The sequence below is a fragment of the Meriones unguiculatus genome, chromosome X (assembly GCF_030254825.1).
Source record: "Meriones unguiculatus strain TT.TT164.6M chromosome X, Bangor_MerUng_6.1, whole genome shotgun sequence".
Classification (NCBI taxonomy): Eukaryota; Metazoa; Chordata; class Mammalia; order Rodentia; family Muridae; genus Meriones; species Meriones unguiculatus.
The window spans coordinates 6,660,811-7,793,647 of record NC_083369.1 but is presented as its reverse complement, the minus strand read 5'-3'; the positions used below and the strand labels follow the sequence as shown (position 1 = coordinate 7,793,647).

General features: G+C 37.4%; 2 protein-coding genes, 1 non-coding gene and 2 pseudogenes across 4 annotated transcripts; 3 read left to right on the top strand and 2 right to left on the bottom strand.

Annotated features, from left to right (window-relative positions):
- Positions 1–68,369: 68,369 nt before the first annotated feature.
- Chm (CHM Rab escort protein) lies at positions 68,370–223,351 on the bottom strand. Of its 2 annotated transcripts, XM_060375685.1 has the most exons (15): positions 223,268–223,351; positions 206,696–206,762; positions 182,817–182,889; positions 181,437–181,561; positions 171,383–171,752; positions 164,308–164,424; positions 163,060–163,180; positions 160,182–160,407; positions 119,807–119,884; positions 108,571–108,675; positions 108,113–108,176; positions 104,422–104,518; positions 86,659–86,754; positions 79,750–79,910; positions 68,370–72,197 (listed from the first exon to the last, which is right to left on the bottom strand). In XM_060375685.1, exons 1-15 carry the CDS (start codon positions 223,314–223,316, stop codon positions 72,030–72,032), a joined length of 1,917 nt encoding a protein of 638 aa, XP_060231668.1. In that variant the 5' UTR covers positions 223,317–223,351; the 3' UTR covers positions 68,370–72,029. The 2 variants fall into 2 exon arrangements, with proteins under 2 accessions (XP_060231668.1, XP_060231669.1); XM_060375686.1 differs by lacking the exon at positions 119,807–119,884.
- LOC110543067 (ras-related protein Rab-25-like) lies at positions 164,778–165,403 on the top strand (annotated as a pseudogene).
- A 90,244-nt stretch (positions 223,352–313,595) lies between the features above and the next one.
- Dach2 (dachshund family transcription factor 2) lies at positions 313,596–1,004,994 on the top strand. The gene is made up of 13 exons (XM_060375452.1): positions 313,596–314,213; positions 490,577–490,615; positions 613,528–613,640; positions 726,185–726,316; positions 799,228–799,386; positions 833,595–833,767; positions 868,392–868,527; positions 871,772–871,855; positions 878,142–878,144; positions 993,273–993,418; positions 993,542–993,689; positions 1,001,816–1,001,962; positions 1,004,891–1,004,994. Exons 1-13 carry the CDS (start codon positions 313,717–313,719, stop codon positions 1,004,992–1,004,994), a joined length of 1,881 nt encoding a protein of 626 aa, XP_060231435.1. The 5' UTR covers positions 313,596–313,716.
- On the top strand, positions 506,920–507,023 carry LOC132650314 (U6 spliceosomal RNA). Its single transcript, XR_009588681.1, has one exon. It is a non-coding gene; the product is annotated as a U6 spliceosomal RNA (small nuclear RNA).
- Positions 691,485–693,383, bottom strand: LOC132649871 (ubiquitin-ribosomal protein eS31 fusion protein-like; annotated as a pseudogene).
- Positions 1,004,995–1,132,837: the final 127,843 nt, after the last annotated feature.

Here is a 1,132,837-nt window from a genome sequence, read left to right as displayed (position 1 = left end):
TCTTTACCAATTATGTGGATAGTTCAAACCGGGCCAAATCAAGATTTGGAGCAATTTATTTCCAATACCCTCTCCTTTTTACTTCATAATCCCCAGTCCTTTCACACTATTGAAGTTCTTAGGTAAAAGACAAGGATAAGTGGCACAAGAATAGTTGCAGCAGTCAAGGTCAGAGCAATGTTCTAAACACTTAAGCATGTAATTGCTGAGTCACACAGTTTCTTCAGATGGTTCTTATTGCTGTAATATTGCAGTTCAGGACTTAGGTTTCAGCAGTTTACAAAGGATTAGAGGTTAGGAGATGGGTGGATGCATATGATCAGTGCACAATGTATGCATGTATGGAAATCTCTCACTGTATTCAGCAATGTGTGAATTAATATGTGTTAGTATTTTTTTAAAGACAAAGAAAAAGGGAAAAACATATCCATGGCACTACACAGATTTTAAGTAGAAGAGATATGATTAAAATTGATTTTAAGAAAGAAAATTCATAAAATACATTATCTGTATTGTCCTAATTTGATAAGCACAGTCTAATAAAAGCAGATACTCCAAGAACTTTCAGTGCTTCCTCCAGAAAACCATCCCTCCCCAGTTCACTTAAGCACTTGGGGTTGCCTGCATCTTCCTATATGTCACTAAGGAATCAGGCAATCTAGATCTATACATGCCAACTTTTAGCCACTTATCTTATATCTATATCTTCCTAATCTCATATATCTAGCAACTTATCATCTATAATCATTCTATACTTTAAGATTAAAATTAAATTTTGCCTTTAAAATCATGTGGCAAAATAGACATAATGCAAAATTTACCTTTCAACCATTTATATTTTGGTGGTATTAAGTATGTTCACAGTGCTATGTAAGCATTACTACTACTCATTTGACAATGTTTTTTTTCCTTGACATCATGAAAGTAAGGATTGGTTTGCTTATTTTTATTTTTAAATTAATATACAGATAGCAGATATCATTGTGGTATTTTTTGAGCAAAATTTGTTTAAGTAGATTCCTTTTGCCCTTCTCATTTCCCTCACATCTCTTTTTCTGTCATCACTCTTGTAACCTCTCCTAAGTCTCTTCTCCTCTATCATGTGACATGAGTCACTTAATTTTCCATCTGCCATTTCTTAGTACCTATTTCTACGTTCACCTAGTTTCCTTTAGCTTTAATCACATCTATACCCACTCATACACACACACACACACACACACACACACACACACACACACACACGCACGGCTAATATCCACATATGAATAAAAAAATGTGTTTTTGCCTTTCTATATTTGAGTCATATTGATTAATATATATTTTCCTTTTCCATCCATTTTCTTGAAATTTTTATTTTATTTATAAGATGAAAATCATTCTGAATAAAATTTCATTCTGTGAATTACTGCATTTTTAAAAGTCATTTTTAAAAGTTAGACATTTGGGTTGATTTTATTTTCTACTAACTAGAATGACAATCATGACTATTCAAATATCTCTGTGGTAGGATATGGAGTACTGAGGTTATATGCCAAAGAAAATAAATGCCGGCTGTATCTCTGACAGATAGTAATATCCAAAATTTATTAAGAAATGAAAAAAGTTAATCATCAATAAAAGCTCTACCAATCACCAAGTGGGGGTAGTGAATGAACAGACATCTTTCAAAAGAAGAAATATAAGTGGATAGTATTTTTAAAATGCTCAGCATCCTTTGCCATCAGTGAAATGCAAATTCAATATAATTTTAGATACCATGTCACCCTTGTTAGAATGGCTATCATCAATAAAATCTGACAATAAATGTTAGAGGGAATGTTGAGGGATCCTTATCCACTGCTGGTGGGAGTGAAAAATATAACTACTAAAGAAATTTGGAATGTTTTCCTTGGCAGCTAAAGCTTTATACCAGTGCACTTGCCTCTCACTCAATAGCAGGGAATTCACTCCTGGTACCATAAACCACCCACAGCTGAATATGCCACAGAGCCTGGAGCACAATCTACCAATACAATTTCCCTAATATTATGTCTAACTTTACTCTAAATACTTAGCCTTAGCCCCACAAGGTTGGCTAGATTTGTGGTACCAGGCATGAATTTCCACCTAATGAGTGAGATGAAATTAGATATCTTTTGGTTATCTTCAAGATAAAAGTGGATTGTACTATTGAGTGTATCTTTAGAATGATTAGTCTTATCCATTGGCAGGTAGTACAGCACCTTCTTACATTATAAGATCTGTCCTCAGCGAAGGAACTTCCAAGTTAATTTCACCTGGATTACTCCAAGTCCTGGAGCTAAAGCATGTGTTTTCTCCAGCAACAGTGTCTTATGGGTCCCTTAAACATTTCTTCCTTTCTTCTACCTTCTCTGTTCACACTCCTGGCTATATTCTATAAAGCAACTTTCACTAAATTACCTCCCAGATCTTGATTTCAATCATGTTACTTTAACTTATAATTCCTTTTTTTTTTCCACTTGAATGATTTAAATGCCATATTATTAATTATTCAAACCACTTCTGGCTGCTAGTCAGTTTGTAGGTGTCATGAAAGGTCAAGATCAATTCTACTGAATTGCATAATAAAATTAATCAGTCACATATTCACTTTCTATCATTCACCTTGTGTATTCCCTCAATTTAGATCCGTTGACATCTCTATAGTTTTTCTCTGTTAAATATTCCTAAACTTCATGTAGCTCTGTGAAAAAAATAGGAAAAGTCTTATTCAGACTACCAATAAACTATGTAACTCATTTGGCCATACTGTCAGTATCAAAATACTTCTCTTATTGCCTTGAGGCTTGATTCATAAAGATCATACATGATCTTATCTAAGATAAAGATACAGGGTAGGCAGGAATAACTGAAGAAAGCAAATCACTCATCAATTATATTGGGGGAGAGGGGTAAAAATCAATACAATCTAGGAAATTATTTCTAAAATTTGTTTCAAAACAATATCAGCTGACATGAGAGTAGGGAAAGTTTTTTTTTTTTTTTTTTCTTTTCCCTGGTCAGTATTGTTGATACATTTCTGTAATCTGCAAACTCTGGAGGAATTTTGGCCTCTGTTTCCTTTCCCTTGATTCTTCTGATTATTATTGTCTCATTATACAGTCATTTGTACAATGTTTTGGCAGACATTTGCTGTTGCATAAATTAAAGTCATGGAATCTCGTTTGCCTACAGTTCTTTATGAAAATACCAGCAAAATTTTTATTGGAATGTCAAAGTTTGTTAACCATTAAACTGATTGATTTTTCATTATACAATTCAATAGAAGAGGCAATCTTCACTTTGTATGCAACATTACTCTGAGAAAAAAGACTCACCGTTGAAAAATCCTTCCTGCTTATACTTTAAAAATGATATTTCTTTCACAAGAAAGCTTCATGTTTTAAAGGTATCTTTACACATGAATTGCTCCATTCATATTACTATTGCAGGTATAGCATGGTAATTCACTTCACTGCAGTAAAAGAGCTTGTCTATTTTGTGTTAGCAACACAAGCCTATTTTATATTACACTATATTCTATTAATCATCTTATTATTTTATTCTCCTAAAAGCAGCTGTTTTTCATTCAATGTAAATTCTGACTCTTAAAAATAACCAAGTTGACTGGAATAGAGAAGAGCCTTCCCTCAGGACTAACAAGTCTCAGCAGCTGTGTTGTGTTTCCTATACAAATCCTCTCAAATAATCCTGAACTTCTTTTGTAGGCACACCTGTCATGAAAATAGTCTATGCTAAACTGTAGGTTCATTTACCCTTTGGCTATGTCTCTAAAAAAATGTCAGCAAGGATACCAATTCGTGCCAACTACTGCTGGAACAGCTGTTGGTTGGTTAGGAACAAGAAAGCAAGCTTTATATTGGCTTGTTTATTTGGAGCAAAGAAAGAAAGATGTAAATTTCCACAGTCACATCTAGATTCATTAAGGCAGATGTGTTTCTGTTGTCTGTATGTCATATAATCCCACAGCAGTACTAGGAAGAAGACTGGACTTTGTTTTAAAACCACATTACAAATGCTGAAAAGAAATGAGAATTGTCTAATGGTAGCAAACCTCACAGGGTGGGAAAATTTTTCCTGAATATTCAAGATATATGATGTCTAAAGAAATAAAGCATGGTTGATGAAAAACACACAGTGCGTTGGAAGATGGTGGCACTGACCACACATGGTACCTGAACAGAAGCTCAGCAGTGAGAGCAGGGTGAGCAGGATGACCACACAGGGTATCTGAACAGAAGCTCAGCAGTGAGAGCAGGGTTTTGTACTGTGGACCCCAAAACCCTGACATCTGTGTTTCTCAAGTGAGAGGAGAATGCACAGGGATACTCGAAGGTCCATCTTCAGGCCTCCTGGCTAATTCCTGGAAAAGTTCCCGGGGCTCTTGCCCAGCACTGCCTCAGCCCTAGGCCACAAGCCCAAACCCACCATCTGTGGATACCTTACTAGGACCATCAGTGGTAGTACAAGTGCGGCTCCTACCCTGCAGCCTTCGGACACCCACACAAACCCACCATCTGTGAATACCTTCCTGGGACCAACAGTGGTGGCACACTTGCAGCTCTGACCCACAGCTTTAGGCCACCTGCTGTCCAAACCTACTTTCTGTGGAAACCTTCCTGGGACTGCATTGAAGGTGAGGCTACAAACCTGGGCGCCCATTCTCACAGTCCTGTGCACACCCCAGAAAGTACCAGTGGCTCCTGGTTCCAAACTCAGAAAATCACACTGAACATCCTATAGCCACCTCCCTGGTTGAAGCTGTAATGGCACTCACTATCACTGCCCAGTGGAGGGGATACATTCTTGTGCTGTGGGGAAGGCATGGCTACAATCTGACTGCTCCCACCAGCCTGGATCACCCAGGTCAGAATCACCCAGCACAGCACGGAGAGTGAACACAGTTGAGCTGAGCTAGAGTTGGGACCCAGGTTCCATTCCTTATCATCTAAAGGAAGTCTGTGGGGCACTGGCGCAGCTCTGGGCAAAGAGATCAATCAACCAGCATCCCAGCATCCTGGCTCACATAAGCCAGAAAGAACGAGTCCAGCACAGACAGATAACCCAGTGGAGTTAAGCTAGGCACCCAGCCCAAGTTCCATTGTCCTCCTCCACAAGGAGGCCTGTGAGGCACTGAAGTAGTTCTAGGCTCATAGAGCTTTCTGCATGCTCCACAGCAGCCTAGCCTTCCTGGGTCTAAAATAAAGTGGTCAGCACAGCCAGTGAACCCAACAGAGCTAAGCCAGGCATGGGACCCAAATCCTATTCTCCACCATCTTAAGAAAGTCTGTGGAACACTGCAGCAGCTCTAGACTCAGAGATCTTTCTGCCTGTGCCCCAGCTACCTGACATACCTGGGTCACAAACAGTGAGCCAGCAGAGACAGTGAATCCAGGGGAGACCACTCGAGAATCCAGACACAGGTGGATCCATTCTGCAGTACAGGCTCCAGGAATAATCAGCCAAGTCCACAGACAACCAGATGGATAGAGGCCAGTGTAAGAATACAGGCAACAAAACCCAGGACTTCATGGCTTCACCAGAATCTCCAATAATTCAACTGCAGCTGAAACACAGGAAAATGATCTTTTTAATACATACATACACATATAATATGTATATTATATATTATTATTCCAGTTTATTCACTTCGTATCTGAGCTGTAGGCTCCTCCCCAGCTCCCTCCCAATACCGCCCTCCCACCTCTCCTCCCATGGCCCTCCCCCAATCCACTGATAAGGAAGGTCCTCCTCTCCTTCCTTTCTGACCCTTGCCTATCAGGGCTCATCAAGACTGGCTGCATTGTCTTCCTTTGTGGCCTGGTAAGGCTCCTCACACACCCCTCCTCAGGGGGAGGTGATCAAAGAGCCAGCCATTGAGTTTGTATCAGAGACAGCCCCATGTTTCCCTTACTAGGGATAACCACTTGGAGACATTTGTTCAGGGGTTGTAGGTTATCTCCATGCATGGTCCTTGGTTAGAGTACCAGTCTCAGAAGGGTTTTAAATCTATAATTATGCAGTTATTAGAGGGATATAAAGAGGAAATAAACAAAAAAAATAAAAGCTATCATGGAAAGACAGGAATTCAATCAAATGAAAGAAACTGTGAAAGACATAAAAACAGAATTAAAATCAATAAAGAAAACACAAAAAAAGAAAACCCTGGATTGGAGAACTTAGAGAAGAGATCAGGAACCACATAGGTAAGCATCACCAACAGAATACAAGAGACGGAAGAGAGAATCTCAGGCACTAAAAATATAATTGCAGAAATTGATATCTCACTCAATGAAAAAATAAAGTTGGAAAAGTTAAAAACACAAAACTGCCAAGAAATCAAAGACACCATGAAAAGATGAAATCTAAGAATAACAGGAATAGACAAAAAAGAAGATTCTTGAGTCCAAGGCTCAGAAAATACGCTTGAAAAAAATCAGGGAAGAAAATTTCCCCAATCTTAAGAAAGAGATGCCCTTAAACAAACAAGACTGGACCAGAAGAGAAACTCCTCCTGCCACATAATAATCAAACCACTAAATCTACAGAACAAAGAAAAAATATTAACAGTACCAAGGGAAAAAGGCCAAGTAACATATAAGGATAGATGTACCAGAATCACACCAGACTTCTCAATAGAGACAATAAAATACAGAAAGATCTGGGTGGATATCATGCAGACACTAAGAGTTCACAGATGCCAATCGACACTACTATATCCAGCAAAACTTTCTATTAACATAGATGGAGAAAACAGAATACCCCATGACATAACTAAATATAAACAATATATATGCAGCAATCCATTTCTACAGAAGATCAGTACACCCAAGAAAATGCAGAATAAAAAAAAAAAAAACACATCACATCAAAAAAGCAAAAGAAAACAAGCACACAAGCATACAGTTGCTACTAACTCCAAAATAAAAGGAACTAGCAATCATTGGTCACTAACTTCTATTAACATCAATGGTCTCAACTCTCAAATAAAGAGACCACGGACTAACAGACTGCTTCCAGAAACAGGATGCAACATTCTGCTGCATTGAAGAAATACACCTCTGCAACAAAGATAGACACTACCACAGAATAGTAAAAAAAAAAAAAAAAAAAAAAACTTTTCCAAGCAAATAGACCCAAGAAGCAAGCTGTAGTAGCTATCCTACTATCTAATAAAATAGACTTTCAACCAAAATTAGGCAAAAGAGATGAAGAGGGCCCCTCCATGCTCATCAAAGGAAAAATCCTACAGGAGGACTTCACAACCCTGAACATCTATGCACCAAAAAAACAAGGACCCCTGCATTTGTCAAAGAAACATTAGTAAAGCTTAAATGGCACAATAATCCCAACACCTTAATTATGGGAGACTTCAGAACTCCACTCTTGCCAAGGCACAGATCATTGAGAAAGAGCTAAACAGAGAAATAATGACACTTACTGAGGTCTTAAATAAAATGGATCTAAAAGATTTCTATAGAACCTTTTACCCAAAACACAAAAGAGCATACCTTCTTCTAAGCACCTCATGGATCCTTCTCCAAAATTGACCATGTGCTTGGGCACAAACAAGCCTCAACAGATACAAGAAGATTGAAATAATCCCTGTATCATATCAGACGACCATAGCCTAAAACGTGACCTCCACAACAACAGAAATTACAAGAAGCCTACACACACATGGAAACTGAACAATGCTCTACTCAGTGACAATGGGGTAAGGGAGGAAATAAAGAAAGAAATTAACGACTTCCTAGAATTCAATGAAAATAAAGGTCAACTTACCCTAACTTATGGAACTCAATGAAATCAGTGCTAATAGGAAAGTTCATAGCACTAAGTGACATCCTTCATAAAGAAATTCGAGGCAGCAACTTAACAGCATACCTGAAAGCACTGGAAAAAAAAAAGAAGACACACCCAAGAGGAATAGATGGCTGGAAATAATAAAACTCAGGGCTGAAATCAATAAACTAGAAACAAAGAGAACAATTCAAAGAATCAATGAGACCAAGAGCTGGTTCTTTGAGAAAATCAACAAGATAGACAAACTAAACAAAAGGCAGAGGGACTCTGTCCAAATCAACAAAATCAGAAATGAAAAGAGGGGCATAACAAAAGACTCTGAAAAATCCAAAGAATCATTACACCCTACTTCAAAAGCCTATATGCAACAAAATTAGAAAATGTAAATTAAATGGATAGATTTCTTGATAGATTCCATTTACTAAAGCTGACTCAAGATCAGGTAAATAAATTAAATAGTCCCATATCCTGTAAGAAAATAGAAGCTTTCATCAAAAGTCTCCCATCCAAAAAAAAAAAAGAGAACTATACAGTTTCAGCCCATAATTATACTAGAGCTAATATCAAAGTTTTCAAACTATTCCACAAAACAGAACCAGAAGGAACTTTACGAACCTCATTCTACAAGGCCAGTCACCTTGTTGCACAAAGACCTAACAATGAAATGAATTTCAGACCAATCTCTCTTATGAACATTGATGCAAAAATAGTTAATAAAATACTAGCAAGATGAATCCAAGAACACATTAAAGGTATCATCCACCATGACCATGTAGGCTTCATCCTAGGCATGCAGGGGTGCTTCAACATGCAAAAATTCATCAATGTAAACCATTAAACCTAGGGCATATGCCCAAAAGATGCCCCACCATTCAATAAGGACATTTGTTCTACTATGTGCATAGCAGTTTTATGAGTAATAGTCAGAACCTGGAAACAACCTAGATGTCCCTCAGGGAAAGAATAGATAGAGAAATTGTGATACATTTACTCAGCTATTAAAAACAAGCAAATTGTTCACCCAAGATGGAAGCGATAAGCTTGTACCATATTGGAGTGGCACGGGATCTGAAACTCTGAAACTGGTGAGCAGAGAGGCAGCTGAAGCCAGAACGTGGATATTGAGGCTTCCTAGGTGAGAGGGGACATCCCCTGAGCTGAGAGATTTTAGATCCAGGTCACTCACAGATGTCTCCGGGGACTGAGAGTGGCAAATATTCAACCCCCCTGCACTCCCCTTCACCAGCCTCCCTCCTCCCTCCTTGTTAAAGGCAGCCCACAGTGCCAGCTGCTCAAAGCCAGGCTCAGTAACTGAGACAGCAGAGGTAGATAGCAGCAGTCGATTGTATGGGCCTCCCAGATATATGGGCAGCTGTATAGGCTTCCCACAACCTCCTAGCAAGCGACTGTTCCAACCTCCCATGTCTGTAGTGGTGGCAGCTAGCCCTAACAGGAGCCTCCACAATCCTTGACTGAGACAACCCAAGTGGCCACGCTAAGTAAGGGGTCTCCCTGGCCAGAAGACAATCAGTGGACACTACTAAGCTGTTGGATCTCTTACACTCTCATTTGGCCCTGAATGCCCAAATCTGAGAATAGAGAACAAGGGGAACCCCTGTGCTTTCTGATTAGGCCTGCTAGCTAGTGAGTGTTCCTTCAAGTGAATGCATGCAGAGCCCCAGATCCAGGGTCCCTCTGTGCAAGCAGCCAGACATAAGATCCCTCCCACCCACATACCCAAAGTAAGCAACATAGGGATTCTTGGGATAGCATTCTTAACATTCAAGCCCCTGTTCTGTGGGTCTACCAGTGGAATCCAGGTAAACAATTCCTGGAGCTTAGACAGATCTGAATAACAGACGTGTAGGCCACTGTGGAATTCAGGAAACCTGGGCATGCACATTGTGCCCATGAATGATGCAAGCACCTACACTTCCTTCTGCAGTTTAACCCCACATTACAGGCATCTACATGCTCTAGCACCCTGTCCTTCAGGGCACACTTCTATGTACAAACCGATCCTTGCTTGCCCACACTTGTGCACCTGCGAATGCGATCTTCCTCACATAGCTACAGCTGAAACACCAAGATACACTCTCAAACCGGTGGACCTCTCTCATCTTCCTGAAGAATACTCCAGACACCAGAGAAAGATGGACCCAGTCTGAAATACAGACTCGAGGAACAAATAGTGAAGGTAAGCAGATGGCTTCCAGAGTAAGAACACTTCCAACAAAAATCAGGACATCATGGCTTTACCAGCAACCCCCAAAATCAATGGATATTTTAACTCACCAGAAACACAGGAAAATGATTTTAAAGATGTGCTTATCCAGTTATTAGGGGTTAAAAGACCTCAACATAAAACAAGACACACTAAGTCTGTTAGAAGAAAAAGCAAGGAAGAGCCTAGAACTCAGTAACACACGAGACAACATTCTGAACAGAACACCAACAACACAGGCTCTAAGAGCAACAATCTATAAGTGGGACCACATGAAACTGAAAAACTTCTTTACAGAAGTTTCTTTACAGCAAAGGACACTGTCATCAGAACAATACGATAGCCTACAGACTGGGAAAGGATCTTCACCAACCTTATATCTGACAGAAGGCAAATATCCAGAATATATAAAGAACTGAAGAAGTTAAGAAGCAACAAATCAAGTAACCCATTTAAAAAATGGGGTAAAGAGCTAAACAGAGAATTCTCTGTAGAAGAATATAGAATGGCAGAATGGCAGAGAAACACTTAAAGAAATGCTCATCCTCATTAGCCATCAGGGAAATGAAAATCAAAATGACCCTGAGATTTTACTTTACACCCATCAGAATGGCTAAGATAAAAAACTCAAGTGACAATACATCCTACCCATTGTAGGTGCGAATGTAAACTGGACAACCACTTTGGATATCAATCTGGAGCTTTCTCAGACAATTAGGAATAGGACTTCCTCAAGATCCAGGTATACCACTGCTAGGCATATATCCAAAAGATGCTCAAGTACACAAGGACATTTGCTCAACCATGTTTGTAACAACTTTATTCATAATCGCTAGAATATGGAAACAGCCCAGTTGTTCCTCAATGGAGGAATAGTTACAGAAATTGTAGTACATTTACACAATGGAATATTACTCAGCACAGGGAGAACAACAGAATAAAAAAATCTGGGCACAAGGCTTTTTTGTGAGACTGATACTCCAAACAAGGACCATTCATGGAAATAACCTAGAACTACTAAACATATGAAGCCCATGGCAGCTCAATGCCCTAAAGGGTTCCCCAGTAATAGGAACAGGAACTGTCTCTGACATCAACTTAATGGCTGGCTCTTTGATAACCTCCACCTGAGGGGGAGCAGCCTTGTCCATCCACAAAGGAAGACAATGAAGCCAGTCCTGATGAGACCTGATAGACTAGGGTCAGATGGAAGAGGAGGAGGACTTCTGCTATCATTGGACTCAGGGAAGGGTATTGGAAAAGAAGTGGGAGGGAGGGTGGGATTGGGAACTGATGGGGAACGGGGCTACAGCTGGAAAACAAAGGAAATAAACTGTTATTAATAAAAATAAAAAAGCTAAAAAGAAATAAAAAAAATAAAATCATCCTTAGTGAGGTATCCCAGAAGTAGAAACACACACACAGTATATACTTACTTATGGGTGGATATTCGACATATAATATAGGCTAAGCATATTAAAATCTGTATACCTAATAAGCTAAGCAAGAGGGAGGACCCTGGGTAAAAAGATAAATCATCACTCAGAAAGGTAAACAGGATGGATATTGGAAGAAGGAGAAAACAGGGAACAGGACAGGAGCCTACAACAGAGGGTCTCTGAAAAACTACGCAGCAGTGCATCAAAGCAGATGCTGAGGCCCATAACCAAACTTTGGGCAGAGTGCAAGGAAGCTTATGAAAGAAGGGGGGATAGTAAGACCTAGAGGGGACAGGAGCTCCACAAGGAGAGCAACAGAACCAAATTATCTGGGCTCAGGGTTTTTTTCTGAGATTGATACTCTAAGCAAGGACCATTCATGGAGATAACCTAGAACCCCTGCTCAGATGTAGCTCATGGTAGCTCAGTATCCAAGTGGGTTCCCTGGTAAGAGGAATAGGGACTGTCTCTGATAAGAACTCAGTGGCTGGCTCTTTGATCACCTCCCCATCAGAAACACAGGAAAATGATTTTAAAGATGTGCTTATCCAGAGGGAAGAACAATCTTGTCAGGCCACAGAGGAAGACAATGCAGCAGCCAGTTCTGATGAGGCCTGATAGGATAGTGTCAGATGGAAGGGAAAGAGGACCTCCCCTATCAGTGGACTTGGAGAAGGGCATGGGAGGAGATGAGGGAAGGAGGGTGTGATTGGGAGGGAATGATGTAGTGGCCTACAGCTGGGATACAAAGTGAATAAACTGTAACTAATATAAAAAAATTAAAATTAAAAAATACTGAAATCCTGAAATTTGCAGGCTAATGTTGGGAACTAGAAAAGATCATCTTAAGTGAGGTAACCCAGAAAGAGAAAGACATACATGGTATATACTCACTCATTAGTAGTTATTAGACATACCAACACAATTTTTTATAGATCTTGAAAGAACAATTCTTAATTTCATATGAAAAAAAAACAGTATAGCTAAAATAATACTACAAAATAAAAGATCTTTTGGTGGTATCTCCATCTCTGATCTCAAGCTATCTACTATAGAGCAACAGTAATAAAAATGGCATGGTACTGGCATAGAAACAGACTAGTGGGTGAATATAATTGAATCAAAGACCCAAAAATAAACTCACACACCTATAGAAACTTAACTTTTGAGAAGGAAGCCTAAACCATACAATGGAAAAAGAGATAGCATCTTCAATAAATGGTGCTGGTCTAATTGAATGTTTACATGCAGAAGAAATTCACATAGATCCATATTTATCACCATGCACAAAACAAAATCAAGTCCAAATGGATCAAAGACATCAACATAAAACCAGGCATATTAAATTTGTTAGGAGAAAAATTGGGGAAGAGCGTTGCCCTAAGTGGAATAGAAGACAACTTCCTGAACAGAACACCAACAGCACAAGCTCTAAGATCAACAATTAATAAATGGAACCTCATGAAACTGAAAAGCCTCTGTAATGCAAATGCAAAGGACACTGTCATCAGAACAAAGATAGCCTACTAGACTTGGAAAAATTCTTCACCAACCCTACATTTGACAGAGAGCCAATATCTAGATTATATAAAGAACTCAAGAAGTTGAAGCCCAGCAAATCAAGTAATGCGGTTATAGAATGGGGTACAGAGCTAAACAGAGAATTCTCAACAGAGGAATATCTAATAGCAGAGAAACTCTTAACAAAATGCTCAATGTCCTTATTCATCTGAGAAATACAAATCAAAACGACACTGAAATTCCACCTCACATACACCAGAATAGCTAAGGTCAAAAACTCAAGGAATGACACATGTTGGAGAGGATGTGGAGAAAGGGGAACCCTCCTTCATTGCTGGTGTGAATGTAACCTTGTACAACCACTTTGGAAATCATTCTGTCATTTTCTCAGAAAATTAGGAATAGTGCTTCCTTAAGATCCATCTTTTGGGCGTATACCCAAAAGATGCCCCACCATTCAGTAAGGACATTTGCTGATTTATGTTCATAGAAGCTTTATTTGTAATAGTCAGAGACTGCAAACAACCTAAATATCCTTTAAGGAGGGAATATATACAGAAAGTGTAGTACATTTACACAATGGAATACTACTCAGCAACTAAAAACAAGGAAATCATGAAATTTGCCATCATATCATGGGAACTAGAAAAGATCATTGTGAGTGACGTAGCCCAGATGCAGAAAGACACATATGGCATATGCTCACTTATAAGTGGATATTAGCCATGTAATATAGGGTAAGCATACTAAAATCTATAGTCCTAAAAAAGGTAAACATCGAGGACCCTAGGGAAGAGCTTTAATCCTTGTTTAGAAGGGAAAACAGGATAGTCACTGGATGTAGAAGATAAAGAAGAGGGCAGGAGCCTTCCAGAGGGAAGGTCTGAAAGACTCTGTCCCCTAGGGTATTGAAGAAAATACTGAGACTCACAGCCAAACTGTGGGCTGAGTGCAGGAAACTTCATAGAAAGAGGGAAATAGATGACTCTCCCTTGTGGAGGGTACAGGTGCTCCACAATGAGACCAATAGAACCAAAAATCCTGGGCCAGGGTACTCTGCAGAGACTGATAATGCAACCAAGGACCATGCATGGAGAGGACATAGAACCTCTCCTCAGAGCAATCCCATAGGTTGCTCAGTTTCCAAGCGGGTTCACTACTATGGGGGGCAAGGGGTGTCTATGACATGAATTTAGTTGCTGATTCTTTGATCACTTTCCCCTTTAGGGGGTGCAGCCTTGCCAAGCCACAGAGGAAGATGTTGCAGCCAGCCCTGATGAGATCAGAGAGGAGAGGAGGACCTCCCCTAACAGGGGATTGAGGTAAGGGCATATGGGGAGAAGAGGGATTGTGAGTGGGACTGGGAGTAGAAGAGGGAGGGAGCTGCAATAGGGATACAAAATGAATAAATAGAAATAAATAAATAAATAGATAAATAAATAAATAAAATTAAACATTTCAGAAAAGAAAAAAAGAAAAACACACAGTGCCTGTATCAAAACAAAAACCCTAAAAGAAAAGTTAAATCAGTTCAGTTTGTAGAATCAATATTATTAGGTGAGAAATCATAGAAGAAAGTCAGAAATTGATGCAGATCCTTAGCAAGGTATGTAGTCTTGACTTCTAAAAGTGGTGGTGAAAAGAGTGCAAAGAAAAATTTAATTACTTATAAATCCTAAAAAATACTATAAACATCTTTCTCAGGGTCTTCCTTGTTGTTTAGCTTCTTTAGGAGTATAGATTTTATTATGTTTATCATATATTACATGGGTAATATCCACATATGAATGATTATATACCATGTGTATTTTTCTGCTTCTGGGTTACCTCACTCAAGATGATCTTTTCTAGTTCCCACCATTTGCCTGCAAATTTCCTGATTTCCTTGTTTTTAATAGCTGAGTAGTATTCCATTGTGTAAATGTACCACAATTTCTGTTTCCATTCCTCCATTGAGGGACATCTAGTAAAAATAATTGGAGGGGATAGGAGCTCCAAAAAGAGACCAACAGAGCCAACAAAACAAAACTGAGCCTTGAAGGCCCTGTAGAGGATGACACCCCAACTAAGGATGATGCATGGAGAGGACCTAAAACCGCTGCTCAGATGTAGCCCATAGACTCTGTCTCCAAGTGAGGTCCCTAGTAAGGAAAGCAGGGGATTTTTCTGGCATGTACTCAGTGTCAGGCTCTCTGATCACCTCTCCTGGGGGAGGGGGTGCAGATTTACCAAGCCACAGAAGAAGACAATGGAACCAGTCTTGATGAGACCTGACAGGGTAGGGTCAGACAGAAGGGGAGGAGGACCTCCCATATCAGTGGACTTAGGGAGGGGCACAGGAGGAGAAGAGGGAGGGTGGGTGGGATTGGGAGGAGATGAGGGAGGAGGCCACAGCCAGGATACAAACTGAATAAATTTTAATAAAGGATAATAATAAAAATCATAAAAACTATGCATCTAATAGACATGGAGCACTTTCAGATATTGCAGGTTGAAGTTCAATGACAAACACATGCACTGAGATGACTTCAGAAATGGCTGTCCTAAAATGTGGAGTTTATGTTAAAGATGCCCTTGCATGTTGCATAAAGGACCACACTTGCTTGCAATGAACAAAGACCCAAAGCCTGTCTCATAAAATAGAATCAACAATCATATAATTAAGACCATGTAAAGATGAATCATTATAAATATTATCAACATTTCAATGATCTTTTTATGCAGCATAAGCCTTATGCTAAGTCATAAAATTCTTGGCAGTATTTGAGTTATGAACACCTCCCAGTTTCCCTGATAAAAGGAATCACACAATTGGTGATTGGATGCTAATACACATTATCACTTGCAAAGAAGAAAATATTAATTTTAAATTTATTTCAAAAATATAAAAGTGTATATCTTTATAATATAGTACCTTTTGTTCAATAAAATGGATGTCAGATTTCTTTGAAGAAATAGTGAAACAAAGTATTCAGTATCCTGTTAAGAAAACTCACATGGAGACAAGATAGTAATTTATACAAAGGAGGTACGGCATCCATATAATAGTGTATAGAACATAAATAAATTAGTAAAACATATCTATTGAATTTTCATATCCTTGGCTTTGATAATATTCTGACATGGCATTCTGAGACATTTTGTAGGAAAAAATGAAGAAATTTCTTTTATTCAGTGAACTTAAATTAAATATGTATCTAAACAATATCAAACACTTTCAAATCAGTGTTTCTAATTATATGAAAATGCATAATGGGAGCTTTTAAGAATAGCAGGTACTTTTTCAGAGGACTTCAGTTTGATTTTCAGAACTCACATGGCAGCTCACAACTGTCTAAAATTCAGTTCCAGGGGATTTAGTATCCTCCTCTGGTATATATGGGCTCCAGGCACACAAATGGTACTCAAAGATACATATAGAGAAAAGAACCATTGGCATAACCATATCCACGGGAAATGGCCAAAGTCCTGGAGCCAGAAAAGCAGTTTGACACAGTTCTAGCAAAGTTGAGCTGAACACTGCAATCACTGTCATTCTATCTTTCACTTTTAGGGTTTAGTCTCTGCTTGTTGCCCACTTGGGGATTTTCTGCATTATGATTTATTTTATGTCTTTTTCTGAGAAAATTATGTCTGAGTCTTTATAGGAAAATCCTGAAACTAACTTTATCTGCCCATATTTGGAAGTCTTCCTTATGCACTGGAGATCATTAAGTACAGATAGGCATATAGCTACTCTGCCCATAGGCACATTCAAACAGTGTAATTGGTGCAGGGTAAATAGAGACAGTTGAACAAACTGACTATTCAGGAAAATTGGTCAAAGATTTAAGTCCTCCCTTTACAATACACTCAGAGCTCTCTGAAAATGTAGCTCTCTGAAAATATTTGAAGATAGGGGGTCATACAGGGTACAGCCATGGAGGAATAGATCTCAGTAAATGATATAATTTGACTAAAAGAAATTTTTCCTACTTTATAGCATAGATATGAATCAATATAATAAAAGAAATTACATATTAGTATTTGCTATTAATAAATAGACTGATTCAGATATTTTCTGTTTGTCTGGAGTGCTTTAAAGCTGCAAACACTACCAGCCTAAAAGCAGGATGTCATATAATAAATGTGTTTGCTTTGAAAGATACATTCTTTAGATTCTCTAAATTGGAGTTATGGGGCTGATAATAAACATAAAATGTTTTATTCATACTTTCTAATTGTGACTGACCTTGCAACCCTGGACATGTAATGAAAAATCAAACATATAATTTGTATTTCTTGGATAATCATTAGTCTGTCTTTGTTCTGTGAAACCTGTATAAATAAAGCATCTGGTTACTAGTGAGTCAGAGTTGCCTGACCTCCAAGCCTGTGGACAAACAGCATAGGCAGGTCTCTGGCAACCCATACAAGTAAAAGTATGTTTTAAATCTATACTAAAACTATTATACTTCACATATGCTAAACTAAAATTTGAAAAATTGACAGAAAGTAGATATTCCACAGTTTTAGTAAAAAAGCTGTTTAAGAAAAAAATGTGATTCATAAAGTTCTGCAACCATACATCTGCGACTAAAAAAAAAATAGCTACGTTGGGACTTCCAATAATTTAGGACTGAGTATTACTGTATTATAAAATCATCACTACAATTGACAAAACATGATAAACAACAGGAGTGATATAAAATTTATTCTTTGAAATATAGCTGACAAAATCCAACCAAGATGGTTTGAAAAATCAAGCTAGGTAGAAACTCAGATAATAAACAAGTCCCACGCAAGGTGGAAAATAAAATGTGTTATACATTTTAGCTGAAATATGAAACTCATTTCTTCTATTATAATCAATTGGTTGAATATTGATGTTCCCAGAAAGTTTATGAAACTGGATTTCATTTCATTCTGAATATTTACAGACTTGTTCTTTTCTATATGTGGCAAAATGGAGTCTCATAATTTGCCTGCATACCACAGTGTTTTGTTTTGAATTTTAACATATTGAATTAGATAGCAATTGTTTAAACAGAGGAGATTATATAATAAAATTTGGATAGTTATCAACTCTTGCAAAGATAGAGGTCCTACCAATTACAGATCTTTATTCCTATATTGGGAAAAACACAAAACGATAGCCCTCATCACCAGAAGAGTTCACTGGTCCCATAGGCCACACAGGTGGGAACTCTACATACAAGCTTCTGCCTGCACTGCTTGGCAAACACAGTAGTGGTGAGCAATGCCCTCCTCAAACTCTGTTTACTCTGTCTCCCAGATCACAGCCATACCAGCATTTCCAGAGGCTTGGGGCAATAAAGGACCACCAGGTAAGACTCTCCCCACCCACTATATTCTGATAGCAGATCTGCTAAAAAACTTCCAACAGAGGTAAACTGTAATTTCTCCCAAACAAACCAGTGATTTTCTGACCTACAACTGGCCCTGCAGTCTTAGAGGCATGACAACAGTAGAGACAATCAGATGGTTAAAGGCCAGCACAAGAACACCAATACAAGAGCCTGGGCAATATGGCTACACCAGAACACAGCTATCACACTACAACAAGCCCAGGATATCTTAACGCAGTGAGAAACAAGAAAAGTACCTTAATTCCATACTCATAAAGATGATAGAGGTCTTTAAAGAAGAAATTAAGAAATCCCTGAAGGAAACACTGGAAAACACAATGAAACAGGTGACGAAAATGAGTAAAACTGTTCAAGACCTGAAAATGGAAGTAGATAAAGAAAGTGCAATCTGAAGGAAACCTGGAAATGAAAAACCAAGGTAAGAGAACAGAAACAACAGATGCAATAATCACCAACAAAATCCAAAATCCTCCCTCTAATCCCTTCTAGCGCCCTTCCAACTCCTTGTCAAACAAATGCTCTAATGCTCTCCTTTACATATATAATTATATATGTAATATATTTCAATACAGATATATATATATGTATATATCAGCATAATCTGTTGAATCTTTTTGATGTTATATGTGTATTTTTACAGCTGACCATTTGGCATTCATAGTCAATTGTGGGCCTCATCCAGAGGAATGCTAATTCTTCCTCTCTCAGCAGTCATTGCCTATAGCTACTCACCTACAGGTGGACCCCAAGAGCTTTCTTGGCATGTAAACTGGGGTTGTCATTGTTGGATCTTTTTTAGGCAGCTCTGTTGTTGAGATTTCCTGGGTACAACTTCTTCGTCATATATAGAAAACACAATCTTGTAATAGACTTCATAATCCTATGGGCATTACACTCTTTCTACCCCATCTTATGCACATATGCTCCTTGAGGTTGTCTTCTAGATTCATCATTTCAAGCTGGGCAAACTCTAGTCAGTCCTCTGCATTTTAACTATTTGTAGATTTCTATAATGGTCTATATCTGCTGCAAAATGCTTTCTCGGTAAGGCGTTAGAGCGACATATATCTGTGGGTATAAGACTAAGTATTTAGAATACAGTTATGATTTAGGCTGGGTTAGTAAAACGGTGGTAGTATTTTTTTTTCCTCTAAGATCCATGCGCTCATTAGAGCTAGGTCATTGATTAGATTTCAAGTACCAGGCAAGATTTCCCTCTTGTTGAGTAGGCTCTAAGTCCAAATAGCTATGGGTTACTGTCAAGAAATAACTGCCACTGGTGCTTCTTTAGGGATATCTTTGTATGCTAGCCATTGTGGTGCATAGGTCCAGAAAGATATTCACAATGGTGAAGTAGTGATACTATTACATTTGGGGTAACAAACAGCTATTATTTGTACTTAACTTTCCCATCTATCAATAGCCAATGAGTTCATGGGTCTTAGGGTTCCTAAGCCAGTATATTTTCTTTCAATTTCTTATGGGAATTGTGCTTAATACTTAGGTAAATGTCTTTACAATATTGAGAAGTCTAAGTCATGAACATGGGTTATCTAGTTATTTAAAACTTTAGTTTCTCTCCATGTATATCTCTCCTGTCAGCAAGATGTGTTGTAATAAATGTGGCTAAGAAATTGTGGGAGTGGTCAACCAATGTTTGGTTTAAGTTGAGGCCATGAGAAAAATCCCATGCCCTATACTGCTTTGATGCCCAGTAATCAGAGGCGGAACATCTCAGAGACCTAGGGTATCAAACTGGCAAAATAATTAATGATATTCTGATACACTCATAGATTGGAGAGGCTTTCTCTGGTAGTAGATGAGAACAGATGCAGAGACCCACAGCCTGACATTATGGGGGGGGGGAATCTAATTAGGAGTCTCCCATCTGTTCCCTCTTCAACGAGATTAGAGAATCTCATGAAAAAGAGGGAGGAACGATTGTAGGAGTCAGAGTGGATGAAGGGATACCAAGAGAATGGCCAACTGAATAAAGTAAGCAGGGTTCATATGGGCTTAGAGAGTTTGAAGCAGCAAGCATGGGACCTGCATGGGTCTGCACTAGGTGCTTTGCATATATGCTATGACTATTTGGTGTTTTTTTTTTTTTTTGTAGGACTCTAAACAATGGGGCAAGTACATCTCTTACTCTTTTGCCTGATTTTGGGACTTATTCCTCCTACTAGGTTGCCTTGCTCAGCCTCAATATGAGGACGTTTGTTTTGTCTTATTGAATCTTCTTTTGTCCTGTTTGGTTGTCATCCTTGGAGGACTCTTAAGAGGAATGGATCTGGCAGACAGAGAAGTTACAGGGAGACTTGGGAAGAGTTGAGGGAGGAGAAACTGTGGTTGGGATGTATTATATGAGAGAAGAAGCTATTTTAAATAAAAAATTAAAAATCTTAAGTTTTCTTGGTAGTGTGTTTTAATTATCCATGGATAAATTACATACCTTACATGATAATCCTAAGTACTTCTTTCTTTTTTGGATGCTAAAATGAATCAGGTAATATTCTTAATTTCATTTTTAGATGATGATGATTTAGTCATATATGAAAATATAATGGCATTTTAGTCTTGTATTTCAAGACTTTTCTCTATTTGCTTGAGTTTATTAAGCTTTTTCTTGTAGACTGCTTCAAGAACATCTCATCTACAAAGTTAGATTAACGTCATCCCAAATTTTGGTGTCTTTTGCTTCCTTTGCTATCCTAATTACATGAAATAGAATTTCCAGGAAATATTAAGTAGAAGTGGATATAACTTATATTACTGTGTTTTGTCCTGCTATTGAAGAGAAAAGAGACAGTAGTTCACAAGTAAATTTATCAGCAATAAGAAAATCATATGAGAGTTCCACTATACTTAGAGAATATTTTTTTTCTTGTTAGTTTCAATAATTTCTGTTTTTCCTTTCTAAAGTTCGAGTGTGATGGGGATAAATGTGAATCTCCTTGTGTTTATTGATCAATAGAATAATATTTTTCTTCAAATTAGAAATGTTTTAGCCATCACTTCATGAACTATCTGTTCAGTCCTCTTTCTTCTGTTTCTTGAGTATTTGTTATAGAAATGTTGGTATGTTGATTATATGATTCCAAACCACTTGTCTTTAAGTTTACTGGCTGTCAATCTTTTTCAAATATGATGCTGGTTAAATAACAGGAAGACTTCATTTTAGTTATCATATCTCAAATGTAAAGTATCTATTAAAGTACACTTGATATTTATTTTTTTGAGAAATTTATACATGCATAAAATGTATTTTGATAATATTTACTCCCTATCTCTGTCAGTCAACTCTTCCTAGATCACTGTCATGTCCACTATTGAACTTCATGACCACTTAAAAAAACTAACACATTACTAAGTTCGAGTGCTGCCCAAATATACAAGGGTGTTGAAACATCTACTGTATCATGATCAATTTTTATTCTTCATTAAAATTCAATACTTACAGGTCATTGTATTCATCTTTTTCCTTAATGTCTTTTTTCAATATTTCATTTTATTTGTTTACAATTTATTCATTATATATCCCAATTGAAGCCCCCTCCCTCATCTCCTCCCAGTTCCCCACCCCCGTATCCTTCCTCTAGTTCACTGAAAGGGGGAGTTCTCTTACTATGCCATCTGCCTACAGCTTATCAAGTCTCATCTGGACTGCCTAGGTCCTCTTCCTCTGTGGCCTTCAAGGCCTCATCGCCAAGGGCAAGTGATCAAAGAGCAGACAATACAGTTCATTACAGAGGCAGCCCCTGCTGTGCTTACTAGGGGAGACTGAGCTGCCAATCAGCTACATCTGAGCAGGGGTTATAGGTCCTCTACATGCATGGTCCTTCGTTGGTGCATCAGCCTCTGGAGGACCCCCTGGGCTCATAATTTTTTAGCTTTGTTTGTTTCCTTGTGAGGTTCCTGTCCCCTCTTTCCTTCTATCCACCTTTTTTCCATAAGACTCCCTGCACTCTGCCAAAAGTTTGGCGTTGAGTCTCATCATCTGCTTTGAACCACTGGTGGGTGTAGCCTTTCGTAAAACTTTCTATAGTAGGCTCCCATCCTGTTCTTTCTCTTCCACCACTTCTGGTATCTATCCTGTTTGCCATTATAAATGAAATTTAAGCATCCTCCCTAAAGTCCTCCTTGTTGTTTAGCTTCTTTAGGTCTGTAGATTTTAGATTGGCTATCTTATAGTATATGGCTAATACCTGCTTATAAGTGAGGGTATAGCATGCCTGTCTTTCTGTTTCTGAGTCACTTCACTCAGGATGATCTTTTGTACTTCCATCCTTTTGCATGCAAATTTCAGGATTTCCTTGTTTTTAATAGCTGAGTAGTATTCAATTGTGTAAATGTGCCACAATTTCCATATCCATTCCTCCACTGAGGGATATCTCGGTCCAGAGTCTGGTTATTACAAATAAAGCTGCTATGGACATAATTGAGCAAATGTCTTTGTTGGATGGTGGGTCAACTTTTGAGTACATGGCCAGGGGTGGTATAGCTGGATCTTGACGTAGTACTATTCATAATTTTCTGAGAAAGCACCATATTGATTTCCAAAATGGTTGTACAAGTTTGCACTCCCACTGGCAATGGAGGAGGGTTTCCCTTTCTCCATATCCTCTCCAGCATGTGTTGTCACTTGAGTTTTTTATCTTAGTCATTCTGGTTGGTGTAAGATGTAATCTCAGATTTTGATTTGCATTTCCTTGATGATTAAGGATGTTGAGCATTTCTTTAAGTGTTTCTCTGCCATTTGATATTCTACTGTTGAGAATTCTCTGTTTAGCTCTGTCTCCCATTTTTTAAATTGGATTACTTGGTTTGTTAGTGTCAAATTTCGTGAGTTCTTTATATATTCTGGATATTAGCCCTCTTTTGGATATAGGGTTGGTGAACATCCTTTCACAGTTTTGTTCTCATGACAGTGTCCTTTGCTTTATAGAAGCTTTTCAGTTTCATGAAGTCGCATTTATTAACTGTTGATTTTAGAGCCTGTGCTGTTGGGTGTTCTGTTCAAGAAGTTGTCTCCTGTGCCAATGATTTTGAGGCTCTTCCCCACTTTTTATTCTAATAGATTTAGTGTGTCTGGTTTTATGTTGAGATATTTGATCCACTTGGATTTTTATTTTGGGCAGGGTGATAGATATGGGTCTATTTGCATTTTGTACATGTGGACATCCAGTTACACCAGCACCATTTGTTGAAGATGCTATCTTTTTTGTTGTATGGTTTTGGAATCTTTATTAAAAATCAGGTGTCCTAGGTGTGTGAGTTTACTTCTGGGTCTTTATTTCGATTCCATTGATCCACCAGTCTGTTTCTCTGTCAGTACCATGCTGTTTTTATTACTGTTGTTCTATAGTACAGCTTGAGATCAGCGATGGAGATAACTCCAGATGATCTTATAGTATAGTGGATTGTTTTCATTATTCTGGGTATTTTGTTTTTTAATATGAAATTAAGAATTATACTTTCAATGTCTGTGACTGACTGTGTTGGTATTTTGATGGGAATTGCATTTAATCAGTAGATTGATTTTGGTAAGATGGAAATTTTTTTATATGTTCATCCTACTGAGCCATGAGCATGGGACATCTTTCCATTTTCTGATATCTTCAATTGCTTTCTTCAGAAACTTGAATTCTTCATACAGGTCTTTCACTTGCTTGGTTAGAGTCACACCAAGATACTTTTTTTTGTGGTTATTGTAAAGGTTATAGTTTTTCTAATTTCTTTCTCAGTCCATTTGTCTTTTGTATACAAGAAGGCTATTTTGAGTTAACTTTGTATCCAGCCACTTTGCTGAATGTGTTTATCAGCTGTAGGAGTTCCCTGGTAGAATTTCTGGGGTCACACATGTATACTATCATTTCCTCTGTGATCCATTGTCTTTTTCTTTTTTGATTTGAATCCCCTTGATCTCCTGTCATTGTCTTGTTGAGCTAACAAGGACTTCAAGTACTATGTTGAAGAGATGTGGAGACAGTTTGCACCCTTGTCTTGTTCCTGATTTCAGTGAAATTGATTTAAGGTTATCTCTGTTTAGTTTGATGTTGCTATAAGCTGACTATATATTGCCTTTACTCTGTTTAGGTAAGTGCCTTGTATCCCTGATCTCTCCAAGACATTAAACATGAAAGGTGTTGGATTTTATCAATGCATTTTCAGCATCTAAGGAGATGAAAATGTTTTTCTTTCGGTTTCTTTATATGGTGGATTACATTGATGGATTTTTATATAATTGAAATACCCCTGCATACCTGGGATGAAGCCTACTTGGTTGTGGTGGATGATAGTCTTTTTTTTTTTCTTTTAATGGTTTGAGATTATTATACTAAACTTTGTTTTTCATATTCAAGCCCAATCCCAGACACTACATACATTCTTCTCCATATATAACTTTCACCTCATCCATCTACCCATCTAAGTATGAGTTACCTTTTCTTTTCCTTAAACAAGTGCACTTTATTTTTTTTTAATTTTATTTTTCCTATCAGTTACATTTTATAAACTCTGTGTCCCAGCTGTATCCCATTCCCTCATACACTCCCAATTCCACCCTCCCTCCCTCATCTCCACCCTGCCCTTTTCCAAGTCCACTGATGGAGGGGGACCTCCTCCCCATTCATCTGATCCTGTTTTATCAGGTATCTTCAGGACTGGCTGCAAAGTCCTCCTCTGTGGCCTAACAGGACTGCTCCTCCCTTGGGGGGTGGGGAGGTCAAAGAGCCAGCCATTGCGTTCCTGTTAGAAATAGTCCTTGTTCCCCTTACAATGGGAAACCAATTGGTTACTGAGCTACCACGGGCTACATCCAAGCAGAGGTTCTAGGTTATATCCATACATGGTCCTTGGTTTGCCATGGACCGGCACAGTCGGGCTCCGGTGTCCGTGGGAGAACAAGGCTTTGGACAGGAAGACACAGTTTCGGTGAAGAATTGACAGACAGAGACACCTTGATGGTTTTGACTCTGCTGCAACTTTACTGAAATCAAGCTAGTATTTTTATAATGATTTCACAAAAGGCACCTTAAAATTGGCATACTTCCCAGAACATTCAGACTTTTACCAAGAATACAAAGTTTACATTTTAACTCAAAATGCAGTCAAACATAAAGCAGTGCCCACAAGAAATCTTGGCCTAAAAACTTTTTGATCAGAGCAAACAAAGAAAAAGAAACCTCAAATGTAGTTTCATTATTGCTAACCAGTGAAGAGGAGCTAAGTCAGATGCCTGCCAAAGTCTTTCTCTGTATCAAAATCTAACTACACCTTTGTTAACAATCCTCCCATATGTCCTGCTAAAGATTTATAATCTTCCTTAGAAACAAGGCACTGAAGGGAGGGAAAACTCCAGCCAGCTGCACCTCTCATGCTATTTTTTCTTAAGAAGGAGCTTATTAATTTTTTTACTATTCTTAATGCCTATTAATACTAAATATAATTCATTACTTTTCTTAAACTTATCTCTTTTACATTTTATTTTTATTAAAGCCTTTAACAATCTATTAATAATAAATTTCTTTATAAAATTAGTTGTGCTGTTTCAGGAGTCACAGAGAAAGATCAAAGAACTCATTAATCCATCCCCAGAGCCACAACTGAAAAACCGTAGAAATCTCAAAATACGTCTCTTTTCCAAGTGGGATGAGTCTGCCAGGGACCTTCCAAAGAAAGCGTGTCTCCCGCCCTGTAGCACATGCTACTATGGCGACACTGGCGTGGGTGTTGGCATTGGTTGAATGTCAGTCTCAGAAAAGACCCCTGTGCCCAGATATATTTGGTCCTTGTGGAGCTCCTATCCTTTCCCCATCGTACTATCTCCCCTTCTTTCTTATGATTCCCTGTACTCTACTGAAGGTTTGGTCTTGAGTCTTTGTATCTACTTTGAAAACACTGCTAGTTAGAGTCTTTCAGATGCCTTCAGTAGACTCCTGTCATACGTTCAATGCACATCCCTTCTGTCTTTCTAAACGAGGATTGATCATCTTACCCCATGTCTGCTCTCTTGATTATCTTTTTTAGGTGTATAGATTTCATTATGTTTATCATATCTTATAGGTCTATATAAGTGAGTATATACCGTGTTTGTCTTTTTCCTTCTGGGATATTTCACTCAGAATGATCTTTTCTAGATCCCATCATTTGCCTGCAAATTTCACGATTTCCTCCTTTTTGATTGCTGAGTAGTATTCCATTGTATAAAAATACCACAATTTCTGTATCCATTCCTCTGTTGATGGACATCTGGGTTGTTTCCAGGTTCAGGCTATTACAAATAAAGCTGCTATAAACATGGTTGAGCAAGTATCTCTTTTGTGTACTTGAGCAAAGTTTGGGTATATACCTAGCAGTGGTATAGCTGGGTTTTGAGGAATCACTATTCCTAATTGTCTGAGAAAGCGCCAGATAGATTTCTAAAGTGGTTGTACCAGTTTACATTCCCACCAGCAGTGGAGGAGCTTCCCCTTTCTCCACAACCTCTCCAGCATGTGTTGTCACTTGAGTTTTTCATCTTGTTCATTCTGATGGGTGTGAGGTGAAATCTCAGGGTCGTTTTGATTTGCATTTCCCTGATGGTTAATAAGGTTGAGCATTTCTTTAAGTGCTTCTCTGCCATTCGATATTCCTCTGTCAAGAATTCTCTGTTTAGTTCTGTTCCCCATTTTTTAATTGGATTACTTGGTTTGCTGCTTTTCAGCTTCTTTAGTTCTTTGTATATACTGGATATTAGTCCTCTGTCAGATAAAGGGTTAGTGAAGATTCTTTCCCAATCTGTAGGCAGTCGTTTTGTTTTGATGACGGTGTCCTTTGCTTTACAGATCCTTTTCAGTTTCATGAGGTCCCATTTATTGATTGTTGCTCTTACAGCCTGTGCTGTTGGTGTTCTGTTCAGGAAGTTGTCTCCTGTGCCAATGAGTTCTAGGCTGTTCCCCACTTTTCCTTCTAACAGATTTAGAGTAACTGGTTTTATGTTGAGGTCTTTGATCCACTTGGACTTTAGTTTTGTGCAGGGTGATAAATGTGGATCTATTTTCATTTTTCTGCATGTAGACATCCAGTTGGACCAGCACCATTTGTTGAAGATGCTGTCTTTTTTTCCATTGAATGGTTCTGGCTTCTTTGTCAAAAATTGAGTATTCATAGGTGTGTATGATGCCCACACTAGGGGTGTGAGTGGCAGGGATCTCCTCTGGTTGATTCTGTGGAGAGGCCCTGGGTCTGGGGCAAACTCACCCTAGAAGGCTCACTCACTCTATTGCAGGACCAGTTGGAATGCATAGGGGTTCCCCTTACTCTCTCTTCTCTGATTTGGTCTTGCTGCGGGAAATGCGCGGGTAGGCTAACAGTCAGCTCTGTGGCACTGTGGCTGCAGGACTCCGTGTCCACCTTTCCTGTGTGCTGCTTCTCTGCCCTTTCCCTCTGTCAGGAGGGGTTATGTTGACTGGTCCTGGGGTAGCACGGGAAAGAGTTAGGTTTAGTGTTCTCAATCCCAGACCCCAGGCCTAGATCTCTCTGCCAGAAGCAGCAAACATATGTTTGCTGATCCCGAGAGAGTACCAGGTAGGGTTGAGTGTCTTCAGATCCAGAGCTTGGGTTTCTCTGCCAGGGGCCGCTGGGTGAGCTGGAGACAGTGTTCTGTGAGTCCTGTGGCAGGCTGCCTCTCTGTCCTTCCCCTCTGACCTTCTCCTCTGCTAGGGCAAGCTTATGGCAGCACTCTCAGGGGGGTGCCAGAAGGGGTTGGGACTTCTCAGTCTGATCCTGAGCCGGGGTTTCTCTGCCAGGGACTGGGGGGTCGCCGGTGCTAGGACTTGGTGCTAGTCCTTATTGCGCTGCACCTGGGAGAGTCTCAGGACATGTTGAATGACCACAGTCCCAGATCCCGAGCTGAAGTTTGTTTGCTAGGAGCAGCCGGCAGCACTGGGGTCTGGGCACTGTGAAGCCGCGGTGCACCTCTCTATCCCTCAGCTCTGCAGGATTATGGCGGCGTCCTAGTTCTAGGGGGAGTGCCTGAAACCCGAAAGGATTGGGTTTTCTCAGTCCCGATCTCGTTTTTTTTTTTTTTTTTTTTTTTTTTTTTGGTGGGAGCTGCAGCTCTCTCTGGGGCTGGGGTACTGACAGTGTGGTTTGTGGCAGATTCTGCTGGACACCTCCTGCCTCCTCCGAAGAGGGAGTAGGGTTTTGGGTGCTGGGAAGTGCCTGGAGATCACCTCTCAGGGTGTCTCCTCCTGGAGGAGTCTGCCTTGACCTGATTCTAGATGAACTCAGATCATAGTTTTTCTCTTTCTTCTTGGAAGTCTAGATAACTCTGTTCTGGGTTGATCAGCCCCTTCACTCACCAATTTCCGCGTTGCGGGTCCTCTCCCCTTCAGCTAAGCTGCACACTAGCTGCTGCCATCTTTGATGATAATCTTTGAGGTGTTCTTAGATTCAATTTGTATTTTATTGAGTATTTCTGCATCATTGTCCACAAGGAAAATTGGTCTGAAATTCTCTTTCTTTGTTGGGTCTTTGTGAGGTTTCGGTATCATGGTGACTGCAGCTTCATAGAATGAATTTAGTAAAGTTCCTTCTGTTTGTATTTTGCGGAATAGTTTGAAGAGCATTGTTGTTAGCTGCTTCTTTGAAGTTCTGGTAGAAGTCTGCACTGAAATTATTTGGCCCTGGTTCTTTTTTTTCATTTTTAATTTTTATTCTTTTCATTGAAAGAATTTTGATGAGTGCTTCTATTTCCTTAGGGGATATAGAACTGTTAAATTTATTTACCTGAACCTGATTCAGCTTCGGAAAGTAGAATCGATCAAGAAAGTTGTCCATTTCATTTAGATTTTCAAATTTTTTGGCCTATAGGCTTTTGAAGTAGGACTTAATGATTGTTTAGATTTCCTCAGTGTCTGTTTTTAAGTTCCCCTTTTCATTTCTGATTTTGTTGATTTGGATAGTGTCTCTCTGCTTTTTAGTGAGACTAAGTATTTTTCAATCTTGTTGATTTTCTCAATGAACCAGGTCTTGGTTTCATCGATTCTTTGAGTTGTTCTCTTTATTTCTAGTTTATTGATTTCAGCCCAGAGTTTGATTATTTTCATCCGTCTACTCCTCTTTGGGTGTGTTTGTGTGTTGGCTACTTTTAGTTTTGCTGTAGTGTGGTTATTTATTTCCTGTGTTTTCTTGGATTTTTTCTTCTAATATCTTCTGTAAGGCTGGATTTGTGGGTAGGTACTGTCTAAATTTGTTTTTGTCCTTGAATATCTTGTTTCGCCATCTGTGATGATGGAGAGTTTTGCTGGGTGTAGTAGCCTGGGCTGACATCTGTGTTCTTTTAGGTTCTACATGATATCCGTTCAGGTCCTTTTGGTGTTCATAGTCTCTGTTAAGAAGTCAGGTGGGATTCTGATGGTTTGCCAGTATATGTTATTTGTTATTTGGCTGTTTTCCTTGCAGATCTTTATTATTTTTTCTTTGTTCGGTATATTTAGTGTTTTGATAATTATGTAGCAGGAAGATTTTCTTTTCCGGTTTGATCTATTAGGTGTTCTGTTGGCTTCTTGTATGCTTGTAGGACTCTCCTTCAAATTGGGGAAATTTTCATCTATGATTTTGTTGAAAACATTTTCTAGGCCTTAGAGATGGAATCTTCTTTTTCCTGTATTTCTATTGTTCTTATATTTCATCTTTTCATGTTGTCCTTGATATCTTGGATGTTTTGTGTCAGGAATATTTTTAGATTTAACATTTTCTTTGACAGATGCATCAATTTCTTCCATTGTATCTTTAATACCTGAATTCTTTCTGCCATGTCTTGTAGTCTGTAGGATATGCTTACCTCTGTAGTTTTCTTCCCTAAGTTCTCCCTTTCCATGATTTCCTCTGTTTGTGTTTTCTTTGTTTCCATTTCTGTCTTCAGATCTTGAACCTTTTTGTCAATTTCCTTCACCTGTTTGTTTACATTTTCCTGCTTTTGCTTCAATTCCTTCCCATTTGTTTGAAGTTTCCTCTATTTCTTTTATTTCTTTCAGTGATTCAATTATCTCCTCTCTAAAAGCTACAAACTGTTTCACTATATCTTCTGTATTTCTTTATGGATGGACATAATCTGTTAATTTTATCTTCCTCTATTTCTTCAAAGATTTTATTCGTTTTCCCCCTTGTCATCTTCTTAAGCATAGATTTAAGGTCATTTTCTTGAATTTTAATTATGTTATGATATCTAGGGCTGCTTGCCCTTACATAACTGGGTTTCTGGAGATGCCATATTGCTTTGGCTTTTATGGATTGTGCTTTTCTCTCTGGCTGCCTCACGTGTTGGCTGTTAGTTTCTGGTACCTGCTGGAGTCCTGGGTGGGAATAGAATGTTAGGGGTAATCTCCTTGGTAGAAAGATGATCATTCCTGAAGAAGCCCTCTTTAGCTTTGTGGGTATGGTCACTGAATTGCTGGTGTGGGAATTGCCAAAGCTCTCCTCAGGTTTATGGTCCTGTGGGCTAACTGGGCTCCTTGGGAACAAAGGGGCTCTCGTCTCACCAGAAGTCCTGGAGACAGCTGCCTTGCCAATGGCTTTCTTGCTCTGAATTTAATGAGTTGCTGCTGCTCATACACTGTATTTTCTGTATGAAGCCCTCTTGAAGAACCAAGGAGCCCAGAGGTTTGGCCAGTATCACTAGGGAAACAGGTTGAGCTTTAGAACAAGATGTGGTGTTGGTCCTGTGGGTTCCAGGTGTTCGTAGGTCTGAGGATGGAGCTCTGTGCCCTAGTACCCAAGAAGTAATCAGTAGCTGGTGAGCACAGCACACAGGCTTGTTACAGGAGTGGGTAGAACACACAGGTGTGTGGTTCCGTGCTGGCTATTGAGCATGTGTAGGAACCCGGGAACATTTCTGGGTTGGGGTTTGGGGGTGGCTGGGTGACCTGAGATTGGACCAGATTGTTTCCTTCACCATGGGATTTCCTCTTGAATGGGAAACCCAGTCTCTGGTTTTGTAGGGTGCACAGTTCTGTCTGAGACTGTGATCAGCGCATGCATGCATGTGGCTCTGGGCTAGTGACTGAGGGCCTGCCAGAACCCGGGAACTCTTCTGGAGTTTAGCTGGGTGACCTGAGATACAACCAGATTGCTTCCCACAGTGTGAGGTTTCCTCTCACCAGGATAATACAATCGCTGGTGTTTTGGAGCCCTTAGTTGTTTCTGTTGGTGGCTGTGCAGTCACTGCTGCCCTGTTGATCAGACACAGTGCATTCTCTGTGCGGCCATCTTGGATCTTCCTCTTTTAATGTCTTAAATAATGCTATCATCTCCTTTAATATCTATGTTAATGTTCTTAGTTTGTTAAATTCAATAGCTAGGATCACTCAGAGGCAGTTTATATTTTGTTTTGGTTTTTGTTTTTCATTTTTGTTAACAGAGGTATTATCACTCTATTTATATCTACAATTTTTTAAACTGCATATTTTATATAACATGTTGTTGGTTTTTGAAGTTTTTCCCCTAAAGGTGGTAGGTGGTGGCATTTTTGTTTGTTTAATTTTTTTTAGTGACTTTTTCTGGAGTTAATCTGTAGATTGTGTTCCCCATACTGGATGTCCTGTGTTGGTTTTGCACATTTTTTAGGTTGTTAGTTTTGTGTTCTAGCCTGGCTTCTAAGGGGTCACTTTGTGTTTAATGGTCAGTGAATGTTCAAAAGTTGTGCTCATACTACTTTAGTCTGTAGGGGATTTCTGCAGGATTTTGTGTATTTACACAAATTTAGTCTATTCTTTAACTTCCTGACACTGGGTCCTTCAAGGTATCTAATTGCACTTACATAGTGGTTTTTCTGGTAAGCCAAAAATATTTTGTTATGGTTCTCTGGTATGCAGAGTATTCATGTGAAAATTCAACTGCTTTGCTGCATTGCTGTTGACTGCTCATATCCTACCATATTTTCTACTTTCACTAATAGTGCTACTGGGCATAGTTCTTCTGTCTCCTACATCATAGCAAGTTAACTTTCTCTGCCTGGTGGTGTGATTTTACTGCCTGTTCCATGACTAGCTCAACTATTATATCATAGTGTTAACACTGGAGAAGATAAAACATTATGGACATTTTATTTTTGTTGTTGTTTTCCAGACAAGCTTTCTCTGTGTAGCCTTAGCTATCCTAGACTCACTTTATAGACCAGGCTGGCCTCGAACTCAGAGAGATTTACCTGCCTCTGCTTTCCTGAGTGCTGGGACTACAGGTGTGCACCACCATGCCAGGGTAAACATTATGAATTTTATTGCTTTTTCCTGAGAATCAACCTTTCATGAGCAAACTCTTTTCTATTTTTGGCTTAGCTTTACTTATTGTCAGATCTTTGAAATGACTGCTGAGCTTATGAAAAACAATATTATAGCTAGTGGTGGCTATGGCAGTACATACTTAATCTTAGCCATTAGGAGGCTGGGGGAGGTGGATATCTGAGTTTGAGGACAACCTTGTTTTGGGGTTGATCTTGAGTTACTATGTATTTAAATGTTAATTGCTTGCTCCCCAAGATCCTTACTGTTCTACGAGAAAATTCTCATATCCAAAATGATGTTGTGTAAACTTTGCCTCACAATTTATGGCTGGCTGATTGACTAAATAAAGTGGCCTAAGGCCTGGACTTGGCAGAAGAGAGATAGGCAGAGCCAAGGTTGAGTCAGAGAGACCACAAGGAGGAGAAAGGAAGGTGGAAGAAAGGACAGCAGATCACTATAGGCTAACATGGACTAGAAGTACCTGGTGGAGAGCAGCTTCCTCAGAGGATTAGCATGATAGGAGAGAAGCATCCCAAATGGAAAACATGCACAAGTATTTATGATGGTTTTGTCTTGGAAGCTGACAAGACAGCTTAGAGGGTTGTTATCTGCCTAGCCCCAGTTGATTAAGGCTTAATAAAAATATAACAGGTTTCTGTGTCTTTTTCCTGCTACTTTAGCAGGTTAAGGAATAACTGCTGCCTTAATAATTATATGAATCAACATCAAATATTAATAATCATTCAATGATCTGTTTACACATAGCAAGTTTCATGACAGCCAGTTTTACATAGTAAGACCTTGTCTCAAAAAACAAAAACAATAGAATCCTCCCCAAGTCCACAATATTGTTCCACTTTATAGTTGTGAAGAGTAAGGCAGAGAATATTTTATATCTTCATGATTACAGTATTAACAGAAGTTATTGCATTTAAAAAAACAAAACAACTTGAAGTTTGGGATTTTCCATTTTTCTTGGAGTTTATACTTGCCTATTCTGAACTAACAGATCATGGTTAATCAACAGCACATATTATTTGAGTACCTACAGTGGATTTGACTGGATGTAAATGCCTAATTACACTCTCCCAGCATTATTGGTCAGAGTGTCTAAATAACAAATGGCAAGGGATCAGTTATATTAATATATCAAGAAATCACTCTGAGTCCTTAATAGAATGCAGAGTCCTGGCCTGCATCTCAGATTCTGATTCAATACGTTTGGAGTCCAGGAAAATATATTTTAAACAAATATCATCAAATAATTCTGATGAAAGTAATCCAAGAGAGAACTAGAGAAACCTTTTTTAAAATTATTTTATTTTATTTTTAATTACACATTATTTACTTTGTATCCCCACTCTAGTTCCCTCCCACCTCCTCTTCCAATCTCTCCCTTCCTCCCCTTTCTCCACACATGTTCCTCCCCATGTCCACTGGTAGGGGAGTTTCTTTTTCTTCCTTCTGATCCTAGTCTGTTAGATCTCATCAGGGGTGGCTGCACTGTCTTCCTCTGTGTCCTGGTAAGGTTGTTCCCCCCTCATGGGGAGGTGATCAAAGAGCAGGCCAATCAGTTCATGTCAGAAGTAGTCTCTGTTCCCATTACTATGGAACCCACTTGGACACTGAAATACCATGGGCTACATATGTGCAGGGATTGTAAGTTATCTCCATGCATGGTACTTTGTTGGAGTATGAGTCTCAGGAAAGACCCCTGTGTTCAAATTTTTTGGTTCTGTTGCTCTCCTTGTGGACCTCCTGTCCTCTCCAGATCTTACTATTTCCCACTTTTTTCATAAGATTCCCTGCATTCTTCCCAAAGTTTGGCCATCAGTCTCAACATCTACTTTGATAGTCTGCAGGGCAGAGCCTTCTAGAGGCCCTCTGTGGGAGGCTCCTAACTTGTTTCCTGTTTTCTTCTTCTGATGTCCATCCTCTTTGCCTTTCGGGATGGGAATTTCAAGCTGTACTATATAGCAACAGTAATAAAAACTGAATGGTACTGGTATAGAAACAGAATGGTGGATCAATGGAACTGAATAGAAGATCCAGAAATAAACCCACATACTTATGGACACCTGATCTTTGACAAAGATGCCAAAACCATACAATGGAAAAAAAGATAGCATCTTCAATAAATGGTGCTGGGCTAACTGGATGTCTACATGTAGACAAATGCAAATAGATCCATACTAAATCACCATGCACAAAACTAAAGTCCATTGTATAGATGTACCACAATTTCTGTATCCATTCTTCAGCTGAGGGGCATCTGGGTTGTTTCCAGCTTCTGGCTATTACAAATAAAGCTGCTATGAACATGGTTGAGCAAATGTCCTTTTTGTGTACTTGAGCCTCCTTTGGATATATGCCTAGGAGTGGTATGGCTGGATCATGGGGAAGCACTATTCCTAATTGTCTGAGAAAGCGCCAGATTGACTTCCAAAGTGGTTGTACCAGTTTACATTCTTACTAGTAATGGAGGAGGGTTTCCCTTTCTCCACAACCTCTCCAGCATGTGTTGTCACTTGAGTTATTCATCTTAGCCATTCTGATGGGTGTAAGGTGAAATCTAAGGGTCCTTTTGATTTGCATCTCCCTGATGGGTAAGGCTGTTCAGCATCTCTTTAAGTGTTTCTCTGCCATTCTGTATTTCTCTACAGAGAATTCTCTGTTTAGCTCAGTACCTCATTTTTTTAATTGGATTACTTGACTTATTGTTTTTTAACTCCTTTAGTTCTTTATATATGCTAGATATCAGCCCTCTGTCAGATATAGTGTTTGTGAAGATCCTTTCCCAGTCTGTAAGCTGTCGTTTTGTTCTTTTGCTTTACGAGGAAATCATGAAATTTGCAGGCAAATGGTGGGATCTAGAAAAGATCATTCTGAGTGAGGTATCCCAGAAGGAGAAAGACACACATGGTACATACTCACTCATATAATCCTATAAGATAGGATAAACATAATGAAATCTATACACCTAAAGAAAATAAACAAGAAAGAGGACCCGGGGTTAGATGATCAATCCTCACTTAGAAAAACAAATGGGAGGCATGGGAGGTGCATTGGTCATAGGAGAAAACAAGTAACAGGACAGGAGCCTACCACAGAGGGCCCCTGAAAGACACTACCTAGCAGTGTGTCAAAGCAGATACTAAAACTCATAACCAAACCTTCAGCAGAGTGCAGGGAATCATATGAAAGAAGGGGGAGTTTGTATGATGTGGAAAGGATAGGAGCTCCACAAGGACCAAATATATCTGGGCACAGGGGTATTTTCTGAGACTGACACTCCACCAAGGACCATGTATGGATATAACCTAGAACCTCTGATTATATGAAGCCCATGGTAGCTCAGTAACCAATTAGTTTTCCATAGTAAGGGGGGATAGTAAGGGACTATTTCTGACAGGAACTCAATGGCAGGCTCTTTGACCTCCCCACCCCCCCAAGGGAGGAGCAGTCCTGCTAGGCCACAGAGGAGGATTTTGCAGCCAGTCCTGAAGATACCTGATAAAACAGGGTCAGATGAAAGGGGAGGAGGTCCTCCCCAATCAGTGGACTTGGAAAGGGGCAGGGAGGAGATGAGTGTGGAAGGGAATGAGGGAATGAGGGAGCAAGATACAGCTGGGATACAGAGTTAATAAAATGTAACTAATAATAAAAAAATAAATAAAAAGAAAAAAAGAAATTTCTAAGAATCTTACTGGAACATGAGAAATAAATTCTTCTCCTAAGAGTATAAATGTAATATAAGCTTAGATAAGCTACTACTACAGGAAAATTTTTGAGAAGCCAAGAAACACACAGAGGAAATTAGAGACAACAAAAGAAAAAAAATCATTTGAAAGCACTCTGGAATTTCTTAAACACACACACACACACACACACACACACACACACACCACACACAGTATATTTCTCTAATTCTGTCTTGTTTTCTTTTTGAACAGGGTATACCTGTGAAACATATTACCCTCATGAGTCAGCCTTCTCAGTTCTAGAATTAGAGGCATAAACTACCACACTCAGTTTTATTTCTGTCATTTCACAAAGTTCAAGATGTGTTATTCTTGACATAAAACTGAAATAATAATAACATACTGTGTGAGTACCCTCTCCTGTACTCACAAAACTCAGTGCCTTGCTCCTGGAGCTACATGCGCATATATGCAGTGTGTTCTTTTTGCACTTCTCAGAATAATAGCTTCCATAATATAAAGCCATACTAAATATCATTTTCTTAGATCTTAACACAAATATGAAGACTATAATTTAACAAAACATAAACTACAACAAGTAATGTTTATAAATGATGACATATCAAAATTAAAATTTTCCATTTTAATCAAAATGCTGCTCTGGGTTTGTAATGTTCTTTAAGGAACACGCTTGTTTTAGGTTCCCCATCATCTTATACAACTGTTAGAGCTCCCATTCACGCATGTTTCTTAAAGCTTCATTGGTTTTCTCTCCCCTACCCATTGCAGAGCTTCATGACATCTTTCTGTCCTCTGCTACTTCTTCATCTATTTTCATAGTTCCTTAGATTATTTCAGAATACTCTGATCAAAAATTCCCAACCCTAGAAGAGAATGAACCAGAAACTGTACATTTTCCTCCCTGTATTGCTTCCTTTTCTAAAAGGCGAGACTTTCCTACTTCCATTAACTTGGAAAGGCGTTCCTAAAGCTGATCCACTTGTTTGGTGGTAAGTAGGTGGTTATACCAGTGTACTTATTTCTCTGCAGTTACTCGTTCACATGTTTGAATGCTTTTCTTCAGTTTCCTTCATTTCCCACCTAATAGACACAAACATCTAGAAAGACACTTATTTATGTTTGAGATAAAATCCTGTTTGCATGTTTCCATTAATAGAAAAATGTAAGATTAACTAGCATTCATTGTCATAAACATTTCTGTTTAACCCAGAAGTGCACAAAATAACTTTTGATAAAGTTAATACCTGAATTTCATAGAATAATTTTATCATTAAAACAAAATGATCTTTTTCATCACCTATTAATAAAGGAGAAACTTTACAGTGCCAAGTAAAAATACAATAACATTATCATTTGGACCTAATTAAACAAGGAAGCAGTTTTCATTCTGCTGCAAATTTTACACAGAAGTAGAACATATTTCAATAAAATGTCGTTTTCTGTTATACTTTAATTACCTTTGTTTTTATTAAAACCTAAACAAAGCAGTGTTTTGCGAGTCAATGAAAGTGGCACTTTAAAATGAGAAAAACAGTGATGGAAGTGGTACTTGGCCTGGAAAACATCTGTTGTTCCATCACATATCATTACAGCTATATTTGATTTTCCTACAGAAAATTGTTTGCATCTGTCCTCAGCATATTTTCTACAAATATATACAGCATATCACTATACTAACACTCACTGTTTTCCTATGCTACATAACATTTCACGCTGTTGAATTGGTGCTGTTATATATGACAGAACAAAGTGAACATTTATCACTGTTCTGGCAGTATTTAAGTACCCAATCTCAGATATTCTCCTCAGAAGAAGCTGTCTGCACTGAGTGTTGTCAACCAGCATTGTATAATTAAATCAAGAAGGATAAATAATTTGGATTGCATACAGAGCTCATATACTTTCATGGATATTGTGGTGCCATTGATTTTTCCTATGGTCACACTGTATAGGATTACAGTTTTTTGTTTTTTTCAAAATTATTTTATTTTTTATATTAATTAGTTTATTTACTTTGTATCCCAACTGTAACCCCCTCCTCCATTCCCTCCCAATCCTAGCATCTCCTTCGTCTCTTCCCTGCCCATCTCTAAGTCCACTGATAGGGGAGGTCCTCCTCCCCTTCCAACTGACCCTAGTTTATCAGGTCTCACCAGGACTGGCTGCAAGGTCTGCCTCTGTGGCCTACCTAGATGGTTCCTCACACGGGGGTGGAGAGGTCAAAGAGCCATCCACTGATTTCATGTCAGGGACATTCCCTGCTCCTCTTACTAGGAAACTCACTTAGATACTGAGCTGCCATGGGCTATGACCAAGCAGGGGTTCTAGGTTATATCCGTGCATGGTCCTTGGTTGGAGAATCAGTCTCAGACAAGACCCCTGTGCCCAGATATATTTGGTCCAACTGTAGCTCCTATCTTCTCCAGATCTCACTAACTCCCCTTTCTTTTGTATGATTCCCTGCACTCTGCCCAAAGTTTGGTTATGAGTCTCAGCATCTGCTTTGATATACTGCTGGGTAGAGCCTTTCAGAGGCCCTCTGTGGTAGGCTCCTGTCCTGTTTCTTGTTTTCTCCTATTTCCAATGTCCATCCCATTTGTCTTTCTGAGTAAGAATTTATCATCTTACCCTGGGCCCTCCTTCTTGTTTAGCTTCCTTAGGTATACAGATTTTAATATGTTTATCCTATCTTATAGGTATATTATCCACTTATAAGTAAGTATATGCCATTTGTGACTTTCTGCTTCTGGGATATCTCACTCAGGAAGATCTTTTCTAGGTCCCACCATTTGCCTGCAAATTTCATTATTTCCTTGTTTTTAATTGCTGAGTAGTATTCCACTGTGTAAATGTATCACAATTTCTGTATCCATTCCTCTGTTGAGAGACATCTGGGTTGTTTCCAGGTTCTGGCTATTACGAATAAAGCTGCTACGAACATGGTTGAACAAATGTCTTTGTCGTGTACTTGAGCATTTTGGACATATGCCTAGGAGTGGTATAGCTGGATCTTGAGGAAGCACTATTCCTAATTGTCTGAGAAAGTGCCAGATTGATTTCCAAAGTGGTTGTACAAGTTTACAATCCCACCAGCAATGGAGGAGGGTTCCCCTTTCTCCACAACCTCTCCAGCATGTGTTGTCACTTGACTTTTTGATCTTAGGCCATTCTGACGGGTGTAAGGTGATATCTCAGGAATGTTTTGATTTGCATCTCCCTGATGGCTAAGGACTTAAAGCATTTCTTTAAATGTTTCCCTGACATTCAATATTCCTCTACAGAGAATCTCTGTTTAGCTCTGTACCCCATTTCTTAATTGGATTACTTGATTTGTTGCTTTTTAACTACTTTAGTTCTTTATATATTCTGGATCTTAGCCCTCTGTCAGATATAGGGTTTGTGAAGATCCTTTCCCAGTCTATAGGCTGTTGTTTTGTTCTGAGGACAGTGTCTTTTGCTTTACAGAAGTTTTCATTTTCATGAGGTCCCATTTCTTGATTGTTGCTCTTAGAGCCTCTGTTGTTGGTTTTCTGATCAGGAATTAGTCTTCTGTGCCAATTAGTTCTAGGCTCTTCCCTAATTTTCTTCTAACCAATTTAGTGTGTCTGGTTTTATGTTGAGGTCCTTGATCCACTTGGACTTTAATTTTGTACAGGGAGATAAATATGGACGTATTTTCATTTTTCTGCATGTAGACATCCAGTTGTACCAGCACCATTTGTTGAAGATGCTGTCATTTTTCATTGAATGGTGTTGACTTCTTTGTCAAAATCAATGGGCCATAGGTCTGTGGATTTATTTTAGGGTCGTCTATTCCATTGATCCACCAGTCGGTTTCTATGCCAGTACCATGTGGTTTTTATTACTATTGCTCTGTAGTACAGCTTGAGATGAGGGATGGAGAGACCTCCAGAAGATATTTTATTGTAGAGGATTGTTTTAGCAATTTTGGGTTTCTTGTTATTCTATATGGAGTTGATAATTTTTCTTTCAAGGTCTGTAAGAATTGTGTTGGTATTTTGATGGGAATTGCATTGAATCTGTAGATTGCTTTGGCAGAATGGCCATTTCCACTATGTTAATCCTACCAATCTATGAGTATGGGAGATCTTTCCATCTTCTGATATCTTCTTCAATTTCTTTCTTCAGACACTTGAAGTTTTTTTTCAAACACGTCTTTCACTTGCTTGGTTAGAGTCACACCAAGGCACTTTATGTTATTAGTGGCTATTGTGAAGGGTGTTGCCTCTCTAATTCCTTTCTCGGTCATTTTGTCTTTGGTATACAGGAGGGCTTCTGATTTTTTTTTTTTTTTGAGTTGATTTTGTATCCAGCTACTTTACTGAAGGTGTTTATCAGCTGAAGAAGTTCTATGGTTGAATTTTTGGGGTTGCTAATGTATGCTATTATACCATCTGCAAATAGTGATACTTTGACTCCTTCCTTTCCGATTTGTATCTCTGTGATCTCCTTTAGTTGTCTTATTGCTCTAGTTAGGACTGCAAGTACTATGTTGAAGAGATATGGGGACAATGGACAGCCTCGTCTTGTCCCTGATTTCAGTGGGATTGATTTAAGTTTCTCTCCATTGAGTTTGATGTTAGCTATAGGCTTTCTGTATATTGCCTTTACTATCTTTAGGTATGTGCCTTGTATCCCTGATCTCTCCAAGACTTTAAACATGAATGGATGTTGAATTTTGTCAAATGCTTTTTAGGCATCTAAGGAGATAATCATGTGTTTTTTTTTCTCCTTTAGTTTGTTTATATGGTGGATTCACATTGATGGATTTCCGTATATTGAACCACACTTGCAGGCCTGGGATGAAGCCTACTGGGTCATGGTGAATGATATCTTTTATGTGTTCTTGTATTCGGTTTGTAAGTATTTTATTGAGTATTTTTTCATCAATATTCATAAGAGAGATAGGTCTGAATTTCTCTTTTTTGGTTGTGTCTTTCTGTGGCTTCATAGAATGAGTTTGGTAATGCTCCTGTTTCTATTTTGTGGAATAGTTTGAAGAGAATTGGAGTTACCACTTTTTTGAAGTTCTGAAAGAATTCTGCGCTGAAAACATCTGACCCTGGTTTTTTGTTTGTTTGTTTGTTTGTTTGTTTTTGTTTTTGGAAGGGAGATTTTTGATGACTGCTTCAATTTTCTTGGGGGATATAGTACTATTAAGTCTTTCAACTTATATTCATTTATTTTGGTAAGTGCAGTCTATCAAGAAAATTGTCCATTTAATTTAGATTTTCAAATTTGTGACATATAGGCTTTTGTAGTAAGACCTAATGATTGTTTGGATTTCCTCAGTGTCTGTTGTCATGTCCCCCTTCTAATTTCTGATTTTGCTGATTTGGACAGTTTCTCTCTGTCTTTTATTTAGTTTGGCTAAGGGCTTGTCTATCGTGCTGATTTTCTCAAAGAGCCAACTCTTGGTTTCTTTGATTCTTTTAATTGTTTTATTTGTTTCTAATTTATTAATTTTTGCCCTGATGTTGAATATTTCTAGCTGTGTACTCCTCTTCGTTGTGTCTGCTTCTTCTTCTTTTTTTTTTCTAGGTCTTTCAGGTGAGCTATTAAGTTGCTTGTATGCGATGTTTCAAATTTCTTCTTGAAGGCAATTAGTGCTATGAATTTTCCTCTTAGCACTGCTTTCATTGTGTCCCATAAGTTTTTGTATGTTGTGCTTTCATTTTCATTGAATTCTAGGAAGTCTTTAATTTCTTTCTTTATTTCTTCCTTAACCCAGCTGTCATTGATTAGCGAGTTGTTCAGTTTCCAGTATATGTAGGTGTTTGCTATTTCCGTTGTTGTTGAGGTCTAGCTTTAGACCATGGTGGTCAGATAGGATACAAGGCACTATTTCAATCTTCTTGTATCTTCTGAGGCTTGTTTTGTGAACAACCATATGGTCTATTTTGGAGAAGTTTCCTTGAGGTGCTGAAAAGAAGGTATACTCTTATGAATTTGGGTGAAAAGTTCTGTAGACATCTATTAGGTCCATTTGATTTAGGGCCTCTGTAAGTTCCCTTATTTCCCTGTTTTGCTTCTGTCTGGATGATCTGTACCTTGGTGAGAGTGGAGTGTTGAAGTCTCCCTCTATTAAGGTGTTGGGATTCATTTGTGATTTCAGCCCTAAAAAATGTTTAATTTACAAATGTAGGTGGTCTTTTATTTGAGGCATAGATGTTCAAAATTATAACATCCTCCTAGTGGAATTTTCTTTTGATGAGAGTGAAGTGCCCCTCCTCATGTTTTTTGATTAATTTTGGTTGAAAGTCTATTTTATTAGATGTTAGGATAACTACCCCAGCTTGTTTTCTGATTACATTTGCTTGAAAAACATTTTTCCAGCCCTTTACTCTGAGGTAGTGTTTATGTTTGTTGCAGTGGTGTGTTTCTTGGATGCAGCAGAATGTTGGATCCTGTTTCTGCAACCATTCTGGTAGTCTGTGACTTTTTTTTTTTTTTTTGGAGAGTTGAGTCCATTCATGTTGATAGATAATACTGACCATTGAATATTAGTTCCTTTTATTGTGGAGTTCATGCTGTTACTGTTTTTCATTGCTTCTTTTAATTTTTGTTGGGATATTATCTGTATCCTATGTTTTCTTGGGTGTAGTTGTTTTCAATGGATTGGAGTTTTCCTTCTAGTGTCATCTGTAGGGCTGGTTTGCTGTGTAGATATTACTTAAATTTAGTTTTGTCAATGAATATTTTATTTTCTCCATCCATGTTGATTGAAAGCTTTGCTGGGTAGGGTAGTCTGGTTTGGCATCTGTGGTCCCTTAAAGTCTGCATGACATCTGCCCAGGCCCTTCTGGCTTTCATATTTCTTGATGAGAAGTCCTGTGTAATTCTGATATGTCTACCTTCATATGTTACTTGGACCTTTTCCCTTGCTTCCTTAATAATTTTTCTCTGTGCTGTATGTTTATTGTTTTGACTATGATGTGACTTGAAGAGTTTCTTTTCTGGTCTAGTCTATTTGGTGTTCTGTACGTTTCTTGTATGTTTATGGGCCTCTCTTTAAGTTCAGAAAATTTTCTTCTATGATTTTCTTAAAAACATTTTCTGGGCCTTGGAGCATGGTATCTTTTTTTGTTTTCATCTATTCTTATTATTCTTAGTTTTTGTCTTTTCATGGTGTCCTTGATTTCTTGGATGTTTTGTGTTTGGAACATTTCTGATTTTACTTTTTCTTTGAGAGAGGTATCAATTTCAGCAAGTGTATCTTCAGCACCTGAGATTCTCTCTTCCATCTCTTGTAATCTATTGGTGAAGCTTACTTTTGTTGTTTCTGATGATTTCTCTAAGTTCTCCAGCTCCAGGGTTTTCTGTGTTTGTTTTGTTTACTGATTCTAATTCTGATTTCATGCCTTGCACCATTTCCTTCATCTGTTTGAATGTGGAGTCTTGTCTTTTTATAATGTCTCCTTTTCTGTTGTTGTTGTTCATTTTTCTCTCTATATGCCACTAATTGTGCCTCTACTTGTGGGGCTATAAATGTCTGTATTTATTTGAGAGCTTTGTTCATTTCCTCTCTATTAGCCTCCACTTGTTGGGAATTTCCCTGAGATTTTTGTTTGTTTTCTCTTGATTTGCCTCCATTTGTGAGACTATTTCTCTGAGAGATTTGTTCATTTCTTCTTGTTCATCTAATAACTGCATAAGCATAGCTTTAAAGTAATTTTCCTGTGTTTCCACTGAATTAAAATATCCATTAATTTTGGGGGTTGCTGGTGGAGCCATAATGTCCTGATTTTTGTTGGGTGTGTTCTTAAACTGACCTCTGGCCATTTCCTTGTCTGTAACCTTAACTGTTTTTTCCTGGAGTCTGTTCTTCACACTGGAACCAACTTTTTCTGGTGTATGGAGAATTCTTCAGGGAAGATCAGAGAGGTCCACTGGTTTGAGAGTGTGAGTTGGTGTTTCAGCTGTACATGAGGGAGGAAAAGTGGCTGGCACAGAATCGCTATTTTGGGGGAGCAAGAGCGTGCTAGAGAGTGTAGATGTTTGGGATATGGGGGATGGGAGCAAGTGTAGGAGGGGGTGTGGATGCTATCGTTGTTTGCAATTGCAGATTGAGGGTGCAATGCACCTGCGCAGATATCCTAAATACCTCCTTGGTATTTAGGTACAGTCTGTGGCGGTCCCTGTGGGCTGGTATCTGAGCTCTGTGAATGATGCTGCCAGCCGGACCTGTACACTGTTGTGGGTATTGTGGGCCTGGCACTTTTCTCTGTGCTAGAAGCTGTGGGCACAGCTCTCTGCTGTGGGCTTCCTCTGCCACCTCAGCCTCAGCCAAGGAGGGAGAATGGAGGCCTGTCTTGGGGAAATGTCTGGGTTTGAGCGTTCTCTGTCTCCAATCTCAAGCAGGGAGATCCGTGCTTGGAGCAGCCAGCGCTGTGCTCTTTGCAAGGAGCTGCATGCACTACAGGCCGCCATTGCTGCCTCCGCTGCTGATTGTGGTTGCCCCACTGGTGTCTCTGCCCATTACCGGGTAGTTCCTGGGAATTGAGTCCCCAGGAGGAGTTCACGGAGATGTCCACGGTTGACCTGTATCTTATTGGTCTCAGTTCAGAGTTTGTCCCCTTTCTCCCCAAAGCCTCAGTGTTGTTGTTTTGGGTTCCTCTGCCACTCCACCCACCAATTTCGGAGTTTCAGATCCTCTGCCCCTCAGATAGGGTTTGCGCTGGTCACCACCATCTTGGATCTGCCCAATATTACAGTTTATAGAGCAATTTGGAAAATGTGATCTTCATTTGATTGTTTTGATATCACCAAATACAGTGGAGTAAAGCCACTTGGCTCAGAATTCATTATTTTTCTTAGTTTCTTATATCTTTCAAGAAGTGAACAGGGTCACAACTCTTGTATTATGTGAAGAGGAATGGGAATCCTCTCACTTCCTGAATATAATGTAGTCTCCTTAGTAAAAAAAAAAAAAAAAAACTTGGGCCTGATAGATCCAGTTTTCCTGTTATGGTTCAGTTTTTATGGGCAAGACTGCCTGTTTAGGATGGGACTCATTTGATTTTGTTGAAATATCAGACAAGGCTTTCATTTATCTGATGGTGTCACCTACTAACTTCTCTGTGCTAAGTGAAAACTTCCACCTATAAACTGCTCTCTCAGAAGCCTACATTATTATACTTGGAAGGTGCTAAATTTAAAATATGTTACTTTAGCTTAATGGAAGTCAAATAACAAACCTCTGCCATGGAGAAATTACAGATGGTTTATCAGGCATGACTACTCTAAAGCTGTTGAGCAAAATATTCTATAGAAATTGAGTTAATAATATACCTTTTATACTTCTGTTACCACAATAAAGTCTCATCTTTCAAAAACCAAAGAAACAAAAAGTGTTCAATATGTTGTGCTTTAAAGAGGTGACACAGGATTGAGGGGAAAGATGGCGGCGTCGGGAGGACTCTCATTCTGAGCAGCAGCAGCAGGATCAGCACAGTGACCAGCAATCAGAACTCTCGGCCATAAAACACAGTCATTGTGTTTCCCAGGTGAGAGGATACCCCACGGTGGGGGATTCAATCAGCTTTTAACTCACCCAGCTAAACCGCGGAAGAGATCCTGGTTCCGCCAGACGCTTGGCTGCCGGCCGCCAGCCCCAGCCCCAGCCCAGAGCCACAAGCCAGTGTCTCTGGTCACGGTCCCGGACTGAACCGTGAGCACCACACTATCAGAGACTAGAATTTTCAGTCGAGAGATAACCCCAGGGTACAGGAAACGACTGGGACCGGCCTTAGGTCACCCAGACATCCCCTGGAAAAGACTCGGGGTCCATGGGCACCCCAGGAGCCAGCCCGGAGCCAGAGCTGGGGACCCAGGTTCCGGCACTGAGCCCTGCCTGCCTGTGTGCCTGACTTGCTGCCTGAGATAGAACTGTGGGCACCAGGGCACCAGCGAATGAGTTTCACTGTCCAGTGCAAACACACAGGGAGGGAAACAGCTGGTCTGATCTCAGAGCACTCAGCCGACACCCCCAGCCTGAAAAGGTCCCCGGAAAATTACCCAGCTTAGGGAGGCACCCAGGTTCCCAAAGGCCGCACAAAGGCAGACACAGGCAGTTTCTGCGCACCAGACGGCTGGCAGAGACTGAGCCGCCATCACACAGCTGTGCTCCAGGCACAGGCAGTTTCTGCGGCCAACCAGCTGGCGGACACTGAGCAGTGTGCACCAGGGCAAAAGAAGACACTGGGAGTCCATGTCTCCAGAGAATCCACAGGGAAGGAAGGAAACTGTACTGACTTAAATCACCCAATCCTTCCCTAGAAAAAGTCTAGCAGACCAGTGGGGCCAAGACGCCATCACTCAGCTGTGCTCCAGACACAGGCACAAACAGTTGATGCGCGCCTGATGTCCAACTGGGTCACAGCAGCTGATCATTAAATTTACAACAAGAAACCCAGAAACAGGGCAGCTGCCCTCAGGACTTCCCTGGGTGAGAGGAGAACCCTCTCGACTAACAAAGACCACAGTTACCACTCAGGTCTATATCCCTGAGGTGAGCAACTCCTGAAAAAACACCAGCCATCCAGGGACTATACCCAAAAAGCTGAGAAGACATCCTTCAGGAAAAACCAGCTTTCTGCAAAGGGGATTCTCTCCATCACAGGATCCCCAGGAACCACCAGAAAATAACCCCAAACACCTAAGATAGCACAATGGGTAGAGGCCAGCATAAAAGCTCAAGCAACAAAAGACAGAGCAATATGGCATCTCCAGAACCCAGTTACCCAGGGGCAAGTAGCCCTGGACACCCCAGCATAACTGAAATCCAAGAAGATGACCTAACAAGTATGCTCATGAAGATGATAACAGAGGAAACAAATAAGATTCGTAAAGACATAGAGGAAGATAAACTCAAACAGAATATTGCCATCCGTAAAGAAATAGAGGAAGCTGCAACCAAACAGTTTATGGCCTTTAAAAAGGAAATGCTTAAAACACTGAATGAAATGAAAGAAACAGAGTTGAAGGAACTAAAAGAAAAACAGGAAAGTACAATCAGACAGGTGAAGGAAGTAAACAAAACAACTCAAGACCTGAAGATAGAATTGGAAAAATTAAAGAAAACACAAATGGAAGAAATAATGGAAAGGAAGAATCTAGGGAAGAAAACAGGAACTACAGAGGTAAGCATAACCAACAGACTAAAAGAGATGGAAGAAAGAATCTCAGGTGTAGAAGATACAATGGAAGAAATCGATGTATCTGTCGAAGAAAATGCTAAATCCAAAAAATTCCTGAAACAGACCGTCCAAGAAATGCAAGACAATATGAAAAGACAAAACCTAAGAATAATAGGTATAGAGGAAAAAGAAGACTCCCTTCTCCAAGGCCTAGAAAATATTTTCAACAAAATCATTGAAGAAAATTTCCCCAAGCTAAAGGAGAGGCCAATTAGAATACATGAGGCCTACAGAACACCCAACAAATTTGACCAGAAAAGAAAATCCTCCCGCCACATAATAATCAAAACAGTAAGTATACAGAACAAAGAAAAAATACTAAAAGCTGCAAGAGAAAAAGGCCAAGTAACATATAATGGCAAACCCATTAGAATCACACCTGACTTTTCAACAGAGACTATGAAAGCCAGAAGGGCCTGGACGGATATCATGCAGACCCTAAGAGAACACAGATATCAGCCCAGGCTACTATACCCCGCAAAACTCTCAGTCCTCATAGATGGAGAAAACAAGATATTCAATGACAAAAACAAATTTCAACAATACCTACAAACAAATCCAGCATTACTAAAGACACTGGAAGGGAAAATACAACCCAAGAAAGCTAGCTACATTCAAGAAAACACAGGAAATAAATAACCTCACTTCAGTAAAACAAAAAGCAACCAAGCACACAACCTGATGACCACAGCCAACATCAAAATCAAGAGATCTAACAGCCACTGGTCATTAATCTCTCTCAACATCAATGGACTCAACTCTCCAATAAAAAGACACAGATTAACAGAATGGATACGTAAACAAAACCCAGCAATCTGTTGCATACAAGAAACACACCTAAGACACAAGGATAGACATTACCTGAGGGTAAAGGGTTGGAAGACGACTTTCCAAGCAAACGGACCCAAGAAGCAAGCAGGAGTAGCCATTCTAATATCTGATAAAATAGACTTTCAACCAAAATTAATAAAAAGAGATGGGGAAGGATACTTCATACTCATCAAGGGAAAATTCCACCAGGAAGACATCACAATCCTGAACATCTATGCCCCAAATACAAGGGCACCCACATTTGTGAAAGAAACATTGATAAAATTTAAAGCACATATAGATCCCCACACATTAATAGTGGGAGACTTCAACACCCCACTCTCAACAAAGGACAGGTCAACAAAACAGAAATTAAACAAAGAAACATTGTCTCTGACAGAGGTCATGAATCAAATGGACCTAACAGACATTTACAGAACTTTACACCCAAACACAAAAGAATTTACCTTCTTCTCAGCACCTCATGGAACCTTCTCCAAAATAGACCATATAGTGGGTCACAAAGCAAACCTCAACAGATACAAGAAGATTGAAATAATCCCATGTATCTTGTCTGATCACCATGGAATAAAGCTGTGCCACTACCACGCCAGTGTCGCCATAGTAGCATAAGCTACAGGGCGGGGGATATGATTTCCCCGGAAATAATGCCCCCTGGAAGGTCCCTGGCAAACTCATCCCACTTGGAAAAGAGACGTGTTCTGAGATTTCTACGCTTCTTCAGTTGTGGCTCTGGGGATGGAATAATGAATTCTTTGATCTTTCTCTGTGACACCTGAAACAAAACAACTAACTTTATAAAGAAATTTATTATTAGTAGATTGTTAAAGGCTTTAATAAAAATAAGTTTAAGGAAAGTAATGAATTAGATTTAGTATTAATAGGCATTAGGAATATTAAAATAATAATAGGCTTCTTCTTAAGAAATAATAGCATGATAGGTGCAGCTGGCGGGAGTTTCCCCCTCCCTTCAGTGCCTTGTTTCTAGAGAAGATCATAAATCTTGGGCAGGACATATGGGAGGAGGGTTAACAAAGGTGTAGTTAGATTTTGATATAGAGAAGGACTTTGGCAGGCATCTGACTTAGCTCCTGACTTTCCTCTTCATTGGTTAGCAATAATGAAACTATATTTGAGGTTTCTTTTCCTTTGTTTGCTCTGATCAAAAAGTTTTTAGGCCAAGATTATTCGTGGGTACTGCTTTATGTTTGACTGCATTTTAAGTTAAAATGTAAACTTTGTATTCTTGGTAAAAGTCTGAATGTTCTGGGAAGTATGCCAATTTTAAGGTGCCTTTTGTGAAATCATTATAAAAATACTAGCTTGATTTCAGTAAAGTTGCAGCAGAGTCAAAACCATCAAGGTGTCTCTGTCTGTCAATTCTTCGCCGAAACCGTGTCTTCCTGTCTAAAGCCTTGTTCTCCCGCGGACTACGGGAGCCCGACTGGGCCGGTCCGTGGCAAGCTGGACCTCAACAATAACAGAAATAACAAAAAGCCTACACACACATGGAAACTGAACAACTTGTTACTAAATGACAACTGGGTCAGGGAAGAAATAAAGAAAGAAATTAAAGTCTTTCTAGAAATCAATGAAAATGAAGACACAACATACCCGAACTTGTGGGACACAATGAAAGCAGTGCTAAGAGGAAAGTTCATAGCACTAAGTGCCTTCAAGAAGAAATTCGAGACAGCTCATTCAAACACCCTAATGGCTGACTTAAAAACCCTAGAAAAAGAAGAAGCAGACACACCAAGAAGGAGTAGACGGCTGGAAATAATCAAACTCAGGGCTGAAATCAATCAATTGGAAACAAATAAAACAATTCAAAGAATCAATGAAACCAAGAGCTGGTTCTTTGAGAAAATCAACAAGATCGACAAACCCTTAGCCAGGCTAACTAAAAGGCAGAGAGACACCACCCAAATCAACAAAATCAGAAATGAAAAGGGGGATATAACTACAGACACTGAGGAAATCCAAAGAATCATTAGGACTTACTTCAAAAGTCTATATGCCACAAAATTTGAAAATCTAAATGAAATGGACAATTTTCTTGATTGATTTGACTTACCAAAGCGGAATATGGACCAGGTAAATCAACTAAGTAGTCCTATATCCCCCAAAGAAATAGAAGCGGTCATCAAAAGTCTCCCATCCAAAAACAGCCCAGGACCAGATGGCTTCAGCGCAGAATTCTACCAGACCTTCAAAGAAGAGCTAACACCAATTCTCTTCAAACTATTCTACAAAATAGAAACAGAAGGAATATTACCAAATTCATTCTATGAAGCCAAAGTCACCTTGGTACCTAAACCTCACAAAGACTCAACAAAGAAAGAGAATTTCCGGCCAATCTCCCTTATGAACATTGATGCAAAAATACTTAATAAAATACTTGCAAACCGAATCCAAGAACACATCAAAGATATTATCCACTATGACCAAGTAGGCTTCATCCCAGGTATGCAGGGGTGGTTCAATATACGGAAATCCATCAATGTGATCCACCATATTAACAAACTGAAAGAAAAAAACCACATGATAATCTCCCTAGATGCTGAAAAAACCTTTGACAAAATCCAACATCCATTCATGTTCAAAGTATTGGAGAGATCAGGGATACAAGGCACATATCTAAACATAGTAAAGGCTATATACAGCAAACCTATAGCCAACATCAAACTGAACGGAGAGAAACTTAAAGCAATCCCACTGAAATCAGGGACAAGACAAGGCTGCCCACTCTCTCCATATCTCTTCAACATAGTGCTGGAAGTCCTTGCTAGAGCAATAAGACAGTTGAAGGAGATCAAGGGGATACAAATTGGAAAGGAAGAAGTCAAATTATCACTATTTGCAGGTGATATGATAGTATACGTGAGTGACCCCAAAAACTCTACCAGGGAACTCCTACAGCTGATAAACACCTTCAGCAAAGTGGCAGGATACAAAATTAACTCAAAAAAATCAGTAGCCCTCCTGTATACAAAAGAGAAAAGGGCTGAGAAAGAAATTAGGGAAACAACACCCTTCACAATAGCCACAAATGACATAAAGTACCTCAGAGTAACCCTAACCAAGGAAGTCAAAGACTTGTGTGAAAAAAATTTCAAATCTCTGAAGAAAAAATTAGAAGAAGATATGAGAAGATGGAAAGATCGCCCATGCTCATGGCTTGGCAAGATTAACATAGTAAAAATGGCCATCTTACCAAAAGCAATCTACAGATTCAATGCAATGCCCATCAAATTACCAACACAATTCTTTACAGACCTGGAAAGAAAAATTCTCAACTTCATATGGAATAACAAGAAACCCAGAATTGCTAAAACAATCCTCTACAATAAAAGATCTTCTGGGGGTATCTCCATCCCTGATCTTAAGTTGTACTATAGAGCAACAGTTTTAAAAACTGCATGGTACTGGCATAGAAACAGAATGGTGGATCAATGGAACCGAAGAGAGGACCCAGAAATAAACCCACACACTTATGGACACTTATCTTCGACAAAGACGCCAAAACCATACAATGGAAAAAAGATAGCATCTTCAACAAATGGATGTCTACATGTAGAAAAATGAAAATAGATCCATACTTATCACCCTGCACAAAACTGAAGTCCAAGTGGATCAAAGACCTCAACATAAAACCAGACACATTAAATCGGCTTGAAAAAAAAGTGGGAAATACCCTAGAACTCATTGGTACAGTGGAAAACTTCCTGAACAGAACACCAACAGCACAGGCTCTAAGAGCAACAATCAATAAATGGGACCTCTTGAAACTGAAAAGCTTCTGTAAAGCAAAGGACACCGTCATCAAAACAAAGCAACCGCCTACAGATTGGGAAAGAATCTTCACCAACCCTTTATCTGACAGAGGACTCACATCCAGTATATATAAAGAACTAAAGAACCTGAAAGGCAGCAAACCAAGTAATCCACTTAAAAAATGGGGAACAGAGCTAAACAGAGAATTCTCTGTAGAGGAATACCGAATGGCAGAGAAGCACTTAAAGAAATGCTCAACCTCACTAGCCATTAGGGAAATGCAAATCAAAACAACCCTGAGATTTTACCTTACACCCATGAGAATGGCTTAAATCAAAAACTCAAGTGACAACACATGCTGGAGAGGTTGTGGAGAAAGGGGAACCCTTCTGCACTGCTGGTGGGAATGTAAACTTGTACAACCACTCTGGAAATCAATCTGGCGCTTTCTCAGACAACTAGGAATAGTGTTTCCTCAAGATCCAGCCATACCACTACTGGGCATATATCCAAAAGAGGCTCAAGTACACAAAAAGGACATTTGCTCAACCATGTTTGTAGCAGCTTTATTTGTAATAGCCAGAAGCTGGAAACAACCCAGATGCCCCTCAACTGAAGAATGGATGCAGAAATTGTGGTACATCTACACTATGGAATATTACTCAGCAATGAAAAATAAGGAAATCATGAAATTTGCAGGTAAATGGTGGGATCTGGAAAGGATCATCCTGAGTGAGTTGTCTCAGAAGCAAAAAGATATGGTATATACTCACTCATATAGACATACAACATAGGACAAACCCACTAAAACCTGTGCATCTAAAGAAACTAAGCAAGAGAGAGGATCCTAACAAAAATGTCCAATCCCCATCCGGAAAGGCAAAGAGGATGGACATCAGAAGAAGAAGAAAACAGGAAACAGCCTAGGAACCTACCACAGAGGGCCTCTGAAAGCCTCTGCCATTCAGACTATCAAAGCAGATGCTAAGCCTGATGGGCAACTGTTGGGCAGAGTGAATGGAATTTTAGGTAAGAACTGGGGAATAGTAAGAGCTGGAGAGGACAGGGTCTCCACAAGGAGAGCAACAGAACAAGAAAATTCGAACACAGGGAACTTCCCAGAGACTCATACTCCAACCAAGGACTATTCATAGAGATAACCCAGAACCCCTGCACAGATGTAGCCCAGGGCAGTTCAGAGTCCAATTGGGTTAAATAGTAATGTGAAGAGGGACTGCCTCTGACATAATCTGATTGGCCTACTCTTTGATCACCTCCCCCTGGGGGGGAGCAGCCTTACCAGGCCATAGTAGAGGACAATGCAACCACTTTTGATGTGAACTGATGGACTAAGATCAGAAAGGAGAGGAGAAACTCCCCTATCAGTGGACTTGAGGAGTGGCATGCATGCAGAGGGAGGAGGGAGGGTGGGATTTGGAGGGGAGGAGGAAGGGGCTTATGGTGGGATGCAGAATGAATAAAGTGTAATTGATGAAAAATAAAAAAGGGGGGGAAAATAATTTAAGAACCTTAAATGACTTTCAAAAGTGGAGGAAAACATGGAGTTAGTCAATTGGCATGGAGCACGTCTCGCCCCTGGGGGCAATGGTCTCCTGAACCTACTCAGACCTCGGACACCACCACTGCTAGTTCTAGAACTGATGCAGGATGTTCCAACGAGGGGGTTAAGGCTTCTCATAATATTTCCTATAAGCCCACACCTGTTTGTTTATATCCCCCATTTTTTATTCATTATTAGCCAGATAGAGCCAAGTAATTGTGGTAATGATACTTGCTTTTTTGCCCAATGCTGCAATGCTAGTAAATTTAGGTATGCCCTGGTTACTCGCATGCCTCGCTGGGTGCCTGTGCCCATTGATGCCCCTCACGCTATGACTCTCTTCAGACAGAAAAGGGATCTTGGAACTACAGCCACCATTGTTACTGCCATCTCATTGGCGGCTGTTGGAGCTACCACCGCGGCATTAGCCATGAGTCATACTGGGCAGACTGCTCAGACCCTGAATAATCATTTAGCCAATGTAGCTCATGCCTTAGTTGTACAAAAAGGAATTAATGCTCAACTAAAAGGAAGCTTGATGGTGTTCAATCAGAGGATTGACCTCGTGCAGGAGCAAATTGATACCCTATGGCAAATCGCTCAACTTGGCTGTCAATGAAAATATGCTGGACTTTGAGTCACTAGCATATAACATGAGAACTTTTCCTGTGCTGCAAATCTGTCTAAACAATTGTCGAGCTATATTTTAGGTAATTGGACTGGAGAATTCGATACTACGATGGAGCAGCTGAGAGTCGCCATTGTCACAGTAAATTCTACCAGAGTGGACGCAGGACTAGCCACAGGATTATCACCATGGATTGCTGCAGCCATGAATCATCTGAAGGAATGGGCGGGCATGGGAGCATTAGCAGGACTTCTGGTGTTGGTCTCCTTGGTTTGCTTGTGGTATATATGCAAGATTAGAGTCTCACAACAGCGTAATGAAGCCATGACCATTCAGGCCTTTACAGCCATTGAAGCAGGACAGTCTCCCCAAGCATGGTTGGCTACCACAAAAAGCTAAAATGTTACGCTCAGGATGCGAGGCTAAGCACTGCACTCAGGGTCAGCCGCTTTCGACCCAGAGAAGAGCATGTCTGATTGCATGCGGGTTGATGCCCCAGGTCCTGCCTCTGAGAAAAAGGTATCGGACGGGTCTGATGCTCTTTGGGTGGATGACACCTAAATGAACATCAGTACAAAGTCCCAATTTATTTCTAATATCAGAGATCAGACTTCTACTCTTGCCTGATGCGTCTAAAACAAAAAGGGGGAACTGTAGAGAGCTGCGGAATGCTATGCTTTAAAGATGGAGCTGGTTTCCGCCTTCCACCTTCCCGATGGTGAGTGTTCTCTGTCACGAACAATTCCACATTTGGCTAAGGCTGAGGATCTGGCTTGCTTCCATGTATGTGGACCTATCTGCATTGCCCACGTGGCACGCTGGGGTTGGCTACCCAGAGGCTATTTAAGCTGTGGGCTGGCTTTCCCCAGCGTCAGATGATTGTTCATGGTTCCTGAATAAACTGCATTGAAAAAAAAAAAAAAAGAGGTGACACAGATTTACACTACAGCCAAACATTTCTATTCTGCTCTCCCTTTTAGTTTAAGTCTGTGAATGCTGAGAAATGAATGAAGACAGCACAAGAGAGACAGGAGAAAAGATGCAAAAATTGTCACCAGTATGTCCTTACATTTTTAAAAAAATTGCTTTTAACTACCCTGTATTCAAAACCACATTACCTCAGTTTATACTTTGTTTTAATTATACTTTGTTTTAACCCTGTAAAACAAAGTAAAACAATGTAGGAAACTGTTCCTAAGTTGTTTTTTTTTTTTTTTTTATATATCTCTGGAAATAAGAACTGTAAATAGTAACTGCATCCCTGACTATATTACAAAGCTCCGAAAACAGTGCTTATAGCATGTGCTCAGTGTGTTAGATATTAGTCAACTTAATAAGTCATAAAATTTACTTTAAAAAACTTAAGCCCAGTTCCTTAAAAATAATATACAGGCATTCTACTCTAAAGACATTGTTTTGCTTGATGAACATTTTTTACTGGCCTCATTTATTTTTGTTAGCTATTTCCTATGACCTGTCTTCCCTCTTCTCAAACTGCAAATGACCAGAATTCAAACTCTCATTTCAGCAGGCTTACCTTATCTACCTCTCAGCATGTTAAAGCAGAACAAGTCACATTTGTAATGCACTGCCCTTGACCTCTTTACCCAATTTAAATAGGTACATGCTGAAAACTTCTGTCAGAATTTGGAAGCACTTTTGGCAGAAATCAATTTTAAAATGCTTTCACCTGCTAAAAGCTGACCAGTCTAAACTGCATGAAAGGTACTCAAAAGAGAACAAGCTCATTTTCCTAGCTTGGAAAATGTATAGTATCCTGGATTTATTCTTCACAAGTTATAATTATACATAGCAATTGCAACTGTTCTAATGCTGCCTTCATTCCTTATCTGAAAGATCTTTTTGTTAGCCATCTGTTTATGTAACAAAATTGATATGCTAGAACATACTTTAATTAAAATGTATCTAGTCTAAATAGTTTATTTCTACCATCATTTCATTTAACAAAACATTCTTTTCTATAATTACTTAATAATTAAGCTGTCTTTAGAGTGCAGAATTTATTGAAATCACTACTAAATGTGTCTTATAATTGAGAGTAAACAAGTTTTTCCCTACTTCAGAAAGAAAAGAAAGAGTATTGAAAATATGACAGAATTAAAGGTCCTTTCAGTAATAGTTTATTTTCCTCACGGAGCATCCTGTTTCATTATTGAAATTTACTGACATGTTAATTTGGGCTTGATCTCACAGCTTGTACATTATTTTTAAATTTTCTCATTCCAAGAAGAAAGTATACAAGTTTTATAATCATTTTTTATTTAAATATTTATTTTTTATATTAATTAGTTCATTCACTTTGTGTCCCAGCTGTAGCCCTCTCTTCTCTCATTCCCTCCCAATCCCACTCTTCCTCCCTCATCTTCTCCTATGCCCCTCTCCAAGTCCATGGATAGGGGAGGTCCTTTTCCCCTTCCATCTGACCATAGCTTATCAGAACTCATCAGAACTGGCTGCATTGTCCTCTTCTGTGGCCTGGCAAGGCTGCTCCCCCATCAGGGGCAGGTGATCAAAGAGCTAGCTACTTATTTCATGTTAGAGACAGTCCCTGATCCCCTTACTAGGATACCCACTTGGATACTGAGCTGCCATGGGCTACATCTGATCAGTTCTTCTAGGTTATATCCATGAATGGTCCCTGGTTGGAGTACCAGTCTCAGAAAAGACCTCTGTGCCCAGATATTTTGGTTCTGTTGCTCTCCTTGTGGAGCTCCTGTCTTCTCCAGGTCTTACTATCTCCCTCTTCTTTCCTAAGATTCCCTGTACTCTGCCCAGCATTTGTTTATGAGTCTCTGTATCTGCTTTGATGCATTGCTGGGTAGAGTTTTTGTAGAGGCCCTCTGTGGTAGGCTCCTGTCCTGTTTCCTGTTTTCTCCTTCTTCCAATGCCCATATTGTTTGCCTTTCTGACTGAGGATTGATCATCTTACCCAGCTCACCTTCTTTAAGTGCACAGATTTTTGTAGGTATAGTCTATATCATGTGTCTAGTATCCACTTATAAGTGAGACTACACCGTGTGTGTCTTTCTGTTTCAGGGATACCTCACTCAGGAAGATCTTTTTTAGGTCCCACCGTTTGCCTGCAAATTTCATGATTTCCTTGTTTTTAATTGCTGAGTAGTATTCCATTGTGTAAATGTACCACAATTTCTATATTCATTCCTCCGTTGAGGGACATCTGGGTTATTTTCAGGCTATTAGGACTGAAGCTGCTAGAAACATGGTTGAGCAAATGTCCTTATTGTGTTCTTGAGCATATTTTGTATATATGCCTAGCTGGATGTTGAGGAAGCACTATTCCTAATTGTCTGAGAAAGCACTAGATTGATTTCCAAAGTGGTTGTACAAGTTTACATTCCCACCAACAATGGAGGACGTTTCCCCTTTCTCCATAACCTCTTCAGTATGTGTTCTCACTTGAGTTTCTGATCTTAGCCATTCTGATGGGTATAAGGTGAAATTTCAGGTTGGTTTGTTGTTGTTGTTCTTTTGATTTGCAGCTCCCTGTTGGCTAAGTACGTTGAACATTTCTTTGTTTCTCTGCCATTCTATATTCCTCTAGAGAGAATTCTCTGTTTAGCTTTGTACACCATTTTTTAACTGGATTACTTAATTTGTTGTTTTTTAACTTCTTTAGTTCTTTATATATTCTGGATATCAGGCCTCTGTCAGATATAGGGATGGTAAAGATTCTTTCCCAGTCTGTAGGCTGTTGTTTTGTTCTGACAACAGTGTCCTTTGCTTTACAGAAGCTTTTCAGTTTCATGAGGTCCCATTTACTGATTGTTGCTCTTAGAGCCTGTGCTGTTGGCATTCTGTTCAGGAAGTTGTCTCCTGTGCCAATGAGTTCTAGGTTCTTCCCCACTTTTTCTTCTAACCGATTTAGCTTGTCTGGTTTTATGTTGAGGTCTTTGATCCACTTGGACTTTAGTGTTGTGCACGGTGGTAAATATGGATCTATTTGCATTCTTCTGCATGTAGACATCCAGTTAGACCAGCCCCATTTGTTGAAGATGCTGTCTTTTTTCCAATAGAAGCAGTCATCAAAAGTCTCCCTTCCAAAAAAGCCCAGGGCCATATGGTTTCAGAACAGAATTCTACCAGAGCTTCAAAGAAGTGGTAACTCCAATTCTCCTCAAACTATTCCACAAATAGAAACAGAAGAAGCATTACCAAACTCATTCTATGAAGTCACAGTCACATTGATACCTAAACTACACAAAGACCCAACCAAAAAAGAGAACTTCAGACCTATCTCTCTTATGAATATCGATGTAAAAATACTCAATAAAATACTTGCAAACCAAATACAAGAACATATAAAATATATCATCCACCATGACCCAGCAGGCTTCATCCCAGGCATGTAGGGGTGGTTCAATATATGGAAATCCATCAATATAATCCACCATATAAACAAACTAAAGGAGAAAAACCACATGATCATCTCCTTAGATGCCTAAAAAGCATTTGACAAAATCCAACATCCATTCATGTTTAAAGTCTTGGAGAGATCAGGGATACAAGGCACATACCTAAAGATAGTAAAGGCAATATAGATCAAGCCTATATCCAACATCAAACTAAACAGAGAGAGACTTAAATCAATCCTCCTGAAATCAAGGACAAGCCAAGGTTGCCCACTGTCTCCATATCTCTTCAACATAGTACTTGCAGTCCTAACTAGAGCAATAAGACAACTAAAGGAGATCACAGAGATACAAATCGGAAAGGAAGGAGTCAAAGTATCACTATTTGCAAATGGTATAATAGCATACATTAGCAACCCCAAAAATTCAACCATAGAACTTCTTCAGCTGATAAACACCTTCAGTAAAGTAGCTGGATACAAAATCAACTCAAAAAAAAAAAAAAATCAGAAGCCCTCCTGTATACCAAAGACAAAATGACCGAGAAAGGAATTAGGGAGGCAACACCCTTCACAATAGCCACTAATAACATAAAGTACCTTGGTGTGACTCTAACCAAGCAAGTGAAAGATGTGTTTGAAAAAAACTTCAAGTGTCTGAAGAAAGAAATTGAAGAAGATATCAGAAGATGGAAAGATCTCCCATACTCATAGATTGGTAGGATTAACATAGTGGAAATGGCCATTCTGCCAAAGAAATCTACAGATTCAATGCAATTCCCATCAGAATACCAACACAATTCTTTACAGACCTTGAAAGAAAAAATATCAACTCCATATGGAATAACAAGAAACCTAAAATTGCTAAAACAATCCTCTACAATAAAAGATCTTCTGGATGTCTCTCCATCCCTGATCTCAAGCTGTAGTATAGAGCAACAATACTAAAAACTGCATTGTACTGGCATAGAAACAGAATGGTGGTTCAATGGAATCGAATTGAAGACTCAGAAATAAACTCACACACCCATGGATACTTGATTTTTTAGAAAGAAGTTTTATATTCTTATTTCAGAGTAATGCTATTTTTCTCCCCAGAGGATAGAAGCTAACTAGTTTTATATAGAGGAGAACACACTACAATGCAATATATAGCGTAAATCTGGAATTGAAACTAGGCTGACAAGAATAGATATTTTATTCTAAAACACATCCAATTTCAAGGCTTAAGGAAACACATGCCAGAAACCACGATGTAACTAAGATATATTTTCTGCATAGTCCCAGGTCATAGGATTATTGTCTTCATCTATAGACCACAAAGCCAGTGGTAACATTGCTAGCTTTTATAAGTCTCTGTCTTTGAAGTTGGAAATTGCTTATTATCTATATCACTATTTCTATTTTTTAAAACATGTTTGGTGTTGTCATTTGGGAACATTTTCAATTAAATCTTCTGTTATCTTTAGTAACAACCTAATTTCAATGATTTTAGATTCGTGCTTTACTTTGAAAATTATTTGGGGAGACAGAATGGCATCCAATTTCCCAATTGTGTGTATGCTATGTGGAATTTAAAAGTTTAATAAGTCTATCTTAGTCAATTAAAATCAACACATACTGTATATCACTACCAACTGACAATGTGTTTATACTTTTGGTTTAGTTATTTTTCATTTGCTGTGAAGAGACACCATGACCAAGGTGAATTATAGAAGAAAAAGTTTATTGGGCTTACTGTTTTAGAGGGAGACTTCATGACCATGCAGTGCCAAAGATGTACCTCAGACCTCCATCCTGATCCATAAGCACAATGCAAAGAGAGTACTAACTAGGAATGATATGGGCTTTTGAAACCTCAAAGCTCAAAACTACTGACACATTTTCTTCAATTAAGCCACACCTCAGAATCCTTCCCAAACAATTACACCTACTGGGGACTAAGTATTCAAGAATGGCTATGAGGCCATTCTCATTCAAACTGCAGTATACTCTACAGGGCTGTAGCCATCTCACAATGCAAAATGTATTCAGACCAGCTTCAAAAATTCCCACAGTGTTTCACAGTCTCAAGACTACTTCAAAGTCTAAAGTCACTTCTGAGACTCAATACAATCTCTGAAGAGTCCCAACTCTCTGAAAAATCAAAGAGCAAATTACTCAATTCCAACATACAATGGAACAGAAAATACATTACCATTCTAAAAGAGAAGAATGGGGGCATACTAGGAAAGTATTGAAACAAATCAAGATGGAAATCCAAAGAGGCACCTCCAAATTATGTAGCTTTGTGCACAATATCAAAGGGTTTAGGTGACTCCATCCTTCCAGCTTTGCTGACTATAACACACTTCTCTATCTTGGGTTCAGTCCACTCCATTTTTGAAGCTCTCCACTGGGAGATACCTCATAGTTCTGCAATGTACACCTTCTTTGAGTCTCAAGTCTTTAATTCCACAGTTTCACATAATGGCCTCTCTGGGCCTCTACGTAGGGATTTCCCTGTCACAGGCTTGGTATTACAAGATTTTCTTAACCTCAGAGAAAGATTCCAAAAGCCCTTTACTCTTGCATTCTTCATGGTGCCAGGACCACCACGTGGCTGAAGCTCCCAAGTTCTGCTGTCTGTATATGATGAAGGCTGCCCTCTCCTTGAATAACATTTGCGTAAGTCTTGTTTTGTTGTGGATTTTATGAACAGATAACTCCTTAGGTCTTTTTTGTTTTTAACAAGTTGGAAGCTTGGCTGGTGGGGTACTGCCCTGAGACTACCATTCACTTTGTTTCATTTCCACGTTTTTTTTTCTTTTGTTAATTAATTCAGTTTACATCTCTGTCATAGGTAGGCCCATCTCTTTTCTCCTCCCTGTACCACCCTTCCTCCCACATCCCCTATTCTGAGGAATAGAAGAGGCCCCCTACACAGACATCCCACCTTATCTATTCACATGAGGACTGAGTTCGTCTTTCTCCCCTGTGGTCTGGTAGAGAATTCCCATTTGTGGGAACTGATCAAAAAGCAGGCAACATAGTTCATGTCAGAGATATATCCCACTTCTCTAACTAGTAGGCCACACATGAAGACTGAGATGGCCATAGGACTTAGTTTCTTGGGGTCTGTGCATTTTAGTATGTCTATCCTGTACTATATAACTAAAATCCACTTATAAGTGGGTATATTTCATGTGTGTCTTTCTGGGTCTATGTTACCTCACTCAGGATGATCTTTTCTATTTCCATGCATTTGCCTGAAATTTTCATGATTTCCTTGTTTTTAATGGCTGAGTAGAATTTCATTGTGTAAATGTACAATAATTTCTTTATCTAGTCCTCGGTTGAAAAAAACCTAGGTTGTTTATAATTCCTGGCTATTACAAATAAAGCTGCTATGAACATGGTCGAGGAAATGTCCTTGTTGCATAGTGAAGCATCTTTCAGGTATATGCTAAGCAGTGGTATAGCTGGGTCTTGAGGTAGGGCTTTTCTGAAAAAGTGTCAGACTGATTTCCAAAATGGTTGTACAAGTTTACATTCCCACCAGCAATGGAGGAGGGTTCCCCTTTCTCCACATCCTCACCAGCATGTGTTGTCACTTGAGTTTTTGATCTTAGCCATTCTGACAGGTGTAAGATAGAATCGCAGAGTCTTTCTGATTTTCATTTTCCTGATGACTAAGGATGTTGACCATTTATTTAAAGGCTTCTCGACCATTCAAGATTCCTCTGTTTAGCTCTGTATTCCATTTTTAATTGGATTATTTGGTTTGTTGGTAAACTATTGCTATTTGCAGATTATATGACAGCAGGCCTAAGCAACCCCAAAAATTCTACCAGAGAACGCCTCAGCTGATGAACTTCTTCAGCAAGGTGGCTGGATACAAGAATAATTAAAAAAAAAAAAAATCAGTAGCCCTTCTGTGTACAAAAGACAAATGGGCTAAGAAATAATTCAGGGAATAGAGATAAAAAATCTGGGCACAGTGATCTTTTCTGAGACTGATACTCCAACCAAGGACCAACCATTCATGAAGATAACTTAGAACCCCTGCACAGATGTAGCCCAGGGCAGCTCAGTGTCTAAGTGGGTTCCCTAGTAATTGGAACAGGGACTGTCTCTGACATGAACTCAGTGGCCTCCTCTTTGATCACCTAACCCTGAGGGGAGGAGAGCTGCAGCCTTACCAGGCCACAGAAGAAGACCTGCTTGGATACTATTTTTAAGCTGTAAGTACCAATTGCCACAGATACTTACGGTACTTTCATGCATTTTAACCTGAATTGCATCAGTTACTGTTAGCTTGAGGGGGAATATCTGTAAATATACATAGTGGTGGAATTCCTAACAAATACTTTTTCATAAAGAAAGCTTGAATTTCACATATCTGATATTCTTGTCTCATGACAAATTTTGTCTTTTTATACTTTGTACTTCATAAAATATAACATGGAATGTACAATACTACTCATTTCAAAGGAGTACCTGAAGATTTATAATTATTGCGTCTTTTGATGGCATCCTATAGTTAACACTTTTCACCTAGCAAGTTAAAATAAACCACTAAAATCAGGTAACTAGAAGGACTGCTGTGTATGTGTTCAAACAAGAAAATGTAAGTTTGGTTGACTAAAAATTCTCTAGCACACCTGCTGTGTCAGTCTTTTTAGAGATAATAGTGAATTGGTAAATAGTAAAACTGAGTAACATGTTGGCTTTGTCTTATTCACGGGACACTAATGCCACCTTTCACCAAAGTGTCTTTTTATATACCAGGAACTTTACCCCAGGGAGTTTTATCAGATCCAAACACACAAAAATCATCTGCAGTGAGTAATACCACAATCCTTATGTAATATACAAGGACATTGAAAGCTAGAGACTGAAAGGGCTTGTTAAGAGTTATAGCACACAAGCAGAAGCATCAGGATTCAGATTCAGATTTGACTCCAAAGTCTTAATTATCACCTCCCAACATCATTTTATGATTAAGGTTTCTTTTGCGCTCAGTTACTTTAAATACAAAAGCAGGATATTTTTGTCTGTTAAGATTTCCTCCAGTCTTTCATTTTCAACATTTTTAGTCATTTAAAAATACTCTTAATTCCTTAGGAAATTCATACAATGTGTTTTGATCACATCCACCTGACACTCCTTCAACTACTCCAAGATCCACCCATACCTCTTCAGTCTTTCCTAAGCTCATATCCTTTTTTTTTCCATTAATAATCTATCAGTTGCCATTTGTATTGTCTATATGTTCATGTGAGTGGAGCCATCCACGTGAGTGTGGCTGACCTACCAAGAGCCATACCCTTAGAAATCTGTCTTTCCCTTGAAGCTATCAACTTTCAACAGCTCCTCAGTTAGGCTTCCTAGGCCTCCTAATAAGCACATTCCTTGTCCATAGAAGACTGGCTAGATCCTGTGTAGACACCTACAGCTACTAGAATTAATGAGTGCAATTCTTTAAAATAGTAATTTACACTTCATTTTCTTTGGTCTTCTATTACAAATGATTTGAGATACAGTTTTGAACAAATGTTTTGCCATTATTTTTTCTTTCAGTATGTTCTTTCAACATTTCACCTTTCTGTGTATGTGTGTCTTTTTGCTCTTGTTACTACAGCTTAATACAATAATTGACTACCAAGAAAGGAAAGGCATCAAGATGGCTGTGCCCAGCAAACACAGTTTCTGATCACAGTGTCTAGGTAGCTGAAGCTCATTAACTTCAGAACAAGAAAGCCTGTGGAGGGACAGCTGTCTCCGGAATTTCCCTAGGCTCCTGGGGAGTCTAGTTAGTCCACATGATCAAATATCTAAGGAGAGCCACTGCAATTCCATGGAACCAGCCGCCAGTCAGACCATAACCAACACTCTGAAGAGAGTTCACGTGGTAACATCCAGTTTCCTGCCCAGGATTTTCCCTGAACTGCATCCCACCCACCACCATGACTACAGCAGGCACCAGAAACTACCAGCTAACGCCATAGACAACCAGATGGTAAAGGCCAGCATAAAAACAAAGTCAACGAAAGCCAAAGGATTATGGCATCTCAAGAACCCACTTATCCAAAGGCAAGCAGCCTTGGATACCCTAACACAACTGAAACTCAAGAAGATGACTTACGAGTATGGTAATGGAGGAAATTAATGAAATCTGTAAAGATCTACAGGAAGATACAGTCAAACAGGGAGGAAGTCAATCACTGAAAGAAACAGAAGAACATTTCAATCCGGACATTGCATCGTATGTTTATTCTATGCACGACCTGTTTCAAGTTTGTGTAAACATGCCATTTGTTCTCTGTATGATAAACAAAACAACCAGCCAATGCTGAGCAATGGTTTTTTAATTGGATTATTTGGTTTGTTGGTAAAACAATTATGGGAATTGGAAGTACTAGATAACAGGCTATCTGTACTTAATGTCTTGGTAGGTAATGGCAATCTATCCCTCCTATAAAAAGGTATTACCAAGTTAGATACAGATGTGTGACTAGTTTTCCTCTTCATACTCACCATACTTATTACTATTATCTTAATAAACTCTGCAAAGTCTAGCCCCAGGCTGGTATACTGGTAGAGTTCAACTACTGAGAGGGAGTATTATTATTGTTATTATTGGCTTAAATGGTTAAATTTCCAAAACACGTTTTATTCCTTGAAAATCTCATAGATTTAAACAATGCATTTTATTCATCTACCAGTACAGCCCAACTGGAACATGGTCCAGGAATGATATCGTGTGAGGAAAATTCTGAGTGCTTATGAGAAGAAAAATAAACAGTTTTGAGAGCTCAGTTTCTTCAAATCATGGAATTGTTCCTAGACTGGTCTCATATCTTCCCTGGTGTATCAGACAGTAGTTAGTTTCAGATTACTTCTTATTTCTCCTTGCTGTTAATCAATTTAATGTTTAAACCATCCTTTATACGCCTTTATGGAAAAACATGTTTTAGCCACATGTGGCTTTTCCTTGTGATTTTATACAACTTAAGCTCATGAGAACTTTACTCGTGATTTCTCTTAACCCTCAAGAGTTTAAATTGTCTGATATTCTGAATACAGTTGGTACATGAGGCTTTAGTCTACTTTATTTATCAACTCCATTCTTACAGTTTCCACCACCTCTAGAGTGGTGACACTTCTCTCCAGCTCCTCACTAGTTTCCAATCAATCTTGTGCCCATCTTTCTGTCGTATCCTCTTCTTAAATTCAACTACCCTGTGTTCAATTAGTGCTGCCCCTCCAGTCATGCATGTGAGTCAAAACTTTGAAAGCGTTACTGGCACATCAATAACAATGTCAAAGTAGTTGACTTATCTTTATTCCTACTATGAGGCAGACTATCATGGGATGTCAAGTGCCAAATGATACATCTAAAACACAACTCCTATACATAAGGCACAGAGAAACTCATAGAAGAGGTGGACCAGAACAGTTGCTGTTAGACAGTGTTTCCTTGATATGATAGGAATGCTGCACTGATGAAATCTCAACTATATAGTTGCTAAACAAGATCTACATAATGACACCATCAGCTGACATGCCAGTATCTACTGGGTAAATTCCACAAGGTCCCACTCCTACATGAAGTACTAAAGGCAATCAATGACGGATGAGAAGGGAGAATAGGTATTCTCCAGGGATGAGCTTCCTGATAGGTTTTCCCAACACAAGTGGTCCAAGGTAGCACATATAAGCAACACTAAATGGCCTCAGGAGGTTGGGTTGTGTGTGTAACAATAATAATTAATGATGTTACAAATATGAGAATAGATAGGGACACAGGTGAAGGAAAAAAAAGTGATGTAAATATAAAGTTTATGTATGAACTCAAAAAATAAGATTTAATTTAAAAAGTTTACTTTTGCTAGGTGTGGTCATGCATGCCTTTAGTCCTAGCACTGAGGAGGCAGAGGCAGATGATCTCTGAGCTAAAGGGCAGTCTTGTGTCAATAGGGATTTCCAGGCCATCTAAGGATACACAGTGAGATCCTGCCTAAAACCAACCAACCAACCTACCAACCAATCAACCAACAAACCAACCAACCAAAACTTTCCTCTTATATAAGAGAAATTTATATTGGTAGTACTTTAAAAAGTAAGTTTTTAATATATATTAAAATAGGAATAGAAAACCAAGAGCTGGTATTTCATTTTAAGCTCTATCAATAGTCTTCTGCTGACCTGATGATGTACTTTTCCACCACACATGAAAATCCTCAGTAGTCAACAGTGCTATTTCTCCATCAACAACAATGTACATTAGTAGTTAATTTTCCTTTGAGGTTCAACTGTCCACTGTAGAAAGAGGATTTATATAAGCAACTAACAGGAGTTACCAGAATAAATCTTATAGTGATAGGCAAAAAGAGTCTATAGTCTATCTACTAGAATTTAAGTACTAATGACTGCCACTGAAAGGGTCCTAAGAGTCATCATCACCAAAGAGCAGACACAGTAACTTTTAGGGCAAGGACTTCTCAATGATGTCTACAGCAAAATAGCACTAATGACAAGAACATAACCTTCAAAATGTGACTTGGGATGCCAAGTGTTAAACTGCATGGTGTTTTACACAGCTATCATTAAACACAATTCAAGCACCTTTTTAAAGACTAGGAATACTCGAGGAGCTCCAAGGTGCTTGAAGGATAATACAGCTAATTGCTTAAAAATTAAATTAACCTTAGCATTTGGAAACCTGATTTATTAATAATCTCACAGATAAATTGCCCGTTTTTCAGGAGTTCCGGTTAGCTTTTGAGTATGTTCTATTTGAGGAACTTCATGAACTACTTGGAGTTGACAAAAATATCACTATTCTCTGATTATTTCATTCAAGAAAAAACAGTTTAATGAGTTATTTCTGCATAAAAAGAATAGAAGCAATCATTTTTCCTACTGCAAATAAGTGGTTAAGAGACTGAAACACCTAAGAGAAACACATTTCCCGTGCTTATCACCAAACAGAAAAAATCATTTTGGTTTCTCTTCCTGCAAAAGTTGAAAGCAGGTTGTAGGTGATCAATGAATGTATCATAAAGTCACAGATTATGTTTTACAGCCTTCATACTACTAATCTCAGGATAAACTACCATCTGCATTTACTTGATAATGACATTAATGTTGGCATCTAGAACATTTTGCTGAATAAATCAAAGCCATGCAAAATTTGATAGCTTCTCATAAAAAATTTACCACAGTAGGTAGGTAACACACAGCTGACAACTATTTAAATAACAGTAGAAGAGCAGAAAACTAAGTTAGATCCAAGACAATCTTTCTGTTCTTGGCATTTATATATTTTAAAGTGGTGTTTGGGATTAGAATTTTATACTACTCAATACACAGTAATTTAAGTCAGTCTTCTATTAAAGAATACTTATTAAGTGACAATCAGTACATATAGATATACAGAACTGCCTATAAGTTAAGAAAACCTTCTATGACGAGTGGAAGTACTAGATGGTAGGCTAGCTACAACTTAACGTTCCAGAAGGTACACTGTAAGCAAAGTCTCTACCATTGAGCTACATTTCTAGCCCTACACAAAAAATCCAAATATGTAAAAATAGGCCACTACAGTGGAAAGGCATTGAAAAGTCTTTATTTCCTCTGAAAATTCCCCATTACAGTGTGCAAATTATTATATATTCATGCTTTTAAAAATACATATAAGAAATTTTACTGAGCAAAAGACAAATTATTCAATACCAGTAGCAGTAAATAAGTAATTTGCAAGAAAACAGTTTTAATTCCTTAAATGATTGATATTATTTAGGAACTAGGTAACAATATTTAAAGCAGACAAATCTAAAAACATTCTTGCCAGAAATTAATAACGACATTATAATTGTGGATATTATTTTAGAAACTTCCACTATACTAGAAGTTACCTATGATAATAGCAATTTTACTAAAGAAAAGTAAATAGAAATTGACATCTATTACATATGTTTTCTTGGGCAAGCATACCAAGTGGAAAAAATATACAAAAGCAATACAGAGTTATTGGATCTTATCACTTAAATTAATGATACAATGTTTTGGTTACTAAGATACAGCCATGCATATTTAAGTACTTTGAACAAACAAGTAAAAATTTTGATAACAGCAACATCAAAATTTGAAATTACTGAAATATTAGAATTATATAAAACATCAATTTTATTCATACAACTTTAGACTAACATTTCTACAACATTACCTGAAGGTTTGTTGTTGGTGTTGTTTTGAACTTAAAATAGTAAAAACAAGTATTAAGCAGTAATTAAGAAAATAAAAGAAAATCGTCTTTTTAATGTTCAGTATTATACTCTGAGGCAACAAGAAATAGGTAGAATTGTCTATAATTTTTAAAGACAGATTTGTGGCATTAAAGGCATATGAATCATAGTCAGGAACTTTAAGCATTTCAACAATATGTTTAGTTAATGACCTAGAGAAAGATTTTTCTGATTGCATCAAGCGGATGAAAGAAGATACAAAATGAGGTGGGCCATTAAACCAAAAATCTTTCTGTATTACTCTACAATTTACACAGTTGCAGTTTTCAAAGTTCTCTAGTTATTAGAAGCCTATCTAGCCTAATTTTCTCCTTAGATAAATATGCATGCTGCATTTAGATGGCCTTAACTCTAAGATTATTAACAAAGTATAACTTCTTTATTGGTGCAACATAACTGATTGTATTCCACCTTAACATTCTCATCTGAGAGAAATGTTCATATTGCTGGTATGGAGAGGCAGGACCAATTCCTGGTACATTACAGTTGCATACTTGGCATTTAGTGCATGCCCTAATTGGGCTTCAGTAAACAACAGCTCACTTAAGAACTGAAGCTTTGTGGCAAAGTAGGTTATTATGTGATTCTGTCCCTGATATGTGTGGCATTATAAAAGGGAAAGGGTACTACAGAGAAGGAAAGGGCTGTACAATGGGAGGTGGAAGCAGCCTGAGAGGAACAGCTGGCAACTCTGAGAAGTTTTTTTCTTTTTTCTCAATTCAACTCAATCTGGAGGGGTCAGCATTTCTCAAGAATATGTGCTGGGAGCTTCCTTTAAGATCCTTTCTGACACCAGGAAGACATATATGGTATACTCTCACTTAAAGGCAGATATTAGCCCTGCTAAAATCTACAGACCTAAAAATGCTAAACAACAAGGAGGACCCTAGTGAGAATGTTTTTAAATCTCATTCAGAATGGCAAACAGGACAGACAGAAGTGGTGGAAGAAAGGTAACAGGATGGGAGCCTACTATAGAGGGTCCAAAGGCTCCACCCAACAGGAGATCAAAGCAGATGCTGAGATTCACAGCCAAACTTTGGACAGAGCACACTCTTATGGAAGAAGGGGAGGACAAATGGACACAGAAGGGTCAGGAGCCTTACAAGGAGACCAAAAAAACTCAAAAATCTGAACTCAGGGGGTCTTGCAGAGGCTGATGCAACAACAAAGGACCATGCACGAGAGGATCTAAACCCCTTGCTTAGAGGTAGCCTGCAGGCAGCTCAGTCTCCAAGTGGGTTCCCTAGCAAGGAGAGCAGGGGATGCCTCTGTTATGCCTGCTCTTTGATCACTTGTCCCTTGCGATGTGGCCTTGCCAGTCCACAGAGATAGGGGATCTAGGCAGTACTGATGAGACTTAATAAGCTATGGGCAGATGGCAGAGAAGAACTCCCCTTCCTGTGGAACTATGGGAAAGGGATGGGGGGCCGAGTATGGGAGGATGGGACTGGGAGGAATTGAGGGAGGGGGCTTCAATCAGGATATATAATGAATAAATTGTAATATATATATAATTTTAAAAAAGGAAAAAAGAAAAGATCCTCTCTGAACCCTAGCCAGGTCAGTTCTCTAGGTGCACATGGGGAACTCTGTGAATTTCACTAGATCCTTGGCTCCCTGACAGGAAGCACTGGGTTGATTTATTATTTATTTACAGGCAGTTCTAGGTCTAAACTATTGCTCAAAGAAAGTAGACTACTAGAGTCTGTAGATATTTACATGCAGGCCTTGCAAATAGGTTTGCTGCCAATGTAGAGCCCTCATCTTTCCATGTAAAGTGTGTGTTGCAATTTATTAATTGTCAAACTTTGTTCAGTTCTTGATGGTTTCAGAGTTAGTTGCTAGAAGAATATGAATTTATATAGTATTCCTAAAACTTCAAAACCTACCATTCCACCAATTATTAATGAGTTTAGGAAACAGACTTACATTAAACATTGACGGCAATAAATATGACACTGCGATTATAAGGCTTGTTTGATATTTATTCACAGATCAATCAGAAAGTTCCTAAACAGTATTTTTCCAGAAGAACCATTCTAAAGAAGGAACTGAATTTGTCTTTATAACGACTCTGATATAGCAGGCATAGTATTCTATGTTGTATCTGGAGAAACTGAAGATAAGAAGTTAAGCAATGCCTAGGATTTTGAGTAGAATAGATATGATCAAATTTATTCTGTGGACAAAGAGTTAGTGCTTCAGTTACTTGACTTAATAGAATGATGAAGGACCACTGTTCTTATCCAAATGTTTGCTTCTATTCTTCCATTTCTTCATCTTTGAACTTTAGCCAGTGTGTATATGATTTCTATCCAAATCACTAATTACTAAGAAATTGTGACTAGCAAAATATCTAAACACCTTAGTATTAACATTTTTCAGTTAACACAGAAAATAAAACCAACTTTTACTCCAAATATAGGCCCCTGGACAGATCATGGCAGTTTACCTTTACTCCACTGTATTTACATGTACTTTTATCTGTAATATCATACCCAGAATGAAAATATAATTCAAATAACCAAAATAAGGATATGGGCTGACCCTCCAGATGTGGCTTTCAACCAAAACGATCCCAAGTGTCAAATAAATGTATATGAACACCACATAATTATTAACAATGCATAGGATCTCTTTCAGATCAAAACTACATTTCTGGAAATCAGTCCATTAATATTTTTCACCTGCTAATCTCACAGGTTTGGTATCTTAAACAAGCTAGTCAATGTGCTTTATAAGTGTTTTATGTTCCTAGAAATGCCTTCTTTGAAGAAAATTTTCTTTTTGGATTTCTAGCACTTGTTTCTTCCTGTAATTTTACCTTATCAATTGGTTGTTGCTTTTTAAAAGATTTCAAATATTTCATCTATCAAGAAGACTTTGAAGCCATGAGGAATTTCCAAAGTAGGATATTAATTCTGACGCATACCCACTATTCAGAGGGCTCCTCTGGGTTTCACAGGTCTATAGCTTCCTTGGGAGTCTCTGAGTTGGCTTCTGGTATGGCACTGCATTCTGAAGCTTCTTGCTGTGAGCTATCTCCGTCAAGGACAATATCTTCAGGATTAGGTGGGGCAGGACAGAAGTCTTCATTTGGGCAGATTTGCTGGAAAACTGTTTCAGCCTAGCCAAAGATGAAAGGATAAATTAACTTTGGCCATCAGCTTGAATGTATATGCATTTGTGGTACTACATAAAAAATAGTATCCTTAAATTCATGTAATAAGGTTTCAACCATTACATGTTGCTGAGTTTAGCAGCACAAGGTAAGAGAATAAAAAAAAAAAGCGAACATGATGTTAATAATAAACAAATACTCAGTAAATATCCCAAGTGGAAATAATCCACTATATGAGAGAATCCATTATAATCTACTGCAAGGTGTTAAAGAACATAATCGTTTCCTATTTTGCTTCTACTTTTGTCATAACGCACATAACAAGGTCATCTATTTTGCTTTTGTAAATAAAGGTTTATTGAAACACAGTTCACATTAGCTTATCTACTATCGATAGCTGCCTTTTCTCTTTAATGGCAGAGCTGAGGAGCTGCAATAACAAGTAAACAGGCTGTTCAAGCTAAAATATTCACCATCTGGACATCTTCATCAGTTGAGTAAAGATAATATTCCTTAGAGTTTGGCAGAAGTGTAGTAAGAGGAAATTTGAAACTTTAAAGTTGCTTTGAATTTTTATTGTGTCTGTATGGTGTGTGTGTACAAGTGCCACAACACAAATGTAGAGGTCAGAAGAAAACTTTCAGGAGTTGGTTCTTTCCTCCTAACATGGTTTGAACTCAGGTAATCGGGCTTTCATGTAAGTAATTTTACTCACAGAACCATTTCTTTGCATTTACTACTGATTTGAAAGCAGTTTGTTTTTTAGGTATGCTTTAAGCATATATATTATATATACATATATATCTCAACAAAACATTCACTGTGTATATATACTTGTAAGGAAATCATGAAATTTTCAGGCAAATGGTGGGAACTAGAAAAGATCATCCTGAGTGAGGTAACCCAGAAGCAGAAAGACATATATGATATATACTCACTTAAAAGTGGATATTAGCCACATGATATAGGATAAACATACTAAAATCTATAGTCCTAAAGAAGCTAAACAAAAAGGAGCAACCTAGGGAAGATGATTAATCCTCATTCAAAGGGGCAAGCAGGATAGACATCAGAAGTAGGAAAAGACAAGAACAGGACACGGACCTTCCACATAAGACTTCTGAAAGATTCTACCCACGCTGAGACTCATAGCCAAACTTTGGGAAGAGTGCTGGAATCTTCATGGAAGAAGAGGGAGACAGAAAGACCTGGAGGGGAGAGGAACTCCACAAGGAGAACAACAGAGCCAAAATACTTGGGCTCAGGGGGTCTGCAGAGACCGATACTCCAATAAAAGACCATGCATGGAGAAGACCTAGACCCACTGTTGAAAGGAAGCCAAATGGCTACTCAGGTTCCAAGTGGGTTCCCTAGTAAGGGTACAGGGACTGTCTCTGACATGAACTTAGTGGCTGGCTCTTTGATCACCTCCCCCTGGGGGGATACAGCCTTGCCAGGCCACAGAGGAATATAATGCAGCCAGTCCTGATGAGACCTGATAGACTAGGATCAGATAGAAGGGGAGGAGGACCTCCCGTATCAGGGTACTAGGGAAAGGGCATAGTGGGAGAAAAGGGACGGTGGGTGGGACTGGGAGGAGATGAGGAAAGGGACTGCAGCAGGGATACAAAGTGAATAAATTGTAATAAATAAATATATAAATAAAATAAAATTTAAAAATTAAAACAATTTAGTTGAACATATATGTATATGCGTACAGTAGCATCCTGACATCATAGTACAATGATTTCCAAAATCAAATGAATTAAAAAATTCTTTCATTTGGACTTGGAAAGTACATTAAACAAGTAGACTCAAACTCAGAGTGACAAAAATCAAAATTTCTTTTGAAAATGCCAAAATGTCACCACATACTTTTTATGCTACTTAAAAAGAAAAGCCTTCACAGCTACCAGTTTGGATATTTGTCGTGAGGACACTTAACATCTAGTTTCTTATAAAATCTCAACAAACAAGAAACCAATCCTCTTATCTATGATAACATTACCTAAAGGACACTAAATGATAAATGAAACATGCTAGGCAAAAGAAGATTAATATTGCATGATTTTACACATATGGGTAGTATATGTAAATCATAGAAACAATGTAAATAAGTATAAAATGAAGACAATAACAAAATAACTATCAGATGATATAAACTTTTACTGACAATATGACTAACAACTGTGAATCAAATGTGCAGCCGACTATGAATATCTGTAATTAAATACCAGTGATGCTTGTTTTGCTCTTCACCTTAGGAATTCACCACAGGTCTCTGATAGAGATAGCTGGCTCCTATGGCGGAGGCCCAAAGGCCTACATCAAGGTCTCTACTACTGCATATTTCAGTTGTCTCTGATGGCCTTTTTGTCCTGTATTTCTATTCTTTCTACTTTGCTCTATATAAATAGATACCAAATCATGGCCATGTCCCTTTCTGCTTCTTAATCTCTATTAATTTTCCCACTGACAAAGTTCAAGCATGTACCCCCTGTCAAAGAGACTACTGCAACATTTTCTAAACTGAAGTATTCTTTTTGCCTTAAGGACCTTGCCTTAATCCATCTCTAAGCTACTCTCAATGGGGCTTATGGAAAACAAAACTCACTTTATGCTACTTCCTAGCTTAAAAACACCCCATTACTGACAAGAGAAAATCTACAGTCCTAACTAGTATATTATAAAATCCTTCAGGCTTAACTTTTTTGGTCTTACCTAGCATGATTTCTTTTAACCTCAAGTTCTCCTATGTTTTGCTTCACTAAGGATTGGTTATTTGGACCTCCTTAAATGAAAAGTTTATATCCCGTGTAGGTAAAAATATTATGCTCTCTCCAAGTACTCTTTGTCTTTGAATTGAATCTGGCATTCTCCTCATCTATCACATGCCACCATATAAGCCGTTCTTTACCATCATATATACTTGAACTTATAGCTTCTAAAGACCAGAACAGGCAGTGTTACCAGTATGTACATCACCTGTGCATCGTAAAATCATAAGCTGTCACATATTCAGAAAAAATTCAAATCTACATATCCAACCTCTATGCACTAACAAGGAAAACTGAAAAATCTCCAAGTGTTAAAATGTAGACTTACTTGAAAAAGAAAAATATTACGACTCTAAGGGGGCTATGTTTTCTTTTCTTTTTTTTTTTTCAATGCAGTTTATTCAGGAACCTTGAACAATCATCTGACCCTGGGGAAAGCCAGCCCACAGCTTAAATAGCCTCTGGGTAGCCAACCCAGGCGTGCCACGTGGGCAATGCAGATAGGTCCACATACATGGAAGCAAGCCAGATCCTCGGCCTTAGCCAAATGTGGAGTTGTTCGTGACAGAGAGCACTCACCATCGGGAAGGTGGAAGGCTGAAACCAGCTCCATCTTTAAGGCATAGCATTCCGCAGCTCTCTACAGTTCCCCCTTTTTGTTTTAGACGCATCAGGCAAGAGTAGAGGTCTGATCTCTGATATTAGAAATAAATTGGGACTTTGTACTGATATTCATTTAGGTGTCATCCACCCAAAGAGCATCAGACCCGTCCCATACCTTTTTCTCAGAGGCGGGACCTGGGGCATCAACCCGCATGCAATCAGACATGCTCTTCTCTGGGTCGAAAGCGGCTGACCCTGAGTGCAGTGCTTAGCCTCGCATCCTGAGCGTATCATTTTAGCTTCCTACAGCTGATAAACACCTTCAGCAAAGTGGCAGGATACAAAATTAACTCAAAGAAATCAGTAGCCCTCCTGTATACAAAAGACAAAAGGGCTGAGAAAGAAATTAAGGAAACAACTCCCTTCACAATAGCCACAAATGACATAAGGTACCTCGGAGTAACCCTAACCAAGGAAGTCAAAGATTTGTATGAAAAAAATTTCAAATCTCTGAAGAAAGAATTAGAAGAAGATATGAGAAGATGGAAAGATCTCCCATGCTCATGGCTTGGTAGGATTAACATAGTAAAAATGGCCATCTTACCAAAAGCAATCTACAGATTCAATGCAATGCCCATCAAATTACCAACACAATTCTTTACAGACCTGGAAAGGAAAATTCTCAACTTCATATGGAATAACAAGAAACCCAGAATTGCTAAAACAATCCTCTACAATAAAAGATCTTCTGGAGGTATCTCCATCCCTGATCTTAAGTTGTACTATAGAGCAACAGTTTTAAAAACTGCATGGTACTGGCATAGAAACAGAATGGTGGATCAATGGAACCGAACAGAGGACCCAGAAATAAACCCACACACTTATGGACACCTGATCTTTGACAAAGACGCCAAAACCATACAATGGAAAAAAGATAGCATCTTCAACAAATGGTGTTGGTCTAACTGGATGTCTACATGTAGAAAAATGAAAATAGATCCATACTTGTCACCCTGCACAAAACTGAAGTCCAAGTGGATCAAAGACCTCAACATAAAACCAGACACATTAAATCGGCTTGAAAAAAAAGTGGGAAATACCCTAGAACTCATTGGTAGAGGGGAAAACTTCCTGAACAGAACACCAACAGCACAGGCTCTAAGAGCAACAACCAATAAATGGGACCTCATGAAACTGAAAAGCTTCTGTAAAGCAAAGGACACCGTCATCAAAACAAAGCGACCACCTACAGATTGGGGGCTATGTTTTCTATACAAACAAAACCATAATATTCTGAGAGCTTTCAAGAATAAAATCCTTATTTAGAAAGCAAAAGTTATCAACAAATGATTGAAATAACCACATGACGATGATATACTGGAATTAGCTCAATTTATCTGAAAAAATTGGGAACTTATAATTATTGCAGATGATCATTTGAGATGGCATTATTTTTCCTCAAGTGGATATATGATGTAACATGCCAATGAGCACACTAATGAACATTAATGTTATTTTTGTCATTATATTTTATGTAACTTATGAAAGTTATTCTTTTCTGTGAAACCAACATCAAACTAACCAGGGCAAAACTGAAAACAATCACAATGAAATTAGGGACAAGGGACATTCTCTCCACATCTCTTCAACATAGTACATGAAGTCCTAGCAGGAGCAATAAGACAACTAAAGGAGATCAAAGGAATACAAATCGAAGATGATATGATAATATACATGAGTGGCCCCAAAATTTCTATCAGAGAATGCATGCAGCTGATAAAAAAAAAAAAAAACACAAACAAAAACAAAAAAACTTCAGCAAAGTGGGTGGACACAAAATTAACTGAAAAAAAATCAGAACACCCCTATAGACAAAAGACGAATGAGCTGAGAAAGAAATTAGGGAAACAACATGCTTCACAACAGTTACAAATAATACAAAGCATCTTGGTGTGACTCTAACCAAGCAAGTTGAAAGACCTGTATAAAAACAAACAAACAAGCAAACAAACAAACAAAAAAACACTTCAAGTCTATGAAGAAAGAAATTGAAGAAGAATCAGAAAATGAAAAAAGATCTTCCTTTCATGCTCATGAATCAGAAGGATTAGCATAGTGATAATAGCCATCCAATCAAAAGCAATATACTGATTCAATGCAGTTCCCATCAAAATACCAGCACAATTCTTTACAGAACTTGAAAGAACAATTCTCCATTTCATACGGAAAAACAAAAAAAAAAACCCAGAATTGCTTAAACAATACTGTACAATAAAAGATATTCTGGAGGTCTCATGCAGAGCTAAACAGGGAATTCTCAATAGAGGAACATGGAATGACAGAGAAACACTTAAAGAAATGCTCAAGGTCCTTCGTCATCAGAGAAATTCAAATCAAAATGACCCTGAGATTTCACCTTATACTCATCAGAACAGCTATGATCAAAAACTGAAGTGAGAACATATGCTGGAGAGGATGTGGAGAAAGGGGAACACTCTTGCATTGGGCATATACCCGAAAAATACCTGGGCATATACCCGAAAAATACCTGAAAAATGCTCAACCATACAACAAGGACACTTGCCCAACTATGTTCCTAGCAGGTTTATTCATAAGAGCCAGAATCTGGAAACAACTGAGGAATGGATACAGAAATTGTGGTACACTTAAATAATGGAATACTACTCAGCTATTAAATACAAGGAAATCTTGAAATTTTCAGATAAATACAGATGGAACCAGAAAAGATCATCTTGAATCCAGAAGCAGAAAGACACACATGGTTTGTACTTACTAATACGTGGACGTTGGACATATAATATAGGATAAATATACTAAAATCTATACTCCTAAAGACTCTAAACAAGAAGGAAGACCCTAAGGAAGATGCTGAATACTCATTCAGAAGGGCAAAGGCAATAGAAATCGGAAGCTGGAGAAGTCAAGGAGCAGAATAGGAGCCTAGCACAGATAGTCTCTGAAATACTCTGCTGATCGGGGTATTGAAGCAGAGGCTGAGATTCTTGGCTAAATTCTGGGCAGACTGCAGGGAATCTTATGAAAAAAAGGGGCAGATAGAAGACCTGGAAGGGACAAGAGCTACACAAGGATACCAACAGGGTCAAAAATTCTGGGCTCAGTGTACCCTGCAGAGACAGATACCCCAACCATTCATGGAGAGGACCTAAAATCCTTACTCAGATGTAGCCCATAGACTCAGTCTCCAAGTGGGTTCCCTAGTAATAGGAACAGTAACTGTCTCTGTCATAAACTCAGTGGCCTGCTCTTTGATCACCTCCCCTGAGGGTGAGGTGCAGCCTTGCCAGGAAGACAATGCAGCCAGTCCTGATGAGACCTGATAGGCTAGGGTCAGATATAAGGGGAGGAGGACCTCATCTATCAGTGGACTAGAGTAGAGGCATAAGGGGGGAAGAGTGAGTGAGTGAGTGTGGGACTGGGAGGAGACAAGGGAGGGGGCTATATTAGGATATAAAATGAATAAATTCTAATAATAAATAAATAAATAAATAATGAAAAAAGAGATAATATGTATATAAAAAGAATCTTCTGCTTAATGGATTCATAATGTACTTTGGGGCCCTAGAATAAGTGTGTACTTCTTCACAGCTCTACCTAGGACTAGCCTACTTGGATTTAACATTCTTCTTGGAAACTATAATAGCAGCTTTGGGGGCACTGGCTTGAGTCAAAGCATGGATAGAATTAGGTTACTTATGTAAAATGAAATTATCCATTTCCAAGATTAGAAATGCATCGGACCACTGTACAACTGTATCTTACCTACTTTTCTAGTTATTCCCGTTAGAAATGGCTCAGGTTGTTGGAGGGTAACATCTATATTTGCAGAATATGCACCAATAATCTGTTTATATTAGACGCAAAATGGGAGAATACTGACATTTAAAATTTTAAGAATGTTTATTTCTAATTTCATTCTTTATTCGCACAGTACTACTCATAAACAAGTCTATACAATTCCTTATATAATTCAAGGAGGTAAAGTATCTGATAAAGTATATTTAAGGTAGCACTGTAGAAAATGTGTTTTGGAACCAATTGGTATTAAAGAGAAAGGAAGATGCTTTAAAGGCAAAATCCTCTCACTTATCCCACTACATCAGGTTTTAATACAAAACTGAAGAATACCAATGGCTTACCTGTTTGACTGCATTATCATTTCCTAGACCACAGTCTGGGCCAGAGAACACATAGACATTGGATGGTAAATCATTGTAACAATCTCTGCTGATATCTGAAGAATCTCTCATATTGAAGTAGAGTGCCCATAGAATTCTTGGCTTTTCAACCTGTTCATTATCTAATAGTAGAAATAAATTTTATCACACTGAAAAACATAATTTACTATATTAGGTGACCAAATACTAGAAATGCCATGAGACATTATAGTAAACAAGACATTTATATATACATAATTAGTGAATGTGAAAACTACAAACTCTAAGGTAAGTACATGGTATTTCAAACACTGAAGACTTTTCAATCCAGGACAAGTTAGATTTAAAAAATTATTTTAAAAAACTGGCAAGGTGGCTCTGCAGGTTAAGATATTGGTTACAATGGTTACCATGCTACTTCTGGGACTCACATGATGGAAGGAGAGAAACAACTCAATTTGTCCTCTGACCAAATTTGCAGTGTTTCATGCACATACAAATAAATAATTAAATGAATGAACACAGCAAGATAGTTAAGTTCTTACAATCATACCCACCCTTAAATTATCTCTCCAAAGTTAAAAGATATCATAAATCATGTTTCACATAGAAAAACAACTTAATAAGTTAGTAACTTAATAGTACATACATTTAAGATGCTAATTATATTAAAATGACATTATTCAAAATAATCAAAAGCATAGTGAATACAGATAGAAATTGTGGTTACTTAGAGGTCAGGGAGAGGGATTAGGGACAGAGGTCAGGTGGCTCTTTATGGATATGGAGTTTCTGTGGCAGAGGTCAGAAACAGAAAGGTTTTACAGCGTTTCTAGCATGTTTAGGCAATTCTTTGTTTTAAAACGTAGTTTTTTTTACCTGAAATGTGAAAATTTTATGGTATATGAATGATACTTCTAAAATATTACTTAAAATATATAGAGAATTTAAAATGATATGATCTAATTCTTACTCTTATACTTTATGCTACATTAATGGGAACCAAGAAACAAACAAACAACAACAACAACAACAAAACTGCCATAAAATGAGGATAGTAGGTTGAATGTCATTTTGAGTACAAGTTCTCCCATTTAACAGCAGGCATTCATTATGCATGTTAGGCAATGTACGTACATACATGGAGTAGCTTTAGTTTTGATTCCCATTTTTAATTTTTTCCTCTAATACAGGGTCCAGCGCACATTCACTAAATAATTTATGAATTGATTTTAACATATTGTCAATAATCAAAATTAGAAAGTGTTTATAGAAAGGCGCAATCTTATTAACTTCAATTCCTACAGCCTATTTCTTATGATAGTGATGATCACCCTTTGCCTCACTTTTTTAAAATGTTATACTTTCAATTTTCTTTGATTGAAGACAGAAATATTGCTGTTAATATACGCATTGATTATAATTTCCTCTAGCCCAACTCTGCCCAAAATTGAAATTCAGCATAATAATAAAAATGTTTATGACAGACAGTAGTCCAGTTCTGTGGGATACAGTGTGAATCATAAAGAAAATGCTAAAAGTCTAATTATACAATTACTATTCTTACTGAATTAGTAAACAATATAGAGCAACTTTTATCTAAATATGTCATTCAATTAATAAGGGGGCCTTAATCCCCAAGATAAATACATTTTATTTAATTTCAAATATTTCCACTGTAGGAAGAGCAAATATGTTATTTTTTTAGTTTGTAGTAAACAATTCATAATTATTAGTGGAAAGGGACAATTGAGTGAAAGAAGTGATGTTATAATGAGCTTTTATTTAACATTTTTTTATAATTATTTATTTTATGGGGGTAGGTGTTGTGCCTGTATATGTGTCTATGCAGGAAGTGCATGCATGGTGCCTGCAGACGCTAGAAGAGGGCATACAGTCTTCCAGGATCTGGAGTTACAGACGGTTGTGAGCTCTCATGTGGGTACTGGCAATTGAAGCCAAGTTTTTGGGAAGAGCTGACACTCTTAATTTCGGAGCCCTCTCTCCAGCTACAAGGGTCTCTTTCTGATGCTAGGATTTGAGTCTGAGGTACCATTAATTCATCCAGGGGGACACAGTAAATGGCAAAAACTACTAAGCAACAAAACAATGCAAGAAACTGATGTTTTGCAGCAATAATCATGTGTCTTTTATTAAATTGACTAGTGAGTTTAACTCCACTAAACTGTGACAATTTAATTGAAAACACCAACTAGGAGTCATGCATCAAATATTGCAAGGAAATGCCACCTACATGCTATGGCATAAAACAGTACAGCAGGGAAGTAAGCTAAAGTGTGGAAGGTCTTCAATGGGGCTAAGGTCCTATCTAGGTATGTATTAGATAAGCCTAAATGCTCTATCTCAGAGGACAGGTCTTATCACATAAAAGATGGAGGAAATGAAAAGTCCAACAGATTTTAGGAAAGAGATTTCACAAAGGTTAAGTCTTTGACAAGAAACCATGTAGAGAGTGAAAATTGATATGGTCTGAAGATTAATGGTATGGATACAAGGAAGCCATTAAACTTTGACTTAGAACTTTCCAAGAGACATGTAATTGCTTCATTTCTCTTGGAGGTCAACAGCAGAGAGATAAAAGAGAGATATGAGAGAAAGACAGAAAGAGAGACACATAGAGAGACAGAGAGACAGAGAACTCAAAAAATAATATGAACTCTGAAACAAATAATTGTCAAAATGATTAGAGTTGCTGAGCTCATTTCAGTTAGATGATATGACATAGTAAGGAAGCAATAGGTGACACAAAGTAAGATTTTGTGTTAATTAAACATGAGTATGTATCGAATAAAGCACGTAAAATAGAAGGCAAACCAAATAAAAAGAAGAAATGTCTATAAGCACATCCCACATGTAGGCAGCAAAAAAGCTAACATAGTTAAGCTGCTTCAAGTCCCTGAACAAATGAAAGTAAAAAAAGAAAACAAACAAAAAACAAAACAAAACTGAAAGAGAAAAAAAAAAAAAACCCACCATGAACTCACAGCCAAACTTTAGGCAAAGTGCAGGGAATCTTTTTTTTTTAATTTATTTTATTTTATTATTATTATTTTTTTATCAGTTACATTTTATTAACTCTGTATCCCACCCGTGTCCCGATCTCTCATTCCCTCCCAGTCCCTCCCTCCCTCCCTCATCTCCACCATGGCCCTTTCCAAGTCCACTGATAGGGGGGACCTCCTCCCCATTCATCTGATCCTGTTTTATCAGGTTTCTTCAGGACTGGCTGAAAAGCCCTCCTCTGTGGCCTAACAGGACTGCTCCTCCCTTCGGGGGTGGGGAGACCAAAGAGCCAGTCATTGAGTTCCTGTTAGAAATAGTCCTTGTTCCCCTCACTTTGGGAAACCAATTGGTTACTGAGCTACCACAGGCTACATCTGAGTGGAGGTTCTAGGTTATATCCATACATGGTCCTTGGACTACTCATGGAGATGGCCTAGAACCCCTACATCTGTGCAGGGGTTCTAGGCCATCTCCATGAGTAGTCCTTGGTTGGAGGATCAGTTTCAGAAAAGACTCCTGTGCCCAGATATATTTGGTCCTTGTGGAGCTCCTATCCTTTCCACGTCATACAAACTCCCCCTTCTTTCATATGATTCCCTGCATTCTGCCGAAGGTTTGGTTATGAGTCTTAGTATGTCAGAGCTGACAAAAACTGCTTGAAATTCCAAATAAAATATATTTAATATTCCCAACTCTGCAGGTATTGCTTTTAGCCTGAATTGCTCCGTGAAAGGATAGCGGGTAGCACTTAGCTTATAAAAGAAGTGAGTACGACCTGGAGAGGACATGTGCTCCACAAGGAGAATAACAAAACCCAAAAGTCTGGGCACAGGAGTCTTTTCTGAAACTGATACTTCAACCAAGGACCTCTCATGGAGATGGCCTAGAACCCCTGCACAGATGTAGCCCATGGCAGTTCAGTGTCCAAGTGGGTTTCATAGTAATAGGAACAGGGACTGCCTCTGACATAATCTGATTGGCCTGCTCTTTGATCACCTCCCCCTGAGTGGGGGGATCAGCCTTATCAGGACATAGAAGAAGACAATACAGCTACTCCTGATGAGACCTGATAGACTAGGATCAGAAGGAAGGGGAGGAGGACCTCTCTTTCCAGTGGACTGGGGGAGGGGCATAGGTGGGAAAAAGGGAAGGAGGGGAGGATAGGGAGGAGAGGAGGGAGGGAGGTACAGGGGGGATACAAACTGTAATTACTAAAAATAAAAATAATTTAAAAAGATAGGACATTTGATTTCCTGATACAACAAATATTTACTACTCTTACCAGCCACCAAATGCACACTTTATCTACGAAGGAAATTTGTTTTAAGGAAAGCACTGCCCTTAGAGAGAGAAATGACTACAACAAAATGAGGCAACTCCATCTACCAGGCAGAAAGGAGGGGGAAAAAAGATGATATTGTGATATTACATTTCAGACATTTTAAAATACTGTACTAAAATATAGTTTTACTCTGTATTGAAAAATCTTCTATTTCTGAATAAAATAAGAAATCAGAAAAGCTCTGCAAGTAAGACACACATACTGTTCACTTTATCACCTCTCAGTGTTTACAAGGATATTTTAGACTCTAAACAAGAAAATGAAGTGTAAGCAATCACCTCATTTTTCATTCTACAGAATGAGGCTCATTAAGCATAAAACATTTGATATTTCTTTAGGCTAAAAATAGAGAAGGATTTAGAGATATTTGATGTGCTTAAAAGAGCCTGATGGGTGGTTAGGAGGACAAGTATTTCTTTCCAGAGGGCAGTTCTGAAAATCTCTGCCTGATACCCATGAACTGGAAAGGTAAGAAAGACAGGCACTGTCTTTCGAAGCTTACTACAGTTCCCTATATAGACTGCCAATCAGTCGTACAGTGGTAAATAGAATATCATCCTTTTCATAAAATCAACTTCCTTGTTAGGTGATTACGCTGATTTTTATAAAGGCTTATGACACATAATACCACGTGGAACTCAAAACTCAGCTGGGACAAAACAAGGCCATACAACATTATTCTGTTGCTACATGTTTCAGCAAAAATATTTATAATAATTTAAATCACAAAGTTTCAGGTGATTGTCAAATAATCAAAATATACTAAGAGCCTGTAAAAATACAAGCTTTTGTTAGAGAAGGTCGTGCTTTATTGTAGAAAGGTTCATGTTTCTTATAAAGTTCCTTCTTCTTCATTGAGGCAGGAAAATGAATTGAGTCCCTTCTGCAGGTGACTTTGCCTCTTTGACCTGCCATGGCCCAGTGCTCACTTTATCAGGTGATTCATTTTCAATAACTCCAACAGTATTCGTTCTGACATTTTAATTAAAATATGACCACCACCTCATCCTGATGATAAAAAGGCCTATGTGTCAGTGAAAACTAGCTTGGAAGTGCCTCGGTGCACCCGAAGACCACTCCAGCATACTTCTTACTAAAGAATTTCACTCAGGTTCCAAACAATACATCATTTCAAACTGGGATCACTTTAACCATTAAGATTAATCATAAAAATCTAAAATGGCTAGTGGATGCTAGGTAGGAACAAGTAATTTCTGCCAACTTGAATCTGTAAACCAGAAAATTAAAAGCATTTAAAAAGTGAAGAATAATGGAATGTTTATTGTATTGTTTGGGATAGTAACAAACTAAAATTATAACAGAGATACTATGAAAATTTTCAGAAATGAGAAAAATATTCATGCTTCTTTTGAGAAAACTACAGATACAATTAAAATCTAAAGATAAAACTATGAGTCTATATGAGTTTGAAGAAAGTGATTACTATTTATTATAACTTTGCAGTCAAATTTTTAATAGTAACTCAAACATTTATATGATACTTTCAAATAAAAATGTAAATAAACAAACTAAATCTAAACCAAAGTGAAGTTTTTTAGATTGAAAGAATTAATTCACCTAGGATTTAAAAAAAGAAATTATATTTACATTAGCAGCTAAAAATGGAAAACTTTGTCTTATATAAAAATGTTTATGTCCTACTCTGTATCATCTCTGCATTAAGAAAGTAAACAACACACAAAAGATTAAAATAAACAGAACATTCAGGAGTAAAAACAAATACCTGGCCATCTAAATAAATGCATCATTTAAAGAAAATGACAATGGAAGAATGGATGAAAGTGAAGGGATTTAAATGAACATGAAAATTCTTTAATAAAAATTACTTTCACTTCAAATACACAAAGAATACCTGTCAACTATATTTTTGATCTCTCACATACTATATGAGGTATTTGTTTCATTCAGAGCTATTACTTAGTTGTACCTTCGTAAGGCAGAGGGGGATGATTTTTAAAAATTGAAAGTGGGAAAGTATTCTTTATAACTATGAGTAAGAAACATAATTTGTAGAGCTAAGTATTTGGCATTTAAAGATAATTATTTAATAGTAAGGACTTATATATTTGCCAATTAATATTGGCAATACCAATTATCTTGTGAAAGTTGAATAAACATTTTATTTTAAAAGTATATTTTGGCACAGGAAAGCACGCCTTTTCATAAAAATTCTGTAAAACAAACATTGTTATAAAAAGTGTCTTTAATCTTACAAAAATCAACTGAGAAATTTCACAACAGTCTTTTTTTTTTTCAGCCCTGGACATGCAAGAATATATGCATATATTGACAGTGATGTTTTTTCTATATATGTGATTATTTTCCTTTAAAATTAAAGAATGAATATTTCTCTTCTTATTTATGTTCAGACCCCTTAGTAAATAACTATGTGAGAGTTATTGCTGAGTACTGAACTTTTGTTCACATTTAGTTTAGTTCATGACATAGCTAAGAGGAATATCATGTTACATCAACTTTTTATCACAAATAATACATTTTCTTACCTGCTATTTCTGTATATGGAGTAAACAATTTCTGTACTACTCCTTCTAAATCTTCTCTTGCTGTTTTAGAAGACATGCAAGTCAAATGCACCAAATCTGGAATACAAAACAAAACATCCTAACTTCCTGCTCATCGTAACTGTTTTGGTCATATTCAAAGCACTAAGCTAGTATCATGGGTAGTAGTGACTAGGCAAATCATGGTTTCTCTGTTCAACAAATTTATATGTCATAAAAATTAAATGTGTACAAATGATAGTGAAAAGAAAAATCACACTTGCCCAATGGTAAGTAGCAGATGAAGTTAAAATTTCAAAACAAAGTAGTTAAGCTTAAAAAATATTTGTACATTCATGGACATGTACACTTGCACACATGTACACACACACATACGAAGGTCGGGCAGCAAGCACCATAGAGCATTTGTTAGCCTGAAGAAGAATCCATTATACACACTTGTTTGCTAAGTTAGCAACAGATCATCTAATCATTGCAGAGATTTCATAAAACCTTTTTGGAGAACATAGCTGGCTTAGTTTGAATCATAAAATAGTCCAAAGTCCATAAAATGGGAATCAAAAGAATCTACATAATATCTCCAGGAATTCTAAATTACTTATCTTTGCATGTACAAATTCACATTGCCTAGACATGGATAATGTTCAGGTTAGAGAATATAATATCATGTACAAAAAGACCCATCTAAAAGTGGAATAGTGTAGTCTGATAGAACTTCTGAAGGTATATGCACAAGGAGAAAGAATTATGTAATGGAAAATAGACTGTGTTTAATGGGATAAAATAATGTCAAAAAGCAATCTAACAGAGAAGAGCAAGCACCAAGATGCTCTTCTCCTAATACCACCACTAAAATGTATATACATTTCTTCTCTAAGAATATTTCAGAAGAATAGAATTTTTAAAAACTCTGGAAAGATATTTCATATTTCATAATGAAAACCCAAATCAAAATAATGTTTATATTAAAGTTCATTCCATAGACACAGAAAACATAGCATATATGCAAACTAGTATTTTAACCAACCACAAAGAACCAATCATGTTATCTACAGAAAAATGGATGAAATTATGTTCTGCCAAACAAAATAAGTGACACCTAAAATACAAGCATCAGTTTTTTTGTAAGTGGAATTTTGGGGGAAAGGACATGAAATCAAAAGTGGCAGTACTTAGGATATAAAAAGGAAAGGAGAGAGGAACAGTAAAAAGAGTGCATGCATGTGTGTGTGTTTATGTGTAAATACAATCAGAACATATTACATGAATGCATGAAAATTTTGAAATATGTTTCTTTGTATAATTGATACAATAAAAATCCATTTCACATGTAAATTATGTAAAATATCTATGAGTAAAATGAGGAACTTGTGTGTATGTGCACATGAGAGAATGTGTGATGTATATTTTTGCATGGGGAGGTGAGCTCCCCTGTGAGGATGTGTTGAGGCCAGAAGTTGACATTGCAGAGACAGGGCCTTTCACTGAAGTAGTGGGCTCTAGGTTTTAGCTAAAATGGTTGCCAGTGAGCCCTCTGCATCCATCTGTCTCTAGCTCTTGGCATTGGAGTGTAGGGCCATGCTCAGCCTTTCACATACATGTTGGGGACGCAAATTCAAGCTCTCATGTTTACATAAACACTTTACCCACATAATCTTCTCGCGAGCCTCTGGAAACCTTTAAACATGAGCAGAAAACACATTTTGTAGCCCTTCTGGTCTATCAAAGAAAGCCATATTACATGATAGCTTATGAATTACAAGTTTCTCTGAGTCCACTTTTTTTGTATTAGAGACTCTTTTTTTCATTTTTATATATTTATTATGTAAACACTGTTCTGCCTTCATGTCAGAAGAGGGCACAAAATCTCATTATAGATGGTTGTGAGTCACCATGTGATTGCTGGGAATTGAACTCAAGACCTCTGGAAGAGCAACCACTGCTTTTAACCCCCGAGCCATCTCTCCACCCCATATTAGAGACTTTTGACAGTTATTTTAACTTAGGATTATTTCTGAAATTGAACTATCAATTTTCATACCTCATCAGTCAATTGCAGGGCCAAGCTTTAGTTTTAGAACCCATTTTTCTTTATTTTCAAACAAAACTTCTACTTAGTGTTTCATAAATATTTGCTGCTACTGAAATTTCCTTGTCAGGAGCAAACTTTAATTATTGCTATTGTTGAAGAGACACATGTCTTTTCAATGTATGATATGAGAAAATTGATCTATCAGGACAGAAGCAAAGAAAGTACCAAGAGATCTCACCCTCTTCAAATCAAATCTACCCAATAAATGCTTACAATATATTTATAAAATTTAAAAAGAAAAAACATCCTAGAATTGTCTATACATGCATGTATTATTATTCTACCATTACTGTATGCACACTATAAATATTATTTTATTTCACTTATACAAGAACATTATCATTTTCTAAATGAGAAATTATATGGATGGTGAAGAAGCAGAGTTCCCAAATTAGTAAAAGAAAAAACTGGCATTCTCTGCTTGATAGGTAACAGGTTATGTGTCTGTTGATCATCTGCCTTTTCTACTCTCCTGAGAAAATAAAGCGTGATCAAGGTAAGTAGCGCATAACACAAAAACAGTTTTCATAAGGTATGGTAAGTAACTACATGTAAGTCGTTACACAGACGTCCAATCCTTCCTTCTTGTACAACACCAAGTGATATATCTCAATCAATTTTACTGTTCTGATTAGCTTTCAATATCATCACATATCAATGGCATTAGGGCTAATTTTATATAAAAATTATATTAACTATTCAATCCAAAAGAACGTCTAATAGTTTAATATTTAAAAGTTTACAGTCCTGTGAAATTTTCAAAAATTCTGTTACATATATTTTTTATTATAATATATGTCTACTAATTAGATTCCAATGAATTTACAGGTTTGCTACTATGAATAAATACCTATAATGCTAGAAATGATAGTATTTGAAATGATTTGAACCTTTTTATAAAAAACTGTGTTTGTCGACATAGCTGTGTTCAAAGGATACATGATCAAAAATATGTATCCACCTTAAGAGTAGTTAAATTTAAAGCATAACCTGTAAAGCATATTGCCTTATTTCTCCTATTCTGTACAAAAAAAAAAAAAACTTATTTATATTCCACAAGTTTAATTTTTCTTCATGGAATTATCTCACTTGATAGATGTGAACAAGTCCTACAAATTAAATTAGGCAGGGTAAATATTTTCCTAAAAGCATTATATTTAATTAACACCTATTAAAAACTGTTACTAACATTATGTAATATGCAACATTCCCCATAGGCACTATGTAAAATTACTACTTACTAAAAAAATGCAAATTCTAATTATAAAATTTACATACCACATTTCTTTTACTTTATTCAGTAACTTCTTGAAGGCTTACTGGACTAAAAAGATAACTCAATGTTTTCTTAACTATCATTCTTGTGATAGCAATAAATATAGACTTTTACTGATATTAAGAAATCTTATTTCAAAATAATTCTCAGAATGTAATAACTCTTGCAAAACATGTCTCTAATCACAACCAGTATCATTGAAAAATGAAAACAAAACAAAAACCTAACATCTATAAGTCAAAACTTTTCCAACACAAAACCAGAAGCAATGGAAAACTTGTTTAGAATACTGCTATCTCTCACACGATATTGTTTAGGAACATATGGGATTTCTACTTAGAAATACACAGAGTACCTACAGAAGTGATAATTCAAATATAAGATAGCTGTTATAAGATATTTGATCCTATTGTAAACCTAGAGATTGTGAACCTTAAAAACCTATTTATTGTTTGCTGTGGCTCAGCCCTAAGATACATCTTTAAACTAAGAACTTTCTGTTTATTGTAAACCAGTAATTATCGTGTGGTTAACTAAGCCCTAGCACACAGTTTTAATCAAAAAGCTTTCTATACACTGGATTTAATAAAGTTAACCCTAGGTCAAAAGGCAGAGCAAGTAAACAAATGACAGCAAGGTGGGACTCTTTTTTTTTTTTTCAATGCAGTTTATTCAGGAACCTTGAACAATCATCTGACCCTGGGGAAAGCCAGCCCACAGCTTAAATAGTCTCTGGGTGCCACGTGAGCAATGCAGATAGGTCCACATACATGGAAGCAAGCCAGATCCTCAGCCTTAGCCAAATGTGGAATTGTTCGTGACAGAGAGCACTCACCATCGGGAAGGTGGAAGGCAGACACCAGCTCCATTTTTGAGGCACAGCATTCTGCAGCTCTCTACAGTTTCCCCTTTTTGTTTTAGATGCATCAGGCAAGAGTAGAGGTCTGATATCTGATATTAGAAATAAATTGGGACTTTGTACTGATGTTCATTTAGGTGTCATCCACCCAAAGAGCATCAGACCCGTCCCATACCTTTTTCTCAGAGGCGGGACCTGGGGCATCAACCCACATGCAATCAGACATGCTCTTCTCTGGGTCCAAAGCGGCTGACCCTGCAGTGTGGAGAAGAAAGAGCTTTCTCCTCCTGGACTGTCTGGTAAGCTAGCAGGCCTTTTTCTCCTGGGAAATCAGCTGACCTAGAAAGCTTTTGGCCTTGGGCTTTTGACTCTTTGGCTTCTTCTTTCTGGGACTTGAGCTGAGTAGGAAGGTCAGCTGGGTGCTTTGTCTGCCTCTCAGAGCTTCCAAGTTTTTATCCTAACATCTGGTTTCTGAGTCTTTCTTGGTAGGAATCAAACTTGGGATTTTCTTTTCTTTTCTTTTCTTTCTTTCTTTCTTTTTTTTAATAACAAGCAACTAGATTAGATAGTGTCATGATTATGTGGTCCTGTTTTTTTTCTGCTTTCTATATCTGAAATGCAATGACAGTTTTTCTCCCAGGCCTCATTGTCCTCATATAAAGCAGGAGTGGTATTAGGTCATCTGAATGGCCATTGATAAAGTATTATGAAACCAACTCCCTACATAAACCATACTTTTAAAAATAAAAATAGAACTTTTTAAATTATTTTTTTTATTTTCTTATATTAGTTACAGTTTATTAACTGTATCCCAGCTGTAGTCCCCTCCCTCATTCCCTCCCAAACCCACCCTCCATGCCTCATCTCCTCTCTGCCCCTCTCTAAGTCCACTGATAGGGGAGATGATCCTTCCTTTCCATCTGACCCTAGCTTATCAGGTCTCTTCAGGACTGGCTGCAGTGTCCTCCTCTGTGGCTTAGCAATGCTGTTCGTCCCTCGGGGGGGGGGAGGAGGGGTGTAAAAAAGACAGCCATTGAGTTCATGTCAGAAACAGTCCCTGCTCTACTTACTAGGGCACCCACTTAGATACTGAGCTGCCATGGGCTACATCTGAGCAGGGGTTCTAGGTTATCTCCATGCATGGTCCTTGGTTGGAGAAACAGTCTCACAAAAGATCCCTGTGCCTGGATATATTTGGTCCTTATGGAGCTCCTGTCCTCTCCAGGTCCTACTAACTCCCCCTTCTTTCATATGATTCCCTGCAGTCTGCCGAAGGTTTGGTTATGAGTCTCAGTATCTGCTTTGATACAACTGCTAAGTAGGGTCTTTCAGAAGCTTTCTGTGGTAGGCTCCTGTCCTGTTACTTGTTTTCTCCTACTTCCAACGTCCATCCCATTTGTCTTTCTAAGTGAGGACTGATCATCTGACCCTGGGTCCTCTTTCTTGTTTTATCTTCTTTAGGTGTACAGATTTTAGTATGTTTATCCTATCTTATAGGTTTAGTACCCACTTATAAGTGAGTATATATCGCAACCCTATATCTGACAGAGGGGTGATATCCAGAATATATAAAGAACTGAAGAAGTTATAAAGCTACAAAACAAGCAATACAATTAAAAAAAAGGGGGGGGGGGTATGGAGCTAAACAGAGAACTCTCTGTAGAGGAATATTTAATGGCAGAGAAACACTTAAAGAAATGTTCACCACCATTAGTCATTAGGAAAATGCAAATCAAAATGACCCTGAGATTTCACCTTATTCCCATCAGAATGGTTAAGATCAAAAACTCAAGCCGGAGAGGTTGTGGAGAAAGGGGAACCCTCTTCCATTGCTGGTGGGAATGTAAACTTGTACAACCACTTTGGAGATATATCTGGTACTTTCTCAGACAAACAGGAACAGTACTTCCTCAAGATCCAGCTATACCACTCCTAGGCATATATCCAAAAGATGCTCAAGTACACAACAAAGACATTTGCTCAACCATGTTTGTAGCAGCTTTATTTGTAATAGCCAGAACCTGGAAACAACCCATCAAAGGAGGAATGGATATAGAAATTGTGGTACTTTTACACAATTGAATACTACTCAGCAATTAAAAACAAGGAAAACATGAAATTTTCAGGCAAATGGTGGGATCTAGAAAAGATCATCCTGAGTGAGGTATCCCAGAAGCAGAAAATAGAATTTTAAAGCAAAAATAGCATTAAAAACTGGATATGAAATGAGTAAGCAAATGGCTGTTGAAAAAAAATACCAGTTCTGACGTCAGAATACAGTGAAGTCTTTCACTACCTACAGGCCCACAAATCTGTTTCAATGGATTTTAGGGATTTTGCAATGCAGACTAGTCAACAAAGTGTGTTTTGTTGCATAACCAAAGAAAATCACAACTAATATGTAAAGGGATTGATGGGGCTCATACCTTATCTTTCACATACAGTCACAAAAGCCAACAGTAATTTATGTAATATGGTACCAAGAAGATTACATGGCTGTGTCCATAAAGAAAATGTCAGAAAAAAATATTTTCTTTACAGTGCCAAATGGAGAACTGAGTTTGACATACATTTAGTTTCAAAATGCAACCTTGAAAAACTTGACTTAGCTTATACTTTCACAGCAAAATTTAAGGTTAAAAAAATGTTAACCTAAGATCAAAAGGAAAAAAGTTCAGCTTACTTGTAAAATAAAATCTGTGCTTAGTAACAATAGTAATAAAAATAATTTGAAATATCTCACTTTCAAGCAGCAATTCAAAAGAGATACTAGAAACTTATAAATTATCTAATCTCACTTTATAAAATGTATGTAACATTTTCTTAGTAGGGTTGTAAAAGCAGAAAGGAGGGTAAAAACAATCTTATATAAAACTTTAGACTATTCATTATTATACTGTATTAACAAATCTATAATCACATTGCAGATAAATAACTTTCTATAACATAAAAATCTCAGAATAAAGCAGCTGTTACTTCCTAATTAGTAAGAATGGAAAAAGATTTTAAACTGCATAGCACATGAATAACAACTATTAAAAAATGAACTTGAATGTCAAATGGAAATGTTTCTTCATTCATATGCAATTTAAAAATATTCATTTAGTATATAATATGACTTGTTTAGCTTGACAGAACACAATGTCAAATTCTTAACAATCCCAGCACTAAAAAAAATCAATGAAACCAAATTAGGGAAGGGAACATAAATTTGAGTTGATGTGAAGGTTTTTAAAACTGTAGTATTACTCCTTTACAAATGATATGTTAACTCACTTAGTCCAAGGCTGTTGAAAAAAGGACTGCATTACAAGATGGAATCAACAGCTTAGCAAACACTTGTCTCTGTTTTCATTGCAAGTGTAGTGATATCTCACTTATCCAAAGGGATTTTGTTTGCATTTTTTTTTTTTTTTTTTGCACATAGTAAAAAAACCGATGTGTAACTTTTCTTCTCTTATTTTTTTTAAAGCACCCAAGACGTTACTATCCAATCCTATACTAAGGACTTATTTATGCTAATAATACAGTTATTATAGGCAAGCATACTTCTCTTGCCTTTCTTACTGCTAAATAAGCTCACCCTTTCTGGCTCTCTCTGAAATCTGGCTGACTGGTTCAATTCAGCTGTTCTGGCTCAAAACTCCTCTTCAAGCTAACTGATTCAAACTGGATTTTCTCTGCTTCTCAGTGAATTCTTGTGCTTGGGGAAGCTGCTTCTAAAACTGCACTAACCGAACTGAATGGCACTGAACTGGGGTGTAGTGACTGTAGGAACTGAACTTCCTCCACTCTACTGTCTGTCCCATTCTCTCTCTGCACTCCTCTTACGTAGCTGCCCTCCTTTCCTTCACCCATCCCTCACCCTCTCATTGGGAATATCCTATTTCTGACTCACTCTGTCAAATCTTTCTCCCATTTGTCTCTTTGTCCCATAATTAGATGTCACTTGTTGGGATTAAAGGTGTGCACTAAATGTGTGACTGTATTCCAGCCAGAGGGATTAAAGGCGTAGATTAACACGTCTATATTCCAGTAAGATCACACAGACCTAGGTCTTTGGATGTGACCACCTTGTCAGAGCAGCCATGTTGCTGGATTAAAATTCCTCTAAAAAGGGAAAAAGACACAATGATCAAAGTATGAAATGATTTGGTTGGACAAGTTTAGTGATCAGTCTCTATTAGGCTGAGCAGAATTAACTGCTTGAACAACAGATTTTTCAGTGTTCTCATCACAAGATACATATACACATATATATGTATGTATGTATATATATATCTATATGTATAGTGATAGATGTTATTCATTTCAGTTATACTTTTGATAATATATATAGATCACAACATCATATTTGTTATAACAAATGTAATTATTATAAAAAAAATTTAAAAAGTAAAGACTACTATGAAAGTATAAAAATTTATCTTTAGTAAAGAGTTCTTACCTTCTTTCTAAAAGCAGTAAGCTTGTATCAAGAAGATGTTAAAAGAACAAGCTAACTTGAATAATTTTTAATATCTCTGAATCTTTCAATCCTTAAGTATTTGCCCACCTTGATCATAAAAGTCACAATTCTGTATTAAGTGCATCTTATAAATGAGTTAATATGATTTTGGGTAATCTCTGAAAAATTTAAGATGCATTTCTTTAACAACCATACCTTAAATAACCAAAGTTCACATTTTTTATGTTCTATAAATTTTATTTTGTTTCCTCTGAGGAACTGATACAGTCGGTCTCACTAGAATATATTTGGATTACATATAATTTACTCCGGTATAACTGCATTAGTTATAATGCTTGCCAACACTTGTCAAGTGATTCTTCAGACAAAAGAACTATGATTTTAACTCAGGATTCCATCATTAATAGCCTGATTTTAGAGCAAGTTCAGGTGCTTGGTTCCACTTACTGGCAATATTGATCAAATTATATGACATACATAATGTCATCAGCTAGAAATGTGTTTTTCTATTAATTTTAAGTAATTGTGCACAGTGGAAATAGTTTCTTCAAAATCCATTTATAGTTAAATACTTGAAACCATACAAAATTCATACAACATTTAAGAATTATTCTTCAATGTTATTTTACTTGTTTTTTTTTTACAGTTTAATAGATTATTATTCCAAATTCAAAGGATAAATGGAAATGAACTTGTTGCCACACTCAGAATTAGCACAATCCTGAAGGCAAGAACATAAGGGAGGATAAAAAGAGATCTATACTTCCTCAGTGATGAGAGGCTGGAGATGCCACCCCATTCCTTTTCTCCCTTTGGTTTGCAGGAACTTCGAGCCTGGAGCTTCTCTACAACCTTGCACCCACTGCTGAAGTGTAGGAAGCCAATGTGAAAAAGTCAGTGGAAGGAAATCGCATTAATCAAGATAGGCAAGCCTTTAATGCCTGCACAGTGGAAGGAGGCAGAGGCTTGGGAATCTTTGTGGGTTTGAGGACAACCAAATATTAAAAAAAAAAGAAAGAAAAGGAAGACCGTCCTTCCCTACGTGCCCCACAGGAACGTTATTTTACATTTAGATATCTATACATCACAAGCAACCTGAATTATCATTCACAGTTTAACATAATTAGCATAAATATGAAAAATCCAGAAGACAGAATCTAAAATGTGGGCTCTTAAAATATCACATAGTTCTATTTAGCATTTTCCAGGCTGCTTGATAAGAGAAAGGCTTGAATTATGTTTTTGAATTAGTCTGAGAAGATAATTATGCAAACTTTAGGAACACGCTCTATTGTGTCCACAATGTGATTTATTCAAGGTTTCAGAAGAAAAGAGAAAACCCTCAAAAGAGATTGAGCAGTAGTAGTTAGTGTAACAGTCTGAGTTAAGTAATACATTCATCATCAGGGAACTTCAAAGGAGAAAAATAAATAAGGTAGGAGTAGGTTTGTAGGTTTAGACACACAAAATAAAAATATGGTATATTTGCCTGTTTTTTTTTCTTCTAACTTGAAATACAAGAAAGAAGGGAAGTAAGGAAAGAAGAAAGGATGGATGGATGGAAGGAAATAAAGACAACAGGAAGCCTTTTTTGATATTTTCAGACTAATACTATTTTAGAAGACTGATAAAGAAGGAAACAATTTGAAACTATCTGCGACAACACTGACTCTTAAGTAAGGGAGCAATAAGAAAATATGCCATTAAAGATCTTTTAATGTCTGAGTTACAAATTGCTCCTGAATATTTGTGAATAAGCTCAAAGCATAAAGGAAATAAAAGACAGAAGTTAAATATTAATTAAGCAATAGTAAGTAAATCATAAATGTGTCAGTTTCTATCTCGGTACTGTTTTTAATTTTGCTACATATTTATCAAACATTAACTATTAATTTATAACACATACTGCATAATGAATGAAGAAAACTATTTAAAATGATCAAGAACTTCTCTTTTTCTGTGACAAGGCAAAGTATAAGCAATGAATTTATCTCTTTTATGCTAGAAACAAGAGAAAAACAGCCAGTGCATTTGTCTACATTCCTGGTATTGTATTGATAAAAAGTGATTAAGTAAAAATCAAAGATATAATTTTATCAAGGCAGAAACGAGTGAGAAAAGCAAGGGCTTCAGAAGCCAAAAGATATTTGACAGTGTGATTAAAATACTGTCATACATTACAGGGGAAAAAAATGCCTACATGACTAGTGGTTTCTTTCCTACATGCAAATTCTGGAGGGGTGTACAGCTTGATTTCTTTAAAAATCATTTAGTCTAGTTTCTAATGAGACTTAGAAATCTGCAGGGTAGAATATGTGGCTGGGAGGTAGATCAGTTGTTTAGCATATGGATTTCTAGCAATACATACACACAGCCACAAATTAAACTCTTTAAAATAAAACGTTAACAGAAACGTATAGTGAAGAAGCAAGACACAATAAATGAAGAAATTGAACCACCCCTCTCTTCCTCCATAAAACTCCCTGTGCTCTGCCCAAAGTTTGACCCTGAGTCTCAGCACCTGCTTTGATCCCCTGTTGGGTGAATCTTTCGGAGGACCCTCTAGAGTAGGCTCCCATCCGGTTGGAAGAAGAGAAGGGTGGGAACAGAGTAACATGGTGGGAACAGAAGCTCCACAATGAGACCAACAAAACTAAAAGACCTGAGCCCAGGGGGTCCTGCAGAGACTGATGCACCAACAGATGACCATATGTAGAGAAGACCAAGATCACTTATTCAGATGTGGCCAATTGGCAGCTCAGTCTCCATGTGGATCTCTGAGTGATGGGATCAGGGGCTGCCTCTATCATCAACTCGGTTGACTGCTCTTTGATCACCTGTCCCTAGTATGTGGCCTTCCCAGGCCACAGAGGAAGAGGATCCAGGCAGTCCTGATGAGACTTAACAAGCTATGCGCTGATAGCAATAGTGGAGAACTCCCCCTTTCAGTGGACTAGGAGAATGGATTAGGGGATGAGGGAGGGAGGGTGCAACTGGGGGGACATGAGGGAGAGGGCTTCAATTGGGATATATAATGAATAAATTGTGAACAAAAAATTAAACATTAAAAAAGAAATGGAACCAAAGCAAAATAACCAATGTTTTTTTATTCTATAATACTAGTGTTCTCATTACATTTCCTATGCAATTAATACCTTATAGAAAAGGGAGAATAAGTTTTCTCCAATGGAGTGTCACTGGGCTTTCCAACCATACTAAAAGGCAGGCACCATACCCAGGAGTAGGTGCCAAACCTAAAGTAAACTTTTTCTTCCTTTTTGTTCTGTTTGGGATGTTTTTTTCTTAATGTTCATTTATTTATATTGTTCTGATTTACATTTCTTAAGAGCAGAGAAAAAAATGGATGGGTAGGAAGGTGGAAAGACATGGAAGAGGGAAAATACATGATTTTTTAAAAATTAAAAAAGCAAATTAAATATATATATATATAGTATTTTGCTAAATGTGGAATCCATAGCTCAGTGTATTTATAATATATTAATACCAGCTGCCATTTACTATATGCTTTGTTGTTCAGAGGATTTATATTAAATGCTTTAAAAACATTCAGAAGCCCACAAAATGGGAGAGAATGTCTGCCAACTCCATGTCTGACAGAAGATTACTATCCAGAATATAAAGAACTCAAAAATCAGAGTTAAATAAAGACAGAGAAATATCTCAAAAAATGTTCACTGCATTTATGGAATTTAGCAAATTGGAATATCGAAGACACGGAACAAGAAATAACAAATGATGAAGGGGATGCAGGAAAAATGAACTCTTACTGACTGTTGGTGGGATTGCAAAGTGGTCCAGCCACTGTGGAAATCAGTGTGAAGAACCCCACACTAGTTATAAGTCAATCTACCACATGATCTACCTATATCACTTCTTTACACATACCCAAAGGACACAACATCCTACTCCAGATATACTTGCTTAACCAACATCACTACTGTTCTATTCACAACATCTAGGAAATGGAAAGATCTTAAATGTCCTTCAGCTGACAATAAAAATGATGTACATATACACTATCAAATACTATTCATCTGCAAAGAAAAATGAAATCATGAACTTTGCAGGTAAATGGATGGAACTAGAAAAGATCATAATGAGTGAAGTAAGTAAGACCCAGAAAGACAGATATCACAACTCTTTCTAATCTTAGTTCTTGAAAAGTAACAAAGAACAAATTGGACAAATGTCATAATCATGTCAAACATTTATACATTACAGTGATATAAAAATAAATATCCCATTTTCTAAATTCAGTCATGTATTGTTATAACTTGGACATGGAGTGTTTGTCAAAGTTCTGTGCATTGAACACTGGCTTCCCAGATGGTGGCGCTATTTTCCTATGTCCTGGAAACTTGAACTCATGTACCTAGAGGAAGTGAGACACAGAAGGGAAACCCATTTCTCTCTAGGGTACTGGACAAATGTTAAGAACTGTAAAAACTCTACCAGGGAACTCCTACAGCTGATAAACACCTTCAGCAAAGTGGCAGGATACAAAATTAACTCAAAAAAATCAGTAGCCCTCCTGTATACAAAAGACAAAAGGGCTGAGAAAGAAATTAAGGAAACAACACCCTTCACAATAGCCACAAATGACATAAGGTACCTCGGAGTAACCCTAACCAAGGAAGTCAAAGACTTGTATGAAAAAAATTTCAAATCTCTGAAGAAAGAATTAGAAGAAGATATGAGAAGATGAAAAGATCTCCCATGCTCATGGCTTGGTAGGATTAACATAGTAAAAATGGCCATCTTACCAAAAGCAATCTACAGATTCAATGCAATGCCCATCAAATTACCAACACAATTCTTTACAGACCTGGAAAGGAAAATTCTCTACTTCATATGGAATAACAAGAAACCCAGAATTGCTAAAACAATCCTCTACAATAAAAGATCTTCTGGAGGTATCTCCATCCCTGATCTTAAGTTATACTATAGAGCAACAGTTTTAAAAACTGCATGGTACTGGCATAAAAACAGAATGGTGGATCAATGGAACCGAACAGAGGACCCAGAAATAAACCCACACACTTATGGACACCTGATCTTTGACAAAGACGCCAAAACCATACAATGGAAAAAAGATAGCATCTTCAACAAATGGTGCTGGTCTAACTGGATGTCTACATGTAGAAAAATGAAAATAGATCCATACTTGTCACCCTGCACAAAACTGAAGTCCAAGTGGATCAAAGACCTCAACATAAAACCAGACACATTAAATCGGCTTGAAAAAAAAGTGGGAAATACCCTAGAACTCATTGGTACAGTGGAAAACTTCCTGAACAGAACACCAACAGCACAGGCTCTAAGAGCAACAACCAATAAATGGGACCTCATGAAACTGAAAAGCTTCTGTAAAGCAAAGGACACCGTCATCAAAACAAAGCGACTGCCTACAGATTGGGAAAGAATCTTCACCAACCCTTTATCTGACAGAGGACTCATATCCAGTATATATAAAGAACTAAAGAAGCTGAAAAGCAGCAAACCAAGTAATCCACTTAAAAAATGGGGAACAGAGCTAAACAGAGAATTCTCTGTAGAGGAATACCGAATGGCAGAGAAGCACTTAAAGAAATGCTCAACCTCATTAGCCATTAGGGAAATGCAAATCAAAACAACCCTGAGATTTCACCTTACACCCATGAGAATGGCCAAGATCAAAAACTCAAGTGACAACACATGCTGGAGAGGTTGTAGAGAAAGGGGAACCCTTCTGCACTGCTGGTGGGAATGTAAACTTGTACAACCACTCTGGAAATCAATCTGGCGCTTTCTCAGACAACTAGGAATAGCGCTTCCTCAAGATCCAGCCATACCACTACTGGGCATATATCCAAAAGAGGCTCAAGTACACAAAAAGGACATTTGCTCAACCATGTTTGTAGCAGCTTTATTTGTAATAGCCAGAAGCTGGAAACAACCCAGATGCCCCTCAACTGAAGAATGGATGCAGAAATTGTGGTACATCTACACAATGGAATATTACTCAGCAATGAAAAATAAGGAAATCATGAAATTTGCAGGTAAATGGTGGGATCTGGAAAGGATCATCCTGAGTGAGTTGTCTCAGAAGCAAAAAGACACACATGGTATATACTCACTCATATAGACATACAACATAGGACAAACCCACTAAAACCTGTGCATCTAAAGAAACTAAGCAAGAGAGAGGACCCTAACTAAAACGTCCAAACCCCATCCAGAAAGGCAAAGAGGATGGACATCAGAAGAAGAAGAAAACAGGAAACAACCTAGGAACCTACCACAGAGGGCCTCTGAAAGCCTCTGCCCTTCAGACTATCAAAGCAGATGCTGAGCCTGATGGGCAACTGTTGGGCAGAGTGAACGGAATTTTAGGTAAGAACTGGGAAATAGTAAGAGCTGGAGAGGACAGGGTCTCCACAAGGAGAGCAACAGAACAAGAAAATTTGAACATAGGGAACTTCCCAGAGACTCATACTCCAACCAAGGACTATTCATGGAGATAACCTAGAACCCCTGCACAGATGTAGCCCAGGGCAGTTCAGAGTCCAATTGGGTTACATAGTAATGTGAAGAGGGACTGCCTCTGACATAATCTGATTGGCCTGCTCTTTGATCACCTCCCTCTGGGGGGGGGGGGGGGGAGCAGCCTTACCAGGCCACAGTAGAGGACAATACAGCCACTTTTGATGTGAACTGACAGACTAAGATCAGAAAGGAGAGGAGAACCTCCCCTATTAGTGGACTTGGGGAGTGGCATGCAAGCAGAGGGAGGAGGGAGGGTGGGATTGGGATGGGAGGAGGGAGGGGCTTATGGGGGGATGCAGAATGAATAAAGTGTAATTGATGAAAAATTTAAGAAAAAAGGGAAAAAAGTAATTTAAGAACCTTAAATGACTTTCAAAATTGGAGGAAAACATGGAGTTAGTCAATTGGCATGGAGCACATCTCACCCCTGGGGGCAATGGTCTCCTGAACCTACTCAGACCTCGGACACCACCACTGCTAGTTCTAGAACTGACGCAGGATGTTCCAACGAGGGGTTAAGGCTTCTCATAATATTTCCTATAAGCCCACACCTGTTTGTCTATATCCCCCATTTTTATTCATTATTAGCCAGATAGAGCCAAGTAATTGTGGTAATGATACTTGCTTTTTTGCCCAATGCTGGAATGCTAGTAAAGTTAGGTATGCCCTGGTTACTCGCATGCCTCACTGGGTGCCTATGCCCATTGATGCCCCTCACGCTATGACTCTCTTCAGACAGAAAAGGGATCTTGGAACTACAGCCACCATTGTTACTACCATCTCATTGACGGCTGTTGGAGCTACCACCAGGGCATTAGCCATGAGTCATACTGGGCAGACTGCTCAGACCCTGAATAATCATTTAGCCAATGTAGCTCATGCCTTAGTTGTACATAAAGGAATTAATGCTCAACTAAAAGGAAGCTTGATGGTGTTCAATCAGAGGATTGACCTCTTGCAGGAGCAAATTGATACCCTATGGCAAATTGCTCAACCTGGCTGTCAATGAAAGTATGCTGGACTTTGTGTCACTAGCATACAACATGAGAATTTTTCCTGCGCTGCAAATCTGTCTAAACAATTGTCGAGCTATATTTTAGGTAATTGGACTGGAGAATTCGATACTACGATGGAGCAGCTGAGAGTGGCCATTGTCACAGTAAATTCTACCGGAGTGGACGCAGGACTAGCCACAGGATTATCAACATGGATTGCTGCAGCCATGAATCATCTGAAGGAATGGGCGGGCATGGGAGTGTTAGCAGGCCTTCTGGTGTTGGTCTCCTTGGTTTGCCTGTGGTATATATGCAAGATTAGAGTCTCACAACAGTGTGATGCAGCCATGATCATTCAGGCCTTTACAGCCATTGAAGCAGGACATTCTCCCCAAGCATGGTTGGATACCATAAAAAGCTAAAATGATACGCTCAGGATGCGAGGCTAAGCACTGCACTCAGGGTCAGCCGCTTTGGACCCAGAGAAGAGCATGTCTGATTGCATGCGGGTTGATGCCCCAGGTCCCACCTCTGAGAAAAAGGTATCGGATGGGTCTGATGCTCTTTGGGTGGATGACACCTAAATGAACATCAGTACAAAGTCCCAATTTATTTCTAATATCAGAGATCAGACCTCTACTCTTGCCTGATGCGTCTAAAACAAAAAGGGGGAACTGTAGAGAGCTGCGGAATGCTATGCCTTAAAGATGGAGCTGGTTTCCGCCTTCCACCTTCCCGATGGTGAGTGCTTTCTGTCACGAACAACTCCACATTTGGCTAAGGCCGAGGATCTGGCTTGCTTCCATGTATGTGGACCTATCTGCATTGCCCCCGTGGCACGCCTGGGTTGGCTACCCAGAGGCTATTTAAGCTGTGGGCTGGCTTTCCCCGGGGTCCGAGGATTGTTCAATGTTCCTGAATAAACTGCATTGAAAAAAAAAAAAAAAAAGAAACTGTAAAAAATAAATTAAAAAAAAGAACTGTAAAAAAAATTATTATGATTAATGTCAAGTTAATTCCGTATGTTTATCACTCTTGAGGTTCATTTTTTGTACATGAGCAAAGAAACTGTTTTAGAGTCAACGACGAACAGCTAAGGCTTAAGTAGTAGCTTAGTTCTAGATCACCTAGCATACATGAAGCTGCATGTTCAAAACTCAGTATGATAAAAAGGCGGGAGAAGTATATTTTTAAAAACGTACACATCCACATTCATTGCTTCTATTTATTACATTGTTAAATGCTCTAGCTAGAATCATCAGTCAAGATGCACTAATAAAAGGTATGCACATTGTAAAATGCCACTGCTTAAAGATGAAAAAAATTCTATATAGAATCCTCCCAACATTAAATAATACACTATACATATATATATGTATCAAGACAGTCTATTATCTAATATGTATTTTTGCATTATATATCAGTAAAATTGTAATAACAAATCAAATCAAAAGTCTGGAAATCAGTATTGAGAGAGAGATTGAGAGAGAAAGAGATTACTCTGCTTACATGTGCCTTTCATGCAAGTCATTGTTGAAGAGCATAACTCAATGACTCGAACAGCAAAACTTCCTGATTCTTCTGCTGGCACTGTTAAAATGGAGACCTAAAAACCAGGAACAAGTAGCAGAAATAACTGTTAGGTCTCTTTCATTTTTTATCTTTACAGAGCTGACTTCCAATTTCATAAATATCCTTTGATACTTGAAAGCATTTGGCTTATAATGATTTCATTTGGAAGTAAAATATAAAATTTGCAACACACATCTCAATATCCAATTTCTTCATTCTTCATTATGTTTATATGACTATCACCAACCATGAGTAATTAAAATTTTTAGCACTGATTCCATTCATAACATATCACATACTATTCACAAAGGAATGCAATTATAATATTACTATTCAAATATAAGCAATCTGCTCCTTGAAATCATATTATATAAATAAGTGGTCTTATCTACTATTGGTATGTTATATGGCTAAGATTTTAAAGGCTTTACATGATCATCTGACCAATGTTTCTATAGAGCTAAGGTTTCAGTGTTATTCTACAATCAAAACTTTGAAGATATTATATCCATTTAACCAAAATGCTAGTTGAAAAGAAAGCCCCCTTTTCACTTTTCCCTACATGTGCTGTGTTTATATTTTGACTAGGAAGGCCATATTCACAACCCAAATAGGAAGCAATTATACCACATTTTTAAAGTAGAAATTGTTTTGATAGCAATGACTGTCCTATTTGCCATCTATTATTTGTCATATGATACCGCAAAAACAAGTCTCTATGTTCCTCTTAATTTTCAACCCTCTGCTGCTTTTAAGGATAAAAAATGCATTTTAGCATAGAAGATACAGAAACCATCAAGACTTTGAACACTATGAAATAATGAAATGAATAGGACTAAAATATGGCCATAATTGAAAACTTCCCTTTAATTACTCTAAAAACATAGAAGAATTTCTTTTGGTTCCTGCAATTATCATGATTCATTACTATGATACAATCAGTATTGTTCTACTGGAGCACCTCCCTCACCTGAACATTGAGAAGTTGACTGTCTCAAGTGTCACAGAAATGTTAAGTGAGAATCTCCTCCACTCTAATCACCATGAAGTGTGCCTGCACTGTCTACCTCTTTTTTCCCTGTTCTCGAAGCTTCTTACTTCTCCCTGAAATTCAAAATGAAGATATAAAGAGCAATGGGAAGAGAGACAGGAAAAGAGAAGAAGGGAGGTAGGGCCTGGAGGAAATAAAAGACTGTAACTGTGCAGAGTATGTATGTGAAGAAGGAAGACAAGTTAGAAGGTAGAGATAGTATACATGGAAGCAGCAAATTAACCATGAGAAAATAAAGAACTGAGATAAATTTTATGAAGTAAATGAATAAGACTCAAAGGTTGAGGGGATGTCAATGAGAAGGGAGTTTGTTCGGCTAGAAAAATATCAACCTTGTTCTCAAGGCCAGTGAGTACTAGATAACAAGCAGTGGGAAAACACGAGATGGTGGCTTAAGCTTTAAGAGACTATCTCTTCACAGATATCCAAAAGAACTTTGGCATATGGTCCTGGTACCCCTGCGCTTCCAGGAGGTAGTCCAGCATTTAGGTGAAGTTGAGACTAAGTGAATACATGTTATGTGTGCAGGGAGAAGGAAATGAAGTTGGATGAAGAGATAATTTTGGTAATAAAGGATAGGACAAAAGAAAGAGAGCTTCAGAGAGAGAAGGAACAGTCAGTGTTATGAGGAAGGAGAGCACAGGGCATGGAAGCCAATAGAGTTTAAGACAAAGAGCAAAAAATATTGTCCAAACCATCAGGAAAATACTAGCTGAAAACAATAAAAAAATGTCTCTTGACCCTGAATATCATGGTTTTTAATGTATTCAGTATGATAAATTATGATAGAAAGGTACAGGCAGAAGTCAGATAGTGGTTTAGAAATGACTGGAAATTCAGGAGCTGGAGGCACCCTCAGTTTAATAGAAAGTGCTATTAAAAAGAAGGGAGAGGCTGAGTCCTCAGTAGAGATGAAGACAAAGTCAAGAAATCTCATTGTTTTGTTTGTTTTTAATTTTAAAATTCAGTGAATGTGTTTGTATTTGTGCATGCAAGAGTGATTTTTATGTATGTGGTATGCTCATATAAGTGTTTATGCATATATAAAAGGCATCTGTGAAGGAGGTTAACTATGGACAAAGGAAAAGACAAACTACTCAATCACCCTTGGGATGGTATACATATATTGTGAGTGGTGGGTAGAAATTCAAGTATCTTTGTGCACTTTACCAGAGAAAGAAGAGGATTAACATTGCAGGTTAGAAAGTAAAGACTGGTACTAGCTATTGAGGTGAACAGGCAGGTGGTCAAAAGAGAGTACAAGAATATGTAATGTGAACAAGATTCAGCTAAATAAAGCTGATACTGCAACTTTGTGGAAGGGCCAATCTGTTTGGTTATGTAGTTTTCTCACGTGGCCCTCAGTGATACAGATAAAATTAATAACAAAACATGGGAAAGAGATTTACCTCTGTGGTTGCAGTGGAGGGTCCTGGCAACATGGGAATTGAGGATGTTAGAAGCACCCAGTGTTGTATATATGGCAAAGGAAAGGAACAGAGTAGAAGAGATGATGAGAATCAGAATATGTAAAAAGCCCATCTATGAACAGACAGATGGGAATAAAAGATTAAAAGAGATGGGAGGAGTGGGATAGATTCATGATGTTGTAAATCTATAATCATCAGCCTTGACTGGACCATTGCGACTGCTCAACAAAATGTACTTAGAGCAAGCCTCTCCATGATATGTCTTCCTTTGAGGCTTGAGTTGCTTGTAAGCCCCATACGCAGGAGAGGATTTCATTTGTAACTTAAACAATGGAATCCTCCAACTTACAAACTTACAAACAGTTCCATTTTCACCCTCTTATTTCAACATACATCACTTTTCTATGGCCAGTGCTTTGTCTGGCTCCTCTCTCACTTTTGATTGTACTTCAACAACTCGTCAATAACTTTCTTTTTTGTATCTCAACTCCTTGGCTGACTCCATTCAAACAGCTAAAATACATGGCAAGATCTTAAAAGATAGCTGTATTCACTAACACATACCTCTTAGGGACCAGTTCCTATCTCATACTTCACAGCTCAGCTTCTTCAAAGAATTGTCTCTGCTTGCTCTCTTTACAGTCCTGTCTCCCTGTTACCCTTGGGTATATTCACAAAGCCTATGTTTCAATGGGTGATCCAGACATAGCAACCAACAATGGCAGACCAATGTGATGCCATTAATCCTTAACTATACACCTTGTAACACCCAACTGTACTTTTTATTTGTCTGTATCTGTGCCTCCAAGGTATTTGAAAGCAGCCATGCTATCATAGTTACCAGGTTCTCTAAGGAAGACAGCACTCTGGCTTCTGAGTGAAAGGCACTTGCTTGGCAAGTAATTATATGAAAGTTTAGTTTTAGAGATTTAATATACAGCATAGGAGCTATAGCTACTAATACCATGTTATAAAAATACTATATTATAAACTTAAAATGATAAAAGTGGATTTTCACTGTTCTTGCAAAAAAAGTTATGTAAAGATAGACATGTTAATTAGTTTGGCTGCATTAATAAATTCATCATGTGCATATATTTCTTAAAACACAGCTTTTATTCTAAAGAAAATGAGAGGACTAAATCACCTGTTGATCGGAATCGGCTTTTAGTACAGATCCATCTGTAATCAGGACTGCCCTGGATATCTGCCTGTAATGCACAAAAGAGAAAAGCAGTGGTTCAGATTCCACAGCTAAGTTTCATTTACTGTTCTATGTAACCAGCAGAAGGAAGGTTTCAAAAATGTAAGGATAAAAGTGTCAAAACCCAGTCAAGTTCTACTTTAATCTTTTCTTGGCTCAAGAAAGAAGGATGCATGACCTATAGAAAAACTCCAGCTGACCCAGAGAAGAAGAAATTATGCTAGGCTCCCCCTCAAAATAGAACCAAGTAGGGAAGAACGGTAAGAAATAGAGTATGTATACCTTTGGATTGGTTTACCTCTACACGCTACTTGAAAAACAGAATCATGAGAACCGTCAGTATACTCATACAAAGGAAGAGGTTTTCCCTTCCTTTTCATAATGAGTGGAAGGCACCTTACCTGTATTGTACACGGGAACACGTTTTCTCAGAAAGGTAACTGTCTTCGATAATGAAATGTTTAGAGACTATTCTTTGACCAAACTGATCTATCATTGCTTTACATCTACAAAGAAGATAAGCATAGAAGAAAAGATCATATTAATGATGAAGGAATTGAGAAAATAAAATAATGAACTGCTGATTTTGAATTTGAAACCTTGTGAAGCTGACAAAGAAATGGCAACTACTCTACATTTTCTGACACTGGATTACTGATAAGTTCTGGTTGTCATTCTGATATCTTTTAAACTGTAAATGAATGTAAACTGTTACATAAATATTTATTTTTATTGTTATTAGTCCATAAGTCTAAGGCCAGCAGAACATCATTGCATAATTCCAAGCTTTCCTCACATTTAGAAACACAGAAGCTCTTCCTTTGTTTAGAAAAATCAGCTTTCTTTTTTTCTACCCTTAACAGTTCTAAGAGGAAAAGTAAAGCTGATTAAATATCATGTTGCACCATTCACAGCTTTTTATTTTTCTGTTAAGTGTTGCTTTTTCTTTTGTTTAAGAATAGCTATCTGGCCACACATTTGATAATGTTTTAAATAGGAAAAAAAGGGATAGAAAGTCTTTGAATATCTGATTCCACTTTACTTCAAAGGACGATCATGGAAAAAAATTTCTTTCAAGTGCTGTTTCCAATATAAGGAAAACACTTACGCATGGACATTATCAGGTCTCTGTCATCTGATATGTGTTGGGACAATGAATCATATAGAACCCTCCATTGACCTTCTTTCAATGTGTCTAGATAAAAGGATGAAAATTAGAATCCATCTCCTTGCAATGCCACAAGTTATAAATGTACTTTATAGGGCTCATTATCCAAACTAATGGACTAAGGGCGACATCCTTGAAACAGAGTTACCAACACTAGAAAAGCCTCTATGTAATATTTCAGGAACTATATGCAAATGGCTATATGTTTGCTATATCTTTTTATTATGGAAATATAAATTGCTTTTGTCACAGGTTCTTTTGGTGCAAGGATTATTTTTTGCTGGTCCTCACAAAAATGCAGGCAAATTATCTTCACACTCATATCATATTTAAAATATTCTGGTACAAAATAAAGTATCCTCGATTATTCTAAATAAACCAAATAGGGATTTATAACAGGCAAAAGTAAAAATAAAATGACCACCACCAAGACCAATGAAAAAGGAACTGAATTTGGATTTTGCTGATATTACTGAATACATGGTATATCACTGAATAAATGGCAAGTTAGACTATTATGTTTAGTAATGTTATGTATATATTTCTAAACAATTAAGAGTATTTTAATATAAATCTGTTGGTATTAATATTTAAATAATTTCCCCATCTTGCCTGTACTTCAAATATCCTGAATTTTTTATACTGGAGCTCATCTTAGCTATAAAATACTTTATTAAATTAGCTCAAAGGACTTATACCAAATACTAGCTAAGATAACTTTTTCCCTTTATTATTATTATTATCATTTATTACAATTTATTCAATTTGTATCATGGCTATGGGCCCTTCCCTCACCTCCTCCCAATCCCACTCTCCCTAAAAGTTGAAGAATAAGTTTGTTTCTTAATGTCCTGTTTTGAAGCACTCACAAACATTTACAAAACCTAACTACTTAGAAAAATGGAGAAGAGACGTTTGATGAATTATCATGACATACTCATTATATTTGTCCTGTAAACTCTAGGAAGAATTCCTTACTTTTAACTAAGAAGTTACAGAAATTGAAGAGGGAATAATGAAGGTGGGCAAATAAAAAGGAGTATAAAGACCTATGTATGTTGATACGACTTGGGGTATACACATTTGTCTTTTGTTCAAACTTAACTAATGGGTACTTAAAGATGGAACATGACTATAATTATATATAAACTGATAATGGAAAACACTACTGTATATCATGATATTCATATCAAAATGTTTAGGGTGAATTTTACTGGTATCTGCAATTCCCTACGGATTGCATAAAAGATTTAATCAATAGCTAGCTCACTGGTGAATATCTCTAAAGATGTGTGAATAAGCAGGTATTCTGTAATGTCCATTGTAGAAACTGAACAGAAGATATAACAGGTATTAACTTTAAACTCAAATTTGGCAAAGGTTTGAAACTTTTCATCATAAAAGGTTGGACTAAAACTTGAGAAAAAGGGTTTTCATATAAATCTTCAACCTCAGTGCCTTCTCAAAGGGTTCCCATTATTGAACAAACTAACAACCAACACAGAAATAAACCTAGTCCTCAAGTGAATTTTATGAAGTCTTTCCTGTTTTGCTGGCTTCCAAAGACTAACCTTGGTGACTGCAGACATTGGTTTCAAGTGTTCCGGTATTAGAAAGACTAATGCAGATAATGCAGAGAGCAAATAATGTGATATAGATACACAAAAGCTCAACTATGCAGGAATAAGATGCTAATAAATGCGTTTGTTTATGCAGAAGCTTCAGATGAAACTGAGTTCCAAGGGAAGAGGAGGAGCAGGAGAAGGAAACAAATCAGAACCACACCTGGGGGACTTTTCAAATACTAAGTACCCCTGGAGATTCTGATAAGCTTCCGAGTCCCAAGAAAGGATCATAACAGGGCCTTTGGTACTGCATCTTTATGTTGTGCTAAAGTGAGAAAAGTAAAGAAGGTGTGCGATAGAGAGAAAAGAGAGAGAGAGAATGAGAGATGAGAATCAGAGAGAGAAAGAAAGAACTCACCCACATCTCTACAGAGTGAGGCGACAGTTTAGTATGCCTAGTCTCAGTTAGTCCGGTAGACAGTAACAACTTGACTAACCTGTTAGTCTCTGTCTTACTCTGAAGCACTGAGGCAGTAGGCCTTAGCAAAGCTCTGCAAGCCAAGGCAAGTGTTAAGATTTGTTTTCCCTCAGGTACTTGACTTATTGCCATATATTCAGCCTAATGGGGAGAACAATGAAGAAAAGGATATTGATTTGGGACCTACTCTTAATATGTATTATAAAGATTAATACAAAAATTAGATGACACTCACTTAATGGAAAACAACAAAATGAAACAGTGCTGCCAGACACATTAAACTACCATCCTGTCTACTCCTCCCACACAAAGCGGAGGAAGCCATTAAAGATTTACAGCATTTCAGACTTAGCAGAAGGCCTTTCTGAGCCTCATAAATAGCAAATTGAGAGGGAACATGATAGGAGTTCCTAGTTACAGGGACACAATGACCAAGCTGATCATAAGAGTCACTGAAGCTAGACAGAACATTTCTTGCACAAGGTTTTCTAAATTAACAAACCACAGCACTTACTCAGCTCTTGGTTCACTGATACGAGAACATACATAAAGTGACAATAAGGGAGGGGAAAAAAACTCAGGAAGTTTAAAACGAAACATCTGGAACTGAGTCAAGAAGAGAAATAAATATTAACAGGTATGCAATCCGTTTGATCTTCAGAACTAAAACCCAGTTAATTACATAGTGTGGATATTTGAGATGAAATAATAAAAAGAAAAATATTAATTAAGAAAATGATAAGATAGCCAATCACTGAAGGAAACAAAGCAGGCTTTCCTATTGGACACAGCTTGTGAGTTTTCTTAGAGGCATTATTTTCCAATTTTCCATACTTCAGAAAACTATTTCAAAATGTTCACAAAAATATTTCTGGGGTGAACATCTGCTGACAAATTTTTTTTCCGCCCATTAATAGGATTGAGTGTTTAGTTTTTGCTCTGAACTTTTCACAAGATAAATATTTATCTTTTTTTTTCTTTTTTTTTTTCTTTTTTTTTTATCAGTTACATTTTATTAACTCTGTATCCCAGCCGTGTCCCGATCCCTCATTTCCTCCCAGTCCCTCCCTCCCTCCCTCCCTCATCTCCACCGTGCCCCTTTCCAAGTCCACTGATGGGGGGGGGACCTCCTCCCCATTCATCTGATCCTGTTTTATCAGGTATCTTCAGGACTGGCTGCAAAGCCCTCCTCTGTGGCCTAACAGGACTGCTCCTCCCTTCGGGGGTGGGGAGACCAAAGAGCCAGTCATCGAGTTCCTGTTAGAAATAGTCCCTGTTCCCCTCACTTTGGGAAACCAATTGGTTACTGAGATTTGTTCTTTCTTGAGAGTCTGCTTAATCTCTTAAGAATATCTAACTGGCAAGTAAAAAATTATATATACTCAAGGAATATAATGTGATAATTTGACTATGTATACACTGTGTAATAAATAACAGAATATAATTAACATATCCAAATCACCACTCATAGTTACCACTGTGGAGCAAAGATGCTTAAAATCTGCTTTTCAAATTTCAAGCACTCAATGAAGTTATCATTATCTTTTTTATATCTAGCATGGTATACTCCAACCTGACTTTACGACAGCTCCACATCTACTCCCCCCCTCATAATTTCCCAATCACATAAGGCTATAACCAGCAGTTAAAACTTTCCCACCCAAATCCCTCTTTATACCTAATCTGATACTATTCTAGATTCCACCTTAAAATATTTCTTGTAGTTAGCTTCTTCTCTCCCACACCACTGACAATGCCTTAGACTCTGGTTGCATTTAATAAAGCATTGGACTGCTAAAAAAATGATGCTTCAGTTGATCAACATAAAAAAATGGCAAGTACCTATGCCAAGCACTGTTCCCACAGGTAATAATAAAGATACAGATACAGGTGATTTTAAAATAATAGTATACCTCATCAATAAAAGGTGAGGAAAGGCTATTGCAGAGTCATAAGGGAAGTATCTAACTCAGATTTGAATGAGCTGGCAGATTATCAGGGAATGTTGTTTGGTGGAAGGGATACATTCACAATGTTTATACAGGATCAAACAGGCAAATAATAAGTATGAGAATGTGTCAGGTACAGAAACTCACAATCAGTTCAGTGTTATCTGTCAAGAAGGTGGAAAACAGAAAGGAAATAAAAAAGAGTGTCAGGTAGTGGCCAGGTGTCTCCTATAAGGCTTCCGAGTTTATTCCGAGACGATAAAAAGCCATGAAGGCTCTTTACTTTCCTCTTCATAGAGCAGAGCCAGATCTGTGAACCAAATGATTCTCAATATACATTTAACTATAATATATAAAATTAAATTATACAAATACATCTTATATATATTTTATAATATATAAAATTAAATTATACAATTTAACTGTTTTATAATGTCTTCCAGCACAAAAACAAAAATCCTGATAGCTGTATTCCCAGTAACTAGTACATAGAGAACAGTTAACACTTGCATGAATGGGAAATGGATGATTGAAGTATTCTGTCAAAATGAAACAATATAAAGACAGGAAAAGTACACAATTGAGATTCTGGAGGTAAAGAGTCTTTTTTTCATTCCAAATCACTGCTGAAATTACCCAACACTGTTCAAAAATACAGTTAACTAGAAGTCACACCTCTTGGCAAAGGTAGGCTCCCTCCTTTGTGGCACACCAAGGTTTCCAAGTACATATACTACTAACATGTACTAAACTACGTGTAAGTGTAATCAATGGCTTTATGATATTTATCTCCTCTGGTAATATTACAAGAATCCTACACGGTATGGTTTGTCAGCCACTCCACTTTTTATAATGGCACTGAGTGGTTAAAACTTCTTGGTTAATTTCACACAGACAGGAAATGGCAATGTCAGAATTCAAGTGCAGTCTGTGACATTAAAGGCTGCACTGTTACTTTTAATCACAATACAGACAGGGAGTCTATATTTTATTTACTTTTTTTATCATATATCACAAGATAGCAACTAGCATGAGAGTTGGTAACAAGAAAGCATCTAGAATATAACTGTTACCATTTTACAAAAGATTTCAATCAGAACTTCCATAATGGCACAAGTAATGGAATCTTACATTCAGCCTAACAAACTATTATTAGTATCCAAATGTCCAGCAGAGTTATAGTTTCCTGACAACAGAAAAAATAGTATTTCTAAAAAATCCTAACAAGAAATACTATAATTTAAAATGCTGAAGTAAACATGCAGGATGAACTGAAGTAATACACGAGGACTATGTTTTACAGACCACACTAATCAAAAGGCAGAACTGCTTAAAATTTAAGCTGTGGGCTGGCTTTCCCCAGGGTCCGAGGATTGTTCAAGGTTCCTGAATAAACTGCATTGAAAAAAAAAAAATCCCAGATATCCTGGGGAAAAAAAAAAAAAAAAAAAAAAGGCAGAACTGCCATACCTCCTTGTTAAATACTGTATTGTTAAACAGTCAAGTTGAATTCTTCTAAATTTTACCGAGTCGGCAAAACTATATAGGAAAAGAAATCTGAGGTCTCAGTGTTTACAAAAACAACAATCAGAAGGCAGAGTATTAGAACTGGGGGAGGGGATGAATGATTAGCAAGTATCTTAAAAACAGCATGGAAAGTCTACATAATACACATCACAGGCAAAGCAAATTACACAAAAAGAAAAAAACATCAACCTCTAGGCAAAACAGAGATGCAGTTGGTCATATATTCCATGTACTTTATCATGGCCCTCCTTTCTCAAAGCTTATTTCACACTTTAATGTTTAAAGAGGACATCAACCTCAACACTATAGTCATTTATGTTTCTGTCAACTTTATTAAATAGACAATAAAATCAAAGCACACAGAAAAAAAGCTAAAATCACTCTAAGCTTCATTCATTAATTTAATTAGAGGGTTACTGCAGATAAAGAGTGATAGAGACATGCCTTCACTCTGAAGATATTATAGTGAGATCTTGCACTTCCAACAGAGAATTTATCAGATAACTGTACAAGGGGACCTGACACAGATGTCTAATCCAGTGTCTGAGATTAAAGACTCTGACCTGAAGCATGGACAAATTGTAATTACACTATATGGGAGGAGAAATGTCAAATATTCCACCTACTAAAAAAGGCAAGGTAAAAGAATACAAATGCAAATATTTGTAGGTTGCTTGCTTAAGATTACAATTACAATAAACAATTTTCTATGTCATCTTAGAGTCCTTAAAGAGAAACAAACATTGGATACACTCAACTATAAGATCAGGATTTTTAACAAAATGATTTTGTACTTTTAGGTATTCACAATATATCTCCTATTACTGGCATTTCTCTGAAATAGATCTTATGTGAGAGCAGTATTTGGGAAAGACCCATTAGTATGAAACCAACTTGAATTAAAATTACCTTTTGATATTTACATAAACATGGCAATTGTTATTAGAGGTATATATTTTCAATTTTACTACATGCTTTTTTATTTTTTTGTGTGTTTCTTAATAAAGAACTTTAAGGATCACTTAAGCAACTCAAAAAGTGAGGTGACAATAAATAACAGGAATTATATCACTCCAAGTAAAGCTTGAAAACTGTACTATTATTATGGGATAAATTGTTAAATCTTGGAATCAATGTTTCAGTAGAATAATCAATGCATTATCATATCCAAAGAGGTTGCTGTGATCATATAAATAAAATGCCACACACAACAGATATGGAATTTAATGTGCAGGGATGGGGAGCAAGTAGAGAGAAAGAGACAAAGAAATAAAGACAGAGATAGACAGTGAGAGAGCATAGGAGATGAGAAAGAGGAGCATGGTAGTATCCTGTCTACCCTCTTGCTCCCCCACTCTCCCTTTTGAGAGAGTCAGAGAAGAGGGAAGGTGAGATAAACTAAAGTACAGAGAGTGCAAGAGAGACTAGGTGGCAGGTTGGTCTTTTTATATTTGGCATGAAACTGAAAAGTGCCTCTGCCACACACCTCGCACCTGGCTGTAGCACAGAATAATATCATAGATTGCTAGGCAACCAAGAAGCAGGATGCCTATACACTAACAGTTGTAACACACACATACACACACACAAACACACACACACACACACACACACACACACACATGGTAAGTGCCTTGTATGCCTTGTATCTGTGATCTCTTTGAGGCTTTAAACACATACCTAAACACCATAAAGGTGATATACAGCAACTCAATAGCCAACATCAAGTTAAATGGAGAGAAACATAAAGCGTTCTTGCTAATATCAGAAACAAGACAAGGATGCCCACTATCACCACGATCTCTTCAATATAGAAGTTGAAGTTCTAGCTAGAGCAATAAGACAAGTAAAGGAGATCAAGGGGATACAAATTGGCAGGTGACAGGATAGTATACATATGTGACCCCCACAATTCTACCAGAGAACTGGGTGACAAGCGCCTTCAGCAAAGTGGATACAAAATTAATTCAGAAGTCAGTAGCTCTCCTTTATACAAGCAACAAAAGGGCTGAAATAGAAACAGGGAAACAACACCCTTTACAATAGCAACAAATAATATAAAATATCTTGGTGTAGCTCTAACCAAGCATGTGAAAGACCTGTATGACAAGAACTTCAAGTCTTTGAAGAAAGAAATTGAAGAAGATTTTAGAAGATGGAAAGAACTCCCATGTTCATGGATCGGTAAGATTAACACAGTAAAAATGGCCATCCTGCCAAAAGCCATCTACAGATTCAATGCAATTCCCATCAAAATACCAACTCAATTCTTTACAGACCTGGAAAGAGCAACCATTAACTTAATGTGAAAAAAATAAAATAAAACAAAACAACCCAGGATAGCCAAAAAAAATTCTGTACAGTAAAATAACTTCTGTTGGTATCAACATCCATGATTTCAAGCTATACTACAGAGCAATTGTAAAAACTGCATGGTATTAGCATACAAAACAGACAGGTTGATCAATGAAACTGAACTTAAGACACAGAAATAAAACCACACTCCTACAGGTACTTTGAATTTTGACAAGATAAATAAGAAAATGATTTTCATTGGAAAACAATGTAGCATAGCAAAAAATAGGTGCTGTGCTATTTGCTTATAAAAATAGACACAAATAAATGGCTCAATTTGTTCTTAATCACTCATTACTCAATCATGTGACAATTGGCCCACCCACAGTTAGGAATACAGAATATTTTAAGATCATTTATTTCTACATGCTAAGGAAGAGCCAGATAAGTACTTTCCAATACCATTTACAATAATCTAAGAATCAGGTCAAATCTAAAAGAAGATTCTAATTATTGCTAAGTTCTTTTAAACTATCTTACAAATAGAGGAAGTGTTCAAAAGAGGACTTGTTTTCATTCACAGCACTAACATTGTTCAAAAGCCCTTCACACTTCAGGATTATCAGACCTTTACACACATCTTGGGTACTGTTAATAAATATGGTGCTTCAGGAATTTGTGAATACTTTTTCAAAAGATTTTAAGTTGCCTACTACCTAAAATTCATACTGCTAGTATATCTGGAAAGTTCATCTACAAGAAGCATTAAAATAAATTGAGGTCTAGAATTCCCAAGCTCACACAGAACACAGTACTCTTGCCTAATTAAAATCACCTTACAAAGATCACTATTTCTCAGTGTCATGGAAGCTTGATCTATATTAGATTCCTCTGGGGTATTGCTTTTAACTGTTGTTTTCCATCCAACACGTCCATCATCCTGGGTTACACAGTGATAACCTATCTCAAAATGCCAAACAAACCAATCCAACAAAAAACTTAACTCTTGGCAGTATCTAAAAGAGTATTTACTCAATTCCTCCATCGCTTTGAAAATTGCTAGTCTGGAGGTTTTTAGGGTTTGTAAGACTTTTATTATTCACCTCTCTGTTACAACTAGAATCTGTAAAGAACATAAAAGTAGAATCTTTGTTCAGACTATTTCACAAAAATATGTCAAATGTAAAGTAAATATAGCCTTTATTTCAACAAATGCTATTATAGTACTAGCATACCTATTTTAAGAAAGAAAGAATGAATGAATGAAAGCACCAAAAGAAATATTAGCCATGCAAATTCTTCATGTCACTGTGACCAACATTTGGTACTTAAATGGTGTCCAAAGAGGATAAAAATGACCCAAGCAAATAAACACCAAATAAGGATTTCATTATAGGACTTTCTGTCAAAGGAAAACAGTCTTCTTTCAAAATCACTATATAAGGAAAAACAAGCTGAAAGGCATAAAAAGATAACCACTACTTCATAGAGTTCTTCATGCCCAAAACCTGAATATCCCGAGCATTAAAGGATAGTCTTTCACCCATGTCTTGTATATAAATATAGAAAAGCATTTATTTGAATAGTATGATTATGTTCTATTCAACTGTTAGATACTTTGTAAGAATCTTAACTCACATGTCAATGTTTACATCACAGAGCTTCAAATTTACTCTGTATTACTTATTTATAGCACCAAATCTTAACTAAATTAACTACTTCTAATACTGTCACCTATGAGAAATTAATGGCCAATTTATTCCATTTAGACTATGTAAATTTACTATACAAAGAAACAAGCCATTTACGATATTATGGCATTTTATAATTTCAACATTATTTTTAATATAGTCATAAAATAGTCATCTATGAAATATAGGCCAAAAGATACTTGAGAACATCTAAGAAAGAAAAGAAACAACAGTTTTAAGAGCTACTAAAACTTTATCCACTTGAGCTATTTCTTTTTCAAGGTAAGACTTAGAAATTATACAATGTCAATTTATCCAAATTAATTCAGATAAAAGTATATATTAGTAAATAAAAATAAATCTTAGAAAAATAATTAAAATACAAAATAGACAGTGCTTAGTTAATGTTATAAAGCAAGTAGATTCATACTTTAATCCTCAACCAGCTTGTAGCCTGATTCTGCTGTAAAAGAATTTATCCTGAGATAACAGGACAGCATAGTTTATGACAACAATCTACCTAAAAACTCATTAAAGTCTTTTCTCTTGAAGTGACATGCATTATCAGCAGAGATTAATGATGAGTTTTTAGGTGAGCTCCATTTTTTAAAATGCAATAACAGAGGGCTTTGTTGTCATCTGATGAAAATCAATTAGAGGAGGTAAGGCCACAAGGAAAACTAACATCACTCATCACCTACCCCCGGCAGCTGAAATGATCTGTCTTCTAAGCTTGAATGATCAGGAGCTACAGTCATACTGTAGGAAAGTTAATTTAGTTTCTACATTCTGAACTCACTTTCCTTGTTCTGGAAGACCTAAACACAAATTACATTTAATCATAGTTGATATGTTATTAATACCAAGGAGGATCTTTCAAAAATCACTTTTTAAAAAGCCAATTCTGTATTTTTCACCCGTGTCTTGTGTATAAATATAGAAAGGTTACTTATAGCATCCTTACTTTCTGGATTCTTTGTCTACTACAAGGCACTGTACAGAATGACGAAGACAATAGATTCCACCAAACACAGCACACATTCTGGAAAGAGAATAGAAAATTGAGAATTAAAATAATTGGAACAATATTTATTTATTTTACACATTATAATTGGTATCATAAAAAGAAATTTGATAATAATATATAATTTCATTATATATATTAAAACTTCTCAGATGTAATATTAGTAATTTCTTTATAAAACAAAGGAATCACAATTAATATTCAATATTGGTATCTAAAATTGTGAACAAGTCAAAAGTGTCCCTAAGCAGGAGTTAAATGTCTCCCTAAAATCAGCTCTTGTATTTCTTTTTGGTCTTTTTGTTATTTTGTCTTTTTTTTTCCCCAGAGCTGAGGACTAAACACAGGGCCTTGAGCTTGTTAGGCAAGTGCTCTACCACTAAGCTAAATCCTCAACTCCAGCTCTTGTATTTCTAAAGTTCATAAGTCACAAATATCCTCCAGAGATGTTGCTTAAGACACACTCAGCAAAATAAGAGCAGAGAAAGATGAAGAAGGATGGAACAAGTAAGACTTCAGGAGACTTTTAAAGATGTCAGTTACCACAGAGGTAAGCAAAAGCTCTAGGACCCAAGAATAACTGGAAATGAAAACTTGGACCATGGCATAAGCTAATAAAGCAGAAGCCATAAAGAGTTCACTTATGTCAGTCTGCTAAGTACTAGCGATGTAACACCCATTTACGGAGAACAAGACTTAAGATCTGAATAGGACAGAAAGCAGAAAAGGAAATCACCTTTTATGACACCTGATTATTTAAGGAACTACCCTCAGTGAAATGATCTAGGATAAAAGGAACTCATTACTGGGGGCAGGGGGATAAACAGAATGCTGTTTTGTCTAAAGCTTGGGGTAGACAAAGCTTATACCTCTGTACTCAGAATCACGGTTCCACCCTCATAAACATCAAAAATTTGAAATTATACCACTAAATGATCTAAAACACCCATTACCAAGGAAATATCAAGAAAAGTGGTTCTAGGTAAATGATAATCCTGGACTTCAACTACTTTCACAATTTGAAGTCCCACAATGATGATTTTGAAACCTAAAATTACACAGTACAAAAAGGAACATACCAAGTCTTAAGTGAGAATTAGTAGACACAATTTATCAGCATGGCTCAACATGTAAAACTTTATTCAGATAGAATTATTAGATAGATGCTATAGGCCTGCCTAATATGGTTTAATCAAAAATACGAAAAAAAAAACCCAATAGATTATCAGAAAGACGACTGTGGTGGACTTAATATTCACATCAGCAGATATCTATACCCTAATCACAGAGATATAGACATTTACAATACATGTCATGAAGGATTTTACAAATACAGTGAGTTAAGGTTCCTACAATCAGCTAATCACAGTGAGCACAACACAATTCCAAGGGTCTTCAAAAGAAGAAATAGGAAGGTTAGAGTCAGATAGAAAGATGTGCAGATGAGCTCAGAGGTCAGAGCGATGCCGTTTGTATAAGGTGGACACACGCCAAAGAACGCAGGTGGCCTTTTAGATTAGAACGGAAAGGAGCAGAGCCTCCCTCCCTGCCCTAAGAGGGAATGCAGTCCTGCTGGTCTCGTTCAGACTGCTGACCTCTAGCAATATACGATGAGAAATTTCTTTTCTTTCGTCCTACTGAGTTCCTCAGAGCAGAAATAAGGAATTAGCAAAAGATTAACAAAAGATTTGGGGAACAACAGCCTATATATATAAAAAAAAAATCATCTGCTTCACACTGAGTTCAAAATCAGTTCTAGGATGAGCACAGGCATAAGTATGAAAAGCAAAACTAGAAATGAATATAGGAAGATATAAAGTCAGGAAAGTGATTCTTCAGAAAACATAACACTTATAAAATTGAAAAAGCATAATTTTAAACATTTCAACATGTAGACAATAAAGTCTTTTTTTTAAAAAAAAAGGTAACAATATGAAAATATATACATATCCATGAGCACTTATCAAATCTTTCAGTTTGGATAATGATTTATTTCACAAAAGCCCAATATGCATAACTTTTCAGAGCACCAAATCCTATTGTTACTTAGATATTTTAGGCAATTCTACCTACATGTATGGAAAAAGAAGATGTATGCAACTTTTTCTTCCTTCTTGCACCTATTTTAGTCGTAGTATTTAAAGAACACTTTTTACTGTCTGGGTTCATGTGTCAACTATGTTACATAATAGTTGTGTGATCACAGAAACAGCATAATCAGCCCCACTGTATCTAATTTTTCACACCAGCCCTCTAATTTCACCTATTCAAATATGCTTCTTTTGAGAAATAAACAAAAAAAATGCTTGCAAAGAAGTTATAAAGTATATGATATGTAGAATTATATACATTTTTATTTTAAAATATTGTTCTTAATGTATCAACATAAAACCAAAATATCTAGAGAAGAATTCACAAACAAATGGACATTTATATGAACAATAAAAATTTTTAGTTTAACCAAAGAAGATCTATGATCTAGCCATTGTAAGCAGCTTCTGGGAGGTGATCTCTGTGCCCTCTAAATTTCATGCCTGAAAGGAGTGTTTTTGTTTGTGTAGAGACACTAGTTTAACAGACAGCCTTACAAAATCGATTTAGGGTCAGGATAGGATGGATCAGATCGCCTTAGGAAAGGGGCAGCCAGATCAACAGTTTGATTTGAGAGCTTTGGGTCACTTAAGAGCTTTGGGTCATTTAATAAATATCAACTGAACTCCAAAGGGGTGGGCACTGACATCTTCTCCAAAAGAAGTTATGCCTTGAAGCATCAAAAAAAAAAAAAAAAAAAAAAAAAAAAAAAAAAAAAACAGTTGAATACTGATGCTCAAGTGAGTATTCTTGGTTAACCTTATACGCTGGACATATACCTGCATTTAGAGAGGCATATTATTCTGATTTTTCAGGGAACACACTAGAAATTATAATTTGGAATCTCCTAGTGCTCTGCTCTATAAACTGTCAATAGTTTAGTTCTATATCCACTCGCTCTAGTGAACAAAACTATTATACATTGCTTTTAATGAGTTCTTGAAGCTATCTACTATACTTGAGGTCAAGTTTGCAAAACTAACAACTATGCATTTTGTGTTAGAAGTATGACTATGCCGTATAAATACACATATAGCTGTCCAAATTGTCATATAATACAAGAGAGCATCATAAATAATATGAATGCATAAAACTTAATCTCATTTATTAATCAGTTGTATTTTTAAAATGTAAAATCTGATTGAAAATAGGAAAGAATACTTCCTGAGTGGCATCATTTATTAAAAAAATCATGACTTCATAAAAAAAATCTCACTATACATCAAAAAGATACACACACATGCAACACACAAAACTTTAAGGAAAGTAGAAATAATACATTGGAATAGCAATTCCTCTGAAGAGGTTCAGTTGCTTAATTTCTTTACTGTTCCTCAGAGGTTTGGTTGTTGGCACCTACATCAGGAGGCTCACAACCATTTATAACTCCAACATCAGGAGATCTGACACCTTCTTTTGGCCTCCCCCAGAATCTACATGCACATGCTGCACATAAACTCATGCAGGCACACACATGTACAACATAAAGAAAAATGAGTAAACCTTTGAAAAGTAATTAAAGTAAATGTGGCCAAATTTCGAGATTTGGCAAATCTGAGGATACTGATGCAATCTTCACTGTCTATTTCCTGCTGAAAATTAAAGAATTCACAAGAAACAGCATTGGTCTCCTTTCCTGGCACTTAGTATGCAGCTGGAAGAGGGAAGGGCAGTAGGTGTCAAAAGAAAATGCTACAGTTTTGGTTGTAGTGCGTCTACCTTTTAGGAAGGTAAAAATGGGTAAGACAAGAGTCACAGCATCATTTCTCTCAAAAATTCCATCTAACATTCAAGCTACTTTCAACCCAACCCAGGTTTGGACTTCCCATTGCCCCAGAAATAAATGTATCCCCCCAAAAAAGAATGTCTATAACAATCCTAAGCTAGAACCCATATTTTATTGTCCATTATTGACTTTATTCAGTAGGATCAAAAGTAAATAATGATGTAACCAACTACAATACTCAAATATGTGTTGAATTCACATGGATCTACTATAGCAAAAATGACAAGCCACTTATAATATTAATCACAGTGACAGAACATAAAGGCAGCTGGTGTAGCAAACAATAGTCATTGACATCAAAAATTTCAGTTCACTAAAAATCAAGTATCCAATTGTAGTCACAATATGCAAATTGAACAGAGATCAGCTTTTGGAGATGGGCATGAAATCAATACAGACATCAGCCACAGAGTTGCAGTACATGTCTCCTTTTGTTTATCTCATTTACAAGTTCTGTGACTATGTTTCAGTTCTTTTTTTTTTTTGAGAAAGTTATGTGACTCTTTAATTTTTTAATTTCTTTTTAAAAATTATTTATTTTTAAATTAATTACAGTTTTTCCCCCTTTGTATTCCAGCTGTAGGCCACTTCCTCATCTTCTCCTAATGTCAACCACCCTCCCTCTTCTCATCCCATGCCCCTCCCCAAGTCCACTGATAGGGGACAACCTCCTCCCCTTCCCTCTGACCCTAGTCAATCAGGTCTCATCAGGACTGGCTGCATTGTCTTCAACTATGGCCTGTTAAGGCTGCTCACCCCTCAGGAGAAGGTGATCAAAGAGCCAGTAATTGAATTTATGTCAGAAATCTGACAGAAGGCTAATATTCAGAATATAGAAAGAACTTAAGAAGTTAAAAAGCAACAAATCAAGTAATATAATTAGAAAATGGGGTACAGAGCTAAACAGAGAATTCTCAACAGAAGAATATCGAATGGCAGAGAAACCCTTAAAGAAATGCTCAGTGTCCTTAGTCATCATGGAAACGAAAATCAAAACGACCCTGATATTTCAACCATCAGAATGGCTAAGATCAAAAACTCAAGTGACAACACATGCTGGACAGGATGTGGAGAAAGGGGAACACTCCTCTATTGCTGCTGGAAATGTAAACTTGTACAACCACCGTGGAAATCAATCTGGTGCTTTCTCTGAAAGTCGGGAATAGTGCTACCTCAAGATACAGCTATACCACTCCTAGGCATATATCCAAAATATGTTCAAGTATAGAACAAGGACATTTGCACAACCATGTTCATAGCAGCTTTATTCATAATAGACAGAATTTGGAAACAACACAAATGTCCCTCAACTGAAGAATGGACACAGAAACATTTCAGTTCTTGAGATGATAAAACAGGGATCATATTTATCACATAGACTTGTTTCCTATGTTCAAATGAGTTAAAGCATGTGAGGTACCTTAAACAGTGTAAGTGGTCACTATGCTACAAATTGTTAGACAACACTTCCTGAAGTAAAGAGACAAGGTTATTTGATTTCATTACCTACAAGGAACTGTTGACCTAGACTGATCAAAGCCTGTGTTGTTTATGGTCTGTATTTTCTTCTACTAAAGTTTAAACAACATAGGGACCTGGTCAATGCAACCATCTTCCACAAAGAGATATATAACAGGGCTATATGAACTCTTTGTTTTGATCACAACACATATTGACATTTGTTCCTTCACTCCCAAATATTTATGGAATTAGGCCTACTGTCCAGTATATATAGTCCAAGTCATTTAGGATATACAAAAATGAAGACAAAGGCTGTCCTTGATGGTATATATATATAACCTTTCAAGTGTAAAAACAGACAATTATATAAGATAATTACAGATTGCAATTTTCCTGAAAAGTATAAAAGAGTATAATATTAATATTATTTGAGAACCAAGGTGTAAGACAAAGAACTGCTATTTGAGAAAAGAATCAATTAAACAGAAGAATGTGACCATGTGAATATGTGGAGGAAAAAAATTTCAAGTAGAACAAATAGCCTTGAACTGTAACTTAGTTTAAACTATAACATAGCTGAGTATATTTGAGAGAAAGAAGAATGATTAATAGGGCTACAATACACAAGATGGATATATGAAGTGATATCACAAAGAAAGTAGTAGACCTGATAATACAAGGCCAGAGTTGGGGGAATTTGTTTTCTTCCTTGGTGTAGCCAACTCAAAGTTGCCCATATTTCTACAGATTAACCCATCATTCATGTTCTTAAAGGTAAACCCAATTAAATCTACAGATTTCATTATCTTAACCTTGGGAGGGATTCATATTTTGGTCTAATACTATTATCCTTCCTAGGGTAGAATAGGCAGTTGTTCAATTCTTCCAAGGGGAAAAAATACAGAATTAGATTTCTAGTTTGTATGTTTGTTTTTTTAAAGATAGTCCTTGATAATCAATGGAAAATTATCAAAAGAATGATAGAATGGGGAAAGGTTAGTACTGTTGGCCATTGATGAAGGGATTGATAATGGTGAAGCACAGCAGTGACAATGTAGACGAAGACAGAGTGGGGCCAGATTAATTACAGAACTGCCAAAGAACTGGAAATGGAATGTAGATTCCCCAAGAACAATTCAGAGAAATTGGTAATGTTCTAAGTATAGTGTATCCCTTGAAACATGTAACAATTAAATGTACTTTCTCAAACCCAATTGCCCTCTTGCACAGGCACTGCTTTGAAAGAGCATCCCAGGACACTTAATTTAACCTTCTCCCCAAAGGTGAGTGATTACTAGAGAAAGTTATTTGCTACCATCACCAACAAGCACTTTCTCTAGCACTTTTGTCAACATCACTCCTTAACACTGTATAGACTCATTTCCAGATGGAGAAGCCACAAATTAGTTTCTGTTCCTTGAAGGAGTTACCACAGATTAAGAAGGACACAGCACTCTTTATAACTTAATAAATTATCAGGTACATGTATCTTAATCCAGTGGGGCATCTCATGCAGATGTCAGCCCTAAAGAAATCAGGCTCTGTGCAAACAGCCTGCCCTTTAGGCACTGCTCTTACTCTTAGAAGGCATAATCATCATGCTCAATGTAGAAAAAGCTGTCAAAAAAGAAAGGTACCTGGGTAGCTTGAGATCAGTTTAGTAAGTGAAATTAGTCAGGTGCAAAAAGATAAAGCTAACATTTTTTTTAAAATAGGGAATATAAATATAATATTGTACAAAAATGCAAATGTATGCATGCGTAGGATGTAAAAGTAAGGAGGGGGCTACGAGAGCAGAGGACGAGCTAATAAAGGTAGAAGGGAAAGGATAGGGTAAGGGAGTCTATATAACATATAAGAGGGACTATGGGGTACAAGTTCTTGTCAGAGACAGTCCCTGTTCCAATTACTAGGAAACCGACTTGGAGACTAAGTTACCATAGGCTACATCTGTGCAGGGGTTCAAGGTTATGGTCTTTGGTTGGGGTATCACCCAGAATCCAGAAACAACCCAGATGTCCCTCAACTGAGGAATGGATACAGAAATTGTAGTACATTTACACAATGGAATACTACTCAACAATTAAAAACAAGGACATCATGAAATTTGTAGGCAAGTGATGGGATCTAGAAAAGATCATCCTGAGTGAGTTATCCCAGAAGCAGAAAGAACCACATGGTATATACTCACTTATAAGTGGATATAAGACAAATAATATAGAATAAACATACCCTAAAGAAGCTAAGATGGAGGACTCTGGTAAGATGATCAATCCTAATACAGAAAGGCAAATGGGAAAGACATCAGAAGAGGGAGAAAACAGGCAGGACAGGAGCCTACCACAGAGTGCCTTTGAAAGACTACTGATTGAGATATCAAAACAGAAGCTGAGACTCATAGCCAAACATTAGGCTGAATGCATGAAATTTTATGAAAGAAAGGGGGAATAGAAAGACCTGGAAGGGACAGGAGCTCCAAAAGGAGACCAACAGAGCCCAAAAACCTGGATCCTGGGGGCCCTGCAAAGACTGATACCCCAACCAAGGATCATGTATAGGACATAAAACCCCTTCTCATATGCAGCCCATAGACTCAGTCTTCAAGGGGGTTCCCTAATAAGGGGAGCAGGGGCTGTCTCTGGAATGAACTCAGTGTCAGACTCTCTGATCACCTCCCCCTGGGAGGGTACAGCCTTGCCAGGCCACAGAGGAAGGCGATGCAGCCAGTCCTGATGAGACGTGATAGGCTAGGGTCAAACAGAAGGGGAGGAGGACCTCCCCTATCAGTGGACTAGGGAGGAGAAGAGGGAGGGCCCATAGTGAGGATACAAAAATTAATAAAATATAATAATAATAATAATAACAATAATAATAATAATAAAAGACTTGAGATAAGAGGCTAGCTTGTTTGAGCACAAATGACAGATTTTAAAAAGCAAGAAAAGGCCAGGCATGTTGTATGGCTTTAAACTCAGCACTTGGGATGTTGAGGTTGCAGGATCTCTGTGAGTTGGAAGCCAGCCTGGTCTACAAATAATAATAATATAAAGGCTTCGCCTCAAAACCACAAAATAAAGAAACAAATAACATAAAATAATAAAATAAAAAGCAGAAAAACATAGGAAAGGACAAAAGTTATTTAGACAAATGGACTTGTATGAACTGAGAAAATGAAGGAGTTGAAGAAAAAGTAATTACAGAATGGATACAAAGGTCCCGGCAACACTGTGTTGGCTTCGTCAGGGAGGCTCAGAAGGCAAATACTGGAGGGATGGCAGCTAGACACTAAGGAAGGGATCCCTGGGTTAGCAGAGACCGAGGGACATCTTACTTCAAGAGGTTAACAAGCAGCAACTCAGTGATCAGAAGACACTCAAAGCTTAACTGAAGACATTCCAGGCTTTCAACACGTGGCAAGAAAAAACAACAACAACAACAAAAAACACTGGACTGCTCATAGCTTCCTTCAAGGAGTCGCCACTTTATGTACTAACTCAGAACCAATGTCTAGTGTAGAATTCTGAGGATTAGTGTATAATCATATGACGTAAATTTAATAGTTCTAACACAGCTGTGAAATAGGGGTTCAATGATACAAAAAAATAAAATTCAGAACAGCCATGATAATGTTCTTTTTACAAATCATTTTAGAGGCTTGAGCAATGGCTCAGTGAGTAAGAGCATTTGCTGATCTCACAGAAGATCCTGGTTTCATTCCAAGTATGAACACAGTGCCTCACCTACACAGGTTGGTATTAGGCACACATATGGAGCACAAATACACATGCAGGCATCCGTGTGTGTGTATTTAAAATTTACTTTATTGAAAGATACCATCCTCCTAAATACACAGGTAAATACCCTTGTTTGCCTAGAATGAGAAGTTGCCAAATGGCAGACCAGAAGATAAATCCTGCCTGTAGTTCTTAATGACTTAATCTCAGAGTAAAAACAAAACAAAAGCAAAACAAAAGCTCTTCAGCTCAACCAAGCTAGATCTATGCTCCTTTAAATAAGAACATGAAGCCGATCTGCGATTCCTGAGCCTGTAATCAAGATCTGTCAATGGTCACATGGCAGCTGGTGAGTTAGGAGCAGTTCAGCATGGTCTCTTCCACTTGCTGTTGTATTCCTCCAGCCTATTTCAATTTCTTCCTATAATCTACAAATTTCAACAGCTATGTTTCTGTTCTCTACTAAGATTTTCTATTTGAATACTCCATTCATGAAATCATGGATGTTCCATACTGATGATATTCAGGAGGATGTGCATTAAAATCTGAAAGAAGGCTTTAGCTAAAGACAGAAACGTACACACACATGAACAGAATTGGTAAGATTTTGAGTGTGTATTCACTTAACTAGATTTAGAAGACTTAAAAAGGGGTTTGGGAAGATGGTCCAGCAGGTAATATATTTTCTACATAAGCATAAGGACCTCACTTTAGATTTCCAGCAATCACATAACCTCTGGGTATAGTGACATGCATCTACAATTTCAGAGCTGGTGGGGGTAAGGGAGCATTCAGGGAGGTCTCAATATCTTCTGGCTAGGGAATCTACAAATTCCAGGTTTAGTATGAGACTTGTTTCAAAACTGAGATAAAGAGGGCCTCGGAAGACACCAGATGTGGACCTCTGTCCCCAAGCTACCCCCAACACACATGATAAACATAAAAAAATATGGAAAGAGAAAAATGTATTTTCTGCTCTGAAATAGCCACTTTTTAAAATGAAAAATCCATTGGGTTTTTGCATCTCCATTCAATTCTATCAATGAAGGATGTTTAAGAAAGTCTGTGCTTTTAGACTTATATCACTTTTTCTTTACAGTAAAAGAAAAATCTCTTAAGATGAAGGTGGTTAAGGTTTAAACTTCTTTATGAATCCATCCTACTTAGAATGCTCACTTTAAAGCGGCTTTTCAAGTTATTTGACAGTACCAAAATAATCTTCAAACTTTACGAACGTTTTGTACTTCTCACATTAGCATAAAGAAATTGAAACACTGAAAGCAAAGTAATGACCATTTCGCTGACACTAATATACAATTCTGACTAATAAATTAGAGGACAGAAAAGTTTCTTCACTTGTGGGCATGACATTCTTTTATAAAATTTGCATTTAAAAAACAATGCTATTTTCAAGCATATACAACAATCATATCACACATTGACTCAAAAATGGTAATTTATTTTTCAGTTTCACAAGCTTTGAACTTTTTTTCAAAACCAAAGTCACTTAGTTTGAATAGATTCTGGCAGGATGTAATGCTTGACTGCACAAGTATCACTAGGGTTAATTTTTCAGTGTAATTAACTAGATGACAAGGGTGGTCAGCACTTATTGTTACCATATCTAAAACATGCACAGCTCAGCTCTAAACATTTCTCATTTCTCCCATTTAAATGGAAGTTAAGAACACAGAAATTATTTCTGAAAAATATGAAAACCCAATATTAAAGAGAATGTTTGTTTCAGTTATTAAAATGCCTCTACAATTATGACCTGAAAGAAAATTCACAAAGCACCATAATATTCATGGAATATATTATTTGGATAATTTTGTATATTTGGAGTATTACTGAACTCTTTGATGCTACTAACCTCAAAGAACAGACAGTTAAGGCAATATAATTCTAATTAGTAGAGTGTCATTCTCATAATGATTAAGATTTACTGAAATTGCATACCAACACTGAACTGAATTTCAACTTTGCCCTGGTGACATCAAATAGTATTGTAGATCAAGGAAAAATCATGAAAAATTTTGGCTGATCGCACTCAGCATATACGGCCTTTTAAAAAGCAATCAATTTCAGTTCCTATCAAGGTAGGAATCAACAGTTGTAATGTTTTAATACAGCTGCAAAACAACAGGACCCGTTAATAGCTGAACTTTTGACAGCATTATTTAAGATGATTTATGAATTTGTATATAATTTGATTATTCTATTAATTCTGCTGATTACTGCTTCAGCTAATAAAGTAAAGGTCACCTCCAAAATAAATCTTCATTACATTTCACAGAAAGTAACCGCCTCCATCTAGTTGTTTTCTTTAATTAAAAACTAATGTAACAAGAAAGAAGATAGGCTTCAGGGTCTGTCATCTGTTGTACTGTGCAGATATAGCACACACAAGACAAATCCAGTGCAATAAAAATTTCATCTAATACCTTACTTTCAAAAAAAGAAGAATTATATTTGTTTATACAAACACTAAAGTTATAAAACCTAAATGAAGAAATGTTTTAAAAATCAAAGAACTGCAAAATAATATTTGAAAATAGTCCCTAAACATGTACTATAAAACGTAAAGCAATGCTTTCACTTCTAAAATTATGTATGTGGGTGTTTTGCACATTGAAAATGAACAGTGGGTCACTGCCTTAACCAGATCTCTCCTAGAGGTAGAAAGAGACTATCTATACTCCATAAGATAAATAATGGGCACAGGGCCCTGAGAAGTTAGAGGGAAATCAGAAGAAAAATGTCTAGTGCTCATATTATTTTTTTTGTCTAATTTATCTATTTTTATAAATTTAATTCTTTGTTTTATTATTTCTTAACTTACCCTAGTCCCTCAGCTTGCGGTACTATCATGAAAGCTGATGAATCATACAAGTGCATCAAACCAATAAAGCATATTAAATTATGCATATTTTCCAACAGAAGTTAAAAGCAATTCTCCAACTCAGGAAACAATGTTAAAAGACTGAAAGTTTGAATATAATAAATTATAGAGGTGCAATGATACCACAAAGAAGTAGGTAGCAACAATTCTCATGTATCGTCAATTGAGCTTTTACCACATACTCCACTTGTGTTTAACTGTTGTGTTCTGCTCTGTTCACCTCCATTTTTGAATACAGAAAAATATTCTACATACCAGCTCTGTACCTCATGTTCTTGACATTTAGCAAGCTCTTTCTATAACCAAAAAAACTCATTTTTGTTCCATCATACTCTGGCACTACACTCAAGTGAAACTTTCCAGAATAGACTTGCATACCCACTATCCTTATCATGTAACATGACTTCCCAACAATCATCACAAGAGAAAAGCATTTTTCCTCATAGCACATTCACTCCAATTATTTCACATCTCTCAACATTCTCTAAAATTAAAAAAGAGTCTGTTTTCAACAGTTTGTCTTGAACATTTCTGAAAACACTGTATTTAGTAAATTAAAATTTTTGGTCTAAACTTGTATATGACAAAGCAAGAAGTCAGAATCTATAGTCAGCTGTCACCTAACTGATTTGGGTCAGGGATGATTCATAAGTCACAAAACAAAACAAAAAATGCAAAAAAAAAATAACAAACAAACAAAACTAAGGGTATTACAAATGTATTGGTGGTAGCAAACAAGGAGCTAACCACACTCTTATATTACTAGGTCCATCTCATGACCAAAAGTACATTATTTTCAAGACAGATTTAGTAATTCAGTATGTGGTCAGGGAAGAGCCAGGAAGAGAGAGATTGTGGGAAACAGAGAGGGAGGGATTACCATTGTCCTTTCTTCTAAGTTAATTTCTGTACTAATTAGGTATCTTTCAACTTGATGCAAGCTAAAGTAACCTAGTAAGAGGTGCAGTCTCACCTGAGAAAACACTGAATGCATGCTGTGGGGAATTATTTTGGTTAATGAGTGTTATGAGAAGGTCTGTCCTAAAGTGGAGGACGCCACTCCTAAGCAAGTGTCCTGGGTTGTATTACAAAGCAGGCTCAGGTAAGTATTATTTCGTTGTGTAAATGTACTACAATGACTGTATCCATTCTTTGACTGAGGAACACCAAGGCTATTTCCAGATTCTGGGTATTATGAATAAAGCTGCTATGAAAATTATTGAGCAAATGTTTTTGTTGGACGGTTGAGGATCTTTCAGATAAAATGCCCAGGAGTGATATAGCTGGGTCTTGAGGTAGTATTATTCCCAATTTTCTGAGAAAGCACCATGTTGATTCCCAAAGTGGTTGTACAAGTTTGTACTCCTACCAGCAATGGAAGAGGGTTCCCCTTTCTCCACATCCTCTCCAGCATCTGCTGTCACTTGAGTCTTTGAGCTTAGCCATTCTGATGTTTGAAAGGTGAAATCTCAGGGTCGATTTGATTTGCATTTCCCTGGTGACTAAGGATGTTAAGCATTTCTTTAAGTGTTTCTCCGCCAGCCAGTATTCTTCTGTTGAGAATTCTCTGTTTAGCTCTGTGTCCTATTTTTAATAGGATTATTTGGTTTGTTGGTGTTTAATTTCTTGAGTTATTTATAATCATTAAATCTGAAGGCAAATGAACGGAACTAGAAAAGATCATTCTCAATGAGGTAACCCAGAACCATAAAGACACTCATGGTATATACTTACGTATAAGCAGACAATAGCCATATAATATAGGATAAACATACTAAAATCTATGGATCTAAAGAAGCTAAACAACAAGGTTTGTGAGTATTTTATTGAGGAGGACCCTAGAGAGGATGCTTAATTCTCATTCAAAAGGCAAACAGGATAGATTGAAAGCTGGGGAAAAGAGAAGGAACTGGAGAGTAGCCTACCACAGCTGTTCCCTGAAAGACTCCACCTAGCAGGGGATCAAAGCAGATGCAGAGACTCACAGACAAACTTTAGGCAGAACTCAGAAAGTCTTATGCAAGATGGGGATAGTAGGACTTGGAAGGAACAGAAGCTCCACAAGGAGACAAACAGAGCCAAAAAAATCTGGGCCCAGGGGGGTCCTGCAGGGACTGATGCATCAACCAAGGACCATGCACAAAGAGGATCTAGATACTCTGCTCAGATTCAGGCATCTCAGAGTCCATACAGGTCCCCTACTAAGGAGATCAAGGGCTGCCTCCAACATGAATTCGGTTGCCTGCACTTTGATCACTTCCCCCTGCATGGCGACCTTGCCAACCCACAGAGAAAGAGGATGCAGGCAGTTCTGATGAGACTTGATAGGCTAGGGTCAGACAGGAGTGAAGAAGGACTCCCCCTTTCACTGGACCTGGAGATAGGGGTAGTGGGGATGAGGAGGAAGAAGGAGGGAGGGTGGGACTGGGAGGAGATGAAGGAGGGGGTTACAATCTGGATATAAACTGAATACTTTGTAAAAAAAAAAAAACAAAATTAAATAAAAGTTAAAACAAACAAACAAAAACAAAGCAGGCTCAGTAAGCCATGAAAAGCAAGCACCAGTAAGAAGAGTTCCTCCATGGTTTGTTTCAATTCCTGACTCTGGATTACTGTCTTGAATTCCTGCCTTGAATTCTTTTAATGATGGACTGTGACATAGGGATGTAAGTCAAATAAAGCCCTTCATGCCCCACTTACTGTTAGTCAAATGTTTTATTGTAGTGGCATGAGAAAGCAACTGAGAATAATTTCTGAGCTATACGGAAGGATACAAATTAATTTCCCTAAAGGGAAGAGATTCAAATTTTTATAGAGTTATTTGAAAGCCTGTTTAGACATTCTAGGAAGGAAATGTACTACACCCTTAAGTGAAGACCAGTCTTCCTCCATAACTGGAAGAAAGTGGTCTTACACTGAATGTGCAGCTTGGGGAATGATGAGGATGGAGTCTAAAGGCAAAAAGTGAGCCCACCCAATCAGCCTACCAGATCAGCAGAATCAACCCTGGTGATCAGATATGAAGCTAGATTGCCCTCATATTCATTTTATCAAGGTATTTCTAGAACTATCAATTTCTTCCTTTGTTTTGATTTGTAACAGAACACTAATATTTTGTTGTTTTTTTTTTTCATTGAAATTTAAGAAAACAAGTATCAGCTATTAACAAGATCTTTTTTTTATCTAACAAGGTCAATGATAACTTATCACCTCTATCTGACTTTAAAAACTTAGTGCTTAAGTTAAAAATACCTTGGTGCTCTAAGAAGCAGTGAACCTCAGGTTTACTGAAGGAAAAAACAAAGTGGTATAACAGTGGTACCTATGCAGAGCTTCCAGCTTCTCTTATCTGTGTTAAAACTACTAAAACATCTGGTTATGTGCCTAGGAAAGAATGAATCAGAAATGTGTGTTGATATAGAGAGGGACTGAAAGCTACTCATTATTTAACCCCATCAACTCTCAGTAAAATAAGAAGAAATTGTTCCAGAAAGATAACTCACCTTTCATTGAGCTTTTATTCTTGGCTATCTTTTGTCAGCCTGATTTCTAATAGATAAATAAGTTGCCTTTATATGTACCAAAATGACAATATATAATTAAATTTATGTGTAATCAAACTTAGGTTCATATCAATGTATTATAGTTCTCTGGTAAGTTTCAAAGTGGGTATTTCTTAGAAGCTCAAATATAAACTGTTGACACTGGTAGATTACTATTTTTTAATCTTGACATCAAAGGGAACTTTGAAATCTTTTCAAATACAATGGCAAAAAATGATTTTTCTTAGCACTTGTTTTGTGAATAAGAACACTGACATGAGGGAGGTACAACTGAAAGGCATTAACACTGGTTTTACTTCTATGGCACCTAAATATCACCAGGTTTCAGGCAATTTATTTATCCCGAATAGAAAAATATAGCTCAAAATTTACATGCCCAAGGAAAATTACTCTCTAGTAACTATTTTAGAAATAAAAGAAGATTTCTGTGTAAGCTGTGGTGTTATTAGACCTCTACTATAAAATGAAAACTGTATCAGAAATAGGTAATTCATTATCACTTAAAGTAAAATATAAAAATAGAAGATTAAGAGCATCTGGTCATACTTAACTGATCTGTATTCTATAGGCTTTGAATGGTTTCAAGCACCATCACAATTATGTAAAAAAAAAAATACAGTAAATAGTACTTTACTTCTGATTTTGGCATGTATTGAAAACTATATTACTTTCACCTATATTTACTAGCAAAAGAAGTACACTATGATACATACACTAATGCAGGAAAGAGTAAAGTCCAACTTCACAAATGGTGATAAGCAGAGTTCATTCCAGTAATAGGAAGTAGTATAAGGAGAAATGAAACAGCACCAGCTCTGAGATACGTGTTGCGTGTGTGTGTATGTGCGCGTGTGTCTTAAGGCTACTTCAGTATGACTGTTAAATATTTATTTTGAAATATCATGAAGGACAGAAAGACTGTAGGCAGAATGTTGGCCCTCAAAACATTAGGCATCTCAGGCCTTTCTATTTACAACTAAAAAGTAAAAAAATAAAATAAAATAAAATTTCACAATTACCACAAAAAACATAAGTTGGAGATCGTTTGTTTAAACAGTAGCTAGATGTTGATTTATAGGTCATGTATTATTCTAAAAGCTTAGAAAATATCTTTCTTAATCTTTTTTAAAACCCCATGTAGTACATGTAGCTTAAAATTTAAAGTTAGAATCAAAGTTAATCATTCACTGAATAAACAATGTTACTTTAGACATTTTTTTTCTAAATGTGCCTTAAGCATATGAATATATGCATATGAGACCAAGATTATTGTAGGTTAAAAATAGTATTTTAAAATTCTGTAATTTATTTAAAATAGTCACACTCTTGTTTAAAACAACATCCAGCTACTGTTAATACAAATAAAGGACCTTTAAAATGGCAATGAAATAGGTAAGGAGGTGGGGTTATTTACTGATATAAGTGCATAGGTAAACTTAATTTCTATGAAATCACTGAAGACCAGTTATGTGCACATTATAAAATCCTTGTTAACAACTTTATGTGTTTTATGTTACCACACAGAATATAACTCATGATGACAGGAATCATTTAGAAGTAGTTCAAAGTAGTCTGATTTCTTAATAGGTAAAATATTAGGTTACATGGTTTCCTACTCATGTTATTTATTAGATTTTACATACAGAGTACAAAGCAACTATTTAAACTGTTATGAATGAACAATAAAGTTTTTGAAATAAACGTATTTGGGTATTTTATGTATGTGCAGGACCATTTACACTGGCATATCTGTGGCCAGAGGTCAATCTTGGGTGTCATTCTCTGATCAACGGGGGCCTGGATCTCTGCTGGGGTCCTAGAGCTCACCTTCCAGATGAAACAAGGTTATATTTCTCTATGGAGAACAAGGTTATGTTTCTCTCAAGAGCAGCTACAGCATTTTAGTGTGTGGCCCGAATGTGCTGCCCTGGGATGTAGAAAGGTTTTCCATAGAGTATTACAGTTTAGCTTTCATGAGATCTCAGGTGGAAGTGGAAGCTGGGGTGTTCCAAAGCTTGTGGTGATACCAAAGAATTACAACCCTTGGTTGAACTGTTGTGCTGAGCTCAGCAGAGATGGCCAAAGCACATGCCTCATTGGTTTGCAGCCAAGACACATGCCTGATGAGACCTAGGCCTACGAGTTGGAAGACAGGCCTGGCGAAGTGAGGCCTGGCAGGAGATAAATGATGCATCTTAGACTGACATGGTAGAAGGCTGGTAGTATCACACAACTCACAACCCCATCATGTGAGAGACCAAAGAATTAAAAAAATTAAAAACTAGGTTTTGGGGGTACTGAGCTAAAAAGTTTAAAACTTGTCAGGCCAGTTGACCTTGTCGCTTGTAGACAGATCTGGCCAACTGCAGCGAAGAGTTGATCTTGCTGATCATTAGAGATTCTGTTGCCAGGAAACCAACCTGGATGGCCTTGCTCTTGGAAATAGCACAGACTAAGCTATCTCCCCTAGCAGCAGTCTATCAGTCCAGGACAGGACTGAAACCCAAGGCCAGCACAGGACATGACTGAAGCTGAAGGACGCCCATTTTCCTTCAACCCCCAGTAAAAGAGAACAAAGAAAGCCAGAACAGTTAATGGTACTGCCACTTTCCCATGGCAAACAGTTTTGAAATATAGCATACCCCTTTTCTTTATTAGTCAATAGAAGCTTACCAGACTAGAATTCCCTGCTTTGAGCATGCTGGGAGGGACTGGGATTTATAAATCACCCAAAATCCCCAGCTTGGGGCTCTCTGCTAGATACCAATACCTTGTTGTCTGTGAGAGTTCAGATTGAGCTGCAAATAAAGATCCTCATGTGTTTTGCAACAGATTTGACACCCTGATGGTCTTTTGGGGGGTCTCACAAATTGGGTGTAACACATGTTTATTTTACATGAGGGATTTATTTATTTATTTATCTATTTATTTATTTATTTATGTGGGATTTTGAGGCTGAATGTGTTCAATTTGCTGGGGTCAAGGGATCAAGGATACTTGATTTACATGTAGTGGTACAGTGCCTCATTTTCCATGCAGAAGAATGGTCCTATCACAAGGAGAACATAGTACCTATTTATCCTAGGGGTTAGGAGAAAATCTTCACGTAAAATAGTCACTGCTGAAGACTAAGACCTTCAGCATGGTAGGGCATTTCTAGGAATTCCTAGATGCTTGCAAAAGCGGTTTCCTTACCAGAAAAGTGTCTGGCTTCTAATCTGCCCTGAGGGCTATGTGATGCTCCTAACAAGACTTGGGGTCACCCTGATCAGGGGTGACTAAAAACCCTGCTGAAAAAAGGAAGTCTATCATCATAGATCAGCCACAAATAAATGGCTATGGAGAGATGTCACACTTCAACCTAATCCAGCAGAGCCCTACACTTGGGTGGTGTTCCTCATTTCTTGAGGTAAAGTCTTCCACTGAGACTTGCTGGCTGGACTAACCTGCCAATGAACTCTGGAGATCTGCATATTATCTACCCCTCCCCACTACCATTACAGGTACATGGGACTATGTCCATATTTTTACAGTGGTACTGGGGATCTGAACTTGGGTCTTCATGCTTGCTGGACAGGCAGTTTCACTAATAAACAATCTCTCCAACCTTACACAGTTTTTTTTGTTTGTTTGTTTGTTTGTTTTTTGTTTTCATTTAGGTTCTGGGAATAAAACTCAGAGCCTAATATTTTCCTAGAAACCACTCTAGTGACTGGTATTTCCCAGTCCAGAACAAGATTTTATTCTATTTCACCATTATCAGATAAAGGTGAGGTTTCTACCTAATTTTCAGGAAGGGAGATGAGCTAAAAGCTACATTAATTATCTCAGTCTCAAACCAGGTGTCTTTTATTTATCTAGTGTATAAAAGGAAAATAGTTTCTATACTGCAGTTTTGTTTCTATAATTTCTAAATCAATTAAAATTTTAATTTATTAAGCCCAAACTATGTATCCATTGTACAACAGTTTCCTTGGAGATCAAAACATTCCACCCTAAGGGAAGTTACTAAATAGATGAAAAATTCCATTGTACAACAGTTTCCTCGGAGATCAAAACATTCCATCCTAAGGGAAGTTACTAAATAGATGAAAAATTCAAAATAGCTTCAGGAAGTTGCTGAAACTGACCAGGTTCTCCAGGCCCTTTCCTACCATAGTAAACAATAAAGGCTGATGGTCTCTCTGAAAGAAGACAAGCTACAAAGAAGACTCTGAGACCAGAACAGCTGCCTGAAAGAAGTTTAGGCAAGGGTAACAGTCTGCTGAGGTGACTGCAGGCTGTGCAGTGTGTTCCAGGTTCCCAGCTTTTATGAGCTGTCACTCATGTTGTGAGCCGGGAGGGATGGTGGTGGTGGTGGTAGTGGTAGTGTCTTCGCTTCTTTGAGTCACTTCAGCTTCTATAAATAATCCCTCAACCATACTCCTGTAGCCCCAACAAAAGTCATTGGTCCACCAAGTTGGACTTTGATGCTATCTGTGCATTGGTATGTAGTAGGATCCCTCTCTGGGTGAGTAGACATGTGTATTCTGTCTCCAAGGGAGAAGTTTTGACTCACAACAGTATCAACCAGAGTTCTAACTACATGACATATAAGAAAAATATAAAAATTCAGTAACAATAAAAACTTACAAGACACCATTTTGTAATAGGAACTACTGAGAGACAGATGACAGAGTTTGCATAGCAAGCATAGCTACCAAAAGAAACAAATTATTGGTATATTATCTTATTGAATTTTAATGCCAGATACAGTTCATACAAACGAAAAAAGTCTACAATATCTAAATTCATTGCACAGTAGTCACCTAAACATTAAGTACCAGAACTGTAAAGTCATACAACTTTGACATAATAATATATATTCATCTTAAATACTAGAGAATATACGTTTTCTCATTTCATTAGATTTGAGTCTTAATGTATCCCAGGGTGGGAGCTGGAGAGATGATTCATCCATTAAGAACACTAGGTACCCTTCAAAAGGACCAGGGTTCGATTCACAGCACCCACATGGCAGTTCACAACTGTCTCTAACTCCAGTTCCAGTACACCAATTGCTCTCTCTATGTACTCCATGGCACCAAGTAAACACATAGTACAGATATACATGCAGGCAAAACAACCATATAAATAATTGTTTTTATTTGATTCTAATTTTAAAAGAAACTAAAAGTTGAATAGATTTTCACCTTTTTCATAATGTAAGCAAAATCAATTAAATATTGAGAATTTAAAAGAATGTTCAGCAATAACCAATTGCAAATAACATGAAAGACAGACAACTAAATTTGGAAACTGTCTTTGTATTGAATTTTTGTTTCACTTGTATTTTGCATTCCGCCTATAGCCCCCTCCTTCATTCCCTCCCAATCCTACCCTCCCTCGCTTATCTCCTCCCTGGCCCTCTCCAAGTCCACTTATAGGGGAGATCCTCCTCCTCTTCCATCTGACTCTAGCTTATCACGTCTCATCAGGACTGGCTGAAATTTCCTCCTCTGTGGCCTAGCAAGGATGCTCCTCCTTTGGTGGTAGGGGTGCAGGAGATGTCAAAGAACCAGCCAGTGAGTTCATGTCAGAGACAACCACTGTTCCCCTTACTAGGGCCCCACTTGGATACTGAGCTGCCATGGGCTACATCTGTGCAGGGGTTCTAGGTTATATCCTTGTATGGTCCTTGGTTGGAGAATCAGTTTCACAAAAGACCCCTGTGCCCAAATATATTTGGTCCTTGTGGAGCTCCTGTCCTCTCCAGGTCTTACTAACTCCCCCTTCTTTTTCATATGATTCCCTGTACTCTTCCCAAGGTTTGGTTATGAGTCTCAGCATCTGATTTGATACACTGATAAACAGGTCTATCAGAGGCCTTCTATGGCTTTCTTTAAAATACAATACTTACCCAGTAAGGAACCAGTTATATTTCATCCTAAAACAAATTACTGGAAGTATTTTAAAATATGGAATACTATACCTATGTAACATGAGAAGAAAATTAGCATGGACAAGTTTTCATACCTACATATCCACTACCTGAATCAGAACTGGAGTGGGGTTATTTCTAAAAACAGAAGCTACAACTGTATTGCTTAGTCAATAATGTTCTAATAAACTCTTAAGAGTTACAATGGAATCCCCCACACCATATACTTATATATTAGGAACAGATTATTCATATTAATTGCTTCCTTGCTAAATCCTGAGGAGTAATGTAGGCAAGAATACAAAGCATTCCATTGCTTTATTAATGACAGTGCTCACTGATCTGTGAATAACCTGAAAAAGAATGAAGATTAAGTTACTTTATCAATCTATCCATCCATCATCAGAGAATAAGTTTCAAATTGATGGATTATCTCATCAGCCTGATGTTTATCCAAACAACGTTGTCTCAAGGGAGAAAAACACAAACAATCATCATACAAGCTAAAGGGGCTTACCTTACATCACTCCAATGTCTATACAAACTAGTAACTAGGAAGAAAACTGACCACAAAATAATATACACCTGATTCAGAAAGTTACGTATATTATTTACTAAATCTTCCAGAATTCTAAAGTTCATACTAATTCTTAAAATACAGCTCTTTAACTTTACAGACAACCTTTGAAATAATCTATTTCATGTTGCTCTTGTATTTAATGTGACTAATTCCTAAATGAGTGCATCTTAGTAGTCTTTATCATTTGCATAAGGTGGAGGTTGGCAATCATACAGACTTTCAAGGTACTCAAAGATTTTGCTAACTTCTTTTGTGAACAAATGTAGCTACACATATTATTCAGACAAAAGTAGGCATGTATTTTCAAAATGTCCCGAAATTTGGGAAATCTAAGTGAATAATGAAAGACTGGATTTGAAGCTACAGATCAGGAATTTAGCAAGTTCTTCTCTTCTACCCAGGCTTTCACTAATTTTTATTTTAAAATGAGATCTGCTTTTTAAATAATGGCTTTAAGTTTGTGGTATAACAAAGAGTCAAATACAAAAGTTTAACAGAATTATAATCATGCATATTCTTTTCAATTTATAGACTGAACAGATAAAAGAGAAAATATAGCAAACTTTTCAATGTGATATTGAAAATAGGTTACAAAAGACAGGATTAGTAGTACATGATTACAATCCTTGGACTTGAGAGACTCTGGAAGAAGGATAACTGAGAGTTTGTGGTCAACTTTAACTACATACTGAGTTTAAGAGAAGTCTGGGCTACACAGCAAAACCCATGTCATAAAAACCAAGAAAAGTATTGACTTTTGATTCTTTCCTTTCTTATTTATTTATTGTTTTTTTTTTTTTTTTGTGGTGTTGGGAATGGAAGCCAAAATCAAATATAAGAGTTACTACATAGTTACAACCACAGTTTTCTAATTCTTTTAACAATAAATAATTGCTTAGCTCTTATTCTTGAGAATTTTTGTTCACAAAATTGTGTTTCTTACATAGTAAAGACACATGCTCAGAACCCTATGTTGGTACCAACATAGGGTAATGATTAAAATAAGTTGTGTACATCCACATACTATGTTATTTCCCCATTCAAAAATTTAAAGCATAAGCAGATATGCATCCATTTACACATGGGTGTCCACATAGGAAAAGACTACATGGGAAAATATGCAATCAACTTAGTATTCTTTAACAGAAACAGAATTCAAGGATGGAAAATCAGACTCTCTTTTTTTAATAAAATGAAAGGTTTATTTTCTTTTTGCACCACCAGGATTTTTCCTTTACCCTGAAATATGAAGATCTTGTATTGCCCAATAATTCACCTTTTAACTGGTATTTTTAATCTCCTACATGTACACAAAGAACTTTGCTACATGTCCTACTTAAACTGTTCTACAGATTTAAGTGTTGAGGTATATTAGAATATTCTATTCCTTAAAGAAGCTTTATATTGTTCCAGATTACAAAATCAAAGCAGTACAACAATACAAAATGATTTTTAGAACGGATAGAAACTTTTACTCTTACTATTTCAACACTTAAATAATATAGTATAGCAGTCAGAGTGATCACTTTCTTGTATTATTATACTACTCACAAAATTTAATACACCCTAAAGTGAATGAATTTGCCCAAATGGGGCGATCAAAAATATGTCTCAGGGCTTTTTTTTTTTCCATGTCTGCCCAATACACTAAATCTGTTGAAGAAAAAGTGGGGAAGACCCTAGAACTCATTGGCCCGGGAGACAACTACCTTAACACAACACCAACAGCACAGGCTCTAAGATCAATAAGAAATAAATGGGATCTCATGAAACTGAATATCATCTATAAAGCAAAGGACACTGTCATCAGAAAAAAACAACAGCCTACAAGCTGGGAAAGGATCTTAAACAACCCTCTACCTCACACAGAGCTACTATCCAGAATTTATGAAGAAAAAAAGAACTTAAAAAGCAAAAAAAAAAAACAAGAAATCCGATTAAAAAATGGGGTACAGAGCTAAACAGAATTCTTTTTTAATTATTTTTTTATTTTTTAGTATTAGTTACGGTTTATTAACTTTGTATCCCAATTGTATCCTGCTCCCTCATTCCCTCCCAATCTCACCCTCCCTCCCTCATCTTTTCCCTACCCCTTTCCAAGTTCACTGATAGGGGAGGACCTTCTCTCTTTTCATCTGACCCTGGTTTATCAGGTATCTTCAGGACTGGCTGCAAAGTCCTCCTCTGTGGCCCAGTAGGGCTGCTCCTGCCTCTGGTGGGGGGGGGGGGGTGGAGGTCAAAGAGCCAGCCATTTAGCTTATGTCAGAAATATTCCCTGTTCCCCTTACTAGGGTACCCACTTGGGTACTGAGCTACTGTGGGCTACATCTGAGTGGAGGTTCTAGGTTATATCCATACGTGGTTTTACTTGGAGATACAGTCTCATAAAAGGCCCCTGTGCTTAGATATATTTGGTCCTTTGTGGAGCTCCTGTCCTCTCCAGGTCATACTAACTCCTCCTTCTTTCATGATTCCCTGTACTCTGCCCAAGGTTTGGTTATGAGGTTCAGTATCTGCTTTGATACACTGCTAGGTAGAGACTTTCAGAGGCCCTCTGCGGTAGGCTCCTGTACTGTTACTTGTTTTCTCCTATATCCAATGTCCATCCCATTTGTCTTTCTAAGTGAAGACTGACTGATCATCTTACCCCGGGTCCTCTTTGTTTATATTCTTTAGGTGTACAGATTTTAGTAGGTTTATCCTATCTTATAGGTCTATTACCTACTTATAAGTGAGTATATGCCATGTATATCTTCCTCCTTCTGGGATACCTCACTCAGAATGATCTTTTCTAGATCCTACCATTTGCCTGCAAATTTCATAATTTCCTTATTTTTAATTGCTGAGTAGTATTCCATTCTGTAAAAAAAAAAAAAATACCACAATTTCTGTATCCATTCCTCCGTTGATGGACATCTGGATTGTTTCCAGGTTCTGGCTTTTACAAATAAAGCTGCTACGAACATGGTTGAGGAAATGTCCTTGTTGTGTACTTAAGCATCTTTTGGATATATGCTTAGGAGTGGTATAACTGGATCTTGAGGAAACACTATTCCTAATTGTCTGAGGAAGCATCAGACTGATTTCCAAAGTGATTGTACAAGTTTACATTCCTACCAGCAGTGGAGAAAGGTTCCCCTTTCTCCACAACCTCAATGGCAGAAAAAACACTTAAAAAAATGCTCAACGTCCTTAGTCATCAGGGAAATGAAAATCAAAACAACCTTGAGATTTCACCTTACACCCATCAGAACGGCAAAGACCAAAAAGTCAAGCAACAATACATGCTGGAAAGGATATGAAGAAAGGGGAACCCTCCTCCATTGCTGGTGAGAATGTAAACTTGTATAATCACTTTGGCAATCAATCTGGTGCTTTCTCACACAATTAGGAATAGTGCTTCCTGAATATCCAGCTATAACACTCCTAGGCATATATCCACAATATGCTCAAGTATACAACAAGGACATTTTTCAAGCATGTTTGTAGCAGCTTTATTCATAAGCCAGAATGTGGACACACCCAGATGGCCCTCAACAAAGGAATGGATACAGAAATTGTGGTACATTTACACAATGGAATAGTATTCAGCAATTAAAAACAAGGAGATTGTGAAATCTGTAAGCAAATGGTAGGAACTAGAAAAGGTCATTCTGAGTGAGGTATCCCAGAAGCAGAAAGACACATGGTTCATACTCACTTATAAATGGATATTAGACATATAATATAGGATAAACATACTAAAGTCTATGTACCTAATGAAGCTAAGCAAGAAGGAGGACCCTCAGTAAGATGTTCAATCCTCACTCAGAAAGGCAAACAGGATGGACATCAGAAGAGGGAGAAAACAGGGAACAGGACAGGACAGGAACTTACAACAGAGGGGCTCTGAAAGACTCTACCCAGCAGGGTATCAAAGCAGATGCTGAGACTCATAGTCAAACTTTGGGCAGGGTCCAGGGACTCTTATGAAAGAAAGGGAGTTAGTAAGACCTGGAGAGGACCAGGATGTCCACAAGGTCCAAATATATCTGGGCACAGGGGTCTTTTGTGAAACTGATTCTCCAACCAAGGATCATGCATAAATATAACCTAGAACCCCTGTTCAGATGTAGCCCATGGCAGCTCAGTATCCAAGTGGGTATCCTAGTAAGGGGAACAGGGACTGTCTTTGACATGAAGACATGTCAGTGGCTCTTTGACACCCCCACCCCCGAGGGAGGAGTAGCCTTCCTAGGCTACAGAGGAGAACATTTCAGCCAGTCCTGATGAGACCTGATAAACTGGGATCAGATGGAAGGGGAGGAGGATCTCCCCTATCAGTGGACTTGGAGAGGGCCAGGGAGGAGATAAACGAGGGAGGGTGGGATTGGGAGGGAATGAAGGAGGGGGCTATAGCTGGGATACAAAGTAAATGAACTTTAACTAATTTAAAAAAATAAAAATTTAATTTAAAAAGAAGAATTGGGAGATAGAAAGACCTGGAGGAGACAGGAGCTTCACAAGGAGAGTGACAGAACAAGAAATCTGGGCACAGGGGTCTTTTCTGAAGCTGATACTCCAACCTAGGACCACATATGAAGAAAAGCTAGAACCCTTGTACAGATATAGCCCATGACAGCTCAGTCTCCAAGTGGGTTCCATTATAAAGAGAACAGGAACTGTCTCTGACATGAATTCAGTGGCCTGCTCTTTGATCACCTTCCCCTGATGAGGGAACAGACTGACCAGGCCACAGAGAAAGACAATGCAACCAGTCCTGATGAAACCTGATAGTCTAGAGTCAGAGGGAAGGGGAGGAGCTCCTCCCTTATCAGTGGACTTTGAGAGGGGCATGGACGGGGAGGGATGGTAAGATTGGGAGAGGGAGGGAGGGGGCTACAGGTGGGATGAATAAGGTATAATTAATAAAAATTAAATAAACTATAATTAATAAAAATAATAAATATTGCTAGAAATTAGTGGAGAAAGATGTGATGTTTAATGGGTAGATGCTAAGGATACTGTTATCTTCCTCAATAGATAGGACAGCCATTCTCCAAAGAAAAAAGAATCACACTGACATCAATGTCTATAACTGTGAAGCCGAAAAACTGTCTTATAGGAGACTTTATAACTATGTATCTTACATTTCTACACCACAGTAAATTGCAAGCAGGTTCAGACAAGTGATGAATCTTATCTCAGAGCAGTCTAATAGTTTGGTTTCTTTTCTTAAAATGGACAACTGGCAACAGTATGAATACCTATAAGTTCACCAGGATGTAAGCATCTTACATTAAATGCATGTCAGATTTTAAGTTTGTAGAAATCAGTTCTGAGTACCAATGACTTTCATATTTTAGTACCTGGGTAAGTGTATTTAATCTCAAATTGGTTAATGGGTATACTTTCTTTTTTTATTGTTTATTATTATTAGTTACATTTTATTAACTCTGTATCCCAGGTGTATACATTCCCTTATTCCCTCCCAATCCTTCCCTCAGCTTTTCCCTGCCTCCCTGCTCCTTTCCAAATCCATGGATTGGGGAGGACCTCCTCCCCTTTCCTATGGCCTTGTTTTATCAGGTATCCTCAGGTCTGGCTGCAAAGTCCTCCTCTGTGGCCTAGCAGAACTGCTCCTCCCTTGGGGGGTAGGGAATCAAGAGCCTGTCATTGCGTTCAACTAAAATATATACTTCTTGTATTGATATCAAGACCTATGCTATATGATTTTTTTTACTATATACAGAATGCTCTAAAAATCAATTATTAAATTAAATGTACAGTTAAGAAGTCAAATCTACAGCAAATGTTTATATTCACATTTTGGTTCATTTTGTTTGCTTATTGATACAGGATTTCTTTGTGTAGCCCTAGCTGTCCTAGAACTCACTCTGTAAACCAGGCTAGCCTTGAACTCAGAGATCTGCCTGGCCCTACATCCCGAGTGCTGGAATTAAGAGTGCTAGGACTGAAGGTGTGCCGCACTACTGCTGACATTTTGTGTTCATTTTAATTTACTTTAATATTTTTTCTTCTTAATCAAAGTGAAAATTAGCCAGCAATTCCACTGATGGGTTCTCCTACAAATGTGTTACCAGTAACAACAGCAACACCTGGCAACTAGACAGAAATGCAAAATACCATGACCTACAATTTTAAAATTCTGTGTTAATATGTGAATGCTTAAGGGACACTACTGTAATATTTCACTAACACAGCTGCCATATTTTTATATAACATTGGCCTTGCTTTCACTTATTTTTATTTAGTGAATGGCTGATATACAGCAGACATAATCCAGATTCAGGTATACTTATAGTACCATTTTCTAGTAAAGTTTTTGAAAGGAGACCATATAGCCTAAAAAACTCAAACTACTTACTATTTAACCTTTTGTGCAAGAAGTCTTTACTGTTTATCTATATATTAAACCTGACTTTCCAACTCTGCCTCACATTCACTCTGGTGTCATTCTATAAAAGCAGGAGCAGAGATCATTAATAATCATAGTAAAACAGCAGCTAATATTTGCATAATACATGGTAAACATATTATAAGAACCTTCTAGATATTAACCATTGTAATGCTTGCAATTCACGAGATAGACACTATTATTATCCTCATAAAGACGAGAAACAGCAAGATATTAGATACTTGCTCTAATGTGTGTAACAAGTAAATAGCAGGACAATCTTTTGATCTCATGAGTCTCTGTCACTATAATTAGTTCTGGTCCATGTGACCAGTGCATATCTATTGATTTGTATCCAACTGGAAAATGTACATACAAATTAATGTTCCAATATCAACAAATTCCATGTTTTCTTTGTCCTGACCACCTCATATATAAAAATAAATTCCTGAAGCACTCTTATAATTCACTCCTTGGGACCTCTTGCTTTCATGATCTCTCAACAAATATTAAATAATGAAAATTCATAGCAATGAGTCAATTCTTTTTATTCATAGCTTCTGGCAAAAATTTAACAAAACTATGGGCTCCTTTTATAACAAAACATATGTATAATATTTCATATATACAATTCCAAGGATTAATATACTATTGATAAAGAAGCTCTAGCTCTATCCTTTTTCAGAAAAAGTATTTTAACTATTGTATACTGAATGAGCCACAAAGGATACATATAAGAAAATATGTAATCTAGCCTTAGTATCCAGAACCTAGTTCTCATTTGCAAAATCAGAAACCAGTCAAAAACAATTTATATGACCATTCACCCATGTCTATTTTTCCAGGACTATAGTTTGATTATTTTGTATGGAAAGAGATTAAGGGGATTTCTCCTAAAGGGGAAAAAGTCTAAAGCATTTTTGGAATTGGAAATAACAATGAGACAGACATCAAAAGCCCTCATTTCCTTCTTTCTTTTTTTTTTCAAGCTTTCATTTTTTTTTCATCAATTACACTTTATTCATTCTGCATCCCCCCATAAGCCCCTCCCTCCTCCCCTCCCAATCCCACCCTCCCTCCTCCCTCTGCTTGCATGCCACTCCCCAAGTCCACTAGTAGGGGAGGTTCTCCTCTCCTTTCTGATCTTAGTCTGTCAGTTCACATCAAAAGTGGCTGCATTGTCCTCTACTATGGCCTGGTAAGGCTGCTCCCCCCCAGAGGGAGGTGATCAAAGAGCAGGCCAATCAGATTATGTCAGAGGCGTAGCCCAGGGCAGTTCAGAGTCCAATTGGGTTACATAGTAATGTGAAGAGGGACTGCCTCTGACATTTCATTCTTTCTAACTTTTTATGCAATTGAGATTGTATGTATGTACATACAGTTTCTCAAAAATTTAATCTCTGGTCATTTAAGGCTTCCCCAATTTTCAGATCAATTCATACAAATTAACAAATGTCTCTTACAATTCTTAGTCCCTAGAGGGGAAAAATGTCCTGATTATTAGAGAATGAAATAAGTAGAGTACTTTGGCCCCCAAAAAAATGTTTGCTACTATGATTTGTCCAAAAGGAACCACAAAACATTAAACAAAAGGCATTTATCTACTGATCTTCTAATCTGAAACTCCTGACTGAGGAAGATTTTAAAAGACAGAGAAGATACAGCAACACCAAATGTCTTAGTCTATATTAAAACTCCACGCTGATGATTACTATCAAATCAATCAGCATCTGTGTCACCCGTTCGGGGTTGAGTTCTAAAATCACTAATTGAATGCATTCAATAGAAGATACCCTTGCTTTTCTATTCTTGTTGCTCCAATAATCTTGAGTAAGGTTGTTAAAGATGCACACATCCATTGACATCTTTTGTACATTTGGGTCTTGCTCATGCTCTGTTTTAAAAATCATTAATTCAGAGATCAGCTTCAGGTCTACAATTTTTCTGCAATAAAAGGTGTAGGCATAAGGTAATTGTGTAATTAAAATGCTGATTTCTGTATCCCTCATATCTGGTTGTAAGCCTTATTCTGAGAGTCTTCTGACATAAACTCTGCTCCCCAATGGTTCCCTGATATGCCAGTAAAGCAGCTTACAGCCAATCACTGAACAGGAGAGAAAATAGGGCTGGACATCCTGCCAACTAGGGGAGGAGGATTTCCAATGGGCTGCCATTTTGTAATTCTTCAAGCCTTAGTAGACTTTCCTCATCTGGAACTACCTCTTCTATTTATTTATTATTATTTTTTATTACTTATTTTAAGTTTCAAATTGGATTTATCTGAAGGCTCTCTATTTTGTTTCAATGATACCTCCAACTTCTGCTCTATAGCCTTTAATTTCACATCTAGTTTCTCAGTCTCTTCTTTCTCCAAGTCAGTTTTATCCTGATCTTTCCGAAAGAGGATTTACAAAACTGAAATTATCACTTAAAAAAAAATTATTTCTATGCTAAGAGAAGCAGAATCAAATGGAATCTAGAAAAGCACTATGTCACTGTCTTTATTAACATAAAAATAATACTCTTTTATTTTGTTTTTTAAATATTAGTTACAGTTTATTAACTTTGTATCCCCGTTGTAGCCCACTCCCTCATTCCCTCCTAGTCCCACCCTCAGTCCCTCATCACTTCCCTGCCCCTTAATCATCTTCTTTAACATTAAAACCTTTCCTTAAGGACTTTACTTTCTTCTGCTCAGCTTCTAGTCCTTAACAGTTCAGAGACTTGATGCTTCTTAGTCTGTCTCTGGCTCCTGCTTCCAAGTAGATGCTTTTCTTTTCTACCTCCCTCAAGAGTTCCTGACTCTGCCCCAACTCTGGATTGAGTCCACAAGTCTTAGCTCCTCTGTCCTGCAAGAGTTAGATCATCAAGATCCCCTTCTCAAAGGGATTTAGCTTCCTCTCTTGGCTAGGAAAGTCTGGCTTTGAAAAGCTTAGTTACGTTAAAAAATCACTTTTTTTTTCTCTTTCTTAGCAAAGGCTAAAAGAACTACCTCTGTAGGGTTCTATGTATCAGTTTTTGTTTTTCTACAGCCAGGTAGAGGTCTTGCTGCTTTGCAGAGGTGGGGACAGGTGGGAGTTGGGGGTGGGTCTGTCTAATCAGGAAGCTGTGAGCTCCTGCCTTAGAAACAGAACTAAGAAAATACTCTGTAATTTCATTTTCTACATACGTTCTTGCTAAATTACTGTAAACTCTGCCCCACGATGGTACGACATTTGATGTTACTTTTACATAACTGTGTTTATTTCTCTTAATTTCACTGTTAACCCTGCTATTATATAAATAACTGAGACTCTTTTATATTTGTTTAAACATCACAGCACAAGAACTGAGTTAGTACTGTTATCTTAACCATCTAAACAGATCTGGTTTCCTCCCAGCCTACATACCAGCAATATCTTCATTTTGTAGCTTTCCTTGGTAAGCTCACTCTCCTCATGTTTCTTCGACATCTGCCCATGACTCAGTCCCCTGGCTGATTCCTCTACTTCTTCTAACTCCTCCTCCCCTGGCTGGCAGGATGTCCACCCGTATTTTCTCCTCTGCCAAGCAACTGGTTGTAAGTTCCATTACTGACATGTCAAGGGACCACTCAGGAGCAAAGATTTTACAATATTAAGACAGGCGAATCTCAGAACAAGGCTCGTAAGAAGATACGGGGGATACCGAAATCAGCATTTAAACTACACAATAACCTTATGCCGACACACAGGGTTCTTTTCTTATACATTACGTTGCAATTATTTGATTCTTCACACATAACATGCAGGGTCTGAACACTCAGGAAAAATGTTTGCTGGTTATTGACTGTGTGGCCATAAACACAGATAGAGATGTATATGTTTACACACATATGCTAAAACTGAACCATCCCCAATAATTATCTTTAGTTTTTCACATTGGAAGGACAAAACGAGAACAAATATACGTCACTAAATCACAAAATACTAAATTCTTGTGTAAACTAACAGTTAAATACCATCTTCTTATTTCCATTTTCCCCTTACACAAAATTATCTGCACATTCCCAGTCTGCTTATTAAAAAATGGGAAATGTTTGCTCATGCTGGTAAATCACATGGTACCAAGCATGATACACATAATTTTATTGGATTTTTATTTTTTATATTAATTACAGTTAATTCACTTTGTATCCCAGCTAAAGCCCCCTCCTTCATTCCCTCCCAATCCCATCTTCCCTCTCTCATGTCCTCCCATGCACCTCCCCAAGTCCACTGATAGGGGAGGTCCTCCTCCCCTTCCATCTAGCTTATGGGGTCTCATCAGAAGTGGCTGTATTGTCTTCCTCTGTGGCCTGGCAAGGCTGCTCCCCCCTCAGGCAGAGGTGATCAAAGAGCCAGCCCCTGAATTCAAATCAGAGACAGTCCCTGTTCCTCTTACTAGAGAACCCACTTGGATACTGAGATATACATAAATTTGATCCCTAAAACCACATAGTGGGAGAAAAGAACTGATCCCTGCAAATTGTTCTTTGCTGTGTACCTGCATTCTGAGGGACTTGTGCATATACATACAATGAATAAATGAATGAAAAAATAAGATATTTAAAAATTAAAATTCGATTGTTTCAAATACGTTGCTCCATTTCTAAGATTATTAAAAAAAAAAAACATGATACAATATATAAAATCCTTTCTGAACTAGGAAGTAGTTCTAAAATGTATTATGTCACCAACTACACAGATGAGAGTAGTAATAAATTCCCGAGGGTAGGGGCAGAAAAAGAAGGTCTGTTTAGAAAATAATCTGTGCTTACAAATCTATGTCCTGCACACACATTCTAGCCAACATGGCAGAGAACAAACAAACACACACACCAACACATAGTAAAGAAAAGAAAATTGTAAGGCTTGAAAGACTAGAAAAAAAGATAGGTTCCAGTGACGTTCCTTCCAATATTGTCCCAATTATATGCTCTGATATATTAATGTCTACTAGGTAGCACTATAAATAAGCTTCATTTTCATTGTGAAAAAAATCTACCAATTTAAAATGATAAAAGCCTCAAACATCATTTATTCACGGAAGTTATCTCTAGTAGTTAAACTTATACTTCTTACACAGAATTCACTTAGGAAGCACGGATATAACTTATAAATGTCTTTGAATCCTTCACATAAATATGCATGCACACCATTTATAACAGTGGCCTTGATGAGAACATGCTGGAACTGGCTGTGAGAAATGCTTAAGAGGCTTACATTGACACAGAATACAGAATGATGGCCAGAAATCACAGAACAGGTGACACCTTATTCTGATAACCTGGTGATAAAATGTGCAGGCTACGAAGTATAGACAGTGGCATTGTTAGTAGTTTAGGATATAAACAGATCAATGTATATATGAAATTGTAGTACACTATGCAGTAAATCCATTAAAAACTTAGAAAATACTATCCATAAGAGAAGTAAATGCAATTTTACTGTAAACAGTCTCATTATATAAAATACACCAAGAACTCGGCGTTGTATTAATTTCCAAAGGACTAGTTAAAAGTTTAATATAATATTTCAAGCATTACAAGGAAAAGTGTTTGTTGTTTCTAGTATAAAGACATTGCCTTGTACCATTCATTAAAAGAATACTTCAAGTATAATTTGGAGAAAACCAAGTATAATTTATATAACAAATACCGAAGTTGAACTACAAACACAATACTGACACCAGCTCAGTAACAAGAATAAAATAAATAAGTTCTGGTGACAGCCTTAAAAAGATTAGTAACCAACTTAGGGGAAGGTGATCTTGTTTGTCTATGATATAATACATAAATTTCTCATTCTGAAGTATGTTTCTATTTTGGAAGATTTGTACAATACAAAAGGTGACAAGGTATCTTAATGATGAGATCCAAATTCAAACATTAAATTAATTTGTGTTCAACATATGACTAAGAAACAAAACATCCAGAAGGTAACTTTATTCATTGATTTCAGCTGTGAGTTTGGTTATTTCCAATTGTTTACTTCTCTTGGGTGTGTCTACTTCTAGTGATTTTGTGTGTCATTAAGTTGCTTGTATGAGATGTCTGAAACTTCTTTCTGGAAGCACTTAGAGCTATGAACTTTCCTCTTAGCACTGCTTTGATAGTGTGCCATAAGTTTGGGTAAGTTGAGCTTTCATTTTCATTGAATTTTAGGACATCTCTAAGTTCTTTTTCTATGTTTCCCTTGACCAAGCTGTCACTGAGTAGAGAATTGTTTAGTTGCCATGTGTATGTTGGCTTTTTTATTTTGTTTTTGAGGTCTAGTTTTAGGCCATGGTACTCTGAAAGGATAAAGAGATTATTTGGATCTTTTTATATTTGTTGAGGATCGCTTTGTGCCTGAATATAGGGTCTATTTTTGAGAAGATTCCATGAGGTGCTGAAAAGAAGGCATACTCTTTTGAGTTTGGGTGAAAAGTTCTGTAGACATCTATTGGGTCCATTTGATTTAGGGCCTCTATAAGTGCCTTTATTTTCCTATTTAGCTTATGACTAGATGAGCTGTCCCATGATAAAAGTGGAGTATTGAAGTCACCCACTATTAAGGTACTGGGATCGATGTGTGATTTAAGCTTTAATAATGTTTTATTTAAAAACTTAATCTGCAATAAGTCTCAGAGGCTGAAAACACTCTAGGTCTAGATTGTATGGAGAGTAGAAGCTTCCAGTACTAGGTCTAGGTTTGCAGACAGAGGCAGTAAGTCTCTAAGACAACAAGAGCATGGTGGGACAGGCCTATATAATCTGACTACTTCAGAGGCTGATGTAGGGAAATGTACAGTTTGACGCCAGCCCAAGCTACATCATGAGATATTTTTAACACAACAAATTAATACAGTTAACTTTTCAATACATAAAACATATATGAATACTGTATTTTGTCATTTTCTATGATAAAATAGTCAGAAATAAACATTATGTACTTTAAAAACTACAGTATTGTGAAGTTAATATTAATCAAAAATTTATACACTCAGACATAGAAACTATACATGGTACCATTCAGCGTGGAGAGAAATGTAAGCAATACAAAAATAATAAATGTGGTCCATACTATGTTGTTCAATAATTTCATAATCATCTCATGTTATATTTAACAAACTCAAGTGTTATGCATGCCCATTTAAAATTCTAGTGGTATCAAGTATCAAAAGGGTAGTCTCTCAGAGAAATTCTGAGCTGCATTGAAAAGTGATCTCTTCTTACATAATTTTCCATTACAATCTATACTTACAAAATCAGTGGTAATCAACAATGTTATAGGTACAGTTTCAAGTCAAACACAGGCTACCAGTACTTAAACTTTGGGGATTGGTGGATCTGATTTCAAAGACAGGTCAGTACCACTAATTATTCTAAGTTTCAGCTTAATAACTATGAAAGGCAAGGAAGAACAAAAAAGAGCTAAACTGTCTCTGAAAAGAAAAATCACAAAGACAGTAAAGAACAGAAATTAATACTCAGGAAACAAAGCTTAAATAGAGACAACTCAAACACCAAACTTAATTTTTAGAAAGCTAATTTAGCTATAAAACTTATCCAAGGTTACAATAGTAGCAAACAAAGAAAACTTGACTTAAACAGAAGCAGTCTATCTCCAAAGTTTATAATAACTACTAGTTATACTACCTATTAAAAAGCTAAGCAGAAATGAAAGCTTCCTGACTCCAACTATATTCATCTTAGCGATCTCATAGAACAAAATCACAAACAAAACCTTTTAACTATGATCAATGATCAGACTACACTTTTAAAATCCTATAAATTAATAAGAAAAGGGCAACAAGCCAGGTGTAGTGGTGCATGCCTTTAATCCCAGCACTTGAGAAGCAAAAGTAGGCAGGTCTCATGAGTTTGAGGCCAGACAGGCCTGTTTTATGGGCCCTTTTCCTTTTTCTTTTTTGTCCTAGTCTACAAAGTGAGTTCCAGGACAGCCAGAGCTGTTAAACAGAGAAACCCTGTCTTGAAAAAAACAAACAAGCAAATGAGAGACAGAGAGAGACAAAGAAAAAAGAAGAAGAAGAAGAAGAAGAAGAAGAAGAAGAAGAAGAAGAAGAAGAAGAAGAAGAAGGAAAAAGAAAGAAAGAAGGAAAGAAAGAAAGAAAGAAAGAAAGAAAGAAAGAAAGAAAGAAAGAAAGAAAGAGATGAAAAAGTATTCTTCAGACAAAAGGATATCTAGATTGTTTCCAGATTCTGGCTATTAACGAATATAGCTGCAATACACATAGTTGAGCAAGTGTCCTTGTTGTATGGTGGAACATCTTTTGGGTATATGCCCAGCATTGCTATAACTGGGTCTTGAGGTAGATCTATTACCAATTTTCTGATAAATTTGGTTGATTTCCAAAGTGGTTGTTCAAATTTGTACTCCCACAAGCAATGGAGGAGTGTTCCCCTTGCTCCACATCCTCACCAGCATATGCTGTAACTTGAGTTTTTGATCTTAGCCATTCTGACAGATGTAAGATAGAAGAATCTCATAGTCATTTTGGTTTACATTTCCCTAATCAGCAAGGACAATGAACATTGCTATAAGGGCTTCTCTGCCATTCCATATTCCTTTGTTGAGAATTCTGTTTAGCTGTGTACCACATTTTTAATTGAATGATTTTGGTTGCTGGTGTTCAATTTCTTGAGTTCTTTGTATATTTTGGATGTTAGTCCTTTTCTAGATTAAGAATTGATGAAGATATACATTTAAACAATAGAATACTACTCAGCTATTAAAAGCAAAGAAATCATGAAATTTGCAGGCAAATGGATGGAATTAGAAAAGATCATCTGAGTGAGGTAACCCAGACCCAGGAAGACACACATGGAATGTACTCACTTACAAGCAGATTTTAGCAGTATAAAAGAGGATAGACATATTATAGCTCACAGACCCAAAGAAGGTAAGTAACAAGGAGGACTGAAGAGAGGTTGCTTAAATCTCATTCAAGTGACGAAATAGAAAAGACAGTGGTAGTGGCTGAAGAGAGGCAACAAGACAAAAGCCTAGCTTAGCTGTTCTCTGAAAGGCTCCACCCAACAATGGATGGAAACACATGCTGAGACTCACAGGCAAACATCTGTGAAGCATAGGGACTCTTGTGTAAAAGGGGGAGAAAGAAAAAGAAGGATTGGAGGTGCCAGGAGCTCCACAAGAAGAGCAACAAAACCAACTAACCAGGGCCCTGGGGAGCCTATGGAAACTGTAGCATCAACCAAGGACCATGCATGGACTGCGCCTCGGTCCCCTATACAGATGTAGCTGAAGGGCTGCTCAGGCTTCAATAGGATCCATAGTAAGGGAGTCAGAGCTGTCTCTGACATGGAGTTTGTTGCCTGCTCTTTGATTACTCCCCACTAACAGGTCTTCCTTGCCAGACCCCAAAGGAAGAGGATGTGCTCAGTCCTGATGTGATTAAATAAGCTTGGGAGTGTGTGTGTGTGTGTGTGTGTGTGTGTGTGTGTGTTTCCCCTTATCTGAGGAACAGGAGAGAGGGAAGGGGGAAATGGGAAAGAGAGTGAGACTGGGAGAAACAGAGGGAGGGGCTACAATTGGGATGTAAAGTGAGTAAATACGTAAATTAACTTAAAAATGTAACAGAAAAAAAAGCATTCCTCAGAATAGAAATCACGAATAGCCAGCAAACATATGAGAGGCTCAATGACACACGAAAACAGGTCAATTCAAAATTAAGATACAGTGCAATGAAATTTTTGTGGTTAAGGACTAACGAAATTATTTAAATGTTGGTAAATATATAAAGCTAAGAGATTTTTCTATATACTGTTCCTAGGGTGTAACTAATATAATTAACAAAAGGAATAACATTTTGATTGTAAAATGTAAGACACATACTGTATGGTTAAAAAATAATAATTCATTCTTAGCTGCAAAGATAGTAGCACTATTGCTGAGGACCCATGTTTGATTCTCAGCTACCACATGGCAGTACCCAATCATCTGTAACTATAGTTCCAGTGCATCCTGCACTGTCTTCTGGTCTCCATGGATACCAGGTACACATGTGATACACATATATACATTCAGGCAAAACACTCATACATATCGAATTATATAAAAAAAAATTATTCTTGGAAATGCATCCTAAACAAAGTCCTTGTATGTGTTTCTCGGAGTGTATGTGTGTGTGCCTGTGCCTGCTTTATCACATGTCACCTCATTCCCATGCAGTGGTTCAAACAAGAATATTCCTCATAAACTCAATAGATGTTGGAGTTGTTTGGGGAGGTTTAGCAGGTGTGGCCTTAATGGAGAAGTATACTACAAGGGGGCTTTGAGTGTTTAAGTCTCAACACACATCAAAAACTCTGCTTCCTGCTTGTATATGATTATGTGAAATGAGACACCTGCTCCTGCCACCATAATTACCACTTGCTGCTATGGTTCCCTGCCATGAGGAGGCTCCTATCTCTCTGGAAATGGAAGCCCAAATGGAAGCCCTTCTTCCAAAAGTTTCCATAGCCATGCTGTTTTATCATTGCAATAGGAAAAAAAAAATGAAGACAGGTTTTTTTCACTAAACCTGGAGCTAAGTTTGCAGCAGCAAGCTAGTTCCTCTAGCCTCAGATATTTTCCTCAAAAGAAGAACGTGGTTCACAGGCCATAAATGTGGCTATGTCTGGCTTTTTATGTGGGTTCTGAGGATATGAATGTAGATCTTCTCTACTGATTCATCTCTCTGGCGCCTAAAGAAAGTCTTGAACACATATAAGAAACCCTGTGCTGGCTAGTCTTATGTCAAATTGACCTAGAAGCTAGAGTTATCTGAAAAGTAGGACTGTCAAATGAAAAAAAAAAAATGCCCCTTATAAGAAGTAGCAGTAAGACATTTTCTTAATTAGTGATGGAAGGGGGAGGGTCCAGCCCATTGTGGGTTTGTTATCCCTGGGGTACTGTTCTTGTGTTCTACTAAGACATAGAGAGCAAGCCAGTACACAGCACTCCTCCATTGCCTTTGCATCAGCTCCTGTCTCCAGGTTCCTGCCATGTTTGAACTCCTGTCCTGACTCCCTTTGGTGATGATGAACAATGTGGAAGTGTAAAATGAATAAACTCTTTCCTCCCCCAAGTTGCTTGGGTCACAGTGTTTCTTCATAGCAGTAGAAACCTTAACTAAGAAACATACAAAAAAGATGTTAATAGAAAACATGAACAGGTGCTGGAGAGAAAGCTCAGGGGTTAAGCGCATTGGCTGCTTTTCCAGAGGACCAGGTTCAATTCCCAGCACCCTCATGCCAGCTCACAACTGTCTGTAACTCCAGTTCCAGTGGATCCGACTACCTCACACAGACATACAAATAGGCCAAACAGCAAATGTACATGAAAAGAAATCATTAAAAAATAAAAGATGAACATAAAAATGAAAAAAGTAACTTATGATACATTCTCAATAAATTACCTAACAATAAAAAACTTGTGTATGTGTATGTGTATCACATATATTATACATCATGTATATATATATATATATGATAGTATATACATGATATCACACACACACACATATATAAGATTGAAGGAACCATGTTGGATGACAAACATAATTTATGAAATTTTATCATGTTCAAAAACACGCCAAACTGAATATGCCACTAAGATGAAAAAAATAAACATTAAATCACCTATAAAAATAGAATGAACTATGTTTGCATGTGCTAACTTTTCACTGAATTTATTTTAAAATAGGAGCATCAATAACTCAGCCTGCCCAACATGCTTTGAAGCCAATAATGGCTTTAAACTCCTAATCCTCCTGCCTTCATGTCCCACAGGTTAGGAATACAGGGATGTACCACCCAGCTTTAGTCTAATTTTTATGTTATCCATACAACTTTTAGAAGATATAAATCATAACTTACCTGCAAAAACACTGTGGGAGTTCTCCTTGGCCATATAAAGGAAACAGAAATGGAGTGTTGCCATACCGCCCAAGACACTGAAGAAAGTTTTTGGTAGCTTTGAGACCATCTATAGTACAGCTTGTTGTCTCTGATGTCATTGCAATTGAATGTAGGACAAAGTATTGTAGGTTGGGGGTTAATTTTTGAGTTTTTAAATATTCAGAAAATATAGTTTCCTCATAGCCTATGAAAAGAAAGATGAAAATTTATCAATTTAAATCAATTTTAATATCTATTTAAAACCACCCTGTGGGCATTTCTGGCAAGGGAACATTGGGGCTTATGACCTGGGGTGACTTCCGCTGACAAAACTGAGGAGGTAGTTCGGCAGAGGATGCATGGCCTGAGTTAGGGAAGCCTGCCTAGAGACCAACAACCAATGGCAGGCTCAGAGATGGCAAGGAAGAACCTGATTGGTCATCCAACAATCTACACAGTGGTCTCTCTTCTGCGAATAAACCAGTGTATATCAACTCGCCTTCAGATTGCTTTCACCCAACTCCCAGCATCTGTATAACGACTCCAGCACCTCTCATGGCCTCAGCCTGGACCCCCTATCCTTACCCACAGGCTGGACCCTTGGGAGGAGGACCAACACCACCCTACATTAATATAGCTAGGCCCATTAAAGAGTTCAACCAGGATACAAGTGGTCCTTAATACTACAGTTTGAACATGTACTATGTATTAGTCTTAAGAATGAAATATGGAAACAACCTCACTATCCTAAATGAATACATGGCATTTTTTAAGGCTTTAAATTTTAATGTTGAAGAATGCTAGTTTCAGGCAGCAGTATTATATTTGAATGATGAATATTTATTTAGTATATCCAGGAATATATTAAACAACTCAATGGATTAGTGTGGATGGCAATAACCTCAATTCACTAGCATTTAATAGCATTTAATATCTAAAAATATTAAACAAGATAAATTGGAATGAACTGATAAAATACATTAATAAAAATGTTACTTTTGTTACATATTACATCATATATTTGTTTACTATATACTTCTTATTCAAACCTAGAATTAAAAAAAATGTTTTACTAAAAAATAATGAAACCATTTTTTTTTGTGGCTGCTGGGATCCAATATACTGAAAACCACACATCAAATAATAAGGAATAGCTACAAAATTAATACTCTCAGTCAGTAAGGGAAAACAAACAAATATACAACTACTATGAGGAACCAATCATGAGATGAAAGACAGGATTTCATGGAAATAATCTAAGTGAATAAAAATTATAGAAATTAACTGACTGAGAGGCTCTAAGTTTAAGCACTGGAAAGAAAACCCTGGTATTTATTACTTTAAAGCATTAATAGAGAGAATTAAGCAAGATAGGATAAACACACTAAAATCTGTACACTTAAAGAAGCTAAACAAGAAGGAGGACCCAAGGTAAGAGGATTAATCCTCACTCAGAACAACAAATCAGAAAGACATTGGAACAAGAAGAAAACAAGAAACAGGACAGGAGCCTACCACTGAGGGCCTCTGAAAGACTCTACCTAGCAGTGTATCAAAGCAGATGTTGAGAATCGTAACCAAACTTTCGACAGAGTGCAGGGAATCATATGAAAGAAGGGGGAGTTAGTATGACCTGGAGAGGACAAGAGCTCCACAAGGGGAGCAACAGAACGAAAATATCTGGGCTCACGGGTAGTTTCTGAGACTGATACTCGAACCAAGGTACATTCATCAATATAACCTAGAACCCCTGCTCAGATGTAGCCCATGGCAGCTCAGTCTCTAAGTGGATGCCATAGTAAGGGGAAGAGGGACTGTCTCTGACATGAACTCAATGGCTGGCTCTTTGACCAGCTCCCCCACGCCCGGCTGAGGAAGGAGCAGGCTTGCCAGGAGAAAGAGGAGGAAACTGCAGCCAGTCCTGATGAGACCTGATAAGCTAGGGTCAGATGGAAGGGAAGGTGGACCTCCCCTATTGGTGGACTTGGAGAGGGGCATGGGAGATGAGGGACGAAGGGTGGGATTGGGAGAGAATGAGGGAAGGGGCTACAGCTGGGATGCAAAGGGAATAAAATGTAATTAACGTAAAAATAAAAATTTAACTAAAAATAAATAAATTATTATGCAATTCTCAATGTAACTTTATAATTCAATTATCAACAAAATATCTTAGTTTTATACAATATTTCCATCCCAATGTACCTGAAAAATAGCTGACGTTAAAGTAGTGAAGTAAGTTTTTTATAAGCTAAAGTAAGATTACAGTAAAAGGGTTAAAGCTAAGACAGGGAGCCAAAAGATCTCTAAATCTGGGGGTTCCCCTATATGTGACACAGCATTTATGTTAATCAAAAGGAAAAGCTCGATATTCTAAGTAAAAGCAGTATTAAATAGACAGCTACACAAATTATTATTATTGACAAAATAAAGATGAAATAATAAAAAAGGCATGTCATACTTCAAGAATAAATTAATAATACTATATCTCATGAGCCAGGTCTTACCAGTCCCTAGTGCCATAAACAGAATAATTAAATAATCAGTTAACAACAGTATCTAATTAAAACATTATAAAAGGGACCCTGGCATGACATTCTTGTTGAAAATATTTCCTTTTTTGGCAATAACTGCATATGGGTACTATGTACTTTAATTATGGCTAAACTGACTGAGGGAACAAACTTTTCAGTATTTAATTTGAATGAATTTAAATAGTACCATGTTGCTAGGGCTAACTTAATACATGTATCAGAATTAGAATGCATTTTAGAATAATCAGTTGTTTACCAATCTGAGGATGCATATTAAAATTAAAATCTCAAGTAATTAGAAAACACAAGTTAATGAAAAGCAATACCTTTGTATTCATTGGGATGCTCTTCATACTCCATACAAAATGTAAGAAATTTCATAAGCAATCGCTTTTCTACCATAGTAAGTTGTTTGCTATTGAAGACATCCGCTCTGGAACATGGAACCTGAAAAATATTTGAAAGTGAAGCTTTTACATCCACTCCAGGTTAGGAGAAAGGAAGCCATGTGTTTGAACTGTGGGAGTAGGTGAGATAAAGACCTGTTGAATCAAATACCTGTAGCCTATTTTAAGCCATCTAGTGAAGAACCAGCCTGCCTCCATCTTAGGCTTAAAAGCCATCTCATAGTAAAGACAAACTAGGTTCATTCCTGCTTGTGATTAAATCTCTGTTTCTCAAGGATAGGGCTGTGCCCCACCTGTAGCCTTAACTACAAATGGTTCTGTACTGCCTGTTCCAGAAATGGCAATCAGGTCTTTGTTTCAGAAAGTTATTTATAGCATCTTACAAGCCTATCTTTGTTTCATAAGGTTATGTGACCACCTTATGACTGCCTTGTTAGACACCTCATGACCATGTCTTTGTTTCAGGAGGTTGTTATGACTAACTTGTTATGCTTCTGTTCTGTGCCTGTACCCCACCTATTTTGCCCTCCAAATCCTCTATCTGGAAGCCCCCTACCCCTGAGCTATAAATGCCTTGTCTTCCTCACAGCCAATGGTGAGCTCTCAAACCCTGCCTTAGGATGAGGCAGCCGGTGTTCATGAATAAAAAATGTTTGCTTTAAAAAAAAAAAAAAAGAAAGTGAAGCTTTTAAAGTACACCCTAATGACACAAAAGTATAATCCAGATTATACTTTTTATTCCTTTTCTCATTTCAAGGTTATCAATTCCATTCCATTTTCACTGCTTCAAGTCAACTTTTATCAGTTCTAATAGCATCCCTGTTAACTACAAAGCTAATTAACTCAAGAGCACGGTTACCTAATTCTGCCAAGTTATTCTTCATGCCATGAAAAGGCCAATGGCATGTCAACCCTAATAGGGAACAAATGACAATTCAAATATAATACTGCTGCCTTGAAACTAGCATTTCTTCAACATTAAAATTAACCTGGGGAATAAGTGCTCAGAATTATAACAGAAATTTTAATGGAGCTAATTTTATATTGGCATTTATAAACCACCATGCAAAATTGGAACTTAAGGCCTTATTAACAAAATAAGAAGTGTTGTTTATCCTTCCAAATGAGGAATAGTAATTTGGTTCACATAGTTGAGTTTCACAGTACCTGTTCCACAATTCCTTCTCGAAAGGCGAGAATCCTTGTAATGTTTTTGAACTCTGCATATCGACTAACATTTGATTTGATTAGCAGGTCAATTAGTAATCCCCGAGAATAGAGAAGCTGTAGACAGAAAAAGTTTTAGAGGATATGATCAATAGCAAAATCATGGAAAATGGTAACTACTACTCACACATATGGACAAATACATTGGAATTTAAGTTATGCCCAGTTGAGCTAGCTAGCTCTTCCTGCTCTCCTCTTCCCTCTTCTCAGCTTCCATAGAGAAGCCTAACTTGCCAGAGCTGAGTCTGCGGGGTTCTTCCTGGCCTCAACATAACCCTCCAACCCTTACCACAGTGATAGAAGAGCTAGGAGCAGGTTTCTTCAGAGCTGAGAGTTGAGGCCATTTAATCAATGAACAGACTTATGACCTCTGCACCTGCAGACACTTTCACTCTCCATGCCAAAGGAAGATGGGGAATCAAACAGATGAAGATAATAATTTTGTCTTCAAGGTAGTACTCATCAGCGAGTCAGGCGTAGTCATCTGTTGTGTTGGTTCACCCACAATGAGTTCAGCCATGACACCCGAACCACCATCAGCCTTGAGAACTCCACCCGCACTGTAATGCTAGGCACCACTGCTATCAAGGCACAGACCTGGGACACTGCTGACCGGGCACTATACAAAGCCATCACCTATGTATGCTACCGTAGAGCAGTAGGGGCACTCCTGGTATTCAACCTAACCAAGCACCACACCTATGCTGTCATGGAGAGCTGGTTAAAGTAGCCTTATGACAATACATAAGCCACTATTGTTATCATGCTTGTGGGGAAAAAAAGTGACCTCAGCCAGGCACAGGAGGGGCCCATCGAGGAAGCCTGGATGTTTGCTGAAAACAATGGTCTTCTCTTTCTGGAACAAAGAGCCCTGGACTCCAGTGTTGAGCTAGCCTTAGAGACTCTACTCAAAGAAATTTTCGAAAAGGTGTCCAAGAAGACGCAGAACACCCGGACCAATGCCATTAACCTGGGCAATGCACAAGCAGAATAGCAGTCTGGTGCTGAGGAGAAGAGGGCTTGCATCACCCTCTGAATTCAGGCATGGTCAGACTTGAGATCCTCCCTTCAGCCTTTGGGTACCCGTACCACAACTTACAGCAGGAATTCTCCCTACTCTTGAGTCCATCGTCAAAACCACCCATGGTTGTAATGCCATTCCACATGTCTGCATCATCTGTCCACACCCTCCAAAGGCCAGGGCCCCAAAATACAGGTGTTTTGTATCATGCATGGCAAAAACCCTTAGCCAAACTAAAAGGCAGAAAGAAACTATCTAAATCAGCAAAATTAGAACCAAAAAGAGGGACATAACAACAGACATGGAGGAAATCCAAACAATCATTAGGTCTTACTACAAAAGCCTATATGCCATAAAATTTCAAAATCTAAATGAAATGGACAATGTTCTTGATAGATTCCATCTACCAAAATTAATTCAAGATCAGGTAAATAGATTGAATAGTCCTATATCCCCAAAGGAAATAGAAGCAGTCATCAAGACTTCCTTCCAAAAAAAGAGCCCAGGAGCAGAGGGTTTCAGAGCATAATTCTACCAGACTTCCAAAGAAGTGCTAACTCAAATTCTATTCAAACTATTTCACAAAATAGAAACAGAAGGAACATTACCAAACACATTCTATGAAGCCACAGTCACCCTGATACCTAAACCACACAAAGACCCAAACAAAAAATGAGAACTTCAGACCTATCACTCTTATGAACTTTGATGCAAAAATACTCAATAAAATAATTGCAAACCAAATCCAAGAACACACTATAGATATCATCCTTCACGACCAAGTAGGCTTCATCCCAGGCATGCAAGGGTGGTTCAACATATGGAAATCCATCAATGTAATCCACCACATAAACAAACTGAAGGAGAAAAACCACATGATCATCTCCTTAGATGCCAAAAAGTATTTGACAAAGTCTAACACTCATTCATGTTTAAAGTCTTGGAGAGATCAGGGATACAAGCACATACCTAAACCTAGTAAAGAAAATATACAGCAAGCCTATAGCCAACATCAAACTAAACAGAGATAGACTTAAATCAGTCCCACTAAAATCAAGGAAAAGGCAAGGCTGTCAACTCTCTCCATATGTCTTCAACATAGTACTTGAAGTCCTACCTACAGCAATATGACAACTAGAGGAGATCAAGGGGATACAAATCAGAAAGGAAGAAGTCAAATTATCACTATTTGCAGATAATAAGATAGTATACATGAGTACATCGATGGCCCCAAATATTCAAATAGATAACACCTTGAGCTGATAAAAACCTTCAGCAAAGTAGATGGATACAAAATCAACTCAAAGAAATCAGAAGCCCTCCTGTAAACGAAGAGCAAAAGGGCTGAGAAAGAAATTAGGAAAACTACACCATTCACAATATCCACTATAACATAAAGTACCTTAGTGTGACTCTAACCAAGCAAGTGAAAGATGTATTTGACAAAACCTTTAAATGTCTGAAGAAAGAAATTGAAGAAGATATCAGAAGATGGAAAGATCTCCCATGCTCTTGGATCAGTAGGAATATAGTGAAAATGGCCATCCTGCCAAAAGCAATCTACAGACTCAATGCAATTCCCATCAAAATACCAACACAATTCTTTACAGACCTTGAAAGAACAATTCTCCACTTCATATGGAATAACAAAAAACTCAGAATGGCCAAAACGATCCTGCACAACAATATATCATCTGGAGGTATCTCCATCCCTGATATCAAGCTGTACTATAATAATAGTAATAAAAACTACATGGTACTGGCATAGAAACAGAGTGGTGGTTGATGGAATCGAACAAAAGACCCAGAAATAAACCTACATATCTACGGATACTTGATTTTTGACAAAGAAGCCAACACAACACAATGGAAAAAAGACAACATCTTCAACAAATGGTACTGGTCTAACTGGATGTCTACAAGTAGAAAAATGCAAATAGATCTGTATTTATCACCAGGCACAAAACTAAAGTCCAAGTAGATCAAAGGCCTCAACATAAAACCAGACACATTAAACCTCTTAGATAAAAAAAGTAGGTCAGAGCCTTGATCTCATTGGCACAGAAGACATCTTCCTGAACAGAACACCAACAGCACAGGCTGTAAGATCAACAATCAAAAAATGGGACCTCATGAAACTAAAAAGCTTCTGTAAAGCAAAGGACACTGTCATTGGAACAAAATCACAGCCTACAGACTGGGAAAGGGTCTTTACCAACGCTGTATCTGAAAGAGGGATAATATCCAGAAAATATAAAGAACTTAAGAAATTAAAAAGCAACAACCAAGTAATCCAATTAAAAATGGGTTAGAGACCCAAACAGAGAATTCTCGATAGAGGAATATAGAATGGCAGAGAAAATCTTAAAGAAATGTTCAATGTCTCAGTCATCAGGGAAATGCAAATCAAAATGACACTGAGATTTCACCTTACACCATCAGAATGGGTAAGAATAGAAATTCAAGTGACAATACCTGCTGGAAAGATTTCCTCCACTGCTGCTGGAAATGTAAACTTGTACAACCACTCTGGAAATCAATCTGGCACTTTCTCAGACAATTAGGAATAGTGCTTCCTCAAGATCCAGCTATACCACTCCTGGGCATACATCCAAAAGATGCTCAAGTACATATCAAGGACATTTGATCAACCATGCTTTATTCATAATAGCCAGAATCAGGAAACAACCCAGATGCCCCTCAACTGAGGAATGGATATAGAAATTGTTGTACATTTACACAATGCAATACTAGTCAGCAATTAAAAACAAGGAAATCATGAAATTTGCAGGCAAATGGTGGGATCTAGAAAAGATCATTTTGAGTGAGGTATCCCAGAATGAGGAAAACACATATGGTATATACTCACTTATAAGTGGATATTAGACATATAATGTTGGATAAGCATACTAAAATCTGTATACCTAATGAACCTAAGCAAGAACGAAGACCTGGGTATGATGATTAATCTTCATGCAGAAAGGCAAATGGGACAAACATTGGAAGAGGGAGAAAACAGGACAGGATAGAAGCCTACCACAGAGTGCCTCTGAAAGACTCTATCCAGCAGTGTATCAAAGCAAATGCTGAGAATCATAGCCAAACTTAAGGCAGAATGCAGTGAATCGTATAAAAGAAGGGAGAGATAGAAAGACCTGCACTGGACAGCAGCTCCACAAGTGGAGCAACAAAACTGAGAAATCTGGGCCCAGGAATCTTTTCTGAGACTGATACTCCAACCAAGGACCATGCAGGAGATAACTTAGAACCCCTGCACAGACATAGCCCATGGCAGCTCACTATCCAAGTGATTTCCTAGTAAGGGGAAACAGAGAATGTCTCTGACACGAACTCAGTGGCTGGCTCTTTGATCACCTCCCTCAGAGAGGGGAGCAGCTTTACCAGGCCATAGAAGAAGAAAATGAGGCCAGTCATAATGAGACCTGATAGGCTAGCATATGGATGGGGAGGAGGACCTTCCCTATCAGTAGACTTAGAGAGGGGTATGGGAAGACATGAGGGAGGGAGGGTGAGATTGGGAGGGAATGAGAGAGGGGGCTACAGTTGGGATACATAGTGTATAATTATAATTAATGTTAAAAATAACATTAAAATTAAATTTAAAAAGAAAAATAAAACATAATATTAAAAAAGAATTTAAGTTATATATGTATTATTAAAACCTACAAATATTATAAGTCAATGAATATCCACAATTTATTATTGTCATTTAAACCAAAAAGCTAAATAATCTAGATGATTTCTATATAACTTGGTTGACAGGCTTTTCTCCTATTGTCTAGCTATATGAACATTATAAATATTACTAAAGAAATGTTCATGCATTTAGTTATAATGTCTCTTCTCAGCTCTGATAGGAGTGATACACAGCACATGATACATCAACATTTCTACTGTATTTCCTTCAGAAATGTCCTTGTTATCTGAAAGATATGATTCCATAGGATCTAAATGTCTAAGGATCATACAAGATTTTGAACTGGAAATACAGACAGTTGGCTTGTTACCATGGACCACCCCATGCTGCCAATACAGATAAATAACCCAAAAGCAAGACAAAATCAAACAAAATAACTATGATTTTGTGATACATTGCCATAATAGAGTCAAACTCTAAGCCTGTCATTAAGTTTATATGATATATGACCTTTTCAAGAAGTGAACAATTGTATTACTGATATGTATATGAAGGACTGATTTAATCTTTCAGTGTATCTTATAATTAATACCAGGGAGAAAAACAATAAAAATTTAAGCAATATTATCTAGCATGTTTGAAATTTAACCATATCAATCAATATTATATTTTTGGCTGTTTCCTATGATTAATAATTTATATCTCAGTATATTAAAAATATAAAAGCTATAACTGTAATGGTTACAGAAAAGTAAATAAAATGTTTGACTATACAAACATTATGGCATCTCAAAATTTGAGGTCAGTATTAGTTTCAGCACCCAAGATGACCTGTAAATCAATATAAATTATGGGCCATTTTATAAACCATCTCATAAGCTTAGCATTGTTCCAGCCAAAGTTAACATGATGGTTTTAGAAATTAGTCAAAGTATTCTGAATAAAGAATAGTATGTTATCTGACTGCCTCATTCCTAATACACCACACAACTGATACACCCTACTTTTTTATATTTACAAATCTTAACTCTATAAAATTCAGTGCTATTTCATTTGCTTAAATATAATTATATATTAATTTAATGCTCCAACAGGTAAAATATAATAAGTATTCATGTACATCCTAAATTCTACCTTAAATCATAAAACAAGTGAATTTTAGTTATCACTGAAAGGAAAAACAAATCTCAATTAAAATTATTTTTGAGTTATGTTTCAGAAGTTTGAAAATCATACATGTACCATGTTTTTTTCAATGCTATCTAAATGATCCACCGTAGCAATTTCACATGAAATAAAGCTGTAATTATATTAAAATAATAAGCAATTTTAAACATTTTTTGTATATTTGGCATAGTTGAGCTATATAAGCTTACTTAGAATAGGCTTAAATTAGAACAAAAACATCATGTTGATTTTTCTCTACTATTCTGAACAGTGCAATATTTTGCATAAGAAAATATTCCTATTTCTACATAATAAGTTCAAAGAAAATGGGGGATCACACATACCGGATTTCATCAGCAAAATATAAGGCATGTGAATTGTTCCCTTCCTTTATCTTACCACACCTTTAAGGCAATGTCTGATTGGATATTTTATTACTATTTTGAACAAAAACAAAATCTGTTTCTTATGAATCCACGCAATACTGAAGCCTCCCATGATCCAGCAACCTCATCAGAAATTACATTGATTAGGATCAGAAGGAAAGAAAAGAAGATCTCCCCTATCAGTGGACTTGGGGAGGGGCATGCATGCAGAAGGTGGAGGAAGGGGGGGATTGGGACGGTAGGAGAGAGGGAACCACAGGGGGGATACAAAGTGAATAAAGTGTAATTAATAAAGAATTTTTAAAAAAGACATTACAGTGATCTAACATTATAGTCATTTTTATTTACGAAAATAGCAGCAAAGACAAAAAGATTTTTAAAAATGCATTGGTTTATTTGGAATACTTATATAAAGAGCTAAAATTTTATAAGGGCTAAGGTATGTTTATATAATATTACAAAAACATTAAATTTGAACAGAAGTTCGATAGAATTCTTCTTCTGATGGAATTCATGGTGTCCAGGAATATATTTGGATGAACTACCTGCCCTAACACAATAGCATTCTTCATATACAAAATTATTTAGTATTGTTTAAAAGCACATTAAGTATATCAATATGAATATCTTAATGTATTTTAACCTATACTTAAAATTATTTGTTTGCTATATTTATATAAAGAAAATACTTTACAATTCAGAAACTAAAATGAAGAAAAGTACACTTCACGGTCCAGATGCTTACCCTGGTTTTATGTTAAGATGCATAAAATTGGTACTTACCTTTGATACTAAATCAATGTTAAATCTTCTGCCTTCTTTAATAATCTGTGAGTAAGTAATTTTATTTCTCTTCGGTGTCTCTGTGTTGTCTTGTACTTTATGCACATTTTCACTTGTTTCTTCTGCTGGAGATTTAGCATCACTATTTTCTTTCACTCTTGCTTCTTCAGCACCATTTACTTCTAATGAACTCAATGGACCACTGCTCTGACTTTGTTCTGCAGGTTTATCACAGTTGCAAGTGCTTAATGACTCATCTGCAGTAGGTAGACAAGTAGCCTCTGTAGCCTCTGTGGAGTTTGAGGGTGTCACAGAAGTGTGATTTTTCTGCAGTGCACCAGCTTCTTCGACATCGTTGTGCAAATCTTGGCTAATAAAAAAAAATAAGATATCATGCTTCTAATATTTCTTCTTTTAATATCACGCTTCTAATATTTCTACCTTGCTATAATATATTATAATATAAACTTTTCATGGCAAGTTTTCCTCTACACTTTTTGTCTTGAATTCAGTGTACATACTGTCTCATACAACACATACTCTAAACCACCATCTATTAAAGTTTCAATACAATATAAAAAATAAGATATAAAATCAATATTAATTTTAATATTAAGGAGACCATGAACATTCTGATAATTTAAGACAGAGGAATCTTATTTTAAAAACAAATCAACACAATATAATATTCAAAATTAAGAGGTAGAGCTATAAGCCCCCCCACCAGTCATGACTAACTCTCTCAATATATTCTCTAGTCCTATGCTATCCAAGGAAAATAGGACCTACCATCAAGTTTGGTCTAAAACTAAACTGACACTTCACGTTCAAAGAACCTTGCACTGTTGCTGGGGCAGAATAAACTGGCTGCATTGTCCTCCTCTGTGGCCTGGTAAGGCTGCTCCCCCCTTTGGGGGGTGTGATCAATGAGCCAGCACTTTCAACAAAAGTTCCATGCCTAAAAATTTAACTAAAAAGTGACATGATAGGGACCCCACTTGGATACTGAGTTTTTGGGCTACATCTGAGTCAGAGAGGAGAGGCTTTCTCTGGCATGAACTCAGTGATAGGTTCTCTGATCACCTCTCCCCCTGGGGGGTGCAGCCTTGCCAAGCCACGGAGGAAGACAATGGAACCAGTCTTGAAGATTCCTGATAGGCTAGGTTCAAATAGAAGAGGACATTGACCTCCCCTATCAGTGAACTAGGGGAGGGGCAGAGAGGGAGAAGAGGGAGGCGGGTGAGATTGGGAGGAGATGCGGGAGGGGGCACGACCGGAGTACAAATTGAATAAATTGTAATAAATGATAATAATTAAAAAAGGAAAAAAGAAGTGACAGGATAATTAATTACACTGCACAGATAAGATGGAATCTGGAAACTACTTTTATTACAGCCTTGATGAGAACTGCATGAAAATTGAGCATAGGAACTGATTTACACAGTAGCTATCTCGTATATTAAGTAAAAAGGGATTTTATGAAATAAATGAAATCCATTATACAGTATGGACAATCTGAAAAGCTGAAAGTCAAAATATTTCACTAAAGGTACAATCAAAGGTTAAGTAAATCTAATACTGTGGGGAATGTGTAAGGAAAGAATTACTCTTTTGGAATTTATCCTGCCTTGACAAACCATGTTTGTCAAATGTTCTCAACATCACACCTTAGCACTACACAGTTCTAGCATAGTTGGCAAAAATCTTAGTTCAACAGAAGCATAAAAACATAATACTATACCCAATCGTCACCTAAAGCCAAAGTACTTTTGGAGTCCTACCAAGTTGAAGAATGATATCTAACAAAGCGATGAAGACACTAAAAATTCCTAAATCGGCACATAATTATTTAGCAAATTCTTTTATTCAAAAGGACAATATCCCTATGAATTTAAAACCTTATATATTGCTTCATATATACACAGCATTTTCTAAAAAGATATTCCACTCCGAAAAGAAACTTCAGAACAGTTCAATTTTAGTAACTCAAATGTATTTGAAAACCATAAAAACATATCTCCCAGATGTATGGCATTATTGGACTGTAAGTTTTCAAAATAAACTTTTAATTATAAAATACTAAAATGATTTTAATATATGAAGGAAAAAATCAGTATCATTAAATTTTGTAAAAATATTGATTATGAAAATAGATTTCACAAACTAAACCCAGTATCATTTATGATGCTAATTTGAATCTCAAAGGCCATTATGGGTGAAGCATATATTTTTGAAAATTATTATTCACGATTTATTCATTTTGTATCCCGACTGTAGCCCATCCTTCATCTACTCGCAGTCCTACACTCCCTTACTCTTCCCCATTATGCCCCTCCCCTAGTCCACTGACAGGGGAGGATCTCCTCCCTTGCCATCTATCAAGAAAGAAAATTGTTCATTTCAATTAGATTTTCAATTTTTGTGGCACATAGGCTTTTGAAGGAAGACCTACTGATTCTTTGGATTTTCACAGTGTCTGTCATTATGTCCTCTTTTCCTTTCTTGGATTTTGTTGATTTGGAAAGTGTCTCTCTGCCTTTTAGTTAGTTTGGCTAACAGTTTGTCTATCTTGTTGATTTCTCAAAAAAAACAGCTCTTGGTTTCCTTGACTCTTTGAACTGTTCCCTGTTTCTACTTTATTAATTTCAGCCCTGATTATGATTATTTCCAGCCACCTCCTCCTCTTGGGTGTGTCTGCTTCTTTTTTTATTTTTTTCTCTAGGGATTTCAGGTGTGCAGTTAAGTTGTTTGTATGAGATGTCTCAAACTTCTCTCTAAGGACACTTAGTACCTAAAGCGTTGACCATAAATTTGAGAAATATACGCCTTCATTTTCATTGAATTCAGGAAGTCTTTAATTTCATTTATTTCTTCTCTGACTCAGCTATTGTTGAATAGAGAGTTGTTTAGTTTCCATGCATGTGAGGCTTTTTGTTGTTTCTCATATTGTTGAGGTCTAGTTTTAGACCTTGATAGTCTGATATGATACAAGAGATTATTTCTATCTTCTTGTATCTGTTGGGGCTTTCTTTGTGTCTGACTATATGGTAAAATTTGGAGAAGGTTCCATGAGGTGCTGACAAGAAGGTAAATTCTTTTCTGTTTGGTGAAAAGCTCTATAGAAAAGCTCTATAGATATCTATTAGGTCCATTTTATTTAAGACCCCTGTAAGTGTTATTTCTCCATTTAGTATCTGTCAGGGTGACAGTGGAGTGAGAGTGGGGTGCTGAAGGCTCCCACTATTAAGGTGTTGGGATCAATGTGTTTTAAGCATTAATAATGTTTCTTTTACAAATGCAGGAGCCCTTCTGTTTGGTGCATAGATGTTCAGGTTTGTGATGTCCTCCTGGTGGATTTTTTCATTTGATGAGAATGAAGTGTCCCTCCCCAACTCTTTTGATTAATTTTGGCTGAAAGTTTATTTTATTAGCTATTAGAATGGCTACTCTACCTTGCTTCTTGGATCTGTTTGCTTGGAAAACCTTTTTCTAGCCCTTATTCTGAAGTAGCATCTATCTTTATTGCAGAGGTGTATTTCTTAAAATTTCTTAGAATGCTAGATCCGTTTCTGCAACCATTCTATTAGTCTGTGTCTTTTTATTAGAGTTGAGTCCATAGATGTTAACAGACATTAGTGACCAATGATTTTTAGTTCCTTTTATTGTGGAGCTGGTGGTGATTATGTGTTTGTGCGCCTGTTTTCTTGTGCTTTTTTGTTGTTATGGTGTCTTTATCTTTTGTTTTCTTGCATGTAGTTGATCTTATTGGGTTGGAGTTTTCTTTCTAGTATTTTCTGTAGAGCTGGGGTGCTGCAAATGTACTGTTTAAATTTAGTTAAATTACATAATATTTTGTTTTCTCCATCTATGTTGATTGAAAGTTTTGCTGTATATAGTAGTCTGGGTTGGCATATGTAGTCTCTTAGTGTATGCACTGTTGGTATAATGTTCTTTTAAAATGTATTCACCTTATCCTTGTTAATTCAAATGCTGATTTCCCCACCCCCACTCTCTGGTTTTAATCCAGATATTGCATTATGCTACTCACTATAAGCATCCTGTCTCACCTCTTGTGTAAACAGGACAAAATAAAGCAACTAGCTACAATGTTGTGCAATGGGAGGAGCCAGAGGACAGGAAACAGGGTTGAAGCTAGGGAGCAGGAAGGAGTGAGAGGAGGAGGAGCAAGAGGAGAGAGAAGAGCAGAGCTGGAGGAGAGATCTTGGAGGACATGGAGCATGAACCAGACCTAAGATTTCACAAAAAGCAAGTATAATGTGGGAAATGTAAATGTTAGGAAATTGAGGGCTTGGAGGTTTAGGAGGCAGTAAATATTGCCCAGCATTGTGTTCTAGGTTAACTAAAAACCCAGTCTCTGTGTGGTGATTTGGTTATACAGCTGTTTAAGATTAGCAGTAAGCTTTACAAGAAGATAAAACCAATAGTAAATATTAATTGTTGACTACAACAAATGGTGCCCAACTAATCTAAGAATCCACACCCTTTAAATCATACTTAAACATAATTTGGAGGGGGAATAAGCTCCCAGTGATAAAACCCAAACTTAAAACCTAAAAACTCTCAGGTCAATTACTGTTTCTTGAAGAGAGTCTTAAACCGGCCCAGGAGCAAAAGATAGCCTCCTGTGGGCAGACCTGAGACTTCCATAACAAAACTGGCTGCTGCTGCAGTTTAACTAAGGGGTAAACAAGCCTGGCTCTTTTATACTGTGGCTGGCTCAACTGGCTGAGGTCCAACAGCCATGACAGGAAAGAAAGGAACTGGAGGCAGACAAACCTCTAGACAGAGTTTGGCCTAAACTGCATGTAAAATAAAAAATTGCCATGACAGAGGGTGTTTTAATGTCTTTCGGCTTCATTTCGGCTGTCATATTCATGGATCTGATTGCAATATGTTTAATGGTGTTGGTTCTTCTCCATGCCTTCTCCAAGAAAGTTCAAAGAGAAAATGGAGAAAAAGTCAAGGATTGGGGTACTAAGTTACAGACAATAGTACTCATCCAAATAATTAGGTTTAGGTTAATAATGGCTAAAATTCAAAGCCATTCAAAGCCACATGCCTTTCTTCCCAACACAAAGTAAAAAGAAACAGGCAGATCTCTGAGTTCTGGATCAAGCTTATTTACATAATAAAAGCCAGGATGGCAACTCTGGCTGTTTAGCCACTTACAGAGATAGTCTAAGATTCAAAATGACAAAATTTTCCTTAAGGTTACCATGTAAATTCTTTTTTTCTTAAGAATAGATGTTATATCCTTACTGATCTAAAGGTGGGATTGACATCATTTTTAGGTTTATGTAAAGAGAGATAATGTCACACTGCTCTGAAAACTGCCTTATCCTTTTAAACGTGCAACATTTTCACGGGGGGAAAATGTTGGTCATGCTTAATGTAAAAAAGACACAAGAGGCTTAAAGATGGCAAAGTATATGCCAACCTAGTGTAGTCTTAAAAACTCAAAAATTATATTCATATGTTTAAAAAACAAAACTGTCCATCTCATATTAAAAAGAGGGCAAGCCAAAGAATAGCCACTATCATTGTAAAGTCCAGGTACAAGATGCCTAGGATATACTTAACACTAAGGGTAAGAGAGTTTATATGCTAATGCTAAGAGAGTTTATATAAAGTTCGGCTATAAAGGCATAACTGTCCAGTCTGTATAAATAAGGGGAAAGCCAAAAAAATAGCCACTATCAATGTAAAGCCCAGGTACAAGATGCCTAGGGTATGCTTAATCAATGTAAAGCCCAGGTACAAGATGCTTAGGGTATGCTTAAATGCTAAACATAAGAGGGAGTTTAAATAAAGTTTGACTATAAAGGCATAACTGCCCATTCTATATAAACAAGGGGATAGGACAAATAGCTACAACATACATAAAAATATAGGGCTAAACCTCAAAACAGGTACAAGATACCTACGGTATGCTTATATTCTAATTTAAAAAGGAGTTTATGTAAAGTTTACTTAAAACATGCATTTTCTATTGCTCAAGGCAACCAGCTTGTCTCTCTAATGGGAGGCTTCTCTAAGGAAATAGGTAGCAACTTGGCCTAATACAACAGGCACACAAGAGCCCATAAAGATATTTTAATCTATCCAACCGTGTTTTGATTTCAACATGATAATGATTATATGTTCAATAAAAATGGTAACTTATATTGCTAATCCCTTTACATGGGAACAACTCTAAAACTGACTGAGACATAAAAAAATGTGTCTCCAGCCAAAAACTTCAATAATACTTGGCCAATAAATCCTTGGCTATAATATCTTCAAAATGCATTATGCTAAACTTTTAATTGACATAGATTAAATTGGCTTACAGTTTAGTTTCATCCTGCACATCTCATACATTTATAATTTTAGAACTCTATAATGCTTGTGAGAAATTTTATGTTTGCAGAACAAAAGAACTAGATGACAGAGATGCTGGATCAAACCTAACAGAATCATTCCTCAGCATGCTGAGATGTTGACACATCTGTTCCAGCATCTTGCATGTTCCAGCATTCTGCTTGTTCCTGCCTCAACTGCTTCAATTGCTATTTTCTCATCAAAGCCTGCTCCCAAAGCACTTTGAAGAAAGATACTAATTTTAACTGGTCCAGCATTTTATTTTAGACTGTTCCATAAAGGACTTTTATTAAGCCTGAAATTTCTCAACATTCAAATGTTATTGGACCACAAATGTTATTGCTTGATTAATTAACCATTTTTATTTGGGCCCCCTACAGGATTTCTACATGTCCACAATGTCAGCTAGAAGAAACTCATGAGAACGGTGACCAATTTCCTTTAAAGGGGGTTGGGTATGTTTTTGGTTGTTTGCTATAGCTACGAAATTTTTTTGTCATTGGGAGATGTTTATTATTAACGGTCTTATTCAAAGTAAAACAAGGAATGTACAGGGATATTTTATAAAAATAGAAAAAAGGGTAGATTATTGAATCTACTCAACTTAAGGTTTTATTTGTTATTACCAAGTAAGGTTAATTTTAACTCTGGTATAGGATTTTGCATATTAATGCAAAAATAAGTATTTTTAATACATTAGTATAAGCTTTACTATATTGATAGAAAGTCAAGGTTACTTCTAATACTTTTAAACTATTATTAAAAGGTGGTTAGGATATTAGGTATTCAAGTTAATTATTAGTTATTCAACTCATAGTCATTTCAGACACTAGTCTAATTTATCACAGAAGTATATCTCATAGGTTTGACAGATAGATATGATTTTGTATACAAAGTGATTACATAAAGATAGGTAGTCTTCAAAAACTTCAGAGACCTACAGAATATGGCATTTAAAATGTTCTTATTATTTTAAAGATTCTTTGACAATGAGACAAGTCATTTCCTGGCAGCACCCCGCCTACCTGAAAGAAGATAATGAACATCGAAGAACCTCCATATGGAGATGGCTTCAAATGCGGCAATCAAGCCACTCGGGTAAAGAAAATACCCTCGCTTCACAACAGACAAATTCTGCCTAAAATGGGGGCAAGCTTAAATGGAGGACAAGTCGACTGCCAAACTCTGCCAAGACAGGGTAAGAAAGTCCTAAATAGTTCCTGCTTCACATATATGTCTGTCAAAATATTCTGAGCCAGGAAGCTGAAGATGATGCTCCAACATTATAGAGAGTTATGGGTGACTGCTCAGCAGCAAACTGTCTCTGTCAATTTTTATTTTTTGGAAGCTGCTAACATGCACTTCCTATTTACTCTCATAACTAATTTTATTCCTTCTCAAGTCTCTGATGGGGTTGAAGACCAAATAGTTACAGTACCACATTTAAGCTTAAGTTGTTTAGAAGTTAAGAAATCTTTTCATATAGGTAATACCAATAAGGATAAAAGTTAATTTAGAGATAGAACTTTAAACTTGTCAAGATAGATAGGATAATCAGACACTTTCTCCTAAGATACCCTCCCCATGTGCTAAATACACATGGAATAGACATTGCACATGTAGATTTTATTTAACAGTTTTTATAATTTCATAATTATTATTGTATTGAAATAAAAGGAGCCTTTTATTGGACTTAAAGGGGGAAATGTTGGTATAATGTTCTTTTAAAATGTATTCGCCTTACCCTTGTTAATTCAAATGCTGATTTCCCCACCCCCACTCTCTGGTTTCAATCCAGATATTGCATTGTGATACTCACTATAAGCATCCTGTCTCAACTCTTGTGTAAACAGGACAAAATAAAGCAACTAGCTACAATGTTGTGCAATGGGAGGAGCCAGAGGACAGGAAACAGGGTTGAAGCTAGAGAGCAGGAAGGAGTGGGAGGAGGAGGAGCGAGAGGAGAGAGAGGAGAGCAGAGCTGGAGGAGAGATCTTAGAGGACATGGAGCATGAACCAGACCTAAGATTTCACAAAAAGCAAGTATAATGTGGGAAATGTAAATATTAGGAAATTGAGGGCTTGGAGGTTTAGGAGGCAGTAAATATTGCCCAGCATTGTGTTCTAGGTTAACTAAAAACCCAGTCTCTATGTGGTGATTTGGTTATACAGCTGTTTAAGACTAGCAGCAAGCTTTACAAGAAGATAAACCAATAGTAAATATTAATAACCGCCTACAACAATGCACAATATCTGCTCAGGCCCTTCTGGCTTTCTTAGTCTCTGTTGAGAACTGGTATGATTCTGATAGGTCTGCATTTATATGTTACTTGGCCTTTTTCCCTTGCACCTTTTAATATTTTTTCCTTTGTTCTGTAGATTTATTGTTTTAATTATTACGTGACAGAGGAATTTCTTTTCTGGTCTAGTCTATTTGGTGTTCTTTAGCCCTCTTGTATGTATATGGGCAGCTCTCACTTATGGTTGGGGAATTTTTCTATGATTTTCTCAAACATGTTTTCTGGGCCTTGGAGACTGAAATCATCTTTTTCATCTATTCCTATTATTCTTAGGTTTGATCTTTTCATTGTGTTCTTGATTTCTTGGATGTTTTGTGTTTGTAACTTTTCCAATTTTATTTTTTCTTTGAGAGATATATCAATTTCTGCCACGGATTCTTCAGTGCTTGAGATTCTGTCTTCCATATCTTGTATTCTGTTGGTGATGCTTACCTTTGTGGTTCCTGATCTCTTAAGTTCTCCAACTCCAGGGTTTTCTCTGCTTGTGTTTTCTTTACTGATTCTAATTCTGTTTTCATGTCCTATACCATTTCCTTCATTTGTTTGAATGTGGATTCCTCTCTTTTCATGACGCCCTCTATTTTCTTGTTCATTTTCTCTTTATATGCCTCTAATAACTGCATAATTATAGATTTAAGATTATTTTCCTGTGTTTCAGCTGCATTAGAATATCCATTAATTTTTAGAGATCCTGGTGAAGCAATGATGTCCCTATTTTTGTTGCTTGTATTCTTATGCTGGTCTCTAGCTATCTAGTTGCCTGTAGCCTCGACTGTTTGTTCCAGAATCCACCTGTCTCTAAAATCTGTAGTAGTCACTTCTGGATTCACTGTCTCTGCTGTTTGTGACCCAGGTACACAAGGCAGATGAGGAGCAAGCCCAGCTCTCTGAGCCTAGAGCTGTTCCAGTGCCCCATAGGCTCCTTGGGGGGGAGGACAATGGAACTTGGGTGCTGCGACTAACTCTGCTCCACTATGTTCACTTTCTATGCGGCACTCACTGTTTATCACACAGGTGAGACAGGCAGCTGGGGAGCAGGCGGAATGGAGCTGTGTTCCCCCTACAGTACCAGAAAGTATTCCCTCAACGCAAGACTACCTGCCCCAGGGTGGCACTGACCCAGTGAGCTGGTCCTTCCTGTATGAATCATTAATTTGCCCCTCCACAACGACCTAGCTTGTGTGAAGCTGATAAAATCATCCACATAGCCCTACTGTAACACAGGATTGTTACAATGAGAAAATGAATTGCATGGCATTAATGTTATGTTATCTTTACTCCAAAAATAGAAAGCACTGAAAGTTACTTTTGAAGAAGTGTGAAATGGGGAAGAGTTGCTGTCTTAGTTAATTCTATGTAAATAATTTTCATACCTGGCATAACAAAATACTTCTACATGTTGAATTGTTTTGTCCTTGCTACGAAGAAGAATAACTTCCTCGTTTTCAAGTATCTTTTCTTGCCACATTGAATTTTCAGTCACAATATCACTGTTTTCCTGAGCAAAACACACAAAAAAAGGAGTTTTAACAAAATAGAAATAAATGAACTAAAATTTCTCAAGAATAACTGTATCTTGTTTCAATTCATGTTTTTATTTTTATCACATCAAAATTCAATGACTTCAGAGTAAGTGAATTGACTCCAACAGTGTGCCTATTTCAAAGGAGGCAGAGGAAAATAATGCATAAAATCTATCAAAAGCTAGTTTTGGTATATAGCTATCTATGTGCCCCTGCTGTGTCTAGAAAATGGCATTTCCTTGAAGTTATCCACTGCCTCTAGCTCTTACAATCTTTCTGTTCCCTCTTCTGCATGGATCTCTGAGCTTTTATGGCAACGGTGTGATATGACAAAGACATCCCCTTTAAGGTTAAGCATTTCAAAGTCTCTCACTCTCTGAATGTTGTCCAATATAACACACACATTTTATGCAAAGGTATTTAAACTCTCATATCACTGCAGCTTTATCACCCATGCTTTTGTCTTCAGGAGAATAACTGCTGATACACTCCATTAAATCAATGAAAGCAAGCATCACGCTTAGTTGAGTAACTGAATGCTGTTAATGTCTTAGCTAACCGGATATTATCATTTTTCCCAACAATTTCAGCTAATCTGAGAGATAGCAGGTTCTAAGTGCATGTAAGATAGCCTCAGCAAAAGTTTTATTTCAACCCACATACACTAATTTATGTTAAATGTGTCTTATACAAAATGTTAAGCTACACAGAATGACTAAATCTCCACATCATACTGCCAGTTATCTCGAAAAACACTTCTTTACACTCAATAGCAATAGGAATAAGAAGCTACTTCAGAAAAAACAATTTCTGAACTTCAACTTTTTTCTTTTAAGTGCTTCTCCCACGTGACAGAAATAAACATACAAGCCAGAGAATAGTGATAGTTATTACTTTTGTTAAAAATAGAAAACAAGACAGTACAGCATATTTTCTACACTAAGAATAAATGAAATACAGACATCAAAATATTGTAATACAAATCACAACTCATTAAGTAGAATTTTACAATGTCTGGTGAAATATCTGAATGACTGAGAAAATCTTTCATTATATAACATTAACTAAAAATATAATTATGTGCATTCTTAAAAAAATACGTGCATTTTTTCAAATGTATGAAAATAAGCTATCTCACATGACAGAAAAATAAAATAATTCTTAAATGAATGGACATTATCGGACACAAGATACAACATAGTGACTTGCAATATCAGATAAGCACTTTACCTGGTATTCCTTCAGCCAGGACAAAAGTCCCGAAAAGCTGAAACTGGCCCAGTTTCCTCCATAGTAGCTTCGTCTGTAACAATGAAAATGAAAGAATATAAAAATTAAGTCACTGATCTCCATAAACTAAATCATCACTGAACTATAAACTCATATTATATAATCATATTGATGTCCCAAGTATTCCAAAGCACAATATTTCTGTTGTTGAAATAAAAGGAAACAGCAAATGAAAGTAAATGGTTATTCTCAGATCTCAAAGGCAACATTTCCTGATGTAACAGCTTAAACATTCGTTGCCTTCTAGAGTCATCTTCAGTGCTCATACAGAAATTCAGTTCCAAATCACCAGTATAATAAGCTCCAATATTGATCAATCAGAATATTTAAGAGTCACAAAATTGGCCACTAATTAGATGCTGTGACTAACTTGAATAAACTTCCAAAAATATGTGTCAGTTTCTTTAAAAATGATACAGTTAACCTATAGTGTAGCAATTGCATTCCAAATCAATTAAACAAGAGAAAACATATTTCATTAAGGTATTTTTATCACATTAATAGACAAAAATGATATCATCAAAAGGAATATAAACAGGTTATGATATAACCACACAGTACATATATTTTCTCAATATGAAACGATAAAATTCAGACACAAACAATAACATAGGTCAACTCAAAATTTTTATTCTGAATAAAAGCCTAAGCCACAATGAGGATATTCTGTGTTAATTCCATTATTGTGACATTTAAGAACAAACCACATTAATCTATGATTAAAAAAAAAAACAAAACAAAACATAAGAGTGGGATTTTGGGCCTTAAACTCATTGGCACAGGAGACAACTTCCTGAACAGAACACCAACAGCATGGCTCTAAGATCAACAATCAATAAATAGGACCTCATGAAACTGAAAAGCTTCTGTAAAGCAAAGGACAGAGAGTTGGGAAAGGATCTTCACCAACCTTATATCTGACAGGTGGCTAATATCTAGAGTACATAAATAATTCAAGAAGTCAAACTGCAACAAATCAAGTAATCTAATTAAAAAACGGGGTAAAGAGCTAAACAGACAATTCTGAATAGAGGATTATCCAATGGCAGAGAAACACTTAAAGAAATGCTCAACATCCTTAGTCATCAGGAAAATGCAAATCAAAACGACCGTGAGATTTTACCTTACATCCATCAGAATTGCAAAGATCAAAAACTCAAATGACAACATATGCTGGAGAGGCTGGAGAGAAAGGGGAACTATCCTCCATTGCTGGTGGGAATGTAACTTGTACAACCACCTTGGAAATCATTTTGGCACATTCTCAGACAATTAGGAATTGTGTTACCTCAAGACCCAGCTACACCACTACTAAGAATATATCCAAAATATGCTCAAGTATACAAGGACATTTGTTCAAACATGTACATAGCAGCTATATTTGTAAAAGCCAGAATCTAGGAACAACCCAGATATCGCTCAACTGAGGAATGGATACAGAAATTGTGGTACATTTACACAGTGGAATACTACTCAGCAATTAAAAGGAACTCATGAAATTTGAAGGCAAATGGTAGGAGCTAGAAAAGATCATCCTGACTGAGGTATCCCAGAAGCAGAAAGACAAACATGGTATACTCACTTATAAGTGGATATTAGACATATAACATAGGATAATCATACTAAAATCTATACATCTAAAGAAGCTAAGAAAGAAGGACACTGGGTAAGACAATCCTTATTCAGAAAGGCAAATGGGACAAACATCGGAAGAAGACGAAAACAAGGAACAAGAGAGGAGCCTAACACAGACTCTGAAAGACCCTACCTAGAAGAGTATTAAAGCAGATACTGAGACTCATAGCCAACTTTGGGTAGAGAGCAGGGAATCTTATGAAAGAAGGTGGAGATAGAAAGTCCAGGAGGGGACAAGAGCTCCAACAAGGAGAGTAACAGAACCAAAATAGCTGGGTACAAGGGTCTTTCTTGAGACTGATACTCCAACCAAGGACCATGCAAGGAGATAACGTAGAACCCCTGCACAGATGTAGCCCATAGCAGCTCCAAATGGGATCTCTAATAGGGAAAAAAGGGGCTGTCTTTGACATGAACTCATGTGCTGGCTCTTTGATCACTTCTCTGGAGGGAGAGCAGCCCTACCAGGCTAGAGAGGAAGACAATGCAGCCAGTAAATTGAGTTTTTGAACACTGACCACAATGTGTTAATTTCCAACGTATTTTCACATAATTGTGAAAAGATTAAGAGAACACATTCTAGTGTTTCCACTCTTAAGTGGTTTGAGGTCAGTTCCTGGTCAAACCCTATTTTTCTCCTTTGGTCACATGGCTTTTGAGAGAGCTAAATGATCCTAGTAATTTAACATGCAGCTCCCATTTTCAGCTTTTCCTGATGATTTGTTCCTAACATTAGCATTTGTTAATTTCATCCAATTATGTATGAAAAAGGTGAAACATGGTTTTCTTTACTATGGTCTTTCAGACAAAACATGGCAAGACGACAATTAGTAAACTCAATAAAAAAAAGAATATTCCGACAAAACTCATTTTGATAAATCTATGGGTTTAAATATAGTTTATAAATCTCTTAAAGACATTAGATATCAATATAAGAGGACGAAAAGAAATAGAAAAAATCAATATGACATTCCAATATGATCTCTGGAACAAATTACAATAGATACGATAGAAATTAAAGCAACAGAATATTTCATTTTATCTTTAAATATATGACTTATTCCTTTCCGATTTATATCCCCTTGATCTCCTTTAGTTGTTTTATTGATGTAGCTTAGGACTTCAAGCACTATACTGAAGAGATATGGAGAGAGTGGGCAGCCTTACCTTGTCCTTGATTTCAGAGAACTGATATAAGTTTCTCACCATTTAGTTTGATATTGGCTATAGGCTTGCTGTATATAGTCTTTACTAGGTTTAGGTATGTGCCTTGTATCCCTGATCTCTACAAGACTTTAAAGATCAATGGGTACTGGATTTTTACAAATGCTTTTTTGGCATCTAATGAGATCTTCATGTGGTTTTTCTCCTTCAGTTTGTTTATATGGTGGATTACATTGATGGATTTCCATATATTGAACCACCCCTGCATGCCTGGGATGAAGCCTATTTTGTCATTGTATATTGTACTTTTTATGTATTTTCAGGCCAATCTCCCTTATGAACATTGATGCAAAAATGCTCAAGAAAATACTTGCAAACTGAATACAAGAACACATCAAAGATATCATCCACTATGATCAAGTAGGATTCATCCCAGTTATGCAGGGGTGGTTTAATATACATAAATCCATCAATGTGATCCACCATATTAACAAACTGAAAGAAAAATAAAAACATAATAATCTGCTTAGATGCTGAAAAGCATTTGACAAAATCCAACCTCCATTCATGTTCAAATTATTGGAGAGATCAGGGATACAAGGCACACACCTAAACATAGTAAAGGTAATATAAAGCAAGCCTATACCCATCATCAAACTCAATGGAAAGAAACTTAAAGTAATCCCACTGAAATCAGGGACAAGGCAAGGCTGCCCACTCTCTTCATATCTCTTCAACATATTTTCTGAAGTCCTTCCTAGAGCAATAAGACAACTGAAGGACATCAAGGGGATACAAATCGGAAAGGAAAAAGTCAAAGTATCACTGTTTGCAGATGATATGATAGTATACATGAATGACCCCAAAACTTCTACCAGGGAACTCCTACAGTTGATAAACACCTTCAGCAAAGTGGCTGGATACAAAATTAACTCAAAAAATCAGTAACCCTCCTGTATAGTAAAGAAAAAAGGGCTGAGAAAGAAATTAGGGAAACAACACCCTTCACAATAGCCACAAAAGACATAAAGTACCTTGGTGTGACCCTAATCAAGCAAGTCAAAGACTTGTATGGAAAAAAAAATTCAAGTCTATGAAGAAAGAATTAGAAGAAGATATCAGATGGAAAGATCTTCCATGCTCATGGCTTGGCAGGATTAACTTAGTAAAAATGGCCATCTTACCAAAAGCAATCTAGAGATTCAACACATTTCCCATTAAATTACCAACACAATCCTTTGCAGAACTTCAAAGAAAAAATCTCAACTTCATATGTAATAAAAAGAAACACAGAAATCCTAAAACAATCCTCTACAATTAAATATCTTCTGGAGGCATCTCCATCCCTTATCTCAAGCTGTACTATAGAGCAACAGTAATAAAAACTGCATGGTACTATCATAGAAACCAACTGGTGGATCAATGGAACCAAATAGAAGACCCAGAAATAAACCCACACATTTATGGACACCTGATTTTTGACAAAGATGCCAAAACCATACAATAGAAAAAAGACAGCATCTTCAACAAATGGTGCTGGTCTAACTGGATGTCTACATGTAGAAAAATGCAAATAGATCCGTACTTATCACCCTGCACAAAACTAAAGTCCAAGTGGATCAAAGACCTCAATATAAAACCAGACACACTAAACCTGTTAGAAGAAAAAGTGGGGAAGAGTCTGGAACTCATTGGCACAGGAGACAACTTCCTGAACCGAAAACCAACATCACAGGCTCTAAGAGCAACAATCAATAAATGGGACCTCATGAAACTGAAAAGCTCCTGTAAAGCAAAGGACACTGTCATCAAAACAAAACTATCTTCTCCAACCCTGTATCTGACAGAGGGCTAATATTCAGTATATAAAAAGAACTCAAGAAGTTAAAAAATAACAAATTAAATAATTCAATTGAAAAATGGGAAACAGAACTAAACAGAGAATTCTCAATAGAGGAATATCGAACGGCAGAGAAACACTTAAATGTACAAAGTCATTAGCCATCAGGGAAATGCAAACCCAGACGATCCTGATATTTCACCTTACACCCATCAGGATGGTTAAGATAAAAAAACTCAGTGACAGCACATGCTGGAGAGGCTATGGAGAAAGGGGAACCCTCCTCCACTGCTGGTGGGAATGTAAACTTATTTACACTCTGGAAATCAATCTGGCACTTTCTCAGACACTTAGGACTAGCGCTTCCTCAAGATCCAGCCATACCACTCCTAGGCATATACCCAAAAGAGGCTCAAGTACACAATAAGAATATTTGCTCAACCATGTTTGTAGCAGCTTTATTTGTAATAGCCAGAAGATGGAAACCACCAAGATGCCCCTCAACTGAGGAATGGATACAGAAAAGATGGTACATCTATACAATGGAATACTACTCAGCAATTAAAAACAAAGAAATCATGAAATTTGCAGGTAAATGGGAACTGGAAAAGATTATCCTGAGTGAGTATTCCAGAAGCAGAAAGACACACAAGGCATATACTGACTCATATAGACATATCATATAGGATAAACCTACTAAAATCTGTACACCTAAAGAAACTAATCAAGAGGGAGGACTCTGGCTAAAATGCTCAATCCCCATCCAGAAAGGCAAAGAGGATGGACATCAGAAGAAGAAGAAAAGAGGGAGCAAGTCAGGAGCCTGACACAGATGGCCTCTGAAAGGCTCTGCCCTGCAGACTATCAAAGCAGATGCTGAGACTTATGGCCAACCTTTGGGCAGAAAGCAGGGAATCTTATGAAAGAAGTGGGAAATATTAAGATCTGGAGAGGACAGAAGTTCCACAAGGAGAGCAACAGAACCAAAAAATCTGATTACAGGGTTCTTCCCTGAGACTGATACTCCAACCAAGGACCATGCATGGAGATAATCCAGAACCCCTGCTCAAATGTAGCCCATGGCAGTTCAGTCTCCTAGTGGGTTCCATAGTAAGGGGAATAGGGACTGTCTATGACATGAACTGATTGGCCTGCTCTTTGATCACCTCACCCTGAGGGGGGAGCAGCCTTACCAGTACACAGAGGAAGACAATGCAGCCACTCCTGATAAGACCTAACAGATTAGGATCAGAAGGGAGGAAAGAAGACCTCCCCTATGAGTGGACTTGGTGAGGGGCATGCGTGGAGAAGGAGGAGGAAGAGAGGGATTGAAAGGGGAGGAGGTAGGGAACTACAGGGGGGATGCAAAGTAAATAAAGTGTAATTAATAAAAACAAAATAAAAAAATAAGAGTCTCGGAAAAATCAGAAAATTAATATTCATGATATTTTAATAGGAAACATAAAACTAGACTCTAAAGCCTCCTAATGTCCCAAAATAATTAAGTGTCCTAAAATTTTGGCAATAATAAATAGACAAAAACGTATACTGCACAATCCCCTATAGTACCATGTAATGTGAAATGTTTATCTTAAAACTATACAAAACATAGTTTTCATTTTTCTATATTTTCATACCATCTATTCCAATTACCACCTAAGTTTTTTCTAGATAAAATAATCCTCAACAAATGTATCAATTACTACCAATCACTAAATAAGTTCTGCTGTCACAGTAATTCTAGATATTTCTTAGACTATCCATAAAGTTTATATCATTTTGCTTAATTTTATCCACCAGCAAATATATAACAAGTAGAAGGAATGAACATTAAGCACAGTATTTAGAGCCTATAAATTAAGTCCCACCCCACCACCCCCCCGTTTCTACTTGGGATAATTACAATTCTTTACTGACTATTCAGCAGCAGGGACAGCTACGAGATGCTATATTACATACTGTTCTGTGAAATAGCTTCTATAAGCAAGGTGCAAAACACTGACAAAAGACTGAGTTACTGACATTCAAGCACATTCATCTGGAAATCATTTTACTTAAGAAATTCATGGTTGAAAATATATTGAGACAGGTAGGCAATAGGTTTTAAGATTGTTCAGTGAGAAAGGGAACCAGCCTGGTTCAACTCCAATAACATTCTCCTATATCCCAATTTCTTATATTTTTCTCTTCCTAGGTCAAGACTAACAGCATCTTCCTTTGACAGAATTTATCTTTCCAAGTTTGTTTTCAGAAGTATTTTCTTTCGAATCTCCAGCACTTTTGTGAGAAAGAGACAAAATGTTTTATAGGTGAGCCCAAGGAGGCTTGCTACAAGTCAAGGAGGCTTGCTACAAGTCAAGGCAGCACAACTTCAAATGACATAAATAATATTCAAACTCAGTTCTCCCCAATACTAATCTTGTCCATTACAACACAAAAACATGCAACTTTTAAATTAGAAAATGTTAGTCTTCAAAATAACTGTGGCTATTGTTCAATAAAGAATAACACATTCTTGCATAGTAAAATGCAGCTTGGCCCTAGGCCTAAATTCTCCTCCAAAATGACTAACTGCTAATAGTTGTCCCAATGGGGAAAAGCCTAATGACAAAATAAAAAATGGAAAACACTAGATTTCAAAAAGTCAACAAGAAATGGTTTTCTAGTGCCATGGCTTCTCAGCACCATTAACTACTACAATGTCTGCTGTAGCTTTCAAATACAACACTATATAATATTCCAAAACTTCAAATGACCAATGAGTATATTTTGGAGAGAGGATTTTGAAGGAAGGGGGTTTAACAATGTATTTTGAGAAATATTAGCTGAATTCATATTAAGAGAAAGGTGAACCTACATGTACCAAGCTTGGGATTTTATATTCACTCTTTCATTTATGCTTCATTTAAGTACCTTGTCTGATTCGTTCAGGTAAGAAATAGAAAATTTGGAATTTTGAGTTCAGGGCATATCAAACCCAAAGCATATGCCTACCTCCTAAATCCTGTAAACTACAGATGTCACATCTTTAAAATAACAAGCATAATTAAACCCTAGATTGAATTATTATAAGTAAAAGCAATGGTATCTGTTTACAAACACGAGATGGTATAAAATCTAGTTTTGTTTTGTTCTGCATCATAAAAACAGTATAATAACTTCAACACTGTCTATTTCTAATATCAGAGCTAGGGGAACTGCTCATTTCTAGGACCTAGATTGTGATTGGATTTCTCTAATTCAGAATGCCATGTCTACTGGTATGAGTTTGCCAGCTATTAATGCATTCATGTGCCATGTAAATTAAACAATGAATCAAACCTGCCTCCTTCACACAGTAGGCAGTGTCAATTTCATCAAAGAGAGTCGGTTCCATTAAAATTTGCTGCAGTCCTACAAAGTATGACATGCCATTATCATCCCGTTAACAATGTGCATTAATTCTAGGACACGGGATATATTGGACTTAATTCGTACACAAAGTTTCCTTAAGCAAAAGATCAATACAGATGCCATATAAGAAAGTTGTACTCTTTCCACTGTCCCCTAGAATTTTAGACAATTAGCTTGGACTTCGATGGTGGAACTGTAGATTAATTCTAATATTAAAGATAAGAAAGGCCTTTCTTCATTGTTGGTATTTTAGGTTACAAAAATTGTATGCATTTATCATATCATTATCATTCCTCTACTGATGACTCATAAATTGTTATTCCAGTCTGGACCTCTCTGGTGATCTCCAAACTCAGATCTGAAAATGCAGACTATGAATCATCAGCTTATTGGACATCTCCCTTTATTAAACAGCCAATGTGCACTTCAATTCTATATGCTCAAAGAGCAAAAGCAATTATTTGTCACTTAACTCCAACCAAGTCTTCTTTCCTCATTTCAATACACAAACTAAGAAACAACAAAAAAACAAACAACAAAACAATCGCACTATTACATTTATTATCTATGATTTAAAAATTCTTGAACTTCCGAAATATTTCTTCAAGTATCAGTGTTTCTCAAAACTCTCTGTCCTTTCAACCCTGCCTTGTAGTGTCTTGCTCTAGGTATTCCTAGCTGTCTTGTTGTATTAGTCTCACTAAAGGTTTTTCTACCTCCAGCTTCTTGCCATTTCAATCCACACTCAAAACTAAGACTACTGTGATCTGGTCTTAACAGACCATATTATGCTCTTCTCAGGCTTAAAGATGTCTGATGGCTCATTAAATGCTTATGTAACCAAGAACAACAATATCATTATAATCACAAAATGGTTCACAAGTTTATAGCAACTTAACTCTATAATCTTATTCCCACCATCACTTATCCATATGCATCAGCCACAAGCTCATATTCAACATTGGCTGACTGAGCCAAGTGCCTCCGTGTCTATTTTATCTGTGACATTGATTTTCTATACCATATCAAAATTCTATTTGACCACAAAAGTAATAATGGTACTGGCCAAACAATTCAGGATTCTCAAATCAATCATCATATATTCTGTGCAGCCACTAGCTCCAAAATAAATTATCAAAAGAACCGTGTGCTTCCATAACTTTGCACTTCCTTTTAAAGAGTTCTGTCACAATGTCCTATAATTCTATTGCATGAATTACTCTACTAAAGCTAGGAGCAAGCCCATATACTCTGAATATCTTGCTGAGACCAGATCTTGGCAACTCAGACCTTGGGCACTCACTCTCACAACCTGTGGAGCAAATATCTTCCTGTACTGAGAGTGAGGCTTTAAACACCGGTGTTCACTCTCAAAGTCCTGTGGACACCTCCTGGGTACTAGTGGATCCTGGTTCCAAACCCGGAAGACAACACTCAACATCGTGTGGACACATTCCTGTTCTCAGCAGCTAGTGGCACTCATTCCCACTGGCCTATAGAGGGGATATATTCTGGTATATTGGGGTAGGAGCTGCTCCATTCTGCAAATAGACCCAAGAAGCAAAATTAATCATAAGAGATGGGGAAGGACACTTCATTCTCTCAAACAAAAAAATCTACCAGGAGGACATCACAATCCTGAACATTTACGCATCAAACACAAGGGCCCCTGCATTTGTAAAAGAAAATTATTAAAGCTTAAATCACACATTGATCCCAACACTTTAATAGTGGAAGACTTAAAAACTCCACTATCACCAAGGGTCATTGAGACAGAAGCTAAACAGAAAAATACTGAGGCTTACAGAAGTCTTAAATCAAATGGACCTAATAGATGTCTACAAAACCTTTTACCCAAATAAAAAAGAGTATACCTTCTTCTCAGCACCTCATGAAACCTTCTCCAAACCTGGCCATATAGTCAGGCACAAAGCACACTTTAAGAGACACAAAAAGATTTTTTTAATATTTTTTATTTTAATTTTTATTAATTACATTTCATTCACTTTGTATCCCCCCGGAGCTCCCACCCTCCTCCCTCCCAACCCCACCTTCCCTCCCTATTCTCCATGCATGCCCCTCCCTAAGTCCACTGGTAGGGGAGGTCTTCCTCTCTTTCCTTTGGATCCTAGTCTATCAGGTCTCTTCAGGAGTGGCTGCATTGTCTTCCTCTGTGTCCTGGTAATGCTGCTCCCACCTTAGGGGGAGGTGATCAAAGAGCAAGCCAATCAGTTCCTGTCAAAGACAGTCCCTGTCCTCATTACTTTGGAACCCACTTAAGACACTGAACTGCCATGGGCTACATCTGTGCAGGAGTGGCAGGCCATCTCCACAAGTGGTCCTTGGTTGGGGTATCAGTCTCAGAAAAGACCCCTGTGCCCAGATTTTTTGGTTCTGATGCTCTCCTGGTGGAGTTCCTGTCCTCTCCAGGTCTTACTATTTCCCACTTCTTTCATAAGATTCCCTGCGCTGTGCCCAACTGTTGGCCATAATCCCTTGTATCATATTCAACCACCATAGTCTAAAACTTCACCTGAACAATAATGGAAAGCCTACACACACATGGAAAATGAACAACTCTCTAGTCAATGACAACTGGATCAGGGAAGAAACAAAGAAAGAAATAAAAAACTTGCTAGAATTCAATGAAAATGAAGGCATAACATACCCAAACTTATGAAACACAATGAAAGCAGTGCTAAGAGGAAAGTTCATAGCACTAAGTGCCTTTATAAAGAAACTGGAGGCATCTCATACAAGGAACTTAACAGGACATCTAAAAGCACTAGAACAAAAAAAGAAGCAGACATACCCAAGAGGAGTAGATGGCTGGAAGTAATCAAACTCAGGGCTGAAATCAATAAACTAGAAACAAAGAGAATAATTAAAAGAATCAACAAAACCAAGAGGACAGACAAACCCTTGGCCAAACTAACTAACACAGAGAGGGATAGTTTCCAAATCAACAAAATCAGAAATGAAAAGGAGGACATTGTGAGGAGTTGTTGGTCTGCCAGGCTGCTTTGTTATTTTGATCTAAGGAGAAAAACATGTTTTCACCCTGGCCTTCACTGGAGTCAATGATAAACTGCTGAGTCTATCTCCTTTTGTTTGAGACAGCAGGAGGGATGACTTGTCAAGTTTATACATTTTGTTTGTGTGAGGATCACACACACAGGTGGTCAAGGTAAAGAAGTTTTGACTTCCGTATGAATTCATACATTGTACTGAGGGGGCTTTTGCTGTGACTGAAAAAGGGATTAACTGGAATAAGCCAGGCAACTAGTTTCTACTAGAGCCCTTTTGGAAAGATCCGCTATGTCCTTTAATTTTCTTTCAATCCTCACTCCTGACTCAGAAACTGTTCAACTCTGCCTGCGGGCTCCAGCAAGACATAACAAGAGACACTGAGGAAATCAATTCATTAGGTCCTACTTCAAAAGCCAAATTTGAAAACATAAATGAAATGAACAATTTTCTTGATAGATTCCATTGAAAGATGAATCAAGATCAGTTAAATAAATTAAATACTCCTATATCCCCTAAGGAAATAGAAGCAGTCATCAAAAGTGTCCCATCCAAAAAAAGCACAAGGTCAAAAGGTTTCAACACATAATTCTATCAGAACTTCAAAGAAAAGCTAACTCATATACTCTTCAGGCTATTTTACAAAATAGAAACAGAGGAACATTACCAACCTCATTCTAAGACGGCACATTCACCTCGATACCTAAACCTAACAAAGATGCAACAAGGAAAAAGAACTTGAGATCAATCTTGTTTATGAACATTGACGTGAAAATATTCAATAAAATACTCGCAAAACGAATCGAGGAACACATTAAAGATATCATCCACCAGCCCCAAGTAGGCTTTATCCTAGGCATGCAGGGGTGGTTCAATCTGCTGAAATCCATCAATGTAATCCACCATATAAACAAACTGAAAGAAAAAGAAAGGAAGGGAGGGAGGGAGAGGGAGAGGAAGGGAGGGAAGGAGAGAGAGGGAGAGAGAGAGAGAGAGAGAGAGAGAGAGAGAGAGAGAGAAAGAAAGAAAGAAAACACATGATCATTGTTGGGATCAGCAAGCAGGCACTTCCACGGGCAGCTCCTGGGGCCTGACAGACCGATATCAGGCATTTGAAAAGACACCCAGACCACCTGCTGACCACCTGAAACCACCTGCGCATGCTCTGGATCACCCTATAAAGAGAACAGGAGCCCCCCCCTCTTCTCTGCCTCGTCTCCCTGTGACCCCTTACCCCCCTTTCCTAATAAACCTCCCACGTAAAACGATCTCGTGGTGTGATCTGTGAACCCGGTGTAACCTCTACAGGCACCTAATTCCTAACACTGGTGCATTAGGCCGGATTAGGTAACCCCCATTAGTTTTACCGAGCGCGCCGGAACTTCTGGGGACCTATTCCAGATCTACCCGAGATCCCCACTTTCCTGCCTGCAGTTCGCTGCAAAGTCGCCCATCACCGGCTACATTGGTGAGTTTCCCCTTGGGTCAACATATCCCCACTAGGGTCTCAGTTCCCCTTGGGAGCCTTCTCCACACACTTCTTCTCTCTACGTGCTCCCGCACTCAGTCCTAGCTAGGCGAATAAAGAAGCGTGTTCTCTCGGCCGTGCCACGGGGCACCAAGCCTGTAATCCCTGGTCAAAACTCTGACGAGAGATTGGCCAGATCGGATTATCCTCCTCGGAGACTTGCCTTATTCTGGGACGCCTTTATAAGACTCCGTCTCCTCTCAATGGGTAACACCCATGCGCCGCCTATTCCCCCGAGTTCTCCGCTGGGATGTCTTCTACATAATTTTAAAACTTTGGGTCTACATCCTCAGTTAAAGACTTCCAAACTCATACACCTCTGTAATAAAACTTGGCCTACATACTCGTTAGGTAAGGGTTCAAATTGGCCGATTAACGGCACGTTAAACCCCGGTATTTTACGGGACCTTCTTTTTTTTTTTTTTTTTTTTTTTATCAGTTACATTTTATTAACTCTGTATCCCAGCCGTGTCCCGATCCCTCATTCCCTCCCAGTCCCTCCCTCCCTCCCTCCCTCATCTCCACCGTGCCCCTTTCCAAGTCCACTGATGGGGGGGACCTCCTCCCCATTCATCTGATCCTGTTTTATCAGGTATCTTCAGGACTGGCTGCAAAGCCCTCCTCTGTGCCCTAACAGGACTGCTCCTCCCTTCGGGGGTGGGGAGACCAAAGAGCCAGTCATCGAGTTCCTGTTAGAAATAGTCCCTGTTCCCCTCACTTTGGGAAACCAATTGGTTACTGAGCTACTACAGGCTACATGAGTCTACTGAGCGCATCTGAAAGACTCTAACTAGCAGTGTTTTCAAAGCAAAGACTCATGACCAAACCTTTGGCAGAGTACAGGGAATCATAAGAAAGAAGGGGAGTTAGTCTGATGGGGAAAGGATAGGAGCTCCACAAGGACCAAATATATCTGGGCACAGGGTCTTTTCTGAGACTGACATTCAACCAAGGACCATGTATGGATTTACGGGACCTTCTTAAACACTGTCAGCAAACTGCAAAATGGACGGAGTTGCCCTATATTCAAGCTTTCCTGTTCCTTCGTTCTAAATCTCACCTCTGCTCCTCCTGTTCTCCTACTCAACTCCTCCTAACAACAAAGCCTCAATCTGAGGAGCTCTCTACTTTTGACCCAGCGGATGAAGCTCCACCGCTCCGCCCTCAACCTCCAGCCTTTACAAAATCTTCACAACCTCCAGAGTCTGTCCCAGTCTCTCCCTGTCCTGCTTTTCTAAAATCGTCACAACCTTCAGGCCCTTCCCCCTCCCCTCCTACCCCCCTCCTTCGGTCTCTCCAAAATCCTCGCTCCTTCCATCATCAACAGACCATCCCACTCGTCTCACATTGGCACCTACTTTCACCCCACCCACAACCCGTTCCCGCTCTTCAATAAAATCTGTTATCTCCGCTCATCCTAAGCCGGCCTCCATCCTTCCCTTAAGAGAAGTAGCAGGTATAGACAGCTTAATTAGGGTACATGTTCCCTTCTCATTAACTGAACTTTCTCAAGTAGAAAAGAGATTAGGATCCTACACCTCTAAACCTTCTACCTTTATTAAAGAATTTCAATATCTCACTCAATCTTATAATCTCACCTTCCACGATATTTATATGATCCTTGCCAATAACCTATTACCAGAAGAGCGCAGGCGAGTTTGGTAACAGGCCAGAGGATATGCAGATGAGGTTCACCAGACAAACGCTTCACACCCCGTGGGGGCTGGGGCGGTACCAGACCAGGACCCAAATTGGAATTATAATACCCCAGAGGGCATTCTAGCTAGGGACCAATTTACAACTTGCCTCCTGGCTGGTCTCCGCAAGGCTGCTCTTAAGCCAGTTAATTATCAAAAGCTTCAGGAGGTCATTCAGGACAAGAATGAAAATCCGTCTCAGTTCCTAGAGCGCCTTACACAGGCCCTCTTACAACATACCAATCTAGACCCCAAAAGTATAGAGGGCAGACAACTCCTAATGACCTACTTTTTCTCCCAAAGTTACCCCAACATCAGGGCAAAACTTAAATCCTTGGAAAGGGGACCTCTGACTCCACAGGCAGAAGTCTTAGTGCTAGCCTTTAAGGTATTCCATGGGAGAGATGAAAAAGCCCACAAACAAAAATACCAAATGTTGGCCCAGGCTATCCGACCGGTCTCGGGCTCTACCTGGACTCCCTTTCGCTCTAAGGGACGAATACCACCGGGTCCCTGTTTCAAATGTGGTCAAAAAGGTCACTGGGCCAAGGCTTGCCCTAACCCCCGAAAGCCACCGGGCCCATGTCCGAAATGCCACCAAGAGGGACATTGGAGTGCTGACTGCCACCGTTTCTCCCGTGATACGGGGGCATCACCCCCAGATAGCCCTCCGGCCGATATCCTAGGCCTGGCTACGGATGATTGAAGGTGCCCAGGTTCCCTTGACCCGACCACTGCCATCACGAACAGGGAGCCTCGGGTAATTATTACGGTATCAGGGCGAGCCATCTACTTCCTTGTGGACACCAGAGCCACTTACTCAGTCCTAATGGAGTATTGGGGTCCCACTTTTCCTTGTAGTTCCTCTATTGTCGGGGTAGGGGGACAGCCTTGCCAGCCCTGCCGGACTCCACCACTTAATTGTATTTTTAGGGGAGTCCCCTTGTCTCATTCCTTCTTAGTAATGCCAGCCTGTCCAGTTTCCCTAATGGGAAGGGACTTTTTAGTCAAAATAGGGGCCTCTATTTCCTTCACTCCGCCCATCCGCCTGACCCCAAGCTCGCCAGCGTCCTCTCTCCTCCTCCTCCTAGCCACCCTACCTACCAGCTCTGACACGTCGCTTCCCTTACCAGCCTCTCAAGTGGACCCCCAAGTCTGGGATGTCCAAAACCCCTCTGTGGCTAGCCACCATGCCCCCGTAACCATTCGGCTACGAGACCCCACCCAATATATTGTTCAGGCTCAATACCCTCTTCCTCTTAAGAGCCTTAGGGGACTTAAGCCTATTATCTCTGACCTTCTAAGAAAAAAACTCCTCTGCCCTACCTCTTCCCCTTTTAATACCCCCATCCTGGCAGTTAAAAAGCCCAATGGAACCTTTCGCCTAGTTCAGGATCACCGCCTACTAAACTCTGTGGTCGTTCCCCTCCACCCTGTGGTAGCTAACCCATATACCCTGCTTTCCACCATCCCCTCAGGCACTTCCCATTTCTCAGTCCTAGATCTCAAGGATGCATTTTTCTCTATTCCCTTAGATGCCCAATCACAAAATATCTTTGCCTTTACCTGGACTGACCCTGACACCCTGGTTTCTACTCAGCTTACCTGGACTGTTTTACCCCAGGGGTTCCGGGACAGTCCACACCTTTTTGGCCAGGCCCTAGCCTCTGACCTACTCTCCTTATCTCTCCCTAAGTCTAAACTTATACAATATGTAGATGACCTTCTTTGTAGCCCCTCCCTAAAAGTTAGCCAAAGTAACACTTCTGCTCTTCTAAATTTCCTATCCAGCAAGGGCTATCGGGTCTCACCTTCCAAGGTCCAGCTATCCACTTCTGAGGTCACCTATCTGGGACTAACAATAAATCCAACTCACAAGGGTATTACCCTAGACAGAAAAAAACTAATACGGTCGCTGGCAGTTCCCTCTAATAAAGAAGAAATCTTATCGTTTCTGGGAATGGCCGGTTTCTTATGGTCCTGGGTCCCCTCCTTTTCCCTTCTTGCTCGCCCCTTATATGAGGCAGCCTTAGGCCCCTTACAGGAACCCCTTCTAAAATCTGTTACTAAGCCCTTCCGGAGGCTCCAACGGGCTCTTCTTGAGGCCCCGGCCTTACATCTTCCAGACCTAACCCGTCCCTTCTCCCTTTATGTAACAGAAAAAGAGGGATATGCCCTTGGGGCTTTGGGCCACCAATTGGGACCTTCCTTTGCACCTGTAGCCTATTTATCAAAAAAATTAGACCTAACAATCCAGGGATGGGCACCTTGTATTCATGCCCTGGCGGCTGCAGAGCTCCTTATTAGAGAGTCAAAAAAACTAACTTTTGGGTCACCTATTACTGTCTTCTCTTCTCACAATCTGTCTCACCTTTTAACATACAAAGGCTTACAAACCTTACCTCCTTCCAGGGTCCTTTTCCTCCAGGTGGCGCTAATAGAGGACTCTACCCTACCCTCACTTTCCAACCGTGCCCACTCCTTAATATTTCAAACCTCCTTCCCCTACCTAACTCTGACTGTTCCCCATCTCACTCTTGCACTGAAACTTTAGAAGAACTATTGCCCCACCCCTCACATATACAGGACGGCACATTGCCTCAGGCTACCTATACCTGGTATACAGATGGCAGCTCCTTTGTACATGAGGGAGCTCGAAAAGCAGGTTATGCCATAGTGTCAGATACTGAGGTGATTGAGGCACAAGCCCTCCCTGCCTATACCACTAACCAACAGGCGGAATTAATAGCCCTTACCCGAGCCTTTCAGTTAGCCCAGGGACAATCCCTCAACATTTATACAGACTCTAAATATGTTTTTCATATTCTTCTTTCCCATGCTGCCATCTGGAGAGAGTGTGGGTTGCTCACAGCAAAGGGAGGATCGGTAACCAATGCAAGCCAAATTATGGCCATGCTGGAAGCCTCCCACCTTCCCACAGCGATTGGAATAGTCCACTGCCGGTCTCACCAGACGGACGATTCCATAGTTTCCAAAGGAAATGGCCGGGCTGATGAGGCAGCTAAGGCTGCAGCGGTAAAAGGCCTAGACTCCTCCCTCCCACCACAAAACATCCTCACACTACAACCCACATCTCCCCCGCCCTCCCCTGACACCGGTCAGATCTTGTCTTACCTACACCAGCTCTTCCATCCTAACAGCCAAGCTTTGTCTAACTTTGTTAGAGCTCACCTGCAGCCTACCTCTGAGGACTTGCGCTTCCTAAAGACCATTACTGCCTCTTGTAAGGTCTGCCAGACTTCAGATCCTAACTCAGGATATCGTAGCCCCCCTTTCCCTACCCACCAGGCTAGGGGCTCCCTCCCTGGGACTGACTGGCAACTTGATTTTACCCATATGCCAGCAGTCAAACGTGTCCGTTATCTCCTGGTTTTGGTGGAAACATTCTCGGGATGGGTGGAGGCTTTCCCCACCACCAACAAGAGAGCTCAGACAGTTTCTAATCTCCTTCTCTGTGAGATTATCCCACCCTTTGGAATTCCTACTTCCCTTCAGTCAGATAATGGCCCAGAGTTCACTTCTCAGATCTCCCAAACCTTATCTAAAGCCCTTAACATTCCTTGGTATTTTCATATCCCCTACCATCCCCAATCCTCAGGAAAGATAGAACGAACTAACCGATCCCTAAAAAACATTCTCGTTAAACTAATCACAAGAGCTCCACCTCGATTGGGTAAAACTCCTCCCCCTGGCTCTTTTCAGGCTGCGAGCTCTCCCCAAAAAACCCTTGTCTATTTCACCTTTTGAACTCATGTACGGGAGACCGGTCCTAACTCCTGGTCTTTCAGCTAAATCCTCTCCTCTCCCTGACCACCTGCTTACCCCCTTACTCTGTCATCTCCGTTCCCTTCTATGGATCTTCACTGACCACTGTTTACCACGGCCCAAAATTTGGGAATGGGAGAAGTAGAAGAGATAATTAAACACTCCTCTAAGATCATTACCTCTCTAACATCCCCTCTTATAAATGACACAAACCTGTCATTTAATCTCCTACTCCAGACTCTGACCTCAGCCTACAAGCTCCTTAATGTGACCCAACCGGGCCACTTTAAAGCTTGCTGGCTGTGTGTACCACAGAAGACGAAGTCAGAGGTACCGCTGACAGCCTCTGCAGTGACTCTGTCAAACAACCTTACCTCACCATTTACTAACTGCCCTGACTCTATGGTTGCCACAACCCCCTACCTTTCTCATATCACCCTCTTTGGCGTGGCAAGCGGTTTCAAGGCATCTGGGACACACTCTGTAGGAATACTAAATTCTTTAGACTGTAATGAAACTATAATCCTTAAAACCTCATCTCAACCCCAATGCCCTACCGAAAATAATATTTCGATTCTTTGTGGCACTCAGGTCTACCATCGCCTGCCTGCTCGTTGGTCAGGAGTTTGTGCTCTGGTACTCCTTTTCCCTGAGATGGGGGTAATAAGCGACAGAGAGCTCCTACCAATCCCAGTTGTGGACTCAAAATCTGCCCGACAGGAAAAGAGGGCAATTCAAATCCTACCCCTGCTGGCTGCTGCCGGAATCACGGCAGCTTTAGGGACCGGAACAGCAGGACTAGCCACCTCACTAACTTTGTATTATCAGCTTTCTTCCCAGTTCATTCAGGACCTTCAAAAGGTGGCTCAGACAATACTAACCCTCCAAGGACAGCTTGAATCCTGGCAGCAGTAGTACTTCAAAACCGACGCGGATTGGATCTCCTCACAGCTAAAGAAGGTGGCCTCTGCCTTTTCCTCCAGGAGGAATGCTGTTTTTATGTCAACCAGTCGGGTATAGTAAAGGACAAAATCCAACAACTCGAAACGGATTTACAAAAACGAAAGGAAGAGCTGGAGGCGTCTAGCTCTTGGGCCTTTCAAAACCCCATATGGAAATGGATTCTGCCCCTTATCTCACCTTTCTTGCTAGTTTTTCTGCTTTTGCTTTTTGCACCCTGCTTAATTACATTTTTCCAACAACAAATGCAAAAAATCTCTAACCAAACCTTTAATCAGTTACTTTTACAGGATTATCAACCTCTGCCCACAAAGCCAGATGACTATGACTTCAATGGTGTGGACCAGCTGTATCCCAAGATGGACAACACCCCTAATCAGCAGGAAGTAGCTTGAAGAGCAAAAGTCGTCCCTATGCCCCTCCCCCACCATCACTCCTTCCTGGCTCCTCACTTTTTAATAAAACAAAAAAGGAGGAATGTTGGGATCAGCAAGCAGGCACTTCCACGGGTAGCTCCTGGGGCCTGACAGACCAATATCAGGCATTTGAAAAGACACCCAGACCACCACCTGCGCATGCGAAAAATGCTCAATCATACAAGGACATTTGCTCAACTATGTCCATAGCATCTTTATTTGTAATAGCCAGAAACTGGAAACAACCAAGAAGTCCCTCAACTGAAGAATGGATACAGATGCTGTGGTACATTTACACAATGGAATACTACTGTTAAATACAGCTGTTAAAAACAAGGAAATCATGAAATTTTCAGGCAAATGGTGGAAACTAGAAAAGATTATCCTGAATGAGGTAAACCAGAAGCAGAAAGACACATGTGGTATATACTCACTTAGAGTGGATATTAGCCATATAACATAGGATAAACATACTAAAATCTATACTGCTAAAGAATCTAAACAACAAGGAGGCCCCTAGGGAAGAGGTTGAAACCTTACTCAGAAGAGCAAACATGACAGACAGAAGAAGTAGGACAATGAGGAACAGGACAGGAACCTCCTTCAGGGGACCTCTGAAAAACTGTAAGCACCAGGGTAGCAAAGGAGATACTGAGATTCATAGTCAAACTTTGGGCAGAATGCAGGAAACCTTAAGGAAGAAGAGGGAGATAGAAAGAACTGGTGAGGACAGGAATTCCAGAAGGAGACCAACAGAGCCAAAAAACCTGGGCCAGGAGGTCCTGCAGAGACTGATATTCCAATCAAAGACCATGCATGGAGAAGAATAGACCTCCTGCTCAGAGAAACCCATAGGCTGCTCCATTTCCAAGTGGTTACCCTAGTAAGGGGTACAGGGACTGTCTCTGACATGAACTCAGTGGCTGGCTCTTTGATCACCTCCTCCTGGAGGTTGCAGCCTTGCCAGGCTATAGAGAAAGATGATGCATCTAGCCCTGAGGTTGAGAACTAGGGTCAGTTAGAAGGGGAGGAGGTCATCTCCTATCAGGATACTAGGGAAAGGGTATAGTGGGAGAAGAGGTAGGGTGGGTGGGACTAGGAGGGGACAAGGGAGGGGGCTACCACAGGGATACAAAGTGAAATAATTGTAATAAATAATGAAAAAGCCAAAACCATAAAATGCAAACAAGAAAGCATCTTCAACAAATAGTGCTGGTCTAACTTGATGTCTGCATGTAGAAGATTGCAAATAGATCCATAATAATCACCCTGCATAAAACTCACATCCATGTGGACCAAAGACTTCAAAATAAAACTGGCTACACTAAATCTAACAGAGGAGAAAGTGAGGAATAATCTTGAATGCATTGGCACAAAAGACAAATTTCTGACCAGAACACCAATAGCACAGCCAGCCTATTGGAGGTTGCCAGCCACAGTAATGGCAGGTTGTCCTCACCCAGTTCACTTTCCACCTGCCAGTGCACCTTGGAAACACTCTTATAGACACACCCTAAGTATGTCTTATTAACCTATTAGGCATCTTCCAGTCCACTCAGTCTGACAACCACAATTACTACCACATGATTTAACCAGAACTGATTGCACTAGTGTTGTAGGAAGTTATAAATATTTACTATTGGTTTGTCTTCTAGCAATGCTGCTGTTAATCCTCAGCAACTGTATAACCAAATCACTACACAGAGACTGGGTTTTTAGTTAACCTAGAACACAATGCTGGGCAATATTTACTCCCTCCTAAACCTCCAAGCCCTCAGTTTCCTAACATTTAGACTTTCCACATTATATTTGCTTTTTGTGAAATCTTAGATCTGGTTCATGCTCCATGTCCTCCAAGATCTCTCCTCCAGCTCTGCTCTCCTAGCTCTCCTCTCACCCCCTCTCTTCCCACTACTTTCCGGCTCTCTAGCTCCTCCCCTCTTTCCTGTCCTCTGGCTCCTCCCATTGCACAACATTGTATCTAGTTGCTTTATTTTGTCCTGTTTACACAAGAGTTGAGACAGGATGCTTATAATGAGTATCACAATGCAATATCCGGATTGAAACCAGAGAGTTGGGGGTGGGGAAATCAGCATTTGAATTAACAAGGGTAAGGCGTATACATTTTAAAAGAACATTATACCAACACACTAGCAAAAGACTAGAGACAGCCTAAATATCACCTGCAAGAGTCTGATTAGAAAAATAATTGTACAATCATTTCATGGACTGTGATCGCTGGTATAATTGAGGAGCAATCTATGACAGATCTAATGGATGAACAATATGGGTACAAACACTTGCTATTTTTGTCTTTTATTGCTCATAGTCCTCCATAGGTAGTGTTTTTAGGGAACTTTTCAGTTTGTTTACTCAACCATAAATACAAATATAGATTCTCGTTTCTCTTTTCACTCATTTAAAGAGAAAAAAAAGAGATGAAAGATGACAATGATAAACAGTAAAATCTAAAGTTTAAAACTGGGTGTCAGATGGCTCATGTCTCCTAATCCCCACCCTCAGGTCTTGGAGAGGGGGAAGAAGAATCAGAATTTCAAGATCAACCTTGGTCAGGCTGTGCTATTCAAAGAACTGAATATAAATATACATTTTTAGAAAAACAAATTTGAAGAAGAAAAGGCTAAAAGACCTCCCATGTACATGAAATAGCAAAATTCATATTGTAAAAATAGTTATGTAACTGAATCTTACACATAAATTCTACACATTTGACATGAAAGTCTCAATTACATTCTGAAAATATATTTTAAAAAATACAAAATTTCACATTAAAGCAAAAAACAACCCAAAATAGACAAAGAAATTTGTTTTAAATTGCTTTCTATTGTGAAGATCAAGCCATCTTTGGAAGGATAGGCCCTATTTCATCTTAAAATGTACTGTCCATCATTACAAAACTGAAGCAGAGACCACGTAGGAATGCTGATTACTGGCTTGCTCCTCCTGCCCAGGTATTCCTAACCACAATGGGCTACCACTTCAATTTTTTTTTTTTTTTTTTAAGAAAATGCCTCACAGACTTACCTACACAAGGCAATCTGATCTGGGCGTTTTCTCAGTTGATGTTCCTAGTCAATATACAATCCCCCTTCAATATACATATACTCATTGTATCCATCCTGCGCTTTAGAGAATCTAACTAATACAAAGAGGTAATATTAATATTCAACAGTATGATGTTATTAACATATTATTGTTAATGTTAATAACATATTATTCTATTACAGTATAATGAAATAGAAAGCCAAAATAACATCAAAATTGTTTCAAAAAATATGTTTCAAGTTGACAAAAATTAGCCAGCACATAATCCTAGCATAAAGATGGTCTATGGAGAGAGAGATAGAGAAAGACAGAATATCACAAAACAAGAAAGGACACCATAAGTAGAAAAGAAATTAAATGATAGGAGGTGTCACTGAACATAAAGAAAATAGCTGTAGATATAGAAATGTGTCACTGGAGGGAAGGAGACCAGTAAGAAGAAAATTAATAGGTGGAGGAAGGAAAGTGAGTATGAATAAGACCAGGTATAATATATATATATATATATATATATATATATATATATATTACTTCATGTGATAACTTAAAAATAAATTTATGAAATGTTAAGTATAAATTAATAAATGACACTTTTTACAATATGAACTAATAGGAAAACACAAGACACTATTACAGATCAAATGCCATTTTCTAGCATTCTAAAAAGAAGAAAATCTATTTACTCTTTGCCTTCTGAGTTAATGAGCCACTGTTCGAATTGAGTAAATGCATGTGGCACACTTAAGATCTTTCAAGGGACATGGGAATTACGGCTTAGGTTATGCATTGAGTAGTTTTTCCTTTCACTTCCATTTTATTGATGCTTTTAAGAGAAATCTATTCTAGACATTCTTCCTACCTAAGACTTTTCAGTTCAAATTTTGACATCCATTAATAAAACCATAAATTCAAATCTATGGGAAAAATCTTATAATAAAACATGACACCCAAAATACAACACTATATAAATGTGGTATATACTCATAGACACACGTATATTTATATTAAAAAGGCACACTTGAGCTTTCCAAGCCTGTTAAATAATTACTTATTTTTTTTAAGAACAAGCTCACTCCCGAGGGGAAAAGAAATTGAGATGCATTTGGTTTATCCTTAAAGAACAACTATTCTTATGTCAAAGAATATCAAAAAAGCCTTGTATTTAATGTTGTAGGCATTATTGGTGAAAATAAAATATAATTCGTGTTTCTTCTACGTTACGAAATTTCATATAACACATCTATAAAACACATACATAAACATATAGACTTATGTGTGTGTTAAATGCAACCAGGGTTAAAACTTACGAATCAACATGCAGAACCCTCTGGTTACTCCTTGAACATGCAGCCGCAATGATGGATTCAGGCAAACCTACAAAAACACACACCTATATCATTTAGAATGTAGATATATGTATGTATTTATAGAAAATGTTCAATCCATAATATTCCTGCATAATGTAACATAACTAAAAATATTTTCACTAAAGAAAATTTACAATCTTGAAAATTCTAAAGTTTGTATTAATTATAGATATTTCCTAGACAGAAAAAACTAATGCTGAGTTGTTTTAGGTAGAAGAGATACTTTTAAATAAGTCCTCAAATTCTTTTCATCTGTAAATTATCATAGATGGACAACTTTTTTAAATAAATGGGGCTTTCTTCCTTAGGACCCAGGTAAACACACAAGCTTATGTGATCCTCCCAAAGGCTCCGAGAAATAAGTATCTGCACCCACCAGACAACAAAGAATGAATGCTCAAAGATGAAAAAGCTCCAGAGTTGAAATTTAAACTCAGATCCAATGTCTCAAAGCTTCTAAATGAGAATGGAATACATTTTTAAGTTAAAAATTATGTTACTTTACTCTCTTGCTTGTTGGTCAGTATAGCAGATTGGAAAGAAAATATTATTGTTTTGGAATCAAATGCAGGATACCATAAAGTTGAATATCAGAGAATGAAATATAAATTTCTATTAACAATATGAATAAAAAATTTTAAATTACCAACCTTAATTATGTTATAATTAAGACTAGGTTTTCTGCTACATTAATGTCCTGTTCTATGTTCATGACTCTTCCACAATTTTTATCATCAAATCTACCATTTCAATAGAGGCCAGTAGGTCCTATATTATCAGTCAAACAGATAAAGCTTATTTTGAAAATTTAGTACAAGCCTATAGAACCAGCAGCAGTAGCACCACCACCAAGAAAAACCCTGGTTGTTCTGCAATTTTACCTAGTAAAGTAGATAAGCCCCTTTCTTTGATGAACATTTAAAGTACTCACTAAGAATCAAGGAATTCAGAGGGAGGGGAAGGGATGGAGGTAGACAGAGAGAGAGAGAGAGAGATAAAGAGAAAGGTTAACTTCCTCATGTAAAAAATGTAACATGGTGCTAGGGGAATGGCTCAGCAGGAAAAGGTGCCTGCTTCCAGGCATGACAACCTGAGTTTGACCTCCAGAGCCCATACTGTAGAACAAAAAAATCAATTCCACAAAGCTGTCCTCTGACCTCCCTGCAAATACCCAGCAAGTACACACACACACACACACACACACACACACACACACAATTTTAAAAGCTGTTTCAAAGTACTACACGCATGGAAGCAATTGATATAATCAGTCTTCAGCTAAAAACCACATTAAACACAAGCACCAACCACCTTCATGAAGAACAATTTTTTCAGTGTTGAAGGCTTTGTAGGTATAAATAATGTCTGAACCAAAAAGACTTGTGACTATTATATAGAATATACGCATTAAATAATAATTGGAATCAAGCCATCATACAGTTTAAACGTTAACGTGTTTTTTTTTCATTTTATAAATTACAGGTTATTCACTTTGTATCCCAACTGTAGCCTCCTACCTCATCCCCTCCTAATCTCACCCTTGCTCCCTTATCTCCTCCCATGCCCCACCCAAGTCCACAGATAGAGGAAGTCTTCCTTCCCTTCCATCTGAACTTAGTCTAAGAGGTCTCAACAGGACTGGTTGCATTGTCTTCCTCTGTGGCCTGGTAAGGCTGCTCCCCTATGAGGGGGAGGTAATCAAAGAGTCAGCCACCGAGTTCATGTCAGAGACAGTCCCTGTTCCCACTACCAGGCAACCCACTTGGAGACAGAGCTGCTATGGGCTACATCAGTGCAGGGGTTCTAGGTTATCTCCATGCATGGTCCTTGGTTGGAATATCAGTATAGAAAGAAAAAAAAAACATTTTTTAAAATAGAAATACGAGTTTCAAATAACTACCCATACTGTATTCTTCTGTTAAAACTATTATTCTAATGTCTCTTACAATGATATGAACGTTTTGCTATACCTAACTAACTTTCCTTGCTAAAGAAATATAATCAATATATGAAATATTACAAAATAGAGTTGTTTAAAAGTAGTATTCTAGCTAGGATACAGAGGAGGACATTGCAGCCACTCCTGATGAGACCTGATAAGCTAGGGTCAGATGGAAGGGGAGGAGGACCTCCCCAATCAGTGGCCTTAGAGAGAGGCAGGGAGGAGATGAGGGAGGGAAGGTGGGATTGGGAGGGAAAAAGAGAGGGTGCTACAGCTGAGATACAAAATATATAAACTGTAATTAATATTAAAAAATAAAAATTTAATAAAAAATAGTTTTCTATTTAATAACAGGAGTAATAAAATGGCACGTAAACAGTTTTATGCTTTGTACCATGTTTATATATAAATATATAATCTCATTTCTTTATCATTATCATCATCATAGGCAATACTATCTAAGTGAGGAAACAAGTTAAACACAAAGGAAATTCCTATCTCCAGTTCAAATAATAGCAGTAGTTCAGTACCTCCAACTTGACATAGTTGGAGAATAGGATTTAAGGGCAATATAGGTAAGGCAATGAAATGAGTATTGTCTTAATCATTGAGACCTAGACAAAAATCTTAATTTCTGTGGTTCATTATCTATACAACTTTAGACAAGTCAGAATTTCTGTGCCTTTTTTCTACCACCACCAGCAATATTCATAAGATTATTTACTCATTATTAGCAAAACTACCCATCTGAGAATGCTCTTCTTTTAATTATTTATTTTTTGAGATTTTAATAAATCATTCCCCCTTCCTTTTCCTCCCTCCAAAGCCTTCCAAATACCTCTTCATTGCACTCTTTCAAAGTTGTAGCCTCTTTATTTCATTAATTGATATTCTATACATATGTATATCTGTATACATATACATATACATAAAATTCAAAATACAACCTGGAAAAGAACATTCTTAGCATCCTTGAAAAGGATTGTTTAGAAGTGCCAAACATTCACTTAATAGTACACCAAACATATACCTCTTTGAACCAAATGCCAACACCAATTGCAGACAATAATACCCCTCTCTTCTTTTTCACCCAAATTAGCTATTCCCTTGGGTAGGCAGATACGTGTGTGGTCGTTTCTATGCCTGAAATCAACAGTCACAAGACTCTGCTGACAATGCAAAGCCAAAAATGTTTCAGTATGGAACATGATCTGAGTCCAAACTACAGAAAACCAAAATAACTATGATTTGTGATTTTCCTTAATACTTCCATCCAGTTATCACCACAAGTTTGTGAAATCAATAGGATGCTCCAATGAAATGTCAAGAGTTCATTATCTTCATGTTTAGAACTATTAAAATAACAATTTATGAATACAGTTAGCAATGTCTTTGTGGCAAAGGCTACATTTTTTTTTTGGTTCCACCCAGTCAATAGATTCTGAGGAAGAGACAAAGAAAAAAAAAACTGTTAAGTGAAAACATATTGTTTTAAACATTTTGCTACAATAAAACAATATTTTGAAAAAGAGTAGTTGGAGCCAAACTGGCAAATCTGAATGCCATTTCTGAGCAACACGGAGTTTGAAAATGATTTCAGTAAGACAATCAGTTCTAAATTAGTGTTTAAAACAATATTTCAACTGAGGGCTGTAAAGATGGATCAGTGGTTAAGGGTACATGCTCTTGCAGTGGACCCAGGTTCAGGTCTCAGCACTCACATGGAGGCTTATAGTCACCTAGTTCCATTTCCAAGGGATGTGATGCTCTCTTCTGACCTTCTCGGACACCAGGCATACAGGTGTCCGAGGACACATACAGGAATATAGGCAAAACATTCATATGAATAAAATAAATTAAATAAATCTAAAACAAAATTAATGATTCCTCTAGTCACAGGAGAGAATAAACTTTTCATAAAATCAGAGCTTTAAGTTTAAAAAGACATATTAGAAAAAGCAAGGCAGTTCAACCGTTCTCAATCACTAAATAAAATGACTGCTTGTTTTAAAATAGGGGGTGGGAGAAAGTATGTGCCATGATGGACATGTGAAGGTGAGAGGACTACCTACAGGAGTCAGTTCTCTCCTTTCAACCTTATGCGTCCTGGAAATCCAACTCAGGTTGTCAGGCTTAGCAGTAAGTACTTTTCTTTACTCACTGAGTGAGCCCTTCTGTCATTCTTATTTTGTTTAAATAGTGATCTATACATGTATGTGTGTGTTCAACCTGAATACCACTTCAAAACTTTAATTTTGTAATAAACTCTCATTTAACACTTAGAAAAATGTCACTGATTCATTACTCAAATTCACTCATCCTTTGAGTCATTATCTACAACACATGTAGGTTTTAACAAATTTTAAGAGTTTCTTAGGAAGAAAAGTCAGATATCTTAGAAACAGACTCACGTTGCCAAATAGAGGACTATCAGAAAAATTATGCTGGGTGAAAAAGGCCAGCCCAACTACTCAGGAGTTACCTATTTGCTCTCTTATCCTTTACCCTTGTGAAATATGTGAACACAAATATACAAGTACAAACGTTTTCACTGTTGAAACAGCCCAACAATGTATCTTACAGGGTCTAGGGAAGGAAAGGAAGAGAATGAATGATATGACACGTCTTATACAGTGCCTCCTGCTACAGTGCCTCTTCTGCAAATTCTTGATTTAAACTTAGCTATCTGGAGGGGGGATCTAAGATGGTAATTAAAGAGGACACTGTTTCTGACAAGCAGGACAGCCTCGATTGCACAACTACCAATACACTGAAGTCTGGGCCCCAACACAACAGTGATTGTACTTCCCAGGCGAGAGAAAACCCCGCTGTATGGGAAGGAATCGGGTCTATTTTTAGGTTACCCAGCTAAACCCCAGAAGAGTTCCTGGACACTGGTTGCCAGCCCAGAAACACATGCCTGCCTGATATTATCACCATCCTATACTGAAGTATGGGCCCCACAGCATCAGAGACTGGGTTTTCTTTTTTTTTTAATTAAATCTTTATTTTTATATTAATCACAGTTTATTTACTTTGTATCCCAGCTTTAGTCCCCACCTTCATTCCATCCCAATCCCACCATCCCTCCCTCATCTCCTCCCTGCCCCTCTCTAAGTCCACTGAGAGGGGAGGTCCTCCTCCTCTTCCATCTGACCCTAGGTCAGGTCTCATCAGGACTGGCTGCAATGTCTTCTTCTGTGGCTTAGCAAAACTGTTCCTCCCTCGGTGGTGGGGGGAGGGGGCAAAGAGTCAGCCACTGAGTTCATATCAGAGACAGTCCCTGTTCCCCTTACTAGGATACCCACTTGGATACTGAGTTATCGTGGGCTACATCTGAGCAGGGGTTCTAGGTTATATCCACACATGGTCCTTGGTTGGAAAATCAGTCTCAGAAAAGACCCCGGTACCCAGATATACTTGGTCATTGTGGAGCTCCTGTCCTCTCCAGGTCTTACTAACTCCCCCTTCTTTCAAATGATTCCCTGCATACTGCCCAAGGTTTGGTTATTAGTCTCAGCACCTGCTTTGATAAACTGTTAGGTAGAGTCTCAACGGAGGAATGGATACAGAAATTGAAGTACATTTACATGATAAATACTACTCAGCAATTAAAAAAAAGAAAATCATGAAATTTGCAGGCAATTGCTTAGATCTAGAACAGATCATCCTGAGTGAGGTATCCCAGAAGCAGAAAGACACACAGAGTATATACTCACTTATAAGTGGATACTAGACCTATAAGATAGAATACACATACTAAAATCTGTACACCTAAAGAAGCTAAACAAGAAGGAGGACCCAGGATAAGATGATCAATCCTTACTTATTAAGACAAATGGGATGGACATTGAAAGTAGGAGAAAACAAGAAACAGGAGAGGAGACTACCATAGAGGGCCTCTGAGAGACTGGGTTTTCAAGTCAAGTGAAAACCCCATGAAGAAGGAAACAATCTAGGCCAACCGACCACAGGTCACCCAGACAATCCTTGGGAAAGGTTCAGGCCTCCAAGAGGCACTTAGCCTCCAGCCCACAGAGCCACCTGCATGTGCATCTCACTATCCCAGACAAAACTGTGGGTCACAAAACACCAGAGACTACAACACCACACTCTCAACAAAGGACAGGTCAATTAAACAGAAATTAAACAAAGAAACAATGATTATAACAGATGTCATGAATCAAAGAAACCTAATAGACATCTACAGAACTTTTCACCCAAACAAAAAAGAATTTACTTTCTTCTCAGCACCTCATGGAACCTTCTCCAAAGTAGACCATATAGTTGGTCACAAAGCAAGCCTCAACAGATACAGTAACACTGAAATAATCCCTTATATCCTATAAGCCCACCATAGACTAAAGCTGGACCTCAACAACAACAGAAAATAGTAAAAAGCCTACACACACATAAAAACTCTCCTACATATATCTCTACTCAATGATAGCTGGGTCAGGGAAGAAAATTAAAACTTCCTAGAATTTAATGAAAATGAACACATAACATATTCAAACTTATGGGACACAATGAAAGCAGTGTTAAGAGGAAAGTTCATAGCACTACGTGCCTTAATGAAGAAATTCCAAATATCTCATACAAGCAGCTTAACAGATCACCTGATTCCTAGGGAAAAAAAAAAAAAAAAAACACCAAAAGGAGTAGGCTGGAAAAAAATCAAACTCAGGGCTGAAATCAATAAACTAGAAACAAATAAAACAATTTAAAGGATCAATGAAAGCAAGAGCTGACTTTTTGAGAAAATCAACAAGATAGACAAACTAAAAGGCAGAGAGACACTGTCCAAATTAACACACTCAGAAATTAAAAGGGGGATATAACAAAAGACACTGAGGAAATCCAAACAATCATTAGGTCTTACTTCAAAAGGTTATAGGCTACAAAATCTGAAATTATAAATGAAATGAACAATTTTCTTGATCAATTCCACTTACCAAAACTGGATCAAGACCAGGTAAATAAATTAAATAGTACTATATCCCCTAAGGAAATAGAAGCTGTCATCAAAAGTCTCCTATCCAAAACAAGCCCAGGGCCAGAGGTTTTAGCTCAGAATTCTACTAAACTTTCAAAGAGCTAACACCAATACTTCTGAAACTATTCCACAAAATAGTAACACAAGGAACATTACCAAACTCATTCTATGAAGCCACAATCACCTTGATACCTAAACATCACAAAAAACCAACAAAGAAACAGGATTTCAGGGCAATCTCCCTTATGAACATTGATGCAAATGTACTCACAAACTGAATCCAAAAACACATCAAAGATATCATCCACCACAACCAAATACGCTTTATCCCAGGTACACATTTCAACATTCGAAAATCCATCAATGTAAACCACCATATAAACAAACTGAAAGAAAAAAAAAACCATGTGATCACCTCCTTAGATGCTGAAAAATCATTTGATAAAATCCAACACCCATGCATGTTTAAAGTTCTGGAGAGATCAGGGACACAGGGCACTTACCTAAACATAGTAAGGGCAATACACTGCAAGCCTAGAGCCAACATCAAACTAAATGGAGAGAAACTTAAATCAATCCCACTGAAATCAGGGACCAGGCAAGGCTGCTTGTTCTCTCCATATGTCTTTAACATAGTTCTTGAAGTCCTTGCTCAAGCAATAAGACAATTAAAGGAGATCAACAGGATTCAGTTTGGAAAAGAAGTCAAAAGTAACACTATTTACAGATGACATGATAGTATACATGACTGAGCCAAAACATTCTACCAGAGAATTCCTACAGCTGAAAAACACCTTCAGCAAAGTGTATGGATAGAAAATTAATTCAAAAAAATCAGTAGTGCTCCTGTATACAAAGACAAATGGGTTGAGAAATTAATTAGGGAAACAACAACAAGAACCACAAAGGTCATAAAACACCTTGGTGTAACTCTAACCAAATAAGTCAAAGACTTCTATGAAAAAAAAAAAAAAAAAACTTACAATTTCTGAAGAAAGATACAGAAGAAAATATCAGAAGATGGAAAGGTCTCCTATATTCATGGCTTGGCAGGATTAAAATAGTAAAAATGGCCACCTTACCTTACCAAAAGCAATCTACAGATTCAATGCAATTCCCATCATATTACCAACACAATTCTATACAAAACTTGAAAAAACAATTCTCAATTTTATGTGGAATAACAAGAAACCCAAAATCACTAAAAAAAAAAAAAAAAAATTCCTCTATAATAACAGATCTTCTAGAGGTATCTCCATCCCTGATCTCAAGCTGTACTATAGAGCAACAGTAATTAAAATTGTATAGTACTGCCATAGAAACAGAATGGTGGATCAAGGGAATCGAATAGAAGACACAGAAATAAACCCACACACATACGGACAATTAATTTTTGACAAAGATGCCAAAATCATACAATGAAAAAAGATAGTATCTTCAACAAATGGTGCTGGTCAAACCGGATATCTACATGTTGAAAAATGCAAACAGAATGATACATATCACCCTGCACAAAACTAACGTCCAAATGGATCAAAGACCTGAACATAAAACCAGATACACTAAACCTATTAGAAGAAAAAGTGGGTAAGAGTCTTGAACTCATTAGCACAAGAGAACACCAACAGCATAGGCTCTAAGATCAGCAATCAATAAATAGGACATCATTAAACTGAAAAGCTTCCTAAAGCAAAGGACACTGTTGTCAGAACAAAACAAAAGCCTGGGAAAGGATCTTCACCAACCCAATATCTGACAGAGGGCTAATGTCCAGAATATATGAAGAACTCAAGAAGTTAAAAAGCAACAAATCAAGTAATCCAATTAAAAAATGGGGTACAGAGCTAAACAGAGAATTCTCAACAGAGGAGTACTGAATGGCAGAGAAACACTTAATGTTCAACATCCTCAGCCATCAGGGAAATACAAATCAAAATGACCCTGAGATTTCACCTTAAACTCATCAGAAAGGCTAAGATCAAAATCTCAAGTGATAACACATGCTGAACAGGATGTGGAAAAGGGAAAACATTCCTCCATTGCTGGTAGGAATAGAAACTTGTAAAACCACTTTGGAAATTAATCTGTCATTTTTCTCAATTAGGAATAGTGCTACTTCAAGATCCAGCTATACTATTCCTAAGTATATATCCAAACTGTGCTCAAGTACACAACAAGGACATTTGTTCAGTCATGTTCATAGCAGCTTTATTCACAACAGCCAGAATCTGGAACCAACCCAGATGTCCCTCAATTGAGGAATGGACACAGAAATTGTGGTACATTTACACAGTGGAATACTACTCAGCAACAAAAAATAAGGAAGCCATGAAATTTGCAGACAAATGGTGGGAACTAGAAAAGATCATCCTGAGTGAGGAATCCTAGAAGCGGAAAGACACACATGGTATATTCTCACTTATAAGTGGATATCAGACATACAATATAGGATAAACATACTAAAATCTATACTCCTAAAGAAGCTAAATAAGGACGACCCTGGGTAAGATGCTCAATCTTCATTCAGAAAGGCCAAAAGGATAGACATCAGAAAAGGGAGAAAACAGGAAACAGGACAGGAGCTAACCACAGAGGGCCTCTGTTAGGCTCTACCCAGCAGGATATCAAAGCAGATGCTGAGACTCAGAGTTCAGGGAATCTTATGAAAGAAGGGCGAGATAGGAAGACCTGGAGGGGACAGTAGCTCTACATGGAGAACAACAGAAACAAAATATCTGGGCCCAGTGGTCTTTGCAAAGACCAATACTCCAACCAAGGACCATGCATGAAGATAACTTAGATCCCTTGCTCAGATGTAGCCCATGGCAGCTCAGCCTCCAAGTAGGTTTCCTAGTAAGGGGAGCAGAGGTTGTCTCTGACATGAACTCAGTGGCTGGCTCTTAAGATTGCCTCCCCCTGGGAGGAGTACAGCTGAACCATGCCACAAAGGAAGATAATGCAGCTAGTCCTCATGAGACCTGATAGGCTAGGCTCAGATGGAAGGAGAGGAGGACCTCCCCTATCAGTAGACTAAAGGAGGGACATGGGAGGAGAAGAGGGAGGGAGGATGATATTGGGAGGGGATGAGAGAGGTGGCTACAGCTGGAATAAAAAGTAAATAAATTCCAATAAGCAAAAATAAATAAATAGATAGATAGATTAATTAATTAATCAATTAAAATAAGCAAAAAAAGAAGAGTAAGTTCTGGTGAGCTATGATATACCATAATGAATATATCACATTGCACATTTAGTAAGAGGAGTGATTTTAAATATATGAATAAAGAAATAATAAAAGTTTAAAGTGATGGGCATCCTATCAAACTGAGTATATGCTAATAAAATAACAATGTTAGTTTTCATACATATGACAACAACTGAAATTTAATGAATTACTACATATTTATAATCATACAAGCAATGACCTAATGAATAAGTTAAGACAATTCACAAAGGAAATATAGGTGACCAAATGACATAAATATCAGCTTTGTTTACAAAAAAATACATATTCAAATAGGAAGTAATACTTAATCAAGAAGTAATATTAGTGTATCAAGTCTGTTGCTATACAGGGCAAACCTAAATTCAAGGACAACATGTGATCCAGTTAATCCTCCCATGGATGCCCAAGTGTCTCTGCAGAAAACTGCAGGGCAATATGATAACCAGAAGGAAAATGTCTTTGCCTGAGCCTTTTTGGAGAAGTATGTTCACTAACTCTGACCCCTCAATGACTTCCAAAGCTCTAATTAAGGTTTTAACCCTGCCCTGCTCTTTACTTATACCAAATTATAAAGTTCTTGTTTTATCTTACTAAAAGATACCCAGAAATTCTGTGTTTGTCTCTTACCTGTGTCATTGCTCTTCCAAGAAAACCAAGTTTTAGCTTTTGGTGCAATAGTTGCAAAACATGTTGACAGTAATGAAAAATAAGACATGAATGCCAATACTGAAAAAAGATAAATACTGAATAATTCTCAAATCACATCATTATTATGTTAGAAATATTAGAATAAATGAAGTTTGGCTGAAACAAGCTATATCTTAAAACATAACTAAACCCTCTGATCCCACTGCTTTAGTGACTGTAATTCTTTCTTTGCTTTTTCCTAGGAGGGGTGGGAGGGATAAACCTAATTAGGTTATCCTGTTTACCACCATGTAAAGGTTTATAAGCTGTCCCCATTGTCATAGTGTTGTCAATAAGTAAGGACCAGACATGAAGTTATTGTTGGCCTCAGTAAAATACTGCCAAACACAAACCCAGAGCAAGCTAATCTAATCTTCCGAGTATATGATGTTTCCTTTCACTTGGAAAATTTCAACAAGCTCAATTCAGTATCTTAACTTTAATTGACAATGACTTATCTGATCTATGCAACCTAGGTCAAAGTTGGCTAAATCTAAAGTTCTGTACTTACTTGAAGTGAGATATTTACTTCAGACAGGGTAACAGTAAGAATTCAAACAGTATACCAAATTGATGTGAACAAGCACAGTATTAGAAAACAGTAGTGACAGGAGATAAAAGCTAAAAAAAAAAAAATATCCAGCCTATTCCTTTGGTAAAAATCTAGTATGAGGTGAAATAAATTAAGTTGCCTCTGTCTTCTTGATTATTTGTAATCTGTTTGGGGTTGACAGAGTTTGTTTTGTTTCAGAGATTTTTGTTTTGTTTGTTTGTTTTCCCCATCTACCTCATTATGAAAACATGCCAACTCTTATAACCATGCTCTCATAAATCACTATCTATGGCAAATTATTGTTTTTTTGTATAATTTCATTTATATTATTAGAAAATCAAAAAGTAAATTTTTAGGAAAGTATCCCTATTTTACAAGCAACAACTAAATGTCTCCCAAATTCCAAATTTTTGTATACTATAGATTATACACTGGGCATAGACATCAACTTTTAAGCTGTACACACATAATTGGCAAGACCTAACTTTTCAGTTCACACTGAAACTGAATGGCAGATGACTTTGCATGAGTAACAAGTCAATTATATGGAATTATAATTGTTTCTGTGCATTGGGACTTTATGTTAAACATAAGAATGTGAGGTTGAGCAACCACATTTAATTTTAACGGCTGTAGACTAATTTATCCAAAACATCATGAGCATACTGGGGAAAGTGAGAAAATGGCAAGCGGCATGGGAGATGAAAATGAGACTGCCCAGAGAACTCTGGCAACAGATGTGGGGACTGCTTCAAGTTTATGATTTACAGAAGTATAGCAGCTCAGAGAATCTTCGAAAATAAATAACTCCTCTTTACTGTTTTAGGTACTGAAAAAAGAAAAGACATGATTTTCCTCAAAAAACAAACAAACTAAACCCAAAGAAGTACACACTAGTTAACAAAACAGCAAGATCTGTAGGCTTTCTTTACCTCCTACAGAATTTCTAAGCAATGAAAGAGGACTTTGCACTAGGGTCCCAATTAAAATGGATGATAAATCTATTCAAAACAGATGATACATAGTTCAAACTAGTGAACCAAACTCAAAAAAAAAAGGAATATCTGTAAACTACCAGATAAGAAATATGATTTTTAAAACCTGGTAATAATCAAAGGTCTTTCCAAGCAAGAAGCCAATGGCAAGATGAAGATAATGACCCTATAGACCAAAAGTCTATAGGACTTTTAAAATACTACTTTCAATTGTATTTACTATTAAGTTGCTTACTGTATTCCAGACATAATTTTGTTTGTATAAAAAGAATACATTCATTTTTTATTATACATATTATGATATACTCTAGTCATTTAAACGATAGCATCCATTTCATGAATTACAAATGTGTGACAACTAGCAATTTATAAAAGAAAGAAAGAAAGAAAGAAAGAAAGAAAGAAAGAAAGAAAGAAAGAGCCTCTCAGCAGTAGGTACAAGAATTTTGGAAATAGAAGAAAGGAGTATGTTCACACTGCCATAACAGAAGCACACAGAAACATGGTAAGGAGAGTACTAAATGGTATGCAAAAATGGGAAGTCACTTGTGTTGAGCCTAGCATAAGTGCTATTTGGCAAAATAACAGTTTTCAGAACACTTCCTACAGCGTTATTATCCCCGAGGTTTAGAAATGGTACCTTACTGCTATCAGAATCATTAAAATCCTTGAATAAGCAGCCAGACAAAGTTAACTACCTCAGTGTTACAATTTGAAAAATCAAGAATGGGACTATGCTACCTACATGAACATTCCTGCAAAAAGCAACTTACCACTTAAATAAATGTTTTAATCAGTACAATATATGTGTGTAACAAGACTTCAGCTTCTTTAAAATGCTACAGAGAATACAGAGTCATTTTACATACACATAATTGTAAATCCTTACCTTAAAGAAGCTTTAGCTACACAGCTCTTAAAAATTATCTGAGTAGGGCTAGGAATGTGGTTCAGTAAAGGACTTCCATAGCATGTGCAAAGAGCCAAGTTCAAGAACTAGCACAAGACTGGATGGAGAGGATGGAAAAAGAGAAAAGATCTATCTTCTTCAAGGAAATAACTATGAATTTTAATAGCTCACTACATAGTCTTTTAGTAGAAGAATTTTTCCCCAAAGATAAAGCAGTGTGGTCAAGAAAGAATAGCATGCAACTGAATTCCTACATGCTGTTTCTGAAAGCTTAAATAACCAACGACATAAGAAAACTTCCATGGTTTAAAGAAAAAATGTAGCATTCTAACTCTGAGAAAGTTCAAAAAGTTCCTAAGAAAAGACAATATATTAAATATTACAGTCACAATGGGAGTAGGTATTTGATAGTTGGATATCATGAAAATTAGTAGTGTGTGTTTGTGTGTCTGTATTTTTACAATAAACAATGCCAAGCCATTATGCCACTTTGTGTATACTCCTTTTCTTAAATAGATAGGAACTGTCAGTCTGTTGTACATCTAATAACACCACCCAAACATATTCTTCACAGTTGATAATTGTGAATGTCTCTAAATGAGGTAGTTATGGTATATTTTAAACAAGCTAGAATTCTCTCTAAAATAAGAACATATTCCAAGTGAAAAGGTAAAGAATGCCCCTATGTATGACATACAGCAACACTATCATATAACCCTTATAACTTAGATTTCTTCCGCACTTATAATTTCTTGGCTTTGCTGGAGACCATACAAGTTACCAGAAAAGCCACCTTCAGTGACAGTTTGTTACTTGGATAGTCTTTAACCTGCACCCAATGATAACTTTTCCACAACCCCCAAAATTATGACTGAAATTACTTTTTAAATGCCAAACTATTCTGAACTGAAAACTGTATACCCAAGCCAAAGACCATATTCTAAGAATTTATTTATGTCCATTTTTCCTCCCCATTGAGACATTGCAATTTCAATTGGTTTCCCTTTAATCTATTTTCTTTTAGTCTTTCCCCCACAAGTCAACTGTATCTTCTTTTACTTTGGGTACTCTGATATCATTTTCACATAATATTTTGAAAAGATGTCCTTAAAGGAAACCTTTAAAACGCATCATGCAAAAAAGTAAAGATATAAATTAAGGTAGACAAACATTGAAATATTCTTGGATGATTCTACTTGATGAGGCAACTCTCTCTTGACGTTTTAACTAAAATCTTGCTAAAACTGAGCTACCACTTATAACCTATGTCTTTACTGTTTATTATAATGACATGCTTCCTTCTGCTTTTGTTAAGAGAACTGAAGTTATAAAACACTGCTTTTCCTGTAAGTTGCCTAAGTAATAATTTAATAAAGCCAACACATTTAAAGTCTCCCCAGGCAAAGTATTTGAGAAAGAAATCAAAATGCTAAAAATCAGGTCAATTAAAAGCAATGATTGAAATCATTAGAATCATTTTATTAAAAATTGACTTTCAACAAATGTTTCCACTTTTAATGTATCTAAAAGAATTAAAATGTTTAATAAAAAAGTCAGCACACATTACCCAAATCAATATAGAATTCAATTAAAATCTTTTAAAAATATTCTAAAATGGATGGTGTTCTCAGTTATAGGGCACATTGGGAAAAATAGTCTACTGGGGTCTTTCAAGCTCTCATTTAACATCTGTTCACTGCAGTTACAACCAGTTTAGCTGCTGGGGTGCAGGTATCTTCAGACTAGGAGTAAATACAACCCCATTGTTCTGAGAACAATTACCCAGGTATATTTCAACTATGAAAATTTGTGTTTGACTAACACCTTAAAGACTATCTGATGCTCATATTCAGAATTGTGGAAATTGAAATGTTGAGAGTGTCGGATTCTCCCACTTCATGATCTAGACCAAGTTTTCCCAGTAATTTCTGGTAACAAAGTACAATTTTAAGAGTCAAAAAAAAAAGAATTAGAAGAAGAAGGCCTAATTCCATTTCTTGGATGGTATCGGCCTTTGGACATTTACTAGTTGTGTGATTTTGGCAAGTTAGAATTTCAGGCTACTTCTCTTGTTCTGTATACTGAAAATATTACCCACCCTAACAAGGTTGTTGATGGGATTATATTAAGTGCTTAGTCTATTCATTAGGGAATGATGAGCATTTGAATACTGGTTGCTATTATTTTTACTCTAAACCTGAAAATGTGGCTGTGCTTACTGTTTGGTAAGAAAGCAAACATGATCCTATTCACCAAAGCTTCTGTGATCTACCATATTCTAAGACAGTAGAACCCCCGGCCCCTCCCAAAACCAGCTCTTGTATCCTATGCAAAATACATACCTTACAGTTAACAAAAGATTTGCTTATTGCTGCCAAATGTTACAGGATTAACTAGTCAACTAGAAGCTGAAGAGGATTTCTGGCTCCAACCAAAACATGGAGAACTAATAATGGAAAAGCAAGCAGAAGCTAAGGTCAGACACGGTATCTGGAACACTGGAGCTTACTCAGCACATCGAATTGTGGTGTATGAATGGGTGACAGAAAACAAGATGACTTCTTCCTGCATCTTAAACAGGGTACTTTAAACACCGTAATGCAGGGATAATGGCTACCTCAAAGAAAAAAAAATTCCTTAGGCTACTCAACACAACAGAAAAGCATATGTTTCCTTTCCCTTAGTAAAAATACACACAGGTAACAAATGAGCAACATTATTATAAAACAGATTGAGCTTCATCTGAACTGCAGTGTATCCTAGGATCATGTAAGTATATGGGGGGAAAGCCCTATGAAATGGCTACACAAAACATGAGGTGTATAACCTTGAAATCAATTAGAGAAGGAGGCGATTATTTTTGCCAATGACGTCTCCATTGATCAAATCCCGACCCTCCATTCTGATGACACTGCAAACCCACCTTCCTCTAAGGAAATTAACAGGAAATAGACAGCAACCAACCTCAGCAACCGGCATCGACCAGATCGACCCCTACTCAAATGGCTCAAAACACCCCGGATCCAAGCTCCGCCCTGGAGCTGCCAAATCCCGCACTGACTCTAGACTACCTCACTTCCTTTCCGTCCTCCCTCCCAGGCTCGACCCCCGCAGTTTCTGACCAACCCTCGCACTGACAGAGAAACGGAAAAACGAGAATGATTTCCTATACTTTGTCCAGGAAAAACCAGGGCCACACATACCCGTCCCTATTACGATCACATCAAAGTCGGAAGGGAGATTATCCGCCATCTTGACAGGAAACGTGTCACGTGACTGTAGTTTGTGGCTGTAAGTTCCTAAGGCAGTCCGTAGAGAGAAGGCGGAAAGAAAAACAGTGCATTCTGGGTATTGTAGTTTTAGGATGGTGGGTTCAGGCGACAAGGACTAAGTTTTTGAAAAGTAATTGCAAAAGATAAAAGCTAGAGACCTGATAAGCTAGGGTAAGATAGAAAGGGAGGAGGTCCTCTCTTATTAGTGGACTAGAGGAGGGGAATAGGGAGAAAGGAAGGAGGGAAGGTGGGGTTGGGAGGAGACGGAGGGGTCACAGCCAGGATACAAAGTGAATAAATTGTAATAAATAATTTTAAAAAAATAGTTTAACTTCATAAGAAAAAGAAAAGCTCAATTTACTTTACAAGCTTCAGTGTGATATGGAAAAGAAATGCAAGTATTTGATTTCTCAAGCAAGGATGAATGAGGAAAGTTTTGTATTCATTCCCCTTTGACAATTACCAAGCAGAAATCTTTCCAATATGCTCAGGGGGGAGTGATATTCAAAGGGGCTCACCTTGAACAAAGAATATTTTCATTCCAGCCAGAAAAACTGTTTCCCCTAGGTTGTGTGCATTTATTTTGGAACCTGAGGTTTCTATTTTCACTCTATACCAATACCATCCGACTATATTCTATGTCTTTTTCGTTTCTGTGTCTTCCCAGTGAGGGGAAAAAAGAGAGAACTGAACTAAAACCTCTTTGCCTAGTTTCCACAGAATGGAATTCCTACTGCATTCTCTATTCAGTGCAAACAGCCGCCTAGCAATGTACGTTTCTAGTTTAACTTTGATTTCGAGGCAGGGGAGGAAGTGTAAAAGAATAGTAAAGAATAGTTACTAGTTGATAAATCTTCTATTTCAGAATATGATCTCCTGCAAAAATAAGATCCCTACAACTTTGTCCTGCAAAGCTGCTGGCCAAATGATTAAAGTAAAATAGACGTAATATAGAACTGCTTATATTTGATAAAGGAGCTTAAGGTTGTCTGTGCCAAGCAGTTAACATAGCTCTCATGAGTATTTTCAAGATCTGTCACCTCCCACTGTATTTAAAATGTTTGATTGTCTGAAAATACTAAAGTAAAAAGATGAAGGAGGAGAGCATTGGAGTAAGGAAGGTATTTTTTAAAACCTTTTAAACAAGGACTTATTTGTATAGCTATTCTCTAAGTTTCAAAATAACTCAAATGCAAAATGCACTAGTGTGACAATCCTTTATATCATCTACTGTCTCATCTGCTGTTAGTCCTTCATGCATTGTTTTTTTTTTTTTTTTCTCAGTCGTTATGAGCAGCTCACACTAGCTTTTTCCTCATCAATGAATGATCTTTTCAAGCTCTAGGTAATACTTATGATTAATAACAAAGAACAGATATACTTAACCTTTATTGAAACATTAAAGTATACATTTTTCAAAACACCACATGATTCCACATAACTAGGAATAACTTTAAGTATCAGTTTAAAATAATAAAAGGGAGGCTAAACATGTATCTCAATAGTTAAGAACACTGACTGCCTGTCCTAAGGGATCAGGGTCTATACCACATGGAAGCTCACAAGTGCCTGTTAACTCCAATTCCAAGGGATCTATCATTCTCTTCTGGCCTCTTGAGGCACTGCATACACAGGGTGCACAGACATACACACAGACATACACATTAAATAAACAAACTTTTAAAAACCAATAATTAAATCATCCTGAGTGAGGTATCCCAGAAGCAGAAAGATACACAGGGTATATACTCACTCATAAATGGATATTAGACATATAATATAGGATAAACATACTAAAATCTATACACCTAAGGAAGCTATTCAAGAAGGAGGACTCTAGCTAAGATGCTCAGTCCTCATTCAGAAACACAAAGAGGATGGACATTGGAGAAGGAAGAAAACAAGGAACAGGACAGAAGCCTACCACAGAGGGCTTCTGAAAGGCCCTGCAGGGTATCAAGGCAGATGCTTAGACACATAGCCAAATTTTGGGCAGAGTTTGAAGCTCTTTTTAAGATGTCTGAAACATTTCTTAATTTTAAAAGTTCTATGAAACTTTTAAAATAGATTTTTCCAAGATATATATATATATTTTTTACATTTTTGTTACATTATGGTAAAATAATTACCAACACTTTAGTTTTCTCAATTTTATTTTTGGATTATCTTGTTATTGCACAGCATTCTCCTGTGGTATGATTCACTGAGGAGTATGTATCTGTTGCCAAATACATTACTTGATAAGTACAATGTATTATTCACTGAGTCACTACATTTTTTTGCCTTGTTATGAGAAGAAAGTTTTGAACATTATCAGAGATAAAATAAATGTTAGCTGTAAATTGCCTGATATAACAATGGAAATGAAAATTAAAACAGCTCAGAAAAAAAAGACCCTTTCCAAAGTCTTCTCATGCAGTGAGAAACCACAAAAAGGTAGAATATGAACAAATGTCATTGAATTTCACTTTGGAGAAATATGTGTATACATGCATGCATGCATGTAGTATGTGTACATCATATACTTTTAAATATTATTAACTTTATATGATATCAGAAATTTTTCTAACCATCACATTGTGAAAATATAAGTCATTGATAAATGTATTCCTTAAAAGTTAACTGGTCTTCTAATAAGTGGATGCGTTATAATCTAACCTGCTGAGATAAGAACAAATAATGGGCAAAAGCCACTGTCTTCAGACTATTTACATGTAATTCTGCTGAATTTCTACTGTCTTGCCCCATATTTTAATAATTTAATAATACTACCAACACAATTACCTGTAACTTTTCTGAGTATGTTATAGTTTCATAAATACATCATATTTAAAAATAACCACTGTATGAAAAAGTATAAATCTTAGTGAAGAAATGTTAAAAATGTTTTTAGTAAATATTGTTTATGTTTTAGGTTAATAATTAATATAGGACTTGACAATGTCAGGAAATAGCATAAAACAACTGAATTGTTGGCTGTTGTTCCAAGAACATCTATTTTTGAGACCTGACATATTTTGATTAGTCATAGTACAACAAATTGTATCTAAGAAATGATGACTTATTTTTTTTTAATTTTTTATTTAACTTTTATTAATTATACTTTATTCCTTTTGTATCCTCCGCATAAGCCCCTCCCTCCGCCCCTCCCGGTCCCACCCTCCCTCCCTTTCTGCATGCATGCCTCTCCCCAAGTCCACTGATAGCGGAGGTCCTCCTATACTTCTTTCTGATCTTTTTTTTTGTTGTTGTTCTTCTCATTGCAGTTTATTCAGGAACCTTGAACAATCTTCTGACCCTGGGGAAAGCCAGCCCACAGCTTAAAATAGCCTTTGGGTAGCCAACCCCAGCGTGCCTCATGGGCAATGCAGATAGGTCCACATACACGGAAGCAAGCCAGCTCCTCAGCCTTAGCCAAATATTGAGTTGTTTGTGACAGAGAGCATTCACCATCGGGAAGGTGAAAGGCGGAAACGCTGCAGCCATGAATCATCTGAAAGAATGGGCGGGCATGGGAGCGTTAGCAGGCCTTCTGGTGTTGGTCTCCTTGGTTTGCCTGTGGTGTATATGCAAGATTAGAGTCTCACAACAGTGTAATGCAGCCATGATTATTCAGGCCTTTACAGCCATTGAAGCAGGACAGTCTCCCCAAGCATGGTTGGCTACCATAAAAAACTAAAATGTTACGCTCAGGATGCGAGGCTAAGCACTGCACTCAGGGTCAGCCGCTTAGGACCCAGAGAAGAGCATGTCTGATTGCATGTGGGTTGATGGCCCAGGTCCCACCTCTGAGAAAAAGGTATCGGAAGGGTCTGATGCTCTTTGGGTAGATGACACCTAAATGAACATTGGTACAAAGTCCCAATTTATTTCTAATATCAGAGATCAGACCTCTACTCTTGCCTGATGCGTCTAAAACAAAAAGGGGGAACTGTAGAGAGCTGCGAAATGATGACTTATTAAATCGCTATAAAACTAATTTTGTTCATAAAGGTATTCTTAGTTGAAAACAATAAATTATTTTATATTTATTGTTTTAAAAGTATATTCCAGAATTCGAGGCCAACCTGGTTTACAAAGTGAGTCAAGAATAACCAAGGCTACACAGAGAAACCCTGTCCTTAATAAAAGGGGGGAGTGAAAGAACAAATCAATGATTTAATGAGCTTTTTCTTTAGGATCTTTCTTCTCAGCTCTAGAACTATATTTAACTCCTTATTTAGTATCTCTTTTTGATATGTCCCAATACTGAGCTACAAAGTATTCCGATCACACTCTCAAACCAAGTATTTTTGTCTAATAATCTTTGTCTTAGATGTAGTTCCACCTTCTACTCTCATTAGTCAAAAAATAAAGTCATCCTGAGCAATTCTTTTTTTTTTCTAGAAGACAAAGATATCAACAACTCATATCAGATTTACCTTTAAAATATACTATAAGGAATTGGGACACAGTTTACTGTACCAGGCATGAGTTTCATTTTGTGGTTCAGCACCTAAATCCAATCAGAGAGTGGTTGATTACTACCATAAAATTCATGTAACTATTGCGGCAGGGGCCATATTGTGAGTGGATGCTCATTTTTGTAGTGCATGGGGTTCATAGCAGGATAAATTGTTTGTGTGTTCTTTCGTTTGTTTTTGTTTTGTGAGAAAGGAATTCTCTATTTGACAGGTCACTCTTTTGCTTACCTTCTATAGGCTCTAGTCATATTAGAATTTCTTCATTTCCCAACTTGCTAGTGTTCCTGGACCTCACTATGTAGATCAGGCTCCCCTTAAACTTGGAGATCAACCTTTCTCTGCCTCCTTAGTGCTGGGATTAAAGATATGAGGTACCACTAACCAGCCATTGTTTTGTTTTTTGTTTGTTTATAGCTACTTCTCCACTGGTAACATAAATAGAACCTGTAGGAACTGTGAACCTACTCAGTACAGATGAAGCTACCAAGTCAGTATCAGCTTTCTTTCTGCATGCTCTGTAACCAAAGTATGTGGCATTGCCCCTAAGGGAGAATCCAATACCAGTATCCTATTAAATGACATCGTATTAAACTTCCTCATAAGTTCTTGATTGTTGCATCTCTCAACCCTCATCACAGCACTTTCTTTTAGTAGGATATAGCAAATACCCACAACTGATCAGTGTGCAGAAAACAAAGTTTACAGAATGATCAACTCTAAATGTGAAGTCTATATAACACTGCCTACCCCCAAGGCTCTATATTGTAGAAGAGCAAGCAGAAATATTGTAAAGGCTGGAGTACTAGACATCAAGAGTCAGACATTATTTGCTTGATATGACAGGCCACTGCATACATGAACTCATAGTGGCTATGACTACATGCACAAGATCAAACCAGTCAAACTCCCAGCATGGACAAAGAATTGCTCATGAAGCACCACTCTTGGCTGAGAATTTTTTGACAGCTACTGAGGGAAGGTGAGTCTGTTTCTTCAGTTATGTGGCCACTAAGTCGTTACCAATGCTCCAGTGGATGGTCCTACACCCATCTACATAAAGGAATAATAAAGGACATTCAGGAGGTTTTAGGGAGAGTGAGGGGGATAAAGGAGATAGAGAGAGTAAGAAAGGGGGGAAGGTGAAAGGGGGAGAGAGGGGGAGTTAAAAGTAAAAATTGATGGGAGATGGAGGAATCGGAAATGAAAGACTGCGAGTGGATTTTATTGAAACATATTATATGGGTTCATAGCAGGAGCCAAAGAGACAGAAGAGGAGAGTCTCTAATTAAACAAGTCTCCTAGTAAGGGGCAGGGAATACCAACCCAGCCACAAAAACTTCTATTTAAAATTCACTGTGCCTACAAGATGTGCAGGGATAAAGACAGAGCAGATATAACAGAGATGGACAGAAACTCCAACTAATGCCTGACCCAACCCAATACCCACTGTACAGGGAAGAACCAATCCCTGACACTATTAACGATACTTTGCTATGCTTCCAGACAGGAGTCAAGCAGAGTTGTCCTCTGCAAGGTTCCATCTAGCAACCAAACACTGGGGGAGGCATAGGAAACCTTGTGGAAAAGTAGGGGGAAGGAGAAAAAGGACCTGGAGGTGAAAGGAGCTTCACAAGAAGACCAGCGGAGCCAACTAATCAGGAACAAGAGAGTCCTGCTGAGACTGACCTTGCTTGCCTGGATTGGAGCTAGGCCCCCCACAAAGATGTAGCTGATGGGCTGCTCAGGTGTCATATGAGTCCCCTAATAAGGAGAGCAGTGATTCTCTCTGACATGGACTCTCTTTTCAGTTTTTCAATTACTTCTTCCTGGAGGGACTGCCTTGACAGGTCATAGGGGAAGAGATCACACCCAGCTCTGATACTACTTGATGAGCTGGGATGGATAAGAATAGGGTGCTCCTATTTGCTGAGGAATAGTGGCAAAGGATATGAGAGAGGAAAGGAGGGTGTTTCTGGGAGGTGAGGAAGGATTAGGTTAAGACCAAGTTATAAACTGAATAAATAAGTAAATGAGTAATTAATTAATTAAAAAGAAATGAAAGTCATATATATATGTATACATATATATACATATCTACATATACATATATACATATATACTGCAAGTATATTCATTTCTCTCATTCTGGGCTTCCACTATACATTATGCCCAGACAATGAAAATAAGCTTTATTTAGATACATAATTCACACTTGCTTCTCTCCAGTCCACTGTTTACAATATAAGTAAATATCTTTAGTTCAAATATTATTACGTCTTTCTCTACCTTAAAGCATTCATGAGTGTGCATTGCTCTCAAAATACATTTAATTTTCAGTCTCAGGTCACTCTTTTGCTTACCTTCTATAGGCTCCAGTCATATTAGAATTTCTTCATTTCCCAACTTGGTAGTGTTCCTTCGTGATTCAGGGCTTTCACACATGGTCAGTTTTATGTGTGACTAAAGTACACCTCGAACCTTTTTCCTCCCACTTTCTCCTATCATAATTCTGTTCATCCTTTATATTAATTCAAACATTGGTATATTCTGGCAAGTCTTTGTTGAAGACACTTTTAGGCTTAAACTTTATCACCTAATAGTTGCCTCTTGCTGAACATCATTGAAAATACTAATTATTTAGGAAATTGCTTGTTTTACATGCCTAGAAGATAAGCACTTCAAAGACATGGACTGTACCTTATACTAACCTTTCATTTCCAATACATGCTTCATTGCCTAGCACAGAGTGTTACTCAACAGCATCTGTTTCTTGAACAGATAAATGATAAATTTTATGAGTCTTAAGAAAACACCATATGAGTTGCAATAGTTAATATTAGTTCATGGAAATGTGTTTTTTACTCAGTAAATTGCTTTAATTTTTTTTTGTTTTGTGTGTATAATTGAACAAATACCTAATAAGGGATTAATACAAAATCCAAGAAGCACCAAGAATTTTACAATGATTGGTAACACTGATAAGTCTTCCCACCTTTCTGTCCCCAACTTTTTCCCTATAAATATTAGTGCTTATAGTTTCTTGTGAACTGTACTAGATATATGCATGTATTATATAACATCATATTATAAATATTACTCTTTTCCTTATGCTTTCATTTACAATTGTTTTAACTTGAAAATTAGAGATCTCCTGCTCATGGTTTATGGAACAATTCCACTTTCTTTGTAAATTCCTACAATTTTATTGTATAGGTATATGATTTTACATTCATTTGGCAATTGATACTCATATTTTCCTGGTCTATTAAAATGATGCTGCAATGACTTTTTTTCTTAGAGAGGCAGTATATGATAATGATGATACATTGAGACTCATGTGACAATTACCAAAGCTTCAGCCCCAGTTCCATTATTACCAACTGAATGTCCTTGAGCAAGTTATTCCACTTTTTTGAACATCATTTCCTTAATCATTAACATAGCAATGATAATATATCTTACCACCAAGGTATTTATGAGTAGAAAAAGTTAAATAAGCTACTTAGATTATATTTCTTCTTGTGTAAGTATTCAGTAAAGTTGTCATAATTAATAGTGGCAGTTTTCATGAGCTTAAGGGATATAACAATTTTTAATCAATCAGATTATATAGGTTGAAACTATTTGAGACTACACAGAATAAATAAAGGTACAGTATAAATAAAAGACACATGCATATACTGCCATTAGAAAATATTTTAGCAATATCTGTCAACATGTTAGATTTATGTACAGTACCATTTATCACTTTTTATTTGGAACTTATCCCACAGACATACAAATGGGTATATTGGTATTTCTAAACATATTCTAAACAATACAACATATCATTTCAATATTTGCTGATCTTAATGTTTTAAAACTTTGTAATCAAGGAATATGGTTTGGTTAGTAGTTTTTTTTTTTTTTACATTCAGCATGATAGCGTTGACAATCTATGTATAAATCAAATGTTAGTGCTTTCCACACAAGATGCCATAGATTTAAGGATATAAACATATTTTGTCTCCTATTCATAATTTAGAAAGTCTAATATTAACCACATAGGCATCTGAAAGAGTGCCTGTAATAGAATATAGTAAGTATTTCTTGAATGTTGAAAAGACAGAGATATATAGAATACTCTTAAAAAACCTTTTCTAACCAGTGTGGTCAAATTTCTTTTCCTCAGAGTCATTTTTTAATGACTAGTCTAGGAAAGAATAATACTACAGGATAATTGCAGGGGCTTCTAAGTCCTACCATTTGCCTGCAAACTTCATGATTTCCTTGTTTTTAATTGCTGAGTAGTATTCCATTGTGTAAATGTAACACAAATTCTGTATCCATTCCTCAACTGAGGGACATCTGGGTTGTTTCCAGGTTCTGGCTATTATGACTAAGTTGCTACAAATATGGTTGAGCAAATGTCCTTTTTGTATACTTGAGCATATTTTAGATATATGCTTAGGAGTGGTACAGCTAGATCTTGAGGAAACACTATTCTTTAATTGTCTGAGAAAGCGCCAGATTGATTTCCAAGGGGGTTGTAAAGTTTACATTCCCACCAGCAATGGAGGAAGGTTCCCCTTTCTCTACAACCTCTCCAGCATGTTTTGTCACTTGAGTGTTTTATCTGAGCCATTCTGCTGGGTGTAAGGTGAAACAGTGAGGTATCCCAGAAGCACAAAGACACACATGGTATATACTCATTTAGAAGTAGATACTAAAACTATAAGATAGGATAAACATACTAAAATCTGTACACCTAAAGAATCTAAACAAGAAGGAGGACCTGGAGTATGAAGATCAATCCTTACTTAGAAAGACAATTTCAATGGACATTGGAAGTAGGAGAAAACTAGAAGCAGAATAGGAGCCTACCATAGAGGACCTCTGAAAGACTCTACCTAGCAGTGTATCAAAGCAGATGCTGAGACTCGTGGCCAAACTTTGGACAGAGTGCAGGGAATCATATGACAGAAAAGAGAGCTATTAAGACCTGGAGAGAACAGGAGCTCTACAAGGACCAAATATATCTGGGCTCAGGTGCTTTTCTGAGACTGATTCTCCAACCAGGGACCATGCATGGATGTAACCTAGAACCCCTGCTCTGACATAGCCCATGGCAGCTCAGTATCCAAGTGAGTACCCTAGTAAGTGGAACAGGAACTGTCTCTGTCATGAACTCAGTGGCTGGTTCTTTGACCTCCCCACCCGCCATGGGAGGGGCAGCCTAGCTAGGCCACAGAGGAGGACATTGCAGCCAGTCCTGCTGAGACCTGATAAGCTAGGGTCAGATGGAAAGGGAGGAGGACTTCCCCTATCAATGGACTTAGAGAGGGGCAGGGAGGAGATAAGGGAGGGAGGGAGGGAGGGAGGGAGTGGGAAGGAATGAGGAAGGAGGCTACAGCTGGGATGCAAATTAAATAAACTATAATTAATATAAAAAATAAAAGTTTAATTAAAAATTACAAGGATTTCATGATCAAATACATTATGGAACAATTAAAGAACAGTTCTCTGTAAGTATTTTATGATGAACTTACATATGAGCCATGAGGGTTTCAGAACTTTTTTTTTATACATTCTAGTTTAATTTGATTTTAATTTTAATTTGATTTTTAAGACTCAAGCTACAGAACAAGATGGGCTAAAAACAAGACAAATTTTATTAAAAGATGATGATTTCCAGAGATAAAAAGAATCATCATTTATTTTCTTTTGGCAAGAGATACTAAAATGATTGTCTCCTTTACATCTCTACGTAGTTTTTGGTAGGACCTCATTGTATCTGTACTGGGGGCTTCTGGATGTTTAACATGCATGATCACTATAAACACAGGGAAAGAGGACCATTAAAATCTCCTCATATTCAATGCTTTACAGTTTCCTTAATTAAATTTCTTTCTCAGGAATCCATAGTTCACTGGATTTTATTCAATACCTCAGTACTTTCTGCCATTACGTAAAATACATTTTTGCGATAGTTTCCCCTTCCTTTTGACCTTAATTTTTAATTAAGAATCAGATTTACAGATTTTCCTCAGCCTTCTTTCCAGTTGTCACTTAACTTGTTTGAGTTTACAAGAAACATAATTGTTACCAATTGAATGAGTCCTTAGAATTTTCAGAACAAGTTATGCTCTTGTAAATTCAAGGTTATTGGTTCTTGACATGACCTACAATTTTGAAAGTACCATAAATAAAATGTTTAAGAATAAGATAAAATTGAGATAATTTATTTCACTTATTCAGAGGCAGGTCTCTAAAATCAAAGCTTCCTGGGTTTTAACCTTAGATTAATCAGTAGGATTACATTCGAAGAAAAAGTCACAGTAACTCTCTTCTGGTAAGCTGGACAACTCGTAGTAATGAAAGTTCAATCATGCTTGGGACTCTGTCAGTGTTAGCATTACAGAGCTTTTCATTCACTAAAAACATCAGCAATGTGGTGTAAAACTGACAGGCTAAAGACGTGTGTTGCAGCTTTTCAGAACTTTTTAACTGTAGAATACACTAAGCTGGGTCATGGGGATACTCAGGAATAATATTTCTCAATTTTTTATATATGATGTCATTGTCTCATCATCAGTAAGGTGGACAGAGAAAAATGTTATTGTGTATATGTGTGTATCAGTTAATTAAATTGATCAGAATTATTGGATACTTTTCTTGAATGACAGCATTATTGGAACAGTTTAATATCTAACACTCACATAGTTTTCCTTCCATATGCATACATCCATTAAACCTACCACCACAGAACCTTATTGGCACCATATTAAAACTACTAAACTAAAAAAAAATACTTCTTTCCGCAAAAAACAAAAGCACTTGTGTCTGACAAACCCTGTCACTTTGAGTTCGTTAAGTTTAAGGAAACTTACTCAAAATGTGTGTGGCAATGTGAATATATTAACACCATGAGCAATAAGAAAGCACAAAAGGAAGCTTAGTCAATGTATTATTGCAGTTGCATATTTATAAAGGAAATTATAGTTAATAGAGAACTACTGTCATGACTTCTTTGAATTAAAATATTTCTGCTCTAAAGTTAGTGTTTGTGGTGATGATAAATATCTTCAAACACAAATGTTCTGGGTAACATAACAGCTAAAATTAGAGAAATTTCAGTATAATGTAGAGTAATTTCAAATTACATAAAGTTTGTGTACTTTGAATCAAGTTCAATCTTTTCATTACAAATACATAGAGATACTAAGCCATTATCAGTTTTCTGTTTATAAACCTCATTTTTCAAGTGCATGTACAGTGCTGTTTTAACAAGATAATCAATTTCTAGGCAGCAATCATTATACCATATGAGAAATATGTTTCAAGTGACAGCTTGAGTAACTAAATGATTATTCATACTGTTGTATTTGTCGGTTTATTCAATACAGAAGAATTTGGAACACAGTTGCATTTTCATGTTCCTTGAAAAGCAAACAAAACAGAATACTATGAATAATTTTGTGGGAATTTCATGAACTTCTACTGAAAAGCTTGTTCAGATTTTAGCTATTTAATTATAATGTCATAGTAACAGAAAGCAGCATACCCTATTCTGCATGGATGAATAAGCACACTAAAAAAGGAAGATTTAACAGAGTAAATCAAACACTGGATTAAATGTTTTCTGCATAACAGACCACAAAATGGGCATTCATTTTACCAATGGATCCTTGGCATCAGAAGCAAAGAAAAATGTACACCAACATAATTAAACTGAATATTCTGTGGCCTAATTATAGAGTTCCTGATATTTTATCAAGCTAACATTTAGTTAGTCAAAGATAGTCAAAATTTCCTCAATATGTTCAAGAATACACATTGGCAAGATTAAATATAAAAACTACTCACTTACATTTCATTGTTCAATAAATTGTTTCATTCTGTGTTATTATCAAAATTTAAACCATGTAAGTTTTCTGGTTTTGGTTTTACAAAGTAAAAAAGTTTAAATACTTGGAAGTGCTACATAATTATTTTTGTGATGCTGGAAATAAAACCCAGGGTCTCATTTTTACAAATTTATTCTACAGGTAAGGTACAACTCCATCGACTCTTTTTTTAACATTAGGTTTGGAATTAAAGTTGTAAATTTGTAACATATTTATATCACATTATAAAATGGTAAAAATGATGTAAACTGGTACAACCACTCTGGAAAGCTATCTGGCGCTTTCTAAGACAAATAGGAATAGTGCTTCCTACAGACCCAGCTATACCACTGCTAGGTATATACCCAAAGTTTGTTCAAGTACACAAAAAGGACACTTGCTCAACCATGTTTATAGCAACTCTATTTGTAATAGCCAGAACCTGGAAACAACCCAGATGTCCATCAACGGTGGAATGGGTACAGAAATTGTGGTATTTTTATGCAATGGAATACTACTCAGCAATCAAAAAGGAGGAAATCATGAAATTTGCAGGCAAATGGTGGGATCTAGAAAAGATCATTCTGAGTGAAATATCCCAGAAGGAGAAAGACAAACATGGGATATACTCACTTATATAGACCTATAAGATATGATAAACATAATGAAATCTATACACCTAAAAAAGATAATCAATTGAGCGGACATGGGGTAAGATGATCAATCCTCATTTAGAAAGACAGATGGGATGTGCATTGAACGTATGACAGGAGTCTACTGAGCGCATCTGAAAGACTCTAACTAGCAGTGTTTTCAAAGCAAAGACTCATGACCAAACCTTTGGCAGAGTACAGGGAATCATAAGAAAGAAGGGGAGTTAGTCTGATGGGGAAAGGATAGGAGCTCCACAAGGACCAAATATATCTGGGCACAGGGTCTTTTCTGAGACTGACATTCAACCAAGGACCATGTATGGACATAACCTAGAACCTCCACTCAGATGTAGCCTGTGGTAGCTCAGTAACCAATTGGTTTCCCAAAGTGAGGGGAACAGGGACTATTTCTAACAGGAACTCGATGACTGGCTCTTTGGTCTCCCCACCCCCGAAGGGAGGAGCAGTCCTGTTAGGCCACAGAGGAGGGCTTTGCAGCCAGTCCTGAAGATACCTGATAAAACAGGATCAGATGAATGGGGAGGAGGTCCCCCCCATCAGTGGACTTGGAAAGGGGCATGGTGGAGATGAGGGAGGGAGGGAGGGAGGGACTGGGAGGGAATGAGGGATCGGGACACGGCTGGGATACAGAGTTAATAAAATGTAACTGATAAAAAAAAAATTAAAAAAATAAAAATAAATGGTAAAAATGTAACTAATTACAATTTATTCTACAGTCCAAAACTGTATAAATAATGATATCAAAATAAGTATGGGATCAAAAAAGCAAATAAGATGTTTCCTTGCTTTTGCAGAGAAAGAAAGAAAATGCTAATGTGAAAAATACTGTAGAAATATCCAATGCAGAGGCGGAGCCAAGATGGCGACTAGCACACACAGTTTCTGAGCTGTGGAATAACTAAACTTCTGAGTTGGTGAATGGAAGGACCTCTAATCCAGGAAAACAATGGTGAGGCTTTCTAAACAACCGGGAACATCACAGGAGGTGAAAACTTTGGTTCTGGGTCACCGGGGGACTTGTTTGGGGAAGGTGAGAAACGATCCTTTGATCTCGGGGCACTCCCCTCCCCCAGACCTCCTTCCTCCTCAGCACAGCGGCACAGCAGACTCATCTTTCTCAGCGCAGACCTAACTGCCTGGGGTATACAGCTGCTGAGGCAGAACTCCAAGCCCTTTAGCGGCAGGCAAAGGCCAGCAATACGTGTCCCGGAGTCCCAGATTCGCTCAGTGGCTGCACCATCCTCCCAGGGCCTGAGTCTGCTAGACGCCATACTAGCTCCACAGGATTGCCATCACTGATGGTACAGCCGGCCCAATCCCACAGTGTCAGAGAATACGCTATATACTCACCAAAACCAGGCAGAAACTCCATACAACCTAGACACACCAGGCGCTGGGCCTCCCAAGCTTGGAGAGCACAGTGAAGAGACCCCAGGACTTCCCAGAAAGCATAGGGACTAGCAACCCAGTCTCCAGTTACAGCGGGACTTGACAGCGGAGCAGCACTGAGCTGGCGGGGCACAACAGCCCTCCAGTTTAAGACTAACCAGGGCCAAACCAGAGAACGGAGAGCCCGGATACCCCGATCTCTGCCAAGTGACCTGCCTATAAGTGAGTGTACCCTTGAGAATCTACAGATCCCCAGATCCTGGGTCCTTCTAAAACAGAAGCCAGGCATCAAACCCCCTCCCACCAATTTATACCCACTTTGGGAAACAGAGGGGCACGAGGGACATTGAAATTCCTGCCCTGTGGGTCTAACTGAGGAGTTAAAGCAGTTAATGCCAGAAATTGCGCTGCGATCATCACTAGCGCCTGCGACATATACAGTGCAGAGCCCCTCCCACACACTCAAGGGTTCAACATTAGCCATCACTCTGTCACTCGAGACACACGTCCACGCACACTTACACACACACACACACACACACACACACACACACACACACGCACGCTGGAAATTGCCCCATTTGCACCTGCGTACTTTTCTCCCACAGGTACAGCTAGTCCTCAGCACACGCTGAGAGTTCTCAGCTTCCTGAAGAACTCTCCAGATGCCAAAGAGAGACAGTACCAGTCTGATCTGCAGAATCCAAAAACAAACAGGGAAGGTTTCAGATAAGCCAATGGCCAGGGGTAGGTGAAAGAACACTTCCAACATAAACCAGGACATCATGACTTCACCAGCAAACCCCAAAATCGATGGATACTCCAATTCAGCAGAAGCACAGGAAAATGATTTTAAATCCATGCTTACCCAATTATTTGAGGCTCATAAGGAGGAAATGAACAAATCTTTCAAAGAGTTTGCCAGTCAATTAGAGGTAAAGAAAGAAGAAATAGACAAAATCCTTAAAGAAACACAGGCAAACATAGCCAAACAAATAGAGACACAAGTAGAGAAAAAATTAGTGGCATATAAAAAGAAATGAACAAAGAAATAGAGGCCATCGTAGAGAGACAGGAATCCAAATTCAAACACATGAAAGAAATGATGCAAGGCATGAAAACAGAATTAGAATCAATAAAGAAAACACAAAATGAGAAAACTCTTGAGCTGGAGAACTTGGAGAAAAGATCAGGAACCACAAAAGTAAGCATCACCAACAGAATACAAGAGATGGAAGAGAGAATCTCTGGAGCTGAAGATACACTTGCAGAAATTGATACTTCTCTCAAAGAAAAAGTAAAATCAGAAAAGTTCCAATCACAAACTATCCAAGAAATCAAGGATGCTATGAAAAGACAAAATCTAAGAATAATAGGAATTGATGAAAAAGAAGACTCCAGGCTCCAGGGTCCATAAAATATTTTCAAGAAAAATCATAGAAGAAAATTTTCCCAACTTAAAGAAAGAGATGTCCATAAATATACAACAAGCCTACAGAACACCAAATAGACTAGACCACAAAAGAAATACATCATGTCACATCATAGTCAAAACACTAAATCTACAGAACAAAGAAAAGATATTGAAAGCAGCAAGGGAAAAAGGCCAAGTAACATTTGAAGGTAGACCTAGCAGAATCACACCGGACTTCTCATCAGAAACTCTGAAAGCCAGAAGGGCCTGGGCAAGTATCATGGAGACTCTAAGAGATCACAAATGTCAACCCAGACTACCATACCCTGCAAAGCTTTCAATCAACATAGATGGAGAAAACAAAATATTCCATGACAAAACTAAATTTACGCAATATCTATACAGCAGACCAACCCTACAGAAGATACTAGAAGGAAAACTCCAATCCAACGAAAACAAATTCCCCCAAGAAAACAGGGCATACAGATAATATCCCAACAAAACTGAAAAGAAAACAAGCAATGAAACAGGGTTAGATCACTGACTCCATTACAAAAGGAACTAACATGCATTGGTTACTATTATCTATCAATATCAATGGACTCAACTCACCAATAAAAAGACACAGGCTAACAGAATGGTTAAGGAAACAGGATCCAACATTCTGTTGCATCCAAGAAACATACCTATGCAACAAATATAAACACTACCTCAGAGTAAAGGGCTGGAAAACTGTTTTTCAAGCAAATGGTTCCAGAAAACAAGCTGGAGTAGCCATCCTAATATCTAATAAAATAGACTTTCAACCCAAGTTAATAAAAAAAGATAAGGAGGGCCACTATATTCTCATCAAAGGAAAAATCCACCAAGAGGACATCACAATCTTGAATATCTATGCCCCAAATACAAGAGCACCGACATTCGTAAATGAAACATTATTAAAGCTTAAATCATACATTGATCCTAATACCTTAATAGTGGGAGACTTCAACACTCCACACTCACCAAGGGACAGATCAAGTAGACAGACACCAAATAGGGAAATAAAAGCACTCACAGAATCCCTAAATCAAATGGACCTAATAGATGTCTACAGATTGTTTCACCCAAACTCAAAAGAGTACACCTTCTTTTCAGCACCGCATGGAACCTTCTCCAAAATAGACCATATAGTGGGTCACAAAGCAAGCCTCAACAGATACAAAAGGATTAAAATAATCCCTTGTATACTATCTGACCACCATGAACTAAAGCTAGACATCAACAACAACAGAAACAACAAAAAGCCAACACGCACATGGAAACTGAACAACTTACTACTCAATGACAGCTGGGTTAAGGAAGAAATAATGAAAGAAATTAAAGACTTCCTAGAATTCAATGAAAATGAAGGCACAACATACCCAAATTTATGGGACACATTGAAAGCAGAGGAAAATTTATAGCACTAAGTGCTTGCAAGAAGAAATTCGTAACATCACATACAAACAACTTCATGGCCCAAAGGAAAACCCTAAAAAAAAAAAAAGAAGCAGATACACCCAAGAGGAGCAGACGGCTGGAAATAATCAAACTAAGGTCTGAAATCAATCAATTAGAAACAAATAAAACTATCCAAAGAATCAATGAAACAAAAAGCTGGTTCTTTGAGAAAATCAACAAGATAGACAAACCCTTAGCCAAACTAACTAAAAAGCAGAGAGAAACTATCCAGATCAGCAAAATCAGAAATGAAATAACCACAGACACTGAGGAAATCCAAACAATTATTAGGTCATACTACAAAAGCCTATATGCCACAAAATTTGAAAATCTAAATGAAATGGATAATTTTCTTCATAGATTCCATATACCAAAACTAAGTCAAGATCAGGTAGAAAAAAATGAATAGCCCTATATCTCCCAAGGAAATTGAAGCAGTCATTAACAGTCTCCCCTCCAAAAAGAGCCCTGGACCAGATGGCTTCAGCGCAGAATTCTACAAGATCTTCAAAGAAGTGCTAACTCTAATTCTCCTCAAACTATTCCACAAAATAGAAACAGAAGGAACACTACCAAACTCATTCTATGAAGCCACAGTCACCTTAATACCTAAACCACACAAAAATCCAACAAAAAAAGAGAACTTCAGACCTATCTATCTTATGAACTTTGATGCAAAAATACTCAATAAAATACTTGCAAACCGAATACAAGAACACATCAAAGCTATCATCCACCATGACCAAGTAGGCTTCATTCCAGGCATGCAACATATGGAAATCCATCAATGTAATCCACCACAGAAACAAACTGAAGGAGAAAAACCACATGATCATCTCCTTAGATGCTGAAAAAGCATTTGACAAAGTCCAACACCCATTCATGATTAAAGTCTTGGAGAGATCAGGGATACAAGGCACATACCTAAATATAGTAAAGGCAATATATAGCAAGCCTATAGCTAACATCAAACTCAATGGAGAGAAACTTAAATCAATCCCTCTGAAATCAGGGACAAGACAAGGCTGCCCATTGTTTCCATATCTCTTCAACATAGTACTTGAAGTCCTAGCCATAGCAATAAGACAACTAAAGGAGATCAAGGGGATACAAATCGGAAAGGAAGAGGTCAAAGTGTCACTATTTGCAGATGATATGATAGTATACATGAGCAACCCCAAAAATTTAACCAGAGAACTCCTTCAGCTGATAAACACCTTCAGCAAAGTGGCTGGATACAAAATCAACTCAAAAATATCAGAAGCCCTCCTGTATACCAAAGACAAAAAGGCTGAGAAAGAAATTAGGGAAACAACACCCTTCATAATAGCCACTAATAACATAAAGTACCTTGGTGTGACTCTAACCAAGCAAGTGAAAAACCTGTTTGAGAAAAACTTCAAGTCCCTGAAGAAAGAAATCGAAGAAGATATCAGAAGATGGAAAGATCTCCCGTGCTCATGGATTGGTAGGATTAACATTGTGAAAATGGCCATCCTGCCAAAAGCAATCTACAGATTCAATGCAATTCCCATCAAAATACCAACTCAATTCTTTACAGACCTTGAAAAAAAAGATTCTCAGCTTTATATGGAGAAACAAAAAACCCAGAATCTCCAAAACGATCCTCTACAACAACAGATCATTTGGAGGTATCTCCATCCCCGATCTCAAGCTGTACTACAGGGCAACAGTAATAAAAACTGCATGGTATTGGCATAGAAACAGAAAGGAGGATCAATGGAACCGCATAGAAGACCCAGAAATAAACCCACACACCTATGAATACTCCTTATTTGACAAAGAAGCCAAATCCATTCAATGGAAAAAAGACAGCATCTTCAACAAATGGTGCTGGACCAACTGGATGTCTACTTGCAGAAAAATGAAAATAGATCCATATTTATCACCCTGCACAAAACTAAAGTCAAAGTGGATCAAGGACCTCAACATGAAACCATATACTCTAAATCAGTTGGAAAAAAAAGTGGGGAACAGCCTAGAACTCATTGGCACAGGAGACAACTTCCTGAACAGAACACCAACAGCACAGGCTCTAAGAGCAACAATCAATAAATGGGACCTCATGAAACTGAAAAGCTTCTGTAAAGCAAAAGACACTGACATCAAAACAAAACGTCACCCTACAGATTGGGAAAGAATCTTCACTAACCCTTTATCTGACAGAGGGCTAATATCCAGTATATATAAAGAATTAAAGAAGCAGAAAAGCAACAAACCAAGTAATCTCATTAAAAAATGGGGAACGGAGCTAAACAGAGAATTCTCGAAAGAGAAACATCGAATGGCAGAGAAACACTTAAAGAAATGCTCAACCTCATTAGCTATTAGGGAAATGCAAATCAAAACGACCCTGAGATTTCACCTTACACCCATCAGAATGGCCGAGATGAAAAACTCAAGTGATAACACATGCTGGAGAGGTTGTGGAGAATGGGGTACCCTCCTTCATTGCTGGTGGGAATGTAAACTTGTACAACCACTTTGGAAGTCAATCTGTTGCTTTCTCAGACAATTAGGAGTAGTGCTACCTCAAGACCCAGTTATACCACTCCTAGGTATATACCCAAAATTTGCTCAAGTACACAACAAGGACATTTGTTCAACCATGTTTGTAGCAGCTTTATTTGTAATAGCCAGAACTTGGAAACAACCCAGATGTCCATCAACGGTGGAATGGATACAGAAATTGTGGTATTTTTACACAGTGGAATACTACTCAGCAATCAAAAAGGAGGAAATCATGAAATTTGCAGGCAAGTGGTGGGATCTAGAAAAGATCATTCTGAGTGAAGTATCCCAGAAGGAGAAAGACAAACATGGTATATACTCGCTTATATAGACCTACAAAATATGATAAACATAATGAAGTCTACACACCTAAAGAAGATAATCAAGAAAGTGGACAAGGGCGAAGATGATCAATCCTCATTTAGAAAGACAAATGGGATGTGCATTGAAGGTATGACAGGAATCTACCGCAAAAGGCATCTGAAAGACTCTACCTAGCAGTGTTTCGAAGTATACACTGAGACTCATAACCAAACCCTCGGCAGACTGCAGGGAATCATATGAAAAAAGTGGAGTTAGTATGATATGGAAAGGATAGGAGCTCTACAAGGACCAAATAAATCCGGGCAAAGGGTCTTTTCTGAGACTGACACTCAACCAAGGACCATCTATGGATATAACCTAGAACTTCTGCTCCGATGTGGCCCGTGGTAGCTCAGTAACCAAGTAGTTTTCCAAAGTAAGGGGAACAAGGACTATTTCTAAGCGGATCTCAAGGTCAGGCTACTTGACTCCCCCCCCCCCTCCAGGGGAGGAGCAGTCCTGTTAGGCCACAGAGGAGGACTCTACAGCCAGCCCTGAAGATACCTGATAAAACAGGGTCAAATGAAAGGGGAGGAGGTCCTCCCCTATCAGTGGACTTGGAAAGGGGCAGGGAGGAGACCAGGGAGGGAGTGTGGGGTTGGGGAGGGAATGAGGGAATGAGATACAGCTGGGAAACAGAGTTAACAAAATGTAACTAAAAAGAAAAATAAAATAAAAAAAAGAAATATCCAATGCATACAACATTATAAAGCCATGAAAACACATTAATGAAAACTTTCATCACAGTCCTAACTGCCATTCCTTAATGCACAAATTACAAAGAACAAAATTTCATCAAATAAATATTCAGAAACTATGGCAGCCAGCTTCCAAGATGGTTCTCATGGTATGCATATCAAAGGGTTGATACACTCATCCCTTAATACGTCAACCTGGATGATTACTCTTCAAATAGGATTTTGTGACAATGGGAGAATATGAATGTAAAAGACAGGTATTATACTTCTCATCTGTCTCTTTTCAGGACAGTCTGCTCTTGGAAAAGCCAATCCTAACTCATGAGACTGCAAAAGCAACTTTATGAAGAGGTCAGGTCTTTGTGTGTGTGTGTGTGTGTGTGTGTGTGTGTGTGTGTGTGCATGTGCGCGTGTGTGTGAGCAAGATTCTCTATCTAGAGGAAGCATGGATCTAAACCCTCTTGTCAATAGACATAGGTGTGAGCTGCCTTCTGAGGAAGTGGCAGCAACACCAACTAAATTACCCTAAATTTCCTCACAGAAATTTTGAGATAAAGAAATATGCATAATTTTATAGTGCTAACTTTTAGACAATTTCTATTTAGCAGTACATAAATTTCAAACATAATAAAGCACAGGAGTGTTTTTAGTAAAGTAAATCTTACATTCAAAATCCCAACTTTACCTAGTTTTGCTACTACTCTACCTTTATACTATGGTCCAAAAAGGTTCACTAGTACCTGAATGTTTGTATGTCTTCCTGTCTTTGCTCAAATTCTTTTCTACACTAAAAAGTATTTTTTTTCTCTTTATCTCTTCTACCTTAACTTTGATGTAGAAAACCACATGTGTGAGAACAGAGTGATGGCTCAGAAAATAGATAGATAGACAGACAGGCAGACACAACAGCAAAACATTTGTCAAACAAGTTTAAAATTCTGAATGTTAAAAAACCCAGAAATACCTCAAAGGAGGAATGGATACAGAAATTGTGGTACTTTCACACAGTGGACTACTACTCAGCAAGTAAAAACATGGAAATCATAAAATTTGCAGGCAAATGGTGGGATCTAGAAAGGATCATGCTGAGTGAGGTATCCCAGAAGCAGAAAGACACACACGGTATATACTCACTTATAAATGGATACTAGACCTATAAGATAGGATAAACATACTAAAATCTGTATACCTAAAGAAGATAAAAAAGAAAGAGGACCTGGTGTAAGATGATCAATAATGTATATTCTTAATGTGTTTTTGAAATTACTTATATTTATACAAAATATAAGTATTTTGTTGAGAATTTTTATATCTACGTTTATCAAAGATACTGGTCTTTAGTTTTTCTTTTATTTTTGAGATTATATTATAATTACAACATTTATTCTTTCCTTTGCTTCCCTCCAGATCCTCTTATATATACTTTGAAATGTCCAATGGTGTCATCTTTGTTTATTTCATTGTTGGGAAGGCATGTTAACATGTTACCCATCATTACTTTTCTGAACAAAGCAAGAAAATTGGTATGAGATCATCCTTGAAAAGCAGGTAGAATTTCATCAGGGAATCCATCTAGTCCTAGTCTCTTTAAGCGGAGGTCTTTAATAACCATTTTAATCTCATTATTTGTATTAGGTTTGTTTAAGTTATGTATATATTTGGGGCTAAATTTTGTTGATGATATACATTTAAAAATTTTATTTCTTCTGTGTTACTCAGCTTTTAAGGGTATAAAATCCAATAGTAATTTCTTTTATTTTTATTTTTTATATTAATCACAGGTTATTTACTTTGTATTCCAGCCGAAGCCCCTCCCTCATTCCCTCCCAATCCCACCCTCCCTTTCTCATCTCCTCCCTGCCCCTTTCCAAGTACACTGATAAGGAAGGACCTGGACCTCCTCCCCTACCATCTGACCCTAGCTTATCAGGGATCTTCAGGACTGGCTGCAATGTCCTCCTCTGTGGCAAAGCAAGGCTGCTCCTCCCTCCAGTGGGGGGGTGTCAAAGAGCCAGCCATTGAGTTCATATCAGAAATCGTCTTTGTTCTCCTTACTAGGGAACCCACTTGGATATTGAGCTACTATGGTCTACATCCGAGAAGGGATTCGAGGTTATATCAACACATGGTCCTTGGTTGGAGAAACAGTCTCATAGGAGACACCTGTGCCCTGATATATTTGGTCCTTGTGGAGCTCCTGTCCTCTCCGAGTCATATGAACTCCCCCATCTTTCATACAATTCCCTGCACTCTGCCCCAAGTTTGGTTATGAGTCTTAGTATCTGATTTGATACACTGATAGGTAGAGTCTTTCAGAGGCCATCTGTGATAAGTTCCTGTCCTATTACTTGTTTTCCCCTGCTTCCAATGTCCATCCCATTTGTCTTTCTAAGTGAAGTTGATCATCTTACCCTGATTACTCTTTCTTGTTTATCTTCTTTAGATGTACAGATTTTAGTATGTTTATCCTATCTCATAGGTCTAGTATGCACTTATAACTGAGTATATACCTTGTGTGTCTTTCTGCTCCTGGGGTACCTCACTCAGGATGATCTTTTCTAGATTCTACCATTTGCCTCCAATTTCATGATTTCCTTGTTTTTAATTGCTGAGTAGTATTCCATTGTGTAAAAGTACCGCAATTTCTGTATCCATCCCTCCCTTGACATCTGGGTTGTTTCCAGGTTCTGGCTATTATGAATAAAGTGGCTTCAAACATGGTTGAGCAAATGTCCTTGCTGTGTACTTGAGCAAATTTTGGATATATGCCCAGGAGTGGTATAGCTGGATCTGGAGGAAGCAGCATTCCTAATTGTCTGAGAAAGCGCCAGATTGACTTCCAAAGTGGTTGTACAAGTTTACATTCCCACCAGCAATGGAGGAGGATTCTCCTTTCTTCACAACCTCTCCAGCATGTGTTGTCACTTGAGTTATTCATCTTAGCCACTCTGATAGGTGTAAGGTGAAATCTCTGGGTCGTTTTGATTTGCATCTCTGTGATGGCTAAGGATGTTGAGCATCTCTTTAAGTGTTTTTCTGCCATTCTATATTCCTCTACAGAGAAATCTCTGTTTAGCTCCGTACTCCAATTTTTAATTGGATTACTTAAATTATTGCTTTTTAACTTCTTATTTCTTTATATATGCTGGATATAACCCCTCTGTCAGATATAGGGTTGGTGAAGATCCTTTCCCAGTCTGTAGGCTGTCATTTTGTTCTGACGAAAGTTTCTTTTGCTTTACAAAAGCTTTTCAGTTTCATGAGGTCCCATTTATTGATTGTTGCTCTTAGAGCCTGTGCTGTTGGTGTTCTGTTCAGGAATTTGTCTCTTGTGCCAATGAGTTCTAGGCTGTTCCCCACTTTTTTTTCCAACTGATTTAGAGTATCTGGTTTTATGTTGAGGTCCTTGATCCACTTTGACTTTAGTTTTGTGCAGGGTGATAAATATGGATCTATTTTCATTTTTCTGCATGTTGACACCCAGTTGGACCAGCAACATTTGTTGAAGATGCTGTCTTTCTTCCATTGATTGGTTTTGGCTTTGTCAAAAATCAAGTATTCATAGGTGTGTGGGTTTATTTCTGGGTGTTCTATTCGGTTCCATTTATCCTCCCTTCTGTTTGTACCTTTGTTTTCATTGAATTCTAGGAATTTTTTAATTTCTTTCTTTATTTCATCCTTAACCAAGCTGTCATTGAGTAACAAGTTGTTCAGCTTCCATGTGCATATAGGCTTTTTGCTATTTTCATTGTTGCTGAGGTCCAGCTTTAGTCTATGGTGGTCAGATAGAATACAGGGGATTAGTTCAATCTCCTTGTATCTGTTGAGACTTGCTTTGTGATCAATTATATGGTCTATTTTGGAGAAGGTTCCATGAGGTGCTGAAAAAAATATATACTTGTTTGAACTTTGGTGAAAAGTTCTGTAGACATCTATTAGTCCTCTGTAAGTGCCTTTATTTCCTTGTTTGGCTTCTGTCTAGAAGATCTGTCCCTTGGTGAGAGTGCAGTGTTTAAGCCTCCCACTATTAAGGTGTTGGAATCGATGTGTGATTTACGAATATAGGGGCTCTTTTATTTGGAGCATAGCTGTTCAAAATTGATATGTCTTCTTGGTGGATTTTTCCTTTGAATGAGAATATAGTGCCCCTCCTCATCTTTTTTGATTAATTTTGGTTGAAAGTCTATCTTATTAGGTATTAGGATAGCTACTCCAGCTTGTTTTCTGCATCCATGTGCTTGAAAAACCTTTTTCCAGCCCTTTACTCTAAAGTAGTGTTTATCTTTGTTGCATAGGTGTGTTTCTTGGATGCAGCAGAATGTTGGATTCTTTTTCTGCACCCAATCTGTTAGTCTGTGCCTTTTTATTGGAGATTTGAGTCCATTGATGTGATAGGTAATAGTGACCAATGAACATTAGTTTTTTTTTACTGTGGAGTTGGTGGTCTAACTGATTCATTGTTTATTATAACTGTTTCAATGGAGTCAAATGTTGGCAGAATGAATGACTCTTCCATTCTTCATTTTGACAGAGAAATTTAGAAGAAAGCTAACAAGAAAACCTACTTTGAAATTCCTATAGCAATTAGACATAAAATTGATAGTAATAGGGATGGGAAATTAATCAAAATTCCTATTTGGAGATTATATCGTTTTACTTAAAAGACTCCATTGAGAATACTAGATAACTCTTGAACCTAATAAATACTCTCAGTAAGATTGCAGGACACAAAATCAATGTAAAGCAAAACCTTAGTAGCCTTCATTAATACCAACAGTATACTTTTAGAGAAAGAAACAAGAAAAAATTCCATTAATAGTAATTCAAAAATTAAGTAATTAAAAATATAGCTAATTAAAGATGTGAAAGAACTCTATATCACAAACTTTAAGATGTTGAAAAGGAAAATCAAAGAAGATACTAGATAATGGAAGGACAGTATATTTCCCTGAATTAGTATAATTAATGTTTTTTTCTTCTTTACATAATTTATTATTATTATTATTATTACTTACAATTTATTCATTTTGTATGCTGGTTGTAGCCTCCTCCCTCATCTCTTCCTGGTCCCACCCTTCCTTTATTTTCCCCCCTAACCCTATCATCTAGTCTACTGATAAGGGAAGTCCTCCTCCTCTACTATCTGACCCTAGCCTATCAGGTCTCATCAGTACTGCCTATATACTCTTCCTCTGTAGGCTAGCCAGGAAGCCGAGCCAAGAGGAAATGATCAAAGAGCAGGCAACTGAGTTAATGCTAGAGACAACCCCTACATGAAGATTGAGCTGTCTATGGGCTACATACTTTTAAAATGACTATACTATCAAAGTTAGTTTACATTTTTTTGCAATACTTATGTAGATTCTTTTTTCATATTTCACAGGTTTAGACAAAGTAATACAAGAATTTATTTGAAGCAACAAATGACCATGAATTGTCGAAGTAACCCTAAGGAGTAAGAGCACTGCTGGAGCAATGCTTTATCTAACATTATACTACAGACTTATAATCATAAGCACAGCCTGGTATTCATATAAAAACAGACAAGAAAATTAATTTAATAGAATTGAGAACACAGAAATAAAATGAAAAAGTTATGTTTATTTTATTTTTGATAAAGGAGGCAATGATAGACATTGGAATAAAGATAACCTATTCACCAATTGGTGCTGGCAAAACTGGATTTCTACCTGTAGAAGAAAAAAAAATGGATTTGTATCATTAATCTCATACAAAGATCAATTTAAAATGGATCAAAGACCTTAGTTTACAACTTGAAACACTGCTACTTCTAGAAGAAATCATAGGTGATGGCTCCAAGATACTTGGATAGCTAAGAATATTTTTTTGAATAGAACACCAATAGCACAGAAGGGACTATATGAAAATTAAAAGGTTTTCTATAGCAAAGATCAGAATATATAGAAGTTTCCAAAATGAGATAAAAATCTTTATCAACTAAACTTAATCAGATAAGGGACTAATATCCACATAATTTACAAAGAAATTTTCAAAATTAAAACCAATGAAATAAAAATGTCAATCAACAACAAGGACTGTCTCTGACACGAACTGATTGGCCTTCTCTTTGATCACCTCCCCCTGAGGGAGGAGCAGCCTTACCAGGCCACTGAGGAAGACAGTGCAGCCACTCCTGATGAGACCTATCAGACTAGGATCAGAAGGAAGAAAAAGAAGACCTCCCCTACCAGTGGACATGGGGAAGGGCATGTGTGGAGAAGGGAGAGGAAGGGAGGGATTGGAAAGGCAGGAGAGAGGGAACTAGAGGGAGGATACAAAGTAAATAAAGTTTAATTAAAAATAAAAATTAAAAAAATACATTTTGTAAAAAATGTCAATCAACAACTGAGCAAAATAGACAGTTTACAAAAAGAAATATAAATTTATAACAATTACTTTTTAAAAATATTCAATGTCCTTAGCCATCAAGGAAATGTAAATTAAAATCACTTTGAGATACTCCCATTAGAATGGCTATAATCAATAAATCTTACAAGTGTTGGAGAGGATGTGGAGAGAAAGGAATCATTTTTTTTTTCATTGTTGGTGGGGATGCAAATTAATATAGCTATTGTGGAAATCAGTTTGGAGATTTCTCAGAAAAATAAAAATACAACTAACTTATTGTCCTCTCTATTTCATGTCTGAAAATATGCTCAGAAAATGCTGGACCCTACCATATAGAGATTTGCACTTCCATATTTACTGCTGTTTTCCTACTATAGAAAAGAATTGTGTTGGGCAGGAGCAGAACAGGACTTTAAACCCCAGAATTCAGGAAAAAGAGGCAGACAGATCTCTGGGTTCAAGGTCAGAACTACAGTGTGAGTTCTACCTCAACCAAGGTTACACAGAGAAATGCTAAGTATAAAAACAACAACAAAAAACATAAACAAGGAAACAAGCAAAAAACAATAACAAAAAGAGAAAAATTAGAATTAACTTAGTTGTCCATCAACCAGAAAAATAGATATTGTACATTTGGTATATAAATAAAATTGAATGGTTATGCAGCTCAAAAGAAAAATGAAAGGACAAAATTTATAGGAAAATTAATGGTTATTCTGTATTATAACCATATTAAAATCCACAGACCTAAGGAAGCTAAATAACAAGGAAGAACCTAGGGAGGATGCTTAATTCTCATTCAAAAGGACAAATAGAACAAACACCTGGAGCAGTTCAGGAGAAGTAACAGGATGTAAGCCTACCATAGATGTCCTGTGAAAGAATCCACCCAGCAGGGATCAAATCAGCAAAACTTTGGGCAGAGCTCAGGGAATCTTCTGGAAGAGTTGGGGGATAAAAGGACCCAGAGGGGACAGGTGCTCCACAAGGAGGCCAACAAAACCAACAAATCTGGGCCAGAGACGGATACATCAACCATAGACCATGCATGGAGAGGACATAGACCCCCTGCTTTAATGTAGACAATAGGCAGATCAGTCTCCAGGTGGGTTTCCCTAGTAAGGAGAGCAGGGATTGTCTCTGACATTGATTTGGTTGCCAGATCTTTGATAACTTCCCCACGGTGGGTCAACCTTGCCAGACCACAGAGGAAGAGGATCCGGGGAGTCCTAATGAGACATTATAGGTTGGATGGTAGGGGAGGAGAGCTCCCTCTTTCTGTGGTGTAGTGGAGGGGTATGGGGGTAAGAAGGAGGGAGGGTAGGACTGGGAGAAGATGAGGGAAGGGGCTACAATCTGAATATAAAGTAAATAAATTATTAAAATAAATTTTAAAAAAGAAAAAATTAAAACACTTAGAATATGAAATATTAAATGAGATCATACAATCTCAGAAGAAAAAACACACATTCTCCCCTATTCTTACATATATGGAATATAGTCCAAAATATAAGAAATGCATATATATATACATATAATATAAAAATGTGTATATATACGTTTATAATATATTATAAGGAATGCATACATATATGTATATATGTACAAAATATAAGAAATATATATACATATAATATAAGAAATGTATGTCTATATATGTATGTCTCTCTCTCTCTATATATATACTTTTGGGTGCAGTACAATATGAAGAAAACACAACAAAGCAAATATATATATATATATATATACATTCTTTACATATGTATAAATATATAAGAAATATATATATAATATAAGAAATATATATATATACTTCTGGGTGCAATATAATATGAAGAAAAGACAACAAGGCAAAATAGTAGGGGGTCAGGAATGGCTGAATGCAGGCAAAGAACACAAATTATGAAAGTTCTCACTCTAGCATAGATTTTTGCTTTGGGTGATGTATAAGTGTATAGAAATATATTTGACAGTGACAGTATAAAATTCAATATGCAGTTCTATAGCTACTCTGTTGAATGCCTGCTATAATTGGATAGGAATCCATTGAGTTGCATGGAATTTGGGTAAAGTTAATTTCAGTGTGTACTCTTTTTTCATTTGAAACTTTTTAAATAATAAAATTTAAAATAAATTAAAAAAACCTAGAAATGTCCTTACTATCTATTTTCATCAGCTGACCCTTGCTTATACTTTAATGCCTAGGTCAAGATACATTCAGTTTAGAAAACCTTTCCTAAAGCTTACTCTACATATCCATAAAATACTATGTCTAAATTATGTCATGCTTCTCAAAGTATATATTATAGTATTGCAATCATAATTTTTGAGAAAACATTTTATTGAAAAATAAAGTATAAAATACAATTATTTGACCTGCACATAAGTGTGATGTTTATAATATGTATGATTTTTTCAGTAATCAGATTAATTAGCTCATTCATTGCTACTCATGTTACTATTATTTTCTTGAGATATATATGCAAAGTGGAATTCCTGAATTTTGTAAGTTACATCCCCAGAATTTATCCATTCTTTCAGTGAAAGCTTATGTTCTCAGAGCAATAATTTCACCTTTTCCTCACATGAACACCCATTGTAGCAACGGCAGCTATTATTCTACTCCCTTGCCCCTTAATTTCATATCTTTTAAACTCTACATACAATAACATACAATATTTGGCTTTTTGTGTTGATATATTTCATCTAGAGTAAGACACACATTATAGAATATAATATTCAATTTTCCCTGCTTAGATATTTCATACAGCCTGATCTTTGGCCCGTTCATACATGTTATCACACATTCCAAGTTTTTCTTTCTTTTTTTATGGATGAACTGTATTCACATATGTATATATCAAAATTTTTCCATTCAGCAATTGATGGATGCTTAGATTCAATGTCTTGATTATTGTGGTTAATGATTTGCTGAGCATGATAATACAAATATTCAATCTACTTATCTAATTTTCTTCAGATATACATGCAAATCGGAATTCCTAAATTCTGCAGTAATATCTTATTTTAGAAGAAATACCACACTATTTTCCATAATGTGTGCAGAAGTTTACATTCCCAGTAACTGTGTGTATAAGATTGCTTTTTTACACCCCAAATCTTTGTGAACATTTATTTCTTGTCCTTTAGATAATAACCATCCCAACCATTTTAAAATACTGTTATCACTTTGTGTTTGTGATAACTAGTAATGTTTAACACTTCTAATACATCTGTTATAGATTTGTCTATTTTCTTTTTGACCTGTCTAATTTGATATTTTCCACATTTCTAAATTTGATTATCTGACTATTTATATTTGTTTTACAGTTAAATGAGTTATGTTTATATAACTAATACTAAAAACATATGATTTGTATTGGGGTAAGTCGTGTGAAGGTTGTGTCTGTATATTCAGTTGTTGATTGCTGTACTGTCAAAGAGCTGAATACTAGCTGGATGTTGGCATCGTTATTCTTTTTTTAACTTATTAATTACACTTTATTCACTTTGTATCCCCCCATAAACCCCTCCCTCCTCTCCTCCTAATCCCACCTTCCCTCCCCCTTCTTCAAGCATGCCCCTCCCCAAGTCCAATGATAGGGGAGGTCCTCCTCTCCTTCCTTCTGATTTTAGTCTATCAGATCTCATCAGGAGTGGCCTCATTGTTATCTTCTGTGGCCTGGTAAGGCTTCTCCCCCCTCAGGGGGAGGTGATCAAAGAGCAGGCCAATCAGTTCATGTCAGAAGAAGTCCCTGTTCCCATTACTATGTAACCCATTTGGACACTAAACTGCCATGGGCTACATCTGTGCAGGGGTTCTAGGTTATCTCCATGAATGGTACTTGTTTGGAGGATGAGTCTCTGGAAAGACCCTGATGGCCCATCACTGGCCTCCTATTTTGTAAACATTCATCCTCCTCACTCAACTATTGGGTAAAATAAAAATGTGACCACCAATGGCTGGGCAGGAAAAGGAAGGCAGACCTTCCATACAGAGAGAAGGTGTCTGGGGGAAGAAAGAGAGGCAGGAAGTAGATGGACATTAAGCAGGTACAGAGAGGTAAAGAACAAGTCAGGTGGCAGGTATTGGGATAAAACAGTAAGGATAATACAGATGAACTTGCTGAGAGTCTGCCCAGCTAAATGCCTAAGCTTTTAAATATTAATGTCTCTGTATCATTTTTTTTTAAAATTTCTAGCAGGTCTGAGAAGTACTGCTATAGATTTGCAAATATTTTCTCCAATTCTGTGGCTTGCCTTATTTTTTATTATTTAATTATGTGTTACTTATTTTTCTATCACTGTGTTAAAACACCATGGCTAAAGCAGAAGAAAGACTATTTGGGATTACAGCTCCAGGGGGCTATAATAGATTTCACTCCATGATAGCAGAGAGAAGTCTGTGTTGCCAGAGAGAAGTCATGGCAACAGGAACAGGAAGCTGAAGGCACATCTTGAATCACAAGCTGAAAGCAGTAAGACTGAACAACAATGACATAAAGCTTTATCACTTCAAAGCTTGCCCCTTCTCATGATGTCCTTCTTTCTACAAAAGCACTTCTTCTTGGACCTCCCCAAAGAGCACAACAACTGGAAGCCAAGATTATGGAGAAGACCTCATTCAAAACATCAGATTTTTTATTTTTTTTCCATTGAGAATAGACTATTGGAGATGATGGAGTCATATTCCATAAGTATGTAAGTGTTGATGTTTCTCTTATGAGACTTGAGAAAAGTTAAGCCAAAGATGAAAATTTGGAGAAGCCAGATGTTTGGAAGAAAAATAGAATGTGGTAAAAAGAGAAGGAAGTTTCAAAATTCATGTTGTATATCTTCTTGATATACATTAGACAGGTATCTGTATTCTAAGAATTTTAAAGCATAATTTACAGTTATTTTTCCCTACACATGAGGGAAAAAAAAAGGAATTAGTGTGAAAAAAAGTGATTACTTCATAAAAGGAAATCTTTATTCTTTTCACTCTTCAGAGATGTTATTGATGTCTATAGATAATCTAATATGTTTAATTGCAGCCTATCAGAAACTAACGCATTGTTTTCATGGACAGCGAAATGTTAATTATTTTTTTATCATTTAATTTGAAACAGGATTGCCTATCAACTTTATCTATTTAACTAAATCTTTCTTTTGTACATAATAATATCTTTATTAATTCTTTGGGAATTTCATTAAATGTATTTCTATAATATTCACCCCTATTCCTTCCTCAGTTCCTTTGAGACCTACCACTACCTGTCCATCCCCTCACATATTTGTGCCTTAGATGAACTTTTTCTTTTTGACAATTTCATACATGAGTACTTGAAACCTAACCTTCTTAGTCCATTTAGTGTTGCTTGCATGTGTAAGTATTTAAGGATATCCACTTGGTGCTGACTAACATATCAGGGGGATCAACCTTGGAGTGGCTTAATTTTCTTTCTTTTAGCAGCCATTAATCACCTATCACATTGAATTTAGGGACAGGGCCAAGTAAGAATTCTCTGATCCACCTTGGAATGTCAACTAATATTGTCATTGGTCAGGTCTGATTTAGGTGACAGCATTGTTAAGATTTAATGAGTGCAGCTTCTTGTAATAAATAGAAGACACTATCTCTCAGCAGATGTCTTGGTCCTCTGGATCTCACAATGTACAATCCACAATCATTCTGCCTGCTCTTTTGTATTACATTTAAAGGTTGTGTTGTAGATGTATCAGTTGTAGATGGGCACCTCATGGTAAGTTTTTCTCTGCATTTTAACTAACTTTGAATTTTCTTTTTTTTTCTCTGTCTTTATTATATAAAACCCCTTTCAAATAAAGAAAAACACCACATATCCAGATCCAATGTCTGTATAAGTAAAACAACTTTACAGTTAGAATAGGCATTTGGAACTGATGTTGTTTCACACTTTTATACTTTAAATATTGAATATATTTTATTCATCTATACACAACTAAAACAAACAAAACCATCAAATAATTAGAAATATAAAAACAATTAGCTTCATACCTTCTTTCACAACTCATGTCCATTACCTGTTTTCTACAAATGTATCTTTTATTTGCCAATGTAATTGTCATCTTGGAGGCTTATTGCTGATTGAGCTCACCTTTTCTTACTTTTTCTGAACTATTGCTGGCTTGTTCAACTCAGATGTTCTGGCTCGAACTCCTCCCCAAGCTGACTGATTCAATCTGGCTTCTGTTGGATTCTGACTGAATTGCTATGCTTGGCCTCAAATTAACTCTGGGAATTTGTTTTAATCTTCTGGTTCCTTGTTATTCGCTGGCTTCAACTGCTTCTTCACACACACACAGAAAAGAATTCAACACCACTGCACTGCATTCACTCAACTGAACTGCACTGAACTCAACACCACTCAACTGAACTCCACAGCACTGAACTCAACTAACTGAATCTAAGTGACTGAACTGAATTAGAATCTATGAATTCCACTGCCTCTCCCTGTACTCTTTTTAAATACCTTCTCTTTATTGTGCATATCTTAATCTTTAAAATCTTTCTCTGACTCCTTATTTTGTCTGCACCTCAATTAGATGTCAGCTTCAAACATGGGTGATTCCTTCTACAAACTAACTTTACCTTCATTGTTTGGGATTAGAGATATGTACTAAGGGTGTGTCTGCATTTCAGCCAGATCACACAGACTTAGGTCTTTGGATGTGATTCCTTGCCAGAGTGCCATGTTGCTGGATTAAAATTCCTCTACAGTTTTCAGTCTTTTCTCATCCTATAACATTTAACCTTTCCTGTTCTAGTTTATTTGTTTCATATGGTACCCATATGTACAATTGTTTACACATACACACATATTACTCTCTAGAGTCCAATGGTACTTACATGTACACTTGTTTACACATATACACATATTACTCTTTAGAGTCCATGCATAAGAGAATGTACATATTTTTACTTTTTGAGATTATGTGACCTTGCTTAATATTAGATATTCAAAGTCTATTTTATTGCTTCAAATAGATATGGCCTTAGAAGACTCTCTAAAAATGTGATTAGAATGTCAAAACCACAAAGCAAAGAAATAATGCTAAAAGCAGAATGAAAAAAATTACAACTCACATACAAAGGCAAAAGTATCAGAATTACCCCAGCCCTTTCATCAACAGCCATAAAAGCCAGAAAAGCATAGGTTGAAATATTTCAAACTGGATTTCCTGGTAACTTGCAGGCTATCCTAGTCAGGAAAGCAGATAAGCCAATTTTAGTTTTTTTAAGTCTCTCTTTTCTTCTATAAATCCAATTTGGAGCCATTCCTACCACCAACTTTGTAGCAGACCACTTGCTGTGGCCTCCCTTTCCTTTCTGGTCCAATCTCCTGTAGATCATGGAGAACTGTTTCTCCAAACTTCCTGACCACTCATTTCATTTTCTCAGTCCCCTACTAGAGCAGACATTTCCTGGGACCCATGAGACAGACCTGCCAGAAAAGCAAGTAATACAGCTAAGTTTCAGATATTCAGTCTCCCTCCTCTATTTCAAATCCAATCCTGGAGTCTGATCTCTGTTGAAAACCACCTGCTGCAGCCTCTTCAGACTTTCTACTTTTATTCCCAAGGGACAAGCAGATCCTGGTGAAACATCCCACCTTCTTCTTTCCTATGGACACTGTCAATCTCCTGAACTTTTATCCCACTCCTAAGTGTCATCTCCAAATACCTAAAAGCACATTCTACCCTTAACCCTCAGTTGCCATACCTGGCAGTACCCCAAAAGTATTCCCTATCAGGGCAACCACCACCACTCCTGCTTAAGAACCTGGGAAGGTAACAGAAACCAAGGGACAGAAAGGAAAAAGAGTGAGTGTGAGAGAGAGACAGAGATAGAGAAAAGAAAAATCCAACAAAGACCAGGTATCACCAACTACAATTACAATCATCCCAAATTCTGATGCATGGATATCAGTATAAAAACACAATCAATAAAAGCCAGAACAATATGTCTTCAATAGAGCCAGCCAACCCTATAATAGCAAGCCTGAGAAATAAGACATAGCTGAAACACAAAGATCTTAAAATTTTCTAATCTAAAGAAGGAGATGCCTGCCAAGCTACAAGAAGCATACAGAATGCCAAATAGACTGGAGAAGAAAAGAAATTTGCCTTGATACATAATAATTAAGCACTAAATACACTAAATATACACAACAAAGAAAGGATATTAAAAGCCACAGCAGGCAGATCTCTCTGAGTTTGAGGCCAAGTTGGTCTAAAGAGTGAGTTCCAGGAAAGCCAAAGCTACACGGAGAAACCCTGTCTTGAAAACCAAACCAAACCAAACCAAACCAAACCAAACCAAACCAAACCAAACCAAACCAAACCACACCAAACAAAATTTGCAAGGAAAAAAGATCAAGTAGCTCATACACCTCACTTTTCAAAGGAGAGTCTAAAAACCAGAAGGACAGATGTGCTGCATACTCTAAGAGACCACAAATACCAGCCCAAACTACTATACCAAACACTTTCAATCACCATAGATGGAAAAAAATATATACTATGGTAATACCAAATTTAAACAGCATCTATCTACAAATTTAGCCCTACAAAAGGCGTTAGAAGGAAATTTCTAACCTAAAGAGGTTAAGCACACCCAGGAAAACAGACGGAATAAATAATTCTAGTCCAGAAAAGCAAAAAGCAAAAGACAAGAAAAATGTAACACACAGTAATCAACAAATACTGCTCTTGAGAACAGTCAACATCAATGGTCTCAATTCACCAATTATCAAAAAACAAACAAACAAAAAAAACCCAAACAGAATGGTTGCAAAAACAGATTTCGTCCTTCTGCTGGATCCAAAAATACCCCTTAACATCAAGTATAGTCATAACCTCAGGGTAAAAGGATAGAAAAAGGTATTTCAAGCGAATGGACCTAAGAAGTAAGCCCATGTAGCCATAACAAAATAGACTATAAACCAAAACTAATCATCAGAGATAGGGAAATACAATACATACTCATCACAGGAAAATCCAGCAAGATGATATTGCAATTTTTAATATCCATGCACCAAACAGAAGTACACTCAAGTTTGTAAAAGAAACATTACTACAGCTTACATCACATATTAAACCTCACAGAGCAATAGTGGGAGACTTCAGTACCCCATTCTTGCCAATAGACCAGCCATCCATACCAAAAATAAACAGAGAAATACTGGAGCTAAATGGTGATATGAACCAAATGAACCTAACAGATATTACAGAACAATTCACAAAAAAAAAAACACAACAAAATAATATGCTTTCTTGTCAGCACCTTATGGAACTTTTCCCCAAAATGACCACATACATAAATCACAGCAAGCCTCAACAAATGCAAGAAAATTGAAATAACAGTCTGAATCCTATCTGACAAGAACAAATTAAATCTATTTATCAAAAACAACAGGAAAAAAACCCAGAAAGCTTACAAACTCATAAAATCAAACAACCAACTAATGGATGAAAAAAGGATCAAAACAGAAATTAAAAAATTAATAACTTTCTAGTATTGGATGAAAATGAATACACAATATACCCAAATTTACAGGACACAATGAAAGTGATTCTAAGAGGCAAGTTTTATCTGGGCACAGGGGTCTTTTATGAGACTGTATCTCCAACCAAAGACCATGTAAGGATATAACCGAGAGCCCCTGCTCATATGTAGCCCAAGGTAGCTCAGTATCCAAGTGTGTTCCCTAGTAAGGGGAACAGGAGCTATTTCTGACATGAACTCAATGGCTGGCTCTTTGACCTCCCCATACCAGCCCCGAGGGAGGAGCAGCCTTGCTAGGCCACAGAGGAGGACATTGCAGCCAGTCCTGAAGATACCTGATAAGCTAGGGTCAGATGGAAGGGGAGGAAGACTTCCCCTATCAGTGGACTTGGAAAGGAACAGGGAGGAGATGAGGGAGGGAGGGTGGAATAGGGAGGGAATGAGGGAGTGGGCTACAGCTGGGATACAATGTTAATAAACTGTAGCTAATATTAAAAAAATAAAAAATTAAAAAGAGGCAAGTTTATAGTATTAAGTGCTTACATAAAATATTGAAGAAATATCATAATAATAAGTTATCCACACATGTGAATGCTCTATAACAAAAAGAAGAAGGCAAACCCAATAGGACTCGATGTCAACAAATATTCAAACTCATGCCTGATATCAGTAAATGCACACACACACACACACATACACTCACACACGAAAGAATCAATGAAACAAAGAGCTGGGTTCATTGAGAAAGTCAATAAGTTAATTTAGTCAAATTAACTAAAAAGCATAAACAGAAGATCCAACTAAAAGATTACAGACAAAAAGGAGCACATAATAAGAGACTCCGAGAAAACCCAAAGATCTGTAAGAACATACTTTAAAAACCTGTACTCTATCAAATTGAAAAGTATTTTAAAAATGCTTGTTACATACTACTTACCAAAGACATATCAAGATCAGATAAGCAACTTAAGTAAACCTATAACTCCCAGTGAAATAAAAGCTGTAATTAAAAGTTTCCTAACTGCCCCCAAATCCCAAGGCCAGATGGTTTCAGTAAAGAAATCTACCAGAACTTCAAAGAAGAGAGTTATTATCCAAACAATAGAAAGTCTTTAAAAAAATTGTACTTATGTAAAAAAAACCCAGATAACCCATTTTAAAATACAGTACTGGTCTAAACATTTTTCTTTTTCTTTATTCTACTTTCATACAATACATTCTGACTGCAATTTCCCTCCCTCTACTCCTCCCAACCCCATCGCCTGTCTTTTGCCCAGATCTGCTGCTCCATTGTTTCACTTTACAAAAGAGCAGGCCTCCCAGAGACATCAAATGAACACAGCATATCAAGATGCAAGTCGAGGCATATACCCTCATACCAAGGCTAAGCAAGGCAACCCAGTAGGAAAAGAAGTGTTCCAAGAGCAGGCAAAAGTGTCAGAGACAACTTCCATTGTTATGAATTTGTTAATGATTATCAATATTTTATATTGATTTATCTTTTAGTTAAACAGCAGTTATTCCTAAATCTGCTATATACCCAAATCACCACACAGAGACTAGGATTTATTTAATTAACCTAGAACACAATGCTGGGCAATAATTACTTCATCACCTCCAAGACCTTACAGCTTCTTCACATTCAGATTTCCCACATTATACTTGCTTTTTAGTCATATGCTAGGTCTGGTCATTTCTCCTGATGTTTCCATGTCCTCTCCTCTTGGATCTCTCCTCCCACTCCTTTCTTTCTCTTCCTGTCCAAACCAGGATGTTCCACCTTTTTCTCTCTATTGGTCAACATTAGCTGGTTGTTTTTATTGGCAATACAGAAAAAAAAATGGTAGCATGTTTACACAAACTTGAGACAGGTGATATTTATTCAATGCAATGTTGGATTTAAACCAGATAGTGGGGTAGAGAAATCAGCATGTGAATGAACAAGGGTAAATTGTATACATTCCACAAGAATATGATACCAACAGGAGTGCCACAAGAACACCAAGCGCTAAATAACCATAACATATGTGCAGAAGACCTAGTGCAGGCCCCATACTGTTTCCATGACTGCTGCTTCAGTCTCTGCGAGCCTGTATGAATACTTCTTAGCTGATTATGTGGGCCATGCTGTCTCAGTGTCCTTGGCCCCTCTATCTCCTGCAAGCCTTTCTCTCCCTTTTCTCCAGGGTTCCCCCAGCTCCACTTAATGTTTGCCTGTGGGTCTCTGTATCTGCTCCCATCAGCTGCTGGAGGAAACCTCTGTGATGTCAGCTGGGCTATGCATCAATCTATGATAGTGAAAGATCATTAGGAATAATTTCTTTGACTTTCATTTTTTGCCAGTTGTATTTGATTCATAGCCATCCAGACAGTGTCAGGCATGGGCTCCCTCTTGTGGTTTGGTCCTCAAGTTAGCCCACTCATTGACTGAGCACTCCCACAAGTTCTGAACCACCATTGCCCTAGTACATCTTGCAGGCAGGACAAAGGTAAAAGGTTTTATGGCTGGTTTGGTGTTCCAGTCCTGCACGTTTGTCTGGTCAGAGATGGATGCCCTATTTCTGGAATTGGGGACACTTGAGGGTGGAAATCTAGTGCAATGGAAACTTCCTGGAATCTATGAGGGTGACCCTGGTGAGGACTCTTAGTAATGTCGGGTACAAAATTCTTTTATTTTTATTATTAGTTACATTTTATTAACTCTGTATCATGGACTATCTCACTCCCTCATTCCCTCCCAATCCCAACCTCCCTGCTTCTTTCTAAGTCCACTTATAGGGGAGGACCTCTTCCCCTTTCATCTGACCCTAGCTTATCAGGTATTTCAGGACTAGCTGCAAAGTCCTCCTCTGTGGCCTAGCAGGGATTCTCCTCCCTTGGGGGATGGGGAGGTCAAAAAGCCTGCCATTGAGATCATGTCAGAAATAGTCTTTGTTCTCCTTACTTGGGAACCCCTTGGTTACTGAGCTACCACAGGCTACATCTGAGCAGAGGTTCTAGATTATATACATACATGATCCTTGGTTGGAGATACAGTCTCATATAAGACCCCTGTGCCCAGATATATTTGGTTCTTGTGGAGCTCCTATTTTCTCCATGTCATATTAACTCCTCCCTTCTTTCATATGCTTAAGCATATGTCCAAAAGTTGCTCAACTACACAACAAGGACATTTGTTCAACCATGTTTGTAGCAGCCTTATTTGTAATAGCCAGAACCTGGAAACAACCCAGATGTCCATCAACGGAGGAATGGATACAGAAATTGTGGTATTTTTACACAATAGACGGCTACTCCACAATTAAAAAAGAAGAAATCAGGAAATTTGCAGGCAAATGGTGGGATCTAGAAAAGATCATTCTGAGTGAGGTATCCCAGAAGGAGAAAGACAAACATGGTATATACTCTCATACTCTCTTATATAGACTTAAAAGATATGATAAACATAATGAAATTTACACACCTAAAGAAGATAAACAAGAAAGAGGACCAGGTGTAAGATGATCAATTCTCACTTAGAAAGACAAATGGGATGGGTATTGGATGTAGGAGAAAAGAAGTAACAGGACAGGAGCCTACCACAGAGGGCCTCTGAAAGACTTTAGCTAGCAGTGTATCAAAGCAGATACTAAGACTCGTGACCAAAATTCTTAAAAGAGGAATGAAGAGGGAATATCTGTGTACTGTACGGTAGCATCACCTGTTAATAAAAGGTAATGTCTTATTAGCTGATGTAGAAAACAGGAGGTGGGAGTTCTGGTTGAAAGAGATGAACTCTGGGATAGAATCAGAGGTGGGAGATTCACTCCAGACTCTGAGGAAGATGGACTCCTGAAACTGAGGAGAGGTAGCAAACTATGTGGCACACATAGAATAGAATGAATGGATAAAAGAAGTTATGACTTAGTTGGGGAATGAGCCAGAGCTTATGGACTAGGCATTTACTCATAAATAACGAAGTCTCAAAGTCATTATTTCAGGAATTGGGGTACCATAGGAAACCTGGAGTTACAGAGGAAACTCAAATGGCTGAAAGAAACTACTTTGAGATTTCGTTTTATATCCATCAGAATGGCTAATAATAACATAAATGACAGCTTATGTTGGTCCTCACCAACATGTGGAAAGAGGAGAACATTCCTCCATTGCTGTTGGGACTACAGACTTACAGAGACAGTAAGAAAATTACTGTGTCAGTTCCTTACGATGATAAGAACTGATTGACCTAAAGATTCAACTATAGCACTCTTGAGTATATACCCAAATCATGTCCTATCTTACCAAAGAGGAACTTGCCCAGCTCAATTATGTTCATATTTGCTTTATTCATAATAGTCAGAAGCATGAAACAATCTAAACCTCCCTCAACAGATGGATGGATAAAGAAAATGAGGTACATTTACATGATGGAATATTACTAAGCCATTAAAAATGAAATTATGAAATTTGAAGGTAAATTAGTAGAACTAGAAAAAAATCATAAAGAATGAGGTAATCCAGAAACAGAAAAAGAAATATGCTATGTATTTCCTTATATGTAGATATTATCTGTTAAGTCAATGATAAGCAAGCTTCAATCCATATAACCACTGAGATTAGGTATAGTTTAAGGAACTGGGCAGGAGAAGATTAATATCTTAATTAATTATCTCCCTGGGAAAGGGATATAGAATAGATCTAACTATTGATAGCTGATGGGAGAAACTAGAATGGTTGGATTGAAGCAGGAAAAATAAAGAAGAAGCTGACAAAGGAGTGTATACAGAAAGAGAAAGCTAAACTTAAGGGCCATTTGGGGGTAGTAAAGGAGACCTAATGCAGTATACATCTATGAAGGTGATCTAAATGAAATTGCCAAACAATGGGGAGACAGAGTCCCAAATCTTATCACCAAATTAAGCCTCCAGTACTGGGGTTGGGTTAAATATAATAGGGTTGTTGGCAAAGGGGTCCCATGGGAATCCCTAAACAACCTAGACTATTGACAAGAGTGTACATTGCTCTCCACAAATTGACTGCAAGACTCCATATCTGAAGAGAACACCTACACAACTCATCGGACATGGAGAAGTCGATTTGGTGCCTACACACAACCTTCAACCCAGTGTTCTAGAGTCTTTGGTACAGAAAAGTATTTTGTATGCTACCAAAAGAGAAATATAAATACCTGGCCAGCCACAAACCCTTTGACCTACAATGGTTCATACTAGGGAAATGGTACAGAAAGCTTGTGGGCGTAAACAACCAATATCAGATTTGACTTATGTACTACTGCACAAGATAGAACCATTACCAGTTGTTTCTCTGGTGACCAAACCCTGAGGCCAGATAGCTCAGGGACTTAGGATAAAAGCAAATACTACTGTTCTACTAAAGAAATGTGGCAATAAAATGATTTCTAATGACACCTGGCTGTGCTCAGAGATGAGTGTCTTGCTCAGCCATCATCACAGAATCTTACATCTTCAGCAGAGGGGCATGGATGCACAAATCCATAGCTAGACATTAAGCAGAGAGTGAGACTTTGGAACACTCAGCCCTAAATGTGGTGTCTACATCAAATCCCTCCCATCAATGCTCAAGGAATTATACTCAAGGGTAGGCACAAAGAGGATAAGAGCCAGAGGAGTTGGAGGACATCAAGAAAACAAGGCTTTCTAAACTCAAGAGGACAGATGAACATATGAAACTGCAAAGACTGAGGTAGCATGCACAGGTCCTGTACAGATCTGCACCAGAACAGATCCTAGAGTTGAAAGAAGGAACATGCTCCTATTCCTCAGCCAGAAGGTTTCTCCCACTGATAACCACTTAGAAATGGAAATTTAATTTTTTCAATGGATCCCCACTTAGGGTGGTGGGGCTGCTCTTAAGGTTAGGCTGTATGCCCACTTAGATGGCCAACAGAAAATGAACTCAATGGCATCTTTCAAGGCTTCTTTCTCATAATGTTAAATTAGGATTTTAAAAAATTATAATTTTATTTTTGCATTATTTTAATTTTTTCTCTTTTCTTACCCTACAGGTGTTTTGTGTGTGTATTATGTGTTCCCGAGTGTGCTAACAAGTGGCTTTCTGTATCTCTTTCTTGTGCCTTTTCTTGGGCTCTTTACTTTTTGCTTGTTTGGTTTCATTTTTTTATTGTTCTGTTGGTTTTGTTTTTGCTTTATCTCATTCTATTTCATTTTATTATTGTCGTTGTTTGTTTTCCAATAAGAAACAGAAAGTGGATGGATATGGATGGGAGGGAAAGTTGAGAAAAACTGGTAGGAGTAGAGGGAGACGAAACCGTAGTCAGGATATACTGCATGCAAAAAAATCTACTTTCAATAAAAAATACTTCAAGCTATAAACAAATGTGGGTATAACATAGTTGTTTAGAATGTAATTGAGAATCATCAGAATTTAAGAAACTGGCAGTAGTATGCTTTCCTGTCAGTTATTACTAGTCACAGACTAGGTTTACAGTACTAGTATGAAATTCCTCTTATTGAGTGAAGCTTGTCCAGTTTGACAGCCATTAATTAGCCCTGTAATCTAAGTGTTACTATTGTACAGATATTTCACTGTATTTTTAATAGCTCATATAGCCCTTGTTACAGTGCCCAAATACTCATGTATGGGGGACTACCTACTGGAGCAGGGTCAACCTTCCAGGTAACAAATGCTTAAGAAATTCTGTTTTGTTTTATAAATTTGAGGCATTTTGTTTTGTTTTGGCACTTTTCTCTTACGTTTTTTTTTTTGTTTTGTTTTTGTTTTTTTGTTTTTTTTGTTTTTTTTTTTTTGAGAGGCATAGTTGGGGGGAGTGGAAACGTGATAAAAAAAAAAAAAAGAAAGAAAGAACACTGATCATCTCCCTAACAAAATATAGAGTCAATGGCTCCTCAGTTAGGTGTGGACCCTTGAATAGCTCATGTTCCCATTCTGGAATGATTACACACTTAACCTGTACAGATACTGTGCAGGAAAACACAGCTATGGTGAGTTAAAGAGTGCAGTGGTCCTGTCAATTCCTGAAGATACTGTTTCTGTTTAGTCCTCCCCAAGCCCTGTTTCTAGACCTTCCATTCTAAGAATATTTATGGAATCCAATTCTTATAGGACTTTCAAAAATGTATTTCAAATATGTTATGAATGCTTCCTTTATTTTAAAAACTTGGTATTCGGTAGTGAAAAAAACTTGCAAATTATCCCTTTTTCTCAAAAGTCCTAACATAATTCAATTAACAGCTAGCCACTTTTATAATAATAGTGAATTAAATAAACATGCTTCATTGTTCCTTAGCATTGTAGTTAAACTGAGATGCACAAAAGGCACCCAAATATTAGTGAGATTACTGGTGACTTTTAGTGGCATAATTTGGGAATTTGCTAATAGAATAATTGCTTCTCATCTCAAGTTCTTTTCCCCTCTATTTAGTGTACACGCAGTTCTTGTGTCAGGAGGAATTTCACATCCCTTTGCAGAATGAAACTTACTGAGCTTGTATTACTTATGACAGAGCTACAGTTTCTTCTTCTTTTTTAATCCTTGGGGATTTCGTGTTCACATTAGTGGGAGCTGAGTAAACATATCAAGCAAACAAAACTACTTCCTTTATTGAGAACGAGGTAACATGGGTACAGTTAACACTGCTAGTAATATTTTATCACAGGGATAATTTAAAGGATTGCTTTTAATTATGACTACAGGGATAAACTTGATAGCATTTTACATATCTGAACCATTTATAAAATTCTAAGTCCCTATGCAAACATTTTGGAAAGTTGGCTTGTACATTGTATCATAAAAAGTGTGTTTTAAAATATTGTTAATTAAATTTTGCAAACAATATTAAGAACTTGAAGTCACTGCAGTGAGAATAAAGCCCTTTGCTTATATTCATAAGAAGGAAACACAGCACTTTTTCACCTGATTTTAATTTGCAAGTCCAATAACTTTGTCTAAAAGATGCAATATAACTTGTTCCAGTAGAGAAACTCAGTTAGATGACCCAAATTAGATCAAATCCACTCAACGATCCATTAAAAAGTGCCTGAAGGCTGACAGATTTTTTTCCTTTTTGTCAGATTAAAAATAATTCCTTAGATTAAATAATTCCTATTAATCAAAGCAATATGCAAAATTTCATGATTCCCAAGCAACAAACCAAAAGGGAAGGCAATCCATTATTTAAAAGAAAACAATAAGCTTTCTGTTTGGGATTGATTTTGTTTCATACATTGACTTGACCCTTAATTTTTTTTTTCCCCTGAAGGATACCTACTACACAAAGGTATGGAACTTAATTTGGATATATCATAATTCATTTCTTTTTTCATAATAATTGTATTTAAATTTTTTATTATTATTATTTACAATTTATTAACTTAGTATCCTGGCTGTAGCCACCACCCTTATCTCCTCCCAGTCCCATCCTCACCCACTCTTTCCCTCCTCTGTCCCTCCCCTACTGAACTGATAAGGGAGGTCCTCTTCCCCTACTATCTGACCCTAGCCTGTCAGGTCTCATCAGGACTGCCTGGATCTTCTTTCTCTGTGGCCTAGTTAGATCACCTCACCTGGGGGAGGTGATCAAAGAGCTGGTCACTGAGCCCTCGTCAGACAGCTCTTAACCCCCTTACTAGAAAACCATCATGGAGATCGAGTTGCCCATGGGCTACAACTGAGCAGGGGGTCTAAGTCCTCTCCATGCATGGTCCTTGGTTGGAGTGTCAGTCTCATAAAAGACCCTTGGGCCCAGAGATCTTGGTTCTGTTCCACTCCTTGTGTAGCTCATGTCTCCTCCAGGTCTTTCTATGTCCCCCTTCTTCCATAAGATTCCTTGCACTGTGCCTAAAGTTTGTCTATGAGTCTCAGCATCTGCTTCAATAGCCTACTGGGTAGAGTCTTTCAGAGGTTCTCTGTGGAAGGTTCCTGTCCTATATCTTGTCTTTTCCTACTTCCAATGTCTATCCTCTTTGCTCTTCTAAATGAGGATTAAGCATCTTCCCTAGGATGCTCCTTGTTGTTTAGCTTCTTTAGGACTATAGATTTTGGTATGTTTATCCTATATATATATAGCTAATATCCACTCATAAGTGAGTTTAGACCACGTGTGTCTTTCTGCTTCTGGGATACCTCACTCAGGATGATTATTTCTAGTTCTATCCATTTGCCTGCAAATTTCATTCTTTCTTTTTTTTTTTTTTCAATGCAGTTTATTCAGGAACCTTGAACAATCATCTGACCCTGGGTAAAGCCAGCCCACTTTAAATAGCCTCTGGGTAGCCAACCTCAGCATGCCACGTGGGCAATGCAGATAGGTCCACATACATGGAAGCAAGCCAGATCCTCGGCTTTAGCCAAATGTGGAGTTGTTCGTGACAGAGAGCACTCACCATCGGGAAGGTGGAAGGTGGAAACCAGCTCCATCTTTAAGGCGCAGCATTACGCAGCTCTCTACAGTTCCCCCTTTTTGTTTTAGATGCATCAGGCAAGAGTAGAGGTCTGATCTCTGATATTAGAAATAAATTGGGACTTTGTACTGATGTTCATTTAGGTGTCATCCACCCAAAGAGCATCAGACCCGTCCAATACCTTTTTCTCAGAGGCGGGACCTGGGGCATCAACCCGCATGCAATCAGACTTGCTCTTCTCTGGGTCCAAAGCGGCTGACCCTGAGTGCATTGCTTAGCCTCGCATCCTGAGCGTAACATTTTGGCTTTTTATGGTAGCCTGCCACGGACCGGCCCAGTCGTCTGCGGGAGAACAAGGCTTTAGACAGGAAGACACGGTTTCGGCGAAGAACTGACAGACAGAGACACCTTGATGGTTTTGACTCTGCTGCAACTTTACTGAAATCAAGCTAGTATTTTTATAATGATTTCACAAAAGGCACCTTAAAATTGGCATACTTCCCAGAACATTCAGACTTTTACCAAGAATACAAAGTTTACATTTTAACTCAAAATGCAATCAAACATAAAGCAGTACCCACAAATAATCTTGGCCTAAAAACTTTTTGATCAGAGCAAACAAAGGAAAAGAAACCTCAAATATAGTTTCATTATTGCTAACCAATGAAGAGGAAAGTCAGGAGCTAAGTCAGATGCCTGCCAAAGTCCTTCTCTATATCAACATCTAACTACACCTTTGTTAACCCTCCTCCCATATGTCCTGCCCAAGATTTATGATCTTCTCTAGGAACAAGGCACTGAAGGGAGGGGGAAACTCCCGCCAGCTGCACCTCTCATGCTATTATTTCTTAAGAAAGAGCCTATTATTATTTTACTATTCTTAATGCCTATTAATACAAAATCTAATTCATTACTTTCCTTAAAGTTATTTTTATTAAAGCCTTTAACAATCTACTAATAATAAATTTCTTTATAAAGTTAGTTATGCTATTTCAGGTATCACAGGGAAAAATCAAAGAATTCATTATTCCAGCCCCAGAGCCACAACTGAAGAAGCGTAGAAATCTCAGAACACGTCTCTTTTCCAAGTGGGATGAGTTTGCCAGGGACCTTCCAGGGGGCATTATTTCCGGGGAAATCATATCCCCCGCCCTGTAGCTTATGCTACTATGGCGACACTGGCGTGGGTGTGGCAGTAGCCAACCATGCTTGGGGAGACTGTCCTGCTTCAATGGCTGTAAAGGCCTGAATGGTCATGGCTGCATTACGCTGTTGTGAGTGTAAAGGTAACACAATAGCTGTATCTATTCTTCAGTTGAGAGACATCTAGGCTGTTTCCAGATTCTGGCTCTTACAGATAAGGATACTATTAACATAGTTGAGCAAAAGTCCTTGTTGTATGGTTGGGCATCTTTCAGATACATACCCCGGAGTGGTATAGCTGGATCTTGAGGAAGCACTGTTCCTAATTTTCTGAGAATGCACCAGACTGATTTCCAAAGTGGTTGTCCAAGGTTACATTCACCCCAGCAATGGAAGAGTGTTCCCTTTTCTCCACAATATATCCAGCATGTGTCATCCCTTGAAATTTTCTTCCTGAAGGATATGAAGTACAATATCAGGGTTGTTTTGATTTGCATTTCCCTGATCACTAAGAACATTGGGCATTTCTTTAAGTGTTCCTCTGTCATTGAAGATTCCTCTGTTGCAAATTCTCTGCTTAGATTTGTACTTCATTTTTAATTGGATTATTTGGTTTGTTGGTGTTTAGCTTCTTGAGTTCTGGATATTCTGGATATTAGTCCTCTGTCAGATATAGGGTTGGTGAAGATTATTTCCCAGTCTGTAGGCTGTCATTTTGTTCTGACAACAGTAACTTTTGCTTTACAGAATCTTTTCAATTTCATGAGGTCCCATTTATTGATTGTTGATCTTAGAGCCTGTGCTATTGGTGTTCTGTTCAGGAAGTTGTCTTATATGCCAATGAGTTCAAGGCCCTTCCCCAGTTTTTCTTTGAACTGATTTAATGTGTCTGGATTTATGTTGAGGTCTTGATACACTTGGACTGTAATTTTGTGCAGGGTAATAAATATGGATCTATTTATATTTTTCTACATTTAGACATCCAGTTAAACCAGCACCACTTGTTGAAGGTGGTATCTTTTTTCCCTTGTATGTTTTTGGCTTCTTTATCAACATTCAAGTTTCCTACGGTGTGTAGGTTTCTTTCTTGGTCTTTTATTTGATTTCATTAATCAATCTGTTTCTATACACTACAATGTCATTTTTATTACTGTTGCACTATAGTAGAGCTTGAGATCAGGAATGGAGATATGTCTAGAGACTCTGTTATTGTACAGCATTGTTTTAGTAATTCTGTTTTTTGTTTGTTTACAACATGAAAGTGAGAATTGTTTTTTCAAGTTCTGTTAAAGAATTGTGTTGGTATTTTAATAGGATTTGAGTTGAATCTGTATTTGTTATTTGTAGGATGGTCATTTTTACTGTTAATTCTACCCTTCCATGACCATGGGAGATCTTTCCATCTTCTGGTTTCTTCTTTGATTTATTTCTTCTGAGACTTGAAGTTTTTGTTTTTTTTTTTTTTTTCATACAGGTCTTTCACTTGCTTGTTTAGAGTCACACAAAGTACTTTATGTTATTTGTGGCTATTGCAAATGGTTTTGTTTTTCTAATTTCTTTCTCAGCCACTTTGTCTTCTGTACACAGGAGGGCTTCAGATTTTTTTTTTAGTTAATTTTGCAACCATCCACTTTCCTGAAGGTGTTTATCAGCTGAAGAAGTTCTCTCGTAAAAATATTTGGGGTCATTCATATACACTATGGTATCATCTGCTAATAGTGATATTTCAACTTCTTTCTTTCCTCTTTGTATCCTCTTGATGTTCCTTAGTTTTCTTATTGTTCTTGCTACGACTTCAAATAATATGTTGAAGAGATAAAGAGAGAGAGAGAGTAGGCATCCTTTCCTTGTTACTGGTTTCAGTGGGTTTGATTATATTTTTTGGAATAGGTGAAGAGTATTGGAGTTAGCTCTTTTTTGAACGACTGGTAGAATTATGCACTGAAACCCTTTGGCCCTGGCCTTTTTCAAATGGGAGAATTTTGCTAACAGTTTCTATTTCTTCAGGTGATATAAGACAATTTAATTTTATTACCTGACCTAGATTTAGCTTTGGTAAATGGAATGTTTCAAGAAAATTGCACATTTCATTTACATTTTCAAATTTTGTTCCATTTAGGCTTTTGAAGTAGGACCTAATAATTGTTTGGATTTCCTCATGTTTTTATGTCCTTCTTTTAATTTCTGACTTTTTCACTTATTTATTTTTTATTTAGTTTTACAATTTATTCACTTTGTATTTCAGCTGTAGCCCCCTCCCTTGTCCTCTACCAATCCAACCCTGCCTCCCTTTTATGCTCCCATGCCCATTCCAAAGTCTGTTAATAGGGGAGGTCCTCCTGCCCTTCCATTAGATCCTAGACTATAAGATCTCATCTGGACTGTCTGCATTGTCTTCTCTGTGACCTGGTAAGGCTGCCGCTCCCTCAGGGGGATGTGATCAAAAAGCCAGCCACTGAGTTCTTGTCAGACAGCCCCTCTTCCCCTTATTAAGAAGACCCTTTGGAGACTGAGCTGACATGCTGTGCATGTAACCACTGCTACATCTGTGCAGGGGTTCTAGTTTATCTCCATAAATGGTCCTTGGTTGGAGTATCAGTCTTAGAAAAGACACCTGGGCTCAGTTTTTTGGTTCTGTTGCTCTCCTTGTGGAGCTCCTGTCCTCTCCAGGTCTTTCTTTTTTTTTTTATTTTTAATTTTTTTTATCAGTTACATTTTATTAACTCTGTATCCCAGCCGTGTCCCGATCCCTCATTCCCTCCCAGTCCCTCCCTCCCTCCCTCATCTCCACCGTGCCCCTTTCCAAGTCCACTGATAGGGGGGACCTCCTCCGCATTCATCTGATCCTGTTTTATCAGGTATCTTCAGGACTGGCTGCAAAGCCCTCCTCTGTGGCCTAACAGGACTGCTCCTCCCTTCGGGGGTGGGGAGACCAAAGAGCCAGTCATTGAGTTCCTGTTAGAAATAGTCCCTGTTCCCCTCACTTTGGGAAACCAATTGGTTACTGAGCTACCACAGGCTACATCTGAGTGGAGGTTCTAGGTTATATCCATACATGGTCCTTGGTTGAATGTCAGTCTCAGAAAAGACCCTGTGCCCAGATATATTTGGTCCTTGTGGAGCTCCTATCCTTTCCCCATCAGACTAACTCCCCTTCTTTCTTATGATTCCCTGTACTCTGCCAAAGGTTTGGTCATGAGTCTTTGCTTTGAAAACACTGCTAGTTAGAGTCTTTCAGATGCGCTCAGTAGACTCCTGTCATACGTTCAATGCACATCCCATCTGTCTTTCTAAACGAGGATTGATCATCTTACCCCATGTCCGCTCAATTGATTATCTTTTTTAGGTGTATAGATTTTATTATGTTTATCATATCTTATAGGTCTATATAAGTGAGTATATCCCATGTTTGTCTTTCTCCTTCTGGGATATTTCACTCAGAATGATCTTTTCTAGATTCCACCATTTGCCTGCAAATTTCATGATTTCCTCCTTTTTGATTGCTGAGTAGTATTCCATTGTATAATACCACAATTTTTGTACCCATTCCACCGTTGATGGACATCTGGGTTGTTTCCAGGTTCTGGCTATTACAAATAGAGCTGCTATAAACATGGTTGAGCAAGTGTCCTTTTTGTGTACTTGAACAAACTTTGGGTATATAGCTAGCAGTGGTATAGCTGGGTCTGGAGGAAGCACTATTCCTATTTGTCTTAGAATGCGCCAGATAGCTTTCCAGAGTGATTGTACCAGTTTACATTCCCACCAGCAGTGGAGGAGGGTTCCCCTTTCTCCACAACCTCTCCAGCATGTGTTATTGCTTGAGTTTTTCATCTTGGCCATTCTGATGGGTGTAAGGTGACATCTCAGGGTCGTTTTGATTTGCATTTCCCTGATGGCTAATGAGGATGAGCATTTCTTTAAGTGTTTTTCTGCCATTCGATATTCCTCTGTCGAGAATTCTCTGTTTAGCTCTGTTCCCCATTTTTTAATTGGATTACTTGGTTTGCTGCTTTTCAGCTTCTTTAGTTCTTTGTATATACTGGATATTAGTCCTCTGTCAGATAAAGGGTTAGTGAAGATTCTTTCCCAATCTGTAGGCAGTCGTTTTGTTTTGATGACGGTATCCTTTGCTTTACAGAAACTTTTCAGTTTCATGAGGTCCCATTTATTGATTGTTGCTCTTAGAGCCTGTGCTGTTGGTGTTCTGTTCAGGAAGTTGTCTCCTGTGCCAATGAGTTCTAGGCTGTTCCCCACTTTTTTTTCCAATTGATTTAGGGTATCTGGTTTTATGTTGAGGTCCTTGATCCACTTTGACTTTAGTTTTGTGCAGGGTGATAAATATGGATCTATTTTCATTTTTCTGCATGTAGACATCCAGTTGGTCCAGCACCATTTGTTGAAGATGCTGTCTTTTTTCCATTGAATGGAATTGGCTTCTTTGTCGAATATCGAGTATTCATAGGTGTGTGGATTTATTTCTGGGTCTTCTATGCGGTTCCATTGATCCTCCTTTCTGTTTCTATGCCAATACCATGCAGTTTTTATTACTGTTGCCCTGTAGTACAGCTTGAGATCAGGAATGGAGATACCTCCAGATGATCTGTTGTCGTACAGGATCGTTTTGGAGATTCTGGGTTTTTTGTTTCTCCATATGAAGCTGAGAATCTTTTTTTCAAGGTCTATAAAGAATTGAGTTGGTATTTTGATGGGAATTGCATTGAATCTGTAGATTGCTTTTGGCAGTATGGCCATTTTCACCATGTTGATCCTACCAATCCATGAGCACAGGAGATCTTTCCATCTTCTGATATCTTCTTCGATTTCTTTCTTCAAAGACTTAAAGTTTTTCTCAAACAGGTCTTTCACTTGCTTGGTTAGAGTCACACCAAGGTACTTTATGTTATTAGTGGCTATTGTGAAGGGTGTTGTTTCCCTAATTTCTTTCTCAGCCTTTTTGTCTTTGGTATATAGGAGGGCTTCTGATTTTTTTGAGTTGATTTTGTATCCTGCCACTTTGCTGAAGGTGTTTATCAGCTGAAGGAGTTCTCTGGTTGAATTTTTGGTGTTGCTCATGTATACTATCGTATCATTTGCAAATAGTGACACTTTGACCTCTTCCTTTCCAATTTGTATCCCCTTGATCTCCTTTAGTTGTCTTATTGCTCTGGCTAGGACTTCAAGTACTATGTTGAAGAGATATGGGGACAATGGACAGCCTTGTCTTGTCCCTGATTTCAGTGGGATTGATTTAAGTTTCTCTCCATTGAGTTTGATGTTAGCTATAGGCTTGCTATATATTGCCTATACTATGTTTTTAGGTATGTGCCTTGTATCCCTGATCTCTCCAAGACTTTAAACATGAATGGGTGTTGGACTTTGTCAAATGCTTTTTCGGCATCTAAGGAGATGATCATGTGGTTTTTCTCCTTCAGTTTGTTTCTGTGGTGGATTACATTGATGGATTTCCATATGTTGAACCACCCTTGCATGAAGCCTACTTGGTCATGGTGGATGATATCTTTGATGTGTTCTTGTATTCGGTTTGGAAGTATTTTATTGAGTATTTTTGCGTCAATGTTCATAAGAGAGATAGGCCTGAAGTTCTCTTTTTTTGTTGGGTCTTTGTGTGGTTTTGGTATTAAGGTGACTGTGGCTTCATAGAATGAGTTTGGTAGTGTTCCTTCTGTTTCTATTTTGTGGAATAGCTTGAGGAGAATTAGAGTTAGCACTTCTTTGAAGGTCTTGTAGAATTCTGCGCTGAAGCCATCTGGTCCAGGGCTTTTTTTGGAGGGGAGACTGTTAATGACTGCTTCGATTTCCTTGGGAGATATAGGGCTATTCAGTCTTTCTACCTGATCTTGACTTAGTTTTGGTAGATGGAATCTTTCAAGAAAATTATCCATTTCATTTAGATTCTCAAATTTTGTGGCATATAGGCTTTTGTAGTATGACCTAATAATTGTTTGGATTTCCTCAGTTTCTCTCCAGGTCTTTCTATCTCTCCTTTCTTCCATAAGATTATCTGCACTGTGACCAAAGTTTGGCTATGAGTCTCAGCATCTGCTTTAATACCCTGCTGGATAGAGTCTTTCTGAGGCCTTCTCTCGTAGGCTCCTATCCTGTTTCCCGTTTTCTCCCTCTTCTATTGTATATCCATTTTGCCTTTCTGAATGAGGTTTGAGCATCTTACCCAGAGTCCTCCTTCTTCCTTCGCTTCTTTAGGTGTACAGATTTTAGTATGTTTATCCTTTATTATATGTCTAATATTCACTTATGAGTGAGTATATGCCATGTGTCTTTCTGTTTCTGTGATACCTTACTCAGGATGATCTTTTCTAGTTCCCGTCATTTGCATGCATATTCCACAATTTCCTTGTTTTTAACTGATTAGTAGTATTCCATTGTGTAAATGTACCACAATTTCTATATCAGTTCCTCCATAAAGGGACATCTGGTTGTTTCAAGATTCTGGCTATTATGAATAAAGCTGCTACGAACACGGTTGAGCAAATATCCTTGTTATGTACTTGAGCACCTTTTGGATATATGCCCAAGAGTGGTATAGCTGGATCTTGATGAAGCACGATTCCTAATTGTCTGAGAAAGTGCCAGATTGATTTCCAAAATGGTTGTACAAGTTTACATTCCCAACAGCAATATAAGAGGGTTCCCCTTTCTCCACATCCTCCCCAGCATGTGCTGTCACTTGAGTTATTCATCTTAGCCATTCTGATGGGTGTAAGGTGAAACCTCAGGGTTGTTTTGATTTGCATCTCCCTGACTAAGGACATTGAGCATTTATTTAAGTGTTTTCCTGCCAGTCTTACACTACAGAGAATTCTCTGTTAAGCTCTGTATTCCATTTTTTAATTGGATTACTTGATTTGTTGATTTTTAAATTCTTTAGTTCAACTATATTCAGGATATTAGCTCTCTTTCAGATATAGGGTTGGTGAAGATGCTTTCCCAGTCTGTAGACTGTTGTTTTTTTCTGACAACAGTGTCCTTTGTTTGTATTCATGCAACAAGGAAATCATGAAATTTGCAGGCAAATGGTAGGATCTAGAAAAGATCATCCTGAGTGAGGTATCCCAGAAGCAGAAAGACACACATGGTATATACTCACTTATAAGTGGATAGTAGACCTATAAGATAGGATAAAAATACTGAAATCTGCACACGTTAAGAAGATAATCAAGAAAGAAGACCCTGGGTAAGATGATCAACCCTCACTTAGACAGACAAATGGGATGGACATTGGATGTAGGAAAAAACAAGTAACAGGACAGGAGCTTACTCCTGAGGGCCTCTGAAAGTCTTTACCTAGCAGTGTTTCAAAGCAGATACCGAGACTAATAACAAAGACAGCCCCTGTTCCCCTTACTAGGGAACCTACTCGGATACTGAGCTGCTATGGATTATATCCGTGCAGGGGTTCTAGGTTATCTCCATACATGGTCCTTAGTTGGAGTATCAGTCTCAGAAAAGACCCTTGGCCCCAGATTTTTTGGTTCTGTTGCTCTCCTTGAGGAGCTCTTATCCCCTCCAGGTCTTTCTATCTCCCCCTTCTTTCATAAAATTCCATGCATTCTGCCCAGAGATTGGCTATGAATCTCAGCATCTACTTTGCTACTACTTAATTCTATTTTACAACTCAAAAATTATTTGCAAATTGTTGGTGTCCATTTTACTTTTCATAGACCTCATTTATATAGCATGTCTTAGGAAATTTCCAACCTCATGTAACTGGAATTTCCAACTTTATGTACACTGTCATGTGTTGCTTGAGCTTGCAGAGAAGTGGCTGTAGAAGTGAGATTGCCACCCTCCTCCACTGCTGTTGGAATGTAAACTTGTACAACCACTTTGGAAATCTATCTGGTGCTTTCTCAGACAATAAGGAATAGTCCTACCTCAAGATCCATCTATACCACTTCTAGGCATAGATCCAAAATATGTTCAAGTATACAACAAGAAAATTTGCTCAACCATGTTCATATCAGCTTTAATTGTAATTTCCAGAATGTGGAGACAACCCAGATGTCCCTTAGCTGACAAATGGATACATAAATTGTTGTGCATTTACACAATGGAATACTTCTCAGCAATAAAAAACAAGGAAATTACAAAATTTGCAGGCATATGGTGGGAACTAGAAAAGATCATCCTGAGGGAGGTATCTCAGAAGCAGAAAGACACAGATGCAATATACTCACTCATAAGTGGATATTAGACATATAATATAGGATAAACATACTAAAATCTGTACACCTAACTAACCTAAGCAAGAACAAGAACCTTGGGTAAAATGGTAAGTCCTCATGCGTAAAGGCAAATAGGATGAAGGAAGAGGGAAAAAACAGGAAACAGGATAGAAACTTACCGCATAGGGTCTCTGGAATACTCTTCCTAGCAGGGTATCAAAGCAGATCCTGAGACTCATAGCTAAACTTCGGGCAGAGTGCAGGGAATCTTATGAAAGAAGTGGGAGATAGAAATACCTGGAGGGGACAGGAGCTCTACAAGCTGAGCAACAGAACCAAAAAATCTTGGCAAAGGTAACAGGGAAGAAAAGGAATGGAAACACAATGTAATATTAAAAATATCCTCAGTAATAGCTGAAAATTTACTCATTTCCAATAGAAGTCACTATCATTTACCTCACAATATAAAAGTGCCTATGGTGAGAAAGAAAGCCAAAATGTCAGTCATGGTATGCTCATCAATGGAGGGAAAACTCAATCAAGAACTCCCACTGACTGCCTAAAGACTTACCAGATTGATTTTTTTTTTCTTCTGGATGCATTGAGTGCCTGATTTAATGACATTTTTTTCTATCACTTGTTATTTATTCTTTCACTTTGGCTTGCTCTACACTTAATAAATTCCCTCATCATAACAAATAAATTAACATACATTAACAAGAATATAATAGCATTGACAGAGGAAATTAGAAGTATATTAATGAAGAGTAATGCAAAATTTAAAAATATATCCACATATGTATGGTCAAATAATTTACAAAGAAGAATACTGAAAAGGTAGAAAAAATATTTTACACTATAATGCATCATTTTGACATCTATCCCTAAAGATGCTTATTACAATATAACCAAAAGAAACCAATTCTTCTGTGCTAAAAAAAAAATGGACTAGTGATTACCCAAAGATTAAATGTCTGTGCCTTAGTAACCCCATGTGGAGTGAGATTGTGTGCACTTTATTCTGTCTTAAACTAACTCAGCTGGCCATACATCTACTCATTTTAAATCTTCCTTTATAGTAGTATTTTTTTTTAAATGTTATTGTCTGGTCACAGACTTTTTTTTTATTGTTTCTTTCTTTTTATTTTTGCTGTCTAATTCAGTGAGGACTTTACATATTCTTTATTATCATTTTAGTGTAGTTTCAGGAGGAAAATTGATCATCTGTGCATAATCCTTTCAATTCATTCTGTAATCTGTAGTGTATTTATTTTGAGAACACTCATCTATGTTGTCCAGCGTGGAATAGTCAGCAAGATAATATAGGACCAATTTTCTATTATATTATGTTTCTAATTTCCAGAATATTTTTGTGCTCTACAATTTTTTCAACATATTACATCTTGTTTCACAGACGTTATTTGTCTCAGCATATTACTTATTCATTCATTTTCAAAGTTTTATAGTTTGTGTTTTATTTCCACTCTGAAATTTTTATGTTTAAGTTAGCCTCTGTGTTTCTTTCTTTTTTTTATTACAGTTTATTCACTTTGTATCCCCACTGTAATGCCCTCCCTCTTCTCCCTCTATGCCCTTTTCCTAGTGGTCTGATTGTGGAGGACCTCCTCCCTTTCTATCTTACCCTAGCCTATCAGGTCTTGTCATGGCTGACTACCTCATTTTCCTCTGTGGCTTGGAAAGGCTGCACTCCCCAGGTGGAGGTGATCAAAGAGCTAGCCACTAAGTTTATGTCAGAGACAGCCCCTGTACCCCTTACTGGGGAACCCACTTGGAAACTGCGCAGCCTATGGGTTTCCTCTGAGCACAGCATCTAGGTCCTCTTCTTGCATGGTTCTTGGTTGAAGTATCTGTCTCTGCAAAGACCTCCTGGGCTGACGATTTTTGGCTCTTTCAGTCTCCTTGTGGAGTTACTATCCCCTCCAGTCTATCTCTTCTTCCATACTCTGTTATATCAGAGACCTTCCTTTAATATTTAATATTTAATTATTATCAAGAAAGGGAATAGAATACTGAAAAGGTAGAAGAAATATTTTACACTATAATGCATCATTTTGACATCTATCCCTAAAGATGTTTATGTTCTCACCAAAACAAAAGAGTACATAGGTAAAAAAAAAAGATTAAAGGAACATGGGAACTAATGTAGGAAATTACCAGCACAAGTATTCAAGAAGCCTGGGGAGGGTTGCTCTATGCACATCTGTTTCAAAGGTTTAGCGGCTTGATGTTGTTGTGTCACAGTTCTCAACAACTTCCTTGGCATCACTTTTATTATAGTATATAAATATGAGTATTTATGCCATTAAAAACACTTGTTTTTACAGTGTTGGTGTTTTCATCCTTTGTGAAACTCCTCTTAGAGCAACAGAACAAGAAAATTTGAACACAGGGAACTTCCCAGAGACTCATACTCCAACCAAGGACTATTCATGGAGATAACCTAGAATCCCTGCACAGATGTAGCCCAGGGCAGTTCAGAGTCCAATTGGGTTACATAGTAATGTGAAGAGGGACTGCCTCTGACATAATCTGATTGGCCTGCTCTTTGATCACCTCCCTCTGGGGGGGAGCAGCCTTACCAGGCCACAGTAGAGGACAATGCAGCCACTTTTGATGTGAACTGATAGACTAAGATCAGAAAGGAGAGGAGAACCTCCCCTATCAGTGGACTTGGGGAGGAGCATGCATGAGGAAGGGGGAGGGAGGGTGGGATCGGGAGGGGAGGAGGGAGGGGCTTATGGGGGGATACAAAATGAATAAAGTGTAATTAATAATAATAAAATAAATCTAAGCTCATCCATGAATTCTCTATCTGGACACATCTTCTGTGGGTTTATTCTCCATTTTCTTTAACTTAGAGTTTATTTATTTTTGTATGATTACTTACTTACTTACTTAATTAATTAATTATCTTTTTCAATGACTACCGTAGGTTGTCCTGTAATTTGTAATCTTCTTGCTTAAACATCTAAATGCTGGGGTCACTGGTATATATTATCACCCTCTGAATTTACAAATACTTCTGATGTTAATGAAGTTATACATTGGAAATTTAGTTTTTGGGAACTACTTCCTGATTTATTGGTTTATTAGGATCACAACAGATGGGTTTACAACATTTTCTCTGAACTTAATTGCTTCAGATCACTTAGATTTCAACATTTTGTCTTTGTCTTAAATGTGAAAATTATTTCTCATTCTTGATCTGTATCTCATTCTTATGATGACGTAGAACAGAGTAATGCAGGGTCTCTTTGCCTAAGAAGCCATAAAAATATTTCCTTTTCCAAGGTTTCTACATGAGCGGCTTCCATTTGATAGATTACTCTTGCATAACCTCTGCCCTACAAACTGATATTGAACATGAAATGTGGAATGAATACAGAGTCTCAGCACTGAACATCTTTATTTGATTTTTTCATAAATAAATCACTTAGTTAATAGTTCTTTAATTTTCTATTATACAGTTCTCACTGAGGACTATTCAGCACTTCAAAATAAATGATTCGTTTACTTTTGTCAACTTAACTGTGTGTGTGTATGTGTGTGTGTGTGTGTATGCACGTGCGCGCATGCACGCATGTGTATGTGTAGCTGGGAATTTAACCCAGAATCTAAGACCTGCTAAACAAAGACTACTCCTGACTCCATTCTTGAATTTTGCTGTATTCTAAAGCTTTGTATTCTGGTAATACACACAAAGAAATGGGCACAAAGAAATCAAGTAAATGAAGTATACTAATGTTGGAGGCATCTTAGTTACATTAAAAAGTAATGTTATTTTAATTTTTACATTCATTGTAAAACTAGTAATTAAAAAAATATTTAGGCAAGTTCATAACTTTTTTGTGTTTTAAAAATTATGTACATGAAAGCCATATTACACCAGTGGTATGCCATAGATACTTTTTAAAAAAATATTTAATTTTATTTTATATGCGTTAGTGTGAAGATGTCAGATCCCTTGGAAATGGGGTTACAGGCAGTTGTGAGCTGCCATGTGGGTGCTGGGAATAGAACCTACGTCCTTCAGAAGAGGAGACAGTGCTCTTAACCACTGAGCCATCTCTCCAGAACCCTCCCCACCTAACCAATCTATAGCTTATATTTTACCTCTAGGTCCAAATAATAAATGAAATAATTTAACAATATGATGAAGAACAAGGAGTATTTTATATTATTTTGAATATTTTACATGCATGAATAAGTTTAACTTTACCATTCTCTAATAACAGTATAACTGCTGTAGCATTGATTCCAGTAACTCTGGGAATGAAAAGTAACTCTAGGTTGCTAACCTAGAGACCCAGAACTTACCCAATCATATTTAAGGATTTCACTTACTGGAAGACAAAAAAAGAAAAAAAAATGAGCCCAAGCATGCCAGTAGTTCTTCAACTATATGGGTGATTAAATTGCCTGTTTGTCATATTCACAGTCTATTGTAGGTATTTTCATACTGTTCCTGTGGGAAAACTGAATGAAATCCAAACATTATATGTAACTTAGTGTACTTTTAATTTGCAAAACCAATGATATTTTTGTACTTTTAAGTTGCAATAACATGATATTCTAGGGGTTGAATCTAGGACTTCACACATGCTAGACAAATATCTTAACACCGAGGTAAATCTCTAACCATTAGATAATTTCAAATGAGCACTATTACCAAATAGTAGTTCTTTAATCAAACAAAATCATAATGCAAATACTCTTGTGGATGTTTTCTTTTGTGGTCAGCAGGGCCGTATTTAATTCTTGAGAAAACTAAATTAAATTTTTGTAATTTCTGTTTCCTAATTTAAACAAAGATTGCTTTTCTTTACACAGAAGTTACTATGTGGGTGACTAAGAAAGATAATAGCAATTCACTGTCAAAAAATAAACAACTGGTAGCTCCTACATAACTGGGTTTTACACACACACACACACACACACACACACACACAAGTACACACACACACCAGAGACAGATAAATAACTGAGTACCTTATTTATAAAGAATATAAGATATTTGACCAAATGTTAACATTTTTTAATCAAGAGAATATTTATGTAGTCATGAATGCATGGAAATAATGACAACATATCAGAAACCTGTAAACATAGAAACCAGATGGTAGAACAATTTATAAAAATAGAAAATTTTTATTGGAACAATTGATAATTCAATAAAAATAATTATTGTTTTAGCATAGAATTTATGTAGGTTTAAAATGCAAACAAATGCATGATCTGCATGTCTTATATTTTTATCAGTAAATAAAATCTTAGCATTCATAAACCTGGAAGAACTCCATTACTTTTAAAATTAGAAAATGAAATTACAGTCAAACAATGACTTGACAAATTCTTTCAGGTTGATTAATTCTTTTGACACTTTATCTTCTGATTATACCTTTTCTTTTACTTTTTAAAATTGTATGGATTTTGTTTTGAAAATAGAATGATTAAATACATGTTACTAGGTGACAATAACTTCAGGATAGGTCACATGAATAAAGCAGTAAAATGGGTGGTACTTATTGATTGAGATTTTACTGGTGATGCTAAATGAAGTACATATGTATAATGGAAGTTAATGTGAAGGACTCTGTGTGCTTGTGAAATTTTAATTTGTTTTGAGGACATGTTCTATTACTTATAAGAGAATTGTAATTGAAATCTATACCCATGAAGTCTCATAAACATGCTTATCTAAATAAGACTTGAACAAGGATGACACCAATGGACATGCTAGCATGAAAAGAAGGCCTTAACTCTAAACAAAGTATTACAGCACAAATAAAGCATTCTGAGAATAAAATATATAGTCTTCTCCATGAAAAGTCTTCATCTTGTTTATCAAATACCAGGTGGTCCATCTCAGAAATCATACATATAAACGTAACATTATATGTAATGAACAAATTGTATATATGTGCTTATCTCATAACAATTAGAGAAAAAGAGATCATATGTTTGAGAGAGAGAGAGAGAGAGAGAGAGGAAGAGAGAGCACACAAAGGGAGATACACAGGAGAGTTCAGATGCTGGAAAGAGGCAAATATTGCATCTATATTTTCATAAAAAAGTGAAAAACTTGAAAAAGCTGTGATACTATATGAAACATGAAATTTTTTGTTTTGGTTCACCCCTCTTATATGTAGATTCAGTATTTAAATTTCTAACAGAATTATTTAAGAATCATTACTAATAATAATCATAGTGTTTTTAGTTACTTGGAGCAATGACATCTATTTTTAAAATAAAATCAGGTCACATCTTCTACTTGATAATTTCTTTTAGTTCAGACATGTGAAGCTCAAAACTTATTTGACTCTGGAAGTGAAGAGATTGGATAAGTTAATTGGAAAATATAGTCATGAGTTATCCCAGAAGCAGAAAGACACATGGTAAATACTCACTTATAAGTGGTTATTAGACTTACAATATAGGATAAACATACTAAAATCTCTACACCCATAGAAGCTAAGCAAGAAGGAGGACTCTGAATAAGATGATCAATCCTCACTCAGAAAGGCAAATGGGAGGGACATCAGAAGAGGGAGAAAACAGACATCAGGACAGGAGCCTACCACAGAGGGACTTTGAAAGACTCTTCTCATCAGGGTATCAAAGCAGATTCTGAGACTCATAGCCAAACATTGGGCACATTGCAAGGATCTTCTGAAAGAAGATGGAGATAGGAAGACCTAACAGAAAGAGGAGCTCCACAAGGAAAGCAACAGAACCAAAAAATCTTGGCCCAGGGGTCTTTTCTGAGACTGACTGATAATCCAACCAAGGACCATTCATGGAGATAACCTAAAACCCCTGTATTCCATGACAGCCCAGTCTCTAAGTGGGTTCCCTAGTAATGAGAACAGGGACTGTCTCTGACATGAACTCAGTGACTGGCTCTTTCATCACCTCTGCCTGATGGGGGAAGCAGCCTTACCAGTCCACAAAGGAAAACAATGCAGCCAGTTCTGATGAGAAATGATGGGCTAGGTTCAGAGGGAAGGGGAGGCAGACCTCCCTTATAAGTGGACTTGAGGATCGGCATGTGAGGAGATGAGGGAGGAAGAGTGGGATTGGGAAGGGATGAGAGAGGGGGTTATAGCTCGGATACAAAGTGAATAAACTATAATTTATAATAAATAAATACATTTAAAAAATAAAAAATCAACAAGATAGACAAACCCCTAGCCAAATTAAGTAAAAGCAGAGGGACACTGATTTTGTCTAAGTCAACAAAATCAGAAATGAAAAGGGGGACATAACAACAGACACTGAGAAAATCCAAAGAATCATTAGGTTCTATGTCAAATGCCTATATGCAACAAAATTAAAAAATGTAAATGAAATGTATAATTTTCTTGATAGAATCCATTTACCAAAGCTGAATCAATACCAGGTAAATAAATTAAATAGTTCTATATCACGTGATGTAATAGAAGCTGTCGTTAAAACTCTCCCATTCAAAAAAGATCCCCGAGCCAGACTGTTTCAGCACAGATTTCTACCAGACCTTTAGAGAAGAGCTAGCACCAATAATCTTCAAATTTTCCACAAAATAGAAACAGGAGAAACATTACCATCCTCATTCTATGAGGCCACTGTCACTTTGATACCTAAACCTCACAAAGACCGAACAAAGAAAGAGTACATTGGTTTGACTCTAAGCAAGCAAGTGAAAGACTTGTACAAAAAGACTTCAAGTCTCACAAGAAAGAACTTGAAGAAGATATATCAGAAAATAGAAAGATCTCCCATGTTCATAGAGCAGTAGGAGTAACATAGTGAAAATGGCCATCTTGCCAAAAGCAATCTACAGTTTGAATGCAATTCCCATCAAAATACCTACACAATTCTTTACAGAGCTTAAAAACAAAAACATTCTCATTTCATATGGAAAAGCAAAAAAGCTAAAACAATACTGTACAATAATAGATATTCTGTTTGTATCTCCATCTATGATCTCAAGCTGTACTATAGAGTAACAGTAATAAAAACAGTATTGTACTAGCATAAAAACAGACTGGTGGATCAATAGAAGTAAATAGAAGACCCAGAAATTAACCCATACAAGTATGGATACTTGATTTTTTGACAAAGATGCTAAAACCACACAATGGAAAAAAGATAGCATCTTCAACAAATGGTGCTGGTCTAATTGGATGTCTACATGTAGAAAAATGCAAATTGACCCATATGTATCACCCTGCACAAAAGTATATTCCACACTGGAGCAGAGAAAAGATTGCAACTAGCATGCACAGTTTCTGAGCTGTAGAAGAGCTGAACCCTTGAGTGGCTGAGTGGAAGAATTTCTGAAGCCAGGGAAACAACAGAGAGGCTTTCTAAAAGACAGGGAACATCACACGAGGTGAGAACTTTGGTCTCAGGTCACCCGTGGACTTGTTTGGGGAAGGAGAGAAATGATCCTTTGATCTCCCGGCACAGACAGCTCACCAAGATTCTCAGCTCAGAGCTAATGTCCTGGGGTCTGCAGCAGCTGAGGCGGAGCTCCTAGTCCCTTAGTGGTAACTGCCAGCTGTACCAGTCTTGGAATCCCAGACCCGCAGCACCATCCTCCCAGGGTCCCAGGTCTGCTAGCCTCTATATTGGCTCCGCAGGGTCGCCCAGCCACTGACTGTACAGCCCTCCCAAACCTTCAGAGACAGATAATTTACTATATACCCACCAAAGTCCAGCAGATCTGAAATACAAACAAGGCATACCAGGCGCTGGGCCTCCCAGGCTTGGCGAGCACAGTGGAGGGTCCCCAGGATTTCCCAGAAGGCATCTGGATCGCCATCCCAGCCTCCAGCTGCAGCTGGACTTCCTAACCTGGCAGTTGCAGCAGCACTGAGCTGGCAGAGCACATCAGTCCTCCTGCAGAACAAGCAGGGCCAAACCAGAGAGCAGAGAGCCTGAATACCCCGACCCCTGCCAATGTGACCTGCTTGAGAGTGAGTGCACCCCTGAGTGTCTACAGAATCCCAGATCCAGGGTCCTTCTAAAATAGAAGCCAGGCATCAGACCCTTCCCACCCACATACCCACTGTGGGAAACAGAGGATCACTTGGGACATTGAAGTCCCTGCTCTGTGAGTCCAGAACTGTGGCACCATCTTCCCAGGGTCCCATGTCTGCTAGCCACCATACTGGCTCCGCAGAGTCACCCAGACACTGACTGAACGGCCCACCCAAACCCTCAGTGACAGATAATATGCTATAGACACACCAAAGCCAAGCAAACCCACCATACAAGCTAGACTCACCAGGTGCTGGGCCTCCCAGGCCTGGAGAGCACAGTGGAGGGCACCCAGGACTTCCCAGAAGGTATCTGGACCAGCATCCCAGTCTCCAGCTGCAGCTGGACTTCCTAACCTGGCAGCTGCAGCAGCACTGAGCTGGCAGAGCACATTAGTCCTCCTGCATAAGGCCAAGCAGGGCCAAACCAGAGAGCAGAGAGGCTGGATACCCTGATCCCTGCTGATGTGACCTGCTTGAGAGTGAGTGCACCCTTGAGTGTCTGCAGAGCCCCAGATCCAGGGTCCTTCTAAAATAGAAGCCAGCCATCAGACCCCTCTCACCCACATACCCACTGTGGGAAACAGAGGGTCACTTGAGACATTGAAGCCCCTACCCTACGGGCCCAACTGAGGAGTTAAGGCAGTTAATGACAGAAATTGTGCAGCCACCATCACCAGCGCCTGCTAAATATACAGTGCATGAACAAATAACCAGCTAGAAGCCTGCAAGGCAGAGCCCCTCACACACACTCAAGGTTTCAACATTCTCTATCACTTTGTCCCTCAAGACACACTTCCACGCACACCTCCACACACACACACACACACACATGTTTGTGCCTGCACTGCCTGTGAGCCTGCATTTGCCCTTCTGTGCCCACATACTTTCCTCCCACAGGTACAGATAGCGCACCAACTCACATGCTGAGGCCACGGGACCTCTCTCAGCTTCCTGAAGAACTTTCCAGACATCAAAGAGAGACAGTATCAGTCTGAACTGCAGAATCCAGAAACAAACAGGGAAGGTTTCAGATAAGCTAATGGCCAGGCGTAGGCGAAAGAACACATCCAACATAAATCAGGACATCATGACTTCACCAGCAAACCCCCAAAATTGATGGATACTCCAATTCATCAGAGAAACAAGAAAATGACTTCAAAGCTATGCTTACCCAATTATTTGAGGCTCATAAAGAGGAAACAAACAACTCTCTCAGAGCAATAGCCATGCAAATTCAGACAGTTAAAGATGAGATGAACAAATCTATCAAAGATTTGGCCAGTCAATTGCTGCTCAATGACAGCTGGGTTAAGGAAGAAATAAAGAAATTAAAGACTTCCTAGAATTCAATGAAAATGAAGGTACAACATACCCTCATTTATGGGACACATTGAAAGCAGTGCTCAGAGGAAAATTTATAGCACTAAGTGCCTTCAAGAAGAAATTTGTGAAATCTCATACAAGCAACTTAATGGCCCAACTGAAAGCTCTAGAAAAAACAAAGAAGCAAATATACCCAAGAGGAGCACATGACTGGAAATAATCAAACTCAGGGCTGAAATCTATCAATTAGAAACAAATAAAACTATTCAAAGAATCAATGAAACCAAGGGCTGGTTCTTTGAAAAAATCAACAAGATAGAGAAACCTTTAGCCAAACTAACTAAAAGGCAGAGAGAAACTATCCAAATCAGCAAAACCAGAAATGAAAAGGGGGACATAACTACAGACAGTGAGGAAATCCAATTATTAGGTAGTACTACAAAAGCCTATATGCCACAAAATTCGAAAATCTAAAAGAAATAGACAATTTTGTAGATAGAGTACATCTACCAAAATTAAGTCAAGATCAGGTAGAAAGATTGAATAATCTTATATCCCCTAAGGAAATAGAAGCAGTCATCAACAGTCTCCTTTCCAAAAAAAGCCCTGTGCCAGATGGATTCAGTGCAGAATTCTACCAGATCTTCAAAGAAGTGCTAACTCCAATTCCCTCCAAACTATTCCACAAAATAGAAACAGAAGGAACATTACCATACTCATTCTATGAAACCACAGTCACCTTGATACCTAAACCACACAAAGACCCAACAAAAAAAGAGAACTTCAGACCTATCTCTCTTATGAACTTTGATGCAAAAATACTCAATAAAATACTTCCAAACCGAATCCAAGAACACACTAAAGATATCATCCACCATGACCAAGTAGGCTTCATCCCAGGCATGCAAAGGTGGTTCAACATACTGAAATCCATCAACGGAATCCACCACATAAACAAACTGAAGGAGAAAAACCACATGATCATCTCCTTAGATGCTGAAAAAGCATTTGACAAAGTCCAACACCAATTCATGTTTAAAGTTTGGAGAGATCAGGGATACAAGGCACATACCTAAATATAGTAAAGGCAATATACAGCAAGCCTATAGCCAGCACCAAACTCAATGGAGAGAAACTTTAACCAATCCCACTGAAATCAGGGACAAGGCTGCCCACTCTCTCTATATGTCTGCAACATAATACTTGAAGTCCTAGCTAAAGCAATAAGACAACTAAAGGAGATCAAGAGGATACAAATTGGAAAGGAAGAGGTCAAAGTGTCACTATTAGCAGAAAATATGATAGTATACATGAGCAACACCAAAAATTCAACCAGAGAACTCCTTCAGCTGATAAACACCTTCAGCAAAGTGGCAGGATACAAAATCAACTCAAAAAATCAGAAGCCCTCCTGTATACCAAAGGAAAAAGGCTGAGAAAAAAATCAGGGAAACCACACCCTTCACAATAGCCACTAATAACATAAAGTACCTTGGGGTGACTCTAACCAAGTAAGTGAAAGTCCTGTTTGAAAAAAAAAAAAAAAAACCTTTAAGTCTCTGAAGAAAGAAATTGAAGAAGATGTCAGAAGATTGAAAGATCTCCTGTGCTCATGGATTGGTAGGATTAACATTGAGAAAATGGCCATTCTGCCAAAAGCAATCTACAGATTCAATGCAATTCCCATTAAAATACCAACTCAGTTCTATACAGACCTTGAAAGAAAGATCCTCAGCTTCATATGGAGAAACAAAAATCCCAGAATCTCCAAAACGATCCTGTATAACAACAGATCATCTGGAGGTATCTCTATCCCTGATCTTAAGCTGTATTACAGAGCAATATTAAGAAAAACTGCATGGTATTGGCATAGAAACAGAAAGGAGGATAAATAGAACCGAATAGAAGACCCAGAAATAAACCCACACATCTATGAATACTTGATATTTGACAAAGAAGCTAAAACCATTCAGTGGAAAAAAGACAGCATCTTCAACAACTGGATGTCTACATGCAGAAAAATGAAAATACATCCATATTGATCACCCTGCACAAAACTCCAAGTGGATCAAGGACCTCATCATAAAACCAGATACTCTAAATTGGTTAGAAGAAAAAGTGGGGAACAGCCTAGAACTCATTGGCACAGGAGACAACTTCCTGAACAGAACTCCAACAGCACAGGCTCTAAGAGCAACAATCAATAAATGAGACATCATGAAACTGAAAAGGTTCGGTAAAGCTAAGGATACTGAAACTGCCATCAGAACAAAATGACAATCTACAGATTGGGAAAAGATCTTCACCATCCCTATATCTGACAGAGGGATAATATCCAGAATACATAGATATCATAAGAAGTTCAACACCAACAAAACAAACTATCCAATTACAAAATGGAGTACAGAGCTAAACAATGAATTCTCAACAGAAAAATATCAAAAATGAGAAAAACACTTAAAGAAATTCTTAGTGTCCTTAGTCATCAGGAAATGCAAATCAAAACGACCCGACCCTGAGATTTCACTTTACACCCAACAGAATGGCTAAGATCAAAAACTCAAGTGACAACACATGCTGGGGAGGATGTAGAGAAAGGGGAATCCTCCTCCATCGCTAGTGGGAATGTCAACCTGTACACACATTTTGTAAATCTGTCTATTGCTTTCCTAGAAAATTTGGAATAGTTCTACCTCAGGATCCAATTATACCACTCTTGGGCATATTAGCAAAAAATGCTCAACTATCCAACAAGGACATTTGCTGAACTATTTTAGCAGCATCTCTATTCATAATGGTCAGAATCTGGAAACAACCTAGATATCCCACAAGCAAAAAATGGATACAAAAATTGTGGTACATTTACACAATGGAATACTACTCAGCTATTAGAAACTAGTAAATCATAAAATTTGGAAACAAATGGATGCAACCAGAAAAGATCTTCCTGTGTGAGGTAACCCAGAAGCAGAAAGACAGACATGGTATATACTCACTTATAAGTGGCTATTAGCCCTATAATATAAGATACACATACTGGAATCTATAGCCCTAATAAAGCTAAACAATAAGGTGGACTATAGGGAAGATGCTTAATCCTCATTCAGAAGGGCAAATGGGATAGACATCAGAATAGTGGGAGAAGACAGGAAAGGACAGGAGCCTATCATAGAAGGCCTCTGAAAGACTCTGTCCAGCAGGGTATGGAAGCAGATTATGAGACTCAGCCAAACTCTAGACAGAGTGCAGGAAACCAAATGAAAGAAGGGGGAGAAAGAAAGACCTATAAGGGACAGTAACTTCAAAATGAGACACACATAGCCAAAGCCTTGGCTCAGGATGGCCTGCAGAGACTGATACTCCAACCAAGGACCATTCATAGAGAGGACCTATACCCCTGCTCAGATATAGCCCATAGGCAGCTCAGTTTCCAAGTTGGTTTTCTAGTAAGAAAAACAGGGTCTGTCTATAAAGTGGACTCAGTGGCTGGCTCTTTGATTACTTCCTCCTGCAGGGTGCTGCTTGCCAGACCACAGAGGAAGATGATGCAGCCAGTCTTGATGAGACTTGATGGTCTAGGGTCAGATAGAAGGGGGGTAGTACTTCCTATACCAGTGGGCTAGTGGAGGGGCAAAGGGGTAAGTTATGGAAGGGGTGGTACTGGGAGGAGACTAGGGAGGGGACTACAGCTGGTATATAAAATGAATAAATTATAATATATAATAAATAAATTAATAAATTAATTAAAAATATTGAACCTTGGGTTTTGATCTCTAAATGTATTTTTGCTCTTTTAATCACTACAACTTCTAATTAGTAGCTTATTGATGTGACAAAGAAATATTGGAAGGATTATTTCATTTACTTGTTGAGAAAGAATGTTTGCTTTAATAATAATAATAATGTCACTGAACAGTGACTGTTAACTGTAAGAAATAACACCTAATCAATACTTTTATTAGGACTCTTTGAAGAAACTACTTTGCTTGCCAAACACTGAAATTATATCCAGATATTCCTTCTTTAATAAAGGATATTTTTTCTTTAAATATTAAAAGCAGATATCACAGTATTACTTCACTGCTGATGTATGTAGTAGAAATGACATGATAAGTAATTTAGTGCATTGTAAGTGTACTGACTATTTATCACAGCTGGCAATTAAATTATAAAAACATTCAATTAAAATCAGTGGTAATTATTTATTGATTTTTACATTATACACACACTAAAACAAAACATTTAATTATGCAGAAGAGCAGATCACTTTTTATGTTGATTACACAGTTATCTGAATTTATCAATTTTCCTTAAAATAATCAAAAAATGTTTGACAAATAAACAGTGATCCAAACTAAAATAGAATGTATTTTCAATATTTATGTGTAACTGGTTTGGAGTCCTTTTTAAAAGACTGCCTAAGATACATGAGCTTCTGAGTAAAATTATATTAATTAATTAAAAAATTTGAGCAAAACCCCAAACCTCGTGAGTGCTTGCAATCCAGGTGTGCATTTCTATAACCCCCAAATTTTCATTAATTTAAATTTCCATCTGAATTTTAATATGTCTTTGGAGTGGTCAGTGGTCCATGACACCCAGAAATGCATACTAGGTAGCACACTCAGTCACATTGCACAGCATCTCATAAAATGTCTTAAACACAGTGCGAATACAACAGATATTTGTTACTGAAAATCTCAGCTCTCACCCAGATTAAAAAAAAGATAATATTTTAATGGTAGAAATACATTATAAATTTTTTTGGGGACGGTAGTTTTTTGTTTGTTTGTAGCAGTCATCAAAAAAAATTATGACCTACTAAAAATTCTGCAAGATAGATTTTGTAAGCTGAGAGAAATGTAGAAATAGCAATAGAGTGAGAGGGATAGAACTTTAGAAAGAGGTTTGTAGGCAGAGAAGCAACAAACGCAAAGGCTTAGGAATGTAGGCTGATAGGATATCTGAATATATGATTTGGCTGTCATTAACATGATTATAGCAGAGTAAGGAAAAAAATATGATAGCTCACTGAACCTGATTTATTTGCACTGGAATCAGTAAAATAAGAAGCGGGTTGTTTAAAAAAAATTGTACTCTTTAGCATTACTATTCTAAGTGTATATGGCTTCTAATGCCTTATCTATCTGTGAATGTATTTTCCTATCTTTGTCTTTTTTTTTCTTGCCTTGACTATATGTGGAAAAATGATCTAAAATTTTAAAAGTTGGAATCTGCATAATATTGGTCACTAACAATACTCATTTACTAATTATATGTTATCTTTATCTTTTAAAATAGTTAAAATAAGAAAAAAATTTAAAATGACTATAAAATAAAATGCCTGAAATTCAGAAAAAAAATCCTGCAAACTTGCAGTAGACACCAAGTAGTGATCAAACTGATGCATATAAATGAATTTTTAAAATTAAATCATTCTTGGAAAGGGGCAGGAAGAAGATGAGGGAGGGAGTTTGGGACCGGGACGGAATAAGGAAGGGAGATACAGCTGGGATACAGAGTTAATAAAATGTAACTAATAATAAAAAAATAAAATTAAAAAAATAAATCTAGCCAAATGTAGAAGGAAGACTTTAAAAAAAATTAAATGATTCTGTTCAGTGTAGGGCATTACAGAACACCAAATAGACTAGACCAGAAAAGAAGCACATCACATCACATCACATCATAGTCAAAACACTAAATCTACAGAACAAAGAAAAAATATTAAAAGCAGGAAGGGAAAAAAGCCATGTAACATATGAAGGTAGACCTATCAGAACCATTCTGGCACCTTATTTCCTTTGGCTTTACAATATATCAATAACCTGTTTTAAGTCACTATCCACATAATCATACATATACACATTAGGTTCTCATGCAGGTCACTGAGTGGAGAACTAGAGAACCGAGTCAGTGAAAACTACTGTGTAAGTAGAACTTTATATACTATGTTTACGTGGCTATGTTTATGAAGTCAGCATTGTTCTAGACTCAGACAATAGGCTCTAAGGTTTGTTACTATGTAACAAACTTGCTTAAGGATGTAGCTCATGAATAGAGTTCTTCCTTAGTAAAATGCTAGTTTTGAGTGCCAGCAATGAAAAACAAAACTAAGAAGTTAAAGAAAAAATGGTGAGGATTAGGCCTAGTTAACAACCATGTAGTCAGACAAAGGATGTATGTAGGATTACTTTCTATGGAATATTTCTCTGGGGAGTTAGTTTTTCTTTTTTTTTTATCATGAAGCAAAATTCAAGCAGCATATTTACCTTATGCTGTGTGTATAAGTAGTACTTCCAATTATGTCTTCTGATATTCCATGAAATTATGGAGATGGAGTCACAATATGCAGGAGTGAAGTGCATGGATCCTTCTTCAACGGTGAGACCAAATTTGTCCAGCCTCTTTAATAGAAGTGATTTTTGTGGGTTGTACAATGTTAGACACCCAGAGTTAGAAGGACTGAATATATGCAAAGTTCCACATGCAAAGTATCTACAAAGTTCTTAATGACTTTGTGGATATAGCTACTGGGCTAACCTCCAGTATTTGCCAGGTTCCTGAGAGGAGATGAGAAGTCTGTTGAGTAAGGAGTGAGTGAGGCATGGTGGTCAGGGAATATTGCAGCCCTGACTGACTAGCAATCAGGTCATTCTATGTTCACACAGATTTAAAGATTTCATAGAGCAATGACACACTCATGATTTTCCAAAAAGTATATATTATATAACTTTGTCTAAAGACATGTGTTTGATGTTTCATTACATGTCTATATTTACAAGTTCAATCACAATTAGAAAGTACAAATAGAACAGATTTCACTTTTATTATTAGCCTCATAATTTTAATTCAAAGAATCTAAAAAAAAAATGTCTCCACTAAAGCAAACATTTCCTATATGACAGCCTGCAATTAGTCTGGCTGTATTTGCATACTCCAAACAAATAGAAAAATCTTAACTGGTCTTCTTATGAATAGCAAATAATAATAAAACATAACTCCTTTTACTTCTTATTTACTGAATTCTTTTTCTCCAGGAGCATACCTTGTATGATCCCTATCTTTGTACTACATTTTTAGAGAACTCTAAGTGTATTGAAAAAATAAGCCTTTGATCTGTTACCAGTTTTTCTGGCCAGTAGGTGTTTGTCAACTATCTCCAACTTTACCCTGTTCCAGTTATACTGTTTACGTTTGCTTAGGGGTGATACCTCAAGATGATTTCTGGAGTCATGGCCTCAGGAAAAAATATCTAGTGTCTTTGTGTTTACTACAACCTCTAGGGCCAGATAAAGTGCACTGTCTTCCTTGGGGCCTGGTAAGGCTGCTCCCCCCTCAGGGGGAGGTGCTCAAAGAGCAGGCCAATCAGTTCATGTTAGAGACCATCCCTCTTCCCATTACTATGGAATCCACTTGGACACTGAACTGCCATGGGCTACATCTGTGCAGGGGTTCTAGGTTATCTCCATGCAAGGTACTTGGTTAGAGTATCAGTCTCAGGAAAGACCCCTGTGCCCAGATTTTTTGGTTCTGTTGCTATCCTTGTGGAGTTCCTGTTCTCTCCAGATCTTACTATTTCCCACTTCTTTCCTAAGATTCCCTGCACTCTGTCCAACAGTTGGCCATAGGTCTCAGCATCTGCTTTGATAGTCTGCAGGGCAGAGCCTTTCAGAGGTCCTCTGTGGTAGGCTTCTGACTTCTTCCCTGTTTTCTCCTTCTTCTGATGTCCATTCTCTTTGCTTTTCTGGATGGGGTTTGATGCATTTTAGCAAAAGTCCTCCCACTAGAATAGTTTCTTTAGGTGTACAGATTTTAGTAGGTTTATCTTATATTACATGTCTATATGAGTGAGTATATACTGTGTGTGTCCTTCTGCTTCTGGGACAGCTCACTCAGGATGATCTTTTCCAGTTCCTACCATTTACCTGCAAATTTCATTATTTCCTTGTTTTTTACTGCTGAGTAATATTCCATTGTGTAGATGTACCACAATTTCTGTATGCATTCCTCAGTTGAGGGGCATCTGGCTTGTTTCCAGCTTCTGTCTACTACAAATAAAGCTGCTACAAACATGGTTGAACAAATGTCCTTGTTGTGTACTTGAGCCTCTTTTGAATATATGCCTAGGAGTGGTATGTCTGTATCTTGAGGATGCACTATTTCTAATTGTCTGAGAATGTGCCAAATTGACTTCCAAAGTGGTTGTACAAGTTTATATTCCCACCAGAAATTCCTTTCTCCACAACCTTTCCAGCATGTGTTGTCACTTGAGTTATTCATCTTAGCCATTCTGATAGGTGTAAGGTGAAATTTCAGGGTCATTTTGATTTGCATCTCCCTGATGGCTAAGGATGTTGAGCATTTCTTTAAGTGTTTCTCTGCCATTCTATATTCCTCTACAGAGAAATCTCTGTTTAGCTCTGTAGCCTTTTCTACACTTTCTCTGTTGCTCAGTAGGCAATTACACCTTAGAAAAACTCACGTTGACACAGCATGGCTAGAAATACTTAGTTATAGACATTAAGACTAATGAGTAAATTATTAAATTTTGAAATTTGTTTTTTTTTTTGAAAACTAAAAATAGAAAATTTTCATTTTTTCAAACATTGAGTGTTCTGGGACAAACTCATGTAGTTCACACTAGCCTTGAACTTACCATCTTCTATCTTTTTTTAAAAAAATATTTATTTATTTATTTATTTTTATTATTAGTTACATTTTATTAACTCTGTGTCCCAGCTGTATCCTGTTCCCTCGTTCCCTCCCAATCCCACCATCCTTCCCTCATCTCCTTCCTGTCCCTTTCCAATTCCACTGATTAGAGAGGACCTCCTCCCCTTTCATCTGACCCTGTTTTATCAGGTATCTGCAGGGCTGGCTGCAAAGTCCTCCTCTATGGCATAGCAGGACTGCTCATCCCTTGGGGGGTGGGGAGGACAAAGAGCCTGCCATTGAGTTCCTGTCAGAAATAGTCTCTGTTCCCCTTACTAGGAAAAAAAAAAACTATTGATTACTGAGCTACTATAGGCTACATCTGAGCAGAGGTTCTAGGTTGTATCCATACATGGTACTTGGTAGAGTGTCAGTCTCATAAAAGAACCCTGTGCCCAGATATATTTGGTCCTTGTGGAGCTCCTATCCTTTCCACATCATTCTAACTCCCCCTTCTTTCATATGATTCCCTTCACTCTGCTGAAGGTTTGGTTATGAATCTTAGTATTTGCTTTGATTCACTGCTAGGTAGAGTCCTTCAGAGGCCCCCTGTAGTAGGCTCCTGTCCTGTCACTTGTTTTCTCCTATGGCCAATGCACCTCCCATTTGTCTTTCTAAGGGATGATTGATCATCTTTCCCCGGGTCCTCTTTCTTGTTTATCTTCTTTAGGTGTATTTATCATATTTTATAGGTCTATATAAGTGAGTATGTAACATGTGTGTCTTTCTGCTTCTGGGATACTTTACTCAGAATGATCTTGTCTAGATCCCACCATTTGCCTCCAAATTTCATGATTTCCTCATTTTTTGATTGCTGAGTAGTATTTCATTGTGTAAAAATACCACAATTTCTGCATCCATTCCTCCGTTGAGGGACATCTGGGTTGTTTCCAGGTTCTGGCTATTACAAATAAAGCTGCTACAAACATGGTTGAGTGTTGCGAGCCGCGTAATCGTCTCGCCAGCAAGAACGCACGGGGACAACAGGATCCTTCTGCAGCAAGCTTTATTGCAGTCAAACGATGAAAGGAGGAAGACCCCGAGCCCCGAAGTGGTGCTGTTTTTATAAGCCCTGCTCGCACCAGAGTGGTGTGAGATGGCGTATCATCCTCTGATTGGCTGCTCACCCATCACCCCATATGACGCCCCGGGGCTGGGCTCGTGATGACAGTTGCCCAACGGTCATAACGGTTTACCAGTTTTGAGGGCAAAAGCCAGTGCTATGGCAACCAAACCCCGGCTCTCCACAGTTGAGCAAATGTCCTTGTTGTGTACTTGAGACTCTTTTGGATATATGTCTAGAAGTGGTATGGCTATATCTTGAGGATGCACTATTCCTAACTGTCTGAGAATGTGCCAGATTGACTTCCAAATTGCTTGTACAAGTTTACATTCCCACCAGCAGTGGAGGAGTGTTCCCCTTTCTCCACAACCTCTCCAACATGTGTTGTCACTTGAGTTTTTCTTCTTGGCCATTCTGATGGGTGTAAGGTGAAATCTAAGGGTCATTTTGATTTCCATTTCCCTGAAGGCTAAGGATGTTGAGCATCTCTTTAAGTGTTTCTCTGCCATTCTATATTCCTCTACAGAGAAATCTCGGTTTAACTCTGAACCCCATTTTTTAACCGGATTACTTGATTTATTGGTTTTTAACCTCTTTATTTCTTTATATATGCTGGATATCAACCCTCTGTCAGATATAGGGTTGGTGAAGATTTTTTCCCAGTCTGTATGTTGTCATTTTGTTCTGAAAACAGTGTCTTTTACTTTATAGAAGCTTTTCATTTTCATGATGTCCCATTTATTGATTGTTGCTCTTAGAGCCTGTGCTGTTGGTGTTCTGCTCAGGACCTTGTCTTTTTTGCCAATGAGTTCTAGGGTCCCCCCCCCACTTTTTCTTCTAACTGATTTAGTGTGTCTGCTTTTATGTTGAGGTCTTTGATCCACTCAGACTTTAGTTTTGTGCAGGGTGATAAGTGTGGATCCATTTTTATTTTTCTGCATGTAGATATCCAGTTGGACTGGCACCATTTGTTGAAGATGTTGTCTTTTTTCCATTGTATGTTTTTGGCTTCTTTGTCAAAAATCAAGTATCCATAGTTGTGTGCGTTTATTTCTGCGTCTTCTATCTAATCAGTTCCATTGATCCTCCTTTCTGTTTCTATGCCAATACCACACAGTTTTTCTTACTATTGCTCTGTAGTACAGCTTGAGATCAAGGATAGAGATGGTTCCAGATGATCTGTTGGTATACAAGATCGTTTTGGCAAGTGTGTGTGTGTGTGTGTGTGTGTTTCCATATAAAGTTGAGAATTTTTCTTTCAAGTTCTGTAAAGGATTGTGGCGACATTTTGACTGGAATTGCATTGAATCTGTAGATTGCTTTTGGCAGAATGGCCATTTTTACCATGTTAGTCTTACCAATCCATGAACATGGGAGATCGTTGCATCTTCTGATATCTTCTTCAATTTCTTTCTTCAGAGACTTGAAGTTTTTTTCAAACGGGTCTCTCACTTGCTTGGTTAGAGTCATACCAAGCTACTTCATGCTGTTAGTGGCTCTTGTGAAGGGTGTTGTTTCCCTAATAATTTCTTTCTAAGCTCTTTGCCTTTGGTATACAGGAGGGCTTCTGATTTTTTTGAGTTAATTTTGTATGCAGCCACTTTGCTAAAAGTGTTTTTCAGCTGAAGGAGTTCTCTGGTTGAATTTTTGCAGTCACTCATGTATACTATCATATCATCTGCGAATAGTGACACTTTGACCTCTTCCTTTCCGATTTGTATCCCCATGATCTCCTTTAGTTGTCTCATTGCTCTAGCTAGGACTTCAAGTACTATGTTGAAGAGGTATGGAGAGAATGGGCAGCGTTGCCTTGTCCCTGATTTCAGTGGGATTGATTAAAGTTTCTCTCCATTTAGTTTGGTGCTGGCTATAGGCTTGCTGTACATTGCCTTTACTATGTTTAGATATGTGCCTTGTATCCCTGATCTCTCCAAGACTTTAAACATGAATGGGTGTTGGACTTTGTCAAATGTTTTTTCGGCATCTAAGGAGATGATCATGTGGTTTTTCTCTTTCAGTTTTTTTTTTTTTTATGTGGTGGATTACATTGATGGATTTCCGTATATTGAATTGCTGTTGCATGCCTGGGGTGAAGCCTACTTGTTCTTGGTGGATGATATCTTTTATGTGGTTTTGGATTCAGTTTGCTAGTATTTTATTGAGTATTTTTGCATCAATGTTCAGAAGCAAGATTGGTCTGAAGTCCTCTTTTTTGGTTGGGTCTTTGTGTGGTTTAGGTATCAAGGGGACTGTGGCTTCTTAGAATCAGTTTGGTAATGTTACTTCTGTTTCTTTTTTATGGAATAGTTTGAAGACGATTGGTATTAGCACTTCTTTGAAGGTCTGGTAGAGTTCTGTGCTGAAACCATCTGGCCCAGGCAATTTTTTGGAGGGTAGACTTTGATGACTGCTTCAATTTCCTTGGGGGTCATAGGGCTATTCAGTCTTTCTCCCTGATCTTAACTTAATTTTGGTAGATGGAATCTATCCAGAAAATTGTTCATTTCATTTAGATTTTCAAATTTTCTTGCATATAGGCTTTTGTAGTACTACCTAATGATTGTTTGGATTTCCTCAGTGTCTGTAGTTATGTCCCCATTTTCATTTCTGATTTTACTGATTTGGATAGATTTTTATCTGCCTTTCAGTTATTGTGACTAAGGGTTTATCTATCTTGTTGATATTCTCAAAGAATCAGCTTTTTGTTTAGTTGATTCTTTGAATAGTTTTATTTGTTTCTAATTGATTGATTTCAGTCCTGAGTTTGATTATTTCCAGCTGTCTGCTCCTCTTGGGTGTTTCTGTTTCTTTATTTTTTCTAGAGTTTTCAGTTGGGCCATTAAGTTGCTTGTATGTGATGTAACATATTTTTTCTTGGAGGCACTTAGTGATATGAATTTTTCTCTGAGCATTGCTTTCAATGTGTCCTATAAATTTGGGTATTATGTGTCTTCATTTTCATTGAATTCTAGGAAGTCTTTAATTTCTTTCTTTATTTCTACCTTAACCTAGCTCTCATTGAGTATCAAGTTGTTCCATTTCCATGTGTGTGTTGGCTTTTTGTTACTTCCATTGTTGTTGCGGTCCAGCTTTAGTCCATGGTTGTCAGATAGAATATGGGGGATTATTTCAATCTTCTTGTATCTCTTGAGGCTTGCTTTGTGACCAACTATATGGTCTATTTTGGAGAAGGTTTCATGAGGTGCAATTTTGGCACTTCACGTCCTTTGCCTCTCGGATAAGGTGCATGCATTTCACTGCCATCTTGGATCTGAGCATTTTTTTTAAGTGTTTCTCTGCCATTCAAGATTCCTCTATTGAGAATTTTCTGTTTAGCTCTGTACCCCATTTTTTTTTAATTTGATTACTTGATTTGTTGCTTTTTAACTTCTTTAGTTCATCTATATTCTGGATATTAGCCCTCTGACAGATATAGGGTTGGTGAAGATCCTTTCCCATTCTGTAGGCTGTTCTTTTGTTCTGATGACAGTGTCCTGTGTTTACAGAAGCTTTTCAGTTTTATGAGATCCCATTTATTGATTGTTGCTCTTAGAGCCTGTGTTGTTGGTTTTCTCTTCAGGAAGTTGTCTTCTTTGTCACTGAGTTCTAGGCTCTTCCCTAATTTTTCTTCTAATCGATTTAGTGTGTCTTGTTTTATGTTGAGGTCTTTGATTCACTTGTAATTTAGTTTTGTGCAGGGTGGTATATATTTGTACTGACCAAAGCTGAATCAAGACCAGGTAAATTAATTAAATAATCCTATATCCCTAAGGAAATAGAAGTGGTAATTAAAAATCTCCCATGCAAAAAAAAGGGCAGGGCCAGATGGTTTCATCACAGAATTCTACCAGACCTCAAAGAAGAGCTAACACCAATACTCTTCAACTATTCCACAAAATGGAAACAGAAGGAACACTACCAAACTTATTCTATGAAAGCACAGTCACCTTAGTAACTAAACCTCACAAAGAACCAACAAAGAAAGAGAATTTCAGGCCAGTCTCCCTCATGAACATTGATGCAAAAATACTCAACAAAATACTTGCAAACCGAATCCAAGAACACACTAACGATATCATCCACCATGACCAAGTAGGCTTCATCCCAGGCATGCAAGGGTGGTTCAACATACCGAAATCCATCAATGTAATCAACCACATAAACAAACTGAAGGAGAAAAACCACATGATCATCTCCTTAGATGCTGAAAAGGTATTTGACAATGTCCAACACCAATTCATGTTTAAAGTCTTGGAGAGATCATGGATACAAGGCACATACCTAAATATAGTAAAGGCAATATACAGCAAGCCTATAGCCAACATCAAACTCAATGGAGAGAAACTCAAAACAATCCCACTGAAATCAGGGACAAGGCAAGGCTGCCCACTCTCTGTGCCCAAAGTTTGGCTGTGAGTCTCAGCATCCCTTTTGATCCCTTGCTGGGAGGAGTCTTTCAGAGGACATCTGTGGTATTTTCCTGTTATTTTGTCTGTCTTCAACAGCTTCCATTGTCTATTTTATTTGCCCCTCTGAATGAGAATTAAGCATCCTCTCTAAGGACCATCTTGTTATTTAACTTTTTTAGGTCTGTGGATTGTAGTATGATTATCCTGTATTATATGGGTAATATCTACTTATAAGTGAGTATATGATTTGTGTTTCTTTCTGGTTCTGGATTATCTCACTCAGGATGATCTTTTCTAGATCCCACCATTTACCTGCAAAGTTAGTGATTTCCTTGTTTTTAACAGCTGAGTGGTATTCCATTTTGTAAATGTACCACAATTTCTGTATCCATTCTTCAGTTCAGGGACATGTAGGTTGTTTACAGATTCTATTATGAGTAAAGTTGCTATGAACATAGTTGAGCAAATGTCATAAAGAGGTATTAATAGTATTTCTTTTTATCTAGTTCTTTTCAAATGCTCAAGGACTTTCAGGTATTACCACTAAGAGTTGTTTTCTTAAAGCAAATACTCCAGAGAAATTTTTGTGCTAATTTTTCAGCACTGATTTTATTTATCTGTTTTTTTTTTTTTTTTTTTTTTTTTTGTCCAATGATATCAGATCCTTTTCCCTTATATTCTGTTTTCCCCCAGATACAGGAATGTGATTCTAGGACCAGGACTGCTTTTTGTATCCCCTGCCAATCCTAATTTCCCAAATGTATTTTTTCTTTCTTTCTTTCTCCTCTCTGTTCTCTTTTTCTTTTCTTCTCATCGTTACTAATATTTTCATTTGGTAAAGCCACAATTTATATATAATAAAATTCTGAAAAATAATCTTTCCAAATATATTTTAATATTTAACAGAAATAACACTAACACTATTGAAGGCACTATTCTATATCTGACTTACACAGTCTCATAGATTGTGCCTGTGAACAAGACACAGTTATGTAAGATTACAGATCAGGTAATTGAGGCACAAAATTTTTAAAGATTTTGCTTAAGAGCACTCATGTAGTAAATTGGAGAAACAGGCTTTGGATACATGAAATCTGGTTGCAGATTTGACTCCTAGAAGTACTCTGCTAGACTGCTTTCTCAGACAGAAATAATTAAATTTAACCTGGAGGAATAATGTATATGTGAAGACATTACTGTGCTCAATGAATATGTTAGTGGTGCGTAAAGAAACAAACTGTACAAGTACTGCTCAAGATGCAAAGAGATATCTTGGGTTTGTGTTCATTTTCATAAAGTGTTTTTCTTTAATAGTTTATGAAAGGCAAATTTTGAATTTATCAAAAGTTTCTCTAGTTTGAAATGTGCATATATGGTTTTGTACTATTTTCTTTTCAGAACTTGGGGATTAAAAAATGTAAACATTTAAAGCTGCTATGTTAACATTTTAAAAACCTTTAAACCTGTAATCTACACTTTGTGTCACAATATGGAGAACGAGTCAGCAATGGCTTAAAATTAAAGCAAAAATCTAGACTGCAGACTGGGAATATCTCTCTAATGCTTCAGTACTTCATTTATTAGCATACATTTCTATCTTATTTAAAACATCTGGACTTAAACATGTTTTAGAAATTTACTATGGAACAATTTTTTTTTGAAACAAGGAAATATATTGGAATCATTAAGGTGGATGTTTTAAGATGTCTCTGTACTTTGAGTACAGGTCATCTAATTTAAAACTACAGGGAATCTTATGAAAGAAGTGAGAAGTAGTAAGACCTGGAGAGGACAGGAGCTCCACAAGGAGAGCAACAGAACCAAAAAATCTGAGCACGGGAGTCTTTCCTGAGACTGATACTCCAACCAAGGACCATGCATTGGAGACAACCTTGAACCCCTGCACAGATATAGCTATGGCAGTTGAGTGTCCATGTGTGTTCCATAGTGATGGGAACAGGGACTGCCTCTGACATAATCTGATTGGCCTGTTCTTTGATCACCTCCCACTGAGAGGGGATCAGCCTTACCAGGACACAGAGGAAGACAATGCAGCCACTCCTTATGAGACCTAATAAACTAGGATCAGAAGGAAGGGGAGGAAATCCTCCCCTATAAATGGACTGGGGGAGTGGCATGGGTGGAGAAGGGAGAAAAAGGGTAGGTTTGGGAGGGAAAAAGAGAGGGAGCTACAGGGGGGATACAAAGTGAATGAATTGTAATTAATAAAAATTAAAAAAATCAAAATAAAAACCTGAATGATCATGGACAGGATAATCCCTCTTCATTTCAGAAATGGGGAAGATAATAGAGTAAATTTCACAGAGATTCCATGAAGACACAATAAGTGGTTTCATATAAAGTTCTTAGCATATGCACAAAGATACAATACCTCAATACAGGATAGTTAAGGTGGCAAATCATAGCAAGTATTTTATATTTTAATACAGTTCATCCATCCGTTTGGTTAGATCAGCTAGGAGACACATATTCCAGAACTATTTTTGTGAATTTTGACAAAAAAATGGTCCAGTCATTCTCTTTGATTCATTCTCCAGTCAGATATGAACTTGTCTTTCTTGTTTCATTTTGCAGAAGAAATGAAACAAAAATGAAATGCAATAACTACTTTGATCTTCTGAGAATATCTTTACCTCCATTTCAGTATTCTCTCAATCAGATAAAAGTACCTTTTGTTTTACTGAGTCATAAAGAAAACATGTGATCTTTTTCTCTTCTCTTAAAACTGAGCTACATTTTTTCTTTTTTTATTTATCAAAATTTATTCACACTGTATCCCAGCTCTAGTCCTCTCCCTCATCCCATCCCAATCCCTCTCATCCTTCCTCTTCTCTTCCATGCTCCTCTCCTTCCATCTGACTCTAGCCTATCATATCTCAACAGGACTGGCTGCACTGTCTTCCTCTGTGGCCTGGTAAGGCTCCTCTCCCCCAGAGGGGGTGATCAAAGAGCTGGCCACTGAAGTCATGTCAAAGACAGAGCCTGCACCCCTTACTCGGGAACCCACTTGGAAACTGAGCAGGGGTCTAGGTCTTCTCCATGCTTTAACCCCCCTCCCTCATCTCTTCCTTGTCTCACCCTCTCTCCCTCTTCTCTCACTATGTCCCTCCCCTAGTTCACTGATAAGGCAGGTCCTCCTCCCCTTCTATCTGACCCTACCCTATCAGGTCTCATCAGGACTTTCTGGATCCTCCCTCTCTGTGGCCTAGTAAGACTTCCTCACCAGGGGGAGGTGACCAAAGAGCATGCCAGTGACTGCCCCTGTTCCTCTTACTAGGGGATTCCCTTGAATACATGCATGGCACAATATAATACTACACTATAAGACTATTTATACATACATTGATAAATTTATATGTTATAAACAACCCAGATGGCCCTCAAAGCTAGTTGCATGGAGAAAGCGTTTTAACTTACTGGATTGAAGCCAATGGGGCTATGTAGACGGCTCATAGGGTAATAGCTCTTTTGCAAGATTAAAGATAAGAGTTTGGATCTTTATTATCTACTTAAATGGCAAGTATATGTAATCCTAGTGCTTGGAAGATAGAGACCAGGATGAGAAAAACATTAGATCAACTGAAGTCTAGATCTCTTGGTTCAATGGAGAGAGCCTCCCTTCATATAAAGTGAAGGGCAATTAAGTACCCTTTATTTTGACATTGCCTTCACATATACACACACATACCTGCACACACACACACACACACACACACACACACACACACCTATACACACCTATTAACATGTGCATCAATACACATTCAAACATATATGCATGCTTTCTGCACATACATATCAAAGAAAGATAAATGAAATTAGATACAATGGCATATACCTGTAACCTTACTAATGAGGCCATGGTAAGAAAATCACAAATTTGAGGCAAAACTGATAAGGTAGACGGTTTGAAAGACAGGTAGATATGATAAATTAAAAACAAAGACTAGATTCATAGAGGTTAAAATGATTAATTCAGTTATGGGTATTTTGAATTTGAGATGACCATAAGATACCCTATTGGAAACATTATGTTCTTTTTTTCATATTTTTCTTTTTAAAAATCATGTGGGGGTGACTCTAGCTGAGATTCCTAGTTCAGGGAACATGAGACTGAAGTGGCCACCTTCTAGCCAGGAAGGATTCCTAATGGAGGGAGGGTGATACCAACCCACCTAGAAAACCTTCGAACCAAAATTTATCCTGCCTACAAGAAGTGCAGGGGTAAAGATAGAGCAGAGATTGAGGAAATGTCCAGCAAATGACTGGTCCAACTTGAGACCTATCCCATGGAAGAAAGCCAACCCCTGCCAGTATCAATGATACTCTGCTATGCCTGGAGACAGATGCCTTGTACAACTGTCCTCTGAGAGGCTCCACCCAGCAGTGGATCAAAAAGAAATGTTGAGACTGACAGCCAAACATGGGGTGGAGATCAGAAAGTGTTGTAGAAAAGTGGCGTTGGTGGGGGCAGTGGAGAACAGAAGGACCAGGAGCAGAAACGAATTCCACAAGAAGACTCATAGACTTAACTAATGTAGGCCCATGGTGGCTTACAACGGCTGAATAATACATGGTCTGGACCTAGGCCTCCAACACATATGTAACCAATGGACAGCTTGGTCTTAGTGTGGGTTCCCTAGCAAGTGGAGCTTGGGGGTGGAGGTATTTCTGACATGGACTATATTGTCTGCTTTTGTATCACTTCCTCCTAGCTGGGTTGCATTGCCTGGCCTCAGTGGAAGAGGATGTACTCACTCCTGATGTGACTTGATGTGCTGTGGTGGGTTGATGTTGGGGGACTACCCTTTTCTGAGAATAAGGGGAGGGGGGAAATGAAAGAGGATAGGAAGGTGAGGTCATGGGGAAAGGAGGGAGGTGCCTGCGTTCAGGTTATAAAGTGAATAGATAAATAAACTTAAAAAATAAATAAAACATGTATTTTATTTTTTAACTGTATGCATCTGTCTGTGGGTATGTGCACATAAGCACAGGTGCCCACAGCTGCCATAACATGGCATCATATCCCCTGTAGCTGAAGTTTCAGGATTTTATTAATTCCAGTCCTCTAATAGAGCAGTAAGTGCTTTCCAGCCCTAGACACATTTTATTTTGACGGAGAGTTTTAAAAATCTAGAGATAAGAATTAGAGAGGCCATTAGGTTGGTGGTATTGAAGCTACAGAAAACTGATGAAATTATGATCAGTCATGATAGTGCACATTTGAGAAGCTTTTCATTTTCAGTGTTAAGAACAAGGACATGAAACTGAAAAAAGTGTACAGAAGAGAAATATTTGGTTGTTGTAAAATCAGAAAGCCAAAAGTTATTATCATTACTTAAAGATAACAAAGACTGGTTTATGGAACGGTTTGGAGGGAGCAAAGGGAATGGAGAAATGATTTAATTATATTATAACCTCAGAAAAATAAAATAATTTTAATAAGTAAAAATATAGTACAGAAAAATACAAGATATTATGGATGAAGATTTAGAAAAAAACAAACTTAGATTGGTGTTTAACAGTACAATAATCATGTCTGGCATAATAATTTCAACTGTGTTTTATGAAGAATTAAATTGCAAAAGGTTAAGGGCAAATGTGTACTAGAAAGAGAAACAATTAAAAGAAGCTGAGATTTTCAAAAAGTTTGAAAAATCAGTGTGAGTACAAGTGGATCACAATTGTTTGCCTTTATCAGAATCATTTATAGATTTTGTTAAAACTCAAATTTCTTGGGCTAATCTAGATTCTCTGTTTTTGTAGGTCTTGGTTATGAAAAACAGTTTATATTTCTGTCAAGAACCCAGATGATACTGATGCCAGGATCCTGGGGACAACAGTGAGAATTATTGCTGAACGTTTGAAGAGTGCTTTTGCTTGCTTTCATTCAAGGTCTTGTGATTTATTTTCATAATAAAAGGAATATGAGTAGGCAAAGAAGGATACACTGCAGATAAAAAAAAAACAGACTAGACTAGGGAATAAAATTGATTCGTGGCCTTAGGACACAAAAAGGTCAAAAGTAGTAAAGTGTGGGTACTTTAAAAGTTTACAAATTTTGTACTTCAGTTAGAAAACAATCATTTTTTCCCTTTAAGCCTCTAATTTTTAGCTGTTAATTCTATCAGCTTGACATTTTTTTTTCTTGTTCCAAAGGCACATTCCACTTTTACCTTCCTTAGAATTCATCTTCATTTTAACATTGCAAATGAAAGAGGAAAGAAAGGCACAGTGTAGATAATTTTGCAGCCAGTTTCCTGGGAATAGATTAAGCATGTCTGGGGGTACAGTTACAGGGTTTTTCTATGGGTTTCAAATAATTCCATTATCTTGGGTTTGTGCTTGAATGTCTGTTCTGAGAACCAGCCCCTTCAAAAACTTTTGGATATTTTGCTGTTCTATTTAAGGTTGTATATATATGCACATATGTGTATAAAAATCCTCATATAGGATATAGGGCTTTATGCTCCAGTAGACAGTCTATATCCATGCATATATGTGGGCAGTAGTAACTGGGCTTAGTGTCTTAAAAAAGAAGATATGAAGTTGCCAAGGTGATGTCATGGTGGTGGTCTTTGAGGAGTTGGATGGGAAGGAGGAGATAAATATGATCAAAATATATCGAACATGTGTATCAAATTCTCAAAGGATAAACAAAAATGCATTGAAATACAGAGGGCTTGCAAGATGGCTCAGCAAGTAAAGGTACTTTATGCCTGAGAACGTGAACTGGATCCCTGAAACTCACATGGTGGAAAGAAAGAACTGACGCTAAACACACACACACACACACACACACACACACACACACACACACACACACAAGAAATAAATTATCTGTAATAAATTTTAAAAAAGACCAGGAATGGGGAAATGGATGATAGTTAAAAGCACTTGCAAAGGTCCCCCGGCTTTGATTTCCAGAACCCACAAGGTAGTACGCAACTCTTGTTTGAATCTCATGCCTTTTTCTGGCCTCCATGAGTATGTATGTAGTGCATATACATGCAGGCAAACAAGTAAAAAGAAATAAATCTTTTAAAAAGAGTTAATATTTAATGAGGTATCTTTTTACAGGCTATGCCAAAAAGAGGGTAATATTTTGCTTATGTCTACAAATGAGGACACTCTTCTTTTAATTGAAAGTGAATTAGAATAAAATATACATTTCTAATTAACACCAGGAAGTATATAGTTGTTTTGTTTTAGGAGTCACATTGTTAAGTAATTCTACTAGAACTAGTGCAGTCCAGAACATTTTCTTATAAGATAGCTATCTACTTACATGAATTTTATTCATGTTTAATCCATTGGCTAGCTTCTATCTCCCCCCCTCCCCCCTGAGACAGACTTTCTCTGTGTAGCCTTGGCTGTCCTGGATTCTCTTTGTAGACCAGGCTGGCCTTGACCTCACAAAGATCCACCTGCCTCTACCTCCCTAAGTACTGGGATTACAGTTGTGAAACTTTTAGTGTTTGTGCAGTGCATCTCATCTCCCAAGGGCACTCTATTTAATACACCCTTTACAAATTTATAATACTTCATGCAGTTCCAAAGTTATAAGGTGTTAATGTGCAAAGCCTTCCCCTGTCTTTTAGAAGGCCAGGCTTATTTAGAAACATGTTTGTTTGATGGAAGATATTCAAATACAAAGGAAATGAAATGAAGCTCTATGTATGGATTTTAATACAGTCTCAAACCATAGATAGTAATAACAGAAATAAAGTCATCAAAGCATCAAGAAATCCAAGAACACACTATCTGGAGCCTTGATCTAGATATCTTTAGTTAAAGTATCACTTAAAATGACCACATTAATTTTCTACAGGACTGCAGTGGGAAGAAATTCAAGTAATGAAATTAACAGTGTTTTCTACATTGAAGACTTGAAAGAGCTGTTACTCCTTCAATGATCACTGGCTAATTTGAGACTCTATTAGTTCTACTAGAATTTTGCCATTAATATCTTATAACAATTAAAAGATTGTTATAAACCTGATAGATACATTAAATACAAAACATTTAATTTATGTCTTTTCTAACATCAAAATGCACTTGTTTTCTAATATGAGAAATTAGTGCAGTCTTACATATTTCATACTTTCTTAAGTATGAAATATCTAAACAACTAAAGTCTTGTTGCTGAAAACTCTCAATTACTATAAAAGAAAAGCCTTCATAATGTAGGTGCAGGGAACTGTTTGACTTCAGGATTATCAGTTTAGAGTTTTCTCAAATAAAACTTTATATAAACCTTATTCTCCTGGAAACTTTGACTGCAACATCACCAGAGGTGTATTTCAACACATCATTTAACAGCCATTCTTTTAAAATATCTCTTGCACAGATTTGAGATTTCTTTTTTAAAACGAACATGGAGTAAATACCAACAAGCATGCTGGTACTTTCAAACTGTCTTTGAAAACCACCACATTCTGTAGAAACCTTTTCTTCTTCTGCCCTATCCTCTTGGTGCCCTTCTATCTTCTCATTTTCCTCCCAAGCGTGTAGCAAGTGAACAGAAACAATTTCATGCCTTTAAAAATGATTTGTGATTGAATATATTCCACTCTATTACTTCAGGGTTGCTTATTCTTGTATTCCAAAAGCCACTATCTTCATGAGTTCTTCACTTTTTGACCTCATTCAATTTGAAATAGAATACTATGAGGAGACTCAAAAGAAAATTTGTAATACTTGGTTGATGAAATGACTGAAGGAAAAGGTAAGCTGTAGATAGACAGAAACATCTTACTTAAGGTATCTTCAACTTATGAAATGAGGAAAAGGACCATACTCACTCCCTCTCTTTGATAGTGTTAAGTACAACTAGCACTAATAAAACTTAGCAAGTTTCAAAAAGTATTTATGTTCTGGAAGAATATCAGAGAATTTATGTAGCTCTATAGGTGGTAGCTATTGTAAATGAATGAAGCCTGAATATAATGCGGTGAATAACTACCCCTTTCTCCAGGAGAAAATAACAAAGTAGATACCTTTCGGTTTAATCAAACCTTGACATGGAATTTAAAAAAAAACTTGGATAAGGCTACTTAACCATGATATGTTGTATAGAAATGATCATGCTTTTCTTCAGGCATGTATCCTATTCAGAATTTTTTTTTCAGTCTGTTCTTGCTAGGTAGGGTAATAAGAATCCTGAACTATCATTTAGAGTATAGAGACTTTGAAATGCCTGAGCCATTCACTGGTCTGAGCTTACTTGGGAGGAAAAACAAACAAACAAAAAGTTCGTTCGGATTGTTAACATCTGTCCTTATAAATTATGTACTATTTTGAGTCTTTTGGTGATATTAGGGCTAGACTAAGGTATAGTGCGCGCTCGTGCAACACATGTACACACACGCACACACTAACAAAACAAAACTCTTGTCTGTTTCAGAACAGTGGCAGAAATGCTGTAAAACAGTTTGCCCATCTGCCACAGAGGCTCCCTACCACGCTTCCTGAGGGTCCTAGAGTTGGGACCAGCAATTCTGATAGGAATGCCAGAACTCTGGGGAGTGGTCCCGTGAATGCTGGAGAAGGAATGAATTACAGCAAGTGAGCTAAGTGGGTAGGAGAAAGGCTGAATTGTTCACTTGTGAACTCACTGGGCTCTTTCTTCTGGATACTGGGTAAAACTACCTCTTCGCTCCGCCGAGTTTGGGAGAAATGTGCAAGAGGAATTAGATCTAAGTCACTTTCCTTCACCCAACCCGGTGCGAGATGTCTGGGGCGAGCGTGTGGGGTGCAGGAGACACATTTGCTAGTCCTGCTTGTGACCCCGTTTGTGACAGGCTGGAAGCGTAGTTCCCTCTGAAACCTGACAAATGGACACTGCTCCGATTGCCAGGCCATAAACCGAGGCACCACACCGCCCTTTCCTAGCGCTCCACTTCAATTCATCTAAAGCCCTAAACAGCCTCAGGTAGGCAGAGGCTGGCTGGGGAGTCTCCACCCCTAGCAGGCGTCAGCCATTCAGAGTGCACAAGCCCTGAGGGGGTGGGGTCCATTGGAGGGGGATCGCTGCCAATCTCCGGAGGGGGTGTGTTGGGGGTGGGGTCTTGGGCAGCCGCGGGTCGAAGCTGCTCGCAGTGTGTGGGGTGGTGGTTAAGCAGGAGCTGGAGGCAGCCGGCTTTAGACTTGAGAACAGTTCAGAGAGTCCGAACGTGTCTGAGAGAGAGACAGAGTGAGTGAGTGCAAGGGTACCTAGAGGAGTCAGAGCAAGAAAGCTAGGGCCACTAGAGCTAGGCTCAAGACATAGTGACCATGGATGTCTCCACATCTCCGGTGATCTCTACAACTTCCAGCAGCGCCGGCGTCCCGGGGGGATTATTCCGGGCTGAACCTCTGTATTCGTCTCCAGAAGAGGCCCCTCGTCTAACCCCTACTATGATCAACAATTTCATGGCCAATAACCACAACAGCAGTGTCGTGGGTGGCGGGATTGGTGGTGGTAGCAGCAACACCAACACTGAGTGCCGGATGGTCGACATGCATGGGGTGAAGGTGGCTTCATTCCTGATGGACGGCCAGGAACTGATCTGCCTGCCTCAAGTCTTTGATCTTTTCCTCAAGCACCTGGTGGGAGGGTTGCACACGGTGTACACCAAGCTGAAGAGACTGGATATATCCCCCGTGGTGTGCACTGTGGAACAAGTTCGAATCCTCCGCGGGCTGGGGGCCATCCAGCCAGGAGTGAACCGGTGCAAGCTCATCACCAGGAAAGACTTCGAAACTTTGTTCACCGATTGCACCAACGCCAGGTGAGACACTAATTTCTTAACTCTCTTCTTAACCCTTTGCCCTCTTCTGTATGTCTTATCAACCTTATCCAACTTTGTAGGGACTGAGTTTTGCTTCTTTGCAATGTAAGCGGCGGGGTAGAGAGAACTAGAAGGGCTAATTAATTGCCAGTCTTTTCTAGGTTGCATTCAGAGGTAGGGCTCCAGTCTGAAAAGAGTCCCGCCCAAACTTCAGTTGCAATCCTCCACTGAAACTTTACAGCCTTTCGCCAATATTTTCCATGGCTTTGTGGCTGTTTGTGATAGTTATTTTCTTTATCTGGTTTTCTTTCCAGCTCTTTTGTGGCCATAAGGGTCAGATCGGATAGTTTTTCTTCTGAACACGGAGACCAAGGGCTTTCTTGTGGTAGTTGGGAGCTGGCTGAGCTGTAACCCGGGCTCCTAAGCTGGCAACCGACAGAAAATAGCTTTTAGGGTCTAGAAGCCATCCCAGAGGGTGATTCCATCCCAATCCTGTATATTTGTTGTGAGAGTGTGTGGGATGTGTGTGCTGTGATGGTGGAGGTGGTGTGGTGTGTGTGTGTGTGTGTGTGTGTGTGTACACGTCCGCTGGTAAAAGTGCTTGAAAGGACATAACCTCATGTCTGATATGCAAAGCTTCCTGGTGCATGGTAAAGTAGTCCTATTTAAAAAAAAAAAAAATAACGAGGATAGATGCCACTTTCTTGGAATCCTCCCTTTTGGGCCACTTGCAGAGGTTAATGTGTGGCGTGGAACGCTAGGCTGAGACTAGGCTGAGGCTTGGTATAGTAGGCCTTTTTTTTTTTTTTTTTTTTTGTGAGGATGAGCCAGCTCCTTCATTCAAGACAAACCAGTTAGAAGGATCCCATTTCCTTCATTTCCCCTCAGAGAGGACTGTTTAAATAATAACAGTCAGCTTCTCAGGTCATAAGCTTACCTCCTTGATAACACAATTTACAAGTGCACTGGAGACTAAGTGTTCATTTGCAGTCAGAAGCAACTTATGTTTGATGTTTCGAAAAAAAAAAAGAAAGGAAACTATGTTGAGCATTATTTGACATTCAAAAATATGAGTTAGTAATTTTAGTGTTTATTTCATCTCCAGTCTGGTAATATCTCAGGAAAGCAATCATTTAACACATGAGATTAGAGTACAAACGAAGAAATCACAGTTCCTGGGTGACTTGAAGAAGCAAAGAGCTTTGCTGTAAAGTAGCAACATAGTTTATCATTTTATAAAGAACTTCTGTTGAAGTCTAATCTCACAATGCACTTTTAAGTGATGGTGTTTCTGGATCTGTGGACTGAAACTGCAACTACATTATCATGTCTGTTATAAAATCTAAATTACTGTTTTTAGCAGAAATGAACTGATAACTTATAGGCAAACTGTTGCTTATTAGTACAATGAATAAAATATTGCTACAAAATTTACAAGAGATCCTTGTGTTCCTTCTGAGCAAATTCTGTGTTCAAGCAGCCAAACAGAGCCCAGTTCAGAGGGAAACTCCTACCCGATTCACATGCAAGACTTACAAACCTGGCCTTTACGGTGAACTTTTCTTAAGGCAGATGGCTTAAAAACACAGTGAATAATAACCTCCCTCAATAAAAGACAAAATATAGGTTTTAAAAACAGAAATATTTTATGGAAAATGGAAAATTTTCTTTTTGATGACAAAGAATATTACTAATACACAAAGTCAATGAGTTACTGTAACTTCTAATGGAGCCCATGTTATTCTTTTATTGATTTTCAGATACACTCACATGAAAAATAATTTCAGAGAGGAAAAGCCATATTTATCTTTCCTCTTTCTCCATCTTCATCTTTCTCTCTTCAGTGTCTTCTTTCTCTTTTCTTCTCTCTCATCCTCCTATCCCCAATGATTACTTTTAAAGTGAAAATTTTTATACAGGGACTTTCCCCCACTTTCTGAATAATTAATTGCCTAATTCCTGAAAAATATTTATGAGTTTCATTCTAAAAGTAAATAGGTTATTACTTCATTGTGACTTTGATGTTTTTCTAGAAATAAGAACTTTTCTTAAATTTTAATGAGACATGAAAAAGAAATATGATAATTTACTTAGTATCCTGAAACAGGTTGTTCTATAGTATTTTAGGATCTTATTATAATAGATTTTAGGTTACTGTTTTAATATGATTAAGCTTTATTTATTCCTTATCATTTACATAGCAAACATTTTTATTTGATTTTGTATAACATTTTGGTAAAAAGTATTAAATATGGAGAAATGTATTTATGATATGAATTGTGAATTCTATTATATTTTATGTTTTGAATAATTGCCTTGAAAGTATTGAAATATATAATTGCAAAAATTATGAATCCTACTTTATGAATACAACACATAGAGAGAGTGAGGAAAACTACTAGAGAGAAATACACATAACACATATATTGTAATTTTTAGATAGGGAAAGAGTACAAATACTAGAAAAATCTAATTAATAATAATATAACACTAGCAAAATTTCCTGATGCAAATGTTCTCTTAAACATTTTAATAAAATTGCAAAATATGATACTTACTAAAATACTTCCTGACTGTAGGTAACAATGTTTACAAAACGTATGATTTTAAATGAAATCTGAAGTTAATATTTAGGTCAACATTATTTTTGTGACTTTTTAATTCAGTAAAAAGAGAAGTGAGAGGTATAAATAGGCAGTAGGTTCAGAATGGAAGCATGGAGTAGGTGAGACACAAAGTCAGTAATAGAAGAGAAATGCAGTAAAGAGCAGAATTATATCATAAAGGAGGAAAAGATGGAGGGGAAGATCATATAAACATATCCAAGAATATGAATGATGTTCCCAATGTAGGTTTGCCTAAAGAGTATTGTTCATCAGGATTTATGACTTAATTCTTCTAGCTAAAGGTGATGAAGAGGAGCGTACAAGAAAAAAAGTACACATTCAGTTGAGTGGAAACTCATTCTGGTGGATAAAATTTCATAAGATACTATTGGAGGGCTATTTTTATAATGGTACTATTGGCAATTTTCTTTTCCTGATAATAAACACATACTCCTTCTTTTTCAAATATGTGGTGAAGAGTATGTGTCCTGACTAGAATGTTTTTAATTTGTACTGTTCTTATGTTATCTCATATAAAATGGATCATTTTCAAATATTTTATTTTCAGAAAATTTAATATATTGCCTTGAAGTAGCTTTTTGATATAGTTTAGTATAATTCACGCCAAAGAAACATAAGTAATCAACATCTATCTATCTATCTATCTATCTATCTATCTATCTATCTATCTATCTATCTAAATAATCATTTCTTGGATAGTACTAAGAGTCATGATAATAACTGTAGTAGAGTCATAAATTTTACTCAATTACTGAAACATTCAAAGTTGCCTTCTCAGAAAAGAAGTTGTGCAATAATGTGCACTTCATCTACTAAAGAATAGTATAATAAAACTCCTGATCATGTACTATTCTGTTAGTTAAGCTTCATTACAATGATGCCTTTGAAAAGGGCTATACAACATTTCACTTCATGCTGCTTGACCTGAAACTGAATAATGAAGACATTATTTTTATGACTATTAAGAACATGATGATTTTAAAGATCCCCAATTCAAATGAAAAAAATCTTTTATATTTTGAAGATCAATTTTTCTTTCATTGTTTTACAGGAAAACTTGGAGATTTTAATACCAGAGAGAGGCAAATTCAGATAGCATATGTCTAAAATCTTCACTCTTTGTGTACTGGATCTTCCTTACTATATTCTCCCAAGTAAAAGAGCAGTCATACACTAAAGGACAAATTGGTCCTACTAAATATTCAAATAGATGAACACATTTTAGTGATATTTCTTTTTAATCTACTTGCTTACATAAAAGTAACACTGTCAGATTTCAGGATCAGCATTTTGTTTCATTTGAGGAGCAATTAATTAAATGCTATTCAGCCACAAGTATAGTTAAATAGATGCTTGTAGAAATAAGAGTGTATGATAAGACAACATTATAATAATTATTTGGGGACATGATGTAATATTATTCAAACAAAAATTTGTTTTTACAATTAAAATTCAAAATGGTTCACTTGTCATTAATTTGACAATATACAAACAGAACATACAGCTTTTTGAAGTTGTAATAATTTTATGTGAATTTACTGACATTTACAATGCTTAAAATATTTTTAAAAACTAGAAAGATGTTAATTGTAAGCACTCAGTGAATTTGGCTTTGCATTCAAGCTTGATGCATTCTTTAGAGTTCATGATCCACATAGACTAACATTGTTTACTTTGAAACTTGTTTTGTATGTAAAATAAAAATAAGCATCATCAAGTTTTTAAAGAGCTTGTATAACTTTTCTAAACTGGTTCTTTGTATTACAGATACTTTTACAGATAATAAAAATGATATAGATATGAATCTGGGCCATGAATGTATATCTTTTACTTCATAGATTGGTGATGAGGTAGTCATTGTCTCTTAAACCACATAATCAACAATCCTTAGTTTTAATTAGAATAATGGTGCTAATATTACAATTATAACATAGTAGTCATATGTCAATGTATAAAACTTCAATGTTTACCTTTATCTTAACCGTACAATTCTGCTTAATTTTTTAATTTAGTTAGATATGCTAGTTAAATAACTAGATGGGATGCTCATGTTTACCTCAAATATTTTTATCTTAGGTGATGCATGTGACAGAGTAATACATATTTGGAGATTTATATATGATATTATTCTCAATGCACAAACAGTACGTGGATACAAATAGATAATTAGAATGTTATTATCTTCAGACATTAATATTTTACATGCTTTTCTATAAAAAATTTCGAGTACTTTAAGCAGAAGTCAAGTTTGATTATTTGGTTCTGTTTGAAGTAATCTTATTTTATCTGGATGCTTTAAAAAGCTTCTTGCAGATGAGTATAATTGTGAGAATCCCTAATCACAATACATTTCAATTGGCACTATATATCTCCAGTGGCACTTTATCTTGTTTATAAAGACACATATGATTTGGGTTTGTTAACTATACATATTTCAAATATGTTTAAACAAACCTAGTTGTTTTGAAACTATCGATATTGTTTTTATAGCTAAAAGTCATACCCAAAGAAAATTAGGTATTAATGATATTCTTGTTGCATATTCAAAAGGTCTCTAGCAGCATTTTTTTCTTCCTCCTTTTTTCAGTTTCACCAGCTCAGCCTGCAAAACTCTTCACTGTCACTTCAGATCACACAATTCTACAAAGATAAAACAACATTAAAACACATTTGCTTTGGAAGGGAAATTGAACATTTGCACCCAATAAGCCTGATTGTGGAACTGCATGCAAATGGTGTTTTGATTTATCTCTTTTACACTTTTTTCCATTTGAATTGATCTTGCATTAATTTCACCAAGTGGCTCTGTGAGGCTGCAGATGTTGCCCTGTGTTTAATAAATCAATGAGACAGATCTGAATGAATCACTTCAGATGGATTCTCTGCTCGGTTTGATGTCTAGATGTTATTCTTAGCTTGTTATCATGACAGATGCATTAATGTTCCCATACACTGCCAGCAATGTCAAAGAGATTGAAGCTTTAAAGTGGCGGCATCCCTTTTTCCATTTAATGCTAGAACAACTACATTCATATTATTTTATTTAGAAATCAGAGTAAAATACTAAAGCAGTCATAAGATTTGTGTGAAAATAATTTTAATTTTCATAATATACTTTAACCACTCTAAAATGGTGAAACTCAATATATTATAAAACTCAAATTAAAGGGAACCTGCTTAATAATGCTAGTCCATTAATATTTTATCATGAAACAAAGATGAGAATTAGCAATATTTGATTGGGACACATTGAAAATATCATTATAAATAGAATAATACTGTATCCAAATTGAATATAGAAGGGTATCGGCTTTTAAAGCCTTACTAATAAGCTTTATGTTGGCTTAGCGCAGCTGCAATAGAGTTGCAGCTGCAATATAGGGATATGGAACCTTTTAGTATTTAATATTTTCAGCAGGAGGGAGAAAGTCTGTCTATTGTATATTAATCGTTTCCCCACTTTGTGAAACTGAAACATGCTAGAAAATTTCATTTCATCTTAGCATATATAGTTTGTTTACACTAATTATTTGCAAACCATGAAATGTTTTTAACCATAAGCATTCTTCCTCTGTAGTCTAATTTCTTAAGCTAGAGAAGAACATATTTGTACACATATAGTACCTTCATATAAATTTACTGAAATTACTTACTTTCATTAAGCATCATAACTCCCATACTTTTACATTTAACCTCTTGCCTTATTACATTGGTTTTCAGAGAAAAACAATGTCAATTGACATGAAACGTGTATGACCTAATATTGCAAGAGACAGAAATTTTAAGTTAATATCAGAGATTTGAAAATAAAAAAATTCAAAGGAGAGTCAATCTTTGATTTGCTTAATTTTGTGAGGAATGTATATTTTAAGACAACAATATTTAAGGGCAAGGATATAGCTTGATGGCATATCACTTGCCTATCATGTGCAAGGCCCAGGGTTCCAATGGAATCATCTACATAAATAATGAATAGATTTTTAGAAGTATATTCTCATTATAGGAATATACAACATTCTTTAAGGACAAATATATTGTTACTTAGACTAGGACATCAACAAATAGTGTTAAATGATAAGGAAAAGATCATCAATCTTTCAGGAAAAAATTATCTTCAGGTAGTGATTTCAGATGCTCAGAGACGGCTTATGATCTAGTCAAGTATGAAAAGAATGTTAGTATGAATGCGACTAAATTAAGAATAATTCTAGGTTCTTAAATTTTTCTTTAAAACTTGTATGTGCCTTCACAGTAAGGTCTTATATTTCTTTTATAATGGTAAATTTACATATTACAGTTGGTGAAATTATTGTTACAAGAGTGAGGATATATGACTCAATATAAAGTATTTCATATAAAATGGAATATAACATTTAGAGAATAAGTGAATTTATTGCATTTAATAAAACCTCATATATATAATATTGTCTTAACCATTTTCAGTAATATTCATTGTAAAACATCATAAACCTAATGTTTTGTATATATTAGGCAACAAACTCACATTGGCTAAGTGAATATAATCATATACACATATATTGTTTTTGCAGAATTATTTACATTGATATCTGCTCTTTACATAACTGCTACATAAAAGTGACATTAGGTGTGCAGTTGTTAAACATAATCCTGAAATTTTAACTCCAGTGTAAAATCATTTTAATCATGCCATAAACCTTTCACAAATATACATACAAAGGTATCAAAACCTAATATGCTGATTAGATTCTTTGACATGAATTAAGTTCTGATATAAATTGTGACTTCTTTTTGTTTACTTTTACTGAAATCCCAGGGGAGATGTTCTAATGTTTTAAAGAGGCAAGAATTGATAAGTGAAAAAAGACTAATGCCATAAAATTATTCTTAGTTATTCACACTGGTACATCAGCATAATGCATGTGGTATTTAACCTGGGATCTCCTTTTTTTTAGGCAGAAAATACTTTCCTAAAAGTAACTGATAACAAGACAAGATTCCTTCATTCTTTCTAGAATGGAAACAGAAATATACTAAGAAATATGATTCATTATTTTCCTCAGTAATTTGAAGTTTCAATAATATTCAAACTCAAATTTATATGAAGTATCTTCCACACTACCTAATTAAATGAATTATGTATTTTATCAGGTATAATCGATTTTGAAAAGAAAAATTCCTTTTATCTAGGAACCTGGGGGTTGAAAATATTTCTATCTAAGCACTGTTTTGATTACCTAGTATATTAGTGAAAACTGTACTGAAAAATTTTAGTTTCACTACAGGAAAAATGTATAGCACTGGAAAGTTAAAAATGATATACAGTGTTTTTATTGCTGTATGACCTTTTTATTTTTTTACACGTGTTTATTGCTTGGTATATAATGTAGTGTATGTGTTAAGGTATTAAACATTCAATTGAAGTTTTGTCCAATGATCTTATCAGGTTTCTGGCAACTGTTAGCTGGTAATAGCATTTAGGTTACATTTAATCTATCTACTATTTATGTGATGGTTTAAAAAGAAAAAAAAAGTAATATTGATCTGTCTTTGGATTAAAGTTTGAAATGTGCAACAGCCTGAACATAAAAGGCTTTTTTTTTATGATTTTCAGCTTGCCATTGATCTTCTAGTTTTATTGCATTCATTATTTATTAAAAGAATTTGCAAGCTAAACACAACGTTAAGCTAGTTTGCACACAGGGACCGCACTTAGGAAATTGAATGGAAATTGCATTAGAGATGAACATCTGTGCTATTTTTCCACTCATGTGTTTATGGGTTTGTATAAAAGGTGTATTGGATTAATAGTTATATCCATTATGGCCTGTGGCAATATGTTAAATTCTGAGCTTTCAATTATTTTGGAAAAATTATGTTTTCCACGCCTATCTAAATAGTATAGTATTGGCATACAAACTGTTTTTGGATAAATTTGGATTACTATACCACAAGTGCATCATTTATATGCCCTATTTGTGTGATACTCTGTTGCACTAAAATAAAATCATTAAAACTACCCCACATTTATTGGGTAAAATTGTATCATCATCGCTTCCTGACCTTCAGTAGTACACAAATGCAACTGACACAATCCTTATTGTAAGAGTCTTGAGTCAGTTTAATTTCTTTTTTCCCCCAGAACTGTGGATTGACTCCAGTCTCTGAACTCTACCCTCAGCAGAGAAAACTGGAGTTTAATGCAATATTAGATCATTCATAAGAAAGCTTAATATAAGCTTAACCCATAAGATGTTATTTTGTATGTATACTAGACCATGCTCCTTTTGAAAGCATATATATATATATAAGTACTGAAACTTTGTTCTAAATAACACTATCAATATTAAGGAAACCTTGCTTTAATACAATTCCCATGCATGTTCAGTGCCAAGAAGTTTAGTTCCACTCAGTTGTTATCACCTGAACATTCATTTGAGGCCATATGTCAGACCTCAGAGACTCTCCTTTTTTGAATTTTTGCCTATAATTTGAAGGCATTTTATAAAATTATTTCCATATTTATTTAAATTTTGTATTTTAATTAAAAAAGTAAAAATGCTTTCTCTGCCATTTTGAGTCCTCACCATTGATCAGATATATTATGCTGTGCGTTCTGCAGTTATTAATTATATACCATGTGATATCAAGGTATATAAACAAGAAGTGATATTTTTATGGACATATTATGTATTCATGCTATCTTTATCTTAGGTATATAAGACATAATCACACTCTCTTTTATTTTATTTACTAATTTATACAATATTTGAGATTACATGTTTTTCAATACCAGTTGTCAAATAATCCCAAATTTTAGTAGCCATTTCTGAGTCATGTGTATTTTAGTAAACACTAGGATATTTTGCACTTTTTAGAATTATTCTAGGGAAATGAAGCTAAAATATTAAACATTCAATTATAGATAAAAGTTTTAGTTTTATGTAAAGAATCCTCATTTTATTTTTGTTAAAAGTTTTAAACTAATCAGATCTTAGAGCTTTATTTATTTACTTTTTTGGCATTCATTTTTGGTCCTGTACAAGATTATATTTCAAAAATTATACTAAAATAATAAAAAGTTTTTGTGTTAGTAAAGAAGACATTCACCCTTAAATGTTAGTAACTTTAGATACTTTTTATCACAGTACATATATATAAACATTTATTCACAGTACATATATATATATATATATATATATATATATATATAAACATTCTTGTTAATGGAAGTTTGACCCTTTGAAAATAGGCTGTAATCTACTAAACTTTTATTTTGTGGAAATATTTATGAGTACTTGCTAGGTTTTTATTTAAGGAATACATAAAGGAAGTTCATTCATGGCAAAAGTTTATTGCATAGTTAGCTAGTTTTATGCATAGTAAGCTAGTCCTTGGTCTTAGTTTATAAGCCTGTTAGAGTATGAAGTTTGAGCACATAACATATCATAACACACAACATTTTCCTATTAAGTTAATCTGTTTATTTATTTCAGCAAATATTAAGTACCTATTATATTCAAGGTTATTATATATAAACTTTCATAAGATTATTTATGAAATGGAAGGTAGTGTTCCTAAAAGTATCATGTATATTCTTGTTTTTCTCATTTACAAATAACCTAAGTATAATTTTCTTATTACATAGTTAACTCTCAGCTTACTTGCAATGTAGGAAGGAATGGAATCTGATAAATACAACTCAAAAAAGTGGAAAAATAACAATAATGACTTTTCATCCATTATAAAATGTTCTCGAGAATATTTAGCTGGCTCAATGAAGATTGCATATGATATTATTAAATTTTATTTTCTTTATGTGCATTAATGAGGTGGGGTGATAGTGCAGAAACATGTGGAGGTTGAATTCAAGGGTGGGACTGGGAGGAAACAAGGGAGGGGCCTGCAGCCCTGCAGCGCAGATACCAAGTTAATAAATTCTAATAAATAAATATATAAATATATTAAATTAAAATAGATAGATAAATAAAATCACATTGTTTGTATAAAAATATCTATTTCAGACAAAGCATAAGGATACATACAGCAAATACATCACAGCTAATGAAAGCAACTGTATCATATTGATTAGTGATCACTGGCAGTATATTTTTCTTGAATTTTTCCCTTATGTTGTCTGTGAAAAGATCCATGTTCTTAAACAATTTAATATTATCATAGTCTGTTTGCATGTGATAGGTTTGGCAAATTTAATGAGTCCAGTTGTCAATTTTAACATGTTGTTCTGAGCTTAGAAACTATGTGACAAACTTCTATGTGTTAAGTAAACATCTGAGGCTACTAGAGGAATTATGACTTACAGGTTAAAACACATTTGGTAAGTATAGTTTGAAATCAGAGTTTTAGGAAGAATTTCCTAAAACTAATCAGAATTTTAGGAAAAAATAATTAATTCTCAATTTGTAGTTTAAGAAAGTAGCAATATGGTCATGCTATTGCTCATGTCCCAGCACAAGCAGTTATTATTATTATTATTATTATTATTATTATTATTAACTACAATTTATTCTCTTTGTATCCCTGATGTAGACTCTTCCCTCATCTCCTCCTGGTCCCACCCTTCTTCCCACGCCAGTCCCATGTCTCTCTCCTAGTTCACTGGCAGGGGAGGTCCTCCACCACTACTATCTGACCTTAGCCTATAAGGTCTCATCAGGGCTACCTAGATACTCTTTCTCTGTGGCCTACTTAGGACACCTCGCCAGGGGTAGGTGGTCAAAGAGCTGGCCACTGACTTCATGTCAGATACAGCCTCTGCTCCCCTTACTAAGGAAGCCACATGGATACTGAGCTTCCCATGGGCCACCTCTGAGCAGAGGTCTAGGTTATCTCCATGCATGGTCCATGTTTGATTCATCAGTGTCTGCAGGACCTCCGGAAACCATTTTTGTTTGTTTGTTTTTTGTTTGTTTTTTTGTTTTGGCTCTGTTGTCTCCTCGTGGAGCTCCTGTCCCCTCCGGGTCTTTACGTTTCCCCCTTCTTCCGTAAAATTCCCTACACTTTTACATCTCTCAAGGATCTCTGTATTACTAATGCTGCAGTTTTGATGCTTTCTTTGTCCTTTATCATGTATTTTACAGAAAGATTTGATTGTTGAGCATCATTTTTTGAGGGGAAATTAACCTAGTTTTAGAAATCCTTAAAAAAAAAAAAAAAAGAAACACTCCCTTCTGTAAATTGATATATAACATTGGACTTCTCTAAAATGATTTGCAATACAAAAAATACCTGACTTTCAAATGACTTAGAATTTTTTGCTATTCTTTTTATAAATTTTGCTAAATTTGTTCTTCAACAAATTCATATATTTGTATAATACATTCATGTTATTCTCAGACCATCGTTTCTTACCTGCCTTCCATGATGACTAGCTCCCTCCTGCCTAACTGTCCATTATATACATTAATGCATTTTTATTATGTTTTGTGAGCCACTGAGTTTACTAGGAGCAACTGTGTAGCCATGAGTTTAGAACTATCCAATAGAAACTGCTGAGGCATGTTAGAATAGTGAACACTTTGGTCAGTTAGCCGTGAGCACTATTCAGCATAGCAATACTGTAGTAATTTGGTCTACCATGATGGTAAGGGTAACTGACATTCTTTGGTGAAAGTAAGCAGAAGCACATGTTACAAACCTTAACCTGTTACAAAGAGGAAAGTTAAATGAAAGGTTGAGAACATGATACAGCTTTTATGATGTCACACCATGGAGTGTGGCATTGCAATGATGCAACTATTTGAGGGTCACTTAATTCCTGTAAGTAACCCATCCCCAAATCTCTCTCATAAAGACCAAATACCTCATTTGTCTAGTACACTGGACTTTAAGGAATTTCTCATGAAAAAAATAGTATAGAATAAAGTGTAGGAAGTATAGAATGTTTTTTTTTTTTTCATTTTCTTTCTTTATTACAGGAAAACACATTCTCAGGGAGGGAAAAATTGTTGTAATCCACAGGTTAAGATTTTGGATGTGGAACATGAAATGGACAGAACAAAGGGATCTGCTCTTAAATTAATACAACTTCCCACATGCTACAAAATGACAGCAGGAAACACAAACCTCTTCATACCAAAGAGCTTGTTCAAAGGAAGATGCATCTGAAATTGGGTCTGACATACTGGATTCTAGGAGCAAATTATGGTTTTATAATATGGTACCTTTTCAAATGTATTTTAAAAAGAATAAAGACCTATATTAGTAATTTATAAATCATTATATAGGGGTGATTCCAGAACAATAGAAGCAAAATATTTTTGTTATTTTGTTACATTTTTGATACATTAACATCTTTTGTTACATTATTTTGATACATTAACATCTTTTTACAGAAATTAATATTAAATATTTGCACACACCTCATCACTTGCAAGATATACCTGTTGATTAATCAAATCAAAACAAACTCTCCCTATAGAAAATAATTTCAACTTCAAGTAGTCAGTCCCAGTATAAGCTGGCATTTGCTTTGGTGGTTTTAACATTGACAAATTATTCTTTCAAGTTTACTATTAACTGCTCTATATGTTCGCAGTTTCTGGATTCCTTTTATGTTCTCATAGAATGTTTTGATAGAGACTTTTTCACAGAGTTTTTGATTGAATCTCTCATGCTTGAAATCAATCCCTGTGTCTTACATGCGCTGAGCAAGCGCTTTAAAGAACAAACTTCCTATTCTTGCCATGTGTCATGGCTTTCTCATACCTTTTATCCTCTAGGGATACTTTTAGGGAGGCAGAGGCAGAGGCAGGGGCAGGGGCAGGGGCAGGGGCAGGGGCAAGGGCAGGGGCAGGGGCAGGGGCAGGGGCAGGGGCAGGGGCAGGGGCAGGGGCAGAGAGGCAGGGGCAGAGAGGCAGAGGCAGAGAGGCAGAGGCAGAGGCAGAGGCAGAGGCAGAGGCAGAGGCAGAGGCAGAGGCAGAGGCAGAGGCAGAGGCAGAGGCAGAGGCAGAGGCAGAGGCAGAGGCAGAGGCAGAGGCAGAGGCAGAGGCAGAGGCAGAGGCAGAGGCAGAGGCAGAGGCAGAGGCAGAGGCAGAGGCAGAGGCAGAGGCAGAGGCAGAGGCAGAGGCAGAGGCAGAGGACTGGTCTACAGGAAGAATAGCAGGCCAAACAGTTGTCCATAGCCAGACCTTATCTCAAAAAACAAAAACCCAAACCGAAAGAGAGTAACAGGAAAAATTCAACATTCTTGAAAATGTTATTTCCTAAAATTTGTAGTCCAATGTATGGAACTAGAAAAGATCACCCTGAGTGAGAACCCAGAAGCAGAAAGACACACATGGTGTATACGCACTTATAAGTGGATATTAGCCATATAATATGGGATAAACATACTAAAATCTATAGTATTAAATTAGGTAAACAACAAGGAGGACCCTAAGTAAGAGGCTTAATCCTCATTCAGAAGAGCAAAGGGGATAAATATTAGAAGTAGAAGAAGACAAGGAATAGGACAGGAGCCTTCCAAGAGGCTTATGAAAGACTCTACCCATCAGGGTATCAAAGCAGATGCTGACACTCATAGCCAAACTTTGGGCAGAGTGCAGGGAATCTTATGAAAAAGCAGTTATTTTGACTCAAGTATAAGTTGGACATTGCGACCTCTGAAGAGAATAGTAATTGTTTCAGAGTTTAATTTCTTTAAGTACCTTGATATCAATATACTATACATATCATAGCGATATATATATGTACATATCATAGCTATATATACATATCTATCTATCATCTATCTATCTGTCTGTCTGTCTGTCTGTCTGTCTATCTATCTATCTATCTATCTAGAGAGCTATGATATGTATAGTATTCTCACATATGTAGTTGTTTTGGATTGGCCCTTGTCACATTAGAGGACTCATGGTATTTTTGTTATTTTAGGAGCATTATTTTTAATGAGATTTATGTTCCCTTAATACCATTCTGCGATAGTCTACAGTCTTATTTTCTTTGCCCTTATTTTGAATTAAGTGTCTGCTCTGCTGAGATCTCAGTTTGGTGTTTTAATTTTGATTTGTTCTTTAGATTATTATTTTTTTATTTCTAAGTGCATTGTTAGTTTCTAATAGTACCTGTAAAAAAAGAAACTCCTCTGTTTAGGTCTTTTTTGTGTTAGTGAGAAAAATGTAAAAGTGTTTGACATAAACAGACCCAAGAAGAAGAAGAAGAAGAAGAAGAAGAAGAAGAAGAAGAAGAAGAAGAAGAAGAAGAAGAAGAAGAAGAAGAAGAAGAACTGACCCTTTTTATTCTAATTAGACTTGAAGAGGGGTGTTCTGTATTTGGCTCATGCTATTATTGTCATAGTTTTATTTGGATATGGGCCAATGAATTAAGCTCTTAATAAATAAGAGAATAAAACAGTTGATGCAACAATTCTTATGCAAAAATAGGATAGAATAAGGTGTGGGAAGTATAGACTGTTTTGATAGAGGCTTTTTCATAGAGTTTTTGAATGAATCTCTCATGCCAGGGATTACAGGTGCTGAGCAAGTGCTTTATCACTGAGCTTTATACTGCCCCTGAATATCTCTTTAGGTGGTCTTTTATTAACCACTGCAATGGTGACCTGAAACAGATTCATGAACTAAAAGTGAAGGTATAAAAATATCAACCGTGAATGAGTCTAAAATATACTGATGGCAAAGTATTCAAATATCATTATACCTGAAGCCAACTTGCGGTGAAGAAATGAGTGTAGAAGATTTGAATGAACATTCGTATAAAAAACAATTTTAGACCTATCTCTCTTATGAACATTGATGCAAAAATACTCAATAAAATACTCACAAACCAAATCAAAGTACACATTAAATATATCATCCACCACATCCAAGTTGGCTTCATCCCAGGCATTCGGGGGTGGTTCAACATACTGAAAAAATTCATCAATTTAATCCACCATGAAAACAAATAGAAAGAAAAAAAATCACATGATCTTTTCCTTAGATGCCAAAATAGCATTTGACAAAATTCAACATTCGTTCACCTTTAAAGTTTTGGAGAGATCAGTGATACAAGGTACCTACCTAAACATAATAAATGCAATATACAGCAAGCCAATAACCAACATAAAACTAAATAGAGAGAAACTTAAATCAATTTCACTGAAATAAGGAACAAGGCAAGGCTGCCCACTCTCCTTACCTCTTCAACATAGTTCTTGAAGTCCTGGATAGAGCAATAAGACAACTAATGGAGATCAAGTGTATACAAATCAGAAAGGAAGAAGTCATATTATCACTATTTGCAGATGATAAGCTGATGTACATGAGTGGCCCCAAAAATTCTACCAGGGAACTCCTTCAGGTGATAAACACCTTCGGCAAAGTGGAGAATACAAAATTTTCTCAAAATATATATATATCATTAACCCTCCTGTGTACAACAGACAAAAGGGCTGAGAGACTTCTTAGCACTGCTTTCATTGTGTCCCATAAGTTAGGGTAAGTTGTACCTTCATTTTCATTGAATTATAGGAAGCCTTTAATTTCTTTATTTTCTCCTTGACCCAGTTGAAGAGAGTAGAGTAGAGAGTTGCTCAGTTTCCATGTGAGTTTAGGCATTTTGTTATTTCTTTTATTGTTGAGGTCTAGTTTTAGACCATGGTGGTCTGATATGACACAACAAATATTTTCAGTTTTATTTTATCTGTTGAGACTTGCTTTGTGCCCGAGTATATGGTAGATTTTGGAGAAGGTTCCACGAGGTGTTGAGAAGAAGGTATACTCTTTTGTGTTTGGGTGATGTAGGAGAAGACAAGGAACAGGCAGGAGCCTCTCACAGTAGTCCTCTGAAAGACTTTTCCATCAGGGTATTGAAAGAGATACTGAGACTCACAGCTAATCTTTGGGTAGAGTTCAGGAAACCTTATGGAATAAGAGGGAGATAGAAAGACCTAGAAGGGACAGGAACTCCACAAGGACACCATCACAGCCAAATGACCTGGGCCTAGGGGGGGCCTGTAGAGACCGATACTCCAACCAAGGACCATACATGGAGATAACCTAGAACCCCTGCTCAGAGGAAACCCATTGGCTGCTCAGTTTCCAAGTGAGTTCTTGAGTAAAAGGAGCAGGGGCTGTCTCTGACATGAATTCAGTATCCAGATCTTTGATCACCTCTCCCTGGAGGGTGCAGCCTTGTCAGGTCACAGAGAAAGATGATGCAGTGATCACTGGTGAGACCTGATAGGTTAAGGTCAAATAGAATGGGAAGATGTCCTCCTCTAAAATTGGACTAGGGAATGGGGCTTGGAGGAAGAAGAGGCAGGGTGGGAGGGACTGGGAGGAGACAAGGAAGAGGGAAAGAGCATCCTTCACAGTAACCAAAAATAACATAAAGTACCTCTGTGTGAAACTAACCAAGAAAGTGAAAGACCTCTATGAAAAAACCTTAAAGACTCTGAAGAAAGAAACTGAAGAAGGTATCAGAAGAGGGAAAGATCTATGCTCATGGATTGGTAGAATTAACATATTGAAAATGACCATCCTACCAAAGTAATCTACAGATTCAATGTAATTCCCACAAAAATACCAACACAATTCTTTACAGAATTTGAAAGAACAATTCTCAATTTCATATGGAAAACAAAATAAAACAAAAACAGAATTGCCAAATCAATCCTCTGCAATAAAAGATCATCTGGAGGTCTCTTGATTCCTGATCTCAAGGTGCACTACAGAGCAACAGTAATAAAAACTGCATGGTACTGACATAGAGACAGGATGGTGAATCAATTGTTATCTAATTGAACATCCAGAAATAAGCCCACACAACAAAAATACCTGAATTTTGAAAAAGAACCCAAAATCATACAATGGAAAAAAGATAGCATCTTCAACAAATGGTGGTGGTAACTGGAGGTCTACAGTTACAGAAAACTGTACAACGGTCCATATTTATCACCCTGCACAAAATTAAAGTCCAAGTGGATCAAAGACCTCAACATAAAACCAGACACACTAAACCTGTTAGAGGAAAAAATAGGGAAGAACCTTGGCCTCACTGGCACAGAAGACAACCTCCTCAAGAGAAAGCCAGTAGCACAGGCTCTGAGATCAACAATCAATAAATGGGACATCATGAAACAAAAATCTTCTGTAAAGCAAATAGCAAAATGACAGCCTACAGACTGGGAAAAGATCTTCACTAATCCTACATCTGAGAGAGGGCTAATATCCATAATATATAAAGAACTCAATAAGTAAAACACTAACAAACCATGTAATCCAGTTTCAAAATGGGGTACAGAGCTGAACAGAGAATTCTCAATAGAGGAATATAGAATGGCAGAGAAACACTTAAAGAAATGTTCAATGTCCTTAGTCATCTGGGAAATGTAAATCAAAATGACCCTGAGATCCCACCTCACACCCATTAGAATGGCTAAGATAAAAAACTCAAGTGGTTGCAACAGTTTACAATCCCACCAGCAGTGGAGGAGGGTTCCCCTTTCTCCACAACCTCTCCAGCATGTGTTGTCACTTGAGTTTTTTATCTTGGCCATTCTGATGGGTGTAAGGTGAAAGCTCAGGGTCGATTTGATTTGCATTTCCCTGATGGTTAAGTATGTTGAGCATTTCTTTAAGTGTTTCTCTGCCATTTCATATTCTTCTACAGAGAAATCTGTTTAGATCTATTCCCATTTTTTTTTTTTAATTTTATTTTTTTTTATCAGTTACATTTTATTAACTCTGTATCCCAGCCGTGTCCCGATCCCTCATTCCCTCCCAGTCCCTCCCTCCCTCCCTCCCTCATCTCCACCGTGCCCCTTTCCAAGTCCACTGATGGGGGGGACCTCCTCCCCATTCATCTGATCCTGTTTTATCAGGTATCTTCAGGACTGGCTGCAAAGCCCTCCTCTGTGGCCTAACAGGACTGCTCCTCCCTTCGGGGGTGGGGAGACCAAAGAGCCAGTCATCGAGTTCCTGTTAGAAATAGTCCCTGTTCCCCTCACTTTGGGAAACCAATTGGTTACTGAGCTACCACAGGCTACATCTGAGTGGAGGTTCTAGGTTATATCCATACATGGTCCTTGGTTGAATGTCAGTCTCAGAAAAGACCCTGTGCCCAGATATATTTGGTCCTTGTGGAGCTCCTATCCTTTCCCCATCAGACTAACTCCCCTTCTTTCTTATGATTCCCTGTACTCTGCCAAAGGTTTGGTCATGAGTCTTTGCTTTGAAAACACTGCTAGTTAGAGTCTTTCAGATGCTCTCAGTAGACTCCTGTCATACGTTCAATGCACATCCCATCTGTCTTTCTAAATGAGGATTGATCATCTTACCCCATGTCCGCTCAATTGATTATCTTTTTTAGGTGTATAGATTTCATTATGTTTATCATATCTTATAGGTCTATATAAGTGAGTATATCCCATGTTTGTCTTTCTCCTTCTGGGATATTTCACTCAGAATGATCTTTTCTAGATCCCACCATTTGCCTGCAAATTTCATGATTTCCTCCTTTTTGATTGCTGAGTAGTATTCCATTGTATAAAAATACCACAATTTCTGTACCCATTCCACCGTTGATGGACATCTGGGTTGTTTCCAGGTTCTGGCTATTACAAATAGAGCTGCTATAAACATGGTTGAGCAAGTGTCCTTTTTGTGTACTTGAACAAACTTTGGGTATATACCTAGCAGTGGTATAGCTGGGTCTGGAGGAAGCACTATTCCTATTTGTCTTAGAAAGCGCCAGATAGCTTTCCAGAGTGGTTGTACCAGTTTACATTCCCACCAGCAGTGGAGCAGGGTTCCCCTTTCTCCACAACCTCTCCAGCATGTGTTATCGCTTGAGTTTTTCATCTTGGCCATTCTTATGGGTGTAAGGTGATATCTCAGGGTCGTTTTGATTTGCATTTCCCTGATGGCTAATGAGGATGAGCATTTCTTTAAGTGTTTTTCTGCCATTCGATATTCCTCTGTCGAGAATTCTCTGTTTAGCTCTGTTCCCCATTTTTTAATTGGATTACTTGGATTGCTGCTTTTCAGCTTCTTTAGTTCTTTGTATATACTGGATATTAGTCCTCTGTCAGATAAAAGGTTAGTGAAGATTCTTTCCCAATCTGTAGGCAGTCGTTTTGTTTTGATGACGGTATCCTTTGCTTTACAGAAACTTTTCAGTTTCATGAGGTCCCATTTATTGATTGTTGCTCTTAGAGCCTGTGCTGTTGGTGTTCTGTTCAGGAAGTTGTCTCCTGTGCCAATGAGTTCTAGGCTGTTCCCCACTTTTTTTTCCAATTGATTTAGGGTATCTGGTTTTATGTTGAGGTCCTTGATCCACTTTGACTTTAGTTTTGTGCAGGGTGATAAATATGGATCTATTTTCATTTTTCTGCATGTAGACATCCAGTTGGTCCAGCACCATTTGTTGAAGATGCTGTCTTTTTTCCATTGAATGGAATTGGCTTCTTTGTCGAATATCGAGTATTCATAGGTGTGTGGATTTATTTCTGGGTCTTCTATGCGGTTCCATTGATCCTCCTTTCTGTTTCTATGCCAGTACCATGCAGTTTTTATTACTGTTGCCCTGTAGTACAGCTTGAGATCAGGAATGGAGATACCTCCAGATGATCTGTTGTTGTACAGGATCGTTTTGGAAATTCTGGGTTTTTTGTTTCTCCATATGAAGCTGAGAATCTTTTTTTCAAGGTCTGTAAAGAATTGAGTTGGTATTTTGATGGGAATTGCATTGAATCTGTAGATTGCTTTTGGCAGTATGGCCATTTTCACAATGTTAATCCTACCAATCCATGAGCACGGGAGATCTTTCCATCTTCTGATATCTTCTTCAATTTCTTTCTTCAGAGACTTGAAGTTTTTCTCAAACAGGTCTTTCACTTGCTTGGTTAGGGTCACACCAAGGTACTTTATGTTATTAGTGGCTATTGTGAAGGGTGTTGTTTCCCTAATTTCTTTCTCAGCCTTTTTGTCTTTGGTATATAGGAGGGCTTCTGATTTTTTTGAGTTGATTTTGTATCCTGCCACTTTGCTGAAGGTGTTTATCAGCTGAAGGAGTTCTCTGGTTGAATTTTTGGGGTCGCTCATGTATACTATCATATCATCTGCAAATAGTGACACTTTGACCTCTTCCTTTCCGATTTGTATCCCCTTGATCTCCTTTAGTTGTCTTATTGCTCTGGCTAGGACTTCAAGTACTATGTTGAAGAGATATGGGGACAATGGACAGCCTTGTCTTGTCCCTGATTTCAGTGGGATTGATTTAAGTTTCTCTCCATTGAGTTTGATGTTAGCTATAGGCTTGCTATATATTGCCTTTACTATGTTTAGGTATGTGCCTTGTATCCCTGATCTCTCCAAGACTTTAAACATGAATGGGTGTTGGACTTTGTCAAATGCTTTTTCGGCGTCTAAGGAGATGATCATGTGGTTTTTCTCCTTCAGTTTGTTTATGTAGTGGATTACATTGATGGATTTCCGTATGTTGAACCACCCTTGCATGCCTGGGATGAAGCCTACTTGGTCATGGTGGATGATATCTTTGATGTGTTCTTGGATTCGGTTTGCAAGTATTTTATTGAGTATTTTTGCGTCAATGTTCATAAGAGAGATAGGCCTAAAGTTCTCTTTTTTTGTTGGGTCTTTGTGTGGTTTAGGTATTAAGGTGACTGTGGCTTCATAGAATGAGTTTGGTAGTGTTCCTTCTGTTTCTATTTTGTGGAATAGCTTGAGGAGAATTGGAATTAGCACTTCTTTGAAGGTCTTGTAGAATTCTGCGCTGAAGCCATCTGGTCCAGGGCTTTTTTTGGAGGGGAGACTGTTAATGACTGCTTCGATTTCCTTGGGAGATATAGGGCTATTCAGTCTTTCTACCTGATCTTGACTTAGTTTTGGTAGATTATTCCCATTTTTTAATTGGATTACTTGATTTGCTGCTTTTCAACTCCTTTAGTTCTTTATATATACTGGATATTAGTCCTCTGTCAGATAAAGGGTGGCTGAATATCCTTTCCCAATTTGTAGGCTGTTTTTTTTTGTTTTGATGACAGTGTCCTTTGTTTTACAGAAGTTTTTCAGTTTCATGAGGTCCTGTTTATTGATTGTTGCTTTTAGAGCCTGTGCTGTTGGTGTTCTGTTCAGGAAGTTGTCTCCTGTACCAATGAGTTCTAGGGTCTTCCACATTTTTTCTTCTAACTGATTTAATGTGTCTGGTTTTATATTGAGGTTTTGATCCACTTGGACTTTAGTTTTGTGCAGGGTGATAAGTATGGATCTCTTTCCATTTTTCTCCATGTAGACATCCAGATGAACCGGCACCATTTGTTGAAGCTGCTATCTTTTTTTCCATTGTATGGTTTTGGCATCTTTGTCAAAGATCAGGTGTCCAAACCACTCTAAGAATCCATCTGGCGCTTTTTGAGACAACTAGGAATAGCGCTTCCACAAGATCCAGCTATACCACTTCTAGGCATACATCCAAAAGAGGCTCAAGTATGCTCAACCATGTTTGTAGCAGCTTTATTTGTTACAGCCAGAAGGTGGAAACAGCCCAGATGCCCCTCAACTGAAGAATGCATATAGAAATTGTAGTACATCTACACAATGGAATATTACTCAGCAATAAAAAACAAGGAAATCATGAAATTTGCAGGTAAATGGTGGGAACTGGAAAGGATCATCCTGAGTGAGCTATCACAGAAGCAGAAAGACACACACGGTATATACTCATTCATATAGACATAATATAGGATAAACCTACTACAATCTGTACACCTAAAGAAACTAATCTAGAGGGAGGACTCGGGCTAAAATGATCAATCCTCATTGGGAAGGCAAAGAGGATGGACATCAGAAGAAGAAGAAAACAGGAAACAAGTTAGGAGCCTCCCACAGAGGGCTTCTGAAAGGCTCTGCCCTACAGACTATCAAAGCAGATGTTGGGACTTATGGCCAATTTTTGGGCAGAATGCCAGGAATCTTACGAAAGAAGTAGGAAATAGTAAGATCTGGAGAGGACAGGAGCTCCACAAGGAGAGCAACAGAACCAAAAAATTTGAACACAGACGTCCTTCCTGAGACTGATATTCCAACCAAGGACCATTCATGGAGATAACTTAGAACCCCTGCACAGATGTAGCCCATGGCAGTTCAGTGGGTCCAAGTGGGTTCCTTAGTAATGGGAACAGGGACTGCTTCTGACATGAACTGATTGGCCTGCTCTTTCATCACCACCCCATGAGGGGGGAGCAACCTTATCAGGCCACAGAGGAAGACAATGCAGCCACTCCTGATGAGACCTAACAGACTAGGATCAGAAGGAAGGAAAAGAAACCCTCTCCTACCAGTGGACTTAGGCAGGGACATGTGTGGAGAAGAGGGAGGAAGGGAAGGATTGGGAGGGGAGGTGGGAGGGAACTAGGGGGGGATACAAAGTAAATAAAATGTAATTAAAAATAAAAAAAATAAAAATAAAAATAAACTCAAGTGATAACACATGAGGTTGTGGAGAAAGGGGAACCCTCCTCCACTGCTGGCGGGAATGTCCCCTTGTACAACCTTTTTGGAAATTAATCTGGAACTTTCTCAGAAAATTAGGAATAGTGCTACCTCAAGATCCAGCTATATTCTTTTTACTATGTTTAGGTATATGCCTTGTATCTCTGATCTCCAAAACTTTAAACATGAACAGGTGTGGAAGTTTTTCAAATGCTTTTTGGCCATCTAACAAAGTGATGATCACGCTTTTTTGTTTGTTTGTTTGTTTGTTTTCTTTCAGTTTGTTTATATGGTGGATTAAATTGATGGATTTTCGCATGTTGAACCACCCCTGCATGCCTGAAATGAAGCCAATTTTGTTGTGGTGGATGATTTATTTAATGTGTTCTTGGAATCGGTTTGCGTGGGTTTTATTGAATATTTTTGCATCGAAGTTCATATGAGAGATTGGTCTGAAGTCCTCTTTCTTTGTTGGGTCTTTGTGTGGTTTAGGAATCAAGTTGACTGTGGCCTTATAGAATGAGTTTTGTCATGTTCTTTCTGTTTCTATTTTGTGGAATAGTTTGAAGCGTATTGGCATTAGCTCTTCTTTGATGGTCTAGAAGAAATCTGCGCTGAAACCCTCTTGTCTTGTTTTTGTTTGTTTGTTTGTGTTTTGGGTGGGAGACTTTTGATGACAGCTTCTATTTCCTTTGGGTATATACGACTATTTAATTTACTTCCTGATCTTGATTCAGCTTTGGTAACAGGAATCTGTCAAGAAAATTGTCCATTTTGTTTACATTTTCATAATTTGTTGCATATAGGCTTTTGAAGCAGAACCTAATGATTCTTTGTTTTTCCTTAGTGTCTGTTGTTATATTTCCCTTTTTCATTTCTGATTTTGTTGATTTGGACAGTGTCTCTCTTTCTGCCTTTTCGTTTGGCTAAGGGTTTGTCTAACTTGTTGATCTTCTCTTGGTTTTTTTGATTCTTTAAATTGTTCCCTTTCTTTCTAATTTATTGACTTCAGCCTTGAGTTTGATTATTTTCAGCCATCTACTCCTCTTGAGTGTATTTGTTTCTTTTTCTTCTAGGTGTGCCATGAAGTTCATAATGCATTCAAAGTAGCAGAACCAAATCAATATATATTTAATACCTGCTGTTTTCTGACTCATGCATTATTAACCTCATATGAAACTACATTAAAAATCTCTTGCTCTAGTTACCACTTCTCAAAACTACTCTTAGTGTACTTTCAGGATTTCTGTGACCTTGGAGGTTTAATGATGAGGAAATATTTAAGCCTTCAATCAAGTGCTTATGTGAAATCTTTGCTGAGAAAGCCTAAGAACTTTGTGACCTCAGTCTTAATTCCTTGCTAATTACCTAGGAAATGAATTTGCTCTAGTGGGGCTTGCCCAGACATTCACCTGGCATCTTAATATATTAGTAGATAAGATGGGTTTGGTCAGCATTTGCAAACTTCCATTAGATCCTGTCACAGATTCTGAGTGAGTTTTAATTTCTGCAGCTGGAGAATAACAAGGGAAGCCAGATGTAGTAACATCTGTTATTAAGACTCTTGTTTAATAGTTAAAGGGCAATTCCATTGTTAGAATTTTATTTTAGCTCTGTTAGCTTGGTTTAAAAAATTTAGGTAATTAGACTGGAGAATTTGATACTACGATGGAGCAGGTGAGAGTGGCCATTGTCACAGTAAATTCTACCAGAGTGGACGCAGGACTAGCCACAGGATTATCATCATGGATTGCTGCAGCCATGAATCATCTGAAGGAATGGGCGGGCATGGGAGCGTTAGCAGGCCTTCTGGTGTTGGTCTCCTTGGTTTGCCTGTGGTATATATGCAAGATTAGAGTCTCACAACAGCGTAATGCAGCCATGACCATTCAGGCCTTTACAGCCGTTGAATCAGGACAGTCTCCCCAAGCATGGTTGGCTACCATAAAAAGCTAAAATGTTACGCTCAGGATGCGAGGCTAAGCACTGCACTCAGGGTCAGCCGCTTTCGACCCAGAGAAGAGCATGTCTGATTGCATGCGGGTTGATGCCCCAGGTCCCGCCTCTGAGAAAAAGATATTGGACGGGTCTGATGCTCTTTGGGTGGATGACACCTAAATGAACATCGGTACAAAGTCCCAGTTTATTTCTAATATCAGAGATCAGACCTCTACTCTTGCCTGATGCATCTAAAACAAAAAGGGGGAACTGTAGAGAGCTGCGGAATGCTGTGCCTTAAAGATGGAGCTGGTTTCCGCCTTCCACCTTCCGATGGTGAGTGCTCTCTGTCACGAACAACTCCACATTTGGCTAAGGCTGAGGATCTGGCTTGCTTCCATGTATGTGGACCTATCTGCATTGCTCACATGGCACGCTGGGATTGGCTACCCAGAGGCTATTTAAGCTGTGGGCTGGCTTTCCCCAGGGTCAGATGATTGTTCAAGGTTCCTGAATAAACTGCATTGAAAAAAAAATACAATCAACTAAGGAATGCTAAGAATGGGATAAACACCCTTTTCCAGGGAAGAGCACACAAATTGGTCGTGCAGTTCAAAAAGGTCAGTTCTTAAAATGTACATGTAACATTATACAGACAGAGTACAAACACACTTACACACATAAGCATATGTGCATGTAACAGTAATGAAAAATGAGGCCATGAATTTCAAAAAGAGCTGGGGGGATTATGGAAGGCTTTGGAGGAAGGAAAGGTAAAAGAGAAATGATATATCATAAATTCAAAAGTGAAAATAAATAAACTGAATGGAAGTGCAGTAATATAAACTATTCAACAAAACTGAAAATAATATCAGAAAACGAAGTTGAGATTTCTTCTTAAGAATAATTGCCCTATTTAATGTCTTTTTTTTTTCTGAGTAAAACTCAGGTGTGCAGACACACCATGTTTATTTCTTTTTTTTAATTCTTTATTAATTACACTTTATTCACTTTGTAGCCCCCCTGTGGTTCCTCCCTCCTCCCCTCCCAATCCCTCCCTTCCTCAACCCTCTGCATGCATGCCCCTCCCCAAGTCCACAGATAGTGGAGGTCTTCTTTACCTTCCTTCTGACCCTAGTCAATTAGGTCTCATCATGAGTGGCTGCATTGTCTTCTTCTGTGGCCTGGTAAGGCTGCTTCCTCCTCAGGGGGAGGTAATTAAAGAGCAGGCCAATCAATTCATGTCAGAGACAGTCCCTGTTCCTATTACAATGGAACCCACTTGGATATTGAACTGCCATGGGCTACATCTGTACAGGGGTCTTAGGTTATCTCCATGCATACATAGTCCTTAGTTGGAATAGCAGTCTCAAGAAAGACCCCTGTGCTCAGATTTTTTGGTTCTGTTGCTTTCCTTGTGGAATTCCTGACCTCTCCAGATCTTACTGTTTCCCACTTCTTTCCTAAGATTCCCTACACTCTGCCCAAAGTTTGGCCATAAGTGTCAGCTTCTGCATTGATAGTCTGCAGGGCAGAGCTTTTCAGAGGTCCTTTGTGTCAGGCTCCTGACTTGTTTCCTGTTTTCTCCTTCTTCTGATGTCCATCCTCTTTGCCTTTCTGGATGGAAATTGAGCATTTTAGAAAGAGTCCTCCCTCTTGATTACTTTCTTTAGGTGTACAGATTTTAGTAGGTTTATCCTCACTCATATAGACCTATTTAATGTCTTATTGAAAGAAATGATATTTCAAGAGCTATCTGAAGAATTACTTCTGGAGAGGTCATTCTCTCATATTCTCCCTAAACTTTTATTTGCAGGGCATATCATGCATGTGTAAGTATGAGTAAATGTGCACTCACCCACACGAACCTGTGTGTGTGTGTGTGTGTGTGTGTGTGTGTGTGCGCGCACAAGTGTTTAAGATTTAAGATGTTCAGTAGCAGTAGTTTGTAAGTAACTCAACTTCAAAACATTCTGGTGGATTGTTTTACCACTCACAGCACCAAAGAATACATAGTTTTAACTGCTTAAACTGTTTTTTTTTTTTTTTGTATTGTTTTCTCAGTGAAAGCATGAATTATTATCATGGAATATATTTACTCTGCAAAATATTTTAATTTGGAGGACCTACTGTTTTACTTTGAGAGTGTGTTATTCTGATTGACAGCTACTCTTGAAAAATGGAAACTCAGGAATTACTTTTTAGTTCTTATGGACATTTCACCCTCTTTCTGGGACTTTATCTAGATGTACCACCATCTAAGCTTCAGGTTTTCATCAAAGAGTATGGAAAATGCTAGTAACAGAACTCTAGGATTTCTAACATTAATTGAGATAGTGTATACCAAGTTCTTAGCACATAAAATAGTTTTGTAAATGTTAGTCTTTGCCATTACTAAAGTGGTGGTGTTCATACAAATAAATGCACATACATGTATATGTACGTATATACAAATATATATAAATACACACACACACACACACACACACACACACACATATATATATATATATATATACAGTTTCTGAGTAGAAGTAAATGACAAACTTTCAGAATAAGATAAAGCAGTTTCCAGTGACTTTTGTAATGTGGCCTCAATTAGATAGTTGACTGTGACTGAGATTGTAAGCATTTCTGTTTCTAAGAAATTCCTGTGTGCTGACTTCTTAGGCTCATATGGCAGCTGGTAGCCCATTTATTGCTGGTCCTACTTTTTTGGAAAATTCAGCCTTGTGTATCATTTAAAGTTTGTGACACATGTACCCTCCCAAGGCTTAATGAGTTGTCTGCAGATGGGCTGTTATTTATTATAGTCATGTAAAATAAAATTGATTGTCTTCTAAAATTAATTTTTCATTTGCTCCCAGCCTTGCCTTAGCAGAGGGCACATAGTTGCTTGTTTGCAGAAACACTGTTTAATCACATTAATATCTCAGCCCCTCCCAGGCTGAAGAAGATAATTGTACAAATGAACAGCCAAATCTGTATCTTTAACTTCTTTTTATGATTAAATTATGCAAATGACTTGTCTCCTGCTCTTCCAAGCACTAATCATCTAATTAGGAATGATGTGTTAAAAGGACGATTTTGAATCAAGAGAGTTGGGACAAATGCAGGAAATAGAGAATGTGAGCTGACAGTGAAACCACTGAACATACAGTAATATATAGTCTAGGAATATGTATTTCACATAGAAAGACAATACATATATTCTATATACCTGACATATTTGCTCTGCTGGCAGAAAAAAGAAATCATTCTCAATTTCTGATGGCATCTTCTCTGAAATTAACTTTAAATTATCAGTAAGGTTTTTAACATTATACCAGTTTTGTGATTTGAATCCATATAGGATAATTTACATCAAAGGATGAAAAACACCATAATGATGTAGACTGAGGTTTTCAAATTCCTGTATTCATAAAAACAAGTTTTAATGTCTTTCCCTTGAAGACTTGAAGAATGTCTAGATGTACCAGCCTACAATAAACACACTTTTCCCTGTTCCCTGTTGACAACTCAATATTCAATTACAAAGCATATTAAAAAATCTTACCATGATTCTATACTTCTGCTTCCACAAGTAATTGTAAAACTTTTTAAGCATATAGGTATGGTGAAATACACTTGCACTCTCAGCATTGAAAAGGCTGAGACAGGAGGACTGCTGTGAATCTGCGGCCGATCTGGGCAATAGAGTGAGTTCTAGGCCAGCCTGACCAACATAGCAAGACACTGTTGCTAACAAATGAAACCAAAGCAAACCAATTGAAATCAAAGAACTTTCAGCATGATAGTCATATGTATTTGATGACATATCAGCCCATGTAATATGGACATTAGCCATTTTAAGTAACAATAATCAGTGGCTACCACAATATCACAAGATAATATTATTTCTTAGAACCTATGCCATAATTTGTAAGTGAACATTGTTAGAATAATGACATAAAAGAATGAAAATCATTGAATTAATTTTATTATGGATAATATGGAATATCCTAACACCCATCTTCTAGGTATAGTTTTATAAGACAGAGACCATAATGTTTATCTTTCATTGACTACAATGCTTTAACTATTTTTTTATAGTCAGCTTCAGGATATTTGCAAAGAATTTTCTAAAATATTTGATGAGAAATGCTAAAAATGCTGTTGCTATTTTTAGTTTACGCTATTCTGCTTCATCTATAGTTCAGGTTACTGATCATTCCTTGCCCCTATTTTGGAGTATACCAGATCTTGCTGGATTTACACATTTATTCACCATCTTTGCTTTCAGGGAGAAAGCATCAAACTATAGTTTCACTGTTTTTTATGGAAAAAAATGATTAAGTTGTTTATTTGAACAATTGAAGGCAGGGATTTTAATTTATTTAAGCTTTTAGATTGACTCTTTCCAACTTTGTATTGAAGTTTCAGCATTCCTGCAGCTTATTTATTTATTTATTTACTTATTAATAACTTGAGAGAACATAATCTTAATATTGTACAGAATTCAGAAGTTTCAAGTTAATTTGTGAGCATAAAGCTTGGGTTCAGACAATTTAGTATCTTGTTTTCTTATTTTCTTTTGGAGACTTAAATTTTTCCAAACAAAATGTAATGTTACTGTATTATATATTAAAAACATACTTAAAATAATTTACTAATAATCCCCTTTTTTGGGGATTGAGTTTGTTCTCAAAGAAATTGCTGTGGTTTTACAGTCTAAGTAAGTTAAACATATATTCCTTTGATATTACAGGAGTCAACGAAGAATTATTTCAATATTTGCAAATAGCAATATTTGATTTTGTAATCCTCAGCTTCTAATGAGTTTTCCATGTGACATTTGTTCATGGAATGGGACAAATTTTTATTATCTTGTATATTAAAATTAATGTCTTTATTAGTTATACAAATAAGTTAAGTATATCTGCTTTAACTGGCTATGGGAGTTCCCAGATATCCTACAATGGAGTCACTCTGTCAAGTCCTTTCCACATCTGTTGTGTTATTAAAGATTTTTTTATAGGATGCTAGGATTATGAGAAACAGATTTTAAATCACAGTATGGAGCAATTAAATACTTTATGCCTATCATCAAGAACATTGAGGAAAAAATTGAACATAAAGGTCCAGAACTTTCTTGGTCTTTTCTTTCTTTTTATTATTATTATTTATTACAATTTATTCACTTTGAATCCTGGCTGTAGCTCCTCCCTCATCTTCTACCAGTCCTACCCTTCCCCACTCTTCTCCCTCTATGTCCTTCCCCAGGTCCACTGATAGGACACTTGCTCCTCCCCTACTATCTGACCCTAACCTTTCAGGTTTCATTAGGGCTGGCTGGATCCTCTTTCTCTGTTCCCTCCAGGTCTTTCTATCTCCCTCTTCTTCCATATGGTTTCCAGCATTCTGTCCAAAGTTTGGTTATGAGTTTCAGTATCTCTTTCAATACCCTGGTGGGTAGAGTCTTTCAGAGGCCCTCTGTGGAAGACTCTTGTCCTGTTCCTTGTCTTCTCTTACTTCTAATGTCTATCCTGTTTGCCCTTCTGAATGAAGATTAAGCATCCTCTCTTGGATCCTCCTGTTGTTTAGCTTATTTAGGACTATAGATTTTATATTTATCCTATATTATATGCCTAATATCCACTTATAAGTGAGTGTATACCATATGCATATTTCTGCTTCTGGATTACCTCACTCAAGATGATTTTTTTCTGGTTCCATCTATTTGTCTGCAAATTTCATGATTTCCTTGTTTTTAATTGATGAGTAGTATTCCATTGTGTAAATGTACGACACGAAACTAAATTCATTCCTCAACTGAGGGACATCTAGTTTTTTTCCAGATTCTGGCTATTACAAATAAAGTTGCTAAGAACATGGTTGAGCAAATGTCCTTGTTGTATACTTGAGCATATTTTGAATATATGCCTAGGAATGGTATAGCTGGATCTTGAGTTAGTACTATTCCCAATTTTCTGAGAAAGCACCAGATTGATTTCCAAATTGTTGTTGTATAAAGTTACATTCCCACCAGAAATGTAGGAAGGTTCCCCTGGAGAGGAAGGTTCCCCTTTCTCTACAGCCTCTCCAGCAGGAATCATACCTTGATCTTAGCTAAATTGATGCATGTGAGGTTAAATCTCTAGTGTTATTTTGATTTGCATTTCCCAAATGACTAAGGACGTTGAGCACTTTTTAACATGTTTCTTTAGCATTCGATTCCTCTACTTAGAATTCTCTGCACCCCATTTTTTAGTTGGATAACTTGGTTTGTTGGTGTTAAATTTCTTGAGTTCTTTATATATTCTGGATATTATGGTTGGTTAAGATATTTTCCCAGTATGTCCGGTGTCTTTTCTTCTAATGATGGTGTCCTTTGCTTTACAAAAGGTTTTCAGTTGTGTGAGGTCCCATTTATTGACTGTTGATATCAGAGCCTGTGCTGCTGGTGTTCTGTTCAGGAAGTTGTCTCCTATGCCAATGAGGTCAAGGTTGTTTCCCACTTTTTCTTATAACAGATTTAGTGTGTCTGAATTTTTGTTGATGTCTTTGTTCCACTTGGGCTTTAACTTAGTGCTGGGTGATAAATATGTACTATTTGAATTTTTCTACATGTAGACATCCAGTTAGACCAGCACCATTTGTTGAAGATACTTTCTTTTTTCCCTTGTATGGTTTTGGCTTCTTTGTCAAAAGTTAAGATTACCTAGGTATGCTGGTTTATTTCTGGTTATTCAATAGATTCTTTTGATCTACCAGCATGTTTCTATGCCAGTGACCAAGCCATTTTTATTATTATTGCTGTATAGTACAGCTTGAGGTCTGGGATGGAGCTACCTCCAGAAGATCTTTTATTGTACAAGGTTGTTTTAGCTATTCTTGTTTTTCCATATAAAACTGAGAATTGTTCTTTCAAGTTCTGTAAAGAATTGTATTGGTATTTTGATGGGAATTGCATTGAATCTGTAGATTGCTTTTGGTAGGATGGCCGTTTTTCACTATGTTAATCTAGGAGCATGGGAGATCTTCTGATATCTTCTTCTAATTCTTTCTTCAGTGACTTCAAATTTTTTTTGCTTGATTAGGGTCCACACCAAGGTACTTTATGTCCTTTGTGACTATTGTGAAGGGTGTTGTTTCCCTAATTTCTTTCTCAGTCTTTTTGTCTTTTGTATACAGGAGAACTTCACATATTTTTGAGTTATTTGTATCCAGCCACTTAGTTGAAGGTGTTTATCAGGTGAAAGAGTTCTCTCCTAGAATTTTGGGGGTCGCTCATATATACTATCATATCAACTGCGAATAGTGATACTTTGACTTATTTCTTTCCAATTTGTATCCCTTTGGTCTTCTTTAGTTGTCCTGTTGCTCTAACTAGGACTTCAAAAACTATGTTGAAGAGATAAGGAGAGACTGGGCAGGTTTGCCTTGTACCTGATTTCAGTGGGACCGATTTATATTTCTCTTCATTTACTTTGATGTTGGTTATAGTTTTTGCTATGTTTAGGTATATGCCCTGTATCCCCAGTCTCTCCAAAACTTTAAACATGAGTGTTGAATTTTGTCAAATGTTTTTTCACCATCTAAGGAGATGAGCATGTTTTCTTTTTTCTTTCCTTTTGTTTATATGGTGAATGACACTGATGAATTTTTTAAATGTTCAACCACCTCTTCATGCCTTGGATGAAACCTACTTGGTTGTTGTGGTTGATATCTTTAATGTGTTCTTGGATTTGGTTTGCAAGTATTTTATTGAATATTTTTGCAGGAGTGTTTATAAGTTAGATTGGTCTGAAGTTCTTTTTTTTTTTTTGCCTCTTTGTGTAGTTTAGGTATCAACCTGACTGTGGCCTCATAGTATGAAGTTGGTGATGTTTCTCTTTTATGGAATATTTGAAGAGTATCGGTGTTAACTCTTCTCTGAAGGCCTGGTAAAATTATGCTTTGAAACCTTCTGATCTGTGCTTTTTTTTGGATAGATTTTGTTGACATATTCTATTTCTTTAGTGGATATCAGACTATTTAATTTATTTACCTGATATTGATTCAGCTTTGGTAAATGGAATCTATCAAGAAAATTCTCCATTTCATTTACATTTTCAAATTTTTTTGCATATAGGCTTTTGAAGTAGGATCTAATGACTCCTTGGATTTCTTCAGTGTCTGTTGTTATGTCTCCCTTTTTATTTCTGGTTTTGTTGATTTGGATAGTGTCCTTCTGCCTTTTAGTTAGTTTGGCTAAGGGTTTGTCTCTCTTCTTGACTTTTTCAAAGAACTTGCTCTTGGTTTCGTTGATTCTTTGAATTGTTCTCTTTCTTTCTAATTTATTGATTTCAGCCCTGAATTTGATTATTTCCAGCCTTCTACTCCTTTCAGATTTGTCTCGATTTTTTCTTCCTAGGGCATTCAGTTGTGCCATTAAGTTGCTTGTATTAGATGCCTCAGATTTCTTTATGTAGGCACTTAGTGCTATGAACTTTCTTATTAACACTGCAATCATTGTGTCCCATGACTTAGGGTAAGTCATGTCTTCATTTTCATTTAATTTTAGGAAGTCTCTAATTTCTTTTTCCATTTCTTCCCTGACCAAGATGTCATTGAGTAGAGAGTTGTGTAGTTTACATGTGTATGTAGGCTTTTTGTTATTTCTGTTGTTGTTGTGGTCTAGTTTTAGGCCATGGTGGTCTAATAGGATACAGTGATTTACTTCTATCTTGTATTTGTTGATGCTTGCTTTGTGTCCTACTATCTGGTCTATTTTGGAGAAGGTTCCATGAGGTGCTGAAATGAAGGTATATTCTTTTGTGTTTGGGTGAAAAGTTCTGTAGACATTTTTAGGCTCACTTGATTTAAGACCTTTGTAAGTATCATTATTTCCCTATTTAATTTCTTCCTCAATGATCTGTCTCTTGGTGAGAGTGGGGTCTTAAAGTCTCTAACTATTAAGGTATTAAGATCAATATGTGATTTAAGCTTTAATAATGTTTCTTTGACAAATGCAGGAGCCCTTGTGTTTGGTGCATAGATGTTCAGAATTGTGAAGTACTCCTGGTGGATTTTTCATTGGATATGGATTAAGTGTCCCTCTCCATCTCTTTTGATTAATTTTGGTTGAAAGTCTATTTTATCCATATTAGAATGGCTATTCAAGCTTGCTTCTTGTGTCCACTTGCTCAGAAAAAATTTTTCAACCTTGTTAACTCTGAGGTAGTGTCTACCTTTGTTGCAGAGGTGTGTTTCTTGCTAGAACAAAATGTTGGATCCTGTTTCTGCAAGTGATCTGTTAGTCTGGTTCTTTGTACTGGAGAGTTGAGACCATTGATATGAATAGATATTAGTGATCAATGATTGTTAGTTTCCTTTATTGTGGAGTTGGTGGTGATTGTGTGTTTGTTTTATTTTGTTTTTTTTCTTTTTTTGATGTGATGGTTTCTTTATTCTGTGTTTTCTTGGGTGTGGTTGATCTCATTGGGTTGAAGTTTTCCTTCTAGTATCTTCTGTACCCTGGGTTGCTGCATATATATTGTTTAAATTTAGTTATGTCATGGAATATTTTGTTTTCTCCATTTAAGTTGATTGATAGTTTTGCTGGATATAGTATTCTGGGTTGGCATCTTTGATCTCTAAGCATCTGCATGATACCTGCCCAGGCTCTTCTGGCTTTCACAGTCTCTGTTGAGAAGTCTAGTGTTATTCTGTTTGGTTTGCTTTAATATGTTAATTGGCCCTTTTCCCTTGCTGCTTTTAATTTTTCTTTGTTATTTAAATTAAGTGTTTTGATTATTTTTGGTAGGAAGAGTTTCTTTTTCGGTCTAATCTATTAGATGTTTTGTAGGCCTCTTGCATGTTTTTGGCATCTCTTTCTTAAGGTTGGGGAAATTTCTTGAAAATATTTTCTGGGCCTTGGAGCCTGGAATCTTCTTTATCATCTATTCCTATTATTCTTAGATTTTGTCTTCTCATGGTGTCCTTGATTTCTTGTCTGTTTTGTGTTTGTTACTTTTCTGATTTTATTTTTTGTTTAAGAGATGTATCAATTTCTGCAATTGTATCTGCAGCACGTGAGATTCTTTCTTCCATCTCCTGTATTTTGTTGGTGATGCGGTTCCTGGTCTCTTCCTTAAGTTCTCCAACTACTGGGTTTTTTGTCTTTGTTTTCTTTATTGATTCTAATTTCGTTTTTGTGTCTTGAATGATTTTATTCTTTTCCATAATCTGTTTGAATGTGGATTCCTGTCTTTCCATGATAGCCTCTATTTTTGCTGTTGTTGTTGTTGATTTCCTCTTTATGTGCTTCAAGTAACTGCATAATTATAGATTTAAGATTATTTTCCTGTGTTTCAGCTGCAATAGAATATCCATTGATTTTTGGAGAGTCTGGTGAAACCATGATGTCCTGATTTTGTTGCTTATATTCTTAAGGTTTCTTCTTGTCATCTGGTTGCCTGTAGTCTTTACTGATTATTCCTGGAGCCGGTACTGCAGACTGGATCCACCTGTCTCTGGAGTCTTGAATAGTCTCCCCTGGATTCACTGTCTTTGCTGGCTCACTGTTTGTGACCCTGGATAGCTGGGGCACAGGCAGAAAGATCTCTGTGTCTAGAGCTGTTTCTGTGTCTCACAGGTTTCCCATAGATGGTGGGGAATGGATCCCAAGCCTAGCTCATCTCAGCTCTGTTCATTTCTGTGCTGTGCTAGGTGATTTTGACCTGTATGAGTCAAGCAGGTGGGGAGCAGCCTGAAGGCAGCCACACCTCCCTCACAGTACCAGAATATATCCCCTCTATTAGGAAGTGAAATTGGGTGCTACTAGCCCCTCCAAACAGGAAGGTGTCCACAAGATTTTGAGTGTGGTTTCCTGGGTCTGGATACAGGATCCTCTAGTGTCTAGAAGGTATCCACAGGACGCTGATAGTGGACACTTAGGTTTGAAGCCTCACCACAGTACAGGAAGGTATTCATTCCACAGGCAGTGAGAGTGAGTATCCAATGTCAGAGCTGCCAGCTTCTGGTCCCAGGAAGGAATCCACAAAAAATGGGTTTGGGCGGTGGGTAGCCTAAGGCTGCAGTGTAGGAGCCCTGTGTGCTGCTGCTGGTCCCAGGAATATATTCACAGATGGTGGGTTTGGGGGAGTGGCCTAGGGTTGAAGGTTCAGAGCTGAGTGAGCTATAGCTGGTTCCAGGAAGGTATCTGAAGGTATCTGGAGCAGGAGCCGGGTAATTTTTTCCAGATATTAGCCAGGTGTACTGAAGATGGACCTTCAAGTATCCCCATAGATTCTCCTTTCACCTGAGAAACATAGGCTTTGGGGGTCCACAGTATAGCCTGCTAATCACCCTGCTCTTACTGCTGAGCTGCTTTTCAGATACCCTGGGTGGTTGGTTTATCTTGGTAATGTGTAACTTCTGGAAAATTTCATATTATTGTTGATGTTTGTTAGGGCTGAATTAATGCCTTTGCAAATGCTAAGTATTTATCTTCTGAGCTACACTTTATCCCTATGTAGTAAAATTTAAAAGCAAAATAAATCCAGAGACATTTTTCAGATTAAAGCAAGATACAATACTATTAAGGGGGGTGGTAATCTGCATAGCACATTTAAACACTATAATAATAGATAATAGCAAAATTACTAAATATACTTAGAAACTATTTTCACATGCTTTAATTTTCTGGTTTCTTAAAATGATATTTTTATGGGTGAGAAATTTGAAGCTAAAGAAAATAACTTGAGCTATCTAGGACTACCTAGTTGTTAAAAGCTGTGTTCTGTTTCTATAAAGTATATGTCTTTAAGGACTTCCCATAGAAAATGACTTTTAAGAGTTTTACAAGAATTAAATACATTTTTTTTCTCTTGACCCAGCCAATCTCCCTTTCAGTTTATAGTTCTTTCTGTTCTGGTCTTTCCTTTGTTGCTCAGGTTGGTATCCTTTTATCTTGAACCGTATAACTTAGGCGTCTGTGTAGCTGCGACTGAGGGCCAATTGTTGAGACTTGAGATACTCACCAACATGATCAGCTATGCATTGTTCTAGTATATACTTCTGGTTGTGTTGCCATAAAGGAGCAAAATTGCTTTGTTAGTATTTTCAAATTATGTAAAACAGATTCATTATAATCTGATTGTATGGATTCTATAATGCACTCAACCTTTTTGTAATTCTTTGCAGCATATTACTTTAGTACTGATTCCAGAATTATGTTAGGGGATGTATTCCATCTAAAAGTTGTCAGTTTTATAGTAACAAATCTGGTTTGGTTGCAGCATTGGCTAGTTGTATTCCAAAAGTATTAGAATACTGAAAAGAAGATTCTTAGGGTTTTGTTACCCACATGACCATTACATGACAATAAGGAATCTAGAAAATTAAAATATCTATCAAACCTCAATATTTGCAGAAAAAACAATTTTTTTAATTGTGTGGCTCTGTAAATATAATGATAAAGGATATGATTTTGTTTTGCTAATGTTACACAAGGGGGTACATTAAAGGGAAATATGTGACCTAATATGGCCAGATAATTCCTTTAATGATTTTCTAACAAACTTTGAAAAGAAACAGAAACATTTATTTTACAAGACATATATATATATATATATATATATATATATTTTCAATGCAGTTTATTCAGGAACCTTGAACAATCATCTGACCCTGGGGAAAGCCAGCCCACAGCTTAAATAGCCTCTGGGTAGCCAACCCCAGCATGCCACGTGGGCAATGCAGATAGGTCCACATACATGGAAGCAAGCCAGATCCTCAGCCTTAGCCAAATGTGGAGTTGTTCGTGACAGAGAGCACTCACCATCGGGAAGGTGGAAGGCGGAAACCAGCTCCATCTTTAAGGCACAGCATTCCGCAGCTCTCTACAGTTCCCCCTTTTTGTTTTAGATGCATCAGGCAAGAGTAGAGGTCTGATCTCTGATATTAGAAATAAACTGGGACTTTGTACCGATGTTCATTTAGGTGTCATCTACCCAAAGAGCATCAGACCCGTCCAATATCTTTTTCTCAGAGGCGGGACCTGGGGCATCAACCCGCATGCAATCAGACATGCTCTTCTCTGGGTCGAAAGCGGCTGACCCTGAGTGCAGTGCTTAGCCTCGCATCCTGAGCGTAACATTTTAGCTTTTTATGGTAGCCAACCATGCTTGGGGAGACTGTCCTGATTCAACGGCTGTAAAGGCCTGAATGGTCATGGCTGCATTACGCTGTTGTGAGACTCTAATCTTGCATATATACCACAGGCAAACCAAGGAGACCAACACCAGAAGGCCTGCTAACGCTCCCATGCCCGCCCATTCCTTCAGATGATTCATGGCTGCAGCAATCCATGATGATAATCCTGTGGCTAGTCCTGCGTCCACTCTGGTAGAATTTACCGTGACAATGGCCACTCTCAGCTGCTCCATCGTAGTATTGAATTCTCCAGTCCAATTACCTCAAATATAGCTAGAAAATTGTTCAGACAGATTTGCAGCACAGGGAAAATTCTCATGTTATATGCTAGTGACTCAAAGTCCAGCATACTTTCATTGACAGCCAAGTTGAGCGATTTGCCATAGGGTATCAATTTGCTCCTGCACGAGGTCAATCCTCTGAATGAACACCATCAAGCCTCCTTTTAGTTGAGCATTAATTTCTTTTTGTACATTTAAGGCATGAGCTACATTGGCTAAAAGGTTATTTAGGGTCTGAGCAGTCTGCACAGGATGATTCCTGGCTAATGCCGCGGTGGTAGCTCCAACAGCCGCCAATGAGATGGCAGTAACAATGGTGGCTGTAATTCCAAGATCCCTTTCTGTCTGAAGAGAGTCATAGCGTGAGGGGCATCAACGGGCACAGGCATCCAGCGAGGCATGCGAGTAACCAGCTAGTAAATTTACTAGCATTCCAGCATTGGGCAAAAAAGCAAGTATCATTACCACAATTACTTGGCTCTATCTGGCTAATAATGAATAAAAATGAGGGATATAAACAAACAGGTGTGGGCTTATAGGAAATATTATGAGAAGCTTTAACCCCCTCGTTGGAACATCCTGCATCAGTTCTAGAACTAGCAGTGGTGGTGTCCGAGGTCTGAGTAGGTTCAGGAGACCATTGCCCCCAGGGGCGAGACGTGCTCCATGTAAATTGACTAACTCCAGGTTTTCCTCCACTTTTGAAAGTCATTTAAGGTTCTTAAATTATTTTTTTCCCTTTTTTTAAATTTTTCATCAATTACACTTTATTCATTCTGCATCCTCCCATAAGCCCCTCCATCCTCCCCTCCCAATCCCACCCTCCCTCCTCCCTCTGCATTCATGCCACTCCCCAAGTCCACTGATAGGGGAGGTTCTCCTCTCCTTTCTGATCTTAGTCCATCAGTTCACATCAAAAGTGACTGCATTGTCCTCTACTATGGCCTGGTAAGGCTGCTCCCCCCCAGGGGGAGGTGATCAAAGAGCAGGCCAATCAGATTATGTCAGAGGCAGTCTCTCTTCACATTACCATGTAACCCAATTGGACTCTGAACTGCCCTGAGCTACATCTGTGCAGGGGTTCTGGGTTACCTCTATGAATAGTCCTTGGTTGGAGTATGAGTCTCTGGGAAGTTACCTGTGTTCAAATTTTCTTGTTCTGTTGCTCTCCTTGTGGAGACCCTGTCCTCTCCAGCTCTTATTATTTCCCAGTTCTTACATAAAATTCCATTCACTCTGCCCAACAGTTGCCCATCAGGCTCAGCATCTGCTTTGGTAGTCTGTAGGGCAGAGGCTTTCAGAGGCCCTCTGTGGTAGGTTCCTAGTTTGTTTCCTGTTTTCTTCTTCTTCTGATGTCCATCCTCTTTGCCTTTCTTGATCGAGATTGGACATTTTAGTTAGGGTCCTCTCTCTTGCTTAGTTTCTTTAGATGCACAGATTTTAGTGGGTTTGTCCTAGGTTGTATATATGAGTGAGTATATACCATGTGTGTCTTTTTGCTTCTGGGACAACTCACTCAGGATGATCCTTTCCAGATCCCACCATTTACCTGCAAATTTCATGATTTCCTTATTTTTCATTGCTGAGTAATATTCCATTGTGTAGATGTACCACAATTTCTGCATCCATTCTTCAGTTGAGGGGCATCTGGGTTGTTTCCAGCTTCTGGCTATTACAAATAAAGCTGCTACAAACATGGTTGAGCAAATGTCCTTTTTGTGTGCTTGAGCCTCTTTTGGATATATGCCTAGGAGTGTTATGGCTGGATCTTGGGGAAGCACTCCTCCTAGTTGTCTGAGAAAACGCCAGATTGATTTCCAGAGTGGTTGTACAAGTTTACATTCCCACCAGCAGTGGAGAAGGGTTCCTCTTTCTCCACAACCTCTCCAGCATGTGTTGTCACTTGAATTTTTCATCTTGGCCATTCTCATGGGTGTAAGGTGAAATCTCAGGGTTGTTTTGATTTGCATTTCCCTAATGGCTAGTGAGATTGAGCATTTCTTTAAGTGCTTCTCTGCCATTTGGTATTCCTCTACAGAGAATTCTCTGTTTAGCTCTGTTCCCCATTTTTTAAGTGGGTTACTTGGTTTGCTGCTTTTCAGCTTCTTTAGTTCTTTATATATACTTGATATGAGTCCTCTGTCAGATAAAGGGTTGGTGAAGATTCTTTCCCAATCTGTAGGCAGTCACTTTGTTTTGATGACGGTGTCCTTTGCTTTGCAGAAGCTTTTCAGTTTCATGAGGTCCCATTTATTGATTGTTACTCTTAGAGCCTGTGCTGTTGGTGTTCTGTTCAGGAAGTTTTCCCCTGTACCAATGAGTTCTAGTGTATCCCCCACTTTTTTTTCAAGCCAATTTAATGTGTCTGGTTTTATGTTGAGGTCTTTGATCCACTTGGACTTCAGTTTTGTGCAGAGTGATAAGTATGGATCTATTTTCATTTTTCTACATGTAGACATCCAGTTGGACCAGCACCATTTGTTGAAGATGCTATCTTTTTTCCATTGTATGGTTTTGGCGTCTTTGTCAAAGATCAGGTGTCCATAAGTGTGTGGGTTTATTTCTGGGTCCTCTGTTTGGTTCCATTGATCCACCATTCTGTTTCTATGCCAGTACCATTCAGTTTTTAAGACTGTTGCTCTATAGTACAACTTAAGATCAGGGATGGAGATACTTCCAGAAGATCTTTTATTGTAGAGGACTGTTTTAGCAATTCTGGGTTTCTTGTTATTCCATATGAAGTTGAGAATTTTTCTTTCCAGGTCTGTAAAGAATTGTGTTGGTAATTTGATGGGCAGTGCATTGAATCTGTAGATTGCTTTTGGTAAGATGGCCATTTTTTACTATGTTAATCCTACCAAGCCATGAGCATGGGAGATCTTTCCATCTTCTCATATCTTCTTCTAGTTCTTTCTTCAGAGAAGGACATATAATTTTTAAGTAAACATTTCATTCTAGTTGTTTCCTATGGCATAATACTTATTTAAATTTTATTTTATTCTGCTTTCATACAAAGCAATTTTCCCTTCATTATTTTGTAGAAGCCCTATAATTTATTGTGCTTGCTTCTGCCTAAGGAAACACCTCCCCCCCACACCTCATTCTAGAAGGTTAAATATTTCAGTATACCTTCCTGTCCTAAGATAGGGTTTCTGTTGCTTTGACAAAATGCTGTAGCAACAGCAACTTGAGGAAGAAAGTTACAATGCTCAGGTCACATGGTGAAATTCAGAGGCAGAATTTGAGACAAGAACCTGGAGGCAGGAACTAATGCAGATCCCATCATGGAGTACTGCTTTGTGACTAGCTCTTCATGGCTTGCTTAGCCTACTTCCTTAAAGCACCTGGTACACCTGCCAAGGGGTAAGACTACTCACCGTGATCTGGGCCCTGCTATATCAATCACAAATCAAGAAAATATACTAAAGTCCTGTCTACAGGGCAATACATTGGGGGTCATTTTGTCAATTGAGGTTCCCACTTCAAAAATTACTCCAGTGTCATAAAATTTGCCAGGACACTTCCTTAGTGTTTTTTGAGAGTGGTAAGGATAGCTATGATAAAGAAAAAAACAAACAAACAAACAAACAAAAAAACAACCAACCAACCAAACAAACAACCAAACAAAAAAACAAACCATCTTTCTTTTTACTAGATCTGAATGTCATTATTTTTCTTGCTTACAAGAAGGAGTAAAAAAAACTTAGAGTGCTTTTGTTGGGTTTTATTAGTATTATTTCTTATCTTTATCTATATGTAGTTTTGTATTTATAAAATTCCTATTCAAGCAGTGTATTTGTACAGATTTTTATCTGCTATCAGGAAATATATTATTATTGTGGCATTATCATTAAAACTGGCAAAATTGCTTGCGTTAAGTATTAAAGATCAGGGCTCATGAATTATATTGTCAATTTTGTCATAAACTTCCTATTTGGCTGTTAACATCCAACTTCATATCCATTGTTCTTGAATTTACCTTCTGTAAAATGTAATAATATTTAATTACCTCATCCAGAGTGTTATGAAGCTTAACTTTCATTTTTGAGAGTCTCAAATATAAAGGTTCAAAATGATTATTATCATTACTTTATATTGAGTGGCATTTTTGTGGCCAGTATTAGCATAGTATGTATAAATACATGTGGGAGGTACAGTTTCTTTTTTGTAGTGTGCAGTTACAACATTTTGCCTTCCTTTTCCTCCAGTTTCACAGGACAGAAACTCAAGGTGCTTGCTCTTATAGGTGTGAGGCTAGTCTATAAAGATGAGATTTATTTTGATTGTCTTCATTAGCCAACTAAGATTGGGAAAATATATTTGGGTGAAAGATTTTACCAGAGAGTACCAACCCCTGACACTATGAACAAAGTTCTGCCAAACTTGCAGACATGAGCCTGACAGAGCTGTTCTCTGAAAGACTCTACCCATCAGTGTCTAAAAGCAGATGCCAAGACTCACAACCTAACATTGGGCATTTCATAGGGAGTTTTGGGGAAAAGTGGGAAGAAATAGAAAATGACCTGGAGGTGAGATGAGCTCCACAAGGAGACCAACAGTGCCAACTAACCAGGGACCAGAGGGGCTTGGTGAGACTGAAGCATCAACCAAGGACCATGCATGAACTGGACCTTAGGCCTCTACAAAGGTGTAGCAGATGGGTCTCTTAGGCTTCATGTGGGTAACTCTTGTAATGGAAGTGGGGACTGCATTGGACACAGACTCACTTTACAACTTTTTGATCACTTTTTCCTGGCTGGACTGGCTTGTCAGGCCACAGGGTAAGAGGGCAATCTCAGGCCTGGTGCAACTTGATAAGCTAGGCTGGATGGGAATGGGAGCTCCCTTTTCTGAGAAAATGGGGTGAAGGAGAGAGAGAAAAGGTGGATGGGGCTGGAAGAGGAGGACGAATGGGGCTACAACAAGGATGTAAAGTGAGTAAAAAAAGAAAAAAAGTATTCCTTAATAAGCCCTTTGATAAAGGACAACAGTCACAGCATGTACAAATAAAGATAGTGAACTTGGCAGTCTCACCTAAGCCACCTGGAAAGAAAAGTGTGTTTTCCTTTTGGATTACAGTCTTTTAAATGAAAAAAGATTAACCAAAGTGAATTTTACTATGTGATCATCTTGAGTGTTAAGTGAAGGCAAAAGTAAAACTTTTATTGCAAACATCTGGCTACTTTTTAGCTGGTTTGTATCTCATAGGCAGATTTACGTAATTCAGAATATTCTTACTGTTTGTACTCCACCATGAAGTCCTCAGAAAACTCATGGGTAACTTCCATACAAGTGCAGATTGCAGAGGCATCCTAAAAGTTTCAACTCTGAATATGTTTTTTTTTTTTCTTTCTCTTTTCTGCTTGAATGTGTGCCAGGAGGCTTGGGGAAGGGATATGCTTTCTACTCCTTGGGTGTCATGGATCACCAACTCAATACTTTTGGCTATTGTTACAAAATCCAAATTTACTCCAACTATGGCCTCTGAGAGCAGGAAACCTCTGGGTCCAGTCCTTGCCTTCAGGATACAAGAATGACAGAGTGATAAATAAAGAATTTTCGTTAAGGAAAAGATTATTGCCAATTTTGAAAGTATGTTCAGAAAATCTCAGCACTCACAAACCATTGTGTGCTTGAGGTTTGAGCTTATGAAAAAAAGAGAAAATCAAAAGAAGCTGGCAGTGTTTCATTTAAATGTTATTGTGACATAATGAAACTTAATAATGCTAGAATTAAGTGACACTAAAATTGTGGCATTAATTTAATAAATCCCTTTCGAGCCCACATAATTACACTCATGCTAGGTAATACAGCTTAGTGGAGAAAACTGCACGGAGCTATCTAAAACTTTACTGAGTGGAGTAATAAAACCTTTAAAGTTGCCAATTTCTTCACCATGAACATGGAAATTCAAAAAAAGTCAATTTTGTTAAAAAACATGATTACTATTAAAATCTTAAAATCATACATGTATTATATATATGTATATATATATGTATGTATGATATCTCTGAGTTTTATGTGTGGGTAGGTTGGTGAATGCACATTCAAGTGTTAAGTTCTGGTGTGTACATACAATGGTATATGTGTGGAGCTCAGAGGACAACCTCTGGGGCCAGTCCTTTTCTTCCACATTGTTTGCGACAGCATGTCTTTATTGTTGTAGCTAAGTGCAGCAGACAAGCTGGCTTCTGAGATTTCAGGGAATCTTTTGTTTCTTCCTTCTGTCTTGGCACAGGAAGAGTAGGATTAGAGATGTATGCTCCTGTGCCCAGGATTTTGTGGATTCTGGGGATTTGAACTAATGTTTTTTGTGCTAGGATGTCATGTGTTTTACCCACTGACCCATCCTTCCATCCCACCATTAACATTTTTCTTGAATTGCATATTATGCAGTAGTCATAAAAGCCATTCTAAATTAAAATGCATGGACTTTAACCCCCCACCCCCGCCGTGTGAGTGTTCTTGTGTATATACATGTGAAATCTGAAGGACAACTTAAGGCATTAATTTTAGGAATACTGTGTACCTTCTTTAAGATACAGTCTGTTACTGGCCTGGAGCTCAACAATTAAGTCAGACTGGCTGACCAGCGATACATAGATCTCAATCTCTCCATGGATCTTGGGCTTGATATCAGGTTCTCCTGCTTACAAGACAACTACCTTACTGACAGAGTCATTTCAAACTCTGAATGCAAGTTAACTTCAAGTAAAAGTTGCACACTACATTTTATAACCAACAACAATTTAGCATGAAAAAATCTTGAAAATCAAAGGAATGTGTTCCTAGTAGATTCTTTATTCTTCTAAAGATTTGGATTCTGTAAACATCTAACAATGCATTCATAGAGAACTGAATTAAAAGTATATAGAAGAAAGACAAGAAATCCTGACATCAGCTGATTTTTTTTCTGACTTAATTAAGAAAGCTTTAAATGACTACTAGTATTCCACTTGCAATCAAGTATAATAAACCTTCACTGCAGAAGTAAAATTCTATGGGAAAAATTTGGAAGCTCACACTTACACCATAAAAGTTTGTTTATTGCAACCATCAGTCTTCTAAGATATGCCCCACAATGGGATTTGGTGTAAAGCCATTACAAGGTGCCATATGAGTTCCATTTGCCTACAGTAAATAGAATGTCAGAAGTGTCAGGCAGTAATAAATATCGGGCTGGTTAAAAGGGAGCAGAGATGGCTCAAAGCATCACTGAGAGGATTGATTTATCTGGCATCCTGTAATGACTGCAGATGTGGATCTGTTATTCTAGATGAGCAATGAATTTGATGAGCTGATAACACAGGGCCAGAGAGGCCTGGTTTTAATTACTGATGAGGAATTTATATGTGAAGCACCATGATTTACTGAGGGTTTGTTCTGTTTACTGACAGGTGACCTTGTAACTGGAAGTTTTCCTCTTCTGATGAATCTTCAAAAAGGAGCTTTTAAAAGAAATAATTAAACAAAAAATATTTTATCTTAGAATACTTAGAATTCACTTAGAATATGAGAGACATTGTTGGAGTTGAAGCTATATTCTTGCTCACATAAAATGCATGCTGCTCTGGTTGTTTTTTTTTTTTTTCCTATAAATCACTGCTGTCTTATGCTCCTAAGTATACTTTATAGTTTTTCTCTTAAGCGAGACTTAATTCTATGCCTGTATTTGTCTTTTATTAGCTTCTTTCCATGAACACTATGAACTGTTATGGTAGGATTAGATGGAAATTTGGGCTTTCTAACATTGCTGCTTCATGAAGTTATAGCTGAATTGTATAATATGAATGGGAATCATAGGGAACTTTATGGCTCAGACACAGTTCCAATGGTGACTAGCCTTTTCTTGTATTATGAATCATATAGAACATCTAAATCAAATAACACAATGTCAAAAGACTAGTAATCATTTGCATTTATTTGTATTTATTGTATAACTATGTTTCTTAAGTTTAGGAATTTGCATCAAGTTAACAAAGTGATAATTTTGGACATTTGTAATTTTATTACTATACCTTTTATTTGACTGGGTGGAGTTAGTAGGGCAGGCCCTTGATTTTTTTTAAATAAAGTTAATTTATTTTTTATAAATTATAGTTTATTCACTTTGTATCCTTGCTGTAGCCCCCTCCCTCATACCCACCCAATCCCATGCTCTCTTGCTCATCTCCTTCCATCCCCCTCTTCAAGTCCACTGATAAGGGAGTTCCTCTGCACCTTCCCTCTGACCCTAGTCTATCAGGTTTCATCAGGACTGGTTGCATTGTCTTCCTCTGTGGTTGGTAAGGCTGCTTCCCCCATCAGTGGAAGGTGATCAAAGAGTCAGCCACTGAGTTCATGTCAGAGACAGCCCCTGTTCCCATTACTAGGGAACCCACTTAATGACTGAGCTGCCATGGGCTACATCTGTGCAGAGGTTCTAGATTATCTCTATGAATGATCCTTGGTTGGAGTATGAGTCTCAGAAAAGACCCTGTGCCCAGATTTTTGAGATCTGTTACTCTCCTTGTGGAGCTTCTGTCTCCTCCAGGTCTTCTTATCTTTCCCTTCTTTCATAAGATTCCCTGCACTCTGCCTAAACTTTGGCTATGAGTCTCAGCATCTGCTTTTATACCTTGCTGGGTAGAGTCTTTCAATGTGGTAGGCTCCTGTTCTGTTGCCTGTTTTCTCCCACTTCTGCCTTTCTGAGTGACGATCATCTTACCCAGGGTCCTCAGTCTTGCTTAGCTTCTTAGAGTGTACAGATTTTTACTATGTTTACCCTATATTATATTTCTAATGTCCACTTATAAGTGAGTATATACCATGTGTATCTTTCTGCTTCTGGGATACCTCAGTCAGGATGATCTTTTCTAGATCTTACCATTTACCTGCAAATTTCATGATTTCCTTGTTTTTAATTGCTGAGTAGTATTCCATTGTGTAAAAGTACCACAATTTCTGTACCCATCCATTCCTCAACTGAGGGACATCTAGGTTGTTTTCAGATTCTGGCTATTACAAATAAAGCTGCCTACAAACATTGTTGAGCAAATGTCCTTGTTGTATACTTGAGCATGTTTTGGACATATGCTTAGGAGTGATATAACTGGATCTTGAGGAATCACTATTCCTAACTCTATGAGAAAACACCAGATTGATTTCAAAAATGGTTGTACAAGTGTACATTCCCACTAGCAATGGAGGAGGGTTCTTCTTTCTCCACATCCTCTCCAGCATGTATTGTCATGGGTTTTGATCTTTGCCATTTTGATGGGCGTAAGGTGAAATCTCAGGGTCCTTTTGATTTGAGAGTCTCTGATGGCTAAGGATGTTGAGCATTTCTTCAAGTGTTTCTCTGCCATTCGAAATTCCTCTGTTGAGAATATCTATTTAGCTCTCTACCCCATTTTTAAATTGGATTACTTGATTTTTTTTTTCTGTTTAACTTCTAGAGTTCCTCATGTATTTTGGATATTAGCCCTCTGTCAGATATAGGGTTGGTGAAGATCCTTTCCCAGTCTGTAGGCTGTCATTTTGTTCTCATGAGAGCATTCTTTGCTTTGTAGAAGCTTTTTAGTTTCATTTATTGATGATTGATCTTAGAGCCTGTGCAGTTGCTGTTCTGTTCAGGAAGTTGTCTCCTGTGCTTATGAGTTCAAAGTTCTTTCCCACTTTTTTCTTCTAAGAGGCTATGTGTGTCTGGTTTTATGTTGAGGTCTTTGATGCACATGGAATTTAGATTTGTGTGGGGTGATAAATATGGATCTATTTGCGTTTTTTTACATTTAGATATCCAGTTAGTCCAGCACTGTTTTTAAAGATGCTGTCTTTTTTCCATTGTATGATTTTGACATCTTGGTCAAAAATCAAGTATCCATAGGCATGTAGGTTTATTTCTAGGTCTTTGATTTGATTCCATTGATGCACCATTCTGTTTTTATGCCAGTACCATGTAGTTTTTATTACTATTGCTCTGTAGTTCAGGGATGAAGATATCTCCAGATGATCTGTTGATGTACAGGATTGTTTTCAGCAATTTTGCAGTTTTTGTTTTTTCATATGAAATTGAGAATTGCCCTTTCAAGGTTTGTTCAGAACTGTTTTGGTATTTTGATGGGGATTGCATTGAATCTGTAGATTACTTTTGAAAGGATGGCCATTTTCACTATGTTAATCCTATTAATCCATGAGCATGGGAGATCTTTTCATTTTCTGATATCTTCTTCAATTTCTTTCTTCAGAGACTTGAATTTTTTTTCATACAGGTCTTTAACTTGCTTGGTCAGAGTCACAGCAAGGTTCTTTATGTTATTTGTGACTATTGTGAAGCGTGTTGTTTTGCTAATTTCTTGTTCACTGTTTTTTGCCTACAGAAGGGCTTCAAATTTTTGTTTTTTGAATTAGTTTGGTATCCAACCACTTTCCTGAAGCTGTTTATCAACTGAAGTAGTTCTATGGTAGAATTTTGAGGTTACTCTTGTATACTATTATATCATCTGTGAATAGTGATACTGTGAGTTCTTCCTCTCTGATATGTATCCCTTTTATCTCTTTTAGTTGTCTTACTGCTCTAGCTAGGACTTCAATTACTACATAATAGCCTTAATCTGGAAACAACTTATATGTCACTCAACTGAAGAATGGATACAGAAATTGTGGTACATTTATACACTGGAATGCTACTAAGCTATTAAAAACAAGGAAATCATGAAATTTTCAGGCAAATGATGGGAACTAGAAAAGATCATCGTGAGTGAGATATCCCAGAGTCAGAAAAACACACATGGTTTATACCCACCTGTAAGTGGATATTAGCCATATAATATAGGATAAACATAATAAAATCTTTAGTCTTAAAGAAGCTAAACAACAAGGAGGAGCATAGGTAAGAGGCTTAATCCTTATTCAGATGGGTAAAGAGGACAGACATCAGAAGTAGGGGAAGATAGGTAATGGGACAGGAGCCTACTAGAGAGGAACTCTGAAAGACTCTACCCAGCAGGGTATTGAAGCAGATGCTGAGATTCATAGCCAAACTTTGGGCAAAGTGTAGGGAATCTTATGAAAGAAAGGGGAGGATAGAAAGATCTGGAGGGCACTGGAGTCCTACAAGGAGAGCAACAGAAACAAAAGAGTATGGGGCCAAAGGTCTTTGCAGAGACAGATATAACAACCAAGGACCATACATGGAAATAACCTAGACCCCCTGTTCATATGTAGCCCATGGCAGCTCAGTCTCCATGTCTGTTTCCTAGTAAGGGGATCAGAGCTGTCTCTGGCATTAACTTGTTTGCCTGCTTTTTGATCACCTCCCCCTGACAAGGTGGCCTTATTAGGCCACAGAGAAAGAGGATCCAGACAGTACTGATGAAACCTGATAGGTATGTCAGATAGTAGGGGAGGAGTACCTCCTCTATCAGTTCACTAGTGGAGGGAGGGACATAGGGAGAGAGAGAGAGAGAGAGAGAGAGAGAGAGAGAGAGAGAGAGAGTTGTAACAGGAGACAATGAGGGAGAGGGCCACAGCTTGGCTACAAAGTGAATAAATTGTAATAAATAATAATAATGAAAAATTAAAAAACAAAATATCTTATGTACACTAAAAATACATAATGACAGAGTCAAAATTATCCAAAAGAAGGAATAAAAAGATGACATTTAGAGGAATATACAGAGTGGATGGTACAACCATTGAGTTATGATGCAATGTATACTTGCCACAAAAATTTAAAAGTCACATCCCTATAGTTTCTCCTTATGAATTGGTGGCTTCACCCACAATGCGCATCATGTTTGAAATGTAACTCATGGGCAAGATAGTAATAAAAATAAAAATTCAGTAATATGTAAATGCTACTCAATTACAGGACAGTAGGATTTCCAGTGAACAATAGAGGACTTGAGCATGACCACACTATAAGCACCAAAATGTTTATATTTGTTCTTTTTTTAATGTGAAATATCAAAGGAGATTTTCTTCTTTTAACCTATAGATTTTGATTCTTGTTTTAAGTTACAACTTTTTATTTCTCTCTTTTTCTTTATTTTTATAAAACCTCTTTAGATTTAATACTCCCATAAGAGTTGGTATCCCAGTACTGAATGAATTTCAACCATTAGCTCAAGGAAACTTTGACTCTGCTTTATAATAAACCTTATATAATTCTGCATAGTAAATAAATGTATGATCCTTTGGTTATGTATATATAGTCAATAGCATCATTTTTAGTCTCCATCATTTAATTGATGTTACAATAAATTTCTATTTTTTTCTTGTACTAGGAAATAGAATTGGGAGATGTCTTTATAATGAGGAGCTGGTTATCAGTTCATAGATCACCATGACAACTTTTGTTTTCAAGGAAAGATTCAAACTGTAAGGGACATCACAGTTTGTCTCTCTCCCAAAGGGACAAATAAACCTCAGAATAATAGCCCTTTGCTGTTCATTTCACTGTTGGAGTTGGGGTTATTTATTGTCTTTTCTGCACACATTTTAAAATATTGAATGCCAGACTGATGTTTCCCATTTCAACATTCTCAGAAGTAAGGCCTTGAAAGTGGTGTATTGCTGGGTAGCTTGTATGTCTTAATAACACAAAAAGATGGTTAGTCATTTATCAAATGAGTTCTCTTTGAAATTCTACTTGCAGAGCTTTTCTCCACTAGGATCTTTCTTGCATTTGGAATGTTGTTTCTGTTTCACGTTTGGGCTACTGATCTGATCTTTGCCCTTTACTGGAGGAAGGAAAGCTGCCACTCAAAAATAACGTGTTTCTAATTTAGTCCCCCCTCCCTTTTTTTTTTTTTCACTTAAAGGCTGAACATGGACAGAGATGCACATGTTTATGTAGAAGTGAGTGTGATTTAAAAAAAAATCTATTCAAGGACATAGGTGTTTTTAAGCTTCATTTAACTCTTCAAATAAACAAAAATACTGAGAAGTATATTAGTAAGTTATTTGTTTACTGTGACTGTATGTACTAGATTACTCACTGTCTTCTTGCTGAGAAAACACACACACAAACACACATGATTTATCATGCATAGGTAATCTGTAACTTATTAATGACCTTTCATACTGGATTTCAAGAATCCTAGTCTATGTTCCAGATTATATAGAAATTTCAAATTAAACATTCTTATTCTTTTTAAAAAAATGGCTGTTATCACTTAAAATGAGATTGTACATGGCTTTTAAATATTAGAACTTTGTAATGTTTATTGGGAATATTTGATAACAGAATTTAAAGGATTCTAAAAAATAGAAAGTTTTATTTTGTATGTGGAGAAGAAAGAATTTTAACTAGTCCATCATTCTGTTACTCATACTTTTGCAATAATGATTTTAATGTGAAACAAAACTTCTGAAAACTTATGAAAGGGTATCAGAACTATGGCTAAAACAACAACAAACATCTTTTCTTGGTTTTTATTCCAGGGTAATGACTTCTGAAATTGTTCTGTGTAGCTGAGATGAAATAAGATGAATTAAGAGCATGGAGGAGATCAAAGAGCTAGCCACTGAGTTATTTTCTTTGATTACTTCCCCCTAGTAAAGTGGCCTAACTAGGTCACAGACAAAGAGAATCCAGACAGTCTTGATGAGACCTGATAGACTAGGGTTAAATAGTAAGGGAGGAGGACCTCCCCTATCAAAGGACAGGTGGAAGGATGTGGGGGAGGGGGAAGGAGAAAGGTTGGGACCAGGAGGAGAAGAGGAAGGGGGCTACAAATGGGAAACAATGTAAAGAAATTGTAATTAATAATAATAATAATAAAGAAAAAATTAAAAAGAACATAGAAGAAAGCAAACAGAATGTTTTATTGCTTTCCTTTGAAGGCATAATAGTTATATTCTTTCTCTTCTTCTGTAGAGGATATTTAAAGCCAGTATGCTGAATACCATAATAGCTAAATGCAGACTCTAAATCCCAAGTAATCATGCCAAGTCCTACAGCCAGCAGGTATTAAACCAGTATGTCAATGATTATGCTTTTCATATTATTTTAACTGATGAATATTCTAATTGATGAGAAAATACAAACTTTCACTCAGATAATTGCCATGGGGAAGTGAAAAAAGTCATATCTTACTAGAATGTAGTTAGTAGAGATGGATATAAGACAGAGGACTACAAAGTCACAGCTGGCTTTTCTTTTTGGACTACTAAAAAGTTTTCCTGAAAACTCTGTAAATATCATGGCACGTTTGTCCATGAAAAACTAACATGAGATTTCTTTTGTCAAAATATGAGTGAGCTGAATGATAAAGGCAAATTATACTCTCTGATCTACCTTTCTTTCTTGGAAGTGACTGAAGATTAAAGATTCAGTCAGGAGTCACATTAATTTTATATTTTTTCAAGTAAAGTAATTTTTGAAAGATAAAAATTCTGGCAAAATGAGTTCCAAATTTTCTTACAGAATTTTAGGTCCATTTACTATTCTATACTTTTCTTTCATAGAAACAGACAGACAAAATGAAAAGCCAAGTAGTCCAAGAATTTGTGACATGTATAGTATATAATTCTAACATGTTTATATTCTTGATTTGATGTGTGGGGAAATATTTTTAACGTTAACTGTATAGAAATCCTTTTTGGAGTAAAACATCCCACCTAATATTTAATATTTTGGCATCATTATTCTTTCATAGGTATACCACCAAGCAAATAGTTTAATGGTTGAAAAGATTGGATATTTAAAATATAGTTTTTATTTATTAGACATACTTATTTGCCAAGAACCAGACTTTACTTCAGATGCAAGCTTAATTATATGAAAATAATTTCAGGATGTATGATGTGAGATTCTTTCCAGTACTTTTGGCATATTTATTCATACCTCCTGTTTTTTAAAACATATTATTTGTATTCTTGAAAAAAGTGTCATGTTTTTTTAAAAAATAATATTCCTGCTTTTATTAACATTTCACACCATATCTTTTGGCATGTTTGCCTAACTTTTTAGATTTACTGATTTTACCAGCCATCATATGTGATACCTTTTTTTATATTGTTTCATTTAATACTATGTTCAACCACATTTCCTATAGAATGTTTTGAAAAACACCAGTCACTGATTGAACTCCATATAAACTTGCCCTTCCTATCTCTACAATCTTGGTTTCATGTGATTGATAAAATTCTTTAGAGGAAGACTGGGTAAGGTATCACTGTGTACAAACAACCTTGATTATATGTCCTTGGATGATGAGTTGATGAGAAGTCAAATTAGGGAAAATAGCAAAGTGAGGAATTTTTTCTTTCTAATTCCTTTTTTAGCATGCATAAAATAATATTTTAATTAACTTTTATTTTTATATTAATTACAGTTTATTCATTTTGTAGCCCAGGTAGAGCCCCCTCTCTCCTTCCCTCCCAATACCACCGTCCTTTTCCCATCTCCTCCCATGCCCCTCTCCAAGTCCACTGATACGGGAGGTCCTTCTCCCCTTACATCTGACCCTAGCCCATCAGGTCTCATCAGGACTGGCTGCATTGTCCTCCTCTGTGGCCTGACAAGGCTGCTCCCCACCTTAGGGGAAGGTAATCAAAGAGCCAGCCACTGAGTTCATGTCAGAGACAGTTCCTGTTCCCATTACTAGGGACCCATTTGGATACTGAGCTGCTGTGGGCTACATCTGAGCAGGGGTTCTAGGTTATCTAGGCTATATCCATGAATGGTCCTTCGTTGGAGTATCAGTCTCAGAAAAGACTCCTGTGCCCAGATTTTTTTGGTTCTGTTGCTCTCCTTGTGGAGTTCCTGTCCTCTCCAGGTCTTACTATCTCCTCCTTTCATAAGATTTCCTGCACTCTGCCCAACGTTTGGCTATGAGTCTTAGTGTATCTACTGCTGGGTAGAGTCTTTCAGAGTCACACTGTGGTAGGTTCCTATCCTGTTTCCTGTTATCTCCTTCTTAATATAATTACATGACTTTCTCTATTTCCTGTTCTTCCTCTAGCCCCTCCTATGTTCTCCTTCATTTTCTCCTAGTTTTATGGCATCTTTTAATTGTAACTGTTACACACATACATATACAAATACATAACTTTGAAAATACAATGTACTAAGTTCCTTTTGTGTGATATGTATGTATATGATTTCAGAGTTGACCACTTTGTATTCGATAATCAACTAAAAGACCAACCCCTGGGAGTAGCTAATTCTCCCTCTCATAGTAGTCTTTAGTTCCCTGTAGTTCTTTGTCTAGGTATGGGTGAAATATGTTAATAAAAGCAGAAAGATAAATCTTAAAAACCAACATGATACTTTTCACGTGTTCAAATAATATTTGTTATAAAAAACAAGAGGTATAAATAGGTATGACAAAGTAAAATACTGAAAACATAATTCCATATTAAACATCATGAAATGATTTTCATATAATTGAGCTTGCATCTAAACTAAACATTGGGTCTTGGCAAATAAGTATGTCTAATAAATAGAAACTATTATTTTAAAATATACAATCTTTAACTATTTCCTTAAACTATTTCTTTGGTGGTAGACATAGGATAGAATACTGATGCCAGCATATTAAAGATTACATGGAGCCCTATAAAATTTCCCCCCTTTATGCTGTTATGTCTATTGATATTATTACTATTCAGGTTTTGTTTATTTGGATATATTATGGTATCATGGACAAAACTACCCTGTCATTTCTAGGAGAAATGATCTCACAAAGGATAACCTGGTACTCTAGGTTTTACTGTCTTTCCTTTCAAATGGTATTCTCTGAGTCTTAGGTGCAAGATGTTGTGTTCCATATTTATAGATGTATCTGTTGGGGCTGGACTATACATGATCTGTTGATATCTTAATTTTGATCTGTTGTGGTTTTCTGTAATGGTCTATGTTTGCTATAAAGAAAAACTTCTTTGATGAGGGTTAAGAGCTATCCTTGTCTGTGGATATAATGATGCATTTTAGGTTGCAGTTATGAATTTTTCTGGTTTAATAAAGTGATGGTAGAAAGCTCTCTTCTAAGATGCATGAACATACTAGCTCTAGGTAGTACAACACATGAATTTTCTTCCATTCAATGGGCATTAAGTTCAATTAGACAGCTGTTGGTTACTGACCAGATGTTAGTGTCACTGTTGCACCACTGTGTATATGTTGCTTTTCTGGTCATTGCAATAGTACATTGACATCACAGCTGCATAGAAGACTATTACTGGGTTCTCTGTCTTGTCAATTTACATAGTACTTTCTTATACTCTGAAATCTAGTTGACAGAAGGAAGTTTTCATGTTAAATCTAGTTCATCTCTTCTGAGTCCTTTGTCCTAAGAGTGCAGTGCCTTATCATTCTCTGAGAGGAAACAAAGGACAACAATAGCCTACATTGTTTTGGAAGTAAGTTTGATTACCTTCATCATCAATTTAAAAAGAATTGTCTCATATCTAAAACTGGGGTATTTGTTAGATGGTTTATAGTTCTTATGAGGATCATTGTCAGCCCAGATGACATGATTTCATTCATTTCTATACACTTACGTATTATATAATTTTAGGTTAGTATAAAATAATGTAATTCTTTGAGAATTAATCAAACATTCTTGGTGTTATTTGTTAACATTAAACAATTGGTTTCTTGAAAAAAAGAAAAATAAAGGTGCAAGTAAATGAACTATGAAGTTAAATATACAGAGCCTGAATGGGTCTGCACCAGGTCCTCTGAATATATATTATGGCTGTTAGCTAGCTGTTTTTGTTCGACTCAGTGGGAACAGGTATATCTCTGATTCTTTTGCCTGATCTTGAGAATCTTTTCCCCTGAGTGATTTTTTTTCATGTCCAGCCTTGATATGAGGGCTTTTGTTTGTTTTATTGTGTCTTGTTTCATACTGATTAGCTGTCATCTGTTGGAGGCCTGCTTTTTTTCTGAACAGTAAGGAAGCAGAAGGGGATCTTGGGAAAAGGAAAGGTATAGAAGAGCTGGGAGGATTGGCTGGACAGGAAACTGTGGTGGGGATGTATTATATAAGAGAAGAATCTATTTTTAATAAAACTTAAAAAAGAAAATACATAAGTGTTTGAGTTTATTTCTGGGTCTTGTATCTGATTCCATTGATCAACCAGTCTGTTTCTATGCCAGTACCATGCATTTTTTAAAATTAATTTTTTATTATTACTGTTGCTATATAGTACAGCTTGAGATCAGGGATGGAGATACCTCCAGAAGATCTTTTATTGTAGAGGATTGTTTTAGCAATTCTGGATTTCTTGTTATTTCAGGTGAAGTTGAGAATTTTTCTTTCAAGGTCTGTAAAGAATTGTGTTGGTAAATTGATGGGAATTGCATTGAATCTGTAGATTGCTTTTGGTAAGATGGCCATTTTTACTATGTTAATCCTGCCAAGCCATGAGCATGGGAGATCTTTCCATCTTCTGACATCTTCTTCTAATTCTTAGTTCAGAGACTTGAAATTTTTTTTTCATACAAGTCTTTGACTTCCTTGGTTAGGGTTACTCCGAGGTACCTTATGTCATTTGTGGCTATTGTGAAGGGTGTTGTTTCCCTAATTTCTTTCTCAGCCCTTTTGTCTTTTGTATACAGGAGGGCTACTGTTTTTTTTGAGTTAGTTTTATATCTGGCCACTTTACTGAAGGTATTTATCAGCTGTAGGAGTTCCCTGGTAGAGTTTTTGGGGTCGCTCACGTATACTATCATATCATCTGCAAACAGTGATACTTTGACTTCTTCCTTTCCAATTTGTATCCCTTTGATTTCCTTTAATTGTCTTATTGCTCTAGCAAGGACTACAAGAACTATCTTGAAGAGATATGAAGAGAGTGGGCATCCTTGCCTTGTCCGAGATTTCAGTGGGATTGCTTTAAGTTTCTATCCCTTTAGTTTGATGTTGGCTATAGGCTTGCTGTATATTGCCTTTACTATGTTCAGGTATGTGTCTTGTATCCCTTATCTCTCCAATACTTTAAACATGAATGGATGTTGGATTTTTGTCACATGCTTTTTCAGCATCTAAGGAGATGATCATGTGTTTTTTTTTTTTTTCAGTTTGTTTATATGGTGGATCACATTGATAGATTTTCATATATTGAACTACCCCTGAATACCTGGGATGAAGCCTACTTGGTCATAGTGGATGATATCTTTGATGTGTTCTTGGATGTGGTTTGCAAGTATTTTGTTGAGTAATTTTGCATCAGTGTTCATAAGGGAGATTGGCCTGAAATTCTTTCCTCGTTAAGTCTTTGTGAGATTTAGGTACCAAGGTGACTGAGTTTGGTAGTGTTCCTTCTGTTTCCATTTTGGGGAATAGTTTGAAGAGAATTGGAGTTAGCTCTTCTTTGAAGGTCTCATAGAATTCTGCACTGAAAATTTCTGGTCCTGTTTTTTTTTTTTTTTTTTTGGATGGGAGACTTTTGATGACCACTTCTATTTCCTTAGGGCATATAGGACTATTTAATTGATTTACCTGGTCTTGATTCGGCTTTCGTAAGTGGAATCTATCAAGAAAATCGTACTTGGAAAGGGGCAGGGAGGAGATGAGGGAGGGAGGGAAGTTTTAGGAAGGAATGAGGGAGCAGGATACAGCTGGTATACAAAGTTAATGAAATGTAACTAATAAAAAAATAAAATTTAAAAAGAAAATTATCCATTTCATTTAGATTTTCAAATTTTGTGGCGTATTGACTTCTGAAGTAAGTTCTAATGATTGTTTGGATTTCCTCAGTGTCGATTATGTCACCCTTTTTCATTACTAATTTTCATAATTTGGATAGTGTCTCTCTGTCTTTTAGTTAGTTTGGCAAAAAGATTGTCTATCTTGTTGATTTTCTCAAAGTACCACCTCTTGGTTTCATTGATTCTTTGAATTGTTTTGTTTCTAATTTATTGTTTTCAGCCCTGAATTTGATTATTTCCAGCCATGCACACATTTATGGACACCTGATTTTTGACAAAGATGCCACAATCATACAATGGAAAAAAGATAGCATCTTCAACAAATAGTGCTGGTCTAACTGGATGTCTACATGTAGAAAAATGTGAATAGATTCATACCTATCACTCTGCACAAACCTAAAGTTCAAGTGGATCAAAGACCTCAATATAAACCCAGACACACTAAATTTGTCAGAAGAAAAACTGGGCAAGAGCTTTGACCTCATTGGCACAGGAGACAACTTCCTGAACAGAACACCAACAGCACAGGCTCTAAGATCAACAATCAATAAATGGGACCTCGTGAAACTGAAAAGCTTCTGTAAAGCAAAGGACACTGTCATCAAAACAAAACGACTTCCTACAGATTTGGGAAGGATGTTCACCAACCCTATATCGGACAGAGGGCTAATATCCAGCATATATAAAGAACTCAAGAAGTTAAACAGCTACAAATCAAATAATCCAATTAAAAATGGAGTCCCGAACTGAAAAGAATTCTCAATAGAGGAATATCAAATGGCAGAGAATCACTTAAATGTTCAACGTCCTTAGAAATCAGGGAAATGCAAATCAAAACGACCCTGAGATTTCACCTTACACCCATCAGAATGGCTAAGATGAAAACTCAAGTGACAACACATTCTGGAGAGTATGTGGTGAAAGAGGAACCCTCCTCCACTGCTGGTGGGAATGTAAACTCATACAACTACTTTGGAAAACAATCTGGCACGTTTACATACAATTAGGAATAATGCTTCCTCAAGATCCAGCTAAATCCCTCCCAGGCATATATCCAAAAGATGCTGAAGTATAAAACAAAGACATCTGCTCAACCATGTTTGTAGAAGCTTTATTTGTAATAGCCAGAAGCTGGAAACAGCCCAGATGCCCCTCAACTGAAGAATGGATGCAGAAATTGTGGTACATCTACACAATGGAATAGTACTCAGTGATAAAAAAAACAAAACAAACAAACAAAAAAAACCAATGAAATCATGAAATTTGCAAATAAATGGTGCGACCTTGAAAATATCATTCTGAGTGAGGTATCCGAGAAGCAGAAAGACACACAGAGTATATACTCATTCATAAGTGGATATTAGACATATAATTTAGGAGAAACATGGTAAAATCTGTACACCTCAGGAAGCTAATCAAGAAGGAGAATTCTGGCTAAGATGCTCAGTCATCGTTCAGAAAGGTAAAGATAATGGACATTGCAGAAGGGAGAAAACAGGCAACAGGACAGGAGCCCACCACAGAGGGCCTCTGAAAGGCTTTACACCGCATGGTATCCAGGCATATGCTGAGTCTCATAACTAAACTTTGGGCAGAGAACAGGGTACCTTGTGAAAGAAGTGGGAGATAGTAAGACCTGGAGACGACAGGAGCTCCACAAGGAGAGCAACAGATCCAAAAAAATCTGGGCACAGGGGTCTTTTCTGAAACTGATACTCCAACCAAGGACCACTCATGGAGATGTCCTCGAACCCCTGCACAGAGGTAACCCATGGCAATTCAGTGTCCAAGTGGGTTCCATAGTAATAGGGACAGGGATTTTCTCTGTCAGGAACTGATTGGCCTTCTCTTTGATCACCTCCCCCTAAGGGGGGTACAGCCCTATCAGGTCACATAGGAAGACAATACAGCCACTCCTGATGAGACCTGATAGAATAGGATCTGAGGGAAGAGGAGGAGGACCTACATTATTAGTGGATTGTGGGAGGTTACAGGTGGGGAAGAGGAAGGGAAGATGGAGTTTGGAGGGGAAGTAGGAGGGATCTACATGGGGATACAAAGTGAATAAACTGTAATTAATAAAATGAAAATAATTGAAAAAATAGAAAAAATACAATTTCATTTAATTATTTCCCTATAATTTACAACTAAGAATGAGGCTTGGACTTGGGGGATAATTCAGTGGTATAACACTTGTCTAGCCTGTCTGGATTTCTTGGTTCCATTCTTACCACCTTTAAAGATTGTCATGATGCATATTTTTAAAAGAAAGATTTATTTGGACAGTTGGTGAAAACTGGAGGAAATAACTTTGATGGCATTTTCTTAGGGAGCACATTCTGTTATTTTTCTCTAATTGTCACTGATGTATAGAAAAGGAATGTGATTCTGTGGGGTTCTGTGTTAATTTAAATTAATTTGGATAAAATCTGAAATGAAAGCAGTCAGCTTAATCCTTAGGTATTAATATTTTAATTAATGACAATATCACATCTTATCATCATTCTGGTTATAATCATTCTGTTTATGAAATTTTATTAAATACTATGTGACAAATATTTTAGTGAGTTCACATAATAATGTTTATTTTTCAGTCTTATTTATTCTTGAAGTGTCCCTTAGCCTCATTGGCCTTATTTTTGTATATCATCTTTATATGCAACTTGGCAAGATTTCTTTATTTTTTTGAGTTTTTTAAAATTTATTTTATTTTTACAATTTATTCATTATATGTCCTAATTGAAGCCCCCTACTTCAACTCCTCCCAGTCCCACCCTCTCTTCCTCTTCCCACATCCCCTTCCCCTAGTCCACTGAATGGGGGAGTTCTCCTATGCCATCTGTCCATACACTTCATCAAGTTTCATCAGGACTACCTGGAACCTTTTCCTCTGTCACTTCCGAAGGCCACATCACCAGGGGCAAGTGATCAAACAGCAGGAAATTGAGTTCATGACAGAGGCAGCCCCACAGGGGATTAAAGCAGATGCTGAGACTTACAGACAAAATTTGGGCAGAGCACAGGGAGTCTTATGGAAGAAGGGGCGGCAGAAGATCCTGAAGGAGACCAACAAAGCTAAAAAATATGAGCCCAGGAAAGACCCCTGTGCTCAGATTTTTTGGTTCTGTTGCTCTCCTTGTGAAGTTCCTGTCCTCTCCAGGTCTTCCTGTTTCCAACTTCTTTCCTAAGATTCCCTGCACTCTGCCCAAAGGTTGCCCATAAGTCTCAGCATCTACATTGATAGTCTTCAGGGCAGAGTTTTTCAGAGGTCCTCTGTGTCAGGCTCCTGACTAGTTCCCTCTTTTCTCCTTCTTCTGATGTCCAGCTTCTTTGCCTTTCTGGATAGGAATTGAGCATTTTAGCAAGAGTCCCCCTCTTGATTAGTTTCTCTGGGTGATTACCAGGCCAAAGAAGAAGACAATGCAGCCACTCCTGATGAGACCTAATTGACTAGGATCAGAAGGAAGGAAAAGACATCCTTCCCTATCAATGGACTTGGGGAGGGGCATGCATGCAGAGGGTGGAGGAAGGGAGGGATTGGGATGGGAGGAGGGAGAGAATCACAGGGGGGATCCAAAGTGAATAAAGTGTAATTAATAAAGAAAAAAAGAGTAAAAAAAAAAAAAGAAAAGAAAACAACAACAACAAAAATATGAGCCCAAGTAGTCCTACTGAGACTGATGCACTAACCAAGGATCATGTATGGAGAGGACCTATATCCCCTGCTCAGACATAGCCAGTTAGCAGCTCAGTCTCCATGTGGGTCCTCGATTAAGATTTATTTCATAATTTCATCAGGTTTTACATGCTATGAGAAACATTCATAGTATGTTTCTAGTAATTAAAGTAAACATGTGACATTATTCTATTTATCTATTTATTTATTTACTTATTTTTCTATCTAGCTGTCTATTTATTTATTTATTATAATGTATTCACTTTATATCTAGGCTGTAGACTCTCCATATCCTCCTAGTCCCACCCACCCTCCCTCTTCTTCCCCCATGCCCCTTCCCTAGTTCACTAAACAGCAAGGAGGACCCTAGGGAAGAGACAGAAACCTCACTCAGAAAGGCAAACAGGACAGACATCTAAAGTAGGAGAAGATATGGAACAGTATAGGAGTTTTCTGCTGAGGGCCTCTGAAAGACTCTACTCATCAGTGTATGGAAGGGGATACTGAGACTCATAACTAAACTTTAGGGAGAGTGCAGGGAATATTATGGAGGAAGGAGGACTTCCCCTATCATTGGACTGGGAGAGGGGTATAGGAGAAAAAGAGGGAGGTGAGGTGGGATTGAGCAGGGGACAGGAGGAGGCTACAGCTGGGATACAAAGGGAATAGTCTGTAATTAATAAAAGTAAAATAAAATTTAAAAAATAGTCTAAAGTCTGCAAAGCCATGATACTTTGGAAAACTTTAAGTTGTTACTATCAAAATTATATATATACATATATTATATATATATACACATTATATATTGTATATACATATATGTGTATATTATATATAATATACACATATATATACATATATATGTGTATATTATATATGTATATATATATGTATATATGTGTATATTATATATACACATATATATGTATATATATGTATATTATATATGTATATATAATATACATATATGTATATATGTGTGTGTATATTATATATATGTATATATTATATACATATATACATATATGTATATTATATACATATATGTATATATATGTGTATATTATATAATATACACATATATATGTGTATATTATGTATAAATATATACATATTATATAATATATAATGTATATACATATGTATATATGTATATATGTATATTATATATATACACGTATATATGTGTTGTATATATACATATATATGTGTATATATATATATACACATATATACACATATATGTATTTATACACATATATATGTATATATATATTTGTACTAAAGACACTCGCAATTGAATGGAGAAAAAAATTTCATCACCACAACTGTTGTATTAAAGTATTATAATAATATTTTTGGTTATTCATATTTTTTCCAAATTGTTTCTATAACTACATAACAGTGAAGTGACATTTTTCTTTCAGTGATTATTTTCTGGTCAGTACTTCTTGAAGAGTGATTTTTTTTTTTTATTTAAGTAAGTTGTCCATTACTCAGAAGGAATTTAACTCTGAGAGTTAACATTAGTTAACTCTGAAGAGGAATTATTTTCAGAGTGATAGAATCAATCTATATTTTGCATTTAAATTCTCCAAATTATATTCCTTTGTATTATGTCACACTTACATTAGTGTTGGCAATTTTTGTTATTTTGAATACGTTTATATGCAATGTAACTTTTCTGGTGATGGGTTTGAGTCATTTTTATTTTCCCATATATCTTTATTTTGTTTTCTAAGGAATTCAGTGAAACTTTATATCCACAAAACAATATTTGTAATTGATTATATAGTTTCAATGATTTTGTGGGATGCTGAGGAAATAAGATTGCTGCTACTTTTACATTAGCCTGAGCTCTGATTCCTGCATCAAAAAGCAACAGAAAGTTGATTATTTTACATTGAATTGTGAACTTAGTAGAAAAAGGTTTTTACAAGTTTTGGAGTTCTAAGTGAGGCTATATTGCAACGTCAGTCCAGAGCTATGATACATCAGTCTTTGTTTATTGAGTTTCAGCAATGATTTTAATAAATTACAGGGATCGTTTTTATCATTTGGCAAACCTCTGAATCAATTGATTATTTGCTTCTTCTCATACTGGTTAAACATCTTAGGAAAATAATAGTAACAAACTTTTGGAGTAAGGAAAGTTGTTTGATTGGATCAAGGCTGAAGAAATGTGTTGTAATAATGGATTGGGCAGCAGAAAATACCTAGTTCTGAATTGTGTAGACCAAGTATCCTCTGTTATTATGGACATCACTGAAGTTCTTTAAAGTTTACTATCTTTATGTGTATAATGTGGAGAAATATTCACTTTGGCCAGGTGTGTGTGGTACATACTTGTGATCGTAAAATTTGGGAAGCTGGGGCAGGATGTTGTCTGTGAGTTTGGGATTAGCTTGGTGGGTTTCAGGCTGCCCTGTTTGATTGTGATCCTGTGTGATGGTGATCTTGTCTCTTTTAAATGAATTCATGTTTACCATTTTCTATGTCATAAAGAAGCATTAGTATGTTTTGAAATTCTGTAATGTTCTATAAATGTGGGATAATGTTATTAGGATACTCATATCCTTGACAGAGACATTGCCACCAAAACTTATAACAGAAAGAAAGAAAATTATGGCCCCAAACAAATACATGTCATGTATAATTTCTGGTAAATTCCTTAAATAATGTAGAAAAATGCATTCTTCAACGTGTATTATATGTGGATTATACTGTCTTGTTTAATAAGATTTTTTACTCTCCTAATGTATATTTTGATTATGATGAGACTTCAAAATAAAAGTAAGAAGCTCATAGAGAGTTAAAGAGTATCATGTGATAAATATAACATAAACCCTTGTGTATATTCTGTGTATATTTTTGAGGCAGAGTGCTACTGTAGAACTAATCTCGGCTTAAATTTATGACTCTTCCACTTCAACCTCCAGACTCCTTGGGAAATAATGTGTCAATAAAACCCAGCTCAAGACACTGTTAACACTTCTTATTTTGAGTGAAAACTGAAAAAAAAAACCCTAACTATTAATTCTCTGCCACCCCATATTCTTATTTATGACAAGAGAATTAAAGAGCCATTTGAAGATAGAAGATTTTCAAAAGAAAGATAATTAAAATTGTCATCAGTGGGACCATTTTATATACGGTAGCTGGTTATAGTTGAGAATTTAGTCAATTATCATGGTATAACAAGGCAATTATCAATCTGTGACAACCACTTGAAGATTTAGAACTCAATTAGAACATTAGTTTATTTTTGGACAATGTGTCCATATTATTATATGGATGTACATAAAATTAATTTGAACTAGAAAAACAAGCACTGATACCACACATTTTATGATATTTAATAGTACTTCACAGTTTTTTTAATGTATCTTCTTAGTCTCTTCATTAAATGGATTATAAATTCTGGGAATTCTGCCTGAGTGTATTACTTTACTATTACAAATTGCCTTTGTAGTTTGCCACAAAATTCCAAGGATAGAGAAAATAGGATGCATCATTCCACATAATGTTTATTTTGTTTTTAAGTTAATACCATTGATAAAACTCTGCAATACAACAATTTAGTGAATCCATAATATTTTTACAGCGAATTCACAAAGACCTTATAATATCAATCCTTCTGGTTTATTACCGCTGCCCTTAAAGATAAATAAAGTAACACCTGAGAACACAACATTGAACATTACATTTATTGTAAAAGCTGCACTGCCATCAGTTTACTTCCAAGATTAGAAAAAAAAAAGTATGGTCTACATTTAAATCAGTAGATGAACATACTGGAGCTAAAATATAAGGTTTTAGTTAGTTTTTACATAGCACATTTCCCTGTAGGAATTACCAACTCCTAACTTTGCTAGATGCTGATTTATTTACTTTACTTCTCAGCACTGCAGTATGCCTGTATCACTTTTGAGTACTAAACATTTGTATAAGGCATGGGTGTATGTCAAAGTGTGCAAATACTTTGAACAGGGCAAAGTATTATTATTATTATTATTATTATTAACTATAATTTATCCACTTTGTATCCCATTTGTGGTCCTCTCCCTTGCCTCCTCCCAATTCCACCCTCCCTCTGTCTCCTCCCCCTATGCACATCCCACTGTTAGGGGAGGTCTTCCTCCCCTTCTATTTGACCCTAGATATCAGGTGTCAGCAGGACTGGTTGCATTGTCTTCCTCTTTGTCCTGGCAAGGCTGTAAACAAGACTTTTGAAATGGTCTGTCTAATGGAAATATCAAAGGCACAAAAATAGCACATCTCCTTAGTTCATTACATTAAGATGTGCTACAGGCTGTTTGGAATCTTTTCTGTCATTCACTGACAATTCTTTTTCCTTTCAAAACAGTGATTTCTTTTTTGCCAACAAAATATTTTCATTAATTATTTTGGAATTTCATACAATGCACCTCCATCATACCTGCTTTGCATTCCTCCCTGGTCTGATTTCTAAATTTTCAACTATCAGTGCTATTGCACAAGTCATCTATCTATCTATCTATCTATCTATCTATCTATCTATCTATCTGTCTGTCTGTCTGTCTAACTATCTATCTACTATATGCTTGTCTGTCTTTCTAGCATTTCTGCATGTTAATGTATGTATCCAACAATTTCTTAAAAACCCTACACTAAATTTGGTGCGATTCAAATGTAATATTAAACTGGTTCTGGCATATAGAATTTTAAACCATTTTTGACAGAAGAGGTAAACGATAGATTTTCATGGCTTAAGTTCAGAAATTCTTAAGGCAGCATAGCATAAACATGCTATTCATTGACTAATGTGTCACTTGCCTACTCTTTTTTTTGTCTTACACTCTATTTGCATGTCTTTAACTTAACAACTAGATGGATCTTTGAAAAGCAGATAGCTGTGGGTTGTAGGGGAAAGATAATGATAAACGAAATCCATAAATATTATATAAGCCACACGGAGATCTGAAAGGATTCTACATGTTTACTTCATGTTAGCTGAATGATACTATAAAGAAATTGACAAATCAGCTGCATCTTATGCTAGTTGTTCTTTTGATACTGTGCTCACTAAGATTCCCACACTTGTAGAAAAATGTTCCAAATCCTCAGAAACACTTTATAAGATTTATTGTATTAAAAAGTGAGTTTTATGAACATTATAAAACCTAGAACCTCTACTCAGATGTAGCCTGTGGTAGCTCAGTAACCAATTGGTTTCCCAAAGTGAGGGGAACAAGGACTATTTCTAACAGGAACTTAATGACTGGCTCTTTGGTCTCCCCACCCCCGAAGGGAGGAGCAGTCCTGTTAGGCCACAGAGGAGGGCTTTGCAGCCAGTCCTGAAGATACCTGATAAAATAGGATCAGATGAATGGGGAGGAGGTCCCCCTATCAGTGGACTTGGAAAGGGGCACGGTGGAGATGAGGGAGGGAGGGAGGGACTGGGAGGGAATGAGAGATCGGGACACGGCTGGGATACAGAGTTAATAAAATGTAACTGATAAAAAAAAAGAATTAAAAAAAAGATTTATTGTATTAAAAAGTGAGTTTTATGAACATTACAAAACAGGGTTTATGGCATTAAAAGGGCTTGGATCCTAAAATACATTTGCTATAGGAGCAAGGATGTCAATCCTTTGGTTTTGGTTTCACTAAAATGTGTTTTACTTTTGGGACAGTATCTACATTTCAGAACAAGGAGAAATTGGTTTTTCTCATAATTGGCTATTTCAGTCTCATGTTTAAATGAATTTGATCATGTTATAGATCATCCTACAAATAAGTGCAACATTATCAATTTAATATTTTTAATATTCTTGTCTTTTCCACAGAAAGGTGAACACAATCTCCTGAATTGTTGTAGGCTGCCTATGAGTTTCTATTAATCAATCAACCTTCCTCTTATTTATTACTTTTCTAGAAACTTGAGGTTCTCATATGCTGTTCTCTCTCTCTTTTTTGCTTACTCTTAAATATTATTTGAAACCAAAAGGCTTACATCAGTAAATAATTTAAATTCTATTCCATAATCAAACATGACAAGTGAATGAATTCAGCTCTGGCAAGTAAGCTTGTGTAACAAAATAGCCTTGTGCTTTACAATTTTTGAAATATTCCTGATGCTTTTCTAGTAGCTTTTTGTTATATATGATCAGGACTTAACCAGAAGTTTTTGTTTTTAATTTTTTTAGAAATTTTTATTTAATTACAACTTATTCTCTTTGTACCCAGCTGTAACCCCCTCCCTCATACCCTCTCAATCCCACCCACCCTCCTCTTCTCCTCCATGCCCTTCTCCCAGTCCACTGATAGGGGAGGTCCTTCTCACCTTCCCTCTGACCCTAACCTATCAGGTCTCATGAGGACTGGCTGTATTATCTGTCTCTGTGCAGTTAGGGTTGTATAAGGATGTAGTAAGATTGATCCCCCATCAGGGGAAGATGATCAAAGAGCCAGCCACTGAGGAGTCCATGTCAGAAACAGCCCCTGTTTCCATTACTAAGGAACTCACTTGGACACTGAGCTTCGATGGGCTACATCTGTGCCAGGGTTCTGGGTTATCTCCATGCATGGTCCTCCGTTAGAGTATCAGTTTCAGGAAAGACCCCTGGGCCCACATTTTTTGGTTCTTTTGCTTCACTTTTGGAGATCCAGTCCGCTCCAGGTCTTTCTATCTCCCCTGTCTTTCATAAGATTCCCTGCACTGTGCCCAAATTTTGGTTATGAGTCTCAGCATCTTAAAGCAGAAGTTTTTAGATAGGGAAGAAAGGTGAAAGAATACAATATAAGAGTCTGCTAAGTGTATTATATGTCATTGAAATATATATATTCATATACAAACACTCACAAATATGGTATGAGTATATGTGTCATAATGGAGAGGCTCTATAAAAGTAAAACAAAAATTGTTGGAAGTATGTTTTTGCAGTCGGCTTAAAGAACAAATTTTTCTGAGATAAAGATGAAAAATGTACATAGGGGCAGGTGTTGCCGTTTGGCCTGCTGTTGGGGCTGACAAATCAGTGCTGAAGCAATATCAGGGCAAGGAGGCATCAGCTTCAGTAATGGAGAGTTGTCTAGGGGAAAGATTGCTCTATCACAGTGATGGGCTCCTTCGTGTTATAAATTGAAGATTGTTCTCTGCTGCCACTGAGATGAGCAGCTCTTTCTTCTTTTCAGAATGAAATGTCGGATGAGACAAGGAATGGATGAAAACAACAAAGTAGGAGAAAGTTTTATCTCTTCAACATAAATCTCCACTGGGAACAGGCAGATATGATAGTGCCAATCACTGGCTTAAACATGAGTTTCGGAAAATGCTCCCTTTTAGCAATTCCATCCCAACTCAGCATATGGAATCGGTAGATTATAATAATTTGTTGCTTCTTTTCATCTAACATGGTTTCTATATTAAAAAAATAATACCATATTTAAAAAAATAGATACACATTCTTAGTTTCCAATAAAAGACAATTTGAACGGTGGTAATATTCATTTAGAGGGATTAGAGTATATAGCAAGCCATGGAGAGCCTAGGTTGTAGTATCTGGAGAACCAGGTCTTCCATATAAATAAAGCTTTGATTTGTAATAAGGCACGCTCTTTGAGGATAGATCTGGTGAATAAGCTCAGCAAAAAATGATATTTACCTCCTGTGTGAGCTGACATGAAAGGAGAACCTAGTACAATGACTTGAGTATAACATATTGTTTTACAAGTTAACCTCCCTCTGAAACAACTTTTGTTACTCTTACTCTAAGTATCCAGTGTTTAATTTTCTTTTTTTAATATTTATTTATGTATTATGAATACTTTTTTTGCCTGCATGTGTGCCTGCAGGCCAGAAGATGTGCCAGATCACATTTTAAGTAGCTCTGAATCACCATGTGGTTGCTGGGAATTGAACTCAGGATCTTTGGAAGAGCAGCCACTGGTCTTAAACTCTGAGCCATCTTTTCAGCACTTACTTTTCTTAAAAGGGATTAATTGAAGATACAAATTAAAGTTTTGAGTAAATTTTATTCAATTGTGCTATTATATTAATGAAGCTTTCTTTTTTTGAGGCATTATATTAATGAAGCTTTCTTTTTTTTGAGGCATCAAGATAATCAAATGAAATGCATGTTAAATAACAAAATACAAGGAAGCATACCCAATTAAAAAAAATTCCTATTAAAAACATGTTAAATTAATGATTTTAGGAGGGTTCCAAGTTTATCATCATCCACTTAAGTCACAGATCAATTACGTTAATTGCTTAAAGGCCCAGAGGAGATTATTAGTAGAGGTAGAAATGAACAGCAAAATCATTCTTACTGTTAAGCACCCAAACTTTTATTTTATATTAGTTGTTTCTAGGAAGATTGCATTTACATAAAAATTTACTTCAAGGGGAAAAGAGTACAACATATAAGAGGATGTGTAATTTGTTAGGAAAAGCATGCGATATTGACTGAGATGTATTTATAGGGAAACTTTAGAACATTAGTGAAAAATATTAATTGATCTAATTTATCAACATACTTGTCAGGAATTAAATGCCAAATTATAACTTCCGAAAGAGCAGGATGGTATTCCTTTGCATATTCTATTTTGACAGGAATGAAGAGCATAACTTATTTCCTAGAGAGAGGGGGGAGCTACTGATTCCACCATAACACAATTATTAAAAAAAAAATCTCTCATAAGATAATGAATTGAATTAAGGTAGTAATTCTCAAAATATCATTAAGAAGCTCTTGGAGGCCCCTAAAATGCTCTCAGTTGAAACACAAGGCACTTCTTTTTTAAGTACACCTGTGTGTAGGAGTGTATTTCTCAGTATATATGTAACAAAAGAATAATAATCTATCAGATTGAATGCAAAAGCAAATGTAACAACCTAATTGATGTCTGGATTTATATATAATACGAGGCTGCAAAGATGATGCAGTAATTAAATGCTATGGTCACCACCAAAAGTCCTAAATATAAAATATTGCCATTTATTTTGCTAAGTCATTTTGTTACTTGTTTGTTTTTCTAAAGTTGTGATCATTTCATAACTGATTAATATATAGTGGTTTTATGTTGTGATTTTAAAGGATTGTTAAATAAGGTAGAAAAGTGTACTGGTAAAGAATGTATTCTTGTGTATTGAGGTATGTCATCATCTCAGTCTGTGTGTGTGTGTGTGTGTGTGTGTGTGTGTGTGTGCATGCGAGCATGGGAGTAAGAGAGAGTGGGGAGTATTGAGCTTATAAAAGTAAAAGCACATTAGGAAACATTTCAGAAATTATCTAATCTCAACTCTAAATCTCCATGTTCTCACATTCAAACAATCCAGATGTATTCCTTTGTACACCTTCAGGTCTCAACTATGATCATAAATATATTTATTTCAAAAGAAAATATTATAAGGTGTGAAATTTCTCTTTTTTTCATTCAACTTTATATTATGAATACTTTTGCAATATTATAAACAGTCTTCAGGTCATGACTGCTTCTTCATGCCAAATGTTTATAAAAGCCTTGACCGAGCTCCACAAGGAGAGCAAAATAAATAAATATCTGGGACCAGGGGTCTTTTCTGAGACTGATACTCCAAACAAGGACCATTCATGGAGATAACCTAGAAACCCTGCACAGATGCAGCTCAATGTCCAAGTAGGTTCCCTAGTAATGGGAACAGGGACTGTCTCTGACATGAACTCATTGGCCTGCTCTTGGATCAGGAGGGGCAGCCTTACCAGGCCACAGAGGAAGACAATGCAGCCAATCCTGATGAGACCTGATAGACTAGGATCAGATGGAAAGGGAGGAGGACCTCCCCTATCAGTGGACTGGGGGAAGGGCATGGGTAGAAGAGGGAGGGAGAGTGGAATTGGGAAGGGATGAGGGAGGGGGCTACAGTTGGGATACAAAGTGAATAAATAAACTGTAATTAATTAAAAAAATTAAAAAAAATGTAACTGATAAAAAAAATAAATAAATAAATAATAAAAAATAAAAGCCTTGACTATTGTAGTGATGTGCAAATATAATTTGAATTTAACATTGTTGTTTTTATTTTAATCATTATCACTCTTATCAATGTTAAAAGTTTCTTAAGACTCTGATTATGCTGTACTCATTGTGGTAATATTTTTAAAGTTTATTAATTTATTTATTACAATTTATTCACTTTGTATCCCCTCTGCATCCACCTCTCTCATCTCCTCCTAGACCCACCCACCCTCCTTCTTCTCCCCTATGCCCTTTCCCTAGTCCACTGATAGGGGAGGATCTCCTCCCCTTCTGTCTGACCCTAGCCTATCATGTTCCATCAAGGCTGGCTGCATCATCTTCCTCTGTGGCCTAGCAAGGCTGCTCCCCCCTCAGGGATCAAAGAGCCTGCCACTGAGTTCATGTCAGAGACAGACCTTGTACCCCTTAATAGGGTACACAACTGGAAACTGAGCAGTCTGTTGGCTTCCTCTGAGCAGGAGGTCTAGATCCTCTCCATGCATGGACCTTGGTTGGAGTATCAGTCTCTGCAGCCCGCCAGGGCCTAGGATTTTGGCACTGTTGTTCTCCTTGTGGAGTTTCTGTCCCCTTTAGAACTTTCTATCTCTCTCTTCTTCCATAAGATTTCTGGCACTCTGTCAAAAGTTTGGATATGAGTCTCAGTATCTCCTTCCCAGCCCTGATGGGAAGAGTCTTTCAGAGGTCCTCTGTGCAAGGCTCCTGTCTTGTTCCTTGTCTTCTCCTACTTCTGATGTCTATCCTGTTTGCCTTTGTGAAAGAGGATTAAGCCTTTTCCCTAGGGTCCTCCTTGTTGTTTAGTTTCTTTAAGACTATAGATTTTCTAAATGAGGATTGATCATCTTACCCCATGTCTGCTCAATTGATTATCTTTTTTAGGTGTATAGATTTCATTATGTTTATCATATCTTATAGGTCTATATAAGTGAGTATATCCCATGTTTGTTAATATCTGAAACAAACAAAAAAAAAAAGAACGCTGATTTCAAAACACCCTCATGTGTTTCTCCAACCTTTTGTTTTTAACTCCTGTCTTCATAGTTAAAGTGGGATCGTATCTTTAGATATAAAGAGCTGAATCTTGCTGGAGTTTGTTCTTTGCTTCTACTTCATGGGGCCTGGGAATCAGTCTCAGAGCAAGCCAAGCATGGCGGTATACTTGTAATCCCAGCTCTTGGGAGGCAGAGGCCTTGAGTCCAAGGACAACCTTGTTTACACAGCGTGTTTGAGGCTACCTTTGAGATCTTGTCTCAAGAATAACAATAAATATAGGCCAAAGGTCATGAGAGCCACCTTATTAAAGAATCTACACAGACAGTAAATGTGTGAAAAGACTCTTTACATAATATATCACCAGGAAAATGAATTTTAAAACACTAAGATATTCTACTACATATCTGTTGTAATAGCCTGAATCCAGAGCAATGACAAGGCCAAATGCTGACAAGAGTATGGAGGACCAGAGATTCTCACTCACCGTTGGAAAAGCCTCTTTGGAAGACAGTTTGGTTGTTCTTTTAAAAAGCAAACACATTTTATCATATACTCTTGTTGATTGGTAATCACTCAAAAAATGTGATATTTGTTTCTATACAAATGTCTGCACAAATGTTTATGAAGGTTTTATTCCTAATGGTTAAAACTTAAGATGAAGATGCTCATCAGTAGGAGACTGAATAAACAAACTGGCAGGGCCCTACAGTCACTGCTGCTGAGTACTAAGAAGAAATGAACTATCAAGCCACCTAAAGATCTGGTGAAATTACACACATGTAATGAAGATGCTTCAGGGGACATTTCTTTATGGTGATTCCCAGATTGTGTGATTCCTTTTTTGTTGTTGTTAAAAATATTAATTAATATAAAAATATGAAAGAACTATAGAAACATGATTTTTCAATACTTTTACTTGATTAAATAAAACGGAAAATGCTCTGTTGATTCTCCAAAAAAAAAAAAAGACTATAGATTTTAATATGTTTATCCTATATCATATGGTTAATATCCACTTATAAATGAGTATATACCATAAATTCTGCTTCTGGGTTACCTCACTCAGGATGATCTTTTCTAGATCCATCAATTTGTCTGCAAATTTCATGATTTCCTTTTTTTTTTTTTTTAATTGCTGAGTAGTATTTCATTGTGTAAATGTACCACACTTTCTGTAACCATTCCTCCATTGATGGACATCTAACTTGTTCCCAAATTCTGGCTGTTACAAATAAAACTGATATGAGCATAGTTGAATAAATATCCTTATTGTGTACTTGAGCATCTTTTGGGTATATGCCTAGGAGTGGTAAAGCTGGATCTTGTGGTAATTCTTTATGCTTTACTACATTAAACCCACATTTGGAGTTTCTAGGTGTTTCCTCTATAAAGATTCTTCCACTTTTTTCCATATTTATATTTTTTCTGCCACTTATGTGTAAAAAGGAACAGTATATATTGGCCCTTCTGTTGTTCTTGATATGTAAAAAATAAAAGGCAAACCAACCATTCTAATTACTGCACTAGAACACATTAAAATATGCAATCTCTCTGTAAAGCATTGAGGCTCTGGTTTTATATTCTGACTTCTATTCCTCTGCTTCTTATCCTATGTCCCCATGATTTTTAGTCATGATTCAGGATCTTTGAATGTGATATAGTTTGTTTAGAATTTTCACCAATATGGATGCAGTTCTCAAAGAGTCCAGATGCTTTTAAATTTACAAAATTACAGATGTGTGTAATGCACCAATCCAGCCAGCTTCCTTAAGAATGTATGACACTTGTTATTAGGATAATCATGCAAGAGAATATGAATGGATTTATATAAGCTATCAATGAGGATATGTGGCTGTTAATGACATTTAAACATACTATTTACACAAATTTAAAATGTGTTATTTCATATTTTATGTGGTACTGGTCACCCAGACTGAATTTGTAAGATAATTCCAGATCTATGATTTCTCATCTCCAAGTCTAATTTCAATTGAAATGAGTGAAGGATTATATCACTTTTAAATATTTGAATACTATTTCATTTTGTAAATTCCATACTAAAACATGGCAATTTAATAGAAAATCATATTGCACAAAAAACAGTTAATGTAGAGACTGTTTCTTAAAAAAATATATTATTAATCTTTTTTACTTCGTGGCCACTGTTTTACTTTCCTCTTTTAGTTCAGCCCTTAAAGGCCACCTCCCCTCTTCACTCACCATCTCCTTTTAGTTTCTTTTCAAAAAAAGAAAGGCCTGCTGGGTATATCACCCAAACATGGCATATTAAGTTGGAGTAAGACTAGGCACTTCCCCTCATATTAAGGATGGATGAGGAAACGCAGAAGGAGGAAAAGGGTTCCAAAAACAGGCAAAAAGATTCAGAGACAATGCCTGCTCCTATGAATGGGGGGAGCAAAAAATAACTCCCAAGCTATACAACTGTAACATATTTGTAAAGAGTGCCTAGGTCACTCCTATGAAGGCTGTTGTCAGATTAAAGTTGTGTTACTTGAGTGTCTTCTTTTTTGTTTTTTCTTTTCTTTATCATCACCATCATCACCATTATCATTATTATTTATTACAGTTTATCCACTTTGTATCACACCTGTAGCCCCCTCCCTCATCCCTTCTTGGCCCCACCTACCCTCCATCTTGCTTGTTTTTAATTGTTGAGTATCTTCATATTTACAGAAAAAAAACCCTTTTTAATAGGCAAACATATTTTAATAGGCAAACATAATGGTGGTGATGACACAACCATTAAACATTTAAATAGTTTAAATCTACATATCATTAAAATACACAAAAAATTGCTTTATCTTGTTTATCAAGCTACAATATACTGAGTAAGTTGAGAAGCTGTTTGTGTACTCTTTGAATGAGTTTACTATAATTTCACCTTTAGGGGATCTTTCATTGTTTCTCTCAAGGAGGCACATTAAAGAGAAGAGTATTGACAGTTACTGCCCCTGCTCCTCTTACTTGGAAGCTCACATAGACACTGAGCTGCCCATGGGCTGGCTACATCTGAGCAGGGGTTCTAGTTCTTCTCCATGCAAGATCCTTGGTTATTTCATCAGTCTCTGCAGGATCCCTGAACCCAGAATTTTTTGGCTCTCTTAGTCTCCTTGTAAAGATCCTGTACCACCAGGTATTTCTTTTTTAAAAAAAAATTATGACAAGTATGGATCTATTTGCATTTTTCTACATGTAGACATCTGGTTAAACCAGCACCATTTGTTGAAGATGCTATCTTTTTTCCCTTGAATGGTTTTATCATCTTTGTCAAAGATCAGGTGTCCATAAGTGTGTGGGTTTATTTTTGGGTCTTCTATTCAGTTCCATTGATCCACCATTCTGTTTCTATGCCAGTATCATGCAGTTTTTATTACTGTTGCTCTATAGTACAGCTTGAGATCAGGGATGGAGATACCTCCAGAAGATCTTTTATTGCAGAGGATTGTTTTAGCAATTCTGGGTTTCTTGTTATTCCATATGAAGTTGAGAATTTTTCTTTCAAGGTCTGTAAAGAATTGTGTTGATAATTTGATGGGAATTGCATTGAATCTGTAGATTGCTTTTGGTAAGATGGCCATTTTTACAATGTTAAGCCTGCCAAGCCATGAGCTTGGGGGATCTTTCCATCTTCTGATATCCTCTTCTAATTCTTTCTTCAGAGACTTGAAAAATTTTTTTCATACAAGTCTTTGACTTGCTTGCTTACGGTTACACCAAGGTATTTTATGTTAGTAGTGGCTATCCAACACATGCTGGAGAGGTTGTGGAGAAAGAAGAACCCTCCTCCACTGCTGGTGAGAATGTAAACTTGTACAACAACTCTGGAAATCCATCTGGCGCTTTCTCAGACAACTAGGAATAGCACTTCCTCAGGATCCAGCTATAGCACTCGTAGGCATATATCCAAAAGATGATCAAGTACACAATAAGGACATTTGTTCAACCATGTTTGTATAAGCTTTATTTGTAATAGCTAGAAGCTGGAAACAACCTAGATGCCCCTCAACTGAAGAATGGATACAGAAATTTTGGTACATGTACACAATGGAATATTACCCAGCAATGAAAAACAAGGAAATCATGAAATTTGGAGGTAAATGGTGGGAACTGGAAAGGATAATCTTGAGTGAGTTATCCCAGAATCAGAAAGACACACATGGTATATACTCACTCATATAGACATATGATATAGGATAAACCTACTAAAATCTTTACACCTAAATAAACTAATCAAGAGGGAGGTCTCTGGCTGAAATGATCAATCCTCATTGGGAAAGGCAAAGAGGATGGACATCAGAAGAAGAAGAAAACAGGAAACAAGTTAGGAGCCTCCCACAGCGGGCCTCTGAAAGGCTTTGCCCTGCAGACTATCAAAACAGATGTTGATACTTATGGCCAAAGTTTAGGCAGAATGCAGGGAATCTTATGAAAGAAGTGGGAAATAATAAGATCTGGAGAGGACAGGAGCTTCACAAGGAGAGCAACAGAACCACAAAATTTGAGCACAGGGGTCTTTCTTGAGACTGATACTCCAACCAAGTACCATGCATGGAGATAACCTAGAACCCCTGCAGAGATACAGCCCATGGCAGTTCAGTGTCCAAGTCGGCTCCATAGTAATGGGGGCAGGGACTGCCTCTGACATGAACTGATTGGCCTGCTCTCTGATAACCTCCTCCTGAGGGGGGAACAGCCTTACCAGGCCACAGAGGAAGACAATGCAGACACTCTTGAGGAGATCTAACAGACTAGGATCAGAAGGAAGGAAAAGAAACCCTCCCTTACCAGTGGACTTGGGAGGGGCATGCGTGGAGAAGGGGGAGGAGGGGAGGGGTTGGGAGAGAAGGGAGGGAACTAGAGGTGGGGTACAAATTAAATCAAGTGTAATTAATAAAAAACTTAAAAAATAAAATAAAAAATATGGTGATTTTTATTTAGTATTTTGAAATTAATTTATTTTTATTAATTACAGTATATTCACTTTGTATCCAAGCTGTAGCTCCCTCCCATACACTGTCAATTTTACCCTCCTTCTCTCTTCTCCTCCCATGTCCATCCCCAAATCCACTGAGAGGGGAAATCCTCCTCCCTTTCCATCTGATTATCAGGTCTCATCAGGACTGGTTGCATTCTTCCTCTGTGGCCTGGTAAGGCTGCTCCCCCCTCAGGAGGAGGAGATCAAAGAGCCAGCCACTGAGTTCATGACAGAAATAGCCCATGTTCCCCTTATTAGGGTTCCCACTTGGAGACTGAACTGCCATGGGCTATATCTGTGCCAGGGTTCTAGGTTATCTCTGTAAATGGTCCTTGGTTGGAGGATAAGACTCAGAAAATACACCTGTGCTCAGAATATTTGGTTCTGTTGCTCCCCTTGTGGAGATGCAACCCCACAATGTATCAAGAAAATTGTCCATTTCATTTAGATACTCAAATTTTGTGGCATAGAGGCTTTTGTAGTAATACCTAATAATTGTTTGGATTTTCTCAGTGTCTGTTGTTATGTCGCCTTTTACATTTCTGATTTTTCTGATTTGGATAGTTTCTCTCTGCCTTTTAGTTAGTTTGGCTAAGGGTTTGTCTATCAAGTTGATTTTCTCAAAGAACCAGCTTTTGGTCTCACTGATTCTTTGAACTGTTTTCTTTGTTTCTAATTCATTGATTTCAGCTCTGAGTTTTATTATTTCTAATGTCTACTCCTCTTGGGTGTGTCTGCTTCTCTTTTTCCCCCTAGGGATTTTAAGTGTGCCATTAAGTTGCTTGTAGGAGATGTCTCCGACTTCTTTCTGGAGGTACTTAGTGCTATGAACTTTCCTTTTTGAACTTCTTTCATTGTGTCCCATAAGTTAAGGTAAGTTGTGCCTTCATTTTCATTGAATTTTAGGAAGTCTTTAATTTCTTTTTTTTCTTTTCTTACCTGATCAAGTTGTCATTCAGTAGAGAGTTATTTAGTTTCCATGTGTATGTAGGCTTTTTTATTTCTCTTGTTGTTGAGGTCTAGTTTTAGGCCATGGTGGTCTGATAGGACATAAGGGATAATTTCAATCTTCTAGTATCTGTTGAGGCTTGCTTTGTGCCTGACAGTATGGTCAATTTTTAAGAGGATTCCAAGAGCTGCTGAAAAGATGGTGTACTATTGAGTTTGGGTGAAAAGTTCTGTAGACATCTATTAGGTCCTTTGACTTTGGGCCTCTGTAAATGTCATTATTTCACTATTTAACTTCTGTCTAGAGGATCTGTCCCTTAGTGAGAGTGGAGTGTTGAAGTCTCTGACTATCAAGGTTTTGCGATCAATGTGTGATTTCAGCTTTAATGTTTCATTTACAAATGCACATGGTCTCGTATTTGGGTCCTAATTGCTCAGGATTGTGATGTCCTCCTGGTGGATTTTTCCTTTGATGAGAATGAAGTGCCCCTCCCCATCTTTGAATAATTTTGGTTGAAAGTCTATTTATTAAATATTAGGATAGCTACCCCAGCTTGTTTGCCTGAAAAACATTTTTCCATCCCTTTACTCTGAGGTACTGTTTATCTTTGTTGCAGGGGTGTGTTTCTGGGATGCAACAGAATGTTGGATCCTGTTTCTGAAAGCATTCTGTTAGTCTGTGTCTTTTTATTGGACAGTTGAGTCAGTCAATATTGATAGATAATAGTGTCTAATGAATGGTAGTTTCTTTTATTGTGGAGTTGGTGGTATTACTGTGTTTCAATGCTTGTTTTCATTTAATTTTTTGTTGTGACATTATATATATCCTCTTTTTTTCTTGTATGTACTTGATTTTGATGGACTGTAGTTTTCTTTGTAGTATCTTCTGTAGGGCTGGTCTGCTGTGTAGTTATTGTTTAAGTCCAGTTTTGACTTTGAATATTTTGGTTTTTTAGTCTATTTTGATTGAAATCTCTGCTGGTTATAGTAGTCTGTCATGGCATCTGTAGTCTCTTAGATTCTCCATGACATCTGCCCAGGCCCTCTGGCTTTTACAGTTTCTGTTGAGAAGTCTGCTGTGTTTCTGATAGGTCTAAAAATGCATCTACATGGCCTTTTCCCCTTCTGCTTTTAATATCTTTTCTTTTTTTGCATTCATTTTTTATATTTTTTATTTTATATATTTTTATTATTTGTTACATTTTATTAACTCTGTATCCCAGCTGTATCTACTCCCTCATTCCCTCCTAGCCCCCCCTCACTCCCTCATCTCCTCCCTGCCCCTTTCCAAGTCCACTGATTGGGGAGGACCTCCTCCCCTTTCATCTGATCCTGTTTTATCAGGTATCTTCAGAACTGGCTACAAAGTCCTTCTCTGTGGCCTAGCAGGACTGCTCCTCCCTTGGCGGGTGGGGAGGTCAAAGAGCCTGCCATTGAGTTCCTGTCAGAAATAGTCCCTGTTCCCCTTCCTATGGGAAACCAGTTAGTTACTGAGCCACCACAGGCTTCATCTGTGCAGAGGTTCTAGTTTTTATCCATACATGGTCCTTGGTTGAGTGTCAGTCTCAGAAAAGACCCCTGTGCCAAGATATATTTGGTCCTTGTGGAGCTCCTATCCTTTCCACATCATACAAACTCCCCCTTCTTTCATATGATTCTCTGCACTCTGCTGAAGGTTTGGTTATGAGTCTTAGTATCTGCTTTCATACACTGCTAGGTAGAGACTCTTAGGGGCCCTCTGTGGTAGGCTCCTGTCCTGTTACTTGTTTTCTCCTATGTCCAATGCACCTCCCATTTGTCTTTCTCAGTGAAGATTGATCATCTTACCCCAGGTCCTCTTACTTGTTTATCTTCTTTAGGTGTATAGATTACATTATGTTTATCATACCTTATAGGACTATATGAGTGAGTATATACCATGTGTATTTTTCTCCATCTGGGATAGCTCACTCAGAATGATCTTTTCTAGATCCTACCATTTGCCTGCAAATTTCATGATTTCCTCATTTTTGATTGCTGAGTAGTATTCCATTGTGTAAAAATACCACAATTTCTGTATCCATTACTCCATTGAGGGACATTTGGGTTGTTTCCGGGTTCTGGCTATTACAAATAAAGCTGCTACAAACATGGTTAAGCAAATGTTCTTGTTGTGTACTTGAGCAAATTTTGGGTATATGCCTAGGAGTGCTATGGATGGATCTTGAGGAAGCAGTATTCCTAATTGTCTGAGAAAGCACCAGATTGACTTCCAAAGTGGTTTTACTAGTTTATATTCCCACTCGCAGTGGAGGAGGGTTTCCCTTTCTCCACAACCTCTCTAGCATGTGTTATCACTAGAATTATTAATCTTAGCCATTCTAATGTGTGTAAGGTGAAATCACAGGGTTGTTTTGATTTGCATCTTCCTGATGGCTAGGGATGTTGAGCATTTCTTTGTTTCTCTGCCATTCTATATTCCTCTACAGAGAAATCTCTGCTTAGCTCCGTACCTCATTTTTTAATTGGATTATTTGATTTATTGCTTTTTAACTTCTTTAGGTCTTTGTATATGCTGGATATCACCCCTCTGTCAGATATAGGGTTGGTGAATATCCTTTCCCAGTCTGTAGGCTGTCGTTTTGTTCTGACGACAGTGTGCTTTGCTTTACAGAAGCTTTTCAATTTTATGAGGTCTCATTTATTGATTGTTGCTTGTATAACCTGTGCTGTTTGTGTTCTGTTCAGGAAGTTGTCTCCTGTGCGAATGAGTTCTAGGCTGTTCCCGACTTTTTCTTCTAACTGATTTAGAGTATCTGGTTTTATGTTGAGGTCTTTGATCCACTTAGACTTTAGTTTTGTGCAGGGTGATAAATATGGATCTATTTTCATTTTTCTGCCTATAGACATCAAGTTGGACCAGCACCATTTGTTGAAGATGCTGTCTCTTTTCCATTGAATGGTTCTAGCTTCTTTGTCAAAAATCAAGTATTCATAGGTGTGTGGGTTTATTTCTGGGTCTTCTATTCAGTTCCATTGATCTTCCTTTCTGTTTCTATGCCAGTGCCATGCAGTTTTATTACTATTGCTTTGTAGTACAGCTTGAGATCATGGATGGAGATACCTCCAGATGACCTGTTGTTGTACAGGATCGTTTTGGAGATTCTGGGTTTTTTGTTCCTCCATATGAAGCTGAGAATCTTTCTTTCAAGGACTGTAAAGAACTGAGTTGGTATTTTGAAGAAAATTGCGTTCAATTTTTTTCTTCAGAGACTTAAAGACTTAAAGTGTTTTTTTTTTTTTTTTTCAAACAGGTCTTTCACTTGCTTGGTTAGAGTCACCCCAAGGTATTTTATGTTATTAGTGGCTATTGTGAAGGGAGTTGTTTCCGTGATTTCTTTCTCAGCTCTTTTGTCTTTGGTATACAGAAGGGCTTCTGAATTTTTTGAGTTGACTTTGTATCCAGCCACTTTGCTGAAGGTGTTTATCAGCTGAAGGAGTTCTCTGGTTGAATTTTTGGGGTCGCTCATGTATACTATCATATCATATGCAAATAGTGACACTTTGACTTCTTCCTTTCCAATTTGTATCCCCTTGGTCTCCTTTAGTTGTCTTATTGCTTTGGCTAGGACTTCAAGTACTATGTTGAAGTGATAAGGAGAGAGTGGGCAACCTTGCCTTGTCACCGATTTCAGTGGGATTGCTTTAAGTTTCTCTCCATTGAGGTTGATGTTGGCTATAGGCTTGCTGTATATTGCCTTTACTATGTTTAGATATGTGCCTTGTATCCTTGATCTCTCCAAGACTTTAAACATGAATGGGTGTTGGGTTATGTCAAATACTTTGGATTACGTTGATAGATTTCCATATATTGAACTATCTCTGCATGCCTGCTATGAATTTTCTTCTGAGCACTGCTTTCATTGTGTCCCATTAATTAGAGTATGTTGTATCTTCATTTTCATTGAATTCTAGGAAGTCTTCAATTTCTTTCTTTATTTCTTCCTTAACCCAGCTGTCATTGAGCAGCAAGTTGTTCAGTTTCCATGTGTTTGTAGGCTTTCTTCTAATTCCATTGTTGTTGTGGTGCAGCTTTAGTCCATGGTGGTCAGAATACAAGGGATTATTTCAATCCTTCCTCTTGTATCTTTTGAGGCCTGTTTTGTGACCAACTATATGGTCTGTTTTGGAGAAGGTTCCATGAGGTGTTGAAAAGAAGGTATACTCTTTTGAGTTTGGATGGGAAGTTCTGTAGACATCTGTTAGGTCCATTTGATTTAGGACCTCTGTAAGTGCCTTGATTTCTTTATTAAGCTTCTGTCTGGATGATCTTTCCCTTGTTGAGAGTGGGGTGTTGAAGTCTCCCACTATTAAGGTGTTGGGATTGATGTGTGATTTGAGTTTTAATAATGTTTCCTTTATGAATGAAGGCGCTCTTGTATTTGGGGCATAGATGTTCAGAACTGTGATGTCCTCTTGGTGGATTTTTCCTTTGATGAGAATGTAGTGCCCCTCCTCATCTTTTTTGATTAATTTTGGTTGAAAGTCTATTTTATTAGATATTAGGATAGCTACCCCAGCTTGTTTTCTGGGTCCCTTTGATTGAAAGACATTTTTCCAGCCCTTTACTCTGAGGTAGTGTTTGTCTTTATTGCAGAGGTACATTTCTTTGGTGCAGCAGAATGTTGGATCCTGTTTCCGCACTCATTCTGTTATTCTGTGTCTTTTTATTGGAGAGTTGAGTCATTGATGTTGATAGATAATAGTGACCAATTAACGTTATTTCCTTTTATATTGGAATCGGTGGTCTTACTGTGTTCCATTGCCTGTTTTGTTTTTAATTTTTGTTGAGATATTATCTGTGTGCTATTTTTTCTTGGGTGAAGTTGTTTTCATTGGTTTGGAGTTTTTCTTCTAGTATCTTCTGTAGGGCTGATTTTCTGTGTAGACATTGCATAAATTTAGTTTTGTCATGGAATGATTTGTTTTCTCCATCTATGTTGATTGAAATCTTTGCAGGGTATAGTAGTGTGGGTTGGCATCTGTGGTCTTTTAGAGTCTGCATGACACCTGCCCAGGCCTTTCTGGTTTTCATAGTTTCTGATGAGAAGTCTGGTGTGATTCTGATAGGTCTGCCTTCATATGTTACTTGATCTTTTTCCCTTGCTGCTTTTAATATCTTTTCTTTGTTCTGTAGATTTAGTGTTTTGACTATGATGTGATGTGATGTGTTTCTTTTCTGGTCTAGCCTATTTTGTGTTCTATAGGCCTCTTGTACGTTAATGGACTTTTCTTTCTTTAAATTGGGAAAATTTTCTTCTATGATTTTCTTGAAAATATTTTCTGGACCTTGTAACCTGGAGTCTTCTTTTTCATCAACTCCTATTATTCTCAGATTTCGTCTTTTCATGGCTTCCTTGATTTCTTGGATATTTTGTGTTTGGGATTTTTATGATTATACTTTTTCTTTGAGAGAAGTATCAATTTCTGCGAGTGTATCTTCAGCTCCAGAGATTCTCTCTTCCATCTCTTGAATTCTGTTGGTGATGCTTACCCTTGTGGTTCCTGATCTTTTCTCCAAGTTCTCCAGCTCCAGGGTTTTCTCAGTTTGTGTTTTCTTTATTGATTCTAATTGTTTTCATGCCTTGCACCATTTCCTTCATCTGTTTGAACATGGATTCCTGTCTCTCTATGATGATCTCTATTTTTTTGTTCATTTCCTGTCTATATGCCACTAATTGTCTCTCTACTTGTGCCTCTATTTTTTTTAGCTATATTTGCCTGTATTTCTTTAAAAATTTTGTCCACTTCCTCTTTCTTTGCCTCCAAATGACTGGCCAAATCTTTGATAGGTTTGTTCATTTCATTTTTAACTGTCTGAATTTGCATGGCTATTGCTCTGAAAGAATTGTTTGTTTCCTCTTTATGAGCCTCAAATAATTGGGTAAGCATAGCTTTGAAGTCATTTTCTTGTGCTTCTGATGAATTGGAGTATCCATCAATTTTAGGGGTTGCTGGTGAGGTCATGATGTCTTAATTTATGTTGGATGTGTTCTTTCGCCTACCCCTGGCCATTGGCTTATCTGAAAACTTCCCTGTTTGTTTCTGGATTCTGCAGATCAGGCTGGTACTGTCTCTTTTTGGTGTCTGGAGAGTTCTTCAGGAAGCTGAGAGAGGTCCTACAACCTTAGCGTGTGCGTTGGTGCACTATGTGTACCTGTGGGAGGAAAGAATGTGGGTGCAGAAGGGCAAATGCAGGCTCATGTGTGCTAGCAGGTGCTGGTGATGGTCGCAATTTCTGGCATTAACTGCCTTAGCTCCTCAGTTGGGCCCGTAGGGTAAGGGCTTCAATTTCTCAAGTGACCCTCTGTTTTCCACAGTGGGTATGTGGGCGAGAGGGGTCCGATGCCTTGCTTCTATTTTAGAAGAACCCTGGATCTGGGGCTCTGCAGACACTCAAGGGCATACTCACTTTTATGCAGGTAGCATCAGCAAGGATCAGGGCTCTCTGCTCTCTGGTTTTGCCCTGCTTGGTCTGCAGGAGGACTGACAGGCTCCGCTGCTGCCAGGTTAGAAAGTCCAGCTACAGCTGGAGACTGGGACACCTGTCCAGATGCCTTCTGGGAGGTCCTGGATGCCCTCCACTGTGTTCTCCAGGCCTGGGAGGCCCAGAGCCTGGTAAGTCTAGCTTTTATGGTGAGTTTTCTGGGCTTTGGTGGGTTTATAGTGAATTATCTGTCTCTGAGTGTTTGGGAGGGCCATTCAGTCAGTGGCTGGGTGACCCTGCGGAGCCTGTATAGTGGCAAGCAGAACTGAGACCTCTCAAGCAGGTCACCTATGCAAAGATCGGGGTATCCAGGCTCTGTGCTCTCTGATTTGGCCCTGCTTGGTCCACAGGACGACTTACAGGCTCTGCCAGCTTAGTGCTGCTGCTGCCACCAGGTTAAAAAGGCCGCCAGGTTAGAAAGTCCAGCTGCAGATGGAGACTGGGATGCCGTCCAGATGCTTTCTGAGAAGTCCTGGGGACCCTCTGCTGTGCTCTCCAAGTCTGAGAGGCCTAGCTCCTGGTATGCCTGGCTTGTATGTTGGGTCTGCCAGGCTTTATTGGGAATATAGCATATTATCTGTCACTGAGGATTTGGGCGGCTCATTCAGTCAGTGGCTGAGCGACTCTGCGGAGCCAGTATGGTGGACAGCAGATCTGCGACCTTGAGATGATGGTTTTCATGGGTCTGGGACTCCAAGACCAGTACAGCTGCTGCTAAGGGGCTAGGGGGCTCTGTCTTAGCCACTGCAGACCCTGGGCCGTGAGCACTGAGCTGAGAATATCAGTGAGCTGGCTGTGCTGAGGAGGAGGGAGGTCCAAGAATGGGGAGTGGGGGGAGATCAAAGGATAGTTTCTCTCCTTCCCCAAACAAGTCCACAGTTTGCCCAGGACCAAAGTTCTCACCTGCTGTGATGTTCCCTGTCGTTTATAAAGCCTTTCCGTCGTTTCCCTGGTTTCAGAAGTCCTTCCATTCACCCACTCACACGTTCAGCTCTTCCACAGTTCAAAAACTGTGTGTGCCATCTTGGCTCTGCCTCCGCTAATATTTTTTTCTTTGTTCTGTAGATTTGGTGTTTTGACTATTATGTGAAGTGAGGAGTTTCCTTTTTGGTAGAGTCTATTTGGTGTTCTGTAGGCCTCTTTTATGTTAATGGACTTTTCTTTCTTTAAATTGGGAAAATATTCTTCTATGATTTTCTTGAAAATATTTTCCGGACCTTGAGCATGGAATCTTCTTTTTCATCTATTCTTATTATTCTTAGATTCCATCTTTTCATGGCATTCTTGATTTCTTGACTGTTTTGTGTTTGGAACTCTTCTGATTTTACTTTTTCTTTGAGAGTTGTATCAATTTCTGCAATTGAATCTTCAGCGCCTGAGAGTCTTTCTTCCATTATTCTGTTGGTAATGCTTATCTTTGTGGTTCCTGATCATTTCTCTAAGTTCTCCAGCTCCAGGTTTTCCTCTGTTTATGTTTTCTTTATTGATTCTAATTATGGTTTAATGTCTTGCACCATTTCTTTTATTTGTTTGAGTGTGGATTCCTGTCTCTCCATGATGGTCTCTATTTTTTGTTGTGTTGTTGTTCCTTTCCTCTCTATATGCCACTACTTGTGCCTCTTTTTCTTTGGCTGTCTTTGCCTGTATATTTGAGAGCTTTATTCATTTCCTCTTTATATGCCTCTAATAACTGTATAAGCATAGCTTTAAAATATTTTTTTGTGTGTTTCTGATGAATTAAAATATCCATTGATTTTGGGAGTTGTCCTGATTTTTGCTAGATGTGTTCTTATGACAACCTCTAGCCATCTGCTTATCTCTAACCTTTGGTGTTTGTTCTTGGAGTCTGTATGTCAGACTGGGTCTGTCTGTCTCTGGTGTCTGGAGTTTTCTTCAGGAAGATGAGATAGGTCCACCAGTTTGAGAGTGGATATTGGTGTTTCAGCTGTAGCTAAGGGAGAAAGGTCGCAGGCATATATGGGCAAATGTAGGGGAGTACATGGCAGGATGCCTTGAGGGAGAGGGTGCTAGAACATGTAGATGCTTGGAATGGTGGAGCTTAAGTGTTGGAGTGGATGCGGGTGCTGGCGCTGTTCACAGATCCAATTGCACATGCACAGATTTCCTGACTAACTCAGTGGCCTATAGACCTATTGTACTGTCTTCCTGGAATTCAGATCTGTTTAGGCTCCAGGAATTGTTTGTCTGGATTCCACTGGTAGAGCCATATAACAGGAGCTTCAATGTTGAGAATTCAGTTCCAAGCAACCCTATGTTGCCCATAGTGTGGGTGTGGGTGGGAGGGATCGATGTCTGGCTACTAGTGTAGAGGGACCCTGGATCTGGGGCTCTGCAAGTATTAAAGGCACACTCACTTGCTTGCAGGCCTAATTGGAAATCACAGTGTTTACCCCTGTTCTCTGCTCTCAGATTTGGGCCTGCATGTGCAAATAAGAGTGTTGGAGATCTGTCAGCTTAGTGATGTCTACTGTTTAGCCACCTGGCAGGCAGGCCTGTACTTTGGGTAGCTGCCTCTGCAATCTCAGTCCTGAAGTGTGGAGGTTCCTCCTTGGAATAGTTGCTGCCCTGCTGCTGCAGCCCTAGTCAACCCGTCTGTGCCTGTTTCATTCACTGAGTGAAGAAGCTCATGCTTGCGGTAACCAGTGAGGCCTCAGCCAAGCAGGGAGACCCATGCTTGAGGCAGAGGCCAATGCTGGCCTCCTCAGCCAAGCAGGAAGACTTGTGCTTGGGGTAAGGGGAAGTGCAGGGGGTTGAATATTCACCACTGTCAGTCCCTAGAGACTTCCATGGGTGACCTGGGTCCAAATTGTCCCAGATCACATGTTGTTGCCTCTTGCCTAGGAAGCCTCAATGTGGATGTTCTGGCTTCAGCTGTCCCTCCACTCACCAATTCCCAAGTTTCAGATCCTGTGCCCCTCAGATACAGTGCATGCTAGTCACCGCCATCTTGGACCACAGACAGCAACATTTTAAAATGGGAATGTTTAATCAATAAAGGAAACAGATTTGTCTGTCAAAATTAAATAGCAGTGTTATTTGATTAATACAAAAATCAAATCTAAAGTAGTTTAAGCTCCTTCATACAGGTGACATCTGTGCTTAAATATAATTTTCTGCCCCTGTTTTGGCATTGCAGTTAATTATTTATTCAGTGTAATTCAACATTTATTTAATAAATTTGTCAAGGTTTTACCATGCTTTTTTTTTTCAGAGTTGTGAATTTGCAATTAGTTTTAGATTTACAACATGGTGACAGACAGTGCTGTACAAATAGAGGTTAAACACACAATTTACATATTAATTTCATGATTCATTTATTCAATGATTTATGTGTACATAGATTGTATTTAATCTCTGTATTGGAGCTGTTTCAGGCATGACGAAAGGAATCACTATACTAGCAAAGAAATAATGATGTCTGCTACAGGATATTGAGGGAGAAAATTAAAAAAAAGATTTGGAAACACAATAATTCTTTATGTATAATATTCTGAAAAATGAGAAAAAAGGAACAGTGGAAGCTTCTAAAGGTTCACATTTGGTAAATGGGAATGGATGAGAAAAATTAACCAGCTAGCAACAGTGAGTTGCATGTGGTATTGTTGCTACTAAAGTATTTGCTAAATTGGAATGACTTGAAATTAAGGATCATAATAAAATTTAAGAATACATAAGATCTTAGGTAAAATTTGAGAAGATTTAAGAAATTTCTATTATGTGATTTCTATTACATTTTTATCAGCTCAAAAGCCTCTGCATAACCTTAGTTAAGAACTTCCAATATGCATATATTTCATTTTGATTTACAAATATACTCATCTTCCTAATCAGTGAGCCCCTTAATTTTGTCTCTCTTTTCCTTCCCAGACACAGGATTACGAGCATAGTCACCCACTCTTGCTTTTCCTTTCCTTATTTCTTCCATATATTTATACATATATACATATGTGTATATATACATATGTGTATACAGATACATACACATTGTGTATAAATATATATTTTTATATATGTATGTATACACACACACACACACATGTTCTGGGGATCAATTCCAAAAGCTTTCCCAACTGACCCATCTCTAGAGCCTTATCAAATCCTATAATAAATTTTAGAAATTTATTCTGTTTCTCAGTTTTGGTCTTGCTCTCTTTCTCTCTCTCTCTCTCTCTCTGTGTGTGTGTGTGTGTGTGTGTGTGTCTGTGTGTGTGCGTGTGTGTGTCTGTGTGTGTGTGTGTATGTGTGTGGTCTGTGTGTCTGTGTGGTATTTGTATGCACACATACAAGTGGAGAGCCAAAGACAACTATCAGGAGCCATTTTTCTTTCCATTTTATTGAGTCAGGATATCTTGTTATTTCTTCTGTTTTGCTACATAAATCAGGTAGATGAACTCTGAGTTTCTATGTGCTTCTTTTGTCTCCATCTCAGATCTCGTATTAGCATTATGGGGATTAGTGATATATGACAGTACATTGACATATTAATTAATTAATTTCAACTTATTTACTTTTCTTTGTATCCCAGCTATAGACCCCTCAATCTACTCCCAGTCCGACCCACTCTCCCTCTTCTCCTCCATGCCCCTTTCCTACTCCCCTTCCTCTACTTCTATTTGACCCTAGCCTATCAAATCTCCTCAGGGCTGGCTGCAACATCTTCTTCTGTGGCTTGTCAAAGTTACATTCCATAGGTCAAGGTGATCAAACAGCTCACCACTGATTTCATGTCAAAGACAAGTCCTACTCCTCTCACTAGGTAACCCACTTGGAAACTGAGAAGGGGGTCTAGGTCCTTTCCATGTATGGTCCTTGGTTGTAGTATCAATCTCTGTAGGCCCTCCTGGGCCCAGGTTTTTTGGCTCTGTTGTTCACTTTGTGCAGTTCTTGTCTCCTCCAGCAATTTCTGTCTCCATCTCCTTCCATAAGTTCTCCTGCACATTTCCAAAAGTTTGGCTATTAGTCTCATCATCTGCTTCAATAACCTGCTGGATAGTGTTTCAGAGACCCCTTGTAGGAGGCTCATTTCCTGTTTCTTGTCATCTCCTACTTTAGATTTCTATCCTATTTGCCCTTCTGAGTGATGTTTCAGTCTTTTCTCTAAGGTCTTCCTTGTTGTTAAGCTTCTTTAGGATTATAGATTTTGGTATGTTTATCCTATATTCTATGGCTAGTATCTATGGCTAGTATCAGTATACCACTGATAAGTGAGTATATGCCATATATGTCTTTCTGCTTTTGGGTTACCTCACTCAGGATGTTCTTTTCTAGTTCCCAGCATTTGCCTGTAAATTTCATGATTTTTTGATAGTTTTAATTGAAAAAAGCGTTCTCAAAATATATTTCATTGTGTTTCCCCTCCCCCAAGTCCTCCAGCCCACCACACTCCCATATCCACAGAACTTTATGTTCATTATTTTTCTTTAAAACAACCAAACAAACACACAAAAAAAAAACAGAACAACAAAAACATAATCAAGAAAAAAAAAACATTAAAAACACACAGAGAAAAAAGAATCAGTGGAATCGTACTCAGCAATTAAAAACCAATACTCCACCTGAGTACCATTCATGGATAAAACCTAGAATCCTTGCTCAGATGTAGCCAAGGCAGCTCAGTCTCCTAATGGGTACCCTAGTAAGGGGAGCAGGGGCTGTCTCTGATATAAACACAGTGGCTGGCTATGTGATCCCTGTGGTAGGGAAGCTTTACCAGGCCAGAGATGAAGGCAATGCAGCCAGTCCTGATGAGACCTGATAAGCTAGGGTCAGATGGAAGGGGAGGAGGACATCCCTTATCATTGGACTAGGGAAGGGGCATAAGAGGAGAAGAGAGAGAGAGGGTTTGACTGGGAGGAGATGAGGGAGGGGACTATAGCTGGGATAGAAAATGAATAAAATGTAATAAATATATAATAAATTAAAGAAATAAGCAAGCAAAGGACAACTGGTTCAGGGAGGAAATAAAGAAAGAAATTAAAGACTTCATAGAATTCAATGAAAAAGGCTCAACTAACCGAAACTTATGGGATACACTGAAAACAGTACTAAGAGGAAAGTTCATAGCTCTAAGTGCCTTCATAAAGAAATTAGAGGCTTCTCATATAAACAACTTAACAGCATACTAGAAAGCACTAGACAAATGAAGAAGAAGAAGAAGAAAAAACAAGAAGAAGAAGAAGAAGAAGAAGAAGAAGAACAACAACAACAACAACAACAACAACAAGACCAAGACCAAGACCAAGACCAAGACCAAGACCAAGACCAAGACCAAGACCAAGAACAAGAAGACAAATGGAGGAGGAGAAGACTGCTAGAAATAAACTCAGGGCTAAAATCAATTAATTAGAAACAAAGAGAACAATTCAAAGAATCAATGAAACCAAGTTCTTGTTCTTAGAGAAAATCAACAAGATAGACAAACACTTAGCAAAACCAACTAAAAGGCAAAAGGCCGTGATTAAATCACACACATCAAAAACAAAAAGGGAGACATAAAAACAGACACTGAGGAAATACAAAGAATCATTAGGTCTTACTTCAAAAAGACTATGCAACAAAATTTGAAAATGTAAATGAAATGGAGAATTTTCTTGATAGATTCCATTTATCAAAGCTGAATTGGGATCAGGTAAATAAATTAAATAGTCTGATATCTTTTAAAGAAATAGAAGTAAAGAAATAGAAGTAGTCATCAAAATTCTCCCATCCAAAAAAACTCATGAAAACGCTACAAAGAAAGAGAACTTCAGACTTATCTCTAATATGAACATTGAGGCAAATATACTCAGTAAAATACTCAAAAACCAAATCCAAGAACACATTAAAGATATCATCCACCATGACCAAGTAGGCTTCATCCAAGGCTCGCAGGGTTGGTTCTACATATGAAAATTCATCAATGTAATCCACCATATAAACAAACTGAAAGAAAAAATCCACATGATCATCTCCTTAGAAGCTGAAAAAAAAAACATTTGACAAAATCCAAATACCCTTTCATGTTTAAAGTTTTGGAGAGAACAAGAATCAGTGACCTGAAGTATTTAATCTTTTTAAATTTTTACTTTTTCTTCACAAGTTATTCATTTTATATAGATTGAAGTACCCTCAACTTACCCCATTCTCACCCACTCTCTCTTACTCCTATCCCATTTCCTCTAGTCCACTGAAAGAGGAAGTTCTCCACTATTGCCATCTGCCCATAGCTTGTTAAATCTCATCAGGACTAGCTGGATCCTCTTCCTTTGTGGCCTGGCAAGGCTGCAACATGATGGGAGAGTGATCAAAAAGCAGTCAACTGAGTTCATGATAGAGGCAGCCCCTGCTCCCCTCTCTCAGAGATCCACATGGAGACTGAGCTGCCAATTGGCCCCATCTGAGCTGGGAGTCTAGGTCTTCTCCATGCATAGTCCTCTGTTGGTGCATCTGTCTCTGTAGGTCTCCCTTGGCTCAGATCTTTTTGTTTTGTTGGTTCCCTTGTTGGGATCCTGTCCCATCCATGTTGCTCTGTTCCCACATGTCTCTTCCTCCATAAGACTCCCTACACTCTGCCCAAAGTTTGACCCCGAGTCTCAGGCTCTGCTTCCATCCCCTGTTGGGTTAATCCTTTCTGAGGACCCTCTACTGTAGGCTCCCATCCTGTTCCCTCTCTTCCACAGCTTCTGGTTTCTATCCTGTTTGCCACTCTGAATGATTTTTAAGCATCTTTCCTAGGGTCCTCCTTAGTGTTTAGATTCTTTAGGTCTGTAAATAACTGAACTATATTATATGGCTAACATCTGCTTAAGTGAGTATATACATGAGCCTATCTTTCTGTTTCTTGGTTACCTCACTAGGAAGATCTCTTCTAGCTCCATCCATTTGCCTGCAAATTTCATGATTTACCTTTTTTTCAAATTGTTGAATAGTATTTCATTGTATAAATGTATCACACTTTCTGTTTCCATTCCTTCCTTGAGGGACATCTAGGTTGTTTCCAGGTTCTGGCTATTACAAATGAAGCTGCTGTGAACATGGTTGAACAAATGTCCTTACTGAATGGTGTGGCAAATTTTGGGTATATTCCCAGGATTTTATTTCTTTTGGTCTTTATTTTCATTAGCGGAGGCCAGCAAGATGGCTCAACATATAGTTTTATTGCCACTGAGTGAATCTACAACCTTAGTTCTATCCCAGCAACCTATTGGAAAGAGAAAACCAACTACCACAAGCAGTCCTCTAACTTCTTTATATCCTGTGGTTTGTGTATCCGTATACGTGCACATAACCACATAATAAAAATAAATACATATTAAAAAGTAAAACAAAAAATAGAATAATATGATAGAAACATTATCTTGAAGAAAAATCTGAATATTGACCATACTGTGTAAGTAGGAAACAAATAAGTAAATTTTTATTAAAAATTGTTATTTTTTTCTTTTTTTATTATTATTATTAATTACACTTTATTCATTTTGTATCCCCCCATAAGCCCCTCTCTCCTCCCCCTCCCGCTCCCACCCTACCTCCCCTTTCTGCATGCATGCTCCTCCCCACATCCACTGATAGGGGAGGTCCTCCTCTCCTTCCTTCTGATCTTAGTCTATCAGATCACATCAGGAATGGCTGCACGGTCTTCTTCTGTGGCCTGGTAAGGCTGCTCCCCCCTCAGGGGGAGGTGATCAAAGAGCAGGTCAATCAGTTTATGTCAGAAGCAGTCCCTCTTCCCATCGCTATGTAACCCTCTTGGACACTGAACTGCCATGGGCTACATCTGTGCAGGGGTTCTAAGTTATCTCCATGAATAGTCCTTGGTTGGAGTATGAGTCTTTGGGAAGTTCCCTGTGTTCAAATTTTCTTGTTCTGTTGCTCTCCTTGTGGAGTTTCTGTCATCTCCAGCTCTTGCTATTTCCCACTTCTTACATAAAATTCCATTCACTCTGCCTGCCAGTTGGCCATCCGGCTCAGCATCTGCCTTGATAGTCTGCAGGGCAGAGGCTTTCAGATGCCCTCTGTGGCAGGTTCCTATGTTGTTTCCTGTTTTCTTCTTCTGGCTTTCAGAGGCCCTCTGTAGCAGGTTCCTAGGTTGTTTCCTGTTTTCTTCTTCTTCTGATGTCCATCCTCTTTGCCTTTCAGGATGGGGATTGAGCGTTTTAGTTAGGGTCCTCTCTTTTGCTTAGTTTGTTTACATGTACCAATTTTAGTGGGTTTATCCTATGTTGTATGTTTATATGAGTGAGTATATACCGTGTGTGTCTTTTTGCTTCTGGGACAACTCACTTAGGATGATCCTTTCCAGGTCCTACCATTTACCTGCAAATTTCATGGTTTCCTTATTTTTCATTGCTGAGTAATATTCCATTGTATAGATGTACCACAATTTCTGCATCCATTCTTCAGTTGAGGGGCATCTGGGAAAGTGGGGAATACCCTAGAACTCATTGGTACAGGAGAAAACTTCCTGAATAGAACACTAACAGCACAGGCTCTAAGAGCAACAATCAATAAATGGGACCTCATGAAACTGAAAAGTTTCTGTAAAGCATAGGATACTGTCATCAAAACAAAGCGACTGCCTACAGATTGGGAAAGAATCATCACCAACCCTTTATCTGACAGAGGACTCATATCCAGTATATATAAAGAACTAAAGAAGCTGAAAAGCAGCAAACCAAGTAATCCACTTAAAAAAATGGGGAACAGAGCTAAATGGAGAACTCTCTGTAGAAGAATATCGAATGGCAGAGAATCATTTAAAGAAATGCTCAACCTCATTAGCCATTAGGGAAATGCAAATCAAAACAACCCTGAGATTTCACCTTACACCCATCATAATGGCCAAGATGAAAAACTCAAGTGACAACACATGCTGGAGAGGTTGTGGAGAAAGGGGAACCCTCCTCCAATGCTGGTGGGAATGTAAACTTGTACAACCACTCTGGAAATCAATCTGGCGCTTTCTCAGACAACTAGGAATAGTGCTTCCTCAAGATCCAGCCATACCACTCCTAGGCATATATCCAAAAGAGGCTCAAGTACACAAAAAGGACATTTGCTCAACCATGTTTGTAGCTGCTTTATTTGTAAAAATTGTTATTTTTAAGGTGAACTCTTGGGGTAGTTTTGATTTGCATTTCCCTGATGACTAAGGACTTTGAACATTTCTTTAAGTATTTTTCAGCCATTCTATATTCCTCTATTGAAAATTCTCTGTTTAGTTCTCTTCCCTATTTTTTAATTGTATTAATTTATTTTTTGCTGTTTAGCTTCTTGAATTCTTTATATATTCTGGAAATTAGCACTTTGTCAGATATAGGGTTGGTGAAGATCCTTTCCCAATCTGTAGGCCTTTGTTTTGTTCTGACAACAGCGGCGTTTGCTTTACAGAAGCTTTTCAGTTCCCTGCATGGTATCAAAGGAGATACTGAGACTTATGGCCAACCTTTGAGCAGAATCTTATGAAAGAAGTGGGAAATAAGACCTGGAGAAGAGTTCCAAAAGGAGAGCAACAGAGCCAAAAAATCTGGGCACAGGGGTCTTTTCTGAGACTGATATTCCAACCAAGTACCATTCATGGAGATAACCTAGAACCCCTGCACAGATGTAGCCCATGGTAGTTCAGTGTCCAAGTGGGTTCCATAGTAATGGGAATAGGGACTGCTTCTGACATGAACTGATTGGCCTGCTCTTTGATCACCTCCCCCTGATGTGGGGCAGCTTTTCCAGGATACAGAGAAAGACATTGCAGCCACTCTTCATGAGACCTGATAGACTAGGATCAGAAGGAAGGAGAGGAGGACCTCCCCTATCAGTGCACTTGGGGAAGGACATGCGTGGAGAAGAGGGAAAGAGAGTGGGATTGGGAGGGGAGGAGGGAGAGAGCTTCCGGGGGAATATAAAGTGCTTTTTTTTAAATAAATTTTCATCCCAGGAATAAAGGAGTGCCTATTGGAATGTGTTTTTAAAATGCTGAGGTGAAAAAGAGAGATATTTCATTCTCTTTTGCACAGATATAGCCCATGGAAGTTCCAAGTGGGTTCTCTAGTAATGGGAACAGGGACTGTCTCTGATATGAACTCAGTGGCCTGCTCTTTGATCACCAGCCCCTGAGTGGGGAGCAGCCTTACCAGGCCACAGAGGAAGACAATGCAGCCATTCCTAATGATACCTGATAGGCTATGGCAGAAGGAAGGGGAGTAGGACTTCCCCTAGCAGTGGACTGGGGAAGGGGCATGAGAGGAAAAGGATTGAAGGTGGGATTAGGAGGGGGGACATCTACAGCCTGGATACAAAGTGAATAAATTGTAATTAATAAATAAATTTTAAAAGGACTAACTGTTATGGTAGAAAGACATTTTTTTAAAAGTCAGAAAAGTGTAATTTGGAATGGAAACATAACTGGAGAATGGTAGAGCTATTGCATAATATACACAAATAGAAAAAAATCATACTAGATATGCTATGAAAGTATCATCACTTATTAGTTTTAGTTGTAGCTTTAGGTGTGATAGTATTTATCATTGTGGTATTGGTATAATGTTTTTTTAATAATTTATTTAACTTTATTTTATGCGCATTAGTGTGAAGAGATCTCTTGGAATGGGAATTACAGACAGTTGTGAGCCGCCATGTGGGTGCTGGGAATTGAACCCTGGTCCTTTGGAAGAGCAGACAGTGCTCTTAACCACTGAGCCATCTCTTAACCCCCCCCCCGGTATAATGTTACATATCTAATTTACATGTTTTAAATAGGTATGAGAGCTATGTACCCTTTATATAAAATAGAAGAGATTTGTGCTAACAAAATTAACTCACCCAAAACTATTACTGGAGTTTAGATAAGGGGCACGGTGGAGATGAGGGAGGGAGGGAGGGAGGGACTGGGAGGGAATGAGGGATCTGGACACAGCTGGGATACAGAGTTAATAAAATGTAACTGATAAGAAAAAAATAAAATTAAAAAAAAGTTAAAAAAATAAAGTGGAAGAGCCTTAATGAAGGCTTGCCACATAAGTAGCCTTATTAAATTTTCACAACCCTGCAAAAAAAAAAAAAATAAAAAAAAAAGAGATCCTAGACTACTGGTTTTCAAAATTTTCTGTGTACTGGGATTCCCTTAGAGATTCTTTATATACAGGTTACTGGGTTCTCTCTGATTCAGGATGGGGCTGAGAATTTGTACTTCTAATCCAAGTTTCCACGTGGTGCTGATGTTGCTGGTGTGTGAACACTGGACACTGTTCTAAAATCAGCTTACTACATTTCTATTTCACATTCATTCTGCCTTTACTGTGTAGAAATATGGGTGTTTTATAAAAACACAAATGCTTTAAAATGTATTATTAATAAATTATTTTATGATAATTAATAATACATATAATGGAGCTCACTGTGGTATTTCCAAACATGAATGTAGCATTCACAAATCTCTCCAAAGTGATTTCTTTCTTACCATCTTTCAGTCTCTAGTAAATGCTATTTTACTTTCGTTATTCAAATAATTGGATTATTGGATATTCGTCTCTTTATAGATAGATGAAGAGATTCAAAAGATGAATTTGATGGTCGTTATAAACTGATATTTAAAAGTAAAAGACAGAGACAACTTATAGGATTACAGCATGTGATTTTAACTGTAATATATCTTCACAGTGGACACAGTTTACTAATCGACAATAGTCGTAAATAGTGTAGATTCAGTTTCTCCTAGTTTGATTGCTGGTTTGTCACTCACAAGCTGCATGTGAGTAGCCATGTTAGTTAATATTTTCAGTGCTCCAATATTACCAACTGTCATACGATTCTTACATTATGTGCTATGAAAAAGTACATTTTACATTAAAAGCATATAAAACATGTTCATGACTCACAGTATGTAGAATATGATTACTGTCACTAAAATATTGACAATTATATAAATTTTGTTTTTCTTGAATATGTTACAGATTATTGAACTTATTCTCATCTTTGACTGGTAGTATCTTCTATGTATGAAAAATAAGATAATCTCATACTTTGTGCTTGTCTTACTATCTAAATATTCTAATTATTTTTAAAATTTACATGTAGTTTTTTTTTTTTTTTGCTTTAAAAAAGTTATTGGCAAGTATTTACTGTAAATGGTTCTGGTTTTCATTAAGATGTCTTCACTCAAATATATCATGTACTCTGATTGTAAGCAAGCAAACCTCCATATCATCCTTTTACTCCTTGCTTTTCTGACATTCTCACGTCTACTTTCCTGTCAAGTGTATATACAAACAATTACATAATAATATAAAGATAAATTTCAAATTAGATAAGAATATGTATAATCTATAATCCATAAATAAGATAAAATTTATAGTATATGTATTTCTGAACCTGACCTATTTCATTTAATGATACAAAATTACATTTTTATGTTATAAAATATTTTATAAAGTGATGGAAAAATTCATCAATAACCATACATATCTCTGAGTACTGTCTTGATTACATATTTCATGTTTATGCATTTCATGTTTATAGCATTTCACAAATAAAATCTTAGTGTTTGAAATCTGAAAGATTTGAAAACTATTTCTTTGTTCTGAAGTTTTCATCTTTGTTATGCTCATCTTCTTGGGACTCAGTACCTGAAAAGAAAAGTAATGTTTGAAATGCCTTCTAAAGGAGAGGTTTTTGGATGTCTCCATACACCAGATGAATTTTTTTATTCATGTATTTTAAGGAATTTTAAGGGATATTATTTTATTTATAATAATGTGAATAGAATTAATTGTTGAATGTTTATTTCAGTAACAAAATTATTTCATTCTTTTACTATTAATGTAAGAGATACATCACAGTTCTGTCTCAGAAAACAGTTACTCATATTTCACTGTCTGAAATAAAGTAGTTAACATTTGAGTTAGTACATTTCAAAACAACTATGTATATGGCCTGGCATTTTCTTATGTCAAATACAGTCCTAAATGTAGGATGTGTTTTTTCAACAGGCTATGTATTATGTATAAATGAGTGCAGGAATCAAATTAAATAACACATGTAGACAAGGACTCAAAACTTTTGCTCTCTTGCAGGGCTTGTTGGGATTTGCTTATTTGAGTTGCAATTTACTCTGAAATACTTAGAATTTCTTGGATTTATATATTCACTATAATTTTCTAATAGGCTAAAATATTGAATTAATGGGGTATCTGGTGGAAAAATATAGATTTTTAGGAAAGTGAATATGAATCAATTCTTTGATCATTCTTTATCTTAAAGAATCAAGATAAAATTCTCAAAGCACTTACCTACAATCATGCCTATTGAAAAACATTCCCTGCACTCTGTCGAAGGTTTAGTTATGAGTCTCAGCATCTGCTTTGATACACTGCTAGGTAGAGTCTTGTTTCTTGCTTTCTCCTACTTCCAATGTTCATCCCATTTGTCTTTCTAAGTGAGGATTGATCATCTTACCCCGGGACCTCCTTCCTTTTTAGCTTCCTTAGGTGTACAGATTTTAGTATGTCTATCCTATCTTATAGGTCTAGTATCCACTTATTAGTGAGTATATACCGTGTGTGTCTTTCTGCTTCCAGGATACCTCACTCAGGATGATCTTTAAGACCTGGAGAGGACAGGAGATCCACCAGGACCAACTGTATCTGGGCACAGGGGTCTTTTCTAGGACTGATTCTCTAACCAAGGACAATGCATGGATGTTACCATGGCTTTTTAGTATTACCAATTATGTAATAGACTGTACACATTTGCATTTTATGTGTAATTTGTAAGGAATTTATAAGGAATATATAATTTGTAACAAATACATAAGTTGTGGTAGATAAAAGTTTTTATAAAAGCAACAATAAATAAAATTTAGTGTTCAGAGAAACCATACACTAAACCAATAAAAATGCAATGTTATAAAGAAATTCTTGGTTCTCTGAGTAAGGTCAAACTAGTTTTTTTATGTTTTTTTTTTAAATTTTTTTATTTATTACAAATTATTCACTTTGAATCACACTTGTAGCTCCCTACCTCATCCCCTCCCAATCCTGCCCTCTCTTCCTCTCTTCCTCCTAAGCCCTTTCCCTAGTCCAATGATAGAGGAGATCCACTTCCCCTTCCATCTGACCCTAGCTTATCAGGTGTCATCAAGACTGGCTGCATTTTTGTTCCTCTGTGGCCTGATAAGGCTGCCTACCCCTGAAGGGGAGGTGATCAAAGAGCCAGCTGCTGAATTCATGTCAGAGACTGTCCCTGTTCCCCTGTACTAGAGAACCCACTTAGACACTGTGCAGGGGTACTAGGCTATATCCATGAATAGTCCTTAGTTGGAATATCAGTCTTAGAAAAGACCCCTGGGCCCAGATTTTTGGTTATGTTGCTCTCTTCGTGGAGTTCCTGTTCCCTCCAGGTCTTTCTATCTACCCTTTCTCTCATAAAATTCCATGAACGATGCATAAAGTTCGACTGTGAATATCAACATCTGCTGTGATATTCTGATGGGTAAATTTCACCTTACCCCTATCAGAATAGCTAAGATCAAAAACCCAAGTGACAAGACATGCTACAGAGAATTTGGAGAAAGGGGAACCCTCCTCCATTGCTGGTGGGAATGTAAACTTGTACAATCACTCTGTAAATCAATCTGGCACTTTCTCTGAAAATTAGGAATAGTGCTACCTCAACATCCAGCTATGCCATTCCTAGGCATATATCCAAAAGAAGCTCAAGTATACAACCAGGACATTTACTCAACCATGTTTGTAGCAGCTTTATTTGTAATAGCCAGAACCTGGAAACAACTCTGATGTCCCTCAGCTGAGGAATGGATACAGAAATTGTGGTACATTTGCACGATGGAATACTACTCAGCAATTAAAAACAAGGAAATCATGAAATTTGCAGGCAAGTGGATGTTACTAGAAAAGATCATCGAGTGAGGTATCCCAGAAGCAGAAAGACACACATGGTATATAGTCATTTATAGGTGGATATTAGACCTATAATATAGGATAAACATACTAAAATCTGTACATCTAAAGAAGCTAAGCAAGAAGGAGGACCCTGGGTAAGAGGATCAATCCTCACTTAGAAAGGCAAACAGGACAGGACATTGGAAGAAGGAGAAAACAAGAAACAGGACAACAGCTTACCACAGCGGGCCTCTGAAACACTCTACCCAGCAGAGTATCAAAGCAAATGCTGAGACTCATAGCCAACCTTTGGTCAGAGTCCACGGAATATTATGAAAGAATGGGGAGACAGAAAGACCTGGAGGGGACAGGAGCTCCACAAGGAAAGCAACAGAACCAAAATATCTGAGCTCAGGGGTCTTTTCTGAGACTGATACTACAACCAAGGACCATGTGTGGAGATAACCTAGAAGTTATCTGCACAAATGTAGCCCATGTCAGCTCAGTATCCAAGTGGGTTTCCTAGTAATGGGAACAGTGACTGTCTCTGACACAAAACTTAGTGGCTGGCTTTGTGATTACTTTCCACTAAGCGGGGAGCAGCCTTACCAGGCCACAGAGGAAGACAATGCAGCCAGTCCTGATGAGAGCTGGTTAGCTAAGATCAGAGGGAAGGGGACTAGGACCTCCACTATCAGTGGACTTGGGGCAGGGCATGAGAGGAACTGAGGGAAGGTGGGTGGGGCATGAGAGGAAATGCGGCAGGGAGGTGGGGTTGGGAGGGGATAAGGGAAGGTACTACTGCTGTGATTCAAAGTGAATTAAATGTAATTAATAAAAACTAAATACATTTTTAAAAAAGCAACTAAATTTAGACCTCCTTTAAATCATATAAATCAGCATACAAATCAGCCTAAATAAAGTGGTATGTGTTGAAAAAACAAATCTTTGGAAAGGTGTACCTGATTCAACACCAAAATGCAAACCTTATTTTCATAAAGTAAATTTCCCCTAACATTGTAAATACTGTCAACTTTTTAATGTTATAAAGGCTTCTTTTGTCTTTAATCAATATATCAGTAAGTTTGGAGTGTTCTTTTTTCTTTTCTGTTTTATCTGTTGATTGCATTATAGTCATTCTTTCAGGGGAGGGAATTATAAAGATTTTTAATGCTGACAGGCCTACAAAAGAGCTTCCCCTCCTTCCCACTTGGCTGTCTCTCTTTGTAATAAAGATGACATCCAAATGTGAGACATACACATGACCCTATGTCAGTCAAGAAATGAATTATTTGACAAAGGGAAGGTTTTGCTTTTGTAAAAATAAAACAAAAACTATGCATTTGTCTTTGTTTCTATTTGTAGACCTTCTTGTTACACACACACACACACACATATATATCAGAAAGACAAATTATAAAAATAAAGGAGTGCATTTTTTCAATAATAATTTAGAACATATATGCCTACAGAAGATTTTACTTCTTTTTATGCTTTCATTAACATCTTCATTGGTCTCCTAATTGTTTATACAAAAATGAGATACTCTTTGCTGAGATCTCCCTATGTCAATTAATAGATTGCCCCATTAATTCTTGGATATTCATGACTTACTGCTTCTTACATTTCTAGTAACTCTTATATATGTTTGCTTAGGACACCTGACCTGTTATGCATTTAGTGATATATCTGTTTTCTATTGGTCATTAACAAGTACAGAGTTCATGGACAATGAAGAGAAATGTGTCTGCTTTGAATCAAGTAGTTTATAAGATAGAATGGGTAGTTTTTAAAAAGTTTTAGCATTTCACTATGTAGCTTTTTGTTCAGATAATAAACAGTGTGTTGTGAAATTATTTTAATCAATAAATGATAAGATGATTTTCAGGAGGTCTATAGTGTCAAGACTGTTCAGAATAAAGTGGATTAAGTCACCTGAAAAAAGCTTAGCCTTTTTTATCAACAGCCTTTTAAAAATAATCAGAAAAATACAACATTCCTAAATTTTAGGAGTCTGATCTATTGAGTTTATATTGAGACAATTATTTAAAAGCAATCTAGTACTTCCCAGAAATAATATGTGTATTCCCTTTAAATCAATTTCAATATTAAGAATGTATTCTTTTGATCATTCCAGAATGTGTAATTTAGATCTGGGTATCCAAGTATATAGATTCATATTTTCCTTTAGGGAATATTATTTCTATGTATCATGCATGGGGTAGAAGTTTCAAGGTTGATATTTCTTGCACAGTTGTAAAAACTGTCAGTAAAAAGATAGATATATATTGACTGAGGCTGGAGTTCCCTTTCTTTTTGTTGCTGAAGGTCAACGGCCCCTCAGAGGTACTTTCTAGCTTTCAGATATCTATAGGTTAAATTACTGATGAATCACTGCATTTTTCTCAATTAAAGAAACCTACACTGTGCTGGGAAGTATCCCAGTGTTTTGCTTTCTGACTGACTGACATAATTTTGAACGAGAGGGGAAGCAATTTCAATCTAGGCCTCATTCTAAAACTTTATGGAAATGATAATAAAAATGACCACTTGGGCAAATATACTTGCCAAAAAGATTTAAGAGCACTATTCTCCCCACCCCAACCTGAACTTTTAAAAATCGATCGCTTAAGGATCGATTTAGAATGGGCTGACACTTTATATTAAAATCACGTTAACATTTCAACTATGTTGGTACTAAAGGAATATAGTATTGGTAGGGTTGCAGCACTCGATGAAACAAATAAAAACAAAACAACCACCACTTCAATGAATACAGAAGGGCTCGACCCTTAGTGACACAAAGTGCTGAAGGCATCACAGAAAGACGTAGTTAAATACAAGGAATGATATACTTGATTCTATATATGTCTACTAGCACGTTTTAGAGCATTTAAGCTTGTTTGGAAACTAAATACAATTTTTGATTCCAAAGGGTTTTGGACATTTACAAATACATATCATGTTGTTTGAAATAATTCCTAAAGACATCGGGAGAAATTAATGGCATATATAATGGATTAATGAAAATATTTTACTATACTTATTTATTGTATGACAATAGATATGATTACCGGTATTTAATGTGTATGGATGTGTAAAGAGTGCCTATAGAAGATAAAAAATAAATATCACTTGCAATATATTCTTGAAAGGTCATCAGGGAAAAGTGATACAGAAATACATACACAGATTTAATAAAACATGTATGAAATTACACATATGTAAGCATACCTTTTTCTGACATCAGAATTAAAGGTAAAAATATTCTCTCATTTTAAAAATATGATGTAAGTAGTTAAGGCAATTCTGCACAACCTATTGATTCAGTTATCATATAATATGGTGATTGGCAGTTCAATTTTCAGAATACTATGAGGATAAAGGAAAGAAAAAGAATTGCCATTCCTAGTTAAGTTTTTCTTTTTTTTTTTTTTTTGAAGCTATTCAAACTTTTTATTTAGATTATATTTTTCATTTGAAAATAAAAATAAGAGCAAAGTGAGCTGCCTTGACTTTTTTTTTTAAATTTTTCATCAATTACACTTTATTCATTCTGCATCCCCCTATAAGCCCCTCCCTCCTCTCCTCCCAATCCCACCCTCCCTCCTCCCTCTGCTTGCATGCCACTCCCCAAGTCCACTAATAGGGGAGATTCTCCTCTCCTTTCTGATCTTAGTCTGTCAGTTCACATCAAAAGTGGCTGTATTGTCCTCTACTGTGGCCTGGTAAGGCTGCTCCCCCCCCCAGAGGGAGGTGATCAAAGAGCAGGCCAATCAGATTATGTCAGAGGCAGTCCCTCTTCACATTACTATGTAACCCAATTGGACTCTGAACTGCCCTGGGCTACATCTGTGCAGGGGTTCTAGGTTATCTCCATGAATAGTCCTTGGTTGGAGTATGAGTCTCTGGGAAGTTCCCTATGTTCAAATTTTCTTGTTCTGTTGCTCTCCTTGTGGAGACCCTGTCCTCTCCAGCTCTTACTATTTCCCAGTTCTTACCTAAAATTCCGTTCACCTGCCCAACAGTTGCCCATCCGGCTCAGCATCTGCCTTGATAGTCTGAAGGGCAGAGGCTTTCAGAGGCCCTCTGTGGTAGGTTCCTAGGTTGTTTCCTGTTTTCTTCTTCTTCTGATGTCCATCCTCTTTGCCTTTCTGGATGGGGGATTGGACGTTTTAGTTAGGGTCCTCTCTCTTGCTTAGTTTCTTTAGATGCACAGGTTTTAGTGGGTTTGTCCTAGGTTGTATGTCTATATGAGTGAGTATATACCATGTGTGTCTTTTTGCTTCTGGGACAACTCACTCAGGATGATCCTTTCCAGATCCCACCATTTCCCTGCAAATTTCATGATTTCCTTATTTTTCATTGCTGAGTAATATTCCATTGTGTAGATGTACCACAATTTCTGCATCCATTCTTCAGTTGAGGGGCATCTGGGTTGTTTCCAGCTTCTGGCTATTACAAATAAAGCTGCTACAAACATGGTTGAGCAAATGTCCTTTTTGTGTACTTGAGCCTCTTTTGGATATATGCCCAGTAGTGGTATGGCTGGATCTTGAGGAAGCGCTATTCCTAGTTGTCTGAGAAAGCGCCAGATTGATTTCCAGAGTGGTTGTACAAGTTTACATTCCCACCAGCAGTGGAGAAGGGTTCCCCTTTCTCCACAACCTCTCCAGCATGTGTTGTCACTTGAGTTTTTGATCTTGGCCATTCTCATGGGTGTAAGGTGAAATCTCAGGGTTGTTTTGATTTGCATTTCCCTAATGGCTAGTGAGGTTGAGCATTTCTTTAAGTGCTTCTCTGCCATTCGGTATTCCTCTACAGAGAATTCTCTGTTTAGCTCTGTTCCCCATTTTTTAAGTGGATTACTTGGTTTGCTGCTTTTCAGCTTCTTTAGTTCTTTATATATACTGGATATGAGTCCTCTGTCAGATAAAGGGTTGGTGAAGATTCTTTCCCAATCTGTAGGTGGTCGCTTTGTTTTGATGACGGTGTCCTTTGCTTTACAGAAGCTTTTCAGTTTCATGAGGTCCCATTTATTGGTTGTTGCTCTTAGAGCCTGTGCTGTTGGTGTTCTGTTCAGGAAGTTTCCCCCTGTACCAATGAGTTCTAGGGTATTTCCCACTTTTTTTTCAAGCCGGTTTAATGTGTCTGGTTTTATGTTGAGGTCTTTGATCCACTTGGACTTCAGTTTTGTGCAGGATGACAAGTATGGATCTATTTTCATTTTTCTACATGTAGACATCCAGTTAGACCAGCACCATTTGTTGAAGATGCTATCTTTTTTCCATTGTATGGTTTTGGCGTCTTTGTCAAAGATCAGGTGTCCATAAGTGTGTGGGTTTATTTCTGGGTCCTCTGTTCGGTTCCATTGATCCACCATTCTGTTTCTATGCCAGTACCATGCAGTTTTTAAAACTGTTGCTCTATAGTACAACTTAAGATCAGGGAGGGAGATACCTCCAGAAGATCTTTTATTGTAGAGGATTGTTTTAGCAATTCTGGGTTTCTTGTTATTCCATATGAAGTTGAGAATTTTCCTTTCCAGGTCTGTAAAGAATTGTGTTGGTAATTTGATGGGCATTGCATTGAATCTGTAGATTGCTTTTGGTAAGATGTCCATTTTTACTATGTTAATCCTACCAAGCCATGAGCATGGGAGATCTTTCCATCTTCTCATATCTTCTTCTAATTCTTTCTTCAGAGATTTGAAATTTTTTTCATACAAGTCTTTGACTTCCTTGGTTAGGGTTACTCCGAGGTACCTTATGTAATTTGTGGCTATTGTGAAGGGTGTTGTTTCCTTAATTTCTTTCTCAGCCCTTTTGTCTTTTGTATACAGGAGGGCTACTGATTTTTTTGAGTTAATTTTGTATCCTGCCACTTTGCTGAAGGTGTTTATCAGCTGTAGGAGTTCCCTGGTAGAGTTTTTGGGGTCACTCACGTATACTATCATATCATCTGCAAATAGTGATAATTTGACTTCTTCCTTTCCAATTTGTATCCCCTTGATCTCCTTCAACTGTCTTATTGCTCTAGCAAGGACTTCCAACACTATGTTGAAGAGATATGGAGAGAGTGGGCAGCCTTGTCTTGTCCCTGATTTCAGTGGGATTGCTTTAAGTTTCTCTCCATTCAGTTTGATGTTGGCTATAGGCTTGCTGTATATCGCCTTTACTATATTTAGATATGTGCCTTGTATCCCTGATCTCTCCAATACTTTGAACATGAATGGATGTTGGATTTTGTCAAAGGCTTTTTCAGCATCTAGGGAGATTATCATGTGGTTTTTTTCTTTCAGTTTGTTAATATGGTGGATCACATTGATGGATTTCCGTATATTGAACCACCCCTGCATACCTGGGATGAAGCCTACTTGGTCATAGTGGATAATATCTTTGATGTGTTCTTGGATTCGGTTTGCAAGTATTTTATTAAGTATTTTTGCATCAATGTTCATAAGGGAGATTGGCCGGAAATTCTCTTTCTTTGTTGAGTCTTTGTGAGGTTTAGGTACCAAGGTGACTGTGGCTTCATAGAATGAATTTGGTAATATTCCTTCTGTTTCTATTTTGTGGAATAGTTTGAAGAGAATTGGTGTTAGCTCTTCTTTGAAGGTCTGGTAGAATTCTGCGCTGAAGCCATCTGGTCCTGGGCTTTTTTTGGATGGGAGACTTTTGATGACCGCTTCTATTTCTTTGGGGGATATAGGTCTATTTAGTTGATTTACCTGGTCCTGGTTCAGCTTTGGTAAGTCAAATCGATCAAGAAAATTGTCCATTTCATTTAGATTTTCAAATTTTGTGGCATATAGACTTTTGAAGTAAGTCCTAATGATTGTTTGGATTTCCTCAGTGTCTGTAGTTATATCCCCCTTTTCATTTCTGATTTTGTTGATTTGGGTGGTGTCTCTCTGCCTTTTAGTTAGCCTGGCTAAGGGTTTGTCGATCTTGTTGATTTTCTCAAAGAACCAGCTCTTGGTTTCATTGATTCTTTGAATTGTTTTATTTGTTTCCAATTGATTGATTTCAGCCCTGAGTTTGATTATTTCCAGCCGTCTACTCCTTCTTGGTGTGTCTGCTTCTTCTTTTTCTAGGGTTTTTAAGTGAGCCATTAGGGTGCTTGAATGAGCTGTCTCGAATTTCTTCTTGAAGGCACTTAGTGCTATGAACTTTCCTCTTAGCACTGCTTTCATTGTGTCCCACAAGTTCGGGTATGTTGTGTCTTCATTTTCATTGATTTCTAGAAAGACTTTAATTTCTTTCTTTATTTCTTCCCTGACCCAGCTGTCATTTAGTAACAAGTTGTTCAGTTTCCATGTGTGTGTAAGCTTTTTGTTATTTCTGTTATTGTTGAGGTCCAGCTTTATTCCATGGTGATCAGACAAGATACATGGGATTATTTCAATCTTCTTGTATCTGTTAAGGCTCGCTTTGTGACCCACTATGTGGTCTATTTTGGAGAAGGTTCCATGAGGTGCTGAGAAGAAGGTCAATTCTTTTGTGTTTCGGTGTAAAGTTCTATAAATGTCTGTTAGGTCCATTTGATTCATGACCTCTGTCAGAGACATTGTTTCTTTGTTTAATTTCTGTTTGGTTGACCTGTCCTTTGTTGAGAGTGGGGTGTTGACGTCTCCCACTATTAATGTGTGTGGATCTATATGTGCTTTAAATTTTATCAATGTTTCTTTCACAAATGAGGGTGCCCTTGTATTTGGGGCATAGATGTTCAGGATTGTGATGTCTTCCTGGTGGAATTTTCCCTTGATGAGTATGAAGTGTCCTTCCCCATCTCTTTTGATTAATTTTGATCTATTTTATCAGATATTAGAATGGCTACTCCTGCTTGCTTCTTGGGTCCGTTTGCTTGGAAAGTCGTCTTCCAACCCTTTACCCTCAGGTAATGTCTATCTTTGTGTCTTAGGTGGGTTTCTTGTATGCAACAGATTGCTGGGTTTTGTTTACGTATCCATTCTGTTAATCTGTGTCTTTTTATTGGAGAGTTGAGTCCATTGATGTTGAGAGAGATTAATGACCAGTGGCTGTTAGATCTCTTGATTTTGATGTTGGCTGTGGTCATCAGGTTGTGTGCTTGGTTGCTTTTTGTTTTACTGAAGTGAGGTTATTTATTTCCTGTGTTTTCTTGAATGTAGCTAGCTTTCTTGGGTTGTATTTTCCCTTCCAGTGTCTTCTGTAATGCTGGATTTGTTTGTAGGTATTGTTGAAATTTGTTTTTGTCATTGAATATCTTGTTTTCTCCATCTATGAGGTCTGAGAGTTTTGCTGGGTATAGTAGCCTGGGCTGACATCTGTGTTCTCTTAGGGTCTGCATGATATCCGTCCAGGCCCTTCTGGCTTTCATAGTCTCTGATGAAAAGTCAGGTGTGATTCTAATGGGTTTGCCATTATATGTTACTTGGCCTTTTTCCCTTGCAGCTTTTAGTATTTTTTCTTTGTTCTGTATACTTACTGTTTTGATTATTATGTGGCGGGAGGATTTTCTTTTCTGGTCAAATTTGTTGGGTGTTCTGTAGGCCTCATGTATTCTAATTGGCCTCTCCTTTAGCTTGGGGAAATTTTCTTCAATGATTTTGTTGAAAATATTTTCTGGGCCTTGGAGAAGGGAGTCTTCTTTTTCCTCTATACCTATTATTCTTAGGTTTTGTCTTTTCATATTGTCTTGCATTTCTTGGACGGTCTGTGTCAGGAATTTTTCGGATTTAACATTTTCTTTGACAGATACATCGATTTCTTCCATTGTATCTTCTACACCTGAGATTCTTTCTTCCATCTCTTTTAGTCTGTTGGTTATGCTTACCTCTGTAGTTCCTGTTTTCTTCCCTAGATTCTTCCTTTCCATTATTTCTTCCATTTGTGTTTTCTTTAATTTTTCCAATTCTATCTTCAGGTCTTGAGTTGTTTTGTTTACTTCCTTCACCTGTCTGATTGTACTTTCCTGTTTTTCTTTTAGTTCCTTCAACTCTGTTTCTATCATTTCATTCAGTGTTTTAAGCATTTCCTTTCTAAAGGCCATAAACTGTTTGGCTGCAGCTTCCTCTATTTCTTTACGGATGGCAATATTCTGTTTGAGTTTATCTTCCTCTATGTCTTTACGAATCTTATTTGTTTCCTCTGTTATCATCTTCATGAGCATACTTGTTAGGTCATCTTCTTGGATTTCAGTTATGGTGGGGTGTCCAGGGCTACTTGCCCCTGGGTTACTGGGTTCTGGAGATGCCATATTGCTCTGTCTTTTGTTGCTTGAGCTTTTACGCTGGCCTCTACCCATTGTGTTATCTTAGGAGTTTGGGGTTATTTGTGGTGGTTCCTGGGGATCCTGTGGTGGAGAGAACCCCCTTTGCAGAAAGCTGGTTTTTCCTGAAGGATGTCTTCTCAGCTTTTTGGGTATAGTCCCTGGATGGCTGGTGTTTTTTCAGGAGTTGCTCACCTCAGGGATATAGACCTGAGTGGTAACTGTGGTCTTTGCTAGTCGAGAGGGTTCTCCTCTCTCCCAGGGAAGTCCTGAGGGCAGCTGCCCTGTTTCTGGTTTTCTTGTTGCAAATTTAATGATCAGCTGCTGTGACCCAGTTGGACATCAGGCGCGCCTCAACTGTTTGTGCTTGTGTCTGGAGCACAGCTGAGTGCTGGCGCCTTGGCCCCACTAGACTGCTAGACTTTTTCTTGGGAAGGATTGGGTGATTTAGATCAGTACAGTTTCCTTCCTTCCCCGTGGATTCTCTGGAGACACGGACTCCTAGTGTCTTTTTTTGCCCTGGTGCACACTGCTCATTGTCTGCCAGCTGGCTGGCCACAGAAATTTGCCTGTGCCTGGAGCACAGCTGTGTGATGGCGGCTCAGTCTCTGCCAGCTGTCTGGTGCGCAGAAACTGCCTGTGTCTGCCTTTGCGGCTTTTGGGAGCCCGAGTGGCTCCCTAAGTTGGGTAATTTTTCCGGGGACCTTTTCAGGTTGGGGGTGAGCTGAGTGCTCTGAGATCAGACCCGCAGTTTCTATCTCTGGCGGCGAATCAGGTGCGCAGGCAGGCAGGGCTCTGTGCCGGAACCTGGGTCCCAGGCTCTGGCTCTGGGCTGGCTCCTGGGGTGCCCGTGGAACCCGCCCGAGTCTTTTCCAGGGGATGTCTGGGTGACCTAAGGCCAGTCCCAATCTTTTCCTGTACCCTGGGGTTATCTCTCGACTGAAAATTCCAGTCTGTGATAGTGTGGTGCCCAAGGTTCAGTCTGGGACGGTGACCAGAGACACTGGCTTGTGGCTCTGGGCTGGGGCTGGGGCTGGCGGCCGGCAGCCAAGCGTCTGGCGGAACCGGTATCTCTTCCGCGGTTTAGCTGGGTGAGTTAAAAGCTGATTGAATCCCCCACCGTGGGGTATCCTCTCACCTGGGAAACACAATGACTGTGTTTTATGGCCGAGAGTTCTGATTGCTGTTCACTGTGCTGATCCTGCTGCTGCTGCTCAGAATGAGAGTCCTCCCGGCGCCGCCATCTTGCCCCTCCAAGTTTTTCTTAAATATCAAGGAACAAATAAGACAGAGTTCATATCCATAGATCATATGTGTTTCCTGATATGCTTTGAATCAAACTCTCACAAGTCCCTATAGCAAATCTCTTTTAAACTCTCTAATAAGTGTCTATAGAAAATGTCTTCTTGCTTTCTAGTTTAAAAATTTTTAATTCATTAGGTGTGTTGTTGTTCTACGAGCAGCTGCCTAAATGCCAAGGCATATCATAGCTGCATTATAGGACATTAATTAGAAGAGATGTACTTGGGTTGTGTGATTTAGTTTTATGTAGAATACTTAAGACAATTTAAAAATATCTCCTTCTGACAAGAGTAGTAACAAATTTATTGTAATTAAATCACATTGTTTTGCTTATTAAATTACTATGAGTAAATGAGGGACAAATTTATTAAATTATGGTACTAAACTGTGAGTAATAGTATTCAGTGGTTATCCCATATTAGGCTGGCTCTGAAACTGCCTCTTGCTTTACTCATACTTGCCTGAGAGATAATTGATGGATAAAGGAGGAAATCAAGTTGTTTCTGCTAGTAGATAACTGCAAGTATTTATAGGGATAGATATAATTTTGATCAATTAATTAATATTAAATTATAATTATATTAAAGGAGATATAATGTATCTTTCAATAATGAATAAACCGGAGGTTGGGACAAATCTGATGAACACATAATATGTGAAATTTCAATAATCTCTATTAATAGACTCTATTAATAATTAAATTGGAGTTAGAGGCTTATACTAGGAAGCATGTTTTTACCAAAATAGGCTATATAGTCACTCCAAGAATAAGCAACATAAGTACATAATATAGTTTCACAGGTAAAACTGACTTATCTGATAATTAAGGTTTTTGGTATCCTCTCACAAGTATTGAAATCACGTTTATATAAATGAATCTACTTAACAAGAGGATTATAGATCATGGTTCTTTGCATAGTATTTATATGGCTTTTCCACTTGATTCCCCAAAGGTTGAAGTTATTAGTATGGTTCCAATTTGCTAGGTGGAAGTTCCTGATACAGTGGCTCTCCTTCAAAATGATACAAGGAACTAATGCATAATTTGTACATGTATTTTGGCCATCTTTCTATTTGACCAGTTTCTGTTTTCTTTTTCAAACTTACGCAAAATGATTTCTTTTTTAATTAAATTTTTATTTTTATATTAATTACAATTTATTTACTTTGTATCCCAGCTGTGGCTCCCTCCCTCAGTCCCTTCTAATCCCACCCTCCCTCCCTCTTCTCCTCCCTGCCCCTCTCTAAGTGCACTGATGGAGGAGGTCCTCCTCCCCTTCTATCTGATCCTAGCTTATCAGGTCTCATCAGGACTGGCTGAAATGTCCTCCTCTGTGGCCTAACAATGCTGCTCCTCCCTTGGGGGGTGAGTCAAAGACCCAGCCATTAAGTTCATGTCAGAGACAGTCCTTGTTCCCCTAACTACAGAACCCACTTGGATACTGAGCTGTGATGGGCTACATCTGGGCAGGGATACTAGGTTATCTCCAGGAATGGTCATTGGTTGGAGAAACAGTCTTAGAAAAGACCCCTGGGCCCAGATATATTTGGTCCTTTTGGAGCTCCTGTCCTCTCCAGGTCATACTAACTTCCCCTTCTTTCATATGATTCCCTGCACTCTGCCCAAGGTTTGGTTATGTGTCTCAGCATCTGTTTTAATACACTGCTAGGTAGAGTCTTTCAGGAGTCCTCTGTGGTAGGCTCCTGCCCTGTTTCTTGTTTTCTCCTATTTCCAATGTCCATCCCATTTGTCTTTCTAAGTGACGTTTACATTTGCTCAACCATGTTGGTAGCAGCTTTATTCATAATAGCCAGAGCCTGAAAACAATCCAGATGTCCTTCAATGGAGGAATGGATACAGAAATTGTGGTACTTTTACTCAGCAATTAAAAACAGGGAAATCATGAAATTTTCAGGCAAATGGTGGGATCTTGAAAAGATCATCCTGAGTGAGGTATCCCAGAAGCAGAAAGACACACATGGTATATACTCACTTATAAGTGGATACTAGACCTATAAATAGGATAAACATACTATAATCTGTACACCTAAACAAGATAAACAAGAGGACCCAGAGTAAAATGTTTTCTTTTTAAAAAGTTTTCAGTTTATTTACTTTATGTCTCAAGAGTTCCCCCTCTCTTCTCTCTTCCCAGTCCCCCCTTCCCTTCCTATGCCCTTCCTTTCTCCTCTTCTCCCCAGAAAAAGGGAGCAGCCCATCCCTAGCATATCAATGCACACCAGGAATGAGAATATCCTCATCACCTAAAGCCATTCAGTACAGCCATGCCAGAGGCAAGTGATCCAAAAGCAGACAATAGAGGCCATGTTAGAAACAGCCTCCCCTCCACTCACAAGGTGCCTCATATGAAGACCAAGTCACCCATTGGCTACATGTGTGCAGAGGACCTAGGTCCAGATCATGCAGGTGATTTAGTTGGTGTGTCAGTCTCTGTAAGCCTCCATAGTAATGGGTTAGTTGTCTCTTTTGGTCTTCTTGTGGGCTTCCTGTCCACTGCTGGCCCTTCCATCTTTCTCCCAACACTTCCACAGGACCTCTGGAGCTCTACCGCTTGCTTGGTTGCAAGCCCCTGCATACGTCTCTATCTGCTTCTGGGTGGAGCTTCCCAGAAGAAAGTCAAGTTAGGCTCCTGTCTGCAAGTATAGCAGAGTGTCCTTAACAGTGTTAGCAGCTGGCTGTTTACTGTGGGTGGGTTTTAGGTTGGACCAATTATTGGTTGGACATTAACTCAATCTGTTCTCTCTTTATGCCTGCACTTCTTGAAGGTAGGGTGATTTTTGGAAAAAAAAAGTTTTGTCAGTTGGTTGTTGTTTTCCTTCTTTCACTAGTCTTTCATGACTAGGAGGTGGTCACTTCAGTCTTCATGTCACCCCCTGTTAGTAGTCACAACTAGAGTCACATCAATATCCTCAAGGGAGTCTACCCTGTACCAGGCCTCCAACTTGATGAGTTGAAGACTTGAAGAGATGTCTTCCCTCAGTTTCCCTTCTTGTTCCTAACTCTTTCACCTCCCACTCCCATTCTCCCCATAGCTTTGTGTCCCTCCCCATTCTATTTACTGTCCAGTTCCCTCCATTCATTTCTTCTGCTGTCTATTCTATTTACCCTTTTGAGTAACATTCTGCTACCAGGCTTGCGCCTTCCTTGTTATTTAGCTTCTTTCACTCTGTAGATTGTAGTGTGGTTATTCTATACTAATAACTAATAATTGTAGTGTGGTTCAAAATACAAAAACCCATCAATGTAATCCACCATATAAACATACTGAAAGAAAAAAAAAACATGATCATCTCATTAGACACTGAAAAGACCACTGACCCCTTCATTTTTAAAGTCTTGGAGAGATAAGGGATACAAGGAACATACCTAAGCACAATAGAGGCAAATATACAATAAGCCAATACCCAACATCAAGTTAAATGGAGAGACACTTAAATTGTTCCTGCTAAAATCAGAGACAAGACAAGGGTTCGCATTCTCACTATAGCTCTTCAATGTAGTACTTGAAGTTCTATCCACATCAATAAGACAAGTAAAGGAGATGAAGTGGATACAAATTTGAAGATATGATAGTATACATAAGTGACCCCCAAGATTCTATCAGAGAACCCCTATGGCTGATAAACACCTTCTGCGACATGGCTGGATAAAAATTTAACCCCCTGAAAAAAAAAACTGAAGCCCTCCTGCATACAAAAGACAAACGGGCTGAGATAGATATTATGAGATAGATATTAGGGAAAGAACACTTTTCACAATAGCCACAAATAACATAAAGTATCTTGGTATGAATCTAACCAAACAAGTAAAATACCTGTATGACAATAACTTCAAGTCTTTGAAGAAAGGAATTGAAACTATATCAGAAGATGGAAAGATCTCCCATGCTTGTGGATCTGTAGGATTAACACAGTAAAAATGCCCATCCTACCAAAAGCCATCTACAGATTCAATGCAATTCCCATCAAAATTCCAATACATTCTTTACAGACCTGGAAAGAGCAACCATTAATTTCCTATGGAAAAATAAAAGACGCAGGATAGCCAAAACAGTCTGTACAATAAAATAATTTCAGGTGGTATCAACATCACTGATCCCAAAATATACTACAGAGCAATAGTAATGAAACCTGCATGGTATTGGCATAGAAACAGACAGGTTGCTCAATGGAACCAAACTGAAGATCCATAAATATACACACACTCCTATGGACACTTGAGTTTTGACAAAGAAGCCCAAACCATACAATGGGAAAAAGAAAGCATCTTCAAAAAATGGTACTGGTCTAACTGGATGTTCACATGTAGAAAGATGCAAATAGCTTCATATTTATCACCCTGCACAAAACTCAAGTCCAAGTGGATCAAACACCTTCCAATAAAACCAGAGACAAAACCAGAAGACAAGAGTAGTGGAGAGTAGTCTGGAGCTCATTGGCATAGAAGACAACTTCCTGAAGAGAACACCAACAGCACAGGCTCTAAGAGCAACAATTAATACATGGGATCTCATGAAACTTAGAAGCTTCTGTAAGTCAAAGGACACTGTCAATAGAACAAAACTGCAGATTACAAACTGGGAAAAGATCTTCACCAACCCTACATCAGACAAAGGGCTAATATATAAAATCTAGAAAGAACTTAAGAAATTAAATATCAACAAATCAAATAATCTAATTAAAAATGGGGTACAGAGCTAAACTGAGAATTCAGAAAAGAGGAATCTCTAATGGCTGAGAAGAACTTTAAAAAAATGCTCAATGTCTTTAGCCATAAGAAAACTGCAAGTCAAAAACAAATCTAAGATTCCATCTTATACCAGTCACAACAGCTAAGATTAAAAAAAAAAATCTCAAGTGGCAAAATCATTTCTAATATAAGAAAACATGTATTTCACTTCTTGCTTCTTCAAGCCTATTTTTTCCCCCGTATACACTAACAATACAAATATTGCTCTTTAAGGTGAGGTTTGAGAGATACATGTGACTCTTCCATTTGTTGGCCTCTTAGGCAAATGCCAAAGTGATTTGACTGATGTTTTTATAAAGAAATCTATAATAAAATATACTTGGCAGTATGCATTTTAAGCAGTTTACTTGTTTTTTTCCCCCTATCTCCTGGTATCTTTATTTTCTTCCCCCTCTTCTTCTTCTTCCTCTTCTTTTTCTTTTTCTTCTTCTTCATCTTCTTCCAATTTATTTACTTTGTATCCCGGCTGTAGCCCCCTCCCTCATCCCTTTCCAATTCCACTCTCCCTTTCTCTTCTCCTTCCATGGTCCTTCTCCACTCCACTGATAGGGAAGATCCTCCTCCCCTTCCATCTGACCCTAGCCTGTCAAGTCTCATTAGGACTGGCTGCATTGTCTTCTTCTGTGTCCTGGAAAGGCTGACCCCCTCAACAGGAGGTGATCAGAGTCAGCCACTGAGTTCATGTCAGAGACAGCCCCTGCTCCCTTTACTAGGGTACCCACTTGGAGACTGAGCTGCCATGGGCTACATCTGTGCAGAGGTTGTAGGTCATCTACATGCATGGTCATTGGTTGGAGTATCAGTCTCAGAAACGACCCCTGTGCCCAGATATTTTGGTTCTGTTGTTCTCCTTGTGGAGTTCCTGCCCCCTCCCCGCCCAGGTCTTTCTATTTCCTTCTTCTTTCATAAGATTCTCTGAACTCTGCCCAAAGTTTGGCTACCAGTCTCAGCATCTGCTTTGATACCCTGCTGGGTAGTGTCTTTTAGAGGCCCTCTGTTGTAGGCTCCTGTCCTGTTCCTGCTTTTTTTTTTTCCTTATTCCAATGTTTATCCAGTTTGCTTTTTTGAATGAGGGTTGATCATCTTACCTAGGGTCCCCCTTCTTGCTTAGCTTCTTAAGGTGTACATATTTTAGTATGTTTATCCTATATTAATGTCTAATATCCACTTATAAGTGAGCATATTCCCTGTGTGTCTTTCTGCTTATGGGTTACCTCACTGAGGATGATTTTTTTCTAGTTCTATCCATTTGTTTTCAAGTTTCATGATTTCCTTGTTTTTAATTGTTGAGTAGTATTCATTGTGTAAATGTACTACAATTCTGTATCTATTCCTCTGTTGAAGGACATCTGGGTTGTTTCCAGATTTTGGCTAGTATGCTAAGAACATGGTTCAGCAATTGTTATATACTTGGTGAAGTTCTCTGTATTTCTTATGAGCCTGCATGAGCATTTTTTCTACTGCTTTATCATATCTAGTTATGTGTATGTAATTGTCGTTTGAGCTGAAGAGACTGTTAAAGTGATCAGCACTAAGTAGACACTTGGCACTTCTTTATTAGTTGGTTATACAATTTATGATTATTTTTGAAAAAATTGTGATCTGAGATATGATTACTTAAAAAATATTCAGGACAACTGGGAATTTTGAAAGTTGCTTTAGACCAGGATTTGTTACTTGTAGCAAGAGGAAAGGAAAGCTACTTCCCTGAAATTTAATTCCTATTTTGAGAAGTCAGGTTGTTCCACAACACTAAAAGAAGGAAGGAAGATGGTACTGATAATTAAGATAGGGAAACAAGTATTTCCCAAATAGTATGCATCACATAGGGCTCTGCTTATAATCATGGCCATTTGTTCGATTTTGCCTTTTGGCTTCCTCTGTCTGTCAACTTTTGGAGATTCATACCTGTGTTTATGTGTTTGCATGGAAGTATTTTTTTCTGAAATACTCATTTTTTTTTCTTTAAAATAATTTTTAATTTAGAAAATATTTGTTTATTATTGTGTTTCTCTGTCTCTCTGTCTATCTGTCTGTCTGTCTGTCTCTCTCTCTCTCTGTATGTTCTAAAGGTGAGAGGACAGATTTGGAAGGGACTCAGTTTTATTTTTTTTCACTCAACTATGTAGATTATAAGTATTTCAAGTTCCCAGGCTTAGCAGCCACTTCCTGTGCTTGCTGAGCCATCTTACCCTAAAATTCAGTTTTCTTAGCAAAAAACATAACATTTTAAAAAATAATGTAGTTTTATATATTTTTAAATTTAATGATACTGTAGACTGAATACCTAATGAAAAAAATCCTTGAAAGATTTTTAAACAACAAAAATAGTTGTCTTGTTTTTAAAAAAATGGTTTTTATTTAGTATGATAACGTAGATTTTAAATGAGATTTAATATTATTGATAGAATTTTCTCTTTGTAAGTTTTATTTTGATTCTGAGAAGTCTGTAGTTTTAAGAGGTATCTTTCACAAGTTAAATATTTTTGATTAAAGAAATAAGTTTTTGATGGCATCACAAAGAAAAACCAAATTAAAATACAACATGTTATTTTAGTAGCTTTAAACTTAATCTGAACTATACAGCTTATAGGAATCTTATGATGGGGTACATGAAAATTATATTTTGCTGGATTTCTGTTCACTCAGTTTTCTGTGATATAACATTTATTAAAATTGAACAGATACTTAGACTCAGCATTTTTTTCAAATTGATACAAAATAATCATGCAAGTATTAGTGATGTAGTATAAAGTGGATACACTCAGTGGCCCATCTGTTATGGACAGTAACAGGAATAGGAAGAAAAAATGCAATGTGTGTGTCATATGTGACCTATATTGCCCTTAAAATATCAAACTAACATGTTGGATTCAATGATTGCAAGAGAAACAATGATTTTAAAACATTTGCAACCATCCATTATTTGTAGCTTTCAATTATTTCAGTCTTGGAAAATTAGACTTGGCAGAAAGAAGAGATGGAATTATTCTATATATTCTATAAGGTTAATAACATCATAAAATTTGTTAATATTTTACTATAACACAATAGGTTATGGAATAGGTAACTAATTTGGCAGAATATTCTTTGTTATAGATATGTAAAATATAGGTTAATAAAAGTTTTTGAACACATTTTATTTTTTGTAAACCTTGTCTTTATGATTCAGTGTTAAAAATTGTTTTTCAAACATAAAGAAAATTACTCTGGAAATATAAAGAAACTACCTCATGATCAATAATAGTCTTAACCACTTGTCAATCAAAAGCACACGTTTGTTGGAACATTTAATTATAAGATGTTGTAGTCATCAAAATGTTGTTGTGGTAAGTGACAGCTCATTTTGGTCTGAAAGCATACTACTACCTCCCTTGAGGTCATAGATGTTCTGAGGTTATCTAAGTAATGACAGGCCCTTTATTATCACTTTATGACATTGAAAAAATTGCAATCATACTAATAAATTAATAACAGTAATAAAATGACAGTCATAATTGCATAATATACAAGTTGTCAACTGCATTTTGTTACACGGCTGTAATTTTTATCTTATCAGTATTTCTGCATTATAGTAATGCTCAATACAGAAGGAATTTACAATTTTTCAAAAATTTCTCTATACATATGGGATGCTAGTATATCCATATTTTGATCCCACTTTTCTTCCTTCTAGTTTATCTTCTGCTGTGTTACACTATCTTAAATAGGAAGAGTTAGTAATTACAACCTGACCTAATGTTAATGTGCAGGCAACATCTTTATTACTTCACAAAAATTTCTTTTCTGTAATATTAAAAAATCGTTTAGCACATCGTTTTTCTTAATACATCCAGAAAATGTGAAAGGAAAATGCCAAGGTTTCATGGGTTTAACTTTTATTTCACCATCCTTTTCACACTGAGGGAGATGGAGAACATATAGTCAGAAAGGCAAAGAGAATGGGCATCAGAAGAAGGAGAAAAGAGGGAACAAGTCAGGAGCCTGACATAGAGGAGTTATGATTTTAATATTCAGAACAATACAAATATATGTTGACATAATCTTTGATTTCTTAACTATGCATAAATCTAGAAAACAGACCTCTTATGTATATGCCTTATTCTGATGTTCTTACTTGAAATTCTCCAAGTAAGTCTAACTAAAGAATGAATAGTCATCTTCAAGAACTGAGTAATAACAGATTTATGTGTGGAGTGATCCAGCCAAAAGTTTGTAGCTGGTGACTAATATTATTTAGAGCATTGGTGAGGAAAAATCTTAGATACCTTCTGCTTCTTTTATTTTAAAGATTTTATTTACTTATTTTATTCATTTAGTTTTTTTTGGTTTTAATTTTTATATTAATTACAGCTTATTCACTTTGTATCCCAACTGTAGCCCCCTCCCTCTTTATTTCCCAATCTCACCTTCGCTCCCTCATCTTGTCCCATGTCTCTCCCCAAGTCCACTGATAGAGGAGGTCCTCCTCCCCTTCCATCTGACCCTAGCTTATCAGGTCTCATCAGGAGTGGCTGCATCATCTTCCTCTGTGGCCTGGTAAGGCTGCTCCCCCCTCGGGAGGATGTGATCAAAGAGCCAGCCACTAAGTTCATGTCAGAGACATTCCCTGTTCCCCTTACTAGGAATCCCACTTGGATAATGAGTAACCAAAGGTAGCCACTACTTCTTTACAGGGAATTAATCTAATGTTTTGCAAATTTTCTTCTCAGAGGGAAAAAAGGCTTTGTGGTGACTCTCTTCTTTTAATATATGATTGTAACTCTTTATATCTTCTCTTAAATGCACTGAAAAACTTCTAGGTTTTGACAGAATTAAAGATTTGTTCTTTGATAGTTAAAGGTACAAAATTTGCTCAAGCTCTCTTAGAATTAAAATTTTAATAATTTTTTAAAAAAGAAAAACATGAAAGTAGTATGTAAAAGGTTACAAATCCTGTTTAATATATATTAGATATACCAACTGGGAGGCTTGCATTGTTTTATTTGCTTCATGTGTAGTTACAAATTGTCAAAAAATAACAGTGATAATGATAACAATATTTTATTTGGTAGAATTTCCTGTTTCTTATATGTTTTTATGGGGGGGATATTTTTTTACATGGTAACACATAAAGCCTTCCTAAACTACCTGAAAGAGATATTTTGAAATGATGAAATTAAGGTGCTGGTATGGCAGAAAGCATTTCTTAAGCTGCAGAGTTGATATTAAAATTTAAGTAATCTAGTTCAAGAGGTTTTTTTTCTTCCTTAAACTGCCAAGTTTATTTTATGACATTTTTTTGAGAATTTAAATTATTTTTTTTCTTCTTCTTACTTATTACAATTGATTCACTTTGTATCCTGGCTGTAGCTCCATTCCTCATCTCCTCCTAGACCCACCTTCACTTCTTTTTTCCATCCTATGTCCCTCCCCTAGTCCATTGATAAGGGAGGTCCTACTCCCTTACTATGTGACCCTAGCCTATCAGGTCACATCAGGACTGTCTTGATCCTCTTTCTCTGTGGCCTAGTTAGACCACCTTGAAAGGGGGAAGTGATCAAAGAGCCTGCCTCCGAGTCCATGTCAGAGACAGCCCCTGCTCTCCTTACTAGCCAAACCCACGTGAAGACTGAGCTGCCCATGGCTACATCTGAGCAGGGGGTCTAGGTCCTCTCTATACATGGTACTTGGTTGATTCACCAGTCTCTGCAGGACCTCCTGAGTCCAGATAATTTGGCTCTGTTGGTCTTCTTTTAAAGCTCCGGTGCCCTCCATGTCTTCCTATCTCCCCCTTCTCCCATAATATTCCATGCTTTCTTCCCAAAGTTTAACTATGGGTCTCAGCATCTCCTTTGATACCCTTCTGGGTAAAATCTTTCAGAGGGCCCCTATGGAAGGCTCCTGTCCTGTTTCCTGTATTCTACTTCTGATGTCTATCCTGTTTGCCCTTCTCAATGAGGATTAGGCTTCTTCTCTAGGGTCCTGCTTGTTTAGCTTCTTTAGAACTGTAGATTTTAGTATGTTTAGTATTTTATCCTATATTTTATGGTAATATCTATTTATAAATGAGTACATACCCAATTATGACAGTTTTTTATAAAGAGCTTTCTATTAGGAAATAGGACATGCAAATTCTTTTCCATTTTTGGTCACATAGAAGATAGAGAGAACCTATGTCCTAACCTATGCTAGCATGTGCTATATCATTAAGATAAAAATTTGACCCAAATCCTGCTTTATTTTTCCTAAACTTGTCCTGTGAGAGGGCACAATGTTAGTTCTTGCTTCATCCTTCTTTATTTGAAAAACAGGCAAATTTGCAAACTGTCTGTTTTTCAGCTTACAAATTAATTCTAAACTAAAAACAAACTCATTCTCTTAGCTTCTTGTTTTTAACCGTATAGTTTTCTGGGTAAGTATATAGCATTTTTTTAAATTGACCAATAGAACTTCTTAGTTTGAGATACCCAAGGTTGAATTGACTGATTTAAACATAGGGTTACATTTACTGACCATCAACTGAAAATATTTACATATAGGTCAATTGTGTACTGTGTGGAGTACTTAAGACAGCAGGACAGCTGGACTTGGTGTCAGCTGGGCAATGAGAGGGCTAGATGATTTTTTTAATATTCCATTATACTTTGAGATTTTGTGTTTCTACAAATTTCACCAGCATCTTTTCATTTATTTAATAAATATAATGTATCTTCACATATATATAACCACAAACACACACACATACACAGAGAGGTGTGGGGGAGAGAGAGCAAGAGAGAAAACACACTGCCATTCCTATAAAAAGTTTAAAATGAGTGAGATGACAGAAAAATTGAACATATATTAATTATGACCTTTCAATGTCATTTTAATATCAAGTTAAATAACCCAAAGCATACCTGTAATGTAGTATCAGATTCTCCTTGCATATTCTATTGTAGAACTGTGATTGAATTTTGGGGAAGTAAAGTTTATTGAAAAATGGATTAATTTTAGTCACATAAACAGTAAATTTGAAATTTTTAATTAAATTTTCTTTTCTATTAATTTTAGTTTATTTTCCCCTTTATTACCTTATTATTCAATTTACATCTTTACCATTTTATATGATAAGAATGTTATTTATACTCCCCCACTGAGGAAGGAGCAGCCTTTCGAGGACACAGAGGAGGACGTTGCAGCCAGTCCTGATGAGACCTGATAAACTAGGATCAGATGGAAGGGGAGGAGGAACTCCCTTATCAGTGGACTTAGAAAGGGGCATGGGAGGAAATGAGGGAGAGAGGGTGGGATTGGTAGGGAATGAGGGAGGAAGCTACAGCTGGGATGCAAAGTGAATAAAATGTAATTAATGTAAAAAATAAAAATTTAATTACGAAAAAAGGAAAAGTTAAGAATGTTGTTTATTCAAATTATTGCCTTGTTAAACAGCTAACTGCTACCTATATCCAGATATGTACCATTTAAAATTGCAAATTAATTTTTACATTTCAAACTTTGTAAGTAGTAACATTACAGTGATCTGATCTTGGAAAAAGGCTTAGTTATAAAGGTGTACATAGCATTTGGATAAGTTATATCATTAGCAAAATTGGACATCTTGTGGATTATAGACTTTTTTCAATATCTTATTGGAATCTTGAGAATAGAGATTTAGGTCTAATCCTTCTGTCTATAGAGTGAAAATATTTAGAGTGACAATCATGTAGGAAAAAAAATCACTAACTTTTTTGGGAGTTGTATTTTTGTCAGAATTATCACTACGTTTAATAGCCTCAAAAGTTCATTAAATTTAACCTCTTTCTAGATGAAAAGAAAAAAAAATTCTTGAAAACTAACATAACTCAGCTCTGAAATCTATTCAGCAGAATGACTTTTTTGAAGGTTTTGAAAGATATATATTTTAATTATTTTTATTAATTACAGTTTATTCACTTTGTATTCCCCTATAGCTCCATCCTTTCTCCCGTCCCAATACTCCCCTCCCTCCCACTCCCCACCTGAGCCCCTCCCCAGTCCACTGAAAAGGGAGATCCTCCTCTTCCCTCTGATCCTAGTCTATCAGGTCTCATCATGAGTGGCTGCATTGTCTTCTTCTGTGGCCTGGTAAGGCTGCTTCCCCCTCAGGGGGAGGTGATGAAAGAGCAGGCCAATCAGTTCATGTCAGAGATAGTCCCTGCCCCCAGTACTATGACATTTTTCTTGGTTTTCTGATGTTAATCATTTTCATGATCAGAAGGGATATATGTTAAACACCTTTTTGCTCAACTCATAATGAGTTATCATTTTAATGATTTCTCTTCCATTTTGCAAGTGTATATTTCCCACTCTTTATAATTGACTCCCTTTTGTCATTTGAATAACGTTTGTTTTGAGTTTCTTCTTCACCTGTGAGTTTAGTTCTCAGGAGGTTTTCTTTACTCTTCTTTTTCTAACGGGAAGTATCACTTATTATAACTACATATGAGAACATAAAATAATTTTATTTACACTCAGCATGTCAAATTTTGTTTGAATTTGTATGTGCCTATCAAGCTAGTGTAACTCATTCCTTTCAGTAACTGATGTTAATATAAGACTTTATGGGGTAAAGCTATTACTCAGGTTGTATGCTGCACTTTAGAGTTATGATAAAAACACAAATTATACCCATGAGCTTATTCGTGACCTGATAATAAGCTTATAGTAATTACGTGCCATGGGGAAATCCATCCATTTGAAGAATTTTATTCACAGAGAAAACCATTAGCCAAAAAGTCAAAGGTGGAGGTAAAATATGGGAAACTTCTGGAAACAAACCAAATGTCCCTCAGTTGAGGAATGGATACAGAAATTGTGGTACATTTACATAATGGAATACTACTCATTAATTTAAAACAAGGAAATCATGAAATTTGGAGGCAAATGTTGGGAACTAGAAAAGATCATCCTGAGTGAGGTATCCCAGAAGGAGAAAGACACACACGGTATATACTCACTTATAAGTGGATATTAGACATATAATAAAGGATAAACATACTAAAATCTGTAAACTTTAAAAAGCTAAGCAAGAAGGAGGATCCTGGGTAAGATGATCAATCCTCACTCTGCAAGGCACATGGGATGGACATAGGAAAGGAGAAAAAAACAGGGAACAGGACAGAGGTGCCTTTGAAAGACTCTACTCAGCAAGGTATCAAAGCAGATGCTGAGACTCATAGCCAAACATTGGGCAGATTTCAGGGAATCTTATGAAAGAAGGGGGAGATAGAATGACCTGGAGAGGACAGAAGCTCCACAAGGAGAGCAACAGAACCAAAATATCTGGGCCCAGGGTTTTTTTCTGAGACTGATATTCCAACCAAAGGCCATGCATGGAGATAACCTAAATCCTCTGCACAAATGTAACCCATGTCAGCTCAGTGTCCAAGAGGGTACCCCAGTAATAGGAGCAGGAACTGTCTGACATAAAGGCAGTGGCTGGCTCTTTAATCACCTGATTGGGGAGCAGCCTTACCAAGCTACAGGGGAAGACATTGCAGCCAGTTCTGATGAGGCTAAGGTCAGATAGAAGGTGAGGAAGACCTACCCTATCAGTGGAGTTGGGGAGGGACATGGGAGGAGACAAAGGAGGGAGGGTGGGTTTGGGAGGGAATGAGGTATGTGGCTACAGCTGGGTTACAAAGTAAATAAACTGTAATTAATAAAAAATAAATTTAAAAATATGGGAAAGTTCTCACTTAAAATTAGATGTTTAAATAAGAATTCTGAGAGCCATTTCAGGAATTCTCTTGCATCTTTGTGGTATTTTTCTTTTTAATTTGTTCCATAAACAGTTTTGGACATTTTTATTTTCCGTGATGAGCAGAGTCATCAAAACATCTGTGCTCTGGCAGAAACTGAGAAAACAAAATGAGAGGGAAAAATGGCAATTTTTAAATGATACATATCTGGATATAGGTAGCATTTAGCTATCTAACAAGGCAATAATTTGAGTAAACACCATTCTTATCATATAAAATGATAAAGATGTAAATTTAATAATAAGGTAATAAACGGGAAATAATAAACTAAAATTAATTGTAAAGAAAAAAATCTTTTTTGAGACCTGGCATTGCCCTTTGTTTTGAGTCACTAAACATAATGTATCCAATAGGCTTTGTCCATTGGTCTAGGAAAGATTCTGCCTATATTTGATTTTCAGTTTGCCTGTAACTCCTGAGCTGCAATTAGAAATCAACTGTTCTTGCTTGCTCTCATTTTCCTTCTTGTATCTTATAACAGCAATTAAGAAGGTTTGGGTCAATTGGTTACCATTTTCCCTATCACTATTACTCTGGCTGATAGAGCTATTTAATAAAGGAAAACTATAGTTATTTTTAATATCTGTATGCCTCATTTATGCTCTTTGCTCTGGAGAAGAGCTACATTGAAGATCCGATTGTTGTTTCAAACTACTAAAAAATAATAATTGGTTTGACTACTCCACAGTGATACAATTCCTTCATAAAATGGATTTTTTTTGTGTGTATATGTTGATGGGGAGGGGTATTCATCTTGGAGCATTAAAGTAGTGTGATATCGGTTCAGAAAGTATTGCTATAGCATAATTGAAAAACACAAAGGGAAGCTGAGCATCTATACAGTAAACAGTCTTATAAACAATAAACAGTCTTATATGCAAGATCATTAATGCGAACAGAGTATGCTTTAGCAATCATAAAGAATTCTGTAAACTAATCAGTTAGCTTCACTATGAAGAGGAAACAAAAACCCTGAAATAAGCTATATCCAGCTGAATAGGCTTTTCAGAATCTCCAAGGAGGTGACTTGTCTGTTGATGGCCAGTGTGGGTGGAAGAGTGAAATAATTACTTAACAGCGTGTAAACATTATGAGATGTGAAGTATGCTTACCCCTCCCCCAATTTTCATTGAGAGAGTTTCTTGTGATGTCTCCACTGGGACATGCAGCAGAGAAATTTGATTAAATGGATGCCTGGGGTTATGGCCCTGTCTAAACATGGTGCAGCTCTCAGAATTAATCACAGATTTTTTTCTTAGGTAAAAAATACGTTCTGACCTTGTTCTATATAAGCATGAGTCAACACTGAATTCGGTTGTGGTTGAACAGGAGACTGTTTACGTTTGTGAGCCTTTCATTTACAGAAAAGAGCAGTTTTCTAGCACAATTATACTTCTTACCTTATTTTAGATTATGTTAGGGGACTTTGATTTGCTGATAGCTTATCAATAACCAGTGGGATTTTGAGTTCCATTAGAATTCATGAGGGCTCATTTATTACAAACCACTTTTGACATCTTCTGAGTGTTGAAATATTTATAACGTTGTGGTTGGTATGAGACTTCCGTATTTTAGGAAATCTCTTAGAATGGCATTATTTTGGGATGGTGTTTAAAACTGTTTTAAAGTGACTTTTCAGGAAAATGGAGAAACATACTATGTTGTGTACTTCCAGCTAGCTGACTCATAAATTTCTGGATATTTCTCCTGATCTGCCTCCCATCTTGCCATAGGAACAAACTGCTGAGTCTGTCTTTTTAATGGGTTATGAAGATAAAAACTCTTGTCCGTGTGACTGCACAACAAGTACTTTTCCCTGATCAACCATCTCCCTGGCCCCAAACTATCTTGTTTTGTCAAAAATCATCAGTGTATAGCTGATACATATTATTTAACAGGAACTAAATTGTGCTTGAATTATTCTGACCTCTAACTATTAGTTCTTGGTTCAAATTATGTATTATATCAACTTTTTAGCTATGTATATCAAGGTGCACTTCAACCCATTAACAATAAAATGTGGTCAATTTTAATCATCTTTTCACTTGAAGTCCTTTTTAAAATGTGAATTGGTCTGCACATTGACTATAGAATTTCAACTTTTGTGAAGATTTATTCCCCAAATACACTGAAATATTTTTGTTACAGAAAATTTACAATAAACTTAGTAAAAATCACTATAAATCAACTATAAATCATTTGGAATTTAAAAACGGTGTAATGGAGTATCAGTCTCAGCTCCTTGTGGAGCTGCTGTCCTTTCCACATCGTACTAGCTCCCCCTTCTTTCATATGATTCCCTGCACTCTGCCCAAGGTTTGGCTATGAGTCTTAGTATCTGCTTTGATACACTGCTAGGTAGAGTCTTTCAGAGGCCCTCTGCGGTAGACTCCTGTCCTGTTATTTGTTCTCTCCTAGATCCAATGCACATCTTTTTTTTTTCAACATCTTTTGTTCTTACTAAGTGAGGATTGATCATCTTACCCCAGGTCCTCTTTCTTGTTTATCTTCTTTAGGTATATAGATTTCATTATGTTTATCACATCTTATAGGTCTATATAAGTGAGTATATACCATGTCTACCTTATTCCTTCTGGGATACGTCACTCAGAATGATGTTTTCTAGATCTCACCATTTGCCTGAAAATTTCATGATTTCCTCATTTTTGATTGCTGAGTAGTATTCCATCGAGAGACTGATATTCCACCAAGGACCATGTATGGATATAACCTAGAACCTCTGCTCGAATGTAGCCTGTGATAGCTCAGTAACCAATTGGTTTCCCATAGTAAGGGGAACAGGGACTATCTCTGACAGAAACTTAATGGCAGGCTCTTTGACCTCCCCACCTTCCAAGGGAGGAGCAGTCCTATTAGCCCACAGAGGAGGGCTTTGCAGCCAGTCCTGAAGATACCTGATAAAACAGAATCAGATGAATGGGGAGGAGGTCCTCCCTATCTGTGGACTTGGAAGGGGCAGGGAGGAGATGAGGGAGGGAGGGTGGGATTGGGAAGGAATGAGGGAGCGGGATACAACTGGGATAAAGTTATAAAATGTAACTAATAATAAAAATTTAAAAAATGGTGTAATGTAATCATCATTAACCTATGATAACACCAATTATACTGAACTGAGTAATTTCTTCGAAGAGAGATTTAAATTCTGAGTAAATTTTTGCATTTTGTGTTTGATTAGGATAAGACAAAAAAATCCAGGTGGCAGGTGAAAGAATTTCACCAATGCAACATTGTATAACAAACATGTTTATCTATAAAATTTGTAAGATTATATTACAAGAAAATACTTTGAATAAAAGCATTTGTGTTATACAATGTTTTATCTTACTCCAGTTTTCAACTAGCTTTAAGTAATTTACTTATTTGTTTTCTACTGATATTTTTATGTGTTTAGTACTTTCTAAATTGATAACATAATATTTCCTTTGCACAGACAAGTTTTTGAGATTTGGAGTATTAAAAATTCAGGTGTACATTAATCTTAGAATATTTGAGGGAAGTTTATAATTCTTTATTTCTTATTGGCATAGAACTTCATGTCTAAATGTCCTAATGCTATACTACTTTTTATAATTCATTTTACATAATGTTAAGTTTTAAAAAAAGATTTATTTTTTTAAAAATTCAGGCACAAATCACTGTGATTTAATAATTTTTGATGAATACTTCAGTTTTCAAATTTATTGATTTATACATCTTAATTTAGACTTTTTGAAGCATTTGTTCCCAGCAATGACCATTTAATAATATTTCCTGAATTACCAAATAAAACAAACTTAAAAACATTGTAGCGAGCACATATTTTAAATGCATGAGCTCTTAATGAGGATGATCCTGCTGGTTAATTTCTTAAGGCCATGTTATCGAACTCCTCTATTATATGGCAGGGAAGACCTAACAGAGGCTTACCCACAATTTTAGTCTGAATTCTCCATGAGTCTGTGAAAAGGAATGACATTGTTGACCTTTTCACACTTCTGACAGTAGTAAGTGTGATCATTTAGACATAACTGGAAGTAAAGATCTTGAAAATTGAAGCTAGTAATGAGAATTAGTAACTCTTGGACAAGTTAAACAAAGGAGAAAAATGCTCTTGATGACTTATATCAAACAAGCTAGACACTTCTTTTTTTTAAGATTTATTTATTTATTATGTTCACAATGTGTGCTTACATGTACACCTGCATGCCAGAAGAGGGCACCAGATTTCATTTTAAATGGTTGTGATCTACCACGTGGTTGCTAGGAACTGAACTCATGATCTCTGGAAGAGCAGCCAGTGCTCTCAACCTCTGAGCCATCTCTCCAGCCCTTGACACTTCTTTATATAGCACCCTTTTAGTAACACTGATCAAAGAGCAGTAGATAATTGGGAGAAAGCATTGAATGTGAGACTTCATAGGGTTAATTTAGCTTAAAATGTTAGCTCTTTGACAATTAGTTCAAAATTAAATTGAAAAGAATATTAATCAATTTTATTAGATGACAGCATAAAACAAGGGATATTTTTAAAACTAGTACTATTTCTCAAAGATAAGTTATGGTACTTAGTAATCAAGAGAATTATTCTTTATAGTATTAGTATTGATTTTTAAAAGTGATCTTCTAGAACAAGAGAATTTGAAAGGCCAGATTTAATTTTTTTTCTAATTTCACTTGAGAGAGTAAATATCATAGATATTTTATGTATATGTGACAAAAGAAGTAAATTCATTTTCATATTGTTGTAAGAGCTGATTTATCAAAGTCTTTTTACACTTTTCATCATTATTATTATCACAATTTATTCACTTTGTATCCTGGTTGTAGCCCCCTCCCTCATTTCCTCCTGGTCTCATCCTCTCTCCCTCCACCCTCCCTATGCTTCTCCCCCAGTCCACTGATAGGGGATGGCCTCCTTCCCTATTATCTGACCCTAGCCCATCAAGTTTCATTAGGACTATCTGGATCCTCTTTCTCTGTGGCCTAGTAAGGCCACCTTCCCAGGAGGAGGTGATCAAAGAACAGGCAACCAAATTCATGCCATGGGCTTCCCCTGCTTCCCTTACTAGGGAACCACATTGGAGACTAAGCTGCCTGTGGTCTACATCTGAGCAGGAGTTCTATGTCCTCTCCATGAATGGTTTTTTGGTTGATACATCAGTCTCTGCAGGCCCCCTGAGTCCAGATATTTTGGCTCTGCTGGCCTCCTTGTGGAGCTCCTGTCCCCTCCAGGTTTTTTAACATTTGTATCCCTTATTATTTGCATGACACTAGTTTAAGTGCTTTTAATATATTGAAGTTATTAAAGTATAGATCTAAAATCTAATAAAATATAAATTACTACTACTTCTATTCCCATTTTACACACCAGTAAACTAAGTCACAAGGTGATTGTATTACTCAGCTACGTAGTATCTTTAGAAATAGACTCTTAACCATCAAGTTCTGGAGAATAAACAAAAGAAATGACAATAGATTGTAGTGCTTGATATTTGAGAGGACATGACTGACCAACAACTTGAAAAAAGTTAATCAATTTCTGGCACTGTATTATACTGTACTATACTCTGGGAGAGGCGCTGTTCTTCTGTTACAGGTGAATCTATTTCATTTCATTTTATACATACATACATATCTATCTATCTATCTATCTATCTATCTATCTATCTATAGCTTCTAGAGTAAGTAGATTTTCATATGGATTTTTTGAAGCTCTTCAGCCTTAGCTATCCTTCCCCATACCTCCTTCTCTACCTTATCCTCTCAACTTCATTTAATTTTTCTTGCTTTATTGTTCACAATTGCCCTTTATATCAATGATGTCCTATCTTCCCACTCTTGAAAGGCCCTCCCTGACTAATCCTTTCCAGTGTCTTGACTGTATGTTTATTCAAATTTAATCACACATGTCTACAAATTTAAAGATGGCATACATGTATGATAAAAAAAAAAAAAAAACACATGACATTTGTTTTTCTGGGTCTGGATTACCTAAGAATGATTATTTCCAGTTCAATGCATTTAGTTGCAAATCTAATTAGTTCATGTATCTTAGCAGCAGAATAATATTCCATGGTGTATAGGCAACATTTTCATTATCCTTGCTTCTGTTGATGGGTGTCTAGGTAGTTTGCATTTCATGGCTATTGTTAATACATCAGAACACAGATGGGCAATTATGTCTGTAGTGTGATGTAGAGATCTTTGGGTATATATGCAGGAGTGATATAGGTTGATAATAAAGTAGATCTAGCTTTAGAGGAAACTCCACATTTTTATATTGATTGAAATTAGTTTTCGTTTTGATTCAATTTTCAGATTGAATCAATTTCTCTCCCACCAATAGTGAGTAAATGTTCCCCTTTCTTTAATTCCAGCATTTATTGTCATCTGTTTATTTTTTAAGCTTAGCCATTCTGACTGAGGTAATATGTAATCCCCAAGCAGTGTGAATTTGCAATTTTTTATGTTAAACATTTAAAATGTTTCTTAGCTATTTGTATTTCATCCTTTAAGAAATCTTTGGATTTCTGTTCCATGCCTCATTTAAAGTTGTATGGCTTTTTTTTTCTCTTGGGTTTTAGTTATTTGAGTTATTTTCATATTCTAGACACAAACCCTCTGTCAAATGCATAGCTGGAAAAGGTTTTTCCCACATCTTGTAGTATTCTATATCGTTTGTTTGATGGTTTGTGGTTTGTTGTGGGTGTTAATATTTATTATTGATACATCTTTTAGTTAAGCAGTGGTTGTTCCTAAGCAGCTGTATAACCAAATCACCACACAGAGACTGGGATTTATTTAATTAACCTAGAACACAATGCTGGGCAATAGTTATTCCATCCTAAACCTCCAAGCCCACGTAGTTTCCTATCATTCAGATTTCACCCATTATACTTGTTTTTAGTCATATTTTATGTCCGGTTAACTTCTCCACATGGTTCCAAGACCTCTCCTGCTGATTCTCCTCCTCTCCTCTTCCCTGCTTCCTTCCTCTTCCTCCCACTCTGGACCAGGATGTCCCACCCTGTCTTCTCCATTGCTTACCATTGTGGCTGGTTGTTTTAATTGAAAGGTTCCGCCCCCCCCATCAGTGGACTTGGAAAGGGGCATGGTGGAGATGAGGGAGAGAGGGTGGAATTGGGAGGGAATGAGGGAGCAGGATACGGATGGAATACAGAGTTAATAAAATGTAACTGATAAGAAAAAATAAAATTAAAAAAAAAGAAAGTATAAAGAACAAATGGTAGCATGTTTACACAAGCTTGAGCAGGTGATGCTTAACAAAAGCATCACAATGCAATGTCCAGATTGAAACCAGATAGTGGGGGAGAGAAATCAGCATTTGAATGAACAAGGGTAAATTGTATTACATTCCAAAATAATATTTTTATACCAACAGTAGTGTCTTTTGCCAAATAGAAGTCTTTTAGCTTCATGAATTCATATTTGTCTGCTGCTGGTCTTAATGCCTTTACTACTGGGGTCATGTTAAGTAAGTTCTTTCCTTTGCCTGTAAGTTGAAGTGTACCTCTACTTTGTCCTCTAACAGGTTGAGTATATAATCTTATACTGAGGTATTTCTATTTAGAGTAGAGTTTTGTACAGGGAGAGAGGTAAAGATCCAGTTTTAGTCCTTTATATTTATCTATGCAGTGTGTCCAGCACCATTTGTTGCAGATACTGTCTTTTCACTACTACAAAATTTGGCCTTGTGGTCAAATATCAGGTGGCTATAGGAGTATGGACTTGTTCCTAGGTTTTCAATTATATTCTATTTATCAATATGTTTTTTTTTTTGTGTGTGTGATTATGTGTTGTTTTCATTACTCCAGTTTTTGAAATCTTGAATGGTGATTTCTCTGGCAGTGCTTTTAGTGTGTGTTTGTTTTAGATATTCTGAATCTTTTTGTTTCAATATGAATTTGAATATCATTTTTCCTCAATTTCCAAGAAGAGATAAATTGAAATTTCGATGGAATCACATTGAATGCATAGCTTGTTTCTGTTAGGATGCTTGTTTTTAATTATATTAATCACACTAATCCATGAGCTTGGGGGAGTCTGTCCATCTTTTAGTATCTTCTACAATTTCTTCAGAGTCCTAAATTTTTTTTTATTGTTTAAGTTTTTAAAATTTAATTTAATTAACTTATTTTTTTACAATTTATTCACTTTGTATTCCAGCTGCAGCCCCTTCTCTCATCTCACCCCTGTTCTACCCACCTTCTGTCTTCTCTCACTATGCCCTTTCCCTAGTCCTCTGATAGGGGAGGACCTCCTCCCCTTCTATCTGACCCTAACCTATCAGGTCTCACCAAGGCTAGCTGAATCACCTTCCTCTGTGGCCTGGAAAGGTTGCACACACCACGGGTAGGTGATTAAAGAGCCTGCCACTGAGTTCATGTCAGAGACAGCCCCTTTACCCCTTACTAGGGAACCCATTTGGAAACTGAGTAGCCTACAGGGTTCCTTTGAATAGGGGGTCTACTTCCTCCCTATGAATAATCCTTGGTTGGAGTATGGGTCTCTGTAGTCCACCAGTGGCACAGGTATTTTGGCTCTGTTGTTCTCCTTGTGGAGTTCCTGTCCCCTCCAGATCTTTCTATCTCTTCCTTCTTACATAAGGATTCTGGCACTCTGCCCAAAGTTTGGCTATGAATCTCAGTATCTCCTTCTACACCCTGGTTGCTAGTGTGTTTCAGAGGACCTCTGTGGAAGGCTCCTATCTTGTTCCTTGTCTTCTCCTACTTCTGATGTTTATCCTATTTGCCATTCTGAATGAGGATTAAGCATCTTCCCTAGGGTTCTCCTCTTTATTTAGCTTCATTAGGACTATATATTTTATTATGTTTATCCTATATTATATGGGTAATATTCACTTATGAGTTAGTACATACCATGTGTGTCTTTCTACTTCTCAGTTACCTCATTCAAGATCATCTTTTCTAGTTCCCACCATTTGCTTGCAAATTTCATGATTTCTTTGTTTTTAATTTTGGAGGGGTATTCAATTGTGTAGATGTACCATAATTTCTGTATCCATTCCTCAGTTGAGGAGCATCTGGGTTGTTTCCAGATTCTGAGTATTACAAATAAAGCTGATATTAGCATAGTTGAACAAACGTTCTTATTGAATGGTGGGGCATCTTTTGGGGGCATGCCTAGGAGTGTTATAGCTGGATCTTGGGGTAACACTATTCCTAATTTTCTGAGAAAGTGCCAAATGGATTTCCGAAGTGGTTGTACAATATTACATTCCCATCAGCAATGGAGGAGATTTGCCCTTTTTCCACAACCTCTCGAGCATGCATCATCCCTTGAATTTTTTTTCATTTTTTTTATTTGTCAGCTTCTTTTTTTCAACATCTTTTGTTCTTTTTTAATTACATTTTATTCACTTTGTATCTCCCCTGTGGTTCGCTTCCTCCTTCCATCCCAATCCCTCCCTTCCTCCACCTTCTGCATGCATGCTCCTTCCCAAGTCCACTGATAAGGGTGGTCTTCTTTTCTTTCCTTCTGATCCTAGTCAATTAGGTCTCATCAGGAGTGGCTGCATTGTCTTCTTCTGTGGCCTGGTAATGCAGCTTCCCCCTCAGGGGAGGAGGTAATTAAAGAGCAGGTCAATCAGTTCATGTCAGAGACAGTCCCTGTTCCTATTACAATAGAACCCACTTGGATACTGAACTGCTTTGGGCTACATCTGTGCAGGGGCTCTAGGTTATCTCCATGCATAGTCCTTGATTGGAGTATCAATCTCAGGAAAGACCCCTGTGCTCAGATTTTTTGGTTCTGTTGCTCTCCTTGTGTAGTTCCTGTCCTCTCCAGATCTTACTGTTTCCCACTTCTTTCCTAAGATTCCTTGCACTCTGCCCAAAGGTTGCCCATAGGTCTCAGCATCTGTATTGATAGTCTGCAAGGCAGAGCCTTTCAGAGGTTCTCTGTGTCAGGTTCCTGACTTGTTACCTCTTTTATCTTTCTTCTGGCATCCATCTTCTTTGCCTTTCTGGATAGGAATTGAGCATTTTAGCAAGAGTCCCCCCTCTTGATTAGTTTCTTTGATTAGTTTCTATAGGTTTATCCTATATTATATGTCTACATGAGTGAGTATATTTTGTGTGCATCTTTCTGCTTCTGGGATAGCTCACTCAGGATGATCTTTTCCAGATCCCACCATTTACCTGCAAATTTTATGATTTCCTTGTTTTTTTACTGCTGAGTAATATTCCATTGTGTAGATATACCACAATTTGTGCATCCATTCCTCCACTGAGGGGTACCTGGGCTGTTTCCAGTTTCTGGCTATTACAAATAAACCTGCTACAAACATGGTTGAGCAAATTACATCCCTTGAATTTTTGATCTTAGCTTTTCTAATGGGAGTGAGGTGAAATGTCAGTTTCGTTTTGATATGCATTTCCCGAATAACTAAGGATGTTGAATATTTCTTTAAGTGTTTCTCTGCCATTCGATATTCCTCTGTTGAGAATTCTGTTTAGCTCTGTGCCTCATTTTTTAATTGGATTACTTGGTTTGTTGGTGTTTAACTTCTTGAGTTCTTTATATATTCTGGATATTAACCCACTCTCTGATGTGGGTTTGGTCAAGATCATTTCCCAGTCTGCAGGGTGTCATTTTGATGTGATGACAGTGTTCTTTGTTTTACAGAAGCTTTTCAGTTTCATGATGTCCCATTTTTTGATTATTGACCTTAGTGCCTGTGCTGTTGGTGTTCTGTTCAGGAAGTTGTCTCTTGTGCTAAAGAGTTCTAGGCTCTTCCCCACTTTTTTCTTCTAGCGGATTTAGTGTGTCTGGTTTTATGTTGAGGTCTTTGATTCACCTGGAGTTTAACTTTGTGCACAGTGACAGATATGGATCTATTTGCATTTTTCTACATACAGACATCCAGTTAGAACAGCACCATTTGTTGAAGATGCTGTCTTTTTTTTTTTTTTTTCCATTGTACGATTTTGGCTTCTTTGTAAAAAAAATAAATTTCCATAGGTGTCTGTTTATTTCTGGGTCTTCAATTCGTTTCCATTGATCCACCAATCTGTTTGTATGCCAGTGCCATGTTGTTTATTACTGTTGCCTTATAGTACAGCTTGAGATCAGGGATAGAGATACCTCCAGAAATCTTTTATTGTACAGGATTGTTTTAGCTATTTTAGGTTTTTATTTTTCCATATGAAATTGAGGTCTCTAAAAAATTGTGTTAGTATTTTGATGGGAATCGCATTGAACATCACTCTGGTGCATTCAAGAAACCAAGGTTTTTATTTTATAGATCTTTGACTTTCATAGTTAGATTTCTACAATATACATAGTATTTGAGGTTACGCTCAGTGGTATTTCTATATTTCTATATACTATATACTATATACTATATTCAGTATGCTATTTTCTCAATATTTTTGTCATTGATCTATAATAAGGATTTTTAACTTTTATCCTCCTGCTTTGCTGAACAACCTTTTCAGTTATGAGAGTTTTCTGTTGCCATATCCACGGTTTTCTATATATGGAATCATACTAATTGTAAAAAAAAAAAAAAAAGTAAAAAAGTATACTTTGAATTATTTCTTTCTATCCATACCTTTTTATCTTCTTCAGCTCTTTTATTGCTTCAGCTAAGAATTTAAGCACTATTGAACAGGATTGGAAAGACTGGTTGTCTTTGCCTTGTTCCTGATTTTCATGGAGATATTTCAAGTCTTTCTCTGTTTAATATCATGTTAGCTGTTGGCTTGATGTTTAATTATCTTTATGATATTAACCTTTGTTATCTGTATGCGTAGTTGCTCCAGTCCTTTTATCATGAATAGCTGCTGGATTCTATCAAAGGGCTTTCTGTATGTAATTAGATGATCATGTGTTTTTTTTGTCCTTCATTCTATTTATGTCATGGAATATGTTTTTTTTTAATTTTCATATATTCAACCATCCCTGTTTCTTTCAGCTTTAGCTGACTTAATTCTGATAAATGGAGTTTGTGATGTGATCTCAAGTTTGGTTTGCAAGTATTTCATTAGGAGTTTTTTGTACTTATTTTCATCCAGCAAGATTAAGTGTACATTTTTCTTTTTTGTTCTGTATTTATTTGGTTTAGGAATCAAGATAGAGCTGGCTTTACAAAAATAACTGAAAAGTATTTTCAGTTAGTTTTTTGTTCTATTTTAAGAATAGTTTGATAAGAGTCAGTCTGTCTTAGTTATTTCTTTAATATATGGCAGAATTTTGTAGTAAGTCCATCTGGACCTTTTTTTTTTTTAATTCAAAAGATTTATTGCTGATTCATTCTTATGTTTGTGACAGATGTACTTAAACTTTTTATTTTTTCTTGATTTAAACTTCAGTGTTTCCATTTCAGTAGTATTATACTTCCACATTTGGGAAGTATATACTTATAATTTTCTGAATTCTTTTATAATATTTCATCTTTTATTTTTTAATTTTATGAATTTGTATTCTTTTCTCTCTTTTGTATAATTTGGTTTAAGTTTATCAATCTTGATAATCTTGTCCAAGAATCATTATTTACTTTTGTTTTATTAATTTCTGCTCTAGTCTTTCCCCTTTGCTTATACTGGGATGTCATTTGTTCTCTTATTATGCCATAAAGCACAAAATTAACTTTTTTAATCTGTGCATAATTTAACAGTGCATTGTTTAATTCCCATGATTGGTGTTGCTGCTGTGGTTTCTTTTACTGTTGATAACTAGTTTTGTTCCACTCTGGTCAGATAAGATACAAAGAATTATTTCAAATTTCCTATATTTGTTGAGAGTTGCTTTGTGTCCCAGTATATGGCTTATTTTAGTGAAAGTTCAAATAGAATTTATTCTAGATATCTATTAGGTCCTTTTGATATATGACTCCATTTCTCTTAATGTTCTATATATTTTTCTATTGAGACATTAAGTGCCACATGGTTTTGTCTGGTGTTCTTTTTTTTTTTCTTTTTTTCTTTTCAATGTTTTCATTTTTCTTCAGTAAGTACTACAATTCCCTTTCCCTCTCGCAGATATGACAGAGAGTATAAAACATTCACTCAACAGATGGTGTGGAGTGTGAGTTTCCAGTCTATAAATTTACAGCTTACTGGCTGAAGCTGAAGGATGAAGTCTAACAGATGAAGGAACAGGAACAGAAGGGAGTGGGTATGCCCAGTCCTTGCTTTCTTTCTTCATACCTTGATCAGTCTTTTCCATATTTAGTTATCCTCAGGTTTCAGGGGATGGCATCATGGTGGAAGTGGGAAGAGAGAGATGTTAGATAGGGGATGCACACTGGACTAAGTATTGTTCTGAAGTGGGTGGGCTAGTTAAATATATTTAGTTGAGTGCTAGCACACTACATAATCATCTGTGTAAATCTTAGACAGGGATCACATTATGTTGTTTCCATTCTTGTGTCCATGTAGGCTAAAGGTCAGGACTTATTTGTTACAATATTTATTTATTGGCAAAAATTATTTATGTTTGGTTGTGTTTATCTATTCTAATACCCACAGAAAAAGTCATTTTCATATCTCATGACAAAAATCAGAACTTTTAATTTCACTCTCATAACTGATATAAATTATGGATGAGAATATCACTTACTAACATTAAAATTTTAAAAGAAGTCCACATAGGTAGAAACAGTGTACACTTCCTTCTTTTGAAGATAAAGTCTGTAAAATGAAGTAGCTGAGTCATATGATTGTGTGTTCTTTATCTTACAAATCTGTTTATTTTAGTTATATGTGAAAGCTTCGTTCATGAAGGCTTTTTAAAAATGCCTTTCCGTCTCCACTAAAATGACATTCCTTTGTTAAAGATGAATTAATATTTATGTTATGTAATATGTAACATTCATATTGGTTGGTGGTATTATGCTCTGAGATCTTATGTGTTTGTGTGTGTGAGTGTGTGTGTAGACCTTTTTATTATTTGAAATCTTGTAAAACTCCATTAGCTTTGGGCAGTTTTTGCATTATGATAGAATCTTCAGACAGCAAAGCAATCTATAGTTAGTACAGAGTTCATTACAATATTTTTGTTTGGTTAGCTTTCTTAGCAGTAAATAAATTCTGACCTTGTGAAGGGGTCAACATATTTTTTGTTGCTATAAAACTGCAATATTATATTTTTCTAAAAAATTAAACTGACAAAAGCACACTTTATAATCAAAATACTGCCTTATCTTCTGAAAGCTAAGTTCTTCTTAATAAAATCTATTTCACATTTAACATTACTATTTTTTCATTTTTAAATTATTTTTCATTATTATTATTCATTAATATTTATTCACTTTGTATCTCAGCTATAGCAACCTCATACATTTTCTCCTGGTTTCATACTCCCTCCATGTTTCCCCTCTATGTCCTTCTCCTAGTCCACTGATAGGGGAAAACATCCTCCCCTACTATCTGACCCTAGCCTATCAGGTCTCATCAGGACTGTCTGAATTCCCTTTCTCTGTTGCCTCATAAGGTGAACCCACCAGTGAAAGGTGATCAAAGAGCAGACAACTGAGTTCCTGCCAGTAACTTCTCCTGTTCAACTTACTAAAGAACCCACATGATGACTGAGGTGCCCATGGGCTACATCTGAACAGGAGTTCTAGGTCCTCACCATCAATCTGGCCCTTTCACAGACAATTAGGAATAGTACTTTCTCAAGATCCAGCTTCACCACTCGTAGGCATATATCTGAAAGATGCTCAGCCATACAACAAGAACATTTGCTCAACTATGTTCATAACAGCTTTATTTGTAATAGCCAGAATCCAGAAACAACCCAGATGTTCCTCAACTGAGGAATGGATACAGAAAGTGTGGTACATTTACACAAAGGAATACTACTCAGCAATATAAAACAGGGAAATCATGAAATTTGCAGGCAAATGGATGAAACTAGAAAAGAACCCTGAGTGAGGTAAGCCAGAAGCAGAAAGACACACATAGTATATACTCACTACAAGTGGATATTAGCCATATAATATAAGATAAATATACTAAAATCTATAGTCCTTAAGACACTACAAGATCTTGTGAGATAAATTTGACCACAGAAAAGCACACAGAACACAGACTATTTCATTTGAGAATCAAGTCTGCTTATTGTTCATTTTTAAACAAACATGCGGTTTTTTTTTTTCCTAACATAATTTAAAATTAGCAAAGTGTTGAACTTCTTCAATTCTTTATATTCTGGATATTCAACCTCTGTCAGATATAGGCTTAGTGAAGAAACCTCCCCAATTTGTAGGCTGTTGTTTTGTTCTGTTGACAGTGTCCTTTGCTTTACATAAGCTTTTCAGTTTCATGAGGTCCCATTTATTGATTGTTGATCTTAGAGCCTGTGCTGTTGTTGTTCTGTTAAGAAAGTTGTCTCCTGTGTCAATGAGTTCAAGGCTTTTACCCACTTTTTCTTCTAACATATTTATTGTGTCTGGTTTTATGTTGAGGTCTGTGATCCAGTTGGTTTTTAGTTTTGTGCAAGGTGATAAATATAAGTCTGTATGCATTTTTATACATACAGACATCCAGTTTGACCAGCACCATTTGTTAAGATGCTATATTTTTTTCCATTCTGTGGTTTCGGGTTCTTTGTCAAAAATCAATATCTGTACCTATGTAGGTTCATTTCTGGATCTTCGATTCTATTCTATTCCATTGATCCACCAGTCTGTTTTTATGCTAGTGCCATGCCATTTTTATTATTGTTGCTCTAAAGTACAGCTTGAGATCAGAGATGGAGATACCTTCAGAAGATCATTTATTGTACAAGGTTGTCTCACTTATAAGTGGGTATTAGCCATATAATATAAGATAAACATTTAAAATCTATAGTTCTGAAAAAGCTAAAAAAACAAAACAAAACAAAAAAACAAGGAAAACCCTGGGGAAGAAGCTTAATGCTCATTTAGAAGGCCAAACAGGATAGACATCGATTGATAGTGAGAGAAAACAGGGAACAGGACGGGAGTCTACCACAATGGACCTCTGAAAGATTATACCCAGCAGGGTATTGAAGCAGATGCTGAGACTCAAAGCCAAACACTGAGCAGAGTGCAGGGGACCTTATGGAAGAATGGGGAGATAAAAAGACCTGGAGGGGACAGGAGTGCCACAAAGAGACCAATAGAGCCAAAACACCTAGGCCCAGGTCGGCCTGTAGTCACTGATGAAATAACCAAGTACCATCCTTGGCGAGGACCTAGACCAGCTGCTGAGATGTAGTCCAGGCACAGCTCAGTCTACATGTAGGTTCCCTAGTAAGAGGAGCAGGGAGAGTCACTGGCATGAACCAGGTTGCCTGCTCTTTGATCACCTCTCCCTTGGGGCTGCAGCCTTGCTAGGTCACAAAGGAAGAGTATACACTCAGTCCTGATGAGACATGATAGGCTAGAGTCAGATGGAAGGGGGGGAGGACCTCCTCTATCAGTGGACTAGGGTAGGGGCATAGGGGACGAGAGATGGTGGGATTGGAAAGAGATTAAGGAGGTGGCTTATAGCCGGGATACAAAGTGAATAAATTGTAATAAATATTAAATAAATAAAAATAAAAAATAAAATTAGCAAAGTGAAAATAATTTTATATGCTGTATTTTATGTTTTGCTTTCAGTACTTAAAGGTTTACTGGTGTCCAGTTGTAGTGTTTTTATGGAAGAATTTTTTAAAATTCAAACATGCAGCTTTCCCTAAGAAATTATCATCAGGTAAAACAGCAGAAAATTTGAGAAATTGATCCATTAAATAAAATAGTTACTAAGCTTCAGAGGGATTCTATGATTCTTAGCTTAACTTGTTTATTTTTATTTAATTACAAAGTTTTGTACATATGTATATTGTATTCTGAGCTTATTCCCCTTTTCCACTCTCCTTTTTCTTGTTCCTTTGCCTTTCAACCAGCACCCATTTTCTCCTAGATAGTTTTACTTCTACTTTAATGTCATATATACATTAATGATTTTATGTAGCTATACAACTGGTGCAGCACATAAAAGAGAGTGCATGATATTAATCTTTGGGAGATTGGTTTAATTTACTTAATGTTGTTACCTCTAGTCACATCAGTTTTCCTACAAATGATATTTTTGTGTGAAAATAATTCCATTTTTATATGTACCAAATTCCCTTATACATTTTCTGTTTTTTGAGACACAGTATGGTTACATAATTGAACTTCTTTTTAAAAATAATCTTGTTCTGTATTTGTGGCTGACCAGTGTAGCCCCCCTCACCCCCAATTGTCCTCTGACTCATCACAATTTTTCAGTTCTCATGTGTTAGTATTCTTAGTGCTGGGCTTATGGGTGGAAGGGGTTGTACCTATGTTAATTTTTCTTGCTCAAGAAATTCTAGCTATTAAAATTGCTTAAGTGTATAAGAATTGAGGGTGAGGGAAACCATCAATATGCACATTATCATTGTTTCATAATGTTGACTGTTTTGCAAAGGGTTTTTCTCTCATTTAATTCGATTTTCTTAGGCAATATAAGAATCATAAAGTTACCTATACTAAAACAGCTAAATTAGTTAGAAAAGACATTATTACTTCCATATCATGCCCTCACCAAACATGGGTATATTTGCATACATATACACATTCAGAGAGAGAGACAGAGACAGAGATAGAGACTTACTGTATATCTTTAGGTAAAGGCTCGCTCCAGGAGGTGTTTTCCCTTCTAATTAGATCCATATATTCCATTCAGCCAAAAAGTTATGTAAAGTTCATAAGTTGAGTCCTTCTCAGTTTTTCTCTTGTCTTCAATGTCTCAAATGAGACAATTAAAGAAAAGATACAGTAGAACTCATTTTTTTCATTATTGATTACATGCCCCAGCTGTCAGCTGTTTTAGCTTGTTCATTTATATAACCCTGTGGGCAACTTTTTAAAAGTACTTTTCTTTGACCATTTGCTAAATACGATTGTTTTAATAATTAAAGGCTCACCACCCCCTTTCAAAGAAACATATTTGTTGCTATTGACTCTAAGATATCAGCATTTTGAATTCAAAGACAAAGTGCTTTCATTCTGTACATTGGCATCAAACATTTTTTTGTATGTTTTAAGGTTTTATTTTGTTGTAAAAGATCTTCCACTAAAATTTCAATTCAAGACTTTGAGGCTCAAACAACATGGACAATAACGCAAATTTGTTGCAAATGGTAAAAGATAATTAGGACATGCAAGTCAATGGTCAGTCGCCTTACAAATGACCAAATTCTTTAACATGTACAGAGGTACGCTTGTCATCATGCTCTTTTAAAATATAATTCCTATTCAGAGATAAAAGCTTCTGCATACACTATCAAGGACAAACCTGAAACAAATAACTAAATATCAATGACGTTTGTTTAAAATAAAATGTGGTTAGTAAGGTGGATGTTTTAACCAAAACTCTTCACAGAGTTCCGCTGAATGTGGATTTAAGAAACTCTGTAGAAGTGGGTATTTTTGTCTACCAGAAGCATCAAACATTTTGAGACACTAGATTTTTGTATTTTTTCTTTTATCCTTCTCTGAAAACTATACTACTGGAAATAAATCCTGTAACTTACAATATTTCTGCTTAATACCTCTTAATAGTTTGCTTTCAGTTAGTAAGTGCTAATAATGCTTAAGCTTGATGACAACTAAATTCTAAAAATACACAAGTTATTTTTGAGCATATATTGAGGAAAGTAATTTAGCAGGATGCATGCACAAGCTCACCCATTATAATATATTTCCAGAGAGAATCAAGCTCATGCATCCAATGTAGTAAAACAGTTTGTTAGTCATTATTCTATCTGGCCTTTTCTTCATTGAAGGCTAGCTCATGTTCAACAGAATTATAGGATAAACCATTGACTCGGACTCCTCATATTCTAGAATGTTCCTTTAAAAAACAATGTTATTAGTAAAGTCAGAAGCTACAACATAAAGTCTCACCAGCAGATGAATGAGTTATGGCACAGATAGACATGCCAGAAGTGGATGGGGAAGTTCACAATAATGAGGCCTCAGACCTACATAGTAGGGTTTTGCATCTTATTAAATAAATATGAGAGTTGGAGAAATAATCTTCCTTACGAAAGGTTACACCATTGGTTATCCACTAACTAATGGTCAACATTAAAAATATACATACAAGGAACAGTATGGAGACTAAGCAGGCTGTATTTAAGAATATACATTATATGTAATATATTACATTATATAACATATTATAATAATGACAAAAACCATTAATTTGAAAGATATGGGGTATTTGAGGGAGGATAAGAAAAGTGGAAATGATATAATTGTATTACAATCTTAAAATAAAAGTAAAAAGTACTTGTTTATATATTTTATCTATGTATACCTGTGTATGTGTATGCCACATGTGTGTGAGCGCCAGTGGAGACCAAGATGAGGTTAGCTGATATCCTAGACCTGGTAGAGGCTATTGTGAGTCACTCAATGTGGGTTTTGGTAACTAAACAACTTTCCAAATCTTCTCTCCAACACCCTGGAATGTTTTTTTTTTAAGCTTTGAACTTATGTCTCTGATTAATAAGTCAGTAGTTTTTGCAATGCCTGTAGTATTCTTTTGATAAAAATAAAACAATTTGACTTATGTTTCAAGGGTACAGTGGAACTGACCTGTAAAATTATAGTTGTATAGTGTAAAAACTATTTGTTTTTAATGACTCTTTGGACTATTATCAATTGAAGGACTAAGTAGCAAGTTAGCATAAGAGCTGAATTTGCACAGAGAATTTGAAAATTTCTGGGCAGATATAGTGATATGTTGGTGTTGGGTGGATTACAAACAATGGGAAAAGTAGATGAATGAATTGTTCTAATCATCATCAACGCTGTTTCACTTTCCAGTTTTCTTGTCAGCTACCCTCTTCACCTTCCACCTCATCTCCTTGTCTTTCTTCTTGAGGTTATTGTTGCATGATTGTCATCTGAACAGACTCAAGTGTATTTAATACTTGAATGAAAATTTTTCTAGGTATAAAAAAAAATCTATGTAGAAATAGTTCCATGTTTTAGCCAAGTTGCAAAATAGGAAAAATATTTTGAAAAAAAAAATCTACTCTAGTAAGGGTTTTTCATCTTACTAATGTCTCTACTGGTTAAGAAAAAAAAAGCTTCTATTTTGTAATATTATTCAAAGAAGATATAGTTAAAATACAAATGTGTTTTCTAAATTATAATTTCCCATATTCTTGCACAAACACACATTAACTCAAACCCCAACACACTCCAGAGCTAGGCAGTGATAAAAGAAAAACACATTTAAACTATTACATTGATATAAATATAATGAAATATCCCTGTTTGAAAATTATTTAATTCAATATGCAAATTCTGATGATCATATCATTTGACAGAATGGCAAATATTTTCAAATAAGGTTTATTTGAACTGAAGGGACATGGGAGGAGAAGAGAGAGGAAGGGTGAGATTGGGAGGGGATAAGGGAGATGGCTACAGCTGGGATAAAAAGTGAATAAATTTTAATAAATAAAATAAAGAAAGAAAAAGAAAAAAAGATTCTCTCATATGAAATATGTTTTCTGCGATATGTAGAACAGGATTATTTTGCAGAACTTAAAATATAGTAATTTTGAGACTGCCATTTTAAATTCACAATAAGAAAATTAACCCTACTCCATTGCTGGTGGGAATGTAAACTTGTACAACCACTTCGGAAATCCATCTGGCACTTTCTCAGACAATTAGGAATAGTGTTACCTCAAGATCCAGCTGTACCACTCCAAGGCATATATCCAAAATGTGCTCAAGTACACAAGGAGAGGTTCTGGGGTAAGATGATCAATCTTCACTTAGAAAGACAAATGGGATGGACATTGGAAGTAAGAGAAAACAAGAAACAGGACAGGAAACTACCATACAGGGCCTCTGAAAGACTCTACCTAGCAGTGTATCAAAGCAGATGCTGAGACTGATAACCAAACCTTGGGCAGAGTGCAGGGAATCATGTGAAAGAAGGGGGAGTTAATATGACCTGGAGAGGACAGGAGCTTCACAAGGACCAAAAATATCTGACACAGGGGGCTTTGCTGAGCCTGATTCTCCAACCAAGGACCATAGAACCCCTGCTTAGATGGCAGCTAATCATCCAAGTGGGTACCCTAGTAAGGGGAGCAGATACTGTCTCTGACATGAACTCAGTGTTGGGCTCTTTGACTTCCTCCCCAACCCCACTAGGGAAGAGCAGCATTGCTAGGCCACAGAGGAGGACATGCAGCCAGTCCTGATGAGACCTGATAAACTAGGGTCAGATGGAAGGGGAGGAATACCTCCCCTATCAGTGGACTTAGAGAGGGGCAGGGAGGAGATGATCTGGGGAGGGTGGGATTGGGAGGGAATAAGGGAAAGGCTACAGCTGGGATACAAAGTAAATAATCTGTAATTAATATTAAAAATTATTTTTAAAAAGATTTAAAAAAAGAAAAAAGATGTGATTACTATACAACTAAGAGCCCCACAAATAAGCAGAATAAAAGACTAAAATCTCATACTGGATTGCTGCAATAGTCAAGAAGAAGAAAGAAGAAAGAAGAAGGTCTAGTGGCCTTGGAGAGATGAAGAGCCAGTCTGAAATCCCCTTTATTTTTTCAGTGTGGAAATTGCTATAATTTATACTCTGTGGAAGAGAAGTAATGCAATGTTAAAACAAGAAGTAAGGGTAGAGAGGCATAAGAAAAGCATGATGTGATGGGTGGGATGGATCTATAGGCCATAACATGAGAATAATAAAGTTATCTCTATTAGCACGAATTTACTTTTACATTGTGAGCAGGGTTGAGGAGTTGGTGTTTGTTTCCCTTTTTAATGTTCTTTATTTTCAAATATTTTTTTCTACTTTTTTTTGATGGGAGGCATATTCACAAAATATGAAATGACTTTTGAGATACCTTTAGAAAAGTCCACGGCTAGTGATATTTTAGAGTAAAAATTACATACATTAGAGATGATGCTATACAAAGAGCTATTTTTGAATAAAGAAGCACTTATTATTATTCTAGAAGTCATGTACACGAATAGCCACTATTAAGTAGTAAAGAGAAAGAAGCAGCTATGCAATAGAAGAGCATAAACAGCTTCTGCAAAGGAGAAAAACAGCAGCATTGTCTACAAACAGAATGGCCAAGAAGAAATCAGTATGAGTCTTCAAAGTTTCTCATTTAATATTAATCATACCTTTGTAAAAGTTTTATCTAAAGCTTTGGATTAGCTTCTTGGATACCTACATAGTATAGGAAATTTTATTTGGAGACTTGATGATGGGTTTAGTGATTTTACTACATTAAAGTTGATACTTAAATAGAACACAATATTTATTGATTCTAACCAAATGAAATTATTTTTATTTTAATCAGAATCATGAAATAAAGGCAAAAATTAAATTCTCAACCAGCAAAGGAGATTGTTTAGAAAATGTTTGAGACATCAGAAAACAAACAAAGAAATAGGAATGGAAGTAACATAATATTCTTTAGCAAAGGTAATTCAAGTTTTACTATATTCTCTAATCCCAAATTTTTAGCACTGTGATGAAATTGTAGTATTCATATAAGAGATTGTAAAAAATTAAAACTTTGATAATATTCAAATAGCATCTATGTGGGGAATAACACAAAAACAGTAAGACTAACTTTTAACTTTTACTAAAATATATACATACAGGTCAATTTATTTGGATTGAAGTTGTATTTATATATTCAGTATATATAGAAAAAGATGATAATATAATTATATTATAACTGAATATAAAGAATTATTATGACAATAATATTTTATTTTATTAAAGCATTGAAGAGAGGGCTTGGAATTAATGAGGTTTCATCTTGGTAGTTTCTTTTGAAATTAATATAATTACTCCAAAGACTTGTCAGCCAACACAGCTTCTAAAGACTTTTATACTCTCCTATAATATTTGGACTGATCATGTTATCTATGGGGTGTTTTCTGTTTGTAAAGAATGTTAGCCTAGTGATTATAATAAGCTTTGTAGTTAGGTTTTTTTGTTTGTAAAGAATGTTAGCCTAGTGATTATAATAAGGTCATAATAGTACCCTATTGGCATGCAACAAATTCCCATTGAACAGAAATAGAATTAAGGCTTTATGCTTTTTTATTTTTAAGTGATTGGTATTAATATTAACACAATACTTCATTTTCTCATTATAAAACACAAAAAATATATTCATGTAATTTCTAGAAGCTTTCAAATCTCCTTAGATAGTTATTTTAGCCATTTTTCCAGGACACCATAATTATCTATTTATATGTGCATGTTTTTGTACTAGAAACTACAAGGAGATATTTATTGGTTATGGCTCACCCTTTTTTGTTGTTTGCACTTAAATGATAAGAACTTACACATGTACACATGTTAAGGTAATGTTAAAAGTATTAAAAACATGAAAATGTATGTATTCTCTCATTTTTACTTCTAAGGAGTATGAAGTGGTTGTAAGACAGCAAATTTCACTAAGCAATTATTTCACTAAAAAATTATTCTATTTTTATGGAAATTTTCCAATTAGAAAGTTCAAAAGGTGAAACCAAAATTGGATTTTAAATTAAAAAATTAGCCTTAAATTTTACTTACATGTTTAGTTATAAAGAAAGACAAAGATCTACCAGGCATATGAGATGACAACATATATATGATTCCACTTAGATAATTATGTTTAGATCTTGTATATATTTATTAATATATATGTATATGCAAAGAGTCAACTTCATATATCCTATTAGGTATATGATTATATATATGTATATATATGATATATATATCCTATTAGATATATGATTTTATATATATATATATATGATATTGAATAGTGGGGCACCTTGTCCTCATTGGCACAGAAGAAAACTTTCTGAACAGGACGCCAACAGCACAGGCTCTGAGATCAAAAATTAATAAACAGGACCTTGTGAAACTGAAAAAGATTCTGTAAAGCAAAGGACACTGTCATCACAACAATACGACAGCCTACCGACTGGGAAAAGATCTTTACCACCCTGCATCAGAGAGAGGGCTAATGCTAATCTCCAGAATATATAAAGAACTGAAGAGATTAAACACCAACAAACCAAGCAATCCAATTAAAAAATGGGGTACAGAGCTAAACAGATAATTCTCAACAAAAAAAATATCAAATGGCAGAGAAACATTGAGAGAAATGCTCAACCTCCTTAGTTATTTGAAAAATGCAAATCAAAATGACACAGATTTCACCTCACACCCATCAGAATAGCTAAGATAAAAAACTCAAGGGATGATGCATGTTAAAGAGGTTGTGGAAAAAGAGGAACCCTTCTCCTTTGTTGATGGGAATTTAACCTTGTAAAGCAACTTTGGAAATCAATCTGGTGCTTCCTCAGGAAAGTAGAACAGTGCTACCTCAATATCCAACTATAGCACTTCTAGGTATATGCTCAAAAGATGCCCCACCATTCAAAAAGGACATGTATTTAATATTAATAGCATATCTTTGAGTGTACTATATGCCAAGATATAATGTAACCACTGTGACAGTTGTTTCTCTCTCTTTATAGATTATAATATTCTTGATGGTAGATACTATGTTTGCAGATACTTATCATCTTCATTGTCCATAGCATATAGCCATTTGAACATAGCTGATGATCAGTATTTGTAAAATAAATATTGAATCAAGAAGCAGCTGTGATAGGGTGAGGCTTCTATAGTATCAGTATGCAACTGTGGGATATTAATTCTATTGGAAGAGTTTTTATTCTAGGTTATATCCATGCATGGTTCTTGGCTGGAGAGTCAGTTTCAGAAATGACCCCTGTGCCCAGATATATTTCATCATTGTGGTGCTCCCATCCTCTCCAGGTCTTACTAACTCCCCCTTATTTCATATGATTCTCTGCACTCTGTCCAAGGTTTGGTTATCAGTCTCAGCATCTGCTTTGATACACTGCTAGGTAGAGTCTTTTAGAGGCCCTTTATGGTAGGCTCCTCTCCTGTTTTTTGTTTTCTCCTACTTTCAATGTCTATCCCATTTGTCTTTCTAAGTGAGGATTTATTATCTTTCCCCTTGAACTTCTTCTTGTTTAGCTTCTTTAGGTGTACAGATTTTAGTATGTTTATCATATCTTATAGGTCTAGTATCCACTTATAAATGAGTATATACCATGTGCGTCTTTCTGCTTCTGGGATACCTCATGCAGGATGATCTCACCATTTGCCTGCAAATTTCATTGTTTCTAATTGCTGAGTAGTATTCCACTGTGTAAAGGTACCATGATTTCTGTATCCATTCCTCTACTGAGAGACATCTGGGTTGTTTCCAAGTTCTGGCTATTACCAATAAAGCTGCTACAAACATGGTTAAACAAATGTCCTTGTTGTGTACTTGAGCATATTTTGTGTATATGCCTAAGAGTGGTATAGCTGGATCTTGAGGAAGCACTATTCCTAGTTGTCCGAGAAAGCACCAGATTGATTTCCAAAGTGGTTGTACAAGTTTACATTCCCACCAGCAATGGAAGCTCAGATGTAGCCTATAGTAGCTCAGTATCCAAGGGGGTTTCCCTATTAATAGGAACAAGGACTGTCTCTGACATGAACTCAGTGAAGGGCTCTTTGACCTCCTCCCACTGGCGAGGGAGGAGTAGCCTTGCTAGGCCACAGAGGAAGACATTGAAGCCAGTCCTGATGGGAACTGATAAACTAGGGTCAGATGGAAGGGGAGGAGGAACTCCCCTATCAGAAGACTTAGAGAGGGGCAGGGAGGAGATGAAGGAGGGAATGAAGGAGGGGGCTATGGTTGGGATACAAAGTAAATAACCTGCGATTAATTAAAAAAAAAACGAAGTTTTTCTCAAATCTCAAATGAAGTTTATTTTTTGCATAACTTAAAAATCACAAAGTTCATTTAGGTGTCATCCACCCAAAGAGCATCAGACCCATCCGATACCTATTTCTCAGAGGCGGGACCTGGGGCATCAACCCGCATGCAATCAGACATGCTCTTCTCTGGGTCCAAAGCGGCTGACCCTGAGTGCAGTGCTTAGCCTCGCATCCTGAGCGTAACATTTTAGCTTTTTATGGTAGCCAACCATGCTTGGGGAGACTGTCCTGCTTCAATGGCTGTAAAGGCCTGAATGGTCATGGCTGCATTATGCTGTTGTGAGACTCTAATCTTGCATATAAACCACAGGCAAACCAAGGAGACCAACACCAGAAGGCCTGCTAACACTCCCATGCCCGCCCATTCCTTCAGATGATTCATGGCTGCAGCAATCCATGTTGATAATCCTGTGGCTAGTCCTGCGTCCACTCGTTGAACATTTCTTTGTTTCTCTGCCATTCGATATTCCTCTACAGAGAGTTCTCTGTTTAGCTCTCTTCCCCATTTTTTAATTGGATTACTTGGTTTGCTGCTTTTCAGCTTCTTTAGTTCTTTATATATACAGGATATTAGCCCTCTGTCAGATAAAGGGTTGGTGAAGATTCTTTCCCAGTCTGTAGGGAGAGCAACAGAACCAGAAAATTTGAACACAGGGGTCTTCCCAGAGACTCATACTCCAACCAAGTACCATTCATGGAGATAACCTAGAACCCCTGCACAGATGTAGTCCATGGCAGTGTAGTGTCCAAGTGGGTTACATAGTAATGGGAAGAGGGACTGCCTCTGACATAATCTGATTGGCCTGCTCTTTGATCACCTCTTCCTGAGGGGGGAGCAGACTTACCCGGCCACAGAAGATGACAATGCAGCCACTCCTGATGTGATCTGATAGACTAAGATCAGAAGGAAGGAAAGAAGGACCTCCCCTATCAGTGGACTTGGGGAAGGGCTTGCTTGAAGAAGGGGGAAGGAGGGTGATACCGGGAGAGGAGGAAGGAGGAGATTATGGGGGGGATACAAAGTGAATAATTAATAAGTGTAATTAATTAATAAGTGTAAATAATTAATAAGTGTAATTAAATAAATAAATAAAAATGTTAAAAAATCACCAAGTTTACCAAGGAGAGAATTATTTTGGCATTATTCACGTAAATAAATTTTGTTAATTAGAAGTAAATGAGCACCAGATCATTTAAAAAACCTTTCATTCTAAAATTTATGTTTATAAAAGTTTAACGATGATTCAAATTCACTTACACTTGCAAAATAGTAAGGTTGCATTATCTAATGTTTAGGAATTGTTTTGTTAATTGTAGAAGATGAATGAAAAAGATGTTACTATTTATGATATGAGATTGGTAAACTGTAAAGTAGCTACTTGTGGTTTTTCAAAAGTTAATGCTTTGTAATTTTAGTTGTTTTAGTCTGTTATTTAAATTGGTAAGGAATATGCATTTTATTTTGTCTTTAAACAGTAGAATGGTCTTTGTAAAGGATTAAGTCAGGTGATGCTGCCTAAAGGACTTAACAGACTTCCAAAACAGTAATCCTCTTATTCCTATTCTGCTCCCAACCACAGCAGTACAATTCCAATCCTGTCTGAGATTCCTTTGTTCTGCCCTGCTTGATTTTCTTCATCTGTGCTAACCCAGAGAGGATTACCAGAATGATTATTTGGCAAATAAATTTATTTTCTTAGAAACAACTTAGCTGAGTTTTGCTTATAGAACTATCAGCTTTTCACATCTTTTCACATAATTAGATAAATATTCCAAATGTCAGAAGAAGTTTTATGATACTATAATTCAATAATCAGTACATATAGTCTATGGAATGAATTTAGACTTAAAATGTTTAGATAAATTGATTTCAAAGAACATTCAGTCAGCTTGCATAGCATCATATCTGTTATAGAAATCATATACTGCAATAATTGATGTAAAACATAACAAAAAGAGATCCTTTAAATATGTTTTATGAAAATAACCTTGACTATGTTATAGTGATGATCTTTAGTAAGTTTAAAGTGTTCCTCCACATGGAAAATATTAATTTCATTTCATAAGTGTTACCTGATGATTGTTAAATGGCAGGTACCTGCCTTATGTATTAGGTATTATGTGAGGAATTAAGGGGGAATAAAAAGCCAAATCTGTTCTTTCATGAAGATAGTGTTTTTTCAAAGAGAAGATACATTGAAAATAAAAATAGTCATAAATCATAGTGTAATGAAGGATACAACATTGTAATCATCAAACACAAAGTTAAGTTTGGCATTATATTCCTCATGTAGATACTACAATATTTACAAAGCAGGCCAGTTTTCTATTATCTCAAATTCAAATCAAATCATAACCTTAAAGCTAAGTAAAAATCAATAAAGCAGCACTCATACCCAAATACCTAAAGCAATTGAATAGCTTTAAATAAGCCTCTACAGAGCTAGAGTTGAGATATAAAGGAAATTAATGAAGTTATGAACCAAGAATGAAGAAAATCCCCTATAAGCTTCAAACAATGTTAACACAATAGCTAATAGGATCTTAACTCTAAAGAGAAATTTAAAAGAGCTTTAGTATATTTTTTATAGATATATCCTTTACCAATAATGATGGTTTAGATGGAAAGAAATTGTTTCATTTTATTTACTATATTGTCTTCCAAGTAAATAATATGTTGTGCCAGAGACACAAATAACGAGTTTGGAAAAATTTAAGAAACAGTCTATTTAAGCAGTTCCACCAAAATGTAAGTTTATGGTAAGTTAATAACTGTCTCCCTTTAAAAGCATGAGGAACATTTTCATTGGAATTTAAATGTATAATTATTACTTTAATAGCTTTAGTGAGCACAGTCAAAATCCTTTTTAGTGTTCTTGTTTGCTTCTCTGCTGATATAATAAAACACCAACCAAAACAACTTGAGGGAGGAAATAGTTTAGAGTCTTCCATGGAAGGATGCTAATATAGGAATTGAGAACAAGATCCTTGATTTAGGAAATGAGACAGAGATCAGAGAGAAACACTACTTGTTCATCTGGTATTCTTATCTACTTTTGTTGCACACCCTAGGACCAGCTGCCTATGGATAGTAATGTATGTAGTGAGCTAAGTCTTCCTATGCATATTATCAATTAAATAAATATCCTGAAGACATTCCCACAAGCTAGTCTTATGAAAGCAGTTCTTCAATTGAGAATCCCTCTTTGGAGACATGTGTAAATTTGTGTCAAGTTGACAAAGCTAATAATGACTTACGGACTCTTGTCTTTCTGTGAACAACCTTAAGTAACTACACTTTTGTAAATGACTGTGTCTTCCTTCATTACATACACAACATAGACATTTTTCTTTAAATTTAAATTTTTATTTTTTATATTAATTACAGTTTATAGTCTTTGTATCCCAGCTGTAACCCCCTCTCTCACTCCCTCCCTATCCTACCATCCCTCCCTCATCTCCTCCCATGCACCTCTCCAAGTTCACTGATAGGGGAGAACCTCCTCCCTTTCCATCTGACCCTAGTCTATCAGGACTCATCAGGACTGGCTGCATTATCTTCCTCTGTGGCCTGGGAAGGCTGCTCTCCCATCAGGGGAGAGGTGATCAAAGAGGCAGCCACTGAGTTCGTGTCAGGGACAGTCCCTTTTTCCCTTACTAGGGTACCCACTTGGATAATGAGCTGCCATGGGCTACATCTGTACTGGGGCTTTAGGTTATCTCCATGAATGGTCCTTGGATGGAGTGTCAGTCTAAGATTTCTTTGAAGGTCTGGTAGAATTCTGTGCTGAAAACCATCTGGCCCTGGGTTTTTTTTTTGGAAGGAAGACTTTTGATGACTGTTTCTATTTCTTTAGGAGATATGAAAATATTCAGTCTATTTACCTGATCTTGACTTAATTTTGGTAAATGGAATCTATCAAGAAAATTGTCCATTTCATTTAGATTTTCGAGTATTGTGGTATATAGTTTTTTGTAGTAAGACTTAATTATTGTTTGGATTTCCTCAGTGTCTGATGTTATGTCCTCCTTTTTGTTTCTGCTTTTGTTGATTTGGATAGTTTCTCTCAGCCTTTTAGTTAGTTTTGCTAAGGGTTTGTATAACTTTTTAATTTTCTCAAAGAACCAGCTCTTGGTTTCATCATTTCTTTGAATTGTTTTATTTGTTTCTGATTCATTGATTTCCGGTTTGAGTTTGATTATTGCCAATAGTCTACTCCTCTTGTGTTTCTCTGCTCCCCCCTTTTTTTTCTGGGCTTTCAGGTGTGCCATTAATTTGCTTGTATGAGATGTTTCAAATTTCTTCTTGAAGCCACTTAATGCTATGAACCTTTCTCTTTGAACTGCTTTCATTTTGTCCCAAAATTTTGGGAAAGTTGTGCCTTCATTTCCATTGAATTTTAAGAAGTCTCTAATTTCTTTTTTCATTTCTTCCCTGACCATGCTGTCACTGAGTAGAGAGTTGTTTACTTTCCATATGTATGTAGGCTTTTTGTTATTTCTGTTGTTCTTCAGGTCTAGTTTTTGGCCATGATGGTCTGGTAGGATATGAGGGATTATTACGATCTTGTATTTTTGAAGCTTGCTTTGTGCCCACCTATTTGGTCAATTTTTGAGAAGATTCCATCAAGTGCTGAAAAGAGGGTGCACTCTTTTGAATTTGGGTTTAAAGTTCTGTAGTATTAGGTCCATTTTATTTAGGACCTCGGTAATAGTCATTATTTCCATATTTAGCTTCTCTCTAGATGATCTGTCCCGTTGTGAGGGAAGATTATTGAAGTCTCTCACTATTAAGATATTGTGATCAATGTGTGATTTCAGCTTTAATAATGTTTCATTTACAAATACAGGTGCTCTTTTACTTAGGGCATAGATGTTCAGGATTGTGATGTCCTCCAGGTCGATTTTTCCTTTGATGAGATGAATTGTCCCTCTTCATCTTATTTGATTAATTTTGGTTGAAAGTCTATTTTATTAGATATTAGGATAGCTACCCCAGCTTGTTTTCTGGGTCCATTTGCTTGGAAAACTTTTTTCCAGCCCTTTACTCTGAGGTAATGTTTATTTTTGTTGCAGGGGTGTGTTTCTTGGATGCAGCAGTATGTTGGGTTGTGTTTCCACAACCATTCAGTTAGCCTGTGTCTTTTTGTTAGAGTTGAGTCTACTGATGTTAATAGATAATAGTAACCAATGAATTTTATTTGCTGTTACTGCAGTGTGGATGGCGTTTCTCTGTTTTTATGCTTGTTTTCTTTGAATTTTTTTTTGTCGTGAAATTATCTATATCCTGTTTTCTTCGGTGTAGTTGTTTTCATTGGATAGGAATTTTCCTTCTAATATGTTCTGAAGGGTTGGGTTGCTGTGTAGATAATGTATAAGTTTAGTTTTTTTCATGGATTTTTTTATTTTCTCCATTTATTTTAATTGAAAGCTTTGCTGGGTATAGTAGTCTGGGTTGGCATGTGTGGTCCCTTTACGTCTGCGTGAAACCTGCCCAGGCCCTTCTGACTTTCATATTTTCTGATAAGAAATATGGCGTGATTCTTATAGGTCTACCTTTATATGTTACTTGGCCTTTTTCTCTTGCTGATTTTAATATTTTTTCTTTGTTCTGTAGATTTAGTGTTTTGACTATGATGTGATGTGATGTGATGTGCTTCTTTTCTGGTCTAGCCTTGAGGTACAGGGTGTTAGAGAGTGTAGAGCCTGGAATGTGGGGTTTAAGTGCAGGAGGGGGGAGGGTGCTTGTGCTGTTTGTTGGGGGTAATGTGCATGCACACTTTCCTTGAATACCTCAGTGACCTAGAGGCCTGTCATACCATCTTCCTGGTATTCATGTCTGTCTGGGCGCCAGGAATTTTTTGCCTTGACTTCACTGGTAGACCTACAGAACAGGGGTTTTAATGTTGAGAACTCTGTTCCAAGGATCCCTATATTGCACACAGTGGGGCTGTGGGTGGGAGGGATCCAATGTCTGGCTGCTAGTGTAGAGGGACCTTGGATCTGGGGCTCTGTGTGCACTCACTTGCAGGCCCAGTCACTCTCTAGGAGGCCTAAGCAGAAAGTACAGAGGTTCCTCCTCTTGTCTACTCTCGGATTTGGGCTTGCAGGGGCACATGTGAGGGTAGTATGTCTGTGAGCTCAGTGTTACTGCAGCCACAGGACTGGAAGGCCTGTACAGTGGCTCTCTGAGAGGCCCTGGGGAGTCTGCCAGTGGACCAAGAACCCTGGAGGCCTGAACAGCTGGCCACCTGCTGATAAGTAACTGGGAGGCCCACCTCTGCTGTCTCACTTACCAAGCAGGATGTTCTGTGCTAGGAGCAGCTGGCACTGGGGGCTGCCTCTGCTAGGGAGGGAGGCCCATTAAGAGGAAGTGCAGGGGTTTGAATATTAGCCACTCTCAGTCCTCCCAGAATCCTGCTGGTAACCTATATCTAAATGGTCTCAGCTCACGGGTTGTCCCTTCTTACCCAGGAATCCTCAGTGTCTATGTTCTGGCTTCAGCTGCCTCTCCACTCACCAATTTCTGAGTTTTGGATTCCCTGCCCCTTAGATAGGTTGTGTGCTGATAGGTATTATCTTGGATCTCCGACAGTTTTCTAAGGTAGATAATCAATCAAATACTCTTAAATATACCCCTATAAATAACAAAAACATAGGGAATTTCCAGAGGTCCTAAACTGCATATAGAAAATCAACTAATATTTGGGTATATTATACTTCAGAGCTTAAAAATATTGTCTATACCACTCAAACTGAAATTTCTCTTAGGACTAGAGGGATAATACAGATTCCTTAAGAAATTCCATTGTAAGGTCATGTAATATTGCAGGGACAAACATAATATTTGCTTATTGTCTGTTTATTTCATTATTTGTGGATCTCTTCTTCCCTTGGGGCTGTTTGTCACCAGACCATAAGGGAAGAAGGAGCAGAGGCAGGGTGCAGGACTTGGAAGGCATGCGAGTATAATGGAAAATGACCTCTGGAAACCATTTCAGTGAGATAGTTAAACTTATCCAGGGATAACAAAAGCTATACACCTTGGGGAGTGGGTGGGGGCTCCCAGGATTGGTGTACATAATTGGTTAAGTCTAGGGATTCCAGGGATGCTTTGTTTTGCATTTGGCAGCAAGCTCCTATCAAACGATTGGAGAAACAGTACCTAATTATCCTATAGATGTAAGGAGGGGTGAGCAAGCAGGAAATTGTGCCAAAGGCCATATATCAGATGTGGTTAGAGGCATCTGTGCCTAAAGATACTCTCCATTGAGGTCAGGCAGAGAGTAGGTGACTCTGCTGGAGAGAGGGAGTCCTCAATCAAGTGCTGAGCTCAGAAAGACCATTCAGACTGGGAGGACTTGCAACCTCAAGCAGCAGGGTCCTCAAATCAATCACTGAAAATTTTTAAAATTTTTCACTTGCTAAAATAAAACTTTAAAATTTAAGTTTTATATGTATATACATACTTTTTTTATTTTTTTATTTTTTATTGATTACAGTTTATTCACTCTGTATCCCAGGTGTGACCTCCCTCTCTCATTCCCTCACATTCCCACCCTCCCTCCCCCTTCTCCTTCCCCAATCAATGGATTTCAGAGGTCCTCCTCCCCTTCCAACTGACCTTAGCCTATCAGGGGTCATCAGGACTGTCTTCCTTTGTGAACAGGTAATACTGCCCTCCCCCCTCAGGGGAAAGGGATCAAAGATCCTGCCACTGATTTCACTGAATTCCCCTATTCTCTTTACTTGGGAACCCACTAGAAGACTGAGCTGTCATGGGCTATATATGTGCAGGGGTTCTAAGTTATCTTCATGCATGGTCTTTGGTTTCAGGCTCTGAGATCAACAATCAATAAATGAGACTTCATGAAACTGAAAAGCTTCTGTAAAGCAAAGGACACTGTCATCAGAACAAAACGACAGCCTACAGACTGGAAAAGGATCTTCACCAACCCTATATCTGACAGAGGGTTAATATCCAGAATATATAAAGAACTTAAGATGTTAAACACCAACAAACTAAATAATCCAATTAAAATATGGGGTACAGGGTTAAACAGAGACTACTCAATAGAGGAATATCGAATGGCAGAAAAACACTTAAAGTAATGTTCAGTGTTCTTAGTCATCAGGGAAATGCAAATAAAAAGGACCCTGAGATTTCACCTTACACCCATCAGAATGGCTAAGATCAAAAACTCAAGTGACAATACATGTTGGAGATGATGTGGAGAAATGGGAACTCTCCTCCATTGCTAGTTGGAATATGAACTTGTAAAACCACTTAGGAAATCAATCTTGCAGTTTCTCAGAAAATCAGGAATAGTGCTTCCTCAAGATCCAGCAATACTACTCCTAGGCATATTTCCAAAATATGCTCAAGTTTTATATATTTTTAAAATATTTTCAAAGCTCTTGGTAATGTAATCAAAATATATTTTGCAAAGTAGGTTTGCCACTTTAAGAACAATTTAGAAGTATGAAGAGAATCCAAAATCTGATCTCTTTTACTATTTAAAAGCTCATGTAGTGTCTCCTGACTATATTCTATTACCTAAACATAAAATGCATTTCATAGTTTTGAGGAGAAAAATTTTAAGTCATTTTTCTAAAACCAGTGTAGTAAGCAATGTAACAAATTAAGCATTAGCAGTCTTTTAAATTATATCAGGAAACTTCTAATCACTTATTCTCTGATGTAGACCAAATAATTTCAGGGTCTAATTTCTCCATAACATACATGGTGGTAGTAGTGGGGTGCTTCAACAATTAAAGTTACCATACTTATCACAATATATTGTGTGGGAAAATGAAGACCTACTTTAACTGAAGAGATGGAAGTAATGATGTCTCTTTGTCTTTCATTGCACCAACACAGCAAGAGTTTCATCAAACTTTAGAATCCAGGAGTAGATAATCTCAGAAAGTTAACTTTACCTGTAATTATTCTGTTGGGTACATTTTATTGTTTGAAGTATTGGAAAGAAATAAACACCTTAATTTCATCTCTTAAGTTGGACTGACAATATTATATTTATTATCTCCAGTTTTTCCTCAAAAGGATGAAGATACATTAATTCAATGAAATTGAGTTTTTAAAACATATTTTGTTAATATTTTTATAATATTCACCACTCTTGTCACTAATTCTTAGATCCACCCTACTTCTCTATTCTTTAACCTCATATAGTCTTTTTTCAACATAACCCATAGAGTCCATTTTGTCCATCGGGGAATGTTCAACTTACCAGTGGCCACATTCTTATAAAAACAGGCTTTCCTTCTCTTAGAAACTCTCAAGTATTCAAGCCCCTCAGTTAGAGATTGGGACTAAAGAACCAGTTCTCCTTCCATGCTGCAATATCGACTGTCTTGATTTTCTGTAAGTCTTGTGTAGATAACCATAGGTGAGTTCATGAAGGAAGCATTTCTGCTATGTTCAGAAGACATTGATTTGATCCAGTACTCTCTGACTTCTGGCTTTTACAATTTTTAATCCTTTCACGGTGGTCTGAGCCTTGGAATGAAGTGCTATAAGATATCCCATTTGTGGATGAGCAGTCTACTAACTTTAACTCTTTACAATTTGATTAGTTGTGAGTTTCTGTATTAACTATTGACCACTGCACAAAGAAACTTTCCTAATGAGGCTTGGCAGGTATGGGTACAAAGATAAAAGTTTTAGAGCAAAGTTCCCTACCATGGCTTTTTAGCAGGATTGTAGTTGGCTTACCACTAGGAATTGTGAGCTCCCCAACCATGTTTCCTTTCCCAGACTTACAGTATCAGGCAAGTATTTTTTTTTTCCCATAGCGCAGGCCAGAGCCTTTAGTCTAACAAAAACTAGTTAGTTATTTCCATAATGTTGGTTTTACTATTGTACCCATGAGCATATCTTTCCACATCAGTCATTATTCTATATGTAGGGTTTATGGTTTAGTAATACTGTTGATATATTTTTAGCTCAGTAACCTATACAACAACTTCCTGTGCTATGGAAAATAGTAGGAAGAGGGGAAACTTCTTAGTACCAACTTGATTTATCCATGATCTGTGACCAGTGTGCGTGGTGTCTTCATCAATAGTTACCAACTTGATTTTTCCATGACTTCTGAAAAATATGTGTGGTGTCTTCATTAATAGGATGTCACCATCAAGTTGTGCTGGGCAAGCAAGAATAATAACTATAGACTTTATTGTTTAGGGAGTATCTCCAGGAAACTAAGATTAGCAGCACAAGAAGGGGATTAAATCACATCTGGTTCTAACTGTTTTCTTTTGGCATCCTCTGGTTTCTGAGAAGGCATGATAGTCTTTATAGAACATATATTATCTATCTATCTGTCTATCTATCTATCTATCTATCTATCTATCTATCTACTATATATCTATCATCTATCACCTATTTATCTATGTATCATCTATATTTATATCATTATATATATACATATTTGTATATATATATTAGTGTTGGTTATGTCTCTCTCCAACCTCTTTCTGTATCCTCTCCATCGCTGCTCCCCACTTAAATCTCCCTCCCCTGATATCCAAAAATCTAGAAAAAGACCATTTATGGAAAAGGGGAAAAGACTGTAAGTGAGAGGGCAGTTTAGTTTTTTAAATTTATTTTATTTTATTTTTTTTTCATTATTTTTTTTATTTTTTTCCCTTTTTTCTTAAATTTTTCATCAATTACACTTTATTCATTCTGCATCCCCCCATAAGCCCCTCCCTCCTCTCCTCCCAATCCCACCCTCCCTCCTCCCTCTGCTTGCATGCCACTCCCCAAGTCCACTAATAGGGGAGGTTCTCCTCTCCTTTCTGATCTTAGTCTGTCAGTTCACATCAAAAGTGGCTGTATTGTCCTCTACTGTGGCCTGGTAAGGCTGCTCCCCCCCGAGGGAGGTGATCAAAGAGCAGGCTAATCAGATTATGTCAGAGGCAGTCCCTCTTCACATTACTATGTAACCCAATTGGACTCTGAACTGCCCTGGGCTACATCTGTGCAGGGGTTCTAGGTTATCTCCATGAATAGTCCTTGGTTGGAGTATGAGTCTCTGGGAAGTTCCCTATGTTCAAATTTTCTTGTTCTGTTGCTCTCCTTGTGGAGACCCTGTCCTCTCCAGCTCTTACTATTTCCCAGTTCTTACCTAAAATTCCGTTCACCTGCCCAACAGTTGCCCATCCGGCTCAGCATTTGCTTTGATAGTCTGAAGGGCAGAGGCTTTCAGAGGTCCTCTGTGGTAGGTTCCTAGGTTGTTTCCTGTTTTCTTCTTCTTCTGATGTCCATCCTCTTTGCCTTTCTGGATGGGGATTGGACGTTTTAGTTAGGGTCCTCTCTCTTGCTTAGTTTCTTTAGATGCACAGGTTTTAGTGGGTTTGTCCTATGTTGTATGTCTATATGAGTGAGTATATACCATGTGTGTCTTTTTGCTTCTGAGACAACTCACTCAGGATGATCCTTTCCAGATCCCACCATTTACCTGCAAATTTCATGATTTCCTTGTTTTTCATTGCTGAGTAATATTCCATTGTGTAGATGTACCACAATTTCTGCATCCATTCTTCAGTTGAGGGGCATCTGGGTTGTTTCCAGCTTCTGGCTATTACAAATAAAGCTGCTACAAACATGGTTGAGCAAATGTCCTTTTTGTGTACTTGAGCCTCTTTTGGATATATGCCCAGTAGTGGTATGGCTGGATCTTGAGGAAGCGCTATTCCTAGTTGTCTGAGAAAGCGCCAGATTGATTTCCAGAGTGGTTGTACAAGTTTACATTCCCACCAGCAGTGGAGAAGGGTTCCCCTTTCTCCACAACCTCTCCAGCATGTATTGTCACTTGAGTTTTTGATCTTGGCCATTCTCATGGGTGTAAGGTGAAATCTCAGGGTTGTTTTGATTTGCATTTCCTAAATTTATTTTTTTATTAATTACAGTTTATTCACTATGTATCCCAGCTGTAGCCCCCTCCCTAGTCCCTTCCTAATCCCACATTCCCAGCCTCATCCCAAAGTCCCCTCCCATGCCTCTCCCAAAGTCCACTGTTAGGGGAGGTCTTCGTCTTCTTCCATCTGACCATAGCCTATCAGGTCTCATCAAGACTGGCTGCATTGTTTTCCTCTGTGGCCTGGTAAGGATGCTCATCCCCAAGGGTGTGTGGTCAAAGAGCCAGCCACTAAGTTCATGTCAGAGCCAGTCCCTGTTCCCATTACTAAGGAACCCACTTGGACATTGAACTGTCATGGGCTACATCTGTGGAGGGGTTCTAGCTCATTTCCATACATGGTCCTTGGTAGGAATATGAGTTTCAGAAATGACCTCTGTAGCCAAATTTTTTGGTACTGTTGCCCCCCTTGAGGAACAGGTTGAGTTTTTAACTAGACTCATATTTTCAATATTTTTCCTTTTGGCAGTGTCTCTTTATACGTTATTTTGTTCCATTATTAAATGCAATTCTGTGATCTAAGTATAAGGCTTCAACAGTGATACTTCTGTATTTCTGAGAGTTCAAGGAAAATCCAGTTACTTTTGGATATTTCTTTTTTTTCTGTTTTAATATGAAGTTTTTATTTTTATTTATTTTTGTTTTTAAATAATTTTATACATTGACTTGTATCTCAGCTATAGCCCCCTCCCTCTTTTGGATATTTCAAAGCAATTACTGGCTTTTATTTTTCTGAGCTTTGGATCAACAACCCCAAATGTGGAAAAATAAATGGATGAAAATTTATTTATCAAGATGGTATATTTTTAAAATGATCTCATTTGCAATGAAAAAAATCCTGCTCATTACTATTACAGTTTGCACTGGTTGCTACATTATATTTTTTTGAAGTAATAATATTATTAATTTATAAAATCAAAAATTAATTAAAAATTACAAAAATAACAAGGATGTATTATATCTCAGCTTTACAATATTATAACATTTTGAATGTGTATACAAATTCTGACATTTTCTTGAGTATCAAAACATTTCTTTTTAATTTAGAGATCTCTCTGACATTTATTAGTAGAACCTGTGATAATATTTTTCAGATTATTTTACTTTTGCTCTAAGAATAGCTTTATCTTTCATTTCTATAAAGGTTGATTGTTCTGAATCATGAACATTTCTCAAAAGTGTTGACTTTTTTAACATTGAAAACAATTTCGTATTGTTCACTGAAGGACTTTAAAGTTTGTGATGGCATGTTTTCTGTCACTTTAACTGATACATTTTTACTTATTTTTCTTGCTTCTATAAGAATTTTGTCTTTGATTTGTGAAACATTGTTTATAAATCTTAAGATTTGGCTGTGTGACTATAAATGCTACAGTTCAGTGTCTATATATCTGGATATATATATATTCTTTTTAAATTTAAATTTTATTTTATTTTTAATTAAACTTTATTTACTTTGTATCTTCCCTCTAGTTACCTCCCTCTTCCCCTCCCAATCCCTCTCTTCCTCCCCCTTCTCCAAGCATGCCCCTCCCCAAGTTCACTGATAGGGGAGGGTTTCTTTTTTCTTCCTTCTGATCCTAGTCTGTTAGGACTCATCAGGAGTGGCTGCATTGTCTTCCTCTGTGGCCTGGTAAGGCTGCTCCCCATTCAGGGGAAGGTGATCAAAGAGCAGGCCAATCAGTTCCTGTCAGAAGCAGTCCCTGTTCCCATTACTAATGAACCCACTTGGACACTGAACTACCATGGGCTACATCTGTGCAGGAGTTCTAGGTTATCTCCATGAATGGTCGTTGGTTGGAGTATGAATCTCAGGAAAGACTGCAGTGTTCAATTTTTTTTGTTTCTGTTGCTCTCCTTGTGGACTTCCTGTCCTCTCCAGATCTTACTATTTCCCACTTCTTTCATAAGATTCCCTGCATTCTGCCCAAAATTTGGCCATAAGTCTCAACATTTGCTTTGATAGTGTGCAGGGCAGAGACTTTCAGAGGCCTTCTGTCTGAGGCTCCTAATTTGTTTCCTGTTTTCTTCTTCTTTTGATGTCCATCTTCTTTTCCTTTTCCAATGGGGATTGAGCATTTTAGTCAGAGTCCTCCCTCTAGATTAGTTTCTTTAGGTGTACAGGTCTTAGTAGGTTTATCCTATATTATATGTCTATATGAGTGAGTATATGACCATGTATGTCTTTCTGCTTCTGGGATAGCTCACTCAGGATGATCCTTTCCAGTTCCCACCATTTACCTGCAAATTTCATGATTTCCTTGTTTTACATTGCTGAGTAATATGCCATTGTGTGGATGTACCACAATTTCTGTATCCATTCTTCAGTTGAGGGGCATCTGGGTTGTTTCCAGCTTCTGGCTACTACAAATAAAGCTGCTACAAACATAGTTGAGCAAATGTGCTTAATGTGTACTTGAGCCTCTTTTGGATATATGCCAAGGAGTGGTATAGCTGGATCTTGAGGAAACACTATTCCTAGTTGTCTGAGAAAGCGCCAGATTGATTTCCAGAGTGGTTTTACAAGTTTACATTCTCACCAGCAGTGGAGGAGGGTTTCCCCTTTCTCCACAACCTGTCCAGCATGTGTTGTCACTTGAGGTTTTGATCTTGGCCATTCTGATGGGTGTAAGGTGAAATCTCAGGGTCATTTTGATTCACGTTTTCCTGATGGCTAATGATATTGAGTATTTCTTTAAGTGTTTCTCTGCCATTCGATATTCCTCTAAAGAGAATTCTCTGTTTAGCTCTGTTCCCCATTTTTTAATTGGATTACTTGATTTACTGCTTTTCAACTTCTTTAGAATTAGGTAGTTTCAATTTGCCTTTCTCTGATGACTAAGGACTTTGAGAATTTTTTAAAGTATTTCTCTGCCATTCGATAATCTTTTATTGAGAATTATCTGTTTGGCTCTGTAAACAATTTTTAATTCTATTACTTGATTTTTTGCTGTTTAACTTCTTGAGTTCTTCATATATTTTGGATTTTAGCACTCTGTCAGATATAGTGTTGGTGAAGATCATTTCCCAGTCTATAGGCTGTCGTTTTGTTCAGATGACAGCATCCTTTGCTTTACTGAAGATTTTAAGTTTCATGAGGTTCTATTTATTGATTGTTGATCTTAGAGCCTGTGCTGTTTGTGTTCTGTTCAGGAAGTTGTCTCCTGTGCCAATGAGTTCAAGGCTCTTCCCCACTTTTTCTGCTAACAGATTTAATGTGTGTGTGTGTTTTAATTTTTATTTTTTTATATTAATTACAGTTTATTCACTTTGTTTTCCAACTGTAGCCCACTCCCTCATTCCCTTCCAAACTCAGCCTCTCTCCCTCATCTCCTCCCATTTCCCTTTCCAAATCCACTGATAGGGGAGGTCCTCCTTCCTTTCCATCTGACCCTAGCTTATGAGGTCTCATTAGGACTGGCTACATTGTCCTGCTCTTTATGTGGCAAGGTTGTTGGTCCCTCAGGGGGAGTTGATCAAAGAACCAGCCCATGAGTTCATGTCAGAGACAGTCCCTGTTTCCCTTCTGAGGGATCCCACCTGGACACTGAGCTACATTGGAGCAGGGGTTCTAGGTTGTATCCATGAATGGTACTTGGTTGGAGTATCAATCTCAGAAAGGACCCATGAGCTGAAATATTTTGGTTCTGTTGCTCTTCTTGTGGAGCTCCTGTCCTCTACAGGTCTTACTATCTCCTCCTTCTTTCATAAGATTCCCTGTACTCTGTGCAAAATTTGGCTAAGAGTCTCAGCATCTACTTTGATACACTGCTGGGTAGAGTCTATCAGAGGCTCTCTGTGGTAGGCTCCTGTTCTGTTTCCTCCTTTTTCCAATGTCCATCCCATTTGTCTTTCTGAGGACTGATCACGTTACCCAGGGTATTCCTTCTTGCTTAGCTTCCTTAGGTGTATAGATTTTCGTATATTTATCTTATAATGTATGTATAATATCCACTTATAAGTGAGTATATACCATGTGTGTCTTTCTGCTTCTGTGATACTTCACTCAAGATGATCATTTCCAGATCCTACCATTTGCCTGCTAATTTTATGATTTCCTTGTTTCCATTGTGTAAATGTATGACAATTTCTGTATCCATTCCTCTACTGAGGGCTACCTGGGTTGTTTCCAGGTTCTACCTATTACAAATAAAGCTGCTATGAACATGGTTGAGAAAAAGTCCTTGTTGTGTACTTGAGCATATTTTAGATATATGCTTACGAGTGGTATAGCTGCATCTTGAGGAAGCAGTATTCCTAACTGTCTGAGAAAATGCCAGATTGACTTCCAGAGTGATTATACAAGTTTACATTCCCACCAGCAATGGAGTAGGGTTTCCCTTTCTCCAAATCCTCTATAGCATGTATTGTCACTTGAGTGTTTGATCTTAGGCATTCTGATGGGTGTATGGTGAAATCTCAATGTTGTTTTATTTGCATTTGCCTGATGAATGAGGACTTTCAACATTTCTTTTTTTAAATTCCTTTATATTTTTATTTTTATTAACTACAGTTCATTCACTTTGCATTCCAAGTGTAGCCTCCTATTTTATACCCTCTCAATACTACCTTCCCTCCTTTTTCTTCTCCTATATCCTTTTCCCGGTTCAATGATAGAGGAGGGCCACCTCCCCTTCCATCTGACCCTAGTCTATCAGGTCTCATCAGGACTGGCTTCGCTGTCTTCCTCTGTGGCCTGGAAAGGCTGCTCCCCCGTCAGGTGGAGGTGATCAAAGAGCCAGCCCATAAGTTCATGTCAGAGATGATCCCTGTTCCTATTACTGAGGAACCCTCTTGGACCCTGAGGTGACATGGGTTACTTCTGTGCAGGGGTTCTAGGTTATCTCTATGCATGCTCTTTGTTTGGATTATCAGTCTCAGAAAACACCCCTGGACCCATACTTTTTGGTTCTGTTGTTCTCCTTGTGGAGCTCCTGTTCCTTCCAGGTCTTTCTATCTCCCTTTTGTTTTTTAAGATTCCCTGCACTCTGTCCAAAGTTTGGCTATGAGTCTCAGCATATGTTTTGATACCCTGCTGGGTAGAGATTTTCAGAGCCCTCTGTGGTAGTCTCCTGTCCTTTTTCCTGTTTTCTCCCTCTTCCAAGGTCTGTCCCATTTGCCTTTCTAAATGAAGATTGAGCATCTTACGTAGGGTTCTCCTTCTTGAATAGTTTCCTTAGGTGTACAAATTTTAGTATATTTATCCTATATTATTTTTCAATATGCACTTGTAAGTGAGTTTATACCATGTGTGTCTTTCTGCTTCTGGGATACCTCACTCAGGATGATCTTTTCCAGATCCTACCATTTGCCTGCAATTCATCAACTGAAGTACATCTAGGTTGTTTCCAGCTTCTGGCTATTACGAAGAAGTCTGCTACGAACATGGTTGAGCAAATGTCCTTGTTTTATACTTGAATATCTTTTGGATATATTGCTAGGAGTGGTATAGCTGGATCTTGAGGAAACAGTATTCCTAATTTTCTGAGATGTCACCCGATTGATTTCAAAGTGTTTTTACAAGTTTACGTTCGCAGAAGCAACAGAGTGGCATTCCTCTTTCTCTACATCCTCTCCAGCATGCATTGTCACTTGTGTTTTTGAGCTTAGAGATTCTAACCCAGCTCTCATTGCATAGGGAGTTGTTCAGTTCCAATGTGTGTGTAGGATTTTTGCTATTTTTGTTGTTGTTAAGGCCCAGATTTAGTCTCTCGTTGTTTTATAGAATAGAAGAGAGTACTTCAATATTCTTTTATTTGTTGAGTCTTGCTTTGCGCCCAACTATATGGTCAATTTTTGAGAAGTTTCCAAGAGGTGCTGAAAAGAAGGTATGCTCTTTTGAAAAGTTTTGTAGACATCTATTAATTCCATTTGATTTAGAACCTCTGTAAATGCCTTTATTTTTCATTGGTGAGTGTGCACAAGTGTGGGCTAGCAAGCATGTGTTTGTGCGTGGAAGTGTGCTTTGAAGGACATGATGGTATACAGTGTATATGCCTGGAATGTGGAGCAGAGGGGTGCAGGCACAGGAGGGGGTTCAGGTGCCTGTCCATTTCGCAGGCACAATGTGCATGCAAAGATTTTCTGAATATCTCAGTGGCCAACAGGCCTGTCATTCTGTCATTCTGTCCTTCTGGTATTCAGATCTCTCTGGGTTCCAGGGGTTGTTTACTGGACTTCACTGGTAGACACGCAGTACAGGGGCTTCAGTGTTTACAACTCTGTCCTAAGGATCCCTATCTTGTCCACAGTGGGGCTGTGGGTGGGAGGGATCTGATGTCTGGCTGCTAGTGTAGAGAGACCCTGGATTTGGAGCTCTGATTGCACTCACTTGAAGGCACACTCACTCCCTCTCTAGCAGGTCTAATCAGAAAGCACAGGGGTTCCCCCTGTTCTCTACTCTCACATTTGGACCTGCCAGAGCTAGTGTAGGAGATCCATCAGCTCAGTGGTGCTGCAGCTGTAGAACTTAAAGGCTGGTATAGAGGTCCCCTGGGTGTCCAGCCACAGCAGCAGAACTGGGAGGCCACTGCCAGTACAGATGCCTGCTGGGAGGACCTGGGGACTCCTACTGCTGTCTGCAGACCTAGGTGGCCCTGTGGAACTCTGGAGCCAGTACAGCAGCCAGCAGCTCACCAGTGAGGGACTGGGAGGCCAGCCTTCTCTGTCTTAGATACAGAGCAGCAAGTTCTGAGAGTTTTGTGCTAGAAGTAGTGTTCACTCTGGGCCACCTCAGCCAAGGAATGAGGAGGGAGGCCCAACAAGGTCTCAGTCACTGGAGATGTCCGGGAGTGATCTGGATCCAAATGGTCTCAGCTCACAGGTTGTTCCCTCTCTCCCTGGAAACCTCAATGTCTGTGTTCTGGCTTCAGCTACCCCTCTACTCAACAGTTTCAGAGTTTCAGATCCTGTGCCCTTCAGATATGGTGCACACTGGCCACCGCCATCTTGGATCCCTCTTTTTTTTTTTTTTCATAATCACTGTCCTAATGAAGTGCAACAATGATGATGGTTGGAGATGAACTATTATTATTATATCCACCACATACATGTTAGGGACCTTGAAAAGTTTTGTGTGTGTATATTATGAATAGATAAAATATTTTGTTTGGCCTAAGTTTTTTTTTTTTTTTTTTTTTTTTTTTTTTAAGTAAGGATTTCATGTAATTCAAGATAGCATTGAGCTATAAGAATTCATTTGTGTGGATTCTATGACTTTATTCATGGATTTAATTTAATGGTTCAAGTTCAGACACATGGAAGAACAAGAAATTCAAAGTTTCAGTAGAAAAGAGTGAACTCAAGGGTATTAAATATTCCAGGACATCTTCAGTGAAATGAGATAATTTTACTTTCGTTACATATTATTCTTTAACGAGCTGTTAATATTAGTAGCATTATATGTTTAATCATTTCAATGTTTTAACATTCTTATTAGTTTTACCATTAAGTAAATATGCAGTGACTTATTTGCTATCACAACAGAAGAGAATTAAAACAAGGCAGGCATGTATCTATTTTCCTAACACTAGAATAGTACAGGAAGAAAGATCAAAAGTTATTGTACATAACATTATTTTGCTAAAAAATGATGTTATAGAAATCAAATATTATTTAGAATGCTAGGGATAATAATGAGCCTTTCATATTTATGGGTTCTACATGTATTGATTCAATGAACCATGAGTTAAAAATATTTTGGAATATTGTTTATATATATTAACATATAGAACTTTCACTTATTTTGTCCTAAGTAAAATAACAGAATATCTTTTTAGGTGGCATTTTCTGTCTTGTTTGTTTCAAGTTATCAAATACAATTTAATATACACCAGAGGATGTATATATATTTGTGTGTATACATGTATACACAAGGGCAAATGAAAATTTTAAGGGTTTTGAGCATTCACAGATTTTTCTGTGTGGGTATTCTGGAAAGAATCATTTGTAGATAGTGAATCATGGCTAGATAATTGATTTAACTTGTAAATCTTAAATATTTAACACTTGCTAGTATTATGCAATATTATAAAATATATCTTTGATATTGAGAAAATAATGGAATTTCAAATATTGAAGTTAAATCTTTATTTTGTATATTTAATGAAAGAAAACAATGAATCACAGATTTGTATATGTTTAGTAGATAAAAATAACCACATTTGTTTTTCAGAAGAAAGTAACTTCATAATCTAGCTATAAGGCCTCTGTGAAAGAAAACTTAGTGATATACACAAAAGAGAGAGGGATCATTGATTATGTGAAGAAAAGCCCCCAAATCTAGTGATGGTGTGCCTGTGCCTATTGGGCTAAGGAAAATGTACATTATTATTATTTAGAACTTATTAGTGTATTATATTTAAGAGAACATCTTTTCTGACCTAGCTTATCAGGTCTCATCAGGACTGGCTATAATACCCAACTCTGTGGCCAAGCAAGGATGCTCTTCCCTCTGGGAAAGGAGGAGGAGGTCAAAGAGCCAGCCACTGAGTTCATGTCAGAGACAGTCCCTGTTCCCCTTGCTAGGGAACCTACCCAAGTAGCTGCCATATGGGTCCCTATCAGTGGACTTAGAGAAGGGCAGGGAGGAGATGAGGGAGGGAGAGTGGAAGAGGGAGGGAATGAGGGAGGGGGCTACAGCTGGGATACAAAGTAAATAAACTGTAATTAATATAAAAAATAAAACTTTAATTAAAAAAGGAAAATAAAAGAACATCTATTCAAAAACTGTTTGATAGGCAAGCGTGTGTGTGTGTGTGTGTGCGCGCGCGCGCGCGTGCGTGTCTGTGTGTGTAAGTGTGCGTGGATGAGTTTCTCGAGGGACAGAGTGATGGCTAATGTTAAACCCTTGAGTGTGTGGGAGGGGCTCTGCACTGTCCTGAACAGAACACCAACAGCACAGGCTCTAAGAGCAACAATCAATAAATGGGACCTCATGAAACTGAAAAGTTTCTGTAAAGCAAAGGATACCATCATCAAAACAAAACGACTGCCTACAGATTGGGAAAGAATCTTCACTAACCCTTTATCTGACAGAGGACTAATATCCAGTATATACAAAGAACTAAAGAAGCTGAAAAGCAGCAAACCAAGTAATCCAATTAAAAAATGGGGAACAGAGCTAAACAGAGAATTCTCGACAGAGGAATATCGAATGGCAGAAAAACACTTAAAGAAATGCTCATCCTCATTAGCCATCAGGGAAATGTAAATCAAAACGACCCTGAGATATCACCTTACACCCATCAGAATGGCCAAGATGAAAAACTCAAACGATAACACATGCTGGAGAGGTTGTGGAGAAAGGGGAACCCTCCTCCACTGCTGGTGGGAATGTAAACTGGTACAACCACTCTGGAAAGATATCTGGCGCTTTCTAAGACAAATAGGAATAGTGCTTCCTCCAGACCCAGCTATACCACTGCTAGGTATATACCCAAAGTTTGTTCAAGTACACAAAAAGGACACTTGCTCAACCATGTTTATAGCAGCTCTATTTGTAATAGCCAGAACCTGGAAACAACCCAGATGTCCATCAACGGTGGAATGGGTACAGAAATTGTGGTATTTTTATACAATGGAATACTACTCAGCAATCAAAAAGGAGGAAATCATGAAATTTGCAGGCAAATGGTGGGATCTAGAAAAGATCATTCTGAGTGAAATATCCCAGAAGGAGAAAGACAAACATGGGATATACTCACTTATATAGATCTATAAGATATGATAAACATAATGAAATCTATACACCTAAAAAAGATAATCAATTGAGTGGACATGGGGTAAGATGATCAATCCTCATTTAGAAAGACAGATGGGATGTGCATTGAACGTATGACAGGAGTCTACTGAGCGCATCTGAAAGACTCTAACTAGCAGTGTTTTCAAAGCAAAGACTCATGACCAAACCTTTGGCAGAGTACAGGGAATCATAAGAAAGAAGGGGAGTTAGTCTGATGGGGAAAGGATAGGAGCTCCACAAGGACCAAATATATCTGGGCACAGGGTCTTTTCTGAGACTGACATTCAACCAAGGACCATGTATGGATATAACCTAGAACCTCCACTCAGATGTAGCCTGTGGTAGCTCAGTAACCAATTGGTTTCCCAAAGTGAGGGGAACAGGGACTATTTCTAACAGGAACTCAATGACTGGCTCTTTGGTCTCCCCACCCCCGAAGGGAGGAGCAGTCCTGTTAGGCCACAGAGGAGAGCTTTGCAGCCAGTCCTGAAGATACCTGATAAAACAGGATCAGATGAATGGGGAGGAGGTCCCCCCTATCAGTGGACTTGGAAAGGGGCACGGTGGAGATGAGGGAGGGAGGGAGGGACTGGGAGGGAATGAGGGATCGGGACATGGCTGGGATACAGAGTTAATAAAATGTAACTGATAAAAAATAAATAAATAAATAAATAAATAAATTAAAAAAAAAAAAAATATTCCTACAGAACAAGAAAATTTGAACATAGGGAACTTCCCAGAGACTCATACTCCAACCAAGGACTATTCATAGAGACAACCTAGAACCCTGATAATGCAGCCACTTCTTATGAGAACTGATAGACTAAGATCAGAAAGAAGGAGAGGAGGACCTCCCCTATCAGTGGACTTGGGGAGGGGCATGCATGTAGAAAGGGGGGGGAGGGTGGGACTGGGAGGGGAGGAGGGAGGGGCTAATGGGGGGATACAAAATGAATAAAGTGTAATTAATAAAAAAAAATATTCCTACAACTGAAAGGAGAAAAAAAAAAAAAACTGTTTGATAAATTAACTGTAAAACAAAATCAAATAGTTCTGCTGACAGGTTAGTGACAGAATAGAAAAATAAATTAAAAATTGATTATTTTCTTTCTGTTTCTTCACCCTAGTATCCCAAGATATATGTTTGCATTTGTTATTTATTCATACAACTTTTGGAAGTTCTTTGAAATAAGGAAGAAGGTGCTAGAAAAAACAAACAAAAGAAACAACAAAAATTTAGCTATATTAAATAACAAGAAGAAATTTTTAATTTCTTCATTAAAAGAAAAAATGACACCAAAATCACAGTTTATTTTTAATTTTTATTTTTTAAAATGTATTTTAATCACATTTCTCCCTCCCTTTCCCCCCTTAAATCCTCCCACATACTCATTCCTTCTCTTCTTCAAATTCAGTCCCCTTTTCCATCAACTGTTATCAAATGCAAATTGTAAAATGACATATATCCTCAAATATAACCTGATGTAGCCATATAATGCTAGTTTTGTGTATCTTTTCAAGGCTGTTTGGAACTGGACAATAAATTTTTGTTCTATGCCTTAGGGAGTTACCATCTCTCCCACTCCCAACTTGCTTTATTTGCTTGTTTTTGGTGTGTAATATAAATTAATTTCTTTGATACTTACAAAGGTGCAAAGGCTGAAAGGTTCTTCTAGACCTTTTAAGTTTATTTAGTAATCAGTTTAGATTTTCTTCTTTGTTAAAAGGTCAGAAAACATTGAGGATTGTTATGTCACTGTAAAGAATGTTTATTTTGTTAATGAAACTTAATCTATAAGTTGTATTGATTTCTGCATGTTTAATTTTATCTATGTGTATATGATTGTGTATATATGTGTGCACATGTGTGTGTATGAATGTCACCAGTGTGTGAGTGCATGAATGTCACCTTTGTGTGAATGAGTGTTCAAGCTTTCCCCAGAAATAACTATGTAGAGAGTAATGATTAATGACTCCATGTTTAGAAAATAAGTAAAATGTTGATGTTGGCTTACTTTCATCTTCTTTTGGCCACATAAATATAAGAAAAGTTGTAAGACCCCCCCCCCTTCCCCCAGTTTGTGTTGGAATGCCCAGAGGGATGGGAAAAAAAAAAAGCTTGTTAGAGAAAGCAAAAAGACAAAGCACTACTGAGTCTTGGTTTGTTTATGTTTTTGGAATTGTTACGACCCAAGGCCGTTTTCTTCAAAGAAATCTGTAACTTTATTTCTTTGCCTTCATATAGAAGAAACCCTAAACCATATGACATTTTCATATTATAGTCAGCGGGATTAGGTCAGAAATGTAATAACATTATTTACATATTTAAAGCACTATCTAGTAGCAATTCAGGTTTTCCTAACTTCTTGTGCCCTTCTAGAGTTTCATTGTGTATAACCTATAAAGTTTTTTCACAATTTAAGAGGTTTTTTTGTGAAATATAGTAAAGCCTTGAATAATTGGAAGCTAACTAACTAAAACTCTCAATTAACCAGTTTTATTTATTTATTTTTTGCTACACTCTCCTTTTAGAAGGAAGAGGCAAATGACAAGAAAACAAGCTGTTAACAGGTATTTATGTATTTATTTTTTAATAATCAACTCCCTGAGAATGTCCTGGAGCCTTTACAAATTCAGCCGAATTTCCATAATCTTGTTCTCTATATTATACTTGTGAAGACAGGAAAGGGAAACCATTTAAAAATCTCAGAATCAAACCTGTAATTGTGCTTAATACTTAGTGATAAGAAAAAATAAAATCTGAGTAACTATTTAGAACTAACCTATCTATATGAAGTTTCGTATTAATTGAGATTGCCATTGTTTCAATATTTCCAGTTAATGATCATTTATATTTATTAATTGGAATTGGAACACAGGATCACAGAGAATAGAGATAGCATGCAGGCAATAAATAAGAAATTCCTTTCCTGGGACTGAAAGTAAAAGTTAGAGAAAAGCCACAAGTTGATGGAGATTGAGTGAGAGGTAGTGGCAGAAAACTAACAATTATGTAAAATAATAGGAAAGTAATTTAAATATTTAAATACATTTAAATACATTGTGGCTGTGGAATTCTTAGGAAGGTACATTCCCTTTTGCAGGGTAAAACAGGTTGTTAAGTTTGCTACAGATATATTAGAAAATAACAAGAATTATTCTATCAGGCATGGGAATATGTTTGGATGTTTAGTAGTCCTCAAGTACTTGACATTCCTTCCCATCTCATAACACATAAAAAAATTACTTTACAAGATTTATATGAAATTTCCCAAAACAGGTATGAAAAATTTACTTAAGCTAAAACCATCTATAGAATGCTATTCTGAATGTCATGCTTTAGGTTTTAATGTAGAATAGAGTGATAATGAAAAATGACGCCAACTCATGATACTAAAGTAGGTTTCGTAAAGTAGCAATGTAAAGTAAAGTAGCAATGCCCCATCTTTACTTCCATTGGCACTGTTCAAGTGAAACTTCTTTTTAAATTACAGTTTATTTACTTTGTATGTCAGCTCTAGCCCCTTCCCTCATGCCCTTCCGATCTAAACCCCTCCCTCATCTCCTCCCATGCCTCTTTCCAAGTCCACTAATGGGGAGGACCTCCTCCCCTTCTATCTGACTGTAGGCTATCAGGTCTCATCAGGACTGGCTGCAATGTCTTCCTCTGTGGCCTGGTAAGGCTGCTTTCCCTCATAGTGGAGGTGATCAAAGAGCCAGCCACTGAGATCATGTCAAAGACAGTCCCTATTCCCATTACTAGAGAACTCACTTGGAGACTGAGCTATCATGGGCTACATGTGAAACTTCTTTTTTGCTTGAGCTTTTCCCTCCTTCCTTATTGGTTCCCTGCTTTCTATATGTATTCTATTAGAAAATTATATGATGTTTATATTAAAAGATAAATGGAAGAAATGATGCTTTTAAAACTATAAATTTGTAATTTTATTAGTTCATTTATTGTACATAAGAAAGCATTGAACGTATGACAGGAGTCTACTGAGCGCATCTGAAAGACTCTAACTAGCAGTGTTTTCAAAGCAAAGACTCATGACCAAACCTTTGGCAGAGTACAGGGAATCATAAGAAAGAAGGGGAGTTAGTCTGAAGGGGAAAGGATAGGAGCTCCACAAGGACCAAATATATCTGGGCACAGGGTCTTTTCTGAGACTGACATTCAACCAAGGACCATGTATGGATATAACCTAGAACCTCTGCTCAGATGTAGCCTGTGGTAGCTCAGTAACCAATTGGTTTCCCAAAGTGAGGGGAACAAGGACTATTTCTAACAGGAACTCAATGACTGGCTCTTTGGTCTCCCCACCCCCGAAGGGAGGAGCAGTCCTGTTAGGCCACAGAGGAGGGCTTTGCAGCCAGTCCTGAAGATACCTGATAAAACAGGATCAGATGAATGGGGAGGAGGTCCCCCCTCTCAGTGGACTTGGAAAGGGGCACGGTGGAGATGAGGGAGGGAGGGAGGGACTGGGAGGGAATGAGGGATCGGACACGGCTGGGATACAGAGTTAATAAAATGTAACTGATTAAAAAAAATTAAAAAAAAAAGAAAAGGGATGACTTTATATGTAAACCTTACATTGTGAAAACTTGGCAAAAATTGTTTATTTTACTAATTTTAGGTTGTTATTTTATACAATGTCTACAAATACAATTATATCACCTGCAAAAAAAGAAAAACATCATAAGATTTTGAGGGAGACATGGAACGCACTATGTAATGTGCCCTACATTTTCAATACAGAAAATGAAAATGACCTTGATTATACTTCTAATATCTGTAAATTTTGCTGTACTATAATTTAGTTTTAAATATCATGCACATTAAACAATACCCAAATGACAAGAAGCAGTGGATTTACCTCAAGTGCCAAACTTTATATTTGACTATGACATCAATGCAGAACAGACTACTAATACAACTTTGAAAATGAATAATTTTAACTAAAAAAATGGGTTAAGATTAACATTTAGGTTTTGGTTCTTGAAGGTGTTCACTTTTTACTATCGGGATAGAACTTAGGCACAGAAATCACTTTCATTTTTTTTTCCAGTAAAATGGCATGCAAATTATGTCAAACTCACTTAGTTCAATTAATAATGATTTTAAGTATATCAACTTATTTTTGGATTAACAAGATATCTCATTTTTGTGTGTTTGTGATAAAATTTTATATTCACTGAAATCTGAGAAAAAAACATGAAGTGTTTTTTGAAAGCATATGTGTTAAATCAGTTGAATAAACTACTGAGAAACTAATAAGGTCATAAACTATAATGCTCATGGAGGTGAGGCTAGAAATATAAATGAAAGGCCGTTAGCATCATGGAATAGTGAAGAGTAGGGTGAACTAGAAAAAATACAGTTTTATCAATAGTGGTGGATATTATTTACCTCAGAAGATTGCTGCAGTAGGTTTCTATTGTTAATGAATTACTTTTTAAGAGAGGCTGTGTATCTACAATTTTATGTGACATTCTCCAACTTTTAAAAGCTGATTAAAGATCCAATTAAAAAAGAGAGAGAAATATGGGATGTTGCCCATAGATTTTGCTAGCTGTTTTCTACCTGTAAATCCTCAATTATATAACTTATGAAAATGTATCAATATCTATATCTATATAGCATTACAGTTCTTCAGTCTTGTGAAAATGGAAAATTGATGTGAATTAAACAAATAAGTGGAGTGATTGTCATATGTTCATACTCAAAGTGGTGGTTATGCACTTCATGATATTTTCACTGTATACATGTATCCAACATAGTTTTTAGAACTGATTTGAAAATTAAAATAAAATGATAATTTTATAACTTTCATGTTAATCAATGAAACACACTATGTAGTAATTCAATAGCACCCTTTCCAAAAGAGACTATTTAATTACTGTTCTTTCGTCTATATAGCCAAGGTCACTATTGGAAACTCATTTGTTTGTCTTTGATGGGAACAAAGACATGTGTATAACATGCTGTTTTAGATGTTGCCCGTGGCAGCTCAGTCTCCAAATGGGTTCCCAGTCCACAGAGGAAGACAATGCAGACAGCCCTGATGAGACCTGATAGGCTAGGGTCTGATGAAAGGGGAGGACGACCTCCCCTATCAGTGGACTGCTGAAGGGGCATAGGAGGAGATGAGGGAGGAAGGGAGGACAGGATTGGGAGGGGATGAGGGTGGGGCTACAGCTGAGATACAAAGTGAATAAATTATAATAATAAAAAAATATTTTAAAAAGAAAATTAGCTTGCCTTTAAATAAATGCTCAATTCCACCTAGAAAAGTGGCTTTCTTTTTATAAATGGTTAAAATAAAAAATAAAAGAAATTTAAGTAGTTAACACAAGAAACTATTCATTTGAACTATTGCTTGGCCTTGAAAAGGGAAAGAAAAGTCAGTCCTCTGAGTTTTTTTTTTTTTTTTTGAAGGGAACTAATTGCTTACTCTGAGACTTTGCTTATTTGCTTGTTTGTTTGTTTGCTTGTTTGCCCGAGACTTTATCACATGATCACACTGTCCAAGTGCTTCTGACATCTGTATGTTTCTATCATCACTGCTCATCCAAACTCATGTTTTTGTTTTTGTTTTTGTTTTTTTTTTAAGGAAACAATTAAATCCCACTGGTATACCCACTTTACCAGCCCTTATACTCTGAACCTTAGATATCCAAATAAGAGAGTTAATTAATAGTATTACGTCTCATGAAAACTTTACAAAGCAGAAAACGGAAGAATACTATGTACACTTTAAAGTCATACATGAATGAGATTCGTTCATATTTGGATAATATAAATGAAGATTTAAGATAGTCACATATGATATATAAGATCAAACTAGAGGATAACATAGGTTATTTGTGATAGGAATTCAATATATTTAAATATACCAACTAGTTAAACAAAGAAAACTGTCAATGTTTTATCAGTTTTCACATAAGCAAGGTAATTCAAACCAAAATTTTGATAACCAATCAATTTTTTGTCATAAAATAACAATACTTAACAATTATCCAATGATTTGATGTGATTTTTCTGTGCGTTAGTTCATCAGTTCATCTTGTTAGTTTGGGAAGCAGGTGATATTATAATGTTTATTTTGCAATGATGATGTCGAAGCCCAGAGCATTGTATATAACTTGTCTGAAGATGTGCAACACATATTTATTAGAGGCAGCATTTAAATGGTGTTGATTTTTAAAATAAATATGCTTTGAACTACGTATTTTGTAACCCATAAGTTTTGAAATTAGTCTAATTTGAAGTTCGTCTAATTACAGCCACACTGAATCTATATGACTATACTTACACACACACACACACACACACACACACACACACACACGTTTATATTTGTGACCTATGAGAAATGTTATTTCTAGTCAGAAATGAGTTTTGTGATATAATTTCAACTGTGTAAAATTAGCAAAAATAATTATAATATAGTTCAAGTAGAGCAGGAAAATGAAAAATAAAAATTGAGAGCTTAATTTTCCGAAAACCAGTGGCTGTTAGATCCTTTGATTTTGATGTTGCTTGTAGTAGTGTGCTTGGCTACTTTTAGTTTTGCTGTAGTGAGGTTATTTATTTCCAGTGTTTTCCTGAAACCAAGAGCTGGTTCTTTGAGAAAATCAACAAGAAAAACAAACCGTTAGCCAAACTAACTAAAAAGCAGAGAGATGCGATCCAAATCAACGAAATCACAAATGAAAATGAGGCCATTAAAATAGACACTGAGGAAATCCAAACAATCATTAGGTCTTATTTCAAAAGCCTATACGCCACAAAATTTGAAAATCTAAATGAAATGGACAATTTTCTTGATTGATTGTACTTACCAAAGCTGAATCTAGAGCAGGTAAATAAATTGAAATGTCTTTTATCCGATAAGGAAATAGCTGTCATCAAAAGTCTCGCATCTAGCCAGAGTCCCCCCTATTGATTAGTTTCTTTAGGTGAACAGATTTTAATAGGTTTATCCTATATTATATGTCTACATAAGTGAGTATATACCATGTATGTCTTTCTGCTTTTGGGATAACTCACTCAGGATGATCTTTTCCAGTTCCCACCATTTACCTGCAAATTTCATGATTTCCTTGATTTTTTTATTGCTGAGTAATATTCCGTTGTGTACATGTACCACAATTGTTGTATCCATTCCTCAGGTGAGGGGCATCTGGGTTGTTTCCAGCTTCTGGCTATTACAAATAAAGCTGCAAAAACATGGTTGAGCAAAGAGGTTGTTTGTTTGTTTGTTTTAAGAAACAACCTCAAGAAACTAAGGGAGGGGCTGGAGAGATGGCTCAGAGGTTAAGAAAACTGGCTGTTCTTCCAGAGGCTCTGAGTTCAATTCCCAGCAACCACATAATGGCTCACAACAATCTAAAATGAGATCTGGCACCTTCTGGCCTATAAGCACAACATTGAATACATAGTAAATAAATAAATCTTTTTAAAAAAAGAAAGAAAGAAACTAAGGGAAATGGAGCCACAAAACTATAATCCCAATATTTGGGAGGCTAAGGTATTAGAAATTTAAGTCATCCTCAGCTACATAGTGAGTTCCCTATCCAGAAAGGCAAAGAGGATGGATATCAGAAGAAGGAGAAAACAGGGAACAAGTCAGGAACATGTTACAAAGGGCCTCTGAAAGGCTCTGCCCTGCAGACTATCAAAGCAGATGCTGAGACTTATGGCCAACCTTTGTGCAGAATACAGGGAATCCTATGAAAGAAATGGGAAATAGTAAGATCTAGAGAGGACAGGAGCTCCAAAAGAAGAGCAACAAAAACAAAAAATCTGAGCACAGGGGTCTTGCCTGAGACTGATACTCCAACAAAGGACCATGCATGCAGATAACCTAGAACCCTTGCACAGTTGGAGCAGATGGCAGTTCAGTGTCCAAGTGGGTTCCATGGTAATAGGAAGAGAGACAGTCTCTGACATGAACTGATTGGCCTGCTCTTTAATCACCTCCCCCTGAGGGGGGAGCAGCCTTACCAGGCTACAGAGGAAAACAATGCAGCCATTCTTGAAGAGACCCTGATAGACTAGGATCAGAAGGAAGAAAAAGAAGACCCCCCATCAGTGGATTTGGGGAGGGGCATGGGTGGAGAAGGGGGAAGAAGGGAAAGATTTGGAGGGGAGGAGGGAGGGAGCTACAGGGGGGATACAAAGTGAATAATGTGTAATTAATAAAAAAAATTTAAAATATTTAAAAAGTGAAAAAAAGTTTCTCATCTAAAAAAAAACCCGTAGGGCCAGATGGTTTCAGCACAGAATATTACTATACTTTCACAGAAGACCTCACTCCAATTCTCTTCAAACAATTCCACAAAATAGAAACAGAAGGAACATATCCAAACACATTCTATGAAGCCATAGGCACCTTGATACCTAAACCACACAAAGACCCAAAAAAAGAAAGCAAATTTCAGGCCAATCTCCCCTGTAAATATTGATAAAAAAAACACTCAACAAAATACTTGATAAAAGAATCCAAGAACACCTAAAAGATATCACCCACAATGACCAAGTAGGCTTCATCACAGGTACGCAGGGGTGGTTCAGTATATGGAAATCCATCAATGTAATTCACCATATAAAAAAACTGAAAGAAAAAAAAAAAACACATGATGATCTTCTTAGTTGCTGAAAATGCATTTGATAAAATCCAGAATTTGTTTATGTTTAAAGTCCTGGCGAGATCAGAGCTACAAGGCAATTACCTAAACATAGTAAAGGCAATATACAGAAAGCCTGTACACAACATCAAACTAAATGGAGAGAAACTTAAATCAATCCCACTGAAATCAAGGACAAGGCAATGCTGCCCACTCTCTCCATAGCTCTTCAACATAGTTCTTGAAGTCCTTGCTAGACCAATAAGACAATTAAAGAAGATACAAATTGGAAAGGAAATAATCAAAGTATCACTATTTGCAGATGATATGACAGTATACATGACTGATCCAAATATTCTACCAGGGAACTCCTATGGCTGATAAACACCTTCAACAAAGTGGCTGGATACAAAATTAACTCAAAACAAACAAACAAACAAAACATAAACTATAGCTTTCCTATATACAAAAGACAAATGGGCTCAGAAACAAATTAGGGAAACAACACCCTTCACAATAGCCACAGAGGACATAAAGTACTTTAGTATAACTTTAACCAAGCAAGTCTAAGACTTGCATGAAAAGAAAACAAACAAACAAACAAACAAACAAACACACTTCAAGTCCCTGAAGAAAGAAATCAAAGAAGATATCAGAAGATGGAAAGATCTCCCATGCTCATGGCTTGGCAGTATTAACATAGTAAAAATGTCCATCATACCAAAAGCAATCTACAGAGTCAACGAAATTCCCTTCAAATTACCAATGCAATTCTTTACATACCTAGAAAGAAAAATTCTCAACTTCATATGGAATAACAATAAAGCTAAATTCACTGAAAGAATCCTCTACAATAAAAGATGTTCTGGAGTTATCACCATCCCTGATCTCAAGCTGTGCTATAGAGCAACATTAATAAAAACAACATGGTACTGGCATGAAAGCAGACTGGTGGACTAATGGAATCAAATAGAAGACCCAGAAATAAACCCACACAGTTATGGAAGCCTGATTTATGACAAAGAAGCCAAAAACATACAGTGGAAAAAGATAGCATCTTCAACAAATAATGTTGGTCTAACTGGATATCTATATGTAGAAGAAATGCAAATAGATCCATACTCATCACCCTGCACAAAACTAAAGTCCAGTTGGATCAAAGGCCTCAACATAAAACCAGACATCTTAAATCTGTTAGAAGAAAAATTGGGGAAGAGACTTGACCTCATTGGCACAGGAGACAACTTTCTGAATAGAACATCAACAGCACAAGCTCTAATCAACAATCAATAAATGGGACCTCAAGAAACTGAAAAGTTTCTGTAAAGCAAAGGATACTGTTGCCACAACAAAATGAAGGCCTACAGACTGGGAAAGTATCTTCACCAACCCTATATCTGACAGACGGCTGATATCCAGAATATATAAAGAACTAAAGAAGTTAAAAAGCAATAAATCAAGCAATCCAATTAAAAAAAATGAGGTACAGATCTAAACAGAGAATTCACTGTAGAGGAATATCAAATGGCAGAGAAACACTTAAAGAAAAGCTTAACATCCTGAGTCATGAGGGAAATGCAAATCAAAACGACCTTGAGATTTCACCTTACACTCATCAGAAAACTCAAGTGACAACAAATGCTGGAGAGGATGTGGAGAAATGTAAACTTGGACAACTCCTTTGAAATCCATCTGGCATTTTCTCAAAAAATTAGATCCAGCTATACAACTCCTAGGCATATGTCCAAAATATGCTCAAGTACACAACAAGGACATATGTTCAACCAGGTTCACAACAGCTTTATTCTTAATAGCCAGAATCTGGAAACAACCCAGTTTTTGTATTCTCAACTGGAGAATGGATACAGAAATTATGGTATATGTACACATTGGAATACTACTCAGCCATTAAAAACAAGGAAATCATGAAATTTGCAGACAAATGGTGGGATCTGGAAAAGATCGTCCTTAGTGAGGTATCCCGGGAGCTGAAAGACACACATGGTATATACTCACTTATTACTGGATTTTAGATATATAATGTAGCATAATCATACTAAAATGTGTACACCTAAAGAAGCTAACCATGGAGGACCCTGGGTAAGTTGTTCGAACTTTCATTCACAAAGTCCAAGGGGAGTGACATTGGAAGAGGGAGAAAACAGGGAACAGGACAGGCGACTACCATAGAGTGCCTCTGGAAGACTCTATCCTGTATGATATCAAAGTATATGCTGAGAGTCATAGCCAAATGTTGGGCAGAGTGCAGGGAATCTTATGAAAGAAGTAGCAGATAGAAAGACCTGGAGGGCACAGGTGCTCCACAAGGAGAACAACAGAACCAAAAAATCGGGGCAAAAGGGTCTTTTCTGAGACTGATCCTCCAAAGGAGCATTCACAGAAGTAATCTAGAACTCATGTACAGATGTAGCAGATGGTAGCTCAGTGTCCAAGTGGGTTCCCTAGTAATGGGAATAGGGACTGTCTCTTACATGAACTCAGTAGCTGGCTCTTTGATTACCTCCCACTAATGAGAGAACAGCCTTCCCAGGCCACAGAGGAAGACAATGCAGTCAGTCCTGATTAGACCTGATAGACTAGGATCAGATGGAAGGGGAGGAGGACCTCTCCTATCATTGGACTGTTGGTGCAGTTTGGAAGGACATGAGGCAGGTAGTGTGGGATTGGTAAGGGAAGAGGAGGGGGCTATATCTGGGATCCAAAGTGTATAAACTGTAATTAATAAAAAATAAATTAATTTAAAATATGGTATTTTATGACAGTAAAAGTTTAATATAATAGCAATCTTAAATGTAATAAATTAAACTGTAAATAGATGTGTCATTTAAGCTACTCATATTAAAAAGTTTTATAAGACCATCAAAAATAATTTTGGAAAACCTCCATCTGTTATTCGTTAATGATATAACTTTTCATATTCTCTTTTCTATTCTTCACGAGATTCAAAATTTTCCTAAAGATTTTATGTGTCACAGCTTTGAATTTTAAAAATAATGTTAGTATTTATGCATATACAGCATTCTCTGGATAGTAGGGGAAATGTGAGTTTAGATCTCAGTTTTATAGGGAAAAGACAGTAGTACTATACCATCTAGAGTCTATGTTCATGTTTCCCCCTCTGAAATATTATATTACAAATGCTGAAATAGAGTGAAATGGCAGCTATTATTTGGTTCCCAATTGAAAATGAAATTACTCATATATATATATATATTTTTTTTTTCTGGCAGTGAGTTTAAGAAAATACATTTGAAAGTTGTCTAATATGGTAAAAGGCCAAACTTTTGGGAAATAGTAAAATTTGATTTTATTCAAATAACCAGAATTCATGCCAGAGAGTCACCCTGCCTACTCTTTAATTACTTTCCCCTGGTGAGGTGGCCCTACTAAGACCACAGAGAAAGAACATTCAGACAGTCTTCATGAGAACTGATAGGGTAGGGTCAAATAGTAGGGGATTAGGAACTCCCTTATCAGTGCAATAGGAGAAGGATATAGAGAGGAAGAAGGAGGAAGAGTGGGACCTGGAGGAGATGAGGGAGGGGGCTACAGCCAGGATACAAAGTGAATAAATTGTAATAAAATAACAGTAACAAAAACAACAACAATAATAATACTTTAAAACATTCCCAGAGTTGCAAATGCATCAAATGTTCACAACCAATAGCTACTCTGCCAGAAATAGATCCTATTGTAGAATAAAATATTTAAATGACCTCATTGTCCAAATGTGACAAGAATCCCAGAGAATCCTTTTGAGGGTTTTTATTTACTGTGCTTGTTTGTAATCCAATTGAAGTGTTGTGTTCAGATTTAAGAACTTTCATCAATATTTTTGCTAGCCAGTACACTGTTTTTCAGTTGAAGTTGATCCTAACAACCACTATTTTGTTTATTATACCATTCGTTCTAATTTTGTAAAGAGAATTTCTGCCAGATGAGTCTAGACTATTTTTACTCAGGTCTTTTCTACTCTACATGGGGATTTAAACAAATTATCCAGTTTTCAAAATAAGCAGTAGACCAGTCACTTAAAACATGACATATTCCAAAATTGTGAGGTAAGCATCAAAAATGTAGGTCAGACAATATTTCGTATTTCACTTATTAACAGACAATTACTATACACTGAAAAGACAAATATACCATTTAAAATATTAGCGTTGCTTATATTTTTTCATAAAAACAGAAAAAAGAGTAAACTTTGTTATGGTATATTTATTTGTCAAGCATATTTCTGAAAAATAAAACCAGTAGAGTTGAGATATTGATGGTTCCTTATGTACAAAAACAATTGCAATCATCAGATGGCGTTCAAATTTATGAGTCTAAAAAGAACTTTAACAAACAATATTTATTCTCTTCTTTACAACAAAACTTCAAAATCATGGACACTTTGTCTTTAACAGAAGCGTAAAAATATTCATATTCTTGTCTACAGACAGTATTATCTAGACAATAATACTTTAATATAAGTATATTAAATATTGAAGTTTTTAAGCTACTATTATATAATATAGGATAAACATACTAAAATCTATACTCCTAAGGAAGCTCAGCAACAGGGAGGACCCTAGGGAAGATGCTCAATCCTCATTCAGAAAGGCAAATGCGATAGACATCGGAAGCAGGAGAAGACAAGGAACAGGACAAGAGCCTACCACAGAGGGCCTCTGAAAGACTCTACTGATCGAGTTATCAAACCAGAGGCTAAGAGTCATAGAAAAAATTTGGACAGAGTGCTTCGAATTTTATGAAAGAAGGGGGAGATACTAAGACCTGAAGAGGACAAGAGCCCCAAAAGGAGACCAAGAGAACCAAAAAAAAAAAAAAAAAAAAAAACCAAAAAAAAAAAAAAAAAACCAAAAAAAACTGATCTCTGGGGCCCCTGTAGAGACTGATACTCCAACCAAGGACATGCATGGAGAGTTCCTAAAACCCTTGCTTAGTGTAACCCATAGACTCAATCTCCCAAGGGGGTTCACTAATAAGGGGCGTGGGGGTTGCCTCTGATCTCCCTCCTTTTGGGAGTGCAGCCTTCCACAGAGGAAGACAGTGTAGCCAGTCCTGATGAGACCTGATAGGCTAGGGTCAGAGAGAATGGGAGGAGGACCTCCCCTGTAAGCAGACTTGTGAAAAGGCAAGGGAAAAGATGAGGAAGGGAGGGTGAGATTGGGAGGGGAAGAAGGAAGGAGCTATAGCTGGGATAGAAAGTGAATAAACTGTAATAATTAATAAATAAAAAATAAAAAACCCTCAGCCTGAACCTTGAACAAGTAATTTACAAGTTGTTTCTTTGGGATTACCTACATTCTTGTCCACTTTGACCTTGTAATTATGCTCACAGTTGGAAATGTAATGCAGAGTGACTAAGATAATGTTGTTTACGCAGACTTTAAGTGGAGTGACATTATAGTCAAGGAAGTGTCACATCACCCAAAGTGAAGGATGACTTAATTACCATAATCCCTTGAATACTAAAATTTCTTTGCCATGTGTAGCATAATAATGTAATGTTCTGCGTGGTACATTTAATAATAGGAAGAAAAATATATGCATCAGGCCTCAGACTGTGTTTCTTTAAAAGTGAACAGAGTGGAATTATAGAAAGAAAGCAGAATTTTGAAGTTGGATGTTTGTCTGAATGTTAAGGTGAATTTTTTATTTCTTTCAAATCCTGAAGAGTTGCCTAGTAGTGATATGGAAATGAAAGGTCTGCTAAAATATCCATAAATGTAGATACCAGTGAGTACGGTGACAGACCATGAATTTCCTGGAGGGAACAGAGTAGTGCTAAATAAATGATTAAGTCAGGATAAAGAGGAAAGGCTGATAACTACCTATTATTGTGCAATGGGGAACATATCATTTGTTTACAAAGAGAATGGTGGCATTTTCTAAAATTGTATAGCCCAATTCTTCAAAGCTTGTTCGTGTAACCAATTAGTTGCTAAATGGAGTTGATTGGAAGACTCAGTATGTGTGCATTAAGAAAGGCAGGCCATTGTCCATAAATTGCTATGGTGTCTAATACATCTTGGTGAATGGTGCAAATTAGTGTTTAGAAATAGGACTCTATGTCAAAATGGCCCTTTATTTGTAGTCCTTGAAGGAATTATGTTTCATGGTAACATGCTCTAAAGTCCTGCAGATAGATATGAAGTACCCCAATGATGTGCACTTTTATCTGTCTTTGATAACACTTCTATTGAGTTTTCAATAGAAGGAATTCAGTCTCTGGAATATTTTTAGTACATTGCAACTACAAAATATACTGTAATCTATAGTAACTCCAAATGTAATTGGAGTTAATTGTTTTTAACTGAGTTTACTGCTTGAAAGACAGAATGTATAAAATTAACCGGTAAAATGTGAAAGTAAAACTGTTTCGCCAACCAAGGACCATGTATGGATATAACCTAGAACCCCTGCTCGGATATAGACCATGGTAGCTCAGTGTCCAAATGTGTTCTCTAATAAGGGGAACAGGGACTATTCCTGACATGAACTCAATGGCAAGTTCTTCTACCCCCCCACCCCCCCGCCACCAAGGGAGGAGCAGCCTTGCTAGGCCACAGAAGAAGGCTCTTCAGGCAGCCAGGCCTGAAGAGACTTGATAAGCTAAGGTCAGATGGAAGGGAAGGAAGTTCTCCCCTATTAGTGGACTTGGAAAGGAGGCAGGGAGAAGATTAGGGAGGGAGGGTGGGATTGGGAGGCAAGGAGGGAGGGTCTACAGCTGAGATACAAAGTAAATAACCTGTGATTAATATAAAAGATAAATTAAAAAATGTGAATGTAAGATTTAAAGATCTTAGAAAACTGTTGTGTTAAAAATTAATATCTCAGCCAATAGATGCATGCTACTGATGTATTAATAATAATTCACAAATCATAATAGTAGATTATCTGATATTACTATGTTCAGAATTTTTAAAATAACATGTAAAGCTATAAATACAAATATAATTTTGAATCATGAATATCAGACTTATTTTAGATTTGGGAGATTTTAAAAGTAGATATTAGCCATATAATATAGGATAAACATACTAAAATCTGTAGTCCCAAAGAAACTAAACAGCAAGGAGGACCCAAGAGAAAAGACTGAAACCACATTCAGAGGGCAAACAGGATAGACATCAGAAGTAGAAGACAAGGAACACAACAGGAGCCTTCCATAGGGGGCCTCTGAAAGGCTCTACCCATAAGGATATCAAAGGAGATTCTAAGACTCATAGCCAAACTTTGGGTAGAGTGCAGGGACCTTATGTAAGAAGGGAGAGATAGAAATACCTGGAGGATTACAGGAGCTCGACAAGGAGACCAAAAGAGTGAGTATACCTGGGGCCATGACTATGCATGGAGAAGACATAGAACCCCTGATCAGAGGAAGCCCATGCAGCTCAGTCTCCAAGTGGTTTCCCTAGTAAGGGGGGCAGTGACTGTCTCTGACGTGAACTCAATGGCAGGCTCTTTGATTATCATCCCATGGGGAATGCAGCCTTGCCAGGCCACAGAAGCAGATGATGCAGCCAGCCCTGATGAAACCTGATAGACTAGAGTTAGAAGGGGAGGTCCTCCCCTATCAGTGGACACAGAAGGAGGTGAGCTGGGACTAGGAGAAGATGAGGCAGTCTGCTACAGACAGGATACAAAGAGAATAAATGTAAATAAATAATGGCCTTTGAAATTTATTATAAAATATGACAACATATTATAAATACATAAACAAGATTATTATAATTATTTGCTTTTCATTTAAATATTTTTATTTCCTTGACAATTTTTTTTACTTATCTACGTTTAATTAAACAACATATTACTGTAATGAGAGTCAGCAAATAGACCTGAATTCTAATTCATTTATCAATTCCATTGATCCACCAATCTGTTTGTATGGCAGTACCATGCCATTTTTATTTCTGTTGCTCTATAGTACAGTTTGAGATCAGAGATGGAGATAACTCCAGATGATATTGTATTGTACAGGATTCTTTTAGCTATTTGGGTTTTACTTTTTCCATATGAATTTGGAAAATGTTCTTGAAAGGTCTGTAAAAAATTATGTTGTGTCAGCCAATGAGTTCATGTCAGAGACAGCTCCAACTTACCTTACTAGGAACCCACTTGGAGACTGAGCTGCCATGGGCTACAACTGTGCAGGCATTGTAGGTCCTCTTCATTCATGGTCCATGGTTGAAGTATCTGTCTCTGCAAAGACCCCTGTGCCCAGATATTTTGGTTCTGTTGTTCTCCTTGTGGAGTTCCTGCCACCTCCCCCCAGGTCTTTCTATTTCCTTCTTCTTTCATAAGATTCTCTGAACTCTGCCCAAAGTTTGGCTATGAGTCTCAGCATCTGCTTCAATACCCTGCTGGGTAGTATCTTTCAGTGTCCCTCTGTGGTAGGCTCCTGTGCTGTTCCCTGTTTTCTCCCTCTTCTGATGTCCATCTCGTTTGCCTTTCTAAATGAGGATTGATCATCTTACCCAGGATCCTCCTTCTTGATTAGGTTCTTTAGTTGTACAGATTTTAGTATGATTATATAATATGTCTAATATCCACTTAAAAGTGAGTATATACCCTGTGTGTCTTTCTGCTTCTGGGATACCTCAGTCAGGATAATCTTCTCTAGTTCCCACCACTTGCCTGCAAATTTCATGATTTCCTTGTTTTTTATCAGCTGAGTAGTATCCCATTGTGTAAATATACCACAATTTCCGTATCCAGTCCTCAGTTGAGGGACATCTGGGTTGTTTTCAGATTCTGGCTATTATGAATAAATCTGCTAAGAACATGGTTGAGCAAATGTCTTTGTTGCATACTTGAGCATATTTTAGATATATGCGTAGGAGTGGTATAGCTGGCTCTTGAGGTAGCACTATTCCTAATTTTCTGAAGAAGCGCCAGATTGATTTCCAAAGTGGTAGTACAAGTTCCCACCAGTAAAGGATTTCCCTTTCTCCCCATCCTCTCCAGCATGCATTGTCACCTGAGTTTTTGATCTTAGCCATTCTGATTAGTGTAAAGTGGAAACTCAATTTTTGTTAACTTTGATAATTTTGAACAGTTCTGGTAACTCCTGCTTCTTCCACATCAGGGTTTCTCTCATGCTCTTTTCTCTTTTTTTGTGGGGGAAGGTCAGGATTTCCTGTGTGATTGCCCTGGCTGTCCTGTAACTTGCTCTGTAGATCTGGTTGGCCTTAAACTCATAGAAATCCGTTGCGTTCCCTTTGGCAGCACATATACTAAAATTGGAACGATACAGAGATTAGCATGGCCCTTGTGCAAGGATGACACGCAAATTTGTGAAGCATTCCATATTTTTATGTAACTAATAATAAAAAATATAAAATTAAATAAAAAAAAGAAATCTGTCTGCCTTTGTCTTTCAAGTGCTGGGATTAATGACATGTACTATCACAACCAGCCTATTTTTCTCATATCTTTTGGGATTTTGTGCTTTAACAGAGGGAGTACTTAGAGGTAAAAATGCATTTTTCATTGCATTGTCTTACCATCCCTGAAGTTGACCTTGATCTCCTGGCTCAATGTTTGCCAGGTTTTCTCACTGCAAATTTCTTTCTTTCTTAAAGTAGATGTTCCATGTTTAGAATCACCTGTTGCTACAAAGTATGGTTGGCAAATTTTCATCTTCTCAATCCTGATCAAGTACAGAAGTTGGCTACGAAAGACATAAAACCACTGTGTCAGTTCCTTTTACTTCATCATATCTAGTATCAAGATAAACTTTTTAAAATTATTTTTTATTTCACTTTATTTACTTCACATCCCAAGGATGCCCCTCCCTCCTCTTCTCTTAGTCCCCTCGCTTCCTTTCTTTCCCCTTCCTCTCTCCTCTTCTACCCACTAAAGCAGAACACCCTTTCCCCTGTATCAACCCTCCCCAACAACTGAGATCACACTAGGCTTGAACATATCCTCATCCCTTGAGGCCAGGCAAGCCCTGCCAGGAGGAAGTTATCCAAAAGTGGACAATAGAGTCTATATTAAAAATAACCCCATCTCCAATTGTTAGGCAACCCACATGAAGACGAAGCAGCCAATCAACCACATATGTTAGGGGACCTAGTTCCAGACCATGCATGCTCCTTAGGTGATGTCTCAGTCTCTGAAAGACTCCACAGGTCTGGGTTAGTTGTCTCTTTTGGACTTCTTGTGGTAGTCCTGTTCCCTCCAGGTACTTCCATCTTTTCCCTCAATACATCCACTGGAACCCTGGAGCTCGGCCCCACGCTTGGTTGCAAGTCCCAGCATTAATGCCAAACTGCTGCTGTCTGGAGCCTCCCATAGGACAATCAAGTTAGGTTCCTGTCTGCAAGTATAGCAGAACATCATTGATAGTGTCAGTGGCTGGCTCTGTACCTTGGGGTGGGTCCCAGGTTGGACCAATTATTGGTTAGACTTTCAATCAATCTGTTTCCTTTTTTCTCCCTGCACTTCTTGTAGGCAGGGTTATTTTGTCTGTGGGTTGTTGTTCCCCTCCTTCCACTACTTCTAAATGGCTAGGAGATGGTCACTTCAGTCTTCATGCCCCCGCCGTTAAGAGTCTCAGCAAGAGTTGCATCCATGTCCTCCCAGGACCTATCCTGTCATAGGCCTCCAACTTGAAAAAGATGCCCCCTTAAGTTTCTCTTCTTTTTTTGAAAAAATTCTTTATTAATTACACTTTATTCACTTTGTATCCCCCACCCTGTAGTTCTCTCCCTCCTCCTCTTCCAGTCCCTCCCTTCCTCCTCCATTTTGCATACATGCCCCTCCCCAAGTCCACTGATAGGGGAGGTATTCTTTTCCTTCCTTCTGATCCTTCTCTATTAGATCTCATCAGAAGTGGATGCATTGTCTTCCTCTGTGGCTTGGAAAGGCTGCTCTGCAGTCAGAGAGAGGTGATTAAAGAGCAGGCCAATCAGTTCATGTCAGAGATAGTCCCTGTTCCCGTTACTATGGAACCCACTTGGACCCTGAAGTGCTTTGGGCAACACCTGTGCAGGAATACTAGGTTAAATCCATGCATGGTCCTTGGTTGGAGAATCAGTTTCAGGAAAGACCCCTGTGCTCAGATTTTTTGTTCTGTTGTTATCCTTGTGGAGTTCCTGTCCTCTCCAGATCCTACTATTTCCCACTTCTTTCATAAGATTCCCTGCATCTTCCCAAAGGTTGCCCATAAGTATGAACATCTGCTTTGATAGTCTGCAGGGCAGAGCCTTTCAGAGTCCCTCTGTCTGAGGCTCCTGACTTATTTATTCCCTGTTTTCTCCTTCTGATGTCCATCCTCTTGGCCTTTCTGGATAGGGATTGAGCATTTTAGCAAGAGTCCTCCCTCTTGATTAGTTTCTTTAAGGGTACAGATTTTAGTAGGTTTATCCTATATTATATGTCTATATGAGTGAGTATATACCATGTGTGTTTTTCTGATTCTGGGATAGCTCACTCAGGATGATCTTCTCCAGTTCCAACCATTTATACCTGCAAATTTCATGATATCCTTCTTTTTTTATTGCAGTGTAATATTCCATTGTGTAGATGTACCACAATTTCTGTATCCATTCCTCAGTTGAGGGGCATCTGGTTTGTTTCAAGCTTCTGGCAATTACAAATAAAGCTGCTACAAACATGGTTGAGCAAATGTCCTGTATATTGCCTTTACTATGTTCAGGTATGTTCCTTGTATCCCTGATCTCTCCAAGACTTTAAACATGAATGGATGTTGTGTTTTGTCAAATGCTTTTGCAGCAGCTAAGGAGATAATCTTGTGTTTTTTCTCCTTCAGTTTTTTTATATGGTGAATCACATTGATGGATTTCCATATATTGAACCACCCCAGCATGCCTGGAATGAAGCCTACTTGCTTGTAGTTGATGATATCTTTGATGTGTTCTTGGATTTGGTTTGCAAGTATTTCCTTGAGTATTTTTGCATTGATTTTCATAGGGAGATTGGCCTGAAATTCCCTTTTTTTGTTGGGTCTTTGTGAGGTTTAGGTGCCAAGGTAAATGTGGCTTCCTAGAATGAGTGTGGTAGTGTTCCTTCTGTTTCTATTTTGTGTAATAGTTTGAAGAGTATTGGTGTTAGCTCTTCTTTGAAGGTCTGGTAAAATTTTGCGCTGAAACCATCTGGGTTTTGCATGGGAGACTTTTGATGATAGCTTCTATTTCCTTAGGGATATAGGACTATTTAATTGATTTACCTGGTCTTGATTCAGCTTTAGCATGTGGAATCGCTCAAGAAAATTGTACATTTCATTTAGATTCTCAAATTTTGTGGCATATAGACTTTTGAAATAAGACCTATTTATTGTTTGGATTTCTTTAGTGTCTGTGTTTGTGTCCCTCTTTTCATTTCTGATTTGTTGACTTGGATAGTGTCTCTCTGCCTTTTAGTTAGTTTGGCTAAGGGTTTTTCTATCTTGTTGATTTTCTCAAAGAACCAGCTCTTGGATTCATTGATTCTTTGAATTGTTTCATTTGTTTCTAATTGATTGATTTCAGCCCTGAGTTTGATTATTTCCAGCCATTTACTCCTCTTTGGTATGTTTGCTTCTTTTTTTTTTTTTTTTTTTTCTAGGGATTTCAGGTCAGCTATTAAGTTGCTTGAATGAGATGTTTCGAATTTCTTCTTGAAGGCATTTAGTGCTGTGAACTGCTATGAACTTTCTTCTTAGCATTTATTTCATTGTGTTCCATGAGTTTGGGTATGTTGTGCCTTCATTTTAATTGAATTCTAGGAAAACTTTAATTTCTTTCTTTATTTCTCCTCTGACACAGCTGTCATTCAGTAGCAAGCTGTTCAGTTTCCTTGTGTGTGTAGGCCTTTTGTTATTTCTGTCATTGAGGTCCAGCTTTAGTCCATGGTGATCACATAGGATTCAGAGGATTATTGCAATCTTCTTGTATCTGTTGAGGCTTGCTTTGTTACCAACTATATGGTCTATTTTGGAGTAAGTTCTATGAGGTGCTGAGAAGAAGGTAAATTCTTTTGTGTTTGGGTGAAAGGTTCTGTAGATGTCCATGAGGTCCATTTGATTAATGACCTCTGTCAGAGTTATTGTTCCTTTGTTTAATTTCTGTTTTGTTGACCTGTCCTTTGTTGAGAGTGGGGTGTTGAAGTCTCCCACTATTAATGTGTGGGAATCTATGTGTGGTTTAAGTTTTATTAACTTACAAGTTGTTTCTTTTACAAATGTGGGTGCCCTTGCATTTGGGGGATAAATGTTCAGGATTATGATATCTTCCTGGTGGACTTTTCCCTTGATGATTATGAAGTGTCCTTGTCTATCTCTTTTGATTAATTTTGGTTGAAAATCTATTTTATTAGATATTAGAATGGCTACTCCCAGCTTGCTTCTCGGGTCCATTTGCTTGGAAAACAGTCTTCCATCCCTTTACTCTTAGGTAATGTCTATCTTTGTGATTTAGGTGTGTTTCTTGTATGCAACAGATAGTTGGGTCTTGTTTATGCATCCATTTTGTTAGTCTGTGTCTTTTTATTGGAGAATTGAGTCCATTGATGTTAATGGAGATTAATGACCAGTGGCTATTAGATCCGTTGACATTGATGTTGGCCATGGTAGTGTGTTTGTGTGTTTGGCTACTTTTTGTTTTGCTATAGTGAGGTTATTTATCCTGTGTTTCCTTGAAAGTAGTTAGTTTTCTTGGGTTGTATTTATTCCTTCTAATATCTTCTATAATGCTGGATTTGTGTGTAGGTATTGTTGAAATTTGTTTTTGTTATTGAATATTTTGTTTTCTCCGTCTATGAGGACTTAGAGTTTTGCTGGGTATAGTAGCTTAGGCTGACATCTGTGTTCTCTTAGGATCTGCATGATATTCATCCAGGGCCTTCTGGCTTTCATAGTTTCTGTTGAGAAGTCAGGTGTGATTTAATGGGTTTGCCATTATATGTTACTTGGCCTTTTTCCCTTGAAGCTTTTAGTATTTTTTCTTTGTTCTGTATACTTACTGTTTTGATTATTATGTGGCGGGAGGATTTTCTTTTCTGGTCAAATTTGTTGGGTGTTCTGTAGGCCTCTTGTATTCTTATAAGTCTGTCCTTTAAGTTGGGGAAATTTTCTTCTATGATTTTGTTGAAAATATTTTCTGTGCCTTGGAGGAGGGAATCTTCTTTTTCCTCTATTATTAATATTCTTAGGTTATGTCTTTTTATGTTATCTTGGATTTCTTGGATGGTTTGTGTCAGGAACTTTTTAGATTCATTATTTTCTTGACAGATACATCGATTTCTTCCATTGTATCTTCCACACCTGAGATTCTTTCATCTCTTGTATTCTGTTGTTGATGCTTACCTCTGTAGTCCCTGTTTTCTTTCCTAGGTTCTCCCTCTCCATGATTTCTCTGTTTGTGTTTTCTTTAATTTTTCCAATTCTATCTTCAGATCTTGGACTGTGTTGTTGATTTCCTTCACCTGTCTGACTGTATTTTTCTTCAATTCCTTCAGCTGTTTGTTTGAACATTCCTCTCTTTCTTTTATTTCCTTCTGTGATTTAATCATTTCCTCTCTGAAAGCCACAAACTGTCTGGCTGCATCTTCCTGTATTTCTTTACAGATTGTCATAATCTGTTTTACTATAGCTTCCCCTAAATCTTTTCGCATTTCATTTGCTTTCTCCATTAACCTCTTCATAAGCATAGATGTAAGGTCATCTTCTTAAATTTCACTTATGTTAAGGTGTGCAGGGCTACTTGCCCCTGGATAACTGGGTTCTGGGGATGCCATATTGCTTTGCCTTTTGTTGGTTGTGCTTTTTCGCTGGCCTCTACACATCTCGTTGTATCAGGTGTTGTCTGTTAATTCCTGGTGCCTGCTGGGTCCTGGGGTGGGGAGAATCCACTTGGCGGGATTCTGAAGGAGATCTCCTCAGCTTTTTGGGTATGGTCAACTGAATGGTGGTGCTTCTCAGGAACTGCCACAGTTCCCTTCAGGCATATGGAACTATGTGGTAACTGTCGTGTTCAGGAAGGCTCTCCTTTCATCAGGAGAGGTCCTGGTGATGGCTGCCCTGCTGCTGGGTTTCTTGCTCTGAATTTAGTGAGCTGCAGCTGTTGTTCTTAATGTGTAATTGTTGGATGCAACACTTAAAGAACCGGAGAGTCCCACAGTTTTGTCCGTTTAGCTAGGGATAACTGGTCAAACCTTGGAGCAGTATCTGAGGGCTGCTCTAATGGTGTACTGGCTTTTGTAGGTCTGAGATACAGCTGTGTGGCCCAGTGCCCTAGCTGTACTCAAAAATGACAGGTGAGCACAGCGCTCATGTCTGCAGTAGAACACTAGAGCCTAGAGCCTGCGTGAATCCAGAAAGTCTTCTGGTGCTGGGTGTCCTGACTGTTGGACCTGATGATCCCCCCACTGTGGAATTTCCTCCTGACAGGGACACAGAGACTATGCTTTGGGGACCACAGTTCTGTCTGAGATGGCAAGTAGAGCCTGCAGGCACAGATGCATGTGGCTCTGCATTGCTTGCAATTGGGTGCTGGGTGTCTGCTGAAACTGGGTAATTTTTCCAGAATCGTTTTCAGGGTGATGGTATCAGCTGAGTGCTCTGAGATCAGACCTACTGTTCCCATCCCTGTGGGTTTTCACCTGACAGAGAAACTCAGTCTTTAGTGCCCTGGGACCCACAGTTCTATCTAAGGCAGCAAGTCAGGCATGCAGGCAGGACTCTGTGCTGGCACCTGGGTCCCAGGCTCTGAGCTGGCTGCTGGGCACCCTCAGAATTCCAGGTCTTTTCCAGGGATTGTATGGGTGACCTAAAGTCGGTCCCAATCATTTTCTGCACAGTGGAGTTATCTCTTGACTGGAAATCTCAGTCTCTGATGTTGTGGGACCCACAGTTTAGTCTGGGACAGGGGTCAGAGCACGCTGGCATGTGGCTCTGGGCTGGTGACCAAGCACCTGGTGGAACAGGAACCTCTTCTGAAGTTTAGCTGGGTGAGTTGAAGCTGATTGAATCCCCCACTGTGGGGTATCCTCTCACCTGGGAAACAAAATTGCTTGTGTTTTAGAGCCGAGAGTTCTGACTGCTGGTTACTGTGCTGATCCTCCTGTGCTCCTGGTCAGAAAGTGTGTCACCTGAGCGCTGCCATCTTGGATCTCCCCCCACAAAATGAACTTTTAAAGCCACACACAGTATCATTCATAGATTTAAAATACATGACAACACATATCTTGTTGGCAACTTGCTCACTTAAACTTATCCCAATAAACTGCATGATTATCTATTCATGAGCCATCATAGATTTGTTGTTTTTTGCTTTTTGGAGAGGATAATGAAGGTTAAATAAAATTGGAGAATAGAGAATTTGTATAAAAATATATACATGTTTCTACTGAAACTTTTCTGTAAGTCCATATATTTGCTTTACAAATTTTAGAAAATATTTATTTATTTATATGATTGCTCTGTCTTCATGTACACCTGAAACTTTGTAGAGGACTTCAGATAACATTAGAAATAGTTGTGAGGTACCATGTGGTTGCTTGGAATTGAACTCAGGACCTCTGGAAGGGCTAATGGTGTTCTTAATCTCTGATCTATCTCCTCAGCTGTCTTGTTTTACCAATTTTTAGGAGACAATTTTATTATAGGCTTTTAAATAAATTAAAAAATGCGGGAATCTAATATTCAAAGGACATCTTAAATTAATTAATTGATTAATTAATTTTTAATTATTATTATTTATTACAATGTATTCACTTTGTATCTGGGCTGTGGCCCCCTCCATTTTCTCCCAGTCCCACCCTTCCTCCATCTTCTCCTCCTGTGCCCCTCCTACAGTCCACTAATAGGGGAGGACCTCTTCCCTTTCTATGTGACCCTAACCTATCAGGTCTCATCAGGACTGGCTGCATTGTCTTCCTCTGTGGCATGGCAAAGCTGCAGCTCCCAGGAGGAGGTGATCCCAGAGTCTGCCATTGAGTTATTGCCTGAGACAGCCCCTGATTCCTTACTAAGGAACCCACTTGGATACTGAGTCTGTGGGCTACATCTGAGAGGGGTTTTATTATTATAAATACTTTTTACACTTGCAATAGTCATGAATGTGTAGTTTGTACTCATGTTTTCAGTCCTTTACTATACCTTTAACTGTGCCTGGGACCACAGACAGGATACTTGATAACCACAAGTCTCTACTCCATAAAAGAGACCTAATATTAACACTTTGGGGGGTTCTTATGAAGAGGCAAACAAGCAAAAGAGAAAGTTTGTAAAAATCCTTTGAAAATGTTCAGTAATTGTTGCACAGACACCTAGAATCTGATAACCGTATCTTCGTTTTGCTAGTCAGTCCATTTCCATAATTTAGTATATTTTGGGGTTTTAATATTCAATAAATATCTATTGATATATTGAATACTTGTTTCAATTTCTACCTAAGTATCATACAGTACCTTATTATAATTTATAAAGTGTTTTTGTAATCATATATCCACTTGTCAAAAGGTAGGAGGAAGAATACCTCCTAATTGGCTGTATTTATATGCAAATAGTACACTGACTTCTTAATTCTAGTTTTTGATTGCTAAGCTTGTGCTCCTACTCAGTGGCTGACTGCCTTCTGATTAGTTTTCAATTACTTTAAGCTGATCAGATTTCCCTTTGAAATAAGGGCACTGGAACTTTTACCTCGATACTGCAGTGATGTAAAATTTCTGCTGCAGAATCCTGAGCTAGTGCTGCAGGAAGAGGAGCACCTGTGAGCAGAAGTTGTCAAAGGGCCCTCAGAGCCCTGGTGTGTTAAGGCTATAGCTGCTAGGCTGAGAAGTGGTTGGATGAGCTTTGTCACTCCTTTTTCTGCAACCATGGTAGATCCATTAAAGTATCTCTACTTTCTTTTGATGTATAATTTGCATTGATTAACAGTAGCTAAGAGAAGGATCCCTTTTGTGCTACTGAATACCAACTGGATCTGCAAGAAAAGTGGTGTGGCAGACCCTGTTAAACAAAGTATATTTTATATGTTTTATATATTTTTATTAATTACAGTTTATTTACTTTGAATCCCACCTGTAGCTCCCTCTCTCTTCCCCTCCCAATCCTACCTGTTCTTCCCCCTTCTTCTCCCATGCCCCTCCCACAGTCTACTAATAAGGGAGGTCTTCATCTTCTTCCATCTGATCCTAGCCTATCAGGTCTCATCAGGACTAGCTGCATTGTCTTCCTCTGTGGCCTGGTAAAGCCACACCCCCTTGCAAAGGGGGAGGTGATCAAAGTTTATGTCTCTGACATAAACTAATTGGCCTGCCCTGTTCCTGCTACTAGGGTCTCCACTTGGACACTGAGCTGCCATGGGCTACATCTGTACAGGTGTTCTAGGTCATCTCCATGAATGGTCCTTGGTTGGAGTATCAGTCTCAGAAGTTTCAGAGTCCACAGTCTCCCCTGTGTCCAGATTTTCGGGTTCTGTTGCTTTCCCTGTTGAGCTCCTATTTTTAAGTGTAGATTAGCATGAACTCACATCTCCCATTTTGTCTACATCTCTACTCAATAATAGATTAAGCAAGTATTCCCAGAAGGAAATGGCATTAGGTTGCAGCTATTCTTTACAGAAAATCACCTGGAGAATGTTTATTATATTTGAATTTGACATGATTCCAGCCCTCTTAGAAATGCTTGGTGAATATCTGAAGTCTATGAGGAACCCTTCCAGTTTTGAACATTGCAAAAAAACATTGAGCCAGTTCTAAGATTTGGAGTTTTGTGACAGTGAGCAAGATCAGTTTCAGGGACTTTTTCTTTTTTCTTTCTTTTTTAATTACATTTTTATTTTTATATTAACTACAGTTTATTCACTTGGGAACCATGCTGTAGCCCCCTCCCTCATTTTCTCCCAATCCCACCATACCTCCCTTATCTCCTCCCATTCCCCTCTCCAAATCCACTGATAGGGGAGGTCTTCCTCCCCTTCCATATGACCCTAGCTTATCAGCTTTCAGCAGGACTGGCTGAGTTGTCCTCTTCTGTGGCCTGACAAGGCTGCTACCCCCTCAGGGGGAAGTGATCAAAGAGCCAGCCACTGAGTTCATGTCAGAGACAGTCCCTATTCCCCTTACCAGGAAACCCATGGGCTACATCTGTGCAGGGCTGTTAGGTCATATCCATGCATGGTCCTTAGTTGGAGTATTAGTCTCAGAAAACACCCCTGGGCCCAGATCTTTTGGTTCTGTTGCTCTCCTTGTGGAGCTCCTGTCCCCTCCAGGTCTTACTATCTCCCCTTTCTTTCATGTGATTCCCTACACTCTGCCGAAGGTTTGGTTATAAGTGTCAGCATCTGCTTTGCTACACTGCTGCATAGAGTCTTTAGGAGGCCCTCTGTGGTAGGCTTCTCCTTCTTTCTCCTTCTTCCAATGTCCATCAGTTTGTCTTTCTGAGTGAGGAATGATCACCTTACCCAGTGTCCTCCTTCTGTCTTAGGTTCTTTAGGTGAACAGATTTTGGCATGTGTATCCTATATTATATGTCTAATATCCACTTATACGTGAGTATATACTGTATGTCTTTCTGCTTCTGGGATATAATCTGGAGTTTTCTCAGACACTAGGAATAGCCCTTCCTCAAGATCCTGCTATATCACGTAGGCACATATCCAAAATATGCTCAAGTACACAAGGACATTTGCTCAACCATGTTCATCAAAGCTTTATTCGTAATAGCCAGAATCTGAAATCAACCCTGATGCCCCTCTTTTGAAGAATGGATACAAAAATTGTGGTACTTTTACACAATGGAATACTACTCAGCAATTAAAAACAAGGAAATCATGAAATTTGCAAGCAAATTGTGGGATCTAGAAAAGATCAGGGTCTTTTCTTAAGATGTAAATAATGATGCATAAGTTTGTCTATGTGGTGATTCCCGAACTCTAAAAATCAGATAGAATGTTTGAGTTAAACAAAAGTGTGAAATAATGATGCCCAGATATTTCCAAAAGGAGTTGGTCAGAAATTTTCTAATAGTAGTTCAATCATTTTTATAGTGCTGCTCTTATTTACACTATGAAACAGTAAGGAATTCTCTTACCCTTTTCTTATGTTGTTCAAAATGAAGTATGAAATTTAATAATTGTGAAATATATGTAGTGGGTAGAGAAGGAAGGAAGGATTATTATTACTAGATTTTGTGTTCTATGACTGACGGCCTGGTAGCTTTATTATTTTATTCCTTGAAACAACTACTTTCTCTCAAATCCTGACTGCCCACTTAGAATTAACAATTTGTGATTTTACTGTATTACTTATTTCAGCTTTTGTTCAAATATGTAGAATTGTTATCCTATTGAAATAAATAGATGCTCTGATAAGACTTGCATGTGTTTTTGGGGAAATGAATCTAATTTTCTGTGTAGAATATACTCAATTTTTGAAAAAAATGAGCAATTACTGAGCTTTAAACAAACCTTTCAACTCTATTCTGTAAATTACATTTAAGACTCTTTCCTTGTGTAAATCTACTGAGTTTACCAAACATTTACCAATAAATTCCAGCATTGTAAAAAAATAGTGAGATTATGTTGAAAATGTAAAAAATAAAATTACCAAACTACAAATTTTGGAGAATATTTTAAGTGATAAATTAAGCATAAATAGCTTTGATATGCAAACTGAACATGTTAGCAAATGGCTTGCATTTGTAATTAGTATTTATAGCCACAGGAGAGTGCCCCTATTAAAAAGAGTGATAGGAAATTGATCAGTTTAGTTTGCCATAGCAACCAAAAATAGTTCCATTGCTTGTGTTGAGCTTAATCTATCACATTATGTATCTATACTTAGAAATATTTTATTAACTGCAAAAATGAACTATACAATAATGCAAAAGAGGTTAAGGCTACTGAAATTAAAAACTAACAAAGTCCAGATTAACACTTGACCACTTGATAACAAGCTTAAGTGTTCTATGGTTGTCATGACATTTCTTTTACAAAGCAAATGATGTCTTCCAAAAATGTCTTAAAACTAAATAAAAATGCAAATGTCTTTATGCTAGTATATGGCTCTCATATTAATAATGAGACAATAATTAATGATTTATCAGATAATACTATGGCAACATTTTTTTATTATTGGCACTCCTTGGCTGCTTACTTTGTTTTTTAAACAGTTGCCTGTGAGTGCCTCTGAAAAATTTCCACCTTAATATCATAATATACAAGAATATCTAGTCAGATCTGAATCCATTAGATCTACTTTAAAACAGTATGAAGATATTGACAATCTCAGAATCAACAAAGTAAAAGCTGATAGTGTCTTATTAAGAAAACTACAGGAAGTAAACCTGTTCAGTAGCTGAAAATGGAGAGACTTGATTGTGTTACTTAACCTTTCAATCAATTCTTTACTGCCCTTCTAAATTTGGAGTATAAGCTGTTAGTCCTTTAAAGTTAAGGTCTTTGGTAATAACCTTTCATAATAGACAGGAAAAAAGGAGACTAGCTTTGAATTCAGATGAAGCTATTTTTTAAATTTTAATTTTTTTATTAATCTTGAATAAATGTAAAGCCCAATGATTTAGAGTGGCTTTAGTATTTCTGGTTGTTCAAGGAATAACATGTTTCATTTTTTTAGAGGTGTCTATGCATCAGTATTAATCTACAATACTCTACTTCAGATTGCTTATAATATAGGAAACTTTAAAATTTTCCATATTAATTTTAACAACAGTTCATGAAAAATGAGATCTTTGATAATTTTTTAAGAAGAATCCTGGAACATTTAACTACTTGTGTGACTGAAAAAAATATTAGCCAAGGTATTAAGGTACTTATGACAATGATTAATACAGATTTGTAGAATTAGAAACCATTGGAGATATCATAATACACCAAAGGTGTCAGATTTAAAGTTAAGAATAAAATAGAAATGTACATATAAAAATTAATCCAGGTTTATGGATGTTATTTTCATAAGATATGTACATTTTCAGAGCTTATTTACTTTATAAGTCAAGAGATTTACTGGATAAAATTCTGTAGTAAACATATCCTTCAGAAAATTACAGAAGCCAATAATACAAAATAGGATCTCTGGTCATTTTTTATTTATATATTTTTTGCAAAGGCAGTACAAGCCTCCTCACCTTTAGGAGACATGACTATGTGAAGTTTTAAATTTTTATTCACAATTGTAATTCAAGAATATGTAGTTTACCATGACCATAATGTCATACTTCAGTTAATTTGAAAATATAAGCTAATTCTGATTTTGATTCTTTTCCTTCATGGTAGAGAAATGACATTAAATTGTGATTTCCTAGGAAAATGCACTATTTTATTATTTATTTCCTTCAGTGGAAATTATAATATTCAGTTTATACATATGTACATATGTATATATCATTCTCCATGTTACTATAGTAGATACTGTTTCTAAAATCAGCCTTGTATTAATTTTTATCCTTTCAACAGTAGATTTGTTTTTTTTATTTTATTATTATTATTTTTTTATCAGTTACATTTTATTAACTCTGTATCCTAGCCATGTCCCGATCCCTCATTCCCTCCCAGTCCCTCCCTCCCTCCCTCATCTCCACCATGCCCCTTTCCAAGTCCACTGATAGGGGGGACCTCCTCCCCATTCATCTGATCCTGTTTTATCAGGTATCTTCAGGACTGGCTGCAAAGCCCTCCTCTGTGGCCTAACAAGACTGCTCCTCCCTTCGGGGGTGGGGAGACCAAAGAGCCAGTCATTGAGTTCCTGTTAGAAATAGTCATTGTTCCCCTCACTTTGGGAAACCAATTGGTTACTGAGCTACCACAGGCTACATCTGAGCAGAGGTTCTAGGTTATATCCATACATGGTCCTTGGTTGAATGTCAGTCTCAGAAAAGACCCTGTGCCCAGATATATTTGGTCCTTGTGGAGCTCCTATCCTTTCCCCATCAGACTAACTCCCCTTCTTTCTTATGATTCCCTGTACTCTGCCAAAGGTTTGGTCATGAGTCTTTGCTTGGAAAACACTGCTAGTTAGAGTCTTTCAGATGCGCTCAGTAGACTCTTGTCATACGTTCAATGCACATCCCATCTGTCTTTCTAAACGAGGATTGATCATCTTACCCCATGTCCGCTCAATTGATTATCTTTTTTAGGTGTATAGATTTCATTATGCTTATCATATCTTATAGGTCTATATAAGTGAGTATATCCCATGTTTGTCTGTCTCCTTCTGGGATATTTCACTCAGAATGATCTTTTCTAGATCCCACCATTTGCCTGCAAATTTCATGATTTCCTCCTTTTTGATTGCTGAGTAGTATTCCATTGTGTAGAAATACCACAATTTCTGTACCCATTCCTCCGTTGATGGACATCTGGGTTGTTTCCAGGTTCTGGCTATTACAAATAGAGCTGCTATAAACATGGTTGAGCAAGTATCCCTTTTGTGTACTTGAACAAACTTTGGGTATATACCTAGCAGTGGTATAGCTGGGTCTGGAGGAAGCACTATTCCTATTTGTCTTAGAAAGCGCCAGATAGCTTTCCAGAATGGTTGTACCAGTTTATATTCCCACCAGCAGTGGAGGAGGGTTCCCCTTTCTCCACAACCTCTCCAGCATGTGTTATCGCTTGAGTTTTTGATCTTGGCCATTCTGATGGGTGTAAGGTGATATCTCAGGGTCGTTTTGATTTGCATTTCCCTGATGGTTAATGAGGATGAGCATTTCTTTAAGTGTTTTTCTGCCATTCGATATTCCTCTGTCGAGAATTCTCTGTTTAGCTCTGTTCCCCATTTTTTAATTGGATTATTTGGTTTGCTGCTTTTCAGCTTCTTTAGTTCTTTGTATATACTGGATATTAGTCCTCTGTCAGATAAAGGGTTAGTGAAGATTCTTTCCCAATCTGTAGGCAGTCGTTTTGTTTTGATGACGGTATCCTTTGCTTTACAGAAACTTTTCAATTTCATGAGGTCCCATTTATTGATTGTTGCTCTTAGAGCCTGTGCTGTTGGTGTTCTGTTCAGGAAGTTGTCTCCTGTGCCAATGAGTTCTAGGCTGTTCCCACTTTTTTTTCCAATTGATTTAGGGTATCTGGTTTTATGTTGAGGTCCTTGATCCACTTTGACTTTAGTTTTGTACAGAGTGATAAATATGGATCTATTTTCATTTTTCTGCATGTAGACATCCAGTTGGTCCAGCACTATTTGTTGAAGATGCTGTCTTTTTTCCATTGAATGGATTTGGCTTCTTTGTCAAATATCGAGTATTCATAGGTGTGTGGATTTTTTTCTGGGTCTTCTATGCGATTCCATTGATCCTCCTTTCTGTTTCTATGCCAACACCATGCAGTTTTTATTACTGTTGCCCTGTAGTACAGCTTGAGATCAGGGATGGAGATACCTCCAGATGATCTGTTGTTGTACAGGATCGTTTTGGAGATTCTGGGTTTTTTGTTTCTCCATATGAAGCTGAGAATCTTTTTTTCAAGGTCTGTAAAGAATTGAGTTGGTATTTTGATGGGAATTGCATTGAATCTGTAGATTGCTTTTGGCAGGATGGCCATTTTCACAGTGTTAATCCTACCAATCCATGAGCACGGGAGATCTTTCCATCTTCTGATATCTTCTTCGATTTCTTTCTTCAGAGACTTGAAGTTTTTCTCAAACAGGTCTTTCACTTGCTTGGTTAGAGTCACACCAAGGTACTTTATGTTATTAGTGGCTATTGTGAAGGGTGTTGTTTCCCTAATTTCTTTCTCAGCCTTTTTGTCTTTGGTATATAGGAGGACTTCTGATTTTTTTGAGTTGATTTTGTATCCTGCCACTTTGCTGAAGGTGTTTATCAGCTGAAGGAGTTCTCTGGTTGAATTTTTGGGGTCGCTCATGTATACTATCATATCATCTGCAAATTGTGACACTTTGATCTCTTCCTTTCCGATTTGTATCCCCTTGATCTCCTTTAGTTGTCTTATTGCTCTGGCTAGGACTTCAAGTACTATGTTGAAGAGATATGAGGAGAATGGACAGCATTGTCTTGTCCCTGATTTCAGTGGGATTGATTTAAGTTTCTCTCCATTGAGTTTGATGTTAGCTATAGGCTTGCTGTATATTGCCTTTACTATGTTTAGGTATGTGCCTTGTATCCCTGATCTCTACAAGACTTTAAACATAAATGGGTGTTGGACTTTGTCAAATGCTTTTTCAGCATCTAAGGAGATGATCATGTGGTTTTTCTCCTTCAGTTTGTTTATGTAGTGGATTACATTGATGGATTTCCGTATGTTGAACCACCCTTGCATGCCTGGGATGAAGCCTACTTGGTCATGGTGGATGATATCTTTGATATGTTCTTGGATTCGGTTTGCAAGTATTTTATTGAGTATTTTTGCGTCAATGTTCATAAGAGAGATAGGCCTGAAGTTCTCTTTTTTTGTTGGGTCTTTGTGTGGTTTAGGTATTAAGGTGACTGTGGCTTCATAGAATGAGTTTGGTAGTGTTCCTTCTGTTTCTATTTTATGGAATAGCTTGAGGAGAATTGGAGTTAGCACTTCTTTGGAGGTCTTGTAGAATTCTGCGCTGAAGCCATCTGGTCCAGGGCTTTTTTTGGAGGGGAGACTGTTAATGACTGCTTCGATTTCCTTGGGAGATATAGGGCTATTCAGTCTTTCTACCTGATCTTGACTTAGTTTTGGTAGACGGAATCTTTCAAGAAAATTATCCATTTCATTTAGATTCTCAAATTTTGTGGCATATAGGCTTTTGTAGTATGACCTAATAATTGTTTGGATTTCCTCAGTGTCTGTGGTTATGTCCCCATTTTCATTTCTGATTTTGCTGATCTGGATAGTTTCTCTCTGCTTTTTAGTAGTTTGGTTAAGGGTTTGTCTATCTTGTTGATTTTCTCAAAGAACCAGCTTTTTGTTTCATTGATTCTTTGGATAGTTTTATTAGTTTCTAGTTGATTGATTTCAGCCCTTAGTTTGATTATTTCCAGCCGTCTGTTCCTCTTGGGTGTATCTGCTTCTTTTTTTTTTCTAGGGTTTTCAGTTGGGCCATTAAGTTGTTTGTATGTGATGTTACGAATTTCTTCTTGCAGGCCCTTAGTGCTATAAATTTTCCCCTGAGCACTGCTTTCAATGTGTCTCATAAACTTGGGTATGTTGTGCCTTCCTTTTCATTGAATTCTAGGAAGTCTTTAATTTCTTTCTTTATTTCTTCCTTAACCCAGCTGTCATTGAGTAGTAAGTTGTTCAGTTTCCATGTGCGTGTAGGCTTTTTGTTGTTTCTGTTGTTGTTGATGTCTAGCTTTAGTCCATGGTGGTCAGATAGTATACAAGGGATTATTTCAATCCTTTTGTATCTGTTGAGGCTTGCTTTGTGACCCACTATATGGTCTATTTTGGAGAAGGTTCCATGGGGTGCTGAAAAGAAGGTGTACTCTTTTGAGTTTGGGTGAAACGATCTGCAGACGTCTATTAGGTCCATTTGATTTAGGGATTCTGTGAGTGCTTTTATTTCCCTACTTGGTGTCTGTCTATTTGGGTGAGAGTGGAGTGTTGAAGTCTCCCACTATTAAGGTATTAGGATCAATGTATGATTTAAGCTTTAATAATGTTTCATTTACGAATGTCGGTGCTCTTGTATTTGGGGCATAGATATTCAAGATTGTGATGTCCTCTTCAACAGTAGATTTGTATTAGAAAAGTTGTTTAATTGAGGGGTACAAAGATTGTACATTAGAGTAAATAATGTTCAAATTTTAATTTCATTATGCTGACAGCAGTTCTTGGCCCAATGTTTTTCATGGTAATACAGAAATTTTATAAGATACAGAAATAAGTATTTTTGTTTCCCATGAGTTTATGATTAATTGGCAGAGTTACCCACTATAAAAATGAATCAACTCAAAATAAATTAAGTCCCATATTTTATTATTGAGAATATAAGCATGTAATGCTGTTTCTTGTAAGGGGATAATTATTAAAATTTAGTTTTTAGAGGTAAGGAGGTAAGAGTAAGGAGGTAAAACTTTGGAATCATGAACTTAAGTCAACTAGTAAACTTATAACTGATAGAAAAAATGCTTTTCTAGGCTTTCATGTGAATAGAGAGTTGTAAATATTTATGACAGCTGATTAAGGAACTGTCTAGTATACACTGAAGTGATAATTATGTGGAGCATTAAAGACATTTAGAATTACATAATAAGTTCATTTGCTTCCCTGCCTCTGTTCTTGACTAACCTTGAGTATTAATCACCTTTCAGATTGCTATACATGGTTAACCTTCATGTTCTTAGAATAAAGTTCAATTTTTTGTTTGTTTGATTTTCTTTGTTTTTTTTTTTTTTGTTTGTTTGTTTTTTTTTCAAGACAGGGTTATCTGTGTTGCCTTGGCTGTCCTGGAGCTCAGCTCTGTAGACTAGGATGGCCTCAAACTCAAAGAGATCCCTCTGCCTCAGTCTACCCATTGCTGGGATTAAGGGCATGCACCTCCACTACCAGGAAGTTCAAATATTTCAACAAAGTTTTCAGATCCTATTTAGGTGGTTCTTATTTGGGAATGATTTTGTTTTCAGTGTCTAGGGTTGGAGATGTCACTCACATCTAGTAAGTGGCAGCCAAGATTGATACAGAACATACAATATTCTATGAATACTGCATCCTCCACTGTAAACAATGAATTAACAACATAAGGTGCAGCAGTAATAATACTGAGAAATGTAATGTAATATTCTGTACCATTCAAGTCATCCATGTTGTCATAGGCACCCCAAGACACCTCCATCTTACTGTCAATTCTGTTATTTTGTATTTGTAAAATTTCATTTTCCATCTTCTGGTCAGGATTTAATAAGTGTATTCTCTATTTGGGACATACTTCTGTTCTCAGGATCCCCAGTCATGTACTCTTCAACACACACCAAGTAATGATCATTTCCATTTCTTTAAAAGGTTGTTTGAGAACCAGTAAGCCTTTCCTAAAGAAATGCATAGGTTGGTGGAGTATGAAAGTATCTTTTATTTGACAGATGTATTTGTCATATTTTTTCAATCATTCTCTGTGAAACTCTCCCAGTAAAATTGTCTCTGAATTCCATGAACTGCACTGCCATGATCTCAACTCCACAGCACTGCCTCTCAGTTCACTGGCTCAACAGAAATGACTGAATTCAGAGATCTGCAAACCTCTTTCTTCTAAGTTCTGGGATTAAAGGGGTGTACCACCATGACTGGATCAAGCATTTCTTTACCAGAAACTTGTGCTAAGCTAGGGTGGCCTTGAACTCAGAGATCTACTTGTCTCTTCTCCTAGAATTAAAGGTGTGCCTGTATTATGTTTATATACATGGATATGCATATCTATATATGCATATACACCCCTAGAAGGTCTTTGGATGTGATCTCTTGCTGAAAGAGCCATGTTAAGAATTACAGTTCCTCTATAGAGGAGGGATCACATCCTATGATAAACCAAAAAAAATTATTTATTTATTACAATTTATTAATTTGGTATCTCGACTGTGCCCCCAGTCATCTCCTTCAAGTCCCACCTACCCTCCCTCATCTCCACCTATGCCCCTCTCTGAGTTCACTGAGAGTGGAGGACCTCCTCCCTTTCTATCTGACCCTAGCCTATAAGGTGTCATCAAGGTGAGCAGTATCATTTTCCTTTGTGGCCTGGCAAGGCTGCACCACACAGGGAGAGGTGATCAAAGAGCCAGCCACTGAGTTCATGTCAGAGACAGCCCCTGTACTCCTTACTAGGGAACAACCATAGCGACTGAGCTTCCCATGGACTATATCTGAGCACAGGGTCTAGGTCATCTCAGAGCACGGTCCCTGATTGATTCATCAGTCCTTGCAGGAGCTTCTGGGCCCAGATTTTTTTGACTTAGTTGGTCTGGTGCAACTCCTGTCCCCTCTAGGTCTTTCTAACTCCCACTTCTTCCATAAGGTTACCTGAACTCTGCCCAAAGTTTGGCTATGAGTATCAGCATCTGCTATGATACCCTGCTGGGTAGAGTCTTTCAGAAGCCCTCTGTGGTAGGTTCCTGTCCTGTTCCCTGTCTTCTATTTCTGATGTGTATACAGTTTGCCTTTCTGAACCTATTTGCCTTTCAACGTATTCTTGAGGCTCTTCTTGTTGTTTAGTTTCTTTAGGACTATAGATTTTAGTATGTTTATATCATATTATATGGCTAATATCCACTTCTAAGTTAGTTAAACCATAAGTGTCTTTCTGCTTCTGGGTTACCTCACTCAGAATGATCTTTTCTGGATCACACCATTTGCCTGCAAATGATTTCCTTGTTTTTAATTGCTTAGTAGTATTCCATTGTGTAAATGTACCACAATTTCTGAATCCATTCCTCAATTGAGGGACAGCTATGTTGTTTCCAGATTTTGGCTAGTAAGCTACTACCAACATGTTTGAGCAAATGTCCTTGTTGTATGGTTGAACATCTTATGGATATATGAGCAGGAGTGATATAGCTGGATTCAATAGACGTCTGTTGAGAATTCTTTGCTTGGCTCTGTACCCCATTTTTATTTGGATTACTTGGTTTGTTGTTTTGACTTCTTTAGTTCTTTATGTATTTTGGATATTAACCCTCTGTCAGATATAGGGTTGGTGAATACCTTTTCCCAATCTAGTACACTGTTGTTTTGCTCTGACAACAGTTTCCTTTCCTTTACAGAAACTCTTCTATTTCATGAAGTCCCGTTTATTGATTGTTCATCTTAGAGCCTGTGCTGTTGCTGTTCTTTTCAGGAAGTTGTCTCCTGTGCCAATGAGTTCAAGGCTCTTCCCCACTTTTTCTTCTAACAGATTTAGTGTGTCTGGCTTTACGTTGAGGTCTTTGATCCACTTGGACTTTACTTTAGCGCAGGCTTTTGAAGTGTAGGCTTAATACATAGTATTGAAGAGGATGAAATAATTTGAGAGTTAAAGTAGGAATTCTCAGAGCTTAGTGTTGTTTATTTATTTCATATAGATACTGAAAGAAGAGTTAAAGTTGATTTCTACATACCTGGTCAACAGAAATAATAGAAAAAAACCATTGAAAAGTTGTAAAAGAAGCTTTATTTTGATGACTTCAATGAGAAACTTTGTTTTCATCAACTAGAAATAGAGTTCTGTCTGGAAGAACTTGCTAGCTCTATGACTGTGCACAAGTCATTTATTCTGAGTATTAGTGGAACATGGAGAAACAATGATTATTTTCCTGATGATGTGTTTAAGGATTAAATTAGTTAATTAATATCAAACACATATGCATGTGTTGGACATATCATTAACTTAATACTTACTTTTGTTGTAACTATCATTATTATTGCTTTTATTGTCCTTATTTCTGTGAATGGAATCCCTTCTTTCCTTGTTCTTCGAGCTTGAAATTATATATTTCAGTGCATGCAACACGTCTTCCAGTCTTCCATGAAGCCTTTTATGATGACTCATAAGAATGACAACCACTTACTTTCCCTGACTTCCTGCATTTAATTCTTTATATTTCCATATTATTTGCACAGGAATTTGCCTTTTATTTCTGTTATATTAAGATTTCTTGAAGGTAGAATGGTGATTGAAAATGTTTACCTAATATATTACATAGTCGAAGTAATATGAATTTATATTAATTAATGATCATTGTTATTACCACTTTGATATCATTGACAGAGTTGTGACTCTTGCTGTTGAAAATTAATGCACTCTTTCATTTATATTAGCTATATTTTTAATATTTTTAAAGAACAAATTATGCTGTATAACACACAACATCATTTTAAATTAATTGCTAAATAATTCAAATAATTTAATTTGTATTTAATTATGGTTAGCCAAGTTTTATTATTATAGGAAATTCATTCTTATGAAAAGCATTTCTTTTTAAAACTTAGGTATTTTCAAACTGTTAGCTGACAGTGAAAGATCACTTATTTATAAAGTATAAGAAATATTTGTTTTAGATCTTAAAAAACAGAATAGAAAATTTAAAAATATAAAATAAGCAACACTCATGAATTTATACAAATGATTAGCCTATTTGACTTTCTTTACAATTTATGTATTTCAACTTGTAAGTAAGGAGCTACAGATCATCAGAATAAAAATGAATATAAAAGCAGTTTTAGATATAAATTTTAAAAATATGAAAATGGATATCTCCATTTTCCTCTTTTTTAAGATGAAGGATTTGAAGATCTAGAAGGAAGATGAAGAAGTAAATTCACACTGGAAAATTAATAAAACAGACTTTAGAATTAATGTTAGGATGACTAGTTTATTTATTTTTACTAGCCACCTGCAGTAAAATTGCTTACATATAGAAACTTGAAATAACAAGATTTTAACTTTCCAGGCAGCAAGTCAGGTACTAATGCAGCAATGAACCAAACCATTAGTGCCTCCTTTGAAAGTATAAACACCTATAATGTTTTTTTCAATATGTGAAGAATGATGCTTGGAAGTTTAAGAAACAGCATCATGAAAATGAATGAACATGATATACATGAGTTTCTGTTTCCTGTCCCATCTCTTGTTTTGTAACATTTTTCTAGCTATGTATCTTAGTGTATCCTTAGTTTACTTGTTTATAGGAGAAGATAACATTGTCACTTTGTTTACAGAGCATGCATAGTATTTATCAATACTTATTTAACAAAGCGTATGTACCCCTTAAAATATATATATATTTTAATTTTATTATTATTATTTTTTTATCAGTTACATTTTATTAACTCTGTATCCCAGCCGTGTCCCAATCCCTCATTCCCTCCCAGTACCTCCCTCTCTCCCTCCCTCATCTCCACCGTGCCCCTTTCCAAGTCCACTGATAGGCGAGACCTCCTCCCCATTCATCTGATCCTGTTTTATCAGGTATCTTCAGGACTGGCTGCAAAGCCCTCTTCTGTGGCCTAACAGGACTGCTCCTCCCTTCGGGGTTGGGGAGACCAAAGAGCCAGTCATTGAGTTCCTGTTAGAAATAGTCCTTGTTCCTCTCACTTTGGGAAACCAATTGATTATTGAGCTACCACAGGCTACATCTGAGCAGAGGTTCTAGGTTATATCCATACATGGTCCTTGGTTGAATGTCAGTCTCAGAAAAGACCCTATGCCCAGATATATTTGGTCCTTGTGGAGGTCCTGTCCTTTCCCCATCAGACTAACTCCCCTTCTTTCTTATGATTCCCTGTACTCTGCCAAAGGTTTGGTCATGAGTCTTTGCTTGGAAAACACTGCTAGTTAGAGTCTTTCAGATGCGCTCAGTAGACTCCTGTCATACGTTCAATGCACATCCCATCTGTCTTTCTAAACGAGGATTGATCATCTTACCCCATGTCCGCTCAATTGATTATCTTTTTAGGTGTATAGATTTCATTATGTTTATCGTATCTTATAGGTCTATATAAGTGAGTATATCCCGTGTTTGTCTTTCTCCTTCTGGGATATTTCACTCAGAATGATCTTTTCTAGATCCCACCATTTGCCTGCAAATTTCGTGATTTCCTCATTTTGATTGCTGAATAGTATTCCATTGTGTAAAAATACCACAATTTCTGTACCCATTCCTCCATTGATGGACATCTGGGTTGTTTCCAGGTTCTGGCTATTACAAATAAAGCTGCTATAAACATGGTTGAGCAAATATCCCTTTTCTGTACTTGAACGAACTTTGGGTTTATACCCAGCAGTGGCATAGCTGGGTCTTGAGGAAGCACTATTCCTATTTGTCTTAAAAAGTGCCAGATAGCTTTCCAGAGTGGTTGTACCAGTTTACATTCCCACCAGCAGTGGAGGAGGGTTCCCCTTTCTCCACAACCTCTCCAGCATGTGTTATCACTTGAGTTTTTCATCTTGGCCATTCTGATGGGTGTAAGGTGATATCTCAGGGTCGTTTTGATTTGCATTTCCCTGATGGTTAATGAGGATGAGCATTTCTTTAAGTGTTTTTCTGCCATTCGATATTCCTCTGTCGAGAATTCTCTGTTTAGCTCTGTTCCGCATTTTTTAATTGGATTACTTGGTTTGCTGCTTTTCAGCTTCTTTAGTTCTTTGTATATACTGGATATTAGTCCTCTGTCAGATAAAGGGTTAGTGAAGATTCTTTCCCAATCTGTAGGCAGTCGTTTTGTTTTGATGACGGTATCCTTTGCTTTACAGAAACTTTTCAGTTTCATGAGGTCCCATTTATTGATTGTTGCTCTTAGAGCCTGTGCTGTTGGTGTTCTGTTCAGGAAGTTGTCTCCTGTGCCAATGAGTTCTAGGCTGTTCCCACTTTTTTTTCCAATTGATTTAGGGTATCTGGTTTTATGTTGAGGTCCTTGATCCACTTTGACTTTAGTTTTGTGCAGGGTGATAAATATGGATCTATTTACATTTTTCTGCATGTAGACATCCAGTTGGTCCAGCACCATTTGTTGAAGATGCTTTTTTTCCATTAAATGGATTTGGCTTCTTTGTCAAATATCGAGTATTCATAGGTGTGTGGATTTTTTTCTGGGTCTTCTATGTGGTTTCATTGATCCTCCTTTCTGTTTCTATGCCAACACCATGCAGTTTTTATTACTGTTGTCCTGTAGTACAGCTTGAGATCAGGAATGGAGATACCTCCAGATGATCTGTTGTTGTACAGGATCGTTTTGGAGATTCTAGATTCTTTGTTTCTCCATATGAAGCTGAGAATCTTTTTTTTCAAGGTCTGTGAAGAATTGAGTTGGTATTTTGATGGGAATTGCATTGAATCTGTAGATTGCTTTTGGCAGTATGGCCATTTTCACAATGTTAATCCTACCAATCCATGAGCATGGGAGATCTTTCCATCTTCTGATATCTTCTTCGATTTCTTTCTTCAGAGACTTGAAGTTTTTCTCAAACAGGTCTTTCACTTGCTTGGTTAGAGTCACACCAAGGTACTTTATGTTATTAGTGGCTATTGTGAAGGGTGTTGTTTCCCTAATTTCTTTCTCAGCCTTTTTGTCTTTGGTATATAGGAGGACTTCTGATTTTTTTGAGTTGATTTTGTATCCTGCCACTTTGCTGAAGGTGTTTATCAGCTGAAGGAGTTCTCTGGTTGAATTTTTGGGGTCGCTCATGTATATTATCATATCATCTGCAAATTGTGACACTTTGACCTCTTCCTTTCTGATTTGTATCCCCTTGATCTCCTTTAGTTGTCTTATTGCTCTGGCTAGGACTTCAAGTACTATGTTGAAGAGATATGGGGACAATGGGCAGCCTTGTCTTGTCCCTGATTTCAGTGGGATTGATTTAAGTTTCTCTCCATTGAGTTTGATGTTAGCTATAGGCTTGCTGTATATTGCCTTTACTATGTTTAGGTATGTGCCTTGTATCCCTGATCTCTCCAAGGCTTTAAACATGAATGGGTGTTGGACTTTGTCAAATGCTTTTTTGGCATCTAAGGAGATGATCATGTGGTTTTTCTCCTTCAGTTTGTTTATGTAGTGGATTACATTGATGGATTTCCGTATGTTGAACCACCCTTGCATGCCTGGGATGAAGCCTACTTGGTCATGGTGGATGATATCTTTGATATGTTCTTGGATTCGGTTTGCAAGTATTTTATTGAGTATTTTTGCGTCAATGTTCATAAGAGAGATAGGCCTGAAGTTCTCTTTTTTTGTTGGGTCTTTGTGTGGTTTAGGTATTAAGGTGACTGTGGCTTCATAGAATGAGTTTGGTAGTGTTCCTTCTGTTTCTATTTTATGGAATAGCTTGAGGAGAATTGGAGTTAGCACTTCTTTGGAGGTCTTGTAGAATTCTGCGCTGAAGCCATCTGGTCCAGGGCTTTTTTTGGAGGGGAGACTGTTAATGACTGCTTCGATTTCCTTGGGAGATATAAGGCTATTCAGTCTTTCTACCTGATCTTGACTTAGTTTTGGTAGACGGAATCTTTCAAGAAAATTATCCATTTCATTTAGATTCTCAAATTTTGTGGCATATAGGCTTTTGTAGTATGACCTAATAATTGTTTGGATTTCCTCAGTGTCTGTGGTTAAGTCCCCATTTTCATTTCTGATTTTGCTGATCTGGATAGTTTCTCTCTGCTTTTTAGTTAGTTTGGCTAAGGGTTTGTCTATCTTGTTGATTTTCTCAAAGAACCAGCTTTTTGTTTCATTGATTCTTTGGATAGTTTTATTAGTTTCTAGTTGATTGATTTCAGCCCTTAGTTTGATTATTTCCAGCCGTCTGTTCCTCTTGGGTGTATCTGCATTTTTTTTTTCTAGGGTTTTCAGTTGGGCTATTAAGTTGTTTGTATGTGATGTTATGAATTTCTTCTTACAGGCACTTAGTGCTATAAATTTTCCTCTGAGCACTGCTTTCAATGTGTCCCATAAATTTGGGTATGTTGTGTCTTCCTTTTCATTGAATTCTAGGAAGTCTTTAATTTCTTTCTTTATTTCTTCCTTAACCCAGCTGTCATTGAGTAGTAAGTTGTTCAGTTTCCATGTGCGTGTCGGCTTTTTGTTATTTCTGTTGTTGTTGATGTCTAGCTTTAGTCCATGGTGGTCAGATTGTATACAAGGGATTATTTCAATCCTTTTGTATCTGTTGAGGCTTGCTTTGTGACCCACTATATGGTCTATTTTGGAGAAGGTTCCATGGGGTGCTGAAAAGAAGGTGTACTCTTTTGAGTTTGGGTGAAACGATCTGCAGACGTTTATTAGGTCCATTTGATTTAGGGATTCTGTGAGTGCTTTTATTTCCCTACTTGGTGTCTGTCTAGTTGATCTGTCCCTTGGTGAGAGTGGAGTGTTGAAATCTTCCACTATTAAGGTATTAGGATCAATGTATGATTTAAGCTTTAATAATGTTTCATTTACGAATGTCGGTGCTCTTGTATTTGGGGCATAGACATTCAAGATTGTGATGTCCTCTTGGTGGATTTTTCCTTTGATGAGAATATAGTGGCCCTCCTTATCTTTTTTGATTAACTTGGGTTGAAAGTCTATTTTATTAGATATTAGGATGGCTACTACAGCTTTTTATCTGGAACCATTTGCTTGAAAAACAGTTTTCCAGACCTTTACTCTGAGGTAGTGTTTATCTTTGTTGCATAGGTGTGTTTCTTGGATGCAACAGAATGTTGGATCCTGTTTCCTTAACCATTCTGTTAGCTTGTGTCTTTTTATTGGTGAGTTGAGTCCATTGATATTGATAGATAATAGTGACCAATGCATGTTAGTTCCTTTTGTAATGGAGTCGGTGATCTAACCCTGTTTCATTGCTTGTTTTCTTTTCTTTTTTGTTGGGATCTTATCTGTATGCCCTATTTTCTTGGGTAAATTTGTTTTCATTGGATTGGAGTTTTCCTTCTAGTATCTTCTGTAGGGATGGTTTGCTGTGTAGATATTGTGTAAATTTAGTTTTGTCATGGAATATTTTGTTTTCTCCATCTATGATGATTGAAAGCTTTGCAGGGTATAGTAGTCTGGGTTGACATTTGTGATCTCTTAGAGTCTCTATGATACTTGCCCAGGCCCTTCTGGCTTTCATAGTTTCTGATGAGAAGTCCGGTGTGGTTCTGATAGGTCTACCTCATATGTTACTTGGCCTTTTTCCCTTGCTGCTTTTAATATCTTTTCTTTGTTCTGTAGATTTAGTGTTTTGACTATGATGTGACATGATGTGTTTCTTTTCTGGTCTAGTCTATTTGGAGTTCTGTAGGCCTCTTGTATATTTATGGACATCTCTTTCTTTAAGTTGGGAAAATTTTCTTCTATGATTTTCTTGAAAATATTTTCTGGACCTTGGAGTCTGGAGTCTTCTTTTTCGTGAATTCCTATTATTCTTAGATTTTGTCTTTTCATAGCATCCTTGATTTCTTGGATATTTTGTGATTGAAACTTTTCTGATTTTACTTTTTCTTTGAGAGAAGTATCCATTTCTGCAAGTGTGTCTTCAGCTCCAGAGATTCTCTCTTCCATCTCTTGTATTCTGTTGGTGATGCTTACTTTTGTGGTTCCTGATCTTTTCTCCAAGTTCTCCAGCTCAAGGGTTTTCTCATTTTGTGTTTTCTTTATTGATTCTAATTCTGTTTTCATGCCTTGCACCTTTCTTTCATGTGTTTGAATTTGGCTTCCTGTCTTTCTACGATGGCCTCTATTTCTTTCTTCATTTCCTTTTTATATGCCACTAATTTTTCCTCTACTTGTGTATCTATTTGTTTGGCTATGTTTGCCTGTGTTTCTTTAAGGATATTGTCTATTTCTTCTTTCTTTGCCTCCAATTGACTGGCCATCTCTTTGAAAGACTTGTTCATTTCCTCCTTATGAGCCTCAAATAATTGGGCAAGCATGGCTTTAAAATCATTTTCCTGTGCTTCTGCTGAATTGGAGTATCCATCGATTTTGGGGTTTGCTGGTGAAGTCATGATGTCCTGATTTATGTTGGAAGTGTTCTTTCGCCTACCTCTGGCCATTGGCTTATCTGAAACCTTCCCTGTTTGTTTTTGGATTCTGCAGATCAGACTGGTACTGTCTCTCTCTGGTGTCTGGAGAGTACTTCAGGAAGCTGAGCACTCTCAGCGTGTGCTGAGGACTAGCTGTAACTGTGGGAGGAAAGTATGCAGGCGCAAACGGGGCAAATGCAAGCGTGTGTGCGCGCGCGTGTGTGTGTCTGTGTGTGTAAGTGTGCGTGGATGTGTGTCTCGAGGGACAGAGTGATGGCTAATGTTGAACCCTTGAGTGTGTGGGAGGGGCCCTGCACTGTATATGTCGCAGGCGCTAATGATGATAGCAGCGCAATTTCTGGCATTAACTGCCTAACTCCTCAATTAGGCCCACAGGGCAGGAACTTCAATGTCCCTAGTGCCCCTCTGTTTCCCAAAATGGGTATGTGGGTGGGAGGGGGGTTCGATACCTGGCTTCTGATTTAGAAGGACCCAGGATCTGGGGAACTGCAGAATCTCAAGGGTGCACTCACTTACAGGCAGGTCTCTTGGCAGAGATCGTGGTATCCGGGGCTCTCTGCTCTCTGGTTTGGCCCTGCTTCTTTGATGTGCTCTGCCAGTTCTGTGCTGCTGTCACTGCCAGGTTCTGAGGTCTTGCTGCAGCTGGAGATTTCAGGGTGGTCACTTCAGCAGGGATGGGGTAACCAGGCTCTCTGTTCTCTGGTTTGGCCCTGGTTAGTCTTAAACTGAAGGGCTGTGGTGCCCAGCCAGTTCAGTGCTGCTCCGCCGTCACAGTCCCTCTGTAACTGGAGACTGGGTCGCTACTCCGGATGCTTTCTGGGAAGTCCTGGGGTCTCTTCGCTGTGCTCTCCAAGTTTGGGAGGCCCAGCGCCTGGTGTGTCCAGGTTGTATGACGTTTCTGCCTGGTTTTGGTGAGTATATAGCATATTCTCTGTCACTGTCAAAATATATAATTTTTAAGCCAATATTGTTTAATATAAATTAGATTGGTATTAAAAATTTAGGAAGGTAGCCATTATTTTGGACCCTGTACAAGTATTGCTCTGCTGAATGTTGAACTGAAATAAGTTCCGTTTGACAAAGAGCTTCCCGGTTAAAATAGTTCCGATACAGAGATAAGCTACAATGTTTTTTTTTTGTTGTTGTTGTTTGTTTGTTTGTTTTTTTGTGGTGTTCTTACATGTGTTTACAGGCATGTGGAGACTAGAAATTGTCATTGGGTGTCTTCCTTGGTTACTCTCCACCAAATACATTGAGGCAGGGTCACTCCTTGTGTCAAGAGCTCACTGCTTTGTCTTTCTGATGTGCTCTAGGGATGCCCCGCCTCATCATCTCAAATACTGGGATTACAGGGTGGGGTGCCATGCCATTTGACATTTATGCAGGTTCTGGAGATTTTAAATCTGGTCTTCATACTTGTTTAGTATTCTTTTTATTTACTTGGCCATCCCTTTATTCTGTGGTTAAATTTGATAGATAAGTCACGGCATTTTTTTCAAGGATTTGTGACCCAAATATTTGGGATCACAAGAATTACAGGTAAAAGCATTAAAGAAAACATTCAGTCTCAAAGATCAACATATGTTTTCTGTCAGATTGGAACAGTTCTCCAGAGCAATTTGAGATAATTTGTTGATTTATTTATCATATTTATACAGTGACTCTTATTTCTGTTCTACAATACATTTTGATATTTCAAAACCATTAGTTTCTAAGGCTATCAGTGTGAAAAGGGCAGTGAAATGATTTTTATGTTTTTATTACAGATGAGAAAAAGGTATCATTAGTTTTGTAAGTCATAAATGGCCCATCTGGGTCTTCAAAGCATACCACATTGCACAAAGGAGTGCTATGTAGTTATAGTGTCCTAGGTTTAAATATAATATAATTTGAAATTTATACTAGGAAAAAGTAATAGATTCTAAACTATACCTATTAGATCCTAGAAATATGATAAATGCTATGCTAGTGGTTTGGGTCAAGTAGTATGGGAACAAGTGATAGTGTTTCCTTTCTATCTTAAAGCCAGAAAAATTTTCAAGCACAAATTGAATAAGCAACCTTGCAAATTTTTGTTGAAGTATATTTTTTGTGTAAATGTTTGCTTTACAAACATAGCAATTATGTCTTTTAACTGGAAATAGGGCAGATGCTTCAATTGGAAATTAGTTACTATTACCCCCACAAGATAAGAGAATTTGTGTATGTTAAACTAATTTGATTTAGTCTGGAAATTAAAATCAAAATAATAATGAAATATACAAATAAAATGGTAAGTCTTGAAAATTAATGCATGAATTGAAATGGAGTAGAAAAAATCTGGGGATGCCTCTCTTTTTTTTAATTTTATTTTTTTCTTATCAGTTACATTTTATTAACTCTGTATCCCAGCTGTATCCTACTCCCTCATTCCCTCCCAACCCTACCCTCCCTCCCTGGTCTCCACTGTGCCCCTTTCCAAGTCCACTGATGAGGGGGGGACCTCCTCCCCATTGATATGATCCTGCTTTATCAGGTATCTTCAGGACTGGCTGCAAAGTCCTCCTCTCTAGGATTTATCTTTTTTAGATAATCTTGTTCACTCATTGAACTACCACTAGTCTCATGTACCATATATATTTTGTTTCCTTAACTATGCCATAAACTCTTAGAACACAAGTGTAATTAATTTATGTTTTCTTATATCCAATAATATTTCCATCATTAGGTGTTCAATAATTACTGTAAAACAGCCATGTAAATTAATGAGCAAGTATGAATAAAGTTAAAACTCATTTTAAACTAATACACATAGTAATATTAAATATAAATTTATTAAATATTTATTTCAGGTCCCTCAACTTTAGTTAAAAACTGTTTTGTCACATCCTTAAATTACTTATGACAAATAATCATGACAGCTTCCTTTTAAAAGTGAATAAACTATGTTAATCCTATTGATCCATGAGCAAGGGAGAGCTTTCCATCTTATGGTATCTTCTTCAATTTCTTTCTTTAGGGACTTGAAGTTTTTTTGTTTGTTAGTTTTTTTTTTTTTTAAACAGGTCTTTTACTTGCTTAGTTAGAGTCACACCAATTGTACTTCATGTCATTAGTAGCTATTGTGAAGGGTGTTGTTTCCCAAATTTCATTCTTGTCTATTTTGTCTTTGGTATACATGAGGGCTTCTATTTTTTTTTAACCCAGCCACTTTGCAGGTGTTTAACAGCTGAAGGAGTTCTCTGGTTGAATTTTTGGGGTTGCTCATGTATACTGTCATTTTGCAAATAGTGATAATTTGACTTCTTCTTTTCAAATTGTATCCCCTTAATCTCCTTTAGTTGTCTCATTGCTCTAGTTAGGACTTAAGTACTATGCTGAAGAGCTATGGAGAGAGTGGGCAGCCTTGCCTTGTCCCTGCTTTCAGTGGGATTGATTCAGTTCCTCTGTTAAGTTTGATGTTGGCTATATGCTTGTTGTATATTGTCTTTACTATGTTTAGGTATGTGCCTTGTATCCCAGATCTCTCCAAGACTTTAAACATGAATAGGTGTTGGGTTATGTCAAATACTTTGGATTACATTGATAGATTTCCATATATTGAACCATCTCTGCCTGCCTGGGATGAAGCCTACTTGGTCATGGTGGATGATATCTCTTAAGTGTTCTTGGATTCGGTGTGCAAGTATTTTATTGAATATTTCTGTATTAATGTTCATAAGAGAGATAGGTCTGAAGTTCTCTTTTTTTGTCTTTGTGTGGTTTAGTTATCAAAGTGACTGTGGCTTCATACAATGAGTTTGGTAACATTCCTTCTGTTTCTACTTTGTGGAATAGCTTGAAGAGAATTGGAGTTAGCACTTCTTTGAAGGTCTGGTAGAATTCTGCACTGAATCCATCTGTCCCAGGGCTTTTTTTTTTTTTTGGAGGGGAGACTGTTGATGACTGCTTCTATTTTCTTGGGGGCATATAGGACTATTCAATCTTTCTACCTGATCTTGACTTAATTTTGGTAGATGGAATCTATCAAGAAAATTGTCCATTTCTTTTAGATTTTCAAATTATGTGGCATATACACATTTGTAGTACAACCTAATGATTGATTAGATTTCCTTGGTGTCTGTAGTTATGTCCCCCTTTTCATTTCTGATTTTGCTGATTTGGATAGTTTCTCCCTGCCTTTTTTGGCTAAAGGTTTGGCTAAAGGTTTGTCTATCTTGTTGATTTTCTCAAAGAACCAGCTCTTGGTTTCATTGATTCTTGGAATAGTTTTATTTGTTTATAATTGATTGATTTCAGCCCTGAGTTTGATTATTTCCAGCTGTCTGCTCCTCTTGGGTGTATTTGCTCCTTATTTTTTCCTACGGCTTTCAGTTGGGCCATTAACTTGCTTGTATGAGATGTCACAAATTTCTTCTTGAAGGCACTTAGTGCTATGAACTTTCCTCTGAGCACTGCTTTTATTGTGTCCCATAAATTAGGGTATGTTTTACTTTCATTTCCATTGAGTTCTAAGAAGTCTTTAATTTCTTTCTTTCTTTCTTCCTTAACCCAGCTTCAGTGCATGGTGGTCAGATAGAGGATTATTTCAATCTTCTTGTATCTGTTGAGGCTTGCTTTGTAAACAACTGTATGGTCTATTTTGGAGAAGGTACCATGAGGTGCTGAAAAGAAGGTATACTCTTTTGAGTTTGGGTGGAAAGTTCTGTAGACATCTATTAGGTCCATTTGATTTAGAACCTCTGTAAGTGCCTTTATTTCCTTATTAGGCTTCTGTCTAGATGATCTGTCCATTGGTGAAAGTGGGGTGTTGAAGTCTCCCACTATTAAGGTGTTGGTATCGATGTGTGATTTAAGTTTTAATAATGTTTCATTTATGAATGTAGACGCTCTTGTATTTGGGGCATAGATGTTCAGAATTGTGATGTCCTCCTGGTGGATTTTTCCTTTGATGAGAATGTAGTGTCAGTCCTCATTTTTTTTTTGATTAATTTTGGTTGGAAGTCTATTTTTTTTAGATATTAGGATAGCTGCCCCAGCTTTTTTTCTGGGTCCATTTGCTTGAAAAACATTTTTCCAGCCCTTTACTGTGAGGTAGTGTTTGTCTTTGCTGCAGAAGTTCATTTCTTGGATGCAGCAGAATGTTGGATCCTGTTTCTGCATCCATTCTGTTAGCCTATGTCTTTTTACTGGAGAGTTGACTCCATTGATGTTGGTAGATAACAGTGACCAATGAATGTTAGTTCCTTTTATACTGGAGTCAGTGGTCTTACTGTGTTTCATTGCTTGTTTTCTTTTATTTATTTATTTTTTGTCGTGACATTATCTGTATGCCATGTTTTCTTGGGTAAAGTTGTTTTCATTGAATTGGAGTTTTCCTTCTAGTATCTTCTGTAGGGCTGGTTTGCTGTGTACATACTGCATAAATTTAGTTTTGTCATGGAATGTTTTGTTTTCTCCATCTATGTTGGTTGAAAGCTTTGCAGGGTATAATAGTCTGGGTTGGCATCTGTGGTCTCTTAGAGTCTGCATGACACCTGTCTAGGCCTTTCTGGTTTTCATAGTTTCTGATGAGAAGTCTGGTGTGATTCTGATAGGTCTACCTTCATATGTTACTTGGAAAAGACAGCATCTTTAACAAATGGTGCTGGTTTAACTGGATTTCAACAATAAGAAAAATGGAAATAGATCCATACATATCATCTTGCACAAAACTAAAGTCTAAGTGGATCAACATAAAACCAGATATATTAAATCAGTTAGAAGAAAAAGTGGGGAAAAACCTAGAACTCATTGGCACAGGAGACAACTTCCTGAACAGAAAACCAACAACACAGGCTATCTAAGATCAACAATCAATAAATGGAACCTCATGAAACTGAAAATCTTCTGTAAATAAAGGATGCTGTCATCAGAGTCAAATGACAGCCTGCAGACTGGGAGAGAATCTTCACCAACCCTATATCTGACAGAGGGCTATTATCCAGAATATATAGAGAACTAAAGAAGTTAAAAAGCAACAAATTAAGTAATCCAATTAAAAAAGGGCATAGAGATCTAAACAGAGAATACTCTGTAGAGGAATATAGAATGGCAAGGAAACACTTGTATTATCAACATCCTTATTTATCAGGGAGATGCAAATGCAGATAACCCTGAGATTTCACCTTACACCATCAGAATGGCTAAGATCAAAAACTCAAGTGACAACACATGCTGCAGAGGATGTTGAGAAAGGGGAACCCTACTCCATTGCTGCTGGGAATGTGAACTTCTACAACCACTTTGGAAATCAATCTGGTGCTTTCTCAGACAATTAGGAATAACGTTTCCTCAGGATCCAGCTATACTACTCCTAGGCATATATAAAAAAGACGCTCAAATACACAACAAGGACATTTGCTCAACCATGTTTCTAACAGCTTTATTTTTTTTGACATTTCAGAATCATATTTAATTGCACACAATTAAGCTATATAGGTAAATAGGAAGTCGATTACACTGAAGTGTAATTATCAGACTATTTAAACAGCCTATCAGACAGTAAATAGCATCTAGATCTGATTTTCAATGCTCATTGGCTCCATTATATTTTGCAGTATTTATGATAACTACGATGTCATATGCCACTATGTATACTGCTGCTTTTCAAGCAAAATCCTAATGTACCATTTTACAAATAAAGACTCAGGAGTCCAGATGCTAGGGTAAAAGTCTACTAGCTCAGAGAGTCAGAGAAATCACACAGTTGACCTTACTACTCAGCTGACCTCCCGAAAGGAAAAGCCTCTTTTTCTTCTCCACACTGTCTTAAATACCCGTCAACTCCCTATCCCTTCTTTCTCTGTTTCCTTCTTTTCTTTCTTTCTTTCTTTCTTTCTTTCTTTCTTTCTTTCTTTCTTTCTTTCTTTCTTTTTTTCTTTCTTTCTTTTTTTCTTTCTTTCTTTCTTTCTTTTTTCCTTCCTTCCTTCCTTCCTTCCTTCCTTCCTTCCTTCCTTCCTTCCTTCCTTCCTTTCTTTCTTTCTTTCTTTCTTTCTTACTTTCTTCCTTTCTTTCTTGTAGTTTTTCAAGATTGGGTTTCTTTGTGTAGCTTTGGCTCCCTGAAATTAACCAGGCTGGCTTGAAATCACAGAGATCTGCCTGCCTCTGCCTCCCTAGGATTTCAGGCATTTGCTGTCACACCCAGCCTCCCGTGTTTTTAATGTTTGCGCCTGTCACCTGGTTGCTTGTTGCACCTCTTTTCTTATAGATGGCTTTATTTATCTCTTGTTTACAAAAATCTATTGGTTAAAGGTGTGTGCTAGGCCTGAGCCACCCCACAACTCCTTGTTTACAATAAACAGAAAGCTCTTGGATTAAGGTATGTGCTAGGGCTGAGCCTTACCATACTGCTATTGGTGAAGGAATCAAGAAAGTTCATCTTACTACTGTTTCGTGCATTACTCTGAACAGAAATGCTATTCCCAGTTAATGATTATTGAAAAAAAATTCTTGCCCAATTTCATGGAAAACTTTATTATTGTTATTAATATTTTTGGAGAACTCCAATTTTGTAAATTTGATATATTTCTGACTAAAGATTAAATATTTCTATTTAAGTTAGAAAAATATTAGTTATCCATATCACCACTGGCCACTAGCTGTGGTAGAAGAATTCAGAGGAAATAATTTTGAGTGGAAGCAATTCACATTTGCCAGTGAAAGCAGCACTTGGCCATTTTCCCAGACAGTTTTTCTTTCTTTCTTTTTTTTTTTTAAATTTTTCATCAATTACACTTTATTCATTCTGCATCCCCCCATAAGCCCCTCCCTCCACCTCTCCCAATCCCACCCTCCCTCCTCCCTCTGCTTGCATGCCACTACCCAAGTCCATTGATAGGGGAGGTTCTCCTCTCCTTTCTGATCTTAGTCCATCAGTTCTCATCAAAAGTGGCTGCATTGTCCTCTACTGTGGCCTGGTAAGGCTGCTCCCTCCCCAGGGGGAGGTGATCAAAGAGCAGGCCAATCAGATTATGTCAGAGGCAGTCCCTCTTCACATTACTATGTAACCCAATTGGACTCTGAACTGCCCTGGGCTACATCTGTGCAGGGGTTCTGGGTTATCTCCATGAATAGTCCTTGGTTGGAGTATGAGTCTCTGGGAAGTTCCCTGTGTTCAAATTTTCTTGTTCTGTTGCTCTCCTTGTGGAGACCCTGTCCTCTCCAGCTCTTACTATTTCCCAGTTCTTACCTAAAATTCCATTCACTCTGCCCAACAGTTGCCCATCAGGCTCAGCATCTGCTTTGATAGTCTGAAGGGCAGAGGCTTTCAGAGGCCCTCTGTGGTAGGTTCCTAGGTTGTTTCCTGTTTTCTTCTTCTTCTGATGTCCATCCTCTTTGCCTTTCCGGATGGGGATTGGACATTTTAGTTAGGGTCCTCTCTCTTGCTTAGTTTCTTTAGATGCACAGGTTTTAGTGGGTTTGTCCTATGTTGTATGTCTATATGAGTGAGTATATACCATGTGTGTCTTTTTGCTTCTGGGACAACTCACTCAGGATGATCCTTTCCAGATCCCACCATTTACCTGCAAATTTCATGATTTCCTTATTTTTCATTGCTGAGTAATATTCCATAGTGTAGATGTACCACAATTTCTGCATCCATTCTTCAGTTGAGGGGCATCTGGGTTGTTTCCAGCTCCTGGCTATTACAAATAAAGCTGCTACAAACATGGTTGAGCAAATGTCCTTTTTGTGTACTTGAGCCTCTTTTGGATATATGCCCAGTAGTGGTATGGCTGGATCTTGAGGAAGCACTATTCCTAGTTGTCTGAGAAAGTGCCAGATTGATTTCCAGAGTGGTTGTACAAGTTTACATTCCCACCAGCAGTGCAGAAGGGTTCCCCTTTCTCCACAACCTCTCCAGCATGTGTTGTCACTTGAGTTTTTGATCTTGGCCATTCTCATGGGTGTAAGGGGAAATCTCAGGGTTGTTTTGATTTGCATTTCCCTAATGGCTAGTGAGGTTGAGCATTTCTTTAAGTGCTTCTCTGCCATTCGGTATTCCTCTACAGAGAATTCTATGTTTAGCTCTGTTCCCCATTTTTCAAGTGGATTACTTGGTTTGCTGCTTTTCAGCTTCTTTAATTCTTTATATATACTGGATATGAGTCCTCTGTCAGTTAAAGGGTTGGTGAAGATTCTTTCCCAATCTGTAGGCGGTCACTTTGTTTTGATGACGGTGTCCTTTGCTTTACAGAAGCTTTTCAGTTTCATGAGGTCCCATTTATTGATTGTTGCTCTTAGAGCCTGTGCTGTTGGTGTTCTGTTCAGGACGTTTTCCCCTGTACCAATGAGTTCTAGGGTATTTCCCCCTTTTTTTTCAAGCCGATTTAATGTGCCCAGACAGTTTTTCAAGGAACCTGTTCTTGAACAGATAACATCTTAACTCTCTTCTAATGGATTATTTGAAGTACAGAGCAAGGCAATTTAAAAGGTGAACTCAGCCTAATGTGATGAGTGAATGCTTTTCTTTTTAACCAATAGATATTTCACACAGTATCCTGTGTATTCAGAGGGTTCAAAGCCATATAGTAGAAAGATGCACGAGATCAAACATTGGATATTCTGAGACATGACTTCTTGCAAGATAATAATAATGATAGAGACAGGTTGTAATAAGAAGATAGAGTTGGGGCACACACTATTGAAAATGCTGCAAAGTTTCTTATGCTTAGATAGCAAACTAGAGAGAAACAGATTTGGAAGAAGTACAAAGTCTTCATATAACTTTCAAATATTTAAGGTCATTTAGAGGAATGCTAAGTCATTAATAAAGAGTGTTACATTTTTGTGATATTTCCTGTATGTGTAATAGGAACAGGGTAAACATTCTCATCAAACTAAAAATATGTAGTTTGTAGTGAACTTACTTATGTATTTAACAACCTTATTCTTAATAGCCAGAATCTGGAAACAAACCAGATGTCCCTCAACTGAGGAATGGATACAGAAATTGTGGTATATCTACACAATGGAATACTACTCAACAATTAAAAACAAGGAAATCATGAAATTTGCAGGCAAATGGTGGGATCTGGAAAAGAGCATCATGAGTGAGTTATCCTAGAAGCAGAAAGACACACATAGTACATCGTCACTTATATGTGGATATTAGACATATAATATAGGATAAACATATTAAAATCTGTATACCTAAAGAAAACTAAACAAGAAGGAGGACCCTGGATAAGATGATCGATCTCGCTCAAAAAGAGAATCATTATGGTCATTGGAAGAAGGAGAAAACAGGAAACAAGACAGGAGCCTACCACAGAGGGCCTTTGAAAGAATCTACCCAGCAGAGCATCAAAGCAGAAGCTGAGACTCATAACCAAACCTTGGGCAGAGTGTAGGGAATCTTATGAAAGAAGGGGAGGATAATTAGACCTGGATAGGACACAGCTCCACAAGTAGAGCAACAGAACCAAAATATCTGGGCACAGTGGTTTTTTCTGAGAATGACAATTCAACGAAGGTCCATTCATGGAGATAACATAGAACCCCTGCTCAGATGTAGCCCAGGCAGCTCAGTGTCCAAGTGGCTTTCCTAGTAAGGGGAACAGGGGCTGTCTCTGATATGAACTCAGTGGCTGCCTCTTTAATGCCTCCCCTTGGGTGGAGCAGCCTTGCCAGGCCACAGAGGAGGACAATGCAACCAGTCCTGATGAGATTTGATAAGCTAAGGACCTGCCCTATCAGTGTACTTGGACAAAGGCATGGGTGGAGAAAAGGGAGGGGGGTAGGATTGGATGGGAATGAGGGAGGGGGCTACAGCTGGAATACAAAGTGAATAAACTGTAATGAATATAAAAAATAAAATTTTATTTAAAGAAAATTAATAGATTATAATTAACATAAAAATAAAAATAAAAATTACTGCTTCTCTTGAAAATGTATTGGTTGTCCAAATTAAATATTCCTGCTTAATAAATTAATATTTTGGTCTTTTGAATTGTGTAAGTACCACGCACTAACCAATTATGCCAGTGGAGCTCTGGACATTTTGTGAATTGTAATTGGATAATAACAGCTGTTCCTGGTTGGAACCCAACATTTGCTTTTCTAATATTTTCCCTTTCACACTGAATACAGCAGGAATTTCACAGGCCTCTACAAAAACTTGAACAAAGAAATCCTTAAGATTTCAATGTGTCAGAGAATTAGAAGAAACTAATATTTTAGTGATGACTGTTCTAACAATTTGCTTTTACTTGGTAGATTGCTTTCCAGTACCATAATAATGGTCACCCATAATAGTTTAATTCCCAGTGTAAACTTGAAATTTTTATCTCCCATCCTGAATTAAACATTTTTGGATGGAGCTAGTAAGCCAATCCTCATTGTTCTTCTTTCATTCCTTTTTTTTTTTTTTCTTTCCCAAGGGACAATCTCTTTTACAAAAAAATACCCTAGAAAACATCCCTACTGGGGTGACTTTCACAACATCCTTGTCCTGTTCTGTACCTTAGTATCTTTAATTTATGATCCGGCCCATCTTTCTGCCATACTTGCTGCTTCTGTCTATCCATATTAATCATGCAGTTTATAGTGAAACTTGTGTTTAAGACATGAGAATGGTTTCAAGAGCTATCTGTTATTTGGCAAATGTATCAAGTGTTAATCCCCAGGATGATTTTCTTGTTAAGATTTATTGTCAATATGGCTTGAGCACCTGTATCTTAGAAACTAGAATAACACTGATGAAACACACACACACACAAACCCTGAGACATAAGCATTTTGCAACTCTTGATTCTGAGAGCTGGGATTTCTTTATTTAGTGCAGGGCTCACTTTTGGAGAAATGGTTAGATGTACTTGGTCAAGGTAGTCTCCTTTCTTCACTGTTCCCTGTGGTGTGTAGCAGTCACTGGAAGCAAAACAAAACTGTCTAATTTATTTTCTTTCCTTAATTCCATTTTCCTTGACATTTTCCTGTAAGGGGGAGATAAATATCCTTACCATTTATATTCTACATCACCTCAATTTTAAATAGTACAAAGTCATCACTATGACTTAAAATTTTAATATATATTAACATCTTTTTTAGAAGTCTGGATTGGTGTAAGTTTTTCTTGAGGTCTTACCTCATCCTCTTTTTCCTCTTTTCCCTGTTCTTGTACTGACATTTACTTTTGGATCTTCATAAAATATCTTAAATATATTTCCATAAATATTCAAATATCAAAGGAAACATGTCATCTGAGTAATTAGTACTTGTAACAGAACTCCTTATGGAGAAAAAAATGTTGTTGTTCTTTGTCTCCAGTTAATGATTTCTAGACAGAGGGAAATTACAATATATTCTCTAATCAAAGGTAAGTACTTAGAAGGTTATATTTAGGAATATATGTGAATAGACATCCATATATATTTATGTGATAACAAATAATGAAGAAAGAAGAAAGAGACCACAAGTTTAAAAACATAATGGGAAGAGTTACATATATGGCAATATTTGTAGAGAAGAAAGGGAAAGAAGAAATGATGTAATTATAATCTCAAAAATATTATTAGAAACTAACAAAAAGCCACTTTTGATATGAACTGATAGACTAAGATCAGAAAGGGGAGGAGAACCTCCCCTATCAGTGGACTTGGGGAGTGGCATGCATGCAGAAAGGGGAGGGAGGGTGGGATCAGCAGAGGAGGAGGGAGGGGCTTATGGGGGGATACAAAATGAATAAAGTGTAATTAATAAAATAAAATAAAAAAAGATTTGTACAATCCTAAAAAAAAAAAAGGTGAAAGGGGAATTGTGTATTGAAGTTTGTGCAAAAGACCTTGTGTGTACTAAGCATGTGTGAAAGTCATTTGCTTAGGAATTTAACTAAATTGCATCTATCAAGAAGTGTACTTTGTAACCTAGAAGAAAATCTAGAGGGATGGAGATCCTGAGACTGACTTTTTTTTTTTTTTAATAAAAGAATGGTCAGAGTGCAGGGAATCTTATGAAAGAAGGAGGAGATAGAAAGACCTGGAGTGGACAGGACCTCCACAAGGAGAGCAACAGAACCAAAAAATCTGGGCACAGGGGTCTTTCCTGAGACTGATATTCCAGCCAAGGACCACGCATGGAGATAACCTAGAATCACTGCACAAATGTAGCCCATGGCAGCTCAGTGCCCAAGTGGGTTCCATAGTCATGGGAACAGGGACTGTCTCTGAGATAAACTGATTGGCCTGCTCTTTGGTCACCTCTCCCTAATGGTGGAGCAGCCTTTCCAGGCCACAAAGGAAGACAATGCAGCCACTCCTGATGGGACCTGATATACTAGGATCAGAAGGAAGGAGATGAAGACCTACCCTATCAGTGGACTTGGGGAGGGGCATGGATGGAGGAGGGTGAGGGAGTGTGGACTTGGGAGGGGGAAGATGGAGGGAGCTACAGGGGATAAAAAGTGGCTGGGATACAGAGTTAATAAAATGTAACTGATAAAAAAATTAAAATAAAAAAAATAATAAAAAAAGAATATACCTGCAAAAAAAAAGTAAATAAACTGTAAATTAAAAATAAAAAGTCAAAAAAAAAACTAAAAAAAAAAAAGTGCTCAGCATAAGTTCCAAAGTGAAAAATTGGTCATTTCACTTCAATATTATATACCTGTGAGTCATTTGTCCTCTGAATTCTACCTTTCATTGAACATATGCCTGTTTTCTATGTATTTCTTACTATATGATACTTTTGTTTTATTATTTTAAAATGTTTATAAAACATATGTCTTCTTCCCCTCCTTGTCAGTCCACCCAGCTTCTCTCTTCTACCCAAATGATATGATATTTAAAAAAATAAAATTATGCCAAGGGTCTATCAATCTATCTATGTACATGTCTGTACAAATTTATTATGCATATTTTATTTAACAGATGATAGGTTGCTTTCAAGTTATGTGTATTGATGAATGTTATGAAATATGTTTTTATCTGCTAAGTAAGAGTGAGGATTGTAGATTTACTTTATCAATACAGTGTCTATTTTCTCACTCTCAGCCACTCTGTCATGAAATGGAAGTTCCTGAAAGTGTAGCTGTAAAGTGAAATGTAGGATTATAACATCATGAGGTAGGTTTATTTTTTATAGGCAATCTCTTGATTCTTGAATTAAGGATAGGTTATCATAAACTGAACAAATGATTACCTGTTTCAGTAGGTAGCATAGTCGAGAAGAAACGTCCCTGTCTTTGGCATAAGAGAAATCATTGTTCAATTTGAACACAGGGAACTTCCTAGAGACTCATACTCCAACCAAGGACTATTCATAGAGATAACCCAGAACCCCTGCACAGATGTAGCCCAGGGCAGTTCAGAGTCCAATTGGGTTCCATAGTAATGGGAAGAGGGACTGCCTCTGACATAATCTGATTGGCCTGCTCTTTGATCACCTCCCTCTGGGGGGGAGCAGCCTTACCAGGCCACAGTAGAGGACAATGCAGCCACTTTTGATGAGAACTGATAGACTAAGATCAGAAAGGAGAGGAGGACCTCCCCTATCAATGGACTTGGGGAGTGGCATGCATGCAGAGGGAGGAGGGAGGGTGGGATCGGGAGGGGAGGAGGGAGGGGCTTATGGGGGGATGCAGAATGAATACAGTGTAATTAATAAAATAAAATAAATCTGAGTATTATTTCTTTGAGCTATTTTGACCTGGGACGACTATAGGAAACTTTATGAGATCAGTATTCTCATTTGTAAAATTTAAGTAAAAATATCTTGCAAGGCATTTTTATAAATTAAAGACAACACATTTTAGTGCTCAGTGAGTGGAAGATGCATTTGAAGTGAATATATTCAGTGAGGGATTTTTTTTATTTTGGGTTCAGATCCCAGTGGAGAAAAAACTGCTAAGGAATAAAGGAAACTGGCTATTCAATCACATATACATCAATGATTGGAAAGCATGCCAGCAAAGGCACAGTGCCAGTACCATATGCCAATTAAATAAGCAAGTGCACTTTCTCCATGTCTATATTTTATTATGCTCTAGGTTCCTGAATAAGATAGTTTTCTTTTGACCAAAAATAAACACCAGTGATGACTTTATTGTCTTGTGATGCATAAATGAGTAGGCAGATTGTTAATAATTTTTTGTGACAGACGCAGGCATGCACACTTTCTTTTCCTTACAGAATTATAAATTAACATCTTTACAGAGACCTCCCTTAAAATATTCTATGAAGTTTATGCCTTGTCTAATAAAATCACAAGTACTGTACATGTATTTGTTCCTAAGCATTTTTCTTTTTGTAACAGAACACGTTTACATGAACAAAAACCAGAAACTGTCACATTTTCCAGCAGCTTATTTTTATGCCATAATTGTGTTACAGAAAAATTTACCCTTTATGTAACCTTTAATCATATTCACATGCAACTAAATGTTTTGCTCAATGTTAGAAGTTAATAATAATAATAACATACTTCATTTACATTTATATAAGGTTGAAAGAACACAAGGAATTATAACCATTTAAAGTCATTTGCTTCATTAAGACATGAAATAATAAGGATTTGTGAATATATTCTCTCCAATTTTCATAATTTTGATCACATTTTATTTATTCTTTGCCCAAAGAACATGTTGAGAAATTTCAAAGATTATTATTGTTCGCTGCTTTTAACTGGTTTTAAATGACTTTTTTATATAAAGGAAACACAAAGGAAAATGTAAATAATTAGATATTATGAAGGAGCTTTAGAAACTCAGTAGTATAAGGCTAATTTTCACGTACTTATTTAAACGTAAAACATCTTTTATTCTAGACTGTTCTTTTTATTTCTGCTTATAATGCATGAAAACATATAGTACTTTACAATAAACAGTATACTTGGATTTTTAGAAAAATGGGAAACTATGAAGGCAAGTTTTATGGTACTTCTTATGAAGCTTTCAGATAAAATATTTCATGGTTGTGAGCAAATGCTTTTATTCATGTCCCAAACAAGTCTTTTTATATGCTTACAATAATAGTTCAAATTGTACAGTGCTTCAAAATTTAGTTTGAGCCTTAACTCTTGTTTTCTCAATATATTTTAAATTTAATTTTGTTTATATATTTATTTATTACTATATATTCACTTTGTATCCCCTCTACTGACTCCTCCCTTGTCACCTCACAGTCCCACAGACCCTCCCTCTTCTTCCACTATGCCCTTATCCTAGTCCTCTGATAGGGGAGGTCCTCTTCCCCTTCTATCTGACCCTAGCCTATCAGATCTCATCAAGGCTTCTGGCTGCACCATCTTCCTCTGTGGCTTGGCAAGGCTACACAACCCAGGGAGAGGTGATCAAAGAGCCCGCCACTGAGTTAAAGACAGAAACTTCCCCTGTTCCACTTACTAGGAAACCCAGTTGGGAACTAAGTAGCCAATGGGCTTCCTTTGAACAAAGGATCTAGGTTATCTTCACGCATGGTCCTTGGTTGGATTATCAGTCTTTACAGGCCCACCTGAGCCCAGGTTTTTGGCTCTCTTTTTCTCCTTGTAGAGTTTGTATAGCATCCAGGTCGTTCTATCTCCCTCACTTCCATAAGGATTCCAGAACTCTGCCCAAAGTTTGGCTATGAGTCTCAATATCTCCTTTGATACTCCAGTGGGTAGAGTCTTTCAGAGGTCCTCTGTAAAAGGCTTCTTTCTTATTCCTTGTCTTCTCCTTCTCTGATATCTATCCTGTTTGCCATTCTTAGTGAGGATTAAGCATATTCCCTAGGGTCCTTCTTGTTGTTTAGCTTTTTTAGGACTATAGATTTTAGTATGTCTATCCTATTTTACATGGCTAATATCCACTTATAAGTGAGTATGTGTCATATACGTCTTTCTGCTTCTGGGTTTCCTCACTCACGATGATTTTTTTCAACTTCCCACCATTTTCCTGCAAATTTCATGATCTCCTTGTTTTTAATAGCTGAACAGTACTCCATTCTGTAAATGTACCACACTTTCTGTAACCATTCCTCCCTTGAGGGACATCTACATTGTTTCCAGTTTCTGGCTATTGCAAATAGAGCTGCTACAAACATGGTTGAGCAAATTTATTGAGTGGTAAGGCATCTTTTGGGTATATGCCAAGGAGCGGTATAGCTGGTTCTTGAGGTAGCACTATTTCCAAAGTTTACATTCTCACCAGCAATGGGTGAGAAGGGTTCCCTTTTCTTCACATCCTCTCCAGCATGTATTATGCCCTGAGTTTTTGATCTTAGCAGTTCTGATGGGTGTGAGGTGAAATCTCATTTCCCTGATGATTAAGGACTTTGAAAGTTTCTTTAAGTATTTCTTTATCATTTGATATTCCTCTGTTGCAAATTCTCTGTTTAGCCCTGTACCACTTTTTTTTTAATTGGATTACTTGGTTTGTCGGTATTTAATATCTTGAGTTTTTTATATATTTTGAATATTAGCCCTCTGTCAGATGTAGGGTTGGTGAACATCTTTTCCCAGTCTGTTGGCTGTTGCTTAGCTCTGATGACAGTGTTCTTTGCTTTACAGAACATTTCCAGTTTCATGAGGTCCCACTTACTAACTGTTGATCTTTCAGCCTGCGCTCTTTGGGGGTCTGTTCTGGAAGCTGTCTCCTATGAAAATGAGTTCCAGGATCTTCCACAATTTTTCTTCTAACCGATTTAGTGTGTCTAGCTTTATGTTGAGGTCCTTGATCCACTTGGATTTTAACTTTGTGCAGGGTCATAAATATGTATCTATTTGCATTTTTCTACATGTAGAAATCCAGTTAGACCAGCACTATTTGTTAAAATTACTGTCTTTTTGCAATTTTATGGTTTTGGTTTCTTTGTTAAAAATCATGTATCTGTAGGTGTTTGGGTTTATTGCTAGGTCTTCTATTTGATTCCATTGGTCCACCAGTCTGTTTCTATGACAGTACCATGCAGTTTTTAGTATTTTTGCTCTGTAGTACAGCTTGAGATCAGGGATGGAGATACCTCCAGAAGATGTTTTATTGTACAGGAATGTTTTAGCTATTAGGGTTTTTTTTTGTTTGTTTGTTTTTCCAAATGAAATTGAGAATTGTTCTTTCAATATCTGTAAAGAATTGGGTTGGTATTTTGATGGGAATTTCATTGAATCTGTAGATTGCTTTTGACAGAATGTCCATTTTTACCATGTTAATCTTACTTAAAAAAAAAAGTAGTCTCAGAGTGAGACTGAGAGTGAGTGGACTCAGAGTGAGTGGTTACAGGACCCTGATTTCATGGGCCCAAGGCAGTCTTCCCTTTGTGGGTCACTTCTCTACTTTAAAATGAACAAACAAACTAACAAACAAGGGCTGGCAAGAGGGCTCAGCCAGTTATCCATTTGCTATCAGGCTATACAGCCTGAGTTTGATCCCCAGCATCCACAGAGTATATAAGTATATAAGTTGTTTTCTGACCTGTACACACACACACACACACACACACACACACGTACACACACACCATCACCACGCTACACACAAACGTACAAAAATATAGATCCCACACATCTACCCAAACAACACACATAAACCACACACACAAACATACACACAAATACACAGGCAAGAGTGAATGTTGAAGTTTCCCACTATTAAGGTTTTGGTATCAATGTATGATTTAAGCCTTAATATTTTTTGACAACTGCAGTAGTCCTTGTGTTTGGTGCATAGATATTCAAGATTGTGATGACCTTCCGGTGGATTTTTCCTTTGATGAGAATGAAGTGTCCCTCTCCATCTTTTTTGATTTTGGTTGCAAGTCTATTTTATTAGATATTAGGATGGCTATTCCAAATTTATTCTTGTGTCTGTTTGCTTAGAAAACCATTTTCCAGCCTGTTACTTAGAGGTAGTGTCTTTGTTGCAGAGGTGTGTTACTTGAATGCAACAGAATGTCAGATCCTGTTTCTGCAACAAGTTTGTTAATAGATATTAGATATTAGTTAATAGATTAGTTAATAGATATTAGTGATCAATGATTGTTAGTTCCTTTTTGTGGAGTTGGTGGTGATTGTGTGTTTATGTGTTTGTTTTCTTTTGCTTTTTTGATATGATGGTGTCTTTATCCTGTGTTTTCTTGGGTGTTGTTGATCTCATTTGGTTGCTGTTTTCCTTCTAATATCTTCTGTATGGCTGGATTACTGCGTATATATTGTTTTGTCTTAGTTATGACATGGAATATTTTGTTTTCTCCATCTATGTTGATTGAAAGTTTTAGATAATAGTCTGGTTTGACATCCGTGATCTTTAACCTTTTGCATGGTATCTGTTTGGGCCCTTCTGGCTTTCATAGTCTTTGTTGGGAAGTCTGGTGTGATTCTGATAGGTTTGCTTTTATATGTAACTTGGCTTTTTTCCCTTGTGACTTTTAGTATTTTTTCTTTGTTCTGCAGATTTAGTGTGTATAATGTGTTGTGAGGAGTTTCTTTGGTCTAGTCTATTTGGTGTTCTGTAAGCTTTTGTATGTTTATATTAATCTCTTTCTTAAGGTTAAGGAAATTGTCTTCTATGATCATCTCAAAAATATTTTCTGGGACTTGTAGCCTGGAATATTCTTTATGTGTATTCCTATTATTCTCAGATTGTATCTTTTCATTATGTCCTTGATTTCTTGGATGTTTTGCATTTGTAACTTTTCCAATTTTATTTTTTCTTAAAAGATGTACAAATGTCTTCAATTGTATCTTCAGCGCCTGAGATTCTCTCTTCCATCTCTTTTATTCTATTGGTGATGCTTACCTTTGTGGTTCCTAATCTCTTCTCTAAGTTCTTTAACTCCAGAGTTTTCTCTGTTTGTGTTTTCATTATTGATTCTAATTATGTTTTCATATCTTGCATCATTTCTTTCATCTGTTTGAATGTGGATTCCTGTCTGTCCATGATGGCTTCTATTTTTTGTTTATTTCCTCTTTATGTACCTTTACATATGCTTCCATTTTTTTTCATTTCCTGTTTATATGCCTCGAATAACTGCATAATTATACATTTATGATCATTTCCTTTGTTTCAGCAGCAATAGAAGATCTGTTGATTTTTGGAGATTCTGGTGAAGTAATGATGTTCTAGTTTTTCTGGCCGGTATTCTTGCTGGTCTCTGGCCATCTGGTTGTCTGACTGATTATTCTTGGAGCCTGTACTGCAGACTGGATTCACTTGTCTCTGGAGTCTTGAGTAGTCTCCCCTTTATTCATTGATTCTACTGACTCACTGTTTGTGACCCAGGTAGCTGGGGCATAGGTTGAAAGATCTTTGGGTCTAAAAGTGCTTCAGTGTCCCACAACTTCCTTAAGAAGTTGGAGGATGAAATTTCGGTCTCAAGCCTGGCTCAGCTCTGCTGTGTTCATTGTCTGTGCTGTGCTGGCTGATTCTGACCTGGGTGAACCAGGTAGGAGGGGAGTAGGCAGAATGGAGCCTTGCCTCCACCACTGTATCAGAATGTATCCCCTCCATGGGCAGTGAGAGTGAGAGCCACTAACTGCAGTGACAAGGAAAGTGTCCACAGGATGTTGAGTGTGGTCTCCTGGGTTTGGAAACAGGAGCCTCTAGTACTCAGAAGGTCTCCACAGGACTGTGAGAGTGGGTACCCAGGTTTAGAATTTCACCCCCAGTACAGAAAGGCATTCACTCCACTGGCAGTGGCAGTGAGCACCCAAGATCAGAGCTTCTAGGCTCTTGTTCCAGGAAGATCTCTACAAAATTTGGGCTTAGGAAGTGGGTGGCCCAAAGCTGCAGGGTCAGAACCCAAGGAGCTGCTGTTGCAGGTCCCAGTGGGTTAGGGAAGGTGGTCTAAGGGTACAGTTTAAGTGCCTCCCCCAGCGTGTACTGCTGCTGCCGGTCCCAGGAATATATCCACAGTTAGTCAGCTTGGGTAAGTGACCTAAGGCTGCAGGGTCAGAGCCCAGAGAGCTGGTGTTGGTCTCAGGAAGGTATCTGCAGATGCTGGGTTTGAGCCTGTGGCCTAGGGCTGCAACAGTTCAGGGCAGTAGCCTGGGATTTTTTTCCTGAAATTAGCCAGGTGGCCTGAAGATGGACCTTCAAGTATCCCTGTGGATTCTCCTCTCACCTGAAAAACACAGACATCAGGGTCGTGGGGTCCACAGTATAGCCTGCTGGTCACCCTGCTCTCACTGTTGAGCTGCTGTTCAGATACCCTATGTGGTTGGTGCCACCATCTTGGATCTCTTCACTCATTGTATTTTTAAGGAAACCAGAGGAACTAGAGTCCCTTAAGAAGGGTGGAACAAGAATCCCAAGATTATTTGGGTTGCTAATATTATTGTAACATTTAAGTATCTCTCTGGAGAATGAAGAATTTGACTAGGTTTAGATGAGGATTGGAAAGTTTCCTGATGGGAGAAATGACACAAATAAAAGTGAGAAAGGACAGGTATGCCTGAGATTTTGTGCAATTAGGTTATATTAGAAAGAAAAGAAATTAAATTAAGTCTTTTTTTTTGAATGAGGAGTAATTAGAAGTATTTCTTTTATCTTTTTGAATCTTTAAATTCCAAATCCAAATGCTTTATGTTACTATTGTGAAGCAACGATTGGGTGGTGAAATTTTATTTGCTTTACATAAATAATTTATGAATTAACTAAAATTATAACAACATGGTATCACCTTACTTTGATAAATATTCTTGTATTATGAAATAATTCTACTTTTGGAATTTTTTTGGAGGGATTTTTGGAAGGAGAGAATTTTCAGACATATGGAATAAGTACTTACTCCTTGTTGGCTATAGTTGCTCCTAGTAGGACTAAAACTTGATTTGTTTTGTAATATACATTTTAAAGTAATTACATTTCTACCATTCACATAGCAGCATAACAATAAATTTGTGGTTTCATGGAGAACACAACTGAGGAAATGCCTCTTTGGAAAAGAAAGATGATTGGGCAAAATATAGCTACAAGAATTATACTATGCCAATAACGTAAATGTATGAATGACAATAGCAACTGAAAAAAAATTTCTTAAAATGTAAATGTACTTCATTTTTGGTGGCACTAAAGAACAGCTCATCCTTACAATTAGATGTTTTATAGGTTCCCAAAGTGCCAAAAGGAATTGTATATAGTATGCACTTGGAAATAAGGAAAATGTGTCTTCTAAAAGGAACGTTCCTGTTCATCTTTGTTGTTGTCGTCGTACTAAATCAGGTGAAAATATAATTTCAAAACCCGTTTTATCCTTTATTTCTTATTCAAATTTCATTATTTACAGCTGTGATATAAAGTGGCAAACATTTAGCCATGAAAGCTATTGATCTGAATGGAGCTGTTTTTTTAAATCTCCTATCGGCACTTTATTATATATTGCAGTTGTTAGATTTATTGCTATTTTTTTCTGCTGCTGGAGTTGACTTTATATATGAACAAGGCTAGCACCGATGCCTTTCAGAGATCTTTAAATTTATTATTATTATTATTATTATTATTTACAATTTATTCACTTTGTATCTCTACTGTAGTCCTCTCCTTCATTTCCTGGTCCACCCCCTCCCCATATCTCTCCCCTAGTTCATTGATAGGGGAGATCCTCCTCCTCTACTATCTGGCCTAGACTATCAGGTGTCATCAGGACTGCCTGGATACTCTTTCTCTATGTCCTAATTAGGTCACCTCTCAGGGGGAGGGGACTAAAGAGGCGGCCATGTCAAAGACATGTCAAAGGAAAAAAATAGGAAACAGACAAGTCCATGTCAAAGACAGCTCCTGCTCTTTTTACTAGGTAACTCACATGGAGACTGAACTGCCCAAGGGAAACATCTGAGCAAGGGCTCTAGGTCTTCTCTATGCATGGTCCTTGGTTGATTCTTAAGTCTCTGCAGGACCCATTCAGGCCTGATTTTTGGCTCTGTTGGTCTTTGTGGAACTCCTATCCCCTCCAGATCTTTCTATCTCTCCCTTCTTCCTTAAGATTTCTTGCACTGTGCCCAAAGTTTTGCTATGAGTCTCAGTACCTTTTTCAATACGCTGATGGGGTTCACAATGTGATCAAATATCCTGCAACATGTATATTAATTTTCGAGAATTTCATATATTCATATAATGTATTGATCACATCATCTCCCCTCACACTGCTTCCAGATCTTCACTCCTCCCAAATTAAAGCATACTGATTTCCAAACTGTGTTGCCCATATTTTAATAGCAGCTTGATTTATAATAATCAGAATCTGAAAACAACCTAGATTTCCCTCAACTGAAGAATGGATACAGAAATTTTGATACATTTTCACAATGCAATACTACTCAGCAATTAGAAACAAGTAAATCATGAAATTTGCAGGCAAATGGAGGGAAATAGAAAAGATCATCTTGAAAGAGTTAAGCCATAAGCAGAAAGACACACATGGTATATATTCACTTATAAGAGGATATTTACTATAGGATAAACATACAAAAATCTGTAATCCTAAAGAAGCTGAACAACAAGGAGGATCCAAGGGAAGAGGCTTAATCCTCATTCAGAAGAGCAAATAGGGCAAAAGTCAGAAGTAGGAGAAAAATAGGAAACCGGACAGGAGACTTTAACAGGTGGCCTCTAAAAGACCTTTCATAGCTTTTACGAACTCAATTTGTGCTATCTCTTTTATATCTGATGTGTTATTTCTCTTAACACAGTAGCACAATCCATTTGAGTGTTGATTTGCCTATGTTGTTTAGTGTTATTAAATTTTTTTTTGTATCACTAAAAAGCTTGAAAAGATGTGCCTGTGTGTGCATGCATTCATAAGTGTGTGTGTGTGTGTGTTTTTTCTAAACTCATGATCATATACAAGAGAGAATCCAGAGGATGGGTAATGTCCTTGGTCTATAACTACTTATTTCTTCAAGACAGTTTCCTTACTGAACCTGGAACTAGACTGTCAGCCAGAAAATCCCTATGGTCCTGTTATCTTCAGCTCCTACGATCTGGGGTTATAGGCATATTCTTGGCCCTAAACATATTTTATATAGATGTGGCTGATTTGAAATAAAGTTTTAACATTTACACAATAAAAATTCCTACCCGATGATCCATTTCTCTGGCTCTTATGATCAGTAATTATTTTTGTTTTTATAATATATATTTTGAATCTATTTTAAAAATTTATCTATTTTATTAATTACAGTTTATTCACATTGTATCCCAGCTGTAACACACTCCCTCATCCTCTCCCAGTCCAACCCTCCCTCACTCATCTCCTCCCATGCCCCTTCACCAAGTCCACTGATAGGGGAAGTCCTCCTCCTCTTCTATCTGACCCAAGTCTATCAGGTCTCATCAGGACTGGCTGCATTGTCTTTCTCTGTACCTGGTAAGGCTGTCCTCCATCAGGAGGAGGTGATCAGAGAGCCAACAACTGAGTTCATGTGAGAGAGTCTCTGTTCCCATTACTAGGGAACCCACTTGGACACTAAGCTTCCATGGGCTACATCAGTGCAGGGGTCTTAGGTTATTTCCCTGATTAGTCCTTGGTTAGAGTGTCAGTCTCACAGAAGACCAATGTGCCCAGATTTTTTGGATTTGTTCCTTTCCTTTTGGAGCTCCTCTCTAGGTCTTTCTATCTCACCTTTCCTTTATAAGTTCCCTGCACTCTGCCCAAAGTTTGGCTATGACTCTCAGCATTTGCTTTAACACACTACTGGGTAGAGTCTTTCAGAGGCCCTCTGTGGTAGGCTCCTGTCCTGCTCCCTGTTTTCTCGCTTTTCTGATGTGCATCCCTTTTTTGTTTTGTTTTGTTTTTTTATTTTTTTCACTTTTTTATTTTGATTAATTACAGTTTATTCACTTTGTATCTCCCCTGTACCTCCCTCCCACTTCCCCTCCAAATCCCACCCTCCCTCTTCCCCACACATGTCACTCTCCCAGTCCACTGAAAAAGGAGGTCCTCCTCCCCTTCCCTCTGATCCTAGTCTATCAGGTGTTCATCAGGAATGGCTGCATTGTCTTATTCTGTGGCCTGGTAAGGCTGATCCCCCCCTCTGGGGGGGGGGAGGTGATGAAAGAGCAGGTCATTCTGTTCATGTCAGAGAGAGGTCCTGAGCCCCTTCCTATTGAGGCCACTGGATACTGAACTACCATAGTCTACCTCTGTGCAGGGGTACTAGGCCATCTATATGAGTGGTCCTTGGCTGGAGTATCAGTCTCAGAAAAGACCCCTGTGCCTAGACTTTTAGGATCTGTCCCTGTCCCTATGGAACTCTTGTCCTCTCCAGGTCTTACTATCTCCCACTTCTTTCTTAAGATTCCCTGACTCTTCCCCAAAGTTTGGCTATGAGTCCCAACATCTGCCTTCATACCCTGCAGGGTAGAGCTTTTCAGAGGCCCTCTGTGGTAGGCTCCTGTCCTGTTCCATGTTTTCTCCCTCTTCTGATATCCATCCTCTTTGACCTTTCTGAATGGGGATTCAGCATCTTAGCTGGAGTACTCCTTCTTGATTAGCTTCTGTAGGCGTACATATTTTAGTATGTTTATCCTATATTATATGTCTAACATCTGCTTATGAGCTTATATCCTGTGTATCTTTCTGCTTCTGGGATATCTCACTCAGGATGATCTTTTCCAGTTCCCATCATTTACCTGCAAATTTCATGATTTTATTTTAATCGCTGAGTAATATTCCATTGTGTGGCTATACCACAATTTCTGTATCCATTCCTCAACTGAGGGGCATCTGGGCTGTTTCCAGCTTCTGGCTATTACAAATAAAGCTGCTACAAACAGGGTTGAACAGATGTCTTTGTTGTATACTTGAGCATCTTTTGGATATATGCTTAGCAGTGGTATAGCTGGATCTTGAAGAAGCGCTATTCCTAACTGTCTGAGAAAGCGACAGAATGATTTCCAGAGTTGTTGTACAAGTTTACATTCCCAACAGCAGTGGAGAAGGATTCCCCTTTCTCCACAACCTCTCCAGCATGTGTTGTCACTTGAGTTATTCATCTTAGCCATTCTGATGGGTGTAACGTTAAATCTCAGGACCTTTTTGATTTGCATTTGCCTGATGACTAAGGACTTTGAACATTTCTTTAAGTGTTTCTCTGCCATTCGATATCCCTCCATTGAGAATTTTCTGTTTAGCTCTGTACCCCATTTTTTAATTGGATTACTTAGTTTGTTCATGTTTAGCATCTTAAGTTCTTTATATATTCTGGATATTAGCCCTCTGTCAGATATAGGGTTGGTGAAGATTTTTTCCCAATCTGTAGGCAGTCGTTTTGTTTTGACAACAATGTCAAAACAAAAGCTTTACAGAAGCTTTTCAGTGTCATGAGATCCCATTTATTGATTGTTGCTCTTAGAGCTTGTGCTGTTGTTGTTCTGTTAAGAAAGTTTTCTCCTGTGCCCATCACTTCAAGGCTTTTCCCCACTTTTTCTTCTAACAGATATATTGTGTCTGGTTTTATGTTGAGGTCTTTGACCCACATGGACATCAGTTTTGTGCAGGGAGAGAAGTATGACTTTATTTGCATTTTCCTACATGTAGGCATCCAGTTAGACCAGCACCATTTGTTGAAAATGCTATCTTTTTTTTTCCATTGTATGGTTTCAGCATCTTTGTCAAAATCAGATGTCCATGAGTGTGTGGGTTTATTTCTGGGTCTTCTGTTGGGTCCATTGATCCACCATTCTGTTTCTATGCCAGTACCATGCAGTTTTTATTATTGTTGCTCTATAGTACAGCTTGAGCTCAGGGATGGAGATACCCACTGAAGATATTTTATTTTAGAGGAATGTTTTAATAATTCTGGGTTTCTTGTTATTCCATATAAAGTTGAGAATTTTTCTTTCAAGGTTTTTTAAAAGTTGTGTTGGTAATTTGATGGGAACTGCATTGAATCTGTAGATTGCTTTTGGTAAGATGGCCATTTTTACTATGTTAATCCTGCCAAGCCATGAACATGGGAGACCTTTCCATCTTCTGATAACTTCTTCTAATTCTTTGTGCAGAGACTTTTTTTCTTACAGGTTTTTGACTTTCTTGGTTAGGGTCACACCAGGAACTTTATGTCCTTTGTGGCTAATATGAAGTGTATTCTTTCCCTAATTTCTTTCTCAGCCCTTTTGTCTGTTGCATCCAGGAAGGCTATTGATTCTTTTGAGTTCATTTTGTATCCAGCTACTTTGCTGAAGGTGTTTATCAGCTGTAGGAGTTCCCTGGTAGCAGTTTTGGGGTCAGTCAGGAATACTATCATATCATTTGCAAATAGTGATAATTTGACTTCTTCTTTTCTAATTTGTATCCCCTTGATCTTCTTCAATTGTTTTATAGCTCTAGCAGGGACTTAAAGAACTATGTTGAAGACATATGGAGAGAGTGGGCAACCTTGCCTTGTCCCTGATCTCAGTAGGATTGCTTTAAGTTTTTTCCATGTGTTTGTTGTTGTCTATAGGCTTGCTGTATATTGCTTTACTATGTTTAGTATATTGCTTTACTCTGCTGTATATTGCTTTACTATGTGCCTTGTCTCCTTGATCTCTCCAAGACTTTAAACATGAATGGATGTTGGATTTTGTCAAATGTTATTTCAGTATCTAAGGAGATTATCATGTGTTTTTTTTCTTTCAGTTTTTTAATATGGTGAATCACATTGGTGGATTTCCATATATTGAACCACCCCTGCATTCCTGGGATGAAGCCTACTTGGTCATAGTGGATGATATCTTTGATGTATTCTTGTATTCAGTTTGCAAGTGTTTTGTTGAGTATTGTGCATCAATGTTCATAAGAAAGATTGGCCTGAAATTCTCTTTCTTTGTTGGGTCTTTGTGAGGTTTAAGTACCAAGGCGAATGTGGCTTTATAGAATGAGTTTGGCAGTGTTCCTTCTGTTTTTATTTTGTGGAATAGTTTGAAGCGAATTGGAGTTAGCTCTTCTTTGAAGGTCTGGTAGAATTCTGTGCTGAAACCATCTGGTCCTGTGCTTTTTTTGGATGGGAGAATTTTGATCACCACTTCTATTTCCTTAGGGGATATAGGACTATTTAATTGATTTACCTGGTCTTGATTTAGCTTTGGCATGTGGAATCAATCAAGAAAATTGTCCATTTCATTTAGATTTTCAAATTTTGTGGCATATAGACTTTTGAATTAAGTCTAACGATTGTTAAGATTTCCTTAGTATCTCTTGTTATGTCCCCCTTTTCATTTCTGATTTTGGTAATTTGGATAGTGTATCTTTGCCTTTTAGTTAGCTGGGCTAAGGGTTTGTTTATCTTGTTAAATTTCCCAAAGAACCAGCTCTTGGTTTCATTGATTCTTTGAATTGTTTTATTTGTTTCTAATTTATTGATTTCTGCCCAGTGTATGAGTATTTCCAGCCATCTACTCCTTTTTGGTGTGTCTGCTTCTTTTTTCCCCTAAGGCTTTTAGGTGAACTATTAAGTTGCTTGAATGAGATGCTTCGAATTTCTTCTTGAAGGCACTTAGTGCTATGAACTTTTCTCTTAGCATTGCTTTCATTGTGTCCCATGAGTTTGGGTATGTTGTGCCTTTATTTTCATTGAAATCTAGGAACACTTTAATTTTTTTCTTTATTTCTTCCCTGACCCAGCTGTCATTTAGTAGCAAGTTGTTCAGTTTTTATGTGGCTTTTTACTATTTTCTGTTGCTGTTGAGGTTCAGCTTTAGTCCATGGTGATCAGATAGAATTCAAGGGATTATTTCAATCTTCTCATATCTGTTGAGGCTCGCTTTGTGACCAACCGTATGGTCTATTTTCAAAAAGGTTCTATTAGGTGCTGAGAAGAAGGTAAATTTGTGTTTGGGTGTAAGGTTCTGTAAATGTCTGTTAGGTCCATTTGATTCATGACCTTTGTTGAGACATTGTTTCTTTGTTTAATTTTTGTTTTGTTTACCTGTCCTTTGTTGAGATTGGGGTGTTGAAATCTCCCACTATTAATGTGTGGGGATCTATGTGTGGTTTACGTTTTATTAATGTTTCTCTTACAAATGTGGGTGCCTTTGTATTTGGGGTATAGATGTTCAGGGTTGTGATGTTTTCCTGGTGGAATTTTCCCTTGATTATGAAGTGTCCTTCCCCTTCTCTTTTTATTAATTTTGGTTGAAAGTCTATTTTATCAGCTATTATAATGGCTACTTCTGCTTGCTTCTTGGGTCCATTTGCTTGGAATACAGTCTTCCAGCCCTTTGCCCTCAGGTAATGTATATCTTTGTGACTCGGGTGTCTTTCTTGTATGCAACAGATTGTTGAGTCTTTTACACATCCATTCTGTTAGTCTGTGTCTTTTTATTGGAGAATGGAGTCCATTGATGTTGAGAGAGATTAATGACAAGTGGCTGTTAAATCCTTTGATTTTGTTGTTGGCTATGGTAGTGTGTTTGTGTGTTTGGCTACTTTTTGTTTTGCTGTAGTGAGGTTATTTATTTCCTGTGTTTTTTTTGAAAGTAGTTAGTTTACTTGGGTTGTATTTTTTCCTTCTATTATCTTCTGTAATGCTTGATTTATGTGTAGATATTGTTAAAATTTGTTTTTGTCATTGAATATCTTGTTTTCTACGTCTATGAGGACTGAGAGTTTTGCGGGGTATAGTAGCCTGGGCTGACATCTGTGTTCTCTTAGGTTCTGCATGATATCCATCCAGGCCCTTCTTGTTTTCATAGTCTTTGTTGAGGAGTCAGGTGTGATTCTGATGGGTTTGCCATTGTAAGTTACTTGGACTTTTTCCCTTGCAGCTTTTAGTATTTTTTGTTGTTGTTTTGTTTTGTATACTTACTGTTTTGATTATTATGTGGCATGTAGAATTTCTTTCCTGATCTAATTTATTGAGTGTTCTGTAGGCCTCTTGTATTATTATAGGCCTCTCCTTTATCTTTGGTAAATTTTCTTCAATGATTTTGTTGAAAATATTTTTTGTGCCTTGGAGGAGGGAATCTTCTTTTTCCTCTATTCCTATTATTCTTAGGTTTTTGTCTTTTAATGTTGTCTTGGATTTATTGGACGGTCTGTATCAGGAATTTTTTAGATTTAACATTTTCTTTGATGGATACATTGATTTCTTCCATTGCATCTTCCACACCTGAGATTCTTTCTTCCATCTCTTGTAGTCTATTGGTTATGCTTACCTCTGTAGTTCCTGTTTTGTTCCCTAAGTTCTTCCCATCCAGAATTCCCTTCATTTGTGTTTTCTTTATTTTTTCCAGTTCTATCTTCAGATCTTGAGCCATTCTGTTTATTTCCTTCACTTGTCTGACTGTATTTTCCTTCAATTCCTTTAGCTGTTTGTTTGAATAATCCTCTATTTCTTTTATTTCTTTCAGTGATTTAATTATTTCCTCTATAAAAGCCACAAACTGTTTGTCTTCAACTTCCTGTATTTCTTCATGGATGGCCATAACCTGTTTGACTTTTTCTTCCTCTAGTTCTTGCTGCATTTTGTTTGTTTCCTCTATTTTCTTCTTCATAAGAATAGATGTTAGGTCATCTTCTTGAATTTCGATTATGCTGAGGTGTCCAGGGCTGATTGCCCCTGCATAACTGGGTTCTGGATATGCTATATCGGTCTGTCTTTTGTTGGTTGAGCTTTTACCCTGGCCTTTACCCATTAGGCTATCTTAGGTGTTGGTTGTTAGTTTATGGTCCTTCCTGGAATCCTGTGGTGGGGAGAATCCCCTTGGCAGGAAGATGATTTTTCCTGAAGGAGGCCTCCTCAGCTTTTTGGGTATGATCACTGAATGGCTGGTGTTTTTCAGGAATTGCCATAGTTCACCTCATATGTACAGACCAGAGTGGCAACTATTGTCCTTGTTAGTCAAGAGGCCTCTCCTCTCACCTGGAGAAGTACTGGAGACAGCTGCCCTGCTTCTGGGCACAAAAATACCAAAGACTTGGACTCCCAATTGAGAGAAAACCCCACAGGGAATGAAATAAATGGGACTGACCTCAGGTCAGCCATTCTATCCCTGGAAAAGGTCCCTCAGATCAGTAAGCACATGTTGCCAGCCCTGAGTGGGGCTTCAGCTGCCAGCCCAGAGACCTGCTGCTTGCCCGACTCTCCATCACAGATAGAACTGTGGGCCCCAGGACACCAGAGACTAGGTTTCCCTGTAGGGAGAAAACCCTACAGGGAGGGAAACATAGTAGAGCACTTAGCCGACCCCCCACTCCCCCCTCCACACACATGGGAAAGTTCTCTGGAAAAGGTCTCAGGTTTCTGCCCAGTCACAAACTTGGAGCCACCTCCTGCCAGCACTTGCAAGCTCTATGTGCCACCCCAAACCCCACAGACTGGGCCTTTTTATTGGGAGAAAACCCCACGGTGGGGGAAACATCTGGGCCTATCTCAGGTCCAGAAAAGTTTCTGGCTATCCACAGGCTCCAGACTATAGCCTACAGCTACATACATGAGAGCGGAGCTCACCTGCTGCTGATTACTGCTTGAGTACTGGGGCATAGAGTTCCAACCTCAGACCTACAGAAGCCTGGGATCCCTGAGATCAACCCCCAGATACTGCTTCAAGGGGCAACCAGTTATCCCTAACTAAACTGACCAAACCACGGGGCACCCAGTTACAGCAGCATCTCACTAAATTGAGTCAATTTTCTATCTGGGGACTTTAATGAAAGGGTTTATCAGCTGAAGGAGTTCCCTGGTAGAATTTTTGGGGTCACTCATATATACTATCATTTCATCTGGGAATAGTGATACTTTGACTTCTTCCTTTCTGATTTGTATCCCCTTTATCTCCTTTAGTTTTCTTAGTGCTCTAGCGAGGACTTTAAGAACTATGTTGGTGAGATAAGTGGTCACCCTTGCCTTATCCCTGATTTCAGTGGGATTGATTTAATTTCTCTTCATTTAGTTTGATATTGGCTATAGGCTAGCTATATATTGTCTTTACTATGTTTAGACTTGTGCCTTGTATCCATGATTTCTCTAACACTTTAAACATGAATGGATGTTGGATTATGTCAAATGCTTTTTCATCATCTAAGGAGATGATCATGTGGTTTTTCTCCTTCAGTTTTTTTTTTTTTTATATGGTGGATTACATTGATGGATTTCCTTATATTGAACGACCCTTGCATGCCTAAGATGAAGCCTACTTGGTCATGGGAGATGATATCTTTTACGTGTTCTTAGATTCTGTTTTCAAGTATTTTATTATTTTTGCAACAATGTTTGGAAGAGAGATAAGTCTGAAGTTCTTTTTTGTTGGACCTTTATTTGGTTCAAGTATCAAGGTGATTGTGGCTTCATAGAATGAGTTTGGTAAGGTTCTGTCTGTTTCTATTTTGTGGAATATTTTGAAGAATATTGGAGTTAGCTCTTCTTTGAAGGTCCGGTAGAATTCTGTGCTGAAACCAACTGGCCCTGGGCTTTTTTTGCAGGGAAAATTTAATGACAGCTTCTCTTATGGTGTGTGTGTGTGTGTGGGGGTGTTACAGGATTCTTTATTCTATTTATGTGATCTTGATTTAATTCTGATAAATGGAATCTTTCAATAATATTATCAATTTCATTTATAGTTTCAAATTTTATGCCATATAGGCTTTTGTAGTAAGACCTAATGATTGTTTGGATTATCTAAAGGTCCGTGGTTATGTTTCCCTGTTTCTTTCTGATTTTGCTGATTTGGATAGTTTCTCTCTGCCTCTTAGTTAGTTTGGCTATGGGTGTGTCTACCTTGTCGATTTTCTCACAGAATCAGCTCTTGCTTTTATTGATTCTTTGAATTGTTTTATTTGTTTCTAATTTACTGATTTCAGCTCTGAGTTAGATTTTTCCAATTATCTACTCCTTTTGTGTCAGTTTGGGTTTTTATTTTTTTCCTAGGGCTTTTAGGTGTGTGGTTAAGTTTTTTGAATGAGATGTCTCAAATGTCTTTCTGAAGGCACTTAGTACTATGAACTTCCCACTTATTACTGCTTTCATTGTTTCACATAAGTTTGGGTAAGTTGTACCTTCATTTTTATTGAATTTTAGGCAGTGTCTTACTTCTTTTTTCATTTCTTCCCTGGTCCAGCTGTCCTTGAGTAGAGAGATTTTAGTTTCTATATGTATGTAGCCTTTTTGTTATTTCTGTTGTTGTTGGGGCCTTGTTTTAGGCCATTGTGCTCTGATAAGATACAAATAATTATTTCAATCTTCTTGTTTCTGTGGGGGCTTGATTTGTATATGCCTATATGGTCAATTTTTTGAGAAGGTCTTGTGAAGTGTTGAGAAGAATTACACTCTTTTGAGTTTGGGTGAAAAAATTCTGTAGACATCTATTTAGGGTCATTTGATTTATGACCTCTGTAAGTGTCATTATTTCCATATTTAGCTTCTGTCTAGATGATCTGTCCCTTGGTGACAGTAGAGTGTTCAAATCTCCAATTATTAAGGTGTTTGGATCAATGTGTTATTGAAGCTTTAATAATGTTTCATTTAAAAATGCAGGTGCTCTTTTATTTGGGGCATATATGTTCAGGATTATGCTGTCCCCCTGGTGGATTTTTCTTTGATGAGGATGAAGTGCCCTTCCTCATCTTTTTTTGATTAATTTTGGTTAAAAGTCCATTTTATTAGATATTAGCATGGCTACTCCAGCTTGTTTTCTGGCTACATTTGCTTTAAAAACATTGTTCCATCCCTTTACTCTGAGGTAGTGTTTATTTTTGTGGCAGAGGTGTATTTTTTAGATACAGCAGAATGTTGGATCCTGTTTCTGCAACCATTTTGTTAGTCTGTGTCTCTTTATTAGAGAGTTGAGTCCATTAATGGTGATAGATAATGCTGACCAATGAATGTAAGTTCCTTTCATTGTGAATCTGGTGGTGATAATATGTTTCTGTGCTTGTTTATTTTTATTTATTTTTTGTTGTGACATTATGGAAAATATCCTGTATTTTCCATGTGTTGTATCTTCTGTAGGGCTGAGTTTAGAAGTCTGGGTATAGAAGTCTGGGTTGACAACTGTGGTCTCTTAGACTCTGCATGACATTTTCCCAGACTCTTCTGGCTCTCATAGTTTCTGTTGAGAACCCTGGTGTTATTGTGATAGGTCTATGTTTATATGTTACTTGGCCTTTTTTTTTTTTTTTGCTGCTTTTTTTTTGTTCTGTAGATTTAGTGATTTGACTATTATGTGACATGAGGAGTTTCTTTTCTGGTCTAGTCTATTTGGTTTTCTGTAAGCTTCTTCTATGTTTAAGGACATCTCTTTAAGTTGGGAATAATTTCTTCTATGATTTTCTTGAAAACATTTTCTGGACCTAAGAGCCTGGAATCTTCTTTTTTTTTAATTCTATGCCTATAATTCTTAGGTTTTGTCTTTTCATGGTATACTTGATTTCTTTTATATTTTGTTATGAGGACTCTTTCTTGTTTTATGTCTTTTTTTTGAGAGATGTCTTGATTTGTTCAATTATGTCTTTAACAGCCGAGATTTTCTAGTCCATTTCTTGAATTCTGTTGGTGATGCTTACCTCTGTGGTTGCTGATCTCTTTGCTAGGTTTTCCATCTCCAGGAGTTTCTCTCTGTGTGTTTTCTTTATTGATTCTAATTATTTTTTCATGCCTTGCACCATTTTCTTCATCTGTTTTTTTTTTTTTTTTTTTGGATTCCTATCTTTTCATGATGGCCTTTATATTTTTTCCTTTTCCTCTCTATATCCCTCTATATATGCTTCTATTTCTTTTGATGTATTTGCCTGTATTTCTTTGAGAGCTTTGTTTCCTCTTCATGTGCCTCTAATAACTGGATAAGCATAAATTTGAGATCATTTTCCTTTGTTTCTGATGATTTTTGAGTTTGCTGGTGAAGCTATAATGACCTGATTTTTGTTTGATGTGTTCTTAGGCTGTTCTCTAGCCATCTGCTTATTTGTAAACTTTGTTATTTATTCCTGGAACCTGTACAGCTGACTGGGTCAGTCTGTCTCTGAGGTATTATTCAGGAAGGTGAGAGATGTCGACTTGTTTGAGAGTAGATGTTGGTGTTTCAGCTGTGGCTAAAAGAGAAAAGTCACAGGCATGTGTTCAAAAGTGTGGGAGTTGCATGGAATTGGGCCTTATAGTATGGAGTGCTGGTGTATGTGGGTGCATGTAAGGGTGGAGTATAAGCACAGGTGGGGTGCTAGCATGGCTCATGAGCACAGTGCACATGTGCAGGTGCCCTGAATGCCTCAGTAGCCGACAGCCTTTTAGTACTCCAGGCACTCCAATCTGTCTGGGTGACAGAGCAGGAGTTTCATTGTTGAGAATGCTGTCACAGGGATCACTATGTTGAGCACAGTTTAGAATGTAGGTGGGAGGGATCTAATATCTGACTACCAGATAGAGGGACCCTTGATCTGGGGCTCTGCATGAACTCACTACAAGGCATACTCACTTGCTGGCAGGGAGGTCCTCCTTCCCTTCCATTTGAATCTAGCCGATCAGTTCTCATTAGGATTGTCAGCACTGTCTTCCTCTGTGGCCTGGTAAGGCTGCCCCCTTTCAGGGGGAGATGACCAAAGAGCCATGAACTAGCTGAGTTCATGTCAGAGACATGCCCTCTTCCCTTTACTATGGAACCCACTTGAAGAATGAGCTGCCATGGGCTACATCTGTGCAGTAGTTCTAGGTTATCTCCATGTATGGTCCTTGGTTGGAGTATCAGTCTCAGAAAAGACCCCTGGACCCAGAATTTTTGGTTCTGTTGCACTCCTTGTGGAGCTCCTAGTGGATATTAGACATATACCATAGGATAAACATACTAAAATCTGAACACCTAAAGAAGCTAAACAAGAAGGAGAACCCTTGTTATGATGATCAGTCCTCATTCAGAAAGGCAAATGAGATGGATAGCAGAAGAGGGAGAAAACTGGGAACTGAACAGGAGCCTACCACACAGGGCCTCTGAAAGACTCTACCCTATTTCCAGCTGCTCAACCATGTTTGTAGCAGCTTTGTTTGTAATAGCCAGAAGCTGGAAACAGCCTAGATGCCCCTCAGTTGAGGAATGAATACAGAAATTGTGGTACATCTACATAGCGGAAGATTACTCAGAGGTAAAAAAACAAGGAAATCATAAAATTTGCAGGTAAATGGTGAGAACTGGAAAAGATCATCCCGAGTGAGGTATTCCAGAAGCAGAAAGACACACAGGGTATATACTCACTCATAAGTTGATATTAGACATATAATATAGGATAAACATACTAAAAACTGAGGAAGCTAACTAATATAAGGAAGCTAATCAAGAAGGAGGACTCTGGCTAACATTCTTAATCCCCATTCAGAATGGCAAAGAGGATGGGTATAGGAGGGAGAAAACAGGGAACAGGACAGGAGTCTACCACAGAGGGACTCTGAAAGCCTCTACCCTGCAGGGTATCCAGGCAGATGCTGAGTCTCATAGCCAAACTTTGGGCAGAGTGCAGGAAATCTTATGAAAGATGTGGGAGATAGTAACACCTGGAGGAGACAGGATCTCCGCAAGGAGAGCAACAAATCCCAAAAGTCTGGGTACAGGAGTCTTTTCTGAGACTGATACTCTAACCAAAGACCACTTATGTAGGTGGCCTGGGACCCCTGCACAGAGGTAGCCCATGGCAGTTCAATGTCCAAGGGGGTTCATAGTAATGGGGACAGGGACTGTCTCTGACATGAACTCAGAGGCTGACTCTTTGATCACCTCTCCCTGAGGGAGGAGCAGCCTTACCAGACCACAAAGGAAGAAAATGCAGCTGCTCCTGAAGAGACCTGATAGACTAGGATCAGAGTAAAGAGGTGGAGGACCTCCTTTATTAGGAAATGGGGGAGGGGCACAGGTAGCAAAGAGGGAGGAAGGTGAGGAGGGAGGGGGTATAGGAGGGAATACAAAGTGAATAAACTGTAATTAATAAAAAATAAAAGTAATTTTAAAAAGAAGAAATAAAAAGACTCTACCCAGTATCTTATCGAAGCAGATTCTGAGACTTAATGTTTTTCTTAATTTCTCTTTGATTGATTGACTTTACTTTAGCATAAAATAAATATTACATTTAGTGTAGAGCATATTCTATCATTTAGTGTGATATTTTGGTACACTTTTGCATTTATTGATCCTACAGCAAAATGAGTAGAGTTCATGAATGGACAATGAATAGTGAAGATACAAAATTGAATAATGAAAATCAGTAGGATTTCCTATCAAAATAAAAACATTTTCAATTGAGGGTGGGTGCTTATGAACACATTATTTATCAAAATGGCACATTTTTCATTCTTATTTGCATAAAACTCTAAGAATCTTATGAAAAACTACATAATGCTAGTACTTAGTAGGTACCATTTCCCATCTCAGTGGTTTTGTGTGTGTGTATATATATATATAACAAAGAATGTTTTTAACTAGTATCTTATTGCCTTGTTGGCATCAAGAAAATGTTTGGTAATTACACAACAAAACCATAATTAACTAGGGAGCTACCTAAGTCTCCCAACTAAATAAGTGTCTCAGGAGCGTCATATTTAGCTTAGAAGAGGATTGGGCATGATGAAAAAACTCAAGAAGCATTTTGGAATATGTACTCACTTCTTTTTATTTATTTTTCCATCTCTTGTGTGGCATGGTAGATTGCTATATTATTCTTATTAGTCATCTGAAATATCATCTAATCTATAAGCATGTACTTACACAAATAGGAAGTTACTCTAATGAAGTTTGAGAAAATATACATCATAGGGATGTCAGTATACATTTTCTTTTTTTTTTTAAATTTTTCATCAATTACACTTTATTCATTCTGCATCCCCCCATAAGCCCCTCCCTCCTCCCCTCCCAATCCCACCCTCCTTCCTTCCTCTGCATGCATGCCACTCCCCAAGTCCACTGATAGGGGAGGTTCTCCTCTCCTTTCTGATCTTAGTCTATCAGTTCACATCAAAAGTGGCTGCATTGTCCTCTACTATGGCCTGGTAAGGCTGCTCCCCCCCAGGGGGAGGTGATCAAAGAGCAGGCCAATCAGATTATGTCAGAGGCAGTCCCTCTTCACATTACTATGGAACCCAATTGGACTCTGAACTTTTGAAGCAATTCTAATGGCAAATACTAAATGGCAGATATTAAATATAATATTTTTTTCTAATAAACCTTCCTGTTCATTGTTACAGTTTTAAAAGAATTTTATTTCACAAATGTGTGTATGTATGCTGTGTTTGTGTATATCTCCAGAGACCAGGAGAGGGTGTAAATTTGCTGGTGCCACATTACTTAGGTTCTGCAAACAGGACTCCAGTCCTCTGAAAGAGCAGCATATACTATTCAGCTTCTTCATTATTTTCCTTTAAGTAACATGCACATTTCAAACTTATTTTATAAGAATGATTGTATCTTCACACATATGATAACACTAACAGAACCTTAGTGGTCTTTGTGAGAATGTAGTAAATAGGCAAAGATTAATCCCCATGTGATTCTAGAATATGGACAAAAACCTCATATTTGACTATCAACTTATTATTGAAAAAAGTATAAATGTTTTAGAGAATTTAGTATACATGAAATAACGGGTAATGAGATCACATAAAGATGAATAGCTTTCAGCTCCTGAAAATGGATAAGAAATAATAGGGGACATTTCTTTATTAAATTCACACATGATACTTAAATATTTGAGGTAGTTATGACAAGGGTGATGTTTAAAGTTTTGGAGAGATCAAGGATAAAAGGCACATACCTAAACATAGTAAAGGCGATATACAGCAAGCCAATAGCCAACATCAAACTCAATGGAGAGAAATTTAAATCAATCCCACTGGTATTCCTGAGAAGTGATGGTCATATCTGCATACCATTGCTTATGACAGATAGCATTTTTGAACTAGTCCATTGAGAATAAATGACAATGTATATCTAATGTAACAAAGATGAGTCGTAGTCCTCACGTGCAGATTATGGATGGTAGAAGGGGAATAGGCATTTCTACGTTGATAGTGTCTACCTGGTAAGCCTTCTTCAAACTCTTAACATTCACTGACAGGTTACATTTTATGTGTGTATGGGACTTGTTTCAAAAACTTTATTGGATAGTTTAGGGAATATATTAAAAAGTATAACCATGTTGCTGGGAGAAATGATGTTTTCTCTTAGCATCAGCTTGAGTGATTATAAATTCTAATTCCGCTTATGAGTGAAAGATCTGGAGGAGTTACCATAGCATTCCTTACTTACTGTATTTATATTTGAACAATATTTTTTCTACTTTTAAATGAATTTGCTATTTTGTGATTTCATGTATATTTATATTCTGATTTATATGTATTCTGATTATGCTTACCTCAATCCTCTCGTATCTCCCTTCAAGTTCTGTCAACTCCCCTTCCTTCCTATGAATTCTATTTGTATCTTTGTATTTTGTTTTGTGACCCACCGAGTTTGATCAAGGTCATCTATGATACCACATGATTTAAACTATTCACTGGAGCACAGCTGGCTCAGCAGTGAGACTACAACTGAAGACAATGACTTCTCCTCTCCCAGAATCTATCAGTATACAACAGGTTAGCACATAGTTTAGAGTCAGCAGAGACAGTTTTATGCCAGTTTAGTGCATGTAACAACCGCTTCTGTGAGTTCATGAATACAATGGTTGTGCCATGGCAAAAAGAAAGCATTTTACAAACTTTACCCATATATGTTGGGTTTTAATTCTGTTTTCTTTTTCTGTTATATCTTGTGAGCCATAGAGGTGGTGGTTATAAATGTTCTATTTAGGGCTGAGCTCTCAATCATCATTTATTCTCAGCAGACTGAAAGGCTGAGTGTCTCTGTATCCACTGCCAATCAACGTAAAGAGAAGCTTCTCTGGTTAAGTCTCAGAGCTACATTAGTTTAAAAATATACAATCAGATATTTAGAAGACAGTTTAATGAGGTATCAATTTAGGTAAACAATTGTAATACGTTGTTCCATTGAGCCTACGACTTCCAAAACCAGGGAGTTTTGAATGTGGTTTAAGGTAACTGACAGGAATTCCCTCCTTTAGAAACGGCCTCAGATCTGAAGAGACAAACAACTGTTATACAAACTCACTTCCCCTGTTAGGTTGCTTTGTAGTTTGTAAGGCTCACAACGCGGTAAAGCTGATGAACGGCTTTTCTGTTGATTAATCTTCTCTCATCTCCTTTCCTGCTTGAACCTTTTGGCCTCCCAGTATTAGTCTTTTCTACTTTCAATTTATCTACTTTTGTTCTACATTGCAACAACTAATGCTCTCAGATCAATTTGACAGGGCTAATACTTACTGAATTATTAACATTTGCTCTTTACAGCCATTTATTGCAGACCTAGAAGAATTCATGAACTTTTTAAACACACCATATATATGTGTACATGTGTATTTCCTCATCAGAATAGCCTAGTAAAATGAAAGTCTCACAGCAAATATCTACTCATTGTAGAGTACAATGAGTACAATGAGTACAATGTAGAGTACAACAAATTTATCTACAATTGTTCTACTTTTCAATTTATCCGTCCTTAAAGAACCCCTGAAAACGACTATGCTGTTTCCTTGCTTCCATTGGTACCTCAAGTTAAACATACACAACTAAAGATTCTAAACTAGGGTCCATATATGAAGAGAACATTTGGTGTTTGTCTTTTTGGAACTGAGTAACCTTAATTATTTCCATGTGCCCAATAATTTTATAATTTCAGTTGTAGACAAAGAAGTATAAGTAAATGCAGTCACTTCAAACAATATTTTAATGTAGAAAATTATGGATAATAAGGCAAAATAGAGCTTAAGTAAAATATAAAAATAAGTGAAATATAAAAGCCACTGGTTTTAATTTGGTGTTATAGTAGTGCCAGCACAGTAATGTTCTAAATCCTTTGATCTCCCGGGACAGAAGTGAGCTTCCTTTGATTTTATTTATGGTGAAGAATACTAGTTTTCATTTTACTCATATAGTCATTTTTGTTATTATTTCTAGCTATTATGGCTTCCATTTGTCTTCATTCTATTTTATTTTTCCATGTCTCATTCATTGATTTAAGTCTCCATTACCTTTTCTAATGTTTTGCTAAAAATGCAAATTCATCTCATTTTTCATGCAGACACACATAGAGTACTATTTTTTATGATGGTTCCAAATGTGCTATTGTCAAAAGTGTATGTGTCCATCAGAGTCATGGAATAGATCTCAGCATTTTAAAGCCTTGCATTCAAATGGTAAGAATGTCTATATGTACAACCATATGGAAAACACTATGGAGAGACTCTCAAATTAAAACTAACATGATTTAGCAATTGTATATTTATGAATGGGTAAAACATATGTGATATATATGAACAATATTATAGTATTCAGCCTTATCAAGAAGGAAAGCCTTTAATTATTTATGAAGGTTTTATGTAACATGATACAAGCCAGGCATGAAAAAGTAAATACTATATGTTTTCCCTTTCATATGGTGGCAGGTAGTTGCACTTTTAGAAACATAGGATAAAATGGTGGTTCCTAGTGGCTGGTAAGTAGTAAGAACACAGATAAGTATTGTTCAAAGAACACCAGAATTAATCTTAGAATTATACATATAATACTTGCAAACCACCTTGATTTTAAGTGTTCTTATCACGAAACAATATGTGAGATAAGCATATATGTTAACTAACTTGATTTGGAAATTCTATAGTGTCCAAAGTTTAATTAATATATTAAAATATATTACTAGATCCTGCAGAATATCATATCTTTACACAATTTTATTTGCCACTATAAAAAGTTCAACAACAACTTGCCACTTACAATTTCATTTTGACTAATGCATTAGAAATCTAGGAGTTACTATTTCATTTATGCTGGATGGTTTGGGGAAGCAAAGGGAAGTATTAGGTGATAAGGATTATTAGTTACAGGAAGACATATTTTAATGTTTTCAGTTTCTAATCTTAGTTCTCAAAGAATCTCACAAAACAAAAGTAAGTAGGGGAGAAACAATTGTACTTACTGGTAAAAAATTATAAATGAACTATGTAAGTAAGTCTCTGAACAATGACTAGATATTTGCTGTGAGACTTTCATTTTACTAGGCTATTCTGATGAGGAAATACACATGTACACATATATATGGTGTGTTTAAAATGTTCATGAATTCTTCTAGGTCTGTAATAAATGGCTGTAAAGAGCAAATGTTAGTAATTCAGTAAATATTAGCCCTGTCAAATTGATCTGAGAGCATTAGTTGCATTTTCCTTTAACCTTAAGACTGGAAATTTGGTATCTAAAAGTGTATCTTTCAATCCTGACACATGTTCCCAGTCAGTTAGAGGTATCATTGATATTCTGGTGTGTTACTGTTGATCTTATTTTGATTGAAACAGAGTTCTAGAGAGCAAAATTGATGTGTGTTTATGGTGACATTATTGAAAAAAGAGTGATAAAGGGATTTGTATTTAGGCATGCATGGGGCAAAAATAATGACCTTTCATTAAAGTTGTAATTTAAAAACTATTAAATATATCATGTTTCTTTTAACACAATGTAAATTATCAGTCTAGTTATTTAAACTCTTTTAATATCTATATTTTGATTGATATACCACTTGTCATTTTCAATGATTTATTGTCTATGTTAGTAACATATGATAGAGTTTCACAAAGGATAGAACATTTATCTTTTTTCTTAGGTGAAGTCTTTTTTGTCATAGAAACAGCAGTCAGTTATGTCATGTAGTGATGTCATCATATTTATAATGACAATTTACATGGTACATACTTATTGAATATTTTATTTTATTATTATTATTTTTTTTTATCAGTTACATTTTATTAACTCTGTATCCCAGCCGTGTCCCGATCCCTCATTCCCTCCCAGTCCCTCCCTCTCTCCCTCATCTCCACCGTGCCCCTTTCCAAGTCCACTGATAGGGGGGACCTCCTCCCCATTCATCTGATCCTGTTTTATCAGGTATCTTCAGGACTGGCTGCAAAGCCCTCCTCTGTGGCCTAACAGGACTGCTCCTCCCTTCGGGGGTGGGGAGACCAAAGAGCCAGTCATTGAGTTCCTGTTAGAAATAGTCCCTGTTCCCCTCACTTTGGGAAACCAATTGGTTACTGAGCTACCACAGGCTACATCTGAGTGGAGGTTCTAGGTTATATCCATACATGGTCCTTGGTTGAATGTCAGTCTCAGAAAAGACCCTGTGCCCAGATATATTTGGTCCTTGTGGAGCTCCTATCCTTTCCCCATCAGACTAACTCCCCTTCTTTCTTATCCCTGTACTCTGCCAAAGGTTTGGTCATGAGTCTTTGCTTTGAAAACACTGCTAGTTAGAGTCTTTCAGATGCGCTCAGTAGACTCCTGTCATACGTTCAATGCACATCCCATATGTCTTTCTAAACGAGGATTGATCATCTTACCCCATGTCTGCTCAATTGATTATCTTTTTTAGGTGTATAGATTTCATTATGTTTATCATATCTTATAGGTCTATATAAGTGAGTATATCCCGTGTTTGTCTTTCTCCTTCTGGGATATTTCACTCAGAATGATCTTTTCTAGATCCCACCATTTGCCTGCAAATTTCATGATTTCCTCCTTTTTGATTGCTGAGTAGTATTCCATTGTGTAAAAATACCACAATTTCTGTACCCATTCCTCCGTTGATGGACATCTGGGTTGTTTCCAGGTTCTGGCTATTACAAATAAAGCTGCTATAAACATGATTGGGCAAGTATCCCTTTTGTGTACTTGAACGAACTTTGGGTATATACCTAGGAGTGGTATAGCTGGGTCTTGAGGAAGCACTATTCCTAATTGTCTTAGAAAGCGCCAGATAGCTTTCCAGAGTGGTCGTACCAGTTTCCATTCCCACCAGCAGTGGAGGAGGGTTCCTCTTTCTCCACAACCTCTCCAGCATGTGTTGTCACTTGAGTTTTTCATCTTGGCCATTCTGATGGGTGTAAGGTGATATCTCAGGGTCGTTTTGATTTGCATTTCCCTGATGGCTAATGAGGATGAGCGTTTCTTTAAGTGTTTTTCCGCCATTCGATATTCCTCTGTCGAGAATTCTCTGTTTAGCTCTGTTCCCCATTTTTTAATTGGATTGCTTGGTTTGCTACTTTTCAGCTTCTTTAGTTCTTTATATATACTGGATATGAGTCCTCTGTCAGATAAAAGGTTAGTGAAGATTCTTTCCCAATCTGTGGGCAGTCGTTTTGTTTTGATGACGGTGTCCTTTGCTTTACAGAAACTTCAGTTTCATGAGGTCCCATTTATTGATTGTTGCTCTTAGAGCCTGTGCTGTTGGTGTTCTGTTCAGTAAGTTGTCTCCTGTGCCAATGAGTTCTAGGCTGTTCCCCACTTTCTTTTCCAATTGATTTAGGGTATCTGGTTTTATGTTGAGGTCCTTGATCCACTTTGACTTTAGTTTTGTGCAGGGTGATAAATATGGATCTATTTTCATTTTTCTGCATGTAGACATCCAGTTGGTCCAGCACCATTTGTTGAAGATGCTGTCTTTTTTCCATTGAATGGATTTTGCTTCTTTGTCAAATATCGAGTATTCGTAGGTGTGTGGGTTTATTTCTGGGTCTTCTATGTGGTTCCATTGATCCTCCTTTCTGTTTCCATGCAATGTATTTCAATAGTAGCATTACATACATAAACTTAAAGCAAAATCAGCTACTACACATATACATATATATGTATACACACACACATATATATACATACACACACTACTATATATGCATATAAATATCCCTACACAAAATAACTGACTAAAGACTAAGTTCTCCATTTCCCATAAATTTTGTATAGTTTCTTGATGTGAAATGTTAAAGGTATGATAGAAATTTTTAGTAAAGTGTTGCATATTAAAAGATAAGTGACCTTGATCCTAGTGGCCTGTTTTCCAACCACTGATTGATTTGGAATGTATGCAAAGCACCACATGGAAGTAGCTTTCTCCAACATCCCACTGCATATAGTTTTGTATATTGCAGTTTGCCTACTGGCATCACTGAAAATTCAGCACCCTGGGAAAGGCAATGCTTTCAAACAGGAGTAATTGATGAATTGTATGTTATATACAAATATGAATGCATAAATCTCCTGAAGGTCAGCTTAATTTATGTGAGCCTTTGAAGAATGTCGGATTAGATTTTAATTAAATATCTGCAAAGGCACCCTGACTTATTCTGATTTTTGTCTTATATCTTTAGAAAGTAGCATGTAAAGGTTTAAATCATAATTTTACACATATTATCCACATTTTTTCCTACAAACTGGCCATTGTTTGTAGAAAATAAAGTTATTGAAAGAAAAAAGACATTTGTATTCAATTATGAAAATAATGCTCTTTATAATTTTTGAAGGTTGTCATATTTGATAGATGGATATAGAAAATATGTAGTTTGAAAATAGATTACTTATATTTTACGTATCATTTTCATTATTTAGTAAGTCAAATTAAATAACAGTAATTTCCCCAACTACTCCTTTTTAAACATTATTAGTATGTTAATCACAGATACAATTTTCAAATTATTACTTTGCTATTAACTTAAATAGTCACCTGATATAGATCCGATTCCCCTTAGATGTATAGTGTGAGTATATAGAGCTCTCTTTATGCCTACTGGTATCGCAAACATTTTATAATATTTAGATTACAATAAAAGGTAGCAAGTTAAGACATTTGAAGTTTACAGACACTCTTTTGACCATTTTATGTAATCAAATAGTAGATGTAATGTAAATGAATTTTAATTGGCTACATAAAATATATCATGTATGTGGCTTATTCTTTTAAAAAAATCTTTCAACCTGTTTATAGTGTATGTCATAGCATAGTTCTTATAAGTGAAACTATAAAAGAGTACTTTATTATTATAAGTTATATCTAAATTTATTTGTTTCTCTTCTACATTTGCTTGCACCTCTTTCAAGATATTAATGTTAGCTGTAACCAAATATCTATGTATTCCACTTCTCTTTGAATATGGTTCTCCCGTGATATATTATTATAGTGGTTCACTGCATGAACTTGTAATTCATTCTTCATCACGTCTTCCTATATGGCCTTTCAGTCCCTGATACTCATAGTAGTATATATGGAGGTAACCAAGTGTTCCTCTTGGCTTCCATGAGCAGTCCATCAAGGACTCATTCAACTTTTATAGTTTTAAGTTACACAGCCTTAATTTCATCAACCTCAAGGAGAGATGGGTAGTTACATTGCTTTGTTTGTCTACTTCTACAGTCAGTACTCAAACTTATCCTATCTGCTCCCATAACCCATGTACTTACAAGCAAGGCTGAGACATCTTGTCTTTGCTTATTTCATTGTGTTCCCCAATGCAAGCAGTTCCAATGTTGAATATTCTGTGATTATCGTATTTTCTTATGCTAAGCTATTACTAAGGCCTCCATCTACATTCTCAAGTATAGATATTTTTTTCTTCATTAAAGGACAGACATAATGGTTATCTTTTGTCCTCTTTACTACCTTTTCTTGGTCATCATCATCTAATTCTTTACTTGAGTTCCTAGTTTTTAAATCTTAGAAAGAGCTCACAGATCTGATTTGCACTCCCCCCAACCCTTCATCCTACAAGATATAAGAAATTCTAAGACAGTATCTCTACCTCATCTAGCCCCTTTCTTCATTTTTTTCTATCAAATCATATGCTAATATAATGAATCATATCCGTATTAAGTGTTTTTTTTTGTTTTTTTTTTTTTTTTTTTTTTTTTTTTTTGCAATTGTAGGTCTTTCCTTATATGGTTAAGTGTAAATGTAACTTTTATTTGTCTGAGGTAATTGTAGTCTTAGAGACTTGATGCATCTGTCTGCAAACCTAGACCTAGTACTGGAAGCTTTTACTTTACATACAATCTTGGCCTAGCTTGTTTTCAGCCTCTGAGACTTACTGCACGATAGGTTTACCCTTTATAGTTGTTTTTGAACTCTGGCTCATGGGTCCAACTCTGATGTTTGGCTCAAAATCCTCTCCACACCGATGGATTAATTCTGTTTTCTCTCTCTGTTTCTGGGTGCATTGCTACGCTTGCAACAACTTTGACAATCTGTTTTAATCTGGCTCCTTCTCATTTTCTGGCACCTTCTGTTTTTACCTGTGTCTAGATTGTTCTCTCTCTGCAACTTGTCTCTATATAACTGACCCAATAACACTGCCTCCTCTTTTTCTCTCTGTTCTTTACTGCATTGTTGACCTTCACTGAACTCACAAATGAACTCTAACTTGGCTCTCAACTCATTGACTGAACCAAACTGACTGAACAGTACTGACTAGAACCCAGAGATCTACATGCCTCTGTCTTCTGATTGCTGGGATTCAAGGCTTGTACTATCATGCCTGGACCAAAACTTTTCTTTTTCTGAAACTTGCTCTGAAACCAGGCTGGCCTTGCACTCAGATATCTGCTATATGATATAATCTCTGTCTCCTGAGATTAAATTGATGTCTGTATTCCAGCTGGAACACATAGACCTAGGTCTTGGGATGTAATCTCTTGTCAGAGCAGACATGTTCTGAAATAAAATTCTTCTACAATCAACTTCTTTCTGAGAAGACATCAGAGACTCAGTTGCATGTATTGTGGCCCATGGCAAAGAATATGGAATTGATGTCGCAGCCAATTTAGGAACCCATGATGTATGTTTTGCTTTCAGGGAATATAACATATTGCTCTGTCCTTCAATGTCACTGGGCACCTTCTCCATGCTGTTATGCTGTCCTCCTTCAAGGAGGCATGACCTGACAATTCATACCAAATAAGTGAAGACAGATGGCCACTTTAGGATTTCCCCAAGGTGCTACATTACCAGATGGCTTGGTTATGGTCCCATGTCCTATAACACATTACACAGAGCATGATTCAATCACTACAGGTAGGAGGCACACCCTCCCATATGACATTGAGAAAGGTAACGACAGGGAGACTTCTCCCATGGTCATTCAATTTTCACAAAAACATTCTAAGTTACATGTGTTAGTGACCATTGTAGTGATAATACAATGTGTCCATTTATCTCCATTCCACCTTTGATTCTGTAGGTCCCTGATTGGGATTTTTTCTTAATTTTACTGGAGATATATAAATAAAGTGTACCAATGCAAATTAAGACATTGACAACAGACCAAAAATAAGAACTCACTCATGTCTAGCTGTACAAACTGACTTTATTGGAGTTATTTACAGATGACTGAGAGACACAGAAAAGCATACTCTACCAAAAGTTTTGATTCATGAAACAAAGCTATATTCCCAAAGTTTACTGCATGACTTGAGGGTAGCTTGGTTGGTGAGAACATCCTCTGCCTAGCAATTATTTCTGCTTACATACATATGAGGTAGTCGTTAGCAATCTTGTAAGTTTCAGCAGCATTCTAAGCCTTGTGACTTTCCTTTGCTCTCTAAGGCTCAGAAGCCTATCTTACACTCTCTGAGAGGGAATGTTTTAATTTAGAAAATGTTAAATAGCTACAGGTTACTGTAACAAGCTCATTTTTGTTTCAAGTCTTGTTTCACTACTTACTGGTATAGAGATAATTTCATTTTCATTTGTATAGTTTGGTGTAGGTCTATAGAAAAACTCTGGTGGTTTACTCAGTAGTTTACTTATTCTGTTATTTAATTTATTTACATCGCACTTGAAAGAAGTGAAATTTATAGCTCATTTACTAGGTTCTCTTCAAGAGTGCTTATTTTTTTTTTCAATGCAGTTTATTCAGGAACATTAAACAATCCTCGGACCCTGGGGAAAGCCAGCCCACAGCTTAAATAGCCTCTGGGTAGCCAACCCAGGCGTGCTACATGGGCAATGCAGATAGGTCCACATACATGGAAGCAAGCCAGATCCTCGGCCTTAGCCAAATGTGGAGTTGTTCGTGACAGAGAGCACTCACCATCGGGAAGGTGGAAGGCGGAAACCAGCTCCATCTTTAAGGCATAGCATTCCGCAGCTCTCTACAGTTCCCCCTTTTTGTTTTAGACGCATCAGGCAAGAGTAGAGGTCTGATCTCTGATATTAGAAATAAATTGGGACTTTGTACAGATGTTCATTTAGGCGTCATCCACCCAAAGAGCATCAGACCCGTCCGATACCTTTTTCTCAGAGGCGGGACCTGGGGCATCAACCCGCATGCAATCAGACATGCTCTTCTCTGGGTCGAAAGCAGCTGACCCTGAGTGCAGTGCTTAGCCTCGCATCCTGAGCGTATCATTTTAGCTTTTTATGATATCCAACCATGCTTGGGGAGACTGTCCTGCTTCAATGGCTGTAAAGGCCTGAATGATCATGGCTGCATCACACTGTTGTGAGACTCTAATCTTGCATATATACCACAGGCAAACCAAGGAGACCAACAGCAGAAGGCCTGCTAACGCTCCCATGCCCGCCCATTCCTTCAGATGATTCATGGCTGCAGCAATCCATGTTGATAATCCTGTGGCTAGTCCTGTGTCCACTCTGGTAGAATTTACTGTGACAATGGCCAGTCTCAGCTGCTCCATCATAGTATCGAATTCTCCAGTCCAATTACCTAAAATATAGCTAGACAATTGTTTAGACAGATTTGCAGCACAGGAAAAATTCTCATGTTGTATGCTAGTGACACAAAGTCCAGCATACTTTCATTGACAGCCAGGTTGAGCGATTTGCCATAGGGTATCAATTTGCTCCTGCACGAGGTCAATCCTCTGATTGAACACCATCAAGCTTCCTTTTAGGTGAGCATTAATTCCTTTATGTACAACTAAGGCATGAGCTACATTGGCTAAATGATTATTCAGGGGCTGGAGAGATGGCTCAGCCGTTAAAGGCTAGGCTCACAACCAAAAATATAAGAGTGCTTATTTTAAAATTACTCCTAGTGTTGAGTCTATCGCTCTCTTATTTGATTTGACCTTGTCTAGGTTTACTAAATTATAGAGATGCAGGACAACTCTCTAAGTGAGATAGCTATACAAAATGCCCTATCTTACCTCTGTTTGTAATTGGTCTGTGATGGTTGTGATTGCTTTCTCCATTTTGAGGAGGTATATTTCTGTTTGTTAGAAATTAATAAGATCATTTATCTCCTGTCAAATGAATTAAGATGACAGAGTTGAAAGAGTAAAACAAATGAAAGGAAAAATCTTGGATCTTCTGGCTATCTTTAAAGCTGTATAATGATTATTTAAAAGACCTTTTTAGAGAATTTTACGATGATTATGTAAATCTAGCCTTTTGCTTGACACATAGTAGGTATTAATCTACCTCTATATTTTTCTCATTAATCATTCAGCAGCAGTAATAAAAGCAATAATATGGGGTATACAATGGAATAAAAAGGCTTTCCTTAATTGAGATCTGAAATGAAAAGAACAGTGAAAGGTTTTTCCAGGAGGAATGTTTTAAAGAAGATAAATTGCTTTCAAATATTTTCCAGATTCCCACTGATAAAGTTAGTAAACTGTCAGATAAACTGTATGGAAGAAAATATAGTGAGAACCATGATTAGAAAAATAAATAAACAGAATTAAATGGAGTAATAAATATTATAAATAAATGTTTTGAATGTCAGCATTAATATTTGGTTTGTGAGTATTTTGTTGAGAATTTTTGTATCAATGTTCAAAAGGGAGACTGGCCAGAAATCCTCTTTTCTTGTTGGGTCTTTGTGAGGTTTAGGTATCAAGGTGACTGTGACTGTGGATACATAGAATGAGGTTGGTAATTTTCTTTCTGGTTCTATTTTTTAATTTGATTTTATTATTAGTTACATTTTATTAACTCTGTATCCCAGTTGTATCCTGCTCCCTCATTCCCTCCCAATCCCACCCTCCCACCCTCATCGCCTCCCTGCCCCTTTCCAAGTCCACTGATTGGGGAGGACTGCCTCCCCTTTCATTGGACCCTGTTTTATCAGGTATCTTCAAGAATGGCTGCAAAGTCCCCCAAGGGAGAAGTAGTCCTGCTAGGTCACAGAGGAGGACTTCTGGTTCTATTTTGTAGACTAGTTTAAGATAGTTCTTCTTTGAAGGTATGGTAAAATAATGTGCTGAAACCATCTCGCCCTATTTTTTTTTTATGACAATTTAAAGCTGGATAATAATACTCATTAAAGACCTATTTAAATAATTTTAGGATGATTATGTAAATCTAGCATTGTGTTTGACATATAGTAAGTATTATTCTAAACAAACACTCAGTCATTTTTAAAATCATGGAGAGATCAGGGATACAAGGAACTTACCTAAAGATAGTAAAGGCAATATACAGCAAACTTACAGCCAATATCAAACTAACTGAAGAGAAACTTAAATCAATCCCACTGAAATCAGGCACAAGGCAAGGCTGCCTACTGTTTCTATTTCTCTTCAACATAGTTCTTGAGGTTCCAGATAGAGCAATAAGAGAGATCAAGTGGATTCAAAAAGAAAAGAAAGAAGTCAAAGTATTACTATTTGCAGATGATATATTATACACGAGTGACCCCAAAAATTCTAATAGGACCACATTCAGCTTTTAAAAACCTTCAGCAAAGTGGCTGCATACAAAATTAACGCAAGAAAAATCAGTAGCCCTCCTGTATACAAACGACAATTATGCTGAGAAAGAAATTAGGAAAACTATGCCCTTCACAATAGAACAAAAGACATAACATACCCTGCTGTAACTCTAACCAAACAAGTCAAAGATTTGTGTGATGAAAGTTTCAAGTCTCTGAAGAAAGAAATCAAAGAAGATAGAAAGATCTTGAATGTGCATGGGTTGGCAGGATGAATATAGTAAAAATGGCCATCTTAGCAAAAGCAATCTACAGATTCAATGGAATTCCTAACAAATTACCAAAATAATTCTTTTGTTTTGATTTTTTTTCACTTTTTTAAAATTTATTTATATTTTTATAAATTACAGTTTATTCACTTTGCATCCCCTTCAAAGAAGCCTCCCGCATCACTTCCCAATCCCATACTCCCTCTCTCATCTACTCCCATGCCTCTCCCCAAATCCACTGATAGGGAAGATCCTCCTGCCCTTCCCTCTAACCCTAGCCTATCAGGTCACATCAGGACTGGCTGCATTGTTTTCCTCTGTGGCCTGGTTAAGGGTGTTCCCCCATCACAGGGAGGTGATAAAAGAGGCAGCCACTAAGTTCATGTCAGAGACATGAGTTCCTCTTCCAATTCCTAGGCAGCCTACTTGGAAACTGAGCTGCCATGAGCTACATCTGTGCAGGGTTTCTAGGGGTTTCTGCATTCTAGGGGGTTCTCCATGCATGGTCCTTGGTTGGAGTATCAGTTTCAGAAAATAACCCTGTGCCCAGAATTACTTGATCTGTTGCTCTACTTGTGGAGCTCAGTCCCCCTCCAGTTCTTCCTATGTCCCCCTGCTTTCCTAAGATTCCCTGCACTCTGCCCATGGTTTGGCTGAGTATCAGCATCTCTTTTGATATCTTGTTGGGTAAAGTATTCAATGGCCCTCTGTGGTGGACTCCTGTCTTGTTGCATGTTTTTTCCCTCTTCCAATGTCCGTCCCTTTTGCCTTTCTGTAGGAGAAGGACCCTAGGTAAGATGAACAAAACAATTCTTTACAGATCTTGAAAGAAAATTCTCAACTTCATATGGAATAACAAGAAACCCAGAATGGTTAAAATAATACTCTAAAATACAAGATCTTCAGGAGGTATCTCCATCCCTGATCTCAAGCTGTACTATGGAGCAACAGTATTAAAAAAATGCATGGTACTGGTGTAGAAACAGACTGGTGGATCAATGGAATAGAAAAGAAGACCCTGAAATTAACCCACACTCATTTGGACACATGATTTTTTGACAAAGATGCCAAAACCATACAATGGAAAAAAGACAGCATCTTCAACAAATGGTGCTGGTCTAACTGTCTACATGTAGAAAAATGCAAATAAATCCATATTTATCAATCTGCACAAAACTAAAGTGCAAATGGACCAAATACCTTAACATAAAACCAGACACACTAAATCAGTTAGAAGAAAAAGTGGGGAAGAGCCTTGAAGTGATTGGCACAGGAGTCAACTTCCTGAAGAGAACACCAACCGCATAGGCTCTAAGATCAATAATCAATAAATGGGACCTCATGAAAATGAAAAGCTTCTGTAAAGCAAAGGACACTGTCATCAGAACAAAAGGACTGCCTACAGACTGGGAAAGGATCTTCACAAACCCTTTATCTTACAGAGGGCTAATATCCAGAATATATAAAGAACTCAAGAAGGTAAAAAGCAACAAATCAAGTAATCCATTTAAAAATGGGGAACAAGGCTAAACAGAGAATTCTCTGCCGAGGGATATCGAATGGCAGAGAAACACTTAAAAATATGTTTAACATCCTTAGTCATCAGGGAAATGCAAATCAAAAACACCCTGAGATTTCACCTTATACCCATCAGAATAGTAACATCAAAACTCAAGTGACAACACATGTTGGAGCGAATGTGGAGAAAGGGAACACTCTTCCATTACTGGTGGGAATGTAAACTTGTACAACCACTTTGGAAATCAACCTAGCACATTCTCAGACAATTAGGAATTGTTTTACCTCGAGGTTCAGCTAAAGCCCTCCTTGGCATAACATCGAAAATATGCTCAAGTATACAAAAAGGACATTTACTGAACCATGTTCATAGAAGTTTTATTTGTAATAGCCAGAATCTGGAAACAACCCTGCTGTTCCTCAATTGAGGAATAGATTAAAAATTGTGGTACACTTGCACAATGGAACATTATTCAGCAATTGAAATCAAGGAAATAATGAAATTTGCAGGCAAATGGTGGGAACTAGAAAGGATTTTACTGAGTGAGGTATCGTAGAAGCAGAAAGATACACAGGGTATATACTCACTCCTAGTGGATATTAGACATATAATATAGGAAAGCCATACTTAAATCTGTACACCTGAAAAGCTAAGTAATTAGGAGGACCTTGGGTAAAATGCTCAATTCTCATTCAGTAAGGAAAAGAGATAGACTTTGAAAGATGCAGAAAGCAGGGAACAGGTTAGGAGCCTACCACAGAGGGCCTCTGAAACTATCTACATAGCATGGTATCAAAGCAGATGCTGAGACTCATAGCCAAACTTTGGGCAGAGTGCAGGGAATCTTATGAAAGAAGGGGGAGATAGAAAGACCTGGAGGAGACAGGAGCTCTACAAGGAGAGCAACAGAACAACCAAAATATCTGGGTACAGGGTTCTTTTCTGAGACTGATATTCCAAAAACTACCATGCATGGAAATAACCTAGAACCACTGCACAGATGTAGCACATGGCAGTTCAGTCTTCAAACGTTTTCCCTAGTAATGGGAACAGGGGCTGTCTCTGAAATGAACTCAGTGATGGGCTCTTTGATCACCTACCCCTGAGGGGGGAGCAGCCTCACCAAGCCACAGAGGAACGCAATGCATCTAGTACTGATGTGACCTGATAAGATAGGGTCAGAGGGAAGGGGAGGAGGTTCTCCCCTTTCAGTGGACTTGGGCAGGTCCATGGAAGGAAATGAAGGAGGAGGTTGGGCTTCAGAGGGGGACAAGAGAATGGGATATAGATGTGGTACAAAGTGAATAAACTGTAATATATATATATGTACTATAAAACTTAAAAAATACAAAAAACAGAAAAAAAGAATTATTATTCAAAAGTTTGCTTACTGATTTTTCTTCCCATAAGCTGAAGCTATCTAACAACTTAGTAACTGTAATTTCCCTGAAGATAAGTATGCTCATTATTTGTCTTTTGTTACAACCTAAATATGTATAGGGTAATCTTAGAACCTCTTCCTTCACACTACAGGTGCTTCCTTTTTGCTAATTAAACATTAACATTGTGCAATTATTGCTGCTCTAAATTGGGGGTTAATTACCTCTGACTAAATAAAACAGAAAGTCTAAATGGGTTGTGTTCCAAAGAAATTGTAAAGAATACAAGATGCTTCTGTCCTCTGAAACATTAGGCATTGATTTCTACAATATTATTCCTTGAAGGAGTGGGTAAGAAGGTGGGATGTGGGCAAATATGTTCTTTTATGCTTTATTACTTCGGACCTAAGTTCAAAGTCAAAGGCATATGAATTTTTTCCCAAGCTTGTTACATGTATTTTTCAGAAGTTCTTTCTCTTTTGTTTTGAATATTTTCCTACTGACCTCTATTGATTAATGTAAAATTGTACATATGCCTTTGGATAAATAATTACAATTCAAAGTAGAGGGTTTTTTATTATTATTAATTACACTTCATTACATTCATGTTGTATCCCCCATAAGCCCCTCCCTCCTCCCCTCCAGATTCCACCCTTCCTCCTCTTTCTGCATGCATGCCCCTCCCCAAGTCCACTGATAGGGAAGGTCTTCCTCTCCTTCTTTCTGATCTTAGTCTATCAGTTCTCATCAGAAGTGGCTGCATTGTCAGGGTTCTAGGTTATCTCCATGAATAGTCCTTGGTTAGAATATGAGTCTCTGGGAAGTTCCCTGTGTTCAAATTTTCTTGTTCTGTTGCTCTCCTTGTGGAGTTCCTGTCCTCTCCAGATCTTGCTATTGGTTTTAATGCTTGAAAATAGTAATGTAAATTCCTTTATTTTTGATAATTACATGCATGAATATAATGAACAATACCATTTTTATACCCTATTTATCTTAACTTCCTCCCTGATCCTAAATATGCCTCTCTCCCAACTTCTTAACTTTTTAAAAATTTTGATAACTCAATAAGTCCAATTAATGCTGCCCATAAATGAAGGTATATGGGGCTACCCACTAGAGCATGGGAAAACTACCAATGACCTCATCATCCAAAAGAATGATTTTTCTTTACCTAGCAAATATCCATTGATAAAAGTTCTTCTTTAAGAAGTGGGGCCTGAACAGCATCTACTCCATCTAAGTGTGTATTTCAGCTAGCTTTATCTCCTGGACGTAATCACAGCTGTTGAAGTTTCATGTGTGCATTAGTCCTGTCCTGTTGTGGCCTGTCCAGAAGACAGCATTTCACAGAACTTCTCCCATCTTCCAGTTCTTTGATCCTTTCCACTTCTTCCATGATGTTCCCTGAGCTTTTGTAAGAGTAATACAGATGTCATTTTGCAGGCAGAGCATTCTCTTCACTTTAGCTGGTTATGTGTCACTTATGCTATAAATAGTAACATGCTTGAGTCAACTTATATCTACTTGCAACTGCTAATTTTATCTATCATTTCCTAATGCAAATATTAAGAAACTCTTACTGTTATCTTACAGTTAGCCATGGTCAAATATTTACACCATAGAAACCTGCAGTTTTATATATAAGGACCCCATCGCCATCCTTTGTTAAATATTTACTATCACCAGCAAATAACTGAATTTCTAAAACAAGTGCTTCTATTTTTCATTTTCAGAGGCAAAACAAACTAACAAACAAAACAAAAGAAAACAAAAACCTGAGCCCTATGGGCCCTGCAGACACTGATACCCCATCCAAGGACCATCCATGGAGAGGACCTAAAACCAGGCTAAGATGTAGCCCATAGACTCAGTCTCCAAGTTGGTTCCCTAGTAGGATCAGATGGGAGGATCTCCTCTATCAGTGGACTAGGAGAGGGGCATAGGAGGAGAAGAGGCAGGGAGGGTGGGATTGGGAGGAGAGGAGCAAGGGAGCCACAGCCTGGGTACAAATTGAATAAACTGTAATAAATGATCATCATCATAAAAATAAAGCAAAATGTAATTGTAGTTTTAAAAATATCACAATGAAAAGTTTACTGAGACTTTATAAAGCAGAACATTTCAACATAACTTAACTATGAAAAATATGTAGCAAATTATATGAAAAAACAGTTTACCTAAGCATTTAAGAGTTATAAAAATGAACATGCAGCCATGAGGTTGTAATAACAAATTTGAAATTTATCTATGTAATCTTTCAGAAGTTACCTAACTCCATAGGACAACCATGTTTCTTAACCTGAAGATGTTTGTCTAAATGATGTATTTTTCTTATGGTTCAATATTGTAGGGTGTTTTAAACTTACACCTATTTATTTAGTGGGAGGTGTTGCCTGTGCCACATTACACAGGTTGGAAGACATCTTCCAGAAGTGGGTTCTCTGCTTTCACCAGAGATTGAGCTCAGATCATTAAGTTTGGTGCCAAGTGTCCTTACATGCTGCACCACCTTTCAGGACCATTACAAAATATTTCGGTAAAACCACGGGGGATTAATTGCCTACACCAGGGACAATTATTCATTTATTTTGTGTATTGGGGGAAGTAGCCATTTGAAATGGGTTATGAAGAATTCAATTGAAATTTGTCTCTGATTCAGAGTCTTTCTCTAAATTACTTTCCAAATCATGGTAAATTTCCATTCTGTAAATGTTAATTATCCACAAAGGTCAATAAATCCCATGCTAAGCCACTTACATGCTAACCAATTAAATTCTTCATTTCTGTTTAAAATCGGCTACTTCAGATCCATATTTGCTTTTTTAGCATGAGTACAAAACTTCAGGAGAAATAAACTCCCTATGTACATATTGTTAGTTAATGCACAATATTGTCAGGAAATATTTTCATCTGATGAAAATACTTTAAACTGTCTCATTTTATTATTATTGCGTGTTCATATGCTTGTGTGGATGTGTGTTTCCATATACATATATATGGGTATACATGTGTGTGTGTGACTACATACTTACTTGTGTGGGGATGTTTTTTTTGTGGAGGTGCAGAAGTTAACCTCAGGTGCCATGCACCACTTGCCAAGTATGCTACACTGGCTAGCTGTGAGGCCCCAGACACCTTATGCCTTAATATCCCTAGTGATTTCCAGCACTACTATAGTACCCATATTTTGAATGTGGGTTCTGAGGCAAAGTGAAGTGCTGTGCTCTCTAGTGCAAAACCCTTTACCTAATATACTGGTAGAACTTAAGTTAGCTTGATACACAAACTAGAGATGTCTGGAAAAAAGAGAATCATAATTGAGAAAATGCCTGCATAAGATCTGGTTCTAAGGCATTTTCTTTATTAGCCATTGATAAAGAGGCGCCTAGCTCATTGTGGTCTAAACATCTCCTGGCTGGTGGTTCTTGGTTCTAAGAGAGCAGGCTGAGAACAAGGCAGTAAGTAATACCCCTCCATGGCCTCTGCATTAACACTCACCTCCAGGTTTCTGCTATGTTTGAGTTGCTGTCCTGACTTCCTTTGATGCTGAACAGCAATATGGGTACATAAGCCAAATAAATCCTTTCCTCCCAGGCTTGCATTTGGTCATGTTGTTTTGTCACAGCAATATTAATCTTAATTATAACAGCAACTAGGGCATTTCTATAGCCCTTTTTGCTTACCATATGTAAAAGTATCTAAGTATAAATGGGAAAAATAAAACGATGAAACTAAGTAATCAATTCGATAAACAGAAATAAATATATGTAAGTAATATAAATATACCAGTCTTACTGGAGATAAAAGAGAAAAATTTAATTCTTTTAAATATATCATAACCTAAGAACATATTTTGAGAGAAATAGTATTCCACAGGCAAATAGAGAATAATTACTCAGTACTACAGAGAAAAATTTGGCATATGAGTAAAACAGTTTAGTTCATGAAAAGGTGTAATGCCACAAAATATTTCATTTTTGATCAAAAATCAAATCCTAAATTAATAGAAGTTGTTCTGAGGATGGTTCACAGCATGAATGTTTGGCATCAGAAAGAGTAAGTAGATGGGGAGTTCAAGATAGCTGTGAACAGCACGCACCATATCTGAGGGTCACAAGATCCAAAACTATGAAATTGTTGAGTGAAAGAGCAGCTGAAGCCAGAACATCCACATTGAGGCTTCCTGGATGAGAGGGGACAACCCTTGAGCTGCAACAGTTTGGAACCCAGTCACCTGTGGACTTCTCCAGGGACTAAGAGTGGTGAATATTTAATACTCCTACACTTCCCCTTTCCCCAAGCACAGGCCTCCCTGCTAGGCAGAAGCAGTAGTGGTTGTTTCAAGCACAAGCCTCAGTGCTCAGTGAGTGGGACTGCAGAGGCTGCAGCCTTACAGGCCTCGCTGGTCTGCATCCACAGCAGGGCTGTGGCTTGCCCAAGCAGAAGAATCCCTGCTTGGTGACTGAGAGGGCAGAGGCAGCTGCCATAAGCAGGAGCCTCAGTGCTCAGGAACTGAGACAGCAGTGGTGGGTGCCCCAAGTATGGGTATCCCATCCCAGCCAGGCCACCAAACAGTGGATACAACTGAGCTGACAGATCTCCTACACTCTGATTTGCCCCTGCAGACCCAAATCTTAGAGTAGAGAAAACGGGGAACCTCTGTGCTTTCTGATTAGGCCTGCAAGAGAGCATGCCTTCAAGTGAGTGCTTGCAGAGCCCCAGCTCCAGGGTCTCTCTACACTAACAGCCAGACATCTGATCCATCCCACACACATCCCCTCTGTGGGCACCACAGGGATTTTTAGAACAACATTCCCAACACTGAAGCCCCGGTTCTGTAGGTCTACCAGGGGATTCGAGGCAAACAATTCCTGGAACCCAGACAGATCTGAATACCAGGAAGACAGTACGACAAGCTAAGTTCATGTCAGAGACATGAGTTCCTCTTCCCATTCTTAGGCAACCCACTTGGAGAATGAGCTGCCATGAGCTACATCTGTGCAGGGTTCCTACGGGGTTCTGCGTTATCTCCATTTGTGGTCCTTTGTTGAATTATCAGTTTCAGAAAATAATCCTGTGCCCAGAATTACTTGATTTGTTGCCCTATTTGTGGAACTCAGTCCCCTCCAGTTCTTCCTATCTCCCCCCGCTTTCCTAAGATTCCCTACACTCTGCCCATGGTTTGGCTGAGTCTCAGCATCTCTTTCGATACCTTGTTGGGTAAAATATTCAATGACCCTCTGTGGTGGACTCCTGTCCTGTTGCCTGTTTTCTCCTTCTTTCAATGTCCATCCCTTTTGCCTTTCTGTAGGAGAAGGACCCTAGGTAAGGTGAACAAAGCAATTCTTTACAGATCTTGAAAGAAAATCCTCAACTTCATATGGAATAACAAGAAACCCAGAATTGCTAGAATAATCCTCTAAAACAAAAGATTTTCAGGAGGTATCTCCATCCCTGATCTCAAACTGTACTATGGAGCAAACAGTATTAAAAAATGCATGGTACTGGTGTAGAAACAGACTGGTGGATCAATAGAATAGAAAAGAAGACCCTGAAATAAACCCACACTCATTTGGACACATGATTTTTTTGACAAAGATGCCAAAACCATACAATGGAAAAAAGACAGCATCTTCAACAAATGGTGCTGGTCTAACTGGATGTCTACATGTAGAAAAATGCAAATAAATCCATATTTATCACCCTGCACAAAACTAAAGTGCAAATGGACCAAATACCTTAACATAAAACCAGACACACTAAATCAGTTAGAAGAAAAAGTGGGGAAGAGCCTTGAAGTGATTGACACAGGAGACAACTTCCTAAAGAGAACACCAACCGCACAGGCTCTAAGATCAACAATCAATAAATGGGACCTCATGAAAATGAAAAGCTTCTGTAAAGCAAAGGACACTGTTAGCTGGACAAAAGGACAGCCTACAGACTGGAAAAGGATCTTAACAAACCCTATATCTGACAGAAGGCTAATATCCAAAGTATATAAAGAACACAAAATGTTGAAAAGGAACATATCAAGTAGTTCAAACAAAAATGGGGTACAGAGCTAAACAGAGAATTGTCCATTGAGGAATACTGAATGGCAGATAAACACTTAAAGAAATTATGAGTGTTTGTTAGCTTTCCTCTCCATTTAGCACAAGGGAAGGCTGGTTATGCTTAGGAAACTTAAATAGATCTATGGCAACTTTAGTTGAATGTCATACTTTCTACTTGACATGTTTTCCCTGGTTCCCACCGGATCTATGTATGTATGTATGTATGTATGTATGTATCTATCTATCTATCTATCTATCTATCTATCTATCTATCTATCTATCTATGTTGTATTTCTGAATTCATCTGGGGAAGACTATTTTGAATGCTTTCTCACCACAGTAAACTTTCATGGTATTTTAACATTTATAATTATCTTTCTGTGAAAAGATAAAAAAAATTAAAATTATTGTTCTTGGCAGAAGGCCTAAGGTGAAAATCTGTTATACTGTTTTTTGTGTAAATCATAATGTGTGCAGACATGAAGAGTGGTTTTGTGAAATGTTCAATTAACTAACTACAAGAATTCAAAGGAAGATTTCAGAGAGTTTATACTCTTTAGCATTGAGTAATCATTGAAAAACACCTCATAATATGTTATATATAAAGGGTAATGAGTAGTTTAAATTAAATTCAACCAGTAACTTTCTTTTTTTTTAATCAGCAAGAATTTATCGATTATCTTGTGTGTGCCTAGCACTGTTACAGTCTTGGACATACATATAGACAGGTGTAAGCTATGGCAACTGCTGACCAAGTACTTACAGTGAACTTTTGAGATCACCCAAATACACACACACACACACTTAAACACACAATACATATGCAAGAACTATAAGCCTAACAGTCAAAATTATGAATAATAAGTATTAAGCAATTTATATATCGGAAGAGAAGAAGTAAGAGTAGGAAAGAGTGGTCAGAGCAGGGTCAATGAATGGGATGATGCTGAACAAGTTCTCCAAGAATGGGGATAACTTAGGTAAGAGTAAATGGCTCCCAGGTTGGTAAAAGAAGCTTGACCCTAAGTAACATGGTGGAAATAGAAAAAGCATGTTAAAGGAAACCTCACATATAAGCCTCCCTTGCTGGTACTGAATTTTTTTTTTTAAATTTGCTCTTTATTTTTCTAATCATACTTATAATAACACTTAGCACATTTCTGTTTTCCATTTTAAACATTAAAAAACAAAACATATTACTTTTACTTTTAGCAGAAATTTATGTCTCATAGATAAATAAAAATATCATTGAAATTTGCCATCTCCAATGTTTGGTGGTATATAATTTTTACATTTTTGCATGTCATTTTTATTCAAAATTAGTGATACCAAAGCTTTATTTGTAGTCACTAATATTAAATACTTTTTTATCACATTTAGTTGAATTCAGTATCAGTCATGAGAGGTAAATACTATCTTTAGTTTAATTTCGACTACATTAAAGTTTAAAACTTTATAGGAAGTCACCAGTTTTGTTTGGCAATTTCTTCTGATATATAATATACTCTTTTGGAGAAAACTTATTTTATATATATACGTTTATTTTTATTTTTTATATTAATCACAGGTTATTTACTTTGTATCCCAGCCATAACCTCCTCCCTCATATCCTCCCAATTCCACCCTCCCTCCCTCATCTCCTCCCTGACCCTTTCCAAGTCCACTGATAGGGGAAGACCTCCTCCCCTTCCACCTGACCCTAGCTTATCTCGTCTCTTCCGGACTGGCTGAAATGTTTTGATGAGGTGTGCTGGGCATCTTGTGAAGCTGTTGGTATTAGGCTGGTAGGGGGGAATGTCTCTGGTTTGTCACACACACACACACACACACACACACACACACACACACACACGTGTACACACACACACAAACCACCTACCACAGAGGAAATGGAGCATTTTAAGATCTTGGAGGTGAAACTGTTTGGCTGAGAACCATTCTCTGTTCTCCCACCTCAAGCACAATCCCAGGCAGCAGTTTATCTTCCACTCAGATCCTAAACGCAACACCTTGGTCATGGATGTTCCACACTGGAGACTTTGCATACCTTCTAGAATAGCTTCTGATTGGAGATGATGCAAGTATTAAAATGTGACGAAACCCCTGTCTGGTGCTATGGTCTTTTGGAGGCTCTGTAATGCTGAGTACAGACCCCAGGGGGTTGTTTGTCCATTAAGTCTAAAGTTTCTGGTAGAGCTGCCTCGCTGGAACATCTGGAGCACACACAACAGCCACCATACATGTTTAGCCAGTTCCTTGATACTGAAGTCCTTATTTGTTCTTGGTCAGGGCTAAGGAGTAATAATATCTTTTGTAGTCTTCTGGAGCTTCCATGTTGAAGGGCCTTCCTAGAAAATTGGGTCTATTGTCCCTCAGAAAACTCTTGTCTAGGGCTCCAAGTCTTGTGGTTTATCCAGGAGACTAGGTCAGATGCTCCAGAGGGAAGCAGACTTTTCAGTGGGAGTTGTTAACTGCAGCTTCTTGGAGATAAAGAATACCGTAGCTTGTCAGCCAAGAATTTACCCAAAGCAACCCCTTTCCTTTCTGACGTTTTCTATGGAGCATATTTGAAATAAATAATTTGCACGTATCTTTCTGTTTTGGTTTGTTTCTTTTTTTCTTTTAATTTTAATTTTCATTAATTACAATTTATTCACTTTGTATCCCTCCTGTAGCTCCCTCCCCCTCTCCTCCCAATCCCATCCTCCCTCCCCATTATCCACCCATTACTCTCCCCAAGTCCACTGATAGGGGAAGTCTTCCACTTTCTTCTGACCCTAGCCTATCAGGTCTCATCAGGAGTGGCTGCATTGTCTTCCACTGTGGTCTGGTAAGGCTGCTCCAGAATGACTTTGCTGAGCAATGGGACTTATTTCCCCCTTATTTTCAAGCTGAATTTATTTAATGCTTTCTAATCAAATGCATGTGTAGTAGAATCCTAGCATATGAGTAGAAAAATAAAATAAAATATTTTTAAGTTTTTGCATCTAGCCAATTAAAAATCAATGCTACCTTCCTAAATTTAGATTGTAAAAATATTCACTGTGTCCTCTTCTGTTGTACTGATTAGTAACATTGCCACCTGTTCATTCTACCCTTTTAAGCTTGTTAAAGGAGAGGACTTAACGGTCATGACATTTGGCTTTTTCTTTCTTTTTACTCTAAAATGGGGGTTGGAAAAATAACTATGAGTTTAAGAGCACTGGCTTCTCTTCCAGAGCATTTGCTTGTTGATTCCTAGCACCCACATGGCAGCTCACAAACATCTCTAAGTGGAGTCACAGGGGATCTGATGCCTTCTTCTAACCACTGTGGGCACTGAATGTATATGGTATACAGACATGTATATGGGCACAACACTCATACACATAAAATAAAATAAATCTTAAAAAATCCCTCCAAAAGCAAATTCACAAGAGTGTTTCTCTTGATTAGTTTCATTAGATGTACAAATTTTAGTAGGTTCATCCTATGTTATATGTGTATATGAGTGAGTATATACCATGTGTGTCTTTATGTTTGTAGGACAACTCACTCAGGATGATCCTTTCCAGATCCCACCATTTACCTGCAAATTTCATGATTTCCTTATTTTTCATTGCTGAGTAATATTCCATTGTGTACATGTACCACAATTTCTGTATCCATTCTTCAGTTGAGGGGCATCTGTGTTGTTTCCAGCTTCTGGCTATTACAAATAAAACTGCTATAAATATGGTTGAGCAAATGTCCTTATTGTGCACTTGAGCCCCTTTTGGATATATGCCTAGTAGTGGTATGGCTGGATCTTGAGGAAATGCTATTCCTAGTTGTCTGAGAAAGCGCCAGATTGATTTCCAGAATGGTTGTACAAGTTTACATTCCCACCAGCAGTGGAGGCGGGTTCCCCTTTCTCCACAACCTTTCCAGCATGTGTTGTCACTTGAGTTTTTGATCTTGGGCATTCTAATGGGTGTAAGGTGAAATCTCAGGGTCATTTTTATTTGCATTTCTCTAATGGCTAATGATGTTGAACATTTCTTTAAGTGTTTCTCTGCCATTCCATATTCCTCTACAGAGAGTTCTCTGTTTAGCTCTGTTCTCCATTTTTTAATTGGATTACTTGGTTTGCTGCTTGGAAAACCCTGACTAAAAAGCTCAATCCCCATCCCGAAAAGCAAAGAGGATGCATCAGAAGAAGAAAACAGGAAACAATCTAGGAACATGCCACAGAGGGCTTCTGAAAGGCTCTGCCCTGCAGATTATCAAAACAGATGCTGAGACTTATGGCCAACTGTTGGGCAGAGTGCATGGAATCTTATGTAAGAAGTGGGAAATAGTAAGATCTGGAGAGCACAGGAACCCCACAAGGAGAGCAACAGAACCAGAAAATTTGAACAAAGGGGTCTTTCCTGAGACTCATACTCCAACCAAGTACCATGCATGGAGATAACCTAGAACCCCTGCACAGATGTAGCCCATGGCAGTTTAGTGTCCAAGTGGGTTACATAGTAATGCGAAAAGGGACTGCTTCTTACATAATCTGATTGGCCTGCTCTTTGATCACCTCCCCCTGAAGGGGGAGCAGCCTTACCAGGCCACAGAAGATGACAATGCAGCCACTCCTGATGAGATCTAATAGACTAAGATCAGAAGGAAGGAGAGGAGGACCTCCCCTATCAGTGGACTTGGTGTGAAGAAGGGGGAGGGAGGGTGGGCCCGGGAGGAGAGGAGGGAGAGGCTTTTGGGGGGATACAAAGTGAATAAAGTGTAATTAATAAAAAAATAAAATAAAATAATACATAAAACAACCAAAACAAAAAAAGAGTGTTTCAATTCGAACAGTACTAAGTATTTTGGAAAAATTCAGTATTTTCTTATCCTTCCTCCCTCACTCCTTCTTCTTTCCCTCAGCCTCCCCCTCCTTTCTTCCCTTCTCTCCTTTCTTGTTGAGGTTTACTTTGCTCTAGGCAATAATTTGGGAAAGCCACACACTACTTATACCATAAATGCTGCTTAAGTAGAAAGATACTCTGTCAACAATAAATTTATCCTCTGTGTAAGTATGTATCTGTACTCTACTGACATATTTTTTTGAAAAAGTTAGAATATGAGCAACTACTCAGTTTACTATGATATTGAGATTAATTACCTACATTAAAATTGTGACTGATCCCTGGACTGGGGGAGGGACATAGGAGAAGAAGAGGAAGGAAGGGTGAGATTGGGAGGGGATGAAGGAGGGGGCTACAGCTGGCATACAAAATGAATAAACTGAAATTAATTAATTAATTAATTGATTGATTAAAAACAGAATGAAATTGTGACTGAGATGATGAAAGTGTTATGAAAACTCTGAAAAGTCCAGGCAGTCCTGAAGATGGAAAGTGTTAATGTGAAAAGTCATTGTTCACTCCATCTTACTGATGATGTGCAATTGTCAAAATATTTAAAAACTTTTAATTTCCCATGGTTTTGATGTTAATAAATTTTATTTCCTTTTCCGAAGTAGAACATATATAATAGGTTTTAAGTTCTTAGACTAGGTGTTAAGTTTTGCTTTGCAACTGTTTACTATGTAATGTGGGTTGAATTTGTTTCATGATATAAATATCTATATCCTCCCACATTAGATGGTGTTATTTTATACTATATTTATGATTGTAATGCATTTGGTCTTGTAGAATTTTCTCCTAGCTGAAAAATCTAGAAAAATTTCAAAGTGAGTAAATTTATATATTGTATACCCTATTTCACACATTGTCTTAGTGCAATAATGCCAATAATTCCAATGCAAGAGCAATGAACTAAGTAAATTCATAACGAAAAATAAATAATAATTTATTCACATTTACAAGTATAATTTCTCTTTCTCCATTTAGAAGATGCTTTTAGTACTCGTTTTTTTTTTTTTTTCAATGCAGTTTATTCAGGAACCTTGAACAATCCTCGGACCCTGGGGAAAGCCAGCCCACAGCTTAAATAGCCTCTGGGTAGCCAACCCAGGCATGCCACGTGGGCAATGCAGATAGGTCCACATACATGGAAGCAAGCCAGATCCTCAGCCTTAGCCAAATGTGGAATTGTTCGTGACAGAGAGCACTCACCATCGGGAAGGTGGAAGGCAGAAACCAGCTCCATCTTTAAGGCATAGCATTCCGCAGCTCTCTACAGTTCCCCCTTTTTGTTTTAGACACATCAGGCAAGAGTAGAGGTCTGATTTTTAACTTTTCCTCTACATGTGGGAATAATTTTTGTGATTTCATATTTTTAACAGCCTACTTATTTGTGTTACACACACACACACACACACACACACACACACACACACTTATTTCCTCATAGGGTGGTTTTACCACTTGCCAGGGATTTTTTTTCCCCTTGAACTAAATTTTTTGTTTAGCTGTCATCTGCAATGTGCCAACAAAAACATGCCTCTCCATATGATAAAGTGTAGCATGATTTAATACTGAAGATAATTTATGCATAAATTAGTAAAGATTTATTACTGGCTAGTAAGATAATTTTAGGTATTTAGATTAAATACTGCTTTTTTGTATAACTGTCTTGTAGATAGCAGTAATCATAAGATCAAATTATCACCAATATCACTCAAGAGATACTTGTCTGAAACAGTGATTCACATTTGTTATGGCAATATAAGGGAATGTTTTAAAAGTAAAACCTTAAATAAGTATATTAAATATTTTAAAAGTTCTTCCATGTCTACCCCCATACACAAATTAAAGATATAAAGATATAATATTGTATTTTTGGAAAAGCGTTCTAAAATAGTTTATTCTCATTAGGTAACTGGGAGCTAGAAAGAGGAAACATGAAAAGAATAGTATACTTAGATGTTCAAAATTGTGTGTATGTATAAGTGCATGTGCCTGTGCATTTGTGTGTGTGTGTGTGTGTGTGTGTGTGTGTGTGTGTTCAAGTTAGAGAACGTTATAGTGGAAAAGGAGATTGTGAATTGCTTGTCTGAATGTAATGCAATAATTGATTTTGCAAAGTTAAACAAATGAATATGAATTTATGACAGAATCACTGTCAAAGAAAGTACATGACATCACCATTGCAATATAGAATGTCAACGTAGTTAAACTGAGAATTTTGGCACAAAGATTCATATGTTGTCCATTTATTTCATTTTATATATCTTTTTATGTACGACTTTCTTAGATTTAGCTATCTCTGGTAATTTGTTGTATTTAAGACACTTTAGCCTATATAGGAGATAATGAAACTCAACCATACCACAGTTCAAATTCTTGAGAAACAGAGAAATTCTCATACTTTCAAAAATGATGTATCAGTGGCCTATTACACTGTAATTCACTGTAAAACTATGCTTTAAATTGTTAGTCTATATTTAGTTGTCGTTGGTATTCTGTCTTCACATTTGGTTGTGATATTTAGATAGGCTCAAATTTATATGACTTCAAAATGAAAGGCAAAAGAGGGAATAGAGCAGACCATGTCATGCATTTCCTGTGAAACTGTATTAAAATACACACAGTGTATCAACTATTTTCAGTGCTACTATCTATAGTCTCCTAACAGTATAGCAGTTATCTAAAAAATGTAGCATCTTATAAAATGTTCCTCCTACATATCTGTGATTATATATTCTCTGTCAAATGTGTCCCTCCCCTGTCATCTGACTATCCCAGCTCATGGTAGTCTCCATTCACTGTTCTGTTTTCATCACAGCTGACTTCCTTAGATTTCACATGTGATTGCAATCATTCAATGATTTCACTTTCTATGGTTGAATTATTTCATTAATGTTATTCAAATTTGCCCACATTGTCACAAAAGATATAATTTTAAAGTTATTTATGGCTGGTATGTATGTGTTTTATCTATTCTTTATTTATTAAATGATGAACATGTAGGTTAGTATACAATTATTTCGAATAATAGTTAAATAAATCTGACAATAGAAATGACTCTTTACCCTATTATTCAATTTCCTTTGGATTGATATTGAGCCATGGGAAAGCAAAATCGAATAGGTGTTATACTTTTCTAATATACTTTAGGGTGTGCATACATTTTCCATTATGGATGTATAAACTTACCTTTCCACATTTTCACCTTTTATTTAAAATCTTCACCCCCTTGTTATCCCTTCTCTTGGTAGGAATAACCATCCCAACAGGAGTGAAATAATACCTCAGTGTAAATATTACCTCAGATGATTCAAGATATTGAAGATTCAAGTAATTATTAGCCAATTTTATATTTTCTATTAAGATATTTCTATACGAAATCATACCTACTTCGGTTGTATTCTTGTTATTGAATTGTTTGAGTACCATATAAATACTCTTCTCTTTCTCAGATGCATTGTTTAAGGTAAATTATCCAGCTATGCAAGTATTTTCCTGTGCTTCCAATGAATTTAAATATCCATTGATTTTGGGGGTTGCTGGTCAAGCCATGATGTCCTGATTTTCGTTTGGTGTGTTCTTATGCCGACCTCTAGCCATCTGCTTATCTCTAACCTTTGCTGTTTGTTCCTTGATTTTGTACTTCAGACTGGTTTCCATCTTTCTTTTGTTTCTCAAGTATTCTTCAGGAAGATGAGCAAGCTCCACTGGTTTGAGAGTGTGCGTTGGTGTTTCTGCTGTACCTAAGGGATGAAGGTCTGCAGGCACGGCTGCACTAGTCTGGGCGAGCAACTGTGTGTGTGTGTGTGTGTGTGTGTGTGTGTGTGTGTGTGTGTGTGTTTGTCTGTGTGTGTGTGCGTGGAAGTGGAAGTGTTCCTTGAATTCAGGGTGCTAGAGAGTGTAGATGCCTGGAATATGGGTCAAGGTGTTGCAGGAACAGGAAGGAGAGCAGGCACTGACAGTGTTCGATGCCCAAATGTGCATGCACACATTCTGTGAATACCTCAGTGGCCCACAGGCCTGGCATATTGTCCTTCTGGTATTTAGATCTGTCTTGGCTCCAGGAGTTGTTTGCCTCGACTTCACTGGTAGACTTGCAGAACAAGGACTTCAATGTTGAGAATGCTTTCCCAAGAATCCCTATGTTGCCCACAATGGGGCTGTGGATGGTAGGGGTCCCATGTCTGGCTTCTAGCATAGAGGGAGCCTGGATCTGGGGCTCTGCATACACTCACTTGAAGGTGTACTCACTCACTAGGAAGTCTAATTGGGAAGCACAGATGTTCCTCCTATTCTTTACTCTCAGATTTGAGCCTGCAGGGGGTGAATGCGAGTGTAGGCGATCTGTCACCTCAGTGGTGCTGCAGCCACAGAACTTGGAGGCTGGTATATGGGTCCACTGGGAGTCCAGTCACATCAGCAGAACTGGGAGGCTTGTACATATGCCTTCTGGATGGCCCTAGGGATCCACGGACCTGGGTGGCTCAGCCGACCTTGGTGGCCTGGGAGCCTGGGTGGCCTGGGAGCCTGGGTGGCCTGGTGTTCCTGGGTATAGTCCAGCTGAGAGTCTGCCACTGAGGGACTGAGAGGCCTGCCTTTTCTGTCCCAAATACAGAACAAGGAGTTCTGTGGTAGGAACAGCTGCCACTGCACTCTGTGCTAGGAGCTTCATGAACTGTGTACCCCCTCTGCAGTCTCTGCAGAGGAGAGAGTAGGGAGGCCTGTCAAGGAGAAGTGCCAGGGGATTAAGTATTTGTCACTCTCAGTTCCTGGAGAAGTGGGTGACCTGAATCCAAAAGGTCTCAGCTGACTGATTGTCCCCTCTCACCTAGGAAGCCTCAATGTCGATATTCTGGCTTCAACTGCCCCTCACAATTTCAGAGTTTCAGATCCTCTGCCCCTCAGATATGGTGCGCACTGGTCGCTGCCATCATGGATCCCTCCGCAACACATTTTAAAGTAAAATAACATTATACTCTCAGCTTTGTTCTTTTTGCTCAATATTGCCTTGCTTAATTTTGTCTTTTTGGCTTTTTTTTGTGATTTCACATGAATTTTAGGTTTGTTTTCCTTAATGCTTTGAATAATGTCATTCACATTATGATAAAAATTTCACTGAGCACAACAGGTAATGTGAATATTTTATAACTATTTTAAAATAATTTTTATTCTTTAAATGTTTCAAAGATTTATTCAATATATATTTACCATATTCCTCACTTCCTTTCTCCAGCTCGCCTCACTGCCTTTTATCACATTTCCTTCACATTTGCATGCCTTCTTTATTTTTATTGTTAGTAACTCCTTGCATCTAACATAACAGCCCATGTGCTCATGAGTATTTAGCTAACACTGAGTGTAAGGAGCCTACTAGCATGGTTGTTCCAAAAATCAACTTATAGCAGCTATGGTTACAGAAAGAAGATCAAGCCAGTAAAAATCCTATCAATATCTGAGGAGGGGCCCTCAAGGTCCTTCCCTTATTAGAGGAGATATTGCGAGCTTATGGCTGCTAAGGAAAGTCACCTAAGAAAAACCTAAAGTATTTAAGAAAATCAACTTAGATTTGTAAAGATACATTTCACGTGATAGTTTAAGACATTTCAGTTCCTTGTAGTTTGTTTTGCAAGGCAGAAAATCATGGTAGGGAGGTGTTCATCCATGATAGTGAGGAAAGAGCAAGGAAAAAGAAAAGGAGGGAAGAAGAAGTAAAGTTGAGGAACATACCCCAGTGTTCCAGGACACATCAACAATGGCATGTTACTTCCAAGAAGACTTTGCCTCCAATGCTTCATAACTTCTGAATATTGACATTTACTGGAAATAAAGACATTATCATATTCTCCTTGGAGGACAATTACAGTCCAAACTATGTCATCCTGTATCTCTGATATCATCAGGTAGGCTTCTTGTGAACAATTTGTGTTCTTCTGAGGATTTGTTTCAGAATTCTGTGATAGTAGGCTAAATACTTAGTAAGTTTGTGCTTGTGGTTTCCTACAGTTCTCACACTCGATGATTGGACAGCTCTTGATGTTGTTTGTAATACTTATATGTCATGGCCATGATGAGCAGAAACTGAAAAATAGGTTTATTTTGTGACCACTCTGACATTCTCAGGAACAGCTCACTGGTTACAAATAACTCCAATGGATTCCTGATTGATTATATCATAGGATCACATTGTAGTTGATGGAAGTAGTAGTCTATTTTGAGGAATGTTTCAAGATCTATAATATGATTGAGGTCAAGGCTCTCTAGGGTATTTTATGAAAGTACATTGCTTCAAGTCACTAGTGTTTAGGTATACTGTCCCCCCCCCATAGGCAATAAAGGCAGAACCAACATAAAGAGATAGTTACAATCTTCTGGATATTTGGTTTGTCTGACACTGGTTTCCAGATCCTACCTGCCAAGTTCTTTTTTTTTAAATTTTTTATTTAACTTTTATTAATTACACTTTATTCACTTTGTATCCCCCAATAAGCCCCTCCCTCCTCCCCTCCCGGTCCCACCCTCCCCTCATTTCTGCATGCATGCCCCTCCCCAAGTCCACTGATAGGGGAGGTCTTCCTCTCCTTCTTTCTGATCTTAGTCTATCAGTTCTCATCAGAAGTGGTTGCATTGTCAGGGTTCTAGGTTCTTTTATCAGGCTCTAGTTTACTGACAAAGATGATATAACATTGTTCTCCATGAAATTTACTACTTCTTACACAATTTATTTTAAATAGCTTAAAGGCTCTTGGAATCAATAATTTATAAAATGCTATTTAAAAAATTTAGAACAAAGAAACCGCTTGCTTTTTCTAGTTGCTTACTCATAAATGGATGTTTGTATAAAATGAAAACTAACAAAGAAATTTTACAGTTTCTGTGGGAAAAACATGAATTTGAATGTAGATTATAATAAGAAACAGATATGGCTCAGAATGTCACATGTTGCTACTAGAAGACCAACTAAACTCTCTTGGAGAGCTGCTAACTTTACTAAGTGTATGAGTTGAACGTGAATCCAGTTAAATTACAGAAGGATGAAATTTCTTTATTGTTTATGTGATTTTTAAAACTATTGAGTTCCTAGTTTCTGCTAAACAGTTTTATCAAATGAGGAAGAAAACTATATAAAGATAAATTACATAAAAAAGATAGATGCAGATAAAATTAGGAGACTGAATTAATTTAAATATACACATTCATTAGATGTTATAAGTAGTATTAATTCTATAAATCAGGATGTCTTAATAGTTTAGATAAATAATTTGTGAAAATTATTGGTATTAATAGGGTTATTTAACATGTTTCTTAGCAGCTTCTTTTTATAGTACATAAGAATGACATACCAACAGAACTATTTGTGTAGGAACTTTAAAGGGGTGTGTGTTTCATTTTACAAAGTACAAATAATCTTGTAATTAAACCAAAACAAATAATTGCTGAGAAGCAATTATCATTCAATTAAAGAGTAATTACATGGTTATTTGTGCCCTGTAACAAAAAGCATTACTGAGATCTGTAATGCAATCAATATATTAGTGGAAACTGGATGCTGCAATGATGAACCTTTCAAAATATGCTGATTAAATTGTCATCCAAATAACACTCTCTTAGTAAAATCACCACATGTTTATTTGTCTTGATTAATATGTAAATATCTGCCTGATGATAATAAACCTCTTAAAGATAAGAAGCATCACAGGATGATCCATTAAGATGTGTGATCATTCACCTTGTATAGACTTCTACATTGTCTTTCACCATTTTCTCAGGATTATCTTTAAAATGAAATGTAGGAAGTTTACAACTACTAATATATTATTAGATATGATGCTTCAGTCTGAAATTAATAATAGTAATTATATTGCATATTTTACAGAACTTTACTAACTATAAATTATTTTCCATAACCTAATTTTAATTAATTTATTCTAGGTGCTTAAATCTTGCCAAAATATTAAAGCTAATTATATATGCATGAAATTTCTGTCCATATACATTTAAACATGTTTACAAAGAGATATCATACCATCCTCATTACAGAGTCAGGAAAACTTTAAATAACACTGCAAACATATAATCATGTTACTAGAATACACATTTTTTTCAAAAACACATTTTAAAAGCCATTAATCAGGTTTTTATGCTTCTTGTGTCTCTTAGAGCATAATACAGTAAAATATACCATACTATTCTTTGAAATTATGTATTGCCAGATTTGAATAGATCATGTTCTGAAGCTTACATGATTTTAGTAGATTTAGGATCTGAAATATAATTATTATTTGATTAATGAAATGGTGGTAATAGCTCTATGTTCATATTATTAAGCAGAGAAAGTTAATATAAACAATATTTTAAAACTGTAGAAACAGTGAAATAAATATTTCCCATCTGTAAATTAATGGTTTTAATTGAACATTTACAGGGATTCCTGTATGCTACAAACCACAATAATTGCTTATGATTCAGTGACATATACCACTAGCATGCATGTGTCTTCATGGACTCTTTTTTGCATGTCTCACAATTAAACATTCTAAAAATATAAACTAGAAATTAGAAGCATAAAAGAATGGACAATAGGATCTCCTGGAGTTTATATCAATGTGTATTAGATGTGACATAAGCCATGGGTTCTCAAATATAGATCCATCCAAATTTTAGGAGTCAAAGTGGAACAACTAAACTAAGAGTCCTTTAGCATGTCTCAACTTATTTGAAGAGAACTTTCACCTTACACCCATCAGAATGGGTAGAATCAAAAGCTCAAGTGAGAACACGTGCTGTAGAGAATGTAGAGAAAAGGGAACTCTCTTCCATTGCTGGTGAGAATATAAACTTATAGAACCACTTTGGAAATCAACCTGGCACTTTCTCAGACAATTAGGAATAACACTTTCTCAAGATCCAGCTATATCATTCCAAAGCATATATCCAAAATATGCTCAAGTACACAAGGGACAATTGCTCAACCATGTTTGCAGCAGCTTTATTCGTAATACCTAGAATCTGGAAAAAAAAAACAGATGTCCCTCAACTGGGGAATCAATACAGAAATTGTGGTACATTTACACAATGGAACACCATTCAGTAATTAAAAAGAAGGAAATCATGAAATTTGCAGGCAAATGTTGGGAAGTAGAAAGGATCATCTTGAGTGAGTTATCAAGAAGCAGCAGAGAACTCTTTCAATTAGGACACACACACACACACACACACACACACAACTATTTAAAGTAGGTAGCTTTCAAACTCTTCTGTTAAGAGTTGCTTGTTAGAGTATCAGTCTCAAAAAATACTCCTTTGCCCAGATTCTTTGTGTGTGTGTGTGTGTGTGTGTGTGTGTGTGTGTGTGTGGTGCTGTTGCTCCACTTGTGGAGCTCCTGTCTCCTCTAGGTCTAGGTTTTTCTATCTCCCCCTTCTTTCATAAGATTCACTGCACTCTGCTCAATGTTTTATTATGAGCCTCAGCATCTGCTTTGATACACTGCTGGGTAGAGTCAGAGGCCCTCTGTGGTAGGCTCCTTTCTGGTTTCCTGTTTTCTACCTCTTCTGATTTCCATCCTGTTTGCCTTTCTGAATGAAGATTGTTCATACTCCAACCAAGGACCATGCATGGAGATAACCTAGAACCCCTGCACAGATGTAACCCCTGGCAACTCAGTCTCCAAGTGGGTTCCCTAGTAAGAGGAACAAGGAATGTCTCTTACATGAACTCAGTGGCTAGCTCTTTGATCACCTCCCTCTGATGGGATAGCAGCCTTACCAGGCCACAGAGGAAGACAATGCATCCAGTCCTGATGAGACCTGATAAGCTAGGGTCAGATGGAAGGGGAGAAGGTCCTCCCTAGTCAGTGGACTTGGAGAGGGGCATGGGAGGAGATGAGGGAGAAATGTGGATTTGGGAGGGAATGAGGGCAGGGGCTACAGCCTGGATACAAAGTGTAATTAATATAAAAATAATATAAAAAGAAAAATAAGAAAATAACAAACAAACATACCAAAAAGAAATGTCTGTTATATACAATTTGAAAAGTTATGAGGAAGCATACTTCAGCTGACAGTGTGAGAAGTGATTATGAGCATGGACAGAGCACTGAAACTCAGGTGCAAAGTACAGAGAGTAAGCATTTAAATAAGAAGCTTGAGATCTGACAAAAACAAGATACAATTAAACATTTAGAATATTTAGGTTTGATGACTATTATTTAACAAAGTAATTTATTCTTTGTTACATTAAATTTTTAATTAAATTCTTTGTAGTCATTTATTTAAATGACTACATACCTTGATAAATATCTTTCATTGATCTTGGGTTCCTATAGGATATTTGAAATAAATAGTATTTTCCCTCTTCTGAACCCTTAAAGGATCTGAAAAAAAAAAAAAAACATAAAATAAGGCAAGGGCAAATGGGCAATGACACTGAATTAATAAAATAAATTATGACCCAGAATTGAATTGAAACTGTAGGAAAGTTTAGAAATTGAAACATTAAATCAGAAAAACAAATTTTCTTCATAGAATGATACACAATACTTATGTCTAATGGAAGAAAACACTAGCACAGTTTGTGTAAAATGAGCTTCATAATAGTACTGCTGTATAAAGTTGCTAGAGCTTGTCCTCTTTGAAAGGCAGAGTTTGAATTATATTGATGGAATACTTCACTATTGCAAAGTTGATAGAATGCAGTTTAACTTCTATGTGTTTGAGAACAAGAAGTCATTTTTGGAAATGTCTATCTAAATGAACCTCATACGTTTTTAATGCTCTGTGTATTAAACAGTTTTTTGCAGTAATAATTGAAAATATTTTTATTTTTCCTTATAAAATGCATTTATATTAAAAGAAAATAACAGCATTTTAGACAAGGTTTAAAAATATGTAAAATATGGGGACTGTGAGATGGTTCAATGGATGGATAAGTGTACTTGCTGATAAACCAAAGGAGCTCAGTTCAGTCTCCAGGAGACTCATGGTAAAAGGAGAAAAGTAACACTCACTAGTTGTCCTCTGACCTCCTCAGACATACTGTGACATGCAACACTGAGACAGAAACAAACAAATAAATGTAATAAAATAAAATATATAGTAACTTAAGAATAATTTTATTCTAATATTTATGCTTCATAGTTCTCCAAATTGTGGCAACCTCTACATGATGATTTTATTATGAAGGCATGAGATGAAAAAAAAAAAAAACAGATACACAGATATACACGTTTGTATTTTATTCCTACAACTGCAATTTATTTTTCTCTACACTCCTTTTAACTCTTTAATGAGCTCAGAACTGTGATCATACAATAGAGATTTCTTACCACACAACTCTATCCACAGCTTCTAAAACTCAGTTTTTGAACTTTTTGCACTAGATCTAAAAATGTGTGACTGCAACAGTTTTAATTAATGCTTTAAGTTTTGATTCAACTAGAATATATGGGCAGCACAAAGTGGACTTGATGGTTTTAAACCAAAGAGGACACAAAGTTGGGTGGATATGGAAGGAGGAAGAGATGGGAGAGGGGTGAATATGACACATTGTACAAATTCTCAATGGACCAATAAAATGTGTAAAGAAATACGTGATCTCGGTAGAATCTTTCATAGGCCTTCTGTGGTGGGCTCCTGTCCTGTTCCGTTTTCTCCCTCTCTGATGTCTATCCTGTTTGTGTTTCTGAATGAGGATTGAGCATCTCAGGACCCCTGAATGACTCTATCCAGCAGGGTATTGAAGCAGATGCTGTGACTCATAGCCAAACTTTGGGCAGAGTGCAGGGAATCTAATGAAAGAAGGACGAGATCTGAGAAAGATCTGGAGGAGACAGGAGCTCCACAAGGAGAGCAACAAAACCAAAAACTTTTGCCTACGGTTTTTCTGAGACTAATAGTCCAAACTAGGACCATACATGGAGAAAACCAAGAACCCCTGCACAGATGTAGCCCATAGCAGCTCAGTCTCCAAGTGGGTTTCCTAGTAAGGGGAACAGTGACTGTCTCTGATATGAACTCAGTGGCTAGCTCTTTGATCTCCTCCCCCTGAGGAGGAAGAGGCAGTCTTACCAGCCTACATAGGAAGAAAATGCAGCCAGCTGGAGGAGGAGGCAGTCTTACCAGTCTACATAGGAAGAAAATGCAGCCGGCTCTGATGAGACCTGATAGGGTAAGGTCAGATAAAAGGGTTGGAAGACTTCACCTTGGGGACTTGGGGGAGGGAATGGGAGCAGTAAAAGGGGGAAGGGGGGTTGGAGGGGAAGAGGGAGGGGTTGCAACTGGCATAAAAAGTGAATAAATTTTAATAAATAAAAATAAATAAATAAAAAGAAAAAAAAGAAATGTGTGATCTGACCAAAAGATAACTGATATGGCAATTTTTCCTTCTGTAGTCACTCTAAAAGAGGCAGAACAAAAATGGGATACTAGGAATGAGTTTCCTTTGTTCCTGATGTGTTTCTAGCAGCTGTGGAAATGCTAGTGAATTCTATGTTTTGTTCTATAACTCACAAATCTGTACCCATCTCCTCTGGTATGTCAAGTAGAGATTTATACTGTACAATTTTATATAGTCTGAATTCTGTGACTCACTCTCTTATATCTTAGTAGGATATATTGGTGCCAGTTTTAAAGGCAGGAAGTAATTTAGGATTCTTCAGAACAGGTGGTTTGCATTGCAAATTATTGGATTATAAATAAAAGCTAAACTGGAAATTGATCTTTGGTGGCTTTAGTATTAGCCAAAACTACATTGTAAAATTTATTGTAAACTTTTAGATTTTCTTGTTAACCCATGACAGCACATAATCTCTAATGTAAAGTTCGATTTATTCTTGACAATTACATAATATCCAGAAAGCAAATGTATCAAGTAATAGTATTTGAGCTTTATCTTTGTTTTTTTCCAACAGTTCAAGGCCTGGCAGACCTCTTAAGCGTTCTTTGGGAGTGTTGCAAGATAATGCCAGCCTTCTACCCCAGGCAGTCCCAGGTATTTTATCACCAGGACTTATCACTCCAACAGGTAACACAATCCCTCTGTTGATCAGCTTTGTCTCTTTATACTGCCCACGGTTTGAAAAAAAATAAAAACTAATATTGATGTAAGTGTGTTGCCCTTCAGAACTTTTCAAGCTCTACTAGAAGTTACATTATTGAACACTTTTGGAGTATTCAGACAAACAAGATTTTTATTTACACTTAAATGACTCAAATTAAATGGTTATGACTTTATAATTGTATAAGAAACCTCTTTCTATGTGTATATTGCATGCTGGGAGCAAAGACGTGGAATGAACAAATTAGCATCATCTGAAATCTTCCCATGTGGTGCTTACCTTATATACCTCACCAATACTTGTTTTGTCTGTTGTCTGTTGTATATTGTTAAAGTTACTATACCATGGTATGAAGGTGGAAAAAAAGTGCATCCTGTGAAGAACAGCAGTACATCAGTAAGTAAACTTGTAGGTAATTGTGATGAATAATTTTTTTTGGAATAGTGAAGTAAATTAGTAATAATAACAATTTCATAAATTATCATAGAACTCACACTTAAAAATTATCCTAATAGTTCCCCAGTAGAAACTAATATCTTTAAAATTATTATTATTTTTTTAACATTATTGATTTTACTGGTTCAGGTGGAATAAAAAATGTCAGTTTTACATATCATCCTTACACAACCTACAATTTTTGTGTATATACTTGGAATCAAACCCAGGGGCTCACATATTATGTTAAGAAAATAGTCTAACATTTATTGATAGGCTAGCCCAAATTTCCATCTTTCAAGTATCACTTTCATTGCTATATTTCCCCTAAGATTCCTAATATAAACTCAGGAGTTTTAGTCACAACCTGGTGTCTTAGCTGCACTGTACGTCTATCTGAGGAACTACTAACTTCACCTGTGGCGGGGCAAAGAACCCTCCATCGCTGCACAACCAAGGTATCAAGTGTGCTTGCTTCCGTGTATGTGGACCTATCTGCCTTGCCCACGTGGCACGCTGGGGTTGGCTACCCAGATGCTATTTAAGCTGTGGGCTGGCTTTCCCCAGGGTCAGATGATTGTTCAAGGTTCCTGAATAAACTGCATTTAAAAAAAAAAAGAAAAAAAAAAGAAGTGGGAATAGTAAGATTTGGAGAGGACAGGAACTCCACAAGGAGAGCAACAGATCCAAAAAGTCTGGGCACAGGGGTCTTTTCTGAGACTGATACTCCAACCAAGTACCATGCATGGAGATAACCTAAAACCCCTGCACAGATGTAGCCCATGACAGTTTAATGTCCAAGTGGGTTCCATAGTAATGGGAAGAGGGACTGCCTCTGACATAATCTGATTGACCTTCTTTGATCGCCTATACCTGACGGGGGAGCAGCCTTACCAGGCCACAGAGGAAGACAATGAAGCCAGTCCTGAGGAGACCTGATAGTCTTGCGTCAGATGGAAGTGGAGGAGGACCTCCTCTATTAGTGGACTGGGGGAAGAGCATAGGAGGAGATGAGGGAGGGAGTGTAGGATTGGGAGAGAATGAGGAAGGGGGATACAGCTGGGATACAAAGTGCATAAATTGTAATTAATAAAAATAAAATTAAAATTAAAAAATATCGATCCAGTTCAGTCTAAGATGATTCGTGTTCTCTTTGGGCAATACATTACATGATGATGTCACTGGCTAAGACAGAAATTAGGGATAGATTCAGGCTTTGGGGAAAGGAAAATAATTTTGATGAATTTTGATGACTTTAAATATTTATAAAATAATTCTTGCATTAATAAAAGTTGTCTTGTAAATATAGCCTCCTAATGAAGATATAATAATTTCTGGATTATATATTGATACTCAACAGATAATCTGTGTTGGACTTTTAAAGTATATTATAAAAGCCTAAAATTAGAAATACATAAATTAAGTTTGATTTCAGATTTTTAGAGAACATGGATATGAAAGGGAAAAAATATATATATAAAATTACATTGCAGCTAATCCACTGTTAAATAAACATTAGTAGCTTATCTATTTTGGGGGAAACTCTAATACATATTAAGTTCCTAATATTTTTGAGGCTTTGCTGCTAATGTTTCATATATCCTTCATTTCATCTTTATAGTAACTTTTTGAATATTGCCTTCATGTTTCAGATGATATGTGGCTAAGTGAGTTTAAATTAATTGCTTTAGGCCATGAAGTAACTTAGTGGTATATTCATGTTTGAACCCAAGCCTTTTTAAGTTCTAGAGCCCAAATGTTCATTGTCATATATTGTATTATGTACCTTCTGTGTGATAGTGGAGGCACCAAGTTATATTTGAATATTATACTTTCTTACTATAATTCTGTGGTCCTTCTCTTATGCCTAGAATAAATGAAAGAGATAGGAGGAGGAGTCTGAAATACAAAAGATGTCTGCTGTAGAGTAGACAATGATAATAATGTTCAGGGGAATATCAAGGAATCTTTGGACTTCCAGAGGGATACTATTATTTTGAATATATCATTGCACATTACCAAGAATATTTTTATAGCCAAATGTTAGAAAAATATTTTATGTAGTCAGATAACAATATTTTTTGGACTATAAGTTATTTTGAGTTATACAAACCATTTTCTTTTCCAACTAGGAAAGATAAATGCTATAGAATTGGCTTTCAACTTACTTCACTATCAGTAAATTTTATGTTTGTCCTTGCTGCCTTGCTTAAATGTCATACATTTGATTTAAAAATATTTTTTTTCAAAATAGATTCATCTCCTTTTTAAATTTTATTTTTGAGGTTACAATTTAGTTACAACATTCATCCCTCCAAACCCTGCCATATTCCCCTACCTCTTCTCCATCAAATCATGACTTTTTTTTGCTAATTGTTATTACCTGCACATATGTATATGGATATACATACATTACTAAAATATAACCTGTTCAATCCTGGTATTGCTAACTGTATGTATGTTTTGAGCCCTGGGGGGCTGGCTATTTGGCAACCAATTGGTGTGCTTTTCCTTGGGGAAGGCTACGTTTCCTGTTCCTAGCTTTCTTCAGTTGGCTATGTTCTTTATGTATAATTGAGGGCTCCTGGATTTTTCTCTGTCTAGTTTGCTATGTTCATCTATTTTTCACTTACACATTAAAATGTGTGAATTTCTAATTTGATTCCTTCCCCCTCCTGATCTCTCTCCCCCTCTTTCTTTTTTTGTTCCTGCTGGAAGGAACTGTTTAGTGGAACTATCTTATCTCCTGTGGTCGGGTGGGGTTGAGCAGGTTCCTATGGTGGAATTCAATCATCTCCCCTTTGTTTGTCAGGTTTATCCAACCCCGGACCATATTCCAAACTAGCCAATTCTGAGGAGGAAAGAAAATTTACAACACACTCAAATTTATCAAATGTGGGTCTCTGTCAGACAAACTTGGATTCCAGATCTACATTCCCTTCCCCACTAGGGAAGTATGTCTCTCTGTGTGCTTTGTCTGTCTGTTTGTCTGTGCTTCTGCTTTGAATAAAAGTTGGCTGCGTGCTGAGACCTTGCTTCTCTTGCTTTTTTTTTCATGTTTGTAGCAGCTTTATTTGTAATATCCAGAAGCTGGAAACAGCCCAGATGCCCCTCAGCTGAGGAATGGATACAAAAATTGTGGTACATCTACACAATGGAATCTTACTCAGCAATAAAAAACAAGGAAATAATGAAATTTGCAGGTAAATACTGGAAAAGATCATCCTGAGTGAGCTATCCCAGAAGCAGAAAGACAAACAGGGTATATACTCACTCATAAGTGGATATTAGACATATAATATAGGATAAACATACTAAAATCTGTACACCTAAAGAAGCTAAGGAAGAAGGAGGACTCTGGCTAAGATGCTCAATCCCCATTCAGAAAGGCAAAGAGAATGGAGATTGGAGGAGGGAGAAAACAGAACAGGACAGAAACCTACCACAGAGGGCCTCTGAAAGGCTCTACCCTGCAGAGTATCTAAGCAGATGCTGAGACTCATAGCCAAACTATGGGCAGAGTGCAGGGAATCTTATGAAAGAAGTGGGAGATAGTAAGACCTGGAGAGGACAGGAGCTCCACAAGCACAGCAACAGATCCGAAAAGTCTGGGCACAGGAGTCTTTTCTGAAACTGATATTCAAGACAAGGACCTCTCATGGAGATGGCCTGGAATCCCTGCACAGAGGTAGCCTATGGCAGTTCAGTGTCCAAGTGGCCTCCATAGTAATGGGGACAGGGTTTTGCTCTGACAGAAACTGAATGGCCTGCTCTTTGATCAACTCCCCCTGAGGGGATAGCAGCCTTACCATCCCACAGAAGGAGATAATGCAGCCACTCCTGATGAGACCTGATGGACTTGGATCATAGGGAAGGGGAGGAGGACTTCCCTTTTTAGTGGATTGGGTGAGGGACACAGGTGGGGAAGAGGGGGGTACAGGGGGGATACAAAGTGTATAAATCATAATTAAGAAAAAAATAAAAATATTTTTGAAAAATTCAGCTGGTTGTCATTTTCAGTTGATTATTTATTTAATTTTATTTTTGAGATTATACTCCAATTACATCATTTTGCCTTCCCCTTTCCTTCCTCCAGACTCTTTCAAATTCATGGCCTCTCTTTTCACTAATTGTCACATCTCTGTGTGTTTCTGTGTATGTGTGTGTTTGTGTGTGTGCTGCTCTTTTTCAAAGTCATTCTCTTTTGTTTCATTAGTTGTTATTTTACACACACACACACACACACACACCACACCACACCACACACATGCACAAACATACACATATCCTGCTCATTCCCTATGATGTGACTCAATTGGTGTGCTCTTCCCTGAAGAAGACTATTTCTCCCTACATCAGCATTTTTTAGTTGTATGCAGTTGTGTAGGTTTGAAATCTCCTTGACTTCCCCTGTCCCTCTTTTCCTGTCTATTATTGTTTTCCTTGTTCAGGTTATGTGCTAAGCATTCATATTGATGAGATTTTGTGGATTTAGATTCTGACATTACTAGGAGACACAATCACACAAAATACTTTCCGGTCCCCTTGTTTTTGCAATCTTTCTGCCTCCTCTTCTACACTGCTCACTCAGCTTTAGGTGCAGTAATGTTTTGTAGTTGTAGTCTTCTGTATGGGGTGCCACAAATCTGTAATTTGACTGTTTTTTTCTTGATATTTTCAATATGGTCTGTTAAGTTATCCTTCCACTAACCCCTGATGTTTTTTGCAATGTTATATAATCCTTTATCATTTCTGGTTCTTTTATCTCAATTTTTCATTAAGATATAACATTATATATCCATGTAGAAAGTTACAAACAGTTGTCATGTCATTTGTTTTTACCTAGTGTTTCATTATCATATACAACTAGAATTAAGTTTGAACTCGCAATGTTTACATAGGCAACAGATGCTGTATTGCATTTACTGTTATTAATATTTTCTAAATTTATAGTATTAAATAAATAATAGTTTAAAAGTATGTACAAGAATATAATTATAATTTTGTTCACTGTCAGATATTGTAATTTTTATTATTTTTCCTTTAAATTTGTATAAAGTAGCTATATGGTAAAATGGTAATAAAAAGTAATAAATTTCTAAGACATTATTAGATTTACTTAAAAATGGTCTTTGCACTTGGCTTAGCATGTAAATTTTAAATGAGGTCATGATTGGAAGTAAATGTAACTGCTTTATTTGCATAATATGATGCAAACATTTTCATCCTTCACAAAAGTAAAATCCAAGTGCATCAAAGACCTAACATAAAACCAGATTCATTAAATCTGTTAGAACAAAAAGTAAGGAACAGCCCTGAATGCTTTAGCACAGTAGGCAACTTCCTGAACAGAACACCAAGAGCTCAGGCTCTAGAATCAACAATCAAGAAATAGGAACTCCTGAAACCAAAAAGCTTCTGTAAAGCAAAGGACACTTAACAGAACAAAACAAAAGCCTAAAGATGGGGAAAAGATCTTCCTCAACCCTACATTCAGAATATATAAAGAACTCAAGAACACCAAGAGCTCAGGTTCTAAAATCTTTGAATTGTGTGGGTATTTGGTTAGGAATTGAATTAAATCTGTATAGTGCTTTTGGTAGGATGGCCATTTTCAATGTGTTAATCCTTCCAGTCCCTGAGCGTGTGAGATCTTTCTGTCTTTTGATATCTTCATACATTTCTTCAGAGACTTGATTATTTTTTTTCATAAAGGTCTTGCACTTGCACTAGCTTGGTTAAAATCATACCAAGGTACTTTATAATATTTGTGGCTATTGTGACGGGTGTTGTTTTCCTAATTTCTTTCTCAGCACATTTATTTTGTATATAGGATGGGTTCTGGTTTTTTGAGTTAATTTTGTATCCAGCCACTTTGCTGAAGGTGTGTATCAGCTGATGGAGTTCTCTGGTAGAATACTAGTTGTCATTTATACCATCAAAGCATGTATAATATCACATCATCTGTGAATAGTGATACTTTTACTTCTTTCTTTCCTATTTGTATCCCTGGATCTCCTTTAGTTTTCTTGTTGCTCTAGATAGGACATCAAGTACCATGTTGAAGAGATATGAACAGAATGGTCTCCTTGGCCTTGTCCCTGATTTCAGTGGGATTGATTTGTTTCTCTCCGTTTAGTTTGATGTCTGCTACATGCTTGCTGTATATTGCTTTTACTATGTTTAGGTATGTGACATGTATTCCTGATCTCTCCAAGATTTTAAACACGAATGGGTGTAAGATTTTGTCAAATGATTTTCAACATGTAATAAGATGATCTTTTTTTTTCAGTTTTTTTTTTATATGGTGGATTACATTGGTGGACATCAGTATATTGAACCACCTCTGCATGCCTGGGATGAAGCCTACTTGGTCAGGTGGATGATATCTTTTATGTGTTCTTGGATTCAGTTTGAGATTATTTTATTGAGTATACTTGCACCAATGTTCTTAAGAGAGATAGGTCTGAAATGCTCTTTATTTGTTGAGTCTTTATGTAGTTTAGGTGTCACAGTGACTGTTGTTATAGAATGAAGTTGGTAATGTTCCTTCTGTTTTTATTTTGTAGAATACTTTGAAGAATATAGGAGTTAGGTCTTTGAAGGACTGATAGAATTCTGCATTGAAACCATCTAGACCTAGGAGTTTTCTGAAAGGGAGGCTTTTGATGACTGCTTATATTTCCTTGGGGGATATAGAACAATTTAATTCATTTACTTGATTTTGATATAACTTTGGTAAATGGAATCTGTCAAGAAAATTGTGCATTTCACATAGGTTTTCAAAATTTGTGGCACATTGCCTTTTGGAGTAAGGTCTAGTGATTGTTTAGATTACCTCAGTGAGTAGTTATGTCCCCCTTTGCATTTCTGATTTTGATGATTTGGATAGTTTCTCTCTGCCTTTTAGTTAGTTTGGCTAAGGATTTGTCTATCATGTTTATTTTCTAAAATGACCAGCTATTGGTTTCATTGATTCTTTGAATTGTTTTATTTGTTTCTAATTTATTGATTTCAGCCCTGAGTTTGATTATTTCCAGCCGTTTACTCCTTTTGGATGTGTCTGCTTATTTATTTATTTATTTATTTATTTATTTATTTATTTATTTATCTATCACAATTTATTCACTTTGTATCCCTGCTATAGCCATATCCATCTCATCCCAGCACCATCCATCCTCCCTCTTTCTCCCCTATGCTTTTTTTTTCCAGTCCACTGATAGCAGAGGATCTCCTCACCTTCTATTAGACCCTAACCTATCAAGTCTCACCAGGGCTGGCTGCAGCAATTTCTCTGTGTCCTGGCAAGGCCATACCACCCAGTGGGAGGTGATCAAAGAGCCAGCCACTGAGTTCATGTCAGACACCTCCCCTGTCCCCCTCTCTAGGGACCCCACTTGGTAACTGAGCAGGAGTTTTAGGTCTTCTCCATGTACTGTCCTTGGTCTGAATATCAGTCTCTACAGGCACCCCTTGTCCATTTTTTTTTTTTTTTGGCTCTATTGATCTCCTTGTGGAATTCCTATCCCCTCCAGGTCTTTCTATCTCCCTCTTCTTCCATAAGTTTTCCTGTACTGTAAGACTCCTGCTAGAGCCTCTCTAGACGGGGAGACCCTGCTTCCCAAGGAGCAACGAGACCAGCCTTCGGATGCAAGCCGCAAGAGGTTTATTTCGATACACGGGTACCCGGGGCGACCCAGCCTATCGGAGGACTTGGGCGCCTCTTGGTTGGGGTGACGGGTTCTTATAGGGCTTGGGAGCAGGAAGCACGGTTACAGAAGCGAGAAGCATGGTTACAGGGATCTGATTGGGTGGTTTAAACAAAGCCATAATTAAGTTACGTACCCAGAACAGGGAAGGCGGGAAGGCAGATTGTGAGCTGAGTCACGTACCTGGAAGGCGGGAAGGCAGATTGTGAGCTGAGTCACGTACCCGGCCCTTATCTCGGGTACCTTCCGTTTCCCCTCATAGGCCAGGTGCCCAACCGCAGATATCCTGTTGCTGGACACCTGTCCTGCCTTGCTTTGCTTCTGACCTAGCACTTGCAAAATAGTGTTGCCAGCATTATGCTAGGGCTTTATTCTTTCAGTACTATGCCCAAACTATGGATATGAGTCTTAGTATCTTTTTTTTAACTTTTTAAAGGTCCAGACTGGACAGCCACAGCAAAAGGCAGACAAGTCTCAAGTCTCTGCCCCTCCTCTGCCTCCAGCCCTCTGACCTCTTTTATTGTGAGGAGTTACTTTCAGCCAGTAAAACATCTCAGAACAATAGGTTAATTTGCACAAGGAGCCTGAGGAAGAGGTGTGACCCTCACAAGCTATCCCACCTGCTGTCACAAACAAAAGGAGATGGACTTGCAAGTTCCTTCTCTGCCATTAGTAAAGGCCTCCTAAAAGTCATCTCTCTGCCGAGATTTAAATACCAAAGCAGGCTGCTGGAGTCACGGCTCCCGACATGTCCACCTTTTATATATTTTTAAAATTTTGACCATAACTTAAGAGTTATGGAGCAGAAGATTGTGCCTGTCTTAGGTTGTTTCTCTCGAAAGGCATATTTTTTATTCATGTCCCCATTTTGGGGTCAATATTTGTACATGAATTTTCATACACCCCAGAGAAAACTTACCCGTCTCTGACTACCAACCTCTGCTAGGGTCTTTAATACCCTGATGGGTAGAGTCTTTCAGATGACCCCCGTGGAAGGTTTCTGTCCCATTCCTTGTCTTCTCCTACTTCCAATCTCTTTCTTGTTTGCCCTTCTGAGTGAGGTGTTAGTCCCTACCCTAGGGTCTTCTTTGTTGTTTAGCTTCTTTAGGACTATAGATTTTGACTATATATTGTATGGCTAATATCTAGTTATAAGTGAGTATATACCACATGTGTCTTTCTGCTTCTGAGTTACCGTACTTAGGATGGTCATTTCTAGTTCCATCCATTTGCCTGCAAATTTCATTATTTCTTTGTTTTTAATTGCTGATTAGTATTCCATTGTACAACAATTTATGAATCCATTCTTCAGTTGAGGGACATCTAGGTTGTTTCCAGGTTCTGAATATTATAAATAATACTGTTATGAAAATAGTTGAACAACTGTCCATGTTGTATGGTTTAACATCTTTTGGATATATGCCCAGGAGTTATATTGAGAGACCAAAAGATAAGCAGCGATTGTTAACACTATGTAGAGTAGGCGCGGTATAGCAGTAAGTTCCCTGAGGGGAGAGCTACCTGGCTGCATTCTTTCCCGCCTTCCCGGTTCCGGGTGGGTACGTGACTCGGCTCACAATCTGCCTTCCCGCCTTCCCTGTTCTGGGTACGTGACTTAACTACGGCTTTGTTCAAACCACCCAATCAGACCCCTGTAACTATGCTTCTCACTTCTGTAACCGCGCCTCCTGCTCCCGAGCCCTATAAAAACCCATCACCCCAACCGAGAGGCGCGCAAGTCCTCCGATAGGCTTGGTCGCCCCGGCTACCCATGTATCAAAATAAACCTCTTGCGGCTTGCATCCGAAGGCTGGTCTCGCTGTTCCTTGGGAAGCGGGGTCTCCCCGTCTAGATAGGCTCTTGGGAGTCTTTCAATATAAATGGGTCTTGATGTAGCACTATTCCTAATTTTCTGAGAAAGCTCCAGATTCACTTCTGAAATTGTTTTACAAGGTTACATTTCCAAAAATGAAAAACAAAAACAAGGTTACATTCCCACAAGCAATGGAGGAAGGTTCCCTTTCTTCACGTCCTCTCCAGCATGTGTCATCCCTTGAGTTTTTGATCTTAGCCATTCTGATTGGTGTGAGGTGGAATCTCAGAGTTGTTTTGATTTGCATTTCCAACAATGCCTAAGGCACTGAGCATTTCTTTAAGTGTTTCTCTACCTTTCGATATTCCTCTGTTGAGAATTTTCTGTTGAGCTCTGTACCCCATTTTTTAATTGTTTTGTTGGTGTTTTTAACATCTTCAGTTCTTCGTATATTCTGGATATTAGTTCTCTGTGAGATGTACAGTTGGTAAAAGTCTTTTTCCAGTCTGTAGGCTGCCATATGATTTTGATGACAGTGTTCTTTACATTATAGTTTCATGAGATTCAATATGTTGTTTATCTTAGAACCTGTGCTATTGGTGTTCTGTTCAGGAAGTTATCTCCTGTGCTAATGAGGTCAAGACTCTTCTCCACTTTTTCTTCTAACAGATTCAGTGTGTCTGCTTTTATGTTGAAGTCTTTGATCCACTTTGACTTTACTTTTTGGCAGGATGATTAATCTTGGTCTATTTGCATTATTCTACATGTAGACATCCAATTAATCCAGAACCATTTTTTGAAGATGCTATGTTTTTTTTTCTATTGTATTGTTTGGCTTCTTTGTCAAAAATTAAGCTTCCATAGGTATGTGGGTTTATTTCTGTGTCCTCTAATCAATTCCACATATCCACCAGTCTGTGTATATGCCAGTACCATGCTGTTATTATCACTGTTGCTCTACAGTACATCTTGAGATCAAGGATGGGGATAACTCCAGAAAATCTTTCATTGTATAGGACTCTTCTAACCAATGACCACGCTTGTAGAGGACCTAGATAACCTGTTCAGAGGAAGCTCATAGGCTGCTCAATTTCCAAGTGAGCCCCCTTCCTTAGAAAGGGGGCATCTCCTCTCTCTGACATGTACTCAGTGGCTGGCTCTTTGATCACCTCCTCTTGGAGATGCAACCAGCTCTGATAAGAAGTGATTGGCTAGAGTCAGAATGAAGGGGAGGAGATCTTACCCTCTCAGTGGAATAGAGAATGGACATAGGGTTAGAAGAGGAAGTTTGTGTGATACTGGTAGTAGATGAGCATGGGCACAATCAATGAATGGGACCTCATGAAACTGAAAAACTTCTGGAAAGCAAAGAACAGTGTCATTAGAACACAATGACAGCCAACAGATTGGAAAAGTATCTTCACCAACCCTTATATCTGATATGTAAAGAACAAAAGAGGTTAAACAGCAACAAAGCAAATAATCCAACTAAAAATTGTGGTAGAGAGCTAAACAGAGAATTCTCTATAGAGGAATATTGAATGGCAGAGAAACACTTAAAGAAATGTTCGATATCCTTATCCATCAGAGAGATGCAAATCTAAACAACCCTGAGATTTCACCGTACACCCCTCAGAATGACTAAGATAAAAAAAAATTGAGTGACAACACATGCTGGAGAGGATGTGCAGAAAGGGGAACCCTCCTTCAATTCTGGTGTGAATGTAAACTTGTACAACCACTTTGGCAATCAATCAGGGGCTTTCTCAGAAAATTAAGAATAGTGCTACCTCAAATAAAGCTATACAACTCCTAAGCATATATCCAATTGTATGATCAACTCTACAGCAAGGTCATCCATGTCTGTATCAGCTCTATTCGTAATTTCAAGAACCTGGAAACAACCTAGATGTCCCTCAACAGTGGACTGGCTACAGAAATTGCGGTACATTTACATAATGGAATATGACTCAGCAATTGAAAACAAGGAAATCATGAAATTTGCAGGCAAATGGTGAGAACTTGAAAAGATCATCCTGACTGAGGAATCCCAAAAGCAGAAAGACACACATGTATGTACTTACTCATAAGTGGATATTGGCTATATAATATAGGATAAATATGCTAAAATCTATACTCCTAAAGTAGCTAAACAATAGCAAGGAATATCTTGGGGAAGATGCTCAGTCCTCATTCTGAAGGACAAATGCAATAGACATTGGAAGCATGAGAAGACAGGGAACAGAACAGGAGCCTACCACAGAGGGGCTCTGAAAAACTCTACTGAGACTCACCCAAACTTTGGATAGAGGCCAGGGAATTTTATGAAAGAAAGAGGAGATAGAAAACCTGGAGGGAACAGGAACTCCTAAAGGAGTCCAACAGAACCAATAAAACTGAGCCCTGGGAACCTTGCAAAGACTTATACCCCTTCCAAGGACCATGCAGGGAGAGGACCTAAAACCCTGGCTCAGATGTAGCTAATATATTCTCCAAGTGGGGTTCCTAGTAAAGGGGAGCAGGAGCTTTTTCTGGCATGAACTCAGTGATAGTCTCTTTGTTCACTTCCCTCTGCAGTGTGTAGCCTTGCCAGGCCACAGAGGAAAACAATTCAACCAGTCCTGATAAGACCTGATAAGCTAGAGTCAAATAGAAGAGGAGGAGGATCTCTCCTGTCAGTGGACTAGGGAAGGGGTTAAGGGGGAGAAGAGGTTGTGAGGGTGGGATTGGGAGAAGAGGGAAGATGCTACAGCTGGGATACAAATTGAATAAATAGTAATAAGTGATAATAATAAATGATAATAATGATAAAATAATAAAATTTTAACTAAATAAAGAAAGAAATTATCTATAAAATTGTGAAGAATGACGTAAAGTAATTTATTTATGGTATAAATATTTTTGTGACAGTTGACTCATTTCATAATGGATCTGTCTTTATTTGATTTCATAAAATCAGAAAATGTGAGTAAATTATTAACATTGGGAATAAATGTAAAATTATGGTTATAATTCAGTTTTTTCTCTATCTGAAAATGTTTTCAATGAATTTTATTTTTAGATATAATAAACCAAATAGGGTATATCTTTGAACATCTATATTTGAGTACAGAATTATTTTATGAAAAAAAAATACATTTTTATGTGTGTTGGAGGGCTTGCACATGCCATGCATTATATTTGGAAGCCAGAAGACATATTGTGGGAATCAGTTCTCTCCTTCTATCATGTCTTATCCAGGGATCACTCTGAAGTATTCAGGCTTGACTTCAACCTTTCCTTGCTGATTCATCTCAAGGGTCCATAATTTCATTATGAAGAATTACAAACATTTCATATCAATTACCATTTCCAGCTACAGATTAGTTGTTACAAACCATGTTTAGTTAGTTTTTAAATACTTCCTCATTGGTCTTTTTGTATTTTTGAGGAAATCATGAGGGTCCTGAAAATATGTATAGTGACCAGTCAATAACTAACCAATTACCAGAAATAAAATTCCAGAATGATCTTAAAGATAAGACCTTAAATATTAAGGAACCTGATTACAGATAATACAACTATTGTATGCCGATAAAGTATTTTTATATAACCCATAAGAAAGGCATAAATTCAGAACCATATATTAATCAACATGCATAGAATGTTGTTCAATTGTCAGTTATGAAGATTGATGACATGTGTCTTGATCCCTTATGTGGGCACATTTAAAAAACTTGTACCTTGGTTGAAGAAACAGTCTCATAAAAGACCCCTGTGCCCAGAAATATTTGGTCTTTGTGGAGCTCCCATCCTCTTCACATCATACTAACTCCCCCTTCTTTCACACGCACTCTTCTTTCCCTGCACTCTACCGAAGGTTTGGTTATGAGTCTTAGTATCTGCTTTGATACACTGCTAGGTAGAGTCTTTCAGAGGCCCTCTGTGGCAGGCTCCTGCCCTGTTTCTTGTTTTCTCCTACGTCTAATGCACATCCCATTTGTCTTTCTAAGTGAGGATTGATCATCTTACCCTGTGTCTTCTTTCTTGTTTATCTTCTTTAGGTGTATAGATATCTAACCAAGGACCATTTTTGGATATAACCCAGAACCTCTGCTCGAATGTAGCCTGTGGTAGCTCAGTAACCAAGTGGGTTTCCCTAGTAAAGGGAACCGCGACTATTTCTGACAGGAACTCAATGGCAGGCTCTTTGACCTCCCCATCCTCCAAGGGAGGAGCAGCCCTGCTAAGCCACAGAGGAGGACTTTGCAGCCATTCCTGAAGATACCTGTTAAAACAGGGTCAGATGAAAGAGGAGGAGGTCTTCCCTTATCAGTGGACTTGGAAAGGGGCAGGGAGGAGATGAGGGAGGGAGGGTGGGATTGGGAAGAAATGAAGGAGCAGGATATAGCTGGGATACAGAGTTAATAAAATGTAATTAACAATAAAAAATAAAATAAAAAAACTTGTATGTTTTGGAAATTATCCATTGTGGTTGCTAATCTGTAAATTATATACATGGACTGATATCTGATTGTTGTTTGGAGAATAACAAGTTGTTTATTTATATATTTTAGCGTAGAGCTGATTCACTTTGTCTCAAAATTATAAACTCCAAATTAGATAAATATTTCAATTATGTCATAGTTTTTAGTATAATGATGGCTATCTTTTCTTGCTTCTTTGACAGGCTAGGAAAGTATTTGGATCTTCACTACATAAAACTGCAATAAATTAAAAGAAAATACTGTGCTAGAGAAATAATAGTCCATATGTTTACGAATGCTGATGGGGTGCCTTGTTGGCATCCTGGAATATTAAGACTAAACAAAGTTTCCATCCAGTAATGAATATCATTTCTCACTATTTGTCCTTATGAGTTGAGGGACTGAAATATTCATGACCAAATGCTTACCTGTGAAAAAGCTGTGTGTTGCAAAACTGTGGGTGCTAATGTAATGATTACAGTGTTTGGTTAAACCTATAAATCAGAAACATTGTTGTGCAAAGCAGATTTTCTCTCTTGTGTTAAAATCAGTGTTCACTAAAGCTTTAACAAGTTTATCAATTTTCATTATATTGAACTTTGAAATTAGAGGAAAATGCATGCTAATTGATAATAATGTGTTACATATCACACTGTTTTGAGGTGTATGTTTTTTTTTTTTTTTTGTATGTCTGTACTGAAGTGATAGTTGCTTTTAGCTTTTATTCCTGCCCTCCTAATATGCTCATTGCGGTCTCAGTCTGAATTCCTCCTACTGCTGTGTCCCATTTCTAATATAGCATAATTATTTAAAAAGTACTGACCATGTTATTATTAAACATAAATGAGCATAAAATAGTAAACAATCAACTAAGGTAGAGTAAAAACGAAATAAAGCTTAGTCAACTGTGAACTTTTTCTTTAATAGACCGAGAGAAAAGATATCTTTGTTCTAATATTTGTGTACCTTAGTTTGGTAAATGGAGGATAGGAATGACTGACTTTAATTTAATAGTTAATATAAGACGAAAATGACTAATAGTACTAAACTTACTGAAAGTTATATTTAAAACTTACTGGAGGTTATATTAATTAAAAAAACAAGACAGTTAATTTTCATGATCAACGTAAATGGATCCAGAAGCCCTAGAGACACACTTTTTACTGTGTGTGTGTGTGTGTTTGTGTTTGTGTGTGTGTGTTTTCAGAAAGGTGCAGATGTAGAGGAAAGAAAACCTTGAATGTGGATGGTAATATCTTCCAAGATAGTATTCCACACAGAAATAAAGGACGGAGAGAGCTGATCATTAGCAGTCATCATTTTCACATACCTGACTGTACATACAATACAACCAGCTGCCTCATGTCCTACTGCTAAGACGGATTTTGATCTTAAACTTTAAAACAACTTCCTTAACTAGTAACTGATCTAGAAACTTGATACCACGAAGTGGTATCTTTGCAGTGATAACGCTAACCATATGGGTTAGACCTTCTAAATTTCTTTTTGAAACAAAAGGAAGAATTTATAACTGTGGACTTGAGAATCTGTAGAACACTATAGATAGAGCTTAACAGGCTACTTCTGTAGGAGTTCAGAAGGCTAGAACACTGAGAAAATTTCAGGCAGTGAAGTTTGGGCTTAATATTTCAGAAGAGAATAGTGATTCAATTGAGAATTGTGCTAGAGGTAATTTGTACTACATTCTGTAAAAGAAACTTGGTTGAACTGTGTGTTCTTAAATTTTGAATGAGATTGAGTTCAAAAGCAATAAGCTAATTTGTTTGTAAGAGCTTGCTTAGTGCCTTGGTAAAATAATAAGTTCAATTCCGCTCTAAGTTACATGTATTTTGACTCAAAAGACAAAGAACATGTAGTACAAAAGAGTCAGATAATAGCATGAGTATTGCTTATTACTATCAGTTAGACATACTGCAAGAGAGAACACAAATATGTGTAATGTGAAGTTTCATAAAGACAAGGCAGGTGAAAAAAAAACAGAAATAAATGTTAAAAATATTAACATAACTATGGAAAACCATCACACATTCTATTGAAACAGTAGGAAAAGAGACTTTATCCAAGACTACATACACCAATGGATTTAATTTTTTAAAATGCAAATTCATTGAAAAGGCTAGAGCTGGAATTGAGAATGCCATTGAAAGGGTTTCTGGGTGCATAACAACTGCAAACTGATGGGGTTTTTCTTTGGTCCAGATTATGCACGCTCCTTGATTGATGTCTCAGTCTCTAAAAGTCCTCATGTGACTGGGTTAGTTGTCTCTGTTGGACTTCTTGTGAGGTTCCTGTCCCCTCCAGGTCCTTCCATGTTTTCCACAACACTTCCACAGAACCCCCGGAGTTATACCCTAAAATTGGCTGCAAGTCCCAGCATCTGTCTTGATCTGTTGTTGACTGGAGCCTCCCAGAGGATGGTCAATGTCTGAAAGCATAGCAGAGTATCATTATTAGTGTCATGGGTTGGCTCTTAACTGTGAGTTATATCTCAGGTTGGACCAATTATTGTTTGTACTTTCCCTGTATCTTTGTAGGCAGGGTAAGTTTTTGATCACAGATTTGCCGGTCAGTTGCTGATCCCCACCTTCCACTAGTCTTTTCTGTTTAGGAGGTGGTAATTTCAGTCTTCATGTTCACCCCTGTTAGGAGTCTCAGCTAGAATCACACCCATATCCTCCTAGGAGCCTACCCTGTAGCAGGCATCCAGCTTGAACAAGAGATGTTCAAGTTTCCCTAGTTTCCCTTCTTGTTCTCATCCCTTTCACCTCCCACCCTTGTTCTCCCTACATCTGATTTCCACCCTTCCATATGGAAAGCTTGGTCTTCATAGGGGGTATCTGACAAATGGAAGTAGGGGCTATTCTAACATGGACTCTATTACCTGCTTTTGGATCACTTGTCCCTGGCAGGGCTGCACTGTCTGGCCTCAGGGCATGAAGATATGCTCAGTCCTGTTGTGACTTGATGTGCTAGAAGGTTGATATGGGAGGTTCCCCTTTTCTGGGGGGAAAGGGAGAGGGGAAGGGGGAAGGGGAATGGACAGAGAACACAAATATGTGTAATGTGAAGTTTCATAAAGACAAGGCAGGTGAAAAAAACAGAAATAAATGTTAAAAATATTAACATAACTATGGAGTTATGTTAATAACTCCATAGAGGAGAGGGTGGGGGCACCCTCTGGATGTAAAGTAAATAAACTGATAAAAATTTTAAAAAAGATGAAGTTTTTCATATTTTGACACCAAGGCACAGCAAGTCACCAAAACTTTAGCGACATTAAGGTAGCAGCAGCACTTGTCATCATTGTCTATGTAGTTTCACACACTTACAAAGTCATGGTTGTTTGTGCCAAAATTATGGAAAGCTGAAGATGTCAGAGAATTCATGGATGATAAGATGCTTTACAATTAAGCTCACAGAGGTCATAGTGTGAAGCTTTTTAATTGGGTTACTTGAATTATTGCCTTTTAAGTTTAGTTTTTTATATATTCCAAATATCAGCCCTCTGTCAGATGTTGGGTTGGTGAAGATCTTTTACCAATCTGTAGGTTGTCATTTTGTTCTAACAATGTTTTTTGCTTGACAGAAGCTTTTCAGTTTCATGAGGTCCCATTTATTGATTGTTGCTCTTAGGGTCTGTGCTGATGGTGTTCTGTTAAGGAAGTTATCTCCTGTGCCAATGAGTTCTAGGGTCTTCTCCAATTTTTCTTCTAACCGATTTAGAGTATCTGGTTTTATATTGAGGTCTTTGATCCACTTCGACTTTAGTTTTATTTAGGTTGATAAATACTGATCTATTTTCATTTTTTCTGCATGTAGCCATCCAGTTGGACCAGCACCATTTGTTGAAGATGCTGTCTTTTTTCCACTGAATGGTTTTGGCTTCTTTGTCAAAAATCAAGTATTCATAGGTGTGTGGGTTCATTTCTGGGTCTTCTATTCGGTTCCATTGATCCACCTTTCTGTTTCTATGCCAGTACCAAGCAGTTTTTATTATTATTGCTTTGTTGTACAACTTGAGATCAGGGATGGAGATACCTCCAGAGGATCTGTTGTTGTATAACATTGCTTTGGAAATTCTGAGTTTTTTGTTTTTCCATAGGAAGTTGAGAATTTTTCTTTCAAGGTCTGTAAAGAATTGACTTCGTATTTTGATGGGAATTACAGTGAATCTGTAGATTGCTTTTGGCAGGATGGCCATTTCACTATGTTAATCCTACCGATCCATGAGCTCTGGAGATTGTTCCATCTTCTGATGTCTTCTTCGATTTCTTTCTTCAGAGACTTGAAGTTTTTTTTTTTTTTTAACGGGTCTTTCACCTGTGAGATTAGCGTCATCCCAAGGTATTTTATGTTATTAGTGGCTATTGTGAAGGGTGTTGTTTCCCTACTTTCTTTCTAGGCCCTTTTGTCTTTGGTATACAGGAGAACTTCTGATTTTCTTTTTCTTTTTTTCTTTTTTTTTTTTTTGAGTTTTGTATCCAGCCACTTTGCTGAAGGTGTTTATCAGCTGAAAGAATTCTCTGGTTGAGTTTTAGGGGTCACTTAGGTATACTGTCATATCATCTGTGAATAGTGAATCTTTGACTTCTTCCTTTCCAATTTGTATTCCCTTGATCTCCCTTACATGTCTTATTGCTCTAGCTAGGACTTCAAGTACTATGTTGAAGAGATATGGAGACAATGGGCAGACTTGCCTTGTCCCTGATTTCAGTGAGATTGATTGAAGTTTCTCTCCGTTGAGTTTGATGTTGGTTATAGGCTTTCTGTATATTGCCTTTACTATGTTTAGGTATGTTCCTTGTATCCCTGATCTCTCTAAGACTTTAAACATGAATGGGTGTTGGATTTTGTCAAACGCTATTTTGGCTTCTAGGGAAATGACCATGTGGTTTTTCTTCTTCAGTTTGTTTATATGGTGGATTGCATTGATGGATTTCCGTATATTGAACCACCCTTGCATGCCTGCAATGAAGCCTACTTGGTCATGGTGGATGATATCTTTTATGTTTTCTTGGATCAGGTTGCAAGTATTTTATTGAGTATCATTACATTAATGTTCATAAGAGAGATCGGTCTGAAGTTCTCTTCTTTTGTTGGGTCTTTGTGTGGTTTAGGTATTAAGGTGACTGTGGCTTCAAAGAATGAGTTTGGTAATGTTCCTACTGTTTCTATTTTGTGGAATAATTTGGAGAGAATTGGAGTTAGCACTTCTTTGAAGGTCTGGTAGAATTCTACACTGAAACCATATGGCCCTGGTTTTGGTTTTTGTTGTTTGTTTTTTGTTTTTGTTTTTTGGTTTTTTTGGAAGGGAGGCTGTTGATAGCTGCTTCAATTTCCTTGGGGGATATAGGGCTGTTCAATCTTTCTACCTGGTCTTGACTTAATTTTGGTAGATAGAATCTATCAAGAGAATTGTCCATTTCTTTTAGATTTTCGAACTTTGTGGCATATAGGCTTTTGTAGTACGAACTATTGACTGTTTGGATTTCCTCCTTGTCTGTAGTTAGGTTCACCTTTTCATTTCTGATTTTGCTGATTTGGATAGCTTCTCTCTGTCTTTTAGTTAGTTTGGCTAAGGGTTTGTCTATCTTGTTAATTTTCTCAATAAATCGAGCTTTTGGTTTCATTGATTCTTTGAATTATTTTATTTGTTTCGAATTGTTGATTTCAGCCCTGAGTTTGATTATTTCCAGCCATCTGCTCTTCTTGTTTTTTTCTGGCTTTTTGTTTTTCTAGGGCTTTCAGGTGTGCCATTCAGTTGTTTTTGTATGAGATTTTACAAATTTTTCTTTTATTAAATTTTATTTTATTTTATTAATTACACTTTATTCACTTTGTATTCCCCCATAAAGCCCTCCCTCCTCCCCTCCTGGTCCCACCCTCCCTCCCCCTTCTTCAAACATGCCCCTCTCCAAGTCCACTGATAGAGGAGGTCCTCCTCTCCTTCCTCCTCATCATACTCTATTAGATCACATCTGGAGTGGTTGCATTATCATCTTCTGTGGCCTGGTAAGGCTGCTCCCCCCTCAGGGGGATGTGATCAAAGAGCAGGCCAATCAGATTATTTCAGAGTCCATCCCTCTTGCCATTACTATGTAACCCACCTGGACACTAAACTGCCATGGACTACATCTGTGCAGGGGTTCTAGGTTATCTCTATGCCTGGTACTTGTTTGGAGTATGAATCTCTGTGAAAACCCCTGTATTCAAATTTTCTGGTTTTGATGCTCTCCTTGTGGAGTTCCTGTCCTCTCCAGATCTTACTATTTCCTGCTTCTTTCATAAGATCCATGCACTCTGCCCAACAGTTGGCCATAAGTCTCAGCATCTGCTTTGATAGTCTGCAGGGTAGAGCCTTTCAGAGGCCCTCTGTGGCAGGTTCCTAGGTTGTTTCCTGTTGTCTTCTTCTTCTGATGTCCATCCTCTTTGCCTTTCAGGATGGGGATTGAGCATTTTAGTCAGGGTCTTCTCTCTTGATTAGTTTCTTTAGATGTACAGATTTTAGTAGGTTTATTGTATGTTATCTGTCTATATGAGTGAGTATATACCGTGTGTGTCTTTCTGCTTCTGCGACAGCACAGCTCTGGAGGATCCTTTCAGGTCCCACCATTTTCCTACAAACTTCATTATTTCCTTATTTTTCATTGCTGCGTGAGTGATACTCCATAGTGTAGATGTACCACAATTTCTGCATCCATTCTTCAGTTAAGGGGCATCTGGGCTTTTTCCAGCTTCTGGCTATTACTAATAAAGCTGCTACAAACATGGTTGAGCAAATGTCCTTATTGTGTACTTGAGCCTCTTTTGATATATGTCTAGGAGTGGTATGGCTGGATCTTGAGGAAGCACTATTCCTAGTTATCTGAGCGTGTGCTCTGGCAGGATGGGGTTTTGAGTTCTGATTGCTGGTCACTGTGCCGATCCTACTGTGCTGTTGGTCAGAATGAGAGTCCTCTGAATGGCGCCACCATCTTGCCCTGCCCCAAATACTGTTTACCTCACACAATTGAAGCTGAGGAGTGCGGAAAATTTTGTGGCTTGGACCCACAGAATATATATATTTCTTTTACTTAAGAAGTGAGAATAATGTTAATTCCTCTTATGCTCAACTCAGTTGGTTTTATTTCTGTTGCCCAATTAATATTTTGCAAATATCCATTATTTAAACTATAAGTTTAACATGAGAAATATATAATAGATATCCATGTAAGATATATAATACACATCTACATAGCATGTATGTATTCACAACATATGTTATGAATATATGCAATAAAAATACTAAAAATGTACAATGTTCATTTCCTTAGATAGAAATTGTAATTTCATTTACAAGGGACTATCTTTTGTATCTTGAAAATAAATAGAAATGTATTTGTGAAGGTCCTTTTGTGTATTAAAATACGGATTTATAAGTAATTATTATTTTTGTCACTTTGCTTCAACATATATATGTATACATATATATGTTACCTTATATGTTACCTTCAAAAGTTACCTCCAAAGATGAAGTTTATAGGCATCTCAGTTTCCAAGTGGGTACCCTAGTAAGAGGAGCATGGGCTGTCCCTGACATGAACTCAGTGGCTGGCTCTTTGATCACCTCCTCTTGTGGGGTGCAGCCTTGCCTGGCTACAAAGGAAGATGAGGCAGCCAGCCTTGATGAGACCTGATAGGCTAGGGTCAGATGGGAGTGGAAGATGTTCTCTCCTAGCATTTGACTAGGGGAGGGGCATAGAGGGAGAAAAAGGAAGGTGGGTAGAACTGGGAGGAGATGAGGGGGGTCTACAACCATGATACAAAGTGAATAAATTATAATAATAATGAATAAAATTTAAAATAGCAAATAAAATGAAAATTTTGGGGGGTAACTTTTGGAAGTAACATATATATGTATATATGTAGATGTAAACATATATGTAGATATATGTATACATGTATACATATACATATGTTTACATCTACATATATACATATATACATATATATACACATATATATACATATATACATACGTGTGTGTGTTTGTATGTATATATATATGTACATATATATTAATTTTTTAAATGCACAATTGGTGTAGTTTTAGTAGGTTTAACATTTATATTTTAAAATTTGTTAACAAAAGAACAGATAACACTATTAGCCTTGATAAGACTGGAAGAACACTTGAGGACATAAGAGATGCGAACTTTTTGACGTCATTTCTTACCTGGTAAGGAAAGGACAGTGATGTATTAGGAAGTGCTAATTCCTGCTAACACTAATTCTCAGTAGTTTTGTACATATGTGCCGGAAGCTGCTCTTCTTGTTGCTCCTTGCACACACTTAGTGCTCAGTAGAGTGTAATTAACTTGGATCCAGCAATTTCTGAGCAGGTAACTTGATTACACTGAAATCAGGCAAATAATTTCCTCTTCTGGTCACTCAAGTGAATCAGTGAAATTATGGAGCAGCAAAAGTAAGTCTATGCCTTGGGCTATAAGAAATGCCACTTCCTGTAAGTTTAAACTTCACTTAGTGTGAAATTGTTTTTGTTTTATTATCTTTCACATTATGGCTTTTGAGCTAATCTACTTAGGGTATGTGAGTTAGTGATGTGTTTGGATAGTTTAAGGCAGTCAACTTGTTTATGTACTAGTGCCTAAATATTTTATTTATTGTTAACTTTTGTCCTCTTCATCATACATAAGTTATGTATTTACATAATTTATATTCTCCCACCTCTTTCCACACCCAGCGATTTGCCCCCAAATTCATGACCTAGTCTTTTGTAATATAATTAATTGATAATATATGTGTATTTGTATATAAATACAAGCTGCTGAGTCCTTTTAGTGTGTGTGTGTGTGTATGTGTGTGTTTAAGGTTGACCACTTAAATTAGGTAACCTCTTAGGGGAATTGTCCTTGAAGACCTGTAATTAGCAGGGTGCTATGAGGTTTCTCCCATCCACATTGGCATGTCAATTATTGTTGCGATTGTTCAGGCCATTTTTATATGACTATACTGTAACAATTTCATGGGTTCAAGGTAACAGTGTCAGCTGATATCTTCTCCCTCTCTGCCTCTTCTGCTACGGTGTCCTCTGTAGAACTGTTTTTTTTTTGGGGGGGTGGACAATGTATAGGCAATTCTCAAATTTTGATCAATAGTTACTTTCTGTAGTCATTTCTGCTGCAAAAAAAAATGTAACTTCCTTGATGAAGTGGTAAGAGCTACACCTATGTTTGACTATAAGGGTACATACTGACAATGGAATTAAAAATAATAACGGTTAGTCTGATGGGGAAAGGATAGGAACTCCACAAGGACCAAATATATCTGGGCACAGGGTCTTTTCTGAGACTGACATTCAACCAAGGACCATGTATGGATATAACCTAGAACCTCCACTCAGATGTAGCCTGTGGTAGCTCAGTAACCAATTGGTTTCCCAAAGTGAGGGGAACAGGGACTATTTCTTACAGGAACTCAATGACTGGCTCTTTGGTCTCCCCACCCCCGAAGGGAGGAGCAGTCCTGTTAGGCCACAGAGGAGGGCTTTGCAGCCAGTCCTGAAGATACCTGATAAAACAGGATCAGATGAATGGGGAGGAGGTCCCCCCTATCAGTGGACTTGGAAAGGGGCACGGTGGAGATGAGGGAGGGAGGGAGGGAGGGACTGGGAGGGAATGAGGGATCGGGACATGGCTGGGATACAGAGTTAATAAAATGTAACTGATAAAAAAAATAAAATAAAAAAAAGAAAAAATAATAATAATAACGGAATTAAAAATGATACTGCCAAGGAAAAAGGAAGTAGTAGTTTTCCTCTAGGGTCAGTGACCTCTCCAAACATAGGTAAGTTTATAATTGCCTCTTCCTGTGTGGGCCTTAGTCTAATTTAACTGCTGTTGATTATCCCTGAGATATAAATGCCATTAATGCACCTTATTGATATCTATCCAAGCTGATCATTGTTGTGGTTTTTATTCTTTACAGCAGGGTAAGACTATTGATTGTTTTTTTTTTCTCCAATGGCAGCTAGAATAATACCTTTAGTTACTATGAGAACTAATCCTCATGAAAGATTGTGCAATAGTTACAGCATGATTCTTCTAAGTCCTTTTCCCAAAGAGTGTTGTGTCTTTAGCAATAGGGTCTTCCCTTCAAGCTCTGAAGGATCAGCCAGGACAACAACATTACCTGCTGTTGATTAGGGAGTCTCTTATATTTCCACTGTCAATGTCTTGACAAAAGTTTCTCATTCTTTGTACTGAGGTTTTATTTTTAGACAGCATTTATCTCCAAGGTGTAATATTATCACCCCAAGAAACATAACTTCATTAGAAAAATACAGAGCATCAGTGAGGGAAGAAGAATAAATACCATTAAGGATGTAGGAAAAATCCATTTGGAAATATATTTTTAATGTTTAATTGTTATACATATGTAAATATGTTTAATTATACAAATATCTTGAGTGTACTACTCGAATATTTTAAAATTTGAAATCCAGTTAATTAACATCTTATATTCTTTATGATTCATATAGCTAGTTGGTACAAAGCAGTCTTGTGATTTAAAAGTAATTTAAATAAGATCAAATGTAATACAATTTTGCTTCTACTGCATTTGTCTAAATAGAACTCTAAAGTCTATAAAATGGAACATAACTTTCATTAAATGAAGATTCTTTTTTATACTTGTTTTGTTGTTACTGTTTGTTTTTTATTTTTATTAGTTACATTTAACTATCTCTGTATCCCAGCTGTATCCTGTTCCCTCATTCCCTCCCAATCCCACCCTCCCTCCCTCCCTCATCTCCTCCCTGCTCCTTTCCGAGTCCACCAATAGTGTAGTAGGTCTGACCCTGTTTTATAAGGCACAATCAGGGCTGGCTGCAAAGTCCATTAAGTGAAACATAATTTCATCTTCCTATTAGCTGTTCTTTGTGTATTTCTGAATAAAATCTCCAAGTGTTTCTATACAGTTGATTTAACACCTAGATTTATTGTTACTAACAAAATAATTTTTTGTTATTAGTAAGATGATAAATCTTTATTTACTAGACTGATGATACATGGTGCTTTCTTTCTCAAAATGTGAAATACTAAGGGATTTTTCTTCTTGTTTCTAAAATATGGCTGTGGATATTAAAGGTATACATTAGAATCTTTATGAACATGGTAATGTTTTAGTTGTCATTTGAATGAGACAGAGTATTTAGGGCATGAATCTTAAAGTATTTCATAAAGAATTTGTATTACATAAAATTATGTAACTACTTCTGGCTATTGAGTACACAAATATTTCAGGAGTATTTGACAATTTGAACTTCAGAAAAAGTTTTACAATTTAGAATATATATATGAACATTTATATAAATAATCTATTAAAATATATACACATATATGAACATTTATGCATACACATGCATACACAAACATATATATGAGCATTTCTAGTAGTTTGGTAAAGTTTATGAAATTTTGCACTAGATAGATTTCCTTTTATATTTTTAACAGAGAGTAGAAATTAAACTGTTTCATATATATGAATATATATTGCACCCTTTTCCCCCACATTGCACTCAGGGAGGTACAACTAATTATTGTGTAAAATGATTGACTTTTTGCAGTTTAACTTAACAATTAAAATTTTATTAAATGACAAATACAGGAACAGTCCTTTTATTCTCTTCCTCATGATGTTCAATGTTATGAAGAACCTATATCAAGTTGTACCAGTGAAATATTGTTGACCTTATAGGAGGTAAAAAACAGACATGTTCATGAGTAAATATCAGTCTGTGGTTTTATCTGTATGCTGTCACTTTATCAGAATCATAAAGAGAATAAAATGATAGACAAATGGTCAGTGGTGAATACCTTTATGAAGTGGTTTATCAAATGTTGGCTTCAGCCACCAGTGCACTAAAACTTAGATCACTGTGGTAGAAACTCCTGAGCATATTATAGAAAATGGTATAGTTATTACGCAGTTGATAAATTCAATGCCTATAGATATGCTTTACATGAGGAAATGACTTACAGCAAGCTCTCAAAAGTGAAAGAGAAGGGGAAAAGGGAGGAAGTGTGGTTTCATTGTCCCCTTAGTAGCAATAAATGGAAAACTTGTTCCCCATTAAACCATTTCTTGATGTTTCTCAATAGATTTTTCAGCTAAACACTTATTAATCCCAAAGCTCTGACAAGCACGGCCTGCAGAATTAGGCCAACCACTGCTACAAATAGCTAGTATACGTGAAAAGGTAATCATTGCTTTCCAAACTATTATTAGATTAACTTGCTTTTTTCTCCCGTTAGTTGAGGCATAAATGACATGATTTACCTTCCAAGAAATCTAATAGCAGAGTGGCTATGGCATGATGTTCATAGCCTTTAGTCCAATGACAGATTTTTTTTTTAGCATTTTGTACATGAATGCTTATTTCTCAAATACACATTCCCTTTAAACACAAGCAATGAATTCCAAATCTTCATAAAGATGAATTAGAAATTAATATCCTTCAAGTATAGTGTGTATCATCACTGTGTCCTTGGTCACATTGGCATTTACTATTTAACTTCAGAAACAAAAGTAATTAATTTCTACCCCTCCTCTATGAGCAGATCTCCACTGGTCTGCAAAGTTTTACAAGTTTATAGCATCAGATTGAAGAAATTTAAGGTGTGAAATAGCTGTATTAAGACAAAAAATAAAGTTAAAAGATACAGTCAAGTTATAATAAATATAAATGTTCTTGTCCTCATTGTAGATTCTTAGGTAATGTGCTTTGAGAGTATCCTGTGAGCCAATATAGATGGAGTTGTAAATTTTCCAATATATATCTCTAACTTTCTGAGCTGGGTGAAACAGACCAGACAGATTATTCTGGATTGCTTCAGGAGTTTTGAGCAGCTTGAAACCATTAGAATTTAAGCCATCACTGAAATGTGACAGTGTATCTAAGTCATAACAAATATTGCTGATTTTGAGTTGTAGTCACAGCTTTTGTCCTTTGGTGTTGTCTATCACTCTGTGACTAACTTTGGAAACTCAATATAATCAAACAATTAAGTTGACAAAAATTGTGCATAAGAATTATCTCTCTATAGGGATTTATAATATTGCTAATTAACCATTACCAGGAATCAGTTTTCATCAGTATGTTCCATGTAACATCTTAGCTTCCTTCTTTAAGTTTCATTACAGATGCTATGAGTAGCCAAGCCTCATACACAAGGGGCTATAAATACATATTTTTCCAGAACAAAGCAATTTTGTTGTTTCAGCAGATAAGTAACTTGTGTTTTGTTTTGACATTTTCTTTTATTTTAACATATATTATGATGAGTTAAATACAACTTGTTTACTACTTTTATATCATGTGAAAATAGGTAAAATAAGTTCTCAGTAGAAAATATAATGTGTGTGTTTTCTCCAGGTTGTGAAACCTTGAATTTTTCAACTAACAGAATTGGTTCCAATTTCTTCCTGAGTACAATCAATTTAATTTTAGGAGTATCTTTACACGTTGAGCTTAAGGTGACTCATATTTCCTATGAACTTCTTAGACTGTGCTTATACTACCAGTGCAGGATTTATGTTTTGTTAATTTTGATGTATATTGTTTGAGAGAGCTTATAATGTCCAATCACCTTTGCTGCAAAACCACTTAATCTTAATAGGTCCAAATTGATCTATGAATGTGTTTTTGAGTTTAACACATGTAAAAATGACTTTTCACATTATTCTGTATCCTAGACCTTCAACTCAATGCATTTTTTACTTTAAACAAAGAGATGCATACTACATAGCAGTCTTCTTTATTTCGCATGTGAATATCTGGAAGAAATTATAGTACTAAGTTGCATCTGAAAAATTAAAAATATTATACCAACCACTGCTCTTCTACCTTTCCTTAGCTAAAACAGTTATGAACTAACACTTCATGTACCTCTTTCCTTCTCTATATCATCACAATAAAAAAAAACATCGTAACATATTAAATGATATGTTTCTTTTCATTGTATATGGCAGTGACATTATTGCAAAACACCCTAGGCAGTACAACTAATGAGGGAAGTAAGAATGGGTGTTTTTAAAAAGAAAGATTAAAATGCAAAACACTTTGAATTGCTTTAATCAGAAATTCTAGCTGTTTAAAAAAGTGTAAGTAACAAAGCAATTCATTATAAGAAAATGAGCAGCATACTTTACTGTAGCTGCTTATAGGATAAAATGTACTATAATTGGAGAAAGGGTTTCATTGAAATTACATTGAGATTTCTTTTTCGATTTTTATTTTTTATGTTAATTACAGTTTATTCACTTTGTATCCAAGCTGAATCTCCCTCCTACCTCCCCTCCTAATCCTGTTCTCCCTCCCTCATCTCCTCCTCTGGCCCTCTCCAAGTCCTCAGAAAAAGGAGGTCCTCCTCCCCTTCCATCTGACCCTAGTTTATCCAGACCCATCCGAACTGACTATTTGTCCTTCTCTTTTGCCTGGCAAGGCTGCTCCCCCATCCAGGAGAAGCGGTCAAAGAGCCAGTCACTGAGTTCATGTCAGAGACAGTCCCTATTCCCCTTACTAGATCACCAACCTGGATACTGAGCTGCCATGGGCTACATCTGACTAGGGGTTTGAGGCTATATCCATGAATGATCCTTGGTTGGAGTATCAGACTCAGAAAAGAACCCTGTGCCTAGATATTTTGGTTCTGTTGCTCTCCTTGTGGAGCTCCCGTCCTCTCCAGGTCTTACTATCTCCCACTTCTTTCCTAAGATTCCCTGCAGTCTGCCCAGAGTCTGTTTATGAGTCTCATTATCTGTTTTTATACAATGCTGGTTCGACTCTTTCAGAGGCCCTCTGTGATAAGCTCCTGTCTTGGAAGGAGGAGAAAATATTGAGATTTCTTACACATAGGATCTAAAACTAATGTGAATCTAATTTAATTGAATGATTGTTAATTTTTCATTGTTTTAAAATAAGAGGCACTCATAGATTCTACATGGTAGTAGCATGATAGAATTCAGCCTGTAGAAAAACAGAAGTGTTCTGCAAAATAATATATATTGTCTTTTTATAATGTACATAATGCATGGTTTATTAACTAACACACACACACACACACATATATACATACATATATATATATATCAGTTATTACAAAATGTAGTTTATAATCAAGAACAATTCAGCAGTCACAGTTTGGGAACAGAATTCAATTTAAAGATAAAGTGTACATAATAATAGAGAAAAAGTGAGTTTAAACATTTTTATACTTATGAAATCATAAATTTTAATTAAAATATTCAGAAAATATTTTCAGTAATTTCTAATTCAGCTGAGAGTTAAAGTTAATAGATTATTAATTTATTTTTTCAAATTCTTTATTAATTACACTTTATTCACTTTGTATCCCCCTGTGGTTCCCTCCCTCCTCCCGTCCATATCCCTCCCTTCCTCCACCTTCTGCATGCATGACTCTCCCGAAGTCCACTGATAATGGAGGCCTTCTTTTCATTCCTTCTGATCCTAGTCAATTAGGTCTCATCAGGAGTGGCTGCATTGTCTTTTTCTGTGGCCTGGTAATGCTGCTTTCCTCTCAGGGGGAGGTAATTAAAGAGCAGGCCAATCAGTTCATGTCAGAGACAGTCCCTGTTCCTATTACAATGGAACCCACTTGGATACTGAACAACCATGGCCTACATCTGTGTAGGGGTCTTAGGTTATCTCCATGCATGGTACTTGGTAGGAGTATCAGTCTCAGGAAAGACCACTGTGCACAAATTTTTAATTCTGTTGATCTCCTTGTGGAGCTCCTGTCCCATCCAGGTCTTACTATTTCCCACTTTTTTCATAAGATTCCCTGCACTCTGCCCAAATGTTGGCCATAAGTCTCAGCATTCCATTCAGTGAAAAAAGGCAGCATCTTCAGCAAATGGTGCTGGTCCAACTGGATGGCTACATGCAGAAAAATGAAAATGGATCCATATTTATCACCCTGCACAAAACTAAAGTCCAAGTAGATGAAAGACCTCAACATAAAACCAGATACTCTAAATAGGTTAGAAGAAAAAGTGGGGAACAGCTTAGAACTCATTGATTGGCACAGGAGACAACTTCCTGAACAGAACACCAATAGCACAGGCTCTAAGAGCAACAATCAATATATGGGACCTCATAAAACTGAAAAGCTTCTTGTGTAAAGCAAGGGACACTGTTGTCAGAACAAAACGACAGCCTACAGACTGGAAAAGGATCTTCAGCAAACCTATATTTGACAGAGGACTAATATCCAGTATATATAAAGAACTCAAGAAGTTAAATGGTAACAAATCAAGTAATCCAATTAAAAAATGGAGTACAAAGCTAAACAGAGAATTCTCTATAGAATAATATCGAATGGCAGAGAAACACTTACAGAAATGTTCAATGTCCTCAGTCATAAATGACAAATCCAAATGACCCTGAGATTTCACCTTACACCTATCAGAATGGCTAAGATCAAAAACTCAAGTGACAACACATGCTGGAGTTTAGACATTTAACAAATATAAGTAGGTAAAAAAATTAAAGTTTGGAGACATTTAATGAATATAAGTGGGTAGGAAAGTTTAATATATAGATAAGTACATCAAACAGACAAATGAATTGTATATCTTTGATTTCATGCAGCCTAATATAATGCCAAATATAGCATACTACCTTTACTTATTTTTGGATCACCTAAGCTTACTTGTTAGAAAATATTTTTCTCTAAACATCAGTTAGAAACTAGAAACAACTTTATCAAGCAAAATAATTCATGCATGTGAGTCATTTTGTACTCACATGCATATACATGTGAGTACTTTGATGAAAATATCTTAGCAACACTGCAGAACACTTTGGGACATAATGATTTTTTAAAATCAGTTTATTATGCTGTCAATTGAACACAAACCTTTGTGCTAACTGATAGAGTGCTCTGTCAATGAAATACATCTGAAGTCAGACAGCATTCTCCAAATTTGTGTGTGGTTTTTTGTTTTCAATTGAGGCAACTTTAGAAATAATTGAATGCTACAATATTTTGTAGTATATAAAAACTTTGTAGATTTTATTGAAAACTTAATACCAGTATTTTGTTGTGAAATATAATATAATAATGGTTTCACTAATAGATTTTTAATATCATTATTACCATCATCACCACCACTACCATGATCAACTCTCTGCATGCAATAAAAGCAACAGTTCCTCATAAAAACTCTGTTATATTAATTACAGTTTTTTCATCATTAGATATGTGATTTCTGTCTTATTTTTAGGTTTTACATGCCTAATTTAGTTCTTTAAACGTTCTTACAGACCTTAAAAGAACAATTCTCAACTTCAAATGGAAAAACAAATATCCAAGAATTGTTAAAACAATTCTGTACAACTAATCATCTGGAGGTACCTCCATAGCTGAACTCTAGTTATACTACAGAGCAATAGTAATAAAAACTGCATGGTACTGGCATAGAAACAGAATGGTGGATCAATGGAATTGAATAGAAGACCCAGAAATAAAATCACACACCTAAGGATATTTGATTTTTGACAAAGAAACCAAAAGTGTACAATGGAAAAAAGACAACATCTTCAAAAAATGGTGCTGGTATAACTAGATATTAACAAATAGAAAAATGAAAATAGATCTATATTCATCACCCTGCACAAAACTAAATCCAAGTGGATCGAAGACTTCAACATAAAACAAGATACACTAAATATGTTAGGAGAAAAAGTGGGGAAGAGTCTTGGACTCATTGGCACAGGAGACAATTTCCTGAATGGAAAACCAACAGCACAAGCTCTAAGAGCAATTCAATCAATAAATGGGACCTCATTAAACTGAAAAGCTTCTGTAAAGAAAAGGATACTGTCATCAGAACAAAACGACAGCCTACAAACTGGGAAAAGGTCTTCATCAACCCTATATCTGACAGAGAGCTAATATCCCGAATATATAAAGAACTCAAGAGGTTAAAAAGCAACAATACCAAGGACCATCTATGGATATAACATAGAACTTCTGCTCGAATGTGGCCCGTGATAGCTCAGTAACCAAGTAGTTTTCCAAAGTAAGGGGAACAAGGACTATTTCTAACAGGATCTCAAGGGCAGGCTTTTTGACATCCCCCCCCCCCAGGGGAGGAGCAGTCCTGTTAGGCCACAGAGGAGGACTTTGCAGCCAGCCCTGAAGATACCTTATAAAACAGGGTCAAATGAAAGGGGAGGAGGTCCCCCCCATCAGTGGACTTGGAGAGGGGCAGGGAGGAGACCAGGGAGGGAGTGTGGGGTTGGGGAGGGAATGAGGGAGTGGGATATAGCTGGGACACAGAGTTAACAAAATGTAACTAAAAAGAAAAATAAAAATTAAAAAAGCAACAATACAAGCAATCCAATTAAAAATGGGGTACAGAGCAAAACAGAGAATTATCTATAGAGGAATATTGAATGGCAGAGAAACACTTAAAGAAATGCTCAAGGTCCTTAGTCATCAGGGAGGTGCACCTCAAAATGACCCTGAGATTTTACCTCACAGCCATCAGAATGGCCAAGATCAAAAACTCAAGTGACAACAGATACTGGAGAAGTTGTGGAGAAAGGGAAACCCTCCTCCATTGCTGGTGGGAATGTAAACTGGTACAACCACTATGGAAATGAATCTGGTGCTTTCTCAGACGACTAGGAATAATGCTTCCTCAAGATCCAACTGTACCACTCCTAGGCATATATCCAAAATATGATCAAGTACACAACAAGGACATTTGGTCAACCATGTTTGTAGCACCTTTATTTTTAATACCCAGAACCTGGAAACAATCCAGATGTCTATCAAAGGAGGAATGGATAAAAAAATTGTGATACATTTACACAATGGAATACTACTCAGTAATTAGAAAGGAAATCATGAAATTTGCAGAGAAACAGTGGAATCTAGAAAAGAGCATCCTAAATGAGGTATCCCAGAAGCAGAAAAACACACACAGTATTTGCTCACTTATAAGTGGGTACTAGACTTATAAGATAGGATAAAATTACTAAATTCTTTACACCCAAAGAAGATAAACAAGAAAGAAGATCCCGGGTAAGATGATCAATCCTCACTTAGAAAAACAAATGGGATGGACATTGGAAGTAGGAGATAACAAGTAACAGGACAGGAGCTTACAACAGAGGGCCTCTGAAAGACTCTACCTAGCAGTCTATCAAAGTAGATGCTGAGACTCATAACCAAACCTTGGACAGAGTTCAGGGAATCATATGAAAGAAGGGGGAGTTAGTACAACCTGAAGATGAGAGGAGCTCCACAAGGACCAAATATATCAAGGCACAAGGGTCTTTTATGAGACTGTATCTCCAACCAAGTACCATCTATGGATACATCCTAGAACTCCTGCTCGGATGTAGCCAATGTTAGCTTAGTATGGAAGTGGGTACCCTAGTAAGGGGAACTGGGACTATTTCTGACATGAACTCAATGGCTGGCTCTTTGACCTCTCCCCACTCCTGAGGGAGAAGCAGCTTTGATAGGCCACAGAGGAGGACATTATAGCCAGTCCTGAAGAAACTTGATAAGCTAGGGTCAGATGGAAAGGGAGGAGGACTTCCCCTATCAGTGGACTTGGAAAGGGACAGGGAGGAGAAGAGGGAGGGAGGGTGGGGTTGGGAGGGAAGGGGGAGGCTACAGCTGTGATACAACGTTAGTAAACTGTAACAAATATTAAAAAAAATAAAAATTTAATTTAAAAAGTTATTTTTCCAATTTTTATTTTTATATTAATTACAATTTATTTAATTTGTATCCCAGATGTAGCCCCCTCCCTCATTCTAATAATTTGTATTAGTTAAGCTTTTCTAGAGAAATAAGAGTCATTAAAATTTTATAGGTAAAAACTATAAGGAATGTATTGGGAGAACTGGCTCAAAGTATAGTGCTCAAGAAAACTACACAAAATGCTGTCTATGGGCTGAACATAAGAGAAAAAGGAAAGCTAGTAAGATATTTTACTTTCATTCCCAGGGCCTAAAATAATAGTGTAACTCAGGATAAGGCTGAAGCCTGACAACAGCAGAGTCAGGGGCCTAAACATCCTAGAAGAGCTTGGGTGTCTGAAGACAATAAAAAAAATAAAATAAGATAAGATAAAATAAAATAAATAAAATAAAATGTTCTAATGTAAACAAGCAAGTTCACCTGTGCCTTGATTTTTTGCTCTACCTGGGTCCTCAACAGATTGGATAATGACCATCACCACTGGTAAGGGTTGACTCTCTTAACTAATCCTAAGGCTAATTATATCTGTAAACATTGTCACAGATAAACTCAGAAGAAATGTTTTGCTATTTAATCTGGCTGGCCCTGAATATAGTCATGATGATGCCTAATATAAGTAAGCCATTACAAGATGTGAGTGTGATTTAAAAATATTTTTAATATGCCATATAAATGAGTTTATACTCTGAATACAAGTCATCACATTAATATGGACTGCTTTAATTTTCCTCATGCTTTAATATTTGGGAAGGAGATATTATTTTATTACTTTTCCACACAGGAAAATGGCCATGTAACCATATTTATTGTATGTTCTCTGCCAGGATGGTTGAAATTTCAAAAGACACATCCATAATTTATTAAATTTATTTTCTTCTTTTTTTCTTATTCCAAACCCCAAGTTTCTGTATGCCAGTGTGATTACATAGTTCCTTGAAAGACACAGTTGTTATGTTAGAAAGAATTCAGGGTGGTTTCCTATGTGATTTTTTTTTTTTTTAATTTAAGGATTTTTTGAGAACTTGATAAATGAGAACTGTATATACATAATTTCCACGCTTACCACTCTTCCCTCCAATTCTTCCTATGCTCACCTCTCAAATTCATGAACTCTTTCTTAATAATTATGTGTGTGCAGGTACAACATGTTGTGCCCTTGTATGACCTTCAGTGTTCCTTGTATGTGTGTTATGAGTTTATTATGAGTCATTCATAGTTTTCAAAAAGGATTAGTAAAGTTGGGAAGATTAAAACACTTTCTTTTTATAGCAAGGCAGTAAGGCAGCCATGTCAATATTGTTGTAGCTTATTAACAAATATGTCTTCTACTTTATATGTATATTAAAGTTATATGTTATATTAAATATATATTACATGATATATTAGTAATATAAATATATATAAAAGCTGTATAATGCATCCACATCCACTATATTAATACTGGATGAATCAAGTAGGTCTCTCTATGTGTAGAGAAATTTATTTGTATTTGTAATATATATATGTATATATATATATATACTTTCAGTCATACATATTTTATATGGTTGTATAAACAGTTTCTTGTTTTGTATTACTTCAGTTCTTAGTTCTTGTACAAGTACTCTATTTTCTTGAAAGTTCAAGTTGGTTTTCCTTGTTATTATCGCCCATCACTCTCTTCAACATCCTTTGATTCCTCTCTGTAAAACACACTTTAAGTGTTGTATATGCTTATTACTGATACCACAAGTCAAATAGTACCATTAATGTTATATTATAACCCATAATGTGTCACAAAATGTATTATGTAAATACATTTTCCCAATTCCCACATTTTACTACTTTAACTGAATCTGTAACTTGACATTTAATGGTGTCAAACGATCTTTTATATGTATTATGTCAACATATACCTGCCATAGCACACAGTGATACTTACAAATACTCACCAAACCTAAGAAAATTTATGGAGGAACATTTATATGTTGCCATTTTCTCTCTTTAAATATGGCACAATATTGAAGCCACTGTCATATTGACATAGAATTCTATCTGTTATCAGTTCTAAATGCTGAGATTATCTGAGAGTTTGTTTTCACAGAAAGACATAATGTAATCTCAAACCTAATACTTCAACAACCATGTGCTAATTAAAACTGCAATTATATTTTTGCTCACACAAAATGACTTAATAAACATTATCACAAACTGTTTATCCTTCCCAAAAATAATTTATGCCCACTAATACAATTTCCCATTAAAACTGCTGCCAGGTAAATTAAAAACTCTTGAAATAGTAAGTAAGTGGGAAATTAATTCAACAGTTTAATCTAGACCTAATAACAGTTGCAAGCTCAGAAAAAGATTGCTACAGCGGGGAGTTAATTAACAGCTTATTCCCCATTTGATAAAAGTAATCCACTCTAATTCCAGTGTAATTTACCTCAATGTAATATAAAACCACAAGCTGCTTCTGGTGGTAGTAATTATTAGCTTTGTCCTGTGGCTACACTGACAATAAAAGTCAGCAGTATCTTAATAATATGACCCTGTCTGTTAAATGCCTACACTTAAAGATATAATATGAAATCTTCCAGCAGCATCAACGATGTATATTGCCACACAAGCAGGGAATGCAGTTTACATTTAAACTGCATTTAATTGCTCTATCTAGTTCTAGAAAACAGGTGTAACAGGTGACAAGTAAGCATTTCATGAGCTTCATATGGGGAAGCATAGGGAAGATAGATGGTATAGCCAACAGCTATTATATCCTCTTACATAGAATATTGTACAAATATTTGCATTTCTCTCCCTTCCTTGCTACAATGGACCGAATATGTTGTGCAATAGACAAACCTTATTATGTAACCTGCATGATATAAAACTTTTTATTTATTACACATTATCTAAAGTATGAAGTTTACATTTCTAAAAGTGAAATCCTTCCATACATTAGCTATAATAAGCCATCCAAATCTTTTTTATTAAGTGAAAAGTGACTCAGGCTTCTGATGAAGGTCATTTCATAGCTTATCTGTATGTCCTCTGTTGATTTTTGATATTTTTTGTGGAATGTTACTTATTTTTATTATATATGATAATGCACTTTCTCATCAATTCATAAAATACCTGTATGTCTTTAAATAATTTTGCATTTAAATTCTTTCCAATTTCAGCACTAAAACATAATATATTGGTGAAATCTTACATTATCCTTATTTTATAAGGTATTTTTTAAGAATAATTTTGCATTAAATACCATGTGTCAAATTTTAGCACTGAAGTATAATATATTGATGAAATCTTGTAAATCTTAATTTACAGATAAAAAACACAGAAATAATTATGAAGCTGGAATTAGAACCTTGTTTGCCCAAACTCAGATGAATATTCCTATTTATCATGCACTCCAAAGTGGGGCTTGAAGTATATTACTATTTCTATAGTTCCTAAGTAAAAAGCGACAATAACAGTGTGGGAAAACCTACATGGTTTACCAAGCCACAGCATGTTAAGGAATGGGTCAGGATAAATAATTCACTAACAAGAGAATAAGAAATTGAAATTGTAAAAATAAGGTTGACCCTAGAATGTCCTTACAAAATTTGAATTTTGACTCATTCTGTATTATATCAGAAGCCAGTGGTACTCTTTTTAAATTATTTATTATTTATTACAAATTATTCACCTGGCTGTAGACATCTCCCTAATCTCCTCTCAGTCCCACACTCCCTCCCTCTTCCCCACCATGGGTGGACCTCTTCCCTAGTCCACCTATACGGGAGGTCCTCCACCCTTACTATCTAACCCTAGCCTGTTAGATCCCATCAGCACTGTCTGCATCACGCTCCTCTGTGGCCTGGTAAGGCTGTACCCCCAGAATGAGGTGATAAAAGAGCAGGACACTGAGTCTATGTCAGAGACATCCCCTGCCCCCCTTGCCAGGGGTTATAGGCCATTTCAATGCATGGTTCTTGGTTGGCGAATGGGTCACTGCAGGGTTCCCTCGGCCCAGATTTTGGCTCCATTGGTTTCCTTGTGGTGCTCCTGTCTCTTCCAGGTCCTTCTGTCTTACACTTCTTCCATAAGATTTGCTGCATGCTACCCAAAGTTGGGCTATGAGTCTCAGCATCTGTTGTGATACACTCAGAGGTATATGCCTTCAACCCTCTGTGGTAGACTCCTGTCCTGTTTCCTGTATTCTCCTACTTCCAATGTCTATCCTGTTTGCCCTTCTAAATGAGGATTATGCCTCTTCCCTATGGTCCTCCATGTTGTTTAGCTTCTTTAAGAATATTGATTTTAGTACGTTTATATTATATGGCTAATACTCACATATAAGTGGCTATATACCAGGTGTGTACTTCTGCTTCTGGGATACCTCACTCTGGATGATCTTTCTAGTTCCATCCATATGCCTGCATATTTGATGATTTCATTGTTTTTAATTGCTGAGTAGTATTCCATTGTGTACATGTACCACAGTTTCTCCAATTCTTGGTTGAGGGTCAGCTAGGTTGTTTCCAGATTCTGGCTAATACGAATAAAACTGCTTTGAACATAGTTGAGCAAATGTCCTTTTGTATGGTTGAGCATCTTTCAGTTATATGCCCAAGAGGGGTACAAGCTAGGTGCCTAAGCTGGGTCTTGGGTTAGCACTATTCCTAATTTTCTGAGAAAGCACCAGACTGATTTCCAAAGTGATTATACAAGTTTCCCTTCCTACCAGCAATGGAGCAGGGTTTATCTTTCTCCATATCCTTTCCAGCATTTATTGTCACTTGAGATTTTGCTCTTAGCCATTCTGATGGGTGTAAGGTGAAAATCTCAGGGTCAGTTTGATTTGCATTCCCCTGATGACTAAGGACCTTGAACATTCCTTTAAGTGTTTCACTGCTATTTGTTATTCCCCAATTGAGAATTCTCTGTTTAGTTCTGTATCCCATTTTTTTAAATTGGATTACTTGATTTGTTGCATTTTATCTTTTTGAGTTCTTCATATATTCTGAATATTAGACCTATATGAGATAAAGAGTTGGTGAAGATCCTTTTCTATTCTTCATGATGTCATTTTGTTTTGATGACAGTTCAGTTATTCTTTGCTTTACAGAAGCTTTTCAGTTTCATGAAGTTCCATTTATTGATAGTTGATCTCAGAGCCTGTACTGTTGGTGTTCTGTTCAGGACGATATCTCGCACTTAAGTACTTAAAAATATCTAACAAATTTAGTTTGTCTGGTTTTATGTTGAGGCCTTTGATCTACTTGGACTTTAGTTTTGTGCAGAGTGATAAATATTGATCCATTTGCATTTATCTACATGTAGTTATCCAGTTAGACCAGCACCATTTGTTGAAGATGCTGTCTACTTTTTCCATTGAATGGTTTTGACTCCTTTGTCAAAAAGCAAGTATCCTTAGGTGTGGGGGTTTATTTCTGGGTCTTCTCTTCAAATCCATTGATCTTTTCTATGCCAATACCAAGCAGTTTTTATTACTATTGCTCCGTAGTACAGCTTGAGATCAGGGATGGAGATACCTCCAGAGGATCTGTCATACAGGATTTTTTTTTTTTTTGGCCATTCTGGGTGTTTGTTTTTCCATTTGAAGGTGAGAATTGTTCTTTCAAGCTCTTTAAAGAATTGTGTTGGTATTTTGATGGGAATTGCATTGAATCTGTGGATTGCTTTCAGCAGGATGGCCATTTTCACTATGTTAATCCTGCCAAACCATGAGCATGGGACATCTTTCCATTTTCTGATATCTTCTTCAATTTCTTATTTCAGAGACTTGAACTTTTTTTCCAACAAGTCTTTCATTTCCTTGGGTAGAGTAAAACCAAGGTACTTTATGTTATTGGTGGCTATTGTGAAGGGTGTTGTTTCTCTAATTTCTTCCTCAGCCCTTTTGTCTTTTGTATACAGGAGGGCTAATGACTTTTTCCAGTAAATTTTCTATCAAGCCTCTTTGTTGAAGGTGTTTATCAGCTGAAGGAATTCTCTACTTGAAGTTTGGGGTTGACTAATGTATACTATCATATCATCTGCAAATAGTGATACTTTGACTATTTCCTTTCCAAATGGTATCTCTTTGATCTCCGTTAGTTGTCTTACTGCTCTAGCCTAGATTTCAGGTACTATGTTGAAGAGAAACAGATAGAGTAGGCATCCTTGCTTTGTCCCTGATATCAGTGGGATTGATTTAAGTTTCTCTCTATTTAGTTTGGTGTTGGTTATAGGCTTGATGTATATTGTCTTTACTATGTTAAGTATGTTCCTTGTATGCCTGATCTCTTCAAGACTTTAAACATTAATGGATGTTGGATTTTGTCAAATGCTTTTTGGCATCTAAGATGATCATGTGGTTTTTCTTCTTCAGTTTGTAGATTACATTAATGGATTTTCATATATTGAACCACACCTGCATGCCTGGTATGAAGCCTACTTGGTCATTCATGATGGATGATATATTTTATGTATTTTTATATTCGGTTTGCAAGTATTTTATTAAGTATTTTTCCATCAATGTTCAAAAGAGAGAGAGATCTGAATTTTCTTTTATCTCTTTTTTATTATTTTTTATTATTAATTACAGTTTATTCACTTTGTATCCCCCCATAAGCCCCTCCCTCTTTCCCTCCCAATCCCACCCTCCCTCCCCCTTCTTCATGCATGCCCCTCCCCAAGTCCACTGATGTGGAGGTCCTCCTCTCCTTCCTTCTGATCCTAGTCTATCAGATCACATCAGGAGTGGCTGCATTGCCATCATCTGTAGCCTGGTAAGGCTGCATTTTCTTTTTTATTTGGTCTTTGTGTGGTTTAGGTACCAAGGTGACCACGACTTCATAGAATGAGTCTAGTAATGTTCCTTCTGTTTCTATTTTGTGGAATAGTTTGAAGAGAATTGGAGTCAGCTCTTCTTTGAATGTCTGGTAGAATTCTGTGCTGAAGCCATCTGGACCTGGGCTTTCTTTGAAAGGGAGACTTTTGATGACTCCTTTTAATTCCATGGGGGATGTAGGACTATTCAATCTATTTGCCTGATCTTGATTTAATTTTGGTAAATGGAATCAATCATGAAATTTCCCATTTCATTTAGATTTTCAAGTTTTTTGGCATATAAGCTTTTGTAGTAAGACCTAATGATTGTTTGGCTTTACTCAGTGTCTGTTGTTATGCCCCCTTTCCTTTCTGATTTTACTGATTTAGATAGTTTCTCTCTGCTTTTTAGTTAGTTAACAGTTTGTCTACCTTGTTGATACAGAAATTGTGGTACATTTATACAATGGACTATTACTCAGCAATTAAAAATATGGAAATCATGAAACTTGCAGGTAAATGGATGGAACTTGAACAATTCATACCGAGTGATGTAACCCAGAAGCAGAATGAAACATATAATATATACTCACTTGTATGTAGATATTAGCCATATAAGATGAACATACTAAAATCTGTAGTCCTAGAAAGTAAAAGCACAAGTTTGACACTAGGGAAGAGGGTTAATTCTCATTCGAAGGGCAAACAGGATAGACATTGGAAGTAGGAGAAGACAGGGAACAGGACAGTAGTCTACCACAGGGAAACCCTGAAAGACTCTATGCATCATAGTATCAAAGGAGATGCTGAGTCTCATAGCCCGACTTTGGGCTGAGTGCGGGAAAACTTATGGAAGAAGGGGGAAATAGAAAGACCTCTAGGGGACAGGAACTCCACAAGGAACCCAATAGAGTCAAAATACTTATACCCAGGGAGGCCTGCAGAGACCAAAACTTCTACCAGATACCATACATAGAGATGACCTAGACTCCCTGCACTGATGAAGTGCATAGGCTGCTCAGGTTCCATGTGGATTTCCTAGTAAGGGGGACAGGGACTGTCTCTGACATGAACTCAGTGGCTGGCTCTTTTATCACCTCTCTCTGGGGAGTGCAGCCTTGCCAGGCCAAGAGGAAGATAATGCAGCCAACCCTTATGAGACCTAACAGGCTTGAGTAACATAGAAGCAGAGGAGTCCCTCTTGAATCAGGGAAATAAGGGAGGGGTAAAGTAGGAGAAGTGTGGGTGGGACTCAGGGATACAAAGTCAATAAACTGTAATAATAATAAAAAATACAATTTCAAACCTGACAATGTGTGTATATGTGTACTAATATATTCAAATATTATTTATAATTTTTATTTTTTATATTAGTTGCAGGTTATTTATTTTGTATCCTAGTTGTAGCCCCCTCCATCATTACCTACCAATCCCACCCTCCCTTCCTCATCTCCTCCCTGCCCCTCTCTAAGTCCACTGATATGGGAGGTCCTCCTCCCCTTCAAATCTGACCCTAGTTTATGAGGTATCTTCAGGACTGGCTGCAATATCCTCCTCTGTAGCCTAGCAAGGCTGCTCCTCCCTTGGAGGGGGGGATCAAAGAACCTGCCATTGAGTTCATGTCAGAGACAGTCCCTGTTCCTCTTACTAGAGTAACCCACTTGGATGATGTGCTGCCATGGGCTACTTCTCAGTAGTGGTCCTAGGTTATATTCATGAATGTTCTTTGGTTGGAGAATAAATGTTCTTCCTTCCTTCCTTCCTTCCTTCCTTCCTTCCTTCCTTCCTTCCTTCCTTCTTTCTTTCTTTCTTTCTTTCTTTCTTCTTCCTCTTCTTCTTCTTATTTATTACAATTTATTCACTTGCTATGCTCCCTGTGGCTCCCTCCCTCATCTCTTCCCATTCCCACTCACCCTCAGTCTTTCCTCTCTATGTCTCTCCACTAATCCATTGATAAGGGAGGTTCACCTCCCCTAATATTTGACCCTAGCTTATAGGGTCTCTTCAGGACTGTCTGAATCCTATTTCTTTTTGGTCTAGTAAGTCCATCTTGCAAGGGGGAGTGAACAAAGAGCAGGCAACCAAGTTCATGCCAATGACTGCCTCTATTCCCCCTACTAGGGTACCCACATGGAGACTGAGCTCCACATGGGATAAATCTGAGCCTTGGGTCCAGGTCCTGTGCATGTATTGTCCTTGGTGAGTACATGCTATAAGCAGGAATCTCTTCATGATGGAGGGATCATTCATGACTTCTCCTCATCCAAGAACACAATGATCTTATTTTAAACAAGATGGAACGGAGTGCATAATGAACAGTTCAGATGATCACATGACATAAAGAACATGAATGGTTGGTGTTTCTTGGAAAAAAATTGCAGGGAAGTAGTAAGAGGTAGATGAGATTAGCAAAATAAAAAGCACTGTATGGAAACAACAGTTAATGGAAAAAGAGGCCATGGACTTTGAAGCAGATCAGGGAGGGATGTGAAGAGGAAAATGGGGTAATCATAACCTTTAAAAATATATATGAAATAAATCAATTTTATATCTGTACACAGTTTCAAAGAATAAATAGAAAACATTTTAAAAATAGAAATAAAATGAACACAAAAATGAAATTATTTGTTTTCTTCAGCTCATATACATTGTATGTTCATATGACTCATTCAAGTTAGAAAAAGGCATTGTTACCTTAGCATTGGAGTTACAGGTGGTGGTGAGCCATTATGTAGGTTCTGGAACCTGAACCCAGATTATGGGAAAAAGCAGAAATCGTCTGTATACACTGACCAATTTTTCACACCCATTTGAAATTTGCTTCTAATTTGTATCCTCTCATATTTTTGGTGTGCAAAATATTTCTTTTACCTCTGTGGTCATTGAATGTTATATTCATATACATTCTACATTTTTCAAATTGCAGTTGGCATTTTAGATATAAAAATAAAATCATGTTTGGCTAAAAGGATTTTCTTCTTAGGTTAAGGAATATGTTTTAATATGTGTTTAGAATAGAAGGTAAATAGAATTTAGATTCAGCTCTTAAATATAATGTTATTATTGCTGGAAACACTCAAATATTGATGTAGTGAACAGTGCATGTAGGAGCTTTACAGGTCAGGAACAATATAAATCTAATAATTGCCTGCTCCTGTTGGTCATTTTCAAAGCTGATAGAAAAATAATACGGTTACTCTCTGAAAGTAAATTATTGGGGGAGGAAATTTTTATGTATATATTTAAAAATACTGCTCATTTTTGTTAAAAGCACAATAATACAAAAATGTTTCAAAGACAAAGTTTTAATCAAATTTTCAAAATCACTTTTTCCCCTGCTGTTTACTTCCACTCATTCAGGATCTGACACTTTTACTGTTCCTTAACGAAGGTATCAAATATATGTTTAGAATTGTATTTTCCACTGAAAAATTAAGAAATGTAAGGTACTGATTAATGAAGGTTATCAAGGAGGTAGGAGAGAATGACACTTTTCTCTATGATATGTTTGATAGTAGATAATACAAGTGAGTCAATTCCATGTTAATAAAAATCTCATAATGTAACAAAATACTACATAGATATTTGTTCACTAATATTTTATTATTAATAGTTTGTATTTATTACTGTATCATCATGCAAATCAGGTAATCAACTTTTAAATGGAAAGAAGGAGTGCTTTTATGGAAATACGGGTCATTGGTTTTCTGATGTGCCATGTTGAACACTTTAGTATAAAGAATTATTTTCATTATAAACACCATTTTAGAGAGTTTAAAAATATAATCTATAAAAATACATCCAATATTAAACTATTTCTATAATAGATTTGGCACTTGAGAGAATTTTTTTCTTTACAAAATTTAATGACTAAAAAAAAATGATCTGGCTTGCTTTTGTGAGCTACTGTGAAATAGAACAAATTGTTAATTATGTTTATCTGCAATTTGAGGGCTTAGAAAACCTCCAAACAATGACTATGATTTCAGTAACAGTTGGCAACTGATTAGCGCAGAGTTTTACTTGAATTTTGTGTGCCATTTAACAGAAGAGGCATAAGATTTAACATTGAAGAATTCTCTACCTAATTTTCAAATGAAATTTGTAAGGTGTTTTTAGTCTTTTCAGAGATTTCCTGAAAATTCTTTATAACATAATTGTTCATTAGGAAAAAAGTCATTTAAAAAGAAAATTTACCTTATATATATAAAGTGAATAGCAGCAATTGTAATTAAAACATGATCACATTACAACACAATAGGTATATAAAACTTCATGGAAACAAATATTAAGTGTATTAGATATGAAACTGAAGCTGCAGTGTATTTGACTGCAGAGTATCTAGTTGTTTCAGCTAGATTTTGCAAAATACAATAAAAACATAGGCTGTAAAAACAGGTTGTAGGACTTTGTCAGTACTATTTCCTTGGCTGTAAGTTATTTGGTTCCCTATACAAGATAGATGGCCAGTACAACAACAACAACAAAAATCCCTCTTGCTAAAAACTACCTGGTGCATACATGGCATATGCACATATTTATATGAACAAGAACACTGTACACCTTCAATATGTTCAATATGTCATATTTGGAGTTAAATTTTTAATATTATATAATATTTATGATCATATTTTCTTCCCATAGAACCTCCATATCTCTCTTCCCATCTAGCTTTATGTTTCTCTCCCTCTGTTTCTCTTTGTCTTTCACTCTCTTTTTGTCTCCTCTGTCAAAAATCAAGCAAAACAAACAAACAAAAGCAAATAAGATACAAGAAGCACACAAACACCCACAAAATTGGAAAGCAGAATAAACAAACAGAGGATCAATAAGACAAAAAACAAACGAACAAAAAGCCCCCAAAACAAAGAAAAAAAAACCCACCTAAACAAAATGAGAGTAAAAGTCTACAAAAATACTGTTGAGTTTGTTTTGAGTTGGACAACTACTCCTAAGCATGAGGCCAGCTATGACTAGGGGTGGAGCACCTAACAATTTATTCATTTAGTTCTGCGACTCTATCTGGCGTAAAGTCGGGGAGGCCTCCTGTGACCTTCCATAGTCTCTCTGAATTCATAAATGCATCAGTACTATTGTATCTAAAGGACAATGTTTCCTTGTATTCAACCATTCCATCTGGTACTTAATGATCTTTCAACTACCTCTTCCTGAGCCTGGAGGGAAGGACTTTAATGAAGATAACATATTTGGGAGTTACTGAGTCTTCCAATGTCTTGTAATCTCAGTACATTGTGAAGTTGTGGTCCTCTGGATTTGTTCCCATTTATTGCAAAAATTATCTTCTGTGTTGAGTGTTGACCAAGGCACTCATGGTATAGCAGTTTGTCATTAAGCGACATTTTATTGCTATGCTTCAATAGCAGAATAACAGGACTGTGCTTTTCTGTGACCTAGCTGGTCTTGATTCATAGCAGTATCAAACATGGGTTCCATCTCATGAAGTAGATTTTAACTCCAGTCAGAAAGTAGTTTGTTACTCTTATAACATTTATGCCACTATGGCACCAGTGTATCTTGTGGTTTGTCACAGGCTTGTAGTTGGGAGATATTGATGATTATTATGATTCACAAGTAGCATGCCGAATACTTTCTAGTTCCATAAATGCTAGTCAGTAGGAGAGAAACTTCTAGTCAGGCATCAGCTTGATGACATATGTTATTGCTTGCTATCTTCAGCAAAAGGGCTTCATGTTTTAGAGAATAATCATTAATGATGGCAATAGCTTGTATTATTTGGCGATTTCAATGGGGGCCCTTTGGCCAATAACTCACCAAGATGTAACCCATTTTTTCTTTTACATGGTGCCATAATATATCTCATTGGGACAGTGACTACCCCATTATTTAGTGACTACATTTAGATTCCTTTCATAAACGTATCTCTTTGAGGAAGCTTCTCCGAGCAGTTTACATATGATCTCTCAATCGTCCCATACTATTAGTTGTCGCTCCCCCCATATCACATCTCTTCCCATTCCTTTTCATCACCTTCCGCATTTAATCTCCCACTCCAGTATACCCCTTTCTCCCATCTCTCCATCAAAATATATTCTTTTTTTCTTCTACCTTGAGAAAGCCCCTCATACCTAGTCCTTTACTGGGTACCTAAATTCTGTGTTTAAATGGATTGTAACATGCATACAGATGGCTTAAGAGCTAAACATCCACATATAAGAGAACACATACAGTATCTGTTATATGGGTTACTTCATTTGGGATGATTTCTTTTTCACTTCATTTTACCTGTAAATTTCATTTTTATTTATTTAATTTTTTAAATTTTTTTATGAACTACAATTTATTCACTCTGTATCCCCATTGTAACACCCTCGACATTCACTTCCAATAACACCCTTCCTCCCTCCCTCATCTCCTCCCATGCCCTTCCCCAAGTCCACTGATAAGGGAACTCTTCCTCCCCTTTCCTCAAACCTTACTGTAACAGGTCTCATCAAGACTGTCTGCATAGTCTTCCTCTGGGGCCTGGTAAGGTTGCTCCACCATCAGGGGGAGGTGGTCAAAGAGCCAGCCACTGAGTTCATGTCAGAGACAGCCTCTGTAACCATTACTAGGAAACTCACTTGGAGACTGAGCTGCCATGGGCTACATCAGTGCAGGGCAGGGATTCTAGGGATTCTGTTATATCCATGAATGGTCCTTGGTTGGAGTATCAGTCTCAGAAAAGATCCCTGTGCCAAGATTTTTTAGTTCTGTTGCTCTTCTTATGGAGATCCTGTCCCTTCCAGGTCTTCCTATGTCTCCCTTCTTTCATAAGATTCCCTGAACTCTGACCAAAGTTTGGCTTAATAACCTCAGCATTTCCTTCAATACCTTGCTGGGTAGAGTCTGTAGGTTCCTGTCCTGTTGCCTGTTTTCTCCCTCTTCTGATGTAAGTCCCATTTGCCTTTAAGAGTGAGGATTGATCATCTTACCCAGGGTCCTCTTTCTCGCTTAGATTCTTTAGGTGTAAATATTTTAGTATGTTTATCCTGTATTATATGTCTAGTATCCACTTACAAATTAGTATATACCATGTGTGTCTCTCTGCTTCTAGGAGACCTTACTCAGGATGATCTTTTCTAGTTCCCATCATTTGCTTGCACATTTCATGATTTCCTTGTTTTTAATAGTTGAGTATTATTCCATTGTGTAAATGTACCACAATTTCTGTATCCATTCCTCCGTTGATAGACATCTGGATTGTTTCCAGCTCTGGGCTATTACAAGTAAAACTGTTAAGAACATGGTTGAGAAAATGTCCTTGTATTATTGAGGATGTTTTGGATATATGCCTAGGAGTGGTATAGCTGGATCTTGAGGAAGCGCTATTTCTAATTGTCTGTGAAAGACCCAGATTGATTTCTGAAGTGGATTTATAAGGTTGCATTCCCACCAGGAATGGAAGAAGGTTTCCCTTTCTCCACATCCTCGCTAGCATATGTTCTCAACTGAGTTTTTGATCTCAGCCATTCTGATGGGTATAAGGTGAAATATCAAAGTTGTTTTCATTTGCATCTATCTGATGACTGAGGACATTGAACATTTTTTAACTGTTTCTCTGCCATTCTATATTCCACTACAGAGAATTCACTATTTAGATCTCTACCCCCTTTTTAAATTGGATTACTTGATTTGTTGCTCTTTAACTTTTTGAATTCCATATATATTCTAGATATTAGGCCTCTGGCAGAAATAGGATTGATGAAGAACCTTTCCCAACCTGTTGACTGTCATTTTTTACTGATGACAGTGTCCTTTGCTTTACAGGAGGCTTTTAGTTTCATGAGGTCCCATTTATTAGAGCCTGTGTTGTTCATGTTCTGTTCATGTTCTGTTCTCTGAGCCAATGAGGTCAAGGCTCTTCCTCACTTTTTCTTCTAAGAGTTTAGTGTGGCTAGGTTCCCGTTGAGGTATTTGATCCAGCTGGACTTTAGATTTGTGCAGTGAGACAAGTATGGATCTATATCCATTTTCTACATGTAGACATCTCTTTAGACCAGCACCATTTGATGAAGATACTTTCTTTTTTCCATTGTATGGTTTTGTTTTTTAATTAAATATTTATTTTTTATTAATTACCGTTTATTTACTTTGTATCTCACTTGTAGCCCCCTCCCTCACTCTTTCCCAATTCTACCCTCCCTCCCTCATCTTTTTCATGCCCCTCTCTAAGTTCACAGATAAGGGAGGTCCTCTTCTCCCTTCATCTGACCCTAGCTTATCAGGTCTCATCAGGACTGGCTGAAATGTCTTCCTCTGCAGCCAGCAAGGCAGATCCTCCCTTGGGAGGGTGAAGAGAAGGTCATAGAGCCAGCCACTGAGTTGATGTTAGAGACAGTCCCTGTTCTCCTTACTAGAGAACTCACTTGTATTCTGAGCTTCCGTGGGCTACTTCTGAGCAGGGGTTTTAGGTTATATCCATTTATGGTCCTTGGTCAGAGAATCAATCTCAGAAAAGACCCCTGGGCCCAAATATATTTAGTCCTTTTGGAGTTCCTGTCCTGTCCAGGTCATACTAACTCCCCCTTCTTTCACATGACTCCCTGCACTCTCAGCATCTGCTTTGATTCACTGCTAGGTAGAGTCATTGTATGGTTTGGCTTCTTCGTAAAAACTCAAGTATCCATAGGTGTGTGGATTTATTTCTGGGTCTTCTGTTCAATTCTACAGTTCTGATTCTATGCCAGTATCATTCAGTTTTTATTAAAATTGCTTTGTAATACAGCTTGCGGTCAGGGATGCAGATACCTCCAGACAATCTGTTGTTGTATGGATTGTTTTAGCAATTCTGGTTTTTGTTGTTTTTCCTTATGAAATTAAGAATTGTTCTTTCAAGGTCTGTAAAGAATTGTGTTGGTATTTTGATGGGAATTGCACTGAATCTGTAGACTGATTTTAGCAGGATGGCCATTCTCACTTTGTTAATCTTTCTGAACCCTGAGCATGGAAGATCTTTCCATCTTCTTCATTTTCTTTTTTCAGAGACTTGAAGTTCTTTCTTTTTTTTTTTTAAACTGGTCTCTCACCTGCTTGGTTAGAGTCACACCAAGGTACTTTATGTTATTAGTGGCTATTGTGATGTGTCCTGTTTCCCTAATTTCTTTCTCATCCCCTTTGGATTTTGCATAAAGAAGGCTACTGATTTTTTTCAAGTTAATTTTGTATCAAGTCTCTTTGCTGAAGGTATTTATCAGCTGAAGGAGTTCTCTGGTTGAATTTTGGGGGTTGCTCATGTATACTATGATTTCATCTGCAAATACTGATACTTTGACCTCTTCCAATATGATCTGTATCCCTTCGATCTCCTTTAGTATTGCTCTAGCTAGGACATCAACTACTATCTTGAAGAGAAATGGAGAGAATGGACATCCTTTCCTTGTCTCTGAGTTTAGTGTGATTGACTTAAGTTTTTCCTCCATTTAGTTTGATGTTGGCTATAGGCTTGCTGTAAATTATCTTTACTATGTTTCAGTATGTGGCTTTGTATGCCTGATTTCTCCAAAGACTTTAAAAATGAATGATACGCTCAGGATGCGAGGCTAAGCACTGCACTCAGGGTCAGCAGCTTTCGACCCAGAGAAGAGCATGTCTGATTGCATGCGGGTTGATGCCCCAGGTCCCGCCTCTGAGAAAAAGGTATCGGACGGGTCTGATGCTCTTTGGGTGGATGACACCTAAATGAACATCGGTACAAAGTCCCAATTTATTTCTAATATCAGAGATCAGACCTCTACTCTTGCCTGATGCGTCTAAAACAAAAAGGGGGAACTGTAGAGAGCTGCGGAATGCTATGCCTTAAAAATGGAGCTGGTTTCTGCCTTCCACCTTCCCGATGGTGAGTGCTCTCTGTCACGAACAATTCCACATTTGGCTAAGGCTGAGGATCTGGCTTGCTTCCATGTATGCGAACCTATCTGCATTGCCCCCGTGGCACGCCTGGGTTGGCTACCCAGAGGCTATTTAAGCTGTGGGCTGGCTTTCCCCAGGGTCCGAGGATTGTTCAAGGTTCCTGAATAAACTGCATTGAAAAAAAAAAGTGAATAAACTGTAATTAATAAAACAGTAAATAAAAATAAATAAATAAAAAACAATAGAAATTAAAAAAAATGAATAGGTGTTGGATTTTGTCAAATGCTTTTTCGGCATCTACAAAGAGTATTATAAGATTTTTCTCTTTCAGTTTGTTTATATGGTGGATTACACTGATGGATTTCCATATATTGAACCACCCCTGTATCCATGGGATGAAGCCCACTTGGCCACGGTGGATGATATCTTTTATGTGTTCTTGGATTTGGTTTGCACATATTTTATTGAGTATTTTTGCATCAATGTTCATAAGAGAGATAAGTCTGAATTTCTTTTACTTGTGGCTTTATAGAATGAGTTTGGTAATGTTCTTTCTGTTTCTATTTTGTAGAATAGCTTGAAGAGAATTAGAGTTAGCTTGTCTTTGAAGGTCTGGAAGAATTCTGCAAGGAAACCATCTGGACCTGGGCTTTTGTTGGAAGGGAGACTTTTGATGAATGCTTCTATTTCCTTGGGAGATACAGGATTATTTAATCTATTTACCTGATCTTGATTTAATTTTGGGAAATGGAGTCTATACACAAAATTGTCCACATCATTTAGATTTTCAAATTTTGTGGGATATAGGCTTTTAGAGTAAGACCTAATGATTGTTTGGTTTTCCTCAGTATGTTTTGTTATGCCCCCCTTTATGTTTCTGATTTTGCTGATTTGCATTTTAGTTAGTTTTGCTAAGGGTTTTTCTATCTTGTTGATTTTCTGAAAGTACAAGCTCTTGGTCTCATTAATTCCTTAAATTGTTGTCTTTGTTTATAATTCATTGATTTCAAATCTGAGTTTGATTATTTCCAATCATCTATTCCTCTTGGGTGTGTCTGATTCTTTTTTTTTTTTTTTACTTGATTTTTTAAGTGCCATTAAATTGCTTGTATGAAAGTTTTTCTGGAGGTACTTAGATCTGTTGCTCTCCTTGTGTAGCTCCTGTCCCCTCCAGGTCTTACTACCACTTCTTTCATAAGATTCCCTGAAATCTCCTCAAAGGTTCCTCAAGATTCAGCCATACCACTTCTAGGCATGTGTCCAAAAGATGCTCAAGTACACAATAAGGATATTTGCTCAACCATGTTTGTAGCAGCTTTATTTGTAATAGCCAGAAGCTGGAAACAGCCCAGATGCCCCTCAACTGAAGAAGGGATGCAGAAATTATGGTACATCTATACAATGGAGTATTACTCAGCAATGAAAAATAAGGAAATCATGAAATTTGCAAGTAAATCGTGGGAATTGGAAAAGATCATCCTGAGTGAGGTATCCCAGAAGCAGAAAGACATGCATGGTATATACTCACTCATATACACATATAATATAGGATAAACCTACTAAAATCTGTACACCTAAAGAAACTAATCAAGAGGGAGAACTCTGGCTAAAATTCTCAATCCCCATCCAGAAAGGCAAAGAGGATGGACATCAGAAGATGGAAAAAACAGGGAACAAGTTAGGAGCCTGCCACAAAAGGCCTCTGAAATGCTCTGCCTGCAGACTATCAAAGCAGATGCTAGTCTGTGTCTTTTTATTGGAGAGTTGAGTCCATTGATTTTGATAGATAATAGTGACCAATCAATCTTAGTTCCTTTTATTTTGTAGTTGGTGGTGTTACTGTGTTTCAATGCTTTTTTCTTCTATTTATTTATTTATTTGTGGTGAAGTTATCTGCATCTTGAGTCTTGAGTTTTCTTGGTTGTAGTTGGTTTTGTTGGATTGGAGTTTTCCTTCCAGTATCTTCTGTAGGGCTGGGTTGCTGTGTCGATATTGTTTAAGTTAAGTTTTGTCACAGAATATTTTGTTTTCTTCATCTATGTTGATTGAAATCTTTGCTGGATATAGTAGTCTGGGTTGGGTTCTGTGGTCTCTTAGAGTCTGCATGACATCTGCCCAGGCCCTCTGCCTTTTAGTGTCTATTGGGATGACTGGTATGATTCTGATATGTCTACCTTTATATGTTACTTGGTATTTTCCCCTTGCTGCTTTTAATATTTTTTAATTTGTTCTGTAGATTTATTGTTTTAACTATTATGTGAAGTGAGGAGTTTATTTTCTGATCTAGTCTATTTGGTGTTCTGTATGTCTCTTTTATGTTTATGGACATCTCTTTTTTTAAGTTGGGAAAATTTTCTTCTAAGATTATCTTGAAAATATTTTCTGGGCCTTGAAGCCTGGAATCTTCTTTTATATCTATTCTGATTATTCTTAGATTTCATTTTTTTCATGGCATTTCTTAGAAAATATTTTCTTAGAAAATTTTTTTCATGGCATTTCTTAGAAAATATTTCTTAGAAAATATTTTCTGGGCCTTGAAGCCTGGAATCTTCTTTTATATCTATTCTGATTATTCTTAGATTTCATTTTTTTCATGGCATTTCTTAGATGTTTTGTGTTTGGAACTTTTCCGATTTTATTTTTTCTTTGAGAGATGTATCAATATCTGCAATCTTCAGAGCCTGAGATACTCTCTTCCTTCTCTTGTATTCTGTTCCTGATGCTTACCTTTGGGATTCCTGATCTTTTCACTAAGTTTTCCAGCTCCAGAGTTTTCTCTGTTTGTATGTGTGTGTGTGTTTTATTGATTCTATTTCTGTTTTCATGTCTTGCACCATTCCCTTCATCTGTTTGAATGTGGATTGCCTTTTTCCATGAAGGCCTCTATTTTTGTTGTTGTTGTTATCATTCATTCCCTCTCTATTTGCCACTATGTGTGCCTCTCCTTCTGCCTCTCTCTGTGTCTCTATTTGTTTGGCATTATTTTCCTCTGTTTCTTTGAGAGCTTTGTTCATTTCCTCTTTATGTGTTTCTAATAACTGTATAAGTACAGCTTTAAAATAATTTTCCTGTGTTTCTAATGAATTAAAATATCTATTGATTTTGGATGTTGCTAGTGGAGCTATGATGTCCTGATTTTTGTTGGACGTGTTCTTATGCCAAGCTCTATCTATCTGCTTATCTGTAACCTTTGCTGTTTGTTCCTAGAGTCTGTACTTCAGACTGGGTCTGTCTGTCTCTGGTGTCTGCAGTATTCTTCAGGAAGATGAGAGAGGTCCACTGGTTTGAGAGTGGGTGTTGGTGTTTCAGCTGTTGCTAAGGGAGGAAATTTGCAGATGAATATGTGCAAGCGCAGGCATGTAAATGGTATTGTGCAGGGAGAGGGTGCTAGAGCTTGTAGATGCCTAAAGGGTGGCACTTAAGCATCAGGGAGGGGGCAGGGGCAGGTGCTGACCTTGTTTTAGGAAGAGTGATGCACATGTGCAAGTGCCCTGAATACCTCAGTGGCCTACAGGCTTGTTGTACTGTCCTCCATGTATTCAATTTATGTCTGGGTTCCAGGTATTATTTGCCTGGACACCACTAGATGACCCACAGAACAGGAGCTTCAGTGTTGAAAATGCTGCCCCAAGGATCCCTATGGTACCCACAGTGGTGATGTGTGTGGTAGGGATCAAATGCCTGTTTGCTAGTGTGGAGGGACCCTGGATCTTTAGCTCTGCAAACACTCACTTGAAGGCACACTCACTAGCTTTCAGGACTAATAAGAAAGCACAAGGGAATCCCTTGTTCCTCACTCTCAGATTTGGTCCCGCAAGAGCAAATAGGAGGATAGGAGATCCATCAGCTCAGTGGTATCCACTGTTTCGCCACTGGTGGGTAGGGATGCCTCTGTAGCCTCAGTCACTGAGCAGGAGGGAGGCTCCTGCTTGGATTAGCTTCTGCCCTGCCTCAATGGTAGCTTTGGGAGGCTCGCCTGCACTGTTTCAGTCACAGAGAGAGCACGGAGGTTTGTATTTGGACTAGCTGTTGCTCTCTACAGCTGTAGCACCCCCCCCCCCACCGCCCTAAGACCTGCCTGTGCCTGTTAAGTCACTGAGCATGGAGGCTTGTACTTGGCGCAATCTCAGCCAAGCAGGGAGGCCAATGCTGGTGCAGAGACCATGCTTGGGAAAAGAGGAAGACCAGGTGGTTGAATATTGTCCACTCTGTCCCCAGGTAACCTGGATCCAAACTGTCCCAGCTCACAGGTTGCCCCCTCTCCCAGCAAGCCTCAATGCGGATGTTTTGGCTTCAGCTCCCCACTCCACTCATCAATTTCTGAGTTTTGGATCCTGTGCCCCTCAGATATGGTGCAAGCTGGTTGCGACCATCTTAGACCGAATTTCATTTTCTTAAGAACTGATTAATATTCCATTGTGTAAATGTATCAGATTTTTATTTTATCTTTTTCATCAGTTGGTGATCATTTAAGCTCTTTCTAATTTCTAGCTATCATGAATAATAGAGCAATGAGCAAGGCTGAGATAGTATCTCTGTATGAGAGTGTAGAATATTTTGGGTATATGCCTTAGAGTGGTATATCATGGTAAGAGAAAGCAAACTAGAGCAAAAGCTGGTACCAAAAAATGGGCTGTTGAAGACATTACCGTATTGTTTTGTGGAAATGTTTGGAAGTTTAGGTTTGAAAATCCATTGATTGCTTAAATGGTCTTAATGGGATGTTCTGTGGGAGATTAGACAATAAAAATATTATACAATTAGGAGTCTTGGCTTGTTTAAGAGGGAAGAAAAACTACAGGGTTGTTCATGTGATACCTTTAACTAAAAAATCTGTGGTTTCTGGTGAGCTGTGGATAAAGAATGAGCTGTCATTCCCAAGAGACAAGCACCATTAAAATGAAAGCTTTCTGTTACTGTGACAATTGATTCTGTTAAACTGGGTCAGAGAAATCAGCTGTGATTAAGATGAGATAAGTAAGGGAGGAGGGAGGTAGCCAGAGGGGTCAAGAACATCACAAGAAGACCTATAGAGTAATCTAACCTGGGCCCATCAGGTATCACAGAGACTGAACCACTAACCAAAGAGCTTGCATGGACTGGAACTAGGCCCATGATACATATGTAACTGATGGGCAGCTTGGTCATCATAAGGGTCCCCTAAGAATGAGACCAGTGACTATCTCTGACTTTGTTGCCTATTTTTAGATCTCTTACCCCTATTTGGGCTGCCTTGTCTGACCTCAGTGTGTGTGGGGGTGCACTTAGTCTTGATGCAACTTGAGGTACCAAGGTGGGTTGGTTCCCCTTAGTGGCCTCCCCTTCTCTGAGAAGAAAGAGAAGGGGAAATGGTGAGAGAGGGGCATGAGAGAGGAGTTCGGAGATTAGGGAGCCGTCTGAGATCAGGCTGTAAAATGATTAAATAAATAAAGTTAATTTAAATACACAAGTATCCTCGTTGTCTTTCTGAATGGGGATTGAGCATCTTAGCCAGAGTACTCCTTCCTGATTAGCTTCCTTAGGTGTATAGATTTTAATATGTTTATCCTATATTATATGTCTAATATCTACTTATGAGTGAGTATATACCATGTGTGTCTTTCTGCTTCTGGGATACCTCACTCAGGATGATATTTTCCAGTTCCCACCATATACCAGCAAATTTCATGATTTCCTTGTATATATATATATATATCGCTGAGTAATATTCCACTGTGTAGATGTACCACAATTTCTGTATCCATTCCTCAACTGAGGGGCATCTGGTCTGTTTCCAGCTTCTGGATATTACAAATAAAGCTGCTACAAACATGGTTAAGCAGATGTCCTTGATGTGTACTTGAACATCTTTTGGATATATGCCTAGGAGTGGTATAGCTGGATCTTGAGGAAGGAAGGAGAAAACAGGGAACAGGACAGGAGCCTACCACAGAGGGCCTCTGAAAGGCTCTACCCTGCAGGGTATTGAGGCAGATGCTGAGACTCATAGCCAAACTTTGGGCAGAGTACAGGGAATCTTATGAAAGAAGTGGGAGACAGTAAGACCTGGAGAGGACAGGAGCTCCACAAGGACAGCAACAGATCCAAAAAGTCTGGGTACAGGAGTCTTTTCTGAAACTGATACTTCAGCCACGGACCACTCAGAGATACCCTAACCTCCTGCACAGAGTTAGCCTATGGCAGTTCAGTATCCAAGTGGGCTCCAAAGCAATGGGGAAAGGGACTGTTTCTGACAGTAATTGATTGGCCTGCTCTTTGATCACCTTCCCATGAGGAGCGAGCAGCCTTGCCAGGCCACAGAAGAAGACAATGCAGCCTCTCCTGATGAAACCTGATAGACTAGAATCAGAGGGAAGGAGAGGAAGACCTCCCTTTTCAGTGGACTGGGAGAGAGACACGGGTGGGAAAGAGGGAGTGTGGGACTGGGAGGGGAAGAGGAGGGAGGTAGGGGGGATACAAAGTGAATAAATTTTAATGAATAAAAATAAAAATAAAAAATGCTGTATTGTCCTCTACTGTGGCCTGGTAAGGCTGCTCCCCCCCCCCCCCAGAGGGAGGTGATCAAAGAGCAGGCCAATCAGATTATGTCAGAGGCAGTCCCTCTTCACATTACTATGTAACCCAATTGGACTCTGAACTGCCCTGGCTACATCTGTGCAGGGGTTCTAGGTTATCTCCATGAATAGTCCTTGGTTGGAGTATGAGTCTCTGGGAAGTTCCCTATGTTCAAATTTTCTTGTTCTGTTGCTCTCCTTGTGGAGACCCTGTCCTCTCCAGCTCTTACTATTTCCCAGTTCTTACCTAAAATTCCGTTCACCTGCCCAACAGTTGCCCATCCGGCTCAGCATCTGCTTTGATAGTCTGAAGGGCAGAGGCTTTCAGAGGCCCTCTGTGGTAGGTTCCTAGGTTGTTTCCTGTTTTCTTCTTCTTCTGATGTTCATCCTCTTTGCCTTTCTGGATGGGGGTTGGACGTTTTAGTTAGGGTCTTCTCTCTTGCTTAGTTTCTTTAGATGCACAGGTTTTAGTGGGTTTGTCCTATGTTGTATGTCTATATGAGTGAGTATATACCATGTGTGTCTTTTTGCTTCTGGGACAACTCACTCAGGATGATCCTTTCCAGATCACTTTTGATGTGAACTGACAGACTAAGATCAGAAAGGAGAGGAGAACCTCCCCTATTAGTGGACTTGGGGAGGGGCATGCAAGCAGAGGGAGGAGGGAGGGTGGGATTGGGAGGAGAGGAGGGAAGGGCTTATGGGGGGATGCAGAATGAATAAAATGTAATTGATGAAAAATTTAAGAAAAAAGGGAAAAAAATAATTTAAGAACCTTAAATGACTTTCAAAATTGGAGGAAAACATGGAGTTAGTCAATTGGCATGGAGCACGTCTCGCCCCTGGGGGCAATGGTCTCCTGAACCTACTCAGACCTCGGACACCACCACTGCTAGTTCTAGAACTGACGCAGGATGTTCCAACGAGGGGTTAAGGCTTCTCATAATATTTCCTATAAGCCCACACCTGTTTGTCTATATCCCCCATTTTTATTCATTATTAGCCAGATAGAGCCAAGTAATTGTGGTAATGATACTTGCTTTTTTGCCCAATGCTGGAATGCTAGTAAATTTAGGTATGCCCTGGTTACTTGCATGCCTCACTGGGTGCCTGTGCCCATTGATGCCCCTCACGCTATGACTCTCTTCAGACAGAAAAGGGATCTTGGAACTACAGCCACCATTGTTACTACCGTCTCATTGACGGCTGTTGGAGCTACCACGAGGGCATTAGCCATGAGTCATACTGGGCAGACTGCTCAGACCCTGAATAATCATTTAGCCAATGTAGCTCATGCCTTAGTTGTACATAAAGGAATTAATGCTCAACTAAAAGGAAGCTTGATGGTGTTCAATCAGAGGATTGACCTCTTGCAGGAGCAAATTGATACCCTATGGCAAATCGCTCAACCTGGCTGTCAATGAAAGTATGCTGGACTTTGTGTCACTAGCATACAACATGAGAATTTTTCCTGTGCTGCAAATCTGTCTAAACAATTGTCGAGCTATATTTTAGGTAATTGGACTGGAGAATTCGATACTACGATGGAGCAGCTGAGAGTGGCCATTGTCACAGTAAATTCTACCAGAGTGGACGCAGGACTAGCCACAGGATTATCAACATGAATTGCTGCAGCCATGAATCATCTGAAGGAATGGGCGGGCATGGGAGTGTTAGCAGGCCTTCTGGTGTTGGTCTCCTTGGTTTGCCTGTGGTATATATGCAAGATTAGAGTCTCACAACAATGTGATGCAGCCATGATCATTCAGGCCTTTACAGCCATTGAAGCAGGACATTCTCCCCAAGCATGGTTGGATACCATAAAAAGCTAAAATGATACGCTCAGGATGCGAGGCTAAGCACTGCACTCAGGGTCAGCTGCTTTGGACCCAGAGAAGAGCATGTCTGATTGCATGCGGGTTGATGCCCCAGTTCCCGCCTCTGAGAAAAAGGTATCGGACGGGTCTGATGCTCTTTGGGTGGATGACACCTAAATGAACATTGGTACAAAGTCCCAATTTATTTCTAATATCAGAGATCAGACCTCTACTCTTGCCTGATGCGTCTAAAACAAAAAGGGGGAACTGTAGAGAGTTGCGGAATGCTGTGCCTTAAAGATGGAGCTGGTTTCCGCCTTCCACCTTCCCGATGGTGAGGGCTCTCTGTCAGGAACAACTCCACATTTGGCTAAGGCCGAGGATCTGGCTTGCTTCCTTGTATGTGGACCTATCTGCATTGCCCCCGTGGCACGCCTGGGTTGGCTACCCAGAGGCTATTTAAGCTGGGGGCTGGCTTTCCCCGGGGTCCGAGGATTGTTCAATGTTCCTGAATAAACTGCATTGAAAAAAAAATAAAAAATGCAAAAAAGCAGTTTTTTTTCTGCTTGCTGATAAGTGGAACAATATTAGTAGGGAGCATTATACTTTGAAAGATTTACATTAAAATGCTTTTCTGCTAAAAAAAAAAGAAATAAACCCCACAGGTATCATTGAGGTGAAATCTAGGAAATAGTCTCTCTGGGTTAGGACACAGAATTTGTAGTTTTGAGGGTGATTGCAAGATTTTATCACGAACTGCTAGCTAAATGTTGCTATATGTCAGAATCTCCTATGTGGTAGCAGTTTGGGCACAATGAAAACTTCAGGTTTAAATGGGTCACTGAAAACAGTTGAGGCCTGGCATTGTGATAGGCTGCTGGTGCATTCTTAGTTGCGATATCAAGTCCAAATTTGAAAGACCCATGGAGAAAAGTTGGAGCTTGGCATCATGTGATAGATTAGGGTCTCTGAAGACAGGCCAGGAGGTCATTAGTGATAATGTAGACATAGCATATTGGAGAGGCTAGGACCCTGGGATGTTTGCCAAAGAGAGCAGCAGATATGGATTAAAGTTGGCCTGTTCATAGAAGACAAGCTGTGTGTATACTATGAAGGGTAGAACTTGAGAAGCAGAGCTGTGCATGTCCTCTAGTGTCCAAAAGATTGTGAGTGATAGACATTTGACACTGAGTTATTTTCACTTCTGTACTGGGGTTTTAAATTGTTTTTATTGTGCCCTGTTTTTTTTCCTTCCTTCCTTCCTTCCTTCCTTCCTTCCTTCCTTCCTTCCTTCCTTCCTTCCTTCCTTCCTTCCCTTCTTGTTTCCTTTCTCTCTTGTGCATGCCTATTGTCTTTCTTTCTTTCTTTCTTTCTTTCTTTCTTTCTCTCTCTCTCTCTCTCTTTCTTTTTCTTTCTTATTTATTTTACATCCTGGTTGTAGCTCCATCCCTCCTCCCCCTCTCTCCTGTTCCTCAGAAAACTGGAACTCTCTTTCTGTCCATCTGACTATGTCCTCTTCCTCTGTGGCCTGGCAAGGCAGTCCTGCTTAGAAGAAGTGATCAAAAAGCTAACAAGTGAGTTGGTATCTGATATAGTCCTTGCTTCCCTTACTAGAAGACTCACATGAGGTTTAAGGTGCCCATCTGCTACAGCTTTGTAGGGTATCTAGATCCAGTCCATGCATGGTCCTTGGTTGATGCTTCAGTCTCACCAAGACCCTCTAGGCACTGATTAGTTGGCTCTGTTGGCCTTCTTGTGGAGATCCCATCACCTTCTGGTCCTTTTCTCTTTCCTTCCACTTTTCCACGAGACTACTTATGCATTGCTTAAAGTTTGGCTATGTCTCAGTATCTGCTTTGAGGTGCTGCTGGGTAGAGCCTCTCAGAGGACAACTCTGTCAAGCTCTTTTCTGCAAGCTTAGCAGAGTATCATTCATAGTATCAGGAGTTGGCATTCCCCAATAGGGTGGGTCTTTGGTCTTCTCTCTCTCTCGCTCTCTCTCTCTCTCTTTCTCTCTCTCTCTTTTAAAAAATCCTTCCAACCCATTTTATGCTGCTCATGTATTCTTGGATGTCCATTCTCCCACTAGAGCACGAACAATTTACCAATTTATCAGTGGATACACTGTTATTACTGAGTCTCCATCTCCTAGGAACTATCAATTTCCAGTAGCTCCTCAGGTACAGATAGATTTCATGCCTATCCTCTCCTCTCACAATACTGGAATTTGGTTTGGATTGAGCTTGCTTCGGTCTTGTGCCTGTTGTAACAACTACTGTGAGTTCATATGACCTTCTTTGTCTGCACATCACTTTGTTTCCTTGTACTCATCTACTGCCTGCTCTGGCTCTTATAGTTTTTCCTTCACTCCTTCACAGTGATTCCTGAGCCTTGTTAAAGGAGGACATATGATTTTAGGATGCAACATTTAAGGCTGTGCATTATGTAGTTCTTTATTTTCTTTATCTTGATGAGTTGTGAGTCTCTGTGTTAATCACTGTCTGCTGCAAAAAGAAGCTTCTGTGATGAGGGCTATGAAATGCATTAATCTATGGACATAATGATAAATCATTAGCAGTCATATAAATACTATATCCATTTAACATAGTGATGATGATTATAATAACAGTAATAATAAATAATAATAATAATTCTCTCAGGTTATGATATGTCTAACCTTAGGTTCTTAGCATGATGAATATGACAGGAATAGATTTCATCTTGTGGAAGAGGGTTTAAATGGAATAAAAAAGTGGTTGATTACTCCCATAAAATTTATGCAACTATTGCTCCAACTATTTATGCATGTCTTGCCAGGCTAGTTATTGCTATTATTTATTTATTTATTTATTTATTTATTTATTTATTTATTCACTTTTAATGCCAGCTGTAACCTCCTTAATCTCCTCCCAGGTCCCACCCACCTTTCCTATTCTCCCCCCTTATGCCCCTTCCCTAGTCCTTTGATAATGGAGGACCTCCTCCCCTTCTATCTGATCCTAGCCTATCAAGTCTCATCAAGGGGGCTGCATCATCTTCCTCTGTGGCCTGGAAAGGCTGTACTCCCCAGAGGGAGGTGATCAAAGCAGGCTAGTTATTATAGATCACATTGTTTAAAGCTGGGTAAGATTAATGATATTTTTTTCTTCCAGTAGCATGCATAGAATCTACCAGAACTCTGAAAGCCTTTCTCACAGCATTAATTCCTTCCATTATTCCTATTGAGAAGGCTCATTAAGCTCTGTTTCCAGTTTCCAGCTGCTTTTCTATTCAGAAGTTCCATAGTCATCCACCTTTCTCAAAAACAAAATAATGCTCAGGCTCTTCAAAATAATAACCCACTATACGGTACAAACTTTTCCATTAGTTATTTTTCTGTTGCTGTGTTTTAAAAAGCCATGAACAAGGCAATTTATAGAAGACAAATTAATTTGCTTTATGGTTCCTGGATGCTACAGTACATAAGAGCAGGGTTGAGGCAGCAGGCAGACCTCATGGCTGGATCAGAAGGTTGAGAGCTCACATCTTGAAGCTGTAAGCAGGAGAGAGAGAGAGAGAGAGAGAGAGAGAGAGAGAGAGAGAGAGAACCATCAGTGATAGGAAGTCCACACCTCTTATTCTCTTCAAATAGTGCCAGGAACTAGGGCCCAAGAATTCAAAAATATGAGACTATGATAGAAATATTTTTTTGAGGTCGCAACGGAATAGTTTTATTGTTGGGGAGCACTACAACATGAGGAGCTATATAAAAGTGTCCCAGCACTGGGAAGGTTGAGAACTACTACTCTGTTGAATGGCTAATATCACTTCGTTCTCTACAAGACAACCTTCCAAAGTCAGCATCAACCTTTTCATTCCATTCTCCATTCACTGTGCCTCCAAAGATGATCATTGTGTTAAGACCAACCCATAAAGCCAGAACAAACTGACACAGTACACTGGAGCTAAAACTAACTCTCAAAATGTCTCAGCATTAGTTGTCACATCTTCCTTTTCTTTCTTAATTTAGTCTTTAGTTATCTTTCTAGATGCACTGCAAACCTTCTCTCCTTTGTGAATAGTCTCATGACTCCCTACTGCTCTCTCATTTCTCTACAATTTCTGTCTATGAGGATTTTTCTTAATGTTTTGTTTCATTTTACAAAAACCAAACAATTGATTATGAGTCACCTCCTGTTCCCTCTTTTTTTTTTTTTCTTTTTTCTTTTGGTACCTAAACCTCACAAAGACTCAAAAAGAAAGAGAATTTCAGGCCAATCTCCCTTATGAACATTGATGCAAAAATACTTAATAAAATACTTGTAAACCAAATCCAAGAACACATCAAAGATATTATCCACTATGACCAAGCAGGCTTCATCCCAGGTATGCAGGGGTGGTTCAATATGCAGAAATCCATCAATGTGATCCACCATATTAACAAACTGAAAGAAAAAAATCACATGATAATCTCCCTAGATGCTGAAAAAGCATTTGACAAAATCCAACATCCATTCATGTTTAAAGTATTGGAGAGATCAGAGATACAAGGCACATATCTTAGCATAGTAAAGGCGATATACAACAAGTCTATAGCCAACATCAAACATCAAACAGAGAGAAACTTAAAGCAATCCCACTAAAATCAGGGACAAGACAAGGCTGCTCACTCTCTCCATATCTCTTCAACATAGTGCTGGAAGTCCTTGCTAGAGCAATAAGACAGTTGAAGGAGATCAAGGGGATACAGATTGGAAAAGAAGAAGTCAAATTATCGCTATTTGCAGATGATATGATAGTATACATGAGTGACCCCAAAAACTTTACCAGGGAACTCCTACAGCTGAAAAACACCTTCAGCAAAGTGGCCAGATACAAAATTAATTCAAAAAAATCAGTAGCACTCTTGTATACAAAAAACAAAAGCGCTGAGAAAGAAATTATGGTAACAACACCCTTCACAATAGCCACAAATGACATAAGGTACCTCGGAGTAACCCTAACCAAGGAAGTCAAACACTTGTATGAAAAAAAAATTTCAACTCTCTGAAGAAAGAATTAGAAGAAGATATGAGAAGATGGAAAGATCTCCCATGCTCATGGCTTGGCAGGATTAACATAGTAAAAATGGCCATCTTACCAAAAGCAATCTACAGATTTAATGCAATTCCCATCAAATTGTCAACACAATTCTTTACAGACCTGGAAAGAAAGATTCTCAACTTCGGATGGAACAACAAGAAACCAAGAATTGCTAAAACAATTCTCTACAATAAAAGATCTTCTGGAGGTATCTCAATCCCTGATCTTAAGCTGTACTATAGAGCAACAGTTTTAAAAGCTGTATGGTACTGGCATAGAAACAGAATGGTGGATCAATGGAACTGAACAGAGGACCCAGAAATAAACCCACACACTTATGGACACCTGATCTTTGACAAAGACACCAAAACAGTACAATGGAAAAAAGACAGCATCTTCAACAAATGCTGCTGGTCCAACTGTATGTCTACATGTAGAAAAATGGAAATAGATCCATACTTATCACCCTGCACAAAACTGAAGTCCAAGTGGATCAAAGTCCTCAACATAAAACCAGACACATTAAATCGGCTTGAAAAAAAAGTGGGGAATACCCTAGAACTCATTGGTACAGGAGAAAACTTCCTGAACAGAACACCAACAGCACAGGCTCTAAGAGCAACAATCAATAAATGGGACCTCATGAAACTGAAAAGCTTCTGCAAAGCAAAGGAAACCATCACCAAAACAAAGCGACTGCCTACAGATTAGGAAAGAATCTTCACCAACCCTTTATCTGACAGAGGACTCATATCCAGTATATATAAAGAACTAAAGAAGCTGAAAAGCAGCAAACCAAGTAATCCACTTAAAAAATGGGGAACAGAGCTAAACAGAGAATTCTCTGTAGAGGAATACCGAATGGCAGAGAAACACTTAAAGAAATGTTCAACATCACTAGCCATTAGGGAAATGCAAATCAAAACAACCCTGAGATTTCCCCTTACACCCATGAGAATGGCCAAGATCAAAAACTCAAGTGACAACACATGCTGGAGAGGTTGTGGAGAAAGGGGAACCCTTCTCCACTGCTGGTGGGAATGTAAACTTGTACAACCACTCTGGAAATCAATCTGGCGCTTTCTCAGACAACTAGGAATAGTGCTTCCCCATGATCCAGCCATACCACTCCTAGGCATATATCCAAAAGAGGCTCAAGTACACAAAAAGGACATTTGCTCAACCATGTTTGTAGCAGCTTTATTTGTAATAGCCAGAAGCTGGAAACAGCCCAGATGCCCCTCAACTGAAGAATGGATGCAGAAATTGTGGTACATCTATACAATGGAATATTACTCAGCAATGAAAAATAAGGAAATCATGAAATTTGCAGGTAAATGGTGGGACCTGGAAAGGATCAACCTGAGTGAGTTGTCCCAGAAGAAATTCTTATTTAAACCACCATGAAGGTCTTACTGCCAGGTTATAGAGGGTAACAGAAATTCTTTATCATGGTAAAATTAATAATTTTTTCACAGTATGTATCTTTCTGGAAACCTCTCAAAGGTTTTGAATTCTCACTACTGTTTAGAAAAATAATTTATTACTAATTGATACAGGTAAATCTATGAGAAGAGAGTTAATGAACTAGTTTAAATTTTTTGTTATATCTTTAAGAGAAAAATAAAGGTCAGGGAATTTTGCTAAGAAACTTCTGTGTCATAGGCTGTACATTAACAATGTCAAAGCTTTTATAGTGCTTCAGTTTATTTTGAAAGGTGGGAAGTATTTTATCTATTACTCTGGGGGTCAAAATTATAAATTATCAAATGTAATAAAATTGAAATTATCAAATTTCAATTTCATTATAATTTAATATTTGAAATTATCACAATTACATTAAATTAATTTTTTCTATATTTCTTAAAATCCCAACCATTTAATTTTATTTATTTAAAATTATATTGAATTATTTTTGTGTATGTTTATATACGTGTTTGCCTATGTCCCACTATATACTTATGAAAGTCAGAAGACAACTTTTGGAAGTTTATCACCTTTTATCATTGTATACATCATGGATATTGAGCTCATGTCACATTTACCAGTTGGGGAATTTTGCTAGCCCATAATTTAGTTTTGAGACAAGATGTTCTTATTTTATTTATTTTTATTATTGGGAATGGGATGAACAAGCAAATGTCTTTATTTTATTATAAATCACAGTATTTTGAAGAGTATCTTTGGTCTTAAAACACAGATTCTTTGAAAGAGTTATTCAGCTTTAAAATAAAACACAAAATGTTATTTGAATGTTATTTAGCTAAGTGGACCATCTACCATCGTCTTGTATGGAGGTGGCTCCCAAAGAGAAGCCTATTTGCTTTTGAAGATTTTGTATCCATTTTGTTACGTTAAAAAAGTAAGAGTAATTAATCTCAGTAAACAAAGACAACGTGTTCTTATGTAGCATAATCTAAACTTAGCCTCTCAATGTATAGCCTGCTGGCTTTGAACTCCTGATTTTTATGCCTCAGACTACAGAATCCTACGATTATAGACCTTCAGCACCATGTTCAGGAAGAAAAATCATGCTTAAAAGTATTCTACAGTTGTCAACATGTTTTCATCTGTAGTTATACATCTATATTTTCATATCAGAAAATAAATGCATTTTAATATGAATAGGGAGTGGAATGTAGCTTGATATATAAAGCATTTTACTTTGCAACCTCTTCAATTATCTTTTTAATTTTTTTCCCATTTTTATTTTTTTATTTATCATTATTTATTATAATTTATTCACTATATTTGTATCCTTGCGGTAGCCACTCCTCCAGTCTCTTCCCAGTCCCACACACCCGCCCTCTTCTCTCCATCTATGCCCCTTCCCAATCCACTAATAGGGAAAGATCTCTTCCACTTCTATCTAAACCTAGCCTATCAAGTCTCATCAAGGTTGGCTGCATCATCTTCCACTGTGGCCTGGCAAGGATGCAGCCTCCAGGAGGAGGTGATCAAAGAGGTGGCCACTGAGTTCATGTCAAAGGCAGCCTCTGTTCCACTTATTAGGGACCCATTTGGAAACTGAGCAGCCTATGGGCTTCCTCTGAGCAGGAGATCTAGTTCCTCTCCATTCATGGTCATTGGTTGGAGTATTGGTCTCTGCAGACCCGCCTGAGCTCAGCTTTTTTGGATCTGTTGGTCCTCTTGTGGACTTCCTGTCTACGGTCATACTACCTTGAACATGCCCGATCCCATCTGATTTCTTCAATTATAAAAACATGTTTTAAACTAATTTGTTATTTAAAATTAAAATTTGTCATTTTCTGTTCAGTAGTTCTCTATTTTGTTTTAAATAATCTATAATTTATTGTGGTACAAAGTCATATTTGACTTTTAGACAAAAGCCTTTCTAGTATTTTTAAACATCTCATTTTCTCTTAGTGCTAGATTATTTTTACCATCTTTCTTTTTCTTTTCAATCCGCATATCTCCTACTAATATTATGTGTTGACTACTGTGTCTGCCACCTTTCTATTTCATTGCTTATACTTTTTTTTCTTTTTAAATTATACAATTCTTCCTTAAGTAAGTATCTTCTTTTAGCAAAATTTGCTCAACTATATAGTTTCCTGTTTGTGGTCAGCAAGGACAATGATAGTTCAATGGAGTATACTATCAATTGTCCAGCAACTGACATTTTTGGCTGGAGAGAATTACAAATATTATATCAATTTTCTATTTTGATTTTCTTGGCAGAACTTCATAATTTTTCATAAAAATATTTTAATCACTGTGTTATTTAAATTCTGATTTTTACTAAGAGTAAAGAAGAATCATTAATGGTTTCTTACCAGACGGTGTAATCCCTTGATACCTCATTTGAAATATAATATATATATGCATTACTACCAATAATTCAGGACATGTGGCATAATTCAGTCTCATGGAATGTTATAGCAGATGGAGAAAAATCTTTCCAATTTCATACTTTGTTCTATTTCCTGAGACATTATTAAACTTATTCTACACAACCCCCAAGTAGATCTTGAAGAAAAAGTTCAGAATTTATTTTTGGTATAAATTATTGTTGCTATTACAGACAAGTCACTATGCATACACACAAAAATAAAAGATGCATTAACTGTATTACCTAGTTTATCATTTTTACTCAGAGAAAAATTGCTGGAATAACAATTACTTAAAGAAAGTAATTGCTGTATGTTTCCAAGTGAGAAACTAGAGCTATCAAAAAGAACAATGTTTTATTATTTTTTCTCACACTTTATTTCGAATTTACTTAATAGTTAAGTGAATGCCAATCACTCTTTTTTATTTTTTTATTTTAATCAAAGATCATTCACTTGTATCCCAGCCATAATCCCCTCCCACTTTCCCTCCCAATCCCACCCTCCCTCCTTCATCTCCTGCCTCCTTCCAAGTCCACTGATAGGGGAGGTCCTCCTCTCCTTGCATCTGACTGTACTTTATCAGGTCTCTTCAGGACTGGCTGCAATGTCCTTATCTGTGTCCTAGCAAGGCTGCTCCTCCCTCATGGGGAGGGGAGATGGATCTCAATTAGCCAGTTATTGAGTTCATGTCAGAAGTAGTCCTTGTCCCCCTTACTAGGGTACCCACTTGGATACTGAGCTGCATGGGCTACATCCGAGCAGGGGTTTTAGGTTATATCCATGCATGGTCCTTGGTTGGAGAAACACTCTCATAGAAGACCCCTGTGACCTGCCCCTTAAGTCCTTGTGGGGCTCCTGTCCTCTCTAGGTCATACTAACTCCTCTTTCTTTCATATGATTCCGTGCACTCTGCCGAAGGTTTGGTTACGAGTCTCAGCATCTGCTTTGATACACTGCTAGGTAGAGTCTTTCAGTTGCCCTCTGTGGTAGGCTCCTGTGCTGTTACTTGTTTTCTCCTACATCCATTGTCCATCCCATTTGTCTTTCTAAGTGAGGATTGATCATCTTAACCCTGGTCCTCTTTCTTGTTTATATTCTTTAGGTGTACAGATTTTAGTGTGTTTATCCTTTCTTATTGGTGTACTACCTACTTATAAGTGAGTATATACTGTATGTGTCTTTCTGCTCCTGGGATACCTCACTCAGGATGATCTTTTCTAGATCCCACCATTTCCCTGAGTAGTAATCCATTGTATAAAAGTACCAAAATTTCTGAATCCATTTCTCCATTGATGGACATCTGGGTTCTTTCCCGGTTCTGGCTATTACAAATAAAGCTGCTACAAACATGGTTGAGAAAATGTCCTTGTTGTATACTTGAGCATCTTTTGGGTATATGCCTAGGAGTGGCATAGCTGGATCTTGAAGAAGCAGTATTCCTGATAGTCTGAGAAAGCACCAAATTGATTTCCAAAATGTTTGTAAAAGCTTACATTACCACCAGCAGTGGAAGAGGGTTCCCCGTTCTCCACAAGCTCTCCAACATGTGTTGCATTTTGAGTTTTTGACCTTGGCCATTCTGATGGGTGTAAGGTGTAATCTCAGGGTCGTTTTGATTTGCATCTCCCTGATTGCTAAGGATGTTGAGTATCTCTTTAAGTGTTTCTCTGCCATTCTATATTCTTCTACAGAGAATTCTCTGTTTAGGTCCATATCCCATTTTTTAATTGGATTGCTTGATTTATTGCCTTTTAACTTTTTTAGTTTTTTATATGTTCTGGATATGAGCCCTCTGTCAAATATAGGGTTGGTGAAGATCCTTTTCCCAATCTGTAGGAGGTCATTTTGTTCTGACAACAGTGTCCTTTGTTTTACAGAAGCTTTTCAGTTTCACGAGGTCCCATTTATTGATTGTTGATCTTAGAGCCTGTGCTGTTGGTGTTCTGTTCAGGAAGTAGTCTCTTGTGCCAATGAGTTCTAGGCTCTTCCCCAATTTTTCTTCTAACTGATTTAGTGTATCTCGTTTTATATTGAGCCCTTTGATCCACTTGGACTTTAGTTTTATGCAGGGTGACAAATATATGGATCTATTTTTCTTCATGTAGACATCCAGTTGGACCAGCACCATTTGTTGAAGATGCTGTCTTTTTTTCCATTGAATGGCTTTGGCTTCTTTGTCAAAAATCAAATATTCATAGGTGTGTGGGTTCATTTCTGGGTCTCCTCTTCGGTTCCATTGATCTACTATTCTGTTTCTATGCCAATACCATGCAGTTTTTATTGTTCTGTAGTACAGCTTGAGATCAGGGATGGAGATACCTCCAGATGATCTGTTGTTGTACAGGATCGTTTTGGAAATTCTGGGTTTTTGGTTTCTCCATATGAAGTTGAGAATTTTTTTCATGGACTGTAAAGAATTGTTTTGGTATTTTGATGAGAATTGAATTGAATCTATAGATTACTTTTGGAAGAATGGTCATTTTCACTAAGTTAATCCTACTGATCCATAAGCAAGGGAGATCTTTCCATCTTCTGATATATTCTTCAATTTCTTTCTTCTGAGACTTGAAGTTTTTTTTAAACAGGTCTTTCACTTGCTTGGTTAGGTGCACACCAAGGTACTTTATGTTTTTAGTGACCATTGTAAAGGGTGTTGTTTCCTTGATTTCTTTTTTGGCCTTTTTGTCTTTGGTATACAGGAAGGCTTCTGATTTTTTTTTTTGAGTTAATTTTGTATCTTGTCACTTTGCTGAACATGTTTATCAGCTGAAGGAGTTTTCTGGTTGAATTTTTCAGGTCACTCATGTATACTATCATATAGCCTGCAAATAGGTAAATTTTGATTTCTTCCTTTCTGCTTTGCATCCCCTTGATCTCCCTTACTTTTCTTATTGCTCTAGCTAAGACTTAAAGTACTATGTTGAAGAGATATGGGGAAGAGTGGGCAGCCTTGCCTTTTCCCTGATTTCAGTGGGATTGAATTAATTTTCTCCCTAATGAACTTGATGTTGGCTATAGGCTTGCTGTATATTGTCTTTACTATGTTTAGGTATGTGCCTTGTATCCCTGATCTTTCCAAAACTTTAAAGAAGAATGGGTGTTGGATTTTGTTAAATGCTTTTTGGCATTTAAGTAGATGACCATGTGGTTTTTCTCCTTCAGTTTGTGGATTACATTGATGGATTTCCGTATACTGTACCACCCTTGTATGCCTGAGATGAAGCCTACTTGGTCATGGTGGATGATATCTTTTATATGCTCTTGGATTCAGTTTGCAAGTAGTTTATTGAGTATTTTTGCATCAATGTTTATAAGAGAGATAGGTCTGAAGTTCTCTATTTTGTTGGGTCTTTGTGTGGTTTAGGTATCAAGGTGATTGTGGCCTCATAGATTGAGTACCTTCTGCTTCTATTTTGTGGAATAATTTGAAGAGAATTGGAGTTAGCACTTCTTTGAAGGTCTCATAGAATTCTGCTCTGAAACCATCTGGCCCAGTGCTTTTTTTGGAAGGGAGGCTGTTGATGACTGCTTCATTTTCCTTGGGGGGATATAGGGCTGTTCAATCTTTCTACCTGATCTTGACTTAATTTTGGTAGATGTAATCTATCAAGATTGTCCATTTCTTTTAGATTTCGAATTTTGTGGCATAAAGGCTTTTGTAGTACGACCTAATGATTGTTTGGATTTCCTCATTTTCTGTAGTTATGTCCCCCTTTTCATTTCTGATTTTGCTGATTTGGATAGTTTCTCTCTGCCTTTTAGTTAGTTTGGCTATGGGTGTGTCTACCTTGTCGATTTTCTCCAATCACTCTTAAAATATAAAAATATGTTAAATTTTATCATCATAACTCAAACTTGATAATGTTCCAGAAATCTTTTTAAAAATACTTATTTTTCAGTATATGTGTGTTAACATTTTTGTGTGAGTGTATGCGTGTATGTGAATATGTGCATGTTTATTGAGCAGATGCCAGAAAAGGACACGGGATTCTCTTGTGTTGTGAGCCACTGGCTATAGTTACAGGAAACAGTACTCAGGTCCTCTCCAAGACAGTTTAACTGCGAATCTCTATAGGTCCCTGTTCTGACACTCTTCCCTTATTTCTTAAACAAATACATCTTTTATGGGAAATAGAATTCATTTGCAACCTTGGCCTAAAAATTTCAAATATCCATTGGAAATATAAAAGGAAAATATGATTCCTATATTATTTTTAAATGATGATTACATAAAACATTTTAGTGTTTTCAAAAATATGTCATACGGCTATTATCTTGGGTACAGCTTTTAGTAACTCAGTAGAGATTACTCTCTTGCTTCACAGGAGAGGAGTTTGAAAACTGTTTATCCACATTATCTTGATCATTATGAAATATCTTCTCTACCATCTTCAGAATGAACTGTATCTTGAAGGGTGATCTTATTAATTTTCAAGACTATTTGAAGTTCAGAAAGGGGAAAAGGCTGTATGATCCAAGTTCTGACTTAAACTTTGTCAAAGATTCTCAAGGTTTATTGAGTTTGTCTCCTCCTTATAATATTTTATCTTTATTTAAACAATGATTTCTCTGTAAGGGTAACATAATGAAGAGTATCACATTGAAAGTTCCTTGTTGCTTGTTGTCACCCACTCCTACTAGTACATTCTGAAAAATATCATAAAACAAAGTAGAATTCTGTTCATTTGAAGAGAAATGAGCTCTGTTTTTCACAAAATGAGAACTTAAGTTTCATGCAAGAATTCAACTATGACTTTTTTATTTCTTTTGTAATGCAGTAAATAAAATTTCAACTTGTTCTTATGTATTCACCTGCGACCATCAAGAGTAACTGCCTGCACAAGGGGTTGGAAATTAATAGAGACAGAGAACAGGAAGAGGGACACCAAGACAGTGCTCTGATCAAGGTGCCATCTTTATTATGAAGTAAGCCACTTATATAGGTAAACCACAAGGGACTCTCCAAGTAAACATATCCAAGAAAAACAGGAAACTTAACCAAGCAAAAGAGGAAGCTTAACCAAGCAAAAAAGAAGGCTTAACTAAGCAAAACAGGAGGCTTAACCAAGCAAAACAGGAGGTAGCTGATGAAAACAACAGGAATAGCGAGTCAACATGACTTGCACACATGTGACCACCTCAGGTCCAATGGAATGGCTACCTCAGTTCCACCTTTTTCATTTACGACCAAAGCCTCAGAAGGCTTCTTTTCTTTTAACACAATAATAATTACGAAATAAGAAAAAACTGTTAGGTAAAATCTACATATGCAATGTCCAGTCCATGTGTATTTAGCAAATTAGGAGAAAGTGTTTGATTACCCTATCTATCTTGACAAGTTTAGAGTTCTATACCTAAATTAACTTTTATCCTTGTTGGTGTTACCTATAAGAAAGCATTTTTTTTAAACTTCTAAACAACTTAAGCTTCTTTTGTGGCACCATAACTATTTGGTCTTCAACCCCATCAGAGACTTGAGAAGGAATAAAATTAGTAAATAGGAAGTGAATGTTAGCTGCTTCCTAAAAATAAAAATTGACAGAGACTGAATTGCTGCCTGAACAGTCACCCATAACTCTCTGTAACATTGGAGCATCATCTTTAGCTTTCTGGCTCAGAATATTTGACAGACATATATGCGAAGCAGGAACTATTTAGGACTTGATAACTCTGTCTTGTTAGAGTTGGGCAGTCGACTTGTCCTGCATTTAAGCTTGCCCATTTTTGGCAGAATCTGTCTGTTGTGACACAAGGGTATGTTCTTTACCTGAGTGGCCACATTGGAAGCCATCTCCATTTGGAGGTTCTTTGATGCTCATTATCTTCTTTCAGGTAGGCAGGGTACTGCCAGGAAATGACTTGTCTCATTGTCAAAGAATCTTTAAAATAATAAAGACACTTTTTAAATGCCATATTCTGTAGGTCTCTGAAGTTTTTGGAGACTACCTATCTTTATGTAATCAATCTGTCTACAAAATCATATCAGTCTGTTAAACCTAGCACATATACTTTTGTGATAAATTAGACTAGTGTCTGCCATGACTATGAGTTGATTAACTAGCAATTAACTTGCATTACCTAATACCCTAACCCATTTTAATAGCTGTTTAAAAGTATTGGAAGTAACCTTGAATTTGTATCAATATCTTAAAGCTTATACCAGTGTATCAAAGTACTTATTTTTGCATCACTATGCAAATCCTATTCCATAGTTAAAATTAACCTTATTTGAGAACAACAAATAAAACCCTAAGTTAAGTAGATTCAATAATCTACCTTTTGTCTTATTTCTATAAGATATCCCTGTATATTCCTTGTTTCACTCAGAATAAGACCATTAACAATTATAAACATCTCCCAATGACAATAAACATTCATAGCCACAGAGAACAACCTAACCAACCTCCTTTAAGGAAAATTGGATGTCATTCTCATGAATTTCTTCTAGCTGACATTTTGGGCACATAGAAATCCTGTAATGGGGCCTAAAGAAAATTGGGAAAAATGGTTAATTAAGCAAGCAATAACATTTGTGGTACAGTGTTTTAATGTTGAGATATCTCAGGCTTAATAAAATTCCTCTTTGGAACAGTCTAAAATTCTGGACCTATTAAGATTAGTAGCTTTCTTCAAAGTTCTTTTGTGAGCAGACTTTGATGAGAAACAACAATTGACCCAATACTGCCTATCCTTGAAATCCTACCATGATGGCACAGTGCAGGCTGGTTCCCAAATATTTCCTCCACTAATCTTGTCAGCTACTACAGCTAGTCTGTGACCATTTATCTCTCTAAGGGCTGGTCCTGTTGTCGCTGAAGTCTTGGCCTTTGCATTATGTTATGTGGATGCTATGTCTTAGTACCCAGGGAGAGTCAAGAATTTCCTAAGAAATGCCTCACTTATCCTCAGGTTTCCAAAGTGCCTAAGAATGAAGACCCCACAGAGACAGTGTCTTCATTGAACATCTTCCTGAAGGTACCTGGGACTTTGGCCTAGATCATTCCATTGATCTCAGTCCACTAGTCAGAGTTGATGAAAAGGTATCTGTCACCCACACAGAAATGCTTCTTGCAGGCAGCACACTTGAAACACTCCAATAACACTCTTATCTTCATCTCATAGGCACGGATATGCTTGTCATAGCAAGCACAGTCCTCAGAGGAGTCCAGGCTCTTTCTCTCGATGGCTGAGGACATTGAGGAGGGAGGCAGAGTGCCGGGGGCAGGGACACTCCCTTTGTGGAGCAAGGCTGTCCCATTGCTTGAACTCTGGCGCTGCCAGCTCCTGCTACTCCTGCTTGCTTCGCTGGCAAGCCTGTCCCTTCATACTCAAGGATTGTCACTGTGCTCCCTTCCATCCTGTTCCAGCTGCCATACCTTAGTCTCAAATAGAAAGACTGAAGAAGGCACATAAACTTTGGTCCTTGGTTTCTAAAACACGTGACTCAGGCTGCAAAAGCCTGAGAGTGGTTCTGCTCTTGAACAGGTATGTGCTGAAGGCAAAGTGCAACTGAGATTTTGTTAACTATTTGCTTATACGTCTAGTCTGTGGGAAAAAAATCTCTTCACATAATTTTGCTTACTACAATTCTTTCTACAAAAACATCCACAACATTTTCAATTATAGTAACAACACATTAATAAATTATAAATTAACAAAATTTTATATTTGCTTAAAAATCATTTATCAAATGCTAACTTCCAGATTATATGGAAAACTAAAGATACAAGTTGCTAGAAATCTGGCATCCCAATTAAATTCTGATTTTTAAAAGTATATAAAATGTCCCTCAAATTACTCCAAGTTCTACTGCTGAAGTGTTTATTTCACCCTTTTCATAAGTTATTATGAAAACAGCCTGGAAATGCCTAGCACAATGAAGTAGGACAGAATCACTTCAGCCCCAGCACTGAGACCTGCAAATCTGGACTTTTCAAAGTTGCATAGCTGCAAGATGGTCACTGCTAACAAGCTATTACTCAGTTTTATTTCAGAAGGAACAATGTATTTCAGAAACTGCAGTTCAGTAGACTGTTCTACATTTACTCTTTGGATGGACCAAAAAGAAACCAAAAAAAGTAAATACATTAAAACAGCAGCTCCATAGAACTTAATAAAAAGTAAATCAATTTTGCAATTAGTTAACTTTGACATCTGAATACAAAATGTTTATCAGTGTCATCTATGCAGTGACTAGTCCAGGATGTGCAACATTTTCAGAATCCCTGTGTGTCCCTTATAGCCACGTTTCTTTACCACATAAATTAACAGGCAATCCTTTAATAATGAAAAAATTAACAGTACCTGAATTTTCCTCCTCATCTTTCCAAGTAAGCAGTTGAGAACTTTGTTTAGTATTTTGAGAATGCCCAATTCCCTGAAGGTGGGTAATGGTAGACCCTTTAGGCCAATTCTGGGGTCTGTAGTTTTTTACCTACTTGGTCCCAAACCACTATATTCAAAGTCCTACTTTCAGAAAACCAGGGACAATTAACATCTACTTGATTTTAAAAGCCCTAAATAGGTCGACTTTCAAGCCCAAAACCTCGTGTTTTGAGTAATTGTTTGAGCATTTCAATAACACTCCCTTGCTATTGCTCTGTCCCATATTGCGCTGTCTGGCCCTTACCTTGCACTCTCGCTGGTGGGCGATCACCAATGTGCTTTCCTTTTTCCCAGTGGACAACCTAAGTCACAGCATGACCCACCCCGCAGGTCTGTCACTGGAGATCTTGAATGGGGGAGTGGGAATGAAAAAGGGAACAAGGGCATGAGATATGAAGACCAAGACAGTTATTCCGATCAAGGTCTCAGTTTATAAGAATTTTCCCTTCAATATAGTCAGGGCAGAAGGAATGTAATTGCCTTTGGCAAGGTTACTAAGTGACTAGAAATTACAGCATGGCCCACCAAGATGTGCTAATAATGGTTGTTTGGAAAGTTCCTCAGAAGTGTTACTTAGGAAGCCCTGAAGGAGAGGAGGGGTTAAGGTATTTCAGTAAGATGATCTTATCAAAAGCCCCAGGTCAGCCAGGAATGCACTATTGTATCCAAGACGTAGGCCATCAAGCCAGATGCCAAATTCAAGGGGCAGCAAGGTGCCAGAAGGCCCCCCCTGACAACAGTGTTCCTCAGCAGGTCCCTTGTTTTCAGGTTCAATCCCAGGGTTTCGTCACTACCTGTAGTCACCCATGACCACCAATAGTAACCACCTGCACAAGGGGCTGGAAATTAATAGAGACAGAGAACACGAAGAAGGACACCAAGACACTTCTCTGATCAAGGTGCCATCTTTATTACAGAGTAAGCCACTTATACAGGCAAACCACAAGGGACTTTCCAAGTAGACATATCCAAGCAAAACAGGAGGCTTAACCAAGCAAAACAGGAGGTGTCTGCTGAAAACAACAAGAATAGTGAGTCAGCATGACTTGCATGCATGTGACCACCTCAGGTCTAATGGAATGGCTACCTCATTCTGGGACAAAATTTATTGGAAGAAATCTTTTATGAGTATACTATCTTCTTTCCTTATTCTCTCCATGCAATTGGATATGTTTGAGATTCTTTTTTCAGTTCCATATTTTTATTAACTCATGCACAACTACTTGTCTTCTGGTTTGGCAAAGCAGTAAGTCAGAGAAGCCTTGCCCCAATAATGACTTTCAAAGTGGCTAGCCATGTAAACTCCAGCACCACATTCATCAGAAGGACACTGTCAAAGAATTTGACTTAGTTTGCCACTTTTTTTTTGTCACAATTTTTTCTTTTTTTATTTTTTTTATTCTTAGTTACAATTTATTAACTCTGTATCCCAACTGTATCTGCTCCCTCATTCCCTTGAAAGCCCTCCCTCCCTCCCTCCCTCATCTCCTCCCTGCCCCTTTCCAAGTACACTGATTTGAGAGGACCTCTTCCCCTTTCATCTGATCCTGTTTTATCAGGTATCTTCAGAACTGGCTACAAAGTCCTTCTCTGTGGCCTAGGAGGACTGCTCCTCCCTTGTGGGGTGGGGAGGTCAAAGAGCCTGCCATTGAGTTCCTGTCATAAATAGTCCCTGTTCTCCTTACTATGGGAAACCAATTGGTTACTGAGCTACCACGTGCTTCATCCAAGCAAAGGTTCTAGGTTATATCCATACATGGTCCTTGGTGGAGTATCAGTCTCAGAAAAGACCCCTGTGCCATGATATATTTCGTCCTTGTGGAGCTCCTATTCTTTCAACATCATACAAACTCCCCCTTCTTTCATTTGTTTCCCTGCACTCTGCCAAAGGTTTGGTTATGAGTCTTAGTATCTGCTTTGATACACTGTTAGGTAGTGTCTTTCAGAGGCCCTCTGTGGTAGTCTCCTGTCCTGTTATTTGTTTTCTCCTATGTCCAATGCACCTCCCATTCGTCTTTATAAGTGAGGATTGATCATCTTACCCTGGGTCCTCTTTCTTGTTTATCTTCTTTAGGTGTATAGATTACATTATGTTTATCATATCTTATAGGACTATATGAGTGAGTATATACCATGTGTGTCTTTCAAGTAATCCAATTAAAAATGGGGTATGGAGCTAAACAGAGAATTCTCTGTAGAGGAATATGCAATGGCAGAGAAACATTTAAAGAAATACTCAACATCCTTAGCCATCAGGGACATGTAAATCAAAATGACCCTGAGATTTTACCTTACACCCCTCAGAATGGCTAAGATGAATAACTCTGGTGACAACACATGCTGGAGAAGTTGTGGAGAAAGGAGAATCCTCCTCCATTCCTGGTGGGAATGTAAACTGGTACAATTACTTTGGAAGTCAATCTGGCACTTTCTCAGACAATTAAGAATAGTGCTTCCTTAAGATCCAGCTATACCACTCCTAGGCATATACCCAAAATTTGCTCAAGTACACACCAAGGACATTTGCTCAACCATGTTTGTAGCAGCTTTATTTGTAATAGCCAGAACCTGGAAACAACCCAGATGTCCTTCAACGGAGGAATGGACACAGAAATTGTGGTAATTTTACACATTGGAATACTACTTAGCAATCAAAAATGAGGAAATCATGAAATTTGCAGGCAAAGTGGGATCTAGAAAAGATCATCTGAGTGAGGTATCCCAGAAGGAGAAAGTTTGCCACTTTCAAATTTGAATACCTTATAGAATTTTAGCACAGCCAGTTTAACCTACTTCCTCCTTTGCTTATTAGTCTTGGGAGTGGTGTAAGTCTTCTTCTTCTTCTTCTTCTTCTTCTTCTTCTTCTTCTTCTTCTTCTTCTTCTTCTTCTTTTTCTTAGCACCACTTTGAAGGCTCAAGATGAAGGGTGGACTTCTTGTGAATGAAGTAGCCAGACAAAGTATAGACATCTTTCACCTGCTTACCAGCAAAGATCAGCCTCTGCTGATCAGGAGAAATTCCTTACCTATCCTGGATCTTGGCCTTTGCATTTTCTCTAGTGTCCAAACTCTAGCTTGGTGGTGGTCTTCCCTGTAAGAGTCTTCACAAAAATCTGCATCTTGGCAGTTGTTCCACCAAAGATGCAGACTGTGTGTGTGTGTGTGTGTGTGTGTGTGTGTGTGTGTGTAAGAACTAGAGTTCTGACAAAGCTCTTTGTAAAAAATAGATGGAAAAGAAAAAAAAAAACATTAACTTACATCTATATCAACATTCTATCTTTATAAGATCTGAACATCATAATTCAAATGTTATACTACTACTGCTTTCACAAATAATAATCTAAATATCTATTTAACTATTCAGTATATATAAGTTTCATTTGTGATCTGCGTTAAGCCTCACAGCAGAACTACATGCTCTAAACTGTTTAAAAACTGAACATGGAGAACTTACAGAAGATCAAACTTACAGAGAATGACTTTTTTTTTTTTTTTTCAAATTTCTTTTTTTTTTTTTTCAATGCAGTTTATTCAGGAACATTGAACAATCCTCGGACCCCGGGGAAAGCCAGCCCACAGCTTAAATAGCCTCTGGGTAGCCAACCCAGGCGTGCCACGGGGGCAATGCAGATAGGTCCACATACACGGAAGCAAGCCAGATCCTCGGCCTTAGCCAAATGTGGAATTGTTCGTGACAGAGAGCACTCACCATCGGGAAGGTGGAAGGCGGAAACCAGCTCCATCTTTAAGGCGCGGCATTCCGCAGCTCTCTACAGTTCCCCCTTTTTGTTTTAGACGCATCAGGCAAGAGTAGAGGTCTGATCTCTGATATTAGAAATAAATTGGGACTTTGTACAGATGTTCATTTAGGTGTCATCCACCCAAAGAGCATCAGACCCGTCCGATACCTTTTTCTCAGAGGCGGGACCTGGGGCATCAACCCGCATGCAATCAGACATGCTCTTCTCTGGGTCCAAAGCGGCTGACCCTGAGTGCAGTGCTTAGCCTCGCATCCTGAGCGTATCATTTTAGCTTTTTGTGGTATCCAACCATTCTTGGGGAGAATGTCCTGCTTCAATGGCTGTAAAGGCCTGAATGATCATGGCTGCATCACACTGTTGTGAGACTCTAAAGAGAATGACTTTTAAATTTTGATATTGCATATAGAATAGAGTCTATGTGTTAAAGTTTTGACCCCATAATTTCATGATAATGAAGGTTTCAGAATCTTTAAAATGTGGGTGCTATTAAAATATGGGAGGTTTACTTTCTAAATTGATTTGGAGAACATGGTCACTTCTTTACTATTTCCTACTTGGCAGTCTAATTGGTTTTGCTATTACATCTGCTTCTGCCTTAATATGATACTTCAACACAGATCCTAAGCAATGGGAACAGTCATCATGGACTTGGGACCTCCAAAACCATGACATAAATATTTCTTTTGAGAAGGTAACTATATTGGATATTTTGTCACAATAAACAGAGGCTGACTGATACAATGATGAATTCAGTATTTGAGAGCAAATATTATTATTGCCATTCCATTCTTTATTCTGACCTCTGTAAGCTCACTGATATGGAGAAACAACATTCAGTTATATGTTGAAAGTTCTTTAGAATAAAATTTTATTTCTACAAACATTGATACAAGTTTGTTTTCACAAAATGTTGGTAATATCTGTATTAACTCATATGTCACATTTTAATTATCTATATAGTGTCAAAATCTTATTAGAAAATTTATGCTTTCTATCTCCTCTTCTTCCATAAGGTTTCCTGACCTCTGTCCAAAGTTTGGCTACGAGTCTCAGCATTTACTTTGTTACTCTGACTGGTAGAGTCTTTCAAAGGCCCTCTGTGGAAGGCTCCTGTCCTATTCCCTGTCTTCTATTTCTGATAACTATCCTGTTTGCCTTTCTAAATGAAGATTAAGCCTCTTCACTAGGGTCTTCCTTGTTGTTTAGCTTCTTTAGGACTATTGATTTTAGTATGTTTATATTATATGACCAGTACCCACTTATAAGTGAATATGCACCATGTGTATCTTTCCACTTCTGGGTTACCTCACTCAGGGTAATCTTTGCTAGTTCAATCCATTTGCCTGCAAATTTCATGAGTTCCTTGTTTTTAATTGCTGAGTAATATTCCATTGTGTAACTGTACCACAATTTCTGTCTCCATTCCTGGCTTGTTTCCAGATTCTGTCTAGGAGGGGACAGGACCTCCACAAGGAGATAGTCAGAGGAAAACAAAACTGGGCAGAGTGCAGCCTGCAGAGACTGATACTCCAATCAAGGACCATGCTTGGAGAGAACCTAGAATCCCAGTCCAGAGGAAGCCCATAGGCTACTCAGTTTCCAAGTGGGTGTCCTAGTAAGGAGAACAGGGGCTCTCTCTGACATGTACTCAGTGGCTGACTCTTTGATCATCTCCCCCTGGGTGGTGTAGCCTTGCCAAGCCACAGAGAAAGATGATGCAGCCAATCACGATAAGACCTGATAGTCTAGGTTGAGATAGAAGGGGAGGAGGTCTTTCCCTATCAGTGGATTGGTGAGGGGAGAGAAGAGGGTGAGTGGGTGGTACTGGGAAAAGTCAAGGGGTGGGCTACAGTTGGGATACAAAGAGAATAAATTGCAATAAACAAATAAACAGATTGAAATCCATGATGGTGACCCTGACTACACAGGGTATCTTAACAGCAGCTCAGCAGTGAGAGCAGGGTGACCAAGAGGCTGTACTGTGAACCCCAAAACTCTGATGTCTGTTTCTCAAGAAAGATAAGAATCCATGTGTATAATCAAAGGTCCATCTTCAGGCTAATACCAGGAAAAATTCCCAGACTCATGGAGGCGCTACCTCAGCCATAGGACACCCGCCTAATCCCACCACCTGTGGATACCTTCCTGGGACAGGAAGCAGCTGGACATATGCAGTTCTGACCCTGCAGCTTTAGGCCACCCACCACCAAATCCCACACTCTGTGGATATATTCTTGGAACTAGAGCCTGGCAACTCTGACCTTGGGCTCTCACTCTTACTGCCTGTAGAGTGAATATCTTCCTGTACTGTGGGTGAGACTCCAAATCTGGTACCCACTCTCACAGTCCTGTGACACATTCTGGGTACTAGAAGCTCCTGGTTCCAAACCTGGGAGACCACACTCAAAATCCTGGGGCCACCTTCCTGGTTGCAGCAGCTAGTAGTAGTCACTCTCACTCTGCAGTGGAGGGGATGCACTCTGGTAATGTGGGGGAAGAATGGCTCCATTCTGCCTACTCCCCACCTGGAGTAGGCCTGGCTCATCGTGGTCAGATTCAACAAGCACAGCACAGAAAGTGAACACAACTGAGCTCAGCTAGGCTTGGGAACCGGATTTCATTCTCCACCATCTAAGGGAAACCTATGGGTCACTGGAGCAGCTCTAGGCATGGAGATCTCTCTGCCAGTGCTCCATCAGCCTGGCTTACATAAGACAGAGACAGCGAGCCCAGCACAGACAGAGAACCCAGTGGAGCTGAGATAGGCACCTAACCCCAATTCCATTGTCCTCCACGCCAAGGAGGCCTGTGGCACACTAGAGCAGTTTTAGGCTTGGAGGACTTTTTGCCTGCTGCTCAGCAGTCTGGGTCTGAAAGGACAAGGCCAGAACAGCCAGTGAACCCAGCAGACCTGTGCCAGGCCTAGAACACAAATCCCATCCTCTAGAAAGTTTTTAATCTTGTTATATTTTGTTTCCCCTTACAGAGCTTTTTATCTTAAAGAACAGAAAAAATACCCTGCACAATTTCCTGAAATATTGGTCTGTTTTCTCTTTGAAAATGGAATGACTACATCTGTGCAGCCATTCCAAACATTCCATTTTCAAAGAGAAAACAGAAAGTTCAGTGTCCAAGTGGGTTACATAGTAATGAGAAGAGGGACTGCCTCTGACATAATCTGATTGGCCTGCTCTTTGATCACCTCCCCCTGAGGGGGGAGCAGCCTTACCAGGCCACAGAAGTTGACAATGCAGCCATTCATGATGTGATCTGATAGACTAAGATCAGAAAGGAGAGGAGAACCTCCCCTATCAGTGGACTTGGGGAGTGGCATGCGTGAAGAATGGGAAGGGAGGGTGGGGTTGGGAAGGGAGGAGGGAGAGGCTTATGGGGGGATACAAAGTGAATAAAGTGTAATTAATGAAAAAAAGAAAAAAAAATAGAATGGCAAAACTACAGTAAATCCTTTGAGTTTAAAAAGTATTCTATGAGTCTCATTATTTACTTTTATACAATGCTGGGAAGAGTTTTTCAGAGACCATATGTGGTAGGTTCCTGTCCTGTTTCCTGTTTTCTCCTTCCAATATTCATCCCGTTTGCCTTTCTGAGTGAGGATTGATCATCTTACCCGGGGTGCAATTTTAGCTTAGCTTCTTTAGGTGTACAGATTTTGGTGGGTTTATCCTATCTTATAAGTCTAGTATCCACTTATAAGTGAGTATATACCATGTGCGCCTTTTTGTTTCTAGGATACCTCACTCAGGATGATCTTTTCTAGATCCCACCATTTGCCTACAAATTTCATGATTTCCTTGTTTTTAATTGCTGAGTAGTATTCCATTGTGTAAATGTACCACAATTTCTGTATCCATTCCTCAGTTGAGGGACATCTGTATTGTTTCCAGCTTCTGGCTATTAAGAATAAAGCTGCTATGAACATGGTTGAACAAATGTCCTTATTGTGTACTTGAGCATCTTTTGGATATATGCTTAGAAGTGGTATAGATGATCTTGAGGAAGCATGACTCCTAATTGTTTGAGAAAGCACAAAATTGATTTCCAAAGTGGTTGGATAAGTTTATATTCCCACCAGTATGGAGGATGGTTCCCCTTTACCACATCCTCTCCAGCATGTATTGTCGGTTGAGTTTTTTATCTTAACCATTCTAATGGGTGTAAGGTGAAATCTCAGGGTCATTTTGATTGGCATCTCCCTGATGACTATGGGCGTTGAGCATTTCTTTATGTATTTCTCTGTCATTTTATATTCCTCTACAGAAAATACTCTGTTTATCTCTAAAGCTCATTTTTAATTTATTTTTATTTTTATTATTAGTTACATTTTATTAACTCTTTATCCCAGCTGTATCCCACTCCCTCATTCCCTCCCAATCCCACCCTCCCACCCTCATCTCCTCTGTCATTTTCCAAGTCCACTGATTGGGGAGTACCTCATTCCCTTTTATCTGAGCCTGTTTTATCAGGTATCTTCAGGACTGGCTGCAAAGTCCACCTCTGTGGCCTAGCTGGACTGCTCCTCCCTTGTGGGGTGGGGAGGTCAAAGAGCCTGCCATTGAGTTCCTGTCAGAAATAGTCCCTGTTCTCCTTACTATGGGAAACCAATTGGTTCCTGAGCTACCATGGGCTTCATCTACACAGAGGTTCTAGGTTATATCCATACATGGTCTTTGGTGGAGTATCAGTCTTAGAAAAGACCCCTGTGCCCAGATATATTTGGTCCTTGTGGAACTCCTATCCTTTCCACATCATGCTAACTCCCCCTTCTTTCATATGATTCCCTGCACTCTGCTGAAGGTTTGGTTATGAGTCTTAGTATTTGCTTTGATACACTGTTAGGTAGAGTCCTTCAGAGGCCCTCTGCAGTAGGCTCCTGTCCTGTTACTTGTTTTCTCCTGTGTCCAATGCATTTGTCTTTCTAAGTGAGGATTGATCATCTTACCCCAGGTCCTCTTTCTTGTTTATCTTCTTTAGGTGTATAGATTTCATTATGTTTATCATATCTTATAGGTCTATATAAGTGAGTATATACCATGTTTGTCTTTCTCCTTCTGGGATACCTCACTCAGAATGATCTTTTCTAGGTTCCACCATTTGCCTGCAAATTTCATGATTTCCTTAATTCCATTTGCATCTCGGAGAAGACGATGGACATTGAGCATTACTTTAAGTATTTCTCTGCTATTCTATATTCCACTACAGAAAATTCTCTGTTTAGCTCTGTACCCCATTTGTTTTATTTTATTTTATTTTATTTTATTTTATTAATTACACTTTATTCATTTTGTATCCCCCCATAAGCCCCTCCCTCCTCCCCTCCTGATCCTACCCTCTCTCCCATTTCTGCATGCATGCCACTCCCCAAGTCCACTGATAGGGGAGGTTCTCCTCTCCTTTCTGATCTTAGTCTATCAGTTCATATCAAAAGTGGCTGCATTGTCCTCTACTGTGGCCTGGTAAGGCTGCTCCCCCCTCAGGGGGAGGTGATCAAAGAGCAGGCCAATCAGATTATGTCAGAGGCAGTCCCTCTTCCCATTACTATGTAACCCACTTTTTTAATTGGATTACTTGACTTGTTGCTTTTGAGACTCATAAACAAACTTTGGGTATTGTGTAGGTAATCTCAGGAAAGAAGGGAGAGATAGTAAGACCTGCAGAGGACAGGAGCTTCATAAGCATAGCCATGGAACCAAAATATTTGGGCACAGGGATCTTTACTGAGACTGATACTCCAACCCAGGACTATTCATGGATATAACCTAGAACCCCTGCTCAAAACGTAGCCCATGGCAGATAAGTAACCAAGTGGGTTACCTAGTAAGTGGATCAGGGTATGTCTCTGACCTGAACTCAATGGTGAGCTCTTTGACCTGCTCCCCTGGATGGGGAAGCAACCTTGCCAAGCCACAGGGGAGGACATTGCACCCAGTCCTGATGAAACCTGGTAAGCTAGGGTCAGATGGAAGGGGACTCCCTTATCAGTGGACTTGGAGAGGGGTATAGGAGGAGATGAGGGAGGGAGGGTGGAATTGGCAGAGGAGGAGGGAAGGTTCTACAGATGGGATAAAAAGTAAGTAAACTGTAATTAATATAAAAATAAAAATTTAATTAAAAACTATTCTAAGTATTCTTAGCTGTCTAACCTCAGGACATTTAATTTTTATGTATTCCAGAGAATATATAGCATAATATTCTTATTATTTTCTCTACTCTGCCTTCTGTTTGTGGTTGATAAGGTCTTCAGTGTGAGTTATAATCAGGGTCTGAAAAGTGGGAACCATGCACAGTTACTAAATGACACTAAGTAATCTTTTGACAAGGACAGAACATAAGACAAAGAGAAAGGATACCCTCATCAATGGTTTTCAAAGACAAGTAGAGTTGGGGGAATTACCAATTCTGGGTAGCTGTCAAATTTCAATAGGGAGACTTCCTAATATTTTTTATTGACAACCTATTTTATAAAAGCCAAAGAGACGTGATAACCAGTGATCTATATTTTAATAAAATTCAGATATTTAAGATAATCTTTCTTTTGACTTTTTCTATTTCCTTTTGAAAACAATTCTATAAATTTGGAAATTCTACCTTATTAATATCGAGCTTGGTAGCAATGATTTGTTTAGAAACTATCCACCAAGAGAAGAACTTTGATAAATGATGAGAAGCTGTGACTTTGTAACTTTTCTTTTCTATTTTTTCAAATCATCATAAGATGGACATACTTATTAATAGCTTGCATCTGAAAAGAGAAGTGACACACCAAGATAATTATTAAGGTACTTCAGAAATAAGACAAAGTACCTAAACTTTATAGTGATAATTGGAACATTAGAAAAAAAACTTAATTTAGAGAGGCATACCATTCTGCACAAGCATTCGGTAAACAAAATTTTATAATTCTTTTCCATCATCTTAAAAATATTGTGTAATATATTTAGAAACATGAGTAAATGTTTCCTGTAGTTTTGAGAATGAGCTAATTCACTGAACTAACCATTTTTGTTCTAGAATTATAATATTTAAAACATAACTTTGAAAAAAAGAACAAAGAAAAACTAAAACAAACATCCCACCATCCAAAAAGAAAACCACATAATTTTGAACACAATTTGAAGTTTGGTAGTGATTGGTTCCATCTATCCCATTACCACTTTCTGAATTTTAAAAGTGCCACAACTGACCTTACATTTTCACATGATTTTGTGCATTTTATGTTAAAATGTGTGGTATTCAATTGGAGATGTTTTTCTCACATAGTGGCTCTATTTAATGCCAACTATAGCATAACAATCAAATCCTTCTTGCTCAAGGAAAATGTGCATCCAAATAATGGTTGTTAGAGTGAAGACTCTTGTCACTGTAAATATTAATGACTCCAGTCTTGGTTTTCTGTGAAAAACATTTCATAAAAATTCATTTTTTTGTTTTATTTTATGTTTTATAATTATGTCATGGTATCATGTTAAAATGTTGGAAAAATGAAAATAAAAACGATTTATAACTAACATTACACCTTCAGAACACAGGGTAAGGATTGTTTTACTAAACTTCTAAGTGACAAACTAATACATAGCTATTAAAGTTTCAAGAAGAAAGCCAATTCATTTCAGTCATGATATCACTTAAAAACGAAGTATTATATAAATTCTAAACAATGCCAAATGGATTTGGCTGAGATCAAAAGCCAAACCTGTTTCTTTTCTTTCATCTTCACTGTTCCATTTCCTAAGAGTATGACCTTAGTCAAACATCTATTAAAGTTAGCTTTTGATCTCAACCCCCTTTTGGGATTTAAAAAAGTCTGTCTTTAAATTTTTCTTCTTGAGACAATCATTCTATTGTGTTTTAATGTTCCTGAAGTGTGTGAGTAAATAGGATTCTCTGATATATGTGATAGAAGACTGGTTAATGGGGTAATCATTTTTGTGTCAGAGACAAGATTCAAAGGAAGCATTCTTTAGATGCTATTAACTGGGTAAAAAAAAAAAAATCCCTGCAGGTCAGTGAAAACATGCTAACTGGTCAGTCTGCAAGCTCTATAGGTCTTTGAAGAAAATGCCTTGTACTTTGATAATATATAGCTGCTAATTTTAATGTAATTTTTCTTTTCATCAGTTAGAGCCACTCTGTGGTTAGTGAGGGGCAAATAGTTGTTGAAATTCTATATTTTTAAAAATGAAAATTTTGTTTAATGTTACTTTAAGATCTTTTGGAAAGCAATACTTTTTATTTTGTGTGTCATTGAATAAAGAGCATAAAGTAATTCTCATGTTTGCTTAAAAATGCTTGAGGCTCTAGGTTATACCCATGAATGATCCTTGGTTGGAGTCTCAGAAAAGACCCATGGTCCCATATTTCTTGATTCTGCTGCTCTCCTTTTGGAGCTCCTGTCCCCTCCAGGTCTTTCTATCTTCCCCTTCTTTCATAAGATTCCCTGCACTCTGCCCAAAGTTTGGTTATGAGCCTTAGCATTTGCTTTGTTACACTGCGGATTAGAGTCTTTCAGAGGCCCACTGTGGTAGGCTCCTGTCCTGTTTCCTGTTTACTCCCTCTTCCAATGTCTGTCCTGTTTGTCTTTCTGAGTAAGGATGACCAAGGTCGTTCTCGCTTAGCTTCTTTAGACGTACAGATTTCAGTATGTTTATCCTATATAATATGTCTAATACCACTTATAAGTGAGTATATACTGTGTGTGTCTTTCGGTTTCTGGGATACCTCGCTCAGGATGATCTTTTTCTAGATAACCTAGAACCCCTACTCAGATGTAGCCCATGGGAGTTCAGTATCCAAGAGGGTGCCCTAGGAAAGGGAGCAAGGACTGTCTCTGACATGAACTCAGTGGTTGGCTCTTTGATCACCTCCCCCTGAGTGGGAAGCAGCCTTGTCATTCCACAGAGGAGGACAATGCAGCCAGTCCTGATGAGACCTGGTAAGCTAGGGTCAGGTGGTAGGGGAGGAGGACCTTTCCTATCAGGGGACTTGGAAAGAGTCATGAGAAGAGATGAAGGACAGAAGGTGGGATTGGGAGGGAATGAGGCAAGAGGCTACAGCTGATATACAAAGTGAATAAACTGTAATTAATATAAAGAATAAAAATTTTAAAAAACGCTAGTGGCAACACAACAAATTATGATTGATTAAATTAAAAATAAATTCCGTGTTTTTAATTGCTGTGTAGTATTCCATTGTGTAAAAATACCATAATTTCTGTATCCATTCCTCTGTTGATGGACATCTGGGTTGTTTCCAGGTTCTATACGAATAAAGCTGCTACAATATGGTTGAGCAAATGTCCTTGTTGTGTACTTGAGCATCTTTTGGATATATGCCTTGGAGTGATATAACTGGATCTTGAAGAAGCACTATTCCTAGTTGTCAGAGAAAGCACCAGATTAAAATAAATAAATAAATAAATTCCGTGTCTTGTTTGTAAGTACACTTTATCCATGTCTATATCCATATTCTGACTACTGAGAACTTTGTCCCCCTCTTTGAATACTTTGTTTTAAAGAATAGTAGTTAATTATTATTCTAATAGTATTGTGCCCCTGAAAAAGTATTCTAGGTCTTTTTGAAAGCACGAAATTGAGTAATAATTAGGAAGTGTTCAATAGCAGTTATCAAAGCCTTTGTTTTCTGTGAGGTGAAACATATATTCAACCATAATAAAACTTAGAAGAGTAATAATTCATATGTTTATGGAGAGTGCTCTACAAAAATTCAAAGAATGAAACACTTCTGGTAGTTAAAAATCAATCAAAATTTCAAATTAAGATCTAACGTGATGTTTTAAACATTGTTTAGGTTAAAATTACATCTCAGAGTTAAAAATATTCTGTGTAAAAATGACAAAGCAACAGAAGTATGAAAATGAGTCCTACTTCATGTGGGCAAAAGTTTTCTTTCTAGCTAGATACTAGATATTTGAAGGGCAGGTGTAGAAATTCTGCATAAAAATGAGCACAGTCAGATTTCAGGAGGTTGTCAATACTTCATTGTAATTTAGAACTTCATTGTATAGCCTGTAAGGAAGGGCTAGATAGATTTCAGAAATGTGGAAATATTTCTTTCTGAGAATGTCACTAATTAAAGCACACAGCCTATACTGAAGAAAAATTAGATTAAGAGATTATTCAGAAAGTTTTTTCTAATAGCCTAGCTTTAAAAATAATGGAGATCTGTTAGAATATGATGTCTCATATATTCAGTATGTTCAATTTACACTTATAGTGGATGATGGTGAAGCAAAGCTACTCACATCAGCTTCAGAAAAATAATGCTGCAGTGTAAAGAATGGTAGCCAAAATAGGAACTCTAAAAACAAAATGCATCTTGTATGTAACTTTGTTATTTTATGTGCCCTTGTTAAAGCTCTTATACATTGTAAATGGTTGTTATTAATCAGACAAAATGCAAAAAATATTTTTAGAAAATACATTAGCATTATCTGTGACATATAATAATTGTTTTAAATATATAAATTATTATTGTGCATTAATAATAACTTGTTAAGAAGTGTAATTTGACAGAGATAAATAGTTTTTATTACTGGGATCTTCAACTGAAGGAATGAAGGTATAAAATACCTTGAAATTATACATTTGACTTTATACAGCCCATTACTTATGTCAACTGTTTGAAAAAGTTATTATAATCTTCCTGGAAGCATCTCCTTTAAAAAGCATCAAAGACCCAAGACAAAATGGCAAAGGACACAAACCAAATAGGGGAAAAGAAACTAACAAAACATAATTTAGTTAATTATAATACTTTCCTTTAACATATGGGTTTAGTACATAAAGGTATCAATATGAAATAATTACAAAAATTTGCAAATCCACAAAAGACTGAATTCCTTATCTCAACACCAAAATACTATAGTGTTTCTCACATTTTGTTAGGCCATTCCATCCTCCTCATTTAACTCCCAGGTGTTCATTTCTTTCTATGGCAGTTTTGAGATCAAATACATTATCACCAAAAATGTTTGGAAATCTGACTGAAAAATGGGGTTAAGAAAAAGATAAATTTCTTAATGGCCTTTCTTTAATTTGCTCTCTTTGAGTTACTGTATCCCCTTAGCAACATGAAGCTATTGGCTGCAAGAAGAAAAAATGTATGTATCTCTTTCTGAATTTATTGTTAATAAGACTATGACAGAATTCTGGGGAGCCAAAAAATGTGCCACATTATAAATCACCGAATCATGCACTAGTTCTAGACAGTGTTCTTACTGCATGCTTATGTTTGAGTTTATGGTTCTTTTATCTATGAATGATCTTCTTTAATTATATTCTTTGGACATATTTTCCTATTACTTTCAAAAGTGAATTAATTTCCTTAGTTATTTTTGAGAAAAAATAGAAAAAATCAGTTATTTTTGCACTTATTAATTGTGCTAAATCATTATGAAATATGGGATGCCTGTAGTTCAAACACATTATACTGTTGCCTTTATTCATTAGAATATTCTCCACAGAAATGTTAGTGAAAAAGTCACTGTGGTTTCATATTTTTAGAGGTAATGACTATTAATTCCCCAAGCCGTAACTATTCTGGAAATAATACTGCTCTGAGAGTAGTGGTAACTCCATATAAAGAAATACTAATATGATAAAGACTTCGTGGTCATCATACCAAAAAAAAAAAAAACATTAAAGGCATTTTTGTTGTTGTTGTTCATAGAAACTTAGTGTTAAGTTGTAATACAAGAATAGCAATATCTAAAATTTATTATGATTAGCTGTTAAAGTAAGGAAATGAACGGGGATATAGAATGACACAGAAGAAACAGGAGCCCCAGAAGGAGATTAACAAAACCAAAAAAAGCTAGGCCCAGGGGTCTGCAAAGACTGATGCATCAACCAAAGACCATATGTAGAGATGACCTAGAGCCCCTGCTAAAATGTAGCCCATATAACAGCTCAGTCTCCATTTAGCTTCCCTAGTAAATCTAGATGAGACAGTCTCTGACATGAACTCAATTGCTTCCTTCTTGATCACTTCTCCCTGGTAGGATAACTTAGTCGGCCCACAGAGGAAGAGAATCCAGGCCACCCTAATGGGACCTGATAGGCTAGGGTCAGATAGAAGGGGATGAGGACTTCCCTTATCAGTGGACTAGGGTAGAGTGATAAGGGAAGAAGTAGGAAGGAGGGTGGGACTAGAAGGAGACGAGAGAGGGGCTAATCTGGGATAAAAAAATGAATAAATTGTAAAAATTAATAATAATAATAAGAAAATTTCAATGAATCAATCAGTGAAGTATATTTGTTTAAAGCTTTCTTTTGAATGTTCACCTTTTCTTAAAAAATTACACCTATATTATGTTTCAGAGGTGTACAACTCATTGCTTTGTTGCTGTAATCCAGTAAACTTCTAGTATAAAATAATTCCAATTTAAACATTGAGGCGTGAGGAGGGGTTTTTTGGAATGAGTGTACATCATTGGCTGGGGTCCAAAGTACTGGGAATGCTTCACTTGCATGAAGAGGAATTCCAGTTGCTTGCTGATCATGCCCTTATGGAAAAAGAGTGAGTTTTACCTGAAATTTGTCCACCAGGTTACAAGACAACCTCTCGGGTGGCAGAGGTGCGGATCCCAAGGATACATGTGAGCTTGGACATACAGGCCCAGAGCATAGAGGAAGCAGTCCTATTCCTGTCAGTCTCAGGACAAGATTTTTGGTGTTTGGATATGTTTCCACCTAACTTTTGCTCTGGACCAGTTCCCCAGGTTGCACAGCTTTCTGGCACCACATGAGTTCATAGGGAACTTCAGGTTAGCTTAGACTATAGGATAAGACCCTTTGTCAGACCCCCAAAATGTAAAGAAAGCAAAGAATATAAATGAGATCTAGCATACCTGAATGCAAACCCAAACTGCAATAATAGTTACTCTCTGTTTCCACAATTCAGTGTCTCTGCCTTAGTTTCCTCATTTGACCAATGTCACTTGAGAAGTTATTATACATATAGAGTAAAGAAGTAGGAAGAATTAAAACGAGCATTTGTTTAGGTAATGCTGTAAACAGTTTTCTCTAATGTACCTAGGATTGGGTACTTTAGCTTTTGGGTAACTTGGTTTTCATTCCAAACACCCCCTTTTTTGGAAAAAAGAGTGTCTTTTATATATTTTGTGGGACAAATATTCAATACAACACAATTTTCAAATGTTGGTAAAAAAAGATATGTTGCATCGTTTTTACTTATGATTGTTTAAGAATGGATGAAATAGGAGTATTTGAGAAGATTTTTAGAACTTCCAGATTGTTTAATGCATATTGCTTTGTTTACACAAAGTTGTACAAGGTAAATATGTAGTTGCTTAGCAAGTGGGCATTTTGTTAGGCATGTGAGGCCATAGTAATTGGTTCAAAATTGCAGCCAACCTTCTAAACTGTGTTTTGGTTGCATTCTACAAGGCTTTGCAAATGATTACTAATTGTCATTTCCCCCTCTGGCTCCATTCTGAAAATAAAATTCACTGTCTTATTGTACATCTTCCAATCTTTCATGTTTAAAGTATAAGACCTGGAGAGGAGAGGAGCTCAAAAAGGAGAGCAACAGAACCAATAAATCTGGACACAATGGTCTTTTCTGAAACTGACAGACACTCCAAGCAAAGTCCATTTATAGATATAACCTAGAATCCATGCTCGGATGTAGCCCATGGTAGCTAAGTATCCAAGTAGTTTCCCTAGTATGGGGAACAGGGACTCTGACATGAACTCAGTGGCTGGCTACCGAGGGGGGAGGGCGAGCAGCCTTGCCAGGCCACAGAGGAGTACAAGGCAGTCAGTCCTGATGAGACCTGATAAGCTAGGGTCAGATGGAAGGGGACGAGTACCTCCCCTATCAGTGGACATGGAAAGGGGCATGGGAGCAGATGAGGAAGGGAGAGTGGGGTTGGGAAGAAATGAGGAAGGGCTACAGTTGGGATACAAAGTGAATACTACTCAGCAATTAAAAACAAGGAAATCATGATATTTGCAGGCAAATGGTGGAACCTAGAAAAGATAATTCTGAGTGAGGTATCCCAGAAGGCACACATGGTATAGAGTCATTTATATAGACCTATAATATATGGGAAACATACTGAAATCTATACACCTAAAGAAGATCAACAAGAAAGAGGACCTGGGGTAAGATGATCAATCCTCACTTATAAACACAAATGGGATGGACATTGGATGTAGCAGAAAACAAGTAACAGGACAGGAGCCTACCACAGAGCGACTCTGAAAGACTCTACCTAGCAGTGTACCAAAGCAGATACTGGGACTCATAACCAAACCTTCGGCAGGGTGCAGGGAATCCTATGAAAGAAGAGGGAGTTAATATGTCCTGGAGAGGACAGGAGCTCTTCAAGGACCAAATATATCTCGGCACAGGGGTCTCTTTTGAGACTGTTTCTTCAACCAAGGACCATGTATGGATATAACCTAAAACCCCTGCTCAGATGTAGCCCATGGTAGCTCAGTATCCAAGTGGGTTCCCTAGTAAGGGGAACAGGGACTATTTCTGACTTGAACTCAATGGCTGGCTCTTTGACCTCCCCCTTCTCCCAAGGGAGGACTAGCCCTGCTAGGCCACAGAGGAGGACTTTTCAGCCAGTCCTGAAGATACTTGATAAACCAGGGTCAGATGAAAGGGGAGGAGGTCCTCCTTTATCAGTGGACTTGGAAAGGGGCAGGGAGGAGATGAAGGAGAAGGGTGGGATCGAAGGAAATAAGGGAGAGGTATATAGCTGGGATACAGAGTCAATAAACTGTAACTAATATTAAAAAAGTAAATAAAATAAAAAATAAAAAACAAAAATAAAAAACAAAGTGAATAAACTATAATTAATATAAAAAATAAAAAGAAAATATAAAGGGCAGGTTATATATTAACATGGACTGATTGAACCCCTCTTAATACCTATATATAGCTCAACTAAGTCCGCAAAAATTTTATATATATTTGATATCTAATTCCTTCACCATTTCATGGTTAAATCTAAGTTCAATCTAATACTGGGAGAACATCTAGTTATAATTTGTTAAGCTTTTCCTCGGTACTTGATGGTAACCAGAATCATCAATGTAACATTGGTCTGTAATTACTTACAGTGCCTTCTTTGCACTGTTGTTCTTTTACACTGAAATTATATATTAATAACTATTTTATTTATTTACATGCATATTTTTTCCTAATTTTATTTATTTATTTTGTTTTTTTTTGTTTGTTTTTAATTTAATTTAGTCCCGCTCCCTCATTCCCTCCCAGTCCCTCCCTCCCTCCCTCATCTCCACCATGGCCCTTTCCAAGTCCACTGATAGCGGGGGACCTCCTCCCCATTGATCCGATACTGTTTTATCAAGTATCTTCAGGACTGGCTGCAAAGCCCTCCTCTGTGGCCTAACAGGACTGCTCCTCCCTTGGGGGGTGGGGAGGCCAAAGAGCCAGCCATTGAGTTCCTGTTAGAAAAAGTCCTTGCTCCCCTCACTTTGGGAAACCAATTGGTTACTGGGCTACCACAAGCTACATCTGAGAAGAGGTTCTAGGTTATATCCATACATGGTCCTTGGTTGAATGTCAGTCTCAGAAAAGACCCTGTGCCCAGATACATTTGGTCCTTGTGGAGCTCCTATCCTTTCCCCATTAGACTAACTCCCCTTCTTTCTTATGATTCCCTGTACTCTGCCAAAGGTTTGGTCATAAGTCTTTGCTTTGAAAACACTGCTAGTTAGAGTCTTTCAGATGCACTCAGTAGACTCCTGTCATACGTTCAATGCATATCCCATCTGTCTTTCTAAAGGAGGATTGATCATCTTACCCCATGTCAACTCTCTTGATTATCTTTTTTAGGTGTATAGATTTCATTATGTTTATCATATCTTATAGGTCTATATAAGCAAGTATAGACTGTGTTTGACTTTCTCCTTCTGGGATATTTCACTCAGAATGATTTTTTCTAGATCCCACCATTTGCCTGCAAATTTCATGATTTCCTCCTTTTTGATTGCTGAGTAGTATTCCATTGTGTAGAAATACCACAATTTCTGTATCCATTCCTCCATTGATGGACATCTGGGTTGTTTCCAGGTTCTGGCTATTACAAATAAAGTGCTATAACATGGTTGAGCAAGTATCACTTTTGTGTGCTTGAGCAAATTTTGGGTATATACCTAGCAGTGGTATAGCTGGGTCTTGAGGAAGCACTATTGCTAATTGTCTTAGAAAGTACCAGATAGATTTCCAGAGTGGTTGTACCAGTTTACATTCCCACCAGCAGTGGAGGAGGGTTCCCCTTTCTCCACAACCTCTCCAGCATGTGTTGTCACTTGAGTTTTTCATCTTAGCCATTCTAATGGGTGTAAGGTGATATCTCAGGGTCATTTTGATTTGCATTTCCCTGATGGCTAATGAGGTTGAGCATTTCTTTAAGTGTTTCTCTGCCATTCGATATTCCTCTGTCGAGAATTCTCTGTTTAGCTCTGTTCCCCATTTTTTAATTGGATTACTTGTTTTGCTGCTTTTCATCTTTTTTAGTTTTTTTGTATATACTGGATATTAGTCCTCTGTCAGATAAAAGGTTAGTGAAGATTCTTTCCCAATCTGTAGGCAGTCGTTTTGTTTTGATGACAGTGTTCTTTGCTTTACAGAAGCTTTTCAGTTTCATGAGGTCCCATTTATTGATTGTTGCTCTTAGAACCTGTGCTGTTGGTGTTCTGTTCAGGAAGTTCTCTCCTGTACCAATGAGTTCTAGGGTATTCCCCACTTTTTTTTCTAGCCGATTTAATGTGTCTGGTTTTATGTTGAGGTCTTTGATCCACTTGGACTTCAGTTTTGTGCAGGGTGACAAGTATGGATCTATTTTCATTTTTCTACATGTAGACATCCAGTTGGACCAGCACCATTTGTTGAAGATGCTATCTTTTTTTCCATTGTATGGTTTTGGCGTCTTTGTCAAAGATCAGGTGTCCATAAGTGTGTGGGTTTATTTCTGGTCCTCTGTTCAATTCCATAGATCCACCATTCTGTTTCTATGCTAGTACCATGCAGTTTTTAAAACTGTTGCTCTATAGTACAACTTAAAATCAGGGATAGAGATACCTCCAGAAGATCTTTTATTGTAGAGGATTGTTTTAGCAATTCTGGGTTTCTTGTTATTCCATATGAAGTTGAGAATTTTTCTTTCCAGGTCTATAAAGAATTGTGTTGGTAATTTGATGGGTATTGCATTGAATCTGTAGAGTGCTTTTTGGTAAAATGGCCATTTTTACTATGTTAATCCTGCCAAGCCATGAGCATGAGACTTCTTTCCATCTTCTCATATCTTCTTCTAATTCTTTCTTCAGAGACTTGAAATTTTTTCCATACAAGTCTTTGACTTCCTTGGTTAGGGTTACTCCGAGGTACCTTATGTCATTTGTGGCTATTGTGAAGGGTGTTGTTTCCCTAATTTCTTTCTCAGCCCTTTTGTCTTTTGTATACAGGAGGGCTACTGATTTTTTTTGAGTTAATTTTGTATCTGGCCACTTTGCTGAAGGAGTTTATCAGCTGTAGGAGTTCCCTGGTGGAGTTTTTGGCGTCACTCACATATATTATCATATCATCTGCAAATAGTGATAATTTGACTTCTTCTTTTCCAATCTGTATCCCCTTGATCTCCTTCAACTGTCTTAATGCTCTAGCAAGGACTTCCAGCACTATGTTGAAGAGATATGGGGAGAGTGGGCAGCCTTGCCTTGTCCCTGATTTTAGTGGGATTGCTTAAGTTTCTCTCTGTTTAGTTTGATGTTGGCTATAGGCTTGCTGTATATCGCCTTTACTATATTTAGATATGTGCCTTGTATCCCTAATCTCTCCAATACTTTAAACATGAATGGATGTTGGATTTTGTCAAAGGATTTTTCAGCATCTAGGGAGATTATCATGTGGTTTTTTTCTTTCAGTTTGCTAATATGGTGGATCACATTGATGGATTTCCATATATTGAACCACCCCTGCATACCTGGGATGAAGCCTACTTGGTCATAATGGATAATATCTTTGATGTGTTCTTGGATTCGGTTTGCAAGTATTTTGTTAAGTATTTTTGCATCAATGTTCATAAGGGAGATTGGCCTGAAATTCTCTTTCTTTGTTGAGTCTTTGTGAGGTTTAGGTACCAAGGTGACTGTGGCTTCATAGAATGAGTTTGGTAATGTTCCTTCTGTTTCTATTTTTTGGAATATTTTGAAGAGGATTGGTGTTAGCTCTTCTTTGAAGGTCTGGTAGAATTCTGCGCTGAAGCCATCTGCTCCTGGGCTTTTTTTGGATGGGAGACTTTTGATGACCACTTCTATTTCTTTGGGGGATATAGGACTATTTAGTTGATTTACCTGGTCCTGGTTCAGCTTTGGGAAGTCAAATTGATCAAGAAAATTGTCCATTTCATTTAGATTTTCAAATTCTGTGGCATATAGACTTTTGAAGTAAGTCCTGATGATTGTTTGGATTTCCTCAGTGTCTGTAGTTATGTCTCCCTTTTCATTTCTGATTTTGTTGATTTGGGTGGTGTCTCTCTGCCTTTTAGTTAGCTTGGCTAAGGGTTTGTCGATCTTGTTGATTTTCTCAAAGAACCAGCTCTTGGTTTCATTGATTCTTTGAATTGTTTTATTTGTTTCAAATTGATTGATTTCAGCCCTGAGTTTGATTATTTCCAGCCATCTACTCCTTCTTGGTTTGTCTGCTTCTTTTTTTTCTAGGGTTTTTAAGTGAGCCATTAAGTTGCTTGCATGAGCTGTCTCGAATTTCTTCTTGAAGGCTCTTAGTGCTATGAACTTTCCTCTTAGTACTGCTTTCATTGTGTCCCACAAGTTTGGGTATGTTGTGTCTTCATTTTCATTGATTTCTAGAAAGACTTTAATTTCTTTCTTTATTTCTTCCCTGACCCAGCTGTCATTTAGTAACAAGTTGTTCAGTTTCCATGTGTGTGTAGGCTTTTTGCTATTTTTGTTATTGTGGATGTCCAGCTTTATTCCATGGTGATCAGACAAGATACAAGGGATTATTTCAATCTTCTTTTATCTTTTGAGGCTTGCTTTGTGACCAACTATATGGTCTATTTTGGAGAAGGTTCCATGAGGTGCTGAGAAGAAGGTAAATTCTTTTGTGTTTGGGTGTAAAGTTCTGTAAATGTTTGTTAGGTCCATTTGATTCATGACCTCTGTTAGAGACATTGTTTCTTTGTTTAATTTCTGTTTTGTTGACCTGTCCTTTGTTGAGAGTGGGGTGTTGAAGTCTCCCACTATTAATATGTGGGAATCTATATGTGGTTTAAATTTTATCAATGTTTCTTTCACAAATGTGGGTGCCCTTGTTTTTGGGGCATAGATGTTCAGGATTGTGATGTCTTCCTGGTGGAATTTTCCTTTGATGAATATGTAGTGTCCTTCCCCATCTCTTTTTATTAATTTTGGTTGAAGGTCTATTTTATCAGATATTAGAATTACTACTCTTGCTTGCTTCTTGGGTCCATTTGTTTGAAAGTCGTCTTCCAACCCTTTACCCTCAGGTAATGTCTGTCTTTGTGTCTTAGGTGTGTTTCTTGTATGCAACAGATTGCTGGGTTTTGTTTATGTATCCATTCTGTTTATCTGTGTCTTTTTATTGGAGAGTTGAGTCCATTGATGTTGAGAGAGATTAATGAGCAGTGGCTGTTAGATCCCTTGATTTTGATGTTGGCTGTGGTCATCAGGTTGTGTGCTTGGTTGCTTTTTGTTTTACTGTAGTAAGGTTATTTATTTCCTGTGTTTTCTTGAAAGAAGCTATTTTTTGGGGGTTGTATTTTCCCTTCTAGTGTCTTCTGTAATGCTGGATTTGTTTGTAGGTATTGTTGAAATTTGTTTTTTCATTGAATATCTTGTTTCCTCCATCTATGAGGACTGAGAATTTTGCAGGGTATAGTAGCCTGGGCTGACATCTGTGTTCTCTTAGGGTCTGCATGATATCTGTCCAGGCTCTTCTGGCTTTCATAGTCTCTGTTGAAAAGTCAGGTGTGATTCTAATGGGTTTGCCATTATATGTTACTTGGCCTTTTCCCTTGCAGCTTTTAGTATTTTTTCTTTGTTCTGTATACTTACTGTTTTGATTATTATGTGCCGGGAGGACTTTCTTTTCTGGTCAAATTTGTTGGGTGTTCTGTAGGCCTCATGCATTCTAATTGGCCTCTCCTTTAGCTTGGGGAAATTTTCTTCAATGATTTTGTTGAAAATATTTTCTGGGCCTTGGAGAAGGGAGTCTTCTTTTTCCTCTATACCTATTATTCCTAGGTTTTGTCTTTTTATGTTGTCTTGGATTTCTTGGACAGTCTGTGTCAGGAAATTTTTGGATTTAACATTTTCTTTGACAGATACATGGATTTCTTCCATTGTATCTTCTACACCTGAGATTCTTTCTTCCATCTCTTGTAGTCTGTTGGTTATGCTTACCTCTGTAGTTCCTGTTTTCTTCCCTAGATTCTTCCTCTCCATTATTTCCTCCATCTGTGTTTTCTTTAATTTTTCCAATTCTATCTTCAGGTCTTGAGTTATTTTGTTTACTTCCTTCACCTGTCTGATTGTACTTTCCTGTTTTTCTTTTAGTTCCTTCAACTCTGTTTCTTTTATTACACCATTTTTAAGGCTACACTGTGGGATTAAGACTACACTGGGAATGTATCTCAGAATGTTGCCTTTTCTTTATTATTATTACTATTGCTATTATTATTATTAACAATTTATTCAGTGTGTATCCCAATTGTAGACTCCTCCCTCATTTCTTCCTGGTCCCACCCTACTTCCACTTCTTCTCCTATCACTCTCACCTAGTCCACTGATAGGTAAAGTCCTCCCCTACTGTCTATCAGGTCCCATTAGGGCTGCCTGGATCCTCTTCTTCTCTGGGCTGGCTACGTTACCCCACCAGGGAGAAGTATCAGACAATGGAATTCATGTCAGAGATTGTCCCTGCTCCTCTTACTAGGGAAACCACATGGAGACTGAGCTGTCTATGGGCTACATCTAAGGAGGAGGGTATAGGTTCTCTCTATGCATGGCCTTTAGTTGATGCATCAGTCTTTGCAGTCCACCCTGGGCCCAGTTTTTTGTTGTTGTTGTATTTTTTCTTTTTTTGGTTTTGATGGTCTCTTTGTAGAGATCCTGACCCCTCTTGGTTGTTCTTTCTCCCTGGACTCTGTCCAAAACTTGACTCTGAGTCTCTGAATCTGCTTCAATACCCTACTGGATGGATTCTTTTAGAGGACAAATGTGGTAGGCTCCCATCCTGTTACAACTCTTTTACTACTTCTGGTGTCTATGCTGTTTTTCCTTCTGAATTAGAATTAAAGATTTTCCCTAGGGTTCTCCTTGTTGTTTAGCTTCTTTAGTTCTGTGGATTTTACTATTTTTATCCTATATTGTATGGTTAATATCCACTTGAAAGTGAGTATGTACCATGAGTGGTTTCTTCTTCTGGATTACCTCACTTAAGATAATCTTTTCTAGTTCCATCCATTTGCCTGCAAATATCATGATTTCCTGATTTTTAATAGCTGAGTAGTATTCCATTGTATAAATGTACCACAATTTCTCTATACATCTTTGGCTGAGTGAAAGGTTGTTTCCAGATTCTGGCTATGACAAATAAAACTTTTATGAACATAGTTGAACTAATTTGCTTTTTGAATGGTAGAGCATCCTTTGGAGATATGCCCAGGAGTGGTATAGCTGGATCTTGAGGTAATAGTATTCCAAATTTTCTGAGAAAGCTCCAGAGTGATTTCCAAAGTGGTTGTAGAAGGTTATACTCCCACCAGCAATAGAAGAGTGTTCACCATTTTCCACATCCTCTCTAGCATGTCTTGTATCTTGAGGGTTTTTTTTTTGTTTTGTTTTTTGTTTCTTGTTTTTTTTTGTTTTTTTTTTTTTTGTTTTTTTTTTTTTGGTTTAGCCATTCTGATGGGTGTAAAGTGAAATCTCAGGGTCATTTTGATTTGTGTTTTCCTGATAACTAAGGATGGTGAGCATTTCCTTATGTGTTTCTCTGCCATTTTATATTCCTCTACAGATAATTCTCTGTTTAGCTCTGTACCCCATTTTATAATTGGATTACTTGATTTGTTGCTGTTTAACATCTTTTGTTTTTTATATATTCTGTTCTTTATATATTCTCTGTCAGATATAGGGTTGGTAAAGATCCTTTCCCAATCTGTAGACTGTTGTTTTGTTCTAATGACAGTGTCCTTTGCTTTACAGAAACTCTTCAGTTTCATTAAATCCCATTTATTGATCGTTGACCTTAGAGCCTGTGCTGTTGGTGTTCCATTAAGGAAGTTGTTTCCTATTTCAATGAGGTCAAGGTTTTTTCCCACTTTTTCTTCCAACAGATTTATTGTGTCTGGTTTTATGTTGAAGTCTTTGATCAAACTGGCCTTTAACTTTGTGCAGGGTGATAAATATGGATCTATTTAAGTTTTTCTACATGTAGCCATCCAGTTAGAGGAACACCATTTGTTGAAGATGCTCTTTTTTCCATTGTATGGTTTTGTCTTCTTTATAAAAAATCAGTCATCCATAGGTGTGTGGATTAATTATTTGGTCTTGATTCGATTCAGTTTATCCATTAGTCTGTTTCTATGCCAGTACCATGTTGCTTTTATTATTGTTGCACTATGGTGCCGATTGAAATCAGAGATATAGATACCTCTAAATGATCTTATATTGTACAGGATTCTTTTAGCTACTCTGGGTCTTTTGTTTTTCATTTGAAATTGAGAATTGTTCTTTCAAGGTCTATAAAAAATTGTGTTGGTAATTTGATGGGAATTGTGTTTAATATGTAGATTACTTTTAGAAGGATAGCCATTTTCACTATGCTAATCCTACTTACCTGTGAGCATGGAAGACCTTTCAATCTTCTGATATCTTCTTCAAGTTCTTTCTTCAGGGACTTGAAGGTTTTTTTATACTGGTTTTCCACTTGCTTAGTTAGAGTCACACCAAGGTACTTTATGTTACTTGTGGATGTTGGGAAGGGTGTTGTTTTTTTAATTTATTTCTCAGCCTGTTTTTCTTTTGTATACAGAACTTCAGATTTTTTTTTTTTTTGTTAATTTTGTATCCAGCCACTTAGCTGAGGGTGTTTATCAGCTGAATTAGTTCTCTGGTCTAGTTTCTGGGGTCACTCCTGTATACTATCATATCATCTGCAAATAGTGGTACTTTGACTTCTTCCTTTCTGATTGGTATCCCTTTGATCTTCTTTAGTTGTCATATTACTGTAGCTTAGACTTGAAGAACTATATTGAAGATATATGGAAAGAGTGAACAGCATTGCCTTGTCTCTGATTTCAGTTGATTTAAGTGTCTCTCCATTTTGTTTGTTACAGGCTATAGGCTTGCTGCATATTGCTTTTCCTATGTTTAGGTATGTGCCTTGTATCCCTGATCGCTCCAAAAATTTAAATGTGAATATTTGTTGAATTTTGTGAAATGTTTTTACAGCATCTAAGATGATCATGTTTTTTTTTCTTTTAGTTGGTATATATGGTGGATTATATTGATGGATTTTCATATGTTGAACCACCCTTGTATGCCTGGGATGAAGCCTACTTGGTCATTTTGGGTGATAACTTTGATGTGTTCTTGGATTTGGTTTGTGAGTATTTTATTGAGTATTTTTGTGTCAATATTTATAAGCAAGATTGGTCTGAGGTTCTCTTTCTTTATAGGGCCTTTGTGTGGGTTAGGTATGAAGGTAACTATGGCCATATAGAATGAGTTTGGTAATGTTCCTTTTGTTTCTATTTGTGGAATAGTTTGAAGAGAATTGGTGCTATCTCTTCTCTGAAGGTCTTATAGAATTCTGCGTGGAAATCTTCTGGCCCCAGATTTTTTTTTTTTTGATGGAAGACTTTTGATAACAGCTTCTATTTTGTTAGGGGATATAGGACTATTTAATTAATTTACCTGATCTTGATGCAGCTTTGGTAAATGGACTCTATCCAGAAAATTGCCCGTTTCACTTAGATTTTCAAATTTTGTGGCATACAGTCTTATAAAGTAGGACATAATGATTCTTTGGATTTCCACAGTGTCTGTTATTATGCCTCCCATTTCATTTCTGATTTTGTTTATTTGGACTGTGTCCTTCTGCTTTTAGTTAGTTTGGCTAATGGTTTGGCTATCTCAGTTTGCTCAAAGAAAACCAGCTCTTTGTTTTGTTGATTCTTTGAATTGTTCTTTGTTTCTAATTTATTGATTTCAACCCAGTTTTATTATTTCCAGCCCTCTAGTCCTCTTGGGTGTAACTTTTTTTTTTGAACATTCAAGTGTGCCATTAAATTGTTTGTAAGAGAGTCCTCAAATTTCTCTCTGAAGGCACTTAATCTTATGAACTTATCCCTTAGCACTGCATTCATTGTACCCCCTATAAGTTAGGGTAAATTGTACATTCATTTTCCTTGAACTCTATGCAGTCTTAATTTCTTTCTCTATTTACTCATCTCCTAGTTGTCATTGAGTTGTGTGTTGTTCAGTTTCCATATATATGTAGGCTTTTTATTATTTCTGTTATTGAGGTCTAGTTTTAGATTATGGTGGTCTGTTATGATACAAGGGATTATTTCAATATTCTTGTATCTGTTGAAGCTATCTTTGTGACCAATTATATATAGTCTATTTTAGAGAAGTTTTTATGAGATGCTGAGAAAAATTTATACTCTTTTGTGTTTGGGTGAAAGGTTCTGTAGTCATCTATTAGGTCCATTTCATTTAAGACCTCTGTTAGTGTCATTATTTCTCTGTTTAGCTTCTGTCTCACTAATCTGTTCCTTAATGAGAGTGGGGTTTGAGGTCTCCCACTGTTAAGGTTTTGGAATCAATGTGTGATTTGAGATTTATTACTATTTCATTGATAAATGCAGGACCCCTTGTATTTGATGCATAGATGTTTAGGATTGTGAAGTCTTCTTGATTGATTTTTCCTCTCATGAGAATGAAGTATCAGTCTTCATCTATTTTGATTAGTTTTGGTTGAAAGTGTATTTTATTTGATATTAGAATGGCTACTCAGGCTTGCTTTTCATGTCTGTTTCCTTGGAAAACCTTTTTCTAGCTCATTACTCCAAGTTAGTGTTTATCTTTGTTGCAGAGATGTGTTTCTTAAATGCAGCAGAAGTTTGGATCCTGCTCCTGAAACAAATCTTTTAGTCTGTGTCTTTTTATTGGAGAGTTGGGACCACTAATGTTAATAAATATTAGTGACCAATGATTGTTACTTCCTTTTATTTTGGAGTTGGTGGTGATTGTGTGTTTGCCATCTTGTTTCTTTGGCTTTTTATTGTGAAGTTATATTTATCCTGTGTTTTCTTGGGTGTAGTTGATCTCATTGGGTTGGAGTTTTCCTTCTAGTATCTTCTGTAGGGGTGAATTGCTGCATATATATTGTTTAAATTTAGTTATGTCATGGAATATTTTGTTTTCACCATCTATAAGGATTAAATGTTTTGTTGTATATAGTTGTCTTGGTTGACATCTTTGATCTCTAAGCATCTCCATCATATCTACCCAGGTTCTTCTGGCTTTCATAGTATCTGTTGAGAAGTCTGGTGTGATTTTGATAGGTCTGCCTTTATATATTACTTGGCCTTTTTTCCCTTGCCACTTTTAATATTTTTTTTTCATTTTGTAGATTTAGTGTTTTGATTATTATGTGGCAAGAAGAGTTCCTTTTCCAGTCTAGTCAATTTGATGTTCTGTGGGTCTCTTGTATGTGTATGGGCATCCCTTTCCTAAGGTTGGAATAATGTTCTTCTCTGATTTTCTCGAAAATATTTTTGGGCCTTAGATCCTGGAATCTTCTTTTTTTATTTATTCCTATTATTCTTAGATTTCATCTTTCCATGGTGTCTGTGATTTCTTGGCTGTTTTGTCTTTATAATTTTTTTTTCAATTTTATTTTTTCTTTGTGAGATGTATCAATTTCTGCAGTTGTACCTTCTCTCTAGTCCATCTCTTGTATTCTGTGTGTGATGCTTACCTTTGTGGTTCCTGATCTCTTCTGTAAGTTCTCCAACTCCAGGGTTTTCCCTGTGTTTGTTTTCTTTATTGATTCTGACTAATTCTGTTTTAATGTCTTGCACTGTATCTTTCATTTGTTTCAATGTGGATTCCTGTCTATCCTTGATGGCCTCTATTTTTTTGTTGTTGTTGTTCGTTTTCTCCTTATGTGTCCCAAATAACTGCATAATTATATATTTAAGATACTTATCCTGTGTTTCATCTGCAATAGAATATCTGTTGATTTTTCAAGATATTGATGGAGCCATGACATCCTGGTTTTTGTTACCTCTATTCTTACAAAAGCTTCTAGCCATGTGTTTGTCTGTACCTTTTCTGAGTATTCCTGGAGCCTCTTACTGCAGACTATATCCACCTGTCTCTGTAGTCTCAAGTAGTCTTCCCTGGATTCACTCTCTGCTGGCTCACTGTTTGTGACTGAGGTATGCCAGGCTGCTAAGGCACAGGCAGAAAGATCTGAGTCTAGAGCTGCTCCAGGACCCGCAGGCTTCCTTAAGTTTGTGGAGCATGGAATTTTGGTCCCAGGCCTCGCTCAAACTCTGCTGGATTAACTGGCTGTACTGGCTGAGTCATTTTGGACCCAGGTAGGCTAGGCTGCTGGGGATCAGGCAGAAAAATCTCCATGCCGAAAGCTGCTCCAGTGCCCTACAGGCCTCCTTGGGGAGGAAGACAATGGAACTTGGATCAGATGCCTACCTCTACTCTGCTGAGGTTTTTTATGCTGGGCTCACTGTTTCTGGCCTATGTGAGCCAGGCTGAGGCATTAGCAGATAGATCTCTGTGCCTAGAGCTGCTCTAGTGCACCACAGGTTTCCTTAAGATAGTATGGGATGCTTCACTCAGGATGATCTTGTCTAGATCCCAACATTTGCCTGCAAATTTCATGATTTTCTTGTTTTTAATTGCTGAGTAGTATTTAATTGTGTAAATGTACCACAATTGCTGAATTCATTCTTCAGTTGAGGGACATTTGGTTTGTTTCCAGGTTCTGGCTATTACAAATAAAGCTGCTACAAATATGGTTGATCAAATGTCCATGTTGTGTACTTGAGCATATTTTGGATATATGCCTAGGAGTGGTATATCTGGATCTTGAGGAAGCACTATTCCTAAATGTCTGAGAAAGCTCCAAGGATCAGAATGACACACATGGTATATACTCACTTATTAGTGGATATTAGGCATATAATATAAGATAAACATACTGAAATCCATACACCTAAAGAAGCTGTACTAGAAGTAGGACCCTGGGTAAGATGGTCAATCCTCATTCAGAAAGACAAACAAGGTGGAGACTGGAAGGAGAAAACAGGAAACAAGATAGGAATGTACCACAGAGGGCATTTGAAAGACTCTCCCCAGCAGTGTATCAAAGCAGATACTGAGACTCATAACCAAACTCTGGGCACAGTGCAAAGGATCTTAGGAAAGAAGGGGGAGATAATAAGACCAGGAGAGGACTAGAGCTACAGAAGGAGAGCAACAGAACCAAAAAATCTGGACACAAGGGTCTTTTCTGAGACTGATACTCCAACCAAGGACCAGTTATAGATATAACCTACAGACCCCTGCTCAGATGTAGCCCATGGCAGCTCAGTATCCAAGTGGGTCACTAGTAAGGGGAACAGGGAATGTCTCTGATATGAACTTAATGGTTAGCTCTTTGCTCACCAACTTCTGAGAGTGGAGCAGCCTTGCCAGGCCACAGAGGAGGACAACTCAGCCAGTCTTGATGAAACCTGATAAGTTAGGGTCAGATAGAAAGGGAGGAAGTCCTCTGCTATCAGCGGACTTGGAGAGGGGCATGGGAGAAGATGAAGAGGGGAGAGTGAGATTGGTAAGGAATGAGATAGGGGGCTACAGCTGGGATACAAAATTAATAAACTGGAATTAATATAAAAATAAAAAATAATTAAAAAAATAGTGGGGGATGGAACCTGGGTCCCAAGCCTATCTCAGCCTGTGCTCACTGTCTGTGCTGTGCTGCCTGAATCTGACCTGGGTGAGGCAGGCAGATGGGGAGTAGGTAGAATGGAGTCTTACCTCCCCCACCTCCACAGGGGATTGAGAGTGACTACTACTAGCTCCTGCAATCAGGAACGTTTCCACAGGATTTTGAGTGTGGTCTCTCAGGTGTGGAAACAGGAGCTGCTAGTACCCAGAAGGTGTCCACAGCACTGTCAGAGTGGTCACCCAGGTTTGGAATCTCACCTCAGTACAGGAAATTATTCACTCCCCAGGTAGTAAGATTGAGCACCCCAGGTTCCACGAAGTTATCCACAGTGGAATGGGAAGCAGTGCTGCCTAAGCCTGTGGGGTCAAAGCCATGCTTGAGCCATCATTGTTGATCCCACATAGGTATCCACAGATGATGGGTTTTGGCAGGTGGGTGGCCTAAGGCTGCAAGGTAGGAGCCCTGGTCTTAGGAAGGCTGTGGCATTGCTAGGTGGGAGCACAATAATTTTTCTGAGTATTATCCCAGTGGCCTGAAGATGGACTTTCAAATATCCCCATGGATTCTACTCTCACCTGAGAAATCCAGATGTTGGGATTTTTGGGTCCACAGTACAGCCTGCTGGTCACCCTGCTTCACTGCTTCACTGCTGTTCAGATAACCTGTGTAGTCTGTGCCTCATCTTGTATCTCAATCTTTTCAGTTTCATGAAGTCTCATTTACTGACTTCATGACTTTTACTGACTTTACTGATCTTAGAGCCTGTGTTGTTGTTCTGTTCAGGAAGTTTTCTCCTATGCCAATGCGTTCAGGGTCTTCTCTGCTCTTTCTTCCAACAGATTTAATTTGTCTGGTTTTATTCTGAGGTCTTTGATCCACTTGGCTTTTAACTTTGTGCAGGGTGATCAATATAGGTCTATTTGCATTTTTCTACATGTAGACATCCAGTTAGACCAGCACCATTTGTTGACTATGTTGTCTTTTTTTTTCTGTTGCATGGTTTTGGCTTCTTTGTCAAAAATAAGTAGTTCACAGTTGTGTGGATTAATCTCTGGATCTTTTATTTTATTCCAGTTATCTATTACTCTTGTTTCTGGGCCAGTGCCATGTTATTTTTATTATTGTTGCTCTATAATATATCTTGAGATCAGGGTTGAAAATACTTCCAGAATAACTTCTATTGTACAGGATTGTTTTAGGAATTCTGTTTTTCTGTTTGTTTTGTTTTTCCATATGAAGTTGAGAATGTATCCCCACGTGAAAACATTAATTTGACAGTTGAAAAGAAAAGCAATTTACTATGATGTTTTCAAATAAATTATAACATTTTATAAATAATGTTTTAAATTATAACATTATTTTTGACTCTGTTTCTGCTTGAAGTCACATTTATTCTCTAACAAGATTTGGAGACTCAACAAGATTTCACAATTTATGTGTGTAAAGTCATTGTAACGTAGACCATGAGCTATTCTAGAGCACAGGAGATATAGGCTCAGTCTCTAAACTTGAGTCAAATGTAAGGAGCTGTAAAATGGAAATTACAATGTATGACTGATATGGTAAGAGAACTTACTCTTTAATGATTTTCATTAGTTTACAGTGGAGCTATTTTAAAACTTGAATGCAAATAGTTTCCACTAAATAATGTGGCCCTTTGCCAGCCATGTACCTTTTTTTAATTTTTTTCTTTTTTTTTATTTTTCATCAATTACACTTTATTCATTCTGCATCCCCCCATAAGCCCCACCCTCCTCCCTTCCCAATCCCACCCTCTCTCCTCTCTCTGCATGCATGCCATTCCCCAAGTCCACTGATAGGGGAGGTTCTCCTCTCCTTTCTGATCTTAGCCTATCTGTTCACGTCAAAAGTGGCTGCATTGTCCTCTACTATGGCTTGGTAAGGCTGCTCCCCCCCAGGGGGAGGTGATCAAAGAGCAGGCCAATCAGATTATGTCAGAGGCAGTCCCTCTTCACATTACTATGTAACCCAATTGGACTCTGAACTGCCCTGGGCTACATCTGTGCAGGGGTTCTGAGTTATCTCAATGAATAGTCCTTGGTTACAGTATGAGTCTCTGGGAAGTTCCCTGTGTTCAAATTTTCTGGTTCTGTTGCTCTCCTTGTGGAGACCCTGTCCTCTCCAGCTCTTACTATTTCCCAGTTCTTACATAAAATTCCCTTCACTCTGAGTGCAGTGCTTAGCCTCGCATCCTGAGCGTATCATTTTAGCTTTTTATGGTATCCAACCATGCTTGGGGAGAATGTCCTGCTTCAATGGCTGTAAAGGCCTGAATGATCATGGCTGCATCACACTGTTGTGAGACTCTAATCTTGCATATATACCACAGGCAAACCAAGGAGACCAACACCAGAAGGCCTGCTAACACTCCCATGCCCGCCCATTCCTTCAGATGATTCATGGCTGCAGCAATCCATGTTGATAATCCTGTGGCTAGTCCTGCGTCCACTCTGGTAGAATTTACTGTGACAATGGCCACTCTCAGCTGCTCCATCGTAGTATCGAATTCTCCAGTCCAATTACCTAAAATATAGCTCGACAATTGCATTGCACTCAGGGTCAGCCGCTTTGGACCCAGAGGAGAGCATGTCTGATTGCATGCGGGTTGATGCCCCAGGTCCCGCTTCTAAGAAAAAGGTATCGGACGGGTCTGATGCTCTTTGGGTGGATGACACCTAAATGAACATCTGTACAAAGTCCCAATTTATTTCTAATATCAGAGATCAGACCTCTACTCTTGCCTGATGCGTCTAAAACAAAAAGGGGGAACTGTAGAGAGCTGCGGAATGCTGTGCCTTAAAGATGGAGCTGGTTTCCGCCTTCCACCTTCCCGATGGTGAGTGCTCTCTGTCACGAACAACTCCACATTTGGCTAAGGCTGAGGATCTGGCTTGCTTCCATGTATGTGGACCTATCTGCATTGCCCCCGTGGCACGCCTGGGTTGGCTACCCAGAGGCTATTTAAGCTGTGGGCTGGCTTTCCCCGGGGTCCGAGGATTGTTCAATGTTCCCTGAATAAACTGCATTGAAAAAAAAAAATTCCCTTCACTCTGCCCAACAGTTGCCCATCAGGCTCAGCATCTGCTTTGATAGTCTGAAGGGCAGAGGCTTTCAGAGGCCCTCTGTGGTAGGTTCCTAGGTTGTTTCCTGTTTTCTTCTTCTTCTGATGTCCATCCTCTTTGTCTTTCCGGATGGGGATTGGACATTTTAGTTAGGGTCCTCTCTCTTGCTTAGTTTCTTTAGATGCACAGGTTTTAGTGGGTTAGGACAGCCATGTACCTTTGCATATAACTGAACAATAAAAGTTTACTCTTTTCTTATTGTTACCTGAAGAATTTGACTTTGATATCTTCTCTGTTTCTTTGTAGCATTATTATGCCATGATTCTTCGGCAGTGTGATCTTAAGTTCTGCATTACTCACTGTTACTTGCTTGCACAGAATACAGATGTTGTTTGCTTAGACAAATGAATAAATATTGTAACTTTTCATTTTGTGTAGAATATGAAAGTATATGAGGAATCTTTTTCACAAAAATTCTTAATTTCATTTTATACACACACATTTTTTTTAAGTTTTGGACTACTTTCCTTTTTTGCTATTAATTATTCCTGTACTTAAAAACTAAATAAAGGTGTTGGGCATGGTGGAAAATGTCTGTAATCCCAGAATGCGAAGAAGCATATCCAGGCAGATCTCTGTGAGTTTGAGGCTAACCTGATCTACAAAGTGAGCCCAGGACAGCCAAGGATACACAGAGAAACCATGTCTCAAAAATTCATCCCCCTTCCCACCCCCCCAAAAAATAAATAAACTGAACAACTTACTTATTTGTTTCTCTGTGATTTTAACTGAGGATAAGGCCCATGTATAATCTTTAAGATAAGATTTTATGCTATTTGTTATAAGAACTTATTATGAGTTGAAAATATATTTTAAAATATTCATTATTTTAATGCTTATTGTACTTTACCTTTCTGCTTGAACACTCTGAATATTCTTTTTAAATAACTACATATGTTTATATGCCATTAAGAAAAGATTACTGTTTTTTAATTTATGGTTATGGTTTAGGTATAACAGCTGCAGCAATGGCTGAGGCAATGAAGCTCCAGAAGATGAAGCTTATGGCAATGAATACTCTTCAGGGAAATGGAAGCCAAAATGGGACTGAGTCAGAGCCAGATGACCTTAACTCTACCACAGGTGAGTGTCTTCAGCAATAGCCAAAAGATGACACTGTTTTATAATAGCATGGAAGGGACGATGTAAAATGAGCAGAGAACATTTTATGTGTTTGATTATTATAGTTACACTGGAAAAGGCCTTTAGCTTGTTGATAACATTTACACTCAAACTAGAAAATTATTGCAGGTTATAACTCCAGATTCACATTTCATAAACATTTAGAGATCTCTGTTTATGTGTGTGTGTCTATGTCTGTGTGTGTTTGTGTATGTGTGTCTGTGTGTGACATAAGGTTTCTCTTCATAACACAAGTTGACCTTAAATACACACCATTCTTCTTCCTTAGCCATTATGCCTCCTCCATTTTGTCTGTTTTGTTGTGCAATTTTGTTCTAATTCTTTAATATTAGCTATTGCACTCCCTGTCTGAAAAACAGTGCCATATTCCAGATTAAAGCCATAACAACTCCGCCATTCATAAAATAAACAGAACAGCACACATTCCAGGTTTATTGGGCAAATTTTCTCAGTTGCAGAACTACCATCTGACCGTAGCTTATCAGGTTTCATCAGGACTGGCTGCATTGTCTTCCTCTGAGGTCTGGTAATTCTAACTCCTCCTCAGGGGGAGGTGATCAAAGAGCCAGCTCATGAGTTCATGTCAGAGACAGTCCCTGTTCTTCTTACTAGGGCACCCATTTGGAGACTGAGCTTCCATGGGCTACATCTGTGCAGGGGTTCTAGCTTATCCCATGCATACTCCTTGGTTGGAGTATCAGTCTCAGAAAAGAACCCTTTATTCAGATTTTTTGTTTCTGTTGCTCTCCTTGTGGAGCTCCTGTCCCTTCCAGGTGTTTCTGTCTCTTCCTTATTTCATAAGATTCCATGCATCTGCCCAAAGTTTGGCTATAGGATATTGATTTTTTAATATAGCACAATGTTGGAAGTAGCAATTTTATTGCAATACTTCCTTAGCAGAACAGTAGCATTTGGTTTTCCCCTAGGCCACTTTCTCATCTAGTCTCAGGTTCTTGGTCAGCCAAGCAGTGTCAGGGATGGGTTCCATGTCTTAGAGTGTGTCTTTAATCCAGTCAAATATTGATTGTTTTCTACATGCTTTAATCCAATATTGCACTAGTACATTTTGCATGCTGATCACCAATGTAGATTGAACAGTTTATAATTGTGTTGTTTATCTTTCTTCTTTGGTAGCATGCAGAGTACCATCCAGTACTATGAACATGACTCTGTACAGGAGAGGGTTCTTGGTAGACTGGATTGATGTTTCTATTTTTAATGAGTTCTGTATGTGTTGTCTTTGGCAATATGGCCTTGTGGTCAGTTTGTGGAGAGCAGCAAATAGCCTTGTCAACAGTGTGGTTTATTTGGAAGTTCCAACTGGGTTCTTTTGGCCAACAACTAGATTAAACTTACCTCATTCCTGGTACTGGAAGTTTCATTTGTTGATGTGTATGTGGGTGGGACTCTATCGCTCCCATTATCTGGAAATTTCATTTAGATCACCTTTATATGCATATATGTTTTAGGAAACTTCTACCATATGTTTCCATATGACTTAAAATGGCCCCTAGTTTTTGCTGGCCTTCCCTGTACTCGCTTTCTTCATCTTGTGATCCGTCAGTTCCAGGTCCCCTCTCTGCCCAACAATAATTATCCATTCCATTTTTCTCTACCTTGGGTGATAAAAGATACCTCACTAGTTCCTTACTTAAATTTTTTGGTTATATAGATTTTGGCTTGCTTATATATAAGACTTAAAAACAAACATCACTCCGGTAGAATTTACTGTGACAATGGCCACTCTCAGCTGCTCCATCGTAGTATCGAATTCTCCAGTCCAATTACCTAAAATATAGCTCGACAATTGTTTAGACAGATTTGCAGCACAGGAAAAATTTCTCATGTTGTATGCTAGTGACACAAAGTCCAGCATACTTTCATTGACAGCCAGGTTGAGCGATTTGCCATAGGGTATCAATTTGCTCCTGCACGAGGTCAATCCTCTGATTGAACACCATCAAGCTTCCTTTTAGTTGAGCATTAATTCCTTTATGTACAACTAAGGCATGAGCTACATTGAGGCTAAGCACTGCACTCAGGGTCAGCCGCTTTGGACCCAGAGAAGAGCATGTCTGATTGCATGCGGGTTGATGCCCCAGGTCCCGCCTCTGAGAAAAAGGTATCGGACGGGTCTGATGCTCTTTGGGTGGATGACACCTAAATGAACATCTGTACAAAGTCCCAATTTATTTCTAAAATCAGAGATCAGACCTCTACTCTTGCCTGATGCGTCTAAAACAAAAAGGGGGAACTGTAGAGAGCTGCGGAATGCTATGCCTTAAAGATGGAGCTGGTTTCCGCCTTCCACCTTCCCGATGGTGAGTGCTCTCTGTCATGAACAATTCCACATTTGGCTAAGGCTGAGGATCTGGCTTGCTTCCATGTATGTAGACCTATCTGCATTGCCCCCGTGGCACGCCTGGGTTGGCTACCCAGAGGCTATTTAAGCTGTGGGCTGGCTTTCCCCGGGGTCCGAGGATTGTTCAATGTTCCTGAATAAACTGCATTGAAAAAAAACAAAAACAAAAAAAACAAACATCAATGTATAGGCAAAAGCGTACCATATTTATCTTTTTGGATCTGGGTTACCTAACTCAGGATGATTCTTTTCCAACTCCATCCATTTACCTGGGAAGTTTATGATTTTATTTTTTAAATAGCTGAGTTAATATCCCATTGTGTAAATGTACCAGTTTTTCATTATCCATTCAGCTTTTGACATACATCTAGATTGATTCCAGGTTCTGGCTATTATGAATAGAGCAGCAATCAATATGACTGAGCAAGTATCTCCATTGTAGAATGAAACATCTTTTAGGTATACAGCAAAGTGTGTTATAGACTGATCTTGAGACAGATCCATTCTTAGTTTCCCGAGGAATCACCACATAACCATAGAGGTTATATAGGTTTGCACTCCAACCAGTAGAATAGGATTAGTCTTCTTACATCACAGACTAGTCAGCCTGAGTTCTTTCTTGTTTTACTGATCTTAGTAATTCTGGTAGGTGATAGATGAAATGTAAAAGTAGTTTTGATTTACAATTCACAGATGACTAAGGATATCGAACACTAGGTGCTTCTGAGCCATTTCTGTTTTCTCTTTTGAAATTTCTCTGTTTATACCTTAACATCATTTTAAAATTGGGTTTTTTGTATTCTTGATATACAGTTTTTTAAAGTTCTGTATGATGTGTACTTGGTAAAACGCTTTTCCCGTGTAGCCTGCTACTTTGTCCAAATGATGGTGTCTTTTGTCTTACAGAAACTTTTTAGATTGATGAGTTCCTATTCATTATCGATCTCAGTGCCTGTGATAATGTTGTTCTGTTTAGCAGGACTGTTTTGTGCCAATGAGTTCAAGGCTACTCCTTACTTGTGCTTATATGAGGTTCAGTGTATGTGGTTTTATGTTGAGGCTTTTGATATATTTGGAGTGAAGTATCGTACAGGGTGATAAGTATGGTTTTATTTGCATTCTTCTAGATGAAGCATTCCAGATTGAACAGCATCATTTGTTGATACTAGTAACTTTGTAACCTTCACTTTCCTTTGATCCTTGTTATTTAATTGTGGAACTTCTCTATTATATTTAATTGTAATGACTTATTAAAATATAGCTTAAATATAATTTTGTTCATACTCAAACACAGAGTTGTATATGGAAAATTGGTATTTTCCTGAAAAGAATGAGGTTATCCATTCTGAATTTTTTTTCTTCACACAAACCACCTAGGCAGAATCAGAGTTCCATACCCATAGCTAAAGAAATTTCTAAATCTTTTGAGTCATCATAAAATACAGAGATTACTGGTCTAAAAATATAGACCGTCCATATTTAGTTGAGAGGTTTAAATGACAGGGAGAAAAAGAACATTTTCAAACTGGAAGATTTTATTTCATTTCAGTTAACACTTTTGAGAAATTTTGTAAAACTAGAGGCAAGAGGGGATAAATTTAAATCAATAAAATTATGCTTTGAAAGGAAAAAAACAACTATAAATTCTTGAAGAGTTCAGGCAAGAATAGCATTTTCTCCTGTGAAGACAGGCTGATGGTTTCTCTGATTCGTGGTATTTAATAGGTTCTGTAATGGCAGCACCATGACTCTGCATCAAGATTTCAGCATTAGTAACAAACTGTTTCTGTTTCATTGGCTTCAGTTGAGAAATTATGTCTTTTATTGCTTAAGGAAATTAGCTGTATATTATTGCTCCTGGACCTTTGTAATTAATCCCTACAGGTTGTAGCTGTGGAGAGGTTGTGTGAAATAAATGTGTGAGCAATTATCATTGTAGTTATCAAATAAGTGTAGCTATACAGCAGTAGGTCTTCTTAAATGGCTATGCCCAAGTCTTTGATGTATTTTTATTTACTAGTAGAAATGCATTGGTTATATTTAACTCTCGTGCATTTTACAAGTCGTTTTTTTTGCACCATGACTTCCTGTGGACAATCAAAGATCATAACCATGTAAATCTTTATCTTGCTTCTTCTGATTTTTGTACTGGTCTAGTTTCTGTGGAGCAGATGTTAAAGGTTGTAGAAAATGTGCTGTTTAGCAGAAAAGTTGAAGCATGTAGAACCAGTTAACTTGTAATGTTCGATTGGAAAATCCCATGATTGTGTTCTTTCTTTATATTTTCTAAGCATTTAAATAAATATGGGAAGATGTTTCTAGAGATTCAAGAGAAGCCTGCTTACTTTTAGTTTATCATGATGACAAAAAAATTATTTCTGGGAGGGTTTGTGTGTGTGTGTGTGTGTGTGTGTGTGTGTGTGTGTGAGTGTGTGATTACGGTCTTTTCCTCTCCTACACTTTTCTTGTAAACTGATAACACCTTAAAAGCAATGTTGGGTAGCATCTCTTGCTGCTGTAGAGTTATAGTGTTTGCTTTTTTTAACTTAATGTTTTTGAGAAATTCATATATGTTGTTTATATCATTACTCTCTCTCCCATCTCCTCTTTTCGTGTCTCCCGCACTCCTCAGTTTTATGACCATTTTTTTTTCTATAAGTATTGCTACACATACTTACTGGGTCCATTTAGTGTTGTGCCCATGGGCACGTGTGTGCGTGTGTGTGTGTGTGTGTGTGTGTGTGTGTGTGTGTGAATTTAAGCTGAGCATTAACTGGATAACCTATGAGGAACTATGTTCCTGGAGAAACTGATTTTACCTTTTTGACCAAGAGTTAATGACTCTAGCTCTCTCTATAGGAGTGGTGGGACCTTGTGAAAGTTGCCCCTTTGTGAAAGTTGAATCATTGGCATGTAAATTTGTGCTATTATAAAGTGCATTCCGGTAATTATATTTTCAATATTTTTATAGGTACAATTTTCCTGTCATATTTAGAAGACATTATCTACCTGTAGGCATCTTAATCTAGCTTTCATTTATTTCTGCCCTTTTAATTTTTTCTTGTAGCTCCCTAAACCTTAGGTGTAGGTGTTATCAACTGAGGACCAGTTGTTCTCTTCATTTTGACCAGTGATAGATCTCTGTAATAATTACCATCTGTTGCAAAAAAAAAAAAAAAAAAAAAAAAAAAAAAAAGAAGCCTTTTTAATGAGGAGTAAGAGATACATTTGTTTTCTTTGTTACTGTAATTTAGAACTACTCTATAAGAGGCAATTCATGCCTGTTATTGCAAACCTAAGCAAATACCCAGGTCTAGTGAAACCATGGAATATAGTTACACTACTGTTATATCCTTATACAAGTATAATATTATGCCTATTCTTAATACCTCAAAAGGAAATTGAGAGCTTCTTTTTGGTATAAGTGATGTTAAGGTTTATTTAGATAAATGATAGTCATAAGCATCTTTTTAACAGGATGATTAAAAAAATTAATATCATCTTTCTTTACATGATTTTTCCTATATATGATCTATATAATTTCTTCCCAATTGTTTACTTTTCTTTTTTTAATTATTTTTTAATTATTATTATTTTTTTATCAGTTACATTTTATTAACTCTGTATCCCAGCCGTGTCCCGATCCCTCATTCCCTCCCAGTCCCTCCCTCCCTCCCTCATCTTCACCGTGCCCCTTTCCAAGTCCACTGATAAGGGGGACCTCCTCCCCATTCATCTGATCCTGTTTTATCAGGTATCTTCAGGACTGGCTGCAAAGCCCTCCTCTGTGGCCTAACAGGACTGCTCCTCCCTTCGGGGGTGGGGAAACCAAAGAGCCAGTCATTGAGTTCCTGTTAGAAATAGTCCTTGTTTCCCTCGCTTTGGGAAACCAATTGGTTACTGAGCTACCACAGGCTACATCTGAGCGGAGGTTCTAGGTTATATCCATACATGGTCCTTGGTTGAATGTCAGTCTCAGAAAAGACCCTGTGCCCAGATATATTTGGTCCTTGTGGAGCTCCTATCCTTTCCCCATCAGACTAACTCCCCTTCTTTCTTATGATTCCCTGTACTCTGCAAAAGGTTTGGTCATAAGTCTTTGCTTTGAAAACACTGCTAGTTAGCGTCTTTCAGATGCGCTCAGTAGACTCCTGTCATACGTTCAATGAACATCCCATCTGTCTTTCTAAACGAGGATTGATCATCTTACCCCATGTCCACTCAATTGATTATTTTTTTAGGTGTATAGATTTCATTATGTTTATCATATCTTATAGGTCTATATAAGTGAGTATATCCCATGTTTGTCTTTCTCCTTCTGGGATATTTCACTCAGAATGATCATTTCTAGATCCCAACATTTGCCTGCAAATTTCATGATTTCCTCCACTCTGGAAAGCTATCTGGCGCTTTCTAAGACAAATAGGAATAGTGCTTCCTCAAGACCCAGCTATACCACTGCTAGGTATATACCCAAAGTATGTTCAAGTACACAAAAGGGACACTTGCTCAACCATGTTTATAGCAGCTCTATTTGTAATAGCCAGAACCTGGAAAAAAACCCAGATGTCCATCAACAGAGGAATGGGTACAGAAATTGTGGTATTTTTATACAATGGAATACTACTCAGCAATTGTTTACTTTTCTATTGTCATCAACTGGATATTTTTACAAAATACAAGAGTTTATTTATGAGGGAAGAAATAATTACTATTCAATACACTATGAGTTCTTACATTTTATATGCCTTAAGTATCCCTGCATTTTAACACTTATTTATATAGCACTAATAAAATTTTATTCTATGATTTTGAATAATTCTCCCTCTTTCTTTTGGATTAGTCAAAATTTAGCATTTAGTGGTTATAGTATTGGTGAAAATTTTAATTTTAGGCATTCCTTGCCTAGTTATTTTAGTTTTATTTAGTAATTGAACATGAATCTGATGTTCTCATAGTCTATGCTATTAATTTTCTGCAAGATATTATTTTTAGTGCTACCACCAGATTCTGAGTTCATGCTTTCAAATTTTATGTTTAAGTGGCATTATTGAAATGTGCCTTAGTCAATGTTCATAACACTAAGAGAAGTATATAGCTTGCTCTGGATATCTGATATCCAAAAGAGTCTTGTTTTTTAAATCATTGCCCCAAGTAAACATTGATGCATTGTGATCATCTTTTAATGCACCATTTCTCTATTTCTAAATTCTACAGGTATGTGACCTGCCTGGATTTTCAGTTTATTGATGAGTCAATTGTTTAGACTGGTCTGAAAACTTTCATAAAGTCATCATAAATTGCATCTAATGTTGCTCTTTTGTTTCTCAAGCTGTCATTCTGTCACAGAAGGGAGATTAGATTGGCTAGACAGGACTTGATTTTTAGTAAGCCAGGCTGAGTTTTACCTAGTATTCTAATTTCCTCAAGGCATTTGGGAATTGAGTTTGTAGTGTTTTCCAGGATTCTGTGTTATCCTTTCAGACTAAATTTTTAAAAAAGATGAAAAATACCAGAAGAGAAAAACATGTAAGTAACAGTTGGTTTTAAAATGGTACATACTCCTCGTACATGGAAACAAGTATCCTAATGACATTTTAACATAAGTATATAAAATAGACTTTAAAGATATTCTCCAAAACCCACTTTGCTTTTTCCCATTGGTTCTATTCATATCCCATAGACAGTTTTGCTATTACTTTCATGATTTGTGTGTGTGTGTGTGTGTGTGTGTGTGTCTGCAGGCGTGTGTGTATGCATGCATGTGTGTGAGTGCATGTCTGTAAGTTTATGCATCTATATGAAATCTAGGTAAAGATAAAAATAAGAGAAAATATGCCTTTTGTTTTTCTGAAATTGTCTTTTTTTAATTTTTTTATCAGTTACATTTTATTAACTCTGTATCCCAGCCGTGTCCCGATCCCTCATTCCCTCCCAGTCCCTCCCTCCCTCCCTCATCTCCACCATGCTCCTTTCCAAGTCCACTGATAGGGGGGAACCTCCTCCCCATTCATCTGATCCTGTTTTATCAGGTATCTTCAGGACTGGCTGCAAAGCCCTCCTCTGTGGCCTAACAGGACTGCTCCTCCCTTCAGGGGTGGGGAGACCAAAGAGCCAGTCATTGAGTTCCTGTTAGAAACAGTCCCTGTTCCCCGTCTTATTTGCTGAATATGATAATCTTAAATTTAAGCAATAATTCTTAAAACTGGGGCAAATAGTACAGAATTTTAATTGAGTATCTAAAACTTGTGAGAACATTATTGCAATTCAGTTTTCATATTAATGTTAATTGTAGATCATCTTCATAAATAGAATTTATAGTAAGCACCATTTGAAAAACCTTCTTGAATTGTCATCTGACAAAAAGTGAATAGTGGTTGATTTTTTATTATAAATTTTAAATTTCAAAGGCCATTATATAGCAAAGCTTCCTAAGCTTTTCCTATTGGAACAGTCATTTATTATTAAATAAAAATATATTTTTATAATATTTAAGTTTTTAATTTTGTTTTGAAAATTTCATACATTTGAAGAGACGTTGTCATGGGAAGAACTGGAGTGGGGAAAAGGAAAGGTGGAAATGATATGAATATAGTACTCATAGCAGCCTCTTTTGACTGAGAAATTTTTGCAAACCCAAGTATAGTGATATATTAAAAGGTATGTAAATCACATATTTATTATTAGTAAATCTTTATTCATTTTCACAAAATTTACAAATACATATATAATTTTAAAGTATATTAAAGATGAAATCAAATTTATATACCACTGTGATGGACATGCTTATTTGTTTTCACATAAAAATTAATTTTATGGCCATCTTGCCAAAAGCAATCTACAGATTCAAAGCAATTTCCATCAAAATACCAACACAATTCTTTACAGAACTTGAAAAAAAATTCTCAACTTCATATGGAAAAAAGAAAAAAATCTAAAATTGCCAAAACATTCCTGTACAACAACCAATCATCTGGAGGTATCTCCATCCCTGATCTAAAGCTGTACTACAAAGCAACAGTAATAAAAACTGCTCAAGGTAAAGAAATTTGTAGGCACAGATCCATATTGTGACCTTTCATGTTTTACATCCAACATGAATATTTTGGTATTACATCATCAGCATTTTCAGCCTTTTTCTTTTACATTTTAAAGATATAATATGGCTGGATTTCTGTCTCTTTTGTTTTTCCTATATCCTTACACCACCCATATCCCTTCCCACCCAACAAAACTAGATAGGAGAGAAAGAAGGACTAAGGGGAAAGGGGGCATATATCTCTTTAGACTGATTTCTGCTGATCAGGGGCATGGAGTTCCTTGAGTCAAGTCCAATCATTCTTGTCAGGATAACTCTACCCAGCAACCAGCAATCCAGAAAAAAAGAAAATGAATCAGTAACCAATAAAAGCAGAAGCAGGAACAAGTAGCAGCATGAAAAGCAGCAGCTTCACCAGGCCTTCTCCAGGCTCTGGCATTTACTTACCCCTTAAGGAGTCTGAGATTTCAAAACGTAAAATATCTTGAGCTGGCCAAATCTCACCTCTGCTAGAGTACAAGCAAATCATAGTGAGCTTCTATAGACAATTTGAAGTAGCCCCATGTCCCAAAGTTGGGATTGAAAAAATCAAATTCATGTAACATTTCTATGTGACAGACATTTGTTCAACTGTGTTCTTAGCAGCTTTATTCATAATGACCAGAACCTGGAAACAACCCAGATGTCCCTCAACTGAGGAATGGATACAGAAATTATGGTACATTTACACAATAGAATACTACTCAGCAATTAAAAACAAGGAAATCATGAAATTTGCAGGCAAATGGTGGGATGTAGAAAGGATCATCCCTGAGTGAGGCATCCCAGAAGCAGAAAGACACACACTGTATATACTCACTTATAAGTTGATATTAGACATATAATATAGGATAAATATACTAAAATCTGTACACCTAAAGAAGCTAAGCAAGAAGGAGAACCCTGGGTAAGATGATCAATCCTCACTCAGAAAGAAAAATGGGATGGACATTGGAAGAAGGAGAAAACAGGAAACAGGACAGGAGCCTACCACAGAAGGCCTCTGAAAGACTCTACCCAGCAAGGTATCAAAGCATATGTTGAGAGTCATAGCCAAACTTTGGGAAGAGTACAGGGAATCTTAAGAAAGAAGAAGAAGATAGTAAGACCTGGAGGGAACAGGACTCTACAAGGAGAGCAACAGAATCAAAAAATCTGGGCACAGGGGTCTTTTCTGAGACTGATACACCAACCAAGTACCATGCATGGATATAACCTAGAATCCCTACTCATATGTAGCACATGGTAGCTCACTATCCAAGTAGGTTTACTAGTAAGGAGAACAGGGACTGTCTCTCACATGTATTCAGTGGCTGGCTCTTTGATCATCTCCCCACTGAAGGGGGAGCAACCTTGCAAAGCCACAGAGGAAGACAATGCAACCAGTCCTGATGAGACCTGATAGGCTAGGGCCAAATGGAAGGGGAGGAGGACTTCTCCTATCAGTGGATGTGGAGAGCGTCATGGGAGGAGATGAGGGAGGGAAGGTGGAATGGGGGGGTGAGAGAGGGTCCTACAGCTGGGATACAAAGTGAATAAACTGTAATTCATAAAAAATAAAAATTTAATAAAAAAGACTACATAATAGAGAGAGAGGAGCAATATATCCTTTTTTTTCTAGAAAGGAAAAAAAAACACCACTTAAACTGTTTTTTATTATAAAAGATGAGATGATGAGAAAAAATTGTTTTAAATTTTTTATAATGCTATACATATTTCTGAGAAGACTTAGCACATATAGATCCACACACATTAATAGTGGGAGACTTCAACACCCCACTCTCAACAAAGGACAGGTCAACCAAACAGAAATTAAACAAAGAAACAATGTCTCTGACAGAGGTCATGAATCAAATGGACCTAACAGACATTTACAGAACTTTACACCCAAACACAAAAGAATTTACCTTCTTCTCAGCACCTCACGGAACCTTCTCCAAAATAGACCACATAGTGGGTCACAAAGCAAGCCTCAACAATTACAAGAAGATTGAAATAATCCCATGTATCTTGTCTGATCACCATGGAATAAAGCTGGACCTCAACAATAACAGAAATAACAAAAAGCCTACACACACATGGAAACTGAACAACTTGTTACTAAATGACAGCTGGGTCAGGGAAGAAATAAAGAAAGAAATTAAAGTCTTTCTAGAAATCAATGAAAATGAAGACACAACATACCCGAACTTATGGGACACAATGAAAGCAGTGCTAAGAGGAAAGTTCTTTTGAAGATTTAACTACACTTAAAATATCTTTCTTTTTAAAAATATTTTTATTAATTTATTCACTTTCTATCCCAGCTGAAGCACCCTCTTGTCCTTTCCCGGTCCCAACTGGCCTCTCTCTTCTCCTCCAGGTCTGCCCTTCCCCAAGTCCACTGGTGGAGGAGGTCCTCCTCCCATTTCATCTGACCCTAGCCTCTCAGGTCTCATCAGGACAGGCTGCATTGTCTTCCTCTGTGACCTGGTAAGGCTGCTTCACCCTCAGGAGGAGGTGATCAAAGAGCAAGCCACTGAAGAAGTTAAAAAGCCACAAATCAAGTAATCCCACTTAAAAACTGGGTACAGAGGTAAACAGAATTTTCAATAGAAGAATATTGAATGACAGAGAAATACTTTAAGAAATGCTCAAATTCTTAGTTATTAGGGAAATGCAAATCAAAATGACTTTGAGATTTCACCTTACACCCATCAGAATGGCTAATATCAAAAACTCTAATTGCCAACACATGCTGGAGAGGATGTGGAGAAAGGGGAACCCTCCTCCACTGCTGGTGGGAATGTAAACTGGTACAACCACTTTGGAAATCTATCTGGCGCTTTCTCAGAAATTTAGGAATAGTGCTTCTTCAAGATCCAGCCATACCAGTCCTAGACATATACTCAAAATTTCCTCAATTACACAAAGTATGTTTCTTATCCATTTTGTCTTCAACAAACATGAGGAAATAGAGACAGACAGAGACCTAGACAGAGAGGCAGAAATACAGAGAGGACAAACATGTACACACACACACACACACACACACACACACACACACACAGAGAGAGAGAGAGAGAGAGAGAGAGAGAGAGAGAGAGAGAGAGAGAGAGAGAGAGAGAGAACTCACATGTGTTTGAGTTCAAAGGCATTTTTACCTCCATAAATATCTGTATGATCATAGTCATTGAAATATTTGTTTTCCTTTGAAGAGTATTCCTAATTAGTTCTCCTTTTAGATAGCATTATCTATTATGTATTTTACTTTCTGTCACACTTGTGTTGATTATAGACAACTGAATATAGATAACTGACTGGATAGAAGTCCTACCCACAAAGAAGAAACAATAATTTCCAGGATGATTTGATGAGAAAGAAATTTTTTGTTTGTTTGTTTTCTAATTTTTATTGTATTATTATTATTATTTACTATTTATTCATTTTGTATCTCAGTTGTAGGCTCCTGCTTAATCTCCTCCTGCTCCTACCCTCTGTCTTTTTCCTCCCTTCCTCTTCTTTTTCTCCATCCTTCTCCCTTATTCTACTGATAGGGGAAGTCCTCCTCCTCTATTTTCTGACCCTAATCTATCAGGTCTCATCAGGACTGCCTGGATTCTCTTGTTCTGTGGGCTGACTAGGTCACCTTGCAGGGGGAAGTGATCAAAGAGCAGGTGTCAGCGTTCATGTGAGAGACTGACTGCCTTGCTCGCCTTACTAGGGAACCCACATGTAAACTGAGCTTCCAATGGTTTTCATCTGAGCAGGAGGTCTAGGTCTTCTCCATGCATGGTCCTTGGTTGATGGATCAGTCTCTGCAGGCCCCTGGGCCCAGATTTTTGGCTTCGTTGGTACCCTTGTGTAAGTCCTGTCCCCCCTGGGTCTTTCTATATCCCACTTCTTCCATAAGATGCCCTGTACTCTCCCCAAAGTTTGGCTGTAATTCCTTGCATCTGCTTCAATACCCTTCTGGGTGGAGTATTTAGGTGAACATTTATGATAGCTACCCATCCTGTTCTCTCTCTTCTACCACTTCCAGTATCTATCATGTTTTCTTTTCTGAATGAGAATTAAGCCTCTTCCCTAGGATCTTCCTTGTTGTTTAGCTTCTTTAGTAGTGTAGATTTTAGCATGTTTATCCTGTATCATATGGCTAATATCTACATATAAGTGAGTATATACCATGTGTGTCTTTGTTTCTGGGTTATCTCACTCAGGATGATCTTTTCTAGTTCTCGCCATTTTCCTGCCAATTTCATGATTGCCTTGTTTTTAAAAGCTGAGTAGTAGTACATTGTGTAAATGTACCACAATTTCTGTATCCTTTCTTTGGTTGTAGGACAGCTAGTTTTTTTTTTTTTTTTTTCTTCCGTACTCTGGCTATTATGATCAAAGCTGCTATGAACACAGTTGAGCAAATGTCCTTGTATGGTTGAGCATCTTTTGGATATGTGCCCAGTAGCTGGGTCTTGACTTAGAGATATTCCTAGTTTTCTGAGCAAGTGCCAGATTGAGTTCCTAAGTGGTTGTACAAGTTTGCATTAGCACTTGCAATGGAGAAGAGCTCCCCTTTCTCCATATCCTCTCCAGCATGTGTTGAGTCCTTAGTCAAATCAAACTCAAATCAAAATGACTTTGATGAGATGTATCAAGAGTGTGCCTTTCAAAGTAAATCAAGAATTTGTTGAGACAAAAAAAAAAATCTAGGTGTAAGGAGATTAAGAACCATCTCAAGAAAATGTTGATGTGAGACTTTAACCAGTTATAGTACTGTATTGGATTTTAAGTAATTCCTTGTGTAAAATATCATTTTTGTATAGTACACTTAATAATTAAACATAAAAGAAATATTATTTCATGTGTATTGTAAGCATTCTTATTATTCTAATGTCAGAAGCTGCTTTATATAAGTATGTAGATAAAAGTCAGCATTTGCTTTAAAGACTGCCTGTAAGTAAATTTTAAGAATAACAATCCTCATATATGATTTTATTTTCAATTATTCATTTCCTTCTAGAAGTTTGTAGTAATTATAATACATGTATAATAGCAAATACAGAATTGGTATGTGATGCTTCCTACGAATAAATGTTAAAAAATGGGTATTGGTTCTAAATTTCTTTCCACAGGATATATTAATATAATATGTTGTACAAGTCAATATTTATATAATAAATTAATTAACTAAGAAGCTGCCTTACTGTTTTGCTTATAGGATGAGATGAATTACATTTATCTTTCTTCAGTTTACAAGTGTTTGTAATTATGTTATACGGAGTAGAGAACTATGAATAGAAATTTTAAAACTTTATTTGGATTACATGGGTCTTATTTTCCATAAGAAAAATACAAGTATAAATAATATGTAAACAATAAAAATGAAAGGACATGTATAGTTCAGTCATTGAACAAAGCTTTAAGCTATAGTGTCCAAATCCATTAATGTCAAAATGAATTGCACAGTTATAGTTATAACTGTGAAAGTTATATATTAGTTTTATTTCATCCACTTAGAAAAATCGCAAGAGCAAGTGCGTTTATCTGTTTGCAATCTTCCTTTCATTCTAAAACTAGCAATATAATTTAATGACAAAAACAGCATTATCTCATAAGATCAGAATTACCCGTTTGCAAGTGATCTATTTTTTAATGAACCTTTGTTGTGTCAAATTTCATTTACACATATAAGAAACACAGTTTTGTACAGCACAGCCAAGTAATAGAGAGTAACTTTTAAGTTTCTAGTTATGTTCACACAAGAACTAAGTGCAGCATAACAAAACATGACAAAGCACAAGTAACAGAACCCAAACCATGTAGAATGAAGCATTCTAATATATCTTTCACTTTGTTGATCTTTTGAAAATTTATAGTCTCTGAGTACAGAGGTCTAAATCTTCAGAGCTTAAAAGACATAGGTGCAACATGAACTAATTTTCACCCCTCCCCCATTTTCTTACAGCAGCACTAATGGAAATGTGTTTTGTTTAATGACTCTGAAATCCTGTTTGTAATTAGATGTGGGAATTGGTCTTACTTTGTAACAGATGATACTGGGATAATAATATGAGAGATGCTACACTGAGACCACTATCATCCTAAAGATATATCATTTTTCATTTTATTGACAGGAGATGTGTGCAAAGAGCAAAGAAATTTATTTTTAAAAGGAGGAAAATAAGACCTAATTTTAAAAAGAACTAACAATCCATATACTTTAGTATTACTTTGCAGTAGTAATAGAAAGAGCATTAACCTTAATTTTAGGATACAAGGATTTTAATGTTGTTGCTTCATTTTGATCATGATCTTTGAATATTATTGCAAAGACTTGGTAGAAAATTTAATTCAGTGACAGAAATCAAATCCTTAAAAGATGTCAGTATGTTACACGAAATAATTAATATTGCCTTTTAAATAAATAGTTTCTGTTCAAAGAGTTTAAAGAGTGGACAAGTTCAATACAACAGCTCTTTAGTACATCATTTTTCACATTCGTCATTGTTAATAAACAATGTCAAAAGAACATTTTGGTGATTAAAGATTTTTAATGGTTGTAAGCCCCAGATATTTTTACATTGGCTACCCATGGACTCCAGGGGCCACAAAACCTATAGTTTAAGAATATATATATCTTGTAGATAAGTTTTTCTCAGTGTTTGAAAAACAAGTGTTTTCACTAGTAAGGCTGATGTTTGTGCATTTGGACAGTCCCTGTGTGAAGATTATGACAGTATGTGCTTAATAGTATTAGATTCTAAGTTAATTTATTTTTAATTTTTGGTTTGTGTTATTTTCCTGCATCCATGCCTATGCACCATATGTATGCCTAGTATCCATGGAAGCTAAAATATGGCATTAAATCTCTTGGAATTAGAATAAGAGAAAATTGTGAGAGTCCATATGGGTACTGGGTATTGAACCTAGATACCCTGAAAGAACAGCACCTGTGGTGCTCCTCCATCCCAGTATTCAGGACTTAATGCATTATATTATTTTCTAAACAACAGGTTTGGATGTCTTAGTAAACAGAAGTCTTGGCCAAAGACAAAAAATAACTTTTTGCTCATTTCAGTGGGGTCTCATATTTGTTTATTACTTTGATTTCTGAGCAGTTTCACATGTGTTTATTTTCTTTGATTAACATCCTGTAATTCAAGTAGAGCAAGTACTAACATGAAGTCCTTTGGATATTAGGAAAAAAGGAAAAAAAAAACAGGAAATGTTTAAGTAATTGATGACGCTGTAAAAGACAGTGAGTACATATTCAAATGCATAACTTTTAACTACAAAGCCTACATACTTGCGTTGCCAACATAACACACTGAGAAGGAATTAAATTGAGAACACATGGTGCTATCAGTAAGTTAGTAGATTTTGCTGACATTATAAGGGGTAAGAGCACAATATAATTAGAATAGAAATGTCTGCAACTGTGGGGTTCATGAACCTGTTCACTTTACAAAACGATACAGTAGATTTCAATTTGGTGATGGTGTGAATGGGTTCTTTTATTTGAAGTGATAACTAGCATTATTTTTAATAAAAAATTGTAATTTCTCTACTTTTTCATTGTAAAACATCAAAAATCTTATCACTGATAAAGTAAAATTTAAAAATCGTTTCATAAAATCAAAACAAAACACATGTAATTTACCTTCCCTGTTACACTATATTTTGAACATCAAAATACTTATTGTGCAGGATTTCATTAGATTTTCCCTTATAATTTTTAGTAAATATTCTTAACCTTTGTGCACAGAGTTTCTTAGCATTAATGGTTAACAAAATGAACTAAGTGCTAGAGGGACATTTATAGTTATAGATCACATGGTTCTGAAAATTTTTGCTTGTAATTATTAGTCTAGCAGAGGGTTTTTTATTGAATCATCATAATAAATATGTATACAATATAGATCTTTGTTAATGTCTACAGAAAATTTTGTCACTGGCACAGAATACCTAACATTAAAATTTTGTTTAAGATAATATGCGTTGTGTGCCATGACATTCTATATATTATGGTGGCAACCATTTCATTTATTACGTTTCATAACATACAACAATGCTAGCTGTGCCTTTAAAGTTTGCAAAGATTAAAAGAAAAATGTTTAATTTCTTCATAAAGTTTAAAATACGTTGTTTTTTTCTTTTTAATTTTTGCAATTTATTCACTTTTTATCCTGGTTGTAGCCCCCTCCCTCATTTCCTCCTGGTCCCACTGTCTTTCCTTCTTCCCCCCTCCATGTCCTTCCCCTAGTCCACTGATAGGGTCAGTCCCCCTCCCCTACTGTCTGAACTTACTTATCAGGTCCCATTAGGACTGCCTGGATCCTCTTCCTTTATGGGCTGTCTAGGACACTCTACCAGGGAGAAGTAATCAAAGAGCAGGCAACTGAGTTCATATCAGAGACTGTCTCTTCTCGACCCTTACTAGGGAACCCACATGGAGAGTGAGATGTTGTTTTCTAAATATCCTACAGGAGATTGTATGAAATGGTAAAGAGTTATGATGAAAAAAAAAAACCTATGATAAAGTTTGGACTTTAAAAAATAAGGAAATATTTAGTGCATTACTATTATTCCACTGTATAGTCAGTCACAGCAGTCTTTACAAATGTGATCACTTTAAATCACTTGAATGGTAAACTTTGTGTTCAGGAAGTAACAATTATTATAGAAAAAGTAGTATATTAGAGAATTATAAAAAATATGGTTAGGGTATCATACATTATTTGGAGATATTTCAAATAACTGATACCACTAAAGTATAAGTTGTTTTGATACTCCACTGATAGTTTTCATAAGCAAGTGTCAGGGAAGATGCAAGAAGGTAGTGGTGGGTAAATGGGTCAAAAGGTACAAAGCCCAAAGGAACTGGAATAACAAGCCAAATGAGGCAGGGAGGAGATGAGAGAGGGAGGGTGGGGTTGGGAGGGAATGAGGGAGCAGGTTACAGCTGGGATACAAAGTTAATAAAATGTAACTAATATTTAAAAAAAAAAACTCCTCAAAAAAAATTACAAAAGCAAATCTCACGTGATATTTAAAATGAAGTTATTTGCAATCTGTCAAAAGTCATGGCACTGATTATAAAAGAAGCTCAAATAAAATTAATGAACATTTGATTATAATAGTCAATATAGTAGACAAAATAAAATTATGAACAATTGGAGACATAAATATGTTCTCTATCCATTTGTTTACACACAAAGAAAAATCTTATGTCTTAATAGAACTCAATAACAAGAAAATCCTAATGATAATGAATTGTAAATTTGACAGGAATCAGACCAAAAAGAATATAAAAACTATCATTACAAATAAAAATTTTATTTATATCTTATTTTTATATTGCTCAAATAACTAAAAGAAATATGTAACACATGGCCGTTTTATTTAAATATATCTGTAAGTGGTTTAGTTTTTCTGTCTTGTTTTTGTTTTGTTGTGGTCTACTAGCTCTTTGAGTTTTGTCCAGTGTATTTTTTTAATTATTCATTTTTTTATTAATTGCAGTTTATTCATTTTGTATCCCATCTGTAGTCCCCTCTCTCATCCCCTATCCTCCCTCCTTCCTCTCCACCTATACCCTTCCCCAAGTCCACTGATGGGGGAGGTCCTCTTCCCCTTCCATCTGATCCTAGTCTATCAGGACTCATCAGAGGTGGCTGCATTGTCCTCCTCTGTGGCCTGGCAAGGCTGCTTCCCCCTCAGGGAGTCACCCTGTTCCTCACTGCTTCCAGATACATCTTCCATTCCCTCCTTACCAAGCCAATTTTTGTTATCCTATTTTCCACTCATAAGTTCAAGTTTGTGTTTCCTATATTTTCCTGGGTATGTAGACTTCCCCTAGAAAATGTCTACTTGTAAGTTGCCACACAATTTTAAAAAGTGACAAAAGTGACTTTCTTTCCCACAGAAGAAAAAAAAAATCTCATAGCTGTCAATTACCACTAGCTCCTTAGCTAGGGGTTGTAGTGTGTGCCCACTCCCAATGTCCATGCTGTTATTTGGTCTTCATTGATCTTGCTTGAGCCTAGTGAGTACTGTCACAATTGCTGTGAATTAATATAGTCAGATGCTCTGCTGTATCCACATAACAGTTTCCTTACAGTCCTCCAACATCTATGGGTCTTAGACTCTCCCAACCGTTACCTGCACAAAGATCCCTGAACCTTGAGAGGAGAGTGGTGATATACACACACACATACATACATACATAATACATACATATATTCTCTTTATGGCTTAGCATAAATTTTCTTATTTTTTTATATCTTGGCCAGTTGTGGGTTATATTTAAGAATACATACATATGCATATATGCATGTATGCATGCAATAACAGTTGATGGGGAAAAGGCCAGGAATCTGAATACTGTCCTGTGACTTTTTGACATTTTCCTTTTTGTTTTTGTTATTATAATTATATAGTTTATCCCTCCCCATTCCTTCTTCCAAATCCTCTCCTATACTTCTGCTTGCTATTTTTCACATTCATGCTCTCTTTTTTTAGTAATTTTTGATATATGCATATATATATATATATATATATATATATACAAACAGTGCTCAGTCTGTATAATGTTACTTTTATGTATGTTCTCAGGATTGACCTTTTGATATTAAACAACCAACCTTGGGGATAACTATATCTCCAGCTCTCAACATTCTTTTATTTTCTGTGGTTATTTATATGGAGTTGAGCTCTTCTTGACTTTTCCAAATCCATTTGGGTACAGCTTATGGAATTGACCATGTTCAGCTCATGTTTAGGCAGTCATTTTGGTGAGATTATATGAGTGTAGCTTCTAATATTGCTAAGAGACATAACATCACAGCAAATTCGCTAAACTTCTGCCTCTTATAATCATTCTGTCTTCTTTTGCACTGTTCTCCGAGTCTTACATGCTGAAGAGTTTTGTAGATTTATCCATTGCACTGGACTTTACAACTCTACATTTTGACTGGCTATGATTTTTCAGTAGTGGTTTCCATCAGCTATAAAAATAAGTTTGCTTCATGAGGTGTGAAAACTACACTCAGTTGTGGGTGTAAGGACAAATACATAGATTGTTTTCAGGGATTATGTGGGTTTAGCAAAGCAATAGGTGTAAATTCTCCTCCAAGATCCATGACTTCACTAGCACTGAGTAACTAACTAGTTTTCCAGTACTGGGCATGGTTTTTCTCGAGTTGAAGGGTCTTAAGTGCAAATAGAGTGCCTTTAATTACCACTGGGGTGGGCATGGCATTACTGCTTCCATAAGGTAGTTCTGCCTTGCTGGTCATTGTTGTAGTTCATAGGCATCATAGCTGGATATTACTGTTGGTTTCTTCTTCTTCTTCTTCTTCTTCTTCTTCTTCTTCTTCTTCTTCTTCTTCTTCTTCTTCTTCTTTTTGGAAGCTTACCATGTACCTTCTGGTACTGTGAATGCTAGTACTCAGGTAGTAAGCATTCAGGTTATTTCCAAATCAGGGTCTCCTGGGTCCTATTTCTAAAATAGTGGTTTCAGCATTAAGGACTTACCTTCTAACTTTGAGGACAAAAAAAGGACAATAGCAAAAGATTATAAGTTTTGCAAGGCTTTTGAACATCCCTAACCAACAGCTCAAAAGAGGGTTTTTCATAACTGGTTGTTGGAGTTTTTGTTAGGTAGTCTTTGGCTCCTGAAAGAAGCACTATCAGCCATTATGAGAAAAGTTCATTTAAACAATGTATGTTTATTTATATATAGAATCATATATTTTTTAAGTTAAATAGTTAATATTATTATTGCTTATGACATTTTAAATAATAAAATTGTGTGTGTGTGTGTGTGTGTGTGTGTGTGTTTTAATGCCTAGAAGAAAACTGAGGACTCTGAGAAATCTAATCTAGATTAATTGTCTCTATTTTCATCTATGCCCCATTCCACCTTAGGAAAGACCTAAAACTCCCTATGTTTTAACTGAGGAACAGAAAAATGTTTTAGAGATTAGCTAGTAGGTAGTAGTATGACTTGACTTTCACATGTGTGACTTATAGATTTCCTTCGTTTTAAAATGGTAATGGAAATGTTTCCTCTAGCTGATAGAAGTGTTGGTAACATTAATAATGGGACAAAATGTTATTTAAATTAATTTATTTATATATTTATCTATTACAAATTATTCACTTTCTATCCCTGCTGTAGCCCCCTCCCTACTCTCCTCCCAGATGCACCCTCCCTCTCTCTTCTTCCCCTATGCCTTTTCCCTAGTCTCCAGATAGAGGAGGATCTCCTCACCTTCTATCTAACTCTACCTTATCAAGTCTCATTAAAGCTCACTGCATCATATTCCTCTGTGGCCTGGCAAGGCTGCACCCCACAGGGGGAGATGATCAAAGAGCTGGGCACTGAGTTCAAGTAAAAAACATCCCCTGTACCCCTTACAAGAGAACCCACTTGGAAACTGAGCAGTCTACAGGATTCCTCTGAACAGGGGACTAGATCCTCTCCATGAAAGGTACTTGGTTGGAGTATTGGTCTATGCAGGCCCCCCTGGGCCCAGGTTTTTGGCTCTGTTGCTCTCCTTGTGGGGTTACTGGCCCCTCCAGGTCTTTCTATCTCCCTCTTCTTTCATAAGGATTCTGGCACTCTGGCCCAAGTTTGGCTATGATTCTCAGTACCTGCTTTAATAACCTGAGGGGTAGAGTATTTCAGAGGTCCTCTGTGGAAGACTCCTGTCCTGTTCTTGTAATACCCTACTTCTGATATCTATCCTATTTTCCTTTCTTATTGAGGATTAAGCATCTTCCCTAGGGTCCTCCTTGTTGTTTAGCTTCATTAGGACTATAGATTTTACTATGTTTATCCTATAGTAAATGGTTAATATCCACTTATAAATGAGTATATACCATATGTGTCTTTCTGCTTCTGGTTTACCTTACTCAGGATGATCTTTTCTACTTCCCACCATTTGCCTGCAAATTTCGTTCTTTCCTTGTTTTTAATTTATGAGCAGTATTCCATTGTGGAAATGTACCACACTTTCTGTATCCGTTACTCCACTGAGGGACATCTAGGTTATTTCCAGATTCTTTCTATTACAAATAAAGCTGCTATGCTATGCACATAGTTGAGCAAATGTCCTTATTGAATAGTGGAGCATCTTGTGGGTATATGCCTAGGAGTGGTAAGCAAGATCTTGAGATAGCACTATTCCTAATTTTCTGAGAAAGTGCCAGGTTGATTTCCAAAGTGGTTTTACAATGTTACATTTCCACTAGCAATGGAGCAGGGTTCCTCTTTCTTCACATCCTCTTCAGCATGCTTCATGCCTTGAGGATTTTTTTTTATCTTAACCATTCTGATGGGTGTGAGGTGAAATCTCAGGGTCATATTTATTTGCAATTTCCTGAATGACTAAGGATGTTGAGCAATTCTTTAACTGCGTCTCTGCCATTTGATATTTGTCTCTTGAGGATTCTCTGTTTATCTTTGTACCCCATTTTTAATTGGATTACGTTTTTTGTTGGTGTTTAACCTCTTCAGTTCTTTATATATTCTGGATATTAGGCCTCTGTCAGATGTACTGTTGGTGAAAATCCTTTCTCAGTCTGTAAGCTATTGTTTTGCTCTATTGACTCTGTTCTTTGCCTTACAGAAGTTTTTCAGTTTCATGAAGTCCCATTAATTAATTGTTGATCTTAGATCCTGTGCTGTTGGTGTTCTGTTCAGGAAATTATCTCCTGTGCCAATGGGGTCAAGGCTCTTCCCCATTTTTTCTTCTAAACAGTTTATTTTATTTTATTTTATTTTATTTTGGTTTTAAGTTGAAGTCTTTGATCCGTTTGGACTTTAGTTTTAGACAGGGGGATAAGTATGTATTTATTTTCATTTTCTACATGTAGCTTTCCAATTAGACGAGCACCATTTGTTGAAGATGCTATCTTTTTCCATTATATGGTTTTGGCATCTTTGTAAAAAATTAGGTGTCCTTAAGTGTGTGGGTTTATTTCTGGGTTTTCTGTTTGATTCCATTGATCCAGCAGTCTGTTTCTATGCCAGGACCATGCCAATTTTATTATGGATGCTCTATAGTACAGCTTGAGATCTGGGATGGAGATACCTCCAGAAGATCTTTTATTTTAGAGGATTGTTTTGGTTATTCTGAGATTTTTTGTTTTTCGACATGAAATTGAAAATTGTTGTCAATGTCTGTAAAAAAATGTGTTGGTATTTTGATTGGGATTGTGTTGAATCTATAGATTGCTTTTGGTAGGATGGCCATTTCAACTATGTTAATCCTACCCATTCATGGCTATGGGATATCTTTCCATCTTCTTCAATTTCTTTCTTCAGAAATTTGAAATTTTTGGTTTTTCACATAGGTCTTTCACTTGCTTGGTTACTGTTACAGCAAGGGTACTTTTTGTTATTTGTGGCTATTGTAAAAGGTGTTGTTTCCCTAATTTCTTTCTTAGCCTGTTTGTTTTCTGTGTACGGGAGGGTTGGGAGGGTTTCTGATTTTTTTTTTTTTTTTTTTTTTTTTTTTTTTTTAGTTAATTTTGTATGCAGCCACTTTGCTAAAGGTGCTTATCTGATGAAGTAGTTCTCTGGTAGAATTTTTGGGGTCACTCATGTATACCATCATATAATCTGAGAATAGTGATACTTTGACTTATTTCTATATGATGTGCATCTATTGATATCTTATAATTGTTTTATTGCTCTAGCTAGGACTTCAAGAATTATGTTGAAGATATCAGGAGAGAGTAGGCAGCCTTGCCTTTTCCCTGATTTCAATGGGATTGATTTAAATTTCTCTTCATTTAATTTGGTGTTGCCTATAGGTTTGCTGTGTATTGGTTTTATTATGTTTAGGTATGTGCATTTTATCCCTGATCTCTCCAAATTTTTAAGCAAGAATGGGTGTTGAATTTTGTCAAATGATCTTTTGCCGTCTAAGGAGATGATCCTGTGATTTTACTTTTTTTCTTTGAGGCTCTGTGGGTTTTTTTTTTTTTTGTGTGTGTGTGTGTTTCTTGTTTTTAATTAAATTTTTATTTTTTTACATTAAATACATTTTATTTGTTTTGCATCGCAACTGTAGCTCCCTCCCTCATTCCCTACTAATCCTCCCCTCCCTCCCTTCATCTCCTTCCATGCCCCTCTCCAAGTCCAATGAAAGGGGAGGTCTACCCTCACTTCCATCCGACCTAGCTTATCAGGTCTCATCAGGACTGGTTGCAATGTCCTCCTCTGTATCCTGGCAAGGCTGCTCCTCACTCACAGGGGGGTGGTCAAAGAACCAGCCACTGAGTTCATGTCAGAGACACTCCCTGTTTCCTTTATGAGGGAACCCGTTTGGATACTGAGCTGCCATGAGCTACAACTGAGCAGGTTTTCTACATTATACCCATGCATGGTCCTTGGTTGGAGAATCAGTCTCAGAAAAGATACCTTGAGCTGATGTCCTCTCCAGGTTTTACTAACTCCCCCTTCTTTCATATGATTCCCTGCACTCTGCCCAAGGTTTAGTTATGAGTCTCAGGATCTGCTTTGATATACTTCTTTGTACAGTCTTTCAGAGGCCCTCTGTGGTTAGGCTCCTGTCCTGTTTCTTGTTTTCTCCTACTTCCAATGCCCATCCCATTTGTCTTTCTAAGTGAGGATTGATCATGTTTAGCCTCTTTAGGTGTACAGATTTTAGTATATTTATTCTATCTTATACGTCTAGTATCCATTTATAAGTTAGTATACACCCTGTGTGTCTTTCTGCTTCAAGGATACCTCATTAAGGATGATCTTTTCTAGATCCCACCATTTGCCTGCAAATTTCATGATTTCCTTGTTTTTAATTGCTGAGTAATATTCCAATGTGTAAATGTGCCACAGTTTCTGTATCCATTCTTCAGTTGAGGGACATCTGGGTTGTTTCCAGGTTCTGGCTATTACAAATAAAGCTACTACAAGCATGGTTGAACAAATGTCCTTGTTGTGCACTTGAGCATATTTTTGGATATATGCCTAAGAGTGGTATAGCTGCATCTTGAAGAAGCACTATTCCTAATTGTATGGGAAAGCACCAGATTGGTTTCCAAAGTTATTGTACAAGTTTACATTCCCACCAGAAGTGGAGTAAGGTTCCCCTTTCTCCACAACCTCTCCAGCATGTGTTGTCACTTGAGTTTTTTTAACTTAGAAACTAGTGGATGTAAGGTGAAATCTCAGAGTCATTTTGATTTGTGTCTCCCTGAAGGCTAAGGATGTTGAACAGTTCTTTAAGTGTTTCTCTGTCATTCTATATTCTTCTACAGAAAATTCTCGGTTTAGCTCTTTACCCCATTCTTTAATTGGATTGCTTGGTTTGTTGTTTTTAAGTTCTTTATATATTCAGGGTATATAAGCCCTCTGTCAGATATATGGTTGGTGAAGATCCTTTCCCAGTCTGTAGACTGTTGGTTTGTTCTGATGACAGTGTCCTTTGCTTTACAGGTTTTTAGTTTCATGAGTTCCCATTTATTAATTGTTGTTCTTAGAGCCTGTGCTGTTGGTGTTCTGTTCAGGAAGTTGTCTCCTTTGTCAATGAGTTCTAGGTTCATAATTATTTTATGTATTGAAGAGAGGTTGTAATCAGAATCAACTATTGCAATAGAATAGTGTGATGAAAACTGAACCCAACTTTCATTTTACAAAGGTGGTTGGAAATTAAAAAAAAAAAAAAAAAAGAATCAAGTAGTAACAGAGAGGGAGATGAAGTTTAGTGCTTTTCAGGATTTTTAGGGGGCAATCCTGGGTCCTGGGCCAACAGTCACTAATACACCAGTCAAAAATCCACAAATTTTTAAAATCACAGACGTTATTTATTCACTGTCGCCTCACAAGAAAGAGGAACAAATAAACGGGTACAGTGACACTTAAGTTTATCTTTGGGAGACTGACATGATGATTAGACTTAACTAAATGACTCTAGAGATGCATAACTAAACATTCCTGGTCAGGGGGTGGTCCTTGACCTTCCAAGGTATTAACTATGGGCTTATTCATAAAGATTTCAGAGCTTTGTAACAGCTATTCTTGTCAAAAATTGTTCTTTCTTTGGTGGGTTAAATTGTTCTGTCGCTTCCTTTTATTTTCTTGTCTTCTTTTTTAATTATTTTATTTTTTTTATTAATTACAATTTATTCACTTTGTATCCCACCTGTACCTCCCTCCCCGCCCCCCACTCATTTTGTTTGTTGAACCACCCCTGCATGCCTGGGATGATATTTATGTGTTCTTGAATTCATTTTGCGAGTGTTTTATTGAATATTTTAGGGTCAATCTTCATAAGTGAGATTGGTCCGAAGTTCTCTTCTTTTTTGTAGGGTCTTTGTTTGATGTATGCATCAATGTGACTCTGGCCTCATAAAATGATTTAGGTAATGTTCCTTTTGTTTCTACTTTGTGGAAAAGTTTGAAGAGTATTGGTGTTAGCTCTTCTTTGAAGGTCTGGTAAAATTCTGTGCTGAATCTGTCTGGCCATGGGCTTTTTTTTTTTTTGGATGGGAAATTTTGATGACAGTTTCCATTTCCTGAGGGGATATAGTATTATTTAATTTATTTACCTGATCTTGATTCAGCTTTTGTAGGAACAACAGCAGAGACTTGGTTTTCCATTTGAGAAAAAACCCCACAATGTAGGTAGCAATCGGTTCTGAATAACCACAGGTCACCCAGCCATCCCCCAGAAGTGGTCCCAGGTTTCGTCTTGCACTCAGTTTCCAGGCCAGAGCTACGTGCATGTGTTTGCTACTTACTGCCTCAGAGAGAGAACTGTGGGCCCCCAATCACCAGAGATTAGGTTTCCCTTTCAGGAGAAAACCACCCAGTGAAGGAAATATCAGATCAGGCCAGCTCTCTCAGAAAAGTTCCCAGCTTCCTGAAGAGTCTCAAACAAGTGCAGAGCCACTCACCTGTGCCTGTGTGCTTTACTCATCATCCAGGGCTGAGCTGTAGACCTTATAACACCATAGACTCGGTCTCCCTGTTTGAAAGAAACCCCAAAGTGAGGGAAACATCAGGTCCAATCTCAGGACACCAAGATAATTTCCAGAAAAGTTCATGGGTTTCCTCAAGCTCCAGACTCTAGCTTCCCAGCCACATGCCTGTGTGTTGTACTCACCTGCCACTGATTACAGCTTGATTACTGGGGACTTGAAATCTAAACTCAGACCTACAGATGCCTGGGACCCACAGAATCAGACCCCAGCTACTGCTCCAAAGCACACACTGTATCCCTAGCTAAACCTACCAAATCTCGGGTTCTTCAAGAGGGCTGTGCCCAGCAAACACAGTGTATTAGCAGCAGCAGATCAAAAATTCAGAGCAAAAATGCTGGTGGAAGGGAAGCTGTCTCCAAGAATTCTCCTGGTGATAGTAGATCCCCTGGCCTCCTAATAAGCCCAGTTACACAATAGGACCATACAGCTGAAGAGAGCTTTGGCAATTCCCTGTGAAGTACCAGCCATTCGGGGACCATACCCAAAAAGCTGAGGAACAACCATCTTCTTGCTAAGGGTATTCTCCAACCACAGGATTCTTTCAGGCACCAGAAACTAATAGCAAACACCTGAGACAACCAGATGGGTAGAGGTCAACTTAAAACAAAATCAACAAAAGGCAAAGCAATATGGCATCTCCAGAACCCAGTTTTCCAGGAGCAAGTAGCCCTGGACATGCTATCATAAGTGAAATTCAAGAAGACGACCTTACATCTATGCTTATGAAGAGGAAAATGATGGAAAAAAATAATTTGTGTAAAGAAATAGAAGGAGATAAAGTCAAACAGATTATGGCCATCCTTAAAGAAACACAGGAAGATACACCCAAGCAGTTTGTGGCCTTTAGGGAGGCAATAATGAAATCACTGAAAGAAATAAAAGAAAGTTCAAACAAACAGGTGAAGGAATTGAAGAAAAGGCAGGAAAATGCAAACAGGTGAAGGAAGTCAACAAAACAATTCAAGAACTGAAGATAGACAGGGAAAAATTAAAGAAACAAACAGAGGAAATCAACAAAAAGGAGAACTTAGGGAAGAAAACAGGAACTACAAACTACAATATATGAAAGAAAAAAATCTCAGATATTGAAGATATAATGGAAGAAATCCATGTATACATCAAAGAAAATGTTAAATCTAAAAATTTCCAGACATAAACCATCCAAGAAATCCAACACAACATGAAAAGATGAAACCTAAGATTAATAGGAATAGAGGAAAAAGCAGATTCCCATCTCTAAAGCCCAGAAAATATTTTCAAAAATCATAGATGAAAATTTCTTCAATTTAAAGGAGAGGCCTATAAGCATAGAAGGGGCCTACATAACATTTAATAGATTAGACCAGAAAAGAAAATCCTTCCACCGCATAATAATCAAAACAGTAATATACAGAACAAAGAAAAAAAATACTAAAGTTGCAAGGGAAAAAGGCCAAGGCAAATCCAACAGTATCTTCCCTGACTTCTCAACAGAGACTATGACATTCAGCAGGGCCTGGATGGATATCATGCAAACTCCAGGAGAACACAGATATCAACCCAGGCTACTGTACCCAGCAAAACTCTCCGTCATCATAGATGGAGAAAAGAAGATATTCCAAGACAAAAACAAATTTAAACAGTACCTACCCACAAATATAGCCTTATAAAAGATATTAGAAAGAAAAATGCAACACAGGGATGCTAACTACACTCCAAACAGGAAAACACAGGAAATAAATAATCTCACTACAGCAAAACTAAAAGTAGCCAAGAACATGAACACATGATGGCAACCAATATCATAATAAAAGATCTAAAAGTCACTGGTCATTAATTGCTCTAAGGATTCAACTTGCCAATAAAAAGACCAGACTAACATAATGGATACAGAAACAAGACTCAGCATTCTGTCATAAAGGAAATACACCTAAGTCACAAAGATAGACATTTACATGAGAGTAAAGGCCTGGAGTATGGTTTTCCAACAAATGGACACAAGAAGCAATCACGAGTAGCCATTCCAATATCTAATAAAATGGACATTCAAACAAAATTAATTGAAAGAGATGGGGAAGGTAATTTCATCCTTATCAAAGGAAAATTCCACCAAGAAAACATCTAAGTTCTGAACATCTATGCCCCAAATACAAAGGCACCCTCATTTGTAAAAGAAAAATTAGTAAAACTTAAACCACACACATATTTCCCCCCACACATTAATAGTGCGAGACTTCAACTCCTCATTCTCATCAAAGGACAGGACAACAAAGCAGAAATTAAACAAAGAAACAATGATACTAACAGATGAATCAAAGGACCAAACAGACATCTACAGAACTTTTTACCCAAACACAAAAGAATTTACCTTCTTCTAAGCACCTTACGGAACCTTTTCCAAAATTAATCATATTGTTGGTCACAAAGCAAGCCTCAAAAGATAAAAGAAGATTGAAATAATCCCTTGTATCATATCAGACTACCATGGAATAAAGCTGCACTACAACAAAAGAAATAGCAAACAAACAAACAAAAAAACACCCTACACACACATGGAAACTGAACAACTCACTACTCAGTGACAGCTGGGTCAGGGAAGAAACAAAGGCTTTCTAGAAATCAATGAAAATGAAAGCACAACATTCCCAAACTTATGGGACACATGATAGCGGTGTTCAAAGCTTTAAGTGCTTTCAGAAAAAAATTTGAGACACCTCACACAAGCAACTTATCAGCACACAGGAAAGCCCTAGATAAAAAAGAAGCAGATACACACAAATGGAGTAGATGGGCAGAAATAATCAAACTCAGGACTGAAATCAGTAACTGAGAAATAAATAAACAATTCAAAGAATCAATGAAACCAAGAGCTGGTGCTTTGAGAAAGACAAACCCTTAGACAAAGAGAGACAAAGATAGACAAGATAGACAAAACCTTAGCAAAACTAACTAAAAAGCAGAAAGAACCAATCAAAATCACCAAAATCCAAAATGCAATGGGGAACATAATGACAGACACTGAGAAAATTAAAAAAAAAAAAAAATCATTTGGTCTTACTTCAAAAGCCTATACGCCACAAAGAAAATCTAAATGAAATGGATAATTTTCTTGATAAATTCCATTTACCAAAGCTATACCAAGATCATGTAAATATAATAAACAGTCCCATATCCCCCAAGTAAATAGAAACAGTGATCAAATCTCCCTGCTAACAAAAGCCAGGGGCCTAATGTTTCAGCACAGAATTCTGTAAGACCTTTAAAAAAGAACTGATATTCATACTCTCTGAACTATTCCACTCACAAAAAAAAAGAAACAGAAGAACCATTACCAAACCCATTCTATGAGACCACACAAAAATCCAGCAAAAAAAAAGAGTATTTTAGACCTATCTTTCTTTTGAATGTTGATGTAAAAATAATCAATAAAATAAATAATTGGTGGGAATGAAAACTTGTACAACCACTTTGGAAATAAGTCTGGCACTTTCTCAGAACATTAGGAATAGTGCTACCTCAATATCTAGCTATGCCACCCTAGGCATATATCTAAAATATACTCAAGTATACAACAAGGACATTTGCTCATCCATGTTCATAGAAGCTTTATTCATAGTAACCAGAATCTGGAAACAACCCAGATGGCCCTCAAAAGAGGAATGAATCAAAAATTGTAATACATTTACACAATGAAGTACTATGCAGCAATTTAAAACAGGAAAATCATGAAATTTGCAGGCAAATGGTGAGAACTAGAAAAGATCATCCTGAATGAGGCATCCTAGAATCAGAAAGACACACATGGTATATACTCACTTATAAGTGGATACTAGACATACAATATAGGATAAATCTACTAAAATCATTACTCCTAATGAAGCTAAGCTACATAAAAAAACCTTAGGGAACATGCTAAGTCCTCATTCAGAAGTGCAAATGTGATAGACATCAGAAGCAAGAGAAAACAGAGAACAGGACAAAAGCCTATCACAGAGAGCCTCTGAAAGACTTTAGTGATTGAGTTATTGAGGCAGAGGCAGAGACTCATAGCCAAACTTTGAGCAGAATCCATGGAATTTTATGAAAGAAGGGGAAAATATAAAGGCTTTGAGGGGATAATAGCTCCAACATGAGACCGAAAGAGCCATAAAAACTGAGCCCTGGGGGCCCTGAAGAGAATGATACACCAATCAAGGACAATGCTTGAGAGGTCCTAAAACTCCTGCTCAGATACAGCCCATAAACTCAGTCTCCATGTGGGATCCTTAGGAAGGGGAGCAGGGACTTTCTCTGGAATGAACTCAGTAGCAGGCTCTCTGATTACGTCTACTTGGGGGTTGCAGCCTTGCCAGACCACAGAGGAAGACAATGCAACAAGTCCTGATAAAACCTGATAGGCTAGGGTCAAATGAAATGGGAGGAGGACCTTCCCTATCAGTGGACTAGGGGAGGGGCTTAGGGGGAGAAGAGGGAGGGATGCTGGGATTGGAAGGAGACAAGGGAGAGGGCCACAGCTTGGACACAAATTGAATAAATTGTAATAAATGATACTAAAAAAAAACCTCAACAAAATACTTGGAAACTAAATCCAAGAACACATAAAAAATACCATCCACTTTGACCAAGTAGGCTTCATCCCAGATATGCAGGAGTGGTTCAATATACATAAATCTATCAATGTAATTCACGATGTAAAAAAACTGAAAGAAAAAAAAAAAACACATGATCATTTCCTTAGATACCAAAAAATCATTTGATAAAAGACAACATATGCTCAAAATCATTTGATAAAAGACAACATGTGTTCATGTTTAAAGTCCTGGAGAGTTCAGGGATCCAAGGGATTATGTAAACATAGTAAAGACAATACACATCAAGCCTATAGCCAACAGCAGTCTAAACAGAAAAAAAACAAAAAAACAAAAACAAAAACTTAAATCAATCCCACTAAAATCAGGGACAGGCAAGGCTGCCTACTCTCTCTGTATCTCTTTATTTTTTAATTTTTTTAACTTGTATTAGTTACACTTTATTCACTTTGTATCCCCCCATAAACCCTTCCCTTCTTCCCTCCTAATCCCACCTTCTCTCCCTTCTTCACACATGCCCCTCTCCAAGTCCACTGATAGGGGAGCTCACCCTATCCGTATATCTTAAACATAGTCCTTGAAGTCCTTGCTACAGCAATAAGACAACTAATGGAGATTAAGGGGATTCAAATCAGAAAAGAAGAAGTCAATGTATCACTATTAACAGATGATATAATAGTATACATAAGTGACCCCAAAAATTCTACCTGGGAACTCCTATAGCTGACAAATGCCTTCAGAAAAGTGGCTGTATACAAAGTTATCTCAAAACAATATGAAGCCCTCTTATATACAAAAGAAAAATGGGTTGAACAAAAAATCATGGAAACAACACCCTTCACAATAGCCACAAAAAATATAAAGTATCTTGGTGTAAGTCTAACCAAGCAAATCAAAGTTTGTATGAAAAAAAAAACCAAAGAAATTGAAGAAATATCAGAAGTTGAAAGATCTCCCATGCTCATGGGATGGCAGGATTAATATAGTAAAAATGGCCATTTTACCAAATATAATCTACAGATTCAATGCAATTCCCACAAATTACCAACATAAATTCTTCACAGAAATTGAAAGAAAAATTCTCAACTTCATTTTGCAAAACAAGAAAACAACAAGAACAACAACAAAATAGCTAAAACAATCCTCTACAATAAAATGTATGCTTGAGGTATCTTAATCCTTTGATCTCCTAATGTACTATAGAGCAACTGTAATAAAAATGGCATGGTACTGGCATATAAAGAGACAGGTGGATCAATGGAATGAAATAGAAGACCCAGAAAAAAACTCACACACCTATGGAAACTTAAATTTTTGACCTAGAAGCCATAACCATACAATGGAAAAGAAGACAGTATCTTCAACAAAAGCTGCTCATCCAAAAATATGGATGTCTATATGTAGAAAATATGCAAATAAATCTATATTTATCACCCTGCACAAAAGTAAAGTCTAAGTGGATCAAAGACCTCAACATAAAACCAAACACATGAAACCTGTTAGAAGAAAGATCTCTGAAGAGTCTCTAACTCTTTGGCATAGAGGAAAATTTCCTAAACAGAACACCAACAGCACAGGATCTCAGATCTACAATTGATAAATGGGTCCTTGTGAAACTGAAAAGTTTCTGCAAAGCAAAGGAAACTGTCAAAAGAACAAAAAGGCAGACTACAGACTGGAAAAAAAGATGTTCACTAACCCTCCATCCAATGGAGGGCTAATTTCCGAATATATAAATAACTCAAGAAATTAGACGCAAACAAAACAAATAATCCAATTACAAAATGGGGGTATGAAGCTAAGCAGAGAATTCTTAATAGAGGAATATCGAATAACAAAGAAACACTTAAAGAAATGCTCAATATCCTTATTCATCTGGGAAATGCAAATCAAAACAACTCTGAGATTCCTTCTTACCCTGCTCAGAATGGCTAAGATACAAAACTCATGGGAAGACACATGCTGGAGAGGATGTAGAGAAAGGGTAACCCTCCTCCATTGCTGGTGGGAGTGCAAACTTGTACAAACACTTTGGAAATCAGTCTAGCACATTCTCTGAAAAATGGAATAGCACTACCTCAAGCTCCAGCTATATCACCCCTGAGCATATACCCAAAAGATGTCCGACCATTCAGTAGGGACATTTGCTCAACTACCTTCATTGCACCTTTATTTGCAATAGCCAGAATGGGAAACAAGCTAGATATCCCTCAACTGAGGAATGGATTTAGAAATTGTTGTACAATTTACACAATGGCATACTATTCAGCTATTAAAAACAAGGAAATCTTCAGGAGCCTGACACAGAGGACCTCTGAAAAGCTCTGCCCTGCAGACTATCAATGCAGATACTGAGACTTATGGGCAACATTTGGGCAGAGTGCAGGGAATCTTAGGAAAGAAGTGGGAAACAGTAAGATCTGGAGAAGACAGGAACTCCACAAGGAGAGCAACACAACCAAAAAATCTGAGCACAGGGGTCTTTCCTGAGACCGAAACTCCAACCAAGGACAATGCATGGAGATAACCTAAGACTCCTGCACAAATGTAGCCCATGGCAGTTCAGTATCCAAGTGGGTTCCGTTGTAATAGGAACAGGGACTGTCTCTGACATGAACTGATTGGCCCGCTCTTTGCTCACCTCCCCCTGAGGTGGAAGCAGCACTACCAAGACACAGAAGAAGACAATGCAGCCACTCCTGATGAGACCTAATTGACTAGGATCAGAAGGAAGGAAAAGAAGTCCTCCCCTATCAGTTGACTTGGAGAGGGGAATGCATGCAGAGGGTGGAGGAAGGGAGGGATTGAGACTGGAGGAGGGAGGGAACCACAAGGGGGATACAAAATGAATAAAGTGTAATGAATAAAGAATTTTATTAAAAACAAACAAACAAGGAAATCATGAAATTTAAGCAAATGGTGGGAACTAGAAAAGATCATATTGAATGAGGTATCCCAGACCTTCCTAGGCCTTCCTAGGCCATGGAAGAAAAGGATCCAGGCAGTCCTGATGAGACTTTTAAGCTATGGAAGTTGGCAGAGGAGAACTCCTGGTCTCAGTAGACTAGGGGAAGTAGATGGGGAAGAAGGAAGATAAGGGAGAATTTGCCAGAAGGGAGCTCAGTCGGGTTATGTAAAGTATAAATTGTGAAAAATAATAAAAAAAAGAAAAATCATTCATTCATTCATGTTACATCCTGATTGCAGGATACCCTTGTCTCTTCCCAGTCCACCTATGCAACCACCTCCCTCATTCTTCCCCTGAGAGAAGAAGGATCCCCCTTGGGTACCAGCTCACCCTGTCACATTAAGTCACATCAGGACTAGGCGAATCCTCTCCCACTGAGGTAAGACAAGGCAGTCCAATTAGGAGAACAGTATCCAAAGTTAGGGCTCAGAATCAGAGAGACCCTGCAGTCCAAGCTGTGTATCTGCTATATCTTTTCAGGAACTCTAGTAACAGTCCACATATGCTTTCTGGTTGGTGGTTCAGTCTCTGTGTGCTCTTGTGGGCCCAGGTTGGTTAACTGCAGTTTTTATTTTGGAGTTCTTTACTACAGCTCCCTCAATTGTTTCCCCAACTCTTCCATAGGACTCCCCAGAGATCCAATGTTTGTGTATCTCTACATCTGTTTCCGTCAGCTGCTAGGGGAAACCTCTCAGAGGAGTTCTGCTAGGCTCCCGCCTTTAGACATAGCAGAGTAACATTAATAGTGTTAGGGATTGGTTCGGCCCCATCAGATGGGTCTCAAATTGGGCTAGTCTTTGGCTCGCCTCAAACTGTGCTCCATATTTGTTCCTGCACATCTTATAGACAGGGCAAATTTTGGGGTTTTGTGGGTATGTTGGTGTCCTTATGTCTACACTGGAATTCCTGCCTGGCCTCAGGAGGCGTTCACTTGCTCCTAGGATTCTAAGCTAGAATGATACCAATAGACTTCCTGGGGTCTGCCCTATCTAGGGTCTCTGGAACATGCCACTTATGCCCCTCCACCTCCAGTTTCCATTCGCTCATCAGACCTTCTCTGTCTTGCTCTCCCTGGTCCTAATCTCCATCCCTCCATTCATCCACCTCCAATGCCTATTTTATTTCCCCTTCTGAGTGAGATTCTAGCTTCTGCCCATGGTCCCCTCTTGTTACTTAAATGCTTTAGGTATGTTGATTGTAACATGGTTTCCTGTACTTTATGGCTAATATCCACTTATAAGTGACTACATACCGTGCTTGTCTTTCTGGGTCCTGGTAACCTACATAGTTCACTAGAGCTCTCAAGACTTTCTAAAACTCTCATATTTTTTTCTAGTACCCAAATGTGCTATTGATGTATTTTTGCCTGTACACAAAAAGGATATCATTTATTAATTTCTACCAGAAGATGGTTTTCTTTTTTCTCTTTTTTTAGACTCTTGCAGAATTTACATGATTTTTTCTCTCATTTATTTATTTTATTCACTTTACATCCTTGTAGCCACTTCACTTCTCTTCTCCAAGTCCCACCTTCTCTCTTCCCTTCCCCAGAAAAGGTGAGCTGCATTTTTCATCCACCCCTGCTCATCAAGTTGCATTGGAAGTGAACTTGTCCTCTTCCCTTGTGGCCTGTCAAGCAAAGTCCATGAATGATCTGGACCTAGGTCTGCTACAAAGATGTAGCAAATGGGCAACTTAAGCTTCAAGTGGGTACTCTAGTAAGGGGAATGGGTACTGTACTGGGCACAGACTCACTTGCTAGTTTTTAGATCACTTTTCTCTGGACTTACTGCCTTGACAGAGTCACTTTTAAATAAAAAATTATTACTTTAAATTAGAGATTCTTTGAAAAGAAATGTCTGTTCCCCCACGTAGCCATGGTATGTTATTTGAAAGTTTTGAAAGTCAAAATTCATTAGAGTTGAATTGCCAGTGGATCTAAGAAGAATGCAACAATTAAAGCATGGCTAGATACTTATTGGATTATATAATTATAAACAATAATGTTATTATAAATAAAATAATAAATATATTACATTATATAATAATTAACATTGTTACTACTAGAGTATCAGTTTTTAGAGATACAGCATATGTTTAAATGTTCTCCCATCAAAGACATGTTAAGGCTCTATTGCCAAGTTTGCTCAAGCTTGAATTTATTTTTTACCACTATGTACATATGGTTGATTTTGATTCTTTTCTGTTGAATGGCCAAAGGAGAAAAGCAGAATCATGCTTAGTGTAAACTGTGGAATTTATTGCAGATAAGTAACACCATTATGAACACATTTCTTGGGTCTTCATATTTTCAGTCATAAACACTATTTATTGAACTAATTAAGTATCAGTTACATCTCAACATTTTTGTTTGTTATATTTGAGAACTGATAAGAATCAAAATTTCTGCTTTAAAAGGAAATTACAGGCATTTCAAGTTAGTTTTGTACTCTCAGGAATACACATCTGGACACTAATTACTTTCTTTGTTCAGTGTTTGCTTACAATAAGTCTTGTCTTACATTTTTCTATATTACTTACAAATATGAAATGATCTAATTCATACATCTACATGAAGTAGCCAGAGGCTCTTGTGTGTATAATAATATGCAACAAATACATACTGTGGAGCACAGTATACACATTACTATCTCAGCACACAATTAACAAACAAAAATAATGTTCAAAGGTTCTATTACATTTGTATCCCTTTTACCATCTGTCTGCCTCTCTGTCAGAGGCAAACAGCCTGCACAATTTTACATTTGTCATCACATTTATCAGTTTAAACTCCTTGTTTTAAGAAAGTATGTATAGATTCAACTTGCAGAATCACTGAATGCCAGAAGTAGAAGTCATCATTAAGTTCATCCAGCTGAACTCCATCATGACATATGAAAAGTAACTGAAGCCCACAGGAGACAGAATAAGGAAGTTACTCATCATTTGAGAGGTTGGTAAATTACCAATATCTCATAATTCTACTATTCATTGAGTAATACTGCTGCATAATCTTAAAACTGGAATGCTTTAAAATAAAACGTGATAGCTTGAATTAGCAACCTTTAATATTAAAAACTTAAATTCTCAAATTTTATAAAGTACTAGAACTTTGAGAAATGTGTGTTTGTCATTATGGTTAATTTACACATATCTCACTGAAGAAAAGGCCAGGGGACCTAGTCTGAGAACACAGCTGTACAGGCAGCTCAACTAATTGCCTCTCCATCCTCAAATTCATTTATCTTCATTTCTTCCCAATTATACCAAATTATCAATAGTCTCTGTTGCATCAGAGTCTTAATCCCTTTATTCAGCCAGCATTAGATAGGGGCAGATGAATTCTTGGAGGGAGTCAGGGTAAACAACCATGAAATGCCACCTCTGGCAGATGGCATTGCTCACAAGAAATGTGACAAAACATTTGGAATTAGTAACTGGGCATTGGTATGAAAAAGCAAGCTGTTAATATTTTTAAAGATAATCAAGGTGGTATATGGTATAGTGCAGCACATAATTTAATGAAAATATGCAAAATTTCAGTGGTTCATAAAAATGCAATTAATATATTTTTAGGTGATATATTTCAAAGAGCACTATATCATACAGTCTTTTAGGCCATGCAATTTTATGACAATAAGTAGTATCTTTCCTTTTGAAACGATATACAAATTCTTTTTGGTCAGAGACAAAATCATTTATTTTTCTTTCCAATCAAATACCAGATTGTGCCATACTTTTATTTCTATTGCCAAGTTGGAATTATGTCAAAATTAGAAAAAACAAAAAAAACAAATGGCAAAAGAAAAACATATTAGTGAGAAAATATAATTCGGAAATATTTAAATATGGTAAGCTTTTTCTTGATGAAAACAAGGCAGAATAACTTCATTATGCATAATCCTGTAAGATATCAACAACAAAGTATATTTTAGTTGATTCAAACATTTGATGATTTTTCAGAAATAACTTAAGTTTAATAATATTTAATTTTACTTTCAGAAGCACATGGTCTATAGCTGTGTTCATATAAGTACAATTTGTTGAGTAAATGAAAGAACAACTTTCGAAAAGATACACAACATAAAAAGTAGGCACCTTAAAGTATTTTACTATCAAGTGAACAATGTTTTGGGATGAGCAAGTGGATTTATATTTTGCTATTTTTGTTTTGAGGGTTGTGTATGTGTAATAAGTACTGAATTCAGTTACATTACTTCACATTAGATGCTTCTGCTCAGTGATAGGAAATAAACTCAGTAGCCTGCTCTTTGTTCACCTCCCCCTCGGGGTGTGTGTGTGTGTGTGTGTGTGTGTGTGTGTGTGTGTGTGCAGCCTTATCAGGCCACAAAGGAAGACAATGCAGCCACTCCTCATGAGACCTGATAGACTAGGATCAGATGGAAGGGGAGGAGGACCTCCCCATCAGTGGACTGGGGGAGGGGTATGGGTGGAAAAGAGGGATGGAGGGTGGGATAGGGAGGGGATGAGGGAGGGAGCTACAGGTAGGATACAAAGTGAATAAACTGTAATTAATAAAAATAGAAAAAATATGAAAAAAATAAATAATAGGAATAGACAAAAAAATTTCAATCTCCAAGGTCCTGAAAATATTTTCAATAAAATCATAGAATAAATTTCCCCAACCTTAAAGAGATGCCCTTAAACATACAAGAGGCTTACAAAATACCAAATAGACTAGACCGGAAAAGAAATTCCTCCCACTGCATAATAATCAAAACACCAAATCTATAGAAAAAACTAAAAAATATTAAAAGCAGCAAGGAAAAAGTGCCAAGTAACATATAAAGGCGACATATCAGATCTTGCTGAAGAACAACTCCGAAAAGGTCATCCACTCCTGCCATTAGTCTCTTCACTTGTTAGCCCATAGAGTCTATTAATGGAATATCCTCCATATCATTACAGAGCAACTGCCTTCAAACTCCTTTTATGTATATATATTTTAGTTAGGTTCTACACTAGTAGGTTTCCAAGTGAACTTTTCAATGGGTTTTTCTACCTTTGTAAAACAAAACAAAACAAAACAAAACAAAACAAACAACAACAAAAACTTGTGCTATAATTAATCAATATGATTCAAATAAAAAAAATCTGCCATTGGGTAACCTTGATGATTTTTTTAACTTTATTTTTAATTGGAGATTATAATACAATTATATCATTTCTCTTTTCCCTTTCTTACCTCCAACCGTGTACCTCCTTGCTCTCTTTCAAATCCATGCCCTCTTTTCTCTCTATTTGTAAATATCTACGTGTTCCTAAATACATAAAGAGATACATCCTGCTCAATCTTTATAGTGTTACTTGATTTCAGGGTTGATAGTTTGGTATTGGATAACCAATTGGTGTGATCTTCCTTGTGAAAGGCTATTTCTCCACTTCTCAGCATTGCTTAGTTGCTTAATGGCTATTTCTTCGGAGTTGAGGCCTCATGAGCTTTCCTTTGTACACATTAGCATGTCTACTATTGACAAAACTTTCAGAACTGTGAGAAAACAATATTTTGTTGTTTAAAGAATCTTGTCCATGGTATTCAGCTAGGGACTCTCCAAGAAACTATTATATTTGAATAAATAGGTAGGTTCAAATATTAAAGAATAATTGGATAAATTGCTCTACAGTGGTTGAGCATAGATCATATTATATAATTATAATTTAAAATATTTTAAGGAGAGTAGATATTGTCTCATTTTGGCAAAGAAACATTTGAATAATGAAAAGCTTAATGCCCCAAGCACTTTTGCCAGAGTCTCAAGATAATTTGTATTTATTTAAAATTGGGAAGAGTTTATGTTCAGAAAAGAGTGTGTCCAAACTGTTAACACCTAATCCACATACACAGACTAGCCAGTTCTCCCCAGTCACCTACTTCACAGATATTATCCAGTGTGCAGGAGAAAAAAATTTATGATCAGAGCTGACAGAAAGAGTTACAATCTTAACTATGATTATCATGGAGGTTAACAAACATGAAAGTATTTAGAAAAATAAAGTTTCATCCAGTGTTCTCATAAAAGCAAATGCAAATGCAAAACACTCCTAATGAAGCTTTAAAATATTTCTATTGAAGTTCATTTAGTCTATGTGATATGAAAACCATTAGTCAAATGCCTGATGTGCTGGTAAATTTTTTGATGTGGGCTAAAAGGTTGTTAATTGACAAAATAAATATTGACAATCCTTGAGCCTATGGCTGCTGTGTGTTTTTGCTGTTGTGATACAGCAATAACATGTTAATATAGTGTGGTCTGTTCAGTGTCTTCTAAATTTATATTTCTTGGTCAATGCTTACTTCATCATTTTACAAATTGAAATTCTGTAATGTTGAAGTAATTCATATCTCAAACACAGTGCTGAAATGATGGAATGGCTCCAATTTAACTTAATAACTAATCTTTCAAATATTTGCATTTTCTTGCATAAATCATCTTTGTAGGCCCAATGTCACTATAATGAATTTTCAGTGTTGCAGTTTGATTATTTTCATCATTTATTAAGAAATACCCTCTCCCACCATCCATCTTCATTACCACCTAACAATTTCTTATTGATTTAATTGGAATTTTAAATTTGTGAATGCTAAATTAACTGATTGCACCAAACCATAAATTATTCCTCTGCTCTTAGACAGTGACTGTGCATCATCAAACAGCTGGATAAAAAGAGAATAATTGCTGCAGTCATAGAAGTTTTGCATTATCTCAGTGAGCAGACCACAACATGATTAAATGAATGATTTGGTGTTTATTAATCAATTCTAACAAATTAAACCAAACTTCTTATCAGAAACAACTTCAGAATAGGTTAACTTTATGATTTTAGTGGGTTCTGAACTATCAGATACTTACTTTCTCCACATTTGAGTAAAAAACTTGACAATATAGGCATGTCCAAGAAATTCTCTATGCTTATGCATTTATAGAAACAAGATAGCTCCTTGTCTTAACTCATGAAGTCAGAGAGCAGTTAAAATTGTTACATTTGAATCTGATATTAACTTTGGCCACAAAAGAATTTGAAAGAATACATAGAGAGGAAAAAAGGTTCTAGTCATAAGTTAGAATAGCTGAGTAGTATTCCCATTTTGTAAATGTACTACAATTTCTATATCTATTCAACGGTTGAGGGTCATCTGGTTTATTTCCAGATTCTGGGTATTATGATTAGAGGTGCTATGAACATGGTTGAGAAAATGTCCTTGTTGTACAGTTGAACATATTTCAAATATATGCCTAGGAGTGGTATAGCTGGATCTTGAGGTAGCACTATTCTTAATTTTCTAAGAAAACACCAGATTGATTTCTAAAGTTGTTGGACAAGTTTACATACCCACCAACAGTGGAGGAAGGTTCCCCTTTATCCACATCCTTTCCAGCATGTGTTGTCACTTGAGTTGTTGGTCTTAACCATTGTAATGGGTATAAGGTGGACTCTCAGGGTTTTTTAAAAACAAGGAAATCATGAAATTTTCAGGCAAATGGATGGAACTAGAAAAGTTCATCTTAAGTGAGGTAACCCAGAAGTAGAAAGACACACACACACACATATATATGTATGTATATATACTCACTCATAAGTGGTTATTAGACATATAATATAAGATAAACATACTAAAATTCATAATCTTAAAGAAGCTAAACAACAATGCAGACCCTAGGGAAGATGCTCAATCCTCATTCTGGAGGGCAAATGTTTCATATAACAGAAGAAGATGAAGACAAGGAATAGGACTGGAACCCACCACAGAGGGTCTATGAAAGACTCTACTGATTGTGGTATCAAAGCAGAGGCTGAGACTCATAGCCAAACTTTGAGCAGAGTACATGGAATTTTCTGAAAGAAGAGGGTGACAGAAAGACCTGGAGGGGACAGCAGCTCCAAAAGGAGGCCAACAGAGACAAAAATACTGAGCCCTGGGAGCCCTGCAGAGACTGATAATCCAGCCAAGGACCATTAATGGAGAGGACCTAAACCCCTGCTCAGATATAGCCCATAGACTCATTCAGCAAGTAGGTTCCCTAGTCAGGAGAGTATGGGCTGTCTCTGGTTGAACACAGTGACAGGCTCTCTGATCACCTCCCCCTGGGGGGTGCAGCCTTGCCAGGCCACAGAGGAAGACAATGCAGCTTGTCCTGATGAGACCTGATAGGATAGGGTTAGACAGATGGGGAGGAGGACCTTTCCTATCAGTAGACTAGGGGAGAAGTGACAGGGAGGGTAGGACTGAAAGGAAAGGAAGAAAGGGGCTACAGCCAGAATACAAAGTGAATCAATTGTCATAAATAACAACCATGTTTTTCGCAGTTTTATTCATAATAGCCAGAACCTGCAATCAACCCAGATGTCCCTCAATGGAGGAATGGATACAGAAATTGTGGTACATTTATACAATGGAATACTACTCAGCAATTAAAAGCAAGGAAATCATGAAATTTGCATACAAATGGTGGTCATTAAATGTCCAAACCATTGAACATAAATAAAACTCATAAGTTAAATATGATCAGTAATAACTTTCAGTTTTAATTTAAATAAATTATGTACGTAACCCTTGTTGGGAATAATTACATGCTGGATTGACAAAAGCAAGCAAGTGAGCTTCCTGAAGGCAGCCCACTTGTTTTTGCATGGCTGACAAACTTGTTTAGCAAAGTCCCAAGGACTTTGTGTCAAGACTCAATACTGCTTATTGTTGTTGTATTGCCTTTTCATGCTTGTCTCATACACATGACATGGAATAGAGAATCTCTCATTTCTTATTGGCCATAGGTGCTACTCTCTCTGTTGGGCAGATTTTCTGCAGAATCTTATGGTGATTATTTTATAATTCCTACTGATTATTTCTGGACTGATTCAAGAAACTTCTAACCTCCTGGCAATTAGGTAAAAGCTCTGTGAAACACTTTATTTAGAAGGAAAGCCCTATTGAAACAAATTAATGATTAATGAAATACATTCTTTCAAGGTTTAGTCCAGGGATAAGGCCCAGGTGTATAGCCATAAGAAAGACCATATGAATACAGAAACAAATAATAAATGGTTAACTATACAAGATAAAACAGACACCTGTTTATTAGAAATACCTTTGTAAGCAAATGGTGGGATCTAGAAAAGATCATTCTGAGTGAGGTATCCGAGAATGAGAAAGACACACATAGTATATACTCACTTATAAGTGGATACTAGACATATAATATAGGATAAACATACTAAAATCTGTGCACCTAAAGAAGCTAAGCAAGGAGGAACCTGGGTAAGATGATCAGTCCTCACTCAGAAAGAGAAACAGGATGAACATTGGAAGAAGGAGAAAACAGGAAACAGGAGCCTACCATAGAGGGCCTCTGAAAGATTCTACCCAGCAATGTATAAAAGCAGATGCTGAGACTCATAACCAATCTTTGGGAAGAGTGCAGGGAATCATACAAAAGAAGGGGGGGATAGTAAGACCTGGAGAGGACAGGAGCTCCACAAGGAGAGCAAGAGAACCAAAAAGTCCGGGCACAGGGGCCTTTTCTGAGATTGATTCTCTAACTAAGGACCATTCATGGATATAACCTAGAACCCCTACTCAGATGTAGTCGATGGAAGCTCAGTATCCAAGTGGGTTCCCTTGTAAAGGAAACAGGGACTGTCTCTGACATGAACTCAGTGGCTGGCTCTTTGGGCACCACCTCCTGAGGGGGTAGCAGCCTTGCTAGGCCACAGAGGAAGACAATGTAGCCACTCCTGATGAGACCAGATAAGCTAGGGTCAGATGGAAGTGGACTTGGAGAGGGGCATGGGACTCGATGAGGGAGAGAGGGTGGGATTGGGAGGGAATGAGGAAAGGGGTTACAGCTTGGATAGAAAGTTAATAAACTGTAATTAATGTAAAAAATAAAAATATAATTAAAAAGGAAAACCTTAACATAAGAAAACTGTCCTTTGAATACCAATGTGCATATGAAATAAGAAAAATCAAACTTTTGCTTTCAACTCTTAATGAGCATATAGATAAAAACACTGGTTTAAAATTATAATGAGCAAAAGTATCTAGTTAGATATAGTTCTAATTAAAGTACTTACAAGCAATAATCCTACTGAAACTCACTCTTATGTAACAATTGTATCTCTTTTAGAATGAGGTAATGTTTTCATGGACGGTATAAAAAACTAAGACATAATTAAATATTTGTAGAAGCCCACTGAAATTTGCTTCATCCATCAGTTGTACATATGTATTTACATATATATTGTTCATATGTTAGATTATCAGTCTGTATGTTTATATGTCTGATTGTTTATGCTTTGATGTATCTATGTATGTATGTGTGTGTACATATGTGTATGTGTGAAATTGCGTAACTGTTAGAACTTCTTTGTTGAAGTCCCTTGCTTCATCCAAAAATATCTGTCCATCTGTCTAATTGTCTACATGTGTTCTTACAAATGATATGTGGGACCTAAATATATATGGTTTTCTGGTTTTCTTTCTTTCTTTCTTTCTTTCTTTCTTTCTTTCTTTCTTTCTTTCTTTCCTTTGAAAGATACAAAACACCAACAGCACAAGCTCTAAGGTCAACAATCAATAAATGGGACCTCAAGAAACTGAAAAGCTTCTGTAAAGCAAAGGATACTGTTATCAGAACAAAATGACAGCTTACAGACTGGGAAAGGATCTTCACCAACCCTATATGGTGTAAACTTGTACAACCACTTTGGAAATCAATCTGGCATTTTCTCCTAGGCATATACAACAAGGATATTTGCTCAACCATGTTTGTAGCAGCTTTATTTGTAATAGCCAGAAGCTGGAAACAACCTAAATGTCCCTCAGTTGAGAAATGGATTCAGAAATTGTGGTTCATCAACACAATGGAATATTACACAGCAATAAAAAACAAGGAAATTATGAAATTTGCAGGCAAATGGTGGGATCTGGAAAAGATCATCCTGTGAGGTATTCCAGAAGCAGAAAGACACACAGAATATATACTCACTCATAAGTGGATATTAGATATATAATATAGGATAAACCCACTAAAATCTGTACACTTAAATAAGCTAATTAAGAAGGAGGACTCTGGCTAAGATGCTCAATCCCCATTCACAATGGCAAAGAGGATGGACATCAGAAGAGGGAGAAAACAGGGAACAGGATAGGAACCTACCACAGAGGGCCTCTGAGAGGCTCTACACTGCAAGGTATCAGAGCAGATGCTGAGAATCATAGCCAAACTTTGGGTAGAGTTCAGGGAATCTTATGAAAGAAGGGAGAGATAGTAAGACCTGGAGAGGACAAGAGCTCCACAAGGAGAGCAACTGAACCAAAAAATCTGGTCACAGGGATCTCTCCTGAGACTGATATTCCAACCAAGGACCATTCATGGAGATTTCGTAGAACCCCTCCACAGATGTTGCCTGTGGCGTTCAGTGTCCAAGTGGGTTCCATTGTAATGGGAACAGGGACTGTCTCTGACATGAACCGATTGGTCTGCTCTTTGATCACCTCACCCTGTGGGAGGGAACAGCCTTACCAGGCCACAGAGGAAGACAATGCAGCCACTCCTGGTGAGGCCTAACAGACTAGCATCAGAAGGAAGGGGAGGAGGACCTCCCTTATCAGTGGACTTGAGGAGGGGAATGGGAGGAGATGAGGGAGGGAAGGTAGGATTGGGAGGGAACTAGAGAGGGGATTACAGCTCAGATTCAAAGTGAATAAACAGACATGAACTCAATGGCTGGCCCTTTGGCACCCCCCCCCCCCGAGGGAGGAGCAGCCTTGCTAGGCCACAGCGGATGACTTTGCAGCCAGTCCTAATGATACCTGATAAGCTAGGGTCAGGTGGAAGAAGAGGAGGACCTCCCCTATCAGTGGACTTAGAAAGTGGCAGGGAGGAGATGAGGGAGGGAGGATGGGATTGGGAGAGAATGAGGGAGGGGGCTGTGGCTGGGATATGAAGTAAATAACCTGTGATTAATGTAAAAAAAATTATAAAAAATGACAGAAAAATAAAAAAGAAGATAAAAAAGTCAAAGTACAGGAAGAAACACTGGAAGCAACCATCTTCTAGCCCCAGTAGGTCTAGAGCAAAAGCTTTTCAATCATCTTCCACGCCATAGCTGCTGTCCAACCTCTGCCACCCCTGGAACCCATGATGTGAAAGCCCACACATGTTCATGTTACTGCCATTTGTTACAGTCGGGTGTATGCAACCACTTGTAGGAAAGACTTTTACAGAGGCTTCCTGGTATTCTGGCTCTTAACAATCTTTCTGATCCCTCTTCTTTGATGTTTTCTGAGGTAGAGATGCAGGATTTGTAATATAAATAATTGTCCTGTCACTGCTTGGGTGGTCTTGATTCTTTGATCTTTGCATTGTGTCCAATAGTGCTTGTCTGTGATGGCCTACTTCTGCTTTAAGGAGGTGCTTTGAAGAAGTATGGCATCTACACTTGGGTATAAGGATAAGATTTAGAACAGTGCTTCTCAAGCTCTGGGTCATGACTCCTTTGGCAAACCTCTATTTCCAAATATATTTACGTATCTATTTATAACAGTGGCAAAATTACAGTTATAATATAGGGACAATATAATTTTATGTTTGAGGGGCATTACAACATGAACTTCACTAAAGATTCCCAGCATTACTATGGATTTAGAATGTAATTAAAGAAGTGTGCCAATCTAGTAAACTGGCTTTTCCCCTTCCCCAAGGCTTCGCAGAACATCACCACATCCCCACCCACCAAACTCTTTGGGCCCCTTTTTCTTTTAAGCAAATAAAACCAAAATATCTCATACACAAAACTACAAAAAAAGAAATAAGATTATGCAAGCATAAGAAATGGTGTTCAAACAAAGCAATATGAAACAAAAAGTTACAAAAATACCATGTGTTTTTCTTTTGTGTTGGTAATCTGTTCCTGTGATTGGGGCCTACAATAAATTATGTGTAAAATACTGTAACTCTATTGGAGAAGACTAATTTTTCTATGTATGTGGGTATTAATTGCAGAAAGCTTCTTGCTTAGTGGTGGGATCTTGTGTACACTTTACCTTCCTAGAGTTGTCTAGTTTATCTTCCCTTACACTCCATCTGTCTTCAAATTGTACAGGCTCTGTGGGTGCCACCACATTCTCTGTGATTTCATACATGCCTCCTGTTGTTTCTATTTCATTGTATTCATCTATCAACTCTGGTTCTTTCTGTCTCATTTCCAACTATTCCCTGAGCCCTGAGGAGAGGTTGTTGATAAAGATGACACACATTTAAAACGTAGTGCTACAAAATATCTCACTCTGCATGTTGTGCATGTGTTAGTTTTTTTCTACTTTAAAAGAAGTTTCTCTGATAATGGCTGAGTGAGACACTGATCTATTGGTACAGCAGCATGTCATTAGGAGCCATTTTATTGCTATGTCTTTTAGCAGAACAATAGTATTAATTTTCTCCTAGGCCCATATCCAATACATGTTCTTGTCCATTTTACTTGTGCCAGTCATGTGTTCCATCTTGTGGAGTGCATCTTAAGTCTAATCAGAAATTGATTAAGCTAATTTTTCAAAGTTTGTGCCACTATTTCATTATCATATATTTAAGGCAAGTCACTGTTTTAAGTTGGAGATTTTTGAGCTGTGTTGATCAATGTTCCTTTCTTCTGGTAGCATGTAGAGTACCTTTCAGTAGCATGAACAATAGTTGTAGGGGTAAAGCCTCTAGCTTGGCACCAGATCGAATTCTCCTGTACAATAAGGTATGCAATTGTTGTTTTCTGTAATAGTCTTGCTGCCAGTTTATGGAGAACAACCAACACACAGAATCATTTTCTGAAATGTTTTTTCTATAGTGTATGCTTTTGTGCCTCACTGTCAAATATCAGAATGCTATAGTTTTGAGTATTCATCTTTGGGTCTTTTATATGTCTGTTTTGTTCCAATGTCATGCTGCTTTTACTACATTCTAGAAAATATCTTGAAGTATGAAATAGTAGTTCTTTCTGTATTCTTTTTACTCAGAATTGCTTTAACTATCCTTGTCTTTTCTAATTCCAAACAAATTTTTGTTTTGTCTCTCCTGGACTTTTCTAGGTCTGTACGAATATTTTAGGATGGTTTTATTCTATTTCTATAAAGAATGTCTTGGATATTTCAATTAGGATTATATTTAATCTATGAATTGATTTTGGAACAGTAGTCATTTTCAATATATTAATTCTACCAAGCCAAAAACATGAATTTCCATTTTCCAGCGTCTTTCCCAGTCTCTTTCTTCAGAGATTTGAAGTTTTCATTGCATAAGTCTGTTACCTCATTTAAGTTTATTCCAAGATATTTTATTGTATTTGATGCCATTATAAATTTGTAGGTGCCTATGGTCATTTATTTGGTTCATTCTTTGTTTTTTTGTTTGGTTTAGCTGTGTTAAAAAAGGTGATTCGCTTTAAGTTTGATTTTGTACTCTGCCACTCTATTGAAATTAGTGTTTCAAATTTTTCCTCAAGGAATTTTTGAGATATTTTATATATAAATTCATGTCATCTGCAAGTAGATGTAATTTGTCTTTTTCTTTTCTTATTTGTATCTTATTAATTTTCTTCATTCCCTTTTTGGATCCAGCTGTTGCTTCCAGCCATATATTGAAATGGAGCAAGGATAATAGGTAGTCTTCTGAATTTAGGTAACCCTCCTCTGTTCCTGATTTTAATTGGTGGGATTGCTTTAAGGTTTCTCAATTTAGGATAAATGTTGTTTTCATTTTTATTTAGTTCTTGGAATAATTTAATTTAGTTAATGATTTCTTATTTGACCTATTCTATTATACTCAGTAGAGTTGTCATTGTTCTTGAATTTCCATTTTATTGTATAATGATGATATAGGAATCATGGATTATTTTAATAGTTCTATAATTGTTACTGCTTCCTTTGTATCTTAGCATGTAATCCATTTTAGAGAAGTGTCCATTCTTTGATATTTTGGTAGAATATTTTGTTGATATCATTTAAACAAATATGATATAAAATGTCATCTAATTCTGATGCTTCTCTAATTATATTTTGTCCAGACAATTTATCTGTTGGATAAAAAAGAAAATCGCCTACTATTAATGTGTTTCTCTTAATATATGTCTGTAAATACTTTAGTATATTTTTAAAAATTATGTACACCAGAGTTTGGTTCCAATAATTTTCAATATTTTTTTATTTACCTTTAACTTAACTTAACTTAACTTAACTTAACTTAACTTAACTTAACTGCATTGGCATTTTGCCTGTATATGTATGTCTATGAAAACATCAGATATTGGAGTGACAGTTAGTTGTGAGTTGCCATGTGTTGCTGGCATTTGAAAATGGGTCCTCTAGAAGAGCTGTCAGTGCCCTTAATTGCTGAGCCATTGCTACAGCCCCTGGTCCCAATATTTTTAGTATTGCATTGTTTTGATGAATAATTCATACCTTGATTATAAGGCAGTTTTCCTCTTTGCCTCTCCTCATTAGTTTAGCTTGAAGTGTATTTTCTCAAATACTTGATGGCAACTCCCTGCTTGCTTTTTTATTACATTTGCTTAGGATATATTACCCATTCCTTTTACTTTAATGTGGTGCTTAACTTAAAGCAACGGTCAGTTTTTTGTAGTTGATTGGTAGGTGGAATTTGTTTTTAAATTCCTTCTTCTATCTATGTCCTTTTTTTCTTCTTCTTTTATCAGTTTTTAAAAATTTATTTATATTTTTATAAATTACAGTTTATTCAGTTTTTATCCCCGATGTAACACCCTCATCATCACTTCCCAAAACCGTCCTCACTCCCTCATCTCCTTCCATGCCCCTCCCCAAGTCCACTTATAGGAAAAGTCCTCCTCCACTTCCCTCTGGCCCTTGCCTATCAGGTCGCATCAGGACTGGCTGCATTGTTCTCTTCTATGGCATGGCAAGGCTGCTCTCCCCTCAGGGGGAGGTGATCAAAGGACTAGCCACAGACTTCATGTCAAAGACAGTTCCAGTTCCCATTTCTAGAGAACCATCTTGGAGACTGAGCTGCCATAGGCTACATGTGTGCAGGGGTTCTAGATGTTCTAGGATATCGCCATGCATGGTCCTTGGTTGGAGTATCAGTCTCAGAAAAGAAACCTGTGCTCAGAATTTTTTGATCTGTGTATCTCTTGTGGTGTTTTTGTCCGGTCTAGGTCTTCCTAACTCCCCCTTCTTTCAAGAGATTCCCTGCACTCTGCCCAAAGGTTGAAAATGAGTCTCAGCATCTTCTTCAATACCTTGCTGGGTAAAGTCTTTCTGTGGTAGGCTCCTGTCCTGTTGCCTTTTTGGTCCCTCTTCCAATGTCTATCCCATTTTTCTTTCTGCATGAGGATTGATCATCATAGCCAGGGTTGTCCTCCTTGCTTAGTTTCTATAGTTGTACATATTATAATATGTTTAACCTATAATATATGTCTAATATCCACTTATAAGTGAATATATTCCCTGTGTGTCTTTCTGCTTTTGTGATAACTCACTCGGGATGATCTTTTCTTGATCCCACCATTTGTCTGCTAACTTCTTGATTTCCTTGTTTTTAATTTTGAGTCATATTCCATTGTGTAAATGTTCCACAATTTCTGTATCCATTCCTCTGTTGAGGGACATCTGGGTTGTTTCTAGGTTCTGGCTATTACGAATAAAACTACTACAAACATGGTTGAGCAAATGTCCTTGTTGTATACCTGAGCATGTTTCGTATTTATATGTCTAGGAATGGTATAGTTGGATCTCGAAGAAGCACTAATCCATTGTCATAGAAAGTGCCAGATTGATTTCCAAAGTAGTTGTATGAGGTTACATTCCCACCAGCAATGGAGGAAAGTTCTTCTTTCTCCACAGCCTCTCCAGCATGCATCATCCCTTGAGTTTTTGATCGTAGCCATACTGATGTGTGTACAGTGAAATATCAGGGTCATTTTAATTTGAAATTCCCTGATGACTAGGTATGTTTAGCATTTCTTTAAATGTTTCTTTGCCATTTCATATTCTTCTATTGAGACTCCTCTGTTTAGAGTTGTGCTCCATTTTTAAATTGGATTACTTGATTTTTTGTTGTTTAATATCTTGAGTTCTTCATATAATTTTGATATTAGCCCTATGTCAGATATAGGGTTGGTGAAGATTCTTTCCCAGTCTGTAGGCTGTTATTTTGTTCTGATGACAGTGTCCTTTGCTTTACAGAAGAGTTTCAGTTTCTTGAGGTCCCATTTATTGGTTGTTGATCTTAAAGGCTGCGCTGTTGGTGTTCTGTTCAGATAGTTGTCTCCTGTTCCAATGAGGTCAAGGCTCTTTCTTACTTTTTGCTTCTAAGAGGATTACTGTATCTGGTTTCATGCTGAGGTCTTTGATCCACTTGGACTTTAGTTTTGTGCAGGGTGATAAATATGGATCTACATGCATTTTTCTGCATGTGGACATCTCGTTAGACCAGCACTATTTTTTGAAGATGCTGTCTTCTTTCCATTGTATTATTTTGGCTTCTTTGTCAAAAATCAAGTATCCATAGGTGTGTGGATGTATTTCTGGCTCTTTTATTTGATTTCATTGATTCACCATTTTGTTTCTATACCAGTATCATGCAATTTTTATTAATGTTGCTTTGTAGTACAGCTTGAGATCAGAGATGGAGATACCCCCAGAATATCTGTTGTTGTACAGGATTGTTTTAGCAATTCTGGTTTTTTTTTTTTTTTCCATGTGAAATAGAGAATTGTACTTTCTAGGACCGTAAAGAATTGTGTTGGTGTTTTTATGGGAATTTCAGTGAATGTATAGATTGCTTTTGACAGGATGGCCGTTTTCACTATGTTAATCCTATGGATCCATGAGCATGGGAGATCTTTCCATCCTCTGAAATCTACTTCAGTTTCTTTCTTCAGAGGCTTGAAGGTTTTTTTTTTCCTTCTCTTTTTCAAACATGTCTTTCACATCCTTCCTTAGGGTTACATCAAGAAACTTCATTAGTTGCTATTGTGAGTGATGTTGTTTCCCTAATTTCTCTCTGAGCCCTTTTGTCTTTCATATACAGGATGGCTACTGATTTTTTCACATTTATTTTCTATCTCGCCACCATGCTGAAACTGTTTCTCTAATGAAAGAGTTCTCTGGTTGAATTTGGAGTTCGTGCATGCATACTATCATATCACCTGCAAATAGAGATAATTTGACTTCTTCCTTTCCAATCTGTATCTCCTTCATCTCCTGTAGTTGTCTTATTGCTCTAGCTAGATCTTGAATAGATATGTAGAGAGTGGGCAACCTTGCCTTGTCCCTAATTTCAGTGGGATTGATTTAAGTTTCTCTCCATTGAGTTTGATGTTGGCTATAGGTTTGCTGTATATTGCCTCTTCTATGTTTAGGAATGTGCCTTGTAACCTTGATTTCTCCAAGACTTTAAACATGAATGGGTGTTGAATTTGTCACATGCTTTTTCAACACCTAAGGAGGAGAAGATCATGTGTTAGATTTTCATGTATTGAACCACTCTTGCATGTTTAGGATGAAACCTACTTGGTCCTGGTGGATGATATCTTTTATATGTTTTTGAATTCAGTTTGCAAGTATTTTATTGAGTGTTTTTGATCATTGTTCATAAGAGAGAGATAGGTCTAAAGTTTTCTTTTTCTGTTGGGACTTTGTGTGGTTTAGGTATCAAGGTGACTGTGGCTTCATAGAATGAGTTTGATAATGTTCTTTCTGTTTCTGTTTTGTGGAATAGTTTGAAGAGAATTGCAGTTAGCTCTTCTTTGAAGGTCTGGAAGAATCCTGCGCTGATACCATGTGAAACTGGGATTTTTTTTTTTTTTTGGAAGGGACATTTTTGATGACTGCTTCTATTTCCTTGGGAGATATAGGAGAATTTAATCTATTTCCCTGATCTTGATTTAATTTTGGTAGATGGAATGCATCACGAAAATTTTCCATTTCATTTAGATTTTCAAATTTTGTGGCATATAGGCTTTTGTAATAAGACTTTTATTTTATTTTTTTTAGTAAGACTTATAATATCCTCTTAGCACTGCTTTCATTGTGTCTCATTTGTTTGGTTAAGTTTTAACTTAATTTTCATTGAATATTATGAAGTCTCTAATTTCTTTTTTCATTTTTCCCTGACAAAGCTGTCATTGAGAATTGTTTAGTTTCCATGTGTATGGAGGCTTTTTGTTATTTCTGTTGTTGTTGAAGTCTATTTTTAGGCCATGGTTGTCTGATAGGATACAAGGGATTATTTTGATCTCCTGTCTGTTGAGGCTTGCTTTGTGACCAATAATATGATCAATTTTTGAAAAGGTTCCATGAGGAGCTGAAAAGAATTTATACTCTTTTTCTTTGAGTGAAAACTTCTGTAGACATCTATTAGGTCCATTTGACTTAAGACCTCTGTAAGTGTCACTTTTTCCCTATTTAGCTTTTGTATAGTTGATCTGTCCTTTGGTGAATGTGGAGTGTTGAAGTCTCCCACTACTAAGGTGTTGGAATGTATATGTGGTTTAAACTTTGATTATGTTTCCTTTACAAACGCAGGTGCTCTTTTACTTGTGGCATAGATGTTCAGGATTGTTATGTCCTCTTGGTGGATGTTTCATTTGATGATAATGAAATTTCCCTCCTCATCTTTTTGATAAATTTTGGTTGAAAGTCTATATGATTAGGTATTAGGATAGCTACCTCAGCATGTTTTCTGGGTCTGTTTGCTTGGAAAACATTTTCCAGCCTTTTACGCTGAGGTATTCTTTATCTTTCTTGAAGAGGCGTTTCTTTGATGGAGCAGATTGTTGGATCCTGTTTCAACAACCATTCTGTTAGTCTGTGTCTTTTTATTGGAGATTTGATTCAGTTGATATTGATATATATTAGTGACCAATGAGTGTGAATTCTTTTTATTATGGAGTTGGTGGTGTTACTGTGTTTCAATTCTTGTTTCCCTTTAAGTCTTCGTTATGAAGTTATCTATATACTATATTTTCTTGGGTGAAGTTCTTTTCATTGGATTTCAGTTTTTCATATAGTATCTTCTGTAGGGCTGGGTTATTGTGTTGATATTGTTTAAGTTCAATTTTGTCATGGAATATTTTGTTTTCTCCATCTATGCTAATTGAAAGCTTTGCTGGGTATAATAGTCTGGGTTTGCATCTGTGGTCTCTTATAGTCTGCATGACATCTGCCCAGAGCCTTCTGGCTTTCACCATTTCTGTTGAGAAGTTTGGTATGATTCTGATAGGTCTATCTTTATATATATGAATTGGCCTTTTCCCCTTAGTGCTTTTAATATTTTTCATTGTTCTGCAGATTTAGTGTTTTGATTATTATGTAACATAAGTAGTTTCTTTTCTTGTCTAGTCTATTTTCTGTTTTGTAGGCCTCTTGTAGCTTTATAGACATCTCTTTAATTTAGTTGGGAAATTTTTCTTCTATTATTTTATTGAACATATTTTCTGGATCTTAGAGCCTGGATTCCTTTTTCATCTCTTCATATTATTGTTAGATTTTGCCTTTTATGGTGTCCTTGATTTCTTGGATGTTTTGTGTTTGGAAATGTTCTGAATTTATTTTTTCTTTGAGAGCTGTATCTATTTCTGCAATTTTATCTTCAGCGACTGAGATTCTCTCTTCCATGTCCTGTATCCTGTTGGTGATGCTTAAATTTGTGGTTCCTGATCTTTTCTCTAAGTTCTCTGCTCTAGGGTTTTCTCTGTTTGTTCTTTCTTTGTTGATTCTAATTCTGTTTTCAATGCTTGCACCATTTTCTTCAACTGTTTGAATGTGGATTCCTGTCTTTCCATGATGGCCACTATTTTTGGTTTGTTTCCTCTCTTTATGCCACTAATTATGACTCTACTTGTGCCTCTACTTGTGTATCTATTTCTTTGGCTATATTTGCCTGCGTTTCTTTGAGAGAGTTTTTCATTTCCTCTTTATGTGTTTCTAATAACTGGGTAAATATACCTTTAATACCATTTTCCTGTGTTTCTGATGGATTAAATTATTTATTTATTTTGTGGGTTGCTGGTGAAGTCATAATGCCCTCATTTTTGTTGCATGTGTTCTTATGCCTAATTCTAGCCATCTCCTTATCTGTAACCTTTGCTGTTTGTTACTGGAATCTGTACTTCAGTCTAGGTCCATCTGTCTCTGGTCTGTCTGTCTGCCCGGTAGCCAAACAGTGGACACCAATGAGCTGATGGAACTCTGGTCTGTCTCTTATGTCTGGAGTATTCTTCAGGAAGATGAGAGAGGTGAACTTGTTTGAGAGTTGGTGTTTCAGCTGTAGCTAAGGGAGGAAGGTCGCAGACATATGTGCAAGCACGGGAGTGTGCGTGGCATTGTGTCTTGAGGGAGAGAATGCTAGAACTTGTAGATGCCTGAAAGGTGCCAATTAAACATGCATGAGGGACAGGAGGGAGTGAGCTGTCACAGTTTAAGGTCGCAATGTGCATGTACTGGTGCCCTGAATACGTCAGTGTCCTACAGGCCTGTTGTACTCCTGGTATTCAAATCTATCTGGGTTCCAGGAATATTTTTTGGTTGAACTCCATTGGTAGACCCACAGAACAGGATCTTCAGTGTTAACAATGCTCTCCCAAGATTCCCTATATTGCCTAAAGTGGGGTTGTGGGTACGAGGGATACGATATCTGGCTGCTAGCACAGAGGGACCCTGGTTCTAAGGCTCTGCAACCACTCACTTAAAAGTGCATTCACTTGCTTGCAGACCTAGTTGGAAAGCTCAGCTGATCCTCTTGTTTTCTACTCTCAGATTTGGCCCCATAAAGGCAAATGTGAGTGCAGGAGTTTCATCAGCTCATTGGTGTCTTTGGCCACTGGGCAGGTAAGCCTCTGTAGTCTCTGTCACAGAGTACATGCTGAGGATCCTCCTTAGACTAGCTGCTGACCAGCCCCAGCGACAGCTCTGGGACATCTGCCTGTGGTGTTTCAGTCACTGAACATAGGGAGGTTTTTGCTTGGATTAGCAGCAGCCTTGCCTCAGCCCCAGCCCCCAGGGAACCTGCCTGTGTCTTTTCAGTCACTGAGTGCAAAGACTTGACCTTGGGCAATCACTGCAGTGTCAGACAAGCTGTCTTGGTGTTTGAGGCAGGGACCCAATCACTGGCAGCCTTGCTGAACAGGGATACCTTGTTTGGGGAAAGGGGAAGTGTTGAATATTCTCCACTCTCAGTCTCTGGAGACGTCCACAGGTGACCTGGATCCAAACTCTCCCAGCTCATGGGTTTTCCCCTCTCATCCAGGAATCCTTAATGTTGATGTTTTAGCTTTAGCTGGTCGTCCACTCACCTATTTCAGAGTTTCAAATCCCGTGCCCCTCAGAGAAGGTGTGTGCTGGTCATCAACATCTTGGAACCCCAGAACTTAACCTATGTTCTTTGATTGGAGAATTAAAAGTATTATTATGTTGAGTTATTGTTGAAAGTTGCAAGGAGATTTCAGATATTTTGATGTTATTTTGCTTGTTCTTCTCCTCATTATTATTATTGTTGTTGTTATTATTATTATTATTTACCATTTATTCAATTTGTATCCCAGTTGTAGGCCCATCACTCATCTCCCCCTGGTCCCATCTTGCCTCTCTCTTCCTCCCATATTCCTCTCTCCCAGACCACTCATAGGGGAAGTCTCCCCTACTGTCTGATGCTAGCCTATCATGTCCTATCAGGAATGCCTGAATCCTCTTCATCTGTGGGCTGATTAGTTCCTTTAGTTATGTTTCTGTTAAATTATAGTTTCATTTATTTTCTTTCTACAGTCATTTGGATATACTTATTCCCCCCTTTTTATTAATCAGTTTATTCACGTTATATCCCAGCTTTAGATGCCCCTCATTCCCTCCCAATACCATCTTCCCTCCCCGTTCTTCTCTTATGTCCCTCTCCCAGTCCACTGACAGGGAAGGTCCTCCTCCTTTTCTTTTTTAAATAAATTTTTATTTTTTATATTAATTACAGTTTATTCACTTTTTATTCCAGCTGTAGCCCCCTTCCTTATTCCCTCCCAATCCCACCCTCCCTCCCTCTTTTCCTCCCATGCTCCTCTCCAAGGCCACTAATAGGGGAGGTCCTCCTCCAGTTTCATCTGACTCTAGCTTATGAGGTCTCATCAAGACTGGCTGCATTGTCCTCTTATGTAGCCTGGCAAGGATGTTCCCCCCTCAGGAGCAGAGTGCTCAAAGAACCAGTCCCTGAGTTCAACAATGTATCCATTTTAAATAAACTTCTCTATGACCCCCACTTTTTGAAAGATTGTTTCCAGTATTGTTTTAGCATTTATATTTGTGTGTTATAAAACTTTATAGACTGTTTGGATCATGGAAAGTTTTTGTTTCTACTTAAACTATGGCAGATATATATATATATATATATATATATATATATTTTTTTTTTTTTTTTCTGAATAGAGTAGCCTAAGTTGTGAATAAAGGTCTTTTAGAATGTGTAATATTCTGTTTCAGGCTCTTCTGACTTTCAAAATTTCCATTCAGAAATAAAGTTGATGGGTTTTTCTTTATATATTACTTGTTTTTATTATCTTGCTGCTTTCATTTTTTGTTTGTTGTATATATTTGGTGTTTGGACTCTTATATTTCATAGTGTTTTTCTTTTCTGGTCTTGACTATTTGAGTTTCTTGTGTGTATTTTGAATTTGTATGGAGAGGTCTATCTTTAGTTTAGGAAAGTTTTTTTTTTCTTTGATCTTGTTAAAGATTTTATTGGTGCCATTGACCTTAGATTATTACCCCCCTTCTATATTTATATTTGAAGATTTGGACTTTTGGTAGTGTGCAGGCGACTTTAGGTCAACTTGACACAAAACTAGAGTTTTCTGAAGAGAGTGTGCTTCCACTGAGATAATGCCTTCATAAGATCTGGCTGAAAGGCATTTTCTTATTTAGTGATTGATGCATTCTTTTGTAGATTGTTTTATTCCTGGTCTGTTGATCCTGGGTTCAATGAGAATACTTGGAACTAGAAAAAAATCTGAGTGAGGTATCCCAGAAGGAGAAAGACACACATAGTATTTACTTACTTACTTATAAGTGAATACTAGAAATGTGATATAGGATAAACATAATAAAATCTATAGTCCTAAAGAAGATAAACAACAAGGAGGCCCCTGGGTAAGATGATGAATCCTTTTTCAGAAAGGCAAATGGGATGGTCATCAGAAGAGGGAGAAAACAGGGAACAGAACATGAGCCTACCACAGAGGACCTCTGAAAGACTTTACCCAGCAGGAAATTAAAGCAGAAGCTGATGCACATAAGCAAATTTTGGGCAGAGTGCGGGGAATCTTATGAAAGAAGAGAGAGATGAAAGACCTGGAGAGTCAGGAGCTCCACCAGGAGAGCAAAAGAACTAAAACTTTTAGGCCCAGGGGTCTTTTCTGAGACTGATATTCCAACCAAGGACCATGAGTGGAGATAACCTAGAACCCCTGCACAGATGTGGCCCATGGCAGCTCAGTGTCAAAGTGGGTACCCTAGTAAGGAGAATAGGGGCTGTCTCTGATATTAACTCAGTGGCTGGCTCTTTGATTACCTTCCCCTGTGAGGTGTGCAGCCTTACCAGGCCACAGAAGAAGATAGTGCTGACAGTCCTGATGAGGCCTGATAGGCTAGAGTCAGACTGAAGGGGAGGAGGACCTCCCCTATCAGTGGACTGGGGGAGGGACATGGGCTGAGAAAAGGGAGAAAGGATGGGATTAGGAGGGGTCGAGATAGGGGGGCTACAACTGGGATACAAAGTTAATAAATTGTAATTAATAAAAAATAAATTAATTTAAAAAATAAAAAAGAATAGTGGAAGCTCAGCAAGCCAAAAAAGCAAGCCAGTTAACAGCACCTCTCCATGTCATCTGCATCAGTACAAAGTTAATAAATTGTAATTAATAAAAAATAAATTGAAAAGCCTATGTACTGGGAAAAGATCAACACCAGCCCTACATCTGACAGAGGGCTAATATCCAGAATATATAAAGAGCTAAAGAATTTAGACACCAGCAAACCAAGCAATCCAATTAAAAAATGTGGTACAGAGCTAAACAGAATTCTCAACAAGGGACTATCAAATGGCAGAGAAACACTTAAAGGAATGCTCAACTTCCTTAGTCATTAGGGAAATGCAAATGAAAAAGACCCTGAGATTTCACTTCATACCCATTAGAATGGCTAAGATAAAAACTCAAAGGATAACACATGCTGGAGGTGTTGTGGAGAGATGGGAACCCTCCTTCATTGATGTTGGGAATGTAATCTTGTATAACCACTTTAGAAATCGCTCTGGTGCTTTCTCAGAAAATTAGGAATATTGCTATGTCAAGATCTAGCTATACCACTCTTGGGCATTTATATGAAAGATGCCAAACCATTCATTACAGACATTTGCTCAACTATGTTCAAAACAGCTTTATTTGTAACAAACAGAATCTGGAAAGGGCCTAGACTGCCCTCAGTGGAAGAATGGATACAGAAAGTGTGGCACATTTACACAATGAAATACTACTCAGCAATTTAAAACAAGGAAATCATGAAATTTGTTGACAAATAGTGAGAACTAGAAACGATCATCCTGAATGAAGTAAGCCAGAAACAGACAGACACATATAGTATATACTCATTTATAAAATTGATATTAGACATATAATATAAGATAAACATACTAAAATCTATAGTCCTAAAGAAGCTAAACAAAAAGGAGGAACCTAGGGAAGAGGCTGAAACCTCACTCATTAGGCCAAAGAGGATAAACATCAGAAGTAGAAGACAAAGAACAGGACAGGAGCCTTCCACAGGGGAACTCTGAAAGACTCTATCCACCAGGGTACTGAAGGCAATATTGAGACGCATACCCAAACTTTGGGCAGAGTGCAGGAAACCGTACAGAAAAAGAAGGAGATAGAATGAACTGGAGGGGACACGGACTCCACCAGTAGACCAACAGGGCCAAAAAATCTGGGCACAAGGGGACTGCATAGACCAATACTCTAATCAAGGATTATTCATTAAGAGGACCTAGACCCCTTGCTCAGAGGAAGCCATAGGTTGCTCAGTTTTCAAGTGGGTTCTCTACAAAGGGGAACAGGAGCTTTATCAGACATGAACTCAGTGGCTGGCTCTTTGATCACCTCCCCCTGGGTGGTGTAGCCTTGTCAGGCCACAGCGGAAGATGCTGCTGCTTGCCTTGATGAGACCTGATAGGGTATGATCAGATAGAATGGGAGGAGGTCCTCCTCTATCAGGGGACTAAGGAAAAGGCATAAGGTGGGTGGGGATGGGAGGAGATGAGGTAGAGGTCTGCAGCTGTGATACAAAGTGAATAAATTGTAATAAATTAATTAATAAATTAATTAATTAAAATAAAAATTGGGGAATCCAACATGGCTGCAACCAGCATGCACTGTATCTGAGAGGCAGAGGATCTGAAACTCTGAAATTGGTGTATGGAGGTATAGCTGAAGGCAGAAAAATTGACATTGATGCTTCCTAAATGAGAGGGGACATCACATGAGCTGAAACCATTTAGATTCAGGTCACTTGTATACTTCTCTGGGGATGAAGAGTGGCAAAGGTTCAAACCCTTGCATTTCCTTTTTTTGGGCCTCCCTCCTCATCAGTGGAGCCCGTCCACAATTCCACATATTCTTAGCACAAAACTCACTGCCTGGAGACTGAGACAGCAGATGCAGGTCTCCTAGCTCCTCAGCCACAGCTGCCAACTGTACTAGCCTTCTGAGTAATAGATCCCTGGTACCACTATTCTGGGTCCTGGGTCTGCAAGCAACTGTACAGACTCCTCAGGGCCTCCCAGCCAGTGACTGTAAGGACTGCCCAATCCCTCAGTGGCAGATAGCTGGCTGTATAGCCAGCAAAGTAGCCAAACCCTCCAGGTACACCAGGGCCACGTAGGTCCAATGACCACTCTTGTGGCTCCCCAGGACTTCTCAGAAGGCACCTGGACTGGCCTTCCAGTTCCGTGGTTGCAGCTGGACTCCCAAGTTTGGTGGCTGCAGCACCACTGAGTTGAGGGAGCACTAACATCCACATTTGCTCCAGCTGGAACAAACCTGAGAGTAAAGAACAGGGGGAACCCCTATGTTTTCCAATTTGACCTGCTAAAGAGTGAGTGGGCCTTCAAGAGCCCGAAGAGACATAGATCAAAGGTCCATCTAAGATACAACCAAACATCAGACATTTCCCACCCACAAACCCACTGTGGGAAACAGAGGGTCTAGCAGTGGAGTTCAGGCAGATAACTCCTGGAGCTCAGTCAGAGCTGAATACCAGTAACCTGTAGGCCACTGAGGTATTCAGGGAATTTGCACAAGCAAAATGTGCATGTGATCACCACCAGCGCCTCCAAACACAGTCAGTGCCTGCAACCCCTTCGATGTCTACAGGTGGCCCTCCCTCACACTAAAGGCTTCTATATTCTCTACCACCCTCTCATTCAAGGCAAACTCACACACACACACACACATACACACACACACACACACACACACACTCACATGCTCACCCTTATTAGTTATTCTGCACCTGTGGACCTTCCTCCTTCAGGGTACAGCTGAAACACCAACACATACACTGAAACCACTGGACCTCTCTCATCTTCCAGAAGAATTCTCCAAACACCAGAGAAAGACGGTACCACTCTGAACTGCAGAATCCAGAAACAAACAGTGAAGGTTACAGATAAACAAATGGCCAGAGGTCAACATAAGAATATATCCAACAAAAATCAGGTCATCATGGCTTCTCCAGCAACCGCCAAAATCAATGGATACTCCAATTCATGGAAAACACAAGAAAATGACCTTAAAGCTATGCTTATCCAGTTATTAGAGGCACATAAAGAGGAAATAAAAAATATCTCAGAGAAATAGCAACAAAAGTGGTGCCAAACAAAGAGGAAATGGACAAAACTCTCAAAGAAACACAGGCAAATATAGCCAAACAAATAGAGGCACAATTAGTGGCCTATAGAGAGGAAATGAAAAAAAGAATAGAGACCATCATAGAGAGACAGGAATCTACAATAAAAAGATGAAGGAAATGGTGCAAGGCATGGAAACAGAATTAGAATCAATAAAGAAAACACAAACTGAGAAAACCCTGGAGCTGGAGAAGTTAGAGAAAAGATCAGGAACCACAAAGGTAAATATCACCAACAGAATTCAAGAGATGGAAGAGAGAATCTCTGGTGCTGAAGATACACTTGCAGAAATTGATATTTCTCTCAAAGAAAAAGTAAAATCAGAAAAGTCCCAAACACAAAACATCCAAGAAATCAAGGACACCATGAAAAGGCAAAATCTAAGAATAATAGAAATTGATGAAAAAGAAGATTCCAGGCTCCAAGATCCAGAAAATATTTTCAGGAAAATCATAGAAGAAAATTGTCCCAACTTAAAGAAAGAGATGTTCATAAACATAAAGGAGGCCTACAGAACACCAAATAGACTAGACAAGAAAAGAATCTCCTCATGTCACATCATAGTCAAAACACTAAATCTACAGCACACACACACACACACACACACACACACACAAAAGATATTAAAAGCAGCAAGGGGAAAAGGCCAAGTATCACAATCACACAAGACTTTTCATCAGAAACTATGAAAGCCAGAAGGGCCTGGGAAGATGTCATGCAGACTTTTAGGGACCACAGATGCCTACCCAGACTACTATACCCAGCAAAGATTTCAGTCAACATAGATGGAGAAAACAAAATAGTCCATGAAAAAAACTAAATTTAAGCAAATATACAACAACCCAGCTCTACAGAAGATACTAGAAGGAAAACTCCAATCCAAAGAAAACAACTACATCCAAGAAAACTTAATATACAGATAACCCCCCCCCAAAAAAAAGAAAAGAAAAGAAACAATGAATGACACTAAGACCACCAACTCTACAATAAAAGAAATTAACATTCATTGATCACTATTATCTATCAACATCAACTGCCTCAACTCTCCAAAAGAAAAACACAGACTAACAGAATGCTTGTAGAATCAGGAGCCAACATTCTGCTGCATCCAAGAAACACACCTCTGCAACAAAGATAAACACTACCTTAGAGTAAAGGGCTGGAAAAATGTTTTTCAAGCAAATGGACCCAGAACACAAGCTAGGGTAGCTACCCTAAGATGTAATAAATTAGATTTTCAACGAAAATTAGTCAAAAATGATGAGGTGGGGCACGTCATTCTCATCAAAGAAAAATTCCAGGAGGAGGACATCACAATTTTGAACCTCTATGCCCCAAATACAAGACCACCTACATTTGTAAATGAAACAGTATTAAAGATGAAGTCACTAATCGATTGTAAAACATTAATAAAGGTAGACTTCAACACTCCACTCTCACCAAGGGACAGATTATACAGACAGAAGCTAAACAGGGAAATAAGAGCAGTTAGAGAGGCCATAAATCAAATAGACCTAATGTCTGCAGAATTTTCACCCAAATTCAAAAGAGTAAACCTTCTTTTCAGCACCTCATGGAAACTTCTCCATGAAAAGTTGGTCACAAAACAATTTTCATAAGATACAAGGAGATTGAAATAATCCCTTGTGTCCTATCCGACCACCATGGTCTAAAGCTGGAACTCAACAATAACAAAAATACAAAAAACCTACACATACACAGAAACTGAACAACTCACTACTCAATGACAGCTGGGTTAGGGAAGAAATAGAGAAAGACATTAAAAACTTCCTAGAATTCAATGAAAATATAGGCACAACATACTCAAACTTATGGGACACAATGAAAGCAGTGCTAAGAAGAAAGTTCAAAGCAATAAGCTTCTTAAATAAGAAATTCGAAACATCTCATTCCAGGAACTTAATGGCTCATGTAAAAGCCCTAGGGAAAAAAAGAAACAGACACACTAAAGAGGAATCCACAGCTGGAAATAATCAAACTCAGGGCTGAAATCAATCAATTAGTAACAAAACAATTCAAAGATTCAATGGAACCAAGAGCTGGTTCTTTGAGACAAATCAACAAAATAGAAAAACCCTTAGCAAAACTCACTAAAAGGCTGAGAGACACTACCGAAATAAACAAAATCAGAAATGAAAAGAGGGACATAATGACAGACATTGAGGAAATCCAAACAATTAGGTCTTAATTTAAAAGCCTATATGCCTCAAAATTTGAAAATCTAAGTGAAATGGACAATTTTCTTGACCGATTCCACATGCCAAATCTAAATCAAAACCAAGTAAATCAATTAAATAGTCCTATATCCCCTAAGGAAATAGAAGCTGCCATCACAAGTCTCCCATGCAGAAAAAGCCCAGGGCCAAATGGTTTCAGTGCAGAATTCTATCAGACCTTCAAAGAAGAGCTAACACCAAAACTCTTCAAATTATTCTACAAAACAGAAACATAAGGAATGTTACCAAACTCATTCTATGAAGTCACAGTCACCTTATTACCTAAACCACACAAAGACCCAACAAAAAAAAGAGAACTTCAGACCTATCTCTCTTATGAACATTGATACAAAAATACTCAATAAAATACTTGCAAACTGAATCCAAGAACACATAAAAGATATCATCCACCAGGACTAAGTAAGCTTCATCCCAGGCATGCAAAGGTGGTTCAATATATGGAAATCCATCAATGTAATCCACCATATAAAAAAAAAAGTGAAGGAGAAAAACCACATGGTCATCTCCTTAGATGCCAAAAAGCATTTGACAAAATCCAACAACCATTCATGTTTAAAGTCTTGGAGAGATCAGGGATACAAGGCACAGACCTAAATATAGTAAAGGCAATATACAGCAAGCCTATAACCAACATCAAACTCAATGGAGAGAAACTTAAATCAATACCACTGAAATCAGGGTCAAGGCAAGGCTGCCCACTCTCTTCAAAGCTCTTCAACATAGTACTGGAAATGCTATCTAGAGCAATAAGACAATAAAAGGAGATCAAGGGGATACAAATAAGAAAGGAAGAAGTCAAAGTATCAATATTTGCAGATGATATGATAATATACATAAGCGACCCCAAAAATTCAGCCAGAGAACTGTTTTCACTGATAAACACCTTCAGCAAAGTGGAGGGATACAGAATTAACTCAAACAAAGAAAACAAGACAAAAGGGCCAAGAAAGAAATTAAGGAAACCACACCATTCAAGATAGCCACTAAAAACAGGAAGTACATTGCTGTGACTCTAACCAAGCAAGTAAAAGACTTGTTTTTGAAAAAAACAAAAACAAAAAAACAAAAAACAAAAAAACTTCAAGTCTCTGAAGAAAGAAATTGAAGAAGATATCAGAAGATAGAAAGATCTCCCATGCTCATGGAGTGGTAAGATTAACATACTGAAAATAACCATCCTGCCAAAAGGAAAACTACAGATTCAATGAACTTCCCATCAAAATACCAAGACTGTTTTTTACAGACATCGAAAGACAATTATTCAACTTCATATGAAAAAAAAAAACAAAAAACAAAAAACAAAAAACACAGTATTTCCAAAATGATCCTGTACAACAACAGATCATCTGGGGGTATCCCTATCCCTGATATCAAGCTGTATTACAGAGCAATAGTAATAAAAACAGCATGGTTGTGGCACAGAAACAGAATAGTGGATCAATGGAACCAAATAAAAGACCCAGAATTAAATTCACACACCTATGGATAGTTGATTTTTGACAAAGAAACCCAAATGAAATCATCCAATGGACAAAAGCATTTTCAACAAATGGTGCTGGTCCAACTGGATGTCTACATGCAGAAAAATGAAAATAGATCCATATTTATCACCCTGCACAAAACTAAAGTCCAAGTGGATCAAAGACCAGTCCAAGTGTATCAAAAACCAGACACACTAAATCAGTTAGAAGAAAAGGTGGGGAAGAGCCTCAAACTCTTTGGCACAGGAGACAACTTCCTAAACAGAACACCAACAGCACAGGCTCTAAGATCAACAATCAATAAATGGGACCTCATGAAACTGAAAAGCTTCTGCAAAGCAAAGGACACTGTCGTCAGAACAGAGCTACAGCCTACAGACTGGGAAAGGATCTTCACCAAACTTATATCTTACAGAGGGCTAATATCCAGAATATATAAAGAACTAAAGAAGTTAAAAATCAACAAAATAAGTAATCCAATTAAAAAATGGGGTGTGAAGCTAAACAGAATTCTCTGTAGAGGAATATAGAATGGCAGAGAAACATTTAAAGAAATGTCCTTAGCCATCAGGGAGATGCAAATCAAAAAGACCCTGAGGTTTTACCTTACACCCATCAGAGTTGCTAAAATCAAGACTCATTTGAGAACACATGCTCCAGAGGATGTGGAGAAAGGGGAACCCTCCTCCATTGCTGGTAGGAAAGTAAACTTGTACAATCACTTTGGAAATAAATCTGGCACATGCTCAGACAATTAGAAATAGTGCTTCCCTGAGATCCAGGTATACCACTCCTAGGCATAATCCAAAACATGTTCAAATACACAACAAGGACATTTGTTCAATCATGTTTGTAGCAGCTTTATTGTAATAGCCAGAATCTGGAAACAACCCAGATGTCCCTCCATTGAGGAATGGATGCAGAAACTGTGGTACATTTACACAATGGAATACTATTCAGGAATTAAAAAAAGGAAATCATGAAATTTGCAGCAAATGGTGGGATCTAGAAAAGATCATCCTGAGTGAGGTATCCAAGAAGCAGAAAGACACACACGGTATATACTCACTTATAAGTGGATACTAAACCTATAAGATAGGATAAACATACTAAAATCTGTGCACCTAAAGAAGCTAAAGAAGAAGGAAAGATGATCAGTCTTAGAAAGACAATTGGGATGGACATTGGAAGTAGGAGAAAACAAGAAACAAGACAGGAGCCTATCATAGAGGGCCTCTGAAAGACTTTACCTAGCAGTGTATCAAAGCATATGCTGAGACTCATAACCAAACATGCTCAGATTGAAGGGAATCTTATGAAAGAAGGAGGAGTTAGAAAGACCGGGAGAGGACAGGAGCTCCACAAGGACCAAATATATCTGGGCAGGGGAGTCTTTTCTGAGATTGATTCTCTAACCAAGTACCATGCATGGGTATAACCTAGAAGCCCTGCTCAGATGTAGCCCATGGAAGCTGAGTATCCAAGAGGGTAACCTAGTAAGGGGAACAGGGAATGTCTCTGGCCACTCAGTGGCTGTCTCTTTGACACCCCGCCCCTAAGGAGGAGCCGCCTTGCTAGGCCACAGAGGAGGCCTAGCATTGCAGTCAGTCTTCATGAGACCTGATAAACTGGGTTTAGATGTAAGGGTAGGAGGACCTCCCCTTTCATTGGACTGAGGGAGGGGCAGGGAGGAGATGAAGGGGGGAAGGTGGGACTGGGAGGGAATTAAGGAGGGGGCTACAGCTGGGATAGAAAATAAACAAACTGTAATTAATATAGAAATAAATATTTAATTTAAAAATAAATAAAATAAAAATTAAAAATATTTCTCTTATTTTTTATGATTATAATATAATTATATCATTTCCCTTCCTTTTCCTTATTTCTCACTCTCTAGCATAGGCTTATTGATCTTTCAAATTCATATCCTCTATGTTTTATTATTTGTTATTACATGTATATTCTAATGTGTATTTATGTTCATGATGTATATGTAAACATATACATTCTCAAATGGACAAATATGAGCTCAGTCTGTATAATGTTTGCGTGTTTGTTTTCAGGATTCACCATTTGGTATTGAATATCTGATTGGCATTTTGTTTTCTGGATCATACTAATTTTCCCACGCTTAGCATTCTGTAGTTCCCTATAGTTCTTTGTGTAGGGATGATGCCACCAGGGCTTTCTCTAATTTACTTTAACATAGCTATTGTTTTCCTTGCTCAGCTCATGTTTAGACAGTCATGTTGGTCAGACTTTATGGATATCACTTCTGTTATTATCAGGCAACACAATCTCAAAGCAAACTACAATACTTTGGCTGTTATAATCATATATTTCCGTCTTCTGTAGTTTTCCTTGACACCTTTTTCTTTTCCTTTTTTTCTATTTTTATTTTAATTTTATTTTTTTCACAAATTATTCATTATATCTCCTCATTGAAGCCTCCTCCCTCAAACCCCTCCCTGGTCCCACTCATGCTCCTTCTTTCCCCCTATCTCCTTCCCCTAGCCTACTGCCAAGGGGAGTTTCACCATTGCCAACTGCCCATAGCTTGTTAAGTCTATTCAGGACTGCTTGGATCCTCTTCCTGCATGGCCTGGCAAGGCTGCATCAGTAGGTGTGAGTGATTTGATAGTAGTCAACTGAGTTCATGATAGAGGCAGCTTCTGCGCCCCTCACTCAAAAAGCCACATGGAGACTGAACTGCCAATTGTCCACATCTGAGCATGGGGTCTCAGTCCTCTCCATGCATGGTCACTGGTTGGTGTATCAGTCTCTGCAGGACCCCCTTGCCTCAGATCCTTTAGCTTTGTTGCTCTATTTCTGGGGCTCCTGTCCCCTCCATGTCCCTCTATCCCCACCCCTCTCTTCTTCTGTAAGACCCCCTGCATTCTGCCCAAAATGTTGTAGTGAGTCTCAGCATCCATCTGCTTCGATCCCCTGTTGGGTGGAACCTCTCAGAGGACCCTCTATAGTAGAGTCCCATCCTGTTTCCTCTCTTACAGTGCTTCTTGTGTCTATCCTGTTTGCCATTCTGAATGAGATTTAAGCATCCTCCCTAGAGTCCTGCTTAGTGTTTAGCTTAGGACTTGTGTTGTACATGTATCATTTGGTTCCTGGCTCCCCAACCAGATTTTCATTGGTTGTGGTTTTCTATAATGGCCTCCATATGTTGCAAAGAAAAGTTTCTTTGATGAAGGGTGTCATCTACAGTTATCTGTGGGTATAGGTACAAAATATTTGAATGTAGTTAGAGTTTATGCTGGTTTAATAAATATCAGTTGTGGGTTGTCCTCCACAATTTATGACTGCACTTGCTCTGGAGCGTTGACTAGGTTTTCAGTAAAAGTTCAGAATGCACTCTTGCTGTGTAGTTCTTAAGTTCAAATAGAGCACTGTGGGTTATCACTAAAGTATGTATGTCACTACTGTACCCTTAGGGATATTGTACCAAGCTGATCACTGTTGTGGTTCGTAGGCATCACAGCTAGGTAACATATTATTTGCTTCCATACTTTGGAAGATTAAATAATGTGTTATGGTACTATGAAAGTTAATCCTAGGAGAGAATGTTTTGTGGTTAGGAACCTCAGTGATCCCTATTCCCTGTGTCATGGTATTTTCACAATACCAACTAATTTTCCAGTTCTGGAGGGACGGGCAACCCAAAGCACTAAAGTTAGCGTGCAATATTTTGGAAATCTCTTGGGCACTCTCCAACAGCTTGAAACTGGGCTTCTCATGCCTGGTATTAGGTTTTTATTAGATGGTGTTTTGTTCTTGGAGGAAACACTGTCAGCCTGGGTGAGAAAATTTAATTTGAAGTACATACGCTTTCCTCTATATATACTTATATGTATTTTATTTTAGGTAGATATTTAACTGTATGGTCTCTTATGAAATTTTCAGATGTTCTTGTGCTTATTTTACCATTCTCTATCATTTTGCTGGGTTTATGTCTCTTCTCTTACCTTATTAAATTTTCCTATTTTTCTCACTGCCCAATCATATCAACTGAAGTACACAATTCCCCTCTCTATTCCTCCCCTACCACACACCCCAGCAATGGTCCTTTTTTACTTTATTGGTGTTACAATTATCCCAGAATATGTAGTTATATCTGCAGGTAGGAGCCTCAGATCCGAGAGAACATGAATCATTTGTCTTTTTAAATCTGGGTTTAAACTCAAGTGATCTATCCTACTCTTTTTACTTTTACATATTTTTTGTTTATTTCACATAAATTCTCTATTTTATATTTGAGACTCTGTATTCTTTCTTCTGCTGATTCATTCTGCTTGTAAAGCTTTCACCTGAATTTTCTAACTGGGATATGGAGTATTTCAATTCCATCTCCATTTCAGCTTATATTATCTTTGATTTCTTTATTAAATTCAGTTTTTATTTATCTAATTTTATTTTATTAATTACACTTTATTCACTTTGTATTCCCCCATAAGCCCCTCCCTACTCCCCTCCTGGTCCTACCCTCCCTCCCCCTTCTTCACACATGCCCCTCCCCAAGTCCACTGATAGGGGAGGTCTTCCTCTCCTTCCTTCTGATCTTAGTCTATCAGATCTCATCAGGAGTTGCTGCATTGTTATCTTCTGTAGCCTGGCAAGGCTGCTCGCCCTCCCCCCCCCAGGGGGAGGTGATCAAAGAACAGGCCAATCAGATTAGTCCCTCTTCCCATTACTATGTAACCCACTTGGACACTAAACTGCCATGTGCTACATCTGTGCAGGCGTTCTAAGTTATCTCCATGCCTGGTACTTGGTTGGAGTATGAGTCTCTGGGAAGACCCCTGTGTTCAAATTTTCTGGTTCTGTTACTCTCCTTGTGGGGTTCCTGTCCTCTCCATATCTCACTATTTCCCACTTCTTACATAAGATTCCATGCACTCTACCCAACAGTTGGCCATAAGTCTCAGCATCTGCTTTGATGGTCAGCAGGGCAGAGCCTTTCAGAGGTCCTCTGTGGCAGGTTCCTAGGTTGTTTCCTGTTTTCTTCTTCTTCTGATGTCCATCCTCTTTGCCTTTTGGGATGTGGTACATCTACACAATGGAGTATTATTCTGTAATGAAAAATAAGGAAATCATGAAATTTGCATGCAAATGGTGGGACCTGGAAAGGATCATCCTGAGTGAGCTGTCCCAGAAGCAGAAAGACACACAGGATATATATACTCACTCATATAAATATATAACATAGGATAAACCTACTAAAATCTGTACATCTAAAGAAACTAATCAAGAGAGAAGACCCTGACTGAATTCAGTTTTTAAATCCTGATTTATCTTTCTTCTTCTTTTTTTTTTTATTCAGATATGGATTTATATTTCTTGGGCATTGTTATACTACTGAAGTTCAAAGAAGCATTTCTTTTTGTCTTTAAATTTCTTGAAACCTTTTCTTAAATATACGGTTATTTTTAAATACTTTACATTCTGGAGCTTGTCTGCATAGATTTCACTAGAGAACACTTGCGTAATACTAGTAGGTTTTATGGGAGACATAGTCACTCATGGTTTTGTTGTCCCTGCTTTTGTTTTGTTGCTGTTGGTTTTGTTGTTGTTTTACCTGATTTGACCTAGACATGTGAACTTGTTTTTTGTTTCTTTTTCTGATGTGATAATCTGCTCTTCCTGAGATTGGGTCAATGGCAAGAAATGAGTCGTCACCTAAGGTGTTTTTGATTACAGTGATGGGTGTACTAAGTTAAGCATAGGGAATTCACAAATAAAGATGTTGAAGGGCCACGTGTCAGGATCAAGGCCTGTGACTGTGTATATTCCAGTGTTTTGAAAGCAAAGATAAAGGGAAGAAGCTACTTACCCAGGAAAAGTAGCTCACATATAAAAGGTATACAGGCCACATGTCTGGAACTAACTAGGCTTATGGTTTTTTCATGTGACAGAGGGTTGGGAAAAGCTGAAAAAAGGATGATACAACTTACCCAAGAAAGGTAGACATTACACAAAGAGTGTAAGCCCTTGGTGGTCTGGAACTGGTACTGTATGTTTGCAGATCAAAAAATAAATTCTTAGAGATACTATTGATTACAGTTCTACAATGAAGATTTTTTAAAACTTTTCATTGAAAAACATCTTTCAACTGAAATATTTTCATTTCAATATTATTTTTAGGTGGAAGCGAATCTTCCTGGGATAAAGATAAGATAAAATCTCCATTTGCTGCTTCTGGACCTCAACATGGAATTGCTCATGCAGCACTGGCTGGCCAGCCAGGCCTTAAGGGTGCTCCTACCCTCAATCCACTTCAGCAGAATCGCATGCTAAGCAATCGTATGTATACTTTGCTGAAAAAAAATATTGTGATAAATAGTAATAATTGATAAAAATACCAAAAATACAATACAAAACTGTCTATATATCTTGTAATGGCAAATTTAGTTTATTTCTCTTAAACAAGGTATAACATTGTTCAAAACCATGCTGAGAAGTAAAGAGTGACTTCTTTGAAACTATGAAATTCATATCATACAGGCAACAGGAAAAGTAAAATAGCAGAGTAAAATGGAAGTATTTTAGAATGTGTAAGCCTTTTAAACAGAAAAGCAAAGAAAGTAGAAAAGGACTTAGATTTCAAATTTATTTTATTTTTACAAAATTATATAGTTATGTTTGGAGAAATAACCAAGAGTGGCCAACTCTTGGTTTCTACACCTACAAGTTAGCAGTGGAACTACACTTACTTCAGGTTATTCTGGGTGTTACAAATTGACAAAGATAAAGACATTAACAATTAATTGCATAAATAATTTCTATGTAAATTATAATCATGAATAGTTCCTAGAATATGAATACGTATGATTTTTACACATTTCAGTTTATATGATCTTTACAAGGACTTAAAATACTCTTAAATCTTGCTGCAAAATATATCTTTCATCAATTTGATTGGATAAAATACTGCATTTCTTGAAAACAAGAATTCCTGGAGAAGAATTCCATTACTCCTCTTTCTTGGAATTTTAGTCCTCCTCTAAATCCTGGGTTGAAGCAAGAGAATTTTGAAAAAGTTCCATCTCATAATATATCATCACAAGAATAAGGGCATTTTATAATATGTTTATTATAACAGAAAGTTGCAAAAGCTTCAAGTACTATGTATTAAGAATTCCCTAGACATCTGGGGTACAGAAACAAGAACACCAGAAGAAAAGAGAAAAATTGAATACCAGACATTTCACACTTAACACTGTCTAACTAAAATCCTGTTCAACCTAAAACAATTCCCTAAAGACATAGGGGTTTTTTTGCCCTTATTTGCACGTGATAAATCAAGCAAACAGTAAACACAGTTCATGAAAAAAAAATGCTTGAAATATTTACCAAGGATTCCTATCTCAGTACTTGTCATGAAATCTTAAGAACATACAACTACATCACATGACTAAGCTGAGCAGAGTAGTGGGTCTATAATCTGAGCATCCCATGGGATGGGACCAGAGGCACATGAATTCCTGAATATCTTCTTTATTTTATTTTATTATTATTATTTTTTTATCAGTTACATTTTATTAACTCTGTATCCCAGCCGTGTCCCGATCCCTCATTCCCTCCCAGTCCCTCCCTCCCTCCCTCATCTCCACCTTGCCCCTTTCCAAGTCCACTGATGGGGGGGACCTCCTCCCCATTCATCTGATCCTGTTTTATCAGGTATCTTCAGGACTGGCTGCAAAGCCCTCCTCTGTGGCCTAACAGGACTGCTCCTCCCTTCGGGGGTGGGGACACCAAAGAGCCAGTCATTGAGTTCCTGTTAGAAATAGTCCTTGTTCCCCTCACTTTGGGAAACCAATTGGTTACTGAGCTACCACAGGCTACATCTGAGCTGAATATCTTCTTAAGCAAGTGTAATGGAATCAGTGAGTTCTAGATTCAGTGAAAAATCATGCTTCAAAAATTGAGTTTGAGAGATGTTGAGTAAGGCAGAATATTTTAACCTCAAGCCTCAAAATATATATGCAGACACATCTGCACATAAACACACAAAAAAAAATCAAATTAAGATGCAGTCTAAACAGACAAAGGAAACAACAACAGTAAATTTGGATATAACAGGCATTTAGACTTATCCACGGACAATTTAAATTACTGGTGAATGTGCTATAATAATGGAAATGTGACACAACATATAAAAACACAAAAGTTGTAAATTAATTAACAACACAAAAGGAGTAAAAAGATACACTAGAAAAGAAAAAACAGCCCAATAACATTATGAATAGTTTTTATTGAAATTCATGTAGTCTCTGGACCTAAAATTAGTCAATATAAAATTTTCAATTGAAACAAGATTTTATCCAATTCTTAAATTTTTCCACAAAGTAGACACAGAAGAAACATTGCCCAATTTGTTTTATGAAGCCACAGTTACTGTGATACCCAAACCACATAAAGACCCATCAAAGTTAAGAGGATTATAGACCGATTTTTCTTATGAAAAAAAAAAAAATAAAAAATCTTAGTAAAATACAAACTAAATCTAAGAACACAACAAAGATCTTCCACTGTGATAATGTAGGTTTTATCCCAGAGACACAAGGGCATAGTTTAACATACATAAATCAATAAATGGAAACAACTATATAAACAAACTGGTAGAAAAAAAAAGTACTTGATCATGTCATTAAATGTATAAATGTGTTTGACAAAATACAATGCCACATCATGGATTGGGGATACAAAGGACATGTCTGAAAATAATTTAGCAGTATTCAACAGATCATAGACAACATCAGTTCAAATGGAAGGAAACTGAATGCAATTCCACTGAAGTTAGGAACAAGACAACACAGTCCACTTGCTCCCAATCTATTCAGTATAGCACCTGAAGTCTCAGTAGAGCAATAAGACAACTAAAGGGGATCAAGGGGATACAAATTGTAAAAGAAGAAGTCAAAGCATCATTACTTACAAATGATATGATAGTCTACTTAAATGACCCCCAAAATTCTACCTGGGAAATTCTCCAGTTGATAAACACCTTCAGTGAAATGGCTGGATACAAGATTAATTTAAAACAAAATCAATAGCCTTTCTATATACAAATGACAAATGGACTGAGGAAGAAATAAGGGAAACAACAATCTTCACAATAACCTCAAACAATATAAAATATCTTGGGGTAATTTGTATGATGAAAACATCTAATCTTTGAAGAACAAAATTAAAGAAGATATCAGAAGATGGAAAGATCTCCTAGGCTTGTGGATTGGTAGGATTAACATAAAATGTGGTCATTCCTACTAAAAGCAATCTATGAAGTCTCACTACAAACCCCTTAAAAATTCCAGCAGAATTCTTTTTAGATCTTGAAAAGATAATTTCAGCTTCCTATGGAAACACACACACGTAAGCACACAGACACTAAGGATGGCTAAAATAATCCTGAATAATAAACAAACTGTTGGAAGCATCACCATCCTTGAACTCAAATTGTACTATAGAGCTATAATAATAAAATCAGCAACTTATTGACGCAAAAACAGACACACTGTTCAACGGAATCTAAATGAAGACCCAGACATTACTCTACATACTTTTGGACAACTGATTTTTGATAAACAAGCAAAAAATACAGTTTCTTTAATAAATGCTGCTGCTTAAACTGGATAGCCACATGTAAAAGAATCCAAATAGATCCATACTTATCACCCTAAACAAAATTCAACTTCAAATGGATCAGTGATATCAACATAAAACTAGATAGAATAAATCTGATAGAAAAAAAAAAGTGGAGAAAAGTCCTGAAGTCACTGGCACAGGAAAGACATTTTTGGACCGAACACTCTTAACAAAGTCACTGAGATTCCCAATTAATAAATGGACCTCATGAAATTGATAAGCACACAGCCAAGGATATTTTCATTCATAAAAAAATCCCAAACTACAGAACGAGAAATGATTTTACCAACTCCAAATCCTATAGAGAACTACTATTCAAACGAATGAAAAAAATCAGAGAACTAGATATCAAAGAAACAAATAACACAATAGAAAATGGGATACAGATCTAAACAGAGAGAGAATTCTCAAAAGAGGGAAGTTAAATGTCTGTATGATAATTAAAGAAATGTTCAACAACATCAGCCAAAAGGAAGAAACAAATAAAAACTACTTTGATTTTATCTTACACCTTTCTGAATGGCTAAGATCAATAACACAAGTGACAGTTCATGATGAAAAGGATTTAGAGCAAGGGGAACAAACACTCATTCTTTGCTGGTGGGAGCGCAACTTTTAAAACCACTAGGAAGTCAACATAGTGATTCTTCAGGAAGTTTAGAGTAGACTAAATGAAGTCCCAGCTATATCACTCTTGAGCATGTACCCAAACAATGCTTCATCCTACCTCAAAGACACTTGCTTAATCATCTATATTGCTATTCTATATAGAAGAGTCATAAACTAGAAACTTGATGTCTCTCAACAGATGGATTGACAAGGAAAATGTGATATATTGTACAACAAAATATTAGGCATTTAAAGAAGTGAAATTGTGAAATTCAAAGGTAAATGAATAGAACTCGAACCCAGAAAGACTAACATGGTGTGTATTCATTCACCTATATGTGGATATTAGCTCTTAAGGCAGTGATAACAAAGCTACAACACATGTAATTATAGAGGATAGATATAAAGCACTAGGGGGTAGGAGGCACAATTAGATTTTCCCAGGGAACTGATATGATATTTAGGAGTGGATAAGGGTAAGGTTGGGGCTAGATGAGAAGATCAAGTAAGGAGAGAAATGGAAGAGAATATTAGGGAGGGAAGAGGAAACAGTTTAAAGGGCCATTAAATGGTAGTATGAAACCCTAATACATTAGAAGCTTCCAAAAATACATACATACATGAAGGTGGTCAAAATGAAAATTCTAAATAAATGTGAAGAAAGAGTCTCAACTGGATATCTCTTGTCACCAAATGATGCTTCCAGGACCAGATCCAGTTACATCTAATTAGGTTGTTAGCCAAAGAATTCCATTAGAATCTCCAGATAATCCAGGCTGTTGCCAGGACTATAGATTGCTCTCCCCAAATGAATGACAAAGCCTTACTATTAAAGACAAGAAGTAGATCTGGTGCCTACAGAGAACCTTCACCCCTATATGTTAGTACCTTTGGTATGGGAAGGTAGGTATTTTACAAATTATCAAAAGAGAAACAAACATCAACCCAGACACATAAACCCTTTGATTTACAATGATGACCGCTCTGCAATATATGCTAAGGCAATGATGGTACAAAATGTGAGTAACCAACCACCAACCGATATCTAATTTGAATTAAAGCCCACTCCACAAAACGGAACCCATACCTGACAGTACTCAGGTAACCAAAAATGTGATACTAGATAGCCTGCCAACTGAGTGTAAAACCAAATACCACTGGTCTAGAAAACACAACAAAAATTCGTAGCAATAAAATAACTTCTAGTGGCATTCTGATATACTCATATATGTGATTACTCAGCCATCATCAGAGAAGCTTCATTCCTATAGCAGATGGAACCAAACATAGACCCATAGGCAATATTATGCAGATGATGAGAAACCTTAGAACACTCAGCTGATATATCAAATAGAGCTGATACATCAAATACTCCCACTCAGGGCTCAGGGTACCCTGGGGAAAAGGAAGCAGAGATAGTGTACTTTGCACATTTATTTTTTTTTTCACATTTATGTTTTATGGCTTAGAATTTGGTGTTTTTATGGGATGCCCAAGTCACTCTCTGAGTTTGTATATGTTTCTTGGGGATTTTTTTTTTGACTCTTTTTTTATGTTTGTTTCATCTATTGTAATTTATTAATTTTTATTTTATAATATAATATTATATTACATATATTATTAAAAAGTCCCAACTGAAAAAAAAGTCATGGAATAGTTATATATATAGAAGTATGAAAATGGTAATATTTAAGAAAAAGCAAGCAAACATAAATGGAAAATTATTTGAATTATTAGTGATTGTTGCCACTCTAATTGTGTGATTTTGGGAGAGTGGAACCTAAAAGTGAACTAGACTAAATTCTCATGTAATAGCCAACTTTATTCAGGGCATCAGACAATTTATATTTTGAGGGTTATGGAAAGTCATATGAGCAAAATTAACTTTACTTCAACTTGTATACACTTACAAAGGCAAGACCACGTTAGTTTGGCCTGTATTTAGTCAAGAGGACAAGTTGTGCTTGGAAACAGCTTTAAGAACAATAATGGGTTAGGTAATTGGTAATCTAAAATAAATTCACTCATATTCATTACACTTGGAAGCAGTACAAATATGCATTCCAAGAACAACACATATTATGAAGGAACAGAGTTTACAAGGCTTTTTTTTAACCTAAAGTTTTCTCACAAGCTCTCAGAAATCTCACACTGCTTCACGCATTCATACATGTTTGAACAAGTAACATTTTTTCTGAAAATCAATGAAAGAGAAATAAAACATGTAAAGGTATATAAAAAATACACTTATATGTTAAGTGCCAAAGCATTCTACAACTCTGAATATCATTCAAACTGCAGAAAATCATGACAGAGAACATGCAAGAAGATGACAGAAGAAATGGAAGTATTTCCTTGCCTAGAAGCAAGCTAAGAAATACATTGAATTATTCTCCCAATACTAGGTAACATGGAGTTCAGTGAGCTATTAAAGTATTGAAAGATAATGTAAAATTCAGTAGATGAACTATTATAGTTCTCTCATGAAAGTGAATGAATGTAAAGTTATGGCCAGAGACCTGACATGCAAGAAATGCAGGGTGGACAGTAATTCAGAAAGAAGAAAAATGATAGAAGCTGGAACATTCTGAAATCAGAAAAACATGACATAAATAATCCTCTTATTCATCTTTAAATTTAAATTTATTTTTTATAACTTATTCAGTTTACATTCTGATTTTAACCACTTTCCTCATCTCTTCCTGGTTCCAACCTCCCTCCCTTTATCCCCTCATTCTCCTACACTATTCCTCAGAAAGGAGAATTTCTCTTTCTCTACCATCTCATCCAAGCCTACCAGGTCTTCTCAGGACTGCATTCACCTTACTCTATGGCCTGGCAAATTGACCCTCACCAGGGAGGAGTGATCAAAAAATAGGCAACACAGTCCATGTGAGAGACAGACCCTGCTTCCCTTACCAGGGAACCCACATGAAAACTGAGCTGCCATGTGCTACATCTGTGCAGGGGTTCTAGGTTCTCTTCATGCATGGTCCTTGATTGGTGAATCAGTCATTGCAGGACCCCATGGGTACTAATTTGTTGGCTCTGTTGGTATCATTGTGGAGTACCTGTTCCTGCCAGGTCTTTCTATCTCCCTCTTCCTCCATAAGATTCCCTACACTCTGACCAAAGTTTGAGTCTCAATATCTACTTCCATACCCTGCTGGGTAGAGTCTTTCAGAGGCACTCTGTAGAAAGCTCCTGTCCTGTTCCCTATCTTCTCCTACTTTTGATGTCTATCCTGTTTGTCCTTCTGAATAAGAATTAAGCCTTTTCCCTAGGATCCTCCTTGTGATTTAGCTTCTTTAGGACTATATATTTTAGTATGTTTATCCTATATTATATGACTAATACCGACTTATAAGTGAATGTGCACCATGTGTGTCTTCCTGCTCTGGGTTACCTCACTCAGGATAATCTTTGTTAGTTGCTTCCATTTGCCTTCAAATTTCATGATTTCCTTGTTTTTAATTGCTGATGGTATTGCATTGTATACATGTACCACAATCCCAGTATGTATTTATTGGTTGAAGAACATCTATATTGTTTCCACATTCTGGATATTATGAATAAAGCTGCTTTGAACATAGTTGAGCAAATGCCATTTTTATATTGTTGAACATCTTATGTATATATACCCAGGAGTGGTATAGCTGGCTCTTTTCTTTTCTTTATAATTTTTTTTTCTTTTTTTTATTTATTTATTTTTATCAGTTACATTTTATTAACTCTGTATCCCAGCCATGTCCCGATCCCTCATTCCCTCCCAGTCCCTCCCTCCCTCCCTCATCTCCACCGTGCCCCTTTCCAAGTCCACTGATAGGGGGGACCTCCTCCCCATTCATCTGATCCTGTTTTATCAGGTATCTTCAGGACTGGCTGCAAAGCTCTCCTCTGTGGCCTAACAGGACTGCTCCTCCCTTCGGGGGTGGGGACACCAAAGAGCCAGTCATTGAGTTCCTGTTAGAAATAGTCCCTGTTCCCCTCACTTTGGGAAACCAATTGGTTACTGAGCTACCACAGGCTACATCTGAGTGGAGGTTCTAGGTTATATCCATACATGGCCCTTGGTTGAATGTCAGTCTCAGAAAAGACCCTGAGCCCAGATATATTTGGTCCTTGTGGAGCTCCTATCCTTTCCCCATCAGACTAACTCCCCTTCTTTCTTATGATTCCCTGTACTCTGCCAAAGGTTTGGTCATGAGTCTTTGCTTTGAAAACACTGCTAGTTAGAGTCTTTCAGATGCGCTCAGTAGACTCCTGTCATACGTTCAATGCACATCCCATCTGTCTTTCTAAATGAGGATTGATCATCTTACCCCATGTCCACTCAATTGATTATCTTTTTTAGGTGTATAGATTTCATTATGTTTATCATATCTTATAGATCTATATAAGTGAGTATATCCCATGTTTGTCTTTCTCCTTCTGGGATATTTCACTCAGAATGATCTTTTCTAGATCCCACCATTTGCCTGCAAATTTCATGATTTCCTCCTTTTTGATTGCTGAGTAGTATTCCATTGTATAAAAATACCACAATTTCTGTACCCATTCCAGCGTTGATGGACATCTGGGTTGTTTCCAGGTTCTGGCTATTACAAATAGAGCTGCTATAAACATGATTGAGCAAGTGTCCTTTTTGTGTACTTGAACAAACTTTGGGTATATACCTAGCAGTGGTATAGCTGGGTCTGGAGGAAGCACTATTCCTATTTGTCTTAGAAAGCGCCAGATATCTTTCCAGAGTGGTTGTACCAGTTTACATTCCCACCAGCAGTGGAGGAGGGTTCCCCTTTCTCCACAACCTCTCCAGCATGTGTTATCGCTTGAGTTTTTCATCTTGGCCATTCTGATGGGTGTAAGGTGATATCTCAGGGTCGTTTTGATTTGCATTTCCCTGATGGCTAATGAGGATGAGCATTTCTTTAAGTGTTTTTCTGCCATTCGACATTCCTCTGTCGAGAATTCTCTGTTTAGCTCTGTTCCCCATTTTTTAATTGGATTACTTGGTTTGCTGCTTTTCAGCTTCTTTAGTTCTTTATATATACTGGATATTAGTCCTCTGTCAGATAAAGGGTTAGTGAAGATTCTTTCCCAATCTGTAGGCAGTCGTTTTGTTTTGATGACGGTATCCTTTGCTTTACAGAAACTTTTCAGTTTCATGAGGTCCCATTTATTGATTGTTGCTCTTAGAGCCTGTGCTGTTGGTGTTCTGTTCAGGAAGTTGTCTCCTGTGCCAATGAGTTCTAGGCTGTTCCCCACTTTTTTTCCAATTGATTTAGGGTATCTGGTTTTATGTTGAGGTCCTTGATCCACTTTGACTTTAGTTTTGTGCAGGGTGATAAATATGGATCTATTTTCATTTTTCTGCATGTAGACATCCAGTTGGTCCAGCACCATTTGTTGAAGATGCTGTCTTTTTTCCATTGAATGGAATTGGCTTCTTTGTCGAATATCGAGTATTCATAGGTGTGTGGATTTAGTTCTGGGTCTTCTATGTGGTTCCATTGATCCTCCTTTCTGTTTCTATGCCAATACCATGCAGTTTTTATTACTGTTGCCCTGTAGTACAGCTTGAGATCAGGAATGGAGATACCTCCAGATGATCTGTTGTTGTACAGGATCGTTTTGGAGATTCTGGGTTTTTTGTTTCTCCCTAAGAAGCTGAGAATCTTTTTTTCAAGGTCTGTAAAGAATTGAGTTGGTATTTTGATGGGAATTGCATTGAATCTGTAGATTGCTTTTGGCAGTATGGCCATTTTCACAATGTTAATCCTACCAATCCATGAGCACGGGAGATCTTTCCATCTTCTGATATCTTCTTCGATTTCTTTCTTCAGAGACTTGAAGTTTTTCTCAAACAGGTCTTTCACTTGCTTGGTTAGAGTCACACCAAGGTACTTTATGTTATTAGTGGCTATTGTGAAGGGTGTTGTTTCCCTAATTTCTTTCTCAGCCTTTTTGTCTTTGGTATATAGGAGGGCTTCTGATTTTTTTGAGTTGATTTTGTATCCTGCCACTTTGCTGAAAGTGTTTATCAGCTGAAGGAGTTCTCTGGTTGAATTTTTGGGGTCGCTCATGTATACTATCATATCATCTGCAAATAGTGACACTTTGACCTCTTCCTTTCCGATTTGTATCCCCTTGATCTCCTTTAGTTGTCTTATTGCTCTGGCTAGGACTTCAAGTACTATGTTGAAGAGATATGGGGACAATGGACAGCCTTGTCTTGTCCCTGATTTCAGTGGGATTGATTTAAGTTTCTCTCCATTGAGTTTGATGTTAGCTATAGGCTTGCTATATATTGCCTTTACTATGTTTAGGTATGTGCCTTGTATCACTGATCTCTCCAAGACTTTAAACATGAATGGGTGTTGGACTTTGTCAAATGCTTTTTCGGCGTCTAAGGAGATGATCATGTGGTTTTTCTCCTTCAGTTTGTTTATGTGGTGGATTACATTGATGGATTTCCGTATGTTGAACCACCCTTGCATGCCTGGGATGAAGCCTACTTGGTCATGGTGGATGATATCTTTGATGTGTTCTTGGATTCGGTTTGCAAGTATTTTATTAAGTATTTTTGCGTCAATGTTCATAAGAGAGATAGGCCTAAAGTTCTCTTTTTTTGTTGGGTCTTTGTGTGGTTTAGGTATTAAGGTGACTGTGGCTTCATAGAATGAGTTTGGTAGTGTTCCTTCTGTTTCTATTTTGTGGAATAGCTTGAGGAGAATTGGAGTTAGCACTTCTTTGAAGGTCTTGTAGAATTCTGTGCTGAAGCCATCTGGTCCAGGGCTTTTTTTGGAGGGGAGACTGTTAATAACTGCTTCGATTTCCTTGGGAGATATAGGGCTATTCAGTCTTTCTACCTGATCTTGACTTAGTTTTGGTAGATGGAATCTTTCAAGAAAATTATCCATTTCATTCAGATTCTTAAATTTTGTGGCATATAGGCTTTTGTAGTATGACCTAATAATTGTTTGGATTTCCTCAATGTCTGTGGTTATGTCCCCACTTTCATTTCTGATTTTGCTGATCTGGATAGTTTCTCTCTGCTTTTTAGTTAGTTTGGCTAAGTGTTTGTCTATCTTGTTGATTTTCTCAAAGAACCAGCTTTTTGTTTCATTGATTCTTTGGATAGTTTTATTTGTTTCTAGTTGATTGATTTCAGCCCTTAGTTTGATTATTTCCAGCCGTCTGCTCCTCTTGGGTGTATCTGCTTCTTTTTTTTCTAGGGTTTTCAGTTGGGTCATTAAGTTGTTTGTATGTGATGTTACGAATTTCTTCTTGCAGGCACTTAGTGCTATAAATTTTCCTCTGAGCACTGCTTTCAATGTGTCCCATAAATTTGGGTATGTTGTGCCTTCCTTTTCATTGAATTCTAGGAAGTCTTTAATTTCTTTCTTTATTTCTTCCTTAACCCAGCTGTCATTGAGTAGTAAGTTGTTCAGTTTCCATGTGCGTGTCGGCTTTTTGTTATTTCTGTTGTTGTTGAGGTCGAGCTTTAGTCCATGGTGGTCAGATAGTATACAAGGGATTATTTCAATCCTTTTGTATCTGTTGAGGCTTGTTTTGTGGCCCACTATATGGTCTATTTTGGAAAAGGTTCCATGCGGTGCTGAAAAGAAGGTGTACTCTTTTGAGTTTGGGTGAAATGATCTGTAGACGTCTATTAGGTCCATTTGATTTAGGGATTCTATGAGTGCTTTTATTTCCCTATTTGGTGTCTGTCTAGTTGATCTGTCCCTTGGTGAGAGTGGAGTGTTGAAGTCTCCCACTATTAAGGTAGTAGGATCAATGTATGATTTAAGCTTTAATAATGTTTCATTTACGAATGTCGGTGCTCTTGTATTTGGGGCATAGATATTCAAGATTGTGATGTCCTCTTGGTGGATTTTTCCTTTGATGAGAATATAGTGGCCCTCCTTATCTTTTTTGATTAACTTGGGTTGAAAGTCTATTTTATTAGATATTAGGATGGCTACTCCAGCTTGTTTTCTGGAACCGTTTGCTTGAAAAACAGTTTTCCAGCCCTTTACTCTGAGATAGTGTTTGTCTTTGTTGCATAGGTGTGTTTCTTGGATGCAACAGACTGTTGCATCCTGTTTCATTAACCATTCTGTTAGCCTGTGTCTTTTTATTGGTGAGTTGAGTCCATTGATATTGATAGATAATAGTGACCAATGCATGTTAGTTCCTTTTGTAATGGAGTCGATGATCTAACCCTGTTTCATTGCTTGTTTTCTTTTCATTTTTGTTGGGACATTATCTGTATGCCCTGTTTTCTTGGGTGAATTTGTTTTCATTGGATTGGAGTTTTCCTTCTAGTATCTTCTGTAGGGATGGTTTGCTGTGTAGATATTGTATAAATTTAGTTTTGTCATGGAATATTTTGTTTTCTCCATCTATGTTGATTGAAAGCTTTGCAGGGTATAGTAGTCTGGGTTGACATTTGTGATCTCTTAGAGTCTCCATGATACTTGCCCAGGCCCTTCTGGCTTTCATAGTTTCTGATGAGAAGTCCGGCGTGATTCTGATAGGTCTACCTTCATATGTTACTTGGCCTTTTTCCCTTGCTGCTTTTAATATCCTTTCTTTGTTCTGTAGATTTAGTGTTTTGACTATGATGTTACGTGATGTGTTTCTTTTCTGGTCTAGTCTATTTGGAGTTCTGTAGGCCTCTTGTATATTTATGGACATCTCTTTCTTTAAGTTGGGAAAATTTTCTTCTATGATTTTCTTGAAAATATTTTCTGGACCTTGGAGTCTGGAGTCTTCTTTTTCGTGAATTCCTATTATTCTTAGATTTTGTCTTTTCATAGCATCCTTGATTTCTTGGATATTTTGTGATTGGAACTTTTCTGATTTTACTTTTTCTTTGAGAGAAGTATCCATTTCTGCAAGTGTGTCTTCAGCTCCAGAGATTCTCTCTTCCATCTCTTGTATTCTGTTGGTGATGCTTACTTTTGTTGTTCCTGATCTTTTCTCCAAGTTCTCCAGCTCAAGGTTTTTCTCATTTTGTGTTTTCTTTATTGATTCTAATTCTGTTTTCATGCCTTGCACCATTTCTTTCATGTGTTTGAATTTGGATTCCTGTCTCTCTACGATGGCCTCTATTTCTTTTTTCATTTCCTTCTTATATGCCACTAATTTTTCCTCTACTTGTGTATCTATTTGTTTGGCTATGTTTGCCTGTGTTTCTTTAAGGATATTGTCTATTTCTTCTTTCTTTGCCTCCAATTGACTGGCCATCTCTTTGAAAGACTTGTTCATTTCCTCCTTATGAGCCTCAAATAATTGGGCAAGCATGGCTTTAAAATCATTTTCCTGTGCTTCTGCTGAATTGGTGTATCCATTGATTTTGGGGTTTGCTGGTGAAGTCATGATGTCCTGATTTATGTTGGAAGTGTTCTTTCGCCTACCTCTGGCCATTGGCTTATCTGAAACCTTCCCTGTTTGTTTTTGGATTCTGCAGATCAGACTGGTGCTGTCTCTCTCTGGTGTCTGGAGAGTTCTTCAGGAAGCTGAGCACTCTCAGCGTGTGCTGAGGACTAGCTGTACCTGTGGGAGGAAAGTACGCAGGCGCAAACGGGGCAAATGCAAGCGTGTGTGTGTGTGTGTGCGCGCGCGCGCGTGCGTGTCTGTGTGTGTAAGTGTGCGTGGATGAGTTTCTCGAGGGACAGAGTGATGGCTAATGTTGAACCCTTGAGTGTGTGGGAGGGGCTCTGCACTGTATATGTCGCAGGCGCTAATGATGATCGCAGTGCAATTTCTGGCATTAACTGTCTTAGCTCCTCAATCAGGCCCACAGGGCAGGAACTTCAATGCCCCTAGTGCCCCTCTGTTTCCCAAAGTGGGTATGTGGGTGGGAGGGGGGTTCGATGCCTGGCTTCTGATTTAGAAGGACCCAGGATCTGGGGAACTGCAGATTCTCAAGGATGCACTCACTTACAGGCAGGTCTCTCGGCCGAGATCGTGGTATCCGGGGCTCTCTGCTCTCTGGTTTGGCCCTGCTTCTTTGATGTGTTCCGCCAGTTCTGTGCTGCTGTCACTGCCAGGTTCTGAGGTCTTGCTGCAGCTGGAGATTTCAGGGTGGTCACTTCAGCAGGGATGGGGTAACCAGGCTCTCTGTTCTCTGGTTTGGCCCTGGTTAGTCTTAAACTGGAGGGCTGTGGTGCCCCGCCAGTTCAGTGCTGCTCCGCCTCCACGTCCCCCTGTAACTGGAGACTGGGTTGCTAGTCCCAAAGCTTTCTGGGAAGTCCTGGGATCTCTTCGTTGTGCTCTCCAAGCTTGGGAGGCCCAGCGCCTGGTGTGTCCAGGTTGTATGACGTTTCTGCCTGGTTTCGGTGAGTATATAGCGTATTCTCTGTCACTGTGGGATCGGGCGGGCCGCACCGTCAGTGATGGCGATCCTGCGGAGCTAGTATGGTGTCTAGCAGATTCGTGCCCTGGGAGGATGGTGCAGCCGCTGCGCGAATCTGTGAGTCCGGGGCACGTACTGCTGGCTTTTGTCTGCCGCTAAAGTGCTTGGGGCTCCGTCTCAGCGGCTGTATACCCCAGGCAGTTAGGTCTGCGCTGAGAAAGATGAGTCCGCTGTGCCGCTGTGCCGAGGAGGAAGGAGGTCTGGGGGAAGGGAGTGCCGCAAGAACAAAGGATCCTTTCTCTCCTTCCCCAAGCAAGTCTCCGGGTGACCGGAGGCCAAAGTTTTCACCTCCTGCGATGTTCCCTGTTGTTCAGAAAGCCTCGCTGTGGTTTTCCTGGGTTGGGGGTCCTTCCATTCTCCAACTCAGAAGATCAGGTATCCCACCGCTCAGAAACTGTGTGTGCTAGTCGCCATCTTGGCTCCGCCCCCTCCTCTTTATAATTTTTTAATATTAATTACAGTTTATTTATTTTGTGTACCAGCTGTAACCTCCTCCCACATTCCCTCCCAGTTCCACCCACACTCCCTCATCTCCTCCCATGCTCCTTTCCAAGTCCACTGATAGGGGAGTCCCCTATCAGTTAGTCCCCTTCCAACTAACCCTAGCTTATCAGGTCTCACCATGGCTGGCTGCTATGTCCTCTTCTGTGGCCTGGTAAGGCTGCTGGATCTTGAAGTATCCCTAGTCCTAATTTTCTGAGAAAGCTTCAGATTGAAAGCAGTTGTAGAAGATTTCATTGCAACCAGTAATGGAGGAGGGTTCCCCTTTCTCCACATCCTATCCAGCATGTGGTGTTACTTGAGTTTTTGATCTTAGCTATTCTGATGGGTGTAAGGTAAGATCTCAGGGTATTTTTTATGTGCATTTCCCTGATGACCATTTCTTTAAGTGTTTCTTTGCCATCAGATATTCCTCTAATGAGAATTCACTGTTTACCTCTCTGTCACATTTTTTTCATTATTCTTTTTGTAACATTTTTATTGTTTTTAATTTTTTATTAATTACAGATATTCACTTTGTATCCCAGCTGTAGGACCTTCCCTTATTTCCTTCCAATCCCACCCTGTCTCCCTCATGTCCTCCCATGCCCCTCCTCATGTCCACTGATAGGGGAGGTCCTCTTCCCCTTCTCTGTGACCCTAGCTTATTAGGTCTCCTCAGGACTGGCTGCACTGTCTTCCTCTGTGGACATGTAAGGCTGCTTAACCCTCAGGGAGAGGTGATCAAAGCTCCAGCCACTGAATTCATGTCAGAGACAGTCCTTGTTTCCTTTACTAGGGAACTATCTTGGCGACTGAGCTGCCAAGGGCTACATCTGTGCAGGGGTTCTATATCCATGAATGGTCCTGGGTTGGAATATCAGTCTCCAAAAAGATCCCTGTGCCCAGATATTTTGATTCTATTGCTCTGCTTGTGGAGCTCCTGTCCCCTCCATGTCTTTCTTTCATAAGATCCCTTGCACTCTGCCCAAAGTTTGGCTATGAGTCTCAGCATCTGCTTTGATACCCTGCTGTGTAGAGTATTTCAGAGGACCTGTGTGGTAGGCTACTCTCTTGTTCCATGTTCTTGAACTCTTCTGATGTCTTTCCATTTGCCTATCTTAATGTGGATTGATCATCTTACCCCGGGTCCTCCTTCTTGCCCAGCTTCCTTAGATGTTTGTTCTACATTATAGGTTTAATATCCACTTATAAGTGAATATATACCATGTGTGTCTTTCTGTTTCTGGGATACCTCACTCAGAATGATCTATTCTAGTCCCAACCATTTTGCCTGCAAATTTCATGATTTCCTTCTTTTTAATTAGTTAATGATGTTCTATTATGTAAATGTACCACAATTTCTGTATTGATTCCCCAGTTGAGGGACATCTGGTTTCTTTCCAGATACTAGGTATTATGAATAAAGCTGCTGTAAACATGGTTGAGCAAATGTCCCTTGTTTACTTGAGCATATTTTGGATATATGCTTAGTAGTAGTACAGCTGGATCTTGAGAAAGCGCTATTCCTAATTGTCTGAGAAAGTGCCAGATTGATTTCCAAAGTGGTTGTACAAGTTTACATTCCCACCAGCAATGAAGGGGGATTCACCTATCTCCACCTCCTCTCCAGCATGTGTTGTCACTTGAGTTGTTGATCTTAGTCATTTTAATGGGTGAAAGGTGGAACCTCAGGGTCTTTTTGATTTACATTCTCCTGATGACTAAGGACATTGAGTGTCTGTAACCCACTTTTTAATTGGATTAATTGGTTTGTTGGTGTTTAACATCTTGAGTTCTTTATATATTCTGGATATTAACCCTCTGTCAAATGGATGGATGGTGAAGATCTTTTACCAATATGTAGGCTGTAGCTTTGTTCAGATGACAGTGTTCTTGTCTTTATAGGAGCTTTTTCAGTTTTATGATGTCCAATTTATTGATTGTTAATCTTAGAGCCTGTGTTATTGTTGTTCTCTTCAGGAAGTTTAATGTTTTGTCAATGAGTTCAAGGTTCTTCCCCACATTTTTTCCTAATAGATTTAGAATGTCTAGTTTTATGTTGAGGTATTTGATCCACGTTGACTTGACTTTAATGCAGGGTGATAAATATGGATTTTTTTTGTATTTTTCAACATGTAAACTTCTAGTTAGACCAGTATCATTCCTTGAAGATGCTGTTTTTTTCTAGTATATGATATTTTTTCTTTTTCTTTTTCTTTTTCTTTTTTCTTTTTTTGGTCAAAAATCAAGTATCCATAGGTGTGTGTGAGTTTATTTGTGGATCTTCTATTTGATTCCATTGATCCACCAGTCTGTATTTATGACAGTAGCATGTCATTTTTATTACTGTTACTCTATAGTGTCCTTTGAAGTCACGGATGGAGACACCTCCAGATCTTGTACTGTACAGGATTGTTTTAGCAGTTCTGGGTTGTTTTGTTTTTCCATATGAAATTAAGAGATATTCTTTCCAAAGTGGTTGTTTAACTTTACATTCCCACCAGCAATGGAGTAGGGATCCCCTTTCTCCATAACCTCTCCAGCATATGTTGTCACTTGAGTTTTTGATCTTAGAAATTCTGATGGGTGTAAGGTGAAATCACAGTTTAATTTTGATTTGCATTTCCCTGATGACTAAGGACATTGAGCATTTAAGTGTTTCTCTGAACTTCGGTATTCTTCAGTTGAGAATTCTCTGTTTAGCTCTATACCCCATTTTTTAATTGGATTACTTGAAACACTCTACCCAGCAGTGTATCAAAAGCAGATGCTGAGACTCATAACCAAACTTTGGGCAGAGTGCAGGGAATCTTATGAAAGAAGGGGGAGATAATAAGACCTGGAGGGACCAGTAGCTCCACAAGCAGAGCAATAGAACCAAAAAATCTGGGCACAGGGGTCTGTTCTGAGTCTGATACTCCAACCAAATATCATTCATGGATATAATCTAGAACCCGTGCTCAGATGTAGCCCATGGCAGCACAGTATGAAAGTGGGTACCCTAGTAAGGGGAACAGGGACCATCTCTGACATGAACTCAGTGGCTGGCTGTTTGTTCACCTCCCCCTGAGCAGGGAACAGCCTTGCCAGGCCACAGAGGAAGACAATGCAGCCAGTCCTGATGAGACCTTATAGGAATTGAGGGATGGAGTGTTTGATTGGGAGGGAATGAGAAAAGGGGCTACAGCTGGTATAAAAAGTAAATAAACTGTAATTAATATAAAAAATTATAAAAGCATTTTCCTTCAAATTCTGTAAACAATTGTGTTGGTATTTTGATGGGGATTGTTTGCATTGAATCTGTAGATTTCTTTTTGTAGAATGGCCATTTTTACTATGTTAATTGTAACTTATCAATGAGATTCGGAGATCTTTCCAGATTCTGATTTCTTATTCAATTTCTTTTATCAGAGACTTGAATTTCCTCCATACAGGTCTTTCACATGCTTGGTTAGAGTCACACCAAGGAGCTTTATGTTATTTGTGGCTATTGTGAAGGGTGTTGTTTCTAAAGGAATGTCCATAACACTATGTGCCTTCATAAAAAAAAGTTGAGACACCTCATACATGCAACTTAATTACACATTTGAAAACACTAGAATGAAAAAGAAGCTGACACACCCAAGAGGAATAGACATCTGTAAATAATAAAACTCAGGGCTGAAATAAATAAATTATAAAAAATAGAATAATTCAGAGACTCAGCGAAACCAAGAGTTGGTTCTTTGAGAAAATCAACAAGATAGACTTACTCTTAGCCAAACTAACTAAAAGAGAGAGGGCACTGTCCAAATCAACAAAATCAGCAATGAAAATAGGCACATAACAACAGACCCTGAGGAAACTCAAAGAATCATTAGTTCCAACTTTAAAAGCAGATAAGCAACAAAATTTGAAAATATAAAGGAAATAAATAATTTTCTTGATAGATTACATTTACCAAAGCTTAATCAAGATCAGGTAATAAATTAAATAGCCCTATATCCCCTAAGGAAATAGAAGCATTCATCAAAACTCTCACCCGTTCCCCCCAAAAAGGCCCAAGGCCAGACAGTTTCAGCACAGAATCCTACCAGACCTTCAAAGAAGAGCCAATACTCTTTAAACTATTCCACAAAATAGAAATAGAAGTAACATTAACAACCTCATTCTATGAGGCCACAGTCACCTTGATACCTAAACTGCACAAAGACCCTACAAAGAAAGTGAACTTCAGATAAATTTCACTTATGAATGTTGACACAAAAATACTCAGCAAAATACTTGCAAACAGCATCCAAGAACACATCAAAGATATCATCCACCATGATCAAGTAGGCTTCATTTCAGGTATGCAGGGGTGGGTGAATATACAGAAATCCATCAATGTAATCCACTATGTAAACAAACTGAAAAAAACGGTATGATTACCTCTTTAAATGACGAAAAAATATTTGACAAAACCGAACACTTGTTTGGGTTTAAAATCTTGGACATATTCGGGATATAAAGCACATATGTAAACATAGTAAAGGCAATATAAAGCAAGCTTATAACCAACATCAATCTAAATGGAGAGAAACTTAAATCAATCCCTCTGAAATCAGGGACAAATTAAGGATCCCCACTCTCTCTTTATCTCTTCAACATAGTACTTAAGTTCTAGCTAAAGCAATAAGAAAACTAAAGGAGAACAGGGGATACAAATCTGATTGTATGTAGTCAAAGTATCACTATTAGCAGATGATATGATAGTATACATAAGTGACTCCAAACATTCTACCAGAGAGCTCCTTCAGCTGATCAACCCAGTCAGCAAAGTGGCTGGATACAAAATTAAGTAAAAAAAAAAAAAAAAAAAAAAGTCAGAAACCCTCCTGTACACAAAAGATAAAGAAGCTGAGAAAGAATTTAGGGAAAGTTTTCTTATTCTTAATGTACCATAATAGGCTGTTCATAAACAAAGCTGATTTCATGATTAACCCTTGTAGGTAAGTGAAATAAATTACACTAAGAGAGAAGATTTGAAAATACTCTTTTATATGGCATTTGTACTATCCATGTATTTAGGTAGGAATATTTCCAACTACATTTAATGAGTTCCAAATATATATGAAAACTGACCAAAATGTAGGAAAACTAACAGTAGCCATAAGATATTAAAAACAACAAAGATATTAAGAAAGAATAACAAAAGAAGAACCAAAAATATATATCCTAAAATAAATTTTAAATATGAATGTAGATATATTTAGTAATCACAAGAAAAAGTGTAATGGCTCCCATGCAGTAGTAATCAAAAAAACCTGGAGTAACTACATGTATTTGCAAATTCAGAGCAATAAAATAAAGTTATCAATTTCTTTTAAAATGCCATACCTTACCTATTCTTGCACTGTATAACTGTTAAATTATTTAAAAGAAAACGATAACTTAAAGGGAATGAATGAGTCTACTTTGTCACCTACCTAGAATTAATTGATATATCTAGAAGGGTGTAATTGAACTGAGCAACACAATTGAACAACTGAATTCAATACACATTTTAAATTACTTTCTCCAATAACAGAATAATACATATTCTTAAATTCACACAGGACAGCACCAAGATAATCTCAATAAGGGCCATAAAATTCACATTAACAAATTTAAAGAAATAGATTCTTATTAAAATGCATCATTAAGAAAACTGTCTATTGCATGTAAACAGCCACTTATATAGTGGAATTCTACTTAATTATTGTGTTACTTAATACTTCATCATCATAGATTAAAAGGTATTATTAGGGAGGTATATAAATAAATGAATATGGAAATATTTAGTATGGCTGGCAAGTAATTTCTACTTTATGAGTTTCCACATATATGAGAGATCATGTGATCTTTATGTGTCTAGTTTATTTCAATTAGAATAATATTCTTCAGAATTATATGAATTTGAAAAGATGAATAGGCAAATGCTGTTGACCACATTCAATACTTCACTATAATGCCACTTTGTACTCATAATTAATACAAATTGTTTTTATCTATCAATTTATATTTAAATAATTAAAAAGGAATCGCAGAAACAATAACTCCCTATAGATTGTTGTGGATTACATAAAAATGTATTATAAAGAACATGTCAATTGAAATTAATACTTATTTTTATTATTCATTGGAGGAATAAAAATAAATGCAATATAGTAGGGAAGGCCATTTTGAAGTCATTGTTGTTAACCTTGTGCTGATAATAACTTAATAATTCCATGGAAAAAATCTATTATAACTAAAACATTGCTGTGGCAAATTGCTCCTAAAATATATTTAAATGTTGAACACTATAACCCAACATGGATAAGGAATTTTAAAAAGTCTTATCCAGCAAATAGTCATAAGGAATACAAAAACATTTTCTTTCTTGATTTTCATATATAATTTAAATTTCTAGGAATCTTTTAGCCCTTCTAAAGCTATGATGATTCTATTTCATGGCTGTCTGCAACAGAAACATTGGGAACAAGTGTATTTATAATTTAGGAAGTTTCTTTAATTTTATAATTTATTTTTATTTATTATAGTTTATTCACTTTGTATCCCAGCTGTAGACCTGTCCTCCATATCCTCCCCATCCCACCTTATCTGTCTCTTATGCCCCTCCCCCAGTTCAATGATAAGAAAGGTCCTCCTCCCCTTTTATCTGACCCTATTCTATCAGGTCTCATAAGGACTGGCTTCATTTTCTTCCTCTGTGGACTGGTAAGGCTGCTCACCCCTCAGGTGGAGGTGATCCAAGAGCCAGCACATGAGTTAATGTCAGAGATGGTCCCTGTTCCTAATATTGGGAAACCCTCAGAAAAGACCACTGTGCCCAGACTTTTTGGTTCTGTTGCTCTCCTTGTAAGGCTACTGTCCATTCCAGGTCTTCCTATCTCCCCTTTCTTTCATAAGATTCCCTAAATTCTGCAAAAAGTTTGGCTATGAATCTCTGTATGTATTTTTTTTATTAATTACACTTTATTCATTTTGTATCCCCCCATAAGCTCCTCCCTCCTCCCCTCCTGATCCCATCCTCCCTCCACTTTCTGCATGCATGCCACTCTCCAAGTCCACTGATAGGGGAGGTTCTTCTCTCCTTTCTGATCTTAGTCTATCAGTTCTGATCAAAAGTGGCTGCATTGTCCTTTACTGTGGCCTGGTAAGGCTGCTCCCCCATCAGGGGGAGGTGGTCAAAGAGCAGGCCAATCAGATTATGTCAGAGGCAGTCCCTCTTCCCATTACTATGTAACCCACTTGGACAGTGAACTACCACGGGCTACATCTGTGAAGGGGTTCTAAGTTATCTCCATGAATAGTCCTTGGTTGGAGTTCCCTGTGTTCAAACTTTCTTGCTCTGTTGTTCTCCTTGTGGAGACCCTGTCCTCTCCAGCTCTTACTATTTCCCAGTTCTTACATAAAATTCCATTCACTCTGACCAACAGTTGGCCACCAGGCTCAGCATCTGCTTTGATAGTCTGCAGGGCAGAGGCTTTCAGAGGCCCTCTGTGGCAGGTTCCTAGTTTGTTTCCTGTTTTCTTCTTCTGGCTTTCAGAAGCCCTCTGCAGAATGTTCCTAGGTTGTTTCCTGTTTTCTTCTTCTTCTTCTGATATCCATCCTCTTTGCCTTTCAGAATGGGGATTGACCGTTTTAGTTAGGGTCCTCTCTCTTGCTTAGTTTCTTTAGATGCACAGATTTTAGTGGGTTTGTCCTATGTTGTATGTCTATATGAGTGAGTATATACTGTATGTGTCTTTTTGCTTCTGGGACAACTCACTCAGGATGATCCTTTCCAGATCCCACCATTTACCTGCAAATTTCATGATTTCCTTATTTTTCATTGCTGAGTAATATTCCATTGTATAGATGTACCACAATTTCTGCATTCATTCTTCAGTTGAGGGACATCTGGGTTGTTCCCAGCTTCTGGCTATTACAAATAAAGCTGCTACAAACATGGTTGAGCAAATGTCCTTTTTGTGTACTTGAGCCTCTTTTGGATATATGCCTAGGAGTGGTATGGCTGGATCTTGAGGAAGCGCTATTCCTAGTTGTCTGAGAAAGTGCCAGATTGATTTCCAGAGTGGTTGTACAAGTTTACATTCCCACCAGCAATGGAGAAGGGTTCCCCTTTCCCTTTGATACCCTGATGAGTAGAGTCTTTCAGAGGCCCTCTCTGATAGGCTCCCTGCCTGTTCCCTGTTTTCTCCCTCTTCTGAAGTCCATTTCATTTGCCTTTCTGAATGAAGACTGAACATCTTGCCCCGGTTCCTCCTTCCTGATTAGCTTCATTAGGTGTACAGATTTTAGTATGATTATCCTATATTAAAAGTTTAATATCAACTTATAAGTGAGTATATAACATGTGTGTCTTTTTGCTTCTGGGATACCTCACTCAGGATGATAATTTCTAGATGCCACCATTTGCCTGCAGATTTCATGATTTCTTTGTTTTTAATTGCTGAGTGGTGTCCATTGTGTAAATGTACCACAATTTCTGTATCCATTCCTCAACTGAGGGACATCTGGGTTGTTTTCAGGTTCTGGATATTTTCTGGCTAATACAAATAAAGCTGCTAAAAACATGGTTGAGCAAATGTTCTTTTTGTGTACTTGAGCATATTTTGGATATAGGTCTAAGAGTGGTATAGCTGGATCTTGAGGTAACAAGAAAAAGACTACATGATAATCTCTATAGATGCTGAAAAGCATTTGATAAAATCCAACATTCATTTATGTTGTAAGTCCTGGAGAGATCAGGGATACGAGGCACTTACCAAAACATAGTAAAGGCAATATACAGTAAGCCTATAGCCAACATCAAACTCAACAGAGAGAAACTTAAATCAGTCCCAGTGAAATCAGGGACAAGGCAAGGCTGCCCACTCTCTCCATACCTTTTATAGTACTTAAAGTTCTTGCTAGAGCAATTAGACAATTAAAGGAGATCAAAGGGATTCAGTTCTGAAAGGAAGAAGTCAAAGTATCAGTATTTGCAGATGATATTATAGTATACATGAGTGACCCCAAAAATCCCACCAAGGAACTTCTACAGCTGATAAACACCTTCAGCCAAGTGGCTAGATAAAAAATCAACTAAAAAAAAATCAGTAGTCCTCCTTTATACAAAATGCAAAAGGGCTGAGAAAGAAATTAGCGAAACAACACCTTTCACAATAGCTACAAAGGACTTAAAGTACCTTGGTGTCACTCTAAACAAACAAGTAAAAAACTTCTATGGAAAAAAAAAAAAACCTTTCAGTCTCTGAAGAAAGAAATAGAAGAAGATATCAGAAGAGGGAAAGATCTCCCATGCTCATGGCCTGGCAGGATTAACAAAGTAAAAATGGCCAAATTACCAAAAACAATCTACAGATTCAATGCAATTCCCATCACATTACCAACATAATTCTTTACAGACCTTTAAAGAAAAAATTCAGTCAGAATAGCTAAGATCAAAAACTCGAATGACAACACATACTAGAGAGGATGTGGAGAAAGAGGAACCCTCCTCCATTGCAGTTGGGAATGTAAACATTTACAACCACTTTGGAAATCAATCTGGTGCTTTCTCAGACAATTAGGAATAGTGCTACCTCAAGATCCAGCGATTTAGGAAGGTTTTAAAATTCCAATGGTCACTTACGTGTTGTAAGAACCTATAATCTGAACTTGTGTTTTACTATCTTTATGCTTCCAGCGTACTTTCTGACAGCTTTAAATTAACCATCACAATTGAATTCAGAAGACAGACCTCAAATAACTCCATTTTTTCCTTTCAGCTTCTCATTAAGTTGTAGTTTATTTTAAAGTTTTATGTGAAACACACATATTCACAGAGTGGAAGAAACTATATTCTAAATAATATGTTTGATGGTATTACTACTACTAATCTTTTGATAAAGTAGATATCAGTGTCTTCTGAAAGTACACCTTGTTCCATTTTTGTTAATACATGTGAAGAAAAAATCCTAATAAGTAGGATCAATATGAGTACTCTCCATAATAATATTTCCATAGCCTATAGAAAACTGTAAAAAGTAAATAATACTATTTTGGAACATATGTTAAGGGTTTTTGAATTCTTCCAAAATAGGAAGACACTGTAAAAGAAAATAATTAAAATACTTTTTAAAATGTTAAAATTCACCTGGTTAATGTAACTTTATTTTATATCTGCTTAAAGATACTTCTGAATTCTGACAACTTAATAATCAATAAGTATATAACTATTTTAGTTTGCAACATTTTACCTAATGACATGTCTGACCACAACATGTAGAATAGGTAATAGTTGAGAGTTATTCTTCCAGATATTAAAAACACATGAAAATTATTTCAACTTGTATCAGAAAGCATTGGATTCCTGCTAATATTAAACAATATTAATGTTTGCTATTAGAATAGAAGTCATGTTGTTATTCTAGCATAATACTTACTCTATTAAAAAGATTTAAAATCAGTTATAAGCATTTCTTCTGTTGAAGGAATGTGTTTGATAATGCGAATTTTTTTTTTCAATGCAGTTTATTCAGGAACCTTGAACAATCCTCGGACCCTGGGGAAAGCCAGCCCACAGCTTAAATAGCCTCTGGGTAGCCAACCCAGGCGTGCCACGTGGGCAATGCAGATAGGTCCACATACATGGAAGCAAGCCAGATCCTCAGCCTTAGCCAAATATAGAGTTGTTTGTGATAGAGAGTACTCACCATCGGGAAGGTGGAAGGCAGAAACCAGCTCCTTCTTTAAGGCACAGCATTCCGCAGCTCTCTACAGTTCCCCCTTTTTGTTTTAGACGCATCAGGCAAGAGTAGAGGTCTGATCTCTGATATTAGAAATAAATTGGGACTTTGTACCGATGTTCATTTAGGTGTCATCCACCCAAAGAGCATCGGACCCGTCTGATACCTTTTTCTCAGAGGCGGGACCTGGGGTATCAACCCGCATGCAATCAGACATGCTCTTCTCTGGGTCCAAAGCAGCTGACCCTGAGTGCAGTGCTTAGCCTCACATCCTGAGCATAACATTTTAGCTTTTTATGGTAGCCAACCATGCTTGGGGAAAATGACCTGCTTCAATGGCTGTAAAGGCCTGAATGATCATGGCTGCATCACACTGTTGTGAGACTCTAATCTTGCATATATACCACAGGCAAACCAAGGAGACCAACACCAGAAGGCCTGCTAACGCTCCCATGCCCACCCATTCCTTCAGATGATTCATGGCTGCAGCAATCCATGATGATAATCCTGTGGCTAGTCCTGTGTCCACTCTGGTAGAATTTACTGTGACAATGGCCACTCTCAGCTGCTCCATCGTAGTATCGAATTCTCCAGTCCAATTACCTAAAATATAGCTAGACAATTGTTTAGACAGATTTGAAGCACAGGAAAAATTCTCATGTTATATGCTAGTGACTCAAAGTCCAGCATATTTTCATTGACAGCCAAGTTGAGCGATTTGCCATAGGGTATCAATTTGCTCCTGCACGAGGTCAATCCTCTGATTGAACACCATCAAACCTCCTTTTAGTTGAGCATTAATTCCTTTATGTACAACTAAGGCATGAGCTACATTGGCTAAATGATTATTCAGGGTCTGAGCAGTCTGCCCAGTATGACTCATGGCTAATGCCCTGGTGGTAGCTCCAACAGCCACCAATGAGATGGTAGTAACAATGGTGGCTGTAGTTCCAAGATCCCTTTTCTGTCTGAAGAGAGTCATAGCGTGAGGGACATCAATGGGCACAGGCACCTAATGAGGCATGCGAGTAACCAGGACATACCTAAATTTACTAGCATTCCGGCATTGGGCAAAAAAGCAAGTATCATTACCACAATTACTTGTCTCTATCTGGCTAATAATGAATAAAAATGGGGGATATAGACAAACAGGTGTGGGCTTATAGGAAATATTATGAGAAGCCTTAACCCCCTCTTTGAAACATCCTGCGTCAGTTCTAGAACTAGCAGTGGCGGTATCTGAGGTCTGAGTAGGTTCAGGAGACCATTGCCCCCAGGGGCTAGACGTGCTCCATGCCAATTGACTAACTCCATGTTTTCCTCCACTTTTGAAAGTCATTTAAGGTTCTTAAATTATTTTTTCCCTTTTTTCTTAAATTTTTCATCAATTACACTTTATTCATTCTGCATCCCCCCATAAACCCCTCCCTCCTCCCAACCCCACCCTCCCTCCTCCCTCTGCTTGCATGCCACTCCCCAAGTCCACTAATAGGGGAGGTTCTCCATTCCTTTCTGATCTTAGTCTGTCAGTTCACATCAAAAGTGGCTGCATTGTCCTCTACTATGGCCTGGTAAGGCTGCTCCCCCCCAGAGGGAGGTGATCAAAGAGCAGGCCAATCAGATTATGTCAGAGGCAGTCCCTCTTCACATTACTATGTAACCCAATTGGACTCTGAACTGCCCTGGGCTACATCTGTGCAGGGGTTCTAGGTTATCTCCATGAATAGTCCTTGGTTGGAGTATGAGTCTCTGGGAAGTTCCCTGTGTTCAAATTTTCTTGTTCTGTTGCTCTCCTTGTGGAGACCCTGTCCTCTCCAGATCTTACTATTTCCCAGTTCTTACCTAAAATTCCATTCACTCTGCCCAACAGTTGCCCATCAGGCTCAGCCTCTGCTTTGATAGTCTGAAGGGCAGAGGCTTTCAGAGGCCCTCTGTGGTAGGTTCCTAGGTTGTTTCCTGTTTTCTTCTTCTTCTGATGTCCATCCTCTTTGCCTTTCTGGATGGGGATTGGACATTTTAGTTAGGGTCCTCTCTCTTGCTTAGTTTCTTTAGATGCACAGGTTTTAGTGGGTTTGTCCTATGTTGTATGTCTATATGAGTGAGTATATACCATGTGTGTCTTTTTGCTTCTGGGCCAACTCACTCAAGATGATCCTTTCCAGATCCCACCATTTACCTGCAAATTTCATGATTTCCTTATTTTTCATTGCTGAGTAATATTCCATTGTGTAGATGTACCACAATTTCTGCATCCATTCTTCAGTTGAGGGGCATCTGGGTTGTTTCCAGCTTCTGGCTATTACAAATAAAGCTGCTACAAACATGGTTGAGCAAATGTCCTTTTTGTGTACTTGAGCCTCTTTTGGATATATGCCCAGTAGTGGTATGGCTGGATCTTGAGGAAGCGCTATTCCTAGTTGTCTGAGAAAGTGCCAGATTGATTTCCAGAGTAGTTGTACAAGTTTACATTCCCACCAGCAGTGGAGAAGGGTTCCCCTTTCTCCACAACCTCTCCAGCATGTGTTGTCACTTGAGTTTTTGATCTTGGCCATTCTCATGGGTGTAAGGTGAAATCTCAGGGTTGTTTTGATTTGCATTTCCCTAATGGCTAGTGAGGTTAAGCATTTCTTTAAGTGCTTCTCTGCCATTTGGTATTCCTCTACAGAGAATTCTCTGTTTAGCTCTGTTCCCCATTTTTTAAGTGGATTACTTTGTTTGCTGCTTTTCAGCTTCTTTAGTTCTTTATATATACTGGATATGAGTCCTCTATCCGATAAAGGGTTGGTGAAGATTCTTTCCCAATCTGTAGGTGGTCGCTTTGTTTTGATGACGGTGTCCTTTGCTTTACAGAAGCTTTTCAGTTTCATGAGGTCCCATTTATTGACTGTTGCTCTTAGAGCCTGTGCTGTTGGTGTTTTGTTCAGGAAGTTTTCCCCTGTACCAATGAGTTCTAGAGTATTTCCCAATTTTTTTTCAAGCCGATTTAATGTGTCTGGTTTTATGTTGAGGTCTTTGATCCACTTGGACTTCAGTTTTGTGCAGGGTGACAAGTATGGATCTATTTTCATTTTTCTACATGTAGACATCCAGTTAGTCCAGCACCATTTGTTGAAGATGCTATCTTTTTTCCATTGTATGGTTTTGGCGTGTTTGTCAAAGACCAGGTGTCCATAAGTGTGTGGGTTTATTTCTGGGTCCTCTGTTCGGTTCCATTGATCCACCATTCTGTTTCTATGCCAGTACCATGCAGTTTTTAAAACTGTTGCTTTATAGTACAACTTAAGATCAGGGATGGAGATACCTCCGGAAGATCTTTTATTGTAGAGGATTGTTTTAGCAATTCTGGGTTTCTTGTTATTCCATATGAAGTTGAGAATTTTTCTTTCCAGGTCTGTAAAGAATTGTGTTGGTAATTTGATGGGCATTGCATTGAATCTGTAGATTGCTTTTGGTAAGAGGACCATTTTTACTATGTTAATCTTGCCAAGCCACGAGCATGGGAGATCTTTCCATCTTCTCATATCTTCTTCTAATTCTTTCTTCAGAGATTTGAAATTTTTTTCATACAAGTCTTTGACTTCCTTGGTTAGGGTTACTCCGAGGTACCTTATGTCATTTGTGGCTATTGTGAAGGGTGTTGTTTCCCTAATTTCTTTCTCAGCTCTTTTGTCTTTTGTATACAGGAGGGCTACTGATTTTTTTGAGTTAATTTTGTATCCGGCCACTTTGCTGAATGTGTTTATCAGCTGTAGGAGTTCCCTGGTAGAGTTTTTGGGGTCACTCACGTATACTATCATATCACCTGCAAATAGTGATAATTTGACTTCTTCCTTTCCCATCTGTATCCCCTTGATCTCCTTCAACTGTCTTATTGCTCTAGCAAGGACTTCCAGCACTATGTTGAAGAGATATGGAGAGAGTGGGCAGCCTTGTCTTCTCCCTGATTTCAATGGGATTGCTTTAAGTTTCTCTCCGTTCAGTTTGATGTTGGCTATAGGCTTGCTGTATATCGCCTTTACTATGTTTAGATATGTGCCTTGTATCCCTCATCTCTCCAATACTTTGAACATGAATGGATGTTGGATTTTGTCAAAGGCTTTTTCAGCATCTAGGGAGATTATCATGTGGTTTTTTTCTTTCAGTTTGTTAATATGGTGGATCACATTGATGGATTTCCGTATATTGAACCAACCCTGCATACCTGGGATGAAGCCTACTTGGTCATAGTGGATAATATCTTTGATGTGTTCTTGTATTCGGTTTGCAAGTATTTTATTAAGTATTTTTGCATCAATGTTCATAAGGGAGATTGGCCGGAAATTCTCTTTCTTTGTTGAGTCTTTGTGAGGTTTAGGTAAGAAGGTGACTGTGGCTTCATAGAATGAATTTGGTAATATTCCTTCTGTTTCTATTTTGTGGAATAGTTTGAAGAGAATTGGTGTTAGCTCTTCTTTGAAGGTCTGGTAGAATGCTGCGGTGAAGCCATCTGGTCCTGGGCTGTTTTTGGATGGGAGACTTTTGATGACCACTTCTATTTCTTTGGGGGATATAGGACTATTTAGTTGATTTACCTGGTCCTGATTCAGCTTTGGTAAGTCAAATCGATCAAGAAAATTGTCCATTTCATTTAGATTTTCAAATTTTGTGGCATATAGACTTTTGAAGTAAGTCCTAATGATTGTTTGGATTTCCTCAGTGTCTGTAGTTATATCCCCCTTTTCATTTCTGATTTTGTTGATTTGGGTGGTGTCTCTCTGCCTTTTAGTTAGCCTGGCTAAGGGTTTGTCGATCTTGTTGATTTTCTCAAAGAACCAGCTCTTAGTTTCATTGATTCTTTGAATTGTTTTATTTGTTTCCAGTTGATTGATTTCAGCCCTGGGTTTGATTATTTCCAGCCGTCTACTCCTTCTTGGTGTGTCTGCTTCTTCTTTTTCTAGGGTTTTTAAGTGAGCCATTAGGGTGCTTGAATGAGCTGTCTCGAATTTCTTCTTGAAGGCACTTAGTGCTATGAACTTTCCTCTTAGCACTGCTTTCAGTGTGTCCCACAAGTTTGGATATGTTGTGTCTTCATTTTCATTGATTTCTAGATGGACTTTAATTTCTTTCTTTATTTCTTCCCTGACACAGCTGTCATTTAGTAACAAGTTGTTCAGTTTCCATGTGTGTGTAGGCTTTTTGTTATTTCTGTTATTGTTGAGGTCCAGCTTTATTCCATGGTGATCAGACAAGATACATGGGATTATTTCAATCTTCTTGTATCTGTTGAGGCTCGCTTTGTGTCCAACTATGTGGTCTATGGTCTATTTTGGAGAAGGTTCCATGAGGTGCTGAGAAGAAGGTAAATTCTTTTGTGTTTGGGTGTAAAGTTCTGTAAATGTCTATTAGGTCCATCTGATTCATGACCTCTATCAGAGACAGTGTTTCTTTGTTTAATTTCTGTTTTGTTGACCTGTCCTTTGTTGAGAGTGGGGTGTTAAAGTCTCCCACTATTAATGTGTGAGAATCTATATGTGGTTTAAATTTTATCAATGTTTCTTTCACAAATGTGGGTGCCCTTGTATTTGGGGCATAGATGTTCAGGATTGTGATGTCTTCCTGGTGGAATTTTCCCTTGATGAGTATGAAGTGTCCTTCCCCATCTCTTTTGATTAATTTTGGTTGAAAGTCTATTTTATCAGATATTAGAATGGCTACTCCTGCTTGCTTCTTGGGTCCGTTTGCTTGGAAAGTCGTCTTCGAACCCTTTACCCTCAGGTAATGTCTATCTTTGTGTCTTAGGTGTGTTTCTTGTATGCAGCAGATTGCTGGGTTTTGTTTACGTATCCATTCTGTTAATCTGTGTCTTTTTATTGGAGAGTTGAGTCCATTGATGTTGAGAGAGATTAATGACCAGTGGCTGTTAGATCTCTTGATTTTGATGTTGGCTGTGGTCATCAGGTTGTGTGCTTGGTTGCTTTTTGTTTTACTGAAGTGAGGTTATTTATTTCCTGTGTTTTCTTGAATGTAGCTAGCTTTCTTGGGTTGTATTTTCCCTTCCAGTGTCTTCTGTAATGCTGGATTTGTTTGTAGGTATTGTTGAAATTTGTTTTTGTCATTGAATATCTTGTTTTCTCCATCTATGAGGACTGAGAGTTTTGCTGGGTATAGTAGCCTGGGCTGACATCTGTGTTCTCTTAGGGTCTGCATGATATCCGTCCAGGCCCTTCTGGCTTTCATAGTCTCCGTTGAAAAGTCAGGTGTGATTCTAATGGGTTTGCCATTATATGTAACTTGGACTTTTTCCCTTGCAGCTTTTAGTATTTTTTGTTTGTTCTGTATACTTACTGTTTTGATTATTATGTGCCGGGAGGATTTTTTTTTCTGGTCAAATTTGTTGGGTGTTCTGTAGGCCTCATGTATTCTAATTGGCCTCTCCTTTAGCTTGGGGAAATTTTGTTCGATGATTTTGTTGAAAATATTTTCTGGGCCTTGGAGAAGGGAGTCTTCTTTTTCCTCTATACCTATTATTCTTAGGTTTTGTCTTTTCATATTGTCTTGCATTTCTTGGACGGTCTGTGTCAGGAATTTTTCGGATTTAACATTGTCTTTGACAGATACCTCGATTTCTTCCATTGTATCTTCTACACCTGAGATTCTTTCTTCCATCTCTTGTAGTCTGTTGGTTATGCTTACCTCTGTAGTTCCTGTTTTCTTCCCTAGATTCTTCCTTTCCGTTATTTCTTCCATTTGTGTTTTCTTTAATTTTTCCAATTCTATCTTCAGGTCTTGAGTTGTTTTGTTTACTTCCTTCACCTGTCTGATTGTACTTTCCTGTTTTTCTTTTAGTTCCTTCAACTCTGTTTCTATCATTTCATTCAGTGTTTTAAGCATTTCCTTTCTAAAGGCCATAAACTGTTTGGCTGCAGCTTCCTCTATTTCTTTACGGATGGCAATATTCTGTTTGAGTTTATCTTCTTCTATGTCTTTACGAGTCTTATTTGTTTCCTCTGTTATCATCTTCATGAGCATAGTTGTTAGGTCATCTTCTTGGATTTCAGTTATGGTGGGGTGTCCAGGGCTACTTGCCCCTGGGTAACTGGGTTCTGGAGATGCCATATTGCTCTGTCTTTTGTTGCTTGAGCTTTTATGCTGGCCTCTACCCATTGTGTTATCTTAGGAGTTTGGGGTTATTTTCTGGTGGTTCCTGGGGATCCTGTGGTGGAGAGAATCCCCTTTGCAGAAAGCTGGTTTTTCCTGAAGGATGTCTTCTCAGCTTTTTGGGTATAGTCCCTGGATGGCTAGTGTTTTTTCAGGAGTTGCTCACCTCAGGGATATAGACCTGAGTGGTAACTGTGGTCTTTGTTAGTCGAGAGGGTTCTCCTCTCATCCAGGGAAGTCCTGAGGGCAGCTGCCCTGTTTCTGGGTTTCTTGTTGTAAATTTAATGATCAGCTTCTGTGACCTAGTTAGACATCAGGCGCGCCTCAACTGTTTGTGCCTATGTCTGGAGCACAGCTGAGTGCTGGCGCCTTGGCCCCACTAGACTGCTAGACTTTTTCTAGGGAAGGATTGGGTAATTTAGGTCAGTACAGTTTGCTTCCTTCCCCGTGGATTCTCTGGAGACATGGACTCTCAGTGTCTTTTTTTGCCCTGGTGCACACTGCTCAGTGTCCGCCAGCTGGCTGGCCGCAGAAGCTGCCTGTGCCTGGAGCACAGCTGTGTGATGGTGGCTCAGTCTCTGCCAGCTGTCTGGTGCACAGAAACTGCCTTTGAGGCTTTTGGGAGCCTGAGTGCCTCCCTAAGCTGGGTAATTTTCCGGGGACCTTTTCAGGTTGGGGGTGAGCTGAGTGCTCTGAAATCAGACCCGCCGTTTCTATTTCCGGCGGCGAATCAGGCGCGCAGGCAGGCAGGGCTCTGTGCCGGAATCTGGGTCCCCGGTTCTGGCTCCGGGCTGGCTCCTGGGGTGCCCGTGGAACCCGAGTCTTTTCCAGGGGATGTCTGGGTGACCTAAGGCCGGTCCCAATCGTTTCCTGTACCCTGGGGTTATCTCTCGACTGAAAATTCCAGTCTCTGATAGTGTGGTGCACACGGTTCAGTCTGGGACCGTGACCAGAGACACTGGCTTGTGGCTCTGGGCTGGGGCTGGGGCTGGTGGCTGGCAGCCAAGCTTCTGGCAGAACCGGGATCTCTTCCGGGGTTTAGCTGGGTGAGTTAAAAGCTTATTGAATCCCCCACCGTGGGGTATCCTCTCACCTGGGAAACACAATGACTGTGTTTTATGGCCGAGAATTCTGATTGCTGGTCACTGTGCTGATCCTGCTGTGCTGCTCCTCAGAATGAGAGTCCTCCCGGCTCCGCCATCTTGCCCCTCCCCCCCGATAATATGAATCTTAGGTAATCTTTTTTTTTTTTCCTTACTAACTCACCTATTGAATCTGTTAAGGAAAGTTAAATACCAGAAACTATGTGAACATCTCAAGCTACTGTCAATAGTACTTCTGGCCCCGAAATTTATTGTAGTACAATAAAACAATTTTAAAATGATAGTAATAATGAACAAAGATTCTTCAGAAAATCTTTCTAGTGCCATTATGTAAAAAAAAAAATTAATGTACACTGTCTCTTTTAGGTCTGGATCTACCATTTATGATGATGCCTCATCCCCTACTTCCAGTCAGCTTACCTCATGCATCAGTTGCCATGGCAATGAATCAGATGAACCATCTCAATACTATTGCCAACATGGCTGCTGCAGCTCAGATTCACAGTCCACTCTCCAGAGCTGGTGCTTCTGTTATAAAGGTAGGGATCATGATTTTGAGGAAGATAAAAGCATTTATTAATACAAGCTTTGATAAATATTAGCAGTACCACTAAATCTTCAATAAAAGCACATAGGTTATTGACTCCTATATTATGCAGTGTTTTTGAGACTCGTTGCTGACTAGGCCTGCCCGATTTTGTTATTGTTTGCCTTTGTTTTCTTTCTACTGCCACAAATCTCTGTTATTCAACTCGTGTGTCTTGAAGTTAAGTTTATTGTATATAAGATGTGCAGTCAAACTAGTCACAAGGAGGAGGTTATCACATTCTTATTTGTGTCTTGGGGTGATGCAACAATGTACATCTTTTTGAAGTTTTAGTGAAAATTTTAAGTTATTCTTTATTGTACAGTATTTTTACTCAGACAGGCCTTGGTCCCAATTCTAGTTTGCTATTGATTGACTGAATGACCTGAAATATGATAATTCCCTCTCCTGAACATATTTTTTCAATTGTAAAATGAAATTCACAGTAACTTTCTACCTCACTTACTCATTAGTTAACTAGAAATAATATGATCAAAGCATTTATTAAATCAATAGAGCATTGCTGGGAAAAATGGTTCAGTTGATAAAGCACTTATGAAGTTGTGATGATGTCCCTATGGTTCAAATTTTGGTGAGTAGATGCCATAAGAGTATATATGATGGAAAGACAAGAGTCAATCATTCAAACCCGTTAATTCTTTCTTCTCTTCATTTATTGAAGACATACTTTACTATTCGTACATATTAGTCAATAAGGGAAAGGGATAAGATATTCTCTCTTACTTGAAAGTGCATTCAACATAAATATGAGGTAAGTACTCAAAACATTTATTAAGAAGACAATGGATGATAAATGTGAGTATCTAAATATCAGAGGTATTCAGAGGAGAGATAATTGAGATCAAGCTTTGAGAAAAAGTGATATGATATCAGAAAATACATTACAGTTGATGGACTTCAGCTTGAAAACTGATCTTTTATACAGTCTCATATACTTCAGTGGTCAAGTGGAAGTTTCTTAATTGTTTGAATATTTTCACTGAGAATACAGTCCTTTTATGAACAAACTGCCTGAAGTCATTACTTAAAAAAATGGAATAGGCCTCTGAAGAGCCGGTCTAGTGGTTTAAATGACTTCCATTTCCTGCAGTTGCAGAGGAGCTGGGTTCAGTACCCAGCATCCACTTGGACTCTAGCACCACCTTTGTAACATAGCAGGGGTTGATATATGCCTTTAATTCCAGCAATAGTAGGCAGAGGCAGGTGGATCTCAGAGTGTGATCTGATCTACACAGTGTTCTAGGAGGGTCAGGGTATTACACAGAGAAACAAAATAAAATGAAGGAAGGAAGGAAAGAAGGAAGGAAGGAAGGAAGGAAGGAAGGAAGGAAGGAAGGAAGGAAGGAACAACCTTCACTTAAAGCTAGGAAATTCTGGGATCTAGAAAAGATCATTCTGAGTGAGGTATTTCAGAAGGATAAAGACACACAAGACATATACTCATTTATAAGTGGGTACTAGACCTATAAGATTGGGTAAACATACTGAAATCTATACACCTAAAGAAGATAAACAAGGAAGAGGACCCTGGGTAAGATGATCAATCTTAGAAAGACAAATGGAATAGACATTGGAAGCAGGAGAAAACATGTAACAGGACAGGAGCCTACCACAGAGGGCTTCTGAAAGTCTCTAACCAGCAGTGTATCAAAGCAGATACTGAGATTCATAATCAAACCTTCGGCAGAGTACAGGGAATCATATGAAAGAAGGAGGAGTTAGCATGACCTGAGAGAACAGGAGTTCCACAAGGACCAAATATGTCTGGGCACAGGGGTCTTCTGTGAGACTCTATTTCCAACCAAGGACCATGTATGAATATAACCTAGAACAACTGCTCGGATGTAGCCCATGGTAGCTCAGTATCCAAGTGGGTTCCCTAGTAAGGGTAACAGGGACTGTCTCTGACATGAACTCAATGGCAGGTTCTTTCACCTCCCCGCAACCCGAGGGAGGAGCAGCCTTGCTAGGGCACAGAGGAGGACTTTGCAGCCAGGTCTTAAGATACCTGATAAGGTAGGGTCAGATGAAAGGGGAAGAGGTCCTCCCCTATCAGTGGACTTGGAAAGGGGTAGGGAGGAGATGAGGGAGGGAGGGTAGAAATGGGAGGGAATGAGGGAGGAGGGATACAGCTGGGATACAAAGTAAATAAACTGTAACTAATATTTAAAAAAATAAAAATTTAATTTAAAAAGATATTCTCTTAGAAAAGAAACAAAAATTTATAATATGGTACCAGTCATATGATACTCAATTGTCAGAATATAAGTTTTGAACTTTCATCTTTATTTTTTAAAAAATTGCTTCTTATTTTTTTAACGATGAATTTATTTATTATTTATACAGTATTTTGTCTGCATGTATGCCAACACACCAAAAGATGGCACCAGAACTCATCATAGATGATTATGAGCCACCGCGTGGTTGCTGGGAGCTAAACAAATAACTTCAGAAGAACAACCAGGGCCAACCTAGAGCATAACTTTGTGTTGTTTAGGTGCTAGCTTGCAGTATGATTTCCTCGAATATCACTGAAAGTGCAGTATTATTTCAAAAGCCCTGGGTACAGCAGAAGGTTATAATATAAAAGTTTCTTTTTTTTTCTGAGATAAATATCTCAAATTTTCTGAAGCACATGGAGAGGATGTGAAAGAAAACCTACAATTTTTCTGTGTGTCATTTTTGTCTGTTTTCTGTACTTTCTTTTCTTCAATTTATTTATTTATTTATTTATTTATTTATTTATTTATTACAATTTATTCATTTTGTATCCCAGCTGTAGCCCCCTCCCTTGTCCCCTCCAAATCCTACCCTCCCTTCTCATCTCCTCCCATGGCTCTCCCCAAGTCCACTGATCAGGGAGGTCCTACTCCACTTCCCTCTGACCCTAGCCTATTAGATCTTATCAGGATTGGCTGCATTGCCTTCCTCTGTGGCCTGGTGAGGCTGCTCCCCCTTCTGGGGGAGGTGATCAAAGAGAGAGCCACGGAGTTCATGTCAGAGACAGTCCCTGTTCCCATTACTAGGGTACCCACTTGGACACTGAGCTACCATGAGCTACAGCTGTGCAGGGTTTCTTGATTATCGACATGCATGGTCTTTGGTTGGCCAGATATTTTGGTTCTGTCACTCTCCTTGAGAACTCCTGATTTTTTTTTCTCATTTATGAGAGTCTGTGGCTCTGAATACCTAACACTGATTCATTCAATAAGCATTTATGAAAGATATTTTCAATGCCGTGCAGTATCAATGGGATGAATATTTATTTCCTGTCTTAATGGTTTTACATGTTGATGAGGCAGTCAGATATAAACATTGAAATGGTTGAGGTGTTCAATTATCCATGCTTTCCCAGTGTTCCAAGTGCCATAATCACACTTACATCTTGGAATTTGTGGTCACATGTAAAGTTAACTTAAGTGTGTTGTTGTGATGGTTGGAATGATAGATATCGCTCACAATCTCAGGGATTTAAATACTTGCTTTCCTCTTAGTGGTACAATGGGGATGTTAATGTGATAAAGCCTTGCTGAAAGGAGTACATCACTAAGGTGGGTTCTAAAAGCTAACCTCTTTCTGATATTTACAATTCAGTTTCTTTGTTTTCTGCTTGTGGTTTGAAGATGTGAGCCCAAATAAACTCTTTTTTTTATAAGTTAGAAAGAAAGAAAGAAACAAAGAAAGAAACAAAGAAAGAAACTATGAAAGAAAAAGAAATTGCTTCAAAAGAGGTTAATTGTGAAGCAAAGTCTCAAAGTCCAACCTGTTAAATTGTGTAGGCCTTGCACAAGCATACATATTGAGAATTTTTATTAAAATAATACTTGAGTAGCATATTAATTATTAATATTTACTTTGACTATATCTTTCAGTAAAGCTGTGGTTAATCCTAAACCAGCTGTGTACCCAAATCACCACACAGAGACTAGGATTTATTTAGTTAACCTAGATCAAAATGCTGGGCAATAGTTACTCCATCCTAAAACTCCAAGTCCCCATAGTTTCATAACATTTAGATGTTACCCATTATACTAGCTTTTTGTGAAATCTTAGGTCTGGATCATTTCTCCATGTGTTTCCAAGACCTCTACTCCAGCCTCTGCTCTCCTAGTTTTAGCCCTCTTCTCCTCCTCTGTCTGTCACTCCTTCCTGTCCTCTGGTTCCTCCTTTCTCTCTCATATTCCTTCCTCTCTTTTGCTCAACATTGTGGCTGGTTGTTTTATTTTGGCATGTTTACACAAAGTTGGGACAGGTGCTGCTTATAATAATTATCACAATGCAATGTCTGGATTGAAACCAGAGAGTGGGGGAGAAAAATCAGTATTTGAATGAATAATGGTAAGGTATATACATTCCAAAAGAACATTATACTAACACTTGAGGGATATAGAAACTATTAGAAGCTAACCACATGTCTTCATTCACATTCATAGAATATTTTTGCCAGAAATTTAACAGATTCTATTTAAATAAATGTTGCTTATTGTTTAACAGAATGTCTGAATTAAATTCATTATTTTTCAAAACTACATAATCACAATTTCTAAAAATTATACAGAATTAGATGTTCTAAGTATAAAATATCACTTCTGTGGCTTGCTTCATAAAAATTTCTATGTTTATAACTAATAGAATCTATTTACCTTTTCAAATTTTTTTCTTAATTTTTATTATTTATTACTATTTTAATTTATTCACTTTGTGTCCTTGCTGTAGTCGCTTCCCTCATCTCCTCCCAGAAAACCCTCCTTCTTCCTTCCCCCACTATGTCCCTTCCCTTGTGAACTGATTGAATCAACCTGATTGTTGATTCAATCTCTATGAATCCCTATGTGTCCTAGTTAATTTATTCAGTGGTTTTTGTTATAATTTCCTTGAACCATAAGAAGGCTCTTACAATCCTTCTTTTCATTCTTCCACAGAATCACTTAAGATGAATTAAAATCAATTAAACTGAATTTAATTCCTTAGTTGAAAGTAGTCACATTTCAAATACTCAAGAATGTGTTATTTGTAGTTAATATATTAGGCAGTAAAAACAAGTAAGATTTCTATCATTGCAGTAACTTTTTATTGAACTACAGTAACAGTATAGTTGAAAAGTCCAAAACTATCAGTTATATTTCAATAATAAATAATAATCCTATTTAAAATCCGCCTGGGAGGCAAATCAGAGAAATAAAATATGATAGAGAGTTGCAATTTTGTTGCTTCTTGCAATTGAGGGGCCAAAAGGAAAAGATGTCCACAAATTATTTCTGTGGTGAAGTGCTGTTCCTCAGATCCAAAAACATAGACTATATGGGAAGAGTTGGATAGACAGTAAATAGAGATCATGCTAGAAATGTTCGACAATTCTAATCACATATGGCCTTATATAGTAGCAGAATGAACAGCCTAATACTGAAAATAGAGAGAGGTTCCTTAGTAATGGCTCAGTACAAGAAAACCCTATATAGGGAGTATTCCACATCTGAACCCTTAAATTGGAAAATACTTTTAGATAGTAAAAAAAGTCTCCCATAGACTGGGACATAGAAGCAGACTGAATCAATCTCAGGAAAGAAAATAAGTATTGTAACTACACATTCCTCATTAAAGACAAAGGCTTAATAATAAAAGGCAATGCAAGGGAAACAAGGCCCTGATAGAATGGCTAATATAGGAACATTTGGTTATCATTTGCTGAATATTGTGAATGGAAAGGAATAGAGATAGATATTACTTAGAGAAATGGGCACGAGGGGAGCAGTACTTAATGCTCAGGTCACTGAGATTGATATGGATGTATAAGCAAGACAGTTAAAAAAGAATTAAATTGAGAAGAATCCTAGTGATGGTTATGTGCTTAGTGGATTTCTTGATCCTAATGGTGGGGCATGATCATTATTAGAGGAAGAAGAAAATTTGGTAAATTTGAGTGACTTAGTCTTATGTGTAATTTAGCTCAGTAAAGTGTTAAAGCAATAAGAAAGAAAGAAAGAAAGAAAGAAAGAAAGAAAGAAAGAAAGAAAGAAAGAAAGAAAGAAATTAGAAAGCTATGCACCAGGGTTTTTTTGGATCACTAGAAAACTAATATGCATGTCTTGTGTTGAGCTGGAGTTAGGGAAAGATTACAGAAAGAAAAATTCTGTACTATTAAACTTCAGTAAGAGCTTACATTTTAGTAATAGTTCATAAATGTTGCAATGACAATACAGTACAAATTTAAAAGATTAATCTTGTCTCACATACAGTTATGTACATAGAGTTAACTTTGATCATTTTTCTAATTCAGAAAGGTATACAGAGATTGCTCATTCAGCAAACAAAACTCTTAGCAGTTGTGTTCGAGAAAGAAGTTGCAGTTTCAGTCACTGCAGAGTCCTACACTCTGTCAGACCCAAGATTTCATCATAGTGACTGCCACAGCAGGCAAGAGAATTAACTCACTGCCTGTAGGCTCTGTGACAAGCCAAGCAGCTTGAGCAGACCCCAGTGAGCCCATCATGATTGGACACAGGCATATGAAAGATGCTCCATAGCAGCATCCCAGAATAAGGAAGGTGGATGGCTCATGAGAAATTATTACAGATTATAGAGAACTTAATATGACAAGGCCTGCCATTCACATTGCTATACCTAATATCCTTCTTTTAATGAACAATTCATACAAGTCATGGAATCTTTTCATGCTGTATTAAATCATGTTGATGTATATATTTAATATCTTCTTAGTTGCAGACCCCTGGTATCAATTAGTACCTGTTTGAATTGGATGGTGGTTACTCTTTTCTTAAGGCTGGCCCATACCTCCTGTTAAAAGTTTTATTACATGGAAAGTAAAGAATGTTACAGATTTGAAAAAGCACCTGGAAGAACAGTAGAAAAAGCTGAAGAGTTTAAGATAAAGTGTTCTGTAAGGGTGGGAAAAAACATTTCCAGAAGCCACAGAGGTATTAAATTAAACCAGGGATAGAGCACCTCCTTAAGAATAACTCCATTTTAAGCTGAGCCTGGTGGCCCATACCTGTTATCCCAGCACTGGGGGAGGAAGAGGTAGGAGGATCACTCTGAGTTGAGACCAAACTGGTCTTCAAAGTGAGTCCAGGACAGCCAAAGTTACACAGAGAAACCTTGTCTTGAAAACAAAACAAACCAAAGAACAAAAACAAACAAACAAACAAACAAACAAAAACACCATTTTTCTCAACACAAAGACACAGCAAAGACCTTAACAAGCAAAACATATCAACCCTCTCATCCCATATCATGTGGGGAAAGTTTGAAATGTCTAGAAGATCTAGGATGACTTTACCCAATTATAGTGATCACCATCAGTTGGATATACGAACACCCATTTCAGGGGACCATGTAGTCATTTTTACCCAATTTATTCTTGGTTCTACAGACTATGTTTGGGAATTAGCTATGCTGTGTGATTTTTCTGCTCAGAAAATGCAAACAATTACTTATCTCAGATAGGTGGGTGACCCTCAAAGAACCAAAAATGATTGCCAAATCTTGCTGAAAGAACCATTTAATTATTGGGTTGACGTATAGGAGTGCAGTTGAGCTACTCAAGAAAGAATAAGTGGAGCAACAATCAATAAATGGGACCTCATGAAATTGAAAAGCTTCTGTAAATCACAAGCTTCTGATGACACTGTCATCAGAACAAAATGACAGCCTACAGATTAGGAAAGGATCTTCACCAACCCTATATATGACAGAGGTTTAATATCTAGTATATATAAAGAACTCAAGAAGTTAAACAGCAACAAATCAAGTAATCCAAGTAAAAAATGGAGTACAGAGCTAAACAGAAAATTCTCAATAGAGCAATATTAAATGGCAGAGAAACACTTAAATAAATGTTCAACATCCTTAGTCATAAGGGAAATGCAAGTGAAAACGACCCTAAAATTTCACCTTACACCCATCAGGATGGCTAAGATGAGAAACTCAAGTGACAACACATGCTGAAGAGGTTGTGGAGAAAGGGAAACCCTCCACCATTGCTGTAAACTTGTACAACCACTCTGGAAAGCAATCTGGTGCTTACTTAAACAACTAGGAATAGCGCTTCCTCAAGATCCAGCTATACCACTCCTAGGCATATACCCAAAACAGGCTCAAGTACACAATAAGGACATTTGCTAAACCATGTTTGTAATAGCCAGAAGCTGGAAACAGCCCAGATGCCCCTCCGTGGAGGAATGGATACAGAAACTGTGGTACATCTACACAATGGAATATTACTTAGCAATAAAAACCAAGGAAATCATGAAATTTGCAGGTAAATGGTGGGATCTGGAAAAGATCATTCTGAGTGAGCTATCCCAGAAGCAGAAAGAAACACACAGTATATACTCACTCATATAGACATATAATATAGGATAAACCTACTAAAATCTGTATACCAAAAGAAACTAATTAAGAGGGAGGACTCTTGCTAAAATGGTTAATTCCTACCAGAAAGGCAAAGAGGATGGACATCAGAAGAAGGAGAAAAGAGGGAACAAGTCAGGAGCCTGACACAGAGCACCTCGGAAAGGCTGTGCCCTGCAGACTATCAATGCAGATTGTGAGATTTATGGGAAACCTTTGAGCAGAGTGCAGGGAATCTTAGGAAAGAAGTGGGAAAAACATTAAGATCTGGAGAGGACAGGAACCCTACAAGGAGAGCAACAGAACCAAAAAATCTGAGCACAGGGGTCTTTCCTGAGACTGATACTCCAACCAAGGGCTATGCACGGAGATAACCTAAGACCCCTGCACAGATGTAGCCCATGGCAGTTCAGTATCCAAGTGGGTTTCATAGAAATAGGAACAGGGACTGTCTCTGACATGAACTGATTGGCCTGCTCTTTAATTACCTCCCCCTGAGGGGGAATCAGGTTACCAGGCCACAGAAGAAGACAATGCAGCCACTCCTGATGAGACCTAATTGACTAGAATCAGAAGGAAGGAAAAGAAGTCCTCCCCTATCAATGGACTTGGAGAGGGGCATGCGTGCAGAGGGGAGAGGAAAGGAGAGATTGGGACGGGAGGAGGGAGGGAACCACACAGAGATACAAAAGGAATGGAGTGTAATTAATAAAGAATGAAAAAAATAATAAATGATTCAAAATCAGCCTTGTTACTGAGAAGTACACCGCAGCACTGGTAATAATTCAAGAAAGCTGTAACCATTAAGCTCTATGCATAATTTACAGGCACATAGGTGATCATAAAACTTATTCTCCTAAGCAATTTTTACTAATTACGTATTTTTTTTGGAAGGTGCTTTTCCAATCTTGATTTCTTTAGAAAACTGATTAGTTTTGTTTGCTTCCTGAGTCTTATAAGCCTCAATAATCCAGGATAAACTATTTCAATCAAGGGGAAATAGCTATACAAAATTTTTAAAATATGAAATGAAATAGGTATAGGACAATAAAAAATGATTTTCTAATTTCAGTGCCATGTATGAATTTAGTCATAATACTTTGCTAGCTAAATAAGAATCAATCATGAATAGGTTTCTTTTTACTTCTTCTTTCTTCTTCCTATTATTATTATTATTATTTACAATGCATGTGGTTTGTATCCCAGCTGTGGCCCCCTCCCTCTTGACCTCCCAATCCCACCCTCCCTCCTTCTTCTCTACATATGACGTTCTGGTAGTTCACTGACATGAGAGGTTCTTCTCCCCTTCTATCTGGCCCAAGCCAATGAGGTCTCCTCAGGACTGGTTGCATTGTCTTCCTCTAGCAAGGCAGCACCCCCGGGGGAAGTGACCAGAGAGCCTACCACTGATTTCATGCCAGAGACAGCCCCTGCTCCCCTTACTGAGGAACCTACTTGGAGAAAGAGTCTGTGGGCTACATCTGAGCTGGGGTTTTAGGTCCTCTATATGCATACTTGGGGTATCATTATTTTCAGGGCCACCCAGCCTCAATTTTTTTGACTCTGTTGGTCTTCTTTGTGAGTTCCTGTCCCCTCCAAGATCTTTATTTTTTTATTTTATTTTTTTTACCATTAGTTACAGTTTGTTAACTTTGTATCCCTGCTGTATCCCACTCCCTCTTTCCCTCCCAATCCCACACTCCCACCCTCATCTCCTCCCTGCCTACTGATAAGTCCACTGATAAGGGAGAACCTCCTCCCCTTCCATCTGATACTGGTTTATCAGGTGTCTTCAGGACTGGCTTCAAAGTCCTCCTCTGTAGTCTAGCAAGGCTGCTTCTCCCAGGGGGTGGGGGTGGGGTGCGGGAGGTCAAAGAGCCCGCCATTGATTTCATGTCAGAAACAGTCCCTGTTCCCCTTATTAGGGTACCCACTTGGATACTGAGCTACCAAGGGCTACATCTGAGCAGGGGCTCTAGGTTACATCCATACATGGTCCTTGTTTGGAGAAACAGTCTCATAAAAGACCCCTGTGCCCAGATATATTTGGTCCTTGTGGAACTCCTGTCCTCTCCAGGTCATATTACCCACCCCCTTGTTTTTGGTTCCCTACATGCTGCCAGAGGTTTGGTTATGAGTCTTAATGTCTGTTTTGATACACTGCTGGGTAGAGTCTTTCAGAGGCCCTCTGTGGTAGGCTCCTGTCCTGTTACTTGTTTGCTCCTACTTCCAATGTCCATCCCATTTGTCTTTCTAAGTGAGGATTAATCATCGTACCCTGGGTTGTCTTTCTTGTTTACCTTCTTTAGGGGGATAGATATCAGTATATTTATCCTATCTTATAGGCCTATATAAGTGAGTATATACCATGTGTGTCTTTCTGTTTTGGGATACCTCACTCAGGATGATCGTTTCTAGGTCCCACCATTTGCCTGCAAATTTCATGATTTTCTCGTTTTTAATTGATGAGTAGTATTCCATTGTGTAAAAGTACCACAATTTCTGTATCCATTCCTCAACTGAGGGACATCTGGGTTGTTTCCAGGTTCTGGCTATTACAAATAAAGCTGCTACAAACATGGTTGAGCAAATGTCCTTGTTGTGTACTTGAGCATCTTTTGGATATATGCCTAGGAGTGGTATAGCTGGATCTTGAGGAAGCACTATTCCTAATTGTCTGAGAAAGCGCCAGATTGATTTCCAAAGTGGTTGTACAAGTTTGCATTCCTACCAGCAATGGACCCTCCAGATCTTTATATCTCTCCTTTCTTTCATAAAACTCCTTGCCCTCTGCCCAAAGTTTGGCTAAGAGTCTCTGCCTCTGCTTCAATAATTTGATCAGTAGAGTCTTTCAAGGGTAGTCTTTTCTCTGTGGTAGGTTTCTTTCCTGTTCCCTGTCTTCAACTGATTCTTATATATATCATGTTTACCTTTTTGAATGAGGACTGAGCACCTTTCCTAGGGTCTTCCTTGTTGGTTAGCTTCCTTAGGGATATTGATTTTAGTATGTTTATCTTATATGTCTAATAATCACTTATGAGTGAGTATATACCGTGTATGTATTTCTGTTTCTGGGTTACCTCACTCAAGATGATCTTCTCTAGTTCCCACCAATTGCCTGCAAATTTCATGATTATCTTGTTTTTACTAGTTGAGTAGTAAGTATTTTATTTGTAAACGCACCAAAATATCTTTATCCATTCAACCGTTGAGGAACATCTGAGTTGTTTCCAGATTCTGGCAATTATGAAGAGAGCTCCCAGGAAAATGTTTGGGCAAATGTCCTCGTTGAACATTTTTCAGATATATGCCTAAGAGTGGTATGTCTGTATCTTGATATAGCACTACTGCTAATTTTCTGAGAAAGCCCCAGATTGATTTCCAAAGTGATTGTACTAGTTTACATTCCAACCAGCAGTGGAGGAGGGATCCCCTTTCTACACAAACACTCCAGTATGTGTTGTCACTTGAGTTTTTAATCTTAGCCATTCTGATAGGTGTAAAGTGTAAGCTCAGGGTTGTTTTGATTTTTATGTCCCTGATGACTATGGACATTGAACTTCTAGTTAAGTGTTTCTCTATCAGTAGATATTCCTCTATTGAGAATTCTCTGTTTTGCTCTGTACCATATTTTTTAATTGGATTACTTGTTTTATTGGTGTTTAACTTCTTAAGTATTTAAATATTCTGGATATTAGCCCTCTGTCAGATATAGGATTGGTGAAGAGCCTTTCCCAGTGTGTAGCTTATTATTTTGTTCTGTTGACAGTGACCTTTGCTTTACAGAAGCTTTTCAATTTCATGACATCCCATTTATTGATTGCTGATATTGAAGCCTCTGCTGATGGTATTCTGTTCAGGTAATTATCTCCTGTGCCAACGACTTCAAGGCTCTTCCACGGTTTTTTTTTTCTAACACTTTTAGGGTGCTGGTTTAATATTGAGGTGTTTGATCCGCTTAGACTTTAGTTTTGTGAAGGGTGATAACTATGAATCCATGAGGATTTTTCTACATGTAGACATCTCGTTAGACCAGGCACCATTTTTTGAAGATGCTATCTTTTTTGCATTTTTATTGTTTCAGTTTCTTTATCAAAAATCAAATGTCTATAAGTGTGTGGGTTCATTCCTGGGTCTTCTATTTGATTCCACTGATCCACCCTCTTTTTCTATGCCAGTACCATGCAGGCTTTATTACTGTTGCTCTATGTACAACTTGAGATCAATGATGGAGATACCTCTAGAAGATCTGTTATTGTACAGGTTTGATTTAGCAATTCTGGGTTCTTTTTTTTTCCATATGAAATTGTGAATTGTTCTTTCAAAGTCTGTAAAGAATTGTGTTGGTAACTAGTTAGGAATGCATTGAATCTTTAGATCGCTTTTGGTAGAATCAATATTTTCACTATGTTAATCCTACCAATCCATGAGCATGTTAGATCTTTCCATCCTCTGATATTTTCTTCAATTTCTTTCTTCAGAGACTTGAATTTTTTGTTTGTTTGCTTGTTTTGTTTTGTTACAGGTCTTTCACTTGCTTGTTTAGAGTCACATCAAGGTACTTTACATTATTTGTGACTATTATAAAAGGTGTTATTTCCCTTATATCTTTCTCAGCCAATTTTTATATTGTATACAGGAGGGCTACTGATGTTTATTTAGGTAATTTTGTATCCAGCAAGTTGCTGAAGGCATTTATCAGCTATAAGTGTTCTCTGGTAGAATTTTTGGGATTATTTCAATCTTCTTGTCTCTGCTGAGTCCTGCTTTGTTTTCAACTACATGGTCAATTTTGGAGAAGGTTCGGTGGGGTGCTGAGAAGAAGGTATACTCTTTTGAATTTGGGTGAAAGGTTCTGTAGGACCTCTGTAAGTTTCATTATTTCCCTACTTAGCTTCTATCTAGTTGATCTGTCCCTTGGTGAAAGTGGAGTGTTAAAGTCTCCCACTATTAAGATGTTGGGATTGATGTAGGAATTGAGGTTTAATAAAGTTTCATTTACAAATTCAGGTGCTCTTGTATTTGGGGTATATATGTTCAGGATTGTGATGTCCTCCTGGTGGACTGTTTATTTGATGAGAATGAAGTGTCCCTCCTAGTTTTTGATAAATTTTGGTTAAAATTTTATTTTATTAAACATTTTGATTGCTACTCTAGCTTGTTTTCTGTGTTCATTTGCTTGAAAAACATTTTTGCAGCCCCTTATTCTGAGATAGTGTCTGTCTTTGTTGTACAGGTGTGTTTCTTGAATGCAGCAGAATATTGCATCCTGATTCTGGAAACATTCTGTTAGTCTGTGTCTTTTTATTGGAGAGTTGAGTCTATTGATGCTGTTAGATAATAGTGACTAGTGTTAGTTTCATTTATTGTGGAATTGGTGATATTACTGTGTTTCTATGTATGGTTTCTTGTAATTTTTGTTGTGAAGTTATCTATACCCTGTGTTTTCTTGAGTGTAGTTGATTTTGTTAAATTGAGGTTTTCCTTCAATTATCTTTGGTAGGGCTTGATTTCTGTGTAGATATTGTTTAAGTTTAGTTTTATATTGGAATATTTTGTTTTCTCCATCTATGTTCATTGAAAGTTTTACTAGTTATAGTAATCTGGTTTTATATCTGTGGTCTTTTAGAGTCTTCATGACATCTGCCCAGGCCCTTCTGGCTTTCAGTTTCTGTTGCTAATCTGGTATGATTCTTTCTTTTGGTCTACATTTGTATGTTATTTGGTCTTTTTCCCTTGCTGCTTTTAATATTTTTTCTTTGTTCTGTACATTTAGTGTTTTGACTATTATGTGACATAAGGAGTTTCTTTTCTGTTCTGGTCTATTTGGTATTCTATAAGCCTATTTTATGTTCATGGACATCTCTTACTTTAATTTTGGAAAATTTTCTTCTATGATTTTCTTGAAACTATTTTCTGGACTCAGAGTCTGAAATCTTTTTTGTCAATTTTTATTATTCTTAGATTTCACCTTTGCATGGCATTCTTGATTTTTTGATGTTTTGCGTTTGAACTTTTCTGAATTTATTTTTTCTTTGAGAAATGTTTCTACTTCTGCTATTGTATCTTCAGCACTTAAGATTCTCTCTTCCATCTCTTATATTCTTTTGGTGATGCTTACCTATGTGGTCCCTGATCTCTTTTCGAAGTTCTCTAGTTCCAAGGTTTTTTCTGTTTGTGTTTTCTTTATTGATTCTAATTCTGTATTCATGCTTTGCACCATTTCCTTCATCTGATTACATGTGTATTCCCGATTTCCATGATGGCAACTATTTTTTATTCATTTCCTCTTCATGTGCCTCTATTTGTGTTTCTATATTTGCCTTATTTACTTGAGATCTTTGTTTGTTTCCCCTTTATATACTTCTATTTGTGTGGCAATATTTCCCTGTATTTCTTTGAGAGTTTTGTTTGTTTCCTTTTTATGTGCCTCTAAAAACTCAATAAGCATATATTAAAAATATTTTTCCTGTGTTTCAGAAGAATTACAATATTCATTGATTTTTAGGGCTGCTGTGAAGCCATGGTGTCCTATTTTTTTTAACTTGAATTTCATTTATTTAGTTGTTCATTTTACATCCCAATCATAGTCTCCATCCTCTTCTTCCTCTGGTTCCCCACTCCAGTTCTTCAAGTGGTCTCAAGATTGAGCACATCCTTTTTTTTTTTTTTTTGTTCTTCTCAATGCAGTTTATTCAGGAACCTTGATCAATCTTCTGACCCTGGGGAAAGCCAGCCCACAGCTTAAAATAGCCTCTCGGTAGCCAACCCCAGCATGCCTTGTGGGCAATGCAGATAGGTCCACATACACGGAAGCAAGCCAGATCCTCAGCCTTAGCCAAATATAGAGTTGTTTGTGACAGAGAGTACTCACCATCGGGAAGGTGGAAGGCAGAAACCAGCTCCATCTTTAAGGCGCGGCATTACGCAGCTCTCTACAGTTCCCCCTTTTTGTTTTAGACGCATCAGGCAAGAGTAGAGGTCTGATCTCTGACATTAGAAATAAACTGGGACTTTGTACCGATGTTCATTTAGGTGTCATCCACCCAAAGAGCATCAGACCTGTCCGATACCTTTTTCTCAGAGGCGGGACCTGGGGCATCAACCTGCATGCAATCAGACATGCTCTTCTCTGGGTCGAAAGCAGCTGACCCTGAGTGCAGTGCTTAGCCTCGCATCCTGAGCATAACATTTTAGCTTTTTATGGTAGCCAACCATGCTTGGGGAGACTGTCCTGCTTCAATGGCTGTAAAGGCCTGAATGATCATAGCTGCATTACGCTGTTGTAAGACTCTAATCTTGCATATACACCACAGGCAAACCAAGGAGACCAACACCAGAAGGCCTGCTAATGCTCCCATGCCCGCCCATTCCTTCAGATGATTCATGGCTGCAGCAATTCATGATGATAATCCTGTGGCTAGTCCTGCGTCCAAACTGGTAGAATTTACTGTGATAATGGCCACTCTCAGCTGTTCCATCGTAGTATCGAATTCTCCAGTCCAATTACCTAAAATATAGCTCGACAATTGTTTAGACAGATTTGCAGCACAGGAAAAATTCTCATGTTGTATGCTAGTGACTCAAAGTCCAGCATACTTTCATTGACAGCCAAGTTGAGCAATTTGCCATAGGGTATCAATTTGCTCCTGCACGAGGTCAATCCTCTGATTGAACACCATCAAGTCTCTTTTTAGTTGAGCATTAATTCCTTTTTGTACATCTAAAGCATGAGCTACATTGGCTAAAAGATTATTTAGGGTCTGAGCAGTCTGCATAGTATGACTCATGGCTAATGCCCTGGTGGTAGCTCCAACAGCCGCCAATGAGATGGCAGTAACAATGGCGGCTGTAATTCCAAGATCCCTTTTCTGTCTGAAGAGAGTCATAGCGTGAGGGGCATCAATGGGCACAGGCACCCAGCGAGGCATGCGAGTAACCAGGGCATACCTAAATTCACTAGCATTCCAGCATTGGGCAAAAAAGCAAGTATCATTACCACAATTACTTGGCTCTATCTGGCTAACAATGAATAAAAATGGGGGTTATAAACAAACAGGACTTATAGGAAATGTTATGATGTCCTAATTTTTGTTGGATATATTCTTACGCTGGTCTTTAGCCATCTGATGGTCAATAGCCTTTGCTGTTTGTTCCTGGAGCCTGTACTGCAGACTGGCTCTTTCTGTCTCTGAAGTCTAGAGTATTCTTCAGGAAGATGAGAGAGGTCCATTGGTTTGAGTGTAGGTGTTGGTGTTTCAGATGCAGCTAAAAGAGTAAGTTTGCAGGCACATGTGCACAGGCACAGGTGTGTGTGTAAGATGTGCCTGCCTGGAAGAGTGGAGCTGTAAGGGAGGAACTTAAATGCAGGCTGTGGTGTAGGCAAGATTCATGGTCATAGTGTGCCTGAGGAGGTTCAATAAATGGCTCAGTGACCCACAGGCTTGTGTTGGTATTTTATTCCAAGAGCTCAGATCTATCTGGACTGCATCATCTTGGCTCCAGGAATTGTTTCCAGGGATTATTTGGCTGGACTTCACTGGGAGACCCACAGAACAGGGGCTTCAGTGTTGAGAACAGTGTCCAAAGCATCCCTATGTTGCCTACAGTGGGTATGTCAGTTGGAGGGATCTCATGTCTGGGTGCTAGTGTAGAGGGATCCTAATCTGGGCCTCTGTTCGCACTCTCGCAGAAGCACTCACTCACAGGTGTGTGTGAAAAGTGCAGAGTGCCTGCAAGCATTCAATAACAGACTAGTGTGCAAAGCACAGAAGGCTTTATTGCACTCACTCACAGGTGTGTGGAAAACACAGATGGCTGAAAAGCTCTCTTGCAGAAGTATATGTTAAGCTCAGAGGGGACACAGATTTCTACTCTCAGATTTGGGTCCCCTTTTTGGATGGTATAATAAGGATGCCCCATAACTGAGGTTATCTACTCCCTGCAGCTTCTGTGCCTCATGGGCAAGTGGAGCAAGGGAAGGGGCAGGTGAAAGTGCAAGAGATTGATAGTTTGCCACTCTCAGAACCTCTACCCCCTCCCGACAAAAAATCTTCATGGGAGGCCTACATCCAATCTTTTCCAGCTCATGGCTTGACCCTTTAGCCTGGGATACCTCAAAGTTGATGCTCTGGCTTCATCTACTCCTGCACTCAAAAATTTTGGAGTTTAGGGTCCTATGCTTCTCAGATACGGTACACACTGGTCTCTGCCATCTTGGAGTTGGGCAGGAATAGGTTTATTACAAGATGTTGTGACATAACAGCTATTTGTGAAGATGTGAATCCTGCTATTGCAAATTCTTATCATATGACCTGAGTCAAATTAATTAAATTTCTTGTGTCTTAGTTTAGTTCATTACTCAATGACATGAGCATGATAATTTTGCCTTTTTTGAACATTAATATTATGCTAATGATATAAAATACATAAATACTCTTGAATCAGTTTGGAATATAATGCTTGGTATATATTAGGTAATTTTAATTTACTATGTTTTTTAAGCCATAATTCACATAGTAATAATCATGAAATATGACCTACAACTAGAATGTGACTAAAGAACTTTAAATAGGTTCTTAAGAGACATTCTTTTTAGTATATGGGAACAGGTTGCTCACTCATTAGGCTTATTTTCACAGATGGCTCCCCCTTTCTTGCCTTAGTGGTTGCTTGTACTTTTGTTCCTCAAAGAAATGGGTTTTATTTAGGTAGGAGCTAGACAAGGGCACAAACAGTATTTAAGATAGGGGAGCAGGCAAATGGTGGGATCTAGAAAAGTTCATCTTGACTGAGGTATCCCAGTAGCAGAAAGACACACATGGTATATACTCACTTAAAGTAGATACTAGACCTATAAGATAGGATAAACATACTAAAATGTGTACAACTAAAGAAGCTAAACAAGAAGGAGGACCCTGCATAAGATGATCATTCCTCACTCAGAAAGAAAAAAAGGGTTGGAGATTGGAAGAGGGAGAAAACAGGAAACAGGACAGAAGCCTACCGTGGAGGGGCTCTGAAAGACTCTACCCAGCAGTGTATCAAAGCAGATGCTGAGGCTCATAACCAAACTTTGGACATAGTGCAGGGAATCCTACTAAAGAAGGTGAGATAATAAGACCTGGAAGGGACAGGTGTTCCACAAACAGAGCAACATAACCAAAAAATCTGGGCACAGGTGTCTTTTCTGAGACTGATACTCCAACCAAGGCCCATTCATGGATATTACCTAGAACCCCTGCTCAGATGTAGCCATGGCAGCTCAGTATCCAAGTGGGTTTCCCTAGTAAGGGGAACAAGGACAGTCTCTGATATGAACTCAATGACTGGCTCTTTGACAACCCCCCTCTGAGGGGGTAACAGCCTTGCCAGGCCACAGAGGAGGACAATGCAACCAGTCCTGATGAGACCTGATAAGCTAGGGTCATATGGAAGGGGAAGAGGACCTCCTCTATCAGTGGACTTGTAGAAGGGCATGGGAGGAGATGAGGGAAGGAGGATAGGGTTGAGAGGGCATGAGGGAGGGGGCTAAAGCTGGGATAAAAAGTGAATAAAATGTAATTAATATAAAAATAAGAATTTAATTAAAAATATAGGGGAGCAGGGTCTTTTTCTGGCATGAACTCAGTGACAAGCTCTCTGATCACCTCTCCCTGCCTGGTGCAGCCTTGCCAGGCCACAGAGGAAGACAAGGCAGCCAGTACAGATGAGACCTAATAGCCTAAGGTCAAATAGAAAAGGAGGAAGACCTCACCTATCAGTGTACTAGAGGAGGGGCAAAGGGGGAGAAGAAGGCGGGAGGATGGGATTGGGAGTAGATGAGGGAGAAGAACACAGCCGGGAAACAAATTGAATAAATTGTAATAGATATTAATAATAAAAAATTTAAAAACTGTTTTAAGATGAAAAAAGATTTCATTTTTAATGTGTGTGTGCATGTGTAAGTGCAAACAATTGTGTGTCTGTAGTGGTGTGGGTATATGTATGCAAATGCCTTCAAAGAAGAGAGGTTGTAGATATGTCTGAAACTGGAGTTACATACAATTGTATTCTTTCTGAACTAGAAGCTAGTATCCAAACTCGGGTCCTCTGAGTGCTTTTAATGGATGAGCCATCTCCCCAGTCCATAGGTGCACATACCAATACCAATATGGAAGTTGATATGCATCTTTCCCTGAGAGAGTGCTGGCAGGTTCTTCAGTGACATAGTCACTGGAAAGTTGTCATTGTTTCAGTAAATAATCACCAACTTATGCCTGGACAAGAGACTAATTAAAACCCATGGGTCATACACAAAAAGAAAGCATTAAAGTAAGACAGACAGAAGAGTTTCAGTCAGATAATATAGGATATAAAGGATTATGAGGGCTAAAAAGACTAAAATTCATTATACAAATGCATGAAAATGTCAAAAAACAATGACAATGTTAATATGAGTCTAATTTACTTTAAGTAATTATCAAAAGGTTTCATTTTGACTATTTAGTCTTTGCTTTGTAGGTTAAGCATTTGTATGTCAAATAACAACCATAGCTCTTCCATCTATCCATAATATGAATTAATAGGATATTAAAAAAACATTTGAGAAACGGGTACCAAGATGGCAGAGAACAGAGCACACCGTTTTGGAGAGGCAGAGGACATGAATCCCCGAAATTGCACCACATGGAACTTTCTCCAAATTAGACCATATAGTTGGTCACAAAGCAAGGCTCAACAGATACAAGATTGAAATAATCCCCTGTATACTATCTGACCACCATGGACTAAAGCTGGACCTCAACAACAATGGAAATAACAAAAAGCCTACACGCACATGGAAACTTAACAACTTACTACTCAATGATAGCTGGGTTAAGGATGAAATAAAGAAAGAAATTAAAGATTTCCTAGAATTCAATGAAAATGAAGGCACAACATACCCAAATTTATGGGAAACAATGAGTACTTAGAGGAAAACTCATAGCACTAAGTGCCTTTGAGAAGAAATTTGTAACATCTCATACAAACAACTTAATGGCACAACTGAAAGCCCTAGGGGGGGGGAAAAAGAAGCAGAAGCACCCAAGAAGAGCAGACGGCTGGAAATAATCAAACTGAGGGCTGAAATCAACCAATTAGAAATGAATAAACAATTCAAAGAATCAATGAAACCAAAAGCTGTTTCTTTGAGAAAATTAACAAGATATACAAACCCTTGGCCAAACTAACTAAAAGACAGAGAGAAACTATCCAAAATAGCAAAATCAGAAATGAAAAGGGGGACATAACTACAGACAATGAGGAAATCCAAAAAATCATTAGGTCGTACTACAAAAGGCTATATGCCACAAAGATTGAAAATCTAAAAGAAATGGACAATTTTCTTGATAGATTCCACCTACCAAAATTAAGTCAAGACTAGGTAGAAAGATTAAACAGCCCTATATCTCCCAAGGAAATTGAAGCTGTAATCGAAAGTCTCCCATCCAAAAAAAGCCCAGGGCCAGATAGATTTAGTGCAGAATTCTTCCAGACCTTCAAAGAAGTCCTAACTCCAATTCCTTCCAAATTATTGCACAAAATAGAAACAGAAGGAACATTACCAAACTCATTCTATGAAGCCACAGTCACCTTAATCCCTAAACCACAAAAAGACCCAACCAAAAAAAAAAAGAGAACTTCAGACCAATCACTCTTATGAAAATTGAGGCAAAAATACTCAATAAAATATTTGCAAACCAAATCCAAGAACACATAAAAGATATCATCCACCATAACCAAGTAGGCTTCATTCCAGGCATGCAAGGGTGGTTCAATATACAGAAATCCATCAATGTAATCCACCATATAAACAAACTGAAGGAGAAATACCACATGGTCATCTCCTTAGATTCTGAAAAAGCATTTGACAAAATCCAGAACCCATTCTTAAAGTCTTAGAGAGATCAGGGATACAAGGCACATAACTAAACATTGTAAAGGCAATATACCGCAAGCCTATAACCAACATCAAACTCAACGGAGAGAACTCCAATCGATTTCACTGAAATCAGGGAGAAGGCAAGGCTGCCCATTGTCTCCATATCTCTTCAACATAGTACTTGAAGTCCTAGCTAGAGCAATAAGACAAGTAAGGGAGATCAAGGGAATACAAATCTGAAAGGAAGAAGTCAAAGATTCACTATTAGCAGTTGATATTATACTATACCTGAGTGACCCCAAAAACTCAACCAGAGAACTCCTTCAGCTGATAAACACCTTCAGGAAAGTAGCTGTATACAAAATTAACTCAAAAAATCAGAAGCCATCCTGTATACCCAAGAGAAATGGGCCGAGAAACAAATCAGGGAAACAACACCCTTCACAATAGCCACTAATAACATAAAGTACCTTGGGGTAACTCTAATCAAGCAGGTGAAAGACCTGTTTGAAAAAAAAAATTCAAGTATATGAAGAAAGAAATCAAAGAAGACATGAGAAGATGGAAAGATCTCTGGTGCTCATGGATTGGTAGGATTAACATAGTGAAAATGGCCATCCTGCCAAAAGCAATCTATAGATTTAATGCATTTCCCATCAAAATACAAACAAAATTCTTTACAGACCTTGAAAGAAAAATTCTCAACTTTATATGGAGAAACCCAGAATTTCCAAATAATCCTGTACAACAACAGATCCTCTGGAGGTATCTCTATCCCTGATCTCAAGTTGTATTACAGAGCAATATTAATAAAAACTTCTTGGTACTGGAAGGTGGATCAATGGAACCGAATAGAAGACCCAGAAATAAACCCACACACCTATGAATACTGGATTTTTTACAAAGAAGCCAAAACAATTCAATGGAAAAAAGTCAGCATCTTCAACAAATGGTGCTGGTCCAACTGGATGTCTACATGCAGAAAAATGAAAATAGATCCATATTTGTCACCCTGCACAAAACTAAAGTCCAAGTGGATCAAAAATCTCAGTATAAAACCAGATACTCTAAATCGGTTAGAAGAAAAAGTGGGGAAGAGCCTTGACCCCATTGGAACAGGAGACAACTTCCTGAACAGAACACCAACAGCACAGGTCCTAAGAGCAACAATCAATAAACAGGACCTCATGAAACTGAAAAGCTTCTGTAAAGCAAAAGGCACTGTCGTTAAAACAAAACGACAGCCTACAGATTGGGAAAGGATCTTCACCAACGCAACATCTGACAGAGGGCTGATATCTGGTATACATAAAGAATTAAAGAAGTTAAAGGGCAATAATTCAAGAAACACAATTAAAAAATGGGGCATGGATATAAACAGAGAATTCTCTGTAGAAGAATATAGAATGGCAGAGAAACACATAAGGAGATGCTCAACATCCCTAGCCATAAAAGAGATGCAAATCAAAATGACCCTGAGATTTCACCTTACACACATCAGAATAACTAAGATCAAAAACTCAAGTGATGGGCAACTGTTGGGCAGAGTGAAGGGAATTTTATGTAAGAACTGGGAAATAGTAAGAGCTGGAGAGGACAGGGTCTCCACAAGGAGAGCTACAGAACCAGAAAATTTGAACACAGGAAACTTCCCAGAGACTCATACTCCAACCAAGGACTATTCATGGAGATAACCCAGAACCCCTGCACAGATGTAGCCCAGGGCAGTTCAGAGTCCAATTGGGTTACATAGTAATGTGAAGAGGGACTGCCTCTGACATAATCTGATTGGCCTGCTCTTTGATCACCCCGGGGGGGGGGGAGCAGCCTTACCAGGCCATAGAAGAGGACAATGCAACCACTTTTGATGTGAACTGATGGACTAAGATCAGAAAGGAGAGGAGAACCTCCTCTATCAGTGGACTTGGGGAGTGGCATGCATGCAGAGGGAGGAGGGAGGGTGGAATTGGGAGGGGAGGAGGGAGGGGCTTATGGAGGGATGCAGAATGAATAAAGTGTAATTGATGAAAAATTTAAAAAAAAACTGTTAAACTAAATAAAATAAAATAAAATAAAATAAAATAAAATTCCCTGCACTCTGAAAAAAAAAAAAAAAACTCAAGTGACAACGCATGCTGGAGAGGCTGTGGAGAAAGGGGAACACTCCTCCACTGCTGGTGGGAATGTAAACTTGTACAACCACTATGGAAATCAATCTGGCGCTTTCTAAGACAATTAGGAATAGTGCTACCTCAGGATCCAGCTGTACCACTACTAGGCATATATCCAAAAGAGGCTCAAGTACACAAAAAGGACATTTGCTCAACCATGTTTGTAGCAGCTTTATTCATAATAGCCAGAACCTGGAAACAACCGAGATGTCCATCAGCAGAGGAATGGATACAGAAATTGTTGTACCTTTACACAAGGGAATACTACTAAGCAATTAAAAACAAGGAAATCATGAATTTTGCAGGCAAATGGTGGGATCTAGAAAAAATCATCCTGAGTGAGGTATCCCAAAAGCAGAAAGACACACATGGTATATACTCGCTTATATAGACCTATAAGATAGGATATACATACTAAAATATGTACACCTAGAGAAGATAAACAAGAGAGAGGTCCAGGGGTAAGATGATCAACCCTCATCTAGAAAGACAAAGGGGATGGACATTGGAAATAGGAGAAAACAAGTAACAGGACAGTAGCCTACCACAGAAGGCACCTGAAAGACTCTACCTAGCAGTGTATCAAAGCAGATGCTGAGACCCATAACCAAACCTTCAGCAGAGTGTAGGGAATCATATGAAGGAAGGAGGAATTAGTATATCCTAGAGAGGACAGGGAGCCCCACAAGGTCCAAATATATCTGAGCACAGGGGTCCTCTATAAGACTGTTTATCCAACCAAGAACCATGCATGGATATACCCTATAACCCCTGCTCAAACATAGCCCATGGTAGCTCAGTATCCAAGTGGGTGTCCTAGTAAGGGAGACAAGAATTGTTTCTAACATGAACTCATGAGCTTCCTCTCCCCTCTGAGGGAGGGGCAGCCTTGCTAGGCCACAGATAAGGACATTGCAACCATCCTGAAGATACCTGATAATCTAGGGCCAGACGGAAGGAGAGGAGGACACCCCTTCTCAGTGGACTGGGAAGGGGCAGGAAGGAGGGGAGGATTGGGAGGGAAAGAGGGAGAGGGCTACACCTGGGATACAAGTGAATGTATAAAATTGTTTAAAAAAAACATACAAACAAAAAAACATTTGAATTCAGATTAAGCATATAACATTTATTAAACTTGGGGACATGTTTTCAATGTAAACAATCAGCAATACAGGGTTTAATTTCAAAAGTGGACAAGATAATAGTTTCAAATAAATGTTTGCTTTAGCTGTCCTTGTTATTTTGTCAGAAACTATTTTGGGAATGTTGTTATGCCAAGCACATAGTAGATTTTTGTTCTAGCTCAGATCCTTTTAGTGTCAGTTCTGCTATTAGCTAATAAGTAATATAACCATTATATGAATTGAAAATTGCATCATGATCATTAGGCTGGCACATATTACATATGTGGCAAAATTCGGAAGGCAAAAACAACACTGATGCATAGATATATTTCATGTTTGATTTTCTGTTGTCTTCTATATTATTTTCTCTATTTTTCAGAAACTATGCAGTTTCTTTGTGCCATAGTTTTCTTCGATAAATCTAAGAAATTTAAGTAGGAAGCAGTTACCTGGCTGTTTACCAATATCATCTGCTTAACTATGTTTCTTGTTTGGCTGAGCATCTGGCAATTAATGAATTGATAGGAAATGGTCACAAGGCAGTGGCATTAGCATGTGAACATCTGGTATTAAAATTAGTTTTTTTGGTGCTTATTCAAATTTACTAAAACTTACTACTTAAATCTTTAGATGAAGATACACTTTATAGGAATGAAGGGTTGTTCGTCTTTGTTTGTTTATTTGTTTGGACGGGTGGCAGAATTCCAAGTCCACAACGTAATTTAGAAGCCATGCATTTTTACTGAATTTATGCATTCTGCCATTTGATTCCATTTACATACTCTGAACAGATTTTGCAGCTGATTTTCTTAATCTGTCATCCTCTTCCAAGATAAGGAGATCACATAGGAGAGGTGAGAAAGCCCTTTATCTAAATATCACATAGGTTCCACATTTAGAGTGTGCATAACATTTTATAGTTTTCATGACTGTATGTGCCATCTGCACCACAAATCTGGCATGATTTCTAATATGCCATATTATGTTGTCTTTTCCAATTTAGGATTGATCTTATCATTCCAAAACTGACAATGAAAATCGCTAATATCTCAAGTATTTTTGAGATAATTAGTGGTAAATTACTTAACCACCTTTGGAGCTAAAAATATAAGTCATTATTTCATAAATTACTAAATACTATACTTATATACATATACATATATAATGTCTAATTCTAGAATAGGAAAATTCATAATTACCATACTGCAGTTTGTCACTATTTCTTTTCAATATACTTTTAAGCTATTTTCTTCCAACTTTGTGAAAAATAATGTACTCGTTTATGTAACTTAAATAAGATGTGAATTTGTGATTGTGAAATAAACAAATACTGAATGTTGGTTCTTTGAAGATCCATAAAATGTACTGATTGTATTACCAGTTGTCTAGACATTAAATTATGCAGTAGAGTCAGTGGTATTCTAAGTAAACAGCAAAAAATTAACAAACCTCTTATTTCACCCTCTTTCTTTCATTACAATATCTCTCAAGTTTCAAGCTATTCTGCTTCTGGAGAACCGTGGTGTCAATAGGGTAGATCAGGACAAATACATGAATAAAATATCTAACAATAAGAAAAACTTCCAAAAGCCACCACTAAATAGTAAAATACTTGGGAATCATTAATATATTATCACTTGGAGAAATTATTAGAGTGTGAGTTGAACTAAAATTAAATAAAATTGATAAGGTAAGTTATATATTACAGAATTTCATTGAATGCTTTAAAAAATCAATACAATAAACTACCAGAATGAAAAGGTCAACAATGTGGTAGTAATCATTAAAAAACAATGAATTGCATGTGCACTTGCAAACAGACAAACAACCCTTCATTCGGATCCAGTGTCTCTTCATCTCATGTCCTAAAAGGTAGTAATAGATTTGTTTTGCAATAAAACGCTTAGAATAAGATTTAAATCATTTTAGTAAATGTGAATAATCACTAGAAGTCCTGTGTTGACTAAGTTTAATTCAAACACATTAGTCCTATATAAGTTCTGTATATATTACCGTATTTCCAAAGAAATAAAAGTATATATTTAGATGAAAAAATAATTTCCATAAATGATCAATACTTTAATACTAATAAATTAAATTCTACAAAGTTTTACTGTGTTTAAACCCTGTAAAAACTGAATCTTCTAAGCATTTCTCCTACTTTGTCTAAAGAATCAATGTAATTCCAAATGATTTAATATGATATATGTCTCCTTTGATAATTTGTGATGCAGCTCTAAATAAGAGATATAATATTTCTTATAGTGATGTTTTCTTTTTATTTCTAATCATAGAATTATGTAGGTACAGTTAGAGTTGCGAATAAAGTTAATTTTAGTAATTGTAGAAAAATAAGATTCCAAAAATTCTTCTCCTGTGCTGTTTAGAATCTGGACAACCATGCAGTGCTGTTCAGGGACTACAGCTGTTTTTGAGTGGCTGGGAATGAAATACATGAAGAAGAACAGGGTTGTAAAAGCCATTAAATGACACATAAAGTGAAGTCATCAATGAATAAAAATAATTGGGCTTTTAGATTTACAGTTTTCTTTTTAAATCTCTGTATTGATTTGTTGCAAATACTATTAACCCTGTATTTGGCAAATGGTAAGGACATTACCACTTGCATTCTCATTTGTAATAAAACATATTAACTTACTGTGAAATTTTAACTAGACTGAGACACAAGATTAGCTACCTAATGAACCAGAGCACATTGCAGTTAAGTATCTAAATAGATGTATACTGCTTACAGAACTGAAAAATGGTTATGCTTATGTGCACAGACGAAATTGTTCACAGAATTATATTTTTTTGGGGGGAATTAACCTTGTACTTTTAAAAGCCTTTTTTTAAAAAGAAACACTCATATCTATAAATTGATATGTAACATTGGACTTCTCTAAAATGATTTGAAATACAAAACAATACCTGGCTTTCTGAATGCATTAGACTGGTTTACTGCTAAATTTTTTCTTCAACAAATTCATATATTTGTATAATCCACTTGGGTTATTCTCAGACCATCCTTTCTATGTTAACAAGCCCCTTCCTGCCTAACTGTCCATTATATACATTCATACATTTTTTTATTATGTTTTTGAACCACTGAATTTTCTAGGAGCAATGTGTGGCCATGAGTTTAGAACTAGCCAATGGAAACTGGTGAGGCATGTTAGAATAGTGAACACTTTGGTCAGTTAGCTGTGAGCACCAAGCAGCATAACAATACTGTAGTAATTTGGTCTACCAAGATGGTAATGGGGATACTGACATTCCTTGGTGAAAATAAGTAGAAGCACATGTTACAAACCTTAACCTGTTACAAAGAGGAAGGTTAAATTAAAGGTTGAGAGCATGGTACAGCCTTTATGATGTCACACCATGGAATGTGGTATTGTAATGATGCAACTGTTTGAGGGCCATCTAATTCTTGTAGCAAACCTATCCCCAACTCCCTATAATAAAGACCAAAAACCTCATTTGTTCAGTACACTGGACATTAAAGAATTTCCCTTTTTTTGTCACCTGTACCCTATCTGCAGTGAGTAGCTATTTACATATTACCAGGAAAAGTTAAAGCAATAAATTGGCACCCAGTGTTGGATATGACAAAAGTAAAAATAACCTTGGAAGTAATTACTGTGTGTCTCTTGCATGGAAAACAAAGCATAGAATTGAACTTGTACTGTCTGAGGTTGCTGTATTTGCCAGGATAATCATAACATGATTTCCATCTAAATACAGTATATAAGAGTACATCTTCTTGTTATTGTGGTAGTTCATAGTGGGTCTTATTTTGGCCCTAAGACATGTAACTAATGTTATGCTATCATGAGATGGGATAGGGAGTAATCCAGGGTGAACATCTTCGTCCATGTGGTATGGTGCATGGTCTACCATGTGAATACAAGGATATTGTGAAAATAGTTGAAGAATTAGAGAATGTACCAATCAAGTCCCTAAGAATAGCTCAAATGAGAGGAGATTGTCAGAAAGCCATCACAGAAGTTACATGGCATATATATATATGTGTGTGTGTGAATTCCAAAACTTAAAGTTGACTGACCAGCTGGAACCTGTTTCTATTTCAGAAGAATTACAAGGTGGGGATGAAGCTAGCATCCTGCACTTACTGTCTGATTTGGCAAGTAAGTTGTATAACAGAAAACATAAGATACAGAGGCTGGCTTGACATTCATTACAGGTAGTGATTCAAATTACCTCTGAGACAATGAGACCCTGCTGATATTCCAAAACTTGGAATCTATGGAAGAGTCAGGAGAGTGAAGAGAGAGGAAAAAAAGTGAAAGTAATAGGAGATACTGCTCCAAGTGTATATTTCCTGTGATACAAAGGAAAGAAAAAAAATAACTCAAGATGCAGACAGATGCTTTAATACTACACTAATACAAAATACAATTAAAACAGGTAATGGATGGAATATTTAAGAGCTGTATCATTTCTTCATATCATTGCACTTTAATATTTCTTTAGTTTTTGACACTTGAGATCAGAATGGGTTCCAAGTAAGGGTCAGTAGATCTTAGGATCAACATCTTTCAAACAAGGAGGAAACACTCAAAATGGAAAAGAAGCTTTGCCAACTTATATCTGAGTTATGATTAGTGTTTAGATTATACAAACAAATTAAAACTATTAACAGGAACCATTTCTGACATGAAATCATGGGCTGGATCTTTGATCACCTCCACCTGAGGCGGACGCAGCTTTACCAGTCCAAAGAGGAAGACAAAGAAGCCAGTCCTGTTGAAACCTGATAGACTAGGGTCAGATGAAAGGAGAGGAGAACCTCCCCTATCATTTGACTGGCAGAGGGGCATGGGAGAAGAAGAGAGAGGGTAGGATTGGGAGGGGTTGGGGAAGGTAGCTACAGCTGGTATACAAAGTAAATAAACTGTACTTAATAAGAAAAATTAAAAAAAAAAACAAACACTAAGGAAACAACAACAATAACCAAGGCGAAACAAACAAACAAATAAAAACTGACCTTTGGAAAGTTCTTAAGTACAAGTGGCTATAACATCTAAAAGCATGTAACATCATTAGCCATCAAATAAATATAAATTAAATATATAATAAACATAATATATAATAGATATATAAAATATAATAAATATATAATAAATGTAATTACACATCCAATCCAACATTATTCTATTCATAATACCTAGGAAATATCTTCAGCTTAATATGACCACCAAGAAATGAAAAGATAAGCAAAAAGTGGTATACATGCAGAATGGAATATTACCCTCCTACAAAGAAAAAAAAATCAGGAAATTTGCAAGTAAATGGATGGAGCTTGAAATATAATTATACTGAATGAGATAACTCATTAACATAAAGACAACTATCTCATGTTTGCTCCCATATGTGGACCCTAACTTCAAATATTTCTGTGTATAACATTTGGATAAGTGGATGCCAAAAAACTAGAATGAAGTTATAGGAGGGAGATGCATTAAGGGAGAAGAGATAGTAATCATGGGATTTCTAATGATTTTCATTATTTTCACCCATTAAATCATGCTTTCAAAATTAATTTACTGTTTCACATAATACACATAGTAAAAGCGAACAAAAATTTGAGAGGTAAATTATTCAAGTGCATATGAAATGCTACCTTTAAATATGTTGGGAACATCCTTTTTTATAGCATTATGTATTTTCTCACTATTTGTGGTATTTGTGTAGATGTCCCTCCAAGCTTTCTTTATTCATTATGAGTTGCAACTTCTTACAAGGTAGTGGAAAAATGTTAATATCATTTACTGTTGGATTATCCTGTTTTTCCAAATCATCAACAATATTAATCTTTAAAACAATCTGTTTGTATTATAGTAGGATATAAGGGTGGGGTGGGGGTGTCTATGTGTGATTACTTCTATAACTACAGATTGATAGTGTTTCTTTAGTTTTAATTTTCACAGCATCTACTGTATTCGCTTCTTATTCATTCATTTAAAATTTAATTGACAGACATAATTAATTAAATTAAGTATTTTTACCAAATTTTCAGTATTGGAATTCAAAGGCAATCACTGAATTCTTTTTCATTTTAAATGTATATTCTGTCCTAAAGCTATTGATATTACAATACAATAAAGTAAAAGAAAAAGTCTCATATTTGGAAGTATTTTTTAATTTAATTTCTTTATACTAATGTGTATGGATGTTTTGCCTCCATGTATGTTTATGTATCATGTATGTGTCTTCTGTCCATGGAGACCCAAAGAGGGTGTTAGATTCCCTGGGACTGGAGTTATAAACAGTTGTGAACTGCAATGTGAGTGCTGGTAATTGAGCCTGAATCCTCTGGAGGAGCAGCCTGTGCTTTTAAGTGTTAAGCCATCTCTACATTCTCACATATGAAATTATTTTCACTGATATATGTTTGTGTGCATAAGTGTGTGCTACGTGGAAATATATATTACCAAACATGACTGATCAGGTTAGATTTTTGACTTATAAACTTCCAGACTCTCCAATGTTGGAAGGATTTGTGGTATAAAGTCTCTATATAAGTCTTTCAGAACTTCTTCATATATCTCTCCAAACCAAAAAAATAAAATTTAAGTAAATAAAGCTTCTTTGTAAAATTTTCTGCTTTGCTGTCTACATTTCTTTGGTTATTGCCTTATGTGATTTGAAAAAAAAAAACTATAGATTTTGATGTATTTTACACTCCTTAGAACATCATTGTTTTAAGGCTTGCAAACAACAGTAAAAGATTACAACTGTAGTGTCTATTTACAAGGGCTGTTTTTAGTACATATACTATAGCTTAAATACTAAATGTCTATAAGTCATTTCAGTAAAATTATTTAATGTTGCCTACTTGATAACTAATGACTTAAAATAGACATGGCACAATAATAACTCTATTAGTATGTGTCCTAGATTGTTTTTTCCCCTATTAATGAAAAGCAACTTGCGGGTATTTTTTTTAACAATTAATTAAGAAAATGCACCACAAATGTGCTTAGAGGTCAATCAAACATGTGCACTCCCACAACTGAGGTTTCTCTTCCTCAGTTTGTGTCAAGTTGGCAAAAACTAACATTTCGAGCACTATTATAACAAGTTAACACCAACTCAGTGGCTTCAAACAATTTCAATTTGCTATGTTATAATTCTGTAGGTCAAAAATAAGATAGGGTTTAATGAGGTCAAAATCTAGGCACAAACAAGCCCATATTCCTTTTTCTAGGCCCTCAAAGAGAATATGTTTCTTTGTCTTTTTCAGCTTTTACAAACCATTTTGCTTCTTGACTCATGGTCTATTTTACCTCCCATGCCAACAATATTGAATCATTCTAACTCTCTTTTTTGATCTTTGAAATTTTTTGAAAATCTTTCGATAAAATAAGACTCATTGAAACTAATATGATAAGCTTAATGTAATATTTTCAATCACATCTGTGCAGTCCCTTTGGCTATGTAATATAATGTATAATATATATTCAATTTCCTGGCAATTGAGATATAAAATAGCCATCTTTGAAAGGAAAGTGGCAACATACAGCCTGCTGAAATGACAGATATTTTAAAAAAATGTTAATTACTAAATAAAATGATAACTTAATTATCATTTAATTATTTTAAGTTCAAGCTTTTCTTCCTGTGATTTATAAATTTAGAGGATGTCATATGAAATTAATGTGAAAATATACAAGCAGAAAATTGATAAACTAATTCTTAACATTATTAGGATAGGAATGTTGATAATGTAATTACAGAGAATTAGACAAAGCATTTAGTGTAAGGAATTTATTATGGGTGAAGTAAACACTTTACAGAACATTCACTATCTCTGCATTTATATTGGTGAATCATATTTTTCTATATATGCATAAACACTACAATTTAGTTTTCATATTGGATAATTTTAACTTAATGTACAGATTGATTTATAAGTATGAAATTCATAAAGATATTGAATATATTCTTTATTTCACATAAATTATTATATGAATAAATTATAGAAGTCATACCAGATAGTATGAAAGCATATAAAATTCTTGATTTTTATTACAATTGATTATTTAAAATATTAAACTTTAAGCAATGCTAAAAAAAAAATTGACAATGACAGACTGTATTCCCAGTTTGTAAAACACATTATTGTGTCTCATGATTTTTCCTTTATTATTATTTATTACAATTTATTCAATTTGTATGCTGGCTCTAGAGCTCTCTCTCTTCTCCTTCTATGCTCCTCCCCTAGTCCACTGATAGGGGAGGTCCTCCTCCCCTTCTATTTGACCCTAGCCTACCAGGTCTCATCACAACTTGTTTCATTAAGGTGATCAAAGAGCTAGCCACTGAGTTCATGTCAGAGACAGCACCTGCACCCCTTACTAGGCAACTCACTTACAAACTGAACAGCCTATGAGCTTTCTTTGAACAAGCGTCTAAGTCCTCTCCATGTGTGGTCCTTTGTTGGGGTTTCGGGCTCTGCCAGTTCCCCTGGGCACAGGTATTTTGGCTCTGTTGTATGTGGAGTCTTTGAATCTGAATTCAGGTCCTACGCATAAACACAGCAATTGTTCTACTGAGGTACCTACCTCTTCATGTTCCCATTTATGCAATTTTATGAAAGAATACTTAACCTAACTTCCTTTCAGCCACAAATTTCTATTTAAATCTAATAACTTGCCATTTATTTTTCAAAAGATTTTTTAAAGTATTTTTGAACTGTAATATTATTTATAACAATTTATTCATTTTGTATCATGGCTGTAGCCCCCGCCCTTTTCTCTTTTCAGTCCCACCCATCCTCACTCTTCTCCCTCTATGCACCTTCCCTAGTCCACTAGTAGGGGAGGACCTTCTCTCCTTCTATCTGATCCTATCTTATCAGATCTCTTCAGGACTGCCTAGATACTCCTCCTCTGTGGCCTGGCTAGTTTATACCCTCCAGGGTTAAGTGATCAAAGAGCCAGCCACTGATCATGTCAGAGACTCCTTAATAGGGTACCCATTTGGAAACTGAACAGCCTATGGGCTTCATCTGAGTAGGGGTTTTAGGTCTTATCTATGCATCATCTTTAGTTGGAGTATAGGTCTCTACTAGCCTCCCTTGGCCCAGGTTTTTATGCTCTGTTGGTCTCCTGGTGGAACTCCTGTCCCCTCAAGGTCTTTGTCTCTTCCCCTTCTTCCATAAGATTCCCTGCTTTTTGCCCACAGTTTGGCTATGAGTCTCAGCATCTGCTTCAATTTCTTGATGGGTAGAGTATTTCAGAGGCTTCCTATGGAAGGCTCCTGTCCTGATTCCTGTCTTCTCCTCCTTCAGATGTGTATCCTGTTTGCCCTTCTAAATGAGGATTAAGCCCCTTCCCTTGTTGTTTAGCTTCTTTTAGTACTATAGATATTATGTTTATTCTACATTATATGATTAATATCCACTTATAAGTGAGTATATACCATTTGTGTCTTTCTTCTTCTGTGTCACCTCACCAGGGATGATCGTTTCTAGTTCCATTCATTGCCTGCAAATTTCATGATTCTTTGCTTTTAATTGCTGAGTAGTATTCCACTGTGTAAAATTTGTACCACAATTTCTTTATCCATTCATCAGTGGAGGGACATCTTGGTTGTTTCCAGATTTTGGCTATTATAAACAAGAGTGCTAGGAACATAGTTGCACAAATGTCCTTGTATGGTTGAGCATCTTTTGATTTCATCTTCAACAAATGCTGCTGATCTAACTAGTGATCTACATGTAGAAAAATACAAATAGCCCCATATTTATCACCCTGCTCTAAAGTCAAGTCCAAGTGGATCAAAGACCTCAACATAAAGCCAGACACATTAAATCTGTTAGATTTTTTTTAAATACTTAAGTGTGCTGTGCATTCTTTCAGGATATGTGAGAAGCACATACTTCCAACGTTATTGTGAAAACATTCATGAAAATTTCGGCACTCATGTGAATCCTTTTCTGTTTAATTTTTGTATCAGGAGCGGATCCAAGAGAGTCCTTCCCCTGCTCTCTCTCTGGATGAGAGTCATCGTCCTGGGAGCCACACCTCCTCTGACCCAAGCAGCAGTGTGTCCAGCTCTCCTTCCCAGATGGATCATAATTCGGAGAGAATGGGTGAGTGTCTGTCCAAAGCAAGAATATGGAAGATAGTCTTTTATGCAATTCCATATTACACAAGTGAAACAGAAGGAAATCGAGGAGAAAGTGTCCCCTTTTTAATATAAATGCCCTTTGAAGTAATCCCGCTTTGTGAAACAATACAGACACATTTGAGTATACCTTCAGCTCTCTGGAGAATGTAACTGAGTCATGATCCTACTTTGATGAGCTCAGGGACCCTGAAATGAAGCAGAGGTCTAGGAGCTGCAGGTGAGGTCACTCAGAAGACTGGAGGATGGAATGTTACAGAATGATCTGGAGCCAAAGCCCACTGACATCATCCCTCCAGTGAGGTCTGCCTTGTCTCTCAGCCTGGTCACTGTGAAGGTCTGAGAGGGTCAGACACTTTCTATCACTTGTCATTGTTTGTAAACTAAGCTTTATTCCTAGGAAGTTCCGGGGAACAGCATAATGCCCTGCCCTATGAGTAAAATTAAAAGCAAATTTATCAAATATTTAAAATACTGGGCTGTGTCATCTTCCCATTACAGACTGTTCCTCAGTCTTGGTCTGACTCTCCATGGCCCAGAAGCCATCTTGTTCCATCAGAGGACAATCAGGGAAAGGGATCAAATGACAGCCATGCCAATAAGCAGTTCTGTGACAGAAGCAACTCTCCAAGCCCTGGATTCCAGACTCACAAACTCAGAAAAATAACAGGACTTTATCGGGTTGTTCAGTAAGCCTTAATAAAATATACATCTGGCACACACAAAAGAGAAAATGTCCCTGTTTTTTTAATATAAATGCCTTTTGAAGTAATCCTGGTTTGTGAAGCAATACAGGAAACACTGGAAATTGTCGCAATTTTCTTACCCCCACTAGGCCTTTCTTTAATATATTTATCAGTTTCATGGGCCTGATACCAGGAGATTTTTTTTGGTACGGTATGTATCTTAGATGAATATGTTGGTATGCACTATTTATTATTAGACACTATAGTTATAATAGGCACAGCATCTCTAGGATATTTAAGATAAAATATTCTTTAGACAGTTATATATCATAATGTTGGAAATATTTTATCTATATTTTTGTTTCATAAGATTTCCATTTTATAAATTGGTTGTGATAGAGCCTATATGACACCTGAATCTGTCCATATGATATTATAGTAGCTATCTTTAAAAATCTTAGCCAACTAGTTCAAATGAGACCGGATAATCTAGGGTCAGATAATCTAGGACCTCCCCTATCAATGGACTTGAAGAGGGGCATAGGAGTTGATGAAAGATGGATCGTGGGATTGGGAAGGGAGGAGGGAGGGATAAAAAGTGAAAAAACTGCAATTAATATAAAAATAGAAATTTAAAAAAATCTTAGGCAAACCATTTAAACATTATTAATGCCTATCTATAATATGGAAATATTTACATGTTGTGCTGAATTGTTTTGAGAACATAAAACCTAGACTATCTGTGAAAAAAAGAATTCTGAAAGTCAAATTGCTAAGAGAATATGAGGAGATAGATATACTTTTGCTGTTTTTATTTTTTCTCTGTATAACCTTTCATTCTCTATGATCTTACTCATCTATAGACAAATTGTCAAGAACACTCAACTACAATAAATTTCCTGTATAAAACAAAGATTAACTTTTTTGTTTGTCAAAACGTTCATAACTCTTCCATATCTACACAATCCAAAATCCAGTAACTTATGTATATATTTTCTTTAATGGACATGATTTTTGCATATTTTTTTGCCTATAATCTATATCCAGAGATATTTTATGTCCTTTAGATTTTTTTCACAGCTCATAGTAGTGCTTGTTTTAAGCTCTGTAAAAACAATTAGATTTTGAAGGACAGGAATTTAGGAGATCAGGATATGTATTCTGTTGTGGATTTGTACTATGTAAAGATAAAGATGCTTTCTCTTTTGTGGAACTTTATCCAAGTCTATGTTTATCAGCATTATATATTGTCTGTGTTTCTAGTTTTGTAGTTAGCTTGGTGATTCTTAAACAAAGCTCTATATTATAATCACTTTTGTAGTTTTTGCAATACAATATGAATTTAATTCACTTGATCTAGAACACAGTTTGAGCAGCAACATACACGGCTTTTTAATATCTCTTTTGGAGATCTTAATACACAGTGATGTTAAAGAAATGATGAATAACGCATTAAGAATTCTGTTCTTTAATGACAAAATTTTATATTTCAAAAAGAGAAATTTAGTATTTCCTTTACTTTATGGACAGAGACTACCTTGTTTTATAACTTGAATACAAGTGATTATAGGAAATCTGAGTAACTGAAAAAATTGAATGAATCAAGAAGCTAAAGCATATATTATACTGTTGGAATAATTTTTTGTATTGGAATATTGAAAGAAAATATTGAAGCTGTTTATTTCTATATAATCTGTATCTATCTATGCAGGAGAAAGAGATAATCTATTACTGAGTGCTGGATGAAAGTTTAACAGAAATGTACTTGCCAAATGTTATGGCACAGGAGAATAGGTAACTTATACTGCAAAATAAACTAAAATATTTCATAGGCACTATAATATCTTAGAAAACTTATTGAAAAATAGTGCACATGTAATTCTACTGACATTGGTTGCTCACTATATGCACAGTTCACAGTTGTCCAACCATGATAGAAATTTTATCTACAATTGAATGGAAAGATTTAACAGATTTTAGCTTAAATGATTGCATCTTATTTTTAGAGCTGTAATGTTTCAATAAAATATCACTAAAAAGAATGAAATGGTAAATTAAAAAATTGTATGTTTTTCTTCTTTTTTTTGTAAACACTCACAATAAGTATCAGAAAATTATATTCTACTATGTCAATTTTATATATATTTAAAAAACTTTCCTCAGTAAGTTAAAGGCATAATTATTTTAACCTCATCATTTATTAACTTATAAATTGTTTTCTGAAATGTTTTTTGAGGAAAGTATTATTTATGGAACTAAATACTAATTTACATGCATGTTTTAAAATAAGAAATGCATATATGATTTAAAGAGTATATATTAAACAATGCTAGCACTAAGTGTAAATATACTTTAAATTTTGCACAGTTAATCATTTAATGATATTTGAAATACTTGGGCTATTTTAGCAAATTTTTCTTATGTTCCAGAAGTATAGAAAATCCATATAAATTGCTAGAGTGTGTCAGCCATTTACGTGATTTTGCATGAAAGTATACCCAGTTCCCCTTTTTCATTTTTTAGTTATGATACCCAACAATAGAGAAGAACTTATCGTTGACCAAGATAATGGACAAAGCTTAAAAAAATTCCAAAGGGATAATAAAGGTAAAATGATTTCGGCTTGATATATGATTGAAGATCAAACTAAAGACCAAAAACTAACTCAGTAGTGCAGTGTTGTACATCTTACTGATAGTTAACCATGTCAGAGTAGATTAACACTGGCTTTGGATAAATTATTTTGGTTGTGAAAATATTTTGTACAGATTTTTAATTGGCGCTATTGATGTAAAATTAACCAAAATTTTTAATACTTACAGTTGAAAAGTTTTACTCTATGCAGCTTTAGAATGCTTTCTCCAGATATATGTATTTTATGTATGTATATATTATATGTATAGATTATTAAATATAGTTATATGTATGACTCAACATTTAAATTTTGCATTTATAAAATCTGAGTTGTTTTCATAGGAAAAGGCTACTCTTTTATTTACTCCAAACATAGTAATGATATATACCAATTTAGACATTTCAAAAAAATTCTTACCAAGATAAATCATTGAGTACTTATTTGGGGTAAAGAAAGATTTGGCCTCATGCTTGCTTATGATATGCTGAAGCATATATCTTAAAATAAATCTTTGTAGAAGTTATGGAGTAAAAGAAGTTCAAGTGATTCTCCCCTGAACTGATGGCTAAAACATACAAATAAAAGAAGATACATATCTTTTGTTATAATCTGTACATTATTTTTGCTATACTGTGTGGATAGTAGCTTACACTTACATATAATATCACTAAATGATCTGTTTTAACTTTATATAAGGATACATTTTCTACCTCTATCAAAATGTTCATATTACTCAGAACATAAGATTCACTGTGTTGAATAGTTAATAGAGAATTGTCTTTTTCTTCTAAGGACTGACCTTGCTTTATTATTACATAGGTGATATGAACACTTTAGCTGTAATTTAGAAAAGTGTATGATTTTGATTTCATCTATCCATGGTTTCTTTTCTTGCCACATATTTTCAATTTTCTTTGCCAGACACTGAGAGACCATATCCCCAGAAACTCCACCATGCAAATGATTGATTTCAGAATAATTATCAGAAAGGAATAAGTCAGGTTTGGTATATTAGAGTACTTAAACTCTTAGGCAAATAATGATTTAAGAAAGAAACTTCATTCATGATCCAACAATTTGATCCTGACACCACTTTTTTTTTAACAAAGTTAGAAGGATATAGGCACATTAACATATGTTCATAAGATAGGGTTGACTGTATTTCTTTATTGCTTGGGAATGACAGAGTTAACTCATTTTCCTCAAATAGTTTGGTTATATACTGATGAGGGCATTAATAGGCAGTAGCAAGCATGTTAATCTACATCCAAGTTATAATGGAAATTTTTCTTTAAAAATTGACTTTCCATGTCAACCTATTATATTTGTGATAGTAAGGCAAAAACATTTTCAATCCTGTGGCTAGTCCTGCGTCCACTCCGGTAGAATTTACTGTGACAATGGCCACTCTCAGCTGCTCCATCGTAGTATCGAATTCTCCAGTCCAATTACCTAAAATATAGCTCGACAATTGTTTAGACAGATTTGCAGCGCAGGAAAAATTCTCATGTTGTATGCTAGTGACACAAAGTCCAGCATACTTTCATTGACAGCCCGGTTGAGCGATTTGCCATAGGGTATCAATTTGCTCCTGCAAGAGGTCAATCCTCTGATTGAACACCATCAAGCTTCCTTTTAGTTGAGCATTAATTCCTTTATGTACAACTAAGGCATGAGCTACATTGGCTAAATGATTATTCAGGGTCTGAGCAGTCTGCCCAGTATGACTCATGGCTAATGCCCTGGTGGTAGCTCCAACAGCCGTCAATGAGATGGTAGTAACAATGGTGGCTGTAGTTCCAAGATCCCTTTTCTGTCTGAAGAGAGTCATAGCGCGAGGGGCATCAATGGGCACAGGTACCCAGTGAGGCATGCGAGTAACCAGGGCATACCTAACTTTACTAGCATTGGGGTTTAAAAAAAAGCAAGTATCATTACCACAATTACTTGGCTCTATCTGGCTAATAATGCATAAAAATGGGGGATATAGACAAACAGGTGTGGGCTTATAGGAAATATTGCTACAGCCATGAATCATCTGAAGGAATGGGCGGGCATGGGAGTGTTAGCAGGCCTTCTGGTGTTGGTCTCCTTGGTTTGCCTGTGGTATATATGCAAGATTAGAGTCTCACAACAGTGTGATGCAGCCATGATCATTCAGGCCTTTACAGCCATTGAAGCAAGGCATTCTCCCCAAGCATGGTTGGATACCATAAAAAGCTAAAATGATACGCTCAGGATGCGAGGCTAAGCACTGCACTCAGGGTCAGCTGCTTTGGACCCAGAGAAGAGCATGTCTGATTGCATGCGGGTTGATGCCCCAGGTCCTGCCTCTGAGAAAAAGGTATCGGACGGGTCCGATGCTCTTTGGGTGGATGACACCTAAATGAACATCTGTACAAAGTCCCAATTTATTTCTAATATCAGAGATCAGACCTCTACTCTTGCCTAATGCGTCTAAAACAAAAAGGGGGAACTGTAGAGAGCTGCAGAATGCTATGCCTTAAAGATGGAGCTGGTTTCCGCCCTCCACCTTCCCGATGGTGAGTGCTCTCTGTCAGGAACAACTCCACATTTGGCTAAGGCCGAGGATCTGGCTTGCTTCCATGTATGTGGACCTATCTGCATTGCCCCCGTGGCACGCCTGGGTTGGCTACCCAGAGGCTATTTAAGCTGTGGGCTGGCTTTCCCCGGGGTCCGAGGATTGTTCAATGTTCCTGAATAAACTGCATTAAAAAAAAAAAAAAAAAAAAAAAACATTTTCAAATAGACCTCAGTTATTGAAAGGGAACAAGTTACAATGTAAATCTCAACATTTACTAAGTGTGACAAGTAAGCAGTTCATACAGTTATAGCAAACATGTTTTCGCATCTGCTTTGAATAATATCATAATTGTAAAGATGATTTATAGTTCTGGAAACTGTAAAATGCCAACATTGTCATTATTAACAAAATTCTGAAAATTTTAAAAAGTGGCACTATTTTTCATGTGGCCTAATGATTTCTGCACCTTGCAAAACTACCTGATTAGTATTATAATACATGACTCAAATGATAATTTGAGGGTGTACAAGTTTATGTGTTTTGTGATTTCCTCACAATAAAATCCTTTCAGACTGCTTCTAAAATGGTTCATCAAACTGACAGTTTTTATTTGACTCAAATGTTCTAACTAAACTGAGTAGCTGTTGAAATTGAATGTTATATTTTATCTTTCTGTAGACTTTGCAAAACAAATTAACCAAGTCAATTGCCTATTATAACATTGTGTCACATGACCCCTTTGGTGGTGATCTCATTGTCTTTTCACTTCTAAGACCGCCCCTAGAAAGAAAACCAGGAAAGATTTTAATCTAAAAATAATTCCAAACATTTTTCTTCACATCATTACTGCCTTCATATATTCTCAAAGTGTTGGATATTTTGAAAATATGAACTAGTATTCACTTCTAATTGATCTATTTATATTGTATTACATAATGTTTAAAAGTTCAGTGTTCATGAAGACACATTTTAGTCTTGATATTTTAAAAATTCTGCATGTTATTTAAAATATTGAACATGAAAGGTTGGGAGTGGAGGAGGGAGGAAACTAGAGGGAGGATACAAAGTAAATAAAGTGTAATTAATAAAAAAATAAAAAATATCAAACATTAAAAATATTGGGGGTATTATTCAGTACAACATTTCATAACACATTAATAATAAGGGTAGTCACATGTACAAATACTAAAAATATAAAAATAAACATGTCAAATATTCCCAATCATGGACCCACTCTTCATCATCCCCTCCCATGACACTTCCTCTTCCCTCTGACCCTAGCATATCAGGTCTCATCAGGACTGTCTGCTTTGTCTTCCTCTATGTCCTGGTACGACTGCTCCCCTCTCAAGAGGAGCTGTTCAAAGAGCCAGCCACTGAGTTCATGTCAGTGACAGTCCCTGTACCCACGCGTAGACACTGAGCTGCCATGGGCTATATCTGTACATGGGTTCTTTCTAGGTTATCTCCATACATAGTCCTGTGTTGGAGTATCAGTCTCAGAAAACAATAACAACAAAAAACAACTGTGCCCAGATAGTTTAATTTTGTTGTTCTCCTTGTAGAGCTCCTGTCCCAGGTCTTTCTATCCCCCCTCTTCTTTCATAAGGTTCCCTGCACTCTGCCCAAAGTTTGGCTATGACTCTCAGCATCTGCTTTGATAGACTGCTGTGTTTTTTAGAGGCCCTCTGTGGTAGGCTTTTCTCCTGTTTCCTATTTACTCCCCTTTCCGATGACTGTCCTATCTGGAGTGTGGATTGATCATCTTAACTAGGGTCCTCCTTCTTGTCCAGCTATCTTAGGTGTACAGATTTTAGTATGTTTGTTCTATATTATAGGTCTAATATCCACTTATAAGTGAGTATATACCATGTGTATCTTTCTTCTTCTGAGATACCTCATTCAAGATGATCTTTTCTAGTTCCCACCATGTACTTTTCTGAGACTGATACTCTAACCAATGACTACACATGGAAATAATCTAGAACCCCTGCACAGTTGTAACCCAGGGCAATTCAGTCTCCAAGTGGGTTCCCTAGTAAGGGGAATAGGGACTGTCTTTGACATAAACTCAGTGGCTGGCTCTTGAATCACCTCCCTCCCCTGAGGGGGGAGAAACCCTCCCAGGCCACAGAGGAAGACAATGCAGCCATTACTGATGAGGCTTGATAAGACTAGTATCCATGGAAGGGAAGGAGGACCTCCCCTATCATTGGACTGGGTGAGTGGCATGGGAGGAGAAGGAGGGAAAGTGCATTGGGAGGGGATGAGAGAGGGCGTTGCAGCTGAGATACAAAGTGAATAAATTGTAATTAATAAAAAAATAAATTAAATTTAAAAATACTAAAGCAAAAAACAATACTCAAGTGACAATACATGCTGGAAAGAAAGCAGAACCATTGCTGGTGGGAATGTAAACTTGTACAACTACTTTGGAAATCAATCTGGCACTTTCTCTGACAATTTGGATTATTTTTGCTTCCTCGAGATGCAGCTATACCATTCCTAGGCATATATCCAAAATATGCTCAGCTTTACAACAAGGATATTTGCTCATCCATGTTTGTTGAAGCTTTATTCGTTACAGCCAGAATCTGAAAACAATCCAGATGTCCCTCAACTGAGGAATGGATACGGAAATTATGGTGCACCTACACAATGGAATAATACTCAGGAATTAAAAACAAGTATAAATCATTAAATTTGCAGGCAAATGGTGGGAGCTAGACAAAATCTTTTCCTCTTTTTAACAGCTGAATAGTAGTCTATTGTGTAAGTATACTACATTCTGCTTATCTATTTTTCAGTTGAGGGACATCTAGGTTATTTCTTGTTTCTGGCTATTATGAATAAAGCTGCTGTGAATATAGATGAGCAAGTTTTCTTACAGTAGGATCGAATATTCTTTGGTTATTTGCCCAGGGGTAGTATAGCTGGGTCTTGGATAGAACTATTTCCAATTTTCTGAAAAACTACTATATTGATTTTCAAAGTGTCTGTACAAGTTTGTACTCCTGCCAGCAATGGAATATTCTACTTGCTCCACAAACTCACCAGCATGAAATGTTTTGATTTGTATTTCCCTGATGACTAAGGATGTGAACCAGTTTTTCATTAAATTATTCGTTTTTTTACTATTAATTACACTTTATTCATTTTGTATCCCCCATAAGCCCCACCCTCCTCCCCTCCTGATCCCACCCTTCCTTCCTTTTGTGCATGCATGCCCCTCCCCAAGTCCACTGATAGGGGAGGTCCTCCTCTCCTTCTTTCTGATCTTAGACTATCAGTTCTCATCAGAAGTGGCTGCATTGTCATCTGTGGCCTGGTAAGTCTGCTCCCCCCTCAGGGGGAGATGATCAAAGAGCAGGCCAATCAGATTATGTCAGAGGCAGCCCCACTTCTCTTTACTATGTAACCCACTTGGACACTGAACTATCATGTGCTACATCTGTGCAGGGGTTCTAGGTTATCTCCATGTTCATTTTATATCACAATTTCAACTCCACTTCCTTGTCTTCTTCTTGTCCCTCCCTTCCACCCACTTTCCCCATATCTTCTGTACCTCCTCACCCTTCATTCCCTAGTTATCAACCTACCCTGGTACATCAAGTTGCAGAAGGAATAAGTATCTCCTCTTTCACTGAGGAAGGACAAGGCAACTCTGCTAGGGAAATGAGATCCAGAGGGAGGCAACAGAGGCATCTGATCAGAGGGTCTAGGTCCTCTCAATGCATGGTCCATGGTTGATTCATCTGTCTCTGCAGGACCCCATGAGCCCAGATTTTTTGGCTCTGCTTGTCTCTTTGTGGAGTTCCTTCCACTCCAAGTCTTTCTATCTCCCCTTTCTTCCATAAGATTCCCTGCACTCTGCCCAGCATTTGGCTATTATTATCAGGATCTGCTTCAATAGCCTTCTGGGTAGAGTCTTACAGAGGCTACCTGTAGAAGGCTTCTGTCCTGTTCCTTGTCTTCTTATGTTTCTGATGCCTTTCCTATCTGCTCTTCTGAATGAGGATTAAGCCTCTTCCCTAGGGTCCTCCTTGTTTTTTAGCTTCTTTTTAAATATATTTTTTATTTTTAAATAATTTTATATATTCACTTGTATCCCAGCTGTAGCCCACTCCTTCTTTCCCTCCCAATCCTCCCCTCCCTCCCTCTCTTCCTCATCTCCTCCCTGCCCCCTTCCGAGTCCACTGAGAGGGGGTGTCCTTCTTTCCTTCCATCTGGTCCTAGCTTATCAGGTATCTTCAGGGTGGTTGCAATGTTCTTATCTGTGGCCTAGCAAGGCTGCTCCCCCCTCAGGGGGGAGAGGAAGCTCATGAGTTCATGTTAGAAACAATTCTTGTCTCCCTTACTAGGACACCCACTTGGATACTGAGCTACCATGGGCTATGTCTGAGTAGGGGGTGTAGGTTATATCCATGCATGGTTCTTGGTTGGATAAACAGTCTCATAGAAGACCCCTGTGCTCAGATATATTTAGACCTTGTGGGGCTCCCTGTCCCCTCTAGGATATACTAATTCCTCCTTCCTTCATATGATTCCCTACACTCTGCTGAAGGTTTGGTTATGGGTCTCAGCATCTGCTTTGATACACTGCTAGGTAGTCTTTCAGGTGCCTTCTGTGGTAGGCTACTGTCCTGTTACTTGTTTTCTCCTATTTCTAATGTCCATCTCCTTTGTCTTTCTAGATGAGGATTGATCATCTTACCCCTGGACCTCTCTCTTGTTTATCTTCTCTAGGTGTACATATTTTAGTATGTTTATCCTATCTTATAAATCTATATAAGTGAGTATATACCATGTGTGTCTTTTTGCCTTTGGGATACCTCACTCAGGCTGATTTTTTTTTTCTAGATCCCACCATTTGCCTGCAAAATTCATGATTTCCTTGTTTTTAATTGCTGAGTAGTATTCCATTGTGTAAAAGTACCACAATTTCTGTGTCCATTCCTCCGTTGATGGTTTTAGTTTCTTTAGGACTATAGATTTATTATGTTTATATTATATGGCTAATATTCATTTATAAGTGGTATATACCATGTGAGTCTTTCTGCTTCTGGGTTACCTTACTCTAGATCCCCTGCTCAGATGTAGCCCATGGGCAGCTCAGTTTCCTTGTGGGTTCCCTAGTAAGGGGAGCAGGGGCTGTCTCTAGAATGAGTTGTTGGCTCTTTGATCACTTCTGCCTGGTGAGTTGGCCTAACAAGGCCACAGAGAAAGAGGATCCAGACAATCCTGAGGAGATCTGATAGGCTAGGGTCAGATAATATGGGAAGAGGACTTCCCCTATCAATAGACTAGGAGAAGATGGGGCGGGGGAGATGAAGTGAACATGGGACTACAATGCGATGAGGGAGTGGGTGCTACAGCAGGGATACAAAGTGAGTAATTTGTAATAACAATAATAATAATAGTAATAATAATAATAAAGATAAAATTTTTAAATGTTTATCTAATATATTTATCTTACAAATGGCCATTTTCCTGAATTCTAGTTATTAGGTATATGTGCAAAAAAGAGTAAATGTTTTGTGACTTTTTGATTTGTATGTTTCTACTTCCTTTTATAGTCATAATGTACTGAGTAGAAGTTTTCTTTATTCACTCTGTTTGCCTGGAAAGAAAAGCTTCTTTGGTTAAAACATGGAGTGCTAATCACCTATGGGCTAACAAATATGTTTAGGAAAAGGCTCAATGCTATGTCAATTTACCTAACTAACCAACAGTATTAAGTTCTAACTTGAGCCCTATGACATACCTGACCTTGTTTTTTTATTATTATTTTTATTTTTTAAGCAGGTTTACAGTAATAAATGTAGATTCCCATCTTTGTAATGGGTCTTAAATCCAATCACAGAGCACATGGTTATTCTTATAAGAATTATCTCACTATTGTATAATTGAGCACATTTGTGTGGCAGGTTATGCAGGTTGGTACCAAAGTTCAGGTTCCCAATTAGGTAAGGCTGTTGATGTATTTTCTCATGCAGCATTCTAAATAGCAGGTCCCACCACTACCAAGGCTACTTAGCAGAAAGAAGCTTCTAGTTTAACTTCCAGATTTATTTACTAACAACACACAAACAAGATATGAAAATTCTTAAGCAATAGAGACTTAACAGGTTTATTCAGCAACCAAGAGGAATGAACGTACCATATGATGTTGGAAAAGCCTCTAGGAACTTTGTGACCAGGAACTTATAAGAAGGTATTGTGTAACCAGAATTAAGATTTTCTATATAAATAACCCATAATTTATAGGAGACTCTTTCCCCACCATACATGGTATCTTCTAAGTCTTTTAAATAAAGGTTGCTTCTTAAGTTTGGCTGCAAGATAGTAGGTTAGCTATGCCTTTTGCATATGGCTTTCATTTTAGTAACTTTCCTCAAACCCTTCATCTCCCCTATTTACCCACTCTCCACCTACTTAAATCTTTCATCTCATATTACTTCCTCTCTCTAATTTCATGTTAACTATCCTCTACTATCACCTCCTCCACTAAGGCAGTCAACTATTGAATGATACTTTTCTTGATATCTGGCCCTTATATTGACCTCAAACTGAACATATAAAATTCTGAACACATAAAATTAAAAATTTAAATCTAGAAAACACATATCCAAGCTGGTACACACACTACGGAAATCTTTGTGAAGCTAGAAACAGAACTACCACCACCAATTTTCCACACTTGGTATACTCAAAGAACATTATATTTTACTACTATAATACTTACAGACTCTCATTTTTATTTGTGATTTGTTCACAATAGCTTAAAATGGAATCAGCCTTGGAAGCCATCAAGTGATGAATAGATAAAGAAATTCTGGTATATTTACACAAAGAAATTTGTTACATTTAAAGAAAAAATAAAATTATGAATTTTGCAGATGAATGAATGAATGAAACTTAAATCAAGTATATATAATATGGCAGTCCAGAACATGAAAGTATACATCTTCTTCCTTAATATTTGGTTTGCTAATATTTTATTGGGAATTTTGTAGTTATGAAAATTAAGGCTTGCAGTGTTGTCTTATATATCTTATATCTTTTTAATTATTGCAAAGATATATTTCAACAATAAATTTTATAAGTTCCATTTTTATATCAATAGGGTATCAAATAATGTTTTTAACATATTGATAGACTTATTAATTGAAACTGATTATGCATATGGGGTTTTAATTCATTAAATATTAATTTTTGGAGTGTTCTTATTTAATATCTTTAGGCCATAATTTTTAATATTTAAGTTTCAATGATATGTTTTTTTAATTTTTTAATTTTTTTTATTAATTACACTTTACTCACTTTGTATCCCCCTCATGGTTCCCTCCCTCCTCCTGTCCCAATCCCTCCCTTCCTCCACCCTCTGCATGCATGCCCCTCCCCAAGTCCACTGATAGGGGAGGTCCTCCTCTCTTTCTTTCTGATCTTAGTCTATCAGTTCTCATCAGAACTGGCTGCATTGTCAGGGTTCTAGGTTATCTCCATGAGTAGTCCTTGGTTGGAGTATGAGTCTCTAGAAAGGAGAGCAACAGAACAAGAATATTTTACAGGTTTTTAAAAGAGTGACTTTATTCTTTTATTACTATAATTATTTAATTATTATTAAATGCTGGGATCCAAAGCTATCTAAGGAAGCCAAAGCCAAAGCTATCTAGTGAAGACAAAGGTATCTACAGAAGCCAAAGTCAATTCGTGAGCCAAGGCTATCTATGGAAGCCAAAGTCAAAGCTATCTAGTGGAGACAAAGGTAGTTACTGAAGCCAAAGCCAAGTAGAGAGCAAAGGTCATTTAGTGGAGACCTAAAGCTATGTAGTGAAAGAGTTATCTAGACCTTAAATCATGGGTGATAGATTGTGAGGATATCCTTTGTTAGAGCATCCGTAAGATATCTTAAGAGAACATCCTTATGGTATCTTTCAGGTACAATAGTTAACCCATGAAAGTACTCTTCCTGTCTCCTGCAGCAGCTAATTATCTTAATTACCTTCCCCCTTTTGCTGCCTTATCCCTATATAAGTTGATAAAAATTTCTAATAAATGAAGCCTTGATCAGACAAACAGACTTGGCTTCCTTCCTTACGCTTCTTGCCGCCCCCCAATTCCTTCCACTCTCCTCCCTTAGGAATCCGCGTTCAAGCCCTGCTGGTAGGGGCCATAATTAAAGTTAATAATAATTTTAATAATGGGACCAGGTGGGAGATGAGGAGGGGGCAACAGCAGGATTACCTCTGTGGCTTGGCAATGCTGCACCCCTCAGGAAAAGGTGATCATAGAGGCCTGCTGCTAAGTTCATGCCAGATTATAATAACAAGCAAATCTGAAAGAATTACACCATTTTCATCAAGCTCTTGAATCGATATATTTGTCAGTGATCCAAATGTTCTCATCTTGCTTTTAGCATATGAAAGATCTTTAGTAGTTCTCCTGTTTAGATGCTAAGATTGTTTGAGTGTTTTTCCTTTCTGATCAATATAGAAAAAGATTTTAAAATTTATTATTTACAAAATATACCTTTGATTTGGATTTAATAACTCCCTGAGTAAAATATTATTGATTTATATCCTTTTCCTTATTTTTGTTTCTATTTGATTAAATTTTGTAATACAATTTATTTTACTTTCTTATAATAGGAATTTAGATATTTGATCTTACAATTTTGTATTAACTACTGTATGTATTTAATTAATTAAATTCAATTTTCTTAGAATTGTGTCATTGAGTTTTAGTGCTTTTGTCACTTTGAAATAACATAACAAAAATATTTAAGGTAGTCATTATAAAATGATTAACAACTTAATATGGCTCATGTTTAAAGGGGTTTCATTCATAGTTGTTTGCATATATTGTCACTGGGTCTATATATGGGCAGACCATTACTACAAAGAACATGTGGTAGAGTGCACATCTCATTGAGTACAACAAACACAGAAGGAAGTTTAAACAAAGATCCTATGTTCTTTTCAAAAGAGGGCCTCTAGGAATCTAACTTCGTGCAGGCACCACCTCATAAAACTTCTCTTTGTTCTCTTGTGTAAATGCACGACAATTTCTGAATCCATTCTTCAGTTAAACAATATCTGGGCTGTTTCCAGATTCTGATTATTACAAATAAAGCTGCTATGAACACACATGAGCAAATGTCCTCACTGAATGGTGAGACATCTTTCTGATATATGTTCAGGAGAAGTGTAACTGGATCTAGAGGTACTACTGTTCCTAATTTTCAGAAAAATCACCAGATTGATTTCCAAAGGGGTTGTACAAGTTTACATTCCCACCAGAATTGAAGGAGGGTTCCCGTCTCTCTACAACCTTTCAAGTCATGTGTCATGTTGAGTTTGTGATCTTCGACATCCTGATGGGTATAAGGTGGAATCTCAGGGTCATTTTGATATGCATTCTGCTGGTGACTAAGGTGATTGAGCATTTCTTTTTTAATTAATTATTATTTTTTATATTAATTAGTTTTTCACTTTGTATTCCAGCTATAGTGCTCTCCCTCATTCTTTCCTTCCCTCATCTCCTATCATGCCCCTCTCCAAGTCCACTGATAGGGAAGTTCTTCTCCCCTTAGATTTGACCCTAGCTTATCAGGTCTCATCAGTGACTGGCTGAAATGTCCTCCTCTGTGGCCTGGCAAGAATGTTCCCCCATCAGTAGGAGGTGGTCAAAGAGCCAGCCACAGAGTTCATGTCAGAGACAGTACCTGTTCCCTTTACTAGGGAAAACCCACTTGGACACTGAGCTGCCATGGACTACATCTGAGCAGGGGTTCTGAGTAATATTCATAATGGTCCCTGGTTGGAGTATCAGTCTCAGAAAAGGCTCCTGTGCTCAGATTTTTTGGTTCTGTTGCTCTCCTTGTGGAGCTTCTGCTCTTTCTAGGTCTTACCGTCACCCCCTTCTTTCATAAGATTCCCAGTATTCTGCCCAAAGTTTGTTATGAGTCTCAGCATCTGCTTTGATACACTGATGATTAGAGGCCCTCAGTGGTAAGCTTCTGTCCTGTTTCCTGTTTTCTCCTTCTTCCAATGTCCATCCCATTTGTCTTTCTGAGAGACAACTGATCATCTTACCCAGGGTCCTCCTTCTTCTGGTACATTTACACAATGGAATACTACTCAGCAATTAAAAACAAGAAAATCATGAACTTTGCAGGCAAATGGTGGGATCTAGAAAAAAATCATCCTAAGTGAGGTATCCTAGAAGCAGAAAGACACTCACAGTATATACTCACTTATAAGTGGATAGACATATAGGATAAACCTACCAAAAACTGTATACCAAAAGAAGCTGAGCATTTCTTTAAGTGTTTCTCTACCATTCCGTATACCTCCTTTAAGAATTCTCTGTTTAGCTCTGCAACCCATTTTTAAATTGGATTATTTGTTTTGTTGGTGTTTAACTTATTTATATATTACCGATATTAGCCCTCTCTTAGATGTATGGTTAGTGAAGATCATTTCCAAGTCTGTAGGTCGTCATTTTGTTCTTTACTTTACAGAAGATATTCAGTTTCATGATATCCCATTTATCAGGGAAACCATGATAAATTTTGCAGACAAATGGATGGAACTAGAAACAGTCATCCTGAGTGAGGAAAACAAGAAGCAGAAAGACACACATGCTATACACTCAGTTATAAGTGGTTATTAGCCATATAATATAGGATAAACACACTAAAATCTACAAACTTAAAGAAGCTAAACAACAAGGAGGACCCTAGGGAAGAGGCTTAATCCTTATTCAGAAGAGCAAACAGGGTGGACATTTGGAGCAAGAGAAGACAGGGTACAGGACAAGAGCCTTCAACAGGGGGCTTCTGTAAGATTCTCTGCAGCAGGGTATTGAAGCAGATGCTGAGACTCATAACCAAACTTTGGGCAGAGTGAAGGAATCTTATGGAAGAAGGGGAGGATAGAAAGACATTGCAGGGACAAGAGCTCCACAAACAGACCAACAGAGCCAAAAATATCTGGACTCAGTGGTTCCTGCAGTGACTGATGAATCAAACAAGGACCATGTATGGAAAGAACCTAGATCCCCTGCTCAGATGTAACCCATGGGCAACTCAGTCTCCATGTGGGTTCTTTAGTAAGTAGGGCAGGGCTGTCTCTGACATGGACTCAGTCGCAGGCTCTTTCCTCAACTCTCCTAGGCGAGATGGCATAATTAGGCTACAAAGAAAGATGATCCAGACAGTCCTACTGAGACCTGATATGTTAGGGTCAGATAGTAGGGGAAGAGAGCCTCCCCAATCACTAGACTAGGGGAGGGACAAAGAGGGAAAGACTGAAGGAGGGTGGGACCAGGGGAGAGATGATGGAATGGGCTACAGCAGGAGTACAAATTGAATAAATTGTAATAAATAATAATAATACAGAAAAAATATTCTCTTAGTTCCCAATGATGTTAAGAGTTAGGGTGCAAGTATTCTACACATGAGCTTTGAGAGGTCACTTAACAGCTAAACCACTACATTTTACTTCTTGCTTTCAGAAGCTAACATTTATCTCTAAGCGAAAATGCACTGAGTTTATCCCTAAGAGTTCAGAAAGTCTTAACTTTCAGATCTACTTTAAAGTTCAATATCAATACTTTATCTTATTTTCAATAAAAATCATTGCATCTGTAAAGAACAAAAAAAAATATCTACAATTCTTAGACAAAGTGGAAAATGGTAAAGGTCCTCATGAAAATGCTGAAAAATAGAAAAAAAGTGTATGTATGGACTGGACCAAATTCAACAATGCATGATTAACTCTTAGCTCCTTGTCTGCATTCCAACATGTGAAAGAATGATGTGAGCTCCAAACACTTGAGAATAGCAATCCCTACATGCTGTCACTAACTCCAACCTTTCTGGTTTTTCACTTAGGTTTTTACACACTGGCTGCATATTTTTTTCAATTAAAAAAATATATATTTTTTTATTTTTATATTAAATACAGTTTATTCGCTTTGTATCTCAGCTGTAGCCCCCTCCCTCATTCCCTTCCAATCCCACCCTCACTACCTCTTCTCCTCCCAAGCCCCTCTCTAAGTCCACTGATAGGGAAGGTCCCCCTCCCCTTCCATCTGACCCTAGCTTAACAGGTCTCTTCAGGATTGGCTGCATTGTCCTCCTCTGTGGCCTGGCAAAGCTGTTCCCACTCCGGGGGAGGTGGTCAAAAAATAGACACAGAGTTCATGTCAGAGACCGTCTTGTTCCCACTGCTAGGGAACCCACTTGGATACTAAGCTACCATAGGATTCATCTGAGCAGGGGTTCTAAGTAATATCCATGAAAGGTCTTTGGTTGTAGTATCAGTCTCACAAATGACCCCTGTGCACAGATATTTTTGTACTGCTCCTCTCCCTGTGGAGCTGCTGTCCTCTCCAGGTCTTACTAACTCCCCCTTTTTTCATAAGATTCCCAGCCCAAAGTTTGGTTATGAGTCTCAGCATCTGCTTTGATACACTGCTGAGTAGTCTTTCAAGGGCACTTTTTGGTAGGCTCCTGTCCTGTTCCCTGTTTTCTCCCTCTTCAGATGTCTATCCTATTTGTCTTTTGAGTGAGGATTGATCATCCTACCCAGGGTCCTCCTTCTTGCTTGATTTTTTTAGTTGTACAGATTTGTGTAGATTTATCATATATTATATGTCTATTATCCACTTTAAGTAAATACAATGTGTGTCCCTCTCCTTCTGGGATACCTCACTCAGGATGATCTTTTCTAGATCCCACCCTTTGCCTGCAAGTTTCATGATTTCCTTGTTTTTAATTGCTGAGTAATATTCTGTTGTGTAAATGCCCACAATTTCTGTATCCTTTGTCAGTTGAAGGGCATCTGGGTTGTTTCCAGATTCTGGATATAACAAATTAATGTGCTATGAACATGGTTGAGAAAATGTCCTTGAATATTTGAGAATGTTTTAGATATATGCCTGGGAGTGCTATATTTGTATCTTGAGATAGCACTATTCCCTAATTGTCTGAGAAAGTGCTGGATTGATTTCCAAAGTTGTACATATATATATATATATATATATATATATATATATATATATGTAATATATAATATTCCCACCAGCAATGGAGGACTGTTCCCCTTTCTTCACATCCTCTCCAGCCTGTGTTCTCACTTGAATTTTTGATCTTAGCCATTCTGATAGGTGTAAGGTGAAATCTCACTATCATTTTGATTAGTATTTCCCTGATGACTCAGGATGCTGACCATTTCTTTAAGATTTTCTTTGCCATTTGATATTCCTCTATTGAGAATTATCTGTTTAGATTTGTACCCCATTTTTAAATTGGGTTTATTGATTTTTTTTGCTGTTTAATTTCTTGTGTTCTTTATATATTCTGGATATTGGTGAAGAGCCTTTGCGAACAGTTTGTAGGCTGTTGTTTTGTTCTGACAACAGTGTCCTTTGCTTTACAGAAGCTTTCCAGTGTCATGAGGTCCCATTTATTGATTGTTGCTCTTAGATCCTGTTCTGTTGATGTTCTGTTCAGGAAGTTGTCTCCTGTGCCAATGACTTCAAAGTCTTTCCTCTCTTTTTTATATAAAAGGTTTAGTATGTCTGGTTGATGTTGACATCTTTTATCTACTTGGACTTCAGTTTTGTACAGGGTGATAAATATGGATCTATATGCATTTTTCTACATGTAGACACCCAGTTAGACCAGCACCATTTTTTATAGATGCTGTCTTTTCTTTCATTGTATGTTTTTGGCTTCTTTGTCAAAAATCAAGTATCCAGAGGTGTTAAAGTTTATTTTGGTGTCTTCTATTAGATTCCATTTATGCACCATTCTGTTTCTATGCTAGTAACATACAGTTTTTATTACTATTGCTTTGTAGTACAGGTTGAGCTCAGGGAGGGAGATACCTCCAGACTATGTGTTGTTGTACAGGATTCTTTTAGCAATTCTGGGTTTTTTTGTCTTTACATATGAAATTGAAAATAATTCTTTCAAGGTCTGTAAAGAATTGTGTTCATATTTTGATGGGAATTGCACTGAATCTGTACATTGCTTTTAGCAGTATGGCCATTTTCACTAAGGATGCATGAGCATGGAAGACGTTTCCATCTTCTGATAGCTTCTTCAATTACTTTCTTCAGAGACTTAAAGGTTTTTTTTCAAATGGGTCTTTCAAATGCTTGGTTAAGGTTACATAAAGGTTCTTTATATTATTAGTGTCTATTGTGAAGGGTGTTGTTTCCCTAATTTCTTTCTTAGCCCTTTTGGTTTTTTTGTTACAGTAGGGCTACTGACTTTTTTGAGTTAATTTTGTAACCAGACACTTTGCTGAAGGTATTTATCATCTGAAAAAGTTATCTGGTTAAACTTATGGGATTGCTCATGTATACTATCATATCATCTGCAAATAGTGATACTTTGCCTTCTTCCTTTCTGATTTGTATCCCCATGATTTCCTTTATTTTCTGATTGCTCAAGTACTATGTTGAAAAGATAGAAAGTGGGCAGTCTTACCTAATCCCTGAGTTCAGTGGGATTGATTAATTTTCTCTCTATTTAGTTTGATGTTGGCTACAGGCTTACTGTGTATTGACTTTACTATGTTTATGTATGTGCCTTGTTTCCCTGATTTTTCCAAAATTTTATACATGAATAGTTGTTGGATTTTGTCAAATGCTTTTTCAGGATCTATGGAGATGATCATGTGGTTTGGCTCCTTCAACTTGTTTATATGGTGGATTGCATTGATAGATTTCCATATACTGAACCAGCCCTACAATGCCTTTTATTAAGCCTACTTGGTCATAGTGGATGATATCATTTATGTGTTCTTGGATTTGGTTTGCAATTATTTTATTCAATATTTTTATCATGCATATTCATAAGAGAGATGAGTCTGAAGTTCTCTTTCTTTGTTGGTTCTTGGTGTGGTTTAGATTGCAAGGCGACTATGGCTTCATAGAATGAGAATGAGCTTGGTAATGTTCCCTGGGCTTTTGGGGCTTTTTTTTGTGGAAGGGAGACTTTTAATGACTGCTTCTGTTTCTTTGGGGCAAATATGGTTATTTATTCTATTTACCTGGTCTTGTATTAATTATGGTAGATGGAATCTATCAAGAAAATTGTCCATTTCATTCAGATTTTCAAATTTTGTGGCATATAGACTTTTGTAGTAAGACCTAATAATTGTTTGAATTTCTTCAGTGTCTGTTGTTATATCCTTCTTTTCATTTCTGGATTTTGATGATTTAGATAGTTTTGCTATCTAAATGAGATCAAGAGCTGGTTCTTACTGTCTTGTTGGTTTTCTCAAAGAACCAGCTCTTGATCTCATTGGTGTTTTTTAATTGTTTTCTTTGTTTCTATTTCATTGATTTCAGCTCTGAGTTTGATTATTTCTAATCATCTATTCTTTTGGGATGTGTCTGCTTTTTTGTTGTTGTTGTTGTTCGAGGGTATTTAGATGAGCCACTTAATTGCTTGTATGTGATGTCTCATATTTCATTCTGGAGACAGTTAGTGCTATGAACTTTCCTCTTAGCACTGTTTTCATTGTGTCCCATAGGTTTGGGTAAGTTGTGCCTTCATTTCCTTTGATTTTTAGGAAGTCTATAATTTCTTTTGTCATTTCTTCCCAGACCAAGTTATTATTGAGTAGAGTGTTGTTTAGTTTCCATGTTTATGTGGGCTTTTTGTTATTTCTGTTGTTATTGATATCTAGTTTTAGTCAATGTTGGTCCGATAGGATACAAGGGATTATTTTGGTCTTCTTGTATCTGTTGAGGCTTGCTTTGTGCCTGACTATATGGTCAGTTTTCAAGAAAGTTCCATGAGGAGCTGAAAAGAAGATATACTTTTTTGGGGTTTGGGTGAAAAGTTCTGTAAATATCTATTAGGTCCATTTGACTTAGGACCTCTGTAAGTGTTATTATTTCCCTATTTAGCATCTGTCCAGATAAGAATGATTGTTGAAGTCCCCCACTCTTTAGTTGTGAGGATCAACATGTGATTTAAGCTTTGATTGTAGCCAGTCCTAAAGATACATTATAAGCTAGGGTCAGATAAAAGGGGAGGAAGACCTCCCCTATCAGTGGACTTGGAAAGGGGCAGGGAGGAGATGAGGGAGGGAGGGTGGGATTGGGAGGGAATGAGGGATCGGGCTATTGCTGGGATACAAAGTAAATAATCTGTGATTAATATAAAAAATAAAAACTATAAAAAAGGAAAAAATAATGTTTCATTTACAAATGTAGGTGCTCTTGTACTTAGGACATGGATGTTCAGGATTGCGATGTCCTCATGTTGGATTTTTCATTTGAGGTTAATGAAATGCCCCTCTCCATCTATTTTGATTAACTTTGGTTGAAAGTCTATTTTATTCAATATTAGGATAACTACCCCAGTTTGTTTTCTGTATCTGTTTGCTTGAAAAACATTTTTCCAGCCTTTTACTCTGAGGTAATGTTTATCTTTGTGGCAGAGGTGTGTTTCTTGGATGCAGCAGAATGTTGGATCCTGTTTCAGCAACCATTCTGTTAGTTTGTGTCTTTGTTTGTTTGTTTGTTTGTTGTTGATGATTTTTTAATTTTGTTTTTCTCATTAGTTACATTTTGTTAATTCTGTATCCCAGCTGTATCCCTCATTCCCTCCCCAATCCCAACCTCCATCCTTCATCTCCTCCCTGCCCCTTTCCAAGTCCACTGATAGGGGAGGACCTCCTCCCCTTTCATATGACTCCGTTTTGTCAGGTATTTTCAGGACTGGCTGCAAAGTCCTCCTCTGTGGCTTAACAGTACTGCTCCTCCCTTGGGAGGTGGGGAGGTCAAAGAGCCAGTCAATGAGTTCCTGTTAGAAATAGTCCTTGTTCCCCTTACTATGGAAAACCAATTGATTACTGAGCTATCAAGGGTCACATCTGAGCATAGGTTCTAGGTTTTATCCTCTCATGGTCTTTGGTTGAGTGTCCATCTCAGAAAAGACCCTGTGACCAGATGTATTTGGTCATTGTGGAGCTCCTATCCTTTCCACATCAAACTCCCCTTCTTTCATATGATTTCCTGCACTCTGCCGAAGGTTTGGTTATGAGTCTTAGTATCTACTTTGGAACACTGCTAGGTAGAGTCTTTCCAATGCTTTCTGCCGTAGATTCCTGTCATACTTTCAATGCATATCCCATTTGTCTTTCTAAATGGGATTGATCATCATACCCCGTGTCAGCTTTCTTGATTATCTTCTTTAGTTGTATAGATTTCAGTATGTTTATCATATCTTTTAGGTCTATATAAGCTGGTACATTCCATGTTTGTCTTTCTCCTTCTGGGATACCTCACTCAGAATGATCTTTTCTAGATCCCACCATTTGCCTGAAAATTTCATGATTTCCTCTTTTTTGATTGCTGAGTAGTATTCCATTGTGTAAAAATACCACAATTTCTATACCCATTCCTCCGTTGATGGACATGTGAGTTGTTTCCAGGTTCTGGCTATTACAAATAAAGCTGCTACAAATATGGTTGAGCAAAAGTCCTTATTGTGTACTTGAGCAAATTTTGGGTATATACCTAGGAGTGGTATAGCTCGGTCTTGAGGAAGCACTATTCCTAATTGTCCGAGAAAGCGCCAGATTGACTTCCAAAGTGGTTGTACCAGTTTACATTCCTACCAGCAATGGAGGAGGGTTCCCTTTTCTCCACAACCTCTGCAGCATGTGTTATCACTTGAGTTTTTCATCTTGGCCATTCTGATGGGTGTAAGGTGAAATCTCAGAGTCGATTTGATTTGCATTTCCCTAATGGCTAATGTGGTTGAGCATTTCTTTAAGTGTTTCTCTGCCATTCTATATTCCTCTACAGAGAATTCTCTTTTTAGCTCTGTTCCCCATTTTTTAATTGGATTACTTGGTTTGTTGCTTTTCAGCTTCTTTAGTTCTTTATATATATTGGATATTCGCCCTCTGTCAGATAAAAGGTTGGTGAAGAATCTTTCCCAATCTGTAGGCAGTCGTTTTGTTTTGATGACGGTGTCCTTTGCTTTACAGAAGCTTTTCAGTTTCATGAGGTCCCATTTATTGATTGTTGCTCTTAAAACCTGTGCTGTTGGAGTTCTGTTTAGGAAGTTGTCTCCTATGCCGATGAGTTCTAGGCTGTTTCCCAATTTTTCTTCTAACAGATTTATTGTGTCTGGTTTTGTGCTGAGGTCTGTGATCCACTTAGACTTTAGTTTTGTGCAGGGTGATAAATGTGGATCTATTTTCATTTTTCTGCATGTAGACATCCAATTAGACCAACACCATCTGGTGAAGATGCTATCTTTTTTCCATTGAATGGTTTTGGCTGCTTTGTCAAAAATTGATTATTCATAGGTACATGGGTTTATTTCTGGGTCTTCTATTCGGTTCCATTGATCCTCCTTTCTATTTCTATGCCAATGCCATGCAGTTTTTATTACTATTGCTTTGTACTACAGCTTGAGATCGGGGATGGAGATACCTCCAGATTATCTATTGTTGTACAGGGTTGTTTTGGAGATTCTGGGTTTTATTGTTTCTCCATATGAAGATGATAATCTCTTTTTCAAGGTCTGAAAAGAATTGAGTTGGTATTTTGATGGGAATTGCATTGAATCTGTAGATTGCTTTTGGCAGGATGGCCATTTTCACAATGTTAATCCTACCAATCCATGAGCACTAGAGATCTTTCCATCTTCTGAGATCTTCAATTTCTTTCTTCAGAGACTTGTAGTTTTTCTCAAACAGGTCTTTCACGTGTTTGGTTAATGTCACCCCAAGATACTTTATGTTATTAGTGGCTATTGTGAAGGGTGTTGTTTCCCTAATTTCTTTCTCAGCCTTTTTGTCTTTTGTGTACAGGAGGGCTTCTGATTTTTTTTTTAGTTGATTTTGTATCCTGCCACTTTGCTGAAGGTGTTTATAAGCTGAAGGAGTTCTCTGGGTGAATTTTTGGAGTCACTCGTGTATACTATCATATCATCTGCAAATAGTGACACTTTGATCTCTTCCTTTCCAATTTGTATCCCCTTGATCTCCTTTAGTTGTCTTATTGCTCTGGCTAGGACTTCAAGTATTATGTTGAAGAGGTATGGAGAGAGTGGGCAGCCTTGTCTTGTCCCTGATTTCAGTGGGATTGATTTAAGGTTCTCTCCATTGAGTTTGATGTTGGCTGTAGGCTTGCTGTATATTGCCTTTATTATGTTTAAGTATGTGCCTTGTATCCCTGATCTCTCCAAGACTTTAAACATGAATGGCTGTTTGACTTTGTCAAATGCTTTTTCGGTGTCCAAGGAGATGATCATGTGGTTTTTCACCTTCAGTTTGTTTATGTGGTGGATTACATTGATGGATTTCCATATGTTGAACCACCCTTGCATGCCTGGGATGAAGCCTACTTGGTCATGGTGGATGATATCTTTCATGTGTTCTTGGATTCGGTTAGCAAGTATTTTATTGAGTATTTTTGCATCAATATTCATAAGAGAGATAGGTCTGAAGTTCTCTTTTTTTGTTGGGTCTTTGAGTGGTTTGGGTATCATGGTGACTATAGCTTCATAGAATGAGTTTGGTAGTGTTCCTTCTGTTTCTATTTTGTGGAATAGTTTGAGGAGAATTGGTATTAACACTTCTTTGAAGATCTGGTAGAATTCTGCGCGGAAACCATCGGGCCCAGGGCTTTTTTTGGAGGGGAGACTGTTAATGACTGCTTCAATTTCTTTGGGGGATATAGAGTTATTCAATCTTTCTGCCTGATCTTGACTTAATGTTGGTAGATGGAATCTATCAAGAAAATTGTCCATTTCATTTAGATTTTCAAATTTTGTGGCGTATAGGCTTTTGTATTTTGACCTAATGATTGTTTGGATTTCTTCAGTGTCTGTAGTTATGTCCCCCTTTTCATTTCTGATTTTGCTGGTTTAGATAGATTCTCTCTGCTTTTTAGTTAGCTTGGCTAAGGGTTTGTCTATCTTGTTGATTTTCTCAAAGAACCAGCTTTTTGTTTCATTGATTCTTGGAATAGTTTTATTTGTTTCTAATTGATTGATTTCAGCCCTGAGTTTGATTATTTCCAGCAGTCTGCTCCTCTTGGGTGTATCTGCTATTTTTTCCTAGGGTTTTCAGTTGGGCCATTAAGTTACTTGTATGTGATGTTCCAAATTTCTTCTTGAAGGCACTTATTTCTATAAATTTTCCTCTGAACACTGCTTTCAATGTGTCCCATAAATTTGGGTATGTTGTGCCTTCATTTTCATTGAGTTCTAGGAAGTCTTTAATTTTTTTTCTTATTTCTTCCTTAACCCATCTGTCATTGAGTAACAAGTTGTTCAGTTTCCATGTGTGTGTAGGTTTTTGGTTATTTCCATTGTTGCTGATGTCCAACTTTTGTCCATGGTGGTCCCATAGAATACAAGGGATTATCTCAATCTTTTTATATCTGTTGAGGCTTGCTTTGTGACAAACTATATGGTTTATTTTGGAGAAGGTTCCATGAGGTGCTGAATGGAAGTTATACTCTTTTGAGTTTGGGTGGAAAGATCTGTAGACGTCTATTAGGTCCATTTGATTTAGGGACTCTGTAAGTGCTTTTATTTCCCTATTTGGTTTCTGTCTAGTTGATCTGTCCCTTGGTGAGAGTGAGGTGTTGAAGTCACCCACTATTAGGGTATTGCGATCAGTGTGTGGTTTAAGCTTTAATAATGTTTCATTTATGAATGTAGGTGCTCTTGTATTTGGGGCATAGACGTTTAGAATTGTGATGTCTTCTTGGTGAATTTTTCCTTTGATGAAAATATAGTGCCCTGCTATGTCCTTTTTGATTTGTTTTGGTTGAAAATCTATTTTATGAGATATTAGGATAGTCACTCCGGCTTGTTTTTTTGGGTCCATTTGCTTGAAAAACTGTTTTCCAGCCTTTTACACTGAGGTAATGTTTATCTTTGTTGCGTAGGTGTGTTTCTTGAATGCAGCAGAATGTTGGTTCCTGTTTCCGCATTCATTCTGTTAGTCTGTGTCTTTTTATTGGAGCGTTGAGTCCATTGATGTTGATAGATAATAATGACCATTGAATGTTATTTCCTATTATTGTGGAGTTGGCGATGTTACTGTGAATCATTGCTTGTTTGCTTTTGATTTTTGTTGGAAATTATCTTTAACCTATGTTTTCTTGGGTGTATTTGTTTTCATTGGATTGGAATTTTCCTTCTAGTATCTTCTGTAGGACTGGGTTGCTGTTCAAATATTGCTTAAATTTAGTTTTGTCATGGAATATTTTATTTTCTCCATCTATGTTGATTGAAAGCTTTGCTGGGTAAAGTAGTCTAGGTTGGCATCTGTGGTCCCTTAGGGCCTGCATGATATCTCCCCAGGCCCTTTTGGCTTTCATAGTTTCTGGTGAGAAGTCCGGTGTGATTCTGATAGGTTTGCCTTTATATGTTACTTGGCCTTTTTCCCTTGCTGCTTTTAGTATCTTGTCTTTGTTCTATAGATTGAGTGTTTTGACTATGATGTGGCATGAGGAGTTTCTTCTCTGGTCTAGTCTATTTGTTGTTCTGTAGGCCTCTTGTATGTTTTTGGACATCTCTTTCTTTAAGGTGGGAAAATTTTCTTCTATGATTTTCTTGAAAATATTTTTTGGACCTTGTAGCCTGGACTCCTCTTCTTCTTCAATTCCTATTATTCTTAGATTTTGCCTTTTCATGGCGTCTTGATTTCTTGGATAGTTTGTGTTTGGGATTTTTCTGATTTTATTTTTGCTTTGAGAGAAGTATCAATATCTGTGAGTGTATCTTCAGCACCCGAGATTCTCTCTTCCATCTCTTGTATTCTATTAGTGATGCTTACCTTTGTGATTCCTTCTCTTTTCTCTAAGTTCTTCAGTTCCAGGGTTTTCTCGGTTTGTGTTTTCTTTATTAATTCTAATTCTGTTTTCATGGCTTGCAACATTTCCTTCATCTGTTTGAGTGTGGTTTCCTGTGTCTCCAAGATGGTCTCTATATTTTTGTTTGTTTCCTCTCTTAGTGCCTCTGCTTCTGCCTCCAATTGTTTGGCTATATTTGCATGTGTTTCTTTAAGAGCTTCTTCATTCACTTCGTTTTTCTTTGTTTCTATTTAGGAGGCCAAGTCTTTAAGGGATTTTTTTGTATCCTCTTTAACTGTTTGAATCTCTATGACTATTTCTCTGAGAGATTTGTTGGTTTCCTCTTTATGTGCCTCAAATAACTGGATAATCATAGCTTTAAAATCATTTTCTTGTGTTTCTGCTGAGTTGGAATGTCCAATAATTTTGGAGGTTGCTGGTTAAACCATGATATCTTGATTTGCGTTGCTGTGTTCTTTTGCAGACCTCTGGCCATTTGGTTATCTGTAGTGTTCACTGTCTGTTCCTGGATTCTGAAGGTCAGACTGTTTTTTCTCTGGTATCTGGTGAATTCTTCAGGAAAATGGGTGAGGTCTAGTGGTTTCAGTGTGTGCATTGGTTATTCAGCTATACCTGTAGGAGGAAAGTTCTCAGGCGCAGAAGGACAAATGCGAGATAGCGTTGTTTGAGCCTGTGCTTGTGGGTATGACCTAAGGGACAGGCTGTTGGTGAATGAAGAGGCCTTCAGTGTATGAGAGGGGTGCCCTGCAGGCACTGAAGTTGTTGCAGGCGCTAAGGAATCGCAAGCGCTGTTGAAGAATGCACGTGCATATTGATTTTACAGGTCTGCTGGTCTTTGGTGTCTATTCAGCTGGTTTTCTGCCACTGAGGTGTTGGATGGCCCATACAATCACTGGCTGGGCAGCCCTGTGTAGTTCGTGCTGTCACTTGCAGACTTGGGATCTGGGAATGGTTGTACTGTGGGTCTGAGTCTCTGTGGATAGCACTGTATTGGGCGTGCGCTCTGGTGGGATGGAGTTTTTGCGGTGTGTGCACTCCTGCAGAGCCGGGTGGTGGTGGTAGTCGGGGGTGTGTTCTGCGGGTCAAGAGCTCGGCGAGAAGGCTCTAGGTGGGGTGTGTTCTCCTCTGAGTGGTGGCGTTCAGCAGGTCATTACTGCTCTCTGCTGCGGCTGCTGGGTCTGGAGCCTTGCCTCCCTGCCTCCTCACAATTAGTGGCATAGAGAGAGAAAACAAACAAAAAATTAGAGATCATCATGAAAAGACAAGAATATACATTCAAACAGATGGAGGAAATGGTGCAAGACATGAAAACAGAATTAGAATCAATAAACAAAACACAAATAGAGGAAACCTTTGAGCCGAAGAACTTAGAGAATAGATCAGAAATAGCAAAGGAAAGCAATACCAATAGAATAGGAGAGATGGAATAGAGAATCTCAGGCACTGAAGATACAATTGAAGAAATGGATACATCTCTCAAAGAAAAAGTAAAATCAGAAAAGTTCCAAACACAAAACATCTTGGGTCCCAGACACTGAGCTTTGCGGCTTTGGTATCCAGGAAGAATTGTATTGTGGATCTGAGTCTCTGTGGGTAGCGCTCAGTGGTTGGAGCTCTGTGATTGGGCCTGCGCTCCTCCTGTGAGGAGGTTTCTGAGGTTATTGCGCTCTGGCCGCTTGGGGCGTGAGCTCCATTACACTTCCTGCTGAGGTCTAGCTAGTGATTGCGTCAGCGGGATGGGGGAGGGGATGCTTCGTGGGTCCGGAGGGCCCTGAGTGGGGTGTGTGTCCAAGGAAGGGATGGGTGTTCAACGGGTGGTTACAGCAGACCGCTGCTGTAAGGGGCCGGAGCACTGTCTCTGCTGCCTTGATCTCCCAGATGTGAACTTTGTGCTCAGCTGCCTGGTGCTGTGTGCGGGTTTCCGGGAGGCCTGGACAAGGGAAGCACCCTATTTCCTTCCCGGAGAAGTCTGAGGCCAATCTAAATCTACTAGCACTCCACGCTTCTGTGGTGGCCCCTCTCCTTTAGAAAGCCCAAAAGTCCAAATTCTAGCTTCGATTGACTCTCCACTCACCAATTCCGGAGATTCGTGTCTTCTGCCTCTCCAAAACCGTGTGCTCTACTCGCCGCCATCTTGGAGTCCCAGTTTGTGTCTTTTTATTGGAGAGTTGAATATGTTAATGTTGATAACAGTGACCAATGAATGTCAGTTCCTTTTATTGTGGAATTAGTGGTGTTATTGTGTTACAATGCTTGTTTTCTTTTAATTCTTTGTTGTGAAGTTATCCATATTCTGTGTTTTTTTTGGTGTAGTTGATTTCATTGCATTGATGTTTTCCTTCTAGTATGTTCTGTAGGGCTAGCTTGCTGTGTAGATGTTGTTTAATTTTAGTTTTGTTGTAGAAAAATTTATTTTCTCGGTCTATGTTGATTGAAAGCTTTGCTGCATATAGTTGTCTAGGTTGGCATCTCTTGTCACTTAAAATCTACATGACATCTTCCCAGGGCCCTCTTGCTTTCATAGTTTCTGTTGAGAAGTCTGGTGGGATTCTGATAGGTTTACCTTTATATGTTACTTGACCTTTTTCCCTTGCTGCTTTTGATATTTTATTTTTTCTTTGTTCTGTAGATTTAGTGATTTGACTATTAAGTGATGTGAGGAGTTTCTTTTCTGGTCTTGTTTATTTAGTGTTCTGTACACCTCTTGTATATTTATATACATCTCTGTTATTTAGTTGGGAAAAGTTTATTCTATGACTTTCTTGCAAACATTTTACGGACCTTGGAGCCTGGTATCTTCTTTTCCCTCTATTCCTATTTTTCCTAGATTTCTTTTTTTCATGCCATCCTTGATTTCATGGATGTTTTGTGTTTGGAGCTTTTCTGATTTTACTTTTTCTTTGAGAGATATATCCATTTCTTCAATTGTATCTTCAGTGCCTGAGATTCTCTATTCCATCTCTCCTATTCTATTGGTATTGCTTTCCTTTGCCATTTCTGATCTATTCTCTAAGTTCTTCAGCTCAAAGGTTTCCTCTATTTGTGTTTTGTTTATTGATTCTAATTCTGTTTTCATGTCTTGTACCATTTCCTCCATCTGTTTGAATGTATATTCTTGTCTTTTCATGATGATCTCTAATTTTTTGTTTGTTTTCTCTCTATATGCCACTAATTGTGCCTCTACCTGTGCCTATATTTGTTTGGCTGTATTTGCTTATGTTTCTTTGAGAACTTTTTTTTCCTCTTTATGTGCCTATAATAACTGAATAAATGAACTTTATGTTCACTTTCCTGTGTTTCTGATGGATTATGTTTATTTTGGGGGTTGCTGGTGAAGCCATGATGTCCTGATTTTTTTGGATGTGTTCCTTAGCCGACCTTTAGCCATCTGCTTATCTGTAATGTTTTCTGTTTGTTCCTGGAGTCTGTACTTCAGACTGGGTTTGTCTTTCTCTGGTGTCTGTAGTATTCTTCAGGAAGATGAGAGAGGTCCACTGGTTTGAGAGTGGATTTTTGGTGTTTCAGCTGTAGCTAAGGGAGGAAGGTCAACAGCGCATATGTGCAACTGTGTGCATTTGCGTGGCAGTGTGCTTTGAGGAAGATGCTGCTAGAGCTTGTAGATGCCTGAAGCATGGCACTTAAGCATGGGTAGGTGGGCATGGGAGAAAGGGGAAGTGCAGGTGCTCGTGCTGATTGCAGGCATAGTATGCATGCACTGGTGCCCTGAATACTCCAGTAGCCTGTAGGTGTGTTGTACTGTCCTCTTGGTGTTCAGATATGTCTGGCCTACAGGAATTGTTTACTTGGAATCCTCTGGGAGACCCACAGATGGGGGCTTCAATGTTAAGAATGCTGTCCTAAGGATAACCTATGTTGCCCACAGTGTGGGTTTGGGTGGGAGGGATCAGATATCTGGCTGCTAGTTTAGGGAGTCCCTGATTTTGAGGCTCTGCTAGCACTCATTTAAAGGTGCACTCACTCGCTCATAGGCCTAATGGGAAAGCACAGGGGATCCTCCTCTTCTCTGCTCTCAGAAATAGGCCCAGAGGAGCAAATGAGAATGCAGGAGACCTATCAACTCAGTGGTGTCCACTGTTTGGCCTTACGGTAGGTATGCCTCTCTAGCCTCAGTAACACATACTGCAGAGAAGGATCTTGCACATACTAGCTGCTGCTCTGCCCCAGGGACAACTCTGAGAGGCCTGCCTGTGCTGTTTCATTCACTGAGAGAGTGGAGGTTTTTGCTTATAGTAGTCACTACCCTGCTGCAGCTGGAGCCCCTCAGGCCTGCCAGTGCTTTTTCAGTCACTGAGGGCAGAGGCTTGAGCTTGGGGCAATCACTGCAGTCTCAGCTAAGCAGTCTCAGTGCTTGGGGCAGGAGGCCACTGTTGGCCGCCTTGCAGAGCAGGGATAACCATGCTTGGGAAGAGAGGAAGTGCAGGCGGTTGAATATTCTCCACTCTCAATCACCGTATACATCCACAGGTGACCTGGATCCAAACTGTCCCAGCTCCCTCTTGCCCAGGAAGCCTCATTATGGATGTTCTGGCTTCAGCTGCCACTCCACTCACCAATTTCAGAGTTTCAGATCCTGTGCCCCTCAGATAACATGTGTGCTGGTTGCTGCCATCTTGGAACTCCATCCTTACTGCAGATTTTTGACAGATATTTCTTGTCATAGCCTCTTAAATCTACGTTGAAGCTTAAGCTTCAGACCCACAGCTTGGTGCACTGCAATCACATATTGGCCGGCACATCAATTTTTTCCTTCAATATATCAGTAGATATATTTTCATATATAATTCTTAGATCCTGCATGCCTCCAAACTAAGTATGATGTTCACAATGCCAAGATGTACCATTGGATACCAAAATAGATGGATTCTCTTGGGACATGGCTACAGTAGCTTATTATTCTTAATCAGCTAAATACAAAAACAAATTTCTGTAGATGATGTTTCCTATTGACCTGTGCAAGTTCTATTCCCAAATAACAGTTTCACAATTTTAAACATTTGATCTTTTTATAACTAACTCCTTCCCACTTAATGAGATGTCATTAAGGTATCTTTACTATTTCTCTGATAGTATTTAACTTATTTTTAATACTGCTATTTTTTTTTTGTAAACTGCTCTTACCTTGGCTTGAGTTGTATATTTATGAGTTGTCTTTTCTAGTCAAGTTGAAAGTAGTTAATAATCATTGTAATGTGTCTTTTGCTCCAAATTATCAGCAAAACTAGTTTAAAGTAGCCAGAATTGTTCATGCTGTAGACAGGTTGTGCTGTTTTGAAACTTGCACTGCCTTAATGTTAATGTATTGCACAGATGTGTCATATTTGCTAAATTTTTGGTTGTTTGTTTTTGTTTTTTGAGAAAGTATTTCTCTGTGTAGTGTTAGCTACACTGGCCTTGTTTTGTAGACCAAATTGGCCTCAAACGGAGAGAAATCCACCTGCTTCTGCTTCCTTGAGTTTTGGGATTACAAGCTTGTAAAACTGTTCCTGGCTATCCATATTTGCTTCTTTATCCATTATTTTTTTAGCTATTACACCTAATGTTGCTTTAAATATTTGTGTAGAATTTTTGTGTTGACATATGCTTTAACTGATCTTGTACATACAACTGATAATGGAATTTATGGGTCCTATGGTAACTCAATGTGATATTTAGTTGAAAAACTACCAAACAGGAGGGTTTTTTTCTTTTAGAACATTTTTATTAGAAATCTATGCAGGTTATAAGTTTTCGCCATTCTCCTCAACTCTTACTATTTTCTATTGTCAGTCACTGTCACTTTATTAATAACAAACTGTTGTGTACGAGCTTATCTCATTAAAATTTTGAGTTGGATTTCCTGATAAAGATTTTGAGTACTTTTTTTTTTTACTTATGATACACATACACATCTTTAGAGAAATATTTGCTTAACATTTCTATTTGTAATTTTCAATGTTTGTATTTCATTTTTCAGCTATAAAAGCTATTTATATTTTGAATTATAAGACTCATTTAAAATGACATTTTAAAGTATCTCATATCATTTTATTGATTGTTCTTTTTATTTTTTTCAAAATATTATTTGATGAAAAAATTTAAGCTTATAGATATCAATATTTCTCTATTTTTTATTGCCACTGGTGGTGAAATATTGAATAGCCTTTTGCAAGATGCCATTCCAGAGTTTATATTACTCCTTTTTCTCTAAGTGTTATAACTTTGGGTCTTAAACTTAGATTTATGATCCTCTTTGAATTATTGTATTTGCTGATGGCTAGTCTACTGATTTCATTCTTTTGCATACAGATATCCAATTGTCCCAGCATCATTTGTTGAACACTTTTCTCCACTGGATTGAGTTGGCACCATTATCAAAAAAATCACTTCACCATCAAAGTAAGGGTCGATTTCTTGACTGAATTCTATCCTAAGGTCTATTCTATGCTAGTATTATCATGTCTTCAACAGTGTATCATTATGGAAAGATTTTTAATGTGAAATGCAAGTTGATTTTAAAATAAGGATTGCTTTGGATATTTTTGGTTCTATACATTTCCCTGAGAATTCTAGAATCAGATTATGCATCAATTTTTGCTGAAAAGATCTTTAGAATTTCAATAAGGATTATGATGTTACTGCAAATAAATTTGGTGAGCTTTTTCTTCTTTATATTACATACTGTGGTTCATGAACACAAGATGTCTCTTTTGGATCTCTTTGGCTTCTCTTAATGGTGTTTTCTAGATTTCAGAACATACATTTTATACATAACTAGAGTTGATTAATAATTATTAAGTGATTTTTAACCAATTACAAATTGAATGGTTTGTTAATTGAAATTTCAGATTGTTCACTGTTACTATGTAGAAATACAATATTTTTCCATATTGATCTTTTCTTCTTCATCTTTTTGAACATTAAGTCTCTCATGGTTGTCTATAGATTACATGAATTTATTTTTTCTGTGATTTGTATATATATATATGTACCGATATAGACAAGTGTATCTGTGTATCGCTGTTTTTTCAGTTGCTTTCTGTGAGTGTAATCTCTAGTTCACTGAAAATACATGGTGAGATTACATCTTCATTTTATTTCTAATATTCCAAGAGAAACCTTTCATTATCCACTGCTTAATTATGCAATTAATAGGAGATTTTTCATAGAATCTATTCAAAATTTGGAAGTTTTCTTCTTTATTTATTTTGACTTGTATACATGTTAGGCAAGTATGCTGTGTTTGTTCAATTTCATGTTTAATTCAATGGAGATAACTCTGTGGTTTTGGCTCTTTAATCTATTAATACACAGAATTAATTGAAAAAATAAAGTAAATTCTATTATATTTTATGATAAAACATATGAGATCTATTCTTCTAAACAGTTTTTAAGTTAAGATTATCACTGCTATTTATTCTTTGGTTCTATATAGCAGCTTTCTAGAACTTTTGTTTTTATATAAGAGAAGTTTTATACTCAATAAACTACAGACCACCAGTGTCTCTATCACTATTCAAAGAAAATATCTGAGACAAAAATCAGCTACTTTCTTTGACAGCATAAGTTTGAATACTTTAAATTCCACAAGGAGGAAGATGCATGAAACACTTGTTTTCTGTGTCTACCTTATTTTACTCCATGTCATATCTACCAGGTTCATATATGTCTCAGAATGTGAATGAGTGTCTTTACCTACTTAAAACAGTGAAATTTATATACCTGTGCATCATACTTTATTCATAAGTTTTTTCCATTGGTAGATATTTCAAAGTTTTCCTTGCATTGGCATTTTGAATAACATAACTATGACCACAGGTACACGGATATCAATTTACTTCCCAACTTTGATTATTTTGAACCTATGTCTACAGGCAGAAGTATTAAATTCTCTGTTAGATATTTTGAGAAACACTAATGATCATTCCTCAGAGTGGCTGCATATTTTTTTCATTCCTACTAGCAGTGCATAAGAGTTTCTGATTATCCTGCATGGTTTTTGTGTTAATATCTTCTCTTTCACCATTACCAAAACACATGACAGCTTAAGTGAAGAAGGTTTATTTTAGCTCAAAGTTACAGGATATTTAAGTCCATTACAAAACAAAATTCAAGATAATATATCTCAAGAGTTCTATAACCTCCCAGAATTTTGCTACTAGCTGAGACACAAGCACTTAAAACATTAGTCTGTGTGGCATAATCCAAATTTAAATAATAATTGTCAATATTTGCTCTTTTGATTACAAATATTAAGGTAGATATGATATACTCACATTTTACATTGCACTGTTCAGTGACATATATAGAATATACATCACTGAATATAATTTTATTTATCTATTAGTGATTTATAACTTTTCTGCAGAAATTTCTATTTGATTTGCCATCATTTAATCTATTTTTGTGTTGCCTTTTTTATTGAGTTGTAAGTCTTAATATATTTTGGAAATTAAAACCTTACCAGCCCCAAGCAAGAGCTTCCTTTTTCCCTTGCTCTGTGAGACTGCAGAAGTACCTGCACCAAGTAGAGGTCTCCCTGCCCAGCAGACAAAGAGTGGACACAACTGAGATGATAGATCTGCTACACTTTCATTTGCCCCACTGGGAAAAAAATTGAGAATAGAGTACAGGGGGAACCCCTGAGCTTTCTGATTAGCCCTGTAAGTGAGTGAGTGTGCCTTCAAGTGAGTGTATGCAGAGCCCCAGAGCCAGGGTCCATCTAGATAGCAGCTAAACTTCCTACCCAACCACACCCCCACTGGGGGAAACATAGGAATTTTTTTAATTTTAATTTTTTTAATTACAATTTATTCACTTTGTATTCCCCCTGTAGCTCCCTCCCTCCTCCCCTCCCAATCTCACCCTCCTTCCCCCTTTTCCACCCTAGCTCCTCCCCCAGTCCACTGGTAGGGGAGTCTTCGTCCCCTTCCTTCTGATCCTAGTCTATTAGGTCTTATCAGAACTGGCTGTATTGTATTCATCTGTGTCCTAGTAAGGCTGCTCCCCCTTCAGGGGGAGGTAATCAAAGAACAGGCCAATCAGTTCATGTCAGAGACAATCCCTGTTGCCATTACTATGGAATCTACTTGGACACTGAACTGCCATGGGCTACATATGTGCAGGGATCCTAGGTTATTTCCATGCATGGTATTTGGTTGGAGTATGAGTCTCAGGAAAGGCCCGTGTGCCCAGATTTTTGGTCCTGTTGCTCTCCTTGTGGAACTCCTGTCCTCTCCAGGTCTTAATATTTCCCACTCTTTTCATAAGATTCCCCGCACTCTGACCAAAGGTTGGCCATAATTCTCAGCATCTGCTTTGATACCCTGCAGGGTAGAGCCTTTCAGAGGCCCTCTGTGGCAGGCTGCTCTCCTGTTCCTTGTTTTCTTCTTCTTATGGTGTCCATCCTCTTTGCATTTATGAATGGGGATTGAGCATTTTAGCCAGAGTCCTCTTTCTTGATTACTTTTTAGGTGTAAAGATTTTAGTAGGTTTATTCTACATTATATGTCTAATATCCACTTATGAGTAAGTATATACCCCGTGCATCTTTCTTCTTCTTGGATACCTCACTCAGGATGATCTTTTCTAGTTCCCACCATTTACCTGCAAATTTCATGATTTCCTAGTTTTTTATTGCTGAGTAATATTCCATTGTGTAGATGTACCACATTTTCTGTATCCATTAATTCTTGAGACAGCATTCTCAACATTGAAGACCCTGTTCTGTGGTTCTCCCAGTGGAGTTGAGGCAAACAATTCCAAGTGTAAAGATGGTGCAACCAGACAGATCTGAATACCTGGAGGACAGTACAACAGGCCTGAGGGCCACAGATGCATTTGGGCCCCTGCACATGTGTGTGAACAGTGCCAGCTCCCTCACATGCTCTTATGCTCCACCCTTCGAGGCATCTACAACCCTAGCACCCTGCCCTTTGAGGCACACTTCCACAGAGAGTTCTGTGCTTGTGCACATGCGCCTGCAACCTTCCTCCTTTAGCTACAGCTGAAACACCAACATCTACTCTCAAACCAGTGAACCTCTCTCATCTTCCTCAAGAATACTCAAGACACCAGAGACAGACGGACCCAGTCTGAAGTACACAATCCAGCAACAAAGAGCTAATGTTACAGATAAGCAGATGGCTAGCTAGAGGTCTGCAAAAGAACACAGCCAACAAAAATTAAGACGTCATGGCTTTACCAGCAAACCCCAAAACCAATGGATATCTTATTTTATCAAGAACACGGAAAATGATCTCAAATCTATCCAGTTATTAGAGGCACATAAATAAGTAACAAGTCTCTTAAAGAAATACAGGCAAACACTGCCAATATAATAGAGGCACAAGTAGAGGCATATAGTGAGAAAACAAACAAAAAATTGAGGCCATCATGGAAAGATAGGAATCCACATTCAAACAGTTGAAGGAAATGGTGCAAAACATCAAAACAGAATTAGAATCAATAAAGAAACACAAATAGAGAAACCCCTGGAGTTGGAGAACTTAGAGAAAAGATCGGGAAACAAAAAGGAAAGCATCACCAACAGAATTCAAGACACAGGATCGAGAATCTCTGGAGCTGAAGATACAGTAGCAGAAATGGTTACATCTCTCAAAGAAAAAGTAAAATCAGAAAATTTCCAAACACAAAACATCAGAGAAATCAAAGACCAAGGACACCATGCAAAGAAGAAATCTAAGAATAATAGGAATAGATGAAAAAGAAGATTCCAGGCTCCAAGGTCCAGAAAATGTTTTCAAGAAAATCATAGAAGAAACTTTTCCCAACTAAAAGAAAGAGAAATCCACAAACATACAAGAGGCCTACAGAACATCAAATAGACTAGACCAAAAAAGAAACATAATAGTCAAATCCCTAATTTTACAAAGGAAAAATATTAAAAGCATGAAAAGAAAAAGGCCAAGTAACTTATAAAGTTAAACCTATCAGAATCACACCAGACTTCACAACATAAACTATAAAAGCCAGAAGTGCCAGGGCAGGTGTCATGCAAACTCTCAGAGATCACAGATCCAAACCCAGACAATGATATCCAGCAAAGCTTTCCATCAACATAGACGGAGAATACAAAATATTTTATGACAAAATTAAAATTAATATCTACACAGCAACCCAGCCCTACAGAAGATACTAGAAGGAAAACTCCAATCTAATGAAGACAACCACATCCAGAAAACACAGGTTGTAGATGACTTTAAAACAAAGAATTAAAAGAAAATAAGCATAGAAACATAGAAACACCACTGACTTCTCAATAAAAGGAACTAACATTCATTGGTCACTGTTATTTATCAATATCAACAGACTCAACTCTCCAATAAAAACACACAGACTAACAGAATGGTTGCAGAAACAGGGTCCAACTTTCTCCTGCATCCAAGAAACACACCTCTGCCACAAAGATAAACACTATCTCAGAGTAATGGGCTGGAAATTTTTTTTCAAGCCAAATAGACCCAGGAAGCAAGGCCGAGTAGCTATCCTAATATCTAATAAAATATACTTTCAACCAAAATTAATCATAACAAATGAGGAGGGGAAATTCATTCTCATCAAAGGAATAATCTACCAGGAGGACATCACAATCCTGAACATCTATGGCCCAAATAAAAGAGCACCTGCATTTGTAAATGAAACAATACTAAAGCTTAATTCACACATCTATCCCAGCACCTTAATATTGGGACACACAAACTCTCCACTCTCATCAAGGGAGAGATCATCTACACAGATACTACATAGGGAAATGATGACACTTACAATGCTCCTAAATCAAATGGAACTAACAGATGTCTACAGAACTTTTCACCCAAACTCAAATGAGTATATGTTCTTTTCAGCACCTCATGGAACCTTCTCAAAAACTGATTATATATTCAGGTACAAAGCACGACTCAACAGGTACAAGAAGTTTGAAATAATTCCTTGTTTCCTATCAGACTGCCATGGCCTAAAACTAGGTCTCAACAAGAGAAATAACAAAGAGCCTCCATACACATGGAAACTAAACAACTCTCTACTTAATGACAGAGTGGACAGAGAAGAAATCAAAAAAGAAATTAGAGCCTGTCTAAAATTTGATTAAAAAGAAGGCATATCTTACTCAAACTTACTCAAACAATCAAAGCCGTGCTAATAGGAAAGTTGATAGCACTAAGTGCCTCCAGAAAGAAGTTTGATACATCTCATACAAGCAACCTAATGGCACACTGAAAAGCTCTAGGAAAAAAATAAGCTGACACACCCAAGATGAGTAGAAGATTGGAAAAAATCAAACTCAGAGCCGAAGTCAATGAAATAAAAAAAAAAGAAATCAATTCAAAGAATCAATGAGACCAAGAGCTGGTTCTCTGAGAAAAATCAACAAGATAGATAAACCTTTAGGCCAAACTAACTAAAAGGTAGAGAGAAACAATCCAAAGCAGCAAAATCAGAAACAAAAAGGAGGACATAATGACAGACACTGAGGAAATGGAAAAAATAATTAGGTCTTACTACAAAAGCCTATATGACAACAAAATTGAAAATCTGAATGAAATGGACAATTTTCTTGATAGATTCCATTTACCAAAATTAAATCAATATCAAGTAAGTAGATTAAATAACTCTATATGCCCTAAGGAAAGTGAAGCAGTCATCAAGATCTCCTTACGAAATAAATCATAGGGCCATATTATTTCAGTGCAGAATTCTACCATTCCTTCAAAGAAGAGCTAACACCAATTCACTACAAACTAATCCACAAAATAGAAACAGAAGGACCATTACCAAACTCATTCTATGAGACCCTAGTCACCTTGATTCCTAAACTACACAATGACTCAACAAAAAAGGAAACTTCAGACCTATCTCTCTTATGACCATTGATGCAAAATTCTCAATGAAATACTTGCAAACCAAATCCAAGAACACATAAAAGATATCATCCACCATGACAATGTAGGCTTAATAAAAGGCATTGTAGGGCTGGTTCAGTATATGGAAATCTATCAATGCAATCTACCATATAAACAAACTAAAAGAGAAAAAACATGTGATCCTCTAATTAGATGCAGAAAAATCATTTGATGAAATCCAAAACCCATTCATGTACAAAATCTTGGAGAAATCAGGGATAAAAGACACATACCTAAACATAGTAAAGACAATATTAAAAAAGCTTATAGAAAATATCAAACTAAACAGAGAAAAACTTAAATCAATCCCATTGAAATCAGGGACAAGGCAAGGCTGCTCACTCACCCCCTTTCTCTTCTACATAGTACTTGAAATCCTAGCTAGACAAATAAGACAACTAAAGGCGATCAAGGAGATACAAATCATAAAGGAAGAAGTCAAAGTATCACTATTTGCAGACAATATGATAGTGTACATGAGTGACTCCAAATATTAAAGCTGAGAACTCCTTCATCTGATAAACACCTTCAGCAACTGGCTGGATACAAAATTAACTCCAAAAAAATCAATAGCCCTCTTTATACAAAAGAAAAAGTGGCTGAGAAAGATATTATGGAAACTTCTCCTGTCACAATATCAACTAATAACATGAAGTACCTTGTTATGACTTTAATCAAGCAAATGAAAGATCTGTTTGAAAAAATTTTCAATTCTCTGAAGAAAGAAAATGAAGAAGATATCAGAATACGGAAAGATCTCCATGGTCATGGAACTATAGCACTATCATAATGAAAATTGCCATCCTGCCAAAAGAATCTATAGATTCAAGGCAATTCCCATCAAAATACCAACACAAATCTTTACAGATCTTGATAGAACAATTCCCAATTTTATACAAAAAAAACAAACAAACAAACAAACAAACCCAGAACTGCTAAAAGAATCCTGTACAACAACATATCATCTGAAGGTATCTCCATCCCTGATCTCAAGCTGTTCTATAGAGCAACAATAATAAAATCTGCATGGTACTAGCATCGAAACAGAAAGGTGGATCAATGAAATCTAATAGAAGACTCAGAAATAATTCCACCCACCTAAGGATACTTGATTTTTGAAAATGGATCTAAAACAATACAATGGAAAAAGAAAACAGCATCTTCAACAAATGGTGCTTGTCTAACTAGATGTCTACATGATAAAAAATTCAAATAGATCCATTTATTTATTTATTTATTTATTTTTATTTTTATTTAGCACCCTGCACAAAACTAAAGTCCAAGTGAATGAAATACCTTAACATAAAATCAAATACACTAAATCTTTTAAAAGAAAAATAGGGAAGAACCTTGGCACAGGAGACAACTTCCTGAACAGAACACCAACAACACAGGCTCTAAGCTCAACAATCAATAAATGAGACCTCATGAAACTGAAAAGCATCTGTAAAGCAAAGGACACTCTCATCAGAACAAAACAACAGCCTACAGACTGGGAAAGAATGTTCACCAACCCCATATCTAACAGAGGGCTAAAATCCAGACTACATAAAGAATTCAAGAAGTTAAAAAGAAACAAATCAAATGGCCGAGAAACACTTAAAGAAATGTTCAATGTCCTTAGACATCAAGGAAATGCAAATCAAAATGACCCTGAGATTTCATTGTACAGTAATCAGAATGGCTAAGATAAAAAATTCAGGTGACAACACATGCTGGAGAGTATGTGGAGAAAGCAGAACCATCCTCCACTGATGGTGGGAATGTAAATTTTTTCATAATAATTTTTATTTTTTATATTAATCACGGGTTATTTACTTTGTATCCCATTTATAGCCTGATCCCTCATTCCCTCCAAATCCCACTGTCCCTCCCTCATCTCCTCCCTGCCCCTTTCCAAGTCCACTGATAGGGGAGAACCTCCTCCCTTTCCATTTGACCCTAGCTTATCAGGTCTGTTCAGGATTGGCTGCAATGTCCTCTGTCCCTTCTGTGGTCTAGCAATTTCACAACCACTTTGGAAATCAATTTTTCACTTTCTCAGATAATTAGGAATAGTGCTACCTCAACATTTATCTATACCACTCCTATGCATATATCCAAAATATATTCAGGTATACAACAAGGACATTGCTCAACCATGATTTTAGCAGCTTTATTCATTATAGCCAGAAGCTTGAAACAACCTATATGTCCCTCAGCTGAGAAACTGATTCAGAAATTGTGGTACATTTATACAACAGAATACTACTCAGCAATATAATCAAGGAAATCATGAAATGTGAAGGCAAATGATGGGAACTAGAAAAGATCATCTTGAGTTAGGTATCCCAGAATCAGAAAAGCACATACGGTATATACTCACTTATAAGTAGATAGCCCATGGTAGCTCAGAATCCAGTGGGTTCGCTAGTAAGGGGAACAGGGACTGTCTCTGACATGAACTTAATGTTTGGCTCTTTGACTGCCTCCCCCTGATGAGGGAGCAGCCTCACCAGACCACAGAGGAGGACAATGCAGCCAGTCTTAATGAAATCTGATAAGCTAGGGTCAGATGGAAGGGGAGGAGGACCTCCCCTATCCATGGACTTGGAGAGGGCCATAGGAGGAGATGAGGGAGGGAATGAGGGAGAAAGCTACAGCTGAGATACAAAGTGAATAAACCATAATTAATATTAAAAAAAGAAATATGAGTAGGATAAACATACTAAAATTTGTACACCTAAGGGAGTTAAGCAAGAAGGACGACCCTGGTTGTGATGATCAATCCTCCTTCACAAAGGCAAACAGGGTAGACATCAGAAAAGGGAGTTAAAGGGGAACAGGACAGGAGCCTACCAAAGAGGGACTCTGAAAGACTCTACTCAGCAGGGTATTAAAGCAGATCTTGAGATTCCTAGTCAAACTTTGGGCAGAGTGCAGGGAATATTATGGAAGATGTGGGAAGGAACCTGGAGGGGACAAGAGCTCCACAAGGAGATCAACAAAACCAACACATCAACAAAACCAGCACAGGGGTATTTTCTGAGACTGATACTGCAACCAAGGATCATGATGGAGATAACCTATAACACCTGCACAGATGTAGCCCATGGCAGCTCAGTATCCAAGTGGGTTCCCTAGTAAGGAGAACAGGGACTGTCTCTGACATGAACTCAGTGGCAGGCTATTTGACCACCCTCCCCCTGAGGGGTAATCAGCCCTCAGCCTGAGAGGGGAAGCAGCTTTACCAGGTCACAGAGGAAGACAAAGCAGTTAGCCCTGAGGAGACCTGATAGGCTAGGGTCAGAAGGAAGGGGAGGAGGACCTTCCCTATCAGTGGACTATGGGAGAGGCATGGGAGAAGAAGAAGGAGGAACAGGGGGATTGAGAGAGAAAAGGGATGGGGCTACAGTTGGGATACAAAATGAATAAATTGTAATTAATAAAAAATATATTAATGGACTTGGAGAAGGGCATGGGGATAAGGGAATTGTGAAAGAATCATGAGGGTGGAATTGTGAAAGAATCAATGAGGGGGTTTTAGCTGGGATACAAAATGAATAAACTTTAATTAATATAAAAATAATAATTAAAAAATAATTAATTAAAATTAATAGATTAGTTAAAAATAAAAAATGTAATATCACTAAATCTGTGGTATTTGCATAAAGTTGTACATGTGGCTACCAGAGTAAAGCAACACAATATTTTTCCCTCTCGTGAATACCATTTATTATTAAATAAGTGCTGCAATGAATTCTTCACAATTTCATCCAACTATACATCATACCCTAACAGTACTATCTTCCATATTTTACTCAATCAGCAAAATCTGATGAATCATATACAGTAAAAGGAACAAAATAATAAAACCAATTTATAACTACATGTCAAGCACACTGATGAAATACTGCTGTTTGAACTTATATGTATAAAAATTATCAAGGCACTATTCTTCAAGGCAAAAAGAAACAGACATAGGCAGAGCCAGAACCTCTATCCAGCAATAACTCAGAGATCTATCATGACCTATTTAGTTTTTAAAAGATCCAGAAGATATTTTCACCAGTATTTAAACATCATTTCCAATAGAAGTCGAAGGCAAATAATTTTTAAAAAGATATTTGCAAGATAAAAATAAAGATAAGCTAGAATCAGATTCTCTCATTTACTATGAGTCAAATAATTGGAAGTTACTCAGGAAAGTAAGCAAGAAAGTCCTGCTGGGGATTATTTTCACATTTCTTCAAGCTCTGTGACATTGAGTTGTACTTTGATTCACCAGTTCCATGTCTAAATATATACCCAAGAGAAATGAAAAATGTATGTTCATATACAAATTTACACAAAAATTTATTACCAGTGGGTTAACAACAGGAGAAGAACAAAGAATCATACAAATTTACACAAAAATTTATTACCAGTGGGTTAACAACAGAAGAACAAATAACCAAGCAAGGAAAAACCAATAAAATTCTTACCAACTAATTTATAGTGAAAAATAATTGTGCTATGTCTACAATAAGCACACACATAAAGCAGAGAAATTCTTGTTTGGTACGACTTTGATTAATTTTAAAGTCTGTCAAGATAAAATTCTAAGACCAAAGTTAACGTATTATATATATATATATATATATATATATATATGCATATAACATATAATATATATACATATATAAATACATGTATATAATATACATATATACAAAAAGTTTTCAACAAATAGATAAATACAGAAGGGAAAACTAATATTGTGGTTACCTAAATTTTAGAGGTAGGGGCACATGATAAAAAGTAGTTGGGGCTTCTTTGACAAAGAAAGTAAACTTGTTAAAAATAATTAGATTGTGTGATGGCTAAATTTTTCCTTGAATAGTATAAAGAGTAAATTTTTAAAGCATTTTTTTTTGGTTTTGGAATGATTACAATAAATCTGTTGAAAATTATAGTAGGATTTGGAAATCAGAGAGTCACACAAAAACTGTATCTATAGTATATATTTTCTTCTTTTTTTTTTCAATGCAGTTTATTCAGGAACCTTGAACAATCCTCGGACCCTGGGAAAAGCCAGCCCACAGCTTAAATAGCCTCTGGGTAGCCAACCCAGGCGTGCCACGTGGGCAATGCAGATAGGTCCACATACATGGAAGCAAGCCAGATCCTCAGCCTTAGCCAAATGTGAAGTTGTTTGTAACAGAGAGCACTCACCATCGGGAAGGTGGGAGGCGGAAACCAGCTCCATCTTTAAGGCACAGCATTTCGCAGCTCTCTACAGTTCCCCCTTTTTGTTTTAGACGCATCAGGCAAGAGTAGAGGTCTGATCTCTGATATTAGAAATAAATTGGGACTTTGTACCGATGTTCATTTAGGTGTCATCCACCCAAAGAGCATCAGACCCATCTGATACCTTTTTCTCAGAGGCGGGACCTGGGGCATCAACCCGCATGCAAACAGACTTGGTCTTCTCTGGGTCGAAAGCGGCTGACCCTGAGTGCAGTACTTAGCCTCGCATCCTGAGCGTAACGTTTTAGCTTTTTATGGTAGCCAACCATGCTTGGGGAGACTGTCCTGCTTCAATGGCTGTAAAGGCCTGAATGATCAAGGCTGCATTACGCTGTTGTGAGACTCTAATCTTGCATATACACCACAGGCAAACCAAGGAGACCAACACCAGAAGGTCAGCTAACGCTCCCATGCCCGCCCATTCCTTCAGATGATTCATGGCTGCAGCAATCCATGATGATAATCCTGTGGCTCGTCCTGCGTCCACTCTGGTAGAATTTACTGTGATAATGGCCACTCTCAGCTGCTCCATCGTAGTATCGAATTCTCCAGTCCAATTACCTGAAATATAGCTAGACAATTGTTTAGACAGATTTGCAGCACAGGAAAAATTCTCATGTTGTATGCTAGTGACACAAAGTCCAGCATACTTTCATTGACAGCCCGGTTGAGCCATTTGCCATAGGGTATCAATTTGCTCCCGCACGAGGTCAATCCTCTGATTGAACACCATCAAACCTCCTTTTAGTTGAGCATTAATTCCTTGTTGTACATCTAAGGCATGAACTACATTGGCTAAAAGATTATTCAGGGTATGAGCAGTCTGCACAGTATGACTCATGGCTAATGCCACGGTGGTAGCTCCAACAGCCGCCAATGAGATGGCAGTAACAGTGGCGGCTGTAGTTCCAAGATCCCTTTTCTGTCTGAAGAGAGTCATAGCGTGAGGGGCATCAATGGGTACAGGCACCCAGCGAGGCATGCGAATAACCAGGGCATACCTAAATTCACTAGCATTCCAGCATTGGGCAAAAAAGCAAGTATCATCACCACAATTACTTGGCTCTATCTGGCTAATAATGAATAAAAATGGGGGATATAAACAAACAGGTGTGTATATTTTCTATGATAAATGTTTGGCTTTGTAATAGGGAGTCATTACTTTTCTCAAAGTTAAAACTCTATAGAAGCATTTTTTTTTTGCAATGTGTAGGAAAAAATGTGGGTAAGAAAAGTGTTGAAAAATAAAGTGTAATTATATAATTTTTACCTCTCCCATTACTTCTTAGAACCCAATCCATGTCTCCTCCCTCTAAACTCTTATATTTTCCCTTTGCTCCTTCTCATACGCTTGGCCTTTGCTCCTTCTCATATATTTTAATTGATTATTATTGCATGCATATGCATGAAAATACAATCTGTCAGTTCCACTTAGCCTTGTTCATGTTTACGATTCTTCAATAAGATTCCCTATAATCTGCCCAAAGTATGGCTATGTGTCTCAGCATGTGCTTAGATATCCTGCCAGGTAGAGTAAGAGGCATTCTGTGGTAGATTCCTGCCCTATTTCATGTCTTTTCCTGCTTTATTCATAATAGCCTGAATCTGGAAACAACCTAGATATCCCTCAACCAAGGAACTTATGCATAAATTATGGTATATTTATGCAATGAAATATACCAATTCAAAACAAGGAAATCATGAAAATTTCAGGCAAATAGCTGGAACTAGAAAACATCTTCCTGAGTGAGGTAACCCAGGAGCAGAAAGGCACACATGGTGTATATTAACTTATAAGTGGATATTACCATGTAGGATAATGTTAGTAAACATATTTTAATCTATAGTCCTAAAGAAGGTAAACAACAAGGAGAATCAGGGAAGATGATTTCACTTTTCTTTACATGTGAAATTGATTCCGTTTTGTACATAGAGCACATTTATCCATTCAAAAATTGATATACATTTGGGTTGTTTCCACTTTCTAATTGTTGTGAATAGAGTTGTATTGAAGACTACTGGGCAAGATTCTGTGGAGTAGTACATTGACTTCTTAAGATATGTAACAAGGAGCAGTATAGCTGGGTCATATGGTAGATTTATTTTTATCTTTTGAAATTCTTCATACTGATTTCCAGACTGGTTATACCACTTGGTCATCCTATCCCCATATTCTCATCAGCATTTATTGTTGGTTGTTTTGTTGATTTTAGAAATTCTTACTAGAAGTAAGATGAAATCTCAAAGTATTTTTTATTATTGTTATTATTATTAGATACATTTTATTAATTCTGTATCCCAAGTGTATCCCGCTCTCTTATTCCCTCCCAATCTCATCCTCCCTCCCTCAGCTTCTCCCTGCCTCTTTCCAAGTCCACTGATTGGGGAGGACCTCCTCCCCTTTCATCTGGCCCTGTTTTATCAGGTATCTTCAGGACTGGGTGCAAAGTCCTCCTCTGTGGCCTAGCAGGACTGCTCCTCCCTTAGGGGGTGGAGAGTTCAAAGAGCCTGCCATTGAGTTCCTGACAGAGATAGTCCCCATTCCCCTTACTATGGGAAACCAATTGGTTATTGAGCTACCACGAGCTTCGTCTGAGCAAAGGTTCTAGGTTATATCCATACATAGTCCTTGGTTAGAGAAACAGTTTCAGAAAAAAACCCTGTGCCCAGATATATTTGGTCTTTGTGAGGCTCCTATCCTTTCCACATGATACTAACTTCCCTTCTGCCAAAGGTTTGGTTATGAGCTTAGTATCTGTTTTGAAATGCTGCTAGGTAGAGTGTTTCAGATGCCTTCTGCGGTAGACTCCTGTCATACGTCCAATGTTCATTAGAGAGACAGCTCTGAAGTTCTCTTTTTTTGTTGGGTCTTTTTTGTGGTTTAGGTATCAAGGTGACCATGGCTTCATAGAATGAGTTTGGTAATGATCCTTCTGTTTCTATTTTGTGGAATAGTTTAGAGAGAATTGGCCTTAGCACTTCTTTGAAGGTCTGGTAGAATTCTGCACTGAATCCTTTGGCCCAGGACTTTTTTTTGAAGGGAAACTGTTGATGACTGTTTCTATTTCCTTGGGGGATATAGGACTATTCAATCTTTCTACCTGATCTTGACTTAATTTTGGTAAATGGAATCTATCAAGAAAATTGTCCATTTCTTTTAGATTTTCAAATTTTGTGGCATATATGCTTTTGTAGTATGACCTAATGATTGGATTTCCTCAGTGTCTGTAGTTATGTCCCACTTTTCATTTCTGATTTTGTTGATTTGGATAGTTTCTCTCTGCCTTTTTGTTATTTTGGCTAAAGGTTTATCTATCTTGTTGATTTTTTCAAAGAACCAGCTCTTGGTTTCATTGATTCTTTGGATAGTTTCATTTGTTTCTATTTGATTGATTTCCGCCCTGAGTTTGATTATTTCCAGCCATCTGTTTCTCTTGGGTGCATTTGCTTCTTTTTTCTCTAGGGCTTTCAGTTGGGCCATTAAGTTGCATGTATGAGATGTCACAAATTTTTTCTTGAAGGCACTTAGTGCTATAAATTTTCTTCTGAACACTGCTTTCATTGTGTCCCATAAATTAGGGTATGTTGTACCTTCATTTTCATTGAATTCCAGGAAGTCTTTAAGTTTTTTCTTTATTTCTTCCTTAACACAGCTATCATTGAGCAGCAAGTTGTTCAGTTTCCATGTGCTTGTAAGCTTTTTCCTAATTCCACTGTTATTGATTTTTATTCTATGGTGGTCAGATAGAATACAGGGGATTATTTCAATCTTCTTGTATCTGTTGAGGTTTGCTTTGTGACCAACTACATGGTCTATTTTGGAGAAGGTTCCATGAGGTGCTGAAAAGAAGGTATACTCTTTTGTGTTTGGGTGGAAAGTTCTGTAGACATCTATTAGGTCCATTTGATTTAGGACCTCTATAAGTGCCTTTATTTCCTTATGAGGTTTCTGTCTAGATGATCTGTCCCTTGGTGAAAGTGGGGTGTTGAAGTCTCCCACTATCAAGGTGTTGGGATCGATGTGTGATTTTCGTTTTAGTAATGTTTCTTTTATGAAAGTAGGTGCTCTTATATTTGGGGCATAGATGTTCAGAATTGTGATGTCCTCTTGATGGATTTTTCCTTTGATGAGAATATAGTGTCCCTCCTCATCTTTTTTGATTAATTTTGGTTGAAAGTCTATTTTATTAGATATTAGGATAGCTACCCCAGCTTGTTTTCTGGGTCTGATAGCTTGAAAGACATTTTTCCAGCCCTTTACTCTGAGGTAGTGTTTATCTTTGTTGCAGAGGTGTGTTTCTTGGATGCAGTAGAATGTTGTATCCTGTTTTCACACCCATTTTGTTAGTCTGTGTCCTTTTATTGGTGAGTTGAGCCCATTGATGTTCCTAGATAATAGTGACCCATAAATGTTAGTTTCTTTTGTATTGGAGTCATTGGTTTTACTGTGTTTCATTGCTTGTTTTCTTTTCATTTTTGTTGGGATATTATTTGTATGCCCTGTTTTCTTGTGTGACATTGTTTTTATTGTATTGGAGTTTTGCTTCTAGTATCTTCTGTAGGCCTGGTTTTCTGTGTAGATATTGTATAAATTTAGATTTGTCATGGAATATTTTGTTTTCTCCATCCATGTTGATTGAAAGCTTTGCAGGGTATAGTATTCTGGGTTGACATTTGTGATCTCTTAGAGTCTCCATGACACTTGCCCAGGCTGTTCTGGCTTTCATAGTTTCTGATGAGAAGTCCGGTGTGATTCTGATAGGTCTACCTTCATATGTTACTTGGCCTTTTTCCCTTGCTGCTTTTAATATCCTTTCTTTGTTTTGTGGATTTAGTGTTTTGACTATGATGTGACATGATGTGTTTCTTTTCTGGTCTAGTCTATTTGGTGTTCTGTAGGCCTCTTGTATATTTATGGACATCTCTTTCTTTAAGTTGGGAAAATTTTCTTCTATGATTTTCTTGAAAATATTTTCTGGACCTTGGAGCCTGGAGTCTTCTTTTTCATCTATTCCTATTAGTCTTAGATTTCGTCTTTTCATGGAGTCCTTGAATTCTTGGATGTTTTCTGTTTGGGACTTTTTTGATTTTACTTTTTCTTTGAGAGAAGTATCAGTTTCTGCAAGTGTATCTTCAGCTCCAGAGATTCTCTCTTCCATCTCTTGTATTTTATTGGTGATGCTTACCTTTGTGTTTCCTGATCTTTTCTCCAAGTTCTCCAGCTCAAGGGTTTTCTCATTTTGTGTTTTCTTTATTGAATCTAATCCTATTTTCATGCCTTGCACCATTTCCTTCATCTGTTTGAATGTGGATTCCTGTCTCTCTATGATGGTCTTTATTTTTTTGTTCATTTCCTTTCTATATGCCACTAATTTTATCTCTACTTGTGCCTCTATTTGTTTGGTTATGTTTGCCTGTGTTTCTTTAAAAATTTTGTCTATACCTTCTTTCTTTACCTCCAATTGACTGGCCAAGTCTTTGAAAGATTTGTTCATTTCCTCTTTAACTGACTGAATTTGCATGGTTATTGTTCTGAAAGTTGTTTGTTTCCTCTTTATGAGCCTCAAATAGTTGGGTAAGCATAGCTTTAAAGTCATTTTCCTGTGCTTCTGATGAATTGGGGTATCCATCAATTTTGGGGGTTGCTGGTGAAGTCATGATGTCCTGATTTATGTTGGAAGTGTTCTTTCACCTACCCCTGGCCATTGGCTTATCTGAAACCTTCCCTGTTTGTTTTTGTGTTCTGCAGTTCACACTGGTACTGTCTCTCTCTAGCATCTGGAGAGTTCCTCAGGAAGCTGAGAGAGGTCCTCCCTCTGTCCTCAGTGTGTGCTGAGGACTAGCTGTACCTGTGGGAGAAAAGTACACAGGTGCAAATGGGGCAAATTCAGGCGTGTGTATGAGTGTGTGTGTTTGTGTGTGTGTGTGTGTATGTTTTTGTGTGTGTGGAAGTGTGTGTGGAAGTGTGCGTGGACGTGTGTCTCCAGGGACAGAATGATAGATAATGTTGAACCCTTGAGTGTGTGGGAGGGGCTCTGCAGTATATATGTAGCAGGTGCTAGTTATGGTCGCAGCACAATTTCTGGCATTGACTGCCTTAATTCCTCAATTGGACCCACAGAGCAGGGACTTCAATGTCCCAAGTGACCCTCTGTTTCCCAAAGTGGATATGTGGGTGGGAGGGGTTCAATGCCTGGCTTCTGGTTTAGAAGGACCCTGGATCTGGGGCTTTGCAGATTCTCAAGGGTGCACTCACTCTCAGGCAGGTCACTTGGCAGGGATCGAGGTATCTCGGCTCTCTGCTCTCTGGTTTGGCCCTGCTTGTTTGATGTGCTCTGCCAGCTCAATGCTGCTGCCACTTCCAGGTTAGGAGGTCCTACTGCAGCTGGAGACTGGGATGCTAGTCCAGATGTTTTCTGGTAAGATCTGGGGGCCCTCCACTGTACTTTTCAAGCCTGGGAAGTCCAGCGCCTGGTGTGCTTAGCTTGTATGGGTCTGCTTGGCTTTGGTGGGTATATAGTGTAATATCTGTCACTGAGTGATTGGGTGGGCTGTGCAGTCAGTGTCTGAGCTATCCTGTGGGGCCAGTATGTTGGTTAGCAGATCCAGGACTCTGGGATGATGGTGCCGTGGGTCTAGACCCATAGTGCAGGGGCCTCGATGTCCCAAGTGACTCTCTGTTTCCCACAGTGGGTATGTGGGTGGAAAGGGACCAATGCCTGGCTTCTATTTTAGAAGGGGCATGGATCTGGGGCTCTGCAGACATGCAAAGGCATACTCACTCTCAAGGTGGTCACATCAGCAGGGATCGGTGTAATCAGGCTCTCTGTTCTCTGATTTGGCCCTGGTTGGTCTTAAGCTGGAGGGCAGATGTGTCCCGCCAGCTCAGTGCTGCTCCTCCGCCAGGTTAGGAAGTCCTGCTGTAGCTGGAGCCTGGGTTGCCAGTCCAGATGCTTTCTTGGAAGGCCTGGGGGCTCTCCACTGTGCTCTCCAAGCTTGGGAGGCTCAGCACCTGGTGAGCCTAGCTTGTATGGCGTTTCTACCTGGTTTTGGTGAGTATATAGCATATTCTCTGTCACTGTGGGGTTGGGCGGGCCTTACAGTCAGTGATAGCAATCCTGCAGAGCCAGTAAGGTGGCTAGAAGACTTGGGCTCTGGGAGGATGGTGCTGTCCAGTGGGTCTGGGACTCCAAGACCTGTACTGCTGGCAGTTGCCGCTAAAGGGCTAGGAGCTCCACCTCAGCCGCTGCAGACCCCAGGCAGTTAGGTCTGTGTTGAGAATCTCCATGAGTCTGCTGTGCCAAGGAGGAGGTAGGTCCGGGAGAGGGGAGTGCTGGGAGATCAATGGATGTTTCTCTCCTTCCCCAAGCAAGTCCCCAGGTGACCCGATACCAAAGTTCTCACCTCATGCGATGTTCCCTTTTGTTTAGAAAGCCTCACAGTTGTTTTTCTGGGTTCACAGGTCCTTCCACTCACCAACTCAGATGTTCAGCTCTTCCACAGCTCAGAAGCTGTGAGTGCTAGTCGCCATCTTGGCTCCCCCCCCTTTTTTTTTTGAGAACTCTGTCCAAATCTATAAGCCACATTAATTGGATCATTTTTTCCCTTAAGTAATTTTTAGCTAAACATTTTATGTTCTGGATACTATATATATATATTTGACAAATATTCTTTTCTACACTCCTGGCTTCCTTTTTTACAGTGTTGTCAATTGTTGGCCTGAATTCCTGGGCAAACGAAATCAATTTAGAAAGTCACTTCTGAGACATATTTTGTAGAATGCTTTTTTTTACTAGCTATTTGTCTGTCTGTCTGTCTATCTATCTATCTATCTATCTATCTATCTATCTATCTATCTATTTATCTGCCTAACCTACCTACTCATCTATCTAAACTAGTTTCAACATCTCAAGTTTCAAATTGAGGACTTTGGTCCACATGGGGTTGAGTTTTGCACAGTGATAGAGAGGTTTTAATTTTACTTTTCTCATGTTGCTTTCTAGTTTTCTTTGCAGTATTTGTTAGACTTTCTGTCTTTTTCTAAAATATATTTTGGGATATTTGTCAAATATCACATGGCTATAATTACATGTATTTATCTTAGGTCTTCAACTTTGTTCCACTGGTAAAAGAAAATCATTTTTGACAGTAGTATACTTTTCTAATTAAACTGTATAATATAATTTGAAATATAGAATGGTAATCCCTTAAGCATTGTCATTTTGCTCACAAGTACCTTGGAAATAAGGATCTTTTATGGCCGCATACAAATTTTAGGATATTTAAAATTTCTTTGAAGAATGATCTAGGTATTCTGATTGAGATTCCACTGAACCTTTAATTTGCTTTTGGTAGCCTGGTTTTTCACACAAAAATAATTCTATCAATCCAGGAGTTTGAGAGGCCTTTCTATTTTTTTTTTTTTTAAGAAATGCATACCTCTTTTAGAATCTTAGGATCTGGGTTGTTTCCAGGTTGTGGCTGTTACAAATAAAGCTGCTACAAACATGGTTGAGCAAATGCCCTTGTTGTGTACTTAAGCATATTATATGCCTAGGAGATGTATGCCTGGATTTTGGGGAAGCACTGTTCCTAATTGTCTGAATAAGCACCAGATTGGTTTAAATAGTGGTTGTACAAGTTTACATTCCCACCAGCAATGGAGAAGGGTTCTCCTTTCTCCACAACCTCTCCAGCATGTGTTGTCACTTGAGTTTTAGATCTTACCCATTCTGATGAGTATAAGGTGAAATCTCAGTGTTGTTTTGATTTGCATCTCCCTTATGGATAAGGACTTAATCATTTCTTTAAGTGTTTCTCTTCCATTCTACATTCCTCTACAGAGAATTCTCTGAGTAGTTCCATATCCCATTTTTAAATTGGATTACTTGATTTGGTGCTTTTTAACTTCTTTAGTTCTTTATATATTCTGGATTTAGCCTTCTGTCAGATATAGGGTTGGTGAAGATCCTTTCCCAGTCTGTAAGCTGTCGTTTTGTTCTGATGACAGTGTCTTTTATTTACAGACACTTTTCAATTTCATGAGGTCCCATTTGTTGCTCTTAGACCCTGTGCTGTTGGTGTTCTGTTTAGGAAGTTGTCTCATGTGCCAATGAGTTCTAGGCTCTTCTGCACTTTTTCTTCTAACCGGTTAAGTGTGTCCGGTTTTATGTTGAGGTCCTTGATGCACTTGGACTTTAGTTTTGTGAAGGGTGATAAATATGGATCTATTTTCATTTTTCTGCACATAGACATCCAGTTGTACCAGCACCATTTGTTGAAGATACTGTCTTCTTTTCCACTGAATGGTTTTGACTTCTTTGTCAAAAATCAAGTATTCATAGGTGTGTGGGTTTAATTCTGGGTCCTCAACGGAGGAATGGATACAGATATTGTGTACTTTTGTACAATGGAATACTATTCAGCAATTAAAAATAAGGAAATCATGAAATTTGCTAGCAATTGGTGGGATCTAGAAAAGATTATCATGAGTGAGGTATCCCAGAAGCATAAAAACACATAATGTATATACTCACTTTTAAGTGGATAATAGACCTATAACATAGTATAAACATACTAAAATCTCCACACCTAAAGAAGATAAGCAAGAAAGAGGACCCAGGGTAAGATGATCAATCTTCACTTAGAAAGACAAATGGGATGGACATTGGAAGTAGAAGAAAACAAGTAACAGGACAGGAGCCTACCACAGAGGGCCCCTGAAAGACTTTACCTAGCAGTGTGTCAAAGCAGATGCTGAGATTCAACTAAACCTTGGGCAGAGTGCAGGGAATCATATGAAATAAGGGGGAGATAGTATGACATGGAGAGGAAAATAGCTCCATAAGGACCAAATATATCTAGGCACAGGGGTCTTTTCAGAGACACCAACCAAGGATCATGCATGGATATAACCTAGAACACCTGCTCAGACATAGCCCATGGCAGCTCAGTATCCAAGTGGGTTTCCCTAGTAAAGGGAACATGGACTGTCTCTGACATGAACTCAATGGCTGGCCCTTTGATGAACCCCTCCCCCCCCTGGAGGGAGTAGTTGCCTTCCTAGGCCACAGTGGAGGACATTGCAGCCAGTCCTGAAGAGACTTGATAAGCTAGGATGAGATGGAATGGGAGGAGGACTTCCCTTATCAGTGGATTTAGAGAGGGGCAGGGAGGAGATGAGGAAGGGAGGGTGGGCTTAGGAGGGAATGAGGGAGGGGGCTATATCTGGAATACAAAGTAAATAATTTGTAAGTAATATAAAAAATAAAAATTAAATTAAAAAATATTGGGATCATCATGATCACTGTGAAATTAAGTTTTGCTTAATTTCATACCTTCTTACATGGGAAAAGAATCCTTGAACATGAATGGATTCAACCTACCACATGATATTCAAGAAACCAACAAATTGCAGATTTATTCTTTCATGTACCTTATTAACAGTATTATTTTACATATTATTCAGATTGCTTAAATAATTAAAGGAGAGGAGGACCTACTCTATCAGTGGACTTGGGGAGGGGCATGCGTGAAGAAGGGGAAGGGAGGATGGAGGGGCTTATGGGGGGATACAAAGTGAATAAAGTGTAATAATAAAAAAATAAAATAAAATAAAAAAGAAAAAAATAATTGAAACTTCTGAATATTTAAAAAGGAATAAATTACCATGGTAGCAAATGCCATAAATTCTAGAACAAAGAAGGCAGTACTTAGAAGGGAGGGAAAGGAAGATCAAGAGTTTGATGTTATCCTTGGTTGTGTAAGGATTTCAAAGCTAGAGTATTTATATAATTAAAAAAGATGTAATGAATTAGAATTTAGAATTGAAAACATTTATGTAAGCAATGGTATATAAAGAATTGATAACACAAGATCAAGAACAATTGATAAAAGAACATAAATGAGAATGGGTCATTAAGTTACAACATATCCATCTTTAATTGAAATATAAGAAGAAAATAAAGAATAATGAAGAAAGGCAGTAGTTACAGAGAAAATGGCTGATATTTTTCTGAACTTTTTCTTTCTTATAAATTAAGCTATTGCTTGAAAGTGGAAGGAATATGTTTGAAGTTCATGGGAAGAAGTGACATGAGTCATTTTTTAAATTTAAGAAAATGCTTTTAACTTATCTTTGAGTGGAAAAATATAACTTTTATGTTGTAAGTTAAAAATTTTATGTTGTGAGTTAAAAATTATCGTACAGAATTACTAAGGCACTTAGTGAATGCACTTGTGCCCATGTAAGTGTAAATGTGTGTAAGTGCATGCTGAAACCAGACGATAGGTTGAAATACCCATTTATCAATTTTCTTTTATGAAACTTGATTGGTCTATATAAAACAGAAACGTTATATGTTCTTATCAGTTCTTTGACTGAACTATGAATTTAGAATTCTTAATATGGAAGGATTTTTTTAGTATTTTTTTATTTTCAAATAATTTTATACGTTCACTTGTATCCCAGCTGTAGCCCTCTCCCTCTTTCCCTCCCAATCGTCCCCTCCCTCCCTCATCTCCTCCCTGCCCCCTTCCGAGTCCATTGAGAGGGGGTGTCTTCCTCTCCTTCCATCTGGCCCTAGCTTATCAGGTATCTTCAGGATGGTTGCAATGTCCTTATCTGTGGTCTAGCAAGGATGCTCCTCCCTTAGGGGAGAGGGGAAGCTCAATGAGCCAAACATTGAGTTCATGTCAGAAACAATTCCTGTCCCCCTCACTCAATTCCTGTCCCCCTTACTAGAGAAACAACTTGGATACTGAGCTACCATGAGCTATGTTTGAGCAGGGGTTCTAGGTTATATCCATGCATGGTCCTTGGTTGGATAAACAGTCTCATAGAAGACCCCTGTGCCCAGATATATTTGGACCTTGTGGGACTCTCTGTCCCCTCTAGGTTATACTAAATCCTCCTTCCTTCATATAATTCCCTACAATCTGCTGAAGGCTTGGATATGGTTCTCAGCATCTGCTTTGATACACTGCTAAGTAGAGTCTTTCAGGTGCTTTCTGTGGTAGGCTACTGTCCTGTTACTTGTTTTCTCCTACTTCCAATGTCTAGCCCCTTTGTCTTTCTAGATGAGGATTGATCATCTTACCCCCGGTCCTCTTTCTTATCTTCTTTAGGTGTACATATTTTAGTATGCTTATCCTATTTTACAGGTCTAGTACCCACTTATAAGTGAGTATATACCATGTATCTCTTTAGTAAAGCAATAGGCACTGTCGTCAAAACAAAACGACAGCCTACAGATTGGAAAAGGATCTTCACCAACCCAGTATCTGATAGAGGGCTGATATCTCGAATATATAAAGAACTAAAGAAGTTAAAAGGCAATAAGTCAAGCAACCCAATTGAAAAATGGGCTATGGAGCTTAACAGAAAATTCTATAGAATGGCAGAGAAACACATAAGGAGATGTTCAACATCCCTAGCCATCAGAGAGATGCAAATCAAAACAACCCTGAGATTTCACCTTACACCCATCAGAATGGCTAAGATCAAAAACTCAAGAGACAATGCATACTGGAGAAGCTGTGGAGAAAGGGTAATCCTCTTCCATTGCTGGTGGGAATGTAAAGTGGTACAACCCCTATGGAAATCAATCTGGCACTTTCTCAGACAATTAGGAATAGTGCTCCCTCAAGATCCAGCTATGCCACTGCTAGGCATATATCCAAAAGATGTTCAAGTGCACAACAAGGACATTTGCTCAACCATGCTTGTAGCAGCTTTATTCGTAATAGCCAGAAGCTGGAAACAACCCAGATGTCCATCAACGGAGGAATGGATACAGAAATTGTGGTACTTTTACACAATGGAATACTACTCAGCAAATAAAAACAAGGAAATCATGAATTTTGCAGTCAAATGATGTGATCTAGAAAAAATCATCCTGAGTGAGATATCCCAGGAGCAGAAAGATACACATGGATGGATTTTTGTTTTTAACTTTGCAAATGGTATACCTCTGTGAAAACATTTTTAGACTTTTATTAAGTTGAATATATTTCTTGAAATCACCACAAAATGGATCAATACAGAGAAAAGTACCAAAATAAAATACTTTTCAGAGAAAAATGTAGAAATAGAGATCTGAGGAGAGAATTTAAGTGCCAGTTACAAGTCCTACTTCTCTAATGTATAGTATGCTCTTTCATCAAATTTGTACAAACATTCTGCTCTGGAAATACAATCAATTTGTTTTCTTCTTTTGTATTTCAGTATATGATGAATTTAAGCATCAATATTCTGTTTGGTAGAGTGTGCTTTTTTCTTGAAAAACACTTAGTAGCCTAATAAATGAATGTTTCTTGAAAACATGAACTGCTTAAGGCAGGGCTTTCAAAAATTTCTACTTTCGAAAATTTGTTTTCAGAAAGATTTCTTGCACTCTGCCCAAAGTTTGGCTAAGAGCCTCAGCATCTGCTTTGATACACTGATGGGTAGAGTCTTTCAGAGGCCCTCTTTGGTAGGCTCCTGTCCTGTTTCTGTTTTCTCCCTCTTCTGATGTCCATCTCCTTTTTGCCTTTCTGAGTGAGGCTTGAGCATCTTACCCAGGGTCTTCCTTATTGCTTAGCTTCTTAAGGTGTACAGATTTTAGTATGTTTATCCTATATTACATGTCTAATATCACTTCTGAGTTAGTATATACCATGTGTGTCCTTCTGCTTCTGGGATACCTCACTTAAGATGATCTTTTCTAGATTCCACCATTTGCCTGAAAATTTCATGATTTCCTTGTTTTTAATTGCTGAGTAGTATTCCATTTTGTAAATGTACCCCACATTCTGTGTCCATTCCTCCATTGATGGACATCTGAGCTTTTTCCAGGTTCTGGCTATTATGAATAAAGCTGCTATGAACATTTTTGGTCAAATGTTTTTATTGGGTACTTGAACAAAGTTTATATATATATATATATATATATATATATATATATATATATATGAGTGGTATAGCTGGATCTTGAGGAAGCACTATTCCTAATTGTCTAAGAAAGCACCAGATTGATTTCCAAAGAGATTGTACAAGTTAACATTTCTACCAGCAATGGAGGATGGCTCCCCTTTCTCCACATCCTTTCTAGCATGTATTGTCACTTGAGTTTTTTGTTTATTTGCTTGCTTTGTATCTTAGTCATGCTGATGTGTGTAAGGTGATATCTCAGGGTTCTTTTGTTTTGCATTTCCTTGATGACTAGGGACAGGACATTGAGCATTTCTTTTTTTTATGTTTTTATTTTTTTTTAATTTTATTTTTTTCTTATCAGTTACATTTTATTAACTCTGTATCCCAGCCATGTTAGATCCCTCATTCCCTCCCAGTCCCTCCCTCCCTCCCTCATCTCCACCGTGCCCCTTTCCAAGTCCACTGATAGGGGGGACCTCCTCCCCATTCATCTGATCCTGTTTATCAGGTATCTTCAGGACTGGCTGCAAAGCCCTCCTCTGTGGCCTAACAGGACTGCTCCTCCCTTGGGGGGTGGGGAGGCCAAAGAGCCAGTCATTGAGTTTCTGTTAGAAATAGTCCTTATTCCCCTCACTTTGGGAAAACAATTGGTTACTGAGCTACCACAGGCTACATCTGAGCGGAGGTTCTAGGTTATATCCATACATGGTCCTTGGTTGAATGTCAGTCTCAGAAAAGACCCTGTGCCCAGATATATTTGGTCCTTGTGGAGCTCCTATCCTTTCCCCATCAGACTAACTCCCCTTCTTTCTTATGATTCCCTGTACTCTGCCAAAGGTTTGGTCATGAGTCTTTGCTTTGAAAACACTACTAGCATTTCTTTAAGTATTTTTCTGCCTTTTGATAGTCCTCTATTGAGAATTCTCTGTTTAGCTCTGTATCCCATTTTTAATTGGGTTACTTGATTTTTTGCTGTTTAACTTCTTGAGTTCTTTATATAGTCTATACATTAGCCCTCTGTTTGATATAGGGTTGGTGAAGATCCTTTTCCAGTCTATAAGCTGTCGTTTTGTTTTGATTGCAGTGTCCTTCTTTTTGAAAGAAACTTTTTAGTTTCATGAAGTCTCATTTATTGATTGTTGATCTTAGAGCCTGTGTTGTTGGTGTTCTGTTCAAGAAATTGTTTCATATGCCAATGAGTTCAAGGCTCTTCCCCACTTTTTCTTCTAATTGGCTAAGTGTATTTGTTTTTATGTTGAGGCCTTTGATCCACTTGGACTTTAGTTTTGTGCAGGGTGATAAATATGGATCTTGTTGTATTTTTCTACATGTAGACATCTAGTTAAACCACTAGCATTGGCTGAAGATGCTATCCTTTTTCTATCGTAAGGTTTTAGCTTCTTTGTTAAAAATCAATTATCCATAGCTATGTGGGTTTATTTCTGGGTCTTTTATTTTGACATACATGTTATTAAAATTCAGACATTGTATGTCAAACTTAAGGGGAAATAACTTATTTTAATACAAAAAAGGCAGAATAAAAGATTCAAATGATTGTAGTACAAATGATATTAAATATGTGTATGATACAAGCACTGTCAGGTGCATCATTTTGTTTAAGCTTTTTAACCATATAGAATGATAACCACATCTATTTCATGTCATATAACATTATGTCACCAAAGTATTAAAAATTTTTATTATCTTATACTTTATAGAAAACTTGGTACTTAAATTAACTACATTTTCTAACAACCCATTCTATAAATGTCACTTGATTCATATTAGTCTGCTTTTCAGCATATATACATAATTACAGGTATACTAACTGTATAGAAAGAAATTTGACCTACCTGTATCTCATGACAAAGGCCTAAAATCTCAGCTATTTGGGATGTTTTAAGATAGACCAAAATGACATCAATAAAAAACGCTGGGGATACAGATCAGCATCAAAACACTTAGATAACACATGGAATACCCTAGTTTCAAAGTCCAGCACTAAAAATATTTTACATGTATGATTATTATTGTTATTACAACTTATTCACTTTGTATTCTGGATGTAGCCCCCTCCCACATCTCCTCCCAGTCCCACTGTCCCTCCTGCTTCCGCCTTATGTCTCTCCACTAGTCAATTGTGAGGGGTGGTACTCCTCCCCTACTATCTGACCCTAGCCTATCAGGTCTCATTGGGACTCTCTGGATTATCTTTCTCTGTGGCCTGATAAGGCCTACTCACCAGGGGTAAGTGATCAAAGAACAGGCAGATGTGTTGATGCCAGAGAATGGAAACTGAGTGGCTCATGGGCTACATTGGGGAAGGGGGTCTAGATCCTCTCCATGCTGGATCCTTGGTTGATTCATAAGTCTCTGAAGGATCCTCTAGGCCCACATATTTTGGCTCTCCTGTGTTAGGTAACCCAAAAGCATAAAGACACATATGGTATGTACTCCCTTATAAGTGGATATTAGCCATATAAGGAAAAACATACTAAAATCTAACTTCCTAAAGAAGCTAAAAAACAAGGAGGACCCTAGGGAAGATGAAAAAATATATATATATATTATATTTTATTCACTTTGTATCCCAGCTGTAGCACCTTCTGCCATCCCCTACCAATCATGTTCTCCTTCCCTCATCTCCTCCCATGCCCTCCCCAAGGTCCACTGATAGGGGAAGTCCTCCTCCCCTTTCATCTGACCCTAGATTATCAGGTTTTATCAGGACTGGCTGCATTGTCTTCCTCTGTGACCTAGTAAGGCTGTTTTCCCCTCAGGGGGAGGAAATCAAAGAGCCAGCCACTGGGTTCATGTAGACAAAACCCCTGTTCCTATTAATAGAGAATCTACCTGGACACTGAGTTGTCATGGACTACATCTATGCAGGGGTTCTAGGTTATCTCCATGCATGGTGCTTTGGTGGGTTATCAGTCTCAGAAAAGACCCCTGTGCCCAATTTTTTTGTTTGTTTGTTTGGTTGATTCTGTTCCTCTTTTTGTGAAACTCCTGTCCTCTCTTGATCTATCATCTCACCTTTCTTTCATAAGATTCCCTACATTCTGCCAAAAGTTTGGCTAGGAGTTTCAAGGTCTGCTTTAATACCCTACTGAATGGAGTCTTTCAGAGGCCCTCTGTGGTAGGCTCCTGTCCAGTTTCGTGTTTTCTCCCTCTTCAGATGTCCATTCCGTTTAAAAAAAGAAAACCAGTGAACAAAACCAAGCAGGCTATGTAACCCTAGTATTTGTTTATAATTTCCCCAATTATCTTAGCGATCCCTCAAAACTAATGTTTTATCACTAGCGTTTTAATTTTTAAACTTCTTTAACTGATCTGTAGCTTTTCTCCACTTAGTTCTTACTGTCCACTTGACAGAAGTCAGAGTCACTTTGTAAGAAGAAGAACCTCCACCCCGCCGCCACGGCCCCAAGACAGGGCAGCTTCTCTGTGTAGCCTTGTAACCTTGTCTTTCCTGAAACTCTGTAGACCATGCTAGCTTCAAAATCACGAGAATCCCCCTGCCTCTGCCTCCCTGAGTGCTGAGATTATAAGTTTGTGCTGCCACCACTTGGCTGAAAGAAGGAAACGCAACTGAAGACTTGGTTTTATCAGTCTAGTCTCTGAGGCATTGTCTTCACTGACAATTGATGTAGGATGGACAAACTCACTGTGTGCGGTACCATCACTAGGCAAGTGGTCTAGGATTGTATGAGAAATCCGATTACATATAGTCCAGAGGCTAAGCAAATAACATTTCTTTTCTGCTTCATTTCCTGTCCAAATTGCTATAAATGAATTGTAAGCTGAGAGTTTCAGCCAAATAAACCACTTTCTTCTCAAGTTGCTTTATTCATGTTTCATAGCAACAGAATTAAACTAGAAAAGACTTGGATCCCTTTTACTTCTCTCTTATTTTATGGCTCATTTTAAATTTTATTGATTGGTTTCTTCACCTCCCTCTCTATGCCTACTTGTTCTGAAATTTATATTCTCAAAGCTCTTATGTCTCTAAATACCATTTTTTTTTCTTGGAAATCCTACTCATACTCTATCATTTTAACTTTCAGCTCTAGCTGGATGTTTTCCCAATCACATAATCTGTCTAGTGAAACTTCCTCAGTGGTTTATAATTTTTCCTTGAGATTATATATATATATATATACATATATATATATATGAGGTGTTGTTTTACCTTGTATTTAAGTTTTAAGGACAGTAGTATACTTAAAATATTTATCAACCAATTATACTACCCTCAAAAAACAATCATAAAGCTCTGTGTGACATTTACATATTTTTTCTCAATTATTTTCACCTATCATGGCCAATTTGAAACTGTCATTAAACACCCATACGGAAACATACTAAGAGTCAACTCTTGCAAGATGGTTCAAGAAAATTCTGATACAATAGCACCTTTACTACATGGTTGAAAATTGTAAATTGTACCTCCTGTTTCATCTTCCTTCACTACACCAATCTAGACACAAAACTGCTTAATGTGTACTAATTTTTTATGCAATATTTTTTTGTTCTTGACAGTCACTATATTAGAAAAAAGGTCCACATTCATTTATTGATATCCTATCAGTTTTTGAAAATCAAAGTTTTTCCCTGTTATTCATACTAACATACTGGGTAGAATAATATTTTGTTTCAAATAAATACAAATATCCCTATTTTTTCTTTGCAGTGTGTGTGGGGGGTGTTTATAATTATTTCATAGCCCAGTATTTGTTTGTTTTTAATTGGAATATATGTCAATAGTTACTAATAGGGAATTTTTCATACAAGTTTCTCTTATGTTGATCTTCCTAGCCCACTCCTTTAATTTTTATAGGTATGAGTGTGCAAATAGCACATAAAAATAAGATACCATGACAAAGAAAAGGAAATTTTAAGAAACAGGGAGAGAATAATAGAATGCATTTGACATGGAAGTGGGAAATGAACTACTGGGGCAAGAGAAATGGGTACTTGGTATAAATACGAGTCAGATAGTGCTTTAAGAAATATTAGTTGGGACTCTAGAGATAGCCCAAAGGTAAAGAGTACTGACTGCTTTTCAAGAGGACCTGGATTTGATTGCAAAAACCCACATGGCTGCTCACAACCATATTTAACTCCAATTCTAGAAGATCTGATACTCTCTACTCTTCTCCATGGACACCAAGCACTCACATAGTACACAGGCATATATGCACCTAAAGTTACCATACACAAAAAAACAATAAAACTTTTAAAATAATCTATTTATCTAAGTAGAGTACAGGATTTTATGGTTGCCTCCTCTAGGTACTGTGAGCTGAATTATACTATAATCCACTGATGTCAAGTATTTTTTTATCTACCATGGATCTATTAATTTTTAAATTAAAATATAATTACAGCACTTTGCCAGTTCCATTTCTCTCACCAATTTTTCCCATATCCTCTCCCTCTAACTCTTCCTATGCCATTCCCTCATTTCTTTCAAATAGCCTCATTTTCTTTATCACTGATGCACATAGATATAGAATTATGTTATATATATATATATATATATATATATATATATATATATATATAGTGTGTGTGTGTGTGTGTGTGAGTCTATTTAGTGTAACTGTGTGAATATGACTTCAGAGCTAATTATTTTGAATTGAATAACCAATTACTGACTCATCCCTAAAAGAGGCTAATTATTTCTCCCTAGAAATCGTTAGTTGCCTAAAATTCCTTTAAGAGTGGGACCCCAGGAAAATTTGTCATTCCAGAACAGCATATCTATTGGTGTTGTCATTGTTTTGGGTCCTGTTTAGATAATATTACTGTTGAGGCATCATGGGTGGAACTTCCCTGTTATTTCTAAGAGGCACAGTCACACAGCACACTAGATTCTCTGATTCTAATTATCTTTTCACCAGCCTCCTTTTTATGAGGTTCCCTAATCCTTATGTGCAGGAATGGAGTACTAAATGTATCTGTTGAGTTGATCTCTGTATGATTACTGGATGTGGTTTTCTGTACTGGTCTCTGTTTGCAATGAAGAGAATTTTCATGAAGGATGAAGCTACACTTACTTGTGGGTATAAGGCTGCTTTAGAATGCAGTTAAGAATTGTGCTGATCTAGTAAAAGGACCGTAGTAGGTTCTCTTCTAAGATACATGTCTTCACTAGCCCCAAGTATCCGATTTACAGTACAAGATATATTTTCCCCTTGTGTTGAGTGAACCTTATTTTTTATATTATTTTTTTTATTTTTATTACAGGTTATTTTCTTTGTATCCCAGCTGTAGCCCCCTCCCTCATTCCCTCCCAATCCCACCCTCCCTCTCTCATCTCTTCCAAGTCCACTGCTAGTGGAGGTCTTCCTCCCTTTCCATCTCACCCTAGCTTATCAGGTATCTTCAGTACTGGCTGAAATGTCCTCCTCTGTGGCCTAGCAAGGCTGTTCCTCTCTCAGGGGCCAGAGGCAGGTAAAGGAGCCAGTCATTGAGTTCAGGTCAGAAGTAGTTCCTGTTCCCCTTAGTAGGAAAACCCACTTGGATACTGAGCTACCATGGGCTACATCTGAGCAGGGGTTCTAGGTTGACAGCTTTTCATTACTGCCAATAAATGAAGACCATTATTCCATCTTTAAGAGAATCTTGCCATGTTAGTCATTGTTGTGGTTCATAAATATCATAGCTGGGTAGGGCTATTGATTGCTTCTCCATCTTGTAGCTTTCATGGGACGACAAAGTGTTATAATTTGTACTTGATGCTGGGCACCTTGTAGGGATTCATGCATGCATACTGCATTTAAACAGCAACTATAGGCTTATCTTTTTCTAGTGGATATGATTCAGGCTTAAGGAGGTCAAAAGTTCCCCAAAGTCAGGTGGTAGGGAGGACAGCCAGACCTGTATGATTCTAAAACCAAGTGCTATGTTTAAGGACTCTCATGACTGACATGTAAAGAAATCATGCAAGAAGAAAAAAAAGAACATGTTCCAGGAAGGAGGAAAGTTGGCTACGAATACTTTTTTTTCTGTTCCTATGGACATTATTCTTTCAAGAGCAGCTATTCCTTAGATAGGATTTAGGCCAATCTCTTTATTTCTCCTTGTCTATGAATGCCTTTTTAGTTCTTCTTTATCCTGATGCAGCACAGCTGTATATTTCATGTCCTCACCAACCCTCTAAACACAATAAAATAACCACAAGTACTATGAATGCTAGGAAGGAGACTTTGGGATTAGATCTAGCTAATATCTACCATGTTGTGTGTCCTGAGCACACAATATCTTCAACAATGAGGACTCACCCTCAACTTCTGAGAGGCAACCAAAGACAACAGTAGAATCCTTCATTATTTTGGGAATCACATAGAGTGAACAGACCGGAAAATAAAACAGGTTTCTCATGCCTGGTACTGAAGTTTTTGTTAGATAGTCCTTGGCTTTTGTGGAGAGCAATGTAAACCCAAGTGATATAGTTTCATGTACGATATGTGTGTGTACACACATATATTTTATGTATTGTATATAATTTTAGGTCAATATATCATAATACGATTCCTTGAAGTTTTTAAAACACCTTTCTGTTATTTATCCCCTGACCCCTATATTGACCTGTGTTATCATTCTAATTAGAGTTTCCACTCCTAATTTGAATTTTCTGTTATTTTCTACTCTGTAAAATTCTCCTATTAAAAGCAATTTTAGGTGGCCCAAGTTATCTTTATCTTCATTGAATGAATTATCCAAGCAAAAAGCCTATAAAATATTAAATAGTTGGTCATGTTGCAAGAATTAGTTAAGAAATATGGAAAAAAGTGTAAGAAATTTGTTTCGTTTATCATAGCCATTAAGCTTAATACCTAAATGTGAATTCAGGTGTGATTCAGATGCCAGATTTCCTGACAGTCTTCACAAAAATATATGTTTTAAACAATAAGTCTGATATTTTTTGTTTCTCTTATTTAAAAGAATCTAGCCTTTAATGTCTTATGAAGAAAATAACAGTAAAGTTCAATTCATTACTCCTATACAGTTCACATTAAACATTAATATTTTACATTTTAGGTCCTAAGAAAAATGTATCTAAAGCAGTGTTTTATGATATAAATTTATTTGTCATTTATGAGATTAGATAAAGAAAGAGTAAAGATAAATCTGTGGTTTTTTTTAAAACATTGAGAAGGCATGTTCTCCTTTAAAAAAATCAAATAAAGAAGAGTCTCTTAAAATCATATAGTATACCCCACAATTGGCTTTCTTTTATTTGACAAATTTCCTTCATATAGATAATTAAGAAATGGCTTTGTATCATAAAAAATTTCTTTATAAATTAGCATATGGAATTGCATTCCTAAGTAAGAGATACTTGATGGTTTTCAGAAAAATTCTCTAAACACAATGTTTCAAAAGGAATTAATTACTGTTTTAAGTAACATCAAATTAATCAACATAAGCCAAGAGAAACAGCTTGTGTTCAGCAGAAATTCATTGTTACTCCTGTCAGCTTTACAAAGCACTGTAGCTACATTTCCTTTGTGACGTTGCAATTTTTGGATATAGAAACTGTTGGCTGTAACAAGGAATTCCTGCTGTTGACATTTCAGTATCTTTAATATTAAATAGAGCTTAATAATGACTACAGATCAGGAAATCATATTATTATTTTAAGTATTACCAACTACTACGTTTAGAAAGAGGAAGCTTTATTACTAGCTTTTAGAGATAAATAACAATGTTATACTATTGCTTTATCATATTTTGAATTCTGGGAGCATGTGGTTTAGTCTAATAACCATCTGGGAATCAAAAACATAAGCATTTTCATATTGTTGAGCTATCAGAATGTGAAGAGGTAAAATCATTTCACCTGAAAGGTCATATTTATTATTTTAATGACAGGATGCTTTTATTGATTTTGACATGCCAAATGATACCAGAAGCTCCATGAGATTCTTTTGTTATTCCAATGGCTGAAAATTATAATTGCAATGACCCTTTTGTCTGCCCTCCTTTTATATGGAGAATGCCCCATAAAGTTATTCAGAATTTTAAAGACTTTAAACACATATGTTCAGTAACTAAATGTGAACCACTCTTCTTTTTTGTATTTTCATTCAAGCACAGATGTGCTTATATGTTCATATAATCAGCTATATTTTCATAGCAAAAATATTGTTAACTACGCTTTGTTAAGGAACTGTGGTACTGAAAAAAGTGTTGTAAATTCAAGATGCTAAACCATATTCAATTCTAGCCCCTGAACTTTAGAACATCTTCTGAGCATGTTGAACTAAAGGAGGGCTCTTGGCTGATTTGAACTAAAGGTATTTGCTAACAATTTACTTGGATTTCCTTGTTTCTCTCACCTAAATTGAAATTATAAAATACATTTCTGAAGTTTCTCCTTTTGAATTTACACTTTTCAGTAGTATAGAGAAATAAAATTCTCAAAATGTAAATAATTCACTATAAATCTATTAATAACTTCACTCAGAGATATACAGAGTATCTGCCTCAACTGGTAGTTTCTGCTAACATTTGACCAAGTCAGAAGAACAAATTCTAGAGCATACCTGTGTATTTTATTTTCAAAAGAAAATAACATATTCTGTGAATATTTTGACCATGCTTTGGGAACAAAAACAATTATATATATATATATATATATATATATATATATATATATGTATATATATATACTTAGTTAGTTAGTTTCTAAATGTTTTGATATCCAATTAACACACAGTTAAAATGCAGCATGTTTCTTAAAGGATATGACCTTCTCTTTACTTGATATAGTTACCTCTAGTGTACTATCACATTCATTTATGGTATTCATAACTATTATGAATAGCTAGCTAGTATATAGGGAAACTTTTTTCCAGTTCCCCACAAAACCTATTACATAACATCAGTGCCTCCTCATTTCCAATATTTTGTATATTTGTCTTATAGATTTGCAGTTTATCATGATACTTGGCAGGTCAAAGTTTGTAAAATCAGAACAAATATTTATAGCCTTATTTTGAGCATTAAAGAAATGTCATATGAGGTTTGTGGTGACAGAAAACCCAAGACTTAGACATTGTTTTGTTTATAAATTAGCTTGATGAGGGCCCTAATTGTTGAATTTACTCTGCTTTTATTTGCTGAATGTTTTGACTAAAGTATATTATTTATTTCTTTCATTAGCCATGGTTCTCTAAGTAAAAATGACATACTAATATCCCACATCTAACTGCGCTACATCTTATTATTAAACAAAATATACAAAATATTTAATGACAGACACAAAAATTATTTTACCTCATTATTACTTCAAAATGTAAATTTAAACTAGTGTTTTGAAAATATTTAAATAGATCTAGGTATTACAGTTTCTGTGAGCACAAAGATAATAAATTTTCTACTATTTTGTTAGCTTTGAAAAAAGTTTGAAGTTAATATTGATGTTAAAATATGAAAGTGTCTAAGTAGAACAATAACATTAACTCAGCAGTATCATCACTTTGATCATTGTTTAAAGTCTAACAAAGCTAGATTGCTATTTGATTGACAACCTTGTCACAGAATGAATGAAGACTGACATCCTGATATTGAAAATGTAGCATCTACAAAAACTGGAAGCTCATGTTTTTTCATGACACTGCTTCTTTTGTGGAAGACTGAATTTTATATTGTTTTGAAAAAGAATGTGTCTTGATAAATTCAGCTAAACATGAAGGGTCCTCATTTTTTTTTTTTTTTCATTTTTCTGGTCTTGTTGAAGCCTATGCATGTCCTCATGTACATAACTTAGTTGTGTTCATATTAGAAAGCTAAACGTACTGAGAATCTTTGCTGCATTAAAATCATAGAAGTCTTATTATCCATCAGCATATGAAGGAAAATATTTATTTAACAGTTTGATGGCCCATAAACTAAGAGGCAGTTGTTAAGAACTAGAATCTCAAGTAAAATAGAACTTGGTTTATTTCTTAGTTTTATTGTGTGGGGATTTGGGCAAGCGTTTTTAACTTCTTAAAGTGTATTTTATGGCTTGAAGAAAATAGATAAAGTGTTCAAAGACATTTTGACCAAATGAGACTTTATATTTATGTAGCTAGCTGGTTAGATTTTAAGCCTATCCTCCCAAACATAAAATGAATGAGGGAGACAGGAGTTGTACTCATATTATTTATCTTTTATTAATGCCATGAAAACTAAATGAAATAATGAATATAAAGCGATTGCACAAAACTGAGTCAGTAACTGGATAACTATTGTTGTTATGACACTGTCCAATGAAATATCAGTCATAACAAATAGGTATGCTTGAAGACTTAATTAATGTAACAAGTAATTATTTGTCTTAAGCCATTTCAATTCCCCTCTAATAAAAACTTATAAACCTGTACCTTTTGCCAACTTTACAGTTTCATTTTCTTTTCCTCAAATTTAGACCCATAAACATATTGTCATCAAACCATAATAAAAATAGCTATTAATCATCATTACATATAACTGATAATATCATAAAATAAGGCAATTGTTAATTTCTTAAAAATATGCCATAGCTGTTTTTCTATACAACTGGGAATAGTCTCAATACAATATTATACTTAAGAATGAGAGCAATGGAAAAAAAAGACATTGTCAGTGTTATTACTGTACCCTTTTCATTTACAGATACATGACAGTGTATATGTCTACTACCATTACATACAATTTGGTCGTGAAATGGCCACATTAAACATATAGTATGAAATGAATTTCTGGGCTAAATGCCTTCAGGGAGTCATATCACTATCAGTTAAAAAAATTATAGAATTTCTAAGCCACTGTGAGACAGGTTATCTTCCATAGATTGAACGACAATCATATTTGTGATATTATTTTAGTGACCACATACTATAAGTCCTCATACACTAAGTATTTTATCAGATGCCTGTGTGGAAGTGAATGATCTACTCAAATCTGTATCATATTTTTCCACTAAATTTAAAATTCAGAAAAACAATATTTTGACCAGAAATCTATTATTCAATTATTTATAATTATGATAATGATTATTTTAACCTCAAATAACTTCTCCTACTGGGGGTTAGTTCCTTTCATTTTGTTTTTGTTTTTGTTTTTGTTTTTCTTAAACTACTGGAACCTATTTAACACTTAAAAAAAATCCCTGCTTTTAGTGGCAACTTAGCAGAACCTGAAAAAGATTCTCGTGTTGCTTAGAAAGGAGTTATAAACTTAGTTAGTGATACAAATGCTCTGGAGACAAAAATTCCTAGTTGTTAGCCAATTTTCCATTGCTTTTCATTATTTATAAAATATTAAAAGTAAAATTTAGAGACTGGAGGAAAAATTTAATAAGATGAAATATTTACATTTTTTCATATATATGTTATACACACAAATATAAATATAAAGAGAGAGAGCATTTCCTTTAGGCTTAGGTTACTTATAATCAAATTTTGGACATTTTGTTAGAATAAAAATCGATTTCATGATTTCATTGTGGATTTTGGAGGGTTGTTTCAATGTTTTTCATTAATTAATTTTTAAATTTTTATTTATGTATTTATTTATTACAATTTATTCACTTTTTATCCCCCCTACAGCCACCTCCATCATCTCCTCCCAGTCTCACCTACCCTTCCTATTGCCTTTTTAATCTCCTCCCCTTCTATCTGACCCTAGGCTGCCTCATTTTCCTCTGTGGCCTAGCAAGGCTGAACACCTCCCACCCAAGGTGAGGTTATCAAAGAGCTGACCACTGAGTTCATGTCAGAGACAGCCCCTGTACCCCTTACAAGGGAATCCACTTGGAAACTAAGTAGCCCATGGGCTTCTTTTGAACAGAGGGGCTAGGTCCTCTCCTTGCAAGATCCTTAGTTGGAGTATTGGTCTCTGCAGACCTCCCTAGATCCTGGTACTTTGGCTCTGTTGGTCTCAGTGTGGAGTTCCTGTCCTTTCCAGGTCTTTCTATCTCACGCTTCTTTCATAAGGATTCCCACACTCTGTCAAAGTTTGGCTATGAATCTCAGCATCTCCTTCGATACCCTGGTGTGTGGAGCCTTTCAGAGGTCCTCTGTGGAAGGCTCCTGTCCTGTCCCCTGTCTTCCCCTACTTCTGATGTCTATCTTGTTTGCCCTTCTGAATGGCGATTAAGCAACCTCCCCTAGGGTCCCCCTTGTTGTTTAGTTTATTTGGGACTATAGATTTTTAGTATGTTTATCCTATATTATGTGGCTGATATCCAGTTATAAGTGAGTATATGTCATAAGTGTGAATTAAAAAATAAGGTATAGAGCTAAACAGAGAATTCTCAACAGAGGAATATCAAATGGCAGAGACACAATTAAAGAAATGTACACAATAAGGACATTTGCTCAACCATCTTTGTAGCAGCTTTATTTGTAATAGCCAGAAGCTGCAAACAGCCCACATGCCCCTCAACTGAAGAATGGATGCAGAAATTGTGGTACATCTACACATTGGAATTTTACTCAGCAATGAAAAACAAGGTAATCGTGAAATTTTCAAGTAAATGGTGGGAACTGGAAAGGATCATCCTGAGTGAGATATCCCAGAAGCAGAAAGACACACAGTATATACTCACTCATATAAATAAATAAAATACGATAAACCTACTAAAATCTGCACACATAAAGAAACTAGTCTAGAGGGAGGACTCTGTCTAAAATGCTCAATCCCCATCCAGAAAGGCAAAGAGGATGGATATCAGAAGAAGAAAACAGGGAACAAGTTAGGAGCCTCCCACAGAGGGCCTCTGAAAGGCTCTGTCCTGCAGACTATCAAAGCAGATGTTGAGACTTATGGCCAAACTTTGGGCAGAATGCAGGGAATCTTATGAAAGAAGTGGGAAATAGTAAGATCAGGAGAGGAAAGGAGGTCCACAAGGAGAGCAACAGGACCAAAAAATTTGAGCACAGGGGTCGTTCTTGAGACTCATACTCCAACCAAGGACTATTCATGGAGATAACCTAGAACCTCTGCACATATGTAGCCCATGGAAGTTCAGTGTCCAAGTGGGTTCCATAGTAATGGGAACAGGGACTTCTTCTGACATGAACTGATTGGCCTGTCTTTGATCACCTCCCACTGAGGGGAGCAGCCTTACCAGGCCACAGAGGAAGACAAGGCAGCCACTCCTGAGGAGGCCTAACAGACTAGGATCAGAAGGAAGAAAAAGAAACCCTCTCCTACCAGTGGGCTTACAGAGAGGGATGTGTGGAGAAGGGGGAGGAAAGGAGGGATAGGGAGAGGATGAAGAAGAGGAAGAAGGAGGGAATTAGAGAGGGGATACAAAGTAAATAAAGTGTAATTAAAAATAAAATAAAATTAAAATTAAAAAAAGAAATGTTCAACATCTTTAATCATCAGGGAAATGCAAATCAAACCTGAAATTTCACCTCACATCCATATGTTCGTAACAGCATTGTTCATAATAGCCAGAATCTGGGAACAACCTAGATGTCTCTCAACAGAATAATGAATACAGAAAGTGTGGTACATTTACACAATGGAATACTACTCAGCAATTAAAAACAAGGAAATCATGAAATTTGCCGGCCAATGGTGGGAACTAGATAAGATATCCTGAGTGAGGTAACTCATTATTTATTTATTTATATATTTATTTATTTACATTACATTCTGATCATAAGCCTTCCATCCTTAAAGATTTATTTATTTTTATAAGCACTCTATTTGCATGTATACACATATACATCCATGATAGAAGAGAGCATCAGACAGAAAAGAGAATCAGATTCCATTATGGATGGTTGTGAGCCACCATGTGCATGCTCAGAATGAACTCAGGATCTCTGGATGAGCAGCCAGTGTTTTTAACCACTGGGCCATCTCTTCAGACTTAAAATAAATATTTAAATTTATTATTATTTTTCTTGCATGTGAGCATTCATGGATGTGTATCTGAGGTTTCAGACAGTGTCTCACTTTGTAGTGTAGGCTGGCGTTGAACTTAAGTAACTCTCCAGCCTCAGCCTAGTAAGCATTGAGATTAGATGTTTGAGCCATCAGAGCATGTTGGGAGACGTTGTTTTTAAAACAAGATCTTGCAGCCCAGGCTGCTTAAGAACATGTCATCCTCCTGCTACAGACTCTATTGATTTTGTACCATTATAATTTAAATGTGTACCTTGATTTTGTAAAGTCAAAATAACAATAATAGAATAACACTATTTGTTACTTTTTAACTTCTTTAGTTCTTTATATAAACTGGATATTAGCCCTCTGTCAGATAAAGAGTTGGTGAATATCCTTTCCGAATCTATAGGCAGTCATTTTGTTTTGATGACACTGATCTTTGCTTTACAGAAGCTTTTCTGTTTCATGAGGTCCCATTTATTGACTGTTGATCTTAGAGCCTGTGTTGTTGGTGTTGTGTTCAGGAGGTTATTTCCTGTGCCAATGAGTTCAAGGCTCTTCCCCACTTTTTCTTCTAACAGGTTTAGTGTGTCTGGTTTTATATTGAGGTCTTTGATCCACTTGAACTTTAGTTTTGTGCAGGGTGATAATTATGGATCTATTTGCATTTTTCTATATGTAGACATCCAGTTAGACCAGCACCATTTGTTGAAGATGCTATCTTTTTTTCCATTGTATGATTATGACATCTTTGTCAAAACCCAGGCGCCCATAACTGTGTGGGGTTATTTCTGGGTCTTCTATTCAGTTCCATTGATCCACCATTCTGTTTCTATGCCTGTACCATGCAGTTTTTATTGCCGTTGCTCTGTAGTAAAGTTTGAGATCAGGGATGGAGATACCTCCATAAGATCTTTTATTGTAGAAGATTGTTTTGGCTTTTTTTTTTTTGTTATTCCATATGAAGTTGAGAATTTTTCTTTCATGTTCTGTAAAGAATTGTGTTGATAATTTGATGGGAAGTGCATTGAATTTGTAGATTGCTTTTGGTAAAATTGCCATTTTTACTATGTTAATCCTGCCAAGCCATGAGCATGGGAGATCTTTCTGTCTTCTGATATCTTCTTCTAATTCTTTCTTAAAAGACTTGAAATTTTTTTCATACAAGTCTTTGACTTGCTTGGTTAGGGTCACACTATAGTACTTTACATCTTTTGTGACTATTGTGAAGGGTGTTGTTTCCCTAATTTCTTTCTCAGCCCTTTTGTCTTTTGTATACAAGAGGGCTAGAATTTAAACAGCAAAAAAATCAAGTAATCCAATTAAAAATAGGGTACAGAGCTAAAGAGAGAATTCTAAATAGAGGAATATCGAATGACAGAGAAACACTTAAAGAAATGGTCAACATCCTCAGTCATTAGGGAAATGCAAATAAAAACGACCCCGAGATTTCACCTTATACCAATCAGAATAGCTAAGATGAATAAATCAAGTGACAAAACCTGCTGGAGAGGATGTGGAGAAAGAGGAATCCTCCTCCACTGCTCGTGGGAATGTAAACTTGTACAACAATTTTGGATATCAATCTAGCCTTATCTCAGACAATTAGGAATAGTGCTTCCTCAAGATCCAGCCATACTACTCCTAAACATATACCCAAAAGATGCTCAAGTATACAATAAGGACATCTGCTCAGCCCTGTTGGTAGCAGCTTTATTTGTAATAGCTAGAAGCTGGAAACAACCCAGATGTCCCTTAGTTGAGGAATGGATACAGAAATTGTGGTACATCTACACAATGGAATATTACTCAGAGATAAAAAAACAAAACAAAACAAAAAAACAGGAAATCATGAAATTTGAGGGAAATGGTGGGAACTGGAAAAGATCATCCTGAATGAGCTATCCCAGAAACAGAAAAACACACAGGGTATATACTCACTCATAAGTGGATATTTGACCTATAATATAGGATAAAGATACTAAAATCTGTACAACTAAGGAAGCTAATCAGGAAGGAGGACTCTGGCTAAGTTTCTCAATCTGCATCCAGAAAAGCAAAGAGGATGGACATCAGAGGAGGGGGAAAAGAGGGAACAAGACAGGAGCCTACCACAGAGGGCTTCTGAAAGGCTCTACCCTGCAGGGTATCAAGGCAGATGCTGACACTCATACTTTGGGCAGAGTGCAGGGAATCTTATGAAAGAAGTGGAAGATAGTAAGACCTGGAGTGGACAGGAGCTCCACAAGGACAGCAACGGATCCAAAGATTCTGGGTACAGGAGTATTTTCTGAAATTGATATTCCAGCCAAGAACCGCTCCTGGAGATGGTCTCAAACCCTTGCACAGAGGTAGCTTATGGCAGTTCAGTGTCCAAGTGGCCTCCATAATAATGGGGACAGGGACTGTCTCTGACATGAACTGATTGGTCTGCTCTTTGATGACCTCCTCATAAGGAGGGAGCAGCCTTACCAGGCCACAGAAAACAATCAGCCATTCCTGATGAGACCTGATAGACTAGGGTCAGAGGGAAGGGGACAAGGACCTCCCTTATCAATGAACTGGGAGAGGGACATGGGTGGGGAAGAGGGAGGGTGGATTGGGAAGGGATAAGGGAGGGAGAGATACAAAGTGAATAAACTATAATTAATAAAAATAATTAAAAAGGAATAACTAACAGTTTAATTTTCAGTATTCACATTATCTACATAGTTTGTACTTCAGTGCAATCTTTGAGTCATCAATTGGTTCATGTTGGAAATCAGTAATGAAAATAATTTGACCTACCATTCAGAAATAACACCTTTATGAGCAGGTCATCCTATGTCAGCATGCTTTAGATTTGAATATTTTTGTAACTGGCATTTCCTATTCTAGTCATAGACACTTATCTCTATTATTTATTCCTGGCTTTCATCATAACAGAATGTAGCCAACTACAATCGGCAATTGGAAACTAAATAAATTCTATTTTGAAAGCAAGTAATCCCATGAAGCGTTACTTAAAACTTAAGTTTATAAAGATTTTAATTTCCTCCCTAAGAGTATGTGTTTGAGAATGTATATAATATAAACATCAGCTTAAATGTCTTCACGGTGTTGTTAGCTCTGAACATTTCTTTGAAAAGAGATATGTTACAGACACCCTTTTAAAACATTAGCATCATTTATTGTTTCCTTTATTTTATTGAAATAATTACTTGTCTTTTTGTCTTCAATAGTTTGCGTTTCTGTAAAATTTAGTTTGAAAGGTGATTTTAATGTTCAGATAGATTGCAGTGCATATTTGGCTGTTAAAATAGGCTTTTTAAGGCTGAGCTAATGTTTAACATTCACAGCTATTTGAAAGAGCTCAGTGCCCAATTTAATGGTACTACCTAGAGCAATGATCATATGACTTGTTGCTATATTTAGGGGGATTTTTATTCCAGTAATAAAGGTAATCGACGCCATTTCTGAACACAGTGGCTTGAATCTTTTAAATCTTTTCAGCTACAAAATACATTTTCAGCATACATGTTAGGTGGGAGGCATTCTATTTCATATAAGTTCACTGAGAGAAGCAGCTATATTGAAGTGTGTGCATTTTCTTTATATGCAAACACATAACCATGAGAATATTTGATTATGATAAGTATAGACTTATGAGATAGTTGTCTTCTTTTTTATATGAGAATCTAATAAAACTCATATTATTTATTATTAAAGGCTAGTGAAGGAAAATAAAATGAATGAATGATCAAAATGAGTCTAATATGTTGCAAAGGCATTTTTTAGTTACTATTAAAATGTAAATAGTCTCTGTAAGACATGCAATTCATTTATGAACAATAAAGTCTTAAAAGAGAATCACAAAGTTGTAAAGAAGTATATGATAATGACTGAGATAGGCATGTTTTGGTGTGTCTGGAATGGATTGTGAAGTCTTCAAATGCTTTATAGACTTGTATTAATCATTGAAAATAAGTTAACTTTGTTAACTAGAAGCAAAATATTAGGTATGCTATATGATATTAATAAATGTAAAAACAATGTTATGCATTATGTACATTGCTATACAAAACAACAGAAAAGTTGAAATTTAATTGCACATGAAATTGCATTGCTACTTGAGAAATATTAGTTTTCTATTTAGCTGTATCATTTATATATTATTATTGCATCCAAAATGTTGTTAAAATTATTCAAACAAATCATCATTTAGTAAGATCTGACCTCAGAACGAATATGGCTCTACACGTTTTGTAAATACTAGCTATTTTATATTTTAAAGTCACCTTGAGAAGTTGATTCTATTTCTCAATCTTTTTTTCTTAATATTATGCTGGAGAGATGATTCACCAGTTAAGAGCAATGGCTGCTCTTCTCACATGGCAGGTCACCAACCACACCCACCTGTAATATCAGCTCTGAATACCTGATGCCCTCTTCTGCCCTCCCTGGGCACCAACCACACAAGTGGCTCACAGACAAATGTGCAAGAAAGTTCCTATACACAAAAAATAAAATTAAAATTAAATTTCTTAAGTTTACCTTATAGATTGGAACTTAGATATCGGAGTTTCTCTGTTTCATTACTATAACAAGGTGGCAGGAAAAAAGAGAGACAGAGAGAAAGATAGACGGGGCTGAGAGACATACACAGAGAAAAGTGAAGTGCCATCATAGGTGCTCAAGAAAAGTGGTCCTGCTTTGCCTAATCACTTCCTACATCAAATATTTGTGTGTGGAGGGAGATCCAAGATGGCAAGGCCTGCAGGACACCCTTTCTGATGAGCAGCTCAGCAAGATTTGAACAGTGAGCAGCAGATGGAAGTCTGGGCCCTAAAACACCAGCGACTGTATTTCCCAGGTGAGAGGAAATCCCCCGGTGTGGGATTCAATCAGCTTAAGGTCACCCAGCTAAACTGCAGAACAGGTCCCAGGTGCCTCCAGGTGTTTAGTCACTAGCCCTGAGCCACACACCCCCTGCATGCTCTGATCACTGTCCCAGACTGAACTGTGGGCCCCACAACACCAGAGACTGGGATTTTCAATTGAGAGAAAACCCCATGATGCAGGAAGTGATTGGGAAAGACCTTAGTTCACCCAGACAATCCCTGGAAAGAAACCCAGGTCCGGCCAGTGCCCAGGAGCCAGCCCAAAGTGGGGTGCTTAGCCTCCACCACAGTCTTGCCTATGCTCCCTACTCACCATCCCAGACAGAACTGAAGGCCCAAGGGCACTAGAAACTGAGTTTCTCTTTTGGGTGGAAGCCCACAGTGAGAAGAGCAGATTTGACCCTGGAACACTCAGCTGACAATCCCCCTCACAAAAAAAGAAAACTTCTCTAGAAAAGTCCCCTGGTTGCTGCAAGTGCCCAGGCACCCAGGCATCCAGTTGCCCAGTCAGCAAAGCAGAGCCACACAGCTGTACCTACTTGCTCTATTCCTCATCCCAGACAGACCTCAAAATACCAGACTTGGGGGAAACTTCCATTCCAACTCTCAGGACACCCAACCCCAAAAAAGTTTCTGGGTTCCCACAGGCTCTAAGCTCTGCCCTTCTACTGCACACATGAGTGCTGTGCTCACCTGCCAATGATTATGGCTAGGGTTCTGGGGCACATCTCTTCAACCTCAGACCTACAAAAGCTTGAGAGCCATTGGAGCAGACCTCAGATACTGCTCCTAGGTGCAAACAGTTATCTCTAACTAAACTGATGAAACCATCAGACTCCAAGGGCTGCGTCCAACAAATACAGCTTAAAAGCAGCACCAGGGGCTCACCAAATTCAGAGCAAGTAACCCAGGAGCAGGGCAGCCATCTCCAGGACCTCTTGTCATGAAAGGAGAGCCTTCCTGAACACCACACTAACTACACAAGTCCATATGCCTGAGGTGAACTGTGACAGTTCCTGAAAAGCACCATACTAAAAAGCTGAGGAGATTTCCTTTAGAATCCTGCCAAGGGAATTCTCCCACCTCAGGACTCCATCAGGCACCAGAAATTAACAGACAACACCTGAGACAGACAGAAGGGTAAAGGCCAACATAAAAGCACAAGCAACAAAAGGCAAAGCAGTATGGCATCCCCAGAACCCAGGTATCCAGGGGTAAGTAGCCTTGGACATACTAACAGAAGTGAAATTCAAGAAGATGACCTTACATCTATGCTTATGAAGAGGTTAATAGAGGAAACAAAAAAAGCATAAAGATTTAGAAGAATATAAAATCAAACAGAATATGGCCATCCGCAAAGAAATACAGGAAGATGCAGCCAAAAAGTTTGTGATTTTTAGAGAGGAAATGATTAAATCACTGAAAGAAATAAAAGAAACTTAGGAATGTTCAAACAAACAGCTGAAGGAATTGAAGGAAAAACAGGAAAATACAGTCAGACAGCTGAAGGAAATAAAAAAAATGGTTAAAGATCTGAAGATAGAATTGGAAGAATTAAAGAAAACACAAATGGAGGAAATCATCGAGAAGGAGAATATAGGAAAGAAAACAGTAACTGCAGAGGTAAGCATAACCAACAGCCTACAAGAGAAGGAAGAAAGAATCTCAGGTGTGAAAGATACAATGGAAGAAATCGATGTATCCATCAAAGATGGATAATAATAAAAAAAAAAAATCAAAAAATTTCTGACACAAACCATCCAAGAAATCCAAGACAACATGAAAAGACAAAACCTAAGAATAATAGGAATAGAGAAAAAATAAGATGTCTGTCTCCAAGGCCCAGAAAATATTTTCAACAAAAGCATAGCAGAAAATTTCCCCAACTTAAAGGAGAGGCTTATAAGCATACAAGAGGCCTACAGAACACTAATAAATTAGACCAGAACAAGAAATCCTCCAGCCACATAATAATCAAAACAGTAAGTATACAAAAGAACAACAACAAATACTAAAAGCTGCAAGGGAATAAAGGTCAAGTACCATATAATGGCAAACCCATCAGAATTACACTTGATTTCTCAACAGAGGATATGAAAGCCAGAAGGGCCTGAATGGATATCATGAAGACCCTAAGAGAACACAGATGTCAGCCTAGGCTAGTACACCCAGCAAAACTCTCAGAACTCATAGACAGAGAAAAAAAGATTTTCAACAACAAAAACAAATTTTAAAAGTACCTACACACAAATCCAGTGTTACAGAAGATACTAGAAGTAAAAATATAACCCAAGAAAACTAACTACTTTTAAGAAAATGCAGGAAATAAATAAACTCACCACAACAAAACAAAAAAGCAATCAAGCACACAAACATACTACCACAGCCAAAATCAAAATCAAAAGATCTAACAGCAACTGGTCATAATCTCTTTCAACATCAATGGACTCAATTCTCCAATAAAAAGACAAAGACTAACAGAACAGATGTGTAAACAAGACCCAGCCTTCAGTTGCATACAAGAAACACACCTAAGTCAAAAAAGATAGACATTACCTGAGAGTAAAGGGCTAGAAAATTGTTTTCCAAGCAATAGACACAGGAAGCAAGCAGGAGTAGCCATTCTAATATCTAATAAAATAGACTTTCAACAAAAATTAATAAAAAGAGATGGGGAAGGACACTTCATACTTATCAAGGGAAAATTCCACCAAGAAGACATCACAATCCCGAACAGAACATGTCTGTCCTAAATACAAGGGCAACCATATTTGTAAAAAAAATATTAATGAAACTTAAAACGCACATTAATACTGGGAGACTTCAACACTCCACTCTCAACAGGGAACAGGTCAACAAAACAAAAATTAAAGAAACAATAACTCTAATGGAGGTCATGAATCAAATGGACCTAACAGACATTTTAGAAATTTTCACCCAAACACAAAAGAATTTATCTTCTTCTCAGGACCTCATGGAACCTTCTTTAAAATAGACCAAATAGAGAAACAAGTCTCAGCAGATACAAGGAGATTGAAATAATCCCTTGTATCCTATCTGACCACCATGGACTAACTCTGGACCTCAACAAGAACAGAAATAATAAAAAGCCTACACAAACATGGAAACTGAACAAATTGCTACTCAGTGACAGCTGGGTCAGGAAAGAAATAAAGAAATAAAAGTCTTCTTAGATTTGAATGAAAATTAAGGCACAACATACCCAAATTTATGGGTCACGATGAAATCAGTGCTAAGAGGAAAGTTCATAGCACTAAGTGCCTTCAAAAATAAATTCGAACATTCAAGCAGCTTAATAGCTGACCTAAAAGCCCTGGAGAAAGAAGAAACAGACACACCAAAGAGGAGAAGACAGCTGGAAATAATCAAACTCAGAGCAAAAATCAATAAATTAGAAAGAAAGAAAACAATTCAAAGAATCAATGAAATCAAGAGCTGGTTCTTTGAGAATATCAACAAGATAGACAAACACATATCCCACATATCCCAACTAACTAAAAGGCAGATAGGCACTATCCAAATTAACAAAATCAAAAATGAAAAGGGCGACATAACAAGAAATACTAAGGAAATCCTAACAACCATTAGGACTTAATTCAAAAGTCTGTAAGCCAAAAAATTTGACAGTCAAAATGAAATGGACAATTTTCTTGATCAATTGCACTTGACAAAGCTAAAGCAAGACCAGGCAAATCAATTAAATAGTGTTATATCCCCTAAAGAATTAGAAGCTGTCATCAAAAGTCTCCTATCCACACACACAAAAAATGACTAGGGCCAGATGGTGTCAGTGCAGAATTCTAACAGATCTTCAAAGAAGAGCTAACACCAATACCTTCAAACTATTCCACAAAATGGAAACAGAAGGAATACTACCAGACTCATTGTATGAAGCCACAGTCACCTTGGTACCTAAACTTCACAAAGAACCAACAAAGAAAGAAAATTTCAGGCAATCTCTCTTATGAATTATTGATGCCAAAACACTCAAAAAAATGCTAGCAAACCGAATACAAGAACACATCAAAGATATCATCCACTATGATCAAGTAGGCTTCATCCCAGGTATGCAGGAGTGGTTCAATATACCGAAATCCATCAATGTGATCCACCATATAAACAAACTGAAAAAACAAACAAACAAACAAACAAACAAACACATGATAATCTCCTTAGATGCTGAAAAGTCATTTGACAAAATCCAGCATTCATTCATGTTTAAAGTATTGGAGAGATCAGGGATATAGGGCACATACCCAAACATAGTAAAGGCAATATACAGCAAACTTACAGCTAACATCAAATCAAACAGAGAGAGAATTAAAGCAATCACAATAAATCAGGGACAGGGCAAGGCTGCTCACTCTCTTCAAATCTCTTCAAAATAGTTCTTGAAGTCGTTGCTAGAGAAATAAGACAATTAAGAAAGATCAAGGGGATACAAATTGGAAAGGAAGAAGTCAAAGAATAACTATTTGCAGATGATATGATAGTATACCTGAGTGACCCCAAAAATTCTACCAGGGAACTCCTACAGCTGATTAACACCTTCAGCAAGTGGCTGCATGCAAAATTAACTCAAAAGAAAAATCAGTAGCCCTCCTGTATACAAAAGACAAAAGGGCTAAGAAAGAAATTAGGGAAACAACACCCTTCACAATTGCCACAAATGACATAAAGTACCTTGGTGTAACCCTAACCAAGCAAGTCAAAGACTTGTATGAAAAAAATTTCAAATCTTTTAAGAAAAAATTAGAAGAAGATATCAGAAGATGGAAAGATCTCCCATGCTCATGGCTTGGCAGGATTAACATAGTTAAAATGGTATCTTACTAAAAGCAATCTACAGATTCAATGCAATTCTCATCAACTTACCAATAAAGTTCTTTACAGAACTTGAGAGAAAAATTCTCAACTTCATATGGAATAAGAAAAAAAAAACAGAATTGCTAAAACAATCCTCTACAATATAAGATCTTCTGGAGGTATTGCCATCCCTGATCTCAATCTGTATTATAGAGCAACAGTAATAAAAACTGCCTGGTACTGGCATAGAAACAGAATGGTGGATCAATGGAACCGAACATTGGACCCAGAAATAAACCCACACACTTATGGACACCTGATCTTTGACAAAGATGCCAAAAGCATACAGTGGAAAAAAGATAACATCTTCTACAAATGGTGCTGGTCCAACTGGATGACTATATACAGGAAAATGAAAATAGATCCATATGTATCACCCTGAACAAAACTAAAGTCTGCATGGATCAAAGGCTTCAACATAAAACAAGACACACTTAGCCTATTAGAAGAAAAAGTGGGGAAGATTCTTGAACTCCTTGGCATAGGAGGCAATTTTCTGAACAGAACACCAACGGCACAGGCTCTAAGATCAACAATCAATAAATGGGACCACATGAAACTGAAAAGCTTCTGTAAAGCAAAGGACACTGTCATGAAAAAGAAATGACTACCTTCAGATTGGGAAAGAATCTTCACCAAACCTATATCTGACAGAGAGCTAATTTCCAGTATATAGAAAGAACTCAAAAAATTAAACAGCAACAAACCAAGTAATCCAGTTTAAAAAAAAAAAAGACACAGATCAATACAGAGAATTCTCAATAGAGGAATATAGAATGGCAGAGAAACACTTAAAAAAATGTTCAACATCCTTATTAATCAGGGAAATGCACATCAAAGCAACCCTGAGATTTCACCTTACACCCATCAGAATGGATAAGATAAAAAAAAAAAAAAAAACACAAGTGACAACACATGCTGGAGTTGTGTGGGGGTTGGGGAAACCTCCTCCACTGCTAGTGAGAATGTAAACTTGTATAAAACCTTTGAAAATCTATCTGGTGCTTTCTCTGAAAATGAGGAATAGTGCTTCCTCAAGATACAGCCATACCACTCCTAGGCATATATACAAAAGACCCTCAAGTATTCAAGGAGGGCATTTGCTCAACCTTTTTTGTAGCAGCTTTATTTGTAATAGCCAGAAGCTGGAAACAGCCCAGATGTTGCTCAGTTGAGGAATGGATACAGAAATTGTGGTACATCTACATAATGGAATATTACTCAGAGATAAAAATCAAGGAAATCATGAAATTTGCAGGTAAATGGTGGGAACTGGAAAAGATCATCCTGAATGAGCTATCCTAGAAACAGAAAGACACACAAGGTATATACTCACTCATAAGTGGATATTAGACATATAATATAGGATAAAGATACTAAAATCAGTATACCTAAGGAAGCTAATCAGGAAGGAGGACTCTGGCTAATATGCTGCATCTACTTTCAGAAAGACAAAGAGGATGGATATCAGAGGAAGGAGAAAAGAGGGAACAGGACAGGAGCCTACCACAGAAGGCCTCTGAAAGGCTCTGCCCTGCAGGATATCAAGGTAGATGCTGAGATTCATAGCCAAACTTTGGGCAGAGTGCAGGGAATCTTATGAAAGAAGTGGGAAATAGTAAGACCTGGAGAGGACAGGAGTTCCACAAGGAGAGCAACAGATCCAAAAGGTTTGGGCACAGAGGTCTTTTCTGAGACTGATATTCTAGCCAAGGACCACTCATGGAGATGACCTCAAACCCCTGCACAGAGGTAGCCCATGGCAGTTCAGTGTCAAAGTGAATTCCATAATAATGGGGACAGGGACTATCTCTGACATGAACTGATTGGTCTGCTCTTTGATCTCCTCCCCCTGAGGGGGTAACAGCTTTACCAGGCCACAGAAGAAGATGATGTAGCCACTCCTGATGAGACCTGATAGACTAGGATCAGAGGGAATGGGAAGAGGACTTTCCTTATCAGTGGACTGGAGGAAGGGCATGAGTGAGGAAGAGGGAGGATCAGTGGGGTTGGGAGGTGAGGAAGGAGGGAGCTACAGGGGAGGGTATACAAGGTGAATACACTGTAATTAATAAAAATAAAAATTAATTAAAAAAGGAAAAATATATTTCTGGCTAACACTTCAAACTATGACTCTAGTAGGAAGAAATCACTCAGTATGTGCATACAGTATGTATATCCAACATGTAATACAGAATATAATTTTTAAATTGTTTCTTTATTATTATTAATATTCATTACAATTAATTCACTTTCTATCCTGGCTATAACCCCTTCCTTCATGTCTTTCAGGTTCCACCATACCTCCCTCCACTTATAAGTGGCTAATATTCACTTATAAGTGAGTGTTCCCTGTGTGTCTTTCTGTTTCTGGGTTAGCTCACTCAGGATGATATTTTCTAGTTCCATCCATTTGCCTGCAGTTTCGTGCTATTCTTGTTTTTTTTATTACTGTATGGTATTCCATTGTATAAATGTACCGCAGTTGTGATATTAGGGAACCCGCTTGGATACTGAGCTGCCTGCTATGGGCTACATCTGAGCAGGGGTTCTAAGTTATATCCATCCGCGGTTCTTGTTTGAAGTACCAGTCTCAGAAAAGCCCCTTGTGTCCAGATTTTTGGTTCTGTTGCTCTCCTTTTAGAGCTCCTGTCCTCTCCAGGTCTTCCAATTTCCCCTTCTTTCATGAGATAACCTGTACTCTGCACAGTGTTTGTTTATGTATCTCAGCATCTGCTTTTATACACTGCTGGGTAGAATCTTTCAGAGGCCTCCAGTGGTAGACTCCTGTTCTGTTTCCTATTTTTTCCTTCTTCCAACGTCCATCCAGTTTGTTTTTCTGAGTGAGAATTATCTTTTTATTTAATTATTTCTATTAATTACAGTTTATTCACTTTGTACCTCCCTCCCTTCCCCCCTCCCAATCAAACCCTCCCTCTTCCCACCTGTGTCCCTCTCCCAGTCCACTGATAAGGGAGGTCCTCCTCCCCTTCCCTCTGATCCTAGTCTATCAGGTCTCATCAGGAGTGGCTGCATCATCTTCTTCTGTGGCCTGGTAAGGCTGCTACCCCCTCAGGGGGAGGTGATCAAAAAGCAGACCAATCAGTTTATGTCAGAGACAGTCCCTGTCCCCATTACTACAGAACCCACTTGGATACTGAACTACCATAGGCTACCTCTGTGCAGGGGTTCGAGGCCATCTCCATGAATGGTCCTTAGCTGGAGCATCAGTCTCAGAAAAGACCTCTGTGCCCAAACCTTTTGGATCTGTTGCTCTCCTTGTGGAGCTTCTGTCCTCTCCAGGTCTTACTATTTCCCCCTTCTTTCATAAGATTCCCTGCACTCTGCCCAAAGTTTGGCTATGAATCTGAGCATCTACCTTGATATCCTTCAGGGTAGAGCCTTTCAGAGGTCCTCTGTTCCCTCTGCTCCTGTCCTGTTCCCTCTTTTCTCCCTCCTCTGATGTCCATCCTCTTTGCCTTTCTGAATGGGGATTGAGCATCTTAGCCAGAATCCTCCTTCCTGATTAGCTCCCTTAGTTGTACTGATTTTAGTATCTTTATCCTATATTATATGTCTAATGTCCACTTATGAGTGAGTATATACCCTGTGTGTCTTTCTGTTTCTAGGATAGCTCATTCAGAATGATCTTTTCCAGTTCCCACCATTTACCTGCAAATTTCATGATTTCCTTGATTTTTATCTCTGAATAATATTCCATTGTGTAGATGTAGCACAATTTCTGTATCCATTCCTCAACTGAGGGGCATCTGAGCTGTTTCCAGCTTCTGGCTATTACAAATCAAGCTGCTACAAACATGATTGAGCAGATGTCCTTGTTAAATACTTGAGGGTCTTTTGGATAAATGCCTAGGAGGGACCTCTTTCTTGTGTATATTCTCTAGGTGTACCGATTTTTGTATGTTTGTTATATATTATAGGTCTAGTATCCACTTATGTATATAACGTGTTTGTCTTTATGCTTCTGGGATTCATCGCTCAGTATGATCTTTTCTAGTTTCTACCATTTCCCTCAGATTTCATGATTTCCTTGTTCTTAATTGCTGTGTAGTGTTTGGAATGGATACAGAAATTGTGGTACATTTACACAATGAAATAAATGTTTTACATTTCCTAAATTTAAAAAAAAAATTCAAAGATAGAAAGTTAGGAGTAATGAAAAGCAAACCTAAATGCCTAAATTTGCTAGTTCTTACCCAATCCCTCTCTGTTATATAAATTCTTTGATTCATTTCAGACAAAATCCCATATTTATTCTAATACTTCTTAGAAAATGAAGTGGCTTTAGATTTTTATATGCACTTGACTTTAACACATGGAACCATGCACACAATATTTTGCCATTAAAACTGAATTGTATAATTAATTCAATCTGAAAGTGTAAACATTTTAAGATAACTGATTTGTTTTCTTTGTCACTAAGTTCATATATAAGTATCAATGTATGTACAACCCAGAGCATATTACTGCTGTGATTCATCCTTCTTTTGTTTTATTGAAACGGTATTTCACTTAGGTGTCTTCAAACTAATGTCATACAGGCTAGCTTCAAATTAATGATCCTTCAGCATTCACTTACCCATTCCTGGAAAAAATAAGTAAATGTAATCAAGCCTTTTGAGTTGTTTTTTTCTTATAAGTGGATTATTCAAGGTTATATTAGATGTATTATTCACAATAAGAAAACACACACAAAGTTGGAATCAATAAGATTATAATTCAGTTTGTCATATCTAGTCTGTTCTTGCCATGGGCAAATAGTTAGAAAAGGGACTCTCAGAAAGCAATAATATAGCTCGCACCAAAATAGAGGGATGCTTAATGAAATGTGTTCAAATGATTCTCTCTCTCTTTCTTTCTCACACACATTTATTTTAAAACTATAGAGACTCATTCATTTTTTATTTAGAGAAGTGATGTTTGATGAAGGGAAAAGCAATTACTTGAGATCTACTTGTTATTGATTTCTGAGCACAGAAAATTGTAAACAATTTTTAACAATTGCACTTCAAATATAAAATTAATGTTAACCTGCTCAGAGCTTTCCTTTTATATTTTTACAATTTATTCACATTAAATTCCTATTGTATGCCCCTCCCCCATCTCCTTTCAGTCCCTTCATCCCTCCTTCTTCCCCCTCACCCTCTCCTCTTGCTCAGAAAAGGGGAACCCTCGTTCCCTACCATGAGACTCCAGCCTACCATTCTCACTAGGACTGCCTGCATCTTCTTCCCTTATGGCCTGCCAAGCCACCTCCTGCTACCACCAGGCAACAAAAAGCTGGCAACAGAATTCATGTCAAAGATAGTCCTTGGAGCCTTGCTAGGGATCCCACACGGAGACTGAGCTGCTTATTGCCTACATCTGAGCAAGGGTCTAAGTCCTCTCCCTGCATAGTACTTGGTTGGTGTATCAGTCTCTGCAGGATCCAGGGGCCCAGATTTGTTGGCTCTTTTGGTCTTTTTTTGGAGCTTGTGTCCCCTCCAGGTCCTTCTATTTCCCCCATTCCTTCCTATGTCTATCTATTCTCTGCCTGAAGTTTGGATGTGAGTCTTACTATCTGCTTCAGTACCCTGCTGGGTGGAGTCTTTCAGAGGACATCTATTGTAGGCTCCCGTCCTGTTCCTTCTGTTCAACTGCTACAGACGTCTATTCTATTTGCTTTTCTGAATGAAAATTAAGCATCCTTCCTAGGGTCCTCCTTGTTATTTAGCTTCTTTGGGTCTGTGGGTTGCAGTGTGGTTATCCTGTATTATATGGCTAATATCTGCTTATAAGTGAGTATGTACGACGCTTGTCTGTCTGGTTCTAGGTTACAATACTCAGGATGATCTTTTCTAGTTCCATCCATTTGCCTGCAACTTTCATGATTTCTTTGTTTTTAATAGCTGAGTAGTACTTCATTGTGTAAATGTACAACAGTTTCTGTATCCATTCTTTGGTTGAGGGACATCTAGGTTGTTTCCAGATTCTGATTATTATGAATCAAGCTGCTATCAACATAGTTGAGCAAGTGTCCTTATTTTAGGGTGGAGGGTCATTTGGATATATACCCAGGAATGGCATAGCTAGGTCTAATTTTCTGATAAAGGGCCAGATTGATTTCCAAAGTGGATGTACAAGTTTGCACTCACACCAGCAATGGCGGAGGGTTCCCCTTTCTCCACATCCTTGCTAGAATGTGCTCTTGCTCAAGATTTTGATCTTAGCCATTCTGACTAGTGTGAGATGGAATCTCAGAGTCATTTTGATTTGAATTTCCCTATTGGCTAAGGACACTGAGCATTTAAAAAAATTTCCTAAAGTATTTATTTAATTCACTTTACATCCTTGTAGCCCCTCCCCCCCCACCGGCAGTCCTACACTCTCTCCCTCTTCATCATCTTTTCCTCAGAAAAGGGGAGCTTCCTTTCCCATCTACCCTAGGTCATCAAGTTGATCAGGACTGAACATGTCCTCTTTCCCAGTTGCCTGTCAAGACAGTCCCACCAGGGAAAAGTGATCTAAAAGCTAGGAAGTAGATCCCTGTCCACTGCTGTCCCCACTTTCCCTACTAGAGGACTTACTTGATGCATAAGCTACCCATGTGCTACGTCTTTGTAGGGGGCTTAAGTCCACCTCATTCATGCATGGTCCTCGGTTGTTGCTTCAATCTCAGCAAATGCCTCTGGAACCTGGTTAGTTGGCTCTGTTGTTTTTCTTGTAAAATGCCTTTCGCTTCCAAGTCCTTTTCTCTTTTTTCCCACTAGTCCCCAAAACCCCCTGGGCATTAACCAATATTTAGCTGTGAGTCTCACATCTGTTTTGGTAGCTGCTGGGTAGAGTCTCTCTGAGCACAACTCTGACAGGCTCCTGTCTGCAAGCTTAGCAGAGTATCATTCACAGTGTCCGATAGGGCACTCTGTAATAGGGTGGGTCTTTGATAGGGCCATGAATCTATTATGCATTCCCCAAGTCTCTGGTCCATCTCCTCTATCTTTTTCCTTGCACATTTCTCAGGCAGGGCAAATTTGGGGTCGATGTTTGTGTGGGTGGTTTGTGTTTCTTATCCTTTACTAGAAGACTAGTTAGAAAATGTCCTCTTCAGTCTCTTTGATCTCTGCTACTATAAGTCTCTGCTTGAATTCTCCTTATATTTTCCCAGGAGCCTACCCTGACAGGTCTCCAGCTTGTCACAGAGATGTCTCCATTCTCAGTTTCTATTTTCTCTACCGGCCTTCTGTCCTCTCACCTTTGCTTTTCTCAGTTCTTATCTCCACCCTCTGAACTCTCTGTGCCCCCTCTCCTACCTTGTTCCCTCTCTTCAGCCATTATCTCTGTTTATTCTATATCCTCTTCAAAGTGAGATTTATGCTTCCTCACTTGGCTCCTCCATATTCCTTATCTTCTTTGGGTCTGTGCTTCGTACCATGCTTATCTTGTACTATATGACTGAAGTCCACTTATAAGCAATATGTACAATGTGTGTCTTTCTGGATTGGTTACCTCACTCAGGTTCTAGTTCTATTAATTAGCCTAAAAATTTCATAGTTTTTAAACACCTGAGTATTATTCCATTGTATAAATGTGCCATAGTTTCTTTATCCATTCTTTGGATGAGGGACATTTAGGTTATTTACAGATTCTGTCTATTACGAATAAAGCTGCTGTAAACATAGTCAAGCAGTGTCCTTATTGTATGGTGGCACATACAACAACATATAGTATATTTGAGTATATACTAGGAGAGGTATAGCTGGGTCTCAAGGAAGAGCTATGCCCAGTTATCGAAGAATCCTTCAGATTTATTTCCAAAGTGGTTGTACAAGTTTACACTCTAACCAGCAATGGAAGAGTGTTCCCCTTTCTCAACACCCTTGCCAGCATATGCTGGTACTTGAGATGTTTATCTGACCCATTCTGACTGGTGTGAGATTGAATCTCAGAATCCTTTTTGATTTGCATTTTCCTGATGACTAAGGAAGTTGAGCATTTCTTTTTTTTTTTTTTTTTTTTTCAATGCAGTTTATTCAGGAACATTGAACAATCCTCGGACCCCGGGGAAAGCCAGGCCACAGCTTAAATAGCCTCTGGGTAACCAACCCAGGCGTGCCACGGGGGCAATGCAGATAGGTCCACATACATGGAAGCAAGCCAGATCCTCGGCCTTAGCCAAATGTGGAGTTGTTCGTGACAGAGAGCACTCACCATCGGGAAGGTGGAAGGCGGAAACCAGCTCCATCTTTAAAGCATAGCATTCCGCAGCTCTCTACAGTTCCCCCTTTTTGTTTTAGACGCATCAGGCAAGAGTAGAGGTCTGATCTCTGATATTAGTTACAGTTACTGTTAGTTACTCAGCTCATAAATGATTTAATATAATATTATTTTTAATTAAATTTTATATTAATTATAGTTTATTCACTTTGTATTCTAGTTTTAGCCCCCTCCCTCATTTGTTCTAATTCCATCCTTCTTCCTTCATCCCCTCCCATGACCCTCATCAAGTCCAATGATAAAGGAGGTCCTCCTCCCTTTCCATTTGACCTTAGCTTATCATCTCTCATCAGGACAGGCTGCACTGTCCTCCTCTGTGGCCTGGTAAGGCTGCTCTCCCCTCAGGGGGGAAGTGATCAAAGAGACAGTCACTGGGTTCATGTCAGAGACAGTCGCTGTTTCACTTCCTAGGGCACCCACATGGATACTGAGCTGCCATGGGCTACATCTGAGCAGGGGTTCTAGGTTATATCCATGAATGTACCTTGGTTGGAGTATCAGTCTCAGAAAAGACCCCTGTGACCAGATTTTTTGTACTGTTGCTCTTCTTGTGGAGCTCCTGTCCTCTCTAGGTCTTAGTATGGTACCCTTCTTTCATATGGTTACCTGCACTCTGCCCAGTGTTTGGTTATGAGTCTCAGCATCTCCTTTGATACACTGCTGGATAGGCCTTTCAAAGGCTCTCTATGATAAGCTCTTGTTTTGTTTCCTGTTTTCTCCTTCTTCCAATGTCCATCTTGTTTGTCTTTCTGAGTGAGGATTGATTATCTTACCCAGGTTCCTCCTTCTTGCTTAACTTCTTTAGGTGTACAGATTTCAGTAGGTTTATCCTGTATTATATGTCTAATATCCACTTATATGTAAGTATATACCATGTGTCTTTCTGCTTCTGGGATACCTCACTCAGGATGATCTATTCTAGATCCCTTAGGATGACCTGGTTGTCTCTGGAACTGGCTGGTAGTTTCTGGTGCCTGCTGGAATCCTGGATGAAAGTAGTGTGGGCAGAAATCTGGATGTTCCTGAAGGAGCCCTCCTTTGTTGTTTTGTATGGTCTCTGATTAGCAGCTAGTTCTCAAGGAATTGCTGTGGCACTCCTCAGGTGTTTGATCCTGTGGACTAACTGGACTGCTCCGGAGCCCAGGTCCTCTCTTCTCACCATTGGAAGTCATGGAGAATGCTGTTTCACCATTAGCTTTCTTTGTCTGAGTTTAATAAGCTGTAGCTACCCAGGAACTGTGCACAGACAATGTATTTGCAGGGTCAAGCCATCTTTGAGAACCAGTGTGCTCAAAGGTTTGGATGGTCTCCCTAGGAAGACAAGGTGAGCTTTGGAGTGGTGTCTGGGACTGTTCCTGTGGTTCCCAGGTGTCAGGAAGCCTGAGGTTGGAGCTGTATGCCCCAATACCAAGAAGGTAATCACTGGCTGTTGAACACAGCCTGCAGGTGTATGGCTAAATGCTGAAGACCAAGTGATGGTGTGAACCCAAGAGCTTTTTTTGTGGAGTAGTCATGTGACTTGCATTCAGGCCTACTTGCTTCCCTCACCATGGGGTCTCCTCTCCACTGCAGGACCAAGTTTCTGCTGTTTGGAGTCCCAGAGTTTAGTATGTGATGGTGAGCATAGTGCACAGGCCTGTGGCTATATGCTCGTGACTCTGCAACTTCGAACCCAGGAACTTTTTCATGGATTAACTAGTTGTCTTGTGTTCAGACTTGCTTATTTCCCTCACTTTGGGGTTTCCTCTCGAATGGGAGACCTAGTCTGTGGTGTTTATGGGCCCACAGTTCAGTCTGGTATGGTGAGCACAGCATGCAAGTATGAGGCTAGGTGATGGAGACTTCTTGCCTGTTAAGTGTTTTTATTTATATTAGCGAGCATGGGTATTTCCCAAGGTTTTAAAGTCTAAGATCAACTTAAGTGTGCATTTAGGTGTTCTAAGCCTTTATGTGTGCTCTGTAAGTAGGTGTAGCCTTTTAAAATATTAGTATGGTTTCTCAATCTATGTAAAATCTACAAAGCAAATTAAAAATATTCAATGTCTTCTGTGAAAGGCAAAATGTTATTTCCTACAGAAATAATATACAGAACTAAAGTCTATGATCTCCATCTTTATACATAGAGTTGAGATATGGAAAATAATTAAAAATAAAAGATGTAAATAACATCTTGTAAAGCATGTGCTAGTAGATATTACAAAATGTTGTATAGATTGCCTTTGCACAGGATTTTAGGGAGAACTGGAATGCTACTATGTACAGAAGTAAACAAAATGTTTACCCTAAAACATAATTTATGATATGAAAGGAATAATAATTAGCTTAAAATCTTGAAACATTAATTTAAAATCTAAAAAAACAATTGAGTTATATTTTAAATATTTGTGTTTAATATAAATTACAGAAATGAGAAAGTTTATGAAGAAGAGTCAGACTGACTGTCGTTTAAAATTTTGTAGAGGAGATTCTAAAATGCATAAAACTGAAGGCAATTTTATTTAGTACCAGTGTTCAAAATAACATGGTGTAGATTAGACTTTACATGTTAATTTGTCTTAGAAATGAAAACAGAAAAATACGTTTGGGATTCCTTCCAAATTTGGAATATAATAAATAATTATTACTTATAAGATAATAAAGAGATTTAAATATTTTGAAACTTATGTAACCTCATTTTAAAAGACTGAACAGCTTTTTCATAAGCAGTTGCTAGAAATTTTACATTAATTGTTGTTACTGTGGTATTTAAGAAAATAATTGGAAAGTGTTATCAAATTTTGTGGACAGAGTATAGTAAATAAAATTGATTAGTAATATGAGGGTATGAAAATTACCTTTTTGGAAATAGGACATTACATGCAAATGACAATTATGTACTGTCTTAAATGGTAAGAAAGGTGAATTCATACATTTTAATCACCTATACAATTTATATAAGACACTACCATGATGCTTTTTATTTGTACATATATATATATGGCTCAGTAACTGCAAGATTATTTATTGTTAGGGGGTGAAGCCATAGATCAATTGGAAGAGAAATTGCACACAAGATTTCCTGAGTTTTACCTTTATCACTGCCTAAAGTGAGCATGGTGGTACATTTCTTATAATTCTAAATTTTAAGGTGTGGACGATTTTAAGGAAGGACGATCTTTGACTTTATAGTGAGTTTGAAGCCAGTCTGTGTTACATGAAACCCCGTCCCCAAAAAGTCATTATCATAGTCATGGCACATAGATTGTATTTCACTCAGATTTTATAAAAATTTTCAAGAGCCTAGCCTGCAAAAGTTCAAAAACTTTTTAAATGAGCTTTAATATATAACAACTGTTCTCATTTTTAAAATTGCTTGAACTGTTACTGTGGGAAGGTATTGCTTTTAAAAGGCTTCTAAGATGTTTATGGCAAACCATTTTGTCCTGAAACTGAATTTTCTTCAGTACAAAAATGTTATAAGGGAATATGTTTTCTACCAGTTTTATGTCTATGTAGGTGTATTATTTACACACCTTGGATACAAACATTTTTGGCAAAAAAATGCCACTCCATCTAAACAGGCTATACAATTTTCAAAGTGTGTGCAGAAACCAGCAAAGGAGATGTCATTACTTTAGGTTTAATATAGTTTTATCAGAATGGATCCAAAGAATTATTCTTAGTTTACAACTCTTATTTATCATGAATATTTCTCATCTCTGCAAATAGTACACACTGTTGTGTATGTATATTTTTTCACTTTACTGATGATATGGGATTGAATATTTGTGAATCAACATGTGGGAAGAAATAATAGTAATCTTTTTCTTTATGATATGAATCTTTTCATGAAAAGTAAAGAAATAATTATTTGAGACCCAAAAATGTGGTCTGTTTGTACTCCAAATTTTGGAATCTTTCTTCAGCAGCCAGGATCTATTAATTATAGCATGTTGCCATAGGCTTTAATTCTAGGGAAAGGGTGGAGAGTTAGAAACACATAAGTGACCACACAAGGAAGTATCTCCTGTAAGTTTGTAAGTAATTTTATTAACAGCACATACAGTGTTCAGGCATGAATAGTATGTTGTATGGCTTTTCATTTGCCAACATTTCTTTTGATATATGCTTTTACCAAAAAGGTGATATGTAATATTTTACACTGTGAGCTGTTTAAAAAGTCTTCCTAAAAAGTGATAGCATCGTCAACAAATAGTGCTGATCTAACTGGATGTCTACATGTAGAAAAATGCAAATAGAACCATATTTACCATCCTGAACAAAGTTAAAGTCCAAGTGGTGAGACTCTTTCTCCAACCAAGGACCATGTACGGATATAACCTAGAACCCCTGCTCAGATGTAGCCCATGGTAGCTCAGTATCCAAGTGGGTTTTCCTAGTAAGGGGAACAGGAACTATTTCTGACATGAACTCAATGACTGGCTCCTTTACCTCCCCCTGCCCCCGAGGGAGGAACAGACTTACTAGACCACAGAGGAGGACATTGCAGCCAGTCCTGAAGATACCTGATAAGCTAGGGTCAAATGGAAGGGGAGGAGGACTGCCCCTATCAGTGGACTTGGAAAGGGACAGGGAGGAGATGAGGGAGGGAGGGTGGGAATGGGAAGGAATGAGGGAGGGGGCTATGCTTAAGATACAAAGTAAATAACCTGTGATTATTATAAGAAAAATAAAAATTAAAAACTAGTTACATAAAAAAGACCCCAACAACAACAACAAAAACAGACACACTAAATCTGGGCAATAACCTTGACCTCATTGGCACAGGAGACAACTTCATGAACAGAACACCAACAGCACAGGCTCTAAGATCAACAATCAATAAATGGAACCTCATGAAACTGAAAAGCGTCTGTGAAGCAAATAAAACTATCATTAGACAAAAAGACAGTGTACATACAGGGAAAAGGTCTTCACCAACCCAACATCTGATACAGGGCTAATGTCCAGAATATATAAATAACCCAAGAAGTTAAACACCAACAAACCAAGGAATCCAATTAAAAATGTGGTACCAAGATAAACAGAGGATTCTCAGCAGAATAATATCGAATGGGAAAGAAATACTTAAAAAAATGCTCAACATCCTTAGTCATTCTAGAAATGCAAATTAAAACGACCCTGAGATTTCACTACAAACCCACCAGAAAGGCTTAGATCAAAGACTCAAGGGCTAATGCATGCTGGAAAGGATGTAGAGAAAGGGGAACCCTCCTTTATTGCTAGTGGGAATGTAACCTTGTACAATCACTTTGGAAATCAGTCTGGCACTTTCTCAGAAAATTAAAAATAGTATTGCCTCAAGATCCAGCTATATCACTCCTAGGCATATACCCAAAAGATGTCACACCATTCAATAAAGACATTTGCTCAACCGTATTCACAGTAGTTTTATTTGTAATAGCCAGAATCTGGAAACAACCCAGATGGCCCTCAACAGAGGAATGAATACAGAAAGTGTGGGACATTTACACAGTGGAATATTACTCAGCAATTAAAAATAAGGAAATCATGAAATTTGCAGGCAAATGCTGGGTGTTAGGACCAATTAATAAATGATGAGGTGCACAACAGATTTTATATGAAAAAGGTTTATTAACTGGAGATGAAGAGAGAGTGAGAAGGGAGAGCAGGACATGATGGGGGGAAAAAGAAAGGGACACCACAACAGAGAAAGAAAAGAGGGCCAAGAGGGCTAGAGAGGGCAAGAGTGAACAAGAGAGCAAGAACAAGAGAGAGACCACATGACCGGTAGCTCCCTTTAAGGGGCAAGGTAACCAAGCCTTCCAAGAATAGCCACCTGGCTGGGGACACATGATGGCATGATAGGTTGCTAATCAACCCAGAAGCAGATGCCTAAGTACTAATATTCTTCTTTTTCTATAATTAAAAAATGAGGAACGTGGGCTGCTTTCTCATGTAAGACAAGTTAAAGTATATACATTTATGTTCATTGGAAGAGGCTCTTGGTTGCCATGCAAGGGGTTAAGAAAGAGAGAAGAAATAATAGCATCAAAATGGCCAGATAACATGGTTAAGAGGAGGAAGGGAAGTAGCTGCCCTGGAAAATTTAGGGTAGAGTTTTGCCAGTAGAGAGTTGCCAGCCATGCAAGGCAGCAGGTAGGGACCGAGGAACACTGGGAGAACATGGAGCTGCTTGTTCTGGTCCTGAATCAGGTGGTATCAAGAAATCCCCTTTGCTGGATTTCAGCACCAAATGTTAGGACCAATTAATGAATGATGAGGCACACAACAGATTTTATATGAAAGAGGTTTATTAGATGGAGATGAAGAGAGAGAGAAGGGAGAGAAGGACATGATGGGTGAAAGAAAAATGGGTACCACAACAGAGAAAGGGAAGAGGGCAGGGAGCCAAGAGAAGCCAAGAGAGAGCAAGAGGTAGCGAGAGTGAGAGAGCAAGGGCAAGAGAAGGGCCACATGATAGGTTGCTAAATTTAAGAGGCAAGGTAACCACGCCTTCTTGGTTTGGCCACCTGGCCTGTGACACATGATGACATCCTAGGTTGCAAGGCAACCCAGAAGCAGGTGCCTAAGTACTAACATTGGGAACTAGAAAAGATCATCCTGCGTGAGGTAATTGACAAGCAGAAAAACACACATGATATATACTCACTTATAAACGGATATTAGTCATATAATATAGGATAAACATACTTAAATCTATAGTCCTAAAGAAGCTAAACAACAAGGAAAACCCAAGGGAGGATATTTAATCCCCTTTCAAAGGGGCAAACAGGATAGACATTTCAAGTAGGAGAAGTCAGGGTACGGGACAGGAGCCTTCAACAGAGGACCTCTGAAAGACTACCCACCGTTGTGTCAAAGGAGATAATGAGACTATTGCCAGAATATGAGCAGAGTGCTGGAATCTTTATGGAAGAAGAGGGAGATAGAAAGATGTGGAGGAAGACAGGAACTCCACAAGGAGAATGGAGCCAAACTACCTGGGCCCAGGGTGCCCTGCAGAGAGAGATACTCCAACCAAGGGCTATGCATAGAGAAGAGCTATACCCCTGTTCAAAGGAAGCCTGTTGGCTTCTCAGTTTCCAAGTGGGTTCACTAGTAATGGGATCAGGGGTTCTCTCTGACATTCACTCAGTGCTTGGCTCTTTGATCACCTCCCCCTGGGGGTACAGCCTTGCGAGGCCACAGGGAAAGATAATGTTGCCAGCCTTGATGAGACCTGATAAGCTAGGGTCAGATAGAAGGGGAGGAGGTCCTCCAGTATCAGGGTAACTAGGGAAAGGGCATCGGGGAAGTAGAGGGAGTGTGGGTGGGACAGGGAAGAGATGAGGGAGGAAGCAGCAGCGGGGATACAAAATGAGTAAGTTGTAATAAATGAATATATAAATGAAATCTAATTTAAAAATTTTAAAAAATCTTCTTAAATCTGTGCTCCTGACCATCCTTTGAAATTTTAGGCTTTTCACGACTCATCTAGCCAATGTATTAATACCGGTATTTTAAACGAAATTAAAATGAAATTTGTTGTGAAGAACCAAGAACAGTGATAGTTTCAAAGCTATGTAAAAAATATGATATTTAGACATGTACATTGGAAAAAATACCAAATGGTACCTGAATAAAGTGTAAGAGGTAACAAGAGACAAAGGCAGTAAGCACTGATCTTCCCTCATGATCAAACAGGATGTGGAATGTTATAATATCTAAGGGAACAGCATAGATACAGCTACTTGAGTGAAGAAGGCATCTTCTTATGCCACTCAAAGCAAGCATAACATAGATGCAGGATGAGGAAGGATAAACAACATGATTCTAATCTGAAAATAACCAAAACTACTGCATTGTGAATTTGTAAAGCCTGTTATCTACATAAAGTAGTAATTAAAATCCTGTGGTAGAATAGAAATCTAGCACAACATTTTTTGGTGATTCGTTCAAGCCTGTTCATGATATTAGTACTAAAGGATATTAGCTATTAGCTATCAGTTCTAAATTTTCTCTTTATTTTCCTTTTTCATATAAATTGACAATGTTATGATAATAAATTTAATATTAATTACTGATTTTTTTATAAATTTCAAACATAAATAGTTATTATCATAAAGCATATGTAGCAATGGATATATATATACACATGTGTGTTTGTTGTACTATGACACATTACTAAAATTTGAGAATTGATTAATACAATTTCCATTCTTTTTTTACTTTTAATTATTTTAAATATAATATGTTTTTATATATTTATATTATACACACACATGTATTCTCTTTATTTCATTCCTTTTTACATCCCAATCACACTTTCTTCTCCCACCTTCCCTCCCTCTCCTTACTCTTCCTCTTCAGAAATGATTGTGCCTCCTCCCATGGATATCCACCAAACATGACATATCAAGTTGCAGTAACACTAGGCACCTCCTTTCTTATTGAGGCTGGACAAGGCAACACAGTAGGAAGAAAGGACCCCTGATGCAGGCAAAAGAGTCGGAGATAGCTCTTGCTCCCACTGTTAGGAGTCCCAAGAGGAGACCAAGCTACAGTGTTATGCAGGCTCCTTGGTTGTCAGTTTAGTCAATGTGAGCCCCTATGAGCCTAGGTTGGTAGATTCTGTGAGTTCTCTTGTGGTGTTCTTAACTCCTCTGGCTCCTACACAGTGGAATACTATTCAGCTAATTAAAAACAAGGAAATCATGACAAAAATGGATGGAAATAGAAAAGATCATCCTGAGTGAGGTATCCAAGAAGCAGAGAGACAAGGATGGCATATATTCACTTATATTAGACTTATAATATAGGATAAACATATTAAAATCTACAGACCAAAGGGACTGTGAGGAGATGAGGGAGGTGACTCAACTGGGATACAAAGTAAATAAATTGCAAATAGTAATAATAATGATAATAATAACAATAATAATAATAATAATGAAAAATTACATGCTTTTTGCCTTCATATGAGGGAAATAGAACATAGTACTTCCAAATTTCAATGAATTGTTGTTATGTTACCTAAGATCTACACTCAATTTGCTAATATATATATATATATATATATATATATATGTATATATATGCACATTTTTTTCCGCAAGAAACCTCAAAGTCCATTCCTATAGTCAATAGCTATCCAGTACAAGTCTTCTTGAATATCCTCTACCAAGAAGGTTAGCAAAGCTTCAGATTCTATCTTTACTGAGGATTATTATATGCTAATTGTCAAAGTAAGTGTCTCAGGTGGGAGTTTTATTAAAATCTTCCATAAAACCTCTGGAGTAGGGCTTCTTGTTCTACAAATAGGGGCACAGAAAGAAATAACATTAATTTTTATCACTAATACTATGGTAAAATGAAAATATTATGTATGTCTATATACAGATATGTAGTTGCAAAATTATGAGTAAACATAAAAATAAAAACATTTAATTTTTCTTTCTCATTATGAATTTGCAAAAGGCAACAAATAATAGTTTGTTCTTTGAATGGATTGTTCCAAGTTCTATGTGTAATAATGTCTTCCTCATTTTGAATTGTCGTTTAAGCTCACTCTCACTAAAATAGTTTCTTTCTACCCTCCTAGATAAATGTAAATAGTACACGCCAATGAATGTATAGAACTTTTGTTTCAATTATTGAATGATCTCTTATTCAATTAAGAAGAATCTTTTCCCCTTTATTGTGTACCCATATATTATTGTTCAGTTTTCTAACTCTGTTATAAATGTGTCCATTATATATTTATTCTATAATTAACATAGATAATCTAAGTTTGTTCTACAGTGTGCCTTTTTAAATTTTACACAATTTTGTGAATCTTTGTCAATTCTTACTCAAAGTTAATTATCATTTTAATTATATATTGAAATCTAAAATACAAATAGTTAAAAATATAATTGTGTATGGGAAAATATGAATCACCTTTTAAAATTTTGTTCTTTTTAAATTGTCTGTGTGTGTGTGTCTTAGACCTTGACATTTTTTCCTAATTGAAGAAATGACTAAACATCTCTCGTAGACATGCAAAATGAGAAACCTGCTTTAAAGCCTGTATAGGCAGACATTTTTTTTCCTAGGCTTTATAACATCTAGAGGTATTTGAAAACGTTAGTCAGATTTTCTTTATTTATTACATAATAACAGATCATCTAAGAAAAAATAGGAAAGTACATTTGTGGCTAGAAAAAAATTTACTTCTTATTCTGTTTGATTGTCATTCAAAGAGAAAAATATTTTGGCAAGTTCAATACATGTATGCTAAACATTCTGATAACTATGAAAGCTTTTACTCAAAACCCCAAATATCACTATAGTTATAAAATAATTGCCTTTTGAAAAAGGGAAATATTAGTTCACAAGCACTTCCTGTCTATGCTGTCTTTCTTCCTTCTGCCACATACCTGCAAAACACTATTACAGTTATATATTTATGCACAAACTTGTCTTTTTGAGTGGACTTGAACTGCTGATGACTTTATGATAACCAGTCTACATATCCAGTCACAAAGATGCAACATAATAATTGTTCTACATGCTAAGAAAGGCAATGGTCCTAAAACAACAACAACAACAACAACAACAATAATAATAATAATAAAGTGACAGGAGATCTGATCTCATAGGAACTATATTCTAGTGAGATAAAATAAAAATTACATAAACTTTATTCTGTGGTAAGTAACATCACATTGTACAAGAAGAAAAGAAGTATATTAAAAGGATGGTGATTGGGTGTATTTTCTAATGTTAAATAGAATGATCACAATACCTTTAACTTGCAAGGTAATGTTGATCAAAGAATAACGGCTACTACCATAATTTAAATGATTCCAAAAACACATTTTGTAAAGAACTTTGTTAGTGTTAAATCATAAATATGATTTTATTTTCCCATGAAGCATATTATTCTCTCATTGAGGTAGGAAAGTAGATCTACTTAACTTCCATTTATTGACTTTCCACTGTATAATTCTAGAAGATTGGTTCTCAACTAGCATTGATATTTAGCCACATAATTCTTATTTGTTTTTGATTTGCATACAAAGAAATGGATTCAATTATCACATTTTTATCACATTGAATTATATACATAACCCCTCATATCACACCTTATTTGATATGGTGTGTTTGGAGGGAAAAGGGTTATACACTGTGCGTTATGGTCCACTTTGTAGTATTCTTGACATCTAACACTAGAAGAAAAAAGTAGGCTTCTGTATTTTCCACTTTATTGTCTCTGAAAAAAAATGTGTTGGAAGTTGTTGCCATATGTTTCCTGGGATGCATATGGCCAGGTTTAAGAGCCACTGAACTATTCATGCTCAACCATTCATGATCAAGGTGAAGCAAAGCTCATCTCACAAAGTTATAATCTAGAAAAGTTTATTTCTAGAAAGGGTGTGTGACAAGTTGCAGATAGGTGGTCCAATGCCTTATTGTATTCTTCTCTACCATTTTTGGAAATACTCAATTGTTACTTCATTTATTTTTTAAAGCATTCATATTTAATTGATTTAGAATCAAGAACTGGTAAAAGCTTTACAAACAGAAATTAATTACACCATTAAACAATTATAATAGGAAACCAGTACTATTTTCCCAACATTAGAGTTGAGGTAACAGGCACACACAGGCTTCCCAGAGTCTTTCATATTAAGGTGATACAGTTCACATTCCTGTTCCCCAATCTTTGTCTCTTCGGTATGTACTTTCTTTCTTATTTCAACATGTAATATGTTAATATTTAGAGCTGTTTCTTTAAAATTCTTAACTGGCATAATTACTGTACATATTCACAGAATACATTATGATATTTCAACATTTGTACAATTGTACCTATCAAATTAGAATGATTATTACTTTAAAGGCTCTGAATGGTTCTGTCCTAAACTATTAAACAAGTGAAGAAGGAAAACAGCTTTCCCTGTGAAATTTGAAATTTGGATAAAAGACTAATAATGGTTTTAGTAAAAGGGGTTTTGGTGGAACATTTTTGGATATATCTATTTTAAAATTATATATATATTAAAATATAATATAAACTTAGTGCATCTCCAAACCCTTATGCTAAAAATAGCTTTTTTTTTCGCCATTTAGCCCACTGTTTCATAGTAACAATATGCAAAATTCCCTTTTTTTTCACACACAATCTCCTGAGAAACTTAATTTTAAGGACAATGCAAACACTTTTCAGTTATCAACAGTGTACAACTGTAGATATTTCACATTTGCTCCATGCTACCAATCTCTCTCTCTCCCTTCCTCTCTTTCTCTCTCTCTCTCTCTCTCTCTCTCTCTCTCTCTCTCTCTCTCATCTATCTATCTCTCATTTTTAAATTCTTGTGGCACTTAGTAATACATACTGCCCAGTTCATGCTCCGTTGTTCACTTAGTTACATACTTTTTTTGTTGTTGTTCCATAATAGTATGTTAGCTACTTAATGACAGGGATTGGATATCATAATTCTTTTTTTTTTTTTTCTGAGACTTACATTAGGCATGGTATTTGTTCTTGGCATTATGGTATTTCTGCATGAAGATTTTATTCTAATTCCTCTTTGGAAAGCCAATTTTCTTATCTAAGGATCCAAAACATACTGGGATCATACTATGTTTATACAGTATTATATCTCTGTTGCATGGACTGTTGGCCCTTTGTTCCATTTCTCTGTAATATTTTGTTTACTATCACAAAGAAATTTAAAAATTTGGAGATCATATTGTACTTTTTCACATTTGATAATGACAACACTTGAGTTCTGCCAAGACTATGAATGTCTCTTTATATTCATGCAGACCACATCATTACACAAGAGTTGGTCATTCTGTTGTCATTATTGTTCTTCAGTTTAGAAGAGGGAAGCAGGAATCTGGCTTGTGCTGATTTTAACTTTAATGAGACTGACAAAGAAGATTCTCACAGGCAATTGGTATTTAGGAAAAGGCTCTCAAAGCAAATAATAGAGTATAATTTATTTGTTAAATAATAAAACTGATGACCTGGTAGGTATCTGCATTTTTTGAGTGCTCAGCTATATTTAGTTTCTATTCTTGTGTCACAATTATCAAATAACAGAGGAAGACTTAGCTCTATAAAACAAAAAGAAAAAACATTGCAGTCATATAAAACAGCTGTAGTAGCCTTGAATTTAATTTTCAAAGGAATTTTTCTATTTGGAGAATTTACCATATATTTTCTTTTTATTCTACATATAACTTTCTTGTCACCTTTTACATCTGTTCATCTCAGTTCTAAGAAGAAATTAAAATAAAGAATTTGTTCTCTAAGTTGATTCCCAAGTGCTTTTACAAAATATTGTAGGTTAAATAACAGACTCAATAAAAGCAGTTTCCACTTTGCTTCAATAAATGGAGTTTGCCCATGACCCTGACTAGAAACTATTACCTGGTCATTATATTTTAGTTTATACCACTTAGGTATATGTACTGATAAAGGATTTTTTATTTTTAATCTATGCATTTTTATTGCAATACCTTTAAATGAAAATAATTGAAACTCTTTCTATGATTTAGAGAAACATGATAGTAAGTGGCAATCCATGTTTCCAACACTTACATGTTTTTAATTTCATTACCAACTAGGTTTACTCAAATTTACCTAGTAAAGTTCTACACAACAGTGTATTTATTCAAACTCTGATCAAAACATGGATGGCATTCAGATGTCAAGGCCTATTGCATGACTGAAATCAACATCTGATACATTTCTTTTTTAATTAAAATTTTATTTTTATATTAGTTACAGTTTATTCACCTTGTATCCCAGCTGTAATCCCCTCCCTCATTAATTCCCAATCTCACCCTCCCTCCCTCATCTCCTCCTATGCTTCTCTCTAAGTCATGGATAGGGGAGGTTCTCCTCCGATCCATCTGACCCTAGCTCATCCAGACTCATCAGAATTGGCTGCATTGGACTCCTCCGGTGACTAGAAAGGCTGATCCCCCATCAGGAGGAGGCAATCAAAGAGCTAGCCACTGAGTTCATGTCAGAGACAGTCCCTGTTCCCCTTACTAGGGTACCCACTTGGATACTGAGCTGCCATGGGCTACATGTGAGCAGGGTTGTAGGTTATACCCATGAATGGTCCTTGGTTGGAGTTTCAGTCTCAGAAAAGACCCCTGTGCCTAGATATCTTGATTCTGTTGCTCTCCTTATGGAGCTCCTGTCCTCTCGAGGTCTTACTATCTCCCACTTCTTTCCTAAGAAGTTTGTTTATGAGTCTCAATATCTGCTTTGATACAATGCTAGGTAGAGCCTTTCAGAGGCCCGCCATGGTTGGTTCTTGTCATGTTTCCTCTTTTCTCCTTCTTCAAATGTCCATCCCGTTTGACCTTCTGATTGAGGACTGACCTTCTTACCCAGGGGACTCCTTCAAGCTCACCTAATTTAGGTGTATAGATTTTTGTAGCTTTATTCTATATTATATATACACACCTGTGGATACTTGATTTTTGACGAAGAAACCAAAATCATACAATGGAAAAGAGACAGCATCCTCAACAAATAGTCCTGGTCAAACTCGTTGTCTACATGTAGAGAAATGCAAGTAGATCCATATTTATTCCCATGCACAAAACTAAATTCCAAGTGGATCAAAGACCTCAACATAAAAACAGACACACTAAATCAGTTAGAAGAAAATGTGGGGAGGAGCCTTGAAGTCATGGTACAGGTGACAACTTCCTGAACCAACAGCACAGGCTCTAAGATCAACAGTCAATAAATGGGACCTCATGAAACCAAAAAGCTTCTGTAAAGCAAAGGACACTGTTCTCAGAATAAAATGAGAGCCTACAGAATGGTAAAAAGATCTTCACCAACCCTAAATCTGACAGAGGGCCAATATCCAGAATATATATAAAAAAATAAAGAAGTTAAAAGGCAACAAATCAAGTAATCCAATTAAAAAATGGGGTACAGAGCTAAACAGAGAATTCTCAATATAGGAATATCGAATGGCAGGCCAACACTTAAAGAAATGTTCAACGTCCTTAGTCATCAGGGAGATGCAAATCAAAACAACCGTGAGATTTCATTTTACACTGATGCATTTCTGAAGTATTATTTTTGTAGCACATGATTGAATTCAGAAAAAAAATCCCAAAGAATAGTCTGACAGCTTCCATTCATGTACACTAAAACATAATATTCTTCTAGGTTTGGGCAATTCGAGATCTTAACATGCAATGTAACCTTGTTCTTAAAAACATGCTTTTTTGTTTTTATTTTTGTTTTTTTTTTTCTTTATCTCAGAAATTTAATCTACTTATATCATAAGTAGAATCCTTCTTTTTTAGTACCTTATTTCTAGGACCAGAAAATTTATTGCTTGTGGGACAGGTAGGATATGAACAATGGTCCAAATCGAGTCCAGGGTCATCTCATCTGTGTGTAAACTGCTGCTGAAAATCAATGTGACCTCTCTGCTACACTGTCATCCTAGTTCCCACCCTCTGTGTCCTATTTGTCTTTTGGTAGAAACTTAGATCTGTGTGCTGTCTCTATGTGTCTCTCTTGGGCCAGATTATCAAAATGAATCATTGCCTTCATAACTCTTATATTTCTATTTATTTTCCTGGACTTGACTAGGTCTGATGAAATATAATTCTTTACGCATTTGATTTTCACTGCAGCAAGCAGCACCTGGCTGAATTAGGTGCTGGTTTCTGCAGTGAAAATCAAATACAAAAAGAATCATATACTCAGAAACTGGAAAAAAACCTAGATGTCTCTCAACTTCTAGGATAGAGTAATTGTGGTATATTTATGTAATAGAACACTACTGAGCACTTAAAAAAAAAAAAGAAATCATGAAATCTGCGTTTAAATGGATGGAACTAGAAAAGATCATCCTGAATGAGGTAACCCAGAAGTAGAAAGACACATATGATATATACTCACTTATAAGTGCATGTTAGCCATATAATATAGGCTAAACATACTAAAATTAATACTCCTAAAGAAGCTAAACAACAAAGAGGACCCTAGGAAAGAGGCTGAAATGTCATTCAGAAGGACAAACTGGATAGACAACAGAACTAGGAAAAGTAAGGGAACAGGACAGGAGCCTTCCACAGGGGACCTCTGAAAGAGTCTTCCCATCAGGGTATAGAAGGAAATGCTGAGACTCATAGCTAAACTTTAGGTAGATTGCAGGGAACTTGACTGAAGATAGAAAGACCTGGAGGGGACAGGGGCTCCACAAAGAGACCAAAAAAGCCAAATATTCTAGGCCCAGGGCATCCTGCAGACACTGATACTCCAACCAAGGACCATGCATGAAGAGGACCTTGACCCCATGCTCAGAGGAAGCCTATAGGCTGCTCAGTTTCCAAGTAGCTTCCCTAGTAAGGAGATCAGGGGCTGTCTCTGACATTAACTCAGTGGCCAGCTCTTTGATCACTTCCCCTAGCGGGGTGCAGCATTGCCTGTCCACAGAGGAAGATGATGTAACCAGCCCTGATGAGAGCTGATAGGCTAGGGTCAGATAGAAGGGGAGGAGGTCCTCCCCTATCAGTGGACTAGGGAAGAAGTGTGATGGAGAAGAGGGAGCGTGTGTGGGACTGGGATGGGACAAGGAAGGCAGCTACAACCAGTACACAAAGTGAATAAATTGTTATCAATTAATTAATTTAAAAACAAAGAAAAAATAAATAATAATTAATTAAATAATTTTTAAAAGACCAGTAACACTATTTTGAAACTTCAATCTACCCTACTGTAACATTACAAACTATAGACCAAGCAACCTGACTTCCTAATCTTTTCAGGCAATTTAATGTTATTTCTTTGCTCTTCAAATGAAAGATTCTAGTGATTTTAACATAGTTATAATTTTGTTTTATGCTTGCTGATTCCTTCTCAAAAGAATATGTCTCAGATAGTCACTCCTGAAGTAAGCTGTTTGCAGTGAGTGATACATTTCCAAAAATCCGTCATTTATGAACTCTATCACTAACAGAAATATTTATTCATAGAATATTATATTGTCTCTGAATCAGCAAGAAGTCAATGCTTTGTTTGTAGCAATGGATTCCTAAAGAATAAATATCCTGGCATAAATAAATTTACACTTTGATTCGTAGTCATCAGTGTAGATGTAGCACTTCTCTAATTGCCGTACATACTGTGACATATTTATGAAATTTTTCCCTTCACTGTGCCCACCTAGAAAAGGAAAATATATAGATAAAAAACAAACAAATTGCATTTCTTCCCTAGTTGTGATGTCTATTTAAAATCATTAGGATTTAGGCACATTATTTTTTTAAACTTAATATTTTTTTAAGTTACTGTCCACCCCATTTATTCAGGGATTTTTTTTGGGGGTGCATGCAATATTTATAGACTGTCGAACATAATTAAAGTGGTAACATACACATTTATCTTGTTAATGAATACAGTTGATGCAATATTTTCCTTTTTGGTGCTATATTGCCATTATCTCATGGTTTAAAAATGTAGAAATATACCCTAATACTGAAGTCCAAATATGCAAAATAAGTGACTTTACAATGGAAAAACTTGACCCAGCTGTGCTTTTTGGAAAACTTATGTAGAAATCTCAGCAATATAATTGCCTTCATAATACCAGCATAATAACAAAACTACATGCCATGTTAATGAAGACAGGGAAATTTTCAAATGATTCCATCCATGTAGATCCTGTGCTTACTGTTCAGTCTCTGTGAGTTCCAATGACCCTTGATTAGCTAATTCTGTGGACCTTGTTCTCCTAGTGCCCTCCATGACATCTGGTTCTTATGGCTCTTGTTGGCTTTCTTCTTCCTCTTTTTCTCCTCCTCCTCTATCTTCTTCCTCTTCTTCGGGGTTACCTGAGCTTTGCAAGAAGAGAATTGATGGAGCTATGCCATTCAGAGGAGTGTGTTCCAAGGACTCTCTCTTCATGTAACATCTGGCTGTGGGTTGTGTCTGTTACGGACTGCTCATCTATGAGTATAGCTCAATGTCTTTAAGGGTCATTTTATTGACATTTTATATTATTATTATTTTTAAAATTTATTTATTTTTTATTAATTACACATTACTCGCTTTGTATCCCATCTGTAGTCCCTTCCCTTCCCCTATCAGTCCTAACCTCCCTCTCTCATCTCCTTCCATGACCTTCCCCATGTCCACCAATAGGAGAGGTCATCATCCCCTTCCATCTGACCCTCACCTGTCAGGTCTCATCAGGATTGGCTTCATTGTCATCCTCTGTGGCCTGGTAAGGCTGCTCCCCCTCCAGGGAGAGGTGATCAAAGAGCCAGGCACTGAGTTCATGTAAGAGACAGTCCCTGTTCTCATTATTATAGATAGAGAACCTACTTGGAGACTGAGCGTCCATGGGCTACATCTGTGCAATGCATCGAGCTTATCTCCATGCATGGTCCATTGCTGGAGTATCAGTCTCAGAAAAGACCACTGTGCCCAGATATTTTGGTTCTGTTGCTCTCCCTGTGCAATTCTTGTCCCCTCCAGGTCATTCTGTCTCTCATTTTTCATAAGATTTCCTGCACTCTGCCGAAAGTTTGGCTGTGAGTCTCAGCATTTGCTTTGAATCCCTGCTGGGTGTTGACACTGAGAGGCCCTCTGTGCTGGCTCCTGTCTTGTTCCCTGTTTTCTCTCCCTTCTGATGCCTTTCCCATTTGCCTTTCTGAATGAGGATTGAACATCTTACCCAGGGTCCTCCATATTGCTTAACATCTTTAGGTATACAGATTTTAGTGTGTTTATCCTATATTATATATCTAATATCCACTTGTAAGTGAGTATATACCACGTGTGTCATTCTGCTTCTGGAATATCTCACTCCTGATGATCTTTTCTAGATCACACCATTTGCCTGCAAATTTCATGATTTCCTTGTTTTTAATTGCTGAGTAGTAATCCATTGTGTAAATGTATAACAATTTCTGTATCCATTCCTCAGTTGAGGGACATCTGGGTTGTTTCCAGGTTCTTTCTATTACCAATAAAGCTGATATGATTATGGTTGAACAAATGTCCTTGTATACTTGAGCATATTTTGGATATATGTCTAAGAGTGGTATAATTGTGTCTTGATTTAACAATATTCCTATTGGTCTGAGAAAGCACCAGATTGATTTCCAAAGTGGTTTTACAAGTTTACATTACCACAAGCAATGGACGGGTGTTCCCCTTTCTCCACATCCTCTGTAGCATGTACTGTCACTTGAGTTTTTGATCTTAGCCATTCTTATAGGTGTATGGTGAAATTTCAGGGTCGTTTTGATTTTTATTTCCCTGATGACTCAGGACTTTGAGCATTTCTTTAAGTGTTGCCCTGCCATTCAATATTACTCTATTGAGAATTCTCTGTTTAGCTCTGTATTCTAATTTTTTATTGGATTACTTGATTTGTTGCTTTTTAACTTCTTTAGTTATTATGCATTCTGGATATTAGCCCTCTGTCAGATATAGGATTGGTGAAGACCCTTTCTCAGTTTGTAGGCTGTTAATTTGTTATGATGACAGTGACCTTCGCTTTACAGAAGATTTTTAGTTTCATGAGGTCCCATTTATTGAATGTTGATCTTAGAGACTGTGCTGTTGGTGTTCTGTTCAGGAAGTTGTCTCCTGTGCCAATGACTTTAAGGCTCTTCCCCACTTTTTCTTCTTACAGATTTAGTGTCTGGTTTTATGTTGAAATTTTTGATTCACTTGGATTTTAGTTTTGTGATGGGTGGTAAATATGGATCTATTTGCATTTTTCTACATGTAGACATCCAGTTAGAAGAGCACTATTTGCTGAAGATGCTGTCTTTTTTTCCATTGTATGGTTTTGGCTTTTTTGTAAAAAAAAAAATCAAGTATCCATAGGGGTGTGGGTTTATTTTGGGGTGTTCTATTTGATTTCATTGACCCACCATTTTGTTTCTCTGCCAGTACCATGCATTTTTTAATCACTGTTGCTTTATAGTACAGCTTGAGATCAGGGATGAAGATACCTCCAGACAATCTGTTGTTTTACAGGATTTTTTTCAGCAATTCCATTTTTTTTCTTAGAATAAAATTGATAAATTAAAAAATGGGGGACAGAGCTAAAGAGGGAATTCTTGATAGATGAATATCGAATGGCAGAGAAACAAAGAAACACGCAACCTCATTAGCCATCAGGGAAATGCAAATCAAACCTAACCTGAGATGTCAGCTTACACCCATCAGAATGGTCAAGATCAATAACTCAAGTGACAACACATGCTGGAGAGGTTGTGGAGAAAGGGGAACCCTCCTCCACTGCTGGTGGGAATGTAAACTTGTACAACCACTCTGGAAAGCAATCTGGCGCTTTCTCAAACAAATAAGAATGGTGCTTCCTCAAGATCCAGCTATACCACTCCTAGGCATATATCCAAAAGAGGCTCAAGTACACAATAAGGACATTTGGTCAACCATGTTTGTAGCAACTTTATTTGTAATAGCCAGAAGCTGAAAACAACCCAGATGCCCCTCAACTGAAGAATGGATACAGAAATTGTGGTACATCTACACAATGGAATATTACTCAGTAATGAAAAATAAGGAAATTGCAGCTAGTCCAGAAGATACCTGATAAACTAGTGTCAGATGGAAGGGGAGGAGGTTTTCCCCTATCAGTGGACTTGGAAAGGACAGGGAGGAGATGAGGGTGGGAGGATGGGATTGTTAGGGAAAGAGGGAATGGGATACAGCAGGGATACAAAGTTAACAAACTGTAACTAATATTAAAAAATAAAAATTAATAAAAAAAAAGAAGAAAAAGGCATTATATTGAATTTTGTGAGTTTTATGTTCCTAAGTAGAATGGGGAACCTTTGATTCATGCTGTAATTCAGCATCTAAGATGTGATATTTTTTCTGTTTGTGATAAGAATAAAAATCTAAGCACACCAAAATAATAATAATAATAATAAGGAAATCATAAAATTTGCAGGTAAATGGTGAGAATTGGAAAGGATCATCCTGAGTGAGCTGTCCCAGAAGCAGAAAGACACACACAGTATATACTCACTCCTATAGACATATAATATAAGATAAACCTACTAAAATCTGTACATCTAAAGAAACCAATCAAGAGGGAGGGCCCTGACTAAAATGCTCAATCCCCATCCTGAAAGGAAAAGAGGATGGACATCAGAAGAAGGAGAAAACAGGAAACAAGTTAGGAACCTGCCCAGAGGGTCTCTGAAAGGCTCTACCCTGCGGGCTATCCAAACAGATGCTGAGACTTATGGGCAACTGCTGGGCAGAGTGCATGGAATCTTATGAAAGAAGAGGGAACTGGTATGATCTGGAGAGGACAGGAACTCCAAAAGGAGAGCAACAGAACCAGAAAATTTGAACACAGTGGTCTTTCCAGAGACTAATACTCAAGCCAAGGACCATGCATGGAGATAACCAAGAACCCCTGCACAGATGTAGCCTATGGCAGTTCAGTGTCCAAGTGGGTTCCATAGTAAAGGGTAGAGGGACTGCCTCTGACATAAACTGATTGGCCTGCTCTTTGATCACCTCTTTGATCACTTTGAGGGGGGAGCAGCCTTACCAGGCCACAGAAGATGACAATGCAGCCACTCCTGGTGAGATCTGATATCAGACTAATATCAGAAGGAAGGAGAGGGGGACCTCCCCTATCAGTGGACTTAGAGAGGGACATGAGTGATAAAGGGGGAGGGAAGGTGGGACTAGGAGGGGAGTAGGGAGAGGTTTATGGAGGGATACAAATTGAATAAAGTGTAACTGATAAAAAAAACTCACTGGTTCATAGTTAAAAAAAATTCTGTAAAGAATCATGTTGGTAGTTTGATGGGAATTGCATTGAACCTGTAGATTGCTTTTTTGGGGGATGGCCATTTTACTGTTAATCCTACAGATCCATGAGCATGGGAGAGCTTTCCATCTTCTTATATCTTCTTCAGTTTCTTTTTTTTGTATCACACATTATTTCAAATGAAAAATTGTTCAAGAATGAAACTTACATAACTGATAATAATTTAGTGATTCCTACCTGAATGATTCTTTGCAAGTTTTACATCTACTATTAGAGGATGGGAGAGACTAGGAGGCGGAAGAAGGAAAGAAGTCAGGGAGGTAGAGAAGAAGGAAGGTTTGGTTTTAATAAATTTAGTTTAGTTGGGCATGTTGGTGCATGCCTGTCATTACAACTCTTCAACATTCTTGAGGCCAAGGCAGGTAGATGTAGTATCAGAAATCATCTTGACTTACATAGCCAAACTCTGCCTCCAAAATATGCAAAGAGATTGGGGTTAATTATAATGATCCATATTTAAATAATTAATGAAATGATATGGAAATACAACCAAAAGCTGCTGTAGAAAGCATACAACAGGTAACTGTGATCAAAAATAACCTTTTAAAGATTTTTTTAAAGATAATCTCTGGGAAGATAATTGTCAGAACTTGCTATCAAAAATAATAATAATATGAAAGTGTTTTTATTGAAACAGTAAGACTGTTTTTTTTACATTATAATTGAAATAACTGAAAACATTATTTATTTTCTTTTCATTATTTTATTTTAAAGAAACTTTAAACTTTTAACATGTCTAGTTACAATTGACATATGCATATATATATATATATATATATATATAAAACATAGTTTATTCTCTCATATAATACATCCTGACCAGAGTTTCACCCTTCCTCCACTCATCTCAGCTCTTCCCCCATCTTCTTTCTCCTCCAGATCCACTTTTTCTTTGTTTCCTCTTCAACAAGGAGTAAGGCTCCAAGAGATGACACTCAAAGAGAAGAAAATAAGATAAACTAAGACAAGGCAAAAACTCTTCTCTTGAGACTAAACCAGGCAAACCAATAGGAGGAAAAGTCCCAAGAGCAGGGAAAGGAGTAACAGACATACCTACTCTCACAGTTAGGTGTCCAATAAAAACAACAAGCTAACAGCCATAACATTATGCAGAGGACCTGCTACAAGCCTGATGATTGCCATTTCCATCTTTTTGATCCCATATGAGCCCTCCTTTGTTGATTTAGTGAGTCATGTTCTCCTAGTGTCCTCTATCCACTCTGACTCTTATAATCTTTTCTCCTCTTCTTCCATGGGTTCTCCTTATCTTAGCATGGAGGGACCTGATGGAGACCACCAACCTGGGCTCAAGCAGAGCCTAATGTTTAGGTGTGGGTCTTTGCAACTTATCCCATTTACTGTTGGAGGAAGCCTCCACTGGTGATACCTGAACAAGGTACCAATGTATGAGTGAAAAAAATCATTTAAAATCTTTGATTTTTTTTACCAGTCCTGTTTGGTTCTTCTCTATGACTATGGGCTATCTATTCTCTGGTTCTTGGCCATCTACTCAGTGAAGGGCATGGGATCTTTCTTGTGACATGGGTCTTAAGTTAAACCAGACATTGGTTAGCTGCCCTCAAAAGCTCTGAGGTACCATTGCTCTACCCTCCCCCCCCACACACAAACACACACACACACACACACACACACACAAATCATGCAGGCAAGATAAATTGTAGGTGGAGGTTTTTGTGGTTAGGTTGGTTTTCGGGTTTCTTTTTAGGTACTGAAGAGTACATTGCTGTGCCAAAGAGACTATAATGTAGCAGTGAAAGCTCTATGTAGGTACTAGCTAGAACTCTCTTTGTCGATTTTGTGGGTGAACGGGGATGGGTAAGAAAAGGATCAGGAGGGGTTGGGTGTGGGGATGGGGGGATGGAGAGCAAGGAGATATAGATGGAATAAAGGGGAAGGGGAATTTGGAAACTGGTGTGGAAACCAAGTGTAGTAAAAACTTCCTGGAATCTGTAAGTTTTACCCTTAGTGGGGACACTTTGTAATATACGGTATGGAGTCTGAACTGGCCATCTTTTGAAGGCAGGTAAGACTTGCAGTGATGAGACAGAGTTGAATTCTCCTATGGAGATACACAAACAACTCAGGATCTTCTAAGACAGTTTGACTCTCTAAAAACTGACAGTTGAGTCCCTTACCAAAGACAACACTTACACAGCACATTGAGCATAGAAAACTTAATTATGAAATATTACAACTTAACATCTTAAAACTTTTTGGTCTTAGAGAACTAGCAAATGCAGTCTCCAAATGGCTCCATAGTAAGGGGAACAGGGGCTGTCTCTAGCATGAACTCAGTGGCTGGCTCTTTGATCACTTCCACCCCAGGGAGGGGGGTGCAGCCCTACCAGGCCACAAAGGAAGACTATGAAAGACAGTCCTGATGAGACCTAATAGGCTCTGGTCAGATGGAAGTAGAGGAGGTCCTCTCCTATGAGTGGACTGGGGAATGGGCATGCGAGGAGATGAGGGATGGGGGGAGGACAGGATTGGGAGGGGACAGGGATAAAGTTACAGCTGAGATAAAAAGTAAATAAATTGTAATAAATAAAAATTATATTAAAAAAAGAATAGAAAGAGGGATCTAGTGAAGGCATTTGATAAAAGTGAAGAAACTACTTCTTTACTTACATTCTGTGCACAATCCCAATCACTTAGTCCCCTATCGCCCGGGATATGCTTTCCTCATTGGATTCAGGAAAACTACTACTCAAGACTGAATGGGATGAAATCTTCTCTTTGATATCTCCCAGTCTCCCCAAGCTATTTCTTTCATACATGTGTATATAATGTACTTGATATAGGCCTTAATCTACCATGTTTTATTTTGTTTGTTTGTTTGTTACTTCTGTGTTTACCTCTCCACGTTTTGCATTCTCAGAGGAAGAGAGTATGGTTTGCCCATTGTTTTATCTGAAGTGATTCAGACAGAAAGGCAGGGCACTCTATAGATGTCAAATAAGTATATAATTTGAATCGTAAAAAAAAAAAAGAAAGCTAGCAAATGTAAATATGACTTACAATTAAGAGAAGTGGTGTTAAGAGATAATGCTGTCCCATTAAGTAATCTCATGAAGATTCGCACTTTTACACACCACAACTTCTCAAACAAGAAATTCCACAGAATCTGTCAAGATGATTGTCAATAGATTTCACCATTTTACACCACACACACACACACACACACACACACACACACACTCACTTTCACATACATACTATATATACATATGTTACCAATTAAAATATGAAATCTGTATGACGAGCTCATATCTACACAAAACAGACCAAAAGGTAGACTGGTTTTTTTTTCTTTAATTTTTATTTTATTTTATTTTATTTACAACTTACTCACTTTGTAGCCCCTTCCCTCATTTGCTGGTTCCACCCTCCCTCTTCCCTCCTATCCATCTTCCAAAGTCCTTTAAAAGGAGGAAAGAGTGAATCTTCCTCCCCTACTGTCTGACTCTAGCCTATCAAGTCTCACCAGAACTGCTTGGATCCTCTTGATCTGTGGCCTGGAAAGGCTACCCTGCCAGGGGCAAGTGATCCAACAGCAGGCAACTGAGTTCATGCTAGGTCAGGGAAGAAATAAAGAAATAAATTAAAGACTTCCTTAAATTCAATGAAAATGAAGGCACAACATACCAAACCTACGGTACACAATGAAAGCAGTGCTAAGAAGAAAGTTCATAGCATTAAGTGCCTTCATAAAGAAATATGAGACATCTCATACAAACAAATTAGAGGCATACCTGAAAGCCCTAGGAAAAAGAAAAAAAAAATAAAATAAAAGAAGAAGCAGACATACCCAAGTGTAGTAGAAGGCTAGTAATAATCAAAAGCAGGGCTGAAATCAATGAATTAAAAACAAAGAGAACAATTCAAATAATCAATACAACCAAGAGCTGGTTCTTTGAGAAAATCAACACGACAGACAAACCCTTAGCCAAACTAAAAAGAAGAGAGGCACTATCGAGATCAACAAAATCAGAAATAAAAAGGGGGACATAACAACAGACACTAAGGAAATCAAAAGAATCTTTAGGTCTTATTTCAAAAGCCTATAATCCACAGAATTTGAAAAGCTAAATAAGCTAAATGTACTGGACAATTTTTTTTACTTCCTTTTTTTGTGAAACTTACTTGGATTAGGAAAGTAAAATTACTCATTACACTTTAAAATACACAAGTATCATGACATTTCTTTGGGAGTTTCCATAAAGTAAACACCAGGCCATAGTAGAGGACGATACAGCCACTTTTGATGTGAACTGACAGACTAAGATCAGAAAGGAGAGGAGAACCTCACCTATTAGTGGACTTGGGGAGTGGCATGCAAGCAGAGGTAGGAGGGAGGATGGGATTGGGAGGGGAGGAGGGAGGGGTTTATGGGGGGATGCAGAATGAATAAAGTGTAATTGATGAAAATTTAAAAAATAAGGGAAAAAATAATTTAAGAACCTTAAATGACTTTCAAAAGTGGAGGAAAACATGGAGTTAGTCAATTGGCATGGAGCACGTCTCGCCCCTGGGGGCAATGATCTCCTGAACCTACTCAGACCTCGGACACCACCACTGCTAGTTCTAGAACTGACACAGGATGTTCCAACGAGGGGTTAAGGCTTCTCATAATATTTCCTATAAACCCACACCTGTTTGTCTATATCCCCCATTTTTATTCATTATTAGCCAGATAGAGCCAAGTAGTTGTGGTAATGATACTTGCTTTTTTGCCCAATGCTGGAATGCTAGTAAATTTAGGTATGCCCTGGTTACTCGCATGCCTCACTGGGTGCCTGTGCCCATTGATGCCCCTCACGCTATGACTCTCTTCAGACAGAAAAGCGATCTTGGAACTACAGCCACCATTGTTACTACCATCTCATTGGTGGCTGTTGGAGCTACCACCAGGGCATTAGCCATGAGTCATACTGGGCAGACTGCTCAGACCCTGAATAATCATTTAGCCAATGTAGCTTATGCCTTAGTTGTACATAAAGGAATTAATGCTCAACTAAAAGGAAGCTTGATGGTGTTCAATCAGAGGATTGACCTCTTGCAGGAGCAACTTGATACCCTATGGCAAATCGCTCAACTTGGCTGTCAATGAAAGTATGCTGGACTTTGTGTCACTAGCATATAACATGAGAATTTTTTCCTGTGCTGCAAATCTGTCTAAACAATTGTCGAGCTATATTTTAGGTAATTGGACTGGAGAATTCGATACTACGATGGAGCAGCTGAGAGTGGCCATTGTCACAGTAAATTCTACCAGAGTGGACGCAGGACTAGCCACAGGATTATCAACATGGATTGCTGCAGCCATGAATCATCTGAAGGAATGGGCGGGCATGGGAGCGTTAGCAGGCCTTCTGGTGTTGGTCTCCTTGGTTTGCCTGTGGTACATATGCAAGATTAAAGTCTCACAACAGTGTGATGCAGCCATGATCATTCAGGCCTTTACAGCCATTGAAGCAGGACATTCTCCCCAAGCATGGTTGGATACCATAAAAAGCTAAAATGATACGCTCAGGATGCGAGGCTAAGCACTGCACTCAGGGTCAGCTGCTTTCGACCCAGAGAAGAGCATGTCTGATTGCATGCGGGTTGATGCCCCAGGTCCCGCCTCTGAGAAAAAGGTATCGGACGGGTCTGATGCTCTTTGGGTGGATGACACCTAAATGAACATCGGTACAAAGTCCCAATTTATTTCTAATATCAGAGATCAGACCTCTACTCTTGCCTGATGCGTCTAAAACAAAAAGGGGTTACTGTAGAGAGCTGCGGAATGATATGCCTTAAAGATGGAGCTGGTTTCTGCCTTCCATCTTCCCGATGGTGAGTGCTCTCTGTCACGAACAATTCCACATTTGGCTAAGGCTGAGGATCTGGCTTGCTTCCATGTATGTGGACCTATCTGCATTGCCCCCGTGGCACGCCTGGGTTGGCTACCCAGAGGCTATTTAAGCTGTGGGCTGGTTTTCCCCAGGGTCCGAGGATTGTTCAAGGTTCCTGAATAAACTGCATTGAAAAAAAAATAAAAATAAAAAAATAAAGAAAGAAAAAAAAAGAAAATATCTAAAATTAACAAATTATTTTCCCAGAATTTTTATTTATTTTTTTTAGTTTTTAGTTATTATTATTTATTTCAATTTATTCAATGTGTATCCCGGCTGTAGCCCCCTCCCTCATCTCTTCCCAATCCCTCCCTCTTACCTTCCTCCCACTTCTTCCCCTATGCCCCTTTCCTAGTCCATTCATAGGGGATGTCCTCCTCCCCTTCCATCTGACCCTAGCCTATCAGGTCTCATCAGGACTAGTTGCATTGTCTTCCTCTGTGGCTTCCCCAGGGGGAGTTGATCAAAGAGCCTGTCACTGGGTTCATGCCAGAGAAAACTTCTGCTCTCTTACTGGGAATCCACTTGGAGAATGAGTCTATGGGCTACATCTGAGCTGGAATTTTTTAAATTAAGAGTGCATGGAATCTTATGTAAGAAGTGGGAAATACTAAGATCTGGAGAGGACAGGAACACCACAAGGAGAGCAACAGAACCAGAAAATTTGAACACAGGGGTCTTCCCAGAGACTCATACTCCAACCAAGTACCAGGCATGGAGATATCCTAGAACCCCTGCACAGATGTAGCCCATGGCAGTTTAGTGTCCAAGTGTGTTCCATAGTAATGGGAACAGGGACTGCCTCTGACATAAACTGATTGGCCTGCTCTTTGATCACCTCCCCCTGAGGGGGGAGTAGCCTTGCCCAGGCCACAGAAGATGGCAATGCAGCCACTCCTGATGTGATCTGATAGACTAAGATCAGAAGGAAGGAGAGGATGTCCTCCCTTATCAGTGGACTTGGGGAGGGGCATTCGTGAAGAAAGGGGAGGGAGGGTGGGACCGGGAGGAGAGAAGAGAGGGGCTTATGGGGGGATACAAAGTGAATAAAGTGTAATTAATAAAAAATTAAATTAAAAAAGAAAAATAAGTATGTGTATACTGTGTGTGTTAGTATGTGCTTGGTATGTGTGTGTTCATCCATGTGTTGTATGTGTTTGCTCTATGTAGGAGGATATGCTACATGTTTTGGTTTATAGTGTGTTTGTTGGTGTGTATTATGTGTGTTGGTGTGTGCTGTGTGTGTGTGAAGGTCAGAAGACAATATTGTGTTTCTAGCTCTCTCCTTCCATATGTATGTTGGTTCTGGGAATCAAATTCAGGCTTTCACAGTAAGAGCCTTTGCACTCTGAGCCATCACCCTGGCCCCATTATTATAATTTTTATATCATATTGTTATATTGGTCCACATGTAGGAAAAAGACAAGTTATTAACAAGTATATGTGTTTCCCTCTTTCTCTCTGTTGCTAAGTGATTCTTATCTTGAGTTCAAGGGTTAACTGATAACCCATTTCATCAAAAAAGTAACCTCTCATCTGTCGCTTTATTCTGTCTAGCATCTACTAGCATTTTTAACTCACTTGAAAATTTATTACCTCTTTTATTAACCACTGGAGGACCTCCCTTATCAGTGGACTGGGAGAGGGGCACTGGTGAGGAAGAGGGAGGGAGGGTGAGGTTGGGAGGGGAAGAGAGAGGGAGCTACAGGGGGAATACAAAGAGAATAAACTGTAATTAATAAAAATAAAAAATTTACAAAGAGAAAAGCTGAAAGAAATAGCCAAGTCTAGCAAGGACATCAGTATTTGAGGAGTAAAGGAATAAGATATACTTAAAGACAAAGGTGGAGAAAGAGTTACAGAAACTAAAGTCATCTCACAAGATGATTAGGGTCTTAGGAACTGATAAGACAATTTTCTTATTTTGACATAAAAAACTATTTTATTAAAAGATAAGATGGTAAATATTTGCAAAAATACTGTATTTTAAATTCCTTTTTTTTTTTTTTTAATGTTTCCCAAAGATTTGTAGAATAGACTAATGTGAATAGCAGAATGAATATTGAGCCCCTTGAGAGCTTCCGGGCCAGCTGTTGGTTGTAGCTTCAGCTCTGTGATTACTTCTAGGGAAGGACTGACAAAAGTGATGGGATAGATTTCACTTACCAAAGCTGAATCAAAATCAGGCAAATAAATTAAAAAGTCCTGTATCCTCTAAAGAAAGAGAAGCACTCATCAAAATCTCCCAACCAAAAAATGCCAGGACCTGATATTTTCAGGACAGAATTCTATCACACTTTCAAAGAAGAGCCAATTCCAACACTCGTCAAACTATTCAGCAAAATAGAAAGAGAAGGAAGATTACCAAACTCATTATATGAGGTCACAATCACTTTGATACCTTAACCACACAAAGACCCAACAAGGAAAGAGAATTTCAGACCTATTTTTCTTATAAACATTGACACAACAGATATTCAATAAATACTTGCAAGCTAAGTCCAAGAACACATTAAAGATATCATCCACCATGACTAAGTAAGCTTCATCTCAGGCATGGAAGTGTCATTCTATATAAGGAAATCCATCAATGTAATCCACCATATAAACAAACTGATATAAAATAAAACACATGATCATCTCCTTAGATGCCAAAAAGCATTAGACTGTTTTTTTTTCTTTATTAATTACACTTCATTCACTTTGTATCCCTCCTGTGATTCTCTCCGTCCTCCTGTCCCAATCTCTCCCTTTCTCCACCCTCTGCATGCATGCCCCTCCCCAAATCCACTGATAGGGGAGGACTTCTTTTCCTTCCTTCTGATCCTAGTCAATTAGGTCTCATCAGGAGTGGCTGCATTGTCTTCTTCTGTGGCCTGGTAATGCTGCTTCCCCCTCAGGGGGAGGTAATTAAAGAGCAGGCCAATCAGTTCATGTCAGAGACAGTCCCTGTTCCTATCACAATGGCACCCACTTGGATACTGAACTGCCATGGGCTACATCTGTGCAGGGGTCTTAGGTTATCTCCATGCATTAGACTGCTTTTTGTAATGCAGTTATTACTAAACCATATGAAACTAGTTAGGTATAAATTCAACTCAAACCTAGTTTGATTTACATTTTAGTGAATCTATTTCAAATATTGTGACTAGCAAACAATTTTTTACAATCCAAGAGAAACATAGTTTTTAGAGTTTCATTATGTCATTACTGAAATTCAGAAACTATAATGCATAGTTTAACTGAACTGTTATGTTTCATCTCTGCATGAACAGTGAAATCTTAGAAACTAAGTTTGTTTGCATCCCAAGATTATCTCCCCAGTATATTTTACTTCAAGTCTTATAAAATATTCCTATTCCCATATATAGAGGAAACTACTACATAGCTCACACTAGTCACATAAGGGATTGTTGTTCATAATTTTTATATACATAGCCAAATTGTTAGGCTCCCATGAAAAAGGAAATTCCCACTGTTGCTAGATATCTTTGTTGTAAATAATTCTGAAATTCCTTAATAAAAATTTTTGTTGATGTCTCAGCTTCTGAAAGTAAGAGATACTAAATACTAAATACAGGGGAGAAAATAATTTAAAAGTAAAAGGTGAGAATAGATAGTACTTGCATTTTTCTCATATTAAATAATTTTCAAATCTGAAAATCCCAAAATTCCAGAGAAGCAGATAACATTTAAATAAAATTTGTATATTTGCTCAAAGAAATCTTACCCAGTAATGAAAATTAAATAAATGATCATACATGTATTTTGAGATTAGATAGTTGTGATTATCTGCAAATAGTTATGAAGAATATTTGAAGACATTTGTATGTTCTAAAATCCATTTGTTTTCATGTTTAAAACATTGTGTAAATTTGTTTTAAATAGATTAATTTTATCTATTTTTAATTTATGTTATGTATTAATTTAGTCATAAATGAAATCATTAGAAATAGTGATAATGAGTATATAGGTAAATTCATAGACAGACATATCTGGAAGAACAGATGCCAACTTATACATCTGTTGTTAGCAATCTGATTCTCTAGTTTAGGAATATGACATAATTTGAGTACCGTGATTTAATTTTAAGAAGAAAATTGTTATATATGGCTACTAGAAATGACTTGGTGAAACATTTTAGTTGTTCATTTGTGAACCTTCTGACATTAACTTTATCTTTACAGAAGTACCAGCTCAAATTCCAATGATGAAGTCACCCTTGGAAAAGATCGAGTTGGCTCCTGGACAGGCATTGCCCCCTGGATTCCCTGGACCATTAATTTTTGCTGATAGTCTGTCCTCTGTGGAGACTCTGTTGACCAATATTCAGGTCAACAATATTTCTATAAAAAATAAATGTAATACAAGACATTAACACCTACCTAAATTATTTTCTATTTGGGAATTTAAAACAGATTAGATGAACTGCGTGCCATTTGTTGTACTTTGACAGGGTCTACTGAAAGTGGCTTTGGATAATGCTCGTATCCAGGAGAAGCAGATTCAGCAAGAAAAGAAGGAACTGAGAATAGAGGTCTACAGAGAAAGAGAAATTAGAGAAAACCTGGAAAGACAACTTGCAGTTGAGCTTCAAAGCAGAAGTAAGTTGAACAAGTTCAACTAAATGGTGAATATTATGTTGCACACTATTTTCTTGCTAACAGAAACACTTTCAAAGACGGATTATAACTTAATAAGCTAAAAACAAATAGTAATTGTTTAGTCACATAATGGTCAGAAAGTTTTTCACTAAGAGATAATGAACAAAATTTTTCTTTGGGGCCAGTTAAAGATTTGAAAACAAACATAAGCCAATAAAATGTATCTGGGTACAGATATTTTCACCTCCTCTTACATATAACACATTTACTTTTTCCAAGTCAGGGAACTATATTCTGGAATTATAAAGTAAATGAAACTCTGTCTCTTTTCTTGAGGGATTTACACTGTATAAGGTTATCACAACCAAAATTTTCCCAAGACATAATGGCAAGAGTGATCATGAATAATCTGCATGGTTTGAAAGAGATTAGTTCCTTGAGCTTATGGAAGTTGTATGATGTTAAAAGAATATCTTCTGAAGTTGATGCCTGGATCTGAACATTATAGAATCAGTAGTCAAAAATAAAAAGAGCATGCAAACATTCAGCTTAAACATAGTGTATTAGTGAAGGCATAAAAACAAAACAACAAGAAAGAAACAACTTCATACAAAGGTGAGTGTATATGATTTGATTTTTGAGTGGCTTTGAGTTTAATTAATTGCATAGTGAAAGATCATGCCAAAAATGGGCGTTGAAGTGAAATTGTGAAGAAAAGTTTTAATGGTGTATAACTGAGATTGGATTTTACCTTGCAAACAATGCAGAGTATCTAAAAGGTTTACAAGGGGAAAATCTGGTTTCATTGTAATTACATAGTTCACTCTAATGATGTGTTTTGTTTTTGTTTTTGTTTTTGTTTTTGTTTCTTTACTTTTTTTGAGACTATAATTACATTTCCGTAAACCCTCCTATGTAACCTTCCTGACTTACCTTCTAATACATACTCTTTTATTCCCTAATTGTTATCTTGTGCATATATATTTCTAAATATAGTATGTCTAGCCCATATAATGTTACTTGTTAAGTTTTATGACACTAAACTACAAATTTGTGAGCTCTTCAAAGGGAAAGACTATCTTTCACACTTCCAGCTTTCCTTAGTTCCATATGTAATTGAATTATTGTGAGCTTTTCCCCATCCACTTTGATATAGCCACTGATACTGTCTTCGTTCAGTTAATGTTTAAGCAGTCACATTGCTGAGACTTTAATGGAGTATCTTCTGATATTACTAGGCATCACTGTCTCACAGAAATCCCTCATTCTCTGATTGGGATAGCTGTGAGCCTGGGAGAAAGAAAAGGATTCCAAATGGATTGCTTGTTCTCATGGAAACGGGATTAAAAACAATTAAATTATCATAAGAGAGATATATGGACACAAAGAAGAGAATTTAGAGAAATACTGAATTATTCAAAATAGAATTTTTTAAAACCATAAATTCAGTTGTGCATAGTGTAGTATATAAATTGGACAAGTTCTCTTGAACACAACACAAAGTTTTGACGTTCAGTTTTATAAATAATTTTTACATGTCCACATTTAACATAAAACACTACAGAGCAGCAAAATATGTAATACTAATTTTAGTTTTCTTCTAATCCCTCATTTCCCTTCTTATGGAAAGATCATAAAACCTAAAGTAACTTAGTTAAAGGGGGAAAGCAGTGGTACAAATGGAACAGAGAAAATTCACAATCTGGACACTTCACCAAAAACTGATGATGCTTCCAGTTCAGTAAAATTCACTAACTTATATTAATGCTAAGTATTAAACAGTAACATGAAATTTGTCTTGGAATATTTTTCTATAGTTTTAGGAATCATTTGTTGAGAGTAAAATACAATTTTTATCATTGCATTTGTAAGAATTTAATTTTTCTTTTTCTGAGTTACCTCACTCTATTTCCCTGCAAATTTCATGATTTCCTTGTTTTTAATTGCTGAGTAGTACTCAGTTGTGTAAATGTACCACAATTTCTGTATCCATTCTTCAGTTAAGGAACATCTAGGTTGTTTCCAGATTCTGGCTCTTATGAATAAAGCTGCTATGAACATAGTTGTGCAAATGTCCTTGTTGTGTACTTGAGCACCTTTTGGATATATGACTAGAAGTGGTATATCTGGATCTTGAGGAAGCACTATTTCTAATTGTCTCAGAAAGTGCCAGATTCATTTTCAAAGTGGTTGTACAAGTTTATATTCCCACCAGCAGTGGAGTAGGGTTCCCCTTTCTCCACATCCTCTTGAGCATGTTTTGTCACTTGAGTTTTTGATCTTAGCCATTATGACAGTTAAAGATGAAATCTCAGTCATTTTGATTTGCATTTTCCTAATGACTAATGATGTTGAGAATTTCTTTAAATGTTTCTCTGGTATTTGATATTCCTCTATTGAGGATTCTCTGTTTAGCTCTGTACTCCATTTTTTAATTAGGTTACTTGGTGTGTAGGTGTTTATCTTCTTGGGTTCTTTATATATTCTGGGTATTAGTCCCATGTCAGATATAGAGTTGGTGAAGTTTTATCCCAGTCTGTAGACTGTTGTTTTGTTCTGTTGACCATGTGACCACATCCTTTTGCTTTACAGGAGCTTTTTAGTTTCATGAGGTCCCATTTATTGATTGTTGATCTTATAGCCTGTGTTGTTGGTATTCTGTTTTGTTTGTTTGTTTGTTTGTTTTAAGACAAGGTTTCTCTGTGCAGCCTTGGCTGTCCTGGAATTGCTTTGTAGATCAGGCTACCCAAACACTCAGAGAGATGCATATGCCTCTGCCTCCCTGAGCGCTGGCATTACAGGTGTGCCCTACTGTGCCTGGCTGCTCAACTTTTAAGTGTATATTACCTTAATATGATGGAAAGTGAAGAATAAAACGTTTATTCAAACATATTTGACATAATATCAATATAAAGATATAATTTGAAATTGTTTAACACATACTATTATAAATATTGACTTGTGTATTATATTTTAATGTTTATCTTCATATGTTGGCAGGTCTTCTCTTTGTTTTTATTTCAGTGCCAGTATTTTCTGCTTACCTGTTTTTTGTTAATATTAATGTATTTACTTGTATACCATATGTAGTTTACATCTAACCACTCGTTCCTAAGCTAATTCCACTTATACTTGACATCCACATGAGGGCGCATCTTTTCTCACTTCTTGCTTAGACAGTATGTTCAACAGATACTTACTGAACCCTACTGTGGGAAAAACATACTGGATTATTGGAGAGAAGAATAGATAATTATGTAGTTAAATACCTGCTGTGCACAGTCTAATACATCACTGCCTTATCTTGAGGTGCATTATGGATATAATATACATAACTCTATGTATAACAATAGAGGTTTTTCTTTCTTCCTTTTTTTGCATCCATGTTCACATATTTTATTCAGTTAAAAATGAGACTTTAGGCATAGAAATTATTTGAAATTATACATTATTTCAAACAATAGTAGTTTTGAACATTACAAGATCATTAAATTTAAAAACAAAAGTTCAAAAAAAAAAAAAGTGGAGCTAAAGAGAAAGAGACCTTAGTGGATAAGCATAAATAACAGTTCTTCCATAAGACTTGAGAATTCCCATGTCAGGTACCTCACAAGCATGTGTAAATTCAAGCTCAATAGTAATTTGAAAGTAAAATAACAAAAATATTCTAAGTTATATTACGATCTTACTTTCAATTGTTATTGACTAAGATTAAAAATAATTAGTGTTCATATATACCACAGGCAAACCAAGGAGACCAACACCAGAAGGCCTGCTAACACTCCCATGCCCGCCCATTCCTTCAGATGATTCATGGCTGCAGCAATCCATGTTGATAATCCTGTGGCTAGTCCTGCGTCCACTCCGGTAGAATTTACTGTGACAATGGCCACTCTCAGCTGGTATATATGCAAGATTAGAGTCTCACAACAGTGTGATGCAGCCATGATCATTCAGGCCTTTACAGCCATTGAAGCAGGACATTCTCCCCAAGCATGGTTGGATACCATAAAAAGCTAAAATGTTATGCTCAGGATGCGAGGCTAAGCACTGCACTCAGGGTCAGCCGCTTTGGACCCAGAGAAGAGCATGTCTGATTGCATGCGGGTTGATGCCCCAGGTCCCGCCTCTGAGAAAAAGGTATCGGACGGGTCTGATGCTCTTTGGGTGGATGACACCTAAATGAACATCTGTACAAAGTCCCAATTTATTTCTAATATCAGAGATCAGACCTCTACTCTTGCCTGATGCGTCTAAAACAAAAAGGGGGAACTGTAGAGAGCTGCGGAATGCTATGCCTTAAAGATGGAGCTGGTTTCTGCCTTCCACCTTCCCGATGGTGAGTGCTCTCTGTCACGAACAACTCCACATTTGGCTAAGGCCGAGGATCTGGCTTGCTTCCATGTATGTGGACCTATCTGCATTGCCCCCGTGGCACGCCTGGGTTGGCTACCCAGAGGCTATTTAAGCTGTGGGCTGGCTTTCCCCGGGGTCCGAGGATTGTTCAATGTTCCTGAATAAACTGCATTGAAAAAAAAAAATAGTATTTAAAATCTGAAAAAGTGAAATAAACTAAAGCAAACCACTGCAGGCTTACTTTGGTTCATTTAAGATTACAGTTTAGGTAAAATAGCAGAAAAAGCTATTGGATACATCATTATTAGCACTCATTAAGTAGTTTTTAAATTTATACACTCATTCATTATAATTAATCTTTAGAGCTAGTGTGAGTTATAATTAAATTTCAAAGTACTTTAAAATAATTTCAGCTCAATATCTGATCTATAAAAGGCTTAACATTCAAATGGGATTTTGAAGCATGCCAGCCTTTTAATGTTTTATTAAAGATGTTTTCTTTGATAGCAGTAAAAAGAAGCATCTTATCTTAAAATGTTAATATTGTCATTGTAGATGATTCCTTAAAATAAATACCTGTGACTTTCTGTTTTTCTTTTTTAAGGTTTATTTCATTCTTTTTAAAAATTTATGTGTGTTTGTATGCATGAATACAAACAATAGACTTTTAATTAACTTTTTCTCATGTGGGTTGATAGTGCCTTCTCCAAAAGCCAGAAACTATTTAACAAAAAACCCAATACCAGCCAAGTGGAGCCCTCTTTTGGACTGGTGTTCCTATATTTTTTAAAGGCTACTGGGTTTTAGTTCTAGTACAATTGTTTTCATGTCTCAAAAGCAGTTTCTTTCTTTAAAGTGGGCATAGTATTTTCCTAGCAGAGATGTCATTGCTGCAAACATTTTGATAGACGATTATTACCAACAAAATATTGCTAACAAAGTAGGTTTGAATAATTCATTTTTGTTTAAATAATTTTAAATGTGGCCTCTTGAAAACCCCAGAAACTACGTAATATTGACTATATAGTGAGTTATACTTATACATTTTGTTTAAAATTTAAGAGAAAATCTTAGGATATTTTTAATAATGATTCTTACTCAAAGCTGTATTTTTACTCTGCAATATGTTAAGTTCAGAACTGCTTTCAATAGACTATTTTTTCTGCTTGAAGTAATTTGTTAATTCTGTATTTTAACAATGATGCGAATACAATTACAGTAGTAAAATAATTTCATGTACAAATATACTTAACCATTTTTAATAAATAAACAAAAGACATTATATTTTCTGACTTAGTCTCAACAATTCTATTTTTTATGTTAGACTGCTGAATTTTCTTTATAGGTAAACAACAATTTATTTGGGCAAATGTCTCTTTTGAAGTTATTGAGAACACATTAATATGAAAAATGAGTAACATTAAAACCCAGATTATCACAATATTTAGTTCAGTTGAAAATATTTTATACATAAAATTTTTAGTATTTTTTGAATTTATTTTATTTTATTATTTTAGTATAATTTTTTATTTATTATAATTTATTCACTTTGTATCCCAATTGTAGCCCCACCTTCATCCACTCCCAATACTGCCCTCCCTCCCTCATCTCCTCCCGTGCTCCTTCCCTAGTCCATTGATAGGGGAGGACCTCCTCCCCATACATCTGACCCTAGTCTATCAGGTCTCATCAGGACTGGCTGCATTGTCTTCCTCTGTGGCCTGGTAAGGCTGCTCCCCCCTCAGGTGGAGGTGATCAAAGGGCCAGCCACTGAGTTCATGTCTAAGACAGCCCCAGTTTCCCTCACTAGGGAGCCCATTTGGAGACTGAGCTGCCTATGGCTCCCTCTGTGAAAGGGTTCTAGGTTTTCTTCATGAATGGTCCTTGGTTGGAGTATCAGTCTCAGGAAAGACAGAACATCCATATAAAGAAAGCAGAAAAAATAAATCTTTTTTTTTTTTAGAGAAACTTTTAAATTTCATTTAATCACATTTGATAATTTTGGGCATTATTTCTTTTATTTATTTATTTATTTTTACTTTTTTCATTAATTTTTTAATTAATTTCATTAATTAATTTTCATTAATTCATTCTGTTTGTATCCCCCCTGTGGTTCTCTCCCTCCTCCCATCCCAATCCTTCCCTTCCTACACCCTCTGCATGCATGCCCCTCCCCAAGTCCACTGATAGTGGAGGTCTTCTTTTCCTTCCTTCTGTTCCTAGTCAATTAGGTCTCATCAGGAGTGGCTGCATTGTCTTCTTCTGTGGCCTGGTAATGCTGCTTCCCCCACAGGGGGAGGTAATTAAAGAGCAGGCCAATCAGTTCATGTCAGAGACAGTCCCTGTTCCTATCACAATGGCACCCACTTGGATACTGAACTGCCATGGGCTATATCTATGCAGGGGTCTTTCCTGAGACTGATACTCCAACCAAGGACTATGCATGGAAAAATAAATCTTAATAATTGTTGCACATCAAACATCCAGCTATGTGTGTGTGTGTGAGTATATATATATATATATATATATATATATATATATACATATATAAATATATATATGTATGCATATGTGTGTGTGTGTGTGTGTGTGTGTATGTATGTATATGTTCTCAGGATCCCAAGCTGGCTTGAACTCATTCTGAAATGCAGGAAAGAATTGAATTTGTAATTCCTCTTGCTCCTCTTGTGTATAAGGGATCATTAACCTGTGCATACAATACTCAAGTTTTTGTATTTTAAAATATACCATAATAATAAACTTTAAAAACAAAATAAGAAGATGGTAGCTTTGCTTAGAATCTCGTTATGAATCTCTTGGAAACCAAATTGATCCTGTTTGAGTCTCTATCATAATAAACTTTTAGAGTTTTGAAATGATTTTTACATTGTGGCAATTATAGTTTCTCTTTGGGACAGAAGCCCTGAGAACTGAGCTGGAATTGTTATTTAGCTCTTCTTTGGCCTTTTCATCTACCAGACACTCCTTGATGTGATTGTAGTTATATAGATTGTTTATATAATAATTGCTGAAAGTTATTCTCAGTAATGTGTGTGTTTGTGTGTGTTTAAAGAAGGAGGGAAAGAGGAAGAGAAACAGAATTATTTAAAGGAATAATTGGGTTTTTTTTCTTCAATGGATAACATTTCACAGAAATAGACACTTGCACTTTCAGTTTTTTAAGTTATTTTTATTTTTATTAATTACAGTTTATTCACTTTGTATCCCTGCTGTACCACCCTCCCTCCTCCCTTCCTAATCCCACCCTCTTCTTCCCTACCCGTGTCCCTCTCCCAGTCCACTGATAAGGGATATGCTTTTGGTTTTAAAGAATAAAATAATGCCTCACACAGAGTTACATGTTTTATTTTTAAATTTTGAAATATGACTGGCGATAACTTATGAATAGTATTATTTCTTAGGAAAATAATAAAATATTAAAGTCATTAAATGTATGTGATATGACATGTAGACAATAAGTCTCCCAGCAAACTGCCATCACTGTATGAATGCATGTGTATTAAAGAGCATAAAATTTAGAAATATGAATTACAAAAAAGTTGATGGTGTTATTCAACCACAGTCAACAAAGCGCCAAATAGGTGAAAACTGGGACCAAAAGAATTTAATCATATGCTGTCTGATACATTTTGGCTTTCTGATTTTATACTTGTATCTCTGATATAAGTCATTAAACTCAGCAATATTAATAAACTAAGCAAAAATAATGTGTTAACCGTACATTTGCAAAGTACTTCTTCATCTTTTAGGTACAATGCAAAAGCGTCTGAAAAAGGAGAAGAAAGCTAAGAGGAAACTTCAGGAAGCCTTGGAATTTGAATCAAAGCGCCGAGAACAAGTGGAGCATGCACTTAAACAAGCTACAGCTAGTGACAGTGGTTTGAGGTTGTTGAAAGGTAACTTCTAATTAGGACTTTCACTTGTAAGGTAAAAAATAAAAACCTGAACTAAGAGAGAGAGAGAGAAAGAGAAAGAGAGAGAAAGAGAGAGAGAGAGAGAGAAACAGAGAGGCTTTGTCAAGGAATATAATTTTAAGGCAAGCGTTTTAAGTCATGAATCAAACCAAAATAGCCCTTTCTCTAGAAGACAGAAAAAAAATAATTTTAGGTGGATTATTTAATGCAGAATGCATCAAAGCTGAGGTCCTCAGGGAGAAAAGATATACTAAATAAATCCTTGATTCTATATTAAGGGGTGCATGAATCAAAGGGTTTTAATGCAAAAGTTTTCTAATTTTATTTTAAGCTCACTATCACCTATGATTGATTCAATTGATTCAAACAATGTAAAGTCAATTCACAACGTTTTTGCAACATGATTAGCTTGTGTGAACAATCAAAACATATTTGTGCTTCCACTTACATAAGACTACAATTCAACATGTGAACATTGCCTTTACTTGACCATTCACTATCATATCTTTTTGTTTGTTTGTTTTCGTTTTTAATGTTTTCTGAATTCTTTATTAATTATATTTTATTCACTTTGTATCCCCTTTGTGGTCCCTTTCTCCTCCTGTCCCATTCCCTCCCTTCCTCTACCCTCTGCATGCATGCCCCTTCCTAAGTGCACTGATAGGGGAGGTCTTCTTTTCCTTCCTTCTAATCCTAGTCTCATCAGGAGTGGCTGCATTGTCCTCTTCTGTGGCCTGGTAATGCTGCTCCCCCTCAGGGGGAAGTAATTAAAGAGCAGGCCAATCAGTTCATGTCAGAGACAGTCCCTGTTCCCATTACTATCGAACCCACTTGGATACTGAACTGCCATGGGCTACATCTGTGCAGGGGTCTTAGGTTATAGGGGGTCTTAAGGGTCCATGCATAGTCCTAGGTTGAAGTATCAGTCTCAGGAAAGAACCCTGTGCTCAGATTTTTTTGGTTCTGTTGCTCTCCTTGTGGAGTTCCTGTCCTCTCCAGATCTTACTGTTTCCAACTTCTTTCCTAAGATTCCCTGCACTCTGCCCAAAGGTTGCCCATAAGTCTCAGCATCTGCTTTGACAGTCTACAGGGCAGAGTTTTTCAGAGGTCCTCTGTTTCAGGCTCCTGACTTGTTCCCTCTTTTCTCCTTCTTCTGATATCCATCCTCTTTGCCTTTCTGGATAGGAGTTGAACATTTTAGCAAGAGTCCTCCCTCTTGATTAGATTCTTTAGGTGTACAAATTTTAATATATTATATGTCTATATGAGTGAGTATATACCGTGTGTGTCTTTCTGCTTCTGGGATAGCTCACTCAAGATGATTTTTTCCAGATCCCACTATTTACCTGCAAATTTCATGATTTCCTTGTTTTTTCTTGCTGAATAATATTCCATTGTGTAGATGTACCACAACTTCTGTATCCATTCCAACACCGAGGGGAATCTGGACTGTTTCCAGCTTCTGGCTATTACAAATAAAGCTGCTAAAAACATGGTTGAGCAAATGTCCTTATTGTGTACTTGAGCCTCTTTTGGGTATATGCCTAGGAGTGGTATAGCTGGATCTTGAGGAAGTGCTATTCCTAGTTGTCTGAGAAAGCACCAGATTGCTTTCCAGAGTGGTTGTACAAGTTCACATTCCCACCAGTGGTGGAGAAGAGTTCCCCTTTCTCCACAACCTCTCCAGCATGTGTTGTCTCTTGAGTTTTTGATCTTAGCCATTCTGATGGGTGTAAGGTGAAATCTCAGAGTCGTTTTGATTTGCATTTCTCTTATCACTAAGGACATTGAACATTTCTTTAAGTGTTTCTCTGCCATTCGATATTCCTCTATTGAGAATTCTCTGTTTAGCTCTGTACTCCATTTTTAAATCGGATTACTTGATTTGTTGCTGTTTAATTTCTTTAGTTCTTTATATATACTGGATATTATTCCTTTGTCAGATACAGGGTTGGTGAAGATCCTTTCCCAATCTGTAGGCAGTCATTTTGTTCTGAGGACAGAGTCCTTTGCTTTACAGAAGCTTTTCAGTTTCATGAGGTCCCATTTATTGATTGTTGATCTTAGAGCCTGTGCTGTTGGTGTTCTGTTCAGGAAGTTGTCTCCTGTGCCAATGAGTTCTAGGCTGTTCCCCACTTTTTTTTCTAACCGATTTAGAGTATCTGGTTTAATGTTGAGGTCTTTGATCCACTTGGAATTTAGTTTTGTCTCCTGTGCCAATTAGTTCAAGGCTCTTCCCCATATCTTACGAGGAGAAAATACACTTTAATGACAAATCACTTCAGTTTAGTTAAATGTATCCATCATATTTTTTGTTGTTTTGTCATCAAAACATGTTAACTGAATAGTTTTAGAAGTATTTTTCTATTTTTATATAGACAGTTATTTTCCTAGAATATATCTTATATTATCAAATAATGAAAAATATATTTACTATGTAGCTTGAAATATATTCTTAAGTGTATAATTCAATTGTAGAATATAAACTTCCTTCTAGCATTAACATAAAAATGCCAAAAGAAAAGAAAGGAAATGGAAGGGAAAACTAAACAAAACAAAAAATATGTGTTTAAGAGTGTGTGTGATGTATATATGCATGTATATACAAATATACACATAACACCCACACAGATAATGTAACAATTATTAATTAAAAAGAAACTGAATATGAAAGATTTAAAGAAGGCATATGGGAAAACTTGGTAAAAGGAATGTGAATGGATCAGTGATTTAATTATATTATAAAATAAAAATAATATTGTAGAGGGCCAGAGATTTTTGCAGACTAGAAAAAAAAAATGCTGGCCAGAGTCTTGTGTTATGTACAGTGCCAAAATATTGTCAATTGTTATTGAGATGGAATTAGGAAACACAGAATTTGACCTTAATATTAAATATCATTTCTTTCAGATACTAGATTTCCAGATATTGAAATAGAAAACAACGGGACACTTCATGACAGTGCTTCTATGCAAGGTACTATAAACAGCAATCTCCTTCTTGTAAATGCTTAATGTGTGATCCATGGAGGCAGAATAGGGAAAATTTGTGTGTTAATAGATTTTATTCTTACAAAGTAAGGTCAACTTTTCATACTCTGACCAAAGGAGCAATCTACAGTGATCTTTAAGGGAGAGAAACATATATGAGTTATTATATGACTTTGAAAACTCTTAACAATGTATTTATTTAGGTAATTCGTAGATACAATGTAAGTTTTTTCCCTGTTTAGCTACTAAAAGAATACTTATTTACATTTTTGTATTTCTCATTATAAAAATGATAAATATGTAAGAAATCTTTCATAAGCATACTGTACATATGACTTACAGTTCATTGCTTCAGTGTTTGCAAAGGGCACAAGTACAATAATCACAACCTATGGACATTTCAAAGGTCTTCTAGATGTTTTTATTATTTTTCAAATTTTGAGAGTAATTTTAGAAATCTTCTAAATATGGAAATAAGACTATGATTTGTAATTTCCAACTTGCATGATATCTGTAAATATATATCTTCTATAATAATTTAGAATATCCAGCAGTAACAACATGAATGAAAGGTATCAATAAAGAGTTGTGTCAGATTGTACAAGTCCTTAAAAAGAATTACATTTAATCAGTGGAAATTTTCACATGCAATACTATTATAGTTTTTATTTTATTTGTCTATAGATTGTATTTATATTCACATTTATTGTATAAAACAAAACCTGAACATACTAAAAAATATATCTCTAAAGGAGAATTTTCCTAACTTTACAATACAAACACATGAATATCTTACCTCTGAGTGAATGGAAGAGAAGGCAATGTGAACATGTTACTGTGCAGATTAAGAAAAATTAGAAGCCCACGTCTCTGTATTTTTAAAGTTATTTTATGATTTTATGATTCTGAGAAATATCAGATCTCATTGACTTTCTGATAATGTTTGACTCTGCTGCATCTTAATAGCATAAAATTGTTTCCAATATAAAAAGAAAATTGTTTGCTTAGTATCTGTAGTCAACATTGTGCATATATGATAAATGTAGTAATATAATGATTTCTCATTGAATACAGACTTTCAAACTACATCAAATGGCATTCATAATAAATGTGGAAAGCACTGAAAGATATACATTCTTCTCTATTTACTTCAACATTTAAACACTATATGCACTAAAACTCCCATCATTACTTCATGGAAAACTAAAATAATAGTAATATCACACATCAAAATAAACTATTAGATCATGTGCGGTGGCATGCACCTTTAATTGTAGCAAGCAAGAGATAGAGGGCATGAGGATATCTGTGACTTCAGATCAGCCTACTCTCCATTTTGAGTTTCAGAGCAGCAAAGACTAAATAGTAGGACCCTAGCTCAAAAAAAAAAAAAGAGATTTTTGTCAACAAAAATGGTTTGTTTTGATAGAAGAATAGAGATATCTGAAAATATGAGCAAAATTAATTATAAATATAGTTGACAAAATAAGTCTGATAATTAGATAAAACACTTAATCATTTAGCTTATCATTTTAAATATTATTAATGGAAAATTTAATTTTATCATCATTCTTAAACTCTAGAAACCTTATAATGGCTGAAAAACATAAAATGCAAGCTTAACTATTGTTTTTATATTCTTGCCAATAGTTTTGGTTTTATATTCTACAGTTTCTTTTTTATTTACCTTGAACTGTTTACATATTTTCCACCTCCCTGCCTTGCTCATTTTGTATGCTGGAAGATTATATTCTTTATTTGTGAGAATCAATCCATGAGTGCCAATACAATGCTATTGCCAAAACTCATCTGCATCACAGTAAACAGTTCAGATTTCATTGATGTCCTTTACCTTCCTATTGTTGATAGCTCTGCTGCATAGAAATCTATCAGCATCTTAGTGCTCTCTCTTTGAAATTTACTTAGTTCCAGGATGACCTCCTCTTATAAAGGTATAAAATGTCCTAGGTTATATCCATGAATGGACCTTGGTGGCATGGCAGCTCAGTATCCAAGTAGGTTCCCTAGTTAGGAGAACACGGACTGTCTCTGACATGAACTCAGTGGCTGGCTCTGTGATCCCCCCCTCCCCGAAGAGGGAACAGCCTTGCTAGGCCACAGAGGGGGACATTGTGCCAATCCTGATGAGACCTGATGAGCTAGGGTCAGTTGGAAGGGGAGGAGGACCTCTCCTATCAGTGGACTTAGAGACAGGAATGGTAGGAGATGACAGAGGGACAGTAGGATTGGAAGTGAATGAGGGAGGGGGTACAGCTGGTATACAACATGAATAAAATGTAATTAATGTAAAAAATAAAAATTAATTAAAAAGAAGATATAAAGGGAACTTGGTAAAATTTTGTATGGCACTCATAGAAGCAAAGCAATCATAAACAGTTTTATCACATATTCACATAAATTTGAATACAGACAAACTACTCAGGATTATTATATCTTTCATAAGGCTCTTTGGTTTGTTTCATTTCTAATGTGCTTTGAATGTTGTTTGACAAAAAAAGTTAACAACCTTAAAAAGATAGACAACCTTGATAAAAGGAATTTTGTATTTTAGCAGTCTATGATTATGCCTACATATAACAGTTTTCAGATGGTCAACAACGAATAAAGTACTCATTCTGGTGATTATGTCCACAACCTCAAGAGCTTAACATATGAACCATTGTGGTCCACTTCAAATTCCTCCAACTCAGCTGGGGACCTGCAAGATAGGACATCAACCATCTTATCAGTCAATCTCTGCTTCACATAAAATCAACATACCAGGTGTTAATAAATATACCTTCAGATCAATGGTTATTGCAAATTACTTTTTAAGTGGCATTTGTGTGGTGCATTTTTGCTGATAAAAGCAAATTAAATTAACACAACCACAAATGAGCTGATAAAAACTAAAACTGAACAGCAGTACCATTAGCTAACAAAGTAATATTTTCTCTTTATTGCATTCTGCCATTTAGTTATTATCCTATTGGAAATCTAATTATAATCCTTTTACTCCCCAGTCAAACTTCCCACTTTTTGCAAGCTTAGCACTGACAAGTGATTTCATTACATTTGATTGCTCATGCCCAGATTGACTTAACTTCACTTGGAGACCTAAAAGTCCTCTAAGTTATCCAGATTCCCTGTTTGCACATTACTGCAACAGCTCCTTTAATTAATAGGCATGAACAGCAGTAACATGAAATGCTGAATAGAAAATAACATCATTTTATGATCACAAGGAGACTTTTCCTTTTCCATGTTTACACCTTAGTTAACTTTTGTATGACTATTTTGTTGTTAAGAAGGTCTTGTAGAGCTGATAGTGAAAATTTCTTAAATTAAAAAAAAATCATCATTATCCTAATAATAAGAAAAATAAACACAGGATACAAAGTGCCTAAATTACAAGAAAAAGCTAATAGTATATATGAGCTTTCTAGTCATAAAATAAAACAATAAAAATGAATTTGTAAAGTGCAAGGGCATAGTGACCTATTGTATCTGTGCATGATAATTTATTGGTTTACTCATAAAGAAAACAACAAAAGGGCTAAAGACTGTTTTTATTTTGCACGTGAAATACATTTATGAATAATTTTTACATTTATTTACTTCTTAATATTCTTGGTAAAATACGATGATTGAACACCAAATGCTTTTTTTTCTGATTTTACTCTAAAAGTAACTTTTATTAATTTCCTTACATTTGTGACCAACATCATCAGCAGTTATGAAACGCAGCGTATTTACCAAAGTCAAAAAATGTGTGTAAAATTAAGTTTACTAGATTATTTTTTTTATGTTGTTGAAAAACCCCTTCTCAGATGTAGCCCATGGCAGCTCAGTATCCAAGAGGGTTTCCTAGTAAGGGGAACAGGGACTGTCTCTGGCATGAACTAAGTGGTTGGCTCTTTGACCCCACCTCCCACCCCCCATCCGGAGTGAGAAGCATCCTTACTAAGCCACAGAGGAGGACACTGCAGCCAGTCCTGAAGATACCTGATAAACTAGGGTCAGATGGAAGGGGAGGAGGACCTCCCCTATCTATGGACTTAGAGAGGGGCAGGGAGGAGTGAGGGAGAGAGGGTGGGATTGGGAGGGAATGAGTGATGGGGCTACAGCTGGGATACAAAGTAAATAAACTGTAACTAATATAAAAAATAAAATTTAATTAAAAAAGAGAAAAACACAAAACCCAAAAGCTTCTTTAGAATGGAGGCGGACCTCTGAAAGACATAAAATTTATGATTTCTTCTAAATAGTATACCCTAAATATATCAATGAAAAATTAAAAAGCAAAGTGCCATTGACAGAAAAAGTGAATGATACAATTTTAACTTTTACATTAAAAGTTAATTAATTCTTTTAATTAATTAAAAGAACATTCTGTTCACAATATATTTAGTACATATATATTATGCAATATGTAAATATATTCAATATGAACTATATAATTTTGCATTTTTCTAAATCTACATCATATATATTCATAACCAATTGCAAAATCAATTTAAACAGTATTCATTTTTTTCTGAAATTTATTATATTTTCACTTTGCTGTTCACATACAAACTCAGAGAAAATTTTCTCTAAATAGTTAGATGAATGCCAATACAACAATTACCCTCATTGAATTTAATAACTATATTATATTAAAATAATAACAATAATATTAATATCAGTATATTAATAACTAGAATAATTACACTTATAGAACTGTGGTTGTACAGTTTAGTACAATGGTAAGAAACCTGATAGTGTGACTATAAAGTATGATAAAAAAGATAAATTTTTTGTGAATTCTTATCATGGGCATATAACTTTTATTTTTGCTTTCTGCAATTATTGTTTTAATTTGGAGAATTTCAACATTTGCATGTTGTTTTTATTAATGGCTAGCTATACAATGCCTACAAGAGTCAAATACCAAGGATATTTAACATGTTTTTCATAATCTTTTTTTATTTTTATTAATTACAGTTCATTTACTTTGTATCCCCCCCTGTATCTCCCTCCCTCTTCCTCTCCCAATCCTATCCTCCTTCTTCTCCACCTTTGTTCCTCCCTCAGTTCACTGAAAAGGGAGGTCCTCCTCCTCTGCTTTCCTCTGACCCTAGTCTATCAGGTCTCATCAAGAGTACCTGCATTGTTTTCTTCTGTGGCCTAGTAAGGCTGCTCCCCCCTCAGGGAGGAGGGGGAATAAAACAGCAGGCAAATCATTTCATGGAGGTGATCAAACAGCAGGCCAATCAGTTCATGTCAGAGACAGTCCCTGTCCTCATTACTATGGAGACCACTTGGATACTTCACTAAACAATAGAATTTTTCTAATAAAGGCCTTCATTAATTTCCAGAAGTGTTCTCAGTCTGTCTTTAGAGTTTTCACTGACTGCTTCTTACCCTAGTTTCATCAGTTTTTAATTCCCTTCATATGGTATCTTGTACTGTGTAGGAAGTTATGCAGTTTCTCTAATGTTCTTTTTGAACAATGGATATATATTCTCTTACAAAGATGTTTAACACCTCAGGTAATAAAGAGATTATAGAAATATGAGTCACTTTAAGGACTTCCTATCAAACGTTTTCTTTGAAATTGGAGTGTTGTACTACTGTCTTAGTCAGTGTGTTGGTCTTATGAACAGACACCACAACTAAGGCAACTCTTACAAAAAAAAGCATTTAATTGGGGCCTTGTTTACAGTTTCTGAAGCTTAATCTATTATTATAATGGCACAAGTATATGGTGGCAGGTAAGCAGGTGCTGGAGAAGAGCTGGGAGTTACATCCAGAGAGAGGGAGAGAGAGAGAGAGAGAGAAAGAGAGAGAGAGGGAGCATGGGACTGGTATAGGTTTTTTAAAACTTTGAAGTCCAGTCCCAAAGACATACTCCCTCCAAACAGACCACAACTACTCCAAAAAGTCCACAGCTCCTAATCCTCAATTAGTGGCACTCCCTGGTTACTAAGCATTCAAGTATAAGACCCTATAGAGGCCATTAATTTTCAAACTCCCATAACTACCTACAGAAATATGATTAGAATTCCTATCACAGATAGAGTAAAAGGTTATACCAGAAGAAGTATAAAGTGGTTCCCAGTGTCTTTCTTTAAAGGAGCAAATATGGATGTTATTTTATTTTAGCCTATATTTCATTATATGTCTTTAGTATATTCTTGTTATTTTTACCCTCAGGAGAAATATATCTTAATATTTTTTCAATCTTCAGAATTTTTACATGCCCCCCCCCCAGATTATATCATACCACTCTGCTGTGAAATGCCTATTAAACTATAATACAGATCATGTTTTTAGATCCTTCCTTAGGAATATGTGAATTTATTTGATAATTTGTGGCCTAGTTGTCATGGCTAGCTTCTACCATGTCATTGCAGAGTTAACAAAATCATTTGTCCTGATCCAAAAACTTCAGTGCTTATCATGATGACATCATTAAATCTCTTGTACTGAGCTAAGACTTCCATACTTAGAATTCTAGCTACATTTCACTTATAAAAATATGAAATTACAGTGATAACAAATAATGAAAGTTTCAAACTGAAACACATTGTTCTTCTCCTCTGCATTTGGAGTAGTTTGTTAATAAGCAGGTCTTTCACTACCAGTGAGGAAGACTTATTTAACTTCTCCCTACTGGCTACTATTTTAGGACCCATCTATATGAAAACAATATATTTTTAAGATGTATGTTGTAATTGTGTGTATATGTTTGTGTCTATGTGGGTATGTACACATGAGTGCAGGTGATCATAAAGTCCAGAAAGTTTCAGATCTTCAGGAGCTTAAGTATCCCACTGTTGTGGACTACTAGAATTAAGTTCTAGTAACTGTACTTGGGTTCGCTGGAAATACTGGAAGTGTTCTTAACCACATGTTCTTAGCCCTATTTTTAAAAACTAAAATTCACTCTACCCTGTATTTAATCCGTACATACCTGAAAGTCTATTATGGGAAGTCATTGATCAAAAGAATTTAATGCTCCTTTTCATTCTTAAACAATAAGTAAAATATGTAGTGTGGTCGTAGACAGTTCTAATCATACCACCATACCCTTATTAACTTAAAATTTTCAAATTATTATATGACTGCCACTTAAATATAGAGTAGTTGTATGCCAACATTTTTTATCATTCCTGAACAAGTAATTTATACCTTAAATTCTGAATAGTGCATAAAAGAGAGAATTCATAGTATACGTTTAGAGTGTGATATTTTTATCAATTTCTGACAATAATTTGCCCTGACAATATTATCCTTTTGTGGTTGCTATTAAAATGTGTGATTAGCTCATCTTGAAAGTATGTACTAACCCAAGAGAATTTAAGTTTGTTTTTTATTGACAATGGGAACAAGCACTGGCCCTTTGAATAATTTTCCTCATTTTATATCAATATTAATCAATGCCTGTAAAAATTAGTTAGCTAGCTACAGGATTTAGTAGAACTCTAGTATTAAGCTATACAGAGAAGCACATAGTGGGTTTTCTTAAGTTTGTATTCTATATTATCGAAAACTATCAATAATTTAATAAACACTCGCAAGTTATATTTGTAAATGCTGGGATACCAGTTGTAGAAAAAAAAGACAAATGTGATACCAGTTTCTACTTAAAGCTGTGAAATATAGCATAGATAGTAACAGAGTTGTTTTATTATCAAAGTCATTTCACACTGTCCACTGAATATTATATATATAATTATGCACTAAGATTTCCTAACTGTGTGGTTTTAATATAAAGTTTGTAGCTGATCTAGCAAGCTTGTTTTTCATTTATAATTGTTATAAAACAATTTAGTTTGCAAATTAAACCCACTTTAAAGAAAATATATTTTAGAATCAGTATGTATCTTCTTGTTTCACTAACTTTATAAGCTACATTTTCAATATTTGTGAATTAGCACTGGCATTCATTTTTATATAATGCTGCAGTCTTTTTGTCAGCAATATAGATTATTATCAAGGCAATATCTCCTCCAGTTATTCAAGTCTCCAGAAAGCATAAATTTTGTGACAAACATTTCTTCTTTATCTCTCTATTTTTCAATAAATGTTTAGGTGCTTTTATTTTTCTTAAACTATTAAAATAATTAAATTTGATGTAGATTTTAGCAGCTTTGGACAATTTTTCAATGAGTGAAGCATAACCTAAAACAAAGAAACCTAATAGTCAACTCTTACAATCTATTAACTGCATATAGTTCAGTCGTTTTCTATTACTTCAATTATTCATTCTTTTACATATGTTGAGTAATTTCAGTTACAATTAGTTAATGTATACTTATCAGTTTAGCAAATAAAAGCAATGGCAAAATTAATTATACTTTTAAATATATTAAAAATTTTCCATATCTTTTACGTAAAAACTAAATTTATAAAATGTTTTATAATTTGTGTATTTATGAAAAGTGAAACATAGCTATACCTTCTATGCCTTTAGATTATTTAGATAAACACCATAGAAAAAATAAACATCAGATTTCAAACGATCTCTCTACAGGAAAATTGTAAAAAGAATATGACATTCTGCAAGTGACACGCATGTTTTAAATGGCTCTTGACAGTTTATTAGCTCATACAAAGCAGCTTTCACTTGCCCTCTCTTTCCCTGCTGAAAATCAGAACTCTCATGTTTTTAAAATTCTTGATAAGATTCAAAAATGGCCAGTCTCTTCTAAACACATATGTTTCGCTGCCATTTTAAAAGAGGTCTGTAGGAACTGAAATGAAGTTGCTTACAGAGCACTGGTCAAGTAGCCAGGTTTTCTCAGTTAATAACAAGGCAACTCAATGCTAATCATTAGAAGTCTTTCCACTTTTCCATCTTCATGTCTCATCAAGACGTCTGATTCAAACTCTGTAACAAATGACAAGTTGAAGTTTTCACTGTTGCTATATTCTATTAAATATACAAGAAATAGGCATTTGGGCTTACATATGTAGTTTTCAGTAGAGTTGAAATATTTGACATATAAGTAACATTTAAAACATTCTCTCAAACTGGACTTTTCATTATGTAGTTATAGTACACATGTCCTTGTGCATTGCCATTGGTAAGGACAGAAAGCTTTTCATACCCTGTTTGCAAGATAAATTATGCAAAGACTATATTTTTTAAAAATATAGGGAAACTATGTAGTATGTTAATAATTCACAAAGTTAGAGGTACTCCTAAAAATATACATATAAACAACACTATCTAGACTAAGCAAATAGTAATTGTGTACATAGATATATGGAACAACAATTAATTGAAAAGGTGACTACGAATTTGAAAGAACCCAGGGAGGTGTAGGTATTATATAGTCTCAATAAATTTAATATTTTTAAGAGTGAAATAGATATGCTTGAATTCTGTCCTCATACTGTTTCCAGAGAAAGAAGTGACTTGTAACTTGCCTTAAGTTTTACTCAAACATAAATCTCATTTTTGAAAATAAGAATGTGAAGTGGTTATTCTTTTTAAGAAATTTGTTTTAATTACCATTCTAACAATAAGCACCATGCATATCTGAAAAAGTAATGTCATTATTTTCTTTCTCCATAAGCGTAGAATAAGACAGCTCCTATATCATTTTGTTATTTGAATTGACTGTCAGTGTGGTCTACTTTCCTACTCACAAATAAGTAGGGCCATATTTATACATAGCTATTAACTAACTACAATACAAGCTACCTTCACTATTTTTATTTAGTGAGAATAACACATCGAGTTTTTTCTACAATTGAAATAAAATTCATACAATTAACTTTACTTTTAATTGAATGGTCCTAAGACATAATTATATTGACTGTACTCCCACATTATTTCATCTTTTTTTTTTTTTATTTAAGTTAGGAAACCATGACCTATCAGTAGTAATTCTGATTTCAAATAGTCTAGTGCTTATTTGAAATTTAAAAATATATGGATAATGCATAAACTTAATGACACTGCTCTTAGTACTTGAACTCATTTTAAAAATATTGTGAACTGCCCTGGGCTACATCTGTGCAGGGGTTCTAGGTTATCTCCATGAATAGTCCTTGGTTGGAGTATGAGTCTCTGGGAAGTTCCCTATGTTCAAATTTTCTTGTTCTGTTGGTCTCCTTGTGGAGACCCTGTCCTCTCCAGCTCTTACTGAGTGCTCTCTGTCACGAACAACTCCACATTTGGCTAAGGCCGAGGATCTGGCTTGCTTCCATGTATGTGGACCTATCTGCATTGCCCCCGTGGCACGCCTGGGTTGGCTACCCAGAGGCTATTTAAGCTGTGGGCTGGCTTTCCCCGAGGTCCGAGGATTGTTCAATTTTCCTGAATAAACTGCATTGAAAAAAAAATATTGTGAATAGTTCAAAAATAAGGCAACCACTACAAAAAAATAGATCTGATAACCCAGCTTTCGTGTGGTGAAGCTTATTAGGGTTTAAGGAGTCTCTTTTGTTTATATAAATGAACAAGTGATAAGGAAACAGGTGAAAGAAAACATTACAAGAGTGTAGGAAAAAATCATATGATCATTTTGCTCAAAACTTGAATTATACTTCGAAAAGACATTATAGACACACACTTAGTAATATTCAATATGAGCAGTGTTTTTCTTAAATAAATATCCTTCTTCGTCAAAAATCAAGTATCTGTAGGTGTGTGGATTTATTTCTGGGTCTTCAATTCAATTCCATTGATCCACCATTTTATTTTCACCATGCCAGTACCGTGCAGTTTTTGTTACTATTGCTCTGTAGTACAGCTTGAGATCAGGTATGGAGATACCTCCAGACAATCAGTTATTGTACAGGATTGTTTTGGCAATTTGGGTTTTTTTGTTTTTCCATATGAAGTTGAGTAATTAAGAAGGGGGAGCTAGTAAGACCTGAAGAGGACAGGAAGAAGAGCAACAGAACAAAGATATCTGGGCACAGGGGGCTTTTCTGAGACTGATAATCCAACCAAGGACCATTCATGGATATATCCTAGAATCCTTGCTTAGATGTAGCCCATGGCAGCTCAGTATTCACGTGGCTTTCCTTAGTAAGGGGAACATGGACTGTCTCTGACATGAACTCAGTGGCTGGCTCTTTGCCCGCCTAACCTGGAAGGGGGAGCAGCCTTATCAGGCCACAGAGGAGGACAATGCAACCAGTTCTGATGAGACCTGATGGGCTAGGGTCAGATGGAAGGGGAGGAGGACTTGGAGAGGGGCATGGGAAGAGATAAGGGAAGGAGAGTAGGATTGGGAGAGGAGGAGAGAGGGGACTACAGCTGGAATACAAAGTGAATAAACTGTAATTAATATAAAATAAAAATTTAATTTAAAAAATGATCTTGCCAGAAATGGAATTCTCATCTAGGAGTAACACTGCAAACATTAACAGAGCTTTATGCCACAATATAAAATGGTATGCATGTTTACTGATATTTTAAACAGTTAAGGAAAATAGAAAACCTCCTAAATGCCTTGTTTATTAAGCTAACCATTCATTTAACTTCATGTTGTAAAGCAGTAGAGCATGCTCAAAGGGCTCATAAGCATATTTTAGTTGGGGATTATCATATAGACAACTTTATTTTCTTAATATCATACACAGAGAATAAACATTTTACAAAATACTGCAAAAACCTATAGTTTTGCACATTTTCGTAAGTTTCATTTTTTTTAAGAAATGAAGCTTCTCCTAGAAGATAAAGCTCATAAAATAAAACACAAATTGTAAATATATGTTGTAAATGATGAATAGTTATATGTATATTTATAACAGGAAATATGATAAACTGAATTTGTAGTAAATTTTGAATTTTTCTTGTTGGCATGACATACATTTTGACCAGGTCTTATTGTTTTTCTCTGCAGCCTGAACACTGATGCCGGAACTCCAAGTTATCATAGACACGGATAGGGTGCTGTGGCAGTTACCTGCTTACCTAGTATTGTGATTATTTAGATTTCATGCTCAGATTCTGTTAAAATATCAAACACTCAATTACTATGTGCTAATAATTGATGAAAAGAACCATGAACCCAGGAAAAATGTTCCAGAGAATTTTCTTCCCAAGTTTTTAGGAGGCAATTATGATGACTGAATGTGGTACTTTATAGTTTTTTTTATTTAACTTTTATTAATTACACTTTATTCATTTTGTATCACCCCATAAGCCTCTCTCTCCTACCCTCCCGGTCCCATCCTCTCCCCCCCCCCCCCGCTTTCTGCATGCCTACCCCTCCCCATGTCCACTGATTGGGGAGGTTCTCCTCTCCTTCTTTCTGATCTTAGTCTATCAGTTCTCATCAGAAGTGGCTGCATTGTCAGGGTTCTAGGTTATCTCCATGAATAGTCCTTGGTTGGAGTATGAGTCTCTGGGAAGTTCCCTGTGTTCAAATTTTCTGGTTCTGTTGCTCTCCTTGTGGAGTTCCTGTCCTCTCCAGCTCTTACTATTTCCCACTTCTTACATAAAATTCCATTCACTCTGCCCGTCAGTTGGCCATCAGGCTCAACATCTGCTTTCACAGTCTGCATGGCAGAGGCTTTCAGAGGCCCTCTGTGGCAGGTTCCTAGGTTGTTTCCTGTTTTCTTCTTCTGACTTTCAGAGGCCCTCTGTAGCAGGTTCCTAGGTTGTTTCCTGTTTTCTTTTTCTTCTGATGTCCATCCTCTTTACCTTTCAGGATGGGGATTGAACATTTTAGTTAAGGTCCTCTCTTTTGCTTAGTATGTTTAGATGTACAGATCTTAGTGAGTTTATTCTATGTTGTATGTTTATATGAGTGAGTATATACCGTGTGTGTCTTTTTGCTTCTGGGACAACTCACTCAGGATGATCCTTTCCAGGTCCCACCATTTACCTGCAAATTTCATAGTTTTTTTAACCACTTCTTCCAATGAGCTCATAGTGATTCACAAACATTATCTCATTTATCTACACATCAGGTTTGTAGTGTGGTAAGTAGGTGAAACGATTTTGAAGATGGATAAAATGATACTTCTATATTGTATGTGAGAAAATTAAAATGTAGAAACACCTAATTTGAGCTGTGTCTATCATGCAATAGCGTTCTATTTCTCTAATATGATATTTAACAGGACCTTCATTAGCAGATAATTTGTTGGTACAAATGATTACTATTTGTTGTCATGGCCTGTAGGTTCACTTTATAGAAGAAAGTATGCCTGACTAATTCTCTAAAAAAGAAAAAAAAATACACAGACTGCTTTAATTTTAATTTTTAGATCATCATACACATTCCTTTTAATTGATCATGGTAGGGCAAGTTATTCACTTCCTCACTACAATGGTAACAACTGATCATAGACTACTAAATATTCCTCCTTTATTCTTTTCTTCTTCCTTTTGATCCCAAGCCTTGCTTCTTCTTTATTATAATAGCAAAAGAAAACAAATATAATTGTACAAATAAAAACTACACATACAAGAAAGGAAATAGGCAGATACAATAGGTCATTCACATTATGATTTTTTTTTCCTATTCATCTTCTGGTCTAAGCATAATCAGGTAACTAGCATTTTCAAGAGATATGTAAGTGATTCATTTGGTCAAAATTGCTTAGGATATGTCCTAGAAAAATTTATCAGCTTACTTAATAAAGATTTAGCTGTAAACTGGTGACATATAATTACCACCATTTTCACTTCTTCAAAGAATATGATACATCAGTATTTGAGTGATAAAAACATTTAATGACACTTCTTTTTTAAACAATATTATTATTTATTACAATTTATTCTCTTTGTATCCCTGCTGTAGCTCCCTCCCTTATCTCACCCCAGTCCCACCCTCTCTTCTTCCTCTCTCCCTACGCCCCTCCCATAGTCCACTAATATGGAAAGTCCTCCTCCCCTTCCATCTGACCCTAACCTATCAGTTCTTATCAGGACTGGCTACATTGTCTTCCTCTGTGTCCTGACAAGGCTATACCCTGCTTCTTAAGAGTTTTTATTACACCAGCAAAATCTTATTCATTGTGTAGTATCTGCCCTAGAATCAAATTTTCAACTGAGCTTTTATCCATTTTCCAATAATCAATTCCTTGTGGCCATATATGCAATTTCTTTTGAAAGGACCACTAAGCTTAAATATTTTTTAAAAAATAATGCATTAATATGGTATGTTGGTTATTTCATATCCTGATGAATTTTTTTAAGTTATAAAGATTTTGCTGTTGGTTGTTTCAAATGATGCATTCCTGATCTGCTTGTATATACTCTATGATATTTCAGCTGGCTCTGTCAAAATAATGCTGAAAAAAGTACAGTTTATGAGTGATGAAGTAAAATTAGCAATATCAAATATATGAAATGAATACAATTATTTATGACTAAAGGTACAACATCCAGAATCATCTCCACACCATTTAGAAAAAGAACATTTACTGAATGATTCAGAAAATGGAATAGTATTTTCAAATTCATCACTTAAATATACAATAGTTTTTGTTTTTGTTTTAACTGTTTTAGTTGGATGGGAGGAAATCCTCCTGTTTTTTTGTTTGTTTGTTTGTTTGTTTGTTTGTTTGTTTGTTTTTCTGGCATTTTCCCACTTATTTGCTCTCTTTATGGCACCTACTGTTAGTTGTTTCTTTCTATATACATTAGATATATAACACAGAAGGCAAGCATTATGCATACTGTGTGTCTTAATGGAGAAGACCGCACCAAATTCCTATGTAGTCCCAAATCAGGCATTTCTACATAAATGAAAGTATTATAGAAACCTATATTTTTTTCTTAAAATACTGTCCTACCTGTATATACGTAATTCCCCATTTCACCCATCTGATACATATTGAAACAGTAAACTAACTGCCAGTTCTTCCCAAGTGTCAACATACATGTCCCTTCTAATGAATATCTAAGCACCTAAAATCCCTCTGAGAGGGTTTTTCATTGCTTTTCTTAATCTATAATCATGTTTACATACAGAATGCATATGAGATCATCTCTGATGTTCAAATATAAACCTTCTTAAAAACATGAAACAGTCAACTACTAATTAGCTGTATCCTGTTCCTAATGAAGTGAGCATGGCAGATTTGGATTAAAATTCAACTAGAGCTCTCTTCTGTTTATGGTTCCAGATGTTTTTGTTTTATCTAGGAGTTTACTTTGACAGCTACTACTAAATGATAAATCACTTACATTATAGCTGAAATGCATTTTGAAGTTGAAATGTGGCAAACTTTGAGATTATTCCAAGGAACAGTGTTAAATACCGGGTAAAACTTGTTCCTGCCTTATAGTCAGTATAAGGAAGGTGTGTCAGTATTTTACAACATGCCACACTCTTTAGATACTACTATTCTTAAAATTTGGGGAGCTTTTACTAATGGCATTTCAAGTTGTACTTAACTTACTGTATTCTGAATAGAACAGTTGATTTACATCATAATATTGTCTTCTTGGTAGCCTAGTATTTCTTTTGATTTGCAAGATGATGTGGAAGTTATTCCTAATAAGCTTTGTAAGTGGGCACATTTAATGAAAATGTGGCCAGAAATATTTGTCTCTTGTAACAAAAGTAAGAATTAAACATAATATAGTGAAATATTTTTCAAAAACATAGTTTTTCCGAAAGACAAACAATGATTGTCTTTTTCATACACTGTTGTTTATATAACTTTTTAAATGACACGGTTTGTTTTACTCTTAATTTTAAATTTGTGCTGTTGACATTTTGTACTGCATGATTCAAGCTTTATTATTATTGTATAAATTTAAATCCTGGTGAAAAAAATGACTGACATTTGATGTTCATGATCTTTCTATTGATATTGAGGGTGTCTGTACAGTGGATGTGTTCGGCTGTGGAACTGAGCAACCAGTTGGTCAATATCATCAAAGAAACTTGAACTACCAGGAGGCTAGAACTTCATTACACTGCTCAAACTCTATGTCTAAAATACTAGTCTAGACACTTTTCTGGGCTAAAGATTACCAAACAATTCAAAAATATGTTTTTATGTTCTGGATCCTTAGAACATTCAAGTAAGTTCCCTAGCTTTCTTGGGCAGATGAAACTCAACTCTAGTTTTTCTGGTTAACACAAAATATAACTCTTCCTTCTGTTTCCTTATACCTCCTTGATTTTTGTTTGTGAAGTATTTTCCACAAAATCCCATTAATATACCTAGTATTAAGTAATCTACACAGGAAAAAAATCAAATATTTCAGAAATTTCACATAATTTCCTCTTTACAACTCAAAACATTTTCCAATATGAGTTAAGAATTTAAACAAAAATTATCAGTTAAGTGTGATAATGCATGCTTCCTCCTAACAAGGGCACATTTGAACTACAAACATGTAATTTTAAGTGTTTCTTGAGCACAAGTAATGGATTTGTACTTATTTATGGACACATTCTTTTCTGCTTTCTCTTCTGTAACCAAAAGCCTAATTTTTGTGATTTAGCTAGTTAATATGCATGTCATAAGCCAATGGATAGAAAATAATAATTTTAAAGCCAAAGAGGCAGAATATAATTTATTTTTTAATTCAAAACACTATCAATCCAAATGCTCTGTCCTTATATTACAAATATTTAAATGAATATTGGTTTTACCACTTAAGGTTCAAATTATATTGAAAACTAGTCTCTATATGGTATTCACAGCCTGAAGGTTAACCTGGGGAATGAAAATTCTAAATGTACTAAGCTGTCATTATTTTAGAGCCAAACCAGGTAATGTCTTTCCTACTGTTTGGGTAAAGCACAATAACTTCAAATGTAACATTATGTACAAAAGCAAAAACGAATATAGATCTCTATAGACATTATAAAATAGATTATGAAAAGAGTCTTTATCTGCTTTCCATGCCTTCAGTTCTGTGTAAAGATGAGCTGTAGCATGAAGTTTACTTGAAGGATCTTTGAAATCTGACACATTAACATATAGCCATGTTAAATTAAAGATTACTGATATTAATCAATCCTGTTTCATCAAATCATTTTACATTCCTGAAGATACACATTCATACCTCTGCTTCAGCTATGTTCCACAGAAGAACTAACACTTTTTCTTTTTTTTTTAAAAGGAGGTAACTATTACTGTTTAATAATGGCACAGCAGTTGAATTCAGCCTGAAAGTCCTCGCTGGCTTTGTATTAATGAAGATGCTTTTGATTCCAGTATATCTATGACACTATCCATCATGGAGTTATTTCAGTTGTGTTTATCAGTAAAGCTCTGTTACTGAATCATATTTTCTGCGTTACATTAAAAAAATGAACGTGTATATATTTTAAAAGCAATGATGTAAACTGTCCTTATATTAGATTCAACAGTTTAAGAACATCAGCTAAATCCTGATAACTAAAGTAAATTGACCATATTTGATGCTTTTTTTATGTCCATTTCTGCTTTGCTTTTTTTCTTCAAAAATATAGTAATACCCTAGAGACTAGAAACTTATATGTATGGTTTCTCTGTTCTGTCATATGTTACGTTAAAGTACACTTTGTTTAAAATGTACTTGTTAAACTTCAGTATAAATAAAAGAATTTTGACTTTACCAGTTATCACTGAGTTTTTATTTTCATATTGTCAAATGCCATCATTGAATTATATAGCAGCAACATTATAAAGGAAAAATCTAGAAAGTATGAAGATGTTTGCATACCTGACTTTAGTGCTGTTATGTTCAAAAATATGAATAAGAATTGTACTCTATTCCATCTATTGCCCCCTTTAATGGCACTATTTTCTAGCAACTACACTCTCCTTGGTCTATCATTTATGAGTTCTGACAAAACTGCAAATATTACAAATTATCGTGATATCATGATTTGCTATTGACTTCACTGCAAATTTTACTAACGACCATCAATTGAAACCATACTACGACTTGAGTGTCATATTTTTTTTTAAAATTTTCTCTTCCAAATAAACTTAACCACCATCTTTAAGTTTTACCTTACAATGTCTCAAAGCACAGGCACAAGGTATCCACATTCTTTATCACAACATGAAAAGTATGGTTTTTAGTTCAGATTCCACTAGATTTCTTATGTCCATTTGAAATTTTATCAACATGACCTTTAATATCTGCACTGCTTTGTGGACTCTTGTGGATTGGGGTCCAAGCAAGTAAACTTTGCCTACACTTACCTATGATTTCTCTAAATTTCATCCAAACTTTTGTAAACTTCCTTAGTAAAAACAATCATAAAATGTTTCCCAACATCATAAGCTATATTGCAATAGCAAAAAACACTTAAATTTTCAGAACAAGGTTCTGATTTCTTCAGTTTTCCATTTAAATCTCAGGTTCCAATACCTGATATGTAGCTTATAAAGTTAAAACATTTACCTTGACTCGGGGTTTCAGAGATTCCTGGCTGTTAGAAGTGGCCACATTTTCATGCAGCCACTCCGGATGTGATCTGATAGACTAAGATCAGAAGGAAGGAGAGAAGGACCTTCCCTATCAGTGGACTTGGGGAGGAGCATGCAGAAGAAGGGGGAGGGAGGGTGGGATCTGGAGGGGAGGAGGGAGGGGCTTATGGGGGGATACAAAGTGAATAAAGTGTAAAAAAATAATAATTTTTTTTAAAAAGTGGCCACATTTACCTTTCCGTGCTGATGCAAACCATTATGGTAAGAGTGTTTTGCAAAGCAAACCTCCTCACCTTATGGATAGGTTTACATAAAGTGAAATGCCTAGCTTCTTCTCCATTCCAAGTATTTATCCATAGTAACCAAAAGTTTTTTTCACTAGTCTGTACCTTTAAATTGTTACATACACTGGGCAATAAAATTTTAATATGGAACCTTTTTTGGATACATATCCAATGTCAGGATAATGTTATTGACATATTAGCAGGCTATCATGAATGTTATTGTGAAGATTTTTTTTTTCTCCAGTGAGCACTGATCGTGTGATATTTTCCATCTGTTTTATTGTTCCAAAAGTAACTTAACCTAAAAATTAAGATTCGGGTTGGGGGGAGGTCATGTAATGAACCTCTGTAGACTATCAAAATTCAAATAAATCAGTTAGGAACATAATATTTATTTAAAATAATTATAATGTGAATGAATTAGCTCTTTTTATCACATAGATCTCAAGACTGCCAACACTAAAAACTGGTATTTAAACAAGATATTCACTTAAAGTGATAGAAAAATTATCTCCAATCACACGTATTGGGGGTAATTTCTTCTTCCTTCAAATTTTATAAAGAAAATGAATAAGAAGTCATAGTAAATCTTTGCCTAAGTTCTGATCCCAGTTAGAAGATAGAATGACTATTACAAATAAAGCTGCTATAAACATGGTTGAGCAAGTATCCCTTTTGTGTACTTGAACGAACTTTGGGTATATACCTAGCAGTGGTATAGCTGGGTCTTGAGGAAGCACTATTCCTAATTGTCGTAGAAAGCGCCAGATAGTTTTCCAGAGTGGTTGTACCAGTTTATATTCCCACCAGCAGTGGAGGAGGGTTCCCCTTTCTCCACAACCTCTCCAGCATGTGTTATCGCTTGAGTTTTTCATCTTGGCCATTCTGATTTTATTTGTAATAGCCAGAACCTGGAAACAACCCAGATGTCCACCAACGGAAGAATGGGTACAGAAATTGTGGTATTTTTACACAATGGAATACTACTCAGCAATCAAAAAGGAGGAAATCATGAAATTTGCAGGCAAATGGTGGGATCTAGAAAAGATCATTCTGAGTGAAATATCCCAGAAGGAGAAAGACAAACATGGGATATACTCACTTATATAGACCTATAAGATATGATAAGCATAATGAAATCTATACACCTAAAAAAGATAATCAATTGAGCGGACATGGGGTAAGATGATCAATCCTCGTTTAGAAAGACAGATGGGATGTGCATTGAAGGTATGACAGGAGTCTACTGAGCGCATCTGAAAGACTCTAACTAGCAGTGTTTTCAAAGCAAAGACTCATGACCAAACCTTTGGCAGAGTACAGGGAATCATAAGAAAGAAGGGGAGTTAGTCTGATGGGGAAAGGATAGGAGCTCCACAAGGACCAAATATATCTGGGCACAGGGTCTTTTCTGAGACTGACATTCAACCAAGGACCATGTATGGATATAACCTAGAACCTCCACTCAGATGTAGCCTGTGGTAGCTCAGTAACCAATTGGTTTCCCAAAGTGAGGTGAACAAGGACTATTTCTAACAGGAACTCAATGACTGGCTCTTTGGTCTCCCCACCCCCGAAGGGAGGAGCAGTCCTGTTAGGCCACAGAGGAGGGCTTTGCAGCCAGTCCTGAAGATACCTGATAAAACAGGATCAGATGAATGGGGAGGAGCTCCCCCCTATCAGTGGACTTGGAAAGGGGCACGGTGGAGATGAGGGAGGGAGGGAGGGACTGGGAGGGAATGAGGGATCGGGACACGGCTGGGATACAGAGTTAATAAAATGTAACTGATAAAAAAATAATAATAATTAAAAAAAGGAAAAAATTTAAAAAAAAAGAAGATAGAATGAAAATATATTAGAAGTTCTAGAGCAATGTGTGCACACCCAAAAATACATCATTAATCAATTTAATCAAAATGAGCCCTTTAAAATTTGCAATTAGTGGATAAATTTCACTGTCTGACATGCAAAAAGATACTTTATGTTGCAATAATTCCAATGGACTCAAAGTAGTAGCATTTACATTTAAGTGATTCAGATATCAAGATAATTAAATTTCAGTGTTTATGGTTCAAATATAAGGAAAGATTAGATTGCAAACAAGAATAACAAACTAGTTTTATGAAATTGAAGTAGAGCATTAAAGAATACTTTAACTAAAAGGGTGACAAGCATGAGAAACAAGTTCTATCTCAGTCCTAGTATAAGAATGTAAGAAATGGGGTTGAAAATATATGATTTTTGTTTAGTGTTGGTAGGAGAAAAAATTTCTTGGTTAATATAAAGCTATGTTCTAGAATATGTTGAATAAGTAGCATGGCATATAATTTGAGAAACTAGGGAGAATAAATTTATAAGTAGTATCAGATTGAATAAAGAAGATGAAAAGTAATGATTATACACCACAAAATATCAAGTTCATGTTTTCCCATAAGTTTCTAATTTAGAAGAAAGAGATACTATATGTTAGGATGGTATGCATAATAATTTTACAGATGCTTACAATGCCATGAAAATACAATGCATTTCATGGTCAACCACACATATAAAAAAATGTTTGGCAAGGTTTAACAATTGAGTACATGACTTTAGAAATATAAGTACAGTTTTATTCTAAAGGGTAAGTAGCAATACAAATTTCATCTTCAGACTCAATTAACCTAAAACTTTCATTTTAATAATTACAGAAAACCTTTGAATTATAAGTGGTATAAAAAGAAAAATACATTTATTTATGAACCAGTATTTCCATTAACCTCATATATCTTCTTTGTTCTAAACTTTCACTACTTTTACTCTTTCAGATATACCTTAGAAAGTGCTTTGCAATACTACTGGAGAAGTTTGCTTGAAAAAATCCTTACAGCCTTCCTCCTATGTTTTGCTGCACCTACTAACATCAAAATCAGTCCTCCTGCAATATTCACATTAAATCCCTAAACCTAAAAGACTGAAATCAAGGAGAAATTATTCCACACCCTGTTCAAAAAGATGCATTGGTTGTCATATCTCTGGCTCTGATAGAGAACTCATAAGGAAATAGATTATTTTTCTAATAATGATAGTTTTAGGTTTGATAGTTAGGATTATGGCAGCACATATATTTGCATAGACACGTTATTTTATGACTGTAATGGTAGTTTTGCTTGCTTATATCAGTAAACATTTTTTAATTTCTATTAATTACACGTTATTCACTTTGTATCGCCCCTGTAGCACTCTCCCTCTTCCCATCCCAATCCCTCTCTTCCTCCCCATTTTCCACGTGTACCCTTCCCCAAGTCCACTGATAGAGGAGGTCTTCTTTTCCTTCCTTCTGATCTTAGTCTATCAGATCTCATCAGGAGTGGCTGCATTGTCATCTTCTGTGGCCTGGTAAGGCTGCTACCCCATCAGGGTGAGGTGATCAAAGAGCAGGCCAATCAGTTCATGTCAGAGACAGTCTCTGTTCCTATTACTATGGAACCCACTTGGACACTGAAACAGCCGTGGGCTATATCTGTGCAGGAGTTTTAGGTTATCTCCATGCATGGTACTTGGTTGGAGTCATCAGACTCTGTGCTCAGATTTTTTAGTTCTGTTGCTCTCCTTGTGGAGTTCCTGTCCTCTCCAGATCTTACTATTTCCCACTGCTTCCATAAGATTTCCTGACTCTCCCCAACGGTTGGCCATAAGTCTCAGCATCTGCTTTGATAGTCTTCAGGGCAGAGCCTTTCAGAGGCCCTCTGTGGCAGGTTCCTAGGTTGTTTCCTGCTTTCTCCTTCTTCTGATGTCCATCCTCTTTGCCTTTCTGGATGGGGATTGAACACTTTAACCAGAGTACTCCCTGTTGATTAGTTTCTTTAGTTGTACAGATTTTAGTAGGTTTATCCTATAGTATATGTCTATATAAGTGAGTATATACCACGTGTGTCTTTCTTTTTCTGGGATAGCTCACTCAGGATGATCTTTTCCAGTTCCCACCATTTACCTGCAAATTTCATGATGTCCTTGTTTTTAATTGCTGAGTAATATTCCATTGTGTAGATGTACCACAATTTCTGTATTCATTCCTCAACTGAGGGGCATCTGGGTTGTTTCCAGGTTCTGGCTATTACAAATAAAGTTGCTACAAACATGATTGAACAAATGTCCTTATTGTGTACTTGAGCCTCTTTTGGATATATGCCTAGCAGTGGTATGGCTGGGTCTTGAGGAAGCGCTATTCCTAGTTGTTTGAGAAAGCGCCAGATTGATTTCCAGAGTGGTTGTACAAGTTTACATTCCCAATGGAGCAATGGAGGAGGGTTCCCCTTTCTCCACAACCTCTCCAGCATGTGTTGTCACTTGAGTTTTTGATCTTGGCCATTCTGATGGGTGTAAGGTGAAATCTCAGGGTTTTTTTTTTTTTTTTTTTTTTTGCATTTCCCTGATGGCTAATGACATTGAACATTTCTTTAAATGTTTCTCTGCCATTTGATATTCCTCTATCGAGAATTCTCTATTTAGCTCTGTTCCCCATATATTAATTGGATTACTTGATTTATTGCTTTTCAACTTCTTTAGTTCTTTATATATTCTGGATATGAGTCGTCTGTCAGATAAAGGGTTGGTGAAGATTCTTTCCCAGTTTGTAGCCTGTCGTTTTGTTCTGACAACAGTGTCCTTTACTTTACAGAAGCTTTTCAGTTTCATGAGGTCCCATTTATTGATTGTTGTTCTTAGAACCTGTGTGTTGGTGTTCTGTTCAGGAAGTTGTCTCCTGTGCCAATGATTTGTAAGTAAACATTTTAAATAATAATTTTTATATTACAAAATGTGTTCATTATCCTAATCAGTTAAATCAGCACTTCAAGGCATTTAACACATTACAGTTTGAATTAGTGTTTGAGAAATAACGTGAGGCATAAGACTAAATTTTCTAAATGACTAAAATAAATAGTTGGAAAACTAAAATATTGGGAGAAGTACCATTTGAAATTTAAACAAATTCTATACTGCATATTCTCTGCTTCCATAACATTTTTCTCTAATTTACATTTGTCTTACGTTAATTGTAATATTCTCTTTATGGACTACACGTTCTGATTTTTCACCTCATTCCTGTTTCTGTTTCTAAAAAAATCTCTAAGTTTTTAATCTTTATGACTGCCTGAAATAATGTCTATCATCCCCCAACTACGTGTATGTTATTTGTGTTAACTTGTTCTCTTCACCATTTCACCAAGTAGATCTCTGCCTAAATAAGTTTTGTGTTGTTATAACAGAATACCTGGGTAAAGGAGTTACTGAAACCAGATAATATCTTTTTTTTAAATTTTTTTATTAATTACACTTTATTCACTTTGTATCCCACCTGTAGTCCCCTCCCTCATTCACTCCCAATCCTGCTCTCCCTCTCTCAACTCCCTCATGCTCCTCCCAAGTCCAGTGATAAGGGAGGTCCTCCTCCTCTTCACTGTGACCCTAGCTTATCAGCCCTCATCAGGACTGGTTTTATTGTCTTTCTCTGTGGCCTGGTAAGGCTGCACACCCCTGGTAAGGGTGGAGGTAATCAAAGAGCTGGACAATAAGTTCATGTCAGAGACAATCTCTGTTCCCCTTACTAGGAAAACTCCCTTAGATACTAAGCTGCCATGGGCTATATCTGTGCAGGGGTTCTAGGTTATCTCCACGAATGATCCTTGGTTGGAGTACCAGTCTCGGAAAAGACCACTGGCCCCAGATATTTTGGTTCTGTTGCTCTCCTTGTGGAGCTCCTGTCCCCTCCCCCAGGTGTTTCTATCTCCCCCTTCTTTCATAAGATTCCCTGCACTCTGCTCAATGTTTGGGTATGCATCTCAGCATCTGCTTTGATACCATGAAGGGTAGAGCCTTTCAGAAGCCTTCTGTGGTAGGCTCCTGTCCTGTTACCTGTTTTCTCCTTCCTCCGATGACAGTCCCCTTTGCCTATCGGAGTGTGGATTGATCATCTTACCCAGGGTCCTCCTTCTTGCCTAGCTTCTTTAGATGTACAGATTTTAGTATGTTTGACCTATATTATATGTCTAATATCCACTTATAAGTGAATATATACCATGTGAAAAATTGATCCCAGTTCTGAGTTCAGGAAAGCCCATGTGCATAATGCATTTGTTCAACTTCTGATAAGCAGGTCATTTCCCCCTATCTAACAGAATAAAAATAAATGAAGGAATAACAATTGGAATTGCTTTATACTAATTTACTTTCATTTTACCTAATCCTTTTTTAATTATAATATACATTCATGAAAAATGAATTAGTTTTTGTTAATAAACATCTCTCAATGTACCAACACAATGTACCCTATACCAAAACAATACATTTCATATTTTTGAATGATTGTAGAAGGGAAATACCATATTCAAACTGTAACATTAACTTCACAATAAAAACACTCACTTCTACAGCATCAGTGACCCTTAAAATTTTTCATTTACTCATTAATTTTCACCATTCATCTTTTGATTTGTTGCAATGACATGTGATTTAAATAAAATCTTTATTTTGGTTAATTCTTCATCTCTACCTTCCTACCTGCACATAGCTCATCTCCCCTGTTTTACTGTTACACTCTCTGTCACACTTCTCTATTACAATATTCTATTTTGCTCCTTACTATTGCATGTGCCACCCCAAGTTTTAAAAGAACAATATTAAAAATCAATTCTCTATAAAAAGATTTTAAGTATTTTGTTTTATATTGAGGATATTATTGTGTTATACAGGACTTATGAATTTGGCCAATATTTATTAATAGCAAATCATCAGCTTCTCTGTTACAGGTTTTGTTTGTATTTTTGTTGAAGCTGGTTCTTTACAGTTGCAGAATAAAATACACTTTATAAACAATCATTTTGAACTCCACATCATCAGTATTGTCTATTTTTGTGGTAAAAGAAATAGTTGATAAAATGTCATTTGATGCTGTGCCACAGCATTAGCCACATTTTCAGTGGATTTAGGATGCCAGTTCAGGCTATCTGTGTTATTTTTGTATAATAATCAGAGCCTCTGGGCAATAGTATATAAAGTCTCACAGTGCTGGTATTTAGAAAATGCATTGGTAACTTATAATGAAACTCTAAAAGAAGACATATTGGTATAATGAAAAGACTAAAATAAAAATTTTAAATTTTAATTTTAAATTTTAAGTTTGGTATAATGACATACAGCTATAATCTAAGAATTCCAGAATGCTGAGGTAGGAACTGCACGAATGTAGGCCAGCCTGGTTTACACAGTAAGTTTTTTTTTGGGGGGTGGGAGGTTTAATCATACAGTTTTTATAATTATTTTTAATGTAAAATGTATATATTAATTCACAACACAAACCTTTTTGTTAACATTTATTACGATTTATTCAATTTGTATTCCCATTGGGGAGCCCTCCCTCATCTCCCACCAATACCTGCATCCCTTCCTGTTCTCCTGCTATGCCCCTACCTAGTCCATTATTTAATTCTAGCCTGTAAGGTATTATCAGGACTGGTTGCATAGTCTTCCTCTGTGGCCTGGCAAGGCTCCACACCCAAAGGGGATGTGATCAGAGAACCTACCACTGAGTTCATTACTAGGAAACCTACTTGGAGACTGAGTCTATGGGCTACATCTGAGCTGGGGTTTCAGGTCCTATCCATGCTTGGTTGGGATATCATTCTCCTCAGGACCAACAGGGATCAGTTTTTATGGCTCTGTTGGTCTGCTTTTGGACCTCCTCTCCCCTCCAGGTATTTCTACTGCCCTTTATTTCATAAGATTCCCTGTACTCTGCCCAAAGTTTGGCTACGAGTCTCAGCCTCTGTTTTGATATATTGATCAGTAGAGTCTAATCAGAGTCCTTCTGTGATAGGCTCCTTTCCTTTTTCCTGTCTTCTCGTGCTTCCAATGTCTATTGCATCTGTCTTTCTGAATGAGGATTGAAGATATTCCCTAGGGTCTTCCTTGTTGTTTAGCTTCTTTTAGGAGTATAGATTTTAGTATGTTTGTCCTATGTTATATGGATAATAGCTACTCATGAGTGAGTATATACCATTTGTGTGTTTTTGCCTCTGGATTACCTCACTCAAGATGATGTTTATAGTTCCCACCATTTTGCCTGCAAATTTCATGATAGCTGAGTATTATTCCATGGTGTAAATGTACCACAATTTCTGTATCCATTTCTCTGCTGAGGAACATCTAGGTTGTTTCAAGCTTCTGTCTATTATGAATAGAGTTGCTATGGAACATGGTTGTGCAAATGTCCTTATTGTACAGTTGAGCATATTTTGGATATATGCATAGGAGTGGTATAGCTGGATCTCCAAGTAACAATACTCCTAATTGTCTGAGAAAGTGCCAAATTGTTATCCAAAGTGGTTGTACAAGTTTAAATTCCCGCCAGCAATGGAGGAGGCTTCCCCTTTCTCCACATCTTCTCCAGAATGTATTGTCAGTTGAGATTTTGATCTTAGTCATTCTGATGTGTGTAAGTTGAAATCTCAGGTTTGTTTTGATTTTCATCTCCCTGATGACTAAGGATGTTGGACATTTCCTTAAGTGTTTATCTGCCATTACATATTCCTCTATTTAGAATTCCTGTTTAGCTATGTACCCCAATTTTTAATTAGATTACTTGGTTTATTGGTATTTAACTTCCTAAGTTCTTTTTAATTCTGGATATTAGACCTCTGTCAGATACAGGAACGGTGAGGATCCTTTCCCAATCGTTTTGTTCTAATGACAGTGTCCTTTGCTTTACAGAAGATTTTCACTTTCAAGAGGTCCTATTTATTGATTATTGACATTAGAGCATGTACTGTTGGTGTTCTGTTCAAGAAAAGGTCTCCTGAGCCAATGAGGTCAAGGCTTGTAACTACCCTTTCTTCTAACAGATTTAGTGTGTCTGTTTGTTGTTGTTGTTGTTGTTGAGGTCTTTGAACCACTTACACTTTAATTTTGTAAGGGTGATAACTATAGATCTATCTGTATTTTTCTACATGTAGACATTCAGTTAGACCATTATATCTTTTTTTCCATTTTATGGTTTTGGCTTCTTTGTATAAAACCAAGTCTCCATAAGTATGTGGGTTTATTTCTGGGTCTTCTATTTGATTCCATTTATCTACCAATCTGTTTCTATGCCAGTCCCATGCAGTTTTTATCAGTTATTCTATACTACAGCCTGAGATCATAGATGGAGAAACTTCTGGAAAATTTTTATTGTACAAGATTGTTTTAGAAATTTTATTTGTTTTTCCATATGAAATTCAGAATTGTTCTTTCAAGTTCTGTAAAGAATTGTGTTGTTATTTTGATAGGAATTGCATTGAAACTGTAGACTGCTTTTGGCAGGGTGGCCATTTTCACTATGTTAATCCTACTGACCCATGAGCATGGGAGATTATTCCATCTTCTGGTATCTTTTTCCATTTTTTTCTTCACAAACTTGAAGTTTTGTTGTTGTTGTACAGCCTTCCACATGCTGTGTTAGAGTTGTTAGAGTCACACCAAGGTGCTTTGTTATTTGTGGCTATTGTGAAGGGTGTTGTTTCCTTAATTTTTTTATCAGCCCTTTTTTTCTTTTGTATACAGGAGGGCTACTGATTTTTTTTTTTTTTTTAGTTCATTATGTATCTAGCCACTTTGCTGAAGGCGTTTATCAGCTGAAGAATTTCTCTGGTAGAATTTTGGGGGTCACTCATGTATACTACCATATTTACTACTAATAGTGATACTTTGACTTCTACCTTTCCAATTTGTATTCCCTTGATCTACTTTAATTGTCTTATTGCTCTAGCTAGGACTTCAAGTATTATGTTGTAGAGATACAGAGAGAGTGGGCAGCCTTGCCTTGTTTCTGATTTCAGTGAGATTGATTTAAGTTTCTCTCCATTTACTTTGATGTTGGCGATAGGCTTGCTGTATATTTTGTATTTACTATGTTTAAGAATGTACCTTGTGTCCCCATTCTCTTTAGGATTGTAAACATGAACAGATGTTGAATATTGTCAAATGCTTTCTTGGCATGTAAGGAGATGATCATATGATTTTTCTCTTTCAGTTTGTCTATATGGTGGATTACATTGATGGATTTCCATATATTGAACTGCCCCTGTATGCAGGGCATGAAGCCTGCTTGGTCATGGTGGATGACATCTCTTATGTGTTCTTAGATTCATTTTGTGATTATTTTATTGAGTATTTTTCTGTCAATATTCATAAAAGAGATAAGTCTGAAGTTCTTTTGGGGTCTTTGTATGGTTTAGGTTTCAAGGTTATTTGTGGCCTCATTGGTTTGGTACTGTCCCTTATGTTTCTATTTCATGCAATACTTTGAAGAGTATTGGTATCAGCTCTTTTTTAAAGGTCTGGTAAAATTCTGTGCTGAAAACATCAGACCCTGGGATTTTTTGGAAAGAAGACTTTTGATGACTGCTTCCATTTCATTGGGTGATATAGAACTGTTTAATCCATTACCTGATCTTGGTTTAGAGTTGGTAAATGGTTCTTTGCTTTAGAGAAGATTTTCAGTTTCATGAGGTCCCATTTATTGATTGTTGAACTTTATTTATTTTTTTGTTTTTTTCTTTGTTTCATTTTTATTCATTTATTTATTTTTATTATTAGTTACATTTTATTAACTTTGTATCCCAGCCGTATCCAGCTCCCTTAATTCCCTCCCAATCCCACCCTCCCTCTCTCATCTCCTCCCTACCCTGTTCCAAGTCCACTGATAGGGGACAACCTCCTCCCCTTTCATCTGACCCTGTTTTATCAGGTAACTTCAGGACTGGCTGCAAAGTCCTCCTCTGTGGCCTAGCAGGGCTGCTCCTCCCTTGAGGTATGGGGATGTCAAAGAGCCTGCCATTGAGTTCGTGTCAGAAATATTCCCTGTTTCCCTTACTAGGGTACCCACTTGGATACTAAGCTACCATGGGTTACATCTGAGCAAAGGTTCTAGGTTATATCTATACATGGTCTTTGAATGGAGAAACAGTTTCATATAAGACCCCTGTGCCCAAATACATTTTGTCCTTGTAGAGCTCCTGTCCTTTCCAGGTCATATTAACTCCCCCTTCTTTCATGATTCCCTGCACTCTGCTGAAGGTTTGCTTATGAGTCTCAATATATGCTATGATACACTACTAGGTAGAATCTTTCAGAGATCCTCTGTGGTAGGCTCCTGTCTTGTTACTATTGATCCTTTTTGAAATTATTTTTTTTCCATTTCCAAATTTCTTTATTAGGTTCCCAATTACAATGGTTTGATGAAGGTGTCTTAATGTCTTTTTTTAATTAAATTTTTATATTTTTACATTAATTACATTTTGTTTGCTTTATAACTCAGCTGTATCCCACTCCTTAATACCTTCTCAATCCCACTCTCTCTCCCTCATCTCTTAACATGCCCTTCTCTAAGTCCCGTGATTGAGGAGGTCCTCTTCCCCTTCTATATGGCCCAAGTTTGTCAGGTCTCATCAGGACTGCCTGTAATGTCCTTCCCTGTGGCCTGGCAAGTCTGTTCCTCCCTCAGAGGTAAGATGGTAAAAGAGCCAGCCACTGAGTTCATGTCAGAGACAGTCCCTGTTCCCTTACTAGGGAACCGACTTGGATACTGAGGTACCATGGGCTACATCTGACCAGGAATTCTAGGTTTATATCCTTGATTGTTGATCTTAGAACCTGTGCTTTTGGTGTTCTGATTAGGAAGTTGTCTCTTGTGCCAGTGAGTTCAAGGCTCCTTCCCACTTCTTTTTCAGACAGATTTAGTGTATTTGGTTTTATTTTGAGGTCTCTGATCCACTTAGAGTTTAGTTTTTTGCAGGGTGATAAATATGGATCTATTTGTGTTTTTCTACAGGAAGACATCCAGTTAGACCAGCACCATTGTAGAAGATACTGTCTTTTCCCCATTTTTTGGTTTTAGATTCTTTATTAAAAATCAACTATCCATAGGTGTGTGAGTTTATTTTGGGGTGTTCTATTCAATTCCATTGTACCACAATTCTGTTTCTGTCAGTGCTAAGCAGTATTTACTACTATTGCTTTGTAGTACATCTTGAGATGAGGGATGAAGATACTTCCAGACCATCTGTTATTGTACATATTTGTTTTAGTGATTCTGGATATTTTTCAGTACAAAATTGAGAATTGTTCTTTCAAGTTCTATAAAGAAATTTTGGTATTTTGATGGGAATTGATTTGAATCAGTAGATTACTTTTGGCAGGATGGTCATTTTCACTATGTTATTCTTACTTATCTATGAGCAATGGAGATCTTTCCATCTTTTGATATCTTCTTCAATTTCTTTCTTCAGAGACTTTTTTTTTCAAGCATGTCTTTCACTTGCTTGTCAGAGTCACATCAAGGTATGTAATCAGTGTCTATTGTGAAGGGTGTAGTTTCCTTAATTTCTTTGTCAGCTTTTTTTTTCTTTTGTATATAGGAGGGTTACTGCTTTTTTAGAGTTAATTTGGCATCCAGCCACCTTGCTGAAGATGTTTGTCAGATAAAAGATTTCTCTGATTGAATGTTTGGGGTGGTATGGATGAGGGAGAGATACCCTTCTCCCAATCCTACACTTACTACCTATGTTATGCAGGAGACTGTCCCTGAGGTCATCAGAGCAGAAGAATTGGCCTTACCCCTCACCTACTTCAGCAACCAGGAGAGCAGGTCCTGTACCTCACCTGAGCAAGAGAGTATAACTGTTCCTGGATGTGGGGATGCTGGTGAGCTGTGCCCAAGTTCATCAGTTTGGGAGACCTGACATTGCCTCTTGTCTGCTGTGCGGTGGCATGTGGTGAGAAAGAGATCCTCTCTTCTCCCTTTTGTATTTGCCACCAGCAATGGATGGTAGAGCTGGTCTTGGCTGGGCAATGAGAGCAGGAGAGCTGGCTTTGCCTCTCACCTGATACAACACCTGTGACAGCAGGTCCTGCACCTTACCTGGGCAACACAGTAGAGCTAACCCTGAAGGCAAGAACACAAGTGAGCTAGCCTCAAGGGTTTGAGACTGGGAGATCTGTCTTGTCTGCTGTGTGGAAGTGTAGGTGAAGGAGAGATCCCCTCTCCCATTGCTACACATTGCAATCTACAGTTTGTGGGAGAGTAGGCCCTGGGATCACGAAAGTAGTACAGTTGACTTTGTGCCTGGCCTGGGCAAAAAAATTATGGCTGGCCCTGAATGTGGGGGTTTGCAATTGAACAAGTCCTGCCTCTTATCTGCTGTGTGGTGACTCAGGCAAAGACGAGACCCCTCCATTGTCATGAAAGAGAGATGGCCCTGTTGTCATGGAAGTTGGAGAACTGGCCATCTCCTTCACTTGGGAGAGTTGGCTCTGCACCTTGCCTGAGCAGCAGAGTAGATCTGGTTCTGGTAGTGGGGATAAGAGGTTTGTGGGAGTGGGAGGTTCCTGGTTAACTGGCCACAAAGGAGGGAGATCATGAGAGTCAGAAGGGCTGAGCAGCTCAGATACCTCTGATCCAGAGCTTTGAGTTGGCTTACACCAATATCTACCCCATTAGTAAATTTTTGGAGTGCATGAAGGGGCCAGTCCCACAAGTCCAAGATTACAGGATCTCCATGAACCTGGGCAACAATAGGATATCCGAGAAAAGTGGCCAGTAAGGTTCCAGAATTGAAAGAGTAGCAGAAGCCAAAATCATTGTTCCAGACCGTCAATTGCAGTAAACACTTGCAAGCAAAGAAGTGTGGACAACAGTGTATATTATGGGACACAGTGTGACATACTACACCTTCCACAATATTTTTTTTTCAGTTTGGAGAAAGGTTGCAAGCATGGAGGGTGAGTATGAGGGGAGGGGAAGATAAGTTAGATTTGGGTGAGTGAAGTGAAATTCACAAAGAACCAATAAAAAGAATAAATAAAACTTAATTTGAAAGTTTACATCTTCCTATTACTTTCCTATTAACATATAGAGCAAATTACATCTTTTTCTCTATTTCTACATAGTATTAGGAACGACTTATTTAAAGATTAGTAGGTGTATCAAATATATTGCCATTTGTACAAATTCAGATAAAGTATTTTCTTAGTTTGAAGTTATTTGAGGGTCATAATTTGAGTTTCAAATATCAAAAATATCAAAACATCTGAACTGAGAATAAAAGCAGATAAGCTTTAGTCTTAGTTTTGTGAAAAAAACTAACTATGTAAACATAGCCAATTTTGAAGATATTTTGAGATTCTAAAACAAGGATTCGGGCTATTATGTAATCATTGAAGTTAGTTCTGACATCATGAGAATATCACATAGCAAATTTGTCAGTCACTAGCAAAGAAAAATCCATTTAGTGAAATGTGCCAGCAAGCTTTTCTGGATGCAATACAATATATCATCTGATAAAACACAGAACATATTGTCCATTTGACTCCCACAAATATGGGCTTTTAAAACTGGAATAATAATTTTCTATGATTTCAAAGCCATGTTGTTGGAATTGGTAAAGCATTTGTATTAGTTGATATAGAACCTTAATTTTATTTCCATAATGGTTTATGCTTTAAAACCAAAGGTTAAAAAAAATAATAACAATAGTTCTTCCTATTAGCACTTAGGAAACTAAAAATTTTTAAATAAAACTTTGAAACTTTTAAAAGAGAGATATCTCGATTGCAAAGATAGGTGTAAATATTATCCTTTTTTAATTTGAATTTAAATTTTATATTAATTACAGTTTATTCACTTTGCATCCCAGTTGTAGCTCCCTCCCTCATTTCCTCTCAATCCTACCCTCCTTCCATGATCTCCTCCCATACCCTTCCCTAAATCCAGTGATAGGGAAGATCCTCCTCCTCTTCCATCTTACCCTAGCCTATCAGGTCTCATCAGGACTGGCTATATTGTCTTCCTCTGCTGCCTGGTAAGGCTGCTCCACCCTCAGGGGGAGTTGATCAAAGAGCCAGCAACTGGATTCATGTAAGAGACGGTTCCTGTTCCTCTTAATAGGGAACCCATGTGGATACTGAGCTGCCATTGTCTACATGTGAGCAGGGGTTCTAGGTTATCCCCTCCTTGGTTGGAGTATCGGTCTCAGAAAGAGACCTGGGCAGAGATTTCTTGATTCTGTTGCTCTCCTTGTGGAGCTCTTGTCCCCTCCATGTCTTTCTATCTCCCCCTTCTTTCAAAAGATTCCCTGCCCTCTTCCCAAAGTTTGACTATGAACCTCAACATCTGCTTTGATACACTGCTTGATAAAGACTTTCAGAGGCCCTCTGCGGTAGGCTCCTGTCCTGTTTCCTGTTTTCTCCCTCTTTCAATTTCCCTCCCTTTTGCCCCTCTGAGTGAGGATTGATTATCTTACCTTGGGACCTCCTTCTTAGCTTCTTCAAGTGTACAGATTTTAGTATGATTATCCTGTATTATAGGTCTAGTATCCACTTATATGTGGGTATATACCATTGAGAGACCAAAAGATAAATTAGCAGCTATTATTAAGACCTGAAGTAGGAACCATAAAGAAGTCTAGTAATGCCCTGAGGGGAAGGACCGCCTTATTGCATTCTTTCCCCACCCACTAGAGATACAGTTGCTAGGAAACTGGACCATCCCCCTAGGGAGGGACACCTGGTCATTAATGGTCTGGGAACCTTCCTATAGCAAATCGATTCAAAATGTAGCATTTAGACCAATAGATGCTTGCCAAGCAGGAATCTCCCCTGCCTTGGGCATGCTGGGATGGACCAGAATCTATATATCACCCAACTAACCTGGGGACGGTGCGCTCAGCTCCCACTGCTTCGGCGGTGGGGCTGTGTAGGCTCAAGCTGCAGCTTGTAATTTACAATAAAAAGAACTTCATGTATTTACAGCGGAGTCTGTTTATTCCTGGTCTTTTGGGGTTCATGAAGAATGAGGGTGGAGTAGATACAGGCGAGCTCGGAGACTGAGGCCATGTTGGGGATTGCCGAAATGGTGCTAGTCGCCGGATGAAGTGAGGGACTCACCCCAATGCAGCCTTAGCTCCCTCAGAAGAACTGAACACCATGTGTGTCTTTCTGTTTCTGGGATACCTCACTCAGGATGATATTTTCTAGATCCCATTATTTGCCTACAAATTTCATGAGTTCCTTGCTTTTAATTGTTAAGTAGTATTCCATTGTGTAAATGTACCATAATTTCTGTATCCATTCCTCAGCAGAGCGACATCTGGGTTGTTTCCAGATTCTGGGTATTACAAATAAAGCTGCTATAAACATGGTTGGGAAAATGTCCTTGTTGTATACTTCGGCATATTTTGGTTATATGCCCAGGAGTGGTATAGCTGGATATTGATAATGCACTATTCCTAACTGTCTGTGAAAGCTCAAGATTTATTTCCAATGTGGTTGTATAAGTTTACATTCACACCAGCAATGAAGGATGGGTCCTCTTTCTCCACATGCTCTCCAGCATGCATTGTTACTTGAGTTTTTGATCTTAGCCATTCCGATAGGTCATTTTGATTTGCATTTCTCTGCTGACTAAGGACATTGAATAAATACTATTCTTAAGAATGAGCTAATTTACACAATGGAGTATTGCTCTGCAATGAAAAATAAGGAAATCATGAAATTTGCAGGTAAATGGTGGGACCTGGAAAGGATCATCCTGAGTGAGCTGTCCCAGAAGCAGAAAGACACACACAGTATATAATCACTCATATAGACGTATAGGATAAACCTACTAAAATCTGCACAAACAAAGAAACTAATCAAGAGAGAGGACCCTGACTAAGGGAAATAGTAGACTATGGAGAGGACAGGAGCCCCACAGGGAGAGCAACAGAACCAGAAAATTTGAACACAGGGGTCTTCCCAGAGACCCATACTCCAACCAAGTACCAGGCATGGAGATAACCTAGAACCCCTGCGCAGATGTAATCCATGGCAGTTTAGTGTCTAAGTGGGTTACATAGTAATGAGAAGAGGGACTGTCTCCGACACAATCTGATTGGCCTGCTCTTTGATCACCTCTCCCTGAGGGGAGAGCAGTCTTACCAGGCCACAGAAGATGACAATGCAGCCACTCCTGATGTGATCTGATAGACTAAGATCGGAAGGAAGGAGAGGAGTACCTCCCCTATCAGTGGACTTGGGGAGGGGCATGCGTGAAGAAGGGGAGGGAAGGTGGGATCAGGAGGGGAGGAGGGAGGGGCTTATGGGGGGGATACAAAGTGAATAAAGTGTAAAAAATATGAAAGAAAAAAATTGCAAAAAAAAACAAACAAACAAAAACTGATACACTATTTCAAAAAAAAAGGAGAGAAAATACATTCCATAAGAAGTAGCTCCAACAAACTAGTCAGGGCAATAGGTCAGCTTCCATTCATAGATGTGTTTCATTAATAGATCTGTTTTGAGCAGCTGCTGTGTGTGATGGAGGCAAGAGACTGAAATCTCCCCACTGGTTCAATCTTACCTCCAAGATCTGCATTTTCAAAGATTAAGTTTACACCACTCAGTCTTCTACTATCCACTGACTATATGAGGAGCACACGTGCAAAGGGTGGGCATACCCTTGACCCTCCAGGAGCTTACATTTGTGAAGCAACTCTGAGTTTCCCAACACGGTCTCCCTCTCTTCTTCTTCACAGGGGAAAGGAATTCCTTCTCATCTGTTTGGCTACCCATGCAATTTTGCTTCATCTTTCCAAACCTTCATATCTTCTAGCACATTGCTATGAGAGTGGAGAGAGTCCTAACTTTTGCTCTGAACTTGTCAGAATACATGTCTGAGTCTGATGACTAGATTAGGAATTGGAACCAAAATATTCATTTGAAGACAGGTTTAAAATGACTCAGTATTAGATTAAGCTGATTCCAATTAGATCAGCCATCTCTTGACATAAAGAAGAAAAAAAAATTATTTCAAAAATGTGGCAATTTCTAAAACATAAAAAAAAAAAAAAAAAGAATGAGCTAGTCATGATGAGACCTGGTAAGCTAGGGTCAGATGAAAGGGGAGGAGGACCTCTCCTATCAGTGGACTTGCAGAGAGGCATGGGAATAGATGAGGGAGGGAGGATAAAAAGGAGGGAAGGAGGGAGGGGGCTACAGCTGGGATACAAATTGAATAACTTTAATTAATATAAAAAAGTTTAAAAAAAAAGTATGTTGCTGCACTGCCACTTAGTGGTAGCCTTATAAAACCTAATTAGGTTAGGAATATTTGGAAGTAGATCCCTTAATTAATCACAGACTTCTCTTATTTTACTTAATAAATGAACATAGTAGTCTGCTATCAAACACAATATGTCATAGTGAAAAGTATCTTTCAAATGTATGATTTATAAAGGAAAAGCTGTGTCCTTATGGAAAGTGCCTAACAAGTGATCATCCTATCATAATTAGTAAAAGTAAAGCATAAACTATACATTACAAAAGAATATAAGAAATGACAAAGAAACCAAATAATAGCCCTCTACTCAAATTTACAATAGTAAAATGATAAAAGCAATATGTAAAACAAAATTTTGATTTGAGTCACAAACTGTTTATTTACATCAGTAAAATAATTATCTCTAAACAAAAACATCTAAAAACATATTTGTTGGAACCTTCACCTTGCTTCAGTAGCTGATGGTGGGAAACCTGGAAAAACACATGTAAAAAAATAGAAATATGTCTGTATCTCTTGCTTGGTCAATATTCAGTCAAAATAGATAAAATTCTTACTCTAAGTAAAGTTTAAAACTCTGAAGAGGGAACATAAGGCAAGTACCCCAAGATATTGACATAAACAATGGGTACCTGAGTATGAATATAACAGCTCTCACAGAGAGATAAAAAGTTAAATATTGAACGTCATTTAATTAAATATTTCTGCATAACAAAAACATAAATTATGGAGAGAATAAGCATTTTCCCCTACTTATTAGGAGAAAATCTTTGACATGTTTTTATTTTACTAGGGATTAAAAACTATAACATAAAAATTCAAATAAGTTAATTATGTTCTAATTGGCATATGGTATGATAATCTGATAGCCTCCTTTCAAAAGATTAAGCTCAGGTGGCCAATAAATATATGGAAAATGTTCAACATCCTTCATCATCAGAGGAAATATAAATTAATATTTCACCAATATACTTTATCACACCTATAAGTAAAAATAAAAACAAAACAAATAAAAGGAGAAAAAAGGAAATGTCAGTGTGGTTTTGTGGGAAAGGGACATGTATTAGGCTTTTTGTCTATTTTATTGGGTTCTTATACCTACCAATCTTCTCTACTCCAATACCTTCCAATGCCCCAACACTAAGTGAGAATTAAAGTTATAGGGGAAAGAAGGCAAAAACCTCTTTAGATTTCTTCCTGCTGATTAGGGGCAGTGAGTTCCTTGGGGTAAATTTGATAATCAAAGACAGGGTATCCAATTTCTTCTACTTTTCTTTTTTCACATGACCACTTGACAAACTGCAACAAGCCATGGTCTATTCTATTCTGTGCAGCAAAGGGTGATATTTTATTCACTTAATTATGTAAACATTTGTATCACGATGAAACAAAATGAAGATGGAAAAGTTAAAAATAAAGTAATTTCAACATAAAAAACATTTTAATAATTCACACATTGTGTGGCTAAGAATATAACTATCCAAAATAAACTAGTTAAAATTGATAACTAAGGGTCTGTTCTTTTATATCCTAACAATGAACGATTTGAAGACTTAAACAAATAGAAAACATAGTTGTATTCCATTTGAACACTAAACAGTGTAATGATGGTAATTCTTTTTAACATATCTACTATGCTCTTGAAAGTGAAATAAAAGTAATATTAGGTTTTGTATAGAATTGACAATATTATTTTAGAATGTTTATAAAATTCAAAAGAAACAGAAGTATCAGCCTTGAAGGATCTTGTAACGAAAAGCAAGAATGAGTATATAGTTAAAGTTTAGACAAATGTTTTACAGTTGCTATGAATAAACATGGACACATATAAAATATTGGAATCAATCAATACATCCACCATGTAACTTGAGCATTCTATTTAAAAATAAAAGTATAATTATTTCATACAATATTACTTGTTCTGGATATTTATTCTGAAAAACTAGTATTTATATTCCAAGGGGATACTTGTTTTACTTTCATATTGCATTAATGTACAAATGGATCTGGAAGAAGTTGGGGGAGGGACTGAATATGATCAAAACAACTTGTATGGAATTCTTAAAAAAATCAACACATTGTCAAAAGACATTTTATACATTTGTATATAAACTTCTCAAACAATAAAAAAGGAAAAATGTTGCTGAAAATGCCTAAATACACACCAGTGATAAACTAATAATGAAAATGTGATTTTTATCACAAATATACACACTATATTATATGAATATATATATATATATTCAATAGAATACCATGCAGCCTTAACAAGGAAGGAAATTCTGACATTGTTTCAAGACCTACTAGTAGGATTTCACTAAATTATGTACTTCCAACACAGAAAAAGAAATGTATTATCCCACTTATATGTATGATATAATGAAGTCAACTTAAGAAAACCAGGTAAGAAAATCATAATTGCTATTTACTAAAGAAAGGGAGAAAAACTGGGAACAGTTGATCAAAATGTGGAAACTCATTGATCAAAGTGTACAAAGTTGTAGTTATGCATACAAAATAAATTTAGGAGATTGACTGTAAACCATAGGGCTCATGATTATAAAATATTATTTTATATACTTAAAACTTTGCTTTGAAGGAAAACATGCTGTATATTACTATCATAAAATAAAAAAAATGAAATTAACTAAGAGTAAATTTGGGAGATAATGTGTTGTAGATAATTTATATTTTGAATGGGGTGCTTTTCCCCCCTCTGGACAATAACATCAGCAAGAAGAAAATATTTCACAATTTAATGAACAAGTCCCAACACATGTATCTAAACTCCAAAACACTTTGGAAACAAATTACAAGCTAAAATCGCTGAATATGTCCCACGGCCACTGATTATGTGACAATATTGTTTAATGACAAAGCTCTTCAAATTAATCTTGATCCCCAAGTTTCCTGTGTTGAAATCCCAGCTGGCTTTATTTTGAAGAAGTTGACAGGCTGGTCATCAATTTAATATAAATGGGGTGCTTTTTAATCACCTACTCTAGCTTCCAAATCAATGACACAGAGACTTAATAAATTTATTAATAATCTTTAGGCTCAATAACTGGGCATATATTCTTTTATATTAATCCTCTAAGTTAGTCTGGCTACTTCCCAGACACACACCCCAAGTTACCACATATTCTGTCTAGGCTGTTTCTTGTCTATCTTGTCAATTCCTCATGGTTCATCCTCTCTCTTGCTCTTATTTCCTTTTTCTCCCTACCTCATAGTCCCTGCTTAAGAACCCAAGCCTGGGAATGGAAGCTCCACCTATGTCTCTTCTGTCCAGCTACAGGCTGTCCAGCCTTTTTTTTTAATTAACTAATCAGAGATAATTGGGGAACAAAATTTATACAACACTGATCAGCTTATTTGACAATGTACTCTTCCATACTGCAATTAGATCTTCGACCCACAATTCAGCATTTGTATACATTAGGCACCAGACCATGCGCCAACATTAAAAGTTAAGCTTATTTCATTAACTATGTTGAAAATTTTATGTGAGTATCCTTTTCACTAAATGTGGCAAGTTGTGTGCATGAATTGAAAACATGAACATTGAATTGCCATGCATTACACAGAAGAAAGTTTTTTTAATTTGACACCACCATCATTCATGCTTTATTTCTTCTCATAGCATGCTTCATCTGAATCTTTAAAAGAGAAAATAATGATGAAGCATCAATGGTAACAAGCTTTTCATGCATATTAACAAGCAATGAATTACATGCATGTATGTATAATTCTATTAATTCTAAGTAAAAATGCTTGTGATAATTGTATTAATATTCTTTACCACACAGAAAGAAAGATAGTTGAATACAATGAAAATAGTACAAAATAACACAGTATAAAAGACTGACATGAAGGTGATGATAGACTTTACAAACATGATAAAATAATGCCTAATTAGGACTGTATTGATACCAAAAATTCTGTTCAAAAAATGACACATTACCAAAGAGAAGACAGATTTAAACAATCATACATTTATCCAGGATAAATAAGTTTGATTCTCTATAGCTGTGATAAAACAGCATGATCAAGGCAACTTATAGAAGAAATGCTTTATTTTGGTTTACAGTTCCAAAGGTCCATGATATTGATGCAGAGGTGTGGTGTCTGGAGCTTGAATCTGAGAGATTACATCTTCAACCATAGATAGGAAACAGATTGTGTGTGTGAAAGAGAGAAATTTGAGTGGCATGAGACTCTAAATCCTCAAAATTAGATTATACAATGTATTCCAGACTCAACTGAACATGTGCATATATGAACTCACAGAGATAGTGGCAGCACTTACAGGGCATGCACTGGTTGAAACTGTAGAGGGTCCAAGTGCCTATGCTGTCTCCATGGCAAATAACTCATGCAGTGTAGTTATCTCATATCTGGCATTGGGATTTTGGGTTGAAAACTTAGAATTCCTGGGAGCAGCATTACTTATGCATGCCCAGTAAACCTGTTCAAGTTTCATATGGTTTTTTTTTAAGTCATATTTTAAGTTGGCTTATATAAACTGGTTCCTGTATGGTCTGTATAAATCCTTCATTTTTGAGGATTTGCCCAACCCATCTCCATCCCTACACTCTTTTTACCACTTTTAGAGGAATTTAATCTGGCAACATGGCTGACAAGAGATCACATTGAAAGACCTTCTAGGTCTATGTGATCCAGCTAGAATGCAAACACCTTCTGAGTTATAGCATGATCAGGCTGGAATACAGACATATCTTAAGTACACACCTTTAATCCCTAACAATGATGGTAAGGTTACTTTACAGAGGGAAGCAGCCATGTTTGAAAGTACTGTTTGATTGAGAGACAGCAAAGTGGCAAATTAGAGAAAGATTTGACATAATGAATCAGGGATAGGATATGTCAAAGTCTAATGAGAAAAGAAGAGGAAAGAAGTGTATTTGCGGCACAGATGATCAGGAGGTGATGTCCTCCTGGTGGATATTGTTTTGATGAGATTGAAATGCCACTCTTCATCTTTTTTGATTAATTTTGGTGGAAAGTCTATTCTGTTAGATACTAAGTTAGCTAACACAGCTTGTTTTCTGGGTCCATTTGGTTGAAAAATATTTTTCCAGCCCTTTACTCTGAGGTAGTGTTTATCTTTGTTGTAGAGGTTTGTTTCCTGGAGGCAGAAGAATGTTGGATCCTGTTTCCACGGCCATTTTTTTTTCATTCTGTGTCTTTTTATTGGAGTGCTTAGTCCCTTGATGTTTATATAGTATAGTGAACAATGAATGTTAGTTTCTTTTATTATGGAGTTGGTGGCATTACTGTTTGATTTTTAGCTGTGGAATTATCTACATGCTGTGTAGTTGATTTAGTTAGATTTGAGCTTTACTTATAGTATCTTCTATAGGGGTGGTTTGCTGTTTAGATATTTTTTAAGTTTAATTATGTCTTGGAATATTTTGTTTTCTCCATCAATGTTGATTGAAAGCTTTGCTGGGTATAGTAGCCTATGTTGTCACTTGTGGTCCCTTAGAGTCTGCATGACATCTGCCCACTCTTCTGGCTTTCATAGTTTCTGTTGAGAAGTCTAGGTGATTCTGATAGATCTACCTTTATATGTTACTTGTCCTTTTTCCCTTGTTGTTTTTAATATTTTTTTCTTTATTCTGTAGATTTATTATTTTGACTATTATGTAACATGTGGAGTTTCTTTTTATGGCCTAGTCCACTTTATGTTCTGTAGTTTTCTTTTATGATTATGGACATCTCCTTCTTTATGTTGGGAAAATTTTCTTCTATGATTTTCTTGAAAATATTTTCTGAACTTTGGAGCCTGGAATTTTCTTTTTCAGCTATTCTTATTAATATTAGATTTCATTGTGTCATGGTGTCCTTGGTCCTTGATTTCCTGGAAGTTTTGTTTTTAGAAATGTTTATATTACTTTTTCTTTGAGAGATGTATGAATTTCATCAATTGCATCTTCAGCACCTGAGATTCTCTCTTCCATCTCTTGTATTCTGTTGGTGATGCTTACCTTTGTGGTTCCTGATCTTTTCTCCAAGTTTCCCAGCTCCAGGTTTGTCTCTCTGTTTTCTTTATTGATTCTAACTCTGTTTTCATGTCTGATACCATTTCTGTCATCTGTTTGAATGTCGATTCCTGTCTTTCTATGATGGCCTCAATTTTTTTTGTTTGTTGCCTCTTTGTATGCCTCTACTTGTGCCTCTACATATGCCTCTGTTTGTTTGATCATATTTGCTTGTATTTCTTTGAGATATTTGTTTGTTTCTTCTCTTTATGCTTCTGCTTTTGCCTGTACTTGTTTGGCTCTATTTGCCTATATTTCATTGAGAGTTTTGTTTGTTTCCTCTTTATTTGCCTCTTATAAGTGGATAAGCATAGATTTGGGATCATTTTCTTCTTTTTCTGATGAATTAAAATATCCATTGTTTTTTGGGATTGTTTGTGAAGCCATGATATCCGATTTTTATTGGATATGTTCTTTTGTGACCTCTAACCATCTGCTCTTCCATTACCTTCACTGTTTTTTTTTTTTTTTTTTTTTCTGGAGTCTGTACTTTAGACTGGATCCATCAGTTTCTGGTGTTTGGTGTATTCTTCAGGAAGATGAATGAGGACCATCTATTTGAGAGTAGATGGTGGTATTTCAGCTGTATCTAAGGGAGGAACATCACAGGGGCATGTGCCGAAGCACAGGGGCGTTCATGGAAGTGTGTCTTGAAGGAGAGGGTGCTAAAGGGTATAGGTGCCAGGAAGGATGGAGCTTAGGTGCTGGTTGGGTGCCAGTGCTGTTCACTGGCACAATATCCATGTGCAGGTGCCTTGAACGCTTCAGGAACCCATAGGCCTGTTTTCCATCCTACAGGAGTTCAGATCTGTCTGCGTTACACCATCCAGAAATGGTTTGCCTGGACTCCAGTTGGATACCCACCAAAGAAGGGCTTCAAACGTTAAGAATGCTGACCCTAGAATCCCTGTGTTGCCCATGGTGGTTTTGTGGGTGGGGGGAATATGATGTCTGGTTGCTAGTGTAGAGAGAACCTTGCTCTGGAGCTGTGCATGCACTCACTTAAAGGTGCACTCACTGGCTCATAGGCCTAATTTGAAAGCACAGGGGTTCCTCCTGTTCTCTACTCTCAGATTTGGGCCCACAGGGACAAATGAAAGTGTAGAAGTTCTGTCAGCTCAGTCGAGTCCACTGGACAGGGAAACTCATACTTGGGGCAGCTGCTTCTGCTCTCTCAGTCACTGAGCATGGGGGTCACAGCTGCACACCTCGGATGCCAGTATATCTGCTGCCTCTGCAGTCTTGGTCACCAAGTATGGAGGCTTCTGCTTGGGGAAACCACTGCTTCCTCTGTTGAGCAGAGAGTGCTTGGGGCAGTAGCCACTGCCCACCGCATCTGCCAGGCAGGGAATCCTATGCTTGGGGCAAGGAGAAGTGCAGTGAGTCAAATATTCAGCATTCTCAGTCCCCAAAGAAATCCATGGGTGACCTGGATCTAAACTGTCCCAGCTCAAAGGTTGTCACCTCTTGCCCAGGAAGTCTCAATGTACATGCTCTGGCTTCAGCTGCTCCCACACACACACACTCACCAATTTAGGAGGTTTGGATCGTGTGCCCCTCACATAAGGTTCCTGCTTAAATCTTATATGAATGACAAATAATAAGTTGATATTACAACAAATTTTTTAAATCCCAGTTGAAGTACTAAACCCAGCAACAGCTTTCAATTAGAAAATCAGATAAAAGACCTCTTTCAGTTTTCTTGAAAAGCATTATATAATGATTCTTTTAAATGTAGGGAAAAAGTACTTCTAAGAGAACAAGAAAAACTAAAATTGAGGTAGGTGATATCATTAAGAGGAAAAATGGACATTATCTTCTTTTCTGATAATGTGATATAAATCAATAATAATAACAAATAACTGACTGATTGTTAGTCAGTGTACTTAAAAATCATGAGCAACACAATGAAAGAAAGGCCCAATGACTCAGCAAGATGTAACTTTTTCCAAGAACCAGGGGTGTTACTGGATAGCATGTTAAGCTGTGGCATTGTCTTGCTCATGATATGGCAACTCTGTTTTAGTTCCTTACATTTGTGTGTGTGTGTGTGTGTGTGTGTGTGTGTGTAAGTATGTATGTGTGAGTGTTTTCAAAACACACACACACACATATATATATATATATATATATATATATATATATATATACATGGAAGTTTCTTTTTCCTCTTCACTGTGCTTTACACGATTTTATTATTTATTTATGTATTATTAAGTTCAATTTATTCACTTTGTATCCCAGCTGTAACCCCTTCCCTCTTCCTCTCACAATCCCATCCTCCCTACTTCATTTCCTGTCATGACCCTCTGTTGTGGGTTATTAGTATTTATCATTGATTTATCTTTTAGTTAAGCAGTAGTTATTTCTAAACCAGCTGTATACCCGAATCACCACACAGAGACTAGGATTTACTTAATTAACCTAGAGCACAATTATGGGCAATAGTTATTCTATCCTAAACCTCCAAGCCCTCTTAGCTTCAGATTTGACCCATTATACATGGTTTTAGGCACAGCTTAGATCCTGTCCATCACTTCTCTTGGCTCAAAGACTTCCTGCTGAACTATCCTCTCTTCTCTTCCTCCCACTCACTTCCTTCCCTCCTCTCCAGACTAGGATGTCCCATCCTTTTCTCTCCATTGCTCAGCATGTGGCTTGTCATTTTATTGACAATAGAGAGAACAAACGGTAGCCTGTTTACAGAAATTTGAGATATGTGATGCTTAGAATAAACATCACAATGCAATGTCTGGATTGAAACCAGATAGTCAGATAGAGAAATAATCATTTGAATGAACAAGGGTAAATTAAATACATTCCACAAGAACATTATACCAACATTTCCTCATTTAAGTCTAATAAAAGACTCCATTCCTTTCAATACAATAATAATTATAAAATTATTAAAACTATTAGGTAAAATTTACATGTGCAATGTCCAGTCCATGTGTATTTAACAACTTAGGAGAAAGTATCTGATTATCCTATCTTGACAAGTTTAGAATACTATACCTAAATTAACTTTTATCTTTATTGGTATTACCTATATGAAAATATTTTCTTAAATTAGACACAACTTAAGCTTAAATGCGAAACTGTAACTATTTGGTCTTCAATGCACTAGAGACTTGAGAAGGAATAAAATCATTTACTGGAGTAAATAGGAAATGCATGTTAACAGCTTCTGAGAGACCAAAAAGATTAAAAATGAGCAGCTATTATTAAGGGCTAAACTGTGTGGGTGGAGAAGTCTGTTGATGCTCTGAGGGGAAGGACCACCTTATTGCATTCTTTCTCCACCTACTAGAGATAACAGTTGCTAGGAAACTGGCCCATCCCTCTAGGGAGGGACACCAGGTCATTATGGTCTGGGGACCTTCCTATAGCCAATCAATTCAAAATGTAGCATTTTGACCAATAGATGCTTGCCAGGCAGGAATCGCCCCTGCCTTGGGCATGCTGGGAGGAACCAGAATCTGTATATCACCCAACTAACCTGGGCGCGGCGCGCTCAGCTTCCACCGCTTGGTCAATGGGGCTGTGTAGGCCTGAGCTGCAGCTTGTAATTTTCAATAAAAAGACCCTCATGTGTTTTGCAATGGAGTCGATTCCTGGAGATCTTTTGGGGGCTCGCGAACTGGGTATAACACTTCCAAAAAAAAATAATAGTAATAACTGACAGAAGAGTCACTCATAACTCTCTGTAACATTGGAACATCATCTTTAGCCTTATTTGACAGACCTATATGTGAGGCGGGAACTATTTAAAACTTGCTTACCCTGTCTTGGCATAGTTCAGCAGTCAACTTGTCCTGCATTTAAGCTTGCCCATTTTTGGCAGAATTCTATCTGTGGTGAAACAAAGGCATTTTTTTTTTGCCTGGTTGGCTTGTTTGCCACATTTGAAGCCATTTTCATATGGAGGTGAAAGAATCAGACCAACTTTGTAACCTATATTTCTTTTAATTACCTTATAACTTATGTTTTCAAGTTTTAGGCCCATGTTAATTAAAGCCTCTTAGTGCTTCTCCAGAGAACAGAAGAATGTAAGAGTCCCTGACCCTGGCCAGCTTCGAGGGCAGAGATAAGGAAGTGAGCAAGCAAAGATCCCTACTAAGTAAAGAAAATGACCAAGCTGGCGTCTGTGAGATAACAAAACCAGATGGCCTCAATCCTTCTCTTGAATAACCCCTGACTTTGACCAAAAGCCTGCAACCCCACTCCTCAGAAGTGACACAGGATGAGTTAATCACCCTCCCACCTGTAACTGCAGCTATACCAAAACATGGCAGGAAATTCCAAACTGACTTAAAGATCAGATAATTCCCAGATGTTTATGACAGGGACTGGCTGGATCTGAGTATGCCCAAAACCAACCAATTATTTTAAATGTTAAATACCTCATCCAATCCTGAATTGCCAAGACTGCAACCCCAGAGAATTCCCATACTTTATCCTTTAAAAACCCAAATCCTTTGTCTCCCAGTGACACTCTTTGCTGACCAACAGGGGTGACCCCATCGTGATGGTTAAAATAATCTCTTTCATTTGCATCAATATAAAATCTCCAGGAGTTTTACTCCATTGCTTCCCAGGGAGCTAGGCACTTGCCAGGCCTGAGAGGCTGAGGCCCAGCCTAACAGAAGTACTTCAGTGCTCATCATCTTCTGTGAGGTAGGCTGAGTGCTTCTAGGAGATGACCTGTCTCATTGTCAAAGAATCTTTAAAATAATAAAGACATTTTTAAATGCCATATTCTGTAGGTCTCTGATGTTTTTTAAGACTTACCTATGCTCTCTCTTCTGCCTCGTCTCTCTGCGACCCCTTTCCCTCTTCCCATAATAAACTTGGAAACGAAAAAAAAAAAAAGACTTACCTATGTTTATGTAATCGACCTGTCTGCAAAATCTTATCTATCTGTTAAACCTAGGATGTATACCCCGTGATAAATTAGACTAGTGTCTGACATGACTATGAGTTGATTAACTAGCGATTAACTCACATTACCTAATATCCTAAACAGTTTGTAATAACTGTTTAAAAGTATTGAAAATAACCTTGAATTTGTATCAACATATTAAAATTTATACCAATGTATTAAACATAGACATATTTTTTGCATCAATATACAAAATCCTGTACCAGTTAAAGATAACCTTATTTGAGAATAACAAATAAAGCCTTAAGTTGAGTAGATCCAGTAATCTACCTTTTGTCTTATTATTCCTATACGATATCCCTGTTCACTTTCTTTCTTTTTAACCCCTTTCTCCTTATCTAATAAGAAAAGAGAAAAGAAAAAGAAAAAGAGAGAAATCCTTGAGTCTTACCTTGTTTTCTCTCTGAATAAGACCAACAATAATATATAACCATCTCCCAATGACAATAAACATTCATAGCCACAGAAAGCAACCTAAAAACCTACCCAACCAGCGAGGGACAAGATGGCAGCACCAGGAGAACACTGTGTTTGAGGAGCAGGACAACATTTTGCATACAACAACCAAGAGTCTGAAATCTGGGCCCTAAAACAACAGCGATCCTGTTTCCAAGATGAGAGGAAACCCACACGGCATGGGAATCAGTGGGGTCCACTCTGCAACCCCACTGGTCACCCAGCCAGAACTCGCCAGACCAGAGCCACAAGCTTGTGTGCCTGATCACCTTCCCAGGCAGAAAGGTGGGCACAAAAACACCAGAGACTGGGAATCCCAGTTATGAGAAAAACCCACAGGGGAGGAAGGCAACAGGACCGGCGTGGGTCAACCAGTCTTAACCTGGAAAAGATCTCTCAGACCTGCTGGTGCTAGCCGCCATCACTGAAAAGGGCTCCAGCCATGAGCACAGAGCATTGTTGCGCACCAAGCTCTCCTGCACAGACAGAGCTGTGTGCCCCAGGGCAACAGAGAAAACCCCACAGGGAAGGTAGGAAACTGGGCCCCTAGTTAGGACATCCAGTATATCCCTGGAAAAGGTCCCACAGACTGGCGGGCACACATGCTGCCAGCCCAGAGATCTGCTCTGTACCAACTATTCATCACAGACAGAACTGTGCACCTCAGGGCACCAGAGACTTGGAGTCACTGTTAGGACAAATCCTCACAGGGTAGGAAGCAAAGGGGATGGACTTAGGCCACCCAGTATATCCCTGGAAAAGGTCCCACAGACTGGCCTAACCCAGGGACCTGCTGTGCAATATTTAGCCTGCTGTTACCAGGAGAGCAGTACTCATCCACCACAGATTATTGCTTGGGTACTGGGGCACAGAGCCCCAACCTCAGACCTACAAAAACCCGAGATCCCTGAGATCAACAACCAGATAGTATTCCAAGGGGCTACCAGTTATCCTTAAAAAAACTGACCAAGCCACGGGACACCCAAGTTACAGCAGCAGCTCACTAAATTTACAACAAGAAACCCAGAAGCAGGGCAGCTGTCTCCAGGACTTCTCCAAATGAGAGGAGAGGACTCTCGACTAACAAGGACCAAAGTTACCACTCAGGTCTCTAGGCCTGAGGTGAGCTATGGCAACTCCTAAAAAACACTGGCCATACAGTGACCATAAACAAAAAGGTGAGAAGGCTTCCTTCAGGAAAAACCATCTTCTTGCCAAGGGGATTCTCTCCACCACAGGATTCCATTAAATACCAGAAACTAACTCTAAATACCTAAGATAACCCAATGAGTAGGAGCCAGCGTAAAAGTTCAACCAACAAAAGACAGAGCAATATGGCATCTCCAGAACCCAGTTATCTGGGGCAAGTAGCCCTGGACACACCAGCATAATTTAAATTCAAGAAGATGACCTAACATCTATGCTCATGAAGAGGATAAGAGAGGAAACAAATAAAATGCTTAAAGACCTAGAGGAAGATAAACTCAAACAGATTATGGCCATCCGTTAAGAAATACAGGAAGTTGCAGTCAAACAGTTTGTGGCATTTAGAGAGGAAATACTTAAATCACTGAAAGAAAAAAAAATGATTGTTCAAACAAACAGCTGAAGGAATTGAAGGAAAATATAATCAGACAGGTGAAGGAAATCAACAAAATGGCTCAAGATATGAAGATAGAACTGGAAAAATTAAAGAAAACACAAATGAAGGAAATTGTGGAGAGAAAGAACTTAGGGAAGAAAACTGGAAATTACAGAGGTTAGAATAACCAATAGACTACAAAAGATGGAAGAAATAATCTCAGGTGTAGAAGACACAATGGAAGAAATCGATGTATCTTTCAAAGAAAATGTAAAATCTAAAAAATTCCTGACACAGACAGTCCAAGAAATCCAAGACAACATAAAAAGACAAAACCTAAGAATAATAGGAATAGAGGAAAAAGAAGATTCCCTCCTCCAAGGCCCAGAAAATATTTTCAACAAAATCATTGAAGAAAATTTCCCCAACTTAAAGAAGAGGCCAAAAAGAATACAAGAGGCCTACAGAACACCCAATAAATTAAACCAGAAAAGAAAATCCTTCCGCCACATAATAATCAAAAACTTAAGTATACAGAATAAAGAATAAATACTAAAAGCTACAAGGGAAAAAGGCCAAGTAACATATAATGGCAAACCCATTAGAATCACACCTGATTTTTCAACAGAGACTATGAAAGCCAGAAGGGCCTGGACAGATATCATGCAGATCCTAAGAAAACACAGATGTCAGCCCAGGATACTATACCAGCAAAACTCTCAGTCCTCATAGACAGAGAAAAAAAGATATTCATTGACAAAAACAAATTTCAACAATACCTACACATAAATCCAGCATTACAGAAGACACTAGAAAGGAAAATACAAACCAAGAAACCAGATACTTTCAAGAAAACTCAGGAAATAATTAACATTACAAGAGTAAAACAAAAAGCAACCAAATACACAAACTTATGACCACAGCCAACATCAAAATCAAAGGTTCTAAAAACCACTCGTCATTAAGCTCTTTTAACATCAATGGACTCAATTCTCCAACAAAAAGACACAGACTAACAGAATGGAGGTGTAAACAAAACCCAACAATCTGTTGCATACAAGAAACACACCTGTCACAAAGATAGACATTACCTCATGGTAAAGGGTTGGAAGACAGCTTTCGAAGCAAATGGACCCAAGAAGCAAGCAGTAGTAACCATTCTAATATCTGATAAAATATACTTTCAACCAAAATTAATAAAAAGAGATGGGGAAGGACATTTCGTACTCATCAAGGGAAAATTCCACCAGGAAGACATCACAATCCTGAACATCTATGTACCCAAAAGAAGGGCACTGACATTTGTAAAAGAAACATTGATAAAACTTAAACCACACATATATCCCCACATATTAATAGTGGGAGACTTCAACATCCCACTCTCAACAAAATACATGTCAACAAAACAGAAATTAAACAAAGAAACAGTGTCTCTAACAGAGGTCATGAATCAAATGGACCTGACAGACATTTACAGACCCTTATACCCAAACACAAAAGAATTTACCTTCTTCTCAGTACCTCATGGAACCTTCTCCAAAATAGATCGTATACTTACTCACAAATCGAGCCTCAACAGATACAAGAAGATTGATATAATCCCTTGTATCCTGCCCAATAACCATGGAATAAAGCTGGACCTCAACAACAACAAAAATAGCAAAATGCCTACACACACATGGAAATTGAACACTTGCTACTATATGACAGCTGGGTCAGGGTAGAAATTAGTTAGAAAAAAATTAAAGTCTTCCTAGAATTCAATGTAAATGAAGAGACAACATACTCAAACTTGTGGGACACAATGAAAGCAGTGCTAAGAGGAAAGTTCATAGTGCTATGTGCCTTCAAGAATAAATTCGACACAGCTCATTTAAGTAACTTAATGGCTCACCTGAAAACCCTAGAAAAAGAAGCAGACACACCAAAAAAGGAGTAGACGATTGGAAATAATCAAACTCAGGGCTGAAATCAATCAATTAGAAACAAATAAAACAATTCAAAGAATCAGTGAAACCAAGAGCTGGTTCTTTGAGAAAATCAACAAGATAGACAAACCCTTAACCAAGATAACTAAAAGACAGAGAGACACCATCCAAATCAACATAATCAGAAATGAAAAGGGGACATAATAACAGATACTGAGGAAATCCAAACAATCATTAGGACTTACTTCAAAAGTCTATATGCCACAAAATTTGAAAATCTAAATGAAATGCACAATTTTCTTAATCGATTTGACTTACCAAAGCTGAATCAGGACCAAGTAAATCGTAACCAAGTAAATAGTCCTATATCCCCCAAAGAAATAGAAGCGGTCATCAAAAGTCTCCCATCCAAAAAAATCCCAGGACCAGATGGTTTCAATGCAGAATTCTACCAGACCTTCAAAGAAGAGCTAACTCCAGTTCTCTTCAGACTATTCCACAAAATAGAAACAGAAGGAACACTACCAAACTCATTCTATGAAGCCACAGTCACCTTGGTACCTAAACCTCACAAAGAACCAACAAAAAAAGAGAATTTCAGGCCAGTCTCCCTTATGAACTCTGATGCAAAAATACTCAACAAAATACTTGCAAACCAAATACAAGATCACTTCAAAGATATTATCCACTATGAACAAGTAGGCTTCATCCCAGGTAAGGAGGGGTGGTTCAATATACGGAAATCCATCAATGTGATCCACCATATTAACAAACGGAAAAAACAAAACAAAAAACAAAACAAAAATTAAAAAAAATGATAATCTCCTTAGATGCTGAAAAAGCATTTGACAAAATCCAACATCCACTCATGTTTAAAATTTTGGAGAGATCAGGGAAACAAGGCACATATCTAAACATAGTAAAGGCAATATACAGCAAGCCTATAGCCAACATCAAACTGAACGGAGAGAAACTTAAAGAAATGCCACTGAAATCAGGAACAAGGCAAAGCTGCCCACTCTCTCCATATCTCTTCAACATAGTTCTGGAAGTCCTGGCTAGAGCAATAAGACAGTTGAAGGAGATCAAGGGGATAAAAATTGGAATGCAAAAAGTCAAATTATCACTATTTGCAGATGATATGATAGTATACCTGAGTGACCCCAAAAATTCTACCAGGGAACTCTTACAGCTGATAAACACCTTCAGGAAAGTGGCTGGATAAAAAATTAACTCAAAAAAAAAATTCAGTAGCCCTCCTGTATACAAAAGACAAAAGGGCTAAGAAAGAAATTAGGGAAACAACACCTTTCACAATAGTCACAAATGACATAAAGTACCTTGGTGTAACCCTAACCAAGCAAGTCAAAGACCTATATGAAAAAAAAAATTCAAGTGTCTGAAGAAAGAATTAGAAGAAGATATCAGAAGATGGAAAAATCTTCCATGTTCATGGTTTGGCAGGATTAACATATTAAAAATGGCCATTTTACCAAAAACAATCTACAGATTCAATGAAATTCCCATCAAATTACCAACACAATTCTTTACAGAACTGGAAAGAAAAGTTCTCAATTTCATATGGAATAACAAGAAACCCAGAATTGCTAAAATAATGATCTACAATAAAAGATCTTCTGGAGGTGTCTCCATCCCTGATCTCAAGCTGTTCTATAGAGCAACAGTAATAAAAACTGCATGGTACTGGCATAGAAACAGAATGGTAGATCAATGGAACAGAATAGAAGATGCAGATAAAAACCCCCACAAACTTATGGACAACTGATCGTTGACAAACATACCAAAACCATATAATGGAAAGAAGATTGCTTCTTCAACAGATGGTGCTGGTCTAACTGAATATCTACATGTAGAAAAATGCAAATAAATCCATCCTTATCACCTTGCACAAAACTAAAGTCCAAGTGGACCAAAGACCACAACATAAAACCAGACACATTAAATCAATGAGAAGAAAAAGTGGGGAAGAGCCTTGAACTCATTGATACAGAAGACATCTTCCTGAACAGAACACCAACAGCAAAGGCTCTAAGAGCAACAATCAATAAATGGGACCTCATGAAACTGAAAAGCTTCTGTAAAGCAAAGGACACTGTCATCAGAACAAAACAACAGCCCACACACTGGGAAAAGATCTTCACCAACCCTACATCTCACAGAATGCTAATGTCCAGTATATATAAAGAACTAAAGAAGCTGAAAAGCAGCAAACCAAGTAATCCAATTAAAAAACGGGGAACAGAGTTAAACAGAGAATTCTTTGTGGAGGAATATAGAATGGCAGAGAATCACTTAAAGAAATGCTCAACATCATTAGCCATTAGGAAAATGCAAATCAAAACGACACTGAGATTTTACCTTACACCCATCAGAACAGCCAAGATCAAAAACTCAAGTGACAACACATGCTGGAGAGGTTGTGGAGAAAGGGGAAGCCTCCTCCACTGTTGGTGGGAATGTAAACTTGTACAACCACTTTGGAAATCAATCTGGCGCTTTCTCAGACAACTAGGAATAGCGCTTCCTCAAGATCCAGCTACACCACTCCTAGGCATATATCCAACAGAGGCTCAAGTATACAATAAGGACATTTGCTCAACCATGTTTGTAGCAGCTTTATTTGTAATAGCCAGAAGCTGGGAACCCCCCAGGTGCCCCTTAACTGAAGAATGGATGCAGAAATTGTGGTATATCTACACAATGGAATATTACTCAGCAATGAAAAATAAGGAAGTTATGAAATTTGCAGGTAAATGGTGGGACCAGGAAAGGATCATCCCGAGTGAGTTGTCCCAGAAGCAGAAAGACTCACACAGTATATATTCACTCATATAGACTTAGAATATAGGATAAACCTACTAAAATATGTAAATCTAAAAAATAATTAAGAGAGAGGACCCTGACTAAAATGCTCAATCCCCATCCTGAAGGGCAAAGAGGATGAACCTCTGAAGAAGAAGAAAAGAGGAAATAAACTATGAGCCTGCTACAGAGGGCCTCTGAAAGGCTCTGCCCTGCAGACTATCAAAGCAGATGGTGAGACTTATGAACTGTTGGGCAGAGTACATGGAATCCTATGTAAGAAGTGGGAAATAGTAAGATCTGGAAAGGACAGGAACTCCACAAGGAGAGCAACCAAACCAGAAAATTTGAACACAGGGGTCTTCCCAGAGACTCATACTCCAACCAAGTACCATGCATAGAGATAACCTAGAACCCCTGCACAGATGTAGCCCATGGCAGTTTAGTGTCCAAGTGGGTTACATAGTAATAGGAAGAGGGACTGCTTCTGACATAATCTGATTGGCCTGCTCTTTAATCACCTCCACCTGAGGGGGGAGAAGCCTTATCAGGCCACAGAAGATGACAATTCAGCCACTCCTCATGAGATCTGATAGACTAAGATCAGAAGGAAGGAGAGGAGGACCTCCCCTATCAGTGGTCTTGGGGAGGAGCATGCATGAAGAAGAGGGGGGGAAGGTGGGATCAGGAGGGCAGGAGGGAGGGGCTTATGGGGGAATACAAAGTGAGTGAAGTGTAATTAATAAAAATAAAAAAAAAAACCTACCCAACCCCCTTGATGAATTTGGATGCCGTTCTTATGGATTTTTTTTTTTTTTTTTTTTTTTTAGCTGACATTTTGGACACACAGAAATCCTATTAGTGTGCCCAAATAAAATTGGGAAAAAAAATCTTTAAGCAAGCAATAACATTTGTGGTCCAGTCTTTGAATGTTGAGAAATTTCAGGCTTAATGGCAGTCCTCTTTGGAACAGTCTAACATGCTAGAACAATTGTTATTAGTAGCTTTCTTCAAAGCTCTCTTGGGAGCAGGCTTTGATGAGAAACAGCAATTGAAGCATTGACACAGGAACAAGCAGAATGTTGGAACATGTGAGATACTGGTACAAATGTGTTAATGTCTCAGCATGCTGGAAGGATGAATTCTGTTGGTTTTGATCAAGCATCACCAGTGTCCAATTCAATTGTTCTGAAAGTATGTAATTTCTCACAAGCATCATACATTTCTAAAATTGTAAATGTATGAGTTATGCAAGATGCATAGATCAATTAAGGTTGGCTCTCTGCTCTTTGCATGAGAAGAAAGCGATTTGTAAGTCTGTATTTATGCCATATGAAAAGATGGCATGTACATGTCGTAGGGATTCTGAGGGCAACATGAATTATTGGCTATGCATAGACATCCATGTCTCAATCAGTTTCAAAGGTATTCTCACATAGTGGGATAAGCAATTTAAGTTACCATTATTATTGAACATGCAATCATTATCATGTTGAAATCAAAACAAGGTTGTATAGATCAAAATATCTTTTTTGGATTCTTGGGTGTCTGTTCTATTAATCCAAGCTGTTACTTATCTCCCAAGAGAAGGCCTCCCATTAAGAGACAAGCTGATTGTCTTGAGCAATAGAAAAGGCATGTTTTAAGTAAACTTTATATAAACACTTTTTTAATTTAGAGTTTAAGCATACCCTAGGCATCTTGTACATATTTAGAGGTTTAGGCCTAGGTTTTTTATATTTTTGTCTTTTCTTCTTTTCTATACAGAATCAGCAGTTGTAGTTTTATAGCCAAACTTTATACAAACTCGCTTTTACCTTTAGCATTTAAGCATACCCTAGGCATCTTGTACCTGGGTTTCACATTGGTAGTGGCTATTTTTTGGCTTGCCCCTTTTTTTGATATGGGATTTATGGTTCCGCCTTTTAAACATATGAATTGTAATATTTGAGTTCCTCAGACTTAAATAGACTGACAGGTACCTTACCTTGCCCCTGTAGGTCCCCTGTGTCTTTTTTTTTTTTTTTTTTTTTTTTTGCATCAGACATGACTGACATTTACCCTGCCCCCTGTGAAAATGTCTTACATTTGAAAGGGTAATCAATCTAGCTTCCATAGCAGTGTGACATCTTTATCTAGTCAACACTTAAAAGTTTTTTTGATGTAGGAGCCATACAATTTGCATGTTTGTCTCCCAGCCTAATTTTGAGTCCTTATCTTGACCAACAGAACATATGTTTTTAAGCCAAAATGCCCTTTTGTACCAGTTCTGTGGAAGTACCAGTTTTTGAGATTAGCTGGATTTTTTAGAGCAATATGATATTATTTTTCTTTACATAAACCTAAAATTGATGTGCATCCAACTTTTAGATCACTAAGGACATAACATCTATTAATAAAAGAAAAAGAACTTACATAGTAACCTTAAGGAAAATTTTTGGGATTTTGAATCTTAGACTATCTCTGCAAGTGGCTAAACAGCAGGAGTTGTCACCCTGGCTTTTATTATGTAAATTAGGCTGATCTGGATCTCAGAGATCTGCCTGTTTCTTTTTACTTAGTTTTGGGATTATAGGCATGTGCCTTCACCAACTTGTTCAAATACTTTTTTTCTATCTCAAATCCATATCATTGTAATTCAAAGCCTTTAAATGAAAATAAAGAAAAGAGACAAGAAAACTTTAAGTTTTGGGTCAGTTGTGCTAATTTAGGCTGTAATAAGCAAAGCCCAGTTGGTTATTTTTTGGAATTTAGTTGTTGCTACAATAAATCAGTGTAGAAAAACTCTTACCAGAAAGAGTTGATAAGTATCTTGCAGCCAGAGAGCTTTGAATTTTAGCCACTATTAATCTAATTTTTATTAGGAAGAGTGCCCTTTCTATGGTCTGTAACTTAGTATTCCATTCCTGGGCTATTCCCCCCTGTTTTCTCCTTGAACTTTCTTGGAGAAGAGCCATCACCATTAAACAGATCCATGACTATGACAAACAAAACAAAGCCAGAAGGGATTAAAACACATTCTGCCATGACATTTTTTTTTTTTTTTATTTTAAATGCAGTTTTAGGCCAAGCTCTGTCTAGAGGTCTGTCTGTCTCCAGTTCCTTTCTTTCCAGCCATGGCTGCAGTTGCACTGAGCTGAGCTGAGCCAGCCACAGTTTAAATAAGTCATGCTTATATAGTCCTCCTGTTAGACTATAGCTGCAGCCAGTTATATTATAAGTCTCAGGTCTCCCCACAGTAGGCTGTCTTTGTCTTTTGTTCCTGGTCCTCTTTAAGAGTCTCTCTTAATGAGACGGTCATTGACCTGGTAGTTTTTAGATTTTAAGTTTGGGTTGTATAACTGGGAACATTTTTCCCTCCAACAAATTTTATGTTAAAGTGTGATTTAAAGGGTGTGGATACTTAGCTTAGTTGAAAGTCATTTGTTGTTAAGTAGAAATATTTATTATTAAATTATCTTTTAGTTAAGCAGTACTTATTCCTAAACCAGCTGTATACCCGAATCACCATGCAGAAACGAGGATTTATTTAACTAAACTAGCACACCATGCCTGGCAATAGTTATTCCATCATGAACCTCCAAGCCCACATAGTTTCCTACCATTCAGATTTCATCCATTATACTTGCTTTAGTCACCTTAGGTCCAGAATATCTCTCCTCTCCTTGTGGTTTGAAATCCTATTCTCACAATCACTGCATTCCTACACCCCACTTGCTTCCTTCTCCTCCCCTATATACCAGGATATCCCACCCTATTCTCTCGGTTGCTCAGCATTCTGGCTGGTTATTTTATTAACAATAGAGAGAACAAATGGTGGCATGTTTAAATAAACTTGAAACACATAATGCTTAGAATAAGTATTGCAATGCAATGTCCAGATTGAAACCAGATAGTGGGATATAGAAATAAGCATTTGAATGAACAAGGGTAAATTGTATATATTCCACAAAAACATTATTCCAACCCTCCTGTACCAAAGTCTACTGATAGGAGAGGTCCTCCTTCCCTTTCCTCTGAGACTAGCTTATCTGATCTCATCAGGACTGGCTGCATAGTAATACTCTGTGGCCTTGTAAGGCTGGATCCCCATCACATAAGTGGGAGGTGATCAAAAAGCTTGCCACTGAGTTCATGTCAGAGACGGTCCCTGTTCCCATTACAAGGAACCCACTTGGAGACTGAGCTGCCATGGGCTACATCTGTGCAGGGGTTCTATGTTATCTCCACTCATGGTCCTTGGTTGCAGAATCAGTCACAGAAAATACCCTTTTGCCCAGATTTTTTGGTTCTGTTACTCTCCTTTTGGAGCTCCTGTCCCTTCCATGTCTTTCTGTCTCCCCCATCTTGCATGAGAATCTCTGCACTCTGCCCGAAGTTTGGCTATGATTCTTAGCATCTGCTCTGATACTTTGCTGGGTAGAGTCTTTCAGAGGCCCTCTGTGGTAGGCTTCTGTCCTCTTTCCTGTTTGCTCATTCTTCCAATGTACATCCCGTTTGCCTTTATGAGTGAGTATTGATCATCTTACCCTGGGTCCTCTTTCTTGCTTAGCTCGTTTAGGTGTACAGATTTTAATATGTTAATCCTATATTATATGGGTAATATCTACTTATAAGTGAGTTTATACCATGTGTGTTTTTCTGTTTTTGAGATATCTCATTGACGAAGATCTTTTCTAGATCCCACGACTTACCTGTTAATTTCATGATTTCCTTGTTTTTAATTGCTTAGTATTACATTCTGAAAATGTACTACAATTTCTATATTTAGTCCACAGTTGAGGGACATCTGGGCTGTTTCCAGATTCTAGCTATTATGAATAAAGGTGCTATGAACATAGTTGAGCAAATGGCCTTGTTGTATACTTGAGCATCTTTTGGATATACGCCTAGGAGTCGCATAGCTGGATCTTGAGGAAGCACTATTCCTAATTGTCTGAGAAAATGCCAGATTGATTTTCAAAGTGGTTGTACAAGTTTACATTCCCACCAGCAATAGAGGAGGGTTCCTCTTTCTCCGCATTCTCTCCAGCATGTGTTATAACTTGTCTTTTTGATCTTAGCCATTCTGATGCTTATATAGTAGAATCTCAGTGTCATTTTGATTTGTATCTCTTTGATGACTAAGCAGCTTGAGCATTTCTTTAAGTGTTTCTCTGTCATTTGATATTCCTTTATTGAGAATTCTCTGTTTAGCTCTGTACCCCATTTTTTAATTGGATTACTTGTTTTTTTTTGCCTTTTAACTTATTGAGTTCTTTATATATTCTGGATATTAGACCTCTGTAAGATATATGGTTGGTGTGAGAGACCAAAAAATCAGCAGTTATTATGAAAGTTTAAGGCTTGAACTAGCTGGGTGAGGTCCAGTAATGCCCTGAGCGGAAGAACCCACCTTACTACATTCTTTCCCCACTCACTAGAGATACAGTTGCTAGGAAACTGGCCCATCCCCCCAGGGACGGACAACAGATCATTAATGGTTTAGGGACCTTCCTATAGCCAATCAATTCAAATGCAGCATTTTGACCAATAGATGCTTTCCAGGCAAGAATCACCCCTGCTTTGGGCAGGCTGGGAGGGACCAGAATCTTTAAATCACCCAACTAATCTGAGTACGGGGCTCTCGTCTTTCACTGCTTCAGCGGTGGGGGGTGTGAGCCCAAGTTGCAGCTTGTAACTTGTAATAAAAAGATCCTCATGTGGTTTGCAGCAGACTTGGCTCCTGGTGGTGGTCTTTTGGGATATTGCGATTCTGGCACAACAGGTGAAGACCCTTTCCCAATCTGTAGGCTTTCATTTTGTTCTGATGATACTGTCCTTTTCTTTACAGAAGCATTTCAGTTTCTTGAGTTACCATTTATTGATTGTTGATCTTAGAGCCTGTGCTATTGGTGTTCCATTCAGGAAATTGTCTCTTGTGCCAATGAGTTCAAAGCTCTTCCCACTTTTTCTACTAAGAGGTTTATTGTGTCTGGTGTTACGTTGAGGTCTTTGATCCACTTGCACTTTAGTTTTGTGCAGGGTGATAAATATGGATCTATTTTTGTTTTTCTACATGTAGATATCCAGTTAGAGTAACACCATTTGTTGAAGATGCATCTTTATTTCATTGTATGGATTTGGATTCTTTGTCAAAAATCAAGGATCCTTAGGTGTGTGGGTATATTTCTGATTCTTCTATTGGATTCCATTGATCCATCATACTGCTTCTATGAGAGTACCAAGAAGTTTTTAGTACTGCTGCTCTCTTGTACAGCTTCAGATCAGGAGTGGAGATAACTCCATTTGATCTATAGTTGTCCAAGATTTTTTTAGCAATTCTGGCTTTTTTGTTTTTCCACATAAAATTGAGAATTGTTCTTTTAAGGTCTGTAAAGAATTATGTTGTCATTTTGATGGGAATTGCCGAGAATTCATAGATTGCTTCTGGGAGGATGGCCATTTTCACTATGTAAATCCTACCAATCCATGAGCATGGGAGATCTTTGCATTTTCTGATATCTTATTCAATTTCATTCTTCAAAGACTTGAATTTTTTTTTTTTTTTTGGTCATATAGGTATTTCACTTGTTTGATTAGAGTCACACCTAGGTACTTTCTTTATATTATAAGTGCCTCTTGTGAAGGATGTTGTTTCCCTAATTTCTTTTTCAGCCCTTTTGACTTTTATATATAGGAGGGTTACTGATATATACATATATATATATATATATATATATATATATATATTGTAGTTAACTTGTGTCCAGCCATTTTGCTGAAGGTGTTTATCAACTGAAGGAATTCTCTGGTTGAATTTTTGGGGTCACTCATATATACTATCATATCATCTGCAAATAGTGATACTTTGACTTCTTCCTTTCCCATATGTATTCACTAGATTTCTTTAGTTGTCTTATTGCTCTATCTACATCTTCAAGTACTATGTTGAAGAGATAGGAAGAGAGTGGGCAGCCTTTCCTGTCCCTGATTTCAGTAGGATTGATTTATGTTTATTTCTGTTTCGTTTCATGTTGGCTCTAGGCTTGCTGTATATTGTCTTTACTATGTTCAGGTATGATTTTTATCCCTGATCTCTCCAAGGCTTTAAACTTGACTGGTTGTTAGATATTGTCAAGTGCTTTTTCAGCAACTAAGAAGATGATCATGTGGTTTTTCTTCTTCATTTTGTTTATATGATAGATTACATTTATGGCTTTCCATATATTGAACCACCCTTTCATGCCTGGGATGAGGCCTACTTATTCTTTAATGGATGATATATTTTATGTGTTCTTAGATTAAGTTTGGAAGTATTTTATTGAGCATTTTCCATCAATACTCATAAGAGAGATAGATATGAAATTTTCTTTTTTGTTGGATCTTTGTGGAGTTTTGGTATCAAGGTGACTGTCACTTCGTAGAATGAGTTTGGTAATGTTCCTTCTGTTTTGTGGAATTGTTTGAAGAAAATTGTAGTGAGCTGTTCTTTGAAGATCTGGTAGAATTCTGAACTGAAATCAATAAATCATTTGGCCATTTTTTTGTAAGGGAGATATTTGATGACTGCTTTTATTTCCTTGGGTGATATAAGACTATTTAATCTATTTACCTGATCTGGATTAATTTTGGCAAATGGACTCTACCAAGAAAATTTAGTTTGGCTAAGGGTTTGTCTATCTTGTTGATTTTCTCAAAGAACCAGCTGTTGTTTGCCAAACTAACTAAAAGGCAGAGAGAAACTATCCAAATCAGCAAAATCAGAAATGAAAGGGGGGACATAACAACAGACACTGACGAAATCCAAGAACAATTAGATCTTACTTCAAAAGCGTATATGTCACAAAATTTGAAAATCTAAATGAAATGGACAATTTTCTTCATAGATTTCACTAACCAAAGTTGATTCAAGATCAGGCAAATAAACTAAATCCTCTTATATCCCCTAGCGAAATAAAAGCTGTCATCAAAAGTTCCCATGGAAAAAAAAAAAAAAGGAAATCAAAGCCCCGGCCAGATAGTTTTAGCTCAGAATTCTACTAGACCTCCAAAGAAGTGGTAATACCTATGCCTTTGAAACTATTTCACAACTTGCAAACAGAAGTAACATTACCAATTTCACTCTATGGGGCCACAGTAACCTTGATACCTAAACTACACAAAGACTCAAAAAGGAAAGAGAATTACAGACCAAAATCTATTATGAACATTGATGCAAAAATACTCAATAAAATACTTGTAAACCAAATCCAAGAACACATTAAAGATATCATCCACCATGATCAAAAGGCTTCATCCCATGCATGCAGGGGTGGTTTAATATATAGACAGCCACCAATGTAACCCACCATATAAACAAAATGAAAGAAAAAAAAAAAGCAAGACCATATCCTTAGATGCTGATAAAGCATTTGACAAAATCCAACACCAGTTCATATTTGAAGTTTTGGAGAGATCAAGGATGCAGACACATACCTAAATATTGTAAAGGCAATATACAGCAAGCCTACAGCCAGCATCAAACTAAACGGAGAGAAACTTAAATCAATCCCACTAAAATCATGGACAAGGCTGCCCACTCTTGCAACATAGTACTTGAAGTCCTAACTAGAGCAATGAGAAATCTAAAGGAGATCAAGGGAGCACAAATTGGAAAGAAGAAGTCAAAGTATTACTTTAGCAGATGATATGATAGTATACATGAGTGACCCCAAAAATTCTACCAGAGAAATCATACAGTTGATAAACACCTTCAGCAAAGTGGATGGATACAAAATTAAGTAAAAATATTCAATAGTCCTCCTGTATACAAAAGACAAAAGTGTGGAGAAAGAAAATAGGAGGGGGCAGAACCAAGATGGCGACTAGCACACACAGTTTCTGAGCTGTGGAAGAGCTAAACGTTTGAGTTGGTGAATGGAAGAACCTCTAACCCAGAAAAACAATGGTGAGGCTTCCTAAACAACAGGGAACATCGCAGGAAGTGAAAACTTTGGTCTCGGGTCGCCGGGGACTTGTTTGGGGCAAGTGAGAAATGATCCCTTGATCTCCCAGCACTCCCCTTCCCCCAGACCTCCCTCCTCCTCAGCACAGCAGACTCATCTTTCTCAGCACAGACCTAACTGCCTGGGGTCTGCAGCTGCAGAGGTAGAGCTCCAAGCCCTTTAGTGGCAAATGCCAGCAGTACCTGTCTCGGAGTCCCAGATTCGGGTGGCGGCTGCACCATCCTCCCAGGGCCCAGTCTGCTAGACGCCATACTAACTCCACAGGATCTCTATCACTGATGGTATGGACCGCCCAATCACACAGTGACAGAGAATACACTATATACTCACCAAAATCAGGCAGAAACACCATACAAGCTAGGCACACCAGGCGCTGGGCCTCCCAAGCTTAGAGAGCACAATGAAGAGACCCCAGGATTTCCCAGAAAGCATCTGGACTAGCAACCCAGTCTCCAGTCACAGTGGAACTTCCTAACCTGGCGGTGGAGCAGCACTGAGATGGCAGGGCACATCAGCCCTCCAGTTTAAGACTAACCAGGGCCAAACCAGAGAACAGAGAGCCTGATTACCCTGATCCCTACTGACGTGACCACCTTGAATTCTCCAGCTGCAGCAAGACCTCATAACCTGGCAGTGACAGCAGCAAGGAGCTGGCAGAGCACATCAAAGAAGCAGGGTAAAACCAGAGAGCAGAGAGTCCGGATACCCCGATCTCTGCCAAGTGACCTGCCTGTGAGTGCACCCTTGAAAATCTCCAGATCCCCAGATCCTGGGTCCTTCTAAAACAGAAGCTAGGCATCGAACCCCTCCCACACATATATCCACTTTGGGAAACAGAGGGGCCCTTGGGACATTGAAGTTCCTGCTCTGTGGGTCTAATTGAGGAGTTAAGGCAGTTAATGCCAGAAATTGCGCTGCGATCATCACTAGCACCTGCGACATATACAGTGCAGAGCCCCTCCCACAAACTCAAGGGTTCAACATTATCCATCACTCTGTCCCTCGAGACACACGTCCACCCACACTTCCACACACAAACACACACACACACACACTTCCCAACATACACACACAAACACATACACACATACACACACACATGCATGCTTGCATTTGCCCCGTTTGTGCCTGTGTACTTTTCTCCTACAAGTACAGCTAGTCCTCAGCACACACTGAAGACATCGGACCTCTCTCACCTTCCTGAAGAACTCTCCAGATGCCAGAGAGAGACAGTACCAGTCTGATCTGCAGAATCCAAAAACAAACAGGGAAGGTTTCAGATAAGCCAATGGCCAAGGGTAGGAGAAAGAACACTTCCAACATAAATCAGGACATCATGACTTCACGAGCAAACCCCAAAATTGATGGATACTCCAATTCATCAGAAGCACAGGAAAATGACTTTAAAGCCAAGCTTACCCAATTATTTGAGGCTCATAAGGAGGAAATGAACAAATCTTTCAAAGAGTTGACCTCAATTGGAGGTAAAGAAAGAAGAAACAGACAAAATCCTTAAAAAAACACAGGCAAACATAGCCAAACAAATAGAGGCACAAGTAGAGATAAAATTAGTGGCACATAAAAAGAAAATGAACTAAGAAATAGAGATCATCATAGAGAGACAGAAATCCAAATTCAAACAGATGGAAGAAATGGTGCAAGGCATGAAAACAGAATTAGAATCAATAAACAAAACACAAACTGAGAAAACCCTTGAGCTGGAGAACTTGGAGAAAAGATCAGGAACCACAAAAGTAAGCATCACCAACAGAATACAAGAGATGGAAGAGATAATCTCTGGAGCTGAAGACACACTTGCAGAAATGGATACTTCTCTCAAAGAAAAAGTAAAATCAGAAAAGTTTCAATCACAAAATATCCAAGAAATCAAGGATGCTATGAAAAGACAAAGTCTAAGACTAATAGGAATTCATGAAAAAGAAGACTCCAGGCTCCAAGGTCCAGAAAATATTTTCAAGAAAATCATAGAAGAAAATTTTCCCAACTTAAAGAAAGAGATGTTCATAAATACACAAGAGGCCTACAGAACACCAAATAGACTAGACCAGAAAAGAAACACATCACGTACATCATAGTCAAAACACTGAATCTACAGAACAAAGAAAAGATATTAAAAGCAGCAAGGGAAAAAGGTCAAGTAACATATGAAGGTAGACCTATCAGAATCACACTGGACTTCTCATCAGAAACTATGAAAGCCAGAAGGGCCTGGGCAAGTATCATGGAGACTCTAAGAGATCACAAATGTCAACCCAGACTACTATACCCTGCAAAGCTTTCAATCAACATAGATGGAGAAAGCAAAATATTCCATGACAAAACTAAATTTATGCAATATCTACACAGCAAACCAGCCCTACAGAAGAAACTAGAAGGAAAACACCAATCCAATGAAAACAACTTTACCCAAGAAAACAGGGCATACAGATAATATCCCAACAAAAATGAAAAGAAAACAAGCAATGAAACAGGGTAAGATCACTGACTCCATTACAAAAGGAACTAACATGCATTGGTCACTATTATCTATGAATATCAATGGACTCAACTCGCCAATAAAAAGACACAGGCTAACAGAATCATTGTGGAAACAGGATCCAACAGTCTGTTGCATCCAGGAAATACACCTCTGCAACAAAGATAAACACTGCCTCAGAGTAAAGGGCTGGAAAAACGTTTTTCAAGCAAATGGTTCCAGAAAACAAGCTGGAGTAGCTATCTTAATATCTAATAAAATAGACTTTCAACCCAAGTTAATCAAAAAAGATAAGGAGGGCCACTATATTCTCATCAAAGGAAAAATCCACCAGGAGGACATCCCAATCTTGAATATCTATGCCCCAAATACAAGAGCACATACATTCGTAAATGAAACATTATTAAAGCTTAAATCATACATTGATCTTAATACCTTAATAGTGGAAAACTTCAACAACCCACTCTCATCAAGTGACAGATCAAATAGACAGATTCCAAATAGGGAAATAAAAGCACTCACAGAATCCCTAAATCAAATGGACCTAATAGAGGTCTACAGATCTTTTCACCCAAACTCAAAAGAGAATACCTACTTTACAGTATTGCATGGAACCTTCTCCAAAATAGACCATATAGTGGGTCACAAAACAAGCCTCGACAGATGCAAAAGGATTGAAATAATCCCTTGTATACTATCTGACAATCATGGACTAAAGCTGGACATCAACAACAACAGAAACAACAAAAAGCCGACATGCACATGGAAACTGAACAACTTAATGCTCAAAGACAGCTGGGATAAGAAAGAAATAAAGAAATTAAAGACTTCCTAGAATTCAATGAAAATGAAGGCCCAACATACCCAAATTTATGGGACACATTGAAAGCAGTGCTCAGGGGAAAATTTATAGCACTAAGTGCCTGCAAGAAGAAATTCGTAACATCACTTACAAACAACTTAATCACCCAACTGAAAATCCTAGAAAAAAAAGAAGCAGATACACCCAAGAGGAGCAGACCGCTGGAAATAATCAAACTCAGGGCTGAAACCAATCAATTAGAAACAAATAAATCTATTCAAAGAATCAATGAAACAAAAAGCTGGTTCTTTGAGAAAATCAGCAAGATAGACAAACCTTTAGCCAAACTAACTGAAAAGCAGAGAGAAACTATCCAAATCAGCAAAATCCGAAATGAAAACGGGGACATAACTACAGACTCTCAGGAAATCCAAACAATTATTAGGTCATACTACAAAATCTTATATGCCACAGAATTTGAAAATATAAATGAAATTCCATCTACCAAAATTAAGTCAAGATCAGGTAAAAAGACTGAATAGCCCTATATCTCCCAAGGAAATTGAAGCAGTCATTAACAGTCTCCCCTCCAAAAAATGCCCTGGGCCAGATGGCGTCAGCTCAGAATTCTACAAGACCTTCAAAGAAGTGCTAACACCAATTCTCCTCAAACTATTCCACAAAATAGAAACAGAAGGAACACTACCAAACTCATTCTATGAAACCACAGTCACCTTGATACCTAAACCACACAAAGATCCAACAAAAAAGAGAACTTCAGACCTATCTCTCTTATGAACATTGATGCAAAAATACTCAATAAAATACTTGCAAACCGAATCCAAGAACACATCAAAGATATCATCCACCACGACCAAGTAGGCTTCATCCCAGGCATGCAAGGGTGGTTCAACATACGGAAATCCATCAATGTAATCCACCAAATAAACAAACTGAAGGAGAAAAACCACATGATCATCTCCTTAGACGCCGAAAAAACATTTGACAAAGTCCAACACCCATTCATGCTTAAAGTCTTGGAGAGATCAGGGATACAAGGCACATACCTAAACATAGTAAATGCAATATACAGCAAGCCTATAGCCAACATCAAACTCAATGGGAGAAACTTAAATCAATCCCACTGAAATCAGGGACAAGACAAGGCTGCCCATTGTCTCCATATCTCTTCAACATAGAACTTGAAGTCCTAGCCAGAGCAATAAGACAACTAATGGAGATCAAGGGGATACAAATCAGAAAGAAAGAGGTCAAAGTGTCACTATTTGCAGATGATATGATAGTATACCTGAGCGACCCCAAAAATTCAACCAGAGAACTCCTTCAGCTGATAAACACCTTCAGCAAAGTGGCAGGATTCAAAATCAACTCAAAAAAATCAGAAGTCCTCCTGTATACCAAAGACAAAAAGGCTGAGAAAGAAATTAGGGAAACATCACCCTTCACAATAGCCACTAATAACATAAAGTACCTTGGTGTGACTCTAACCAAGCAAGTGAAAGACCTGTTTGAGAGAAACTTCAAGTCTCTGAAGAAAGAAATCGAAGAAGATATCAGAAGATGGAAAGATCTCCCATGCTCATGGATTGGTAGGATTAACATTGTGAAAATGGCCACCCTGCCAAAAGCAATCTACAGATTCAATGCAATTCCCATCAAAATACCAACTCAATTCTTTACAGACCTTGAAAAAAAGATTCTCAGCTTCATAGGGAGAAACAAAAAACCCAGAATATCCAAAACGATCCTGTACAACAATAGATCATCTGGAGGTATCTCCATCCCCAATCTCAAGCTGTACTACAGGACAACAGTAATAAAAACTGCATGGTTTTGGCATAGAAACAGAAAGGAGGATCAATGGAAGCTCATAGAAGACTCAGAAATAAACCCACACACCTATGAATACTCGATATTTGACAAAGAAGCCAAATCCATTCAATGGAAAAAAGACAGCCTCTTCAATAAATGGTGCTTGACCAACTGGATGTCTACATGTAGAAAAATGAAAATAGATCCATGTTTATAACCCTGCACAAAACTAAAGTCAAAGTGGATCAAGGACCTCAACATAATACCAGATACTCTAAATCAGTTGGAAAAAAAGTGGGGAACAGCCTAGAACTCATTGGCACAAGAGACAACTTCCTGAACAGAACACCAACAGCACAGGCTCTAAGAGCAACAATCAATAAATGGGACCTCATGAAACTGAAAAGCTTCTGTAAAGCAAAAGACACCGTCATCAAAACAAAACGACTATACACAGATTGGGAAAGAATCTTCACCAACCCTTTATCTGACAGAGGACTCATATCCAGTATATATAAAGAACTAAAGAAGCAGAAAAACAACAAACCAAGTAATCCAATTAAAAAATGGGGAACGGAGCTAAACAGAGAATTCTTGATAGAAGAACATCGAATGGCAGAGAAATACTTAAAGAAATGCTCAACCACATTAGCCATTAGGGAATTTCAAATCAAAACAACCCTGAGATTTCACCTTACACCCATCAGAATGGCCAAGATTAAAAACTCAATTGACAACAGATCCTGGAGAGGTTGTGGTGAAAGGGGAACCCTCCTCCATTGCTGGTGGGAATGTAAACTGGTATAACCACTTTGGTATTCAATCTGGCGCTTTCTCAGACAATTAGGAGTAGTTCTACCTCAAGACCCAGCTATACCACTCCTAGGTATATACCCAAAATTTGCTCAAGTACACAACAAGGACATTTGTTCAACCATGTTTGTAGCAGCTTTATTTGTAATAACCAGAACCTGGAAACAACCCAGATGTTCCTCAAGGGAGGAATGGATACAGAAATTGTATTTTACACAATGGAATACTACTCAGCAATCAAAAAGGAGGAAATCATGAAATTTGCAGGCAAATGGTGAGATCTTGAAAAGATCATTCTGAGTGAGGTATCCCAGAAGGAGAAAGACAAACATGGTATATACTCGCTTATATAGACTTACAAGATATGATAAACATAATGAAATCTACACAGCTAAAGAAGATAATCAAGAAAGAGGACAGGGCTGAAGATGATCAATCCTCATTTAGAAAAACAAATGGGATGTGCATTGAATGTATGACAGGAGTCTGCCACAAAGGGCATCTGAAAGACTCTACCTAGCAGTGTTTCAAAGCAGACACCAAGTCTCATAACCAAACCCTTGGCAGAGTGCAGGGAATCATATGAAAGAAGGGGAGTTAGTATGATATGGAAAGGATAGGAGCTCTACAAGGCCCAAATATATCTGGGCACAGGGTCTTTTCTGAGACTGACACTCAACCAAGGATCATCTATGGATATAAACTAAAATTCTGCTGGGATGTGGCCTGTGGTAGCTCAGTAACCAAGTAGTTTTTCAAAGTAAGGGGAACAAGGACTATTTCTAACAGGATCTCAAGGGCAGGCTCTTTGACCTCCCCCGCCCCAGGGGAGGAGCAGTCCTGTTAGGCCACAGAGGACGACTTTGCAGCCAGCCCTGAAGATACCTGATAAAACAGGGTCAAATGAAGGGGGAGGAGGTCCTCCCCTATCAGTGGACTTGGAAAGGGGCAGGGAGGAGACTAGGGAGGGAGTGTGGGGTTGGGGAGGAAATGAGGGAGCGGGATACAGCTAGGACACAGAGTTAACAAAATGTAACTAATAAGAAAAATAAAATAAAATAAAATAAAGAAATAATTTTGAGTAATAAAAAAAGATAAGAAAATAGGGAAAACACCCTTCACAATAACCACAAGGAATATAAAATGTCTTCATGTAACTCTACCAAAGTAAGTGAAAGACCTGCATGAAAAATGCTTCAAGTCTCTGAAGAAAGAAATGGAAGAAGATTTAAGAAAGTGGAAAGATCTTTCATGCTCATGGGTTGGTAGGATAGTGAAAATGGGTATCCTACCAACAGTAATCCACAGATTGAATGCAATACCCATTAAAATACCAACACCTTTCTTTATAGACTTTAAAAACCTCGTATGGAAAAATAAAATAAAAAAAAAATAACAGTATAGCTAAAACCATCCTGTACAGTAAAAGAACAACTGGAGATATCTACATCCCAGCTTCAAGTTGTACTATAGAGTAACTGTAATAAATATAGCATGGTTTTGTCCTAGAAATAGACTGTAGTATCAGTGGAACTGAACCAAAGACCCAGAAATAAACCCACACAATTATGGACACCTGATTTTTTACAAAGAATCCAAGACCATAAAATGGAAAGAAGACAACATCTTCAACAAATGGTGCTGGTCTAATTGAATATCTACATGTAGAAAAATGCAAATAGATCCATATTTACTTGCACAAAAGTAAAGTCCAAGTGGATCAAAGACCTCAAGAAAAAATTATAGTGATGTTGCAATTTTCATATTTTCTCCATTTCCCTCTAAATATTGCTGTATGATTCTCTAATATATTCTAAATGTGTTTCCAGTTTTCTTCTTTTAAAATACGTAAAATTCTAAGCTAGATTTTTTTAAAGTGTTATTTGTACTCCATGGATTTATTGGGTTTTCCCTTTAATCCCTGGATCTATTGGATCTAGAAGATTGAAGGTAGGTATCACAGGGGATGTTGGACATAAGAAGAACACAGCCCACTGTATCTACTAAGCAGGGTTCATATGAATTCAGAGAGACTAAAGTGGCAAGCACAGAGCTTACATGGGTCTGCACCAGGTCTTCTGTGTATATTGTGTTGATATTAGCTTTTTTGGGGGGGGGGTTCCTAACTGAGGGAGTAAGTGTTTCTCTGACCTTTTGTCTTTTCCTTCTGTTGGATTGTCTTGTCTACTCTTGGTGAATCTATTTTCAATAAAAAGAGCAACAATGAAGTGTTATTTCATTCATATATACTTGGGAATTTTGGTATCGGTTTATTTAATTTCATTTTCTATATTTTGTTTTATTTTTAAAAATTTCATACAGTACATTTTGATAATATTCTTCTCCTGACCCATCTCTTTCAAGATTCTTCCTTCTTACCAAGAAAAAAAAATGTTTTTTTATTCTCTCTCTCTCTCTCTCTCTCTCTCTCTCTCAAAGGAAAAACAACAGAAAACAAAAATAAAATAGACATTTTTTAATAATAAAAACAATTAAAAATTCACAAATACATTGTCTCTGTTTTGTATTGGTCAACTACTCCTAGGCATGGAGTCCACCCTAGAGTGTGGTTGATATTCCCAATGCCACTTATTGGAGAAAAGTTATTTTACCTTTCCTAGAAGATACCTGTTACAAATAGCTTCCTTCACTGGGTTGGGTTTTTTGTTTACTTAACCCTTCTCAGTGCTAGAATTTTTATCTGTTTTGAACCAATGTAGGTCTTCATTCTTTTAAACAATTTTTATTTTGCATTTTTCTTTTTTTTAAATTTATTCATTTTATATATCCTGAGTGAAAACCCCTCCCTCAACTCCTCTCAGTCCCACCCTCCCTTCCACTTCCTCCATCCCCTTCCCCTAATCTATTTAAAGGGGAAGTTCTCCTCCTCTGCCATCTGCCCATAGTCTCATCAGGACTGCCTGGATTCTCTTCCTCTGTGACCTGGTAACCCTGCATCACCAGTGGCAAGAGATCAAAAAGCAGTAATGGTATACACTCACTTATATGTTTATATTAGCCAGATAATATAATATAGCCATACTAAAATCTACTGACCTAAAGAAGCTAAACAACAAGGAGGACTAAGGAGGATACATAATTCTCATCCAAAATGGCAAACAGGATAGAGACCAGAAGCAGTGGAAGAGAAGGAACAGGATAAAAGCCTACAATAGAGGGTCCACTCAAGGGCTTTACCCGACAGGAGATGGAAGCAGATGATGAGACTCACAGCCAAACTTTGAGAAGAGCAGTGAGAGTCTTCTGGAAGAAGAGGTGGATAGAAAGACATGGAGGGGACAGGAGCCCCAAAAGAAGACCAACAAAACTAAAACAACCTTGAGCCCTGGGGGTTCTGCAGAGACTGATGCACCAACCAGGGAGAGGACCTAGATGCCCTGCTCAGATGTAGCCAATTGGTAGTTCAGTCTCCATGTGGGTTACCTAGTAAGAGGAGCAGGGGCTACTTCTGTCATGAATGCCAATGCAGGTCTTATATGTATTGTTATAATCTCTGTAAGTTTATAAGTATATCAGTTTTGTTATTTCTGAAAGACACTGTCTTTCCTTGGAGTTTTCCACCACCTCTAACACTAATTGTGTATAATGTCCTACAAAGTGTTAATTTTTCATATTTTTAATATTATCATTCAGATCTTTCAATTCATAAATTTTTGAAACATTTATTCTAGAAATTATGAAGAGAGGAAAATTTAAATCTCTGCACTTGAGTGTTTCATCATGACTAATGTTTTGTTTCATATTTGATATTTTATTATATAGACTACGTAAAGTAGATACTATCTTTTCACTCAAAAATACGTCTTCTTTTTAATTAAATGCCCGTCATGTTCTATATCAGTAGCACTAGTAAATTGATCATGATGTATTTCACAGAAAAACAAATCCAGAGATGTGAAATATCCTGTCTGGTATTTAGTTGAGTAGTAGCCAATACATATATGTTAGAATACTACCCTATCATGAAAAGCCAGTTAAACATGATGGAAGAATAATTATATTCTAAATTCTAACAGTTTTGGCTTATATAGACTCCCAATCCTCTGTATTTTCATTTCAGAAATATTGACAATCTTCGCTAATTTCTGTTTCTGAACTATACTTCAAACTTTTCCTGTCTTGTAGTGAGGTAGATTCTTTTTTTTTTTTTTTCAATGCAGTTTATTCAGGAACCTTGAACAATCCTCGGACCCTGGGGAAAGCCAGCCCACAGCTTAAATAGCCTCTGGGTAGCCAACCCAGGCGTGCCACGTGGGCAATGCAGATAGGTCCACATACATGGAAGCAAGCCAGATCCTCAGCCTTAGCCAAATGTGGAATTGTTCGTGACAGAGAGCACTCACCATCGGGAAGGTGGAAGGCGGAAACCAGCTCCATCTTTAAGGCATAGCATTCCGCAGCTCTCTACAGTTCCCCCTTTTTGTTTTAGATGCATCAGGCAAGAGTAGAGGTCTGATCTCTGATATTAGAAATAAATTGGGACTTTGTACCGATGTTCATTTAGGTGTCATCCACCCAAAAAGCATCAGACCCGTCCGATACCTTTTTCTCAGAGGCGGGACCTGGGGGATACCATAAAAAGCTAAAATGTTATGCTCAGGATGCGAGGCTAAGCACTGCACTCAGGGTCAGCCGCTTTGGACCCAGAGAAGAGCATGTCTGATTGCATGCGGGTTGATGCCCCAGGTCCCGCCTCTGAGGTAGATTCTTAATTTTATGTTTTTATTTTGTGTATATTATTAGCCTTTTACTCCAGTGTGATCATGGATAGAAAACTATTAGTAAACTGTTGCATATTTTACATTAGAGAATGACTGAAAAGATAGCTGGTACCCAAGGTAAAGATCTCGGTAATTAAAAATATTATGTATAAAGTTGGTGAAACAATGAAATGAATTAAAATACGACAGTTGAAGAAAAAATGAAGAAAAGTATCTTTCAGCTTTTCATACTTTCTTCTCTTCAATTTTTACCTCTGTGAAATATGTAAGTGATATGGAATTATTTCATATGTAATGAAATAATTATTAAATGTTAGTAAAAAATCAGTGATTATGGGTGATTATTTTATGCACTGTTAATTACCAGACCACATTGATTACTGAATGCTCTGGGTCAGTATTTCAAATAAGTATTGGAGGCAACGTATGAAAGATATCTGCACTTGCTAGTATATTGTCAATGTGTCAATGGTTTTATTGTTAAAATCATTTGGGAAGAGAGCAGCTGAGAAGATGCAAATACTTTGGAAGTGGTTTCTTATTTAGTGATTTATGTGAAAAGACTCACTCCATAGTGTGTGGTACCTCCTCTAGGCAGGTAATATTTCTGGGGTGTATAAAAAAGCAGGCTGAACAATCCAAGAGGAACAAGTCAGTAAGACTCACTCCCCCATAGCCTCTGGATCCATTCTTGACTTCAGGTTCCTGCTCTATTGACTTTCTGTCCCACATCCTTCAATGATGGACTGTTATGTGGAATTATAAGCTGCATTGCAGTCTTTCTTCTCCAAATTGTTTTTGGTTAATGTGTCTTGTCATAACAATAGAAGTCCTAATTATGACAATGCCTTTGGCAACATTTATTTCTAAAGTTTATGTATAAGTCATTACACATTCTGAGTTACTTATGTCATATAGGCAGCTATTGTAGTGAAGTAATCATTTATCTAAATTTGTGTACAACAAATATTAAAAAAAAATCAATGAACATCCAAGCACACAGAATTTTAAAGAGTAAGCTTTCATAAATACAAATCCAGCATGAACTGCTTTTAACCAGAAGTGATTCTGAAATCCATTTTTAATTAAGTCCTCAAAGACTTAGCAAGGATTGTCCTCTTCATGACTAATATTTTTTTGTCAAACTCAAACTTTTCCCAACAAATATGACATTTCATACTGTTCTGCAGAAAGCTCATGTAAAATGAGCCCATGTTGTCAAACAGCAGGGAAGCTTCTAGTACAACAATTAACTGGCAACATATGCCGCTGCTGCCAAGAGGATTTTTAATCCCATTAAACATTAATGTAGCATTTTTGTTTCTGTCTCAATAAAGCAGCCATCTGTGTTTGAACCTGCTGGGAAACTGGAAATATGTTTACAGAAAGAGGAAAGAGAAAGAAATGTAGATAGGCAGGACATTCAGGTTTAGAGAATTGGCATCGAATGTCAATAACATGAAAACACGGAGCATTTTGGGGTTTGTATGAATTCTATTGATCCTATGCAGCTCATTTGCAGAAGCTTCTCTTTAAATTTTCATAAAATACCTTATGTTTTCTTATACTAAAGAGCACTTTATCATCTGCCTACAAAAGAGGCAAAGACATATTTTTGTGTAAAAACACTTGTTATAGTTTTATAAAATATGCTTTGCAATGGGCCCTGTTTTTCCAATATGCAGAAAAAGAAATTGTGGGTGATTTGAGAGATTTTGTTATTCAAAGACCATGGAAACACATTTAGATTTCTGTCACAAATCACTAGATATGAGAGACAAGAAAAGAAAATAGAAAAGCAAAGATAGAAGCATTTGCAGCTCAAATTATTTGAGTTCTCCATACTCAAGTCGCAGTTTTGGCACTGTTAGAGGCCTGCCTATATGTAATTTTGAAGAAGTCTAATTAATTTGTATTTTCTTCTGCTGCATGAACTTTTAACATATACCAAAGAATCTATTTTCTAAATCAATGTAATAAAGCATTTTTTTGTTTGTTTTGCTCTAAAAATTCTATGTACTTATATAGTACTTTTAGGTCTTCATCTAATATTTTTATTTCATACTTGTAAGGTTATAAAGCGATGGTTCAATTTTATTACTTTGCGTTTACCTGCATTTTCAACACCATTTGTTGAAGGTTTTATACGAAATGAGATTTGTATTTTTGTTAAAAATTATTTGTTTCTATAAGTAAGGTTTTTTTAATAATGTCAGAAACATACTTTATAAAATATACAATTTTTGGTGACATCCTTGCATAGTGTCACTTGTAATAACAAAGAACAAACATAGGTAAACGGACTTAAATGAGTGGTTCAATCAACTTCACATATAACAGAATAATTGTTATTAGAAGTCACTGGATGCAGAGATTACCTTGGGACTTGTATGTTGAAATACCAAAAATAAGGTATTTAATTTACATATTTGTTTTATAGCCTTATGAGAACAAGAGCTAATATTGCCATTGGAGTTGGCACTTTATATGTGCTAGTGTAGGTACCACTCATATTTTTTTTTTCTTCAGAATACAGTCCATATTGCCTGTGAGAAGGGCCATGCAACCTTGTTCTCACTTGCATTCAAGGACTTCAGATTGAGACTTTTGATATCATCTCCAAATCAGGCTCTACAAACACAGGAAATTCTGAGGAAAATCTGAGAATATGTTCACTATGCATCAGGGCACTGGGGATTTTTGAATGAATATTTGAAAACCTTGAACATTCAATATGAACAGCATGATTTTAAAATGCATTGCTTCGGATATTAGTTCTTTGGAGGGGACAGGAACTCCAAAAGGAGACCAACAGAGCTAAAACAACTGAGCCCAGGGAGCCCAGCAGAGACTGGTACCTCAGCCAAGGACAATGCTTGGAGGAGACCTAAAACCCAGGCTCAGATGTTGCCCATTGACAAAGTATCCAAGTGGGGTCCCTAGGAAGGGGAGCAGGGGCTTTCTCTGACAGGAACTCAGTGACAGGCTCTCTGATCTCCTCCCCTTATGGGGATGCAACCTTGACATTCCACAGGGGAAGAGAATTTAACCAGCTCTGATGAGACCTGATAGGCTAGGATCAAATAAAAAGGAAGGAGGACCTCCTCTATCAGTGGACGAAGGGAGGGACATAGGGGAAGAAGAGGGAGAGAGGGTGAGAATGGGAGGAGATAACGGAAGGGCCACAGCTGAGATAAAAATTGAATAAACTGTAATAAATGATAATAAAAATTTTTAAATATAAGTAAGGTTTTTGGGGGGTTTAATATTTTACTTCATTTATTTGATTGTCAATGGGCCAATATCACATTTTGTTGATTATTATGAGCTGCCATAGAAAATTTTGTTTTCTCTTGCTTTGTTTTTGATACAGAGGAACTTCCTGTATAGAAAAGGCTTTCTTTAAAATCAAAGAGATTTGCTTACTGCCTAGCTCTCCCAAGTCCTAGGATTAAAGGTATTTGCTACCAAACCCAGCCACAGCCAGTTCTGAAACTCAGAGGGAGAACACTTTTACTTCTTCTCGTTCAATAATATCTGAGCTACTTATGATGTGCTTATATTTGATATAAATTTTAAGTGTCTCTCTGCTCAAAGAGAGACTATGATAATTTATTGTATTTAATCTGTAGATTCTGACATATTAATATTAAGTAGTGCTGCCAACAAACAGGAGATGGCCATTGAGTAGTGAATTATATGGAAAACTTTAAATTTATCTTTCCTAATTTTTTGTAGAAGAAATGAACTATGTCTTAGTTACTTTTAGCGACCTTACAGTTTACAAGTCTTTAGCCTTCATAGTTAAGTTTATTGTTAGGATATTATTTTTAATGCTTTATACACAAAATTGTTTTTAATATAATTTTCAATTATTCCTTGTCAGTGTTTAGAATTTTAACTTGCTTCGCATGTTTCTTCTAACTAGCAACTTTGACTAATTTATTAATGCTACTTTTTTTGGTGCAAATGGTACTGATATAAAAGCTTTGACAATATCTAACAATATAAAGGCTTTTAATTATTTTGCCCATTTCATTGCCTTTTATTTCTTTTTATAAGACTACTTACTCTAGCTAAGACTTATAACATGATGTTAAAATAAATATTCAAAGAAAGCATCTTTTGTTTGTACCTAGGAGAAATCATAATAAATCTTTCAACACTTACTATATTAAACTTAAATATGTCATGTTTTCCCTTTGGTCTACTAAAGTAATTTTTAGTCTTAGTTTGTTGAGTATTTTATTATGAAAAGACACAGAATATATTCAAATAGTTTTTTATAGATTAAATATGGTGACTATGAGGGTTTATCCCTTTACTCTGTATAAAGGTTGGAGTTTGTTAGTAAGAAATATCTTGTAGTACAGCTACAGCTTCATTAACCTTTGAGTGGAGAGACTCTGGAGACTCAAGCATGTGAGGTAATTATGAGTTACCAATCTCTAACAGCATGCCAGTGATTTTAGCAGCAAAAGTAGGGTGCATGGCTTGAATAAGAGGAAACAGACACTCTCCCAACATTTGCTTTTGCTCTTGAGGAGGGGCAGATGCCAACACGGAAGCATTTAAAGTTTCTTGACTTTGCACATGACCAGAAAGCTGTTGCATGGTAACTTGTGGCTATGCATTAAGATGTTGCTAGCATCACAGCTGTTTAAATTGATCAGAGACCACAAACAAAACTAGTGCTTCACCAAAGAAAAAATATCTAAACATGGAAAAATTTAGAAATTATGAAAAAAAAACATTGCAAAATATAAAATAATTAAAAAAGGAAAAGAAACTTTGAACCTTATATACCGAGCAAATGCCAGGTCTTGCAAACAGTGCTAGACCTAGATTACTTGATTTAAAACAATAAAAATTGGGTTACTTGATATGTTGCTTTTTAACTTCTTTAGTTCTTTATATATTGTGAATATTAGTCCTCTGTCTGATATAGAGTTGGTAAAGATCTTTTCCCAGTCTGTAGGCTGTCGTTTTTTTCTGACGACAGTGTCTTTTGCTTTATAGACGCTTTTCAGTTTCATGAGGTCCCATTTATTGATTGTTGATCTTAGAGCCTGTGCTGTTCGTGTTCTGTTCAGGAAGTTGTCTCTTGTGCCAATGAGTTCTAGGCTCTTCCCCACTTTTTCTTGTAACCAATTCAGTGTGTCTGGTTTTCTGTTGAGGTCTTTGATCCACTAGGACTTTAGTTCTGTGCAGGGTATAAATATTGATCTATTTTCATTTTCCTGTATATAGTCATCCAGTGGACCAGCATCATTGGTTGAAGACGCTGTCTTTTTTCTATTTTGGCTTCTTTGTCAAAAATCAAGTGTCCATAACTGTGAGGGTTTATTTCTGGGTCTTCTATTATGTTCCATTGATCCACCATTCTGTTTCTATGCCAACACTGTGAGTTTTTATTACTATTGCTTTGTAGTACAGCTTGAGATCAGGGATGGAGATACCTCCAGACAATCTGTTGTTGTAAAGAATCATTTGGGAAATTCTGGGGGTTTTGTTCTTCCATGTGAAGTTGCGATTTTTTTCTTTCAAGGTCTGTAAAGAATTGTGTTGGTATTTTGATGGGAGTTGCATTGAATCTATAGATTGCTTTTAGCAGAATGGTCATTTTCACTATGTTAATCCTACCAATCCATGAGCACTGTATGGAGCTGAAGAGAGAATTCTCTGTAGGGGAATGTAAAATGTAAGAGAAACACTTAAAAAATGTTCAATGTCCTTAGCAATCAGGGAGATGCAAATCAAAATTACCCTGAGATTTTACCTTACACCCCTCAGAATGGCTCAGATCAAAAACTCAAGTGACAACACATGCTGGAAAGGTTGTGTGAAAGGGGAACCCTCCTCCATTGCTGGTAGGAATGTAAACTGGTACAACCACTTTGAAAATCAATCTGGCACTTTCTCTGACACCTAGGAATAGTGCTTCCTTAAGATACAGCTGTACCACTACTAGGCATATATCCAAAATATGCTCAGGTAGCCAACAAGGACATTTTCTCAACCATGTTTGTAGCAGCTTTATTCATAATACCTAGATCCTGGAAATAACCCAGAATGTATTTAGAAATTGTGGTACATTTGCACAATGGAATAATACTCAGCAATTTAAAACAAGGAAATCATGAAATTTGCAGGCAAATGGTTGGATCTAGAAAAGATGATCCTGAGTGATTTATCCCTGAAGCAAAAAGACTCACACTATATATATTCTGTTATAAGTGGATACTAGACCTATAATATAGAATAAACATACTAAAAACTGTACAACTAAAGAAGCTAAGCAAGAAGATCCATGGGATTGATCCATGATCAATCCTCATTCAAAAAGACAAACGAGATAGACATTGGAAGAAGGAAAAAACAGGAAACAAGGAACACAGCTTACTACAGAGGACCTCTGAAAGACCCTTCCCTACAGTGTATCAAAGCAGATGCAGAGACATTTAACCTAACTTTGGGCAGAGGGCAGGGAATCCTATGAACAAAAGAGGAAATAGTAGGACATGGAGAGGACAGGAGCTCCACAAATAGAGAAACAGAACCAAAAAATCTTGTCATAGGGGTCTTTTGTGAGACTGATACTCCAAACAAAGACCATTCATGGATATAACCTAGAACTCCTGCTCAGATGTATCCTCATGGTAGCTCAGTATCCAAGTGGGTTCCCTCATAAGGAGAACAGGAAGTGTCTCTGACATGAACTCATTGGCGGACTTTTTAAACTGCTTGCAGAGGGGGCAGTAGCCTTGCTAGGCCACAGAGGAGGACATTGCAGCCATTCCTTATGAGATCTGATAAACTATGGTTAGATGGATGGGAGGAGGTCCTTCCCCATCAGTGGATTTGGAGAGGGGATTGGGAAAAGATGAGGGAGGGAAGTTGGGATTGAGGAGAAAATAAGGGAGGAGGCTACAGTTGGGATAAAAAGTGAGAAAACTATTATTAATATAAAAAATAAAAATTTTGTTTAAAAAAATAAAAACTGGGGTATAGAGCTAAACAGAGAATTCTTTGTAGAGGCATATCAACTCTCAGAGAAACACTTATTCTGAGTGAGGTATCCCAGAAAGAGATAGAAATACATAGTATATACTCACCAATAAGTGTATATTAAACACATAACATAGCTTAAAATTACTTGAATCTGTTCATATAAAAAAGCTAAGCAAGATGAAATACCCTAGGTAAGATGATCAATCCTCACTCAGAAAGACAAAAGTGATGGAGATTAGTTAAAAGAATATACCCTCTTTTCAGCACCACATGGAACCTTCTCCAAAACAGATCATATAGTTAGTCACAAAGTAAGAACACATAAATATATCATCCACCATGACCAAGGAGGCTTCATCCCAGACATGCAGGGATGGTTCAATATACTGAAATCCATCAATATAATACACCATATAAACAAACTGAAGGAGAAAAACAAAACAAACAAACAAAAAAAAAATGATCATCTCCTTTGATGCCCAAAACGTGTTTGACAAAATCCAACACCCATTCATGTTTAAAGACTTGGAGAGATCAGGGATACAAGGCAAATACCTTAACATAGTAAAGACAATATACAGCAACCCTATAGCCAACATCAAACTAAATGGAGAGAAACTTAAATCAATCCCACTGAATTCAGGGACAATGAAAGGCTTCCCACTCTCTCTGTATCTCTTCAACATAGTAATTGAAAACCTAGCTAGCGCAATGAGACAACCAAAGGAGATAAGGTGATACAAATCGGAAAGGAAGAAGTCAAAGTATCACTATTTGCAGATGATATGATGGTATATATGAGTGATCCCAAAAATTCTACCAGAGTGATCCAAAATTCTACCAGAATACTCTTTCAGCTAATAAACATCTTCTGCAAAGTGGCGAGATACAAAATTAACTCAAAATCAGTAACCCACCTATATGCAAAAGACAAATGGGATGAGAAAGGAATTAGGGAGATAACACCCCTCACAATAACCATAAATAACAAAAGTAACTTGGTGTGACTCTAACCAAGAAAGTCAAAGACGTGTATGAAAAAAATCAAGTCTCTGAAAAAAGAAATTAAACAAGATATCAGAAGATGGAAAGATCTCCCATGCTCATGAATCAGTAGGATTAACACATCAAAACTGGCCATCCTGCCAAAAACAATCTACAGATTCAGTGCAATTACGATCAAAATACCAACAAAATTCCTAATGCAAATTGAAAGAACAATTCGTAATTTCATATGGAAACAACAACAACAAAAACAACAATAAACAGAATTGCTAAAACAATCCTGCACTACAAATACAGGATATTTTCATTGCTCTTGGCTGTCCAACAGAAAGTTATTCCTATAACATTTTTCCTTTTTTAAAGGAATCCCGATTACAAAATCTTCATTATATCTCTTTTTGTATAATATCTAGTTGTGAATATGTGTATATGTCCCCATCAGTTGCTGGAGGAAGCTTCTCTGATGATGGCAGAATAAGGCACTAATCTATGAGTATAGCAAAATACCATTAAGAGTAATTTTATTGTTACATTCTTTTTTAATTTTATTTTTCTTATTAGTTACATTTTGTTAACTCTGTGTCCCAGATGTATCCCGCTCCCTCATTCCCTCCCCAACCCCACACTCCCTCCCTGGTCTCCTCCCTTCCTCTTTCCAAGTCCACTGATAAGGGAGGACCTCCTTCCCTTTCATTTGACCCTGTTTTATCAGGTATCTTCAGGGCTGGGTGCAAAGTCCTCCTCTGTGGCCTAACAGGACTGCTCCTCCCCTGGGGGGATGGGGAGGTCAAAGAGCCTGCCCTTGAGATCCTGTTAGAAATAGTCCTTGTTACCCTTACTTTGGGAAACTGCTTGGTTACTGAGCTACCACGGGCCACATCTGAGCAGAGGTTCTAGGTCATATCCATACATGGTCCTTGGTTGAGTGTCAGTCTCAGAAAAGACCCTGTGCCTGGATATATTTGGGCCTTTTAGAGCTCCTATCCTTTCCATATCATATTAACTCCCCTTCTTTCATATGATTCCCTGAACTCCGCTGAGGGTTTAGTTATGAGTCTTAGTGTCTGCTTTGAAACACTGCAGGAGTCTACCGCAGAAGGCATCTGAAAGACTCTACCTAGCAGTGCTACATTTTTTTTAAAGAGAGACCAGTCATTTTTAGATTTACTTTAGGTGTCTGGGCTATCTAACACCTGGTTCTTGGTCACAAGACAGTGCTTAATATTGGCTCTGCTCAGCTGATATGTTTGCAGGGAATGCCTGCTGGTGTTGGATTCTGAAATATTGGGATAAGTTGAAGGAAAGTAGGTTCAGGAAATGATCTTTGTGATCCATTTGGGATGGGGTCATGAATCAGAGAGGAATAGGAGACCAAAGCAGGTAGATTTTGGTTTGTTGATTGTTTGGTTGTTTTTTGCTACAGAGCTAGGGATGTAACTGTGGAATTTGATTTAGGGGAGAAGATAATCTATTTTCTTAATTTAGAGCAAAATGCCAGTTTCATTTTCAGATTTTGTAATACATTTGAGAATTGAACCAGTAGGGTCAGATATGTTTGGCATTGTTGCTTTAGGGATTCATCTAGCTTTGTACACACATATTTAAATTTATTATGTGTACAAATTCCCTGGAGGCATTATATACAGTTTAGAATTCAGCATACCCAAACTTATGGGACACACTGACTGTAGTGTTAATTAGAAAATTCATAACATTAAGTGTCTTCAGAAAGAAATTTGAGAGCTCTCATACTAACAAGTAAAAATCACAGGTGAACGTTCTAGAACAAAAAGAAGAAACATACCCAAGATCAGTAGACAATAAGAAAAAAATCAAACTCAGGGCTGAAATCAATAAATTAGAAACAAAGAGAACAATACAAAGAATCAACAAAATTAAGGGCTGTTTCTTTGAGAAAATCCACAACATAGTCAAATGCCTAGCCAAACTAACTGAAAGGTACACGTGCAATATCCAAATTAACAAAATCAGAAATGAAAAGGGGGAGGAAACGACACTGAGGACATCCAAAGAATCATTAGGTCTTACTTCAAAACTTGTACTCCAAAAAATTGGAAAATAAAAACGAAATGGAAGATTTCCTTAATAGATGTGGAAGAATGTGTTGTGTCGATATAGAAGCTGTCAATAAAAATCTGATTGACCAGTTAGCTGGACAGGACAGGAAGTGGAAGGTCAGGTTTCCAATTCCAGACATGATTTATTTCTTGAGAAATCTTGTATAGATGCATACCTGTCACCAAAATGTCTAATTGTCTATAGCTTAAGCAGGAAATATGAGGTGGTACAGCTGGCATATAGAAAGGATTCTGGGACAGAGGCAGGCATTATAGATTCATCCAACAAGGTGTGAGGAAAACAAAGGCATAAATAACCAGCCATGGGGCAGAATGTAAATTAATACAAACTGGTTGCATGGCATAGTTATTTATAAATAAAATGTTGAGTTTCATGAGTTATTATACTGTGAACACGGAGCCAGTAGGAAAAACTTCCCACAAAATAATGGCATACAATATGTATAGCACAGAATTCAAACTAACCTGAGGAAAGTCTCAAATATAGGCACAAAGCCTCACCAAAATCAAAACAGCTTCAAAAGTCTGTCTCTTTAAAAAAAATAACCCCTTTCTCTTTAAGTTATAGAAAAAGCAGACCAGACCTGAACCTTAGGCATATCATGAATAGAAAAGATTTCCAGAACAGCAGCCCAAAATGAGCCCCACCCAAAAAATGTGAATTTTTTTCAAGCTAAAGAGTTGGAAAGGAATAAGAAACCACAGAGAGACAGAATGGAACTCCATTTTTTTTTAAAGGACCCTGTTTATGAAAACAAAACTGCCACTAGGAAAAACAGGGCCTATGAACAGCTATCTCATTGGGCAGGGTGCTGGAATAGATCAGCCATCTCCCTGGCAAGCCCAGGCACTTGAAGCTTGTGGAGACCAACAGTTTTCTGGACCAACCACTGCAGCAGAGGCTAGCTGATATCATTGAGAAGCAAGCAATTGTCTCACAACATGGCAAAACCACTCCTTCCTGCCTGGTAACTCATGGCAGGAGACTTAAAACATTTTTCCTAAATTTATTTATTTATTTATTTATTTATTTATTTATTTATTTATTTATTCATTCATTCATTCATTCATTCATTCTATAGCCCAATTGTAGCACCCTCCCTCCTTTCCTCCTTGTACCACTCTCCTTTCTTCTCATATCCCTCCTCCTTTACCCCTCAGAAAAATGAGCCCTGCCCTGGCAAACCACCTGAAAAGAACAAGCAACATCAGGACTGAGCACATGCCTCTTGTAACAGTGAATCAAAGCAGATCCTGAGACTCATAACCAAACCTTGGGCAGAGTACAGGGAATCATATGAAAGAAGAGGCAGTTAGTAAGACCTGGAAAGGATAGGCGCTCCACAAGGACCAAATATATCTGGGCACAGGGATCTTCTATGAGACTGTTTCTCCAAACAAGGACCATGTATGGATATAACCTAGACCTCTGCTCCGATGAAGCCCGTGGTAGTTCAATATCCAAGTGGGTACCCTAGTAAGGGTAACTAGGACTATTTCTGACATGAACTCAGTGGCAGGCTCTTTGACCTCCCCACCCCCCAAGGGAGGAGCAGCCTTGCCAGGCCACAGAGAAAGACAATGCAGCCAGTCCTGAAGATACCTGATAAGCTAGGGTCATATGGAAGGGGAGGAGGTTCTCCCCAAGCAGTGGACTTGGAGAGGAGCAGGGAAGAGATGAGGGAGGGAAGGTGGGATTGGGAGGGAATGAGGGAGCAGGATACACCTGGGAAACAAACTTAATAAAATTAACTAATATTTAAAAAATTACATTAAAAAAGAAAACAGATGACAAAGAAAAACAAAAAACAAACAAACAAACAAACAAACAAACAAAAAAACCCAAAATGCTTGCAAGGATGTAAGAGAAGGGAATCACTATTGGTAGGACTGTAAACTGGTTCAGCTATTATGGAAACAAGTGTGGAGAACTATTAAACAAGCAAAAAGTAGTACTAATTCATGACCTGTCTATAGAACTCCTTGTCTTATTTCCAATGGACTTCATGTCATAGTGTACAATACTTACCCAGCCATATTCATCGCTGCTCTATTTGCAAAGTTAGGAAATGGAAACAACCCTAATGTCTGTCAATTCATGCACTATGAAATATTATTTAGCTGAAAATTTTAATAAAATTTGCACGTAAATGGCTAGAAAGAAAATGAAAAAACCTTTTTCCATTCATTCATTCATCTTATAGCTCAATTGTAGCACCCTGCCTCCTCTTCTCCTGGTACCACTCTCCTTCTCTCTTACCCATATTTCTCCTCCCTTTCCTCTTAGAAAAATGAGCCCTGCCCCGGCAACCCACCTGAGAACATCAAGAAAGATCAGGACTGAGCACATGCCTCTTTTGGCTTATCGAGGCAGCCCTGCCAGGGAGAAGTGATCAAAAAAAAAAAAAAAAAAAAAAAAAACAGCAACAGTGTCCATATTAGAAACAGCCCTCCACTTCACATGAAGCCTCAGCTACCCATTTGCTACATTTTTGTCCAATCCATGCATGTTTCTTGGTTGTTATTTCAATCTCTGTAAGTGACCTTAGGCCATGGCTAGTTGTATCCCTTGGTCTTCCTGTAGAGCTACTATCCCCTCCCTTCTAAACTTCTCCCCACTCTTCCACAAAGTTCCCCTTGATAATTCAAATGTTCTGCTGTATCAGTATCTGTTTGATCTGTTGCTGGGTGGAGCCTGTTAGAGAACAACATGCTAGGTTCCCTTCTGAAAAGATAGCAGAGTATCATTAGTAGTGTCAGGAGTTTATCCCTTCACATCTTGTTGGCAGAGTAAATTTTGTGTTGATCTTGTAGGGGATTGGTGTTCCCCTCCCTTCATTAGGAGTTCTGTCTACTTAGAAGGTGTCATCTTCAGTTTTCATAGCCCCTCTAATTTGGATTCTGAGCTAGAGTCACCCCACATCCTCTCGGGAACCTACCCTGTCATAAGTCTCCAGCTTGTCACAGAAATGTTCACTTCCATGAGTTTTTACTTTCTGTAAGCCCTCTGTTCTTCTGCCTCTACACTCCTCATGTCTGATATCCACCCTCATTTCTCTTTGAGCTTGCTCTCCTAACCTGTTCCCCCTCTTCAACTACTAAACTACTAAATAGAATAAACTATTGTTTATTATAAACAAAATATTATAAATAGATTATAATAGATTACAAATATATTTATAATCTATTATACATAGATTATTTATTATTATTTATATCTATTATAATAGATTATAAATAGAATAGATTATAAATAGAATAAACAATAGTGAAATTTAAGCATTCTTCCTCCATTTCTCCATGTTACTTATCTGGAGAGAAACTTAAAGCAATTCCACCAAAATCAGGAAAAAGACAAGGCTGCCCACTCTCTCTGTATCTCTTCAATTTACTACTTGAAGTTTTAGCCACAGCAATAAGAAAAATAATGGAGAGCAACAAGAGGCTTAATCCTCTAAGGCTTTACCTGTGCAGCTGAGAAGGAAGAGAGCATAGCTATGAAATACCTCATGAGAAGCAGGAACCAAGCCCAAACAAAACAAAACAAAAAAGAAAAAAATCCAAATTCAGTCAACCAAGTTAAAAAATGTTTAAGCGTGTGTTTTAATGCTAGAGATGAAAAGACACTGTATGTAAAATACCATAGAGAGATACAAATGGTTTGAATTTGATAAAATAAAACCTCCAAAGAAGGATTAAATAAATTGAAAGAAGCTCCATAACGATGAGAATGAGTTTAAATAAAATTAAATAAAGAGTAAGATATTAAATTAAATGGTGATAAAGGAGAGATAAACAAATGTACATAGAAAGTAAATCTCCAAAGAAAGGAGACAGAAAGAAAACAGGCAAAAATGTTTTCAAGGGTACATGCAGGGAACGAAAGAAAGGAAGAAAGAAAGAAACAAAGAAAGAAACAAAGAAAGAAACAAAGAAAGAAAGGCTAAATATAAAAAAAAAAAGTTTACAAAATAAAATAAGTTTCCATACAGAGACTTTAAGAGATTATAAATAAATAAATGAATAAATAAATAAATAAATAAATAATTTTTTTTTCATATTAAAAAATGGAGGGGCAAGATGGCGGCGCCGGGAGGACTCTCATTCTGAGCAGCAGCAGCAGGATCAGCACAGTGAGCAGTAATCAGAACTCGCGGTCATAAAAGACAGTCATTGTGTTTCCCAGGTGAGAGGATACCCCACGGTGGGGGATTCAATCAGCTTTTAACTCACCCAGCTAAACCACGGAAGAGATCCCTGTTCCTCCAGATGCTTGGCTGCCGGCAGCCAGCCCCAGCCCCAGCCCAGAGCCACAAGCCAGTGTCTCTGGTCACGGTCCCAGACTGAACCATGCGCACCACACTATCAGAAACTGGAATTTTCAGTCGAGAGATAACCCCAGGGTACAGGAAACGATTTGGGACCGGCCTTAGGTCACCCAGACATCTCCTGGAAAAGACTCGGGTTCCAAGGGCACCCTAGGAGCCAGCCCGGAGCCAGAGCCGGGGACCCAGGCTCCAGCACAAATCCCTGCCTGCCTGCGCGCCTGATTCGCCACCTGAGATAGAACTGCGGGCACCAGGGCACCAGCGAATGAGTTTCACTGTCCAGTGCCAACACACAGGGAGGGAAACGGCTGGTCTGATCTCAGAGCACTCAGCCGACAACCCCAGCCTGAAAAGGTCCCCGGAAAATTACCCATCTTAGGGAGGCACCCAGGCTCCCAAAGGCCGCAAAGGCAGACACAGGCAGTTTCTGCGCACCAGACAGCTGGCAGAGACTGAGCTGCCATCATTCAGCTGTGCTCCAGGCACAGGCAGTTTCTGCGGCCAGCCAGCTGGCAGACACTGAGCAGTGCGCACCAGGGCAAAAAAAGACACTGGGAGTCCATGTCTCCAGAGAATCCACAGGGAAGGAAGGAAACTGTACTGACTTAAATCACCCAATCCTTCCCTAGAAAAAGTCTAGCAGACCAGTGTGGCCGAGGCGCCAACACTCAGCTGTGCTCCAGACACAGGCACAAACAGTTGCTGCATGCCTAATGTCCAACTGGGTCACAGCAGCTGATCATTAAATTTACAACAAGAAACCCAGAAACAGGGCAGCTGCCCTCAGGACTTCCCTGGGTGAGAGGAGAACCCTTTCGACTAACAAAGACCACAGTTACCACTCAGGTCTATATCCCTGAGGTGAGCAACTCCTGAAAAAACACCAGCCATCCAAGGACTATGCCCAAAAAGCTGAGAAGACATCTTTCAGGAAAAACCAGCTTTCTGCAAAGGGGATTCTCTCCACCACAGGATCCCCAGGAACCACCAGAAAATAACCCCAAACACCTAAGATAACACAATGGGTAGAGGCCAGCATAAAAGCTCAAGCAACAAAAGACAGAGCAATATGGCATCTCCAGAACCCAGTTACCCAGGGGCAAGTAGCCCTGGACACCCCAGCATAACTGAAATCCAAGAAGATGACCTAACAACTATGCTCATGAAGATGATAACAGAGGAAACAAATAAGATATGTAAAGACATAGAGGAAGATAAACTCAAACAGAATATTGCCATCTGTAAAGAAATAGAGGAAGCTGCAGCCAAACAGTTTATGGCCTTTAGAAAGGAAATGCTTAAAGCACTGAATGAAATAAAAGAAACAGACTTGAAGGAACTAAAAGAAAAACAGGAAAGTACAATCAGACAGGTGAAGGAAGTAAACAAAACAACTCAAGCTTGGCAAGATTAACATAGTAAAAATGGCCATCTTACCAAAAGCAATCTACAGATTCAATGCAATGCCCATCAAATTACCAACACAATTATTTACAGTCCTGGAAAGAAAAATTCTCAACTTCATATGGAATAACAAGAAACCCAGAATTGCTAAAACAATCCTCTACAATAAAAGATCTTCTGGAGGTATCTCTATCCCTGATCTTAAGTTGTACTATAGAGCAACAGTTTTAAAAACTGCATGGTACTGGCATAGAAACAGAATGGTGGATCAATGGAACCGAACAGAGGACCGAGAAATAAACCCACACACTTATGGACACCTGATCTTTGACAAAGACGCCAAAACCATACAATGGAAAAAAGATAGCATCTTCAACAAATGGTGCTGTTCTAACTGGATGTCTATATGTAGAAAAATGAAAATAGATCCATACTTATCACCTTGCACAAAACTGAAGTCCAAGTGGATCAAAGACCTCAACATAAAACCAGACACATTAAATCGGCTAGAAAAAAAAGGGGGGAATACCTTAGAACTCATTGGTACAGGAGAAAACCTCCTGAACAGAACACCGAACAGCACAGGCTCTAAGAACAACAATCAATAAATGGGACCTCATGAAACTGAAAAGCTTCTGCAAAGCAAAGGACACCGTCATCAAAACAAAGTGACCGCCTACAGATTGGGAAAGAATCTTCACCAACCCTTTATCTGACAGAGGGCTAATATCCAGTATATATAAAGAACTAAAGAAGCTGAAAAGCAGCAAACCAAGTAATCCACTTAAAAAATGGGGAACAGAGTTAAACAGAGAATTCTCTGTAGAGGAATACCGAATGGCAGAGAAGCCCTTAAAGAAATGCTCAACCTCACTAGCCATTAGGGAAATGCAAATCAAAACAACCTTGAGATTTCACCTTACACCCATGAGAATGGCCAAGATCAAAAACTCAAGTGACAACACATGCTGGAGAGGTTGTGGAGAAAGGGGAACCCTTCTCCACTGCTGGTGGGAATGTAAACTTATACAACCACTCTGGAAATCAATCTGGCACTTTCTCAGACAACTAGGAATAGTGCTTCCTCAAGATCCAGCCATACCACTCTTGGGCATATATCCAAAAGAGGCTCAAGTACACAAAAAGGACATTTGGTCAACCATGTTTGTAGCAGCTTTATTTGTAATAGCCAGAAGCTGGAAACAACCCAGATGCCCCTCAACTGAAGAATGGATGCAGAAATTGTGGTACATCTACACAATGGAATATTACTCAGCAATGAAAAATAAGGAAATCATGAAATGTGGGATCTGGAAAGGATCATCCTGAGTGAGCTGTCCCAGAAGCAAAAAGACACACATGGTATATACTCACTCATATAAACATACAACATAGGACAAACCCACTATAACCTGTGCATGTAAAGAAACTAAGCAAGAGAGAGGACCCAAACTAAAATGTCCCCATCCAGAAAGGCAAAGAGGATGGACATCAGAAGAAGAAAAAAACAGGAAACAACCTAGGAACCTACCACAGAGGCCCTCTGAAAGCCTCTGCCCTACAGACTATCAAAGCAGAGGCTGAGCCTGATGGGCAATTGTTGGGCAGAGTGAATGGAATTTTAGGTAAGAACTGGGAAATAGTAAGAGCTGTAGAGGACAGGGTCTCCACAAGGAGAGCAACAGAACAAGAAAATTTGAACACAGGGAACTTCCCAGAGACTCATACTCCAACCAAGGACTATTCATAGAGATAACCCAGAACCCCTGCACAGATGTAGCCCAGGGCAGTTCAGAGTCCAATTGGGTTACATAGTAATGTGAAGAGGGACTGCCTCTGACATAATCTGATTGGCCTGCTCTTTGATCACTTCCCCCTGGGGGGGAGCAGCCTTACCAGGACATAATAGAGGACAATGCAGCCACTTTTGATGTGAACTGATAGACTAAGATCAGAAAGGAGAGGAGAACCTCCCCTATCAGTGGACTTGGGGAGTGACATGCATGCAGAGGGAGGAGGGAGGGTGGGATTGGGAGGGGAGGAGGGAGGGGCTTATGGGGGGATGCAGAATGAATAAAGTGTAATTGATGAAAAATTAAAAAAATAAATTAATTATAAAAAATTGAAAACCCTGTGAAGGAGAAGATTTGGACCCTATACAGGTTTGTTTTGACTGTCAACATGCATATAATGATAATATGTTCAGTAATAAGCATAGTTCTATGTTATTTTAAGGAAAGATAAAAAAATCTAAATCAGACTTGGAGAAGGAGTCTGAGAAAAAGATTGCTGGGTTAGAGAGCATAGAACAGAGATTAGAATAGTTCTAGATGAGAGAAGTCCACAGGGGCTTGATGAATTAAAATGGCAACCTATGGAGATAAACATATTGAATTAAATATCCAGATTTTACTCATTGATACATATTCAGAATTCCAATGGCCCTTTGCTTTCAATTCTGGGGTAGGCAATTCTGAGGTTACACATTTGTTAGGGACACTGAGTGTCTTGGAGGTGCCTTTGCAAACTGGGTTGACAGTGTTTTGCCATGTTTATACACTGAAAAATAACACGTTTGTAGAGATTGTGGCATAGAAAATGCTACAGATATAAATTACATCATACACATCAAGCAATTATGGAGAGATGTAACAAGAATTTAAAAGAGGTGCTCATAGAACAGAAGGGGAATAAAGACTATCCCAGAGATAGATTAAATTGTGCTTTAATTGAAGTTTTTATAAATCAATGAGACAAGTAGCACAACTGTGAAAAAAATACTGGATTTTAGAAAGGAATGCTGAATTAGCTCAGTACATAAAAGTGCTAATTCCACTCATAACCAAACCTTCAGCAGAGTGCAGGGAATTATATGAAAGAAGAGGGAGTTAGTATGACCTGTAGAGGACAGGAGCTCCACAAGGACCAAATATATCTGGTCACAGTGGTCTTTTGTGAGACTGTATCTCCAACCAAGGAGCATGGATGGATATAACTTAGAGATACACCCCTGCTCGGATATATCCCGTGGTAGCTCAGTATCCAAGTGGGTACTTAGTTAGGAGAACAGGGACTATTTCTGACATGAACTCAGTGGCTGGCTCTTTGACCTTCTCCCTCCCACCAGAGGGAGGAGTAGCCCTGCTAGGTGACAGAGGACTTTGCAGCCAGGCCTGAAAATACCTGATAAGCTAGGGTCAGATGGAAGCGGAGGAGGTCATCCCCTATCAGTGGACTTGGAAAGGGGCAGGGAGGAGATGAGAAAGGGAGGGTGGGATTGGGAGGGAATGAGGGAGGGGGATACAGCTGGTATACAAAGTTAATGAACTGTAACTAATATTAAAAAGTAAAAATTTTATTAAAAACACAAAATGGAAGAAAGGCAGTATGTTGCACTGGGGAAGATATTTTATACTTGTTCCAACAGGAAAAGAAACACTATGGATTTCATCCAAATTGATGGAAACCAGATTTGACAGAAGGAGCATGCCCTTTTCACCCTTGAAGATCTTGGCTACAGACAAGAAGAAGGAAATTGAAAACAGCAAGCGAGGTAATATATATTCTGTTCCTTTTATATGAGAATGGCTCTAAAAATGTCTGAGTCATAAATATCTATGTATCGCTATAAATCTTGCTGGCTACAAAATCCTCAAGACCTATAATGTCATTCTTTTAAATAGCATAGACAAAAATTGGTATTACGATTTGATATATAATCCAGACTGGCTGAAATACAGAAGTCTTTCACCTACTCATGCAAAGAACAGAAATTAATCTTTAACTGATCTGTGCTCATCCAAATGAATTTTATAATTACAGAACTGTATGTTACTCATGAGAGTTTATATATCCATAGAATAAAAGGACCAAACACCAATAGAATGAAAACTGCCTTGACAAGACTAACCCTTTAGGATGCTGAGATGCTGACACATTTATTCCAGCATCGTGCATGATCCAGCTTCAGACTGCTTCAATTGCTATTTCATCAAAACTTGATTCCAAGGCAATTTCAAAACAGCTAGATCATTTAGTCCAGCCTTTCAGACCACTCCAATCAGGACTTCATTTAAGCTTGCATTTTCTCAGAATCTAGAGGCTGAGCAACGAATGTTACTGCTTGCTTAGTTAACCATTTTTTTTTCCAATTTCCTTTGGGTCTCCCAAAAGACATACTATGCTACAAACTGGTAGGAAGAAATCTCAAGAAAAATGATGTCTCATTCCTTTAGCTTAGGGTGGGTAAGTTTTGGATGTTCTATTGGATGATGGATATTTGTCATTATAAAGGGGTTGGTTACAACTTATTAATGATTTTTTTATGAATAAATTATTTATTTAGGTAACAGATGCTTTTTTTTTTTCAATGCAGTTTATTCAGGAACCTTGAACAACCCTCGGACCCTGGGGAAAGCCAGCCCACAGCTTAAATAGCCTCTGCCTCTGGGTAGCCAACCCAGGCGTGCCACGGGGGCAATGCAGATAGGTCCACATACATGGAAGCAAGCCAGATCCTCAGCCTTAGCCAAATGGGAATTGTTCGTGACAGAGAGCACTCACCATCGGGAAGGTGGAAGGCGGAAACCAGCTCCATCTTTAAGGCATAGCATTCCGCAGCTCTCTACAGTTCCCCCTTTTTGTTTTAGACGCATCAGGCAAGAGTAGAGGTCTGATCTCTGATATTAGAAATAAATTGGGACTTTGTACCAATGTTCGTTTAGGTGTCATCCACCCAAAGAGCATCAGACCCATCTGATACCTTTTTCTCAGAGGCGGGACCAGGGGCATCAACCCGCATGCAACCAGACATGCTCTTCTCTGGGTCGAAAGCAGCTGACCCTGAGTGCAGTGCTTAGCCTCGCATCCTGAGCATAACATTTTAGCTTTTTATGGTATCCAACCATGCTTGGGGAGAATGTCCTGCTTCAATGGCTGTAAAGGCCTGAATGGTCGTGGCTGCATTATGCTGTTGTGAGACTCTAATCTTGCATATATACCACAGGCAAACCAAGGAGACCAACACCAGAAGGCCTGCTAATGCTCCCATGCCCACCCATTCCTTCAGATGATTCATGGCTGCAGTAATCCATGATGATAATCCTGTGACTAGTCCTGCGTCCACTCTGGTAGAATTTACTGTGACAATGGCCACTCTCAGCTGCTCCATCGTAGTATCAAATTCTCCAGTCCAATTACCTAAAATATAGCTCGACAATTGTTTAGACAGATTTGCAGCACAGGAAAAATTCTCATGTTATATGCTAGTGACTCAAAGTCCAGCATATTTTCATTGACAGCCAAGTTGAGCGATTTGCCATAGGGTATCCTTTTGCTCCTGCACGAGGTCAATCCTCTGATTGAACACCATCAAGCTTCCTTTTAGTTGAGCATTAATTCCTTTATGTACAACTAAGGCATGAGCTACATTGGCTAAATGATTGTTCAGGGTCTGAGCAGTCTGCCCAGTATGACTCATGGCTAATGCCCTGGTGGTAGCTCCAACAGCCGCCAATGAGATGGTAGTAACAATGGTGGCTGTAGTTCCAAGATCCCTTTTCTGTCATAGCGTGAGGGGCATCAACGGGCACAGGCACGCAGTGAGGCATGCGAGTAACCAGGGCATACCTAAATTTACTAGCATTCCAGCATTGGGCAAAAAAGCAAGTATCATTACCACAATTACTTGGCTCTATCTGGCTAATAATGAATAAAAATGGGGGATATAGACGAACAGGTGTGGGCTTATAGCAAATATTATGAGAAGCCTTAACCCCCTCGTAAGGAACATCCTGCGTCAGTTCTAGAACTAGCAGCGGTGGTGTCCGAGGTCTGAGTAGGTTCAGGAGACCATTGCCCCCAGGGGCGAGACGTGCTCCATGTAAATTGACTAACTCCATGTTTTCCTCCACTTTTGAAAGTCATTTAAGGTTCTTAAATTATTTTTTCCCTTTTTTTTTAAATTTTTCATCAATTACACTTTATTCATTTTGCATCCCCCCATAAGCCCCTCTCCTCCCCTCCCAATCCCACCCTCCCTCCTCCCTCTGCTTGCATGCCACTCCCCAAGTCCACTAATAGGGGAGGTTCAATTAGAAAGAAAACAAGGTATAGGAAAATAGACTCAGGAATTTTTCTCTTTCCTTTCTTAGGTAAGAGGAAAGTTTGAGTAGAAAAGGGGGAAACATAAGAATACATACGAGTAATATAGGAATAATAGACGAAAACAGTAGATTATTGAATCTTCTCTTTAACCAAACTACATTTTAAGCCAGTAATCATACATTAGTATAGATTTCTATATATTGATACAAATTTAAGATTATTTGTTCTTGTGGAACTCTTAACAGAGAAAGTCATGAGTGGTGGGTATCTGAGTCATTTGTCTAATTTTGGGACCATTTTCCTTCTACTGGGTTGTCTCATCCAACTTTGATGATGTCTATGCCTCATTTTATTGTAATTTGTTATGCCATGTTTGGTTGATAATCCTGGGAGGCCTACTCTTTTCTGTAAGGAAAAGGAGGAAGAATGCATCTGGGGGAAAGAGGAGGTCAGTAGGAGTGACTGGAAGGAGAGAAGGGAATGGAAACTGTTTAGGCTGTAATATATGAAATAATAATGTTTTTAAGACTATAGTTAACAGAATTATTCTTTATGAGATTTTCAGATACTCTTACTGTTATTTTACACTCCTTTTTAAAGTACAGAAGAATCTGGTCATTTGGAAAATCAAAAGAAATATATGATAATTCATTAGGATATTATGGTAAATACCAGGGGTATGTTTTTAAGATTTATTCCTATTTACTCCAACATTATTTCTGACTCCCATTAATTCTTTTGTGGATTTTTAGTATTACCTACTCTACTGGGTAGACTTCACCATTAATTGTGAAAGAAATAAAAATGGTGGGTATATATGTACACACAGATGTGTGTGCATCTGTATGTGACATATAAAGAATCGAAATGGCTCTGTTGTAATACAGAAAGATGACTATATTTATAAAACGGATTCATAGTTAAAGTAGTAAACACCTGTTCTGTTAGAGAAACTAAGAAACGTCACAGTATAGACTATTTTACTCTGTGATGTTGTTGTAACATAGTACATACTTAGTGAGTCCTTTTTCTAAATCAATTTTCTCTAAATGGCTATTTTATATGATTAACAGCAGTGACATAAATACCTATCATTTAAAAGTTTTGCCAATGATATTCAAATTTATTTTCAACTTAAGAATGCTAGGAAGTCCCAAATTGAAGAATTTATTAAACTTTTAAAAGTTTTCCCAAACAAAAATGCTTCCCCTATTTGAAATTATTTTCACTAACAGAATGTTACTTGTTTGTATGGCAACTAAGATTTTTAATGTCTATTTTTAGCTTGACTGATATTAGCACCATGATGGAAACACAGTGATAGATATGCCCATGAGGGCATTTCCAAATTAGCTTAACTAGGGAAAGAAGAATCACCCTGAATGTGTTGGTATCATCATATTGGCTGGGGTCCTAGACTGTATAAAAATAAGAAAATCTTCTGAGTGCTAACAGCTTTCTGTTTCCTGACTATAGATGCATTGTAACTGAGTATTTCATGTTTTTGCTGCCATCATAATGTACTGTAACCTTACATTCTGAGCTAATATAAACTTTCATTGATTTTCTTTTGTCACATATTGGATCACATTAATGAAATAGTAAGTTAAAAAAAGGTACCATGAGTGATACCCTTACTGTGATAAGCCTACATACCCAAGTGGAATTGATTTGTGGGAGGAGTATAAAATAACTTAGAGATTCAAGCTAGAAAATTCCTACAACTGTATAAACAGAGATGAGCAGATATTTGTAGTGAAGTTTTCTGAGAAAAATTCAAGCAGTAGATTCCCAGATTATAAGAATTTAGTGGGGAACAAGGACTTTATCAAGAGAAGTGGCAGAAGCCATTCATGTTATATTCTAGCAAAATCAACTTTGCTTATTTTTTTCCCCAATGTCTTGAAAGATTGACTAAGACTGAATTCTCAAGTAATAGGATTATATCTTTGGTAGAAGAAATTTCAAGACAGGACAACATTCAGCTCCGGTGTTCCTATATTTATTTATTCAGATCTGTAATGAGAGAGCTGCAGAACAAAATTGGAAATTTTCCTTGTCAAGAAAAGAAATGTGAACAGGTTCAAAGCTGAGGATATGAACTGTGTGAACAAAACCTCTATAATTAAAAAAGAAATTAGTGGAATAAAAATAATAATGAGATAATCATAAATGTAAACTAAAGGCAGAACTTCACACACTGAAGGCTTCAATTTGTGAAAATTCTAATTAATTTGAAAGAATATCATCTAAATTGATAATGTCACTGAAGGGATTTCCTGCCCAAGACAACTGACCATGGAACTCACATCTAGTTTCAGAAACCAACATCAGTACAACTGTGGTAGATGGATGACAAGTTATACGTTGAGCTGGCAGCTGAAATGATAATGTTGTCCATGCTGTATTGTTTTTTTGTTTGTTTGTTTTCTTTTTTGAGGCATAAAATATTCAAGACTGTTGTGATTAAGAAGACTTAAAATCTCAGAACATTTCTGATGCCAGGCAATATATGCTAGGATCAGACTGTGTTTAATGAGATCCCCCCCCCAAAAAAAAAGCTATTGAATAAACCAGGGAAGTACAATTAAAGTTAATATGAAGATCCTTGAATGTTCGAGATACCAGAAATGTGGCCAGATATAAAGTGAAATCACCTCAAGATAAATACAGTATATGCTACAAACAGCAGAACTGGAGGTGAGGGGTTTCCCAAAAGACCAGACTGTTTCATTGTAAACCTAAAATAGTATGAATTTCCCCTGCTATGATTCATTCTTTCTTTGGTCTGATGCTTCCTTGATATACCTATGATCCTCAGTCTTCAAATTGGAATGTCTAGTCTCTGTAAAAGAAACCATCTATATTATGGTTGGACACTGTTTGCCATACCAGTACTATTTCTGATAAAGCAAGGACATGTGTTAATTTTACACACAACAGTAGGTTTTGAAATAGTAAATTAAAATGCTCAAAATGAAGGATATGCACAGGGGAACCTAGAAGAGGTTTTATTCACCCATGTCATAAGTAGTGGTGGAACCTCCTTTATGAGTCAAATGTGCAATATGAGTACAGAGATTCCATAAAACATGGCTGATGGAGAAGATATCAAATTGCAATTCTGGATATAGCACATAAGGTACAGTGTTGTAAGAAAGCTTTGTTAGCAATTTTATCATTAACAATAAGGGATGTAACTGAGAAAGAGCTGTCTTCTCATATGGAACTTGCCTTCATGAGGGAGAAATCAAATGAAAAAATAATATGCATATAGAATCTTCCATTTTAACTTGCAAATTACTCACACAGAATCTCTATAAACAGAAAATGTACTGGGTCCAGTCTACCACATCATCCAACGCTGAGTATTTTTCTGAATATCTTCTCCCTGGGATTCTCTTTCAGTCCAACCACTCTTCATCCTGCTTTGCCTTCTACTAGAAAAACATAACTTCTTTATATTTGTCCTAGCTCTTAAGGGAAACAGATATTCTTTCGATCTTAAATTGCATTTACAAATTACATAGTTAATATTTAAAATATTATTGATTCTTTATGTATTTTTTTTACTCCTTCTTCCTTTCCTTGTTTATAGAAACAATGTTGTGTAATCAAGATCATGGCAAGGCTTGCTGTTCTTGACAGTAGTCTGTGAGTCTCTGAAGTATAAATTTATGTATTTTAAACTCATATAGGACAAAAAGGAAAAAAATAATATTAAAAAACCTCAAAATTTTCTTTAGAAAATATATATGTATGTATATATAATAGAATTGGAAAAACAAATTGGTTATTTTACAATAAATAATTTTATATACTAACAGATGATTTCATCCTCAGGTAAAATAACTGAATTTTTCAAAAATAAAAAATAGATAAAATTAGTATCAGAATGCTAAGCAGAGAACTCCTTCATCTGATAAATAACTTCAGCAAAGTGGCTGGATATAAAATTAACTCAAAAAAATATCAGAAGTACTCCTATATACTAAAGACAAAAGGGCCAAGAAAGAAATTAGGGAAACAACACACTTCACAATGGCCACTAATAACATAAAGTACATTGGAGTGACTATAACCAAGCAAGTGAAAGACCTGTATGAGAAAAACTTCAAGTCTCTGAAGAAAGAATTTGAAGAAGATATCAGAAGATGGAAAGATCTCCCATGCTCATGGATCAGCAGGATTAACATAGTAAAAATGGCTCTTCTGCCAAAAGAAATCTACAGATTCGATGCAATTCCCATCAAAATACCAACACAATTCTTCATAGACCTTGAGAGAAAAATTATCAGCTTCATATGGAGAAACAAAAAACCCAGAATTTCCAAAATGATTCTGTACAACAGATCGTCTGGAGGCATCTCCATCCCCGATCTCAAGCTGTACTACAGAGCAATAGTAATAAAAACTGCATGGTATTGGCATAGAAACAGAATAGTGAATCAATGGAACCAAATAGAAGACCCAAAAATAAACCCACACACATATGAATACTTGTGTGTATTCATACACATATGAATACATATGAAGCCAAAACCATTCAATGGAAAAATGACAGAATTTTCAACAAATGTTGCTGGTCTAATTGGGTGTCTACATTCATGAAAAATGCAAATATGTCCATTTTTATCACACTGCACAAAACTAAAGTCCAAGTTGATCAAAGATCTCAACATAAAACCAGATACACTAAATTGGTCAGAAGAAAAATTGAGGAAGAGCCTAGAACTCGTTGGTACAGGAGACAATTCCTGAACAGAACACCAACATCACAAGCTCTAAGAGCAACAATCGATAAATGGAACCTCATGAAACTGAAAAGGTTCTGTGAAGCAAAGGACACCGTCATCAAAACAAAACGACTGCCTACAGACTGGGAAAGGATCTTCACCAACCCTATATCTGACAGAGGGCTGATATCCAGAATATTTAAAGAACTAAAGAAGTTAAAAAACAGCAAATCAAGCAATCCGATTAAAAATGGAATACAGAGCTAAACAGAATTCTCCGTAGAGAATACAGAATGGCAGAGAAACACTTAAAGAAATGTTCAACATCCTTAGCCATCAGAGAGATGCAAATCAAAACAACCCTGAGATATCACCTGACATCCATGAGAATGGTTAAGATAAAAAACTCAAGTGACAACACATGCTGGAGAGGTTGTGGAGAAAGGGGAACCTTCCTCCACTGCTGATGGGAATGTAAACTTGTACAACCACTCTGGAAATCAATCTGGCACTTCCCCAGACAACTAGGGATAGCGCTTCCTCAAGATCCAAATATATCACTCTTAGCCATATACCCAAAAAATGCTCAAGTATACAACAAGGACATTTTGCTCAATCATGTTTGTAGCAGCTTTATTTGTAATAGCCAGATCCTGGAAACAACCCAGATGTCCCTCAATTAAAAACGAGGAAATCACGAAATTTGCAGGAAAATCTTGGGAAGTAGAAATGATCATCTTGAGTGAGGTATCTCAAAAGCAGAAAGACACACATGGTATATACTCGCTTATATAGACCTATAAGATAGGATAAACATACTGAAATCTATACACCTAAAGAAGATAAAAAAGAAAGAGGACCCAGGATACGATGATCAATCCTCACTTAGAAAGAAAAAGTGAATGGACATTAGATGTAGGAGCAAACAAGTAACAGGACAGGAGCCTACCAAAGAGGGCCTCTTAAAAACTCCTGCTATTAGTGTATCAGAGCAGATATTAAGACTAATAACCAAACCTTTTGCAGAGTGCAGGGAATCATAAAAAAAAAAAGTAGTTAATATGACCTGGAGAGGACAGGAGCTCCACAAGGACCAAATATATCTGGGCACAGGGGTCTTTTATGAGACTGTTTCTCCAAACAAGGACCATGTATGGATGTAAACTAGAACCCCTGCTCAGATGTAGCCTTTTGTAGCTCAGTATCCAAGTGGGTACCTTAATAAGGGGAAAAGAGACCGTTTCCGATATGAACTCAATGGTGGTCTCTTTGACTCCCCCCCCCCCACAGGGAGGAGCAGTCCTGCTAGGCCACATAGGAGGACTTTGCAGCCAGTCGTGAAGATACCTGATTAAACAGGGTCAGATGAAAGGGGAGGAGGTTCTCCCTTATCAGTGGACTTGGAAAGGGGCAGGGAGGAGATGAGGGATGGAGGGAGGGATTGGGAAGAAAAGAGGGAGTGGGATAAAGCAGGAATATAAAGTTAACAAACTGTAACTAAAATTAAAAAAAGAAAAAAAATGGAGGAAAAGAAGAAAAAAAGAAGGCTTACACACACTGCAGAGAGTCCTAATTAGTTTCAAAATGATTTGTAGAAGAGAAAACTTAAATGTAGACCATAAATATGAGATTTAAAAATTACAAGTTATTTAGAGTTTGTTTAAAATAATAAAATGTTCTTAAGATATTAACCAGTTATTGACAGTATTTATAAAACTAGCTTAAACAACAAAATTTGAGTTTTTTCCTTAAGATAATGAACAATGTGAAGATTTACTGAAAATTTGTTTACTATTTTTTGGACTGGATGAAATTTCATACTTGTCATTTGACATGGAATGGTGGCACAGTCCTTTATGTTTACCACCTACAATGAAATATTACTCAATACAGAGAATGTGATGTTAACTCCAGAGTATCTTATAGATTTAAAATTTTAGTAGAAAATTGTGTGTGGTTGTGCATAATTCAATCCTAGTGGTTGGAAAGAAGAGACAAATGGATCTCTGTGAATTTGAAGACAACATGGTCTACATAATGATTTCCTGGACAGCTACACAGTGAGGCTGTCTCTGAAAAAGAAATCTACAGAATTTGCAGCTACAACTACCAAAACAGAGGTACTCACAGGAGGCATGATTTGTAGCAGCTGTAAATTTGTGGGTGACTTTATGAATAGATATAATAAACACGAAACCTGCTGACAGAGTCATGGAGAAGATTTTATAGTTGTTTTTTCATATATATAAATGTGTGTGTTTGTGTGTGTCTTATGAAGACTTTAACTGTACTGATACAAGCCCTACCTTACTAAAGTTATCCCAGAGAATGAAGGGAGAATGTGACCGTGACACAATAGGGCTCAACAGACTTTTCAGCAAAGATTCTTAAAAGTCAGTTAAAGAAAGTGTGTGTCCAATGACTTGTCATTTAGATGTTTCTGCTGTCTATGAAATCAACATGGAAGAGCTAAGACAAAAACATTCATAACAGTTCAAGTAGGGTTCTCATTTCTAGTTGTGAAGCTTCTCAAAGACATAAGATTATTAAATATGAAACTCAGTGCCATAGGTGAGGTACTTCCCTGTGATTTGGTAGATAGAAGTGGCCCCATACTTCTCTCACCAAACAGAATATTGCTAGTTATTTGGAAGGAAAGCAAAGACACAAAGCAAGAAACCATAATTAGACAAGAATGATTACAATCAAACATAAACTTTCTTCATCTGAGTAAACAAAAAACAGTGAGTAAAGGTACAATCCTCAGGATTAGAAGGAATTTAAAACAACACAATCACAATAGTAATTATACTGAAAAACAATGTGTTGCATCCTTAGAAAAGGTATCCTCTTCCTTCACATGCATAGTGTCATTTTATAGTCATGTTATACATGTACATTCACACACATTCATGCATGCACAGAAGTGCATTAAATAAATGTAATAATAATAATAATGCATTTAAAGGAGTTGGTTTTATTTGTTCTCACACCCAAGAATTATATGAGAAATAAGTGATTATGGTAGTGTAGGCTAGTATATGTGGTCATTTAAGGTTTGTAGAATATCTGTCCAGGGCCTTCTGGCCTTCAGAGTCACCACTGAAAATTATTTTAATGTGTATTATTTTAATGTGCCTGCTTTTATGTGTGACAGTTTTTCCCTTGAAGTTTTTACTATTTATCCTTTGTTCTGAGTTTTTAATGTGTTCTTTATTCTGTGTTGTAAGGAGTTTCTTTTTTGATCCTGTCTATTGTGCCTTGGTGGATATCTCTTTCTCTAGCATTGGGATTTTTTTTTCTTATATATATACGTCGTGTGCTTTTGACCTAGGTTTCTACTTCTGTTTGTAGGTTTGGTCCTTCCATAGTTTTCCACAAACTAGGGATGTTTTGAATCCGTATTTTCAATATATATTTAAATTTTTCTTTGACTGAGCTACCTATTTTGTTTACAATGTATTCCAAACTTGAAATTCTCTATTCTATGCTTTTCAATCTATTAGTCAGGTTAGATTAGACTTCATGAATTTTTACTTTGAGTTTTATTTTGTTTTGTATTGTCTTTGATGATTCTATTTCTTATTAGGAGGATGTCTGGCTCAGGCTAGTGCCAGTAAGGCACTATAGGAACCCTGGGTCTGTACCAAGAGGCTCAGTCTCAGGAGGACAAATGTGTACTGAGAAGAAGTACATATTATTTTAAAGAAAACTTTGATCAAATTCATTAAAAACAAAAGCTAAAGCAAAATATAGTCACACATTTTTACAAAATTTTATTTTATGTCTCTTATTTATGTATTAAAAGATTAAAAATATGATTTTAACTTGCTTTCATTTGAACTACAGAGCAACCTATCTTAATATCTGAGTCTACGAGTTTGGATCAGTGGTAGAGGATTACCCAGCATTTGAGAGGTCTTGAGTTCAATTCTTAGCTGCAAAAGAAAAACAGATGCTTGCTTGTGGTTTTTATCTTTATTCCCTTTTCTGTTTAACTACTCATATGATTCAACTTCATAAATAATTTAGAAATAACTTAAAGAGAATAGACATCTGAGTTATGTCCAAGAAAACATAGACAGAAGGCCATTGGAAACAATGAAGACAATCTAGGATTTGAAAATGAAATCTAATAAAGAAATTTAAACATTGGAGAGCACTCAAGCAGAAATGAAGATGGAATCGAAAAACCCAATATCCAACTAGAAAACTCAAAGGAAAGTCTTTAAGTAGAATGTATCATGCAGAAGATAGAGTATCAGGACTTGAAGACAGAGGAACTAGGTGAGTTAAGCTAGGGATATAAAAAATGTTAAAGACAGAGTGAAAACATACAGAAAATATGGAACATCATTGAAAGATCAAACCTTCAAAGTATAGGAATAAATGGGAAAGAATACCCTGTCAATGTCATTGGCCGTATCTTCAGCAAAATCATAGAAGCATACATGGCCAAACTAAAGACATTCCCATGCAAATATAAGCAATGCAGAGAACACCAAATACATAAAACCAGAAAAGAAAATCCCTATGTAATATCATATTTAAAACATAGACAGCTCAGTCTCCATGTGGGTTCCCTAGTAAGAAAAGAACAGACAGTCTCTGACATGAACTCAGTAGCCTGCTTCTTGATCACTTCTCCCTGGTGGGGTGACCCAGCCAGCCCACAGAGAAAGAGGATCCAGGCAGTCCTCATGGAACTGATAGACAGTAGGAGAGGAGGATTTCCCCTATCAGTGGAAGAAAGATAGGAGTAGGGAAGAAAGAGGGAGGGCAGGACAAAGAAGAGATGAAGAGATGAGGGAGGTGGTTACAACTGGCATACAAAGTGAATAAAGTATAAATAATAATAATTTTAAAAAGATACCAAGGTGATAAAAACTAAAACCAAAACCTTAAGTATCCAGTAAAAAAAAAGACTATTGGTATTATTGTAATGATAATCCAATATTCAGCATGTACTCTAAGTCAAATAATATGAGAAAATACAGAGATCAAATATAAATTCTGGTCTCAAGGAACAGACTCTAGTCTGAAAGTTGAGTAAGACATAAATAAAAACCAGTATTCACAGTAAAAGAAGAAATGTGTTAAGTTTTCTGTTCAGTACATAATAGAAAGGAATGAAACCTAACAAAATAATAAAGGAAAAGGTGACAATTGTTCTAAAGATACTTTCAAATCATCATCTTATTCAAAGACATGAAATGATGAGTCTCAGACATGAGTGTATCGTATAGTTACTAGTTAATATTGTTAAGAAATGCATATTTTCTAAAAAAAAACTGCAGAAAACTCTAGAAGATGGAAAAAAAAACTTGAACTGTTCAAGGAAGAGAGAACTATAGTGAAAATGACCGTATAACTGAAAGCAATCTGTACATTCTGTTCAATCCCAATCAAAATTCCAATAACATTGTGCACTGAAAGGAACAATGGTAAATTTCATGTGGAAGCACAAAATGTCCTGAACCAAAAGTACAGTGTTAGAGTTATTACAATATCTGATTTCAAGTTATGATGTAGAGTCAGAGAAGGAAAATAACTATCAGGAAAAGGAACACACATGTCAATGGAATAGTATGGAGGATTTATAAGTAAATAGACAGAGGCAGAGCTATGTGTTTTTTATTTTATTTGGGATTTTATTTTTGTTTTTTGAGTGTATTAGTGAGAGGAGAAAGAAGATAGATAGATAGATAGATAGATAGATAGATAGATAGATAGATAGACAGTAGATCGAAGGTGTTAAGTAAAGAAACATAAAGATAGAATAGAATGACCTGTGATTTCAACTTCTGTGATGCACTAGCTGTGTACTAAGTTTGACATAGGAAGGGCAACATTTTCCACTAAGTCCTGATTGAAGGAAAAACTTGTAATCGCCTGTGTAAGACCATCATGCAGGAGTTTTTAACCAAGAGCCAGCATCCTCAGATTATGACTTTGTATCATCTTGGTGAATACTGTATTGGTGGGAGTGGGTTAAGCTGCTCATAAAAGACTGCATTATTGATAATAAGAGTTATTTCTCTCACTAAATGCTACAGATGCATGTTACATCTGTTGTTATCTAATGCTACAAATAATCCATGGGGAACAGCTTTGAAACCAAAAGCTCTTTGTATTGAGATTTATTGCTTGATTCTTGTGAATATAATTGTTTGTCCAAAGCAGAAATGAATCCAATCAATGTACTTACAAAATATAATACTTGTTGAAGAGGAGGTAGGAAATGCAAAAGGAAGACATTCAAGACTGATGACTTAACTGTTTTGCTGTTGAAAAGTACTGTTAATCTACTATTCTAAAAAAAGGTAGACTAAATCTCTGCATACATCACACATAGTAGTTAAACATTATGTAATTATTACATATAGCCAGATTAGCTGCTTTGTGGATTGTTCTCTCTTCCATCCATCACCACTCCCTTTCTTCTCTTTCAACCCTCTAATATGAGATATGAGAGAAAAAAGGATGGGGTTGAAAGAAAAAAAAATCTCTGAATAAAGTCAGGGATTATAAAGGGGATGATGTTATCCTTACACTACTTTCCCCTATTAGGGGCAGTTGAGCTCTTTGGGGAAAGTTTCATCTTCACTGTCAGGATATCTATTTTTTTCTTCTTGTTTCTTCTTTACACATGACTACTTAAAAAACCACAACCAAAAGCAATCAGTACCTCCACCCACACACACACATCGCAGGGCCCTAGCATTTATACAACTTGTCAAAAGTCCCCAGAATTGCAAATATCATACACTTGCAGAAATTATCTGCAGCTGGCCAAATCATGCCCCTGCTAGAGCACTGGGCAAATCAGAATCACCTGCCATGAAGCAGCCCTGTATCCCTACACCCAGGATTAAAATAAAAACATATTCTAATAAAATTTCCGTCTTTTAAAAGAAACCAAAACTCCAAAATTCTCATGACAATTACAATATTTTATTGGAGAGGAGAGAGCATCATCATATGTGTAAGCCTCCATTTTCTTTGAGAGATGATGAATAGCTTACAGCACATGTTTACAAATGCATTTGATTTGTATTCTGTTTAGAGGGGATACATCTTTCTATAAATGCTGGCAGTTTTGTATCGTAAATAATTAAGGTAAAATTAAAGCAATGGCAAATAAAACAGGTGGTAGTTTCCTTCATCAATCTACAAACATATTTCAGATGAAATATTTCAATAGCATCCTACATAGTCACAGTAATGTGAAACACTAAGGTAATTAATGGGATGGTAATTATGTGAGCAGAGAGGAGTAAATTTATCATCTTTAGTTAGTATCTGACAGTACCACAGAGGATTTTTTTTCTCTCATTATTTCTTTGTGTATTGCATCTCTAACTGAATCATATGACATTCTTGTTGCTTGATATTTTATTGCAACAAATTGTTTTTCTTACCTAAATATACTTTCTATCATTTGTACCTTGTCTCATTCATTTCCCTAACACTCTGTAAAATTGCATTTTCTTTTCTCACTTTTTTCTTTGTGCAGGGGATGGAAAGCAAAGAGCTTCCAGGCATATTGCTTTTCCACAGATATTTAGCACTTCATATATTTCAGACTGGATTTTAACTTTTTTCTCAAAGCTTATTCCACCTTATTCTATACTTTTACACCACAGCAGAACTCTTTAAATGTCAGTAATCAAATCATTTACTAATTTCTTTCCATTTTGTTTCCTATGTATTTTTTGAGAACCATCTTTATTTCTGGACCTTAAACAACTTGCTTAAGTCAATAAAGTAACTTTTTATCTGGGTATCCTATACTCAATTATTTTGGGCTTGAATTCAATGTGATTAACCTAAATCACAGTTCACATATGTTAGTCTAGTTTGAATATTCCAAAAGCAAGACCAGACAGGAAGACTGCAATGCAAGTTTTCTGAAACCTGAAAACACTCAGAGTGACTAGAGATTATTGGGGAATCTAGAAAATTATGAAGAATACATCTTGCTAATATTTCATTTACAAATATAAAATATTTATTATAAAACATGGATTTAACTTAGTCTATGTGTACAAACTGAGTTGTACAGACATAACGTGTGGTTAATTTTGGTATGGGATGCTTTATTTACAATGAATTTTTAATGAGGTCCATAAATTATTTTTTTCTCAATCAGGATTTTTTATGATGATGCATTTTGGGTTGAAAGTAATAGCTTTTACCAATTCTTTTAAGATCAAGACCCTTTCCCATTATCTAAGCTGCTATTTTGTCCTTTTGATGGTGTCCTTTGTCTTACAGAAGCTTTTAAGCTTCATGAGGTCCCACTTATTAATTGTTGATCTTACTGGATGAGCTGTCGGTGTTCTGTTCAAGAAACTGTGTCCTGGAGGGGACAAGATGGTGGCGCCAGGAGAACACTGTGACTGAGGAGCAGGACATTTTCTGTACAGCAACCAAGAGACTGAACTCTGGGCCCTAAAACAACAGCGATCCTGTTTCCCAGGTGAGAGGAAACCCCCACAGAGTGGGAATCAGTCGGGTCCACTCTCAGGCCACCCAGCCAGAATCCGGAAGAGATCCCAGGTGGCAGAGGCACTAGGTCACCAGACCAGAGCCACACACCTGTGTGTCCCAATCACCTTCCCAGGCTGAACGGTGGGCACAAAAACACCAGAGACTGGGAGTGCCAGTCGAGAGAAAAACCCACAGGGAAGGAAGGTAGTGGGACTGGCCACGGATCACCCAGTCTTTACCTAGAAAAAGTCTCACAGACCGGCGGGTACTAGCAGCCATCACTGAATTGGGCTCAAACCCCCAGCCCCGAGAGTGGCTGCAAGCCCAGCTCTCTGGCACAGATGGAGCTGTGGGCCCCAGTGCAACAGAGACTGGGAGTCCCTGTCCAGAGAGGGCCCCACAGGGAAGGAAGGAAACAGTGCTGACTTGGATCACCTAGGCTTTGCCTGGGGAAGGTCTCGAAGACCAGGGGGTACAAGCCGCCATCACTGACTAAGCTCAAGCTAACAGCACTGAGAATGATTGCAAGCCCAGCTCTCTGGCACATAGGGAGTTGTGTGCCCCAGTGCAACAGAGACTGGGAGTTCCTGTCGGGAGAGGGCTCCACAGGGAAGGAAGGAAACAGTGCTGACTTGGGCTACCCAGGCTTTGCCTGGGGAAGGTCTCACAGACCAGCAGTTACAAGCTGCCATTACTGAACTGGGCCCAAGCTGGGAGCACAGAGAGCTGTTGGGCACCCAGCTCTCCTGCACTGACAAAGATGTGTGCCCCATGGGCAAAAGAGACTGGGAGCCGCTGTAGCAAGTAAACCCCACAAGGAAGGAAGGAAACAAGTACCCGAATTAGGTCATCCAGTATATCCCTGGGAAAGATCCCTCAGACTAGCAGGCGGGCACAAGCGCCCCCAGCCCAGAGGCCTGCTTTGTACCAACTATTCCTCACAGACAGAACTGTGTGCCCTAGGACACCGAGACTTGGAGTCACTGTCGGGAGAAATCCTCACAGGGGACAAAGCAAAGGAGATGGACTTAGGCCACCTAGTATATACCTGGAAAAGGTCCCACAGACTGGCCCAACCCAGGGACCTGCTGTGCACCATATAGCCTGCTGTTACCAGGAGAGCAGTACTCACCTGTCACAGGTTACCACTTGGGTACTGGGGCACAGAGCCCCAACCTCAGACCTACAGAAGTCTGAGATCCCTAAGATCAACCCCCAGATACTGCTCCAAGGGGCAAACAGTTATCCCTAACAAAACTGACCAAACCAAGGGACAAACAGGTTACAGCAGCAGCTCACTAAATTTACAGCAAGAAACTCAGAAGCATGGCAGCTCTCTCCAGGACTTCTCCAGGTGAGAGGAGAGCCCTCTCGACTAACAAGGACCACAGTTACCACTCAGGTCTCTATGCCTGAGGTGAGCTGTGGCAACTCCTAAAAAACACCAGCCATACAGTGATTATACCCAAAAAGCTGAAAAGGCTTCCTTCAGGAAAAACCATTTTACTTCCAAGGGGATTCTCTCCACCACAGCATTCCAGGAACCACCAGAAAATAACTCCAAACACGTACAATAGGCCAATGGGTAGAGGCCAGCGTAAAAGCTCAATCAACAAAAGACAGAGCAATATGGCATCTCCAGAACCCAGTTATCCAGGGGCAAGTATCCCTGGACTCCCCAGCATGAATGAAATTCAAGATGATCTAACATCTATGCTCATGAAGAGAGTAACAGAGGAAACAAATAAAATGCGTAAAAGCCTAGAGGAAAATAAACTCAAACAGATTATGGCCATCCCTAAAGAAATACAGGAAGATAAAAACAACGAGATTATGGCCATCCTTATAGAAATAGATGATAAAGAAAAACAGATTATGGGCATCCGTGAAGAAACACAGGAAGTTACAGCCAAACAGTTTGTGGCTTTTATTGAGGAAATACTTAAATCACTGAAAGAAATAAAAGAAACAGAGAATTGTTCAAACAAACAGCTGAAGGAATTGAAGGAAAAACAAGAAAATACAGTCAGACTGCTAAAGGAAATCAACAAAATGATTCAAGACCTGAGGATAGAATTGGAAAAATTAAAGAAAACACAAATGGAAGAAATTGTGGAGAGAAAGAACTTAGGGAAGAAAACCGGAAATACAGAGGTAAACATAAACAATAGACTACAAGAGATGGGAGAAAGAATCTCAGGTATGGAAGATACAATGAAAGAAATCAGTGTATCTGTTAAATAAAATGTTAAATCTAAAAAGTTCCTGACACAGACCGTCCTAGAAATCCAAGACAACATAAAAAGACAAAACCTAAGAATAATAGGAATAGAGGAAAAAGAAGATTCCCTCCTCCAAGGCCCAGAAAATATTTTCAACAAAATCATTGAAGAAAATTTCCCAATTTAAAAGAGAGGTCAATAAGAATACAAGAGGCCTACAGAACACCCAATAAATTAAACCAGAAAAAAAATCCTCCTACCACATAATAATCAAAACCTTAAGTATACAGAAGAGAGAAAAAATACTAAAAGCTGGAAGGGAAAAAGGCCAAGTAATTTATAATGGCAAACCCATTAGAATCACACCTGACATTTCAACAGAGACGATGAAAGCCAGAAGGGCCTGGACAGATATGATGCAGACCCTAAGAGAACACAGATGTCAGCCCAGGCTACTATACCCAGCAAAATTCTCAATCCTCATAGATGGAGAAAACAAGATATTCAATGACAAAAAGAAATTTCAACAATACCCACACACAAATCCAGCACTACAAAAGACACTAGAAAGGAAAATACAACCCAAGAAAACTAGCTACTTTCAAGAAAACACAGGAAACAATTAACCACACTACAGTAAAACAATAAGCAACCAAGCACACAAACTTATGACCACAGCCAATATCAAAATCACAGGATCTAACAGCCACTGGTCATTAATGTCTCTCAACATCATTGGACTCAATTCTCCAATAAAAAGACACAGACTAACAGAATGGATGCGTAAACAAGACCCAGCAATCTGTTGTATACAAAAACACACAAAAGTCACAAAGATAGACATTACCTGAGGACAAAGGGTTGGAAGACAGCTATCCAAGCAAATGGACCCAAGAAGAAAGCAGGAGTAGCAATTCTAATATCTGATGAAATAGACTTTCAACCAAAAGTAATTAAAAGAAATGGGGAAGGACACTTCATACTCATCAAGGGAAAATTCCCCCCGGAAAACATCACAAACCTGAACATCTATGCCCAAAATACAAGGGCACCCACATTTGTAAAAGAAACATTGATAAAACTTAAACCACTCACAGATCCCCACACAATAATAGTGGGAGACTTCAATACCCTACTCTCAATAAAAGACAGGTCAACAAAACAGAAATTAAAAAAGGAAACAATGTCTCTGACAGAGGTCATGGATCAAGTGGACCTAACAGACATTTACAGAACCTTACACCTAAACACAAAAGAATTTACCTTCTTCTCAGCACCTCATGAAACCTTCTCAAAAATAGACCATACGGTTGGTCACAAAGTGAGCCTCAACTGATACAAGAAGATTGAAATAATCCCTTGTATCCTATCTGATCACCATGGAATAAAGCTGGACCTCAACAATAAAAGAAATAGCAAAAAAGCCTACACAAACATGGAAATTGAACAACTTGCTACTAAATGACAGCTGGGTCAGGGAAGAAATAAAAAAAGAAATTAAAGTCTTCCTAGAATTCAATGAAAATGAAGGCACAACACACACAAACTTGTGGGACACAATGAAAACAGTGCTAAGAGGAAACTTCATAGCACTAAGTGCCTTCAAGAAGAAATTCAAGACAGCTCATTCAAGCAACTTAATGGCTCACCTGAAAACCCTAGAAAAAGAAGCAGACACACCAAAAAAGGAGTAGACGGCTGGAAATAATCAAACTCAGGGCTGAAATCAATCAATTAGAAACAAATAAAACAATTCAAGGAATCAATGAAACCAAGAGCTGGTTCTTTGAGAAAATCAACAAGTTAGACAAACACTTTGCAAGCTAACTAAAAGGCAGAGAGACAGCAGCCAAATCAACAAAATCAGAAAATAAAAGGGGGACATAATAACAGATACTGAGGAAATCCAAACAATCATTAGAACTTACTTCAAAAGTCTATATGCCACAAAATTCGAAAATCTAAATGAAATGGACAATTTTCTTGATCGATTCCACTTATCAAAACTGAATCAAAACCAGGTAAATCAATTAAATAGTCCTACATCCACCAAGGAAATAGAAGCAGTCATCGAAAGTCTCCCATCCAAAAAAAACCCCAGGACCACATGGTTTCAGCGCAGAATTCTACCAGACCTTCAAAGAAGATCTAACTCCAGTTCTTTTCAAACTATTCCACAAAATAGAAACAGAAGGAACACTACCAAACTCATTCTATGAAGGCACAGTCACCTTGGTAACTAAACCTCACAAAGACCCAACAAAGAAAGAGAATTTCAGGCCAATCTCCCTTAAGAACATTGATACAAAAATACTCAACAAAATACTTGCAAACCGAATACAAGATCCCATCAAAGATATCATCCACTCTGACCAAGTAGGCTTCATCCCAGGTATGCAAGGGTGGTTCAATAGGGGTGGTTCAATATACGGAAATCCATCAATGTGATCCGCCATATTAAAAAACTGCAAGAAAAAGGCCACATGATAATCTCCTTAGATGCTCAAAAAGCATTTGACAAAATCCAACATCCATTCATGTTTAAAATTTTGGAGAGATCAGGGATACAAGGCACATATCTAAACATAGTAAAGGCGATATACAGCAAGCCTATAGCCAATATCAAACTAAACAGAGAGAAACTTAAAGAAATCCCATTTAAATCAGGGACAAGGCAAGGCCACCTACTCTCTCCAATATCTCTTCAACATAGTTCTGGAAGTCCTTGCTAGAGCAATAAGACAGTTGAAGGAGATCAAGGGGATACAGATTGGAAAGGAAGAAGTCAAATTATCACCATTTGCAGATGATATGATAGTATTCCTGAGTGACCCCAAAAATTCTACTTGGGAACTCCTATAGCTGATAAACACCTTCAGCAAAGTGGCTGGATACAAAATTAACTCAAAAAATCAGTAGCCCTCCTGTGTACAAAAGCCAAAAGGGCTGAGAAAAAAATTAGTGAAACAAAACCCTTCATAGTAGCCACAAATGACATAAAATACTTTGGTGTAACCCTAACCAAGCAAGTCAAAGACCTGTATGAAAAACAAATCAATTCTCTGAAGAAAGAATTAGAAGAAGATAGCAGAAAATGGAAAGTTACCCCATGCTCATGGCTTGGCAGGATTAACATAGTAAAAATGGCCATCTTACCAAAAGCAATCTACAGATTAAATGCAATTCCCATCAAATTAGCAACACAGTTCTTTACAGACCTGGAAAGAAAAATTCTCAACTTCATATGGAATAACAAAAACCCAGAATTGCTAAAACAATCCTCTACAATAAAAGATGTTCTGGAGATATCTCCATCCCTTATCTTAAGCTGTACTATAGAGCAAGAGTAATAAAAACTGCATGGTACTGGCATAGAAACAGAATGGTAGATCAATGGAACCGAATAGAAGACCCCAAAATAAACCCACACACTCATGGACACCTGATCTTTGACAAAGATGACAAAACCATACAATGGAGAAAAAGAGACATCATCTTCAACAAATGGTGCTGGTCCAACTGGATGTCTACATGAAAATAAATCCATACTTATCACCCTGCACAAAACTGAAGTCCAAGTGGATCAAAGACCTCAACACAAAACCAGACACTAAACTGCTTAGAAGAAATAGTGGGGAATACCCTTGAGCTCATTGGCACAAGAGACAACTTTCTGAACAGAACACCAACATCACAGGCTCTAAGAGCAACAATCAATAAATGGAACCTCATAAAACTGAAAAGCTTCTGTAAAGCAAAGGACACTGTCATCAAAACAAAACGACTATCTACAGATTAGGAAAGAATCATCACCAACCCTATATCTGACAGAGGGCTAATATCCAGTTTATATAAAGAACTAAAGAAGCTGAAAAGCAGCAAACCAAGTAATCCAATTAAAAAATGGGGAACAGTGCTAAACAGAGAATTCTCTGTAGAGGAATATAGAATAGCAGAGAAACACTTAAAGAAATGCTCAATGTCATTAGCCATCAGGGAAATACAAATCAAAATGATCCTGAGATTTCACCTTACACCCATCAGAATGGCGAAGATGAAAATCTCAAGTGAAAACACATGCTGGAGAGGCTGTGGAGAAAGGGGAACCCTCCTCCACTGCTGGTGGGGATGTAAACTTGTACAACCACTCTGGAAATAAAACTGTCGCTTTCTCAAACAACTAGAAATAGCGCTTCCTCAAGATCCAGCTACACCACTCCTAGGCATATATTCAAAAAAATCTCAAGTACACAATAAGGACATTTGCTCAACCATATTTGTAGTAGCTTTATTTGTAATATCTAGAAGGTGGAAACAACCCTGATGCCCCTCAACTGAAGAATGGATGCAGAAATTGTGGTACATCTATGAAATGGAATATTACTCAGCAATGAAAAATAAGGAAATCATGCAATTTGCAGGTAAATGGTAAGGCCTGGAAAGGATCATCCTGAGTGAGCTGTCCCAGAAGCAGAAAGACACATGGTATATACTCATTCATATAGACATATAACATAAGATAACCTACTGAAATCTATACACCTAAAGAAACTAATCAAGAGGGAGGACTATGGCTAAAATGCTCAATCCCCATCCCGAAAGGCAAAAAGGATGGATATCAGAAGAAAAAAACAGGAAACAAGTTAGGAACCTGTCACAGAGGGCCTCTGAAAGGCTCTGCCCTGCATACTATCAAAGCAGATGCTGAGATTTATGGCCAACTGTTGGGCAGAGTGCATGGAATGTAATGAAAGAAGTAGGAAATAGTAAGATCTGGAGAGGACAGGTTCTCCACAAGGAGAGCAACAGAACTAGAAAATTTGAACACAGGTGTCTTTCCTGAGACTCATTCTCCAACCAAGTACCATGCATGGAGATAACCTAGAACCCCTGCACAGATGTACCCATGGCTGTTCAGTGTCCAAGTGGGTTCCATAGTAATGGGGACAGAGAATGCTTCTGACATGAACTGATTGGCCTTTGATCACTTCCTCCTGAGGGGTGAGCAGCCTTACCAGGCCACAGAAGATGACAATGCAGCCACTCCTCCTGAGACCTAATTGACTGGGATCAGAAGGAAGGGGAGTAAGACCTCCCCTATCTTTGGACTTGGGGAGGGGCATTTATGGAGAAGGGAGAAAAAGGTGGAATTAGAAGGGGAGGAGGGAGGGGTTTATGGGGGGAATACAAAGTGAATAAAGTGTAATTAATAAAAATTAAAATAAAAAATAAGTTCATGATTTAACTAGATATGCAGAGAGATAAAAAATTGAAAAGAAAGAAATTATAAAAATTATGATGTTACTGACTGACTCCCAGTAGCACAGGAAATTCTCAGAATTCTAGGGATCTCTTGAGGACTCACTGGTAATAGGAAGTTTTGAGTATTATTATTTTGATGAAGGTACAAAAAGACAGCAGCAAAACCACTTGATTACTTTCTGTCTTGAGGGAGCCCAGCTCTGTCTCTTCTACATGATACTAATCTGTCCACTATATTGATGACATTATGCTTACTGGACTACCTGATGAGGAAATGGCAACCTCTTTGGACTTATTGAAAAAGGAAGTACATGTTAGATGATATAAAATAAGTTCAATCAAAATTCAAGGTCATTCTACCTCAGTGAAATTTTAGGATTCTGTTGTTATGGGGGCATGCAAAGGTATTCCTTCAAAGGTGAAGGCTCAATTATTGCAACTTGTCCCCTACCACCAAGAAAAAAGCACACTGATTAATAGGCTTATTAGGGTTTTGTATGCAATGCATTCCTCACCTGGGTGTTTTACTCTGGCACATAAACAAAGCTGTTTGGAAAGTTGCTAGCTTTGAGTAAGATTTAGTATAGAAAAATCTCTTCATCAGGTACAGACTGCTATGCAGCTGCTCCACTTGGCCATATGATACATCCGATACTATGCTGCTTTTGGGTAGTTTACTTTGTGGAGATACAGATTCTTTTGGCATCTTTGGCAGGTCTCTATAAGTGAATCAGAGTGGTGATCTGAAGAGAACTATTTTCCTTTGAGAGACAGCTCTTAGCCTATAGAGGAAAACGAATATTTGACAAATGTCCCCCAAGTTACCAGGAGATCTGAGCTGCTCATCATCAGCTGATACACTGGATAATTTTGTCAACTTGACCCAATGCTGTGTAAACAGAGAGGAGAAAGTTTCAATTGAGAATATGTCTCTATAAGTTCTGGCTGAAGGCAGGTCTGTAGGAATTTTCTTAATTAATGATTTATGCGGGAGAGCCCAGCCCATTGTAGATGATGGAATCTCTGGGCTGATGGTCCTGGATTCTATAACAAAGCAGGTTAAGCCAGTCATGAAGAGCATACCTGTGATAAGCACTCTTCCTGCTTACAGTGCCTGTCTCCAGGTTCCTGCTTTGATTCAGTTCCTGTCCTAGTTTCCTTTGATGATGAACTATGAGGTAGAAACATAAGTTGAATAAGCTCTTTCTTTTCCAAGTTACTTTTGATGGTTGTGGCTCATCACAATAACAATAACCTTAACTAAGACAGCTGGGTATTCTCTGACAGACAAAGCCATAACACACACATAGCTGCAATCCATTATCAAAGTGGCATATATGTAATTGGACCATAGCAGGTCCTGAGGTTATAAGAAAGTCACAAAAAGGAGTTTTCAAATGCCTTATGTTTTCCACTTCTGTTACAATGCTGTATATTCTCAAGCATTAATCTACAGCCTCACTAGGTATGCCCTATGATCAGTTGACAGTTTGAAAAAGAGAAGACTAAGTCCTGGTTTACTGATGGTCCTATATCCTGAGCAAGTACCACCCAGAAGAAAAGAACTACTGAATTATAGACTCTTTTGGAACAACTCTTAAGAACTTGGGTAAAGGAAAATCTTCACAGTGGTTAAAATATGAAACACTGCATACTGTTGTACATCTTGTGACCTGTGGTTTCAGTTGATGATCAGAGAAGTTAACTTTGTTGTAAAATTGGTGAGAAAGACATCTGGGGAAGAAGCAAGTGGCTGGAACTCTCCAAATGGGGAATATACATAAAGATAATCGTGTCTCATGTAACTGCTCACCAAACTGTGCCTTTGAAGGAGTTCAATGATGAAATAACTCAGAGCCTTTCTGTGGAAATTCATTGTTACATTGAATCCATTTCCCAATGGGCCTATGAGAAAGATAGTTATGGTTTCAGAGATGGAAGTTATGTTTGGGTACTACAAAAGACATACACTCACCAAGGCTACATTGAGTACCAGATCTACCAGAAATAGGGACCAATAGTAAGTCATGACATATATGACATTTCTTTGAGGTTACAAGCTAATGTGGTGACAGGTTGACTATATTGGATAACTTCCTTCATGAAAATGTAGTACTTTGTCTTTTGTAAAAATATTGTGAGTTTTTTTTTTTCTATTCCCATTCTAACTCTCAAATCATGACACAGAGACCTATTAGATTTATGAATAAGCTTTAAAGCACTATAGCTGGGGAGTTATTGATCTATTCTCACCATCTGTACTAACCTGGCTACTGCCCAGCCACATGCCCCGTGTTATTGCCATCTTAGGTTTGCCTTGGCTGTTTCTGTTCCATCTGTCTGTCCTCATCGCAACCTCCTCATAGTGATCTCATCTCCTCCTCCGTTGACCTTCTTCTTTTCTTCCTCTGGTCCCTACCTGAGACTGGTACTGGTATTGCTTTCTGTTCTCTCTGTTCGGATATAGGCTGATCAGCTTCTTTATTAACCAGTTAAAGATGATGGAGAACAATTTATACATAACATTGAGAAAAGAGATTCTTCATAGAAATGACAGTGTTCATGTCTGTACTAAAACCAGATCTTGGGACACAGAAATGAGCACAGAAGTTCACAGTGCACAAGACCATCCACAAACAGTCTTCAATGGAATAAATAATCATTGTTTATAAATTTGCCTTTCCTGCACATAATGCTATTGCTAAAATTACCATGCATTGATTTGTAAAGTCTCTTAACCACTATCATAATATTCTGTGTAGCACTGCTTTTGACCAGGAGCTTACTTCACAGCTAAATAAGTTTGGCAGTAGGCCTGTGCTGACAGGATTCACTGGTCTTACTGTACTTCCCATCAACCTGAAGCTTAATAAAATGGTGGAATGGCCTTGCAAAGATGCTTATAGTACTACTTAAGTGGTAATATCCTGGAAAGATGGAGCAGGGTTCTCCAGAAACTGGCAATGAGATTTAGAGAAATATACAAAGACAGCTAAAATGTGAATGGGTTTTCTAAGATGTCTGTTTCTTCTTTTTAGAAGACACTGTTGAGTACAAACAAGAAAAAGGCATGGGGCAAGTATCTAAACTAGGTCTGTAGGGGAAAGGAGAGGATCCAAGAGCTCTATAATATACCTACCTACAATGAAGGTCTGCTTAGCAGACTCTCAACTCTGGATCTTCTCAAGGAATAGTTCACCTCAATAAAGATATTGCTTTCCCTTTCTTGTCCTGGCCTTTTGTCTTCCCTGGATGTTCAATTGCCCATCCCTATATAACTATCAACACCCTTGATACAAGTCTTGGGAGCTCATCTAGAACACTATAGGACCCTCTACTCAAGACAGTATGGCTTACTAAAACTTACAGAGAAGGACTCAGAACTGATCATGACCATCCAGTACTTAGAGGACTCCCTTCAAACAAGGTGACCTCTGCAAACATGGCTAATATAATTGGACTCCTGCTGTTAGTCTTCACCTCTGTTGTTGTAAGAAAAGTAAGGATTTACCTCCAAGAGAATTACGCACCTTGCTTTCATGTCACTTCTGCACCTGTGGGCAGTCATTACTATAACTTGCAGGTTTCAGATTATGTTTATCCTCCTGAAGCTTGAATGATACAATCTAGCAATATGAAAGCTTTCCGGTTGGAATGAAGCGTTAAGGTTTATAACAACTTGATTTCCATTTCTTACGAGGTACCCTCAGCAACAGCTTCTTACTATAAAGTTACAGAAGTTAAACAAAATCAATACAAATATCTTTTAATATATTGGCAAGACTATGAGGTCTTATAAGCCATCAACTTAAAAAAATAACCTATATCTCACCATGAGCCTTTAATTTGATGGGGTATGGTTTCTTGGAGAGAGATTGTATTAGTTTAGGGAAATAACTCTTAAAGTCCTTTTATGTATGCATATGTATATTTGGTTACATTTTTCATATTTCTTCACAAATTCAGCTCTGGAGAATCTACTCATTTTCCAGTAGATTCTTCTACAACCATAAAGGTAGAGGTAGCACTGAGTTGACTCATTGAATATCAAAATGAACATATTTAGTGGAGAGAGAAAAGTTATGATGAGAATAGAGAAAAAATAAAATGGGGGGAAAAGAGAATTTATTAAAACACATACTTATGTATGAAGTTATCAAAACATGTTAGAACTACATAGCAATATAATAGAAATATCTAAGTTGGTTATATGAAGTTGTTGTTATAGTAACATAAAAATAGGGGCTGGAGAGATGGCTCAGTGATGAAAAGCAATAATTCCTCTTCCAGAGGACTTGGGTTTAAATACCAGCACCCACATGGTGACCTACAGCCATCTGTAACTACAGTGCCAAAGCATCCAATGCCTTGTAAACTGACAGGCACCAGGTATGCAAAGACATATATGCAGGCAAAACATTCATACACATAAAAATGTAAAAGAAATAAACTTAGTATATAATTTCTTATGTGTTTCAAAACAATAACAATAATGAAAACTACTATATCTTAAATAGAAAATATTTTCTGCATGTGCATAATATTTTCCTTTGTGTATTCACACAAGACAGAAAACAAACAGAATGAATTTGACCATTTAATTTAAAAGAAAGAGGAGGCAGACAGGAAGGAGGAGGAAAAAAGAAGAAGAAGGCTTTTCAACAGAGGTTGATAATCTCCAGAATCATTCAGAATATTATGGCATATAGGTTCACAATTTTATCTGGCATGCAAAAAAGGAAGAAAGAAGAAAGAGAAAGAAAAGTTGTTGTAAATGTTACTTATTTTCCAGACATAATTGTTGCCTCAGAGGATAAATAAACTTGCTCTAGCTCTTTTTTAATTCTGGCTGGCTGGTTCAACTCAGATGTTCTGGCTCAAACTCCTGTCTAAGCTACTTTTACAATCAGGCTTTCCTTGTCTTCTGACTTAATTGCTTTGCCTGGGCTCAAATTAAGTCAGGCAATTTATTCTAATCTTCTGGCTTCTTATTCTCTGGCTCTACTGCCTCTGCTGGCCTGCACTGAACTGCAGGACTCATCCGCATTGCACTGTCTCTCAACTGACTCCCAATTGTCAACTCTCAAATGACTGCCAACTAACTGACCTCAACACAACTCAACTCATTTCCCTAAACTTGCTTCATCTCCCTTGGCTCTCTTGTCTTTCCTGTGAGGTTCTTGTGAGAGTTAGGTATATCCCATTCTGTTACATATTTCTCTGATTCATTACTCTATCCCCCAACTAGATGTCATTGTTTGGGATTAAAGGTTTGTACAAAGGGTGTGTCTGTATTCCAACCAGAGGGATTAAAGGTATGTGGCTTGTCTGCATTACAGCCAGATCACAGAGACCTAGAAGGCCTTTGGAAGTAATCAAAGCAGCCATACTGCTGGATTAAAATCTTGCTACATTTCCCTGTTTCTGTTTAAGCTAAAAATAATACACAGTTTAACTATTATAACAACAACAATTATCAATCCCACAATTTAACACTCCAAATGTCCTTTAACTTAAAAGTCCAAATGTCCTTATGAAGATCCATTGATGAGATAATCCCTCATAACTGTAGTCCTGAACATCTGTCCTTCAGCAAATACCCATTTCAACATCAAGGTTTTCTAGTCTGTCAGTCTGATGAAAGATCTGTCCTTCAGCTGTTTTGTTTAGCTGTCCCAATGCCAGGGTATCATTTTTTTTTTTTTTTGCATTGTCTGGATTATGGGTCCTTTCCTTCTTTCCTTGAGTCATGCCTTTCATGTGGAAGCTTCTCTTACTTAGATCAGATCTTTTTCAGTTTTGAGAAAAACCATAGCCTTTCATAGGCAAAATCCTCTTTCTGAATGTAACACATTCTCTGGCTCCGATTCGGATGCTAAAACATCTTTGAAGTAAATAGGTTGATCTAATGCAGCAGTTTTGTTTTTTTTTTCTACAATCTAGTGTCTTTCAGATAATCATATTCCCCTTTCTGCTTAACAAGGTACAATTAGATCTTCATGAATCCACACACAAACTAGACACTTCAGCACTCAAATTCCATTCCCACGTTCACACAAGTGAGCCAGGCATCTCACCCATTAAAACAGAGAAACAATCAAGCCGTATTACTTAAGATGTCAATATAAAGTATTAGTTAAAATAGGTATCCGTTGTATGAGAAGGAATATTAATCTGAGCTGCACATTTTTATTGTAGAACTCTTCCCCATAAGCTTTGGCTTTATCAGACACATGGCTTTAACCTTCCTAATTGACCTTCTAATCCCACATATTTAATTTGTCTTATGCTTTTTTTTTTTTTTTTTTACTTGAGATAATGTTTCAAACCTTACAGTCAATGCACATACATTTTGAAGGGGTCAATGTTGAACTCAAGATTCTTGTGAGATTATGGTTATATCAGTTCTGTATCCACTAAACCTTCAATTCCAATATCATTTAATTTTTATTTTTATTTTGGTCTCTAACCATTGATAATAGTCTTCCAAAAATCATGTCTTCTAGTACTTCCAAATTCTACCATTCTTTCAATTGGAGCTTCTTTGCCTTTGAAATATGGAAGCAGTCAAAGCTGAACAATCCTGTCTCCCATTTTAAATTGCATGTTTTTATTTACCTAAACCATAATCTCAATCTTCTCATTGAAGTCTTCATCTATAATTCCTGCTGCACAATAAGTCCTTGAGCTGCTAAGCTACTTCTTCCTAAAACCATTCCTACTGTCTTTGAGTGTAGGGGTCCATGAACCCCAGTGGTTATTTTATAGCACTGAATTTTAGGTGATAATGTGAGGTTTTTATTTGTGGATAAGACTAGGGAAGGACTTCCTTCTGTAGCATGTTAGATCTTCAATATCTAGTTTAGTTTTCTGTTGTTGCTGTGTGGCCTGGCTCATGTTTGTTTGTTGCCTGGGTTCAAGCTAATCCCCTCACTGAGTTTCCTGTTGGTAAAGGATTACTCAGCAAATAGCTTGATGATCTGCATTTATTAGTCCAATGCCACACCTTCTACAGATCCTCCAAGGCTGAGGTTTTCTGGAGAAGTCCTTAAGAAGGTATGCAATTCCTTTTTAAATGACTTCATTTCCCACAGCCAAAACAAGAGACCTTTTAATATCTAGAATTATTCCTGGTACCTTAGAAATGATAATACTCTCTGACTATGCCAAACATGGAAACTCAAAGTTTGTACAAAGAATTTATGATTGATCTTTTACTGTAAATATAGTATATAGGGAAAATCCTAGAAAATTACTTGTTACAGCTGTAAAGTGAGAAAGACCTTAAGCAAATGTTAATTATTTTATATTGGAATATTTGATTCTCCACTGATGGGAGAGGATTTTACCAGACTTAGATTAGGGGCTCCTTTCTCTTCTTGTGTTGTGTCCCCAATATTTTCCTCTCAGGCCTCAATTTAGTAAACTTTTGAGAAATTTGCAAAGTAATGTCTCCACCAGTGCACAGATATAGCTTTCAGAACCCAACCTTTGACTAAAAATCCTTTGACTGAGTAAATTAAAAAGAATAAAAGAAAAGCAAAAAACAAACCTGTGAAATATTCAGGGTTTACCAGGAGGAAATAATATTCCTTAAATGGGCTTCAAGAAATACCTGCTTACTCAAACTTCCTCCTGTTTACATGTCACTTTAAATATTTTTTAAATAATTTTATTTACATATTTATTTATTACAATTTATTCAGTTTGTATCCCTGCTACAGTCCCCTTCCTCATCTCCTCCCAGTCACACCCACCCTCCCTCTTCTCCCCCTACGCCTTTTTCCAATTCCCCTGATAGGGGAGGACTTCCTCCTCTTCTATCTGACCCTAGCTTATCAGGTCTCATCAGGACTGACTGCATTTTCTTTCTCTGTGGCCTGGCAAGGTTGCACCCCCCAGGAGAGGTAACCAAAGAGTTACCTCTGACATGAGTTCATGTCAGAGACAGTCCCTGTACCCCTTACTAAGGAACCGACATGGAAACTGTGCAGCCAGTGTGATTCTTTAAAACAGGGGGTCTAGGTCCTCTCTATGCATAGTCCTTAATCTCTCCTGGCTCCCCTGAGCCCAGGTGTTTTGGCTCTGTTGTTCTCCATGTAGAATTCCTGTTCCCTTCAGGTCTTTCTTTTTTTTAAGGGAGGGGTTTTTTAATTTAATTTTATTAATTACAGTTTATTCACTTTATATCCCCCTGTAGCTCCCTCCTTCCTCCCCTCCCAATCCTACCTTCCATCCCCTTTCTCCACTCATTCCCCTCCCCCCAGTCCACTGATAAGGGAAGACTTCCTCTCCTTCTTTCTGATCCTAGTCTATCTACCCTGCAGGGTATCAAAGTAGATACTAAGACTAATACCCAAACTTTGGGCAGAGTGCAAGGAATCTTATGAATGAAGGGGGAGACAGTAAGACCTGGAGAGGATAGCATCTCCACAAGGAGAGCAACAGAACAAAAAATCTGGGCACAGGGGTCTTTTCTGAGACTGATACTCCAAATAAGGACCATTCATGGATATAACCTAGAACCCCTGCATAGATGTAGCCCATGGCAGCTCAGTGTCCAATTGGGTTCCATAGTAATGGGAACAGGGCCTGTCTCTGACATGAACTGATTGGCCTACTCTTTGATCACCTCCTCCTGAGTGGGGGGCCTGATCACGAGGCCACAGAGGAAAACAATGCACCCTTCAGGTCTTTCTATCTCCCTCTTCTTCCATAAGGATTCCAGCAGTCTGCCAAAAGTTTAGCTATGAGTCATTTTAAATCTTAGGGGGATAACTGAAACAGAAATTGTGACACTAATTCTTCCTTAAAATTGGCATGGTGACAAGGATATGAGTAGTAGGGGTTCAAAGCTAATTATGGGGAATTGTCTGTTCTCAATGATCCTTAAACCCACTAATAAGATCTAAGCATATCATTCCTGGTTATATAGTCAAAGTTTCCTCTGCAACATAACTGTCAAAGGTTGTTCATTCTTTCAATGAATTGAATTCAAACTGTTTAAAATTAATTGGCCTTCTGCTCTAGTTTCTTTTCTTTTCCTCTGATAAACATCATGACTAAAAGTAACTGAGAAAAAGAAAGGGTTTATCTGGCTTACACTTCCACCTGAAAGTATGTGGAACTACTGACAGGAATGTCAATGTGAGAACTAATGACAGGAACTCAAGGCAGAAACCTGGAGGCAGATAGCATGGAGGAACACGGCTCATTGTCTGGCTTGCTGCTTAGCAAGCTTCCTTTTCCAATTCAGGGTCACTTGCCTAGAGATGATAATGTGATACTGAAGATCCCTTAGAGATTATCATTTTGTTTTCTTTCTGCTTTTAAGAGTAACTCTTATTTTTGAAAGTTTGATTGTTAGATATTTTAGTGGAGATCATTAAAGTTATTACTACTTGGATTTTATTGACCTTGTTAAATAACTAAATTTATATATATTTATATAATGGGAATTCTCAAGTATGTTTGCTTTTTGAAATTCCATTTTGTTTCTGTTTTTCAGTCTAATAGTGATATTTCTATTTTCAACTATATTGTTTATTTCTTTTGCTTTCTAAATCTTTAAAAACTTTTTTTTTGCTAAAATAATATATTCTGTGTATTTCCTGGCAGAACAAAAATAAGTGTTGTATGAAAGAAGTCAATACTACTCTTGACAGGAAATGAAGAAGCCCTGATGTCTAACCCAACTGTCATTAGAGAGGCTTCATCTAGCAACTGATGCAAACAGATGCAGAGACCTGCAGCCAAATATTAGATGGAGCGTGGGAAATCCTTCTGAACAGAGGATGGAGAGATTCTAGGAGCCAGCTGGGCCAAGGACACCACAAGAAAAGCCACAGAATCAGCAAACCTGGTATTATATTGGCTCGTTGAGACTGCAGACACAATCAGGGAGCCTGTGTGGATTTAACTTAGGCCTCTACATGCATGTTCTAATTGTGTATCTTGGTGGTTTTGTGGAATGTCTAATAGAGATAGAAGGGGCTGTTTCAGACTCCATTGCCTACATTTAGGGCCCTCATCCTCCTACTAGGTTGCTTCCTCCAGCCTAAGTAGGATGGGAGGTGCCTAATCTTATTGAAACTTGATATGCTGTGTATATTTGCTATTCATAGAAAGCCTTTCCTTTTCTGAAAGGAAATTTTGGGACTAGTGGATTGAGAGAGAGGTTCTGGAAGGAAGAAGTGGGGGCAGACTTGGAGGAAAGGAGGTAGGGGAGACTGTGGTTGGAATGTAACATATCAGAGAATAAATTAACAAAAAAAATAAATAAAATAAAATTATATGTTTTGTTTTGAATTTTTTGTGATTCTTTTAATTATTGTTAGGCCTTATTGATAGACTCTCTCATTCTGTATTTACGTAATGTTTAAATGGTTTTCTGGCATATCAATAAAAAGATCAGCAATTAACCTAGTTTATTTTAAATGACAAGAGAAAGCAAAAATACAGAAACAATATTTGAACGCTGACTAAAACTTTCCCATTTTATATAAAATATATAAATTTACACATTTAAGAAGTCAATTAACTTCTGATCTTCAGCCCTAGACAGGAACTAGAGTTTCAGAGTTGGTCTGTGTTGTTTTATATTACATACCATACATCATATAATATATTACATGTGCTTTCATAACATTCTTTTTGTCCTGGAATATCATGACTAAGATATTCTTACAATGTTAAGCATTAAATACTAAAGTAAGAGAGGATCATTTAGATTTGTTACCTATAAAAATTATGTTTTCTGTTCTAAAGACGTTATTTTGAAAATAAAGATGTTCTTAATATAATGTCATTCTATATTTCAATAGCCATATCTCTAATCAAATAATGCAAATATAGATGTCAAGACCAGAACAAAAAATAAAATATGAGATATTAATTTTTATTTGCTTCCTCAGACTTATTCCTTTCATTGTGGTAAGAAAAAAAAGCATATTATTCTTTCTTACAAGCTGATTAAATTTAATTCCTTCACT

Excerpts from the sequence above, each read along its gene's own strand:
- Chm (XM_060375685.1), bottom strand. The coding sequence starts at position 223,316 with ATGGCGGATAATCTCCCTTCCGACTTTGATGTGATCGTAATAGGGACG. Across the intron at positions 79,911-86,658 it reads TCCATATACAGAAATAGCAG|ATAATGAACAGGTTGAAAAG; the intron begins GTAAGAAAATGT and ends TTCTACTATTAG. Across the intron at positions 72,198-79,749 it reads ATGATAATGCAGTCAAACAG|GCTGAAACAGTTTTCCAGCA; the intron begins GTAAGCCATTGG and ends ATCTTTGGCTAG.
- Dach2 (XM_060375452.1), top strand. The coding sequence starts at position 313,717 with ATGGATGTCTCCACATCTCCGGTGATCTCTACAACTTCCAGCAGCGCC. Across the intron at positions 314,214-490,576 it reads ACCGATTGCACCAACGCCAG|AAGGAAGAGGCAAATGACAA; the intron begins GTGAGACACTAA and ends CTCTCCTTTTAG. Across the intron at positions 490,616-613,527 it reads AGAAAACAAGCTGTTAACAG|TTCAAGGCCTGGCAGACCTC; the intron begins GTATTTATGTAT and ends TTTTTCCAACAG.